Source organism: Paroedura picta, chromosome 1, assembly GCF_049243985.1.
Source record: "Paroedura picta isolate Pp20150507F chromosome 1, Ppicta_v3.0, whole genome shotgun sequence".
Lineage (NCBI taxonomy): Eukaryota > Metazoa > Chordata > Lepidosauria > Squamata > Gekkonidae > Paroedura > Paroedura picta.
The window spans coordinates 155,231,678-156,378,139 of record NC_135369.1 but is presented as its reverse complement, the minus strand read 5'-3'; the positions used below and the strand labels follow the sequence as shown (position 1 = coordinate 156,378,139).

Sequence of the window (1,146,462 nt, the reverse complement as noted above, 5' to 3'; positions counted from 1 at the left end):
ATGAACCCACTCCACCTCTATAGTCTTGTTCTGAAGCCCTGTTTCAGGTGCCTTCTGAGATAAGGCAGGTGGCAACCTTGGAGAGTGCTTTCATGGTCATGGTCATGGCACCAAAGCTCTGAAACTCTTTCCTCAGGGAGATTTATCTGTCTCATTCTGTTGCCATGTTCCACTAGTGAGTTGCAGATGTTAAGAGCAGTGCCTGGAAAGCTGGGTTTGATTCCCTGCTCCTCCCCATGCAGCTAGCTAGGTGACTTTGTGCTACGCACATTTCTCTTAGGGCTATTCTCACAGACAGTTCTGTTAGAGCTCTCTCAGCCCTTCCTACCTCATAGGGTGTCTGTTGTGCAGAGAGGAAGGGGATGGTGTTTGTAATCCACTTTGTGACTCCTTTGGGTAATGAAAAGCAGAGTATAAAAAAACCAACTCTTCTTCACCAACAGGTGAAGATTTTTTTGTTTTTCCTGACTTCTCTAGGCGATTCCTCTATCCCAACTAATGTGTTACTTGCTGGTTTTGTGTGTCTGTCCATATTTGAATTCTATTTTAATTGGTTTTAGTTGTATGTATTTAGAGGAGTTGATTTTAATGATATTAAAATATGATATTGTCATGTATGTTTTTAATTGTTAGCAGTCTTATTTGCCTTTGTGAGAAAAGAAAGGCAGGATATACATTTTATAATTTTTTTAAAAAGTTGGCCAGTCTGGAAATGGTAATATTTCTTTGGAATTGAGATAAAAACTATTACAGGAATGTTAGTTTCAGGCAAATAGCTGCGTCTGCAATAGTGGAACAATTAACAATTCAGAATTACTGGCAGAAAATAGTGAAGACTTGAAATGATTCCTGAGGTCATTTCAGCTATGGTGGAAGAATTCTTGTTGGACAAATTCTGTATTCTTAACAATTATGTGGTGAGGTATTAGAATTAAGGGTATGCATTTGGCTAAATCCAATCTGATAAGATAGCTGAAAAATACCTAATTGGTATCTTCTGGCTATTCTTTCATCTGGATTTAGATTGGTACTGAATTTCAGGTATCCAAAATGGCCAAACTGAACTACTGAATAGCTGAAGTTGAAGAACATTTAATGGGATTGCAGTCCCTTTAAAGGCTTTTTGGGTTAACTCATTGCTTGGAGAAGGTGCTTAAATGGACCACAATCCCTTTAAACACCTTTCCTCCCTCCATTGAAACTCATGGAGGATGGGGGCACCTTCTTTGGGGGCCCATATAATTGGATCCCCTGGTCCAATATTTTTGAAACTTGGGGATTTATTTAAAGAGAGGTACCAGAAGCTGTGCTACAAATTTGGTACCTCTACCTCAAAATAACATCCCCCTCAAAGCCTCCAGTATGATTCTTCATTATACCTTGACTAAAATAGTTCCCATAGGATATACTGGAACCGGGGACAAGGGGATGGGTTTCTTGATTATCTACCAAATCTGGATACTTTACTAGTATTGGGATTCAGGAATGCTAAGATATTGTTTTGATATCTTATGCTTCTGTATAACTTGGTCTGAATGACTGTAATAAAATTTGAACTGAATAATATTTTTCGGGTTCAATACAACAACCCAAAAAATACTTCTCCCCCCCCCCCACACACTATACTCCTGTAGACCATTGCTAAGTGAAAGAACATTGTGGCTATTACTGCTTTAGGATCACATACTTGTTCTCCATTAAATAACTTGTACATGTTACTAAAATGGAGATTTGATATTGTAATTCCTGTATTTTTCTGTGCAAGTTTTTAAAGCTAAGCTTTTTGTATATTTACAGTGCAAAAACTAAGAATAGTTTCCTGGGAGTAAACCCCACAGAATAGATCTCAGTAGTTCTGAGTAGAATGCTATTGTCAAATGACCCCCCCCCCCATACAGCACAGTGGCTTGTACTGTTTAAATTGCCACTTCACATTTACAGTGTAAACTTGAATTTTCTGAAAGGTGTAGATCAGACCGATGGATCTGATCCAAGCAGGAACTTGGCCTCCAGCTTCCTCACCCAGGAGAGCCTTGTTATGATTAAGTTAGATAAAAATAGGCTTGACCATTTGTAAGTTAACACTAGTGGAACGTTACCGACAAAGAAATAACAAGAGGCCTCCATCATTGATTTGCTCCAGTTGAATGAAAGTGATCTAGTTTTGAGAGACATTGAGTCCACATAGGATCTGATTTGGCATTCATCTGATCAAAAGCAAAATTCATGTTTTTCCAAGGAGTGTTCTGAAAATGCCATGAATGTAAATCAAAGACTCTTGCACTACTTAAACAGCCAGGAAGCGGAGCAAGATTTATTAGAACAGGATTCTGGAAGAATTATGACTGGGGACAATGGCAGTGTTGATTCTTCTTTCTTGACAGAAGAACTCACGCACAGAATGAAAAGAGAAGAGATGTGTATGTAAGTTCACTATGAAGGACACCGGGGAGGACTGACAAGACAGATGTTGTGTCACATTACTGCATCAAGTGAACATTGCTGAGAACCAGATTGGGTAATTTTCCCTTTGAGTCTCAGCGTTACTTTTCATCCCTTCTCCTCTAGGTCAAGGGTAGCCCCATATCATAGCTCTACTCCAGTTCTCATGACCCAGTAACATGCACAACTAAATGGAAAATTCAGAAGACAGCAACATCAGTGGCCGGATTGAGAAGAAGTCTTGGCCTGTCTCTAATTGCCCATCACCTTCTTGTTGCAATGATCCCTTTCAAAAGACTTTTCCCATGATTCCAAATTTAGTATGACTTTGTTGTATCTTTTCTTTACAAAACTGAATTAAAATGCATTAATTAAAAAGTGAAAACTGCATTCTCTTAATTAATATTAATATTATGTACACCCTGCCATCTGAGCAGTGCAAACTGCCCCATAACGGAAACTTTCCTTATCCTCCCGATTGTCCATGTTACTACAATATCCAATTCCTTCCCCACAAAAGCTTAAAAGAAATGGTTCCACCAGTTCCCCTTTCATGGAAGTCCCATACTTCAATGGAAAAATGCATATTTTTTTAGAGGGGTCCGGGTTCATTCACAGGGATCTTGAGATAAAAAGCTCTCAAGGTAAGCTTTGGAGAACCACTGCCAGACAAGGTAGATAAAGTTTCCCCAATGTAGTGCCCATAGGCACCTAAAAGAAGAAGAGTTGTTTCTTATATGTTGCTTTTCTCTAACAGGAGGAGTCTCAGAGCGGCTTACAATTGCCTTCCCTTTCCTCTCCCCACAACAGACACCCTGTGAGGTGGGTGAGGCTGAGAGAGCCCTGAGATTACTCTTCAGTCAGAACAGCTTTATCAGATGAGGCCAAGGTCACCCAGTGGGCTGTATGTCAGGGATCAGGGAATCAAACCCAGCTAGCCAGATTTGAAGTCGGTGCTCCTAACCACTACACCAAGCTGGCTCTTCCCTTGGTGTTGACCAAGCTTTTCAGAAAGTGGGCAGGACCATTGTAATGCAGAGGTTGGTACTGGCTGTATTCATTAATTCAAATGAAAGCTAGTGGGTCTGGAGGACTCTTAAGCACCCAGGCTTTTTAAAAATCAGTGTGCAGTTCTAATGCTTCTTCAGGCTTTCCCCCCCCAGGAGTTGCCTGGAGGGATGTATTCAGTTTGGCTCCATTTCCTATAGCAGCCATTTTTCGATGGTACTCATCACCCTTCTGAAAATTCCAAAGGTGTCTAAAGGTTCAAAATGTCAAGGAACCTTGGAGTAGACAGTTCTTACGTCAAGGAGGAATGCCCATACCCTGCTGTGTGCCAGCTGGAGGGGATTTTTTGTGCACACAAGGTAAGAAGGATCACATATCTGAGGGACTGCCTGGCTGACTATAACCCCCCCCCCCAGACTATACCCCCCATCCCACCCAGTAGAGCTTTGTGTTTCACCAATTTGAAGCAGCTGGTGATCCCTGGCCCCCAAGATGTACATTTGGCCCGACCTGGTCAAAAGAGCTCCTAGAAGAACTGTGGGTCCCTCAGGAGCTTTCGCAATTCCAAAGGGCCTGCAAAATGGAGCTCTTCTGCCAGGCAGTTGGTTGGGGCCAGTAAACTACAGGACACCATAGAGCTGGCCCCCTCCCACAAGAGCCAATGAGTTCTCCCTCTGGAAGGAATAAAAGTAATATTTAAAAGTAAGCCGAGACCAGTGGTTATGGATTCCTAAGCATTTTATAAGCACTTTATATTTTTAACTGTTAACTATTTAAACTGCTTGTTTAATGGCTAAGATTTTATTTGAAAACCTATATGTTGTAAACCACTCCGAGCCAGTATTGAGGATGGTTATACAAATATAATAAAGTGTTCTGACAGTCTGACTCTCAGAGGGTATGTGGGACACATACCTGTTCTGGAGTGACTGTCAGGGCCCACTCCCTCCCTCCCAAACACACAGAGAGAGAGAGAGAGAGAGAGACAGAGAGACAGAGACAGAGAGACAGAGACAGAGAAAGAGAGAGAGACAGAGACGTACAGACTCCCTTCTCGCTCTACCCAGTTTCCCCCCTTACCTGTTGGTTTCCCAACCTCCTCCCTCGCTTGCAAATACAGAGAGAGAGAGAGAGAGAGAGAGAGAGAGAGAGAGAGAGAGAGAGACTTACTTGCATTCCCCCTCCTATTTCCCTCTTTACCTATTTGTTTCCCAACCTCCCTCTCTCCAAGCAATCAAACACACGCATGCACACGCACACGCACACTCACTCCCTTCCCCCTCCTGCTTACCTGCTCCTCCGCTGCTGCCTCAACTCTGCAGATTGTGCACACGTGAGTACATGCAAGCATGCACACTCACCCCCTTCCCATCCCCCTCCCCATCCCGCTTGCCTGCTCCTCCACCATTGCCTCAGCCCCACGGGTCATGCAGCAGCTGCCCAGGCTCCAATGGCCAGAGCAGCTGCTACCAAGGCCTTGGGGTAGGGCAGCCACTGCCTCGGCCTCAGGGGTAGGGTAGCTGCTGGTTCAGCAACCGTGGGTCACGCAGCAGCTGCCCAGGTCCTGGAGGCCAGTGCAGCCATTGGCTGGGCTCTCCATCTTCTGGCGCACTTTGTGGGTGGGATGACGTACAACGCAAAACCAAAACCAAAAAAGGAACACAAACCAACCTTAACAGGAACTCAGAAATTGAGCTGTACAATAAAATAATGTAAAACTTGTTGATTATTTATTATAGTGCACAATTAAAAACAGAATAAAAACTTCATAAAAACTAATCAGAACTAACAGCATATAAGACCAAACGTGTTTCGACCCTACTGGGTCTTCCTCAGTGGTCAGAACTGTGATGATACACTCTATATAAAATGCCTATATTAAACTCTTTAGAAAGTGTAGCTAACTGATTAAATGGGATCCTGGAAGATAAGTAAATATTGAAAAATATCAGAATGAGCATGATTAAAAAGAAGAGTCTAATATGTAAATCATTCAAACATAGGTGGTGACTTACTGTAAATTATGGTGACAACATACTTCATGTCTGTCTACACTTCCGTTTGCCAAAGCGTGCCAGAAGATGTGTCACACATCAATAAATAAATCAACTAATTATGACTAAATCAATCAATCAATCAATCAACTAATTTTTGGCATATAGATCTCCATTCTTGGAACAGGTAGTCTGGTCATGGCACTCCTATTTCTAGTTTGTATCAAGTGTTCACTCACTACTGAAATCTTCCCTCCAAATGTACCACTTTGGCTTAGTAGCCTAGAAGAAGAAGAGTTGGTTCTTATATGCTGCTTTTCTCTATCTGAAAGAGTCTCAAAGTGACTTACATTCGCCTTCCCTTTCCTCTCCCTACAACAGTCACCCTGTGAAGTAGGTGAGACTGAGAGAGCCCTGATATTACTGCTCAGTCAGAACAGCTTTCTCAGTGCCGTAGCAAGCCCAAGGTCACCCAAGCTGGCTGCTTGTGGGGGAGCGGGGAATCAAACCCAGCTCGCCAGATGAGAAGTCTGCACTCCTACCTACTACACCAGGCCGGCTCTCCAGCGTACACTCCTTTGGTATATGTCACAGTTTGCCATTTTGGATGTTATGTTACTTGAGAATGAAATCTGCATAACGTTGCCAGGGGGGAAATACAGCTTTCACATATATCAGTGATAGGGGATTGTACATTTTATAGCTGTGATTTAAAACATCATTTAGTTTGGCAGGCCATCAAATCCCATGAAATCAAATTGTTCATGCTGCTCTGTTATGAGGGGCTACGGTCTTAGTATCAAGCCAGATGTGACACGAAAGGCTACGCCTCTGTTCTCCCTGAAAAGTTTTTGCAAGAAAAGGTAACCAGTAGCGGCATTTGAGCTAGAAGAAAAAATGGGGGGGGGGGGAGAGAAGAGACTTCTCAATTATTTCTTTACCAATCACCCTTCTGCTTATATTTGTACCCTTTGTCGGATATTGGAAGCTAGCAGAGTCTGCCCATGCCAATATTTGGATGGGAGACCTTCAAGGAATACCAGGGCTATGGCAGAAAGGCAAGCAAGGACAAACCACCTCTGAACGTCTCTTGCCTTGAAACCCCCATGGCGTTGCCATAAATCAGCTGTGACTTGACAGGCAAAAAACAAAGTTGTTTTCATACCTGTGGAGAATAAAGATACAGGTTTCCCACACCTATTTCTGCTCAGGGAATAAAAGAGCTCAGGGAATACAGACCTGAGTCTTGAAATGGCCAGAAGCGAGAGGATAATGCTGTCTCTTTCATGCTACCTTTCCTAAACTCAGACTAGGGGTACCAGCTCCAGGAGCAATACCTGGAGATTTTGAGGGTGGAGCCTGAAGAGAATGGGGTTTGCAGGGGGAGGAGCTTCAGTGGTATAATGCCATAGAATCTACCTCCCCAAGTGGCCATTCTCTTCATTGTACGCTCATTCTATCATACCTAATATGTTATACTCAGTCAGATTTCAATAATCTCTGTTCCCTGAAGATCAGTTGTAATCCCTGGAGGGTGGCAACCCTGGCTCAGACTGGCAGCCTACCTGACTTGCGTCTGGTTTACAAAACATAAAAGAATAGAACCAGATCTAAATGTCATGCTTACCTTGGTCATCCGAGGCAACTGAATGTGTATCATATATTTATTATTCACTTAGTACAGTTCCATCCCACTCTTCCTTTTAAGAAAAAAACAATCCTCAGAATATCTCAGGAAGAACTCCCAGTGTCCTCCTAGCAAAGCAGAGATCAGGTTTATAATCGTGTCAACAATTCTAATGATTCTCCCGAAATATTCACTGGTCCTCACGGGTGGCCTTACATAATTGAACTGAAATCCACATGCACAGGCTACAGGTTACAGAATGTGACCTTTGGTGAAAAATTGCTTACCAGTCCAGAGAGCAGTTTGGAACGTGTTCTGATGGCAAATGAAGAAAAGCTTGCTTTATTTTTTCTGGAAGAAATCTGATATGAAGCATTGGGAAAAGAGATTTTTCAGCTGTTTTAAATTTTGGAAGGTAGAAAGTACAGAACAGTTTGGTTGTTATGCTAAAAGCATATTCATAATTCTCATTTTCCAACTGATAAACAATGGCCTAGTAGGGAATCAAAATGAAAACATGGACTGTCTTTAGGCCTCAAGTGATTTTTTAATCTTTTAAATCAATTTATGTGTGTATTCATTTGGAGTTCACTGCACGGATGACCCTATTGTCATTTCATTGTTTTCTACTGATGTAATACTATTTTTCTTTATTATACACTCATTCTATATCATACCTAATATGCTATGCTCATTCAGATTTCAGTAATCCTAGTCTGAGTCAGCATTCCCTCTAGGCTATACTCATGAGCAGCTACTCAGTAACAGAAGAAGCCCCGTTCATAGAATCATAGAACCATAGAGATACAGGCATCTAGTCCAACCTCCTGCTCAATGCAGGATCAGCCTGAAGCATCCAGGATAAATATCTGTCCGGCTGCTGCTTGAAGACTGCCAGTGAGGGGGAGCTCACTACCTTCTTTGGCAGTCAGTCCCACTGCTGAACTACTCTTCCTTCCTGATATCTATCCAGTACCATTCTCCATGAAGTTTAAACCCAGGATGCTGTTCCCATTGGCTGCAGAAGAAAGGACACGCAGTAATGGGTTTAGACTACAAGTACAACGATATAGGCTACATATCAGGAAAAAAATTTTCAGTCAGAGTAGTTCAGCAGTGGAATAGGCTGCCTAAGGAGGTGGTGAGCTCCCCCTCACTGGCGGTCTTCAAGCAAAGGTTGGATACACACTTTTCTTGGATGCTTTAGGATGCTTTAGGCTGATCCTGCGTTGAGCAGGGGGTTGGACTAGATGGCCTGTATGACCCCTTCCAACTCTATGATTCTATGATTCATTACCGCCATTGGGTTAAAACCCATTTAAACCCATTACCCACCCTCTGCTGCCAACAGGAACCATTCTGGGCCCTCCTCTAAGTGACAACCTTTCAAATACTTAAAGAGAGCAATCTTGTCCCCTCTCAATGTCTGCTTCTCTAGGCTAAACATTCCCAAGTCTCTTAGCCTTTCCTCACAAGGTTTCATCCCCAGGCATCAGATGACCCTCATCATTCTCCTCTGAACCCGCTCAGTTTTGTCCACATTTTTTAAAAGAACTGCACACAGTAATGGAGCCACACAAAATTTTGTGCTGCCCTTTCCCTTTTTTAAGATTACAACAGTTATATTCTGTTTAGGTCATGAACTCCTCTGCTCAGCAGGACGGGGGTGGAATTTGGAAGGGATATTATTCATGTCCATTCTGCACGACTTTAATATAGCACTAGTCTTGCATTTTGTTTTCGCCACTAAAACTACATTCCGCATGACGTTGTGAGCAATCTGCAACACTCCTGCAACACTAGCGTGAAAATCGCTTCGTTGTAGCAATTTCCGGGGAATCCAGAAAAGTGGATTCACCCTCAGAAAATTGCTACACTCCTGCCAACAACCTGCAACACTTGCAAAAAAGACCTGTGCGTTCTCAGTGTAGCGGTTGCAACAAAGTCCTTCCCCCTGGCTCTCTCCTCCGAACTTCCAGCAAAGCGATCACCATTTTTTTCCTCGGTGCGAGCGGGGAAAGCAACGAACCAGCGAGGCTTCATTCACCCAGCGAGGCTTCTCCGGCTAAAGTCCCTCCACAGAAGTGCTTTAAAGCTCCCCTAAGTCCCCAAGCACAACACAGCCCCGTTTGCCAGTTCCCTTTAATTTCGGCCAAAAATCACGCGGGGGGGGATTTTTTTCCCACTTGGGGGAGCGTGATAACGATGACTCGCCAGCTCACATGCCAGCTAGATGGGTCTCTACTTGGGAAGAATCAAGGCATATTCGTTGAAACGTGTGTGTGTGTTTTTAACTGTGCTTAAAGGGAAAGGGGCTTTTCGGGAGCATGATAACAACCGCCTATTGGCTGTTCGTTTGATTGACGGCCAGGGGCGGGGACAAGCACAGAAAAAATTGCTTCCTTTCTAGCAATTCCTGCGAGACCGGAAACCTGTGGGGAACGAATGAAACGCTACTGGATTCCACTATAAATGAAGGTATGCGGAACACCGAGATTCCACTATTTAAAATAATGTTATTGCTTTGTGAAACCAGTTGGTAATATTGATCCTTGTGCGGAATGGGCCTCATTATTCATTAGATGTGTTCTCACTGATTGTATCAATCCTCTGCTTATTAGATGTCTCTTTGTATGAACTGTCCCCACTTGAGTCTCAGTGTGAAAGTGGAACTATAAATACAGTAAATAAATAAATACAATACTAGATATTTCTATTGATATGCTGGTTCTTCTAGAACAGTCCGATGTAGAATGAGTTCAGTATGAGAATATAAGAAGAGTCCATGAAGATGCTTGTTGGATTGAACAGACTTAAACTGCAACAACTTTGCATACAGTCATAATGCGAATCAAGTAAAAAGGCCGAAGCACATCTGAAGTCACTTTTAATAGCTATTTCCTCAGCTCAAAATATTTGGTGGTAGTTTACTATTGCTGATATAATTTCAGTGATTGTAGTATCATGCAATGGTCCCTAGATGTCAGTAAATACCACAGCTGGCTTCAAAATGAAATTGTTAAAGCTTTCTCTCAGGATTCTTTTCTACTTTTCAGAAAAGCTGCATTCTTTGCTCTCTGAGTGATTAATGTACCATGGGCTTTAATGAAACCTACCCATGAAATCTCGACATGCTAGAGGTAATTGCTCACTAGGAAAAGGAACATAATTTTAGGGCACTATTACTTGAAACTATATTGCTCCACACATGATAAGCAAACAGTGATCCTGTTTGGATGAGATGGCCACCCTATGGTGAGGCCTCAGCGCATAAGCATGTCTCAAGGTAAAGCATACTAGATTGATCCATAAGAGCTGCCTTATACTAAATGAAATCATTGGTCCATCAAGGTCGGTATTGTTTACACAGCCTGGCAGAGGTCTTTCACATCACCTGTTACCTGATCCTTCTAACTGGAAATGCTAGGCATTGAACCTGAGACCTTCTTTATACCAAGCAGAGCCAGCATGGTATAATGGTTAAGAGCAGCTGATTTTACTCTGGAGAACTGGGTTTGATTCCCCGCTGCTCTACATGAAGCCTTCTGGGTGACCCTGGTTGAGTCATGGTTCCTCTCAGAGCTCTCTCAGCCTCACCTTTCTCACCAGGTGATTGTTGTGGAAAAGAGGAAGAGAAGGCTAGTGTAAGCCACTTTGAGACCACTTAGGGTAGAGAAAAGCAGGGTATAAAAACCAGCTCTTCATTTTCTTTTCTACCGCTGAGCCACAAGAAATGGTTTTTCTGGCCCAGCATCCTATTTTTCACAGTGATCAGCTAGATGTCTGAAAAGCATACTTGAGGGCAGTGGTTCCCAACCTGCGGGCCTGCCAGGTCGCAAAGGCCATGGCGCCGGGCCGCGGCTCCCTCTCCCCGCCCCCCCCCCGCAGTAAAAAATTTCCCAGGCCGCAAGCTTGCCGCCCGGGAAGCTTCTTACTGCGGGAGGGCGGGGAGAGGAAATCAGGGCCGGGCCGCGCCTGCGCGGCCCGCTGCGCGGGTGCGGCCCAATGCGCGGGGACGGCCAGACCAGCTGATTAATTCCTGTACCAGAAGCCAAAGGCCATGCTGTGATATCATGGCATTCTGGGCCTCCCCTCCAGACACATTTCTCTCCTCTCCTCTTCCACACAAACACTTTTGCTTCTGTATGTTTGCTGTAATATAACGAGCCGGCGAGCCTTCATTCACCCAGCGAGGCTTCTCCGGCTGCAGTCCCTCCAAAGAGCTGCTTTAAAGCTCCCCTAAGTCACCGAGCACAACACAGCCCCGTTTGCAAGTTCCCTTTATTTTCGGCCGAAAATCGTGCCCGTGCACGGGGGGGGGGTTCACTCGGGGGAGTGTAGCAATGATGAATCGGCAGCTCACACGCCAGCTGCCAGCTAGATGAGTCTCTACATTAGGAGGAAGCAAGGAATCAAGGCATATTCGTTGCAACGTGTGTGTGTGTGTTTTTTTTAAACCTGTTCTTAAAGGGAAAGGGGCTTCTCAGGAGCATGATAACACCCGCCCATTGGCTGTTCGTTTGATTGACGGCCAGGGGCGGGACAAAGCACGGAAAAAAATCGCTTCCTTTCTAGCGATTTTTGGCGAGACCGGAAACCTGTGGGAAACGACTGAAACACTACTGGATTCCACTACAAAGGCAGGTATGCGTTACGCTGAATTCCACTATTTCAAATTCTGTTATTTCTTTCTGCAAGCAATCTGCCACATTGATCCTTGTGCGGAATGGGCCTCAGTATCACCCTCCTTTTATTTTCACATGTTTTACCATGAAAAGAGCTTTCTCCTAGTAATATGAAACACAGAAATATTGGAATTAATGTTCCAGGTACTTTTAATTGCTGGCGTAAATCCACATTTGAGATCCTGTTGGTCCATGAAAGCAGTCCTCTCCAGAGGAAGTTCATTCTGGCAATGCCCTGTACTGTAACAGCCTGGTATATTTGCCTTGTTTTAAAAATAGTGGACAGGGGGGCGGAACAACTTTTTTTGACAGAGACAAGATAGTGGTACAATTTCAGTAAAGCAAAAATGTAATCTGCAGTGTTTTGTGCTTCTAGTGTTTATAAACACTGAGGATTTCGAAAAGGATGTTTTGCCATCACATTTTCTAGAGAAAAACAGGATTATATTTTTGCATAGTTTAAATCCTTCCATTATTTCTCCTCTAATTACTGATGGCTGCCTCCATGCAGAGAACAAGAAGTCCCCAGAATGAAGGAGAGCTTCCAGACAAAGTCACGTCCTATATGTGCATGATTTGCCTGTCTTCCATCCCCCAACCCCCACCCATTTGAAGGAAAATGCAGCTATGGGTGGAACATACATCTTGATGCTTCCCTGTTGCTACCACACGGAGGGGGCAGACCCAAAGTCTGCCTTGAGATATTTCCTGTCTGAATGGGGTTGCATTCCCCCTAAAGGAGCAGGTTCATAGCTTTGGGGTTCTTTAGGCCCCAGAGCACCTATTAGGTAAACAGGTACCAGTTATAACCAGGGATACATTTTATTAGCTTATGCTGGTGAGCCAGCTGCAGTCCTTTCTGTACAGAAAACATTTTGTCACTGTGGTGAATGCTCTGATAACATCTTGAATAGATTACTGCATTGCACTTTGCATGGGACTGTCCTTGAAGACTATCCAGAAGCTACTGTCCTTACAGAATATGGTGGCTAGAGATCTGAGTGGAATGGATAATAGAGATCAAATCATTCTTGTTTTGTTTCATCTACAACTGCTTTCAGTTTGATTCCAGGCTTCATTCAAGGTGGTGGTATTGGTCTTTAAAGCCCAGTGCAGCCTGGGACCAACATATCTGAAGGATCATATTCTCCCATATGCACCTACTCATCCTCTTTGAAGCCCTGCTTTGTATGCCCCTGCCATTTGAATTGGATGGGTTGCAATTTGAGGAATGACCTTCTTGGTCATGGCACCAACACTATATAACGCCCCTTCCAAGAAGATTTTGTCTTTCTCTATTGGAGTCTTTTGCCAGCAAGTGAAAACTTATTGTTTAGTTTGGAATACCCCAAGTATATCTTACTGACCATCCTCCATGATTGGACTGTGTTTTCATATCTATATGTTTTTGTTGAATTCTTTAAATATTTTACATATCCCTTATTTTAAATGCTGCTTTAAGGTTTTAAATATTGTGATGTTTTAGGGGTTACTTCCTTGAGAACCCTGTTTGGGTGGAATGGCAACACAGAAATGTTTGGAAGGAAGGAAGGAAGGAAGGAAGGAAGGAAGGAAGGAAGGAAGGAAGGAAGGAAGGAAGGAAGGAGGGGAAGGCTCCAATTTAGCCTTTTAAAACACTTTTCCCCTTTCCCTGATGAGGTGTGCTGTGGTGGTGGTGGTGGGGTGGTTCTGAGCTGTGGAGTGTCCATGCAAAATTACTGTTTGTGTGTGTACTTTTGTGCAGGAGCAACAAGGAAAAGGGAAAGGAGCAGGGTTTGGGACAGCAGCAGTAGCCACAAGCTGCTAAGGATGCTGTTGCTGTACTCTTTGCTGCTGCAACCACCATGGTGAGAATATCTTTTTGTAACCCCCATGGGGATGCAGCCAATAAGGTGCTCTGCTTTCAACCCCCCTCCTCACTGAAGTTTATAATTCACGCATTCCTTTGTCACAGATATAGTGGATTATTGCTCTACATTTCATCAAGGATCTTTGACTTTTGCATGCATGGCTGGAAATACAACTGGCTATGGTTTTAATAGTTAGCTGATAGTTTGCATGTGGAACACTCATGCTCTGCGCACTGGATTGGCATCCAGTTTGTTTCTGGGCTTCATTAAAGCTGCCGATGCTGTCCTTCAAATCCCATGGCAGTTGGAGCAAGAACCTGAAAAACTGCCTTCACCTAGGACAGGCTTTCTCAACCAGGGTTTTGTGAAACCCTGGGGTTTCTTGATAGCCCAGGAAAGATTTTCTGAATGGGTGGGAGTAAATTAATTTTTATATACTTTTAAAATTTGTCAAACATTTATAGGGTGATATGACCATATATGGTCGTGTCAACCCACCCACCCTTCCAAGATGGCCAGTGATGCACCTGGAGGGGTGGGAAGGGGGGGCAGGTGGGCATGTACAGTACATGTACATACTTTCCAACCATATTCTGCATGATCGCACCACTTCTGGGGGTTCTTGAAGTCTGAAGAATTTTTCAGAGGGTTCTCAATGGAAAGAAAAGTTGAGAAAGGCTGATCTAGGACAATTGCTGGTCATCCTATAAAGTGAGAGAAACTATCAGAAGACAAACCAGTTGGATCCAAGTAGTAGAGCTCTGTTTCCAAGTAAGTATTTGGTATATATGCATTAATGTGTGTGCGTATGGGTACATATACATACACACACATACCACACATACACACACACACACACACACACTATATGTATGTATGTATGTATGTATGTATGTATGTATGTATGTATGTATGTTTGTATGTGTATGTGTGTGAATGCATATAAATATAAATATAAATATAAATATAAATATAAATATAAATATAAATATAAATATAAATATAAATATAAATATAAATATAAATATAAATATAAATATAAATATAAATATAAATATAAATATAAATATGTGTCTGTGTAGATAGATGAGAGAGAGAGAGAGAGAGAGAGAGAGAGAGAGAGAGAGAGAGAGAGAGAGTCTCTTGTGGCACAGAGTGGTAAGGCAGCAGACATGCAACCGCGCCTGCGTGGTTGCGCCAGCTGTCACGCCGCTGCCGGCACCGCCCTCCCCCGGCACGGCGCTGGCTGCGCCCAGAGGGAACGGCCGCCAAAGCGGCCGAATCGCACAAGTTCAATCCCAGCAGCCAGCTCAAGGTTGACTCAGCCTTCCATCCTTCCGAGGTCGGTAAAATGAGTACCCAGCTTGCTGGGGGGTAAACGGTAATGACTGGGGAAGGCACTGGCAAACCACCCCGTATTGAGTCTGCCAAGAAAACGCTAGAGGGCATCACCCCAAGGGTCAGACATGACCTGGTGCTTGCACAGGGGATACCTTTACCTTTACCTTTACCTTTACCTTTACCTTTACCTTTACCTTTGGCTTATATCCCTTATTAAGAAATAAATCTCCGTTTTTAAAATGTTGTTGGTGGTAAATGATTAGAGTCTTATGCCAGGCCTCTGGCTATGCATCTGTTAACCTGAAGGTGCACCGACTGTACTGGAGCATTGTCCATGCTATTCAAAAGCAAAGGATACAAGAGCATCAGAATACAAAGAAGCATAAACATGCTCATACATTTTACAGATATTAAAAATTCCACATATTCAATCATGTCTCCTTGAGAACAAAGGATACACATCGTGCAACAAGACAGCCAGCAGGATAGATTTTACACGGAAGTCCTTGAGCATTTGCTGTGCAAGTTGGCTAGCTATAAAGGATAGGTATACGTGCATGGCATAAGAATGTCCAAATGGCACCGATTTCAACAGAATTCTCTGCACTGTCATAAAACAGCTTCTGCTAGATTCAAAGATTTCTTGGTGTGTGCAGGAACATTCTCAAGAATATGAAGAAGTGTTATATAGTGGGCAGAGCAGGCTTTCTCAACCAGGGGTTTGTGATGGCCCTGGAAAGGGTTCCTGAATGGGTGAGGTTAATACATTTTTATATATATTTAAAATTTTCTGAGCATTTATCAGGTGCTATGACCATATATATCCTCCCCCTCAAAATGGCCAGTGATGGGCCTGGGGGTGGGGTGGGAAGGGGAGGGGTCTCAGGTGGTCACGTACGCAGTTATGCTTCCCAACCATATTCAGCACAATTGGACCACTTCTGGGATTTTTTGAAGCTTGAAGAATGTTTCAGGGGTTTCTCAATGGAGTAGTGTCTAACTGTGATTTGGGTATGAATCCCCATTCTGCAGTGGAATTGTGCAAGGTGACCTTGGGCCAGTTGTTGACTCTAACCCAGCCTTTCTCAACTTTTTTACCATTGAGAAACCCCTGAAACATTCTTCAGGCATCGAGTAACCCCAGAAGTGGTATGATTTTGCAAAGTATAGTTGGGAATCATAGCTGTGTGCATGTCCTCCTCCCAGGGCCCCTCCCCTTCTTACCCCATACAGGCCCATCACTGGCTAATCCGGGAGGAGAGAGTGGGTCAACATGACCATATATGGTCATATCACCCAATAGATGTCTAACACATTTTGAAAATATAAAAAAAAACTTAATTGACTTCTACTCATTCAGGAAACCCTTCCAGCACTATCAAGAAATCCCAGGGTTTCAAAAACCCAGGCTGACCAAGCCTTCTCTAATCCCAATACAAATTGCCAATTCATGGATTCCTGGCAGTGATAGAAGCAGGGCTGGCAGCCTAGGTGGGTGGGATGGGGCACATTTCCTCTTCCTCCTTCTGGGTGACCTGCTGGAGAAGGAATGATTTGGCAAATTCCAACTTCTTCTATTGTGTCCGAAGGACAGCTCATAGTTGCTAGCATTCCTTTTCCCTGTCTGGCTTCTTAAGTCTCCTGTTTGACAAACCCTCACAGTAGAGAACATTTAAATGGGTCTATAAGAAAGACATTTTTGATCTGTCATCCATTTTATGGTGCCAATCAATCTATTCCAGGCAGGAAACGGCACTGGCAAAAAAAAAAAAATCTCTTTTACAGCCTTCTTTAGCCATGCAGAGGCGGCATTGATGTGCCAATAGCAACCAGGTGTTTTAAATGGGAGATAGAAGCCATTACGCTGTGTTCTCTGTCATTTCTTAATTAGCTTTAATTTGTGTATACAGCACCCTTGCAAGCACTGCTATTACTTCAAACTCAACCGTGGTAGTGATGAAGAGGAACTAAAATACATTTCCGTTCCTTCTGGGATAGATGTTCACTTCATAGAGCTAGGTAATAATCACCGGAATCAAGATGAAATTACATTTGGGGGAATGCTAAAGAGTTTTGCCGCCACAAAAAGCGAAGTCCCTGTATTGCTAGGCCTACTGTGTTCTGGAATGATATCATTACACGAGCCGTTGCAGAGAATTCATTCTGTCCCATTCGCTGGCACTACTGCCTGTGAACAATAGCTCTGAGTAGGATTTGCATTTCATCTTCTTTGCCTGACAAGAACAAGAGGGAAATCAATATAGTTAGATCCCTGCATATGCCAAGTGCCCCCGTAGATCCTCCAGTTCAAATCAGTGCATTGAGCAGAACTGATTTGCAAGCGGCCTGAAGGCTGATTCAGATCTGCCTGTTCCTCACTTAATTGTTTAATGCTTCTTGGCATTAGCCCCTTTCGGACAACATTACGCTATATAATGGGTTGTATATAACCGGCAGGGGAAATGCATTTGTACTGGTATGTTCCCCTCCCAAACTGTTTAAAGGTCTGAAGAAAGCCTGTTTGTGTGTGACTTTTTGTTCATTCAGATGCCTACACCCCACTTCTTCTCTTCAGTAGAGACCCAAAGAAGCCTATGACATCTTTCCCTGCTCCTCCATTTCAGACTCACAGTAATAAAACAAAGCAAAACAAAAACAATGAGGGAATTTTGGCAGAGAGCGAAAGACTGTTTACGCAGAGAGAGAAAGACCGTTTCATGCAGGCTGGAGTTTTAGTCGTGGCAGATTTTCCTGCACCCACACGGGGGAGCATTTGGCCTGGTGGGCCTCATCCCCCCCCCCCCCCGATTTGTGCTCCTGCATGGGAGCTGGGGCAGTGAAGTTCCCAGTGCGCAAACAGTCAGAGTGAGAGAGAGAGAGACTGGTCTGAGGTCACCCAGTGAACTTCTTTGGCAGAGAAGGGATTCCAAGCTGCATCCCCCCAGATCCTAGCCTGCAGGCTGTCCATGTAACCCTGTGTGGTGCTGTCTGTGTAACAGAGGGGAAAAAAGAGTGAGAGGTGTTTGATAGGGAGGGGACTGGGGGGCCATGTCTGATAGAGCCTCTGGAAATGAGAGAGGGGATCTGGCATGTTTTCTATATATTAAAAAGATATGATGGGTGGACTTGTGACTGCCTGATATCCCTGAGCCTAGGTGAGAGGCTGTGGTGAGTGGTCATTTCTGGTAGTGTCTCTGTGCAAAAAAACCATGAAAAGAAAAACGGACAGGACTCTGACACGCTCAGACTGGTATGCATCAATCTGACAGACTGAATGGCTGCAATTTATACTGGGGCGGGTGATCCATTCACATGATTTGAAACGTGAAATGAGAATAGCACTGCACTTGAGTTTGATTGCAGTTGGTCTTGAGCCGCCTGCTCGGCTGAATATTTATGAGGTGCAAGAGATTGCAGAGGGGTTTACTCCCAAGTAGGCATGCATAAGACTGCTGCTGTAACTTTCTCTGTTTTTTTGCTGGCTGTGCAAAACTTAATATCACAAAAGAACTGGGCAGTTTTGTGCGCACTACGGAATGTCAGCGTACAAGAACAGCAGAACAGGGAAATGCTGACAAGTCCTTGTTGACTGTGGACAATCCCTTATGGCAGATCCTCAGCCATTAATCCTCAGCCATTTTCATCCCAGATCTACAGAATGGCCTAGTGAATGAAACAATTCAATTCAAAAGGGAGCACAGGAGATCCGTGTGCCCCGTCTCATATCTGCCTTCTGGGGCACCAAGTTGACTCATTCGCTGATGGATGGAGGTGTGATCATTATCTTAAATGTAAACCTTACCTTGGATCTTGGGTTGTCAAGACATTAGTGTTTAAAACTTAATGCACAAACAGGAAACCTGGCTGGACAAGAAACATCTTGCAGCTACACTCCACTGATTGAGAAAGAGCAGTAATTCATTGTAACTTCTGGAAAGGAACCATAAATAAACAGGCTCTTTTGTCAGGCTAAAATAGACAGACTTGGCAAGGAATAATATTAGTGGCCACTGTAACTGCTGAGGGGAATTCAAGTTGTTATCTTTTGCAGACAAGTGTTTGAAGGAGAACTATGGGATGAGTTGACCGATGCTTGCAGGGACTACCTCCCTTGTGTTGGTCGTCTGGACAATGTTAAGGAGGTTTTACAGAAGACAATTCTGATACATCTGATAGCTAATTTTGTTGTGCTTTACTGTATGGAAGGAAGGAAGGAAGGAAGGAAGGAAGGAAGGAAGGAAGGAAGGAAGGCTCTATTTTTTAAAATGTTAATAGTAGGTTAAAAATGAGCTAGGTATCTGCTAACATATAGAATAAGATTTCTTTTTATTTTCTGGGCAAAGCAGAGAGAATGTTTCAAGATTCAAAGGAGGGAAGCAAATTAACTAATCAAACTTTCAAAAACACCAATATCCTTTAAAAATCATTCTGATTTTATCAAATCCAGAAAGAAAAACAGTGCTTGTATCATCACCGTGGGACTGTTTTGACATCATGTGTGACCACACTGAGTTGGCAGCCATGGGTCTTAGATGCTCTACTCCACAACAGCACCTACTTTCACAACAGCATCTTCAAAACCAAATGTTCGTACATCTGTTTCTTTTAACCAGCCATACGATGATACAGATACATAAAATAGCCTTTAATAATGGATGGCAGATATGCAACCGCAAAATACAGATACACTCAGTTGGAGAAAGGTGAATTGTCTTCTACTGGTCATTTTCAGTCTAATAACCAAGAAACTGTTTCCCTGATCCCAAGAAAATGTGCCATGAATCTGTCTAATATAAATCAAAAGATCATCACAAACCAAATTGTTCCACTGATCTCAACAGGATTTAAGTGTGGGTTAATCAGGGAACTGGAGGTGTGCAGCACAGTGGCCAAAATAACAGGGTGGCTGGCCACTCTGAAAGGCAGGTCAACAAACTAGGTGAATCACTGGTCTGATACAGCAGGGCCCTTCTTATGTTCTTTGGATTGTGCATGGCATGTCTGCGCCACTGTCACTGCTTGCCTTCTTTTACACATGTGTCTGTATTATTTTCTTGTTTGTTTTTGTGCTTGTATTTTCCCTTGTGTGTTCTGTCTTTTTTGCATGTAAAAAATTCTTTTAAAAGGTGTATCAGAAGAATAGTTGGTTCTTATACCCCGCTTTTTACTCCCTGAAGGAGTCTCAAAGCGGCTTACAAACGCCTTCCCTTCCTCTCCCCACAACAGGCACCCTGTGAGGGAGGTGAGGCTGAGAGAGCTCTGAGAGGATTGCTCAGTCAGAACAGCATTATCAGAGCTGTAACTAGCCCAAGGATATGCAGCTGACTGCATGTGGAGGAGCCAGGAATCAAGTCTGGCTCACCAGATGAGAAGCTGATCCTCTTAACCACTACACCAAGCTGGCTTTCATAAACAGTGATCACAGGTAGCCAAACTGCATATGGAAACAGAATTCTGAACAGATTTTGTTATATTTGGATGCTATGATTTTTCACTTTGCTTCACTATGTTATTTGACATGCACAATAAATGCATGCAGTTTCAACTAAAGGGTTTGCACATTAGCTGCATAAAGTAACTGAAAATAATTCAAATATTTGAAATCGCATAATATTAGGGATTAATGACTGCTAATTATTACTTAAATTCTGTACAATAATTCATATTCCACCAAAAAAAAGGTTTATAACCAGGAAAATTGCTTAGGTATTACCAATTATTTTCTCAGCAGAAACAAAAATAATAATGTTTCCTTTCTAGATCTGGTTCATGATCTCCTATAGGGAAACTGAAAAAGCATGTGTCTTCTTCTGCCTTCATAATTCAGATACTAAGGGCATTTCTGCATGCCATAAATTTAGCGTCATACTCATCCCCTGCAGATGCTATATTCTGGGTGCTCCACATGACATCACCAACCTCCCGCATCCGGCCAGCAAACTACTCACAATATCCGCCTTTTTAAAGCACAAGTTGGTGAATCCCAAAAATTCACCAACTTAAAAAGTGCTTTCCTCCAGTGGACAACCAGCAGACTACACGCAAAAGAAATGTACAGAGACGAAGAAGCACTATCTCCACCTCCAATGTCACACCCTCGCACCCGCCTGCCTCTCCCTTCTTCCAGGGACAGGATGTTTTTAAGGCGAACTGCCTGGAGCAACGAATAGGTGTTCAAGCATACAGGCAAAGCCAAAAATGATTTTTTTCTAAAAGTTAAAACACAAAGCATGCCCCTCTAAAGTCTCTCCCCCCCCCCCCAAAAAAAATCAGGAACAAGATTAATTTTAAAAAGACTCAAGACTCGTGATTCCCTAAGGGGTGGCATTCAAAAGCACTGTGCTTCTATGATCAGATGCATAGGTGTTTAAATGGAGAACTATTATTATTTTTTAAAAAAAGAAATTGGCAGGCATCATGGGACCTTTAAAAAAAGGAAAAATGGGATTAGCTGCCTGTCTTGATTGACAGGTGGAAGAGAGTCACATATAAATTGTGTTCTCTCTTCTGCCATTTCCAGCAGGGCTTGTGGAGGGTGAAAAGCATGAAAAGGCATCAGAATACAGCATGACAGTAAGAAGGTGAGGAATGGCTGGGAGGCGTGATAATATTTAGTGCTATGCCATCCAGCTGGCGTAACGCTATTTTTAGCGATTTGCGGAAATGTTCTAACTCTTCCTCACTTCTTTCCATATGCACTAATTTACATCTTGTAAATCAATTTTCAGCTGGACTCCCATCATTAAAGTTTTGAGATACTTTCACCCCAATGTCACATGCTAATTGAATTACAAATTGCAGGATCATAGATGTGCAGTAAGCCTGGGACAGGATCAAGATGTGCAGTATCTTCATATCTGGCTTGGCTCATCTTTAAGAACTCCTAAAAAGTATTTTGTTCCACCCAAATCTGACATGAAGTTATCTGGGGCCTGTATTTACCATGTCCATTCAGAGAGGATGTGGTTTGGCTTCCGGGTCTTGTTTAATTTTTGTATGAAAACCCTGAAATTTAAAAGTTTAGAATTCAACCTGGTGTGACTCTGTGCTGCAGCCAGAGATGCATTAGCATAGCCCTGACAAATAAGTGGCAATTGTGCCAACCAACTGTTTGCTGAGCAGGTGGACAACGACCCCCTTACAGCTGATTGGCTGATTCTATAACCAATCAGATTCAGAGCTATTCTGTTAGGTACCACCTGAGCCTATGATTCTTCGCCCAGGTAGGGCTACATGCTTGGAACCTGCTGATGTGTCTATGGGCCACCACTTTATTGTAGGGATATTGTGGGGCATCTGTCCTCTATTGTTGTCAGGGCCAAGGGGACTGGAGTTCTCTGTAGGCAGGTCATGCACAGCAGCAATCTCATTTGGTTTTCTTTTCAAATACACCAAATGGCACTGCTGCATTTGATAAACAACAGGTCATACTTCAGCTGAAGTAGCACCCCTTGTGGCTTCTGTGTTTGATCCAGATTAGCACCCGGCTGCCTAACCCTCCCGCTGATATGGACTACTGTGGTTTGCAGCTGGCTGGCTGATGGCAATGTTTGGTTATTTTTCACAGCATGTATAACTTCCAATTCCTGAGCTCTGTTCGGTATGTACACTGTTGACCCATCTTTTGCAGCTATAAGATTTTTTCCCCTGTGGTTCAGGAATTCTCCAATAACGCAAGACTAATTGCTTCATATTATTGGTTTAATTTCATCCCAATGGTATTTTTAATTCTTTACAATTTTATATTGAAAACCTGGCTGATTAAATGTCAGAGAGTTTTATTGGGTTGCTGTTTTCCTCTTATGTTTTTTAAATTAATGGTTCACATTGATTTGTTTGCTTTGGGGCAAAATCCTGCAGACTTAAAGGAGCAAAATTGCTAATGAACATTTGCTTAATCAGAATCAAAAGTCAGGCCACCGTTCAGGTAAATCTTGAGTCTGTACAAGAAAGTCAGGATAGAAATTCATTAATAAATAATAGTCCCACGGATTTCCAGTTTGTGCATTCTTGATAAATGGTGTTTTTCTTTTGCTCTAAATGTTGATTGATTTCTTGCAAACCAATTTAAGAAACCTATTCTGATTGTGAATTGTGTGTAAAAGTTGGCTTTGGACACCTAAAGCACATAAACTGGATTGTTTATACATGATGTAAGATTTCTTATGCCCCACTTTTCTGCTGGAAGAAATGTCTGGTTAACATATATGAATTCGGAGCTCCTTTGATAAGAATGAGACCATTTCTGCATGAGAATATGTTCCTGGACAGCCTTCGAATGTTGGCTGCTTTTAGAGCCCCCTACACACGACATTGCCTGCATCCCAAGGCTGTCCAATAGCTGAGTTAAGTTTTAGCCATTTTTAACTTGCAATTTGGGGAATCACCAAAACTGGATTTACCACCCTAAATCATGCATCCCATCAGTGAGCAACCAGTGAGCAACCAGGGATAAAACTTTATGGAGGAAGGAAAGCACGATAGTCCCAACAGCTTTGTCCCACTCTCACACCCACTCTCCCCTCTCCATTTCCTGCTCTGAGTAATTTTTTTTAAATGGCACAGTCCGTGTTGCAAACCTACATTGTCAAAGGTAAAATCCCTTGTAGAAATAAAGTCTGCTCAAGTCCTTACATACCTACTTGGAGCACTTAGCATGCTACAGGAATATCCACCCCCACCCTGTGACATCCACCTCGGGTGATCCACAAGAGAGGCAGGGTCTGGATTTTACCCAAAATGGCAGAAGAAAAGATGGCAATACAAAGGCTAGTCTGTCTCACATAGGTAACGGAGTTCGCCACGGTGCTTATTTCAACTTGAAGTGCTGCTTTTGCCAGTAATGCCAGCTTCTCAGTATGTGGCAGTATTCACAGAGAACCACTAGATGTAGGTGCAGAGTCAGGCTGTCACAGAAACGTGATAATTGTCAGAGAAATCTCCCTGAAACAGCCTGAAAAAACGAGAGAGAGAGGCCGCTATCCAGCTTGCTGTGCTGAACTATATTCACAGTCCCTTTCAAGGTTGTTTTGACCAGGGGATTTATAAGGTTGCTGACAGAAAGCTTTCTTATTAAACACTCATTTTTATTCATCCAGCCTATTTAGCATAAAAATTCCCTCTGCTCCACCAATCAGTACCCTGTGCTGTGCCAAGCATGCAGATCGACTTAGCAATATTTCTTGGGTCTTTTGTTTCCTCCGGCCATCTTTTTCTCCTCCTCCTCCTCCTCCTGCTCTGCGGTGTGCATATACAGCTCCCTGTTTCCCTGTTCAATTACATAGAACACAACTCTGTCCAAGCATATAGTTGTACCTGTTTACTCATGGCCAAAAAGATGTGGCCCTGGGAGGCCTATGAATGGATCGCTGTGTTAGTCGAAGGCAGTGTGCCTGCACATGAAGGCTCATGCCTTGCATAAATCTTTGTTGGCCTTAAAGGTGCCATTGGACTCAATTTTTGTTAGGAACGGATCTGCCCAGCATTTTAAAAGGTGAATGGCAGCCTCAGCCATATCCCCAAATTCTGTGTTGACTCACCACTGCAGTGCAGGGAGAGGAATAGTTTAACAGTGCCCTCTTATGCAGAGTTCTACATGGGCTTAAAAAAGGAGCAGTTCTGCTTGGGATTGCACTCCCCTGCAGTTTCACCCACTGTAATCCATCTCCTATGCTGTTATGAGCCCTGGAGAAGCCAGCATTCTCTCTTGGTCTGTTTCTTTTCCCCCTCCTCCTTTCAGGACATCCCAAGAAGACCCATTTCAGCAAGGGAAGCTGCCTGGAGGAGACAGGCAAAGATAAGCCCCTTCTCCCTCATGCTCTGGTTCTGATCCAAATTCTTCCCCCGTGGCTGCAAAATACCATTTAAATTCATTAGGCAGATTTGTTCATGGATTTCCTTGGGTGATGGTGGGTTCTCTTTCTTTGGGAGTTTTTAAGCTGAGGCTAGATAGCCATCCGACAGAAATGCTGATTCGGTGAACTTGGGCAGATTGTGAGCGGCTGGACAGGAAGGGATTGTTTTGGTGCTTGGCTCTTCTGGCCCTTTCTTGCATGCCCAGGCAAATGCCAGTTGCCACTCTGGGGTCAGGAGGCAAATTTCTTCCTGGCCAGACTGATCAGGGATTCAGGTTTGGGGAGGGGGCATCATCTGGGCATTGAATTGGGGTGGGCAGGTTGTTGTGAGTTTCCTGCATTGTTCTGGGGGTTGGACTAGATGACTCTGGAGCCCCCTTCCAACTCTATGACTCTATGATTCTAAATTTGTGATTTGTATCCCTAGATATCGCTGGACGTTTTTAAAAAAGTAATTTTTGATCTTTTAGCTTATTTTTTAATGAGGAGAACATCATTTAAATGCTATCAGTGGGTAAAAAATGCATGGACGTAAATTCTGGCTTGTACGTTCACACACCCCATTTGCTATGCATATCTGTCTTTTATTAGCACAAGGAAAATGCACAGATGGCAACACAATAAAATAAGGTCATTATTGCTATAACATAAAACACGTTTGCAACAGTCCAGCTGGAGTTCAGCACAATTAAGTCCTACTGGTCGCAGCAGGAGAGCGAAAGGAACTGGCTGGATTATGCAAGTATTCCTCTATTGCTACTTCCTTGTGCAAATGGTTGATGTCTGAGTTTATAAAGATAAGTAAGTTTATAAACAGGCATGCCTTTCAGGACATTTACAAGAATCTGCAAATATGCACTGAACTGAAAAAGATCCAGCGTGGTGTAATGGTTAAGAGCAGCGGTCTCAAGTCTGGAGTGGGTTTGATTCCCCACTCCTCTACATGCATCCAGCTAGTCACAGTTTTCTTAGGGCTGTTCTCAGAGAACAGTTCTGTTAGAGCTCTCTTAGCTCCACCTACCTCACAGGGAGTCTGTTGTGGGGAAAGCAATGGAATAAAGTGTCTGTGAGTGGTTTTGAGATTTCTTCAGGTAGTGAAAAGCAAGGTAAAAAAACAGCTCTTCAAATTTTTCATAACATTGTCTTGCAGGGATTGGGTTCCCAACACTGCTTTGGCAAATGAAAATTTGGGGGGTAGTCCCCAGGAGGGCAGGTATTGGGAACGATGTGATGTCATTTCCGGGAAACATTCAAGGTTCCCTTCCCTAGTTACTATAGTCTTTACCATAGAGACTAGGGGGAATCCCTAAAGCGTCATTATGTGGAGGCCATCTTTTTTTCTGCTTATCCTGTTCTCAGGGGTAGGAACCTAGAACTCGGGACAGATAAATGAGAAGTGGAAGCAGAAACCCAAATTTAAAAAAGAAACAGAAGTTGTTATGGAGATTTTGTTGCAATATGATAAGCAAATGTTAGGAACTGGAAGTCATTTTGAAAAGTGCTCATCTTTTCCATTTACAATTTTTCACTAGAAGAAGAGTTGGTTTTATACCCCACCTTTCCCTACCCAAAGGAGTCTCAAAGCAGCTTACAATTGCCTTTCCTTCCTCTCCCCACAACAGACACTCTGTGAGGTAGGTGAGGCTGGGAGAGCTCTGGAAGAACTGCCCTGTGAGAACAGCTCTACCAGTGCTGTGACGAGCCCAAGGTCACCCAGCTGGCTGCACATGGAGGAGTGGGGAATCAAACCTGGCTTGCCAGATTAGAAGCTGCCTCTCTTAACTACTACACCAAGCCAGCTTTCAACTAGACCTGGCAACAATTAGATCAGTGGTCCCCAACATTTTTATCACCGGGGACTACTCAACGCTTGACAATTTTACTGAGGCCCGGTGGGGGAGGTAGTTTACTCCTCTACTCTCAACCACTGCCCTAACGCTCTCGGGTCGCATTGGTAATGTTTAAACATCCCTTCAAAATAAGATACAGACACACCACAACAATGAACATAAGGAACATTTTATTTTCATGGAAATTTTAACTCATGACAATGACAAATCAATGGGAACCCTGAGCTTGTTTCTCTGCAACGAGATAGTCCCATCTGGGAGTGATGGGAGACAATGACACCCAAAGTGTGTTGTAAAGGGCCGGGGGGGATGAAGTAAAGGGCCGGGGGGGGGGAGGGAAGGCGTCCTTCGCGGCCCACCTCCAATTAGTCGATGGACCACATGTGGTCCACGGCCCACAGGTTGGGGATCGCTAAATTAGATAATCCCAAAACACAGTCTCTGTGCCTGCATCTTTTAGCAAGAGCAAAAATCCTACTGAGTGTATTGCAAATAAAGGCATTTGCTAAAGTGTAAAGGCTTAAAGGGAGCCAACAAGGAGCACAGGGGCTGCCCGTAGGCACTACGGTACTTAAAAGCAACGAAGCATTCAGAATTGAATCTTAATGAATCCAACTGTTAATATTCAAGGGCAGCCAGCAGACCTTGTAAGATCAGACTGCACAAACAGGGGGGAAATGGAAAGGGGTCGTGCCAAACATTAAAAGCTTTGAAAAGGTGCATTATGGCACCCTCAGTCAAAAATGAATTGCATCTGCCTACACAAGAAAGATTCCTTTGAGCTGAAATGACAGCTCTGAAGTGAGAGTGTCATCTTGAAACTCATCTGGACAAGAGCAAAGGAGCATTACTGTCCGTCAAAACTCAGTCAGGCAACATCAGGCATCAAAAGCTGGTAAAGAAAATTCTACATAAAGCAGAACACTTCTGTCATCAAAAGCTGGTAAAGTAAGTCCTATATAAAAGTGAGAATTTAAGGAAGGGGGGGGTATCAATGTGGTACATAGAAGAGTTTGTTGTAAAAAAAAAAAAGTATGCTTTTCCTTTAAGAGAGAATCTCCTGATTGTGATCTTTAATTGGCTAAGATTTGCATGCCGCAGCTACAATTGCCAACGGGTTGGAGGAGAGCCTTTACCTACTGGGATAGAATGCCTTTAATGGACATTTAGATTTCAGGAATGAGATGGTAGATTTTAATGATTTGCGTTTAAGCTTTGTGATTTCCTAAGTTATGCAGAAGGAATTGTTAAGTGCACCAAAAATCCAGTTTTTTTTTTTAAGTTGACAGCCCTTCCTGAGTGGTACTGGAATGCTTTGCTATAAATGTTCTTAATTCTGCTTGTGTTTTTGCAATATTTCCCTGGGTTTGCAAATAAAAAAAGGAGGAGGAGGAGGAGGAGACAATGATCCCAAAGAGTCCCAAAACAGTTTATAATCACTTTTTCCCTTCCTCTCTTCACCCTGAGAGAAAGGTGGGGCTAAAAGCACTCTAACAGAACTGCTCTGTGAGAAGAGCCCTAAGAGAACTGTGACTAGTCCAAGGTCACCCACCTGGCTCCTTTGGAGTGGGGAATCAAACCTGGTTCTCCAGATTAGAGTTGGCTGCTTTTACCCATTGCACCAAACTGGCACTTAATTAATTAGCAATTACTGAAGCTTCATGGGTGATCTATGTTGCAACATTGCTTTCCCACTGGCACCCCTGACTTCCCGCTGCCCTCTGGGGGGTGCCGCCAGCAGCAGCTATGCAGTGCCACGCTGAGGGGAGCCCCAGTTATGGTGGCTGCCGGAGAGCGCCAAAGGTGAGCCAGCGGCAGAGTGGCAGGGCAGCCGCCGAGGCAGCAGCTGGGGAGGAGGACGAGGAGGAGCCGAAGCCAGTTCCGACTGATTCACGGACTGCTTCCGGTCCCTGGACCGGGGGTTGGGGACCACTGCTATAGGATATGTACAGAACCAAACTAGAATAATGTGGGCAGCTGCATAGGTCTGAAGTAGCTGAACAAAGTCTGAGTCCAGTGGCACCTTTAAGACCCACTAAGTTTTATTCAAAAGCTTTCATGTGCACGTACACTTCCTTAGATACAATGAAAGGGGAATTACCAGTCCATACCTATAGGTAGAGGGCAAACTAGCTTACAGCATAATGAAGACGTTTAACAGATTCAAAGACTAAACAGAAATAACATGCTTAATTTATAAGCTTACCATTTGTTGTCTAATTCCGAGGGAAAACATGAAGGAAATAAATACAGCAAAACTGGAGGTTAATGGGTAGATGCACCCTAAATTGTGGGATGCTGAGAGTAATTAACTGAGACCCTGCCTCTGTCTCCTCTCAAGTATGGCAGCAAAATTAGGACACTTTGAAGAAGAATGGCAGCCTAAAATATCATCCCTTTGTCCAGTTTTTCCTCTCTGTAATGTAACACTTTTTCTACGTCATGACATCATGAGCTTTGTTTTCTGAAAGGAACAACGTGACGATGTCACCTTATAGAACAAGTTACTCTCCATTTTCAACAGGAAAATTTGACAGGGAGACAACTTGTTTTTTTTTTTTAGATAGCCCCATATTTCTCAGAACGCACAGTTGGCAATCCTAAATCAGAATTATCTTGTGACAATTCAGCGTATCCAAAGACAGATCTTCTTTCCAAAGCCACAGGGTCAAGGCATTTCAAAGTCTTTTTTATTTCCATCTTCAGGTTTCAAACTGAAGCTTGAAAAGGACCAGGAAGGTCCTCGGTATTTGCTGATGGTTCTTCAGCCACATTGCCTATTGACACAGCAAAGATTCCAAACTGAGATGTTGTATATGATCCTCTTTGCCTTGGGGTTTACGTAAACTTTAACGGGCCACAGCTGTGAGAAATGCTGCAGGAGGAGATGTAACTAAACATTTTTTAAAAAGTAATTATGAATTCTGATACTGATCAGGAGGGTAGGAATGTTGGTTTCACCGTGGTCAGCAGAATCGGCGCAGAGGAGCAAAACAGACATAAACATGGACTGAGGACTGCACAATCTGGGGTCACTGCCTGCTAAAGTGTATGTTCTACCTTTCTCTACAACTTGCTTTAACTAACACAAAATGGATTCTTGGACACATGAATAGGGGTGGAATGCTCTCCTGGGTGCCTTGAGTATAGCTGTAGATGTTCCCAGCCTCTGCTAATTAATCTTTTTTGTCTCAAGTAGAATGTCTTGTTCCCCTTGCTGGCAGAGCACAAATATGCAAATGAGGTCGCAGCACCAGCTGCTTACAGAATAGATTTATTGAGAAGAGAAACAAGTGTTTAAAGAAGAGAGGAGAGAGATAGTCCTAACAGCCTAAGACCTTTTACACATTTGGAATTTGCCCCGACTCACTGCTCATCCTGAGGCGAGGCAAAATCCCAGTTCCACACGATGTCATTGCCAGGCTGGGGACATCCCAGGCCTGGCCTGACTCTGGCCCTCGTTTGCCCCATGGCAAGGGAATGCAGATAATTCCATGTTCCCCTTTTTGCCCTGGGCATCAACAGGGCCTGTCTCAAGCCTGAGAAGGAAGAGTTGGGCTGTTCTGGCCTGGCTCTTCCCTACCCTACGGTGTCCCAGAAGGAACAAAAAATGCCCCAGTGGCTCTGCTGTGCTGTGAAGGTGGGATTGCGCACATGTTCTTAAAAATACTAAGACATCCCCCAGATGACTCACTGCCCTGGCTGCCTTGCCTAGAGGCACAAATCCAGGGCAGGCCATTTGCAGTGGGGAAAATGCTCCCCAATCTGTAACCTGGAAAGATCAGGGCAACGTGCCCCCGCTGTTTTTTTTCTGGAGGTTTTCACTGAGGAAGTGTGTTCAAAGGAGCAGGAAATCTCTGAATGAGCCACATTCCGCACACATAGGATAATGCTCTTTCAATGTGCTTTGGCAGCTGGATTTTCCTGTGCGGAACAGGAAAATCCACTTCTAAAATGTATTGAAAGTGCATTATCTATTGTGTGCAGAATCAGGACACAAGAGGAGATTATTTGAAAAATACCAGGAAGTTTGTTGTCTAAATATGCTGGCTACACATCTCTTCCAAAGCTTCCTGTAGGATATTTTTCATATTCTGTAGAATCATGCCCACTATAGAGCTTGCATATTCCAAAACCCCTGCATGACAATTTCAGCAAAGGACATTCAATTCATAGGTTTCTATAAAGAATAGTCACTCCGGCACTGGGGGTGGAGCTGGGAATGGGCAGGGTGGAGAGGGACCTCAGTGGAGTATAATGCTAGGGAGTCTACCCTGTAAAGCAGCATTTTCTCCAGGGGAACTGCTCTCTGTCACCAAGAGACGAGCTATAATTCCAAGAGATTCCCAGGTTCCAGCTGGGGACTGGCATCCCTAGTGGGTAATCTCTCCCCCACACCGCAGCCTCAAGTCATTCATAATTTACTGGTCCAGGAGTTCAAAATCAGAGGAAGGAAGACTATTGAAGGAAGTAAATAGTGGAATGAGAAGAAGCAAAATCAGGGGAAATAATAGATGCCTTGAAGCACAAGGAAAGGTGGGGTATAAATATTTTAATAAAATAAAGATGGAGATGGTAGAAGCCAGGTAGGAGATACAAAGGTATTACACATAATACAAATATATTACACATAGATTTTAAACAATTAACTTTGAACAGAACCAAATGATAAATACAAATCAAATAATGGTACTAAAAGTGTCCCCATAAAAAATTAATTCAAATGCCTACAACCAATAGCCTAAACATCTACTCTGAATTGATTATAAGATTTTCACAAGTCTCTCCTCATGATTCATCTTCCACATCAGGCATCAATTCATCTTGCCTCTATATATAGACTCCTTTCTACTGAGAGGGCTCTTCATTTTCTCTGTCATTCATTGTTAGCTTCCTCCTGGGTTGCTGAACTTCAATATTTCTTGCTTCAGTTTTGCTTTTCTGGCCTTTTCCCCTAACTGAAAAAGGAATATGAAAATCACTGTCAGGATATGGTTGCAGCCTACCAGAAATCAGAGTCTAATGACACTGATGGATTTTGTTGTTTTTTTTAAAGAAGAAGAAAAACAACTTGATATTAAAGAGACCTGGGAGTCCTTTCTGACAGGTCTCAATTCCAAAGGACACAGGGGTACTGGCAGCTACAAACTAGGTCCTCAGAGACAGGAAATAGGTGGAAGGGCTATGCAGCCATGACAAGATGGGCAAGCTGCCTGCAATCAGCTCCTGTTGAAGAAATTAGATTCCAATGGGCAGCTGTATCCATCTGAAGCTGCAGAATAAAAGTGGTAAACCATGGGCTTCACTAAAGAACATTGACCTAACAACAGACAAGTATGCCCTTGTGGGAGATCAAGAACCCCACAAATACAAAAAAAAAAAGGATTAATAAATATATTTGAAACAGCACTGGGGTGCTGTAGAACACATTGACTTTCTCTACTAATGGTAGTGTTGTCAACCTCCAGGCGGTAGCTGGAGATCTCTTGGGATTACAGCTGATCTTGAGGCAACACAGATCAGTTCACCTAGAAAAAATGGCTGCTTTGGAAGGTGACATTATACTATGACAATATACCCCAATGAAGTCCTTCCCTTCCCCCAAATTCTGCCCTTCTCAGGTTCTACCCCCAACATTTCCAGGAACTGGAACTGGCACCCCTAAAGATTGATCATATTTGGTGATATTTTACAGGTAGCTAATTTACCCAAAACTGTAAGTTTTGCCATACTTATCTTGATTTTAAAAGGCCTTAATTTGGGCCATTTCCTCACGAGGAAGATGTTCCTGGGCAGCCTTCGAATGTTGGCACCATATAGGGCCCCCTCCATGTGACATCCCCAACGTCATGTGGCTGTCCAGTAGCCGAGTCACGATTTGGCCATTTTTAACTCACAATTTCGAGAATTGCCAAAACTGGATTTACCACCCTAAATTGCATGAACCACCAGACTTCACTATCATTATCTCTATATACTTTCTGGTGCTGGCTAGCAGTGAAAAGTTCTACTTTCTAATGGGTGGGTGGGGGGAGAATAGACTAGAGAGGCAAATGTTTCATTAAGGTTTAATGACTAGGTAAAAACCAACCAGTCATATAAATGCTACACCACCTTGAGAGAAAAAATTAACATCTGTGGTACACATGTAGTGTGCCAAGGAGACTTTTTGTCAAGTGGAATCCAACATGGGCCTACTTTCTTTGGATCATTGCAATGACACCATGCTCAGAAAGCGGGGTGGGGAGCCCTGGGGCTTTTCTTTTAAGTGGAGCAAAGAAAACCATGCTTGGGGGGAAACTGGTATCCTCTCTAGAAAGACCCTCCATGTGAAAGTTCTTCCCACAGCCTATCTAGAGTGGAAAGGGGTGTGTATTGTGTAGCATTGTCATTCTGAAGGTGTTCTCCCATCACTTTTGGTCTTTCTGCAAGGCTTTTTTTTTCTTTACTAATGTGCCACTTGTGTGTCCACGGCCTCAAAGTGTTTCCGAAGTGCCTTAGTTTGTCATATTGAGTGCCATTTTATTAACGTTTGTTAATTAGATTAATGTCACACTTTCCTCCCATTTTATTCATGGGAACCCCAGGGACATTTCTGATTATAATTGAACGTTTCTATATAATTTATATATAAAATATGTCCCTTTAAAAAGACATGTAATATGAAATATGAATAGCCCCAGGTGAAATTTGGAGACCACAATTATGTGATAGGTAATTAATACTGCATTAATTAAAATGATGCTTGCCAAATGGCCGGACGCTGCCAAGCAAGCCTAGAAAATCACCACCATACCCTGAAGTAAAAACATGGCCTGGATTTACGCACGGTCTAGTATTGCTGTATTTGGAGAGCCAATGGAAACAGCCATTCTGCTTCAGTGTACTCTTGTGCTATTAATAAACATGGGGGCAATTGATTGCACCTTTAAGAGAGTCTCTGTTGAGTTTGGATAAAACTAATTGCTCACTACAGTCTTGGAAAGAAAAGGCTCCACCTGTAACACCAATCCAGACAAAAACACCAATTTAAAACATAAATGTTCCTAGCTGTCTGGAGGAATGTGGCGGTGATTCAGAGTTCTCAACGTTTGTTTAAACGACAGGATAATTTAGACGTTGTGTGACATGGACACAAAGGAATATTGTTAATACTATTATGTCAGGTATCCATACTGAAGGTGGGCAGGAACCTCAGAGCTGGGCTGTGGAGAGACACCCAGGAGGGAATCTAGAAGCTTTGAGAGACAGAGGGAGGCCCAATTTGGTGTAGTGGTTAGGAGCGGTGGCTTCTAATCTGGCAAACTGGGTTTGATTCCCTGCTCCTCCACATGTAGTCAGCTGGGTGACCTTGGGCTCCTCTCAATCCTGACAGTGCTGTTCTTACAGAGTAGTCCTGTCAGAGCTGCCTCACAGGGTGTCTGTTGTCAGGAAAGGAAAGGAAGGTGATTGTAAGCCACTTTGAGAGGTAGTGAAAAATTGGGTATAAAAGCCAACTCTTCTTCTTCCTCAGGTGGTTTCCCTAGTACAAAAAATGCTCAGACAGAAGAAGAAGAAGAAGAAGAAGAAGAAGAAGAAGAAGAAGAAGAAGAAGAAGAAGAAGAAGAAGAAGAGCTCAAGGAATCTCAAAGTGGATTACAATCACCTACATTTCCTCTCCTCATACAGACATCCTGTGTGGTAGGTAAGGCTAAACCGTTTATGCACTGGGAATTTCACTGCCTCAGCTTCCATGCAGGAAACACAATTAGGGGTGGATGAGGTGCACTGGGCCAAATGCTCCCCCGTGTGGGTGCAGGAAGAGGTTGGGCAACCTGCCATAACTAAAACTCCAGCCTGCAGCCCAGCATGAAACCTTCAGTGCATAAACAGTCTAAGAGCTCTAAGGGAATCATGACTGGCCCAAGGTCTCCACATTGGCTCTCCATTAACATCTGGTCTCACAGACCAAGAGGATAATGAACTGATATATAAAAGTCACAGCCAAAAAGGCCATGCTTCCCTTATCTAATGAAATAAACATGGTGGTCACAGTACCAGGTATCTAATCCACTGGTGTAGCATTGCCCCTTGCCAGCATAGAAGGAATTTAAGAGTGGTCCTATCCTACCCAGCAGGCAGCATTGTAACTTGAGGCTACTATCATTCTGTCATTACCCAAATAGCCCTTGTTTCTGGGTGAATGAGCAACAGAGAACACACAGGTTTTTTGTTTTGTTTTATTTTTGTTTTGTTTTTTGCAATGGCCAAATCTTAGCATATCTGTAAGATTTTTGCCTGGATATTTTTTGTTGCACAGGATATTTTTGTCAGTATCCTGACAAAGTCTGTTGCCCCCCACCCGGTGCATTTTAGGAGAAATGGTTCTACAACTGTTTCCTTTCAGGAAACTGAAACCTACTTATTAGCAAACAACGTCTCCCAGATTACTATTTTAGGCAAAACTGTATAGTTGTGTCTTGCTTGTATTATTGCTTCCTGATTGATTGATTACTTGTTACCTGTGAATAATTTCTCTGCACACACCCCACCCCACCCCCAGTCACCTAGAGTTGCCATTGTTGGCTAAATTCTGTGGTTTAGCATTACTAAGAAGATTGTGTTAGCGTCATACATGCAGCTGCCTATCGTCTTATTTTTAAAAACAATAATTTTTACAAACGTAATGTAAGGAAACAGAATTGGGAAACATCAACATGTCATAGTAAAGACTGGCTAGGGAAAGGTTTGCTGGCAGAACAGCTAGCTGTCACAAATTACATAGACGTGAGCATTATTAAGAGCTTGCCTAACCTTGAAAGAAAGCATGAAGTCACAATGCTAATCCCCCCAGGGGTGCAAGAAACAAAAACTGCCAGAACATGTAGGTCTTGTCCGGGAACACATGGAGCTGTTCAAAGTTCTCCTCTCCCAATGTCTTTGAAGTTTGTTTCTGCAAGTCAGTAAAACTAGTAGAGATCTATTTTCCAATAATCAGTTTGTAACTGATTTTTCGCTTGGTCTGTGGATTCCCTTCAGATGAGCAAAATAATAATTAATAATAATGCCTTGACAAGTATCCAAGAAACAAATTCTAGTTTTGCCTAGGTTAGTTTCCCACAGTTAGTTTCCTACTCCCAGATGTGATATGGACATGGAGCAAAAGAGGCCAGCAAAGATGGACGTGCTACTTTTAGGTGCTAATATAATGGAAAAGTTCGGCAAAATAAACTGTTCACTTGTTTTTAGGGAAGGAACAGGATTCAGGTTTATTGTTATTATACTGTTTTATTTCAGTGCTCTCTTAACACTGTTGTATGTATCACATGAAGAGCCTCTTGTGGCGCAGAGTGGTAAGGCAGCCAACATGCGGTCTGAAGCTCTGTCCATGAGGCTGGGAGTCTGCCACGAAAACGCTAGAAGGCGTCACCCCAAGGGTCAGACATGACCCAGTGCTTGCACAGGGGATACCTTTACCTTTACCTTATGTATCACACAAATTAAAAAAAATTCTGTCATCTGATTTGTGTGTCAGTGATAAAAGTGGAGTATAAAACAAGAAAATAACTAAATAATAGCAATACCCTCATAATGGGTACAGGGTAATAGTCGAATACATGACCCTGCAAGTACGATTGTTAAGAGAAATTCTCTTAACTCCTCTTTACCCAGTTTTGTCTGGTTCTCAACCTTGGGGTCCTGACCTCACCCCTTCCACGGGGTCACCAGGTTGGTTGTGAGCGGGGTGTATAAAAGACTGTCAAGTCGCAGCTGACTGATGGTTTTCAAGGCAGGAGATATTCAGAGGTGGTTGGCCACTGTCTGCCTTCATGTTGCGATGGTATTCCATGGAGGACTCCACCCAAACAATAACCAGGACTGACCCAGCTTAGTTTCCAAGATCAGACAAGATTGAGCTGGACTGCGCTATCCAGGTCAGGGATAAAAACTGATAAATGATGTTTGTCCCAGTGGATATCGCCACCAAAAATGCAAGAAAAGAATCACCCTGTTTGCGGGATTAAAAGCGGCTAGACAGATACATTGTAAAGAACTTCCTTAAGCTGGAAAACAAAGTTTGAGTCCTTTAAGACTAACAGTATATATGCTTTCATGTGCTTGTACACTTCTTCAAAACCAGCTCTCCTAACTCGTTATGGTTGCAAATTCTGGGGTGGGCAATCCCTGGAGATCTGGGAGAAGACCCAGGAGAGGGCTTGCATTTGAGAATGGTAGAAACCTCAGCAGGAGGATATAATATTCCGATATAGGCCCTCGTCAACATCTGGACTTGTTTCCCCACAGTTGTTCATGGGCCAGATAGAGCCCTGGCTTGGCTGGTTCCAGCCCCTAGGCCATATGTTTGACACTTCTGATTTATACCCTAACTTTCCTCATAGTTAAAGGCGACTTCTTTGTCCTGTCCTTGAACTTACACAGTTGATTGATTTGCTCACCTCTGATCCTTTTTCAAAGCTTCCTTGCTGGTGTTTTCTTGCTGACAGAGTTTTGGCAAAGCTTCTACCCTACAGTTGTAGCCCTGCTAAGATGCTGGGTTCAGCATTGACCTAGGAGCACGAGAAAGGGATTAAGAAGAGATCTATTCTGAAAACTTGTCAGGAATTCATATATTCATAACTTTTAGATGTCACAACTGGAATGAGCACTCTGATTAACTACCAATGAATTGTAACTAGATGAGGAAAGTCCAGGAGCCAGTCAGTGCAGGACGGTATGGATACCTGATGCTATCTCAGTCTTCCCCAGTCAAGTTGACCAAGAGCCTTGTACGTGCCACGGCATCACGGAGCAGGGCTAGAAAGGAGGATCTCTGCAAGAAGACTGGACAGCAGGGGATCATCACATCAAGTTGTTTAGGGCCTTCAAAGGTAAGAACTAGAACTTTGAGTTGAGTCTAGATTGGTAACCGGTACAAATCTTTCAACTCAGGTATGACCGGATTCTTTTATACCAGGCTTTCTCAACCAGGGTTTCATGAAACCCTGGGTTTTCTTGACAGCCCTGGAAGGGTTTCCTGAATGGGTAGGGGTTAATTATTTTTAATACTTTAAAAAATGTGCTAAACAATTTCCAGGTAATATGACCATATGTGGTCATCAACCTGTCCCCGCCTCCCGAAATGGGCAATGATGGGCCTTTCATAAGGATAGATTAAGGTGACCAGATTTTAACATTGGTAAAGTGGGACACCATTGACCAGAGGGGTTCTTGATTATAAATTTGGTCTATATGAAACAACAAAAGGTTTCATAGAGTGCATAGAATGCAAAAATAGTATTGTAATATATTTTTTTAAATTTCAACATATACCCTCCAAAAGTGGGACAATCTGGTCACCTTAGGATAGATTCAAGTAGATAGCCTTGTTGGTTTGAAGTAGCACAACAAAAATAGAGCCATTATAAATCTTAAAGGTGCTATTGGACTCTATTTTTAATGATGGGCCTGGAGGGGATGTGAAGGGGAAGAGCCCCAGGTGAGCATATACACAGCTGTGGTTCCCAACCATATTCTGCACAATCGTGCCACTTCTGGAATTTCTCAAAGCCTGAAAATTGTTTCAGGGGTTTCTGAGAAAGATGAGAACTACTGCTTTATATATTATCAGACAATAGCCTGGCTGCTGCATTTTAGACCAACTGATGCTTCTAGAAAGTTTTTAAAAGCAGTCTCATGTAAAGCACATTTCATTAATCTACTGCTGATGTGATCAGAGGATAAGCCATGGCCAAATCATACTTTTTAATGCATGGACTTAAATGGATTTGCAACTGAAGTGGATACTGGATGCTAAATGTAGAAAACCTCTGCCTTCCTCCAACTTGGTCCAGGACCAAGCCGTCCCTACCCCATTCCCAAGCGACAAACCTGCTCCTTCAGGGGCTAGTGCAAGACCAGCTGATCTTCAACCTTCATGTGATTTTGGCACTGACACAGACCAAAGACCTCTCAGTCTTGTGTGGATTTTGCCTTGTGGCCGCAGAAAAGTCACAGAGAACATTTCTTCACCCATTAAACTAGGCCACGTGATCAGTGTATATATGCAACAGGACCATATAAATTAATATCTGTAGTAGATCTATCCAAGAACATCCACTAACAGGTTGTTAACAGAGTATGTTAACAATGGATTTATATTTCATTGCCATGCTTTGAAGGTGAAAGTTAACTAATGAGTTTACAAATGCTTGCTGTCTCTTTTCACAAGGGCCATAGACTCAACAACCTTTCTCTGCACAGCTCTGAAAAGTCCATTCAGGTTGTCTTGTCTCATCTAAGTATCTCCAGAATTAATGAGGTGGGAATTCACAAGGTCATTGCAAATCCAATGGGAACCATTTTCTGCAAAAATGCATACAGTATACAAGCATATCACCTACCATGATTTATCACCAGCTTTGGCATCCAGTTTCACCGAGGACAAAAAGAAATATTGTAAAACTGTCTTGAATAAATGATAGTTGAAAAACCAACCAGGATCTTACCAATGTTATATATGCATTCATGGCCTTTGGCAAGAAAAAGCTTTTAACAGAGAGAGTTTTTACAATTGCAGTTAGAATGTATTCAGAGTTTCACAGTCTGTATTTAAATATTCTACTGAGAATTAGGAAATAAAGAATGTACATGATTTGGATGTCTTATGCGTAGACCTATAAGCCACATTTTAATGGGGAAAAAGAGTGGCGGAGCACTGGGGGTAGTCAAACTGTGGCCCTCCAGATGTCCATGGACTACAGTTCCCATGAGCCCCTGCCAGCATTTGCTAACAGGGGCTCATGGGAATCATAGTCCATGGACATCTGGAGGGCCACAGTTTGACTACCCCGATCTTTTGCACAAAGGTGAGATCATAAAAAATGTATTCAAACCATTTGGATGATGTGCAAATGCATATTATTTTCCAAAGAATAAAGAAAAGAGAAGCTACTGTCCATTTGGAAGGTTGGATCCTTCCAGCTTTTTCTTTGAGACAAGAGAAAGAAAGGGAAATCTCATCCGAGCCTCTTTCTCAAAGCTATACCATAATTCCCAAGGCAGTTTATCAGTGGGTCAAGGAGAGCCCTTCTTCCTTCCTGCAATTGGTTGATGGTTTCCTACCTATTTTTGTTAGGAATTGGTACATTGTAGATCCTCTCTCTTCCCCAATATTTTTTTGTGAAATTATCCTGGAAATAATCATAAAAGTTTCTCCAAATCTCTCTTGCCCCAAATACACCAATATTACACCAGCCTAGGTATTCTCAATCAATAACTGCAGCTAAGGGCAGGTAACATCGTGTCAAGACCAGATAAAAATGATCCCTGTTTACTTTCTGCAGAGCCTGCCCTGACAACTGGCAATAATCTGATGCTTTGATTGGTTTTGTTGTTATGTTACCCATAATGCTGGAATAAGCAAGATCTATAGCGTTCATGATTCAACAGGATATGAAGAAAATCCTACAGGGGGCATTGGAGGAGATATGCATTTTACATAGTTAAATGAGGAACTTCCTGGTATTTTCACATAATTTCCTCCACTGTACTGATTGACTCAATTGGAAACTTGCTGCTCCTTTGAGAAGAAGAGTTGGTTTTATACCCCACTTTTCACTGCCTGAAGGAGCCTCAAAGAGGCTTACAATCACGGTCCCTTCCTCTCTCCACAACAGACATTCTGTGAGGTGGCTGAGGCTGAGAGAGCTCTGAGAGAAACTGCTCTGTGAAAACAGCTTCTAACAGGACTGAGAGAAACCCAGGATCTCCTAGCTGGCTGTATGTGGAGGAGGGGGTATCAAACTGAGCTCACCAGGTTAGAAGCTACCACTCTTAACTACTTATCCTCCCTGTTTGCCTTCAGATGAAGAAGAGTTTCCTCCAGGGATTCTGGGCATTTGGGGGGGGGGCATCTTCCGGGCATGGAATTGGGGTCACTGTGGGTGGGCAGGTAGTTGTGAATTTCTTGCATTCTGCGGGGGGTTGGACTAGATGACCCTGGAGGTATCTTCCAACTCTATGATTCTATGAGCACAGAGACAGCTTGGTTTATCGCTCTCCTCTCTTCTTTACAAAGTTGTTTCTCTTCTCAAGAAAACAATTCTTTAAGCAGCTGGCGCTTTGCCATTCCTTTGCATATTTAAGCTCTTCCCATACATAATGGTCATTTATTTATTTTATATAATACAAACTGCTCCTTAGAAGGCCAGATCCTGAAGCTGAAACTCAAATACTTTGACCACCTCATGAGAAGGAAGGACTCCCTGGAGAAAAGGCTAATGCTGGGAGCGATTGAGGGCAAAAGAAAGGGACGACAGAGAATGAGGTGGCTGGATGGAGTCACTGAAGCAGTCGGTGCAAATGGACTCCAGGGAATGGTAGAGGACAGGAAGGCCTGGAGGATCATTGTCCATGAGGTCGCGATGGATTGGACACGACTTCGCACCTAACAGCAACAGCAAATACATAATGGATATGGTTAACTCACATCTTATAGGATATACATTCAATTTGAAAATGACTCTTTGTTGTGTTTTAACATCTATCTCACATTAATAACATTCACCCATGGCTTTTAGTGCTCTTTAGCTGCCCAGTCATTTACATGCGCCTTGCTGCACTTTTAGCTTCAATCCAATCCGTACCTTTCTTAGCCTGTAATTCTTGCTTATCTCCCATCACAGAAAACCCAGGTCATTTGAGAATTTCTTTATCTGTCTCCTGCCGTACCTAAGAAAAAGACTTGGCCAGGCCCCACCACACTGAGGTTTCGCAATCGCAGCAGGTTTCTTAAATAAAGGCATGCCTCCAGGGCTTGGATGCTTCCCATGAGCATCAGTAATTACTCAGCAAGTCGTTTCACAACTGGAGATTTGTCAAGATGTTCCGTACACCCACTGGCAAATGGAAATCACTTCCAGTTCCCACCGCTGTTCCACTTTGATTTCTATTTTTGCCTTTCCATCTTTTCTTCCCCTCCCCTGAGTGAACTTCATAGTATCTCAGAAGATACATGTCTCCAAATCCATATTGTTAAGATAAATAATGGGCTCACTTACAGGTGATATTGGTAGACAGGTGAGAAAAACTCTCCCACCAGCAGTTCTGCTCACAGGGCTCACTTCCAATTCCAAACCAGACATGTGTGTGTGTGTGGGGGGGGAGGAATAAAATAAATAAATAGGAAAGCATTTCAGGAGAACAATTGCAGGGATGAATCAGTGGGTAAAAAGCTTCTCTCCTATATTGGGACACACTTGATTCCTGCATAATGCCCAGCATTGCCCTAGGTCAAGGAAGAATCTTTTGTATTCAGCCATCTCCTTTGGATGTGAGGACTCAGATCTGGTAGCCAGGTGAGGATGTCTGAGGAGCACGAGAACAGATGCAAGAGTGGCCATGTTGTCAAACAATTGTTGTTGTTTTTTGGCAAGTCACATTAATGTGTACAGGGAGAAACCCCAAGGGTTCCCACCACGCATTCTGAAAGTGGAATGAAATAGAAAATTGAATGAACATGTTTTATCTTGATGAGTTAAAATAAATCAACATCATGCCTGAAAAAGATGGGTGTGTGCTACAAAGTTATCACCATAGGAGGGGTAGGTAAAAGTTTAATTACATGCCCATAGCTGTGCCAATATTATGAGCCCTGGGAAATAAAAGTCTAAGTTTTAAGGTAGTTTCATATTGACTGTTGTAGATAAATACCAAACTGCAACATTGAAACAGAACCATATATTCAGTTTGCACCATATATGCACCATAACCCAAAGGAATTTTCTATTCAAACCAACTTGAACTTTTTACTTCAAATCTGCCACATTCCCATTTACCACTGGGATTTTAAAGTTTTATTTAGGTCAACTGAATTTTCTTATGTTTCTATTTTATTAGCTTTTGACAACACTGAACCTTCAGCTTTGGACAGATAGCCGATATAGTCAAACATTAATTCCCTCCCCCCGTCCCCCCCAAATGTTTTCTGCTGTCATGATAAAGGTAACAGACACTTTAGAACATAGCCAGCAAAATACAATTATGATTATTTTGGAAGTTGCCTAATTCATCTCAATGCTGTTTCACAGAAATCAAAAGGCAATTTATGGCACATTATATAGTAGTCCCAAAAACAAGAAGCCACATTGGGACATGATGGATGTTCGACACAGGTGTGAATTCTGGATCCATGCTGTTTATGTAATCCTCATTCAGAGAAAGAAGCTGAGACGTAAAGTCAGGTTTCTTGTGGCACAAATACATCTTCCCATGTGTTTAATATAGTATTTCCAGACAGCTGGATAGAAGGCATTTTATTTTTATTTACTTAGGTAATTAAGTACTTATACTCCACTTTCCACCCAAAGCAGCCCAAAATATTTTTTCTCCTTTTCTCCATTTTATCTGCACCACAACTCAGTGAGTGAGGTGAAGCTGAGTGACTGACCCAAGGCACAGACAGGCCTAGACACAGGCCATCTACTGGGGGATCGCTCTGAGGTCTCCCAGTGCCCCCAGATGTCCCTCCAAAAGTGGGACAATCTGGTCACCTTATTCCATGTGCTTGCACAGTTCTTCAGAGGGAGGGAGGGACAATTCTTCTGATAAGCCCAATTTCCATTGAGATCACCCTGCTCTGCTGTTTATTTTGAGATGTGATCTCAATCTCACTCTGTATGTGTGTGAGCGGGGTGGGACGGAGATCTTGGGAAATGTCCTGGAAAGTGCCCCCCTTCATTCAGTGGCAATACCCATGGACCTGGCAACCCTAGCCCTGCAGCCCTTACCCTGTGGAGTCACCACTGATCCTCTGCACAGCCTGCATAGGTGAAGATGATAAACTAGAGGACAGTTGATTGTCCTCAGGCCACTGTACTCCCAGTGATTCTGTGACCCCCACCCAAGTTCTGACTGAGATCACAGAATTACTAAACAGTGGGTCTAAGGTCACCCAGCTTACTTCCATGGCAGAGTAGGAATTTGAATCCGGGTGTCCCAGATCCTAGTCCAACATGCTAACCACCACACCACACTGGATATTGGGTTGTTCTGCGTCAACAATGTAGTGCTGAACAAGCAAAGGTGAAATCTGTTGGGGACAACCTCATGGTGTCCATGAGCATGTATTAGCAGTAATTTGATACCTTAAGCAAATTAAAATCTGGAGGTTACAGGAGCGTACTGTTTCATTATACAGTATCTAAACAGTACTCTCTGTGACAACAAAAGTGATATTATGAGAATTTGGAGGATAAAGGATTTAAAAAAATAATTTACCACAATGAAAATGGGTGCAGTTGCTTGGTTACACACTCACACCTTTTCTAAATCTGTGTAATTAATTTCCTCTCTTCAGGTATCAATATATAAAGCTTCCTACAAGCTTCCTACTGTTCTATTCTTATTGGTTACTCTACGGCTGGTTTCTCATTTTGTCCATGTTAATTATTCTTTTCTTCTTGCCTCTTTTATAAGGTTGTCAGCCAAAGAAGGAAAAGTGATGGGAATGAGGTTTTTGGTGAGCTTCTTTCAGATTTAATTACTAGTTAACAGGGATTAAAACAGTGGGTCCGCAACCTTTTTAAGTCTGCGGACTGGTGGCGGTGGGTTGGGCGATCGCCTGACCGTGCATGCCGCACATGTGCGAAACTGCAGCTGCACTTGGTGCAAACGCGCATGCGCGGCCCTGCTTCCCTCTCCCCCCCTGCCACAAAAAGAAGCTTGCCGGGCCGCAAGCTAATCGGCTACTTTTGCGGCCTGGGAAGTTTCTTACTGCGGGGGGGTGGGGGGGGAGAGGGAGCCACGGCCCGTGGCCCGGTGGTTGGGGACCACCAGATTAAAACATACCTAATAGTGAGCATGTCTGCCAGGTGATTGGCAAGCACCTTTTGTCAAAAAAACTTTTTGCTAGACTTGGTGAGTTGCCATCATGGTTGGTGGCTTCCCTTTGGCATGCTCGCTCACAGTTTATGCAGCCCTTATGAAAACCACTTGTTTATAGAAGTTCTAACCAGCTTTCCACAGTGGCAAGAGATCTTCACAAGCATCTTCATGTCTTGTACATAAACATATCTTTCAGGTCTGCTGCTCTTGCTTTTAGAATGAAGAATTATCAGACATGGCTGCTGTAGGACACTGCTAGTGAAAACCAGTTGGAGATGTACCTAGCCTAAGGTCACCGGTTTTTAACATTGGTAAAGCGGGACACCATTGACTGGGGGTGGGGGGGGTGTGTTCTTGATTTAAAATCTGGTCTATATGGAGCAACAAACATTTTCATAGAACACATAGAACACAAAAATAGTATTGTAATATATATATTTTTTAAATTTCAACATAAGTCCAATTTGCCAGGTGCCCCCAGATATCCCTCCAAAAGTGGGACAATCTGGTCACCTTAACCTAGCCCCATGTATTTTCCGCACGTCAGAACCAAAGCATCAGCCAGATTCAGAATTACCTTAAAAATTGGGAATTTAAACAAAATCGAGCCTCATGCAAGGTGAATGGTTTTTGTTTATCTATTCATTGTTCTTGCAAGCTTGAAACAGCCATTAAAGATAAAATAGACTCCGAGCTTTTGTGTGACATCCCCACAACTCAAAACCCGCTCTTTTCTATAGAAGCAGGTCAATCATTTAGCTATGAACCATCTTGCAGGGGGCCCTTAGAACTCTCTGATTCTAACCTACCTTTAGAGCGCTCGAGTTATGGATAGTGTGAGGCAGGAGGTGGTGACCGAGCATCAGAGTGCTGAGAAGGCCTTGACAATGACAGCTAGTTACTGCCAAATTAATAACACTGCAAGACAAATTGACACCAATTGACTGAATCCATCCTGTGTGACTGTCCTCAGACTAACCCCTGCTGTGCTCAGTAGAATCTCTTGTGGCTTTTAATTAACAGTGACTCTTTAATTGTGCCCGCTGGCTGGAGTCTGAGAGGGGGGAGCGGGAGTGACGCAGGCCAACACAAGCTGGTGCCAGGCATTTCCTTCCTTGTATCCCTTACAAGCAGGAAATCAATTTACCTCAGTCCGAAGGAGTTGACTGAAAAACAAGCGCAGAATCTGAAAGTCTTATTTAGTTAGACACTACGCCGTGTGTTGTACCCCATCATGTTTCCTGCCCTGGTGAATGTCACCTTTTAAAGCAACAAAAAAGTGAAGCAAAGGAAAGATCGTTTCAAAGCACAAAAGGAGCAGGCTGTGGATGGAGCAATGCCCGAGGACTGACTCATATGGTTTTCAAAAGGTGTTATATCTAAAGCTAAAATGATGTTGACAATTTCTGCAGTGATGTTAGCAGGAAAAAAACGATTACCATTTCAGAGACTGCTGTGCATTTGGGAAAATTGGGAAAAATATTGTACTCCGTTTTTAGGGCTTCAAAAGTCCTTAACATTCAAAAGAGATTTTTTAAAAAACGAAACCATGGACTTGAGCAAAGAATTCTTTCCTTCTAACAGCAAATCAGATGGTCCAATGCCTCTGAGTAGGGGAGCAAAGGATCGATGACTTTCTTGATATACAGGAAATAAGATACGTATTGGCCATGAGGAATCATGGAATCAGGGAGGACGTTTAAAGAGGAAAATGGCAGTGTGAGTTTTGGTTGGCATGAGGCCCTAACAACTTGTAGAAAATTAGATTTGGGAGATGCACATTATGAAGCATTTATCATCTCCTGAGCCTTACTACACACACACACACAATTTTATGACAGTATATATTTTATTGGCTGGGACAGTAGATAAGAGTCCAATAGCAGCTTAAAGACAAAATTTTTGGCAGCTTTCATGAGTCACTGCTCACTTTTTTGGCTACAGATAGAATGTTAGTCCTTATACCTGGGACAGTGGAGTGATTTCAGATGCTGCATGGCAATAGCAGGTGAATGATAATAGCAGGCATGATTAGTTTAAGTGTAGCATGCAGAAGAGTAGCAGGCCTGGAGAAATCAGCATTGAGAATGAGACGGGAAACCTAGGTCACGATTCAGTCCAAGAGGATGCATTGTCTACAGTGAGCCACAAGCCATTAATCTAGCCTTGAGCTCAGTGCCAAGGCAAGAGTTCCCAGTTGTTTATTTCTCCTCTGCAATTATTTGTGCCTACCTGAATTGTTCCTGCTACTGCTGAAGTTGATGGTCATGTGCTTATCAAAAGGGCACTGAAACAGGGCCACCAGCAAGCAAAACAAGAACATGCGGATATGCTGAGAACTCCCAAGGTATGCCGAAAAAGATATGTCCAAAGAAGCATCACTTTCCAAATATTTTGAATTGTTGTTGTTATTGTTGTTATGTGCAAAGTCGTTTCCGACCCATCACGACCCGATGGACAATGATCCTCCAAGCCTTCCTGTCCTCTACCATTCCCCGGAGTCCATTTAAGTTTGCACCTTCCATCCAGCCACCTCATTCTCTGTCGTCCCCTTCTTCTTTTCCCCTCGATCGCTCCCAGCATTAGGCTCTTCTCCAGGGAGTCCTTCCTTCTCATGAGGTGGCCAAAGTATTTGAGTTTCATCTTCAGGATCTGGCCTTCTAAAGAGCAGTCACGGCTGATCTCTTCTAGGACTGACCGGTTTGTTCGCCTTGCAGCCCAAGGAACTCGCAAGAGTCTTCTCCAGCACCAGAGTTCAAAAGCCTCAATTCTTTGACGCTCAGCCTTCCTTATGGTCCAACTTTCACAGCCATACATTGCAACTGGGAAGACCACAGCCTTGACTAGATGCACTTTCGTTGGCAGGGTGATGTCTCTGCTTTTTAGGATGCTGTCTAGATTTGCCATAGCTTTTCTCCCCAGGAGCAAGTGTCTTTTAATTTCTTTGCTGCAGTCCCCATCTGCAGTGATCTTTGAGCCCAGGAAAATAAAATCTGTCACTATCTCCATTTCTTCCCCATCTATTTGCCAGGAATTGAGAGGGCCAGATGCCATGATCTTTGTTTTCTTAATGTTGAGTTTCAAGCCAACTTTTGCACTCTCCTCCCTCACCCGCATCAACAGGCTCTTTAGTTCCTCTTCACTTTCTGCCATTAGAGTGGTATCATCTGCATATCTGAGGTTGTTGATATTTCTCCCTGCAATTTTGAATTAGGCAATGGGATATGTCTGTGTGTGCTATTATAATCAGCTATGAAAGTGGTAAGAAATAGACTTTTGAAAGAGTGGCTCTCAGTTTTGGAATTCTCTGTCAGATTTTCATGCATCTTCAGAGTAGGTTCCAATGCACCATAAGCTGCTATGCTATTTTGTAAGTTGTTCCTGCAAGGCAATTTTGATTGTCTTAATTTTTTTAATGTTTCACGGCTATTTTAAGTATGGGATGAACTATTTTGAAACATGGTGTGGATACTAAATTGGCTCACTTCTGCGGGCTATAAACGTTTTCAAGTTTTCAGCTTCCAGTAAAGTAGTTTCAGAAAACACTTCTCCAATCTTCCTATCTGCATTCTTACAAATGATATCTTAACATGAGGCATTCTAGACATTATTAAGTGTCTTGACTTCAACCAGGGTCAGAGCTTTCTCCATCCTGGCCCCCACCTGGTGGAACGAACTCTCAGAGGAGATCAGGGCCCTAGTGGAACTTGAACAGTTCCGCAGGGCCTGCAAAAGGGAGCTCCTCCACCAGGCATTTGGTTAAGGTCAACCAGAAACACCACTTCCCACGGGCCCTCCCCCTGAGCCTCCCTCCTACAACCATCACTGCACCCCACTAGGCCATCAGTAAGCGTTGACTTATTGTTCTCCTCAACGTTCTATTGTTCATAATGTGTTTATTGTTATTGTAGTAATATTATAAACTAAGTTATTTGTATTGTTTCTGTTCCTCCCCTGAGCCTTCGGGGAGGACAGTATATAAATTTAATAAATAAATACATACATAAATAGATATATAAATAAATTTCCATTATTTTATGTTTCCTTTTTCATAATTGTACTGTATACCCACTTGCCCTTGTGAACCTTCCTCAGTTCTCCTACCTGTTCTCAGTCAGGACTGAATTCTGAATAAATTCTCCTCTTCAGCATTTAGCTCTAAGTATTCTCTGTTTAGCTAATACTAGCCAATCAGATTGTGTGGAGCAGCTTGTCATTCAAGGGCTCTCTGCTTCTATGAAGAATTAACCCTTCATAGTCCATCAGCTGTTCTAAGTTTTTTCAAAGTGCAGTTTGTCACACCATTATTTGTATTTCTATCTAAATAGTAGTTTTCCAGCTTCAAATAATTTTTTTTAATTTAAAAGGAGAAAATCTCAACAATAATTTGTCTTCTTTCCTCACAATCGTACTTTTAGGGGAATCAATGCATATCCTTTTCAGACTTATAGTGCACAAATAAGCTAAGAAGCATTTTTTGATTGGAAAGGGCTTTATTTAATTCTTATCAAAATTCAGACAACACATAGAAAGACTTTGCCACTGTCGTGCAGGATTATAGGTAAATGGGTGCTGTTGGTACTATGTAAGTCTGGTTTGTGATGAAAGTGACACAAATTTCCTGGACATTCCATTCATTGTTGACCTTTAAAAAAAAACTCTGAGGAAGTGAGCATGGACACAAAAGCTCACACCTTGAATAAATCTTTGTTGGTCTAAAAGGTGCCATTAGGCTCAAATTTTATTGTACCATTTCATTTTTTTTAATGGTGAAGACATTTAGGGTTTGTACGTAAGAACCTACACAAAATCTTCCTCTCCTCCACCATAAACTAAGGTGACCAGATTGTCCCACTTTTGGACGGACATCTGGGGGTACCTGGCAAATTGTACTTATGTTGAAATTTAAAAATATATATTACAATACTATTTTTGCGTTCTATGTGTTCTATGAACATTTTTGTTGCTCCATATAGACCAAATTGTTAATCAAGAACACCCCCCCCCCCGTCAATGGTGTCCCGCTTTACCAATGTTAAAATCTGGTCGCCTTACCATAAACAGAAAAGATATTCTGTAAGAAGACAAACAGAAGCTGTAAGGGTAGAATGACATTTTAAGATGCAAGCCAGAGGAACAACGATGAGCTCTCTGCTGACAAAAATAAGAGGGATGATGAAGTTACTTGTCTCCTGGGAGTTCATATTTGGTGTTTCCTCAGGCCTTTGTTTGCATAAGTCCACAAAGCACTTTCACAAATGTTTATTTTTATCTTCATTGAACAAGTTCTTATCAGAAGGAAAACAAACGCTAGGCTATTTTAAAATATCACATGGACCATAAAAGGGAGAGGAGGTTAAGCAGAGGGAGGGAGTTCAAATCACTAAACACATACACAAATGAGGCTCTTAAAATGTTGACCTTTAGAAATTCTTTGCATGCAAAGGAATTTCACAGTCTTTGAGACAAGTGTCTTTGCTGACACCGAGGCTGCTGTGAGCATTAAAACTGGAAGGAGATAAAAGATGCTACTAATAAAATAGGCAGAGCGACTTTCCTTTGAAACTTTTATGGGAATGGAATAGAATAACAGGGGGAGTTCTTTATGGACAGCAAGGAGCATGCTCTCTTCCCCAACATAAACTGAAGTCTGCAGCCAATTATTACAATCACCATCAAACAAATAAATAAAGATAAAAAATCCTTTTGCTTTAAAAAGAGAGTGGTGGTGTGTGAGAGACAGTTTGGTGTGGTGGTTAGGAGTGCAGACTTCTAATCTGGTGAGCCGGGTTTGATTCTGTGCTCCCCCAAATACAACCAGCTGAGTGACCTTGGGCTTGCTACAGCACTGATAAAACTGTTCTGACTGGGCAGTGATATCAGGGCTCTCTCAGCCTCACCCACCTCACAGGGTGTCTGTTGTGGGGAGAGGAAAGAGAAGGCGACTGTAAGCTGCTTGGAGACTCCTTCGGGTAAAGAAAAGTGGCACATAAGATCCACTAAGGATCTTAAGTGGCACATAAGATCCACTAAGATCCAGCTCTTCTTCTTCATCTTCTGAGATGTGTAATAAAAATACAGACATGTACACCTCTTTAAAAAACAACGTATCCATGAATTATCCAGTCAAATTTATCTCTACATTTTCATGGGTCCCCAGAAGTCTTTAAAGATGTACTTAAAACCTCTAATTCAAATTGGCACTCTTCTCCTATCAAGTGTCTCATGCTACCAGAGACTGAAGGGGAATAACTATATTTCTCTTGTATAGTCATTTCACTGTTCAATTTTATCATCTTTTATATTTCTAAGAATAATAAAACTTAGTTGATACTCATATAAATTGCCATTTCTGAGCCAATGCCCGTGATGCTGACATGCTGGTTTTCCTAACTGACTTTATTTCTCTTTTATTCCTTCTAACAGTATAGCTGGCTAAGTTCTTGTACTTTCAGAGTAGGTCATTAATACTGGTCTGTCGCATCCTCCATAAGAAGAGTGTCATTTGCATATGACAACTTTTATTGCATTTATTTGATTCCTTCAATACAGTTTAATCTTTATTTTACTTTTTAGATGTATTGAATTACTATTACTATTACTATTACTATTACTATTACTATTACTATTACTATTACTATTACTATTACTATTACTATTACTATTACTATTACTATTACTATACTTAGATTTATTGTCCTCCATTCCCAATGGCTCCTGGTGGGTTACATTAGTCTGAATAAAACCCCATTTAAAACTCCAGACATAAAAACATAACCATCCAAATGAATAATGTAAAAGAGAAGAACGGCAGAACAAATATAAAAAGCCTAACCCTTTTCCCAGTAACTTAAACGGGAGGTGGGAAGAGAAGGCAGATGACACCAAGCTGCCATACACACTCTATCCTGGAGGGAGGCCAACAGATCTTTCTTATTGCCCCAGCCTCAACCATAGACCTGGTGGAAGAGCTCCATTTTGTAGGCCCTGCAAAACACCAAAAGATTATGCCACTTTTCTATTAAATGCTGCTTTTCATAAAATATCATGGTGGTGTCTCCAGAGTGCAGGCCAGTAGTTCAATGACTGGATCAAACAGCAAAACATTGCTCATCCCAAGTTGCTTTCTTAGTGACTTTCACATTAGACCTTTTCTCCAGGATTGACACCACTGTGCTGTCTGTTATTCTGCAGAATCCTGACAGCATGACCTTAAACCATGATAGTCTGAGGGGCTTTTCGCACCGGGATCTTTGTAGCAAATTGGTTGCTGAATGAAAAATCGCCATTTAAAATAGTGGAATTCGTCGTTATGCATACCTGCCTTTGTAGTGGAATCCAGTTGCGTTTTGTAGCGTTTCCCACAGGCTTCCGGTCTCGGCAAAAATCGCTAGAAAGGAAGCGCTCTTGCCAAGCTTGTCCCACCCCTGGCCGTCAAGCAGCCAATGGGCAGCCATTAGCATGCTCCCAAACAGCCCCTTTCCCTTTTAGAAAGTTTAAAAAAAAAAAACCAGACCCATTGCAACGAATCTGTGTTGATTCGTTGCAACGGAGAGACCCATCCAGCTGCCTGGTGTGTTTGAGCTGTCATTTATTCGTTGCCACGCTCCCTCCGAGTGAACCCCCCCTCTCACGGGCCCGATTTTCGGCTGAAAATCCAATGGGCAGCCGTTAGCATGCTTCCAAACAGCCCCTTTCCCTTTAAGAAAGTTAAAAAAAAAAAAAACCAGACCCATTGCAACGAATCTGTGTTGATTCGTTGCAACTGAGAGACCCATCCAGCTGCCTGGTGTGTTTGAGCTGTCATTTATTCGTTGCCACGCTCCCTCCGAGTGAAAAAAAAATCCCCCCCCTCTCTCACGGGCCCGATTTTCGGCTGAATGAATGTGTAAAAAATAAAGGGAAAATACATCAGCAAACGGGCTTCTCTTGTTTGTGCTTAGTGACTGAAGGGGAGGGACTGAAGCCGGGGAAGCCTCTAAACAGAGGCTCGCTGGTGCGTTTATCCCCGCTCGCTCGGAGAAAAAAAAATGGCGATCGCTTCGCCGGAAGATCAGAGGAGAGAACCAGGGGGAGGGACTTTGTAGAAACCGCAACAATGTTAATGCACAGGTCTTTTTCGCTAGTGTTGCAGATTGGTTGCAGGAGTGTATCGCTTTCCGGAGGGTGAATCCACTTTTGTAGTGGATTGTAGTCCATGAACATCTGGAGGACCACAGGTTGACTACCCCTGGAGTAGACTATACTTCAGTTTATCAAACTGTCTTCTGACACTTTATGTTATCATTTTATAATGTTTGACTGTATTGGGTTGTTTTGTGTACATTGCCCAGAGCGGTTAAGACTGGCAGTATGGAACTAAAATAAACCAATTTAATCGCACCCCTGAAACCATTAAAGATATTTCTTCTGGCATATAAAACAGGGACAAAGGATTCAGCAGCTTATATTCAAAGAAGGCAGGATTTTCTTTGTATAATTTTTGATGCTTTATAGCTATCTGAAAGGCTTTTATTTGCATTTTTGTTCAAAACAGAGGCTGACATTAGCAGTTTGTTTTCCTTTCCCATTTTCATTGTCCTCCTTTTCCTTCAAAACATTTTATTCATAGGCTACCTGAGAGGAGGTGATAAAGGTAAATTGAATCCTGCAGTATGTGTCGAAGTGAAAAGAATTTGCTCTTTGACCTCTGACTTCCTACCTGCTGTCACAAATTAATACTTATAAAAGCTTCTTTTAAGGTCATCATCTCTGAAGAAGCCAGAGACTGAAAAGTAACTGTCCCCCTCCAACTGCTTCCATTACAATGTGGTGTAATACCTATTCATCTCTGTCTGGGAGGTATTCATAACAAAATCCTAAAGGGAGTAATACCCTTCTAAGCCCATTGGCTTCAAAGAATTTAGAAGGGTGTAAATCTGCTTTGAATTACATTGCCAGTGGTGCACTGAGAAATCTGTTACCTGATCATTGTTCATGGGAGAAATGACAGTTAATATTCTTCTTCGTAGTAAGTCTGCAGTATTCTGTACTGCTAAATATGCAAAATTCACTTCACTAGTCTATTAGAGTGAGTCAGGGTCCCAAGTGTGGTACCTGTGAGTGGTAACTGGAAATATCCTTCCTGGGGCCTACCAAGTGTTTTTAGAAAGTGTGTGGGGCCAAGAGGGGCTTCTGACTGGTCATTGGAGACCTGCTTGGCTGTGCAGATGCTGTGGATGCAAGACGTTGTAACCTGCCACGAGCTGGTCAGGGAGTGGTGGGGAATAAATAAAAAAATAAGAAGAATTTAAAAAACATCTTGTAACACATTCATTTTAAAAGGCATGTTGTTAAACAGAGCTTCTACCTGATATGTTGAAGAGCTAATATTAGGGTTATGCATTATCTTACTCCCTGATATTTTGTGGCTGGCGCCACCTCTTGTAACATCCAATTTGCCATTGGTTTCACCTCCTGTGGCAATCAGGGCCATGGACAAGAAAGACATGTTTCTCCAAACCTGAGAAAAGTCCTAGGTTTACAGGAAAACCAGAAACTTTATACAAACACTCTCACACAGAGATTGGGGGTTAATAGAAGTTATAGAAACATTGCACTTACATTTAAGAAAGGAATGCCCTCAATGACCATTCTTAGTCAACCACAACATTATTGCCTGCCTTTAAGCCTTGGTTTCTGTCAGTAAAAGACATGGCCCTTTCTAGGGCTGTTTTGGCCTTTGAGGGACAACTCATCAGGACCAGGTTTTGCAGCAATCCTGGATAACTTCCTATCATTTATCTTACATAACTTACTGAGACTTGGCTTGTTGCCACTATACAGCAGCAGCCAGCCCATCGAAGCCAGTATGGTGCAGTGGTTGGAGTTTCACACTAGAACCTGGGATTCCTAGGTTCAAATCTGCTTGCTGCCGTGGAAGATCACTGGGAAACCTTGGACCAGTCACACACTCTCGGACCAACCTACCTCACAAGCTTGTTGTGGGGATAAAATAGTGGACAGGATAATTATGTAAGATGCATTGGACCCCTACTGGGAAGAAAGGTGGGGTATAAATTAAATAAATTAATAATAAATATATCTGAAGATGGGGGTGCAAATAAAAGTGCAGGCTGGTTGGTGGGTAGGAAGCAGAGAAAGAAAAAGCTGAAGATACGGGAGATAGAAATAGTGGTGCTAGAGATGTAGAGAAAGTAAAGTGCTCCCCACCCACAAGTCCTTGAAGTTTCCACCTTGTAACTGCGCCCAACTCTGGCTGGGCTGGCACCACACAACTGGACCTCTCTGGGGAGACACTGTCAAGAAGACAGGAGGAGGAAAAGCTGAAGATGGACAGATAAAGATAGTTTGGCTGGTGGATGGGAGAAAAGGACGCATGAAAAGGCTATAGGTTAAGGAGGCTTTAAGAGGATGGAAAGAGGAAACAGTGAGAAAAAGGTTAAAAAGGGAAGGAAGGAAGGAAGGAAGGAAGGAAGGAAGGAAGGAAGGAAGGAAGGAAGGAAGGAAGGAAGGAAGGAAGAGGAGCAAGAAAAGTAAAAGGAAAAAACTGAAGATGAGGGATGCAAACTAAAAAAAAGTAGGTTAGGAAGAGGGGCAGAAACAGCCATAGGGGAAAGTACAAACCATTTCTGCATGGAGGAGTAAAATGAGTGTGGCCTCCTGCTTGCAAACGTAGGGTGCTAAACCTCGCATTTGCAGCCCTCTATATGGGAGACCCCTCCCGCATTTTCCCTCTGCCCCATCACAGCTCTTTGCCTCCCTACGAGGCTGCAAGGGAAAACAAGCGGAATGTCTCCCCTGTCCTTGGCTTTTCAAGCACAGCAAGCCATCAGTCACAGCACAGCAGTTCTCTCGTGGACTGAAACTTTCTTCCCCCTGAGCCCCGAAAAATTTTTTTAAGGCGCTTCTTCATTGCTATGTAGAAATGCCACAAAACAGAAGCATTTTCAATAAAAAAATTAATACTTCTGCGTTGCTATAGATAAATGCCAGAAAAATATTGCATCCCCTCCCGTTTTGGATTCATGGTGTTTCAGCCTCTATGTCTGGGTAGATGTGTGAGAGGCTGGAAATGTTAACTGCACCCCGATAAGTGATTGTGCGTGAACGGTGGGCTTAAAAACAAAGTGCATGCACCTCCCAGCCCCTCATCACCTTTCCTGCTGTCTTGCTCTTCTCTGTTGCCATTTTGCGCTTCTCCCCCTCCACAAGTTCTGCTTGAAATGGTGGAAGAGAGCAATGCAATTTATATTTGACTCTCTTCCACCTGCCAATCAAGCCAGGCAGCCAATCCCCTTTCTCCATGATTTGAAGGCCCTCCACAATGCCCGCTATTTTTTTTAATCAGTGGTTATCTGTTGAAATGCCTATGCATCTAATCATGTCATGTAGAAGGGCCAGAATATAATCATAGATGCATAGTGTGTCTTTATTGCCACCGCTTATGGAATCATGAGGCTTCCTTTAAAAAAAAATTTATATATTTCCTGATTGGGGGGGGGGAGCTTAGAGAGACATGCTTTGTGCTCCAACTTTGGGGGAATTTTTTTGCCTTTGTCTGCACGAATGAACACTTATTCGTTGATCCAGGCAATTCACTTGAAAAAAAAACACCTCCCTTCTGCTGCTGCTGCCACCCCCCCCCCTTGTGCGCTCGCACACACACAGATACTACCCAGTGAGGGCTCGTTGCTGCTGTTTCCCCTCCCCTGCATACATGTGGAGTTCCCTTGCTGCAGGTGGCAGGGACATTTTAAGATATCAGACATTTTAAAAATGACATTCTCATCCCCAGAAGAGGGGGCAGGAGCAAGGGCAGGTTGAGGCAGTTGCCTTGCATGCATTTGAGCCTCCATACCTGTCTTTGGCTGGTTCTAAATATGTTGGTGTATCCACTGTTTGGGATTCACCAACTAGTGCTTTAAAATGGAGGATTTATCCGGCCAGTTACTGCCTGGATGCTGGATGTTGATGATGTCATGTGGAGAGGCTGGAATATAACGACTTCATAAGGTAAGCGTTACACTACATTTTAAGGGTACAGAAATCCTCCCAGTTTTGGCAATTTCCCTCATCCCGAGGCAATTCTGGCCAAAACTCGAGTCAGCCTCTGGGCAGCCTTGGGTTTCACCCACCAGCAACCAGAGGTTGTCCAGAGGCAGATTCCTCATGCAAAAAGGAGGTACGGGTAGAAGGAAAAAGCAGAGGCTACCATGGGTGGGGGCAGGAAGCAAGGAGGAGAAATGGAGTGTGGAAATGAAATTCCTGCCTCCCACAAGTCCTTGTGGATTTCTTAATTAGTAATAATATCCAACACCGGAATTTCCATTGAAGCAAAACATTTCACATGCTCACACATTTTGTGATGTAATCCAATGAACTGAGAACCCAAAGAGGCAGAGGAAGCAGTCAAATATCAGTTTAGATCCAGTCAGGGAAACTGGATACTGAGTCAGGACTCTAAACATCCTGGTAGTGAGTAATCTAAATTAATCTGAAAAAAGGGGGTAATAATTAGCTTTATTATTGCCTTATTTTTTGTTTGTTTTTTTTAAATTGAAAGCAGGAATAATTTGAAATTTGACTCCCTGAACAAAAGTATTTACTTAAAGGTTTGGCAACATATTGGAAAGGACATCTCTGGCTCAATATCTCTGAGATATTTTAAGAAAGTTACAAATTGTAGATATTTGGGCTCTGACAGTATACACAAAAATATCTCTCCCCCCCGCCCGCTTTCTCCTCCATTTTTTAAAAATTATCTTACAGCCTGATAAATTTGTTATTTGCCATGTTCTAGTTTAAAAGTATCTATATTATTTTAGATTTTTTAAAAAAAGAAATAAGGATCAGCATAATCTAATTCTAATGGCTGAAGTTGGGTATTACCAAATTTGTGGCTGTATATATAGTCAAGGGATTATAGAAAGGTAACAGAGAGAAAAACAGCTAGAAGTGTTTCTACATTTGCCTGCTGTGTTCTCCTGAGTTGCTATCCTGAACAAATGTACATTCTTTTGCCAAAATGTTAAGTGCTGTTTCTAGATGGATATGTATCATATCTTCATTTGCCCATGAAAAGGCAGTGTTCTGCTGATTCAAACTATTTTGGAAGCACCTGTTTATGTTTTGCACAAGATTTGGGCTAGCATCAAAGGATCTTGCTCCTATACCACTCTCTGAGAATTACTTTTGGCTACAATCCTGAGTGTTCATATCTGGAAATCAAAGTGCATTAAGTGGATTCACATCTGAGTAAATGTGACTATGATTGCGCTGTATCTATGGTGACAGACAATGCCCTTTGGTTAGTCCTCTATGTTCTGGTTTCTTTTGGGGCCCATATACACGAACAAGTGGAAAGGGGGGAGCACTAGCAGTAGTTTCTTATTCATTGACAGAGTGTAAATTTCCAGAGATGTTAATAATTATACAACTAGCAGACACACAATGGTGAGATTGTTCCTGAAGATAGACTGCAGATGAAACGCAAAGACTCTGTGTTCCAGATTACTCTGGTCAGGAATGATACAATAGCTGGTGTGGCACAGTGCTTTGGATGTTTGTATCCCCACCCTGGGCCTGTCAGATGCTGCCAGCCTAACCTCTGTCACTGAGTTGTGAGGAGGAAATGGATGAAAGGAGAGCAAGGAAAGCTATTTCGGAGCCCCGCTAGGGAGAAAGGTGGGATCTCAATAAAGAAAATAAGTAAGCAAAAAAACGTAAGAATATGTCGGCACTTAAGAAGCCAGCTTGGTGTCATGGTTAAGAGCGATGGTTTCTAATCTGCAGCCAGCTGGGTGACCTTGGGCTCACCACAGCACTAATAAAGCTGTTCTGACCAAGCAGTAATATCTGGGCTCTCTCAAGCTCACCAAGAAGAAGAAGAAGAAGAAGAAGAAGAAGAAGAAGAAGAAGAAGAAGAAGAAGAAGAAGAAGAAGGAGTTGGTTCTTATATACCGCTTTTCTCTACCCGAAGGAGGCTCAAAGGGATTTACAGTCGCCTTCCCTTTCCTCTCCCCACCACAGACACCCTGTGAAGTAGATGAGGCTGAGAGAGCCCTGATATCACTGCTCAGTCAGAACAGCTTTATCAGTGCCGTGGCGAGCCCAAGGTCACCCAGCTGGCTGCATGTGGGGGAGTGCAGAATCGAACCTGGCATGCCGGATTAGAAGTCCACACTCCTAACCACTATACCAAACTTGCTTACAGGTGTCTGTGGTGGGGAGAGGAAAGGGAAGGCGAGCGTAAGCCACTTTGAGACTCCATCAGGTAGACAAAAGTGGCATATAAGAACCACCTCTTCTTCTTCTTTGGTGTCTAGTTAGATTTCCTACATCAGATCCTTAATCTCCTAGAAAAAGGTAAATTGCAACAACATTTTGGTTCACTTGGAGGCATGGGATACAAGGGAAAGCAGGGCTCTTCTATGTAGCGCTTGTGGACACCATGGCACCCACTGACACTTTTCTTGACACCCCCAAGTGTTCTTAAAAAGTGGATGGCCCACGTGGGGCTCCTTTCCAGCAGGGGTTCTGATTGACCACGATTGGCTGTACAGATTAAAATAATGTCATCTCAGCAGCAGCTGCCACCACAGTATCAGTGTTACGCTCTCACACGCTTCTTTCCCACTGAATTTCTTTAATGACATGCAGACATTTTGTGACTGGCTCTGCCTCTCAAGGTGGCCATTTGGTGGTTGTGCTCACATACATTGAGCTGTTTGGTATTTCTAAGCATTTCATTTCCCTTCTCTCAAAGTCAGCTAGGTCATTTTGACTAAAAGTGTCCATGTGTTCTTTTCACACTGTAGCTTGAATCACACGTGGTCATCCTAAAGATAAGAATAATTCCAAAGATTCATGTCTTCTGGACAGCACTTCCTGTTCTCCAGTGAAGAGACTGCCCTCCTTAAATAATTATCTGCTTCATTAATTTGGTTTTGTATCTCCAATTAAAGAGAATTATGAGCTTCTCTTAATGCAATCACCAGCATAGCTTCTGCTGTCCTCACAAATTCTTAGAGAACTATGAAACTGAAATTAGGTTTCTCCTGAATTGCCTTCCACTAATTGCCAGGAGCAACAGTGAAATGTAGAAACGTAATTAAAAAGAACAGCCCTGCAATCGGCCGTAGAACAGCAAAAGACAACAAGCGCCCAGCTGCGATTGTGCCATGAGTCCAGAAACATATGCCAAAAAAAGACCACACGAGATAAGACTTTGGGGCAACAGAATCCAAAAATCGACCCACAGATTCATTCCAGCACCAAAAAGCTCTGTCCTTTTGATTGGAGAGGTAGTAAACGGGATAAACCTGTTCCCCTGCAGGCCATTTCCTTATCAACACCATCCCTTCCCCGTCACCATGTGAGGAGAAATGATAGAGGGTCCTCAGGTCTTATCACCTGTGGGAAGACAAGAACTGGAGCAGCCATTTTGGTCAGAGCGATGGCTGATGGGAAAGGGTTGAGCTCCCACTCAGCCATAGTTCCAGTCAAATTGCCCTCACCTTAGCAGTTGCATTTTAGTGTTTTTAAAAGCAAGAAACTGGATCTTTGAAGAAATTGAAGAAGAGTTGGTTCTTATATGCTGCTTTTCTCTACCCCAGGGGTAGTCAAACTGCGGCCCTCCAGATGTCCGTGGACTACAATTCCCAGGAGCCCCTGCCAGCATTCGCTGGCAGGGGCTCCTGGGAATTGTAGTCCACGGACATCTGGAGGGCCGCAGTTTGACTACCCCTGTTCTACCCGAAGGAGGCTCAAAATGGCTTACAGTCGCCTTCCCTTTCCTCCCCCCACAACAGACATCCTGTGAGGTAGGTGAGGCTGAGGGAGCCCTGTTATCACTGCTCGGTCAGAACAGTTTTTTATCAGTGCCGTGGCAAGCCCAAGTTCTATCTAGCCCTTTAGTTTTATCTAGCAATGCTTGTAATGTTAGGTAATAAGAATCTTAAGTTTCAGGGTTGTTTTTTTAAGTAGAATTCTAGTCTTGATGGCTATGAAGGTATGTTTTCCAGAGTGAGGGTGATCCCAGCAGAAACCTAAGAGCCAGGAGAGGTGCGCTGGATCGCATTTTCATTGGAATGGGGCTCCATGGTCAGGCCCCTTGTCCCTTTCAAAACCAGCATGAAGTAGGCTAATTGTATCACTTCCAGAATTTTATGTAATATAGGATGAATCATGCAAATCAGCCTGATTTGAATGATTCACCCTGCTTCCTTTGTGCGAAATTCAAATCATCTGGATGCAGAACTTGAACTGCTGTGAGTGATTTTTATAAGCATATATGTGGATTACACAGAACCCTCAAGCTAGCAGCCTTTCTAAAGAAGCTTTAAAATCCACGCTGATTAATACTTTTGTAGCCATAGGGATACTAGTAATAAAACCTGTTGTGGTAAAAAAAAAATACAACAGGGTCTAGAAAATGTGTGTGTGTGTGGGGGGGGGGGGTTCTCTCTTTTTTGGCTGGAAAAGCTGTACAAGGCTTTGGAAGAGGATCTCATGATGCAGCTTTGTGAAAGGAGGAAAGGGCTTTGAAAGAGGAAAAAGGCTGAGGCCAGGCAATGGGGACTGGTGAAAGTCAGGGGTGGTGGAAGGGGGGGGAGGGGAGATGTGCGTGGCTTGGCTGTGTCTTCCTTCCAGCAGCAAGAATGGGCACAGCAGGATTGCAAGTGAGACGGGGCTTTTATCTGGCCTCCCTGTCAGCTGACCTTTAGGCCAAAGGGTAAAGTTCTTACCCCTCAAACATGCCTTTCAAAAGCATATTCACACCCACAGACACCCTTGCATTGCTCTCGAAAGAGAGTAGTATTGTAAGAAGTATAGTGTCCAGATAGAGCCTCTTGTGGCGCAGAGTGGTAAGGCAGCAGGCATGCTGTCTGAAAGCTCTGCCCATGAGTCTGGGAGTTCAATCCCAGCAGCCGGCTCAAGGTTGACTCAGCCTTCCATCCTTCCGAGGTCGGTGAAATGAGTACCCAGATTGCTGGGGGGTAAACGGTAATGACTGGGGAAGGCACTGGCAAACCACCCCGTATTGAGTCTGCCATGAAAACGCTAGAGGGCGTCACCCCAAGGGTCAGACATGACTCAGTGCTTGCACAGGGGATACCTTTACCTTTATAGTGTCCAGATAGTGTGAGGTGACGGTACTGCTTTACTCTGGACTGATTAGACCTCACTTAGAGTACTATGTTCAGTCCTGGGCTCCACAACTGAAGAAGAATGTAGAGCAGCTTTTCTTAACTATTTTAACCATTGAGAAACCCCTGAAACATTCTTCAGGCTTCAAGAAACCCCAGAAGTGCTGTGATCGTGCAAAACATGTTTGGGAAGCATCACTGTATACACGCCCAGCTGGGGCCCCTCCCCTGCTCACCCCCTCCAGACCCATCATTGGCCACTTGGATGGAGGGCTGACGTGACCATATATGTTCATATCAACCAATAAATGTTTAACACATTTAAATTATCTATTAAAATATTTAACTCCCACCCATTTGGGAACTCCTTCCAGGGTCATCAAGAAACTCCAGGGTTTCCTGGTTGAGAAAGCCTGATATAGACAAATTGGAACATGTCCAAAGGAGAGCAACAAAGATTTTTTAGGGGTTTGGAGACCAAGTCATATGAGTAAAGGTTGAGGGAGTTTGGACCGTTTATCTAGTGAGAAGACAACTAAGAGGTGATATGGTAACCATCTTCAAGCACTTGAAAGGCTACCATATAGAGGATGAAGCAGAGTTGTTTTCTATTGTCCCAGAGGGTCAGACCAGAACCAGTGGGCTGAAATTAATTCAAAAGAATTTTCAACTAAACATCAGAAAAAAATTCGTGACAGTTAGAGCAGTTCCTCAGTGGAACAGGCTTCCTTGGGAGGTAGTGAGTTCTCCTTCTTTGGAAGTTTTAAAGCAGAGAGTAGATAGCCATCTGTCAGAAATGCTGATTCTGTGAACGTAGGCAGATTGGGGGGGGGGGCGGGCAGAAAGGGTTGCATCAGTGCTTGGCTCTTGTGACCTTTTCTTGCATGCCCAGGGAAATGCACTTTGGGGTTCGGAGGCACATTTATGCCAGGCTAGACTAGCCAGGGATTATGGTTTTTTCGGGGGGGGGGCATCATATGGACATGGAATTGGGGTAACTGGAGGTGGGCAGGTAGTTGTGAGTTTTCTGCATTGTGCAAGGAATTGGACTAGATGACCCTGGAAATCCCTTTCAACTCTATGCTTCTGTGACTGGTGTGATGATTGCCCTTCAGCATGACACATACATAGAAGAAGAAGAAGAAGAAGAAGAAGAAGAAGAAGAAGAAGAAGAAGAAGAAGAAGAAGAAGAAAGAAGAAGATGGAGGAGGAGGAGGAGGAGGAGGAGTTGGTTCTTATATGCCGCTTTTCCCTACCCAAAGGAGGCTCAAAGCGGCTTACAGTCGCCTTCCCTTTCCTCTCCCCACAAGAGACATCATGTGAGGTAGGGGAGGCTGAAAGAGCCCTGATATCACTGCTCGGTCAGAACAGCTTTATCAGTGCTGTGGTGAGCCCAAGGTCACCCAGCTGGCTGCATGTGGGGGAGTGCAGAATCGAACCCGGCATGCCAGATTAGAAGTCCGCACTCCTAACCACTACACCAAACTGGCTCTCATACAGTTGCTGTTGGAGGCTTCCGTCAGAGAGGAGCAACTGGCTGCACTAATTTGATGTGGCTGCCAGAACGCCACTAGAAGAAGCTGGAGGGGGCCGAAGCTCTGCACTAATACAAAACAGACAGCAGTAGGCCACCAATTGCAAGTTGCACATGAAGTCACAAGGGGAACGCTGGGTAAAAAGTGAGCCAATGGCAACACAGCTAGCCAAATATATAGGGCCTTTCCGCACAAGGACCTATGTTGCTAAATGTTTGCAGTATGCAGAAACACTATATTTAATAGTGGAATTTCGTCATTCCGCACACCTTCTATTCTAGTGGAATATTGAAGTCCCAGTAGCGGTCTATTCATTCCACACAGGTTTCCGGTTTCGCTGGAATCACAACAAAGGAAGCGATATTTTTCCACGCTTCTTCCCGCTCCTGGCCGTCAATCAAGCAAAACAGCTAATGAACTGTCGTGTCCGTGCTCCCGAAAAGCCCCTTTCCCTTTTTTAAAAAAGCTGTTTTTTAAAAACCCAAACACACCAGTCGCCACGAATATTTGTTCAATCATTGTCTCAGAAAGACTTTTTTTGCTGGTGTAGGGCTGGCACTTAATAGTTTCCATGCTCTTCAAGTAAACCCCCCCCCCAGGGGGTGCGATTTCTGGCCGAAATTACGGGCAGTGTCGAACAGGGGGCTGTATTGTGCTCGGAAACTTTAAAGACAATTGCAGAAGGGAGCTTTGTTTTACTGTTAAGCACGTCTGTGGAGGGACTTTAGCCGGAGAAGCCTCACTTGTTCATTGCTTCCACTGGTCTAAGGGGGAAAAATTGGCAATCGCGTCTCCGGAAGCTCGGGGGCGAGAGCGAGGGAGGGACATTTTTTCTACCACTATTCTGAGAACGCACATGTCTTTTGCTGATGTGTTGCGGATTATACTCAGGAGTGTAGCGGTTTTTTCAGGGGGAATCCACTTTTTGCGATTCCCCCCAAAGCGCTATAAAATTCCGAATGTTGCTGGAGTTTGGAGGGAGTTTTGCTGATTGTTGACAATGTCATGCGGAACGTCAAAATAATAGCATTTACAAACTGTCAGCTACAGTTAAGTTGTGTGGAATGGCCCATAGATAAGAATGGGGCTTAGCTATGATAGAAATGCACTCTTTATACATTTAAAAATTGAAGCAGAATTTAAACTATTTTCTAATTTGTCTAAAGTCATGACAGAAGCCATCTTATCCATTTGGTGCCTCTATATAATTGTGAAACAGCCTTGGGGGACGAACAGTCCGGCCGCTCCAGGGCCAATCAGGGTGCAGCCAACTGCACCCTGATTGGCCCTGCCCCTACAGCTCCTGCCCTCCCTCTCCAAGTTGGAATAGGGCCAATCAGGGTGCAGCCACCAGCACCCTCATTGGCCCTGCCCCTACAGCTCCCGCCCTCCCTCACCCAGCCCTCACCCCTTGCCTCACAGACGTGCCTGGCTGCTACAGCTGGCACGTCTGTGAGTCTCTGCGCTCCAGGGCCCCAGGTAAGAGGCTGCAGGGGGGAGCGGGCCCGGGGGAAGCCGTGCAGCTGCAGGGGGGGGGGAAGGGGCTGAGGATGACTTCCCCATGGGCCTAGAAGCACACCCGCACCCTCACAGAGGCCGCGGGTGTGCTCCCAGGTCCCCGGGGAAGCAACGGTGTTGTGGAGCGGGGAAGGGGGTTGAGCCTCGCCACCTCATCACGGAGGGGGGGCCCTCTCAAAGCCCGTTCTTATGAACCGGCTTTGAAGCTAGTATATTAATCATTTTGGTTTCCTCAGAAACCAATCAGGCTATAAATCTTGGCACATCAACTCATACACATGCAGTTCAAATAGGAACTTGTTTCATAACTGCTTATAAAAATTAAGCCAATTGTAAGGCCTAACACAGTCTATGGAACACAGAAATGTTTTTTTCCCTTTATTCTTTTTTACATATTGTTTTTATTTCAAGGTTCTGGGATGAAATACAGCGCTTGTTTAGAAACTGTAAACATGGTTTTCTGCCTGACAACATAATTTTTAAGTGGTCTTTTTACCTGAACTCACACCTGTGTTGTGTTTGTGTTCCAGCATGCACTGATTGAATAATTCAGGATAACCCAAATTAAAAATGTGCTCCTCTCAGTTCTCTGACTGCAATTACGTGATGGAGTGAACTAATCTGACTGGCATCTTTTCAAATGCAAGCACATCCTTAAAACCTGCACGGCAAAGTTTTCCTCTCTTTACCCTGATCTCATTCAGACCATATCCCTCGAGGATATACTTGACAGAAACTTTTCACATTAGTGACAGAAGGTGTTGATTACAGTATTATCTCAGTATGTTCTCCTACAACATGTTTTGTTTTGCCTTGTCTGGAGTATGTATTGATCAAAGATCCTTTGAATACTGTTGACTGAACAAAGTGCAGGAAAAGAAAATATGAGGTGATGTACAGTCGTCTTAGGTACGGTGGGATTACTAGACTCTCATAATGACAATTCTCAGGAAAACTACAGCTCTTCTTAGCCAAAGTAAAAGAAAAAAAGGAAAAAATAGGGCAATGGATTCCAAACAAAGGCATCCCATAACTAGGCTCTGATCTACCTTGACTCTCAATCAGGGGAGTGGGGTTGGAGCATTCACCTGCCATGTATCCCTCCAATTTCTTCCCTCCAAGTGTGTCCAAGAGTTTTGTGGTTTTCCCTGTTACCCAAATGTACTTTGTCCAAACCTCCAGTCAAATCATGTTTCTCCAGAGGGTGGATGGGAAGAGTCAGATTTCTGAACCTCTGTGCTTGCATCCTGAACCTCACTTCTATTATACCACCCTCCCCCCGCCCTCAAATCGCCTGCAAGCTTTTTGCTGGTTTCCTTTTAAAAATGGCTGCAGGTATATCACTGTAACAACTTCCCTGCAAAATTGGGGGAGGGATTTCATGTACACGAAGATACCATGGAGAATACCCCTGCTTACGCATCAGCAAGAAGAGCACAATTTGGAATACTCTCTAACCTGTGCTGAAAAAACAAAGAATGGTAAAATTATCCAGCAAATGTTTTGGCCAACTTTAGATTTCTATGAGCATGGATATATTGATGTCCTTAACAAACATTTCCTTTGAAGCACTACCTATTAATCTCAGTAAAATTTACTTTACTGTGCATATAACCAAAAAGCCATTGTTCTCTCTCACTCCCATGGAGTCTTTTCTTTTCTCCATGCCCAGTTAGGTTTCTTTGTCTTACGTACTCTGAACCTGTTCGGCCACTTCATTTTCTGCTAGGGGCAGAGGACATACCTACAAATTGGTGCCAGATGAAGAAAATCTAGGTAGTTTTCTGGAAAAGGGGAGAAATATTTAACCCCCAAAATATTAAATCAAGGAACCAAAAGGTTAAATGAATATAAATGTGTGGTCAGATGTTATTTTACATAGAAGAATGAAAAATATTATAATATATGAAAATACATTCATTTATTTTTAAAGAAGGTTAAAAATACTAAAAGGCCTCAACTTTAGTCTGACATGTAAAATCAATGTACAAAAACAAACAAGGACCCAATAGCCTAAACCAGACATGTTTCAGTATAGCAGTCTTCTTCAGTGGTTAGGTATAGATTTACATACATAAATTGTACAGTACAAAGGCTAATGGGATGATAGATTTTATCAATGGGAAGAACATAGTAGATATCACTTGAAGGGAAGGGAAAAAAGAAAATTGTACATGTTTAATAAGAATTGTAGAGGCCTCTTTATTTCTTACTGTAGGCCCTGGATGAATACAGTATCAGTAAGGTAGTGACGCTATATCAGCCTTTCTCAACTTTTTTACTATTGAGAACCCCCTGAAACATCCTTCAGGCTCTGAGGAACCCCAGAAGTGGCGTGATGGTGCAGAATATGGTTTGGAAGCACAGCTGTGTACACGCCCACCTAGGGCCCCTCCCGTTCTCACCCCCTCCAGGCCCATCATTGGCCATTTGGGAAGGTGGGGGCACAGGTTGACATAGCCATATTATGGTCATATTACCTGATAAATGTTTAACAGATTTAAAAATATATAGTAAAAATTAATTAACTCCCACCCATTCAGGAAATCCCGTCCAGGGCTGTCAAAGGCTTCATAAAACCCTAGTTGAGAAAGCCTGCTCTATATGCACCTGAAAATCAATCAAGTATTAATTCTGGAATATGTGTCTGTGTGTGTGTGTCATATTAAGATAGGTTTACCTTTCTTACAGTGTCAGATCTCAAATAATCAAATGTAATGAGGAGCTGCCGTTTGGCCCGGGAAGGGCAAGAGCCCTTCGTGGGCCAAGCGGGGAGGGAAAGCCCCCTCCCACCATGAGCTGCCGGTTGGGCCACAAAGGGCTCTCACTGTACCCGCGATGTAGCGAGTCCTTCACGGGACTAGCGGTGTCAGAAAGACCCCCCCACGCCAGCTGCGCACCTCCTGAGCTGGTGGTTGTCCCATGGGCGGGGGGGCTGAGGCTCTGGGAAGGACGTGAGCTGTCAAAGCGGCCTCCTCACTGGCCAGAAACCTTCTCAGTGAGCAGCTCACGCTCGGCTCATGGAGGCGGGTGTTCCAGGGGCCAGGCCAATCCAGGGCGCATCCAGATTGGCCCGCTGGAGCGGAATAGCTGGCCGGACCGGTGGTTCCGGTGTCCTGGAAAGGGTCCGGACACCACCTGGTCAGGGCCGCCCAAATGGCCTTTTCAGAATTATAAAGAGGAACTTATGGTAAGGATTTCAGGACTAAGATATGGCCTCTGCACAACAACCCAAAAATAAGCATATTTTGAATATGCATTAGACCTAACACCAGGAAAGAAGTCTGTGTTTTTATGTGTGGAGGGGCACTAGGGATGTTGCCTGGGAGCCAAGGAGGCGACAGCAAAATATGCTTGGGAAGCAGTGCTCTAGATGTTCAGGTTGGTTCATGGATATGCCATACACCCTTCACATAAAGGAAGAAATGTACATTCTGGTCATGAAACCAATGTAGTAGCCTAAGAGAGAATAGGAGAGCCAGTTTGGTGTACTGGTTAGGAGAGCGGACTTCTAATCTGGCATGCCGGGTTCGATTCTGCACTCCCCTACATGCAGCCAGCTGGGTGACCTTGGGCTCGTCACGGCACTGATAAAACTGTTCTGACCGAGCAGTGATATCAGGGCTCTCTCAGCCTCATCTACCTCACAGGGTGTCTGTTGTGGGGAGAGGAAAGGGAAGGCGACTATAAGCCGCATTGAGACTCCTTCGGGTAGGGAAAAGCGGCATATAAGAACCAACTTCTTCTTCTTCTTCATCATCATCATCATCAGTCATAAGAACTAATTGTACTTTGTGCTTGTAAAATAGCTCTGACAATGTTTTGTTTTAAAGAGAAGTGCCTTCTGGAGACGAGAAGCAATGGGTGAGGGCACTTCCTGGCACTGCTTCTGTAATCCAAATGTGTTTCCTTAGGGCTCTTTCAAAAAGAAAAGGGTTCCAGACCACTCAGGCTATTTCTTCACCTTCAATATTTTCTCTGTCCTTTCTCATCCTTTCTCATTACGTCAGTGATAGCTGAATGTCGTTGCGGGCGTCTTCTCTAGGCATCGTCTTAACCTTCCAGTATTCAAACTATTCCCCAGCATACCCATTTCATATAGTGGCCTCGTTTCTGTTCCCAATTTCATTTAAACAACTGAGCAACATCCCTTGAAGCTTCTTGTGTAATTAAACTACAAGCATTCTGGTTTTCTGCCTGCTTGTTCCTTCCTACTGAACAGCGGTAAACTTCACTTTCTTCCGAAACCTTTTCAAAAAGTAAATATATTCCTTTAGTGAAGGATGTTCAGAAAAGGCACTGGCTTTCGTGGCTTGAGTGCAAGGACTCCCGATAGGAGGTGAATTATTCAGGGAGTTGATTATCCAGTGTGGCTGCATTTTGCCGCAGTGACAGCCACCAGCTGTTCCCGGCGGGGGAGTATTAGGGCCATATGTTCCCCTTCTCAATGTCTGAACTGCACTGAGTGTGCCAGGATCCCATCTGGAAGGCATTAAGCTAATGGCTGCAGGATATGGGGTCTAACCACTCTCATCAGGCCTTGGTCACCGAGGGAAAGTGACAAAAGAACACCTCGTCCATTACAGATCAAGAAGCAGCAGCAGGAGAGGGCAGAAGTACAAGAATGAAGGAGAGCGACGGAAGAAAAAGGGGGAGGGATGCCACATGCCTGCAGGAAAGCGGTGATGTGCTGCCCAATCAGCACAATTGCTCACCCTACACTTGGACTGCCAAAATCTGAGCTTTGACATTTAAATTAAAGCACCGGTGGCTTAAATATTAACACCTCTGTGTTTACATTGCTAATTTACAGTGCTGTTAATGTGGCTTTGATGTTGACTGAATACTGGTGCCCTAGGCAGCCATAAACTGAAATGGGAAACTGGAGGCAGAGTCAACTTGAACTTTCTTGGGTATATCTGCACTACAGGTTTTAAAAATTAGTTTAAAAGTAAAGCCTATCACCAGAAAACCCTGGGAAGCATGGCACTTGAAGGAATAGCTGATAGACAACTTGCAGCTGTCTCCAAAGCTTTATTTGCAAGTTTCTTTTGGTAAAATTCAAGACAGTTGGACTGGGATAAAATAAATTATTTGTCTGGAAAATGCCTTATCCTACTCCCCCCCCCCCCCCCACACACACAAATGGAAGCAACTGATAAAAGATAGCAATACCATTTAAATAAAGAAAATACAGTGTAAATAAGCAGAAAAAAACAAGTGGTACATGAACTACCCTGGTATCCACCAGGAGCAAAGGTGACAAGCTCAGGTCCAAGAGCCCTTTTGGCTCACAGCCAGGGGCTTATGCAAAGCCAGACTTTAAGTACCTCCAACAAGAGAGAAATAAAAGCTCATAGTGGATCTTGAACTGATGGTAGCCATCTTCCTGCCACCCTCTCATCCCCCTCCCCAAGGAGCCTCAGGTCCCACCAACCTACAGTGTTGATATTCTCTCAGATCTCCCAAGGATGAGAAAATTGTATGTACTGAGGAACTGAACTTTTGGTTGTGCTCTCTCTTCTCACTCCTTCTAGTCTATTACCTCTCTTGTCTATAGTGAGGAAAGGGATGAGGCATATTACCCATGTGAATATTTTTGCCCCTTAGTGTTCAGGGACTTTGTGTTGCTCACACAATTAGCGTTTCTTGCACAATTGTGCCAACATGCAACATGGATTCTATTTTTTCAGCACTGTTAAAATGTGTCAGGGGATTCATTAAAGAGAAGAGACCATCCTTACATATCAGCTAGTATGACATGAGCCCCATAAGGGAGTGGGGGTGGGATGGGGAATAAAATATGGGTCAGCTCAGGATTAGGAACCAAGTAAGGCATAAAGAAGGGGGGGGGACACAAATGTTCTCTAAACCAACGAAATGAGGCAATCTGTATTTTGCTTAATTGCCTTCAATTATTTTGAACAAATTTATCTATGGCAGTCAACTCAAGAAGGCAATTGACCTCTATAGATTATGATCATTTTGAAACTGGCTTTGCATTCCATTTTAGTAACTGGTTGCTAATGCTTCCACACACGCACACACACACACAATTTCAGACAGACCTGTTTTAGTAACTGACTGCTAGCAGAACTGCTTTCCCTGTTTAGGTTAGCAAAGTATGCTTGAGCTGCTTTTGAGGGAAACTGCTTTCTCTGGTTTTCTACTGCTTCATCGAGCTGGCAGGGGTTCATGGTAATTGCAGTCCATGGACATCTGGAGAGCCACAGTTTGGCTACCCTTGTGCTGGTCCAACACTCTAACTACTACATGGTGAGCAGAAGACAAGTGGTATGAGCAGACTAGATACTGGGATGTGAGGGTGTATAACATCTTTAATTAAAATAACATAACACATAAATGGAAATTTAATTTTCTAAATATTTCTATTGTTATCTGTTGACCTGAATAAGTAAAAGACCCATGATGATAATAGCATGGTATGCTACATCCACCTTTAAAAATAACTAGGCAGGTTGACCTGACCTAAACCTGCCCTGAATTCTTCCTCTGATGGCAGCGAAATTTCACTTCTTATAGCACTCAGATCAACACATCAATTTCATTCCAGTGGGTATTTCAGCAGAATTTCTGGTTGTTGTGTTGTAACTGTGGTTTGCCACAACAAATGTATATATCAACTAGTAAGAAAGCCCATTGCAATCAGGAATGCAATGGGCACTAGGACCCAGGGGACACTGGCAGGTGCAGATCTCTCTCTCTCTCTGCAGCAAAAGCCATAGGGGGTAATCAGGGCCTGTTCTAGCAGGGAATCAGGGCTCATTTGCAGTTTTGGGTGGATCTGTCTTTCTTCTGTCTCTCATTCTCCCTCGTAGCAGGAGCCATAGCAGGTAATCAGGGCTCGTTCGCAGTTGGCAGGGCTCTCTGTGTCTCTGTGCCTCTCTCTCAGGCATCTGAGAGCAAAGTGGCTAACGTCCAGGGAAGAAGGGTGGGAGCTGGAGAGGGAGGGCCAATCAGGGTGTGGCCAGCTTTGCCCTATTCCAACTTGGACACCCCTGACTTGTCCCACCCCCCAGGCTGTTTCACAAATATTAAGAGGAACAATGGATAAGGATGGGTGATAGTTGAGAACGTACCTCACATTTCCACAGAACTACAAATTAGCGACAGTAGCCAAATGTGATTAATATCCACTTTCACAAGCATGGACATTGGTTGTGGTAACAATGCGTGGCAGCTGAGGAATGATGAAGCCAGAGCCTGTGCCCCCATGAAGAGGAAGAAGGAAGAGAGACAGAGCACTGGAGGACTTCAGGACCTAGCACTGAGTTTCCTGATGCCCAAAGAAAAGAGTCACCCCTGGAATGAGAAGTGCTCCAGAAGACCCCGGGAGGTATTTCTTTTGTGTCTGCTAGGAGCACACATTGTGAAATAGCAGCTTCTATGAGAAGAGGAGGCCAGCATTTCGTGAGGGACCCCATCCCCACAAAAGCCATTCTGCATTGTCACCCTTTCTCAAAACTTTTGTAGTGTCTGGCCACCAGTGTTCTCTCCAACCTGTGTACCTGACCGGCTGGTCATTAACACAGGAAGCCCCGCGCAGCTGCGGTGTGGAGCCAGCCAGGGTCTTGCACTGCCTATTGCCCTTCTAAAGATGACAGCAGTGATAGTCTGCTCAGGATGTGAACTGCTCCACTCAGTAGGGGGGGAAACTGAAGGGACATTGGTGCCCTGCCTGCAGGCTCAGCAAGGCTGGGGAGCACTGCATTTTGCCTGTATTGAAATTGCCTTTATAAGGCTGGCATCACCCCCTGTTGTAGGATAAGGCTGTGGTTTGCCCTTGGGCAGAAAACGATGTACTTCTGATCATCAGATTCAGAAAGTGCAGATGACACCCAGCTCTACCTCCTGAAGAGTGGTCAGCCAAATTCCCCCCCCCCAACAGCTTGCCAGGTGTCTGGAAGCTGTGGTTAAATGGTTAAAGCAGAGTCACCTGAAGCGGAGCCCTTCAAAGGTGGAGGATAGGTAGCTGGGTAGAAAGGATCCAGTGGAGGAAGAACGCTTTCCTAGCCTGGATGGCATACAGCCTGGGGGGTGATATTTGACGTCTGCCTCTCTAGGGACTTTTTGGGAGAGGGGCACCAATAATCAATCAATCAATCAATCAATCCATGAAAAATGTAAAAGAGTAGCTCAGCAGACATTTTTTCACCCATGCCAAGCTAAGCTACTAGTGCTCTACTTGGCCCCAGATTACTTAGCCTCAGTCATCCACGCAAAGGTCACCTCCAGACGGGATTTCTGTAGCTCACTCTACATGGGCCTTCCATTATCCCTACTCTGGAAGTTACAGCTGGTCCAAATTGCAGTTGCCAGAACACAGTGGAGGACTCACATATTCCTTGTGCTCAGGTACCTGCATTGGCTCCCAGTGGAGCAGTGGATTAGGTTCAAGGTGCTGATTGTGATACTGTAGTTGAGGTTTCATCACACTCTAGATGAGGTATGTATTTCTGATTGGGATTTTAAGTCCATTTGTGGTCTGGGCCTGGTGTATCTAAGGAACTGCCTCTCCAAATATGGGCTAATGGTCCCTTGCCCAAGAGAGGTTTGCCTGGCCTTGACTAGGGCCAGGGCCTTTTCGGTCCTGGCCCGTACCTGGTGGAATGAGCTCCCATAGGAGCCACAGGCCCTGTTGGACCACGTGGAGTTCTGCAGTGACTACAAGATGGAGCTCTTCAGCTGGGCATTTGGTTGTGACTGTCCCTCGCCCCTCTCTCATAACACTCTAGATGAGGTGTGTGTTTCAGATTGGGATTTTAAGTAATTTATATTTTTAATTGTATTATTTGTTTTAAATTGTTGTACACCATCCCGAGACAGTTGTGCTGAGAGGGGCAGCTCTATAAATCAGCGGTCCCCAACCTTCATCTGGTCGGGGACCGCCTCCGGGGGTGGGGGAGAGCCAGCGGCCCAGCTGCCGCAGTTGCTCAAAAACGTGCACGGGCGGAACTGCCGTGCATGCGCGTTTTGGCCACCAGGGGGCGCAAGTGCGCATGTGCGGCAGTTCTGCGCATGCGCGTTAGCGTTGCTGCCGCGCCTGCTGCCGCGCTGGCTGCCATGCTGGCCTCTTCCCCCCCCCGCTCGCTGCAGGGGGGGAGGCAGGCGCGGCCGCTGGCGGCCCGGTACGATGGCCTTTGCGGCCCGATACCGGGCCGCAGACCAGGGGTTGGGGACCCCTGCTATAAATCTCATCTAAGTATTGTAGCACCTACATGGCATGAGCCAGCTCTTCTCTGATCCTTAGCTATGAATGCCCCCATAGTGGTAGAACACAAGGAATGCAACAGCTATCTACAGCAGCTATGACTGATTTTATCCCTAGGTCAATTTCCCAGCATCTAGTACATTATAAACTCAGTAATGATTTGTGAATAATGATGTGCAGCCAATAATCTGTGACTTCCATGTACTTTCCCTCTTCCTGATGCAGCCCACGAAATCCAGTGAGAAATTGTTTCTGGGAGAATAGACTTGGGAGAAAAATCGTGGTTTGCTGTGGAAATCAACCCCTCTCTTCCAAAAAGAGGTGCCCTTAAGCCAGTGTGCTTGGATATATGCCACTGTAGCGAACAAAACCTGTGTGGTTAAAAAACCCACTATTATTTAAATGCCCTTGTCACCATGTCTTATTCGCTTCATGGATCTTAAAGGGAGGAAAAATCCTAATTCACATAAAAGACCCGCATCAAGCAGCTGTGACATTGCCCACTTGGTCTCAGCCACTTGCTTAGTGCAGGTTTGGAACAATTTGGTCTTTGAGATGACTTTGCTCTCTTTTGGCAAGTCTGTGCAAGTGTCAAAGGAGTCACAGATGGCTTGGCAAACGCAGGCACCACTGAAATCAGAAGAGAAAAGGAGTTTTAAGTGGCAGCTCTTGAGGAGAAATATGTTTAGGGATCTGCCTCAAAATCTCTGAACCTTATAGGAATAGAAGGGATGGAAATTTGCCAAGCATGATATCTTCCCTTTTAAAAAATCTTCCCTGTAGCTTGATACTGAATCCCTCAGAATAAGATCAGAACATGTTATAGTGCAGGGGTAGTCAACCTGTGGTCCTCCAGATGTCCATGGACTACAATTCCCATGAGCCCCTGCCAGCATGCTGGCAAGGGCTCATGGGAATTGTAGTCCATGTACATCTGGAGGACCACAGGTTGACTACCCCTGGTGTAGTGGATAGAGCAGGACCTGGATGGGTTTCCCAAATGAGTGAGAGTTAATTAATTCTTAATATATAACACAGTCCAGCTGAGCTTTATAAGGTTACAGTTGATTATTTAGGAAAGCAGAATTAGCAGCCAAGTTTATATTCTTGAGGTGAATATTGGCCTCTGCGCATCCTCTAGATTTGTCAGTGTAAATTGCAAGGTTTTCTCAGAAACCACACCTTTCACTAGTTTTCCTCAGAAATTGGTGATTTGGGAGAGATACAGTCTCTTCCTCAAGACAGCCTGCTGTTTGTGATAACAAAAAACAGGTTCTGGGACTTCCACAGTCTTCTGAGACATATTTTCCCTCCACTAATTCTCTGTAGATTCAGATCCTATCTCCACATGCTGAGTGGCTTAGCCTGCTTAAATACAAGGCAGATTCTGAGACAGGATTTCCTCCAGTCTCCCTCTCTCTCTGAAGGTTCATGCTGTTGGAATATGCAAAATCTACAGGGTGCATAACTGAGAAGAATACGCAGGGTGTCCTGCAGGGGGCATTGGAGATGTATATTTAGTATAGAGGGGCTAGGAATTTCTTGATGATTTCCAAATTATTTCCTCCAGGGTCCTGATTGGTTCAACAGGAGACTTCCTGTTGGCTTTTTGAGTACATTTCCCCTGCTTGCCTCCAGAACAGCAGTTGAACAGAAGAATGACTGCAGACAACAGCTAACTAGATAGTTAGGTTTCTCCTCTCCTCTTTCTATACATAGTTGGTTCTTTACCTGAATAAGACTCGTGCTTTGCTCTTTTTGCATACTCAAACTCTGCCAACACAGACCCCGGCTAACTAAAAACTGAGGAGTGTCCTCTTTTTCCCTGGCTCTCTTCTCATCTGATTCCTCCTGCCCTTCCAGGGATCCTAATTGGCCACATGCTTTGTGTACACACCAACCAGGATGAACGGGGATTGATGTTTTTCTGAAAGGAGGAGGACCTTTGTCCTTCTGTCAAGTCTACCTCACAAGATGTAAATTGCTAAGATAAAATGGCAGAGGGAAGAATAATCGTGTTTGGATCCTGTTGGGGAGAAAAGCAGGGCATATATATATATATATATATATATAAATATGCAGTCATTGGGTTGTTCCCCAAAACAGCATCCTCATGGTGAGTATCCCGCAGCATAACATTTAACTATGCATCCATATAATGTGGCCCCATGACCTTGAATGTCCTTTTTAATCTCAGGTCCATTTCATTGGCTGCTACAAGCCAGTTAGTCATCATGGGCCAAATGCAATTGATTGGGGATTTGCCACAGTGAAGCTGTTTTTGACAGCCATGTCCTCGGGCTTGGTTTACACAAAACAGCTGAGATAGAAAAACAGTTCTTGGACTGTGCTGCTTCAAGTATTTAGGAGAGTGGTAGGAAACATGCTAATATCTACTCTGCAGTTCTTGGACTTCTGGCTAGTAGCAGAAGTCACAGTCTCTTTCCTATGTCTGTAGACCCTGGGAAACTGCAAATTAAATACAGAGTTCTTTCTGGTGGAGAAGTGGAGATTACTTTCTGGGGACAACGCACACACGTGGGAGTCAGTAGGAATGAAGCAGCCTCCCACTAGATATGCTGCCTGCGGTACAGCCCACCCTCCCCAATTTAAAAGCCTATGATGTTCAGATTGTGTGTACAGTGTGCGCATGGCTCTGTACCAAGTTCCCTCTGAGGCCAGAGATGGGCCTGGCTAATGAAGCAGAAGGAAGCAAGTTTTGAAAAAAAAGAGAGGAAAATGCGGCACATGATGTAACACAATGACGGAGGGTTCTTTTTGCTTTTTAACTAATGCGTTGGACAGAAAAGTTCATCTCTTCATCTGATATAGAAGGGGATGAAAGGCCTACCGATCTGCTCATCAAAGAAGGGGTTAATGACAGCTTAGTCATCCTAACGCAGGGGTAGTCAACCTGTGGTCCTCCAGATGTGCATGGACTACAATTGTAGTCCATGCACATCTGGAGGACCACAGGTTGACTACCCCTGTCCTAACGGGCTGGGCTATCCTTCTCAGTCACTGCCTTTGGGCAATCATTTCCCATCATCAGGCCTCCCTTTAGATCATGTTATCTGCGAGTGAAAGAACAGGGTGAGTCCTAGGCTGGACGTGATCTAACAAGCAAGGGTGACGAATGTCAACACCAGGAAAAAGGAGCCAGAGAGGTTCAAGCGGGAAGATCAAAGCAGAGCTACAGCGATTGAAATCTCCAGAGATAAATTTCCAGAAAGTACAAGTGGAGCTCAAACTTTTCATCAACCTTGACATTCTGAATTCTAATCCGATATATGGTTAGGCAGACTGTGGTGAGGGGGCAAATCACTCTGCACATGCTCTCATAGAATCATGGAATCACAGAGTTGGAAGGGACCTCATGGGTCTGTTGAAAGTTTCATTATTGCTTCCAATCTCCACTAGTGAACCCAGGCAGTTGGAGCAGCTTTTAATCTGGCCTTCCCTATGAATTTTGGAGAGTTTAAACCAGGGCTAGTCAAACTGCGGCCCTCCAGATGTCCATGGACTACAATGCCCATGAGTCCCTGTCAGCAAATGCTGGCAGGGGCTCATGGGAATTGTAGTCGGACATCTGGAGGGCCGCAGTTTGACTAGCCCTGGTTTAAACTGACAGCATCCTTTCTATCCTTTATTCTTGCGTAATTCTGTCTCACACACAGTCCTAATCTCATACCATTCTCATTATCAAATTCGCAAGCCTGACACCCGAGACCCCTCCTTCATTAGCACCTCCAGACCTTTCTCTCATTCCACAAACCATTTCCGCAAGTTCCTTGCCTGTCTTTTCTGAAATAACGTCATGTCATCAGCAGCTGACATTCCAAATCATTCGAAGTCCATGAAAAGGTTTCCCTTTGATCACGGTTGACTTTAAGAAAGAGCTGAGACTCAGTGGTAGAAAGGTCACTGTCTTCTCAGTTACCACATCCCATGTTCTGTCCCGTTCCAGCCGTCTACTTGAATTAGCTCTCCTTCAACATTCCCTTCAGTTACATCAAAATCCAAAAGCCAGGTACTACCTTTTATTTAGCCCAGCTAAAAATAGCAAGCTTTGAGCTGTCCAGGATGTATCACCAAGTGTCCATGGAGAAGTTGAAGCGCACTGTTATATTTGCAGGTAATAATAAAATGTATTTATTTAATTATTTACAAAATTTGTTGGCTGACTTTCTGCATTTACAAGGGCCACATTTTAAAACCGTTAAACCATTAAAATCACCTCCCAACACATCATTAAAACAATTCAAATCAGTTAAAATTATTTACAAAATTTCTTCGCTGACTTTTTGCCTTTACTAGAGCCACCACAGGGTTTAACAATTTCTAACATACATTTTAAAACCATTAAAATAAACCCCCCAACACATCGTTAAAACAATCCAAATCAGTCAAAATACGTAACAAACATAAAGACAGCAATAAAAACATTTAGGAAGGAGGGTTCATGGAGAGAATGCTAAAATTTAAAAGTATTCACCCACTGGCAGAAGATGGCAACAGAAGAGGGCAGATGAATCATCCTGGTGAGTGAGTTCTGGAGCTCTGGTGCCATGACCAAGATGATGTTCTGGATGATCACTCATTTAATCTCAGAAGGTGGGGGCACCTGAAGCAGTGCCTTTGAAGATGTCCATAGTGGTCAGGCAGTTTCATAAGGGAATAAGCAGCCCTCTGCGTATTTTGATCAGCATCATCACCTTAAATTGTTCCTGGAAACAAATTGGGACACAGTGTAGATGAGTCAAGTCTGTAATGATAAGGTCCCACTCCAGTCAACATCCTGACTGCAGCATTCTGCACCAGCTGAAGTTCCCATGACAGCCTCATGTAGAGTGCATTGCAGTAATCTAGATGTAACCAAGTGACCTATTCAGCCCAGGAAAGGACCAAGCTGGCTAACCAGCTGGTAAAGGCCCTGTTAGCCATAGCTGCCACCTGCATATCCCCTTCTGGGACCCCACAGGCCAAATGCCAAGGGGCTGAACAGCAGCCCACCAGCACTACCTTCTGAAATCACTTGGCTTTGGATTTTATTGTGGATCAAGACAACTCCTGATGACTTCAAATATATCATTGCTGCTACTTTTACACCTGTTGTATGTTCCCACTAGTCCTATTAGGGCAGTATTTTTCAAAATCCCTTTGTCTTTGCCATATAGTAGGCAATCTAGCATGCCTGTAGTTGTTGTTAGGTGCAAAGTCGTGTCCGACCCATCGCAACCCCATGGACAATGATCCTCCAGGCCTTCCTGTCCTCTATCATTCCCCGGAGTCCATTTAAGTTTGCACCGACTGCTTCAGTGACTCCATCCAGCCACCTCATTCTCTGTCGTCCCCTTCTTCTTTTGCCCTCGATCGCTCCCAGCATTAGGCTCTTTCCAGGGAGTCCTTCCTTCTCATGAGGTGGCCAAAGTATTTGAGTTTCATCTTCAGGATCTGGCCTTCTAAGGAGCAGCCAGGGCTGATCTCCTCTAGGACTGACCAATTTGTTCGCCTTGCAGTCCAAGGGACTCGCAAGAGTCTTCTCCAGCACCAGAGTTCAAAAGCCTCAATTCTTTGACGTTCGGCCTTCCTTATGGTCCAACTTTCACAGCCATGCATCGCAGCTGGGAATACCATAGCCTTGACTAGATGCACTTTTATTGGCTGGGTAATATCTCTGCTTTTAGGATGCTGTCTAGATTTTCCATAGCTTTCCTCCCCAGGAGCAAGCGTCTTTTAATTTCTTTGCTGCAGTCCCCATCTGCAGTGATCTTGGAGCCCAGGAAAATAAAATCTGTCACTTTCTGCCATAGCATGCCTGTAGATAAGTGGCTACATTTTTAATGTTCTGTATCTTAAATGCTTTTTATGCTTTGGGATTTATGCTGCTCCAAATTTTTATGCTTTCCAGTTCATTGGTTGGGCTTTAATTGGTTGCTAGTTGATAATGATTTTATGTGCTGGGGTTTTTTTACCTTATTTTATTTTGTGAGCTACCTGAAGCAGGTTTCTGAAGAAACAACCTTTTCTAAACAAATAAAGGTTCTAACTAAAATGCAGATAGTGATGACAGAGTGGCTCAAGAGTGATAAACTCTGGATCAAACAAGCAGCCTATTAGCATCAGCCCCTTGTTCTATTGGCAGTTCCCTGCTTTGCCTCCATCAAGGAAATGAAATCTGCATACAAAGGCCTGCAGTTTAATCATTGGACCAAGGATTATGTAGACAGTTCCAAACATGTTTTGAGTTGCACTTTAGTTGAACCTTAATCCATTGCCTCTGCTTTCCCCTCCCATGCTCTTCCATTTTTCAGTGAAAAGAAGCATAACTTCAAGTGGTCGGTCAACATAAGGGAAACAGTTTTTATCAATTTGTCAGTTGTCTGAATTGCACCATTCTCTATGACATCCCCTTTGACAAAGACTGAAAATCCTGACTGATTATTTTTTGTTCATAAGGATTGCATAATGATGATCTGTTTTTTAAAGTAGAAATTCAAACCACGAGGTCTTTGAAACACTCGCAGCCTGGGAGGAAACAACGCCCTGATCCTAGCCCGAACATTTGCTTGGACTTTAGTGAGATAAGAATTCACGGCACGTGGGATTATGGTTAGGGGAGCTTTTGTGCTAACTGATTTATTTCCTATGGCATATGAACCGATATAATTAGAGCTGAGCCATTTTACCCTTGTTTTCCAGAGCATTACTTAATCTGGAGAGTTAATTTGATTAGCAATGGCTAGTTATCACATGCAAGGTACAGTTGCATAGAGCATAAATTACAAGAAGAAAAAAAGGATTGTTCAAGCGAGCAGAAAGTAGGGCTTCAAAGCTTGAGTGCATTTGAGGTCATGGGTAAGTGGGGCCAGCTCTCCAGACAAGCCACTCAAGTGATTGCTTGGGTCAACATGTGCAGGAGGATGCCAGTGTGCTGCAGGGACTCAGCTTGCTCCCAGCCACCAGGCATCACCTTTTCAGAATCACAGAATCATAGAGTTGGAAGGGGTCACACAGGCCATCTAGTCCAACCCCCTGTTCAACGCAGGATCAGCCCAAAGCATCCTAAAGCATCCAAGAAAAGTGTGTATCCAGCTTTTGCTTGAAGACTGCCAGGGAGGGGGAGCTCACCACCTCCTTAGGCAGCCTATTTTTGGAGCATCTTTTTTAGGGTGACAAAATTACTTTCAACCAACCCCGGGAATGAGGACAAAACCATTCAGGAGTATCTAAAGGTCTCTGGGAATTGCTGTAAGATTGCTGGCTAGTTGTATTTGGAAAGAATGTGCATCTGAATCTCTTTTCTGGGAGCACAAGCAGGTCTGGTGATGTTTTGATACAATAATATGAAGAAGGATATTATATTCCATAGTCTCATTTGATGATGATATGGCCAGACTACAGGCAAGAAGAACAAGAGTTGGTTTTAATATCTTGCTTTTCTTTACCTGAAGGAGTCTCAGTGTGTTTTACAATCTCCTTTCTCTTCCTCTTTCCATAACAGACACATTGACCCACTATGCATGGGCTGGAATGCCCATGCTGGCGGCATCAGGGCATCGGGGAAAATCGTGGGATCTTCCACAGTCCTTGGGATACTGCAGCCACCGGCGGGGGCTGAGGTGGGCCAGCGCTGTGTGTAACTGACAGCACGCCCCTGCAAGCTTCGCGGAGCCACAGAGCCAGCTGGGGCGTACGCCTACCCCTGCTGTGGTGGGAGGGCAGCATGCCACTCTTCACCAGTGTGCGGTGGAGGCCTGACCTCTCCCCCCTGCCCCCGGCTTCTGCCACCGCTGGGCAGCGTCCCGGGCTTCCCAACCCCAGGGTAAAGCACATGTGTGTGCGTTACACTGGGGTATTTGCATACGCCAGGGAGCCCCGCCCCCTGGCATACACGGGAAATGGCATAGCAGCCGCCCAACACAGTGACCACTGTGCAGAATGGGTTAGTGTGAGGTAAGTAGGACTGAGAGAAAGAACTGTAACTGGCCCAAAATCACCCAGAAGGCTTCATGTGGAGCAAATGAAACGGAGTTCACTGCAAAAACGACTTTATAACAATGATAATAACATATGTTCAGCATTTTTAGTGTGAATGTGGAAGGTTGGCTTGGCATTATCAAAGGGCTAAAGAAATCTGAAATGCTGGTTATGTAGCAGCTTATTTGACACAAGCTGAAGGTGCCTCATATCTGCATACAGTGGGGATGGGGGGTGGGGAAAATGTGGCAGCCAAATGGAAGGTATTTTGCTGTGCTTAACTCTAGAATCAACCCCTAGCATTTTCACTGCTTCATATATTATATTACAGCCATAGAAGAGAAAACATTTATCTGTGGGCTTTTCCACAGTGACGAAAAACTTTGTGACAGCATCCATAAAGCTTCGTGGAATTTCATTACTTTCACACTAAAATCTCCTGATTCAGGGACAGCACTGAATGTGCTCCCTGCTTGCTGCGTGTTTTGTGAATCCCAAGAAAAAGTGAGTTTCCCCTCCCCTGGGAGGGAATTCACAGTGAAAGCTCAAAAGCCTCATTGGTTTCCTCCACTGTTTCCTGCCTCAAAATCAGGGGTTCGCTGGCAGGGGCTCCTGGGAATTGTAGTCCATGGACATCTGGAGGGCCGCAGTTTGACTACCCCTGCTCAAAATGATGAAGTTTGAGATCCAACAAATACTGCCCACCTTACTCCAATCCCTGCGGTATTTTTTTAGACTTTGAACAGGATTGTGTTAAACACAGTTCTAAAGTAGCACAAACACAGCACGACTTTCCCACCTCCCCTCCAGCAAGACTGAACATTCACCAGAACACTCTTTGTCAATTTCATGAAGGGAAATGGAGCTGGGGTCGGTTTCAGGCAGGGAGGCTGTGAAACTTGTTAATTTCATCCAGTAGCCTTCCATGGCTTTCCCCATGTACTAAAAAAAGCTGCTTTGTTTTACAAAACAGGAGCAATGGCTGTTTGCCCAAGCTATCATTTAATTTAATTGTGCCCAAGAAAGCTTGGGGGGGGATGAGCTGTAGAACATATGGAAAAGAGGAGCACTTGGGCGCTTTTGCCACTTTCCCAATGGAAATGTAAAATGCAAGCCGCAAATAGACTCCTGGGCTGAATCTGCACTTACTTTGTTTATTCCATTGTCAATCCTGTTGAATCCAGGTCGATTTGAACTCAAGTCTTCCTCTTCCCTCCCCTCCCATTGAAACACAAAAGTGTTCTGCACTGCTTAGGGAGGCTCAGAAGGGGAGGGGGGAGCCAAGCACAGCCGGAGCCTCTTTCTTTGTTTTCTTAAAGGGTGGAGAGAGAGGGTTAGAGACAGCAGAGGAGCCAAGCACAGCCGAAGCCTCTTTCTTTCTTTTCTTGAAGGGGGGGGGGAGAGAGGATTGGAAACAGCAGAGGAGGGAGGAAAAAAATCCAAGAAGCAAATCTCTACCAACAGATGTTAGGTCTTCTGCTGAGAAATTAGGGGCTTACCCTTTAAAGCAAGCTTGTTCCCTGGGCAGCCTTGGCCAATCAGGGCTTCTCTATCACGGAGCTCCAGCGATCTGCATGATTTCTCATGCTTTCTCATTCCGAATCTTCAAATATCGAGGGTTAAAACCACGCTTGGATATCATGAGGAAAAGGTAGGGTCACTCTGGGTCAATCATGCTTACTGCAGAGGGAAAATTTAAATCGGACAAAATCGAAATGGAAATTGCATTCAGTGGAGATGGCAGGGACTGAATAAAAGCTCTGTGCAGCTTACACCCTGAACAGCACCAGAAAAACCCACAAATGTAGAATGCCAGGTGCTAAATCGGGGTTGACATCCAGAAGTCAATGTGGTGAGAACATGCCAGCAAATAACAACTGGGGAAAAGGCTATTGAAATAGGATCTAACAACAAAGTAGAGATGTGAGTATAGGCTGAAGGGGGCCTACTTAAAAGCCATCTGCTGAGTTTGCACCTGAGAAGAATTTTGAAGCAGAATTGTACATATACATATGCACATGATCACACAAACTGTACTATCCCAGTGTAGTGAAGTGTGTCAGACTGGGATCCAGGAGACCCAGGTTCAGATTCCCACCCTGCTATGGAAGCTTGCTGGGTGACCTTGGGCCAGTCAACTGAACCCTACCGCACAAGGTTATTGTGAGAATAAAATGGAGGCAAGGAAAACAAGGTAAGGTACTTTGGGTCAACACTAGGGAGAAAAGTGGGGTATAAATGAAGTGAATAAATAATAAATAAATAACAGCTAATCAATAGTCCAGGGCAAGGAATTCTTTGCCAGGCAACAAAAATGGCATTCCCCTTTGTTCAGCATATAGAACTGGGTCTCTGCCCAAGACACTGAAGTGAGTCCAGAGGCATTGGCAGTAGGGATAGGCATAAATCAAATCATGAAACAAAATTCATCCCAAATTTTGTCTTGTTTGTGGTTTATGAACAGAAGCCATGAACTTCAACAAATTTTAAAGGTGTCTGTGATGGTTCATTGATGGAGCACAAAGCAGGGGTTTAAAGGGACTCTGGGTCTCTTTACACCCCTGTGTTCTGTTCCCCATGAAAACTGTGAAAACAACTGAGCAGTGGTTAGGCTCTCCTTGTCACTCATCTTTTTCAGGGTGTCGTGTGGAGTCCATTTAAACTTTAAAGGTACTGCAAAAGACAGCCAGAAAAACAGCTGCATGGCAGAGAGGTGCTCCCCACTGTGCAGTTGTTTGGGGCTGTTTTATTGAGCCCCTTTAAACTGTGATGCCTTTCAATGGGGTTTGAGGGGCCACAAACCAGTTTGATTCACAAACATTCTGGAGTTTAGTTTTTGATTTGGCCATGAACCAAATTGCATTTTCCTGGTTCGTGCCCATCCACAATTGGCAGTGCAGCTGGGGCTGGCAGTGTTGGAAAAGGCTAAGGCATATATATGCCCGTCATCACATCCTGGAGACCCACACAATTGCTGTGCAGGTCCCAAATGAGCACCTGAGGCAAAAGCAATGTTATGGGGCTCAGCTTATTCGCAGTATACCAGGATAACCTTTGCCTCTCTTTCCTGCCTTTGGTTTGCCAGCATGTGAACAAAATCACAGGTAGATGTCTCTCTTTTCCTGTCACTACTCGTTTGTCTAGCACTGAACTCGGCTGACAGAAAGCCAGGACAAACCACCCTCATACACCAAAAACGGACCAGCTCACACTCATCAACACAGGGACCAGCTCAGCCGGTGGTCACAAGCAGGGGTCTTGCTAGTTGGCATGCTGGTCACTTGCAAAAGGCCCTTGACAGCTGGGGAACGCCAATGCGTGTGGGAGCATGATTACTTTGAAGTTACACAAGAGGAAAATGTGAGTTTAAAAAAGCTTTAATGGTCTCTGTGAAAACACCCTTAATTAGCTTATTCAGCTCTTCAAGCTTCTGCCGTTGACTGTCAGGTGATAATCACACTTCCTTTTCAAAATACAAGCTACCATGCCAAATCCATAATAACTTGTTCCCTGCTTAAACATTGGGTTCTGTGAGAAGGGAGCTGGTGCCTCATAGCAGCATCCTCGAAGAGTTGTGGCCTGGAGCCATGAAAACATGTCCACAACGTAGTACAAGTTACAGATACAGCAGTTTTCCAATGATGACGGTGAATTTCTGCACAAACGCTCCTGAGAAGGCCGGCAGAATTACGACATGAATCATGGCCACGATGGAGGACGTTGACAATGCCCCGATGAGATTTCTGAGCAGATGATGCGGCTGCTGTTTGCACTGATCAGGACTGCGGAATGTCCCTGGGAGGCATCCTCCATGTGCGGAACAGCCTTTTCCCGCTTCCTCCCTGGGGCACCGAATCAGCAGCAATACAAGATGCAAACAAGATTTTAAAGCCCTTGGTGCGGATCCAAGTAAGCAGAAGGAAAAGACCCTTTTCTGAAGTGCTGCAAACATTTGCTCAAGTGTCCGTGCAGTGCTCACAGCAGGATTCTACAGCCATCCTCAAGCCTCTACTTGAGTAAAAGTTTGTACAGGCATGTTTTGGGACGTTTTTCACTTTTCAAGGGCCCGTTTCGGGAAACTGCTTTTGGAAAGCAGTGTGGCATAGTAGGAAGACTGACTGGGGAGAGCCGGGTTCAGATCCTCACTTAGGCCATGATGATAACATGATGATTTTGAGCCAAGAGCCCTCTCAGTCTAACCTAACTCCCAGATGGTATTCCTCTAAAGAAGAGCAGGATACAGCTCCAAAGAATGCATTGAATGACCCAGAGCACAGAGCTGAACAGTGGAAAGGGGCTTCCAAGGACACGTGCATGTCCAAATGACTCCAAACCAATCATACTATAAAGTGAAAACAAGAAACAGAATAAGGAAACTATCTGAGAAACTTTAAACTTGTGTTTCAATGCTGGAAGTCAGTTTCTGATTCACAGGGGTCAGGCCTGGCAGTATTGCAGGCCTCTCTCTCCCTGCCCATTCGGACCCATGAGCTTGTGGCCATATGAGCCTGCCACATACTGAGTCAGACCAGTCATCCATCAAGCTCAGTATTGCCTACATAGACTGGCAGCAGTTCTCCAAGGTCTCAGGTGAAGGTCTTCCACAGCAGCTCCTGGGTCTGATCCTTTCAACTAGGGGGTCCAGTCTAGGAATGTAAGAACACAAAGTTCTTACAGTGAGCCCAGCCCTTCATGTTCCGTGGTCACTTCCGCTAACATTCCGGTTTGCACTGATGCCTCTTCCCATCTTCCCGTGCTTCCTTGCAGCATATGTCATGGCCTTCCATGCTCATCTTTACCCAGCCAAGTCAATTGGTTTTGTAGTAGCAAGCACTGGAGTTGTGACACTTTAAGGATCTTTGAGTGAGTGTGATATCTCCCTGAGGTCGTATCTGGCAAGACGGGATAGTAGTGCTTGGAATTTCACTGGACCAAATCATTGAACAGCGGAAATTCTCACCATGCTACAATGTACAATTTGCATCTACAGTCCACTAATTTCCCCAGTGTAACCCAACTCAGAGTCAGGGTTAACTGTTAGGCCCAGTATATTGTAAAGCAGGACCTCAGCAAAAGTGCGACCTAATTTGAGTCCAAAAGCACCTTTAAGGCCAACAAAGATTTATTCATGGTGTGAGCTTTCATATGCACTCCTCAGATTCCTCCATATGGATTCCTCAGATATACACATGAAAGCTCATGCCTTAAATAAATCTTTGTTGGCCTTAAAGGTGCCATTGGACTCAAATTTTGTTAAGCTACCTGAGACCAACACGGCTATCCCGTGGGCAGAGACCCAGTTCTGTGTGCTGGACAATGGGGCCTGCCATTTTTGTTGCTTGGCAAAGAATTCCTGGCCCTGGACTATTAATTATCTGTTCTTGCTTTATTATTTATTCACTTCATTCATACCCCTTATTTCTCCCCAGTGGGGACCCAAAGTGGTAACTGTGCCACTAGCTGCTTAAGGTTTTGCACAGAGACGATGATTCCTACCACTCTCCTCTGTCCAGACCATAGAGAGCCACTGAGCAGATGGCAGGAGGAGTCCTTGGAGTACCAATTATACTTTTACAATCAGATACGGTAGGATAGCCAGGGCTGTAAGATCCCAGCATTACCTGGAGAACCGTGCTGCCTTTGACAGCCTTGGATACTAAGAGACGATGCTTCTCTCTGCCTTCTTCCATTCTGCTCTGACAGGGACCAGTGGGGTGAGGGAGAAAGAAGCGACAACTGTCAAGCTGTTTGAAACAAGCGAGTTCTCCCGACTGCCCCCTGGGGATCTCCAGCAGTGACACAGTAAGGAAAGGGTTCTCGATCCCCAACAGACGCTGGAAGAAACATCCCATCGGCAGTCCTGCCAGCTCTGCATTCTGACAGAGGGCTAATTTTGTACTAACTCGTGGATCTGCAGCTGTTCAGACGCAGCTCGTCAACGTTCGCAACATGTTGGCACTTTGCTCACCGCAGGATTGTGGGATTGGGGCCTGTCCCTTTCCAGTACGATCCTCCTGGTTTTGCGTTAAGCAGGAGCTCAGGCCCATTATGCAACCGTGTGGGATACCTGAAAGGGGGAAAGGTTTCCTGCCTGTGTCCTTGCAGCCTCCTGGTACAGAATGCAGCCTGGGGTTCCCCTGCCCTTCTGCCTAGCAGAGTCTTCCTGGAGTTTCCCTCCCTTCAGCCTCCTGCCAGGGCAGCCTCTGCAGCAGCAAGACTCCTCTGGCATTCCCATCCCCTCCCAGGCTGCTGCGGTAGGAGGAGACAGCAGAAAGCAGATGCTAAACAAACACTCTCATTTGGGCTTGTCCTCGCTGGCAGCAGTGGGGTGTTGATGCTCTGAGCCACTCCTCTCACGTCAATGAGCCCTTCTCCCTCCCCGGTGATGTCAGAGAGGCCTCCGGTGCTCCGCCAGGATTGGCTGGGTCTGGCTGGCAGGGCCGGCTCAGCCGAAAGGTGAATGTGCAAGGAAGCAGCTGTGTGGAGGTGTGAGCCGTCAGAGCGTCTGCGGCTGGCACCGACAGCGGGGCTTCGCTGGAGCACAGGAGCTGTTCCTGCCTTCAGAAACAAAATTTTTTTAAAAGCAGCCCTTTGGCACTCCTCCCTGGATGTCTTCTACCTGAGGAGTCAGGTCGGAGCGGAGGAGGGGGGGAACGGATGTTGCGCAAGCCGGTTTTCCTTTCCCCTGAGCTGTGAGTGAGCTGGGAACACCTGAACCTGCTATGCCCACTGAAATCTCTCGTGCGGTGAGAATGCACGCCCTCTCCGGCTTCCAGCCCTCGCTGACCGTGCGGCTTCTCAACAAGGGTCCCGAATACCTTCGCAAGCAGATGGAGGCCGGCACCCCCGGCCGGAAGAGCGCCGTGGAGAGACTGGCAGCAGATAAGGCCAAGTATGTAAAGAGTCAGCAGGTTGTGAGTGCTAAGCAGGGGCCAGTCTCTGTCCTCAGCTCTGCTTCGGAGAGCAGCTGTGAGAGCAGTTCTGTGGAAAGTAAAAAAGCCAGCAATCACTTGGCTGAGGGGGAAAGCGTGGAACGGGCTAACCCAGGGGTGGACTCTGGCCCGGCTCCTCTCGAACAAGGGCCCCCCATAGCGAGGCGCAGCAGTTCCAAGAGGCAGCTCAGACCAGACTCTTTAGTCATCTACCGCCAGAAATGTGAATTCGTGAGGGGCCAAAGCCATGACAGCAGTCGTGGGAGTTTAGTCAGAAGGTTGTTCCCAGGATCCTTCAAGGAAAAGCAGCTGGTTTCTGAGGTGTCCAAAGCCGTCCTCAAGGAGGACGTTGTGCCCACGACCGAAGGGCCTCTGCTAATCGAAGAGGTGGGCAGTAAGCTTGATGGGCCAGGGCAGGACACAGCCCTGAGCACAAGTCCAGCAACCGTTCTGGCCAGCAGATGTGAGAACGCTTCAAATCGGACTGCGGTGCCTCCTGAAGCGAGGCGGAGGGGTCTGCACCGCTCTCAATCGGACATAACTTCCCGATACTCCAAATCTTTCTCCGAGTTCGACACTTTCTTCAAGTACTGCGGCCTTGAGCCTGAAGTAGTGGAGGACCTTGGGCAAGAGAACTTCTCCGTGGCTTCTGATAACGTCTCTTTCCGGATCCGCAGCATCAGCGTGGCGACGTCAGAAAGCGACTTCACCAGGCACAGCGGGGACGACGGGTTGCTGGAGGAAGAACTCACAGAGCAGGTTCCCACAGGCCTGTCAGTGATTGAACGCAATGCTCGGATAATCAAATGGCTCTACACATGTAAGAAAGCCAAGGAGAACAAAAGCATGCTGCAGGAGTTTGCGTGACGGATGCCCCTCCCGAAATGGGTTGCAGCAAGGTAAGTATCCAAATGTCAGGTTTATATTTTACCTCATGTGGCTTGGAATACATGCAGTAAGATCTCCTCTCCCCCCCCCCCCAGGAGGGCAAAGGAGGACCCAACAACAGGGATAGTCAACCTGTGGTCCTCCAGATGTTCATGGACTACAATTCCCATGAGCCCCTGCCAGCAAATGCTGGCAGGGGCTCATGGGAATTGTAGTCCATGAACATCTGGAGGACCACAGGTTGACTACCCCTGCCCTACAACACGTGGGCACTACTAAGGTGCATAAATGAATGCCATAGAAACTAAACGCCTACAAATCTAAAAGGTAGAGCTGATGGCCACTTTGATAAGAGCAGCTTGACTTCAGAAGTTCTATCCTGAGTTTCGAATTCTGTGCTGAAGAGAGTTACCTGAAAGTCGTTATTACCTCACCAACAGCACACAAACGATGACTTCCCCGAAGGCAGAATCCTAAAACTCTAAGCTGATTTGTAAGAAGTGGTGTGCTTGTCTACAGTGGGATCAAAGCCTCAGGGGAAAGTTCGAGACAATGTTTGTAGTCGGTGTTTACCTGTTGCGTCTCCTGTCTGCAGCCTCCTGCTTGGTAAAAGGGTCTGACTGACACCAGCTCTGTGAACAGAACACCTAGAAATTTGCTCACGCTTTAATTAGACCTCCCTAAGAGAAAGCCACGTCCTGGCTGTTTGAGAGCTGTCTGTTCTGGAACCTTTCCCCTTTCCTTATCTCTCTTCCCTTGGCCTCATGCAGGCACACACAACCAAGAGGTGGTAAATCCAGTGTTTGTCGGTCCTTCTACCACACCTCAGTTTATTTGAAACAGCTCCTCCCATGTGACCTTACTAGTGGATCCTCAGCAGTTCACATTCGCTGGTCTGCTAGGAAGGGGGATTTTCCTTGCTTGTCTGCTCCGTGTACATTATTTTGCTTCTCAGTGGCAGAGGGTAGATGAAGTGGATGCACCTGCACAGAAAGCAAAGTTTGAACATGAGGGCAGCTTATCCACCACGTACTGGTTTAAATGTGTGTGCCACTGACGTCAGGGTGAGGGGAGGAGGTACCCTTGAAATGGGATGAGTTCCTGGTTAAAGTGGCCTAACTTCTGGATGATCCAAAAGTACACTTTCTTGCAATGAGTCTACTTTGCCATCAAGGAGCTTACTTCCAAGAAAATGTGTTTGAACACTGATTCAGTGACGGTTTTGTTACTGCACAGTAAGTCAGCAGTGAGCTTGAAAACAGAAAGGTTTGCATTTTGTTATTTCAGGGTTTAAACCCCGCTTTTCTCTGCAATGAGGGTTCAAAAGCGTTTACGCATCATTCTCCTCTTCCATTTTAACATTGCAACAACCACCTTGTGAGGTAGGTGAGGCTGGTCCAAAGCGACTGGTCCAAGGCCACCCAGCAAGCTTCCATAGCCTAGGTGGGATTTGAACCTGGATCTCTGAAATCTTAGGCCAACCTTTCAATACTTCTTTACTATTGAGAAACCCCAGAAACATTCTCCAGGCTTCAAGAAACCCCAGAAGCAGCACAATCGTGCAGAATGTGGCTGTGTTCACGCCCACCCAGGGCCTTCATTGGCCATTTTGGGAAGGAGTGGGTGGGTCAACATGGCTATAGATGGTCATATCACACAATAAATGTTTAACAAATTGTATATTATTATTATTATTATTATTATTATTATTATTATTATTATTATTATTATTATTATTAATTAGATTTATTCCCCACCACTCCCTTGGCGGGTTGCAACATCCTAAAATCCCCATTAAAACCCCATTAAAACAATAATTACATTCCCAGCATTACCAACATGGCAAGATCGGCAACTCAACTTCCCCCCCTCCCACTACTGGCGGGTGGAGAGGAGGTCCTGATGGTGTTTATACACACATGTCTGTCTGTCTGTCTGTCTGTCTGTCTGTCTGTCTGTCTGTCTGTTGAGAGAGACATAAACTCCCACCCATTCAGGAAACTCTTCCAGGGCTGTCAACAATTCCCAGAGTTTCACAAAACCCTGGCTGAGAAAGCTTGTCCTAGACCAACACACCACAACACCTTCATATTTGTTCATACTGGTATCACTTAATTGAGATCCAAATCAGCCCCTTTGCATGCAAACAGCCATGGTTAATCCATAGGTATGCAGGTGCCCTTAATCATGTGGAAGGATATGAGTCTGATCCAGGAAATACCCAAGGAAGTGATAATCACGGGGGCTGGAAAAAGACAGCTCAAGCCTCACAAATTGTTGCCATCTATCATCACGAGCAGCCCATTTCACACCAACATTATCACACATGACAAGGGTCATGTGAATGGCCAAATTGGGGGAAACTGCCAGGAGGACTGGCTCCTAGTAGCCGAACCGCTGATTCCTCCAAGTAATGAGCCCAAACCAATAGATGTGTAGCCTGAATAAATTTTCATTATAAATAAAGTGATACATTTTCCAAAGTATTAATTCATTTGTTTCTTTTTTGTTATGATTTCACAATTTTAATCAACAAAAGTCCCAAGAGTTCTGTTTTCATATTTTCCATTTCTTAAATATGACCCTTTTGCTTTGGGTTCATTAGGAGGAATGGCTCCTGCATTTCCTCACTGGAACATCAAGGGAAAGGGTCAAGTTATTTTCCTCTGGCTGCTACTTTCTGGCTGTAGACTAAACTAGACAATAGCCTTATCCTTTTCTGTGGTGGCTCCACCTTATGGAAAGAGCTTCCTGAAGAAGTGAAGGGCCACCCTTGGAAGAGTTTAGAATGAGGGGTAAGTGGGGCTACCAACAGTCCTGGGGGAAAATACATTCTCTGTTTAACAGAGGCTTAATGTATGAAAAGGGGTATGGATAGAAATCACACCACCTGGAAAAATAACATCTCCCTGAGCCCCTGTGAAAGATGCAGGTAGTTGACAAACCAAAGGTATTAAGGCTGTTTATTTGCTAGGTCTTCTAACAGCTTTGACTAACCCAGCAATCTGTCTGGAATCACACTGAGAGCCAGGGTGGCATAATGGTTAGGGTATCAGAGTAGAACCTGGGAGACCTTGGCTTGAATTCACACTCTGCCCTGGCCGCTTGCAGGGTGACCTTAGGCCAGGCACACAGTCTCAGCCTAACCTACCTCACAGGATTGTTGCTGTAGGAACATGCAAGATCTGCAGTCTGCATGATTCAAAAGCATAGGAGGCATTGCAGGCAATGTGTAGTTAGCTTATTTAGATCAGGAACTTCCTGATATTTGTCAAATAATCTTCTGATTGGCTCAGTTGGAGATTTGCTATTCCTTTGAGCAAACTCCCTCCCTGTTTGCCTACAAATAAAGAACAGTTAGACAGTCAGATAGGATTCTCTCTCAACAAAGTTGTTTCTCTCCTGAATAAAGCTATTTATTCTTTAAGCAGGTGGTGCTCCACTTTCTTGACTATTTAAACTCTGCCAACAGTTGCGAGGTTAAAATGGAGGAGAGATGGATGTAAGCCTCTGTGGTTTCCCATTGGGAAGAAATGTATATATAATATAATTAAACTGAAGTAAATAAATAAGTGCACTAGCTGACCTTTGACAGCATGGTCTCTTCTTCCTCTCTGTTTGTACCTGCACACTAACAGTGATTGTTGATTGATCACATAGTAAAAGGAGGAAATCATGAGCAAAGTAAGGTTGGTCTCTCTCCTAGAAACCCTGTGTTTGGGAGACTAACTTAACTGCTCCAAAGAAGACCAACATGTAGCCCTGGGTGTAAACTGCACGGAGCTTTTATTCCAATCCCAGGTCGATTCAGTCCCTGCCCTCTACACAGAATGTGATTTCCATTTGGATTTGGGGCGATTTAAAATTTCCTTCTGCAGCAAGAAGGATTGATCCGGAGTGACACTACCTTTATTGTGTGATATCTTAGAGTGCTTTTAACCCTCAATATTTTTCAAATCCGGATTGGGAAAGCAAGCTCCGTGGTAGAGAACCTCTGATAGGCTACACCTGGTCATGTGACAAGCTTGTCTTAAAGGAGAAGCCCCTCATTTCTCTCAACTTGTCGGTCCTGGATTTTTTCTCCCTTTTCTGCCTTCTTCGATCCTCTCTCTCCCCCCTCCAAGAAAAGAAAGAGGCTCCCTCCTTGGCTCCTCTCTCCCCCCCCCTTCAAGAAAAGAAAGAAAGAGGCTTGGCTCCCTCCCCCTTCTGAACTACCCTAACTACGTGCAGAACACTTTTCTGTTTCAATAGGGAGGGGGGGAGAGGAAGACCCGAGTTCAAAGCGATCTGGATTCAACATGATTGACAATGGAATAAACAAAGTAAGTGCAGACTCTGCCCTAGTTCACAAACAGCAGATTTGCCTGCTGCAGCCCACCCTGGAGCTCAGGCAATTGTCTTATTCTGTGTTGTCAATCGCCTTGTGTGATAACAGCTAAGAAGTCTTATTAATTAATTCAAGTGGGTAGCTGCGTTGGTCTGAAGTAGCACAACAAAAACAGAGTCCAGCGGCACCTTTAAGGCCAGCAAAGATTTATTCAAGGTGTGAGCTTTCGCGTGCATGCAATCTTCCTCAGATCTTCCTCAGAGTGCCCGCACTTGAAAGCTCATGCCTCTAATAAATCTTTGTTGGTCTTAAAGGTGCTATTGGACTTTGTTTTTGTTGTCTTATTAATAATGGCCCCCAAACAAATCACCCTTGGAATCCTGGTAGTATGCAGAACTCATGTATATTCCCACTCAGAAGGGATGGGTGACCTGCCTTCTTGTTCCCCTCTCAGGCCACTTTTTGCAGGGAGAAGAGGCGGGGGATGCAGCTGTAAAGGGCAAAATTCCCATGCTGAAGACTTTGCAAGAGCTAACAAGGGGTGGGGAAGGGCAGGGAAATACTGGGAAATCTCTTCCTCCTCCTCCTCCTTCACCTACTTTGCATGATGATGGGCCTCAACTTGTAACATGTACATGAAAAGATGCATTTAAAAGGATCACAACTGAGCCGGGCATAATTTGTAACTCCTTCTGCACAGAACGGAGTGGTGAGAGGCTCCATTTACGATAGTGTTAATCAGAGACCCAACAGCTCCCGTTCCCATTAAAAGAATCCCCTAAGTGCTCCATGGTTATCGGCTGCCTTGCAGTGGTTCCTTTCCGCCTGCCGTCTGTTATCTCATGCAGTTTTTACTACAAGCACTGTTTACGAGCCTCAAATGCAAGCTGCAAAGCAGTGGTTGGATTGAGATTCTTGGATACTTTTAAGGTACTGAAATAGCGTTAGATGAAATCAGGTACAAAATTGTTCTCTAGCACGGCAGGTAAAATAGGCCTATGTTACCTAGCATGGAAAGCAAGACATTCTGTTTCTTTTCTCTCACCTGGCTGTGGCAGTTTACCTCATACGTTAGAAAGCAAATAGCCTAAAATGGAGGATGTCTGGCCAGGGGAGGGTGGGGGGCGGCAGCTATTAAAAAGTGTCCATGTTTGATAGCTTCTGAAAAGGATGATGTGGTTCAGTACACCCAAATGTGCCCTCAATTTCGCCAGTTTTAAATGCCTCAGGCTGGACTACCATGAAGGGTGTTATTTAAAGCGCAGCCAAAGAAGCAAATCTTATTTTTGTTCTTGAGAAAACCTACTTTTCTAGAACCATCCAAGAAGACTCCCACCTCTCTCACAATAAAGACAAATCATGTAGACCCAATTAATAATTGCCCCCTGGCTAGGTTGTCAGCTCCCTGGAGAAAAATATGCCCTGTCCCATTAATAGAACCGTTATTATTTACCAAGCAATACATTTATCTCCATGCCGTGAAAGGTCCATTTCCACATATTTTGAGTTCAAATACTATTTTTCCACATTGCTGCACACTGAACTCATCAGCTGAATGTTACATTAGTCCAGCCTTTCTCAACTGTTTGCCCACTGAGAAACTCCTGAGACACTCTTCAAGCTGTGAGAAACCCCAGAAGTGGCACAATCGTGCAGAATATGGTTGTGTAGATCAGGGGTAGTCAAACTGCGGCCCTCCAGATGTCCATGGACTACAATTCCCACGAGCCCCTGCCAGCATTCGCTGGCAGGGGCTCGTGGGAATTGTAGTCCATGGACATCTGGAGGGCCGCAGTTTGACTACCCCTGGTGTAGATGCTCACTAGGGTTCCCTCTTGTCCCATCATTGGCCATATTGGGGGGGGGCAGGGGGCAGGGGGCGGGTCAACATGACCATATATGTTCCTATCACTTGATAAGTGTTTAACTCCCACCCATTCAGGAAACCCAACCATGGCTGTCAAGAATCCCCAGAGTTTCATGAACCCCTGGTTGAGAAAGGCTGCATTAGTCCCGTTGCTCACTCAGACATCCCCTGCTTATAAGTGAGAGCGCTAAGAGTAAGAGGTTGCTCCTCTCCTCTGCTACCTCCTCTCAACCTCCTTCTGTTGGGCTGAATGAGAGAGAGACTGGCTCCAGGTGAGCCCATGACACTCCATGGCAAAGTGGAGTGTTGTTTGAACTGGTTCCCCTCATGTTCTAGTCCAGCGCATTAACCACCACGTCACACTGGGTTGGATCCTGCAAGCCGCTTGTCCAAGAATCATGGATCATGGATCTTGGATCTTCCCTGTGTTCTTCCATTTCCAGCCCTGAGAAAGTTTATTCTTCGGGTCTCTATAGAGAAATAGTCCAGAGGGTCAATGGGCTGTAGTGAGGAGAAAGCAGGGGGTTAAATCATTCTTTGCTTTGGTCTGTGAGTCTTCAGCAGAGATTGAAAAGACAGAGGGCATATCATCCCCTTCTCACTGCATCTCAGCAGCCCACTTGGTCCGGCAACCTCGGAAATAACCTTCCCCAGAGTTGGGAACGGCTACTGGGGAAAGGGAAAACAAGAAACATCCGTGACTCTCAGTATTTTCCATTGATGGATCACTTGAGCCAACCTAATGGTTGCTTGCATTCTGTGAATTTGCAAAGAATGGGTAAAGTTAGTAAGGAAGGAGTGGTTGTATTGTTAAGATTACCAAGAATCAAACCGCCATTACAGCTAGTAAATTATACAGGCAGAAATAGTACATGTGCAGTCTACGGTTATGTATCTTTACTCTGCTGACTTCAGTGGGACTTCCTCCCAAATAAGTGTGCAGGGGACTGCAGTCTCTGTTCTCTTGAGTCACTTCCCCTCTTTCAGCGCAACCTCATGTGAGAGTACTCCAAAACAAGCTCCCCTGTGCTTAATGGGTCACAGACACGTGCAATAATGACACATCTACTCAAAATGTACCAAGCTATTAACTATAAGCAGAGTATTGTGTTTGAGGGTAAGGATATCTGACAGGTAGCAAAAAGATGTTATGAATATTATAGTGTGATCCCCATTGCCTGTCACCTTTCTCAGCATCTTTGCTTATAAGGTACTCCTGGGATGTGTGCTTGAGAGGAGACAAATGGAAATAGTAACAGGGTCACCATTCATTACTTCCTGTTCCACAATTGGGGATTCACCTGTCCTTTAATTGCCAAACTGGACATATTTATTTCTTTTTATTGTTCTTTCCCATACACACACACAGTTGAACCCAAACAAACAACAACCTTATAAGCTTAGCTTGTTATTCCTGTAAGACCTTTGTATCTGTTTACTGATTTATTACTCACCTTATCAAATTCCTGTTTCATTGAGTCTGAAGGAAGTGTGCATGCACATGAAAGCTTACACCTTGAATAGAACTCTTGGTCTTAAAGGTGCCACTTTGCTCGGCTACTTCAGCAGAGCTGCCCATCTGAATCTATCTTGATTGCTCTGATTTTTCAAAAAAGTAACCCTACAGGAGGTAAGGCTACCCTGCTTCTGTATTGGGGCCTGTTAGCATCCCAAATCCCATGGCACATGGCAGTGGCTCCTTTGTCAGGGAGGAGAGCCACATTCCCATCTTTAGAAAAATATCAAATGCTGGATACCCAACCAGCCTAAGAAGTGGCAGGAGATTACATTTGATTTGTTGCGCTGGGGAAAAGTGACTTCCACTAGACGAGCACATAGCAAAACCAAGGAGGTGCCAGCAAGGCCAGAGAAGCATGCTGACCCAAGTGTAGAATGAAGCCTCCTTGATGCCAAAGATTAGAAAGAAATAATAATAGTTCTCAAAAGAATTTAGTCAGTCGGGCCAAGGTAGTACGACCTTGAAGTAGGACTTCCTCACACTTGACCTTAAAATCTTGTTAAATCCTTTGGTAGGAGCCAGGTTCTCCATTCCTTGGGGGCAGCTACTGCTTCAGGAGCATCAACAATAAAGGCAGCTGTCATGGCGAAACTTCGTTCACATCTGCTTTTGACTCCCAAACCGGCTGTACAGCTTCCTGCTGCAAAGCCAACTTGCATTTGTTTTTGTTTTCTTCCTTTGTGCCCTTTGATCAGCCTATAACAGAGTCATAAATCTCCATGGGTTGAGCGGCGGAAGATGGCGAGTCCTCCATCTCACCCTCTACTAGAGTTGTTAACTGCCTGGAGCAATAATGTCCCGTTGGCTGGCTGGGATGCAATTTACCTGGTATGTTATTTACCTCCATGCCATGAAAAGTTTCGACTGCCCGTTTCTGTATATTAAGCCGCTATTAAAGGGGCAGAACATTTTTCTCAGGAAAGTCCGCAACCTTCCCACCACCGCTTCTAAAAGAAATACCGGGAATATCACTCCAATGTGTTCGGTTTCGTCTTCTCTGTTATTACACCTGAACACATAAAGCTGCCTTATCTGATCATTGGTCCTCCAAGGTCAGTACTGTCTATTCAGATGACAGCTCTCCAAGGTCACAAGCAGAAGTCTTTCACATCACCTACTACCTGATCCTTTTAACTAGAGATTCCTGGCATTGAACCTGGGGCTTTCTGCATGCCAAGCAGATGCTCTACCACTGTGTCATGGGACCCCTCCCAAGGGGAAAGCGTTCCCAGTTCCAACAACTCGGTGGCAAAGGCAATTTCTTTCAATTTTAGCCTATTGTGGTAGAGTGCTGAAGGATGGGGAAGGTTGCCCCATCTAATATTTATTTATCATATAGCTGAGGTGCATCTTTCCTGATGTCCATGGATTACAGTCCCTATGAGCCTCTGCCTGTAGTCCATGGACATCCGGAGAGCCACAGTTTAGCCACCACTGTCATATGGCTTGTGGGTAGTATAGGCAGGAGATCCCAGGATTGTCTGGCAAACCATTTGAAGATGGTTTGCCATTGCCTGCCTCTGCATCATGAGCCCTAGTGTTCCTTGAAGGTCTCCCATCCATCACAGAACTCTCTTATGGCACAGAACTCTCTTAGTACCCAAGGGAGAGCTTAACTTTTGTTTCTCAAAACAGCCACAGCCAGCTCTGCTTAGCTTCCTAGATCTGACGGGATTGGGTTTGCCTCGGCCCAGCTAATAAAAGAGACGGGAGTCATATCCTATATTATTGCATCTGGGAATCTTTTCAGGACCCAACTCCACATTCAGTGGCCAATAGAGGGTTCCGTGTTCCCTACTGACACACAAAGAAAGGGAGGCAGAAGAAGGAAAGCAAGAGAGAAGCAGGAAGAGAGAGTGCCTAATTCTTCCTCTACTTCCAATTTCTCTCCTGCAACTCCAGCTGCTTTCCTCCACTGAATTGGATAATATGTCTCATGCCCACCAGTAACTGGAGCACAGGTAGAATAAGTAGGACACTCTGGAGGGCAGGGTTAAAGCTCCCTCCTCCCACTTGCTGCTTCTTCCTGTGAAACCCTTTTCCCCACTCATACCAGTATGTACAGTGGCATCAAACATAGGGCTGGGGGATTCTGCTGCCAATGACTACAATTGCCAACTCATCTTAGGAGATTCTTGGAGATTTGTGGGTAGTCTTCAGCAGATGTGTGATGTAACTCGGGGGTGTCTTATTTCGCCTAGGTTTTATGGTACACAATACATGCCATCCTCCAGAGTTATCATTTTCTCCAGGAGAACTGGTCTCTGTAGCCTAGTTCTTTCTTGACGACTTGTCCTCTTATTTGATCTTCATCCTCTTTGGGGCCCTTTAAAAATAACTGGTGCAAATGTTCTCTTTCGGGGTTGAGAGGATGAGCCTCTTTTGCCCTGTTGTCCTCCAGCTTAAATAGCAGGGGTATGTAAAATGAGATTTGTGTGTGTGTGTGTGTGTTTGGGAGAGAGGGAGGGGAGGGGGTTGGGAAACCAATAGGTAATTGGGGGAAGGGGAAGGAAGTCTGTGCGTGTGCACATGTGAGTGTGTTTGCGAGTGGATTTGTGAGTGAGGGAGGTGGTAGAACCAAGGAAGAGGTTTGGAAACCAACGAGGTAAGAGTAAAATGGGAGGGGGGAAGGGAAGGGAGTCTCTGTGTGTATGTGTGTTTGTGAGGGAGGGAGGGAAGGGGCCTTGACCAAGTAACCCAAGAACAGCTACGTGTTCTACATCCCCTCTGAGAGTCAGACTGTCAGTAGAATTTTTCTATCCTGTGGTAAAAATGTTTTTTCATGTGCCTGCCAGCACACATGGCATAATTCTGAGTGCCACAAACAAACTCCCCTAAAAGTAAAAGCACACTGACTTTGCTATTAAGGTTTTGATACAAAGCTCAGAAAACCACAGGCACAACAGTTTAGCCAAATGATCTTTGCTAACCTAAGCAGGCAAACCACTCCAATAAAAATGCACCATCCTGTCTTTACATAATTGATTAGTCAGTGGATGAGCCATTTTGGGAGACAAAGGAGCGTGGGACACCTGCAGGCCTGAATGGCTGGCAGAGTCTTGCCATTCAAGGAACTTCCTGCCATGAAGCAACACATCCTGACTCTGGGCAAATACTGGCTCTTGTCCCAAGAGCAAACAGAGATGACTGTGCTTGTGAACAGCTTTAGCAGGCCCTTCAGTTTTTAAAACAACAGCAGACAAGTTCCTTGTTGAGGCTCAGAACACTTTAAGAAAGCAAATGTCCCCCACAGAAGCAGAGCCAAAGAAGAAGACAGAAACGGACCCCATTTTCACTCCAAGGCTCACAACGTGGGTTGATTCTCAATCTTCTTTCTACTCCACTCCCAGCAAAGTACATATTGCTCAAGTTTCTTCTCTGGCTGCAGTACAAGGTGCTCCTGCCCTGCCCTGCCTTGGCTGTTGAAAGAGGGCATGTCAGGAAAAAATGGCAGAAATTGTTTTTCTTCTTTAAAAAAATATTTAAAAGTTATTTAAATATTTGATAGTATTAAGATATCAAAAATGCTGCCTAGTGCAGAATAGTTACCATTCAAAAGCATGTAGCAACATTGATAAAGGATAGGCCAGAGAGCCAGTGTGGTGTAGTAGCTCAGAGTGGCAGCCTCTAATCTGGAGAATGTTTGATTCCCCACTCCCCCACAACAAGCCACCTGGGTGACTTTGGGCCAATCTCAGTTCTGTCACAGCTGTTCTTGCAGAGCAGTTCTGTCAGAGCTTTCAGCCTTACCTATATCACAGATTCTGTTGGGAGGAGAGGAAAGAAAGGTGATTGTAAATCCCTTTGAGACTCCTTCACGTAGTGAAAATTGGGGTGTAAAAACCAACTCTACTTCTTCATGTTGGTGCGGGGGGGGGGGGGGAATAGAAGGACATTGACATTTGGTTCCATGATCACCCATTGAGGTACCTTGATGCTACAGCCAATGTCCAACCAACCTAAGCCTGGTCATTCTGATCTAAGTCCTTGTTACAATGGGACTTCCTCTTTGACATGTGTAGCCTTAAGTTTTAGGAATCCGGTGGATCTGACACCTGGAAAACTATTGCCTGTGAACAGATGCGGGTATGCATACATAACAAAGCTGCTAAAAAGGCATCTCTGATATCTCTCCAAAACAAACTAAGAACTGTCTCGATTAAATAGTTCTAGTATGGTATGGTGGTTAGAATTAGAACCTGGGACACTTTCCTTCAAGGTGCTCTTCTGCCACGAAGCTCACTGGGTAACCTCAGTCACATCTTTTCCACATGAATAACCACATTAGGTTGTTCTGAAGATAAAAATGAAGGGGGGGGGAATATGTATACCACCCAGAGCTTGGGTAGACTGTAGACAGACTGAGTAGACAGACCGATAATAGACCCACAAGCAGAAGCAGCATCCAAATTGGACTTTGTTAACTTGGGCAACAAAACTTCTGAATGAGCCTGGCCTCCGTTTTGTGAAGACGCCCTTACATGGCCCAGTGTTTCCAGCGATGTCAGTGGAACGGCTTAAGTTTGTAAAATGGTGCGCAGCTCATGCAATATAATGAGTTTGTCCCAATTTCAGGAGGCGAGCTGCTGGGAGTGATACAGTTTTTTCCGTAACGGATCCAAGTGCAAAATGAAATGAGAGCTCTTTCAGTGTTATGATAAACCATGTTTGCATTCCTTTGTGAGAGCCACTCCACCTCCAGCGGTATCAATGAATCAAATGGCAGAGGGAAGAAACAGCGGCCTTTTTTCCCTCACCGAATATTTACAGCACATGGTTCAATACATGGCTCAAGGCATTAGAATGACCCCAGGGTTCTGATAAATGAATGTACACAGAAAATGGAAAACATTGACTTTGCTAAATTGTCTTTTAGATAACAGGAGCAGGATATGAAGGGATATGAACCCACATGAACTGTCCCCTTTCCAACATCTCTAGTATTACGGGTATGTGGCCTCTAAACATGAGGGAAGCACTCATCCATCATGGCTAATAGCCACAGGTTGATCTATTGACACAATGAACCAGGGTAGGCTTTTCAACTAGTTTGACTGGTTAAAATTGTTGGCAGAGTTTGAATATGCAGAGAGGGCAGAGCACCAGGCTGCTTAAAGAGCAAAATAGTTTCTATTGATGAAGAGAAGCAACTATGTATAGTTAGAGAGAAAGAAACCTAGCTATATAGCCAGCTGTTGTCTGCACTCATTCTGTTCTGGTGGCAAGCAGAGAAGAAGAGTTTTCAAGAAGCAGGAAGTCTCCTGTTGCGCCAGTCAGGACACTGGAGGAGATAATCCGCAAATCATCTGGAAGTAACTGTTCTACCTATGCTAAATATACATCTCCAATGCCCCCTACAGGAAACTCATTATCTTCTGCTCAGTTATGCACACTGCAGATCTTACAGAGTCCAACCAAAACTAAACCTGTGCTACATCTGCACAAATCAGCTGCCCTGAAGCATAAATATAACCTACCATTTATTTAATGGTGACTTATTACAATTAGGTGGATCCAACCATTCTCCAAGGCATGTTTATCCAGCCTAGGGAGACTAGTTTCAACTTAAATGGCTCTTCTTCCACAAGAGCCATTTAACTTGGAAGCAGGCTTCAAACTTTGCTCAGTGGAGTTTTATGGCAAGATAGTTACCTATATTATCTTGCTAAACAATGAGAAGAAATTTACCATTCCATTACTTCCCTTGAATTCTGATCAGATCTGAATGTTTGCAAAAGAATTCACCAGTGGGAGAAAAGTTACATGCTGGTAGCTGAATTTCCAAGCATTTATACACATCTTTTGCTTTTTAACAAATATTTATTTTTCTCATTGCTAGGTTGTAATTACTGATGGTGAGTTGGCTATGGCTACATGTATATTGATTCTGATATTCCAAAGCTTTTGACAATTGTGTTTTTTTGAGGTTAGAGCTGAAATGTCATTTTTGTGTTTTTGTGTTGTACCCTGCCCTGTATGTCTATCTTATAGACAAGGGAGCAGAATACATAGATATAAGGGACCATTGGGTATATGTTTTTCTGTATTCATCTATTAGGAGTGAGTGATGCTTTTTTCCTACAAGGGCTTTGTGAAGCATTTGGAAAGGCACAGGCATCTTACAAGGCAGATTTCACTATGATAAATGCTATAGCAGTTAGAATGGATTGGAGGCCAAAGCTGCTATTCAGCTCGCAACATGGAAGTAAGGGTTATTTTGTCAGTGAAGGATGAAAAAGTTATTTCTCTTTCCCCCCCCCCTCCCATTACCCCTGCCTATTGTCAATCTCTGCTTCTCCTCCCACAATATTCATGAAGGTCCTTGAGCAGAATTTTAATAAGCTAAGAGTGAAGGGGAAACGAGAAGATCCTGCTACAACAGTTCTCTCCACCAACAGCATTCTAGGCCCAAGCCAGTGGCCCTAGCGAGCAGCACCAGAAGCACAATCTTCCGGGGTTCAATCCCTGGTATCTCCAGTTCAAAGATCTGGCAGTAGATTATGTGTAAGACCTTAGAGCAGGGGTAGTCAACCTGTGGTCCTCCAGATGTCCTCCAGCAAACGCTGGCAGGGGCTCATGGGAATTGTAGTTCATGACTATCTGGAGGACCACAGGTTGACTACCCCTGCCTGAGAGCGCGCTTTCTCAACCAAGATTTTGTGAAACCCTGGAAAGGTTCCTGTCATGGATGGGTATTAATTATTTTTATTAGATTTATTGGGTGATATGACCTCTCCCCTTCCCAGCCCCTCTCAAAGTGGCCAATGATGGGCCTGGAGGTGGAGGGAAGGGGAGGGGCGTAGGGTGGGTGTGTACATAGCTATGCATCCAAACCATATTCTGCATCATTGTGCCACTTCTGGGGTTTCTCAAAGACTGAAAGATGTTTCAGGGGTTTCTCAATGGTAAAATAGTTGAGAAAGACTGCCTTAGAGAGCCACTGCCGGCCTGAGTCGACAATACTGGCTTTAATGGACCAAGGGTCTGATCCTGCATGAGATAGTTTCATGTCTTCATGTGGAATGCAGTCCCTAAGTGCTGAAAATCCTGCTCCATCCCACCCACACCGATGCAAGAGCGCTTGTACCGAGCAGTTCCTCCCAACCACTCTTCTGTCCTCATTTCTCCTTGACAGCAGTTATCCCCAGTCAATCTGTGGGGACTGCCCTGAGGTTGTCAGCTTTCTGTTTGGGGTCAGCCTGGCTTCATACTGTTTTTCAGCACTGTCCTTAACCTGGTTGTGGTTCAGGTTGTCCTGTTTGTTGTCTAAACATTGGCTAAAGGGGAAATAAATAAATACATAAAATGCAGCCGAGCAACAGGAGACACATTTGGCTCCTTTTGCCTTTTGAGTACATGTTTGAAGACTGGATTGGTTGACCCTGGATGGGTGAGGATTTGAGGGTGGGGAAAAATGCACTTCCTGGTTTGTCTTCCCTTGTTGGCTGCTTGATGGAACTTTGGGCACAGTGACCACCATGGCTGACAGATTTTCTTGTGCCTCACTGAAAAAGAAAAGCGATGAGCAAGTATGTGTGGGTGGGTGTTGACTTCCTGAGAGATTTTATTATTTTTTTTTTTACAAAGCTCTGAGCTTTTAATGGGTCATAAGCTGAGCCATGAATCTTTTATATTCCTGGTTCAATTTTTCATGGGCTTCTATTATGATGGGTAAAACAGTACATGAATAAATAAAATGGATACTGACAACACTGGAAACCTACTTAGTTCAAGACGAGGATAATTAAGGAAACTGTTGAAAAGATAATGTAAGCTCTAACCATGCTGGATACATAGTCCTGGGTACAACCTGGCCAAGAGCTTCACTTGCAGCTCTAATTCCAGCATTAGCAGAGTGCAAACGTGGAGATTTTGTGAGTCGAAAGCACAACCATATTGGGGATTTCTCATAATACAGTAGTCTGTAGGCTTCCCAAGGCCATTGTTCCTTTCCCCACCTGTTGGAGATGGCAGGTAGAGGGGAAGAAGTACAAAGATTTGAAGGAGGCACTTCTGTAGATCACCCTGGCCTCAACCATAGGCCTGGTGGGAGAACACCACCTTCAGGAATATAATAGCTTGCAGAACTCTAATAGCATGGTTAGATTTTATTTGTTTGTTTGTTTGTTTGTTTGATTTCTATACCGCCCTTCCATATGGCTCAGGGTGGTTTACATACAACTTCATAGGGGGATACATGGAATAAGTCAACATACAAGATAGTCAATATACAACAATGACAATCCAACAGTGGTTCTAAACAACACAACTTCAGTGATCCCAATAATAACAACATAACAAGAACAGAAACTTAGCTAAACCCCCCAAAGAGGTCAGACTGCTTCAGGCCATGGAGGGGATGTCTGAGGGGGGATGCCTGGTGGAGGAGCTTCCTTTTGCAGGCCCTGCAGAACTGACTGTATATCTTAACTGATATTTTACATAGGAAATAAAAGTGGTAGAGGATTGGTTTAGGACAGAGACAGAATTTATACTGAGATAAATCTATAAAACATGTTAGGGAAGATGTACCCCCTGTACTCTTCAACTACTCAGCAACATTTTGGAAGTTTCCTAGCACTTGTCTCCTGGACATAAGGAGCTTCTTTCAGCAAACAGTGGTGTTTCTGAGAGCCACAGTGGTATAATGATGACACTGGTCAGGCAAGGACTGTGGAGAATTGGGTTCAGGTTCCCACCCTATCATGATGCTCACGTGCATCGGTCACCTTTTCTCAGGCTAACCCACCTCACAGAGTTCTTTTGAGGATACAATGGAGGAGGCCTGTCGCCTTGAACTCCTTTGAGGAAAGTGGGATAAAAATGTGATGATGATGTTGCATGAAGTATGTGGTATAAAACACATGTTTCTAATGTAAGGTCCTCTTGTGCAAAACCATGAAGGGTCTGTTTGACACTGGGTGTGGTCTTAGTCCTAAATGTCATTGAAATCTAGTGATCTCAGTGAGCCCTAAAAATTACTTCCCAAATGCCCACTATCAACTTGAATAAAATGTATTCCTTAGTGGTAGTATAAAGTGCTACACTTTAATATGTTTTCCCTCTTTTCCTAGAACTGAATTATTCTTTGAACTCAGAACATGGATTTGTAGAGCCACTTCTACCATTCTTCCTCAGCTGCGTAATTGTGTCCTGCAACCCATCAACGCTACGTTTGACTGAAAGACAACCTGAATCTGGGGAGTCAGAAATAGCTTCTGGAAATGAAGGAACAACCCTTCTGAAATCTGTAGATCTGCAAGTCATTGCCCCATAACAACATCACGAGTTTACCGAAGGCTGCAGTACTGTTTGGTTCATGCACAATGGCATTTCTGATTAAGAGTCTTCCAGCAAAACAGAAACCTTGTCATCATAATTACCCCCAAGTGCTGCTTCCTAGAAGATGATTTCCCATATGAATATCACTGACATAAGAAGACGAATTCAACGTCCCCCTTGTATGGCAAATACATGAGGCAGTTCTGCTGGGTGCTGGGAAGTTGCAATCAGCAGAGATCTCCCAAGCACCTATGCAGAGCAACAGACAGATGTGTATCACTGTTTCAAGTTATTGATGTGTGTATGGTTTTCCAACTTTACACTGCAATTGCGTTCGGACTGAACAAAAAACAATGCTTTATGTTGTTCACTCTGGCCAGTGTGTCGAACCAAGAATCATCTTGCAGACAAGCATCTCAGTTCTGTTTTGCCTCAACAAATGATGGTTTCGTTATCTTTTCTCTGGCTGCTCATCTCTGTAGGCGGGTAGTCTACAAGGGCAGCACCAGGAAACCAGCCAAGAGGAAGCTGGACTATCCATGCCCATACATCACACAAAGCCAAAGTCATGACTAACAATGGTTAATACACTAGTTTCAGGGTTTTGGATCAGGGTATGATGGAACTTAGTAATGCAGCGTCTAGGTTCAAGGTTCAATCCACAGCTGGAGAATGTAAAGGACAAGTTGGTGGGTGAGCTCAATCTGAGACTGTGTAGAGCTGCTGGCAGTCTGTGCAGGTGACCTAGGGGTCTGAATTCGTACAAGGCAAATTCATGTCCATGTGTTTAGCTAACAGTATTAAGCAGAGTGCCCTAGTTCACGTGACCACACCAGAGTGGGTTTGATTTGCTCAATTTTGTGATGCTCTAAACCAGCCTTTTCCAACTTTTTATCCATTGAGACACCCCTGAAACATTCTTCAGGCTTTGAGAAACCCCAGAAGTGGCACAATCGTGCAGAATATGGTTGGGAAGCATAGCTGTTTAAATGACCACCCAAGGGCCCTCCCCTTCCCACCCCCTCCAGGCCCATCACTGGCCATTTGGGAGGAGGGTGAGTCACAATGACCATATATGGTCATATCACCTGATATGACCTACCCAATATATTAAAATTAATTGACTCCCACCCATTCAGGAAACTCCTCTAGGACAATCAAGAAACCCTAGGGTTTCATGAAACCCTGGTTGAGAAAGCCAGGCTCCAAACCCAAACTGAGCCTTTGTGTGAAGTAGCCATGAAGTTAGAACACAGTATACCAAATCACCTGCCTAGGATTCTAGTATAAATCTGTTTTCTAATCCTGTTAAATGCTTTTCTGGAATAGAGGGTTCATCCATTCTTTCTAGATCATAATATAAGTGCTGTTTTTAAGAGAAATGTAAACCCTTTTGTGTTCCAACAATTTTTTTTTTGCATTTTATGAAGCATTATCTTCAGTTTTATTATATTTTGGATAAAAGTTAGGCAACAACAGAAATACAGGAGCATGGACAAGGCCCTAGCTAACAGCCTCCCCCCGCCCCTTTCTTGCACTTTCCTAAAAGTCATTCTAGAAACTTGTGAGACTCTCCAGTAAGAACTGGGGATGCATGGGAATGCAGCCAAAAGAGAGAATTAGCAGTCTCCTCCCCGTGTGTTTGTTGATGCTCTGGGTTCTTTGGATCCCAGCCATAGCCTTGGCACAATCTGAAGTGATGCTGCAGACACAATGGAGCTGCTCCGTATTTGAAAAGGCCATTGCTTTCTTTTATAGGACTGCTGGGATGCAAAGTAAAATGTGTGGTCTAGACAGGCCTGCAGGCACACAGCTGTCTGGAGTGGTTAACAGCATCAGTGCAAAGATGGCTTCTGACTCGGGTTTTCCAAACGGGGTATGCTTCTCTACCTCTTGGGAGCGGCTCTCATTTCTGCAACAGCAAGCAAGCAAAAACATGTCTTTCCCTGTTATTTCATACACACATGACTTTTTCTGCACTGGCACTTCCAAATGCCACGAGAATCTGCAGCGTGTATTTCACTGTTGGGGGTTTGGGAGCACTGACATTTGAGCAAATGTTTTAAAAATTGAACACCTTTAATATCCAAACTCACAGTCCTCAAAAGGGCTGGACTGAGGCCACAATGCGAAATATGCTCTGTGGGATTTTCTTCACAGTATCCACATTTAGGATTGCACTGCCCGTCAAGTCATTCTTCTCTTTTGCAAAGTGTGATTGTTACCAAGATGTATTTTTCATTAAAAATTAGACAACAAAACATTGCAGAATGGATAGGGCTTTTGCTCTTTCCATATGCAGTAGAATTTCAGGCTATATCAATTCACAATAATAATTAACAAAATCCCCTGCTGGACATTCCTGAGATGGTGCCAGCCAGTCAGAAATGGCATGCTTGAACTGAAATGGTAGCAAAAAGCTCATTCTATGTGGTTTAGTTATGCCAGGACAACTCTTACTTTGCTCTAATGATTCCTAATTTTTTTGTTAATGAAATACTAAAGCAAGCTTTGAGGATTGGAGACCATTTTGGGTTGTGGCTGCCAGATGTAAGAAGGTCTTTGACTGGAAAAGATAGCTGCTAATGTCCAAAGAACAAAGCTCCATAAAATATATATTCTTATTTGCTGCCAATATACCACAGCTCCAAAGAATCGTACTTACTCCAGCAGCTGTACGGTTCGAGGATCAATCCTACACAGTCTATTCCAAAGTAACACCCATGTAATTCATTGGGACTTACTTCCAGGAAATTGTTTTTGGAATATCAGATTCCCATCAGAACGCTATTTATCCCTCAAGATTCTACTATATGCTGTATTCATTTTCTGCTGGTTTGTGTTCATGAAGATGTTTGGCATAGTAGAGCAAAAAACTCTTCTGCTGAAAACTGAAAAGATGACTGGGGTAGCCCCCTGGTTTTGTTGTTTTGTACAGCCCAGCACTGCTCTCAGCAGAGGAACACGGGAATTCCTTGGCCCTTTTAAGAACAGTCCCACAATGAGCTCTTTCCAGTTACTTGCTATGTTGCACCAAAGAAGCAGCTAGACCATTTCCATATGGAGGGCTAAAATGCAAGTGGCCTCCTGCTTCCAAATATGAAGAAAAAGAAGAAGAGTTGGTTCTTATATGCCGCTTTCCCCTACCCGAAGGAGGCTCAAAGAGGCTTACAGTCGCCTTCCCTTTCCTCTCCCCACAACAGACACCCTGTGGGGTGGGTGAGGCTGAGAGAGCGCTGATATCACTGCTCAGTCAGAACAGTTTTATCAGTGCCGTGAAGAGCCCAAGGTCACCCAGCTGGCTGCATGTGGGGGAGCGCAGAATCGAACCTGGCATGCCAGATTAGAAGTCCGCACTCCTAACCACTACACCAAACTGGCTCTGGGATGGTAAACCTCACATTTGCAGCCCTCCTCCCAGAGATCTCCTCCCACATTTTCTCTCTGCCCCTTCATGGCCTTTTGCCTCCTGACGAGGCTGTAAGGGAAAGCAAAACAAAGTTCTCCTCCCCCCACCACCACCGCTCCTTAGGCTTGTCAATCACAGCAAGCCACCAATCACAGCACATCAGTTCTCTTGTGGACTGAAACTTTCTTCCCTGCCCCCCATGCCCCAACATTACTTTTTAAATAGGTATTTCCACATTGTGGTGCAATAATGCCACAACAAAGATGTATTTTAATACAAAAGTAACACTTTTGTGTTGCTATGGAGAAATGGCAGAATGATACAGCATCCCCCCCCCCCCCAACCTTTTGGGATTCTTGGTGTTTTGGACTCTATTTATGTCTGGGTGGATTTGTGAGAGGTTGATCATGGTAACTTTGCAGAAGATTTTATTTTACCCTTGACAATGTAGCTTTGCTGACACACATTTCTCCTTCCATACAGGCTTGCCTCTGGTAGCTCACTGATGGGGTGGGAGACAAAAGGTGTCTAATTGACTTTTTGTGATTTCCCTCATCCCGAGGCTAATCTGGGCAAAATGCAAGCCAGCCCCTGGACAGTCTTGGAAAGCAGGCGACATCATATGGAAGGGGCTCTAGAACCCACCAGCAACCAGAGGCTGTCCAGGGGCAGATTCCTCATGTGGACACAGTCCTAGCCTTACTGAAATAATGAAAGTGAAATAAGTACCCGATGACCTCTTCTCTGTCTTTTTAACCCTGTCATATGTGTGTGTTAAAGAAAGGGATCAAGTGTGTTAATTTAGAAGGATTTGTTTTAATGACAGAAGTCCACTCCAACAATCCTTGGATCTCTTCCTGATTCAAAGGGTCTACTAGGCACACAGAGTACACATGATATTTCAGTGGAAGAGATTAATCAGCACAAGCACTCTGTTAAGTGCACAGATCAGCTCCTGATGCTAAAATGGGTGGGGACTCACATGTCTACAGGAGCTCTTTATGTGCATCAGAAGACATGAGGATTTCTTGATCTGTTTGTGATATTGCAATGAGGAAATATATTTTATTTTTTAATTTATTCCAGTGTTAGAAAGCTAAAACCAGTGCCTGAAGTGCTAGTTAATTTCTGTAAGTAAAAAAAAAATTATCTTCATTAGTCAATAGATATATATTGTCCTCAGTTTCTACAGTTTATTTTGTCTTTGATGTTCTGATATTATTATGTGTCATGCAAGATGGTCTTTATATATGAGTGTGTTTTAAAAATAATTGCTCTTTCCAAGTGGCCGATACTTAAATGTTTTATTTTTAACTGTATTGTTCTACCTTGTACTTGGAGCTTGGAAGTTGTGAAACAAATATATTCTCTTTCCTTATAGTAAATATTGTTACATTGTCATCACTGATTCCTACTCTGAACCAAATCCTACTAATGTGGTAAGAGGTCACCCAATGGCGTGGTGATTTTTAAAAGTTTCTGTCAAGTATCCATGAACTTATTTCCATTCTTTGCAGATCTCTGTGCAGTTAAATCATGTTTGGTTTTAGTGAAAAGTTAATGCTGTGAAACCTTTTCTCAAACTTAATGGAATCAGCCTGCCTCTCTCCTATAAATTGCATTTTACAAACAGTAAATAGGACAGGACAGTTGCTTTCTTCTTCTCACAGTCTGTGAAGTCCCTTGATAAGCAGCTCCAGAAAGTGGGGGTCCCTCAGGAACATGGGGAGGCAGTGAGACGAAGGATCTTGCTATGGCATGGATCAGGGCCTGGAGGGACCGAAAACAGTCCCACAGGGCCTGTAAGACGGGTGTTCCGCCAGACCTATGGCTGAGGTCTACAGAACGCCATCAATAGCTGGCCTCCTTACATACATACAAAAGCAACAATAGCACTCAACCCCCCTCTCCCCCATCAGAGTGAAGGCCATGTGCTCTTATGATTTTAATGTAAATTTGATTTTAATATTTAGCATGTTTTTTGTTTTATTGCTTGAGCTACCGTAAGCCTCCCTCAGGGAATCACGTCATGCAAATAGGAAAATAAAGATATAAAGGACGGGGAGTCGCAGAAATATGCTCTCATCCTTGCATAACTACCTGCTCCATTTGTGAAGCAACTGCACAATAACATCACTGTGTTCTGTAGTGTCTCCTAACCCTCTACCAGCAAGGAAAAGACACTGGAGACTGCAGAGAGAAGGGAGGGTGGTTCTCTTAACACTTTTGTAGGATCCAACCCTTTATAAATGTGTATTATATACACATATATAATACATAATATGCATGAATGAAAGTGTGAATGTGGCAAACCAATATTGTAAATGTTTACACCCTAGAGCAGGGGTGGCCAAACTGTGGCTCTCCAGATGTTCATGGACTATAATTCCCAAGAACCCCTGCTGCTGGCAGGGGCTCATTGGAATAGTAATTTATGGACATCTGGACTTATTATGCACACGTTGGATAATGCACTTTTGACGTACATTAGAAGCAGATTATCCTGTTCTGCACAGGAAAATCCAGCTGCAAAAGCACATTGAAAGTGCATTACCCAGTGTATGCATACTAAGCCCTGGAGAGCCACAGTTTGGCCACCCCTGCCATAGAGGCATGTTTGTGAGGGACCTGTGGAATTGCCTGTGCCTTCTTGAATCATAAAAAGCTCACAATGATGCATGCTTTCAGAATCCAGAGTTGCAGCTGAACTGGTAATCTCTCGTGAACTGTTGGCAAATAAAACAAAGGGAAAGAAGAAACTACAAGAAGTCAGTTAAACCATGTGCTAGTTAACTTCTAATGAATAATTTAAAAAGTGCTAAGTGTTATAAAAGCATGCAGCTGACCTTGCTGAGATAGGTTAACACAGGAATAAATCCAAGGTAATACACGTTTTTTCAAATGTCCTTCGCTAATTTCTCTTACGTTAATTGCTTTGTTGTCAATTTGTATCTTGGTTTCTCACAATGTCATTGACTATGAAACTGGCCCTATTTTCGTTTAGTCCAGGAACGAAAAGTACACAGTGCTAAATCTGTGGGTTCAGAGAACAGGACACCAGGAGTCCATTTCAGCTCTTTCTTGATCCCACCTCTAAGGTAGAGAGGACCGAAACTGAACTGAGGAAATCTCCACAAACACCCCAAATATATACAAGAGACAGTAGGAGATTCCCACCAATGCATGCTATAGGTCAGTTTCAGTAGCAGTCAGGACCCAGCCCCAAGTTGGCCAACCATAATAGCAGAATTACAATCCTGCCTTGGACCTCAAACTCAGTCCTTGGCAGGTCTACAGACACAATACATGGAGCAAGTCATTCCCCCCATCACCCCCACTATAAAAATGCATGAAGTAGATAGTATGTTACAGAGAGGTCCAAGCAGAAAGTACCTTTTGTTCTGAAAAAGCACTGCCTGGTGAGGCTTACAAAGAGTTCTTAGCAGAATAGGATTCTTCATAACTGCTGGAAAACAGATTAATATCCATTATTTCTGAGTTGCTACCGACATAGTCCCCACTTTTGCATGAAAGCATGGGAGATAATTAGACTGGATTAATGGCTGTTGCACACACTTGTATTATAACTACTGGATATTTGTACCTTATTTCTGCACTGTGCTGGCAGATGTAATATCAGTAAGGAGCTGGTACAAATTCCAACTTTATTACCAGGTACTGAAATTTGCAGTAGAAGCACCAGGTGTGATTATGACCCATAGTGTACAATTTAAACAGTCATATGCAGGAGCCTGTAAGGTAAAGGTAAAGGTATCCCCTGTGCAAGCACCGAGTCATGTCTGACCCTTGGGGTGACGCCCTCTAGCGTTTTCATGGCAGACTCAATACGGGGTGGTTTGCCAGTGCCTTCCCCAGTCATGACCGTTTACCCCCCAGCAGCAAGCTGGGTACTCATTTTACCGACCTCGGAAGGATGGAAGGCTGAGTCAACCTTGAGCCGGCTGCTGGGATCGAACTCCCAACCTCATGGGCAAAGCTTTCAGGCAGCTGCCTTACCACTCTGCGCCACAAGAGGCCCATGCAGGAGCCTGTATGTGGAAACTATTATATATTGACTACTAAAGGTTTTTAAAGGATTTAATACTTTCACGCTTCTGAGCAACAGCCTGCTGTTTCCTTTGGTCGTACAGATCTTGTTGATTTTTGAAGCAGTACAAAACCCTGCAAAACAGCCATCCAAAACAGCGGAATTTGTTTATTGTATCTATTTTCTTCCCAAAGGGAATCCAAAGTGGCTTAGAACAAATACCAGTGAAGTGTAAATATACTATTTAAATAAATTAAACACAGTGTAATCACATAAAGGTGTGTGTGTGTGTGTGTGGGGAATCCCCAAAGGTCTGTGAAACATCCTGGTCTGAGCTGTTATCTTCTGAGGTGGTCCGGAAGGCCAAGGGCTAAGAACCAGGGATGGATGGGAGCCCTTTGACTCTTGCCCTTTGTCTCTCACCCAAATACTCACACCTCAAGTCACGCCCAGACTTCTATCACTTGCAATGGAAGTGAGGTAAACATTCTCCCTAAATCAGGGGTAGTCAAACTGCGGCCCTCCAGATGTCCATAGACTACAATTCCCAGGAGAATTCCTGGGAATTGTAGTCCATGGACATCTGGAGGGCTGCAGTTTGACTACCCCTGCCCAAAATCTTCAAATGGGATGAATATAGTACTACATACCAATGTGCACATAACTCACAATGGCTTTAACATAGTGTTCTAAGAAAACTCTTTCCATCCGTAGGTTGTTCTAAAGTTTAGGTTACTCTGATTTAGGCCACCAAGGCATCTAATAGCTATTGGTTATTCATACAACCTATAAGGACTGCGTTACGATGAATTCACTTTTTCTTTTCTTTTTAAAGTTCAAAAGCCAGACATTTCCCTACTAAAGGGTATTATTCCTTCTTCCTCCAATTTCTCAACTCCAGCCTGGTCATCTGTTAAGACTCAATTTATTAAAAGAATGGAAGAGAAATCTTTCTGTTGAAACAAACTATCCTCTGTCATCCAAGAAGATAAAAAAGAAGTAAGCATCACTCACCAAGCAGGATACACAAGGCTGTATGCGCTGTCCAAATTACTCAAAAAGGATTACAGAAGAACCAGAAATCTAATCCAGATCAGTCTTCTGGGAGAAAAGAACTGGTGCTCCCATTGGGAATTGCTGTCAGGTAAAATGTCAGGTGAAATGTTTCTTTTATTGGACCAACTTGACCCTTTGGGTGTATAATTATGGTTTTTGAAGAAAATGTTAACATTTACATAGTTGTTATATATGCTGAGGTTTGGCAGGAAAAAAATAGTTATACATATTCAGGCCATTTTTACAAGTAACATTTAAATACATTTTGCATGTTTATGTCAATCAAAAACTATATTACAGCCATGTTTGTAGAATTCTAAAATTGTTCTCATCTGCTGTCTGTCTTCTATTAGCAACATCCACAAGAAATGCATGCGTGGCCAAAGGCAAGCTGGTTTGCTTTTGTATTTCTGCACTTTTGAAAATGGCAATACTGTGTGTTGCGTTAACAAGAAATGCACATCATAGAAGAAGAAGAAGAAGAAGAAGAGTTGGTTCTTATATGCCGCTTTTCCCTACCCGAAGGAGGCTCAAAGCGGCTTACAGTCGCCTTCCTATTCCTCTCCCCACAACAGACACCCTGAGGGGTAGGTGAGGCTGAGAGAGCCCTGATATCACTGCTCGGTGAGAACAGTTTTCTCAGTGCCGTGGCGAGCCCAAGGTCACCCAGCTGGCTGCATGTGGGGGAGCGCAGAATCGAACCTGGCATGCCAGATTAGAAGTCCGCACTCCTAACCGCAACACCAAACTGGCTCTCGTTAGCAAATAGTACTAGACAAACCATTTTTAAATAGGCCAGATATCTTAAGTGGACATATAATAGTATATGGTGAGTCGCATGATGAGTCTCAATATTATAGTATATGACTAGCAAAAAGCCTGTGGTATCTAAAAATACCCCCACGGCCGGCCTGGGCAGGCCAGTAGAATCCTGTTGAGGGATTGGCAGGCCTTTTTTGGAGGAGTGATGGTGAAGACTCAGATCTTCCCCCCACTCCCTAAAAAGGCCTCTCCAGGCCTGGGCAGACCTTTTGGGTGGGGGGTAGATTGCTGGCAGGGACTCTGTCTCCACCCTGAAAAGGGCTGCCCAGGCCTGGGCGGTCTTTTTCTGGGCCCAGGGGAGCACTGGCAGGGACTCCATTCCTCCCCCCCCCCTGGGCAGTCCTGCTGAGGCCTGGTAAGGCCATGGCCGGAGCTGCTCAGGACAGTGGGATCATTGGCGGGGACTGACTCACCCTCTCCCCCCCTGGCAGCATTGCCAAGGCCTGACAAGGTTGCAGCTGGGGCTACTTGGGGTGGGGATGAGCACTGGCCGAGGCTCCCTCCCTCCCTTGGGGTGGGGATGAGTGCTGGCAGAGGCTCCCTCCCTCCCTGAACCCACCAGGCCAAAACTGGGGTGCTTGAACCCCCCAGCCCCCATGAATTTAACTTCAGTTGACTCTACTTCAGCCAGTGCACAATAGCTTCCAGACATCTGGCCAAAAAGTCTGGGGGTGTTGATAGATGGCCACCCATCAACAGAAATCTATTGACCTATGGAATAATTGATGGTAGGCTAGGAAGGCTATATGGTATCATAAATTCAGAGCAAATTAAAAAAAATTGAGACACACTGCCTCATATACACAGAGAGGTAAGAAGGTTCAACAGTCATTCTCAAGAGCACTCAAGCAGATGTAGTGCTCTGAAAGATAACAGATTCTCTAGCAGAAAATTCTCAGCACGTTGACTCTACATTTCCCAGGTTTATGTAGTTTATGGGTTTATGTAGACAGTCATGACAGTTGTGCCAGTTAAATCATGACAATTAATAAAGAAATTCCAATGGAAGCGCAAATTCCACGTCAATGTGGGCTCAGGTCACCAAGGTAGCCTACTTAGCATTTTTCCATCTGTGCCAGTCGAAGCTACTAGCGCCCTACCTGTCCCTGGACCACCTGGCTACAGTGATCCATGTTATAGTCATCTCCACACTGGATTTCTATAACTCACTCTATGTGGGCCTACCCCTGTCCTTTTTTAAAATGACAATTGATTAGTTTCCATTAATAACATAGAAAGAACAAAGGGCATTTCCGCACCCATTACATATATTGAAATACTTACCTTATATATTCCAGCCCCTTTCCTATGATATTGCCAACATCCAGTATCTGGGCAGTAACCGGCTGGCTACATCCTCCATTTTAAAGCACTAGTTGGGGAATAGCATAAAATGGATTCCCCAACCTATTTAGCGCTAGCTAACAGAGAGCAACCAGCAGGCAACCAGCAGAGAGAAAGTATGAAGAAGAAGAAGAAGAGTTGGTTCTTATATGCCACCAAACTGGTATAGAGGCTAAAACGTACTAAAAACGCATGCCTCATCCTGCCTTCATCCCGCCTTCACACCCGCCTCCCTCTCCATTGTTCCTGGGGATGGAGCAATGAATAGGCAGACAACCGTGCAGATGATTTCAAAAAAAGTTTTCCCCCAAAGTTGTAACACAAAGCATGCCTTTCTAAAGCCCCCCCCCCAATACTTTTTTAAGTATCGTGATTTCATAAGGGGTAGAGTTCAAAAAGCACTATGCATCTATGATTATAGATATGATTATAGATGCATAGACGTTTAAACAGAGAACTATGAATTTAAAAAATTAGCAATCGTTGCGGGACATTTAAAACATGGAAAAAGTGGATTGGCTGCCTGGCTTGATTGACAGGCGGAAGAGAGTTGCGTATAAAGCACGTTGCTCTCTTCTGCCATTTCCAGCAGCACTTGTGGAGGGTGAGAAGTGCGAAAACGTGGCAGACTAAGGCAGGACAGCAAAAAGGTGAGGAGGGGCAGGGAGGCGTGCTAATGTTTAGCGCTATACTATTCAGCTGGCGCAACACTATTTTTCTGATGTGCGGAAATGCCCAAGAAATAAAACAGAGAAAATAAGGTTATTACAGATTTCACCTTAACTCTATTAGTATGGTACACTATGAGTCCAAATACAGGTGCCAATGTTTCCAAAATTCTTCTGGTGGTCTTCTGTTTACTATGCTTTTCAGTTTCACCATCATACTCAGTTCAGCAATTTTGTCAAGCCATTCAGTCATTCCAGGTGTGCCTTTTTGTTTCCAATTCTGGGTTATTACTAGTTCTGATGCAGTTGTAGCATTAAAAAACAGCTCCTTTGCCTCCCCTCCCCACCCGCACCTCCCCTCTCCCCCGCCCGTGGCGCGATGCTGGCTATGTCTGGAGTGACCAGCTGCTTCAGGTGCCGAAGTGTCCAACCCTAGCTGGACCACACATATCTCTGGGACTGCCTACTCCTTATGCCCTCTTCAGGGCTCTTTGCTCTATGGCTGCAAATCTGTTAGAGATCCCTGGTCCAAGAGAGGTTCACCTGGCCTCAATCAGGCCCCGGACCTTTTCAGTCCTGGCCCCAACCTGGTGGAATGAACTCCTGGGAGAGCTGAGGGCCCTTATGGAGCTGTCACAGTTCCACATGGCCTGCAAAACAGAGCTCTTCCACCAGGTCTACAGCTGAAGCCAATGCAATTAAGATCTAGGATGCTTCCCCGAGTTGCCTCCCTTGTTACTGGCCCCCTGTGGCACAAGATTACGGTCTGAGAGCGGGGTTCGGAGGGGGAATTTTCACACCACCAAAGAGGGTTGTTGTTTATAATGTTATGGTTTTATGGGGTTTTATGTGGGCCTTGTTATATTGTTACCTGCCACAAACCACATGCGGGATATAAATTTAATAAATAATAATAATAATGTTTGTACAATTTTGATTCCAACAAAAAGCCAAGCCCTGTACCTTTAACATGGCTGGCATGCAAATTGACTGGATCTAGCCAGTCGGTTAACAAGTGTCTCCAGTAATTAAACACATGTTAATACTGAACTGCTGTGCCATCCTCTGAATCCTGGAAAAGGAAGTGTAAGGAGAACCTGGTAAGAATGTTGCTAGTTCTGAAAATGTCCAGTCAAGGGTCATGGCTAATAAGATTTTCTTTTGTTTCCCCATGTTATTGTTATAGTGCACCCACACACACACATACACTTGGTGTTTTTTTTACAACCAACCTCCTGTTTAAGACACACTTCAACACTTTTCCCCAGTCCATGCACAAAACCGAGTGAGACCTACATGTTTACAAAACAAAGCTAAGTGGGAATGTAATGTAATATGAGAGCCGTCTCTCAATGGGAGGTCTGGAATCTATCACAGCTCCCATTATCTGAGTACAAATGTTATTCTGTTAGCCAAATATTAATGGCATGAATGAATATGATAAACAACCTATTCGCCTTGCCAGCAGATTCATACTAGAAGGCAGGCCTTTGGAATGACTGAGAGTAAATAAGGTTCACCCATGGAATTTTTGAAGAGCAGAGAAGACAAATGGATCTTTGCACACTAACAAGGTATACATTTTACATAATGCCTAGTTTACGGCTCATGTGAGATCAGTTAGTCAGGGCACAATCCAACTAAAGTGACGTGGTTTTAAATCCTGTTGATTTCAGTACCAAATTAGACAAGACAGAAGGAAATGTGTGAATAGCCCTCCTAAGTGTTTTTATAGCTAAATATGCCTGAGAGAGCTCCAATTTGGACTGTAGTTATGGAACAGTAGAAGAGCAGTTTAACCATTCCCACCTGTGCTATCTCCTCAACTTCAAATGGAAATGTGGATGAGGTATTTATCCTGGGGGGGGGGGAGGCAGGGAGACAAATAGATCACTTACCAGTTGCCAGACTGTGTGGGAGGGAAGAGTTATCTGAACCTGAAATTAGGCAGTCTGTTTACTCGTGTTTCAATCTGTTATCTATTTTGACCATGAGAGGGAGCTACTTATATGGAATCTTAAATAGAGTTGTATCCCACACCAATGAGCTTATCTCAGTTGACTTTAGTGGACCTAAAAGAGCGGAACTCGGCTTAGGAGTGCTATGACAGAGATGGAAGGCATATCCTTATAGGCTATTTTGACATTCATCCCTCCCACATACGCAAGATTTTTATTTACAGTAGGGACCCCCAAACTGCATGGTATGAGAGGGACTGAAGTATCCCTCAAAAAATAGTCAGGCAACCCTAAGAACAGGTATACCACACCTAAATCTGTTGACTTCCACTCAGAATGTTGTAATTCTGCTTAGGATCACACTGACTGATTATGCACGTGGGTGGCCTTGTTGGGCTGCTGCCAATTCCTAGCGGTGAGGTAACATGCCCCACCACTTCACGTGTACAATCAAGGGAGGAAATCCCCTGGCGCACATGGCCTGCCCAGGAGTAGTGTGTGCACATGCACAACTCTGGAGCGGAATGGGTCTTCTGCCACCTCACGGCAGTAGCAGCAAGGGGCAGGGAGCATGGGGGTCCTACTATGCGCATAGCCTCCCGCCATGGAAAGACAAGCAACATGGAAGAATCCACGTTCTCTTGCCACAGGCCATTAGAGGCCTTAACACAGGCCAGAGCCGGGAGAGAGCCTGGACAGTGCTGGCATCATACATAAGCGTGGATTAGCCCCATTGGCATGCAGGCGCCAGCCCGCCTTTCCTGGCCTGTGTGTAATCGGTCATTGTAAACTTTTCTCAGCAGAATGGGAAGATTCTGTGAAGAGGGGTCCTACCTTGGTGCAGTAATGAAATGTAACTCTGACCCATGTAGGATTAACTCACACAAAAATGAAGAATTCAAGAAAAGTTATAAAAAGAATGGGTTATAGTCAGTATAGTCATGATGAATACAAAATAATAAATGACTAAGTGACTGCACTACTTACTTGTGCTATCAACAGCACAGCATAATGCTCCAGAGTTTACACAGAGTATATTTAGGCTAAAGGGTGCTGGGTGGAAGAAAAGGGGAAAGAAGAGAAAGCTCTCTTTCTCTGAGATAGCCTATAATATAGATATTGGCCACCATAATCTCACGACCTTCCTTAACCTTCCCAACCAAGTTCCCCCTTCCCGAACCAGATTCACAGCTGAACTATGTGAACAGGCTCTCAAAATTGTCAAATATTGTCAAATAACTGAGGGGTGGTTGGGTGCTATATGCAAGCACTCAGGAGGCTTTGCACTGGGTTGCAAGCTGGAGTTTGAGTCACGGCAGGTTGCCCCACCTCTTCCTGCTCCCACACGGGGGAGCCTTTGGCCTGGTACACCTTGTCCACCTTGGAATTATGCTCCCACACGAGAGCTGGGACAGTTAAATTCCTAGTGCAGAAATAGTCTCAGTGCTGAAAAGATGAGGATTTTAGCTGGAATTTTCCTCTAAGATGGCGTCTCTCTATGAAGAATTGATTCCCCCCTTCTTCTTTTTTTTGATAATCTATAAAAAGTGGGACAATCCCAAGAAAGGAGGTAAGAACAGGTTCATATTCCCCCACATTACTTGTAGTAAAAAATCAAATGACAGTTCTGCAAGGGATGCTAGAAGCATTACCATTGCCAAGAAAGCATGGTCTCATCCATGAGTTCGGTTTGCCTGAACAGAGGGGAGACAGGAAGGCAAGATTAACTGGTTGTAATAGATGACAATTTTAAGGAGAGTGCATGTATACCAGCGGTTCTCAACCTTCCTAATGCCATGACCCTTTAATACAGTTCCTCATGTTGTGGTGACCCCCAGCCATAAAATTATTTTCATTGCAAGTCTGCAGCTAGGAAGACACCTGTCAATCCACCCGATGGAATAATTTAGGAGGATCCAGGGTAGTGTTGTTTATAGGACTGCTTGCGCCTCTCTGGGGACTCAGGCTGAAGACGCCATGGAATGAACCCTGGGCCTTCTACAAGCCCCACCCCAAAAGGTGCTGATGGGCATGACTGGGGGGGGAAGGTGGGATAAAAGATTAAATTTCCTCACTGGAGGGGGGAAGCAGCCCGGAACGTGACAGAGAGGACCTGAAGGAGTCAGCTCTCCCTCCCACCACCATCGCTATCTTCACCTGCTTGCGTGGGCAGGCAAGCACGCTCCCCGCCTCAGGCTCCACTCCCCTCCCCACCCCTCCCCAGCCTGGTAGAGTGCTGCTATGGTGTGGAGGGAGAGGAACCAGCCGTGTTGCCAGGAACCCAGGTGTGGGCCCTGAAGCATGGAGAAAAAGCAAGGAGGGCCCGCCGGTCATGCTCCACAATGGCTGCCTGCCTGTTTGTGGTCGCTGAGCCGCCCCACCCTGACCACTCCTGGCTGGGTCATGACTGGGGGTCGTTGGGTGACAGAAACAAAGAGGGAAGGGTTGCTTGGCGCCTCAGTCACAATCACACATGCATGCTGGCGCCACCACCCCTGCCTGCCATTTGCGCGGTTTTGTTGCCAGCGGGACACACCGTGCAGCGCGCCCCGGACTTGGGTCTCTCTGATACACTGCCTTGCAAGAGAGAGAGCTAGTCAGCGTGGTGGAATGGCTGTTCTGAGCAGTGCTTAGGCAACCCCTGTGAAAGTGTTGTTCGACCACCAAAGGGGTCATGACCCACAGGTTGAGAACCACTGATATACAATGCTGATGATGATGATAGACATTCAGCTGAATCCAGCCCTTGGTAATCCTGTGGTTCAACTGTCTCCATGTATATAGCTCAATGAATAAGTATGTACTGATATTCTCCAGTTAAAAGTTCCCCCCAATAAACTGTACTTCGTATTTTTTTAAAGTTTGCGAAAAGCTGACTCGGAGGTTTTGCTGATAACTGATGATTTTCTGATGAGTTCAAGAAGCTTGTTTCCTCTGAATAATGCATGCATGTAGACAACAGAGGGAATTTATGATCAACAATAAGCTTATTCTATTGAGTCAAATTCACTAATAGTGAGCTCATAAAAAGGCAAATAACGCCCTGAATTTAATCAGGGGAGGAAGTAAACACAGAAAGAATGTAATGAAATTGCCTAAGAACGCATTCTTGAAGGTCTGGTACATGAAAACAGGACATCTTCAAAGACAAATGGATAGATCCCTGGGGTAAGGTGCATCATATGCCAACAAATCTTTCAGGAGCCAAAAATACAGCCAGTCCAGAAGAAGGCAGAAGTGGAAAATATAATCAAATTAAAACATTTTTTAAAAACCCTCAAAAATGAGAAATAGATTATTTATGAACACCCAGCTTCCAAAAACAAAACAAAAAACCCTGAGTGGAACATGGGGCCGAGATGTTTCAAGAGTGCGGAGTTCCCATAAAGTAATGCAAGAAACCGACAATGGCTTGAACATTTTTGTGAGACAAAATACCCTGGCCCATTCCACACAAGTTTAATGTAGCAGGAGTGTGGCAAATTGTAATCGCTACTAAAATGCAGTTATGCACAACGTTGTACACAATCTGCCACACTCCTGAAACAGTCCCGCTAGAAGCGCTTCATTGTAGCGCTTCCAGGGAAATCCCAAAAAGTGGATTCACCCTCTGGAAAGCGCTACACTCTTGCAACCAATCTGCAACACTAGCGAAAAAGTTCTGTGCATTACCATTGTTGCGGTTTCAGCAAAGTCCCTCCCCCTGGCTCTCTCCTCTGATCTTCCGGCGAAGCGATCACTGTTTTTTTTTCTCGGAGCGAGCGGAGAGCAACGAACCGGCGAGCCTTCATTCACCCAGTGAGGTTTCTCCGGCTGCAGTCCCTCCACAGAGCTGCTTTAAGTCACCAAGCACAACACAGCCCCGTTTGCAAGTTCCCTTTATTTTTGGCCGAAAATAGCGCCCGTGCACGGGGGGGGGGATTTTTTTTCACTCGAGGGAGGGTGGCAATGATGAAATGGCAGCTCACAGGCCAGCTGCCAGTTAGATGGGTCTCTACGTTAGGAGAAAGCAAGGAATCAAGGAATCAAGGCATATTCGTTGCAACGTGTGTTTTTGTTTTCTTTTTTTTTAAACCTGTTCTTAAAGGCAAAGAGGTTTTTCCGGAGCATGGTAACAACCGCCCATTGGCTGCTCGTTTGATTGACGGCCAGGGGCGGCACAAAGCACGGCAAATATCACTTCCTTTCTAGCGATTTTTGCCGAGACCGGAAAACTGTGGGAAATGATTGAAACGCAATTGGATTCCACTACAAAGGCAGGTATGCATTACGCCGAATTCCACTATTTAAAATTCCACTTTCTCTTTCCGAAACCAATTTGCCACATTGATCCTGGTGTGGAATGGGCCCCTAATTTCTTTCAAGGGTTAATGTGATTATTAGCAGTTCCGCTTCAGCTCAGTTCATGGTTTGGACCTTCCTGCAGATACCATCCTTTTCTCTTTCAAGGCTGGAGTCAAGAATGTGGTAATTGGTTACGTGTGAGAACCTCTGCTCAGTTGTGTAGCCAGATGGAAGGAGGGAATTAGGAGTGGACATTATCAACTTCTGGAAAGTTCTGTCAAGTGAGATTCCTGATTGGCTATGAGAAACCACTTGGTGCCAGAGGGCAAAAGGCTATTTTGGTACAGTTTGGTGTAGTGGCTATTTTGGCCAGTTTGGTTAGAACTGCAGACTTCTAATATGGCATGCCGGGTTCAATGCTACACTCCCTCACATGCAGCCAGCTGGATGACTTTGGGCTCACCACGGCACTGATAAGACTATTCTGAGTGGGCAGTAATATCAGGGCTCTCTCAGCCTCACCCACCTCACAGGGTGTCTGCTGTGGGGAGAGGAAAGGGAAGGCGACTGAAGGCGCTTTGAGCCTCCTTACTGCATACAGATATTTTCACACTTTGTTTGTGTGCATTTAACCTCAAGGGCTTATAAGGCTGGGTACTGTGCAAGCAAGGAGTGGTGACCTAGGCTTGGTTCTCTGACAATAATAAAACCAGAAAACACTCACATCTAACTATATATTTGAAGGTGCTTCCATCTTTAGAAGAGAAGGCAGTGATTTCTTCCAGTTCCTTTAACTCTGTTCACTATGCTTTTCTTGATGATCTACTGAACCCCAAGGAAAAAAATTGAGGAGTGAGCTCAGGAGGTTACAATAGGAAGGAGTTCATATAAAGAAACACCGTTGGTTTCTCGTAGAAATACACCCAAAAGGAAACAAAACCAATAGGCAAAAAGTGGTATTTTCTTGAGATTTATTAAATGCAGTCCTAGGTTATTTAAATAATTTTGCAACCAGAACGGAGTCCCGGGTATTCAATCCCGCTTTCTGTTACTTCTTCAGTGGTCGCAATTGTAGTCTTAATATAAAGATTTAACATCACCAGTATTTATTTCAATTCTAAAGGTAAAGCATATCGCATTGGCAACAGCTCTTTGGTAAAAGGGTCACTTCTTCAATTGTGCCCACATTTAAACATTTAAATAACCCAGGACAGCATTTAATAAATCTCAAGAAGATGCCACTTTTTGCCTATTGGTTTCATTTTCAATAGGAAGGAAGCAAGGATTCCATGAGGACCACTCTGCAAATGGGTCTCCTTGGATACAAGAAGTCACTATTTTTTGAAACTAGAAAGAATACAGCTGGTGGGACAACAATTACAGACCGCAGATTATGTTGTTCTTCATTTAAGGACACAAGAATAGCAGTTGATAGGCTTATCCTTCATGAATTTGTCCAAATCTCCATTCAAGTTCTCTAAACTAGCAACCATCACTACAAAGTGTTCATTCTTTTAAAATTACAAACCATGTGACTTCCTTCCTTCCTGGCTCTACTGACAATTCCCAATCCCAAATAATTCTTTCTACTTCCCTTACCTTGTGTACTGTTACGAACCTCTTTAATGTCCCCAATTAGTCATCTTGCCCCTCCCCTCCACCCCCCCTAAATCCCTTTCGAGGTGCTTTCCAACCCATACATCCTATAGCAAGCCATTTCTCTCCTGAGCAAGTCTCCGGACCATCTCAGCCTTCAGTATTTCTTTTTCTATCTTGCTTTTGTGAATTGGAGGCACTGAAAGGAGTGTCTGGATTGCAGTTGGGGAAAAGATCCAGCATGGCACCAGCCCAAAGATAGATTTGGCTAATAGCAGGGTACGGATATCCAAACTGGGGGAGTTTGTGTTCCACACATGCACACTTAGTCCTCATGCCTCTTTATCAACTCTGTATGTCTCACATGTTTCACATGCTGTCCTCAAAGAAGCTAGCCCAAGAGCATGCATATATAACTCAACATTTTCTGCCAGAGATGGATCAAAAATAATCAAGTATTATTTGGATTGTCTCCCTACTGTTCCCCAGTAACTGTTGTATTATAACATATAAGTCAACAATAAGAAACGTTGTTCGAACGTACTGCTGATCTATAATTTAATACTGAATAATAAGACTTTAAATTGCTGAACAAAACACCTTTTCCCAGTCTTCATATGGGAAATGTGAGACACAACATTTAGAGGAAAGAGTATAAATGCTGAACTGATCTAGCCTTGTTGGGGCATTTAATTTTCATTCTATAATCGTGTACATCAATCCCACAATATACATGGTCACCATTTTGTATGGATGAGGCAACACACGTATATTCCACAATCATACCGGTGCAGTATGTGCAAGCACATTCCTTCAAAACTCTTTCATCCCATTCACACATACCAAAGTAGTGTGTGCATAGAAACTATGCAGGTTGTCTCAATTCCAGGATATGGTGATTGTGCATATTGCAACAATCAAGTATAGTATATTCTCCTATTATGAACCGCTGGAATCCCAAAACCAAACATTTGTTTTAGTTGTTACAATGTCAGATTAGGATTTGAGATACCTCTTCTTAGCACCACTTCCCCCTTGGCTCCCTGTTTATCATTCGTCTCAGACTGAGCAATCTCACCAAATTATTGAGAAGACAAACTGGGACACGGGAGAATGTGTCCATTATCATAAATCTCTGGATGAAAAGACAGGATGCTATTGAAACAGAGGCATCTTTTCAACTGTGCAGATATTGCAGTGATGCAAGGTAACCTGAGATGTTAAAATACATGTCGACTCCTTACTATGCTGAAAAACAAAGTGAGCCACGTGATATTGATCAGCCTCTGGAGAATTCATTTTCCTGGAAAGTGATTCTCTTATATTATACAATCAGAGTCCAGGGGCACCTTTAAGACCGACAATTTATTCAAGGCGTGAGATTTCGAGGGCAAGCACTCTTCCTCAGACTGAGGAATCTTTGTTGGTCTTAAAGGTGCTATTGGACTCCGATTTTATGGTGCTACTTCAGACCAACACGGCTACCCATCTGAATCTACTCTTATCTTATGTGCACGGTCCTTTGGAGGTTTTCTTAAAGCAGGGGATTCATATGCAGGAGCGCATTTCACCAAGCCAGGCTACCATGCGACATCACATAAAGCTGCTTTGGCAAATTAAACAGAAACAGAAGAAGAAAAAACAAGTAAAAATGAGAAGGAAAATAATGCTTGTCAACTTGAATACCATGAAAATAATCAACAGTCCACTTTCTCCACATTGATTATCTATGTGTCTGTCTGTTAGTTCAACTTATTTCCCACCACCCCTGCCAAGCTGACTCGTGGCGGGTTACAATATCAATCCATACACAATAAAACCCCCAATAAAAGCCCATTAAAATAACATTAATACAAACACATAAAATTCAACATGGCGGTGTAACTCATCAAACCCACCACCAACAACAACGCAACTACTAACAGGGATGGTGAGAGGGTGGGATAACTGATCGCCACCAAGATGTTCAAAGTGGTCATAACTTGACTTTGGCTCAATGAATCTTAATAAGAAATGAGTGGCAAAATTTCCTTGTATTCATATCAGAGGCCACTGCTAAAAACAAAGCATTTGAAGTAGGCATCTTGCTCAATAATCCAGAGTAAAAAAGCAGCATCGGTAGGGCCGATATACAAGTTATGCAGCAACAAACCCAGTATGACCCTGCAGGGAGCGGTAACTGGCTCGGGCTTTCAGTGAGCATAACCATAGAATCATAGAATCATAGAGTTGGAAGGAACCTCATGGGTCATCCAGTCCAACCCGCTGCACTCTGCAGGACACTCACATCCCAATCGCTCATCTACTGTAACCTGCCACCCCTTTGCCTTCACAGAATCAGCCTCTCCGTCAGAGGGCTATCTAGCCTCTGTTTAAAAATTTCCAAAGATGGAGAACCCACCACCTCCCGGGGAAGCCTGTTCCACTGAGAAACTGCTCTGACTGTCAGGAATTTCTTCCGGAAGTTTAGATGGAATTTCTTTTGCATTAATTTCATCCTATTCATTCTGGTCTGTCCCTCTGGGGCAAGAGAGAAAAACTCTGCTCCATCCTCCATATGACACCCTTTTAAATACTTGAAGATACCATGAGCGACAAATGTTTGCAAACACTACTTTACCACATCCATTATTAAGCTTTACATGCAAAATATCTCAATTGTACATATTGGGCCAGTGTAAGCTGTGAATTGCCACAACTGTAAGAATTAATTCTATGCAGTCCTCTCCCAACAAGTACGCTCCCTCTTTCTTCTTCTGTCTCTCTCCCACACCCCCATGCCACCATGAATGTGATTCATTCCTCTGTCCTAGCCCAGCCATGAGCCTTGTCTCCCAAGCCTCATCTCATCTTTATTTCCAGAGCTATGGAGAAAGAGGGGGAAATGAGAAAGTGACCAATAACTAGCTTCAAATGAATCACTACTTATTTAATTGCTGGAGCTGAAGTGCTGACACGTAACATAAGCAAGGCATAGAAACTAGCCGAGGGCAGAGACTTCAGTGAAACTGATGCTCTTTTGCTGACATTTCCGAAACTTCTGCACACGCTAGAGGCAAAGCACGGTGTACCTAGGAATGCTCCGGGCACTAGGTGCATGCCTGGATTGGGGCCTTTGTGGGTGCTGGCCACATGGCAAAAGCATAAATCATGGTGTTGACATCCCCCTCCCCCTGCTTCCCACTCGATCTTAAGATTCAGCGTGGTGTGGTGGTTAAAAATGGTGGACTCTAATCTCAGGAGCTGGATTTGATGCTTCCTCCATGTGCAGCCGGCTGGGTTGCCAACCTCCGAGGGAGCTGAGAAAAAGTATCAATAATTGGCTATGCAATGAAGCCTGTTTTGAATAAATCACACAGCCAATTATCAATTTATTTCTGGGATCGACAGGCTTTTGTTTTTGAATCTCATGGGGAGGCCTGGGGATCTTCACGAATTACAACTGGTCTCCAGGCAGCATGGAGAAAACAGGAGCATTTGAGTGTGAGCCTCCTTCCCCCACCCGCATCCCCCTGCTCTCTGCAGGGAAGGCTGAGAAAAGCATTCAGCCAGCAGTTGCTAATCTCTGGCCTGGTGTTGGTCCTGCCAGGGGGATTTCACACACACAAACATACATGTCATCTCAAAGTGCTCATCTCCAGAGTATAAAGACAAGCTCTGCAGGGGAAAAGGGCTGCTGTGGAGGGCAGACTGTGAGACATTGCGCCATCTTGAGACCCAGCTCCAAACCTCCAGGGATATTCCCACCGCAGGGGTTGCTAACCTGGGCAGACTATACAGAACAGCTCCCCTGGCAAAAAGGCAGCTGGGGAGGGGGGACTCTGTGGCCGTGGACCCCACTGAGGTTCAAGGATGCCACTCTCCAGGTGGGACCTGGGGATCCCTTGAAACCATAGCTCTTCTCCAGACCACAGAGATGAGTCCCCCTGGAGAACATGGCAGCTTAGGAGAGGGGGCTACAGGTGAGATGTGATAATCTTCCAGAATTACAACAGCTCTTACTTGCAAAAGGCAGTCATCCTGGGGAAGGACTGCATGGCATAGAACTGCAAATGCCAGAATCCAGATGGGGCTTGAGGATCCTCAGGTGACAAAATTGGCTGCTCTGAAGGGGGATCTCCATAGGAGCAGACTCCTAGTGAGGTCCCTGACCACCAAAAATTGTGTCCACTTCCAGCCTCAAAGCGCATGGGAGAGGGAGTGGGGGAAGGAGAGAGTGGGAGATTTTGGTAGCATGGAAGCCTGTGGAAGGAAGGGAGGGAGCGAGGGAGGAGGGAGGAAGAGGACTGGAGAAAGGAATGGTAACAAAGAGACAGGGGAGAAGGAGGGGGAAGAAGGGAGGGACAGAGACGGTCGGCTTTTCCTGGGTGCTCTGCATCCCATAGGACTGGAAGGAAGCTGTTTCTGGACAGAGGGCCAATCCAGAGGGTGTGCGACCATCGCTCCAATTCAGCATGCGTTCACAGCAGCCCAGCCCCGATTCAGCGTGTGTGCCACCCCAGTCTTGATTCAGAGCGCGCCCAGCCCCGATCCAGGGAGGAGCATGCAAAGGCTTCTGCTGGCTGCCCTGCACCCCATAGGGCCAGCAGGGGTCCATTTCTGGTCCAGCACCATGGCCAAGATTCCTGACATATCACAGGAAGGCCTTCTGGGCTGATTCTGCACTTACTTTGTTTTTTCTGTTGTAGATCCTGCTGAATTCAGATAGATTTGAACTCAGGTCTTCCTCTATCTCCCCCCCCCCATTGAAATAGAAAGTGTTCTGCACTTGATTGGAAAAGCTCAGAGTAGGAAGGGGAGCCAAGCGTACCAGGATTCTCTTTCTTTTCTTGAGCGGGGGGGGGGGGGGAGAGGATTGGAGACCGAAGAGGAGGGAGAATAAATCCAAGAGGCAAATCTCTGCTGAGAGAAGTTAGGGCTTCTGAAGTGCAGTCACTTTAAGACAAGCCTTGCAACCGGGAACCAGGAAGTCTTTGAAAGCCCTGGCCAATTAGGGAAGACTGCTTTGCAATGAGGCACAGAGAAGGGAGTTAATTCGCAAAAAGCAGGAATGTGCACACTTATTGATGCAGATTTTTCAAATATCATGGGTTATATCTACTTGTGGATATCACGGGGGGAAGGTAGAGTCACTCTGGATCAATCATGCATCTTGCAAAGGGAAAATTTAAAGCGCTCCAAATCAAAATGGAAATCTGATTCAGTGTAGATGGCAGGGATTTATTCAGACTGGGAGTGGGTAAAAAGCCCCATGCAGACTACACCCTGGTCCCTCCTCATCTGGACAGATGACACCAAGGCTGGCAGAGGCCTTTATGCAGTGTGTCTTTGACATAGATAAATTTCTACAGTGACATTTTAATATTCAAGTGCTAGATACATAAAGCAGACACAACTGTGTTGGCACTGAAGTAAAGAGGCCAGTAATCTTGCCAAGGATGTATGCCTCAGATGGGTAGGAATAACTCCAAAGTTGATCTCTCCCCTCCCCTGCTGCTACATATGCATTTTGAAAACTGATCTTATAACTCTTTTCTTCCTCTCCTCAGTTTTCTTTCAGTTTCCTGAGCAATGTCAATCAAGGTGCCTCCTGCTCACAGGCTAAACTGCCTTTGCAAGATCAAAGTAAAACATAGTTCTGGTGTTCCTGCAAGCTTTTCAGCTCATCTGCACCTTTAGATGAATTCAGTAAATCAGAGTAAATGGATACTTCATACCTGAGACCTTACAAGCAACCGTTCTTCTTTCGCATAAGTTGATAGAATTATCGGGTAGGATCTAGCCAGGTTTTCTGACAGTGAAAATGGAAAGAGGAAAAACCTGCCCCTTTCACCACAAAAAAGGCTATTCCAGTGATCATGAGACCTGCCTAGGTTAGTACTGCCATGGGGACAGTAATAAGGAACTCAGTCTGACTGAGCATAACCATCAAACTAGAATGAGCATATAAACTAAAAACAAGCCATTAAAAGAGCATAGAGCAAGACAAATAGGAAATGTGCATTGAATGTCTTTATCTCAGGAGCCCAAATGCTCCCACTTGGCGTGATGTTAAACTACAGTCCGTTGGGGGGGGGCGTCTCCTTGGGGTAGGAGTACCACATTCTTGGTGGTCCAGTGAGCTTAAGACAGAACTAGCAGTTGGAAAACAGAATACTGGGGCAGATTGTGATATGGCCTTTGAACATTATGGAAGTAGGCCATTAAGGGCTTTAAAGGTCAGACCCTGCTATTTGAACTGGGCTTCAAAACAAACAAGCCACCGATTAGTTATGGAGGGTTGGTACAATCGGTTCCATCCTTCTGGCCTTGTTAGTAATTGGGCTGCCACATTTCGCAGCAGTTGAAATTTTCAAACATTCTTGTCCAACAAATCTGCAAGTCAAAGCCATGCATAGAGAGATACTAGGCATTGGATCAATCAGCTGTTAGGGAGAGATGTGGATTGTCCAATGAACAGATCTGCACTATTCAGAGTATTTAACTGGTCCTATGGACAGCCAACCTTGTTGTACAAGTGTAACTGTGAATCTAGGCCTTACAAATATCGCATAACTTGTGGTAAATTGGATTGTGTTTTTTTAAAGCTAGCTCACATACTTCAAGACTGTTCTTTGGGCTCAGATATGTTGGAATAGTCAAGCTCTGTAGTGTGCATGACTCAAGAGCATATGAAGAATATCCTACAGGGGGCATCAGAGAAGATGTGTATTTAGCATAGTTAGAATAGGAACATCCTGACTTTTTTCAAATAATTTCTTCCAGCATCATGATCAGATCATTTGAGCACACTTCCTCTCTGCTTGCCTCTAGAATGAAATGACTGAACAGACAGAATGAAGACAACGGAACCTTTTGCTATAGATAGTTTTTCTCTTCTTAATAAAACTATTTAATTATTATAACTAGCCTGCTGCTTTGCTCTCTTTGCCTGTTTAAACTCTGGCAACAAAATAAACATCTCTAACCTGAATTAGACCTAAGTCATTCTGACTTTTCAAATATTTATACAAATGCTTCAGTCTTCGATTTCTTCAAAACAGACTTAGTTCTAGAAAACCAGAGTCTCTCACAAAAAAAAGCAGAGATTTACCAGCTGGGGATGAAAAATAATAATAAGAAACTGTTGAAACAACTGTCTTATACATTTTCACATATTTTAATCAGGCAGAAATATATGAATGACAGGCACATATCTTTTGCCTGAGTACATTTCCCACTACACAAGCCTTTCTTTGATCCAGTGCATACTTAAACATCTCTGATCTCTATTCGCCTTTTATTTACAGTTGTCAAAACGTCACCATTTAAAAGACCATCAGTCACCAGTGGAGTTAAGTGAGCATCAGGGGCTTAACATATTTTTGAAATGCACATGTATCATAAAAGTACTATAAGGCACAGACATAACCAAAGCTGTGAAAACAAATTACTTTGTAATGGCGTAAGAAAAAAGGAAACACAGCAACAGTGTATAAAGCTAGCCGGGATTATGGAAGATTAGAAATGTCAAAAGTAGCAAAACCTGCATGGCTTCTTGGGAAAATACCTGAACGAATGTGGAGTCCAGTGGCACCTTTTAAACCAACAAAGTTTTATTCAAGAGATGAGCTTTCGTGTGCACGCACACCTCCTCAGATACAATGTCATCGGGTGGAAGTAATCAATTCATAATTATAGGTGTGAGAGTAAATTTACATACAGCATAATGGAAATGGTTAACAAATTCCAGAGATGGGAGGGGGGACAGCAATTTGGATTTGTTTGTATTCACTTGAGATTGAATTGCATGGGAAACATTTTGTGTGCAATAAAGATGTCCACATGAAGAGAACAATGAGCCAATATATAATCAATTGCTGCCAGCGGTTAGCTGAGATCTCGCCCTTATGACCCCCTTCCTCTCCTCTCAAGCATGGAAGCTTGAGAGAAGAATACTTGAATACTTATATAGTAACTTTTATCCCACTTATGCCCAAGGCCTCCTTCCCTTCTCTCCACGCAACAGCTTTATGAGGTGGCTGAGGCTAAGAAAGAGATTTATTGGCCCCGGGTCAACTTCTGGCTGAGCAGGAATTTTAACCAAGCCTCACTATGGTCCAGCAATCTAACCATTATGCTACACTGCCAGACATTTTTTTAACATGCAAAACTGACCCAAAGGAAGATTGCAACCCAGGAATTAGAAGGCGAATGCAGCTGGGAAGGGCAGCCATAAAGGTACTAGAACAAATTGCTGGAGACCAAGACCAATACAATTCCTTTGTTAGCATATATGGGTGCAAAATTTGGACAGTGAGGAAAGCTGACAGGAAGAAAATCAATTCATTCAAAATATGGTGTGGCAGGAGAGTTTTGTGGATATCATTAACGACTCAAAAGACAAATAACTGAGGTTATAACAAATAGGAAATGTGCACTTTGGTTACAGTATAAGTCAAGAGCCACTGGAAGGCTCAAAAACAGCATGATAAGAGGAACACCCGACATGAGATGGACCGACTCAAAAAAGGCAGCCATGGTCCCTCCATTTCCAAGACCTGAGAAAGACTGATAATGACAGGATGCTTTGGAGGTCATTAATTTATAAGATGGCCATAAGTTGGAACCTGGTGCATAACACACAAAATCTCCAAACTTCATTCATCCTTCTCTCCACAAAGTGCCATTCATTCTGCCTCTCTTGCCACCTTGAGGGCATGGATCTCTCAGCCCACCTTGTGCTAACACTTTGGTAAGCAAGCAAGCGCCTTCTCTAATCATCTTGGTCAGAGCATATCAGGCAGGCCTGTGAGGCAAATTAGAGATCAAGCTTTTCTAGTTTCACACTCAAAAGGGTCCCATTACTCCTTTAGCCAGTTTTCCATTGGCCTGACCAATTTTTCTCCCATCTAACCAGCTTCCAGGAAAGCATTTTTTCTTATAATGGAGGAAATAGCTCATTTAAAAAAATAAATCTGCCTGCCTGCCTTGTCTGTCTATTAATTATTGCTTCTTTACAGTCAGGATGACTCAGATGATCATTTCATGTGAGAACCAAAACTGTAAAGTCTGAAAAAGTCTACAGCAGGCTTTCTCAGCCAGTTTTGTGGAACCTTGACAGCTCTAGAAGGATTTCCCGAACAGGTGGGAGTTTATTTTTAATATATTTTTAATCTGTAAAACATTTATTGGGTGATGGGCCTGGAGGGAGTGGGAAAGGGAGCGGCCTCAGGTGGGCATGTACACAGCTCTGCTTCCCAACCATATTCCATATTCCATATTCTGAGGTTTCTCAAAGCCTGAAGAATGTTTCAGAGGTTTCCCAATGGTAAAAATGTTGGGAAAAGCTGGACTAGAGTCTGAGGACACTTAAATGGAATTTCTGTGATCCTAGTGAACCAGCAGTGGTCCAAATATTGGGCTAGGATCTTGGAGACCCAGGTCTTAATCTCCTCTCTGCCACAGAAATTCACTGGGTGACCTTGAGCCAGCTGCTCTCTCAAAACTTAATCTGGGAGGGGGGGAGGGTTGTTGTTATGAGGGCATAATGGAGTAGGGGAGGTGGAGTATAATGAGCCAAGTAAATTGTGCTAGTAGATTCAACTCAGTGTGCCCATAAATGTCAGTCAGAAATGATGTTATGTGGCATCAATATTGCCTGAGTGTTCTGATTGGATACCATGCATAGCACGGTTTTGCTATTCTAGGCTTCACCCTGACACACACCAATTAACACAAGCTAGTAATTAAAATAAACATTTCGCAAACAAACAGCTCTGAGCATCTCCAAGGCCTAAATGAATCACTTGTTGCTGTGAGTTTCACCTTGTGTGTATTTATGCTACCCCTGCCATCAGAGTGCACTGCAGGAGGAGATGTTCACAGGCACCTTTTTAATTAGGCAGCAAGCCAAGGGAAAGGTCAGTTTTACAGATGCATTAAGCACACCATATTTGTTTTAATTACAGAACAAAAGTGATCACAGGGCCTACTAATAAGATGCTCATGCCTTTTCCTGGTATCTTTGTCCCACTGCTGCCAGCAAAGATAAAGGAAGCTGCTGGAAATGTGTGCCATAAATAATGTCCTCGTTCCATACTGCACACTGGTAACTGCTGAACAATTATTAGCTGGGCAGGGGGCAAACAAGTCCACATCCAGTAATGATGCTGTGTACTGATTCATTCTAGGTTGGGTCCTAGGCACAAATCTATCACAGATCATATTAATTACCTGCTCAGACAAAAAGAATATTGGATTGTGTTGGGGGGGGGGGGGGAAGCTGGCTAAATTGGTCTGAAGCAGCAGAACAAAGCAGAACAAAGTTCAATGACACCTTTAAGGCTAACCAAGTTTTCTTCTGGGCATCAGCTTTCATGTGCTTCTTCAGATAAGAAGAACCGGGTGTGCACGCATGTCTACCATGATAAGTGCTATCATGTAGCTTCTGATTTATGGTGACCCCATGGATTAATAATCTCTGAGTTCCCTGAATTCCACTGAAGTGATTGGTGGTGCCTTTAAATTTGACCCTTATAGGCTGGTTTGAAACCAAATTACTTTTTCATTACTTCCCATAAGAAACTCTGGAAATAGTAGCTCCTGGATGCACCATGAATCCTCTGCTTGGTACTTGTAGTACAAGAGCTAGTCCACACCATGTTTGTTACATGAGTAATTTCTTCAAGTGGTACAACTTGGTTGCTCTTTCTATCATCTTGTGTTAGGCTTTGTTTTACCTAATCTGGTTTGAGCCCTGCTGAATTCAGTCTGGTTGCAAAGGACTGTGTGGATTATGTTGTGATCTCTTCCACAATTCAAGACTGTCAGCATTGCCTGGCAAGGTGGCATTTTGGAAAGATTTCTCCCTAGTCTCTATGGTAAGGATATTAGAGGCATGGGGAAATTCCTGAAATATCATGGGCAGGAGGCTATTCTAATAAAGGAGTCTTGTGCAGGATAGTTTCTAACCATTCACCTGCCACTCAGTTTCTCAAGACTGAGGAGATTGGAGGCAAGGGTGGGGGTGGGGGTTTACCTGACACAGGTGTGCAAACAGCAAGGTTACTTTGGAATAAGAGAGGGGGGTCTGTTTTTGTGTGAATGGGTGGTTTGTCTTGGAACTCCTTCCAAACTTGCAGAAGATTGTGGGACATGCTTTTAATTAGCACAGAAAGCTGAATATTGAGAGAGACAGAGAGAGATCGTGGACCCTTCCTCTTCAAAGATCTCTTATATTTTATTTATTATATATATTCACAGTCTTTTTAATTGGGAAGTAAACACCTTTTCCAACCCCCCACAAGCTTTTTCAGTTTATTAATCTTAAATTAAAGAAATTGTGTCTCCTCAGAAGAAGTCATGCGTCTTCTCCCCGCTATTATAGATGGTGAAGAAAGAAAGAAAGAAAGAAAGAAAGAAAGAAAGAAAGAAAGAAAGAAAGAAAGAAAGAAAGAAAGAAAGAAAGAAAGAAAGAAAGAAAGAAAGAAAGAACCTATGAAGGGGACTTCCATCTGTAAACAACAGAAGAGTTTGTGAATGATAAGAGCTAATCCCTGCCATAGTCCTGGGCCTAGTCTGCACACAATAGATAATGCACTTTCAATGCACTTTAGAAGTAGATTTTCCTGTTCTGCACAGGAAAATCCAGCCATGAAAGCATATTGAAAGTGCATTATCTATTGTGTGCAGACTAGGCCCTGGTCTTAATACCCTGCTTTTTAGTACCCAAAGGAGTCTGAATGCAGTTTACAATTGCCTTCCCTTCCTTTCTCCACAATGGAACCTTGTGAGGTAGGTGGGGCTGAGATAGCTCTGTGAGTACAGTTCTGACAGGACTGTGACTCACCCAAGGTCACCCAGCTGGCTGCATGTGGAGGAGCGCGGAATCAACCCCAGCTCGCCAGATTAGAAGTCACCACTTTGAACCAACGCCACCACGCTGGCTGAAATGGTTGCAGCATATTCTTCTCTCCAGCCTAACTTCTATTGGAAATTAGACATGCAGGAAGAAAGGGCAGGTTGTGGCCGAGAGAGCTTCTAGGACAGTATCCGATACAGCATTTCAAGTCAGAGCAAATGTGAATGACTTCAAAAAGCTTACAAGTTATATCACAGCAGGCAACAGATGGTTTGATGGGTTTTCTTAGGGAAGGCTGGAACAGTCTATTAACAATCCTATACTGTTCTGCTGGACGGCCATCTGCAGGTGTTTATTTACTTCACTGTTTAGACCACTCCACCATCCTTTCCCTCCAATGTGGCTTCCCTAGAGTGCCTTACAACAGTCGCCCCTTCATTCAGGAAGCCTCTGTCCCTGATTATGGAAAAGATAGCTGCAAAGTACCCAAAAGAATACCAGACGAGTGGTAGAATGTGGAATGCCCATTGCAAATGGTCTGTCTCTATGCTGTTGGCTTAGGGGTGGCGTCAATGGGTTGTTTGGGTATTACATCATCCCCACTGTCAGTGTTAAGGCAACTGATTCTCCCGTAACAAAGTGAGGATGCATAAAAATGCATTACATTAAAATTAGAACAGACATAAATCTGCAGGAGCTACTGTTACTCATCTCTATTCAGAGGTCTATAAGTATTACTATTCTACTAAACAGCTCCCTCGAGCACCTGCATAAGTTATAATTTAGGGTATATGTCTCATCTACCTATTTTTCAGTGTGTGCAATAAAGTTCAGTAGCAAAGTATAAAATCTCAGGTATTAAATACACACACAAAACTACATGTAATATAACTTGTAGAGCAGGGGTAGTCAAACTGCGGCCCTCCAGATTTCCATGGACTACAATCCCCATGAGCCCCTGCCAGCATTGGCAGGGGCTCATGGGAATTGTAGTCCATGGACATCTGGAGGGCCGCAGTTTGACTACCGCTGATTAGAGTCTAGAGTCCGCCAGTTATTAGGAGATATTTTGTACTGAGCAATACAAAGCAATTGGAAAGGCAATTCCAAAGGATTACTACTGAATGCCTGAGGTTGCACTGGAAAAACCTGACAACAGAGAACTGATTCTTTCAGCTCACTGGAGCAGTGCAATCATGTTTCAAAAACATGCTGGATAAAGTGGACCCATTCCAAAGGAAATCTTGCATTGCCTCAGGCTACTGATACAAATATCTGGACTTGCGAAGCCTAACCTGAATGTCCTGTTTGTGTTGAGATATTTGGATTCTAAAAAGGCCCTTGTAAGGATTTCTGATGAACTGGAATCTCTTTTGCAACACATGAAATCCTCAGAAGCCACTGCACCTAATACCCCTAAGCTACACACAGAATCAACCTATGCTGAACATGATTTTGCTTGCAGTCCAGCCCCAGCTGTTCTTGGCCTGCTGGCACCTCGGGGGATGTCAGGCTGTTGGTGAACCCTGTAGATGCTGGCATCTATTGGGTTCCTCCAGCCACATGGAAATGTGAGCCAGCCAGCCTCTTCCACCAGGGGCCGGTACTGTGGCTCATCATCCACATAGCCCTTTATGGAGGCCCCAGTAATGGGGGAGCCCAGCGGGCAGGCTCAGTTTCCCCCCAATAAGGACCAGTCCATGCTCAAAACTGCCAGCTGTGATAACAACACATGTGACCATGCCACAATCCACCATATCATCATTGTAACGTCCTGATGACCTTGTGAATCAAAACCCCGGTGACTGATTAAAGCATCTCGAGTATAATCAATAAATGGGGGGGGGGAAGGGTGGGTTGTTCTGATGGTAGTTGTTGCAGTCTCCTCCCTTCATGCCACACACAGGCTACACTGAGTCTGCCCGGCCTACTGAATCCAGCTGGCGTCCTTTTTTGATCTCACATCCTCCATGGCTGCCTTGGTAAGTTGCAGCTACATTTAGCGGTGTGGATTTTCTAAAACATGGTTTTGGCAGAGCTTCCACCACAGCACAAGGATCGACATTCAATCTCAAACAAATCATCTCCCACAATAATACATCTAATTTGAACCTGGAAGCTGGCACCAGAGATTGCAATAAATCCAGATGCCAAATTTGCTGCCACATACACACCAACAGCACAAGCACTAGACCTGACAACATCAACTACACCATCTCTGGTAACAAATGGGTCAAACCCTCTGCCAAGGGGAAAATGGACACAAATCTGACATCAAGAATCACAAGAAACCTTCAGGAGAACAAGTTTCTGGACATTCAATGGTGGACCTCAACGCAGCTGTCTTATCACAAAGGAACTTTAGGAAGAGACTGGAAAGGGAAATTTCTGAGTTGCAAGTTATTGCAACACTCAAAACAATGGAACCCCCAGGATTTAGCAAAGACATTGGTTTCTTATCCAACTACACATACTAACCTCATTCAGCCCTTATGTCTGCATTCTTATCAATCCCCCTGGAGGGCCGTATATCCTCTTAATTTTATTTTTATTGGGAATAGTAGATTAGAATAATAGATTGTAATAATGAAATGCAATGATTAATAAAATGTAATGTAATTTAGAATGGATAGAGAGGGCTCCACACCCTCCCATGATGGTGAGTTAAAAGCCATATTATCTTTCAGAAATGGAGTGGGACAGCCAACTTTATTAAACTCAATAAAGCCAGTGAGGAAATAGAATTGCAGGGGGGGGGGATATAAATCTGGCTCTGAGGGGGAAGGGTTGCCTGTCTTTCTTTCTCTACCCTTTCCTCAACATGTTTAAATTATAATTCTTAGTGGGGTGTAGGCCACATGGTTTTCAGAATGCTTGCAGATAAGCAGGGTATTTTAGGAAAACCCCTCAGTCCTCTTACTGCTGCTTTAATTAAAACAGTTTGTCCAAAGAACTGTCATTATTACCTTTACCTATGGGTTATTTTTCACTACTTGTGAAGGCCAAATATTAACATTTTGTATGTATTTTAAAATTGTCTGCTTTCTCCATCCTCCATTAAATCCTCATCTATGCCTGAATTTGACTGAACATTTCTAGAATTAGCATGTTGTGTTTCTGTCAGATGTAAAAAAAAAAAAAAAAGGAAAGATAAGATAAGATAAGAAAACTCATCCATTTTAATGCTGGGATTTAAATAGGTCATTGCTGCACCTGAGGCAGCCTGATGGGTCTCTTGGAGGAAGGAGACTGGTTTACAAGACATTTGCTTCACTCTGTCATCAAAATATTACACAAGAGCCTCCATGGGGGAGAAGGCTGGCAAGAAAGGCTTAGGTTCAAATCTAGACTCAACCATGAAGTTCCTTGGCTGACATCTTGGGCTAGTTACTCTCTTAGTAAAACCTGCCACCCTGGGTGTGGTAAATGGCAGAGGGGGAAACCATGTATGTTGCCCAGGCTACACATAACAAAAAAAAGAAGCCTATGATGTGATTTGAGAGAGAGTGTGTAAAGTGCCATCACGTCTTAGCTGACTTATTATAACCTCAGCAAGGGTCTTTCAAGGGAAGGGAGAAGCGGAGGTAGCTTAACATTGCCTTCATCTGCAGAGCCTTCCTTAGTGGTCTCCTTTCCAAGCACCAACCCTTCCAAGATCTGATGAGATCAGACTATCCCAGGCCACCTTTCCTCCTAGGCTGACCCTGGGAGATACAAATAAAAGGAACTGTCTGCAAAACTCCAACAGAGGTGTAATGTGTTATTCTAATTTGTTGTTCTTATCTGGGCAGGGGGAGATTTGTGATTTCCTTTCCTCATTAATATATAATATCTATTGTAGAAACCCTTCATTATACAAAAGTGATTTTTGGGCCATTATATATGCACATCTTATTTGCTTTCAGCTTGACTTCAGATTCTGTGTCTGCCTTACAAGACACTTTTTTTCCTCTGTTGTATTGATTCGGCAGCTACAATTTTTAAAATGCCCTTTTCCAAATCAGGGAGGGAATGTCCCTTGTGACGTGTGGGAGCTGGTGTTGAAAGTTGGGTTTTTTTTTAAATTTACACCATTGTCTTATTGCAGCTGTGCAGTAAAGTCCAACAAGTGCCTTCCATTTAAATCCTCATGGTTCTGGTTTCGCGCATGCATTTTAGCATTAGTTCATTGAATGAAAGCGAACAGAAAGAAACACCGGCAAAGGGGAGGGGGGACGACCGATGTTAAAACTGACAAGTCTTTTTTTTGAAACAGTCGCTGGGGTCATCAGACCTGAGAAACTGCACTTCTTAGGTAGTTGTGGGCAGTTCGAGTGCTGCCCCTCCCCCAGTCCCATGTTTCTGAGCCAAACGCGATGTCATTTTTTTGCATGGGTCTGCCACGGGGACTTGTATCGCCCCACAAGTCTTCCGAGGCTGTTCCTGCTTCTCAGATAGTGGGAGCAGCCTTGGAAGAATGGCAGCAGTGGCAGTGGTGCCAGAGCATAAAGTGCACCTTAGTGCTAGGCCTCACTGCTCTGCTAGGCCCCACTTCCACTGCTGCGGGCCCCCTACTGGCATGCTCCCTAAGGCAAGATAACAGACGTCACGTCCGTCTACATTTCCGTTTGAGGGACCGTGCCAGTAGGTGTTCCACATCAAAAAGTACAGCCTGATTCTGATCAGACAAAGAAGATAACAGCAAAAGAACACAAATCGTTTGTTTACATAGATCTGTACAAGAATACGTAGATTAAAAATTCTAAGTCCTGTTTATTGTCCAGTCCTTGGAAGCCAAAGGGGGAATTTTCTACAATGCAGGATGCCAGAACAGGATGCCAGTATAACACAGCCTGTTTCATAGCTTTCTTCAGCAGGGCAAAAGCTCTCAATAGCACCTGGCTTGTGTCTCATCTTGTAACTGTGTGACTGCAGGAGGTATTTTTCTAATATCTACTGATCCTCCATGTCATAGATCAGTGGTTATAGGAAAAATACCTCCTGCAGTCTGCCAGTTAAGAGGTCAGCCACGAGCCATTGTGAGCCAGGTGCCATTGAGAGCGTATGTCCTGATATATGGTTAATGCTGCTGGAGATAGTTATGAAACAGGCTTTGGGGTACCAGATTCCTGATTCACATCAGAAGCATGGAGTGGGGGGACCAGGGGCTCCAGCTTCCTTATACGCACTCCTTTTAGCAGCTGAAATGACCTGTGGGCTGTGAAGTAGACATAATTTGCCTTGCCAGGAGTCTGAAGGTACAAATGTTCCATGCCTGTGCAGCCTCCTGATGCCTGTGCACCCTCCCAGCCCTCTGGGTAGTTTCGGCTGCCAAAAACAGTGCACAGGGAAAGAGGGGAGCCCCTCCCCACACACACACCCCTATACTTTTTTACACAGGAGGTATTGCCAGATCTTGCAGCTGCAATGCGGCTGCAAGTGCTTGGGGTGAACTTGAATTAAAATTAACATCTTGTTTGGCTCCCCTTTCTCAGAGTCCCTGTACTGGTGGCCAAATCACTAATTTTTCACATTGAATTACTCTTGTTTTATACAATTAAATTTCCCTGTTTGCTTGGTATACATACCACTGGCACAGCTCTTGGCTTTAAAAAGGTGATTGTGACTGCTAACCATCACATTTCAATTGCAAAATACTTAAAAAGTAATCTGGGCAAATGTTCCTTTAAAATATCGCTTGCTAATGCTCTTGGATAGTTCCTGGGGTTCAGTTTGCACGCATGCTGGGAATCGTTCCTCTCCACACTGAGATCTGAAGTGGTGCCTTTGGTTGAAGTTGAGAAGATGTGTTTACAAGAAGCTCAAGTTACCATATTCATGAAAGCCCTTTTTTTGTAGCGGTTAGATCAAGCGTCTCCCGTTCATCGATGCACGTAAAATGAAAGGAACTGAGAGGCTGAGGAAAGGAGTGCAAACAAACAGGAAACACCGCAAGAAGCAAGGGACCTCTCCGTGTTCTTCCTCTCTTCACAAAAGGCTGGGAAGTGAGGGAGGGCAAGGGTCAGTCTTATCGGCCATGTGCATCTCAAAAAGGTTACACTTTGTTTGCAGCTTCTGTAGCGGGGAGGAAAACAAATGCAAGATGGCGATGGAAACATGATGTTTACAGAGCGTCCTGAAGTGCATAAGGCTGTGGGCAGAACAATTTATTTTTCCTTAAAAAACAGTTGGCTTAAATAGGAAGTGTTTGGCCGAAAACAGGGTGTGTGGTAAACCTGCTGAAAGTTAGACATGGAATCGTTGTCCAAAGGTTGTGCAACGTATCAGCACAGGTTTCGGAGGCCAACAGCCTTATTGAAAGACGTGTAGCATAGCTTCAACAAATTACAGACTTCTAGAGGAAAGAAGCCAATGGCTGCCTCCTTCAGGCTATCAAGACAAGCTGTCCTAAAATGGATAGGATGGAACTGCTTGGCCAAGGGGGCCCTAAAACAGTTTCCCACCCTATGGTGATCACTGACCCACCCTTCTGCCTAATAAAAAGATGGGACTGGTGAGGCACACTCATTTTCAGTGTGCCTCAAGTTCGCAGGGACCTGGGGCAGTTTACACAACGCCATGTTAGGCCTATGGAGCAAGCCCTGCCCAAACTCTGTTTTTTCAGTAAGGTCAGCCCTAGTTTGCTGCTCCACTCAAACTCCACTCACCTCATGGTGCTCCTCTCCCCCTCACTGTGGAGGTCAGAGTCTCCTCCAGACCACGTGGCAGTTCTGAAGGATAGTCACTGCATGTTTCAAGGTTGCCAGCCATCTTGGATAAGTGTACATTATCTTCTCCAAAGAGTTCGGCCCTCTTCAGAAGAATCCCACAGTGGGAGAAAACAAATTCTATAAAGGTCCCTTAACATAGCCCAGGTCACTTTAAGTGCTATATTTGCCTTGTGATGAGCTCTGTCTCGCTTTGATGGGTACCTGCCCTTGGGCCACACATGTCACTGGACTAAGGTGACCAGATTTTAACATTGGTAAAGGGGGACACCACTGACCGGGGGGTGGGGGGGGGTCTTGATTAAAAAATTGGCCTATATGGAGCAACAAAAATGTTCATAGAACACATAGAACACAAAAATAGTATTGTAATATTTTTTTTATTTCAACATAAGTACAATTTGCCAGGTGCCCCCAGATGTCCCCCCAAAAGTGGGACAATCTGGTCACCTTACACTGGACCAGTTCTCACTCCTCAAGCACAGCTGTGTGCCACAGATGTAATTAGCATCTTCTTTCCCTTACCGAAACAGGCAATGGATGATCAAGGGTTTGGCCAGCCGGTAACGTGGGAAAGAGTAGATTGCAGGCAGGACTGGGGCAGGGGTAGTTTCATTCCTTTGGGGCAGGGGTAGTCAAAGTGCGGCCCTCCAGATGTCCATGGACTACAATTCCCAGGAGCCCCTGCCAGCGAATGCTGGCAGGGGCTTCTGGGAATTGTAGTCCATGGACATCTGGAGGGCCGCACTTTGACTACCCCTGCTCTGGGGGCTACTCAGAGTAACTTTGTTGCTGAAAGGAGACCACCTAACATACTTCTTTGCTTAAAATGACCAGGAAAACTACACAGCTGTACTACCACAGATCTTTGGAAACAAAAGAGACGGAAGGATGGTGGCCCGAACTATAAACCTGGGAAATCAACAGCTGAATGGGACAACAGGCTGCACAGACTTTGTATAAGCCCTGAGTGCCCGACAGCTAGATCCTGAACTTATTTATTCAATTATTTATACCCATCTTTTCCCTTGTAGCTTGAGGCAGCCAAGACTTCCAAATTTTAAAACATACAAAGCTTAATAAAACCCTAGTTAATTGCCTTTACAAGAGCCTGCTTGTGGCTTAGAGCCCATGAAAAGCCCTCGAGAATAAGGCCACACTGCAGCACCTCCTAAGAGAGATGGATCTCTCTCACTCATCCAAAGAGAGCCTAGTGTAGGAGTGACCACGAAGAGGGAAATGATGGGCTGCCATGGGATGCTCTGGTGTAGTGATAAGCAGTGGTTTGGGAGCCACGTGTATTTCTTTGCTTTGTCCCCTGTGGCTCTTCTGGGCACGATTCCCCGATGTGGTTGAAACAAGTTCCGGGAAAGTGAGCAAGGTCATTGCTTGGTCAGGCTTCGGCTTGGCTAATGCTCGAGGGACTAAAATTGGGCTGCTAGGGGAGGCAGAGATTTCCTCCTGGCACAAGGACATCCAATGCTAGAGTGTGCCCAGACCCAATGATGCCTGTCGTGATCTGTATCCCTTTGTGGGATGAGATTAGCCCCAGTCTGGCCCTCCCCTTTTTACTGTCACCGCCACCAGCTGGTGTTAAATCCAGATTCCCTCTCTTGTGGGTTGCTCGAGGCTGGCCCCAGAAGGCTGTGTCTATTGGGAGATTTCGTTAATATAGCACAGTTTTGCTCAGTCGTAGGGGTGGCATACTGAGTGCAGTAAATAAAGCTCCCAAGAAGTATATTGCAAAAAAAAAGTAAACGTACGCTTATTCAAGTAGATTCAGTTCACATTCAGGTTGCAGTTGAAAGGAAAGAGTACTAATCTAAAGAGTACTTTACTTATCAGCTTGTCCACCATTGTATTTGTGTATAAGGGAATTGTCTGTACAGAAGAGACCTACGGAGACATATGTCTCTATGGAAGGTCACACAGAGGGAGAGGACAAAGCAAAAAGAGAGAGAGAAGAGGGGTCAGAGGGCAGCTTCCAGGTTCAGACAAAAAAAAGGTATCTAATTCAAGGAGATAACCCCTGTACATATTCAGAGTGATGTGGCACACTGCAATGACCAGGTTTGCCGAGTTGCTCACTCCAGCAGTATCACTGTAGCATGCTTGCCTCATAGTTGAGGCAGGTGGGTAAGGAGGACTTGTGCAGACTTACTCTAATTAAACAACTTTATTTCTACAAGTGACAGAACTGATCTAGGTGCACTAAGAAAAAGAAACAAAAGGAAAGTAACAAAGGGAAACAAAAGAAAAGTATCAGGTCTATGCTAGTTGCACAATGCCCTGGTGCACCTGTAACCCTCTTTAGACCATTTACACACTGGAGTTTTCATGCCAGGCTGCAGGATGGAGTTTTAGTCATGGCAGGTTGCTCTACCTCTTCCTGCACCCTCACAGGGGAGCATTTGACCGGGTGCACCTCATCCACCCCTGATTTGTGCTCCTGCATGGGATCTGGGGCAGTGAAGTTCCCAGTGCATAAACGGTCTTTGAGAGCCAGCTTGGTGTAGTGTTTAGGAGTGCCGATTTCTAATCTGGTAAACCAGGTTTGATTCCCTGCTCCTCCCCCACATGCAGCCAGCTGGGTGACCTTGGGCTCCCCACAGCACTGATAAAGCTGTTCTGACCAAGCAGTAATATCAGGGCTCTCTCAGCCTCACCTCCTCACAGGGTGTCTGTTGCGGGGAGAGGAAAGGGAAGTTTATTGTAAGTTCCTTTGAGACTCCTTTTGGTAGAGAAAAGAGGTATATAAGAACCAGCTCTTCTTCTCCTTCTGTGTTCTTTAGAGAGCTGGGGTTTTTTTTGCATTATTTTTACTACCCAAAGGAGGCTCAAAGCAGCTTCCCCTCTCCACAACATACTCTTTGTGGCAGGTGAGGCTGAGAGAGCTCAGAGAGAACTGACTGGCCCAGGGTCACCAGCTACCTATATGTGGAGGAGTGGGGAATAAAACCCAGTTCTCCAGATTAGAGACTGACACTCTTAACCTCTACACCAAGCTGGCTCTCCTAACACACCTCCAAAATGAACTCCAGAAGCCAATTCCAGCCTCCTAGACAAAGGAACAGCTCCCCTTTTCAGACCCTACCCTATGTGTGCCCATGTGGCTTTAGCCAATCTAGGTGCCAAGTCTAGGGGCTCATACCCACCTGACTTGGACCCTCTAGTCAAGAGGTGTTAACACGTCAAAGGGCTAGCATGGTTCTCTCTCAGTTCCCACTTTGCTCAGAGATTTCCCCCCACTACCCAACTGAGTGACAGCAGGCAGCAGGAGATCCCCCAGCTCCCAGCAGGAAATTGGCAATCTAGACTGGGGGCATAGTAGGTTCATAAAGGAGTAGACATTCCTGCAGGTACATTGGCTGCAAATCATAGAGGGCTTTAAAGGTCAACGCCAGCCCCTTGAATTAGGCCTAGAAACAGATTGGGAGCCAGTATAGATAAACCAAGTCTGGAGTGATATGGTCCCTATGGCCAACTCCACTCAATACACTGGCTGCAGCATTTTGCACCAATTGGACACTTCTCAAGGGCATCCCTGTACGGAGCATATGGCAGAAAGTGTGTGTGTGCATGCATGTATGTGTAAAACCAGGATAAAAAACAATGGCCAGATCCTGTCTGCCTAAAAAAGGCTGCAGCTGGCTAGACCAGGTGAAGCTGGTATAAACCACTTCAAGTCATAGTTGCTTCCTGTTCATCCAGCAATAGGCCTGAATCCAGGGGCATCCCTAGCCTATGTATATGACTATGCAGCTCCATTCAGAATTGGTAGCACCTTAAATCTTAGATCAGACTTTCCCCTCACAAGAAGCACATCCATCTTGTTGGAATTATGCTTCAATTTATTAGCCTGCATCCACTCCAAAACTGCCTCAAGGTACCGGTTCAGGGTATCTACAGCCTCCTTACAGTCAGCCAGAAAAGCTGTGTGTCATCCACAAAGACCACTTCTGCATGAGGGTTTTGGCTGTCCTTACCACCTGTTGGGGATCAGAGCTAATTCCCACTTCCAGATGGGGGTAGTCCCAGGCCTGGTGCAACTCAGACCCTCAGTTGGCTGCAGCAAGAGAACACAGATAAATCCGCATTCCCTCCCCCCCCCCCCCCATTTTTATACTTAGTATGTTGTATTGTCGGCTTACCAACATATAGCCTACCATCTTATAGGTTTAATGTTTTTATTATTATGCTGTAAACCACCATGAACTGGCCGGTCTGGGAGTGGTGGTATAAAAATAAAATAAATAAACAATTAAACAATTAGATAATTAGATGATTAATTAAATAATTAAATAAAGTCTGATCTAAGATTAAAGGTGTTACCAATTATAAATAAACAAACAAACAAAAACAAATGAAACCCCCACACATTTGGTTTTTGTGGTTTTAGTAAGATCTGGGACAGTCTGCGTGTGTGTGGGGGAGGGGAATGGCACAATAAAACAGCCAAATTTTTTAAAACCCTTTTAGGTGTTGTAACGATTTTACGTTACAATGCAATCCTGGTTTTAAAAAAACAAACCTGAAATATATTTTTGACTTGGAGGGGGAGGCACTCGAATGGTGCTGGAAGGAGACTGGGGATTTCTCACCATGTCACAATGGTTGATGATTTAAATGAACTGGGTTTCTACTTCCTGTCCATCGGATACCTTGTGTGGTAGTGAAATTTTGGGGCGGACAGGTGGAAGCTGACCAAATGCTACCCCGTGCAATCACGCGAAGACACTGGACGACTAGCCCCAGATCAAAAACCAGGAGGCAGCACAGCATAGTGTCCTCCGTGCAGAGGACATTTTGGTAACAACCCAGCCCACACCTCAGGATGACACACTCAGGAGTTTCAGGTAGCTCTTAAAGAGGACAGGGGATAAGGAACCTTGGTCAGCCCATAGACCGAAGGCCCAGAGGATGAGCTGTGAGTAGTCTGCACCTTTCTATTCTACAGAGTCTACTACGTGCTTGCATTCGGTGCCTGCCTTTTCTCTAGCAGGCACAAGCTTCAGTAAAGACTGTGGGAGGTAATCCGAAAATGTAAGTAAGCCACATACTATTCAATGGGACTGTGCACCAGGAAAGTGTCCTTAGGATCATAGCCTATATGAACTAAATACAACCACCAGCAGGTCTTTAATACTGTCAGTACAGAAGAAAATGGAGGAGAACCATTTTTCCCCCTCAGACATTATTTTTAATGCGTAGACAGACAAATGTTAAAAGTTTTACTAGTGCAAATGCTGCGTTTATAAACTTGGTGAGCATACCATTCCCCTAAAGCCATTGCTGGATCGGCAGACTTCAAAGCCCAAATAAATCCCACAACTCTGCCAAACAGGGGTTAGATATTATTGCAGCCCCAGGCTGGATATGGGATAGCTGCCTTGTTTACATTTGTCTGCTCTACTCCAAATAGCGAAAGCACTAAGTGTGTGTTCTGTCAAAATTACCAGTGAAAGGAGATTCAGGGTAGAAAACAGCTAATTAAAGAATGCAAGACCTATGTTGACAGGTCCCCTCCCTTTTCTACCTGCAAATGGGAACACAAGGATGGAAGTACTGACTCAAGATGATTCACAGGGAAGGGACATGCTTACAGGGGAGAGACAAGATTTACAGTGCAATCCTAGGCAGTCACTCCGGTTTAAGCACACTGCACAGAATGCAGTCCTAAACCAAAATGTATAATTCTGTTTAGGACTTCACTTTCAGTCATTTGCAATTTTAGCATTGTGGGATATGACTTCAGTTCATGTTGACGGGATATTTACCTTTTCCATATGTGTATTATTTACTTGATGTCTCAACATACTTATATATGTATAATTTTATTTACTTATAGTCTGCGTTTCTTGCTGAGTCTCAAGGCAGATTGCCGAACATAAGACATTGGTTCAAGCTAACTGCAAAGGCCTACAATACATGCAGTAGGACTACGATCACAGAACTGGGAAACAGTGCAAGCAACAGCAAAAACCCTGTCCTAGGACTAAGGCGTGCCAATGCCACAATACAGAATAAACACTGCAATAGACTGCAGTCCTCTCTCTCCTAAAAGGGCCCTCCTAGACTGTTCCATTCTACTGCCATTCTAAACCCTTGATGTAATGGTCAAAGGGCAGCAAGAGCCAATGCATGCCTTCCAGAACAGTTTCCTACCACTGGAACAGAATCTTGATGAAAATTCACAGAAACTGTTCTTCAGAACTCCCCTCAAGACAGAAGAAGGAACATTTGTGCTAAACAAGATGCTTTTCAAACTTGTCCCAGTGCTTTTCAAATATCAGTTACAACTATTTTTCAGTTCTGGGCAGTTTTGTTTTGTTTTGTTCTTTTTTGTTTGTTTGTCTTGCCACTTGGAATGACAGCCTGCCTTGTGGGGCAGTATGGTCCCTGTTTGGTGTAGTGGTTAGGAGCGTGGACTTCTAATCTGGCATGCCGGGTTCGATTCTGCGCTCCCCCACATGCAACCAGCTGGGTGACCTTGGGCTTGCCATGGCACTGATAAAACTGTTCTGACCGGGCAGTGATATCAGCGCTCTCTCAGCCTCACCCACCCCACAGGGTGTCCGTTGTGGGGAGAGGAATGGGAAGGCAACTGTAAGCCGCTTTGAGCCTCCTTCGGGTAGGGAAAAGCAGCATATAAGAACCAACTCTTCTTCTTCTTCTTTGCCACTGACTTAGAAGGCCCAACATTTCAACAAGTTTATAACCCCCTCCCAGTTATCTGAGTCCCTAACCTCACCCTTAATGTCTGAGCAGTAGGGATAGGGGGTGCCGCAGAGCATTCTGTTGCTTTTGAGGCATTGGCTGTCCTTTAAACACAAGTAATGTGTGGATATATGACTATTTCCTCCTGCTCATTTTGTGTAGGAAGAGACAGTCTCCAGTATCGCTTCATTGTAAAGATGTGACTCCTGTAGAGACTCTTCCTCAAGGCTTTACCATTCAGGGAACTGGGGGCCATGAAATAAGGATTATTATTTTTATTTTTTTGCATGATTGCTGGGCGAGGAACCTGCTTTGTAGCTCATTACTGCCAAATACCATTCCTATGGGAGCAGCCCTCAACAGAAGTAAGTCCCATGTAACCCTAGTGAGGCTTATTCCAAGGAAAGTGCCTTTAGGATTCCAGCCTTTGTTCAAGTCCAAAGTTAACATAGCCTTGTCCATTTATTTTATTTTTAAGGCTGACATATCAGGAGGACTCCTCCTGGGTCAGACTCAGACTTGGGAACAGAGACCTCATCCAAGGACGGAGGAGATAGGCATCACCTGGGCGAAATCTTGGGACTCAGGAGTCTCCAAGGATCTTCAGACTCCTCTTCCAAGTGAAGAAAAACACCGAGTGAGGCATGTTAAGCATCCTGTAACTGCCTCTGGCCCACCCATCACTCCAGCCTGCCGTGGGATAACATCAGCCTCCTGCTTACTACAGCAGGCTGCAGAAGAAGAGTCCTCTTTTACATTACACTTTTCATTACCCCAAAGGAGTCTCAAAGCAGTTTACAATCACCTTCCTTTTCCATCCCCACAACAGACACCCTGTGAGGTAGGTGAGGCTGAGAGAGCTCTGAGAGAACTGCTAATAGCCCAAGGTTGCCCAGAAGGCTGCATGCGGAAGAGCGGGGAATCAAACCTGGTTCTCCAGATTAGAGTCTGCCACTCTTAGCCACAACACTGGCTCTCAGAGCAAGATGGAGGAAAGGCCAGCTGATGAGAAGTGCAGGCAGGGTATGAAAAGGACAGGCCCTATCTTTGGGTGAACGCTGGCAATCCTGAGTGCATGTTGCAACTAGTGAAGGTCAAAAAGAGGATAAAAATGGAACAAGGGAAGAGAAGGCTAAAGGCTACGATTGTCATTTCCACCTGTGATTTGTTTTAGTTTCTTTCCCCTGTTTCAGATGACAGTGCCCTAAGGGCTGTAGCATTCACACTTCAATAAGATTGATTTAAACAGCTAGCCCACATAGGAGAGCACACAATATTGTTCATTTAATCATGGAAACGTCACCTGAATGCAAAATGGGCTGACCTAGCAATGAAAGCACAAGGGCACTGCGGAGGTTCAGTGAACTGCGCCTGGTGGCAGTTTTAGGTGGCAAGGTCCATTCCTGGAACTCCTGGGAGACTTTGGGGGCAGAGCTTGGGGCAAAGTTGTTACTGATGTTCTTAGATGTCCCTGGCCTCCCCTTCCCCTGTTTTCTTCCACTATTCATTTGAGCACCAGGAGGGAACAGGGATGCTTCAGCAGGGCTCTGCCCATCAGAAGTGGGAAAACAGTACCTCTATGACCGTTTATGCACTGGGAACTTCACTGCCCTACCCCCCTGTCAGGAGCACAGATCGGGGGCGGATGAGGTGCACCAGGCCAAATGCTCCCCCATGTTGGTGCAGGCAGAGGTGGGGCAACCTGCCACAACTAAAACTCCAGCCTGCAGCCCAGCATGAAACCTCTAGTGCATAAATGGTCTATAGCAGTTCCATGCAGCCGTGCATGTATCCCACATAGTCAAGGGCAGGCCATTAGGATGACCTGCTTGTTAAACACAGCATCGGTTACAGTTTGCTCCCTCCTTGTGTCTGCACAGTCAGACACATATTTTAAATGAACTACTAGGGATACATAGCCTGCATGCACAAATATTTCTGGCTCAGGAAAATCCAACTACTTTAGTTTTTAGCGTGGCTAATTGTGTGTGACTAATCCCATCACAAAAATAGCCTCAAGGTACATATATTTTTTATTACTTGAAGTGGTTGAAAACCATTTCCCCCCCAGAAATTGGGAGGCACTGCAGTTCCAATGAGGCAGTGCAGGGACATACATGGATTATTTTATCCAGCTCAAGGCTCACTAGCTATCAATGAACACTCTAAACCAGCAGTTCTCAACTTTAGAATCATAGGATCATAGAATCATAGAGTTGGGAGGGGCCATACAGGCCATCCAGTCCAACCCCCTGCCCAACGCAGGATCAGCCCAAAGCATCCTAAAGCATCCAAGAAAAGTGTGTATCCAGCCTTTGCTTGAAGACTGCCAGTGAGGGGGAGCTCACCACCTCCTTAGGCAGCCTATTCCTTCCTAATGCCATGACCCTTTAATACAATTCCTCTTGCTGTGGTGACCCCAACCATAAAATTATGCAAGTGTTCTTTCACAGAAATTAAACCAAAATTGACCAATGGCATGAAGAGCCATTGTTCATGGTTTGTATATAAATTGGGTTTTTTTCTGGGGTTTCTCATTTCAGTTCTGCATCTTGTCCCACCATGCTGACCTCACTCTTTTCCGCTGCTCCAGACAGACAAACGCTCTATCTCGATCTACCCCGCAAGGCTTTTGTATGGATGGCAACCCCTGGTCAAGCTGCTTGTCCTGCTGCGACCCCTGAGAAAGGATAGTTTGACCCCCAAAGCGCTCCCAACCCCCAGCTTGAGAACCACTGCTCTAAACCTATTGTTAACGCAGGTATATCCTGTTTATATCCTATATACATCTATTTGTAAAAAGAGCTGATTTGCATTCACTTTGCTGCTGAAACCAGGGATCACCATTTGAATAAATGGGGAGGAAGGTTGTATCCCTCATTCAGGTGTGCACGTGTTGAGTGTAACATGGGAATTACTTGCCTCACCTATTTTAAAAACCAAGTGATTCATTCACTGTAACTTATGAACAAGGCTTGAGTGATGGGTCATAAGGGACACAGAGAGGCTAAAGGTAAAGGTAAAGGTATCCCCTGTGCAAGCACCGACTCATGTCTGACCCTTGGGGTGACGCCCTCTAGCGTTTTCACGGCAGACTCAATACGGGGTGGTTTGCCAGTGCCTTCCCCAGTCATTACCGTTTACCCCCCAGCAAGCTGGGTACTCATTTTACCGACCTCGGAAGGATGGAAGGCTGAGTCAACCTTGAGCCAGCTGCTGGGATTGAACTCCCAACCTCATGGGCAAAGCTTTCAGACGGCTGCCTTACCACTCTGCGCCACAAGAGGCTCTGTACAGAGAGGCTACCCAATGACTAAGTGGGTGTGATCTCAAACAGTTAATGTCTGTTGATTTCGGCGGTGTGTCTTTTGAGGCAGTGGATGGGGTGGCTGAGTGGAGGGGACAATTGTCGGAAAGCTTATTCAACATTGCCTTTTGTTCACTCTCCTGACACAGTGTCAGCCCTTTAGTTCCAGGGATCATAACTTTTGGCAGGCCATGAGCTAACCTCGTTTGAGCATCCTTATTCATAAGCAGCAGGACAGATACATTAAGGCCTGTTTTGTATGCGACATTTTCCAAAATGGATATAATCTTACTATGGGAAAAAGTATGTGCTTTGTCATGTAAAGAACAGAGAAATGCATATGAATGAAGTCTCCATCATTTCCTATTTCCCTCAAGGTTTTTCCGTAGATCTGTAATGGGAAAAGCTTATATGGATATCAGCCAACTAATGTTTCATACTCAGCATCCATGTACTCAAGAATTCATTTTAGGATGAATATTTCACGTAAAAAAAGAATTCTATTTGCTGGAGATTCCTCTATTACAATTTTCTTATTGGCATATTAACTCTGACCAGTGGTCCATCAGGAGCTGCCATAGCATAATTAATGACTGATTAGTGCAATGCTAAATGGAGCTACACCCTTCTAAATCCATTGGACCCTGTGGATTTAGAAGGGTATACCACTGTTTTGTATTGCTCTGCAGTTGGCTTCAGGCAAACCACTTTCTTTCAACCCCCCCCCCCTCCAATTTGCAATATCAATCTACCTTAAAGGCTGTTGTAACAATTACAAGAAGATAATGTCTTGGAAGCATCTTGAACATTGTATCCATCCTTCGAACAGCAAGAACCTCCATGTAAGGCTGACCTGCCACAAACATCACTTCATGAACCACGAACTAGCCAAAATTTGTCACAAACTTAAGTTCCTGAGCTGGTTCACGTCTGTTCCTCAGAATAATTATCTCTTTCCACACTTGAGGAGAAGAGCCAGCAGGGCCAAATCACTCAGTGGTAGAAAGAATTTTTTTTTATAGCGTAAGCAGGTCCAGAGATTCTGGCTGCTCCTCATTGTATGACACTAGCAGAAAAGCCCATTGTATCACTGAATACAATGGGCACTAGACCACCACCACCCTGCCCTGGGCAGGTCAGGCAAGGCCTGTCAAGGCTTCCGCAGGCCATCTTGGGGCAGGTGGGAGGCAATGGGGGGCAGTCCGCTCCCACCCCACTGCCCCCCAAAGGCCCACCGAGACCTGTGGAGTCCTTGACAAGCCTTTTTGGGGTGGGGGGAGGCGTTGGGGGGCAGTCCACTCTTCCTCCCTCTGCCCCAGCAGCTCTAACAAGCCCTGGCAAGGCCACGACTGCAGCTGCTTGGGGCAGCGGGACCACTGGCAGAGGCTCCCTCCCCCCCTCCCCTCCCCCTCTGGCCCCAGTCCCAGGCCCTCTGCCCTCCCTCCCAGCTCCTGCTTACCAAGCTCGAACTTCTTCCAAATGGAAGAAGTTGGAGGGGATGCGACCAGGGGTGGGACATCTTCCTAATTGGCCATTCGTTGGATGGACAGCCAATCAAAAATGCAGCAGCCGGGACAGCCAACCTGATTGGTGGTTAGGTGGTGAGTCTCAGCTCCTTCCAACACCCCTTACTGGCTGAAAATGGGTCCCAGGTCTATAAAGTATAATGCCAGCCCCCAGGGGTGGTGAAAGTGTCCTGGGAGTGGAATGACAGCACCCAGATGGGAATGGTGACCGCTGGGAGTAGCAGAAGTGTTTAAGGACTGGAATGACAGCCTGCAGAGTTGAATGACAATTTCTGGGAGTAGCAGAAGTGTTCTGGAACTGCCAGCCCCCAAAGTGGATTGACAGTCCGTGGGTGGTAGCAACAGTTGTTCTTGCCCTTTGGGGGGGTGCTGTTTTTCTCCATTGGAAGCAATCGAGGATGGGGGCACCTTGGGGAGCCATAACGTAGAATCTGTAAAGCCAATTCTCATCAAAGTTGGAGAGCAGGTATAGGAGTGTCATCTGGAGTCCCCCGGTAAGTTTGTTGTGTCTACCACAACAGAGGAGCGTTCTACCTTAACAGTTCATTTAGCCCCTAAAATTTCTTGACGGTTCATGGTTCATGAATTGGGCATGCCATGAACCATGAACTGCATTTTTCTGGTTCTTCCTCATCCCTAATTATGCCCTTCTTAAATGCAGCAAAAGGTGAACAACTCTGTAGGAGTTCCAGCCCACCAAATGAGGACCCACAGCCCACCTGAAAGCGGGCTGAAGACAGCTGTACATATGTGCCTAGATCATGCTGGTAGCAAAGAAAATCCAATCACCTGAGCTTCCACCAGTAGTCTGTTTTAGAACAGTTTGGTCTCAGGTTGGTCCCTTCAGCGAATGGAGGTCTGCCGTGAGGCGTTCTCACACAGCCAAATGACAGACCTTCTTCTTTCTATTCCTTCAGAATCGGAAGCCATTAGCTTCAGGGTATAATAAAAAAGACACATTTGTTTTTGCTGCCTTTTGATTTAACATAATCACAAAGCTACAGTCGACCAATTTCCATCAGTCAACACAACTGCAGCGTTTTGACCATATACTTGGTTTTTTGCGATTGGAAAAATAACCAGATGCTGCCACATAAAAAAGAAGCAGTCACAGAAAATTGTGCTGGCAGGAGCCCTTGGAGTCAATTTGTCTCTGTCAGCACAGGTGTGCTGTAGATTGATGCAAACGTATAGGCGTTTGTTTTAAAAATAATAAAAGAGAAATAAATGTTTCAGCTTTGTTTCTTCCTGGTAATTGGACGGTGACTGTTTTTACAAGAACAGAAGGAAAGCAATGTTATTTACACGCAAAATAAGTTATTTATTTAAGCATATTTGTATGCTGCCTTTCACAAGTTTGACAATGGGTCACGCCAAACTTTGGATGGCTTTTAAAAATCATTATTTCTGTACTACAATCTCTTATGTGCAGGGGTGGCTTTCTCCATGGCATAATTAAGAACGTAAGACAAGCCGGGCTGGATCGGGCCAGTGTCCCATCCAGTCCCACACTCTGTGTCACATGGTAACCAAAACACTAGTGCTATCAGGAGATTCTCCACCAAGGCCAGGACTGCAGAGGCCCTCCCACTGTTGCCCCCCAAAGGCCAAGAATACAGAGTTCACTGGCCCGGACAGTGTGTTCCAACTTGCGGATAAGAGCCACTGATTGACCTCATAACGATTCTTAGATGGGTGAAGTTGTGTACAGACTAGGGTTGTCCTTTGGAGCACTGGGGGCAAAGACAGTGGAAACCAATGTTGGCTGGAGGTATGATGTCACTTCTGGGTATGCCTCTAGAAGAAATGTCATTGTGTTGCACGATGCAAACAATTTTAGATCCTGCTGCTCCATTGATTGGCAGGAGGAACCCAGAGCATACAGGTAGGAGGTTGTCCGCCATGGTTGGGCAATTGGCAGCCCTTGACTTAGTCTACTGCTCCAAGGTTCAGGTGACAGACTACTCTCCTATGCAAGAAGATGCAGTGCACTTATGAAATTAGGTCAGGAAGAAGGCCTTCGCTCTGCTTTGTGCATTTTGGTACAGACCAGATACACGTTTCCCAATTCAGTGGGAAGAGGGCCATTAATGGCACTCTGAGTGCTTCTGATAATGTGAAGACAAACTATGTATGTAATCTGATGGTGAACAGTTGCGTGTGAATTGCTTTTGAAGTGGGGGTGGCTATAACTTTCTCCATCTGGTCACCCTAAATTGTGCAGTGGCCTCACATATAGAAACTGGATGCACAGATTACATTCATTGATCAGTGAATATCTCACTTCTGTCTCTATTTTAATTTTAATTACAAATATCAAGATTTACAAAGTACGGAATATTCAAATATTTCAATAATACATTTATATCTTCTAGAGCAGGGGTAGTCAACCTGTGGTCCTCCAGATGTCCATTGACTACAATTCCCACAAGCCCCTGCCAGCATTCGCTGTCATGGTTGTGCATTTACTGGTAGGGGCTCCTGGGAATTGTAGTTCATGGACATCTGGAGGGCCGCAGTTTGACTACACCTAGAGCCACTGTCTTTTTGTCTCATTGTTACTATCTATAACACTACCACATACTGTCTGAATGTAAATGGAAATGTTACCAGTTCCACGGGACCTGCAAGTACTGTGTGCAGTTCTGGAGGCCTCACTTCAAGAAGGACGTAGATAAAATTGAAACGGTACAGAGGAGAGCGACGAGTATGATCTGGGGCCAAGGGACCAAGCCCTATGAAGATAGGTTGATAGGAATGGAGAAAAGGAGGTTGAGATGGGACATGATAGGCCTCTTTAAGTATTTGAAAGGTTGTCATTTGGAGGAGGGCAGGATGCTGTTCCCATTGGCTGCAGAGGAGAGGACACGGAGTAATGGGTTTAAACTACAAGTACAATGATATACGCTAGATATCAGGAAAAAAAATGTCACAGTCAGAGTAGTTCAGCAGTGGAATAGGCTGCCTAAGGAGGTGGTGAACTCCCCCTCACTGGCAGTCTTCAAGCAAAGGTTGGATGCACACTTTTCTTGGATGCTTTAGGATGCTTAGGGCTGATCCTGCATTGAGCAGGGGGTTGGACTAGATGGCCTGTATGGCCCCTTCCAACTCTATGATTCTATGATTCTACGATTTTACCTTTCCTCCACAGGGTTCAGGGCAGCCTAAATGGGACTATTCAACTTAATTTCCCCCACATTATTGAATTAGCTGAAAGATAATTGGTTGAGTCTCACCAATATCTCACATGTAGGTGAGGGGAGGCAACTTTACTGATGATCCTGCAGATCTCCAATGTTCCTCTCATGTTGTTTCTGCATGCCCATGAAACAGCATTTTCGGAGGCTTTTCGGCTTCAGCATGAGTTTCCTCCCTCCATCCTTTTACTCTATTATATTTACATACCATCCTGAAGGGCTGAGTTTCAGATGACTCTGCTTGAGTCACATTACCTCACCTATAGCCAAATTGAAGATTGCTGGGTATAGGGCTTCATTAATTTTTTATCTTTATGATGTATTGTTTTAATTGTTTTAATCCACTGCTGTAAACCAGTCCAAGCCCACTTGGGAAGAGGGGCAGTATATAAGCTGAGTAATAAAAGTATATTTTTATCAACCTCCATATAGGTTGATATAGGTCAATGTAGTAATGTATAGCAAAACATGAAACACATGCAACTGCATTATTCTAAATCACAACCTTAGTCCATCAAAGTCAGAATTGTATACTCAGATTGGCAGCAGCTCTCTGGTCTCAGGCAGAGGTCTTTCCCATCACCAGAACTTTAAACTGGAGGTACCGGGGAGTGAACCTGGGACCTTCTGTATGCCAACCATATGCTCTACCACTGAAAAAGAAGAAGAGTTGGTTCTTATATGCCACTTTTCTCTACCTGAAGGAGGCTCAAAGCGGCTTACAGTCACCTCCCCTTTCCTCTCCCCACAACAGACACCGTGTGAGGTGGGTGAGGCTGAGAGAGCCCTGATATTCCTGCTCGGTCAGAACAGCTTTATCAGTGTCATGGTGAGCCCAAGGTCACCCAGCTGGCTGCATGTGGGGGAGTGCAGAATTGAACCCGGCATGCCAGATTAGAAGTCCGCACTCCTAACCACTACACCAAACTGAGCCCTAGTATCCACAGATGAGGGCTAACCTCATATATAGATGTTCTTCATAATTCACTCAGAGTAGGTGCCTTTTTGTAGAAGGACAACATATAAAACTTAGTAGCCATCAGAAGGAAAGTCAAGTCTTGGCTAATTTCCTTCCGGGCCACCAGAGACCCTCTAAAGCCTACCTCATGCTCAATAAGCATCCTCATAAACCAGGAAAGGCAATTCAACTCACCATGAATCTGGGAAGAGTGTCACTTCAGACACTGTGGGTCAGCAAATTCTATCTATCTATCTATCTATCTATCTATCTATCTATCTATCTATCTATCTATCTATCTATCTATCTATCTATCTATCTATCTATCTATCTATCTATCTATCTATCTATCCATCTATCTATCCATCTATCCATCCATCCATCCATCCATCCATCCATCCATCCATCCATCCATCCATCCATCCATCCATCCATCTGCTTAAGACCGCAAAACACTTACCTGGAAGTAAGCCCGAGTGAATAAAATAGGTCTTACTAATGAGTAAACATGCCTGGAGTTACATTGTAGGATTTCTTTTTTTTAATCATTTAAATAGCAACAATTTGTTCCACAGAATTTTTAAATCTTAAACATTTGCACATCAGACTCTGCCTGGAAGAGAAGCGATTATTTTGTTGCTCAGAGCTAAACGCTATTAATGAAGCTGCCGGTGTGGAGCTGTGGATCTCTGCTGTGTTCCGCAGTGAAGTCACCCTTGTCAGCATAAGCAAACCTTGCAGATATGCTGTGTTCTCACATTCTGTTAACTCTTTGTAGTGACACAATCCTATGTGACATCCTGATATATTTTCACAAACTCTCCAGAAGCGTGGGCACAGTAATTCGTTCCGGTTTCAGAATTAATTATTCAGAAGGGAAGCAGAGATGTTGGCTTTTGCCAGGTCAGGGAGTAAATCAACATACTCTCAACACCAATTAATCCTTTAAGTTTTGTTTATATTATAAATGTGAAAAATAGTAAGAATTCTGCCGATTGGGGGTGGAGATCTCCCAGGAGACATACATCAAGTGGTTAATGAGGACCTGGTGGACTGGAAGTGCCATACCAGGCTTCTCCGGAGAATTAGCTCAGTGATACTTTTGCGGAATTTCCAGAAGCGATGCTATTTCTGGCTTTCTTCATACAAGGACGGGGCTGATGGGGAATGAGCAAAAAACAGCTCCTTATCAGAACCACTTAGCCCATGCGTCAGTGTGAGTGGGGAGCCGTGTTTGCCAAAGTCAAACAAACAGGCCAATTAATTGTGCCTTTTTTCCTGTTGGGGGGAGGGGGAGAGAACTGCTGTTGCCGTATTTCTTCCTTCAAGATGACGGGGCTTTTCTGAATGAGATAAGGTCCCTCTAAGTGGGTTTGTTTTTCCTGTTTGAGATGCTGATATGTCCCCGACATGATGGTCTTCAGTCTTTGGAACGCTGGTTGCCCTCATGACTTCTCGAGGAGGTATTCACTTACAAAGGTCCCTCGGCCTCCAATTAAGCAGCATGTACTCACCACAGCTGACTTGCTGCTACTGGCGTAATAGGCTTTTAAAACGGATGTCAGCTGAAGGGGGCAATTCACCCAGATGCACCAGCCTTATCCAGTCTGGCACTAGCCTAAAAATAACAGTCCCCCAGAAACTGACTGGTCACTTCCAACGCTTAGTTTTTCCTTCTGCTTTACAATGCTGCCAAATTCAGTCAGGAATAGAATCATGCGGTATGAATCATGCGATATCTCTGCATCATCATGTTTGTCACCCATGGGACACCTCCAGGAAACAGAAGAAGATGAAGAAGAATTGGATTTTATACCCCACTTTCTACTACTCAGAAGAGTCTCAAAGGGCCTTACAATTGCTTTGCCTTCCTCTCCCCACAACAGACACCCTATGTGAGGTAGGTGGGGCTGACAGAGCTCTGACAATACTGCTCTGTGAGAACAACACTGTCAAGACTGTGATGAGCTCAGGGTCACTCAGCTAGCTGCACGTGGAGGAGCGGGATATCAAACCCAGCTTGCCAGATTAGCAGCCACCACTCTTAACCACTACACCAGGGACGCCAGCACATGCTGGCAGGTCTCATGGGAATTGTAGTCTATGGACATCTGGAGAGCCACAGTTTGGCCAGCCCTGCACTACACCAAGCTGGCTGTCAAATCAGTTAGTTGGGGTCACAAGACCATAAACATGCACCTCCGCTATGGTGAAACACTGGCAGGGGCTCATGGGAATTGTAGTCCATGAACATCTGGAGGACCACAGGTTGACTACCCCTGCACTACAGGGCTGCTGACTTGATTTTAGGGAAGATATTCCCTCTGTCTACAAATGCCAATTGGGCCTGATCTGATGGCAGAGTTTAAATATGCAAAGGAATCCAGTACCAGTTGCTTAAAGAATAAATAGCTTCATTGAAAACTGAAACAACTTTGTCACGTCAGTCACAGTGGTCTAACTGTTCTTCTTCATCTGAAGCTAAACAGGGAGGAAGTCTAGTCCTATGAAATTAATATTAATGTTGATTTTCAATGAAAGAAAGTCTAAATATCTGGGCATTCCGGAATCAACTTTGATCAGCTGAAGATTTCTTGATGTTCTCTTTGACTACTTACACACTGGGAGCTTTGTTGGGAGTGACATTTTTTGAGAGAAAATATATAATTTCCTGAAACAGCTATGGAAAAATGAAGTTGCACACAAAAACAACTTTAAGTCTTTGCAAAGGTGATGTGCTTTGATAAAGGGCTGTTAGTTTTTTGCCTTGAAAACTCTACCAAGTTGTCATGAGTTGGCTTCAACTTGATGGCACTTTACACACAATACCAGTGCCATGGCGAGCCCAAGGTCACCCAGCTGGCTGCATGTGGAGGAGGAGCGCGGAATCAGACCTGGCCCGCCAGATTAGAAGTCAGAGCTCCTAACCACTACACCAAACTGGCTCTCTTTATTAAGGCTTTGTAGTGCATTCTTTCTTTTAGACTGTTTTAGATGGTTCATAGAAGGGAAGCATTAATCCCTTAACAGCTACACTTTACTTTTAGTTCACAGTTGTAATTTCCTTTTTTTTAAATTCTGGGCAATGACTGTTGTTTCCTTAAACCATATGGTACAAAAAGCATATGATATAATTTCTAGTGATGTGTGGAAATAATAACGCTATCCTAAAGCAAGCGGGAAGGAACACAGACAAGGACAGATTGCAGACAATAGTTTTGAGTCAGGATGAGGCATGTACCTTATTGTTAAACGCCACTGGATATAACTAACGGGAATCCAAATCAGAGTATCCATTCCTGCCCTGGAGAAAAATCTCACTTTACAATCCTGCGCTGAAAAAAGTAACTTGATCGGATGACAAAGGTAAAAAGATGTTCTAAGCACTTCTCACTTTGAGAACTTGGCCCGAACCACTACTTAGTATGGAACTGACTCAAGAGACTCACAATTGTTTATATCAAACTGAACAGTGAAGAAACATCATAGGCGCCTAGATCAGGGGTAGTCAACCTGTGATCCTCCAGATGTCCATGGACTACAATTCCCATGAGCCCCTGCCAGCATCTGGAGAACCACAGGTTGACTACCCCTGCTTTACATGGTAACTGCACATGGTAGCTACAGACCTAAACCCATTGAATTCAACAGGTGTAAAAAGGAGTAAGTCCACTAGACCAGGGGTAGTCAACCTGTGGTCCTCCAGATGTTCATGAACTACAATCCCCATGAGCCCCTGCCAGCAAATGCTGGGAATTATAGTCCATGAACATCTGGAGGATAACAGGTTGACTACCCCTGGCCTAGATGATATTCTGTCAAGACCAAGTGAAATGTTTCACAGAATAAGAGGAGACAGACGTTGCTTCTTCCCACTGAATATTCCATTTTCAGTCTAGACAGAATGTTACCTAGGCATTCCATTCCTTTCTTCTCTGATAGTCTTATTCTTGAGTAAGAACAACCACGAGATGCATAAGCAGTACTTGTCTGGCCATCGAAGGAAGTCTACAAGACTGGCAGCTCTCAGAGGCCAGTAGTTAGGAGGAACCAGGCTATCACCATTTCTTTACAGCTCTCAAATGAAAGTGGTGGCGCCACCTGGAAACACCAATCATAAAAACCCAAGACACTGTAGTAGTATTAGATGTACACTGCTGTGTGTCAACAGGAATATTTGCAGCCTTAGCCTTTACAAGGATAGAAGGCCCTCTCAGCACAACCATTCCCTCAGTATTTTTTTCTTACTTCAGGGACAGATTGTTCGCCCACCCAGGAGTTCATGCCATGATCCCCTGTCTGTAGAGTTCATGCCATGATCCCCTGTCTGCAGAGTTCATGCCATGATCCCCTGTCTGTAGAGTTTATGCCATGATCCCCTGTCTGCAGAGTTCATGCCATGATCCCCTGTCTGCAGAGTTCATGCCATGATCCCCTGTCTGCAGAGTTCATGCCATGATCCCCTGTCTGCAGAGTTCATGCCATGATCCCCTGTCTGTAGAGTTTATGCCATGATCCCCTGTCTGCAGAGTTCATGCCATGATCCCCTGTCTGCAGAGTTCATGCCATGATCCCCTGTCTGCAGAGTTCATGCCATGATCCCCTGTCTGCAGAGTTCATGCCATGATCCCCTGTCTGCAGAGTTCATGCCATGATCCCCTGTCTGCAGAGTTCATGCCATGATCCCCTGTCTGTAGAGTTCATGCCATGATCCCCTGTCTGCAGAGTTCATGCCATGATCCCCTGTCTGTAGAGTTCATGCCATGATCCCCTGTCTGCAGAGTTCATGCCATGATCCCCTGTCTGTAGAGTTTATGCCATGATCCCCTGTCTGCAGAGTTCATGCCATGATCCCCTGTCTGTAGAGTTCATGCCATGATCCCCTGTCTGCAGAGTTCATGCCATGATCCCCTGTCTGTAGAGTTCATGCCATGATCCCCTGTCTGCAGAGTTCATGCCATGATCCCCTGTCTGCAGAGTTCATGCCATGATCCCCTGTCTGTAGAGTTTATGCCATGATCCCCTGTCTGCAGAGTTCATGCCATGATCCCCTGTCTGTAGAGTTCATGCCATGATCCCCTGTCTGTAGAGTTCATGCCATGATCCCCTGTCTGCAGAGTTCATGCCATGATCCCCTGTCTGCAGAGTTCATGCCATGATCCCCTGTCTGTAGACATATTAAAGAGAAACACAGACATGATTCATGTGGCAAAGTAACAGGGTGAAGGCAACAGTGGCAGGACATACATCATATATAGACCTTAGATTCCAAAAGATTTAATTTCTTTGAAGATAATATGTGTTCATGCCACATTTTGATAATGATTATTTGTCATCATGGCAATGAAAAGAAGAGCCCAGTTTTTTACCACTTGAAGAAGTCTCAGAGTGGCTTACAGTTGCCTGCCCTTCTGTTCCCCACAACAGATACCCTGTGAGGCAGGTGAGCCTGAGAGAGCCCTGAGAGAACTGTGCCTGCTCCAAGGTCACCCAGCTGGCTGCATTTGGTGGAACAGAGAGTCAAACCCAGTTCTCCAGATTAGAATTCTCCTAACCACTACACCAAGCTTCAGACATTCAGTTTTGAGGGCTTTCTGAAATGCCTGTTTGCATATGGTCCTTGCTTCAGGTTTTTTATGGGGGGCCAGGGGTCTTCACTGTGACAAAATAGGTTTGCTCATTATAAGGATTACAACAAGCGGTGCAAAATATTTTTAACCTTTTTATCCCTTTTAACCTTCTTAACACATGCCTAGATGGTAAATGTTATTGTTTGGATCTTTAATGCAGAGATTTAGAGGCACAGGTTTTGTCTGCTTGTTCTAGAGGTCCCTGATTACATCTTAGCTGGGATGATTGCCACCACACTACACTAAGCACCAACAGAGGCATTATTATCATTTTCCTGATCTAGAACAAAATGTCCTAGATATTTCCTTCTGTAGTTTGCTGCCACAAGATTTACAAGAAAAACTGAGTCCCTTTGGTAGGTTCCAGTAGTGTTGCTGGTTCTGAGTTGAAAAATAGCTGGAGACTTTGGGGGTAGAGGTGGGAAGGGGCAGGATTTGGGGTGGGGAGGGGCCTCAGAGGAGTATAATGCTGTGGAGTCACCCTTCAAGGCTGCCATTTTCTCCAGGAGAACCGACCTCTGTCACCTGGAGACGAGCTGTAAAACCGGGAGATGCCCAGCTCCCACCTGGCAACTGGCATCCCTAGTCCCAGTCATTCAGCTCAATCTGGTAACATTTAGAAGCTCTCCCCTGAAATCCTATGCTGTACAACATCTTTGTAACAAGACATTTCCAAATTACAAAAAAAGTCCTTTTAGGCAGGAGGAATCTTTTCCAAACAAAACAGCCTGTGCCAGAACAATTTCTAAAGTAATGAGTACTTGAATTTCCTTAAAGCTGCCCCTGAATAATAGGGGGAGTTATTTAGCTAGAACTTTGCCAGAGGTGGCTTTGAGAACACAACACATCTCCAGTCTTTATTTTGACCAAGGTGACATTTAATTAAATATCAGCTTTCAGCGCTGTGACCAATGAAAATTATTCCACCACAAGAATGTAAGCTCTGTCTGATCCAATGAACATCATGCGTATACTAAAAGTCATATCTAGAAACCATCTTGATGACATTAAAAAATAACCCTGCGCTTTGTAGAAGAACATCCCCATTAAAAATAAAGCAATGCTAAAGATGAGTGATTTAAAAATTGTACATTTAAAAGCAGTCTTGGCTCCATTACAGATATTGAAACTGAAGTGGAATCTAAATCAAGTCAATTGGATGTTAAGGGCCAGAATGATGCTTCAATGGGGACCATTAAGAGAACCCAAGGAAATGCATTGCGTATATGTCTGACAATGTAATTTAAAGGCAGGGGGGGACAGAACCGTGTGTTCTATGTGGGGCTGCTTTTGCATATATTTCAAAAGCTTGCCATGAATGAACAAGTATTACATATTTAATACTAAAGAAATATTTTTAAAGGAAATGTCAGACCAACCTTATCTCTTTTTTTGAGAAAGTGACTACCTTGCTGGATCAGGGGAATGCCATGGACATAGTTTATCTGGATTTCAGTAAAGCTTTTGATAAGGTTTCACATGATATTCTTGTCCACAAGTTGGTAAAATGCGGTACGGATCCTAATTCTGTCAGGTGGATCAATAACTGGTTGACAAATCGTACCCAGAGGGAACTTGTTAATGGTTCAGTGACAAGTGGAGTACCCAAGGATCTGTCCTGGGGCCTGTGTTGTTCAACTGAATACAGGATGATCTTGATAGGCTCAAGAAATGGGCTAAACAGAAGTGGGCTAAATGTAAAGTTCTGCATTTAGGTAGGAGAAACCAAATACACCAATATAAGATGGAGGAGACTTGTCTTGGAAGTAGCATGTGCGAAAAGGATCTAGGAGTCTTAGTAAACCATACATTGAACATGAGTCAGCAGTGTGACTCAGTGGCTAAGAAGGCAAATGGGATTTGGGGCTGTATCAAATGGAGTATTGTGTCCAGATCACGGAAGGTGATGGTAGCACTTTACTCTGCTCTGGTTCGGCCTCACTTGGAGTACTGTGTTCAGTCTTGGGCACCCCAGTTGAAGAGGGATGTTGACAAACTGGAACGTGTCCAGAGGAGGGCAACAAAGATGGTGAGGGTTTTGGAGACCAAGATGTATGAAGAAAGGTTGGGGGAACTTGGTCTGTTTAGCCTAGAGAGGACGACTGAGAGGGGATCTGATAACCATCTTCAAGTATTTAAAAGGGTGCCATATGGAGGATGGAGCAGAATTGTTCTCTCTTGGCCCAGAGGGACGGACCACAACGAATGGGATGAAATTAATTTTATCCATACATCTGGAAGAAGTTCCTGACAGAGCAGTTTCTCAGTGGAACAGGCTTCCCCGGGAGGTGGTGGGTTCTCCATCTTTGGAGATTTTTAAACAGAGGCTAGATAGCCATCTGACCTCATAGCAGGAAAGCAAAGAGGGTGAGCGACAGCTGCCCAGCACCATTCCTATGCTCAAGTGCCTGCTTTATGAAAGAGGAGATTGATGAAGATAGTAAGTGGCATAAAGAATGAGTTAAAGAGAAAAAACCAAGGCCCTGAGATTATAGGGATTTGGAATTTGAAAGATGGATGTAATTAGGCTGTCAGGGTAGCAGAATGGAAATGTTTAAAGATGATGTTATTAGTAATAGCTGGATTATGGGTACAAATAGATTTGCTGAAAGGCAGTCTAAAACAGCTTTGAAGTTAAGATCTAATGTGATCCCTACAAGAGAGTTTCTTGGTAGAGGAATCAAGAAAGTGAATAGAAGGTATAGAAGAAGCCTCGTGAGATATGAGCTGTATCCCCACATTGTATGTCAATGCCCAGTCCTTCAAGAGATGAGAATCAACAGGCACAATCTAATCTGTGACATTTTGGTGAATGAGCCAAGAAGTGGGGCTGGATAATCCATCATGAACCCTATTTTAGGAATATAGATGGAGAACTGCAAAAGTCAGATTTGGTTTTTGTGCAGCATAGAAAGGCAATAGTAGCAGGTAATGTTCAGTTTGAGTGCAGGAAAGAAGGATTAAGCGAGGCAGCTAGAGAGAAGATATTAACGGGAGTTGGAAGAACAGGTAAAATGGACCAACTCCTAAGAAGTGGAATTCTATGGCTTTCCTGTGGGAACTTGTGGTAAATGGCTGGAGGAGAAGTATATAGTACTGGAGATCTTGGATATCCCAGGAAACCAGCAGAAAAATATTGCTCAGAGAATTAGTACAAGACCCCAGAGAGTTCAGTAGATAGGATTCACTCATTCATGAGTGGAGGAACAGTCAATGCTAGTGGATAGCAAGGTGATAAAAGTGGTGAATACAGAGTAGCAAAATTTGACTGCACCTACTGACTATTGTGGGATATTAAACCCAATTTGTGTATTGTCTATATATGATCTAGTATGGTTAATACAGTTTAAATTTGTTTTAAATTTTAGAAAAGGAAGTTAATGATTTTAATTAAGACCATACCAAATTCTAATTAGGCTAATGGCAATCACTGAGGATTAGCCTCGTTATTAAATTGTTTCCAGACAAGCCCAGTAGGTGGGATTCTCATAATTACCACATCTATAGATGTTGCACATACCAACTAGTGCAGAACATCACAGTCATCATGTCGTCTCTGAGTAATGAGATGGTCTTTAAAGTATGCTGGGCAGACCACTGGTGTCTGACTAACACCTTTAATTGGAAAGAGAGGGCACTTTGGAGCCCTCATATACATAGCCATATGCCTCATCGTCTAATTAGTGAATGGATGAATAATATTCAGACCCCCAGTTATTAAGGAACGTAAATGAAAAATGAAAAACGCTTTGCGTTAGAGCAACGTCTTAGCAGGTTGATTTTCTGATTTATCTTGTGAGAAACTGTCTTCAGATCAAAGAATCTGAAATCCATATGATCATGTTTACAAGTCATAAAGTAGTTGCTAATTTAGTTATGCTGGAATTGGAACTTAATTGGCTGTGCAATTTAGAAATGAATCCATATTATCATTTTGTTAATTTTTATGCATGGGTTCCGGATGGTATTTTCTTAATTTGCAGGGACAAATCAGCCATAGAGCCATTTGTAAAATGGGTGAATGAACAGTACCCCACCATTAAATTTATTGCCAATTCAGATACAAAATAAATACCTTTTTAGATACTTTGGTTTTGCTTTCCAATGAGGGCTTTTAAAGTGTTTCCTTCTACAGAAAAGCATTGGATAGGAATACACTTCTAAACTTCAGAATCCTCCCAGTCATTACATTGCAAAAGAAACGCACCTTGGTTTCCAGTGAGATTTCCATTCCAGATGCCACGATCTGAGAGAATGGAACTTCTCCGTGCCTGAAAGGCAGGTTAAATGTTCTGCATGTGCACTATGAGAGTTAGGTACAGATAGAAGGGAGAGGAATTATTCTGATGAAAGAACTCCCGACAAAAACATTGAGATTGAGAAAGGGGTGTAATTTCATAACTGACATTTTGCAGAAAAACAATATCTAGTACAAGGGAGATTCCAGAAAGGATTTCTTTTCTATTAAAAAGGGAAAAGATAAGAATAGCTGATAAGCAGAAAGGAAAGGAATTTTTGACTAACTACAAGAAAGACTTACACATTTAATTCATGAGTTATGTTGTTTGAATTTAATTTAATTATATAATATAATAAAGATTTGAGTTTTATTTCTTGGAATGTAAATGGACTGAATAAACTGAGGAAACATTATTATTATTATCATCATCATCATCATCATCATCATCATCATCATTATACGTTTTAAAGATAAATATGTCTTTTGTTCATTCTGCAGTTCTTTGTAGCTTTAGAGCCAGCCATAAAGACAGAGCCATGCCAGTTTGTGGCATGACAAATACTCACTGAGGTCTTCTTTTATTACAATGGAACACTCCAGAAAAGTATGGCCAAAAGGCCCTTCTTTTTAAAAATCTTATAGTATTATGGTATTTCTTCTTCTTCACAAATTCTACCAATCAATTTGCATGGACAACTCTTGTCCTAGATCTCATGTGAAAATTCATCATGGCTGCATTGACAGTGTTGATCTGTCAGTCATGTCCTTTTATTTATCAATGATCAGGTAGAAAATGCCAGATGCAAGTCGGAAAAAAAAATTGTTTGGATAATTCATGAATTATTGGTGTGGTGGTTAAGAGTAGCGGCCTCTAATCTGGAGAATAAGGTTTGACTTCCCACTCCTCCACATGGAGCCAGCTGGGTGACGTGCTAGTCACAATCCTGTTAGAACTGTTCTTAAAGAACAGTTTTCTCAGAGCTCACTCAGCCTTACCTATCTCATAGGGTGTCTGTTGTGGGAAAAGGAAGGGAAGACAATTGTAAGCCACACTGAGACTCCTTTGGGTAGTGAAAAGCAGGGTATAAAAAACAACTCTTCTCCTTCTGATGTATTTTAACCTTGGCTTGGTATTGGGAGCCTTGACTATAGTATCCGACAAATGCTATATTTTGGCTTTTCTTAAGGAGCTGAAAACCTGTTATTTTCTTGAAAAGGTAATTTCTAAAAAATACTCTCTTCGGGTTCCTCTGATAAGAAAATCCATAAACTTTTTGCATCAGATTTGTCATGACCAAAGTCCATCATCAAAGATAATAGATGTGGCAAAATCTGCACAATCATCAAAATATGGAAGCAGTAAGGTGAAGATAACTATAGCAGTATGTATTGTAACAGATACCTGCTTTTTGTATACAATATTGAGCATTCTGGGTACTAATTATGGTCATCTGAACCTATAAAATGTATTGCTAAATCTAAGCTTCCTTCTGTATGTACGTAGGGGTGGGGGTCTCATTCAACGCACTTCTAACAATGTCCTGACTGGTTGCGTAACAGCTTTGTAGAACTGTGGCACCTATGTAAGAAGTGTAGTCCGCCTGTGAAAAATAGTGATGCTTGTGTATTAAAAGTTTGCATTACATTCTGGGCCTTCTTTCATGATATAGCTACATTTTTCCTCCATAGGGTACTTCTGTGTGAACATGCCCTTGCTGGAACATGGATTGTTCATAAAGATGCAGAAGACCATTTTCCCACTGAGTTTTGCTTCTTGCCATCACTACAGTTGTGTCAATTGAATTGTCTGGAGTAGTATCACTTTCAGGATAGACCTGGAGGTTCCCCTGCAAACAACTTGGTAAAAGTAGAAAATATGACCGCATCGCAGGTGACCACATGATCTATCCTGTTAGGCAGTTCACTTCTAGTTATAGTTGTGATGTATATCTTTCTCAATTCCATGAAATCTCTTCCTTATCTCTGTTTTATTTCCATAGAATTGTTTTATGTTAAGGGATGATAAGATACAACAAACTCCTGTTTGTTCTCCTACTTTCCCTCTTTCAGCTCCAACTCTGTTTGCCCATCCACAACCTCTGCTCTGGACCTCCTTTCCCCATTCCCAAGTTCTACCCCTGCCCCCCCCCCCATTAGTCTCTTGTACTTTCTTTTAATGTAGATATTTGGTATGAGAATAATGGGAGAACATAACAGAAGTGTAAAAACTTGTTTTGACTTGGGTGCTCTCAGATTGACAACATAGTTCTATTTCTGTTTGTGCTGCTTTGGTATGTTTATGCTACATAGCTTTTATTTTTCACCTGTTTCAAATTCAGAGCTGCAAATTTTATATATATTCTCTCCGGGAGTACAAGAATATTAAACACAGCAAAGAGTTCCTTGACCTTTTCCACTAGTAGGCTATAGCTAACAGGTGGTGTTGTGGGTTGTTGCTGTTTTTTTTTTAATTAAACTGCAGCATAAACAGAAGCTTTGGCATGGCCTTATCTCCTCTTGAAGCATGCTCTACACCAGAGTACCCTTGACTGACGATGCTTTATCTTTTCCCACAAAGTTCAGCCTAAGCATTTCAGCAAAGCTCTCCCCAAAGAGCTCTGAGAGCTCAGAAAAATCATACTCTGGAAAAGGGAAAAGGCCTCCCAAAGTTGAACACAAAATCCAGAAATCACTAGCTAGGATACCCAATATGTTTTTGCTTAGTATTCTTAATGCAAAATCTGGGCCTAGAGCAAGAATGTTTCCTTTTTGAAGAAGGAGAATGCTGCTTTCAAAACCTAAGGCCGTTCCGCATTCGTCCAAAATAGCACAATGGTTACTAATTGAAATCGCTACAGTTTTGCCGTTATGCACAACGTCATTGACAATCTGCAACACTCCTGAAACCAATCCGCAAAAAGCGCTTCGTTGTAGCGCTTTCAGGGAAATCCCAAAAAGTGGATTCACCCTCCGGAAAGCGCTACACTCCTGCAACCAATCTGCAACACTAGCGGAAAAGTTCTGCGTGTTACCATTGTTGCAGTTTCTGCAAAGTCCCTCCCCCTGGCTCTCTCCTCTGATCTTCCGGGAAGTGATCGCCATTTTTTTTTCTCCGAGCGAGCGGAGATCAACGCTCCGGCAAGCCTTTGTTTACCCAGCGAGGCTTCCCCGGCTGCAGTCCCTTTGTTTAAAGTCACCAAGCACAAGCAACACAGAGGTCCGTTTGCTAGTTTATTTTCCCTTTATTTTTCACACTATTTTCGGCCGAAAATCGCACCCGTGAGGGGGGGGTATTTTTTTTTCACTCGGGGGGAGCTTGGCAACGATGAAACGGCAGCTCAAACACCACCTGCTAGCTGGATGGGTCTCTCCGTTGCAACGAATCAACGCAGATTCGTTGCTATGTGTGTGTGTTTTCTTTTTAAACCTTCCTTAAAGGGAAAGGGACTTTTTGGGAGCATGATAACAGCCACCCATTGGCTGCTTGACGGCCAGGGGCGGGACACAGCTCAGCAATATCTCTTCCTGGCTAGCGATTTTTGCCGAGACCGGAAACCTGTGGGAAACGATAGAAACGCAACTGGATTCCACTACAAAGGCAGGTATGCATAATGACGAATTCCACTATTTAAAATGGCGATTTTTCGTTCCGCAAACAATTTGCAACATGGATCCCGGTGTGGAATGGCCCTTATATTGCATTTTAAAAGAAGAAGCAGGATGAGTTGCAAAGCATGGAATAAGGCACTGATAAGGATTGACACAATATAGTTAGTTTGGATGGATGGGTCACTGTCCTAATACTTACAAACTTTAAGCCAATGATATTCTCAGTTACCAGGAGATGGAAGTTTTTTTCTTTAAAAAAAAACAGTTTTGGAAAGGAATTAATAATGGAAGATAGCTGCCCTACCATGTAGGTAAACATTCAGCTGGTGAGGTCTCCTGATCAATTTGTACAGTCTTCACTGTAGCAGCTCAGCCTCATACTGTGGTTGGCTTCACACAGACAGGCTTTCAAAAGACCTTCTGCAAAGAAGGTGTCCAAATCGGCTGTTCCAGGCCGATACAGCCAGCGCCACACTGCGGGGGGGAGGTGTGGGTGCCGGTGTGTAACTCGGCACACACACACGGAGACACGGGCATACTGGCACCCGGGCCGCCCCTCCCCCCCACGGTATGGTGCTGGCTTTGTCGGACTGGAACGGCCGATTCAAACAGGCATGGCAGATCTTTCTTCCAATCAAAGAAAAGCCCCACAATTTCAGAAAACATCCTAAATCTTAACAACAAACCAACTTTGCCCCCCAATGATAGAAGCAGTGCCTATATGTTTAAGAAATGAATGCCCTCCTGAGACTTCAGTAGCCATTGTGGAGATTGATAGACAACCACAATAATATTGCCAGCCTCAAACCTTGGTAGAAGGTAAGGTAGATGGGTCCCTTTGGGCCTCCCAGTCAACCTCTGATCCTTTCTTTCCTGCCCTGGATGAAGGACTCTATGGGGCAAGGCCCAACTGCAACCACTAGGTCAGGCTTTTCAATGCAAGTTGCATGACACCCCCAGGAGCATTGGGTGCTGACCAACAACTTGGTGCTACACAACATGTGAGTCTTAGCTGGGCTTGGCAGAGGCTACCACACAACTCACCGGAGCTATTTTTTAACATGTGTCTTTTGTGATTTGGCTGTCTTTTCCCAAGGGAGAGGCTGCCAGAAAGAAGCAAGGAGGGAAAGCTGAAAGCCAGTGTGATGAAGCAGGTAAAGCTTCAGGCTAGGACGTAGAGATTCAGGTTCAAATCCATATTGTGCAATGTCACTTTGGGATGGCCGTCTCTCCCTCACTCTAATCTATCTCTCAGGGTTCTTCTAAAGAGAATTATGTAAATTGCTTGAGGAGAAACGTGTATAAATGAAGAAAATAAATTATAAAACTAAAGGCTGGGGCGGGGGGCAGATCAAAGAAAGGTGGGTTGGTGAGGAGGAAGGAAAGAGGAGAGAACGCAGGGGCTTCCAGAAGGGGAGAAAGAGGGAGTAGAATGGGGAAGGGATACAATGGAAAATGGAGTCATCCTGCAAGTTCGTGCTGGTTTCCAGCTTGTTGAAATTCCGAATCCAAATTGCCATGTGGCTACACTGGAGTTCATTTCTAAAATATTGTTCTCAAGTATCTGTAATTTATCCTGCTGTTTTTTTGCGGTACTCTTGTTTGTTTAATTCCCGTTCTGGCCTGTTCTGGGGCATTCCAAAGGCTTTTTGACCTCGTAAGGGTTATTAAAGATGGGGGATTTCTGCCCTTCCATTTCTAAAATATTGTTTCCAGGTGTCTGTAATGCAGGGGTAGTCAACCTGTGGTCCTCCAGATGTCCATGGACTACAATTCCCATGACCCCCTGCCAGCATTTGCTGGCAGGGACTCATGGGAATTGTAGTCCATGAACATCTGGAGGACCACAGGTTGACTACCCCTGCAATGCATCCTACTATTTTTTTTTTTATGGAACTCATGTTTGTTTAATGCCTGTTCCGGCCCATTCCGGCTTTTTGAGCTCTCCAAAGCATAGCAAGAAGCAGGGCTTGCTCTGAGGATGGATTTCACGGCCATGTAGTTCCGCAGAGAACAATGCTGCATCCTATGCCCTTGCAGACCTCCAAGTCACCATCCATCCACAAGACGGTTTCGGCGACCAAACTTAGTAAGACCATAAGGCCATACTGGCACAGACATTTGTGCTTGTTTAAATCACACCAACTGCCTCCCAAGAAACCTCTGCTGGGCTAAATCACATGAGCTGTGAGGCAATGGAAATCCCAAGGGGGGCGGGGAATGTTCGGGAAAGCAGGTTCATTTGTAAACTGATGGCTGCTTTGCAGGAAGAGGAAGAAAGAAATGTAAATCTGAACTTTGTGCCTCATTCTCTCGACTGGAAAGATCAGATGCAAAGGTCAGCTCTTAAATCTGTAAGACCAAACTGTCGGCTTTGTTTACCCCGATTTACTCTGTTATTGAGGCTCTGTATTATCTGAGCAGGCTTTGGGGGAAGGCTTAGATTATTTGAAAGTCCTTCATTAGCTGAGCACACTCCTCACTGTGAGCTTTCAAAGCAGAAAGGAAATTACTTTGGTAAATATCAAAGGGTTTGACAGTAATCCAGCCACTCTTGAAGCCTTTTTTTATTTCAAAAGGGCAAAACAGTTCATTCTGGCTTTTGTTGCAACGTAATGTCGTAAATTAGTAGACAGACTTTAAGATAGCACGGAATGAAATTGAGCCTGCGGACAGGGGGTGCACTGAATATATGGCCATTTTCAACCTGCCTTTACTTTCCGTTTCAGTAACTGGTTGCTAATGGGTTCCCCCCCCCCTGTCAAACTGTACAGATCCATTCTAGTAACTGGATGCTGGTGGGATGGATTTAACTGTTTACACAAACCTGCTTACGTTGGGTTAGCAGAACGTGGCTCGGCCGTTTTTGAAGAAAACTATTCTTGTCTGGTTTTCACCTCTTTGTTGCACTTCTGAACCGCTGTGGTGTGCTGCTAAAAATATCCATAGCGCTATAGCACTAAAGCAACAGCATTTAAAACATTATTTTTGAAACCTCCAAGAAATATCGTGTGTGGAAAAAGGCCAGAGTAGGAAAGCGGCACCGTTTGAAATGACTATCGAGCTTCACTGTATGAAATCCCTAGCTGTGTATTGCTTTACTTCAAAGTGAGCCAACATCAAATAGCATCTGGTTTAGAACAGTAATATGAAAATCCCAAGTCTTCCATTTGCACAGGAAATGTTTTACGGAAATTCACTTCTGCAGTACATTGTCTGATGTATAATCCTAAACAGAATCAAAATTCTGTAAAACCACTAAATTTCCATAGAAGATGTCTGATTAGGATTGTAGTATACATTTCTTATTTATTTAGAGAGCCAGTTTGGTGTAGTGGTTAGCAGTGCGGACTTCTAATCTGTCATGCCAGGTTCGATTCTGCGCTCCCCCACATGCAACCAGCTGGGTGACCTTGTGCTCGCCACGGCACTGATAAAACTGTTCTGACCGAGCAGTGATATCAGGGCTCTCTCAGCCTCACCCACCCCACAGGGTGTCTGTTGTGGGGAGAGGAAAGGGAAGGAGATTGTAAGCCGCTTTGAGACTCCTTCAGGTAGAGAAAAGTGGCATATAAGAACCAACTCTTCTTCTTCTGTATGCATTTGGAAAACTTATATGCTTTCCATCAATATGTCTCCTGATGCAGCTCACAAAGCATAACAACACAACAGTAAAATAGTTCAAAGAACAGGCATAAAGCCATCATTATTAAAATAAACTATAAAATAAAGCAAACACCCTCCAGGGCATAAAACCGACACGACATGCCGTGGTTTAAAATGACATCTACGAAACTGTCCTCGGTCTTAAAGCAGGCCAAAAACAATCAGTAAAAAGATGTAGCCCTCCAATTGAAAGCCAGGGCAAAGAGAAGCATTTAGGCCTGGCGACATAAGGACAGAAAAGTAACCATCAGGAGAGTCTCAAGGGTGACAGTATTCCAAAGGGAGGTGCCACCACGGAAAAGGCCGGGCTCTGGTTGCCACGCTCTGCAAACAGGAGTACAGAGAGTAGCAATTGTGAATAAGAGCTTATTTGACAGGCCAGGTAGTCAAACTGCGGCCCTCCAGATGTCCATGGACTACAATTCCCAGGAGCCCCTGCCAGCAAACACTGGCAGGGGCTCGTGGGAATTGTAGTCCATAGACATCTGGAGGGCCGCAGTTTGACTACCCCTGGATAGACAGTGTGGAAGGAGAGAGTCCTTAGGTTTCCCACTTCAATAGAAGATCTCCAGACCTTTCTACCATCGCTTAGCTGAGCAATGGAAGAGAAGTTGGGGGATTGAGGAATGAAATTACCAGTGTAGGTCCCTTCCATTAGCAGGAAATAGTGACTTCCTTGGAACACCACTAGTCAGCAGTAAGTCCTCAGTGGGGCATGGAGCCCACCCTCCAAAGCTGGCCTACTCCTGGCTTCCCCCCACCCCCAAGTCTCTAGGTAGCTCCCAAACCAGAGCTCACAACCCTAAGGGTTACTTACACTCAAGCAGTTAGACGGTGTCATGTTGGTTTCCTGGACAGTCCCAGAATTGCAAGTAAGTGCAGGGAGGGCTTTGCTAGCCATGGACAGGTATCCAATATATCTGAAACAATTTTGTAGAAAAAATTGCAACAAGATTTATAGAGAGAACTGGGTTGGTTATGCACAACAGGAAAACTCACAAAAAGTCTGCAAAAAAAAAGATGTTTGCTTTTTTGATTCTGCTTGTGGCAGTGGTTTTGCCATGGAAAACCCACTGGAGTATTTTTGGTTATGCATTGCACTCACCCCTCATGGCATTTTCTGTGTTGTTTCCTTGCACTATTGTAAACTTGCTTTTCTACAATTCTTTCCTGTAAGCTGGTTCCAGAGATGCTGTTTGTGGCATGCATAAACGTTACTCTGTTTTCTGTCTCCTCCCCTGAGCTCTCTTACACCAATGGCTGAACGGAAAGCCCATGAACTATGATTCCCATGAGGCTCTGCCAGCAGCAAGTGTCAGTCAGGTGACATTGCTGCTGACCACAGGCTACCAATGAGCTCCAAGTGCAATGCATGAAGTACTTTCCCAGTTGAGGGAGGCTCTCTCAAATGCATAATTCTTTACTTCAATCTACTGTAATATGCAAACAAACCAAACCGCACATTTTTTAAGGGACATTTTGAAAAGGGGCAATTTAACAGCATCAGTGATTTGACTTCAATGAGAAACTGTGAATGCATAAGCGCCCCAGGTATAAAATTTAAAGCCATGTCCCGTTGCTTTGGCAAAATTGCTACTTATTCCATGAATTCCTGAGACTCTATATATCAGTGGTTCTCAGCCTGGGGGTTGAGACCCCTTTGGGGGTTGAATGACCCTTTCACTGGGGTTGCGGCAGGGAAAGCAGCTTGGCTGGGGGTGGGGGTGCCATCCACACAACAGCCTTGCGGGGTAGATAAAGATAGAGCATTCATCTCTCTGTGGCAGCAGAAAAGGGCAAGATCGGCATGGTGGGACAAGAGGCAGAACTGAACTGACAAATCTGGGGGGGGGACAATTTATATACAATCATGAACAATGGATCTTCACGCCATTGGTTAGTTTTGGTTTAATTTCTGTGAAAGAACACTTGCATAATTTTATGGTGATGAAATGTATTAAAAGGTCGCAGCATTAGGAAGGCTAATAAATCTATATCATATTTATTAACTGAGATATACAGCTGAACATGTAATACAACCCCACATTTATCCAGAAAGTGGTTCCCAGTTTAATTCGTAAAGCGAACACATGTTGGTTGGTTGTTTCTCACAAACAGATGTACACCTGCGTATGCCATCTGCAGAATGTATATGTGTTCACTATGACATGAAGGGCTTCAATGAAGAAGAAGAAGAAGAAGAAGAAGAAGAAGAAATCTCCCCATAACAGACACCCTGTGAGGTAGGGGAGGCTGAGAGAGCCCTGATATTACTGCTTGGTCAGAACAGCTTTAAGGTCACCCAGCTGCCTACATGTGGTGGAGCACAGAATCAAACCCAACTCACCAGATTAGAAGCCCGCACTCCTAACCACTACACCAAGCTGGCTGAAGTGTGAATGATGGCTGCTTCTCAGCCCCACTGTGTTTAGTTTCTCATCTGCCATATCTATTGCTGGTTTGGTTCCTAAGCAACATGAGCCGAGTTGCATTAGAGAAAGGAAAATTCCTTCCCCTCCCTCCTCCCCAATGTTTAGGTTGGTAGATTCCAAAGAACTGGGCAAAACAAGAGTCTGCAACTGGAGAGAAAATTACAAATGGAAAAACCTGCAATGACTCCATAGGATTCAAGCTGATATATTTGCATATTACTTAACTCTGAAAGGTACATTCCCTAGAAAAGTGAACAGATATGGTCAGCGGATAACTTGGTTGGAACTGGCCATTATGGGGTTTACTTGGTGTGTTCAGTACAAAGCCATTGTAATATTAACCTTAACGTCTATAAGGGAAAAAAACTGTTTTAATAAAATGGTACTTCTAGGCACATGGACATCTGAAGAAAAAATTCTATGAGTGTGGCACAGGAGGCAGCATGTCCCCCCTCTTTTCTTAGGATGCATAACACGGCTCATAACCAAATGTCCTATAATGCTAAATTGACAATTTACATATTTTTATTCAGCTGATATGTGGCGATGATAGTGTTTATGGACAGATAATGTCATTCACTGAAATAGCTGACCTTTCTAATGAAGAGCAATATTCCGAACAAATGCATTATTCATCCATGGGCTGCAGAATCTCATCTCTCGCTCTATGCAGTCAGCATCTTCCAGGATGTCATTTTATTCCTCACCTTGACAAGGCACACAAAACCAGATTAAAGGATTTTCAGGACCTGAAAACACTGACTGTGTAATATACAGCAGAACAGGATCGTGTTTTTAGGATTGCACTGCAAAGGAGCTAAATGGTGGCTCCCCTAGATATTTAAGTGAACCAAGGCATAAGCATTATGATTGTGCTCCATTACAGAGAGTGGTTTGGCATGGAAATAGGAAAATTAAAGCATTCTGAGAACACAAGTGACAAGGGACAAAAATGCCGGCACATTTTCCTGGATGAATATGCAGCGGGTGGATCAATACAGCCCACATTATAAATGCATCGTTTTGGAACACAGCTGGGCTTTGCTGTAGACCAGGATCGGCCAAACTGTGGCTCTCCAGTTGTCATGGACTACAATTACCCTGAGCTGTCAGCATGCTCATGGGAACTGTAGTCCATAGACAGCTGGAGAGCCACAGTTTGGCCATCTCTGCCGTAGACCACGAAAAAAACACAGTTCAAAATGAGTATAATAACAGAAGAAAGAACCGACCCTAGGCTATAATAAACAATTTCACAATGAATGTAACTAAAAGTGTCTTATCTCGTCTTTCAATAGAACAACCAAAACGGCCTCCAGATTAAAACCGTTTTCAAGTGAGTTTTCATCAGTGGTTGTTTTTCAACTTAATGTTTGCTAGTGAAGCCCTTCAATAGGATCAATTCTTCTTGGCAGAATTTAAATAATATATATAGGTACGGGGAAGTTTACGGGGAAGTTTAGTCGAAAGACTAAAAGCGCCGCAGAGGGGCAGCTGTAAAAGGACTAATGACTCTGTTTCCAAGCCCAGTGAAGCAGTGGGGCCGAGAGTCCAGTGTGACCTTATGATGAGTATTTTGGATTGTTGCAAGTCTATGTAAATCCTGGGCTTAATGTGTTTAAAAACGTCTCATCCCCTTATTTCTAGATTTCCCCCCCCCCCATTTTAATCCAGTTTGTATGAGATAGCTGACTTTATTATAACAATAGAAACACAGCATCTGTGTTTTATTATTAAAAAAAAAAACATATGCTAGGCAACATTTATGCCTGTAACGTTTGAATTCCTTATTTCCCAGTTGTCTCCTTTGGGATTGCTTTACATGGATTATCCAGCAAGATCACAGAGTTCTGCATCGGCTTGTAATTTGTTCTGTCCCTGCTGCTAACTTTGGCAGTGTCACTATTAAACACAGTCAGACATAAAAGCGCCCAATATGGTGCATATGTAACAAACCTTATATAACAGCTCCACGCGGCCTCGCTGTCACAAGCTGTTGAGAGCTGAAGGCCGTGCTTCCGATCACTCTGCTCAAGGTTTTACATGCAGGCGCATGCTTAGTTGCGCTCTTTCTCCCGGGATATTATCTAGCACTCTGGGCCCTCATTTGTGGCTGATTCACAACTCCTCCGATGCAATCACCTCTGTGGGTGGGGTCTCATTATTGGTTTTCTATAACAGCAGATTCTTCTGTCCTGTATCCCTCCTCCAAATCCCTAATAAAAAAGTACTAACTCTACTGTGGTACAAAGGCACATGGTGTCATCATAATAATCCTTCAAGCCCCACTAATTTAGGGCAATTTTGTTATCTCCACCCTGCAGACAGAGGATGAAGCACCTAAAGCTTCCCAGAGCAGGCAGGAGCTTCATGGCTCAGCTGGTTTCCCTCTTCCCATCCCTCTTCTGTGAATGCTTGTCCCCATCAGTGCCAAGATGTTGACTTGCAGGAGGGCATTTTTGGCTGGAATAAGACGGGACACACCAATGCTGGTGGAGGAGAAATCTATTTATTTACTTACTTACTTGGGTTTTTACACCTCCCTTCCCTATGGCTCTGGCCGGTTTACATAGAACGTTGCAAGAATTTACATAGAACTTTACAACAATCTATAACATTGCACAATTTTCAAAGAGCATCACAACAATTTATCACAACAATATCTCAGGTAACAGTCACAACACAACATGAATAATAACACTGATATGCCCCTGCGGAGATTAAATTGTTCAGTCATGGAAGGGGCATCTGAGGGAGGGGCGTTCTGAGTGGGTCGGCCTCAAGCGAATGCCTGGTGGAAGAGCTCCTTTTTGCAGGCCCTGCAAAATTGTGGAAGTTCAGGCAGGGCTCTGATCTCCTCAGGGAGCTCGTTCCACCAGGTGGGGGGCCGGACCAAGAAGGCTCTGGTCCTTGTTGAGGTCTGATGTATTTCCCTGGGGCCAAGGATCTGCAGCCAGTTGGAGGTGGCAGAGCGTAAGGCTCTTTTGGGGGTATAGGCAGGGAGGCAGTCTCTCAAATACACTGGACCCAAACCGTGTATGGCCTTAAAGGCCAAAACCTTACACTTAATATGCAGCTAGCATATTTAGATCCAGAATGTCTTGCCATTTTTCAAAAACTCTCCTCCTGTTTTCCGATTGGTTTAATGGGAGAGAATGACTTATCAGATAATTTAACTGATACAGGTGTCTTCCAAATAAAAGAGTTAGCCGATGTTCCTGCTTAAGTGGATTTTTGCATATTTCTGCCCACAGTGTTTCCACTTTCCACTAACCATCGCATTGAGGGATTTCTTGGTTTTACAGTGTATAAACAAAAGTCAGTTTTATTTGCTTTTCTGAGACAGTGTTTGTCTGCCTGCTGGAAATATGTTGCGTAAACTGTCTAGATGGCAGGCACTAACATGAAGAACAGAGGTCAAGGTTAGGCTATGCTCTTTCTTCCTCCACCCACGAGTACAGGGGATGGAATTAAAGGCAGGCTCTACAGATCAGTCTGGGGAGGATGCAGGCAAATGACCCCTCCACCGAAGGACAGGGATATAGCGCAAACAGACCTAGGAATAGTGATGTCAGCTGACCATTCTGGACTTTGGAAAGTATTCAGGGTGTCTTGGACTATCTTTTGCTCCTAAAACAGGGGAGGATGAGCACCTGAAGTTGCTGATGGTCCTAAAACACACACACACAATATTTGTTTTGTGGAGTTTGGGGCAGGAATAGAAGCTCACACCAGATCCTACCCTCTGCTACCAAAATCTATTCTGGATCTGGCTGTGGCCCCCAAAAACGTCTGCAGTTGCTCAGACATTACAAACTCACCAGGAAACACTGGCAAAGGTTACCAAAACATAGAAAGGAGGATTGCCCTTTTTCTCACTGCATATGTTTCCACTCTTGGCACACCTTGAGAGAGCAAAGTAAATGCTTTATCTTGGTTCCTTGAGGTACAGCTCCAATGAGGCACAGGAACAAAAGGAGACCAAGAATAATAAAGTTTACTTGCTCAGATATATACATGAATATATCATTCTCACTGATTGGCCAGCCTTGCCAATCAGGGCTCCACAAACTTAAGGAGGTTGCAAAGAAAAAGTTTTCTACATGCTAAGCAGCAACAAAGTAGTATGCTGCTACAAGATGGAGGATGGCATGCAGACACAGTAACTAAGGCAGAGTCTGCACTTACTTTGTTTATTCCATTGTCAATCCTGTTGAATTCAGATCGCTTTGAACTCGGGTCTTCCTTTTCCCCCCCTTCCTATTCCTCTTCCCCCCATTAAAACAGGAAAGACTTCTGCACGTGGTTAGGGAGGCTCAGAAGAGGGGGGGAGGCAAATGGAGACTCTTTCTTTGTTTTCTTGAAGGGGGGGTAGGATCCAAGAAGTCAGAGGAGGGAGGAAAAAATCCTTTCTTTTCTTGGAGGCGTGGGGGGGGGACGAAGAAGGCACAAAAAAAAATCCAAGACCAACAGAAGTTGAGAGAACTTAGGGGCTTCTCCTTTAAGGCGTCTCCTTGTCACATGACCACCTGTAGCCAATCACGGGTCCTCTACCACGGAGGAGAGCCAAGATTCAAAACAATGCGATTTTCTGAATATATGCAGGATTAGCAGCAGTCTGAGATATCCCACAATAAAGATAGGGACACTCCGGATCAATCCTTCTTGCTGCAGAAGGAAAACTTAAATCGCCCCAAATCCAAACGGAAATCGCATTCTGTGTAGAGGGCAGGGACTGAATCGACCTGGGGTTGGAATAAGAGCTCTGTGCAGTTTACACCTAACTCTAAGACAGACAGACTGAAAGCAAAGCTCCTATCCTTTCTCTGTTCCAAGAAGGAAAATGTTGCTCCCATTTTAAACAAAAGACTAATGAGTCAGAAGAGAAACAAGTTCAGGCTTGTTTCTGGGTAACAACTGCAAATTCTGTTCTGCCACCAGCAGGTGTCTCTGCTGAGCACATAATCAGGACCTTACAGTTTACAACAACCATCCCTACAAGGTAGGCCTACTCCAAATAACTTGCTGATTGTATTCCAACACTGATGAGTAGACCTGACAAGCTTGACTCAGCAGGTTAACTCAGTGTAAAATGTCAATAGAAGAGGGCCCAGAGATTGTTACGATAGGTCAGGACACAAGGGAACAAGGCACCAGGGCAATCTTTTTCATTCTTTTGACTATGGAGTAACCACTGAAAATTTATGCAGGCTTCAAGGTTACCCTGAAGTGAAGTCAGCTAGTCATGCCTCCCTGTCAGCCCCTGGAAAATGACATCATCTAGATAACCCCCCCCCAGCCAACCCCAAGAGGGGAAAGCCCCCCTCTCTCCCTCCAACCCACCTACCCAGACTAAAAAACATGAAGCAACCCCTTCCCAACCAGCCCCAAGAGGACTCACAAGACTGGACAGTTGGGGGGGGCTGCTCCACCTGCTGCTGGGATCAAAATGCTAAGCTGCAGCAATGGACAGAAGCTAGGCCCTACTACTCCCTATCCACCCACCCCAAGCCCCGAAACTGCACAGTAGCCTAATCCACCAGGCCAAACCTGAGGTTGGCCCCCCTTTCTGACTCCCGCCCACCAGAGTTAAAAGCAGCAACAACCCCCCCCCCCGGAGGACTCACTTCACTGAACTCCAGCTGCTACCAACAGGTTGACCACATGTGAGGAGTCTCAGCCAGCAGATATTTGTATGACCGGGGTCCCTCCCTTTCACATCCACTCCAGGCCCATCATTGTCCCTTTTGGGAGGGGTCAAATCAACCTTCCCAAATATGAGGAAAACCACCCCAGATACATTTTAATTTGTTTAAGTATATATTTAAAAAAATTAAATTTCTCCCCAAGCGATGCAACCCCTCCAGGGCTCTGGCATAACCCTGCGGTTACCTGAAACCCTGGTTGGGAAATGCTGCCTTAGGTTATAGTTGTTGCTGTTATAGTTGATGCTGTGCCCTAGGTCAGTGGTCCCCAACCTTTTTATCACTGGGGACCACTCAACGCCGGGGACCACTCACCGGGGACCACTCACCGCCTTTTACTGAGGCCCGGTGGGGGGGGGGTAGTTTACTCCTCTACTCTCAACCACTGCCCTAATGCTCTCTGATCGCTATGGTAATGTTTAAACATCCCTTCAAAATAAGATACAGACACGCCACAACAATGAAGTGTGTTGTAAAGGGCTGGGGGGATGAAGTAAAGGGCCGGGGGGGGGGAGAGAGAAGGCGTCCTTCGGGGCCCACCTCCAATTAGTCGCAGGACCACATGTGGTCCACGGCCCACAGGTTGGGGATCGCTACCCTAGGTTATAGTTGTTGCTGTAAGGTGCTCTAGCAACAGAAGGAATGTAAGTTTTCTGTTGTATTATTATATTTATTATATTATATTCTAAGAATATTTTATTGCATTAAACAATATCTTGCCTCTGTGAGTTTATTGATCTCCCAGATTCCTAAAACTATGTCTTGCTTTGTCAGTACAAGAGCCAAACTAGATAAAAGAAAACTATGTAATGAACAAGAATATAAGATCTATCGTCCCCCCCTTCCCCTCTCAGGGCTATATATGCAGTGTTCCCTGGTCTCCTTCCTGGGAATGCCACCGCTGTCGGGTTGGTTGGGTTGGACAGTGTATTTGTTTTTGTAGGATGTTTTTATGTATTAGGGGTTTTATGGGTTTTAATATGTTGTTACCCGCCACAAGCCTTAGGGAAATGGTGGGCTATATAATAATAATAATAATAATAATAATAATAATAATAATAATAATAATAATAATAATAATAATAATAATAATAATAATAATAATATCATCTGTGTCTGAAATCAGTGATGATTACATTCTTGGGGGTTCTCACTATTTTTTAAAGCAATCATGTCTAAAGAAAGTAGGTGATAATGGTCTATTTTAAATCTGAACATACAGGGGAGTAAAGTTAGATTCAAATGAGTAGCCGTGTTGGTCTGAAGTAGCACAATAAAATCAGAGTCCAGTAGCACCTTTAAGACCAACAAAGATTTATTCTGGGCATGAGCTTTAGAGTGCAAGCACCCTTCGTCAGACTAAGAACTGACCATCATAACAGTAGGAATATATAAGTTTTTCTCTTGACTTGCTCCAGTACTGAAAATCAACTGGGCTGGAAGAAAAATGCTGAAATCACTATACTTTATTGTTGGATACCAAGGAAAAAGAGAAAAACAAGCAGCAATGAATTTACGCTCTCCCCACACCTGAGCCTGTTCTGAGACTGCTGATTGCTTATGAAACAGGGATATCTTCTCCAACCTGCTTGAAATTCAGTGAGCAGCAAGAAGAAAGCAAGGATCTTTCAGTGGAGTCTCTGAAAAGTTTGGCCCATTTGTTTAGGAAACAAATAAAACTACAACTAGAAATAGGTTTTATGTAGAATAAAGTATCAAATAAAGAAAACAAAAATATGCAATTTTAAATACTGAGGGTTTTTTTGTTTGTTTTTACTGGAATCAAACTTTATTTCAGTATATATAAAGGTATACAGAAAGTAAGAAAAATGTTTGATTATTATATATCCCCATCCCTCATCTTCCCACAGTCCCAAATATCAACTTTGCTTTTCATCTAGCAAGGTAATCCATATAAAAATGCCATTTTTCTTGAAATTCTTCAATTGGTTGTTGGTTGACAATAGAAGTGAGTTTCGCCATTTTGATCAATCACCTAGCTTTGGAAACACCAACCGCTTTCTCGAGTATCAAATCTCTAGCCATTGGATCTGTAATCCAATCTGCCAGTGCAGTAGCAGCATGTAGATAGAGTTTCAAACATTTCCAGTACCAGATTAAACAACAATGGTGATAAAGGACAACCCTGTCTGGTTCCTTTCCTGATTTGAATAATGTCCTTGGTCAGCACTCCATTAATCAAAATTCTTGCTTCCTGTGCGGAGTAAATGTGTTGGATCATACGCAAAAATGTATCTCCACAGTCCAGGGAGTCAAGCGTTGCTTGCAAAAATTTTCATTGAACATTATCAAATACTGAGTTATTTTTTTTAATTAATTAAATTAAAACAAATCTCATGGTTTATGTGCACATCCCTCCTTGGATGTGGCTTTTGCTTTTGGGACTGCTTTGCTTCTGTTCTGTCAGCCACATTCCTCATGATATGCGCTAATTTTGAGAGCATCACGGAATCACAAGCATTTTGGCAATAAGAAAATGCATGTCAGGCCAGGATCAGGGGGTCTCCCGAGAGGTCAATGTGGTACAACTTAATCACATGAATAAATGAATATCTGCCATGAATAATTCAGCTCCATCTCAGGAATAATTCAGTCCTAGAAAAGTAAAGTTTACTTAGAGTGTTGAGTTTGATTATGACCTTTACTCAGGGCCATTTCGCACGAGGGAATTTCAGAGCAATCATTACGAGATGCAGATGCTTTAAAATCATGGTTTCAGACGACGCAGTCATTCTCCTGTCCCCTCCCAGTGCTGGTTCCGCAACATCTGCCAATTTATCATCGGAAAAGCTGCATTCCTCTGGTCAAAATCCCGGCAGATGTCGCAATCGCCCGCCAAGTTACAGTGAGGAGGTGTCAGTAGTACTCTTACCGCCACGAAGATGTCCCTCCCCTGCTCCCGCCTCCATGGCTTCCAGGGACGGGACACAAGTGTTTTTTAAAAATGGAGAATGTCGAGTAGCAACGCATATTCGCTAGTCTAACCAGAACCCACTCAAAAATCTGGCAGCCCCAGTGAGCTATAGGTGACCGTGTGTGTCACATTTTAATTTTTATTCTGTTTTATTGTTGTGCACATGTTTAATTCCAAGAAAATATTTTATTATATTTTATTCATTCATTCAGTTTATATACCGCCCCTCACTGTGTCATTTCAGGGCAGTGTACATACAAACCAGTCAAACAGAACATGCGTCAAACCATTTTTCTAACAGTAAGAACAGAACAGATTATAATAGCCATAATAGTCGTTCAGTCAAATTAATTCAATTAATACTTCTGAAGGAGTCTCAGAGCAGTTTACAATTGCCTTCCTCACACAACAGGCACCTTTTGAGGTAGGTGGGGCTGAGAGAGCTCTGAGAGAACTGTAACTGGCCCAAGGTCACCCAGTTGACTGCATGTAGGGGAGGAATGGGAAATCAAACCTGGTTGTCCAAGTTAGAGGCTGCCACTCTTAACCACCACATCAAGCTGGTGCTCCTGCATAAGTTTTGGCTTCAATTCAACTCTAGTCATGCTTTACTAGAACCATGATAAGTGGCTTGGATGAGACCTCACATTCCCATCCTCATTAAAAGACACATCCAGTCAATGGATGCCAAAGATGTGTGTTTGGGGCCAATGAGACCCAGCAACATATGATGATTCTTCCTTGTTTCTGGGCTTCCTGCAGGCCTCAACCCCCCCCCCCCACCTCCAGAAGGCATACAGAGGCTGCCCCAGCTCCTCGCCATGTCCTCCAAGTTGAAAGACGCAAGAAGCCAGGACAACTTACTGGCAATGGGGCATGTTCGGAGGCCAGTTCATCTTCAGCAAACTTCTGAAACTAGCAGGAAGTTGGAGGTGGAGACCTGATTCCTTATTAAGTCCTTCCTGGCTGAGGGTTACCTCCTGATTGGGGCTAAACTACCAGGGCAGGCCCTTCCTGCCCTGTGGGTGAGTAGTCAGGTAGTGGGTGAGTAATCAGTTTGGACATTATTAAGGTTTACTTATTACTGTTGATAATTTTTCTCCTCCCCACCCCCTCCAAGGTTCTCAGAGTGGCACGCATTGCTTTTATTCTCCTTCATTTTATCCACCCAACAACCCTGTGAGGTATACTAGACTAAAACTGAGAAAACTGTTCTGACCAGGCAGGAATATCAGGGCTCTCTCAGCCTCACCCACCTCACAGGGTGTCTGTTGTGGGGAGAGGAAAGGGAAGGCGACTGTAAGCTGCTTTGAGCCTCCTTCAGGTAGAGAAAAGCAGCATATAAGAACCAACTCTTCTTCTTCTTCTAAAACAGAGTAACTGATCAGGATGAAGTCACCAAGCAACCTTCGAGGGAGAATTGGGATTTGACCTGAGCCTCCCAAATCCCAGTCTGATGCACTATTCAATAATTCACACCAATATATCACACTAGTTATTTAGATACTTATATCTTAACCGCACTGGGGACTCAAGGCTACTCCTATCATCACTCTCCCCTCTTCCATTTTATCCTTGCAACCATCCTGTGATGTAGCTAGTGTTGGAGGAGTTTAAATGCGCAAGGGATCCAAGCACTGGCTGCTTAAAAAATAGCTTTAATGAGAAGAGAGAGATGGTCCTAAGAAGAGAGAGATGGTTCTGGAGGTAATCACAGAGGAAGCATGCTCAAAGGAGCTGGAAGTCTCCAACTGGACCAATCAGAACAGAGGAGGAGATTATTTGAAAAATACCAGGAAGTTCCTGGTCTAAATATACTAACTACACAACTCCAATGGATGTGTAGAATATTCTCCATATGCTGTTGAATCATGCATAGTATGGATCTTGCTTATTCCAACAGTTCGGCAGAGAGAAAGTGACCAGCTCAAGGTCAGCCGGTGATCTTCCATGACAGAATGGGGATAAACATCTGCACTCCGCTGCGCTCCACTGTCTGTCTTGTCGCAGTTTAAAACAAACAAACAAACAAAAGAACAGCATTTCATTTTTAAAGTTTTCTTCTAGATTTGGTCAATCTGGCCATACTAATCCATGTTTTGGGGACCTTGCAGTTGGATTACGGCCACACAATCTTAAATCGGGCTGCCTTTGGCAATAAACCAGACACTGTAGCTCAGGGGTAGTAAAACTGCGGTCCTCCAGATGTCCATGGACCGCAATTCCCAGAAGCCCCTGCCAGCGAATGCTGGCAGGGGCTTCTGGGAATTGCAGTCCATGGACATCTGGAGGGCCGCAGTTTGACTACCCCTGCTGTAGCTGATCCAAAAGGCAGTGTCCTGATTATAATCGGGGTAGCCAATGGGATCACATATTTTTCCCTTTGCAGGAGAGCTACATGGAACACATGAAGCTGCCTAATACTGAATCAGACCCTTGGTCAATCAAAATCAGTATTGTCTACTCAGGCTGGCAGGGGCTCTCCTGGGTCTCATGCGGAGGTCTTCACCTCGCCTCTTGCCTGGCCCCTTTTTAGCTGGAGATGCCAAGGATTGAACCTGGGACATCCTCAGTGCCGAGCAGGTGCTCTGCCGTGGAGCCATGGTCTGCAGTTTGTTTCCAAATTCAATTCAAAGTGCTGCTTATGGCCCATAAAGCCCTCAAAGGCCTGGGACCCACCTCTGAAGAGCCTTCTCCTTTCATCTATTCTTGTGCACCAACAACAGTCCTCAGACTGCCCCCTGCTGGCTGTTCCCCCACTAAAGATGGCCCAGTTGGTATCGACCAGAGCTTGGGCCTTTTCCATCATAGCATTGGCCTCCCTGAAGAAGAGATGCAGATCTCCCATGGTGAAGATCTTCAGGAGTCCCTGTAAGTCTTGTCTGGTGTGGTGATTAAAGAGTGGCGGCCTCTAATCTGGAGCACCAGCTATGATCCCCCACTCCTCCACATGCAGCCAGCTGAGTGACCTTGGGTTACTTACAGTTCTCTCATAGCTCTCTCTCAGCCCCACCTACTTCAAAGGGTGTCAGTTGTGGGGAGACAAAGGGAAAGTGATTGCAAGCCACTTTTGAGATTTCTCCAAGAAGTGAAAAGCGGGATATAAAAACCAATTCATCTCATCTCCCTCCCACTTCCTCTCCTCATCCCCTTCTTATTTGTTAGCCAGGGTTTTTGATGGGGGATGGACGACAGGCATGTGGAGTCAGGGTATTTCTGTTTCTATATGGTTTGATCTCCAATGTTTCAATGTTTTGGCTCCAAGGCAAAAAGTATAGATATATTTTAAATAAAGATTAAAAAAAACAGTACTGTAATGATCCCAGGCTGCTCCTTCTTTCCCCGTAGTAGAAACCTTTCGCTTTCATTTCCTCTTATTAGGAGTTGGTGATCAGTCTAGGACACGGGTAGTCAAACTGCGGCCCTCCAGATGTCCATGGACTACCATTCCCAGGAGCCCCTGCCAGCATTCGCTGGCAGGGGCTCCTGGGAATGGTAGTCCATGGACATCTGGAGGGCCGCAGTTTGACTACCCCTGGTCTAGGAGTACGGGGCATCCTCACCTTGAAACAGTTCTCTAATCTTGTTAAAAACTGTTTTGGCTTCCCACAAAATGCCTCCAGCATTGGCCTGCTAAGAAATCGCCAAAGTCCTGTTTGTGAGATAAGGTCACCATCTCGAGATTGATGACATGCCCCCTCCAGTCTGGTGAGGGGGGCGGGATAGGAATTCTAGTCTCATTGGAGTCCTTGTCAAATTCTTAGCTGTTTCGCTTAAGAAAGTGCTGCTTCAAATTAGCATTTGGGTGAAATTCTCAGCCCACTTTCAATGCACTTTACACCTGGGTTTTACTTTACAACTGGATGCACTTGCAAACTATCACTAAAGTGCACTGAAAGTGAACTAAAGTGCATTATTTAGCATGTGTGCAAGTGCCAATTAGCAAAGTGACTCATATTTCTGGAGAAGACACACAACTGGGTCATTATATAAAACACGGTTTGTCCTCTCTTTGCATCTGTGAAACTGGGTGCAACTTTAAAATGACAGAGTCTGGATATGGAAACCAGCAAGATAGGGAAGCTAAGCTCTGCTTTTCTGTTCCCCTCTCTTAAGCACTTCAAAGTTGTTGTTTAAAAAAAAAGATGTGAGAGTTGTGGATTAACTGTTGAGGAAGAAAGGAGCCAGGGAAGCATTCATGGTTGTGGGGAGCCCAGCATGGTTCTCATCAAGCCCATGCTTTTAAGCTGAGACAGAAGAGTAGGCAGTCAGGTGGCCAGAGCAGCCAGCAGCACAGACAGGAGGCTGCAGATGCCATTCCCGTGTGCTCCCACCCCACTTGCACCTGCTTCCACGGCAGAGGTGATTTTATCCCCACCCTGGTGAGGAAGCAGCCTCGGTCTCCTCTCAAAAAGCTTGCATGGATTTTTTTGTTGTTGTCTCTTAACACTTTGCCTAGTAAAATTTGGAGGTGGCAGCAGACAGAGGGCAGGGAAGCACAGCAGTCATACAAAGCGACCCAGACAAACTCACCCAGCTGCATCTAAGAACTTCAGCACAAAGTCAGCCCCCTGTCTGCAGGGCGTGCAGTCTTGCTAGTAACTCACCCTCTCTGTCCTGGAAGACCATTTCACTAAGGAACGAACTACATGCTATGCCGGCAAATGGCTTTCCCCCAAACACAAGTCTGTCAGTTTACTAACAGGGCTTGTAAAAAAAAAAAATCAAAGATTTAGATGTCCTCGCCCACATTACACCGCAGGCTTTGACAATCTTTGGGAGCTAGAAATCTCATAAGCTGGGAAGCTTCACTCTGTGCCATGGAAATTCCAACTCTCATGGAGAAATCCTCATAGCCGAGAATTCCTCACAGACAAGAGCAAATGAGACACCTGGGGAATTGTGCTGGGCATGCTCTTCTGCCGTTTGAAAGACTGCTGTTTTGCAAGCGTCCAAAGCATTTCACTTTATAATGTGAGAGCATGAGAAGAAAAACGTGATGACTTTTGAAGGGGCAGAATGAGAGATTTAGCCTGAAATCAAAACTGCCTGTGCTGATATAGACTGGTAAGATGTAATTAGCTCATGTGCTGTGGGGAGATTAGAAAAATTTATGTTGAGTGGATGTGAACAGGAGGGGAAAGGCTGCTTTGGAAGCTGAAATCTGCTGCCATGTTCCAGTCTCAATGCAGGTTTTTCATGTGTTAAAGAACACTGGATCTTTAAAAATGCAAAGTAAAAAACAATGTTCTTAAGAGATGTGGGGTGTTTGGGAAAGTGGAATACATTGGCATCCTGAGTTCCATCAATCTATGGGTGTTTCCGCACAAGGACCAATGTTGCCAATTGGTCACCCAAAGCGGAGATGCTATTTTTAAAAGTGCAATCCCGGCGTTATGCATACCTGCTTTTTTAGTGGAATCCAGTAGCGTTTCATTTGTTTCCCACAGGTTTCCGCTCTTGCAAAAATCGCTAGCCAGGAAGTGATTTTTCCTGTGCTTTGTCCCGCCCCTGGCCATCAGTCAAACGAACAGCCAATGGGCAGTTGTTATCATGCTCCAGAAAAGCCCCTTTCCCTTTAAGAAAAGTAAAAAAAAAAAACACACACACACACACGTCGCAACGAATATGCCTTGATTCTCCCTAACGAACAGACCCATCTAGCTGGCAGCTGGTGTGTGAACTGGCGAGTCATCGTTGCCACGCTCCCCCGAGTGAAACCCCCCCCCCTGCACGGGTGCGATTTTCAGCCAAAAATAAAGGGGACTTGCAAACGGGGCTATGTTGTGCTTGGGGACTTAGGGGAGCTTTAAAGCACTTCTGTGGAGGAACTGTAGCTGGAGAAGCCTTGCTGGGTGAATGAAGGCTCGCCGGTTCATTGCTTTCTGCTCGCTCCGAGAGAAAAAAATGGCGATTGCTTTGCTGGAGAGAGCCAGGGGAAGGGACTTTGCTGGAACCGCAACAATGGGAACACACAGGTCTTTTTCGCTAGTGTTGCAGATTGTTTGCAAGAGTGTAGCACTTTTCGGAGGGTGAATCCACTTTTCCCGATTTCCCTTTAAGCGCTACAATGAATCGCTTTTTGCGGGACTGTTTCAGGAGTGTGGCAGATTGTGTGTGACGCCTTGCGGAATTGCAAATTAGTAGCGTTTACAATTTGCAACCCTTCTGCTACATTAAAGTTGTGCGGAATGGACCTATGTATTGACTTTTCCTTACTAGCTGAGTTAGGTGGATCGGTGGAAATCCTGCACAAATGCTTGGAGATGGTAATGGTAGGGATGACAGGCAATAAACTGAAGTTCAGTCCAGACAGGTCTGAGATGCTGCTGGTCAATGACAAAGCTATCCATAATTGAGGACTCGACCTGCTCTGGAGGGGGGTGTACCTCCTTTGACTCATCCTGCTCTGGAGGAGGCTGCATCCTCCTAGCTTGGGTACTGCTGGAACTTGACCTACAGTCTAAGGCCCAGGTGGGCATTCAGACATATCCGAGCCAGAAAATATCCCCCAAAATTCTAAATTGGCATTTTTGGCTGTTTTCTCAGGTGTCTATTTTGATACAGCCAGTCCTGAAAATATTTGGGATTAATTGGGAATGCTGGATAGGACATATCTTTAAATGCCTTTGTAAGTGAACTTCCAGCTTGTATAAGGCTTTAAAAGGTATCACAAGCCATTTAGATTTCTTTGGAGTGTTCTGCTGGACTTCTATTGCCCCCCTGCTATGATCTGGCCACAGTGATAAGGATGAGTATGACTGAACCATGAAACAAAATTAGTCATGACTTTTGCCCTGTACATGGTTCGTCAACCTAAGTCAATGAAAAGGCAGTTTATGACATTGTGGTTAGAGGAGAAAGCAGGAGGTTAAAGAGATGCCGGGTGCCTTTAAATCTCTGCTATCTGTTTGTGGCAAAAGCCACAAAAACAGTGGAACTGTTTTTCAAAAGTAGTGGAGCTCTTTTTGGGGGTTTCTGAAAACCATGTTTAATGGAGCTACTATCCCTTTCAACAGTGTTTGTGAGGCCAAGAACCACAAACCGGTTTGGTTCATGAATGGAACTTCTGGTTCGATTTGATTCATGATTTGGTTCCTGGTTCAGCCATGAACCACAAATTGACACAGGCTGCATTTTACTGGTTCATGCCCATCCCTACGCAGTGATTCATGATCTGACATGATCCAGGGCCTAGTCTGCATACAATAGATAATGCACTTTAAATGTGCTTTCGCGGCTGGATTTTCCTGTGCAGAACAGGAAAATCTACTTCTAAAGAGCATTGAAAGTGCATTATCTCTTGTGTGCAGACTAGGCCCAGGTTAGATTACTGTAATGTACATGGTGCTTGTCCATGTGAAGGCAATGGTTTATACAAAATACAGCAGCCAGACTATTATCATGTATGGGATACAGGGATTGTATCACTCATTGCTAAAAGATCTTCTTTCCAGCCACAAATCACAGTACTGAATCTTACCATTAAAGTGCTCCAGGGTTTGGGGCCAGTACTGGAAGGACCTCCTCCCCCTTTTGTCCAGCCTGCCTGTTGCTGTCCCACAAGCCCTGTTTCTCTGTCATTCCACCTGCAGAGGTGAGGCAGGTGGCAATCAGAGACAGGGTTATTTCAGCAGATGCACTTCGCTTCTGGAATGCCTTTCCCTTTAACCGCCCAGAGCTGCAAAGAAATGGGCAGTATAGAAATCTAAATAAATAAATAAAATAAATAAATTTGAGGCTCACCTGGCACCTACATTATCTTCTTTTAGGCACCAGGCCAAAATGTATCTGTTCACTCAGGTATTAATTATTTTAAAACAATATTTTGTATGTTGTTTTAAGCTGTCTCTGGGCCACTTTTATTACCAATATATTTTTATGCTGGACTGGGGTTTTAAAATGCTGGATTCTAATTAATATCTTTCCATTAAAAACATTTTAATGTTTTGTATGAAATCTCAGGCAAGTTCATGTAGAGGTGGTATTAAAATGTTCTAAATGAGTGAATAAATAAGGCTTTGGAGATTGATTTGAAGAAGAAAGCTTTTATTCTGCCCAGCTCCTCACAGACGTCCACATTAGCTTTGGCCTTTTCATTTGGGTATCTCAGTCTTCACTAAACTGGCTTTGCAATGAGGCAGCTTTGAAAAGTACAGGGTATACGTGCAAGGAACAAGCCTAAAAATGATTATTTTTTTGTTTGCTTGTTTTCATCATTAATATGGCAACTTGCATTCATCTGTATAGGTGATAAGTAACAATGCAGTAAGGGGTAGGTTGCAAAGTACACTATGCATCCTGCACTGGGAAACTGAAAACAATATTTCACTTCAAAACTTGTATTATGGAAGTACACACACCAGCTAGCTTCTTCAGAATTCCAATGGCTGGGTGGGCAAACCCTGCAGGGCTTTGTGAGATGGACACAATTCCTGCACTTGTTACTGTTCTCTGTATTAGGAATATAGGCGGTTGAGATATAGGGCTTCCACCTCTCTGAAACCACCTACCTGACCCTGACGCCAAGCTGAGTTTCTCCTGGTACACATTAGTTCTGATCCGTTTCCCACTAGGAGAGAAGGGAATGGGGAAACAAATTAGAGGGGGAGGCATGGAGGAAAAGCAGCAACAATTCTCTTGGGCTTGGGCTTTTTGCAAAGCACCAGTTTTCTCCACCATGAGGGCCTTGAGGGGTTTACACTAGCGGTCCCCAACCTTCTTGTAGTTGGGGACCGCCTCCGAGGGTGGGAGAGAGCCGGCGGCCCGGCCGCCGCAGCTGCACGTAAACGTGCATGCGCAGTAACCGCGCATGTGCATTTTCGCCACTAGGTGGCGGTAACACACATGCGCAGAGCTGCTGCGCGTGCGCGTTTTCACCAGTAGGGGTGCAAACACGCATGCGCGGCAGCTCCGCGTGTGCGCGTTTGCATCGCTGGCATGCCGGTGGCCACGCCTGCCTCTTTCCCCCCCTCTCACTGCGAGGGGGGAGGCAGGCGTGGCCGCTAGCGGCCCGGTATCATGGCCTTCGCGCACCGGTACCGGGTCGCAGACCGGGGATTGAGGACCCCTGGTTTACACTATTTTATCCTCACAAAACCAATTTTATGAGGTAGGTCAGTTACAGTGAGAGAGAGAGAGAGAGAGAGAGAGAGAGAGAGAGAGAGAGAGAGGTCACCCAGAAAGATTCCATTTCAGAGTAGAGATCTGATCCCAGGGCAGAGTCTGCACTTACTTTGTTTATTCCATTGTCAATCCTGTTGAATTCAGATCGATTTGAACTCGAGTCTTCCCCCCCCCCATTGAAACAGGAAAGTGTTCTGCATGTGGTTAGGGAGGCTCAGAAGAGGGGGGGAGGCAAATGGAGACTCTTTCTTTGTTTTCTTGAAGGGGGGGAGAGCATCCAAGAAGTCAGAGGAGGGAGGAAAATATCCTTTCTTTTCTTGAAGGTGGGGGTCGGGGGAGAGGATCGAAGAAGGCAGGAAAAAAATCCAAGACCAACAGAAGTTGAGAGAAATTAGGGGCTTCTCCTTTAAGGCAGGCTTGTCACATGACCACCTGTGGCCAATCATGGGTTCCCTACCACGGAGGAGAGCCCAGATTCAAAACAATGCGGTTTTAAAATATATTGAGCATTAAAAGCACTCTAAGATATCGCACAATAAAGGTAGGGTCACTCCGGATCAATCCTTCTTGCTGCAGAAGGAAAATTTAAATAGCCCCAAATCCAAACGAAAATCGCATTCTGTGTAGAGGGCAGGGACTGAATCGACCTGGGGTTGGAATAAAAGCTCCGTGCAGTTTACACCCAGGACTTCCAGATTTTAGTCCCGCACTAACCACTACCCTGCCATTCCCATCAGCTCCTGCTCTGAAACTGCAGACTTCCCACTCCCTTCAATAATTGTGTTCTAAAACATCAGTCTGTTGCCAGTACACCTAGCTGAGTGAGAACCGTGTAATTGAGGGCAGATGTGCTTAAAACTCTTGCTTCAGCTTCCCCCTTTCCTTTAATGTGCCTGGGGGCAGGAGGGCGGTCATCACGAACAGTGGGACTATGTGCTCAGAGTTGTCCTTAATGGGAATGGCTGCTTTTTGAAGCACCCGGGAAGCTCTTTGTATGTGTGTGGACCTTCTTGAGCGAGGTGATTATGTTTTCCAAACATGTTTTTCTAAATCTGTTTTGGGATTTTTTTTTAAAGGCTTACTCTGAGACGTATGAATACAAGGCTGAGTACCGGAACAAAAGTCTCACAGAATAAGTGCCTCAGGCCCACTGGCTGTGGGCCAGTTATCTCTGATGTGCATGCAAATAATGTACCAGTCATGTCAAATGTATACAATAGAAAGAAGAACAAATAAACGCACGTTCTTGTCAGCCTGTTTTGCCCAGGGAGCTCTTATTCACTGCAAACAGCAGCTATAATCAACCAGCTCAGGCTATCTGAACACGCACTGTACTTCAGAGGCAGAAACCTCCCTCGTGTCTCATCAAGATCAAGAAATGCTGAACTCTTATACAGCCCAGGAAAGAAGGGTATGTTGAGAAGTGCTCTCGGGAGCTGATTCGTAATAACAGAATCCTCTTCATTTGAGGATTCGGCATATCCTGAGCTGTTAATAGAGATGATGCTGGACATTTTCAGCCTTACGTTTGAGAGATGAAGGGGTTGTATCAATTAATATTTTCTCCATAGGATCTTGGCGAGGAATGCTAATGTGTTGCGTTGTGCTTGTAAAAATTATTGACTTAATTCGGACTCCACCCCTCTCCCCAAAGGAGACCCAAACCAAATTACATTGTTTTCCTCTCCTCTGTTTTAACTTTACATCAACCCTGTGAGGTAGGTTACGCTGAGAGGGTCACCCACCAAATTCCCATGGCTGAAGTCCCAGATCATAGTTCGACCACTAAACCACACTGGCACTCTAATATTGTTGGAATATGCAAGATCTGCAGTGTGCATAACTGAGCAGAATATAAAGGGTGTCCTGCAGGGGGCATCAGAGGAGATGTGTATTTAGCATGGATAGGATAGGATTTCCTGAGGATTTTCAAGTTATCTCCTCCAGTGTCCTGACTGGCTCAATAAGAGACTTGGTGCTTTTTGAGCACACTTCCTCCCTGCTTACCTCCAGAATAGTGGAACGACAGAAGAATGACGGCAGCTAGAACAGTTACGTGGGTCTCTATCTCCTTCTGTATATACATAGTTCTTTCTCTTTCATATAAAACTGTTTTATTCTTCAACAAGCCTGGTGCTTTTACTCTCTCTGCATATTCAAACTCTGCCAACAAATATAATGTATTATAACAATTTAATACATTATATTAATACTCTAAGTCAGTGGTCCCCAACCTGCGGGCCGCGGCCCGGCACTGGGCCGCGAAGGCCATGGCGCCGGACCGCGGCTCCCTCTCCCCGCCCCCCCACAGTAAAAAACTTCCCAGGCCGCAAGCTTGCGGCCCGGGAAGCTTCTTACTGCGGGAGGGCGGGGAGAGGGAATCAGGGCCGGGCCGCGCATTCGCGGCCCGTGCGGGCGCAGCCCAATGCCCTGCTGGTCCCCAGCCTCAGAAAGGTTGGGAACCACTGCTCTAAGTGTTACTCCCTGTTTCAGTTTCCTTGGCGTGGGGAGGGACAGGGATGCAAACTGGAATCATAACACTCCATTGGTACTTACCAAGCAATATCCCCCTCCATTTATACTCTCCAATTTTAATTACTAGAACTGCAGTCCTAAACAGTATTATTCTATCCTAAGGTTACTGAAGTCAATGGGCTTAGAATGGAAGAAGAAGAAGAGCTGGTTCTTATATGCTGCTTTTCTCTACCCGAACGAGTCTCAAAGCAGCTTACAATCACCTTCCCTGTCCTCTCCCCACAACAGACACCCTGTAATGTGGGTGAGGCTGTGAGAGCCCTGATATCACTGCTCGGTCAGAACAGTTTTATCAGGGCTGGTTGCAGCCCAAGGTCACCCAGTTGGCCACATGTGGGAGAGTGCAGAATCGAATTCGGCTCGCCAGATTATAAGTCCGCACTCCTAACCACTACACCAAACTGGCTCTGATATAAATCTTTTTAGAAAGGCATGTTCATTAACTCAAATAAATAGGTGCAGGAGGATACAATTAAAAATAAAAGCAGATGAGAAGTAAGAACAATCACAAAACACAGAGGAACGACATTGTCAAGTTCATTTCTTATTCATTCATTCATTCATTCATTCATTCATTCATTCATTCATTCATTCATTCATTCATTCATTCATGTATTGCCACCACTCTTCCAATGATCTTGAAGAACCTTGGGGGAGACAGGAATTGATGTGCTTAGGTAAGTGTTCCTGGCAGTTCATATACAACATCCTAATAGTCCTTACTAGCAAAGCTGAAAACTGGCAAGGACTATCGTGGCCATACTACAGAAGTGTATGCACTGAAGATGAGTGTGTGGTGGAATGAGCAGATTCTGAGTTTAAATCCCTGCTCAGCCATCTGCGTTCACTATGTGATATACCTGAAGCAGCCTTACACTGAGTGGGACTGTTGTCAGTCAAAATCAGTACTGTCTACTCTAGCGGTGGCTCTTCAAGATCTTAGACACAGATCTTTGATGCTGCCTACTATTGACAGTTATGATTGAAAATCCTGGGGATTGGACCTGAGACTTTCTGCATGCTCTACGACTGGGACACGAAGAAGAAGAAGAAGCGTTGGTTCTTATATGCTGCTTTTTTCTACCCGAATGAGTCTCAAAGCGGCTTACATTCGCCTTCCCTTTCTTCTCCCCACAACAGACACCCTGTGAGGTGGGTGAGGCTGAGAGAGCCCTGATATTATTGCTCGGTCAGAACAGCTTTATCAGTGCCGTGGCGAGCCCAAGGTCACCCAGCTGGTTGCATGTGCGGGAGCGTAGAATTAAACCCGGCTCGCCAGATTAGAAGTCTGCACTCCTAACCACTACACCAAGCTGGCTTTTTCTCCCAGATAACAGCCTATTTCACAATATTTTAAAGACAAAATTAAAAGCAGTTTGAATGAAGAGTGGGATATAAATTTGATTAATTTGGTTCATGGCTTGAAATCTGAACTGATACATATGTATTACACTTCATTTCTGTGGGAATGGCTCAATATACCTTTTAAATACATCTCATACTCCTAAACCAGCTCCCAATGTAGTAATACATCTTTGCTGACTGCTAGTAGAGATTCCATATTTACAGCAGAAATTCTGCTAGGTTATTTCTTCAATAAATGTCCCCAAAGAAATATTTTCCATTCCTCTGAAGAACTGATAGCTGGTGTAGAAAGAGACCAGCAGAGAGCAGTAGCAGCCTTTCTAGGACTAGACGCTAAAGCTGCCTAACATGGTATTCTTCCTACTTTGCTGTGTGATCTATATCTCCATGGAGAGGAAACCAGTCACTTTCTAAGTTTAGATTTCCCCCTGCTTAGTATTCCCTGCATGGCTTGCAGTGAAGGTACACAGAATTGCAAAAATTTGCTGATGCTTCTTTCAAAGGTCTAATGAGACTGTCCTGAAGAACTTAAAGGCAGAGGCAGGAAACTTGAGTTCCTTCCAAACTTTGGTGATAGCACTTGATGTGTTCAGAATTCATGTATGCACCAACATTGCTTAATAACTTGTCACCCCTGATCAGAGAGCTCCAGAAGTATTAACACATTCCAGTGAACCATCCAGGAGATTTGCAGATGGGTCAGAACTACCAAGATTTTAGTAGAGGATGAAAGCAACTGTTTCACTGAGGGTTGGACATAGGGCTTTCTGAATTCAAAGCAGGGTGTCCATTGTGGGGACCGAAAAGGAAAGATGTTTGTAAATGGCTTTGGAACTCCCTCAGATAGTGAAAAATAGGGTATAAAAAACAGCTGTTCTTCTTCAACTCAAGCAGATTCATCACTGAACCAGTGTACATCTTTCACATTTTCTTTTCCCTTTCCTTTCTCAGCAACATACTGGAAACAAAATGGTTTTTAATAATGGCTATGTTTAATACATTTGTTTTCTTTTCTAAAGAATTCAAGAGTGTATCTATTTAAAGCTACTTGTTCCACATTTGCTTCAGTTTTATTATTGCAGTCCTCAAACTGTTTCAGCTGGCTTATAACTTCAGTTAGAGATAGTTGTCTTTTGCTTCAGTTTTAGACACAGTATTTTCATAAGTCTTTGGCAGGCTTATCACAATTAACAGAACTAGATCCTATTCTGAGATTTCTTTCCCAGCAATTCTGGACTGTTCAGTTAAACTAAGTACTTCATCGAATTTTAAATAACCATGCAAATTCCCTTTCTCTGACATTTTAATGCTAAAGAGTCTCTTTTGCAAATTGAGCTGGATTTCCAGCTAAGTATTAACCAACAGCCAGTATGGTGTTGTGGTTAAGAGTAGTGAACTTTAATCTGGAGGACTGGGTTTGATTCCCCACTCCTCCACATTTAATCACATTCAATTAGCTAGGTGACCTTGGGCTAGTCAAAGTTTAATTAGGACTGTTTTCCAGAACTGTTCTTTAAGAGCTCTCTCAGTCCTACCTATTTCACATTGTGTCTGTTGTTTGGAGAGGAATATTCCTGTAGGATATTCATATGTTTTTGAACCATGCAAACTACAGTTCTTGCATATTCCAACAGCTCTGCAGCTACACAAATATGGATGATCTGGTTCTAACCATAGCACCCCTTGAAGAGGGATCTGTCTCCAGTTATAAATCAGAAAAGTATTAAAAGAGAAGGTATTTTTCCTTTATAGGTTTGGAAAGGCAGAAAAGTTTTTGCTCAGGTGTATAACCTGACTAGTCAAATGTGGAGGAAGGATACTCCAGAGTTCTGAAAAATTCAAAATAAAAGATAAATTGATGTGATCTTGTTAGGGAGGGTCATGTGTTTGTAGCACACACAGTCATCTCAACCTGAGATCACACTGATCCTCAACCTGAGAGGGGGTTTGTCAGACGGTTCAAACTCTACCAATTGAATTCCTCCAATAACTACTATTGTCAATGGTATTTTATCAGAGGAGGAGGTGAGCAGTGGAATGCCATAGGACTCAGTACTGGGTCCAGTACTTTTCATCATTTTATCAGTTATTTGGACGAGGGGGTAGGGGGACTCATTAAATTTACAGATGATACCAAATTGGGAGGAGTAGCAAACACCCCAGAAGCTAGAGTGAGAAAGTTTAATGAGACCTGAACACAATGGAAAAATGGGCACATGAGAAGAAGTTAAAATTCAATAAGAGAAGTGTACAGTTCTACATCTGGGTCACAAAAATGAGAAGCATGCATACTGGATGGGAAATACATTTCTGGGAAGCAGTGTGTGAACATGGGGTACCTGTGGACTGCAAGCTAAATATGAGCAGACAGTGTAATGCAGAGGTAAAGAAGGCTAATGCAGTCTTGGGCTGTATCAACAGAGGCATCACATGAAAATCACAAGATGTCATAGTCCCACTGTATACAGCACTGGTCAGACATACCTGGAGTACTATGTTCAGTTCTGGAAGCTTCACTTCAAAATTTGTTGTTGTTAGGTGTGAAGTCGTGTCTGACCCATCGCAACTCCATGGACAATGATCCTCCAGGCATTCCTGTCCTCTACCATTCCCCTGAGTCCATTTAAGCTCACACTGACTGCTTCAGTGACTCCATCCATCCACCTCATTCTCTGTCGTCCCCTTCTTCTTTTGCCTTCAATCGCTCCAGCATTAGGCTCTTCTCCAGGGAGTCCTTCCTTCTCATGAGGTGGCCAAAGTATTTGAGTTTCATCTTCAGGATCTGGCCTTCTAAGGAGCAGTCAGGGCTGATCTCTCGGACTGACTGGTTTGTTCGCCTTGCAGTCCAAGGGACTCGCAAGAGTCTTCTCCAGTACCAGAGTTCAAAAGCCTCAATTCTTTGACGCCCGGCCTTCCTCATGATCCAACTTTCACAGCCATGCAACTGGGAAGACCATAGCCTTGACTAGATACACTTTTGTTGGATGGATGGGGACAAAATTGAGAGTCTGCTGAGAAGAGGGACAAGGATGATCCAGGGCCTGGAGACCCAGCCCTATGAGGAAAGGCTGAGGGACTTGAGAATGTTCATCCTGGAGAAGAGAAGCTTGAGAGGGGACACAAATGCTGTCTTTAAGTATTTGAAAGGTTGTCACTTAGTGGAGGGCAGGGAAAGGTTTCTGTTGGCAGCAGAGTATAGGACTCAAAGTAATGGATTTAAACTGCATGGAGAATGATATTGGCTAGATATCAGGAAAAAAATAGCAGTCAGAGTAATTCAGCAGTGCAATATCGGTGACAACCTTCAAGTAGCAGCTGGGCAGATTCTTACCATGGATGCTTTAGGCTGATCCTGCACTGAGCAGGGGGTTGGACTAGATGGCCTGTTTGGCCCCTTCCAACTATGATTCTATGAGAATGTGAATACCCTGAGATACCTTTTGTGCTGGCATGGAAACTATTATACCCCTCAATAGGGTATGTAAAGTCAAATTTGCTGCTCATTGCAAAATTTAGACTGGGACTAATCTGTTTTCTAATTATAGTTCTAGTCGTCTCTGTATTTTATTTTCAGGTTGCTTTTTTGAGCAGGAGGGGAAAGGCATTTTGTATTAACGTTTTGACTTTTCTTTGTGCACTACAATCTGTATTTTGTCTTAAAATAAAATTTCTTGACTTCCTATCATTTCTCCTCCCATAAAGAATTTGGTAAAACGAAAGTGAGGCCAAACTGTAGCACATAACAGACATTATTAATGAATTATTGTCTGACGAATCCCCCCAAATCACTAAACCTGTTGCTAAATTTTGTTCAATAGTATGTAGAGTTCGTGGAGCTGGTAGGGTCTGTCATGAAAAATGAAATATGAGGATTTTGTTTCAGGCTCACAGAGAGAGCAGAGAGAGCATTGGGGAGTGATCTCGTAAATGGCAGTTCACAGGTGGGATTGCCAGTCCTCCACCAAGGCTACCAACAAGTCACCAGGAGGCATCAGGTCCCGCAAAGCATTCAGGAAATCCTCTGGACCTATAAATCTCCATGCATGGGCCAAAACAGGCCCGTCACCTGAACAGGCAGCCAGGCCTTCATGGCATCGTGGTCTGATCATGAGATTACCTCAAGTCACCATCAGATCCTTTGGATGCTTTGGACAGATCCTGCGTTGAGCAGGGGATTGGACTAGATGGCCTGTGTGACTCCTTCCAACTCTATGATTCTATGATTCTAATATTCTATCCACCTCTACCCTGGCACCATAGACCAAATCAAGGGTGTGGCCAGCATGATGGGTGGGACTGGTAACAAATTGGGAGAACCCCAGTGTCACCATGGTTGACAACAGGTCCAAACCTGAACCGGGTTCACTAGGATTATACAACACCCTTTGGAAAGCAGGGAACCAGAGCAATTTGCTAAGGAAAACCCAGGACAGCATGCATTTAATTATGAATGCATTACCAGGTGCTCACAAAATGTGGCCCTTTTTTCCACGCAGAAAGGTTTGTTTTGTTTTGCTTGCTTGTTTGTTTGCTTTTACAGCGGATCAGCTCACAGTACTCTGACACTGGATCAAGAGAAGGGGTGAATTTATAGCACAGCAGGATTGAAGAAAAACTATATAAATGGATAAATAGTAATAAATTGATACATTTGACTGACAGGAGAGATGAAAGGGCTCGCTTTTTCTCCTTTGGAGAGACTATGCATCATCATTTTCTCTGTGGGTGATTTTCTTCTGTCACTGCCTTGAGAAAATGTGCTTTTTCTCCTCCCCCTCCCCCCCGCCAGACACTTTAATCTTGAAAAATAGTTTCAGAATCACCTAATCAAACTGGCTACAAGGGGACCATTTGTCATCTCCGCATTTGGTACATTGCACTGGATCGCTTGGCAGTATTTGAACTTCAGGCACATGCAAAGACCGGCAAGACCAAAGGGAAGAAAGCAACCCCCAAAGGTCACAAGACATCAAAGCATGCATCCCGAGGCTTTGGATCTCCACCCTGCAGCTATTTAACTCTACGGCCATCTCAGTTCTTGAGTTCCTAAAGTCAGGGCTGGGTTTTCGCACTGGTTAGATGCACCTGCTGCAGCTTAGGTGATGGATGACCATTGAATACGACACTGCGAGAACTAACAGGAGGGATTCAAGATTCATAGTGATAAGCTTCAGTTTAAAGACAAAAATAACATATAGGTCAGTTTAGTAAGTCAGTAAGAGGTGTTTGATGCTCTGTGAGAAAACTTAAATCCTAGTGTTTTTTCTTCCTTTTCTTTAATAAGAAAAATCCAAGGATTAGTTTGACAGTGATCTCTATGCAAGGGGAACTTATCTCATGGGATAAGTGTTGCTATGCAAAAGGAAGCCAACAGTCCCCCTAGAAATTCCATATACAGTACTTCTGCATAAGTGGAAAAGAAATGGACCTAATAACACATAACCAGGTGTTTCCTTGCATACAGGTAAATTTGGATTCCCATCTGGGAAGTGACCCCTCTGATGGAACTACATTGGAGCTAGGAGAAAGAGAAGCAACCACATGAGTATTGTCCTCCCCATCCGGCCAGATAATTCCTTTCTTATGATCACCCTGAAATCAAAGCAAGCCAAGTGAAACACAGGACCTAAGTGTAGCCAGTTTGGTGCAGTGGTTAGGAGTGCAGACTTCTAATCTGGCATGCCGCGTTCAATTCCCCTCTCCCCCACATGCAGCCAGCTGGGTGACCTTGGGCTCGCCACGGCACTGATAAAACTGTTCTGACCGGGCAGTGATATCAGGGCTCTCTCATCCTCACCCACCTCACAGGGTGTCTGTTGTGGGGAGAGGAAAGGGAAGGCGACTGTAAGCCACTTCAAGAAAAGCGGCAACTAAGAACCAACTCTTCTTCTTCTTCTTCTTCTTCTTCTTCTTCTTCTTCTTCTTCTTCTTCTTCTTCTTCTTCTTCTTCTTCTTCTTCTTCTTCTAAATGGTGGCATTTGGTGATTCTGGCTCACCATTCTTTCCAGAAGGAATACTTAGTGGGTTGAAGCCAGCAGCCAGTCACTGTAAGGTATTAGTCACAGGGGTGGCCAAACTGTGGCTCTCCAGATGGCCATGGACTACAATTCCCATGAGCCCCTGCCAGCACAGTAGTGTTTGCAAATCCTCCCTGTTTTCTGTTCCCTCTGGCAGCCATTTCCAAGCCAGGGAAAATTGATTCTGGGGGTCCTGGAACCCACACTGAGTAATAGCCATGTGGGTCAGGAGGCTGCAGTGTGGAGTAAGAATTGCCCTTGTTCTGTCTAACCCACATGGCTGTTAACCTACTCCAGTCATGCAGACCTGGGAATAAACTTTCCCAGACTCAGAAAGGAATGCTGGGAAGAATGGGGGTCTGTGTGCAGTCTGTAGGCTGGATTCAGCCCACCGTGACCATTTCCACATTAGGAGACATACCTTGTTTTAGCCTTGCTTTGGATTTCCTTTGGATGTTGCGAGTCGACTCCAGGCTTTCCGCATTTGGGCTTTCCTGTCGTTTCCCAGGCTGAAATTCATGATTTGCTTTCTGTCCCTGAGTCTGACAGAGGCAGCTTCCCATCAGGCTTTGCTCCCTTCGCCTTTTCAATTTTTCCTTTTGCAAAATGGAGCCTACTTGCACCTTTGTTTTCATTGTGCCCCTTAATTCCACCATTCTATGCCTTCAGTTGTCACTCTCCTTTCCCTCCAAATTGTACTGAATGTAATTTTTTTTAACCCTAAGTTATTGCATTGCAGCACTGCTGCACAAGACTGCTTTTTTAATATATAGTTAGAAACCGTATGGTAATGTGACCACCTCGTTAAAAACAAAGGCAGATTTTTTCAGAACAGAGAGAGTGAGGGGAGGGTGGTGACGGGGAAAGGGGCATACACAAACGACACAGAATGGCAGGCACGGGGAAAACCCCAAATGCATGCATTTCCCCATTGGGCAGCCCTGAATTAGATTCCACGTTGGCAGATGAAATCCCTGCATCCAGGAATTTCCAAAACGTGTGGTAAGTCAGAGGGTAACCTGGGACTGTACCTGGAAAGGCAGATTTTAATGCAGAAACAGACAGAAAAACTGGCCCTTTAAAAATGCAAATCCTGACAATATTGCTAGTGTGGCAATAGTCTGTATGTTGGTACCACAGTTTGCAACTGGACTGATGCCAATGGCCTTCTTCTTGATGGTTTCTGCATAATCCTTTACATTTTATTCTTGTGAAGTAAATAAATGGAAAAGGAAAAAATAAGGAGCCTTAAGTTGGATATCCGAAATGTCTTCCAAGAAATCGCTTCTATTTGGAATTTGCCGATGAATCCACTTTCCATTCTACTCACCAAGAAAGTGAGTGATCCCAATCAAGGTCCAGAGTAATTTAATGGCCCTCAAACCCCTTCCTACAAAGTGACCAGCTCAAGATAGGTAAGAAACAAGTAACCTGGAAAACCAGTCCGTAACACTGAAGCTGCTCCCCCTTATCTGCACAGATGTGAGTTTCCGTATTTGTACTGCGACCCAGGCTCAAGGTTTCGCATGATTCAGCTATTAGACTTATCTTTAAACTGAAATTTGGACCTGAAGCTAAAAATACCTTCTTTACGTTCCAGAGAACCAAAGCAATTTTCCACATGCCACACAAGTGAGTTCTAGCATTGTTTTTCAAAAACAATATATACAGCAAGGTTAAACAGACTTCTGCCCTTCTAAATCCTTTAAAGTAAACGGGATTACAAGGATGCAGTCCTGTTTATTTCAATTATGTATACACCTGCCTTTGTCCCAATATTGGGACCAGGGTGAGTAATACAATAGTCAAATCAGATCACTCCAAAACTGGAGATACCTTAATGGGCCGCCCATGTGAAGGTCCCTAGCTGAATGGGGAAATGATGGAGAGAGGAAGTGCACATGAAGGTCCCCAGCCTGACCCACCAACCAATTATCTCATATCTCATTATTTCTTATTTTATCACCTGACCTTCCAATTGCCTGCTCAAGAACTGCAAGCTGATTTCCAGAATGGTTTTCAAAATCCTGCTATGAGGGCATGAGGGATTTTATTTTTAATTTCTGTTATCCTTACTCACACTGCTTCCCCTGTTACCTAAATAATATATAAACTTGTGAAGGAAATTTGGGTTAGCATAAAATCTTTGACCCCAGCCCCACCCTCTGCCTATTCCAGCTGGAATTATAGTTCGCATAAACAACACCATATTGACTTAGCAATTTTGTTTAAATTTTGTCTTACAGTTAACTTGATTGATTCCTTGCCCCCTCTTGCTCAGGCATTTTCTATCCACCCATTGGGCACAAATTTAATTTTAATAAATGCTTGCCTTCCTCCTATTATCAACACGATCTCAATGTCCAATTGGAACACACTCTCCAATTTCCTGTTTCTTTTCTCCAGAAACTATCCAAAAACTATCCTACAACCCAGTTTATTATTCTTGGTAATCCAAATTCTTGAATTGGATCTAATAATATAATTCTAGGCACCCAACTGGGTTTTGAAAATGAAGCTATGCCTCCTACTGCATTTTCCTTTTTTCGGGACTCGAAGGACATCTTGATTAACAGTGCTGATCTTAGATTGATGGAATTGTATCTTACTTATAATGTTTTCGTTGTAAATGGGTCATCTTTTTTTCCTGCTGCTAATGACTTTACCTTTATCTCCTCGTGGCTGCAGTGTAGCTGACCACTGTATTTGCTTGCCTATTCTAAAACAGAAAGTTACCATCTCCCCTTAGAGCGGGCATTACAATGCAATTAAGGAATTCAGTATAGGGGTCATCTCTATAAAGATATAGCTCCTGACAATATGTTAAAAAGAAGTTCCGCCGCCACTTGGATTTGGTTTGGGTTAAGTTTGGTTTTTAGGATAGATTTTATTGTATTAAATGTTTTATGGGGGTTTTATCGAATGTGACCCACCACGAGCCTTGGGCTATAAGTCCAATAAATAAATAAATAAATAAATAAATAAATAAATAAATAAATAAATAAATAAGGTGGTCTCCTTCATTAGTGGAAACTTTAAACTCTTCCCTTTAATCTAAAACTGTACTAAGGCTTAGAGCAGTTTTGTCCATCACAAGTTCAAATCTGTTTATTTCCTATTAATTAGCCATTTTGGTTCTCTAGCCAGTCCTATTTCCTGGCCAGCCTATACAACTATAACCTGGTTTGATCAGGAGTGTTGTTCAGCAAAAACGTTATTAAGGTCCTTATTTAAGGAAGTGTACCTCACAAATTACTTTGAAAAGTTTAAAAAGTATCCAACTTATGAAAAATCCTATAAAGACATTATATTGACGAAAAAGAGATCATATGAGCCCGATTACTTCAAGCATTAAAATCTAACAATGGTCAAATCTTCTGGCAGGCAGTCTCTGGATACTACAACATTAGCACTGATTGTACTAATTCCAACATATCTCCTCAATTATGGATTGATTATCATGTCACAATATTTAAGTTCCTACTAATGACTCAATGAAAGCATATGACACTGTTCCATATGATATTCCTAGTTGGTCTCCAGTGAGCACTGACAAAATTGTGGAACTAATGGCAGAACTAAAATCTGGCAAAGCTCCTGGACCCGATGAGCTCCCAGCAGAAGTTCTGGGGAAAAAAATCAACTGGTGCTCTCCTTCATTGGCTAATCTATTTAACTTTATTGATCAATACAGGATTGTTCCCAATTCTTGGGTGAACTACATAATTATTCCAGTTTTCAAAACGAGCAGTCCTAATCTTCTGCAAAAATGTCGACCCAATTAGTCTTCTCCCAATAATTGCCAAATATCTAGAGCACCACCTATATGATTGGCTCTACTCTTATAACATCATTGGACCAGAACAAATTGGATTCATTAAAGGAAAATCTACCACAGCAGACCACTGTTTCCTCCTTGCTTATCTAGCCAATAAATATATGAATTCTGGCACAAAAAATTGTATGCAGAATTTATCAATTTTAAAAAAAGTGTTTTACTCAGTTCCTAGAGAGCTACGGTAGAACAAACTGGAGGTCCTGGAAACCAAAGAAATGGTTCATGGGAAGTAAAGAAATCATCCAATTAAAAGCTTTAAATATTTGGGTATTACCTATCACTATAATCTTAATTGGTCAACCCATAAAATTCGAGCTATACATTTGGCCAAATATTCTGATGCCCAAATTAAACAATTTTATTTCCTTTGTTGTTGTTGTTATGTGCGAAGTCGTGTCCGACCCATCGCGACCCCATGGACAATGATCCTCCAGGCCTTCCTGTCCTCTACCATTCCCCGGAGTCCATTTAAGTTTGCAAGTCCATTTAAGTTTATTTCCTTAAAGGCAACCAATTTGTACCTACTGCAGTAAGAATTTTTAATGCCAAAATCTCATCACAAATATTATATGGCATACCTATTTAAATAAAAGCATTCATCAATAATGTTGAAAAAGTCCAACCAAACATCTTTCGACAAATCCTGGATGCCCCCAAATTCTGCTATTTGTGCTGAATTGGGCCAGCATTTTTTGGAAAATAAGGCCTGGATCATAACTTTTAAACATTGGCTTAAAATATATTTTAGAGGTGGGCCAAGCCATCTATTTTCTCATCTAAAAACTGGTTCTCTGTTATTGTCAAAAATTGCCCAAATTGGGCATTTTCGGTTGACTTTTCTCTACCCACGAATCAATCAGCCGTATTTTGTTCTTTGAAACAGAGATCATTAGATCTTGAATATTCAAATCCTTTTCCTGCTCAATCTCATATATATTTATCAAATTTGGTTTACAAATTCATCATGGAAAGATGGCCCACTATTTCTACGGTCTTGAGAACCCTTGCAAGCATAGAGCTTTCATGATGACTAGGATTAATGTTGTCCCCTCTCCGGTGCTTGCCGGGAGACATAAGAAGATTCCATTTCAGCATAGGTTATGCTTTGCTTAGCAAGCCTACCAGATTCAACCCAAAACATCATTCTAGTTTGCCAGCTTTATGAGGTTCTTGTGAAGAACATCTTCTCCCTTTATTGCAATCTAAGGGATTTGTAAATGCGGAAAGTTCATTTTGATACTTATTGATTATTCACCTGAAATTACATCCACGGCTGCAATTGAGATACCTCTACAGCAGATGCCCAGCATGAAGAGAGGTGTCTAATAGCATCTTGATGATTCAATGATCACCTGCTGTTACACATATACACACACCACCACCATCCCGGTAAAATGTGACCTATTTCAAAGACTGCAGAGGTAGGGTGGAGGTGGGGCTTCTGCAAAGGAAGCTGCCCTTACTTTGTAAAAGAAAAAAAAATGAACCACAACAAGGAAGGATGACAAATATATAATTTTCGGTAGGAAGGCATTTTGTTGTTGTCTGTCAGTCACAGTAAGATTATATGAAAAAGATGGATGCAGGCAGGAATATTTTTGTTTCAATGCTGGTGGCTGGCGCCATTTCCCCCAACAGGAGTCAGTGAAGACAAACGCACCTTCTACTTGAAACTTAAAGGGTTTAAACCTATAAAGGGAGGACTGATTTATGCAAATTTAGTGTCATTATATTTAAAAACAGGTACCAAACACACTCAAATTTGTTCTATATTGAAAGCAATGGTTCTGAAGATCTGTAACATGGGGCAGGGAGGGGGGAAGTCAAACCAGTAATGTATTAAAGAGGGGAAGACAACCCAGTAATGTCTACCCCAAAACTAGTAATCATGGTAAAGGTCCACCACCACCCGGAATCCTGGATCTGAAATTATAATGATTTTTTTTCTCAGCATAGAGTTGTAGTTCTGTTTACTTTCTGCTGTGGTGCTGTGTGTACAGTCACCAAATCTAGGCTGGAAATTCCTAGAAATTAGGGTTTAGAGCAGCCTTTCTCAATTTTTTTTTTTTTTTACCATTGAGAAACCCCTGAAACATTCTTCAGGCTTCAAGAAACCCCAGAAGTGGCACAACCATGCAGAATATAATTGGGAAGCATAGCTGTGTACATGTCCACCCAGGCCCCCTCTTTTTCTCACCCCCTCCAGGCCCATCATTGGATATTTTGGGAGGGCTGAGTGGGTTGACATGACCATATATGGTCATATCACCCGATACACATTTAACAAGTTTTTAAAATATATGACAAATTAATTAACTCCCACCCATTCAGGAAACCCTTCCAGGGCCATCAAGAAACTCCAGGCTTTCACAAAACCCTGGTTGAGAGAGCCTGGTGTAATGGGTACATTGGGGCTTGGGAATGGGAGGGAGCTCAGCTTGCCATAAATTCCACCCTCCAAAGCAGCAGTTTTTTTTTACAGAGGAAGGACATAGTCTGGAGATTAATTGTAATCCTAAGAGGTCTCCAAACTCAGCCTGGAGGTTGGGAACCCTATTTGTATGGGACCAGCCTTACATTAAATCTGTTCTTGAGTCAATACATATGTAGCACTTAATATTCCAAAGATACATTCCAGAAGCAAGCTTGGTGTACTGTCCTGTAATCTGGAGAGCCGGATTTGATTCCCCATTCCTCCATATGCAGCCAGCTAGGTGAAGAGCCTCTTGTGGTGCAGAGTGGTAAGGCAGCAGACATGCTGTCTGAAGCTGTCTGCCCATGAGGCTGGGAGTTTGATCCCAGCAGCCGGCTCAAGGTTGACTCAGCCTTCCATCCTTCCGAAGTCGGTAAAATGAGTACCCAGCTTGCTGGGGGGTAAACGGTAATGACTGGGGAAGGCACTGGCAAACCACCCCGTATTGAGTCTGCCAAGAAAACGCTGGAGGGTGTCACCCCAAGGGTCAGACATGACTTGGTGTTTGCACAGGGGATACCTTTACCTTTAGGTGACCTTGGGCTAGTCACAGTCCTCTTAGAGCTGTTCTCAAAGAGCAGTTCTGTCAGAGCTTTCTCTGCCCCAACTACTTCACAGGGTGTCTGTTGTGGGGAGAGGAAAGGAAGGTGATTGTAAGCCACTTTGAGATTTCCTTTAGGTAGTAAAAAGGGTATAAAATCCAACTCTTCTTTGTCTTCTACATGCATTTGTAGGCATACTAATGTTACATACATAACAGCCAAGAACCTGATTTAAATTTGAAGCAGGTCTTGTTTTAAATGCTGCACAGGTAAGCACTTTTAGTCCTCCAGGCATCACATTTAAATACATTCAAGAGCCAATTTGGTGTAGTGGTTAGGAGTGCAGACTTCTAAATCTGGCAAGCTGGGTTTGATTCCTCACTCCCCCGCATGCAGCCAGCTGGGTGACCTTGCCACAGCACTGATAAATTTGTTCTGACCGAGCAGGGATATCAGGGCTCTCTCAGCCTCACCCACCTCACAGGGTGTCTGTTGTGGGGAGAGGAAGGGAAGGCGACTGTAAGCCTCTTTGAGACTCCTTCTGGTATAGAAAAGCAGCATATAAGAACCAACTCTTCTTCTTCTTCTTCTTCTTCTTCTTCTTCTACTACTACTACTACTACTACTACTACTACTACTACTAAATATTAATATAAATTGAAAAACTACCCAATATAACTTTTTTCCTATCCTTTTAGCATCTTTCCTTCCCTAAAGTACTGCTGACAATGCACAATCAGGCCAGGTGTGTTATTAAAAAAAAATCTCTTGCTGTCTTTATTGCTGGTACTCATTCAGTAACAGAGACTTAAATCTAGGATTTGTGCCATATTGTCTAGAGCAGTGGTAGTCAAACTGTGGTCCTCCAGATGTTCCTGGACTACAACTCCCATGAGCCCCTGCCAGAATTTGCTGGTTGGGGCTCATGGGAATTGTAGTCCATGGACATCTGGAGGACCACAGGTTGACTACCCCTGCTCTAGAGTGTTTGTGTGGAAGAAACATTTCCTCAGCTATGCCTAACTCACCTCAATAGTTTTTCTTATGGAAGATGTCACCACATGTTATAGTCAAGTAATGACTTTGGTTAGTGAATCCTTGCTGTGTTTTTCCAGCCACCTGGGCCAATTATAAAACAAGTCAATGTTCTGTGGGGAAAGGAACGATAGGACAAGGCAGTGATATCACGGCACCTGTAACAACAAAGAGGGAACAAAGTAACGCAATCTGTGTGCACATGTTAGGAACCTAAAAGGTTGAGCAGCAGCAAAATAGGTATAAGTATTAAATATTAAAATGCAAATCTTAAAACCGCCCGCGGCGCTGCGGGTGCCGCAGACTAAATAATGCGGTAAGCTGTGAGTGGGAGGAGTTAGGGCGGGCTCAGTCCGTGATGAGGAAGGGTGCCGATTGGCCCCTTCCTCCAGACTGACAATCGGAGGGACCAATTGGCAGGTGCTTTGCGCCTGCCGATTGGGCCCTCCAATTGCCCACCCGCCGCCAACGGAGCAACTGCGAGCTGCGCGCAGCGCGGCTCGCAGTTGCTCCCTTGCCGGCGGCCTTCGACGCGTCAGGCCGCCGGCCAGGGAGCTGCTGCGAGCCGCGCACAGCGCGGCTCGCGGTTGCTCCCTGCCCGCCACTCTGCAGCCTCAGAACTCTGACATGCCGCCCACTCCCGCCCCCCAGCTTACTGCCTCAGGACGCTGACATGCCGGCTATTGCGAGCCGCGCGCAGCGCAGCTCACCATCGCTCCCGGCCCCCTGGCCTGCCTGCTCGGGGACCAGCCCCTGGCCCGCTAGCGCCCGCTGTATTGCAGCTACAGCGGGCTTAATTACTAGTATTTATTACAATACACGTGCACATATAAAAGTTAAAAGCATCAACGTGTGTCATGCTGTATTGCACAAATCCAAAACTTTTTGACACATGGACAAATGACCAAATAACCAAATGTTTCAAACCCCCCCCCTTTTTTGGTCTTCCTCAGAGGTCTAATATTTAAATGCTCTCCTGTGATGTATTAATGGGGACTAATAAGGTGGCAAATGATATGAATGGAGAGGCCTCCACACTAATGAAAAGTATCCACATCTCTCTCTTGGAGCCCCCTCAATTAGAATATTTATTCTTCAAAATGCCACCCTTGTAGAAGCCCTCTCTGGGCCTGAGTGCATTCTCATGTGTCTCATGGAACGTAGTAATAGGCACAAAAAAATGTACCACACCCACCCACATAATGTTAGAATGACCTCTGCTTGCTTCAGATCTATGGCACTTGATCAGAAATAGAACATGCAAGGTAGATAAACCTAAAACCGTATTTCTTTAACTCTGTCCTACAACTGAATATTACTGCAAAGATTTACATAACTAAACCAGGGGGGCCCAACCTGAGGCTCTCTCAGCCTCACCTACCTCACAAGGTATTTGTTGGTGGGAAAGGAAAGGGAAGTTGATTGTAAGTCGCTCTGAGACTCCTTCAGAAAGAGAAAAGAGGCATATAAAAAACAATTCTTCTTTCTGTGCAGCCCTCCAATCTGCTTGTCCACTGCTATCACCCCCAGGGCATCTTCCCTCAGACTCATACTGTTCTTCCTGCCTCAAGAGGCGCCATCTACTGCTGGTCATCCTGTCCCGTTCTTGCAAAAAACACAATAGCAACATTGTTGGTTTTGGTCTCCGTGGTTTCTTCTGTCAGCCCCCTCTTGTTCTTATCCTCCATAATAGCATTTTGGGCAATCTAGGTGCTTTGTGGGCCGGCAAAGCTCAGGCACCCATGCCACAAAGCTTTTTAACTCTCCCTCTTCATGAATTACCATGTTGAAGCTATGTATGTATATAAGGAAGGTAAAGTTGCTGTGTGAATGGGTTCAGGAGATATCACGTCTGCTCCCCCCCCCCCCCCCACTCCCAAAAAAAGTGGGAAAAGGACAGTAAAAGGCCCGGTATTTTTGCAAAAAGTGTTTCTCATGCCAAACATTTCTAGCGTCTTCACCCATCAAAGTAAGTGACTTCCAAAGTTACCCCTGAGGTTGCTGCTGCAAGCAAAAGTATTCTTCCTTCAACAAGAGCTGGTTGCTCTGACTTCTGGCCTTGTTTCCTTCTGCCTCGCCTCCCAGCTAGGAGTCTTCTTATACATCTGTGATTGCAGGAGCCAAGGAGTGGCCCCTTGAGTACTCTCCTAGGCCTAGTCTGCATACAATAGATCAGGGGTAGTCAAACTGCGGCCCTCCAGATGTCCTTGGACTACAATTCTCAAGAGCCCCCTGCCAGCATTCGCTGGCAGGGGGCTCTTGGGAATTGTAGTCCATGGACATCTGGAGGGCCGCAGTTTGACTACCCCTGCAATAGATAATGCACTTTCAATGTGCTTTCGTGGCTGGATTTTCCTGTGCGGAACAGGAAAATCTACTTCTAAAGTGCATTGAAAGTGCATTATCTCTTGCGTGCAGACTAGGAAGCTTATGGTATTCTCTTTCTCACATTTTCTTCCAGCCAGGTTTCCCTCCCTCTGGTTGCTATTCTACTTCTTATGATTGAGGCTTGGCTGGCGAGCAGTGATGTATATGTGTACCCTTCATATAATTTGGAGCCAGCATAATGGCATTTCCTGTGTTCCAGGTGGAAGGCTGCCCTCATTCACTCTGCCTTCTTGCCCTTTTTTGAAGGGCCCCAATTTTTAACATATTAAAACTAAAACATATTAGTAGGTGTATATTTAAACTTCAAGGGACTTGTGTTTATTATAATTACAACAATAATGAAAGTACATTTAATCCCCCTTTTAATAATTGTTATTTCACATACATAATTTCCCATGACAAGAGTCCAGAAAAAAACAGCTCCTCAGCAAAATAGATTCCCCTTTGGTGCCAAATTCCAGTCACTGACTCTCCACTTCCTTGGCTAAACCACCCAGTTCCTTGGGGCAGCAACAGGTCTGTCACATTTTTCCCCTTTATATTTCATATTGCCGTGGGGCAGAAATAAAACAAGTTCTTCTTTTCCCAGCCACTGGAAACACTGTCAGGGGAATTTCCTTAATCAGTTTAATTTCTGCTTTTCATGCCGATATTAAAACCACAGTGCTTTGTTTATTAAAGCAGAGACCATAACTAAATTCGGAGTATTCTTCACTGGTTCTAAACCCACACACCATTCTTGGGTTGTTCTGAACCAGCACATCAATTTTAGCCACACTATAAATGCTTCATTATTGAATTTCAGTTCCCTTCATATGAATTTTTACAGGTAATACCACCTTTAATTAAGCCACAGTCATCCTGCAGTTTTGCTGTCAGTCCTTACAATTCTCATTACTCATGAATCGCAGATGACTAGGCTGACTCCTGTGGCTGATTCACTGTGTTGCTCCTGGGAACATGATACTGAACTACTGTTCTGACCTCAGCTTCAAAGCTGTTTGGGCAAAAGCCCAGGCAGAGAGAGAAAGAGAGCACATTGACGGTTCCTTCCCACATTAGTCTGAGTTGGACAATGTGATCTATTCAATGAGCGTTTACACCCTTGCGCTACTGAGGAAATTGAAATATAGCTGGATGTGAATTGCTGCATTGCCCCTTCTATAACGATCTTTAATATATATCTTTATTACACCCATCTTCCCAAAAATCCCAGGAAGGTTAGTGGAATGATATACCTACTATTTTCTTGTAGACCTTGAATCTGGAACCTTAGATAAGAGTTCCCATAGTCTACCATGGTACAGTGCCAATACAGTGACACACATTTGCTTTTATATATATCTTATTTTTATTTCATTACATTTTCATACCGCCCTCCCTTGCGACTCAAGGTGGTTTACAGTGAAATTCACTGTACAATACATAGCATGCATTACAATTACAAACTTATAACATTCTAAAATTTTAACAAAATAATTTTAACTGTATAACCATTAACTGCACAACTGTAGTATAAATTTTCTGAGAGTGTGCTGCTGGTCAGGAGTCTCTCTGTGCTATTCTCTGTGCTTGGTGTAGATAGGAGGGGCTTCTGGGGGCTCTGCTTGTTGGCGTTGTTTTAATTGGCCTCAGCAGAATGCTTGGTGGAACAGATCTGAGTAATTTGTAGTGTATTACATAATGGCCTTATCACATCCAAGTTTTCACAGGAAGTGATGTCATGACATGCAGTGCTGTTTTTCAAGGGTTGTGCCCCTGAAAGCAGGAGCTAAGCTGGCAACCCCATGCCCCAATCTCACTGCTGCCAAGCATCAGAACACAAAGATGTGCCCTAATTGCTATATCTCTGTCATTCTGCAGGACTCGGGAAACCTCGACTCTATTATTTGAACTGCTTGATTGATAATGTCCCCAGCAATCTTCACAAATTCCATTAATATTTCCATTACTTTCTTGCAGCCTCTTAAGAGGAAAATACTAAGTCATCTCTGTACGACAATATGATGTGATCACTGCTCAAATACTCGGTACAATCTTATTATAACACTAGAGGCAAAGCCCAGTGCACCCAAGAATGCACTGGGCACTAGGACGCACACCTGGATTGTGGCCTTCATGGGTGCTGGCCACATGGCAAAAGCATCAATCATGGTGTTGACATCCCCCTCCCCCTGCTTCCCACTCGATCTTAAGATTCAGTGTGGTGTAGTGGTTAAAAATGGTGGACTCTAATCTCAGGAGCTGGATTTGATGCTTCCTCCATGTGCAGCCGGCTGGGTTGCCAACCTCCAGGGGAGCAGAGAAAAAAAATAATTGGCTGTGCAATGAAGCCTGTTTTGAATAAATAGACTTTATACATACAGCCAATTATTAATCTGTTTCTCAGCTTTTACTCTGTGGGATTGACATGTTTATGTTTTTGAACCTCATGGGGAGGTCTTGAGATTTTCAGGAATTACAACTGGTCTCCAGGCAGCAGTCCCATGGAGAAAACAGGAGCATTTGAGAGTGAGCTCCCCCCTCCCACTCTCTGGATGCAGAGAAGGCTGAGAAAAGCATTCGGCCAGCAGTTGCTAATCTCTGGCCTGATGTGGGTCCCGCCAGGGGAATTTCACACACACAAACATGCATGTCATCTCCAAGTGCTCATCTACAGAGTATAAAGATCAGCTCTGCAGGGGGAAAGAGCTGCTGTGGAGGGGAGACTGTGAGGCATTGCGCCATCTTGAGACCCAGCTCCAAACCACCAGGAATATTCCCACCCCAGGGGTTGCTAACCTCCAGCTGGTGCCTGGGGATCTCCAGGAATTAGAGTTCTTGTACAGATCATCTCCCCTGGCAAAAAGAGCAGCTGGGGCCTTGGACCCCACTGAGATTCAGGGATGCCAACAACAGGATGGACCAGCAAGATTCCAACTCTGGTACCTTTTTGTGAGGATCTGAAATGACAATAAGTCTTGCTTCCACCTAGTACTGTGGTATTTTCTAAATATTCAGGCATAAACAGATTAGATAGTTTATTTACTTCAGGATTAACTGGTATTTCTACTTTTGTAAATATAGCTGTCTAGACCTGAAGTCAAGTTCAGACCATTATGACAGAAATGGGGCTGTCCTCGTATATATGTGACCAACACGCAGGCAAGTTAATACGCCCAATTTGATGACCTGCTCAAATTGGGTAAGGACTAGACAAGTGCATGAGTTTAAAATTTCTCCATTGGCTACTTGACTGTTTCCCACAAGCGCTGCTTTTATGAAACAAATCTCGATTTTATGCTGTTTGAAAATACAATGGCCCATTCCGCACACGAATCAATGTGGCCAATTGTTTACACTAAGCAATTCCGGAATTTAAAATAGTGGAATTCGGCGTAATGCATACCTGCCTTTGTAGTTGAATTCAGTAGCGTTGCAATCGTTTCCCACAGGTTTCAGGTCTAGTCAAAAATCGCTAGAAAGGAAGCGATTTTTTCTGTGCTTTGTCCCGCCCCTGGCCGTCACTCAAACGAACAGCCAATGGGAGGGTGTTATCATGCTCCCCAAAAGACCCTTTCCCTTTAAGACAGGTTTAAAAAAAAAACATGTTGCGACGAATCTGCATTGATTCGTTGCAACGGAGAGACCCATCTAGCTGGCAGGTGGTTTATGAGCTGGCGATTCATCGTTGCCACACTCCCCAGAATGAAAAAATAATCCACCCCCCGTGCACAATTAGTAGTGATTACAATTTGCCACACTCCTGCTACGTTTTATTTGTGCGGAATGGGCCAATATATTCCTCCTGTGCGTTGAGGTGGCTGGAAGAACTAGTGTCCTTGTAGCTCTAAGATCCCGTGCCTACTGAGTAGCAGCAAGCTGGTTTTGAAACTCCTTACTCTCGGACACCCATCTGGCATTCTTTCTCTTAAGCACCATGAGCAGGTAAAAATATTCTTATTTCAGAAAGCATTTAAGTGACTTTGCTTTAAATTGCCCTTTTAAATCCTGACCAAATGTTGATGTTTTGAACTTTCCCTTGACAGTTCTATTGTTTTTAAAACTCAATGCACATCATTCTAACCTTTGTTATATGGTTAGGCACAAGTGTAATAAAATGCAAAATTTACCCTCCACACAGTTGACTCTTTCCCCTGTCTTAAATGATAAAGGTGTCTTATAGTGAGTGAGTCATACCATTGGTACCATTAACTCCATTCTGGCTGGAAGTAGTTCACCTGAGGCTCAACCTTTCCAGCTTCATCTTTTAACGACAGATGCCTGGCCTCAGCTTGAATCCATGACTGTCATCATGCAAAGTATGATGAGACAGCTTGGTGTAGTGCAGTGGTCCCCAACCTTTTTCCGGCTGGGGACCAGCGGGGCAACTGCCCCACCCGCACAGCGCGCATGCGTGGCCACAGCATGCCACGCACGGGAAATTTCGGCACCGGGCTGCGGATTGCAGGTTGGCGACCACTGGTGTACTGCTTAGGAGTGTGGACTTCTAATCTGGCGAGTCAGGTTTGATTTCCTGCTCCCCCACATGCAACCAGCTGGGTGACCTTGGGCACGCCACAGTCCTAATAAAACTGTTCTGACTGAGCAGTGATATCAGGGCTCTCTCAGGCTCACCTACCTCACAGGGTGTCTGTTGAGGGGAGAGGAAAGGGAAGGTGAATGTAAGTTGCTTTGAGACTCCTTTGGGTAGAGAAAAGCAGTATCTAAGAACTAACTCTTCTTCTTCTTCTAATTGCAATCTTTCTATTGAGTTTTGTTCTAATCTGGTGGTCCAGGTTTGATTCCCCGCTCCTCCACATGCAACCAGCTAGGTGACCTTGGGCTCACCACAGCACTGATAAAGCTGTTCTGACCGAGCAGTAATATCAGGGCTCTCTCAGCCTCACCCACCTCACCGGGTGTCTGTTGTGGGGAGAGGAAGGTGAAGGTGACTGTAACCTACTTTGAGACTCCTTTGGGTAGAGAAAAGCAGCATCTAAGAACCAACTCTTCTCCATCGTAGCTCTTCACGTCACAGTGAACACATATACATTCTGCAGATGGCATACACAGGTGTCTGTGAGAAACAGCCAACCAACACGTGTTCACTTTACGAATTAAACTGGGGACCACTTTCTGGATAAATGTGGAGTTGCTCTGTGTTTCTGGCACCTTCAACATGTACACACAAAGCTGCCTTTTACACTGGTAGTGGTTCTCCATGGCCTGAGGTAGTATCTCACCTCACTTACTCGCTAACCCTTTTAACTAAAGATGCTGAGCATTGGACTAGGACTAAGCAGATTGCCAACCATCCACAGCCGTTCTCTATTGCACACGACTACCATGGAGCAAATCACAGTTTCCACTGTTGTTCACTCAGGTTGCATTGCCTATTGCTGCCATTGAATGCTTCACCTGATAAAGTCATCTCGGGGTCTTATAACTTTAGGATTCTTTGAAGTAATCCCTTCTCAGTTTCTGGATTCTCTCTACTTCTCCTGAAAGATATGCTTCTGTGACCGACAAATATTTCAAATGAGTTTGAATGGTTAGAAATTCCAGCAGGGCCATCCAAGCCTCGTTATTTCTCAGACCTTTAGTCTCCTGTGTTTCTGTGTTATATGTATTCCTTAAATGGTTCAAAGGAAGCAAGGTACTGTTGTTGTTGAAAAGGAAGGACATTTCAAAGCTAGGAAGCGGATGAGAGTCCAGAGAATATGTGGACAACATGTCTTCTGTTTCATAGCCAACTTTCTCTCAGATGGTTCACCAGAACTTTATGCAGAAAATCTATATATAGTGGCAAAAACCAAAGCAGGCTGAAATCACAGGGCCATTCCGCACTCGTTCAAAATAGCACAATGGTTACAAATTGAAATCGCTACTGTTTTGCTGTTATGCACAACGTCGTTGACAATCTGCAACACTCCTGAAACCGATCCGCAAAAAGCGCTTCGTTGTAGCGCTTTCAGGGAAATCCCAAAAAGACCAAAATCTGATCCAGGGTCAAACCTTGCCAAGCAAGAAACACGCAGGACTAAGTCACGGCATGTGTCAGCATCCTGGCAGTATGCACAGTTGTTTCCACATGCTGAGTCTCCCAGCTGTGCTTAAATAGGCATTTCAGCTGGCTCAGTCCTCATCCTGAGAAGACTCATTTCCCTGAAGCAACTGACGGAAGGCTAACAGCTGTGCAATGCATCTTTTAGCTGTCAGCTCCCTCCAAAGATGCTGCCTGTGATGACCTGCAGCTGCCACAGGGGAGCTGTCAGCCTTGTGAGTTACAGCAGGTCTCAAGCAGAGCTAGCAGCTGGTCTGAGGAGCTTCTGCAGGCACTCCTAGCTCCGGGTCCTGAGAAGGGTGCTCTTGGACTGAGCTTTAGCTGGGCAGGCAGGGCGGGCTGCTAGGCTGTAGTGTTTCTGCTACCTGCTCTTCCAGCTCCTCTCATTGGGGCTCTGCCTGTCTCATATCCCCACAGCTCAGTTCACCCTCTGAGATGTCCCTGCTGGTCCGAGGCTGGCTCATGACAAGAATAGACCAGCAGCCTCTGTTCGGCTGACTTCATTGAATGCGCTGGCACTGAGGCCGGATTGCATCGAATCGTTCTACATCAACTGAAATGTTAATATTTTGGGTTGATTGGCCTTGGGATCAGTGGACTGTCATCTATAATATCTATAGCTGGCATGAACTGTTGATCTGCAGAGTGCTCCAGGGTGACACTGGCGTGTTTCTACTAAGGCAGACGATCTTTCTCTTTGCCACGGAAAAGAAAGATTGCCTTTGGTACAAGTCACGGCTTGATCCATGTGAACATTCGGAACGATGGCCACCGTGTTTCCTGTGATGCCAGAGTTGCTAAGCAAAATGTTTCGGACAGCAGCCGCAGTCCTTGCAATTAATTAGATGTGAATAAAAAAGGGGAAATGGGACCTGGAAAGCCCTCTCAGCCTCCAAGAAAATGAAATATGAATGCACAGGATATATGTTCTGTCGAAAGCTCTGTGGTCAGGAGAAAGCTGCAATTATCAAGATATGTGCAGAGCAAAGTAACAGTCGGTGAACCATAAGACTGTTTCCAGGGAGCTGAATTGTGTCCACATCCAAGACATCGCAAAGTGCATTAGGAACAAAGTAGGGCAAACAATAAGAGTAGATTGGATCGTAAACTTGAAGACCGTAGGGATCTTTAAACTTTCTATTCTCCAAACTCTCTCAAGTAGTATTTCAGCTCCGTTAATGAAATCAGTGCTCCAAATCTGGATTCCTGCTGTCTCTTTCTCTTCCACTTTCTCAAAAGCACCGCTGGAATGGTCTGCAATCTACAGCCAGTTTCGGAATACTAATAAATTGGGGAGGGGAATGGCGATATTCTCATTGCTGCGGCTATGCCAAAGAAATGCATTTCTTAACAAAACAAACTGGGGCGACAGTTCCAGCAGGGAATAACTTCACCTACATTCAGTAGATTTTCCTGGGACATTAAGGGTGGGAGGCAGAATTGATTTTTCCATGTTTCTTTAGGCTAAGGCTGCGACAAAGCTGTGAGCATGAGCATCTGCAGGAGCATCCTGCTTATGAACACCTGTACAGGTCACACATAACTAGCACGAGAAACTTCAGGACTAAATCACACAGGAGGAATGACTTCCCCACCAGGGGACTGCCTCTACAACAGAAGAAGTTGAGTGCAGTAAGAAACATGGTATAGAATGTTTCTTTATAAAAATATGTGTTTACATATCTATATATACATCTACATACACACAAAAATATCACTAAACATTATAAAGTTAAAGTTGTGTGCAGCCAACTCAGTCCCTACCTGATGGCCCCTTCCTAGAGCCTCTTGTGGTGCAGAGTGGTAAGGCAGCAGACATGCAGTCTGAAAGCTCTGCCCACAAGGCTGGGAGTTTGATCCCAGCAGCCAGCTCAAGGTGGACTCAGCCTTCCATCCTTCCGAGGTCGATAAAATGAGTACCCAGCTTGCTGGGGGGTAAACGGTAATGACTGGGGAAGGGAATGGCAAACCACCCCGTATTGAGCCTGCCATGAAAACGCTGGAGGGCATCACCCCAAGGGTCAGACATGACCTGGTGCTTGCACAGGGGATACCTTTACCTTTACCTTTACCTTTGAGGGCCAATCATGGGGTTTATCTGTCCTCTTCTTCCTCTTCCTTAGAAGAAGAGGTGCTGGCCTCTCAGAAAGACCCTGCTGCTAGTAAGTTGCTCCATTCTCAGCCTCTTCCCACCCTCCATCTCCCACAGGCATGGGAGGGAAGCCAGCTGCTTCCTTTGCCCTCTGTATTGGTCTCAGGTTTCAGGGCTCTGCTGGAAGGAAGTGCAGGTGAGCTGCAAGGGTGGCAGAGATCATCAGTATTTCAAAAATAGAATGCCTGCTGGTCAGAACTCTTGGCCTGTAGAATATCTGGCTGAGCTAAGCTCTCATTGAACTAAGGCTTGCGTGAAGCTGGGAGCTCTTGGCAAGGCTTTTCATCCAAAGAGTCTTCCCTAACAGGACCTGAGCTCACAACAGCTCCCCACGGCCCTGCAGCTGCCAACTGGAGTGCTCTTTGCTTTCCCCCACCATCACTTTCCTCAGAGGGGCTGGTGGGATCCAACAACATTCCTTACCCAGCCTGGCCCTCAGGAGATGTGGGGAGATAAGAAGGAGGCAGCCCATCCCCCATGGCCTTCCCTACCCAGCTTTTGGGAGATGTGAGAAGCAGGAAGGAGGCAGCCTCCCACACACAGCCTTTCCTACCCAGCCTGGCCTAGCCTTTGGGAGATGTAGGGGGCAGGAAGGAGGCAGTCCACCCCCCATAGCCTTCCTTGCCCAGCCTATATAGACACTGTTGTAAGGGAGCGGGCATAGTGCCGCTTCAAAGCAACTGCTTTCTCCAGGACAGCTGATGCCTTTCTTCCCTCCTCCCTTCCCTCCCTCCTCTTTCTTTGTCTCTTTCTCTCTCTTTCATCCTGCTTTTCTGTCTTTCATCTTCCTGAAGGGTTCCAAGCCTCCACCTGGAAGTTGGCAACTCAGCTGGCTGCCTTAAGGAGGAGGAGTCAGGAATCAAATTCACCTCTTGAGATTAGAGTCTGCTGCTCTTTAACCACTTCACCAAACTGGATCACAAGACTGAGTGGGGAACAGGGAGAGAAGGGGGAGAACCCAGGAAGGACATAGTACAGGTGCATCTTGCCACCCTCTGCTCCTGGGCTTCCTAGATTGTGTCATCCTCTGTTTAGTCTGAGTTTGCACCAGAGAGTTATCAGATTTCATCATGACAGGCCTACAGCAGGTGACTCTGACATGTCTGCTCTGGAATGAAATTTTCTTGCCTGGTGAAACTGATCACTGAAACAGAGAATCACAAACATGTTTGGTGTAGTGGTTAGGAGTGCGGACTTCTAATCTGGTATGCCGGGTTCAATTCTGCACTCCCCCACATGCAGCCAGCGGTGTGACCTTGGGCTCGCTAGAGCACTGATTAAGCTGTTTTGACTGAGCAGTGATATCAGGGCTCTCTCAGCCTCACCTACCTAAACAGGGTGTCTGTTGTGGGGAGAGGAAAGGGAAGGCGACTATAAGCCGCTTTGAGCCTCCTTCGGGTACAAAAAAGTGGCATATAAGAGCCAACTCTTCTTCTTCTTCTTCTAAAGGCCATGCCTGGGATTTCAACATAACTCCCAGTAGCATCCCAATCAAATGCTGTTAATTAATGACATTAATTCGATCCAGATTTATTACTCCCCAACCGAGAGGAGTATAATTAATATTCTCCAGCTCTAGATAGCTCTTTTTAAGGTTATGAGGAAAGGACGGGTTGATACAGCTTTAGCTCGCGCAGTTGTTTTTCTAAGCTTCTTTGCATTTGTTTGAGCGAGGACCTCCTCAGAAATCTCTTTACCATTTTCATTTAGTTCTCTGTCATGTTGGGAGGGAGATAAACACCATGGGTTTGCTGGATGACTAGACATCTGCATCAATCTTAATTTATTTCCATAATTTCCTCTGACAAATCTGTTGATGCCACTGCCGTCCTCCCTATCCATCATTCCTAGGGCCTCAAGGTTATTTTGACGTTTCCTGCACCCATCACTCACACATTTAGGGCATAGCCCAATCCTCCTGTCTTCATCATGCTCAATATCTGTCCTTTACTTACCAGTCTGTGCACTGATAGTCCTCATTATGTCCTGCTTCTGACTAATGTCACATATTGCTTTCTTGCTTTGCAGGCATGTATGCTGCCATTCTCTCCACATTAAATGCTTTGCAGCCAATATTTTCTTCTTCCTGGGTCTAATCCATTTGTCATTTCCCTTTTATCATGCCTATAAATGCCACAGCGACCAAGGCCGTATGCAAAATTCATAGAAAAACTGGAAGGAACCAAAGGCACATACCATAGTATGGCAGCCATTGCTTTCAATGAAAGGTCATTGTATAATTCCCATGCACCCTCCCTGCTGTCCTTCCCCACCCGAACATTAGCTGTGTCCCAGACTTTTTCTGACAGATGGAAGAATCCAAACATTCAGGAGTTCCATGAGTGTCAGAGGAGTTCCCCAGCCAGTGCTCCAATGCAGATTTATCTGGATTTAGTTTATTTGTAAAGTCCCAAATGTTTTCAGTGGAGAGCTGTAGAGTGATGTTGCCTATGGACACTCAACTAGATTATATTTTCCCCACCAGAGAGTTGAAAGTAGTATTACAGAACCCTCCTCATCCATACTCATTTCTTCTTCTAGGTCCTCTCAAGTCATCAGTCAAGAAGCTCTTACAAACATATTTAGGAGGTGTGGGCTAAACCATTAGGAAAGCTCTGGAGAGTCTTAGGGAGGATAGCACTGGACTACACAGATATTTCAGTGCTGCAAGAGCCCTTGGATACCTAGTCGCCTCAAGATAATGATAGGGGGGGAGAAGCTGGTATGCCTACCGTAGGAAATGCAGCACACTTACCACCTTCAACTTTCCTTGATAATGTGTCTGTCGCCCTCCTTAACTGACCCCATTTCAGCACTGAGTCACCAGGAGGGCAAGCCAAGAAAGTGGGCAATACGTTTTAAAAGACATAGAACAAAAAGAAAATAAGTCACTCTTTCACAGCCAGGGTTTTGTGAGATGCTGTAGTTTCTTGACAGCCCTGGGAGTTAATTAACTTTTTATGTATATTTAAAAGTGTTAAACATTTATCAGGTGATGACCATATATGGCCGTGTCAACCCACTCCCCTCCCAAAATAGTGAACAATAGGCCTAGAGGAGGTGGGGAGGGGAGGGGCCCCAGATGGGCGTGTTCACAGCTATGCATTCCAACCATATCCTGTATGGTTGCACCACAACTGGAGGTTCTCGAAGCTGGAAGAACGTTTCAGGGGGTTCTCAATTATTAAAAAGTTGAGAAAGGCTGAAATAAGCGTAGATGAGACCTCAAAATAAATGTGGATCTCCAGTTCCACTCATTCATAGAATCATAGAATCATAGAGTTGGAAGGGGCCATACAGGCCATCTAGTCCAACCCCCTGCTCAACGCAAGATCAGCCCTAAGCATCCTAAAGCATCCAAGAAAAGTGTGTATCCAACCTTTGCTTGAAGGCTGCTAGTGAGGGGGAGTTCACCACCTCCTTAGGCAGCCTATTCCACTGCTGAACTACTCTGACTGTGAAATTTTTTTCCTGATATCTAGCCTATATCGTTGTACTTGAAGTTTGAACCCATTACTGCATGTCCTCTCCTCTGCAGCCAATGGAAACAGCATCGTGCCCTCCTCCAAGTGACAACCTTTCAAATACTTAAAGAGGGCTATCATGTCCCCTTTCAACCTCCTTTTCTCCAGGCTGAACATTCCAAAGTCCCTCAACCTATCTTCGTAGGGCTTGGTCCCTTGGTCCCATTACTGAAGAGGAAATGCCTGCCAGGTCACAAGTGAATAGTCTGAGAGCACAGGAAGTCCGTAACAGTGCTGAAGCTGAGCAGGAAGAGACTGAATCAATCTCCCAAACCGCAGAATCTCTTTCCAAAGAAGGGGGGGCAGGATGGAATAAACTCTTTTTTGAACAGTTTTTCTTTATAAAGAATAAAACTCATAAAAGGGAAACAGTATGGCAGCAGGCAAGATTTTAAAATTATAGCTCAGGGGTTGGAGTTTTTGTTATTATTGGGGTTTACGGTTTCATTGTAAGCTGCCATGAGTCCTTGAGAGGTGGCAGTTTTGAAATCAAATAATGAATAAATAAATACAATGTTTTGATACTTTTTAAAAAATGTTCAAGGTGCTTTGCATAAATAATCACAAATGGTTTGTTTAGCTTGGAGAGGAGACTGAGAGGGGATCTGATAACCATCTCCAAATATTTAAAAGGCTGCATGTAGAGGATGGAGCAGAGTTGTTCTCTCTTGCCCCAGAGGGACAGACCAGAACAAATGGGATGAAATTAATTCAAAAGAAATTCCATCTAAACATCTGGAAGAAGTACCTGACAGTCAGAGTGGTTTCTCAGTGGAACAGGCTTCCCCGGGAGGTGGTGGGTTCTCCATCTTTGGAAATTTTTAAACAGAGGTAGGATAGCCATCTGACAGAGGGCTGATTCTGTGAAGGCTCAAGGGGGTGGCAGGTTACAGTGGATGAGCGATAAGGTTGTGAATGTCCTGCATAGTGCAGGGGGTTGGACTAGATTACCTATGAGATCCCTTCAAATTCTATTATTCTATTATCCTACAAGACAACAGTCCTGCTAAGTAGATTATTGCTATTTCAGGTGGTGCTGTGGTAGAGAGACTGGGGTGTGACAATAGTTATCGTGGTTGAACTGAGATTTCAAACAGGCATCTTCTGGCTCACAGCCTGTACTCTTCACTTCTACACTCTATCAGTGTGCACTGCCAAGTACAAGTCAGAAAACCAATTTCAACTTCTTTTCTAAAACGTTTAGCTACAGATGTTTGGCATTCTGTCTGGAGTTGCACCCCATTGATTTTCAGTGGTTTCTAATAGAAGCCAAGCTTTCCAACAAACAACTGTAGAGAGCCTCAGATTCCAATGCACATTGATGGAGGTTAACCCCGGAAGCCATGAAGATAGAGATAAGCCTTAAGGCACTGGGGAATCAAAGGAAGTATTTCTGGTAGGAGATTTTGCAGTCAACCAAGATGACACAAATTTTGGCAGCAGCAGAATGTAATTTGCAAAATGAATGTTACCAGAAGACACGCTCCCTATTATTTTTGCCAACATTTCTAATTAAAAATAGTGAGTCATGTTTGATGTAAATGTGCTTCTTATAATGTAATTCTGCTGAGACTGGATGTGATGAACAGGAGAAGAAACCCATTAACTAGAAAGTTAAATCTATAGTGCACCCACCTGCTAACTAAATCTCCAACATATTATACCATATCTCGTGAAGTCACTGAGCATGGAAAACACAAGACTTCAAAGCTGCTGGTTCACAGAAGCTCCAGGATACTTTAGGACCAGTTCATAGTGTCATTTTAGATGGGAATTATCCAGTAATAATTCAGTACTTAAAAACTTTGCCCCTCATGATGGCTGAACATATTTGCATGATCAAGAAGTGCTGTGAGCTACTACTTGTAACCTATGGCTCTTTAAGATGGCTAGTTATCATTTTAGTTCTCTATCTATAATGGGGATTAGAATTTGGGGGGGATGGCTCAGGTAAGACTACACACAACACATCCTGTTTGTATAGTATCAAGTGTAAGCACAAGAGAAAAGATTGGCAGTTTAAAGTTGGACTGAGAATTGCTGCTATTTTGTTCATAGATCCAAGACTCAAGGATGAACATCAAAGAATTAAGTTGGTTAACATTAGCAGGAGGAGCCCAGTGTATAAAGGGGAAGAGGCGTGGTGCATTGCCTCAGGTGTTGCTTTGAACCACATCACCTGATAGTCTTTATTCTGTGCCTTTTCAGGAGGATGGCAAAGACATTGTAATTACAGTAAATACTATACTCTTAGCAACAGTTCTGAAGCAATATACATGCTAGCAAGACAATACATTTGAATTTTCTGATAAAATACAATGTCCTTCAACTTGATCTTTATCTCAGAGAACTGGGGTAGGTATTTAACCTGGGTCACTCAGCTCTTGTCTGGCACTCTAACAGATTGGCAGTGTAAAGTGGGACTGAGAATTGCTGCTATTTTGTTCATAGATCCAAGGCTCAAGGATGAACATCAAAGTATCGAGTAGGTTAACATTAGAAGGAGGAGCCCAGTATATAAAGGAGAAAAGGGCATTGGTGCATTCATACTGATTCTCTTGTCTATGATTAGGATCAGAGATATTCAAGATCAAACCTCCAGTTTACCATGGAAGCTACTTAGCCAAGTGTTGACAGTATAGGAACCCAGGAAGACCCTAGCTATATGTATTGTGCCACTTTTAAACTCTTCAAAGTAGAGAAGTGGCAGTGAGTTTTTCTGGATTACACAAGGCATCACTCTGACCTAGACAGCCCAGGATAACATGATCATGTCAGATCTCGGAAGCTAACTAGGGTCAGCCCTGGTTAGTACTTGGATGGGACACCACCAAGAAAGTCCAGGGTTGCTACACAGAGGAAGGGAACGCCAAACCAGCTGAGTTTATCTCCTGCCTTGAGAACCCTACAAGATCACACTAGGTTCCTGTGACTTGATGGCATTTTCCACCATCACACAAGGCATCAACGCACCATAATGGACATATTCACTGGCTCTTGCTCTCAAACTTACAAAACAATTGGGAAAAAGTCCCAACATAGTGCTTGATCCAAACTGTAGTTTTAAAAAAGGAGCCTTTAGCCAAAGCCCCACAAAACGATACTTTGGTCAACTTCCAGGACTATGGAGAATCTCAGCCCTTTGCAGTGACATCCCTTGAAAGTAGCTCTTATGCCGTTCTGGATTATAGTGAATGAGTTAATGAGTTTGCGGGGTGGGGGGGATGCTAATCCTGATGCCCTTTCCCTTGAAAACTGCATGGCTCCATGCATGAGTGGACATAACTGTCAAGACCTTGAATGGATTGAATTTAACAGCTGACAGCTGAAGCGTGAATAAAGTCAGAATGTGCAGTGACAAGGTGAGATTAAGGAGCAAACACATTTCGTCAAGGTGTGATGCAAAGCTTAAAGCTTTCCACAGCACAGTGTTGTTCTTATCACAGGCAACAAAATATCTTGGGGGTATGTCAGCTGAGTGTCTCCTCAAATGTGAACTCAGTAATGGCCTTTGGCAAGGAACTGAGCCTCTAGTGTCAGCTACTTATTTGCAACTGGACACTGGAGGACGGAGCCAGAGGAGGCTGGAAACTCAAAGAAGGGCTGGGCCATGTTTGGTTACTAGGTGTGGGGGTGTCCTTATCTGGGGAAGGCATTTCTCTGGGTTGGAGGAGGTGAAGAGAGGAGTATCAACTTGGGTCCTTCCTCCAGCTCCCCGGAATTGATTTTAAAATGATGCAGTGAGGAGGTGGGAGAAGGAAGAAGAGAAAGGGGACTAAGGATGGAGTTCTACTGCATGGAAGGTGGTTTTGGTGAAAGTTCAATAAAAAGATCCTACACTAACGAGAGTGGTGGAACAAGTCCAGGAAGGATCTCCACCAAAGTCCTTATTTTGAAGAAAAGGGTGATGTATTATATTGGGGAGTGCTGCCTAGGGATGGAGAAAAGGTATTATTCTGATTATTGGTACACTCGCCATACTGGCCGTAGCTACTTAACCTGACTCATAACCTCCAGATGAGTACCTGGTAATTGAGAAAACACAATCCAGACTGACATAGCAGTTTGATTGGCTGGGGATCTGGGCCAGTTTATGCAACTATACATCTCATAGATGTACCCATTGAAAAGATAGGAATAGATTTGGTGAGGCCATTGGAAAAGGTGGTAGATGGTCACACCCAGAGGCTGGTCCATTACTCAGAGGCCATTCTGTTGCTGACCGTGATGGCTAAATGAATAATCTTAGAATTTATTCAGGTCTTTGTCAGAGTAGGCTTTCCAAAGAAAGTAATGTCTGATCAGGGATCCAAACTAGTTGGGACCCAAAGTAGTGTTTAAACAAATGTGGGGATTGTTGCCGGTGACACCATTGAAGATATCTGTGTACTACTTGTAGACTAATGCACTTGTGGATAAGACAAAGAAAATTATCCAGAAACTTTTGGAGGAACAAAGGCAATGGCATTGGTAATTGGAACCTTTGATGTCTGCAATTATGTTTCCCCAAGCTTCCATAGGATTTTCTCCCTTTGAATTACTCTATGGGCAATGGCACAGGGGTATTCTGGATCTGGTACAAGAGCACTGGAGGAACAGGAAGTGCATAGTTGTATGGTCAGGGAGTCATCCCATAAGTAGTTCAATTATGAAATATATTAAAGCAGGTGGCAAAATACGCTCAGGAGCAGTTGGGATAGGCCCAACGCCAATAGAAGAGCGGATACAACTGGCAAGTGCAGCCACATTCCTTTAATTCTGGTGATTGGGTACTGGTGGGTTAAATCAGTAGTACAATTATGTATTCCAGCCTTTACAACCTGAACCACCACTACCCCTAATAGTGGAAAACAGCAATCGGACTGTCTTCAAGTCTGAGCAGACTGAGCAGCAATCAGACTACCCTAGAGTCTGAGCAGACTTTCCAATTCTTGCAGGAAGCCTTGATGTGGGGAGCAATGTTAAGGATCTCTGATCTCTCTCAACCTTTCATATTACAAATGGATGCCTCTGGCAAGGAGTTGGAAGCAGCGCTGTCACAACGCGTGGTGGAAGAAGAGCGCCTTGTGTCATATCTGAGCCATAAGTTAAAGGAGAGCAGCATTACGCAGTGACAGAATAGGAGACTCTGGCAGTCAAGTGGCATGTGGAATGGTTACACCATTATTTAGGGGCCACGCATTTACCTGAATTACAGATCACACCCCACTCCAATGTCCTGAGCATTTGTGAGAAACTAATTTCCGCTTGACATGCCAATACCGAGCCCTGCAATCATATCACTTCACGATAGGTTGTAGGGCTGGAGGGGCACACCTTAATGCTGATTCCTTCTCTCAGAAGGCAGAAGAGGAAGAGGCACCAACATCAGTGTGGGTGGCATGGGCAATCTCGGAAGGGGAGGATCAGTAGTACCTGGGGTTGAGTGAAGCAACCAGGACACCAGAGCTAGAGAACCCTGGACACTCAATCAGACCTACTGCACAAGTCTGGCTGGAAGGTCTCCGGCTGGGCTGTGGTTGGTTACTAAGCATGGGTGATGGCCTTAACTGGGGAAGGCATTTCTCCGGGCTGGAGAAGGAGAAAAAGGTGTTGATGCAGGCCCCGCCAGGGACTGATTTAAGAATGGCTGTGGTGAGGAGTTGGGAGGAGGAAATGGAAAAAGGGACTGAGGAGGTCAGCTGAATGGAAGGTAGTTTCACAAGGACGTTCTAAAGTGAGGGGACCAAGGCTGCCAGCAAGGAGACAGGAAACTACCCAACATGGGAAAGAGCTATAAAGTTGATCAGCAAAAAAAAAAAGAAAGAAAAAAAAGTGTTAGTAAGTCTCCTCAGGTACACAAATGTTTGGTGATCCAGACTGGAAGGTTGTCCCCTTCCCAGCCTGATGAAATACTCTGTGCTAGTAGACACAACTCCCCAGACCAGACCAGAATGATAAGTGGTGGCTACAATACTGGCCCACCCGGCAGGGCTGTTGTAAGGATGCCCGAGTTCATGAATGTATATAAATGCTAATTATTATTAGGCATATAGCTCTATATCAGAAGGGAAACATCATAATAAATATTCTTTGTATTAAACGGCAAAGGAGAAGCCATCGCCTCCTGACTGCTGTAACATACTAGAAATAAACGTGAGCTGTCACCTTTACTTTGACAGGAGCAGTGTTGACATACTGTGCAGAGGCAACATAAATCAATACAAAAACATTAAGTTTTTGACACTTTACAGCAAAAGCCATCCGTAGACACTTCTTGTCCCAACTGATTACATTGTTTTCCTTTAAATTTTTACATAATTTATTTCTAAAATTTTACATCCAGCCTCATTGTGGACCACTCTTTAAAAAAATTAGATATACTGTTCCAATATTTATGCTACTGTTTTGATGCAGTGGAGCATTTCTGCAGCTGGAAGGATTTCTGTTGGCGGGGGTAAGGTTGTTGCCTCTCCCTCCCATTGCAATCCAAATGTCATCCTTCCATGTGGTTCCTGGGGGAGCACCATTTGGGGCTGTGTCAAGAGAACAGACTTTCCAGTCTTTGGGTGAACGGGCATCAGCATGGCAAATGAAGTTCAACGTGGGCAAGTGCAAAGCAATGCATATTGGAGAAAAAGATCATGTATACATTGATGGGGTCTGAACTGGCAGTAAGTGACCAGGAGAGATCTTGGAATCGTGGTAGATAACTCACTGAAGCTGTCGACTCCTAAAAAACTATGAACAGAGTGATTCCTTCCCAGGACTCCTTCTGAATTTTTCCACTTTGCTCCTCAGAGAAACCTTTAGGAATGGTGGACGATGCAGTCAGAAAAAAGGGAGGCAGGATCAGCAGGAGGAATCTCCTTCTTGCCTTTTGCATGAGCCATTATTTCCACCAAAGCTGTATGTGCAGGGAGATGATTCCTGCCCATTTCCCCTCTTGGTGGCATCCTATGTCTTCCCCAAGGGTCCCCTGACCTTTCAGAAGTGAGGGGCATAGCAGGCTGCAGTGAGAACACAGCAAAAACCCCTTCCATTGAACTTACTGTATTCAAAAATAGAAATATTGGACTGAAACTTCAATGGAGTACAAACAATGTAGATAGCTGCAATGGTCCAGTGGAAAATTGAAAACCAAAACCCATGTGGTATTTTTTAGTATGATTAATCACAGTAACAGAACACAATGAGTTTCCCAAGATATCAGGTGCTGTGTCTGTAGACCTTCCAAGGATCTGAGTTTGAGGTCCAAGGCAGGATCATAATCCTGTAATTGCAATTGGCCAACACGTGACTGGATCCTGACTACCAGAGCCAATCAGTTCAAAGGGAATCTGCCATTTTTCCTTTCTATATATGTTGACCTTCTGGGTCCAGTTCATTTGTAGTTGTCATGTCCCTATGAGCTGGGGTCAATAAAGAGCTGGAATGAACTCAATGTCCGTATCTCCTTAACCTACAGATATAACATCAGGCAATAAAGATCCTTCCCCCCCCCACTCCACTTGTTGAACATCAAGTCTAAGAACAGAGAACATGCATACTGTGTAGTGTTGTTTTGGATCACATGATTCTTGTGTTTAGATTTTGCTGTGGCCCATTGCAGCTACCTATATGTTTTGTATTCAATTAAATTTTCAACTCAATGCCTCTAGTCACAAAGAACAATCCACTAGTAAGAGAGGAAATGATTAAACCTGTTGACATCAAAGATCTTCTGTTAACTATTATTAACCGATGTTTGGAACAGGATATTCTCTTTCCAGCTGTCACTGAATCATTCCAATTCTATTTCTGCTACACAAGGTATACAATTTAAAATTGATCCAGAACAGTCTGCCTTTCTATGTCTAGTTACCAAACTTCATAAAATGTCACGCTTCTGTTTAGCCTGCCATATCAAGCATCATATATTGTTACCTAAAACAGACTGTCTCCTTGGCAGATTCTAGGAGTCACAATAAGAGGGGTAACAAACAGCTTCTCCACCAATGTTTATGAGGGTGTTCCCTTTAGAAAACTTATATGGAGATCAAATTGAAAATAAAAATATCTTTTGTTGTTGTTGTTATGTGCGAAGTCGTGTCCGACCCATCGCGACCCCATGGACAATGATCCTCCAGGCCTTCCTGTCCTCTACCATTCCCCGGAGTCCATTTAAGTTTGCACCTACTGCTTCAGTGACTCCATCTAGCCACCTCATTCTCTGTCGTCCCCTTCTTCTTTTGCCCTCGATCGCTCCCAGCATTAGGCTCTTCTCTAGGGAGTCCTTCCTTCTCGTGAGGTGGCCAAAGTATTTGAGTTTCATCTTCAGGATCTGGCCTTCAAAAGAGCAGTCAGGGTTGATCTCCTCTAGGACTGACCGGTTTGTTCGCCTTGCAGTCCAAGGGACTCGCAAGAGTCTTCTCCAGCACCAGAGTTCAAAAGCCTCAATTATCTGACGCTCGGCCTTCCTTATGGTCCAACTTTCGCAGCCATACATTGCAACTGGGAAGACCATAGCCTTGACTAAACGCACTTTTGTTGGCAGGGTGATGTCTCTGCTTTTTAGGATGCTGTCTAGATTTGCCATAGCTTTCCTCCCCAGGAGCAAGCGTCTTTTAATTTCTTTGCTGCAGTCCCCATCTGCAGTGATCTTGGAGCCCAGGAAAATAAAATCTGTCACTATCTCCATTTCTTCCCCATCTACTTGCCATGAATTGAGAGGGCCGGATGCCATGATCTTTGTTTTCTTGATGTTGAGTTTCAAGCCAACTTTTGCACTCTCCTCCTTCACCCGCATCAACAGGCTCTTTAGTTCCTCTTCACTTTCTGCCATTAGAGTGGTATCATCTGCATATCTGAGGTTGTTGATATTTCTCCCTGCAATCCTGATCCCAATTTGTGACTCCTCTAATCCCGCATTTCTCATGATGTGCTCTGCATACAAGTTAAATAGGCAAGGCGACAGTATACAGCCTTGCCGAACTCCTTTCTCAATTTTGAACCAGTCAGTGATTCCATGTTCAGTTCTCACTGTTGCTTCTTGACCTGCATATAAATTTCTCAAGAGACAAATAAGATGCTCTGGTATTCCCATCTCTTTAAGAACTTGCCACAATTTGTTGTGCTCCACACAATCAAAGGCTTTAGCATAGTCAATGAAGCAGAAGTAGACGTTCTTCTGGTACTCCCTAGCTTTCTCCATGATCCAGCGTATGTTGGCAATTTGATATCTAGTTCCTCTGCCTCTTCGAAATCCTGCCTGTACTTCTGGAAGTTCTCGGTCCACATATTGCTGGAGCCTAGCTTGTAGGATTTTGAGCATAACTTTGCTAGCATGAGAAATTAGTGCAATGGTGCGGTAGTTTGAACATTCTTTGGCATTGCCCTTCTTTGGGATTGGAATGTAAACTGACCTTTTCCAATCCTCTGGCCATTGTTGAGTTTTCCAAATTTGCTGGCATATTGAGTGTAGCACTTTTACTGCATCGTCCTTTAAGATTTTGAATAGTTCAACTGGAATGCTGTCACCACCACTAGCTTTATTGTTGCTCAGACTTCCTAAGGCCCATTTGACTTCACATTCCAGGATGTCTGGCTCCAGGTCAGTAACTACCCCACTGTGGTCATTAGGGATGTTAAGCTCGCTCTTGTATAGTTCTTCTGTATAATTTTGCCACCTTTGTTTAATCTCTTCTGCTTCTGTGAGATCCCTACCATTTTGGTCCCTTATCATACCCAACTTTGCATGAAACGTTCTCTTCATATTTCCAATTTTCTTGAAAAGATCTCTGGTCCTCCCCATTCTATTGTTTTCTTCTATTTGTTTGCATTTAAGAAGGCATTCTTATTTCTTCTAGCTTTTCTCTGGAATTCTGCATTCAATTGGGTGTATATTTCTCTTTCTCCCTTGCCTTTCACTTCCCTTCTCTCCTTAGCTATTTGTAAAGCTTCCTCAGACAGCCATTTTGATTTCTTGCATTTCTTTTTCTTTGGGATGGTTTTAGTTGCTACCTCTTGTACAATGTTGCGAACCTCCGTCCATAGTTCTTCAGGCACTCTGTCTATCAGATCTAATTCCTTAAATCTATTTGTCACCTCTACTGTGTATTCGTCGGGGATATGATTTAGTTCATACCTGAGTGGCCTAGTGCTTTTCCCTACTTTCTTCAATTTAAGCCTAAATTTTGCAACAAGAAGCTCATGATCTGAACCACAATCAGCTCCTGGTCTTATTTTTATTGACTGGATAGAACTTTTCCATCTTTGGCTGCAGAGCACATAGTCAATCTGATTTCTGTGTTGACCGTCCGGTGATGTCCATGTGTAGAGTCGTCTCTTGGGTTGTTGGAAAAGAGTGTTTGCTATGACCATTGTATTCTCTTGACAAAATTCTACCAGCCTGTGCCCTGCTTCATTTTGTACTCCAAGGCCAAACTTGCCTGTTATCCCGGTTATCTTTTGGCTTCCTACTTTAGCATTCCAATCCCCCATGGTGATAAGCACATCATTTTTTGGCGTTGCTTCTAGAAGGTGTTGTAGGGCTTCATAGAACTGATCAACTTCATCCTCTTCAGCAGCAGTGGTTGGGGCATAGACCTGGATCACTGTGATGTTGAATGGTTTGCCTTGGATTCAAACTGAGATCATTCTGTCATTTTGGGGATTGTATCCCAAGACTGCTTTTCCTACTCTCTTATTGATTATGGCTACTCCATTTCTTCTGCGAGATTCTTGTCCACAGTAGTATACCTGATGGTCATCTGAATTAAATTCACCCATTCCTGTCCATTTTAGTTCACTGATTCCTAAAATGTCGATGTTCAGTCTTGTCATTTCTTGTTTGACCACATTCAGCTTGCCTTGATTCATGGATCTGACGTTCCAAGTTCCTATGGAATAAAAATCTTTACAGCATCGGACTGTCTTTTCGCTACCAGTTACTTCCACAACTGAGCGTCCTTTCGGCTTTGGCCCAGCCGCTTCATTCATTCTGGCGCTACTCGTACTAGCCGTCTGCTCATCCCCAGTAGCATATTGGACACCTTCCGACCTGAGGGGCTCATCTTCTGGCGTCATATCGTTATGCCTATTGGAACTGTCCATAGAGTTTTCATGGCAAAGATACTGGAGTGGTTTGCCATTTCCTTCTCCAGTGGATCACCTTTTGTCAGAGCTCTCAGCTATGACCTGTCCGTCTTGGGTGGCCCTGCACGGCATAGCTCATAGCTTCACTGAACTACGCAAGCCCCCTTGCCACAACAAGGCAGCGATCCTTGAAGGGGGAAAAATATCTTTATTGAAAAACAAATTTAAAATTCGAATACACTGCCACACAGTTAAATTATGCACTCACACAAAAGTTGAGATGGTATGATAGGGGAAGTAATTGCATATCAAAGAATTATACTTAGCCTCCACAGAGTGGGAAAGTCCAAACAGAAGAAACAGCGGGATGAACCAGAATACAGGGTAAGTGATTTAATCTGAGAACACATGCACATAACAAATTACCAAGTCATGAGCCTCAGACCTGTGGGGACTCTTCTGAGGGGGAGCTGAGCTATGGAGAGATGACATAGGCAGTGCCCCAACAGGAGGAGTTGGAAGGAAGGACCTTGGGCCAGCACACACTCTCAGTCTAACCCACTTCACAGGGTTGTTGTGGGGAGAATATTAAGGAGGATGGGGTATTCTGCTTTGGTTTCTTTTGTGTAATGGAGCATGCAACAAACACCCAGTTCAATTTGGCTGAAGATCTCTTTATTAACAACTAGAGGCAAAGTCTATTGTAACCAGGAATACAATGGGTGTTAGGTTGCACACTTGCACTTCCTGGGGGCTGGCTATATGCTAAAAGCTTCTGCCCAACCTTGGACTCTAGAGGCCCCATCTCCAAACCTCAAGGAACATTCCTGCCCCAGGAGTCACCAACCTCCAGCTGTGGCTTGGAAATCTCATAGAATTAGACTATAGAAATCAGCTCCCCAGGGGGAAATGGCTGTTTTGGAGGGGGGACTCTACAATGACAACTCAACTCCAGGCTCCTGGAGATGAAAGGACTTGCTTGGGAGAGGGGAATTCTGTGGAAGAGAGGTTGGGACCTGGGGATTTTCTGGAATTGCAGGTCATTCCTCTGGAGAAAAAGCCTTGGCTTTGGATCCCATGAGGGTGCAGGGATGCCTGGCTCCAGGTGGAAAACAAAAGGAAATGCTGGGTGGCAGTAATTGCTAATAACAATAAATATCAAATAATTCATAAACTTCTCACAGTTTCTTCCCTCAATGAAAATATTTAATTGTTAACTGATAGCAAAGTTTGAATCATAGAATCATAGAGTTGAAAGGTACCTCATGGGTCATCTAGTCTAACACTCACAACCCTATTGCTCATCCACTGTAACCAGCCACCCTCTTAAGCTTTCACAGAATCAGCCCGTCAGATGGCTACCCAGCCTCTGTTTAAAAATTTTCAAAGATGGAGAACCCACCATCTTCTGAGGAAGCCTGTTCCACTGAGAAACCACTCTGTCAGGTACTTCTTCCGGATGTTTAGATCGAATTTCTTTTGAATGAATTTCATCCCATTGGTTCTGGCACGTCCCTTCGAGGCAAGAGAGAACAACTCTGCTCCATCCTCTATATGGCAGCCTTTTAAATATTTGAAGATGGTTATCAAATCCCCTTAAAGTTGTCTCCTCTCCAGGCTAAACAAACCAAGCTCCCCCAACCTTTCTTCATAAGTCTTGGTCTCCAAACCCATCACCATCTTTGTTGCCCCCCTCTGGACATGCTCCAGTTTGTCTACATCCCTCTTCCACTGGGGTGCCCAAAACTGAACACAGTACTCCAAGTCAGGCTGAAAGGCTGAACCAGAGCAGAGTAAAGCGCTGCCATCACCTCCCGTGATCTGAACATGATACTCCGTTTGATGCAGCCCAAAATCCCATTTGCCTTTTTAGCCACTGAGTCACACTGTTGACTCATGTTCAATGTATGGTCTACTAAGCCTCCTAGATCCTTTTCGCACATGCTACTGCCAAGACAAGTCTCCCCCATCCTATATTGGTGTGTTTGGTTTTTCCTACCTAAATGCAGAACTTTACACTTGTCCCTATTGAACTTCATTTTATTCAGTTTAGACCACTTCTCGAGCCTATCAAGATCATCCTGTATTCTTATTCTTTCTGCAGTTGTGTTTGCTACTCCTCCCAGGTTAGTATTGTCTGCAAATTTAATAAGTATCCCCTCTAAACCCTTATCCCCTCTAAACCCTCATTTGCTTGAAAAACTGGAAACCTTTCAGTCTGTATGTTCTTCAGTACAGTTCAATATCAAAGTAAATAAACAGTTGTATGTTATGATAAACATGAAAACATTGGTTGGCAAAGAACTTACATAGGGTTTCTCAATTACTGCCTCCATGTTAACTTTTCTCAACTTTTTTACCATTGAGAAACCCCTGAAATATTCTTCAGGCTTTGAAAAACCCCAGAAGTGGGATCTCCAGGTCCCAGCTGGAGGCTCCCTTCCCCACCACTATTCAGGGGTAACAGCCTCTAGGTAGGACCTGGAGAATGCACAGAATGAAAGCTCCTCTCCAGACCCCTGAAGGAAGAAGATGTGTGGGATGGGGGTAGGGGGACAGGGCTGTGTAGCACTCCCCTGTGGACACACACACACTCTCTCACACACACACCACACATACACAGAGAGACTGAGAGAGAGAGAGAGAGAGAGAGAGAGAGAGAGAGACCTTACTTCAAAATGAACGTGGACAAAAAATAGAGAGGGTTCAGAGGAGAGCGACAAGAATGATCCAGGACCTTGGGACAAAGGAAAGGCTGAGGGACTTGGGAATGTTCAGCCTGCAGAAGAGGAGGTTGAGAGGGGACATGATTGCTGTCTTTATTTGAAAGACTTAGTGGAGGGCAGGGAAAGGTTCCTGTTAGCAGCAGAGGATAGGACCTGCAATAATGGGTTTAAACTATGTGGAGAATAATATCAGCTAGATATCAGGAAAATACAGTCATAGTAGTTCAGCAGTGAAATCAACTGCCTAAGAAGCTGGTAAGCTCCACTGACAGTCTTCAAGCAGTGGCTGGATAGATACTTATCCTGGATGCTTTGGGCTGATTTTGCATTGAGCAGAAGGTTGGACTAGATGACCTGTATGGCCCCTTCCAACTCTATGATTCTATTATATGATCTGCCACAAACCCCTGGAGAAGGGCAGAATACAAGTTTATAAAGAAATATATTTATCTCCTTGCATCAGCCCATGAACCAAGTAGGCTGAGGAACCCACTGCTTTTGCCTTCAGATGGCACCTGCTCTCCAGCCTTTTCAGCTGGCCCTCCCTCACTGCCCAGAGCAACAAGGTGAGCAAAATCTTTTTAAGCTTTCAGAAGGCTAATCAAAGCAGTGTCTTTTCTTACATGGATGACAGCAAGATTTCTTCTAACATGCTAATCTGGGTGCATTTGCCTGGTTCTTAACTTTAATTTTATGTAAGATTGTCATTTCCACAGATATTATAAGAATGGGTTGCTGTTAACAGTATTTGCGGTTCTTTTTGTATTGTGATGATGTTTTCTGACTAGCTGCCTAGGGATTCGTAAGGAGAGACGGGAGAAAAATGGTTTGGATAAATAAATGTAAACATTTCCCTCATGATTGCCCATATATTACAGGGAACTTGAAAATGTCAATATTTTGTCACCAGAAAATGTTTTTCCATCACTGGGAAATACTTTGTTGTGATGCTTAGCATGCCAAGGGCTGTGCTGAGTGGCTGAGCACTGGGGGGGGGGGGGGGGCAGGGTCATTGGAATTTACTGGGCCGTCTTTGCAAGTCACTTATAATGAGCCACATAACTCTTAGTGTCCTTCATGCTCATGCTCTTTCATGAACATCAATTAACTAACATTTTGTTTCTGCAAAGTCCTTGTGGGCTGTCCTATCCTGGGTATCCTACCATACCACTAATTGTTCACCCAGTGAATGGGCGAAAAATGTTCCAGAAGCAGCACTGCCAGACTAGGACTAAGACTTTGGCCCTTAAAAATGATGGTATTTTCTCATGTTTCACAACCATGTGGCCAGTCTATTTCCCCTAATTTCTAGGTGGGACCTAGAGTTCTCTTGGACTACAGTTCCCAGGGCAGAAATGGCTAATCTGGAAGGTGGACTGCACCGCGTTACCTCTCTCCTGAGCCCCCTCTCCCCCACCCTCCACAGGCACCACCCCCAAATCCTGAAGTGTATGTGCGGAGGGGTGAAAGTGAGTTAAAGTATCAGTTAATCAGTCTGATCATTGTTTTCATTGGAATAAGTTCTTAGATGTCGTCCCCTTTGACCAAGAGTCCCTCCTTGAATAATGGCAGGCGGGAAGGTGAAAACAATTACAGGTCTCACTTGCAGAGTAGGAGCAGAGATATTGGGATGCAAGTTTTTCCAGGCTGTTCAATTGGCAAGGGGAAGAGGAATGGAACCTGGAATCTCTAGTGCCTTACTTTTCTATGCTCAGGCGTTGGCACCCAAAGTCAGCAGGCTTGGGAGAAGAACATTGGACGGAAGGTGCAGCGGGTGGCAGGCTTAAGTCCCTCCGGCACGTATACTCGATTTGGGTTTACAAGTAGAGACCCATTCCTGTCATCCTTGCATATGAAAGGATCATTTCCCATGGTTGAGTTTTTCTTTTTCCTTCTATCTGAACTAAAAACAGCTGAGGGCTGGTGGGGGAGGGAGGGATTTGGCTGGGGAAATCATGTGACTGTCTCCTTGCTGGAGGGAGCAGTATCAAAAATCTGATCCCCATCAATGATCTCTATCTCTCTCCCCCCCCCCCTCGGCCCATCTGCTGCTGAAGGAAGGTACAGGCAGCACCTTTGCCTCATGACTTACCTGTCATGCTGGAATGCAATGTGGCTTGTCTTGGTCTTTACCTTCCTTTGGCTCCAGTCTTCCAGATCAACCTGTTGCTTCTTGGCCTTGTGGGGTGGTGATGCCATCAGGCTGGGCTCTGCTTTCCCCCGTGTGTAAATTGGGTAACCTGCCCATTGCCAATCTCCTTTGGTCACTCTGGAACATTGCATTTCAAGACTACAGAGCCAGTCAGTTGAGAGAAACACTTGGAAGGATTTTCATCAGTGCTCCTTATTTTTTGTGTGAAACGTCCTGATCTGAATTCACTGCTTCCATGGCAGGCAGATGGTATAGGAGTTGCCTGGTTGAGTCAGTTCAGCAACAACTGGTCCATGGGCATGGATAGTGAGTGTAGCGCTTGCCTTTGCTGACTACAGAACAGCAATGGAAAGACAAGATCTGTCTTGATTCATCTGCAAGGGATGAAAGCCTCATGGTTCAGGACTTTAAAAGGAGCACACAGCTCTCCTTCCAAACTCAGGTTACCATGTTTTTCTTTATGGGGAACTGTCTCCAACACTTTATACCGCAGCTTCTGAGATAAATCCAGAGGGTTCGGCTGTTAGCATTGATCTGGAGCAGGGGTAGTCAAACTGCGGCCCTCCAGATGTCCATGGACTACAATTCCCAGGAGCCCCTGCCAGCATTCGCTGGCAGGGGCTCCTGGGAATTGTAGTCCATGGATGTCTGGAGGGCCGCAGTTTGATTACCCCTGATCTGGAGTTTAGGTGGATGGAGTGACCACCAGGGTTTTCCCTCTTGCCTTTAGAAATAGAGGGTGGACTTTGTACAGGCTAAGATAACAGCAAGGTGCCTTGGCAGCCTGCCTAAAGGAGGGGGGAAAGACCCTGGAAGACCCTGGCCAGGACAGGGAAGACACCCTCCCAGATACTTAAGATAAGCCGGAGCACGTTGACTGGATAAATATTTATCTAACTTGGTTTAATGTGTTTAATTAGATAATGACAAAATTTGGGTATGTTAACAGACTGTAAAGAAATCTGTACCAGTGTATCTCTGGGTGGACGCTGGATTTTAGACATGACACAGTCCCACACCTTTTAATGCTGCAGCTATTAAAATCGTATCTTGAAATAATTCTTTGGCAATGTGGATAATTTGGATCTCTCCCCACAATGAATTAAAACGAACCTGAATTTTTAATGGTAAATGCAACAGGTTGGTCCTTCAAACTGGAATTCTAGAGGGAGAAGGATCAGAGACATTTTACAGCCTTGCCAGGACAAGGAGATGAAGTATTCAAACACCTGCTAGAACTGTGGAGGAGCACTGTCAGGCCAAGTTAAATCTGATGCCCACAACCCCAGTCTTTGAATGCTCTGACCTTCGACTCTGGGAGGCTGTGATCAACAGAGAATTCTGAATTGTTTTTGTTTCTCTCTCTCTCTCCCTCTGCATGTGATGTCTTAATTATACATTTTGCATTTTGACAGGGCTAGAGGGAGGCTGTCTAATGGAGGATCCTAAATCAAAGCCTGAATTCTTGCGCAAACGCTTAATTATTTTCTTGGAAACCGTAAGTACTTGATTTATGGGGCGGGGAGGCTAGCAGAATCAAAGTCCACCAGAGACGGTCACAGATAGATGTGTTTGGAATTAAAGGGGCAGGGTAAGAAGTTTGAAATGCATGTATGGATGAAGTAAATGTTTGTGAGAGTGAATGTCATAGACTGCCCCTCTGGGGAGAAAGTCCTTTCGCTTTTGTGGTATGAGTGAGGTTTTACTCCCCCTTCTTCTTAGATCACAAAGTACCTTGGCTATAGCACGGTCGATAAGCCTTGGCTGCTTGTGTGAATGGGATCCCTGTCAACGTCCAGAGATCCATAAGGTGTCTTTGACATCAGAGAACTCCACTTAGTTTATAAGGCACTTGGCACCAGGTTAGTATTTATAAATATCTGCTATTAGGGGAAAGTTCACTATTAGGTCATGAGGTGTCACTCTGACATCAAGGATGGGCAATAGCTTCATGAAATATCAGATATAAGGGACAAGCAAAATAGGGTGCCAAGGTATCAAGACGGATGTGTGCTTGTATGATTTTTCCATCCTTAGTAGCATAAGATGCCAGTGTGGCACCAGGGAAACCAAATTTGTGTGAATGAATGTGAAATAGAACCTTGGAGTCTGAGGAAGAGTTGTTGAATGAGTTTTAAGAAGGACCTGCCAATCATTCATGTTGTTGACCGGTGACGTTCTGTTTTGCAAAACAAATCCAGTCAGAAACGGGAACCTGGAACCTCCCTTAAGGCGGTTCTGGATAACTGGGAAACTCCAAATTTGCAAAGGGATTGAAACGGAAACATGTACACTAAATAGAAGTAGGGAGAAAAAATAGTTCTGCAGATGCCTTTTTACAGTTTAAATAAATAAGAAACCATCCCCCCCCCTTTGGGATTTTGGTGGCTGTCCCAGAAGCAGAAGGGGGGAGTGAAGTTACAGAGATAAACTTTCTCTGGAAAAAAATTAGCTTCTTCTTTTGCAGGAAAAACAAAAGCTGTAGATTCATTAGTTTGCTGGTTTTAAAAAGAGATAAGACCAAATGCCTTTCCATGTAGAGTGGTAATAATGAAATATGTTTTAAATACTAAAAGTAAATGCCTGTTCTTTTTATGCATGCAAGACATGATATGTGAAATAAGTATATAGAGTTGGGTTGAAGGTTTAAAAGCTGTTGAAAGGAACAGTCTGCCATGAAAACACTAGAGGGCGCCACCCCAAGGGTCAGACATGACCCAGTGCTTGCACAGGGGATACCTTTACCTTTACCTTTAACTATAGGATATCAGAAGAGCATTTCCTATGCTCCTTTCCCTTCACCCTTTTTAAGAAAGTGGTGTTATCAAGATTTACAAGAGATTATTGGCCAGGGCTCGGAGAGTCCTGAAATTGCAAAGTGTAATTCCCGAAGGGGTTTTTGTTAGTAATTGCAAGGTAAAGGTAAAGCAAGCACCGGGTCATCAAAGATATACATATTGTGCAAGCCAATAGACATTAAAAAATGTGTCAACTTGGTTCAGCATACCTTGAGTGAATACAGTATTTTTCTTAGATATCCAATCCTACCATCATATGTGTATAGCCATTCATACCATTACCAGCAAGGCATTTTAAACCTAAATAAACAAAACTAAACAAAGATTATATTCCCAACACATGCCTACAAATATCACTTAGGCCTGTGTGAAGCTGAGGAGGAGGGTGTGTGATGATCTCTCCACCAACTCTCACCAAGGGCATAGGGAAACCCTCAATGCAATTGGGTCAATTCATTCTGTAGCTGATGTGAATGGCATTCCAGCACCTACTTTATGGGAGGCTTAGGAGCAGAGTTTTCTATTCTGCCGTTTTGATAAAGCAGAATGTGTCCATTATAGTCCAAAAATCTACAGTGGAATGTGACTCCTCAAATGAGTCTAGTTCTCATTCAGCTCATCCTAGACTTTGATGGAGGTGACAAAATTTAGGGGCAGCATTCTTTTAAGGGCAGGATCAGCCATTACTCCAGTGAGAAATCACTTTTAATATTCAAGTGGGGGGAAAAAAACCTAGATAAAAAAGGGAATACAGAAGACAGGAGAACCATTTTGAAGCCTAGTCAACATGACCTAGAAGAGCCTCTTGTGGCACAGAGTGGTAATGCAGCAGACATGAAGTCTGAAAGCTCTGCCCATGAGGCTGGGAGTTCAATCCCAGCAGCCGGCTCAAGGTTGACTCAGCCTTCCATCCTTCCGAGGTCGGTAAAATGAGTACCCAGCTTGCTGGGGGGTAAACGGTAATGACTGGGGAAGGCACTGGCAAACCACCCCGTATTGAGTCTGCCATGAAGATGCTGGAGGGCATCACCCCAAGGGTCAGACATGACATGGTGCTTGCACAGGGGATACCTTTACCTTTTTACAACATGACCTATCCTCATGTTGGATTTTACTGTGTGAAATGACAAAATCCACTTGCAAGCCATCATTAAAGCACACCAAAAGTGGATTAACAGTGCATTATTTGGTATGTGTGAAAATGCCCTATGTTGCCCAACATAGATATGCTATCAGTATACATCTGCCTCACATGTGTGCCATCTTGATATTAGGTAGCACTTTGATGTATCTCCCATAAAGACTTTGGGCAGGCTTCTGTTTGTTTAGCTATTAAATACCTGCATTCCCTTGAACTATTATTATTTCGTTGTATTTTAATATTTTATTCTGTGAACCACTGCGGCTTCCTAGGAAATGTGGCGGTATATAAATCAACATAATAAAATAAATAATAGACATATGCCTTATATAAGAATTTTTCAATAATGGACTTTTCAGTATTTAATTCATTATTTATTGCTAGTTACATAATATTGTAGTATTTTCAATTTATCTAGTACTGTAGCACTTTTGAATATAATTCTTATAACGGACCATTCTACTACTCTCTTCTAAAGCAAAGGAAAGGAACATTATCCCTGGAATGCCGAACATATCTTTAAAAGGAAAAGAGATCACTAAGAATATCAGAGTGCTCAAAAGTGGATAGACAGTCTACATTTTGCCTGCATGGGCCCTCAGGCTCACAGGTAGCTATTTTCTGTGGCGAATATGAGATCCTGAGGTGGTCACTGGAGAGATATACACAGAAATAATTGGGGAAAGCACTCTACTGTACTCTGGTTTATTTTATAGCAATAGAAGCAGCAGATTTTGTATTCTTGCCATTGGTAATCCACGCAGCAAAACATCTGCCTACAAGGATGGCTGCATTTGTTGTGGAGCTAGCCCATTTGATTTGATCATAATATCGCATCTATCTAAGGCTATTTGCTTAACAGCGGCAAATGCATTTGGTGTAGCATTTGCTGTATTTTAATTTTAAAAAATAAATTGAGCACCATAAACTGCCTAATCCTTTGTTGTCATTCAATTAGATTCAGTGGTGCTGGGTCATCTATCCATTCCAATTTAATCTTGCTGTTTGCTATAGAAAATGGAAAGATTATACCAAAGTATGCCATTAGAATAATTTGAAATGGGTTGCGATTACTGTATATGTGAAGCTCCTGGATAATTGATAGTGTATGGGTGTCCTAAACAAAAGTGTTTATTCCATAAAATGTGTGTGAAAATCTGAATTTTTATCAAGCACTTGATTGCCTGTAGCTTTGAAACACCTGCTGTCTGGTCCTTCAGAGACAATGTAATCACACGAAATAGAATACGCCACATTTCAACACATCTTTGCTTTGTTTTATAATCACAAATTCCACTTTGTTTCCCCTGAACAGTCAACATCAAGCTATCATAATAAAAGTGTCTTGTGCCTGACAGAACCTTTTCATCTTGCAGAAACCAAATTGGTTCTAAGAAAGATCTGAGATCAGCTGGTTCGGAAAAAAAAACCGAAGTTACTCAGAGCACCTTTGTACTATGCCACACTACTTACCAGTGGAGGAGGCAAGGTCTGGAGGTGGGTGACCATCACCAGCTAGTCTAATCCTTCAACTGCACATGCAAAAGAACATATGAAGATGCCTTCACAGTGCATCAGACCATTGGTTGCTCAAGATCAGGACTGTCTAATTAGACTTTCTCCAGGGTGTAAACTGCACGGAACTTTTATTCCAATCCCAGGTCAATTCAGTCCCTGCCGTCTACACAGAATGCGATTTCCATTTTGATTTTGGGCAATTTAAATTTTCCTTCTGCAGCAAGAAGGATTGATCCGGAGTGACCCTACCTTTATTGTGCAATATCTTAGAGTGCCTTTAATGCTCAATATTTTTCAAATCCAGATTGAGAAAGCAGGCTGTTTTGAACCTCCATGGTAGAGACACCCTGATTGACCAAAGGTGGCCATGTGACAAGCTTGCCTTAAAGGAGAAGCCCCTAATTTCTCTCAGCTTCTGTCAGTCTTGTATTTTTCCCCCTCCTCTGCCTTCTTCGATCCTCCCCCCCTCCAAGAAAAGAAAGAGGCTCCCTGCTTGCCTCCCCTCCCCCCTTCAAGAAAAGAAAGAAAGAGGCTTGGTTCCCCCCTTCCGAACTACCCTAACCACGTGCAGAACACTTTCCTGTTTCAATAGGGGGGGGGGGGGAGGAAGACCCGAGTTCAAATCGATCTGAATTCAACAGGATTGACAATGGAATAAACCAAGTAAGTGCAGATTCTGCCCAGGTCTCTGGCAAAACTCTTTCACAAATCCTATGCCCTGATCCCTTTTGCTAACAAGAGATGCCAGGGACTGTACCTGGAACATTCTGCGTGCAAAACAGATGCTCCACCACTGACCCCTCACCATATGAAGCTGAATTATTGGAATTAGACCATTGGTCCATCTGGCTCATTCTTTTTGCTCTGATTGGCAGCTGCTTTCCTGAGTCTATGGCAAAGAAAAGGACTTTCTTAACACATTGGCTGATGTGAAGGTAAAGGAATATGTTATTGTCTCCTGGGATAATCATATGTGGTAGTCAGAGCATTGGACTAGGATCTGGGAGACTTGAGCTTGAAATCTGACTCTGTCATGGAAGCTCACTGGGTATCCCCTGGGTCTCTACGCCTAACCTGTGCCACAGGCTTGTTGTGATAATAAAAGGGAGGATGGGAGAGAAATACAAGCAACTTTGAGGGCATTTCTGCACATCGCTAAAAATAGCGTTACACCAGCTGAGTGGCGTAGCATTAAAGATTACCACACCTCTAGCCATTCCTCAACTTTTTGCTGTCTCGCTGCAGTCTGCCACCTTTTCACACTTCTTACATTCTGCATGTCTGCTTGAAATGGCCAAAGAGAGAAGCACACTTTATAAGCAACTCTCTTCTGCCTGTCAGTCAAGCCAGGCAGCCAATCCACTTCCTCCATTGACTAAAATTGGATTTTTTGGGTTTTCCACCTTTCCAGGGGCCTGGAGGAGTGGAGGTTCAGCCTCAAAATTTTCAGGATAGCTCTGGGAGGCTCTTCCCTGACTCCTCTCTGAATGTCAAAAGGATTGGTCCACAGGGTTGGTTTTCGGGGGCTCCTGAAGTGGGTGCCCCCATCCCTCCATGTGATTCCCCAGCTAACACTTTTAAAAAGAGGATGTCGATACCAGTTTGCTGCTGGGGCACTGGATGTTGATGACATCATGCAAATTGCCAAAAATATGGTGTTTGCCAAAGGTAAGCATTTCACTATATTTACAGCGTGCAGAATGCCTCCGGGTCCCCACTGGAGAGAAAAATGGGGTGTAAATAATTTGGGTTTGGGTAGATATTTTTTTTTGTTAGGTGCGAAGTCGTGTCCGACCCATCGCTACCCCATGGGTCTTCCTGTCCTTCCTCCAGGCCTTCCTGTCCTCTACCATTCTGCAGAGTCCATTTAAGTTTGCACCTACTGCTTAAGTGACTCCATCCAGCCACCTCGTTCTCTGTCGTCCCCTTTTTCTTTTGCCCTCAATTGCTCCCAGCATTAGGCTCTTCTCCAGGGAGTCCTTCCTTCTCATGAGGTGGCCAAAGTATTTGAGTATTTGAGATATTTGAGATATGAGTAGATATTAGGTTAGAGTTAACAGCTGGGGTTTGTTGCGGGAGATAACTCATGTATGTAACATACCAATAAGACCTCTGACTCACCAATAAAGTGCTACAATAAGTCACTATTAAGTTATAAAATAAGCAATGCCTTATCTTTTCCCCTCTGGAAAAGGTGACATTATAGCCTTATAACAGGAAGTACATTCTCAAGTGATAAGAGCAGACAACCATCAACTTTTCTGCCAAGAGATAAGGAGAATTTTACCATACACTAGGAACAGATGCATGGGAAATGTTACCCTCCCCCACCCTTGAATGTCTTACAAACTTTGACATATTTTTAAAAATGGTGAAATCATTTATTCCACAAATGTGGATTAAAATGTATTTAAATATCTCTTTCAATCAGTATTCCATTAGTGACACGGACTCCACACTCTCATTTTATTAGTGCTTAGACCCGCCTTGAAGTGCTTTGCATAGTTAAAGCTGGCTGCAGTCAGGGCTTATTTCTAGTATGTGCTGGGTTGCCTACACTTGAAAAAATGCCATGGCTGGACCCAGTAGGAATGCACTGGAAAATGCTAGGCTTGGCAAAATTGGCTCCCTACAGTAAAGATTCTTTCTTGATTGTTCTGCTTGAGCTCCCAAGAAACTATTTTTGTCTACTCACACACAAACATGAAGGAGGAGGAGGAGGAGATGGTTCTTATATGCCACTTTTCTCTACCTGAAGGAGCCTCAAAGTGGCTTACAACTGCCTTCCCTTTCCTCTCCCCACAACAGACATGCTGTGAGGTGGGTGAGGCTGAGAGAGCCCTGATATTACTGCTCGGTCAGAACAGCTTTATCAGTGCTGTGGTGAGCCCAAGGTCACCCAGCTGGCTGCATGTGGGGGAGGAGTGCAGAATCGAACTGGCTCACCAGCTGATTAGCAATCGGCACTTCTAATCACTACATCAAGCTGGCTCCTAAAGTTACTATTAAGGACCCACAAGCTTCCGATATGACAAACAGATCCTTGGCATTTTGGCAGTCATCAGATTAGATCCAACCTGCTGGTGGCAAAGGAAGGAAGGATCACCTATGATAGGGGTGGCCAAACTGTTGCTCTCCAGATGTCCATGGACTACAATTCTTAGTGCTGGCAGGGGCTCATGGGAGCTGTAGTCCATGGACATCTAGGGAGCCATAGTTTGGGCACCCCTGTCCTGTGACCACGAAAAAAGCTATGCTGAGAATCATGGGATGACCATGTACCACTGCCACCTGGAGTGGTACCTCCTACCTTTTCACAGCGTCTCTAGTCTCTAGTTATATTCAGGCAGTTCATAAGTAACCGAAGAAGATAAATTAACATTTTGAAATTTCACAATTAAAATGTTAATTACGAAGGAACCTTGTGCATAGCAAAACTCATTACAAGCAGCACTGCAATTTGGGTTTAAATTGATGTCATCATCTGTGTAGCCTGAGTGCTGCTTGTTTCATCGAAAGATGCTGGATTTCTCATTACGTGTTCTATTAACTCAGGTTGGAAAGGCAGCTAGTCTCTCAGCTGCAATAAAGAAACCTCCCTCTTATTTCTATATCACCCTAGCCAAAATATAAGAGAGAGTTAGGCAAGCATGCTTAAGGTCACTGAAATCAATGTGCTGGATAACAGGTTGTACAGGATTAATATGCGGAATGGGCAGTTGAAGCTTATAATCTGGTTAATAACATTGCATGAAGCCTCTGTTAAAGGTCCATAACATTTTTCTCCAGGCTTGTTGGCAACGTTAACATTGTATTTCTTGAACATTTATTTGATAGCTGTTCAGAAATGGCTTCCACAGAGGTAATGGATTTCACAACCTCTGTTATGGCAATTCTTAAACTATATGAAAATGTGATATGAACTAAATTATATGTTAAAATTAAACGCTTTAGGCACCTTTAAATGCCTTGCATAATAGGCTGTCTTCATTATGTTCGGAATACTTTCCACAGTGCCGGATACACATTCACAAAGTAGGTAGAAGCCGTGTGGGAATGGCTATGGAGGAGTCGCAGCTGCTTTCAATCACCGGAACAAGGTAAGGCAACTATCAGGCACCAGTCAGGTCTGACAGAGATGTCTTGACTAATGTTTGGATTGAGTCCCTCCTTTCGACACAACTGCTTTGCTTTCTGCATCAGATGAAGGGAGCTTTGACTTGAAAGCTGAAAATCATGCCCGTCTCTAAGGTCCTACTGGACTTTAATCCAGCTATTCACAGGCCTGCCAGACACTTGCCCACAGAACTGTTTTTGGCTTAGGGTTGCCAACAATCTAGATTTTTTTTAAAAACCCACCAACCTGCTCCTTTAATAGACATTTAATGTGTGGAAATGGACTGGTGACGCTTTCACAGCATGGAGGTAAATTACATAACATTTCTTTTTCCAGGTGGTTGGCAACCCTAGTTTCTGTGTGTGTGTATGTGTCTGCGTGCAAAATCTCTCATGAAAAAGACTCAGTGATATAATTAATACTTCTTGTCATATTCATAGATCTATTTCATGTTTTATTACACTTCCCAGGTACCAGAATCTGAAGCAATTCAAGGGCAGGTTTAGTACTGACTCCGAGTAAACTGGCCAGCCAAATTGTTCAACAGAATTATTATTATTATTATACTAGCTTCAAAGCCCGTTCCTAAGAACAGGCCTTGAAAGGGCCCCCTCCCCTGGCCTGGCAGCATAAGGTGGCTTTGGGCTGCAGCTCACAGCCGGATCAAGTGGGGCAGGCGGGGGCTGGGCCGCTCATTAGCAGGGCCGAGGCAAAGCTCCTTAGCAGGCAGTCAGCAGGCCGGGAGGCCCTCATCAGCAGGCCGAGCCTAGCAGGCCAAGAAGCCATCGTTAGCAAGCCCTCCACCACAACCCTTTGCCCTCTCCTCTTACCTGCTGGTGGCGCCAGGCACTGAGGCTTCTGAGAGCAAAGAGGCTCTCAGGGACCGAGGGCGGGAGCTGCAGGGGCAGGGCCAATCAGGGCAAAGCTGGCTGCACCCTGATTGGCCCTATTCTAACTTAGACAGCCAGACACGTCCCACCCCCTAGGCTGTTTCATAAATATATAGAGCAACAACAATGGTTAAGGATTATTGTTGTTGTCATCATCGTCATCATTACTATTATTATAGGTTCTTATAAACCACTTTTCTCCCCCCGAAGGAGTCTCAAAGCGGCTTTCAATCTCCTTCCCTTTCCACTCCCCACAACAGACACCTTGTGAGGTGGGTGAGGCTGAGAGAGCCCTGACATTACTGTTTGGTCAGAATAGCTTTATCAGTGCTGTGGCGAGCCCAAGGTCACCCAGCTGGCTGCAAGTGGAAGAGCGGGGAATCAAACCCGGCTCACCAGATTAGAAATCTGCACTCCTAACCCCTACACCAAGCTGGCTCTCAGATTGAATGAAAGCATCAATGGCTCTCAGTTTACAAGATTGGAGCAACAATAGGATACACCGGTGGTCCCCAACCACCGGGCTGCGGACCGGTGCCGGGCCGCGAAGGCCCTGGCACCGGGCCACAGCTCCCTCTCCCCGCCCCCCCCACAGTAAGAAACTTCCCAGGCCGCAAGCTTCTTCCTGTGGGAAGGGGGAGAGGCCCGGCAAGCTTCTTACTGTGGGAAGGGGGAGAGGGAAGCAGGGCCGTGCATGCATACATGTGCCATGCATGGCCGAAAACATTTTCGGTTGCACATGGTGTATGCGCGCATGCGCGGCTGGGCAATCGCCCTCCCTGTTGCCGACGGTCTGCATCCTGTAAAAGGTTGCAGACCACTGGGATACACGTTCTGGAGGTCAATGATTCATGGGATTGTCATAAATCAGAAGCAACTTCATGGTACTTAACACACACACAAAGTTTGCTAATGTTCTAGTTCAGTCCCACTGTGAAGTGGGAAGGATAATGTAGTGATTGAGATTAGGCTCTTGGACTTGAATACCTGCCTACCAGGGAAGCTCATTTGGTGGCCTTTGGACAGTCACTCTTTTTCAGCCTAACCTACCTAACAGGGTTGTTGTGATGATAACTGAGGAAAGGAGAATGATGCTCCAAGCCACTTTGGGGAGGAATATGGTTCAATAGCTAAATGAATATAGAGTAGCTCTTATTCCAGCCAGTTTGCAGAACCAGTTTGGTTCCATTTCATTCACAGAGGAAATCTTCAAATATTATTCGAACCACAGTGTCCTATCCTATCCCTTAGTATATGAACTGGATTAAAATTGAATATTAAATTTGTAACAGTTTTTTTTTTCTGCTTTAATTATAACGGAAAGCCCCCTAACCCACCTGCTATTTCCCAGCCTTTTTAGAGAATAGATGACAGAAGCTAAAGTCAAGCCAAAATGTACAGAAACCCTTCATGATAAGCACTTTACACGCTAATGATTCATTCTGGCTGGGGACAATGAATAAATATATTTAAACAAACATATTTTATTCTTTAAACTTGATGTTTATTCTGAACCAGTAGTCTGGATATACGAAGGGGATTCTATTCTAGTTTAAATGTCTACAGTCAAATAAGAACTCGGGTCCATTTCTGTCTCAGAGAAAATTAAATATACAGATGGATTTGGGGTCCAAGGTCAGTCAGACCTACTGTCATGGCTTGCCATCTGCATAGGACGTCTCATTGGTTATCCCTAGCCTGCAAAGCTATCAAATGCATAATAGATAAGCACACAAGCAGAAAATGTTGTAGCTGAATCAATAAACCACATCATTAACACATTCCTTAAATGTTTCCCAAAGGCCTCATGGATGTTGGGCTGAATCCACACCAGAAAGCTGGAAACAGCTGCTGCTCTCTGCAATAGTGGGCAGAGTCCCAGCTTCTGAGTCTCTTCGCCTACCCACCATTTTAATCTGGAGTGGCAGAGGGGAACCTGCTGTGCACAGTGCCGTATAATCACAAGGTTCCGTTCACCCGGTTTGCTTCTTCTTCGCTTCGCTCTGCACAGAAAAGGCACAGCAACTCAGGCACGTCCAAAATCTTCAGCTATGGCCCTTAACCAGGAGGAAAGTGAGCTGGAATATGTACATTTCAATTATTTGCTATCCAGGGAATATCTCTTGGTGCACATCTGGGGGAGCATTAGAGCAAAACAGCTATTATGTCTCAGATAAATGAGAAGATATGGACTGCAGAACAAACAACAGCTCCGCATTAATGATTTTGGCAGAAGTGGGGGTTGGAAGTAGAATATACTCTCTTTTTACCAGAGAGGCAGAGAGAGCCCTTATTTTCAGGAACCTGTCCCTGCTAAATAAATCCCTGTCCCTACTTTGACTGTATTGTTACATGCAGGGTTACCTTGCTAATGTTTTTTAATGGGAGCTGTTATTTATCAGGGCTTATTTACTTATTGCATTTATATACTGCCCCCTCCCCCAAAAGGCTCAGGGCAGTTCACATGAAAATCCCCACCCCAACTTTGGAAGTGAAACCTCTGAGTGAAGAGCAGATGCACCATCTCTACCGTCAAGGCATACACGTGCACAATAAGGCCGAATGTGCTGCCCATGCAACTACTTTTTAATTGATGGTGACCTCTTGTAAGGCAACTATACATTACTGAATTGATCAAAACACTACACAGCAGGCAGTGCTGAGCTTCACCAAGATTTATTTTCCCCTATTTTCATTGATTATTTTCTAATCCTCCCCCCCCCCCCCCCCCAGGAGATATATCTATCTGTATGAGCAAGGGGACATGGAGAGTTATCGGTCACCGATTGACTTGGCTTTTTGGACTATGTTGTTATTTTAAGGGGTTTTATTGTGGGTTTTAATGTGGTTTTACCCGGATTGTTAGCCGCCACGAGCTGGTCACGAGAGTGGCGGGGTAGATGTGGAATCTGTTCCACATAATATATTTCTGGTAAGGCCTTGGAGGAGGAGCATGTCTCATGGCTTAAGTGCCACTCAGCACTTAACACCCACTCAGAGCGGTTGTCCCGCCCCTGAGTGCCTCCTCCTCCAACCGGCTTGCCTGTCTGTCCAGCAGCCAGCCAATCACCTTCCATCCTCCACCTATGACTATCCCCTCCTTCTTCCACTTCCCTCGGAGGCTGCAGATCCTTGCTGTGTTAGAGCTGTCGCTGCCGGTGAGTTCCATGACAGCTGCCTGCAGCCTTTCCAGGTCCTGGGGGGAAGGGGGGCTGTCAGCAGAGTTCTTCCACACCACTCCCCTAATCTAACACCCGTTGTATTCCTGAATGCAACAGGCTTGGCCCCTAGTAAATAAAATAAAATAAGATACAATGGGGATGAGACTCAGCCAGCAATCCTTGGAATGAGAACGAGCATGTCTCATGCCCTTATTTTTATCTGTGAAATGTTGGTGAGTAGTGATGTAACTCCCCAGATCTGATGCTAACAAGCACAGTTTAAATCTTGCCAGTACTTTTTAATTTCGTATGGAAGGTGGGAGACACGCGTCTCCAGAATACTAACATGCCAATGAAAGCATTTATATAATCTTTCTTCTCCCCTCCCCCCCATAATCAGAGAACATTTTGGATTTGTAACAAATGCAGCAGCAACCCTCAGAGGAAAAGAAGAGACTACTACAAACATAGATGTTTAATCAGATTTAGTTTTCTGGGACTCGGGATGTAGAAGACTGGAGTGAGTGCTAAATAGCATTCGTTAGTTTCTGTTCTCAGAGAAACTTGTTTGCACTACTAGCATGCCTGCCCTTATAAGGTCCCATTGGTGAGACAATACGGCAGAAGAGCTGTAATGACTAAGGCCAGCCTGAAGAGACAGGCAGGGTTTGTTTGAATATGGAGGATCTGTGGTGTAAGTCAGGGGTAGTCAACCTGATTCAGGTCAGGGTTACAGTGCAGAGGAAGTGGGGGGCTAACCCTACCACATATTGCCATCCCTTTGTCCCTCCCTACACCTAAGTTTTTATTCACGCTGACAGGAAAAAGAGGCTGGGACCTCTCATGACTTTGGTCTTAAGAACACTTCCCTGGGAGCTTGCTCCATGTAGTAAAATAGGATTTAATTCTTAGTGGACAAGTTTAGGATTGCTCCCTTTATCTCTCTGCAGGGCCAATAACAGCATGGGAAGATCAGTTTTGACGGGTGAAACCATACAGAGATGAAATTCAACACTCTTCTCCTCTCATACCATGGGGGGAGGGGGCAGGCTGTGTGACAATCACCCCCCTGTAAAAACTGCTGGGGAGGTACTCTCACAGCCCTTTTTAATTTGGCCTTTAAAATCTGGATGAAAAAAATGTAGTAAAACGATTTTCAAAAATTGCATTCCTTTGACCTTCACTAGATACAATTCTGTGCAAGCAAAAATGCAAAGTCTGAACTTAAGTCATTTGTAAAATATTCATACATACTGTTGCCATCTAGTGTCAAGCAAAAGTAATGTACTTAAATTTTATTTTTGGCCTATTGTAAAATACATGTCCTGCCCTGCCCTGTATAGTCTGGGCTAGCCCATACTTGTCAGGTCTCAGATGCTCAGGAGGGTTGGCCCTGGCTAGAATTTGCATGGGAGACCTCCAAGGAATACCAGGGTTGGGACGGAGAAGTAGGCAATGGCAAACTACCTCTGAGTGGCTGTTGCCTTGAAGATCCCATGTCACTGCAACTTGATGACAAAACAGGGGGGGGGGATAGGATTGCAGACAGCAGAGGAGGGAGGAAAAAATCCAAGACGCAAATCTCTACCGACAGAAGTTACAGCTTCTGCTGAGAAATTAGGGGCTTCCCCTTTAAAGCAAGCTTGACACCTGGTCAGCCTTGGCCAATCAGGGCTTCTCTACCATGGCGATCCAGCAATCTGTATGATTTCTCATGGTTTTTCAATCTGATTCTGAAATATTTAAGGTTATTTCCACTCCTAAATATTGCGGGATAAAGGTAGGGTCACTCAGAATCAATCATGCTTGTTTCAGAAGGAAAATTTAAATCAGACAAAATCAAAATGGAAATCGCATTCAGTGGAGATGGCAGGAACTGAATCAACCTGGGATCGGAATACAAGCTCAGTGCAACTTACACCCTGAATTCTTTGGGGGGGAAGCTGCAACAGCTTGAGTGAAGGCAATCTAAGTGACTGTGCACACCTTCCTGCTTATTAACTTATTTATACTCAGGTGGCTTCTCATGTTGGTATATTCTGAGTAACCTGGGTGCCTACCAATGTTGATTACTTTAAAAATGTAAGGACACTATTCAGAAGAGCAACTATTTAAATATTGTTCACATATGTATTATTGGATTTCGTTGTAGGGGGATTTTTGCCTTGGAGTCTCTTCTGATGACACTCAGTTCTCAAATATGCCTGCATGCTTACCCTTCCCTTCACTTACAATAGCAGCATGCTCCATTCCCTTCCCCAGATGCCTTTCCCAGAAGCAAATGGCCACTACAACACTGCAGGACAGGTTGGATAGTATCCCATTGCTGCAGAAATTGCCTCTGACTGGTAGCACTGCCTGTGCTGGGCCTTGGGCCTTGGCAGGTGCTCAGCCATGCTGACCCATGATGTCAGCTATATTCAGAGCTTGTATATTTAAATTATGGATGTTGACTGCTAAATTATGTTGACTGCTAACTGAATCCAATTTGGGAGAGGAAGGAAGGAAGGAAGGAAGGAAGGAAGGAAGGAAGGAAGGAAGGAAGGAAGGAAGGAAGGAAGGAAGGAAGGAAGGAAGGAAGGAAGGAATCTATGGAAAGATATGTAACTCTTGGCGGGGGGACTTTCTTATGTAAGGTGAAAATGTGAACCTTCACTAAGGACGTTCATTACTCCAGTTAATCTTGCCAGCTTGTAGTACATACCAGCCCTTCTCAAGTAATTGTTTGGATACAGTTGAGTTCAGATTGTGCTCCCAGCGATCTGATCTCATCAAGTCAATGTTCAGAGAGAAAATTGCACCAGAAATGGTCAAATCAATCTGTAGTTTTCACCAGCTGTTTTCTGCAACATTTATTTTTAAAAAGAAAAATATTAACACTTATTAGCAATACAGATAATGAAATAAACATGGTACAATTCCAGGACATAGAAAAGCCACATTGGAAGCATGGAGAATAACTTGCTTTCCCCACTTCTGCACCCAACCTTTCTTTCAGATCAAATGTGTCTATACAAGTTATTATAAGGTATATAAAAGAAACACAATAAGAGCTAATAAAAAGTTTATTTGTAAGACATTGAATATATCCAAGAGCCAGATTTCATATTCATTATGACTCTTATTTCATCTAATGGAACCTGAAAGGCTAAAACCAAACTCTGGTAGGAAAAGACTTCTGGGATGGCAGTAAATGAGTTTAATACATGGCAGTGCATGTCTGTGTTCTATGGGAAACTGAATGAGGTGGCTTCATTGTGTTTTATCTTTTGGAACACTCATAACTGTGTTCCTCACAGATGCTCCTGGCAGCTAAGAGTCTTAGCTCCATTCCTGACTGGGTGTTTCACGAGAGCCAGTTTGGTGTAGTGGTTAGGAGTGCGGACTTCTAATCTGGCATTCCAGGTTTGATTCTGCGCTCCCCCACATGCAGCCAGCTGGGTGACCTTGGGCTCGCCACGGCACTGATAAAACTGTTCTGACCGGGCAGTGAGATCAGGGCTCTCTCAGCCTCACCCATCTCACAGGGTGTCTGTTGTGGGGAGAGGAATGGGAAGGCGACTGTAAGCCGCTTTGAGCCTCCTTCGGGTAGGGAAAAGCGGCATATAAGAACCAACTCTTCTTCTTCTTCTTTTTCATACTTAACGTGTGATTTCCTCACAGGAGACTTAGTTTCTTTAAGACCGCCTTTTCCCACTCCAAAACAGTGGCCCTTAGTTGGTACGATCCAACGCTAATGAAAAACTCAGCTGACTGAGACAGCAAACAAGAAGACGGACTTTGCATTGATACAATCTGTAAGTGGGGCATTAGACGTATGCCCACATTGCTCCTTCCAAAGTACTTGTGCTGAGGATTTTGTCAAATGATTCCATCAAAGGATCAGAAGTGCCATGCCAAATGCCACGCCGAGGGATGGATGAGTGACTGCATGTCCCACTTTTGTAATGCTTTTCATCTCTCCTCCTGTTTCAAAGATTTATAACCACAAAATTGCTGCCACCTCTGCTTACCATTTCTGCCAAAAATAACCCCCTCATACACTTACACACACAACGTAACCGGTACACTATGATTCTTGATCTTTTTCCTGCTATAGCAGCAGCCCTTTGAATGCGGCATTAATGCAAATCACCTTGTGGAACTATTACTCTGTTGAAATTATGTATCATTAAGTAAACTAAAGAAAATCTCAGCAGTTTATCCCGTTACATGAAAATGTCATCTTGTTCAATTGTGTATAATCTCTGTAGGGTTTCCAGTGCTTCATTCAGAAACCTGAAAACATATTCCCATATTGATTTTTTTTTGAACTTTGGACAACAGGCCTTTGCCTTCAGAGAAAGATGAGTTTCTTGTGATGGGTTTCTCTTATCCCTTTATAAAACTCCATATGCAAAAAGGAATCAGAACCCGGTGGGTTCAAATCAAAGCGATCAAAATGGAATCTTCAGCACTGCCTTGTGTGTACAAGGCCTGAACAGGGAAAGGTTGTGCTGGCATAAGAAGAAGAAGGTTGGCCCAACTTCTGCTAAGGGCTAGCCACTGGGAGCATGTTGCCCATTTTAAAACTGCTACATTGGTTGCCAGACTTTTTCCAAGTTCAATTCAAGGTGCTGGTTATGACCTTCACAATCAGGGCCCCTCATATTTTGAGGACAACCTCCTTCCATATGTCCCGGTGCCACAACTATGTCCACCTGTGGCAGTCTTATTGCTTTGGCATTGACCAGAGCCCAGGCCTTTTCCATCATGGCTCCAGCTTTGTGGAAGGGGCTCCATGAAGAGGTGAGAGGGACCCCCCCCCCCCCTTCCTGGAGATTTTCAGGAGGCACTGCAAGACTTCCATGTTTGCCAGGGCTTTGCGGGGGGGGGGGGTTAAATGGCAAAAATCTTTTAAGTTCATACAATCAGCATTTCTGTCAGATGACTATCCAACCTTTGTTTAAAAACTTCCAAAGATGGAGAACCCACCACCTCCCGAGGAAGCCCATTCCACTGAGGAACTGCTTTAAGTATCAGGAACTCATTTCAGATGTTTAGCTGAAAATTCTTCTGAATTAATTTCAATGCATTGGTTCTGGTCTGAGACCGCCTCCCTGCCTATATCCCCAAAAGAGTCTTACACTCCGCCACCTCCAACTGGCTGCAGATCCCTGGCTCCAGAGTAGTGCGTCGGACCTCAACAAGGTCCAGAGCCTTCTCGGTCCTGGCCCCCACCTGGTGGAACGAGCTCTCTGAGGAGATCAGAGCCCTGCCTGAACTTCCACAATTCCGCAGGGCCTGTAAGAGGGAGCTCTTCCACCAGGCATTCGCTTGAGGCCGACTGACTCAGAACACCTGCTGGTCCCCCCAGATGCCAGCTCATGACTCTCCCAATGTTACTGTTAATTGTTATTTATATTATAAATGTGGTTTTGTAATCAGCAAAGCACCTATCAGGTTCGTTTCCATCTGGTCTACAGTAAATGTGTTGCCTGCACATGCGCAAACAACAGTTTTCATTTTGTGGGGTATTTAAAGCTCCCAATGTATTTTTTTTCCTGCAAAGGATGTCACCCACATGTGCAGAAAAGCCTATTTTTAGTGTGGCCTCAATCTGTGCATTTAGATATCCACAGATAGGAGACAGACTTGGGAATTAGATGTACAGATGATATATGTAAGGACACTAAAAGATTTCCAGTATGCTTCAGAAGAATATAAAATTCTCCTCAGAATAAGAAGAAAACGATTGGTTTAGCTGAAATTAATTAAAAACGACAGGCCTTTTTTCCAGTTTGGCATTAGCTACTCTGTCATTCTTCAGTTTAAATGCATGACAGCATTCCAATGCACAAATCAAAAAGATGTGATGAATCTATTGATCACTGCGAAATTGGAACATCCTTTCAAAGCTCAAGAATTAATTTGATGGGAGAGGTTAACAGTGATAATTACTGCTTAGGATTAGTGAATACCTTCTATAAAATGTGAGATTTAAACAGGTGGCAGAGAGAAGGCATTTAACTTCATTTTAACGTCGACTATTGTTATTTGAAGAAAAATATCCCTTTCAAAAGAAATGCTACCTGGGGCACAATGACATATATGGGGAATTCATATTTTAATTAATTTTAAAGCAGCATATCCTGTCTTGTAAACAATGCATCTAAGGGAAGCTGTTAAAAACGGCATATAAACATAAGAGTACACACACACACACACACACACACACACACACACACACATGTATCCCCTGTGCAAGCATGGGGTCATGTCTGACCTTTGGGATGACACCCTTTAGCGTGTTCATTGCAGACTCAATACAGGGTGGTTTGCCAGTGCCTTCCCCAGTCATTACCATTTACCCCCCAGCAAGCTGGGTACTGACCACGGAAGGATGGAAGGCTGAGTCAACCTTGAGCCGGCTGCTGGGATCGAACTCCCAGCCTCATGGACAGAGCTTCAGACAGCATTTCTGCTGCCTTACCACTCTGCGCCACAAGAGGCTTTTATATATATGTGTGTGTGTGTGTGTGTGTGTGTGTGTGTATGTATGTATATATATATATATGTGTGTGTGTATATATATATAGTAAATCAGTGGCAAATTAGTAAACTGTATCATAGTATCTAAATTATGCTATATTATTATAATGCACATGAAAACTCATCCCTTGAGTCAATTTTTGTTGGTCTTAAAGGTGCTATTGGACTCAATTTTTCTCTTCCTCTAACTTCTCACACACTGCACATGGCCTTCCATGTCTCATACTCATAACTCCCACACATGATGTCATTGGTCATAGGGAAAATACCCTTTAGATTAGGCTTCTATGACTGAGCAAAATTCCACTATATTAACTATTTCAATGCCATGGTCATTTGGTCATTGCAGCCTATAGCTCCTTTTACTCAGTTCAAGAACTAAAGCATTATGTTTACCAGGAAAGCAGCATTTCAATATCATGGCTCTCGGGGCCATTAAAATAACTGTCTCTTTGCATCTCTTTGCATCTCCACAGTCTGTGCATCCCTCAAAGGACTAACAGTGGCTGGAATGCCTGTCCAATCAGTGGCATTGATTTGAGAAGGGACTGCAAGGTTAGATTCATGGCTAGACACCAAAGGCACACACAAGCACTAAGGAGTGAAGTAGGAAGTCTCAGTTCAAAAGCTGCAACCTGATTTTTTGAATGATCCCTTTTAAAAACTGGAGGCATGGGCAGACAGATGGCTGAGGGACTCACCAGCCTAAATGTGCATGAAAGCAGGCATAATACTGCAAACTTGCATAGTCACTGAACAGATAAGTGTTGTGTATGGGGATCTGCTGAGGACTGAGCTTGACGTCTGAAGCAGGATCCAAACAGGTGCAAAAGCAGATGAGGCTTCCTGCTGTGGGATCCAATCCATTTAAATCGATCAGGAACAGCTGAGCTTATTGGGGGGATCCTTTGTGTACAAATTGTATACAAGTTGGGGTTTTCTCAGTTTTCAGTCTTGTTGTTGCTTCCTTCAACATGTACTCACGGCTGAGATCAAAGCTTCTGGAACTCATTGCCACCGTATGCTGCCCGTTATAGTTTCTTTAAAAGTCTGATCATGAGGGTGTCAGTTATTCACTCTGATTCTTGATTATAGAAATAATACATGAAACATCTGTTGTAGTACACTACTTCATACTATCGACAAGCTTAGTCTTAATTACATCTTGTGCAAAAGACACTTTGATCATTTCATGTTGCTTCTTAGCTCTAATATAGAATTTAATGAGTCATCAATGTCTAAATAGCTATTGAAAAAATCATTGACTGGCATGCCCATGGCTTGTTTGTCAAAGGATCGGGTAAAATAAATGTCACTGTCACTTATTCTGAGGAGCACCCGTTGAGAACTTTTTTAAAATTGAAGCTGTATGTTTTAACTAGAATATTTGTCTTCCTGTATCACTGTGCCACCAGAAAAGATCATGGTGTTAAAGATCACACTATTTTAATCACTTGATGCTATTTAATAACATGCTGCAACTTTAAAATAACTGGGAAAGTACATTTATTTGACATTATTTGAGACAGCACACAAAAGCCTGACAGCCAGAGAGGCACGGTGGTTGATGCTGGATCAGACGTAGGAAGATCAGCTCTGCCTGAAACTCACTAGGTGACTCTAGACCCGTTGTTTTTGCACAACAGTTAAGCTGCAGTCTTACATGCCCCCTTAGTTGGCAGCCAAGCTGATTGAACTTTGTAGAATTCACTGCACAAACAGAACTGGACTGTAAATCTTTGAGGAACATTAAAGAATATTTGCTGCATGAGAGCAAGGTCAGCTTTCTCTATTACTGCACCTTCATATGGGAAATGCTGCCCCTGTCAAATCACTGGCATAGCCCTTTGCTGCCTAGTGGCATGTATCCCGTTATGGGAAAGAACTGTTTTTCAGCCATGCTGGGTTTTGTGCTATTCTGTTTTGTTTTAATGAGCCTCTTGTGGCGCAGAGTGGTAAGGCAGCAGACATGCTGTCTGAAGCTCTGCCCATGAAGCTGGGAGTTCAATCCCAGCAGCCGGCTCAAGGTTGACTCAGCCTTCCATCCTTCCGAGGTTGGTAAAATGAGTACCCAACTTGCTAGGGGGTAAACGGTAATGACTGGGGAAGGCACTGGCAAACCACCCCGTATTGAGTCTGCCATGAAAACGCTGGAGGGCGTCACCCCAAGGGTCAGACATGACCCGGTGCTTGCCTTTACCCTACTTTGTTTTAATGGGTTTTTATTGTTGTGGAAATTTTATGTTGTAACCAGCCACGAGCTGGCATGTCAAGAGTGGTGGGTAAGAAATATAATAAATAAATAATAATAAATAATTGACTTATGTCTGCTGGAGATCCCTTGTGATTCTGGGAGATCCCCAACCCTCACTAGGAGGTTACCAACCCTACAAGAAGGGGTCTCCTCCTCCTCCACAAATCAGGGAGGCTGGTTCCAGGGAGCAAACCCGAGCAGAGGGACACAGGATTACATCCAGTCTCCATTCCCACTCGGAAGGCCTCCTGTGGCCAATCCTCTTTTGACATGGCCAGAGAGACCAGGGATTTCCTTCCCATCTGTTTCTGATCTATGTGGGGAGGCCATCACGTCATGGACCTTAATGCCCAGAAATGCTTTCCTACCCCTCAGGGACCAGCATTACACTCAGGGGCTGTCATTCCAGGCTCAGACCCCTCCTTCCATTGCCCTCTGGAGGCCATCATTCCAGTCCCAGAGCAGTCTATCTGACCGCAATGGAAAATCCAGTCCACATTTTCTTTGCAACTGTTTTCCTACTGTCTTGTATTTCAATGGCGTGCATGCCAGTCAACTGGCACTGGGGCCTCCCGTTATTTCCAACGGGCCTTCCAGCATCTCCCATGGTTTCCAAAGGGCATTCTTGTCACTCTTATGCAGGGGTAGTCAAACTGCGGCCCTCCAGATGTCCGTGGACTACCATTCCCAGGAGCCCCCTGCCAGCATTCGCTGGCAGGGGGCTCCTGGGAATTGTAGTCCATGGACATCTGGAGGGCCGCAGTTTGACTACCCCTGCTCTTATGACTACATCCCGTGGGGAAGCCACCCCCTGGCGGACTTCCCCCACAAACACCCTCATTCGGGTGGGCGGCGGGTTCCCTTCCCGGATCTTTTGGAAAGGAGCTGCACGTCCAGGACAGAGAACTTCCTTTGAAGGTCTTTTTTTTTTTTGCTTTCTTTCGCTATTCTTCCATCCCCAAGAGACGCCGGCTCAGTCGTGGTGCTCCAGGGAAGTCAGGCGAGCGCAACGACTAAAACCATGCAGCGATCCTGTGCGCGGTTCCTCTCTGATGGACTTGTCCCAAGCATCTCCTTCTCATTCCGCCTTCCACGAAACCCGGTGCCAACGACAAGGGCAACATTAATTACAAAAAAAAAGTAACCCCCGCACCCCCCCCCCAAAAAAAAAATCACAATAGATAGTCATGTTTGCACAGCCGATTGACCTCAGCGGCCCTTCCAATCAAACTCCGGCGGCAGAGACGCATAAGGCTCCCGGGGAAAGCTTCCCGCATCCCCATCCCGGCTTCCTCCCGAAGCGCCCCCCGCCCGCGGATCCAAGGAGGGCGCAAACCCCGCCCCCTCCGCCCAAACCCCGCCCCTTCTCCCGTCTTACAAAACAATGACACGTGCTCCGCTTTCTTCTCGTCACGTGAGGCGGGAGCCCTGTGGCGTCACAATGCCCAGCGCAGCCAATCGCGAGCCTAGACATGGGGTGGCAACAAGAGAGACCCGGGCTGCCCAATCAGGGAAAAGCGAAGGGGAGGGCGAAGAGGTGCTCCTGGTTGCTTTGTCAATAACAAACCTGGAAACGCCGCCGCCGCCGCTGGAATAAGCGTTGGTGAGACTTTGCTTCAAAAGGGGGTGTGGGGCGGGGGTAGAGAAGGAGGAGGGGGGTCAAGGGGTAGGGGCTGAAAGAAGTCCTCGCAGGAGGAAGGAGCAGCAGCAGCTCTGGGGTAGGCGGGGGATGCTCAGTTTGCGGGAGGGTCTGGGTGGGGGCTCTCTTGTTTGCCCCTCTTCACTTTTCTTCAGTGTTTCCCCAAGCAGAATCAGTCTGGGGTGTCTCTAAGGCAAGGTTTGGGGTTCTGACCAAGTATGGTTGTCGGTGTCTGGAGAGACCCTGGGTTACAGAGCAGCCCCCCTTTCCCCATCCTGTTGTCTTCCTAGTGCGACTCACTCTCTGGGTCAGGGGTAGTCAAACTGCGGCCCTCCAGATGTCCATGGACCACAATTCCCAGAAGCCCCTGCCAGCATTCGCTGGCAGGGGCTTCTGGGAATTGTGGTCCATGGACATCTGGAGGGCCGCAGTTTGACTACCCCCTGCTCTGGGTGCTAGGGGGGAAAAAACATGCACGCATACCATAATAGTAGAACAACTACACCAATGTGTCAATAAGGGCATCATTGGGCAAAGTATTGTGTGCCACAATCTCTCTGCCCCTGGTTTCGAACTGGGTAATGGGTGGCTAAGTTTGTAGGTTAGAATCATAGAGTTGGAAGGGGCCACACAGGCCATCTAGTCCAACCCCCTGCTCAATCCCTGTTGCCGATGCTTGGCGGGATGGATTTGCGCTTGAGAAGATCTGAGCACCATGGTCATGGGGATCCACCAATAGGAGGCCCTTCCCTACCCCTGTGATCTCTTCCACTGTAGGTTGGAATGCCCTTGAAGGTAAGGGCATGGATCTTGTACTTACAGAACTCTGTATGGTGCCATATACCCTCAAGGGCATGGAATGCCACAGTATTCTGTTTTTCTCCACATTTAGGGGCTCACAGTGGCTGACAAAAATGTACCCTGGAAAATTAATATATATATTTAATACAGCTCCGACTCCTGAGTTGGTTCTGAATCAAGTGGACCAAGTTAATCAGTGCTTCAGGCCTTGGGCTCAGAGTCAAAAGTTCTTCAGCCTGTACAAAAGGCTTGTTTCTCCTAGGCAGAATACTTACAGTTGAGAGTTCAGCCTGGGTTTTATAGACATCACTTAAAGGTGTTCCTTTTCATCTCGGACTAAAAAAAATTATCTCACAGCTTTTGGAACAGACTAAGAACTAGTGGCTTCACATAAAAGCCAGCTGCAAGCATTTAGGGACAGAAGAAGTGGTCCCTCTTAATAATGCAGCGAAGGGATGCTCCTGCCCCTTTTGGAGGTCGAGTGGAGTGCTGACCAAAGCACAGATTTAAGAATATATCTTTCCCTTGAAGTGGAAGAATGTATCCTAAGTTGGATGATAATTGATTACAAAGTTTAAAAATACATCTAAAGAAGTGCTTTTCAGTTCATTTCAAATGACCAAAACGCCACCAAAGATTAGAACAGTATTAAAGGTAAAGGTATCCCTTGTGCAAGCACCGAGTCATGTCTGACCCTTGAGGTGACGCCCTCCAGCGTTTTCATGGCAGACTCAATACGGGGTGGTTGGCCAGTGCCTTCCCCAGTCATTACCGTTTACCCCCCAGCAAGCTGGGTACTCATTTTACCGACCTCGAAAGGATGGAAGGCTGAGTCAACCTTTGAGCCGGCTGCTGGGGTTGAACTCCCAGCCTCATGGGCAGAGCTTTCAGACTGCATTTCTGCTGCTTACCACTCTGTGCCACAAGAGGCTCTTAGAACAGTATTACTATTATAATATTATTGGATTTCTTGACCACCTCTTCCCCATTGGGGCTCTCCTCATCATAACAGCCTATCAGGTACAGAAGTCATCCCTTTGCAAAATGCAAGTAGATGTCCAGGATAGATTAGTAAAACAAAGAGAACAGCAGCAGCAGCAGTTTTCTTGGCACCATGGAGTCACCCATTAACATTGTGAGGGTTCATTTTGCTCTGAAAGGTGGGTAGACAGAAAGAATGGCCTTTGTAACTTTGCCTAGTGAGAAAGAGAAATAGACCTTGTGTGTTCTGACAAAACCAAAAACTGATTATTTCCACGTATTGTTGTTGTTATGTGTGAAGTCGTGTCCGACCCATCGTGACCCCATGGACAATGATCCTCCAGGCCTTCCTGTCCTCTACCATTCCCCCGAGTCCCTTTAAGTTTGCACCGACTGCTTCAGGGACTCCATCCAGCCACCTCATTCTCTGTCATCCACTTCTTCTTTTGCCCTCGATCGCTCCCAGCATTAGGCTCTTCTCCAGGGAGTCCTTCCTTCTCATGAGATGGCCAAAGTATTTGAGTTTCATCTTCAGGATCTGGTCTTCTAAAGAGCAGTCAGGGCCGATCTCCTCTAGGACTGACCAATTTGTTCGCCTTGCAGTCCAAGGGCCTCGCAAGAGTCTTCTCCAGCACCAGAGTTCAAAAGCCTCAATTCTTTGATGCTCGGCCTTCCTTATGGTCCAACTTTTGCAGCCATACATTGCAACTGGGAATACCATAGCCTTGACTAAACGCACTTTTGTTGGCAGAGTGATGTGTCTGCTTTTTAGGATGCTGTCTAGATTTGTGATAGCTTTCCTCCCCAGGAGTAAGCGTCTTTTAATTTCTTTGCTGCAGTCCCCATCTGCAATGATCTTGGAGCCCAGGAAAATAAAATCTGTCACTATCTCCATTTCTTCCAAGTATGGAAGTTTGCAATTTACATCAAAGAATGTTGCATGCACTATTTGCAAATACTGTACAACATTTGTACTAATCAAAGAATGTCTAGGGAAATGATCACTATCATGGTTATTTAATCACATTTATGGTCACTGTTCTTCCAATTCAATGAAATAAACTTAAAATGATTCAGATTTCTTCTCTATGGGAAGAGTTCTTTTTCATTCATAGCTTTTGTAAGGTTTTCCTCATTGTGATTGCTTGACTTGCTGAGGTGCTAAGCGATGTCAGATTTAAGAGCCTCTTGGTATTACCCCAAAACAATGGGCCATTTTTAAACAGCCTTTTTACTCTGTTTTAAAAACTGGTTCAGTTTTCAGATAGACCCATTTTAGTAGCTGGCTCCTCCTGCTCTTTTTTGCCATGTGATTTCCTGGGGACCTTTGGGGTTGAGGAGCATTCTGTGTTGAGCACTTAGAGCTATAGTGGTTCTATTGAGATTTCTGGACTCAGTGGTGTTCCTATAGCACTGAAGTGCTATATTGCTTTAGCACTATAGCACTCAATTTACAACATTAAACAAACAGTAAGTTTGTGTCGCAAAAAGGGAGGGAACTGCACTATTTGAAATGACCATAATACTTCCCTGAAGGCTTGTTAACGGAAGGAAATTCACTGTGTGAACCCTCTTTCCTATATTGCTTTACTCAAAATTATGCCAACAACAAATAACATCTGGTTTCAAACAATAATGTGAAAACCTTCAGTAGCATAATAAAAAAAATATTATTAGAAGCCACATATAATCTGAGGCCACGAGCTGTATTTTTTAAGTTTGTGCATAAAACTAGCTGTTTTCTGGCTTTATGTTCTAGTTTGTTTGAAAAATAAGAGGAAAATGTGTCCAGTCATATGGTGTAATTAGTCAACCCATATATGTGACATGACCTCAATAAATATTAATGATACTGTTATTGTTGTGTTGTTAAGTACAAGTTCTTCCAGTTGCCATCCCTGAATCTTGATTGCTGTGTTTAGCAAAATTTAGAAATTTAGCAAAGATCTTGACTGCGAGCCAAGATTAGGAAATGGAGAAAGGGTTTACAGTATTTAAAGGCAATGAGGTAGAAGGAAGATGCCATTGTGTTAGATGTGGTGGATTGCCTATAGGTGTCAACCTATAGGATCCTTAGGATTCATTGTCAAGCCTACACTTGAATGTAAATTCCTTTTTCACTCACAAGCAGCTGATGAAAAATACTGTTTTTTGTGATGTGGAGGATTCTGGAGAGGCAGCATATGTATTTTCTAAATAACTTAAAATGGTGTTATGCTAAAAAGTCACTAGTCCAGAAAAAATGATGTTGAGTATGTACCGAGCAAGTTTCTCTGTCCTGAATAGGCCAATAGCCCCATCTCATTGGAAGCTAAGCAGGGTTAGCCCTGGTCACAGTTTGGCTGAGAGACCACCAAAGAATACCGGAATTGTTACACAGAGGTAGCCAATGGCAAACCACCTCTGAACGTCTCTTGACAGCAGGCTTCCTCAAGAAGGAGAAGTGTTGGTTCTTTTATGCTGTTTTTATCTACCTGAAGGAGTCTCAAAGTGGCTTACATTTGCCTTCCCTTTCCTCTCCCCACAACAGACGCCCTGTCAGGTAGGTAAGGCTGAGGGAGCCCTGATATTACTGAAGAAGAGTTGGTTCTTATATGCTGCTTTTCTCTACCTGAAGGAGTCTCAAACCAGCTTGCATTTCCCTTTCCTCTCCCCACAACAGACGCCCTGTCAGGTAGGTAAGGCTGAGGGAGCCCTGATATTACTGAAGAAGAGTTGGTTCTTATATGCTGCTTTTCTCTACCTGAAGGAGTCTCAAACCAGCTTGCATTTCCCTTTCCTCTCCCCACAACAGACGCCCTGTCAGGTAGGTAAGGCTGAGGGAGCCCTGATATTACTGAAGAAGAGTTGGTTCTTATATGCTGCTTTTCTCTACCTGAAGGAGTCTCAAACCAGCTTGCATTTCCCTTTCCTCTCCCCACAACAGACGCCCTGTCAGGTAGGTAAGGCTGAGGGAGCCCTGATATTACTGAAGAAGAGTTGGTTCTTATATGCTGCTTTTCTCTACCTGAAGGAGTCTCAAAGCAGCTTGCATTTCCCTTTCCTCTCCCCACAACAGATACCCTGTGAGGTAGGTGAGGCTTGGTCAGAACAGCTTTTATCAGTGCTGTGGCGAACTCAAGGTCACCCAGCTGGCTGCATGTGGGGGAGCGCAGAAATGAGCCCATTTATCCAGATTAGATGTCTGTACTCCTAACCACTACAACAAGCTGGCTGTGGTTTCTTGACAGCCCTGGAAGGGTTTCCCACCTGGGAGTCTAATGGCTGGGAGTTAATTAATTTTTATACATTTTTTAAAAATTGTTAAAACATTTATTGGGTGATATGATCCTATATGGTCATGTGGACCCCCCCCCCCCGGGTGGGCATGTACACAACTATGCTTCCCAACCATGTTCTGCATGATCACATTGTTTTGAGGGTTTCTCAAACCCTGAAGAATGTCGCAGTGGTTTCTCAACAGTGGAAAAGTTGAGAGAGGCTAGCCCACAGGTTTGGCTGTAACTCGACCTTAAAAAAAATATCCAAGCATGTTTACCATGTCACATTATTTTAGGACCAATGCAAGGAGAAAAGAAATAGCTGTGTCATGCACTCATAGATAAATATAAGGCCCAGGCTAATGGGGCAACTAAAATAAAATTATATTTTATCGGTGGGCATGGAAAGTGATTCCAAGTCATGGTCAAATGGCATCCTGTGTAGGGTATTCAAGACAAGAGATTAACAAAGTTGGTTTGCAATTGTCTGCCTCTGCAGAGCAACCTTGGACTTCCTCAGTGGTCGCCCGTCCAAGTACCAACTAGGGCCAGCTTTGATCTGATGAGACTAGGTCAGCCTGAGCTGTTATTACTCAGTTAATATTCCCAAAGCGTTTTCCCATGCTCTCAACGCCTCTAGTTGGGATGGGGAAGTAGATTGGGAGATCATCCGCCAGGTTATGGGTTTTAATGTCTTTTAATGGAGGTGTTTTAATGGGGTTTTAAGAGCCCATTGGGGAGTGGCGGGATACAAATTGAAGAAATAAATAAATAAATAAAATAGGCCTCTTCATGAGAACTTGTAATATGTAATATGCAAATACGTAACTGTGTTCTCATAAATAACAGTGGTTATATAGTTGAAATTATACGAATAAATAACAGCATTGCGTTAGAATCTAATTACTGTATGTTCTGCTTAATATCAACCAGATACAAAATTATTAGTATGACGACCAAAGTTTATTCTGTCTTTATGACTTCATGGAAGAAAATGTGCAACATGAAGTATTTCATCAACCTTTGAGATAAAAATATAAAGAATTTTCCAGCATGTAACTCCACACAAGCGATATAGATCAGTCAGTGCCCCTTAACAAACTTTTGTGTTGGAAAAACAAGACACCAAAGAAAGTCTATATCAGAACACATAAGAAACATTAAACTGAAAAGAACGAGTACTCTGTTGGCTGAACACGTTATTGAAAGCAATCACAGTCCCTTTGACTTTACCTTTTTGGGTGGTGCAAAAATTGCCTTGTCCAAAGGAGACACACTGCTGTTGGAAAAAAAAAGCTGATTGAATTGTCACACTCCAGACCCTGACACCTATAGGGTTAAATTTGTATCTGGAATTACATCCGCTTATGTAAAATAGGCAGATATTGCGTCAGCTAAATTGCTATATACTAAGGTCCTTTCTTTGGCAGTTGCTGCTGATCTTGTACTCTTGTTGAAGAAACATTGCAAGGCTATCTGGTTTGTAAATTCATCTGCACAGAAGAAAGTTTCTTTTAAAACCGAGCCCAAATCTGTTGGGTGTCTAAATGGTTTATCTTATCTCTCTCATGAATGGCGAGTTTTCCTGTCTCTCCCCCTCATTTTGCCGAGCAATCATTAAGGCAAAATAAGTTCTAGCGGTTTGGTACCTGGCTGATATTATACTGTTTAATTTGTATTTTGATTTTCAACGCAGTGCTTTAGTTCTGTAATTTCAACTAAATAACCATTGCTGTTTATGAGAACTTAATAATGTTTTCGGATATTATATATTTCAGATTTCCCCGAAGAAGCCTTTTGCTGAAACGTATAATGAATTTTAACTGTGTAATAAAGGCATGCCTTTTAGTTTCCTTGCACCGTCAGCCTTAGCCTTATTTTTTGCTAATCTCTAGAGCTGATGCCTCAAATAATTGCAAATGGCTTTCTTGAGTTGTTTTGCTGGTCTCTTCTTTCATCTTGCATTTGAACTTTTTAGAGAAGTACTGTTTCATCGTCTAAGCTAATTGCCACTAATACTTTCCTCTTCCATGGTGGGGTCTATTATCCTCCTTCCCGTAGTCTCTTGTTGTGAAGAACATCCTTCTTCCTTAACAGTGAAATTGAAGCCATGCTATTTCACAACTGTATCGATCATCTCTCACCTTCCAGAAAATCATGCCTTTTTTGGGCCAAGACTGGCGGTCTCCAGGGTGGAGCTGGATTAAAACAGAAGACGGTTGGAAGCGATGTGAGCCTTGCAGTTCAGAACTTGAGGATCAGAACAATAACCTTAATAACATCAGCCACGCTGTGTAAGTGTTTGCGGGCCTTCTCATGGGCTGGATTTGTAAGATGTGGGGGATGCGGAAAACTGTCTCCGTTTCTCTGCTCTGTGATATCATCGACTTGCTTGTTTGCTTGGTACGTTTATCTAGTACCCTTCTACCAAAACAGGGAATTTATTTTAAAAGGCAATCAGCGCAAACTTAAAGACGGACCCCCCCCCCTCCCCCGAATTGCCAGGAGCAAAGGAACAATATCGCTGCTTAGGCAGAGTCATTCGAAACCTTCTTTTTTGCCATACAAAAGTTAAAAGAAGCTTCTTGAGGAAGAGCATTCCGCAAGTAGTGAGCCACTCCTGGCCCTTTTGTGAGCTTGTTGGCCTCTGTCTAACCTTAAAGGAGAAAGTCGACTGTGTCGCAAACTGCAGAGCGATAAGACTGTAGCAGTTCGGCGATATAACCAGCAGCTGCAGATAACTGCAATTAGCAAATTCACAATGTGGCAGCGGCCAAGGTCAAAAAGATATATTGCTGCTTTGAAAACAGCTGCAAAAATGTTTTTTAGAGGCTTTGTAAAGGCTCTTTTTTTAAGAGCCTCTTGTGGCGCAGAGTGGTAAGGCAGCCGCCTGAAAGCTTTGCTCATGAGGTTGGGAGTTCGATCCCAGCAGCCGGCTCAAGGTTGACTCAGCCTTCCATCCTTCCGAGGTCGGTAAAATGAGGACCCAGCTTGCTGGGGGGTAAACGGTCATGACTGGGGAAGGCACTGGCAAACCACCCCGTATTGAGTCTGCCATGAAAACGCTAGAGGGCGTCACCCCAAGGGTCAGACATGACCCGGTGCTTGCACAGGGGATACCTTTACCTTTAAAGGCTTTTTGGAGGCTTATCAGAAGAGCGTTAAGGAGTTGCTCTCACTCCGCCGCCATCTTGGACGCATGCCCCTTAAGGGTTACTTAGAGTCGAATCCCGAAGGATGATCTGAATGGGCAGATGCAGGTAGGAGAAGGAGATCATTTAGATACCTTCAAGTGGTTCCGCTCAAGGCTTAATGGGTCTCTTGAAACTGTGTGATGTGCTGAGGTAGATGTTGTAGATTCATCAGACTTGGAGCGGTACCAGAGCTGTTTCCAGATCCTACAATATACTATGCCTAATTATGGCTCCATAAACAGCTTTCAGAAGAATTTACATTAAATGTTAGTGCAAAGTTGCAGGCAGTGCATATTTTGGAGGGAAAAATCACCTCTTTTGTGAGCACCGCTGAAAGCTTCTCTCAGATAACCAATAGCATGGCTTTCAGGATTAATCAACAGCCTAGTTATCTTATACAGTGTTGCTATGGGGACTCCGCCGTTTTAAATATAAGGTGAGCTTTTATACCCATGTTGTTAAAATCTAGGTTAATGCTGTTAAAAGCTTGAAATTGCAGGTTGCCACAGTTTATTACATGATCTTCACCAAATGGGCATGGAAGATGCAAAATCATTTCGGCCTTAGAATCTGAAGTGGCAAAGGTGACAATTGAATATTCACAAAGATGAAGTCGAGCATCCTTTCCATCTCATAAATCTGGACTTATAAGTGCTTCTTGCAGGCATGAAAAGTACAGGGATAAAGTCCCACATGTTTCTTCTCCTTCTGGTTTGTTGTCAGAAATAGAATGGATGTCTCAGTCATGGGGAAGCTCTTCTGTTTGGCCTCATAGGTGGATCCTAAAATGGTGTCACCTGAGCCTTTAGTATACTGCTAGGTGCCTGTAGAATCCTACAAGAGCCGAGGTCCTGCCTAGGCAGATGGGTGGCTCAGATAGATCAAACTGGTGGGGCGAGGTGGTTCAAGAAGGGAACAAGAACATTTCAAAGGAAGAGAGAATAGTAAGGAGAATGGGTCGTACCGATAATTAGACTTCCTTCCTGTTGCTGTAATTGGAGGTAGACATTGGCTGCCTAGATGACACCTTTGTTCTTGCTCAAGTTGTATTATGACTTAGTTACATCAAGCATTATGATTGGCTGGACTGGGCAATGCTAGCCTCGGCCAGGTCTGTCTTACCATTTATGGCCATGTCTGTACGGTGCAGCTGTTATCCTGCAGGGTGGGTGAAAGTGCAGCTTGGCGGTTTTAATGGTAGCTCTACCCATATCTCTGGATTACTGGCTGAGCTGATGGGGTGGCTTAGTGGCAGTGATGTGGCTCTTTTATATTTCTACAGTATATTTCCAAGATTTTCTTTGAACCCTTTGGCCAAAGTATCCCACAGCCGGTGTCTTTTCACATGAAGAGACTGTTGGACTCTCTGGGTCTTGAAGACATTTCTCGTCTGAGATCCTTGAATAAGAGATTGGTCTTGGAACATTATACATCCAAGGCACGTACACTCCCAGTGACCTTTAGTTCCCTGGCAGGCTGCCGTTGCTGCGAACTTTGCCTCCTATTAAACCATAGAGGAGCACTACCGCTGACATTTGAAATGTAATAAGATGCCGAGATATAATGGCTTGCTTTATGTTTATATTGAACTCCAGGAGAATGTTGTTATATTTTGTTTTGTTATATATACATCTTTTATGTCTCTTGCTTTTCTACAATCTTGTGTCCCTAGCAAAGTGGACGTTTTAAATAGGAATGTTGGATAGTTTGTTTGTTTGTTTGTTTGAAAGGTGAATTAGAATTTAGAAAGGCACAGAAATGTCATTCCATAGGGAAACATTCTGCACCCAAAAGAAGGAAGGGAAGAAGCCGCTTTACGTTTCTTACCCCCAACTTCCATTGAAGCACAATAGAAACATATTCACGGGATTTCCTGTCAATGATTGTACAGACCAGTTAATTCCACCACTGGCCATGAAGCTACACTAAGAAGCCTATCATCTCCCTCTGACCCCTTCTTCTGTTTAGTCTCTTAAGTTGATGGCAGGGGGGGGGGGGATTTTTTTTTCAGACTAAGGCAACCCTTCCTCAGTTTCCACTCTGCTAAATTAAATCTTCTTTCTGGTTTGCTTTTTTAGGTCTTCGGGGTGTGCGTTTTGCTTTGTTCTGATTAAGTCCTTTCAGTTCTTGTAATAAGATGAATTTATAGGACTGGAGAACTTACAAGAAGAATAAAGTTAGAGAAGAAGATGCATACTATAAAATTGGTGCTATACTATAAATGAATACCTTGTACTTGGGCAGCAATATTACCTTACCACTTGGTATTTATATAATACATACGTTCTTAGAGCTGTTTGCATTCTTCACAGCTGGATCATATTGTTTGTGTGGCAATCATCTGCAAAAATAATGTTCTTTATTGGTCACTTCTAGGTAATTAGTCTCCAGTTAGTAATAAAACATATTTGACACCTGATGCATTTCTACTTTATACTATTTAATATTGTCCCATTCCCTGTGTTTATCTGCCTCCTTCTGTTAATCTTTCTGTACTTCTTCATGTAACCCCAGTTTCTTCCATCAACTCCAGTTGAGGGAAGAATTTATGAGACCTGGGTTTGTTGATGGGGGCATGAAGAGGGTGTACAGGTGCCTCACTTCCATTCTCTCCACTTCCTAACAGGGAGGCAACCCCCCCCCCAAAAAAAGAAACCAAACACAAATATATCTTCTCCTCAGGCCTCTCTTTTCCCCTAACTCTCTCCCACTGTTCCCTCTCATGGGTAAGATACTCAAATAGAAGGCCAAACCCACAGTGTTACATATACATTAAAAATACTCTCAGGTTGGTGCCATCTTCAAACTTGTTATTTACAGATTCCTAATTTATTTATAATTTTATTTCCCACCTTATCGCCTGAGACTCACAATAAAATCATATATCTAAGATAAAATAGAGAAAATATAAAAATACTAAATGAATGCAAGTAAAATTTAAATACAGAAATCCAGTTCACTATTACCTAGCTTTTCTGCTGCTGGAGAAGGAGGAGGTGGGAGGGTTATACTGGCCCCAGTTGGTATATTAACCAGACGCTTTGACGGTGAGACCAGCATAATTCAGACGTTCCTTTTCAAGGTCATTTCAGGTGTCTTTAATACAATGGTTTCAAGTACACTAACTTGCTAATGAGACTTGTGGATCAATTAACAGCTAATTATTAACCATGCTCAAGAGCTCAGGGGGGCAATTACTGCCCCCTACTCACTTGTTCTTCCCATCACTCTGCCTGGTAGCTTAGAGTAGGACGTGGGGTAGAGTAGAGTAGAGCTTTGATTCAGGATCTCTCCAACTACAGACCTACGTGATGTTCCTCATGTCATAGCATAGTGGCTATCAATGTAGGACTGAGAGTAGGTCCAAAGGAGAGCTGGGGCAGAGAGGCACTTGCCCTCACCCCAACACCCTTTTCCTTAAATGGTGATGTTGTAAATAGACCTAAGAGTTAATCTGGCACATTGTCTGTTCTATACGTATGGGGCCATGCATCCTGATCAGCTCCATTTCCTTTTTACTGGCGTGTTGCTTTTAGCTGAAGCCCTAGAACCACATTTTGAATAATCATATGGTCTGCTTCCATTTTGATTTCTTGTGTTTCAGTCACAGTAACGGCGCACTTGCTTTAAAAACCCTGGGGCAATCCCATGGCTACAATTATTTGCCAGTGTCATGGTTCTAGTGTGCTGCTTAGGAGTTGTAAGGCGCTTTACGTGGGCTTTAGGATGAGGTCCATGTCATGGCAGCTCTCCTCCTCTTAGGAATAGAACAACAATTCTAGCAGGAGAAAGCCTGGGCCCCTGTAGAAGATACACAGCTTGTGCATAATATAGTGCATAATATAGTGCATAATATTGTAGGGGTGCCAAATCCAGTTTGGGAAATGTCTGGAGATTTGAAGGGTGGAGCTTGAAGAGGGTGGGATTTGGATAAGGACTTCAGTGAGGTATAGTGTCATAAAGTCTGCCCTCCAAAGCTGCCATTTGCTCCAGGGAAATTGATACATGTTGTCTTGAGATGAGTTATAATTTTGAGATATCTCCAGGTCCTACCTGGAGATTGACAAGCCTAGTTATTAGAGAGGTCATTGAGTTTTGAGGAATGGCTTGAGTGCTTGAAAGGTTGCTCTGAAAACCACACCAGGAACAAAGAAAAAAAACTACAATTGCTTCCAGCACCTAGGATTGCCAGCCTCCCCTCCCCAGCTTTCACCTTGCAAAACTACAGAAAATTTCCAAGCCTGAGTTGGCAACCCTGTGAGTCATAACTATTACATGGAATCCAATCTTTCTTCTAGCTGTTGCCATCTTCTACTTTTATTCCCATGGAAAATGGCTCAGTTCTTAATTTGGAAAAAGGGATTCTTCCATGGTCAGTCCAAGTTTAAAAATTTTAGGACTTGGGCTGCAAGTACCCCATTTGGAATAAATTTTACAGCGTTCAGGTCTTTGGCTTCCTGTGGTGTCTTTGGGACTTGTTCCAGTATCTGGTTTCACTGACAGTATGGGCTGTGCAGAATATAGGTATTAAGTTCTCTTATTCCTTATGTCTTTGACTCAGGTTTCTGTATGGCCAGTCACTTCCCAATTAGGTACAGTTTTATGTATGGAACTGTTGAAGCCCTCAAGGTTCCAGGGAGCATTTTAGACCACTGTGGATTTAAGAAACACCCACCCACATTGAAATACATTACCGTTAAATTCCTGGTTTCTTGCCCTTTTCTAATATTTGCAGTTTTGCCCATACTAGTGTGTGTGGGTTTTCCCCCCTCTTCATACACTTTTTATTCTTATTCTTGTTGTCCTAGTGATTTACAACATCTGGGCTATATTTTGGGTGCTTTTAAAGTTTGAACTGACAGTGATAAATACTTTCATTTGACAAACTCAGCTGTTTTATTAAAAGTGAATGCTGGTGAGTCTGGAAAAGGCTTGCGTACAATTTTCCTGTCAGAAAACAGCGATGGGAAGATAAAGTAATTTGACTTTCTTACTGTTGTATGCTTTATGCTATAGAGCTTTAGCAATTTGGCTTATCTCTGTTTGCCTTCTTTTTTGCAAAGCAGTTAGTCTGTCTAAAGTTATCAGAATTTTTGAAAAGTAGGTGTTTTGTATGTATTTCTTTTGTTTCCTGTAGGAGTATTTTGGTGCAAGACACAAAATTTAATTTAGCACATCTTGTAAATCTTGGGGTAATTTTTGCTTCAAGCTGATTTTTCAAACTTTTTAAAAAATAATGTGTGACGGAGGGATATGTAGTAATAAAGAAAGGTCTCCAAAAATCTTCGTGTGTGTATGCACAAAATGTAATAGTTCATAACTGCTTTCAAAAGAGTATGCACAATCCAGTTAACAAACGCCTTTGAATAGACCCATCAACTGTAAAAAGCTTTGGCAGCCTGTTTATTGGTGACTTGAAATACAAAATCCCTTATAAATGCTGGGGTTGTTTAACATGTTATAGTGGTGATCCCAGGAAGTATAGCGTTCTCAGTTATTGGAATCACTAGAAATTAAGCCCGCTGTATAAAAAATACAGCGGGCGCTACCAGGCAGTGGGGACCCTCCCTCCGGGATGGAGGGAAGGAAGGAAGGAAGGCAGGCATAGAGAAAGGGAGAGAGAGAGAGAGAGAGAGAGAGAGAGAGAGAGAGAGAGAGTGAAGGGGAGAAAGGAGTAAGCAATGGGAGAAAGAAAGGCAGAAAAGAAATGACTGGATGGGAGTAAGAAAGGAGATGAAGGGGTGGGTCATAGATGGGTAGAAGGAAGGAAGGCAAGAAGGAAAGAAAGAAAGAGGCAGAGAGAGAGGCAGAAAAGAGCAAGAGAAAAGAAGGAGGGAAGTTGTAATGAAAGGGGACGGGGCAGGGGGGCAAGTTGTGAGGGGGGCAGCAGGGGAAGAGTTTGGTGTAGAGATGGGTGGGTGTTTCGACTTGGGAGAGCGGCGGCAGAGTGCGGGCACGGGCAGAGAGAGAAAAAGGAAGGAAGGTAGGAATGCAAAAAGGAAGAGGATGGGGCAGGGGGGAAGGAGTGGGCGGGGAGGTGATGGGTCCGTTGGGCAGTTGAGGGGGGCCAAATTGTGAGAGGGGTGATGTGGCAGGTGTGCTTCCCGGGCCGCACGAGGGCGGGGATTGGCGGGGAGGAGAACAGGTGCGGGAGGGTTCCCCCGGGCCGGGAAGCATGGGCGATACTTTTTACACAACCTTCTTTCAGACATCTTGCTTTTAAAAAAAATCCAGGCTAATGTTTCTGCACAGTTAGACTCTTGTCCTTGTTGAATATTAAATACATTCAAATATTATTCTGAATACTTGATAATCTTCACATGGCATGCCATCAAACAAATTCAGGTTTTGCAAATGTGTGGTTGACTCACAATATTGCCTGCTGTTAATAAGGAATCTGTGGCAATATTTGTGATGGATTAATCTTGTCATTTATAATCTGTTTCTGTTGGAATGTGGCAAGTGTCATCACTTCATTCGTGAAAGAGTTACATTGTTTCATTCTTTACTTACTTAATCCGCATAGGGCTCACTAAGCATTGTGGGGAAGTTTCCTGCCAGGAAAGTGAAGTCCTCATAAAAATTATTTTTAAAAATAAAAATTATTTTTTAAAAATGAATATCATCCTTTTTCCTTCCTTTCTTCTTTTTCTGTTGTTTTTCTAAAGTAACTTTTGAAAAATAATAAAAACTAAGAAAAGAAAAAAGGGAAGGAAATCCTTTTCATAATTCTGAATAATAATAATAATGTAGTATTAGGATTCACTGTTGGCTGATCAATATATTAGACCACTTTTATGGCTGATTCACAAGGCTGCATTGCATTTCTATATGATGGAATCAAATTAAATTGAACACGATGGGTTAATCTGTCAGCATATCAAATGCATCCTCAGAATTGATTCTTTATGGCTTTTTCTTTCAGCATTTTGAATGATGATGAAGATATATACAGTGCCGAAGACTGTGAATTTGCAAGCAAGAAAAGAAAAAAGGACCATTTTAGGAATAATGCAAAATCTCAATGTAAGACTGGATTTTTTTAAAATTTGGAAACATTTCAGGTTGAACAGTTTTAAAATAATGGGTAAATCTCTACTAACAGAAGGCATTTCAGTTGGATATTTTGTTGCCCCCAATGCTGCTCCGGGGGGGACCGAGAGCCCCCAGAACAGCATGAGAGGCAGACTGGAGATCTGCAGTGAGATGAAAGTCACTCCTCTTCCATTACAGGAAATTTACCACAGGACCCAAGATCATTTATTTCTGTGATACTGATAGAAAACGTTATGCAGGTTTATTTTTATTGGATTTATTTTGCCCATTCTTCATTCTCCTAAAATGCTAGTGTATAAGAAGCACATGAGTAGGTTGGACAGCTTTTATTAGACTGTAATGCACAGGTTTTACATAGAAGCAATTCAGGCAGAAATGGTAAGAGCAAGTTCTTGTTCCAGAACGGATTGATTTTGAAAATCTCTTATTCCTGTATTGATTGATGTGTGTGGTTATTTATTTATTTTTAATCAATACTCACATTCTATTCAAGTCAGTCCTTGCTTTTAGTTGCTGAAGAAATACTTGATAAAGAATAAGTAAAAGTTCTGTACCGATGCCCTGGAACTACAGATATTAATTTGGAAGCTTGATTCCTTGAGATGGGTTCATTTCTGGTATAATTCTCCACCCCCACATAACGGTTTGGGGAATATTCTCCTAGTCATCTTTTGTCTAGCTGTTTTTAGTCAGTATGTAAATCACTACATGCACATCCATGCTAGTTCCCCATAAAAAGGTAGAAATGTTGAGATGATGATTTTTTTATTAGGCCAGCCTATAGTTAACAGATGATATACAAGCTTTTTTAATTGTACAGACTTTCTTTTTCTGTTTAGATACAGTGAGTATTCAGAAAGGACTGAACAACCTCTGGTAGCTTAATTTGATTTTGTCGTGGCTTGAGGTGAGGAATTCTTAAGTTAGACTTAGAGCCGACTCATCAAACTCTGCAGAAGCTCTTAGACTGGAAGGGAAAATATTGGGAACAAACCATTCAAACGCAACAAATCCTTGAGAGATAGGACTTCAAAGCAAGGATTCTGTGTCATGATTTTTCAACAGCTTGGTAATAGGACAGAATTTTGTATATTACCTTTTGTGCTGTCCTTGGCATTTACCTCTGTGTCAAAATATTAGGCTTTTGTATTTTCTTTGCCTCTCTTGCTAGCTTTTGTGAAATTGGTTTCTTGATCCATGGTATGGATAGGCTTACAAAGAAAATTAATGCATTTTACACTGTTGTTGTTCTCCTGGGAATTTCTCCATTCTGTTACCTGAGAACTAGCCAGAATTGTATCCTCCCAACCGCAATGTAGCTTAAATAATTAACTGTACCTATCTTTTATCTGAACTTAGCTAACTCTGTAGCCATGTGGAGGGTGAGGGGGGGCATGTATTCCAGGCTCCTTGTTGTTTCATCTCTTGGGCATACTTTTTTGGGGGAGAGGGGGGGACACCCAGTTGATGGATGACTGCAAAGCATTGACTATATGGCATCTGTAGAAATAATTCCAACTGTAGGTTTGCTAGCAAGAGGATTGAGCTTGTGGGCTTGGAAGGGCAGAGGAGCGGCCAGCATCCCAGAAGAAAAAATTAAAATAAGGCTTCCTCTACTTACCTGGAGTTCTGACTATAGAGTTCCTGGTGATCTGTAATGCTACCCATAAGTGGCAAAGGGTAGTTCTAGGAATCAACAAGAATGCTATGGTCAGAATTTCCTGTAAGTCGAGGAAGCTTTAGTTATCTTTTAAAAAGAAAACTCTGATCTATTGGTTTTATTTGCCTCAAAGAGTTCCCCCTCTCATGTTTTGACTCTCGTTTCTACCTGCTGACCAGATGAGTATTGGCAGGTAAGGACCACAGTTACCTGGAAGTGTCCTGCCATAGGTGGGCAAATGAAAGCAATAGATTAGAGGTATAAAACTCTTGTGCAGGATAGCACTGTGGAATTTTGGTGTAGTTCTTTTCAGTGATGCAGCATCAAAGACAAGCACTACAAAGAATAAACTCTGTCATTTTTGTTACACATGCTGGTTAAAACACAAGCTTTTAAAAGACTACTCACTGGGCCTCAGTAAAATATTGACTACTTTTCAAGTTGATAGACACCATGTTTTAATTTTCTTTCTCAGACTTTGTATTTCTTACAGCTGATCTGTATATATTTAAATGCATCAGAACAGGTTATAACAGGTCCTTTTTAAAACCAATAATGGTATAATTATCTATAAGTTGCAAAGGTTCAAGAGTGCATACATAGAACCCTTCAGTGGTTAAAATCTTAGCAACAGCTTTTCAACAGTAAAGACAGAAAAGGGAGACAGAACTGAATCCCATCTCTTCTACCCCTCCCTTATGGCTGAGGGGCAGAATTTTAGCTCTCTTTAAAAGGGTTGTTTGTTTGTTTTGCACACTGGCCCAGGATTGGAAGGGAGAAGGGAACTATTTTCTATATGTGGTTCCTGTCCAGCAGGGGAAACATGGGGAAGCCTGGTTTCAAATGTGTGATGAGGCCAGTTGTTTGTTTTTTAAAAGACATTGCAAAACAGCCTTTCCCTTTCTTGTTGTATTTTGATTCTCAGCAACCGCACTCTTTTGTATTACATAAAGCTGTCACAGTACTTTAGGCAAATAAGAGAGAGAATGTGTTTTCCTGACTTGTTAAAATTGCAATCGGTATGTGGTAATAGACTGCCATTACCTACTTCTAGAATTTTTGAGTGCTTCTTATTTTTCCTCTTTGATAAATAACCCAAAAAGTTTAAAATGAACCTCTTTGTTTTCAGGTTTCTATCATGAAAAATGGATTTATGTTCATAAAGAGAGTACCAAAGAAGTAAGTGTTCTATATAGTGAGTTTGGTTTGTGTGATCTTGGTAATTCCCTATTTAAATAATATTTCTACTGGTAAGAGTAGGGTTTTTGTTGTTGTTGTTTGGGTCTGTGTTTTTTGTGAATCAGTCTTGAACTGTTTGAAAAAGCAGTTTACATTTCTAGGCTTCAGGCACATGAGAACTTTCTTCAGGCTTCTTACTTACTAAGCCATTCTTTCCATTTCTGGACAGATGGCCAGCAGACATGGTTGCCAGCCTGACTCCTGAAAAAGTAGATTTCTTGGAAGCCCAGACCTGGGTAGTGCAGACTAGCCTAATCTCAGAAGCTAAACAGGGCCGGCTCTGTCTAGTATTTGGTTGGGGGATCCTCCAAGGAATACCAGGGTCGTGACATGGAGGCAGGCAATGGCAAATGACCTCTAAAAGTTTCTTGCCATGAAAACTCCATGTAAGTCAGCTGTGAGTTGACAGTCTCCCCCCCCCCCAAAAAAAAGGAAAGACACTTAAAAGCAGTGAAGTCACTTCCTATGAAAACTCGCTAACATTGTCATAGCTACAACACAGTGCTCTAACATGCTGGCAAATGCTGGCAGGGGCTCGTGGGAATTGTAGTCCATGGACATCTGGAGGACCACAGGTTGACTACCCCTGCTCTAAGAGATTTGAGGAATTCCCAGAGTGTTGTGCTGCGGATGTGATGCCAGTTCCGGGTTGTCATCAGAAGTGATGTCATGATACTTACGATGCTGTCCTTTCATCATTGGCTTCTTGGACAAATGCAGCAAGAGAATGCCTGTCAGATTGGGCAAGTGGCAATCCTAAGAGCAGATGTATGCAGGATAAGCAATCTTGGAGGAATGCAAAGTTAAAATGGCTTTAACAGCCCCTAAAATGGAAACTTCCATGGATGGAAAAGGAAAAAAAATAGAGAAAATTGGTAGGTAGGACACACTGGAAGCTGTGTGGTCGAATCATTGGATGGCTGATGCTCTCCAGGGTCTTTTAGGTCCTGTCTACTGTAGAAAAGCTTCCGGTGCACATCTAACCCAGGTTTCTGTTTCTCTTCTCAAGAGGCATGGCTACTGCACATTGGGAGAAGCTTTTAATCGCTTAGATTTTTCAAGTGCAATTCAGGATATCAGAAGATTCAACTATGTGGTTAAAGTAAGTCAGACTTCCCTTGTATAGATATTAATTGTATTCTTTTTACTTCTTCCCTTCATGTAACAAAGAGCAACATTCACTGTTCTCCTGCTTCCATTCTGTTCTTACAACAACCCAGTGAGGCAGCTCAGGCTGAAATAGTAACTTGCTCAAGGTCACCCGACAAGCTCCCTGAGAAATTGGGGATTTGGATCTAGGTCTCTTGGCCCTAGTCTGACACTAACCACCACTTCAGAGGGATTGTTTGTTTTTAAAATAACCTTGCTGTGCATTGGCAACTTTTTTTTAAACTCAATTATATATAAAGCTGTAACATTTAAATGCCAGGAAAGACACTTTCGGAGGACCATGGAAGTCCTTTGCACAATACCTCCTCCGAAAGCATCCCAACTTGATAATGAGTTTGCAAATTATAGTCAGGAATCCAAGGCCAGCACTGTTCTGTGTATGTTCAATGAGAAACAAAGACTTTGTTCTCCAAGAGTAGCTCCAGCACAGAAAGACAAACTGTTTGTAAAACAGAGGGTTTTCAAGAATAGTTTAAGAGTCTGCTGTTCAAAGAGTCAAAAATCTTAGTAGGTTCAACAACAATTCGGACATTTTTAAAGTACGTCTTCAGATCTTGGCCAGTCTTTTTCTTATTTAATTTCCATTCAGCAAACTAGTATTGTTATGCAATCTATAGTGAAGTTCTACATTGTACTGTATGTTATTTTTTTTCATGAACACTATTTAGGGTTGTTAAAATTTTGCATTTTGTTTTGTTCTTGCATGAAAACTGAGGGGCAGGGGCAGTGCTCAATTGGAGTCTATTCCTGTCAACAACCTCATTTTTGAAATGAGGCTGTAAAACTGTTGCCCAGCAGAAGCTGTTGATTGCTTTTCCACCATGGGCAGTTCAGATAAGAAGGGCAAATTCCTTGCCAGGGATCATTAGGAAAAAAGGCCAAGAATAAAACTGTATATTAATTCCCTTATATGTGGCCACTTTTAGAATATTCTGTTGCTGCATCTCTAAAATACTACTGAAATGCTGGAGAAAGCTGCCAAAAAATGCAGCTACAACAATTGGAGGTTAAGATTTTGTTTTTTGCTTCTCTTTAGTTTTGAAAAAAGGTGGCTAAAATCATAGAGCATCTCATGCATGGTGTAAAGAAAGTGGATAGAGAGAACCTCCCCTCCTTACATAATACTAGGATTCAGGGTCACCGTATAAAGTTGACTGGAAATTGATTCAAGTCAGGGGGAAAAAATAGTTCACACAACGGGTAGTTGACGTTGCCAGACTCATGACGTGTGGAAATGGCCACTAGCTAAGATTGGAATTAAAAGGCTGTTTGATTTCTGGCAGGGGTCCATCGTGGGCGAACAGCTGTATGGTGCTGGGGAGCAGTCAGCCAATGAGGGCTGCTGTCTTTAGGCCTCCCATGGGGCATCTGATTGGCCATTCTTGAAACCAAATGCTGGTTGGATGAGCTTTTGATCTTGATGCTATTCTTCTATTCTAATATTCCTGTTGAAATCAGCAGTATGTAAAAGTGCTCTTCTGCCTGGGTCATGCTTGAGACCTTGAAGAAAGCTCTGCACACTTTCTGGGTTAGATTGGAAGGGCAAATTTATGTAGCTTCTATAGCAACTTAAGTTGTTAATCGCAAGCACTGTCTTGTGGGTGGATGAGTAACTTGTGCTTCTGCTGTAGCATCAAAGAGAAACTTGCATAAGTCAACCCCGAGATTCAGTTCAGCTTACACACCTCCCCATCATATGTTTCATCTTCATTCAGTAGATGAACAAGTACAGTTAAGTAACTCGGCATAGGTATGATTCATGGTCATATCTGCTTCTCTAAAGATGTTTTTTTCCGTTAGCTGTGCAGCCACTTGGGTTCTCGCTTCCCCTCCCTCCGTTATATTTTGACCAGTTCTAAGAAGCATCAGTAAACGACATAATTAATCATGCCTCACATCTTTACGCCTCTTTTAATGCAGACTGTTTTCACTTAGCTTTTGCAGTTAATTGCTAAATCCCAGTTGACTTCTCTGAGCGGTGCAGCTCAGAAGAACTATTTCAACATCTTGGATAAAATTGTCCGAAAAGGTAAGGTTGCCCCCTCGGCTGATCTTCACACACCTTGACCTATTGCCCAACTTCACATACCCCCTGCTGTGTTGTAGTTCCTAGTGGAATAACATTGGGACATGTATTTCTCGGCTTGGACAAAGGGCAACAGGCAGCTGCTGTTCCTGGGTCTGGTTCTTGAAAGCTGGAAAGATTTGGATGGAGAGCATGATGGAAAGTTAGAAAGGAGGTTTTCCTCCTCTTAAAGGAGGAAAATCTCCTTTTTGTCTCCTCCCCCTTCGCGCCCATTTTGCAGACTCCTTTTGTGCATTCACATTCAGATGTATGTCCTAGAAACAAGCAGAAATTTGTTGATAGCTTTCAGCACTGTCGAAAACCAGAGTCAACTGGTGGTTGTGGGTTTTACGGACTGTGGGGCCTTGATTCTGGTCGTTTTAGTCCCTGTAACTGTGGCTGGCATCTTCAGAGGTAGGACATGGCAAGATGGCAACCACAGTTGCTGGTGAAACGCCAGGGTCTAAAACTACCAAACCGTGGCCAAACTACCCAGAAAACCTACAGCAAGCAGCAGCACTTTCTCTGTGCCTTATCTTCTGAACATAAAAGTTGGGTTTTGTTCCTTTTTTGAACAAGATTTATTTCACTGAAACATCTGTACAGATGCAGACTTTTTACAGTCTTGGGGAATTCCCAAATTTGCAGGAAAGCGCTCAGATTTTAAAAGGGTGTGTCCAAAAATGAAGAATGCATACTGGTATCTCCTGAGATCACGGATGGCATTCTGTTGTCGCCTAAGCAATCCCTCTATCGCTGTAGGGTAGTGAGAAAGCAGCCACAGAGCATGGCGTGGGGACAGGGGGGGGGGAGTGAGTGGTCAAGCCTGGGAAGAGAAATGGTGCGATCTTGGGGGGGGGGGGGGGCTAAGGGTTCCCTGCTCTGTGATGCTTTAACACCCCAGCTTGTCTATTCTAATTACATTATACACTGTTATTTATTTGCCTGTATCTTTTTGCAGTGCTATTCTGTAACATTCTCAGTGTTCCCCATGCCTCTTCTTCCATAAGCCCTTATTTGTTTGTCCAATGAATGCTACGGTTTTATTGCCTTAAGCAGTTGAGCAAAGGAAAAAAAAAACCTGTTGTGTTCCAGTAGAAATCAAAATGTTCATGTGTGTGGGTTTGTTTGTTTGTTGGTTTGTTCAATTCTCCCTTCAAGTGTTGGTAGACCAATACAACCCGCGTCTCATCAAGGACCTTCTCCAGGACCTGAGTTCCACACTCTGCAACTTAATAAGGAGCGTTGGGAAGTCGGTGTTGGTCGGCAACATCGACATTTGGATTTGTAGACTGGAAACTATCCTTTTGTGGCAACAGCAGCTCAGTAATCTCCAGATGACCAAGGTATATGACATTTTTATATCATAACGGTGAAAGGATTGTATGGATACTGTTTCTGCCCCCCCCCCCAAAAAATAATATGCTGAGAAAGCCATTTCTCTTAAGATCTCACTATCTCTTTTTTAGTTTTGATCTAATCCCCCCCCAAATCTCAGAATGTATATTTGAGCAACAAATAACCCCATCTCTGAGAGTGGCAGAGTATTGTTAATGTAACTATCTCCATATAACAAATGGTAAAGCTGACTTATTTATTTTAAAGTTACTTGATCTCCAAATGAGTGCAACTGTTTAGCCTTGTGCATGTGTGTGTGCTTTCTGTTGAGGGAGGGAGGCATTTTTTCCTTGGCGGCAGGAGAGGGGGGTCTAAGAGCTGAGCTCATGACTTACCGTCGTTTTCTTAGCAGTCTGAAACCAACAGCTGTTAATTTTCTTTCCAGCAAGTCAGCAACGGAATTACGCTCAGTGATCTTCCTTTACATATGCTGAATAACATCTTCTACAGATTCTCCGATGGTTGGGACATCGTCACCTTAGGCCAAGTGACTCCTACGTTGTACATGCTCAGTGAAGACCGGCAGTTATGGAAAAAGCTTTGTCAGTACCATTTTACTGAAAAGCAGGTGAGAGGAATTTCTGAAACGTTAATTCTGTGTGAAGTAGGCCAAAAAAGGAAGCAGCCTTCCACCTGAGTGGTCCATAAAGGATGTCCACGGAAGCACAGAACTAAAATGAGGCCTGTCTTTTGCCTTCGCATGTTCCTGTAGACTTGGAAATAGGCCCTGTTTTACCCGAACTGGCTGCCAACTTAAGTGTCCTCAGAAATGTAGCCTTGTAGGGTTATCTGAGACATGCTGACGTGTAAGGAAGCCTGCCTGGATTCAGTCCTATGCAGGGCTTGCTTTAATATTAATAGGCTGGAGTAATTAGACAGGAAGATAATAGATGCTTTTGAATTGTGGTGTTGGAGACGAATGCTGCGAATACCATGGACAGCCAAAGTTTCCAACAAGATAGTTTTAGAGAGGAGCAAACCAACTATGTCATTAGAAGGCAAGATATTACTACTAAAGCTCACTTACTTTGGACACATCATGCAATCAAACTCGCTAGAAAAATCATTAATGCTTGACACGGTCGGCGGCAAAAAGAAATATGGTCGCCAAAGGATCTGCTGGCTCAACACGATCAAAGCTGACACGGATGGCCATGAACCAACTAAGAGAAGCAGTCAGAGACAGGGGCACATGATGAAGATTTTCCTATAGAATCGCGACTGAATGGATGACATCATCATCAATTATGCCCAACAGTTGCACTCTTAGTGTGACTACTTTGGATCAGCTCAGATGAGTGGACCACAGCAATGTACAAGTTTAAACAAAACACTTTTTTAGCTTATCCACCATCTCCTTAAATATTTTACAAATAAGCAGAGATTATTTTTGGTAGGTGTGTTTGTATACACGTTCTGTCTTTGGTTCCATGAAGCTGTTTGTCTGCTGGGCATGTGGGTTGGTACAACGTGCTACCCTTCAAGTGTTGCCTTTGTGTTCAGTTCTGTAGGCATCTCATTCTGTCAGAAAAAGGTCTAATTGATTGGAAGCTGATGTACTTTGCACTTCAGAAATATTACCCCATAAAGGAGCAATATGGAGATACTTTGCATTTCTGTCGTCACTGCAGTATTCTCTTCTGGAAGGTAAGGACATTTAAAAAAAATAGAACTTCAGGTACAAAGGTAGCCAACTGTGGAAAGTATGCTAAGAGAAGACAGCAGTGTTGTAGATAGTAGCAGCTTTTTAAAAAAGAAATTGCTATAAACTAGAATGGCACTGATTCAAAATATGTGGCATATCAATCAAATTTAAAAGTTCAACCCTGGAAAGAAATTAATATAAATGGTAGATAACATAATTTGTGTAGCATAAGCATTAATTTCCAGCGGGTGCTTATAGGAATGGAACAGAAGACATCTGTGGATGCTAAAGGATTTGCCAGTCAGCACGTGTGAGAATGCCTCAAACCTCCACCTTTATTTGTGTGTGGAGCTTTTTGCATAATCTAAAGGGGAATTTGCACAGGGAAAATAAATTTTGCATAGAATCTGTAGGAAGTGACTAGGCCTTTTTTTTCTTAGATTAATTATCTGAGCAGAATTAAGGAAGAGGGTGAATTCAGTGCCTTACTGGCTGGCTTGCCCACTCATTGGTGGCCACAAAGGGAAAGAGACTGTAAAGTGCCTCTTTTGACTCAGTCTCTGCAAGTGACCAGCCCAAATGATTGTGTACACATTTGGAGGAGATTTTTCAGGCTCTGCACACATCTGGAGGTTGAGAATCTCCCTTATGTGAGACGCACATTGCGAGTTGTTGGGGCTTTTTAAGTGGAAGTACCTTGGCGTCTACTGGTTGGCACATCTGGGAACATCCAAAGCCACTTGAAAGATGTCTCCGCACGCAATGTATAAGGTTGCTGACGCGTCAAGGTTGTAATGAGGATATGTAAATGCCTGTCTTGGGTATGAATAGTGATTCTAGCTACTGAAACAGAAGCTCAGTGGTGATTAAGCATCACGCGTGAAAATGATGGAAGAATGCCGAAGAGATCAGAGGAGATAAGCATCCAACTTCATTCATTGGCCGTGGCCGGTGATCACTGCCAAGACCCTACTTCCCATAATGTTCTGCTAGTAACAGTTAAAAATTATTTATGGCAACCTGCCTGGAAGCAAGCTCTGTTGACTGGGTAGGACTTGTTTCCAATGAATGTGTTGACGATGTTGTAGGGTTAATGAGAAAGTGAAAATGGCTAGTGGCTTTTCACTATTGTGGCTTGGCCGAGGAAGGCAAAATAAATAATGGGGTTGGGTCCAGCAGTGCAGAAATGGAAGAAGAAATCTACACGGCACAATTCCGCTTGTGAGTGGCATTGCGCAAGATCATGTAGACGGGTTTGCTCGTCTTCCCAATGGGGCATACACCTTTTCTGTTGCTTGTCTACCCAATGGGGCTTTTCTTTTAGCAGCTTGGGTCCGGTGGCACGCATATTGAAAGTTAAAAAGATTTAGTGCAGGTTCACCTGCATAAGAACTTGTGCAACAGTCAGCACTTTCCTCCTTATATCTTGCAGTGCCCCACAATTGAATGTCACAAGATCTTGCACAAGCAGAGAGTCAAGTAGGGATACAGTTTGGTGTCAGAATGGCGCCTTCTAATCTGGCAAGCTGAGTTTGATTCCTCGCTCCCCCATTTTCAGCCAGCTGGGTGACCTTGGGCTCATCACAGCCTTGATCGTGCTGTGCTGATCGAGCAGTCCTGTCAGAGTTCTCTCCGCCTCACCCACCTCACAGGGTGTCTGTTGTGGGGAGAGGACAGGGAAGGCAACTGTAAGCTGCTTTGAGACTCCTTCTGGTAGAGTAAAGCAGCATATAAGAACCAACTCTTCCTCTTCTTCTACAGTAAATTTGACTTGGCACAAGTGTTGTTCTTGTGTTTCTGCTTGTGCAGGAGCTCTAACACAAGTTGAAGTGTAATGCTGGATCCTGTATTGCTTATTCTGTCTTCATTTCTTAATCACTGGCCTTCACTAATTACCAGGAATTCAGCACCACAAAAAAAGCTGTTTCACAAGATGTCAATTGCATAATTTTTAAAGGAAATTTTCTCCAACCAATAAAACTTTTAGGCACAGCACTCAGAAATCTGTTATAAACCATGTACTGTACTTTGTATGCTGTCATTAAGTCCAATAAATTCTTCCTCTCTTTTGCTTTACTGCCCTCCTTCCTGCTTCTTCCCTCCTGACCTCAAAAGGACTACCACCTTGCTTTGTTGCTGAAGGTACTTTGTGTGCTTTTCATCCTGGCTTTTCTCTGTATCCATGCTGTGCAGCTGAAATAAATAAGATATTCCTTTGTAAATGTGATGCCTGCAACCTTGAGCATATTGCTGTCACAGTTGTTAACTTTACAGGATGAAACAGTGTTCTTTGACCACAAAATTCTGAGTTTTCAGTACTTGAAATTAAAAAAGCATATTTGTTGCCTGGTATAAGGGGAAGCAGTTGCCGGTTAACTCTTTCTTTGGGGGATGAGGGGAACCTAGGGCTTTGTGTTGTAATGAGACATTTTCTTCATTTTAGATGTTGTCATTTAGGGCAAGGGTAGTCAACCTGTGGTCCTCCAGATGTTCATGGACTACAATCCCCATGAGCCCCTGCCAGCGTTTGCTGGCAGGGGCTCATGGGAATTGTAGTCCATGAACATCTGGAGGACCACAGGTTGACTACCCCTGATTTAGAGTGCTTCTGTGGAGGCACATGGGTGGATCAAGCAGCATCCAAGCCTAAAACATTTCCACACATGGAGCATGATTTCCTTGCCTACCCCTACTGCAGCCCCCAATGGTATTCTGGGGAGAGAGTGGTACCCTGATCAATGCCCACTCCGCAGGATTTTCTCCTTGGGTGGAAATCCTCCTGTCTGTGGCAAATGCACCATGGGGAATCCATCCCATATGAATTACTAGGAATACTTTTAATAATATGCTGCGTTGCCACATTCTCAGAATTAATACCATTGATAGTATCCTAAACTTAACTGCAAAAGGTCGGCATTCTGTGATGAAGAACCAGGACCAACTTGATTGCTTCCCCATGAGGATGGACGCCTTCTGGTATATTCCATTCAGCAAGGAGTTATATGTTTATTTAAATATATCCCACCTTTCCTTGTGGCTCATAGTGGCTGTCTGAAAGCTATTTGCAGGAAAAGCAACTCTCAGTGCCTCCTGTTTCAGGGCTGAGCCGTAATCCATAGCAGAAGGGGAAATCTGACCTATGGGGAGGTTGCTCCGATCTCAGATACGATGATTGATTAGATAAATGGTTGCCCAGCCATCCATGTTGGCTGGCAACTAGACCCACCACCAGCCAAGGTCAGAGTGGGAGAAAATGCTGCTGAAATGTAGACTGCAGTATACCATATGGCATTTTGTGCCATGGTGTGGCTTTTCCTCTAGTTAGAGTATCTTTTATAATAATATATATATGGTGGCTGCCTCAAGTGGTAGACAAAATGTGTAAACATTTCGGTTAAAGTCTCTTGTGGGGTATCAGCAGCCATGGAACAAGAAGGGTAGAGTTGAGGCCTCATAAACAGTGCTGCAAGGCCCTATCCTGCTTTTCAGGTGTGCCCAAAACCACGGTTTGCCGTCATTCCATAGGTTGGCTGTCCATGAACCCAGCCCTTGCATTGGGCAAACTAACTCACTAGTATCCCCAAGTATATGTTATTGCAATGTATTTCTGTGGCATTCCTTTACCACACATGCCAGATATAAAGCCTGCTCCATGGCTTACTGCAGGGGTGCCAAACTGTGGCTGTCCAGATGTCCATGGTCTACAATTCCCATGAGCTCCTGCTAGCAGGGGCTCATGGGAATTGTAGTCCATGGACATCTGGACAGCCACAGTTTGGCCACCCCTGGCTTTGTAGTTCACATGTCAGGCTACCATCTGAGAGACCCAGGTCCTAACCTCAACTTTCCCATGGAAGTTGCTGGGTGTTTGCAGGCCAACCACACACTTAGCCTGAAATAGAGAAAGGGAAAATATTATAATCAACTTTGGGTTCTTGTTGTGGTGAGAAAAAGGAAGTAAGTAAAAGACATGACCGTGGGGAAAGCCAAACCTAAGAGAAAAGTTCTCTGCTTCTCAGTAGAACAGATTTTGAGTCCAGTGGTACCTTTAAGACCAACTAAGATGTAAGCCTTGAATAAAATTTTGTTGGTCCTAAAAGTGCCACTGGACTCAAAACTTTTTTATTATTATTTTTATTATTATTTAATTTCTAGACCGCCCTTCTCCCAATAGGTCTCAGGGCGGTTTACAACTTTGTTCTGCTCCTTCAGCCCAACACGGCTACCGACCTGGATCTGCCTCTCGGGGTCATTCTAAAAGAGCTGCAGGTTCAAGTCTTAACACCCAGCGTAAGAGGAATGACATGCATACCTATCTCAAGCATCTATATGCCTATACCTGGGGTGGGGATAGGGGTGGAGAAACTGTGCAGATACAGTTAGTGATTCAGGAAGCCTAAGGCAGAGAGCAACTTGACAGCACTTCACACACAAATACACACACACACAGAAAGGGGGCCCACTGAATACACAGGCGCAGGTTGAAAAACAGAACAGGATACGAAGTATAGTAACGGTAGGAACCAGAGAACAAGGGAAGCAGAACACTTCGGATTTCCTGGGCTTGGTGGAAAGTGAGAGGTAGGAAGACTTTGGGTGAAGTCAGAACAAAGTTCTAGATGGCTTCGGAGAGGAAGTGGAGGCATTCCCAGCCTTTATTGACCTTTACATACTACAGGACGGGGCGGGCTTTGAGGCACAAAAAAAGTGTAGGTTTTCCATATATGGCGAGCCAACACAAGGCAAGAAAGGTGTCCGTTTTGGAAGGGTACTCCTCATTACAGGCTAAGATTTCCAGGAGCTCTTTTCTTTAGATATACTGAGGGAATGCAGCAGAGTATTGTGTCTAACAGCACCTTGATGGAACTTAAATTCATCGAGAAATGGTCCCAGAATTGGTTGCGCCTAACGGGCCTTTCTTCTCTTTCTTATATTACGTGGTCTGCTAATGCCCTTTCATCTGACTATTCATGCCTCGGTAGTCTTGGGAGCACCCAAATTGGGGCTCACAAGGTTTTTCGGTAATCTTGACACAAAACCTTGGTGGAATTGTTGAGCTTGGCCAAGGAAGAGGGATGGTCACAGGGCAAGAGGCAGAGACAAGAGGAAGAGACAATGGAGGACAACAAATGTGCTTCTCGGTATGGTAATGGAGGGAAAGAACGGGCTCCCTCATTCTAACAGGTCACAACTGATAATAACACTAAAATCAAATCTGCATGCATTTCTCCAAGTGTGTCTTGAACTCATCCGCACTAAATTGCTGAGTGCTCAGAAGCACAATAGATGCCTTGGATGACTGAAACAATAAAGTAGCCAAGGTGCTTGAAGAGTGGGATGAAAGCAAGCGATGGAGAGATGAATGGCATTTGAAATGCAGGACAGATTACAGAAGGCATAAAAGACAAAATATTGTATGAAGATTTCATTATGGTGCAGGGGAAAATGTGTCAGGGAGATTCTGTCTCATCACAGCTGTGTATAACACCATGTAGAGATTTAATGGCCTGGGAGATAAAGCACTCCACCTCTATTTCATTGCTAGACTGTCAAATCAGGCTTTGCAGCCCTATAGGAAGAAGCTGTTGGTTGAAGGCTGTAATAGATATGCATAAAGCAGCTCCTATTCGACATGTTTTAAGCCATCTGTTGTTATGCAGGATATTTCCCCATTAGGTTTAGTTTTTAGCAGCAAATGTGTAACTAGAGAGCCAGATTTGGTATGATGAAAGGCTGGGGCATAGATACATTAAAAGATTTTCCCTCCCTCTTCTCATTTCTCTACCAGTTGTTGTTGGATCAGCAGGTAGTTTCCCAGCTGTGAAAACCTACAATTGCTTCCAATAAGCAGACTTCATCGAGGAAAAGAAAGTATATTGGAAGGGAACAATTAGATCATCTTGGGGTCCTTGGGAAGACTGGGGATTTTAGGCAAGCACCCCCTTATCAACCTAGAGCACCCAGCCCCTCCCAGTATCAAATGGTTTTGGGTGCAAAAGACATTTGTTGATGAATTGGGTATTCTGGTCTCAAAGGCCAAGATAGTTTCCCAGGCAACGAGGTGGGGAGCACTGTTTCGCACCTAGAGTTTAGCACAGGAAAGAACCAGCTGTGGTGCAAAGACCAAACATCTAACAAGCAAGTGATACTAACTAGGCTACAGGTAATAAAACAGAAAACAAGGCAGATCAGGAAAAAGGGCAAAACATCAATCAGGATTTTGACACCAGATCTGTAGGAACAAAATTTGAATCCAAAGCCACCTTTAAGACCAACTAAGTCTTAGCTTTCGTATGCATGCATACTTCCTCAGAAAATGGAACAGGAATCATGAGAGTACAGATACAGGGAGAGAATAAATTAGTAGTAAATTAGTAAACAGCATCACAACAAATGTGCAGCATAATAATAGAGTTTGGATAGCTCCTTGCTAGAATAACAAAATCAGTCCTTTGGGTTCAATTATCATTCACAAACACAGGGGGGAATAAAAAGGTTAAGGTTAGTGATTAATAGCAGATGCTTTCCTGGTTGCGGAAAGAAGTAATTAAAAGAGACTTGTTGCTAGTCCCGTCCCTCTCAACCCAAGCATGGAATCATCCTCACAAGTGACCAACCCTGCTATGTTTGTTTTCCTGTCTGAAGACCACAGAGTAAGATTCTAAATTACATTACATACATACTTACATCACATTAGTCTCATTGTCCCAAATGCAATGAAAAGGGGATTGTAAGGAATATGGATATAAGAGTTGAATGAGGTTAGCATATGAGATAAAAAAAATCAATATCCTTGTTGAGTCCAGGATATGCCATTGTTTTGAGTGTTGTAATAACTTGCACTTATGCAATCTCCCTTTCCCGTCTGTTCTTAACATTTCTTTGCAATAAAACAACTACCTTGAGGTCCCTTATTGAATGTCCTGGAAGGTTGAAGTGTTCCCCTACAGGTTTCTCAGTCCTGTGGTTTTTTGGGGGATGTTTTTGTTTTTATTTATAAAGTATAGAAAAGAACATAAGAGTAAATACATGTATTCACAGATTCCGCCATCTCTCCCCTACTCTGAAATCATTTTAGAAAGTCAATTGTGTAGGTAATCCAACTAGAAATGCCGCTGTTCGTAATATTCTTCTGGTGGTTTTTTGTTGACCTGTGATTTTTGATGTCAGGCTTGTGTCCATTAATTCTTTGGTGGAGGGTGTGACCTGTTTGTCCTATGTAAAGAACAGAGGGCATTGTTGGCATTTAATGGCATATAAAGTGTTAGAAGATGAGCATGTAAATAAGCCTCTGATGGGATAGGTGATGTGGTTAATCCAGTGATTGGGTTGCCTGGGTGTGTGTGGCAGCCCAGTTGCCATCTGGGTTGGTTGCAAGCTGCAGTACCAGTGTCCATGTTCAAATTAGGTAGTGGTAGTTAGAAGCGCTGGGCTTTTCCACTGCAACCTCAGTGGAACAGGGGTAGTCAACCAGCAAACGCTGGCAGGGGCTCATGGGAATTGTAGGCCATGGACATCTGGAGGACCACAGGTTGACTACCCCTGCTCTAGAAGGTCTACCTGTCGAAGGTCATTTCTACTGAATAGTTCCAAAGGCTGCAAAGCTTTTTGCAGAGCTCAGTCAAGCCATGGAGCGATAGATTCAGGACAGACGTAAGGAAGTGGTGCTTCAGGAAGCGGCTGATGAACCTCACTGCGTGTTGACGGCCACTAAAGGAGACTAGGCAGGACACACAGCTGTTAGCCTTCATCATGGGTAAATAAAACCTCCTTGTTACAGAAGAGTGCAAAGAGCAAGGCAGGGGCAGTGCTCTCTATATGTCTCTGTGGAAGAACTGGTTGGATGCTGGACAGGCTGCTGGACCAGATGAACTTGTCGTCTGCTGCAGCAGGGCTTTCACCTACCTTTCTGTTGAATCTATGGTCATTCTGTGGTTTTTTAGAATATGATTGTTCATTTATCTGACTGGCTGCTTTGGGGCATTAGGAAAACAGCCTAGAAATGTTTCAGATAAATAAAACAATTGCAGGGGATTGTCTTGCTTTAATAAGTGCCTGTTTGCTTTTTTTTTTTTTAACCTAACAGCTTGTTGATGTGGGACAGTGATTTAGCTAGCATCAGATTTTAAAATAGTCCACAGGTGGACGTTGCTTTCTTCGGAGATGCAAAGTCCTTTAAAATCACGAAACAGCGGGGTCCCTCACCCCGTCCTCCTGCTCACCCTCCAGCTTGCTCCATATCGCCTGCTTCCGGAATCCAGCAAACACTATAGGTGTAGTTAGCGGGGTACATTTTGGGTCTCCGGTCCTGCCGTGAATTCTACTTTTTAAAACTAGAACCAGGTGATCTTGAACAAGATGAGACTTTAGGATTGGTGAACAGTTCTGTGTATATAAAGAGATGCAGCTTGAAGAGGAAATAACCATGCCACTCGTTTCTTTCAGGATACGGGACATCCTTGCACGGCCAACGACCCAGACAGTTGCTTCATGCCAGTATCTCCCCAGCACTTCATAGATCTCTTCAAATTTTAAGTGCAGTCACACCTTTCTCTCCTTTCTTGCATTTTCCTCTTCTGTATTTGTTTTTTTGGGGGGAGGCATAGTTGTGCAGCATAAGTATAATGCTTTTTGTGCAATATTTCTCTGAATGTGCTTTGTAGTGTAAAGGGGATGTAATTTGAGGGAGAGGGAGAGAATTTGGACCAGAGCAGATCTTCTCTTTGTAGAAGGACACTAAACCTTGCTAAGGAAAGATGAGCTGTTGGAATAGGATCCACGAAAGGCTACTTGAATTCACTGCAAATTTAGTCAGATTTTGGAGCTTCATCGGTGAATTAACATTTCAGTAAGACGACAATGACTTCCTGGCTGGGAATTGCAGGTAGCTTCAAGAGGTGACCAAAAGCAACTTGCTTCCTTTCCACATCCCATTCCAGATGCCCACCATTTGCAAGCCCTGCGACTCTTTCGGCGGACGCTCTCCAGGGCTGCTTTGTACCTATTGTGTCAGCTGTGAGTGTTGCATGCCGGTGAAAACCTGGTTGCCCATCCCTGTTGTGGAGCTCTTTGTGAAAGAAGCCAGCCCTGCTATGTAAATACATTATGCAGAATATTTATTTTTCTTAAGAAATATTTTATTAATGATGTCGGATCTATCCATGTGGGTTGCTGATTGCGGGATTGCGATGGAGCTTTTCCAGTGGTGGTCCCATTCGTTTCCCTTTCATCTTCTGGGTTCCCAACTGTCTTACTGCCATCAGGATTTGGGGGCGGGGCTAACTGAGCTTAAACAAAGAAGTAGAGTGGCATGTTAGTAGACTGTTCTGATGTGGTAGTAGTTAAGGTTCTGTTGCGAAAACTTCTGCCCAGCTTGCTGGTGGGAAGCATCTCCTACAAGCTGTTATCCCGGCAAGAATTTTCTTGGCTGCTGCTCTTCTCTCCTGCAGCTATCGAAAAGAGGGGACGGCAAAGTCAGCGTATGGAAAATTTGAAGTGATTCTCCGTTGTCTTCTAAAAGTCTTAATCATTTCAACCTAATAATGTCGTGTACCAATGAATACAGGCCTTATGTTCTATGCCACACTGTGTTTCGGTTCTAGTTTTGTACACCAATAAATCATGTGGTTTTTTTGCCAATAAATCATGTTTTTTTTGCCAGTGTGCTCTTCTTTTGGCACTCTTAACACACCGTGACCCTAATCTGAAGAATGAAAGGAAATGCCGTTCTTTTCAGTTCTGAATATTTGTGAGTACGAATTCTTATCTGGTTGTACAGGGAGGCTATCAAGTTGGTTCCCAGAGGCTAAATATAATGGTGAATCGCCTGGCCCACATGCAAGTCCTGAAATTGTAAAATCAATAATTCTGATGAGATTTTGCCTGCTGAGGGTGGAGGAGATTTCCAAATTTTAGTTGTCCCCCCGCCCCCTTTCTTGTGGACAGTTGCAAGCTCCTAGCTTGTGAAGTAATGGCATTTATACAAATATTTTGAGTGTTCCAAGAGTTCTTCCCCCCCCCCTTTACCTGTCAGCCTCTTAGTTGACCTGGAAGGTAGGCAGAGAGTTACCCCAACATTACACTTGTGTGCTGAGGTTCTGAGGGAGTGCTTGGAAGGGTGTGATAACAGAGCTGGTTGCTGGCCGTTCTTGGAATGGAGAGAGAGCAGGCCAGGAAAAATAGCGTAACAATTGGTGCCATGTTTATACAAATAGCCCTCATCCGATATGTATAAAGCTGCTGCGTGTTTATTGATCTCCTTTCTAGGTAATGTTTAGTTGGGTCCCAAGGTTACCTCTTGAGTTTATTGTGGGTCAAGTGATACTTTGACCAGACTGCCTGACACTTTGCAAAGACAGCATAATCCCTTACAATACCTAAATTCTACCAGCTTTGTGCAAAACACACATCTTCTCAGCAGGTTATCGGAAATGCGAGTCTCGAGTCCAACGTTCAATTACTGTTTCATCAGAAAAGAATGTAAACCTCGGTGAGACCCACCTGAGTCATTGGCTGGAACTGTTCCAGGACAAAGCATTTCCCTGAGGCAAAATGGTGAATTTTTATGGTCATCTGCATCTCTTCCAAGGGAGAATGCTGCTTACGTTCCCAGAATTTTGCTTACAAGTAATGTATTCTGTAACTTCACCTGTCAGCTACCTTCATACTAGAATAGAAGATGTTTAGACTTCATCTATTTAAGGCTCCTCTGCTTTCTTTCACTTCTCCTGTCAACGTTTGAACATGGATGCACCTAAACTGGACTTTGTGCAGGTTAAGAAACAATGGGATTGATGTTCATGGCGAGACCTGACATCCTTTGTGAATGCCATGTGGCATGTGATTAGTGATCCCAGGCTGCCAAGCTTTCAGGGCAAACCCAGCGGCAAAAGTGATGTTGCAAGACACACAACATCATATCTGGCTGAAAACCGGGAAGTGACGTAAAAATATTGGGTGATGCTCTGTCACTGAAAATTCAGGGCCAATCCTGAGGAAAGGGGAGGGGTCTCCAGGACTGTTTTCTCACCTGAGGCTTCACGCCAGTCTGCAGGCTGGAGTTTGAGCCGGGGCAGGTTGCACCACCTCTTCCTGCTCCCGCATGGAGGAGCATTTGGTCAGGCGCAACTCATCTGGCCCAGTTTTGCACTCCCTAAAGGGAGCCAGGGCAGCAAAGTTCACAGGGCAGAAATCAGTCCAAAAGATCTTCTCTGGAAGGCATTGATATCAATGTGTCTCAAACATCCTTCTTGCCAAACTCGGCCAGCTAAACATGGCTAATGAGATGCAGTGGTCTGCAAAAGTATTCGCTCCCCTCAGTGTTTGTCCTGCTTTGTCGCCTTGCAACTTGTAGCTAAGTTGGGTTGGAGGCGGGGGTTACCACCATTTGATTCTCAGAACATGTCTACTAAATTGAAGGTGCAAAATCTTTTTTATTGTGACACAAGTAGCACTCAAGACAAGAAAAACAAATGTCTTCATATAAGTATTCATCCCCCTGGCTAAAACACCGCTAAATAAGATCTATTCCAACCACTTAACTTTAGAAGCCATTTAATTAGGGCCCACCCATATGCAATTGAAGTGGCACATGATTTGCCACAGGTTGTCTGTCTAAATAGGCCTGTTCTGATAGGCTCCTGACTCTGCAGTACCACTAAGCAAATGACATAAAGACCAAGAAGTACTCCAAACAGGTTGGAGACAATTTTGGAGACGTACAGAGCAGGGATAATTTATAAACCAGACCATTTCCACACAAGGAATTTGCCCCTGCCCAGCCTCTCATTGTTTGTGGGTTTTAATGCCCCCCCCCCCTTTAAGAATTGTGCAGCGAGGGAGGTTCTGGTTGGTATTAAGGCACAGGGCCTTTCCCAAGATGCCACTTGCTTGATCTGAAATAGCCCTGTGGAGCTACTCTAACTGTGTGCGTGTTACCCCCACAAGACAAGACCTCCTTAGGGACTATTTTCTCTTGGGAAACCAGCACTCTCCCTTATCTCTTCATGCCCGTGTCCTGATAGAAATCTCACCCACTTCCTTTTATGTGGTTTTAAAGGAAAACAATGCTGGGAGCTCCGTCTTTAGAATCGGAAGCCTTATGGGAAGGGAATGCTAAAGCAGCAACATTTCACTTGACGTCTCCAAGTTATTCTGCTGGATCTTAATCCTTTACTCATCTCTTTAATGCCAGTATACTTTGTGTGAGGAATGTGAGGAAATGAACTCAATTCAGTTGTGTCTATAGCATGCTCCAGGTAGCATGCTCCAGGTTACCTGCTCCTGTGTGTCAGTGGCTTTCCCATGCCTGGAAGTTAGGTGTCCAGTGAAATCCATTTCAAAGAGCCTGGTCACACTATAAAGATGCATGTCTGGTAATGCAACCAGAACCCTGCAGGCAATGGCTGATCAAGGTAGGTCCCTCTGCTTGGTGTTCAAGTAGCCATGAAGATGAATAAATCAAGGCTACAACCAATGAACAAGGCCCTGTTTCTGTGTACTGCACGAGACCTCTGAAAAGTATGTCCTAGGGCTTCTGCAGCACATCTGTGACATAGGTGCTGCACGTGTAGTCAAAGCTGCAAGCCCTCTACCCTGGATTGCAAGCTACACCCACAAGGGAAGTAGAGTCGCCAACTGCCTGGAGAAAAAAAAAACCACCCTGTCCCTTTTAACAACAGGACATGTTATTTTGCAGGTGATGCTATTTCTGTGCAATGAAAGCTTCAGCTGCCCCTTTCCAGCTGTGAAACATTAAGCCTCTGCTAAAGAGATAGGTGTGAGATCAGCTGGTGACTGGTAGAATGGAGAAGTCGGTGGTTTCTATGCTAGGAAATTGGTTTTGTGCAGGAGTGGGGTGGGTGTAATTTTGTTTCTTGTATCAAGTCTCAGCTGCCTCACTAGCTTAGGGATTCTTTTTGCAGCACAGAGATTGGGACAGCTTTTTTCCTTCCTTTTTCTGGCCTGGTTTAGCATGAGGTGCACCACAGAAGCCCAATTACAGCTTCCGGTATGACTATTTATGACTTTTTGGAAGAATCCCAACTATTCTTTAAAAAGCCAAACTGGATGTCATCAGGGAGGCCTGTGATTAAAATCTCCTGTGGCTTTTTGTTTTAGATCAAAACAGCTGTGAGGAAGAGGAAATGGGGTCAGAGAAACAGCAGAGGGAGAAGAAGGCAACATTTAACCCTTTCTCCTTTGGCATTTCACCAGTGGCAATTTGTCCTGCAAGGGGAAAGGCCTTCTTCTGGGATCTTGAACTAGAGAGGCAAAAGAGAGACTGAGCCAGAGATCTGCAACTGAGCTGAGGCTGGAGATGGTTTTCCTAACTTTTGTAGCCAGTCAGGGAAAACCATGTTGGCTGCTAGTTCAGGAGTAGAGAATAGAAAAGAAAAGTACAGAAACAGAGGGGGGGGGGAGGAGGAGGAGTTGGTTCTTATAAGCCACAAAGCGGCTTACAGTCACCTTCCCTTTCCTCTCCCCACAACAGACACCCTGTGAGGGAGGGGAAGCTGAGAGAGCCCTGAGATTACCGCTTGGTCAGAACAGCTTTATCAGTGCTGTGGCAAGCCCAAGGTCACCCAGCTGGCTGCATGTGGGGGAGGAGCAGGGAATCAAACCCGGCTCACCAGATTAGAAGTCGGCACTCTTAATCACTGCACCAAGAGAGAAATGTAGGTAGGTAGGTGCTGGGAGATGCAGAGAAAAAAGACAATGATATTGAGGATGGACAGTTCAGAGAAATTTGCAGTAGGATCGGTTAATGGATTTAAAAAAGGTTGTGTGGGGGAAGCCTCCACATATTCACGGAAAAAGGTTTCCCACAATCAATGCAGCAATATTTAAGATAATCGAAAGTAAAGCCAGCTTTTAGACATTAAAAAAAAATTACAGTGTACCCGAGACAGAGAAATGTGTATATGTGAATGAGCACAGGTCAGGTGACTCTGCCAAAATAGCTGGAAGTTTCTTTTTAAAATGCCTTGTAATAACCAGTGTACAATTAATAGTTCCAAGAGGTCTTCAGCTGCTGTGTGTTGCTTGGCAAAGACACAGATCTGGAGCAGCCCCAATATTTTCAGTGGAAACTTCATTCTAGAATCAGTGGTGTGTCTTTTAGTACACAGGCTGAAGCAGAGGGGGGTATAAACTATGCAGAGTTTTCTTATCTTGTTTTCCTTCCTTTGTTAGCCCCTAGAGGAAACTTCATGTTTCAGGCATTGTATTAGGAAACTGACCCTCCTAATCTGAATTCACCTCTTCCTATTGCTACTACTGAAGCATTAGGGTCTCTCATTTACCCAATCTGTTGGAAAATACAAGGCCACTGGAACGGGTGTATGGCATTCAAAACAATTCAGGGTGATCTCCTTACGCAGCTCCTTCAGAAGTCACACATGGAGGTGGATCTTTCCCACCTTTCTGTGAACATTCAAAAGGCAACGGTTGGGAGACATGCGCAGACGAAAAGCCACGCAAGACAGGAGGCTGCAGTGAGGAGGAGGAAGCGGTTCCCCTGCCTACAGGCATACCTGATAAGATGGAGATTTTTAAATTGATGATGGAAAATGCTACAAGTCTTGAGTAAAGGCTTTCCCCATAGATTTTCTCCTTCAATGAAGGCAGAGACTATTTTTAATAGCTGTAAAGAACCCTTGTCAAGATGATGAGTTACCTCCCCAGCATTTAGAGAAAACTTACTGCAAGTAGAGAAACAATGAGTTATCTCCTACGAGCAGATAGAAGTTCTCTCTGTGTTGATTTTTTTTAAAGGCAGGTGGTGGGGGTATATATGCTTGGACTCTACCAATTCAGAAAGAAACAGAGGCCCGCTTTGTACTAAGTAGTGTTGCACCATTCCTGATACACGCCTGACTCACATGATTGAATACTCTTCCATTCCTCACAGCAATCAAGGTATTAGGAAGGCTGTAGTTAGCCTACCCCAATTAAAAGTTTGCTACTGTATAGCAGGGAACACTTTTTAAAAACCATAATGCAGGAACATTGTACATCGGCCAGATGTGAAGCAATACTGTACAAACAGATTTGGCACTTTTTTGGGGGGGATGTGGTAGGAGATCTTCTCATATGAATTAGATCTGCTGTGCAGAAATGGAAGAAGAGTTGGTTCTTATATGCCACTTTTCTCTACCATAAGGAGTCTCAAAGCAGCTTCCAATCGCCTTCCCTTTCCTCACCATGTGATGTAGGTGAGGATGAGAGAACCCTGATATTACTTAAAGTCAAGCCCAAGGTCACCCAGCTGGTTGCATGTGAGGGAGCGGGGAATCAAACCCGGCTCGCCAGATTAGAAGTCCACGCTCCTAACCACTACACCAAGCTGGGTAGGGTTAAGTACAGGTGTTAATCACAAAAGAGGGATACTGAAAGCCTCTTATACCTGTTTTTTTCCCCCCGGCTGTTATTTTCCTTCTGGCAAAAGGCCCTTAAAGACCAGCTTTTGAAGGGGAGAAGTATGGACAAGCATGCCCTCACATATGTGGGTTACATTTCTTTTGGGGATCTATTTGGTTAAGGCTGAGGATGGAATGCTGAACTAAAATTCTTATTGGACTGGCAGAGCCAAGCAATGCCTTTATCTCTTTTCTACAGAAGGGGGTGCTATTTTTCCCCATTCCATGCTCCTGCCCCATCCTCAAGAAGCAACACTTTCAGAAACGTTTGGGACTATAACTTGAATAGGAGAGACAAGAAAATCAAGAATTCTTCAGTCAACACTATTTTTAGGTGTCATACAAGCCAAGCACTTTTGAAAAATGGAAGTTGGTATACATCTCCTAGGGCTGTCTCTGGCCTAGATCCAGTTCAGCTCTAGATGCAAAGAATGTGGGATGATATTCACATTTGGCACTGCTGACGTTTAATAGTTTTTGCTTTTGCTTGGAATTGTGTCATTTTTTTTCATCGTTGCTGATTTCTTGCAAAGATTAACCGGACTAAATTTTTCTGAAAATAGCTGAAGAATGTTAATTACTGTGGTGTTAAAATTTGCAATGTACGTTTATAATTCACTCTGGCAGACGTAAATTTGTAGATCGTATCAAACAATAGCTTTACATCCGAATAGGAACTGGAGCCCTGATTTGTTTTCCTTTTATTTGCTGTCGCAGTATGCTTTGCTGCCAAACTATTGTCATGAGTCTGTTTACCCTTTCAACAGAATGCACAGCAGGGGGGGGAAAGGGAATGGAGAGGTCTTTGATCAACCCTGGAAAAACATGTGAAGCCAGAGGTAGCTGGCCATTTTCAAACAATCTTCATTATTACTCATTTCAAATGGGACGCAGGGAGAAGTTACTCAGCACTATTTCACTGGCATCTACTTACAGGGTACCTTTCAATTATTGTTCGCCCTTTGTGAACTGTTCCTGAGGACACATGGTCCCATGCGGAGCTTTGTCATGTGACTGCATCACACAGGTGCATTTTACTGTGGTTTTAGCTTGGAAGTTACCCGCAAATATTGCTGCCAGAATGCTGTCCAGATCATCAGCTGAGAGGAACTGGCTAGAAGAAAATTAAACATACCCTGCTGACAAGTCAAGCTTCCACGTGCTCATTTCCCCCACCCCATCCCCTGGTGCTTAGAACATGTAGTAGCTTGAGTAACTTTTCCTTAAGATGGGTTTGTGTCTTGGAGACTTGGGAGTGTTAGTCTATCCATTCTTTTTCATGGGGTGCCTCCAAAACAGAGTGAGCTGATCGAAGCTCCCAGAGTGGATCCCAGTCAGCCCCTGGAGATTCTCTTCCTGGTGGTGAGGATGACCTTCATGGTGGGCAGCAGGGAGGTGCAACGAGAGGGTAAAAATGACCTCCACCCACAAAGGTGATATTCCCAGGGCCGGTTTATCTATCAAGCACACGTAGCACAGGATGGAGGCCCAACTACATGCACAGCCCATTATACATACAAACATTAGAGAACACAAAGATAACAAATTCAGCTCTTTGGTTTCAATTAATAATTTTTATTTCATTGTGAAAATACTATATTTCTGAAGTGATGCTAATAAAATACCAGAGAAGAGGAGCCAAGTGAGTATTGCGACTAGTTATAGTCACTTAAAGCATTTCTCTGTCACTGAGTTCAAGCCAAAAATTGTGCATATGTGCAGAGAAAAAACATTGGAATTATCACGTAGGTGCAATCTTAGGATCTACTTTAAAACCAGTGGACACGAAAATCAAATAATTACAAAGTAAACAAGAAAATGCATACACCATTCTTGGGAAGTCCAACATATGTCTAGGTAGTGATATTTTAAACAAGTAGACAGATTTTAAAAAATTACCAACAAATAAAACACCACAAAAGAAGAAACTCTCTTTTCAAACAAATTATTCTACCCAAGAACAATAAATTATTTCAAAAATAATTACTGCCTTTAAAATAAACAATTATGCTTTAGGAAAAACATGGCCTGTTCTAGTCAAAAGTTAAGGACATCTAAATTCTTTTAATTTCATTGGGAGAGTCCATCCCATGCTTAAATTGCTGTCAAGGAAATCAGCGCTGTGCGCTGATGTTTGCATTTGGTTGCATTGTATTCCATCTTGCAAAACAAGTCTTCCAAGGTTTAAAATACGAAAGCAAAATCCCACCAGATCTTTCTCTGTACATCTCAAATTCCTACTTGAGCTCTGATCCTGTAGGTCCACCTCTGAGAGTACACTGGATCCAAATTAAGACGTTTTGGTGCAAGGGGGGCAGAGGTCCTGTTCAGAAGCACTACAAACTGTGTCATGACAGCAGAAAGGCTGGGGCTAGGTCCACAGGGCTCTTGGAGTCCACAAGCAAAGGTTTCCCTGCCATGGGGCTGACAATAAAGCAAGAAATAGTTGCTTTCTGTGCAATCAGCTCTGCTTCTTATGCATGAGGGGGTTATTCAGCAGTGCAAATCATTTCCCTACTACTGCAGATTAAGCTAATGCGCAAGATTCAGATATAGGTTTTCTCCTTTTCTTGTAATCAAATTCAGCTTGCTCACTATCCTTCATTGGACAATCAAATATAACATGAGCATGTGAACATTCATTTTACATTGAATTAAGTTGTGCATAATAATTACATCGTCAAGCTGGAACACAACACTCAGCAGTAAAATGTGCAACAAGTATATTTTACCTTTCTTAGCATAAATGAGTTTCAACAAGCTCCTGACCCTGTTCCTCTTATAACTCATTAGCTTTCCTCCTCTGGCCCTTTCTGCACTCACAATTTACTGCCGATTATCACTGAATTTGAATCAGTATTCCTTTAATCTGAATCCTGTGCCTGCATTCTGCACCTGCTTTTTAAATCCGATTTTCTCTTGAGAATCACGGAGTATGTGTTCTGCACCCAAATGAGAAAAAAGTGATAGTGTCACTGCACTGAATTTTTTTCATTGTCACATGGTTGGTCACATGGTCACATGGTTGGTTTCTCCTTATTGGTCAGTTTTGCACAGGGCATGTTTTCCGAAATTGCAAGGAGAGATTCTTCCAGCTGCATTTATTGTCAGGTAGCCAACTTTGCTGAACATTTAGTAGCCTCCTGTACTGCTAGGCATTTTAATTTTTTAACACAAGCACGTGTTAAGTCTATTGAATTATAATGAACCCCCTCCAAAAAAATAGTGCAGGAGGGAGCCAAGGAGCCAAACGCAGCTAAGCCCACATGGAAAACCCCCAGCCCATCACCAAAACACAGGAGAACCCATTACTAAAATGTTTCACTGTACCTCTTTCACTCACTCACTTCCTTCTCCATAAGTCTGCCTTTAAAGAAAAGTTTGCCTTTGAACAGCAGAAACTCGTGACTTCTGGTTCAAACCCATCTCAGGCAGCCATCATAACCCCTCAAGCTAAGGATCAAAGGAAAGCTGTGAACCCCATGATTACTACAGCAATCCTCCTAGACCCTCTCAAAAAGCCTACCCACCAGAGAGCCCCAAAGCAAGGTGTAGGGGAAGACATGGGAAGCCGCTTCCACAAAAGCTCCCTCACTCCTTCCTGAACTGGATCCTATCCCCACCCCAAAGAGAACTATCTGAGTTTTTACTGCAGTACTCGAAAGCACCAGAAAGTAGGGGTGGGGGGATGGAGAGACAGCTTGTTTGCTCAGCAAGCCTGTCTGCGGGTCGGAGAGGCAGTGTTGGACCTACCACACTGCACATGGGTGGTGGAGAAACAGCTTCCGAGGGGTTGAGAAAAGGGAGGAGGGGTGAAATCCAATGGAATCATTATGCTTTTGAATTGCCTTCACCTTGGGAGTGAAGCAAGAGGGAAAACCACTGCATCAGCAGTCTCAAAAAAACCCCAGAGAAGCAGCAAAGAGAAAGCAAACTGGCCGCTGAAGAGAGGAAAATTAATACAGAGATAAAAATAAACCCAAATACACATGTGCAGGGAAAGAAGGGTGAAAAGCAGAACAACAACAACAAAAATCCCCCCATGGGAATGCATGGTGAAACCAAAGGAAAACACCGGTGCATAAAAGCCTTCTGTAAGGGCTCCATGCCAACACTATTGCTCCTCTTGTAGGAAGGCCTTCTATATAATGTAAAGCTGAAGAATCTTTGCACAAGGAAAATGGCTATTTTCTGCTGCTACATCCACAACACTACCAGCAGCAAAATCGACACACGAGCTTGGGTCATATCTCTGAGAGAACACAATGTGGATATTTAACTCTCCTACTGAACACCATGAAACTTAAATATACTTAACTTAACTTTGAATGGATAGCATATTCAATTCATTTTTAATTGCCTAATGTAAATGTATGCTTTAATTACAGGTGCAGTTATGAATGTTACCTAATGTTCATGTTATTTCAAAAAGCCCATCAACTCAGCAAATGACCAAGCTTTGCCACACCAAGCAAGATTGTTTTGTATTTGATCTGTCCTTCAAAGTAATAAGATGTCACTGGTTTTAACTACAGGTCTCTGAAGAAACAATAAGTGAGGGGAAATGGAACAAAACTCCAAGTCCAAGCTGTGTTCTATTTAGGCACAAAAAGGGACAGAGCTCACTGTTGCACAAGTATTCTCTGGAGTTGCTAGACTGGCACCAGAATCCAGTGGTCAGCAAAAGGGTTTTAACATTGGTATATCTTAAAATGGAAGATATTTGACGGAAGAGTCAGGAAGAAAGATCGTGCCAAATCCCAAGGCATGGGAGGGTATTTACATTGTTGCAAAAGCCTATCCGAGCTTGCAGATAACTATGTCCGTGTCTGTCTATTGAGGGCAGGAGACAGGAATATATCTTAGGGATGTAGTAATCCCCTTCTCTTACTTGCATTAGTGTGGTAAAGTCTTCCCATGAATCGAGCTATTAGACTGTCAAAATATCTACAAAATGGAAACGCTCCGCATAGTTACAAAATAGTTCATGTAAAAAAAAAATCTTTTGGAAACAGATCTTCATTAATTTGTGTGTCCGTCAATGTTGCTGAATGAGACTTCAATCATCACTAGTGCATAAACTCAGCCTCAGTGTCAAGTAAAGACTCCAGCTCTGTATCTCTTGGGAGGACACACATGTTTTTTAACTTCTTTAATTAAACATTCATTTTAAGACAGGAGGCCGACAAGACGATATAAGAAATAGTAAGAAAGTACTTGTAAAGTCTGACTGTGATCATTTACAGCAGGGGTAGTCAACCTGTGGTCCTCCAGATGCCCATGGACTATAATTCCCATGGGAGGGGCTCATGGGATTTGTAGTCCATGGTCAACGGGAGGGCCGCAGTTTGACTACTCTTGGTCTAGAACAAGGCACTTTTAGTATTTCCCCCATGTTTCGAATCAGCAAAGGTAAGAGCCATTTGAGTAAGCAGCTCCTGTTCCCCATCCTCCCGCTATTACTCTGGCAACTGGCTGCTTCCTCCCAGTTTTCTGATATGCAATGGCGTCCGTGTTGGGATCCCTTTCAGAAGAGAAAGAACACAGTGTGGCAAAAGCATCCTAGCCAGTTCGCTCTCTGAACCTTGTGGGAAATTTGCCCATGCAGCCAAGTCATGAGAACTGAAAGTAGGGGATACTCAGTTAATCTGTCCATGAAATGTTTGACTTCTTGTGCAACAAAGGTCATCTTGAGTCACACTTCAAATAGGTTGCCTGTGGCTGATGCAAAAACAACATTCATGGCCACAATATTGTCCTTCCTTAAGCTGACTGAGAAAGAAATCACTTCACTGGGATCCTTTCTTTAACCAAAGAAAAAGAGTTGGTTCTTATATGCCACTTTTCTCTACCGGGAGTCTCAAAGCAGCTTCCAATGGCCTTCCCTTTTCTCTCCGCACAACAGACACCCTGTGAGGTGGGTGAGGCTGAGAGAGCCCTGATATTCCTGCTCGATCACAGCAGTTTTATCAGTGCTGTGTCTAGCCCAAGGTCACCCAGCTGGCTGCATGTGGGGAAGGAGCGGGGAATGAAACCCGGCTCACCATATTAGAAGACCATGCTCCTAACCACTACACCAAGCTAGTTCTCACAGTCTCAAATTGTTGTCACCATTGTAGACCCACCACAATGTCAGTAACATATCATGAGCTAGACAATTTTAAATAAAATGTGCATATGAAATTGTCCAATTAGAAGAAAATTAAACCTTACCTTACAATACATTTCTAATCTCCCATATGCACTTTTAATGCATAGCTCATTTTTAGTAATAAAAAGTTAGCAGCAACCAGTAAGACTGAACCCCCCACAGTGACTGCATTCCAACAAAAAACAAACCAACTCTTGTGCACAGTACAGACTGAACATTAACCTTGGTAACCCTGAAAATGCACTAAGAGAGCATCATCAAATCTTAGGAAAGAGCCTGGAATCAAGCAGATGACGAATGAGGACAAAGGTTGACAAGCCACATGCCTCTAAACGGAGGAATGAGGTTTCTGCATAGACTATTTTCTGAAGCACAGGTCTGATTCATACCGTAAACCAAACAATACAGCAGCTGCTGAAAACCCACTTCCATGTGATCAGGATCCACAGTGCAGTATTAACACATGCAAAGACCCTGTGCAGAAACAGTTCTGGCAAGGGAGGCACCCATGTGATCCAAGTAACTGAGCCTATTTATGTCAATGCTGTAATGGGAAGGCAAACCGTGCGGAAGTTATTTCTGTTGGCTTCTACAACATCTAGTGAATGGACCAACAGGACCTTTATTGCCACTTCAGCTGTGTTGACAATCTATAACAACATATCTGTTTCAGTTGTATTACGTATCAGTCAACATAACAGGTGGACACCTGGTTTCACTAATTTCAAAACATTTCGTAATAGACCAAAAAAAAAAAGTATGCAAGTGTACACAGCTTTCACACTTCATAGATGATTCAGTATTTTGGAAAATGCAGCATTTCTGAGAATCCTTTTTTCAAGGCGAAGGAAAATAACGTATGAAGCTGAAATGTTGCTGTGGAGAGATGCAAATTAGCACAGTATTCAAAGTCCACATCATTGATGTCCGGACATTAGGAAATCCAGAGCTTCAGATTAATAAAGTCCTCACATAAGGCAGCTGAATATTCAACTGGTGTATACATTCAGTAATTTTTTTTTGTTAAAGAACAAACAAAGATACTCTCCAGTACAACTGAGTGAAATAGAGGCACAAATCAGGTGCTTTGTTCAATGTGGAAAAACCGAAGTACCAGGACATTTAAGGTAAGGTGAACAAAAGCTCTGTAAAAAGGTGCAATATTAAGCAGATCTGATTTTGGTTTGAAGACATACACAGACCATGTCGCCTGTTGTCTATGTGTGGAACATTACACATTCTGTGTGTCATTCTAGTTCTTCCCAGTTATCAGTCAGATTACCTTTGCTTTGTCGCCTAATGCTGACCAATCGTCCTGCAGATTTGATACTCCACTTTGAACTATTAGCTGAGCTTGCCAGGCTTGTATATTTTGTGGAGCCTTTGGTGTCGTCTTCCCAGCCTGACCAAGAGGAATAGTCACTTAAAGTATTGCCTGCATCACTGAGGGGACAGGGATCACTGGCAGGAATCTGTGGAGGCTCCCATCCTTCCATTTCATCCGGTTTCCTTGACTGGATGCTCTGTTTGATCACCAAGTTGTCCCAAAATCCAGGTTTCTTTTCTGATTTCACATCCTCTTTCAATTTTAAACTTGTTCTGGAGGGGGAAAAAATTAAAAACTGTTACCTGAATGTTCGTTTCAGCAGAAACGTTTAAAAATATTTATTCAAGACAGGGATGTCAAGAGACTAATATCTGACACTGTGCTTATATAACTGTTCACATCCTACAACTATAAATCACTCTTATGAATCATCACTGGGAGATAGAAGATAGGGCTGGTATTGGTGTGTGCATATTTTAGTTGACCACAGCTTCAGCATTTGGTTATGAATTAACACCAAGGATGAGAGAATAGAATGAGAACAGGTAAGATCCATCCTGGGTAATCTTAGCATCCACTGAGACTGATCCTCGTCTACTGGGATTGAGTTAGGAATGCCCATACCCAGGGGGGACCTGGGGATCCCCTGGAATTATAGCTCATCTCCAACCTAAAGACATCAGTTCCCCTGGAGAAAATGGCTGCTTTGGAGGGTGGACTTCATAGCATTATACTCCAAACCATGCCCCAAATCCCACCTACTCCCAGCTCCACCCGCAGATTCTTCAAATATTTCCCAAAGTGGTTTACTTTGTTGTTGGAAAGTGCCTTAGAGTCAAGGTCATACGAGACAAGAGGGCATCCTCGTGTCTGCCATAAGGACACTGCACCATTTTAAAGTGATTTAAAAAATCTCATGAAGGCCCAGTCCTGATCAGGCTTATAGCGTGGTGCTCTTGTTCTCCTGCACATCTTTTTGAACACTGAAACAGCCACTTGATAGGGCATGAGGGGGAGGACGGACAACAGTGCCTTGGCCTTCAAAGCATTTTTAAATTACTTCAAAATTATGGTGCCATTCTCATGGCAACCATGAGGATACCATTGTGTCTAGTTTGGCTCTTGCAGATGTAATAGACACAAAGTGCAACATAAAGTTGTGTGTAGGAAGATATGGTGGTGACAAGGAGATAAATCAAGAATGAAATACAAACCAAGTAAAGGCAAGAGATTCCTAACATCTGTCATTCATTGTTGTTCTTCTCTCAGCCAACAGTATCATGATAATTATGTCAGGAAAATATTCTCAGGAGGGACTAACCCCTGGCATACATCACTAAGACATTCCTGGATGAAAAGACCACAGCAAATCTCTCCCTGCAGGGGCTTGCAGTACATGAAGAGCAGGCCCCCAAAGACTGACAGGTTCAGCACCGAGTCATGTCTGACCCTTGGGGTGACGCCCTCTAGCGTTTTCTTGGCAGACTCAATACAGGGTGGTTTGCCATTCCCCAGTCATTACCGTTTTATCCCCCAGCAAGCTGGGCATTTTACCGACCTCGGAAGGATGGAAAGCTGAGTCAACCTTTAGCAGGCTGCTGGGATCGAACTCCCAGCCTCATGGTCAGAGCTTCAGACAGCATATCGGCCGCCTTACCACCCTGAGCCACAAGAGGCTCTTCTGATTCAAAGCCCAAATTGTTGGTGGAGGGGACATCTTATCAAGTCCCATGGAAGTCAACTCAGAAGTTAGAGGTTCGCTGTGATGTATTTGTTTCACAGCTCAAGGATAAAATTAATCATATCTGGGACCACCAATATACTTTGGGACCACTGTTTCTGCAGAGCATTCTAAGAATACAATTGGAGATTAGTTGAGCTTGCTGAGTACAGCATGGGTTGTTAGACCAGTCACTTGGAAGAGTAGGAACAACCACACCAATGTATTCCTGCTTGCTGTGGCTTATTGAAACTGACTGGAAAAGTTCTGTCTACCTTGAAGGTAGAGTTGTAAAACCCTTCTTAAAGAAGTCATCCTGGGCCTGAGTTACTTTAATAATGATCAGCCTGTGGCAAGTATGTTCTTTTTGGGCAAGGCACTCCAGTGTGTGAAAGCTGTGCAAATTGGCTCTAGGGTACATCTGGTCTGACTCTGCTGTCAGCTGTCCTAATATGTCTGTTTTCATTTTACCCCACCCCTCTACAAACCAAATGGTTTCATTGGGGACACTATCACAGCTTTCAAAATCCACAATGGATCCATTAGGGTGAATCATTCCATCTGGCCACTGGCCTATGACAACCCAACAATGCTGAGGCTTGTTCTGGTTGATATTGCTCTTCAGTAATACTTCTATCATTTAAATAATTACAATAATTACAGTCATTTTAATAATTATAATTACAGCCTGTGTGCTGACAGGGCCTGTTCTAAATATTTTAAATTTATTTAAGAATAAAATGCATAAATATTGACATTATCATAATTTATTAAAATGTAATGGGTTACAAACTGAATGAACTAATTCAAAAGGAATCAAAATAATATGAATTAGCATTAGATACCAAAGATCTGGCACATTGCTAGCAATTTTATAGTTAATGGTGCAGATATTCTATTTTGGGGAACTGCAGTGGTTTGGAGATGACAACCGCCCTAAGCCTCAGGGGAGGGCGGTATACAAATGTAATAAATTAATAAATAAGCATTTCCCTGGAAACTATTATATGAACATTTGCTCATCTAAATATGAAAACAAAACCTCTATTTTCAATCAGAAAGGTACTATAAGGTACTCTGCTGGCTAGAGATCTCTGTCTGATGACTTTTTAAAATCCTACCCTACTTTACTTCAGTCAGAACCTGTAAATCTGAACAATAAAATACACTTTTGAGAAAGGGCAGAATAAAAGTTGAAATATTAAAAAATGCAAGCACTGTTTCATTGTTTGGAATTATAATGGATTTTCTTCTTCTCCTGTGGCGATTTTGATTCTAGCTCTAACCTTTCTTTAGCCTTTGTCGTATGCACAGTTTATTAAATTTCTCATTTCTCACCACAACATACCCTTTAGATTTTGGAGGTTTACATCCTGTTAGCAACTGCTGTTCATCATCCTTATTGAATATAGAGGTAACTTCTTTCCAGCCACGAAAACCTGCTCCTTGAACCTATAAAAATAAATTTATGTTCACATGTAAAATAGATGACTATTTTCCAATATACTTAATGATCTTGCATTCCAGCCAAGTAAAACCGATAACACTGAGGGGTTACCACAGATCCCTTATTATATTGAAACTATTATAGGGAATATCTTGCAAGTATAACTTATTTCTCTACAAGCACATTCACTTTCTTCAGTCTACTTTGGCGAAGCAGTGACGATATGGACCAAGCAGAGTTGTCTGAAGCACAATCCTTCAAAGACAGAGATCCTGTGGCTGTGCAGGAAGGGCCCCAGTGAGGAAGTGCGGTTGCCCAGGGTGGATTGGTGCAGCTGTCAATAGCCCACTCGGTCAGGACTGTAGGCTTGATCCTGAATGCCTTCCTCGAGGCACAGATCACAAGAGAAGTGTGGCTGGCATCCTTCTACTTGTGCCAAGCCAAACTACTAGCGCCCTTCCTAGACCGGGAACACCTAGCCACAGTGATCCATGCAACGGTCAGCTCTAGATTGGATTTCTGCAATTCACTCTACGTAGGCCTACCCTTATCCCTGCTCCAGAAACTGCAACTGGTCCAGAATGCAACAGCCAGGATCCTCACGGAAACACCTTGGAGGGCCCACATCCGGCCTGTGCTCCAGCCACAGATCTGGTTACCAGCTGAATTCTGGATCAAGCTTAAGGTCCTGGTAATTACCTTTAAGGCTATTCACTCAGTGTACCTGAGGGACCATCTCTCCGTCCACGCTCCTCAAAGAGTGTTACACTCAGCCAATTCTGGCCAGCTGGTAATCCCTGGCCCTAAGTTAGTACATCTGGTTTCAACCAAGGCCAGATCATTCTCAGTCCTGGCCCTCACTTGGTGGAACAAGCTCCCAGAGGAGACCTGAGGCTTCTGTGCAGTCTCACATGACTGAACAGCAATCTTAGCTGATGTTAAGGAACAGTGTGTGGGCTGAGAAGTGTAATAAACTCTGTAGTACTGTTTCCCCACAACTGCTTTATCCCTGGAATTAATGTCTATTGAGTAAAGCTTCATAGAGGAAGAGATCAAGGATCACACTGCTATCTTGCAAACTTCAGAGATGGAAACCTTGCCTGAATCAACTAGAGTTGCCTGTGAGGGAATGGACATGGGACATCAATGTGCATTTTTTAATGGCCAGCACCGCCCAAAGTGACTGGGTGTGGGATGAAGGCACTTGACCCTTATTGGGGCCAGTGAAGCATATAAATAAATGTTGACCTTTATGGAAGTCATCCACTGTAAAAAGAAAAGAACCCTTCTAAAACCATTGTATTGAAGCTTGTTTCCATCTTTCTGGTTGGGGAAGGGAAACATACAGATGTCCTGTGAAAGATGGAAGGTTGACACCTCTTAGGGAGGACTATAAGGCTTGGTTTAAATATAATCTTGTCTGCTGAAATCATTAGTAAGGCAGCAGACATGCAGTCTGAACCTCTGCGCATGAGAGTTCAATCCCAGCAGCCGGCTCAAGGTTGACTGAGCCTTCCATCCTTCCGAGGTCGGTAAAATGAGTACCCAGCTTGCCTGGGGGGGGGGGGGTAAACGGTAATGACTGGGGAAGGCACTGGCAAACCACCCCGTATTGAGTCCACCATGAAAACGCTAGAGGGCGTCACCCCAAGGGTCAGACATGACCCGGTGCTTGCACAGGGGATACCTTTACATTTACCTTTATGCTGTCTCAGTTACATACTATGGGATGGCTGAATACATAATGGAAAACTGGGTCTGCAATTGTTTTAAAAAGTTGGAAATGGTTAGTCTGATGTTCTTACATCCTACTAAGATTACACATACTAGTAACCAATATCTTTATATAGTTCGCCTGAAAAGATTTAAAGTTGAGTCTCACCTAGGCCAAATCCCTAGTACAATTAAGTAGCAGAAATTGGATTTAAGCCAGTCTAGTCCCACTGGTGTCACTGAATGTTCTGAAATGCAATTACTACAGTTCAGCTGATCACAGATTGGGCAGACAACCTTGCTTTCAGTGTTTGTCAGTGTTACTGCAGATCCCAAGTAACTCAAAGGATACATTAAAATCATTATTATCATTTTACTAATGATATAGCACACAATAATCAGAGATATGCAAGTAAATCAATAGGAAGATCATAAGAAATCATTCCAGAGCTGGTGACAAGTGTTCTGATGAACAGACACAAGATAATTTAGTACCATACACTCGTATAATCCCAATCCTTGGCATCTCCAGCTAAAAGAATCAAGTAATGGATGATGTATGACCAACCAATCAGCAATTCTGGCTTAATCTGCTAAAATCAAAATCACTTGACATGGATTATACTAGCAATTCTCTTAAATTTGCAGTCAGAATAGAGCCTTAGAAATTTCTATACAGTTCTACCCTTTTAAAGCATTCTGATAGTATGCACTGTACTTTGTTAGTTACTGGGTGATCTTATGTCATATTAATAAATATTCATAAAACATTATGATACTATCAATATATTGCTATAAAAACTCACTGGACTTGATCCAACCAAGATTAAGCACTTTTAAATCCTAATAATCTCAAAGAGGCAATTAACGCTTCTTTTCTCTTCTGCTGAACCCAATATGTTTAATTGGATTGCCCTTACTATACAAAATCCTTGCCCATGTACTAAATATACCCTCTACTTCTAAGCAGAAATCACAAGCTTCAATCACAAGAACCACTTTCCTTCCAAGCCTGGCCAATATCCAATGAAGGTTCAGGAAAACTCTACAGACATAAACACCATTAATACTGAGGTTATCCAAGGGTGCAGAACGAACAATTTCCACCACACTGCAGCCTGGCTAGGTGCTTGTTGTTTAATGTTTGGCTAGCTCAGGCTCAGATTCACTGGAAACAACAAAAGAAGTCCAACAGTCTCTATTGTAGACTCCCCCTCACAATTTAACATTATGTACATAACTGAAACTTGAGTATGCTTTTATAATATAGTATATGATAGGATCCTAGAACTACATACATTAAGATTAAATAAATAATAATAAGAATGCTTATATAAATACGATCATATACATGGAAATATGGCTTTCCTGAGCCACCAGGGAGGGCGGTATATAAATATAATAAATAAATGTTTCTGTTTTAAATAAGGATAGGCTCAGTGACAATATAATAGTTTTATTAATGAAATTTCCCTTGATGCTGAATTACCATGAGTTAGGATTAGGAACTGTGAGGGAAAAGATTAATATTTTTACAAATGGAATAAAAAGAGTTTTTAGATATTACAATCACTGTGAGCATTTTAAATTGCTTATCATTTAAAGCCATATAATTATTGTATATTTGTTTTTAATGGTTATATTTCAGTGGCTACTTTTCAGTTTGTTTTCGATTGGGCATCAGCTCCATCATCCCAATATTATTACGCACACAGATGGTCTATTAAGAGAGCATCCTGCCTCTGGTTGAGTAGAAAAAGCAACTTCCACATCTCAACCACTTCATACCTCTTGGCCATGGTCTTGTCCTGCCACCCACTATGGATGTACAGAAATGTACAGATTATTTTTCCTGCTAAAAAAGGAGAGTATTCCAACTGACTAATTCATGTCAGATCAATGTTTCTTAATATGCCTCTTAGCAGAAATGGAATAAAAGAATACACATTATAGAGTGTTCTCAAAAATAGAATTTGGAAGAACATATCAAAAATAAATACTATTACTAAGAATATATATTTAGTCCACAGTTCATGTTCTGTTCCTAAATGTAAATGTCTTTCCTTAGGATTTGGGATTCACAGATGCCCAGATGCAACAAAAGTTTTTTTTTTCTTCTGAAATCAGGACTATTATAGTATTATTCCTTTTACTTGTTATTAGTAATTTCCATCCCCTTATGTCATTCCTTTCATCCCCAGTTTAGCAAATCTACATACAACAATCCCTACCATAACAGCACCTACAGAAGTTGACCGTATAAGTACATTATCTTTCCCTGGGGACAGAGCAACACTGGAAACCAGATAGTTTCTGAGAAAATCAGCAGTGCTTTAGACAGTAGCAATTTAAATACAGCAACAGGATGAAGAACATCAGCTTATAGACAATGAACCCATCTTCTCTAGGCCAGAAGAAGGTGATACATTCTTTCAACATCAAAGCTTACATGAGGCAGAACAAAGGAAGAAGGAAGCAAGTATACATTGATGTTGAAAGACCAGTAAAGCTATTCTGTAAAGCATATGGAAGAAAAGATCATGGTAGAAAACCAGGGGCACATATTAGCTTCCTGTAAGAAATTATGGAGAGGTCTGTTACCAAGATCAGCCTCTTGTTTCATTGACAAATAAGTATCAGCTAGCCAATGGGTGAAATGTGTCCAAATACAGCCCGCTTTTCCATGCTCATAAGGCCTCAGATGACACTTTGATCCAGTCTTCAGTAAGATGTACCCAAATGGAACAAATAAATAAATAAAGGATGAATCTCTAGATCCTTGGGTTTCTGATACCTGTAAGTGCCCAGCATAAGATCCAGACTGACTGCTCTCTTCTTTCACAAAGGCTTCTAAGTTTAATACAGTCTTTTTGGTACCAAACATATATGATGTTCAGCTTTAAAGTCTGCCTATAGATTCCAGGACATTTGTTATGAAAGAATTAATTCTTAGCCACACAGGTAGCACTGTCATGAAAAGCCTTCCAGTACAACAGACAAGGTATATTGACTACAGAACACACCATGTTTTACCTAATATTAATGTATATGCTACATAACCTTGTGTCCTATATTCTTTTGTGCAGACTGTATATCTTACAAATCTACACTATGGAAGAAGGTATATCCTTGGTCACTGGGATTAGCCCCTGAATGCTATTTCCACAGTGACACACATATTCCTGTCAGATTCATTCTTAAAACACGTCTGTACAACTGTCAAAGAAAGGAAAAAGGAGCTTTGGTGGTGAAAAAAGTGTCACTTTCCTACTTTGACTTTATTTTCTCATCAAGGTACTTCTCCAAATAATTAAATGGCAAAATATTGTTTTCCTCGTCTCGTCTTTATCCGGGGGAAAATTGGCAGCATTTCAGAATAACAAATGAATACAAACATCCTAAAAAGCCTAATTCATGCCACTTAACAAAAGCAGAAGCCATACATTACATCAAGAATGCCTGGGAATAACATGTTTCATTCCGTTTTAAAAGAATCTGTGCAATGGGGACAGGAAGTGGCAAAGAATGGGAGACATTCCTGGACATTTAAATGGCTCTCAGGGTAAATTCCTGAACCTCTTCTTTAAAAAGCACCTTACTTAAATCGTACAAAGCAGTGGTGGAGAGGATGCAATGGAAACTGTTACGGAAAGAAATTCTCAGAGATATGTTGGTGGACATGCAAATGGTGTATGATGCAGCCTAGAATGGAAATACAAAAATAAATAAAACAAATAAATTCAAAGTGAGCACTTGGTGTTCTATAGAAGGAAACACTAGAAAGGGGCACTTAGAATAAGCAAAGAAATGGAAGTGGCAGTCCTGCTTGTAAAATTAGACATGGAGTAAAGTACCATGTTATGCAATCCTAGTCACAGGTGTTAATTATTTTGGCACTTTGGGGTAGCAAATATTATAATCAGGACTGTAAAACGGGATACCTGGTAGTTCGTGAATGGGGAGCAAGACTATACTGTAATTTGTTGTTGTTGTTATGTGCGAAGTCGTGTCCGACCCATCGCGACCCCATGGACAATGATCCTCCAGGCCTTCCTGTCCTCTACCATTCCCCGGAGTCCATTTAAGTTTGCACCTACTGCTTCAGTGACTCCATCCATCCACCTCATTCTCTGTCGTCCCCTTCTTCTTTTGCCCTCGATCTCTCCCAGCATTAGGCTCTTCTCCAGGGAGTCCTTCCTTCTCATGAGGTGGCCAAAATATTTGAGTTTCATCTTCAGGATCTGGCCTTCTAAAGAGCAGTCAGGGCTGATCTCCTCTAGGACTGACTGGTTTGTTCGCCTTGCAGTCCAAGGGACTCGCAAGAGTCTTCTCCAGCACCAGAGTTCAAAAGCCTCAATTCTTTGACGCTCGGCCTTCCTTATGGTCCAACTTTCGCAGCCATACATTGCAACTGGGAAGACCATAGCCTTGACTAAACGCACTTTTGTTGGCAGGGTGATGTCTCTGCTTTTTAGGATGCTGTCTAGATTTGCCATAGCTTTCCTCCCCAGGAGCAAGCGTCTTTTAATTTCTTTGCTGCAGTCCCCATCTGCAGTGATCTTGGAGCCCAGGAAAATAAAATCTGTCACTATCTCCATTTCTTCCCCTTCTATTTGCCAGGAATTGAGAGGGCCGGATGCCATGATCTTTGTTTTCTTGATGTTGAGTTTCAAGCCAACTTTGGCACTCTCCTCCTTCACCCGCATCAACAGGCTCTTTAGTTCCTCTTCACTTTCTGCCATTAGAGTGGTATCATCTGCATATCTGAGGTTGTTGATATTTCTCCCTGCAATCTTGATCCCAATTTGTGACTCCTCTAATCCCGCATTTCTCATGATGTGCTCTGCATACAAGTTAAATAGGCAAGGCGACAGTATACAGCCTTGCCGAACTCCTTTCTCAATTTTGAACCAGTCAGTGATTCCATGTTCAGTTCTCACTGTTGCTTCTTGACCTGCATATAAATTTCTCAAGAGACAAATAAGATGCTCTGGTATTCCCATCTCTTTAAGAACTTGCCACAATTTGTTGTGCTCCACACAATCAAAGGCTTTAGCATAGTCAATGAAGCAGAAGTAGACGTTCTTCTGGTACTCCCTAGCTTTCTCCATGATCCAGCGTATGTTGGCAATTTGATCTCTAGTTCCTCTGCCTCTTCGAAATCCTGACTGTACTTCTGGAAGTTCTCGGTCCACATATTGCTGGAGCCTAGCTTGTAGGATTTTGAGCATAACTTTGCTAGCATGAGAAATTAGTGCGATGGTGCGGTAGTTTGAACATTCTTTGGCATTGCCCTTCTTTGGGATTGGAATGTAAACTGACCTTTTCCAATCCTGTGGCCATTGTTGAGTTTTCCAAATTTGCTGGCATATTGAGTGTAGCACTTTTACTGCATCGTCCTTTAAGATTTTGAATAGTTCAACTGGAATGCTGTCACTACCACTAGCTTTATTGTTGCTCAGACTTCCTAAGGCCCATTTGACTTCACATTCCAGGATGTCTGGCTCCAGGTCAGTAACTACCCCATTGTGGTCATCAGGGATGTTAAGCTCGCTCTTGTATAGTTCTTCTGTATAATTTTGCCACCTTTGTTTGATCTCTTCTGCTTCTGTGAGGTCCCTACCATTTTGGCCCCTTATCATACCAATCTTTGCATGAAACGTTCTCTTCATATCTCCAATTTTCTTGAAAAGATCTCTGGTCCTCCCCATTCTATTGTTTTCTTCTATTTGTTTGCACTGTTCATTTAAGAAGGCATTCTTATCTCTTCTAGCTTTTCTCTGGAATTCTGCATTCAATTGGGTGTATCTTTCTCTTTCTCCCTTGCCTTTCACTTCCCTTCTCTCCTTAGCTATTTGTAAAGCTTCCTCAGACAGCCATTTTGATTTCTTGCATTTCTTTTTCTTTGGGATGGTTTTAGTTGCTACCTCTTGTACAATGTTGCGAACCTCCGTCCATAGTTCTTCAGGCACTCTGTCTATCAGATCTAATTCCTTAAATCTATTTGTCACCTCCACTGTGTATTCGTCAGGGATATGATTTAGTTCATACCTGAGTGGCCTAGTGCTTTTCCCTACTTTCTTCAATTTAAGCCTAAATTTTGCAACAAGAAGTTCATGATCTGAACCACAATCAGCTCCTGGTCTTGTTTTTATTGACTGGATAGAACTTTTCCATCTTTGGCTGCAGAGCACATAGTCAATCTGATTTCTGTGTTGACCGTCTGGTGATGTCCATGTGTAGAGTCGTCTCTTGGGTTGCTGGAAAAGAGTGTTTGCTATGACCATTGTATTCTCTTGACAAAATTCTACCAGCCTGTGCCCTGCTTCATTTTGTACTCCAAGGCCAAACTTGCCTGTTATCCCGGTTATCTTTTGGCTTCCTACCCACCTCAAATCTTACAAAGTTTGTATCAAGTGAAACATTATTAAGAAACAGTATTTGCACTATAAGGTTAAACTTCTATTTTTAGGGAGGAAATCCCAATTTTGACTTGTACATGCAAATGTAATTCAGTTTTATAGTGTGAATTATTAAATGTCACTGGCTTACTCCCCTGAATATTTGCATTAGTATGTCTGCTGTCTATAGCAAAAACTATGTGTCTAATGTTACCATAGTATTTCTATAGAGTAATATTGATTTATCTCTTTCATTGTTCCCTTTCCAAAACAGTAATATGTAGTCACAGTCTACAGTGATCTTTTCTCTCAGTACAAAGACATAAAATCTTTAGAGGCAAACTATACATAATGCTAGAAATTCCATGTCAAGAGATCCTATGATTCCCCTTTTAAATAATAGGCATACAAACCCCCATATTAATATGGGGGGGAGAACGTCACCCTTCCATTTTTCACCTTTTTCTCACCTTAAAAAAGCTTACTAGGGCAAATATTAAAAACAAATGTTTCCTGTAAGTTTTTCCCATGGGGCAAATAACAGCTCTGGAGGTCATTTCAGGTCAGAAAAATATCCTAAGGTTAAACACTAAAAACCTTTTCCCATGTTGAAGTCCTGATCTCAACAGGTCTCATGTACTTCTTATTGAAAAAAAAACACACACACACACCTGACATATCTGAACAAATAACTCCCAGAATCAAATGCAGTCGAGCTATAAACAGAAATCTAACCTACCTATCTTTAAACTGCCCGTGGCGCCGCGGGCGCCACGGACTAAATAAAAGAGTAAGGGGTAGTGGGGAGGAGTTAGGGCGGGCTGTGTCTGGGATAAAAACTCGGAGGAGCGAATCAGGAGCCGCTTTGCGGCTCCTGATTCGCTCATCCGAGTGGCACTCCAGGGCCAAGTGTCCAATTGGGAGGCGCGCAAAGCGCGCCTCCCTGTGGGACACTTGGCCCATCTCCCAGACACCGCGCCACAGACTCCACTCCGCCCGAGCCGCCATCCTGCACGGATGGCCGCCAGGGAGGAGCCTCACCCCACTTCCCTGGCCTCGGCGGAAATCGCTTCCCTTCTGCCCAGAGAATGCCCTTCCACACCTACGGCATTCACTCCTCCTCCGCCTGCCCGCCCGCCAACGACCGCACCCTTCCCAGACGCACCCCGCCCCTCCCTGCTCGCCACCCCGATCCACGACGTCCTGAAACCGCCGCCATCGCCCGCTAACTGTCCCCCCAACCCCACCCCACCCAACTTGCGCCTCAACGCCTCCCCGCCTGTCCCTGACCTTCCCTGCCGCCGACGCGCCCACGCCCGGACCTCCCACGCCCGCTTTACCTCCTCCCCGCCTGTCCCTGAGCTTCCCCGCCGCCGCTGCGCCCATGGCCCAACCTTCGAAGCCCGCTTACCTCCTTGCCCTCTCACACACGCTTGCTGCCGCCGCCTGCGCCCAAATATGGCTGCTGACACGACGAAGACCAACACCAGCCGCCGCCCGCGCTGCAACATGGCCGCCGACAGGAGGATGCTGGCGCCGAGCCGCCCCAACGGCCCATGGCCTGCCTTCTCACGTCCTCCTCCTGCTGCTGGACGCCACTGCAAGGGCGCCGCCAAGCCGCCGCCAGCCGCTCACTCAGGCAGCCACGCTCCAGCTTGTGGAGGTGAGTCCCTGCCTTCTCCCCGCCGCTGGCCCGTCCTTGCCATCCTGCCCATCCCCCGAGCCCACTCCTGCAGCCGGGGGAAGCCGCAGCCGCGCCCAGCCATCAACAGATCGCTCTCCGCCTTCTCCTCCATGCCCCAAGCCCCCTCCAGCAAACGCCAGTAGGACGCCCCGGCGTCCGGGGCCGCCTCCCCCACTTCTCCCGGCCACCCCAGCCCAGCACGCGACCGGGAGAACAGCCCTGGTCGTGGCCCAGATCCCCGGGAAGCCTTCGCCCTGCAAAGCCTTCCCCACGGACTGCTCGCTAGCGCCCATTTTATTTACGATTAAAATGGGCTTAATTCCTAGTATTCTATAAATTTCCATTATAAAAAACTAGAGGCAAAGTCCGTTGTACCCAGGAATACAATAGGTGCAAGAATGCACACCTGTACTGTGGCCTTCCTGGAGGCTGGCTACATGGCAAAAGTTCCTGTCCACCCTTGGACTCTGCCCACCCTGCCTCCAAAACTCAAGGAGCATTCCTGAGCCAGGGGTTGTCAACCTCCAGATGTTTTGGAGAGGGGACTCTACAATGACAACTCATCTCCGGGCTCCTGAAGATGAAAGGGCTTGCTTGGGAGGGAGGAACTCTGTGGCAAAGAGGTTGCAGGATGGGAGAGGTTGGGACCTGGGGATTTTCTGGAAATGCAGGTCATTCCCCTTGGAGAAAATCCATGGCCTTGGATCCCATGGACGTGCAGGGATGCCAGGCTCCAGGTGTGAAACAAAAAGAACTGCTGGGTGGCAGGAATTGCTAGTAACAATAAAAATCAAATAATTCATAAACTTGTCATAGTTTCTTTCTTCAATGAAAAAAAATTAATTAGCAAAATTTGCTTAAAGAACTGGGTAGTTCCTCTTCCAAAAGGGTAGTTCCTCTTCCACCCAGCAAACTTCTAACACTGGCAGGAAGTTGGAGGCAGAGAGCAGACCCCATACTAGGTTTTCCTGAATAAGGTCCATGACTTAATCATGAATAAACATTCCCTGGGTAGAAGCTTTTCCTGGCTGTCTGCATGCAATTTGAACTGATTGGCCTTCATTGGCAGAGTGCGATTTGAACAGATTGGCTCTCACTCATGAGTAAACATTCCCAGGGATTAAGCTTTTCCTGGCTGCCCTGTTTCTGGGCCTTCTGTAGCCCTGCACCTCCAGAAGCTTCACAGAGGCTTCCCCACCTCCCCCCCCCCAATGACCTCCAAGTTGAAAAAGGCTAGGAAATCAGGGCACCTGGGCATGCTCAGAGGCTGGCTCCTCTTCCACCCAGAAAACTTCTGAAACCAGCAGGATGTTGGAGGTGGAGAATTGACTTCTTGTTAAGCCCTTCCTGGCTGAGGGCTGACTCCTAATTGGGACTGAATTACCTAGGCAAGCCATTCCTGAGTGAGGGCCAATCAGGTAGTAGGTTTGGATTGTATTAGGTTTGCTAATATTACCAAACATTTAATATATTTTATACTATGTGTATGTAACCCATGTCATTTTTGTTTTAATACATTCCATCAGTTTAGGATTTAGGCCTAGGAAGCCAAAGGTTACTGAGCATGAGCAGTAAGTAAGTTGCTCATATATTAGTGCAAAAGCCCCACCCCTCCGTCAGTCTGGCCCTGCAGCAGCAGAGAGAAGGCCCAGAGCTTGACTGAGGGAACTGCTCATTCTTTTGCAGGTACTTGGTGGGCATAATGGCCAGGGGGGAAGGTTGCACCTTATAATTTCTTCTTTTCAATTGTGTTCTGTTTGGAAGTGAGGCTTTTCCCCTCTGAGTCAGTCTGGCCCTGCAGCAGCAGAGAGAAGGCCCAGAGCTTGACTGAGGGAACTGCTCATTCTTTTGCAGGCCAAGCCAGGGAGTGAGTCCCTGAGCAGCAGCAGCAGCAGCAGCAGCAGCAGCAGCAGCAGCAGCAAGCCAGCTCCTGAATTGGAAGATCAGAAGCAGCAGCCAGGCACTTCTATAATTTCAAGTTGGACTTTCTCCTTCCAGTGTGTTAGGCTTGGTTCTGTGCTGAGTGCCCTTTTTGAAGGACACTGAAGATTTTGTTGCCATTAATGTTGCTATGCTCATAGCCATTATGATTTTGTTATATATCTAGTTTTACAGTTCTGGGGTTGATGATAAATATTGTTATAGTTAAATTTATCCAATGCCTGAAATGGTTTCTTTTCTTTTGAAGTAATTTCTCATTTTGTCAAGCCATAAAGGTGCTGTCTTTTATTGAATTGAACCTTCCCCATTACAAAGGGTTACATGTATACATGAAGCACAAAGCACAAAATCATGCAGTTGCAACTGCAAGACAAAAGTGGGGTCAATGAGAATAAAAGCATGTTGTTTTCAGCCTTTAATGAACAAAACTGCCATATACTAGAAATATCCAGAAAGGAGAGAGCATGTGAAATAACTACAAATTAATGCGTACCTTTGTTGCAAGTTGTGAAACAGAGGATGAAACTTCATCGTGAAGAAATGGATCCTTGCTCTTAAAAAAAAAAGTATATGTAGTCAGCTTGAATCCTTTCAGAAAGTTTAGAAAACCCATTGTGACTAAGCAGCGATAAGAACACCAAATAGGTTTTTCGAAATTACTTATCATCTATTGACAGAATGTATATTTGTCTTTCTCACTGAGAATCAACGCAGATTGGTGGTGGGAAGTGCCATCAACTAACAGCTGACGTAGGGCAACCCCATAGGGGTTTCAAGGCTACAGACATTGAGAGGTAGTTTGCCATTGCCCACCTCTGTGCAGCAACACTAGACTTCCTTGGTGGTCTCCCACCCAAGTACTAAACAGGACTGACCTTCCTTAGTTTATGATGTCAGACTAGCCTGGCCCATCTAGGTCAGAAGTCAATGCAGATAATACACTATAAATTAATAACATTCCCTATGAAGAGACATTTAATAAACAAACTGTAGGTGGATACAATCAATACAAGAAGACATTTAATGAACAAAGTATTAGGCTTACTGAAAAATAAACATAGTATATGAAACATGGGAAAGAGTGTGGATATAATAAAGAAAAATGGCACTACCATAGTAGAAAACAGTGAAGCGATAACAGGGCAATATGTTCAACAAACTGAAATGCTCTGTGCTGTGATATAATCCACAGTCTCCTTTCCTTTATGGAGCACTTTCCTGAACTGTTCTGTTCTCTTATAGTCTAGTCCCCAAATAGCTTTCCTATAAAGAAACTCTCTTAAACTCCATTTTGGATCACAATTGTAGCTGAAACTGAAATCACTAAACACCATTCAAAACAGGAAGATCTTAGAGAGATTCTAAAGCAATGCTTCTGTGGAACAAGGTGTTGCCTGCAGCAATTGACCAAACAATCTTTCCAAGCACATATAGGTTTGGCATGTTGATGGTGTAGACCAGGGGTAGTCAACCTGTGGTCCTCCAGATGTTCATGGGCTACAATTCCCATGAGCCCCTGCTGGCATTTGCTGGCAGGAACTCATGGGAATTGTAGTCCATGAACATCTGGAGGACCACAGGTTGACTACCCCTGGTATAGACAAGAGGGAGATCTCCTGTACTCTAACATGCCCACCTTCCCCCTGCATCTCAGCACAGCCTCCTACTATGCACACTGCAGAAACAAGGTTACATCAGTCTTTTAAATACATATAACTGATTCCCTCTGGTGAGTCAGTGTAGCTTCCAGGCAGCCCAGCATGGGACCTACAACATAGAATGTGATCAAGAGTTGCAGGATAAGATTTTACTTTGCAAATTAGAAGGGAAGATAATTCTTCTATTCTTTCAAGCTAACAGTGAGCCACAATGACTAATGTAGAGATGTGTGGGTAGGTGAGATGTTAACTAAAGTGTGTGGGCAAGATACATTTGTGAGTTTATTTGCAAGAAATCTGAAGTTTCCCGTGACAATGGAAGAAATTAAAAATGCACACTACACTGTAGAAAATATAACATACATAAAACTAAGTTCACTGGTAGCTTACATTATCGCCAATTTCCTCTTATTATTTTTGGAATAAAACATGAAAGCTGAATAATTGTTCATTATTTTAATAGGTGCATAATGAGGAAAACAGACAAAGAAATCTACCTCCTCTGTATCATCTTGTACTTCCTACACCTTAGGTTGGTGGCCTGAGGGATGCAGTTCAGAATACAGCCATGGCCACCACATTACTGACCTACTGTAATCTCTAGATTCTAAACACTGCAGTGAATACAACCAGAATGCAGATCAAGTTTACAATGTGTTCAGTATTCAGCAGCACTGGTAGGATATAATCGGGAAAAAGTGGTGTAAAAGGTGCTTCTACGTGGACGCAGTAATTAGTAGGCATGCTCTTGATGCTTCATCATCTCCAACAGAGGATTAGCAGATTCTAATACCAGTAATTAGCTAAAGTTTGAAAACAGGGAGGGCGAGAGGAGACCCTGGATACATCTGGGTGCCTCATTGTTAATTAGCACTGTAAAGTTCAACAGGGCTGCTCGCTTACTAGGTGGAATAAGAGAATGAGAGAAACTGGATGGAAGATGCGCCCTGAACTATGTCCATCCATTCCTTAATCTTTCAATTCACCCTTAAGGGTCGCAGAATGAAAAAAATCATGTGATCAGACGAAGCCCAAAGATCATCGGATTCAATTCCTAACCTTATAAATTAGCTCTTACAAATCGTTAATCGTCTTCACAGAAAAAACCTATTTCATCATTTTTATACTGGGCTAGGAAAGTAACTAAAAAAAGCTTCTTATCAAACACATGTGCATAAATCAAAGACTACCTTACTAGAGGCAAAAGCCTCTTGTGGTGCAGACTGGTAAGGCAGCAAACATGCAGTCTGAAAGCTGTGCCCATGAGGCTGGGAGTTCGATCCCAGCAGCCGGCTCAAGGTTGACTCAGCCTTCCATCCTTCCGAGGTGGGTAAAATGAGTACCCAGCTTGCTGGGGGGTAAACGGTAATGACTGGGGAAGACACTGGCAAACCACCCCGTATTGAGTCTGCCATGAAAACGCTAGGAAAAACCAAATACACCAATATAAGATGGGGGAGACTTGTCTTGGAAGTAGCATGGCCGAAAAGGATCTAGGAGTCATAGTAGACCATACATTGAACATGAGTCAGCAGTGTGACTCAGTGGCTAAGAAGGCAAATGGGATTTTGGGCTCTATCAAATGGAGTATCATGTCCAGATCACGGAAGGTGATGGTAGCGCTTTACTCTACTCTGTTTCGGCCTCACTTGGAGTACTGTGTTCAGTTTTGGGCACCCCAGTTGAAGAGGGATGTTGACAAACTGGAACGTGTCCAGAGGAGGGCAACAAAGATGGTGAGGGGTTTGGAGACCAAGACATATGAAGAAAAGTTGGGGGAGCTTGGTCTGTTTAGCCTAGAGAGGAGATGACTGAGAGGGGATCTGATAACCATCTTCAAGTATTTAAAAGGGTGCCATATGGAGGATGGAGCAGAATTGTTCTCTCTTGCCCCAGAGGGACAGACCACAACTAATGGGATGAAATTAATTCAAAAGAAATTCCATCTAAACATCCGGAAGAAGTTCCTAACAGTTAGAGCGGTTTCTCAGTGGAACAGGCTTCCTCAGGAGGTGGTGGGTTCTCCATCTTTGGAAATTTTTAAACAGAGGCTAGATAGCCATTTGACAGAGAGGCTGATTCTTTGAAGGCAAAGGGGTGGCAGGTTACAGTAGATGAGTGATAGGGATGTGAGTGTCCTGCATAGTGCAGGGGGTTGGACTAGATGACCCATGAGATCCCTTCCAACTCTATTATTCTATGATTCTATAACAAACTGGGCAGTTCTAGTAAGGTAAAGGTAAAGGTATCCCCTGTGCAAGCACCGAGTCATGTCTGACCCTTGGGGTGACGCCCTCTAGCGTTTTCATGGCAGACTCAATACGGGGTGGTTTGCCAGTGCCTTCCCCAGTCATGACCGTTTACCTCCCAGCAAGCAAGCTGGGTACTCATTTTACCGACCTCGGAAGGATGGAAGGCTGAGTCAACCTTGAGCCGGCTGCTGGGATTGAACTCCCAGCCTCATGGGCAAAGCTTTCAGACAGCTGCCTTACCACTCTGCGCCACAAGAGGCTCTTGCAGTTCTAGTAAGAAAGCTAATTGCAGTTTAAATGTTTAAAGGTAAGTGTTGCAGCCCAACCAGTTGCAGGGATGTACCTTAACATGATTTGGAAAATATTTCCAAATTACAGCATAGAGTTAATAAATTTAATAAAATCCGCAATAAAAAGAGTCAGAGGAACTGCTAAAAAGAAACCCACCAAAAGACAAGCAAATTATGCAATAAAACACACTGGTTTTATAGGACCAAGTATTGTATGGCAGCACATAGTTTGAAAGCCTGTAGTGAAGCTATACCTCTCCAATTTTGAAATACAGGGAGTACAATTATGTGTTTTACATGCATGATGAAGTAATACAAATACTTTTGAAAGCTATGAAGGCCTTTATAGTTCTTCCTTGATTAGTCAAAATGCTATGTATTTTATAACACTTTGGCATGTACAGATCCCAGTCCTCAGGTGGGAAATGGGAATCACCTGTAATTATGGCTCATCTCGAGATTAAAGAGATCAGTTTCCCCGGAGAAAATGGCTGCTTTGGAGGGTGGACTCCATAGCTTTCTACTCCACTGAGATCCCTCCCCATCCTCCCGCATCCTAATCGCACCACCCCAAAAGTCTCCAGGTATTTCCCAACTCAGAGCTGGCAGCCCTACATTTTGTGGTGCTTGGACATCTGAAACAAGTATCCTTTTGAAGGCTGAAATCCTTTAAAGCCACTGAAAAGTCTAATGACAGTTCTGAGACACAGACATTTCTGAACATTCATGAGCAAGCATTGCGCATGGGATATCCCTATACCCTAGCCATTCTTTTTCAAACGAGAACCAAAGCAAAGAACTATAAGGAATGGGTGCTCTCCAGTTTCCTTTCATTTCTACTCCAAAGCCTCTAACAGAGCCTAAATTATGACTGCAACCCAGAGTTCAGTAGAAAGGAGTCTAAAATGGTAGAGTCAGTTTCATTTTTTAATGATAATCCCCCCCCCCCTTCTGTGACAACCTCTATATAGTCCCACAGGTAGAAGATCAAACAGCAGCACTCTCCTCAAATGGCAACTATGAAGAGTATTGGTGACTGACTGTAAGATTGTTCTTCCAAACTGGCATAAGAACAGAATAAACAGGGGGGAAATTCTCAAATATATGGATTTACGAAGATTTATTGCTGGTGCATTTTGCAAAATGAGAAACTTTCGCAAAATGAGAAACTTTCGCAAAATGAGATCAGCCTTTTGCAGAAAAGTGAAAATATAAGCACACCCCCCCCAGCCATGTTTTCAACCTACAAGCACCTTTGGAATTCTGACACAGGTAGGAGGGCAAAACCATAAAATGACTGCCATGGGAGGCTGAGACAGCCACATGTTAGGGAGTGGTTACCTCGGAGAGCAGCTCTTCAACATTTCAAGCAGATGCTTTTTAGCCTTAATATATTGTTTAAAACTGTTTTCTTTCAAACTCACAAAATAAGTATACCTATTGAGCTCGGTAAGAAACCTCATCCGGCAGTATTTGCAGGCCCCTAATGAACCTATGCAAAAGAATGAGCCCTTCTCTCATGAGCCCAGCAATTTTTAACTGGCATTATTACTTTTAATTATGCCAGTTGGTGCTAAAGGGTGGAGACTTGCTCCCTGGTGCCCTCTTCCATGCTCTCTGAGGCCCTTGGGATACCAGGGAGCTGGGCGATATGAAGCAGGTTGGAAGATGATTAGAATGACACTGGTGGAAGACTTGGGATGAATCAGACAGAGCACAACATGAAGACCATTTGCAGGCCTACAAGCTGATAGTAATGGCATCACCACCACCACATTATATTATTATTATTGTTATTGTTATCCGCCACTCCCAAAGTGGCTTATGGCGGGCTACAGTATTCCTTCATAAAACCCATTAAAACCAAATGCCACCAGGAGTTCCCATCCTGTGCAAATTCCTCATGATTTCTTGTGTGAAATTCCTCGTTTACTCCAAGAAAAGCAAACCTTCTTTAGAAAAGTTTCTTTATTAGAGCAAAGCAAGTTACTACACCTAAAGCATAGTTAGAACTAATGTACAGAGTACATGGGAACGCATATAGGGTTCAGGGGAGGTGCCCCCCATTCTGGGAACATAAAACAGATACCAAGTCAAGGAAGTCACAACACCTTGATAACTAGGAGTGAGAAAATGACAGGAAGGAGGAAGACCAAACGAACCGAACCGTAGGAGGAGAAAGGGAGATGAGGAATGTTAAGGCATCTGGTATGCTCTGGGAACTACAAAGGGAATTTGTCCTTGGGTATTAGCTCGGCTTAGGCATGGCAAATCACTAAATCATGGCAGAAACATGTGGGTTTCTGACATCTTGAAGTGGCACTGCTAGTGCAGGGGAAGGAGTAGGAACCCAAGTTATCACATAAGCTAGACCAGCCGAAGTAGTAACTGTAGAGGTGAGAGTGGGGATGGAGCTGCCCCCAGTTTTCTCCTGCCACTGCTGGGCACATAAGCCAAGCAAGCAGAAGCTGCACTGCTACAAGCTCACAGTCAATTGGCAAGCCTGGTGACTGAACTGACAAGGAGGGTATGACCCCACACACAAACACCGTTGTTGTTGTTTCTTTCCAGGTCCTCTGCTTGTATTTTTTAAGTAGCATCTAATTTAGTTCCCCTAAACATAAGACAAAGTAAGGAACTGGGGCATGCAAGGAGTATACTTGCTTACTAATATTCCAGAGGCATTTTAGTCACTTGCCTACTGGCTGTCTTGTGATTTTGGCTGTCTTGTGGCTTTAAGGGAGAAAGTAGTGGTGTTGGGTGGTTACTGGGAGCCAAGGAAGAGGGGAAGGTGGGACCAATGAGGAAAGGGAGGAACATTTCTTCTTTCATGTAAATCCTCAAAGTTCTCCATCGTATTATATTTATATGTATCCTATTTATTTGTTTTTTTTAATATTTATACTTGAACTTTTATTCTGCCCTATCTCAACAGATTCAGGGTAGATAAAACATTGTTGCTGTTGTTAGGTGCGAAGTCGTGTCCGACCCACAGTGACCTCATGGACAATGATCCTCCAGGCCTTCCTGTCCTCTGCCATTTCCCGGAGTCCATTTAAGTTTGCACCGACTGCTTCTGTGACTCCATCCATTCTCTGTCGTCCCCTTCTTCTTTTGCCCTCGATCGCTCCCAGCATTAGGCTCTTCTCCAGGGAGTCCTTCCTTCTCATGAGGTGGCCAAAGTATTTGAGTTTCATCTTCAGCATCTGGCCTTCTAAAGAGCAGTCAGGGCTGACCAGTTTGTTCACCTTGCAGTCCAAGGGACTTGCAAGAGTCTTCTCCAGAGTTCAAAAGCCTCAATTCTTTGATGCCCGGCCTTCCTTATGGTCCAACTTTCACAGCCATATATTGCAACTGGGAAGACCATAGCCTTGACTAGATGCACTTTAGTTGGCAGGGTGATGTCTCTGCTTTTTTGGATGCTATCTAGATTTGCCATAGCTTTCCTCCCCAGGAGCAAGCGTCTTTTAATTTCTTTGCTGCAGTCTCCATCTGCAGTGATCTTGGAGCCCAGGAAAATAAAATCTACCTCAATTTCTTCCCCATCTATTTTCCAGGAAATGAGAGGGCTGGATCCATGATCTTAGTTTTCTTGATGTTGAGTTTCAAGTCAGCTTTTACACTCTCCTCCTTCACGTGCATCAAGAGGCTCTTTAGTTCCTCTTCGCTTTCTGCCATTAGAGTGGTATCATCTGCATATTTCTCCCTGCAATCTTAATCCCAGTTTCTGACTCATCTAACCCCGCCTTTCTTATGCGCTCCGCATACGAGTTAAATAGGCAAGGCGACAGTATACAGCCTTGCCGAACTCCTTTCTCAATTTTGAACAAATCAGTGATTCCATGCCTGGTTCTCAGTGTTGCTTCTTGACCTGCATATAGGTTTCTCGGGAGACAGATAAGATGTTTCCATCTCTTTAAGAACTTGCCACAATGAAAACTCTATGGACAATACCAAAAGATAACACATATCCATTTATAAATTTCTGCAAATAAAGAATCCTTATTAATTTAGGGATTTTACAGGAGTTTTGTCAACATCAAAACAGATAAAATTTCAATTTTCTTCCTACAAATGAAGTACGTGACATTAAATGGTACTTGTAAGTGTTCTATAAATTGCTATACATGCCATTAAAAGTTGCCGGGGGGGACCCTATTCTGAGGGCCATATTTTACAGACTGCCTTTCCATATTACCACTATCTTCCCTCACCGTAAAAGCTGTTGAGCTCTCTTAAATTTAGTTTTGTAGCCCAAGCCTGTTCAAAAGGATATGCCAGCTTCATAGGCAAGAATGAAGATTTCCCATAAAACGACTAAAAAGTGCTGTGATGAATATTTAGCAGAGGCAGATTCTAATGCAACTGAAATTCTTCCTATAACAAATATACCAAATTGTCAATCAGGAAACAAGACTGATAAGCCTGTAAAGCTTTTCCACAGAAACTGTTCTGTTTATTCCAATGGATGGAGCAGACTGGCAAAAGGCTGGCATCCAGGCAACTAACTAGTCAAACATTAATTGACCACCTACTATTTGACAGTGATCAGTCAACTACTGTTAAATATTACACAGAGCTAAAAATGTCAATGTGCAGGTGATGGCTTACATTTTTGATTTAGCCAGGGTCTGTTTGCTTTCCAGGCCTGCTGCAGTCAGGAGCTCTTGGGAGTACCGCAAGGCTTCACCTCTGGCTTACCAGCTATAACTGCAGAGAAAGAGACCTGGCCTGGTGTCTACCTAGAATAATACCTTTAAAGACTTTCCCCTAGGGATGCCAGTCCCCAGGTGGGACCTGGGGATCCCCTGGTTTTACAACCTATTTCCAGGTGACAGAAACCAGTTCCCTTGAAGAAAATGGTTGCTTTGGAGCACGGACTCCATAGCATTATGCCCCATTGAGGTTTCTTCCCACCCCAAATCCTGCCCATTCCTTGCTCTACCTCCAAAGTCTCCATGTATGTCCCAACCCAGAGTTGGCAACCCTTCTTCCTCCTCCCCCCTTTTCAATGGTTGTTGCTACTTAGCTGTATTTATGTTTGTTTGTTTTTTAATTAATGATAGAAAGGAATATGTTACATATAAAAAACAGAAATACAGAAAGTTCCAAAATTTTGGAACATTTTGATGTTTTGCTTGTTTGTTTTTTAATGTACAGTTGCAGGCTGAACCTCATCTTTCCAGAGTAGTGACAAAAAGAAAAACTGTTATTTACATTTATTTACTTATTTAAAATATACTGCACATTTCCATATTGTGTTCAAGACAGCTTTCATCAAAATTAAACACCATCTATAAAATCATAATCAGTAGCATTTAAGAGCAGAGTCAGCAGCAAACAGCCACTGAAGCACATGCAATTGTCTCAAATGTGATGGTGACTCTAGATTGGATTGGTCACCTGTATGCGGGTCTACCCTTGATCCTAATCCAGAAATTACAACTGGTCCAAAATGCTTCTGCTTGAGTCCTCACCGGAATATCATGGAAGGCCCACATTAGACCTGTACTTCGGCCGCTACATTGGCTTCCCTGCCCTGGCCCCAAGAGATCTGACTGGCCTTTACCAGGCCCAGGGTTGTGTCTGCCTTGGCCCCTGCTTGGTGGAATGAGCTCCTAGAGAACATCAGGGCCCTAATGGAACTAGCACAGTTCCGTTGGGCCTACAAGATGGAGCTCTTCCACCAAGCTTTTGGTTGAGGCCAATTCAGATGAGCAAATAAACTGAACATCAATGGGTCTCCCATGTTGCAACATAGCCAGCTCCACACACTTGCTAGCCTCTTTCATATGAGTTGGATAATAAACATCCAGAACCAAGTCCACTGACTGGTCTTGCCTATGAAACCTGGCATATAGTTTAAGGCAGTGGTCCCCAACCACCGGGCCGCTGCTCCCTCTCCCCACCCCCCCAGCGAGAAACTTGCCAGGCTGCGAGCAAATCGCCCGCCAAAGCAGCCGATTAGCTTACGGCCCGGCAAGCTTCTTTCCGCGGGAGGGGGGGAGAGGGAAGCGCGGCCACCAGCATGCCGGCGGCACAAACGTGCATGTGCGGCAGTTTCGCGCATGCACGTACCTGCCGCACATGCACGTTTCCGTCCCCACCAGGAGCGCAAACGCAGCAGTTCTGCATGTGCGCACATGTGCGAAACTGCTGCGCATGCGTGTTTGCGGCCTCCACCGGGCGCAAACGCATATGCGCGGACCTGCCGCGCATTTGCAGGGGCTGCCACGCATGTGCACATGTGCAGGGCTGCCGCGCATGCGCGGCACCCGGATCACCCTCCCCCCGCCACCAGTCCACAACCCCAAAAAGGTTGCGGACCACTGGTTTAAGGTACCATTAATAACATATGCGTGGTTTTAATCTGTTTTAATTTTATTCTATGAATACTGTAAACCACCCTGAGACGACAGGCGCGATAGGGACAGTCTATAAATGTAAACAACGTATGTATGTATGTATGTATGTATTTATGTATGTATGTATGTGAAAACAGACACTCAGCTGAATGCTTGCCCAAACAGATCTGTCTTAAGCTGATGCAGAATGGAAATAAAGAGAGAGGGATATGTGGACTTTCAATAGGTGGACAACTCCAGAGACAGAGAAATGTGTGTGTGTGTGTGAATGACTGATTGCGCAGTTATAATTTGCGGTGTGTTTTTACCATATCAAATTCTAAATGTAGACTCCAAATTTACATCTGCATCTGTAGTATTCTGATTTTGGTCTGAGAATGTGCAATAATAGACCCGTGCTGTGACACAACAAAATTTTAATTTAAAAAAATAGCATCCCCATCCCTTGATTCTCGTGGTACTCAGAGCTCCCAAGTAAGGGGAAGGTTCTTGTGTTGCTGTGCACTCAATCACCATGCATGCATGAAAACAAAGCACATTGCCTACTGACACAGCTGTTTTTCTACATGAAAGATACAAAGTGACCCACTGCACCATAAATCATATAAGGTGTGTTTAGAAGTTGTAGAGGGAGACAGGGAAGGCAGGAGAACATAGAGTCCTCATTTTTGACTTTTAATTTTCTGGAGCATCACCAGAAAGCAGGTGCTCTAGTTACTGTAAATTCGCATTGTAACGTGATCATGTTAAAAAAAAAATAATGGAGTGGGGGAGGTGAGGCAGATTATTGGTTGGAGATGATATGTCATCACATGAGGTGGGAACGGAGGAGGAAGCAGACTTGAATCCCAAGCTTCCTCAATGGATAAGCATGAATTCCCTCCCAGGAGAGGGAGAGAAATCACATATTCAGAGGATTCTCAAACCACAGGGAAAACAGGAATTGTGTTCGAATCTGTACACTAGGAGCCCAATTTTTGTGTGATTTTTTATTCCATGGAACTTTAGGGAGGCCATTGTAGCATGTTTTGTGGCTGTAGAAACTTACTAGCTTGCATTTAGTTAGTTAGTTAGCTCCCCCCTCCCCGCCATGGAAATCCTCCTCACTTCAGTTAGGACATGGAGGACGACCTCCATTGATGAGTGCCTTCTCAGTGCCTAGGTATGACAATATGAGAGAAGGTGATTTCTATTATACCTTCCCTACAATTGTTAAAAGTTATAGTTATTCATTACTATTAAAAATTCATGTTTTCACAATAATAGTTCATTTATTTTTGTAATTAGCTTAAGTACCAAGCTTGCATCATCTTCTTGTTTTCATGATCGTTTCCTTCATGTTTTTCTAAGGTTCCAGTTCAGGTGGGTAGCCATGTTGGACTGAAGCAGCAGAACAAAGTTTGAGTCCAGTGGCACCCTTAAGACTACGTTTTAGTTGAGGTATAAAAGCAAATAAAACTTTGTTGGTCTTAAAGGTGCCCCCCGACTCACACTTTGTATCTAAAGTTTAGTTTAACATATGCGATTATCTTTGGCCATAAAGAAAATGTTAAATTCCAAATACTGTTTAACGCCCACTTTGTTTGCCTTCCCTCTCCCCAACATTCTAAGCTACATTCTTCTGTTGATCAACAGGTAACTAATGGTTGCTTTCCATGCAATGGGAAAATCCTGATTAGCACCTTGGCAACAACCTTCCACTTTTGGCAACATGGTGGCAGAACACTCACTGTGCTTACACAGGAATGTACAAATGCTCTTTTCTTGACTATTCTGCAGACCATAAGGCATTCAACAGATTAATTCAAAAAGCACACAAGTCTTTTTTTTAATATGGATTATACTCCAGTTCTACATTCCCTCCGTTTCTTTTGTGGTTAAATAATAAATCAGCCCTGTTTAATCATTCAATTTTAATAGTTCTACTTGCACTAAAACATTGTGAATCATGCCGCCAAATTAACTGTACAACTTATAGTAGATTTACTCAATCATTCATTTGGTTGTAAAATACTGAATAAAATTGGAACACATCACTTATGTACTAAGGCCACAAGTGTATGGTTGCCTAAAACTTGAAGATGCTTTCCATTGAAATGAATAAGTTTGCAAGTCCATGCCTGGTATGTAATGGCAATACAGCCTGGGTACCTGGAGGGGAGAATCAGCCAGAAGCAGGTTAGTACTTAACCCTTCCAATCCCTGCTGATTCTCACCTGCATTCACTCCTGTTTCTTCTTTGACTAGAAATTTCTTTCAACCATCCTGCAGAACAGGATTAATGCAAACAATGGAGATATATGGCAGCAACTCCTCAAGGACAATGATTCTGATACAACAAAGGAAGTCGCCAAATTTCGAGAGACTGTCATCAACTCCAATCTGCTTCATTGAAACTATTTACATGTTCTGCTGTTTTAGTATTCTGCTCGATATTGGGATTTTGTATTGATTTTACATACAAAATTTTACATATCTTATATGACATTAAAGGTATTGATTGACTAAGAAGGGGGATAAAGGTGGGTTAAAAGTATGTTTACTGAAGTTATACAGTTTCCCCCTGCATTAGGATTTATGGCTGCCTTGGTTAAGGACTAGGAGTTGCATTACTACCACTTTCTGCCAGTGTTACGAGATAAGTCCCTGGCTTAAGCTTGATATCTCTGGCATTTGGTATTGCTTGCCACCCCATGCCTGCTTGGTTCGGACATAATACCAAGCTATGGCCTTGATATTATATCAAAGAACCCCAAATGTCAGTGACCCCCTCCTCCTCCTCCTCCTTTCTCAGTAATGATCACTACCTACAGCCTATTGCTCAGAAATCTCATTGTTGATACAACACTTCATTCTTAAAGCCAGAGGTCACTAGTTGAACTTTTGAAAAGAGCAATAAAGATGAGTAAATCACAAGTTTCAGATCACATGTTTAAGAGAGGAAATAAATAGAGTCAATAATAATTGTACAATTATTCCAGAGTTCTGAATTTAGGTAACTGCAAATTTTGGGCGATGGGTCATGCACAAATCTAAGACAAGCTCCATGAGGACAGCAGCTGCAGAAGTTCTTTATATATGGGTGACCACCAAGCATCTGTAAAATGAGAAGGATGGGAGGAGGTGATTTCAAGCAGAAAAATCAGGGTGGGAGCTGGTGAGTATTCTGCCTGCCACATTTCCCCAGGAGTCACTTCCCTCGTGTAATTATTTACCCCTAGTTAGAAGCAGGTTACAGAGGAAAAGTAATGAAAAAGGATATGTTCTGCTTTTTTACTTCAGTAATGCTTCAAACGTCTTCAGAGGTGATTGTTGAATCTACCATTACTGAATACACTTCTGCCCTTAAAAACATGCTGTTTCAGAAGCAGTTACGTAATTATTAAGTGTCAAAGTTCTGAAGGTAAAAGACAGAGAAAACCTAATTAAGTCTGTGCGGAATCCTATTCTAGTCTCTTCAATGGATCTTACTCCCAAGAAAATGTTCTTAGGGTCAAACCAGATATAGTGTGCTCATGCCTACCATGTGGACACTGCCACCATTCTCAAGTGTTTTATAGGTGCTACTAGTTTCAAAGCAGAGCCTCTTGTGGCGCAGGGTGGTAAGGCAGCCAACATGCTGTCTGAAGCTCTGACCATGAGGCTGGGAGTTCGATCCCAGCAGATGGCTCAAGGTTGACTCAGCCTTCCATCCTTCCGAGGTCGGTAAAATGAATACCCAGCTTGCTGGGGGGTAAAACGCTATGACTGGGGAAGGGAATGACAAACCACCCTGTATTGAATCCACCAAGAAAACGCTAGAGGCCATCACCCCAAGGGTCAGACATGACTCAGTGCTTGCACAGGGGATACCTTTACCTTTAGCTTCAAAGCCCGTTCATAAGAACGGGCTTTGAAACGGCCGTCCCCCCAGGCGAACTTGCGGCTTGGCTACGGGCCGGCAAGCACACCCAGTGCTTCTGTGAGGCACCGGGTATGCTTGGCGGGGCGTGGGGAAGCCAACCCCAGCCCCCTCCCCTAAGGCGAGCTCCTGGCTTCCCCGCAGCCTGACAAGCACACTCGGCTGTCCTTGGAGGGCCACGGGGAAGCTGTCCCCAGCCCCTGCCCTGGCGAGCGCGCAGCTTCCCTTGCCCCATGGGTTTCACAGCCCCTGGGAGCAGGAGCGTTGGCTGCAGCCGGCGGCTGTTCCAATCCAGATACGCCCACCTGGGCGCATCCGGATTGGCCCGTGTGCTCAGCTCCTACAGATGGGCATTCCAGGGGCCTTCCCAATCCGGACAGGGTGGCTATCTGGAGCTGGACAGGGCCGCCCATATGGCTCTTTACAAAATATAAGAGCCACTTATATGGTTCAGATATGAGGGCCTGATCCACAATATAGCAGGCTGAAGCACTCTTGTTGCTTATCCCCATACCTTTACAGTTGCTAAAACATCTAATGGGGCAGCAGCTATATTGCAGGCCCAATCAGGATCAGGCACTTGTGGCATTTTTAAAGTTTGACCCTTAAGAAGGTACCAAAAGTGTACAATTCAGAAAGATTAGTCCTATCTAAGTACATTTTAAAACATTCAGGCCCCTTTGATTGCAACAGATAACCTTTTCTTGATTGTAACCCAAACCTTTGTTTTTCAGCTTAAACAGGTTATTCAAAGTCTTGCTTTTCTTCAGTTCTATTCTCTATAAAATATGGAATCCCTAAACTCATTAGAAGTATTTTGGTAACATACACCTGGAAGCTACTGATCCCCTCCCACTCCCTCAGGGTCTCTCTTGAGATTCCTTCATTTAACATAAAAGCTAGTGTAAAAAAAGACTGTTAAAAACATTCATTATATATAGGAAAAGTTGCAGGGCTAACTTATGAATCATTCGCTGAACAGATCTACATTGCAATTAATAAGAAACATGTCTCTGCACTTCTACTACTTAAATTCAACATAATATAAGATCAAAGGTAAACAGGTCAAAAGAAACATCAATAAAATCTAGCTGGTTTTGTATTCTTTCTTTAATTTAAGGCTAGGAGGATCAAACTGACAGCTCATCCTCAAAGTATAAAATTAGAAGTTTGCTTTGAATAAGGATCTTATTACATTCAGTAAAAAAACTTCTCAATTTAAGTATTATATTTTAGTGCATCATAGAGAGCTTTAACAAACCACTGTCCAGTAGTTTGGACAATCTCAGCCTCCTGCTCCTTAATATTTAAATAAATAGGTTCTTGGAGAAAAACTAATTACACAGGAACTCACTAATATGACTGAATAATAAGGAATTGGGACGATCTCTTTCTATGGAAAATGAAGATGAAGAAGAGCTAGGGTTTTGTTTTGTATCCTGCTTTTTACTATCCAAAGGAATCTCAAGGTGGCTTACAATAGCCTTCCCCTCCCTCTCCCCACAACAGTCACCCTGTGAGGTAGGTGGGGCTGAGAGAGCTCTGAGAGAACTGTGACTGCTCCAAAGTCACCCCGTGGGCTGCATTTGGAGGAAGAGTAGGGAATCAAACCTGATTCTCCAGATTAGAGATTGCCGCTCTTAGCCATTGCATCAAACGGGCTCTCAAAACATGGAGCTGCAATCCTGATAGCTGAAGTATTATTGTGGATGGTTAGTTGTTTTGATTACACATACTAAAAAGATAAAAAATTAGGTACACATAGTAGAGTGTGAAAAGTGACTCTATAAACACTCCTCTTATCACATGACTTCCATGAAGAACTTCACTGCCACATTCCTCAGACACATTTATTTATTGATTGATTGATTGATTGTAAGGCAGAAGCAGTATATAATAATCCCCTAAATACTAATTTCCACATTTTTAATCCTCTTAATAGCAGCTGGGGAGAGTACAAAGAGCTCCATCACATCTCTCTGGAAAGCACAAAGCTCACATTCCTGTGACAAATGGTGAATCGTTTGGTGGGATGTGCCACAGTCACATTCAGGACCTGTTTTTTTGCCCTATTTTAACAACCGGTCTGCACAACTACCAAAACCTGTTCATATTCTATTAGCTATCTTTCATATTTTGTGACAAGTCAAATCCTGTGGTCCTTTCATTGGTGTTTATCAGGTCATGGATATTAGGTTGGGCTGATTTCATCTATATTTATAACCATTCATTCCCTAGATCAAAATTTTGTAATTGCAGGATATGTGCAGATCTTATTGCCAGGTGTCAGGACTTTAGTCTGGATAGGCCTATGTCAGCCATGTCTTTGTGTATGGAGAGCTCTCTGTTTCCAATGATCTTTCTATATTCACAAAGACCATCTTGCCTTTTGAGATGCGGGGGAGCAATGTGGCACAATGTAGGTAGCCAATAGGTTGCAGTGGGTCTAATATATCCACTGATGGTTCTCACTCTTGTATTGAGTTGGAGGGAGGGGTTGCTGAGCCACACTGAACCACCTTATTCCAAAGCTGAGCATCTGGCTGCTATAGCAGATGGTATCCCAAATTATACCACATACTTTTTGGAAATGTTGATTTATGTGCATATTTTTGCCGCTACATTGGTAAGATGGGGTTTATAGTTCAAGTTCCTGTCCAGGTAATGCCAAGGTACTCAGGTGTGTGGTTATGTGTAAGATAGGTGCCATTCAGTTCATAGTTGGCAAGACTGAATCTCAGGCACTGAGCACTGCAGATAACTTGCATACTTTTGGAACTCTACTGGGAACATCAAGCAATGAATTATTTCCCCATGCTTCCTATGTGGTACGATGACCTTTTTCACACTGGGAACTTTGCTGCCCTGGCTCCTGTACAGGAGCACAAATCCAGGTTGGACAAGGTGCATCAGGCCAAATGCTCCCCCGTGTGGGAGCAGGAAAAGGCGAGGCAACCTGCCCTGACTCAAATTCCAGTCTGCAACTCAGCACGAAGCCACCAGAGTGGAAACGGTCTACTAGTGCTTTTCTGGGAATAGCTAAATACCACAGCCCTAGGAAAGATGTTCCCAGGACAGGCATGGAAGGCCTTGCTATGAGGTCATGGACTGGCTGTAATGATGTCCATGCCTGTTTCATGGCAGTTACCACTATATTCTGTGGAGTATATTTAAAGTTTTCTAATGTATGTTTAATTAAAACAATAAATCATACACACACAGCAAAGCATTCAGAACTCTGAACCAGAACCAAACACTGACCGTATCAATATATCACTACCTTATCTCCACCATATATAGCAAAAGTTAAGTTCTTATGGACAAAAATCATAAGTGAATTTGGCACACTGGCTTTGTGTGGGTATGATACTCTTTCATACAGATATCTGATGTCCTCCCAAGATAAACCTCTGTGGTACATTCAGCAGCCTTCTCTGACACAAACTCACCCAATTCCCTTCCTCACTACAGCCCCCATTCCACATGGGTTTTGCCCAGACAGGTCCTGGCACAATGTCTGCAGAAGTCAAATGGGGCCCCAGCCATTTTACCAGCAGGAAAGTTGGTTGGATCCTACTCTTTTTTTCTTCAAGCATCTGATTTGATAACTTTTTTTTCCAATACATGAGCATGAATTCCTGCAACTGTCACTGTATTAAAATGATGTGATAAAATCATCTTCAAATGACTTTCAATTCCCCTAAGTAGCAAAAGATGTGGCTCTTATTACAGACTTCAGTGGGAAAACCTGGAATAATGTGAAGAATAATCAGCATGACCAGACAGTTATGATGCTACTTTCTGCCCAAACTTTCCAAATTTCGGTAGGTGCATGAAAGATACTTCTTCAAACTGCTAGACCTTATGGAGGATTTCCCACCAAGCAACAAAGAGAAGAAACTGAGCATATGATTTGTTACAACTGCACTCGGTCAGAAATGAACTGAGACGTGCAGGTGATACAGGGAAATGAATTTTGACATGGTGGATTTCACTTCAGCCTTCACACAAGCTTGACATAGATTGTTTACGCACTGGGAACTTCACTGCCCCTGCTCCCATGCAGGAGCACAAATCGGGGGCGGATGAGGTGCACCAGGCCAAATGCTCCCCCGTGTGGTGCAGGAAGAGGTGGGGCAACCTGCCACGACTAAAACTCCAGCCTGCAGCCTGGCATGAAACTCCAGTGTATAAATGGTTATAGCTGAGGCATGGAATATATGGCACAGAAGCATACTTTAGAACAGGTGTTAGCAAAGGAAGAGTATTGGTTCAGAGCGGAACTTGGAAGAAAGGTTGAAAAAATATAGACCAGACATTTAATGCTATTCACTAGTAGAAAGTGGCCTCCAGTATATAGCAGCAAAGGAGTAAAAAATACTTTTAAAATCTGCCTGCAACATAGGTAAGCAGAAAGTTCTTCTTTCTTTACAACAGCTGGTTGTGTCTTATATGCCTGGAGCATCAGCATTTTGGATTGAAGTTGCTACATACTTGGCCTAGTACTCCTCTACTTGGGTTCCCACTATGCAGGCTACACAAGAGGGGTGTAACTTTGTGCAGTCTGCTCCACTAAAGTAAAATATACTAAGCTCCACTCATTACTCAACCTAATGACTGAGTATCAACTCAGCTAAAAACTGCAGACTCCTGATTAAGCAAAATGTAAATTATCCACAAATTTTGGCTGGGCTTTGAAATCAATTACTGTTCGAGTTGCCAATGAGTTTCAGTTTTCTTTCTTTCTGCTTAAAAGAGGAAAACTGTCCATTTTATAACCATGTCTGGCAAGGGGGTTTTAGGAAAACGCGTTTATCCTTAGTCTGATCTCTGGTCTGAATCAAGTTCAAAACAGTAGCTCTTTCCTAGAATCCATCAAGATGTATCTTCTTCCCCTTCTTATGGGGAAGAATGGATCCAACCATTTCCTCCCCACTCGTTTATCCAATTATGCACCCTATTACAGTTCTCATCCCACATGGCTTTCTGTACACAGGTCCCATGATCCCTAACATAAACTCTTGTTAATGGTCAAAGGGTCATTATTTTATTCCTGGCCAAAGTACTAAAGTATACATTTTAAATCTCATACACATTGCCTGCAAAAAAAGCTTGCCACAGAAACTAATGGGAACCTTTAGCAGGAATGCCAAAGCATAAGTCTACTCAGACTAAAACAAATAGTTTTCAAAGTGCTTACAACTTGTAATACATTTACTATATTACAAAGCAAATATATATCGTCATGCAAGACTGCAAAACTTCTTGAAACTTCTCCAGCAACCAAAAGGCAAGACAGAGAACACAATATACATGATTTTTAAAAGTTGCTGTTTATATAAACTGATGATTTTAATTTTAATGTCATTTTTAACACAGGAGCTAAAACATTTTACGTAATTTTAGTAAAACCAAACTCATTACCTAGAAAATTATAATCAGAAAACAGTACATCAAATTTATTATCTCACTAATCTTCCAGAATCAGCATCCTATTTGCTTCTTTAAATATCTGGATATCTAAATGACGTGTTACTATAATATCAAATGCATCTATTCAGGCAGAGAAAAGTTTATACACTGGAGATCACATCACTAACTTCAAACTGATTAGTGGACTGCACCCAAAAATGCATATACGAATTTCTGAGTGAGATACACAAACATGTGTTGCCCTTTCTTTTGGGCCATGTTCACAAAGAATACTTGCTGAATTCAGCAAAGATTAAACAAAGTTTAATATTTTTTTTTGTTAACAGAAATTTTTCATAGTACTTTTTGTAGATATTCAAGAACAACATACTCAATTCACATCACATTTGATAGGAAACCATATAGGAAAACTGCTGTTTTTCTCTTCAAAATGCAAAGTAGAAACCCAGAAATGATAAGTACACACTTCCATGGGGAAAGGCTCAATTTATAAGTCTACATTTTCCAGTCAGGTATTTATATCCAAGTATACTATATAGAAGAGCCTCCTGTGGCGCAGAGTGGTAAGGCAGCTGCCTGAAAGCTTTGCCCATGAGGCTGGGAGTTCAATCCCAGCAGCCGGCTCAAGGTTGACTCAGCCTTCCATCCTTCCGAGGTCGGTAAAATGAGTACCCAGCTTGCTGGGGGGTAAACGGTAATGACTGGGGAAGGCACTGGCAAACCACCCCGTATTGAGTCTGCCATGAAAACGCTGGAGAGCGTCACCCCAAGGGTCAAACATGACTTGGTGCTTGCACAGGGGATACCTTTACCTTTATACTATATAGAGGAGGAATCTGTTCTGAGAAGAGGAGGAAAAAGATAGTAGCAGTTTCTAGGCTAGGGCAATACAAAACAAACACCCTTCTGAAGCAATTCTCAAGAAGAACATACTACAGTATGAACTATAGAAAAGCATTCTGTCACATTTTAAACTCGGAGTTTACTTTTTAATGAATACTTAGTCATTCCATTGTTATTCCTTGTTAGCATTGCTGGCTGCACTCTGATTGGCCCTGCCCCTACAGCTCCCGCCCTCCCTCCCTGGACGCTAGCCACGTTCCTCTCAGATGCACCAGAGACAGAGAGAGACACACAGAGCCCTGCCAGACCGAACACGAGCCCTCATTCCCTCCTATCGCTCCTGCTGCGAGGAAGGCAGAGAGACACAGAGAGCCACCCCTGCTGCGACGGAGGGAGACAGAGAGCTGCCCAAACTGTACTCCAGCCCTGCTTCCCTCCTACAAACCAGCCATAATTACCTGCTATGCCTCCTGCTGCGAGGCACACCGAGAGACAGGCAGCGAGAGGGAGAGAGAGACACACAGACAGAGATCTGCACCTCCCGGTGTCCCCTGGGTCCTAACGCCCATTGCATTCCTGGTTGCAATGCACTTTCTGGCTAGTACAAATATAACAGGACAATGATTGTTTTTTAATGTTCAGGAATCTTTACTTCCTAGAAAAGGAAGTCTATTTGATGAACAGGGACTACTCAGTGCACACTAAGATGGGCTTTTATTCCAGTGTATTGTGAGGAGACAAAAGACAACCCTATATCTTGCCATGAGAGTATTTGTGCTGCACCACACCAGCTGCATTGTAAGGGAAGTTTGATGTCAGTTTCTTTCTTATTAGTGTCACAGGCTTTAATTGCGCAAGCTATATTTAGTTTTTACAGGAACTTCAGTTCTAGCTTTAAAATCCAGAAATACCTTTAAAATATCAGTCACAAGTCCTAGTTCGCTAATGTTATCAAGGAAGCAGGCAAGTTCAATAAAGAATAAAAGGTGATCAAATTTTAAACAAAACTTCCAAGAAGAGTCTTAGAACACTATTTCAACATTTTTCTAGCTTTCATCAAACAGAAGTTTAAAAAAATTAAACTACTATTTAATATTATTTATTAATATTCTGTTTCACCCTGTCTCAAGTGACTCAGCGTAAAGACCTTTAAAAATGATTTCATTCAAGAACATTAACATCATCTTTCAGAGACAACAAAATCTACAGTTTGACATTTTGAGCCAAACAAACTTCAATTCAAGCTCTTTTCCTTAAAACACATTTTGAATTAGGCCACAAAACTGTTCCTGTAGCAAAGACAGTGCAGTATAATGGTTAGAGCATCGCTGTAGGACTGGGGAAGACTTGGGCTCAAATCTCCATTCTGCCATCAGACTCACTAGGTGCTCCTGGCCCAGCCTCACAAGGTTATTATGAGGGTAATACTCAGGAGGACTGGGCCAGGGGCATAGTATGCCTGCCTGAATTCCTTGAAGGAAGAATGGCAAGTAAATGAACTACTATGCTATCTTTATCAATAGAAAAGAGCAGGAGTCCAGTAGACTAACAAAATTTGTAGCAGGGTTTGTGCTTTTGTGAGTCACTGCTCTTTTCTTCATATATTCAAAATCTCCTAGGACAAACTATGATTAATAGCCTAAAGGAAGAGCAAGAGGTGAGTGAACTATCCCTGTTCAAGTACTCAGAATATACCTGAAAGAATGAGATAGAGAGAAATTAGAAAAGACAACTGAACCATCTGCATAGCAGGCACAAAACTGACTTTACAAGCATTGGAGCATTTTAGGCCTCCACAGCCCCTCCAACAAGCAGTTTCCTTTACAAGAGATCTAGAGGAGGGAATATTTTGGTCAGCAGCAAGGAGGCACCTTGAACAAGCTTTAATCAGGTTTCCAATTACATGCAATTAGACATGACTAGTTGTTTCACAATGCGAATAGGGATGTCCATTGAATCCAGTAACAATAATTCAGTAGAGATAGACAGTCAACACTTTCTTCCATGCACAAATTTTCCATGTCTACATTAAGGGAAGTATGCACAGTACTTTAAAGGCATCAACCTCCAGGTGGGGTCTGGAACACTTCCAAAATTAGAACTGGAGGAAATAGATCAAGGTGGGTAGCCATGTTAGACTGTCTGTAGCACTAGAAATAAACAGAAGTGAAGAAGTGAACAGTGACTCACAAAAGCTCATAAATTGTGTTAGTCTTCAGGGTGCTACTGGACTCTTGCTCTTTCCAGGAGGAAATGGCAGCTTTGGAGAGTGGGCTCTACTGAGGGTAGGAGTAATGGAAAGCCTAGAGTGGGTACAGAAGATGGGTGTTCTAGGACCTCTGTTTCTACTATGATATACCTGGGAGGCTAGGAGAAAATGATTGTTGCCAATAAGGTCACTAAAGGCCAGAGCCCAGGAGGTGCTTGACATAGGAATACGACTGCTATTAGCTGGAATCCTGTGATAGACCTTCAGAGCAGATTTTCTCCTAAAAAAAAAAACCTAAAGAGGATGTTGAGACTTTTTTAAGGGTTAAACAACCTAATCAAATAGCAGCCAGTTATGCCAGCATAAGTATTTAGTATTTAGGATCACATACATTTAATGTTTAGGATCACATACTTACAGAAACCTACAAGTGATATACAGAGAGAGGTGGAAGAAAGCGACCTCAAAGGAAGGGGAGGAATTTATGGAGGTGATCTGACACTTGGATATGACATCATAAGACATCATATACTGGGGAGCTCTTCCATCTCTAAATTTCCCCCCCCTGAGCACTGCTCCAGATCTCAAGGAATAAAATTGTAAAAATCTGGAGCTGGCAAGCCTGTTGACTCTTCATCATCATCATGCTGTTATCTGGTTATGTGTTTCACCCAAGTAAAAACATGATATATGAATGGTTAAATCCAGATTCAGATTAATATTTCTTAACCTAAAATACTCTTAATCTTTGGTATAAATGCTGCCTTCACCAATTACTGATCCTGTTTTTAAAAGTTTTTACAGTTTTCCTTAAGGTCTTTACAGTTTTCTAGTGTTCAATGTTCTTTTAAATTTTACATTCAAGAAATGTGCAACTATTTTGAGTTTATTGCTTCTTTAACATGACTAAACTTTAGCTTGATAATGTATTTAGAATTAAGGAACAAAAGCTACGCTCCTGGCACTTATGTCACAGAAGTTCCACTTATTGATGATGCTTCCATGAAGTAAACATGTTTCAGTTCAAAATGTGAATCAAACAGTAAAACATTCATTGAAGTCATTTCTTTTACTATACCACACTCTTCCTTCCAAATATTGCGGATGAACAAGACATTCATAAATTATACAAAACCAGTATATCACAGTAATAAATTGTATTGTTTCAATTGATAAGTAGATTTTACACTCACAAACATGCCCAAGAATGCTCATAAAGTTACTTACATACTTGGTCAAGTCCACTAAAAGACAACTGTGGAATATGCCGTATTTAAAAAGTACAAATTCCATCTCTAAAAGTAGTTACTTGCTTTAATCATGAATGCTGAATTTCAACAATCTCCCTTTTTTTTACACGCTTCACTGAAATTATTTTGTTACTGCCTATTTGTTTGTTCCATGCATTTAATAGAAAGAGCCATGCCTGACAGCTCGGGAAAGAGTCTCCCAGTATTTTGAAATAAAAGCTTGAGGGCTGTGCAGAAGGAGGACTCTTAAAAAAAAATAGAAAACTGCTTCTCAGGGGTAATTTCAGCAAACAGCAGTAGTTCATACCAGTTCCTCCTTGCCACGGAACTCATTATTAAGGCATCCAAGGCGAATGGAAAGTGATTACTCATAATGCCAGATCAGAGATAGAAGCATCAAGATCCTGGCATGGGTAAAGGAGGAGAGGAACACAGTCCTACAAAACGGAATTACAGACAGGCAGCCCGGCTGCAAAGATACAAAAAAGACCGCAATCCACAGACTCAGCACTCTGAAGTCTTTTTACCTGGGCTGAGAAGGCGGCTGCTGGTGGAGGTGGCGGATCCTGCAAATGGTTCTCTTCCTCCTCCGGAGAATCGTCCAGGAGAACTTTGCCGCTCTTGTTGAGTTTCCACATTCTCAGGGGATGGCAAGGTGGAGAAAGGGTGGAGGGGGGGGGGAGAGGAAAGAGGGAGGAGAAGCGAGCTGGCGGTGCTCCTGTCTTATTTATTCCTGGGAGGGAGGGAGGGAGGGGAAAGAGGGTAAAATGGAGCGGGGGGCTGAGAGGGAGAGACGCCTCCACCAGACAGCCAAAACGGAGCATTCGCAGAGGCACAAGGCCAGGGGGAGCGGGCAGGCTGCTCAAAGTGTGAGGGGCTCAGGGGATGGAGTCTGAGCAGGCACAACAAACGTGGAGGAAGGGGGAAGAGTTGACACACGCAGCCCCGCCCCTCTCCCACCCACCCACTCACTCACCGAGCCTCCACCCCGCAAAGGCCGGGGGGCTCCGGGACCACCCCTCTGGGCTCCCACGCGCGCTACTACCAAGGGCGACACGAGGCGATTCATGTGGCCTGGGGGGGGGGGGGGCGGCGGCGGCGGCGGCAGCAGCACACTCTGTACCTGCTCAGGGGCACTCTCGCCCCCGGCGGCCCAGCAGGGCCAGGGAGGGAAACGCAGCCCGGGGAGGAGGCCGGAGCCAGCTCCAGAGGCCACCGCCGAGCGAGCCCCCCTGAACACCGCGCTGCCCCTCCGCCACGCCTCCTCCGCCGCCTCCGCCTCCCCGCCCTTCAGCTGCCACCGCGGGGCGAAGTTGGCCGGCCGGACCCTTCGCGCTTCTCGCCGCCGCCCCAACTCCCCCCCCCCCCCGGGGGGCTGCCTCGGCCGGAGACGGGCGGGGAGGGGAGGAGAAGAGAAGAGAAGAGGGCCCCCTCACCTGTGACCTTCCCCGGCCGCCGCCGTCCAAGGCGCCCCCGCAGCGCGGAGCCTCCGAGCGGCCGCTGCCATGTTTGCGGTGGGAGGGGAAGGCGAGACGGGGGCACGGGCTTGCCTCGTCGTCACGGCAACCTGCGTGGCGCGCTGCCCCGGCCGCTGGGCCCTGCCCGGGGAGGGAGGCCTCGCCGCCTGCGCCCCTCGCCCGCGGGACGAGGCCGCCGGGGAAGGAAGGACCTCTCCGGCGGACGCAGACCGATGCGCGCCCTTGGCAGCCCGCGTGGATCTCACGCACCGACCGACAAGAGCGCCCGTCCGTGCTGCGAAGCAAACCCTTTGCCAAGAGGGACTCATGGCTCCCAAGGCCCGAAGGTCGTATGGCATTGCCTCCCCCATTTCAACCTTTAAAAAAAGCCTTCAAGCTACGTCCTACTCCCTATCTACACATCTGGGGGGGTCAAAGTTGAACTTTGGGGAGCTGTCAGGGTTTTCGGCATCCTTCACTCTCCCTTTGCTATGGCTTCTGATGGCAAGCAGGTTGGGCTTTGGAGGGGGACAGGTCAACACACACCTAGAACAAGGAGCCTGTCCAAAACTTTGCTGCCTGCTCTCATGTAAGATAGATAAATTCATGCTCTAATCGAGTCATAATTTACTGCTTTATTCTTTAAAAGCCATGCACACTTTAAAAGCCATGCACACACAAACACATGCTCTGAGTGGCTTTATGAAAGATAAAAAGTTGAACTTTGCTAATGTTAAAAGTAGAATCCAACACCTTTTAAGTACCCGGATGACCTCACTCTCTTCCACTGAAATGACAGAACTGAAAAGTATTTGACCATTTGATCCATCTTAACTCTATTCTGGGTCGTAACCACTTTGTCTATGTAATGCAGTTCTTAACAGGTTTCCCTTTTATGCACAACTGTATTTTCAGCCAAATTAGTACTACGTTTAGCATCTAGCAGCACATGATGGTCATCCCCTTTCCCTCCTCCTTCAGACCTAAGGTTAAATTGTCAGGAAGCCCAAAATGCAACCTGCATCATTTTTAATATTCAACTCATTTTCAACTTCAGTGTGTAGTGTAACATTTTGCTTTCCATGTTTTTAATGTTCTTGCATGTTTTAATGCTCTGATAGTACAGTCTAATGCAGAGTTACTTTAATCTAAACCCAATAAAGTTAATGAACATAAACTCCAGCATGGTGGGATTGCACCTTGAGTTGAGTGTGCATTCTCATGAGGCCATCTCCTTTCTACTTTTCTTCATCTCATCTCATGTCCTAGAAGTTAATTTGTTTAAGTGGGTGCTAAAATGATAGTGTTACATCTGGTTTCAATGACATGTAAACTTACAAATTCTTTTCCTTCCAAGTTGATAAATATTTTGCCTTGGGAGAGACAATTCGTTCTTTGGGGGCATATTCTTCTTAGCTGTGAAACAGTGCAAGTAGCTGGGCCATATCTTCTCTAATTAATACCAGTGCCTCAGGCTTCAGGGGAAGTGGGCATTTGTGCAAGTCTAATTGCAGGTGGCATTATGTTTAGATAGCTGATAAAGAGATGGTGTTTTTCTTTTCAAAAACAGGTGGCATGCCAAGCCTGGATAACTTCTCACTATTATGGGAATAGGTAAATCTTGCTGCCTAGGCAACATATGAGAATGCAAGGAGACGACTACATTGTGAGTCCATGGCTGAAGGTCAGGAATGACTCTTCTGCCTGTTTCCCCTGGGGCAGATAACTCCAGGGGGTGATTTAAATGTGAAAACCAGGGAGTTTAATCCCACCTCTCCTACCCTGTAGCCCCAGTCTTAATTCCCCAGTCTTAAAAACAAAAGCAGATTTACTCACAGGTATAGTTTAGCTAGTTCAGTACAGTTTGAACCCACGCCTCCATGATACAAATCATCATATCACTTCAATCCAGTAGGTGTTTGTAGTGTAAGGGTTCTATCAAAAACTAATGTAGGTAGCCACTATTCATTAGTAACAGCAGTAATTTTAAATACTGGATTTCATATAGAGTGCATATTTATATCCAGATTGCATACTTATATGTATTTAGATTACTTACATGAGCCTCTTGTGGTGCAGAGTGGTAAGGCAGCAGACATGCAGTCTGAAGCTTTGCCCATGAGGCTGGGAGTTCAATCCCAGCAGCCGGCTCAAGGTTGACTCAGCCTTCCATCCTTCCGAGGTCGGTAAAATGAGTACCCAGCTTGCTGGGGGGTAAATGGGTAATGACTGTGGAAGGCACTGGCAAACCACCCCGTACTGAGTCTGCCATGAAAACACTAGAGGGCGTCACCCCAAGGGTCAGACATGACCCAGTGCTTGCACAGGGGATACCTTTACCTTTACCTAGATTACTTACATTTATTGAAAAATGAGCTCAGAGCAGGAACTTTCAAGCCAAAATTCATGGGAGGTAAGAGAGAGGTTGACTGCTATATAAAAAAAGGCATATCCTGATCAGTAACTATCCTGCAGTGTGAAGGGGCACACTTAAGGAACTACTAAGGAAAGAAAAGAAAAATGCTGCATGGAGCCCTGTGAAATTCCTTTCCATGGTTGCATAAACACTAGAGTGGACTGTGTGTGTGTGAATTATATTGTAAATTTGTTTTAAAATTATATTGCAAATTTGTTTTGGTTCAGGTTAGGGCACAGAAGATCTAGGGACCACTCCTCATATGAGCACATATAAGTACCATATATAAGAACTATAAGTAAAATCAATCTGTAATGGAAATATTTGGCACCCCTAGGAACTTATGCCCTGAGGCACTGTAGGGGTGTGTGTGGGAGATTAAGATGATGGGGAGAGTGGATATGGGATAGGGTTTTTTTTCTGGTGCCAGAGTATGTCATCTTAATGTTTTAAGGTTTTAATTGTCATGGGTTTTATTTTTTTTCCCTTGTAACCACGCAAGACCTTCTTGAGAGTGGTGGGTAAGAAATCTAATAAATAAATATATAAAATAATGTGATCCAAGTAGTTTAAACCCATTCAATGACTAGCACATGGTCCATGGGAGTTTTTTGAATGACACATTCTGAAGACCTATAAAGAGCTGCTTGTGAAAGTCGTCTCTGTTTCAAAAGCAATGCTGCTTTTGAGCAAACAGTGGTCTAAGAAAGACCCCACCCTATAATATAGTAAAAAGAGGTTACCTGACATTTTTTCAAATGTCAGTCTTTTTACTGTCCTGTTACCTCAGGAGCTATCAAGGTAAGAAGAGGAAGAAAAGTGCTTTATAGAACAGCGATCTGTCTTCTCTTTCTAATGGAAAAACTTTTTCCCCCAGCAATAAGGTAACTCGCAGCAGGAAGATATCTGATTCCAAAGCCATAACATTTTTATGTACAGCAAAATGGTTGCTGGTTCAGGATTCCATCTCATTCCTCTTAGGTCTCAAATCAATATACTTTTGGGAAGACATATGAAAAATATGTTGAGCTTTTATAACTTGATAGCCTCCCTGAAGATGCTGAAAAATTTGGAATGCTGGAACAAATGTGAGAGGATGTTGATCATTGGAGGAGGATAAAGCTCTTAAAATGATTATCAATTGATATTAATGGTGAACAGCGATTAAGTAAGATTTATTCAGGGCGTGAGCTTTCAAGTGCAAACACTCTTCGTCAGGAGTCTTAAAGGTGCTACTGGACTCTGATTTTATTGTTCTACTTCAGACCAACACGGGCTACCGTGTTGTCTCTCCCACGGGCTACCCATTTGAATCTAGCGATTAAGTAGTTTTAGTTGACCTATTATTTTTGGGTTTTGTTCACTCCGTTAATGGATTAAGACCATAAGAAAAGTCATGTTGTATTGGTTAATGGCCTGTCTCATCCAACACAATATGTCACATAAATCCAGGTGCCACCAGGATGCCCACCAGCAATGCCAGAACTACAGAAGCCCTCCCACTGTTACCCCCAGCACCAAGAATACAGCGCATTACTGCCCCAAATTTAGTGTTCCATATATATAACTTGTGGCTAATAGCCCCTGATGCACCTCTGCTCCTTATGTTTACCCAATCTGCTCTTGAAACTGTCTGTAGCTGCTGCTGCTTCCTACAGCTGTTTGTTTAGTTTATTATATTTATATTTATATACCGCCCTTCCCGGAGGTTCAGGGCGGTTTACATAAAACATATAAACAATACATGAAACAATCCATAACATATAAATAACCATAGCAATAATACTAACAACTGATAATTGCAACAGTGCAAACAAGTCCAGAGTGCATAGATGGAGTTCTGGGAGGGAGGAAGTTAGTTCCATGTGTTAATTACTCCTTGGGTGAAGAATTACTTCTTTTTATCTGTTCTAAGCCTTCTCATTAATTTCATTAAGTGCCAATGAGTTCCTGTATTGTGAGAAAGGGAGAAAAGTACTTTACCATCTCTGCCTCTATTCCATACATAACTTTGTAAACCCTTTATAATGCCACCCCTTCTATCATTGTTCCTTAATGTTAAAGCACCCTAAACTCTTTAACCTTTCTTCATGGAGAAGGTGCTCCATCCCTTTAATCATTAATCACTTTAGTTGCCCTTTTTTGTACTGTCTCCAGTGCTATAATACCTTTTTTGTGGTGCAGTGACCAGAACTGTACACAATATAACAAATGAGGCAGCACCTTAGGGACATGATGATACTGCTATATATGTTTTCAGTCCCCTTTCTAATAATCCCCAGCATAGCATTTGCTGTTTTTATTGTAGTCGCACACCAAGTTGACATCTTCAGTGACTTATATACCATGACTCCCATGACCGTTTCTGCACAGAGGGGTAAAATACGTGTGGCCTCCTGCTTGCAAGTGCGGGATAGTAAAACTCACATATGCAGCCCTCCATACGGGAGATTCCTCCCACGTTTTCCCTCTGCCCTGTCGTGTTTTTTTGCCTCCCAATGAGGCTGCAAGGAAAAAGAAGCTGAACTTCTTCCCCTCACTCCTTGGCTTGTCAATCACAGCAAGCCACCAATCACAGCACAGCGGTTCTCTTGTGGACTGAAACTCCCCCCCCGAGCCCCAAAATTATTATTATTATTTTAAAAAGGCACTTCCACATTGCTATGCAGTAATGCTACAACACATAAGCATTTTCAATTTAAAAATTAACACTTCCGCATTAATATGGAGAAACACCAGAACAATACTGCACCCCCCCCCCTTTTGGGGGGGGGGGATTAGTGGTGTTTCAGACTCTATTTATGTCTGGGAAATGTGTGAGGCTGGAAATGGTAACTGGACCCCGAAGAGTGATTGTGTGTGAACAGTGGGCTTAAAAACAAAGCGCACACATGCCTGAATGATCGGGAGAGGGCTGCTTCATCATGCATGCCCCCCCCCTTTCCCTGTTCAGATTCCTGTGCAGATTCCTCCTGCAGAAACATCCAAGATCTCTCTCCTGGTCAGTTACCAGTTTGGGCCCTGTCAACATATAGTTAGTATTTTTATCTCCAGTGTGCACTCCTTTGCACTTGCCCACATTGAACCTCATTTGCCACATTGTTGGCCCACTTGCCCAGCCTCGACAGATCCTCAAAGTCCTCCCTGGTTCTCACCCCCCCCTTAACAGCTTCATGTCATTTGCAGACTTAGACACTTTACTGCTTACTCCCAACTCCAAATAATGAATGAACCAGTTAAAAAGCACTTGACTAAGTACTGAATCCTGCGGTATTCCATTGCTTATCACCTTCCACTGTGAAAACTGTCCATTTAAACTCACTTTTTGTTTCCTGTTAATTAATTACTTTTTACCCCACAAATGAGTTTGTCCTTTTATCCCATGACTATAGAGTTTATCAAAAAGCCTTCTGGAAGTATAGGCAAACTACATCTATTGGGTTCCCCTTGTCAACATGTTTGTTCACCCCCTCAAAAAAGTACAAGTTTAGTGAGACAAAGTCTTCCCTTACAAAATCCATGCTGATTCTTTCTCAATAGCTTTTGTTCATCAATTTGCCTGCTAATTCTTTCTTAAATGATGAGTTCCACCAAGTTGCTTATTATCAATATTAGACTGACCAATCTGTAATTTCCCATGCCACCTCTAGAATATTTTTTGAAGATGTGGTTACATTCGATACTTTCCAGTCCTCAGGAATGGAAGCAGATTTTAGTGATAGACTGCATATTTTGTCAGGAGATCCATAAGTTCACATTTGAGTTCTTTTAGAACACTTGGGTGTATATATCATATGGGCCCACTGATTATCTTCATCCCTCCAAGTTTCTGAAATGCCCACAGTGTCTATGTTCTCTTCTGACACTAAGCATTCCAGGTCCCCCATTTTACCTTAGACAATTCTAAGGCCTACAGTCTTCTTCTTGTGGCCTCTAGAACTTGCTAGGCAGTCAGTATTGTTTGTCAGCCTCTCAGTGGCCAGTCTTAATCCACTTCCCTTTTGAATTGTAACAGCTACCATTTCGTCTTTTAGAAATGAACCATCCCAAATGAGAGTCTCCTATTGGCTTTCCCCCAGGATTTAGTTTAGAATCATAGAATCATAGAGTTGGAAGGGGCCATACAGGCCATCTAGTCCAACCCCCTGCTCAACGCAGGATTAGCCCTAAGCATCCTAAAGCATCCAAGAAAAGTGTGTATCCAGCCTTTGCTTGAAGACTGCCAGTGAGGGGGAGCTCACCACCTCCTTAGGCAGCCTATTCCACTGCTGAACTACTCTGACTGTGAAAAACCTTTTCCTGATATCTAGCCTAAATCGTTGTACTTGAAGTTTAAACCCATTACTGCGTGTCCTCTCCTCTGCAGCCAGCAGAAACAGCATCCTGCCCTCCTCCAAGTGACAACCTTTCAAATACTAAAAGAGGGCTATCATGTCCCCTCTCAACCTCCTTTTCTCCAGGCTGAACATTCCCAAGTCCCTCAACCTATCTTCATAGGGCTTGGTCCCTTGGCCCCAGATCATCTTCGTCGCTCTCCTCTGTACCCTTTCAATTTTATCGATGTCCTTCTTGAAGTGAGGCCTCCAGAACTGCACACAGTATTCCAGGTGTGGTCTGACCAGTGCCGTATACAATGGGACTATGACATCTTGTGATTTTGATGTGATGCCTCTGTTGATACAGCCCAAAATGGCATTTGCCTTTTTTACCGCTGCATCACACTGCCTGCTCATGTTTAGTTTACAATCTACAAGTACCCCAAGGTCTCGTTCACACACAGTGCTACCTAGAAGCGTATCCCCCATCCAGTAGGCATGCTTTTCATTTTTCTGACCCAGATGCAGAACTTTACACTTATCTTTATTAAATTGCATCTTCTTCTCATTTGCCCATTTTTCCATTGTGTTCAGATCTCGTTGAACTCTGTCTCTATCTTCCGGAGTATTTGCCAGTCCTCCCAATTTGGTGTCATCTGCAAACTTGATGAGTAGTCCCTCCACCCCCTCATCTAGATCATTAATAAATATGTTAAAAAGTACCGGGCCGAGCACCGAGCCCTGAGGTACCCCGCTACTCACCTCTCTCCAGTCTGATGAAACACCATTGACAACAACTCTTTGAGTGCGGTTCTCTAACCAATTCCCTATCCACCTGACTATCTGAAAATCCAGATTGCAGTCCTTCAATTTATCCATCAGAACATCATGGGGAACCTTGTCAAAAGCTTTACTAAAATCCAATGACATCAACCGAATTTCCCCGATCCAGCAAACCTGTTACTTGGTCAAAAAAGGAAACCAGGTTGGTCTGGCAGGACCTGTTGGAGACAAATCCATGCTGACTTCCTTGGATCACCAAATTGTCCTCCAGATGTTTGCAGATCGCTCCCTTTAATATCTGCTCCATTATCTTCCCCACAACAGAGGTCAGACTCACTGGTCTGTAGTTTCCCGGGTCATCCTTCCTCCCTTTTTTGAAGATCGGAATAACATTTGCTCTCTTCCAGTCCTCCGGGACATCTCCAGTCCTTAAAGAGATTCCGAAGATGATGGACAAGGGCTGTGCAAGTTCTCTGGAAAGTTCTTTGAGTACTCTCGGGTGCATTTCATCCGGACCAGGGGATTTGAACTCATCCAGTGCAGCTAAATGCCTCTCGACAACCTCTCTATCCATGTTAACCTGCCACCCAGACACTGTCCTTTGGCTATGGCCATCTCTAGATGTGCCTAAACACTTTGACCTGTGGGAAAAAACAGATGTAAAATAGGCACTAAGCCTTTCTGCTTTCTCTGCATCTTCCATTAGAGTTTGTCCATCCGCACCCAACAGTGGGCCTATTGCCTCCTTTACTTTACGTTTGCTCCTCACATAACTGAAAAATCTTTTCTTGTTACAATGGGCTTCCCTGGCCAATCTTAGCTCACTCTCAGCTTTGGCCTTTCTTATAATTGATCTACAGTGCCTAGTAACCTGTAGGTACTCTTCTTTAGAGCTCTGTCCTTCCCTCCATTTCCTGAACATTTTCCTTCTCTTTCTTAGTTCCTCTTGAAGTTCATCCAAATAGGCTTCTTAGAGCTCCTGCAGTGTTTTCGTCTTTCTGGGATAGTCACTGATTGAGCATGCAATAGCTCCTGTTTGAGTAGCGCCCACCCTTCACATGCTCCCTTCCCTTCCAGCATTCTCGTCCATGGTATGACACTCATCATGTCTCTGAGTTTATTAAAGTTTGCCCTACGAAAATCCAACATCCGCGTCTGGCTACAAGCTTCCTTGGCTCCCCATCTCAAAAGGAATTCTATGAGGACATGGTCACTTCCCCCTAGGGTCCCCACCTCCTTCACCTCATCCACCAACTCTTGCCTGTTGGTCAGTATTAAGTCCAGTATGGCTGAACCTCTTGTGGGTTCATCTACCATTTGATAAATGAAATTGTCAGCCAGGCAGGTCAGAAAGTTGCATGACTGAGGATGCTTCGCAGAGTTTGTTTCCCAGCACACATCTGGGAAATTGAAGTCACCCATGATGACAAGGTCCTGCCGCTTCGATATTTTCTCAAGCTGCTCACAAAGTGCAGCATCCACATCCTCTCGTTGGTCAGGCGGTCGGTAGCAGACACCAACCACCACACTGTTTGTTTTCCCCTCGCTTATTTTCACCCAGATGCTTTCCACTGTAAATATGCTCTCCTTCACTAGAATTTCCTGACAGGTAAGCCCTTTCCTCACATACAGTGCCACTCCTCCACCTCTTCGATCTATTCTGTTTTTTCTGAACAGTTCATATCCATCCACCATTACATTCCAGTCATGAGAATCATTCCACCAAGTTTCTGTGATGTCTACTAGATCATACCTTTCCATACCTTTAAAATCTGCCCTGCCACCTGTAGCGTGGTTCCTTCTTGATACAAGAAGGGGCCATCTCTTTTGTACAGATCCTGCTTATCCCCACCCCCCAAAAAATCCTAGTGCCTAACAAACTTAAATCCCTCTTCCCTACACCATCATCTCATCCACGCACTGAGACACCTAATTTATATCTGTCTACCTAGATCTGCATATAGAACAGTCTGCACTTCTGAGAAGGCTACTTTGGAAGACATGGCCTTGAGTTTCCTTCCTAGCAATCTAAACTTTTTTCCCAGGGCCACATATGTACATTTCCCCCACATCATTGATGCCAACATGTACCATGACCATCTGCCCAGGAATGGTTCCTTGGTGTGAAAAGATCCCTGTTCACCAAGGGGACCTGTCTGAGGGAACATTCCCCTGTTCTTGAGCACAGTGCCCTTTCTTCTTGACTCTCATCCTCCCTAACAGTGGTGGGGCTGCCAGTCTCAGAGTGGGGCACATCTTAACAAGTCCCTGAGAGTCTTATCTGTGTGCCTAACTGACTGCCTCTACTTCTCCAGGTCAGCCACGTTGGCCTCAAAAGTGTGAACTCATCCCCTGAGAACCAAGAGCTCCTTCTGACCTGCAGGCAGATAGTCATACATGTTACACTTAGTGCAATATACTGGATGTTGCACTCAATGCTGTACAATGGAAGGCCCTTGCTGGCATTTTATCTTCATAACTGCTTCCTTTTTAAATCCCCCTCTTTATAAATGTCTTTTTTATGTGGATCTGGTTTTGGACAGTGTGCTTACGCATTTAGGGACTTGGAGAGACTAGTACCCTGGCTTTCTCCACTGCTAAATGCACTTGTTTATTTTTTGCTACAGACACTTGGTCTTTGGAGTTGGGATTAAATTTAAACAAACATACATATTGTCCAGACCTCAATATAGGTGCCTTTTCAAGATCCTGCACAATCACAAAGTGTGACACAATTCAATAAACAAGTTTCCATTTGATTTTAGGGGGGGAATTCATCCTGGATAGTTTCATTTTCATTTCTTACTAAATATGTCAGAACCAAAATAGTTTTATAAAAACAGTATATGCCCTTAGTTGCTGCTCTGATTAAAAATGGCCTGCACTGATTAACCAAATATAGTTTTAGCTGATTAATCTACCAATTAAGTCAATTAAACCCTAGTTAATGTGCCTTCAGTGTTAATCTCATGAATATCACATCCCCATATGCCATCAGCAGGAAAGGTATAGTGACAAAAGTGGGCGGTAATGTCTAGGAGCACAAAAACACTTCTGCATGCAATAAACCATTAAAGGCCACTAAAATTAGAGCTGAATAAAATGTCTCCTGGGAAAAGGATAAATATTGAATTGTAGGATTATGCCTGGGTAAATATTGCATAAGAAGATAAAACACTCAATGAATAGATAAACAATGGTCATTTTGGTGACCTACACTTGCAGAAAAATACTATATTTTATAAAACCCGATGTAACACATTTGAGTTTGGGTTAAATATACTTCCCTGCTATGAATCCTACAATTAATCATTACTACCCACATAACCGTTCACTACCCACATAACCGTTAGCAGAAATATATGAGGACAAGAATGGGACATGCCAAGGCACCTCATTATTTCTCCTGTCCTTTCCCTGAAAGCCCCCCATAGCCTCTCCCCTTTTCCTACTTCCTTATCTCCTTCCCACCTACCGATCAGCCTTCTTTTATCTGCCCACTTCAGTTTTCTCTGCTTTTATTATTTCAGGGGAGTATGACTGTTCCTTTCTTTAAAACAAAGTTTGAGTCCTGTGGTATCTTTTAAGACCAACAAAGTTTCATTCAAAATATATAAGATTTCATATGCAAGCTAAAACAGATACAATCCAGGCTTTCTTGATGGGGTTTCCTGAATGGGTGGCAATTAATTATTTTAAATATATATTTTAAATTTGTTAAACATTTAGCAGGTGATATGACCATATGTAGTCATGTCAACCCGTGCCCCCCTCCAAAAATGGCCAATGATGGACCTGGAGGGGGTGGGATGGGGAGGCCCCCCGGGTAGGCGTGTACACAGCTATGCTTCCCAACCATATTCTGCATGATTGCACCACTTCTGGGGGTTTCAGGAGTTTCTCAATGGTAAAAAAAAATGAGAAGGGCTGCTGTAGTCTAATTGCATATATCCAGCCACAACTCTTCTTTAAAAGGATCAGGTAGTAGAGAACGTGAATGACACCTGTTTGGGACTCTTGAAAGCTATTGTCAGTATACTTTGTTCTGACCTTGATAGACTGAGAGTCTTGTTTCATGAAAGGAAGTGTGGCTGAACAGGCCTGGTTTAGTTTGCAGACCCTATTCTGTCTTTCTCACTCTTAGGGGTTGCCAAATCCTGGAGGACCCTTGTCTTTCATTCTCTTTCTAGGGTATTGGCTGCCATCCTATGATCTTTGTACAGGATTATCTGCTGAGAAGAGAAGGACTCCCAGCTTCCCTTTCCAATTCTGAGGTCTCCTCTGTGTCTCCCACAGCCTGGCATGTGGCCTCCATTGGGACAAGTTACTGCTAGGTGCACTTCTGGAGGGATGACTACTTGGCCACCTCCCTCCCTTTCCCTGGAGTTCCCTTTTGGATAGTGTTTCTGAGACAGTGGGGGTCAATGTGGCACAGGGAACCACTACCTTGCATTTGAAATTATAAAAGATTAAAAAGGAAATGTTTACAAGCATACTTTTTACATTGCACAGATTCAAGCAAGATAAACCAAATTAAATTGGGAATAATCTGCAAGTCCTCTGTCCCCCCACTAAACATCTCTCACTAGAAGTTAAATGTAAAGCAGGCTCCTATATACTAAGAGATTACTGCATATCTATTACCTCAAGGGGCTGTGTAGCTCCGTAGGTTGCTCAATGGCTTCCAGCTCTAGTCCTGAGAGGTGATAGTTTTGTCTGCTCTCCTGAATCTCACACAAAAAAAGCCCTTCTTCCTGTAGCCAGAGGATTATATAACCTCTCCTTTTCATTTCCACAGAGGTACACAGGAAACTCCTGTATGTAGCCTATGCTTTCATATCTCCACATCACTGATACCTGCTAGGAGGAGGGAGGGTTGACCCATTCTTTTGTCTCCTAGCTAAAGTGATTTGCATTTGAAGGAAGGTGAGGAGTTGGTCTAACATCCCCCTCCTGCTTCTAGAGCTCAGAAGAAAGGTCACTTTAGACATTTTCTCACAGCTCCCTCTCCCAAGATTCTATGCTAAAGGGCATCCTTATACAGAAGGTTGTGTTTTAGTAAATATAAACAAACTAGTAGAAGAAAGGGACATATGTGTAAGACATTCAGCATAATATCACACATAGGAATGAGTTCATTTTAAGGGTCTGTGTCCTTCCTGGAAGGGAACTCTTCAACCAGATTGTTGCATCTAGCAATTTATTCAGTTTCATGTTGAACTCCTGAATCTTTCAAGACCACCTCTGCAGTTTTGTATTTGAGTTCTTCATCTGCAGCCTTTGTAAAGATGAGTGGTCTGTTAAGAGGGTCTTTTTTTTCTTTTTATCCTTTAGTTGGCGATTGATGGAGCAGGTTGTCCTCTCAGCCAATATGCTGCTGTAGGAGCCGTTGGATTTTTTGCCTAGTTTATAATATGTTTCCACCCCACAAATAAGATCTGAGTTTGTCTAGTGCCTACATGATTGCCAAACACTCCTTTTGCATGGAGGACAGGTTTCTTTCCTGCTCATGAGAGCAACAATGACTTCAGTGATCTGTGCCGAACACTATTAGGCATTCCCCAACTTAGTCAGCACCAAATCCCATCCTCTTTCAGATTGCATTCTCTGGACTGTTGTGCATTTTGAACTTCTGAACATGAATAATTAAATCTTGGGTTGTTATTGTTGTAGTTGTCATTAGATAAAGAGGTTTGTTTTCTGAACAATACAGGATATATTTTGTCATTGATATGCTAGGTGGTGTAAAGTGTCATCAAGTTGCAGCCAATTGATGGTGATTCTGTAGGGTTTTTTAAGTAAGAGGTGAATTTGCCATTGCCTGTTTCTGCATAGCGATTCCAGATTGCCCCGATGGTCTCCCATCCAAACAATTATCAGGATCCTCTCTGCTTCGCTTCCAAGATCTGATGAGACCAGACCAGGCTAGGCTTGGCAGAAATATCAATAGACTCCATCAGATTGGTTCACTTATTTCAGTACATCATTTGGGAGAAATCACTTGTGTTTCTGCTTTTCCTGTTATTATTGAAGGAGCATGGGGTGCTCTGACATTGTTGAATCTCCTTTGAATTTTTAAGACATTATTCCAAAAAGTACCCTGCACAATAATCTCTAGCATCTAGGGACACGTGTAATTGGTTAAATTTAGTATTGTACCTGGCTTATGTTGTAGTATCACTGTTTAAGCTGTGTGTCTTCCATTTTATTAACCTGCTAAATGTCTAGGGCTGTGAGTGTTTGAGTGACAATAAAAGTGTTGGCCTTGAATGCAATAATACTGTGTGTTATTGTATAGTAATGTGATAGATCATGCATAAAGGTGTATAAGACAGCAACTTGGATATGTCTGAGAATGGAAAATGATGCACTTGTTTGTATATCTAATGTCACAAATCTTTAACTTATGACTGTTTAAAATTCTTTCTCTCTAAACATGTGTAAGAGTACATCATAGAAGCGAAAAACATAGGCAGTTATTTCCTCCAGAAGGCACTTTCCTGGGGGCACCTAGTTTGAGGTCATAACTTGAACCCCATAAATCCAATCTTCACCAAACTTGGAGGGCAGGTGGAAGACAGTCTGATGGAGATCCTTGGTGAGTTAGGTAATTCTAGCATGCTGGGAGGGGGTATGAATGAGGAGGTTCTACCACCTCATGAACTTCACAAACTGATTTGGGTCCATGGTTCATGAATAAGGTGCACTATGAACCAAACCGCATTTTCCCAGTTCATGCCCATCCTTATCTGAGGTGCCAGTACATATACTAGTCTACAGCCTGCAAGGATGTTCCTGTTTAATTCAGTGGAGGTGGAAAACTGAAGGCTATGGGAAAAGATGTGTGTATTCAATTGTTCTATCAATTAAACATAGAAAGTGCTTAATTTACTTATCTGATAACAATGAAGCATCCATGTGACGATATTTATGCAAAAAGAAAAATATTTTAAGAACATGTACCATGAAACATAATGTATTTTTACATGTGTGACACCGATCACTATGAATTTAACTATGCATGTTTTTTAAAAATGTCCAGTTTTCAAACAAGAAAGAACACTTCTAATTAGAGTTCACATTTGACATCAGGCTCTTAAATGAAGTTTCACATATTGAGCATTCAAAATGTTTTGCAGAAAGTTAGCACTACCTGACAAAAGAATGAAAGAGACTGACTATGGAATCTTAAAATAGATTTGCCATTCCTGTAGTCCACTGGTCAATGGACATAGAAGGATGTAACTCTTCTTAGGATTGCAATGATTATATAGGAAGAAAATGGGGCATAACCCAGTAGCCCTATTCCTAAACTCACAGCCATACATTTTCACTGTTTAAAGCAAGCAAGAATAAAAGCGCTGTCATAAGCCAGACCATCTGGATTCCATTTTTTTTACTTCACTATGTTATAAAGAATAGAATAGAACTGGAAGGGACCTAAAGACCATTCAGTACAACCCCTTCACCATATAGGATAACCTAAGTATTCCTGACAGATAAATGTTTGATTAAACACATCCAGGGAAGGAGAACCCATAGCCTCCCTGGGTAACCAATTCCACCACTGAATTGCCCTTACTGAGACCCATACTCCAAATGGGGTATGACCAGTACAATATACAATGGTTCTATCACATCTCATAGACAGTATGCATCTGTTCATATACTTTAAGATCAAATTTGCCTTCTTGGTATCACATCACACTGGCTATTTTCAGTCCACCAAAATCCCAAGATCCGTTTCACACATGGTAGTTCTCCAAAAAAGTATCCCCCATTTGGTACATGTTTATAACATTTTTACTACCCAATTGCAAAACATTACATTTCTCTCTAAATCACCTTATATATATATGCCCATTTCCCCAATGTATACAAATCTGATTGTATTTTATGTTTATCTTCTGGCGTGGATGCTATCCCATCCAGCTTGGCGCCATCTGGAAATTTAAGATGTAGTCCCTTTGCACCCTCATCTAGATAATCGATAAATATATTTAAAAGCTCTGGATCAAAAAGCAAACCCTGTGGCACCCCACTAAGCAGTACCCCCCCCCATCAGACAAGGAACCATTAACTATCACTCCTTGGGTGTGATGATCCAATCAATTCCTTATCCACTTAACCACCTAATCCATAGCCTTCCAACTTATAGATCATCACCATGGCAAAACCTCTGGCTCTAGCCCTTCTTTCTTCCATTGGGTGACTATTTGTTTTAAAATGCCCTTGGCAAGGTCACATGTGACATCTTGTTACTGCACTAAAGGAGATCAGATTTGGCATGTTCTTGACGCCTAGTTAGTGAACAATCTTGAAACCTGAGCTGAATCAGAATATATATAAAATAAATTAACTCCCACCCATTCAGGAAACCCTTCTAGGGCTGCCAAGAAACCCCAGGATTCACCAGGAGATCTGTGAGAGAGGCTGCAGCTCTTGCAATTATGGTCTATTGGACTTTGCTGACGGCAAGGCATACGCATGCTGCTATGTTAACGCCAGTGCAACATTGACATGACATGTGGGAACCTTTGAGTTGGCTTGTTTGAGCATTTGTTCTTTCAGTGGTTCTGTTTCCTGCATCGCCGGGATCTGTTTGAGCGCTTCAAAAGATTCAGATTCAATACCAGGGATTTATTAAGCCAATGGAAAAGAAAAAGGAATCTGTGGATAAGAAATGATAATGTAATCTAATCTGGATGGATGCTCTTACCTTGTCCAGTCATTTTGCTTCTGGCATTTCAGAAACTCATATATCGCTCAGATGTATCTGTGTTTGTGAGTATACTGAGAAAGACGGTGAAATACAGTGCAGTCTCATAACTCTCACTGGCCTCGTTTGGTTCCCAGCAGGACAATCTTTTTTCTTGTAGAAAACTTCTAGGAAAGGCCTCTTTACCCAGGAATCACAAAAGTCACTGTGCCATAGAAACCATTTTAACAAGTGACACTCAGCCACTTAACCTAAGAGTAGCAACGGGATGTTAAGGGGCAGCTGGGAAGGAAACAAAATCATTCAGAATTGCAGCAGTGGGCTGCCGGTGGAGATGTGCTTTGGGATCCAGGTGGCAGGCAGCCGCAGCTGAAATATAGGATGCCTGGAGACTAGGATGGGGCTGGAGGAGGCCACTTAACTTCCTTGAGAAAATGTCAGTCTGTACAGTGTCGGGTCTACTTTCTGGGAAAGTCATGTGTAAAGGGAAATGTATCTGAACAACATTGCCCAATTTGATGCTCAAGCCTTTCCAAGGCATAGGAAATGAAGACGTTTATTTCATCATATTTTTAATTAAACAAAACTTATTTTGGGAATTTTACTGATTGAGGAATAAAGCATTCTTAAGGCAGGAAAAATTATTCAGTTGGGTTCTTAAACATCACAAATTCCATTTATGCCCTGGAGGTTTCATGCCGGGCTGCAGGCTGGAGTTTTAGTCGGTTGCCCCACCTCTTCCTGCACCCACATGGGGGAGCATTTGGCCCGGTGCACCTCATCCGCCCCCGATTTGTGTTCCTGCATGGGAGCTGGGGCAGTGAAGTTCCCAGTGCGTAAACAGTCAAAGAAAGAAAAACCTATTCCAAGGCTGCTACCAATATTTTCCAAAATTTATACAGAATAAAGTAAAGTAAAAAGTCTCTTCTTTCTATGTTGTTTTATTGTAGGATCCAACCAGAATGGTTTCTAGATGTCTCCCGTTTTCCATGGGTAATCTTCCTCAGCGGTTGTTCCTAAACATAAATGCTCTAAATAAGTAGCTTTTAACATTGAAAGAAATTATAATAAAGAAATTATAATAAAGAAATTATAATAAAGAAATAATAAAGCTGTACTCTACCTCTCACTTGTAAGTAAATTGGTACTTCAATACCTGAAAAGGATATAATCCTAAAATCATTAAATGTTCTATCTCATAATATAGTAGAATGCTCCTAAATCTTGTATATATCTTACCTCTATTACACCTATTCAATTGTTTAAATTATACACCGGCCTTTGGCTCTGCACTTTAGGGATGCTACTGATCCAACTGCTCCCGACCGTGTCTGTTTTTAAGCAGCATCCTTTTATAAAAGTAATGGCTGTTTCTTGTTTCAGCAAATTCGAGGGCTGCAAAAATCAAGCCAAACAAAGAGAGTTGCTCTGCAGTTTCCTTTTACTTTGGTACTTTGACCTGGCAACCATCAAGCATGGAGATCTCTCAAGCTTTATCTTCCAGCTGTGTAGTTCTCTGACTACCTTTTGTAATCAGGCAGAAATGCACTTAACAGTGACAAGCTTTTGTTTTTATCCCAGCTATCTTGCATATGTTATTGAGAACATACAGTACTGTGTACAAAACATAACAATGACAGAGTTTCTAGCAGTTCTCAGATCTAAGCAGTCACACATTCACCACTGAATGGAGGTTTGGGCTCCAAAATTTACAATCATTTACCAATTGATAGCGGAAGAGCTTGAACTTTTACACAAGTAAAATCCACTGAAGCATGTTGCTGTGCTGCCATTGCCAGTTTCAATGGCAGAAAGGTGGCTCAGAGATTTGGGCTAGTTTCAGTTCTGCAGTTGGGCAAAGTTCCAGGAGCAGTGAGGGAGGGCTGAGGAACACCCAGTATATCACTCAGAGTTCCTTGAGCAAAAGTCAGACAGAGATGAGACATCTGCAAGGCAGTGTAGTGTAAGGGTTAAGAGCATTGGACTAGTATCTGGGAGAACTTGGTTCAATTCCCTTCTCGTACTATGGATGCTGGGGTGGCCAGCTCTGGGTTGGGAGATACTTTGGAGGTGGAGCCAGGAGTGGGCAGGAAGGGGCCTTAATGGAGTATAATGCTATGGCGTCCACTCTCCGAAGCAGCCATTTTCTCTAGGGGAATTGATCTCTTGTCACTTGGAGATGAACTATAATTCTAGGGGATCCCCAGGTCACACCTGGGGGCTGGCATTTCTAATGGAGGCTCCCTGGGTAACTTGGATCCGTCACGTTCTGTCAGCCTAACCTACCTCACAGGATTGCTGTGAGAACAAAATGGAGGTGAGGAAAATTGCCAGCTGCTTTGGGGTCCCACTGTGAAGAAAGGCAGAATATGAAGGAAGGAAGGAAGGAAGGAAGGAAGGAAGGAAGGAAGGAAGGAAGGAAGGAAGGAAGGAAGGAAGGAAGGAAGGTCACTGAATGACATGTTTAAAAGAGTTTTTTTTCCCTTTAGAGTGATCTTACAATGTTATATCAACATTGTATATCTGCTCAAAAAGCCATTGGTAAGGTGCAAAACCGTAGATTGTCCGAATAAGGGATAGACTCTCTTTTGCTCTGTAGGCAACGTTCTAGCAATCTGTCAGTTCAATTCAGTTTACCCAAGGGAAATTTGGATGTCTGTTTCTCACAAAATCCAGCATATGTTGGCACACTGCAAGGTATATGTAGATGTATCAAATATACTTTGCGACATGGAATGGGGGTCAGTAGTTCAAAGGGGGAGTCAAAATTCCTATTGGGCTTGTGCAAGCTCTTTGGTTTTGTTGTTTATGCGAGTCAACAGAATAACAAAGCGGGAACTGTGATTCAACCAAAGGGGACTTTTAAGGGTATTGGTTAACATGCAGCATCCATCCTGCTATTGAGTCCATTCAAACGGACCAGTCAGTTCATACCTGGGGAACTTGCACAGACCAATCACAGGCTTTGGTGGAAATCCCCAACTGTATATCAGTTTGGCTGGTAGGTCACCGAGTTCAGTTCCGTGGTGTGCTCTTAATGAAGAGCTGGTGAAGAGTCTGCAAGTGACTCTGCACTTTATTGAGCCCACTACTGAATAGGCTTGTTTCAAGCAGTACTTTGATCCTGGCCTCTAGGTTTGTATCTGATGAGTTTTGTATGTTAAATGGTCACTTGTGTTGGTAGACAATGATAAGTTCCCAAAATGATTGTAAGCATAAATTTAAAACAAATATTTAAGTATCTATTTAACACAAAGGGGTTATTTTTACCATTATTCTTCCTCAAGATGTCCCATGATTTCAACTGCAGTGGGGAATATTACCCACTTCAATTTAAGTGTATTTATTGTGTAATTTTCGAGGCAGGGGGTGGGGTATTAAATGGCCCTAAATTAAATAAGTCTACTTCTTTCTCATCGGTATAAGAGTATTTCTTTTTTTCTGTCTGAAATTCTCCCGTAAGATTTTGTTAAAGCTGATCTGAAACATGCTGTTATTAAGGTAATAAAGACATTTTTCCCTTTTAATGGCATACTTCTGTGAATCACTAACTCTGAGTTCTGTTTCAGCATTTAAGTTTTTTCCTTTGAAAATTCATTAGTTTTACAAGCAGCAGGATTAAATATTGAGTACAATTATTTTGCAGTTTGTTAAACACACACATGCCCATTTACATATCAGAGAACACATTTTGATATTTTCTAAACATTTGCAAACAAACAGAAGCAACCTACTGTCTTCCCTGCTTCATTGAAGCTTCTTTATAACCACAAAAATATATACAGACTCATTCTGTGATAGTGTTAGGAGAGCTGTTTAATTTATACCTCGCTTTTCACTCCCAGGAGGAGTCTTTCAAGGTGGCTTACAATCACCTACACCCTTGCTGTCCCCACAACAGACACCCGATGAGGCAGGCGAGGTTGAGAGAGCTCTTGGGACTGTGACTGGCTACATGTGAAGGAGTGGGGGATCAAACCGAGGTCTCCAGAAGTGGGGCATCAAACCCGGGTCTCCAGCTTAGAGACCACCACTCTTCACCACTACATCAAGCTGGCATTACAGAGTCAAGATGCTATGCATAGCCAGTAGGAAAAGCAAGCCAGACTAACAGGAAGCACAAACAATAACACAGCAACACCAGCAGGTGCTCCTATGGCCTCCCTAGCAATGCCCACCTCTCCAGGCATGCCTGCTAGCACTCCCATCATGCAGTGCAGGTCCCATCATGATGATGTCACGGATCCTCTCTGAAACATCTTCCCGCAAGCAGAGAAGAGAAGAGAAGAGGAAACACATTTAAGGATCTAGTAGTCAGAGCCATTGGGGATTACTGGGTACTGTGGGGCGATGACTTTACAAGCCTTCTCAAGCCACTGCAGCCACATTGGCTCCAATCCTCAGCAGCCCCCGCCTCTCCCAGGGAATCCAGCCAGCTTCCCTGTCCTGCAGGGGGGAGCTCAGGGCATCTGGCTCCGATCCCAGAGATTTCGTGGTTGGCTCTGAGAGCCACAGCTGGACTCCAGCCCCAGACGTTATGTGTGTGCTTGTTCAACTTGAATTATAATTGTTTAAATTTCTACTCAGTGGGGGCCCAAAGCGGCTTACATGTATTTTTACTATTGTAACTGACTTTATTGATTGTTTTATTGTTGTGAACCACCCTGAGCCCACACGGGGAGAGGTGGTATAGAATTTTAATTTTTGTGTCATTATTATTATGATTCTCTTCTCCTGTGTTTTATCCTCACAAGAATCCTGTGAGGCAGGTTAGGCTGACCCAAGGACACCCAGCTTGCTTCTGTGATAGAGTGGGGATTCAAGCCTGGGTCTCCCAGATCCTAGTCTGACATTCTGAGCTTTACACCACATTCGTTCACACCAGCTTACAGTGCCTCTTCTTTTTCGGGATCACTAGTTCATGCTTAGCAGATCCAATGGAAATGGGCAGGGCACAGGAATTAAAACATTTGTTTATATGCTGCCCCTCTCAAAGTATCATCTCAGGGATGTTTACATCAACATTGTTTCCTCTGGCAAAAATAGTTTATAGAAAATGTCTTTAGCCTTTTCCAGATGTTACGTTTGCTGGTATCTTCTAGCTGGTCTTACTAAGGACACGCACTACCCATGATCGTCCCTGATAATATGACCCCCCTTTGTCACATGATGCTGAGTGGCCAGTTCAGAGGAAATTGGATCCATGAATATTGTGAAGGTTACAGGTAATGTGTGCTCCTGGTACATGTGGTTGGGTGCTTCCCCAAATCATGTTATCAATCGGTCCACGTGTAAAGAAGAGGCTGCTCGGAGATCCAGTAGAAGGAAGTCTGGAATGAGATGAGTCCAGGCACAAATTTTTAACAATAAACTCAACTCATTGTAGATACAGCCAGTTGTGAGAAAGAGTGTATTTGCTTGGCATCTTTGAACTGAATTCTAAAACAGGCTTGTGCAACTTATGACCTGCCAAGATGAAGTATTGTCAAAGTGTGCATGTACATAAAAATTTATACCGTGAATAAAACTTTGTTGGTCTTAAAGGTACCACTGGACTCAAACTGTGTTCGAGATGAAGGCTGTTATAAACCTAGGGCATTTCTGCACATCATTAAAAATAGCGTTATGCCAGCTAAATGATGTAGCACTAAATATAATTGCGCCTCCCGGCCCCTCTTCACCTTTCTGCTGTCTCGCTCTTCTCTGCCACTATTTCACACTTCTACCACTCCACAAGTGCTGCTGGAAATGGCAGAAGAGAGCAACATGATTGACACAGGACTCTCTTCTACCTGTCGATCAAGCCAGGCAGCCAGTCCCCTTTCTCCATTCTTTAAATGTCCTGCGATGCACGGTATTTTTTTTTAATTCAATACTTGTCCATTGAAATGCCTGTGCATCTAATCATAGATGCATAGTGCTTCTTTATTAACACCCCTTATGGAATCACAAGTCTTCCTTCTTTTAAAAATGAATCTCGTTCCTGATTTTGGTCGGGGGGGAGGGGAGCTTAGAGAGGCATGCTTTGTGCTGCAACTTTGGGGGGAAATATTTTGGCTTTCCCTGCACACTTGTATGCCTATTCGTTGCTCCTGGCAGTTTGCTTTTTAAAAGAACTCCCATCCCGGGGAGAAGGGAGAGGGAGGTGGGTGCGAGGGCGGGACATTGGAGGTGGGAATAGCACTTATTCGCCTCCCTACATTGTTTTTGCTGGTGGCCTTCTGGTTGCTCTCCTGTAGCTAGCACTACATATGTTGGTAGCGTACACATTTTGGGATTCACCAACTAGCGCTTTAAAATGGAGGATGTAGCCGGCTGTTGACTGCCTAGACGCTACATGTTGGCAACATCATATGGAGGGGCCAGAATATAACTACAACAAAAGGAAAGTATTCCACTATTTTTAAAGGGTGTCAATTTAGCCTAGAGAGGAGACGACTGAGAGGGGATCTGATAACCATCTTCAAGTATTTAAAAGGGTGCCATATAGGGGATGGAGCAGAATTGTTCTCTCTTGCCCCAGAGGGACAGACCAGAACGAATGGGATGAAATTAATTCAAAAGAAATTCCATCTAAACATCCGGAAGAAGTTCCTGACAGAGCGGTTTCTCAGTGGAACAGGCTTCCTTGGGAGGTGGTGGGTTGGAAATTTTTAATTTTAATCTTTGGAAATTTTTAAACAGGCTAGATAGCCATCTGATGGAGAGGCTTATTCTGTGAAGGCAAAGGGGTGGCAGGTTACAGTAGATGAGTGATTGGGATGTGAGTGTCCTGCATAGTGCAGGGGGTTGGACTAGATGACCCAAGAGGTACCATCCAACTCTATGATTCTATGAACCCCCCCCCCCCTAGTTTTGTTGCTTGCTTTAAGACTGGAGGGGATGGGGGGAGGCTTATCAGGCATCTGTTAAATTACCTGACATGGCTGATAGACTTGTTTTGGCTTTGAAATTATTCGGGCCTGACTTAACAATAATTGTAACTTACTGAGTTTAATGTGTAATCCGTAGAAGAATTACAAGGTCCTTGATTTTGCAGTGGGTCGCTTAGTTCAGTTCCTTCTGAAAGCCCAGATGCTGGAATGAAGTGCCGCAGATTCGCCGGCCGTGCCCGATTCATTTTTGTCTACGCAACAGGAACAGTCGCAATCATGTTCTCAGCTTGTTAGATGAACAAGAAGTAAAAGTGCAATTTGTGCATAGCACCGGTGGTAATGGTGACAGCAGTCATAGGAGCTCAATAAAGTAGAGCTTGTTTATGGCCAGGAAGCACAAGGTGACTCAGCTCCATCTCACCCTTCCACCTGCCCCCAGGCAGGTTGTAGAAACCCTGACCCTGTCCCTGGAGGCTCTTTTGGAGTGGCTGGGGGCTAAGGTCATACCGACAAACCATGCTGCAGGGAACTGCAACACCCCAGGGTCACTTCTAAATCTCTCCTTGAAAAATCCTGAGCCAGCCTTACACATAGTACTCACTGAAGCTCTGAGCAGAAGCAAAACCCACCCAGCACAAGCCTGCAAAGGAATACTAAGTTGAGCAAATCACATTCTTTGAAATGATCAACTCACCAAACTGGAAGTTCTACTTGATGATTTATTTAAAATGCATGGCTTGCTTTCTCTCGGTGGCTTCCTCTCTCATGTAAACACACCTCAAGCAAGAACCCTGTCCTTTAAAAAGAAAAACACCTGCAAATTTAAACAAATTCACAGTGTGATTTATAATGAAAACTGTACGTTCATGGGAAAGCAAGCCTCTGAATAGCAAGCTAATAAACAAGCTAATACATGCACATTTTTTTGTATATCATGCTTAAACAGGACTATTTTAAAAATTATTTCTGCCAGTAAAGGCTCCTTGATTCTGATTCTGTTTTTTTTTAATTATTATTATGCTCTAACCCTCCACTCCGCAATGGGTACAGACGGAGGACTATTCATCAGATAAATTCATAGTGCCAGATCTATGTGAGAAAGGAAGGTTTCACCAGAAGCCCTTGAGCTTGTTCAGACAGGTACGGTTCTCTCTACAGTCAGGAAAGCTGAAATGTTCCCCCCTTGTAAGCGAAATCTGAAATTCACAGGAATCCACGTTCTGTGATGGGTGCCAAACTGGAATGGATTCCTATATCCATCACGTTCTGGAAGATGAAAAACCTGGTGATTGAAGGGCACCTTTCCCCTATCTACCTGACTCTGATAAAATGTAGAGTGCTTTGCATAGCACAGTTAAGAAAAGACCTGCTGAATCAGACCAATGGTCCATCTACTGAAACATCCTTTTCCCACAGTAGCCAGCCAGATGCCCTGAAAGGAATACTTCCTCCATGTAGTTAATTAGCAACGTAAATGTACTCAGTTCTTACACTGGGAGTGCTAAGCAAAAGTGCAAGTCAGCCAGCCTCCCAATGTCTTAATTTGCTGGTGGGAAACCAGTGCTGCTGGGTTGGGCCCCCTCCCTTTTCCCCTTTTTCTTTTCTATGTACTGACCCAGTAACTTATTGGGCAGTGCTAAGGAAGAATTGGATTACTTCTGTCTTGCAGAGGAAACTAGAAATAGCCTTAACTGTGGCTGCTGTTTCCAGCCTCCTACATAATTTATGGCACAATTCTCCAGATGGTTCAGTGCAGGGTAGTGGCTTAACTGTGGAAATATTTGTGTGGAGAGGTGACTTTCATTCCTCCTTGAAGGGCCTCACAGGCCAGAAATGTGGGATATAAATTTTGTAAAAAGAACAATCAGTAAATTTGCCACTCTGCCAGGGGTTACTGGGTGACTTTAGATCAGTTGCTGTCTGTCCACCTGAACTACCTCCCAGCGGTTGTTGTGAGGAAAACAGGGGGCTGGAGACCACACAGCCTCCTTCGAATTAGTCCATGATAGATATCTTCTAAATAAATAAACTGGCTATTTATTTAGTACATTTTAATCCCACCCTTCTTCTAAGGAGCTCGCAGCAGGGTGCATCATTCTCCCCTTCTTTGTTTTATCCTCACAACTGTTGGCAGAGTTTAAATACGCCAAGAAGGAGCCAAAAATCAGCTGCTTACAGAGCAAATAGTTTACTGAGAAGAGATACACAGTTTGTAAAGAAGAAAGGAGAGAGAGAGTCCTAACATTCTAACTGACTAATTGTTGAGGAGGGAATCAGGGAGGAAGGCAATTGAAAGGAGCCAGTCAGGACACAGGAAGAGATTATTTGAGAATACCCAGAAATTCCTAGTCTAAATATGCTGACTACACATTTCCCCCAATGCCCCTTGTAGAATCTTCTGCAAATGTTGAAGAATATTCCACTCCCTGAGCCATTCATTGGGAGGGCAGTATAGAAATCAAATGAATAATCTTTCCACTAGGATAATGTCCAAATGTATGCTGCCGACACACCTGGTACCTAATTGGCCCTCGGGGATGTCAGCTGCCCCCCAGAGGACCAAACAGGCAGGGGATGCCCCGCCCCTCTCTTTCTCCACATTCCTGATTGGCCCTTGGGGAGGTCATTCATCCCCCCCGGAGGACCAATCAGGTAGCAGATGTCCCATCCCTGAGCGCCTCCCCCTCTGCATTCCACCCACACAAAAAGCCAACAGGTGTACTAGCCTCGTGGGGTGTCTGGGCAGGGGTGGCAGGAGACGCTAGGCTGCAGGCCAGCCGGTCAGTCGCAGGGAGGCCTTGGTGGTGGCCACTCATGGCCCGGACAGGTTTGCCACCCTGAACAACCCCACCGCCTTGCCCAGCCTTGGCAGCAGCCACCTAGATTGGGGGGGGGGGGCTCTGCACTCACCTCCTCCCACCAGGACAGCCCTGCCACAGTCTCTCCAGGCCTTGGCAGTGCCTGGCTGGATTGGGGGAGGAGTTAGCGCCTGTTGTATTTTTTCCACAACAGGCTTTTTTTGCTGGTAATAATATGCTGTTCATGCACATGAATGATCTCGCACATTCCAACAGCAATAACCCAGTAAGTAAGGTTAAGCTGAGAAAGAGTGACTGGTCATCCTGCATGTTTCATGACAGAGCTGGCATTTGGACCCAGGTCTCTCAGATCATAGTCTGGTACCCTAACCACACCTCTGGCTTCTCTAGAGAGACTTCAGGTCTTTCCATAGAAGCACTGCTCTTCCTTGCTCTTCCTTGACTTTTGCTAGCTGCCTGGATTGTATTTGACAGATTTGCAGTACCTTCTATAATTACATGGGGCAACCAAGAACGGCCACCTAGATGGATGGAGAAGCTGTTGAAAAGATAACAGAGGAAAAATCTGGGTAGACGGAAAGAAGTGCCCATGCAGGGCAGTTGTGGATTGGCCTGCAGAGCATAGGGCCAGTCCGTAATGGCTGGCACTGCACAGGAAGAACTGCCAAATGGGAATTCTGTACTGTTCTGCATAACCACCTGCAAGGCAAGAGGCGAAGGAGACTCCTAATGAGAAGGTTGCCTCCCTGAGCTAAGCTCCATTCCAAAAGTGCTTTGTTGCACAGGCATTCATTGAGAGACCCTATGTGCTTAGGTGGCCAGACTTCCCTTGTCACAAACAAGCCCGTGGCTCGCAGAAAAGGACAGGTTGTGTAGCCACACGAGAGCCAAACATGGCCTCCCTTCGGAACTGCCCTTGCAGACTAGGTTTTGGTTTTGCCTATCAGCGCCTTTTTTGCCATCCTCCGATCTAATCCAGCAGATGGCAGTTTGGAGCCAAAGGGGGCAAATTCCTCCAGCACAGCCAGCCTGGCCATTTCTCTCCCAGCCGTTGGGAAGTCTTTTTTTTTTTTTTGGGGGGGGGGGGCTCCATGCTACAGAGAATGGCACTTTGGTTGGGTAGAAAAAAAGAATCCCTCCAAAGGCAGCTCTGCTTAGCCCCGAAGCGCTCCCAGAAGCCCCTACTGGCAAAAACTTTCCCTTGTATGACCACTGAAGAAACAGGGCTCCCTCCTGCACTGTGTCTAAGTAAAAAGTTAACCCTTCTTTTTTGCACAAGGATCCTTTGAGAACTCTGCAGTAAATCAGCAGTTTTGTTTCTTAGAGCAGCATAGGGATGCCAAGTCCCCCCCCCCCCGGCCTCCAGCAGGGGATGGGGGGGTAGGGCTGACCCCCTAGGGTTTTGTGGATGGAGCCTGGGGGTGACAGGGATCTCAGTGGAGTAAAATGCCACCGGTTCCACCCTCCAAAGTATCTGTTGCCTCCAGGGGAACTGATCTCTGTAGTCTGGAGATGAGCTGGAATTCCAGGAGATCCCCAGGTCTCAATTGGAGACTGGCATCCCTAGGAGAGCACTGGTGTAATAAGAAGAAGAAATAGAAGAGCACGGGGGGGGGGGTTGTACCTCGTTTTTTAAGTCCCAAAGGAGTCTCAAGACAACTTATCGCCTAGCAGGTAGGTGATGCTGAGAGAGCTCAGAGGAACTGTGACTGGCCCAAGGTCACCCAGCTAGCTGTATGTGGAAGAGGAGCAGGGAATCAAACCCGGTTCTCCAGATTAGAGGCTATCGCTCTGACCCACTTCCTCAAGCAAGCCAAAGCAGAAACCGCTGATGAAACTGCTAAGGTGGCACGGATCCAGAGGCATCTTGTCATATCCAGAACGGAACAGGAGCGAAACATTTTGACCTGCAGGCTATTTTTAATAATATTTATTTTTAAAGTTAATTTATAAACTAATTATTTTTGTGGATTTTAACCCATGTTGTAAACTGCTCCTGAGCCCTTATGGAAGCAGGGCAGTACAAAAATCCAAGGATAAAGAAATGAAACCAGCAAGTGCCCAATAAGTGCCTCCTCTGCTCCAGCCCTCACCACCTGGAATGGGCTGCCCACGGACGTCAGGAAGGCTCCTCCTCTCCGGGCTGCCCATGAACTCTGCAAAACTGAATTATTCAAGACAGCTTTTCTATGCAGGCAATAGAGCCGTGCTATACTAAATGATTCACAAAGTTACTGGGGGAAATTACTAGGAACCGTGCCTACAGTTCTGTGTACAGCTTGCTGAAACTAGGATCCTGCTATGCCATCTTGCATCATGGAACACGTCCTGTTAATTCCTATGCTTTGCTTCGCTTCTGTTTTTAGACTTCTGGCTGGTTCTACTGCAATGTCTATTGAATGTCACATCAGTCAGTTGCATTGACTCACGCTGTGTCATCCTCCTTCGGACCAAGTGAGTGAGAAAGGCAGACTATAGATAGATGAGAGAGAGAGAGAGAGAGAGAGAGAGAGAGAGGGAGGGAGGGAGGGAGGGAGGGAGGCTGCTGGGTTGCCCCTTTTATAATGATCTACACTCATCTTCCCCAAAAGCCTGGGAAGATAGGAGGAATGGCAGACCCCTAGTTGGCAGATTCTGTGCCACTGTTCACCTGCTGAGGTAAGGTGTTAGTTTAGGGATGCTTGTTTGCTTTTTTTTTACAGCCCCTCAGGAATATTGGATACATTTTCTGTTAATGTAGGTTACATTGCTGCTTCTCTATAAACATGATAGCCATCCTCAAGCTAGAGCAATGATTGGGAAAAATTGAAAACATGGCCTTTGCCCATGGACTCAGACTAGATAATGGTCTCTTTAACTATGGCTAGTCCTCTTCAGCCTTCCAACTGATATACCACTCTCTGAACACAAACACACACACACACATACATACTGTGCTCTTCATACCTCCATGCCCTCTGGACAGTCTCCTGTTTTCCCTTTGGCCCCCTTCCCCAATGTGCCTCTACTTCACAATATTTGCTGCTAGGTGTTGTTCCGGAAACTGCTTCTTCAGATCCCACGGGCCCATCTTTCCCTTCCCACTCAGCTTCTACCTCCCAATTTATTTATTTATAATTATATTTGTATACCACCGCTCACGAATGTCTCGTGCTGGTTTACAAGAGTCAATATAACACTATAAAATCCCCAACAATACCATTAAAAATATAATAATATAGCATCAACTCTAAAAACAAGATGGCGAACAGGAGAACATCAACCTTCCCCCGTCTGTTCAGCAAGTAGGTCAAGAAAGTGGGAGCACAGATCCTAGCTTATCTCCATTGGTTTCAGAAGGAGATCCTCAGATGGTAACACAGGGATGCCACCCTGGCCTCAACTGTAACCCTGGCAGAAAAGCTCCGTCTTGCAGGCCTGCAGAAAGCTGACAACTCTGACAGGGCCCTTATAGCTCATTCCACCAGGTTGGGGCCAGGGCTGAAAAAGCCCTGGCCTGGGTCAAGGGCAGGTGAATCGTCCCAGGGGCCCAGGACAACTAGTATATTCATATCCGCAGAGTGAAGCGCTCTGTGGGGGGCATAAACAGATAAGTCGTCCTGCAGATAGATAGGACTTAGGCTGAGTATAGCCTTAACGGTTATAACTAATACCTTAAACTTGATCTGGAAACAGACTGGTAACCAGTGCAGATGACGCAGCCCTGGCTGAATATGGGCCCTCCAAGATGTCCCAATGAGGACCCTTGCAGCCACATTTTGTACCAGCTGTAATTTCCGGATCAAAGCCAAGGGCATGCCCACATAGAGTGAGTTATAGAAGTCTAATCTGGAAGTGACCATTGTATGGATCACTGTAGCCAAGTGTTCTTGTTGCTGGATCCTTCATTCTGTACCTACAGACTCTTATTGGTTCCTCCTTCTTCTTACCCTCTATCTCCTTAAGATTTTCCTACCTCAGATATGGCTGTCCTGCTTTCTCCCCCATGCCTTCCTTTGTACCATCTTTAAATAAATGCCCTGCACGAGTGGAATAGTTCCTGTCCTCTCTCCAACATCATGGCATCCCTCCTGACCCACCTGCCTTTCTGCCTAGCTGAAGCACCCTCATCAGTTGGAATTCACAGGCTCCCTGAATGTGTACAGTGACACATCTAGCAGGACAGTCCTCTTTGGTAAGAACATTTGTTAACTCTTCTGTTTGGAAGACAGCCCTAGCAGATTATTTTCTGAGTCAGTTTTTCTGACTGATACACTTCTCCCCCCCCCACACCTTGTGCAGCTGTGTAAAGCAGACAGTAGGATACTATAATCATCTTCTCTTCCAAGATTCCCATAGATTAATGTTTGTTGATTTTTTTATTAATACATTAATTTATATTGCATCAGATTCAAGATATTGATTATTACAACAGATATCAGTCATGCATTTGTGGTTTGGTTCAGTTCCAAGTGCTGTGAGAGAGGAAGAGAGACTTTTGTGTTCTTTTCCACATTGTTTTTACAAGGAGAAACAGCTACCGGGGGGGGGGGCAATTTGGCTCTTCCTTGGGCTCCATGTATCTTGCAGCCATGTATCTTGCAGCCATGTGATAAAGGACATGAATTGCCTTAGAATGGGGCTGCCAGGCCTCCTGGAGCTGTATCTGCTTGCCAAAATGGAATAGAGGGAACCTTGACACATCCCCTGACCCCTTGCAGCACTTAGAGCCTGATAAGTGGGTCCCCCAACATGACTTGTATTTGTTGCACTATACAGATGAGCCTAAGCAGGTCTACTATGAATTCTACTCAGGTCTATTGAATGGGTCTTACTTTTGGCAAAGTGTTCTTAAGCTTGCGCTGGATTCTATCTGACTACTTTTTCCGCTAATGAAAGAGAGAAGAAGGGGTCCCCTTTGACCACCAAAAACGCTCTCTTTGGGATTGTAAGACTTCCATGATCAAAAGCCACTTGAGGCAGGGTCTATAATAAGGATGGGAATGAGCCTAGACTGAGCGAAAAAGCTGTCTGGGTCCAACCCACTATCTGCCTACATCCTGTCCAGCAGCCGCTGCTCACTGTGATTTAGAAAAAAACTTGCGTATACTTACTTGACATTTCCATTGGAATTTACATTGGTGTTCCAACCTCCCTTGTGCCAGATAGCTATAATGACTTCCCCTGCAACAAGGCATCGATATTGGAACTCTTGATTTAAATTAGTCTGGATGATTCAGCTAGTATTGAAAATGGCAGTGTCCCCCCGCCCCCTTCAAGTTTTAAGAATCATGTTCTTTTCATTTATTTAAATCTATTCTAATAAGTACTTTGTGCCTGTCAATGTGTGTGTGTGTGTGTGTGTTATACGCATGTACGTATGAAGCAGACTCTTCTTTGGAATATAACTCTTTGAGGAGAAGGTTGATTTTGCTCATTCTGCTTTTCTTACAATCTGGTGTTTTCCAGAGGTCCGGTTAATGGGGGTGAGGGGCAAATATTACAGAAAGTAGATGGTAAATTGCAGGGCCAGAATCAATCTTACCACAGTCTATTATGTCCAGGTTGTACGGTTGTAATGTGCCAGATGTGTGTGTGCCTCTGAAAATAATTTAGCTGGAGCTCTTCCACCAGGTCTATGGTTGAGGCCAGGTGGCCAAATTGTGGCCTTCCAGATGCCTGTGGGCTACAATTGCCCCTGCCAGCATGGCCAATTGGTCATTGATATCTGGAGAGCCACAGTTTGGGCACCCCTGCCTTAGAGGAATGGCATCTAAATAATAGCAAGGGCTGACCCTGCTTAGTTTACAAGACCTGACAAGATCAGGCTAGTCTGAGCGATGCAGCAGGTCAGATGAATTTACTAATAGGCAAATTTTAGCAAAATTGCTTTGTTATGTACTGTGCTACCATTCTTATTGATCTGTTCTTCATACAGGGGCAGCAAACTGGAGGACAACTGTGACAAAATGTAAGGCAGATAATTAGATTCATTGCTTAAGAATTATTTATTTAATCATTTATCTTCTATCCCGCCTTTCCCAACAAAGTTGATTCAAGGCGGCTTACAACCAGATAAAACAGAATAAAATATAAGAATACAATTCCAATACAATCCCCTCAGTTAAAACCCCAATAGTCACAACTATATTAGCAATCTCACAGATGGCAGAATCGAACATCCTTCCCCACTCCAGTCAGGTGTTTCACATTTCCAACTGCATCTGCCCACCGATGTCACTCAGGCTAAGATCTACCTCACCAGCAACCCAACCAACCACGCAAGGCAGTGGTAGCAGATGACAGGCTGAGGGCGATGCAGCTGGACCAACCAGCTCCTAACGAATCTAACCTAACTGTACTTAACTGGCTAGACTAACCTCCCACCCATCTTCCCACCCTACCCATGACCTCCCTCTACCCTCCCCAACTAACTAATAGCTAACCACAGTAAAGCAGTAATTCTATCCACTGTGCAATGGGCTAGGATCTCACTAATATTAGCCACTCTCCACCACCCCTAACATTGGAAAGGCCAGATCTGGATGTACGATTGCACAGTAATTCCCAGAGTAGTCATTGTGTGATGAAGCTGGAGGAGTAACATGTTTCTCGCATTGTAGGGACATTTCTGGTCTGCTGGGCAGTCTTAAGAATAATTAGAAGTGCACCTCACATTAACATTTTAATGTAAGACCATTATGTGAAATAATAATGCCATAGTATAAGCAACCACTCATAGAAACTCAGTTTTCACTGTATTGTTTCATGTGAAGACATGAGAAAATTGGAATACTTGTCAATACTCTTCTTGAAAATAACCTGTCACGTGCAGAAATTCTGTCTTCCCTAGGAACCCTATGTCAGAAAGCCATCCCTTCACTTAGCATATCTTTGTATCACAAAGATAATCTCTTCTGACTAGTGTTGTTAAGGGGAATTCTGTTAATTCCTCTTTTATCTCGTTTATCCCTGGAATCCAACAACTGGTTTCTGTCATTATTATAAGAAATTAGGAGTTAGTTTCACATCAGTTCTGTTTTGATCAAAAGAGAAATGCTCATAGAGGAGGGGCAGGAGGGGAGGCTATACAAAATTTCATTATCGCTTTCCATAGATGCTCAGAGGCAATATCATAGCTTCTCAAACCTCCACCCCCCCGCTGCTAGAGCACCCTGCGGTGTGTAACCTAAAAGCAAACTAACAGCCAAATCCTGCAAGGGTTGAAGTGAGTAAATAATACATAGACGTATAACAAAACACTACAAATGGAAATAAATAAAAATTAAAGAGAAAAGAAAAGTAATAAATTGCTGTATCTAAAAACTCTTTATAATAATGCTCTTTATAATACTGCTACTTCAGACTCTGTCTTTAGTTTAGTCAAGATACAGAGAATTCAGTTGGACCAGATGGCCTCTGAATCATTTATGATCTTATGGCAGATCTGGAAGGGTCCTGGACATAAGCTCTAACCCATTATCTAATCATTAGACTACCAGAAAACCACGAAGCAAGAGAGTGTGCCGCTGGGTTGAGTCACACAGCGCATCAATGGATAGCACATGACTTGACCCTTCATCATTTGACAGGCCAGAGCTGAATGTGCGAACAACTTGCATTAAACATTAATGTGCTGGAAATGATATTTATTGTGCCATTTAAACATCCTCTCTTTTTTCTCCAAAGCAGCTCACAACAAAGAATAAACACAATATGAATAAACCAAGCAAACCAAAGAACAGTCATTGGGATTCCCCAGATGGTTCTTCCAAAGCCCTGTCTACAAGCCATAGACTAGGAGGGCTTGAACTTCTGGCCATGCCCAGCCCTTACATGTGCAGGGAGGGAGGTAAGATAAACACAGCTGGGGTGTTGTGCAGCTGGCAACCTGTTTCACCAATAATTCCCCCTTTTCACACATGCACATAAGCAACTGTTTGGTGTTGCACTTCTCGGGTGACCTTGACTGGTCTACAAATGCAGCAGAAGGAGAAGGTAGATTCCCAAGATGGTGGAAGGGTTTGCTGGTCTTCAGATTACAAGCCTGGGGTCGCTCCCCTTACAAATAGAAAACTAGCTTGGCGGAGAATTAGTGGGTTAGTTTGGTGTGTTCGTTTTCTACTTGTACGCTTTGATATGGAGGAATTTTCACAAGCAGTATCCCTTTCCGGCAGTCTGAACTGGTACACTGCTCTTCATTTTCTACAGACTAAGCTTGAGAACTGGCCACCCTTTTGGAGAAAGAACATCACTCTTTATTGAATAGTTTCTAGGGTTCCTACTTGAAGAGCTCCATAATAAGGAACACATTATGAGATCATAGAAAAATGACATCGTACATGTGTCAGGAAATTCCCTGTAATTTATTAGAATATTCCATCAGTAATGCATGAAATTAAAGTTGCTATTTGCAGCGATGGCACACCTCTTCTTTTCTATGAGTATTTCTGAAAAAGGACACGGTAGAACGGCAAAGGAATACGTGGTTAGCTTAATGGGTTCTAACAACAAAGCTTTTTCATGTGTTTCATGATTACAGCAAACTTGGTGTATGGGTTAAGAGTGACAGCCTCTAGTCTGGAAAATTGGGTTTGATCCCCTACTCCTCCACATGCAGCAAACTGGATGTCCTTGGGCCAGTCACAGTTCTCTCAGAGCTCTCTCTGCCTCGCCTGCCTCACAGGGTTTCTATCGCAGGAGAGGAAGGGTAGGTGATCGTAGGCCACTTTGAGACTCCTTTGGGTAGTGAAAAGTGGGGTACAAAAAGATAACTTTTCTATCACTCCCCCACCCCCAGTTCCATTCAGGCATTGGTGCCTGCATAAATAATTTTTGGGAAGGGCTAGTCAAAGATCCCTCTAGATTTGTTGATGATTACATGGCATTGTGTGTGTGCTTTTTAAAAGCCCAACAGCAGCAGCAAATTTAGGATTCCAGGGAAAGGAAGCACTGCCCTCTTGCCTCCTTACGGATATCAGGAATTTTGGGTTGCTCATGACAGTTTGAGCCTATTCACTGGGTCATTTTCTGTGCATATACAGTGCCTATTAACCATCCCACTTATCCCTTGGCTCCTCATCACACTCTGCTGCCAACTGTTTAAAGGCAGAACAAACAAAAACAGTCGCATATATTGACACTGTATAGCTAATTTATTTATTTAAATTGTTGACCTCTGCCATGTACTCCCTCTTGGCTCAAGTGGGCTTACAGGTAATAAGCATGGCGGATTAAAATGAAATCTAATAAGCTGCCACTGCTCAAATACTTTCCTCAACCCTTAAAAGGTGCCTGCTGCTCATTCCCTAGCCAAAGCCCTGGCAACCCATCAAACTTACATTGCCTTCTGAGGGTCTCCAGTGAGGCAGCTCCCCACACTTCTTCGGGAAGTCCCTCCCAAAGGATGGGCGCTGCGAAGGAAGAGATCTTGACTGGCTGGCTTTGGATGTCTCTGGTGAGATGTGATTCCAGGTAGCAGAGACCGTGTGCTGCCAGATGGTAGGATAAAAAGCAGGTCATGGCAAACTCCCTGACAGTAGGGTTAGCAGCCTCCAGGTGGGAGCAAGAAACCAATAAGGGGGTGTGGAAATGACATAACAGACCAGAAATCACTGTGCAAAAGGGCCATGTGTGATGAACTCAAAAGCAATGTTTTTTAACAAAAATATAATATTCAAATAGCCTCTTGTGGCGCAGAGTGTTAAGGTAGCCGTCTGAAAGCTTTGCCCATGAGGCTGGGAGTTCAATCCCAGCAGCCGGCTCAAGGTCGACTCAGCCTTCCATCCTTCCGAGGTCGGTAAAATGAGTACCCAGCTTGCTGGGGGGTAAACGGTAATGACTGGGGAAGGCACTGGCAAACCATCCCGTATTGAGTCTGCCATGAAAACGCTAGAGGGTGTCACCCCAAGAGTCAGACATGACTCGGTGCTTGCACAGGGGATACCTTTACCTTTATAACATTCAAATACTTAGAAAAAATGCTCATAACTTTTACAAAATTGCCATTAAATATGAAATTAACAGCAATTTTGTAAAAGTTACGTGTATTTTTTCGAAGCATTTGAATATTGTATTCTTGTTTAAAAACTTTTTTATTTTAAGTTCATCGTACATGGCTTTTTTGGCACAGTAACCTCCAGGTGGTGTCTGCAGATCCCCCAGAATTACAATCGATCTCCAGACAAGAGAGATCAATTACCCTAGAGAAAATGGCTCCTTTGTAGGGTGGCCTGTATGTCACTATACCTCCCTGAGACCCTCTCCCTTCAAACTTCACCCTCCCCATGGTCTACTCTGAAATCTCCAGGAATTTTCCAGCCTGGAACTAGCACCTGTACCCAGTGGTGGGTCAGACTCCAGGCCTGGATGCCTCCAGGGTCTTTTTCTTGGCCTGGCTTTAGCTGAGCCTCAAACAGGGAGAGGAGGGGAATTCTAGTTCACCTTGAGTCCTCCCTCACAGGAGCAGTCTAGCTAGGGCTCCCAGAGTCTTGCTGGAACCAGAGGATCCCTTGCGCTCCCCCCCCTCCCCATGATGCCAATAAGCTGCCATGCACTGGAGACATTCTAGTAATTGAGCAGAAATACTCTGGTAAAAACACCTTCAACCATGGAGATTTTACCCCCATTGCCAAAATGCCTTACCCCTGCTTCTTTTGGAGTTGGCTGCTTGCCTCAGTGGTAACCGCTGGTCAGCTGTGTCCATTGCCTATGTCCACTCTTTGGGGTGCAGGACCCTTGGTAAGTGTGGGAGTGGAGTTGCCTCCCCCAGACACATAAGACTTCATTGGGGTAGTCAAACTGCGGCCCTCCAGATGTCCATGGACCACAATTCCCAGAAGCCCCTGCCAGCGAATGCTGGCAGGGGGCTCCTGGGAATTGTAGTCCATGGACATCTGGAGGGCCGCAGTTTGACTACCCCTGCTTCATTGGTACCCTGTGTCAAACCATGAAACCAACCACCAGAGAGGTTTGACTTTCTTCTTCTCACAGATAAAGACTTTCTCCCTTCTCCAGAGTCCTTTTGCGCTTCTTTCTATTGTGTGTTTGTAACTCTGTCCAGTTTTTTTATCGGGGCTGGGATGTATTTACATCACTAGAGTTTGAAAATGCTTGTTGATGGGAGCTACCTTTTCAGCTAACACATATGGGAATCAGTGCCACCTTTAAAACCAACAAAGTTTTATTCAAGGTCTTCAGATATCTAACAAAGTAGGCATGCACATGAAAGCATATACCTTGAATATGCTTGAATATATACCCTGTTGGCCTAAATGGTGCCACTGGACTTTGTTCTGCTGCCTCAGACCAACTCGGCTACCCACCTGGACTCTACCAGTATGTTGGGTTGAATAAACACGACTCAGCAATTTTGAATAGTTCCCATTTAAATTGGGAAGAGCAGCTAAGTGGAAGGCATTTCTCATGATTATTTGGCTGTTTTGTTTACTCAGCCAGAAGTACAGATAAGTCTGAAACTGAGCTTGTTCAGATACCAGAACCCTCCAAAGTATCTTGAGAATTTGGGGAAATAATGCCGGCTCCTACACTGAGGGCTGTTACAAAACCAGCAGCTATCAGGTATTTCACGGATTAGAGAAGAAGGCTCAAGGTCTGACTTCAGGAAGCAGATTCCTTTCTAGCCTCATAATCTCTGCTTTATCTAAACCAGACTGTACCAATTTATTTTTTTAATCTTCGCTTTGTCCAAAGTAATAGCCTCATAATGGCACAGACTGGCAGAGCTGGATTCAGGACGGGCTCTTCCATTATGGTTGCCGTTACATGCCTTAAACTGTTAGGTGCTGAACAAGAAGTTAAAAGAATAAGCTGCTTGCCTGAACATCTAAAGACTTTTTACTTGGCAGGGTAAGGTGGCTTCCCTCAGGCAGCAGATTCTCGGATATCTTCAAACACTGCAAATTGCCTATTATTTCATGGCTTATTTTGTATATATATAATTTGTTTTTTTTTTTTACCATGGAAAGGAATACTGTGTCAACTTTCCGCCTCCGGCAGCAGAATGTCTTAGACGGTCTCTAGCTGAATGCCGTCCGAATCCTGCCAAAACTGAAGGGCAACCTAGCCTTCTTGAAGAGTCTAATGTCAAAGTAAAAGAACTTCTATCTATCTAGAAATATTTTCATCGCCATCTTCCTAGTGGTAAACATTTTCATAGTGGTAAACATGATTCCTTCTTCAGGTTGCCAGCTCCCACTTGAGGAATACCAGGAGATTTGGGTGCAGATCCTGGAGTGGGTAGGGTTTAGACAGGGGAAGGACCTCAGCCTGGTATAATGCCATTGGGTCTACCCTCCAAAGCAGACATTTTCTCCAGGAGAACCATTGCCTGGAGATCAGTTGTAAGGTTGGCCAGTCTCTTCTCCATGCTGCAAAAGGACTTTGAGAGGAGTTAGGCTAAGACAAAACTCACTGGATAAGACAATAAGATATCAGGGAAAGAAGAAAACCTGACATGCGATGGAATGACTCCATGAAGGAAGCCACAGCTTGATCATTAGGTTGTTTCAGAGGTCATCGATATATGTGCATTTGAAATGCTACCAACTTGCAGCTGACTTATGGCAACTTCATAGGTTTTCAAGGCAAGGGATGATGACAGATTGCTTGCCATGGCCTGCCTCTGTGTAGCAACTCTGGACTTTATTGATGGTCTTATCCAAAAACTAACCAGGGCTGACCCTGCTTAATGGCAGAGATGTGATGAGATGGATTAGCCTGGACCACCCAGGTCAAGGCTTCAGATCATTAGTGTAATTAATTAATTAATACAAAATAAGTAAATAAATTAGGGGCCTCTACATATTTTTCAACTAAACTAGAAATTACTGAATTTCTTTTTTTTTCTTGTCAGTGTTCTGAGGCTTCTTAAATTTGGCTCGCATGTGCCAACTAGGTCAGCATTATTTAGTAGGGTCACCTTACATTGGAAGTGTCTTGACAGCCCATCACACACACAGGCTAAGGGAGAGTGACTTGCCCAGGATTTCCCCCTGAGCTTCTCAGCAGAGCAGATATTTCAATATGGCTGCCCTTGTTCACTACTCTAAATGCACTGGCTGTCTTGAAAGTAAGTGGAAAGGTTTGCTTAATTTAGCCTTCTACAAGAGATGGAGCAGGGTGGCCGGCTACCTAAGAGGACTGAGAAGAAATGTCAGGGCTAAATGTTTTGCAAAGTGATGTCACGTTGCCATCACTGCTCTAGATAACATACAAAGATGAATAGGATGGAAACTGTGTATGACAGTTTCTGCAAAGGAGGCTCCATGTTGGGCTGCAGGCTGCAGTTTGAGCCAGGGCAGGTTCCCCTGCCTCTTGCTGCTCCTGCATGGGGGAACATTTGGCCTGGTGCACCTTCTCCACCCACGGGGAGCCAAGGCAGCAAAGTTCCCAGGGCAGAAATGATCTCTCTCTCTCTCTCTCTCTGTTTGTGTGCATGTGTACCTTCCCAGAACATGTTTCTTGTTGCAAACTGGGAAGACCGTTCTGAACTGTAGCTCAGGCTGTTCCTTGGAATTGATCGGCATTATTACTTGATATTTATATCGCTGATTATTTCTTTCTAGATAACGGCTGCTGGAATATGCAAGATCTGTAGTGTGCATGATTTAACAACATAAGAAGAATAACCTACAAGGGCCTTGGAGGAGACATGTAGTTAGCATATTTGGATTAGGAACTTCCTGATATTTGCCAGCTAATCTCCTGAATCTTGATTGGCTCAACTAGAGACTCCCTGCTGCTTTGAGTACACTTCACACTCTCCTTTTCTCTCCAGAAGAAGATGGTTAGACTTATCTCTCTCCTCTCTTACTCACAAAATCTCTTCCCAAGAAAACTATTTTATTTTGTAAGCAGCTGGTACTACTCTCCTTTGCATATTTAAACTCTGATAACAATAACAGTGCCTGAACTTAATAGAAGTGGAGGTCTAGGAGAGGTCAGAATGAATCTCTAGCTTTTTTGCAGGGAGTAGGGGGAGTAAAGGCCACACAACAGAAGCCAGATAAAAGCAGGTCTGTCTCTGCCTGTGAAATATATCAGTGCTGAAATCGAGCAATGAGGCTGAAAGATCTTGTGAAACTAATGTGGCAGTTTGCTTTTCCTGCGCTCCTTAATAATTAAAAATGAGTGAATCTCTGGATCCTATCAAAGAATTCTGGGCATGGATGCATGACTTCCCTTCTGTCTTCAGTACTATTTGACGCTTCCTGCATTCTACTCTGTCTCTACCCATATGTTACAGTCTGCTGTCTTCATTAAAGGGTCACATTATATTAAAAGAAGCCAGAAGAAAACCAAGGATACCAATTTCAGAGAGCTGCTAAACAGAACACACACCAACCTGCTATCTCTGTAATTTCTGGCCAAATCTTGTACTGGACCTGCCTGTGGAAAAACGTGGGAGTAAAACCTGTAGGACTATGAGATATAGAATTGGAATGCCCGGACTGATCCGAGACAGGGACTCCCTTCCTTGGTTTTCACTTCCTTTGTGCTTCTTGGAAGTACAGTCTTCTTGGCTATGTGACAGGGACAATTGGGGTCAGAACAGCGGAGATAGTACAGACTACATACCACATCGGTGCTAACTCAAAGTCCACTGTAACTGTAAACAAGTACAAAATAATATGAAATTCAGAACATTTAGAAATGCCCCAAAGTTCCTTTGGTGCCAAAAATATTTGAATATCCTGCACAGCCCCACTGAACATGTTCCGAGGTTGAATTCGTGTAAGACATCGCCCCTCCAATAGGTCCTCTTTGTTGCCATCTTGACTTAGAAACAGAGGCCATTTCTGCATTAGGAGATATATCTTGTTTTAGCCTCGGTTTGGATTTCTTGTTGACTCTAGCATTTTTGCATTTGTGTTTTCCTCCCCTTCTTTTGTAAGCAGAAATTCACAACATGCTTTCCTCATGGAGTCTCATGGAGACATCCCCCCCTCATGCTTTGCTCCCTTCCCCTTTTCAAAGAATGTGTTTGTTTGCTTGTACCTTTGTTTTGTACCTTTGTTTTCGTTGCACCCCTTAATCCCACCATTTTGTGCCCTTGATCGCCTCCCCCCTTCTCCCCAAAGTGTCATGAATGTATTTTTTTTAATCCTGAGTTATAACATTATAACAAAATTTGAGTCCTCTGGCACCTTTAAGACCAACAAGGATTTATTCAAGGCATGCATTTTTATGAGCAGACACACTTCCTGGTACATGCACACAAAAGCTGACGTCTTGAATTAACCTTGGGTCTTAAAATGCCATTGGACTCAAATTTTGTTGTGCTACAGTTGAATCCTTATATGCCTATCCACTTGAATCATGACATGATAACTCTGCTGTGTAAGACTGCAAGACTTTTTAAAAAACCTTATAAACAGCATTGTAACGCAATCATACCTTTTTTTTTTAAAGGCAGATTTTTCAATGGTGACAAGGAAAGGGGTGTTTCCAAATGACTCAGAATTCTGGGAGTGTGGAAAAACCTGATTGCATGCATTTTTGCATTGGGCAGCCCCCACTAGACCCTGCTTGAAAAGATGAAATCTGGTTTTCTGGGGATTTACTTTGCTGTGGGGCAAGTGAAGGGACAATTCAGGAGTGCACCCGAAGAAGCAAATTTTAGTGCAGAAACAGATGAAAAAGTCAAACCTTTAAAAATGCAAAATGCTGTTGATTCAGCAAACAGATAGAAATAACAGAGCGGAAGGGGTAAAGATATGTACAAACACATAACCATTAGGGTGGGTACCAACTTCCTACCCACCAGACTGTGATTTTGCATAACTTATTTTTGTTATGTCTGGAAGGTGTCCTTAGTCTTTGTTCAGGTTTGTAATCTATCCGTGTTCCCTGCTAACTCACCTTCCATCTCCCAAAAATCATCCCACTAAGGATCAAACTTTCAGTAAGCGGAAGAGGAGGGAAAATAATTCTCCGGGCAAGGGCAAAGCCCGGGGCAAACTATTTAATCAGCAAGCAAATTAAAGAGAAGGAAGGAACTGAATCCGAATTGTCTGATGAAAGCTTCTGGGTCTGAGCTGCCACCCGACAACTTAAGGCCTTTGTCTTGTAAGTGAAAGCTTTGCAGCGGTCTTGGTTACACAGTGACAGCCTCTTTCTCACTTTTTCATTACCAAGTAAGTTACCTGCCATTTAATCACCAGATCTTGGCTCTTGCCCTTGGATATATTGTACACCCCACTTCCCAGAGGAGAGGGAAGTTCCAGGCGCACTGCCGCTGGGTTTGGTTTCCTTCAGATGTGGAAGCACCAGAGTCTTCAGCTGTCTTTGTAAAGAGCTGCTTGATGCTTATGGGGCAGCTATGCCATGATGTACCTAGAACAGATGCAGGGTTTATGTCTTGAGGAGTACTTTTATACATAAGTAAGAGTAATTCTGTGAAAACTAGGACTGATTTCAGATGCACTCTTTCCAGGAGCTTTAGCAGTCCTTGGCAGCTAGATTTTCCTGTGCAAAACAGGAAAATCGACTTGCAAACAATTGCTAAAGTGCCTTGAAAGTGCATTATCCAGCCTGGGTGAAATTGGGAACAATCCATACAAACTGTACAGTATGTTAAGAAGTGTCCTCTGGCAAGCCTGGGCTCCTGGGGACAAAAAAGTATCTTCCAAGCCGTCCATAAAGCCTCATCAAATGTAGCACAATTGGGATTGTTTCCCATGGGTCTTTGCCACAGAGCACAGAGCAGCACCCCATGGAGAAAGAAACTTGAGAAGTTGGTTTTTCACAGGGTTAGTGCTGTGTGAGCTGCCCCAGCTGAGATTAATCAGCACAGGTTGGTTTTATAAGTCTCTCTGAGTCAGAGCACAATGGCTTGACTAGGGGGAAATTGCAGCTTTTTATCTCAGTAGAAACCTGTTTTGCTTCAAGTATAACCCAGTTTTTGTTCGGCTTCGACGGTAGCTTCTTTCCCACTGAGAATCCCGGAAGCCGTAGTTCCGTGAGACCCATCAGGGATCTTTGACACCTCCCGTGCTTTGGTTTTGACGAATTACCAGAAGTTAACATTGCTTGATTTTATATTAGTGACTTTAATATAGCGAATCTCTCACACAGGAGGACGGCTGAGGCAAAGAAAATACTTTTCCAGAAAACTTAAAAAAAAAAAAATTCCTCTCTCTATCTGCACTGCCTGTGTGTTTTTAATGTGTGTGTTTCATTGAGGTAAATTAAACAAAGCACTGCCCTAATGTGGCCTTTGATTGCTATAGGAACAAGTCCGTTATATGCTTAGCGGCTGGAAGGAATGTCTCTTTTGGAGGCTTACTCCCCAGGCATTCAATTAAGCGACCTCCTAACTCAAGCTTTCTTGGAAAAGAGCTCTGTTCCCTGAGCAGTGACAATGCTGCATCATGGGAGAGGTCCAAGCATACTTTTTGGTGCTTCTTTTCTGGGTGCCGTTCCTTGATTCAGTCTAGTGCGAGGGGGACAGCTGTGATGGGCAATCCCACGTGCAGTTGCAGTCGGATCATGAGGGACTGCTCACATTTTTCAACCAACCAACCGAGGAATAGAGGTGTTGATACTGCTGGCAGAGTTTGGATATGCAGACAGGGGCCGAGCACCAGGCTGCTTAAAGTGTAAAATAGTTTTACTTATGAAGAGAAACAATTATGTATAGAAAGAGAGAGAGAGAGAGAGAGAGAGAGAGACAGAGACAGAGACAGAGACAGAGACAGAGACAGAGACAGAGACCTCACTAGCTATTGTAACAACTGTCTGCAGACGTTCTTCTGTTCCACTGCTGTTCTAGAGGCTGTGAACATGACATGGTAACTAACACCCCAGTTGCTGGCTCAGTAGGGCTGTAGCCAAACAGGAATGGAAATGGAAAGGCATTCTTAGGGACCTGTTATTTCCCCCGTGAAATGATGCCGACAATTGTGAGCTATCGTTGGACATTTCTGCCATGGCTGTTCTCTCATCACCTGGGCTCAAAAGTGCACTTCCTCCACAGGTCATGCAGGTCTACTTTTCTGGATTTGGGCCAGGGATGCCACCTGGGGATCCCCTGGTCTTACAACTCGTTTCCAGGCAAGAGAAACCAGCTCCCCTGGAGAAAATGGCTGCTTGGGAGGGGGGACTCCATGACATTATATTCCGCTGAGGTCCCTTCCCGTCCACTCCTGGCTCCACCCCCAAATTCTCCAGGTATTTCCCAACCCAGAGCTGGCAATCCTCATTTGGACTAAGGTTGCTGGGCCAAGACCTGGGAATCAGCGGCATCTGTGTGGCAGTGAGCCAGTGTGCAGCAGTGCCTCCCCCGCCCCATGGCCTGCTCCCTTCCCTTTCTGCTAGAAAGAGCCAGTGGCGTTAAGCAGGCAGGGAGGCAGAGAAGCCTAATTGGGAGGGGGCAGCTCTGTGCCGCCGATGTTCCTCTTGCAGTTATGTTGAACATGCTCAGGCAGATCATGTTCCTCTGAAGCAGATTAAACTTGCCCTCATTAGAGCATTCGGAGGATTAACCGTGGGGCCTTTAACCTATTCACTAATTCATTGATTTACATTTTGTAGCACGGCACTTAGTGTTCTTCTAGCAAACATCTTGAATGGCAGTTTTTCTTTACTAGAAGAGAAATTAAAGTGCCGCCCCACTCCCCCAGCATACACACAAACACCCTTTCCGTCCTCCGTGTCTGTTCTCTCCATTAGCCCAGCGTAGTGTTTCTAATCACCAGCTGAATAGTGACAGAGCTGAAAGATGGGTGTGTGGTTTGGATACAATCGCCATGGTGCTCTAACCCAGTGGGCCCCAACCTTTTTATCACTGGGGACCAGTCAACCCTTGACAATTTTACTGAGGCCCGGGGGGGTAGTCTTTTGCTGGGGGACGTCACCACCATCGGCTGGGCCCCTGCTCCACTTGCTTTCCCGCCGGCGCCCCTGACTTCCTGCCGCCTGCTGGGGGGCGCTGCCAGCAGCAGCTACGCAGTGCCACGTCGAGGGGGAGCCCCAGCCATGGCGGTGGCTGGAGAGCACCAAAGGTGAGCCAGCAGCAGAGTGGCAGGGCAGCCCCCGAGGCAGGGAAGAGGATGAGGAGGAGCCGCGGCCCGGTACCGACTGATCCACAGACCGGGACCAGTCAACAGACCAGGACTGGTCCCTGGACCGAGGGTTGGGGACCGCTGCTCTAACCCTTCAGCACTGAGAATGACTTTGGGTGGACCTGCCCAGACCTAGTCTCCACACAGGAGAACACAGGCCTGCCCATAATCAGCAAGTTGTTTTACCCACCGCAGGCAAGCTGATCAGATGATGGACGAGTACAGCAGCTACTCTACCCGTGTCCCTGTGGCATGAGAGGCCTGAAATCCTGTGGGTCAGCTGGGAGTCGATCAGGGCTTCCTGGGAAGCAGCGGGGGAAGGGAGCTGCTCAAGCAGACTTCCTTGAGACTAACAGGCGACGCGCCCCAATTAAGTATCTCTCTGGTAAGCTTCAAAATATTAAATATGCTGCTTCAGACTCCAAGCGCTCCGCAGGCTCCTCCGCTTGGCTTGCACTTCATGCTAAATTGTTGATGAATTGCCAAGAATTTCAAAGTTAAAGCAACATAAACCACAAGGGCGAGGATGTTTAAAATTTGGGGGGGGGGGAATGTTTCGGGTTGAGGTTGAAAGAAAGGTAAGGAAAACAGCACCCGAAGGCTCTGAGCCGTGGGGAGAGACACAGCTCGGAGATTCAGGAAGCACGAGGGGAGATCGAGCCTGGCTTTGAGCAATGAGCATCTTAATTCTAAAGGCTCCTAACTGGAGATTTGCTCTTGTACGGACGAAAAGGGCCTGGATGGTCCCGACTGGTTTCAAGGCCTGTTCCCTGAAGTCGCGCATCATTAGCACAGAACACCCACTACAGAGTGGCCTCTAGGAGCCGGTAGCCATTCCCATTGCAGTGGAGCACAAGGAAAGAAGAAAAGTGACTAACATAGCCTGTGACAGGGAAGCCTTGAAGAAATGAAGAGAGGAGAGTCTCAAAGGAGCTCACAATCACCTTCCTGTCCTCTCCCCACAACAGGCAGCCTGTGAGGTAGGTGGGGCTGGGAGACTGCTCGCAAGACTGCTCTGTGAGAACAGCACTATCAGAACTGTGACTAGCCCAGGGTCACCCAGCTGGCTGCACGTGGAGGAACAGAGAATCGAACGCAGTTTTCCATTTTGGAGAAACACAGTTCTCTATTATGGAGGCTGCCACTCTTAACCACTATACTAAGCTTGCTCTCATTTAGTCTTTAAGTATTTGAAAGGTTGTCACTTGGAGGAGGGTAGGGAAAGGTTCCTGTTGGCAGCAGAGAATAGGACCTGCAGTGATGGATTTAAACTGTGTGGAGAACACTATTGGCTAGATATCTGGGAAAAAATTTCACAGAATAGTTCAGCAATGAAATCGACTGCCTAATGAGGTGGTGAGTTCTCCCTCACTGGCAGTCTTCAAGCAGCGGCTGGACAGATACTTATCCTGGATGCTTTAGGCTGATCCTGCATTGAGCAGGCGGTGGGACTAGATGGCCTGTGTGGCCCCTTCCAACTGTACGATTTTATGATTCTAGTAGATAGATGATCCAAGTAAGCAAAAACAAAGCAATAAGCCTGCCTCAGTATGCTCTGGCCTAGGCCTGTAGAACTGATGAACTACCAAGGTAAATCTTTCCTGACTCTGCACTAACACCAACACCCCCTTCCATCTGGGTTTAGCCAAGCTGGGTTTATATGAGGGGACCCAAATCCCCCTGGCAGGCGGAAGGAGGGAGATGGAAGGCAGCAGGAGGCAGCCACCAATGCCCTTTTCAGAGCTTGGAGCTTTCGGTCCTCAGTAGGCCAGACCATGTGCAACAATGGATCATCTCTTTGGGAGCCAGAGGCAGGTTTGCTAGTAACGACACCCCAGTCCTGACAGGGATGGACACCCCCCTTGCCTCCCACAGCACTTGCAGGGCTGGGAAGGAAGAGCTGCTGCAGTTAAGAATGCCAGTCTCTAGGAGGGACCTGGGGATCCCCTGGAATTATAGCTCATCTCCAGACTAGACAGATCCGTTCCCCTGGAGAAAATGGCTGCTTTAGAGCAGGGGTAGTCAACCTGTGGTCCTCCAGATGTCCATGGACTACAATTCCCTTGGGCTCATGGGAATTGTAGTCCATGGACATCTGGAGGACCACAGGTTGACTACCCCTGCTTTAGAGGGTGGACTCCTTAGCTTTATATTCTCCTGTGGTCCCTCCCCACCCCAAAGCCTGTCCACTCCTGGCTTCACCCACAAAGTTTCCAGGTATTTCCCAACCCAAAGCTGTAGCTTCTGGCTTTCTCCATGCTGGGCTCCCACTGCTCTCTGCTGGCTTGGACTGGAGGACGGGGCAGGGCAGAGGCTCCCAGGCTCCCTGTGGACCAGGGCTCCTATTCTCTCCTTCCTAAGGAGTGTTGGCCTCAGGGAAGGGGGACGGAATATCACTGGATGCAACGGAGGAAAGGAAACCTGCTCCAGGCAGGAAGGGGGAATCCAGAGCTGCTTCAAGTGTGATTGTCTCCTTGAGGCTGCTGCAGTGTGTGTGCAAGAGGAAAAAAAGGGGGCAGGAGGGGAAACAGGAAAACAACCCTCCAGGGGGCATCTGAAAGGACAGGACCGGCAGGGAAACGCCAAAGGGCAAAGCATCCGTGTGAACCGATCACACCAATAGCGTGCTCTTTGGAACCGCCACGACACTGGCACAAAAGCATGAAAGGGGGCCGCAGCCTGGAAAACGCCCTGGGCAGTGGTGCTGAGAAACAGCAAAACCATCTGCTGCTTGTGCATATCTCAAAAAGGAATGCTGAAAATCTGGAGAGAATGAAGTTGGAAATGAAGTTTATTAAGGGGAGTAATACAAGCAATCGGTCTGGAGGGTTAGGAAGCTCAGTCAAAATATTATGCAGCGATACAGGGATGACATACTTCAGCGTTAGCATGCCCTCTAAGAGGTGCCAAATATCGTGCACACTTCAGCCACATTCCAACAGGCTCTTTGTTTTAGTATTTACTGAATCCCGTCTTCTTCTTTCACTTCTTCTGCCTCACGAATATGGTCATTCTCAAAGACTTCTATTCCATCAAGGATTCATACAGCCTTTTAACAAACTAACCGTGGCTTGGATGCTGCAGTCGGTTTCCTCTGGCAGAAGATTTTTTCCCCCCGAGAAGAAGAAGAGTTCGTTGTTATACCCCGCTTTTCACTGCCCGAAGGAGTCTCAAAGCATCTTACAATCTCTTTCGCTTCCTCTCTCCACAACAGACACCCTGTGAGCTAGGGGAGGCCGAGAGAGCTCTGACAGGGCGGCTCTGCAAGAACAGCACTATCAGGGCTGTGACATCCCAAGGTCACCCCGCTGGATTTGGACACAGGAGGCAAGAAAATCCTGTTCTGCAGACGAAAATATCTTCCATGAGCAGATATTACCACTAGATCGTATCACGAGACCTTTAACAAACCAGTCGTGTTATCTGCCTGACAGCAGCTGCTGATAAAAAGACCACCTTGTCCGTTTCACAAGATCAAAGGATCATGGGACAATTACAGAAATAACAGCATGAGTCCACCTCATGGAGCCCTCAACGTTATCACTTCTTTGTGTGCTCGGGATTCCTAGGCAGGGAGAAGATCAGGAGGATTGTGCAGGATAAGACAGACTAAACATTCAAATAATGAATAACATTCTTGCAGAGTGGGCCGAGTGATTGGGTTCAGAGTCTAGTAATGCCAGGGTACTAAATTGGATAGGTTATGGATATCTGAGACTTTTCCTCAGCATGGAAATGTAAAGTTGGGGGAACTGTGATACGTTCAATTTTTTTCACTGTGACAAAGCTGCCTAAAAAGCACAAGCTCTGTCCATCAAAAAGGGGGACGATACTAGCCAAAGCACTCGCTCTCTTTGGGAAGTGTCACTGCAGATTTCAGTGGGATTTACTTCCCACTAAGGACTCGTTCAAGTACACCCACGAGTCCATCACATCATGATCTCATCACTCCCTGGATGTATGAAAAGTCTTGTGTTTGATAGTGTAGTGAAAGCTGTCTGTAACGATCCCCAGCCGCTGCCTTTGTGTCTTGAGGTCACTGTGTGATGAACATCTACCTATATAAAGTCACCCTGGGCCAGGGGTGGCCAAGCTGTGGGGTCTCCAGATGTCCATGGACTGTAGTTCCCAGGAACCTTTACCAGTACATTCGGGCAGGGGCCCATGGGAATCATAGTCCATGGACATTTGGAGAGCCACAGGTTGGCCACCCCTGCTCTAAGGTTTTGGGACCAAGTATGCAAAATGGCCTCATTTGCACGTGCCTCCAACACCATCCACTACACAGTAGCCGTGGATCAAAGAAGTGGGTGGCCGCCATGCTGCTGTCTCCAGGTATCTGATCACCCTCTTCAAGGAAACAGCAAGCGGGTGATGAATCGGATTCAGCTCCCTCAGGTTTCCCTTCTCACCAACACATGCCTTCTGCCGCTATTGAGGTGGACAGTGCTTATTACTGGGTTGAGGATGCAAGCAGGGGATCCCATCCCATCCGCCAGTGGGATGGCCTGTTATTTTGCTGCATGAACCACTCCCATGAGGGGACCAGGGCGCCATTTTGTGCCTCTGGCTGCCAGCCAAGTATGAGCCCTCCTTTCCTGGACTGGTGCAGAAGTATGCGTGCAGACATAGAGCAATTCTAAAAATAATATCTTAACAGCTTTGTTAGTTAATCAGTGTCATTAGTATACTGAGTTATTAGGCTACCAGGCTTCAATCAAAATGTTTTTCGTCCTGTTGCATAATTAGGAACTTTCCCCCCCCCAAGCGTTAGAACTTGGAAATAAAAAACCGAAACAAGCCCACATTATCCCGTCAGCCTGCCATGCTGTAGAATATTTATCTGATTGCAACCGTGAGACTTGAAAGCAGATGAGATGCATTGATATGCCTCGGCTAGAGAAAATCCGTCTCCATTTTAAAGAATGAACTGAGCCTGTGACACCCTGACTTTTTAGTCCTCACCTTTGCACTCTGGCCAATTACATTTGGAAAATAAGCCCCTCCCCCCAAAAGGAACCTATTAAAACATCATGCATTAAGAGGGAATCGGAACAAGACAGCAGGATGTCCAGTAGAACATTTCCAAGTCGCCCTAGAAGCTATCATCTGTTACCCCTTTCCTCATGGGACTGGGGGGGACCCATGCGGGCAAGTGATTCTACATTATAGGAAGAAATAATCTGGTACAAGGCACTGGGGAACCTTCTACAGAATTACCTCTTAAAAATGAGATTTCTCATTTGTTTGAATCGCAATTGTTTTTGGAAATGGAAACAGCGGCTCTGCAGCATGTAATATTAATTTGGATTTTAAACGCAGCATTCAACTATACTAAAATGTCTGGTCTTCTTTTTTTTTTTCTTTAAGGGGGGGATAATATGCCTGATGCCTCAGAGTAGTTGCATGTAAATTCCGTTTGCAGAGCAATAATTGTTGTCGTTAATAAACAAACCAAACAACAAACAGATTGTCTTGGGCGATTTCCTCTCCCTGCCTAGTAATGCCACTTTTTAAACCTTCTGGCAAAGGAGACCTTGTGCAAGCTGTCTGCAGAAGAGTGATTGCGATCGCCCTGTTCTGTATTGCGGTGACTGAAATGCATAGAAAAGGAAAACTCAATTCCTAGTTGAATCAAGATATATTGTCAGATCTGCAAGCTCCAAGGGAAGTGATTGTACTTGCTGTACTTATCCTTCTAAAAGGGAACACTGATGTCCAAGCCACCCGTTAAAAATAAGATTCACGTGACAAGTTCTCCCATCCTTATTAGCATCCATACGTTTCTGATGCTGTCACATGTGTAACAAAACCCTTCTCGGGGTGGTCCCACTCCTACAAAAGGAACAGTCCCTCAGAACAAATGCTGTGCCCAAGAGATGACCAAGATCTCGCCCCCGCTCCTTCTGAGTTATATGTACTGCAATAGTGAAGAATGCTGACTATGGGCAAGTGGGCATGTTCCAGTGGGGTTCAGATAATGTAAGCCCATTTGCAGAGAGCTACTGGGTAGAAAACCTGCCCATCTGTCTGCATCACTAGCCTTAATTGTGAAGCCTTGCTCCTTTGTTATTTAGATATGGCTGAGTGGTTCGTCTAGGTTGCAAACTACTTTTTAAAACATAGGGGTGGTGGTGGGGATTTGTTCCAGGAGGTTAAGCTTGCCCTCACTCTTGTGAAGGCTGTCCTATCTCCTCAAGCCCTCTGCCCCTCGATAGAGAGGAGGTGACCGTAATTGTGCATGCCCCCCCCTCAATTTGTCTTTACCTGCTCAGATTCTAGTTATTCTTTTTTAAGGTGAAATTTCTTTCTTTATGTATTGTGTGGGGAAAAACACAAAATCCCTCCATTACTTAAGTATCCGTTTTGTTGTCAGATCGAATGGTTCCTTCCATCCATGACCATTTTTCCACTTTCTAGAACAAATATCAGTTATTCTTCCATCTCTTTTCGAACCTTTTTTTTTGGGGGGGGGGGTAAGGGGTGGAAAATGTCTCATGAGCTCAGCAACCAAAAGAGAGGAAGAGCCCGACCTTCTGGTGGCCTCTTTGACTTTGAACTACCTTCTTCCTTGGTATGTTGGTGGCTGTGGATGGGCATTTCCACCCCCATCGCTGTGATTCCGATCCTGGCCCAAGTTAAGACATTAAAGGGAATCTTTTCTTCTGAGTCAGCTGAAGGGTGCTATAGGTGGACACGCTGATTCCAAACATGCCCAGGATCAAGGCAGCCCGATGCATCAGGTTGTCGGCCGCATGGATGACTATTTTCCCAGCAGCCTGGGTCTGCAAGAAAAGGGTGGCAAAGTGTATATATCAAGTCCTCAACATGTGATTGGGCAGGCAAGTTCAGAACTAATGCAGTTCCACTCAGGAGACACTAATGGTGACTGAGTGAAGACCATCTCACATGGGTTAAAATTTCACTGTTCATCCGTCTGTCAGATACAAACTGAGTTACTTGTATAGTTCCTGTTTGATGTAAACTGCCCTGAGCCTTCAGGGAGGGTGGTATATAAATATAATATAATAAATTAATTAAACACAAACATCAGTTATTGAAATGAATGTATGTTACAGGTCTTGGGTGACTGCTCAGTGCAGCCTTTCTCAACCTTTTTACCGTTGAGAATCCCCTGAGAAATTCTTCAGGCTTTGAGGAACCCCAGAAGTGGTGCGATCGTGCAGAATCTAGTTGGGAAGCACAGCTGTGGACACGTCCACCTGGGACCCCTCACCTTTCCACATCTTCCAGGCCCATGGTTGGCCATTTGGGGAGGGGTGGGTGAGTTAACATAACCATATATAATCATATCACGCAATAAATGTTTCACACATTTAAAAATATATTAAAAATGAATTAATTCCCACCTACTCAGGAAACCCTTCCAGGGCTGTAAAGAAACTCCAGGGTTTCATGAAACCCTGCTTGAGAAAGACTGACTTAATGTTTGCCAATATATGGCCCAGAGGGACACTGGAAATCTTCTTCCCTTCTTACATTTATTTCCCAAACCGAAACATATGCCGACACATACATGCATAATTTGAGACCCCTACCCCACCCCAACCTGAATAAAGCCCATAAGTTGCTGGGTTCCTAGTTGGTCCAATAAATCCCCTGTGTCATATTGCCTGCCAGAACTGGCAAAACCAGAGAGGCTCTTGAGCACCTGGCAGTCGATTCATGGCCGGAGAGAGCTTTAGGATCCTTGGGGCTTGATTTCAGGCAGGCACTCTAGGAAACCTGTGTTGCCCCCTTCCCTCTCCAATCAATTGTCCAAAGAAACAGAATAGGCTGTTAGCGGCCATAAACTAGGGCAGCGTTAGGCACACTAACAGCACAATCCGGTACAGCGTAAATCAATTGATTTCAATGGATGGTTTAGGCTGGAGTAACTCTACACAGGGTTGCTCTATCAGCCTATGAAAGGTAATGAAAATGCATAGACTGACTTGGTCATGGAGTATCATCTGTCCTCTCTGGCTGTGCCTATAATTCCAGCTGGTAACTGGGTTTTCAAGCTTTTCTCAGATGATCTGGGCAGACGTTCAATGGGAAACACTCTTTATCTGAATGCTTTACCAGTGGTGCTGAGTTCTGTCTTAGATCAGAATGAGGAAGGACTGTGTGACCTTGCTTTTCTCAGTAGTCCTTGATGGCCCCAGCCTATTGCTAACCTACAATAGCGGAAAGAATGATAACCTACAGCCCAACGTAAACCCTGCTGCTGATGCTGTGATGCATTATAAACAAAGATTCATAAGGAGATAGAGAGTAGAAGCTGCAGAGTGTGATGCCTAGTTAACAGGAGACAGGAAAGTCATTTTTATATTAAATTGCCATAGAAGTGATAGACGGCCTACAGAAAAACTATTCTGCCGATATCGGCGGGGCTCTTGCTTTAAGGATTGCTTCAACCCAGTTTCTGAATAATAATATTATACACTATATAGCACTTTTACAATGCAATCCTAAATCCACTGAAATTTGAAAGGATGGTAGAGGACAGCACTGTAAGTGATCAAGGCGCTTCATATAGATTATCACAGTAATCCTTTCAGACCCTGGAAAGCACTGACTGACTGACTGGAAAGCAAAGCCATATTATTAATCTGTGCATTACTTATAAACAACTGAGACAAAGAGGCTCTCGGGGTGGTTAAACTGCGGCTCTCCAGATGTCCATGGACAACCCTTTCCATGAACATCTGGAGAGCTGCAGTTTGGCCACCCCTGGGCTAGCTAAAAGTCAGCGACTAGTGCATGTGTCCCAGTGGACGTTCCTGATCATTGTCTAATTCTTTTAGCCAGTGTGCTATACCGCTGTGCTTGTATGTGTGGCTTTGCTACAGGGTAAATGCTAACGTTTGATCTTCAGCTTTTGTACAGGTATATTACAAATGCAGAGGGTTTCCTGAAGCCATTCTTGTATTTTTTTTTTAATCCAGATTATTAGCAAAGAGAGAAATATTTCGTCACTATTCTGTGTTAATGGGTTTGGAATTTTGTGGATGAAAATACATTTTGTCCAGTTTGAAGGCTATGGGAGCACTGTCATTGTTTAAGTACCGCTAAAGCATAAAGAATATATTTTGGCATTATGTAGTCAGAACGATGTCCACAAGCCAAAATGAATGGGCTTCCTGGAAAAACCTTCATTAGACATCCATACTGCATAGCTATAGACTTTGATGTAAATCCCATTGCATCCAAACAGATAAATTTTGTAGCAAGTGTGTTTAGAATGGCAGGCTACAGCTTTAGTTCTACCAGGACTGAAATTCTCTTGGGTGGGGCCCAAATTTGTTGAGCCAAACAGAAACCTAGCCCTTAGGAAGTATGAACAGAAAGCAGAGAGAGAAAGAGTTAGAAATGTCCTACCTGTAATAACCTTATATATCCAGGAGTGATCCTCCGTAGGTGGATAACCATGTTTTCCAATTTGTTAGTGGGCTTCCAGTTTCTGAGATCAGAGGATTCCAGCCCTTGGCAGATTTAGCCGGGAGATGACATCACAATGAAATCAAGATAAGAATCCAACTTGAGCGTCTTACACAAGGAGCTCACCTGAAATCAGTCAAGTCCTTGGACCAGCACTGTCAGAGAGACCTGCAAAATGGGTGAACAAAGCTGCCTGTTTTGCTCCCTGGCCTGGTTGTGCTGCTTCCCGTTAAGTGTTTGACATGCCACTGTCCTGCTAGTATATAAAGCCCAAGTCTATTACATAAGCTGTCACATGTCATCCATCTGAAAAGCTTTATTGGCAGAAGTCCTTGACTCTCAAGCCTCGAGCAAGGTATGTCTCCAACGCTGGAAAACTCTTTAGGTATGTCCCAAGCTCATTAGAAGAGCAAATCAAGAGCCGGCCACTTTGGCAATGCAAGCGTCTAAGCTGTCGACCCCTCTATAGATAGAAAGGTTAGCAACTGTATAGAGAGCAGAGAAGGTGGGGGCAAAGAAATTGTTGGGAAGTTGCAGTGATTGTTCTGGTTCTGGTTCAATATCACTTGGATTGGATTGTTCTAATTCAATATCACTTCCCGTCAAGGATGTTTATTTGGCTATGGTCCATCTCAATTTATTTCTTAGATTTTTAGATTTATTTCTTAGATTTTTAGATTTATTTCTTAGATTTTTAGATTTATTTCTTAGATTTTTAGACTATCTTCTCAGGAAGCTGGCTCAGGGCAGTGGAGAAGGTTGGGTATTTTATACACAAGCTTGTCCACTGCCCTGAGCCGACTTGCTTGGAGGACGGTCTAGAAATACAATGGTTAGAACAAATAAAATTGAATCTAATTTAAAATAGGTAGCAAATAAGTTAAAATTTTGCAACAATAATTCTTCCACAGAGCATCCATTGCAGTTATCTCGAAAAAAACCGGCAATTCTGGGAGTAAATCGATGACTAGTCGAATGACATCTGCATGACTACCACACAATTCTGCATTTAGTAGGGATCTCAAAACATTCCCCAAACTGCACATAGCATGAGTTCAAACTCTTCAGTGTTTCTGCTACTTAACAATTAGGGGCTGAAACTGCTGATAAAGAATGGCATCCAAAATATAAACCTATTTATTACATTTCTAGCCCACCTTCCTTCTTGGACTCAAGGTGGGTTACATATACTTTAAACCCCATCCTAAAAACAACACAAATCTAAGATATACTGAGATGGCAAGATCCCTCCTACCTCCTGCAGTCAGCTAACAAGAGTTCGCTAGGTATTATAGCGGGACTATATATACGTAATATAAATATAAATCTCAAAAGGATGAACTAATGCTAGTGCCGGGCAAACCTCACTGAGGTGTGGAAAGTTAACATTTCTGTTTTATTCTGTCTCACATGCAGCAGATGCACGTTCCCGTCTCCTGTGGCTAAGTTATTAATCCACTTGGAGGCTTAGCCCTCTCCTGCTGTTAGACTTATGTCGTCCCTTCTTTAAAAATTAAAAGGAATGTTCACAAGCCTGCCTTTCCCTGACCATCTATGCCCTGCCATTTTGTGGCCCTCTCGATGAACTCGCAAGCCTGAGAGACAAGGTATAGTCTTGTTTCCAGATTATATCCAAGGATAAGAAAAGCAAGTCCTCAACACCAGGCTGCCCAAGGTCACTGTCTTGAGCTTCCTGCCACTGGAGCAGGACCCAGTGTACTGGGTGATAAGGAAAACGGGCTTCAGATGACCTGCCCTAGACTCAGTGGCTAGTCAGGCCACAATATGGAGGAACCAAGAAAACCAAGCACCTCACTTAGTGTGTGGCTTGGTCAGACATTGGTTGTACTAAGCAACGAGGAGACTCTGCAGCCATTTGCTGGTTCAGAGATCTTGCTTCCAGGTTCATCTTTGTTGTTATTCGTCAGCTTCAAAATGTCTGACCACTAAAAGAGGATGGGACAAGTGAGGGGATGGAACTTGGTGGATCGAAGCTGAACCAACCTCAGAAGATGCCGGTTTACTTTGACGGCTAGTGCTGGTAGATTTGGTGCTGGAGCCTCTGCTTGTGCTGGCGGTGAAGGTGCTGCCCCAAAATATGAGTGTGAGGGTAATCACTATTGCTGCCTCTGGCTTGGCTCAACAGGACCTGCTGGGTGTTTGTCTGGGTGACTATGGAAGAGTCTCATTCTTCGGTGTCGTGCACAGCAGAGTTTGTTTTGTTTGTCTAAAATATTTTGCCATGTGTTATCTCCACAAACTCCAGGTGGTTAACAGAACATCGCAAGCTGCAAGGACACAAACATCATAAGCATCCAGCGAAAAATTAAAACCAGTACACCATTAAAATAAATTTTTTAAAAAGACAGTCAGAAGTAGCTTAGCCTTCACCAAATGCCCTCTGGAACAAAACAGTGAAGGCACCAACCACACCCATGCCAGTAGACTATTGCATAGGAATAGACCTACCACAGAGAATACTTGTTGCTAAATGAGCCATCCTAGAGGAAGGTAACCATGACCTGGGTAGCCCAGGCTAGCCTGATCTCATCAGAACTTGGAAGATAAGCAAGGTCAGCTCTGGCTAGTATTTGGTTGGGAAACCTCCAAGGAATACTAGGGCTGTGATGGTGAGGTTGGCACTGGCAAACCACTTCTGAACTTCCTTTGCTTTTGAAAACCTTACAGGGTCCCCATGTCAGCTGTGACTTGACAGCATTTTCTGTCACCACCAGCTGACAGTATCACCAGGAGAAAGTATACCTGGTGCATGAGAGAGATGATGTTTGAGAAATATAAGGGTCTCAGACTGTGTAGGGCAGGCCTTCTCAACCAGGGTTTAGTGAAACCCTGGGGGTTCCTGATGGCCCTGGAAGGGATTCCTGAGTGGGTGGGAGTTCATTCATTTTTAATATATTTGTTATAAATGTGTTGAACATTAACCGGGTGATATGACCATCTATGGCCACGTCAGCCCATCCCCTCCCTCCAAAAATGGCCAATGCTGGGCCTGGAAGGGGTGAGAAGGGGAGGGGCCCTGGGTGGGCGTGTCCACAGCTATGCTTCCCAACCATATTCTGCACCATCGCGCCACTTCTGGGGTTTCTCAATGGTAAAAAAAGTTGAGAAAGGCTGGTGTAGGGCTTCAAAGATGATAACTAACATTTTGATTTGGGCTTATATGTGGGCAGGTAACCAGTGCAGCTGATGCAGCCTTGGCATTACACTTTCCAAGCACCTGCCCACAGACATTGCTGCCTTCTGAACCAATTGAAGCTTTTGAGACGACTTCAGCAGCAACCCCACATTCAGCCAACTGCAGGAGCCTAATCTGGATGTTATAACAGCAGGGTTCAACATGTCTAGGTCTGCAGAGTCCAGATAAGGGGCCAGCTGGTGAGCCAGACGTAATTGAAAGAAGTGGCTGCAACCAACAACCACCACCTGCCTAAGATTGTTTGGAGCAGGGGTAGTCAACCTGTGGTCCTCCAGATGTCCATGGACTGCAATTCCCATGAGCCCCTGCCAGCGTTTGCTGGCAGGGGCTCATGGGAATTGTAGTCCATGGGCATCTGGAGGACCACAGGTTGACTACCTCTGGTTTGGAGAACATCTTAGCCTAACCTACCGGACAGGTTTGTTGTGAGGGTAAAATGGAGAAGGGGAGAATGTTGTAAACTATTTGGGGTCCCTGTTGGGGGAAAAGTGGGGTATAAATAAATAAACAGCCAGTAAGGCCTGGCATTCTGGAGACTGTTAAGCCTTAATGGTGACAATATCCATCACAGATACCCAACACTAGATGAAGCATTTTCCAGATGTGAAGTTTTCAGAATTTGAGTATAATCCAGTCATTTGAATGGGAGAGGATTACACAATTCCTCTTTTTTGTTCCACTGAAATCAACGGGATTTCGAAGTGTACCACTTTGGCATTGTTTTCTTGTTCTGTTCATTACAAAAGACGGTTCAGTAGTCTTCTGACAAGGTGGCGGGTGAAATGTTCTGCATTTGAAAGGTCTGTTTGCTAATCAGAGATTGCACGTCTTCTGATTTCAGAATAGAATTTCCTGATGCTGCATACTGTGAGATTTAAAGTGTACAAAATAGGTTTAGCTGATTCTTCTTCTTTTTTTTTTTAATGCCATTTAATAGAATGGCGACTTGGCTGGAACCAAAGTAGATGCACTTGGATATAGAGTGTGGATAAGAAGGTCCATGTAGGTCGTTTGTTAAGTGCCTCTTGGAGTTTAACAAAGCCACCATGCAAGAAGACGTTATAATTGCCAACAACAGTGGATCAAACATGGTAGGGCAGTCAGAAGCCATTAATGAGCTGATACTTGTTCTTTTGGCTTGCTTTCTGTTGCTGTATAGAAGATTGGCAATGGTCCTCGAGAAATGGTCCTAGCTCTGTACTTTAAATTGCCTGGACAAATACTGGGCATGATCCAGTCAAAGTTGAATATATTTACAGGAACATCTTAAGCAAAATGTTCACACACTTCTACTGAAGTCAGTCGGCTAAAATGCGTTAACTGCTTAGGGTGGCATTGAAATCGGCGGGACTGAAATGTGTTTAATTTTAACTGCACAGTGCTCTATATGGATACTCGTGCTGCAGGTTAAAAACTGAGATAGAAGCTAGATCTCCCATTGGTAGCACACCAGGAAGCTGACTCAGAAATTCTCTTTGCGAAAGCACCGGGTTGGGTCTGTGGGCAGAGTTTAAATTTGCAAAGAGGGTAAAGCGCCAAGCTGTTTAAAAGGATAAAATAGAGGAACAACTTTATCTAGAAAGAAGAGAGAGTCCTGTCTAATGGTTCTGTTCTCTTCATTCAGTCTGTTCTGGAGGCAAGCAGAGAGGAAGTGTGCTCAAAGGAGCAGGAAGTTGCCATCTGAGCCAATCAGGATGCTGGAGGAGATTATTTGAAAAATATCAGGAAGCTCCTATTCTAACTATGCAAAATACACATCTCCACGGATGCCCTCTATAGTAGCGATCCCCAACCTGTGGGCTGCGGACCACATGTGGTCCTTCGACTAATTGGAGGTGGGCCCGGAAGGACGTCTTCTGTCCCCCCCGGCCCTTTACTTCATCCCCCCCAGCCCTTTACAACACACTTCATTGTTGTGGCGTGTCTGTATCTTATTTTGAAGGGATGTTTAAACATTACCATAGCGATCAGAGAATGTTAGGGCAGTGGTTGAGAATGGAGGAGTAAACTACCCCCCACCCACCGGGCCTCAGTAAAAGGCGTTGAGTGGTCCCCGGTGAGTGGTCCCTGGCGTTGAGTAGTCCCCGGTGATAAAAAGGTTGGGGACCACTGCTCTATAGGATATTACTCATATGTTCTAGAATCATGCACACTACAGATTCCACCTATTCCAACAGGATCCATCCTGTTTTTTTCACTCAACTGTGGCAAAATCCCCTTCCTATTACAGCCCCCCCCTTCCACAAGGCTTTTGACCATACAGGTCTCATGATACCGAACACAGCTATTTGCGGGGGGGGGTGTCAAAGGGGACCCTTTCCGAACTTTTTCAGCAGTGGAAAATTAGGTTGAATCCAACTCATTACAAACCGAGTGTGAAACTCGAAATGTACAATTGCAGATCTCTGATCTCAAACATCATTATTAATACAAATATTCTATGCATTCTGTGAAACTTTAAAAAAATGAACTTAGCCAAGAATGTTTGGATTTCACCTGGAAAATATTTGTCCAGGCTTCCAAACAGATGCCACTAGTATGAATTATGATATTCATCTGGGATACAGGCCAAATATTCTTAAATGATTTCAATATGGACACATTTTTTTCTATATGAACTTCGTCTCGACTCTAGCCTGTTCTCTAGCCTGTTTGTAACTGGAGTTGCTATGTCCATATTCTTAGCCACTTTGATTATTTATGGCTATTTTGTGTTGTTTTTAACATTCTTATTTTAGGTATTAATAGCAAACAATGATATAACATCATATGTTATCTTTGGAATATTGTGGCTATGAAAGTAGATCAGAAAGGTATTCATAGGTATGCTCTAAAGGAAGAAATATACTAGCCAAACTTTGTTCTTCTCAGTTAGCTCAAGGTCGAGTCTGCATGGGGCTTTTTTTCCACTCCCAGCCTGAATAAATCCTTTCCGTCTACACTGATTTCCATTTCCATTTGATTTGGGGTGCTTTAAATTTTCTCTCTGTGACATGCACGATGGATCTGCGGTGACCCTACATTTCCCTCAGGAGTGAATATAAGCTGAGATATTTGAAAAACCACCGCCAGTATAAGTGTAGATTTCTCCTTTTTGTGAATTAACTTATTGCTCCATGCCTGCAACACTGACTTAGCAAAGCAGTCTTCCCTGACTGGCCAGGGTGTCAGTTCAAAGACTTCCTGGTTCCTGGTCACAAGGCTTCCCTCCTTGTTTTAAAAGGACTGTGCTTCAGAAGCCCATACTTCTCTCAGCAGAGATTTGCATTGTTCTCTGAGAGGCTGCTGCTGGCTTGGGAGTCAAAAGAGAATAAATAAAGCAATCGTGCAGGCTGGACTTCACCCTCCCCCGCCAGTACAGGAAAGGTAGTTCAGCTTCATGACCACTGCTCCCCTCCCCGTTCTGAGCTTCCCCAATCAAGTCCAGAGGGCTTTCTGTTTCAATTTGTGGGAGGGAGAAGGAGAAAGTCCTGGGTTCAAATCCACCTGAATTCAGCAGGATCAACAGCAGGAGAAAAAAAGTAAGTGCCGAATCAGCCCTTATTAATTGAAAAGTGGACTTTCTCAATAGGGTTAGAAATTATTAAAATTCAGATAGATCTTAATTATTATTAACCTCTGAGGCCAAGAACTTGGAAATGCATCTCACAGAATGAAATAAATAAATATGGAGAAAATCAGGTGAGGAAAGATTTAAAATGGGACTCCAGACAGGGAAATGAAGGTTTATGGATTCTTGACAGATGATGTGCTGTCAAGTAGAGATGCTGGTGAGAAAACAGTCCTTTTGGGGAGGGGAAAAATACTATTTGTGAAGATTTAACATCTTTTCAGTTGTCACTTGGCTTGGGCATGAATAAAACCTGTGCTACACTTTAGTGGTTCCTCTAATATTTTTTTCCCTTCTATTCTGAAAGACAAAGTGGATGAGCACAGATTTGTCTTCCTTACCCTTCAGAAATTATCTTTCTCCCCTTGTTGTTGTTTTCCTCCCTTCCCCCACCTCCCTCCACAAGTTGTGCTCAATGTACCACAAGATAACAGGCGTCAACCTTATTTATCAGGCAAATTATATAACAATGAAAGCATGGCTTTGCTTTAATCTCAGAAGAAACAGAGGTCACGGGGAGACATGTGTAAGGTCATTCTCTCTTTTCTCAACAGCACCGTGGTTTAAACAGCCCCTGTGAACAATTCCAGTCAGTCTGAAAACTAAACTGTTAGGAAACCTAATTGTGTGAATAATTCTCTTCATGCATGAGTCCTCCCTGATTTATTCTTTTTCTCCTGTGTGCAGACTACTCGCAATATTTCAGCAGCATTCTTATCCAAGGGTTGGATCCTCTGCTCTGCCCTGTTAGTGGTAGAGCCTGATGCTGGCCGAAGGTTCTTTTGCAGGTGGGATGGGGTCATATGATCCAGCCTTGTATTTTTCCCCACTGCCTGATCCCAAAATACCATGGACACTTTAAAGAAGATTTTATTTTATTTTTGACAATGTATTTTACCTTTGCAGTTGTACTGCAACCCAGACCATGCCGTTTTAAATAAATACTTGGAGCAGTAAATGGAGAGGGAAGGATGGGTGAGCGGGTGGGACAACACTACAGAAACTATCACACATTTCCACCTCCATATGGTCGTGCATCTGGTTGCTCACTGGTTGCTCAAAGATGTGCAGTTGAGTGTGGTAAATCCAGTGTTGTCGATTTCCCTCATTGTGAGTTAAAAATGGTCACAACTCGACCCAGTACCTTGACAGCCTAAGGATACTGGTGACATCATGTGGAAGGGGCTCTAAAAACCACCAACATTCCAAGGCTGTCCAGGGGCAGATTCTGCATGCGGAAATGGTCTTGATATTTATGAACTGAGGAAGAATCCCTCCAAATCCCAGCATACCACATCTATATTCCTGTCTTTGTGACTTGCTGTGATTTGTTATCCCTTGACTATTATAATTTTTGAACTTCATTTGAATGTGCATTATCATCCCTTGGCCATTGTAATCTTTGAACTGTTCATTGCTTCTTACTGTATATTCTTCTGCAAGAACTGTACTAATCCTTCATAACGTATTCACAGCGTATGTCGAATGGGAGTGGGAGATCCAGAGAGCGGATGCTGTGACTGTAGCAGGAGGCTTGGGGAAACAACAGCTAGGCACAGTGGCTCTTCCACATGTGGGTCCATAGCACAGACATAAGAATGCTTCCAATGTCTTGACCTTCCCTTCTTCCATGAGCATCCATGCACAATGCACCCATATGCAAAATAGACAAATAACTTCTTTGTTGTGTTCAAAAATCATGTACGCGTTTGAGCGGAAATGGATCCGGCAGGGCGGCCTACTTTTCTCTCCTCCTTCTAGCAGCATATAGCATGTGCGAGTGAGGAGAGAGGCTCCAAAACAGCAGAGCAGAACCCTCATTGGCTCGTGACCAGAGTCCCCGTGGATGGATGTCAGACAGCATCATGCCTGCCTGAGTGAACCGTCTCTTTCTGTTTCCCAGCCTGGGCTTTGTCCCTTTGCATGCAGAGCTCTTCCTTGGGCTTTGCTCTTTCTTCTCTCTTGTAACACATTCAAACTTCCGTTCATTTTCTGAGGTCTTTCAAATGTCACACTGCTTTTCCTGTGGAGATGCAAGCAGCAGTGCTAGCCTGGGGTGACCCAAGACACACAGATATAGATTACACAAAGCTGCAAACTGTTATTAAGGTGTGATCCGATTCACAGTATTCCTCTGCAGCTCTCAGACCTTTGCGTGGTGCATTCAAATTTGTAACCACAAAGGATTCTGTATTCTGGGGTGATGGGCCGCTTTTATTGCCCTGGCAGGAGCTTGGGAATTTGGGGAGGGAGGTGTTAGTGATTTCACAAACCACTTCCCCTCTTTAGCCCATTCAGGATATTGTGTACAAATCAATTTATTTCTAACATCAGTTGAGGTGTAAAGGCCTTTGCCATTCAGATTTAGCTTGGTTTGCTGGGCTGAGGCAGAAGCAATTTACGGCCTGCTTATCTAAACATTTCAGAGTTTGCTTTGTCAAGCTACGGTATGAGGCACAGTAGCCTGGCAAAATGTAATTCATCGGAGAGAGATGAGTTTGTGTGTTAGCAGTAGGAAAAAAAAGACGCTGAAGAGCAGCAGTACCGAAAACACACGGCTGTGTGCAGTAAGTTTTTTCCGTATGAAAAGGTTCTCAGGAGGGAAAAAATAACAAAAGAACCCAAAGCCAATCCCGAAAAAAAGAAAGAAAGAAAAAAACAGAGGCTCGTAATGGACATGTCAGGAACAAAAGATGGATGGCATTGCTGTTCCATAGTTTAATTTGTTAGGGAAAGATAAGTAGAAGCTTGTGTTTATGTTTCTTTTTACCAATTTGCAAGCTCCAAACTGCATCCAATAGATAAAGTCATCTGTTCTTGTGCCGTATACCTTGAGACGTCCCCTGGGCTAGGATGAGACTTCTTGTCTCCTGGCAAAAATATTGGAAAGGTGTTTTCTCCCAAAATTAAGAATAGAAGCTTTTAAGCTGTGGCAGTATTTTGCTTGCATGTGTTTTTATTATTGTCAGAAATTGGAATTTGTGTTCCTTCCTAGCAGTTCCTGAAGCACAGGTTCTATTGCAAACACATTGTGCCATGCTCTGGGATAGTGTCCAGACACACCGTGCCTAGCAATAGAGAATAAAAATGTTTCCTGCAGAACATGGAGGTGTTAGATATCCATACCAGTAGAATTCTGAATGGCTTGCCACTCCTCGTAAGAATAACATCTGGTGATGGTGCAGATCATTACATTGTGCATGATTTCCCCAGTTATACCCCTCTTTGGCAAAAGGAACATTGATAACAACCAGGAGTAGCCAAACTGTGGCTCTCCAGATGTCTATGGACTGCATGTTGGCTGGGGCTCATGGTAACTGTAGTCCATGGACACCTGGAAAGCCAGTTTGGCCACCCCTGACATACACTAACCAGGCTGCCTGTTTTTTTAAAATTCAGAATGGTTCTCATGCCTGCCAAAGGAAATGGAAGAGTGAAGGTACTCTACCAAGTTAGACCACCATTCCCTGTGGTTCATGCTTTTCTATTAAAATCGTCAATGCCTCTCCAAGGCGCCATCATGACATTCACATTGGCATGCCTGTATTAGGTGGTTAACAGAGCAATCCTATGCAGATTGACTCCAGTCTAAGCCCATCGTAATAAAGTCTCTTGGACTATACAGAGAAAATGGGTGAGATATTCCTGAGTTTTCCCAACAACTATCTAAGGATCTTTGTCAGAGTTGATGTCTTCTGGTCAACAAATCCATATGTGCTGAATCAAAACATAGAACTAAGTTTTATCAATAGGAAATTAGCAGATTGAAAAAAATCAGACACTTTTCCTGTAAATTCGTTCATATCTATCTTTTCTGCGTATTCAGTTTGGCAGATAAAAGGATGTAGAGTTTTGATGGCATTCCTTGGAACATGACTGTTCAGCTGTATGACCACTTCTCTCTGGAAACGTGGTTTATTGGAAGTGGGTGTGAGGGAAGAAAACACACTATTGAGTGGGACATGACGATGACAGCACCAAGTTATAGTTTTGTCCTATTGGGACAGTCATTATAGAAATATGACCTTGCAATGGTTTCCCGCCCCTACCCTATATTATTGTCACTAGGGGCTGAGGTGTGAAGACAGACCTAGGGGTGATGTTACCTTCACCTTGGCTAACTCTGCAAGTTAAGAAAGGGCAGAATTTTGCCTTAGCTGAATGAACTATCTCAGCACTTAAAAATGTACTGCCCAGCTTTCAAATTAAGATCTGCCTCCCAAGCTTTGCCCAAAGGGCTTTGCCTGCACAAATTGGACATGTGGCAGTGAGGGGTGACATTTTGAGTGGTGGCTTCTCTCTAGGGATGCCAGCCTCCAGGTGGGACCTGAGGATCCAAACTACATACATCAATCTCCCTGGAGAAAATTGATGTTTTGGAGGATGGATTCCATGACATTGTACCCCACCAAAGTCTCTGCCCTCCCCATGCTCCACTCTCAAATCTCCAGAAATCTCCCAGTTTGGAGTTGGCAACTATATTCCTCATGTCCAGAATGTGCTCATCCTCCTCTTTGAGGCTCAGCTGGTGCCCCATGGTTATTTTGGTCCAGACCACTGGCTTGTTTCTTAATGACTTGTTTGTATATTTATATTTTATGGTTTTTAAAAGGATGTTAAGGTATTGTTTTTGCTTGTAAACTGCCTCGAGGAGCTGGAGATGCTGGATAGAATTTCCCTAAATTATAAGCAAAGAACATAAATTCCCAGTCTTCAAAAAGAAAAGTGTCTGTCTCCTCATTATAAATCAGAACACAACAAAGTCTGAAAAGAATGTAATACATCCATCTGATTGTCTTGTTGGAACAGTCAGGGTTTCCTGAAGCCTAAACAGGCTATCATATATTTTGACAGCATTAATGGAATGGATCATAACCTGTTAGGGCAGGAAATGAGCATGGCGCTGTCTTTAATGCTGAGGAGCATGGGATCTTTGGACATAAACTTTGTGCTAAACCAGTTCAAACCATTTCCTAGCATTGCTGTAAAACCGAAAACAAATACCCAGGGCCATTCCGCATTCGTCCAAAATAGCACAATGGTTACTAATTGGAATCACTACAGTTTTGCCGTTATGCAGAACGTTGTTGAGAATCTGCAACACTCCTGAAACCGATCCGCAAAAAGCGCTTCGTTGTAGCGCTTTCAGGGAAATCCCAAAAAGTGGATTCACCCTCCAGAGAGCGCTACACTCCTGCAACCAATCTGCAACACTAGCGGGAAAGTTCTGTGCGTTACCATTGTTGCGGTTTCTGCAAAGTCCCTCCCCCTGGCTCTCTCCTTTGATCTTCTGGCGAAGCGATCGCCATTTTTTTTTCTCCGAGCGAGCGGAGATCAACGCACCGGCAAGCCTTCGTTTACCCAGTGAGGCTTCCCCGGCTGCAGTCCCTCTGTTTAAAGTCACCAAGCACAAGCCCGTTTGCTGGTTCATTTTCACTTTATTTTCACTTTATTTTCACACTGTTTTCGGCCGAAAATCGCGCCCGTGAGGGGGGGGATTTTTTTTTTTCCACTCGGGGGGAGCGTGGCAACGATGAAACGGCAGCTCAAACATCACCTGCTAGCTGGATGGGTCTCTCCGTTGAAACGAATCAACGCATATTCGTTGCAACGTTTGTGTGTGTGTGTGTTTTTTAAAAATCTTCCTTAAAGGGAAAGGGGCTGTTTGGGAGCATGCTAACGGCTGCCCATTGGCTGCTTGACGGCCAGGGGCGGGACACAGCTCAGCAATAGCGCTTCCTTTCTAGCGATTTTTGCCGAGACCGGAACCCTGTGGGAAATGATAGAAACGCAACTGGATTCCACTACAAAGGCATAATGCATAATGACGAATTCCACTATTTAAAATGGCGATTTTTCGTTCAGCAAACAATTTGCTACATGTATCCCGGTGCGGAATGGCTGTTTCCAAGTAAAGCTGTTCAATGGAAAGTGCACCACAGTTACTCTCCCACTCAAATACCTTGAAACTGGTCCATAGGCAGCCTGATTCAAATAAGAGGAAAAATAACAGAGCCTTCCAATCAACATTGTGGATGGCAGCTGCTTCTTTTCCATTTGCCTTGACCCAGGAAGTACTGTTTGTCTGTCAGACTTGTGATGACCTTATATTTGTTGGCGTTAGGTTTGATGCAAACAGTATTGAGGATCTGGGGTCTTTACTGGATAAGGGCAGGAGGCTTAAGCAGAGGCACCTGGGCTGTGCTCTCCTAGACCCATTATGCATTTGGGGAATTAACGCACATTCGGGGTGGAATGGCGGTGACTAAAATCACCAATAACACACGGTGCCGGCTGCAACTGGCCGTAGCTTCGGTGCATGCAGCCGAAAAAGCCCCATTAGCGAAACGCGGAAGAAAGCGCAGCTTCCAGGTGACCGGGGCGCAACCAGAAGCGGTGCCGGGATCGCCACGTGCATAATTGGTTACTCTGGGTTTTGCCGCCGTCGCGCCCCGTCCCATAACCGGTGTGCTTCGCGTCTTCCCCCTCTGCATTTTCCATGTGACCCAAAATCGCCGTTTCGGCAGCCGTGCATAATGGGCCCTATAGAAGCATAGCTACTGAATGGCTGGGCAGTGCCTGAGCCAGGTACTGTGAGCTGTTCAGCAACCACAGGACTGCTCCTTTTTGTCTTGACGCTCTGTAGTAAAGCTGCTGATCCACTTTCAGTGATGCTCAACAGTGACAGGAAAAGGAAGCCTGAGGCACCAGCTGACTGGCTAGCATGTTCCGTATGTTCTTGTGTCTGTTTGTATAAGCCAGGCATTCTCAACCAGGGTTATATATGAAATCTGTTATTGGGTGATATGACCATATATGGTCATGTTGATCCACCTCCCAAAATGGCCAATGAGGGGCCTGGAGAGGGTGAGAAGGGGAGGGTCTCCGGGTGGGCGTGGCCACAGCTACGTTTCCCAACCGTATTTTGCACAGTAGTACCATTTCTGAAGTTTCTCGAAGCCTGGAGAAAGTGTCAAGGTTTCTCAATGGTAAAGAAGTTGAGAAAGGCCGCTAAACCAGACATGAACACATGAAACTGCCTTATACCAAGTCGGATGTTTGATCAGCATTGTTTATGCAGATGGGCAGTGGTTCCCTGTAGGTTCAGGCAGAGGCTCTTTCACTATCGCCTACTAATCTCACCCTTTAACTGGAAATGTGGGAGATTGGAACGAGGAACTTCTGTATGCAAAGAAGCAGATGCTCTGACCTTAAGCCACACCCCTTTCTCACAGGGACCTAAACGAGGCTGTACCTTCTACCATTGCCTCATTATGCCTTTCAGCTGGGACACTAGAACCCCCTCATTGTTAGTCTGTAACAAAAATGAATGAATTTCATTTGTTCCCACTGGTTCTGTGACCCAAATGAATGTTCATTACTGGTTTCCGGGGGGGGGGGTTGGTGTGGGGGAGGGTTATGAATACCTACAATGATGCTCCTACTTTTGAAATCTTGGACATGGGGTGTGCGACCCAAACAGAAATATGAACAACGAATTGAAAAGGTACCCATCTATAAAAGACCCTAGAAGGTTACTATTAAAAATAAAATGTCATGTGAGTGTCCTGCATAGGATGTGAGTGTCCTGCATGGTGCAGGGGGTTGGACTAGAAGACCCATAAGGTCACTCCCAACTCTATGATTCTTTGATTCTAGGTTTGCTTTATGCCTCTAGTTTTGCACTCCATAGTAGGGAAGAGTGAAAGGGTTAACTGCACAAACTAAGGAAACTTTTGTGCAGTGTACTCAGCTTAATGTAATTGAAAAAAATCAATGCACTTCAGCCTGTCAGTTAGTAATCTTGCATTTAATTGAATAACATGCCAAGTATTTTAATCTGTTTACCAATGTAAATAGAATAGAGCAGTTGAGTAATTCAAATAAACAGGAATGCCTTTCCTGACTTACAACAGAATTTGTGCATGACCTTCATTTTAAGTTCCTACCGCAAATGAAATGAGCGTGCCGGTTTACAGACGTACGGGTGGCATCTTTTAACCGTAATTCTGCTTATTGGGTTGGTTAGGTCCCCCAGAACATTTCTGCTGATTCATGCTTTTGTGCAAGGGGAACCACAGGCAAGTCATCCCAAGTAGGCCTTGTGCTAATCCAGGGTGCCCGTATCCCATCTTGCATTGCTCCTTGTGCAAGAGAGACCTCAAGGTCTCTACAACTCCTCACCTGCTCATGACTTTCTTCAGGCCAAGCATTTTGCACTTCCTCATTGGGCAGCATTGACTGTAAGACTGATTTTTATATGAAGAGACGGCACGGCGTGGTGTAGTGGTTAAGACTAGTGGCAGACTCTCATCTGGAGAACCAGGTTTGATTCCCCCACTCCTGCTTTGATCTTATGACCGATTTTATTGTGATGACTTCATTGTTGTGACCGATCCTACTGCTATGCTTCTATGACTGATCAGCCAATAAAGGTAATTGATTGCCTGACTGATTGAAATAAGCTGCTTCGAGGCTCCTTAAGGTAGAGAAAAGTGCAGTATAAAAGCCTACTCCGTGGCTCCTTTTTTTATTAGCATAGTGGAGTGGATCCAACCGTCCTCCAAGGACGCTTCCCTCGATGGAGGAGACACTTAAGTAAGTCGGAAGAAGCCTCCTGAGGCTGAAGGGAAGCTTCCACTCCCACCAAGATCTAACCTTATAACTGGACCAAGATGGCTATTTAAAAACATGAGCGGGAGCGATGCTTGCAGAACGGGTCTTCCTGCCTCCCTGACTTCTGCAGCCCCTCCTGGCCCGGCCATGCAAGAACTGCGTCGGAGACTCCGGTAGCTGTTTAAAAGATTGCACTTAAGCACTGTGTTGAGAGAAAGAAGAAAAGTTGTTTAATGAGGGGGGGGGTATCCACGTTTGTCACTGTTGCAAGAAATGTACATCCTTAAAAAGACGACAATTTTAGTAAACGAAAAGGGGGTATTTGACAGCTGGGCGTTTCAAACGGAAACAGCAAGTGAAGCAGAGCCACTAATGCCCCCCCTGTGGTATCCTTTACTCGCATCTAATTGCGATCGGTGTCCTGATGTGCCCTTGCCTCTATGATGCCTTTCTGCAGTGCTCCTCTCCCATTCTTGCCTCGTCCATCTTGCACTGCAGTTTGGCACTGCTGCCTGTGCTCCCGTTGCCCTGCCTCTTCTGCCTTCACATTCTGCTTCCTGAGGCTGTGCCAAGGCCCTCCCCCCCTCCCCCGCCCTTGCGGGTTGCCTATTCCCTTCAAAACTGTTACCAGTTTTTATTCTGCTCCATGTTTTCCATTTCTTCTCGTCTAGCAGCACCAGTTTTGACTAGTGAACGAGTTTATTTCATGCTACAGGGAATTTATAAAGCTATCAAGCAACACTGACCTGAACTGGCTTCCCCTTTTACTTTCTAAAGCAAACAACATTCAGACAGTTTTCCCTGTGGTTTTTTTTTTTTTACTGTTCTGGTCTAAGACCGTTTAAATAAACAAACAAACATTGGACAGTTTTGGGTGCTGTCTTCCCTAAGGTGCTTTCTGTGTCAGCATTTAACTGTCAACCAGAAGATATGGAAGGTGGAAAATCCAGAGGGTGTTAGACTAGAACCTCATCCAGCTTCTTGCTTCCATGGAAGAAATGTGTTTTATGGTTAGACAGCTGGACTAGGATCTGGGAGAATCAGGTTCAAATCCTCAGCTTGCCATGGAAGCTCATGGGGTAACCTTTGGTCAGTCACTCTTTCTCTGAACTTACCTCACAGGGTTGTTGCGAAGATAAAATGGAGGAAAGGAGATGGTATAAACGGCTTTGTTTTTTTTTAGCAGAATTTTTATTTTATTTTCCAAAATTAAAGATGATACAGTACGAATAATCTACATTATTAATACAGAGAAAGATAGGTTATACTCTTCATTTGATACACTTAATTCCCCGTTTCAGTCCCCTTTTAGATTATTTTCTTAAGTAATTCAGATAAGGGCCCCATTGTTCTTGAAACGCCTCTTCTGTTCTTCCATTGACTATCAGTGTCAGTTTGGCCATCTTGGCAAAGTCAGCTAGTTTGTTCAACCAGTCTTCTATCGAAGGTAGTTCTTGTTTTTTCAATTTCTTGGCCAATTCTAGTCTTGCTGCTGTCGTCGCATAGAAGAATAAACTTTGTGTGTGAGCTGGGAGGCACTGCAGAGGTATACTTAATAACATAGATTCAGCTTTCATAGGAAATCTAAGACCCCACATTTTCTGCATAATGGTGTGTATTTTTGCCCAAAACTTGTAAACTTTTTCACATCACCACATATGAAAGAAAGAACCTATTTTATCATCACATTTCCAGCATTTGTTATCACAGTTTTTACCAATTTCGGCGATCACTTTTGGTGTCACATACCACCTGTAAAACATTTTATACCAATTTTCATTAAGTATTTAACTATTAGTATACTTAGGTATTCTAGACCATACTAGTTCCCATTGTTCCATTGTCACATTTGTCTCAATATTTTGCATCCATTTAATCATACATGGCTTAACCTGTTTCGTTTCCATCTCATACCTTAATAGCAGTTTATATATTTGGCCCTGCAAGTGAGGCTTGTCTTGGATTACCAAGTTTTCAAATTCTGGTATTGAAGCCTCTAGATTTAACGGTTGCTGAAACTCTGCTTTGAATCTAGATAGTAATTGGTTATACTCTAACCATTGAATTTCTACTCCTTCTTTCTTCTTAAGGATTTGCATATCCTTAAACTTGCCGGTTTTTAATATTAAGTCTTTGTACTGGAGACAAGTCAGCCTTTTCTGTTGAGCTTTGCCAAAATATGCTTCAATTGGCGATTTCAGTATTGAGGTATAAACTGCTTTGGATCTTCTTTGAAGAAGAGCTCCATCTTGCAGGCCCTGCAGACCTGGGAAAGCTCTGACAGGGCCCTCAGCTTTCCCAGGAGCTCATTCCACCAAGTGGGAGCCAGGACCGAAAGGACCCTGGCCTGGGTTGAGGCCAGGTGTACCTCTCGGGGGCCAGGGATCACCAGCAAGTTTTTGCCCACAAAGAGAAGAGCCCTGTGGGGGGGGGCATAGGAGGGTAAGCGGTCCCGCAGATATATGAGGCCCAGACTGTGAATGGCCTTAAAGGTGAATACCAGAACCTTGAACCTGATCCGGGCCGCAACTGGCAACTAATGCCGCTGCCTCAGCACTGGCTGGATATGGGCCCTCCATGGTGTACCAGAGACAGGCCCAACAACTAGGTACTCTACTTCTTGTCAGAAGTAGAGCCATAAGGTGACCAGATTGCCCCACTTTTGGAGGGACATCTGGGGGCACCTGGCATATTGTACTTATGTTGCAAGTAAAAATATATATATATTACAATACTATTTTGGTGTTCTATGCGTTCTATGAACAATTTTGTTGCTCCATATAGACCAAATTTTTAATCAAGGACCCCCCCGGTCAATGATGTCCCGCTTTACCAATGTTTAAATCTGGTCACCATAAACCACCCTGCCACACTACTAGGCAGAACTACCCTTCTGACTATCTATTATCTCCCTAAGCCAAATCTGAGCTCTCTCCCTAAGCCAGATCTGAGCTACTGCTGCTCTCTCCCTAAGGCAGAACTCAATGGAACTTCTGCTGTTTCCCCCAATCATTCTATCCCCATTCTCAAAAGCAATAGGATGCTGGAGCAGCACTCCCATAGGCTCAAGTGAGTGTCTGTTTTCCCCTTCAAGGGCGGGACAGGATTCTGCCACAGCACTGCATTTATATTAGTTTCAAAAAGCTACACTGAAGTATTGACTTGACACGTGCTCTCAATTACATAATGGAGACTGATTCAAGTGAGTAGCCGTGTTGGTCTGAAGCAGCACAACAAATTTAGGGTCCAATGGCACCTTTAAGATCAACAAAGATTTATTCAAGGCATGAGCTTTCGTGCACACGCACACTTCCTCAGACAATGGCCATGCACACAAAATGTGCATGTGCACAAAAGCTCACGCCTTGAACAAATCTTTGTTGGTCTTAAAGTTTTATAAAGACTATTCTACTGCCATATGGCATCCATAAGTCCTACTGCTATATTCTAAGAACTCTTCTCTTTGCATCTCAGAATAAGGTATTAGAGTGGTGCACATATTCCATTCATACATGTAATAACCCCAGGACCTTTTGCAAAAGCAACCAGCAAACTTTAGGGTGATTTGGGGATAGTGGAGTATTGAAGGTTAGTGAATGGCTGATGCCTTTCCTAGCCAAGTGAATAATCCTGACACGTTTTCAAAGTTTGCTAAACGGAAATGAAATATTCCCTTAGTCTGAAGTCTACTATCTGAGTCTCTATTAAAGCTGTGATGGGTGAGACAACTACAACCCAATGAATGACAATGCAGGAAATAGATATTTTCTTCAGCATTTTCATGATGGATTTCAAATCCAGATTGCTAAACAAATACAGTAAGCCCCATTTCTTTTTGCAGTGAATCATAGAATCATAGAATCATAGAGTTGGAAGAGACCTCCTGGGTCATTGAGTCCAACCCCCTGCACTATGCAGGACACTCACATCCCAATCACTCATCTACTGTAACCTGCCACCCCTTTGCCTTCACAGAATCAGCCTCTCCGTTAGATGGCTATCCAGCCTCTGTTTAAAAATCTCTGAAGATGGAGAACCTACCACCTCCTGAGGAAGCCTGTTCCACTGAGAAACTGCTCTGTTAGGAACTTCTTCCGGATGTTTAGACGGAATTTCTTTTGCATTAATTTCATCCCATTCACTCTGGTCTGTCCCTCTGGGGCAAGAGAGAACAATTCTGCTCCATCCTCCATATGGCACCCTTTTAAGCCCATTTCTTTTAAGTAAACTGGCAAACCCACATCCAAGCTGCACCGTTTTAGACTGCAGGGGAAGGCTCACATGATCGAATGATTTCACTAATTTCTCAGTCCTTCATACAGCATCTCTAGAAAGAATGATTCAGGTGGGTAGTCAGGTGGGTAGTCAGAAGTAGCAGAATAATTTGAGTCCAGAGGCACCTTTAAGAACAAGCCAGCTCACAGATGGTACCAACCACCTTAATCCAACCTCAGCTATAATAGCTGGCCCTTACTTATGCATCTTGACTTCAGCTAGCCCTTCCCAGCAACTAACCCACCCCTTCATCTGTAATGGTTGAGGAAATTCTGTTTTACCGCATCTCAAGAAGTGTGCTTGCACATGAAAATTTATACTCTGAATAAAACTGTGTTTGTCTTAAACGTGCCTCTGGACTTTGTATAGAAGGAATGTTTTTGTGTGGAAGAGCCTATGATTATATGAGCACGTACCTCTAATCGAAAGGGATACACTCTAGAGCAGGGGTGGGCAAACTGTGGCCCTCCAGATGTCCATGGACTACAATTCCCATGAGCCCCTGCCAGCAAATGCTGGCAGGGGCTCATGGGAATTGTAGTCCATGGACATCTGGAGGGCCACAGTTTGCTCACCCCTGCTCTAGAGAGCCAGCTTGCTGTAGTGGTTAATATTGTTTCCCTCGTGTTTGACTTCACCTTGCCTGATCCTTATTAGCAAATGTCTTCTTGGGAGTTCTCGCATAAACAGCATTCCACTGATTTGCCTAGCTTGCAGCAATAGTCCCACAGCATCTGATGGAGCAGCCTACAAAAAAGTCACGCTTTGTAAACAAATAATTAGTCTGAATGATGCAACTGCAGCTGGATTTGGGACAGAAGTCAAGAGTCTCAGACCAGGATCTAGAAGGCTCAGGTTTCAGTCAGGGAAGCTCCCTGGGCGATTGCAGGCCAGCCATACACTCTCAGCTTACCGTGCCGTAAAGGCCATTGTGAAGGCAAAATGGGGGAAACCACTTTAGGAAGAAAGGTTGGGTGCACATATTTAAATCATAGAATCAGAGTTCGGAGGGATCCCCAGGGGCATCTAGTCCAATCCCCTGCACAGTGCAGGAACTCACAATTACCTGCCTACCCACAACAGAATTGATTTTTGCTATATATTCCCTGTCATGTAAGAAGATCATAGTATGAGGAAGAGTGCTTGCACTCGAAAGCTCACGCCCTGAATAAATCTTTGTTGGTCTTAACGGTGCTACTGGACTCTGATTCTATTGTGCTACTTCAGACCAACACGGCTACCCATTTGAATCTGCCTACCCACAGTGTCACCAATTTCATGCCCAAATGATCCCCCCACCAAAAATCTCCAGAATCTAGCCTGGCCTGAAGGAAATTTACCTACCATCCCACAGCAGTGATCAGCAATTCCCTCGGTATGCAAATAAGGGCCACAAGAGACAAACACTGGCACATCCCTTCCTGACCATCCACTCACAATCTGCCTAAGTTCATAAAATCAGCATTTCTGTCAGATGACTATCTAGCCTCTACTTAAAAACTTCCAAAGGAGAATTCACCACCTTCCAAGGAAGCCTGGGCTGGTTCTGCACTTGAACCCAGGTCTCCCCCCCCCCCCCAAATTGAAACAGAAGCTCAAAGTGGGGAGGGGAGCCAAGTGCAGCAGAAGGCTATTTCTTTTTCCTGCACAAGGGGAGAGGGAGAGGATTGGAGACAGCAGAGGAGGGGGGGAATAAATCCAAGAGACAAATCTCTGCCGAGAGAAATGTGGGCTTCTGGAGCACAGTCACTTTAAAACAGGGAGGGAAGTCTTGCAACCAGAAAGTCTTTGAACTGATGCCTTGACCAATCAGGGAAGACTGTTTTGCTACAAGGCACTCTTTGCTACAAGGAAATTAATTCTTAAAAAGCAGAAATCTACACTTATACTGGTGGCTTTAAAGTTGAGTCTTCATATATTGTGACTTATATCTGCTCCTGGACATCGGGGGGGGGGAAGGTAGGGTCACCATGGATCAATGATGCATGGTGCAGAGTGAAAATGTAGAGCACACAAAATCAAAGTGGAAATCAAATTCAATGCAGAGGGGAGGGATTTATTTGAGTTGGGAGAAGATAAAAAGCCCTGTCCAGACTTGACCCTATTCAACTGAGGAACCGAACTTCCAGATGTTTAGCAGAAAATTCTTTTGAATGAATTTCAACCCATTGGTTCTGGTCCGCTCCTCTGGAGCAACAGAAAACAACTCTTCTCCATCTTCTCTATAACAGCCCTTCAAGTATTTGAGGATGGTTATCTAAATAATAATCAAATAATTTTCTGTAAACAGTAACAGGGTCAGACCTGAATATATGTGCTCTACGGAACCCAGAGGAGACATGGAATATAACCCAGTCTCTTCAGCTCACGGAAGTTAATCAGGATTGAATACTTAGATGGGAGATCCCCAAGGAAGACTCTGCAGAGGAAGGCATGGCAACCCACCTCTGCTTCTCACTTGCCTTGCTGGGCCTGCGGCTTGATGGCACGTATATACCCATGGAACAGAGAGATGGCATTGTCTCTGCCCTGTAGTGTCAGTATAACATCTGTTTCGGATGTTATAAGCAAGTTACGGCTGCCACTTCTCTATTATGAGACCACATGCAGGCTGATCATGTGTGACTCTTTGTAACGCTGATGGCAGCAACACAGGGGCAAAACTCTCAATAGAGAGTTTTAGGAATGAGCAGAACGAGGACTGAAACTGGAGTAGACAGAGGATTCATTTGTAGCAGTCATTGCAGAATATAGGGATCATTTAGGTGGGTAGCCGTGCTGGTCATTGGTAAGTTTTATAGAAGTTGTTTCTTCAGGGTATGTCTGAAGATTAATCAGGAAAGCAGCAAGGGTCCCCCCCCCTCCAAAAGAGGCAAGAGAGAACTAGTTATTATGCTGAATACTTGACAAACCTCCAACCAGACCAGAGTTCTGTAGCTATTATTTAATAATGTTATCATGTTATTGTTTTCCCTAACAGTGAGTATTCTGAAATTACTTGCTGGTCAGAGTATTAAGGCAGGGGACTAGCAGCTCCGGAAGCAAACCACTCACAATACTAACAGTCAGGAGCAAGAGAGGATTTAGGTTTTACGTTGCATCTTCAGGACACTGGAGACCATGTTTATTCTGTACCCTTCTCTGCGAAAATGCTCAGAATCTCTGGCTGGGTGGCCAGATGCAAAGAAAGACATGGCTCCGTATACATCTACCAGCTGCATATTTGAAGAAATGCTGGCATGCATGACTCTGGAAAAGTGTCCCTGCTATAATTCTGTGCAACTGTTAGCCTTGCATCTGGTCACCTTTGCACTCTGCTGGCACTTCTCTGACTCACTTGTATAATCAGAAGAACACTGCAATTAGGAAAGGAGAGCCAAGTGCTAATTGTTGAGAACATTACTGGAGCCTGACTGAATGTTGCTGAAAAGCAATCGAAACCTTTATGTGTGGATAAACCTGGTAGCAAAGTGCTGCAATGTCAATTCGAGCTGAAGGAAGGTAGACATCAAGGCCTACGGAGACCCCACATTTTGTTTACAAAATCTACTTGAGCGGCACAGATGAAGAGTTCTTCACACACGGATGCTTCACCCCTAAGGCCACTCTCCTGAGAGTAAGTCCTATTGTATAATGTGGGTCTTACCATGAAGGGAACCCGCTTTAAATTATTATTTATCTTTTCATTTATACCCCGCCCTTCCCCAAAGGCTCAGGACAGGCTTACAGAAAGATTAGAGTATATATAAATTAACTATAAATATTAAGTTTTGAAATTAATAAATAATTATGAAAAAGTTAAACCAGTTTCTAAACACTTCCCTCCCAGATGGAAAAAAATAGGGGAGGGAATAATACATTAAATAATCGTTTCGTTGAATGGATTATCGCCATGGAAGCCAGCAAACTATAAAGCTGTTCCCCAAACATAGTTGCAGAGGGCAAGTCTAGACAAATGACTTCTCAAACTCCTCCTCCCCTTCACTGCATAGATCCCGTAGTCTGTAGCATCCACATGTGGACTCGTTCTGAAGGATACCACTGACAGGTACCCAGGATGGTTTCTATTAATTGCTTAAAAATGCTTGCCAACAACGGGGCTGTTTCATGATCTCGGGCTGTAGAAAGAAGAGCTGATCCAACAGGACCATCGAAATACTTGTTTATCGGTGCAAAGGAAATCAGAATGGAGGATAAAATACTACTTTTTCCTATTCATACTTTACAGCCTTGTATGGCAACACTAAACATCTGTACAGATGTAGGAACTGGTCCACAATGGTGAATCGCACCAAAGCAAAGTCAATACATTGTTTTATTCTCATATATTAAAAAGGACAGATTTGTATAAACCATTATTTACAAATGTATAAAATAAGTTTGTCTTCTTTTTTGTATAGAAAAATACGCATTCTAACATTGTATAAACAAATAGCATTATTTGGAAGGGGCACTTCCACTTTTTCCTGACAACAAAATAATTTTTCTAGTTATCAAGCATTGCACGTACATGGTTCTTCCTTGGACAAATTCAACTGCAACAATAAACTGGAGCCCTATTCAAAGAGTAAACCTGATTTGGTGTTTCTCTCACCCCATATATATGAATATTAAAAGTCTGAATTGACCATTAACTTGAGGAAGCAGTCACTTTTTTTTTTTAAAGCTAGTGAGCATCTTGGTGAACTGGCAAACTCCTCGAATGACACGGCATCGTTCCCAAATTTCAATTCAGAGTGTATGTATTAAACTTAAACTTAAACTCTCTACAGATGGAGGTGCACATGAACTTTATTTCCTGTTCTTTGCAGGAAGGATATCTGTAATCCAGTAGAGAAACAGCAAAGAGATTGCCTTGGCATCGTCTGCAAAGGAAAAAACAAATTTCGCATGAAACATCAATACGATTGTTTTCAGTCAACATCTTAAGATCAAATGAAAAAAACACCAAAAATAAACATCTGTTTCCATTTTGCTAGTGGGGAGGGAGCAGAAGTATCTATACCCTAGAGCTACAGAAAACAAAACAAAACCCTTCAAGCTCCTTAAACAAACAATTAAAGCGAGGAAATAAATGATTTCTATCAAAGACGAGTATTGTGAAGAACGAGTCGCTAAACAGAAGGGTGGTGGGACTTTAATCCAGACAGGACATTAATTCAAGTATTTTATTTCTTTAGGAAATGCTTATGGTGCCTCTCCAGAGACTGCCTTAAGACCAGTCACAAGTAAAACTGTAACAATAAACTAATAAAGAAACAGAATAAAAACAAGCCAAGCCACAAAAGCAACACAAAACTCTCCTCAGGAGCCTGACCTCAAGGTGGAAGAAAAACAATCCTAAGCAGGTTCCCTCAGAAGAAAGTTCCATTTTCTTCAATGGGACTTACTCCCAGGAAAATGTTCTGAGAAATGCAACCCATGGTAGTTATTGAGACATTGGCCTTCCCAGCTTCTCAAACTTTCCTCTTAGTTTCAATGCACAATTCTACTGTTTGTTATAGGTCATGTTGATAATGAATCACCTGTCCTTTATCAGCTGTCGTTTCTTGCCTGGGTTCCTTCCAAATGTCATCTTCTAAGGTTCTTTAGGATCAAGAGGCTTCCTCTCTCTTTCTTACCTTTCCTTCACATACCCAATCATTCTTTACTTTTTGCTTCGTGTTAACGTCTGGCTAAGCCACCTTTGGTGCCATATATATACCGTATTTGCCGGCGTATAAGACGACTGGGCATATAAGACGACCCCCCATCATTTCCACTCAAAATATAGAGTTTGTTACATTACATTACAGTACTATGAGCCGCTATGGGCAGCTATGTCTATCTCAACTGAAGTGCACCTGGTGTATAGGACGACCACCCCACTTGGAGGCATGTTTTTCAGGGGGGAAAAGTCATCTTATACGCCAGCAAATACTGTAAATATTTTTTGTCTTATGGCCCAACATCTGCGTTTGGAATTCTCTGCCTATTAGGTTTGAAACATACAAGGCGTTGGAACCTCCCAGTATCTAGCAATGGGCAAATATAGGTGTGCTGTGCCCTAACTCGACTGAGATGATGTAAAGACTTATGTTTCATGTGCACTAACGCCAGGGGTGGTGGTGGTGGTGGTGGTGGTGGTGGGGAAGGTGGCAGGGCATAGCCAGATTTCATCAGTTCTCAAAAATTATGCATGGCTGGTTCTTGGAAGGGAGACCTCCAAGGAAGGTTTTGCAGTAGAAAGCAATGGCAAACCACCTCTGCTTCTCACTTGCCTTGAAAACCCCTTGCTGGAACAAGCCTGGGGAAGGGCATCCTTTGGATCCCTGCAGACTTTTGTAAACTGAAACCTTGTTATAGTTCTTTGAAAAGAAAGACTAGCAAAAGATGGATAGCCCTCCTCCTTTTGAAAGACTAATCTTATAGGAAATCCTGATATTGATTAGCAAACAGTGCAGGGATGACAGGGTTAAACTCTCTCTAGCTTCCCTGTGCAGCTGTTATTGGAGTTCAAAGGACTTATGGAGACACCCCACCCACCCCTTTCAGCTTTTTGCATGCATTTTGATCCCCGCTACATGTACTTTTACTTATTTCTGGAAACAAGGGCAAAGAAGAACAGCCACATGCCTGCCTTTTAGGCTGTTATATAAAGTCTCTCATGGAAAATAAGCCAGAAATGGTGTTTTAGGCATAGCTGAATATGCAGACCCCAACTTAGCTTCTCTGGGCCTGGTATGAGTTGGTAACATACTCCCCTTCCACCCCAGTGCCATCTTACTCTATTCGTGAAAGAATCATTTCTATTTTATTCCTGAAATTACATAAATGGCTTAACACAGGAGGACGCTGTGGAGAGACGATGGGGGGGCTCTGTACCAGAGTATCTGCTTTACATGCAGAAGGTCCCAGGTTCAATCCTCTAGTTAGAAGGTTATAGGTTGTAGGCACTGCCAGTCAAGAGAAGTTCATGCAGACCAATAATCTGGAACAGTAATAAGCAATTTTGTGTGCTCAGTAAAGAGCTGGTAACTATTCTAGTCTCACAGAAATACACTGACCCCATGGGTAAAGTGTGGCCAAATCTACTCACCACTCATCTGGCCCCTGTGACTATGTCAGAAAAAGACTAGATCAGTGGTTCTCAACCTACCTGATGGCGTGATTCCCTTTGGGTCGGCGAGGCGGTGGCGGCAGCAGCAGTGGCCTCGCCGACCCAAAGGGGGTCATAGGGTTGCATGCTCTGGCTGCTTCAGCGATCATGGAAGCCCGAGATGGCCAGCACCGCAATGTGGAGGGGAGGCGCTCTGCACCTGTGTGCAGGCCCTGGGCTTCAGTGATTGACAAAGCGGCCAGAGCACACAACCCTTGCGCCATTAGGAAGACGATGGCAGAACAGCGGCGGCCTTGATGACCCCTGGGAAAAGGGTTGATCGACCCCCGTAAGGTCGATCCACCGGACTATATGTTTGAAAAAGACATGGATTGCAGCATGTTAAGGGCCCGTCTGGAGCTATCCATAGCAGCAGCAGTTGTCGCTATTTTTTCCGTACAAGAAACACAAAAGCAAGAGAATCATCAGCATAACCTAATAATTACATAATGAGAATTAGACCAGAAAGATCCACGTTCAATCTATGAAGCACAATCTCTCTACAATCTTGTGATGATAGAATGGAAGAGAACCAGGTGTACTGCCCTGGGTTCCTTAGGGGAGAAATGGGATAAAAATACCAGATACACCCTATCTTGGGGGTCTTTTAAAGAAACCTTTTCAATATGCCCTGTCTGATTTTCTGCAGTGAATCCACACAGAGGTTTTCTCAGATTTGTTTATTGACCACACCCATGCCTGCAACTGCTAGAGCCGTAACCATCTGCTACCCTGCCTATCACACTGCAGCAATCCTGAAGAATCTTGGGCTTGCAGAAGGGCTGCAGTTTATGTGTGCAAAGATACTGGCTTGCATCCAGCAATGCACAGGGGGCAACATAAAGGGACTTGGTGCTTGTGCAAAATCTTTCCACCCTGTATTTTGCACAAACACAAAAGCAACTAGAGATATAGTAAGCCTGTCTTAGTGCAACCAGCTCTTTCCAACTATTTCCCCCTTGTGCTTCTGCTTGCATAGAAGCTCTGGTATAAATGGATCCCCCCCCTACCTCCGCCCCCCTGGATACAACCCATTAACTCTGCACAGGAATCCTCACAAAACTTTGTACCCTCTTTTTCCTTTTCCCCTACTAAGAAGAGGAAGAACGTCGGATGGCACAATGATAAGAGTTCTAATATAAAGACAGCCCTTCCCCCGTTAAAATGAGAATGTCAAGACTGAGATACTGGAAATCTGGAACTAATGTATAACAATCATAGATCCCTGTGTACCTAAAGCTGTGTCTTTTAAATGCGGAGTCTTTTCTATAGTGATCACCACTGTTGTGTAATTATGCTTTTAAGTTGCTTCCTGTTTAATTTCCTTTTCTTTGAATGCTGCTTCCTTTCAATAGTTGCACCGCATGTGGGGAATCCAGAGTGTGCCTGACAGGTGAAAGGTAACCATAATGTCTACTGGGTTGGAGAATTCACAGCTAAATGGAGGAGGAATTATTCCAGGACAGTTCTGCCTGTTTTTCTAAAAATCAGAAGTCGTTTTTAGCTCTTTAGTGGGTGATAATTTCCTAGGCAACAAGAGAAGAGGCTATTTTTGACTTGATGCTTGCCAACAAAAAAGAAAATGTTAACAGGCAGACTTAAAAGAAGAGGGAACCCCAGAGGCTGTTCAGAAGAAGAATGAATTTATAGACTACAAAGACCTCTTATGCTGTTATGACTGCATACTGAATGTCAAGTGTTCCAATTATTGCTCAGATATTCACGGTTCCACCATGTTCCTGTTTAGCTCCTCTCAAAGCTACCCAGGAAGTTCTTTTCTTCATGGTTGTCTGACATTTCTCGTTTTCCAGATGTTCTGGAAGACAAGAGGTACCTAACAGAAGAGGCTCTTTTGCATCCGTCTCGTTACCCCGAAGTCTCAGCCAGTCTGCTTTGTTCTGTTGGACTAGGAATGCAAGCAGCTGGTTGAAAACTGAATTATTAAAAACAACCGCAGCAAAATCCCAAAACAGAGAAACCTCAATTCTTCTTTGAAACAACTCTTTCATTGGGTAAAATTCGTGTGCTAATAGGCAAGGGAGGAATTGCTTTACTTTTAAAGTCAGATAAAATGACGGTTGTAATACTTTTGAGCCTGTTTCTCTTTGGCATCAGCTGTAGTGAAATATTAAATCCTCAAAACACACCAACTATGCAACGTGGCTGACTCATCCACCATTGGCTGGTAGGCAGCCCATGGAACTTTGTATTAATTTGTATTTGCATTTAGAACACCCATTCTCAACCTTTTGTTTGGTCACAGCCCTTTTAGGAGTTCTTAGGTCCCAGGGCCCCATGTGGTAGGCTGACCACTTGCACAATGAGCCAGGCTAAAAAAGGCCTAAGCTAAGAGTGCACTAAGAGCCTCTTGTGGCGCAGAGTGGTAAGGCAGCCGTCTGAAAGCTTTGCCCATGAGGCTGGGAGTTCGATCCCAGCAGCCGGCTCAAGGTTGACTCAGCCTTCCATCCTTCCGAGGTCGGTAAAATGAGTACCCAGCTTGCTGGGGGGTAAACGGTCATGACTGGGGAAGGCACTGGCAAACCACCCCATATTGAGTCTGCCATGAAAACGCTAGAGGGCGTCACCCCAAGGGTCAGATATGACTCGGTGCCTGCACAGGGGATACCTTTACCTTTAAGAGTGCACTAACTATACTCAGCATACCGTCTTACATATAGGCGAGACAGATTTCTGGATCATTTGACCAAGACAAGCATGTGTGTTCATTTTTTTCTCTTGAATGCATTAATTCAAGCACACACAAAGGAATATATTGCATGATTTCTTTCTCTTTCCCTTGATGAAGGTCAAACTTTCCAGCAATTAATGACATCATACATGACAAAAATGGTATTCCATTGGTATATTTGCCAGCAGCCCCCTAAACCCTTTGGCTTACCCTCCTCACATTTTTTCACTCTGTGCCAGGGCCCCGGGAAGCCATATGGCCCCTGCTGAGCATGGCTTATTTAGCACACTGATATCCTGGCCTTTCTGCTTTTAAGAAGCAGACTGTGGCTCATGACCAATAAATACAATGATTACATCATTGAAAATTGCTCTCCTGTGGTCGTGGCAGCTAGAAGGAGGGGTCCTGCTGGAGAGAATCACCTGGGGCTGGATGGTGGGGCTTCAGGACAACAAGGTTCTTAATCAGCCCTGGAGTGCTAGGTGGTGGAAGGAAGGAGTCAGCTCTGCTAGAGTCACTTGGAGCTCGGTGGGTGGGCTCCACAACCGCCCTACACCTCCAACTGACATCTGCCCGGGAGAAAGACTCTGGGGCTAAAGAAGGAACACACAGAAACTTGGCTTGCTTTATTCTCACGACAGTTGTCAGAAGTGGCAGGGGAATGCTGAAACAGCCAGCACTAATGAACAGGTCACCAGAACAGAAGCCATTGGTCAACTCTGACCTAAACTGCCTTCTTAAACAGGCCAGGCTGGATACCTCAGTCAGAGGGCAATTAGAAATGGATGCACTGTCAGGAATCACGGCTTGAGTGCCACACACAGCACAAGACAGCAGAAGTTCATGGACAGGAGCAGGAACCTTGCAGCCTGGCAATGGCACTGTGAAATCCAAGCCTTGGTCTACCTCTCCTGTGATGGGCAGCTGTCTCTTTCCAGCCTCAGAACAGAAGAAGAAGAAGAAGAAGAAGAAGAAGGAGGAGGAGGAGGAGGAGGAGGAGGAGGAGGTGAAGGTGGTTGGCTCTTATATGCTGCTTTTCTCTACCCGGAGGCTCAAAGCAGCTTATAGTCGCTTTCCCTTTCTTCTCCCCACAACAGACACCCTGTGAGGAGGGAAAGATCACAGACAGGGACAAGGAGGGAGGCTGCTTGTGTGTGCGCTGCCTGAGGTGGTCGACAGCGTGTGGTACATGGACCTGGGAGACATCACTTGAACATTGACCATGAAGCTTAGTGGTCAAGTTGTTCCCCCTCCATGAAACCTAATGCTCAACACTGGGGCAAGAATGAAACGGAGAGCAGGAAGCTGTTTCCTCCACGAATGCTGCACTTGTGGAAAAAGAGGAGACAGCTAAGCATTATGCGTGTTCTGGTGTTAAATTCTGTCAAGTCGTTTGGCAACCCTGCGAATGAATCACCTCCAAAACCTTCTATCCTTAGCAGCCTTGCTCAGGTCTGGCAAACTGAGTGCTATGACTTCCTTCATTGAGTCAATCCATCCTACACTAGATCTTCCTCTTTTCTTACTGCCTTCAAACTTTCCTAGTGTTATTGTCTTTTCCAGTGACTCCTGTCTCTTCATAACGTGATCTAAATACGATAATCTCAGTTTAGTCAATTTAACTTCTAAAATGAGTTCAGGCTTGATTTGATCTGGAACCTTTCTGGCAGACCACGGGATCTATAAAGCACCTAGATGCCACCCCATATTCTGGGAAATAAAGTCACGTTGTTAATGCATAGTTTCCAGAAGTACAGGAGATTAAGAGAATTGTTTTATAAAAATAAAAGACTGCTTGCTAGTCTTAACCTTAAGCATTCTTCTCCCTCTTCCTTAAAGGTGTGTTTTGTAATGTTGCACAGAAATGACCTTTTTTTCTGGGGCATCACGTCCCATCAGACAAAATGTCCTATCAGACAAAGATGCAAAAACAGAAATAAAGCCAAGAAAATCAAATGGCGACTTGTGATGAAATATAGATCATGATATTTAGAAAGAATATGATTAGAGTTACGGAAGAAGGCACATGATTAATTCAAAACAGAGATTTCACAAGGAATGGCTTAAGAATACTAGAATAGTATGTTTGCAGAATAAATTAAATGCTATAAAAGGTACTCATCTTTCACTGTTCTCTGTTGTGAGATTAGATTAGGGTTTACTGAAGAAGGAGAAAAAAAATACTATCAATCAAAAAGGGATTTACAAATACAGATCTGATAACCCTCCCCCCTCCCCAAAAAAAAAACCTGGACAAATTCTGGGGGGAAATCTGTTTCTTGGAGGGAACTTTTGAAGAAAATAACCTCTAATGACATACGTTCTTTTAAAGATAATGCTTTTTTAAATACTATGTTCTTCTAAATAAAAGTTTTATTCATTCAGCACATGTAGTGTGAAGATTTGTTACGTAAGAAAACTATTTTCAAGAATGGTACAGTATTTACTCCAATGCAAGGCTAGGTATTTTCACAGGTATGTGAATAAAAGAACAGCGGTCATCTTGCATTTGCATACAGTTTAGTTATGTGTGTATGTATTGTTTGTGTGTGTGTATAACACTGTATTACGGACTGCCTTTCTGAGCTGGGATTGGGAGGTACCATTTGGTGGTGCCTCCCAATCGTCGGTAGGTTTCCCAGGTGGTGCTGGAGATTGCTGCTCAGTCCCTTGGTGTTTGGCCTGCAGGATCCACCAAGGTTCCATCTTGTCCTCCATGCTAATTAACGCCTATGTGAAAGCACTGAGTGATATGAGTTGGGTTGTCACTAATATGCAGAAAATACACAGCTGTATCATTGCACATCAAACTGATCCCATGGAGACCATAGTATCCCTGAATAGGTTCCAGGAGGATATGGGCTAATAAAATGCATCCCAACAGGATGGAAGTGCTACTGGAGGATGGAAGGTCTGTCCCAGTGTCACTTGTTATGGATGGGGTTGAGTCCCCTTGAAGCAATAGGTCTGTAGTCAGGGGATGCTCCTGGGTCCAGCAAGGAATGCCTTTTACCATCTTCCACTGGTTAGCCAGCTGTAACTTTTCCTATGCAGAAAAGGGATGACCACATGCTCTAGTTACATGTAGCTTAGATTACTGCAATGACTCTACTTGAGGAAGTGTTCTGATACTTGAATGGGTACAGAATGCTGCCAGGATGTTGACTGCAGTGGGTTGTGGGGAGATATAACTCTAGTCCTGAATCATCTATACTGCTCCTCATTGGTTTCCAGGGACAATTCAAGGAGCTGGTGTTGACCTACATGTCTTGTGATCAAAATACCTGAAGAGACTGCATATGCCCTTTTGAACCTACTCAAACTCAGCAGTCATCTTCTGAGGTCAGGGTTCTGGGTGCCTCTGCCTTTTGTTTGTTTGTATGTATGTAATCTTTGAGATAAGAGCCTCTTGTGGCGCAGAGTGGTAAGGCAGCCGTCTGAAAGCTTTGCCCATGAGGCTGGGAGTTCGATCCCAGCAGCCGGCTCAAGGTTGACTCAGCCTTCCATCCTTCCGAGGTCGGTAAAATGAGTACCCAGCTTGCTCGGGGGCAAACGGCAATGACTGGGGAAGGCACTGGCAAACCACCCCGTATTGAGTCTGCCATGAAAACGCTGGAGGGCGTCACCCCAAGGGTCAGACATGACTTGGTGCTTGCACAGGGGATACCTTTACCTTTACTTTAACCTTTGAGATTTCTACCTCACCTTTCTTTGAAATTGGTCTTGAGGCGGGGTACATCAATAACATACAAAATACAATAGACATAGACATCTAGATAAAATTCTAAAATTAAATTAAAATCAATTTCATTTGCTCCTGCTATCCCACTTTGTTCTGGACATAAACATACCAACAAGCCAGGCAAACAGGTTTAAGTATATATCAGAAAGGCCTGGTCTTTAGGTGGGGGGCAACCCAGGAGGGGGCCTTCACCAGAGTGGCACCACTATTCTGGAACTCTTTCTCCAGGGAGTCTCTTGTTAGTTTTAAAGTTTTGTTATTGTTAAAGAGGTGATTTCATTATGTAAGTTTTAATTTGTTAATTGGTGGTCCTTATCAGGGCAAAAAGATGGGGTATAATTTTTGCGGAACAAATAAATAAATGAAGGTCATCTTACATTCAGGATCATTTTGAATTAAAATGGTAATTTCTGTGTATATTATTGTTGTTGTTGTTGTTGTTGTTATTATTATTATTATTATTTCAATTTATTTCCCGCCACTCCCAAATGACTCGTGGCGGGTCACAGTGTCTTAAAACTCCATTAAAACTCCCATTAAAAGACTTAAAAACATCACAGCATGGTGGCACAATAATAAAATCCCCTTCCTACCCCCCTTCCTAAAAAGGGGGGGGGTGGAAGAGAAGGAGGTCAACGGTGTTCAAGAAGAAGCCCGGGGGAGAGCAGTCGATGTACCACTGAGAACACTCAAATCAAAGGTGTTTCCACCCAGAAGGTGCTGCCACCTTCATGACAGAAGAGACCAGGGTGTCTTTTGTTTATCTTCTCTGATGACTTTGATGACCAAGATACATGTGATTAGGTAGAATAAGGTACAGCACCTTTCTGTCTCTCTCTTGAATATTGGGAATATGAATGGTGCTACTAGTAAAAAACTTCACTTTTAAATTTCATATAATTATAATAATTAAGGTTATCATATAGACCTGTATTTCTCAACTTTTTTACCATTAAGAAACCCCTGAAACATTCTTCAGGTTTCAAGAAACCCCAGAAGGAGCGTGATCATGGAAGGAAGCATAGTTGGCTTTGACCGCGACCAGGTCATTCTCGGTCCTGGCTCCCACCTGGTAGAACAGGTCCTGTCTGAGCTATCAGTTTCACATGGTCTGCAAAACAGAGCTCCTCCACCAGGCATTTGATTGAGACCCTACCCCCATCTCCTACTCAGAGGAGCACACTCTATGGGAGTGCAGAAGAAGAAACATACCAGAAACATGTTATATCGTACTATGACTGTTGTTGACACTATGACTGTTGATATAGTTACTGAACTTGCCTTATTATGTCTGTTGTTAGAACTATTGCTAAACTGATGTTAAAACTGTTGACAATCACCAAATCTACCTGTACTGTTACTCATCTAATGTTCTCTGCAAACCGTCCTGAGCCACAGGACAGGATGTTATATAAATACAAACAAACAAACAAATAAGGTTGGGAAGCATAGCTGTGTACACACCCACCCAGGGCACCTCCCCATCCCAGCCCCTCTAGGCTCATCATTGGCCATTTTGGGAGGGGAGGGGCGGACTAATAATATGATCATGTCACCTGATAAATGTTTAACAAATTAAAGAAAATTAATTAATGCCTACCTATTTGGGAAACCTTTCTAGGGCTGTCAAGAAACCCCAGGGTTTCAAGAAACCCTGGGTGAGAAAGCCTGATATAGACTAAGCTATAAATGAAGCATTTACATTGTTAAAGGGATCGAGTAATTTTAGTTCTGAAAAGAAAATTACTATTTCATGCTTTCAATTTCCCTAGTGTTTCCCCAAATGCTGCTAAGAGGAAAAATGTTTTGTTTTTTTTTCCCCTGGTTACAAGATTTCCATAAATGTAATATCACTATTTACAAATTAAACTTAGAAGTAATCTCTAAAGATGCAATCCTGTGTACAGTTACATGAGACTCAGGGCCAACACACCCACAACAATGGGAGATTTATAACTGGATTTCATAGATTAATAGCTAAGGGACAGTACTCAAATTCAGATCACAACCCTACTGAGCGGGGAGAGGCAAGCAAGAAACTGCAAGATTTCTACTGCATAATTTCTCCAGTCAAAACCACAACTATTACCCTTGGAAAAGAAGGGGGGGGGGAGAGAGAAATCACATTTATTTCAGCCCTGTCTTCAAACTTCACACATATTCACACTGAGCTGTTCTGGAAACATTTCTGTATGCTGACATCCCAGACAGCTGCCATGTGTATGCTCAGAACAGGGACTTTCAAAATTGCTCTTCTGCATCTGACACCTCTCTCCCAGTTCAATTCTAGTGGAGTAGCAGATATACATAACTGAACCTATTTACATGCTCAGGGACAATTATATGTTGTGGCCATTTTAGAGGAAAATGTAACAGTTTAGGAATTGCTGTGAGGGCCTGATCCTGTAACATCTGTTGGGAAGGCTGTTTTGGCTATTAAGCAGCTAAAATTTCCTCAAAAAGGGCAGTGTCAGCCACAAGTTGGAATCCTGTGCTCTTTAATATTCAGTTTGGCTCTTACTGGAGCTACCTGCGATATCATCCTAGAACAGCCTTTCTTGCCTTTTTTACCATTGAGAAACCCCTTTGAGAAACCCCAGAAGTGGCATGATCATGCATAATATGGTTGGGAAGCATAGCTGTGTACACGCCCACCCGGGGCCCCTCCCCTTCTCACCCCCTACAGGCCCATTATTGGCTATTGGGGGGGAAGGTCAACACGTCCATATATGGTCATATCACCTGATAAATATTTAACATTTTTAAAATTAAACTATTAACTCCCACCTATTCATGAAACCATTCCAGGGCCTTTAAGAAACCCCAGGGCAGTCAAGAAACTGCAGGGTTTCACCAAACCCTGGTTAAGAAATCTTGCCCCAGTCATGACTCACTTTCCAGTATAGAGAAATACTGAAATCAGAGGATTTACTTCAATATAAACATGCACGCCAATTGGCCACAGAACAAAGTTTGAGTCCACTGGCCTGTTTAAGACCCACCAAGTTTAATTTTGGCTATAAGCTTTCACTCTCTGAAGAAGTATGCATGCGCATGAAAGCATTTACCTGGAATGAATCTTTCTTGGTTTTAAAGGTGCCACACTTTGTTCTGTTGCTTCAGACCGACAGTTACCCACCAGAAAGTGGCTGCATGCTTTATGGTGTGTAAACTTACAATAGGGAAAAATTAGTAAAATATATTCATTAAAATGTGACTGTTCCATCCATAGAAATAACTGAAGTGATACATAATGGGGGTGGGGGAAGGTTAATGTACCAAGATATTACAAGACTTCTCTTAACAAAGGTATAAGACAAGAAACTTGATTTTTTAATTTTATATTCTTAAGAGAGATTTTTGGTTGCTTCCAGATGAAAGACGAAGAACCTTGGATCCTTTCAGATTTCTTCTCTCTCCCAGTATTTTCTGACACCCAGAAAATTGATTACCAGGTTTCTAGGACCCACCAGAAATAATAACCATATAGGTAGGGAAATCACTCCCTTCTTCCATCATTAGAGATCATTGAGGAAAAAGGAGGCTGCAATTCAACCTATTCTCCCTCCCCTTCCCCTCCCTACTGATCCACATCACTCCTCTTCCTCGGCTGAGCATCCAGTCTCTCTTGAACTATCCATGGGCTTCCACAAGGCTGGCTACTGAGGTTATCTTTGGGTGTCTCCTTACCCACTCAGTATACCTCAGGCTGTTAGGAGCCCGCTCTGATGAGCAGGTCCCAGAGGTAGCTGGCCTGCTTCTCTGCTTGCCAGAAAGGATGGTTCTGTGGCTTTCTGAAAGGGGCATGGTCCCGCCAGGTGTAGGGGCTGTTGCCATGCCATTAATGGGATAGGGTTTGATTGCTAGCTATTCCTCTGAGTAAGGGATAGGGCAAAGCCACAAGCTTACATATCTAGCAGTTTTGATCAAGCAGCAATCCCCATTTCCCATGAGTGCTGGATAACAAAGTTTCTACTGTACTACCAGTACTTTTGCACTTATTTTGTATTACATCTGTATCCTTTCCCTCTTTCTGGAGGATTCTGACCAGCAAAATGGCGCATTCCTGTGTGATGCAGGTAACTAACTTTGTGCTACAACAAACACTTGCAACTGGATTAAGTTGCGCAGAGGTGGTGATCCACTTGTAAACAATTGCAACAGTGCAACAATAGCACAATATCCAACCATGTAGAGAGGCAGCCTGTATCAAGCACTTCCAACCTAAACACTGGTCCCAACAGGGAGCATGAACAATGTTCTAGCTGCTGTTGAAAAGATAAAAGAGCTTAGAGTCTGTTCAAAATGTCCTTAACAGAGAAAAAACGCCAAACGTACATTTAGAAAGAGGATGCAAAAATACCACCCGGCATTTCCTAGATGAAAACAAAGGTCCTTTTGAGTGTTTGCAATACATCTATATTTACACTAGAGATCAGTACCTGAGACTCGTGCTTCCACTGGTACATAATGTTAAAGGTTCCTCTCTGCTCGCTGCACACTGTAGTCAGTTACTGTACCGTAGCCTACAATGGTCACTGAAATAGTATTGAAATATAAACTAGACAAGATGCAGAGATTCCTTATTGGTTTTATTGAGGTTTTATCTCATCTTTTTTACCCACCATGAGCTGTTCTGGGAGTGGTGGACTATAATAATAATAACAACAACAACAACAACAACAACAACAGACTACACTTTTTAGACTGCTGCTTTCTCCTCAGTACCCTTTTTTCTGATGCAAATCCCAATAGTACCTGCTTGCTCTTCCACAAGGGAAATGTACAGATAACCTACAAGTACCTGCACATCTTTCCACTGCAGGACAAATAGCAGCTTTGGGGCAGGTGGATTAATCGTCTCCAGAACCACAATCTTGGTCCAGTCAGGCACTTTCACCATTGCCTGTAACAGCCAGAACATGGGGAGATCCAACTGCAGATATCTCCCAAAGTTTCATCTAAGAGCCATCTTGGTGTAGTGGTTAGCAGTGTGGACTTCTAATCTGGTGAGCCAGGTTTGATTCTGCGCTCCCCCACATGCAGCCAGCTGGGTGACCTTGGGCTCCCCACAGCACTGGGAAAGCTGTTCTGGCCAATCAGTGATATCAGGGCTCTCTCAGCCTCACCCACCTCACAGGGTGTTTGTTGTGGGGAGAGGAAAGGGAAGGCGAATGTAAGCTGCTTTGAGATTCCTTTGGGTAGAGAAAAGCACCATATTAGATCAAACTCTTCCTCTAATTGCAATCTTTCTATTGAGTTTTGTTCTAATCTGGCGAGCCGGGTTTGATTCCCTGCTGTTTCCCCACATGCAGCCAGCTGGGTGACCTTGGGCTCACCACAGCACTGATAAAACTGTTCTGACCGAGCAGTAATATCAGGGCTCTCTCAGCCTCACCCACCTCACAGGGTGTCTGTTGTGGGGAGAGGAAAGGGAAGGTGACTGTAAGCCGCTTTGAGACTCCTTCAGGTAGAGAAAAGCGGCATAAAAGAACAAACTCTTCTCCTTCTTCTTCTAATTCGACTTTATGGAACTGACCAAAATGGTTTCAGTACAGGGAAAAAAAAAACTTGTTTAATCTCATTGTACAGAACAGCCCTGTTTATTTCTTTGTTCCTTACAATTTTGTGAATCAACTATCCAGGAGACTTACACAAATACAAGATATGAATAGAATGTCTCTGAGGCATAAATACCCTTGTTCCCTGCTAATAAGCAAGCGGATGAACAGTAGCAGCCTGCCTGTGTGTGCTTAACATACCAGGAGGCAGGTCTGAATGTATCTGGAACTCTTCCATGGCACCCTTTAGTCTTTCTACATCCTGCAGAAGCACAAGGGATTTCATCTGGTGCAGAAGAGTGACATCTGAGACAGCCACGCGATGAGATTCAAGGCGCTGTAAAATCTCATAGATGCTTTCTGAACTCACTGACGGCGTTTCGCATTTTGATCGTTCTAAAGAGAAAAGGGAGGGGGGAAAAGGTTTATTTGGAAGAGATTCTTTTTGTATGCAGTGTATTTATCCTTTTATTCAAAATCTGTCACACAATCCTCATGCTATATGGACAGATGTTCTGTTTCTCCTTGACATTTAAAGATATACCCAAAGATATACCCAAACTGAAAAACCGGGAAGAAGATTATCGCACAGATACCCAAGTATATCTGTCCCATGTAGCCAGAAGACATAGAGTCCTTGAAACACAAGCAACACCCAGCTTTGAACTGTACAGCAATACAACCGACGGCCACGTGCATATATATATACACACCTATTGTACATATACAACAGGGTCTGGCCATAAACCTATTTCAAATGTTTCCTTCACCAGATGTTGTTGAACATGCCATTATAAAATCGTCATGCTTTTATACCACCATAAAATAAAGAGATGCGTACAGAACAAAACTAAAATCCTGACATTTACATGATGGCAAATCAATAAACTCATGAATAAAGGGATATGTGCTTGAGATCCAAGTAGGAAAACAATTGCCACTCATCTTGCAGCCCTCCCAACAAGAGCGCAATGAAAATATAGAGGGTGTGAAGTGCAATTGACTGTCTCTGAAGTGTTCCTTTGAAAATGCAATGTATTCAGCCATTGACTCTACTGCATGCTATTGACCTACCCAACTTCCTTAAGAGCAACATGGAATTAGCCGGCATTTTAGGGGATAATTTTTGCTCTCTCTCTCTCTCTCTCTCTCTCTGTGTATGTGTGTGTATGCATGCAGAATAAACAGTCCTAATGATTGACTAGCTAGGTCATAACTAGGGCTGGAGTAGGATGGGTTAAGGGCAATCAAGTCTCCTGCTAGAGTGGAACACCTCTTGCCCTGTACCCTTTCTTGCGGTTGCTTGACAATGCAGTGAAGGGAAAATTGGAGGGTTTGGTGTCATGCCAGTGCTGCAGCCTTACTTCCATTGGTTCTGGTCCGTCCCTCTGGGGCAAGAGAGAACAACTCTGCTCCATCCTCTTTATGGCAGCCTTTTAAATACTTGAAGATGGTTATCAAATTCCCTCTCCGTCTTCTCTCAGGCTAAATAGACCAAGCTCTCCTAACCTTTCTTCATACGTGTTGGTCTCCAAACCCCTCACCATCTTTGTTGCCCTCCTCTGGACATGTTCCAGTTTGTCAAGATCCCTCTTCAACTGGGGTGCCCAAAACTGAACACAGTACTCCAAGTGAGGCCGAACCAAAGCAGAGTAAAGCACTACCATCACCTCCCGTGATTTGGACACGATACTCCGTTTGATAAGCCCAAAATCCCATTTGCCTTTTTAGCCACTGAGTCACACTGCTGACTCATTTTCAATGTATGGTCTACTAAGACTCCTATATCCTTTTCGCACATGCTACTGCCAAGACAAGTCTCCCCCATCCTATACTGTGTATTTGGTTTTTCCTACCTAAATGCAGAACTTTAGATTTGTCCCTTTACATGATAAAAGAACTACAGTAAAAGAAAGAACAGGGATAAAAGGGTTCTGAAAGAGAGAGAATCTGTAAAATGTTGCAAGGAAATGTAATAGGAAGCAGTAAAATGACAATTATATGAATAAAGGCAATACTTTTCATTAAAAATTCCTGGCATATGGTAAACCCTATCAGAAGGAGACATGAGAGTGACCTTGCCCTAGGCATAGTTGCTTATCTTACTCCTGCATTATACATATTCATAAGCTGTAAATATCTGTTATACGACAAATAAAAAGTAAACATGAAAACATTTCTTCCTGTGTATGTCTTAGTACCCTTTACCCCTATCAATTATCACTTCAATTGCTTGTCCTTGTTGTTTTTAAAATCTGTGTTCTGGAAAAAAAATGCCAATGTTAGGCATTTAGGACATGCATCATATTGTTATGTTGTTAGGTACGAAGTCGTGTCCAACCCATCGCGACCCCATGGACAATGATCCTCCAGGCCTTCCTGTCCTCTACCATTCCCCGGAGTCCATGTAGTTTGACCCAAATCAGAAATCAATATAGCTACTTCTAAACTTGCTTGTGCATGAATTGCATTTATGCGTTTTATTAAAAAGAAGAATTCTGATGATCTTCTGAATGGCTGGTCATTAGTGTGCAATGGCTCCCCATGGAAATCCAGAATGTTTTTGTTATAACATCGCAGAACAGTTCAAAATGGTGCATTTACATTGATCTGATTGGCAAACTACTAATGATGAAGAATTTGCCACATGAGCACAATGTGGTTCAGATGTCAAGAAACTCTGTTCATCTAAATTGGTTTTTGACATTTATATGTTCACCTACTTGTAATTATGTATTTTATTTATATTTATTCCATTATTCAATTTATATCATGCCCCTCACTATGATGTCTCAGGGCAGTATATAAAGCTAGGAGTATGCAATTCCATCCCCCGGCAGTATTTTTCATACTTGGGTATACTGAACCCTAAAAATATTGGTATTTCCCAATGTTCCTTGAATACCAATAAGGTGTTTGAATTAATGCTGATTTTTTTCCAGCTCTATTAAAGCCTATGGGGACCATTATAGTCAATACTCTCCATAGGCTATAATGGTAAATCTAACTAGAGTATTTGAGCCTCTGAGGGACTGTGTTTTGAGGCAGAGGCACCAAATTTGCAGCATAGCTGCTGGTGTTTCTCTGCATAAAACTTCCCAAGTTTCTAAAAGATTGGATCAGAAAGTCCCTTTATCCCCCATTGTTTCCAATGGGGAGGGGAGGCATTACGTTTAAAGGATTGTTTCTTGTGTTGTTTATATGTTTTATGTAAACCACCCTGAGCCTCTGGGGAGAGCGGTATATAAATATAACAAAGCAAGCAAGCAAGCAAGGAAGGAAAGGAGGAAAGGAAGGAAGGAAGGAAGGAAGGAAGGAAGGAAGGAAGGAAGGAAGGAAGGAAGGAAGGAAGGAAGGAAGGAAGGAAGGAAGGAAGGAAGGAAGGGAATACGGTCCCTTTAAAATTTATATGCCTTTTGCAAACTGTGGAAATGGTGTGAATAAAGGCATTTAAAGGGCCTGCAGTTCCTTTAAATACACTCTAGCTGCATCTATCTGGTGGTCCTGAAAAATATCAGATATCTCTGGACAGCTGAAAAAATAGAATAACATCAATACCCCTGAATCAATACCCCCCAAATACCAATAAAGTATTCAAGAACAACATTCACCCTGGTGTATATTTCCACAAGAGCCAGTCATATCTAGGGGTGTGCATTCAGCTAATCTGAACCAGTGAGGTATTTTTCCCGTTTGGATTTCCTGAATGCACACCCCTAATCATAGCATTAAATAGTTTTACCACCTCAGTGCTGGAAACTGGCAAGAGGTTTTAAGGGGACAGGACTTACATACATCTATATAGTGGGGTAACTTCTCTAAGGCTCTAAGGAGCCTTTCTCCAGTTTAAGTTGCCCTTCCTCCAATGGAAGAGCTATGAGTTGTAGGATTAATGATCTAGATGAGGGGGTGGAGGGACTACTCATCAAGTTTGCAGATGACACCAAATTGGGAGGACTGGCAAATACTCCGGAAGATAGAGACAGAGTTCAACGAGATCTGAACAAAATGGAAAAATGGGCAAATGAGAACAAGATGCAATTTAATAAAGATAAGTGTAAAGTTCTGCATCTGGGTCAGAAAAATGAAAAGCATGCCTACTGGATGGGGGATACGCTTCTAGGTAGCACTGTGTGTGAACGAGACCTTGGGGTACTTGTGGATTGTAAACTAAACATGAGTAGGCAGTGTGATGCAGCGGTAAAAAAGGCAAATGCCATTTTGGGCTGTATCAACAGAGGCATCACATCAAAATCACAAGATGTCATAGTCCCATTGTATACGGCACTGGTCAGACCACACCTGGAGTACTGTGTGCAGTTCTGGAGGCCTCACTTCAAGAAGGACATCGATAAAATTGAAAGGGTACAGAGGAGAGCGACGAAGATGATCTGGGGCCAAGGGACCAAGCCCTATGAAGATAGGTTGAGGGACTTGGGAATGTTCAGCCTGGAGAAAAGGAGGTTGAGAGGGGACATGATAGCCCTCTTTAAGTATTTGAAAGGTTGTCACTTGGAGGAGGGCAGGATGCTGTTTCTGCTGGCTGCAGAGGAAAGGACACGCAGTAATGGGTTTAAACTTCAAGTACAACGATATAGGCTAGATATCAGGAAAAAGTTTTTCTCAGTCAGAGTCGTTCAGCAGTGGAATAGGCTGCCTAAGGAGGTGGTGAGCGCCCCCTCACTGGAAGTCTTCAAGCAAAGGTTGGATACACACTTTTCTTGGATGCTTTAGAATGCTTAGGGTTGATCCTGCGTTGAGCAGGGGGTTGGACTAGATGGCCTGTATGGCCCCTTTCAACTCTATGATTCTATGATTCTATGATTCTAGGAGAACTTCAAACTTGAGCCAAAAGATAGGGCGCAGTATTTTAATAAATACATTAACTTTACTCTTGAGCGGTAGCATAGGACTATAATCAACTTCATATTATTATTACAGTATATACACATACTGATATCTTAGTAGTTTACATCGGTGGTCCCTAAGCACTGGGCTTCAGCCCAGTGCCGGGCTGCGAAGGCCCTGGGACCGGGCCGCAGCTCCCTCTCCCCGCCCCCCCTGCAGTAAGAAACTTCCCAGGCCACAAGCAAATCGGCCACAAAAGCGGCCAATTAGCTTGCGGCCTGGCAAGCTTCTTTTTGTGGGAGGGGGAGGAGAGGGAAGCAGGGCCGCGCATGCGCGTTTGCGCCATGCGTGGCCACAAATGCGCATGTGCAGGAGTGCCGCACATGCATGTTTGTGGCAGCGCATGGCGCAAACGCGCATGTGTGGCCGCTCATGCGCGGCCGGGCGATCGCCCTCCCCACCGCCGATGGTTCGCAGCCTTAAAAAGGTTTACATAGAAGACAGACACTTCAGTCTTGAATGGAATTTATATCCTAATATGCTTAGGCATTTGACCTGATAGCATGATCCAATTTAGATGCCAGACAGAATGCTTGCCATTTAAGAAAAGCCGTGATCACCCTCCCACATGCTATTATGAAGTCCTTAGTAGCAAGGAACAGTGTTCACCCTGGCATGTGTTTCTACAAGGGCTAGTCACATCTAGGGCTGTGCATCTGGCTAATCTGAGTCAAAAAAATATCCTCAAAGTACCTTATCATTATTTTTCAGGTATCAATTCAACTGGATTTGTTGTTGTTGTCATTTTTCCAGCTACCAACATGGTCAAGCCTTAAGGATTCTGAAAACATTCAGGATTATTTGCGACTGCCAGATAGTCAGAATTAAAGCATCAGTTTACTCCAAGATGCAATTTTGTGGCTTCAAATGAAGAAGGCATTTAAAGGGATCTTTAAATGCCTTGAACTCATGGAGCCAGAAAAAAATTAGGCATTGTCAAATAATATCAAATCTGAATAATATAGTGTGATTTGGGAACATAAGAAAATACTACATAGCCGAACCTGAAAAATGCTTTTTCTTTTTGCACTCCCCTAGACACATCCCTCACATCTGCTGTATCACTGGTGGCAGAGCTGCATTTCTGGCTCAGCAAATCTGTATACATATTCAGGCCCCAAAGAAACCTATGCAGTTTTCCCATCAGAAACACAGAATCACAGAGTCTAATGGGATAACAGGGTCATCTAGTCTAACCCCCTGCAGAATGCAGGAATATCACGTGTCCACCCACAGGAACCCCAATTCAATGTCCAGAGGATCACCGTCCCCCACCCCCACCCCCCCCACCCCCGAATCCCTGGCCAGTCTGGTCTGAAGGAAATTTGCCTTCTGACCCAAAAGTGGCGATCAGTACTTCCCTGGGCATGCAAGAAAGAGCCACAATAGCCAAGCTCAGACACAGTCCCTTCTGCCCACCCACCCACAGTCTGCCTAAGTGCACAGAATCAGCATTTCTGTCAGATGGTTATCTAGCCTCTGCTTAAGGACTCCTAAAGGAGAAGAACCCACTTCCAAAAAGGAGAGCCTATTAGACAGAGACAGGGTAACTATGTACTTGTATTGCACGCCAAAGTTAGTAATGGGGAGGGGGGGTTACCTACTGTCGGAAAAATATATTTCTTGCGTTGCTTGCAAAAAATCCAGAATGTCATCTGTTTTTTTATCCACATCTTCCAAATTTGTTCCTTCCTCCCTCTCAGGCTTATATGTGAAATCTATACCAGTTGGTTTTGTTAGCAGGCCAGCCGCTCTCATCCTTGCTTTTTGTCGTTTCTTTTTCATTTTTCTCTTTTTGTTGCGACTTAAAGCTTGGCCGTCTGTGTGTTCCAGCTGTAAATTATCTTCAGTCGGATTTTCATGCTTCCCACATTCCACTTGGCCTTCATGTGAATTATCAGTGTTTTGCAAAACATTCTTTTGCTTTTTCCTCCGACTGCGCTTCTTCATGGGTTGCCCTTGATCATTTTCTTCTGTAGGTTTAAAAGAAGCATGTCAGTTATACACAAAATTGGCAGTAAGAAGTGATTTTGGCTGTCCTTGATAAGAATATGCCTCTCCCTCTCCCCCTTTCCGGAATATTTGGGTATATCTGATAAATTACAAGTGCAGGGAGTCTTCTGTTAGCTATTACTGTTAATAACATTGCACCCTCAAGTACATGGTGCCTCCCATGAAGAGCCTGCAGTCCGACAACAGGAAGACAGAGAAGGAGCTGATGAAGAAGAAGCAAGAAGAAGTGAGGAATGAATGTGTAGAGCAGGGGTAGTCAAACTGCGGCTCTCCAGATGTCCATGGACTACAATTCCCAGGAGCCCCCTGCCAGCAAATGCTGGCAGGGGCTTCTGGGAATTGTGGTCCATGGACATCTGGAGGGCCGCAGTTTGACTACCCCTGGTGTAGAGAAATTGCATCTACTGAACAGGCTGAACCTTAGTTGGGCATGAGAATAAGGTGTATAACCGAAGACCTGCCCCTACCCAACATAAAAAGAGGAGAGGGGATTTGAAAGAAAAATGACAGCACCTCACAGTCATAAACTTCCATCTTAGTACATCAGCAGAGAAATAGTTCCCAGAGTGTTTCTGATGGAACTCACTCATCAATTTAATACTAAATAGCTGAAGCTGCAAGAAATCCAATTCTAAATGCAGAATTATACACAATAAGACATATGGAAGGCACTCCGAAGTGTGCCTCATAACACAAATGTGACAGAGGGTGGCATTTGTAAGAAAGAACAGATAAGTATGAGGATACAGATTATCTACCCAAAGGCTGTCTCCTTTTGCATTTTCCCTTCCAGCTGTTTTAAATCATATTTATCAGCTGGGCTCCCATACCAGACATAGGGCACTATTCTGTGGAATATGTGTTACTGTTAGCCCTATTATTTTGTGTATCCTTGCCATCAGAAGCCCAGAATACTTGGCCTTGACCTGCAGCTATCTATTTCAGACCCTGACTAGGTGGTTTACCATCAGAAACTCAGCCATTTCCTTTGCCAGATCAGCTAACTGCAAACAGCTGTAAGGAAGAGTGAGAGCCAATTCCTGCTTATAGATATGAAATTCCCCACTGAAATTAAAAAGGAAGAATCTGCAGGAAGGGAGGAGTAACTGAAAAGTTAAGCACCCCATCTCTTGCTTGCTGTCCCGTGTTGAAGCAAAGGTAGAGAAAGCTGACTCAGCTTCCAGGCCACTTGGCTTGTACCCAAGCATTGCTGCAAAGCCTGAGCTCTGAAGAAATAAATGCCTGACCCATAACTTAATCTCAGACACACTATGTCACAAAGCAATGAGCCTCTGCCAGACTGCAAGCTAATGCCCTTATTTTGTGCCTTGAACTACTTCCTGTCTTAATTAACAGTAATTCTTCTTACGGCTTCAGCAGCTAACATCGCCCAAATCCCAAGAACTTCTGGATACTGGCATTTTCTCTCACTTGCACTTCATTAACACCTCCTCTCATATCCGTTACAAGGAGGCCTCCAAAAAGCACCTCCTACAGCAGGCCCTGTTCAGCACCCCAAATGCAAGGATCCCTAGGCAGGCACCACACATGGGGAAAGAGGAGTTTTGGTAGCTTGACTTATCTTAGGATACAGATGGCCCCTGACATTTCAGTTTTCATTTAGAAGAAAAAAATAGGGGCACAATCCATTGTGCTAGTGCAGCGGATCTCAACCTGGGGGTTGGGACCCCTTTGGGGGTCGAATGACCCTTTCAAAGGGTCGCAACAAGGCAAGCGGCTTGCCCGAGGGGGAGGTGCCATCCACACAACAGCCTTGTGGGGTAGATCAAGATAGAGCGTTCTTCTGCCTGGAGCAGCAGAAAAGAGCAAGATCGCCATGGTGGGACAAGAGGCAGAACTGAACTGAGAAACCCTGGGGGGGGGGAACAATTTATATACAATCATGATCAATGGATCTTCATGCCACTGGTCAGTGTCGGTTTAATTTCTGTTAAAGCACACTTGCATAATTTTATGGTTGGGGGGCATCACAACATGAGGCACTGTATTAAAGGGTCGTGCCATTAGGAAGGTTGAGAACCACTGTGCTAGTGACATATGAGCCTCCATGGAAATTGTTTCCTTGACTAACCTGTCCTCAGTTACACACGTGCCACATACTGGACATCCTAATAATGGGCAGCCATCCCCAGGTTCCTGGCCCGTGAGATTCCAGTACCTGAAGCTAGAATAATGTGAACTCACCCTCTTTTATGGGGTGGGTCTATATTCACAGGTTCCGGCACGGTTATGTGTACAGAAGGCAGGAAGTAAAGGTAAATAATATCCTTTTTATTTGAACTCTGAACATGGGGACACATGCAGGGTCATTCCTTCGGGGACTACCTGTTTGGTTGTATTTCCTCCCTTGTCCACCTCTTAATTTACAGTGGAAAGGAAGTTAATGGGGCCAGCTGACTCCCTTCATCCTCCTTGTACATCATCTTAATTCAGAGGGGAAAGGCAATGAAACTGGGCTGCTGTTCATCCTATGTTCCAATGACAGTGTCTTACGAAGAAGAAGAAGAATTGGTTTTTATATCCCGCTTTCTCTTCCTCTTCCCACCAGGTAGGTGAGTCTGAGAGAGCTCTGATAGGGCTGCCTGGTCAGAGCAGTACTATCACGACTGAGATGAGCCCAAGGTCACCCAGCTGGCTGCACGTGGAGGAGCGGGGAATGAAACCTGGATCGCCAGATTAGAAGCCACTACTCTTACCCATACACCAAGCTAGTTGTTAACTCACACCAAGGGTTACTTGATCCCCACCCAGGAAAACCACTCATGTTCCAGGCCCTCTGTTGCTTGACGCTTCTTTCTAGCTGAGCCTCCAGTTGGAGAAGCTACAGGGTGCTTATAAATTCCCATAAATTGAGAAAAAGTTGTCTGTTTGTCAGAGACTTTCAGCCTTAGGTATACATAACAGCAACCAGTTTTGATCATGGGCCACAAGAATTCTACTGGGCAAGAAGAAACCATTAGCTGACTGTTGCCAATTAAAAGCATTATCATGAACCAATTCCAATGTGTTTAGTCCTTAATGTGACAGAGTAACTCCACATTATATAGTGTCACCCTGTGCTTGTTCCATCTATCTCCATATATGGTTACATAATGGAACTTTTTTGGAGCCAATGCCTATGATAAGAATGTTCCAGCAACATGGTAAGACAACACTGATTGTAAAAAAAAATAATGTAGGAGTCTGCCTTATTGTCTTTAAAATATTTTAAAATATTTTCACTGGCTTGGCGTATGTGGAGCGAGCTGCCACTTTTTGGCTGGTTCGTTCCACGTAACTCATTCCAAGTCTTTATAATAAATTTGCTTTGAATAAAAGGACTGCAATTTCATTCTGGCTACCTCCTCCTTTCTTGAGCTTTATTATCTCTGAAACACTTCCTCTCTTTTAATACCAGCATCAGACCTTCAATCCCTCCTTAGCTGACAGATGACTCATGGCAAAGCAGTTCTGATACTTTCTATGAAGGAGGTGGAATAAAAATACACTGGGAGTTTAACATTGCAGCACAGCAAAGACCAAAATAATTTTTTTCTCTGTACCTACAATCAGGAGAGTTTTGTATGCATGACATTTGAAATAACCATCTTTCATCTCTCAGGAAACAGACAGATGGGAGATAAAATGAATGACTGCAAAATATCAGCACTGAAAAGGCAAAAGTGAAATTGGAAAAGAAATCTCAAAAGAAATAAGGCTTGAATGGCATGGATATTAATCCCATTACACAGCTCACAGGCTAACTTTCTCTTCAGAATCAGTATGAATCACACAAATGCATTTTTGTATGCTGGTACGTAGCATCTTGACATGTAGATTAGTTATTCATTTCATTTCTAGCTCACCTTTCTTACTAACACTCAAGGCAGATTACAAAATCTAAAAAAGAATTCAGACAGACAGTATAAAATAGCCAGTAAACAAAGTAGAACTAGGATTGCATAATTTTATAAACTGCAAATAAATCTGATACATAATTTTCTGCACGGCCCCACAGTCCAGAGTTTGGAAAGTTGTTTTGATGTTGTTTGCAATGGTATGACAAAGCCACTCCCATTTCTATCTTCTCTCTGTTATTTAACACATATATGCACCCTCTTGCCAAGGTTGTCAGGTGGTTTTGAATTGAGTGTCATTAATATGCACTTGGTACTATCCTGGCATGCTTTACCAGACCACATGTGGGTAGTGCTTAGAGTCCTCAGGTTGGCAACTGGCAGGAGACTTATTCTCAGGGTAAGCACAAAGCATGGTGGTGTCATTTTCTGATTACTGTAAAAAGTGATATTATGGTATCAGCAGAATGTTGACCAGCCCTTCCATTTCTTCAAGCCTTTTCCTCTGCTGCTCAGATAAGGGGCAATGGGCAGGACTGGGGAGGTGGGGGGGGTGGACGGACATGAGGCCTCCCCATGAATCAGGAGTGTTCGGATGAGGCTGCACGGGCCTTTTTATCCACTCCTAGTCCTAATACATCCCTCCCGTCTACACTGAATTTGATTTCCATTTTGATTTGGGGTATTTTAAATTTTCCCTCTGCAACATGCATGATTGATCTGCGGTGACCCTACCTTTCCCCCGCGATATCCAGGAGTGGATATAAGCCTCAATATTTGAAAAACTGCAACCAGTGTAAGTGTAGATTTCTCCTTTTTGCAATTAACTTACTGCTCTGTGCCTTGTAGCAACGCAAACTTCCCTGACTGGCCAGGGCATCAGTTCAAAGACTTCCTGATTCCTGGTTGCAAGGCTTCCATCCCTGTTTTAAAGTGACTGCACCCACCCTTCTCTCAGCAGAGATTTGCCTCATTCTCTGAGAGGCTGCTGTTGGCTTGGGAGTCAAAAGAGAAATAAAGCACTAGTGCTGGCTGGAGTCACCCAACACCCCCCCACACACACTTCAGGAAAGGTAGTTCAGCTTCATGACCACCACTCCCTTCCCCTCCCCCTCTGAGCTTCCCCAATCAAGTGTAGAAGGCTTTCTGTTTCAATCTGGGGCGTGGGGGAGGAAGGAGAAAGACCTAAGTTGAAATCAATCTGAATTCAGCAGGATTGACAGCAGGGGGAATAAAGTAAGTACAGAATCAGCCCTGGCTTCCCTGGTAGTTCCTATAGGCTTTCATACATTTTCTTCATAGATCTCTAGTGTGTTGGGAGAACTGAAAAATAATTGTTTAAGAGGTGTTCAAATTACTTCCTAAAGACATGCTGCATGGCTAGTAATATAGGAAACATACTGTGTAAATTCAGGTGGAAAGCCATGTTGGTCTGAAGCAGCAGAATAAAGTTTGAAATGCTTTTGGAAATTGCTTTACTGTATCTGAAAAAGTTTGGTTGCACACTAAAGCTTATCCTTTAAATCAGCCTTTCTCAACTTTTTTACTGTTGAGAAATCCCTGAAACATTCTTCAGCTTCGGAAACCCCCCAAATTACACCAAATTGAAATCCATTGAACTATGGAGCTCACTTGATGATCCCTAGCTATTCCTAATTTTTCATGGGTTACTTATCTCAAAGGGTTGTCTAAAGAGTGAGATGTCCTACATATTTGCTGCTTAAATTTCCTTGAATATTGACTGACAATAAATGTAACAATTTGTGATGGAGATTGACTGAAATATATACATACAAAATATATATCCATAATAACCATTATTATATGTATGCACGGTGTGTTCAGAAATATGGAAAAGCTAAAAGACAAATCAGATCACCTAGTACTTAAGTTTTGAAAGTTTTTTTTTATATTGGAGGAGGAAAGATGCACTCAGAATTGCTGTAAGGGTACTTAGCAGTGGCAGGGTACATATACTTCAGCACCTGCAAGCACTAATTGCTACTAAATACAGATTCCTTCCTTAATAAGATTAGTCTTTGCCTTCTAAATCAAAGTAGCACCTGCTTTTCTTGTAGCACTTTATATTCATATAAGTTGAAGACATTTGAAAAGATTTTCAAAGCCTAGTGTGATTCTTTGGCATTTTTAGTATTGTTGTTAAAGCTATTAGGCAGTGATTTATATTTCAAACTTTCTTTGAAAACTTTTACCCAGAATATGATGGGGAGGCAAAAAACACATAAACAAGGAAAATAAAAACATGTTTAAACAGCAAAGGTGTTGTTAAAATGAGTAAATTAGTAAAACTTTTGGCAATATTTTTCATGGATCACTATATTGCTCCCTAAGAGGTGAACTTTGGCATCTAGTTAAACCAGAAGAATAGAAAAGCCACCATTTGGTCATGCTGAGATGTACTACTGAAATCAAATGCAAAAACTTCAAGGCAAAATTTTTCCATTTAACATTGTTACTGATGAACTGATGAACTCATAATACAGTTCTTGCAGTGGATAGTAATCAATCATGAGAAGAGTTAACTCTGATTTTTTAAAAACAAAGGAAAACCTAGAGATTCATAGTGGGTATATTTAGAAATCCGATATAATATCTCTTCAGTGAAATTAAGAAAGATAATGAATCTTTCATTCAATTTCTTAAACTTTCAACACATGGGGGAAATATTCTACTGCATTGGGCTTCCATATGTAATTCGCGAACTCAAAAAACAGTTGCTTGGATACTTCAAATAGCTTTCAGCACTATAAAGTGGATATATCATATGCTTGTTTAGATGGGGCTGTCATTCAAAACGTCAGAAGGTACAAAATTATCCCAGTGGTTCTTAAGGGATTCTTTTTTTATTAATGAGTTTACTTAGAAGGCTTTGGAAAGGACTTCCCTTCACACACACCAATTATCTCCCTGATATCCCTTGAGAAAAAGGAATAAGAGCCACATTTGAATAGTCTTTCAATCTAAAAGAATACTCATAGAAGAAAATGCAGAAAATGCCAATAAGGGAAATATCATGGTCCTGGGCTGTCAGTTGTCCAATCAAAACAAAGGTGGAAGCAACACCTCCCCTCTCATTTTGTTTTTCTACAAAGGCCACTGCTTGTTTAATGTCACACAAGCAATTTATGATGAAGCTAATTAGACTGGTTAATAGTGCTGTAGTTCATTTGATCCTCCTGTGAGGTAATCTTATATATAAATTACAGGGATAGCAGTAGGGAAGAAGCAAGTCACTGGCTTTGAAGGCCAAATGGCACAGGACATCAGGTGAGACCCATCTTTGTATTATTTTGTTTCCCGGTCTGGAAACTATAGTGAATTCAGAAGACTAACAAAAACTGTACTACATAGATCCTTTAAAATTGCTAAACAAACAAACACATAAATATTCAAAACAAAACACACCCTCAAAAACCTATACACTTTGAACTGTAGATTTAAAACTGGTTGCCCTTCCATTTGGGTATTTTGAGACCAAGGATACACATTTAAACATCTTGCTTAATTTGCTACCAAGAAACCTTCTGTATTGAAAGCGATCCATAGATGTATTAGACAAAAATGTGGAGTAGATGGCGGGGTGCATGTATTCAAAAATATTTATGTTTCAAATAATGAGATAATTGTATGTATGTACTGTCATCATACAGAAAATGCATACTCAAGATATTATGTATAAAACAGTATTCACAACAGGTTTCCAGTCAAAATTTAGTGCCTTGTTGGAAGTGTATCCAAGAAAATAAATGGAAAGAAAAATTATTGTCCATATACAGTAGCAACAAAATATAATACATTCCTATTGCACCCTACAGGGATCTGAAGTGACTGACTTCATCCATCATTATTATCTTTACAATGACAATGTGAGGTAGGTCAGGCTGAGAAACAGAGTGAAAAGGACCAAGGCCATCCAGCTTCAATGGCAGCATGGAAATTCAAACCCATGTCTGCTAGATCCTAGTAGGAGACTCTAATCCAGGCTTTTTCAACCAGGCTTTTGTGAAACCCTGGGATTTCCTGACGGCCCTGGAAGGGTTTCCTGAATGGGTAGATTAATTATTTATATATATTTTAAAAATTTAAACATTTAATGGGTGATATGACCATATATGGTCATTTTGACCTGCCCCCCTCCCCAAATGACCAATTATGGGTCTGGAGGAGAAGAGGGGGGGGCGCCAGGTGGGCATGTACACAGCTATGCTTCCCAACCAATTTCTGCATGATTGTTTCACTTTTGGGGTTTCTCAAAGCCTCAAGAATGTTTCAGGGGATTCTCAATGGAAAAAAAGTTGAGAATGACCACTCTGTTCCTACCCCACACAAAACACTGTCATCCATTTATTCTCCATCAGTACTACACAGCGTTAACATGGGATGTCTTTAAGGAAATTTTTCAGATAATTTTGACCTGAAGGTTACTGGAAGAGGTGTCAGCTATCTGAACCCAGAAAGAATAAATTATTTCTCAGACAGTGAAATAATTATAATTTTAAAGCATTTTTTTGTCCTGTTTACCCAATACCAAGCATTAGACTATTGTCTGGGGGAAAAGTGATCTGTGCTGTCTTTTCCTGTTAAGAGCAGGTTCATAATTCCACAGATATGGTTTCCCTTACAGCCAACAGCAAGATCATAAGTTAAGACAAAACAGATATTAAGCAAATGCCAGTTTAATCCCAGTGTCACCATCTGCTTAACCCTGACTAAGTGCCACAAGGGCAATGGCCAGTACGAAACTGTGGACCTTTGACTTTCATTATTACTGCAAAATGTCAGGATTCAATGGATCAAAGGAACATAGTGATCATTCTCCCTCCCCTCCAAGTGAATTTTCTATTTAATCTTTATGTAAGACAGGGTTTCCTTTTCAAATGACAAATACGTGTCCCTCAGAAAATAATGGCGAATAGGAGGCTTTTGATTTTTGGCACGGAAAACTGCAGCAAGGAATTCAGGCCACAATGCAGCCCAAAATAATAAAAAGACTGATGAGTGGCATCGGGGGCCATAGTGCTCCTTTTTATCATAGAATTGGACATAAGAGAAGATCCTTTACAGAGCCATCCTTATATCTAGATCTCCCACATCCCAGCTCTGCATTTGTTGCCTAATTAATCGTCCTTCTTAACGGAAGTAGAAACAGAGCTGCTTATCGGCATAAATGCATTGTTGCACAGGGGAGATTACTTTGGAATGGCATGCTTCAGAAATCTGGAAGTCACATGTATGGTTTGGCAAAAAGCACCAATGTGTCAAGTCACATTCTGTCACTGCCTTCAATTCAATAGGCACTTATTTAGTAAAAACTGGCATTGTCAGAAATAGACAATAGAATGCAAGGGAGGAAAGAACAGGAAGTGTTGGGGAGGAGGGAAATGCTGCAATTCCTTTTTGTTTTTAGAGTGACTAATTTTTACACCCAAAAAAGAAAAAGGAGGAAATGGCCAGGGACAGCCTCAAATGTACTTAATTGAAAGATAATGATCCTGATGCACTAAGACAGCAAGCTGGAGTATTTCTTCAAGTAGTTATATCCCTCACTCCTTCAGATTATGGTGGCACATTAGAGATTCTCGTTGGCCAGCAACAAGACTGCCAAAGTCTATTATTTTGAAGAAATAAAGTATTTGGTTTCAGTCCCTAGCTGAAAACCTGCTTACATAATATACAAGAATATATTTTTACATAAGGAAGAGTGAAAACAACGCCAGACAAACATTCTGGGAGTAGTAACTGGAGATCTAGCCTAGCCCTGAAGACAATTTCAGTTTTACCCATCTGATAGAAAAGGAGACCTATATTTTGTCTGGAAGAAAATCCAAGTTTACATTAAAAAAAAAAAGATTCACATGAAAAATATTTCCATGTTCCTCTGATCCCTTGAATCCGAATTTCTACAATAACAAGGAGGACAACAGCAGCTTTGAAAACTTATTTTTTAAAAAAATCAACCCCACATTATTGTAATAAATAGAAAATGACCTGGCAACCACCTGTTTGACTACAGCTAGTTTATATCACTGAGTTTGCTGCACAACAGCCTGAAAAGATAATACAGAGAGCAGAAACTGTACATATTTCACCTGTAAAAACTGCGAACTCTTTTCAGCTCAAACTATTTCACTATCCTGAATCCTACTAGCCTAACATTTCAATATTTGTTGTCATCCCCCCCCCCCTGGATTTTACACACTTAGAAAATTGGTTTGCTACATCTCCTGGAACCTGCCCAAATCAGCGTACAAAAAAATAAAATAAAAGATATTAATTTAAATCCAGTATTTTAAGACTCTACTTAGTATAAAAGCATAACCATAGAAACCAAACCACACGGAGCTTAAAACAAAGTTTCCAGACCAAAACAGTGTTTAAACACATAAACTCCTTAATTAAACATCTGGGTGAACAAAAACATTTTGGCCTGGTGCCTAAACGAAAGCAACATAGAGGTCAGGCAAACCTCAAGGGAAAAGGCATTCAACAAACGAGGGACCACTACTGAAAAAGCCCAGTCTACGGTTGCCACCTGCCTCACCTCTGCAGGTGGAAGGCTTGTGGGACAGCAACAGGCAGGCTGGACAAAATGGGAGGAGGCGGTCCCTCCAGTCACCGGGCCCTTAGCCATTGAGAGCTTTGAAGGTGAGAACCAGCAGGGTGAATTGTGCCTGGAAACAAATGGTCTGCCAGTACAAATCTTTCAGTATGCCTATCTCTGACAATGGCCAGGCTGCTGCATTTTGGATGAACAGAAATTTCTGGAACGTTCGTAAAGGCAGCCCTGCATAAAGAGCGTCACAGTAATGTGTTGCATAATATATTCCACTTTATTTATTGCATACTGGAGCACCTAAGTTACATAAGCCGTGGGGGGGGGGGATTAAAAATGAAATCCAGTTCACAACAGACATGGAAGAGCATAACTTTAAGAAGTGTACAAAAGGCTGCACTAAGAAGTCACACTGCAATATGCCAAGAATACTGGTTTGGAACAGCCAGTTGTGTTTCAACATACTGATGGGGGAAAAAAATTATCTAATTAACTTTAGCATGTAATATTTAGCCCTCACCAAAAACTGCGTCAGTTTTCAGTAGGTCACATGAACCCTTCTTTCAGAGAAACGTGCTGGCAACCTAAAACCACCAGCTGGCAAGGTTTTCTATGACAGGATTCAAAACACTAGTTCAGCTGGTCTGTCGGCACAGCTGAAGAAAGAAGGCAGAGCACTTCACAATGCAATGTGTATCCTTAGGGAGAGAAAAAAAATCATGAATAATATAGATATCCCAACGGTGAAGTATTCTGTGGGAACATTTTACACATGGTAAAAGACTGGAGCAACAGACTTTATCTCCCCATTGCCAGACATATGTACCCCCTTTCTCTCAGGGGAAGGAATGCCACAGGGTAGATGTCTGCTAGGGCTTCATTACACCTGGAGTAAAGCCTCTCTGCCTTCATTTTCGGTGAAGCTGCACACGTGCCGAATGGGACTAGGGTTACAAATCGCATTACTGATGTGCTGTGCTATCTGTACTGGATGACTGCCAGGCTATTAATCTCAAAGTCTCCAGAGCATGGGCCCTCGCTCTCCGCTGCTTCTGTGTCTCAGCTGTACTCTTATCACTTCTCTGATGCGGCTGGCACCTGTTGTTGAGACTGCATTTGTTCACATGGCACTTAAGATGCAGAGTTCACTTCTGGCATCCTGCACAGAAGCTAGGATCAAAGAGATTTAAAATAAAAAGCAGCCAACCAGCACGAAACCATTCCAGGACACAATAGCCAAAACACTCAAAGCCCATTCGCCAGGACTGCCATACAATTCCTGTCTTTAACTGAGGTTCTACCTTTCTGCAAATATTATTTCCTTGGATTATATTTATTGCCCCGCAGGGCATTTTTCGCCAGCATACGAAACTTTCCTTGCATAAATGAAGCCCATTCTCTTGTCGCAATGGAAGGGAAAGTTCTGACTTTGGAAAGAAGTGTTGCATGCATACTTCTGGGTGCATGCAAATTGGCTTCCAGAGGGGAATGTTATAAAATAGGGTGACCAGGTCTCCCACTTACACTGTTTAATGTGGCAGAAGGAACACAATCAGGAGAGGAGAGATTGCATCCCCACCCCCCCGATATACCACCAATTGCAAGGGTTCAGATGACAACCCCAATAAGGAAGCACACTGGTTCTCCTATAAACACAAAAATGTACTGGATGCGCATAGATACACAGATATTGAGACGTATATGCAAAAATCTACCAAGGTGCCACCCTAATTATATGGACACATGTATAACAATGACTTCCCATCATGATCTGTAAGTGGAGTCAGTGCAATCCAGTACAGATTACTGTGTATAGACAAAACTAAACCTGTTTTTACAGTACAGTTCTAGACAGAAACCGGAGAATCACTTTCTCTTGCCCAACTTCTCCGTTTCAAACCTTGGAACAATATCAAATCGATTTCATGGGGATTTTGTTATGCATGCAGCTTATTAAATGTGTGATGGAATTAACAAAGCAGAAAGATATAAACTTACACTTGCAATATGTTGCTGTGAGATTTATATGAAACGGGAGACTGAATTCTTCTGATAAAGGAACTTTACTAAAAACCTCTTTTCACCACGACTGCTAGCCGGATGGAATTTGCTTCTGCATTCCATCGCCCCATGCTGCTCCAGGAATCATTTGAGACAACACACAAGCTCCTAGGAAGTCGTTTTCCAGATGTCCATGAACTACAATTCCCATGAGCCCCTGCAAGCATGCTGGGAATTGTAGTCCACAGACATCGGGGGGGCCGCAGTTTGGCCAACCCCGCTCGAGATGCACAACGCCACTGCAGGTGGGGGTTTGAATGCTTCTGAACATAAAATGCTTCCAACATAATGCTTTTCCAAATGCAGGCATCCCTCTTGACTCGGCTGAAGTGGACTTCTTGTTAAGGCTGCTGTTAGTGGACTGTTGCGTCTGTGACTTTGAAAACCACGCAGCCATTTAGTTCCTTCCATATGACTGCTGGAGGGAGAAGAAATCAGTTGATAGGCTACGTCGTAGAAATGGATCTCATGCTAGTAATGTGGTTGTGATCAGCTCTCCTCTTTCATGACTGTGGACCAGAATGCAGCTCCTGGAGGCACGTTATCCTTAGTGGAAAGGCTTTAACAATTCCCTTGATTTATTAGTCTTATATCAAACTTTCAAAACTGGCAACGGGCAAGAAAACCTACTTGGGCTGATTCCACAAGGTGAAACAAGGATCAGAGCTTTAATATGGTCTCATTATTCACAGAAGTGTAACTCACGACGCAGAACAAATTAGAAGTTTAAATGAACAGGGGCGATGTGTTTGAGCTACACGGTTCTGAGATTATATGAAGAGAGATGCAGTGAATTCAGATGAGAATATTTAGATAACAAGTGTTTGAATAATACGAGTTCTGACCTACACCTTCATAAGAAAAGTAATTAAAAGTAATTAAAAGTAATTAAAGGCACGGTTGCCTTTCCCTACTCTTCTCCAGAATCACTTGGAACTGAGATGGCTGACTATTGGGCAATTGTTCTAATTGGCATTTAAAAAGTTTTAGTGCCCAGTCAACACACACACACAAAAGCTGCAACCATGGAGAAACACACTACAATGTGATCGAAAGGAACAGGTCATACAATTGAAGGCAAATTTGGATAGTACTGTGTAAAGGACAACTTTATGAGTGCCTCATGGCCATCATAAAATGAAAACTAAAGGCAGTGGGGAGGTACCTTGTGCATCTGGGCTTAGGAGAGTCACGAGGAACAACCACTGAAGGCAACATTCCTAAAAACACAAGCTGTTCACTGCTGACCAGTTATTTTTGTAGTGGAGATGGTGACCACCTAAAACCTGTAAGAAGCATCCAACTATCACCCACAGTAGCATTTAGTCATATACCACAGACAAACTGTACATGCAGAGATGTCAGCCTAAGCCAGTACATTTCAAAGTCTGCCAGGTCTGATCTGGGTCACCTAGGGTGATTCGGCTCTGTTTGCAGTACACAATTCCATACTGGTGTGAATGCATCTGCTACACATGCAAATCTTTTGAGAAATGGGGGAACAACCTGAGCAGCAAGGGGCAATATTACTTGTGAGCCTGCGCCTGTCATGTGAGCAAAATTGAAGGTGAGCACCATCTTGTGGAGGAGGGAAATAGCTACATTACTGAAAGCCCTTGGCTTTGTAGCTTGCAGCAAGAGAAAAGTTACTCATTTCACTTATTTTTTGCCAGGAAGGAAAAATACAGATGATATTTTTAGGGATAAACCACTTCCTGTATCCCCTCACCTTATATCCAGGTTAATAAGCATATCTAATAGGGATAATCTCTTTGCAGTAGTCAAAACCAAAGCATGAAGAGATTAATCGGAAACTAAATCTACCTGTTATTATCAAAAGGTTTCCATCTAAGCTTTAGAGGAGTATTCATATCTTTAAAAGTGTCATATCAAAAAAAAAAAAAAAAGCAAAAACGAGAAGACAGAATGAGAGATAAAATAATCCTGGCGAGAAATGGCTCATATTTGGTTGAGACCCAGAGCCCATATTTAATGTCAGGGCTCAGCCCCACAGCACGTGAAATTCTAAAGGGCGGAATGCACATCCATCTGAGCAGAGTAATTTCTTTTATCTCTGAGCAAGCACATCCAGCTATGAGTCACACAGAAAAGACTTCTCGACAAAGCGGAGTCCTCTTATACACGGAGTACTGCTAGATAAGGTCCTTTCATACTATTGATTTGCACATAGAGTTGAAATGACCTAGACAAAATCAGTGTCACTGAACACATGAAGTTATCTTACACTGAGTCAGGCCACTGATTCTATAAAGCTCAGAACTGTCTACTTTGATTGGCAACAGTTCTCCAGTGTCTCAAGTAGAAGGACTAGGCAGTAGGCAATGGGAAAGGTCACTAGTTAAAAATCTCACTGAGTCACAGCCCCTCCTGAAAGTGGATCTATGTTGTCCTAGATCAGTGGTTCTCAATCTGGGAGTTGGGATACCTTTGGGGGTCGAATGACCCTGGCAGGGCAAGCAGCTTGACCAGGGAGGGGGTGCCATCCACACAACAGCCTTGCAGGGTAGATCGAGATAGAGTGTTCATCAGTCTGGGGCAGCTGGGGGGGAGTGGGATCAGCATGGTGGGACAAGAGGCAGAACTGAACTGAGAAACCCTGGAGGGGGGAACAATTTATATACAATCATGAACAATGGATCTTCATGCCATTGGTCAGTTTTGGTTTAATTTCTGTGAAAGAACACTTGCATAGTTTTATGGTTGTGGGTCACCACAACATGAGGAACTGTATTTAAGGATCATGGCATTAGGGAGGTTGAGAACCACTGTTCTAGATGAATATCAGGGAAGCAACACAGTGCATTAAATGAAAGTGTCCCCGTACATTTGATATATCTAAAGACAAGCCAACAAGGGCAGGAGGAACACATGAGTAAAAAAGCTGGCCCTACCTACAGCATACGCCTGAAAATGGGCACAGCAGATGGGAACATTCTACAAACATCATTTCCCATCATGGGAAAGTGCCTATGTGCACAGTTTGTCAACTTCTAGGTGCTGTGACCATTCGCTGGCAAATATATAGAGCTGGGAACATACTCAGATTGCTTGTTCCTATATTTCCTCCATGTTTCTTGGCTACCTTCAGATATGTTAAAACATATTCCATAGTTCTGGGGTAACAATTACACGCCTCTCCCACAAAGGTACGAGTGTACCAGTTACATGGATCATCCATGCTTTGGGGAAGCTCCTGTGCATTTCAACAGGGCTCATGCTGGAGAAGTTTCTGGTTGGACTGTGTCCTGTAGGCTTTGACCACTGAAAGATTTATGCTGAGGATGATGAGATTCATGTGGACAAAAGCCCTCAAGACATAAATGGCAGGCGGCATTGAGAAGAAAGGTTGGCAGAACCCAAACTATTGCTTGGGAGAAAATCTTTGTTTATAAGAAGTGCTTTCAACATATGAACAGGTGGTGGGAACAACACCAGGCTCCTCCCCTTCTTGACACCCCACATTGTTAATCCCAGCATTCATCAAGCCCAATACTGCCATTGATGCACCCTGTAAAATCCACAGACTAGCCAGCTGACCAATGGTAAAGTTCCTTTAAGTGTCTGGTACTTGTTGATGACCAGCTATCCTGCAATCAGCTGCGAGGAAGCTCCACCTCCCTGGGGGCAGGGCAGGGATCAGACTGCACCAAAGCACTACTGGTCACTCACAAGCTTGGTGCTTCAGGGTAGAGGGAGTCCCTGCTAGGCATGCCTTGGCCTGGATAGGACCTTTAAAAGACTGGATGGAGGAGGCCTGTAAGAAGGGAGCAGATCTGGTTTCCGACACAGAAAAGAGCAGGGTTAGAGGAGGGAAGGTAGAACAGATTGGTGCACAATCCCTACTGTTTTCTGTCTGAAGCCAAGGGAAGGTACTTATGTTCAATTGGACCTGGTGCACAATGGGATTCTGCAATAGAATAAAACACTGTCTCGTCTTCCTACATGCACTGTGGAAACAAGACTGTAAAGCACTGAAGTATTCATTAAATAAACATTTTCATATAGTTGGTGAAGAAAAAGCATAAAAGCCTGGAACCTAACAGTGCAAATGGCTTGCAGTCAATAAATAAACAGTAGCATGATTGAAAGTGTTTGTTCCTGAACAGCGAAGAGGAAGAATATGTACACCAAAAGAGAGTGTGTGTGTATTTTGCTGAATCATCCACTGGATTAGAATTTTCCTTATTATGTGTCACAGAACATAGATTAAGAAGAATTTTTCTCTTCAGGCAAATGGGGCTTTAATACGTCAGTCCATGAAGTGTTCTAGATTAGGTTTACAACAAAGCATAATCTCTACAATAAAGATTACCTGCACACTTAAAATGAAATGGAACTTCTTCTATGAAGCCTAATTTATTCTAGGTAGTACATAGGGTGACAGACCTCTACTTAGCACCCTGAAGAGCCACCATCATTCCAAGCAGAAAATACTGATGGACCAATGATCTGATCTAGTAAAAAGCAAGGTCATGGCTCCTATCTATGTTTACCTAGAACCAAACCATCCTGGAATGTGTTGTTGTTTTTTTTCAAGTGGTGATTTTGATACCTGAATTTGGAGGGACAAAAGTGGACATGATCCTGCCACTATGCAAGGTATTGAGGCATACAAGGGTCCAGCTGGGAACAACAGCATACATCTTCCTAAGTATTGGAAGCAGTGGGCCAGACTACAGAATCTCCAGCAAACTACACAACAGATGACTAAGGGACATCCGTGGCTTTCGCTAAAACACACTATCTCAACCGGGGTTTCGTGAAACCCTGGAATTTCTTGATGGCCCTGGAAGTGTTTTCTGAAAATGGGTGGGGGTGGGGGTTAATTAATTTAAATATATATATTATTTTAAATCAGTTAATTAATTAATTACTTAATTAATTATCAGGTGATATGATCATATGTGGTAATGATGATCCCCCACTAAATGGCCTAAGATGAGCCTGGATGGGGTGGGAAAAGTAGGGGGCCTGGGTGGAAATGTACACAGCTATGCTTCCCAACCATATTCTGCACAATCATTCCACTTCTGGGGTTTCTTGAAGCCTGAAGAATGTTTCAGGGGTTTCTCAATGGTCAAATAGTTGAGAAAGGCTGCTCTAAAAAGAAAGAGGTAGAAGTGTAGGAAGAGCTGGTATAAAGAAGAGATTCTTTTTTTATAAGATTCAGAAGACAACAATAACTTTGTGACTTGCAGCCCACTTTTGTTCTAGATGTACCTTATGGAACACTGGAAAACAAAAAAAAATTTTAGAGTGATCTTGGCACTTAATGCTGTGTATTATTCTATACTAATTTCCAAGTAAGCTTGGATAAAGTTAGGCTGCAAGTTATCAACTCTTGCCTTGCCTAAAAAATGATTTTATGAGGTTCAATTTAAAAGAGATTCACAGTATATATAAAAGTTAAGTGGCCAATATTTATTTTATAATCGCCTTTCCACCTAAAAGTCACCCAAGGTGATGTACCACTATTTAATTTTCAATGCCAATTTTAAAGACACGAATTCTTCCTATATCATTCAGATTTATCACCAGAGATTTCAAAACCATAAAAAATAATTTTTAAGAAAGAGAACTTGATAGCACTACCAAAAGACTAGGCAGTTAATACTTGAAGCATGGCCATGACATTGACAGAAACCAAAGAAGTACACAACTGCCACCCCAGATGAACTGAGATTCCCCCTTCCAATTCATTCTTAGCTTTTGGAGAATTCAGCACTTCCTAGACCGTTTACGCACTGGAGGTTTCATGCCACGTTGCAGGCTGGAGTTTTAGTCGGGGCAGATTGCCCCACCTCTTCCTGCACTGACATGGGGGAGCATTTGGCCCCATGCACCTCATCTGCCCCCAATTTGTGCTCCTGCACGGGAGCTGGGGCAGTGAAGTTCCCAGTGCATAAACGGTCCTAGAGAGCATTTCTGATTTAGAAGTATTAGACATATATATTTCTAAAAATTAATATTTTGTATCTTGAAACACAATCTGGCATTAAATAAACCTTCCAAAATAGGAGCAATCTTATGCATACTTCACCCTTTCTAAATATCCGAAAGTTATCATGTTGTTGGTGTTCTGCAAACAGCGAACTACAAAGGCATAATAATAAATCAGGGAGCCTCTAAAGAAGAACAGCTGGCAGAACAATTTTCAAGTCCATGGGGCAAATGTTTTTGACTTATCTGAAGAAAAATTTAAGACTTAGCTTGTTCATGACCCATTATGCATGGCGGCAGCTACACTGGGCTGCCGCAAAGCGCCGCCATTCCCCGTGTATGCATGTGGGAGGGGCTCCCACTGTGCATGCTGGTTGCACTGACATAATGGCCCCATGCACAAAATGTGGGGCAGAGAGTGCTCCGCTGCTATGGCAGCGGTGGTGGTGGGGATCGGGGGCATGGGCCCCCAAACTGCATGATGGTGGGGAGCACCATGCTGCTCTCCCATCATGGTGGGAGTGGGGGTACGCCTCTGTCAGCTCCACAGAGCTGTGAAGTTGGCAGGGGCAAGAGGCATCCCTGCAGGGATACTGGAGGTCAGGGGAGGAACTGGGTCCGAAAGCCCGGCTCCTCTGATTAGGCACAGGGCTAGGCCGACCTAGCCCTCACCTGCGCCCATGGTGGTTCCAGGCCCGTGGAAGAATCCGCGTTTCATCAGATGGCAGCTACGTCATGCATAATTGGGGATTTTCCCCTATGCCCTGTCGCTGCCATAACGGGCATTCCAGCCCGTACATAATCGATCCATGAGGCTCATTTATTAGCTTGGATGATCTAACTTTGTAAAAATTACAGACCAAAATGTATATATCTGTAACAGCATTGTCCTTGGATCATCTTATTAAATTGAACAGTGTTATTCAATTCATTATCAGTGTGATGTTTGCTCATCAGGCAATTTACAAAATGGAGGAGGAACCAGATATTTCTTCCTATTTGTAAGTGTATTGAGGAAGTACCAACAGTATTACTAAACAATACTGGAAAGAATATGCAATTAAGTCAAGGCATCTATCCAGATGAGGATAGTGTTATACAACTAGTGGACAAAAGGGCTGAACACACAGGTCTTTATCACATTGAAAGCAAACAAAAATCTGGCATTTTGTACACTCACGTTTTGTCTGTCTTATGTGACAAATGCTAATACTAACTTTCCGTTCTACACTTGTACCCTTACGGCTAATCTAAAGGCATGTAAAACCGGGTCTGAAGCACAGTGATTACTGGGAGAGCCCATTCAACCATACAGCTCAGTGGGTGATCTTTGAGCAGTTGTTTCTTCTTAGCCCAAATAACTATTGTAGACGATAAAATGAAGGAGAAAAGAACCACGTACACTGCACGGAATACCTTGGAGAAAATGTTTTAGAAAAGTGTCATGAAACAGACAGAAAAAACTTTACTGCAATTTTAATTATTGTCATCACGGCATATAAATGCAACAGGCACAGTATGGCCAAAGTATGTCTTCATCTCGCAAGACAGAATGAGGTGAGCTTGCCTATGCACTGCTTTGTAATCTTTTGGTTTGAGCAGTAATTTGACTGCAACTCTGCCCTCTGAAATGTAGAGGGGGAAAAGAATGAGACAGCACTACATAATTAAGTTGGAATGTCAGCTAAAGTTGCATGTACAGAAATCCCCATCTTACTATTTTGTTTCTCCCCCTGAATACCTTGGGATAACCAAGCGAGGTATCTGTACACCTTCCCACTCTCTGACTCTCTGCTACAAGTGGCCCGCTGTCACTATGACAACAAGAAGCCTGCAGCACCTCTGCAGGGGAATAACACATAAAGCAGGAGAGGAGGAAGAAGGTGACTGGGAGGTGAAAGCCAAGAGTGAGGCAGGGAAAGGAAAAAATAGAAAAGGAAGGAAAAGAGACAAGATAGATTCTTTAAATTAGTGGTGTATTTAGCAAGTGTGTTATGACAACTGTAAGCCACTTTTGGGTCCCCATGGAGGAGAAAAGTGAAGTGAATGAAGTAAATACACAGTCAGTCACTCTGTTAAGAAAAATACAGGGAAAGCAACTTACTGAAACTTTCAGGTGGTAGCAGTGAAGGAAGACACTATTGATTATCTGCTGGGAATGTATTTATGGCATGGCTTTCAGTGTTCTTTATGTCTGGTACAAACAAAATCTGTTTGGTATTTTTTGGGGGGATTAAACAGAATAAAGAATCCAATAAATCTTCTCCCTATAGACACCCTTAGAAATATAGTGCTGTTGAGAAATCCAGGACTGGACCCATGGACACCCAGAGCCAGTGCACACAAGAAAACAATCTTGTATATATAGGATTTATTTGAATAATATTTCAGAAATAGTTTTTCATCTAGGCATCACAACACTGTTGAAGCATACAGCATGGAAAACTAGAAAGTCTCGCGGCGGTTCGCAACACTAATCAAATACAATAAAATACAATACCCCCCCCCCTCCAAAAACACCACTTACAATGCAAATGGTCAGACACGATCGATTCCTATAAGGAGTTCTAATCTCCCAATCCCCCCCCCCATTCAGCCCTCGGGTCAAGTTCTCTTCCGCTGGGAGTGAAGGACCAAATCTAATCATATATCGGAGGGAGGATCCTCCAGTGGTAACATTGAGACTCCACCTGGCCTCAACCATACGCCTGGTGGAAGAGCTCCATCTTGCAGGTCCTGCGGGAATCTGACAACTCCGGCAGAGCACTCAGTCCTCTCTTAAATGTAGCATGTGGACCATTATTCTTCCATTGAGCACTATATATACAATGCCATATATATAGTATTTGCAGCACTGCACATGGAGGAAGCTTGGACATTGACAAAGTATATATAACTTGCTCTTTGGACATCTGGACCCTTACATCACTGTCCTAGAATAATTCCAGTGGTTTCCTGTAGTCACGCATTTGACAGTGAACACTAGTTTTAAAGAGAGAGCTGCTGACAGCCTATAACAAGTTCCCCACCTGCTTCTTTTGTGGACTGGCTCATGCGGAGTTGACTGATGCTGTATCCAACCCATACAGAGATCCTCTGGCTGGGCCAGCACGCCAAAAGGTGAGGATCCCGGCTCTTGTAGGGATCCAGCTGAGATCTGTGACTTCCGCCAAGAGCCTGAACATAATTCTGGATTCCTCTTTGTTGATGGAGGCCCAAGATCACAAATTTCGCTCACCTGGCATTTTTCCATCTATGCCAGGCATGACAACCAGCACCTGATCTTCCCAACCTAAGCCTTGGTTATCCATGCAATGGTCACCTACAGGCTAGACTTCTGCAACTCAATCTACGCAGGGCTTCCATTGAGACTGATCTGGAGACTCTAGTTGATCCAAAATACAGCAGCATGGGTCCTTACGGGGACCCAGTGGAGGGTGCACATGAAACTAGTGCTTGCCCAACTGAATTGGCTCCAGACTGGAGACCAGAGTATATTCAAGGTTTCGGTGTTGATCTTTAAAGCTCTAAATAGTCTGGGATTGGCATATCTGTGGGAGTGCTTCTCCCATTATGTTTTCTAAAGGTTTTGTATCTTGAAACACCTAAAGAGCACTACAGCCACCAGACCAAAATCTGCCTGGGGTCCCTGGCCCCAAAGAGGTGAGGCTGACCTCAATCAGGGCCAGGGCTTCTTTGGCCCTGGCCCCAGCCTGGTGGAATGCTCTGCCAACTGAGATCAGGGCTCTGTGGAGCTTTAATCAGTTCCACAGAACCTGTAAGACAGAGCTATTCTGCCAAGCCTATGGCTGAGGCCAGGAACGCAACACCTAATAACATCAATATGGCTGGCCTCCCTGGGGAAACATCTGATGGAACGGAGTAAAGATCCATCTATCCTTCCCTCAGAGCTTAAAGTTAATTGGTAGATGTATGGTGATAACTGTAAAATGTTTTAAACAAAAGTTATTTATGTTTTAAAGTTATTTATGATTGTATTTTACTGCTTGATGTTACTCCTCTGAGCCTCACAGGAAGGGTGAGTTAGAAAAATAAATATTATTATTATTAGATTATTATTAGATTCATTGCAGTACAGGCCCTCCCCATTAAGCCCACTCAGAGGGGTTAGCATGCCATCACATCATTGCCACTGGAGGTAGAGGGGCTGCCACATCCTCCACCCCACTTTTGCTGCTCCCTCCAGCCTCATACTGTCAGAACTGGCAAGGGGGGGGGAAGATGCCATTGGCTCCCAGTCTTTTAAAGCAGGCTTAGCCCCTAGTATATATCAGTGTCCAAAATGTTGATGACTGATATAATCAAATAGCTTTCAGTTGTTTTTCCAATATAAGGGGATTGTCAGCCACCCCTTTTAAAAATATTATTTACTTTTTATGGGGTTAATCTCCCCTGCACACCTCTGTCCTACACACAAACCTTTCTTGATTCTCATTCATTCTGGACAACCTAAAGCCCAACTGAAGGCTTTCAGTGTCTTGGCAGTTCCAGTATAGGCTGCCATTTTAAACATGTAACAAAGAAATACGCAGAATTCTGTCTAAAACTGAGGTGGTACAGGAGCTTTCACATGTGCTCTGAAATCTTTTAGGACTTTTTATTATATAATGGTCTGTTTGTTTGTTTTTTAAGACAAACAACTATATTAAGACCAGGACAAGTAATTGAAATATAATCTTTCCAGAATTTCTCTAACTGTATCCGTTCCAGTTAGGTTTCAGAATATCACTATTGCAGACTATATATTTCTTTAGAAAAACAATACATGTAAAAATGCAATCCACAGAACACTGCTGTTGAAATTAATGTAGATCCTACAGGAATACCATCTTGATAGCCAAATGACCTAATTAGGGTTCTTTTGCCTAGCCAAAATTAATCACACTGAGATTAATCACACTAAAAAACTTTAAAATATATTTTTATTATTACATATAAGAATAGAGAGAAAAGATACCTTTGTACATTAAGAAGTTAATGCTAAGATTCAAAATAACAGCATTTCCCCTTACTAATACAGTTAAGAACTACGTTTCTACTAGTCTATGTAGTATATAAAAATGCCACTTTGTATTAAGGCACTTTGTATTAGGCAAGCACTTGGTATTAAGGCAAGCACTTAGTTTGAGGAAGAGTGCTTGTACTCGAAAGCTCACGCCTTAAATAACTCTTTGTTGGTCTTAAAGGTGCTACTGGACTCTGATTTTATTATGTTCCTTCAGGTAGTAAGACTTCAAGAACCAAAAGTATCTTACAACAATATCTGATATCTTTTTGTATAAGCTTTTGGCATAAAAAGTAAAATTGGGCTTTTTTATGCAAAGTATCACTTGGCAGATCTTGAAATATTTTTACTTCTTGCCCTTTGATTTTGAGTGGCGTGCAGCAGTTCTTTTCTTTACCAGCTTGCTGTCAAAGCTTATCAGAACTTCTCTTGGTTGCTTCTTGCGGAGTGCCACTGTAGAAAATTTCTGTACGCCTTCTCTATTCGGACATCATCATCAGAGAGGCTGTTATCTCCTGTTGCAGTTCTTGTATTCCAAAATCTTCAGAAATGTCCTTAATTCTTAAATTCCTTGCCCTGGCTTGAATTTCTAGAACTTCACATTTTTCTTTTGGAGTTGATTTCCAGTTCTCTAATTCTGTCACATCACGTTCAGCTTGTAATACCTTAAACATGATCTTCGTTTATTCGTTTAATATTAGACTCCACTGATTTCTTTAAGCCGTCAATTCTGTCTGAGAGATATTTTTTGGAGTATATTATTTCTTGTCTGACTCCAGCAATTTCTTTGCTAAGACCTTCAATGAGTGCCCTCATTTCTTTCATATGTTTGTCTAATCCACACATAATTTGCACTATATCAACCCCTTCATCTTCTTCTGTAGCACCCTTTCCAAGTTTTTTCCTTGTGGTTCTTTTTTGCGTATGCCATGTCTCCCCCCCCCCCCAATGACACAATAAACCTGATAGACTTTTATTTTGGGGAGATTTTAAAAAAATACCTTAATTTCAGTGACATTCACTTATTCTCTTCACCAAACTCCAAAATTCATATCATGTCCAGATTTAAAACAATGTTAGTGAAATTCATTCATCCATAATATTCATAGTACAATTTTGAACTAATATAATGCTATATCAAAATTCATGAAATCCTAATAATCACAATTATTGCATATTTCATTAACTTTCACATATCAATTCAATAATTCATCATAACTGCTGGTAAATTGTATTAAAATTAGGCATTCAGTTATTATTTCAATTAGAGAAAGCCTTATTTATGCCCTATATGTCAGATCACTTTTACACAGAGTTAATTCTTAGTATTTATTAAAGAGCTTATATCTTTACTGCAGAAAAAATACAGACATAGGGGACTTCCCAAGACTGCACAGAGAATAATAGGATTGTTGTTGTTGTTATGTGCGAAGTCGTGTCCGACCCATCGCGACCCCATGGACAATGATCCTCCAGGCCTTCCTGTCCTCTACCATTCCCCGGAGTCCATTTAAGTTTGCACCTACTGCTTCAGTGACTCCATCCATCCACCTCATTCTCTGTCGTCCCCTTCTTCTTTTGCCCTCAATCTCTCCCAGCATTAGGCTCTTCTCCAGGGAGTCCTTCCTTCTCATGAGGTGGCCAAAATATTTGAGTTTCATCTTCAGGATCTGGCCTTCTAAAGAGCAGTCAGGGCTGATCTCCTCTAGGACTGACTGGTTTGTTCGCCTTGCAGTCCAAGGGACTCGCAAGAGTCTTCTCCAGCACCAGAGTTCAAAAGCCTCAATTCTTTGACGTTCGGCCTTCCTTATGGTCCAACTTTCGCAGCCATACATTGCAACTGGGAAGACCATAGCCTTGACTAAACGCACTTTTGTTGGCAGGGTGATTACATAGTATTAAATACCCTTTCCTTGGAGGCTGGGAAAGATTATGCCCCTTGCAGGATGAACCAATAGCCTGGGATCTTTACCTCCCCACTCCAACTTCCAAGAACACCCTACAGCCCCCGGGCCAGCCCTCCATAAGCTGCTGACAGGTCCGAAAAACTGCTTGCATGCTTTTCTTCCCTCAACCGCCAATTGTTTACATAAGCAGTAGTGATACACACTTCTTCCATTTCTGTAGCTTTGAGATAAAGACAGTTCGACTCCACGAATAACATAAACTTTGTTTTTGGGAGAGAGTTTATCAAAATTACATTCCAGAGATTAACAGGCCATTTTCTCTGTCTGGTTAAAACGAAAGACTTGAACCAGGACAGACCAGTATGTAGAATTATAGCCGATCCCTAACAATTACATGATTAATCAGAAGGTTGCAATCATTTTCTTTATTACGATGCCATCAATCTGACGGGCTCTGACTTAAAACAGTAACTTGCAGCATAATAATGTTCTTATTCTGCAGTCTTTACCTATTCTTTACATCCTGAAATGCCAGCTCAGTGTCCCTGAGATCTAGTTATCAACTAACAATTTACCAATAAGATGACTGATCTCTGTTTTTAAAAAGCTTAGTACCCAAAGGTTGAATGAGAAGGGAAAAAAACAAAACAAATTAAACTAAAATATATGTTTTTATTACAAAGTGTACTAAATCTATTATTTAAAAACATTGGCACAATGTTTCCTTGAAGTGGTGAATATTTGAACTACAAGTCCAGAATCTATATAACCTGACACTTTTTGATATTTCTAGGTTAAAAACCTTGAACCAATAAATCAGGATCAATAATTCAGAATTTCTCAGTTGATAAACTTGAACCACACTAAAACAGGATCAACTGCATTTAGGCCTACAAGGCCTTCTTTGTGGTCAAGTTTTTGTTTCTCAAAATACCCCCCGCCCCTAGCCTTTGGGTACCCAACTTTGCTGCATCTTAAGGTTGTTTCCCCCCCCCCTTCTGTTTTTGTTTTCTCTGTTTTATGATCAAGTTTTACCAATACAACAATTGTATTTCACACACTCCAGAGCAACAGTTGCTTAGAAAAGAGGGAAGAATACTGTTCTGATCCCTTTTGCACAACAGTAAAAGTAATCAAATATTTCAGCTTTCAGCAAAAGTTCTATCCAGAACAGGCATGTCTGTGCATGCAACTTCCAGGTATACCAGATTATTTTCTGTTGGGTTTCTTTGGCAGACATTTTGGACTCCTGAATCTATTGCTGGCTTCTATCTCTGACTTCTGTGAGGTATCTGCAAAGGACTTATGTAACCTACTACTGTAATTATATCCTTCTCATACCACAGAATTGCTTTTTGCCTAGGCAGCCACCTTCATCCCTCAGGCACAAGGGCAGCCTCTGTGTCACACAACTTCTGAGATACTTTTAAGCGGATGGTAAAACTGAAAAAACCTACTTGATCAAAAATAAACTTTCACGAGGTCACTCGCCGAGGAGAAAAACAATGATAGTACAATCCTAAAAATCCAAAGCCTACTGAGATTGGTGGCTTAGAAGGATATAACTCTGTTTAGGACTATTTTGTACATATCTTAAGGTATGACAGAAACATCTTAGAAAGGAAAGAAAGTGAATCAGAGAAGATTCTCCAAGGAACATCTTTTTACAAATAATTAGTTCCTCAGAGAGGTATGCTTATCTATTTTTAGGATACTGTACTGAAGTAAGGACTAAGGCACAAATTGTCAGGCATGCTTCATGTGAAGTGAAAAGCTGTCTAGGTAGTTGTAAACTTCGTAACAGAGAAATAGCCTTTGCTGACAAATCTACATTCACTCATCTACAGCATCCAGCCTTTATTGCAAAGATGGTTAAATATATTATCCTGCTCCAGAGCCCTTAATAGTCCATGTGCTATGATCATACTATTAGAAAACCTGAATTTAAAATGTATTTTTTTGCAAAAAAAGGGCCTCTGAATTATAGTAAAGCTTTATCATCCTAGAGCATGTACAACTGTGACTTTTTACATAAGGCAACAAGTCTCATATCTGCCTAGAATATACAGGAATTTAAGTCTGGACTCCAAGCAAGACATCAGGGTGGGTTGTGGCAGGCAATTTGTAGTTTCTCTACGCTCTCACGCATCTGCTGTTGCTTCACATTTTCCAGAATTAATGGTGCGATCACAAATACAGCTCTGTCCATTGAAGCCAATGGGTTTGGAAGAGTGTAACTTGGCTAAAGATTATACTGTCCATCCTTTCGATAGCTACTGGGGATGGCTTTTTCTAGGCTTAATCATAATGATAGTGATACCTTTTACTGACATACAACAAGTGAGGGACAGATACAACCTAGACTTAGTTTTCAGACTCTTTTCATATCTCTAAGTTATTTTCTCCCCAGGCCTTCTTACACCTGGTTACTGGACCACAGGTTGTCTTGTTTCAGCTCATTTTATGAACTGTAATAATTTGCCTGCTCCTGATGATTTGCTATTCAGTTTGTTCTTTTTTTTTTCCCTGCTGACTTGCTTCCAATTTATTTTGTGACAGGGTTTTAATATTTTTAAAGAACTTTTGCTGTGCTTAATGGTTTGAGTGCAGGTCTTTAATGGATTCTGTTATAATGTTATTACCTACTGTTTTAATTTTATATAGAAGCAGCCTCCAGAACATTATGCTGAGAGTACATGGTCCAAATGCTGTTATTGTTTTTTTTTTTAAGCGAACAAGCAAACATCAACAGTGATGTATTCAGTCTCTTCCACATTTGGTTCATGGCACCTATTTGCAATGCCCAAAAATGAATTTGTTGGGAAATGGTGCATGCTATAGATTCAAATAGGACCGTCTTCTAAGCAAAATCACCTTTGAGCCTCCCTAGAAAAATGAACTTTTTAGAAATGTGAAGCCCTGTATACAATACTTCAGTCTAGGTACTGCTTTAACACTTCACTACTTTAAGATACATTAATAGATTATAGAAAATGTAGTTAAAATAAATAAAGCATGTACATTCATATGGTTTAGAATATTTCTATAAATATTAGATCATGAACAGAACTGTAGCCATGAAAGCAAATTTTCCTGCCCTGTTCACTGACTCCTGTGCCCCCTGAATCATGCCCCTGGGGTACCTGCACTCAAAGGAATAGTGGGGGGACACAATGAGAGGGGCAATAAACAAAAATCCTTCCCTCACTTCCCACTGGTAGCCATATCCTGCCATTGGAAAACATGGTTAGGATACAAGGTCAATGTTTACATGAATATGCACTTTCAGGACAGAATGAAAATGAGGGCTACCAGATATATTTAACTATGCCTTTGATTTTGCTGGTTGAGAAAATAAGGAGGGAATTAAAAGTTGAAAAGCTGAAATTGTAATACACTTAGAAATAATGAGTTAGATCAGCCCTTTTCAACCTTTTAACTAAAGTAATCCCTGAACATTTTTGCAGGCACTGAGGAGATGTCAGCTGCCCTGCCTCCATGGGAGACACATCCCTGGAAGACACATATGTTACATACATATTGTATATGTGTTTTCAAAAAATTATAATTTCTCTTGATATAGAACCAAAAGTAAGGAGTCCTAGAACAGAAAACATGAAGTTTCCCCCCTCAGTTACTCTTCAACATTCCAAATGTTCCATTTCAGGAGTGGTGGGGGTGATGGCAGAACTTGAAACATGTCTGCCCATAAGACCTTGACATCTCTACACAATACTGCTTACCTGACTTGAGAACAAGATACCACAAGATGCTAATGGCATCGCTTACTGGTAAAATCTGAGGTCACATTAATTTCATGGCTTAATGCAGTTGTCTGAATGAATTCGGTATTTGAGGATGACAGATTGAATGTCTAACTAAAACAAAAAACAAAACCCCAACAAAGTACTTGTGTTCTGCTCTCTCCATATCCTTTTGTTTCTATTACTCATTTGACTGCCAAAACAGAATACTTCCTCAGCAAACACAGAAATGGGGACAGGAAATCACAGACACAGTCTAGGTGAAAATTCAGACTTCAAAGCTACGATGTCTTGGTAATTATTAGTTAAATCAATACAGTTTTTTTGTGACTTGCCTTGCTATCCCTAAACAGAACTGCACCCTTCTAAATCTACTAAAGTTTCTAGGATTAGAAGGGTCTAATTCTGCTTAGTGTTGCACTGTGTTACAGGCCTGTCAGTATCTGCAGGATTTTAAAAAACAGAATACAAGGTCCATGTCCTTTAGCAATATACTGACATTCCTTCAGCACTTTTGATCTAATTATTCAACTAATGCTAAGAAAATAACTAAAACCATCATTCATATTACTAAGCAGGCCAGTCAAGTTCTCCAGGCAGGGAATGGATCACCCTATCCTGCTCTTCACTGATCACCCTCACATCATATATACCAGTGGTCCCCAACCTTTTTATCACCAGGGACCACTCAACGGCAGGGACCACTCACCGCCTTTTAATGAGGTCCGGTGGGGGGGTAGTTTACTCCTCTACTCTCAATCACTGCCCTAACGGATCGCTATGGTAATGTTTAAACATCCATTCAAAATAAGATACAGACACGCCACAACAATGAAGTGTGTTGTAAAGGGCTGGGGGGGATGAAAGGCCGGGGGGGGGGGGAAAGAAGGCGTCCTTCGGGGCCCACCTCCAATTACTCGAAGGACCACATGTGGTCCGTGGCCCACAGGTTGGGGATCGCTAATATATACAGCACCCAGCTCATACTATGAGAGTACTAATCAATCGAGTAATAAAATAAGCAGTCAGAATACACAACTGGTTTTCTCAGTCTTGTTTGGAAAACTCAGAGACAAATGATTAATGCTACAATCATGGGAATGTGTGGAGACAGTAGCAATGCAAACATCAGCATTCGAGTCCCAAAACCATCACAAAAGAACATCAATGCATAGAAGCAAAGCAGCTATGTGACTGTAAACAAACAGTGATTCAACATGAGGACAATGTGTGTGTACAACATTTACAAAAGGGATATAAAACAGAGAAGTACTAATGGAAAAGTGAATTATGATGAACAAAACATTAGGTGAGGAATAACAATTTACATTTGGCTAAATTTAATTTACATAAAACCCCTTAATAAAATTTTTAAAACCGCCTCAAGTAACAAGAGGCCAAAGATAATATTCAACAAGAAAGATATCCTAGATGGTGAAGAAATATTAGTTATTCCGATAATTTAATGGAAAATCTTACATTAAACTAGGGCCATTTCCACCAGCAAGTTATTCAGTATCATTCTGACAGGTTCAAATATAAGACTCTGCTAATGAGGGACAAACAGATGTTTAGAAAAATTATATAATATAATTAATTGCAAGTAAAGTAACAAGAGGGAAGGAAGGCTGAATGGCATAGTCTGATCTCATAAGTTATTTAAAGCTAAGCAGGGTCCATACTAGGAAGGGAGGCCATCAAGAAAGTCTATAGCAATAAAAATCATCCTCACATTTGACTCTAAAGGATAATTTTCAGCATGTAACTGTATATTACTGCTCCATGCTAAATGTCTTTCTAGCCCAAAATCTGTAGCCACTACCCACTATAGCAGCTGGCAAGGTGAAAGATCTTCCCCTAAGTTCATGGAGTGCTGCTGCCAATTAGTGTAGGCCATACTGAATGAAAGACCAATGGTCTGACTCACTATAAGGTTAGTTTCACATAAGTTCACTATTTGCATTCATTTTATAAAGACACAATGTGAGCAAAGAGAAAATATTTTTCTTCAAATTAAAATAACTCTTTTTGGAGGGGATTAACTGTTTAGAACTTAACAGGTTGTAAACGTAGGTTGATTGTTTCTGTAAACTTAGGCAGACTGTAAGTGGGTGGACAGGAATGGTAGTGTCAGTGCTAGACTCTTGTGGCCCTTTCTTGCATGCCCAGGGAAAATGCCAATTGCTACTTTACAGCCTGGAGGCTAATTTCTGCGTGATTGGTCAGGGATTCTGGTTTTCTTGGGGGGGGGGGAATCATCTGGGCATGAAATTGGGGTCACTGTCGGTAAGATGGTAGTTGTGAGTTTCCTGCATTGTGCAGGGGGTTGGACTAGATGATCCTGGAGGTTCTTTCCTACTCCATGATTTGATGATTTCCATACTGGATGCATAAACCTTAATATACCTTCCCAGAACTGAGATGGCAGAATTAATTGGGGCTAAGGCTGTAAGGCCTCCCACTGGCACCTCTTGTTGCCCACCACTTCTCGAGGCAGCAGGAGAAAATTTTATTCAAAGCATGTTGCCATGATGGATGCCATAATATCACTAATAGGGAAATCTGAAAGTGATGATGGGTAGCTCTAACAATCACTGGAAACTATGGTAAAACCATCAGGTTTCCAGGGATTACTAGAGTTTCCTTTCAGAATTTCTAGATTTTTCCTGCAAGTGACATCATGGCACACACAACAACGCCCCCTATGTCCTCACCTCTGAATCTAATCTGGGACCAGAAAAAGTTCTTTCTGAACTTACTTGCATAGCAAGAACTCTAAATGCTATTTTTTCTAACTTCTATACATTCTGCCCCTCCCCCCCTTTTGTCTCTCCCATTACTGAAGAATATTTTTTCTTACTGCAACAAGCAGCGTTTCTAGGAAAGCAGCAATTCTTTGGTGGACCTTCTTATTTGATCAAGGCTTTCTCAGGGGAGAAGTTATATCTTCCCTACAGAATAAGCCCAACTCAGAGGCAATCACAGACATGTTGTCAGAAAAAAGCACAGAAATAACTTCTGTTGTGGCCAGATTTGCTTGGAGAGCAATCAAAACAAGGAAGAGCAGGTTGGATTCGGAGCAACTTAGGTAGAGATAGTCTCAATTGCTTGAGATAATGCTTGTGAGTTTTAAAACCAGCTGGAATGTTTTTATCTTTTATAATATTTATCAATGATTCTTTTATCTTGTTAATGCCAGATATTTTTATGTACCTTGTAATTTGACAACTGGTCTAGTACCGTAATAATAAAGACTTGGTTCAAGTAAGTAACCAAGTCTTTATTATTACGGTACTAGATCAAGGCTTTCTTTTTTGGTATCCCCACAAACTTTTAAGGGGTAAGTTAATGTCATCATCTGAATCAGCGGTAGTCAACCTGTGATCCTCCAGATGTTCATGGACTACAATTCCCATGAGCCCCTGCCAGCAAATGGAATTGTAGTCCATGAACATCTGGAGGACCACAGGTTGACTACCCGTGATCTGAATAAATGTGCAACATTTCTGACTCAAAAGCAGTCAGATGTAATTAAATCAGACTGCAAAAAAATTCAGGTTAGGCCATATTTTAAACCTGTGAATTATAACTTTTCCCCTAACCTCACCTGAAAGCAACAAATTGTATTTCGAATAAAGAGAATGGAACCACTACTTAACAGTACTTTCCATAGATGTTCATTGAGGCTACTAGTGGCTCATCTTTAGTTTAAAAAACCAAAGTTGGTTGTGTCAAGCTGGCATTTCAGCCAAATTTCAATAAAATTAGAGATTGTTAACTCTTCTAATAGAAGAGCCTTTGTTGTTAGTTAAGCAGGCCTTTTCTCAGCAGCCATATACAGATCTGAATTTGAAGCAGCCATCTTCACAAAAAATTCCTGAGTCTGAGGATTTTTTTCAAGCATGTCACATGTAGAATGTCGTCTGGTCAGATAATCTAAGATTATTGGCTTTTAAAAACTTTTTCATTATTAGAAGAAAGGGGCTGGATGTTTAAGTCTTTACCGAAGCAAATTTGATCTCCCCACTGCATTACTAATGGGCCGGTTTTTCCCCACAGCATTTTCAATGGCAAGTTGCAATGTATGAACGTCCTGCACATTAACGCTTGCCAGTCATTTTAGTGTTGCCAAAGTGCCCCATGCACCAAGCATCATGTTCTAAAGTATTTTTTTTTTTTACTGAACTGTACCATGGTGATTAGTCTGTCATTAAAGCTTCATTCATGTTTAATTGTGAAATGAGAATCTGGCTTCGAATTTAGATTTTTAATTTTTTTTTAATCCAGCAATCAGGCAATGCTGTGTTGTGACATCAAAACAAAGTAAGAACATGATTAATATGTCTTCCCTGCCTCAGCTTTCACTCTCTGTTCCTTCATAAGACAGATGGTGTGCCTTAAGGGGCTTATCCTAAAGAAATGTTTTTAAATAAATAGATAATAACAAAAATACATTGGAACAGCCAGAGTTCAAAATTAAACAGCTTGAAGTGCTGTGAAGACACTGATTTTGCTACCAGCATTTGCTGAATGACAGACTACTGAATACTGAAGCTACGTTAATGCCCTTGTCAAAACCACCAGCTTAGCTACCAAAGTGTTTGAAAAGGATGCTGTCAAAATAGCAATTCTAACTTATTCTATAGAAGAAAATGAGAAAGAGACCTTGTCTCAATTTTCCTTGCCACCTTTTGGCTTCTTTCACTTGGAACCACATATTTGTTGTCTCCAAAGTGGTACCATTAGTCCCACAGCTGAGGTGAATGTTTTGGTTTTACAAATATTGCTGCTTTTCTTAAAATTTAGTCTTCGCAATTTGGCAAATGGCAGGTTTCAGAAACCAGATCCTAGCTCCACAATTAGTTCATATGTGCAGAAAATAAATAGCCACCATCAAACTACACCCTTCATCCCCAAGCCTACCTGTCAGTCTAGGAACAGGGATACTGCTTCAAACCACTTTTCCCAACATGTAATGAAGTACAGAGCAGTTAGGAACAAATTATGGATTGTGGGGAAACCAGAAGTCAACAGATGCAGGCGCTTTCAAATGCAATGAAAAATATAACTTTATGTGCATCTCCAATAGCATTTTTCAACTTTTTTACTGTTGAGAAACCCCTGAAACATTCTTCAGGATTCGAGAAACACCACAAGTGGTGCGCTTGTACAGAATAGGGTTGGGAAGCTTAGCCCCTCCTCTCCCCACCCCCTCCAGGCCCATCAATGACCATATATGGCTATATCAACTAATAAATGTTTAACAAATAAAAAAAATTAAGGCCCACCCATTTGGGAAACCCTTCCAGGGATGTCAAGAAACCTCAGAGTTTCATAAAATCCTGGTTGAGAAAGCCTGATCTACCCACACACATGTACTCCCTAGGAAAGGAACATGCCTCTGTACAAGAGCTATTTCCAATGTGAGAATGGATGCACAAGAATCAGCTGAGAAATGAGCCTGAGAAGAACAGGTGTAAATATAGAGGTGAATGGATTATCAATAACAGTATATCAATGATGTTTAGTCACTATACTAATATATTATCCTTCATTTCCTATAAAAGAGCAGCAGATGAATGTTGCCCAGATCAGTTCTGGTGTAAGGCTTAACACATGGAGATCACCCCTTGCATGTTAATCCCTGAAAAACACAGATATGGAAGGGATTGTTTGAGCTCTGGGGTCCCAGTTTGGCACAATAAACTCTTGAGAGGAAAAGATGAAAGGAAGACAAGCATTTAACTAGCAAATAACTTTACTAACCCAAACACCTAGCTAAGGTATAAAAAAAGAGATAAAGGCAAAATTATAAGGCAGTAAGCAACTGCATTCGTATTATAACAATTTACATATAACCATCCAATAAAGCCATACATTTTGTGCATTGTTGCATTACCTAAAAACTAAATGCTCAAAGCTACTGTTAATTTAAACTGTATTCTTTCCATGTGGCTGGTCTGGAGTCAAACAAACCAATGACAGGGGACAATGGCAGAGGAATTGCCAGGAAAGGTATTGCGAAATAAATAGGGAAGGATATTTGGAAAGGAGTTCCTGACCATGTGAAGAGGCTACTGGAAATACTAGCTAGTAGGCTGGCTAGCTGAGAACAGGAGATGGAGAAGTGCAGACGTGAAGGAATGGAGGATTATGAAAAGAAGAGCAGAAAGGAAAATGTACTCTGCTTGTCTGGAAGAGAAGAACGGTATAGTGATTTTGTAATGCTGAAATATGGTCTGGGAACAGAATCAGCTACAAAGATGAATTTAGATTTACTTGGGCTCCAGTAGGAAGGCCCTGCTGTTCACTAAATTCCTTCCATAGTTAGGATGTGTGATTGTGTCGGACCAAGGGGTGTAGGGCTTTCCCCCCCCTGATGGTGGATTTGAATGATGGGTAAGTGGAGGATGACTGGTACCCAGGGGAAGTGGCAATCAAATATGATCACACAAAATGAAGTGACAGAAGGATAATCTGTATGGATAAGGGAATTGCCTGAGTGACAGACTCTCAGCCTGTTTGATAATGGCTGAGAAATGGCTTAAGGGCCTTCTCTGTGCCTGTGGGTGAAGTATTGGAGAACGCTGTACTACAAAGGAGGCTTTGGGACCTTAGAGTATTATCCTGAAAACCCAAGCCACTGATTATGGCAGGGGTAAGGGTGCTCTGGAGGGTTAAACAAAGGGGCCATCGTTTCTGTTCTCCTGGCATATTCAAGTAGTTGGGCAATTCCCTTTCTGGTGAGCCTTAAAGGAACTGTGGCCTTATGAGAGATTCAGTTTTAATATCCAACAATAGATTTCATGTCTGCACTTCTGGCATCTAAGGACCAAGGGATCTGAGGGCACAAACAACATGGTTCTTAGTGGCACAGTATGAGGAGGCCACCACTGGGTAATGAGCACATGGTGCATCTCAGAAAGGGAAATGGAGTTGTAATGAACAAGCACAGTGTGCCATGCATTTGACAGTCGATGTATAATAGCTTGCCTCCTGCTAGCTTGTATCTTGGGTATTGGTAAAGGCAGAAATATACAATAGCAAAGGGGAAGCAAGAAAATTTTGGGATGCCAGGCTGCATTCATTCATCTTGGTACAAGAAAGCATGGCACAAGAGAGCACAAGTTCTATAATATTAATAAGAGGCTGTGGCAAAGCAAGACTCTTTGCCAAGACAAAACTGAAGGCTTTTTACGTCTAAGCATATCACGGCCACTGATAAGGATGTATATTCAATGAAGTTCCAAGCAAATAGAATACACAAGTTAATATTATCTATCCTTAAAAAAATGAGGGCCGAGAAGCATGAAAACAGTGAGGAAAAATGACAAGGAGATATTGAACTACATCTGCCTAAGTTTATTTTATAGTTACAGTTTCCACCTACAGAAGCTAGTCCTAAATCAAAATTGTTGATCGAAACTGTGGCTACAGTTGAAGCACTGAGAACATGTAGGGGGTATTATTGCAAAATGCCTGTCAGGAGGGTACAGATAACCGCAAAATGGCTGTCATAGTGTTGGAATTAATCACAAAATGTTGGGAATTTCCAAACCAAGTGTCCTCTTATGGCAGAGGTAGATTTTTTTTCTAACTGGATGCACCCCACAGGCACAAAGGGCCTCCTGGGCTGTTCTAAAGCAGGGGTAGTCAACCTGTGGTCCTCCAGATGTTCATGGACTACAATTCCCATGAGCCCCTGCCAGAGTTTGCCCTCGATCGCTCCCAGCATTAGGCTCTTCTCCAGAGAGTCCTTCCTTCTCATGAGGTGGTATTTGAGTTTCATCTTCAGGATCTGGCATTCTAAGGAGCAGTCAGGGCTGATCTCCCCTAGCACTGACCAGTTTGTTTGCCTTGCAGTCCAAGGGACTCGCAAGAGTCTTCTCCAGCACCAGAGTTCAAAAGCCTCAATTCTTTGACACTCAGCCTTCCTTATGGTCCAACATTCGCAGCCATACATTGCAACTGGAAATACCATAGTTTTGACTAAACACACTTTTGTTGGCAGGGTGATGTCTCTGCTTTTTAGGATGCTGTCTAGATTTCCCATAGCTTTCCTCCCCAGGAGCAAGCGTCTTTTAATTTCTTTGCTGCAGTCCCCATCTGCAGTGATCTTGGAGCCCAGGAAAATAAAATCTGTCACTATCTCCATTTCTTCCCCATCTATTTGCCAGGAATTGAGAGGGCCATATGCCATGATCTTTGTTTTCTTGATGTTGAGTTTCAAGCCAACTTTTGCACTTTTGTACCAGGTTGGAAAGATGAATTCTGAGCTATAATGGGTTTTGCTGTGGATTCCACAGGAAGAGGGGGAAAAATGTTAGACCATTCTGAATGGAATTTGAAGAACTTTCCTCCCCAGGAGCAAGCGTCTTTTAATTTCTTTGCTGCAGTCCCCATCTGCAGTGATCTTGGAGCCCAGGAAAATAAAATCTGTCACTATTTCCATTTCTTCCCCATCTATTTGCCAGGAATTGAGAAGGCCGGATGCCATGATCTTCGTTTTCTTGATGCTGAGTTTCAAGCCAACTTTTGCACTCTCCTCCTTCACCTGCATCAACAGGCTCTTTAGTTCCTCTTCACTTTCTGCTATTAGAACCCCTGTTCTAAAGTACCTCTTTCTCCAGTGACATGAAGGATAGCTAGGATTGGCTCTTTGCTTTAGGAAACAGAAACTCTGAGGAAGATAGACATGGGCACCAGGCAACACTGGTGGGTACCACAGTGTCTAGGTCACCTACTCCATGAATCAATCATGTAACTTGATAAGGAGTAACGAATACAGAAATATGATGCATCTACTATCCTGTCATTTTGCTATGGGCAAATTAATTCCCTTAGCTTTAATACTTAAATATTTCAACAATGCTACTGAAACTATGAAGATGTCACTGAACAATTATTACCAACATTTGATAGTCCAGTTTTTCCTTCATTATTAATCTGAGAAAAAGGCATCCTAAAATCAAAGGGAATTTTCTCAGCACAATTTTTATGAATACGATTCAATCTCCACTTCAGCAAGCTAATTCTACACCTCTCCAGCTTTGCAGGCAAAGACAAGCATCTGAAAAGAGGCAAACCAAGACCTAATCAGCTGGGATGGCCCTTCTGCTTGTTCACAGACTAATGGAGAAGCCAATACAGAGAGCTCTTCTCTTAAAGATGCTTTGGGGGAGGATCTAATGAGCTCTTTCACTGAGCTCCCAGATTCAGAGCAAGCAGCAATTACTGACAGATTACAATGACTAAGGTCTAGGCTTCTTGAAATCAAGGAGGGATCCTCATTAACATCTCAGACCTCCCTCCCCAGAGTGATAGACGCAGAGGTGGTTCTGGTAAAGCAAACCTTAGCCCAACCTTTTTTGATTTACACAACTTTGATTTACACCCCCTGCCAATATAATACTTTTTCACTCATACCCTCCTGCATTTGGCTGCATTTGTGTAGACTCTTCTGGGGATAAAAGTGAGAGGTCCAATTGTCAATTACATCTGCTGGTATGGAACATGTTAAGGTGGGGAAACGAACTCTACAACCCAATTTTTTCTTGTTCTTGCAGTAGTTTGATATATTATGTCTGCAAGAAATGCAGTTCCAGGTGTCTTCTCCCTCTGTTCTTTGTGATCCCAGCTGTTAAAACTTGTGTCAAGGAATGGGGGAGTAGGTGTTTAGTACTGTTCATATCCATTGATCTTAATGATGACACACGAACACAAAATGCATCTCAAGACCATCCAAGGCCAATGTATCAGCTCTCTCTTTTGTATTAATGTTTATATCTCATTTAAACAATTAAACCCCCAGAGCACAGGGAACTAGACAAATTTTCCAGACAAGCAAACCTAACTATTAGCATATAAAAATGAATGTATAGCATTCCACATTTAAGATCCATGGTTGAAGTATTTCAACTTTATCAAAGCACTAAGAATAAAGTTAGGTGTTAAATGGTAACTTGTAGGCAGCAATAAAAGATTACTTAAAATAAGGAATCCAGAAGTCAGGTAAGTGGCCACATGAATAAATGAAGTAATCAATTTATCACTACAACACGCTAAGTCATAAGCACTGATCAACAGTCTTATATGGCTTGTACACTGGATGTTGGCAAAAACACCTTATAAATAATAATAACTAAATATACATAAAATAAGACACCTATTATTTTCATGCAAAAAGTAGCCTGTAGGACGCATATTCAACACATCAATCCAAAGGCCAGCATCACATATTGTGGTTCATCAGTTGCTAGACAACATATTTATCAATATTCTTAGCTTTATAGATTTGAAACTAAGAGCAGACACAAGTGGTATTGCCTGATTGGAAGTACACATACAGAGAACTGGGTGTTCAAAAAGCACAAGATCAAGATCTTCCTGCATGGAGATTGTTAGAGCATCTGAAAGGAGGATGTGCTAGGTAAGCCTCCTGTACTCATTCTAGGTGTTATACCGTATAGTCAGAGAACAAGCCATCTTGCAGTCATATCTGAGGCAGTATCCTTTCGGGAAGACTGTAAATTGGTCCTTGGCCTCAATTGGCTCTTCTTCAAAACATCACAGTATTTGAAGCAACTGGACATGGTGCCTTCAGCACAATAGAGGCTGGGATTTTGCCATTAAAAATTAGTTTTTCTGAAAGTACACAGAGTTTGTCAGGTAACTCTGTAGTGTGAAGTGTCACCACAGTCAAATGGCAGAGGTTAGGCAAAATCTTAGCATAGTAGATACAGCACAGCTGTGTTGCAGACCCCGATTCCTCAAATAACCTATCAGGTTTACAGACCTAAGCACTGGCTTCTGTAAAACCCGTGAAGTGCAATATCTCACCCGAAGCGTCACAGCCGTTATCATCGTTACTCTCAGAGTTTTCATCATTCACTTCACTGTTAGCCTCCGGTTCAGAGTCTTCAGGAGGAGGTGCCGCCGTGTATATTTTTCTTTGAGGCAGAATCATGCCCTTTTTGTCTGGAAGATAATAAAAGTCTAGTGAAACTACATTACATGTCGCATTGGTTATCCAGGATTAGATTTCCCAATGCATTTTTTAAAATTAATATTAGAAGCAGTTTGGAGGAGAAGTGGATTTGGACTGCAGACATGATGCACATGATGGGGTGTTTAATGCCTTTTCCCTCATACTTTCTACCCCCTAAAATTGCCCTTTCCCATCCTTTTGTGGCCAGGAATGGATCTACCATGTAAGATGTATTATTATTACTATTACTATATTATTATTGCTGCTGCTACTGCTGCTGCTGCTACTATGATGTATTGCCTGCCACTACTGGACAAGGCGTCTCATGGCAGGTTACATAAAAATACCCCACAAAAATATATAAAAATGCTTAATCCACCATTAAAAAAAATACCCTGGCAGAAAAACTCTCCCTTCCCACTCAACCAATAATTTCCACTCCCTGTGCCTCAGGGACAATTTATGGATGCCAATATCACTACAGATGGTCTCATCTAAAGGTACCTCCCTCAATTGTACAGTTTAGTTGACCCATTATTCTCTTTGCTGGAACTTTTACAGTGAGGTGAACCAAAAGGTACCAAAGGAGAGGAAAAAAATTAGAATAAACAGGAGTTAGTTACAGGTTATACTAGTTATTTAACTGTGTTCATTGTTAAGATAATTTGATTTCATAAATTATAACAGAAAAGCAACTAGAGTTTTCCAGTTGTACCAATGCCATGGCATTCATTGGCTAAACATAATACAACTGAGAAGAAGGTTTTTATTGAGCAACAGGATAGAATATTGTCTCCTTGTTCTGCTGCAATATATTCACAAATAAAGACTAAGGCCCATTATGCACGGCCGCCGAAACGGCGATTTCGGGTCACATGGAAAACGCGGAGGGGGAAGACGCGATGCATACCGGTTATGTACGGGGCGGGGCGCGACGGCGGCAAAACCCAGAGTAACCCATTATGCACGCGCCGATCCGGGCGCCGCTTCTGGTTGCGCCCCGCTCACCCGGAAGCTGCGCTTTCTTCCGCGTTTCACTGACGCGGCTTTTTCGGCGGCATGCACCGAAGCTGCAGCCGGTTGCAGCCGGCTCCGTGCGTTATCCGTGATTTTAGTCGCCGCCATTCCACCCCGAATGTGCGCTAAAACCCCCGTGCATAATGGGTGTAAAAGACTTCCATTTAATTTAAAAAAACCCTGAAGATTCAGAAAAGTGGACCTGAACATCCCTGAGAAGGCCAGATTTGCACAGACCCCTTTGCTGCTGTGACCTTCACTAATTCATATCAATGTATTATACGTTATATATAAATGACAAAGCTGCATTGAATTCCACCCAGGATGTTGATGTCCTCTAGTTACAAATATATCAGGAGTGAAAATAAAACTCTCTCCATTATTTTCAAAGCAGAAAATAGAATCAAGTGGTCAGTTTGTTTTTTAAAGCAACCACAACCACAAAGTTAAGAATTCCTTTCATGTGCAAAGTTAGTGCATCATGAAAAAAAGAATACACTTCTGGGGTCACAATAACTTTTGTTAGCCTTTAAGGAGCCACAAGACGGTCTCATTTGGGCTGCAGTGGTATTGATTACAGCTGACTTTTTGACACTGTCCAACCTACATTTCTACAGAAACCAACACAACATTTATGCCGTTGTTAATCCACCAATATCTATGCTAAAACAGTCAAGACCTATTTCTATCAAAAGGAGCTGTCCAGCCAGAGTGTACCCTTAGTTTTCCCTGCAGCTTGAAAATACTGATGGGAATGCTTCTTTTAAAAAAATAACCAACTGTAAACATAAATTAGTAAAAACAGCAGTCCCCTTACCATCACCCTGAGGAGCAGAAGAACCCCTCCTCCCACTCATATAATCAATTATAATACATGTTAAGCATGTTAAGAGCCTTAACAGAACTTGGCCATGCTTGCCAAAATGCACTCATACCAACAGGCAGAAGATTTTGAAATCCACAGCTACTAAGAGATTTAACACAACTCAAGAAACATCTATTCATACAATATTATTTATCATACTAGAACCAAAGCCCATTTTATGTGGGAATAAAATGGGCGCTAGGCAGGCCAGGACGGGGAAGCCTTCGCAGGGCGAAGGCTTCCCAGGGGCCAGGGCTGTGCAGGCAGGCGTTCTCCCGTCCTCGCCGCGTCTGTGAGGTGGCAAGGCTATTATAGGGGCGGGAGAAGGGCAGTGGGGTGGCGTTCAGGCAGCCATGAGCTTGGGTGTGTTCACGGGCTCACCTGGGCATAGCGGCGGGCGGCGAAGTAGCGCAAAGCAGGCACGGCAGCGAATAGGCAGGGCAGCTCGGGCTGGTGGGCGACGCGAGGGTAGGGGCGGCGGCGGCGAGAGCAAGCAGGCATGGGCTGTAGTCCGCGCATGCTTGTTGAATTTGCGGCGAGGGAGCTTTCCGGAGGTGCGTTGGCAGGGAGGTCTGGGAGCGTGGGCTTGGGGGCGGGGTGAGGGGCAGGGGCGCGTCTGTGGGTTGGGCAGGGGAACCAGGCATGCGTGAAAGGCCGCGCATGCCTGGTTCATTCCAGGTCGTTCACAGAGGCCGTGCAGGCGAAGCAGTGAATGGCGTCATAGGCAAAGCAGCGAACGGCGTCAGGGTGAGTAGACTGGCGGCAATGGGCCGGGGACAGGGACGATCGGGGTGGGTGTGGGAAGGGCCGGGAGTGCGGCGGGTCGAGAAGCAACCGGTGGGCGTCATGTCATTATGGGGCGGCGCGGAAAGGGTTCGGGGGAGTGAGGGGGGTAGTTGGCGGTGGGTGGGTGTCTTGAGTGTGCGGGAAGCGGCGGCGCGAAAGTATGGGGGGGTTAGGTGGGGGTTGTTGGCAGTGTGATCGCGGGGGGCGGGAAAGGAACAGGGACACCACATCTTTGACGCGGTGTCCCTGTTCCTTTCCCCCTGGGGAGGAGAGTTCGCGAGGAGGGCTGCCCGGGCCGGAGGTCTGTGTCGACTGCGCGGTCAGTCCCCTGGCGGCCTGGGCGAGGCTGGGGCAAGCAGGCAATGGGGAGCTCATTGGCTGCTTGGGCCTTGAGTGCCACTCGGAGGGGTAAAGTGGCTCTTGATTCACCCCAGCGAGTTTTTATCCCGGAGAGGGCCCACCCTAACTCCTCCCAGGTGCCCTTACTGCTTTATTTAATCCGCTCCGCAGGAGCGGTTAAAGATATGTGTGTGCAATGTAACTAGGAGATCTGAGGCTTGCCTGGCAGCCAGGCAAAGGACATTCAGAAGTGGTTCTGCCAGTTCCCACCTCTGTGTCATGACCCTTTGTGTTCCTGGGCAGAACTACCACCCAAATCCTTGGAGATTTTCCATTCAATTAGCCAGGGTTGGACTTGCTTAGCTTCTGAGATCTGGTGGCACAGGTTACCAAGGTAGCCCCATTGCTGATTTATCATATATCTGAAGGTTAAGAATGAAGACCAATTGATCCACAAAACCTGAAGATGACAATAAGATTGACATTCAGGTGTAACACTAATGTAAGATGTAGAAACTCTTGTTTTTTTATATGATAAATTTGCAACAAGCTGAACAGGCTCCGGATTCACCATCCACTTTCAAAAATGTTCTTTTCATCAGTGGCTTGTTCCTTCCAATCACTTTCAGTTATATAAAACCTTTTTCCTAATAGACATTATCCCCCTTAATTTCTTTCAATATACATCGATCATAGGTTCATTAATTAAATGGAGGAACCTTCACCTCTCTTACTCCAGAATACCCGGCCACAGTGATCCATGCAATGGTCATCTCCAGACTAGATACCTGTAACTTGCTTTACACGGGCCTTCCCTTGTACGTGATCTGGAAACTAAAGCTGGTACAGCATGCAGCTTCTAGAACACCTTGGGAAACCAAAATCTAGCCTGCAATGAGGCAGTTGCATTGGTTGCTAGTTGAATTTCGGATCAAGTTCAAGGTTTTGGTGTTGACCTTTAAGTCCATTTGCAGTCTGGGCCCAGCGTACTCAAGGGACCATCTAACTCCCCATGCCCCTTCACAGGGCTTTTCGCTCAGCAAATACTAATAGACTGGTGATCCCCAGCCTGCGTGAAGTTTGCCTGGTCTCAAACAGGGCCGTGGCCTTTTTGGCCCTGGTCCCCACCTGGTGTAATGAGCTTCTGGAAAAGCTACAGGCTCTCCTGGAGCTGATGCAGTTCTGCAGGGCCTGTAAGACAGAGCTCTTCCTGTCAGGCTATCAGTTGAGGCTAAGGGGACATCTTGGGGCCCTTCATCTGATACCCTCCAAGCAAGTAACATCTATATCCACTTCGGAAAGGTGGCTGGGGAGGAGGATTTTATGGAAGTTGGGAGGATTTATGTTTTAGTTATATTCTGTATAGGATGTCTAATTCTGTACTAGTATTTTAAGCTTGTTGTTAGCCACTGCAAGCTGGCTGGGTCAAGAGTAGTGGCTACAAACTGAATGAATGAATGAATGAATGAATGAATGAATGAATGAATGAATCTGACAAGATTGGGCTTGCCTGAGCTACCTAGACTAGGGAAATATTCACCCAATAATTGATTTGATCAAGAATTCATACTGGTCATCTGCTTGTTGACCTCCTGGGCATACCAAGGAAACTGATGATCTCATAAAACATCTCCTCAAACATCCAGGAAATCTTAGGTGTTTGGGCATGGCTTATTTCACTTAGTAGAAGAAACAAGGAGAATTCCTATTTTTTTTTTTTTACAATATCAAAATACATTTTTCCCTACTTTGATCCAGAATAATTTAAGACACTATTTAAAATTCTTCCCTTTAGAGGTTAACCAAGAGGGGAAAATTCAATAAAATGCAAACTGATTAATCATGCGATCTGAAAACATAGACAAAAGCCAAAATTAATTGAAACTATTCAGTAACTTCATTTCCCTAAATTCACACTAAACCTCTCAAACTGCCAGGTCTTGGGGCTGATTTCTCCTATCATGGTTGATTGCTAATGAAATGTTAATCAAATGCTAGGATTAATGAGAAGCAAATGTGAAATTTTGTAAGGGGGTTAGACTCAGTCTATTGGGACAGTATTGTGTTCTTAAAAATGCATAATGGTTAGAAAAACTCAAGTTTCCTGAAGACATTCTCATTCAAAACCAAAACATAACTGACAGATAAAGTTTACTCATCTCTCTTTTATCCATATGCAAATATGCAGACGTACACATTTAAGGGGCCCATCTTGTGTGTAGGAGCAGGTAATTCTGTTGTATCTTTGCATCAGGAACAATTCAAGCACACCTGATACACAAATATGGCACTTCTCTGTTCCCAACAGCAGCTAACTGGAAAGAGAAGGCCTCCTGGGCACACGGGGCGGGGGGGGGGGAGAGTTGGGTTTATATTTTATTGTCTGCCATCTTGTTATACTATGTTGTTGTTATAATGTGGTTTAATGGGTTATTTTAGGGGATTTAATTGTATTTTATTGATTTTGTAAAGTGCCACAAGACCTTTGAGAGCAATGGTTTATTAATAAATATAAATAAATAAATCACACCAAAAAAGTAAAGGGTAACTTCCTGTGGGTGAGAGTTTTGGGAGCTCAGGAGCTGTACATTCATTTGTTACTCATGGCATTGTGCACTTCTGTATTGAACTGTACTTGGCAAATGTTTGGTTTCTGCTCCTTTACCACAAGAGTAAGGACACCTTTATTGACCTAACCTCCTTTAACCACATGTGTGATCATCCAGGGAAAATGAGTTTTCTTCTTCAAAAAGCTGTTTAGAAACAGTCTATCAGTCTAGCTCTCATGGTGATGGCAAAGCATTTGATTACATTTGAAAGAAAGTTTCTAAAAGGTTCTCAAATAAATTGTTTCCAGTTTTTTAGGAAAGTAAACTGTTGGCTACACTTGAGCATAGGATATGCTTATATTTACAGACCATTGCTCTGATCTTCTAATCCAATTAAGCAAGAGTTGCATGCTGTTATCTGAACTGCTTTGAAGGACAATCAATTAAAAGCCAAGCACTTCTCTTCAGCATGATTTATTTGATAGTTTCTCTAATGTTTCTGAAATTTCAGAATGTGAAACATAATAGTTATTTCATCTGACTAAAATTGGGGCTCTTAAATATGGCAAAATCTGTTCTATTCCATTTTGGAAGCCAAATGAAGAAAGGAATGAACTGCTGTTATCATTCAGGAGCTCCACAGCAGATTGCTGACATTTGCAGAGGTCTAAAAGGTCTACCAAATATTCAACATTAACAATAGTCCATTGATTCAAATGAAGGAAGCATGATCTCAGATCATAACCATCATTTTGAAAGTTATAGCATGTTAACAGAATCAACACACAGAATATAGATTTGTTGATGGGAAGGCATTGAAAATGTCACATTCTGCTCTGCAATGTAATAATTACAGTCCACTGTTCTCCCTTTTCATGGTAATTTAACTGCTAAAAGGAATTGTTTTATCAGTCTGCAAAGTTGCTTATTCTATTACTGCACTGCCAAAGGTTCTCTTATGAATATGTATAGGCAGGTTTTGCCTTCTCTGCCAATGTATCACTGATACTCAACTGTTCAATTCAAAGCAAGTCTTGAGAAGTTCTAAGTGTGTGTATTATGTCAAGACACTTCGAACTTATGGTGACCCTATAAATTAATCCCCTCCAAAATGTCTTATATCCTATCATTAACAGCCTTGCTCAGATATTGCAAACTTTCTTTATTGAGTCAATCCATATCATGTACGGCCTTCCTCTTTTCCAAAGTACAGTAGTTTCAGTTTAGTCATTCTGGCTCCTAGCGCCTCAGCTGTCTCTCACACATTCTCCTCTTCACAAACCACCATGAATTACTCTCCAAATTTCAGAGAATTTAATTGTGGTTTGTCAGTTCATGAACTCCAAACCAACCGAAATTTTTGATGAACTTTGGTTTGTCAGCTGATTCATGCCTATTCCTACTCAGAAGTTAAGCAGTATCGGTCCTGGTTAGTATGTGGATTGAAGACCATCAAGAAGTCCAGGGTCAAATGTGAGGGATGGGTAAGAAAGGTTATATTTTTAAGTGTTGTACGATCATCTGAGCCCTGACCTGGATGGTCCAGCTATCTTGATTTCATCAGATCTCAGATGCTAAATGGGGTTGGCCTTGGTTAGTACTTAGGTGAGAGACCACTATGAAGTCCAGGGTCATTAAACAGAGACAATCAATGGCAAAACACCTCACAAAACCCATGAGGGGTGGCCATACGTCTGTGGTGACCTGATGGTACTTTACATGTACAAAGAATACTGGGGACATGTGATATCCTCTGGATTACAACATCAGACATGGTATCCAATCTGGAAATACCAGGAGATACCTCAAAAATACATCAGGCTGCTCAATGAGACTAGAAAGGTTACTTTCTTCTTCAAGTTACTTTGCATATTAAAGCATGGCTGGACTACATTAAAATCAGGAATGACTTATCAGCCTATGCCTGCCCATGTTCTTCAAATAAACTTTTTAAAAAGGAAATAATTAGGTGCCTATCAATTTGTACATCAAAGGCCGTATACTGCATATTGTAATTGACAGGTTGTTTTTCTTTTTAAGCACTGCTTTAATCAGCAACGTTTTGTTTGTTTGGCAATTAGGCAGATGATGGCTGAATGTTTTTTCTTTGTTTCAATTACTTTCTATATTTGCTTGCCCTTCCATTTCAAGTGTTATGAAAATCTATGTCAAGTGTTATGAAAATCTATCTTATTGTCCAAGTATACTTTGTTTATAATCATTTTCTATAAGAATACATCTGAATACAAAGTACTACTTCTTGTATTCTCCATGAAATAGCCTTCTCGAGAATATAAACCCAGTAAGCTTTGTTACTGAAGAAGAGTTGGTTCTTATATGCCACTTTTCTCTACCCGAAGGGGTCTCAAAGCGGCTTACAATCACCTTCCCTTTCCTCTCCCCACAACAGACACCCAGTGAGGTAGGTTAGGCTGAAAAAGAGCCCTAATATTACTGCTCAGCCAGAACAGCTTTATCACTGCTGTGGCGAGCCCAAGATCACTCAGCTGGCTGCATTTGGAGGAGCGGGGAATCAAACCCAGCTCACCAGACTAGAAGTCAGTGATCATAACCACCAGACCTAGTTGGCTATTGAAGTCAAAGACTCTCTCAATTTGTAGGCGTTATTACCTGTTAAAGATGGGTATCCTTCCGATGCTTCGGTAGACCCTGCTTGTTCTGAAACAGGTCTTGGTAGCATACTTCTCCCTTCTGTACTTGAAATGGCCATGTCAGGAGGGGAGGCAGGAAAGAGCTTCTCCAATACTTTTCTTCTGAACTCTAAAAGTGATAATAAATAAGTAAAATAATTTAGGTACTATGGCTGATGATCTCAGTGCTTCATTTTTCCAATCTCAATTCTCATGGAATTCCCCTAGTTCAAAATACAAGAATGGCTTTTGAGGACGCTGTTTTACTTGCTTGAGAGATCTAAGTGTGTGCAGAGCTCAGAAATATTTCACTATCAGGAACCTGCAAGTCTGCTGATCAATTCTCATTATAGTGAGAACTGACCCAACATACAACTGTCCTAAACTAACAGTGCTGACTTCTGGAACCGTAACTTGTCTTCATGGAAACAGACTCCTCTTACACATATAACAGTTCAGCAGAGAGTGATTCAGACCATACTGTCTTCCGCACTACAAGCATCTTTTTCAGAATAAGCAATGCTAACATATATCCTTTGAGCTCCCTTGTGGGGTACCTCAGGGGGCGATACTCTCCCCTACCCCTTTAAACATCTACATTCACCCTCTGGACCAGTTGGTGTGGAGTTATGGGTTGGGGTGACATCAGTATGCGGATGACACCGAGCTCTAGCTCTTGATGGACGGCTGGCTGGATCTCCCACTAGAAACATTCACCGGTTGTTTGGAAACAGCAGCTGTATAGATTAGGAAGAGCTCCATCAGCACCAACGGCCAGGAATTTGGGGGTGATTGTTGATGCTTCCCTATCCATGGAGGCTCAGATCACCAAGGTATCCCAGACAGCGTTTTTCCATCTGCACCAAGCACAGCTACTAGTGCCCTACCTGTCTTTGGAACACCTGGCCACTGTGATCCATGCAACAGTCACCTTCAGGTTAGACTTCTGTAACTTACTCTATGCGGGCCAACCCTTGTGCTTGACCTGAAAACTATAGCTGGTGCAGAACATGGCTACACAGGTATTCAGTAGATCTGAACTCCAGACCAAGATCGGATCAAGTTCAGGGCATTGGTTTTGACCTTTAAGGCTATATACAGCTTGGGTACTACCTACCTGAGGGACCGCTTATCTCCTTATGCCCCTCGTTGGACTCTGTGCTCGGCAGGTATGAATCTGCTGACGGTCCTGGGACCCCAGGAAATACACCTGGCCTCAACCAGGGCCAGGGCCTTTTTGGTCCTGGTTATACCTGGTGGAATGATCGCCCAGATGAGCTACAGGCCACGTCGGAGTTTTCTGGGTTCCACAGGGTCTGCAAGGGTCCACCAGGCATTTGGTTGAGACCGGGTGGAAGGACCGGGATGATCAGGCTGCTCCCTGCCCCCCCCCCCGTCAGAACTATGTATTAGACTATGTTTGCCGCTTTAATATACTGTCCCCTTTCTTTGTGACATCGGCAGCATTAGCAGGTTGTGCATTTACAGAAACCAGGCTCAGTGAAGCCTTATGGGGTAGTGCTTTATAGTGCAATCATTAGAGATTGGAATTTCATTACTGATTAATTGGGCTTAGAATGTTTTTCTTTATTTTAAGATGTATTGGGTTTTTATCTATTATATGTAAACTGCCATGAGCCAGCTTTGCTGGGAGTGGCGGTATATAAATACAATATAAATACAAATATAAATACAATAAATAAATATCCCACTTGCTTGAGTGTTAACCTTCTTCTGAACCAGCTCAAAGCCTTTCCACATCTTTTAACAATGGCTACTTGGTGATGTTCTCGTTCATGGACTGTTTTCTTTGATCATGGATTAGATAATGGCTAATGGGCTATTACACAGGAAAAAGCCAAAAGCAAGCTATTTCTCTGCTGAAATTTAAATTAAAAATCTCCATTACTTTTGACCCACACATAGAAAATACCAAGGCTTTTAAAAATGCAAAATCATGGTGTGCAATTTCAAAGGAAAGTGTTCCAAAAGAACATCTAAAGTAATTTTAAAATTCATGTCATGCAAATGTTGTATTATGTTATAGAATGAGAATTGGTTTTCATATCCTACTTTTCACTGTCCAACAGAGTCTCAAAGAGGCTTACAATTGCCTTCCCTTCCATTCCCCACAACAGACACCCTGTGAGGTAAGTGAGGCTGAGAGAGCTCTGACAAGACTAAGAGGACTGTGACTAGTCCAAAGTCACCCAGCTGGCTGTATGTGGGAATCAAACCTGGCTCTTAACTACTACACCATGTTTGGGACCCATGATACTTGAGGGGGGGGGAATTCCTCCCATCATTTCTGACAATTCCCATTATGGCCCAGAGACAGAAGACTTACAGGAGGGGGAGAAATCCCATCACTCCCTACACATAATGGTTCCAGGCCCCACCAGCTACCACACCAGTAACAGCAACAGTGCCTGGGAGCCAGCCTGAGCCTGAAGCAGCTTCTGGTATCTTCCACTGTCATGGGCAGGCCCAGAACTGCTTTCAGAGTAAGGGCGTTCTCTGTGCACTTACTTTTGGGGTATGTAACACCCCTGTGCTGTTTGTGTTTAACATTTCCAACTTTTCTACAAACCCAGGAGTCCCCCAAGATTGTGGAAACTTCTATTTAATATCTGTGTGGTTCCATGGATTTAGGGGGCCACACATTGCTAACAGCATATAAAAAAGTGAGGACCCATGATACTGGGGGGAAGGACTCCATCTCTCTGCCTTGTTTAACCCCCATCACTGTGCCAGCCTTGGGGTTACCACAGCTTTCGCTTCTCATCAGCTACAACTTTGGCAAACATAGTCCAGCTCCTGGCTTCTGCCTGCTACAGTCACCCTCCCCCCCCCGCCTAATATATATACCTTATGTGCCTAATATATTTACACCTCTGAGATTAAAAAAGAGAGAGCTACTACCTTTCTTGAGTTACTTTCTGCTAAAGGAAATGGAGATCATGTAAATAGAAAACCAGCATTCCCACAGAGGTCTATTTCCTGAAGAGAATATTTCCAGCTTTGCAGCCATGGAAGGCTGGTTCTAACTAGGATGCTGCAAAAGTTAATTCTTGTATCTGTGAACCTTCTGTCAATATTAATTTAGACTATGACAGTTTCTCAATTCTTTTTGAAATGAATTAATCTTGCAAAACAGAGGCAGCTCTGGGGAGGAAGATAAATTTTTGATGTGGAAACATGTGACACCCCGAAGGAGAAATGCAATGGAAGCGCATAAGTCCCACCCACAAGCTGGGGGTGACCCCAGTGTGGCACTCATCCAGCACAGCCTGCTGGGTGGCATCAGCAGGCTGGCATGTGGAATAGGGAACATGCAGCGATCTGCACCTTCCCCACCGCCCACCTTCTTGCTGCTCAGCCCACGGACTCTGCAGGCCTACTGTCTGGGAGCAGCAGTCAGTCAGTCAGTGGGACAGAGCAGAGTCTTTCTACCCACCTGGCCTGGGTATCCAGGACTTCGAGGCTGGCAGGGCATGCAACGATTCTTGCAATTTTTAATGGTTTGCAGGCCCTTTTTTGGCAATGGTACTCATCAGTATTGAGTATTGGCATGGGGGAAAGTGTTCTCTTAAGTTCTATGGGGGGAAGTTGGTAGAAACTGGAGCAACATTATATATATATATGTGTGTGTGTGTGTGTGTGTGTGTGCGCGCGCGTGCATGTTTTTGTATACACACCAGCATTTTTTTAAATTGAAAAACATTGGTGCCTTGTGTTACCTTTTTGAAATAAAACAGTGTGACATGACAGTGTCGGGAGTAGGATTGGGGAGACCCAGGTTCAAACCCCATGCAGGTGTTTTTGAGCCAGCGGTTCTCTCTCAGCCGAAACTACCTCATAGTATTGTCATGAGGCTAAGACAGCAGAGGGGTGAAAGATGGAAATTCAGGATCAAACATATTACATAGACAGAAGCTTGACTGCAAAAATATTGAACAGTGAACATGATACAGGGAACCCTTGGTTCTTCTTAAAACTGAAGCTTTTCTGTATCTCGTTTTCCTAGCCCATTGTCAGTACTGCCTTATTGCTGCAGTGTAACCTGCTACTAGTAATTTCTATACATTCTTAAAGGTATAATTAGATTAAAAGTCAAAATGTGTGCTCTTAAAGAGAACTTCTGCACATTCTTGCCACTTCAAGTCACCTTTGTCTCAGCTGCTCAAAGCTGTTACTGAACAAAACGCTCTTTCATTATAACACCATACGTGTTCATGCAGACATTTCATAGCTCTCAGAAGGGGACTCCAAGAACATTATCTAGTCTTCACTATTGTTTTAAAGTTTTTGAGAACAAGAAAAACAGATGTCATGTGAGGGTAATGTGCTCTAAATCCCCAACAAAATAATTATAATATTGCCTAGGGACTAAAAATGCATCATTGATTTTTTTTTTTAATCTTGAATAGTAAAATTTTGCCTGTACAGAAAATGCAATTTTCTTCCCTTCACATCCTGAACAATACTCAAAGCAATGTAACTCAAGGCACAGCATTCATTGAGAATTTGCAATCTCACATAAACTGCTTTAGCAGGAAAATTACAGCCGTGCAGGGGATAGGAGAGAATTGTTGCCTTTAAAATGACTGCTCTAGATTTGTGGAGGGAAGTTGCCTATGGGCACATTTCTGTGTTTTAAAAAGATATATCATTGAGGGTAAGAAAGAAATGGGGAAAGGCGAGAGAACACTTCACACTGATTGCTATTACTTTACTGAAGAGTACAAAAGTGGGCATGAAGGTCAACATTTACACACACTGAGGCATGAGAGGAGAGGCAAAAACTCACTACCATCACCGTAAAGGTGAGTGGGGCCCCCAAAGGCTGAAAGGCCTACCAGTGAGAACACAAGGTCTCCCACAGAAAACATAAAAAACAGTTTGCCTACTGGAAGCACTGAAGGCCAAATGAGGCATTTGCTGAAAACATTTATTAGCCTGCCCATCTTGGAGCCGCGCCTGCCTTGTATGCAGAAGACTTCCTAGTTCAAGCCCTCAGCATCTCCAGATTTCAGAACCAGATACTTCCCTCTGTCCAAGTCCTTGCTGTGCTGCTGCCACTCAGAGATTACAGCACTTGCAGGCTGACATGGTATAAGGCAGCTTCAAAGATTACCCAACATATTCTGTAAAACAGACGCTGGGGAAACGTAGGTCAGGCCAGTTTTGGTTAAGACACTCTAATAACAACCTCTTGGAGACAGTGACCTCCAGTAACCACACTGTAAGAGAAAGGTATATAAAATACAGAGGCCTTCAGGTTTCCCCCACTCAGCTTTATTTATTAGCTTCACTTCATTCAAACCCTGCCTTTCTCCCAAGTGGTAACCCAAAGGAGTTTACATCATTCTCTTCTCCCCTGGACAGCCTTCGAATCTCGGTGGCTTTTAGAGCCCCCTCCACATAATGCCACCTGCATCTTGAGGCTGTCAAGAAGCTGGATCGAGTTTTGGCCATTTTTAACTTGTGAGGAGGGAAATTGCCAAAACTGGATTTACCATTCTCAATCGCACATCCCATTGGTGAGCAACCAGTGAGCAACCAGGAGTAAGCCCATATGGAGGGAGAAAGGTGAGACTTTAAAATGGTGCGACTGCAAACCTACATTGTCAAAGGTAAAATAAAATCTTCTTTAAAGTGTCCACAGTCTTTTCTGGATAAAGCAGGCGAAACACAGCCCCCTTTCTGGAGGTGGGGAATCAGCTGGGAAAGAGGGGTGGGGCGGGTGATCTGGATGCCTCCTCCCTATCATACAGGGGTCTGAGTGCTTTTTCAGCCAACCATTAACACAAAATGTCTTTTCAGGCTCCAGGAACTATGTCCAGCCTTCCCACAACTCGGGCAGGCAAAAACAGCCCTGTTTCTGTTTTGTGGAGGTGGGAAATGAGCTGAGAAGGCCAACCATTTAATCCAACCATTTACAAAAAATGATCTTTTTGGCTCCAGGGAGCATGTTCAGCATCTCAGAAATAGACCTAAACAGAAATAAAGTCCAAAAGAACATGAATCCCAAAAAGGGGGGGGGGGTTTGAATCGTTCTGGCATTTCTTCATAGCAATGTGGCAGTGTTTTTATTAAAAATGCATCTGTGTTGTGACATTACTGCATAGCAATGTGGAAGTGCCTTTAATTTAACTTTGTGGCTGGCGGGGGGCAAGAAAGTTTCAGTCCATGAGAGAACTGCTGTGCTGTGATTGGTGAGCCAAGGAGCAGAGGGACAAGTTCATTTTGCTTTGCTTTCCAGCCTCGTCAGGAGGCAAAATGCCACGATGGGGCAGAGAAAACATGGGAGGGATCTCCAGTGAGGAGATCTGCAAGTCCAAGCGGGAAGCCATTCCCGTTTTACCCCTCCATGCAGAAATAGTCATTGTATATTAGGGAAACAGAACCTGAATCAGAGCTGGCACTTGCAGTGAAGCCCTATATTTTTTTACTCCAAATTTTCATTTAGCCATTAAGTGAAACTTAGAAGATAAAAAAAACTTTTAAAAATGTTTAAAGTTTATACGTTTCAAAACTAGAACAAGCCCTTGCTATACTTTGTGACTATCTAAAATATTTTCATTATTCACTGAGAGATGGGAGTTATAACTTCACCAGAATCTCCGCACTTTGTAAATATTTGTTTACTAACAACCAGTTACCAAGTCACCCATAACTTTTTGTTCTGATTAACATATTTCAATTATTAAAAACTACTATTTTTCTTGATGTATTTTCCCCTACCATAACACCAATACCTAATGCTACTCTTGGAGGTGAAATTGCAGTTCTGTCTAATAACCCCAGCTTAGGCTATATCCGGAATTGGTTCACAAACAATGTGACATGATCATAGGAGGTGCAGAATGCGTGAAGAGAAAATTAGCCCCCTGTTTTGCATTTTCACTAAAACCAATTACATAGTGCATTAAATTGCAGACTAAGTGAAGAATGCAGCAACATCTGCTTGCTCCTCTCCTCTCCTTATTAAAGAAGCTCTAAGTAAAGAGAAAAATTAGGAACAGCCTTTTCAGTGCTCAATACTTCATGCTCTGCTCATTTGAAATACTTCATTGATTTCAGCTGACCTTCACTTTATAAGGAAAAAAGTGCAGGAGTGGAAAAATAATAGACAACCAGTCAACTATGGCTTAAACCACGTGGGGAGTGTCATGGGTGTTCAGTTCATTTCATGACTGGCACCTGCAGAGAAACAATTCTCCACATGGTGACAACAAAGCACAGTAAGTTCTAATGTATGTCCATTCTACATTAAGGAGACCAGATATCCACTTTGGCGGGACCTTCCCGACTTCAAAGTCTTTTTGCTGGGTCCCGCTGCATTTTCAATATGTCCCGCCTGCCCTGGCCTCCCCCCCCACGTGTACCCGCCTGCCCGCTGGAGGTGGCAGTCGGCTGGGTGAGCGAGACAGGGCATGCGGGCCGGATTCCCAGCAGCAGCAGCAGCCACCTTGGGGAGCTGGCCCCAGATGCCCCCGGAGCACCGGGCCTGCCGCCCTGATTCATGGTGCCGCCGCCTCTGGGTGGGTGCTTCCTTGCTGTGCAGGCTCTCTGGGTGGGGTCTGACTGGCTGTTTTGATGGGGCGTGGGTTGTGGGTGCCAGACCAAGCCCCTTCCTGCCCCTTCCCACTGCGGGGGCTGCCTTTGCCTCCGTGGCTTGCCCGGGCGCTCCGGCTTCAGCGACGTTCCTCTGGGGAGCCTCTGGGGCGCTGGGCGGAGGCATTGGGGGCAGAGGGGTGCAACAGCAGCGCCGGGGTGGGAGGCGGCCCGGGGGGCCTGCTGAAAGGACGCTGCCCCGTGAGCCATGAGGAAAGTTGGGCTCCGGCTCTTTCCTTCTCAGTGGTGGGCGCAGGCGGTGCCTCTCACGGAAGGAAAAGCAAAAGTGGCTGCTGCATGTGGTGCGGCTGGCACTGGCCACCCTTGTCTTCCTCCCCAACGGTAGCTGGACGGCAGGAAAGAAGGCGGTGGCGGCAGCGCCTGTGGAATGGCAGCGCCAGTGAGTCGTGTGGCAGTAGCTTGGGGGGAGGCGCAGGTGAGGAGCGGAGGCACCCCCCGGCGGTGGGGAGAGAGGAACTGCCTCCTGTGTGATGGGGGGCTGCCAGTTGTTTGTGCCACTTCCTTAGGCTTGGCGACAAAAGAGCGGCCTGTCCTTTGCCTGCCTTCTCCCACCCCCCTCCAGTCACACTAATCTTTCCACATGGTATTCCAGGCCCACTTTCCCTTTTTGTTGTTTCTTCCATATGTGTGGTAACCATCTAGGTGCCCTGAAACTGGGTCTTCTAGTCTGGCACTCCACCATCTGTATTTCATGACCTGCATGCAGGAGAGACAGACAGAGCCCAAGACCCAAAAGCGTCCTGCCGTCAACTCCGTTTCTCTCCAAACAAACACAGCCTCTCAGAGGGGACCCAGGTTGCACCGTGAGAAGCTCCAGGGTTAGTTGAGCCCAGACATCATGGCTGCAGAGAGGTTATGAAAGTTTAACACCCAAAAGCTGCCAGCCAGAGTGGGATGGGAGGTGCTTTTTGTTTGAGTGTGTGAGCCCAGGCCCAAAGGGTATCAACAGCACCTCCAGGCCCATTTTGCCCGGAGATCACAAGAATAAAGATAAGAATGCAAAGTATTTTGCCAATTGCATAACCACTCTCAGAATTCCAGAGCTCCAAGCTGTGCCTGGAAGTTAGCAACTCCCCCGGTCAGTGTTGTCCCTTTTTACCTATTTTAAGATCTGGTCACCTTACTCTACATGCAGATAAGATGCATCGATATTTGCTTATTCTAGTAGAAAAAAGAAGCAGAGGGTTAAGCAGGGATGAAGCGTGTGGGTACTTCTGCAAAGTAAACGTTTCCAGCTGGAAGGAGATTGCTGTCTACAGCAATTCATTTCCAGTTGCTTCTACAAACCAAAAATGTCTTTACTGCACATGATGCCAGCTAATTCTGCCTGGGAGGTGGAGAGGAGCCAGTGTAAATTGTACATGCCAATCTTTTTGATGTGGAACACAACTTCTGGCATACCCCTGAAACCGAAATTGCTATGGATGCGATGTCTGTAGTCCCACTGCAGGGAGCACAGAAGAGGCAGGTAGGTGGCTGGTGGAGGGGGCCAAGGAAGCAGCCATGCTGATCCTGGAGGCCCAGGCAGTGGTCACACCACCGCCACCAGCAGCAGCAGCCGCCGTCTTTGAAGGCCAGTCCTGCCTCAGGAGAGGGGGGAACGGCCTTGGAAGATGGGTGGTGATGGCTGCGCAACCAGCAGGGCTGGCCACTGGCCCTCACCAGCCACCTCGGCCATTCCGTGCAATGTGTTCCGCATAATGGTCGAGAAGCTGCTTGTCAGAAACATTTACAGTATTTGCTGGTGTATAAGACTACTTTCCCCCCCTTAGAAAAACATGCCTCCAAGTGGGGGGGGGGGTCGTCCTATACGCCGGGTGCACTTCAGTTGGGATAGACATAGCTGCCTATAGTGGCCTCCCGATACCCACCCACCTCATTCTACATACCATCCAGTATCGCGCGGTATCCAGCGCAGCCACGGTGGGTCATCAGCATGGCTGCGGCGAGCGTCAGCAGTGAGACAAGGGGGCCAGCCTTTTCGGCGTGACCGGCCCGTTCTGCTCGGCGGGAAGCACTGGTGCTCTGGCCTGCCCCTTGTCTACGCAGAGCTCGCACTTGCGTACTAGTGCCGGTCACAGGGAGATGCAGGGGTGGGCCGGAGGCACTGCAGTCGTGCTGCGGCCGTACAATGGTGACAAACTCTATATTTTGAGTGGAAATGTTGGGGGTCATCTTATACGCCGGCAAATACGGTATTTTTTTTAAACACCCATTTGATTTGCAACTTAAAAGCAATCTCTGCACCTGAAATATTCTTGTAGGAAGTAGTCCTCAGTCTATATCGAGATACACTATGAGGAGGCCATGGGAATGGTTTGAAGGCATATAATCTACCAACCATGTTGATGCTAACCAAGTCTGGATAGAAGAACTCCAGGGAATCCCAAGGGCACTGCTCTAAGCTCTATTATGGCTATAAATATAATAAATTGATAGAAAAAGACAAGGAATCTTCATATAGAATTTTTAACAGTATTAAAAAAATGGACATGGGATACTTCTGACAACAATGGCAGCAACCACAATTGCCCTAGGCTTAGTATTTTGAAATGTACATGCCCAAGTTGCAGCACGAAGCAGCAAAATATATGTATGCACTGCAAAATATTTGCAGAATCTTATTTGATGATTTATGTTTTCCACTGCTGCTTGTCATGTTTTATGTCCTGTATGTTTTACTGGGGGTTTTACTGGGTTTTAGTTAAGGACAATTGTAACCTGCCACGAGCTGGTTCCGGGAGTGGCGGTAAATAAAGTAAATAAAATAAAGTTAATAAATAAATATAATAATATCAGTGACATTCATCAGTTGCTGCAAACCTATCATATAATCTCACCTTCAGAAGTAGCAGAGATGACTTGTGGGGTAGCCACAGTCCTAAAATATGTCTACTTCAGAGTACTTCCTTCAGAACTAATTCCTAATAAAGTTTACAGGTGTATAAGTGTTTTATAGGAGCTCCTACAGAGCAATGGGAAAATAATTTATCCGATTCACATTGAGTGACACAGTGCCCAGAGTACCAAATCATTTTGAAGCTAGTGAACATTTATAACATTGATCAATTTTGTACTTGACACCTCACAAATCAGGTGGCAAGGTAACAAAACGTCTGCTAATTGCCATGACTAGTAGATCCCAAATACACACCTGGGAGCAGGTTTGGACTTGAGTTTATTAAGCAGCAATGAACCGTGAGCCACTCTTTCACTGGTGTATTACCGGAGAGCATGCTGCTGGAAAGAAGCTACAAATGTACATTGGGTATGCATTTGCAGGCACAGCAGGGAGGAAAAGGAAAAACGAAGGATGCAGGTTTGGGCATTCTGAATGCACATCATCATCCCCCCTGAGGAATACACAGAGCTGAAAAAGAAAATATATATAAAACTGCATTTCAGTATGACCAAATCGCCTTGTATTCTCTCAGCTGATAATACGAATGTAACAGCAGTCTAGCAAAGCTAGGAATAAAAATAATGCACAAGTTCTTAGCCTCGGGATTGCTCATCTCCATCATGATGGCAAAAAATGGAAATGGAAGAACTACTACCGATATTCAGATGAAGGTAAAAAGCAGACTGGCATGGTAGAAAATGAAATGCACTACAATTTTTTAGAACTTGAAAGATAATTCTGTGGCCTGATCTCAATATATCAGTCACAATCTCTTACACTCTAGGACAGGCTTACTCAACTGGGGTTTCATGAAGCCCTGGGTTTTCTCCGTAGCCCTGGAACGGATTCCTAAATAGGTAGGAATTAATTAATTTTAATATATTTTTAAAATTATTAAACATTTATTGGTTATGACCATATATGGTCATGTGGACCCCCCCAATGGCCAATGATGGGCTTGGAAGGGGTGGAAAGGAGAGGGGCTCCCAGGTGGGCATATACACAGCTATGCTTCCCAACCATATTATGTAAGGTTGCACCACTTCTGGGGTTTCTCTAAGCCTTAAGAAGGGGTTTCTAAATGGTAAGAAAGTTGAGAAAGGCTGCTCTAGGAGCAAGGTTATAAGCAGGATGCAAACCTTCAGTCTAATTAATGCTAGGAAAACTCAGTGCTCCATTATTGCCTTTATTACATATATATATACCATTGAGAAACCCCTGAAACATTATTCAGGCTTTGAGAAACCCCAGAAGTTGTGTCATTGTGCAGAATTGTGCAGAATATGGTTGGGAAGCATAGATGTGTACATGCCCACCTGGTGCCCCTCCCCACCCCCATCCAAGCCTACCACTAGCCATTTTTGGGGGGGGGGATTGACATGACCATATGTATTCACATCACCCAATACATTTTAACAAATTAAAAAATATATTATAAATCAACTCCCATCCATTAAGGAAGCCCTTCTAGGACTGTCAAGAAACCCCTCTCTCTGCCTTGCTGAGTTCACAGGGTGACTGTTGTGGGTAAAGGAAAGGGAAGGTGATTGTTAGCCACTTTGACACTCCTGGTAAAGGAAAGTGGCATATATAAACCAACTCTTCTTCTTCTTGAGACAGCCTGTCCTAAAGACTTCTAAGGTAATGAGTGTGCATGGGTAACAGGAAGCATTCATGGAACACAGTACAAGCAATCATAGTTCTTTAAGTATTTGTTGAAGCAAATGCATAAAGTTAAAAACTAATACACACAGTTAAAAACAGTCTAAAAGTAATTTTCCCAGCATTAAATAATCGCTGGAACAAGACATCCTAAAACACCTTCCTGAACACAGCACATTATAGCATCCACCGCTCCCATTCTGGTTGGTCAGTCTGGTAGGGAATGCCCGTGATCTAACTCACTGGTCCCCAACCCCCGGTCCAGAGACCGGTACTGGTCCGTGGATCAGTCGGTACCGGGCCGCAGCTCCTTCTTGTCCTCCTCCCCGGCTGCTGCCTCGGGGGCTGCCCTGCCACTCTGCCGCTGGCTCACCTTTGGTGCTGTCCAGCGGCTGCCATGGCTGGGGCTCCCCCTTGGTGTGGCACTGCACAGCTGCTGCTCGTAGCACCCACCAGCGGGCAGTGGGAAGTCAGGGACACCGGCGGGAAAGCAAGTGGAGCACGGGCTCAGGCGGCGGCAACATCCCTCGGCAAAAGACAACCCCCCCTGGGCCTCAGTAAAAATTGTCAAGCGTTGACCGGTCCCTGATGATACAAACGTTGGGGACCACTGATCTGATGCTAAATGGATTATTCTAGATGAGGCTATCACCAGAAGAAGGTTTTCTCAAGCATGCAACTGACAACCATTCAAGTGGGCAGCCATGTTTGTCTGAACTAGCACAACAACCAGGAGTATACCAGAAGATGACATAAAAGAGGTATTAGGGTCCCTAGCCGAAGGGCTTTAAAGGTGATAACCAGCACTGTGAATCAGTACTAGAAGCAATCAATGCACATCACATGGTGTTATATTTTCCAAATGCTAGCCCCAGACAGAAACTTAGTTGCTGTAATTCTGTAATTCTTCACCAATTGAACCTTCCAAGATGTCTTCAAAGGCAGCCCCACAGAGCATATTAGAGCAGCTGAATCTGGAGGTCACAGTGACATGGATCAGCGTGGATATATCTGCAGAGCCTAGATAAGGCATCAAGTTTCAAACCAGATGTAATTGAAAGTAGGAGATTCTGGCAACAGCACAGATATACTTATCTATCAACAAGGCCAGGTCCAAGAACATCTCCGAGCTGTTAACTGGAACTACTAGGGAAACCTTAGCCTTAAACCTATCTAATTCTGGTTGATCAATCTGTCTTCCAAACCAGCATCAGTCTTATCTGGACTGAGTTTTAGTTTATTCACCCTCAGCCACTTGACCACAGCTTCAAAGTACTGAACCAGGACCTTCAAAGAGAGCCAGTTTGGTGTAGTGGTTAGGAGCGTTTCTAATCTGGCATGCTGGGTTCGATTCTGCACTCCCCCACATGCAGCCAGCTGGGTGACCTTGGGCTCGCCACAGCACTGATAAAACTGTCCAGGGCTCTCACAGCCTCACCCACTTGAGACTTAAAAGCCAGATGTCATCTTTGTAATGGTGAGAACCCACTCCAAAACTCCTGATGATCTCAGCTAAAGGTTTCTGCATATAAACACTGGGAATAAAAATGGGTCCGTGAAGCATACTATACTTGAAGCATATGATCCTTGAAGATCTTCTGGAGATCTTCAGAAGATGCTGCTTGCCAGGGATTTTGAGGAGGTTTGCATAGCAGACAGTTTTGGGGGTCAGGGAAGAGACTTGAGGCATGCTATTTTACCTTTGGGTTTAGCTGGGGTGTTTTAATGAATGTTGGAACCCACTTAAAGCAAGAGGAAAAAGACATAAATATTTTAATAAATAAATATCTAGATTTTAAAGTAGGTTGGAATCCCATCCTCCTTTCTGGTGGGAACAAGAAACTGTGCAGATGGGATAATGAATCAGCTACTTAAAAAAAATCAAACATGGGACATCTATTTTTGGCATAACATGTTGTGACAGATCCCTAGATTAATTCTGGCTACACTGTTTCAGTGATTAGTTGAGTGGCACAGAAGACAAACAGAAGCTGTACAGAGAAAACATACACACACACACACAAAATCATAAGCTCCAATAACCATGGAAGTCAAAGGCAACCAAGTCTGTGGCATCAGACCAGGCTAAATTGTTAAACATTGGGTGATATGACCATATATGGTTATCTATCTATCTATCTACTTACCTACCTACCAACCAACCAACCATCTGGTCATATCATCCCCCCCAATGGTGAATGATGGGCCTGGAGGGGATGGGAAGGGGAGGGGCTGTAGGTGAACATGTACACAACTATGCTTCCTAACCATATTCTTCATGATTGAGCCACTTTTGAGGTTTCTCAAAGCCTGAAGAATGTTTCAGGGGTTTATCAACCATAACAAAGTTCAGAAAGGCTGCATCAGAGGAACACCTTTTGATGTACCATCAGTGTGCATTTATAGGACCATCTTCACCCACAGCAAAGTTAATTTTTCTTGTTCTTGCCATGAAGCCAGTTTCACCTCAGCAGATCTAGTAGGCTGGAAGAACAGGGAAGGGAGGGGATTCATGAGGAAGGGGCACAGAAAACGTTAGTTGCGGGTATTAATCTGCTGGTAGAGTTTTGTGTGTAATTTTAATAAGCTAGCAACTTTGTGGATTCAGAAGGAAGCAACTTATGTTTCTTGCTGAAACAGTTCTACTTTCAAGTCAATGCAAGATATAAGACGTGAGGATCTAGCAATTCATGCCCAAACATGTTAATAGTTGCTGGAGCCATTAATATTCAACACGATTGGTCAATTAGCAGCTAATAATATCCTGCTATGATGGCCAGGGGTTATATATGTTTCATTAAAGGAGCAGGAAGTGCTGATCCCCTTGAAGGAAGTGGCCATCAAATCATCTGTGTCCAGGGAGACTTTTCTTCAAGGGAAAATTTAAGTAACTATCAGTGTGTAGATAAAGCTTCACCTTCGGATAAGACCCTTCGGCATGTAGTTGGCTATGCAACACTAGGGAATGTTGAGTGAGACAGATGCTTGAAATGAATTTTGGTTGGGATTGGGACCCAGACTTGGCTTACTTGATCAACAACCTTCTCATTGCTTTACTGGCAAATGTGTCTCTATTGTGTCTCTAAAGTTCTTATCAACTTTAGATACCATCAGCCATGGTGTTTTATTTTACTTATAAATATTTCCACCACACCATTCTTTTCCCTCAGGCATTTTTTACTGTGGGATCCCACAGGAGTCTATTCTTTTTCACTTGCTAGAATCTGAAACCACTGGGAGAAATTTCCAGATATTTTAAGCAAGGTTCCATTGACATACTAAAGGCAGTCCTATTCTCCTTAACTGCTGTTTAATTCCAGAAGAAGCATCTGGAGAAGGCAGTAAACGGAATGAAGACGAATTAACTGGAGTTCTGGGTGACTGGTATTCTGTCTGTCAATGATAAAACTATTCAGGGAATAAGGGATCTGCCTGTTAACCGGTAGTAGTAGAAGAAAAAAAGTTGGCTATTTGTACCCCACTTTTTTCCTACCTGAAGGAGTCTCAAAGAAGCTTACAATCGCCCACCCTTCCTGTACCCACTACAAACACCATATGAAGTATGTGAGGCTGAGAGAGCTCTAAAAGAACTGTGAGTGGCATCCAGCTGGCTGCATGAGTAGGAGTGGGGAATCACATCTGGTTCTCCAGAACAGAGTCTACCATTATTCACCACTACACCAACAGGTTCTTTATTAGTTTCAGGTGGCTACTTTGGATCTAGGCAAGGGTTTCTAGAGATGGAAATGTTTGGTCCATTCCTCCCTCTCTTCTTTCTGATGTTTAAATAACCTCTCTGAAGCAGCTGTGAGTTGTGTAGGAGGAAAAAGACATGCACAGTCTTTGTACTCCCCCCCAGCTAATTCCCACAGGAAAAGGGAATAAATAGGTGTGTACGGAAAGAGTTAAACCTATCCTCCAATAAAAAAAAACTGAGGGAGAGGGAGAGACTATGACCAAACCTAGTTTGCCAAGTTAACAGGGGGAATAAATCAGAAAAAAAGAAACCCTGATGTTCAAATCCTGCCTATAAACAAAGCACTGTGAAAAAAGAAAAGGGAAAAAAAAAACAGAATAAAGCCCATCTTAAAAGACAGGCTGTTTTAATTGCATTCCTCCAGAAATCCAATGTAAAACTACTCCTGCTGTTTGTAAAGGTATTTTATACTTACTTGGGAATGTGGTGCAGCTCTAAGCATTATATAAACCAAAATCCAGCATAGGTCAGAGTAGCTTCTTTTTTTATCATGCAGTAGGAGGACAAAGTTTTTTCCCTTAAAAGAGCTTTTACATAAGAAATGCTGCTACTTGCTACTATGCACAAACAGACTTTTAAGCATCCCCACCATGCTTGTCAAAAGGTTGTCCAGCGCCTATTCAAAAGCTCCTTTTTCTTTTGCCAGCACGAAAGCAACATAACAGCAATGCTCCGTCTACTATGCAGGACTTAAAAGAAAGCCTGGTAAGGAGTATGAGCCCCTAGTCTACCCAAATCCCCTTCTTATTCCTTTTGCAAAAGTCTTTTTTCTTTGGTCTAATGGGCAGCTAAAGAAGAACAACAACAACTCTTTGTATAATTACGATCTTAAAGATGTGGGATTGAGAATGTCACTGAATGGAATTGCACAGCACTGCAAAGAAAACTTTTTTTATGATTCAAAAAAGGTTTACAATGAAAAGGGGATCAGGCAGGAAATGAGAACACTGCAGGTTGTTCAAAATATGGCAACTAACGTGGCAAAAGCCACAGAAGCAGGAATGAAAGCTGACAATACAGGAGGCCAGTCGGAGATGAGCTGGTGCACAGTCGCGAGGAGAAGCAAAGGAAATGAGAGATGCTGGTTTCACAGAGCCTTAAATGTTAAGGACTAGGAACTGGCAATTGCTGAGAAAACTGGCAGGGAACAGAAGGGTAAATGCTACATGCGGTGGCCCAATCTTTCTTCTTCCTCTTTTGACAAATATGGAACCTGGAACTTGCACAGGAAGAAAAGCAGGCAGGAAGGGGGTCTCTTTCTGCACGAGTACTTTCTCCCTCCCTACACACACTTAACTCCATCCCTGATGCTTTATCTTGATGAATGCAGGGAAGCTGGAGGGAGGGGGGGAATAATTTTTAAGAGAACATCAGCCGTAGGAGGTTGACAATCTGCTCCCTCGCGGGTCAGCCACTGCAGACTACAGCTGCGTTTTGTAAAAGAAAATGTTCTGCGGAGGGCAGGGAATCACATGTTTCTAAATGTAATGTGTAATTTGAGAGAAATGAAAAATAGGAATGAGAAGAAAGTAACTTCCAAGGGTTTCTGTTTTACTACTTCTCTTCTTCATCTGTTGTCACTGCAACTCCTGTATATACTCGCATATAAGCTGACCCGTGAATTTTACCACAAAATATGAGCAAACTTATCGACTTGCATAGAAGCTGAGGGTGGGAAATAATCCATCTTCACAGGCTCTCCCATCCAGCTCCCCCCCCCCAGCAAATACAGAAAAGCCAAGAGGATGAATAGCTGCTGGTTTTTGTACCCCGCTTTTCACCCACAGAAACCAAAAGAATAGTTTGGAAGACGTGATTAAGAAGAGGAAGAAGTGAAGGCAAATGGGAAAAAAGATCAGAGTCCCTCAGTCAGACTGTTGATGTCTTACAAGGTGCCTGAGCAACAATTGGCTGGCTGGAGCAGGCTTTTATTTCAATTACCATATATACCCGTGTATAAGCTGAGAAGGGCTTTTTCAGTGTGAATAAGGTACTGAAAAACTAGGCTAATACACAAGTATATAGGGTAGGTTCCGATGTTCATGCTTTTGTCCACAGGGAAAGGCCAACAATCTGCCTCTCTGCAAAACCCCAACAAAATGAAAGGGGGTAGGAACCATCTTTCCTTAGCACATCTTCAGAACTAAATGTTTATCATAGGATAACTTTTAAATTATCTTGTGACAGCACCCATGAGACACAGAAGTTGGCTTGAACACTCAACAGCCCATATGCAAGGTGGAGGGAACAAAGAGCACTGCTTCTTAGCCCAATCATTGGATCTGTGCCATTCAAGGAGTATTTACTTCCAAGTGTGCTTAAGATTCTTTCCTCATTCCTATTTAACTTGTATGCTGAAATAATTATGGGAGAGATGGAACTCAAAGAATTAAGACTGGAGGAAGGAATATAAATAATCTTTGGTATGTTGATGATACTACCCTCCTGTCAGAAACTAAGGAAGGCCTAGAACAGCTGATTACAAAAATCAGAAAAGAAAGCAAGACATTCGGCCTCTTTTTAAGCATCAACAAGACAAAAAATAATGACCAATGCAAAAACCAGACATGTCACAATAAGAATTAATGATGAAGAGATTGAAAGCATTCAAGAATTCATTTTTCTTGGATCACAAATTGATAAGAGTGGTGACTGCAGCATGGAAATAAAACATCAAATTGCTCTGGGTCACTCAGCAATGATAAGCTTGAATTGAGCATGGAAAAACAAGGACACAAGCCAGACTACTAAGTGTAGATTAGTCTGATCTGTCATATTTCCAATAACCTGTAAATGTTGGATGATGAAAAAGATCAGATTAATTGATTCATTTGGACTCTGGCGCTGGAGAAGGCTTCTGTGGATTCCATGGACAGCAAAAGCAACAAACAAGGAAATACTAGAACACATAATACCTGATATATCACTGGACGCTAAAATCATGGAATTCCAGCTCACTTCCTCTGGCCATATCGTGTGATCCAACTGGTTGGAGAAAGCAATTATACTAGGATTGGTCAGTGGTTAAAGGAAACCAGGCTGATAAAGAACATGGTGGTAAGACATGATCAAAATGGGCATTGGTCAGAGCACCACACAACTACAAGCAACAGTGCAAGATCAAAAGACATGGAGACAGCCAAGCCATATGATCGTCAAGAGTTGGATACGACTGAATGGCTAACATGATCATCATGCTTAGGATTATTTCTTTTCATCCGATTCCTCCTCAAAAAGATTCAATGCTGTACATGGTTAGATATTATAACTCTGCATGCAAAAGAATCTGGGAGAGAAAGGGTTCAGTCTGTCATCCAGGTGCATTTGGCAGTTGGCCTCACCCTCTTCTTGGTTGGATATTGAGCCTTTTGGGCTGTTGCTTGCCTTCTGTTTAATCTTATATAGGACCTCTCTTTTTGTCTCTCTCCAACCTGGGCTTGGAGCTGTAGCAAGTTAACCTTTTTGAAATGAATCTATTCACAAAAAATTAAATGTACCTACACGAATGTGTTGTGTGAGATGAGCTCCTATTTTTGTAAGTGAAATTTCTTTTCTCTTGTTACCATTGGAGCCAGATGACCTTTGTAATTTGTTTGGACAGCATTTCTCTGTTTTCTGGGAAACGTGGAAGATCGGGGATACTGCGTAAAACTTCTGTGAGGTTTTTAAAAAATTTTATTTAAGAAAACAGCAAAAGGGAAACAAAACAAACCTGAGAAGCAAGTCAGGAACCGAAAAGGTTGAGCAGCTAAAACAGAGAATCCATCTATTTATCACAATGTACACAGTGACTACAAATTAAAAACATAAATAGAATGTACATAAATCAAAGAGGTAATTGGTATCATATCACATATAGTGGTCTAAAGAATCAGTGCACATTAGAAATGTAAATAAGAAATATGTGTTCCAAGCCAGGCAGCTTGTGTGTGAATGAATGGAATAGTGTAAACAAGATATCACAGCTTCCCTTGTATGTTAATAACCACTGCAGCTCCTACTGGCTCAGCTACCGGGAAGTCGGAACAGACTACTTTCAAATATTTGGGAAGAACACTGGTTTCACATTTTGTCTCATGGTTCAGGAGCTACCACCTTTTCCCCCTCAATGAAAGCTAAGACTGAGCTCTAAGAAACTACTGCCCAAAGCGGCATCTTTAGAATCTAACACAGAATATAGGGCAAGAGGGCTCCACCAAAGATGGAGCAAAAGAAAAAAATAATAAATGGTAGAACAGAAAAAGAATTTAGCAGGGGTAAAAGACAGTAAATAGTTATTTATTATATTTCTGTAACACCTTACCATAAGGTTCAGGGCAGTTTACCCAAAATGTAGGGATAATATAGCACAATTCATAACATCAACAACAACCGTGGGTTCCATAACTGAAGACAACAAGTATTGTAACTTTTCTCATAACAACAATAACTTTGTAACCATGATCCCGCAGGTTGGTCGGTTTGGGTTCAGATTGTGCGGGGGTGTCTGGGGGCTCAGTGGATGTTGTTGAATCGGTCGGCCTCAACCAAATGCCTGGTGGAGGAGCTCCCTTTTGCAGGCCCTGCGGAACTGTAGGAGTTCAGGCAGGGGCCTGATCTCTTCAGGGAGTTCATTCCACCCGGTGGGGTCCAGGACAGAAAAAGCTCTGGCCCTAGTTGAGGCCTGATGTGCTTCTTTGGGACCAGGGATCACCAGCCAGCTGGAAGTGGTGGAGCGTGGAACTCTTTGGGGGATGTAGGCAGAGAGGCAGTCTCTTAGGTACACTGGGCCCAGACAGAGTATGGCCTTGAAGGTGATTGCCAAGACCTTAAGTCCGATCCAGAATTCAATTGGGAACCAATGAAGTTGTCGAAGAACAGTTTTGCAGTATCATGTACAAATTTTATCTTAACATCTGTTTCCTACGATATATTGCACTTGTATGATATCAGTAACATTCTCACAGGTGGGTGGTTCTGGACACATTCATGCACTTTTTACATGCCCAGTATTTACTGGCCTTAATTCTGTTTTTAACGGCAATATATTTTTCTTGCTAATCTTTATATTCATATAGATCCTTCTGAAGAAACACAAGAAAAGCTTGAAGGGGCAGAATAAATGAATATGCATGTTTTAAATTCAGGAAAACCCACTTATTTGTCCATTCGGCAACCCTGGTTCTAAGACACCTCTAACTACTTCCATCCTTCCCTATGTGACATCAATCCCAACTGACAGAGCACATTTATTTATAATGTGTTTATAAAGGCAAGATTATAAAGTTTTATAAGTTTATAAAGGCAAGATGTCATTTTCCTGTAGCTCTGCAAATATGCCCCTATTCAATGTAACAAGACTTCTGAAATTCCATAGACGTCAATCCTGATTCAAGAAGTGCTGAAATGACTGGAACCAGAATATATCACCATTTTACAGCCTATGGCCGATGTTCTGCTAAAAATTATTCCCCTCCCCCGCCAGCTGTGTTAAGCATGTATTGGGTGATATGACCATGTCACGTCAACCCCCTCCCCCTCCCAAAACACCCAATGATGGGCCTGTAGAGGGTGGGAGGGCCCCCGGTTAGCATGTACACAGCTGTGTTTCACAACAGTATTTGTATGATTGCACTTCTGGGGTTTCTTGGGACTTGAAGAATTTCAGGGGTTTCTCAATGGTAAAAAAGTTTGAGAATGATATCTTTAGGAAACAGATAAGCAAAGTGAATTGTGCTGTTACTACGTAGTCTATATTCTATACAAAACCTCATCCTACAACATTTCCCCCCAACTAACTGTATTCCTCATATTGTCTCGAGATGTCACAGTGAGGGGCGGTATATAAGCTGAATTAATGAATAAAGAAATGTTTTAGAACTGGACTGTGACTGGAAGAACATTAACAATTTTAACAGGGCAGTCAGGGAAGAGAAGCATCGCTACCTTCATTCGACCCACTAAACCCTTTATTGTTTTAATTAATAGACACATGGCTCCATAATGTACTCTACTGTGTGACTGTCAGCTTGCCATAAATGATCATGTACAAATATTTTCCCCCAAGGGAAATGTTACATTTTCCTCCATAACTGCTATATGCATTATTGTTTTCAGTTTTAAGAATGCATTCCCCATCTTTTTAGACAAACATGATATCAAAGCAGGAAGTCACCTCAACCGCACACTTCAGTTTGAGTCCAGGGCCACAATAAAATCCCATGTAAGTCGAAAGGGAGTTTGTCAGCACCCCTTTAGCCCAGCCTCAGGACATTTGCCCCCTTCAGAATCTCAAAGCAGGCTCCTAATTTCTGACATCGACTTCTCAAGCCTTCTTTCCAAAAAGCATCAAGTGCCACTAATACAAGGATACTAGACTTACTACATCGCTCCTTAGGATACCAACATACATGATTTGGGAAAACAAGCTATAAGGTACAGATTTCCTACTGCCCACTTACCCACTCTCACTTCAGCGCCCACTGACCCAAACCACCACTCCCCTCTGCAAACCACGGGTGTTGCTAGGGCTCAGTAACCTCACTAGATGATCCCCTCCCCCTCCAAAAGGGACAAAAATAACAGAAGGGGCCTCTCATGTCTCACACAACTCTTAAACACTCGACGCACCTCGGAGCATGGTTCTGCGAGTCATTTTCACCCATCAACTTGTCCCGGACTCGGCATCTCTCAGCTGCCCCAATTCAACCACTGCCACCCCCCCGTGCCCCCCCCCCAACTGCCCACTCTCCCCTTCGAAATCCAGCCAGCTCTGCAGCCGGCGCTTCGGCCTGCCTTCGTGGGCCATCCCAAGCCTCGGTGTCGCCGGCCTCTAAGCAACAGCCCCCTCCCCCAACGCAGGGCTCGGTCCTTGCAACCATCTTGCCAGGAGGCTGCTCGGGAGCCGCGGCGACGGCCGTCGAGCCCCCTCCCCGGTGCCTCTGCCTAGCGAGCCCTCCCCCGGCACGGTTTGCCTCACCTGCTGCCCTCCTGCTGGGGGCCAGCCGTCCCGCGGAAGCGGCCTCCATCCCAAGCACCAGGCGAGGGGCGCCTCTTTGCAGCGCCTTCTTCGCTCCCGGCCAGGCAAGCAGCCCCGCGCATCCCTCCCTTGCCTCGCGCGCGCTCTCCGCGCCCCGTCCCACTCTCTGGCTTCCTCCTTCGCTGGCGGGCGTGTCTACCAGCGGCGAGTCCGGCGTCCCATTGGCTCTGGAGGCGAGCGGGAGGCGTTCCCAGCGCAGGACGGTTCGAACGGAGGGAGGCGCAGCGCTTCTGTCAATGGCCGCGGCGCTGGAGGGGACGGGCCCAGGCCGCGCTTGCCGAGTCGGGGGCGGCCGGGTGAGGGAAGTGTGCGGCTGCGCAGAGCGTGAGAATTCTGCCTCGAGGGTGGTTTGACAGCGGCAGCCGCGAGCGAGCCGAGCACACAGTCGCTTCAGCAGCAGCGGCGGCAGCGGGAGCAGCAGCGGCGCATGGACAGCGCGAGGGGAATATCAAGCGGTGCAGTTAGCTCAGCGCGCGGGAGTGTGTGAGACCCGGCTACCCAAAGGCGGTCATCGTATGCATATGCCTCAGCCTCTCCTTCCACACCGCCGCTGTCCTCTCTTCGTGCCCCGGCTTCTCCTTCACCTGATTTGGTTGAACCCAACATGCAACCCGGGATCTGCTAAATGAATAACGCACTAGAATGTCAGCGCTGAAAAAGGTAAGGATGGACAGCCAGTGGTCTCCTAGCGCAGTTCTTGGAGATAAATGGGGGGGGGGGGGGGGAAGAGGCACGAGCGCTGCTCTCTGGCCGTCGGCGCAGCCTGCGCGGAGGGTCAAAGCGACCAAGTGGGAGACTTTGGGTTGCAAGCAGTCCTGGCTCCCGCTTAGGCTAGCATTGCAAACTCTCGGTGCGCGCGTGGAAAGGGGGGCCTCGACGCCAGAAGCTGGTCGGATTCCAGCTGCTCTGGGGACTGAGTCATGGGGAATATTATTTTGGGGGGGGGGGACACAGGACGGCGGCGACTGGGGGGCAGCCTCTCTCTATCTGCCGCTGCTGCGGTTGGGGCTTGCCCGAGTCGTCTTTGAGTCGGGTTGGTTGCACCTTTCAAGCCAGCGGGCTGGAGGGGAAAAAATCCTGACTTCACTCGAGGTTCAAACCGGGCCGCTTTTTTCCGCCGGGGGGAGGGGGCAGCATAAGAGCGCCGATCCGGAGGGGGGGGGGTCTAGTGCGAGAGGGTGGCTTCTCTCCGGGCGTGGGGAGTTTGACCGGGTGGAGGTGGGGGGCTTTGAGTAGTTGTCCGCGGCTGCTGCGGCTATTTCCGTCTGGTGCGGGGGTACAGCCTCTGCTGGGCTTGCTCCTGCCTCCCCGTGGGGTTGGGGTTTGGCCCCGGCCCGCGTTTCCGGGCTGCGTGGGCTCCACTCGTCCGGGGGGGGGGGGAGGCGAAGGAGAACGAGGCTCCCTATAGGGACGTCGCGGAGATGCTTCCGACGGCGATGGCTGAACCCCGCTGGGTTCATAGCGGGCAGGGGTCTTATGTCACCGCGGATGGGGAACTGGGGACGAAGGGAGGACCCGCAGCAGCAGTCGTGGGGGGCTGGAGATGCATGGAAATGAGTCGCGGCGGGGCTGGGAAGCGGGCACGGCCAGCGCCTCCCAAATGTGATCTTGTGGGGCGGCTGCGGCGATGGAAAGGATGCGTGTGGGGCTGGAGAGAAGCGGTTAATATGGAGGGGAGGGAGTCTGGGGGCGCCCACAAGGCAGGCCAGCGCCGAAGCTGTCAAAATCACCGGGTGGTCACTCAGAATTGGGGGGGGGGGGATGGGACTGGCTGACTGCGGGTACAAAGGGCCGCCTCGACTACATGCCGAGGTCAGGCCTTTAGGTGAAGTGTGTGTGTGGAGTGGGGGGCGGTTTTACGTCGGATTAACTGATGGTATTGAGGTGGCCATGTTCACGTGTATGGGGGAGGACGGTACCAGGGGGGCAGCGGAATGGCAGCGGGCGTCCGCGCGTGTGAAGGGGATTTCGGAGACTGGCCAGTGCAGAGTGGAGCGGGCGGTCTGTTGGGCCAGGCTCAATTTCAAGGAATAATTGGGGTGCTTTGGTTTCCACGAAGTAACACGGGACGAGGGAAGCGGATATGAGGGGGTGAGAGGCGAGCGGGCTGAGGTGGTTCCCCCTCCCCTTTCTTCCCCTGGAGGGATCAGGAGGCGGTGTTGCGAGGAGAGAAGAGGGGCGCGCTCGATGCGCTCTCCAGTGTTCCCGCGCGGGAGCTGCGCGCCCGGTTGCCACTGCTGCTGCTGCTGCTTCCGCCGCCGTCGCTAGCTGCGGGGCGGGTGGCGCTCCTCAGCTTCCCGGCCTGTCTCCGCCTGCGCTGAAGTTGCGCAGGGTCTGCGAGGCTCCTATTCGGCGGGAGCTGCCCCAGGAGCGACTGCGGGCCCTGGCTCCAAAGCGCGGCCGGGTGCTCTCTGGACGCCAGCAACGGCGGCTTTTGCGCTGGGAATGGTGCAGTTCAGCTGGGGAGGGGAGAGAATTACAGTTTGGGACAATCCCAGATTTCCCCCCCCACACACACACACACACAACCTCCCCTGGGTGCGCGCACACGAACAGAGACACGCGGAACTGGATTTTCAGGGGCTCGTGGGAGGAGGGAGCGGTAAGGAGAAGGAGGGGGGGTCCTTTACCGTTTTCAAGTGCTCTTGCAAGCCAGTGGGAATGGAAGGCTTGCATTGCCTAGAATAAAGCTGGGGAACTGTTAATGGGGAGAAGTATTGAACGCCTCCTCCTCCCCCTCCTTCCTGGGCTTTCTGTCACAGAATAGACGCTGCTGCGCCTGCTGTTCCCCTGGCGATGCCAGCTTGCGCTGGGCGGGCGGGCTGCAAAGTGCGAAAGGTGGTGGAGGAGGCTCCGTTTGGAGAGGTGCGGGAAGCGGGGGCCTTGCCTCAGCCCCGCGCCCCGTTTTGCAAGAACGAAACTTCCATGCTGATCTCCGTCCAAGTCATGTGACTCACGGGCTGCCGGCTTAAACGGGGTCGACTCCCCCAGCCCCCCAAAAAAGCTTGCCTCTTAGACGAAAAGCTGCGTACAGCTAAGAGCACGGATTGACGGGGCGACCAGTGGGGCAGAGGAGGCACCATCGCCTTCATCCTCGGCACAACTGGAGACCGGGCGAAGCTGGCATCCCCGCACCCTCGCCCTTAGCAAACTTTTGTAAGGTTCTTCCTTTCTCCCTCCCCAGTTAAACGGAAGAGCAACCCCCTCCAAATCGCTTCCACACACAGCTAGTAGAGCGACCAGCAAACTACTTAGGCGGCGCGAGTGCTTTGGCAGCGGGGAGGGGAATGCGCTCATGACGACTCGGCGCGGGTAGAAGCCAATGGGCGCCTTTCCCTCCTAAACGGAGACCCGCCCCTGCTGACTGCTCCCCGCTGGAAAGGCAGAGCTAATTCCCCAACATGGCGTATTTCGGCGGTGGCGCTAATGCTGCCTTCTTGCCGTGTGCCTCGAAGTGTTTCTGGGTTCCGGGGGATCACGAAAGACTTATTTAGAAGCAGGAAAAGCCCTACGGGCCGGCGGTTCAGGCTCCTACCTGGAGCGAACTGGAAAGCAGCTATTAATCAGGATGATGATAGGAGCCCAATTATCTCGTGATTGAGAATGACTCACAATTCTACCTTTGTTGGCAACATGGACGCTATTCCTCACTTGTGGCATTTTCAGTGATAAACTTCTTCACACGGACCTCTGAAGGGGGGGAGGGAAGATTGGATAATCAGCTAAACTAAAATGCAGGCAGGGAAAAGTCATTCACTCTTTTGAACATTAAATTTGCCCGTCATGGCTACTTTTACTCATGTCTTCAAGGAAGACCCTAGGAAGGGGCTACAGTTTATTTGCTAATTTTGTGTGAATGTTTACTGTGAGGATCAGACTATGATTTTACAAATTTCAGTGAACCGTGATGCAAGGGACAATTTTGAATCCCTCCAGTTTAGCTCCCTGCCAGTTTTCTCACTCAACCAATCCTCCAGTTCAGTGGCTCCCTTCCCTTTCCCTTCAAATCAGCAGTCAGAAGTTCTCAGCATTGTATCCTTACTGGAGCATTTTTCAAGTTTCTTAAAAATGTGGTTAATTTATGAAGTCATGTTTTTGATGTGGAATACATCATCTAGCATGCCCCCTGAAATGGATGTGATATCCATAGCCCCACCCCAGGGAGTACGCTAGAAGGGGGGGGGAGTTGCTGACAGAGGAGGCCAAGGCTGCAGCCAAAATGGCAGTTGCAAAGCCCCTAGGTGGAGGTAGATGCGCTTCCTCAGTTGAACCCTTCCTGTCCAGCCACAGGACCTCCGGCTTTGAAGGGTTGAGCTTCAGGCGACTTTGCTTGAGCCACCTTATCACTGCTTCCAGGCAGCTGGCTAATATTTCTGGGGGAGAATCAGGGCGGTCCATCCATCAGGAGAAAGAGTTGGGTGTCATCAGCATACTGGTGACATCCCAACCCAAACTGCTGCACCAGTTAGGTAAGAAGGTGCATGAAGATTTTGAATAGGGCGGGAGAGAGATTGACAGGTTTTTTAGCGAGTAAGGAATAATGAACAATTCAACTGAATGCATTTGCAAATGTGATTTCAAAGATTTTCCTTCTCCATCCTTAAATTTTTCTCGTCACAAGTATGTTACAATCCTTGAGAAAAAAAGGATGATTATATTGTTCCTTCAAAAGTTATTTCAGATCCCGTCTTAATACATTGAAGCTGAATTTTTCATGCAAGAGTTTTCTATTCACTTTTGTAACTTAATATGCATTATTAAACATGAGTGTTGTAAAGTTTTATCTGAAGTGAATTTTATTGGCCTTTAAGGTTCCATTGGACTCTTATTTAATTTTGCTATGACATACTGACATTATAATTCAGTAAAACATTTAGGCTATGCCTCTAATACAGTAAAAATCTTCAAAATGACACTAAAAATACCACCTAAAGCTTGGCTGAATAAGAAATTTTTAAAAATGTTCTAAAGAAGCTCAGAACTGGTACTCAATAAAAAGCCTGAAGGAGGATATTCCAAAGACACTAGAACAGAAGATCATAAGACACAGGTGGATTGTATAGAAGCAGGTGCCTGCAGTGAATTCTGATAGTTCAGAGAGTATTCATGAACTACCACTCTGTATGGCTAATGGCTAATACCTGTGGCTGAGTATCCAACCAGGATCACTGTAGCTGTTCCAGCAATACCACAATAAGTAATGTTAATACAATGTCATTTATTTTGATTAGCACTAGATATTTGTACTTAGAAACATGAGTTTCTCAGCCACTACCACTACAGTAATTTTTTTTTAAGGCTTGCTAATTTTTCGGCCTTTAAGATTGAATTTTGTTCATGAATCATCTATTCTCTTTAAAATAACTCCTATATTATGATTCCTATATTATGACTCATTCACTTTTAAGGCATATAATGTATTGTTCAGTATTGAAAGAGCCTATATAAATGGTAATTCATTGAAGACCTAATTCTGAGTATTGCTTGAAAAACTGTGTGCTGATTAAAATTTTTGTTCTCACGGAAAATAATGTTTTGCTACACTTCAGTTATTTACCTAAATTCATAAAACATAATCCAGCCTGAGTTAGCCATGCTTAAGCTCATACTTTTCAACTGTCAAGTCAAAGCAAAACATGTTTAACTTTGTGCTGGCATGATATCAGATGGAATCTTGAACAAATAATGGGCTTAAACTACATGGAGAATGATATCAGCTAGATATCAGGATTTTTTTTTCACAGTCAGTAGTTTAGCAGTGGAACCAGCTACCTTAAGGAGGTGGTGAGCTCCTCTTCAGCAATGGCCTTCAAACAGCAGCTGGGCAGAGTATCTTACAGAGCATTTTACAGAGTATTAAAACACATACACAAAATGTTCTCAAAATACTTGCCCCTGTTTGCGCTTAACTACAACCAAGGGGTAGACCTTGGAGCCATGTGAAGAATCTCTTTTCCCTTCTTAAACATACATATTGAAATTTCTCTCCTACCAGAATTAAAATAGTACATAGATTCCCTAATTCTGCATTTTGACAACAATGAATAAACTTGTTGGTCTTAGGCAAGTTTTATTTTCTTCATCACCCATCAGCATTAGAGGCATAACAACTTTTAGCCTACCCTTTATCCAAGGCACCACATCTCTCTCTATTTTCACAACAACATGGCAAGGTAGGCTAGGTTGAGGGAGCATGATTGGCTCAGGGTTCGCCTATCAAGATATTGTGTCAGTGAGGATCTGAGCCTTGTCCAGCTGCACATGCTTCTCAAATAGGTTGCAACTTTTAATTAGTTAAGTATTAGTGTTTTTAAACAGTAATAAACCAGTCTTCAAGAGCCTCTTGTGGTGCAGAGTGGTAAAGCAGCCGACATGCTATCTGAAGCTCTGGCCGTGAGGCTGGGAGTTTAATCCCAGCAGCCGGCTCAAGGTTGATTCAGCCTTCCAATCTTCGGAGGTCAGTAAAATGAGTACCCAGTATGCTGGGGGGTAAACGGTAATGACTGGGGAAGGCACTGGCAAGGTCACCCTGTATTGAGTCTGCCATGAAAACGCTAGAGGGCGTCATCCCAAGGGTCAGACATGACCTGGTGCTTGCACAGGGGACACCTTTACCTTTTAAAACCATTCTTCAGTTTCTGTATGCACAGTTATGTGTATGGCTATGTCTGGTATCAGCAAACAGGAAAGAAGATTGAGCTGGATAGACAAGTGCTTTCCCCAAGAAGGGGTGAGAATTGTGACTGCTTTTCTGCTTCAAAGAATCTGCAACACTGCATGCAACTGGCAAGGTCTTGTACTTACCTCGCAATCTGAGCATATTGAACAACAATCCCAACCATTGTTGCTGAGTGCAGAGCCAGACAGAGCTCAAGCTGAAGATGTCACTACTTCATGCAAAAAAGAAGTTCCAGAACAGTTCTTGAGCCCAGCATCTCCATACTAGCAATTTTTTGGGTAGAGCAACATGGGAGCTATTTGCCAGTATTTGGTACATGGCCTGGGAGTACCCCCCCCCAACAATGTACTGCACTGGCTTGGTGGAAAAATTCAAAAGTAATAAATTAATTAAAACGTTGCTTATATCTCTATTTTAACCCAAGAAATCCTACTGTATCCAGGAACATTGTATTTAGCCCAGTCATAAGAAGAAGGGCTTAGAAGAATGTTCTAAATCTAAATAAGCAGTTCTAAATTAATATTCCTACAACTCTTACTGAGAAGTAATCTGTGCTGAGTCATCAAGACTTCTAAATAATGATTTTGAGGGAATAATGTGCATATATATACTGACAGTAGCAATCAAAACAAATATAACTTTTGGATTCATGCAGTAAGTAAAGAAATGCATATTACAATTGTGCCTTCAACTGGTTGGCCCAGGCTAGCACCAGCTCATCAGATCTTAGAAGCTAAATAGGGATATCCCTGAATAGTACTTGGATGGGAAACTTCCAAAGAAGTCCAAGGTCACGATGCAGAGGTAGGCAATGGCAAACCACCTCAGTTAGTTTCTTTCCCTGAAAATCTTACGGGTTCATCATAAGTCTGTGCTTCTTTGATGGCGCTTTCTATTACTTTATGTGTATGATTGGAGGCAAGAATCCTGAAAGAGGCCACCACATTGTGTTTGTGATGAACAGCACATAGCAAATAAGATTTTAAGTGTGGGAAACAACAGCAAAAATTAGTGAAGGCTTACGAATTCTTACTAGGGAGACAGAGCCACAGGTTGCTCTGAGCCCTCTGATTGACCAGCATCAGGTGAGTGGGATATCCAGGCTGTGTGCTGGAGAGAAGGCATTCTGAGTCTGAGTCTGATTCTGACAGAACCTTAGCTGAGAAGAGCTTAGCTGAGTCGGTTCACAGTTCTGTAGGGCATGTAAGACAGAGCCCTTCCGCCAGGTCTTTCGGTGAGGCCACGGCTAAGATCAATTGGGCCCCTCCACGGATCAGGTCCCCGTATTAACTTCCATCTTGGATGGCTGTCTGGGATGAGGAGGGACAGAGAGTTTTGCCATCATTGCCAGCGGGATTGTTGAATGGGGTGGGACAGTGAGATTCATGTTTACACACACAAATTTGCTACTAGGCTAGCCCAGTTTCTAAGGGAACTTTTCATTTTGGAGGGAAATTTTATCTCTGAGTGGGAAAGTGTGTAGAAATGACCATTGCATGTGCAATACATCTTTTTCCAGTATTCTATGCTGCTCCTCTCCATGGACTTTCTGTTAGAAAGGATGAACAGCGCAGTGTCAGATGAGGGCCTATAGAAGCCACTGCCCATCTGAACAGCCTTTCTCATTTCCTGATCGTGTTAGTGTATGGCTAAAACATACTAGGCGTTACATGTTGTATATATATATGAAAACGTTCAGGAATATTTGTTTAGCAGAACTAAAACCTCATTAGAGAGTGGATCCACCCCCCAAAGCATTTTTCTGACAACTGATATTCTGCTTTGCATGCTGACATGGATATTTCACAGATGATTAATGGGGACTGACTAGCTTTCAGTTTTCAATGAAATTATTAGATTGCTAGATAAGAACTTGAATAATCAATGCAGTTTTGAGTGATAAAATTGCACTGTGCACCAATTTTTAATAGCCAGAAACAATTAAAAATTGCAATTACATCAAGTCAAATCAATTTTCCTTTACAACTCTTATAATCCTCTGAGCAGTTTTGGCAATAGAACACTGGAACAGCCTTTTCATCCTAGAGTGTGCCACTGGAGGCTTTTCAAACTCCATGCGTCAAACAAGAACAGCTGCTGCAGTTTTATTCTAGTAACAGGACAAGCCTTGCTAGCAGGTCTGTCCCTCCGTAGTAATTATTTAAGTAGGCATGGCGAAATTGAAAACATACTTCCTATATTAATAGTACTTTGTCCAAGTATATTCATTTTAATCAGTTACCATATATTCCAGTTATGTTCGATACATTTCTGAGAATGCTTCTCCTTTGGCATTAAAGGCAGATGGGAGAAGCAAAACCTTTAATCAGGAGAGTGCATTTGTTTTACAGATTTGTGTCCTGTGCAAGTAACATTCCTAGTAAGCCGGAACAATATAATTATTATGTACTATATTACTTACCTTCCATCTATTACCCTGATTTTAAAGCAAGAACTCTGGGCAGGTTTTTGGTTTCTGCATTATTCATGGTCATGAAAATTAAATCTGAAGCCCTAAGTGAATGTGTCATAAAGGCAGTCGTATATAGAATCATATAATCATAGAGTTGGAAGGGACCTCCAGGCCATCTAGTCCAACTCCCTGCACTATGCAGGAACTCACAACTACCTGCCCACAGTGACCCCAATTTCATGCCCAAGTGATTCCCTTCCACCAAAAGTCTACAGAATTCAGCCTGGCCTGGAGGAAATTAACTTACCATCCCACAGTGGTGATCAGCAATTCCCTGGGTATGTGTCTGTATTTTAATTCATTTACTTCACTTATATCCTTCCTTTCTTCCCATTGGATACCCAAAACCATTTACACAATTCTCCATCCTCACAAGAGCCCTGTGAAGTAGGTTAGGCTAAGAGAATGTGACTGGCTCATGGTCACCCACCAAGTTTCCACAACAGAATGGCGATTCAGACCTAGGTCTCCGAGAACAAACGAAGCCCTATGTCACACTCCTGGGTAGCCCAGGCAAGCCCGATGTCATCATGTCTTGGAAGCTAAGCAGGACCAACCCTGGCTAATATTTGGATGGGAGACCTCTCTGGATTTGGGTGGTAATTCCTCCAAGGAGTAGTAGGGGTTGTGATGTGGAAGCAGGCAATGGCAAACCACCTCTGAACGTCCCTTGCCTGGCTGTCAGATAATCCTCAGAACTCCTGGCTACATTACACGTGTCCGTATGTTAAATAGTAATAGGGACAAATAACAGTGATGTCCAAAAACTTTACTTATTAATAATAGTGAGTTGCATATAACCAGTGTTTCTGCTGGTGGAAAAAGAAGAAGGAATTCCCTTAGACTTACAAAAAAGATATGCTGGAAATCATAGAGGGGAATTAAGACTAAGGGGAAAGCCCGGCTGTATCCAAGCCATAAGTATATCAGTGAGGCATCAAAAGAAACTGGAATGAAATCCATTCAAATATCCAGGGGAACTTCCTGTAGTATAAGGCTAGCGTATGTTCATGTATATGTGCACTGCATGTGCGTATATATTGTGTGTATATAATTTGCTTTACTACTTCTCTGGGACCATCTGTTTCCATTCAGGTCTACCTTTCTGATGGCATCACATTTGAATTAAGTTTCTTTCCTACTAGGATCGGTCTTTATATGTAGTTCTCACCCTATTTTCATCAGTGAAATATTGAATATGGTATTAGGAGTCTTTTTTTCCCAGGGTCGGGGGAATTCTTTGAATCTTAATCTGTTACCAGTTTCTTTAAATTGGCTTTGTGATACCACCCTTGCTGTATTTTCATGTACATCCTGGTTTTAAAAATGATTAAACACATTCAAATTATGTAACAACACTTGCCTGACAGAATGTTTCTGCAGTAGTTTCAGAACTTTTAAGTTTCAGCCCACAAGATGAAATGTGGCTGTACATTTCATAGGTTAGAACAGTGGTTCGCAACCTTTTTGGGGTTGCGGACCGGTGCGGGGGCAGGGCGATCCGGGCGAGTTTCTTGCTGGGGGGGGGGAAGAGGGAGCCGCAGCCTGCCACCGGGCCATGGCCCGGTGGTTGGGGACCACTGGGTTAGAATACATGAGGATATCCACTGTGATACATGTCATGAAAAAATCTGCTTATATTGTCAGCCCTAGACCACTGTGAATTTTGCTTGGCAGCTACTTTATAAAATCTCAGGCAGAGATATGTCTTAGTTCGGCTACGGCAAGTATTTTAGATATACCGATATGAGAAACATATGCTTCCAACAACTGGTGTCATTTTTTTAAAAGGTTAAATGCAAACTATGGTTATCAGGAAAATGCTATGAGGGAAACCATTGAAATACTCTTTTCAGCTGAAGTAATTTTATCACCAGAAATCCTTCAGTTTAAGAGGACAGTCAAGCTTCTTCAGTTGTGCTCCAAAAAACATGAGTATTTTAAGTAAAGCCACTGTTTATGTTCCTGTAAGTGCTGCATATGTTATACACCCTCATGTATTTTGCTCCTTTAGGATCCATACTCTTATGCTTTGACTGGATCCTTCAAGGAGACATCAATTGGGCTTGGGCTCACAGAAATTCTCTCCCAGAAGCATTAGTCAGTTGCCTGGAAGCAGTGATGAGGTGGCTCAAGTAGAGCTGTCTGAAGCTCAATCCTTCAAAGACAGAGGTCCTATGGCTAGGCAGGAAGGCTCCAAGTGATGTAGCATGTTTGCCCATCCTGGATGATGTACAGCTATCAGCGGCCTGCTCCGCCAGGAACCTGGACATGATCCTGGATGCTTCCCTCTCAACAGAGGCCCAGGTCACAAGAGTAGTTTGGCTGGTATTCAACCACCTTCACCAAGACAAACTACTAGTTCTCTACTTGGTCCCGGAACTCCTAGCCACAGTAATCCATGTGACGGTCACCTCTAGGCTAGATTTCTGCAACTCGCTCTATGCAGGTCTACCCTTAACTCTGATCTGGAAACTACAGCTGGTCTAGAATGCAGCAGCTAGGATCCCCACAGCAATACCATGGCAGTCCCACATCTGGCACATTCTCCAACAATTGCACTAGTTACCAGTTGAGTTCTGGATCAGGCTTAAGGTTTTAGTAATTAACTTCAAGGCCATATACAGTCTGGGCCCAGTGTACCTGAGCGACCGCCTCTCTGCCTACACCCCTCAGTGAGCCCTATGCTCTTCCACATGCAACTGGCTAGTGATTCCTGACCCCAAGGAGACTGCTTGACCTCAGCCAGAGCCTTCTCTGTCTGCCCCACCTGGTGGAACGATTTCCCAGAGAAGATCAGCATCCTAACAGAACTAAAACAGTATTGCAGGGCCCGTAAAAGGGAGCTTCTCTGCCAGGCATTTGGTTGAGTTTGACTGAAGCTAAGCAACATCAACTGAGTCCCAAATCTCCCTCTCCTGAATCCATATGCTAACAAACCATAGGTATGTTAGTTGTTTACTGTTTATTGTTAGAATGTGATTTTCTCTGTTTCTTGCTATTATTATTACCTTTATTTGATATAGTCACTGAGTTCAATGTAATGTTCTTTGTTTTTGTTCCATGTGAACTGCCCTGAGCCTTAGGGGAGGGAGTATACAACTGTAATAAATAAATAAATCTAATAGGTGAAGCATATATAAAAAGTTAATAATACACATCTAATGGATTTCTGGTCAAGAGACCCATAAGCAGTGTAGTATTGCCCTGCTATCAGTGATTCTCAAGTGGTAAGGGTTGCAGTTACTATAGCAATCCAATTATGCATATTCATGAAGTTCATAGTTCTGTCAAGATCACTGATACCCAGCTCAAGTAAATATGATTAATTAGCCCAAACTCATTAGTCACATTATTCCTTAGAAACTGAACAGAACACAGGTGGAATTAAGACTATATTGCTGTCAACATTTCAGTGAAGTAGCTACACAATAATAAATCTTATCACAAATGTGATATCTTTTTCCTTCTCCTCTTCCTGGCAACTGAATGTAACAACAACAACAGCAATAAAAATAACTCTTCTAATAATAAGCATTCTTTTATCCTGCCCTTCTTGGTAGCTCAGGGTAGGTAACAACATTTGACATAATCAAATTAAGACAGTGTGATACAGTGGTAAAGAAGGCTATTGCAGTCTTGGGGTGTATCAGCCCAAGCATCACATCAAAATCACAAGATGTCATAGTCCCACTGGATGCCTCATTGGTCAGACTCCACCTGGAGTACTGTGTGCAATTCTGGAGGCCTCACTTCAAAATGGACGTGGACAAAATTTAGAGGGTTCAGAGGAGAGCGACAAGAATGGTCCGGGCCCTGGGGACCAAGCCCTGTGAGAAAAGGCTGAGGGACTTGGGAATGTTCAGCCTGAAGAAGACGAGCTTGAGAGGGGACATAATTGCTGCTTTTTTTTTTTTTTTGAAAGATTGTCATTTAGAGGAGGATAGGGAAAGGTACCTGTTGGCAGCAGAGGATAGGACCCATAGTAGTGGGGTCCATTCCGCACAACTTAAATGTAGCTGAAGTCTTACCTTTTGTAAACGCTATTAATTTAACGTTCCGCATGATGTCATAAACAAACTGCAAAACTCTTGCCAAACTCCAGCAACAATCAGAATTTTATAGCGCTTAGGGGAAATCCAGAAAAGTGGATTAGAGGCTTTTTCTTTAAAATAATAAATATCTATTAAAATATTGGCATCGGCTGAGGACCTGTGAAATGTTTTTCATTCAAGACCAGTCTGCAAACTTTTGAGCTCTCCAGAATTCTTGATGAAGGTGTATGATTAAAAAAAAAACAAGGGGGGAGGGTCCAAAAATGTGTTTTTAATTCAGATATGTTTTTAATTCAACTCTTCATGAAGCTGGATAATTAAGAAAACAAGAGAGAGGGCCTATGTTCTAGGCGTGTGCCTCTTTTTAGAATGTCCTGCAGGCTTTGGGTGCAGGGTACTGTTCGTGTTGAATATCCTTGGCTTTCTAAGATTACAAATATGACCCTCAGTTGTGAATGTAAAAAGTGGTGTTTCATTGAATGATACACTAAAGTTCTTCAAAAGGCTAAGAATAGAGGAAAGGTATGGTGGTCCCTATATTAACAGCACAGTATTGCCTATTTGCGGCTTGCAGCTAGTGGGCGACTTACTATTGTGGTGATATGATTTCTGTTGTGCCTTCGATTTGACTTCATTGCATAGGGTGACATTCTAGCATTTGCCCAAAATTCTTTAGTTTAATCACAGAGCTTTTGATGAAAGCTTGAGATCACCTGATGTGTTGATGTCACTCTCTGGTTGAACCAGAACTGACATTATGGTTTTGTTGCAATACCAGTTACCCCTGACATTTCCCCCTGATAGTCAACTTAGTGGCCTCAGTAGAGCTGGTGGGGGAAGGAGATCTTGCCTCTCTAACAACATTATATTAATAATATAACAATTAATATAAAAGGTCAACTTACTTATGAGTAAACAGCCATTTCATGAACCTTTTAGGTCCCACTAATTTCCATGGGAGATATATACTTTAGTTCCATTATTATTATTTATTATTATTATTGGATTTCTAACCTGCCGCTCCCCTGAGGCTCACGGTGGTTAACAACATGTAAATCCCCCATAAACCCCCTAATACATAAAACCCCTAAAAACAATCCCCAACCTCCCCAACCCCCCCTACTTGATGGCAGCAGAACTATCCGGGAAACCAGGGGTGACTGCTGATGTAGAGGGGGGGCAATTTAAAACAGGGAGGCGCCGACCTCAACCATAAGCTGGCGGAAGAGCTCCATTTTGCAGGCCCTCCAGAAGGATGGTAAATCCTGCAGGGCCCACAGCTCCTCCGGGAGCTCATTCCACCAGGCAGGGGCCAGGACCGACAAGGCTGTGGCCTTGGCTAAGGCCAGACGTGCCTCCCGGGGCCCAGGAACCACCAGTAAATTAGTCCCTGCTGAGCGTAATGTAAATCAATGGGACATAAAAATGCTTTACTTTATGAACCATGGTCTTGATTTTTGTTGCATGTTGTCTTTTTTCTTATATTTGCCTCTGCAACAGCACTATGTAGTAAGTAACTGTTATTGCCATTTCACAAAAGCTGATTTGCTCAAGGTCATGACTCCATGCTAAGGAAGGACTCTTATTCAGCTTTCCCTACATTAGGCATTATAATGTGCGAGTTCAGTTTTACTGACCTGGCTGAACTTATGTAGTCATGACTGTGGCTAAATAATAAATAGCTCCTGAGAGACTTTCCTTCCTCCATTAGCAGAATAATATACAGGACCACTGAGATTGAATCTAAATGCAACTAAACATGGATAAATCAAATCCCTTTTATAGCAAGACCTGGCTAGATTCAAGAACTTGTATGCTATACAATGCAGGTGTGCCAGGAACTAGAGTATATGCTTTTGCCATTTTCCCTCATGTATATAACTTGCCATAATTACAGAAGGGGTGAGAGTTTATTAATTTTATTAATGATCAATTGCTCTCACTGAGTACTGGTATATGGCTGGAACCCAAAGAGCTACTTTAAGCCTGCCTACAGAATTTCTTGGTGGCGAAGAATAATAGAAGAAGAAGAGTTAGTTCTTATATGCTGCTTTTCTCTACCCGAAGGAGTCTCAAAGTGGCTTACCATCGCCTTCCCTTTCCTCTCTCCACAACAGACACCCTGTGAGGGAGGTGAGGCTGAGAGAGCCCCGATATTACTGCTCGGTTAGAACAGCTTTATGGCAAGTCCAAGGTCCCCCAGCTGGCTGCATGTGGGGGAGCGCGGAATAAAATCCAGTTCGCCAGATTAGAAGTCCGCACTCCTAACAACTACACCAAGCTGTGGAGTTTTAGAGATATAATTATTTTTAACTAACATTAGGGAATTTAAAAACTGCTTTTGATCAGAAGGAAAATGATACGTAAATAATTGCTATATAGCACACATATGTAAGATGTTATATTTGAGCTAATGCCATATATTCATCCTAAGGCAGAAGGGGGTTGGCCTGCCAGATCCAGGTTAGATAACTCCTTGGAGCCTGCAGAGAACAAGAACTTCAGTAGGGTATAATGACTAGATACCACCCTCCAAAGCATCCATTTTATTCAAGGGAACTAATCTCTGTAGTCTGGAGATGAAGTATAATTACAGGGGATCCCCAGGTCCCACCTGAAGATTGGCATCTCTAGGAGGAAGTTCCTTCAAGCTAAGGAGACTTACTCTACCTTCTTCTGTTGGAGGAAGACTTCTAACTTTATTCAGTGGAGAGGTTAGGATGCATACTAATATGTCCTCAAAAAGGGTTATGTATAGTCTTACTGTTGACTTGGGATAACTACTAAGAGTTTGAATTCAAATGGGTAGCTGTGTTGGTCTGAAGCAGCAGAACAAATTTACAGTCCAGTATCACTTTTAAGACCAACAAGGTTTTATTGAAGGTATATGAACTTTGTTGTGCATGCACAGTTCCTCAGATACATTGAAAGTTTATGTTCCTTATGGTAGTCATCTGATCTCATGGAGTGCAGGACAGCATCATATTTTTATAGTAGTTAATAATCAAGTAATAAATAATGAATCAATAAGAATTCAGATGTTATCAAACTATCCTCGTTCTTTTGACTATTTAGAGTCTACCAGTATTAAAGCCAACAGAGGTTAGTAGGAGACCTAAGCAAACTTTGATATTTATCCCACTGCAATCAATAGAAAAGAGGTCAATTTGAACGGATCACATCCAAAGATTTTACATTTGTTTACAGTATTCATTTTATAGCCTGTTTTAAAAACAGGTTCTTGCAAATGCTGATAAATTCTAAGCGTAAGACTTTGAGGGAATATTTATTTCCTTAGGCCCATCTGTATGGAACCAATACTGAAATATTGATATTTTGGGTAACTGGCATTACTTTTAAAGACATGTTTATTTTTTACAGTGTCTTGTGGAATGACAAATATTCTGTGTGCTGTATTTGGGCTAACTTTGAATGGGTTTAGGATTTATTAGCCTATTATTCTCATGCTTTTTTGTTCATTTTTGTGGTGAGAGATAGGCCTATTCCCCCCTGCCCTTCAAGGTTTCCCCAGTACCTGAAGAGACTTTTATTTTTCTTTCAGATAACCTCACTTGACCTTTGTAAGGAATTATCTTCTGGGAGGGTCAGGAATCCCAGCTTCTCCCAGATCTAAGGCCTTGTGTCTGTGTATCTTGATGCCTAGTGCCTATTTACCATGGGGATAGTTTTCTGCCTTGTGTGCCTCTGAAGGAATAGCCATTTGCTAACTACCAGACTTCCCCCTGGCAATCCTTTTACAATAGCATGTCCAAGATGGTGGAGGTCTATATGGTACAGAGAACCACTACTAGCACTGAAAAGTATAAAGTGTTTATTTAAAAGAAAATGGTCAAAAACATACTCTTAGCACAGTACCAGATTGAGCAAGAATTGGACAAGATGAAATTCCTTTGTCCCTTTCTCTATACATGCCCTATTGCATGTTAAATTACAGGACAGATTCCACAGTTTAGGAAGTCACCGATCTGTACAGAGTTTGATTACCTTGTGCAGGCCATTGTATAGCTAATGGCCACTTCCTCCAGATCTTATTTAAGATTTCTGTCTGCTCTGATGGACTCAGCACAAAAGAGAGATTTTCTCTTTGCTCCCCTGATTTTTACAACCTCTCTTTTCCCTACCCACTGCCAAGTTAATGAGTCTGGCTTTCAGAGGCTTTTCCTGAAGTTTCCAGAAATTTCCTTCCTAAAGTCTCTCTAATATTAAATTCCTCCAAATCTCTGTTCCCTGCTTGGAGGGCGGAGCTTGTCCCATCCCATTATATAGATATATTAGTATTTGTATGAAGGTGGGCTGAAATAAGTCTAGAAAACAGTTAAACTGATTTCCCCTCTCCCTGCCTGTTCTCTGCTCAGAGGGGGCAAAATATCTTTTAAAACTCAGAGTGAAAGTCTTGCTAATGCTTTTCAATTTTATTTTCTATATATTTTCTTTATTTGGATATGGCTGAATAAAAATATAAATGCACATGTCAAGCAAATGCTTACAAACTGAACTACTAGAAGTGAATAGTATGTGCATGCATTAGCAGGTCTGATGCAAAATGGAAAATATTTCAACATAATCTTTTGAGATTTATTTAGAACACTAGATTTAAAGTCCATTGTATATCGTAATACAATGGGCACTAGCCTGGCTTGCCCTGGGGTGGTTCCCCTTGCAGCCGTCCTGGCTCCCCCCACCCCGCCGGCGTCTCTTTCTCCTGCATGTGGTGGGGGGAGCAGGCTACCGGGGGTTCCGGGAGGTCTATGGAGTGACGGGGATGCAGAAGTGCTCTCCCCGGGGCAGCATTGGGCAGTGGCGTGGAGAAGGGCTGGCCGGGTCGTCCCAGCAGCGGCAGCAGCGTTGGCGTGCGACTACTGGGGCGCTTAAGAGTTGATGGGCCCTCAGGTGACATTGGAGCCTACATGTGAATGGCAGGCTGGCCCACGTTGGGAGGTGCTGTGCACCTCCCGATAGGGCCCTCCGCTTGTCAGTCCAGGGCCAAGGGGCCAATCGTTGACCCCCCCATCCCGGACAACGCCCAGCCCCACACCCCTTACTGCTTTATTTTTATACCACTCCCAGAACCGTGTACAGATAGTTTCTCTCTCTTTCTCTGCAATTGTACACACAGACACTTTAGATTCACTCCATGCATCTGATGAAATGGGCCCTAGCTCAAAGAAGGTTATGCTGTAATAAATCCATTTGCTTTTATGTTGTCAGAAGACTCTTTTGGGTATTAATATATATATACCCGAAGAAGTCACGGCTTACAATATATATATATATATATACATATTTAAGTTTCAGTGCAATTCTTCCATTCTTGGTGTATTTACAATATAGTGTTCAATTAAAGCACATGACACCTTTCAGTGATCCATTCTCCATTATCAAATATTCTATTTCCCCTCATTTCTATTAAACAAAATTGATAGCACCCATATCTATGTGTCCCAAAAGAATGGGGGGAGGGTGAAATACAGTAAGTTCTTTGAAAAGAAATACTGTGCAAATGTAGAAAGAGATTTTTCCCCTCATTAATTTAGTGGAGAAGCTTTCCCATTAAGGCAAACTGCTAATACTGTACTCTATCATTCTCCCCCCCCCTTTTTTTTTTTCTCTCTTGCAGCAATAACTTCTGGTAAAAGCTCTTCATGGGCATTCTGTTGGTTTCTGTCTGTGTATATCTTGATGTTAGCATTAAATCAAATCAGTCAATAAAATACCATCTTGCAATCTAGATATCTGTTCCTTTAGAAAACAATATTGCTTTTAGAAAATATTAGCAAACGATAGGGTTCCTGAAAAGGTGGTTCTGCATCAAGTTTAATACTCTGAATATTTATGTATTAGGTGTAAATAGGATTGCCAGCTGCAGGTATGGAAATACCTGGACATTTGGGGAGTGGAGCCCGAGAAGGATTTAAACTCTATGTGTAAAGTATTAAAGTTATGTACACTTAAAATATTTTCTACTGACTTTTCAGAAGAGCTCCTGAATTGGGCTGGAACTCAATGTTAAAACAAATAGGAGTCTGATGATGTATGATCATGGCCCTCCCATTGGACAGTTCTTCTACGATCGTGATCCCAAGAACTGTAGAACAAAAACTCTTCCACTCATGAAGCAAGTAGAGTGGCCAAGATGGCAAGACTTGGGGTACAAACGTCTAGGGCAGAGGTAGTCAAACTGCGGCCCTCCAGATGTCAATGGACTACAATTCCCATGAGCCCCTGCCAGCATTCTGCAGGGCTAATCCTGCGTTGAGCAGGGGGTTGGACTAGATGGCCTGTATGGCCCCTTCCAACTCTATGATTCTATGATTCTATGATTCCATTCGCTGGTCAAGGAGCCAGTATGACAAGGAGGGGGGAAACAGTAGCAGCATATGTTTGGTTCTGTTTTCAGAAGGCATATGAAAAGAATCTTTGTCTGATGACTCTCCAAGGCCCAGACAGTATGGATTTTGTCCCAGCTTCCCTTCTCTTTAGCTTTTCAAACATCCTTCATGAAAGTCTGCAGAGCCTTTTGCGCTAGTTCCCACTAATAGCACAAGAAGAATGGCTGGAAGGTGGACCAGAATACCCCAGTGTACATGCCTCAGTGGTAGTCATGTTTGCATACATAGTAAGCAGCAGTTTGCATGTGGACAACTTATTACAGCTAGTTAAACCACATCTTGGACCATATAAAACTTCATATTAAAGATAATTCCTTCTCCAATATGCCCCTGTGGCTAATCTAATAGGTGAGCTAGTTCTTCAGATGTATAAGCATAGTATATGTTATCACAGTCCTGAGGCTTGGGCTTGGTTTTCCAGTAGGATGAATAGCTCTGAAGATCTGCAAAGTAAGGAATACATTTGAGACTGTGAGAAAATGACATATTACATGTTATCAGAACATCAACAGAACTATACTGTCTTTGTAGAGTACTCTCTGCTTTCATCTTTGCATTTGTAAAGAATCCCTATGTTTTAATACTAGACAAGGAAAAGCTCTTGGAAATAAGGCTCAAGGTAGCATTTCCAATCCATTTCTACATTTCTTTGGTTGACAGTATACCTGTTTTGAGAAAAGAGCTTTGCATGAATAGGGTCTCCAGCTGTTGATTGGGAAATTCCTAGAGTTTTGGGGGCAGAACTTGTGGAGGGCCTGACAACCAGCATGAGAGTGGTAAAGTGCAAGAGTGGTTTAAGGATTTGTGGAGCCTAGCATAGTTGCAATGGAACAGCCAGACTGGGAGCAGAGGAGCCCCCCACAATGGAAAGGGGTGTCACTACAAGTGTCCTTAAAGAGGAAAAGGGGGAGGGAAGAGAGGCTATGGCCCTTATTAATAATAATAATGATTATTATTATATTTCTTACCTGCCACTATTGGCATGCCAGCTCATGGTGGGTTACAATGTAAAAGATCTGAACACCGCCCGTGGCGCCACGGGCGCCACGGACTAAATAAAAGAGTAAGGCGTTCTGGGGCGGGATGTGTCCGGGATGAGGAAGGGTCCGCATTGGACCCTTCCTCATGACAGACAATCGGAGGGAACAATCGGCAGGCGCGAAGCGCCTGCCGATTGGTCCCTCTGATTCCCAGCCCCAGCAACTGCGAGCCGCGCGCAGCGCGGCTCGCAGTTGCTCCTGGCCTGACGCCCGAGGGAACCTCCGAGGGAACCTCAGCAGACTGCAGCTTCCCGGGGCTCCCTGCCCGAGAGAGCCATCGCAAGAGCCAAAAGAGAGCCAAAAGAGATGCAAGCGATGTCCTCTGTGTTTTCCGGCAACATTCCTCACATTGCCGACTGTAAGGCATTAAAGCATTTTAAAATTGGGGGGGGGGGAGAGGGGGGCGAAAGGCAAACAGCCTCTCCGCCTAAAGCCCGCTCGAACCGTCGCAGAAATAAAAACAAAACTGGGCTGCGGACTTCACAATCCAGAAACCTCCAAGGAGTGGGGAGGATTTGGGGCACGGCGAAGCTCAGGAGGGACCGCAAACTCGCACGGCAAAGCGGAGAAAGAGGCCCCGATCTTCCCACGCAGGCCGCAGCCCCCGCGCACCACCCCCTCGCCCCCAACTTACAATGGTCTCCGCCATGTCCTCGCAGCCGCTCCCGGCTCGCTTCCTGCCCCGGCTTCTGCAGCGCCCCCGAAGAAACAGTCCACCAGCGGCCCTGCCAGCCAGCGGCCCGATGTGCAGGCGCGGCTCGCGGGCGCGGCCCGGGCGCGGCCCGGGCGCGGCTCGCGGGCGCGGCCCGGGCGCGGCTCGCGGGCGCGGCCCGGGCGCGGCTCGCGGGCGCGGCCCGGGCGCGGCTCGCGGGCGCGGCCCGGGCGCGGCTCGCGGGCGCGGCCCGGGCGCGGCTCGCGGGCGCGGCAAGGCGCGGCCGCGGCCCGGCCGCGGCTCGCGGGCGCGGCTCTTCTTCTGCCCCCCACGGCTGCAATCCACTGGCCAGTGGTGACCGGTGAGGCCATGTGTGTCACAGGACTTATTTGTTCTACTGTTGAGAAAGATTTCTTGGCTGCCACTGCTTAAATAAACAGGCATAACTTAATTGTCTCAAAATTATGTAAGGCTTTTAAGGCAGGGACATACACACAAATTCCAATTTTCCTTCTTAAACCCTTGGTAGAGGTCATCCCTCTATTTCCCTATCTATTTCCCTAAAGAAAGTACTATTAGTTCCATTTCCCTAATTCATGATTCTTCTCAGTCCTTCACTCTGTTGAACTGAACTTCACTGAAACTCTCAACTGTAGAATTTCATTTGAACACCAAGTTCAGAAACACCCTTATACAAATATGTATGTGTGGCAGGGCTGGTGCCAGCATACTCTAAGAAAAAGAAGAGTTTGTTTTTGTCCCCCACTTTTTTCTACCTGAACAAATCTCAGAGGAGCTTACAATCCCCTTCCTTTCTCACCACAACTGGTACCTTATGAGGGAGGTGGGGCTGACCCAGCTGGCTGCATGGGGAGGAGTAAGAATCAAACCCACCACCCTTAACCACCACACCACACTGGTGAAGCAATGGCCAGGACTAGAACTTCTGGTGAGGGCCACTGCCTCTGACTCCCTACCCACAGATCGCCCTTGCCACCTTTATTACTGGAAAAGGGGAACTGTCCTTTGTCTGGGGATTGTTTTGGAGTTTGTCTCCTCTCTGTGTTTTGCTATGAAGGATGACAGAGGAGAATGATGCTAATGATGTGTGTATAGGGGAGGACATCATATAGCTAACAAAGACCATGGATTTGGTTTACTTTGCTTAGTGCACCTAGAGCTGTTTTTGTAATACCCTGGGTTTGTGCCTTGTGGAAATAAAGTTGCTGAATTAGAGAACATCTGCACATGTCTTTACCCACCTGCCTTGGCTACTTGGCATGCTACAGCAATATATTCCTGCGCGGGCGCGGCCCGGGCGCAGCCCGGGCCGGTCCCCAGCCTCAGAAAGGTTGGGGACCACTGCATTACAGAGTGCACAGATTTCAGAGTGCACAATGATTTCAGTTGTTAGCCAGGGCTGCCTACTTAGGCAGAGAGCCGCCGCCCGACAAGGTCAGTTTCTAGCGCCCGCTGTATTCGGCATACAGCGGGCTTTATTACTAGTCCCACAATAAACCCCATTAAAAACCCCATTAAAACCGTACAACAATACAAAACCCCAATATGGCAGAAAAATAGTCCTTCCTCATAAACAGAATGCTTGCAACGTGGGCAGCAGAGGGCAATGTCATTCGTCACCCAGATGGTCAAAGGGTGGTGTACTTCCTGATGGGAGGGCCCAGTCAGATCTTTCTCTTACACTGGCCTCAACCATAGACCTATCCGTGATGGTTCTATGCTTCCAGCTATTATTTTATTACATTTGTATACCACCCTCCCTTGCGGCCAAGGATGGTTTACAATAAGAGTTTGCGGCTCACAATCCACAGTGATGCTGGTACAATACAGAGAATATATAAACAGGTAAGGACATAACAAAACATTATAGCAATTATAAACTGTGCAACATTCAGCAATTAACTACTCAGCTGTGGGTGTAACTTTGACTACTGGGTGGCTGGTCAGGAGTCACCCTGTGCTGTATCCTATTGAGTGCAACTGGTGTTAAATAGGGGCCTTGGTTGGTGGTGTTGTTTCGTTGGCCTCAACCGAAGGCTCGGTGGAGAAGCTCCATTTTTCAGGCCCTGCAGAATTGTTTCTGTACTGACAGGGCCCTGATCTCTTCTGGGAGCTCATTCCACCAAGTGGGGGCCAGGACAACGAAAGCCCTGGCTCTGGTTGAAGCTAGATGTGTCTCTTTGGGCCCAGGGATCACCGGCTTGTTGGTATTTGAGGAGCATAGTGATCTCTGGGGGACATAGGCAAAGAGGTGGTCCCTCAAGCATATAGGGCCCAGATGGCATAGGGCCTTGAAAGTGATTATCAATACCTTAAGCTTGATCTGGAATTCAACCGGTAGCCAGCACAGCTGTTGGAACATGACCAAATTTGGACCCTCCAAGGTGTTCCTGTGAGAACCCGGCTGCTCCATTCTGTACCAGCTGGATTTTCCGGAGCAGGAATAAGGGTAGGCCTGCATAGTGTGAGTTGCATGGATCATTGTGGCCAGGTGTTCTGGGGCCTGGTAGGGTACTAGTAGCTTAGCTTGTCATAGATGGAAGAACACCAGCCGTACTATTCTTGGGACATGTTCCTCTGTGGAGAGGGAGGCGTCAACTGCCATGCCCTGTTTTCTGGCTGAGTGTGCCACTGATGGTTGAACCTCATCCAGACAGGGAAATTGCACTTCCTTGCATAGGACTTATATCTTTGAAGGATTGAGTTTCAGACAGCTTTGCTTGAGCCATCCCATCGCTGCTTCTAGACACCTGGCTAATGAGTTTGGGGGTGAATCAGGTTAGCCATTCCTCAGGAAGAGCTGGGTGTTATTTGGGGAACTGCTCCTGTGGCACTCCACACGGGAGCTGGCAGCAATGAGATTGGTTCTCTCCAATTGCTACCCTCTGTCCGTGACCCCAAAGAAAGAAGATCAGATATTGGAGGGCTGTTCTGCATATCCCAGCACTGGTGAGGTAGTGAGCTAGCAGCTTGTGGTCAACTGTGTCAAATGCTGCTGTGAGGAGCAATACAAGCAGCACTGACCTGTCTCTGTCCAGTTGGTGGTGGATGTCATCCATCAGGATGACGAGCACTGTTTCAACCCCATGGCGAAGATGGAAGCCTGACTGGGCTGGATCCAGGACTGAAGCTTCATTCAGGAACGCTGATAGTTGGTCTGTGACAGCCCGTTCTCTAGAAACACTAGATGCGAGAGAGGACAGTAGTTGGCGGTTTCCGACAGGTCTAGAGGTGGTTGTTTAGCAGTGGCCATACCACTGCCTCCTTCAGCCCCTCCAGGAATTTTTCTGATGAGAGTGAAAAATTGATTATCTCCCTGAGGGGGCCCCCTATATTCTTGTCGGGAAGCAATGAGGAAGAATGACACGGAGAAGGATTTCCTGCGAAAGACCTCTTGAACAGAGGGGAATCCTTTATTTATACATACACGTAAATCATTTCAAATAATCCCGCGAGGTAGCGTGGAGCAAACTGATAGGCTTCAAGTAATCCTGCGAGGTAGCGTGGAGCAAACTGATAGGCTTCAAGTAATCCTTTTTACATATAAGGCAATTGTTGTGCTGTAGTATCCTGATTGGTCTAGGTTAGATGCAGAGGTGCAGCCTCAGAGAGCGTGGTTTGCCAACGCCCTCAGGCCGAATCTCTACATCTCCCCCTTTTTTGTTTTAAGGCAATGATAAGCCCGATACATGTTTCGGCGCTGAAAAGTTTCATGGGATTGGCAACACATTACCCATATTTTATCACTGTGATTTTTAGGTGTCCAATTATGAAATGTTGAATTTTTTGCATGACAACAAAAACAGAGACCTGGCATTGTGCGCTGATATCGAAATTGTTGAAAGCGCTTAACTTGTGAAAAGTTCCCTGCAAATAACTTTGATTTGTCTACATTTTGTAATTCAGCCAGCACCATCTCAGGTGAATTAAAGGGAGTGGGGATAAATGACATAGAAGCTACCGACAGACGGGATTCATAGATTAAAGACACATTTTTCCCATGAAATTGAAACATATAAGCAGCATGGCGGACCCAGTGATTAGGCACAGACATATAATGCGGAGTAGCAACCCCACTTGGTAAAAACCCACACATACAACATAACCAAATAACAACAGAATTAAAATGTAAGGCTGTTATAACAGCAGCAAGAAAGTTTTCCAGAGTTTCTGGAAGTCCTTGGTCCTTGAGTTGCTGCTCGGCTTGATCAGACAGGCCCTTTATTGCCCCCCAAGTCACTGGGGGGTTTGGATGTCTTCCCTCCCCATTTTCTCTTGACCACGAGCTCCATCTCCTGCAGCTGCAGGTTGAACTGAGGAATTGGGTTGCTTAACCCCTGATGCCAACCATTAAGTGCAGGGCGGACACAACAAGCAGGAACCCACCCAGAGGGAAGGGCAACTGCTGCGTAGCCCCAGCCCCAGGTAATCAATGGGACTGGCCCGTACCACCTCGGGTCTGGTAAACGACGGTATTGATCCTGGGGCCAAGGAAGAGGGACGTCGGTCTGGAAATGACGCTGAGTCCTAGCTAAAAATTGAGAATTAAAAGAAATAAGATTAAGATGATTTAGAGTAAACAAAGTACTTGAAAGCAGGGATTCCTTGTCTAAAAGGGAAATCCCAATTCCCCCTTTTTGTTTTAGTTTGTCGAGCATGCGTTTCAGGGTCCCATTGGCACGCTCTACAATAGCTTGACCCGTGGAATTATAGGGAATTCCAAAGACATGTTTGATGTTCCATTGCACACAAAACTGAGCAAAAGCTGTGGAGCAATATGAAGGCGCATTCTCTGTTTTTAGGGTGCCTAGAACACCCATGACTGAAAATGCTCGGAGTAAATGTGCATGGAAATGTTTTTCTTTTTCTCCTTTTTGCATGGTAGCAAAGATGTACCCAGAGTAGGTATCAATGACTACATGGAGATGCTTCCAAGGGGAAAAGGGTGGAAAAAGAGTGACATCCATCTGCCAAACTTGGTTAGCTCCAAATCCACGGGGGTTCACACCAATGGAGGGGTGAGACGCCTGATTAGCGCATAGTGGACATTAGCTTGTACTTCTGCCAAAGGAAGGTGGAATTCCTTGGCTAATGCCTTTGCATTTTGACGATGCAAGGTATGACTCTCAATTGGAGACTGAACAACAAATGAAACAAGAGAATCAGCTCAAGCATTTCCTTCAGTGAGAAAACCAGGAAAAGGCTTTTCACATGAGCTACATACATTGGAGCTGTTCACTGTTACAGTGATTTTTGTACAGCTAAAAACACACTTAATAGTTGTTCATCACATACTGGAGACAAATATGAATATTCAATTACAGATAAAAGATTACAGAGATACAAACTATCAGAATTTAAATTAAATTAAATTAAATAGTTGAGACTCAGAAAGACCAGGGCCAACACTGCTGCTGCCAGTTCCAACCGGTGGCTGATTATCTGCGGACCTGTAAACTTACTGTACCATATACCATCTGGTTGTTGCCAGGTTAAGACTCCTGGTGAGGGAGATCCATCGGTAAACACCGTTAGGCCGTCTACTGGGACATCAGTAATAACCCTTTTCAAAGAAAATGACAACTGAAAACGTTAGAAACAAGATAGAGCAAATACTCATTTGGAAGGAAACCTGGAGGCTTAGAGCTTTCATAGTGCTCAAGCATTGGACCAAACAAATTCAAAGAAAGAGAGGGACTCCAAGAGGCAGTCTCATCTCCTGTTGAGGGCTGGAATGGCTGGAGCGCCAAGAGAGAGCTAATCTCCACACATTCCAGTGACAAAACAAACAATTGACCTGTGAAAGATTAGGGCTGTCTGATATAAATCAGGTAGCCTGAGTCAAAAACAAAATTGTAGGTTCTCCTTTAAATAGACAACCCAAAAAAATTGACCAAAAGAAAATATTCTAACTGCTAATTACACATTAAAAAATTGATGTAATAAAAACTGTGGACACATTCCCCAAAGAGGTTCTGTGCCTTGTCTGTACCCAAAAGGGTAGCAAAAACATAAAATTAAGACAAAGGGATTTTGTCTTATATAAAAAATTTCTACCTCCATTGTAGCCAGGCATTTCCCTGACCTATAAATATTACGCAGCTAGACAGCTCTGACTGATAAAGCTCTATTGAGGCATAGCAGCGTTTCAGTGAGCATACTTCCTAACTGCTGACCAAAAATTTTAAGACAGAACTCCACTCCCCCCCTTCTTCCTTGAAGCGGGGGTTAGGAAACAAAAGCTAAAGTTCTTCCTGGGCTGTAAACAAAGGATCATTCCTGTGCTACGGAAAACCTTTTAGTTGTGTAGATTAGTGGGTGATAGGTAAGAAAGCAAGATAAGTTTCTAACTAAGCTCCTAGCCTAGGAACTGGAAAAAGAGAGCCTGATTCCAAATCGCTAAACAGCACTCCTGCTACTGCAGCTGGAGGCTCTATCAATTACAGCCAAATGTTAAATTTCCAAATTTCTGTAGGTGGCTAATCATCAAACCCATTAAAACATCCTTTTCTATATTTTATAAGCCAATTGAAAACCACTGAGAAGATCCTTTCTCAGGCTGCCACCCATCTAACAGATGGTGAGGGTGCTCAAGCTAGTACCCTAAAATACTGATGCAGATTGTGGTTTAATGCATATTGCTTCTAAAAATGCTTGCTTATAAGAACAAGACCATATAAATCTGTAGAGAGATGGAAAAAACCTGTTCTACAAAATCTTTCCAAAGCACGTTGTAGAAGAGAAGAAAGCTGAAAAACTAGAGAAAATGCATACTTTGTAAGAGGAAAAGAAATTTTAATAAGGTCAGTGACTAAGAATTAGTGATCTCTGATAAAGATCGTTGCAAGCATCTGGAGAATGAACAATATTCCCGAGGGCTTTACCCTGAGTCAAAAGAAGCTTGGTAGTCACCTATGCCAAAATCCCAGCGAGATTGTATCATGCTTGCAATATCTGGATCATGGCCCAAACCCTGAATAATGCATCTATTTTCTGAAATACAGTTTTCTTTAGCTAATTTCTTGAGCAATTCAGCTTGGGCTTCCTGATTATTAATCTGTGCCTCTGTAAGGTGCTTGATGAAATCAAGAAAGAATTCAGAGACTTTCTGCCTAACATTAGTGATCCCCTCTATCATTCCTTGAAAATAAGAGGATTGTAAACCATTTTCCTTTATACCTTTGTTCAACTCATGCAGAATTGAATAGGGAATGGCTTCCCACGTTAACGGGATCTGCCTGTTTTCCCCTTCCCCACGTGGTTCCCCCCTCGTTAAAGGAAAGAACGCTGGGGTTTCTCTCTCCCAGTCCTCAGAGAGATCGAGCTGACCGGCCTGATGGGCAGCTTGAATCGCGTTAGCGATCTGGGAGTGGCCCCCAGTCCTTAATGGCTGCGAGGCGACAGGTTTGGGAGCGGTCGGTGTAACGGCCACTGGTAAGAGAGTGGGATAGGGAAGGGGTGAAGGTGCAATATTTTTCAATAGCAGATTTCCAGCTTCTGGGTTCATGACTTCCAGCGCTTTGTGTACTTTCTGCCATGTCAATAAGATCAGCATGGGAGCATGGGGCTCTGCCTTTAACTCCCTCCCTATTTTTTCCCAGTCTCCTAGTCTTCTGGTCCCCGCTAAAGGGTACCACGGGCACTGGCAAGATACCTCTTGTATCAGTTCCCGGAGGTCCTTCACTGAAATCGCCTCTCCTGTGTACTGTCTCACTGCCTGTTTCAATTTGTCAGCATGCTTTACCTGTTCCTTAGACAATGATTCCCCCATACTCACCAGGGAGCCGTAGCTGATCGTGCACGAAGACTCTTTTTCTGGTCGCGGTGAGCACAGGATCTCGAATCACGTCGGGCTCACCACTTGTCGGGAAGCAATGAGGAAGAATGACACGGAGAAGGATTTCCTGCGAAAGACCTCTCGAACAGAGGGGAATCCTTTATTTATACATACACGTAAATCATTTCAAATAATCCCGCGAGGTAGCGTGGAGCAAACTGATAGGCTTCAAGTAATCCTGCGAGGTAGCGTGGAGCAAACTGATAGGCTTCAAGTAATCCTTTTTACATATAAGGCAATTGTTGTGCTGTAGTATCCTGATTGGTCTAGGTTAGATGCAGAGGTGCAGCCTCAGAGAGCGTGGTTTGCCAACGCCCTCAGGCCGAATCTCTACATATTCTTGTCTGTATTTTTTAGTAGCTATGAGGGGCTGGGGTCTAATGGGTATTAGGTTGGCCTCACTGATATCTGCACCCTGTCCGCTTTGGTTAGGGGGAGTTGTTTGAAGTCATCTAGTATTTCCTTCAGAGTGGCCAAGGGGCTTCTAGTTCCTGTTATGTATCTAAATTTGGCAGGTCATGGCGAAGTGTCGAGATTTTATCCACAAAATAGCTCACAAATGGCTCACAGCTGATTTTCAGTTTTTTTGCTGTTTTGATGCCCTTTTTCTAGGGTGGTGAGATACCAAACTACCCTAAATAATTGTGAGGTGTATGAGTTTGCAGATACGATGGAAGTCAAGTAAAACTCTCATTTTATTGATTTTACTGCCTTCTCATAGGATTTCATAAGTGTCCTATAAGATACTCTTGATGCTTTGTCATGAGTTTTCTGCCAAATTTGCTCTAGCCATCTCATATCACATACAGTGCTTTCCAAGAAGTGATTATGGTGTTGGCGTGATGGCCATTTAAATTTTTTCTCCTGCTCTGGGTTGTGACAGGAAACAAAGAGGCAGGGGATATCTCTCCAGGGCTTGGTACCCCTAGTGACACCTAGCTCAGCAGGATTCCATAGGATCTACTCTATAAATCTGTTGCTTCTTCCAGGAGAAATGATCTCTGTACTCTGGAAATGAGTTGCAATTCTGGAAGAATTCCAGACTCCATAAAGGATGGCAGGTCCTACTTGCATAGGATAATGGATTTATCAATAAATATCAAATGTCATCAGTCTGAAAGTATATCTAAAAACAAATGCTAGGTTTTATGCTGTGTTACAAAGGATTAAAAAGCAATGTTGCACAAAATAAAAAGTCTTAGATTGGGATTGGTAAAACTGAAGTCCACACTATAATGAAGCTCATGCGTTTTGGTCAGTCACTATCTTCCAGTATATGATATCACAGCATTCTGTTAGGAAGAAACCCTGAAATCATATATGTGAATCTCTGAGTACCCCGTTGATGATGAATTGAGAAGCAGATGTTTCCTTAAGCTGGCACTGTCCTTAGATATGCACATCTATTTTATATTATCTATCTTCTATTATCTATCTTCTATGTTAAAGTTGGAGTGTAACAAATTTATGGTTCTAATGTTGATGTTAATTATATTATGTTTTAATGGTTTATATATGTATATGTTGTTGCCCACCCTGAGCCTTCAGGGAACGTTGGGTTATAATTTTTATTTCTATTATTATATAGTATTATAGTTGTTGTTGTTGCCTTTCAGATCAATTAGGAACAAGCAGTCTGCAAAGAATAGACATATAGGTCACGGCTTTTAATTAGTCAATTAACAGCATTTTAAATACCATAGCAAACTATTCTGCCATGTGTAGATAAATAGATATGGATAGGTCTAACTAGGAATGTTAAATGGTAGTGTTCCACTTCCGACGGATTTAAAGATGCTTTGATAAATGGTTCAATATGGATGTATATTAAATCGTTATTTGTCCCAAATAATTAGAAGCCTTTCTAACTTTGATTATTTAATCCAATACACAGGAAGAGAAAAAGTACATGTCCCTCCATATAGGTTGCAAAACTGTTGGAGGGGGGAATTATCCATGTAATTGTGTAGATTTTCCAGAACTGCACCTCTGGCCTGCAGTTTCCTGGTATTCGTCACTGTAAAGACGGAGAAACATTTAGCTTTTCAGTAAACAGTTTGCCTTTCAGAATATCCATAATTGTATCCAGACTTTATTACTTGAAGATTCCTTTTGGAAGAAATGAAAGCTACTAATTTTTAAATCCATAGAAATGTTATCACAGAACGTAACTCCTGGGCAGTTTCCTGGCACAAGCTCCTTTGAAATTAACGGAGCCTGAAAAACAGCACAGGTTTATGCAGATCCTGTTTATGTTGTTGGGGCGAGCCCAGGAGGTGTGGTGCAACCTGCTCTAAGATACTTAATGGCGTTGTCTTAAAAATATGGCATCTTGGAAATATTTATCCGGGCTTGCTTTGTGGTTTGATAAAACAGAAACAATTCTGAAAATTCTTCACATTCACTTAACTAAAAGTGGATTTTTTTAAAGTCCATTTTTATTTGGATGGCGCATTAGATAGGAATGTTTAACTACAAAAATGAACATTTTGGAGAATTATGAGGGTAGTTGCAAAGTGAGAATCTTCAGCGCTATAATATTTACTTCTGGATTCACTCTACATTTATAGAACTGACACCACAGGAAAGAGGACCAGCATTCTTTCCCATTGGAGAAAGGTCTGAAAACAAAGAACCTGTTCCTATATCTCCCCAGTGTCCTAAACAGACTGCAGAGCTTGCTCAGCATTGCACAGATCAATCCACCTATTACTTTCATCAAGCAGCCTGAGAGATGGTTCTTGGGATTACTAAAGCATAACAGTGGTTGGTTGGTTACCATATAGACCAGCCTTTTTCAACTTTTTTACTGTTGAGAAATCCCTGAAACATTTTTCAGGCTTCGAGAAACCCCAGAAGTGGCACGATTGTGCAGAATATGGTTGGGAAGCAAAGCTGTTTACACGCCCACCCGGGGCACCTCCCCTTTCTGTTCCCTCCAGGCTTATCATTGGTCATATCACTCAATAAATATTTGGCTACATTTAAAACATATATAAATTAATTCACTCCCACCCATTTGGGAAACCTTTCCAGGGCCATCAAGAAACCCCAGGGTTTCATGAAACCCTGGTTGAGAAAGCCTGATTTAGACATTAGGAGTGCTATGATCTTTGCTGTAAGTCAGTTTTCCAGGTAAATGGACAGTAATTGAAAGTAGCCGATTTTGGCATTAGTTGGTTAGTGCAGCAAAGGACCCAGTCTTCTAGCAGCCTTGTCATGGGCCAGTGGCAAGTACAGCTTGAGACCACTGAATTGCTCCCTCCATTGTGAAGCTACAAATAAAACAAGGAGTCTATCACACAAATGAAGGGAGTGAACTAAACACAGGCCTGAATATAGAACAATCTGCAGTGCTCTTTCCTATAAGAGCCGGGTTTGATTCCCTGCTCCTTCTCTACATGCAGCCAGCTGTGTGACCGTGGGCTCACCACAGCACTGATAAAGCTGTTCTGGCTGAGCAGTAATATCAGGGCTCTCTCAGCCTCACCTACCAACAGGTTGTCTGTTGTGGAGAGAGGAAAGGGAAGGCTATTGTAAGCCTTTTTGAGACTCCTTCGGGCAGAGAAAAGGGACATATAAGAACCAACTCCTCTTCTATAAATATGTCCTAATAACTTGTTTCTGAGTAAACCAGCTTATACCTGTACTTTCAGTCTCCAAGGTCTGGAATAACAGCCCCCAGACCACAATGATGGTCTCTGGGATGGGAGTATGTGCTTTCCACAGCTTTTTAGCTGGTCTATTCAGATGCAAGTCTCCTTGGATTCATTGGGTTTACTTCCAGGAAGATGGATTGCACTCTCATTCTACTTGCACATACTATATTAGACTCATTCCATGTTTTTCTTGGGAATTGTTCTAAAGTAAGCATGCATAGATTTGCAGTCTGCAGCTTTTGTTAGAAGAATTGATTGGCATTGTTTGCAGAAAAGAAATTAAGTACAATATTGAGATAGGTGGCTAACTGGGTGGTGATACCTAGTGGTTGGAGAATGTCCCCTTCCTTTGACCAAGGAAGATGGAATTGCAGCGGGAGGGATCTTTCCACGATCGTTTTGATCTCCCAGTCAATCTTTAAACTGGCCTAGTCAGATGAAGGACCCAGCCTCATTTTACTTGCACAGACTATATTACTTTGTACTCTGAAATCCATTTGAGGTTTTATGGATTACTTTAATTCCTTTTGGAAGATAGATTTAAATATGGTTGCAGAGAACATAATTATGTTTCTGCAGTGGTCACATCAGTATATAAGAGACATTATATATGCTTAAAAGCTGAGTAAGTGCTGTTGCACAGCTGCCTTCCCCCCCATCCCAAGCGTATTCCCAGCAAATGGCTGTTCAGTTCATCAATCAGTAGTGAATCAGTGACATGTGTGTGATTCCAAGGCAGTATGACTTTTTCTTGCTAGATTAGCTGGGGAGGCTAGCTGTAGATCATTTTATAAAGTCAGCCTGGTGTAGTGGTTTAGAGCTGCGACTTCTAATCTGGCAAGCCGGGTTTGACTCCTGACTCCTCCACGTGCAGCTGGCTGAGTGACCTTGGGCTAGTCACAATCCTGTTAGAAGCTGTTCTTTCCCTCTCCTCCACATGCAGCCCGATTTTGTGCCAGCCACAGTTCTCAATGCTCTTGCAGCCTCACCTCCTTCACAGGGTGACTGTTGTGAGAAGAGGAAGGGAAGGCGATTGCAAGCGAATTTGAGATTTCTTCAGGCAGTGAAAAGCAGGGTATAAAAACCAACTCTTCTTCTTTGACTTGCCAGGCTTAGAATAACTGGTTCATATGAACTTCTGTGTGTGGCCCAAAACATTATTTATTAAAATATTTATAACCTGTCGTGCTCTTGCCCCATACATATACCAGGCCATCTTAACTGAGAGCCTGTAGAGTGTGGTGGTTAAGAGCAGCAGACTGTAATCTGGAAAATCAGGTTTGATTCCCGACTTCTTGGACCAATTACAGTTCTCTCAGAACTCCCTCAGCCCCATCTACCTCACAAGGTGCCTGTTACGGGAAGAGGAAGGGAATTGTATACAACTTTGAGACTCCTTAGGGTAGCGATCCCCAACCTGTGGGCCGCGGACCACATGTGGTCCTTCGACTAATTGGAGGTGGGCCCCGAAGGACGCCTTCTCCCCCCCCCCCCGGCCCTTTACTTCATCCCCCCAGCCCTTTACAACACACTTCATTGTTGTGGCATGTCTGTATCTTATTTTGAAGGGATGTTTAAACATTACCATAGCGATTAGAGAGCGTTAGGGCAGTGGTTGAGAGTAGAGGAGTAAACTACCCCCCCCCCACCGGGCCTCAGTAAAAGGCGTTGAGTGGTCCCCGGTGATAAAAAGGTTGGGGACTACTGCCTTAGGGTACAGAAAAGTGGAGTATAAAAACGAAGTCTTCTTCTTAATTGTGAGTCATAAATGATTAAGTAGGCTGCTATGAAACTCACCTTCAGAGGGTTTGTGGTGGCACACCAAATTGCAGTTTGAATTTGCTGTGAGCAACTTAGATGACCTAGTTTCCAAATGCCTATTGAAATATAGGATTAAAAAACACCACTACTTGCCCCATTTTTTCAGTTTGATTCTTTTTGAATGCTAAAGTTGGAGGTAAAAAGGTTATCAGTAGGGTAGGCGTGTGCTCTGGAATATATCTGGTCTAAATATATACCACCCTAATACCTTATTGTTATCTGTAGGGAAACGGGGATTCTCAAGAATAGTGGTATCCTGGTCTTGTGTATTTCTAGAAATATTCCAAAATATCTGGGCCAGTGTTTGAAGGATACTAGACCTGTTTTTCCCCTTTTAGGAAGTGCCCCAAGCAATTTGAAGGTGGCATCCATCCACAGTGAGTCTTGCTGTTCTCAAAGAAGATGGCTTCCTGCCAGCACAAGTCTCACCTGGGCTGAGTAGCATGACTCCTGGCAGGCACAAGCTAGGCTCAGGGCCCAGAAAAGTGCTGGTCTAATTGCCTCCTTTTTCTTCTCTTCTTCCTTTGGGGATACAATTTGACCCCTTTGTCCAATTGAAACCAGTGTGGGTCGGTGGGTGGGGGTTATGATGTAATTTGGTTCATAGGGAATAATGAAAGCTGAATAATTCCAGAATCCTCAGAATGGTACTGGGGGAATCGAAATGCCATTAATTATCAATATTTATGCTTTTATCAAAATCCAAATCTGAAAAATACCGTTTCCTTCCCCACATGCACCTCCATATGGTGTGGTTATCCTATTCCCATCCTACCATTTCTCTGAGCAATATCCGAAGCCTTCCTGCAGCCTAAGGACTCTTCTTCTAACTCCAGGGTTTTTCCTCCAAAAGAGGAAGGTTGCTTGGACTGAAGGAAGGTTCCTTGGAAGATGGGGTGGATCTACCGCAGTACCCTGTTTCTGGTATGGGTCTTACCTGCTTCTATCTCATGCTTTAAAAAATGTTCATGAATAGAGCTTAAAAATGTATATTTATTTATGTACACATTTATAGCCCACTCTTTCTGTATCCTTCTATGTTTTATTCCTGATCATTCATTACATGCTTACATTACATGCTTGTATTCTAACATTATAACAAGCTGCAATCAAATTCTAATTGGGTATAAAGGTAAAGGTAAAGGTATCCCCTGTGCAAGCACCGAGTCATGTCTGACCCTTGGGGTGACGCCCTCTAGCGTTTTCATGGCAGACTCAATACGGGGTGGTTTGCCAGTGCCTTCCCCAGTCATTACCGTTTACCCCTCAGCAAGCTGGGTACTCATTTTACCGACCTCGGAAGGATGGAAGGCTGAGTCAACCTTGAGCCGGCTGCTGGGATCGAACTCCCAGCCTCATGGGCAAAGCTTTCAGACAGCTGCCTTACCACTCTGCGCCACAAGAGGCTCTTCTAATTGGGTCTAAACAGAGCTTATTGCCTGTACCCTTGCCTCTTCCCAACTGTTTGTACATGGAACTTGAGAACTTCAAGTTCTCTTCAATTTCCAATTCACCATGATGTCTCGTTAGTAAACTTGGTTTTGTTTACTGCACACACGGAAGGATTCTAAATGATGGACCATGTAACTTCAGTATACTCATTTCACAAATTTCCAAATCTATTGGAAGCCATAACTGGTGGAAAACAGTTTGACGTCTGGTGCTGAACTCAAAAGGATTTTGCTGGCATCAATAAATTCTGCACTAAATTTACAGTTCCTGTCTCATCATATATCCAGGATATTCAAAATCAATGTAATGGGCTTCAGTTTACAATCTGTCCTCTTATCTGAGATATGACCTCCTTAACTTCATCCCAGTAAGTTTGAGCTGGGAGACAGATCCACTGTATATGGAGAATTCCTTTGTGATAATGCCAACATCTCTAGCATTCATGCATATCAGTTTTAAATGTTATTCAGTCTTGTTGTATAATGTACCATATTATACCATACTTCTCTTAGTGCAATACACAGTTAAAAGCATACGTTTGAGTTGTGAACTTATCCCACTGTAATGACTGATATATCTATACTCAAATCTTATGTCCATAATTCTCTTGTAAGAACCTTTATAAATCACTTTTTCTAACAATGAACTTGTGGTCCGGTATGGATATTAATGAAACAGTTGATCACAGGCTTCTGGACACTTGGGGATTTCACTGGATATACAGAAATACACACACACACACACACACACAAATGGCTCTATGAGTGGGAATGAGCATACTAATTGACCTCAAGGAACCATGGAATATTGAGGGCAGTCTTATTTATCTTTTAAATCAGTGGTCCCTAACCTTTTTATCACCAGGAACCGGTCAACGCTTGACAATTCTACTGAGGCCTGGGGGGAGGAGTAGTCGTTTGCTGAGGGATGTCGCCGCCTGAGCCCCAGCACCCCTGACTTTACGCTTCCCGCTGGGGGGCGCTGCCAGCAGCAGCTGCGCAGTGCCACGCTGAGGGAGAGCCCCAGCCATGGCGGCCGCTGGAGAGCACCAAAGGTGAGCTGGCAGCAGAGTGGTAGGGCAGCCCCCGAGGCAGCAGCCGGGGAGGAGGACAAGGAGGAGCCGCAGCCTGGTACCGACTGATCTGCGGCCCGGTACCGGTCTCCGGACCGGGGGTTGGAGACCACTAAATGCTTATACCTGCATTACACATAGCTCAAAGTGGCTTACAAATTCAAAGGAAAAATACAAAAAGACTCCTCGCAACCCTTCTACCCTAAAATATGCCCACAGTTTAAGGCCCATTAAAGGCCCTAGTGAATTATAGTTTTGTAATGCCTTCTCAATACCTCTATAGATGGTGCCCCACCCATTGCCTTATGGAGCCTGTTCCATAGGGTTAGAGCTCTGATGGAAAACAGACAGGTTCTAGTTGGTACCTGGAGAGTTTCCTGAAGCAGGGAGGAAGTGGGCTTCTTGGGAAAAATAATCTTTTGGAATCCATCTGAAAAAGTTATTTCTACATTTCATCTGTTGCAAAACACATTGGAGGAAATCCTAACAAACATAATCAAAAGTGTTTTTGGCATCCAGGAAGCAGAAGGCTGCATCTTTTGCTGAATTTTTCACAAAGTCCGTCACACTCAAAATCAGTCTTGTATTCTACTTCATATATTTCTTAGGTATGAATCCAATTTGATCCTCATGTATCACATTAGGTATACATTTTTAAAATCTTCTTGCCAATATTGTTGCAAAAAAAATTATAATCCACATTTAAAAGGGAGATGGGATATGATTGTGGGAGGAATGAATTATAGAATAATAGATTTGGAAGAGACCTCATGGGTCATCTAGTCCAACCCCCTGCACTATGCAGGAATGGATCCATTTCTTCTTTATCTATTAGTGAGATATATTCCTGGCTCCAGGAATTTGGGTAGTTTGCTTTCGTCTGGTCCAATAGATCATTCATTATCTGCTGTAGAGATAATTGTAAGATTCATTTCTTATAATATTCAGAAGTTAGTCCATCTGGTCCAGGTGCTTTATTCCTTTTCAATGAATTAATTACAGCATTTGCCTCTTGGACCATAATCCTTTGATTCAAAATATCTTGATGTGCATCAGTAAATTTTGGAATTGTTATCTTTGCCATAAATTCCTGTATTAATTGTTTTTTAATATGCAGGTTTTTACATAGATCTCTGTAGAATTCTACAAAGCATTCTTGAATATCTTTCTCAGTCCGACTTGTCCCTTCTTTTTCATCATCATTACAGTCTTTCTTTCTGATTCTTTTCTTAGCCTATACGCCAACCATCTCCCTGGTTTGTCTGCAACCTAATTTTTTGTTTTGTGTTAAGAAACTTAGCTTCTTCCTCATGTCTTTTGTTTGTAATAGATCTCTTTCTAGCTGAGCTTCTTTTATCTTCTTTAGTAGTGCCTTTGAGAGTGCTTGTTGATGTTGAATTTCAAGTTTTTGTAGGTATTCTCAGATGTTAACCATTTTTTCTCTAACTATTCTCTTCAAGGTGGCACTGTAGCTCATTAATTTACCTCTCCTAAATGCTTAGCTTGTTTCCCATATAATAGTCTTTAGGACTTCTGGAGTACTGTTGATCTGAAAAATTCTTTAATATCTGCTCGGCATCATTTCAACACATCAGGGATACCTAATGGCATCCTGCGGTCCATTGTTTAAGGGGGGAGGGAGAAGAGTGGGAATTTTGTTGCTTGACTCTTTCAGAGAAATTTATTAGGCTCAAAGAAAAGTACTTTCTGAAGTTCAAATTTTATTTTTCATACCCAAACTTTTGTTGAAGAACATCTCAAGTTTCCCTCTCAATTTTTCCCATACAGCATAAGGAAAAAATTGTTCTTAGCTCAGTCACTGAAATTTAAACTTAGACATGCAGCTTTTTGTCCCAAATTCAGCAGATAGTGCTGTAGAGCAGTAGTTCCTGCACTTTTTGGTGTAATGACCCATAAGTCCAAATTGACTTGTTATGGTCACCCAATGAGGGCCAGCCCAGTTTTGTTGTTGTTGTTGTTGTTGTTGTTTTGTATACTAAGCAAACTATAACCTTGGCTGCTATCTACACAAGCATTTCATTTTACAGGGATGAACTAGTTATTTTGGGAAAACTATTGCATGAATAGTTGTTATGCATAGTGCAGGGGGTTGTACTAGATGACCCATGAGGTCCCTTCCAACTCTATTATTCTATTCTATGATTCGATAAAGAATACAACTGCCCTCAAGGAAGTAGTGTTCCAAAGTATGTAGACTTCTGTATGTAGACTTACATTACAGCTTTTCCTTCTCTATTAGTTCCTCAAATCACCCCCAAGAGTCTTAGAAACTCACTCTAGTAACCATCAGGATGCGTTTTACATGATTCTTTATGAATAAATATATGTATGCTAGACTTTCTCAACCAGGGTTTTGTGAAACCCTGGAGTTTTTTGATGGCCCAGGAAGGGTTTTCCAAATAAGTGGTTGTAAATTATTTTTAATACATACATACATACATACATACATACATGCATACATACATACATATATACATACATATATACATACATACATACATACATACATACATACATACATACATACATACAATTTGTTAAGCATTTATTGAGTGATATGATCATATATGGTCATGTTGACCCACCTCCACCCTTCCAAAATGACCAATGATGGGCCCAGAGGGGGTGGGAAGGGGAGGGCCCTCAGGTGGGCATGTACACAGAGCTATGCTTCCCAACCATATTCTGCATGATCATGCCACTTCTGAATTTTCCCGAAGCCTAAAAAATGTTTCGGGGGTTTCTCAACAGTAAAATAAAGTTGAGAAACGCTGGCATATGCTTTGAAAAAAAAAACTGGCTAATTTACTGTATGAATGAAACTGTTTCCAGGGTCATGGCTTGGGTTCCAAAGTACAAATGCCTTGCCTCAAATTAAGCATGAAAATTGGTTCATCTAGGAGTCACTTAATACATGACCATTTTCCTATCAGAATTATAAGAAAATGTATATACCTATAGTTTGCTGTTAAATATATCTTTCTTACTGAGAAAATATGATGGGTTATATTTATGATACAGGTTTAGCTTGGTAGTGACTATGAACGCACCTGGTTTCCACCTAACTTAGAAGACATACATGGTTCTTTTACCACTGGATAAGAACTGCCTTGCATGAGAGGACAGATGCTACTCAACAGGTGTTTGCTAAAAAATGTTTAATTCTGAACACTGGATCCTTTGAGGAGTGGTTGAAACTCTCATCAATGCCTGTTTTGTGATTAGAGGATATATTTTACCTGCACATTACTCATTCTCTAAGGGCAACATCACCTTCCCAAGTCTACCAGGAGGGAATGACATCATTTTACAGCCTGGTGTTTAATTTTTAAAATTGCTGCAGGAGCCCAATCGTGCTGGGGACTATGGTTCAGATGTTTGAGGGATGCCTGTCTTTCAGCACCCAATGCTTCCAAGGGCCAGGTGGCTTTTTAGCCCTTTTATTATTATGATGAAGGGGGGTAAGAATATGAGAAGTAGGCAAGGTGGAAGAGGGAGAAAAGACAGTAATGCAAAGGGCAGGAACAGCCCTTGGGGCTGGCCTGTGACCTACTTTCAAAGGCTTTGTGATGCACTTTTGGGAAACACTGCTATAGAGAAACTGTGTTATAGTGCTAGACTGCTGGGTTTCAGAACACAAGGTGCTTGGGAAGTGACTCATACGGTCCTAGTGTTCAGGATACCCCCCTGCCTAAACCTTCCATCTTTCTGCTCCTAAAGTTCCGCATGGTCACCAGCATTGTCCTGTTTTACAGATGTATAGGACCCCTGACTGCACCTTTGTTTTATCTTTGTCTCTCCTATCCAGTGGTCAGTCAGATAATAAAATTATAATTGGCCTTGCTTATTTACCCATATTTTCTTTTTAAAATTTCATATCATAATGGAGTTTTTAATCGACATTCTTCATTTCAAGTTATGTAAGAACTTTTTTGAAAATATCAGTACCAGTGTAACACCTACCATATTAATTTTCCCCTGGACAATAAATCTATTATATTTCAAAAACATGAAGGCATGATAAATTTTTTGCTGATTAAAATTTTCCTCTCCCATGTCCTCAATTAAAATTTGAATGAAGCAGATGAACCAAATATGTGCCTATTATGAATTGTAATGATGATTTTTGTTGTTTTGAAGGCTGTATCTTATCATTTCATTTTGAAGGCTAGGAGCATATCTGAATCTCAAGTATAAAAAAGTGTGGGTGCTTCTTAGTTACCCACCATTTCTTCTCTTCCTTGTTGCAGGAAAAAAACCCTACATTTTGAGCCTGTGCTTAGAAATTAATCCTTCTCTGTCCAGTGCCTCTTACTATCAGGGAAAGTATGCATTTAGAACATAGTCTTAATGTTCCAGATTGTGTCAAGACCTTAAAGAATCTTTGATCACTGTAAAGGCTAACAGACCTATGTAGCATATATTTTTGATATAAGTTTTTGTTTCCCAGAATGTAAGGTGGAAAAGCCTAGTTCTGTGTTTGATTATGAATAGAATGTTAATTTTCATGTTTATTATGATGACTGGCAATGTAAGAGGCTACATGCAGTCCAGTGTTCCAACATGTAGAAGAAAATATACATGTATGCTGTGGTATGTTGGTGAAAACTCTGCTCGAGGGTCCGCCCTCAACCTTTGGAGAATCTTCAGTAACAAAAAAGAACTTTGGTGCCCTCTGCTGCTTAACATTTTATTCATTTGATTTGATGGTGATGTCTGATGCTGTTGGCTAAAACTTCATTTTTAGTACTCTCCTGTCATCCTTTAAAGGCTCCCCCCTTCCCCCAGGAAATCTACAAAATGTTGATTCTGCGGTGGCAGTTGCTACCACGTATGGTCTTTTGATTTTAGGGCCAAAACGCTTACAAAAGAGTAATTTCAACAGTAAACTTTAGGGGTGGAAAGTTGTCCTTTTCAAAAAAAATGCAGTGGGGTTTCTTTTCTGAAGATATAAAATAAATCAGTGTGCCCTGCACAGTTATTATCCACTGTTCATTGTGCACAAACTGAGAAAGAGAAAGATATAATAAATGATCTTTCTTCTATATGATTGAAGAAATTACTTTGTTCCTTTTCCAACATCCTGCTCTGAATCTGCCACTTTGGCCCCCCTTTTTATATTTTACAACTATGCATTTTAATTATATAGGATGATGAATAACATGAGCCTTTCAGAATACAAAATGTTATCATCTATAAAGGAACAGTTTTATAAAGAACTGCTGATGTCCCAGGTGTTCTATAATAGTAGCACTCTTTGCATCATTATAGGCTATTATTACATAACTTTTTTCTAAATTGTATAGCAACCATGTTTCCCCACACCCAGAGAGAATAATTCTTATATTGCTGGTCAGAACACTTGGCCATATACATATGTCATATTTACAATGGATGTCTGATATTAAATCCCAAATCAAGTAAGTTTACTTGGGCATTCCATACTTGGATTTGCACATGTTATACCAGGGTAGTTGTTTCTTTTATCCCTAGGGTTGCCAATAGCTGGAGATCTTCCGCTATTACAATAGATCAGTTCACCTGAAGAAAATGGCTGTTTTGGAAGGTGGACTCTGATATTTACCCCACTAAAATCCCACCCCTCCGCAAACCCTACCCCCTACAGGCTGCACCCCTTCCCACATTGATTCAGCAACCATATTCAGCCCCCCCCCCATTAGAAAAAGTCTCATAAAAATCTCCCTAGTGTTCCTTTGTTAGGCCCATTATGCACAGCCGCCGAAACGGCGATTTCGGGTCACATGGAAAACGCGGAGGGGGAAGAAGCGAAGCAAACTGCTTATGCACGGGACGGGATGCAACGGCGGCAAAACCCAGAGTAACCGATTATGCACATGGTGACCCCGGCGCCGCTTTTCGTTGCTCCCCGGTCACCCGGAAGCTGCGCTTTCTTCTGCGTTTTGCTAACACAGCTTTTTCAGCAGCATGCATGGAATCTGTGGCCGGTTGCAGCTGGCACCGTGCGTTAACGGTGATTTTAGTCGCCGCCATTCCACCCCGAATGTGCGCTATTCCCCCCGTGCATAAGAGAGAACTCCATGTACAATTCATACACTGCATATGTGAGCCACGTATGGTTCATACTAGGGGATTCGAACCCTCATAACTGAAATATATACTCAAACAGTTCTTAATGCAGATTCAGATTCAGAGTACCTTTATTGGCATAAAATTGCAAAGCATAAGATGGAAATTTCAGTTTCAGATGTAAGATCTATCGTAAAAGATTTTCATTTAAAATTGCCAGTAAAAACTTTGCTACTTTTATAGTAGTTGCTGAGTCCCTCACATTTAGTATCATTTTAATCCAGTGTTTCTCATTAATACAGCTGAATTTCAATTTCTTCAGATAATTAGCTAACGGGCAACAAAATACTTCAAACTTAGGACACACCAGTATATGGTACAACGTGTCAGGGACACTACATCCATGTAAACAGTATCTCTCTTGAGGAGGGATCTTCAAAAATCTACCTTGGGGGACATTTGAGGGAAAGATTTTTAAGCGAGCTACTAGAAATGCTCTTCTTAACTGGTGTGTCTCCAAATTTTGGAGATACATGGTCATGGATTCTTAATGCTTATTGTTTATTCATTTAAAACATTTAAATGAATATTTAAATTAAAAATTTAATATTTAATTTAAAAATCATTAGTTAAAAACAATACTGTTGAAACTGCTAGTAGGCCTAATCAAATGCCACCTAAAGTTTATGAGTGAGGGGGCTAAACATAGTTCCTTGAAAAGGCTGTTCTGTAAGACTCATGGCAGAACTTAGGTGAAATCTGGTATCAAAAGTGAAGCCAGGATGGAACCTAGTAAAATATGAGGACAGACTGGCCAAATATAGTAATTTCCTGAGTAATTATAGAGGAATTCTGAGTTTAATGGCCTTTTAGATTCCAATAAGAGTTGGCCAGGTGGCATCCCCATAGTTGTTCACAGTGTCAGGCTAGTCTCTGAAAGGCCCACATTGAAATCCCCATGGACAGTGGATGGGTGCCTTTGGCCTTGTCACTCTGCCTCCACCTAAGTTACTTCACAAGGTTGTTGTTGCTGTGAGGATAAAATAGAGGAAGAGTAAAACAACATTGTAAGCAGCTTTTAGACTCCGGAGGGAGAAAAGCCGGGCATACATAGCCAAATAAATAAATACCATGCATAAACTTTAGATGACATTTGATTAGGCCTACTAGCAGTTTCAACAGTACTGTTTTTAACTAATGGTTTTTAATTTAAATATTAACATTTTAATTTAAATATTCATTTAAATATTTTAAGTGAATAAACAGTAAGCATTTAGAACTGGTAGTGATTCTGGATTTGATTTTTCACCAGAAATGGTTTGAACTCCTTAAGAGACTGAAACTGGAAACAGCTTGTGGCACCTACTTAATTGGTTAGCCCATTGACATTATTCCCAGCTCACTGCAGCACCATTTACAGAAACTTCAATTTCTCCCAAAACTGGAATAGGGGAGGAGTCATTACTGAATGTCACTGGGAATCCAAATTCTGACAGCTCCAATATAATCAGTAATGGGATTATTAGAATATAAATTTCAGTGACTCCATGTACCCTTCTAGGACTTATTTGAAGTTTTGTGACATTCCTACATGGTACAGTGAATAAACATGAAACAATGATGAAGGTAGGAAAAGCTTAGACAGAATGACTTAGAGGGAATAATTTAGGAGTGATTAAGGAAAGCTGTACACTGATCGGTGTAATTAAAACCTTGGCTCTCATTTAATTAAAAGCATCAAAGCGAATACTGAATGGAAAGGAAGGGGGTACCAAAGCATTTCCGGATCATACAGCTGAAGTCCTGCAGGGGTGAAAGCTGTGGGAAGGGGGGGGCTGCAGCTGTAATTATGGCCAAATGTATGCCACGAAATTCTGATATGTTTAGAAAGCATCCTCAGAAGCCTGCAGTTTTGAATTAAAGAGGATGCAGTAGAGAGTATAAGTTTAAACTTTTCTAAATATACACTTGATGGAACTCCCATGAGGCCAAAAATAGCAGAAGGAGGCAATTTTGAGCAGGATTGGATAACTAACCGATTAGCAGATACATAATCTGTCCCGTTCTTACATGTTCATTGCAGGGCAACTTTTATAGTCCAAAGCCTTCAAGGAGGGCAGGATGCTGTTTCCGTTGGCTGCAGAGGAAAGGACGCGCAGTAATGGGTTTAAACTTCAAGTACAATGATATAGGCTAGATATCAGGAAAAGATTTTTCACAGTCAGAGTAGTTCAGCAGGGGAATAGGCTGCCTAAGGAGGTGGTGAGCTTCCCCTCACTGGCAGTCTTCAAGCAAAGGTTGGATACAAACTTTTCTTGGATGCTTTAGGATGCTTTGGGCTGAACCTGCGTTGAACAGGGGGTTGGACTAGATGGCCTGTGTGGCCCCTTCCAGCTCTATGTTTCTATGATTCTATGATTCTATGACTATCGGCTTCACTGCACTTAGAATAAAATAAATAAGAATAAATGTTTATTTTTATAACCCATCCTTGTAGTATAGCTCTGGGCTTGTGACAACACAAGTGTAATTCTGTTTAGGATTGCATTGGATCCTCATGAAATGCTTCCACCTTTAATATGTTGTTTGTTCGGGTTTAGTTTGGACCTTAGTTTGCACCTCAGCATTTGGCTTATTTTCTGTTCTGTTTCAGATTTCTAAACAGACTTTGGATAGCATGTTGTGAGGAATGTGTCTTAATTTTTTATTATAATTTTGAAATCAGTTTGATTTTTGTAATCTGCTTTTAGTTTTCCTGGTAAAAGTAAAAAAAAAAAAAGATGGTGCATGTACAAATAAACATTTATCACTTTTTATCAGTAGTTTATTGAAATGTCAGTCATTTTAGCGATGAAAAGATACAAAATGAGCAGTATAAACAATCTCCTTTTACATAAGCAGGAATAACAAGCAGATGGCTGCAACAGATGTTTAATGGCATATAAAACAGACTTCATGGTTCGAAGCACTTTGCAAACGTTATTTCATAAACTTTACAACAGTCTTGTAAGGTAAATTGCTGTCATTATCTCAACTGCAGATGGCGGGGGGTCTGAGCCTGAAACTGTAGTTTCACTAAGATTGACTGATGAGTTCAAGACTGAAGATAGATTTTAGCCAGGACAAAAATCCTGAGGCCAGGTCTGAATGGTGTAACTCAGTCATGCTACTTCAGATGCTTTCAAAAGCAGCATCTTCCCACACCGGCATCCATAAAGGTATCAAACACTGTCACTACATTTTGGATAGCAGATGCAATACAAAGAGAATGAGCAAGCAGAACGTGCCCCTTTCGGGATTGCTAAGCAACACTTGACAGTTGTATATATAGGAACGCCCGCATTGCCTGCAGAGGTAAATTGCATTCATTTTCACACTAAAAGCGCTCTGTGGATTAAGATGGATGACCTATAGCTCCAGGCCCTTCCAATACCAAATGGTGGACAGGAGAGAGATGAAAATGTGAAGAAGCAGGTGAAGAACAGATGGGGGGGGGGGGCTGAGTATGAACTGGCACTGTCACTTTAATCTTTATTTTCAATGCTTTAGATGTGAACCAACCATCTGGATGGGGAGCCAACAACATGGAGCTCACAAACATATGTTAGAAAAATTATTCCGGAGTAAAATGACTTGACCTGTGAAAGAGCAGATAGAATATTTAGTTAGAAAATGATTTGCTGGCTGAGGAGGAAGATTCTGAGAAGGAGCCAGGTTGGTGTAGTGCTTAGGAGCATGGGTTTCTAATCTGGGTTTGAGCGAGGTTTGATTCCCTGATCCCCCACATGCAACCAGCTGGGAGACCTTGGGCTCGCCACTGCACTGACAGAGCTGTTCTGACTGAGCAGTAATATCAGGGCTCTTTCAGCCTCCCCTACCTCACAGGATATCATGGGGAGAGGAGGAGGATGGCAATTGTAAGCTGCTTTGAGACTCCTTCAGGTAGAGAAAAGCGGCATATAAGACTCTTCTCCTTCTTCTTCTTCTTTGTGCTTCAAAGGAAATTCATTCCAGGACTGACTAGGCTTGTGGGCAAGTACCCACCCTAAGGCTCCAGGTCCCACCAGGGCTCTTCACTCTGGAAATAACAAAAAGTGGGGGTGGAAAGTGACATCACAATGTCACTTCCAGCTTGAACCTGGAAGTGATGTAAGAATATGGTAAGATCCATAGAGATGGGTCAATTCCTAGAGCATTGTGATATCTCTTCTGGTTACCAACTGGAAGTGTCCCCTCTCCCCCAAATATTGCTGCTGGTTTCCAGCCAGGCCACGCTATGGGTCACCAACAGTACCAGCAAAGGCTATCAGCTCACTTATTAACTCCTCATGTGTTGCAACCTGGAGCTGTTATTAGAAAGGCAACAAGTGAGCCAACAGTCATCATGGGCACCACTAGCCAGGTCTGAACTAAGCTGCCCCTGCAAAACTAGCAGACCTAATGAGATTCTACGGGGACCTACTTGATTCTGCTCTCGGCCTTCCTTCTAAGCTGAATGGCCAGTCTGCCCCTTGTGACAGCAGCACAGATATGTTCAAAAGAGCACGCCAACACCTTTTTCTTTTAATAAAATGTTTTTTAGGGAAGTGTTTCTCCTCTTGCGGTTTCTTACTCCTAAGTCACCATTTTCAAGCTGATTCAATTGTCCTTTCTTTGTGTATAATCATATTTAATTCAGAAAAAAATAGTATTGGAACTCAGCTCTTTTCAAAGATATATATTTAACTATGAACATATTTGTCAAATAAATCATTGTGCTGGAAAGAACAAAATTATTGATTGCACCCCCCCCCCATTTATCCACTTATATCAAATCAACTCTAGAACACACCATATCACAGAAGCTTGATTCGCATATTAATATATTTGGTTTATTCAATCGGCAGTAGAGTGGAATCATTTTTCTACAATTCAGCATTTCGATGATCTGATCTTTTAAAATTGTTTTTAGCCTATAAGCAGCTTTTGACCTGAAAAGCCAAATTTAAAAAATTAGTGCTGAGAATCATCAGTGGGGAGCGGAATAGAAGGGCATTTTGTTCTGCAGAGCATCTTTAGGCTTTTCCAAAACTCATGTTTTATAACCATTTTGAAAACTCTCACAAATGCTCTACCTGGGCCATATCAGAGGGTATCTTTGTGATTTGCAAACTTCCACACACAGAGAAATTTTCATGCAATGTGCAGCTGGTAACTACAGGGGAAATATTTTTGCACTGAATTCTTTAATTCAGGAGTCGCCAGCCCCCGGGCTGCGGACCAGTACTGGGCCATAAAACCCTGGGGGCAGGGAGGCTTCGATGAATTCTGGATTCCACTAGAAGATGGTTTATGATGGCAGCAATCTCATGATTAATCATTACTAACATATCTAAAATGAAGCCACAGGACACATCAAGACTAAAACAGATAGACAGGGACTAGACACGATCTTCATGACTGGATTTACCAAACGGATGCTGCAATTGATAGTTTTATAGTTTATAGTTTAAAAACAGCCCCGTGGTTTAAATACTTTAAAACAGACCATAGAAGAGCACCTTATTTGGCTAATATTACTTCCATGTCATTACGTATAGCTCTTACCTATTTAAGGTTCCAAATTATGTCCTTATGGTTTTGCCAATTCTCACATTTACCAAGATCCCAGTGTCTGTGAATTAGCAGGAACATGGATGTTGAAGATCTCTCCCATTACATCTTATCTTGTCCACTATATAATGAGCCAAGGAAGAAGTTAATTTTAAGGTTAATTCCTGATGTGCCAACAATGTCTGAGAAGGAGAAATTGATGTTTTTGTTGTCTGACACTGATCCATACATTTCCATCAGACTAGTTCTTTATGTCCTTGCAGCCAGAAAAAGAAAAGCCATAAAGAGCAAGGAAAATACGGTATCATAAGACTTTTAAACTTCAGATACTGTACTTAAATTACTAATGGAGTTTTTTCTATTATTGTATTTTTGGCTGAATTATATGTACATGTATATATATTTTAAATTCATTGTGTAGGCCTTTGGCCAATACAATAAAATCTAATACCACTACAGGCCTGATGTTTCTAACACAGGGAGGTTGCAACTTATCTGTATCTCTGATGGCACCTGTTTATAGTGGCAATCAGCTATCACCCACAAGCCCATCAGGGAAGGGCCTTGCTCATGTTGAGGAACAATGCTCATAAGCCACAGGTGGCATGCCAAAGAGCTACCTACATTTCCCAAGCCACAGAGTGACTATCACTGTCCTAGAGGCTAAGGCCTTCCCTTGGTGCTGCTTCTAGCTCTGTTTTATTTAGAGATCTGCTTCCAAGTAGGGTTGCTACTTCTGGGTTGGGAAATACCTGGATACTTTGGGGGTTAGAGCCAGGAGTAGGCAGGGTTTGGGGCGGAGGGACCTCAGTGGAATATAATGCTATGGAGCATCTTCCAAAACAACCGTTTTCTACAACAGAATTTATCTCTGTCACTTGGAGGTAAACTGAAATTCCAGGGAATCCTCAGGTACCACCTGGAGGCTGGCATCTCTACCTCCAAGTGGGACCTGGACTCTCCCAAAATCACAACAGATCTCCAGACCCGATCAGTTCCACTGGAGAATATTACAGCTTTGTTGGGCAGATCCTATGTCATCACATCACTGCTAGGTTCTCTCCCCTCTCCAAACTTCTCCCTCCCGAGGCACTATTTCCCCATCTTCAGGAATCTCCAAAGCCAGAGTTGGAAGCCCTATCTGTAAATGGACAAATCTGCCTTTATTCACCATAACTAGTAATCGCTGTTGGACCTATCTTCCATAATCTGCCAACTAGCTCCCTTTATGTTCTTGGCAGTCACTACATCCTTTGGCAGGGAATTCCACGATCTTATTTTATTTTATTTATTATATTTATATACTGCCCTACTTTTCGCCTCAGGGTGGTTTACATTGGAAACAATACAATAAACATCATGACTTAAATATATAAAGACTTTAACAATGAGCCTTTGTAACAAATAAAACAGTTTATAATTTAACGTTCAACATTTCTCATTCAACAACTCAGTTTTCTGACTTCAATGTAATTCTGGGTTTTTTTTCTTCCTGTGAGTAGGGATGGTGGTAGGGGCCTTTGGGCCCAGGTTGGTGGTATGTTCAGTTGTCCTGACTGAAAACCTGGTAAAAGAGCTCCCTTTTGCAGGCCCTGCAGAATTGTTTTATCTCCATCAGGGATGTCGTCTGGGATCTCATTCCACCAGGTGGGGGCCAAGACCGAGAAAGCCGTGCCTCTGGTCGGAAGCTAGACGAGTTTCCTTGCGGCCAGGAATCATCAGTTTGTTAGTGTTGGTAGAGCATAGTAGCACTATTTGGGGGACATAGGGAGAGAGGTGGTTTCTCATTAATTACTCATTGAGTAAAGAGGCAGTTCCTTGTGCCTGTCCTGAACCTATACCCATCTTCACTGGGTGCCTCTGAATTCCAGTATTTTGGGAGAGGAAAAAACTATGTCCACTTTCTCTGCTCCATGCATAATTTTATAAATCTTTGGCATGCCTCCCAAGATGCATTTTTTCTAAACGGAAATGTCTCAGACTCCTCAGCCTTTACTCAAGTCCTTAATCATCATCTTTTAGGATGCTTAGGGCTGATCCTGCGTTGAGCAGGGGGTTGGACTAGATGGCCTGTATGGCCCCTTCCAACTCTATGATTCTATGATTCTAGGTGATTCTCTTTGTTACTTTTTCCAGCTCAACAATATCCCTCCTCAGATACATAGTATTTTAAATGATACACTCTATACTGGGGTGGCCAAACTGTGGCTCTCCAGATGTCCATGGACTACAATTTACATGAACCCTTTCCAGCACCCCTGCTGTAATTTTTTTCAATTTTAATTCAGGATTATGGGATTCATTCAGGTTCCTGCTCTTAAATTGATACATCTGAAACTGGTAAGCTCAAAACAACTACTATTTATTAAAGAGACAGAAGCCAGCAATGTCAGAACCTCATGCAGTTTATACTTCTAACCTAGGTGTAAACTGCACGGAGCTTTTATTCCAACCCCAGGTCGATTCAGTCCCTGCCCTCTACACAGAATGTGATTTCCATTTGGATATGGGGAGATTTAAATTTTCCTTCTGCAGCAAGAAGGATTGAACCATAGTGACCCTACCTTTATTGTGCGATATCTTGGAGTGCTTTTAATGCTCAATATATTTTAAAATCACATTGTTTTGAATCTGGGCTCTCCTCCGTGGTAATTGGCCATAGGTGGTCATGTGATAAGCCTGCCTTAAAGGAGATGCCCCTAATTTCTCTCAACTTCTGCTGGTCTTGGATTTTTTTTTCTGCTTTCTTCGATCCTCTTCGATCCCCTTCAAGAAAAGAAAGGATTTTTTCCTCCCTCCTCTGACTTCTTGGATCCTCTCCCCCCTTCAAGAAAACAAAGAAAGAGTCTCCATTTGCCTCCCCCCCCTCTTCTGAGCCTCCCTAACCACGTGCAGAACACTTGCCTGTTTCAATGGGGAGGGGGGGAGAGGAAGACTCGAGTTCAAAGCGATCTGAATTCCACAGGGTTGACAATGGAATAAACAAAGTAAGTGCAGACTCTGCCCTACAAACAGTACTACCTAAATAGGGACTCCACCCCATGAGACTAAACCAACTCATACAAATACCAGTCAGAGAGCAGACTATTCCATTTTAATGTATACAACCACAATAGTGCAATTACAATATTCGCTGTTTTCTTCCCCCTCAATGACTCAGCTGTTGTTTACAATCATGCCTCAAGGCACATGGATGAAGAATAATGATTTCAAGCTCTAAGCTATCTAAAGTTGCCAGCATTATTTTCAAAAACCTGATTTAATGGGTGGAACCATGTTTTGGCTTGTCAGAGAACTTAGCCCAATGGCAAGGAATATCAGTATCAGGCCAGTGCCAAAGTGTCATTTTTGGCATGAACCTTGAAGTCACCAGATTGAGGTGATGCTCTAGGATCCACCTGAAACTCATCTGACCCTGTTTCTTCATGTGTTTGATAATTCTATCTTTAATAACAGTTTCTACTGATTTATCTGAGAGACCACCCTTCTATCTGCACTCCCCAAAGAGTGCTTTGCTCTACTAATATCAACCAGCTGGTAGGCCCTAGCCCCAAGGAAGTATGTCTGGCCTCAACCAGGGCCAGAATGTTTACCTGGTGGAAAGATCTTCCAGCAAGTTCCCATGGTGGAGTGGGGATTTTAACCAGATCCTAGTCCTAACCACTACAGCATGCTGGCAGATGAAACAAGCCACCACGGCTCCATGCTGTCTGCATTAGGAGCTAAGGGTTTCTATTTGTGGCAGGCATAACTCAGAAAATGATGCTGCATGTTTGAAAACTGGCCACCAACCCCAGAACGATGAAGTTGCAGTGCCAAAAACGAAACAAATTGGAACACCCTGAACCGGGTTATCTTCATGACAGGCAACGTGTAATTTTAAGCAATGTGCCATATATCTCTCATACTCAGATCCCCAACCCGCCATGGAAGTTTGCCAGACCTACCTCACAGAGATGTTGTGGTGATAAAACAGAGGAGAAGAGAACAATGCAATTCTGGATCTTGATTGGGAAGAATATTAGGCATGGTGTTTGTTATAAATCTACTTTAATAAAATATCTAAATATCCTAAGTATCCCCAAACACACTGAAAAATAATCAACATGAAAAACTACCATTTGAGACATAAATGCCAGTCCCTTGACTGAACAGTGCCCCTTGAAGCAGAAGAAGGTATTTGCGGGCAGAAGGAACTGAAACAGAAGCAGCAAGGGAAGAAGACATAGTTGCACATTTGATGGGGAGCAGTCTCTATTTTGATAATAGCTAACAGGTGAAAAATTCTAAAATCGGGAACAGAAGATAGGAACCCCGAAACAGAAAAATCCCTTTTCCCCAAGACCTTCCCCCCTCATTTTTCCAGTGGCTGAGCAATGACAGAAGCAGAATCCCCAGTCTCACAACAATTCTCTAACTTTACACCTACAGGATCGTACAGAAAAGGAACACAATCAGTGGGAGTCGACTAATAATAACTTGCAGCTATTTGCCTTCCGTTTTGCCAGACTCCCACCCAGTTATTCCTCCCCCAAGTTTATTTGAATGATGGCCTTTGTTCGTTACACCCTATCACAGCAGGACTTATTCTTCATCTCCCCCTCTGTGTTGTGCTGCTCAAAGATATGGCTTAATCACACCTTTCAGGGATTGCCTCTTCTCCCTGCTGGGAGCAACAGTAGGAAGAGAGCCAAGGACCTTCTGTGGCCTCCCCTTACTGAGTTGCCAATCCTGAAGATAGCCCAGGTGAGTAACAAGCAGAACATATCATCCAAGCAACTGTCCATTGACTTGAAACGGGTATGGATACGGTTGGCAAATACTTGGAGATATTAGGGGTGGAGCTGGAGGAGGGCAGGGCTGGGGAAAAGGGAGGACTTCAATGGATTAAAATGCCATAAAGTCCAACTTCCACAGTGATCATTTTAACCAGGTGAACTGATCACTGTCAGATAGAGATCGGTTGTAATCCCAGGAGATCTCCAGGTGGAGATAGGTAACTCTAGATTCAGAGTTCTGAAAGCAACAGGTTAATTGGGTGGCCAACCTCACTCTTCCAGGATTCTGCCAGTGAAGCCTTCCTTACTGATAGCAAGTGGCAGGTAAAATTTTCCCCATGATAGCACCTCCATGCTTTATAACTTGTTTGCCACAACTATCGAGTGCCTTACAAAAGCATGCACGATTTTCTGTCGTAGCAAAAGAGCTGGCAATCTGGTAGCCAAACATCAGGACATATACCGAGTTGCTAAGACAATATGCGGCAATCACCTTCTGCATCACGGGAGACATTTACAGCAGATGTATTACCCCCCCCCCCCGCCTTGCTTGTGGAGGATGCATTGTGCTTGCAGATCCAATTAGAAGAGAAGAGCAGGGGTGCTGTTTGACTCTGTACTGAGATGGAGTACCTCTGAATACCAATGCAAGATGACTAAATGCTGTTCCTACATTCTCCAACAGCTTTGATTTTTGTGCATGTATGAAAAGGATTCTTTTTGCGAGCAATGTGCCCCTTTGGCACTATTTAGCACCCCACGTGCACATATGAGGCCAGAAGTTCCACTTTCATTAATGTTGTTTTAGATATTTTCCTCATTTTGATATTTTGTCTTAATTTCTTACTTATTTGAGAGCCAGCTTGGTAAAGAACAGCGGTCTCCATTTTGGAGAACTGTGTGTGTTTCCCACTCCTCCAAATGCAGCCAGCTGGATGACCTTGTGATCAGTTCTCTCTGAGCTCTCTCAGTCTCACCTATCTCACAGGGTATCTGCTGTGGGGAGAGGAAGGGAAGTTGCTTTGAGACTCCTTTGGGTAGTAAAAAGCAAGGCACAAAAACCAGCTCCTTCATTTTACCCCAATTCTATGCTGTTCACTTTTCTATTTTAACATGTATATATGTAATTTGCCTCAGACACAACATGATGGAAAGAAACATATTTTAAACAAGTATATATCTCCCATTAAAAAAATCTCACACAAACCCTTAAATGGAATGTTATATTCATCTTAAAAATCTGATCACCCCCAAGTCTGTTTCATATAATTATTTCTGGTTTGCTTTCAAGACAGTATTCCTTGGGCCATTCTTATTAGAAGAGTTGGTTCTTATATGCCGCTTTTCTCTACCCGAAGGAGGCTCAAAGTGGCTCACAGTCGCCTTCCCTTTCCTCTCCCCACAACAGACACCCTGTGAAGTAGGTGAGGCTGAGAGAGCCCTGATATCACTGCTTGGTAAGAACAGTTTTATCAGTGCCGTGGGGAGCCCAAGGTCACCCAGCTGGCTGCATGTGGGGGAGTGCAGAATTGAACCCAGCATGCCAGATTAGAAGTCCACACTCCTAACCACTACACCAAACTGGCTCTCAGTTATCAATCTCTTTCTGCTCTGTTGCTCTTCAATGATTCCATTCTAAGCTGGAAAGTATGTGCAGTTTCTGGCCACAGGTTTCTGCTTCCCCTTGTTCTAGCTGGATAGACCCTGTTCCTGTTTGTGCTCTTCAAGGGTCAGACTGTCCCTTTGGCTTTCCGAGACAGCTCCCAGTGGAGCCCCATTGGGTGACCTGCCACTTACTTTCACTGCAGGAGACCGTTGGCTCAGCTTGCCCTGGAGCTGTTTTAACCTCTCCAGCAGCTCTTCCTCGTCAGAGGCTTACAGTTCTTCTCAAGGGCCTGCTAGAAATTGATTCTGCAGTTTGTAGTGCATGTTCCATTCCCAGCTCCCCGGGGTATCCTGGAATCAAGCTTTATTTTGAGCTTTTATAAAATACACCCCAGTGTCACCTGCCCCCTTTAGATCCACTTAACTGTTGATAGCGTTACAAATGTAATTACAATGTACCTTACACCGTGATATCTTGGTGCATGGTACATTGGCACTCAAGAAAAACATCTCAGAACCTGGAGAGGTCTAAGATTTATGCACACATTTGTGTTCCCTCATTCTTTAAAAAAAAATAATTGGTCACATTCAGATCAGTCATCCGCAACACTCCTCAATGTAATACACAGTTATGCGGTTGTGACTTTAGTGTGAGAGAAGAGCTCTGCTCTGCTGCTATTATGCTGCCTCGGAAAGCAGCTAGGCTGAATTATCACCAGCGTTTCCCCTCTTTCATTGCTTTGTGCTGTAAATACTTAGGTATCTGTGAGAGCATTTCTATGACATTTTTCTCCCCAGTGGGAACGGAGACCAAACTGAGACCAAACTTCCAAAAGAAGTTTCCAAAACAACCAATTTAAACTATTCAATATAAGTAAACAAACAAACCACCCCAGGCCATTCCTGGTTCACTGGGTGGGTTGACTATTGTAGGTCCCAGAGTTGTTAGACTCTGTTGGGCTCCAGGGTCCCAAAGTCTGAACCTCTGAGTGTCCAAACTATACACCTCCTGGAGCAGGTGTATCAAGGTCTTGTGTGGTTTCATTTCCTATCTCTCCTGGGAACAAGATACAATGGCAGCAGTTCTTCTTGCTCACATGTCTATGTCATCTGTCTCTCCATCAGGCCAGGATACTGGGTTTTCTGGCCAACCCCTGCCATTTGGGTGACTGCTTTCCCTGGTGTACTAGAGAGATTTTCTCCCCTGAAATCCCAACATTTGCTGAGTTGTTCAAATGGCTCCTAACTGCCCAAGTGCTATTTGGAGTGTTCTATATATGCACTTCCCTTGCTGATATTTCTGCTACTGTTTGCAAGAAGCCTGATTGCTTCATTTTTACTTCCAGTGCATGGGGCAGCCCTTCTGCAACTCCCTGGTGCAGTGCATCATGCTATTTCCCCCTGCTCTCCCAGGACTTTGGATGTTTCTTTTGAGACATACTTTCAAGTGCTCACAGGGAATGGAATCCTCGGGGTACCTGCAGGAGACTACATTCCCCATAGTGCATCATGGTAATATGCCCCATAGTACACCATGATAATATCAGACAAAGCATTCAAGGCTCTTAAGAAGCAAGTGTGGGCAGGACAGGAGAGAGGTAGAAAAGGAAGGCTCCAGAGTAAAACCGATTAGGACTTGTTATAATAATCAATGAAATAAAATAGAGGGGGAGGGTTCATTTTTTCCCATTAATCTGAAAACAAATATACATCAGTATAAGGAAGTTCCCTGTGTTCACAAGAGTGAACTACATACAATTATACAGTGAGTTTCATGGCTGAGCAAAGACCAAATTGAAGATTCTTAAGCAGAACTTTTCATAGTCCTACTCTGAGTCCTAACATTACTTAACAGGAAACTGTTTATTTACAGGAAAGTATTACTTGCAAGAAAGTGCTCTTAAAATTGTACTATTATTAATGGTTTTTATTTTTTACAGATGACAGGGAGAGGTGGGGAGAGGAATGGAAAGTTGTTTGTCAGATGTTTTGGTACTTCTTCAGGGGCTATTATGCATGTTCTGGTTTTCACTGCAGTCAGTTTGCCAACCCAGTTTGTCAATTTCGCCAGGCTAGGCTACTAGTGCCCTATCTGCCCTCTGAACACCTAGCCATGGTGATACATGTGACGGTCACCTCCAGGCTTGACTTCTGTAACTCGCTCTATGTGGGCCTGCCGTTGTCCCTGACCCAGAAATTGCATCTGGTACAAAATACAGCTGCTAGGGTCCTCACTGTGACATCTTGGAGGACCCATATCCAGCCTGTGTTGAGGCAGCTGCATTGGTTGCCGTTGTGGCCCGGATAAGGTTCAAAGTTTTGTTTTTGATCTTTAAAACCCTTCGCGCTCTGGGACCCACATATCTGAGGGACCGCCCTATGCCCCTCAGGCCCATCACTCTGCAGGTACCAAGTTTTTGGTCATTAACAGCCCCAGGGAAGCTTACCTGGCCTCGACCAGGGCCAGAGTCTTTTTGATCCTGGCCTCCACCTGGTGGAATGAGCTCCTGAAAGAGCTACGGGTCCTGGGGAGCTTGTGGTATTCTGCAGGGCCTGTAAGATGGAGCTCTTCCACCAAGTATATGGTTTAGGTCAATGCAGCCAGAAGATCAGATGCCCCCCCCCCCAAGGAAGATCTGCCACCATACTGGTGACCAGCAGATGCTGTTCCCCTTGACGCCTTGCTGGCAGTCAGCCATGGTGGGGTGAGTGCTGATTTTTTTACAGCCATGATTTTTTGCTCTCTTCCAGTCCAGAGGACTGGAAGAGAGCAAACGTTATTCCGATCTTCAAAAAAGGGAGGAAGGATGACCCGGGAAACTACAGACCAGTGAGTCTGACCTCTGTTGTGGGGAAGATAATGGAGCAGATATTAAAGGGAGCGATCTGCAAACATCTGGAGGACAATTTGGTGATCCAAGGAAGTCAGCATGGATTTGTCTCCAACAGGTCCTGCCAGACCAACCTGGTTTCCTTTTTTGACCAAGTAACAGGTTTGCTGGATCGGGGAAATTCGGTTGATGTCATTTACTTGGATTTTAGTAAAGCTTTTGACAAGGTTCCCCATGATGTTCTGATGGATAAGTCGAAGGACTGCAATCTGGATTTTCAGATAGTTAAGTGGATAGGGAATTGGTTAGAGAACCGCACTCAAAGAGTTGTTGTCAATGGTGTTTCATCAGACTGGAGAGAGGTGAGTAGCGGGGTACCTCAGGGCTCGGCCCGGTACTTTTTAACATATTTATTAATGATCTAGATAAGGGGGTGGAGGGACTACTCATCAAGTTTGCAGATGACACCAAATTGGCAGGACTGGCTAATACTCCGGAAGATAGAGACAGAGTTCAACGAGATCTGAACACAATGGGAAAATGGGCAAATGAGAACAAGATGCAATTTAATAAAGATAAATGTAAAGTTCTGCATCTGGGTCAGAAAAATGAAAAGCATGCCTACTGGATGGGGGATACACTTCTAGGTAACACTGTGTGTGAACGAGACCTTGAGGTACTTGTGGATTGTAAACTAAACATGAGCAGGCAGTGTGATGCAACGGTAAAAAAGGCAAATGCCATTTTTGGCTGTATCAACAGGGGCATCACATCAAAATCACAAGATGTCATAGTCCCATTGTATACGGCACTGGTCAGACTACACCTGGAGTACTGTGTGCAGTTCTGGAGGCCTCACTTCAAGAAGGACATCGATAAAATTGAAAGGGTACAGAGGAGAGCGATGAAGATGATCTGGGGCCAAGGGACCAAGCCCTATGAAGATAGGTTGAGGGACTTGGGAATGTTCAGCCTGGAGAAAAGGAGGTTGAGAGGGGACATGATAGCCGTCTTTAAGTATTTGAAAGGTTGTCACTTGGAGGAGGGCAGGATGCTGTTTCTGTTGGCTGCAGAGGAGAGGACACGCAGTAATGGGTTTAAACTTCAAGTACAACGATATAGGCTAGATATCAGGAAAAAAAATTTCACAGAGTAGTTCAGCAGTGGAATAGGCTGCCTAAGGTGAGCTCCCCCTCACTGGCAGTCTTCAAGCAAAGTTTGGATACACACTTTTCTTGGATGCTTTAGGATGCTTAGGGCTAATCCTGCGTTGAGCAGGGGGTTGGACTAGATGGCCTGTATGGCCCCTTCCAACTCTATGATTCTATATTTCTATATATATTGTTGCATATTGTCTTAATGGGATTTTATTGGGGGTTTCATTGTAATTGGGGATCAATCTTGTAACCCACCATGAGCTGTGTGTCAAGAGTGGTATGAAAGAAATCAAGAAACAAATAAATAAAAACTAAATAAACCCTTTAAGATCATCCTTTAAAAATAAGTTTTCAAACCATTCCTATTTATGCATGTGCTCTGATACGGCATTGGTTTTATTTGCCATGGTTATATATTTGGAAAAGTTCCAATTGTAACTGGGAGGGGAAACTTCTTCTGTTGTGCTGCAGTGTCACCTGACTGCTATTCTGGCACATGCTGTTGACAGGGGCCCATGGGAATTGTAGTTCATGGACATGAAAAACCATATCATCCCCTCCCCTGTGAGGTTTTTTGTAAATCACTTATTAGCCCAAAACGGTAGCCTCCGCCCATAACCTAAAGCAGCTCTGCTTTTCAAGCAGTTGCTGAGCCAACAAAGGCAACACAGGGAAGACCCACTTTGCCAGCCTGATAAACTGTCAAACAAAACCCCCCAATCCTGTGCTCCTTCTGTTACTCCACTTTTCATTTGTTTCCTCCTTCTGCTCTCTGCTCTCCCTCTGAGATAGAGGCTTCAGGTCTTCCTGCAGAGCTTCCTGCAACACATGCTAGCCTCGTTAGGGCAGTGAGGAGGGAGGCGGAAACTGCTCTTCCCTCCCACTGTACCTCCCAGGCTTGCTGCTTTGTTCCTGCTTTTGTTCTTCAGGCAAGTATACATGTCTCCCACCCCCACCTTCCTTTCTGGCAGCTTTTAAAAAATACTCGCATATAAGCCAAGGGGGACCTTTTCTGCTTAAAAAAGGCTGAAAAACTAGGCTTATATGCAAGTATATACGGTATGCAGTAAAACAACAAAGTTCGCTCGTTTTCCAGGGAGACTGATTGCTGACACTGAGGAGGCAGAAAATCAACAACAGGCTCCTCCATCTCCCATTGGTGGATGAGGGACTGCGAGCAGAAAAGGGGAGCAGACAAAAAAACACGCTAACATTTATGCATCAAAAAATAAGCATCCTCAGTACCGTCACACAAGAAAAGTCATTGCAAAGCTAATTTTAGACACAGTGCTGAAGAAATGCAGTCAACGCTATGAGGAGGAGCTGCTGTGCATAATCAAATATAGCACAATGGGTTTCACACAGCAAAAACGATCCCATGTTTAGAAACAAAAACAACGTCTTTTGGGGCAGACTTTTTGTGAGGTTTCCTGCCTTGCATAATACACCTGGGTCATGTAAAGTGGGATATATAAAAACTCATCTCTTCTTCTAAAATTGTGTCCCTGTTACTGTGATACATATCCCTGACTAGAATTTTAGTGAGATAAGATGTTTGTTTGGTTAGATAGTAGGTTTGATAAATAAATTAAGAAGATAATTGCAAAATCATTTGGATGTTTTGTTCTAATCACGTAGTTAAAGTGCCATATTGAAAGACATTAGTGTTTGTTGAGGTTTGGGTCACTGAAGTAACAGACTTAAAGTTGTGTTGTTATCCTTTATTTTATAGTGTCAAAGAGATGTTTATGTCTCAGTCTAATGCTGTCCATCTTGATCCAGGGTAAACAGAGAAACACCACCAGTAAATAAACAACTAAGGAGCAAAGCAAGACTTAAACCAGCTCTGAACTAGAAGTTGATTCTTATGGAATCAAAGCTATGAAAAGTGCAATGAATTATGACTGAAAAGGGTTCTTGTGGTGAATTATTAAACTGTTAGCTGTAAAATGTTAATACAGGAACGCAAACAGAATGAAAGAGCATCAGTCCAAACAACTATATAAACATATCTATCATTATTCGTTGCCAACAATATGCATCATGTATTTTGTTATTTTTATTCTGCAAGAATAATTTACTGTTTCAGTACCAAGATAATTTATTATTCCAGTGGAGAGGACACTGTCTTCCCCATACAGAAGTGTTTCTACATGCAAGTAATTATTTCTGCAATGGGTCAATTGAAATGCATCATGGATCATATATCCTTTGAATATTCCCCAGGAATCATAACTGGTTTAAACTGGGCTGTTATAACATTGATGCCTTCTTGAGTTTCTTTTTTCATATATGATTAATTTCTCTTGAAAACATTCCCTTTCTCTTTATAAAAAGGGCTGTTTCCATAATGTAGAAATGACCTTGCCACTGCTGGACCATTCTGTTCTGTAAAGTGAATTGATACTCAACTTTCTGCAGCATCAAGCCACTTGATGTCTAAAGGGTTTGCTTAGGACAGTGGTGGCCAAGCTGTGGCTCTCCAGATGTCCATGGAGACACCTGGAGAGCCAGGCTTATGGTAAGTGTTGTCCATGGATGTCTGGAGAGTCACCATTTGGCTACCCCTGGCTTAGGGGTTACTGCTGTTGGTCTTATCTAGAACCTGAGAGGCAGCTTGTGGAACTCTGCAGGGGTAGGAGATTAAAATCACTATGAAAATCACTATGAAACACTATAATCCACATCTGTCCAGAAAAAAAAGTGCCAGAATTTTTGCTCTTGGAAGCAGGTTGACAAGAAATAAACTTGTGGTACACCAAGGAGGTACTGTTTCTGGGAGGGTGATGGTGCTCTCTTTCATCAGTACCTATCCACCCCCATCCCCACCCACTCAGTTCACAGATTGGGATCCAAGGCATGTGATTATGGCTGGGACTACAGCTGCTAACACAATATGGAGCATGACTATCACATCTCATACTTCTTTGCACATACACACACATCCTTTGTATATGCCTCATTACAATGCATCCAAAACGATATTTAAGATTGCCCACAGAAACAACCCATAAAATTTCAAACCAACAGTTGGTAAATGCTAAAATTCTAGAGTGTTTTGGTTTGGTAGATGGCTAGGGACTCAGCATTTGCTTCCTTCCCTGCCTGTATTGCTGTCTTCAACGGAAGGAAGTGCTGTGCGGGACCATGATTTTGTTTGTTTTATTTCACGTAAACACCACATGCATTTATGATTTTCTTTTGCTGAGGGGTGGGCTGTGAACGCTTCTTACCTTTTGTTCCCATTTCTATTCATTCCTCATCTTAGGGTTTGTCATCCTCTGACGTGCGAATGTAACTACCACAAGTTCACACCCCGCTACTTCTTGTGAATGCCTGCACCGCGCACAAGGCTCAGACATTATGGGGACAACTCAGGTACTGTTAACCTCCTAGGATTCATGCCTCTGTATGCACGGAAGAGATCTCATGTGCATTTGCCCAGAGAATATACCACAGCCCCCCGCATTTCTTGGAAACGGTCATGTTGAGTTTGAGTCAGTTACTCTCTTGTGTAATGTCGAGTAGCTTAAGTGTGGATGCGCTGAGGCGGCCACTCAGAACAATGACAATGTTGGTTGTTTAATGATAAACACTTGCAAGGTATATGGGTGCTGGCTAATAGGGCACAACAACTCAGGTATGGCAACAACGGTACTAAAATCTGTGATGCAAAACTATATAGGCAGAGAAACAGAGGTAAAAAACACCAAAGTCAGTTACCACATTTGTCTCACTAGTTCCCTCAAAGCAGCTTATGAAATACCATTTGTAAAAACACAGTTTAGATAAGCAATTTCATTAGAAAGTAAACCATCATTTGAGGGTAACCTTAGATTTCTTAGCTCAGCTCACAGCGGGTCTCAGCCAAGAATGGTTTATTATTATTATTATTGTTATTTCCTTTTTAGACCGCCCTTCTCCAAATAGGTCTCAGGGCGGTTTACAACATAAACAGTTAAAACACAATAAAATCCCCATAAAAACCCCAGTTAACATCAACAACAAGTTACATATAACATATAAGCGGCGGTGGTCACAATTCTGATCTTAGTTACCTGACTTCCCCCCAAGTTCAGCCTGGTGGGGAGAATAATATTCAGAAGAGGGTGGCGCCAATGCAATAGATCTAACAATGATCTCGATGTTAGAGATCTCAATATTGGAGGGGATCCTCTGATGGATTAGTGGGAGAGATGCCCTGGCCACAACCATATGCCTGGCGGAAGAGCTCCGTCTTGCAGGCCCTGTGTCTTGCTAAAGGCTCACAGATGAAAAGCAAAAAAATCCTGGCTTTGCCTGGTACCTCTGAATTCACCTCAGCACTAGTCTCTTAAAGAGATTGCTTGGGTTACCTTTTTGACAGAGTCTGGCACACAGCAGGCTTTGCCAGTTGTTACAAACAAATACAGATCAAGTCTACTTAAAATGGTTATTTGCCACATTTATATTCAAAGATGATCAGAGGGATGTTTTTACCTCACAACAACCTTGTGAAGTGGGTTAAATTAGGAGACGGTGTCTTGGATTCCACAGGAAACCTTTACTGACTGGTTTCCATCAGCAGAGAGGGACTTTCTCTATCCGTCTCTTCTGTTGTAGCCCACTGTGGCCCTAAAGTATTGCTCCAGGGGGACAGGAGACTCCCAGGAACAGCATGAAGGGGGAGGCCGAGATATGCAGCAGGAATGAACCAGTGAAAAATTCTCTCCTTTTAGCAAAAATTCCTCCCAGGATCCAACCCACTATCCAACAGTAAACTTCATTTCAAAGTTGAGTGGTGATTTGCACTAGGGCTTCAAGTTTCCAGTCACCAGTTTCTTGCCACTGTATCACCCTGACTCTGTACACTCTCTAGTAGTCAACTACATAGGATTGTTAATCATTGATAAGAATCATGGTCTAGGTTTTGAAGAAAATGGGATCGGGGGCTAACATCCAAGGAACTAATATAGGCAGACTGTAAATACTGCTGTTCATTCTCTCTCTTATTTCCTGTTCACCCATTTCTCCCTGAAATGGATGAATCTTGGGAAAGGAAATTACACTTCCTGTAAGATCACTAACTGCCAATGTGTGGTGGGATCTAGCCACTGTATCAATGGTGGCAACCTCTAATCTGGAGAACTGGACATGCAACCTCCTCGACATGCAACCAGCTGGGTGATCTTGGGCCAATCACAGTTTTTTCAAAGCTCTCTCAGCCCCACCTACCTTACAGGGTATGTATTGTGGGGACAGGAAGGGTAGGTGATTGTAAGCTGCTTTGAGATTCCTTTGGGTAGTAAAAAGCTCTGTGTTTAGGTCACTGTACCATATCTAGCAATGCACAGGGAGAGAGAATCAAGGAGGATAAAGGTAGACAGACAGACACAGTGTGGTGGAAACTGTTAGAACAATGTTTGTGACTGTATTCTGAAATCACATGTCTGCCTGTCTATCTTTACCTACAGCTGCTTAGAAGCCCCATCCCTTCTTAGCAAGTAACCAGCTCATAAAATCTCAGGACCTCACAAAACCTCAGGTCCATCCTAAGGGTCCTACTTACTTCCTAGTAATTGGGAGTGAAATGTCATTTTCCAGCCCAATTGACTGGATGATCACCGTATTAATTCTTAATTTGGGCTGTTTTTATTAATCTATTAATGGCTTAAATAAGTTATTTCATGCTTTAATCACAACAGTTTTTCTCTTCTAAATTCTGATGTTGCTGTAGTCTTTTTAATACACCGCAAAATCTAGCAGACTGGAAACAATACACTGAAGACCTGATGTTAAAAGTCAAGACATAAAGGATGGCTACAGCAGAAGCCTGACAAAGTGGTCATGGAGTCACTAATCAGTTCCCTTCTTTTTTTGCTTGTTGCCTTCATTGTAATGTATCATGGTAAATGTTCATGAACAATTTAGCAGACTATAGTGCTACCTCATGGTAGATTTTTTATGCGGGGGTATGTTTAAGTTTGTTTTTTTAAGATGTTTACATGTTGTCAAAGGAATTTTGAAAAATGATTCATCAGGAATTTATCCGTAAAGCTCTTGAAGAAGTTTTGCTATTAGGATTGATTATTTATTAGGATACTGTTTCTTTGTTATTGTGGAGATTGTGTTAATGTTATTTCATTTGCCAGATTCAATTTATTAGACTGCGGTTAACATAATATAGGGCCCAACAGATTGCAGTATTCTGTCTTCTGCAGAGGAATTGACAATGAAGTCAGCTTTTTGCTTAGAATATGTGATTACATCCTGGAAGACAGGGTGCTGTGATATTTATTGATTGGTTCATTCAAATCATTCATATCCTGCCCTTCCATCTACAAAATAAACCCTTTTGAAAATGTTATGTGTGATAGCATGCTGATGGATGACAAATATTTATCAGATCTGGGATGAAAGGTCATTACAGCTAGTAATTTGTTTACAAAAAGGTTCCCATCCATAGAGTCAGGACTCTTGACGTGTTAGCCAATTCCCCACAGCTTCTCCCTGGGTCACAATGGGAATGTTTGGAATCATGAACCTAGGGGGGGCAAGAGCAACTGAGTAGCTACACGTGGCAAGAGCATGTGATGGGAGTTCCCACAGATAGGACAGACTATAAATCCCACAAAATAAATAAAACTAGCTAGAACATTGGACTAAGCTCAGATTCAGATCCTTGGTCATGACAGAGAGCTCTCATCAGTATGCACATACATAGAACGAACCGTCTCCGCATCACCTCATGTATTATTTATATGCTAGTGGCAAGGCCCGTTCGTAAGAACAAGCTTTGAAAGGGTCTTTCCAGGCCTTTGGGAAGCGCTCTCCCTCCCTCAGAGTCCAGTACTTTAACCACCATGCCACAGTGGCTCAGATATTGCTGCATGGAAGATAAAGTCTGGGGAGTATACTACATTCTTCTGTAACCCCTGAATAGCCCAAGAGTCCCAGTTTTTTGCTTAAGAGATGAAGGGAGGGATGTCTCACGTTCCTCCTCTGCTGACTTCCCCTCAATCAACCAGGGCATCATGAAACATAACTAAAGAGCCTGTAGAAAGAAGAGAGAAAGCAAGCAACTTCTTGTTCTCCTAGAAGCAGCTACTCCCAAAGCAAAGCTTGATAAAACAGAAAGCCCTGTGGGCGGTTTAGAGCAGGTCAGGAGGGGAATTTACTTAAAAAAAAAAAACTTAATCGCCAAGTCACCATGACTGTCGTGCTCCCAGTCCTTCACTCTCAGTGGCCCTGGGTAGGAACCATGTAAATTCCCTTCCCTAAATTCAAAGAAGCGTGGCATAAAAAGCGAATAGACAGGATTCTTCCCACATGGTTATTCATTGGCTAATAAAGATGAGAAGGATACACAACTGAGTTTGCTCAGGTGATTCCATGTTTCCCAACATTACCAGGCAGCATGGCCAGAATCTATAGAAAAAGACAATGCTGAAACTATATGAAGAAACCCTAAAACATGTATCCCAGAACTACAATAAATGTTCTTAGCCAAGTGGCTGTTGTGAACATTACGTTATCCATATGGAACTATGATATTAAATCTGTGTGCCAAAATGTGAGAGTGGTTCACAGCTCTGGTGCACCAGTTGCCAATTGGAGGAAAGCTTGTCCGGAAATGCCCCTTTGTTGTATTTATAAGTGGCAGCTGACTTATGTCTGAAGTCTGAAGAAGGCTCCCCAGCTGTGGGCACCAAGGCCACTGCTATGCAAAATGTTGTTCAGAGCTCTCTTCCTGCATGATGCAGTGGCAAACGTGCTGGTCACTTGAACTCCAGCTCTCTGACCAATGCAGCCACACAATATGTTGGTTTCCAGTTTTTTTGTCTCTGCACCCCAGAATGAACACCTCAGATTCCAGTTGCTGAAATATAACGAACATAAAGCAAAAGTCCAGTGGCACTATGAAGATTAGCAGCAGTACGAGTTTTCATGAATCACAACTTACTTTCACATATGAAGAAATGAGCCCTGACTCATGAAAACTCATATTTTATTCATTTTGTTTAATGTAAAACATTTCCATGCTGCTTTTCCACCCAGTTCAGTGTCCCAAGGCAGTGAACTTTAAAACACTAAAACATTTCAAACATTAAATAGCACTTAAAATACAAATGTTAAAAAAAAATTAAACTCCAGGGCCTTTTGTCACACACACACACACACACACACACACACACATATAAACCTGCAAACAGTGAGCACAGTTAATAAGAGTGATAGAAAGCCAAACAAAACAAAACAAAAATGATTCACCCACTGGCAGGAGACAGTGATGACGTGAGACAGATGAACCTCCCTGGGAAGGGAGTTCCAAAATTATTGAAATAAATGTTAGTCCTTAATGCAGCATTGGACTAGTATTTCCAGCTCTGGGTTGGAAAAAGTAGGGCTGCTTTGTCTCAGTCCATTTCCAGATGGGTTGTTTCTGCTTTCCATTCCTGCTACCAGTAGGCAGATTTCCCATGTCCAGTTGATGTAAAGGGAAACTGCTTGCTCAGTGGCTGTGTCTGCTGCTTACCACCAAAGTATTCCACCGCTGGATATTTGTAAAGCTGTGACCTGGGCAAGGGAAGGCACCTTTGTTAAGCATTACTCACTGGGCCATCAGGCAAGGAGAAATGAGGATGTTGAAAAGGCAGTTCTACAATATCTGTTTCAGTTAGAGACTCAATCTGCCTCCTATGGTTAATAGCTTACTAATGGTCCCAATGAAGACAGAAGTTGAAAACAGAGTTGCACTTACCTGTAACTGTTGTTCAATGGGTTCAGAAACACATTCTTTCCCACCTGCCCTGCTGTGAGCTCTCATTCCTGGGTAGTATTTGAAACTGTTACAGTTTGATAGAGATATTCAGACACTGGTGAGTCTGGGTTCTGTAATTATGATGGGTGTACTTGAGAGTTTGTTTCTCCAGGGAAAGAGCTCATGGTGGCATAGGTGAACTGAGAGAGAGGGGCAGCACGTCCATGGAGCACGTTATGCCTATGGTGGGGGAAATCACACGTGCCATGGCAGGGCACCTTCATTTTAGGAATTTTTAAGCTAGGAACTGGGCCTGGGCAGGGCCAGATACAATATGTATCTGTACAGAAGTGGTCAATAAACAACTGTTTTCTCATGCGTTTAAATTCAAGAGATTGACAAGAGTTTCTGGGTACAAGCTTCCAAAGACAAGGCTCCCTTAGTTAGCTACAATGCAGTTTCCTGTGCCATTCCCCCCCCCCCCCGTTAAAGCATTGTTCACTGTTAATTTTGTTCTATAAATGGCATATAACATATATGACATACAAATGCTATAAAATAGTGTAAAGTTTTTTTTCAAAAGAAAACTAATCAAGAATACTAGCAAGAGATAATGGGTCAAATGAGAAAAAGGCTCAGAGCTGACAACATATAAAATAAACAGAGATGAAAAAGTGTGTGATAACGCATTCCTAGAACAATGCAGAAAAAGCATCTGATGACTGGAAAATAATAACTCCAGGGCCTTTTGTCACATTGATAAGCCCCTTAGAAGGTTTCCTTCTGCTGTCTTATTGAAGCATTTCATGTTCTACATTTTTGCCCTTGAGGACAATTCCAGCTATCCTTGTTTCCCAGCCTCTGTTGCCAAAGGAATTGCTGCGGATTGCATTCCTGCAGATGGTCAGAATTGCTAGTATGCACAAAAATGTATTGTGTTAACTAGTCCTAAAATAGCTTTCCAATTGAATAGTGTCCTTTGAAGTGGCATATGAAATTATAAATGTAATGGGATCAGCCCCATTAAGCTCTCAATCTGCAAAAGAATTCTGTTCTGGCATCAAGCAGCTTTGTGAAGTGCTTCAGCATTTAAAAAATAAGATAATATCTAGATGACCTGTTGGTCACCAGTGTGTGTGAACTGTTCGCTTTCATATTCCCAAGTATTATATAATACCTATAAGACTTCAACCCCCGCCCCCAACCAACTTATTGGAAATTGAATTACCGGATCACACAGTATGTGACACATCCGCCATGCTGTGACTCACCCAGGTTTTTGTAACGCCAGGCAAGCAGCAAAACCAGGAAGTTTACTGAACCCCTGCCACACACTGGTGGCCTGTGTTTTGCTTGGCATATCACATAATGTGCAGCAGGTGGGGCCATAACTCTGCTACGCATGGACCTTTTTTTGCACGGGTAATTTGCTCAGCGCTTCTCTGGTCCCAGGGCAGATTCCCGTTTCCTCTCGCAGGAACACAAATCGAGGGAAGACAAAGGGATTAAGCGCATCAGAGCCTCCCGTTAGGAATGAGGAAACGTTGGACCAATTACCACAGGATCAAAAACCAGGCAGCAGCGTGGCTTCGCACCTTCTGTGTGGAAAAGGTCAGGCAGAAGGTCCAGGTTCTCCTTGAGACACTGGAGAGCCGGTCAGAGCAGACAGTCAAGACTGGCCAGTAGTCTTACTCAGTATAAGACAGCTTCATATATCCATGTTGACCACAGATCTGCCATATTACGTAGTCAGTAGATTCTGGCAATAGTTTAAATTAATTAAAAAATTTTGTGTGAATTAGAAATGCTCTGTCCTTTTCCTACATGTATCTTGGGGCGGTTTTGACCATACCCTATTAGGAGGCAGGAAACTGTGGTAAGGTGGATGAATATGAGAAATGGAAAAAAGTTCTCCTGATGGGCTGTGTTTCAAGGGTGAAGAAACAAGTTGCTTGGATTCTCAGAAAGTGACATTTTAGAACAATTTCAACATGGATTTATGAGTGACTGAAGTATGACTTTTCTAGTAATCGACAAGAGGACTTTTATTCAGTCCCTCTTCTGAACAGACAAGCAAAGGCTAATGTGCCTTAAGTTGTTTCTAACTCTAAAAAGGTTGTTCCCTAAGCTAACCACATCCATCCAGCTTTTGCTGATTGTCAGCAAAAGTAAGGTCATAAACTATTGTGTAGGTTGTCTACAAACAGATTCTGTTCTTGCTGGAATTTATATTGTGGGATCAATAGTCATTCTGGTCTACAGTTTTAATTTAGGTTGTTTGCTTTTTGTATAGTTCTATAGATTACTTTGTGAAGATTTTATATGAAAGAGGTTTTCTTCCCTTGTATGGAATTGACAAGTACGTACTATGTTTAAAGAAATGCTGCATCAGACATTGGTGATATATAATATCACAAAAGAAATCAAGTTAAGAGTATCCCTCTGTGCAGTGTCTTTGTGTACTTGTCATAACCCCAGGATAGAATTCTGTACATGCTGTTTTCTGACTTTTTTGGAGCATCTTCTAACACATTGAGTAAGCTAACAAGATGTCAGTCTGCACAGCATTTAGAGTCAAGGGCACAGATTCCTCAGTTCGGAGGGGGAGCACAGGGCTGAACCTGGCACAAGCCCACACCTAGTAATCTACATGAAATTATTTTCATATGAATTTATTTATATTTACAAAAACCACCTACCATCACCAATTTAATCATGTGCTTGAAAAATATTTTTTCCCACTCTGCAAATTGAAGCAGCGAACATCTAAAATAAAAATCAGGCAGCTTTGTTACATCAATTAAAACCAATTTATTATTATAAGTAACCAGAGGGAGCACTGAAGAGCAGCTAACTACAGAGTCATGAACTCTTTCACTGAGAGAATCAGAGTATATGAAAGGCAATAATTTTCCACTTCTTTCTTCCTAACAACTACCATATGAGTTAAAGTTGAGAGTATGCATCTGGCCCAAAGTCACACTATGAACTTCATGACTAAGTGAGAATTTGAACACTGGTCTCCCCAATCTCAGACCAGCACTTTCTTAACTTTTTTACTATTGAGAAACCCTTGAAATGTTCTTCAGGCTTCAAGAAACTCCAGAAGTCGCACGATCGTGCAGGATATGGTTGGGGAACATAACTGTGTACATGTCCACTTGGGGCCCCTTCCCTTCCCTCCAGGCCCATCATTGGCCTTTTTGGGAGGGGAATACAGGTCGACATGACCATATATGGTTATATCACCCAATAAATGTTTAACAAATTTAAAAATACATAAAAAATCAATTAAATTCTACTCTTTCAGGAAATCCTTCCAGGGCCATCAAGAGACCCTTGGGATTCATGAAACCTTGGTTGAGAAGGCCTACTCTCCAGCTTCACCAATCCCATTTTGCTGAGCTCTCCCATTTGGCAGAGAGTTCTCAGGGGGCCTGTTTGACCCACATATCTTATTATCTTTCTGTACATCCCACCCCACATGGCTCACATGCCAAATTGTCCTTGTGGCCCATCCTCAGCCATCTGTTTTTCCTGCTGCCTTTTCCCTGATCACACTGGTCAGGACATACAACTGGGCACATGGGTGATGAAGCGCTCCTCAAGTGAGCAGACAGGGAAATGGCATGTGGGGGGAGGCAGGGCCAGTTCACTTCAAGGGGCCCCGCACTGTGCCTTCTCTGTCATGGATCAGGGCTGTAGCCTCCCCCCTCCCCCCTTTTTCTCTTTAAGGACACTTGAAGTGACACTCCTTTCTACTGTCCTCTGACTCCCATCTGGCTGCTCCCACTGCAATTGTACTCTGCTAGGGCCCCATGAATCCTTAAACTGGCACTGGTGTTACAGACCTTGTAAATCCTTAAAACACTCTGGGGGGGGGGGTCAGTAGTAGTAGTGGCCTCACCAGAAGCCCATGGGCCTGGCACCTGTGCCACCCCAGGGAGTGCTGATGCTGGCCCTGCCATACTGGATACTGAGTACGAATCTCAGCATGAATCTCAGAAACCAGGGAATATATTAGCTTCTCAGATATCCTGGCCTGGCAGTCTGGGAATATTTGTTTGACTGAAGTAGGATCCTGGACAGCAGAATCATCTTACTTTTCTTAGGAATGGCAAGCTCTCAGTGGAGTTGTTTACCATATTTGCCGGCGTATAAGACGACTGGGCGTATAAGACGATCCCCCAACATTTCCACTCAAAATATAGAGTTTGTTACATTATATTACAGTACTATGGGCCACTATGGGCAGCTATGCCTATCCCAAATGAAGTGACCCCCCCACTTGGAGGCATGTTTTTCAGGGGGGAAAAGTAGTCTTATACGTCAGCAAATACTGTAGTTCCTGGCAATTCCAAGCACTACTCAGAAAATCTATGGTAAGAAGTTGCTGAAAGTGAGGCTGCCTCTACCTGCAGTCCTCCCAGAACTTGCCTGGCAGTGCCTGAAAACACTACTTGCCATTTTGGGAGAAGCAGCTGTATTATCACCACCTGCATTTCTTTTTCTCTAAAGCCAGTCTCAGGATACCAGAACTAACTTCCATCATTCGGCCACAGTCTTCTCCCCTCCCTCCAATTTGCAGTATTCGGACAACAGGGTTTTGCACACAGACACCCCCCCACCCCACCCCCAGGTAAATATAAATCGAGATGGAAATATGCATTTACAAGATGCCCTAATTAATAGAATAATCTTGCAATTTCTGGGAAACCAGTGCTTTTCCCCAATACCACCTATCACTAAAGATAAAATGGAGATGGGGTTATTTCTGTGCCTAAGGCAGGGCCCACCAGGACACAGTAATATTATAGTTAGTACTATCCCATCTACAAAAGTAACCATAATTCACATGATGAATTATGTACATTACAATTTCTGTTACAGGCTATAGGAAACAGTCTTCTGTCCAACCACTGAGACTTTTTGACTGTTAGATGGATTTCACCAGTTCTGTCAGTCTTTCCCTCTTCTCTCTCAGGGTTCTCTCTCGTGTTTCTTCACATACAGAAGTATCCACTGAAGGTCCTCCCATCTTATCTTTACAAAAGCAAACAGAACCAGCCCTGTAGCTCATAACAACTTGCCAAATTGCTATAAAGAAAAGCACGATGGCCTGAATGGCCTCAGCCGTTTCATGATGTTACCTGGCAGCCTAAGGGAATATTACTCCCATAGGGAGATACCAGAGAGAGCTTAAGCCCCACTTCTTTCTTTATGATATTTCTTCTTTTTTGTGCCTAGAGATGCACAAAAATTCTATACACATAGATATTTTTTTATTTAGTGTCAGTGATTATATAAGAAAATGACTGGTTCATATGAGGAAATCTAACAAAACCCCAAGACATGATTTTCCAGAGCTCATTTTATCTTAAACTTCTGGAAAGCTAGGGGTGCCCATGTGCAATGATGTTTATGTTACAGATTACAGAAGCGCATGGCCGTGGCACTGACATTTCTCTCGCCAATTAAAAAAAAGCGAGCGAGTGAACACAAACTGCCTTGGACTGCTAATCAGAAATCCCATGGAACAGGATTCAGTCTGGTTTGCAGTCCTGGGGAGGGAGAGGAACTTGGTTCAATAACGAAATCTGGTGATACCAGATTTCATGGTCATCCTTAGAAGCTCACCAACACTCATCTGTGTGCCAAGCCTGAACAGTCTCCTTAAGAGTTCACAATATTATTCAGAGTATTTTAGAATGTTTGGTATACTCTGAAGTATCAGGAGAAGTCCAGAAAGCTTCAGGCGCAGAGCTTATCATTGAGCTGCTCTGGCACACGAAGAAGAGAAGTTCCTGCACCAAGGACTTTACAGGTTGAAATCTGAGGCACGGAGGGAGATGGAGGAAAGGATAAAGTGGCAAAGAACATGTGTTCAGTTACACACACATAGGCTTTTTTGTTTCACTAAAGGACTTGTGTTTCATTAAGGGCCTGTGCCAAAGAAAAACGAGAGTTTGGGTAAAAATTTGGGAACCACAACAGCCTGATGGTCTGGGTTTGGGAGGCAGTTCCCGGCATAAGAGGTGGTAAAGGAGGGAAGCAATGATGTGCTTGAATGTTGTAGCGAAGGAACCACAGGGGGGGGGGGAGAATTTCCACATTAGGAAACATACCTTGTTTTAGCCTCACTTTGGATTTCCTTTGAATGCTAGCTGGAAGGGAGGGGGGAGATTAAAGGGGAGTCAACTCCACTGATGAGCCATCTCTGTTATATGGGGGATTTTATGGGCATTGTTGTTTTATCATTTTATTGTAAACCGTTACGAGTCTTGGAAAGCGGTAGTATATAAATCAAATAATAAATAAGTAAATAAAAAAAGCATAACTTAGCTAATACAGAAGAAAAACTTTGAAATACTGAGAAATGCATCACTCAGTTTTTTTAAAACCATCTTTGATTCAACTATCTTAATCGTCCAACAAATATTACCGTCCCGATGATTAATTATTAATTGTTTATACACACACATATACACCTCTAAGGACCAGTTGTGGCAATGGCAGCAAAATTGGTTTGACAGCATCTACTTTAACATGCAAGACGCCAAGATGTTTCAGACAGAACTTTCAGGGTCAGTTTTGGCCAAGACTTTAAGGCTACTTCCAATGATTAGGTTGTTCCAGAACAAAATGTATAAATGTGATGTAATATTACAAAGAAATCCTTTGCCTGCCCAGTATGGTCTGCAGTATGTGCCAAAACTCGTTTGGTTGTGGGGAGAGCAAGGTACAAAGAAAGCTTGAGGATTTGTTCCCTCTAGAATAGCCTTTCTCAACCTTTTTATGATTGAGAAATCCTTGAAACATACTTTAGGCTTCGAGAAACCTCAGAAGAGGCATGAATGTGCAGGATATGGTTGTGCAGCATAGCTGTGTACATGCCCACCCTGGGCCGCTCCCCTCCCCTCTTCCCCCAGGCCCATCATTGGCCATTTGTGAAGGAGGTGAGTGGGTCAACATGGCTATATTTATTTATTTATTTATTTATTTTTATTTATTTATTTATTTATTTATTTATTTAGATTTATATACTGCCCTCCCCGAAGGATCATATCACACAATAAATATTTAACACATTTATTTATTTATTATTTATTATTTTGATTTCTTACTCGCCTCTCCCCGGAGGTTCAAGGTGAGTTACAGCACATAAACCCCCAGTAAAACCATACAATAAAACCCATAAAATCAAGAATACATACAATTGACAAGCACAATAAAACAAGATGCGGCAAAAAGCTCAAACCTATACCGCCCTCAGTAACCCATCCTGGGGGGGGGGGGGAGACTGAGGGCGCTAGTTGGTCTTCGCTACTGCTGCTGTAAGGGGGGGGGGGCAGATTGTCCTTATGGCCCAGCCTCACCCAATGACCTGGAGGAAGAGCTCTGTTTTGCAGGCCCTGCAAATTAAAAATTAAAAAAATATAAAAAATTAATTAACTGCCACCCTATTTGAGAAAACCTGCTCTAGAATATTGACCTACTCTAGAATATTGACACTACTATCACAGTATGGGCCACAACTATTAGACACCAATAATCCATAGTTTTCTGTCACCCAGTCCAACACAATGCTTGCAAGATCTTTTCATGATGGATCTGTGATGTCAGAAATTCAAAAATATCTATTTATTTAAATTCATAGTCCACCCTCTCCACTGGAGTGGATTCATGGCAGTGAACGTCATATGTTCAACAATACAATTAAAATCATAGTTAAACAATTCTAAAAGCAGTTCTAAAAATTCCACCCATGAGTGTAGAACTGAAGAGGTAGAAAGCAGCTGGTGGCGGATGGCACTTTGGCGGGCCTTGGTCAAGGATCAGATGATGAAGAAAAGAGGCACGGAGAGTTGGTGTGGATAGGAGAGGTGGAGACATTATTTAGCCAGATGGCAGATGAGAAAGGAGAAAATGAATTTATAGCAGAAAACAATCAGCCCACCCTTTTGTTCTCCTCCAGAGGCACTCAGCTGAATGAAACTAACAAATAAAGGGAGTGATCCGGGACTCGAGATGAGAGGGGGAAATGGTTAATTGGGAGATTGAGGCAAATGACGTGAGGAGAAAGTGCCATTAACCCTGTACACATTAATAACCCTAGATCCAGCTATTCTAGTGGCCTTGGGAAATCACCTGGCCAGTTCTTAATAAGCACAACACGTGGAGCTTTCCACTGGTACATTTTAATTTAATTTTCCCACAAGGAATTTTTATCTAAAAACAGCTGGTGATTCAAATTGTATGCATGTAAATGAACTACCATATGCTAATCAGTAATGACTGCAACTTTTTCTCTGCCATTTAGGTAGACATAATTATTGTAGTTTTATTCCCCTTTGGGACGGTCCTTTTAATAAATATACTGATAATAATAACCGTGAAAGGATAGCTGGAGGCATACAAGTTTAAATGAGAAATTATAAATACAATTAAATGGAAATATTCACAATCCCCATAATGCTATGATTCCAAAGTTGCAGAAACGATACCCTCAGTGATGCAAATCCATGTAAATAACATATGTGGAAGTTCAAATTTATTTGTTTAATCCCGTGGTCCTCACTTAGTGATGCTGTGAGGCATAGACTTATCCATTTTGCATTAATAATAGGGGGAGGGGAATTTTTAAAAAGTCTTTAAAAACTTGAATACTTCTTTTTCATTCATACATAAAAAGCCTTTCTGTTATTAAACAGCGAATGTATTAAACAGCCTCACTAGAGGCAAAGCCCATCGTACCCAGGAATACAACAGGCGCTAGGATGGACACTTGCACTAAGGTTGTGCGCCTTGGCTGCCAGAGCAACCGTTCCAGCCCAAAGCAGCGAGCGCTGTGATGCAGGAAAGAGGGGCAGCATCACCGGTGGCGCGCAACCCATTGCTAGTATGCAGGCACAGAGCTCTGCACCTGTGTGAGTGTGCCAACTGGTGTTCCAGTGCCTGCGCTGCCTCTGATCTCTGCACCGTGGCTGCTTTGGGCTGGAACGGTCACTTCACCAGCCAAAGCGCACAACCCTAACTTGCACTGTGGCCCTCCTGGGACTGTCTGTATGCCAAAAGCTCCTGCCCATCCAAAAACTCTTGAGATCCCATCTCCAAACTTCAAGGAATATTCTTGACCCAGGGGTCACCAACCTCCAGCTGTGGCCTGGAAATCTCCTGGAATTGGACTATAAAGAGCAGCTCCCCAGGGAAGAATGGTTATTTTGGAGAGGGGACTACAACAACAACTCATCTCCAGGAGCCTGGAGGGCTTGCTTGAGAAGGGGCAACTATGTTGCAGGGAGTTTGCAGGATGGGAGTGGTTGGACCTGGGGATTTGCTGGAATTGCAGGTCATTCCCCCTGGACAAAAAATGTGGCTTCAGATCCCATGAATGGGCAGGGGTGTCAGACTTCAGGTGCGAAACAAAGAGAAATGCTGGGTGGCAGTAATTGCTAATAAGAATAAACATCAAATAATTCATAAACTTGTCACAGTTTCTTCCTTCAATGAAAAAAAATTAATTGATAGCAAAATTTGCTTGAAGAACTGAAAACCTTTCAGACTGTATGTTCTTCAGTTCAGTAAAATATCTGAGTTAATCAAAAACAGTTGTATGGTTCAATCAAACATGAAAACATTGGTTGGCAAAGAACTTGCAGAGGGTTTCTCAATTACTGCCTCTATGTAAGATTTTATCAACTTCTTTACCATTGAGAACCCCCTGAAATATTCTTCAGGCTTTGAGAAGCCTCAAAAGTGGGATCTCCAGGTCCCAGCTGGAGGCTAGCATCCTCATCACTGTTCATCGGTACCAGCCTCCAGGTGGGACCTGGAGAACCCACAGAATGAACTCTCCTCTCCAGACTGTAGAGATTATTTCCTCTGGAGGAAACAGCAGCGTGGGAGAGGGATGGGGGGCTGTGTAGCACTCCCCCTCTACACACAGAGAGAGAGAACACAGAAGACAAAAGCATTCCTTCTTTCTCAAATAGCAAATGTTATTAGCCACATAGTCACTTCTTCATGTAGGAAATACCTGAGCTTCTTCCTCCTTGGATTGCTCTGAGAAGCCACTGGCCAGAAGGTGCAAATTTAAAGGAAAAGAATCCCATAAAAGTCAATGAGCAAGTCAAAAAAGACTGACACCATCCACCTGCAACAGCTATCGCCTGTGCTCTAGCTACATCTCTTTAAGGCAATAGCAATTTGTACAACTTGGTTTAGCAGTTAAAAGCAGCGGCTTTTAATGTGTGAGCTGGATTTGATTCCCTGCTCCTCCACATGCTAGGTGACCATCGGCTAGTCACAGTCCTGTTATAAACTGTTCTCATAGAGTAGTTTCTCTCAGAGCTCTCTCACCCTCGCCCACCTCACAGGGTGTCTGTTGTGGGGAGAAGAAGACCATTCTGAGACTTCTTTGGGCAGTGAAAAGCAGGATGTAAAAATCAACTCTTCTAATGGGAAGATGCTACTGCGAAACAGTCTCTTTCCCCTCCACATGTCCCCATTGCCTCATGATGCTTCTGTGTGCTCTACACTTTTTCCAACTTCCATGTCATTGGTCTCAAATTTGCTTTGTTGTGATGGTCTTGGAAAAACTGCAGCAATACCAAGGTGCTTGGTATTATGGAAAGAGAAAGTCTATATCTTCCCAGTTCGACCCACATCATCATTATTTTCCCTGCTGCATTTCCTGTGATGGCTACCCCCAAAGCATTTCTCCCTTTTCAGATTGCAAATTGCAAACCTCACATGACTTACTGATGTGTATGCATTCCCAGGGCAGAGGCTTTTCCTGGGTTCCAGAGGGCTGGCCAGGTGCCATTTCTGGGTTTTCCACAGTTCCCCATCCAGAGGAGGCAGAGGCTGCAACAGGAGGAGGGTCACTCCCCACCTCCAAGTTGAAAGAGGCCAGGAGGCCAAGACAACTTACTGGTAGCAGGACAGCTCCTCTTCCACCCAGTAAACCTCTGACACTGGCAGGAAGTTGGAGGAAGAGAGTGGATCTCGCATTAGGTCTTCTTGGTGGAGCTTCATGACATACTCATAACTATTCCCTGGGTAGAAGCTTTTCCTGGCTGTCTGCATACAATTTGACCAGATTGGCCCTCATTGGCAGAGTGTGATTTGAACTGATTGGTCCTCATTGGCAGAGTGCAATTTGAACTGATTGGCTCTTGGTTATGAGTGAACATTCCTAGGGCATAGGCCTTTCCTGTCTGCCCTGTGTCCCAGAGGGCCAGCAGGAGCTATTTCTTGGCCTTCCACAGCCTCTTCAAGAAGGCACACAGAGACTGCACCAGGTATTGGTTCACCGCCCCCACCATGCCTTCCAAATTGAAAGAGATCAGGAGACAGGGCATGCTCTGAGACCAGCTCCTCTTCCACCCAGCAAACTTATTAAACTGGCAGGAAGTTGGAGTTGGAGAGCTGACTCCTTGTTAGTGTTTCCTGGCTGAGAGCTCTTTCCTGATTGGGGCTAAATTATCCTGGCTGAAGGCTATGACTTACTCCTGAGTAAACATTCCTAGGGTAGAGGTTTTTCCTGTCTGTCTGCATGCAGTTTGATCTGATTATCCCTCACTGGCAGACTGTGATTTGAATTGATTGTCCCTCATCGGCAGAGTGCAATTTAACTGATTGGCCCCTACTCATGAGTAAACTTTTCCCAGGGCAGAGGCTTTTCCTGGGTGTCTTGGGTCCCAGAAGACCAGCAGGGAGGCTGTTTCTGGGCCTCCTGCTGCCCCCCACCTCCAGAAGGCACGCAGAGGCTGCCCCAGCTCCTCCCATGTTCTCTGAATTGAAAGAGGCCAAGGGAATTTACTGACAGCAAGGCATGCTCTGAGGTCAGCTCCTCTTCCACCCAGCAATCTTCTGAAACCAGCAGGAAGTTGGTGGTGGAGAGCTGACCCCTTGTTAAGCCCTTCCTGGTCTAGGGTTAACTCCTGATTTGGGCTACACTACCAGGGTGGGCCATTCCTGGATGAGGGCCATCACTGACCCATGAGTAAACATTCCCTGGGCAGAGGCATTTCCCTGGCATTAGGGCTGGCAGGGGGCCATTTTTGGGCCTTCTGCAGCCTCCAACCCCCAGAAGGCTTATAGAGCCTTCCCCAGTCCCCCCATGACCTCCAAATTGAAAGAGGCCAGGAGCCCAGGGCCACTTACAGGAAGCAGGTCATGCTCTGAGGCTGGCTCAGGATGGTGAGTCCCACAGCATTGCCAAGATTCAGCATCATCAATGGGAGGATACCAATGACCTGCTTACCATTTGAGAAATGTGGAAACATCACCTCTTTTCTTAAATACAGTGACTTAGAGATTGAGTGACCTATGCTGAATGGTGATATATAAATATAAACGTATGCTACTGACTTGCAGGACAGCATTATGTGCTGGAATAAGACACGACACCAGTGTTGGCAAAAACAAGGCCAAAGCTTTATTACCTCCCCACAAAAAGGTTGGCACAGCATGGTAGAGGGAACCAGACTTAGCAGTCAGCATACTGCACTAACAACCCATGGAGTCCAGAGACACCCTGGGGACCCACGCCATTCCCAGCTGAGAGAGCAGATCCCCTTGGCTACTGAAGTCCGCCACTAAGGGAAGCGACCTATGGGGGGGGAGCCACCCGGCACCAACCTGATTTGACTGCCCCCAGGCCACCTGGCAAATGAGTCTCTGGCCTCCCATGCGACCTCACAGGGATGCCCCTAACCCCAGGGAGTTTGATCACACACCAGACACCCTGCCAACAGGCTCCATCCCATGCAAACCCATAGTTGTGACAATTATTGAACAAAGCATCCACCTCAAAACCCTGAATAATGCTGTATTCAACAACCTAGGGTGGGTGGGAGGGAAGCAGCGAGACTGCATTGAAAGGGCATTATACAACACTAGAGGCAAAGCCCATTGTACACAGGAATACAGTGGGCGCTAGGATACACACATGCACTATGGCCTTCCTGGGGGCTGGATACATGACAAAAGCTTCTGCCCACCCTTGGATTCCAGAGGCTCCACCTCCAAACCTCAAGGAACATTCCTGACGCAGGAGTCGCCAACCTCCAGCTGTGGCCTGGAAATCTCCTGGAATTGGACTGTAGAGATCAGCTCCCCAGGGAAAAATGGCTGTTTTGGAGGGAGGACTCAACAACAACAACTCATCTCCAGGCTCCTAGAGATGAAAGGGCTTGCTTGGGAGGGGGGGACAGCCACCTTCCAGAATCTTAAGCAAAGAATGAAATGGTGGTTTTTGAGCCCTCTGAATGTTTTTTCTGATTTTCAAAGGAAAGGTATTTATGCTTATAACATTCTTATGCAAGTTGGAATGTTAATTAATTTAGCACAATAATTTTACTGACTGTAGCTCTGAGCACTCAGGTACAGTATAGCCTTGGTTTTAACGAAGTCACCTGGCAATGAACCTGAGATTTTAATAACACAAAGCACATGCTGTGTCACTGGAGTCTGCCATCTTCCAAGCTAGGTCTGATCAAAGAAGAATATGCCATAGTACAATACCTGCTTGGCACTGAAGCACTTTCTCAGTTTTATTGAAATCTGGTGTCAAATCACAATATGTCAGATTCAAGGTATCTGTGTGTGTGTGTATATATCTTCCATAACAAAAGGAATCTGTGTTTTTATTCTACTTTTGCAGGTTCACAAAGTGGTTATGTTTGTCCATCCCCCTCCCTCCCAAAAAAGATGTTTTTGAGGGAACAGGCACTTTTTCCGCCATGTTTGGGATTTGTATGTCTTTTAATGGGGGTTTTAATTGGTTTTATGAGACTTTGTAACCTGCCATGAGCCGGCCTCGGAAGTGGCAGGAAATAAATTGGAAAATAAATAAATAAACGGTGGGGAACTTCTGAAGTTTTTTTTTTTAAATAAGAGAAAGATTCTTTTTCATAATTATAGTTGAATAAATTTGGAAATGGTGCTGCTGTTATTGTTATTGTGTGTGTGCAAAGTGCATCAAGTAACTGCTTATGGTGCTTCCAGCATAAGACAGCCATTGAACAATGCAATATGACTAGGAGTTACTGAATCAGAGAACAAACTCGTGTAAGGTAGAAGAAGAAGAAGAGTTGGTTCTTATATGCCACTTTTTTCTACCCGAAGGAGCCTCAAAGGGGCTTACAGTCACCTTCCCTTTCCTCTCCCCACAACAGACACCCTGTGAGGGAGGTGAGGCTGAGCCCTGATATTACTGCTCTGTCAGAACAGCTTTATCAGTGCTGTGGTAAGCCCGAGGTCACCCAGCTGGCTACGTGTGGGGGAATGCGGAATCAAACCCGATTTGCCAGTTTAGAAGTCAGTGCTCCTAGCCACTACCTCAGGCTGGCTCTATAAACCAGAAAGTGAATTACTGTCAGAATCCTAAGGAAAATAGAGTCCAATAGCACCTTTAAGACCAACAAAGATTTATTCAAGATGCGAGCTTTCATGTGCATGCACTTTTCCTCAGATTAATGAACAACCATCATAACTGCCATTTTGTTGGTGGTTCAGGAGCTTAAAGCTCTTTGGGGGGCATAGATGGAAAGGCAGTTTCTCAGATACTCAGAGTCCAGACTGCATATGGCCTTGAAGGTGATTACCAGAACCTTAAGCTTGATTCAGTAGTCAACTGGTAACAAGTGCAGCTGTTAGAGTATGGGCTAAACATGGGCTCTCCAATGTGTCCCCATAAGAACCCTGGCTGCTGCATTCCGCACCGGTTGGAGTTTCTGGGTCTGAGTAGAGTGAGTTGCAGAAATCCAACGTAGAGGTGACCATCGTCTGGGTCACTGTAGCTAAGTCTTCTAGAGCCAGGAAGGAACACTAGTAGCCTGTCTTGGCATAGGTGGAAGAACGGCAGCCACTTTTGCTATCTATTCCTCCATGGAAAGAGAGGCATCAAAGATCACACCCAACTGACAGTTGCACCCTGTCCAATTTGGGCAGTTGTGCTTCCTTGCATGGCCCTTTCTTACTGAAGCACAGGACCTTCGTCTTTGCAAGATTGAGCTTCAGGCGGCTCTGCTTGACCCAGCCGGACACTGCTTCCAGACATCTGGCTAATGTGTCGGGGGGTGAGTCAGGGTGGCCGTCCATCATGAGAAAAAGCTGGGTAAAATCAGCATACTGATGGCATCCCAGTCCGAACCTCCTTATCAGCTGGGCAAGAGGGTGCATAACAATGTTAAATAGGACTGGGGAGAGAACTCCCCAGCAATGCGATTGCTACCCTCTGTTTGCAACCCTGGAGGAAAGAAATGAGCCATTGAAGGGCTGTCCCTCAGATCCCAGAGCTGGCATGGAAGCTAAACAGAAAGATGGGGAAGCATGTTTAGTACTGGTGGAATTCCAAATTCCATTTCCAAGCAGTTTTGAAAAAAGTTTACTAACCAAGCCAATAACCCACCTGAAAGCTTTCCTTTTCCATCCTGAGTCTTCAAAATGGTATCTTTAGCAATGCACCGCTGTTGGGGTTTTTTTTAAGTCAGCATTATGGATAAAAAGAAATTTGGGGGGAAATGTAAAGGTGCACTACTTAATATCTTATCAAATGTCTTGTTTATCTCATTTAGCATATAAAATTGTATAAGCTAACAGATTTATGAAATTTAAAAGGATACATGCTTTAGATTTCTACAAGCAAATTTGCCCAATAGTGAAGCAAGACAAAACTGCAAATTGTTGGATCCTATGCTGTCCACTTACCGGGCAGTGATGTCAGTGCTCTCTCAGCCTCACCCACCCCACAGGGTGTCTGTTGTGGGGAGAGGAATGGGAAGGTGACTGTAAGCCGCTTTGAGCCTCCTTTGGGTAGGGAAAAGCGGCATATAAGAACCAACTCTTCTTCTTCTTCTTCTTCTTCTTCTTCTTCTTCTTCTTCTTCTTCTTCTTTGTAAGAGTTTCTTTTTCACTGTTGCTTGAAATTTCATTTTCTATGGGAAAAGGGGAATTCTTAGGAAATGTCAGATTTTTCTATTTTTTCACTGAGCTTTCACATCTGTGTTATTGACTATGGCCTTGTCAATTGCATAGGCTGGGATTTGCAAAATTTGCTTGTCCTGTTGCCTTTTGGTTCACTTTTTAGTCCAACAAAGACAAAAACAAAAACGTTTGTGTAGAACTTTTGCTTAGCCATCTTTGTGTTTCCCCCCACCTCTCACATTGTGGTTTCCAAATGCTTTACCCACCTCCATTTGACTGGCAGTTCCCTGCTGTGTTTATTACTTTAATCGCCTCTTATATCTCCATTTAATTAACATATAGTGTCAGAAGAATAAAAGGCTGCCACTTGAGCACTTTCTCCTTTGGTGCTCACCATCTTTATGTTGAGATGTTTATTGGAAAGCAAGCATCAAAATAAAGAGGGTATTTTTTTCAAGCCAAAGATTTTTATTTGCTAACAGTGTGTAGTGGCAGTGACCTTATACCTGCTGTGGATCCAAATATTTATGCAATTGTTGTGGGACTGCAAATGAACAAAAAGAGCTGCTCACTGCTCAGCTAGTGTGAGGCGGTAAGGGTTTTTTTTTACCACATTTATACCCTATTTTTCTCACCAATGGGGACCCAAAGCTGCTTACATTGTTCTTATCTCCTCCATCTTACCCTCGCACAGCAACCTCATGAGATAGGTTAGGCTGTGTGTGATTATGACTGAGACCTATTATGCATGGCAATATCCACATTGGGCTGCTGCTGGTTTCTTGCGGTGCTTCCTTTGTACAAACGGGAAGGTTTCCCCCACCAGACATGGTCTGCCCTGGATTTCTGTAGGCACACACACAGCTGGGGTGGAAAGGTTGCACTGCAAATGGGTTTAGTTTCATGAAGGTGGGATTGCATTGTAATACAATCCCACCTTTGTGAAAGTACAAAAAATGCCCCATTCAACTCCATGCTATTGCGAAATACTGTGGAGCCGAATTGGGCATTTTTTGTCCTGGCCAAGACACTTCCAGGCTCAGCTCTTCTCTGTGTGAATCTGGGTCTTCCAAGTACTGGACCAACACTTAGGGCCATTCCACACCTGAGAAATAAAGTGAAATGCTTACCTTCTGCAGACATCATATTTTTGCCATCTTACGTGACGTCGCTAACATCCAGCGTGCAAGCAGCAAACTGTTAGCTACATCCTCCATTTTAAAGTGCTACCTGGGGAATCACATGAAGTGGATTCCCCAGACTATGTAGCGCTAGGCAGAGGAGAGCAACCAGCAAGCCACATGCCAAGGAAATGTGTGGAGCCGAAGTAGCACTATCTCCACCTCCAGTACCTGCCCTTGCACCCACCTTCCTCTCCCTTCTCTCAAAGATTGGGAGTTTTTTTTTTTTTGAAGCAGGCGTCCATTTGTGCAGGCAAAGCAAAAAATAATATTTCTGCCCCACAAAGCATGCCTCTCTAGCCAGTTTGGTGTAGTGATTAGGAGTGTGAACTTTGAATCTGGCGTGCCGGGTTCAATTCTGCATTCCCCCATATGCAGCCAGCTGGGTGACCTTGGGCTCATCACAGCCTTGATAGTGCTGTTCTGACCAAGCAGTAATATCAGGGCTCTCTCAGCCTCACCCCCGTCACGGGTTGGATGTTGTGGGGAGAGGAATTGGGACAAGCATCCAGCACAAATCTGTTGGTACGACTAAGTTGCTTTTAGTATAAGGAGAATATTCTCTCAGGATAGGGAACTGGACCAGAACCCTTGAGGATTTGCTTCCACATGAAGGAAACAAAGTATTTGACATACATGCATGCATACATACATACATACATACAAAGAACAAATAAATCCCCCCACAGCACCAAATGGACTGACATTTCAACACTGACATCTCTTGGCTCATTTCTGCCATCTCTGCACTCCTTCAATTGCGTGTTTCTATATCAACTGCTTTTTGTTCCCCCCACAGTCTCTTCTCCAATTTGCTGCCCACGTACCTTGCATAAGCTGCTTCCATGGTTTATTCAGCAGGGCTCACCATAAATATTAGCAAAAGCAGTTTTTAGTTGTACTTCCTTCCTGGAATAGAAGGGCTGGAGGTCATTTGAGATTTGGTGCTATATAAAGTGTCGGTTATGATAAGGTGACCAGATTGTCCCACTTTTGGAGGGACATCTGGGGGTACCTGGCAAATTGTACTTATGTTGAAATTAAAAATATATATATTGCAATACTATTTTTGTGTTCTATGCATTCTATGAAACTTTTTGTTGCTCCACATAGACCAAATTTTTAATCAAGAACCACTCCCCCTCTCCCCACCGGTCAATGGTGTCCCGCTTTACCAATGTTAAAATCTGGTCACCTTAGGTTATGAAGAAGAAGAGTTGGTTCTTATATTTTTCTCTACCAGAAAGAGTCTCAAAGTGGCTTACAGTTGTCTTCCCTTTCCTCTCCCCACAACAGACACCCTGAGGGGTAGGTGAGACTGAGAGAGCCCTGTTATTACTGCTTGGTCAGAACAGCTTTATCAGTGCTGTGGTGAACCCAAGGTCACCCAGCTGGCTGCATGTGGAGGAGCAGGGAATCAAACCCGGGTCACCACATTAGAAGTCCACGCTCCTAACCACTACACCAAGGTGATATTTGTGCCAGCTTTGGACATCACTGTGGACATTACAAGGAGCTTTTCAAGCTGGAAAATGTTAGGTTTTAGCAATCAATAAATAAGTTAAGCTCCATGATTTGGATCCTGTGCAGCATTAGCAGTTATGCTCAATGAAAGTAATTTCTCTCCAGCCTCCTACAGCAGCCCTTTCTATCCTGACGTTGTGTTCCTGCAGGAACAGTGAGGGTGGAGCACTGCTGCTTTTGGGGATACTGGATTCCCTCTCCCATCCTGATCACAAACATAAACACGCAGATCATCTTTTTTGTTTCCTCTGTACTTTTCAGAGATAGAGATACAAGCCCCCAAAATAAAGCTACAGAGCCCTGACCTTTGAATGAAACTACGTGCATGAAGGCTGATGTGAGAAACACCTAAGAGTAAAAAATTGTAATTGGATTTAATATGCTAAAAGGGTGAGATTTCACTGCAGCTTTTCCTTTGTGTTGTCGCGAATATTGATTAAGCGAAATTATGGTGATGCAGAGCTTGTCATTTAATTTACATTTCCGTTTTGAACTGCACCCAGTATCTTGAATTGGGTAGAAATACTGCAATTATGCAAGATGTTTGCATTAAGAGGAAGTGTATTGATTGCTCCTGCGACAATTAAGTAGTAACCTCTCACATCCTGACTCTTTTGCAAAATGATAGCTGCCATTTCTGTTTGTCTGTAGTTTTCGTAGCCCCCTTTGCAAATGATGAAAAGATTCTTCTGCCATTGAAGGGCATCGGTGACGTTTCTGAAATGGGAGGAAAGGAAGTGTATGTGTGTAGGGAGGGCGGTGGTGGAATTGCCTCTGTCTAAAAATAAAATTTGTAGCCATTATGTAATGCACTGATTCATCACTGTGAAATAATAGCTGTGATGGGGCTTCTTTGATGCTATTCAGTTGGTGGTTCTTGGTCTGATTTCACCAGCTGATCACACTAAATGGGGAGGTCTCTTATGGTTCAAGTTTTGCTAATAAGTTGACCAGAGCATTTTACTTGTAGTATTAAGTGTCTGAAATTTCTCAGAAAGATAGAGCAAAGTCAGTGTTTTACTACAACAGATCTGATGCAGTACATTTGTAACTTGGTCTCAGAACATGCATCATCATAGTCAGCATTGCATGGCAAAGCAAATGGATTTTTCAGTGAATTAAACGCCTTAAGTAATAAACTAAAACTGACTTTCTTCAGCCTGTGCCATAGAGCAAAATTCAAGTCCAGTAGCACCTTAACGACTAACATGGTTTCCACGTAGAAGCTTTCAAGAGTCAGAGCTCCCATTGTCAGAGCTTTGAGTCTTGAAATATTTTACCCTGGAAATCTTGTTGGTCTTTAAGGTGCTACTGGATTGAGGGAAAGCAGCATGGCATGGCCCAATCTCATCAGATCTGGGAAGCTAATGAGGACTGATACTTGGAAAGCAGACAACCAAGGAAGACTCTGCAGTGGAAGGCAATGGCAAACCACCTCTGCTTCACACTTGCCTTGAAAACCACTTGTTGGGGTTACCAAAAGTCAACTGCAACTTGATGGCACTTTATGTTGGAATATGCAACATCTGTAATGTGCATGATTTAACAGCTTAAGAGGAGTATCCTTCAGGGGGCATCAGAGGGAGTATGTAGCTAGCTTATTTAGACTAGGAATTTCCTGATATTTTTTCAGTCTCCCCCTATGACCTGATTGGCTCAGCTGGAGACTTCCTGCTCCTTTGAGCACACTTCCTCCCTGCTTGCCTCCAGAATAGAAGAATGACTACAGACAACAGTTAGACAGTTAGTTAGGTGTCTCTCTCTCTCTCTCTCTCTCTCTCTTTATGACTCAAAATTGTTTCTTTTAAGCAACTTTGTGCTCTACTCTCTTCACTTATTTCAATTCTGCCAATACTTTATATGCACATAGTAATTGAATGTACTTTAGTGATGCCATTGAATTTTCATGAACATGCAGAGAGCGAAGAACCAGAATGTTCACAAAATGGCTGGAAAAGAATATTCTGAAAATGACCCTGACTATAAGATAGACTGATGGTGAAGGTGAAGAGAATACAGGGGCAATTTGTAAGGAAAGCAGAGGAGCTGAGGACTGAGAATTCTGAGCTGGGAAATTGTGCTAGCAATTGGAAAAGTATCACCTAATACAGTAGTTCTTATTGGAGTTTTCTGTGTTGATTCACAATGCATGCATTATTTAGGTCAAAACAATCTCCTCGGTGATGACTATGAACTCTCTCTGGGAAACACTAAATTTGGCAGAAACATTGGTATGGGAAGGTTCATCCTACTTGTTTCCATAATTCATTCCAAACCAGTATGACCCATTAACACCGAAAATGAAATAGTTTTAGGACATTCACAACTTGGGTGTAAGTCAGTTCCAAGGCTTATCCAGTAGGCAGTCTACTTTGGCAAAAGGCAAGCATGCCCTGGTGGTAATTTATCCCATTTCACAGATCAATCTGCTGGCATCAGTAGAAAAGCAGGAACATATTTCCTGTCCATCACACTGGATTATTGCACCATCTACCTGGACATCAGAGTCCACTTTGCTTAGATGAGGATCACTGGCTTTAGCAACAATGAAAATAATAGAAAAATTCCAGAGACTTAGAAAAAATGCACGATTCCTTGTGGGAGAATAAAAACATAAAGGTCTTTACCAAGCACAATGTTGTGGTTTATGTAAGCAGCTTGTATTTCATATCAAAGCTGAGCCACAACCTTTGATGGATTTCAGTTTTCTTACTGAGGAGATTTGCAGGAGAACTTTTTTTTTTTTTTTGCCAAATAACAAAATAAACTGCATGAACTTAGAGAGTATTTTCCTGCTTTTCATTCAAGTCCTGGGCGCCAGCCACAGCTCATACAGTACTGTGCAGAAATTCATCCTTTAAAGGCTCCAAAATGATTTGATAACCCACAGGGCACAACTCAGAAAAGCTCCTCAGAAGTAGAAGAAGGAAATGGTGTATCCCTGTATTTTAATCATGTTAAGCAGGAGCTCCCATCTGACTGAGCTGATACTTGGGCAGAATTGTTATGTGTGTATGTAAGAGCTCCTTTATATGCTCCTGCTACTCGTGTTTATGTATCCCCGACCGTTTCTAATTGCCAGTGATTGAAAGTGACAACGTTCGGGAAGTGTTTACAGGAGGGATGATAATTCCCATGAGACTGGCAGGGTTTCATGGGAATTGTAGTCCATGGACAACTGGAGAGCCACTGTGGCCACCCCTGATCTAGAAAATTCTCTGTTTTCCAGGCTTAGTTAAAAGTGAGGAACTGCACAACTTTAGAAATTATAGAAAGTGTGGTAGTGGTGGGGAAAGGTGTATGCTGCTGCTTTTGAATTTCCTTTTTTAAATTTTATAAATTTATTTTGAGGCTGGAAAAAGAGATGTTACAGAACTAATTCTTGTGCCCTTCCTTAAAAAATCCTGTCTTCTCTCTGCTTATTTATTTATTTATGAAACTTATACCTTGCCCCTCTTGTCAAGTCGGTTCGGGGCGGTTTACAAATAAAAGGCAAACAGCCTTTACAATAATAAATACAATAAAAACACTAAAATCAACATTTCCCCCAATTAAAACATAATCAAACCCCATGCATGACAAGCTTTAGAAATTTATTTGCTTTAGAAATCTGCAACATGATCCATTCCATTCTATCCCATGCAGAGCTCAGATTAAGCAGATTTGCTGATGTGTATTCCATGTAGCTTCTCCCTCCTGCTCTCTCACTTGCCTTCAAATGAGAAATTTGGGTGCATTGTAATGCATCTGATTTTTATTACATTCACAACTTGGAATGATACAGGATGGATGGAACCCAAGGAATAAGCAATAAGGCACCGGGCGCTCAATTGGTACATCAAATTATTTTAGTGTAATACACAGACTTCCAGGGAGTCTTCAATCTTCAGTTAATTTTTAGTAAGTAGAAGAAGGAGGAGGAGGAAGAGGAGGAGGAGGAGGAGTTGGTTCTTATATGTCACTTTTTTCTACCAGAAGGAATCTCAAAGCAGCTTACAATCACCTTCCCTTTCCTCAGACACCCTGTGAGGTAGGTGAGGCTGAGAGAGCCCTGGTATTACTGCTTGGACAGAACAGCTTTATCAGTGCTGTGGCGAGCCCACGGTCACCCAGCTGGCTGCATGTGGGGGCATATATTTAACAAGAATATACTTAACAAATGACATGAATACATACTCAAATTGTTTTCAACCGGAAACTTCTGTATGGAAGAGCAATCTCTTAACAGAGAATCTAAAGCAAAGCAAAACATTGTAAACATTAATCATTGTGATTACATAGCATGAATATAAATCTCTGTATTATAAAAAGAAACATCTCCCTGGTATATATGGTTTTTAACCGGAATACCGTTACAGCCAACCACTGTAAAATTAAACAAATGAAGTTAATTAAGAAGAAGAACCAAAAAGTCCTAAAAATTCAAACCCAAGTGATAATAGAGACTTACAAGACTGTGGTAGAAACTTCTATAAACAGGTACACCTGGGCGTTCCAGACTCACCTGAATCAGGCTGAATGTTAAGTATCATGTGTGATTAGCAGCAGCTGTGGGGCACATCCTGTAAGCAGTCTACTTTGGCAAAAGGCAAGGGTGCCGTGGTCATTTATCCCTTTTCACAGAGCAGTCTGCTGGCATCAACAGAAGAGCAGGGACATGCCGTTGTTAAGTATTTTCTTGTTATACAGTTATTGGTTATTTTTTTAACAGTGATTAATTATACTTGTATATATTTTTAAGAATTTGAAGTCCCTTGATAAAGCTGTACCACAAAACGCATTGAGATTGACAAAGAATCCTACTTATTAAAGAATTAACTGAAGATTGAAGACTCCCTGGAATAATTTGATGTATCATATTAGGGTCCCTGTGGTTCCCAACAGGCATCATTGCCTGTGACTCTTCATGTTTCTGAGGAGCTTGTGAACCTGCCCATTTCTTTTAAAGGATCCCTTAGTTTCCAGTACTGCATTGCTAAACACAGTGAAAATGGCTGCACTGAGAAGAATACCCCTGTGGTTTCATAAGCATTACCTTCAGTTTTCTCTGTTGTACAGTTAAGTGGTCCCTCTTGTCCTGTAATGAGAGTTCTAAGAACAGTAGTAAGTCAAAGGATATAGTGGCACTTGAGACATTAACAAATAAGATTAGATTAATTCAGGGGAGAACAAAGAAAGAATAGTTTTATAATTTACTTAATGAAATTTCCAGAATATAGCTCATTTATAAACATTTGTAAATTTGATGGAGGCCCTTATCAGAAAATTTGACTAAGACATTGAATAATGACAGAGAATATTATCCTTCAGAAATAGATTTAACAAAATTATGTGAATTTATAGCTAATGTGGATGGACTCCCCCCCCCCATTTTCCCATTCTTTTCCTTGTTTTGATTTATATATTTTAGTGTGTTCCTTTGTGTGTGTGTGTCATTTCTTTATTGGTTGGAACACCATAATATGTTGCCATTATCTCTATTCTAGATATGAGGTAATCAGATCGTTTGGTTTTGTTGTGCTTTCTTGTAGTATTTGGGGTTATTTGTGTAAAATAAATAAAACTTTAAACATTAAAAAAAGAACAGTACTAAAGGGATTCTCTTTCTTTGAACAAACAGTGGACACTGTAATGGACTTTAAGATATTCAAAGAGACTTGATTTGGATTAAAACCTGTAATTATGGGTGAAAGAGGACAATGCTCTGGGGAAAAGCATCCTTTCAGAGAATTCTTGAGTGTCTCATAAACCCAACCCATGAGTTCCCATATTCCCTCTTAACCGCCATACCCATTTCCCATGGTCTTCTGTTGAAGCACACATGCCTTCCTCTTGTTTTACAGTGCTGGTATCAGGGGTGGAAGCTAAGTGCTGCACTCTTAAGTAGTTGGCACTGTATCTTTACTTTTTTTTTTGTCTTATTCTCCTTCCTGTACCTCTAACATAAACTGGAAGCAAGTTGTTCCCTCAGAGCAGGAAGATAACTGCTGATCCTGCATCACATTCTCCATAGCAACAGGTTGGGAAAGTCTTAGAGTCGCCACCACAAGGGTGGCGACCAGTGCTGACATCACCTCTTGCCCAGTTAGAATTGATGCATTGATATCGTTTAAGGTCCAGCATTCAGCCAAAACGCTAAACTCTGGTTTAAACATAGAGTTTTGACAGAATGCTAGAAGGTTGCTAGTGATGTGATGGCATCAGTTATGGTCTGCTAGAAGTGAGAACAAGCATCAGGATGCTGGAATTCCTGGAGATTTGGGTGGGGCGTGGAGGCTAGGAAGGGCAGGATTGGTGATGGGAGGGATCCTAGCAGAGTAGTATACCCTTTTATCCACGTCCGATGCCACCATTTTCTCCAGACGAACCAATTTCATCCACAAAGTTTTTCAACACTGAAGTAAAGTTACAGCAAGAAGTAATCTGAATATTTGGACAGAGCTCCTGACAAAATGGATGGGCTACCAGTGGGGGGAAGTTTTAATCCAGGTAATGGGATATTTCCTGTTCTGGATGGAATTGCACTCTTCCTAAAAGAAGGGGTTTGTATCTTGGGAGTGCTGCTGGAACCAGGCCTACTGTTGGATAAACAGGTGGCATTGGTAGCCAGGGGAGCTTCCACCAGCTTCTGATGGTGAGTCAGCTGTGGCCCATCCTGGGCAGGAAATATCTTCCTGGGCATGCTCTGGTAATCTCTATCTTAGATGACTGCAGTGTGCTCCACATCAGGCCCCCCTGCTACAATTGGCACAGAATGCTGTGGCCAGAGTGTTGATTAGAATTGGTTCTAGGGACATAATACTCCAGTCTTGTTCTATCTACGTTGGCTCCTGATTTACTTCTGGGTACAATTTAGGGTATTAGCTTTGATCTTTAACTCCTGATATGGGTTTTATCCAACATAACTTAAGGATCGCCTTCTCTTTGGAGCCTTGCTTCAGGTGTCCTCACCATCTGAGGCTAGAAGGGTGGCCATCTGAGAAAGGGCCTTCTCAGTCAGGACACCAAAACTTTTGAAATACCTCCTCAGGGACATTCCTCTGTCCTCCACTATCATTGTCTTCTGTTAGCGGATGGACTTCTTTCTTTTGTTTGGTATACTTCCCAAAGCTGTCATTCATTCTCTTCCCTGGTTTTGATACTGGGTGTTTATATATTATTACTAAATTATTTTGTATACTATTTTAAACTTTGTTTTAATGTTAAAATATTTTTATGTGTTCATTTTGCTGCCTTGTGACCGTTTACACACTGGGAACTTCACTGCCCCAGCTCCCATGCAGGAGCTCAAATCGTGGGTGGATGAAATGCTCTTCTGTGAGGGTGCAGGAAGAGGTGGGGCAACCTGCCCCGACTAAAACTCCAGCCTGCAGCCCGGCATGAAACCTCCAGTGCATAAATGAGTCCTGTTTTGATGGAACGTTGGCATTAAAGAGTTTTCAATAAATGAAACCACAGTATTCTCGAATTCTAGGAAATGTCTAGGCTCCCTGGAAACTGGCCATCCCATTCCTCAGCTCTCCCTCATAAAGCTAATATCTATCCAACTTATATCAACTGTAAATCTGTCAACTCCTTGTCTTTACAGTAAAACTCTTTCCTCTCTAAATATTTAGCATTTATTTAAGTAGAACATCTTTATGTGTCTTTTCCTACCCAACTTAGGGATTTTAATGGAGCAAACAATAAAAATAATTTGAACAGGTTTTTAAAAACCATATATACTATAAAACCATTTAAATCTTTGCAGTAAAACTCTCTTTCCTCTCTAAATATTTATCATTTTTTTAAGTAGAATATCTTTATGTGTCCTTTCCTACCCAGCTTAGGGGTTTTAATGCAGCAAACAATAAAAATAATTTGAACAGGTTTTTAAAAACCACATATACTATAAAACCATTTAAAGACAGTAATTTTAAAAACACATAAGCCATTAATCCACATAATCAGGAAGGAGAGGGAATACCAAATGAAACATATACTTCTTTACTCACTGCTGAAAGACAATAATTGAGTACAGACAAATCTCCCTGGAGTAGTGAAGCCATAATTTTGGTGTATATAAGTTGCATCAAGAAGACATGTAGAAATCAATATGTTTTCTTTAAAAGGACCGAATGGCCAAAAATGGCCTCATATTTCTTTGAAATGGGAATATAGCATTTTCAACATTGTGAGTACTTTATATCTGACATGTTACCTGTATAGTTTGTATTTGGGTCTTAATAAGATTTCTATCCCTTATTCTCCCCCTTCAAGGATCGCTGCCTTGTTGTGGCAAGGGGGCTTGCGTAGTTCAGTGAAGCTATGAGCTATACCGTGCAGGGCCACCCAAGACGGACAGGTCATAGCTGAGAGCTCTGACAAAAGGTGATCCACTGGAGAAGGAAATGGCAAACCACTCCAGTATCTTTGCCATGAAAACTCTATGGACAGTTCCAATAGGCATAACGATATGACGCCGGAAGATGAGCCCCTCAGGTCGGAAGGTGTCCAATATGCTACTGGGGATGAGCAGACGGCTAGTACGAGTAGCGCCAGAATGAATGAAGCGGCTGGGCCAAAGCCGAAAGGACGCTCAGTTGTGGAAGTAACTGGTGGCGAAAAGACAGTCCGATGCTGTAAAGATTTTTATTCCATAGGAACCTGGAACGTCAGATCCATGAATCAAGGTAAGCTGGACGTGGTCAAACAAGAAATGAGAAGACTGAACATCGACATTTTAGGAATCAGTGAACTAAAATGGACAGGAATGGGTGAATTTAATTCAGATGACCATCAGGTATACTACTGTGGACAAGAATCTTGCAGAAGAAATGGAGTAGCCTTCATAATCAATAAAAGAGTAGGAAAAGCAGTCTTGGGATACAATCCCCAAAATGACAGAATGATCTCAGTTCGAATCCAAGGCAAACCATTCAACATCACAGTGATCCAGGTCTATGCCCCAACCACGGCTGCTGAAGAGGATGAAGTTGATCAGTTCTATGAAGCCCTACAACACCTTCTAGAAGCAACGCCAAAAAATGATGTGCTTATCATCATGGGGGATTGGAATGCTAAAGTAGGAAGCCAAAAGATAACCGGGATAACAGGCAAGTTTGGCCTTGGAGTACAAAATGAAGCAGGGCACAGGCTGGTAGAATTTTGTCAAGAAAATACAATGGTCATAGCAAACACTCTTTTCCAACAACCCAAGAGACGACTCTACACATGGACATCACCAGACGGTCAACACAGAAATCAGATTGACTATGTGCTCTGCAGCCAAAGATGGAAAAGTTCTATCCAGTCAATAAAAACAAGACCAGGAGCTGATTGTGGTTCAGATCATGAGCTTCTTGTTGCAAAATTTAGGCTTAAATTGAAGAAAGTAGGGAAAACCACTAGGCCACTCAGGTATGAACTAAATCATATCCCCAACGAATACACAGTAGAAGTGACAAATAGATTTAAGGAATTAGATGTGATAGACAGAGTGCCTGAAGAACTATGGACTGAGGTTCGCAACATTGTACAAGAGGTAGCAACTAAAACCATCCCAAAGAAAAAGAAATGCAAGAAATCAAAATGGCTGTCTGAGGAAGCTTTACAAATAGCTAAGGAGAGAAGGGAAGTGAAAGGCAAGGGAGAAAGAGAAAGATACACCCAATTGAATGCAGAATTCCAGAGAAAAGCTAGAAGAGATAAGAATGCCTTCTTAAATGAACAGTGCAAACAAATAGAAGAAAACAATAGAATGGGGAGGACCAGAGATCTTTTCAAGAAAATTGGAGATATGAAGAGAACCTTTCATGCAAAGTTGGGTATGATAAGGGACCAAAATGGTAGGGACCTCACAGAAGCAGAAGAGATTAAACAAAGGTGGCAAAATTATACAGAACAACTATACAAGAGCGAGCTTAACATCCCTGATGACCACAGTGGGGTAGTTACTGACCTGGAGCCAGATATCCTGGAATGTGAAGTCAAATGGGCCTTAGGAAGTCTGAGCAACAATAAAGCTAGTGGTGGTGACAGCATTCCAGTTGAACTATTCAAAATCTTAAAAGACGATGCAGTAAAAGTGCTACACTCAATATGCCAGCAAATTTGGAAAACTCAACAATGGCCACAGGATTGGAAAAGGTCAGTTTACATTCCAATCCCAAAGAAGGGCAATGCCAAAGAATGTTCAAACTACCGCACCATTGCACTAATTTCTCATGCTAGCAAAGTTATGCTCAAAATCCTACAAGCTAGGCTCCAGCAATATGTGGACCGAGAACTTCCAGAAGTACAGGCAGGATTTCGAAGAGGCAGAGAAACTAGAGATCAAATTGCCAACATACGCTGGATCATGGAGAAAGCTAGAGAGTACCAGAAGAACGTCTACTTCTGCTTCATTGACTATGCTAAAGCCTTTGATTGTGTGGAGCACAACAAATTGTGGCAAGTTCTTAAAGAGATGGGAATACCAGAGCATCTTATTTGTCTCTTGAGAAATTTATATGCAGGTCAAGAAGCAACAGTGAGAACTGAACATGGAATCACTGACTGGTTCAAAATTGAGAAAGGAGTTCGGCAAGGCTGTATACTGTCGCCTTGCCTATTTAACTTGTATGCAGAGCACATCATGAGAAATGCGGGATTAGAGGAGTCACAAATTGGGATCAAGATTGCAGGGAGAAATATCAACAACCTCAGATATGCAGATGATACCACTCTAATGGCAGAAAGTGAAGAGGAACTAAAGAGCCTGTTGATGCGGGTGAAGGAGGAGAGTGCAAAAGTTGGCTTGAAACTCAACATCAAGAAAACAAAGATCATGGCATCCGGCCCTCTCAATTCCTGGCAAATAGATGGGGAAGAAATGGAGATAGTGACAGATTTTATTTTCCTGGGCTCCAAGATCACTGCAGATGGGGACTGCAGCAAAGAAATTAAAAGACGCTTGCTCCTGGGGAGGAAAGCTATGGCAAATCTAGACAGCATCCTAAAAAGCAGAGACATCACCCTGCCAACAAAAGTGCGTTTAGTCAAGGCTATGGTATTCCCAGTTGCAATGTATGGCTGCGAAAGTTGGACCATAAGGAAGGCCGAGCGTCAAAGAATTGAGGCTTTTGAACTCTGGTGCTGGAGAAGACTCTTGCGAGTCCCTTGGACTGCAAGGCGAACAAACCGGTCAGTCCTAGAGGAGATCAACCCTGACTGCTCCTTAGAAGGCCAGATCCTGAAGATGAAACTCAAATACTTTGGCCACCTCATGAGAAGGAAAGACTCCCTGGAGAAGAGCCTAATGCTGGGAGCGATCGAGGGCAAAAGAAGAAGGGGACGACAGAGAATGAGGTGGCTGGATGGAGTCACTGAAGCAGTAGGTGCAAACTTAAATGGACTCCGGGGAATGGTAGAGGACAGGAAGGCCTGGAGGATCATTGTCCATGGGGTCGCGATGGGTCGGACACGACTTCGCACATAACAACAAAAATCCCTTATTCTAGAATATGAATTTGTCAGAATAAAAATAGTAAGGTGCTGAACACAATGTGTCCAAATGTTGGTTGTCTCACAATATTACCAAAGGACAGGGAAATATAGTAGGATACATAACAATGCACAGGAAGAACAATATTCTGTTTATACACTTATACAATCTTGGTATGGATTTTAGAAATTAGTGGCAGTCTGAAGAAGATTCAAAATGGTGCTTTTTCATTTAGTTGGGGAAAATACTTCAGATAGCAAGGTATCATCATCCCTGTTACCAAAAATTATGAGAATAAAAAGAAACATGGAAATTAACATGACATACCGTCTACAACCGAGTATAAGATTTCTATCTGTCAAATTTTTAATACATTTTTCTTTCAAAGAGCTCAGGGTAAAAGGTTCTCCCTTCTTCCTCTGCTTTTATTCTCACTATATTCCCATGTTGTTTTCCTGTGTATAACAGATGGTAAAACGCTTAAAGAGCTGAAGTTTTCAGTCTTTATAATTAATGGTGAATTCTGTGTCTGTAGAGTCAGTGCTTGACAGCTGAATTGATAAACCAGCACAAATCTTTCTTCAACTAGATCTGATTTGGGATGTTTACACAATTTTACATTATGGAACTTGACCACAGGTTTTAGAGTTCCCAGGTATTCGACACCTTAAAAAATGTTAATGATAACATTGGGACTGCACTTCCAGATTCATTTTTCTGTCATTTTGTTTTCTAAGTAATACCAAATGTATTTAAGTAGAACAGGAAGAAGAGGATATGCTGAGATAAGTCACAGGTTTTCTTCTTTATTTCAAACTAGCATCAAAGCCTGTTGCATCTGACAGTACAACAGGCACTAGCCACCTCCCCCCACCCCACCATGGGCAGGCCAGCAGAGGCCTGGAAAGGCTCAGTGGCCGTTCTTGGGGTGGAAATGGGGAGTGCTGGCGGGGACCCAGCTCCTCCCCCCACTGTGTGCAAAAGGTTCACTGATGCCCCTAGAGGGCTTAGTGGGTGTGTTGTGGTGCGGCAGGAGTGCTGGGGGGCTCCCTCCCTCCTTCCTCACCCCGACTGGCCAACTGTCCCAGGGATTCCACCCTCCCTCCCAGATCCAGCTTACTGGGCAGCCCTGTACCGACTGATCCATGGACCGGTACCGGTCCTCGGACCGGGGATTGGGGACCACTGTTCTAAATAACAGAATAAAAGGTTGGGGGGATTTTTCCGATATACCATTTCAGCAAATTTGCCTTATTGCCAGATTAGCCCAATATATTATTTCAGGAGATTTTCCTTGCTATTGGTGGGAAAAAACGAATTGGGACATAATATATGATAAGCACGTGCACAAAATGCATTAGCAACTTTCTGCATTTCTTTTTCCTTCCGCAAGACAACCAAAGCAGAATTCTGGCATCATAATACTAGAGCAGATCTGGAGTATGTTTGCGTGTGTGTGTGTGTGGGGGGGGAGGGAATCTGCTAATTCCTAGAAGAATCATCTGAATATTTAGTGTAAGGTTCCCTCTCCCCCCAGTTGGAGCTATTTAAATTTAGAGTCCGCTTGCGTGCCATATGAGTGTGCTTCCTGTTCCCATGTTTGCACCATGACAGGAAGTATTGTTTCAAGCATGCTTCAATTCTCAGTGGCCTTCATTGCTTTATCTGCGTAAACTCTGATTCTCTGCATTATGTTTCAAGCTTGTCAGAGTGAAGCTCGTAATGGGTGCTGCTGGGACAGGTTGTAGGCACAGTGATGCCTCACATGTTTCCTGTCATTGTTAATTGTGGAACTCATCCTGCAACAGGAGAACACTGACACAAAAGGCAACTTTCATTTGCAAACTGTGTGCGTCATAGTATTACTCATGAGCAGTTAATACTCTCTGGTATTTGTGAATGTGATGTTACATGACAGTTGACTTTCAGGTTTCCTGTAGAATGAGGAGAAAACTTTCCCAGGACAATTTTTTATTCATCATTTGAAACACTTCTAAATTCCAAAGTCAAATTGCTCTGAAATCCATTTATAATCCAAATAATTTCCATTAGAACTTAAAGGGCTTCACAAAGAGTGAAAATACATATTTTAAACAGGAGCTTTACAACACTGGAGTGGTGATAACAGTAATCTGAAGGCAGTATGCAACCTAACAACATAACATGGCGATATTTCCTAGGATGCTCATAGAATTTTTGAGGTATTCAAAATCAACGCAATATAGCGCTGTCTGTAAATGAATGCATGTACATCATGCATGCATGTGCCAACATCTGTTTTAAGAAAGGGCCAACATCAGTTCACTTTACAGATACATCCATGGACCAGTACCTGCATGAATGTGGGGTTTAAATTGCACGTTTAGCTATATATATCCTTTTGCACTCTCTATGAGTAACAATTTTTTTTCCTTTTGTGTCTGCTAACAGGTATTGCCTGGCATTCTTCAGAAGCATTGCTGTATTTTACCAGACAGGAATACAGGTAAAAGTCTTTCTCTGTTGTATTTTAATGTATTCGATATACTGAGACGAAGAAATATGATAACACAGAACTGCATAAGCAAGAGTAATTCTTGATTTCAAAAAGTTGGTTACTTTAGTGCTAATCGATCCCCAAATTCTAGTTATTTGCTTTCCATAGGAGTTTTACCAAGTATGAGCCATTTGAGAGCAGGACTTTTATGGGAACTTGTTTTCACTTTTTGCTGTCTAAAGTTCAATGTTTACCATATCTTTGTAAACAGCAGATACCACATGAGGATTCATATACAGTGTGAATCTTCTGGATGTTGTATTTCTACATGTGTCTAAGGGCCTCTTTGTCTCTGTTTCTGTGAATGGTGTTGATGGTAACTTTGAACCATTCATTCCATGAGAGGAGTTGTTTCAATTGACAGGATTTTGACTGTTTGAATACTGGGAATACTAATTAACAACCACATAGCTGTTTCTGGTCTGTTATGTAGAGCTGCTATTGTATTAAAACTTGTACATGAATTTTCTTTGAATTTTCCATTAATACCTAGAAGTATTTTTCTCAAAAACATGAATGTTCCACTGCTGTATTTGAAACAAGAATGTTAAACTTAAAGAATTCTAATTTAAAGATAGCATTGTGACTACCTATAGTAAAGTTTGCTGTTTCTGCATGCATAAATGTATTTGTCCCTTTAGGACTGCAGTTTACAAACTGCTTATCTAGTTAATAATAAATGATATTTATTATTTATAAAGCACCTTAAAAATAAGGCTCAGTTAATAAATTAAATTTAAAATGCTGCCTGAAGGCTTACATACTAATTAATTTTAATTTGTATTTTCTAAGAGCCAATCCACATAATTTATCTTTGCGTATAGTATTTTGTGGATAATGTCATTCGAGAGTCTAGATGTTGGACTATACATTTATATATCTTCCCATATAGATTACATGTAGAAAACTAATACACCAAAGAGAATACTAAGCTACACATTTCTCTGGAAGAAGGGAGTTTTCCACAATCAAATAGATTTTTATGTGGAAAGCACTGGCACATACAGCTGAGATGGGACACATGGCACATGATTTATTTTCACATGTAGATTATTACTAGGTCATGGAGGATGAGGGCTGCTACCTTGTTTTTTATAGGCTGATCTCAGAACAGGCTTGAATAGGTGCATTGTTTGGTGCTTCTCTTTTTAAAAAAAACCCGTGGCCATGTTGGGTTGTATATTAGGGAGTGGTAGAACAGCACTGTAAAAGTGGCAGATCTCAAATAGTTAAGTAACTGAAGTCAGGATTGTATCCTGCATCAGGATTGGCTGCATCCACAAGTTTCCAAAACCAACCAAAGAAGGGGTGAACTTGAGGTGAAAATTCCATGTCATTATGGGGAAAAAAACTCTGCCCCAGTTAATTATGCCCCCCTAAGATTTTAGAGGGGAAATGGATGCCTGTGATTTGCTCCGTATAAAATAATTTCTATTTACTGTCTCTACTGGCAGAGCAATCCTATGCAGAGTTGACTCTGGTCTGAATCCACTGAAATCTCTAGACTTAACCTGGAGTAACTGCCTAGGATTCTACTCTCAGGGCTTTAAGGGTTATAACCTGCACATTTCATTAAACCTAGAAGCTAATGGTCAGCCAATCCACAATGTGTATCGGTTTTTACATAAAGAAAATAGATATGCTGAGTACAGTATTTGCCTTAATGAATTAGCTATTTGCCAGTGTGGAAATGAGCTATTTGTTGTGCAAGAATATTGGGGGTAGGACACGAATGCAGGGGACAGTAAGAACACAAGGACCTGAAATTCCTAGTATGCTATCAACTAAATTCACCACTTGTCGTTTAACTGAATAGTGTTTGTTGTCTACCGATGTTCCTTCAAAATAAGCCATTCAGCACCATTCCCCCCCCCCATAAAGTTCAACAATGAAAAACCAGGTTAGTTGTTGACCATTCAGGTGTTGTGCTGATGGAAACGATTTTCAAGCTGTTTGATCTGCAGCATACAATCCACAAAGTATGCTAGGCAGGAAACAACAGGAATGGCAGCTAGAGCTGGTTCAAAGGTACCCGAAAGAGGACTGGATCTGAAAGTCCTTTTAGGTCAGATCTGGACAGGTTCTTTTGATAGTTTGTCAAGATGTATGAAAATTCCTCAACACTCGTGAAAGAGAAAAAGGAAGCTGCTTGCACTGCCTCAGGATTCTATCAACTCTTTTCCATGCTCAGTTATGTGGAGAATTTTCACGCCATGTATTTGGCATATCAGTTGTTATAAAAATTCCTAAAATAAGGAGTGTAATGATTTATTCATGCTGCTGCTGAGACACAAAAAGCCTCCTTCTAAATACTGCCATGCATTAGCAGACATGTAGCTGTTCATTATTTCACTGTCATAACTCTGTAGTTTGAGCTCCTCTTTAAGATATGACCTGTGTTCCCAGAGATTATGCAGAGTGAAGAAAAGTTCCATTATATTACGCACCGGTTGAGTAGATTCTGTTTTCCTGAATGAAAGCTAAGATGCTATGACCTTCCTCCTGCTTCAGTAGGTTCTTTGAAATTTATTATGTAATTGTAACAACTTACCTTCCTGCTAATCAAATTCTCCAGTAAACAACTTAAACTATTTTGTTACTCTGCAGCTGTTCTAAATCACCTGGGCAGCCTCATTACTTTATGATTTGGTTTCTTAAATAACCTGAACTTGACATCACCATTATTCTAGCCATTGGTTCTGATCTAGTAGCCAATTTTTGCATCAGTCCTGCTCCATAAACTGCCTCTTCCAAGGGTTTATTCCTGGAACAATCTCACACAGAGCAGCTGTCCAGTGCCTGCCATTCATTGTTCTATATGTTTATATGCCTTGATGAACTATACAAGAATGGTAGATAGTTTCACATCAGAGGATTCTGGGCACCAACAGTCCTTGCTTAAGGAACCATAATGCTGGGATCAAATACTGCTATTCAGACAGAAAACCAGACTATAATTTTGTGAATAGAAACTATACAAGTGAGACGGATGGAGGATGAAGGATTGTGAATTTGAATGCTTAAAAAAATCATACCAGCTCATAGAAAGCTACCGAGCAAAGTATAAGACTACTAATTAACTTTATCCTTGGCTTTCTGTGCAGAGATTTTTGATCTTCTCTATTCATTTTGAAGCAATGTTTATTGACTTTCTCTTTAAAAAATGAAGGTTATTAGGGCAGTGCTCAAGAAATCCAGGTTAGTATAGTGCCTGAAAATGCCATTGAGGCACATAGAATTTTCAGCAATTGTTTTACTTTATATTTGCTTGGGTCTGTTGTTTGGCCCATCCTTGGCCAAGGGGCCCATGGCAATGTTAGGTACTTTCTCAATGCTGCAGGAGCCAAGTGGAACCCACCAACCTCCCTCATACTTCAGGCAGCTGCTGTTGACTTGGCCAGAACACCCAATACAGGATACTGGGCAGCAGATAGCCCCTGGAATTACAGTTCATCTCCAAACTACAGAGCTCAGTTCCCCTGAATAAATCAAATGCTTTGGAGGGTGGATTGTATGACATTGAACCCTACTGTGCTCTCCACACTCCATTCCCCAATCTCTAGGAGTTACCCAATTTGGATCTGGCAACCCTACACCCCATCCCCCACCAGTGCCTCAGTAAAAGTACAAAGCTTATTTATCACTTTTGCATCTCAGTGTTTTGTTGTATGACATGAAAATAAATGTGTGTGAAATTATCATTGCTTATTTATATATAAACCTAAATTAACATCATTTACTTTATTTATTTGATTTTTAGGCTGCCCCTTCCTGTACTGCAGCGTAAACCAGAGGTTTAATACACAGTTAAAGACAAAAACAAAACAAAACACAGTTTAAGACAACTTGAAACCCATGGATAAATTGGTGGCTTGCTCAGTTTAAGAAAATCTGATATTTCCCCTGCCTGGAAGGGGGGAAAGAGGGGAAGGGGGGCAATTTGATGGCATGCTTGTTTGTTTTGGCCTGGTGGAAGAGTGCCACTTGACTGGCCCTCTGGAAGTTGGAACGTTCCAGAAGGGTTTGGATCTCTATTGGCAGCTTATTCCACCAGGTTGGAACCAAGGCCACACGCACTTCTTCGAGGCTGGGGATCACCTCAGATTATAATTAGCGGAACACAAGGTTCTCTGGGGGACATCCTCAGGAAAGCGGTCCTGTAGATACACAGGACTTAGACCAGGGGTAGTCAAACTGCGGCCCTCCAGATGTCCATGGACTACAATTCCCAGGAGCCCTTGCCAGCATTCGCCAGCGAATGCTGGCAAGGGCTCCTGGGAATTGTAGTCCATGGACATCTGGAGGGCCGCAGTTTGACTGCCCCTGACCTAGACCATAGAGGTGGTAGAGGAATTCATCTCTTATTCAGGCACTTTCCCTGTTGGCTCCGATATTGAAGCTTGGAACTTTGTGGGGAAGTTTTGTGGAGGAAATAATGCCATTATAAGCAATTGGGGAAAAGTTAGCTTAGGGTTTGAGGCTAGCTTTTTGTTATGATGCTGACAACCAGGGTTTTATTTATTACTGGAACAGTTCTGTCAGTTATATTGCCGAAATTATAGGAAAAAAAAAACTATGAAAATGGGAAGATTAGGTTTGTGGTAGCAATAATTAGAAAATATGTCTATTCAAATACAAAGCCCTGATGGCTGAAAAATTAGTTTGGCTCCTAACTTCGTGAGGCTGGTTCATAAAATCCAAGAAAATTTGCCATCAGTTTCTCTTGTTTTGGCAAAGCAACAGCTACATCACATAGTGAGATGTGGTCTGAAGCAAATGTTAACTTTAATAGGCAAGAAGCAAAATGAAAGCTGTCAAACCACATTTGGGTTGAATCAGAAGATCAATATGGATAGTAAAGTGTGCCATTTGTTTATATTCAGTTGCTACCGTTTCTTTCATCTCCTTCCTCTGTGCTATCACTGACATTCGTTTTTAAGATGCGGATGGATAGCCCTGGGAAGGATAAAGTGAATCAGGTGACTATTTCCTGGCTAGTTAATGTGTGTTTGCCATGTTCAATCAATAAGGTACACGTCACAATGTTTTGGTGACATTGTGCTTTGTCCTGACTGCCCTATGTATAAAATGCTCAGTTCAGGGCATCTCATCTAACATTCAGAGACTTCCATATTACTAGCCTTGCTTGTCTTGACGCTCAGTCAGGGCCTTGACCTCCTAGAATAGCCATGGTTCACTGAGAGCCTGAAAATGTTTGACATTGATTACTTACTGTACAGGGAGGTTCTGACACGTCAGTTCTGTAGCCTTCAGAGCAAGTGGTGCTAGCTTGTGGAATTTGAAAGCATCTCATACTTCAATAAGTGCCTTTTCACAGGATGTGAACACCAAATTAGTTTTTGACAATGTTTTCCCTTAGCAATCACTTATAGTACATACCAGTTTTGCTCACCACTGGAAATCCCAGAGAGGATTTAAAAAACACCCAAAAAACAAATTGGAGGTTTCTCAGAAGCAAAGGAAATGAGGAAGGATGTGATGATGATGATGCTGTTAGCCATTCAGTTGAGTCCGACTCCTGGCGATCCTATGGCACAACTGCTGCCATGATTTCAGATCTTGTACTGCTTCTTTTAGTGGTGTAATGCAGCAGTCCCCAACCTTTTTCCGGTTGAGGACCACCTCCGGGGGTGGGGGAGAACCAGCGGCCTGGTCGCTGCACATGTGCAGCAGCTGCATGCAAACACGCATGCGCAGTTGCTGTGCATGCATGTTAGCGCCAGAAGGGGGCGCCAGCACGCACGTGTGGCAGCTCCGGCATGCACATTTGCACCAGAAGGGGCACTAACTTATAGATTCAAGTGGGTAGCCGTGTTGGTCTGTTGGGTTGGACTCTGATTTTGTTTTGTTGCACCACATTCTTTGTCAGCCTGGTTTCCTTTAACCACTGACCAATCCTAGCATAATTGCTTTCTCCAGTGAGTTGGATGGCATGATATGGCCAAAGTAAGTGAGCGGGGGTTCCGTGATTTTGCCTGCTAGTGATATATCTATGCGCTATAATATTTCCTTGTTTGTGACTTTTTCTGACCATGGAACCCGCAGAAGCTGAAAATTTGTTGCTTCTAAGAAAGATCTCTTTGTGTGTGGACTTTTAAGGAGATGTCACAAGATCCTTCCAAATATCTACCCTAGTTTTGTGTGCATGTGTGTATATTAAAGAACTGTCCAGACTGGTTTTTTATACCTCGCTTTTCACTGTGTGAAGGAGTCCCAAAGCAGTTTATAAACACCTTTTGCTTTGTCTCCCCACAACAGACACCCTGTGAGGTAGGTGTGGCTGAGAAACTAAGGGAACTACTTTGCGAGAACTGCTCTAACAGAACTTTGACTAGCCCAAGGTTACCCAGCTGACTGCATATGGAGCGTGAGGAATCAAACCTGGTTCTCCAGATTAGAGTTGCCTCTACACTACAGTGGCAGACTATAAATAGGCAGAAAAATGAGAATGGAGGTTATGCTGCCCATTTTTATGCCTCATTGGTGGTATTTTTAGCCTCTTATTTGTGAGAACAGCTTTCAACAATTGCCCATATATAGGCTTTCTCATTCTGGCCCCCAGCTTGTGGATTGGCCTGCCCGAAGAGGTCAGGAAAGGTTCCATTCTCCTGGCCTTCTGAACTATTCAAGAGAGCTTTTCTGTGCCAGTAATCAGTATCCACCATACTAAACTTACTTGGATAATTGATTGGGACTTGTAGTCTATTCTGCTGTGTATAACTTATTTCTGTACTGCTTAATGTGTCATGTGAATACTTGTGCTATCCTTCAGTTCTTTCTTCTAAAATCCTGAAGCATTGGTCATTGATTTGATTCACTATAGCAACGGTCCCCAACTTTTTGATGGTCGGGGACTGCCTCTGGGGGTGGGGAAGAGCCGATGGCCCAGGTACTATGCATGCGCATTAGCGCCCCCTGGTGGTGAAAACGTGCATGTGCTGAGTTGCCACGCATGCATGTTTTCACCACCAGGGGGCGCTAACGCACATGCGCGTTTGTGTCCGCTGGCGTGCCGGCGGCCGTGCCTGCCTCTTCCCCCCCTGTAGCAGCAAGAAGCTAGCTGGGCCGCGAGCGAAGCGGCCAATTTGGCAGCCACTTCTCTCGCGGCCTGATGAGCTCGCTGCGGGGGGGAGAGGCAGGCATGACCGCCGGCAGCCAGCTACCAAGGCCTTCAGTATATACTATACGACCCCCACACTATAGTACATCCTATAGGAAGAGGGGGCAGGTCAACATGACTATATCACCTAGTACATGTTTAAGAAATTTAAAATATATATTGAAATCAACTCCCACCCATTTGAGAAATTCTTCCATGGCCATCAAGAAACCCCAGGGTTTCATAAAACCTGGGTTGAGAAAGCCTGAGCTATGAGATATTTAAGAAGGTTTTCTCTTTCAGTTTAATTAAGGCCTTTTCAAGGGTAGGATCCACAACCCACTGTTACTCTTTTGCACTCATTCTTGGCCACCTTGTTACCACTCCAGATAAGGACAACCCTTGGTCTGGACAGTTGTAGTTTTCTAGATATGTCCAGTTACAAGAATTAGCAACATTTTCTGGGGCATAGTGAAAGCTATATACAGAGTGGTTCCTGAAGGTACCTAGGACTTCCTCATGTGCAGCTGCCATTCAGCAGCATGGACTGACAGAAAACGCTGGCTACCTTGGTTGAAGATGCACTCTTTCCCCATCAGACAGGGCATGTTTATCCATGTAGCACATATACCATGTGTTATGGGCCCCACACTTCCAAGGACCCCATGCAGAGCCTCCTTCCCCCCAATTAGGGTTGCAACCTCTTTCCTCCCCCTTTCCCCTCAGAAGAAGAAGAAGAAGAGTTGGTTCTTATATGCCGCTTTTCCCTACCCGAAGGAGGCTCAAAGCGGCTTACAGTCGCCTTCCCTTTCCTCTCCCCACAACAGACACCCTGTGAGATGGGTGAGGTTGAGAGAGCCCTGATATCACTGCTCGGTCAGAACAGTTTTATCAGTGCCGTGGCGAGCCCAAGATCACCCAGCTGGCTACATGTGGGGGAGCAGGGAATCAAACCTGGCTCGCCAGATTAGAAGTCCGCACTCTTAACCACTATACCAAACCGGCTCTTTTTAAGGACACTTGGAGTAAGACCCCTTTCCACTGTGGGAGGCCCCCCTCCCCCACCCCATTCTGGCTGCTCCCACCACAATCATACTCTATTAGGGCCCTGTGAATCCTTAAACAGGCTCTGGTGCTATGGGCCCTGCAAAACCTTAAATCACTCCTGCCCTCATAACTGGGCTAAGAAGCAGTTCTGCTTCCAGAAGAGTGCCTCTTCGTTTTGTTTGTGCCTCAAGGTTAATGAAAACTATTTTGCCATCATGTAAGGAAGACCACTAAGAAGAGACTGCCTGAAACAGATTAATCTATATATCTGTGCCTCTGGTGAAAGAAGGGAAAAAAATAGCAAAATCTAATATACACTGTCAGCAACACAAGTTGCATCAATTAAAGTTTTATAGCTTATGTTGATGCTGATTAACTACAAAGCTAAGCGAAGACAGGAAACGGTGAGAATGATTGATGTTTTATTTAAAAGCCATGGTTTGTTTGTTTAGCGGTTCAGTTTAATTCGTAAATACGTGCTAAGGCAGTATATAAATCATATTGAAGAATCTATTTCTGTGGATGGGCTTTTGACAAGCCATTGTGAGGACATAATGCTGAAGAGCAAAACCTAATGAGGATGTGCCAAGTTCGGTAGTTATGAAATCTGAGAAGAAAAGAAACACCATCAGGCATGGTGCGATATCCCTACAGAGAATCCTTGCCCATCTTCTGATGCAGGAGCCCTAGGAAGTTATTAATTAATTTGACCACGTGGGAATATATTTGTTGTTGTTGTTGTTGTTGTTAGGTGCGAAGTCGTGTCCGACCCATCGCGACCCCATGGACAATGATCCTCCAGGCCTTCTTGTCCTCTACCATTCCCCGGAGTCCATTTAAGTTTGCACCTACTGCTTCAGTGACTCCAGCCAGCCACCTCATTCTCTGTCGTCCCCTTCTTCTTTTGCCCTCGATCGCTCCCAGCATTAGGCTCTTCTCCAGGGAGTCCTTCCTTCTCATGAGGTGGCCAAAGTATTTGAGTTTCATCTTCAGGATCTGGCCTTCTAAGGAGCAGTCAGGGCTGATCTCCTCTAGGACTGACCGATTTGTTCGCCTTGCAGTCCAAGGGACTCGCAAGAGTCTTCTCCAGCACCAGAGTTCAAAAGCCTCAATTCTTTGACGCTCGACTTTCCTTATGGTCCAACTTTCACAGCCATACATTGCAACTGGGAATACCATAGCCTTGTTGGCAGTGTGATGTCTCTGCTTTTTTACTCCATCTTTAATGCTGGAATTAAATCTGTCCAAGAAGACAGCCACTCTTCTCAGGTTGTGGAAACAGGGCTCCTGGTAAGTATTTGTATGGGAGACCACCAAGAAAGTCCAGGGTCACTACCCCACCTTGCCTTGAAAACCCATTAGGGTCACCACAAGTCAGCTGATCCTGGACAGCACCATGACAGGAAATATTGTTTCCAGCACCACCAGAGATCTGTCTGAGAAAATGCATTCTTACTCTGCCAGTTTTTAGTCCTTAACTACCCAACTCCCTCACAGTAAAAAGAACAGTAAAAAGAACACTAGCGTCCAATACCATAAGCTTCATAGAATCCTCTCCATAGAATCTCCTTCCTGCTTTATCTTGAAGACCCTTACCCCATGATTTACCCTAATAAGGCAGCCAAAGGATGAGCCATTCAACAGGATTTCATATAGAAAGCCGGGCAAAGTAAGCCTAAGATTGGCCCAGCAGGCAGAGGGACATTTGAGATGACTCACAGAAAGTTCGTGGATTTCGCAAACTGGTTCTTGGAAATGGAAGCCCATGGAGATGGAGACTTAGCAGAGGGATTACATTTATCTCAGATGGTTTAGCACAGTGTATTCTTTTAAGCCTGGCCACGACACAGCAACTGATTCCACCATAACCGCTTCCTTCAAAGCTGAGCTGCAAATTACATTACAGTCAGTCCCTGACAGATGGTAAGGCTATCAATTTTTGTAAGAGTCAGGAGACATTCACAATGTTAAATTTGCAAGCTTAACAAGCTCCCCCGGCTGCCCCCATCCCCCGCAAGTCCCCGGCTCCAGCGTGGGCCTGCTCCAAGGCCTGTGCCAAAGCCTCCGCCGCCCATCCCCGCGAGTCCCCGGCTTTGGCGTGGGCCTGCTCCGAGCGCCACGCCAAAGCCTCCCCCACCCGCCCCCCTCCCCCATGAGTCCCCGGGCTTTGGTGCAGGGCTTGGATCAGGCCCAGGCCAAAGCCTCCCCTTGGCGGCCGCTTACCTGGTGCTTCCTGCGGGGAATGGCAGAGGGGCCAATCGGAAGGCACTCCTCACCTTCCGATTGGCTCCTCTGTCGTCAGTCCGGGGGCCAGGGGCTGATCGTTGGCCCCTGTAAGATATCCCGGGCTGAGCCCCCCCCCCCCCTTAGGCTTTTATTTATACCACGGAGTGATATAAAGATACCTATTTTTATTTTTTAAAAAATTGAATGCAGAATTCCAGAGAAAAGCTAGAAGAGATAAGAATGCCTTCTTAAATGAACAGTGCAAACAAATAGAAGAAAACAATAGAATGGGGAGGACCAGAGATCTTTTCAAGAAAATTGGAGATATGAAGAGAACGTTTCATGCAAAGTTGGATATGATAAGGGATCAAAACGGTAGGGACCTCACAGAAGCAGAAGAGATTAAACAAAGGTGGCAAAATTATACAGAACAACTATACAAGAGCGAGCTAAACATCCCTGATGACCACAGTAGCGTAGTTACTGACCTGGAGCCAGACATCCTGGAATGTGAAGTCAAATGGGCCTTAGGATGTCTGAGCAACAATAAAGCTAGTGGTGGTGACAGCATTCCAGTTGAACTATTCAAAATCTTAAAGGACGATGCAGTAAAAGTGCTACACTCAATATGCCAGCAAATTTGGAAAACTCAGCAATGGCCACAGGATTGGAAAAGGTCAGTTTACATTCCAGTCCCAAAGAAGGGCAATGCCAAAGAATGTTCAAACTACCGCACCATTGCACTAATTTCTCATGCTAGCAAAATTATGCTCAAAATCCTACAAGCTAGGCTTCAGCAATATGTGGACCGAGAACTTCCAGAAGTACAGGCAGGATTTCGAAGAGGCAGAGGAACTAGAGATCAAATTGACAACATACGCTGGATCATGGAGAAAGCTAGGGAGTACCAGAAGAACGTCTACTTCTGCTTCATCGACTATGCTAAAGCCTTTGATTGTGTGGAGCACAACAAATTGTGGCAAGTTCTTAAAGAGATGGGAATACCAGAGCATCTTATTTGTCTCTTGAGAAATTTATATGCAGGTCAAGAAGCAACAGTGAGAACTGAACATGGAATCACTGACTGGTTCAAAATTGAGAAAGGAGTTCGGCAAGGCTGTATACTGTCTCCTTGCCTATTTAACTTGTATGCAGAGCACATCATGAGAAATGCGGGATTAGAGGAGTCACAAATTGGGATCAAGATTGCAGGGAGAAATATCAACAACCTCAGATATGCAGATGATACCACTCTAATGGCAGAAAGTGAAGAGGAACTAAAGAGCCTGTTGATGCGGGTGAAGGAGGAGAATGCAAAAGTTGGCTTGAAACTCAACATCAAGAAAACAAAGATCATGGCATCCGGCCCTCTCAATTCCTGGCAAATAGATGGGGAAGAAATGGAGATAGTGACAGATTTTATTTTCCTGGGCTCCAAGATCACTGCAGATGGGGACTGCAGCAAAGAAATTAAAAGACGCTTGCTCCTGGGGAGGAAAGCTATGGCAAATCTAGACAGCATCTTAAGAAGCCGAGACATCACCCTGCCAACAAAAGTGCGTTTAGTCAAGGCTATGGTCTTCCCAGTTGCAATGTATGGCTGCGAAAGTTGGACCATAAGGAAGGCCGAGCGTCAAAGAATTGAGGCTTTTGAACTCTGGTGCTGGAGAAGACTCTTGCGAGTCCCTTGGACTGCAAGGCGAACAAACCGGTCAGTCCTAGAGGAGATCAACCCTGACTGCTCTTTAGAAGGCCAGATCCTGAAGATGAAACTCAAATACTTTGGCCACCTCATGAGAAGGAAGGACTCCCTGGAGAAGAGCCTAATGCTGGGAGTGATTGAGGGCAAAAGAAGAAGGGGACGACAGAGAATGAGGTGGCTGGATGGAGTCACTGAAGCAGTAGGTGCAAACTTAAATGGACTCTGGGGAATGGTAGAGGACAGGAAGGCCTGGAGGATCATTGTCCATGGGGTCACGATGGGTCGGACACGACTTCGCACATAACAACATTTTTATTAGTTTTGTTATTAGGCTTTTGTATTCACACATACTTCTTCAGATACAAAGTGTGAGTGCACATGGAAACTTGTACCTTGAATAAAACTTTGTTGGTCCTTAAGGTGTCACTGGACTCAAACTTTGTTCTGCTGCTTCAGACCAATATGGCTACCCACCTGGATCGGTTTTGGAGGAAATAATTGGTTTATAGCCTGGGGTACAGCCAAATCCTGGCTTGTTGTTAGAGGTTCAGGTCTCCTCTTGGCAAGATACCTTTAATTACTTTTGCCTGATACACCAGCTACAACACTTATTTGAATCCATGCATTATTCACACCAAGATTAGACTACTGTAACACACTCTATGTGGGGCTGCTTTTCCAAATAGTCTGGAAACTTCACTTGATCCAAAATACAGCAGCCAAGTTACAGTCACCAGAAGTTGTGTTACCGCTGTGCTGAATGATCTGTACTAGCTTCCCATCTGTTTCTGGGCAAAATTCTAATTGGTGGTAGTTGGTACTCTGAAGGCTGTTAATGGCTTAGGGCTGGGGGACTTGAAGAACCACATCCTTCTGTAATGTCCAGTGCACTGGTTAAGATGGTTCTCACAAATCCTGATCTCTCTGCCTATGCAGAGTTGATAGGTGATATTGCTTTTCCACAGGTGCTACTCACCCATATAATGTTTTTTCTTAGTTTGGGTGGCACCTGTTCTATTCTTTTCTACGTGCCAAACCAAACCATTTCTTTTTACACAAGTTTTTAATTAAGGTGTTGATCTTTTTAACATAGTTTTTATTACCTGCTTCTAGCCTGAAAACTGTTCCATGAGATTTATTTTAAGCTGCTAAACATTTTCTGCTTATTAAATGCTCTTGCTGGGTTTTTAATTGCTTGTTAATTCTTAACAATTTTAAGCTGTCTTGTTTTATTATGTTTTCTTCCGTAAAGCATGCAGGCCTCTAGGGAAAAGTCACAGAAATGAATAATACTGTTTTATTAAGAAAATGTAAATGGTGCCTCTGAAGAACGTGCTCAGAGTGGATCTCAAATAAAACAGCATTTTAAAAAAGCAACAATAACATTAGCAGTATTAAAAACAAGCAATTAAAACCAACATTAAAAAATTGTGTAACATAGTTCTCAGGCTAGAAGCAGACCATAAATACCATAAAATGAATGTAATCCCTCAAATAAAAGCCTGGGTTTTTAAAAAAATGTTTGGGACTGGTGCATAAAAGACAGAGGGTAGTTCTTGATGGCCCACATTCCCCAAGAGCTGTTTGTGGTGGGAACTAATAGGGAAAGGTATCACCTGGAAGTGAATCCTCCTTTTGATGCTCTTGGAATCACCCAATGGTAAATACCATCAAGGAAATATCTTCAGGGGCAGTGACATCAGCAGCGTTGATCCCCCCAATTCCCTCTTGCTTCTCATTGGAGTGAGGTGGCAATGGAGGCTGGGGACAGGAGATCCCACCTCAGCAGGCTTCTGGCAGGCATAAGAGTAGGCCCCAGGTGAGCTCCAGGGCATTCCAAAGGTGAGGGGCTATCACTAAGTGCCTTGTCTCTCATGGCCACCATCTCACTTCTGCAGGCAGAACTTTTAACTTATATCTGTCATTTGTTATTGGATTTTCTTGCGGGGTGTGTGTGTGTGTGTGGTTTGTCTAAGTGCTTATGAAAGAATGAGAGCAGGTATTCATGTGTATCTGCCTCTTCTGTGTTTCTAAAGGTTTGATTATATGAAGGTGGCGTGTCAGTGTGCACTATGCTATAAAACAGGCCAGTTTTTTAATTTCAAATTAGTCCACTAGGACAGATGGCTTTAAAATGGGGTTAGACAGGTACAGGAGGAAAGGACCATTGCTGCTGTACTAGCCATGACGATTAAATAGATCTTCCATATTCAGGGATATTAAGGGTAGCAAAACCACTGAATACAAGTGACATCAAGGCAAAGGTCTCCCACTCCGCTGGCACTATAGCATCCCGTGCGTGTGGGATTTTTGCATGACATGGCATGACATCACTTCCAGAAAAAACCCAAAGTGACTATGCCTTTCTAGATAAAACCATTGAGTTTTTTTTTTTTTGCAATTCCGAGAGAGAATAATTTATGGATTCCCCCCCCCCCCATGCCCACTTTCCCCTGGTCTCTTTCTGCCAAGCCAGACATGTCAACAGTAGCTGAATTAGACAGACCTGTAATCTGATCTAACAGGCTTTTCTGATGTTCTTGTAGGCCAGATTCAGCTTAATCTGTGGTCCATTTGTACAGCATGTAGTCATGTACATAGAGAATATATATGTTCTGCTTTTCATGTTCAAATATGTTTTCAAAGTGGCCAACAAAAATCACCAAATGATACATTGATATGGGGTGATTTAAATTTTCCTTCTGCAGCAACAAGGATTGATCCGGAGTGACCCTACCTTTGTTGTGCGATATCTTAGAGTACTTTTAAGCCTCAATATTTAAAGACTGTTTTGAATCTGGGCTCTCCTCTGTGGTAGAGGACCCGTGATTGGCCACAGGTGGTCATGTGACAAACTTTCCTTAAAGGAGAAGCCCCTAATTTCTCTCAACTTATTTAGGTCTTGGATTTTTTTTTCTGCCTTCTTCGATCCTCCCCCCCCTTCAAGAAAAGAAAGGATTTTTTCCTCCCTCCTCTGACTTCTTCGATCCTCTTCCCCCCTTCAAGAAAACAAAGAAAGAGTCTCCATTTGCCTCCTCCCCACTCTTCTGAGCCTCCCTAACCATGTGCAGAAGACTTTCCTATTTCAATGGGGAGTGGGGGGAGAGGAAGACTCGAGTTCAAATTGATCTGAATTCAACAGGATTGACAATGGAATAAACAAAGTAAGTGCAGACTCTGCCCTGGAGGGCCGCAGTTTGACTACCCCTGGTTTACAGAATAGAGACATGTTAACCAAGGTTCCCCCCCCCCCCCAATGAACTTTCCCTAGCAATTTTTCCTTTGACAAAAAAACCCACTAACAGATTTATGGTGTGGTGGGGGCTATAGGATGGAAGGGGTATAATTTCAGTACTTTGCAACCACAAGGAGGAAATTAATTTATGGCCCTGAAGAGCTGTGACAATCCTGTTAAGAGACACTGTTCCTCTACATCTTGCAAGAAGTAGATATTATAATATTTGTCCATTTAGTTGCTAAATAAATTCCCCCAGAGAAATCTGTGAACTGTGTTGGGAATTTTTTAATTAAACTGCTATTGTACCTTATTGATTTTTCTCTTCATATTGTATTCTGTTATGTCTCCTTGCCAAATTCTCATCCTTTTCTTTCAGTCTTTATGTAACATTCTAGAGCTGCCTGTGTTGCTTTATTTATTGTGAAGGATTTACCTTCAAAGCACAGGAATCTGAAATAATTCAAGAACATTTTTGAAAAAACTCTTGACACACACCTTGATTTTATGTAATCCTTTCCAAGTTGTGCAACAAGAAGGAATCAAAACCTTTTATTTCAGGAAGAACCAACGGACATAGTTTTAATTGTACAATGACACATTGTATGTGTTACATTCATGGTAGATCTTTAGGGGTAGAATAAAATAATTGTTTCCCGGTGTGAAAATTTTATAACATTCCAACTTGTTGCTATAGAAACTACAACACTTAAGAAAATACATTAAAGAGATCCACCACATTAAATTTGCCTCTTTATGGGTTTTTAAAATTAATATTCCTGTTATTTTGATACCAGGCATTGTATAGTTTCACTTTTTGAATACAGACATTGGGAACACCGTTCTGTATTTCCCTCAATTCTGGTTGCTGAAATGCTTTAATGGCTCATAGTTTGCTGTTGAGTGCATTGTCCCTGCCAACCATTACTAGATAACAGCCAGCAATCATTTATGGTTTTATGCTAATGCTCTCCTGCTTTGTACAGGAGGGTACTAAAGATTTATGCTTGTGCAGTTATTCCAAAAGATGAAATGCTTGGTTATTACCAATATCTCACCCAGAAGTCATCCCTCTCTTTAACATATCCAGTACAACGTGTATCTGACAAAGTGAGCTTTGACTCATGAACGCTTATAACTTGGAACATTGTGCTGGTCTTGAAGTTGTTACTGGACTCGGAATGGGATTTTGATGCTGTTCTTCATTAGGCTGAAAAAGAAGATTTATTTATTTAGATGCCTGAGAGGGCGGGGCGGGAGGGTCAGTTCAGATTAGGATTCCACCAGGGAAGAGGGAGATGTCATTCCTGGGAATGGTACCTGATGGGTTGCTGTGCTGCCTGCTTGTGGCATCTGTTGACCTCCAATATATTCTGCTTGTATATTTATTCATTATGTAATTATTTATTTATATTTGTTCTTATTGACCGCCACTCCTGGACTCTGACAGTTCGTGCCGGTTTACAGTGAGATTATAAAACCCACATAAAAATACCAATACCAAACTGGCAGCATAAAATCCCACCTAAAAACCAAAACCTTAAACCTGATCCAGAAGCTAACCGGTACCCAGTGCAGGTGTCTCAGCACCAACTAGATATGGACCTTCCAAGATGACCTAGTGAGGACCCTAGCAGCCACATTTTGGACCAATGGCAATTTCCAGGTCAGGGACAAGGGAAGGCCCACATAGAGTGAGTTACAGAAGTCTAGTCTGGAAGTAGCCATTGCATGGATCACAGTGGCCAAGAGCTCTGGGGACAGGTAGGGAGCTTGGTGTAGATGGTAAAATGCCACTTGGACAACTCTTGTGATCTGAGCCTCCATAGATAGGGGGACATCAAAGATCACCCCTAAATTCCTGGCAGTAGGCACAGCCATAAGCTGAACCCCAACCAGGAAGGGTAAGCATGCTTCCAGATCCTGCCCCCTTCTACCCAGATGCAGGACCTCCATCTTGGAGGGGTTGAGTTTCAGGCGACTACCTGAGCCATCGGGCCACTGCTTCCAAACAACTGGCAAATGTTTCTGGGGGGAGTCTGGCTGGCCATCCATCAGAAGATAGAACTGAGTGTCACCCGCATACTGGTGACACCCCAGCCCAAAGCTCCAGACCAGATGTGCCAGAGGGTGCATATATATGTTAAATATAGGTGAGAGTATCGCCCCCTGTGGCACCCCACAAGGGAGTGCAATGGGGCATGATAACTCCTCCCCCACTGCCAGCCTCTGTGTCCGGTTCTGGAGGAAGGAGACTAGCCAGTGTAAGGCTGTATCCCTAATCCCCACCCTGGTAAGATGATGTGCTAACAACTCGTGGTTGACCACATCAAATGTGGCTGACAGATCTAAAAGCACGAAGATAGCCGAACTGCCTTGATCTGTACCATCATCTGTACCATAAATAAAGCCAGACAACATTGGTGGGAGGAGTAGGGACCTATCACGTACCTGATTGGCAGTCCATCCAATGAACGGCCAATCAGGTGGGTTGTCCTGGCTGCATCCCCTTCCAACTTTTTCCACATAGAAGAAGTGCCAGCCTGCTCTGCTCTGCCCAGAGGTGAGCCAGCTGGTAAGAAAGCTAGGTGGTAGGTATGGAAAGTCTGGGACCATGGTTGGGGGAAGGGCAGCAACCCAGTCAGTGGAGCCTGGGAGGGAAAGAGAGCCATCCTTGGCCTCTGTCGTGTGGGGGAACAGGGGGAACAGGACCACTGCCACTTTAGGCGTTTCCTCACCTGACCTGCTGCAGGGTCTGGGCTTGGTGGTGTGAGGGGGGGAGCGGCTGCCAGGGAGGAGGGTATGGGGGGCCTGCAATGTGGGCACTTGCTGCCACCTGTCCGCCCATGGGCCCAGCCCACCTCTGAGCTGTGCACTCAGCTGGCTGCATGGCCAAGGTGAATTTCTGGGTCAGGGACAAGGGAAAGCCCATGTAGATTGAGTTACAGAAGTCTAGTCTAGTCTGGAAGTGACCATTGCATGGATAAACACGACCAGGTGTTCCGGAGACAGGTACGATGGTAGTAGCCTGGGTTGGCATAGATTGAAAAATGCCACCTAGGCTACCTTAGTGACCTACGCCTCCATAGATAAGGAGGCATCGAGAATCACACCCAAGTTCCTGGCCACAGGTACAGCCTCAAGCTGCACTCCATCTAGGAAAGGCAAGCACACTTCCTGGTCCTGCCCTTTCCTACTCAGCCACAGGACCTTCATCTTGGATGGGTTGCATTTCAGGTGACTTAACTTAAGCCATCCAGTCTCTGTTTTCAGACATCTTGCAAATGTTTCCAGGGGGGAGTCTGGCTAGCCATACATGAGGAGATAGAGTTTGGTGTCATCTGCATATTGGTGACAGCCCAGCCCAAAACTCCAGACCAACTATATCAGAGGGTGCATATAGATGTTAAAAAGCATGGAGGAGGGTATCGCCCCCTGTGGCACTCCAGAAGGGAGTACTTAGGGGGACAACAACTCTTTACCCACTGCCACCCTCTGTGTCCAGTTCTAGATAAAGGAAATCAGCCACTGTAAGGCTGTCCCCCGAAATCCCCATGCTGATGACGCGGTGGGCCAACAACTCATGGTCAACCACATTAAAAGCAGCTGACAGATCTAACAACACAAGGACAGCCAACCCATCCCGATCCAGCTTGTATGACTCACTTAGGACTGTCTTCTTGCTCACCCTATGTTAGGCCCATTATGCATGGCTGCTGAAACGGCGATTTCGGGTCACATGGAAAACGCGGAGGGGGAAGACGCGATGCATACCGGTTATGTACGGGGCAGGGCGCAATGGCGGCAAAACCCAGAGTAACTGATTATGCACGCAGCGATCCGGGCGCCGCTTCTGGTTGCGCCCCGGTCACCCGGAAGCTACGCTTTCTTCCGCGTTTCACTGACGCGGCTTTTTCGGCGGCATGCACCGAAGCTGCGGCCGGTTGCAGCCGGCTCCGTGCGTTATCAGTGATTTTAGTCGCCGCCATTCCACCCCGAATGTGCACTAAAACCCCCGTGCATAATGGGTCCCTGTGGCTAGAGTTTCAGACTAGACTCAGGTTTGAATCCCCATTCTGCTATTGAAGCTTACTGGATAACCTTGGCCCATCATACACTATCAGCCCCCCTCCCTCCTAGGATTGCTATGTGAATAAAATGGAAGAAAGGAGAATGGTATTGGCCCCATTTTGAAGAAAAGTAGAGCATAAATGAAATGAATTCATAACAAATATAGCTGAAAATGGGGCCAATGGTAGATGGTCTGATGAGTGGAAAGGAAAGAATGAAGCAGGAGAAGGGGGTAGGTTATAGGAGCTTTCAGGGAATGAACAGAGGAAATAATGGGGGAAGAGAAAATAAGATGTGCCCCAAAGTACTTACAGGTGCCTCGTTTGAAACAATAATTCTTTCCTTTTGACTGGTTCTTGCTGGAGGAACTATAAAAAGAAAGCCTATAGATTAATAATACTTGCATGGCACCTATGTTAAATACCAAAGACAATTTTATTCATGTAGTTTTTAGGCATGCATTTAATTACTGACAAGGAACATCACTGCTTTCCCCCCAAATAACCAAAACTTCTGAGGTGTGAGCAAGCGCTTCTTATGATTTCATAAGAAGAAGTGTTTGAAGTGTATTGTTGAAGGCAGCTGTTCAGTAGGAGGAAGTGGAGGTGTCTTGAGTAGAAACACAGCAGTTTCACACGCCCAAACTACTATTTTTGTTGGGCATTAATATGCAGCTTCTGAAAAGTTAAATTGAATCCCCAAAGGGAAAAAGTGACGTGGAGTGATCTGTTGCCAATCAACAATTGTATTTTAGATACCAAATGCCCTTACATTGTTTGAAAGTTTTTTCAATATGTGAATCTCAGGTTTATCTCAGAATGCTTCAGTCTCTATTTTCAGTTTGTGGGTTTTATTTATAGCTGCTTTCTTGGACACAGGCCTGGTTTCTCAGTTGGCACCTTGGAATGTATCAAGTAGGTGGAAAATTCTAATTGGCTTTTTATGCCAACAAAAAGAACTGGAGGGCTTCTATGTGCATGAGAATCATCATAAGGAAGCAGTGGGTGGATTGGCTATCAAGGCCCTTGGGAAAAAGTCTCAGGGCGTCAAAGGCCTGGGAGGCCACCTCCCTCACCAGTGCCAAAAAGCCCAATTGAGGGGTGGCCCTTATCCCATTTGAGGTTGGTGACAGTTGTTGCTGCCCCCTGTAGAGCCCCATTCCGGAACTCCACACGGGCCTGGTTGGGCAAGCTTTCTCTCCCTCTTTTCCTCTTTCGATAAGATTGGCCTTGGAGGACAGGGACCTTTACCAGGGCTGTATTTTCCTCCTTTCAGGAAAGCCTGTATACAACACAATCAACAATAACAATAATTAATTAGACTTGTTTCCCGCCACTCCTGGGAAGCCGGCTCATGGCGGATTACCCAGTAAAATCCCCACAAACAATAAAACCCCAATTAAAATCCCATTAAAATTAACATTAACACAATATGGTGGTAAAATAATCAGCCCTCTGAATACTGAGCATTTATAGCTATTCATCGTTTCGAAAGATGGTAATAAAAAAGATAATTTTCCCTGTGAACATTAGGGAACTAGAACGGATGCAGTAGGAGAATGAGTGAGTCTGCTTTCTTAAATAGGTGCCAACCCCATGTGTCCTTGGTGTCTAGCCATTTAAGAGGAATACCCTTCCTATTCCACCAGGACTCAGGAGTCAATACAATGGCAAGAAAGAAGTCATTTTTTACTCAACAATGAAAGCTAGAAGGTGAGCTACCATATTTAGAGAATGATGTGGCAGAGGACCAAAGAGCACAAAGGTGTTTTTTTTCTAATTGTACATGAATACTTACAAGAATGTCACCCCAAAGTATATATATATCATAGCAAGAAGAGATATCTCCTAGCTAAAAGTCCATGCTATGCATTTATGAGGCAAACAGGTTTGTGATTCATTTTTTAAGTGTCTGTGCATGGGAGAGGAAAAACGGTGACATTTAATATCACTCAGAGCGCAGAGCACAAGAATAATTTCCTGTACAAATGATGAATGTTATATATTTTTTTTCTTTTTCCAGCAAGCCAAAAAAATCCTACCTGTGTAGAATTCTTGACTTGTTCCAGGTCTTTGATATAGTCTCTCTGTCTTTTTTTTTTGCTCCATTAATCCATTTCTCACAAACTAACTGTAGGTAAAAGAAACTATGGTTTTGTGGTATGTTATCTCTGAATTGAGCCTGAAAACATAAAGCCTGGCTGAAGTGGTTTGGACACACAGTGGGAGTGTTCTGTGTCACAGGACTGTTGTCTGGGCAGGAGATGTGTATTGACGTTACTTATATAGCACTTCAGTCTGTCTTCCCACTCTGTGCATGCTCCTTCCAAACAAGTACGTAATTTATTTTTAAAGAACTCATTAATCTTGGCCATCACTGGAATGAATCTAATGGTTTCGTTTTTATTTGGTGTGGACAAGTTGATTTGAATGCTGCTAAATTAAGATTGAACTAGATACCAGGTGATCTCTGCATTTGAACATTTGCTACTGATGTTCCATCCCCCCCGCCCCCCCAAAAAATTCTTGCTTTCATTTCATGCAATCTAATGTGGGGCTTCCTACTTCAAGAAAACATAATGAGTTTTTGTACTGAGCTTTATGAACATTGGCTATATGAAGGAAACAATTAGCATCATCTACCCTCTTGCCATTGGGTTCCCACTGAGATGGCTAGCTAGATGTTGATTCTGCCACTTCTGCCACTTCATATTTCATCATACAGAAAATAATGTTGGGCTGAATGCTGCTGAGGGCTTTGAGCCACGTTTTATGTGATGGAATGAGGCAGTGCTGTAGACGAAGAAAACGAAGAAGCAACATTCCAACTCCTGGACTGGTCCTTCATCTCCTGGGCCAGCTCATTGAGAATCAGCAAGAGCGAACCATGGACTAAAGTCTAAGTGCCAAGGACCCTTTGGCCCTTGCCCTTTGGTCCACACCAAAGAATGGTTCTTCTGGCTGCATCCAGGGTAAATACCTGCAACTGAGGAGGAATAGCAGTTCACCTTAGATCCCTTTTCACAGGTACACACATGTTCCCAAACTTCCTCCTCTTCCACTTCCTGTGAAAGAAGGAATTGAAGGCAAGATCTGGGAATACCCTAAATACTTGTCTTCGTTGGATTATCTCCCCCCCCCCCGTTGGATTATCTCTTCCCCCCCTACATTCATCTTGCAATTTGGCGTTCCTGGAGTTTTGTTGTTGTTGTTGTTGCCCTGTTCCCCCCCCCCCCACATCTGATTTAGTGTAAGTCACCATGAGATATTTGGCCATCAAAGTATGTTTTCCTCCTGTGGTAACCAGAATCAATGTGGTTCAGCTTATGTGCACTGCAGATTCCCAGCATGATGGCCTCAGTTGAACAGCTCTTTGTGTGGAACAAAGCAGGTACGTATATGTGGGTGGAGTACTAATAAGAAGAACACTGACCTCTTTTGTGAGTGTCACATAGGTGCACAAAACAGAGCAGATAGTGGAAGCTGTTTGTTGTATGGCATTTCTGAATGCACTCATGGAGGTGACTTCAGTAATTTTTAAGTACCTTATTTTTTAACAAATATATATTTGTATTGCCAGTAATTTTCATCTTCCAAACTGCGGTCTTTTAAAATCCCATTTGCTAGGAACAGGACAAAGAGGGCAGGCACTCCATCACTTTGCTAGGTCATTTAGACAAGAAAGATTGACTTAGCAGAATCGGTCCGTTCTAGCTGGAAATGTTTGTGCTTACTAGTAAATGCTACGTTAATCTAATAGATGGCTCTTTTTGCGGATTTGCTACAGTTTGTGTAGTAAATATGTGAAAACAAAATGTTACAAAAAAGGGAGCATTACTGCAGCAAAGGCCTTGGAAGAAATTGGTGGTGATGGGGAGGGGAGGGGGGGAGAAGGAATGTAGTTCCCATATTGAAGGACGCCATCCTTCTTTAAGGGCTGCAAAGGCCTGCTGTTTTTCTTTCAGGTGTCAGGGCTTTCTTATCTGCTTTCTTCCTTTAAGTCTTGGTGACACTAGCTCAGGTGCTTTTGTGCTAACATATTTCCTCAGAGAAGAGCCATTCGTCTATGCACTTTTTGCTCCTAGCTAATCTTCCTTATCTCGAATCCCAGGGCTACTGGCATGCACAGGCCGTGCAGACAAGGGGCCATCTCTAATGCCGGTCTCGATTTCTCCTGCCTTGCAGAAAGCTGCTTAAGCAGCATATTGGAGTCTGATAACTGTCTAACTTCTGAAGGACATGATGTTCGGTCTCGCGAGGCCATCCCCTGGAATCTGTGAGTGCTTTAGATTGTAAGCTAACACCGGGGCTATACCTTCAGAAGCAGGACTTTCACTGTGGTTGGGGGAAACTACCTTTCTAATTGAAAGCAGTGGCAGGTTTGCTAGCTAGAAAAAAGATCCTGTGCAGTTTCAGCTGGCAGACTAACATGAGATGCAGTTAAGGGAGATGTTTTCTGGACAGAGAGTGGGGCTGCTTTCTCTCGAATGAATGTTATAGATCCTGAAAGTGGAGCCTAATTGGGAATAGTAACATCACTCAGGAGAAAGAAGTATGGATTGTATTAGCTGTTCATATGACATCTTAAGGTGTGTCTTAAAAAAAACAGCAGTGTGGTCCCCCAACAATTTTGCATCATAGGATAGCACAAAAAAACAAAACAAAAAACAAACAAAAAAACAGTTCCTATAACGTGCCCGTGTAAATCTGCCGAAGGGCCCACGTTTCCTCCCAGAGTGTAGTGGTTAAGTGCAGCAGCCTCTAATCTGGCAAGCTGGGTTTGATTCCCCGCTCCTCCACACGTTGCCTGCTGGATGACCTTGGGCCAGTCACAGTCCTGTTAGAGCTGTTCACACAGGGAAATTCTGTCAGAGCTCTCTCAGCCTCACGTACCTCACAGGGTGTCTGTTGTGGGGAAAGTTCACTTGGTCTGGTGGTTAGGGGGGAGGACTTTTAATCTGATGAGGACTTCTAATCTGATGAGCCAAGTTTGACTCCACACTCCTCCACATGCAGCCAGCTGGGTGACCTTGGGCTCACCACAGGACTGATAAAGCTGTTCTGACTGAGTAGTGATATCAGAGCTTTCTCAGCCACACCTACCCCACAAGGTGTCTGTTGTGGGGAGAGGAAAGTGAAGGCGATTGTAAGCCACTTTAAGACTCCATCGGGTAGAGAAAAGTGGCATATAAGAATCAACTCTTCTTCTTCTATGAGTAGCGGTATGAAAGAAAATAATGGAGTTCTTTGCGGATTCTTCCTTCTTACTCCAACCCTGTTCCCATCCCTGCATGCTGTTTTGGAAAACTCCTGCCCCCTAGTTCCCACTTTGGGGGGAGCATGGGAGCCTGCATTTAAGGAGAGGGACAGGTTGGAAAGTTCCTTTGCTCACGGTCCTGTGAATCCAACTTATAATGTCTACCTTGGACCCTCAAAAAAACCGTTTATAGTTTTACTGATCAAACCTATGGCTATGGAACAACTGTTACTGAAGGAGAAATCCTTAGTCACTATTTGAAACTGTCCTGTTCAATTCCCTAATCTGTCGTAATAACCATGTTCTGTTTTATATTTGCAAAACCTAATGAGATATCACAAGCTGTGGACTCACTTTCCTTTAATTACACTATGGAGCTGCATTTTGGTGTGGTGTGGTGTGGTGGGCTTAATGTATACGTGACTTATTCAGATAGAATGCATTGGTTGAATGAACTATCCTCTAAGATCTATGTATAAAAATCATAGAAAAAGAAATCCTGATATAAAGGTTGGGCTCCACTGTACTCAGCATGCAAAAGACCCCTGGAATAGCTAATTGAAAGGTTTTGCATTTGACAAGCATGGGGAGGGCTTTTAAAACTAAGACTGGAGAGTTGCTGCCAGTCATACTGGGCATGAAGGTAGTGTCCTCTAGTGTTCACTGTTGTGGTCTCCTTCGGACAAGAACCTACCATTTGTTTGCTTGTATGTTTGCAGTGGAAAGTTCCATTTGCTCTGTATTGTGCTGTGCGCTCTCTCTCTCTCTCTCTCTCTCTCTCTCTCTCTCTCTCTCTCAGCTGAGACCATTTTGCACTAGCGATATTGTTCAGATTTGCCTTTCTAAAAGGCCAACTTTTTTGTCTGTTTCCACACTAAAATCTGCCTCTCCAGGCTTGGGCCCAAATTGCCCTCTTACTTAGCACCCTCACTGGCAGTCTTCAAGTATCAACTGGGCGTCCTGGATGCTTTAGGCCAATCCTGCATTGATCAGGGGATTGGACTAGATGGCCTGTGCGGCCCCTTCCAACTCTATGACTTCCATAAGCCTGCCTGAAAATGTGTATGCACCGAATAACCTTGATTATAACCAACCCATATAAACACCAAATTGTAAGACTTAAAAAGAACAAAAACACAGAGCTGGATCCCAGCTAAGACTTCTGCAGACAGATCGTATTCCGATTTATGGAGCATGACTTCTGTGCTTCCCCCATCTTGCTGCAGCTTAGCGCCCCCAAATGCTTCTTCCAGGGTATGAGCAATCTACAGAAACAGTGGAGGAAGTTGGAGAGAGGAGAACTGCCCACAGTTTAAACAACATGGAGAAGGATATCGGACAGATATGGGGGGGATTTTCACAGTCAGAGTAGTGAAATCAGCTGCCTAAAGAGGTGGTGAGCTCCCCCTCACTGTGTTCTCTCTCCCCCCCTCTCTCTCTGTGCGTTTAGCGTGGAATCTGGAGAAGAGCTTATATGCTGGGTTTTCTCCAGATCTCACCTGGGTGTTCTCCAGATCTCACCAAACCAGATTGGATTTTTATGTTCATGCCTTGTTCCTATTTCTGAATTTCCCTTCCACTGCCAACCTCCAATTCACCCTTGTCCACCAGGAGCTGTACCTGAGGGACACTTCAGGCTTCTGTGGAAGCAGGGGGTAACTGTTTCACTGACAGAAGCCACTTCCAATAGTACATAAACAGCGCTTGTTCCAAAATAAGATTTGGAGACTTTGCTTTTACTTGCCAAAGTTTATCGGGCAACACTTAGGCAATTTCTGCACATCAGTAAAAATAGCATTACGCCAGCCAAATGGCGTATCACTAAATCATATAGCGCCTACCAGCCCCTCCTCACCTTCTTGCTGTCTTGCATTTGTCTGCCTTCTTTTCACACATCTTACCCTCCACATCTGCTGCTGGAAATGGTGGAAGAGAGCAACGTGTCATATATGTGACTCACTTCTGCCTGTCAATCAATCCAGGCAACCAATCCCCTTTCTCCATGTTTTAAAGGTCCCGCGATGCCTGCTATTTTTATTTAAATCATACTTCTCCGTTGAAACACCTATGCATGGAAACATAGATGCCTAGTGCTTTTTGAATACCACCCTTTATAGGATTGCAAGTCCTTTGATACTTTAAAAAATTAATCTCATTCCTGATTTTAGGGGGGGGGGGAACCTTAGAGAGGCATGCTTTGTGTTCAACTTTGGGGGAAAAAGTCTTTTATTTCTGGCATTGCCTGCACGCTTGTCCGCCCAATCGTTGCTCCAGTAAGTTAGCCATTTTTAAAAAGACATTCCTGTCCCCGGGAACAAGGCAGAGGGAGGTGGGTGTGAGGGTGGGACGAGGCAGATCACTTTAGCACGTTTGAGCCTCCATGCCTCTGTGGCGCAGAGTGGTAAGGCAGCCATCTGAAAGCTTTGCCCATGAGGCTGGGAGTTCGATCCCAGCAGCCGGCTCAAGGTTGACTCAGCCTTCCATCCTTCCGAGGTCGGTAAAATGAGTACCCAGCTTGCTGCTGGGGGGTAAACGGTCATGACTGGGGAAGGCACTGGCAAACCACCCCGTATTGAGTCTGCCATGAAAACGCTGGAGGGCGTCACCCCAAGGGTCAGACATGACTCGGTGCTTGCACAGGGGATACCTTTACCTTTACCTTTTACCTTCCCTCGGCTGGTTGCTCTCCGGTAGGGTGCGCTAAATAGGTTGGGGAATCCATTTTATACTATTCCCAAACTCGCGCTTTAAATTGGAGGATGTAGCGAGCTGGTTACTGCCCAGATGCTGGATGTTGGTGATGTCAAATGGAGGGGCTGGAATAATGACTACAATAGGTAAGCATTTCACTACATTTAATGGGTGGGGAAATGCCCTTAAAATGGATGTTCTTGTGGTTTGTTTGTTTGTTTTTGTTAATCTTAAACTTTTGGGGGGAATTTGGAGCCCTGTCTACAAGATGAGGTTGACCAAATTTCAGTTTCGAAAACTGCTTTCTTTCTTTCTTTTTTTTTTGTTCTGCCTGTGTGGCTGCAAAGGATGCTGAAAGCTTAGGTGGCTGTTCTTACTTTTATGTCTATCTGCTACAATTTAGTGGAAGAAGCGTTTCCCCTCTAGGTGGCGCTAGCCACTTGAGTTATAACAAAATGGGATTGAGACAGGCTTACTTGAAAGTGAGATGTAATGGCCAGCTGTGAGTCCAGAAAATTATGCTTGAAGTCCCTCTGAAAACCCCATACAGAATCTGAGGGATATCTTCACTTACCTAAGAAGTCCTTTTCATTCTGCCTACGCTGACAACGCAAAACAATGAAGCCATGATGATCTTCCAGAATACCATTAGAGTATGCTTAGCTTGAATTAAACTTTGGGGCATGCTTTTTAAAACTATTAGTACCAACATTATACCTGTAATAGAGGGGTATTTTCCTTCTTAAAATGTAGGATGTTTCGGGTTGCAATTAACTTAGCGAAGTTTTGACCTGCATTGACTTCTGATCTTATCCAGCAAGACAGATTTTCAGTTTGTGGGCATGAAATTTGTTGTGCTACCTTTTGTGTACCCCATAGGTGTATATATGTATATTGACTGTCTGGAAAATAGAAACACTTTGCTTAATTGAGCAAGGAGAGTTCATGGTGAGTGATGAACTCCATCAAGATTCAAATCCCATAGCGGCAGGTATTCCAAAGAATTCCTAATATTCAGAGTCCCATTGACTCAAGCAGGCCAGGCTGCTTAGAAGAGGAGGGCAATGAAACCTGTCCCTCAGTCAGCTTGACCTGGCTTCCTGAGAAAGGAAAGGAAACATTTCCCAACCATCCTGAGACCAAGGGTGGTGGGACAGAGTTCATTGTCCCTTGATGGTTGTTGCCAACTAGAATAAGCAAAATGCCTGTGAGAGATGCCTGGACACAAGGCACAAACACCACAGCCAGCTTAGTGTAGTGGTTAAGAGCATCAGCCTCTGATCTGGAGAACTGAGCTTGATTCCCCACGCTCCCACATGCAACCTGCTGGGTTCTTTCAGAACTCTCTCAGCCTCACCTACCCCTCAAGGTGCTTGTCGTGGAGAGAGAAAGGGAAGGCAATTGTAAGCTGCCTTGAGATGCCTTAGGGTAGAGAAAAGCATGATATAAAAAAGCAGGGTATAAAAACAACGCTTTATTTTTCACTAAGAAGGTACTTTCACATTGGTCCCTTGCAATTGAAAGAGGGGTATATTTGGTTATAGAATTCTCCTGCAATCTCCTAACCATTTCTTCTGCAGGCTGAAACTGTTTTCTCTGTGTTCCTTTCTATATTGGATTCTCTCTCCATCCTTTAGTGCAGGGGTAGTCAACCTGTGGTCCTCCAGATGCTCATGGACTCCAATTTCAAACCACAGGAGCACCACAGGCTGACTACCCCTGCTTTAGTGTATATTAGGAATATAGTATATTAACTAGACTGTAGATTAACAGAGAAATTTTAAATTAAGTTTAGGCACCTTTTGGGGAATGTATCAGGCGTAAGGATAAGGTTTTTTAGACAGATTTAGATTGGATTTCAGCAACAGATTTTGCTGTGGGGTGGGGTGGAGGGAAGGCAATATGATAGGGCCCAATCTCATCTGATCTGGGAAACTAAGCGGGAAGGGAGATCACCACGAAAGATTAGGTAGGGGGAGATACTGGTACACCACCACCTTGAAAGCCCTTTGCGGGAGAGGGGGAGGGGGAGAGGGGGAGAGGGAGTGAAGGGGATTGTGATGGGGTGTGTGTGTTGCTATGTTCTGCTGTCAAAAAATCAAATACAATTGGTTTCTGGAGGGTGGGAGTCTGCCAGCAGTAAGAGACATGAGCATGGTAGAGGAACTTGGTACATGGAAGGCTTCAAGATAATTGCTGAGCTTCCCTGAGATGTCCTTTAAGCAAGAAAGAATGGCCCACTCTAGTTTACAGTCCAGAATATGCCACATTTCAGTCTGTTTCTTTCTCCTGCTGTCCCTATCCTTATTCCCACTGCAGTTTCTGGACAGTGCTCACTCACTCAACTGTTCTGGATTGGGCTTGATCCCACCCCCTCCTCTCTGTCTGCCTGCTGCTCCCGTTGGATTGCCTGTGGTGCCCAAAGCATTTGCCCACGCCCCCGAACCTGCTGCCCTCTGCTCTACTATGCAATGCCCAGTGCTGTCCCGGTGACATTTGCGGTGTTCAGGGTTCCTGCCCAGATTGGAATAATTTGTCCATGAGTGACCCTGCTGCCTGCCACTCATGGCTCTTGCTATAGACACTTGCTACACCTTCTCAACTCTTGGAGGTTGGCCTAGGCACTAGAAAAGGGTCAGAAAATCAAGGGAAAACTTCTTAACGGCGGTTTCCTATTTTCTAAGTTTAAGGAGCCCTTTTCACTGGCTGTATAAATTTCTAGGGCTGGTATGAAACTCTTGGATCCTTCAATCCAGTAGGGAAAAATATGTTGCAGCTTCAGCATTGTATAGCATTGTTGCATCATGTAAATAAAATGATAAGTGTTGTGTCAACAAGCTGTAAAGTGATGCAAGATGCTTGTGCTGACATGGTCTCTTTGTCATTCTCGGAGGTCATAGTTTATACTGTGCCATTCCCCATGCCAGGAAGACAATTGCTGATATGTATTTCCAGGACTGGAACAAATTACAATGCAGGGGGGTCATTTCAACATCAGTCTTTAACGTGGACCATAGAAAGGTAGTTTCAACTTGAGTGGAATCTCAGGATTAATTAGTCAGATCTGTTGGCTTAGTCTCTTCTCAAAGTGCGTTTCCATGTATATCCTGCCACGCACAGAGGTGTCAATAATTATATGAGCAGGCGATCGTACCTTTGGGTAGCAGCCTTTTGCACCTCGTGGAGTTTGAATCCAGAGGGGAGCTGCTAGGGGGACTTGATTTAGGGAGACTGCAAAGTGCTGCCCCGGGAAGGTATGGCCAAATTGAGGAAGAGTCGTGATAGTGGAATGCTTGGGAGTCCAGACAAGTTCAACCAAATGTGACAGAGGACCCATTTGAAGGCCTGCTTTGTGGTGGTGGTGGTGGTGGCAAAGAAATAATACTTGCCTTGATGTTCAGCCATGCTTTTTCCAACTTGAGAAGAATTTTGGACAGCGCTTGGGTACTGACCAAGTTAAACCTTTGGTAGCCTGATGTGACATGTTTATGAAGTACATAATATTTATGATATACTACTTTCATCTGCTCAGATTTAGACATCACATTACCTTAGCCATGTAAAATAATTCTCAAGTTCTGCCTATCACAGTTACCTGAATTGGTATCCATTATATCACCTCAGGATGCTATGATAAATGAAGTCTGTGATGTGACTCTGTGCCCTTTCTGACTTGCTGACAGGCCTGATTAGTTTTGTGTGGGATCTCTTGTTCTGTTCTGAAGAAGTCTCCAGTCAGTCCTGTTGAGGAGAATAATCCAATTCAGGCTTCATTAACAATTGTTAGCTGGTCACAAGTTCACCTTGCCAGAGTAACGGTGTTAAAGGGTGTAGCGGCAGACTTATTCCGACAACTCTTGGGAAACCTAATTAGCTCATAATAAAATTGCAGGCCTGATTTTCTCCAGTCTTTCCTGGGATGAGGATGTGCAATATGACCATGCTAATTCTCCTTCACCTTTCAGAAGCACTTGATTTACTAGTAAAAAAGCCGGATGTAGTCAGGAATGCAGCAGTGCTAGTGGGGTAGTTGAGGGGAGAGAAAGAAAGACTGACATACAGACAGAAAAGCAGGAAGAAAGAAGGAAAAGAAGGAACGAAGGAAAGGAAGGAAGACAGCCTCCCTCCTCCACCTCCCCCGGCCTTCCCTGTCACTTTAAAATGGTGCCACGGCCTGGAGCCGGCTTCTGGCCGCGGTGCCATTTCAAAAACTCTCCTCCCACTAAGCCCTTAGCCTGTTATCTCTACAGTGAACACGCTGTTAAAGATGTTTACATTTTTATACCACCGCTTCCAGCAAGCTGGCTCACAGCGGTTCACAAAAAGGAAAATACCATAATATCCAATAAAAACACAATATTACTAAACATCTTAAAAACAATCCCCAGAAACACAAAAAATTCAGTATGACCTAAAAAATAAATCCTTCCCCGTGCTCCGTAACATCGGTCTTGGTGCAGGTGAAACTGAAGGTGTGGCTGGCAGATAAGAATGACATAAGGCTCCTGGCGCAGTCTAGCACTGGGCGCAGGGAACCCGCTGCCATTATTCATTTATCTATCTTGGAGGATTGCTTTGGGCTTTGCTTTGGGCTGATCCTGCGTTGAGCAGGGGGTTGGACTAGATGGCCTGTGTGGCCCCTTCCAACTCTATGGTTCTGTGATTCTATGATTAGGTCTGAGGGTAACATTTTGAAATGGTTCCAGTCCTAGAATCATAAAATCATAGAGTTGGAAGGGACCTCCTGGGTCATCTAGTCCAATGCCTACACTATGCAGGACACTCACTACCCTATCGCTTGTCCACTATAACCTGCCACCCCCTTGAGCCTTCACCGAATCAGCATCTCCAGATGGCTATCCAGCCTCTGTTTAAAAATCTCCAAAGATGGAGAACCCACCACCTCCCGAGGAAGGCCGTTCCACTGAGAAACTGCTCTAACTGTCAGGAACTTATTCCGGAAGTTTAGACAGAATTTCTTTTGAATTAATTTCATCCCATTGGTCCCTCTGGGGCAAGAGATAACAACTCTGCTCCATCCTCTCTATGGCAGCCTTTTAAATATTTGAAGATGGTTATCAGATCCCCTCTCAGTCGCCTGTTCTCCAGGCTAAACAGACCAAGCTCCCCCAACCTTTCTTCATACATCTTGGTCTCCTGCTTGCAAGGTAGATCCCAGAAGGTGTTGCTCCTCTCTGTGGGTCCCATCTTTTCTTTTATATTGTTTAACATATGCATGAAACCACTTGGAGAAGTTATCCAGGGATTTAGGAAGCAGTGTCTTCAGTACGATGTTTACCCTCCGTTTCCCCTTCTCATGTGGTTGGGAGTGATGCAGTGAAATGAACCAAATCCTGTATGCTATAAGGGAGAGTGATAAACTGTGGGAATGATAAACTGAAACTCCATTCAGACAAAACAATGCTGATGCTGAAGTTTCCAGATCTGATTCAAAGTTTGGGAGTGTTTTTGGACATATCCTTACTACCAGAATTTCGCACAGCATCTTACAGTTTCAATTTGCTCTTCAGATCCGCCCACTCCTGGAACAGAATGATTTGCCACTGTAATGCAAGCCTTAGTCACTGCCAGATTAATCTGTTGTAATATGTACTGCATCCTTGAAGTTCATCCAGAAGCTTCAATTAATCCAAGGTGCTGCCATCCGTTCTTAATGAAAATGAACAGGATGAAGCGCTTATTACTAGTGCTCCAACTTTATTGGTTTACCCATTTGTTTCTGGTTCGAATTCAGGTTGCTGAATTGTAAGTCCTAAAAAATTTGAGAACAGAGTAGCTGAGGGACCATCTGCTTCCAGACATAGTCTCCAACTTCCTGGGTCCTGCCATTGGTTAGTTCCACATTGGCTTTGGTCAGGATAGCTTATAGCTTTTTTCAAACTGATGATTTGGTGCTAACCGAGGGATTTCCATGCTGTTTCTAAGAATTGATATTTATGATTTAATTGTCTAATTTTAAAATTGTATCTACTGATTTTAGTATTTTTAATAAGCTGTCTACAAACCTAATACATCATAATACATTAGAACGCACATAAAAGCACCAAGCATAGCAGAAAATCATATATGATGCTTTGGATTCTAGAAGAAGAATAGTTGGTTCTTATATGTCGCTTTTCTCTACCAGAAGGAGTCTCAAAGCGGCTTACAACTGCCTTCCCTTTCCTCTCCCCACAACAGACACCCTGTGAGGTGGGTGAGGCTGAGAGAGCCCTGATATCACTGCTCTGTCAGAACAGTTTTATCAGTGTCGTGGCGAGCCCAAGGTCACCCAGCTGGCTGCATGTGTGGGAGCGCAGAATCGAACCCGGCTCGCCAGATTAGAAGTCCGCACTCCTAACCACTACACCAAGCTGGCTCTAGCTAATATACTATTTAGGCAAGATGGACTCAAACCTCCAGTTATCCGGGCATGTTAATTATAGGGTGGGATTATTGTGTTAGCAAATATACAGGCAACAAATTGGGGTTATCAGCTTTTCCGCCACATTTTGGACTCTATTTTATGATTGGCTTTGGTGAAATGTACTATTATTTAAACTAACCTTCAATAAAATGGTTAATTTAATCAAAAAGATCAATTCCTGCTTTATACATATGTTTCATGAGTCCATTAACAGCAAGTCCAAGATTGTATCTATCGAGCAGGGGTAGTCAAACTGCGGCCCTCCAGATGTCCATGGACTACAATTCCCAGAAGCCCCTGCCAGTGAATGCTGGCAGGGGCTTCTGGGAATTGTAGTCCATGGACATCTGGAGGGCCGCAGTTTGACTACCCCTGTGTCACGGCAAAAGCACCTTAACTGTCACCTCTAATCCGTGAAATGTATGCTGCTGAAGAGAATGTTGTGGGAATATCTGCCCAGTATTCTCACGTGAAGCTGGTGCCGGTTACTGCAATTTTTCTCTCAGTCCTAATTAATTTCAGGGAGCACACTTAGGTTTTAACATGTTTTCTCTACAATGATCTACATCAGGAGTAGGCAGTCCCCAAGACACGTGCTGAATAGAAACATACCCCAGACTGGAAAATGTTCCAGTTCAGGTTCCAGGACCTGTACATCTCTGAGGCCCATCACCTGTCTTACATCATTGTTAAGTGGGTTTCCTGAAGAGGGCGCAAAGGCATCATTAATTATTGGGCAGACCAAAGGGCTGCAAGTCACCTTGTACAAATAATTACATTGCCATTGCACAGCCCTCGTAGTTGTTCTGTGCAGATCTGACCTGGCTCTTTGTTACTCCTCTCTCTGCACTCTATGGCAGGGGTAGTCAACCTGTGGTCCTCCAGATGTTCATGGACTACAATTCCCATAAGCCCCTGCCAGCATGGACTACAATTCCCATAAGTCCCTGCCAGCTCATGGGAATTGTAGTCCGTGAACATCTGGAGGGCCACAGGTTGACTACCCCTGCTCTATGGAACTGCAAGGACATCCCTTGTGATACTCTCAGCATGGCAGAATTATCTCCTCTGTGCTCTCCATCACTCTGGGAATGCTTGTGTTCCCTTTTTCGAGAGCATGCCACTTCAGCAGGGCACTGCTGCTGGGGCTCTCCCCACCCCAACTTCAAATCTTGTCCAGATCACTGTATTACTGGTAGTGCTTTAGAGTCTGGTTTCTCTTGGTCTCAGCACTTTCTAATGAAAAGACGCTAGTGAGCCAGATATTGACTCGCTACGTCAGTGCTAATATTAAATTTGGACTCGGAGAAAGCTTAAGGAAATATTGGCAGCAGAAGAATGAATTATGTGCTACTGACCCTATTTAAAATTTGGCAACTTAGGAGAAGACGTCCTACTTGAGACAAGCGGGAACAAACAAAAGATGGAATGTTTTTCATACTGGGGTGATTATGCTGATTGCAGCAGCCATGTGCATAATCTCCAAGTATAAATGCAAAGTCTTGCAAAGGGTATTTATGGCTTGAGTGCTTGCAACGGCTCTCTTATGCGGAGGCATTGCAAGTATGACTCACCTAGCAGAATGGTCATTTGGGCGTGCTAGCTTAAACACAGAACTGACCTCTGCTCCCCATCTCTGATTTTATTTTTGTCCCTTATGGCCAAGTTATTCTACTGTGGATTTGAGTCAGTGACACGTGCCTACTATACATGCCTCTCTGATCACACCAACTAACAAATTAGTTGGATCCTGCTTGATTAAAAAAGGGATGAGAGAGTCCTCTTTGGCCACCAAAAAGTCTGTTTAGGGGTCCAGGAGAACTGCATGGACAAAACCCATATGGAGCAAGTTTTTTTTTTTTTTTTAATATGGAGGGATATTGGGCAAGGTTGAGCAAAAAGACTGGCTGGATCTAACCCAATGTGTGTCTTTTTGTTTAAGTTGCTTGGCAAGCCATGTGCAAAAAGCACCATGCCAGAGTAAGCCTCATAAAACCACCCAAGCAATGGCCATGAGACTGTATCAAAATAGTTAATTTGATTTGGTTCCAGAGAGCATGTACTCTGTTATAAAGCATGTTAATAATAAGGATTTAGATAACGAAGCTGTTGAGTGACAGGTAGGGAATGTGGTGATTGTTGTTTTGAAGCAGCTACTCTTGAGGGATCAGATAATGCTAGTGGGCTGTCATCTTTGGTATGGTAAGAAGAACTTATTGGCAGTGGGAGAGAAGAACACCCCCCCTTCCCCCTGCAACTGAAATAGGCATCAAAAACAGATGATTAGCAGCAGTGACAAATCCATGCAACTTGATTATCAAAGTGACTGCAAAGCTTTGTTCTTTAAACTGACAGCAGACGTCCTTCTAGATGGCAAAAAAGAGAGAGAGAAGCATTTAATCTTTAAAAACTACTAGGTTTGTCTAAATTTTTGAGTTTATTTTTGCAAACCACCATCAGTTTCTGCAGCCAGCATCCTCTGTTTACCTCCTTCCATTCAGGCAATGAACTCTACATCCAATGTTTCCTGTTCAGCAATAAGCATGAAATGTTTCTTGGTTTTCAGACCATACCTTTGACAGTAACGGGGAGCTGTTCATCCCTTGAGTGCTGAAATTTGCATCTAATGAGATGTTTCTTTGGCAAATTTTCTGATGCTAGTCTTTTGGCTATAAACAGGCTTGCAAAAGACATGTACAGGGAGCTGGGCTTTTTTTTTTTTCTTGCAAAGGGTTTAATTTAAAAATAAGTGTCTTGAATCCAAGGGCTTGCCTGGCATTTAAAATTTGGTTCCCCTGTTAGAATGCTTTGAGGCATTTGGCAAATTGCGATGCAGTTTCAAACCGAAGCATTTCATTTTAAGCTTAGTGCGTGTAGGCTGTAACCATAGTGATTTCTGCATATATAAGCTTTGCCAATGTGCTTCAGTTCTTGTGTGCAACATGCCTTCTATCACAAATTTATTTGGGGAAAGTATTTCATAAGGCTCTAGAAATGGTAGGCATAACGATGCAGCCTGCTTTTGCCAGGAACCGTGGCCTGTCCAGCAATGCCTCCCAAATACTGGGCATCAAAGACTGCCAGCACACACAGTGAAACTGGTAGGACCACAGCTGCGAATGGAGTCTTGCAATGGATCCAGGCCACTCTCTGTAACACACTGAGGTCAGTCTCAAAAGGATGCCATCTATCTATGCCATAATAAGCTTTTTATGTGAAAACGTCATGTGTTATTCGACTGAAGCCCCCATACAGAGGATAAGGAAGTATCTCACGATATGATCTTTGTTGCGGTTGTTATACCTTGGCATTACTTGGCATTCTTAGATATATTTCTGTACTGCTGCATCCATTAAACCCTGCTTCTCAAAGGCCACCTGCATTGCAAACCCATAATTTCTTTGAGGAGACTCTGCCGTTGTAAAAGACCATTTAATTTATAAGAAGATCAGAAATTTGAAATGTGGTTTGCCTGCCTGGGAAAAAGTGCTCTGGGAAATAACAGTGCGTTCTTACTTAGAGCCAGCTTGGTGTAGTGGTTAAGAGCAGCAGCCTGTGATCTGGAGAACAGATTATTATTTTTATTTGATTCCCCACTCCTCCATCATATGCAGCCAGCTGGATGACCTTGGGCCAATCACAGTTCTCTCATAGCTCTCTCAGGCTCACCTATCTCACAGGGTGTCTGTGAGAAGTGAAGTGAAGATGAGTAGGTGATTGTAAGCCACTTTGAGACTCCTTTGGGTAGTAAAGGCAGGGAACAACCCCCCCCCCCCAGCTCTTCTTCTTCTTGGATGATACCACCTCTTAAAATAGGGGGTTGAGTTGTCAAATGTTTTCATTGGTACTTACTTTTCATTCAAGAGAGCAACAGTGGGACAAATTAATCATGACCTTCTTAGCTTTTGCATTACATAAGTTGACTTATTTATTTGGATATATTTAAATAGCACACATGGCATTTAAAAATAGCTCTGTTAGTATCTTAGAACTACAAAAGGCAAAGCTATGTGATGTATTAATCCCATGTTTAAAGTGCTCTGTAGCAAAACACAACAACAATCGGTACTGTTGCAATTTTTGAACTCTGTGATCAAAATTCATTATTTCTGTGCATTTTTTTAATGCAATGCAATGTGTTTGTCCCTGGGAAGACAGGTACGTTCACCTGTTCCTTAGCCCAACCTGTTTCAACAGCTCCACTAATGCATTGTGCATTTCCTTTCCATAAATCCTTAGTTTCAGGCTGTCTTATCCTTTGCTGGGCAAAGGCTAAACAAATTTCTGTGAGAAGGCATAATTTCACCGCCAGGATGGCCACTGGAAATTTATGAAGAGGTTACTGTGCCCACTACATGATTCTATCAGTGATTCTTATTTCTGCGAGCTACCAAGCCAAATAACATTTTCATGCAGTTTCTGCTTTGATGTACCACTCTCTTGACTGCTGGGGAGATCTCATGCCCACAGGTTAGAGTTTGTGGGAACAAGAGTTGACTTTAGGAGCCACTGTAGAGTACAGTGGACTCTTCTGAGAATTAAAGGAACTGCAAGACATTATCAGCACCTTTCTTTGGATCTTCCTGTTCCCCTCCAGTTCACGCAAGGCAGGAAGAACTTGCAGATATCTTTCTTTAACAATTTATGTTGTTGTTGTTAGGTGCGAAGTTGTGTCCAACCCCTCGCGACCCCATGGACAATGATCCTCCAGGCCTTCCTGTCCTCTACCATTTATATGGCAGTGATTAATTTTGAAACCTTGCTGGAAAGTGAGTAAGATCCACCAGTAGCTGAAACTCAACTTAGTTGTAGAGCTCAGTAGTTGGAAGGGGCCATATACACCATAGTCCTGCTCAATGCAGAACATCCAAAGCTAGAGCATTCCCAACAGATGGCTGTCCAGCCTGTGCTTGAAAACCTCAAGCAAAGAACCACCCCCATTGCCCGGCTGCTCTCTCTCCTAATCAACCTCAGTCTTCCTCCTGCTAATGAAACTCATTAGAACTAGTACTTGCTCTCTGGAACAGCAGAGAAGCCTTTGACTTTTCCCATGCAGTAGCTCTTTGGGTATTTGAAGAGGAGCATGAAAGAAAGGTTGATTGGGGAGTGGGGAAGAGAGATGGAAGTAGGGAAAGGGAAGATCACATGGGGACTGCCAGGAAGAAAGAAAGAGGGAAAGTGAATACAGGGGAAAATGAAGTCCTTCAGACTCCCTGCTTGCATTACTGAAGGCTGATGGGGGTCTCTGCTGTTCCCTTCATTTATCAAATCTAAGTCTTCAGATTTCAAAAGTTTGCATTCAAAACAATATGGAAGCTTTAATCTCTATAGCAGAACACTTCCTGTTAATCTATGCCTGTACAGCTTGAGACACAATGAACCAAAGTTACTTTGTATTTTCAAAAATGCTTCCTTTCTAATGATTCTGTTCCTATGTATTTTAACTGTATCTAATAACAAAAGAAGTGATGGGAGAAGACTGATTAATGGCCAAACATAGTTGTTGTTTTTCCTCGGTGTATTTCAACTTGACACTAACCCAAAGATTTGGAGAACTAGGCAGAATAGTTTCATTTTTGTTTGCTTCCATCAAGTAAAAGCTGGAGATTTTTATGAATTCTAATATGAATTTCACCATGGATTTTGGTGTTCTGGTTGACTTGTTTATGAACTTGGGTGAACTAGAACTGAATGACTTGTTTAGGAACAGGAACCAATGTACTGGGAATTCTCCATCTTAAGAAAGAAAATTGTGAATTTTGTACAGAATTTTCTGCAGTCTGTACAACTTTTAGTCACTTCCATTAATTTGAATGTTCAGTCCTCTCTGTAAGTGATGTGTACTGCAGGGGAAAAATTCCAAGTTCGTTTAGTGGGACATTTAAGCAATATACAGTGAAAGGCACCTGGATGCATTGATCGAACACCACAAGAAACTTGATGCGGCTGTACCTGTGATTTGATCAAGCGCCTTTTGTGTCTGTCATACTGGAAACTACAACATTATGCACAGTCGCATCAAAATTGATCTTGGTTTTGCAGTGATTTATAGTTAGTCAAGAGGAAAAGGAACAATGCAGAGGATCTGTAAGTTGTGGCAAGCTATATGCATTTCAACTGAGTTCTTAATTTTAGATATTTTCCTAATTTAACCAGAAGGTAAAACACAATGTAGAGCCAACTTCCAAAAACAAGGAGGTAAAGCAACTTTGCTCATCCCTCATTACCACTTTTACTGCCCCAGACATAAGGTAAGCCATGTTGGATCAGACCAATAGCCCATCCAGTCAATTAATCTTGCATCACACAGTGCCCAGAGCCCAGGTGCCATCATGAGGTCCACCAGCTAGGCTAGAACTCCAGAAGCCCGCCTATTGTTGCTCCCCAAGCACTAAGAAAACAGAGCATCACTGCCCCCGAAAGAGTGGAATGGATTCTGTGGGGCAGTAATGCTTTTTATACTTGGTGCTTGGGGGTAAATCCTACAGATTTTAAAATTATTTTGTACAATCTCATGTAAAAGTTGAGAAAATGTTTCCCCATAGAATTCAGTCACTTTCTATTTCATAAACATCTATTCTTCTTTTAGTTTTGCCCACGATTCTTCTGAAGCATGAAATTGAAATGTGTTCTTCCCCCCCACCCTTTGGCATCCAGTATTGCTTGCTTATTTAAGAAGAGGCACTTTCTTTTTATGCAAATTGCATTGTATTGACTTCACAAATCATCAATTGTATTTATGCTCCAAACAACAGAGTGCTGTAATTGGTGAGTTTCAGAGAGGGGAGGGGAAACCAGAATTCTCTTTTCAGGTTACTTTGAGCCCTGCCAGTATACAACAAGAAGAGTTGTGTTTTTTTTCTATCCCACTTTTCACTGCCCAAAGGAGTCTCAAAGCAGCTTACCATTGCCTTCCCTTCCTCTCCCCACAACACCAACCCAGTGAGGTAGGTGGGGCTGAGAGAGCTCTGACAGGACCGCTTGGCCAGAACAGCTCTAACAGGACTGTGACTAGCTCAAAGTCACCCAGCTGGCTTCATGTGGAGGAGCAGGGAATCAAACCCGGCCCGCCGGATTAGAAGCCACCACTCTTAACCACTATACCAGGGGTAGTCAAACTGCGGCCCTCCAGATGTCCATGGACTACAATTCCCACGAGCCCCTGCCAGCATTTGCTGGCAGGGGCTCCTGGGAATTGTAGTCCATGGACATCTGGAGGGCCGCAGTTTGACTATCCCTGCACTACACCATGCTGGCTCTTTCACTCCCGTAATTACACTTCTCAGACAAATGTAGCAAAGCACTCACAGTGATCTCACACATAATATAGAACAATGGAAATATTTATTTTATCGGTAGGCAGATTGTCAAGCAGGGCCAACTGTGCAGTTTAAGTACCGTACTTAACTTGTCCAGCCTGCCAGTTAAACATCCTCTTCCCAGGCTGCAGAGCTGAGGAGGATCGGGATGGAGCTTTAAGGCTTGCCTGGTACCTCCTTTACTCATTTCTAGGTGCTCAAACAAAACATTCCCGTTTATCTAAGCTTGTAATGCTTTTTTAAAAAAATATTTATTGATGTGGAACATCTGCTGGCGCTGTCTCTCCAACGGAGGTCTACGGACATGATGTCCCACCCAGGGATCACACCAGCAGATGGGAAGCGGTGCCAGAGCACTGAGGCATGCTCAGTGCTCTGGCGTTGCCACCAGTCTTCCGAGGTTGCCCCCGCTCTCCGGAGGGCTGGTGGGGGGGGGGAGCACAGTACTGTGCGTCGCTGGGCTGGCCTCGTCCCTGCTATGCCTCCGGGGCTGTTCCCACCCTCTGGAGAGTGGGGGCAGCCTTGGCAGACTGGTGGGGGCGGGGCCAGCACAGTGAGACACATTGCTGTGTTTCGCTCTGCTGGCCCCGCCCCCACCAGAAGACCTGGCATCAGGTAAGGAGGGGGAAGGCAGCAAGGATTCTCATCCCTTATGTGGATGTTCCATATAAGGGCGAGAATCCTTGTCGTCTGCTTTTTTAAAATATAATTTATTTATACCCTGACTTTGTTCCCGGTTGGAACCCAAAGTGACGTTCACCCTTTTCTGCGTATGATCCTCTCAGCAACCCTGTGGGTGGGTTAGTGTGAGAGAACGTGACTGGCCCAAGGTCCCCTGGTGAGCTTTCCTGTCAGAAGTGGGTTTCTAACCTGGATCTTGGAGATTCCAGCCTGATATTCTTAACCACTTTGCTACATTGACTGTCCAGCTGAGATGCTCCGTCTTTGAAAACTGCTTCTATCATTGTCTTCTAGCCTAAGGTTGGTGTTAGGAATATGGTAGGATGGAATATAAATCCCACAATAAATAAATAGAAATATTATTTTAAACAGCTGAGTGAGGTTTTATGTCTGACTTGTTTTTATGCTGTAGTTTTATTTATTGCTGTGTTTGTACATGGGGGGGCGGCGGAGAAGATCTCTACAGAGGTGGCACATTCATTTTCTAAAACTGGCATAACTCTTGATAAATGTATACAGCATGATTCAGTTTATTATAGGCTCTGCAACACCCTAGGAAGGATTTCAATAGGCCCATTATAGTGCTATTGCTTTTTTGCTCACCTGTACATGTACAGTCAGTGTGAGGTGTTCTTTGGATGGGGTCTAAGTACACTTATCTACCCCCATTACTCCTTTCTGCAACCCAGGCTTCTCATGCATCAGAAGTTACTTGCACCAAATGAAGGTGGAACACTAGAGCCAGCATAGTGTAGTGATTAAGAACAGTGGCCTCTAATCTGGAAAAACTGGGTTTGATTCCCCACTCCCCCACATACAGTCAGCCAGGTGACCTTGGCTTAGTCACAGTCCTGTTAGAATTGTTCTCATAGATCAGTTCTGCCAGAGCTCTCTCAGCCTCATCTACTGTACAGGGCGTCTGTTTTGGGAAGGTGATGTAAGCTGCTTTGAGACTCCATTGTGTAGTGAAAAGTGGGGTGTAAAAACCAACTCTTCTTCTTCTAGATGGGATATGGAATGTGCATACAGGTAGATGAGTGGAGAAAGAAAAAGCTCTTTTGAACCAAGAGGCATGCTCTGAGTTTGAATGCTGTGTCTGCTGTGATCTGGGCCGTAGTGATAGTGAATGGTATGAAAAGGTACTTTCAGCAGCCAGCCTTCCTCAGAACCGAAAGGATGAGAATGAGCAACAGCTGGGATAGCACCAAAATTATTTGGGGGAGGCAGATTTACAGTAGTTTAGGCAGAATGTTGGTGGAAACGGAATCCAGGTAATCTCCGTTTTCAGTTCTTTCATCAGTGACAAGTCCTTATATATATTAATAGTATAATACTGGCCACAGGCTCACATAGGTATGGGGATACCAGTCTGTATTGACACGTTCAACCCCTGTGAAAGGGTCATTCGACCCCCAAAGGAGTCCCTGACCCCCAGGTTGAGAACCACTTCTCTACAGAGATATGCAATCCCCTTCCCACAAAAAACACACCATGTTAACAAAGGGCAGTACCCCTTCCCCCCTTCCCCCTTCCCTCTCTCTCTCTGCACACACTTCAAATATCTATCCTCCCTCCTTCTTATAACCCCCTGCTTATTTCTCTAAGTTCTTGTTTCCCTTTCTGCCTGTTAATGGCCACTTTGGTTTTGGGATGAGATTCTACCTTAGGAAGTCTAATGCAGTCTAATGCAGCCCTTGTGCCTGTTTATGAAAATCCTGAAAGGCTCTGGGAAAGAACACCTTCAAAGTATTTGTATTTTCACTTATTCTCATGGGCAAGTGGAATGCTTTTCCCTTAGGACTTACTACTTGCAGGCAGATGGGAGCAGATTAACAACAGCTGATGTCATTAGCTAGGTTAATAAAAGGGCCAGATGTATTTATTTTATAGCTTTACAAGGATGCACAAGGACCAAGACAGCAACAGGTACACCATGTATGACTACTTGGGAGGATTTTGAAAATATCATCCTGACTGCAAACTTTATATGGCCCTATGCTGTTGGGACTTAGTAATATTCCATTAGCCCAGTGTGCAAGTTGGCACTGGAAAATGGCAATTGAGTCTGTACTGATTTTTCCAAAATCTTTGGGACTGAAACTGAGGCAGATCCAACCATTTCCCAAGGAGCCTTCCTCCAGTCTAAGGAGCTTTCTTCCAACGTAAGAAGTCCTTTCTCCAATGCAAGAAACTTCAGGCTTTGCTCTTGTGGTACAGTCAGCACAATCCTAAGCAGTTACTCCAAAGCCCATTGAAAGCAATGGCCATACACTGGATTATAACTGCACAGAATTGCACTGTATACTAATTGGTGGTGAGCATATAGCATATCTGACTGCCCATTGTGCCTTGGTGAAAAGAGACAAATCTCCTTTTGTGGGGAGACGTGGATGCACAGAAGTAGAGGCTGCAGTATCCCGAGCTCCACAGAGCCGCATGCTAATCTGTAATTCTGTACTGCACTGATGAGGCAAGAGAACTGACTGAGGACTGATTGAGTGCTCTCGCCCTTGTATATGTTAACTGTGACTGAAAGATTCCATTTCCAAGAGCTGCCATCTCAGCAACTACTGGTAGTAGCCACAGCCTCTGCCGTTAAGAAGGATGCCAATTTGAAAGTCTGAACAACCCTCTGAGTCACTCTCTTTCTCAGCTGGGGGTATGAGCAGCTGGGGAGTGTAGTTATCAATGGATGCAGTGAACAGGAAGACAGTTCACTGATACAAGGAGATAGATGTAAAGTGCTTCAAACCCCCAAAGGACCATGTAAATGCTAACGAGTAGACTTCACTCCTTTTCTCTAGGACAACTCTGCAATAGATTTTCCCGCCACTAGCGTCTTTCCTTAGGTTGCCCAAAGGGAGACTAATTTGCATTTGTAGTGTTTCTTTCTTCTTCTTGTTTGAATTCCCATAAGGGATTGTCTAGACCAGGGGTAGTCAAAGTGCGGCCCTCCAGATGTCCGTGGACTACAATTACCATGAGCTCCTGCCAGCAAATGCTGGCAGGGGCTCATGGCAATTGTAGTCCACGGACATCTGGAGGGCCGCACTTTGACTAACCCTGGTCTAGACATTAGGGTTGGGGGGGGGTGTAAATGTGAGCTGTGTGAACTACTTTATGGGAGCATTCTCCCCATGCTCTTTTGCTGTATTTGTGGAATGTACTTTGATGCTGCTGATGCTCCCTTCTCCTTACAACCCCCTGATGCAAAATCTCAAGCAGTTCCTCTGACCATTAGAAACAGCTTTTCAGGAATATAAGATTCCGCTCTGAAAGAGGGAAGAGAGTAAGATCCTTTTTGTGAACTCATTTTTGTAGGACAAAGTTTGGGTCCAGTGGCACCTTTAAGACCAACAGAATTTTATTCTGGATATGCTTATACCCAGAATTAAATAATGGGTTGAATCGAACAATTTCACAAAAGGAATAAGGTTCAGGTGGGTAGCCATGTTGGTCTGAAACAGCAGAAGATTGAGACCGGAGCACAGGGCTACCCACCTGAATCTTATTCCTTTTGTGAAATTGCTGGATCCAACCAGCTGTTTACTTTTCACTGCCACCTTGGTTATCCAAAGCACAGTTACACCCTTCTATATCAATTGATCTTCTTTTGGTGGGCATATTGGTCTGGGTTAAGTCTGAACCTAAAGGTTTACCAAAAGTGTTTATGAATACTGAATGAGTGGCAGTCCCCCAAACCATTTTCTGGACTATATTGGTTTAAAATATAAAAGACCCCTGCAAACAGATGGTTCAAGACCAAAATGGACCCTTGACTTTTCAATGCAATGTTATGTTGAAAGCTCCCCAGCTGGGACAGAGAACTTAGAAAATGGCCTTTCCCTTGTCTTCTTGGCAGCAAATAATAGGAATACGTATTTGTATGTGGTATCACTTTCAGTATCTTAAGGGGACTTCTTACTAGCTAGTGCTCCAAAATTCCTTTCCCCCAACACACATCTACATATGCCTCCTCATAGGATACTTAACCGTAAGGTGCCTTGTGCTCTGGATGGCCTCTTTCCCAGGGGTGGGGAAAGAGGCATCCGATATAAGAGGTAGTGACAGCCTGCACCTTTGTCCTCTGATCTGGGTACCAATGAGACTCTTCTTTGCCAAGGGAGAATTGTTGCATGCCAAGCACCCCTTCAACCTGCTTCTTTCAGCCGTGCTGAATACCAGAGACTAGACCACAGGTCTGTGTGCCCCCGACCCATTTTGTGAGAGGCTGGCCTCTGGTGTGGGCTGCAGGAAACGGCTTGAGAGCTGACTGGCTGAAAGTCAGTGATGGGCCCAATGGCCCCAAATCATCCTTGCTTCTCCCCCCGTCCATGAATGGATGCCTGTCATCTCTCAGCCTTCCCCATTAATACTTCCCCTAGTGATGGGAGCATTTGGCCCAGCTGAAATCTCAGTCCATCCAAGCGTTAAACGGGCAGCAAATATTCTTTAGCGTTTTCAAAGGATTGGAGAAATGCAGACACAGCTAATATTTCCACAAGTGGAACCGGCGATGGGCTGCCAATATCTTTCCATGACAAGACGTAAGAAATACATTGATTATTTTATTTCATTCGCTCAGAAGATCCTTGGATTGATTCTTTGCTGAGACCGTTGATTCTTTGCTGAAAAAGATCCTGACAACTGCCCCATCCCGTTTTGTGGATGGATTTAATTTTATCCATCTAAGGGCCCCTGGCTTCTGAAACGTTTCTTGCCAGGGAGAGGGACGGCTGCCTCTTTGGTGCCTCTCCCTTCCACTCCCCCCCCCCCCCTTTTAAAGGTGCTCTCCTGGGCAGTTTTCTGCCTGAAGTAAGTCTCCGTTTAGGATTCCTGGCATCACAGCCGTAGTAAAACAAGCTGCTCTGGATGGGACCCCATCCACCACTCTGCCCACTCACATCATATAAAAAATGCATGTGTTGCCAGGGCCCCGTGACGTTTGGCTAGGAAGTTGCCCATTTAAGGAGACTAGAGCAAATGATATCATCACAATAGGTGGCTCCTCTGTACACAGGGATCATTTGTGAAATGAGATTACAGGCATTTATCTGGAAAACTGGAGGCAGGAGCACCTGCTTTATGTAACTGAAATCCTGGGGAATGACACTGTACAGTAATCAAGATAGAGCAGCTTCTTCTTCTTCTCTTCCCCCCCTCTGATTTGATTACTGGGGGGGGGGGGGAATAGCTCTCCTTTTCCTGGCTGAGCAATAAAGCCCCTTATCCACACAGAAGACGCTCCAGACCATGTTTTCTGTTACGCTTGAATATATGGGACATGCATTGCAATCCTATGCTTGCCACACTGCTGCAGTGTAGATGTTTTGCAGAGCCCGGCAGAGCAGGTTGGTCGAAGCCGTAACTAACCAGCTCCTTCCTTGGATACCTACTTTAGTCCTTGGTCTTCGTTCTCCTCCTCCCCCCACCAGCGCCACCACCACTACCTTTTTTTTTTTTTAATGACGTTTTTAGCAATGAATTTGAATTGCTCATTGATGGCATCTTTCCCCTGGTCTGTGTGAGGCTCCACGCTCTGTGCCTGGATGCTGCCTGCGGTACAGCAAGAGGCTTGAATCCGGTAAGTCGAAGATGACTCAATTCTTACTCTCTCGCTTTCCATGTAGACTTTTCATGCCATACTGCGCGGCAGTGCAAGGAAGGGTATGATGCCGAAGCCATTCTGTCTTAATTAGCCCTCCAGCTCATTAATTTTCAACAGAGGCTCCCTCTCTCTCTCTTTCTCTCTCTCTCCCCTTCTCCCCCCCTCCCCCAGCACTTTGCACCATGCCCCCCCCCTCTTTTTCAGTGAGATCAACGAGCTGTGCTGTCTTTAAGTAAAATGCTCTAGTTTCTGCTTTTTTCAAATTCCTCTCGTGCTGCATTGGCTGCCGTGTTCTTAACTGCAGGAACAGGTTTGTGCATGTGAGAGAGAGGGAGAGTGTTGTGAGGAATGCATATTAAGAAAAAAAAGTACTGAACTTAACAGGTGATGCTTGGTGGGGGGCAAACAGGATAAGTGCAGCCCACAGGTAACCTTTGTGGAATGTAATCTGCGACTCCTTTGGATTTGTGTGTCTGGTGTAGTCAGCATGCGCCTCACTTAACGCTACTTTCAGCATCCCTTTGGTAAACTGGGGGACCTTCCGCAGCTCCAGCTTTCCTTCCGAGCGAAGGGGGTAGTCTGGAAAGCCTTACAAGAGGCTGCTGTCTTTGCGATGCAGGGTGCTGAAGAAGATTCAGGAGTACCTCTTATGGACCGCATTAAATGGGATCCGTGGAGGGGGGGGCGGATATTGCATGTTAATTGCTGTTGTTATTCTGACATGATGCTGTTCCTGAAAATGTTGTTTGCTACTAGCACCGGGGTTCAAAAAGGAAATTCCAATTATAGCAAGGTTTGCTGGGGGGGGGGGAGATGACTTTATGCATTGTGCAAGGAGGTTTTAATTCCACGTAAGGCTTCAGAAGGGCTTTGGAAGCCATGCAAGGGAAGAGTCTGTTGTATCTCCAGGTTACTAGGTCTCCTTTGCCGAGGTTCACCCGTGATGGTTTTACTGGAATGGGCAACTTTGTCCTTAGACCATAATGCTGTTCGGAAGTCTGGAAATCCATGCATTTGGACGTGCTTTGGTTGCCCGCCTTTGCCACGCTGTGTGGCTTTCAAGGGTAAGGGATTCTAAGCAATGACAACCAAATGTATATAAGCAAGAGATGTGTGACACATGCAACTCACCGTCTCTCTGGGAACTATTAATTATCTCGGTAAATAAGAAAAGGCATTCCAGGTTTTTGCCTCCTTTCAAAAAGGTGCCTTCCTTGAATATCTTCCACATGCGCTTAAAAAAAAGCACGCCTGTGTGTGTGTGAGTGTGTGAGTGTACACTTAAGCTTTGAGGATGGTCAAAGATCTGCATTATCAGCATGATTATTTTGTAAACATGAATGAATCGACACATTGTTTGTTCACAAGTAGTTCACGGGGTCCAGAGCAAACATGTTTCCTGGCCAGATGGTGCAGCCTCGACGTTTTTTCTTTAGCAACAAGTGATCAGATCCCATTCCCTAGGAGACATCTAAAATGGACTAATCTGAGTGCGGCTGATCAAAAGTAGTTCACAGGAATGGCTGCACAGGCAAAGTTTGTTGCTCTCAGCACCCAATTTTGCATGATGTTATGCTGCTCCTTAAAAGGCTGGGGGGCAAAGACATTCCTTTCATTCATCAGTCCATTAGACGCGCATATGAGCTATCAGGCATTAAGGCTTTCCAGGTGAAACCAATGGGAAATCTTTATTTAAGCCACCACACTTGCTGCATGTGGCCATTTTATTACTTCTCCAAGTGATTTTAATTTAATGGAAGCAAAAGTTGGTATCTGTAGGATGACTACCTGTGTTTCATATGGAAGATCCCATTGAACCTCTCCGTACCTTCTTTGTTACTACGTCTAAATGGCAATAGTCAGCTTTTTTATGTAGCTGGCTGATTGAGTTTTAACTATACTTTGATTTGCATAAATTAGCTTTCCAAGGAAACATTCAGGTTTTATTCCCCCCCCCCCCCCCACACACACACACAGACAATGACCAACCGTGCTTAAATTGTTCCTACCAATGGAAATCTAATAGTTTAAAGGCTGGTGCTGTGGATTTAATATTAGGGGAAGAGAATACATAGCCTGTTCAGATTAGAATACTGAAAAAGGTAACTCTAGATAAAATATTCAAAATCGTATAAAACATTGATTATTTCATTGCTAGGCTATTTAATTTCAGAGGTAAAGATAAACATTTTCTGAAACCTCAGGGCTGTTCTAAGAATGAAATATAAAGATGCTTCGATATTTGATCTTCTCATAGTAGCTTGGGCCCAATGCCATTTTCAATTGAAGTATCATTAGCTTCTGGGCTGGGATTTATTTCCATCTAGCAAAATCAGGTTTGACTTTAATTCAATGCAGTCAGAGTTATATTAGGATAATGCCAGTTCTGGTCATAGCATCCTGCCTTGGCATCTTACGCAAAAAACAGACCTATGATCCCTGTTGAAGGTGAGATCTTGTACAGAAATCAGAAACACAAAGAGCATGATCCCATGATCTTATTTTAATAGGATTAAATACAACCAGTTCTGCATAAGAAGTTATTCTTCTATGATTATAATTAAAAAGGCAAGTGGGCTTATGTTCTGTCTCTCAGTGGCCCCTAGAATGCCATAGTACAGAACTAGAAATGAAACGTTTTGCCTTGAAGTGGAAAGTGGCGAAACAAATACTGGTTTATAGTAAAAGTTATATTTTACCTGATTTACAGCCCAGTCCTGTGCCTGCTCAGATGTAAGTCCCACTGTTCAGTGGGACTGTTTCCATAGTAAGCATGCACATAATAAGTGTACTCAGGATTGCACCCTAGAGAAAAACGTAGACTGTACCCAAACTGTTTAACATTGAAAAAGTTATTAAGCAAAGTCTGTATTTCATAGGATAAGTCGTATTTTTTTAAATGGTGACTATTTTTGGAAGTAGCATGCATTATTATTTTATTATTATTATTAATCTTTTTTTTTTGCTCAGTTTTAGAAGTATATAGGCAATTTTGATTTTGTCTGTGCTATTTAGTACGAATTATGACAAAGGAGACAACAATGTAATTATCAGTCTTCTGGAAGTAATTAGTGAAACAGGCAATAGGCTTGCTTACATTTACATTCCAAAATGGTTGACATTTCTGTTTTATTATGCTAGAGAGCTCCAAGTATAAATGAATTCAGAGGGAAAGATGTATCCTTATGAAGAACATAGTTCTACAATACATCAGCAATTCCATGCATGCCCAATCAGAATTATGTCCCCCGGGATTTGTCCCCCTGGGATTCATGCCCAAGTTTGAATAGGACTCTTGCCTTAAGAAAATTGCCTTACTTTATCACTTGCCTACAATGAAACACACAATAATAGGATAGTTGTATTTCTTTAATAGTGATTTGTAAATATAATATCCTACTAATTTTGCACAGCAGGCCTTGAGGTTTGTTTTTGGCTCTAGAAGCAAGCCCCAAAATTTAAAAGCCAGATTAATTTTTTCAGACTTAAGGCTTCTGCATTTTAATGAAGAAATTTTTCTCATTATGGCTTCTACAAAACCTAATCCTAATCTTCACATTTTCTCATAATTTCAGGTGTGGTAGTATATCATTGTATATAATTTTGAACCATGCATGAGAGTATGGATCAAAAAACCCACACCAGGGGCCAGGATCAATCATGGACGATTTTCTGCATTCTGGAAAGCCCCAAACCTGCAGAAAAATATGAATGTAAAAAAATCTCATTGGGTTTTAAACTTTGCAGTATCATAGAAACAATGTCTGCTTCTTCAAGAAATATAGCCATTGAAGATCTCACAAGAAGTTAAACACACAACCAAGATGTGTTGTGAGATCTCAGAAGCCATTTTGAAGATGCCAGGCAAATCTCAACCAACAATGCAGAGGATTCCAAGTCTGGGTTAATGTCACCGTAGCACAGGGAGAGAAGGATGCAGACCAAAACATTAAGAGAGAGGAGAGAAGAAAATGAAGCTGAAGGACGGAAGGAGGCAAAATGCTAATAACAGAATGGTAAAGACAGGAGGGAACTGAACTGTGTGAGAGGGGCCAAATGCTGCCAGGGAGAGCAAGAGAAAGGATAGGTGGTACATGGGTCACAGAGAAGGAAAGGGAAGTGGGGATGCAGGACTTGCTGAGCAAGCAAGCAATGACTAGAATTTCATGCCCATTTATTTTGTAAGTCATATAGGAACATTCTAATGCAAAATGATAAACTTTGGGGTTAGACCTATTTACTTTTTAAACTCAGCTAATTCCCATCCTAGTGCCTTTTGCCCATGTAGGCCCCATGATTCCCAACATAACTTGTTTGGTGGTCAAAGGTGGCTCCCTTTTTCAGTAGTGGAAAAGCTGACTGGATACAACCCATTTGTACTAACACTGAACATTTCTGTTGGACAGTAAAATGAAGCCATTGCTGAAAACAATAAGCACCACAATAAAATTTCTGGAGATCATGGCAGTCTGGCATTTTTAAAGCCCTGCCATGCAGAACCTTACAAAAACTTCTGTGATTCTGGGCAGGTGTTGAAAATTGATCTGATCCTAAGCATGCTCAGTGAGATGTAAATTACACTGAGTTCAATCAGAAGCCCAGGTGAGGATGCTCAGGGTTCCTTAGCACAGTGGTCCCCAACCATTTTTGGGCTGGAGACCGGGGTGGGAGGGAGGACCGGGGACCGGGGGGAAAGGGAGGTGCGCTGGTGCCCACAAACATGCAGGCACGCCTCCCTCCCCTCCCCCCGCGACGCAGCACTCGCTGCATTGAGAGCGATCAGCCACCTCCAGCACAGTAAGTGCGCGCCGTGGGGTGGGGGGAGGCGCGCCAGTGCCCACGCCTCTCTCCCCCCTGCCACAGCCATGTACTGAGGCCTCCATGGCCTGGTACCGGGCCACGGCCCGGTGATTGGGGAACACCGCCTTAGCATGCCAGTAGACTTACTGGGTGTGTTAACTGCCATCAAGTTACTTTCGCCCCTGTGGATTAATGTCCATCAAAATGTCCTATCAATAACAGCCTTGCTAAAGTCTTGTAAACTGAGGGCCATGGCCTGCTTTTTCAGGATAGTCATTGTAACTTGCAGGGAGAGCTCACTTTTGATTTGATATAGAACTCCCTTATTTGACTTTTTGACAAGCCACAATATTTGTAAAATTCTCCTCATTTCAAGCGAATCAACTTTTTTCATTGTCTAGCATTCATACTAGGGATATGCAGGGTTTTTTAAAAATCCATATATTTCAGATCCAGATACCAGGGAGATGAAAAGTATTCGTATTCCACCACCACCACCCCAGGATTCTGATATTTTTTCCGTTATTTCATGTGGGAAAAGACCATATTTTTAAGCATATTCACAATTGACTAGATAACTTTCCCAGACAGAATGAAAGAGCCAGTAACATTTAGCAATGCTACTTATTTTTCTCTGGCTCACTGACTTTAATGTTTAATGTCTTTGTGTGTTTTATAAAGGATGTAGGTTATAGGAGTCCCCACTGTGATTACCAACCAGGGGGAAAAAAACCTTACCCACTTTTTAACCTCTGGTTTCTTATAAAACCCAGATTTGGGGGGTGGAGTGGATGGTGATATTTTTTAATACAGTGGATTTTTTAAAAGTTAAAAGTCAGCACAACCATTATCCTGTTACTGTTCATGCTTGAGCTGCATAATCCATATAGTTTGCTAAGGCTCCCGTCGGTGTGTTCGTCCAAGCAATGCATTTGTATACTGCCTTGCAACAGGCTTTCTGAGGGAGAGAACAGATAAACAGATCTCAAAACAGTAACTTCTATCAATAGCACTCTAGCAGCATTAAACCTAGAATCTCAGTGTGAAACCAAAGACTAAAATCAGTTGAAAGTCAACAAAAACACAAGAGAAGCACAAGTACCCCAGCTCCATTTTAATTAAAGAGAGACTGCCAAGTTTGGCCCCAGCAATATTAGGAGGCCGTGGAGACCCTCTATGTCCAGTTTGTTCTCTGGAGATGTTCTGGGCAATCTCTACCGAGCCATGACAGACAGGGTGGGTGGTGTCAGCCTAATTCGGCAGAATAGGAACAGGCCTTGAGCAAGATGTTGCCAGCACCCTTGGCTTCTGAAAGCACAGTGCCCTAGAAACCTGGGAGGGCTCACAGCTTATGAACAGTATTAGAAACGACCACCCTCAATTAATCACACCCTCTCTTTCTGTGGAGAAAAAGAACTTTCAAGATGGTGTCTTGTTATACTCTGCTTTGTTTACAGTGGCTCAGAATTGCTTGCCTGTTCGAAGTGAACTGTCTCTAGCAAGCACAGGCAGTATGATGGATGTCCCTGTGAGGGAAAACAAAGGGCTGGATCATACTCTTCCACTGTGGCAGTGCAGTGATAATATCCAGCAGATCTAAGTGCCATAGATAAAAAAAATAAATAAATGCAGATGTTTAGGATCATTACCCTTTTTATTTTTTTGTGGCTGGCTGCAGCTGGGTACATCTAGGTTTCTAGTGTCTTGCGGGATGATGGATCAGGGGAAGAGTTATCCTCTCATATTAGCCCTTTTGCTGATTCGATGCATTTGGTAGCATAAACCAGATCAGATGCTAATGCTGCATGAAACGGCATTATGTCCCACTGGGTCCCCTGTGCGAAGGCTGTTGCACAGCTGCAGGGGAGCCGAAGAAAAGTCTTTGGTTCTGAAAGGAACTCTACTGCATGGAGGGAATTAACACAAGACTGCCAGGGAGCTGCCTTGAAGGAGGTAGATTAAGATGCCTTGAGAAAGGAGTCGAATACTGTTATGTGGCGCAGCGCATGAGCTGCTTCCGTAGGATCCCATGTACAAACCTTAGCCTCTCTGTTTGAAGGAACTTAATTGCCAGGACCGGGACAGAACTCTTCCACAGTCTTGGTAAGCTGCTTCCAGTTGGAACCAGAGCGGATGATTCAAGAATCTGATTCAGTTTCATGTGCCGAGGATCTACCGTATTTGCCGGCGTATAAGACGACTGGGCGTATAAGACGACTGGGCGTATAAGACGACCCCTCAACATTTCCACTCAAAATACAGTACTATGGGCCACTATGGGCAGCTATGTCTATCCCAACTGAAGTGCACCCGGCGTATAAGACGACCCCCCCACTTGGAGGCATGTTTTTCAGGGGGAAAAAGTAGTCTCATACGCCAGCAAATACTGTAATTATGATGGCAGAAGCCTGATCCACTTGTCCATTCGTGCCTGTAGTGTTTCTGTTTTAAAACTGAAGTCACTCGCTTGGAAATTTCGGAGGATTGGTCAGCTTTGCAAATGTGACAGATATGCTCTTTATATTTTCATGGGGTTATCCACAAGAGCAAAGATGAGCAAATGTGGCAGGAAAGCACTAAAGCTGGTCATGTACAGCCACTTACGAAGAACAGGATTGTATAGAGTGACATTCCTTTGAGCGCTTTTGAGTACATTCCATTTTTTAAATGCATCTTTCAGGAGGCTCTATGACATTAAGCACATTTCTGCCTGATTTATTTTGCTCACTGATGACAGAAATGACACCTAAGATGATAATGAGAATATTAAGGAATTTATTTTTCCTCTATCATCCCCCATTTATTCCCTGCCTTTGACAGCTGTTTATATCCTTTGCAGTCAATTTTGCCTTTTCCTCTTAAGTTCTTTCCCATTTTTTTTCAGGAATTCCACTTTGCAGATCAAAGTGAATGTAGTGAGGTAGAATTGCTCTTAAAATATGACTGGGTAAAAACAAAGAGTTCAAATGGCTTTGAAACAGCATAGGTTAATTGGACCATACCCCCACTGAATTATTGCAACTCAGCTATTTTACAAGGGTATCTTGTACAAAAGGCCATCCATCCAGTCATCTTGCTTGGAACAGATAGCTCTTAACATTCGTGTTTACAGTTTCAGGCATTGGCATTGCCTCACATCCCCCCCCCCCCCCCGGGGAGGGGGAAAGTTGTATTGGATTCCAAGAGCAATTAGGGGAGATACACTGAAGTATTTGGGAATTTCATTGGAATGTTGAGCTTTCTTTTTCTGGGAGTGAAGACCTCTTTATTTCTGAAGAGAATTTGTCACAAAGGAAAGAGGAGGGAGCTATTGCTTAAGAAAGAGAAACTCAGATGTATGTATAACAAATTTAGAGTCCATTGGCACCTTTAAGACCAACAAAGTTTCATTCAGGATCTGAGTTTTCATGTGCGTGCACGTGTCCTCAGGTAACACATTTCTGAGGTCCCTGCTGCTGTGGCCTTCTGGACTCTTTCATCTCTGAGGACATGGGGGGGGGGGGGAAGCTGGAGCAGTCTCTGCATGCCTTCTGGAGGTGGGGCTGCACAAGTCCCAGAAACGGCCCCCTGCTGGGTCTCTGGGATCCAGGGTGCCAAGGAAAAGCCTCTGCCCTGGGAATGCTAACTCATGAGTAAGTTATGTGAGGTTTGCAATTTGCAGTCTGAGAAGGGAGGAATGCTTTGGGGGCAGCCATCACAGCCAATTGCAGCAGGGAAAATAAGTGGGTGGGCGGGACTGGGAAAATGTACACTTTCCCTTTCCATATGGATCCCATCTTGGTCTTGCTGCATTTTTCTAAGACCATCACACAAAGCAAATTTGAGGCCAATGACATGGGGAAACGGTAGATGGGGAAACGGCAGAGGAGGCACAGAAGCCATGAGAGCATGGGGACATGTGGAGGGGGGGGGGCACTGTATCCCATCAGCACCTTCCCAGTAGAAGAAGAATTGGTTTTTAAATTATCCTGCTTTTCACTGCCCAAAGGAATCTCAGAGTGGCTTATGATAGTCTTCCTTCCTCTCTCCATAACAGGCACCCTGTGAGGTAGGTGAGGCTGAGAGATCTCTGAAATAAACTCCTCTGTGAGAACAGTTTCTAACAGGACTGTGATTAGCCCAAGGTCACCCAGCATGTGGAGGAACAAGAAATCAAATCCAGATCATACATTAGAAGCAGCTGCTCTTAATCACAAATGGCCATTGCCTTAAAGAGATGTAGCTAGAGCACAGGCAGAAGAAGCTGTTGCAGGAGGATGGTGTAAGTCTTTTGACTTGCTCATTGACTGTTAGGGGATTCTTTTCCTTTAAGTATGGACCTTCTAGCCCAGGGGTAGTCAACCTGTGGTCCTCCAGATGTCAATGGACTACAATTCCCAGGAGCCCCTGCCAGCATTTGCTGGCAGGGGCTCCTGGGAATTGGAGTCCATGAACATCTGGAGGACCACAGGTTGACTACCCCTGTTCTAGCCAATGGCTTCTCAGAGCAATCCAAGGAGGGAGACACTCAGCTATTTCCTACATGGAGATGTAAATAAGTTTTGCAATTTGAGAAGGGAGGAATACTTTTGTCTTCTGTGTTCTGTGTGTGTGTGTGTGTGTGTGTGTAGGGGAATGCTACACAGCCCCACCCCTGTCCCCATCCAACCCAGCCTTTTCTTCCAGGGGAACTGATCTCTGCATTCTCCAGAGGAGCTTTCATTCTGTGGGTTTTCCAGGTCCCACCTGGAGGCTGGCACCCTGACCAGTGGTGGGGATGCTAGCCTCCAGCTTGGACCTGGAGATTCCACTTATGGGGTTTCTCAAAGCCTGAAGACTATTTCAGGGGTTTCTCAATGGTAAAAAAGCTGACAGAGGCAGTAATTGAGAATCCCTCTGTAAGTTCTTTGTCAGCCAATGTTTTCATGTTTGATTGTAACATGTAACTGTTTTTGATATACTTGGATATTGAACTGAACTGAAGAACGTACTGCCTGAAAGGTTTTCAGTTCTTTGAGCAAATGTTGCTATGAATTAAATATTTTCATTGAAGGAAGAAACTGTGACAAGTTTATGAATTATTTGATGTTTATTGTTATTAACAATTACTGCCATGCAGCATTTCTCTTTGTTTCCCGCCTGGAGCCTGGCATCCCTGCACCTCCATGGGATCCAAAGCCAGGGCTGATCTCTGTAGCCTGGAAATGACCTGCAATTCCAGCAAATCCCCAGATCCCAACCTCTCCCATCCTGCAACCTCTCTGCCACAGAGTTCCCCCCTGCCATGCAGCCCTTTCATCTCCAGGAGCCTGGAGTTAAGTTGTTGTTGTAGAGTCCCCCCCCTCACTCCAAACTGCCATTTTCCCCTGGGGAACTGATCTCTGCAGTCCAATTCCAGGAGATTTCCAGGGTGCAGCTAGAAAAGGGATGTTCTTTGAGGTCTGGAGGCTGGGCCTCAAGAGTCCAAGTGTGGGCAGGAGCTTCTGCCATGTAGCCAGCCCCCAGGAAGGCCACAGTGCAGGTGTGTGTCCTAGCTCTCATCGTATTCCTGGGTGCAATGGGCTTTTCCTCTGGTGCCCTGAATAAAACTTTGTTGGTTTTAAAGTTGCCCCTAGACTCTGTTCTGCTGCTTCAGACCACATGTCTACTCACTTGAATGTAACTAGACGTATGTATGTGTATATGTATGTGCTGTCACTTCACATCCAATTTATGATGACCCCAGCAAGGGTTGTTCAAGGCAAGTGAGAAGCAGAAGTGCTTTGCCATTTTTTTCCTATGCAGAAATCTTCCTTGATGATCTCCCATCCATATACTGATCCTGCTTAGCTTCCAAGATTTTGCGAGATCAGGCTATAGCATGCCACCTTCCCTCTCCAGACCTAGGACCATCTTGCAGAAGTAACATGGACTGTGGCAATTGACATAAATTGCCAAGAAAATGCCCGCTGTTTATTGAATCCTTATACATTCCACTAATTCACTTGTAACTATTGGCTGCTGCTCTGTGTTGTAATGTGATGATATGTAAAAGGATATGTAAAAGCAGTGGTCCCCAACCCGCGGGCTGTGGCTCGGTGCCGGGCCGTGAAGGCCTTGGCGCCGGGCCGCGGCTCCTTCTTCCCTCCCCCCTGAAGCGAGAAGCTCGCCAGGCCGCGAGCTAATCGACCGCCAAAGCAGCCGATTAGCTCGCGGCCCGGCAAGCTTCTTGTTTCGGGAGGGGAGGGAAGAGAAGCTTTCCGAGCCGCAAGCTAATTGGTCGCTTTAGCGGCTGATTTGCTGGCGGCCCGGAGGGGCCGGGAAGGGGAGCTGCGGCTGCCGGCATGGCGGCGACACAAACGTGCATGTGCGGACTGCTGCGCATGCGCGTTTGCGCCCCTGCTGGGCGCAAACGAGCATGCGCGGCAGTCCGCGCATGCGCGTTTGCGCTGGGGCTGCCGCGCGTGCGCGGGCCCCCGGACCACCCTCTCCCCCCCCACTCCAGAGCAGCGGTCCGCAGTGGCCGAAAGCTTGCAGACCACTGTGTAAAAGCATCTATTTTAAAGCGGAAGAATTGATTATTTAATTAGGAATTCAGAAACAGATGATATAAGCAGCTATATATGCAGAGCTGGGTGCCGGATTGGTCATATATCTAGCACACAGTTCTGTGCAAATGTGACGTGCATCAGTTGGGTGTGAACATAGGAACAAAGACACTAGTCATACGTTCTTAATTTTAAAAAGGGCCACAACTTACTTAATTGCTTGAAGATTGATTGCTAGAAGTTCTCAGCAGGTTCCAAAAGTTTCTGTTCTGTCAGAATTCCCTGGGGGGCTTTTTGCACGGCTTCAAAATCGCACAATGGTTGCCAATTGGAAACGCTATTGATTTGCCATAACGCACGACGTCGTAGACAATCTGCAACACTCCTGAAACCGATCAGCAAAAAGCGCTTCGTTGTAGCGCTTTCAGGGGAATCCCAAAATGTGGATTCACCCTCCGGAAAGCGCTACACTCTTGCAAACAATCTGCAACACTAGCGATAAAGACCTGTGCATTAACATTGTTGCGGTTTCTTCAAAGTCCCTCCTCCTGAGCCTATCCTCCAAACTTCCGGCGAAGCGATCGCCATTTTTTTTTCTCCGAGCGAGCGGGGATAAACGCACCAGCGAGCCTCTTTCTGTTTAGAGGCTTCCCTTGCTTCAGTCCTTCACCTTTAGTCACTAAGCACAAACCACATAAAGGCCCGTTTGCTGAAATAAAGTCCCTTTATTTTTTACACATTAATTCAGCCGAAAATCGGGCCCGTGAGAGGGGGGGGGGAATTTTTTTTTTATCACTCGAGGCAGTGTGGCAACGATCATACGATCAAACGACAGCTCACATTAGGCAGCTGGATGGGTCTCTCCGTTGCAACGAATCTACACAGATTCGTTACAATGGGTCTGTTTTTTTTTTTTTTTTAAACCTTTCTTAAAGGGAAAGGGGCTGTTTGGGAGCATGCTAACGGCTGCCCATTGGCTGCTTGACGGCGAGGGGCGGGACGAGCTTGGAAATAGCGCTTCCTTTTCTGCCGAGACCGGAAGCTGCGGGAAACGCTACAAAACGCAACTGGATTCCACTACAAAGGCAGGTATGCATAACGACGAATTCCACTATTTTAAATGGCGATTTTTCGTTCAGTGACCAATTTGCAACAAAGATCCCGGTGCGTAAAGCCCCCCAGAATCTGAATAGGCAAAGAGAGAAATTGAGAGAAAGGCCCTTCATCTTCCACATGATGCCTTTTAGTTCATATTTTTGCACTAAGAGTTGAGATTTACGTGTTTCTGAGAAATAAAGTTATGCCGGTAGTCCTTCTTGCTGGGCTGTGCCCAAACTGGACCTTCCTACACTTTGAATGGGGCAGGGGAAGTCTTCTAAGCAGGAGCAGTTTAATTATTTGTGGGACCTTTAGCACCAGAGCTAGTTTAAGGATTTTCAGGGCCCTAGAAGAATGCAATTGCTGCAGGAGCAACCAGATTGGGGGCAGATGGCCCCCTACAGTGGAAAGTGTCTCAAAGTGACTTACAGTCGCCTTCCCTTCCTCTCCCCACAACAGACACCCTGTGATGTGGGTGAGGCTGAGAGAGACCTGATATCACTGCTCGGTCAGAACAGCTTTATCAGTGCTGTGGCGAGCCCAAGGTCACGTGGCTTGCACGTAGGGATGGACTAGGAAATCAAACCCAGCTCATTGAATCCAACAGTTCATTACAATAAACTATAGAATGATAAAACAATATAATATGTAAATAATAAATTCAAATAATAAATAAAATGGTTAAAAGTGCAGTGGTCAGCAACTGATAGAAAATCAATTATTGGCTTATTGATATTACAAATTAGGAGGTGGTGTGAAATGGAGAGGGATGCCCAATCTGTTGTTTTAGTATGTTTCCTGATTGGCCTCAACCATAATCCTGGTGGAAGAGCTCCATCTTGCAGGCCCTGTGGAACTTGGCAATCCGTCAGGACCTTGATCTCCCTGGGAAGCTCATTACACCAGGTGGGAGCCAGGGCCAAAAAGTCCCTGTGGCTAGTCAAAGCCAAATTCACTTCTTTAGGGCCAGGGGTCTTCAGCTGATTGGTACTGGCTGACCAAAGTGCTCTTTGGGGAACATATTCAGATAGGCAGTCCCCCAGATAAGCAAGGCCCAGTTAATGGATCTGTTAGGCTGGAGTGTGAAGGCTAATTAAAATTGTTCATGCTATTTCCTCCTCGCCACCCACTTTATTGTAGCAATTTTAGCTCTATTACAGAGAGCAGTAATCATTGAGCCCGAAGGATCACAGAAAAGAGCGATATGCTTCCCCAACTAGGATCCAGCTGTCTAACAGGTATGAAACAAGGCCTTAAAAAATGGGATGCTGGTGCACTCAAATGGAAGTAATGCATTAAGAAACCCATTCAAAAATATTAAACGGAGTAGGACACCAGATGCTATCAGTTTTGTTCTCACTGCCACACACCAGTATGTCATCGCTTTTAGCTGTCATTGTAGTCTATCAAAATATTATCAGGTACTTTCTCCAGTGAAGGATATTCCCATTTGCTGATCCTCATCTGGCACAGAACTTCTCAGCACACCTGCAAAGTAACCAGTGACCCAGGAACCATCTCAGGGCATTAAAAATATGACAAGGGACCATCTTAAAAATAATAAATCATCACAAGTTCAAATCGATTAGAAAACTTTTAAGGTTTTTTGTATCTATATTGACCCTACCTACTAACCTATCTACCTAGATATGTATATAATCTCTATAGACAGAAAAAAGATATAGGGATAAATATAGGTAATTGTCTCTGTGACTGTTTCCACATGGAGGGTTAAATCATGCATGGCCTCCTGCCTGCAAATGTAGGATGGTAAACCTCGTGTTTGCAGCCCTCCATATGGGAGACCCCTCCCATGTTTTCTCTTTGCCCCATTGCGGCTTTTTGCCTCCCAATTAGGCTGCAAGGGAAAACAAAACAAACTTCTCCCCCCCGCTCCTTGGCTTGTCAATCACAGCAAACCACCAATCATAGCACAGCAATTCTCTCATGAACTGAAACTTTCTTCCCCCCATCTCCAAGCCCCCCCCATTATTTTTAAAGGCTTGTTGCTATGCGGTAATGCTGCAACACAGATGCATTTTTAATAAAAAATTAACACTTCCGTGTTGCTATGGAAAAACGCCGGAACAATACAGTACACACATACCTTTTTGGATTTATGGTGTTTTGAGCTCTATGTCTCGGTGGACTTGTGAGAGACTGGACATGGTAACTGGAGCCCAAAGAGTAATTTTGCATAAACGGTAGGCTTTAAAACAGGGATCATGCGCGTCTGGATGATCTTTCCCCATTCATTCCCCACCTCCAGAAAACACAAATGGGACTGTGTTTTGCCTGCCTGATTTGTAAGAGGCTGAATCCCAAAGAGTAATTTTGTGTAAATGGTAGGCTTTAAAACAAGGAGCAAGCATGCCTGGATGAGTGGGAGAATGCTGCTTGATCACTTGCCCCCCCCCTTTCCCCATTAATTCCCCACCTACAGAAAACACAGCGTTTTGCCTGCCTGATCCCAAAAAGACTGTGGACACTTTAAAGAAGATCTTATTTTACCTTTGAAAATATAGCTTTGTGGTCCTGCAGCAACACGTCCCAGGCAATGGAGAGGGGAGGGTGGGTGCGAGGGTGTGACAACACTACAGGGACTATCACGCCTTTCCTCCTCCATACAGGCTTTCCTCTGACTGCTCACCGATGGAATACAAATCTACTTTTTGCGATTTCCCTCATCCCGAGGCAAATCTGGGCAAAACTTAGGATGCAAGCGACATCATGTGGAAGGGACTCTAAAACCTGCTAGCAGCCAGAGGCTATCTAGGGGCAGATTCCTTGTGCAGAAACAGTCTGTGTTCCTAATATTTATATTTCACTGCTCGAGTTTTTATTTACATTTATATCTTGTCTTTTTGCCCAATCAGGGCCACCAGCATGGCAAACAATTTAAACAAGGCTACCTCACAAAGCCAGAGCTAAAATTGCGTATATAAAGCAAATTAAAGCAAGAAGAGAGGACACTGAGAGAATGTCAGGCAAAACACAAAAAGTGTTCACCTGCTGGCTCAGCAGCCATCCAAATGCAGAGTCGTGTTATCCCAAGGGTTTTACGTAAAGATTGAATAGCATGGGATATAAGACAGCCCCATTGGCTTCACCAGACCATCGCCCTGGCCTTACTGCACAGAGGAAAGCAGGATATAAGACACTTGGGCAAGATTTGTCTCAGGAAAATTTTAATTTGAGCTTCAGCACTGCTTTTTGGTTTAAAGTGACAATTCTGCTCAAAGTGCCCCTCCCCTTCTCCTCCTTCTTTCTCTTCCTCTGACTGACCCTGAACACACGTGGTCATTATTTAAACATTTAATGAGAGGGAGATTGTACCTCGCACAGACCTCTGGGTCTATCAAGGTCAGTACTATCAGCTTTGGTCTTGCCATGAATGTTGTGGGGAGAGGACTGAAGGGTCTGCTTTCAGTTCCCTGTTCTCTGCCTCAGTCCGTGATCTGCGTGCTCAGAGTTGGCCCTGCTGATCTCCTATATCAAAGTCTAGGTGTCTGCAGCCACACCCGTGGCTGGCTGAGACGATTACACGGCAGCCGTTCATTCCAGTAGGCTTTCTAGGCATATAGTTTAGGATGACAGCTTGGAATCTATATTTGCTTGGGCAGGTGAATTATTCTGGCGCTCTGTTGGTTTTATGTTTTATTTTTGGTCAATTCCATATAGTAGGCGATGGATTTATTGCGACCTATATTTCATACAAGCATCATTAATATTTCGGATATCAGGAAAACCCTTAAAGAAATGTATGATTTTCATAGAAAAACTTCTGCCGTGGAAGAACAATGTAACTCCGGTGTGTGAGGAGGGCCACTTTAATATGAAATCATAGAGATGCTGTTATTGTGATGGATTGCTGTTAATGCTAGGAAACACGTAGTATATCATAATTCGGAAGGGTGAATAGCGTGTGTCTATGGAAATAGACAAATGAGTGTTAACAGGAAAAAATGTTTTACCAGTAGGCTATGTGACTGCCCTTGCAACTCAGCAGAAACACCAACGTTTATAGTTAAATTATGTGTAACCCAATAATGGGCATATGAGACAACAAGTGCTTCAGCTACATAGAAGATGCATCATCCAGTTGCAGTTGCCATGTGTTCAAATGCAGGAGTACAAATGGGAAGCATGAAGTGTACAGTGGGGGGTATTTCTTTAATTTGAGCTTGTTTACACATAGGAGGAAAAGACCCATCAATATGCAATTAAGCACCTGGCTGCCATTAACTCTCTATGAGTTCTGCTTAGAGAAATGTGAAAAAAAACGTAATACTTTTTCACATTTGAAAATCCAGAGGCTGCAGCCCTTAGAACACATCTGGGAATAAGCTGCATAGGATAAAATGGGGCTTACTTCTGTGTAGACCTGCTTAGAATTGCTCCCGGTGTGTCCTAGTCCAGGTGGCCTCAGTTCATTTTCTTGAATGCACCTCCTAGTTGTCCTGTAGTGCCGGGTCTGTCACACAGCTCTGGAAACTGAGCTTATTTTGGAATGGGTCAGAAAACTTTTGGTCATTCTTTCTTAATGCTGTTCTTGAGGAACGCGGTGACTGGCTGGAAAGTGTAATCACAAGATATACATGTGAATATATGGAATTGAGAATGTAAGGAAATGTAAATTATGGAAAGCTGACGGTTTTTGAGGGTTATTTGTCCTGAGACTCAAGCTCTAAGAGCCTCATGTTAATTTCTTGGAATTTGATAGTGTTCAAGATTGTTTTCATGTGCATCCTTATGGGACCAAAATGTGACACACTTTCTAACTTTAAAAATAGTCCACAGTCCTCAAAAGCAGAAAGGAAGCATGTCTGGCCTCAACCCGGGCCAGGTCATTCTCTGTCCTGGCCCCCACTTGGTGGAATAAGCTCCTGGAGGAGATATGGGCCCTACTGGAGCTAGCACAATTCCTCAAGACCTGCAAAACAGAGGCAATGGTTGGGGCCAACGGGTTGTTAAGATCTACTCTATCAGACATGCCCACTGGTTACACTGTGGAGCAATCCTCAGCTTGACAATCTGTTAAATTAAGTTGCGGTTAAATGTTCAAACGGTTGCATGGTTAACAGTTAAATGTTTAAAATGTTGCAATCTATTGAATCAAACTTTTGAAGCATGTCCTATCTCATTTGTACAGTGGAGCTATGTATATTGCAAACTCCCCTGAGCAGCAAGGGAGGGCGGTATAAAAATGGAATGGAATGAATAAACAAACAAAGTGGCCCAGGCCTCTCTAGACCTCTGAAAAGGGCGTGGGTACCAGCAATACAGCTGGCATATCATATGTGAAATAACAACCAAAGTTGTATTCCAGTAGGGGCTAAATTCTGGAAACAATGGTTAATTGAGCAGAGATAGCTAAATTCTGAGAACTTTTTCGAAAAGTTGGCATTGATTCTAGAACACAGAAAGTATTTGCTGCCCAGAAGAACCGCAGTACTATACTGGGTAGTAGAGTGTGATCAAAGGACTGTGACATCCCTATTGATGGGGGGGGGGGGACTCTTGCCAGCTAGTTTATATCTTGTGATTGCCTTATAGAATGTGGATATGTGAGTGTTATTCCTAATCACCTTCTAGAAATGAAACATAACACCTCCTACATATCTATTGCATTTTGGGGGGGTGTTATATACATGGAACAGTTGGAGTATTGTAGTATTGACAGCACACTGGGTGATAGTGCATGTATAGCATTAGGTATAAAATATTTAATTTTTAAAATCATCTGCAAACTCTTGGCCTGCTGTTTCTCAGGTACAAATACTTCCCATCTCCTCATCTGCTGTTGGCCCAAGTGATGGGGGTGGGGAATACATTGCCTGTCTTTTTTCTCCCTGTTGAGGTTAACAGCAATTGAGGGAGGGGACCAGTTAAGGAGCTCTGACTGAAATTCTGTGCTGAGTTGCTTGACTATAAGGCCTTTACAATCAGTCTGTTTGTACTAGCGCAACTTGCCAGTGGTAGGCTACAAAATGTATGTGCCGACAGGAAACAACATGAAATTTAATTGCATTATCATGGAGGAGAGAGCCTTAGTTCTTTGGCTGGCTGGGTATATTGGTTTCATGAACACATTTCATATTGGACAACCAACAGGACAATACCAATGACAATCTCAAAGGTGGGCTGATAGGAGGTATGTTTATAAGGGAACATATGGCTATGGTTTATATAAGCAAGGACTGAGTAGCAAGCATTAGCAGAATGCGGACACAATGGTTATAACTAAGCTGTGGCAATCCATTCCTAACTCCTGGCTGACTGCCTCTTTGAATCATGCAGACAGTGGCTGCCAGACTTTTTCAGGCTGGGGAGCAAGGCTATTTCAGGCTATTAACTGGGGAGCAAGATGGGGAAAGAGAGAGAGAGGAAAGCAATGGAAAATCCCATGGCCAAGAGCAAGCAGGAGAAGAGTAAGCAGGCCTCCCAAAGATGGAGACTTTTGGGGAATGGTTGCCTAACCTGGGTTAAGAAATTCCTGGAGATCATGGGTGGAGCCTGGGAAAGACAGAGTCCAAGGAGGGGAAGGAGCTCAGCAGGAATATGACCCCATCCAGTCCACTTTTTGAAGCTATCATTTCCTTCAGGAAGCTAAGCAGGGTTGGCCCTGGTTGTCACTGCGATGGGAGACCACCAAGGAAGCCCAGGGTCACAACTACCTGAAAGGAAGCAATGGCAAGCCAGTTTGGAATGTCTCTTACTATCCTGCACCTGCAGAAGGAAGAGTCAGCTTGCTGACCCCTTACTTCCCTCATTTTCCTTACTGGCCCCCGATCCTTCCACTGCCCCGGTGGGGCATACCACCCACTTTGGGAACCCCTAATGTAGACTGTGCCCATTGTTTTTTTAAATGAAGCCCCTTGCTATTTTTACATAACCTAGTATAAAATTATTTGCAGTAACCAGTGGAACTGACACATACAGACTTCATTCTTGCTGCAGCAAACTGACCATCTCGATGCATTTATAACTTTTCATAACTGGAATTGAGAAGCCTTAATTGGCATCACAGTGTTTGTTTCCAGAATGATTCTGGTGCCCCAGAAGGCTGGGAAAAGCGCTAATCAGTACTTGAGCTAATCCAAATGTATTGGGTATAGATTGTTTCTGAAGAATTGTGGTACTAGCCCCCCCCTTCCTTCATGCTGCTGTTGGTAGCTTGATAACTGTAATAATGTAATTGGCAAGCCAGGCTGCACAGGTAGGGGTAGCCCCTTAATGCCTATATGAATTGCTCCTTGTAGCTGTTTTTCCAGTCAATGGAGGGAGTAAATTCACGAGACCACATTGCAAGATGCTTAAGGTCTGGCCCATTTTACTGCTATGGGGAACATCTTTTTAAAAAACAACTAAGGAAAAGAAATGTTCTGGAATGGCAGGCCCTTGCTGAGTGTCGGGGACCCGCTTGCTAACTGAAAAAACAGGGTGCCCCTTTGAAGAAAACGTCACGCCAGGCCTGGTGAACGATACAACAGGAACAAGCTTTATTTCAGCAACGTGGAGTCCGCTGGTATGGAGTAAGAGCTTCCACCGAACTCCAGGTGGAAGCTCCCTTTTATACAAAACCCACCTCCTTAGGCTGTATTGCCCCACCCAGTACTTGCGGAGGGAACATGCTGATACAATCATGACTCATGCACATATGCGAGGTTTTCCGGGGTTCCTGATGGCCCATTTTCCTGGAACAAAGGGCCATCTCCGGGCCCTTGTCAAAAGGTGGAGGGGGACATTGAGGTTCTTTAGCGGCCATTGCCACCTCAACGATCGGGTGGGGCGCCCAGCTGCCGGCTTGCCTATGATCACCATGCCCTACCTCCGTGATCGCGGGCGCCTCTGATGGCGGGGTTCGGTCCGGTTCCCCAGCCACCAAGGACCGAACCACGACATTCTGCCCCCCCAAAGGTCCATTCTCCAACCCCCCGGGACGGCCAGGATACCGCTTGTGGAAACGTTCAGTGAGTCGGGGCGCAAGGACGTCCGCTGCCCAGACCCATTCCCGGTCCCCCAAAGCGAAGTCCTTCCATTCCACGAGGTACTGCAACTTCCCCCTGTGGAGTCTAGAGTCCAGGATATCCGCCACCTCGTGGTGCTCCCCCCCCGGCAGGACCTCGGGCGCTGGCGGGGAAAACACGGGGTGCCAAACGTCACCGTCCGGAGTTTTTTTTAGAAGGCTCACGTGAAAGACGGGATGGATGTGCCGGAGGTTCTTGGGGAGCTTGAGCTTGACCGAAACTTCGTTGATCGGGGCCAAGACCTCGAAAGGCCCCAAAAACCGAGGGCCTAGCTTCTTGCTGGGCAAATTCAACCGTAGGTTCCGGGTGGAAAGGTAAACTCGATCCCCCGGTCGGATCTCTTCAGCTGGTCGTCTCTTCCGGTCGGCGTCCTCTTTCTGCGCTGCCTTGACTTTGTGGAGCTGCTCCTGCAGCGACTTCCAGCAGCTCCCGGCACGCTTCCCCCACTCGCGAAGGTCGGCCGATTCCCGGGCGGGGACCTCTCCAAGCTCCGGGAAGTGTCTCAGGTCTGTCCCGTAGACGACGGCAAAAGGCGACATCTCCGTGCTGCTGTGGTCTGCGTTGTTGTACGCGAACTCGGCCAGGGGGAGCAGGGGCACCCAGGTGTCTTGATGATAGGAACCGAAACACCGCAAGTACTGCTCCAGTACTTGATTAACCCGCTCGGTCTGCCCGTCCGTCTGGGGGTGGTAAGCGGAGCTCAGCCCTTGCTCGATGTCTAACAGGCGCAGGAAAGCTTGCCAAAACCGGGACACGAATTGTGAGCCCCGATCGGAAATCACCTTGTCCGGCAGCCCGTGCAGTCGGAACACGTGATCCAGGAACATCCGAGCCAACTGTGAAGCACTGGGGACACTGGCGCAAGGAATGAAATGGGCCTGTTTGGAAAATAGATCTACCACCACCCAGATCACCGTTTTCCCCTTGCTGGGAGGCAAGTCTGTTATAAAGTCCATGGAGATCACTGACCACGGCCGGGTCGGGACCTCGAGCGGGTGCAGCAGACCTTTCGGCTTGCCAACCCCCGGCTTGCAGGTCAGGCAGACAGGACAACCACTGACGTAAGCTTTTGTGTCCCGCCGCAGACTGGGCCACCAAAACCGCCGCCGGGCCAACTTCCAGGATTTTACGAAACCGAAGTGCCCGGCGGTCTTAGCATCGTGGCAGAGGCTGAGGGCTTCCCGTCGTAGCCCTTCCGGGACGTAGACAGCCTCCCCCCTCCGCCAGAGACCGGAGTCCAAAATCAAAGAGTCCCGGAGCTCAGCCAGCTCCTCGTCTGTCCCGTAGGCTGCCACTAGGCGGTCTCGGAGCGGGGCGGTCGCCGGGTCGGGCTCCCATTCCTCCCTGGCCCGACGCCTAGTGACGACCCCCCGTCCCAGCTGCTCCTCACCAAACACGGACCTGGTGCAGGGAGCGTACCCCTCCCCATAATGCGGCAGACGGGAGAGGGCGTCCGCGAGGAAATTCTCTTTGCCGGGGATGTGACCAAGCTTGAAATTGTACCGCGAAAAGAACTCCGCCCACCTCATCTGTTTGGCGTTCAGGGATCGCGGTTGCCGGAGCGCCTCCAGATTCTTGTGATCTGTCCAGACCTCGAACGGCTCCTCTGTTTCCTCCAGCCAATGCCGCCATTCGGTGAGGGCGAACTTAATCGCAAACGCCTCCTTCTCCCAGGTAGACCAGTTCCGCTCCGTTTCGGCGAATTTTCGTGAGAGGTAGGCCGCCGGCCTCAGCTGTCCCGCCTTGTCTCGCTGCAGGAGAACCGCCCCGGCTGCTGCGTCGCTGGCGTCGACTTGTACCACCATCGGCTGGGTTGGGTCGACGTGCAGTAGCGTGGGCTCAGACGCGAAAGCTTGCTTGAGGGCCAGGAACGCTGCCTCCGATTTCTCATTCCAGCCGAGCGCTGCGCTGGGCCGCGTGGCGCGAGGACCTCTCCCCTTGGTACCTAGCAAGTCCGTGAGGGGAGCCACTACGGAGGAGTATCTGGGGATGAAGCCTCTAAAAAAGTTAGCAAACCCCAGGAAGCTTTGTAGCTGTTTCCGGGTGCGGGGCCTTTCCCAGGCCAGCACCGCCTGCACCTTCTCGGGGTCCATAGCTATGCCCTGGGCTGAGATGCGGTAGCCCAAATAGTCCAGGGAGGGACGGTGGAATTCGCACTTAGCCAGCTTCACGTATAGGTGGTTTGCCAGCAGGCGCTTTAACACCTCCCTCACCAGGGTCACGTGCTCTTGGGGATCTTGGCTGTAGATCAGGACGTCATCCAAATAAACAACCACCCCCTGAAACAGAAGGTCCTGCAACACCTCATTAATTAGACTCATGAAAACCCCAGGTGCCCCGCTTAAACCGAACGGCATCACTTTAAATTCGAATTGTCCCAATTGACAGTTAAACGCTGTTTTCCACTCATCCCCCTCCCGGATGCGTACCCGGTAGTACGCCTCCCTTAGGTCCAGCTTAGTGAACAGAGTCCCTTTGCCCAGCCGGGCCAGCAAATCCGGGATCAGCGGGAGGGGGTAAGCGTTCCCCGCTGCGATGGCGTTGAGGCCCCGGTAGTCCTGGCACAGCCGTCGGGACCCATCCTTTTTCCGGACGAAGAAGACTGGAGCTCCCATGGGACTGGAAGCGGGCCGGATGAAACCTCGGGCCAGATTTTTACCCAAAAACTCCCGAAGGTCCTTGAGCTCACCCTCACTCATCTTGTAGATGCGCCCTTTGGGTAGTACCGCCCCCTCTGGGATGTTGATAGCGCAGTCCGTGCGGCGGTGTGGGGGTAGCTCGTCCGCTTCCCGCTCGCTGAAAACGGCTGCGAGGTCTCGGTACTCTGGCGGGACCTCGGGCTCTGGTATCTCCTGCTGCGCCGCCGCCGCTCCCCTGGGACGCGCCGCCGTCCTCTTGTGGCTGGAATTCTCGTGGGGGACCCGATGCCGTGCACCCACCGTCAAGTCGAACTTCAGGGTCCCCGCCCGCCAGTCCACCACGGGGTTGTGTTCCTTCAGCCAATCCAGGCCCAACACCGCCCGATATCCCGCTACGGGGACCTGGATCAGCCACCGCAGCTCTTGGTGGTCCCCTATGTGGATGGCGATAGGACCCACCTCCTCCCCGAAAGGTCCCCCCTGAATCGGGCTGCCGTCCATCTGGACGAAAACCAGGGGAACCTTCCGAATGCGCTTCGGTAGCCCCAAAGCCCGGGCTATCTGGGGGTGGACCATGCTGTGGTCGCATCCAGAGTCCAAAAGAGCCTCCCCCACCCAACTTAGTCCGTTCTCCGGGTTCCGGAGCTCTAAAATTACCACGTTCGGAGGTCGCGCCTCATGCTGTAGGGGTTTTCCCTCGCACCGCGGGACCTGCTGCCCGGCGCCGTCTACAGCAGGTCCTGGCCGTTTCCCGTCGCCTGGGCGCTTCCCGGTTCGTTGCGGAGGTCCTCCGCCCGGCGTGCCTGCTGGGGGCGTGTCGCACCTCCCCCCTGGGAGGGCCCGCGGTCCTCCCCCCCTTGCCGTTGGCACGCTGCTGCGAAATGTCCTGACCCCCCGCATTTCAGGCACAGACCTTCCCGGCGTCTCCTTTCCCGCTCGGGGTTCGGGGGTCGTTTGGGGCGAGAGTTGTCGGGGCCCGGTCTCGGCGCCTCGGCTGACCCGCCTTTGGCCTCCCGGGGGGGTGCGGCGGCCCAACCCAGGCTGGCTTCCAGCTTGGCGACCACAAAACACCACCCCTCCAGTGTAGACAGATCTTCTTCCGTCCCCTTGATCACGGCCCATTCCCTGAGCTTCGGGTTAAGGCCCTCCCGGAAGTACTCGATTTGGGTCTCCTCGTTCCAGGAGAACACCTTGCCTGCTTCCCTCCGGAAAATGTCTATATAGTCCATAACCCCCCTAGTACCCTGTCGAAGTCCCTTGATCCGACTCTTTGCCTTGTCCTCAGCCTGGGGGTCCTGGAATCGTCGGCGGAGCGCGACCACGAAGTCCTGCAGGTCCCGAGTTGCCGGGTCGCCGCGCTCGGCCAACCCTAGGTACCACTGACCCGCCTTGCCCTGGAGACACGAGGCCACCCCCCAGACCAAGTCCTCGGAGTCCTCATACCGGTCTCCATACCTCCGGGCATGCGTCAGCGCGTGGAGGAGGAACTGCGGGAGGTCGTCCGGCGTCCCGTCGAAACGCGCCTTAAGCTCTGGGGGGGAACGTTTTGGAGAGTAGTCCGACCCCCTCCGGATCCGGGATTCTCGGCGTCCGCCGTCTCGTCCTGCTCCGCTCCACCGGCTACCAACTTGCCCAACGACGCCGTGCCGCTCCCTGCCTTGCACGTCGCTCCTGCGTTGGTCCGGCTCTCGCCGCCCCGTCGGCTCACCCGCTCCCCCGAGATCCTCTGCTGTCTCGCCTCTCCGCTGGCCGTCTCGCCTACTCGGGACTGAAAACTGCTCCGGGTCGGGGTCCGGGGCCCGCTCACCAGTGCCGGGCTCGTCCTCGTCGCTGGAGACGTCCTCACTCGACGCGATCCCCTCCGCCGTTGTATTACCAGTCCCTCCGGGCCCGGCCCGAGCTTGCTCACGGGCTTCAGCTGCCTGCAAGCGCCTGGCCAAGTCCGCCATGGCCCGCCGCAGGTCCTCTAGGGATTCCTCAGGTCCTACCGGGCGAAGCGCCTGCCTCAGCTGGGTGTCCCAGGTTGGGGCCAACCCCCCAGACCTCGGCGCGCTCCCCGCCGTGCTTGGGAACCCCATGGCCCGGCGCCTTCCCTTGGCCGCCGCTGCCGAGGGTCTCGGGGTCCCGGACAGCTGCTCCTGGCCCCCCGATTTTCGGAGGAAATCTCCCGGGGACATTAAACTCATGTTCCCGGGGTTCGTGGGGGTCGAGACCGCCCCGTTGCTTGAAAACGCCATCTCTGGATCCGTCCCGATAAGCGCTCGGATGCGATGCCGACCCTGGAGTTCGGTGGGAAGCTCTTACGATGTCGGGGACCCGCTTGCTAACTGAAAAAACAGGGTGCCCCTTTGAAGAAAACGTCACGCCAGGCCTGGTGAACGATACAACAGGAACAAGCTTTATTTCAGCAACGTGGAGTCCGCTGGTATGGAGTAAGAGCTTCCACCGAACTCCAGGTGGAAGCTCCCTTTTATACAAAACCCACCTCCTTAGGCTGTATTGCCCCACCCAGTACTTGCGGAGGGAACATGCTGATACAATCATGACTCATGCACATATGCGAGGTTTTCCGGGGTTCCTGATGGCCCATTTTCCTGGAACAAAGGGCCATCTCCGGGCCCTTGTCAAAAGGTGGAGGGGGACATTGAGGTTCTTTAGCGGCCATTGCCACCTCAACGATCGGGTGGGGCGCCCAGCTGCCGGCTTGCCTATGATCACCATGCCCTACCTCCGTGATCGCGGGCGCCTCTGATGGCGGGGTTCGGTCCGGTTCCCCAGCCACCAAGGACCGAACCACGACACTGAGAAGAGAAGGTTAGTCTTTGCTATCATGCCATACGTCCTCCCATGGATCCAATCTGAATTAAGCAATTATTTGATCTGGAAAGGCAACATGTAAATGGCCAAAGTAACTTAATGTAAAATTTGCTAAACTTTCCCAGGAAGAATAGAACACAGGGCTACAAAATGGATGGTGGGTACAAAGGAGGTAGCACTTGCAAGCCACGGCTGCAGGAACGTTCAAGCCACTTACTTAAATAAGTCAAACTGCTGCAGGGGATACATACCCCACAAGTAAGCCAGTCCTTACAATAAATTCCTCAGATACCTTTGATAGCCAGAGTCTGATGATGCGTGTTGCCAATATTTGGGATTGTTGTAAAACCTGACTGGACTGGGTTTTGAACTAGCTTTGCCACGCCCTCAGATTACTCACTGGATTAATTTCATCCCAAGGGATTTGTGATGAGCAGTCTGGTTGAAGTTTGAATCTTAGGGCACTTTCGCACATTCTGAATAGTGCACTTTTGATCCACTCTCCATATACTTTATCCATGGTTTGCAAGTGCAGGTTGCCATTTCATGCAGTGAATTCCCGTTGCAAAGTGGACTGAAATTCTATATTATTTAGCATATGTGAACGTGCTGTTAGACTGGAGCTCAGGGATATTTATGCAAGCACGTTGACTGGTATTCCATGACCAGATTTATATACTTCTGGCTTCAGGGGAGAGAACTAGGCATTCTCCAAGACTAGAAATACAGTTCTGAGCTCAGAGACATCATCCAGGCAATCTGTTCCACTTAATATTTCTGGTAAGGCCTAAGAGGAGGAGCTGGTCTTATGACTTAAGTACCACTCAGCGCTTAACACCCACTCAGGGTGGCTGTCCCGCCCCTAAGTGCCTCCTCCTCCTCCAACCGGCTTGCGTGTCTGTCCAGCGGCCAGCCTGTCGCCTTCCGTCCCCCACCCCTGACTACCCCCTCCTCCTTCCACTTCCCTCTGAGGCTGCAGATCCCTGCTGCATGAGAGCTGCTCCTGCTGGTGAGTTCCCTGCTTGGGGGCCTCCAGCCTGCAGCCTTTCCAGGTCCTGGGGGGAGAGTTCGTCCACCCCCCCCCCCTCCAATCTAGCACCCATTGTATTCCTGAATGAAACAGGCTTTGTCCCTAGTTAGAAATAATTCTCAAAGCATTTGGATAATTTATTTGAGCGCAAAGGTATGCAGTTTTGGGATCAGAGACAAGATCCAAGTACTCACAGGAGCATTTTTGAGTGACTGGTTAGAAATATTTTTCCTCAGTCTTCAAAAATGATTTTATTATTTTTTAGATTCCTTACATTTGTATTCCACCCTGTCTGAAGTGGAATGGGAAGGGAGATGATGAGATGAGGCATTCTTTCTCCTGTCCTGGTATTCGGCATATTTGGATCTAGTTCTCCAAAGTAGAGTGGGATCAAACTCTAAATTGGATCAAACTGTAGGAATATGCTCATCCTACATATTGATCTAGACTTGGATCTAGATAGGACTCTCAGCAATTTTCTCTAAATTGTTCTAAACTTCCAAAAGTGTAATAGATTTTTGTACAAGACATGCACACAATATAAAGACAAGTGCATTTCCCCAGTTCTGCTCCCATATGGCCCCAGAAGTTCACATCACTCTTTAATTTTAGCTTTAACTGGAAATATTTCTGAACTCAGTTCTGGAATAGGATTATGAAAAATTAATATTTTCACTTATTAGCATGTTTCCCCTTATGTTGACACAGATATGCAAGTTTGATTGATAAGAAACAGAAAATGCATGTATGTACATAAAATTGCATAAAATTGGACTCCGGGGAATGGTAGAGGACAGGAAGGCCTGGAGGATCATTGTCCATGGGGTCGCGATGGGTCGGACACGACTTCGCACATAACAACAACAACAACAACATAAAATTGCAGAGCAAAATATATCACTGTAGATTAATGCCCATGGGTATTCTGTACAAAATTCAATAGGACAAAAATCATGGAGGATTCCTAATCATATGGTGCATTTTGGAAACCAAGCAAGTTGACCTGAAATTCCCCAAAAACCTGAGTTGCATTTTGTAGGATAATTTCGCAAGTATCCCATTTTATAAATCTGGGCGAGGGTGTTTATGTGTGTCCCTGTGTTGAGGCAGATGTAAACATGTGTGATGCATTGTTTTCCTTGGTATCCCCATTCGTGACTCCCACTGTTTCATTTTTGTTCAGTACAACTTGTCTAATGCAAGTAATGGTCTTTCCTACCCTCTTAATGCCATTTTACACATTACATGGGAAATCTGTCATTGAATCTGCCAGCATTTCATTTCTTAACGAAACACAGCCATGGGAGGGATTCCAATTTGATTAGCTGTGGGTTGCTGATGAGAGGGTGCTCAACTCTTTTCTTCATGCAATTTTCCTAGTCAAAATTGTCTCATTAGGCTACCATTATTTTAACCCATGTGGAAAAGATCAGGCTTGGAAATTATTTTAACTGGAAATCCAGCACAGGGTTAAAGGGTTAAACATTTTCTTTCCCAACCCCACAACTCCAGTCAAGCAGTCATCCCTCCTATTATTTCATGCAAAATGAAATTTCAGGTGATCCTTTCATGGCTATCCTGTGTTATGTGTAATTTGGCCCTTAAAGCAATTTGTTAGGTAAATTAACATACAATGACAGTGATTGAGAATTTACTTTTACTCAAGTTGAGTAGAGAGTGAGAGATTAAAGAGTGGAATATTTTCTACCATTTAATAATTATATAGCTTTTACCATTTACATTTTTATGGCTGTGTACCTCAATGCTGGCAAAACGAACAAACACTTAAAGAAAGCTTCTATTGTATGGAGCACTGGTTTAGAAGTTCCAGAATTATGGAACTGTAAAACCGTGCTGAACATTTGTTCCGCCCCTGTTTAATCCTATCTGTTTGCATTGATAGCCAATATCTTGACCCAAGATCCATCCCTTGGGTCAAGACATTCTTGCTGGCAAACTAGAATTACCAGCACCCTCCCTACAAATGGTTCATGCTACTTGCTCAGGAAAATACTGTTTGAACCTACAACCATCAAGTATTGTGTGAATGGTATGTAGTAACTTGAACAGGGCCTGTAACAATACAAGGAAATGGTGAAAACGTGAAGTTCAGTTGCCCATGCTAGCTCCCCAGTCCCAAGGTAAATTCAGTGATCTTACTTCCCCAGCACTTTATTTGATCTTCCATGTGCATGGAAATCCCAGTGGTTGTTACGGAACTCTGCAGATAGTCATAACTAGCAATGGAAAACCTCACTTTTGAATACATGGCTGACTAAGTCGTGCCACAATTCACCATGTGCCCATTCAAGTGCTCACCAAAGCATTAATGCCATTGATCCTATTGAGCTTTGAGTCAGCGATTCTCGATGTCAATGAAGATTTTAATTGCACTGCTTTTATTTAATCTGCTAGACTCAACAGCTGCATCCTGTCCCTTGTGGGTATGTGCACATTGCAAATGTTTAACTTAGCACGCTGACCTATCAGATTTTGGGGGGAAGGGTCTGTGTTTTTTTTTATAACATCCACAGACCTTGAAATTGTGAGCTGCCCCCAATGTGATTAGCCTTGCTTTCAACTTTTGTGAAGAAAACTGGAATCTACTATGTGTGTCCTCCAATCGTCATCATTCATAATATGATGTGTTTGCTTATGGTTTCTCTTGGAGCCTTGCAATTTTGCAAAGGTATTGTCTGTTTCTAAAATGTTTGGAAAAGAGGGAAGTGAGAAAGTAAAGGAATGTTTTTCAGTGTCAATGCCTCTCTCAGTGAAAACATATTTCTCTCTTCCTCTTATTCAGAGAAACCCAGAACCACTTATCTGGTAGACCCTGGCAGTTTCTCATCCAGGAACTAATGCAGCTCAGATCTACTTTGCTTTAACAGTATAACAGCTCTGTGAACTGCATGTAAAAGAAAGCCAAACATATTTAGTCATCACTTTAGTGTCATGATTTATGAAGCCAGTTGTTCAGGGCTTTTTCATTGTTTGTAGATGACTACAGAATTCCAGTGTTTGTTATGCTGGTGGGGAACCATCTAGAAATCATATTGCTTTATTTAGAATTGCATCTCAGAAGCAGTATGTATGTCAGAGATATAACAAGAGTACCACAGTCAGTGGAAATAGTTCTGGGGAAAGAATAGTATCATGGTCACATGGTCAGTGAATGGAATATCCTATTGAGAAATTGTCATGCCATAATATCAAATACTGGGGCTTTATTCATGCAATAGCATGCTACTATGGATACAAATGACTAGCTCCATTGGAATAAAAGGCTATTCACAAGTATTTTTAAAAGCTATTTTAGCTTGCACCTTGTATTTCAAGTGTAATAACCGGAGTCATACACAAATTGCTCTGTAATTTTGTGCTTCACTCAATACATGCCAAGGAGGAATCAGTTTCTCTTCAGTGTCCTAGTTTTGTGTTTGGGGTGGTGGGCAGATATTATTTCATTCACATCAACCATTGTCAGTGAAACAAGGAATTTCTGCAAAGCCAAATCAGACTAAATCAGACCGCTGGTCCATCAAAGTCCCAGTTCAACTATTAATTGGTTAACGGATCATGCATTAAATTATATCGGCATATTAAGCTGTCTAGTACTAAGTTGGACCATAGGTCTGTCTAGTCAAATATTGTCTACTCTGACATGCAAAAGTCTATGACAGATGACTGTCATATATGTAAAACAGAGATGCCCAGGATTAAACTGGAACCTTACATTCACAGTGTATGAGTGATAGTGTCCTGCATAGTGCAGGAGGTTGGACTAGATGACCCAGGAGGTTCCTTCCAACTCTATTATTCTATGATTCTATGATTCAAACGATAGTCTGATTCAGTTGTTTGTGTCAAAAGAACCCAAAGTATTTTTCACATGGTAGAAGTGAGGGACATGCTTCCTGAATTAGTTTCATTTGCCCTCGTTGGCTATGATAATCCAAGAACGGAAAAATATTGTTCCATGGTCATCTGGCATTTTGCCCTCAATGCTGTCATACTAGCCAAATTTGATAGGCTAAGTTACATCAGTACTCCATCCCATTCAATAGGTGATCCTTGACTGGATAGGGCTGGCCATATGACTAGGAGGCAAAACAAAAGGCGTATAGAAGATCAGTGATCAGACCAGGTCTATGGTTGAGGCTAGGACTGGTGAGGAAGAACATTGCGCCCCCCCCCCCCTGGGGTCTGAAGTATACACCATTACCCTCCATCCCCTAATGCCCTTGTTTGGGTAGGGGAGAGTGGCATTTTCCGACGTGTTGGGTATTTTTATAGTCTTTTAGTGGGGGTTTTAATGGGGGATTTTAAGACTACTGTTAACCGCCACGAGCCTGTAGGGAGTGGCAGGAAATAAATTGAATAATCATCATCATCATCATCATCATCATCATCATCATCATCATCATCATCATCATCATCATCATCATCTCCTGATGGCTTTCCTGTATGTCAAATCAGCCAGTTCGATTAGGGACATGCATGAAAACATACCAAGCTGCCTTATACTGAATCAACCGTAGACAATCACTCTTGTCTACTCAGACTGGCAGTGGCTCTCGAAGGTCTTTCACATCACCTACAGTCTGATTGACCTGGGGATTGTCTGCATGCAAAATGGTTGTTCTACTACTGAGCCATGGGTCTTCCCTGAAAATGAGAAATTATGCTGGGAGAGAGTTCCTCTTGTACCATTCCCTGTACCATTTGGGGGACATGAATTGTCCCCCAAAGCTTCTGTTAATCCAGTTGGGAGGTTATTGTGTTTTCTAACCAATAGGATTAAATTATTTGTTTATTTAAAATATATCCAGCTTTTCTCCTGATTAAGTAGTAGGACCAATTTAGACATGGGAAATGAACAGACAGAAAGAGTTAATTATCATGTATCCAGTGCTGCTTCTCTGATAAAATCCACTATTGCATACTGCTACTTCAAGACGTAAAGAAAAACTAAGTATGGGAGATGCAATTAACAGTCTCAGGCGTTATATCTGTTTTGTTCCCATCAAGGCCACAGTAATCAGAAGAGGCAATAATGGTCCTCGATAAGATAGGAGTCACAATGGCAATGAACACAATTGAAAAACACAAATGAACACAATTGAGTATTTTCACATTTCAAGTTTTAAAGAGACTATTTCAGCGCACAGGAACATTACTTGACCTGATACAATGGCAATAGTTTGTTACACAGCCAAGACATCCATAAAGCAAAATAATATAATGAGCTGATGTTCAAGAAATGGGGAGGTGTGAGGATGTTCTTCATGCCAACTGCCTGAGGCACAGATTTTCAGAAACAAATGGTAGCATGTTATGGGGTGTGGTGTACCTTCTGCACTTGATCCCCCTCCATGGCATCCTTTCCCACTTGATTTCCCTCTCCTCCATATGCATCCAGCTGGGTAACTTTGGTCTAGTCACAATTCTCTTAGAGCTATTCTCACATAGTACTTCTCTCAGAGCTCTCTCAATCCCACCTACCTCTGTTGTGTGGAGGGGAATGGAAAAGTGTTGGGAGCCACTTTGGGATTCCTTTAGGGCATTTCTGCACATGGGTAAAAATAGTGTCACGCCAGCTGGAGTGGCGTAACTCTACATATAATTGCGCCTCCTGGCCCCTCCTCACCTTTTTTGCTGTCTTCTCTGCCGCCATTTTATGCTTCTCCCCCTGGCGAAAGGTAATGGCGAAAGAGAGCAGCACGATTTATACGGGACATTCTTCCACCTGTCACTCAAGCCAGGCATCTAATCCCCTTTTTCCATGCTTTGAAGGACCTGTGATGCCCACTAATTTTTTTTAAGTCAGTAGTTCTCTGTTGAAATACCTATGCATCAAATCATAGATGCATAGTGCTTCTTTATTGCCACCACTTATGGAATGACAAGGCTTGTTTTTTAAAAAATAAATCTTGTTCCTGATTTGGGGGGGAGCTTAGAGAGGCATGCTTTGTGCTACAACTTTGGGGATATTTTTTAAATACCTTTTCCTGTACAATTGAACGACTATTCGTTGCTCCAGGAAGTTCACTTGAAAAAAAAACCTCAGTTCTGCTGCCTGCCACTGCCTCTCCCCTCGTGCACAGGCACAAACATGCACACTCCCTCATGTGATCTGACAGGGAGGCTTCTTCAAAGGAGAGATGTTTGGAGAAAAATTCTTTCTGCCATCACCTGCACTCTTGTACACTGGAAGAGGGGGTGGGAGCAGGGGCGGGACAAGGCAGGCACCTTGCGCATTTGAGCATCCATACCTTTCTTTGGCTGGTGGCCTGCTGTCTGCTCTCCATTGGGTAGCACTACAAATGTTTAAAGCGCTTTAAAATGGAGGGTGTAGCTGGCCAGACCCTGCCCAGATGCTGGATGTTGGCAACATCATATGTAGGGGCTGAAATATAATGACTACTTTACTTAAGCGTTACACTTATATTTAAAGGGTATGGAAATGCCCTTAGTATAAAAAACAGCTCTTCTCTTCATCTTCAGAGATCTAGTCTAGATTCATGCTAATATTGTGATAGGCATTTTGAGGAGGCAATATGTTTAACAGCAGATTGAGGTACTGAACATATAGCACTGGATCAATCAGAGGAGGGTAAAAAAGGGGATCCTCAAATTGAGTCATTTGTTGATTTCTAATTAATTGTGTTTGATGTTTCACAGTTTATTATGTGTTATTATTTTATATTTTATGGCTTAGGGGTCTCACTGGATCTCTGAGAAGGCCTGATAATGTATAAAAGTATGATGAATTACTCCACAAACATAAAACTGAGAACTGTGTGGTGTATGAAAGAGGGGGAAATCCCAATGTGACTATAATAAACAAAGGATAGGATGCAAATTTTGGCCCCTCATTCAAATGATAGCAGGCTTGATTAAACTAAGGATTGATTAATTATTTAAAAGGTTTAACTGCAATAAGGAAACTATGAACCCTATTAATGTGGGCACGCTATGAGATTACCCATTGGGTTCTCCAGCATGTGGGCAATCCCACCCTGTCTTCAAGCTCAGAGGACCACATAGCTGCTCTTTGCTGGTCCTTGGCTGCACATCAAAACCTGCACCAAGAGATGCTGCCAATCAAGGCCATTGTCCTATACCAGTTAGCCTGAAGGGTCAGGTGATAACCCACAGCACTGAAAGAGTTCTGTCACCAAGGACTTTGAGCAGAGAATCCAAAGTGTCAGGTTAGATTACCTTTCCTTATCTTTAGATATTTCAAGGTGCTTGCCAATCTAATTAACATATAACCTGCTGATGTTAGTTAGGGCATTACTGGTCTGTTCCGATCAGGCCTACTTAATTGTGAACTCTACCATAGAGTAGTAGTAGTAGTAAATTTATTGTGGAAGGACACCAGAGCATACCATAGAGTATGAAGCAACTGAAAACAGGACTGATTCAAGGCCACTTGGAGAAATCCTCAAAAAATTACTACTCAGCCCCAAAGTAATGAGCCATTACGAAAGTGAAGGAAGATGGGGTGGTTCTTACAGTACGAAGGTGGAAAAGTGAAAGATTTTTTGCTTCAATAGCCAGCTCCCAGAGTGATCCAGTTGAGTGAGTAGCTTCATATTTTCCCACCTACCCAGTAGTCTGGTGTCTTCCCTTTACAAAGGCATCAAAAATGGCTCCTGTAGTGATTATAATGACCGATCATCCCAACACAGTAAGCAGTAGGAGCTAGTGAAGAGAAAGAATGAACAAAGTGCAAGTCAAATGAACGGCAGTTGCAGACCATTAGAGGAGACATAAACAGCTGATCTGAAGAATTTCATCTCGCCATAATAATGATCAATACTACTACTACTACTAAATTTTATTTCTGTAATCTGTCCTTTCAGGGTAGCTCAGGGCAGGTATTAACATGGTTTTAAAAACAATCCATCGCATAGTAAAATCAGCATACAATCAATAAAACATTTTATAAATTACAATAACTCCCAACTAATTTGATCTGAGGGAAGGGATTCGGGATCTTTAAAGGGTAGATCTTCTCTCCATTTCAGCAGTGAAGCTGGCATTTCTTGATGGTGTATTTGGTCCTCAACCACAGGTCTGGTGGAGTGGCTCTGTCTTATAGGCCCTGTGGAATTGATTAAGGTCTCTTTCGACAGAGCGTTCCACCTGGCCCTAGTTGAGGCCTAGCTCACTTCCTTTGAGCCGGGGATCCTGAGCAAGTTTTAGTCCGATGATCTTAATGTTCCGTGTGTGTTTGTGTGTGTAATGGAAGGAGCAGTCAAATGGTCCCAGAACATTTATGGCTTAAAATGTTAATACCAAAACCTTGAACCTGCTCCAGTCTCCAATCTGGAGCCAATGTACCTGAGAAAGCATCGGTGTCATATATGCCCCCCACTTGGTCCCCGTAAGGACTCAAGCTGCTGCACTTTGAACCAGCTGGGGTTTCTAGAGCAATCTCTGGGGAAGCAATTGCACAGACAACTGCAAAGTCTGTGAGAGAGCTGAGGTTTACAGGCTGAGCCATAAACCGATTTTTGAGATTTAGGGTGCCAGGAACAATTTGAGAAGCACTCAAAAAAGATGTGAGTAGGTGATAAATCTGTGGTGGAGATGCCTCATATTTCTGCAGCAGACTAAAGAGATACTTCTTGTCAAACTTCAAAAAAAAGTTTATATGATATAATGAAGAGAAGTAGAAAAAGAAAGGTATATATGCACTGTAAAATAAGGGACACAGCTCCATAAACCATCAGCAAAGCTGTTATAACTCTCAAATGGTGGCAGCGTAACATAAAGGCCCTAATAAAGAAAAATGATTTGCAAAATTGCAAGGCAAGTGAGTGACAGCTGTAGGCAGAATAGCAATTAGCAGCCTGTCTGAAATTATTTGCACTAACCATTCACTGCCCATGCAAAGTTTGTGAAAGAATGGACCACAAACCAGCTTCTTAGACGGTGGAGGAAAATATACCAGGGCTACATAAAACAAGCAGTAGACTTATAAGATATAATGAAAATATATACAGAGAGGGGAGAAGGCAAAACTATAAAAGGAACAATGGTACAAATATTGTCTATCTCAGTGAAGAAAGGAAGAAAATCAGGCAATGGCAGGTAGAAAACGGTTGACGGATTTTTTAACTGGGGAAAGGAGCAATTGTTTAATGCGACAGAAACATGCAGGGAGCACTACAGAAAGTCTATAAAGACAGAAACTGTTTACACTAAAGAAAAATTATGTGGCGATCGATAAAGTTAATAGAATACATTCAAAGAAAAAAAAACACAACCTTACAGTCAAAAAGACGACAAAGGCAGTGTGGAGTAGCAAAAGAACTGAGATCGGGCACTAGGAACAGTCCACTAAGGACTGACAAGGGGGGGTATGTATGGGGGAAACTGCTACATGTTTGTTCAGCAGACTAAAGAGAAATTCTAAGTATATTGTCAAACAGAGATAAAACTTGTGGTAGAAATTTTAAAGGTTCGTACAATATAGTGAAAGGAAGCAGAAGGAATGGAAATATAACCATAGCATTTGGGACAAATCTGCAAACACAACTCAATAAAGCATTAGCAAAATGGTTCTAACCCCCTAACAATAGTAACATAAAGCAAAGGCCATGAAGTTTGCTTCAAGCAAAGTAAATGTACTTTTGGATGGGAGAGATGGACAGCCATGGAATGCTTTTACGGTTGCAAGTTCTGAGGTAGGAACAGCCTGAAGATTTGGGGGTAGAGTCTGGGGAGGAAGGAGCTTGGGGAGGGGAAGAAGCTCAGCATGGAATCTATAAAGCTGCCATCTTCTCCAATGGAGATGATTTCTAGGATTCCATTAAGAATTCTAATGTTTGTGATGAATTTGGGGCAGTTTGTGTTTTGTGAAACTAATTTTGTGGGCAGCTCACCTGGAATGAACCTTCCATGAACTTTCAATCAGTTCATGGAGGTTTGTGCCAATTCATGAGCAGAGACATTCCAAGAGAGACAACCTCTGCTCAATCAAAATGTTTACAGAACATCAAAGCAACAACTTGGAGGGCATGCAGAGGACCATCCAGGGGATGTCTCCACAGGATCTATTCTCTACACTCCTGAATCTTGGTCATTTTGACAGGCACATGTTCAGGAAGTACTGGAGAACTGGAGTGTAGAGAATGGATCCTGTGCAAGCTGGAGGCACCAAACTCACAGCAGACCTCCCTCAGATACTCCTCTATATGCCTTTGAAGTTTGGGGACTCCAGTTTGTATAGGATTTGTTCTATATGCTCTTGCACTTGTCAAAATGATTGCTGACAGTAAGGTTCAGTAAGTTCAAGAGTAGCATCCTGACCAAGATGGAAACACCAAACTCACCAGGGATCTCTGAATGACTCTCCTCAAACTGCCCTCCAATTTTTGTGTGAATTAGAGTTAGTCTCCCAAAAAAGGTACCCCCAGGAAAGTGTTTTGTGGGGTAAGGACAGGTGATGATTTCCCCGGAATTCACTTTCCTGGGGGCATCTTCAGGGAGGTCATAACTCAGATCCCATAAATCCAATCTTCAACAAAGTAGAAGTCAGATGGAGATCCCGTGCAAGTTTGGTGTCTCTAGCATACCGGTGAGAGGTCATTCTATAGCCTCATGAACCTCACAAAACAAACTGATTTAAGAGGCAGTTAAAATTTGTGATTGTCCATGATTCACGAACAGAGAACATCATGAACGATACACCAAACCATATTTTCCCAGTTTATTATGCAGATAAAGAGACAGCAGGCTTCCAACTAACCGTTTGCCTTCTATTCTTGAGGCATGCATTTATGTGAATTTCTGAGTTAAGTGCTTCAGACTTTTTAAGCACTCAGTAGAGTCACTTGTGTGGGGGGGAGTGTTTTACCACTTAAGCTGAAGAGAGTTTGTCCACTCATAAACTGAGTAGAAAAAGGTGAACACTGTAAAAAAAAAACTTAGGTGTATTCTGATACAACAAAAAGAAATGTGGGCATTTCTGCATGCAATAAATGTAGTGTAATGTTTGTCGAATGTAGGCAGCATATTCTGGCCCTTCCACATGACATTGCCTACATCCAGCATCTGGGCAGCAGCTGGCTTGCTACGTCTTCCATTTTAAAGCGCGACTTCGGGGATCGCAAAAAGTGGATTTGCCACCTTTAAAAGTATAATCCACCAGTGGACAACCAGCAGGCATCCAGCAGAAGGAACGTATGGAGGGTGAAATGCGCAATAGTTAACTCTGCAATGTCCCGCCCTCACACCTGCCTCCCTCTCCCCTCTTCCCGGGGATAGGAATTTTTTTCTTTCTAAAAATGGCAACATGCGCAGAGCAATGCATAGGCGGATACACGCATAGGTGAGACTAGAGATACACAGAAGCATATATCATTCAGTGATGTGACACAAAGTATGCTTCCAAATGTTCATTCTTTACAAAATAATGAACAATTTAAAGTTATCACAGCATCTCTAAAGCACCATGTTTTTGGTGTACTATGGAAACCCCCCCACAAAATGTCTTCCCCCCCCTACCTGTGAGTGCTATGCCATTCTAAAACAGGCACATCATGTAACAGAAGCAAGGTTCATAGTTGATCTTCCCTGTACCCTTGCTAATTGATCGTTTGGGGTGGCTCACATGCCATTTTAATTTTTTTTTCCATTTCAAACTGAGATATGCTGGGAGGGGATTGGTTGCCTAAAGTGATTGATAGGTCAAAGCGTTTAAGGCACGTTACTCTACCTTCTGCCTTTTCCAACTGTAAATGAGGAGGGTAAAACGTGTGAAAACACAGCTGAAAAAGGCGAGACAGATGGAAGGTGAGTAGGGTTGGTGTGATGTGATAAAATATCATACGTTGGCATTCAATGGGCGTTTCGCTATTTAGACCAATGTGTGGAAATGCACTGTGTGTTCCTTGAACAGAAGTAAGACATCAAAAATGTAGAAAAGAACAGTGGGACAGAATATTTAGAATGTTGCAGGAGTAAACAATATGCTTTTGCATATTAAATAATCAGAACTATTCAGATTCCCAAATACATCAGCAGTTTTTAAACAGTTTTCTTTACATGTCTGTTTAGCTCAGCCAAACATTCCGGGTATGAGGAAAATAGAGATCCTTATATAACACACTGTCATAATGAAAAGGTCCGTTCCTTAAGCAGCATTTTCCACAGGACCTTTTGTCCACTAAGCATCCTTTTATACAGCATTCCACAGATTGTTTTCACTGTACTACCCTTTTGATTGCGTGGGAGTCAGGTTAAATGTCTACCTAGCAATGGAATTTGCTAGATTTGTATATGTTAAAGTGGTGAAAAGTCAAAATAGACTGCCCAGTGAGTCACAATCTGATGGTTGCACCCCAGTTGTTCAGGCTGAGTGTCCCACCAGCCACCTTGCCTCCTTCATCTCCAGTCTGGGACCCACATATCTGAAGAACTGCCTGTTGTCTTATGCCCCCCACGGGCCTTGTGCTCTGTGGGTATTAATCTGTTGCTCTTCGGAGATCCATTTGGCCAGGTTATCTTAGTCATCTATGTACCTGGATTATTGACACCCTCTTAGTTCTCCCCCGAGGTACAGGGGTGGGGGGTATTGGATTTGGGGGTGGGTGATGAGACTTGCCGATGGGTTATTATAATTTTTATTGAGGGGGTTGAATAGAATTTTAATTTTTAACTATATATTTGTAAGTTTTTTATCTTATGTAACCCGCTGTGAGATGGCTTTGCTGATAGCGGCAGCCAATAAATATAATAATCATAATCATAAAAATCAGAATCAGAATCCTTAACACTATTTCGCTCCCTTATATATTTAGGAAACAGCCTCCTGGGAGGAGACTGTCCAGGGCCCTGTCCGTCCAGGTCCACCCTGATTGGCCCTTCCCCTCCAACTCCCACCCTCCCTCCTTGCCTGCTAGAAGCCCTGTGGCTGCGGCCTGGGAAGACCATAGCCTTGACTAGATGTACTTTTACTGGCAGGGTGATGTCTCTGCTTTTTAGGATGCTGTCTAGATTTGCCATAGCTTTCCTCCCCAGGAGTAAGCGTCTTTTAATTTCTTTGTTTCAGTCCCCATCTGCAGTGATCTTGGAGCACAGGAAAATAAAATCTGTCACTACCTTCATTTCTTCCCCATCTATTTGCCAGGACATGTATTCTTATGATTAGGAAAACTGCTTTTTGACAGTTTCGCATCACATGGTTAAAGCCTATACACGGTTTGGTTCAGGGTTGTAGCAAGTATACACAGGGGTGTGTATGTGTGTGTGTGTGGTCAGAAGGTTATTCCACTATTTTCTTTACACATGTTGGTTGTATCCTCTTTGTGGTTTGTCCACTTTTTTATACAGGACTAAAGTATTTCAGTACAGGGAACTATGTGTCTTCACATGTCTATTTCTGGAAGAACCATCAACAGCAGCCTAAAATATAACATACAAATGTTCTATTTAACTTTGAAGAAAAATACAATTTGGAGGAGTGTAATGATGGCAACCACACCTCCTTGAGTCAGTTTGGGAGGGCAGTATAGAAATTTAATAAATAACAAAGAGTGCAAAATACAGATTTATGTGTGTATCACTCATATACTGATATATACCCTATATTCTCGTGTATAAGCCTACTTTTCAGCACCTTCACATTGAAAAAGCCCTCCTCAATTTATATGTGGTTATATGCGGTAATTGAAATAAAGGCCTGCCCCAGCCAGCCAATTGTTGCTCTGGCAGCTTGTAGAACATCAACAATTTGACTGAGGAACTCTGATCTTTTTTCCTTTTGCCTTCACATCTTCCTCTTCTTAATCACTTCTTCCAAACTATTCTTTTGGTTTCTGTGTATGAAAAGTGGGGTACAAAAATCAGTAGCTATTCATCCTCTGGATTGGAGAGCCTGTGATGATGGAGAATTTCCCACCCTCGGCTTCTATGCAAGTCATTAAATTTGCCCAGATTTTGTGGTAAAATTAGGTGCCTTGGCTTATATGCGGGTTGGCTTATATGCAAGTATATACGGTAAATATGGTTACTGCTTGCTTTTCCCCTGCAGGGTAAAATAGCAACATTCTGGTCTGCGGGATGTTTGGTTGAAAAACATTCAGGAGGCAAACATAGCTGTTAGCCCTGCTCACAGTCTTCTGATCAACCTCCCCAATACAGAGAGCCAGGATTTTTGCAGCTGATCCACACCACGGGCAGCTTTCCAGTTCATTGATGCTAAGATGACAAGAACAGCATGGGTATATTCCCATTGATCTAGCATCTTTAGCTCTTTCTCTCTATCATTCTTAGAAGATTGTTATTGACTGAATTTATTTGATAGGACTTTCTTTCCCTAGAGAGAGTACCACTAGCGTGAAAAATAACAGCAGCATGCCATAAGGCAGTAGCAAGAATCTTTCATCAGAAAACAATATTTGCCGGCGTCTTACGCTCAAAGCTTTTCCAGCAAAGTCTATTCCTATGAATAGTTATTTGATAGCAGATATGGAATTCTGAAATATTCCAAATTAGGATCCTTTATGGAGCCCTAATATGAGTGAGTGAAGTTTGAACGTGGTAAGTCAGTTGCTCGTCTGATGTTTTGTCAGGGAAGAAGAGGTACTGGTAAACAATGAGGTATGTTAGGTGTTTCGTAAGGTGTTATTAGCTTTATAGGTTTTATTTGTTTTGTAAGTTTAAAAAAAAACTGAGTGAAAATAATAAGAATATGCATGTGTTTTAGGAGGTGCTGTAAAGCATTTTTGGGGACTGTGTGGACCAGAAAAGAATAAGAATGAATGAATGCATCAATATAGATAATAGCATTTTTTTACCCTAATTTTTTGTCCTTGTTGGATTCAAATAGGAAGGAAGTGACATTACTGGGCAACTGGCATTTATTGATGTTCACCATTTTGTGATCTTTTACTGCATCTTACAGGCTTTTATTGAATTTTTTTCTGTGTGTTGTAATCCGCCCTAGGGATTTTTTTAATGTGAAAGGTAAATAAATAAACTACACTAAACTAATATTTTCAGATAAATCTTTTGAGAATGAATTTCAGAGAACAAAGACTGGATTCTGAAAGCTAAGTTTAGATTGTTGTTAATCACTTTGACATGGTGCTAAGGTACATTAATGGCTGTGGGCAGGATTTATAGTCCTGATCCCAATCTTTTACCCCTAATCTTGGCCCATATTTCTACATAATCTGTATTGACCATAATTAAAATGATATATTTTAAAATCAGAAACCTAGTCATTAGAACTTTTAATAGAAAAAAAATTACAAGAATGTTTTAAACAAACCTCGCATTAAAAGCTAAATTCATACAGAGAGAGCCTTTTTAAAGTCAATTATTCTAATACATTTGATAATAGCTTTGCAACCTAAACCTCAATCAATACTGCTATGGTGTGGTTGAAGTAAGTGAACATTTTTTGACACAGTGATTTATTTGGATTTTCCAAGGAAACATGAGAGTCAATTTCCCCATTCTTTGAAGGTTCCCCCAAATCAATAATTTATGAAAAATGAATATTGTTCATTTTCAAAATTAATTAGAAGTCTCCTGGTTACAGATTTTATAGTGCAGCCTTGACACTAAATTGAACATTTATACGTAAAAGGTGGTGATTAAATGTCAACTGCCAAGTGAACGTTCAGAGTGGTGGGTTACAATTGCATCGTCAATTAATAACCTCATAAGGGAAATTATTGAAAGAAGACTCAGGAAGACATTTAATTAAGCTTTTGGAATTTATCATTGGCTGACAGATAGATATGCTTATTTTTAGCCCAGGGTAATAACAGTAATTCTCACTTTATATCTTAGTTTTATTCTCATAACCCACCCAAGGCCATGAAAGCAACTCACCTCTGCATTTAGCAAGAGATTGTATACTGAAATCATAGGAATAAATATGAACTGTATATACCAGCAATGTTCATTTTAATAGAAGTAAAAATCACTATATCCATATAATCTAGGATCTGTTACATCCAAAAATGCAACCAGGATTAAGTGAACAGGATATTGTGAGGGTATCTCTGGTGCCAAGGGTATGTAATTACATTATCATTGATGGGATTAGGTAAAGCCATTGGAAGATGCACTATGACAGTCTACAGTCATAGAGACTTTCTCCAGCTGAGAGAAAACAGTGATAGGTTCTTAAAGAAAAACATATTAAAATTTAAAATTACATAGATCAATCCCATTTTAAAATTATCAGGGATTAGTACTTCTCCATTTTGTCCTCCTAATAGCCCTTTGACATAGGCTAGACTGAGAGCGTGGGACTACCTGTGGTCACCCAGCAACCTTCCTGGGCAACAGGTGCATTTGGAACACGTCCATTTATTTCCATTACCTTTAGGAGGGGAAGACAGGGATGTTAAAGTGGCCCTGGGACCAAACTAAACCAAGTTGTGTCTGTGGCATTCCAAGTCACCACTGGAGGGGGTCAGCCAGTTCAGACCTAGTCAAGAGCATCATCTGTGTGCATCCATTGCTTTCTCCCCGCACTGCCAATTGAGGACGGTAAAGAAGGCAACTAGTGAGTTGGCACCAGTCATTTTTCCTGTTGATCAATGTGAGCCAAGTGGCCCCTGAGGTGCTGTGATTTAATTCTGCTTGTTCCTGGCTTAGGGTTGCCAGTCTTTTGAAGGATAGCAGCGTTTTGAGAGTGGAGACTGGGGAAAACGACATCACATGGTGCTGCGATGCCACTTGCACTTTTGATCCTGTGGCTCCATTGGATTAGGGTGGGGGCCAGAGTAGGAGGGCAGGAGGTTGCTGGTTGCAGTGGTCTGCCTGGTCTGCCAGTGAGCCCCCAAGACAGCAGCCCAGAGAGAACTTTCCTTGTCCTTCAAACAACCCTTGTACCCTTGATTTCTGGAAACATAAGATGTAACACCACTGACTGGAAACAATTTTGGTCTGCATGGATTCATGGAATGGGTTAACATTCCTTGGAAAACTAGCATAATATAGTGGTCAAAATATTGCTACAGCTATTTGGCTAATGCACTACATAAATGAAGGGAATTGTAGTTGTCAGAATGTTGAACTAGGACTAGGCAGGCTCCCGGTCAAAAGCTCACTCTTCTATGAAGGTATCTGGGTGACTTTGCAGCAGTTGCTACTTTAGCCTCATGTATCTCACAAGTAATAACTGGCCAGAGAAGTGGAAATGATCTGTGTTCATCCCACTACCAAAAAAGGGTGACTCAAAAAACTGAAGCCATTGCACATACACCATTTGTTGACACTGACTGGTTCAAAACAGAGAAAGGACTGCACCAAGGTTGTATTCTTCCTTCTTTCCAGTTTAACTTGTATGCGGAGATCATTATGAGAGAGATTGAACTCAGGAATTAAACACTGAAACTAAGATTGGAGGAAGGAATATAAATAATCTTCGGTATGCTGATGACACTGCCCTCCTGTCAGAAACGAAGGAAGGCCTGGAACAGCTGATTACAAAGGTCAATGAAGTAAGTAAGAAATAGGCTTGTGCGATTCGGCCGCTTTGGTGGCCGTTCCCTCTGGGTGCAGCCAGCGCCGCGCTGTGGGGGGGGAGGGCAGCGTGGGTGGTGGCGTGACGGTGGCCGCAACCACGCAGGTGTGGAGTTCTGCGCCTGCATGGTTTTGCCCGCCATTGCACCGCCACCTGTACCACCCCCCCCCCCACAGCACAGTGCTGACTGAGCTCGGTGGGAACGGCTGCCAAAGCGGCCGAATCGCACAAGCCTAGTAAGAAATTTGGCCCTTTCTTAAACACTAAAAAGACAAAAATAATGATCACTGAAAAAATAACAATTGATGCTGAAGAGATCAAATGTGTTCAAGAATTCTTTTTTTTTTTTTGGATCACAAATTGATGTGAGAGGTGATTGCAACATGGAAATAAAACGTCGAGTTGCTCTGGGTCGCTCAGCAATTATGAGCTTGAACCAAACATGAAAAACAAGGACATAAGCCTTTTTACCAAATGTAGATTAGCTAGACTTATCATATTTCCAGTAGCCACTTAAAGCTATGGAAGTTGGATGATGAGAAATTGGACAAGAGAAGAATTGATTCCTTTGAACTCATTATTATTATTATTATTATTATTATTATTATTATTATTATTATTATTATTATTATTATTATTATTATTATTATTATTATTATTATTATTATTATAATATCTGGTGTTGGAGAAGGCTTCTGCGGGTTCCATGGACAGCAAAAGTCACAAACAAGGAAATACTTCAGCATATAAAGTCTGATCTATCACTGGTAGGCAAAAATCACAAAACTTCGGCTCAGTTACTTTGGCCATATCATGTGATCCAACTCAATAGAGAAAGCAATTATGCTCGGATTGGTCAGTGGAAAAAGGAAACTGGGATGACAAAGAACACGATGCTTGGATGTGATCAAAATGAACACCGGCCAGAACATTATGGCTGAGGGAGGCAATATGGGATTGGATATCGTGGTGACAGCTGGGCCAGGGGATCGCCAAGAGTCAGACACAGCTGAATGGCTGACAATAACAACAACAAAAACATCTCATAAGGTTGTTGTGAAGATAAAACAGAAGAAGGGTGCATCATGTATGGTGTTGTGTATGCAGACAGTAATCTATGTTAGTATTGCTCAGATTTATGGATTGTAGGTCAGCCAATGATAACCTTTTATCGCTTGCCTATTGCAACCAATCAACTACCAATTGTAAGGCCCTGCTTATTGCCAATCAATTTGCTTGGCAGGAAGCCTGCACTTTATATAAGGTGCTGTGTTCTCATGTCCCTTGTTCAGTGTTTCTGGTTGGTGTTGGAGTTGATAGAGAAGTGTTGTTTCTGAAGAAACTGTATGTATCTTGCCGAACCCGCAGACTTAATATATACTCCCCCCAAGAAAGGGAGAACAACTTCAGTTGCAGGTGTGTGTGTATGTGTGTGAAGTGCTGTCAAGTTGCAGCCAAATTATGGTGAACCTCACATGGGGTTTTCAAGGTAAGTAAGAGGCAGATCATTACGCTCTATAAATCTCAACAGGCTAGCGGTCCCCAGCCCAAGAGAGGTCTGCCTGGCCTCAATCAGGGCCAGAGCCTTTTCGGTCCTGACCTCAACCTCGACCTGGTGGAATGTGTTCCCGAAAGAACTGAGGACCTTGCTGGAGCTCTCGTAGTTCTGCAGGGCCTGTAAAACTGAGTTCTACCAGGCAGCTGGTTGAGGCTTGGTGGCAGAACATTGATCAGGCTCCCCCCTCAAACCACCCCACATTTGGTGGGAGGTAGTGTTTCTAGCCATTGCATGGCAGAGGGGCTCTGGGTGGTGGGGGTGTTGGTTGGGATTGTCTGTTTTTTCTGGTTTGGTTTTAAATTGTATTTTTCATTGTTGCGAACTGCCCTGAGTTGGCTGGCCACGAGGGGTGGTATATGTCCAATAAAAATAAATAAATAAAAGAGGCAGTTTGTCATTTGCCTCCTTTCCAGGTTCTGAACCTGCTTAGCTTCTGAGATCTGATGAGATCAGTCTGTACCCTACTGCTTTCCCTCCAAGATGCAAGCTATGCACCTTAGAATAACTGCAGGCAAATACGCCAATGTATTTTTCCCTAGGCAGAGTCTGCTGCTTGCCCCTGCCTTTCAGCTGCATTGAAAGATAAAATGCAGAAAATATCTTCCCTGTTCAGCTTGTGCAATTCCTCCCTTCCTCTCCAGTTGTGGCATAATTGAAAAATCATAGTATAAAGTCACTTAGCCATTTCCTGACTACATAATGCTTTTAAGGGATCTTGAGAACGTTCAGCCAGAAAAAATAAATGCTGACCCAAACACCTGTTAAAATGCCTGTTAAGCAGGGCTGAGATTTCCTCACCGCGGCAGAAGACCCTGGTTTTCATAATTTTTTATAATATCACTTTTGGGCCAACCCTGTGATGTTACTTTCAGGCTGAGTGTCATCACATCTCCCTAGGAATTGCCGGAAGCTCTGATGGCACTCCCCTTATGTTCTTGCCTCCCCAGATTCTTGCCAGCTTCCGGGTAGAGCCTGGCAGCAAAATAAGATGGTAACATTCATAGATGATAGAATGGGCTGTTCTACCACTTTAGCACCCTGCCACCTCATTACTGACTCCTTCTCTGACCATTTGTGCACTGGAGGTTTCATGCCAGGCTGCAGGCTGGAGTTTTAGACATGGCAGGTTGCCCCACCTCTTCCTGCAGCCACACGGGGGAGCATCTGGCCCGGTGTCCCTCATCTGCCACTGATTTGTGCTCCTACATGGGAGCTGGGGCAGTGAAGTTCCCAGTGCGTAAACAGTCATTGATATGAATGGGGTTTGGTGTGAGAGATTTCCTATCGTGAACATTTGTGAGGGTCAGAGCCACTGCTGACTTTTATTTTCCAAGCTTCTCTTGGAAAAATTTCCTCCAGTCACACTGAATTAGTTTGTTAATTATTAGAGGGTTTTTTCCCCAGTTTCACTATCAAGCTAATTTACTGATTTATTTATCTACCAGCCTTTCTCATGAACCACTCAAGATTCAAGGCAGGCAACACCAGTCACATAAAATAAGATAACTGAATAACAGTACATAATTAAATTAATACAGTGCATTCAATATTACATTTAATGAGTGACTGGGAAAGGGGGAGTATAAGAAATAGAACAATTAATAAAATAAATACTGTAAAACCACCACTCTAAAAACATCCTGTGCATAACCAGAAAAAATATTCTCTTTGAGTCTCAGAATGTTCCTGAAGCCCTGCAGAATAATTCAGTTTTGCATCCTTGCTGAACAACGAGGGACATAAGGCCCCCTGATTTTGTTTCACAGGCATGGCCTGAAAAGGCCAAACCCAGGCGATTGCAGACTGGGTCCCTAGACATAGAGGGACAAGCAGGTGACCCTGCTGGAAGGAGTGAAGTCTTGGCACAGGAAAACCCAGGGGGAGGCAATCCTTCTCTGGGCTGGAAAAGGTCATTAATTGAACCATGATATTTCCAGAAAGTCCCGACCTGGACAACCCAGGCTAGCCTTATCTTGTCAGATCTTGGAAGCTAAGCAGGGTAGGGCCTGGCTAGAACTGGGATGGGAAACCACAGAGACTACACAGAGCTAGGCAGAGCAAACCACCCCTGAATGGCCCTGAATAGTTTTTGCCTTGAAAACCCTACAGGAATGCTATAATCTGTTGCAACTTGATGGCACTTTCCACCATCATCCCCCCCAAAAAAAGAAGCAAAGGAAGTGGCAGAAAAACACCTGGTTCACTGAACTGTTGATGAATTTTTGAAATCCTAGTTTACTCAGTATAAATTAAGAGTTTAGATTAATTATTTTGGTTAAACCAGCATATACTTTTATTTAAACACACTGGGTGCTTAACTCTCATTTTTGAGATAGTGTATCATCAACTTGTTTTCTTGACAAATGGGTCATAATCTTGGTTGTCCTTAATGGAATTGAGCCAATCTTCTGTGGCTTCAATTTCATTATACTTGCTATGCATAAAGAGCTTGCATTTTGCAATAGTTTTAAAAAGCTTTTTCCAAAATGTCTCTCTTCCCTGGCTCCCATGCGGGAGCACAAATTCAGGGCAAGTGAGGTGCACTGGGCCAAATGCTCCCTTGTGCGGGAGCAGGAAGAGGCATGGCAACCTGCCCCAAATCAGGCTCCAGCTTGCAGGCCAGTGTAAAGCCTCCAGTATGGATCTTCATCCAAGTCATGGACTTGGAGCACTGCTTACAGTGGGCCTGAGGGCTTGATAAGAGTCAGCACAGTGGGAGGAGTATAACCTTGACTTCGGTCTTCCTATATAACTCTTGGTGTCCAGGGCTTGAGTAGCAGGTTCTGCTTTTTTTCATGACGTGCATAATAGTTTAATAAGGAATTCTCAGATCTTCAAATTTAAACACACAAACATTATTTTTAAAATAGCTCAGCTCTTGATTTTGTGTGTGTGTGGTGAACTTTGATCTCTTATTGGTTTCCCCATTATGGAGTCCCATTTGAATTCATTCTGCATTATCCCAGAGTGATAAAGTTGACTCGAATATTACCAAGCTGAACCAAACACTGAAGTTGGATTCCTGTCATACTCTCAATCAATATCTTTTTAATTGGTCAGTCCCCACCGACCAAATTACGATGTGCAACAGGCAGTGATTGAATGCTAGTAAGGGCAGAATTATTTCGGAGTATTGAATGGCTAATGCAATCATATGCTATGTGATGCATAAATGAAAAATGTTAATCAAGTACTGGTCTTCACAAAATATATGTTTTAGAGCTGACATGTTTTTCTAAACCGTTAACATCTACTTCACCTCCAGTAGAAATAGGCCAGTTCCGAGGGTGAAATCCTTCACACATCCTCCTTGGATTTTCTCATTGAAATCAATTGGATCTAAGCATCCTAACTGCATAGAGCACAGCAGCCAAAGGGAAATAGCAAAGAAGACATGGTGAAGTTTTTTCATCAACCTTACATGGGTTTTTTTCCTCCAAAATATTGTTACCGTGAAGACTTTTTTCTTTCTTTTTTGGATGATAGTAATGGCTAAAAATTTTATATTCTAAGTAATTTACCTTGGGGACTCAGATGACTGAGGCAATGTTTGGTGTTTCTAATAGAGGCCCTTGGTATTCACTGTTATAGAATAGTTATTGCTCACTCTAACAACAGAATCACCTAAGTAGAAATATGAAATTTCATCAGGCTCCAGTATAATTTATCACAGCTCAGTGCATGCTTATAACATGCGCACGCATATATCAGGACACATATTACCATGCACATTTTCCCTGTTTTAAAGAGGATGGTTCTATTTTGAGTCTGTCTGCTTCCTGCCAAGTGCAAAATGGCCCTTTCTGCACTCACAGCTTACTTCCGATTATTGGAGAATTCGAGCCAGTATTTGTTTAATCTGAATCCTGTGCATAAACTGTAGCTTTTTAAAAATCTGATTTTCTTTTGAGCATTGCAGAGTATATGTTTTACACCTCAAGGGGAAAAGTGGGTAGTATCACAGCATTGATTTTTTGGGGGGAGGAGCACATGTGCCATGTGATTGGCCTCTCCTTATTAGTCAGTTCTGCTCTAGGCGTGATCTTGAATTTGTCTCCCCCTTTAGTACTGCTAGACATTTAATGTTTGTTTTTTATATATACAAGAAGAAAGATTGGTTTTTATACCCCTCTGCCCAAAGGAGTCTCAATTACCTTCCCTTCCTCCTCCCACAACAGACACCCTGTGAAGTAGGTGGGGCTGAGAGAAATTGAGAAACCCCGGAAAAAAAAACAATTTATATATAATCATGATCAATGGATCTTCAGACCGTTGGTCAGTTTTGGTTTAATTTCTGTGAAAGAGTAGCAGCATTAGGAAGGTTGAGAACCACTGCCTTATGGGATCATGAGTCCTTTGATAAAAAATTAATCTCGTTCCTGATTTTTTTTGGGGGGGGGGGAAACTTTGGAGAGGCATGATTTGTGTTATAACTTTGGGGAGAAAATTATTTTATTTCTGGCACCACCTGCATGCTTGTCCGCCTATTCATTGCTCCAGGAAGTTAGCCATTTTTTAAAAGAAATTTCTGTCCCCAGGAACAAGGGAGACGGAGGCGAGTGCAAGGGTGGGACAAGGCAGGTGCCTTTAGCACATTTGAGCTTCCATACCTTCCCCCTGCTGATTGCTGTCCGGTAGCTCGTGTTAAATATTTATTTATTTATTTATTTATTTATTTAGATTTTTATACTGCCCTTCCCTACGGCTCTGGGCGATTTATATAAAACATTTTAGAACGTATACATAGAACCTTTAAATAGGTTGGGGAATCCACTTTATGAGATTCCCGAACTTGCGGGAATCCGCAACTTTAACATGGAGGTTACTGCCCAGACGCTGGATGTTGGCAGCGTAATATGGAGTGGCTGGAATATAGTGACTTCTTTTGGCAAACATTATACTACACTTAATGGGTGCGGAAATGCCCTTAGTTTTATTAATTCCAAGGAAAAATGTGCTTCATACTGGTTCTGCATAAATAATTATGGGGTCTACCAGTGCCACTGATTAAAGATGTTGTCCAGGCTGTTGAAAAGATGGTTTCTGACGTCATTACTTGCCCTTCACTTATGTCTCTGACTGCCACTTAATGGGCACATGTGAAACATATGAAGTTATTGTTAGGAAATTATTGTAATATTGATTAACTGATGTAAAAGATTTCATCTAGTTAAGAACTCTGTAGTAGCCCATTGATAAAGGCATGGAAACATGGCCAATTAAAAACTACAGCAGCCTGGAAGTCCAGTTAACACCATGTAGCAAAGTAGTTCCTAGTTGTGGGGTGTGTGTGTGTTGAATAATAAGTCCTTGTGGAATAAAATTTGGGAGCTGTTGTTTGTGAACACTTTATAATGATTGCATTGTGATTATCCGCTATGATTACACTATCCACTATGCTTACAAACAGTAGGATATCCACTATGATTACAAACAGTGGGATATCACAGTGAGCTTTATGAAAACTAAGAATTGTAGAACAATTTAATAATTCTCTAAACTACTTATAAAAATATACTGATGATAAAACACGCTGAAAATAAAATAAAACCAATTCTCTTCAGTTGGTGAATTTTTACCCTTTACTTTAGTTAAATGTGTTGTGGAAGAAAGTTGTTAACTTTCATAGAATCATAGAGTTGGAAGGGATCTCCAGGGACATCTAGTCCAACCCGCAGCACAATGCAGTTACTCACAACTGCCACCTACAGAGACCCCAATTCCATGCCGTCTCCAGAATCCAGCCTGGCCTGGAGGAAATTCACCTACCATTCCACAGTTGTGATCAGCAATTCCCTGGGTATGCAAGGAAGGGGCAGAAGAGACAAACACTGACACATCCCTTCCTGCCCACCCCTTCACAATCTGCTTAAGTTCATAAAATGCCTAAGTTCATAAAATCAGCATTTCTGTCAGACGACTATCTAGCCTCTACCTTGGGACACTGAAAGTGCTTAGCAGCATGCATATGCCACACAAAAATTGACTTTTCAACTGATGATCAGTATTTAAATGGTAAATTAAAAGATCAGCAACATAAAACCTGTTTTCCCCTCATAGTATATTATGGTAAATCCAGCAGAATTGTGTAAAGAATTATTGACATATTGTAATTTTCAGCTGTTTTGGTGGGCTAAGTATAATTAGCTTATAAAGTAGTTTATATTAAATTTACATGCAATATTAATTAAACAGCAATAATAATTGTTTCCTGTTTTGATCCCGACTTTCTAGAAGATGACTTTGAGCATACAACAGCTTTTTATTTATTAATTTTTAATTATTTTAATGTTTTCCCACTGTGGCACATAGCTTGGACATCCTCATAGTTTTTATCTCTTCTGCATTACAGATTCTCCATGGTGTTTTTTGTTTGTTGTTTACTTGGTTAATAATGAGCCTCTTGTGGCGCAGAGTGGTAAGGCAGCAGGCATGCAGTCTGAAAGCTCTGCCCATGAGGCTGGGAGTTCAATCCCAGCAGCCGGCTCAAGGTTGACTCAGCCTTCCATACTTCCGAGGTTGGTAAAATGAGTACCCAGCTTGCTGGGGGGAAAACGGTAATGACTGGGGAAGGCACTGGCAAACCACCCCGTATTGAGTCTGTCATGAAAACGTTAGAGGGCGTCACCCCAAGGGTCAGACATGACTCAGTGCTTGCACAGGGGATACCTTTACCTGGTTAAATGAAGAATATTTATTATCTGAATAATGCTTCTACAAAATGTTCCACATATACTTGGTTTGAGGCTATAGATATCAACATGAGGAGCTTGTGGAAATGGATTTTCTCCACCCATCTCTTCCACCAAAAGCCGCCTATACCCATATACTTCCTTTAAGAACTAGAAGATCCCTCTAAACAAAATGTCATATGGTATGGAAGGCGACATGGTACAGTCTGGTCTTGACAGATTTCAGAAGCTAAGCGGTGTTGGTGCTTGAATGGGAGACAACCAAGGAAGCCTGCAGAGGAAGACAATGGCAAACTACCTCAATCGACTTAACAGCACTTACATGAAAGCCAGGAGGAATTTAGGGAAATTATCCATTCCTCTTAGAGTTAACAGATGAAACCTCTACCCTTGTCCCTGACCCGAAAATTGCAGCTAGTGCAGAATGTGGCTGCAAGGGTCCTCACTAGAATACCTTGTAGGGCCCACATCCACCCAGTCCTGAGGCAGCTGCATTGGGTGCCAGTTGTGGCCCAGATCAGGGCTGAATCTGTACTTGCTTTGTTTATTCCGTTGTAGATCCTGCTGAATCCAGATTGATTTGATCAACGGAGGTTTAGCAGCAAGTTCAGAATAAACAGCTGCATGCTTTCTCATACCGATTTTTCAAATATTGGGGGTTATATCCACTTTAGGATATTGTGGGGGAAAGATAAGGTCACTCCAGATCAATCATGCTTGGAAAATTTAAATCGGACAAAATCAAAATGGAAATCACATTCAGTGGAGACTGCAGGGGCTGAATCGACCTGGGATTGGAATACAAGCTCCATGCAAATTCAGCCCAGGTTCAAGGTTTGGGTTTTAACTCTTAAGGCCCTTTGCAGTCTGGGACCCACATATCTGACGGACCACCTGTTGCCCCATGCCTCTCATAAGGCTTTCCACTATATGGGTAGTAACTTGCTGGTGATTCCTGGGCCCTGGGAAGTTGGCCTTGACCAGGGCCGGAGCTTTTTGGTTCTGGCCCTGACCTGGTGGAATGAGTCCCCAGAAGAACTGAGGGCCCTGTGGGAGCTTTAGACATTCTGCAGGGCCTGTAAGACATAGCTCCTCCACCAGGTCTATGGTTGAGGCCAGACCAGGAAGATCTTACAGCCCCACTAGCATATGAGGAAGCAGAAGAATTAGAGATTAGTAGAGTCTCTACCAGTCGACCATTACTGTGTGTGGTGAGCTGGCACATGGAAGACCCCTTGGCACCAGGTAGTAGCTCAGGAGTATGGGATTTTGGAGTTGCTGCCACCATGGGATTTTTTTAAAGTAGTTTTAATGGGGTAATGAATTGTTTTATGTTTGTATTGGGGGTTTATCTGTAACCTGCCATGAGACAGCTTGCTGGGAGCAATGGGATCTAAATTCAAAAATAAATATAATTAAAATCTGCTTAGGCAAAAGAATGATAACAGTTCATAGTATGCAACCCATGACTTCATTTAAATAACAATGGTAGGACAGTATTATTAATTTTGTATTACAGGTTTGGATAGCTGAGGCGTATTGTTTTACCTCATGCCAGATAATGGTTTAAATAAGATTTGACCGCAGTTGTCCTAGCTCAGAGTTTATATTCATCGCTGCTGTACTATATCTACATTCACAATCGATTCATATCTTTGGATCATAGACAAACTTATTCATTCAGATTAATCTATGTTAGTTATAGTTTGCCTTTCTCATTGAGAGTCAGACAAGATTATACAGTGTAAATCAACACAATCAATAGGATTAAGTATCTACCAAGCACAGTCATAAGACTAGATTCAAGCAGGTTGGTATGAAGCAGCAGGAACAAATTTAGGGTCCAGGGACACCTTTAAGGCCAACCAAGTTTTATTCAAGGTATGAGCTCTCGTGTGCACGGCCTCTGCCCCAGATACAATATCATGGAATGGAAGTAATCAGTGTGAGAGTAAATTAATATACAACATAATGAAAAGAGTTAATGGATTCCAGAGATAAATAGGAAAAAACCCAGCAATTTGGATCTGTTTGTGTTCACTTGTGATTGAATTGCATGGGAAACATTTGGCATACAATAAATATGCCACATTAAGAAAATAATGGGCAAATAGATAATCAGTTGCTGACAACGGTTAGCTGAGATCTTGCCCTTCTGCCCCCTGCCTGTCCTCTCAAGCACGGAAGCATCTTAGGGCATTAACTTCTTTGTCGTAAGATTAGGAATTATAGAAAGTTGAAACAGAACTATCGACTGAGCAAAGTATTAAACATGACATTAAAGAATCCAGAATGTGACAGAACCACAGTGCATGTTCCTAGGCAAAATCCCTGTGTGGTTGTCCTGTTTCCTTTTAAAAAATTCTCCTCTTGAACAATTCTCTTTTACATAGTTTGTGACATGCCAGAAGTGTGGGAGCCTTCCTGACCTCATCAGGCAGACAACCCCATAGGGTGGGGCCATGGCAGAGATGGAATGCATATGGGCAGTTATTGATATTGCCCATCTGTAGGATGATACCCGTAGATGGCCCTGTTCAGGGGAGACAAAGTTGTCCGTGGTGGAATTGGTACATAATTTGTTTCAGTGACTGGGCTGCCACATGGGGACATGACTGTGAGCTGTAATCATACAAGTTCCATTTGAAGTATCAACACTTTGCTAGAAAGAGTATGTGTGCCCCAATTTCACGGGAAAGACACACAATTGGGCCCAGCCCATGATGTTCAGTCATTTAAATGTCCATCTTTTACTGCATCACAGCTGTTCATAACAAAGTGCCTTCCCTGGCTCAGGTAATGTGTAAAAATCATCATCATCATCATTATCATCATCATCATCATCATCATTAATTAGATTTATTACTCATTTCTCCCCAAAGGCTCAAGGCTGTATTATTTTTTTTAATACAGAATGAAACGCCCAGTACTATTTTCCTCTCTGTCCAAGTACTTTGGACTTGAATCCTCCTTTGATGACTTAGAAAGTCATTGGGCACATAGGTCCTGTATGTACAAAAGCTATGTCGGATGGGGGCTGTAATATGCAGGGAGACAAGATAGAGTGAATAGTTGGCTGGATTCACTCCGCTGTCATTATAAGTGCAATGAAACTCACTCTGTAAAACTGAGAACCCCAAGATACTGTTAAGTGAAAGAACGAGAGTTTGAAATGTCAGAAGTAGCTTTTTCATGAAGTTAAAAAAAAATACACTGAAAGAGCCCAGCAAAAAATGTTTTTGAAACAGTAATCCAGCCTTTTTGTTTCCCCTGGGCCTTCAGAAAGTATAGGACATGGTCCTTGTTTGGAAGCAAGCATGGCCCTTTTGGGGGACCTAGTGTGTGGTCCCCTCCACACGCATACTGCCCCCCCCAGAAGAAACTTTTGGACACCCAGATAGGAAGGATTGGATTGGAGGGAAGGAACAGCTGCATCAGCAGAACTTTTCAACTATGTAGATTTTTGAGGAAGGAGTTTCACAGGTAAGCAAGCCTCCAGGAATTTCTATACATGCTGACAAACCACTTCTAGTTACAGTTAAAATGTAAATACCTGACAGGAGAAACTAAGAATAGGTGATAGCTTGTCATAGTTCATCTGCGGCACAAGTATCAGATGCATTTGTATGCGTTGTTAAATAAACAGTTGTTGTCCTGAGAGAAATCAGGCTGTCTCCAGACTAGCATTACAGTTGCATTTATTTCTGTGCGATATTGTCGATTATATGCATCTTAATGAATCTTATTTGCTGTGCTACTTAAAATGTTGTAATTTAGGACAGTGATCCACAAATGACTTCCCGTTCCGTTTTCCTTACTCATTTGACAGTGCAAGCCTAAGCTAAGTTACAGTCTTCTAAGCAAATAGATTTAAAATAGTGTAACTTGGTTTAGGCTTGTGCTATTGGGTGCCTTTGTAATAGTGAGGAGAAAGAGGAGTGACGACTCCCTGCAGCCCCGGATGCCCAGTGTATTTTTGTCAACAGGTTTTCTAACTCTCAACAGTACCTTTCAGGTGATTGCTGACAGCTGGCATAAGAAGGGGAAGGCAGGGGAATTCCACTTCCACAATGGAAAACCCCAATTTAGATTGGGAAATTATTCTGTAATTGTTTTAAATTAGTGTGCATCACTTGGACACAGGCTGCTGTTATAGAACGTTGGATGGATCTCAATACAGATCGAATGTGAGGAAAGAAACACTTCTGTTCCCTGAGGAGAAGACATTGCTCAGACAAGCATTTCTTATGACGTGAATGTGTCCAGGGAATGGAGTGATTAGAGACACATTTTCTAAGTAGGGTTGCCCAATCCAGGTTGGGAAATTCTTGGAGATTTGAGAATGGAGCCTGCGGAGAACAGGGACTTCAGTGGGATCCAATGCCTTAGAATCCATGCTCCAAATGATCCATTTTCTCTGGGGGAACTGACCTTTGTAGTCTATAGAGGAGCTCTAATGTTGGGAGGTCTCCAGGAGGCTGGCACCTGTAACTCTGACAGCTGTAGGTATTTAAAAGTTTCTGTATTTTATCTGAATGCCTTGTGATTGAAAGTGAGGATAATATTTTTCGTATTCTGTTTACTCTAGTTGTTGTGGGAGGAAAAGAACCCAAACTTCATAAGACTATAATGGATAATACATTGGGGGAATGGTTATGATCCACACAGTCAAAACTGCTGTTGGTTCTGTCTAGTGTTGTGTCACATTTTTGTGAAGTTTGATTTTTGGTAGAAAAATTGCCACTTTGCGTATGGCGAGGATTGTTAAATTAATAAATCTCTTCTGTCTGTTTAATAACTCATTTCCCCCCATATCTGTTTGCATCTATTGTTTCTTTGATTGCTGTTCCTTTGGCACTAGTTCTTAATCTGCAAAAGGTTCATTGAGGAATGATGCCCGCTAATCATGGATCAGAGTTTAGACATAATGATTTCATAGTACCATGCAGCCACCGAGATGAGATTTGGCTATGTGAGGGCAGCACAGAGAGACAAATGAAGCTCTTCCATTGCCCTCACTATGAATAATGGGGAAACAGGGGATTATATCTCTTTATCCAGGCAGCTTTCTGTGATGCCAGGCTGTTTTGCACCTTTATTATCTGCCAGTATTTTGTGGCAAGACTCTCATGCTGATACAGATAGAGTCTTGCATTAAGAGGTAGCCTGTGTTGATCTATCCCCATGAAAGGCTGAGTGTATGTGACTCACCCAAGGTCATCTGGCAAGCTTCCATGGTAGAGTGAGTGTTTGAACCTTGGTTACAGGAATCTTCTTTAACCACTCTGGAAGAGCAGAAAAAGGTAGGTGGATGGGAAAGAAGAAAAGGCAAAAGGGTGCTAAGGGAAGAATAAGTAGGAAATCAGAAGGCTGGGAGTAGCTAGTAAATATAGGCTGGTTGAAGGAACCAGAGAAAAGGGAGAGGCTATGGAGGCTGCTGTGGAAGGGAAAAGGAAACAGTGTGACAAGGGTATAGGGGGAACAGAGGAGGAAATGAAATGTCCCCATGGAATCCTCCTGGGTCTCCTACTTACTTTTCTTAACATTAGAATTATTATTTTAAAATTTCAGTTTCAAACAATAACAATTAGTGAATTTGAACTTCAGAGATGCAGAAGTGGTGTACAAGTATATTCTGAACAAAAAGTAGCCAATAAATGTGGATAGATGGGCAAAAATTACTGCTTCAACATTCATATATCAAAACTTCACACCTGACTTGATGTGAAAAGAACTTAGGAATTCTGATGGACAATAAGTTGAATATGAGCCAACGGTGTGATATGGCAGTTCAAAAGGTTAATGTGATATTAGGCTGCATTGCTAGAGCAACGGAAGTTATAATACTACACTGTTCTGCATTGATTATAAATTATTTGGAATATTGTGTCCAGTTCTGGGAACTGCAGTTCAAGCAGGATATTGACAAGTTGGAGTGTCTTCAGAGAAGGGTAACTAGATAGAATCATAGGGCCATTCTGCCCCCATTAAATGCTTACCTTAAGAAGACACCATATCTTTTGGCTTTTTGCAAGACGTCACCAACCTCCTGTGTCCATCCAGCAAACCGCTAGCAACATCCTCCATTTTAAAGCGCTAGCTGGGGAATTACATAAAGTGGATTCCTCAAGCTAAAAAGCAGCCAGCTAGAGGTGAGCAACCAGCAAGCCACGGAAATGTATGGAGTCGAAGAAACACTATCTCCACCTCCAAAGTCCTGTCCTCGCACCTGCCTTCCTCTCCCTTCTCCCAGGGACGGGGTATTTTTAAAGCAAAGTTTCTAGAGCAACGAATAGGCGTTCAATCGTGCCGGCAAAGCAAAAACAAATTCTTCCCCACAGTTTAAACACAAACCATTGCCTCTCTAAGTCTCCCTTGCAAAAAAACTGGAACGAGATTAATTTTTAAAAATATTACAGACTTGCGATTCTATAATGGGTGGCATTATAAAAAGTACTATGCATCTAAGATTAGATGCATAGGCGTTTCAGTGGAGAAGTCTTGCTTAAAAAAATAGCTGGCACCGTGAGCCCTTTAAAGCATAGAGAAAGCGGATTGGCTGTCTGGCTTGATTGAAAGGCAGAAAAAAGTCGCGTGTAAAGTGTGTTGCTCTCTTCCAGCATTTCAAGCAGGCACGCAGAGTGTAAGGCAGCGGTCCCCAACCTTCATCTGGTCGGGGACCACCTCCGGGGGTGGGGGAGAGCCAGCGGCCCGGCTGCCACAGTTGCTCAAAAGCGCGCATGCCCAATTGCTGAGCATGTGCGTTTTGGCCACCAGGTGGAGGTAACACGCACGCGCAGAGTTGCCGCGCATGTGCGTTTTGGCCACCAGGGGCACAAACGCGCATGCGCGGCAATTCCGCGCGTGCACGTTAGCGTCGCCAGTGCGCTGGCTGCTGCGCCGGCTGCCGCGCCGGCTGCCGCGCCGGCTGCCGCGCCAGCCTCTTTCCCCCCCTCTCGCTGCAGGGGGGAGGCAGGCACGGCCGCTGGCGGCCCAGTACGATGGCCTTTACGGGCCGCGGACCAGGGGTTGGGAACCCCTGGTGTAAGGAACATGAGAAAGTGGCAGATGAAAGCCAGAAGGTGAGGAATGGCCGAAAGCATTATTATTTTTAATGCTACGCCATTATGCTGGGATAACATTATTTTAAAAAATGTGCAGAATTACCCGTAGAATCATAGAGTTGGAAGGGGCCATCTAGTCAAACCCCCTGCTCAATGCAAGATCAGCCTAAAGCAGGGGTAGTCAAACTGCGGCCCTCCAGATGTCCATGGACTACAATTCCCAGGAGCTCCTGGGAAATGTAGTCCATGGACATCTGGAGGGCCGCAGTTTGACTACCCCTGGCCTAAAGCATCCAGGTTAAGTATCTGTCCAGCTGCAACTTGAAGACTGCCAGTGAGGGGGAGCTCACCACCTCCTTAGGCAGCCAATTCCACTGCTGAACTACTCTGACTGTAAAAGAATGTTTTCCTGATATCTAGCCTATATCGTCTTACCTGTAGTTTAAACCCATTACTGTGGATCCTATCTGCTGCTAACAGGAACCTTTCCCTGCCCTCCTCTGACAACCTTTCAAGTACTTAAAGACAGCAATCATGTCCCCTCTCCACCTCCTCTTGGCTGAGGGGTTGGAATCTATGCCTCATGAGGAGAGGCTGAGAGAGTTGGGTTTGTGTAGCTTGAAGAAGAGGCATAGGGGTGATATGATAGCAGTGTTTACATAAAAAGTAGACAGGTTGAAGAGGGGGCAAACTTGTTTACTGCAGCGTGAGAGACAAGGAGTAAGAGCAATGGATTCAAATTATGAGAAAGAAAATTCCACTTAAAGGTTAGAAAACATTTTCTGATGGTGAGAGCTGTTCGTAGATGGAATATGCTGCCTCAGAGGGTGGTAGAGGTTTCTTCATTGGAAGGTTTTTGCTGGAGATTATATGAGCACCTGTCGGTCCCCAAATAAGTGGAGGGCTGGACTAGATGGTCCTTTGTGGTCAGCTCTGTGTGATTCTGATTCTGAGATCTGAAAAAGGCAGAATGATAAAAGTGCCAGGATGTATGGTGCAGTGGTTGTGAAAAGGAAGAAAGGAAGCATTTTAAAATCACCATAGAACACTATTATTATTAGAGAGAAATTGAGAGGCTGGAGTCCTTCTTTGTAGCTTGTCTCGGGCTGATGAATGCACACATAAAAAGAGCCTGCGGAGCAGAAAGAATACAACAGTAAGGACCCCAAGGGCGGGCCCTGTCCGGGATGAGGAAGGGTGCCTTTTGGCCCCTTCCCCGGGACTGACAATCGGAGGGGCCAATCGGCAGGGACCAATCGGAGGGGTCAATTAGTCCTGCGGCAAGGGAACAATCCCAAGCCGCGCAAAGCGCGGCTTGCGATTGGTTCCTTGCCATTGGATTGACGAATCCACCCCCCTCCAACGTCAGCTGCATTGGCCTGACCACCGCCATTTTCTACCTCGCCACCAAGCAGAGAGGTAGGCGGCGGCCGGACCAAGGACAGCAGAGGGGCAGGGGGGCCGCAAAAGCCTCCCCAGGGCCCGGCCAGGCCGCTTGCGGCCTGCCCGGCCCATGGGGAGCCTTTTCCTGTCGCGTGGGGGAGAGAAAAAGCCTCCCCACGGCCTGGGCAGCCTGATCGTGGCCGCGGCCAGCCTGCGATCGGGCTGCCTGGGCCCTGGGGAGGATTTTTCTGTCACGGGGGGGGGGGGGGAAGAAAAAGCCTCCCAGGGCCCAGCCAGCCTGATCGCGGACTTGCCAAGCTCGCGATCGCCCTGCCCGGGCCCTGGGGTGGCTTTCTCCATGGCGGGGGGGGGGGGGTGCGGGCAGCACTGCCAGGGCGGTTGGGAATGGCTAGTGCCTGCTGTATTTTTTTTACAGCGGGCTTAATTTCTAGTTTTCCTATAAATTAGCACAGGAAAATGAAAGTAAAAGAAAGTGGGAAGGAGTGATAAAAAGATACCAAGGCTGTACATTGTTATGAACCCAAAGGGGGAAATGCTTCTATTGCTAGAGAAGATCTGAAAAGGCCTTGCTCAAACAGATGTGCAGTTTAGTGTCAATTCCCAGATACTGCAGTCAGGGAGGACTGGCTTCATAGCTTTTGTTGATGGAGCTGTACTCTCCAGTGGGGAGCCAATGGGATTTGGGGGGAACATGGGGAGACCCTACCCACAAAGCCCTGTTTAGGTCTGGGAGAATTGTCGGCCAAAGAGGATTCCCCCAGGGCTCAGATGAGAGCAAAGAATATGAACCCAGAGCAATGGCAGACTTGTTGACTTGAGATCTCTGCTGTTCCTTAATTGAGGTGAAATATAGTGAGATATACTGGAAAGAAAGTGGAATGAAGAAGAACTGACTTTGAGGATCTCAGGAGATGGAACAGCAGGAAAGTGAAAGAAAAAGAAAAAGATGGAAGGAGTGATAAAAAAAGAGAGATCAACGAGAGTACAACAGGCTTTTTCTTTCTTGACAGCCCTCTAAGAGTATCCTGAATGGGTCGGAGTTAATTGATTTTTAATATATATTTTAATTTTTTAAACATTTATCAGGTAATATGACCATATATGACCATGTTGACCTGTCCTCCCCTAATGGCCAATGATGGTCCTGGAGAGGGTCGGAAGGGGAGGGGCCCTGGGTAGTCATATCCTCAGCTATGCTTCCCAACCATATTGCTCACGGTTGTGCCACTTCTGGGGTTTCATGAAGCCTGAAGAATATTTCAGGGGTTCTCAACAATAAAAAAGGTGAGAAAGGCTGCTGTACAGAAAAATTGCTGAGAATGGTATTCAGTGTCCACGAGTCTAAAAAAAAGACACACACACACACACACACACACACACAGCATGCAAACTGGATAACAAACACTGCTTATTAAGTTTCTATTCAAGGAAATGGAGCTGGTTGAATTCCAAGTGTTGCCTGTAATAGAATGTCTAACTGGGTGTGAATGTAGAGAGTTCTAAGATTATTTTTATTCACTATTCTAGAATCCCTGAATGTGTCTCTGTATTCCAGGGTGTAGAACACCAGCCGATTATATAATGTCATCCCATCTGCTCTACCCCGTGTCTTTCTCATAGCCTTTCTTTCCCGAGATTCAGCTCCTTATTCAGGTCAGGCAGGACCCGCTGCACATATGCATGGTTGCATCTGCATAGCCCAGTGAAGCATGCTGCAGTCGCCCTAGTCAGCTGTTTGGCAGGACAGAAGCTGAATACGGACTAAATGCAGTTCCTTCTCTCTTCACTCCCGCTTATAGCGCAACCTGCACACTTGCACATGCAGTTACAGAGTGACGGCTTCCACAAAAGACTGGGAAAAGCAGCCCCTGTTGTTAGAAGACGTAAGGAGCAGAGTGCAAGTGAGCAGCAATGCCCCTATCTTCTCTTTGCTGCCCTTGCCCCCCTTGCCTGATACGCCAGGGATCTTGCCAAAGGCTGCCACAGTCTGGCGTCTCTCCTTTCTCCCTTCACAGCTGTCCCTTTATCAGGAGAAAAATCCTGTGAACAGGCTGGAAGAGGAAGAGGCTGGGGATTAGCTCTGTCATTTTGAAGGTAGCATAGCTTCTCCACCCCCTCCAAAGATGGGCTGCAAGCAGAGCATCTACAAAGATGCGTGACCTGCCGTCGGCTCAAAGGAGAAAGCCCTGGGTGCCCCAAAAGCCACACTTGGAAAGGGCATGATGTTGTTTGAAAGATCCCCCAAACCCCCATGGGGAAGCATCCACTGCTGCAGCTAGGGAAAGTATTAAGTCGTTTCTTCCTATCCCAAAGGATGAGGTATGAGCATATATCTTTACAGAGCTTAGAAAAGTCTACCTTTAGATCTCTCTGTCTGATCTGCCATATCAGTCGTGTTGGGAATCTGCTATTATTCTAAGATAATTCTAAGATAACTGAATTTAAAAGAGCAGGGTTTTTCTTCACGGCACTGAGCGATTTTACACCTTAGACGAAGCTCAAATCAGTATTTTCTCCAGAATTTCCTGTTTTCTGCCCAAATGTTTTTTCAGGGATATAATCAAAAGCTTTGAGTTGCATCAGAAGTAACCTTTTCTTATGAGCAGTGTCTAGTTCACTACCAAGGGGTTCTTTAGAAGTCTTCCTGCTCTTTTCCCATCCCTTCCACAGCTGCATGTGCATTGTTTGAGGCAGATATGACCATTTCTAAATGAACATTGCCTGCCCTTGAAGATTTAAGATCCGTGTCTGTAACATGCATTGAATGTGGGGAAGTAATTGAAGGCCAGATATGTAGTTAATGTCTTTTAGACACGAAAGTGTATGAAGCCTCAGAAGGCATGCCATTAATTATGAGCTGAGGAAGCCATTATAGGTGTGATCTGCAAATTCCTCGTTAAAATAGCACTATAGCCCTGCTTGGTCCCCATTTGCCCAGCACTCTCCCCATCCCCAACCCAATCCCATGAGGGTAACAACACTGACTTAAGGATTTAAAATGTACTGAGGAAATGTGTGTAAAACACTTTGAACACTTAAGAGAAGCGCCTTATAAATGCTAATAATGGTTTACTATTTGTGCAGCTCTGGGCCAGCATCTGAATTTTTCCTGTGAACCTGGCAACTGAGCACAAATTGACTTTTAAAAAGAAATTAGGGAAAAGGGGATCGACTCCCAGCATCAAGTCGTAAATTTAGTTTAATTAGTTGAAAAATAAAGAGAGGAAGCGATTAGTATGCAGTCAAGATATCCTCTTCAAGACAAATGCATGTACAGTGTAACCTATCACGAACAGCATTAGTGGTACCATCCGGATCAAAATCTAAACTTTTGATGTTGGCATTTGTATGTTTATGGAAAGAAAGAGCTTGTTCTTATTTCATAGCATGTAATTTTTTTAAAAAAATGTTATATATCAGGCTGCCAATTCTAACTTGGAAAATTTCTAAAGATTTTGGGATATTATCTGGGGACAGGGGGTAGGAAGGGGGACTCAGTCCTGTGAAGCAGCCATTTTCTCCAGGGGAAATGATCTCCGTAGTATGGAGGTTAATTGTAATCCTAAAAGAACTATAGGCTCCACCTGGAGGTTGGCAACCTTAGCAGGCATAGTATAACTGTGGTCTATTGACTAAAAGAAGGCAGATGTTGAGAAAGAGTGCTCTTGAAGGTACAATCCTCTGGAGAAAACACATTAATAGAGGTTCCAATAAGAAAAGAAAGCTGGCCAGCCATGAAGGAGGCCATAAATATAACAAAGTATTTCTTTTCTGTCTTCCATGCAACCTTCTAGTAAATTACTTCAATATCTTCTGCACAAATCCAGAACATATTTTCTCTGTTGGTTGTTCATGATCCACTAATGGAAGTTAACATTGTGAGAGAACATAAATATTCCAAGAACATCAAGGTTCAGTTTGAAGGGGAAGTGTTTTATGATTTCGTGGAATAGATGAGACTGCGCTTTTTTTTTTGTGCTTAAGTGTTGTCAATGCAAGGGAAACATTTATTTGCTTAATAGGTCTCCTCCAGATTAAAGGCTTCTCTCCAATCTCTCCAACAGTTTTATATTTGTATTTTCTGCTCCCAAACGGTAGTCAAGTTGGAAAGGAATTTCAAGGGCCTCAGAACCAGCAAAATGGTTTCAACTGAAGACACAGTGTGCTTGCCAGGGAAATGTCATTGTCCGGGTACTCACAACAGCTTTGCTCTGATAATTAACATGTGGGAAAAGGTGCTTTCCGGAGTTGTGCAGAGTAATCTGCCCCTTGTGATGAGTTATTACAATAGAGACACAGTAGGGTATGTTTTTCAAGAGCAGAGTGGCATTCTCAGCTACTGAAATATTTAGTAATTAACATGCAGGTTAAAATGTATCTCTTCAATGCAGGTTTTTTTTTTAAAGATCTGAAGAAAAGCTCCTAAGCATATTTTTATTTAAACAAAGTAACCACTGAAAATGATTCTTCTTCACACTGACACGTAGACAAACGAGGATTCCAAAAAGTGACTTCTGAGGGCTTCTGCCTCCTCTTAGCTGTATTCGGGAAATCTAGATTTGGAAAGCTCGCACTGAAGAGGTTGGTAGGCAGGGCCAAGGACTAGAATTGCCAATCCTGGCTTTAATGCTGCTCTGGGGCAGTTCCTAAGGAGGGTGGCGCGGCGGAGGCGCTTCGCTGCATGCGGCTACCGGGGGCTCCCTTGCCAGCGGCCCGACGCGTCAGGCCTCCGGCAAGGGAGCAACTGCGAGCCGCTCTACGCTCTCAGTTGCTCCCTTTTCGCCAGGACGGGCATCGGAGAGGCCCTGCCGATGGTCTGTCCAGAGGAAGGGGACAATCGGCACCCTTCCTCATCCCGGACAGAGCCCGCCCTAACTCCTCCCCCAAAGCCCTTACGACTTTATTTAGTCCGCGGCGCCACGGGTGGGGTTAGGATAGTTTCTTCCTAGAGTAGAGTGATTGCAGATTCCTTGTTTTGAGTTTGGGCAGGCGGTTTGTAATGTTACAGTAATGAAGGGCATATTTTTAACCAAATGCAAGAGAAGCTAAGTAATATTAGTAGAAATCAAGGCCTAAGGGAGAAAATTAAACTGTGACATGTTGTTACTGCATGTAATGCACAAGGGAGGGTTGACAGCTTGGAAAATTCCTGGTGATTTGAGGGCCATACATGGGGCGGGAATGGGGCTCTGCAGGAATGTAATTCAAAAGCTGATGTTTTCTCCAGGTGTTGGGAGATAAGTTGCCATTGAGGGAGAATTCCAAGCCTTACCTTAAGGTTGGTAATTCTAATCTTGGGAGATGGCAAGGTTTACATCCCCCCCCCCCTTCCAGTCCTGAAGTCAACAATACTGTGAGTCTATCCTGGGGGCTCCAAAGGGGGAAGGTGGCATGGTATAGCTTTATTGCCTCAGATTTCGGAAGCTAGGCAGGGTTAGTACTTAAAAGGGAAAAGGAAAGGAAAGCAATGTTAAACCACGTCTTCTTTTCATTTGCCTTGAAAGCCCCTTGCTGGGGTCTCCTTGGGTTGGCTGCAACTAGAAGAAGAGCTGGTTTTTTATACCCTGCTTTTTGCTACCTGAAGGAATCTTGAAGTGTGGATTCTTCTCCCCACAACAGGCAGTCTGTGAGGTAGGTAGGGCTGAGAGAGCTCTAACCAAACTACCATGTGAGAGCAGCTCTGAGAGAACTGTGACTAGTCCAAGGTCACCCAGCTAGCTGCATGTGGAGGAGTGGGGAATCAAATCTGGCTCACTAGATTAGAGGCCACCGTTCTTAACCACTACGCTATGCAGGGTCCAGTGGTACTATTGGCTTTAAATTCCTCTGTTATATCTTGGGCCGTATCTGCACTGGCATCTGTCAGTTCAGTCTCTATAAACTAACTAGTAATCAAGCCCATTGTAGTTCGAAATGCAATGGGCGCTAGCAGTCAGAGTGGTTTGGGGGGGGGGACTACCTGCAGTCTTTGGGCGGGCTTTGAAAGGGGAGAAGGGGGAAGGGGAAGGGACATGCTCCCACCCCCCACCCACCCTCTCTCTCAGAACCCCCCCCCGAAAAGCGGCGCCGCGGTCCTCCCTCCCAAGGCGAGTCAGAACCCCAGGTTCACTCACCGCCCTCGCGCTGGTCCTGGCTGGTCTCTGCTGTTTGTCTTCGGCCATCACACTTGCTGGTTCGTGGGGCTCCGTTGGGTGGCGGGGCCTCCCCCGAGCAGCGGTTCTTTTCCCCTTCCCAGCCCTGGACGGACTTCCCTCCCGCATTGCTTCATCCACCCACAGGTGGACTAAGAAGCGCGCAGCACGGGCTAGCCCAGGGGTAGTCAAACTGCGGCCCTCCAGATGTCCATGGACTCCAATTCCCAGGAGCCCCTGCCAGCATTCGCTGGCAGGGGCTCCTGGGAATTGGAGTCCATGGACATCTGGAGGGCCGCAGTTTGACTACCCCTGGGCTAGCCCATTGCAGGCAGCCGCTGTAGCGAGAGTGTTGTTTTGGCGCAGGGGAGTGACGTCAACCTGTAATGGCTGCCCCCGTGCGACTCCCACGTGGGCCAGTCATCCAGGAAGCGGCGGTGGCTGAGGCTGGTGCGTCAGCAGAGGTCGGTGTCTTCGCAGGGGGAGGTTTCGGTGAGTTCCAGCGCGGCTTGACGGGTGTTTTAGTCTCACTTCGGCGGCGGGATTTTTTTTTTTTGCTAGGAGGAGTCTGGGAGTTCCCCCCTGCGGCGGGCCGAGCGGCGGTTTTCCCTTTTGTTTTTTTTTTTGAGTCTGGGAGTCCCCCAGGCAGCGGGCAAAGCGGCGCGTCTATTTTTTTGTTGTTTTTGGAGTCCGGGAGTTCCCCGCTGCGGCGGGCCGAGCGGCGGTTCTCCCTTTTTTTTTTTTTTTGAGTCTGGGAGTCCCCCAGGCAGCGGGCAAAGCGGCGCGTCTCTTTTTTTTTTGTTTTTGGAGTCCGGTAGTTCCCCGCTGCGGCGGGCCGAGCAGCGGTTCTCCCTTTTTTTTTTTTTTGAGTCTGGGGGCCCCCCAGGCAGCGGGCAAAGCGGCGCGTCTATTTTTTTGTTTTTTTTGGAGTCCGGGAGTTCCCCGCTGCGGCGGGCCGTGCGGCGGTTCTCTCTCTTTTTTTTTTTTTTAGTCCGGGAGTCCCCCAGGCAGCGGGCCAAGCGGCGCGTCTATTTTTTTGGTTTTTTTTTAGTCCGGGATTCCGCCAGGCCACGGCCCGAGCGGCGGGTCTTTTTTTTTCCTCGAGGAGTCCGTGGGTTCCCCCAGGCGGCGGCCTGACGCGGCGAGAGGCGCGAAGCGCCTCTCGCCGCGTCAGGCCGCCGTGGGCTCCATCAGGCGGTGGCCTGATGCGGCGAGAGGCGCGAAGCGCCTCTCGCCGCCTCAGGCCGGGAGCAACTGCGAGCCGCGCTGCGCGCAGCTCGCAGTTCCTGGGGCTGGGAATCGGAGGGACCAATCGGCAGGCGCGAAGCGCCTGCCGATTGGTCCCTCCGATTGTCTGTCATGAGGAAGGACCCTTCCTCATTCCAGACTCATCCCGCCCCAGGACCCCTTACTGTTTTATTTAGTCCGTGGCACCCGTGGCGCCACGGGCGGTTTACAGATTGCACCTCATTCAACTTCCAGCTTGTAATTGATTTCTTTAAATTTTCCATCCATAACATCTGTGTTTGACTCTGCAGAGACCCCCAACCTTTCTCTAAGATATCTTGGAATTGATATAATCTGCTAAATGCGAGTAAAGCACTCTGAAAGCCCAGTTTTGCATGTGAAATGTCCATCATTTTTTCTGGATTATCTCCCCCCTCTCCATGCCTCCAACATTGGTGTAGTGTTGCAATCTGTCACTGACTGGCCAGGGCATCAACTCTATGAATTTTGGGGAAATGGTTCCCGGTCACAATTTCCTTTGCTATAGTTCTTTGCCATCCTTTGGAGATTTGTTTTCAGTTTACCTCCCTCACCCCTTTTTTGATTTATGAGCTACATTGCTAAAAATGGTCACAACCGGCTTTCCCCCTCATCCCATTTGCAATCATTGTGAGAGTTTCGCAATGGATGTTGTGGGTTAGTTCCCTTCTGCCTTCACTCCACTCCCTCCCCATTTCATTTTTCTCTGTAAATGCAAAGCAAAGCTCTCCTGACTGTTCCATACTGTTATATTTGTAAGTCTGCAAACACTTTTATTTTCCACCTAGAAACCCAACCAAAAGTGGAACTATAATACTGTTGTTGTCCTGTAGAATACCTAACTAGGTAGATGGCCTGGTGGGTATGGTAGTCAGTTATCAACCATGATACAATTATTCGCGGGTTCTGTTCCCAGCCTGGGTTGACTTTCTTCAGCTAATATAATTATGCTATTCAGTGTTATGATGGCTTTTTATTGGAGACAACAAAACAACAAGTGCTTCAGAACCCATGAACTGCTTTCAAACCCCCTTGTTAGATTTACTGTATGCGAGTCCTATTGTTATTCAAAATTTCCCATTTATTTTACATCTCCTTGAAAGCAGAAAAAAGGCACCAAATATTACGAGATCCCAAGCCATGTATGCATTTTTCTCCCAGTGATGGCACTTCCTCTATTTGGGCACCAGGGCATCCCAGCATCATTACATAGTCTAACCCTCATGGCTTCCTGGCTAATGAGAAATCAGTTCCATGATGAGGGCCACATTCTCCAGAAAATGTTTGGTGTTGTGAGAAAGGCTGCTTTTTCAGAATCGGGTGCAGATGGTAGTGTTTCCATTATGGCTGTTTTGAGCTGACAGAAATTATGGTTGCAGGTCTGTGGAAAGATCCAGGCTAGGTTTGAGCAGAAGTTGGAAGGCCAGAGAGCAAACGAAAACTGTGAGTGCAGGCTGGACCCTGGATTTCCACTTCAGAAGAAGAAGAAGAAGAAGAGTTGGTTCTTATATGCCGCTTTTCCCTACCTGAAGGAGGCTCAAAGCGGCTTACAGTCGCCTTCCCATTCCTCTCCCCACAACAGACACCCTGTGAGGTGGGTGAGGCTGAGAGAGCCCTGATATCACTGTCCGGTCAGAACAGTTTTATCAGTGCCGTGGTGAGCCCAAGGTCACCCAGCTGGTTGCATGTGGGGGAGCGCAGAATTGAACCCGGCATGCCAGATTAGAAGTCCGCACTCCTAACCACTACACCAAACTGGCTCTCACAAACTCCTGGGCTCTTAGGAGTAAAAGTCATTGTTTTTTTTAACGAGGTTCTTTAAACATATGGTTTTCCCCATGGAAAACATTCCTAGTGAAAAAACTGAAAAGCCCACCATCCTGAATTCAGTCACTTGGAATTTTTGATGTTTTCAGCTGTAAATAATCTCAAAGGTTTTTTCTCACTGCTGATGTAAATGGCAGAGGGAATGCAAGTGCTGGTCAAAAATAGCTGGAAAACGCCCTTCCTGTTCAACCCAGTAACGGAGGACTGTATCCTACCATGCCATCCTTCTAAATATGGAAGAGATTCTTTTGCCAAAGAAAAGCACTTTCCACTAGACAAAGATGTAGCACAGTGGTAAATTATTATAACCCATAAAACACAAGGTTCAATATTGTAGACGTTTTAAAAAAGACAGCCAACAATGCTAAAAGTAAGCCAGAAATTCCCAATAGCATTGGATGACCATGAAATTAATTCATGAGAGAGAAATGTATATTTTAAGGTCAGAAGCTTAGCTTGTGGAATTTATCCTCCTGCCTCCTGGAATCTCTTTACTGGTTCTCTACGACTGCTTTCCACATGGTACCAGTATTTGGAACATTCCTAGGCGATGATGGGGAGATAAGAGGCATTGGCATGAATGTGCTTGTAATCCATTAAATTGCCAGCTGGCAGCATGTAGGATACACTTGCTGCCAGCACAGCAGAATACCTCTTTGCTGGCTGGAAGTTGTTAGACGACAGAAACACCCATCCGTCTCTCTCATGTGCTTTTGTAAATGCAGTGTAAAAGGCTACTCCCCATTACTGTTCAGCCCTAAATTTTTGTAGGAGAAAGGTTGGCTCCCACTAGGCACACACGAAAGAGACAGAGAAGGAAAAACCATCTTTTCATTGTTCGACAAAATTTCATATTTAATATTTCCCCCATGCAAAACCAAACCAGAACAAAACAATGGGTTAAAGGGGCTTGCGTCTGAGTGATGTTTACAAGCTTAATTATTTAATGATTTTCAGAGTGCTGTGAAATTTTCTAGATTAAAGGGTCCTTATATTGCAAGTATAAAGTGATCTCATTTATTATTCATATATTATTGAGTGTTGTAAGGTAGATATAGACCTGGGTTTTTAATTAAACAACAATAAATAGTCATGTTACTGCCAAAATTAGGCTATGACTAGATTGATCTCTTGAGTGCATACAGCTTAAAATACTAATAACATTAAAAGTGGCATTTCTGGGGGGTTTTGTTTTTGTTTTTAAAGGAACAAAGGTATAATGGGAATGTTGGCTTAGGGTGGCTTCATACCTCCATTTATGCCTATGCCTTTTCAAGGCCAGTATGCTTCCTATTTTTGAATATAAAAGAGTCATACTGTGAGCTTATATGCACTTACTTGAGATCAAGGACCACTGAAATCAATTGGACATAACTTCTGCATAAGCATCTGTAGGACTGGGCAATATATTCAAAACCCTTCCTTCCTTCCTTCCTTCCTTCCTTCCTTCCTTCCTTCCTTCCTTCCTTCCTTCCAACATATAATTGTTCTATTGTAAACAGCACGCAAACAATTGTACAAACTACCAATATTATTTCTACTACCTATATCAGCCTTTCTCAACCTTTTTACCACTGAAAAACCCCTGAAACTTTCTTTAGGCTTTGAGAAACCGCAGAAGTGGCATGTGGTTGGGAAGCATAGCTTTGTACATGCCCACCTGGGCCCTCCCCTTCCTACTCCCTCCAGTCCCATCATTGGCCATTTTGGAATGGCAGTCAAAATTACCATACATGGTCACATCATCCAATACCAGTTTAACAATTTAAAAAATCTATATTAAAAAAAAATTATCTCCCACGCATTTGCAAAACCTTTCCAGGGCTGTCAAGAAACCACAAGGTTTCAGGAAACCCTGTTTGAGAAAGCCTGATCTATATATTTTTAAGCTTCCTTCCCTCCAAGATGCTCAGGGTAGCAATTATAGCCTTCTCTTCCACCATTTTCTCTTCACAACAAACTTGTTAGGCTGAGAGATGGTGACACTATTCCTAACAAGTTTGTTGCAAAGATAAAATGGTGGAAAGGAAGGCCAAAGTTATCTGAACAGCTTTGTGGCTCTGCAGAGATTTGAACCCTGGATTATAACACATTCTTAGTATACAATAACATCAAGAGAAAAATGACTACACTGCAAAATGTACTCTGACCTCTTCTGAACCTTTGGGACATGGTAGAAGAATAAATAAGGTGATTTAAGGCAACGTATTTTCAATTTCATTTAATACTTTCAGTTTACAGTTTTTAAACTTTGAGACTTTATTACTAAAAAAACTCTTATCTACGAGTGTTATTCATCTTTCCGAATAATAAACATACTTAGAAATAACCGTCACTTAAATCAGTGGGTGTTGCATCCAGGTAAACATAGGATCAAGGTGTAAAGGGCATCCTATATTACATCTTCTCAGCTCTGGGAGGATTTGTCAATGTATGATTCATCTCATAAATTCCATACACTCCAGCTGTCACTGTCTTCTACGCCTGTCCCTGATAAATCATGTTGGAATTGTATCACTGTTTTGTTGCTGTCCTTCTAACCTCTCACCCCTTAACAGCCTAAGTAGATAAGAAATGTTTCTGTATGTGTTTCTGCTGAAGCCATTCTCTAGCCCAGCTAGATTGATTGTTTTTAAGAGTAATATCTTGGCAGGCTTACTAAGACAGCATACATCAACAAAGTACAAATGGCTGGTACCTTGAGAAAGTATCTACTTTGGAGGGGGGTCTCTGTGACATTACACCCCGCCAAAGTCCCCTCCATTGTAAAACCTCAGCCTCCCCAAGATACATCACCAAAAATCTCCAAGGATATCCCATCAAGGAGCTGACAAACCTACTGGCACGACACTCAGGCTTTAGTCTGGGAATACAGTGTACCTGTTTCCGTTTAGGGTTGACGGTCCTGGGTTTGGAAAGACCTGTAAATTTTGGGGGGTGGAGCATGAAGAGGGTGTGGTTTGGGGGGAGGTCCATATAACCTTCCTCTTCTGTTTTTTTTTTCTCCAGTAAAATAAAAGACATTAGTTTCTGCTCCTGCAGAACCTGCAGGACTATTTCTAGACAAAGGAGTGACTCTTTTTTTGTTGGTCACCACACTGTTTTCTCCCTTATTTCCTCATTTCCATGTAAACTGCCCTGACCCTTCGGAGAGGGCAGTATATAAATGTGAATGAATGAATGAACGAACGAACGAACGAACGAACGAACGAACGAATGAACGAATGAATATTTAGCCTAGACTTCAGGAAGGGTCTTGAATCTTTTAGGTCATCCTGTTACCATTTGCAGCTTTTCTAGCCAGGCTGATTTCCAACAGGCAAGATACATTGAGAAATCTGTATAGCCGGTTTTGTCCTTCTGGGATTACATTAGCCTTTGACTACATGTCGAAAGAAATCAAACTATTCCTTTTAGGGATGCCAATCCCCAAGTGGGACCCAGGTATCCCCCAGTTTTACAGCATATCTCCAGGCAACAGAGATCAGTCCCCCTGGAGAAAATGAAAGGTTTGGAGCGGTGGTCCCCAACCACCGGGCCGTGGCCCGGTGCCGAGCCGCAAAGGCCCTGGCACCGGGCCGCAGCTCCTTCTCCCCGCCCCTCCCCCCGCAGTAAAAAACTTCCCAGGCCGCAGGCAAATCGGCCACAAAAGCGGCCAATTAGCTTGCCCGGCAAGCTTCTTTTTGTGGGAGGGGGGAGGGGGAAGCTGGGCCGCACAGGTGCATTTGCGCCATGCATGGCCGCAAACGTGCATGCGTGGCAGTTTCGCGCATGCGTGGGAGTGCTGCGCATGTGCGGGGGTGCTGCACATGGTGCATACGTGCATACGCGGCCACGCATATGCAGCATGTGCACCCGGGCGATCGCCCTCCCGACCGCCACTGGTCCGCAGCCTTAAAAGGTTGCGGACCACTGGTTTGGAGGATGGAACTCATAGCACTGAAGTCCCTCCCTGCCCTAAATCCTGTCCATTTCCAGCTCTACCCCCAAAGCCTTCAGGTATTTCCAGCAAAAAGGTGGCAACCCTATTTGCAAAGCTGTACATTTATCCGTGTTAGGGATGCAGCAGCCAATTCCTAGCAGCTTTGAAGAGCAGAGCATGCAGTGGGAGAGCATCACTTAATATCACCATGTCATGAAATGTCACCCCCTCCCTTGGTGTTCTCCTGCTGCTCCAATGAGTGATTCTGGAGACATGTTTCCATTTCGCACATGTTGAATAACACACATTCAATGTGCTTTTGCAGCTGGATTTTCCAGAAAACTCTAAAGTGCATTATTCATCATATGCAGAATGAGAGCTTCTAACCCAGGCCTCTGGTCTTCTATTTTTCTATTTTCTGGAAGCTTTTTACGCAGGCCTCTCAAAAGCTCCCCAGATGCAGTGACATGGCTCATCCTTCTGTTTTATTCTGCTGCATGTAAACTAGGCCCATGACTAATGGACTTACAAAGGAGAATGAAAAACAAATTTTAATTGCAAAATTTAAATTGAACTGCAATATCATTGGAGGAGAATTAATCAGATCAGTGTGTAAAAAGATTACTATGATGAATAATACCAGGGCATCACACTTTCTTCTGTTCTAGCCATAGAGTCACAATCATGGGGTATGCCCTCGCAGAAGTAGACTTGTACATGCATATCTTTAGCTGGATAAGGAACTCAAAAATGGGTGCCAAGAAAGCAATCTCTAGAATGTTCTTTCATCAGAGTGTGGGTCAAGAATTTGGAGAGGAGGAGTGCTAGTGACTGAATTTAAGTGCTGCTTTGGAGTGTTTATCTTAACATCTAAATACAATGGTACAGGGGGCACTGTGGGAAAGTTAGAGCTTCTGCCTCAGGAGAGATGGGTCTCTGCAGACGCCCCTGTCATGAGGGAGAGTTGTGCCCAATGGAGTGGACTTTGCCCCTTTTCCTGACAGGAGAGTTGGCCCTTCGTGAACATGAAGCATTGTGGGAGGGAGAGTGGGGGAGCTGCAGTTGGTCCTGCAAAGTCAGTCTGGTTTCGCCTGCACTTGCTGGGCAGATACTTCGGACTGCCTTTTCCCTCTTGGATGCATATTCCACACTTGGGGCCAACCGCCTCCAGCTTTAAGAAGTGAGTTGTCGGGGGTCACAGGACACATTTTCTAATATGGAAGAAGACGAGGCATTTAAACACACGACACAACCTTAGACCTTATATATATTTTTAATATATTAGACCTTATACCATGAACATGTGCAAGACAGCGCAGTGAGACCTCCTTCTCCTGTGAGTATGCGACCTGCTTGTCAACAGAGCAGAATGAATGCAGAACAGAAGAGCCGGTTAATTAGGACTCTCTCCTCTCCTCCCCCAGTTCAAAGTTGTTTCTCCTTACAATAAAACTGTTTTATTCTTTTAAGCTGCCTGGTGCTGCCCTCCGCTTTGCAGATTCAGACTTTGCCCACAAGCTGTATATGGCCTTTAAATGGCATGGGAATGGAGTCAGCTTCTGGCTGACATTTTGCCCAAGAGGCACAGCTGAATTTGGAAGAACTTTGTTATAAACGGAATGAAAACAACAAAGCTGAGATAGATGAAGATATGAACTTAGCTATATGCCGGCTATTTTCTTTTCATAGGATTTCTAGTCTTTGTGTGGCACTTTTGGTTGAGGCTGGGTTGCGTACTGGGTAGTGTGCTGGGTGATAACAGCGAGTCCGTCCCCCCCAGGCAGGGGACCTAACATTGCCCCCAGATATTACAGCTGATTGCCATAACTGGGAAATGGATGTTTTGAGGGATAATGGGTCTAATGTGGAATTGTGGTGACCGCCATGTGGAATGTTTTTATCTGTTCTTATCTGTTTTTATGATATTGTATGGGGTATATTATTTTTACTGTATTGTGAGCTGCCGTGAGCCAGCTTGTCTAGGATTGGCAGGATAAAAATCTAATAAACAAACAAATAAATCTCTTTACATTTGATCTCCAGACTATCAAGATAAGTTCCCCTAGAGAAAATGGCTTCTTTGGAGGGTTAACTCTCTGACATCATTGCTGAGATCCCTCCCCAAACCAGTTTGGTGTAGTGGTTAGGAGTTCTAATCTGTTGAGCCGGGTTTGATTCCTTGTTCCCCACATGCAGCCATCTGGGTGACCTTGGGCTCGCCACAGCTCTGATAAAGCTGTTCTGAAGTGGGGTCTTACTCCAAGTGTCCTTAAAAAGAGCCGGTTTGGTATAGTGGTTAGGAGTGCGGACTTCTAATCTGGCGCGCCAGGTTTGATTCCCTGATCCCCCACATGTAGCCAGCTGGGTGATCTTGGGCTCGCCACGGCACTGATAAAACTGTTCTGACCGAGCAGTGATATCAGGTCTCTCTCAGCCTCACCCACCTCACAGGGTCTGTTGTGGGGAGAGGAAAGGGAAGGAGATTGGAAACTGCTTTGAGACTCCTTCAGGTAGAGAAAAGCGGCATATAAGAACCAACTTCTTCTTCTTCTCCTTCTCCTCCAGGTTCCACCCCTCAAATCTCCAGGTATTTCCCACCGAAGCTGTCCACCCTTGGTTTTTAGAACTTATCTACCTCAACTTTTGTCTTCTCTGTTATACCTATACTATATATACCATATATATATGGTATATATGGTATATATACCATACTATATATAACATGGCAACAGAGTTTATACCTAAATGGATTGTGTTTTTTTTTTCATTTAATTCACCCTTTCCACTAGACACTCTCTTAACTTTATTCAGACTTTCACCCTTTTAGTAAGGAGCTAAAATGCACAGGTAGTTAAAATGCACACTTTAAGCAAACATAAGCACAAGAGAGAGGTCACTTAGAACCAAGGTCTCCAGCATACCAGATTGATTGTAGAAATCTTTCTCTCCACTGGCAAGATTACTGTGCTGAAGCAGACCTGTATTTAACTTGGTGGGGAAACTATTGACCCTGTTTTTTTCTTGGAGCTATAATGAAGTCAGTCACACAGTGCTTGTAGCTTAAGTGAAAAATTATTGAAGAAGCTTGAGAAACAAATATTTAGCAGGTCATTTTTAGATGCCAGCTCTACTTAACTTCCTTTCTTGAAAGACAAAATAAAAACAAATTTAAATAATGCCTGGTCTCAGTTTATTTTCAATAGGATGAGGGTTCCCTAATGAGATCCACAATACAACTGCCTGGGTTCTTCAGATTGTTAAGTGCAAGGAATCCTTCATTACTTTCCATAGCAGTCTTCTGCCCAAGGCATTGAAGTAGGTTAAAGCAGTGGTCCCCAACCCCCGGGCCGGGAACCGGTACTGGTCCTTGGATCAGTCAGTACTGGGCCGTGGCTCCTCCTCGTTCTCCTCCCTGCCTGCTTCCTCGGGGGCTGCCCTGCCACTCTGCCACCGGCTCTGCTTTGGTGCTTTCCATCAGCCGCCATGGCTGGGGCTCCCCCTCAGCATGGCACTGGGCAGCTGCTGCTGGCAGCGCCCCCCAGCGGGCAGCGGGAAGTCAGGGGCGCCGGCGGGAAAGCAAGTGGAGCAGGGTCTCAGGCAGCGACATCCCTTGGCAAAAGACTACCCCCCTCCCCCCCGGGCCTCAGTAAAATTGTCAAGCATTGACCGGTCCCTGGTGATAAAAAGATTGGGGACCACTGGGTTAAAGGGTCCTTACAGCCTACAAGCCAATCAGTATAGGATTGCTGCAGCAAGGAGGATAAATCTGACCAAATTTCCCCTCTTCTAGCTTTAGAACTTCTACTAGTATAAGAGTATCAGCTGGCATCCAGCATCCATAGAGGTTCCATAACCACCAGCAATACTTTCTTAGGTACCGCAGGCAGCTGCTTTGGGAAGAGGAAGACCTACTTTGCCAGTCACAGTTTATGGGGTCCAGCCCAATACTGACTGGCATCAAGTTAAACCTGCACAAAGGTCTTTGCCTTATTGGGGTTTGGTTAAGCATATAGAAGGATTGCCAAGTCTACAGACCATGCTAAACAAAGAATATACTCTTGCAGTGTGCTTGCATTAAGTGCAGATGAATATTTGGATGACCATTCATGGACTGTACTGAAATGGGACATTGTTACTTCCTCCTCCTGTTGCAGCCCACGGGGCTAGTGAATCCTCGGGAACAGCATCTGCAGTAGGAAATGGCTACCGCCTCTTCCCCAGTTTAAAATATCATCCCATCAGAGGAATTGCATGGTTGGATGCATGCCATTGTTTTCCATATTGCTCCAAATTATAGACATTTGTCTTTCTCACTTTGAAATCTGGAAACTTCCTGGAAGAAAGATAAAATAGGCATTGACAGATAATGCTCTCCCCCTGGCCCAGTTCCCATGACTCCTACATAACTGAACAGATTTCCTTTTGCTCAAGCAATGAACCCCCTTATGCTGCACACTTTCCTGAGATTGGGCTTGGGAATTCAGCCCTCTCTCAGGTACAAAATATTGCTCAAGACCAACTGCTTTTGTTTCTTACCTTCCTCTACCACTACTATTGTATTCAGTTGTATTTCCATTTATTACACTAGTGTTGAAATTCTACCTAGTGACTTTGGCAAGTTTGAGATCAAAACCAGGTGTCGAGAGCGACACAGATCTGCTCCTGCTTTGTGTGTCTTTCCCCTCTTTCTTCATTAATACTAATTACAGATTTCCTCCGATGCCCCCTGTAGGAGATTATTCGTATGTTTTCGAATCATGCATATCCCAGCAGAACTTTGGCTTTCCAGCTCTTGGAGCAAGTTGCTGTATGTCCAATAGAGCCGGCTGTGGTTTAAAAAGAAATAGCTGTGGCTTCCTTGTCAATATAACGGCTGGCAGCAGTGGTAGAAAGTAGATGAGGTTAGCAATTTTTGTTCTGCTTGAAGAGCTAAATAAATGATGGAGAGGACAGTGGCCCTTTTCCGGTATTTGAAGTCAACAGAATGAATTGCAGGGAGGGGAGGGAATGCATGTTCATAAGAGCATGCCCCCCCCAGCCTATGCACATTTATGGGAACGTATGGATAGAGCCTTGTATGTAAAAGTATAGGTCCGTAGGGCTGTCTCGGTACATAGAGTCTGAACATTTGAGGTTCCTGGGAAAAGTGAGATTCCTGATTACATGAACAGTGTTGGATATGCACAAAATCTGTGCAGAGATTGTCACTGTGGTTCTGTTTCATTTCTTCATGCATCCATTCTGCCCACTGTCTGAAAGGGACTTTTGTACTTATACATGCTTTCCATATAAAATGAAAATGACACTGAGCCCTACATGGCCAAGCAACCAACAAATCCTTATCCATCCATTGTTCCACTTAATATTTGTGAAACAGCCTGGGGGGTGGAATGTGTCCAGGGTGTCGAAGTTGGAATAGGGCCAATCAATAGTGTGATTTGCCCTGGCCCTACAGCTCCCACCCTCCTTCCCTGGACACTATCCACTTTGCTCTCAGACGCTTGAGAGAGAGACAGAGAGAGCCCTGCCAAACCGCAGACACCTGATTGCTCACCTGATTGCCTGCTATGGCTCCTTCTGTGAGGGAGAGACAGAGACAGAGACTAACTGCGAGAGCCCCAAGCTGCAAACAAGCCTTGATTCCCAAGGAGCCCGGATTACCTCCTATGGCTCCTGCTGCAAGAGAGAGAGCTGCGCCTGCCAGTGTCCCCTGGGTCCTAGCACCCATTGCATTCCTGGTTGCAATGGGCTTTCTTGCTAGTACTATATATTACTAGCGTATCCGTGAGGATAGGAGGGTGTTGCGGCCTAAGTCTGCACTCTCTCTAAGTGAGGAATATGCACAGTGACTGTTTGTGCTCTCAAGTTATGCATGTTCTCTGGGATCATTTGAAGACTATGGGATGGATCAGCTTTTCCACTCAATCGCATCCAGACCGCAACCTTTTCCTATGTGGCTTTATCCATGCAGGCCCCTTATCTCCTACATAAATCTTTGTGGTGGTCCTCCCTTCCTTTGTCCTTTTTTCACCAGTGGAAAAGATGGTTGACTCCAGTGACAACTGGAGAATGAGTACAGTACTTAGAGTTTGTTCATAATCTCCATTCTGTTCATGTTTTTAAAAAGATATACAGGGCGCATGCATTCAGACAGTCATTCTCCCGGCAACATCTGGGGAATTCTCAGCAGTAGCTCCTTTCCTTAGCTCTGGAACTTCCTTCCACACATTTTTACTAGAGGTGATAAAAGACCAACTTGATTGGGCAAGTGTTTAATGGACAGGAATAAGCAAGAGTTTTTTTATAGCGGCGCATTTTTAAAAGTGTGTTTTATAGATATGGGTTATCCTTTTACATTGGCTTTGCTATTATTTTTGCTGTAATAATGATGATATGATAATGCTTTATATGGCAATGTTGTTGTTTCAAGAAGGTTAATAACCAACCTGAGTCCTTGTGAACAGACTGGGTAATAAAATGAAAGTTATCGCAATGGCATCCTCATTGCTGAGGATGAGCTGAAAAGTCTTTTTCTGCCCTCTGTCTGGGGCTCAGGAATGTGTACATGGCACCATTTCATGTTAACCTTTCAGATATAGACTAGCTGGGAAAGTAATGGCTTACCCAAGAGCACCCAGAGAACTTAATGGGTGAAATGAATAGAAATATCTTGCGGACTTTGCCATCTCCCTACCCAGTATGCCAGCCATGGCATCATCTCCATGGCTCCGTGGTTGTGCAGATTCGTCTGGGAACAACTGTACAACTTAGAACCACCAGTCAGCCCACCAGCTATGCATAATGGCTCATTTCACAAGCCCTTGTTTCTACAGCTCCAAGTGAACTGTGGGGAAATCAATTCACTGAGCTTTTGGTAGTCCAAATATCTGCTGGCTGAATTTGGCTTAGTCGATCATAAGTGGCGCAGGGCTGTGAAAACATTCAGAGGCACCCGAGTGTATGTCCTACCTATATTTCATTGATTATTTTCAACAGAAGTGACTTCCATATTTCCTTTGACAACATATTGTGGGCTAAGTTCAGCCACCAGGCTGAACTTGGGGGGAACTCAAGTAACTAAGATCAGAATTGTGACCCCCACCGCTATATGTTATATGTAACTTTTGTTGATGTTAATTGGGGTTTTTATGGGGATTTTATTGTGTTTTAACTATTTATGTTGTAAACCGCCCTGAGACCTATTTGGAGAAGGGCGGTCTAAAAATTAAATAATAATAATGATGATGATGATGATGATGATGATGATGATGATGATGATGTTGTTATGTGCGAAGTCGTGTCCGACCCATCGCGACCCCATGGACAATGATCCTCCAGGCCTTCCTGTCCTCTACCATTCCCCGGAGTCCATTTAAGTTTGGATGATGATGATAGGAATAAGTAAAACACATTGGAAAATAAAGTAACTTTAATTCCCAGTGCATTTTAATGTACCATTGCTGTTCATTTCCAAGGTAAGGTCCATAATAGTTAACAGAGTGGAGCTTGGTAGAATTGATGTTGCACTGATATAAGTTCTCCAAATTTGGAGTATAAAATTTATAAAAAGAGTATTTGCTTGGATGAGTTAGTTGGAATTATTATTTCAGAACACTGTTCAAAATCTCCCAGAATAGACTGTGCAAGGCAGGACTCATTCCGTGTCTCGCATGTTTCAGGAATGTGTTAATAGTTGCTTCTCTCTTCTGATTCTGTCTTGAATCTGTGCCATAATGCATTTTTTCTGATGGCATTCTTGCATGTGAATTAAGGAAATGCTCTTCAGTAATCTGCTGATCACATCAAAAACAATTATTCTTTGTGAGATAAAGTTGGAAGTCACCCACTTTAGATATTCTAGACATAATTGCAAAGATAGCCTACATTTTTAGTATAATTGCTATTAAGCCAAGGAATCTTTTAAGGAGCCCCCCCCCCCTTCCCAAGCCAGTTCCTAACGTTCTGTCTCACTCTGGCATGATCCGAGCTACAGTCCTATGTACAATCCTATGAGTAGTAAAGTGGGACTTATTTCCAAGTAAAACTTGGAAATTGCACTGCAAAAATCATAGCCTACAGTAGTATTTGACTGAGATGCATTTTTTTTCAGAATTAAAATTGAAAGCATGCTTCATTTTTAGACCTGAACAATTTTACTGTTCTGGTGTGTAACAATAAGGTCCATTCCGCACAAGTTCAATATTGCAGGAGTGTGGCAAATTGTAATCGCTACTAATATCCAGTTATGCACGACGTCGTACACAATCTGCCACACTCCTGAAACAGTCCCACTAAAAGCGATTCGTTGAAGCGCTTCTAGGGAAATCCCAAAAAGTGGATTCACCCTCCGAAAAGCGCTACTCTCTTGCAACCAATCTGCAACACTAGCGAAAAAGACCTGTGCGTTAACATTGTTGCGTTTTCAGCAAAGTCCCTCCCACTGGCTCTCTCCTCTGAACTTCCAGCAAAGCGATCATCATTTTTTTTTCTCAGAGCGAGCGGAGAGCAACGAACCGGCGAGCCTTCATTCACTCAGCGAGGCTTCTCTGGCTGCAGTCCCTCCACAGAGCTGCTTTAAAGCTCCCCTCAAGTCACCAACACAGCCCCGTTTGCAAGTTCTCTTTATTTTCGGCCGAAAATCGCACCCGTGCACGGGGGGAGGATTTTTTTTTCACTCGGGGGAGCATGGCAACGATGAATCGGCAGCTCACACTCCAGCTAGATGGGTCTCTATGTTAGGAGGAAGCAAGTAATCAAGGAATCAAGGCATATTTGTTGCAATGTGTGTTTCTCTTTTTTTTTTTTTTTTTTTTAAACCTGTTCTTAAAGCCCACCTGGCATTGATTACAGCTTGTGCCTTTTGCGTTGTAACTTCTTCTTGGTGGAGGCCAATGGTGGGGTCACTATCTCTAGAAATTTTATAGATGTGGTGTGAGGCCATTCCATTTGCCAAGCCATTTAGTGGAGTATAATCATTAGGTCCCCCTTCAAGGATCGCTGCCTTGTTGTGGCAAAGGGGGCTTGCGTAGTTCAGTGAAGCTATGAGCTATGCCGTGCAGGGCCACCCAAGACGGACAGGTCATAGCTGAGAGCTCTGACAAAAGGTGATCCACTGGAGAAGGCAATGGCAAACCACTCCAGTATCTTTGCCATGAAAACTCTATGGACAGTTCCAATAGGTATAATGATATGACGCTGGAAGATGAGCCCCTCAGGTCGGAAGGTGTCCAATATGCTACTGGGGATGAGCAGACGGCTAGTACGAGTAGCGCCAGAATGAATGAAGCGGCTGGGCCAAAGCCGAAAGGACGCTCAGTTGTGGAAGTAACTGGTGGCGAAAAGACAGTCCGATGCTGTAAAGATTTTTATTCCATAGGAACCTGGAACGTCAGATCCATGAATCAAGGCAAGCTGGACGTGGTTAAACAAGAAATGAGAAGACTGAACATCGACATTTTAGGAATCAGTGAACTAAAATGGACAGGAATGGGTGAATTTAATTCAGATGACCATCAGGTATACTACTGTGGACAAGAATCTCGCAGAAGAAATGGAGTAGCATTCATAATCAATAAGAGAGTAGGAAAAGCAGTCTTGGGATACAATCCCCAAAATGACAGAATGATCTCAGTTCGAATCCAAGGCAAACCATTCAACATCACAGTGATCCAGGTCTACGCCCCAACCACTGCTGCTGAAGAGGATGAAGTTGATCAGTTCTATGAAGCCCTACAACACCTTCTAGAAGCAACGCCCAAAAATGATGTGCTTATCATCATGGGGGATTGGAATGCTAAAGTAGGAAGCCAAAAGATAACCGGGATAACAGGCAAGTTTGGCCTTGGAGTACAAAATGAAGCAGGGCACAGGCTGGTAGAATTTTGTCAAGAGAATACAATGGTCATAGCAAACACTCTTTTCCAGCAACCCAAGAGACGACTCTACACATGGACATCACCAGACGGTCAACACAGAAATCAGATTGACTATGTGCTCTGCAGCCAAAGATGGAAAAGTTCTATCCAGTCAATAAAAACAAGACCAGGAGCTGATTGTGGTTCAGATCATGAGCTTCTTGTTGCAAAATTTAGGCTTAAATTGAAGAAAGTAGGGAAAAGCACTAGGCCACTCAGGTATGAACTAAATCATATCCCTGACGAATACACAGTGGAGGTGACAAATAGATTTAAGGAATTAGATCTGATAGACAGAGTGCCTGAAGAACTATGGACGGAGGTTCGCAACATTGTACAAGAGGTAGCAACTAAAACCATCCCAAAGAAAAAGAAATGCAAGAAATCAAAATGGCTGTCTGAGGAAGCTTTACAAATAGCAAAGGAGAGAAGGGAAGTGAAAGGCAAGGGAGAAAGAGAAAGATACACCCAATTGAATGCAGAATTCCAGAGAAAAGCTAGAAGAGATAAGAATGCCTTCTTAAATGAACAGTGCAAACAAATAGAAGAAAACAATAGAATGGGGAGGACCAGAGATCTTTTCAAGAAAATTGGAGATATGAAGAGAACGTTTCATGCAAAGATGGGTATGATAAGGGACCAAAATGGTAGGGACCTCACAGAAGCAGAAGAGATCAAACAAAGGTGGCAAAATTATACAGAAGAACTATACAAGAGCGAGCTTAACATCCCTGATGACCACAATGGGGTAGTTACTGACCTGGAGCCAGACATCCTGGAATGTGAAGTCAAATGGGCCTTAGGAAGTCTGAGCAACAATAAAGCTAGTGGTAGTGACAGCATTCCAGTTGAACTATTCAAAATCTTAAAGGACGATGCAGTAAAAGTGCTACACTCAATATGCCAGCAAATTTGGAAAACTCAACAATGGCCACAGGATTGGAAAAGGTCAGTTTACATTCCAATCCCAAAGAAGGGCAATGCCAAAGAATGTTCAAACTACCGCACCATCGCACTAATTTCTCATGCTAGCAAAGTTATGCTCAAAATCCTACAAGCTAGGCTCCAGCAATATGTGGACCGAGAACTTCCAGAAGTACAGGCAGGATTTCGAAGAGGCAGAGGAACTAGAGATCAAATTGCCAACATACGCTGGATCATGGAGAAAGCTAGGGAGTACCAGAAGAACGTCTACTTCTGCTTCATTGACTATGCTAAAGCCTTTGATTGTGTGGAGCACAACAAATTGTGGCAAGTTCTTAAAGAGATGGGAATACCAGAGCATCTTATTTGTCTCTTGAGAAATTTATATGCAGGTCAAGAAGCAACAGTGAGAACTGAACATGGAATCACTGACTGGTTCAAAATTGAGAAAGGAGTTCGGCAAGGCTGTATACTGTCGCCTTGCCTATTTAACTTGTATGCAGAGCACATCATGAGAAATGCGGGATTAGAGGAGTCACAAATTGGGATCAAGATTGCAGGGAGAAATATCAACAACCTCAGATATGCAGATGATACCACTCTAATGGCAGAAAGTGAAGAGGAACTAAAGAGCCTGTTGATGCGGGTGAAGGAGGAGAGTGCCAAAGTTGGCTTGAAACTCAACATCAAGAAAACAAAGATCATGGCATCCGGCCCTCTCAATTCCTGGCAAATAGAAGGGGAAGAAATGGAGATAGTGACAGATTTTATTTTCCTGGGCTCCAAGATCACTGCAGATGGGGACTGCAGCAAAGAAATTAAAAGACGCTTGCTCCTGGGGAGGAAAGCTATGGCAAATCTAGACAGCATCCTAAAAAGCAGAGACATCACCCTGCCAACAAAAGTGCGTTTAGTCAAGGCTATGGTCTTCCCAGTTGCAATGTATGGCTGCGAAAGTTGGACCATAAGGAAGGCCGAGCGTCAAAGAATTGAGGCTTTTGAACTCTGGTGCTGGAGAAGACTCTTGCGAGTCCCTTGGACTGCAAGGCGAACAAACCGGTCAGTCCTAGAGGAGATCAGCCCTGACTGCTCTTTAGAAGGCCAGATCCTGAAGATGAAACTCAAATATTTTGGCCACCTCATGAGAAGGAAGGACTCCCTGGAGAAGAGCCTAATGCTGGGAGAGATCGAGGGCAAAAGAAGAAGGGGACGACAGAGAATGAGGTGGATGGATGGAGTTACTGAAGCAGTAGGTGCAAACTTAAATGGACTCCGGGGAATGGTAGAGGACAGGAAGGCCTGGAGGATCATTGTCCATGGGGTCGCGATGGGTCGGACACGACTTCGCACATAACAACAACAACAACAAATCATTAGGTGTCCTTTAGGGGGGAAAGGGATTACTTGGAGTTTTAATTTTATTTCACTGGTGATTTGTAAGTTGCCTTGAGCTATGAGGATATAAATATTTTAGTAAATAAAACAGGTTAATGTCCCTGATAAAAGGGTACTTAAAGCTTAAGAGTTCACAAGCTCATGGTTTGCATATTGCTGATATTCATAGGACATAGGATACTTTTGTGAATACTAGTTATTCCAAATTAGATTCTAAATATCTGTTGTCAAAGAGAGGAGCTTCACTGTTCTCTGGTGCCTCTACACTCTTTAAGTCTTGCAGTTCTGTTCACTTTCATTGGCAGGGATCTTGCAGGATTGTATGACACATTTCAAAGAGCGTCTTGTAGTGCAGAGTGGTAAGGCAGCAGAAATGTTGTCTGAAAGCTCTGCCCATGAGGCTGGGAGTTCAATCCCAGCAGCCAGCTCAAGGTTGACTCATCCTTCCAAGGTCGGTAAAATGAGTACCCAGCTGGCTGGGGGGTAAAACGGTAATGACTGGGGAAGGCACTGGCAAACCACCCCGTATTGAGTCTGCCATGAGAACGCTAGAGGGCATCACCCCAAGGGTCAGACATGATCCAGTGCCTGCACAGGGGATACCTTTACCATTTACCTTTACCTATGACACATTTCAGTGTACACCGTGCACCATAGATTCTTGCAGTAGAAATAGTCTCCTTAATTATGAAAATTTGCTAAGTGACGGATGTGCCCGGTGAGAAACCTGGCAGAATTCTTTGTAGAACTATAGAGCTGGACGTATAAAACCGAAGTTATATAATTGTGAATGAAACTGAAAGGTAATATTCATTTCTACATGTAAAGGCGAGTTCGGTGAAATTCTCCACCTCACACCACTTAAGTAGCTAGAGCAGTATGAATAAAATACATACCTACTAGCTTATGTATGCATGTCCCATCGAGTTGCAACTGATTTGTGGTGAATAAGAATAAGATTCATATTCCAAAGATACTTTGCAAGCATGCACAAAAGTGTGTTGGATGACAGAAAGCTTTCACGGGAAAAGCTAAGGAAATCTCAAGAAAACCTGGAAATATCTCTTTGCTTTTAGCTGAAATCTGGTTTTGTTCAAACTTAGAGAGTACAGTGAAAATGCCATGAAAAGGTTATTATTTTTAAAAATCCTCAGGGAACTGTGGACAAGCCCAGGAAAACACCGGAGGATTAGTGACAAGAGAACCGTACAAACCCTGATCTGTTTTAACAAGCACTGAGAAACTTCTCAACCCAAACAAGCCTATTTCAGATAGAGGCTCTTTTTTATTTATGTCCTTCTCCTGGTCTCTGTTTTCATGAGTGTTTTGCTTTTTGTGATCCCTTTGTACTTCTATTGTAAAAGCATCATTAATTAGGTTCACACCACCAACAAAGTACATTCCACCTGCACAGGTTCTTAGGATAATTATAGGAGAGAAATGCAGTCTTCCATGGTTGTAGATGATTAAAGTAAATCTGTGTCAGGAAGAAGAATAAGAGTGTGTTTTTATACCCTGCTTTTACCTGCCTTGTGGCGCAGAGTGGTAAGGCAGCAGACATGAAGTCTGAAGCTCTGCCCATGAGGCTGGGAGTTCAATCCCAGCAGCCAGCTCAAGGTTGACTCAGCCTTCCATCCTTCCAAGGTTGGTAAAATGAGTACCCAGCTTGCTGGGGGGTAAACGGTAATGACTGGGGAAGGCACTGGCAAACCACCCCATATTGAGTCTGCCATGAAAATGCTAGAGGGCGTCACCCCAAGGGTCAGACATGACTCGGTGCTTGCACAGGGGATACCTTTACCTTTACCTGCCTTAAGGAGTTTCAAAGTGCTTACAATTGCCTTTCCCTTCCTTTCCCCACAACAGGTGTCTTGTGAGGTAGGTGGGGCTGAGGGAGTTCTGAGAGAACTGTGACTGACCCAAGGTCACCAGCAGGCTTCATGTGGAGGAGTGCGGATTCAAACCTGGTTCTCCAGATAAGAGTCTGCCACTGTTAACCACACACCATACCAGCGTTCCCATGGCCTTATCTTCTGTAACCGTTGCTTTAAAATTCTTTTATCAATGAACAGTTCCAAAAACCAAATTCCACATGTCTCTGCAAAATGAGGCCTGAGAAGAACAATTTCTTATATATTTGAAGAGAAAAATAATAACAAAAGAAGAACCTGCTGAAATATTGCCAAACGATATGTGCCAAAACCCAAACGCAAACCCTGATGCCAGAGGACCTGCTATAAGGGTTACTTAAGTTAATAGCATTTTGAAGCTGATATTTTCATTCTAGTATAGAATGACCCATGAAGTTAAGGTTCAACGTTTAAAATTTCATCAGCAGGTTTCTGGACAAAAACAATATATTCTGATTAAATACATACAGCTTTTAGAGGCGGCGGATGTGCATGTGTGTCTTCGGTTACAAAGATCTTGAACAACGCGGGAAATGTGTTTCCTGATAACCTTCCTTGCAGCTTATCTGTGGGTTAAAGCTCCAAAGGAGTTGATACAATGCTTGGACAGGATTGCTTGTTGCTGTCATTGCCTTCTATAAATGGGAGTACCCTCTGTGCTGCTCAGAAGTCAGAGTTTTTGTGGAGCCAGGTACCTAGTGATAGAACTCAAGAATACTTGACACTGCCCAGTTGTTCTCCCAGCAGGATCTCTGCTACGTGTTCAGGTATTTCCTGCATCTACGTTCCTGTAGATCCAATTCTGTCTTGAACAGCCTCACCTGTTTTCTTCAAATCAGGTCTGTAGGCCTCACCCTGTCCGAGGCAGGGTGTCATTATTGTATATTATTTCTCTTCTGCTGAGGGGGAAATAACTATTCTATAGAAATAGTACAAAATCAGACGTGTCTGATAAGGCTTTCTGAATCCTAAAGAGATTGCTTACTCTCACAAGAATTTGGCCATTATATCACAGCATACTTTGGATGAAGGTTGGCTCCTACATAACATTTACTGGACCCTAAAAATGCTTATCTTGACCAGTTCCTGCTTTTGAAACACTCTTTGACAACCACCATAATCAGCCAGAGCAATGGAAATGGTGTCCACAAGTCCACTGAGCGGTTTCTCAGTGGAACAGGCTTCCTCGGGAGGTGGTGGGTTCTCCATCTTTGGAAATTTTTAAACAGAGGCTAGATAGCCATCTGACAGAGAGGCTCATTCTGTGAAGGCAAAGAAGTGGTGGCAGGTTACAGTAGATGAGCGATTGGGATGTGAGTGTCCTGCATAGTGCAGGGGGTTGGACTAGATGACCCTTGAGGTCCCTTCCAACTCTATGATTCTATGATTCTAAGTCTCCTGGGAGGCTCAATTCACCCAAAGGGTTTGGGAAGTCCTGGAGAGCATGTGTGGCTCATTGTGGTGTTCGTAAACAGCACTACGGGAAGGGGGAAGGGGCACTGGCTGCTCCGGATCCCGCATGTAGATGAGGTGATGGGCAGAAGTGATAAATGAGACGCTGGATGCCACTCTCCAAAATGGCAACACAAAAAAAACGCCGAATCCCAGCTCGATTTGTGATGTCTGATTAGTGTATTGGCATCAGTTCACCTTAAAGTAAGACTCTTGAACGGCTACTGCAGGAGGGCAGATTGGCGAAGCTTCCCTCACCCTCCACTATGCTTTTTTTAGACTGTTGCCTGTTCTCTTGTGTTTCCTTGTCAGCTTCAGCTGATGCTTTTTTACTTGAAAGATAATTCCTCAGCTTGATAGATCTTACTTTCAGACTTGTGCACAAAGATAGCAGCCTTAGTCTTCCTGATTTTCAGCCAGCCTCTGCAGCGGCTTGACTTTTCCCCTGTGCCCTTTCTGTCAACAGTATACCATTCTCCGTTTTTGTGTCTGTGAGCATTTACTATCGTCTCGCCTTTCACTGGCCTCTCCTTCCCTCAATACTCTGTCAATCTCTTGTCCTTAGTTTCTCCAGCTTCACTCTCTTCTAACCTATCCTTCCCTCAAGGTCCAGGTTTCTCATTCTTCTCCGTGTTGAACTGGAGGCTTGTCAAAAAGACTTGCGGTGTATTAAAACTGAATCAAAGATGATGGTTTGATATGATGAGCCAAGCCTTGAGGGATCCTAGTAAAACTTGCATTTTTCCAATAGATCTGCCACATTTATTTTTGGGATGAAGGTGCCATGTGTCAGATCTAACAAAAATATAGGCATTTAGAGGTGGGGAGCAGACAAGACATGAAAAAGAAGAAATGGAAATTAAACATAATTCTTAATGGAGTCAGGTTTTATGGCCATGATATATAGTTGTATGTAGATACAAATATTGAAGCAAAATCCTAAAAATGACAAATAGCCTCTGAGCATTTCTCTAAATTATACCTTGGCTCCCAGCTGTATTCAGTCCCATGATAATATATACACACTTTATTTCTCTCTAAATGGCATAAAATGGACTGTAAATTCCAATTCCCTGACATCTCTGAAGCATTATACAGACATACAATGACAGAGAAATATTCAGTAGTAACCTTTCATTGACATAAACGAAAGGAAACTGTGAAACAGTAAATGCTTTATTTAGAATGGATTTTCAAAGTTCATTCCATCTCTGACTATATTTGCTAATTTTGCTATCAGCTTTTCTCTCCCTTTTTTTAATCCATAGAGGCTTATCCAGTGGTGTGACCAATTAATAGCAAGATGGTGTCCTCAATTATGGAATATAGAAGTGTTATGAAAGTTGGAGAACAATAACCTTGCTATGGGAGTAATAGCCATGCTGCAAAAAATACTACCTTTTGTTTGTTAACAAAGAATTAGAAATCCAGGGCAGAAGAAAGGAAGCCACTAGTGAACGCCTAAGAAAATGGCCCATTCCGCACAAGGACCAATGTTGCCAATTGGTTTCACAAAGCAGAAACGCTATTTTAAATAGTGGAATCTCGGCGTTCCGCATACCTTCATTTGTAGTGAAATCCAGTAGCATTTCATTTGTTCCCCACAGGTTTCCGGTCTCGCAGGAATCACTAGAAAGGAAGTGATTTTTTTCTGTGCTTGTTCCCACCCCTGGCGGTCAATCAAACAGAACAGCCAATGGGCGGTGGTTATGCTCCCAAAAAGCCCCTTTCCTTTTAAGCACAGTTTAAAAAAAAAAAAAACACACACGTTGCAACCAATATGCCTTGATTCTTCGCAACGTAGAGACTCATCTAGCTGGCGAGTGAGCTGGCGATTCATCATTACCATGTTCCCCCGAGTGGAAAAAAATCCCCCCCCAACACAGGCACGATTTTTGGCCAAAACTAAAGGGAACTGGCGAACAGGAGGCTGTGTTGAGCTTGGGGACTTAGGGGAGCTTTAAAGCAGCGGTCCCCAACCTTCTAGTAGTCAGGGACCGCCTCCGAGGGTTGGAGAGAGCCGGCAGCCCGGCCGCCGCCGCTGCTCACAAACGTGCACGCACAGTTGTCGCGCATGCGTGTTTTCGCCACTCTTGGAACTAACGCGCATGCGCAGAGCTGCCGAGCGTGCGCGTTTTCGCCAGCAGGGGGCGCAAACACGCGCGCGCGGCAGCTCCGCACGTGCACGTTTGCGTCGCTGGCGTGCCGGCGGCCGTGCCTGCTTCTTCCCCCCCTCTCGCTGCGGGGGGGGAGGAAGGCGCGGCCACTGGCGCCCGGTACCATAGCCTTTGCGGCCCGATACCGGGCCGCAGACTGGGGGTTGAGGACCCCTGCTTTAAAGCACTTCTGTGGAGGGACTGTAGCCGGAGAAGCCTTGCTGGGTGAATGAAGCCTTGTTGGTTCGTTGCTTTCCCCGCTCCGAGGGGGGGAAAATGGCGATTGCTTCACCGGAAGTTCGGAGGAGAGAGCCAGGGGAGAGACTTTGTTGCAACCGCTACATTGAGAACGCACAGGTCTTTTTCGCAAGTGTTGCAGGTTGTTGGCAAGAGTGTAGCGATTTTCTGAGGGTGAATCCACTTTTCCCGATTCCCCGGAAATCGCTACAACAAAGCGATTTTGGTGCTAGTGTTGCAGGAGTGTTGCAGATTGCTCACGACGTCATGCGGAACATAGTTTTAGTGGCGAAAACAAAATGCAAGACTAGTGCTATATTAAAGTCGTGCAGAATGACCCAATGTTACCATGCACAGCAGGGCAACAGATCCAGAATCAGGTTCTCGATGAACTCCATGCCACACCCCAGCCTGTTTGCAGGGGATGCAACTGAGGAGTGGCAAACTTACTGCAAGGGTGTCAACTGCTGTGTGGTTCCCTTACCATCTGGTGAGAGCCCCAGTGAAAGTCTCTGAATGGGACATGCCTTTGAATTGGCTCCATCCTAGGTCCCCTTAAGGAAATCCCCAGAAACCCGGGATGCAGGCACCAGGCACTGCCTCCTGAGCCAAAAGGATATGTGTGAGGCAGTGAATTCTTCTTCTTTGGAGGTTTTAAGCAGAATCTGGGTAGCCATCGGACAGAAATGCTGATTTTAGGCAGATTATGAGTAGATGGGCAGAAGGGACTGTTTCAGTGTTTGGCTCACGTGGCCCTTTCTTGCATGCCACTCTGGGATTGGAAACTGGATTTCTTCCAGGCCAGATTAGCCAGGGAATCTGGGAGGGGAGTTTGGGGGGACATCATCTGGGCATGGAATTAGGGTCACTGTGGGTGAGCAGGTAGTTGTGAATTTCCTGCATTCTGCAGGGAGTTGGACTAGATGACCCTGGAGGTACATTCCAACTCTATGATTCTATGATACACCAAACTAACCAAATCTGTGACAATAGGACAAAACAGCAATCAGTAACAAGACTCATAACGACCAAAAGACAGGGAGGGTGGGTGGGAAAGCTGTAAAAAACTGGGGTAAGGTCCCATCAGAGGTTCACCTCTATAGGGGAGGGGTCAGCAAAGGCCTACTACAGCCCTGCCTCACCTGATATGAGCCCATGATGCAGGAGGACTGATTTTACACTGCTGCAGGATCCTCCTGCAATCTGGTCCACATGGTTTGTCGAATGCAGCTGCATGGCTCCCCGATGTTCCCCCTAGCCCGGCCTCCCTACACAGACAAATGCCTGAATTACCATATACCATTACCATATACCATATAGCTAATTCCACCTCAACAGTTTATTCCTTCTCCTTCCCACTGGAGGGAAGGTGGTGAGCCCCTGGGTTTTAAGATAGATTATTTCTAATAATAGTTTAATGTTTTAATATGTTTTTAATTGCTCAGTTGTTTGTATCAGTTTTGTAAGCTGTCCTGAGGTCTCGGGGAAGGGCAGCATAGAAATGTGAAAAATAATAATAATTAATCGTTAGTAAATAAAGGTAGTGACAGGGTAAGTCCCAGTCACAACTTCTAGAGGGCAAAAAAAGTACCCATATATTACAGATTGTTGGTTACACTTTGCCAAAATGCTTTTCCAACAAATTACATTTGGGCTGTGTGATGTCATTGAAAGCAGATAATTTATAGTGAAGACAGATTAGGCCAGTGGTTCTCAACCTGGGGGTCGGGACCCCTGTGAATGACCCTTTCACAGGGTCGCAACAGGGCAAGCAGCTTGCCCGAGGGGGAGGTGCCATCCACACAACAGCCTTGTGGGGTAGTCCGAGATAGAGCGTTTGTCTGTCTGGAGCAGCGGAAAAGAGTGAGATTGGCATGGTGGGACAAAAGGCAGATCTGAACTGAGAAACCCCAGAAAAAAAACGCATGAACAATGGATCTTCACACCATTGGTCAGTTTCGGTTTAATTTCTGTGAAAGAACCCTTGCATAATTTTATGGTTGGGGGTCACCACAACATGAGGGACTGTAGGAAGGTTGTCGGAAGGTTGAGAACCACTGGATTAGGCTCTGTTCAGATGACATGTATAGGATGAAAAGAAGATATATAGAGAAAATGGAAGTGAGTCTCTGCCTTCACAGGATTGCAGGGATGTGAGAACAGTGTATATGTATGTACATAGTACATGTGCATAAATGCCATTCCCATGATTAGGAAAGCTTTTTTTTTGGGGGGGGGGTTCCTGCTCATAGCAGCAGAGCATGTGTGTAAACTTTGTTCATGCTGAAATTCAGACATTCCCATGTAGGAGGACTGTGTGGCAACTGCACTCCTTCCTCCTTTAACTACTTTCTTTTCATCGTATCCGTATCCTCAGAAATGTTAATTCAAGAAACTTTGCGTTCACTCTAAAATGAGGTTGTATTTCTTCAGCGAAATCCCACAGCAAATCTGATGACTGTCTCTGAGTATTTATTTTATTTATACTTTGGATTTTTATCCCGCCACTCCCAGCATGGCTAGCTGGTGGTGGCTTACAACAATATACAAACATTAAAACCATACAATAATATTTAAAACAACCCTGTAACAACATCATCTGCAGAACTAAAGTAAATAAATATACTTTGCATTCAACTCAATGAGGTTAACACATGACCAGCAGAGAGTTCTTGGCTTAGAGGAGGGGCCCAAGATGACATTTTTGTCTGTTTCCTGGCCTCAACAAAATGTCTGGCAGAAGAGCTCCATCTTACAGGCCCTACAGAATGGAGCCAGCTCCGTCAGGGTCCTATGGTCTTCCGGGAGCTCATTTCAACAGGTAGGGGCCAGGACCAAAAAGGTCCTGGCCCTAGTTAAGGCCAGGGGGACTTCCCTCCAGCCAGGAAAAACCAGCCTGTTGGTATTCAGAGAGCAGAATGCTCTCTGAGGGGCATAGGAAGACAGGCAGTCCCTCAGATATGCCTGAGCCAGACCATGAATGGCCTTAAAGGGCATAGGAAGACAGGCAGTCCCTCAGATATGCCTGAGTCAGACCATGAACTGGATCTGGAATTCAACCAGTAACCTGTGCAGCTGCCTTAGCATTGGCTCCCCAAGATGTTCTAGTGAGGTTCCTCGTACTCATTGTGGCTTGTAGCTACCGATAGACCATAGGGCTAATGTTACCACATGTTACCCAAGATGTTCTAGTGAGGTTCCTTGTACTCATTGTGGCTTGTAGCTACCGATAGACCATGGAGCTAATGTTACCACATGTCAGTGCTCAAAGGCAACATCAAGGGAAGGGCTTGGCCTCCATCCCATATATTGGTCCTCCAAGCCAGCTCATTGACTAGCGTCAATGTTCAAAACAGGATGCTCGACTAGATGGTCCCTTGTCTAATCCCACAGGATTCTTCTTGTGTTCCTGTGTGGTAAAATCCTTGAGTAAGATCAAGATGAGGAAGAGGATTAAAAAACAGAAACCAAAGGACATTGAAGCTGCAGGAACTAGGTGAAACCATGGACTCGAAGAGGATCAAGCATCTATCACAACATTTTTTTTGAGGGGGGGGATATTTCTCACCTCATCCCATCATAGTTTGGAATGTATAACCCTCTTGTTCGTTTCCAATAAATAATTTGTTAATGCAAAAACCCTGTGAGTTCACATGCCATTAAAAAGACTGAACAGTGGCAACACACCTTTAATAACAAGAGGCTTTCTGCCTTTACTTATATTACACTTTATACAAAAGGCCACTTTCTCCCTATGGAGTAAGTTATAAGAAAAGAGTTATATCCTACACATTCAACTGTTTAAGGTATTTTATTATATTATTGAAATATTTACATCCTTGCTTTAAATTTTGCTAGCAAGCATGGTTGTAGTATCTGGGGTGATGGACTAAGTTCTGGAAGACTCAAATTCAAATCCCTATTCTGTCATGGAAGCTTGCTGGCCAGTTACTCTTTCTTAGCCTAATTAATTAATTAATTGATTGATTAATTTAGATTTTTATACCGCCCGTCCATACGGCTCTGGGTGGTTTACATAAAGCATTGGAAAACATTTATATTTACATAGAACAATATCAATATGACAAATAACAATAACATCTCAACTAGAACAGCATCCCAACAAACAACTTTGACAATCCCATGGTAGGTTCGAACTCTCAGTCTGGGGGGGGGGGGCACCTGTAGGTGTTTTAACTTAGTCGGCCTCAAGCAAATGCCTGGTGGAAGAGCTCCCTTTTGCAGGCCCTTCGAAATTGTGGAAGTTCAGGCAGGGCCCTGAGCTCTTCGGGGATTTACCTCACAGGGTTGTCGTATAGATAAGATGTAACAGGAGAGGATGATGTTGACAGCTTCTTTGGGTCCTTGTGGGGAGAAAAGTGGGTTATAAATACCTATATAAATTTTAAACATTAATCAAACCTCTAAGGATGCTGTATGACTTTGTTCTTCCCTCACGGACATAGAACAGCACTGACTTGGGAGTTACTCATTCTAAGCAATCTCATTACAATGAAATGACTTTTCTGTAAGGCTGGGGGTGTGCAGGGCAGAACATCTGAGTATCATGGAAGACATTATGAAACAGCAATGCAGTGTTGGACAGTAATACTCTAATGGTGGCTGTCAGTTCACACAAGACATCATCTTCAGGAAACATAATTGGAGTCGCCAGAACTTTGAAGACAAAGCAAGTATGAGGCATTTGAGCAGACAGTGGATTGAAGACTAAATACCTTTGCAGTATGAATAGCATTAATTAAAGCTCCTAGTGCAGCTGCTGTTGACATAGATGACTATCTAGGTCAAAACATATCTCCGTTCTCTCTGTAACTGTACAGTTAGGCTGTCATATTTTACCTCATGCAATGTATTTCCAGAGACAGGAAAGGAAAACAACTTAATTAAAAGGTTACATGGGCTGGCTTATTAGAAGGGCTGGATTCCACTGCAGGGATGGCCAATTCAGCTAATCGGCAACGGCAGCCCTAGAAGCATGGGACCAAGGATCATATTCAGTGGTATATTTTCATTTAACCCTGTGTGATTTGTCTAAACATGTGGAATCTTACACCATTAGGTGTACTTGTATAATTTTTAGTTGTTGGTCACAGAAATCCCACATTAATCTGAATAATCTTCTGAGGTCGATGCCTGGTCTTTTTAATCCAGGCGAAATCTTGGTGCCTGGGTAAATGGCTGAAACAGTCCTGAGAATGGCAGGTCAATTTTCATCTGTAAATTAAGATTTTAGATTTCTTTAACTGCCTGAGACATTAATCCACTATTGGTGAGTCAGGATAGGGTGGCTGTATTCAAGTTCTCAAATCCGGGTGACCCACTGAGACTATTAGAACGTTAAGTTACTAACTGTACAAATAAAGCACATTAATTATTGTTTTATCTACAGTATTTGCTGGCGTATAAGACTACTTTTCCCCCCTGAAAAACATGCCTCCAAGTGGGGGGGTCTTCCTGTACGCCAGGTGCTCTTCAGTTGGGATAGACATGGCTGCCCATAGTGGCCCATAGTACTGTAATGTAATGTAACAAACTCTATATTTTGAGTGGAAATGTTGGGGGGTCGTCTTATACGCCCAGTCATCTTATACGCCGGCAAATACACTACCTCTTGTTTTGCATCTCCTCCTGTTAACACAAAAAAAAGCTGGGGAAGGTTCATAGAGAACATTGCTCTACTCATGCCAAGAATTGCTCATGCTCTCTCAACAAAGATTGACTGGGAAATAGGCTGGTTCCACATGAAGGGTGGAAAAGTGCCTCTCATGCGTGGAAGCAATAACTAAGGGAGTAGATGGATAACCTTTGTGCAGTCCTATGTCTGTGCTACTCTGTGTTCCTCCTGCCCCTGCCTGCAATCGGTCAAGTTGGTGCAGAATTGCTGAGGTGATCAGAGCAAAACTCCCCCCCCTTAAATTGGGCAGCCCCATTTCCTCTTCCGTTTTAAAAAGGGTGGGGTATAATCAGACTTTATCTCTGTACCTAGTCTGGAATGGCAGCCACATCACCATTTTACCTCTAAATTAGAGGAAAGGGGTGGTCATGGTTTTTTTGCTCCATTTTTTAAGGTGAAAGTCCAGGGAGCTATTTGTGACATGCTTGGAATGCACATGATGGTGTGTGAAGACAACTCCCCCCCCCCTCAAAAAAAAAATCCCAACAGTTAGTAAGTTAAGATGTAGCAGGTAAACTCAGAAACATGGCCCTTTTATTGATTTAAAGAGATTAAATTTTAATTACATGACTGTTGCTTTTTGAAATAATGTAGAAATCCACCTGGAAACATGAGATGCTTTGCCCTGGAGTTACTTACTGCCAAGCAGCTTGTTGTGGCCCTCAACTAACGCAAATTTAAAGAAGTAGGTTGTTACAGGAGTCAAATAAAGGATAGCTCCTTGTTTTCTACCATAGTAGCCATCTGGGAAAACAGTAAATTGGCCACAGTAGGATGACAGGGGTTTTAATATTTTCCCATGGCCACTTGGTCTACCTCTGGGCACTTTGGCAGTCTCAAGCCATGGTGGGGAGAGACAGCCCTACATGCACAAAGGTGCTCTGGTAATTAAAAAGCTAAAATTACATGTTTAATTGTAGAAGAAGAAGAGTTGGTTCTTATATGCCACTTTTCTCTACCCGAGGGAGTCTCAAAGCAGCTTACAGTTGCCTTCCCTTTCCTCTCCCCACAACAGACACCCTGTGAGGTGGGTGAGGCTGAGAGAGCCCTGATATTCCTGCTTGGCCAGAACAGCTTTATCAGTGCTGTGGTGATCCCAAGGTCACCCAGCTGGCTGCATGTGGGGGAGCAGGGATTAGAAGTCTCGTCAGATTAGAAGTCTGCACTCTTGACCACTACACCAAGCTGACTCTCAATAATATTATACTAATATTATTGCATGTGTGATTTTGTGGTGGGGTGTCTCCTTTGGCTGATGCTAATTTTGAATGGAGCTGTCTGCGATAGGAATGCCAGCCTCCAGCCAGGATCTGGGTACCCCCTAGAATTATAGCTAATCTTCAGACTACCAAGATCTCCTGGAGAAAATGAATGCTTTGGAATGTGGAGTTTATGGCATCATATCCACTGAGGCCCTTGTCCTCTCAAACGTTTCCCAGTCTAGATCCCGTGCCTGTGGCCAGGGGGGGGGATCTTGACAACCCTGGTCTGTGAGCTGTTGGATGAGTACCACTGACTTATTTCATTTATTTATTTCATGGATTTTTATACCTCCCTCCCATACAGCTCGTGGTGATTTATATATAAGCCCAAAGCCTTGCTGTTTGAAAAAACGGAAGTTGGGAATCTGAGACCCAAATCTCTTTTTAAAAGGCTGTCTTGCTCATGAAATTTATACCTCTATTCCCCAGTGCTGTGTTCATGTTAAATTTTTCGTCCCTTCTGTTCTTCCTCTTCATTGCCAAAGCTATGCCCATTTCTCATTGCAATTTTCTCTCTCTCACATCTCTGACTTCTGTAAATGATGTGATATCAGCTGTGATATCAGCTACAAGCAACAGATGCAGAAATTTTAAAAAGGATCTAATATTAATTTCGGCTTTTCAAGTATTTTTTCAAGATATTTTAAGATTCCTTTCCTTCCTGTATACTTTAACTATGACTATAGCCCTCTTTAGTTGTTTTATCATGTACCTGCACCACACATATATGCTCCTTTCAGACAAAACCGGGTTGTGAGGATTGTGCTTTCCTAATATATGTGATAAAACATGACTGACATGAGCTCTTAACTAGACATGATCTTTAGTTTGTACAGTCATCGTGTTCAAACCTTTTCTCTTCTTCTTTTCCAACCAGCCACAGTTGTGTCTCAGTGGATCTATGGGGTTTCTAAGGCCAAAGAGGTTCAGAGGTGGTTTGCCATTGCCTGCCTATGCATAGCAACCCTGATATTCCTTAGTGGTCTCCCATCCTGGCCCAACTCTGTTTAGCTTCCAAGATCTGACAAGATCGGGATAACCTGCATTATCCAGAGCTGAATCTGCGCAGAGCTTTTATCGCAATCCCAGGTTGATTCAGTCCCTGCTGTCTACACAGAATTCGATTTCCATTTTTATTTGGGGCAATTTAAAATTTTCCTCTGCAACAAGCATGATTGATCCTGAGTGATCCTAACTTTTTCCCGCAATATCTAGGAGTGGTTTTAACCCTCGATATTTGAAAAATCGGCATGAGTAAAGGTACAGCTGTCTGCTTTCCCTGAAATAACTTGTTGCTGCCTCGTGGCTCCAAAGGTGTAACAAGGAAGTCTGTCCCTGATTGGCTGGGCACCAGTTCAAAGAATTCCTAGTTCCTGGTTTCAAGATTTATTTCTTTTTAAAGGTTTAAGGTGACTGTGCTCTACAATCCACACTTCTTGCTGTAGATTTGCCTCTTTCTGTGAGAGGCTGCTGCTGTCTCGCCTCTGCTCATCTCTGCTCCCCCACCCACCCGCAGATTCAGTCCCTGTGAGGTAGGAGAGGCTGAGAGATCAGGAAGGAAGTTCTCTTAATTCTGGGTCCTCCGCTTCTCTTACCCCCCCCCCCGCTTGCGTGCAGCCTCATGTAGATGGGTTTCTGTTTCAAGTCAGTGTGTGTGTGTGTGGGGGGGGGGGACAAAGACTCCAGTTCAAATCAATCTGAATTCCACAGGATTGAAAGCAGAAAAGGAAAAGCTCCGTGCAGATTCAGCCCAGATCTGGGCAAACATTACCTGCAGTAAAAAATTGATACAAACCTTATCGTCCTGGAAAGTCTTTTGTGGCTGTTTTGTAGAGAGAAACTTCTTGGTTTAAGGACATGTAATTAGCTTAGTGATTAAATAAAAGTCTACAAAAGGCAATTAAGGTGTCAAGAGAGTGGCAGCACTTCGAGATCGCTTGGGGTGTTGGAGAGGATCGCAGGTCCCCTTGTGGTTCAAGCTTGTTGCTGAATTTGGGACTTAGACCGAGGGAGGTGTGGGATTGTGTGGCTGCCTCACCCTTCTCCCCTCTGTACCCCTTCCTAAAGCATTTTGACTGTAGCAGTTTCTGTAAGTCAGGGCTTGTTGGGTCCCCCAGGTTAGTGCCACTTGGCCACCTGTCTTTAGCTGCCACACCTGTGACAGTGGGATGCAGCATTTCATGCTCCAGCTCATCAAAAGTTTCTGACATGTGTCAGTCAGTCATTAAAGAGCCATGAGGGTTTCTGATGGTTGCATCTTGCTTGTCTGGCAATAACCTTCTGTGCTGTGCAAGACTTCTGGTGCCTAGCGAGCAAAAGGTGCTGAGGAGGGGAATGGGTCACAGTCTGTGGTGAAATATGCCTGACACCTGGCATGAAATTTCAGGGCACCCAGGGCCCAGCACAACAAAGTTGACATTTATGTCAGACCTGCCCCTCGTATCAAATGAGTTCGACACATCATTGTGGTTACAGCCATAATTAAAGCATGGTATGGATGAGAAGGTAGCAAACACCAGTATGGGAAATTCCATGGCAGAGGTTGGAGAGGGGGCTCAGCAGGGAGGTGATGCCTGAAGCTGTCTTTTTGTCCAGAGAAACTGATCCTGTAGTCTGGTGAGCAGTAGCAATTCTGGAAGAACTCTAGACCAGCCGGTGGGGGAATGGGAGTGAATTACTAGGAGAAGGGAGAGAAGAAGCTGGAAATGAACATGATGTTCTTACATAACTTTCAGATGATATAGGCATGTCATGCTTATTTCCAACTTCTTGCCTGTTGGGGGCTAACTCCCCCTGCTTATCAGCTGGCCAGTTGTGGACAGGAGTGACCAAAGCCAGGGAAACCTCACTTCCACCTTGGGGACCCTAGTGCATGTGGTTGTGTGGAAGTGAAGTGAAGTCAATGATGGTGCAGTGAATGCACACACATTGGTAAATGAGCTCCAAGCCGCCTTTGTTTATCAAGAACTTTTCTGTTCCCTTAGAAGGTACATTTTAATGCCTTTGGCATGTGTGTAATTTGAACTGTCTGTAGGTTTGAATGATTTAGTGATTCAGCTGTCACACATGTTTCTGATACTTTTCTGATGGGCTGGATTTTGACATATCCTGAGGTGGGTCATAGGAATACCAGCCTCCAGGTAGAACTTGGGGATCCCTCAGAATTATAACTCATCTCCAGACTACAGTGATAAGTTCTCCTGGGGAAAATGGATGCTTTGGAGGGTGGACTCTGTGGTATTGTACTCCATTGAAGTCCTCGTCCTTCCCAGGATCCATCCCCAAATCTCCAGGAGTTTCCCAGCTTGGATCTTGATCATGCCGTTCTGTGCCCTCCCATCCCCTGTTGGTAGCCAGGAGGGACTTTACAACTCTAGCGGGTCGGCTGTAAAGATCCAAGGCTTCTGGCAATGCCCAGCAGTGCTACCACACCTCTTGCCTCCCCTCCTGTCCACCTGCTTTCTCGTGAGCTGCCCTCCCAATCTCAGTCCTGACAATGCATGCGGTGCTGCTGTGGGAAGGGTGGACAAGTGCTGGGGAAGCTGGCAAGCCAGCCTGTGTATGATGAAATGTTTCATGAGTGGGCATTCAGACAGGCAGGCAGAAATGGGCAAGTGGGGGTTCAGTGGCAGACAGAGCAGGTGAGGGATTCTCCCAGGTACTCTATGCCAAAGCCTGGAACTGGCCCTCCTGGGGGTGATTACATGGTCTTCTATGAAAGCATGTGGCTCCTGATGGCTGCACGTGATTTATGGCCCAAAACTCTGAGGGGGCAGAACTTTCTATGACTGGAGTGGTTCTTTTTTCCGCTGATAAATTACAGTGGTAATTTGCAAACAGGGGCTCTGTGTAGAGGTGTGAGTTCATAAGATTTGTGCTGTCCACATGGTCAGCAGCTTATTGCATGATCTCACAGGTGACCCCTTGGCAACTGTAATAGAAACATTGGTCAACCTTGTATTAGCTATCTCATTTCTGTCCAGCAGAATTTCTTTTGGGGTTTTATTAATGTGTGTGTGCAAAGAGGGTAAGCGACTATAATCGTGGTAGTAATATTCCTTGCCCACACATGCACTTAGCTTCCTGTTTTGGCTAGAGTATTTGCATGTGTAGATCACATCAGTATGTCTCCGTCTATGTACGCAGATACAAATCGTACACAGATACAATGACCTATACACCAAAGTGATTGGGGCATTTATTTGAAGTTAAATACCTGGCTGCCCTTCCAGAAAACATATGGTGTACGAATCTCATGGGTTGGCTAAACACGTGCTAAAGCAGACTTTTTCAACCAGGGTTTTGTGAAACCTTCGGGTTTCTTGGTTGCCCTGGAAGGGTTTCCCAAATGGGTGAGAGTCAATTAATTTTAAATATATTCTTTAAATTTGTTAAACATTTATTGGGTGATATGACCATATATGGTCATGCCAACCAACCCCAACCCCCCCCCCCGCCCCCAAAGTGGCTGATGATGGACTTGGAGGGCATGGGAAGGGGGGGGGGAGCCCGGCTGGGCATGTACACAGCTATGCTTCTCAACCATTTTCTGTACGTTCCTGCCACTTTGGGGGTTTCTTGACGTCTCGATAATATTTTAGGAGCTTCTCAACAGTAAAGAAGTTGACAAAAGCTGGCCTATAGGTTTGGCAGTCTGTTATAATAGGCTCATTTGCAGAAGTCCCCTACCCCACCCTGGTGAATGGAGACTGGGTGTGCGGAAAGAAGGACAAGGACCTGCTGCTGGGCCTGCAGCTGCCTCCCCCATGCCTAAAGTCTCCCCCACCCCTTTCTCCTCTTCTTGGCCATTCATTGACCATGACTCAGTCTCCATACACAGAAGAAAAAAGACCTATCCCCTGGTGCTGATTGTCTAGGACACAATACATCAAACAAACAGAAGAGCGAGGCAAGAAAAGCCAAAGGAAACAATGAGGCTTTCTTGGCTCTAAGATGATGATCTGTGTATTGACTTCTTTCTCTCTCTTTGTTTTGTTTTGTTTTGCAGAGTCACAGTGTACACTCTGTGGTGAGCCTGAAGGTGAGTTGTACATCCGTACCCTTAATATTTTCCCAAGAAAAGAGCAGTGACGCTTGACTTGCATGATCTTTTTAATCTGTAAGTGCTCCCCCCCCCAAAAAAAACAAAACTGGTGGCAGTAGATGGAGTGTGGTATTAGAAGAGATGCAAATAAAAGGGAGAGAAAAAACCCACTGCTATATTAAAGGCCAAAACATGAACTGAATTAGGCCGGCTAAAGCACAGTACATGCTTCAGGCAGAAGGCTTGTGTTCTCTTACAGAAAGAGAATGGAAATGATGGTTCTTTATTCAGGCCTTGTGTGTCGGGTCAGGAGAATGAGAAGTAAGAAAGCACACAAACGTTCATTTGGAGGCTGTATAAAACAGCAGCAGAAACAGGTTTTTAGCTTAAGTGGTTGGCATTCTACAGCTGAGTTCATATTATTTTAAGAAACAACAACAGCTACATATACACCGAGAGAATATCTTTAAAGATTTATGCCCAAGGGATATCATAGGTTGCTTTACAAGATCCTTCTGCAAATAAACATGTAACCAGGGTTTGGGTTTCAGCTGCAAAAGAAAATTCAGGAAGTAGTCACCTGGACTGAACGACAAAGAGATAGCTCTAAGTTAGAGATCCGACAGCATGTAATACTTCTGCATAATGCAGTTGGAATATTGATTAAATTGTATTAGACGTGACCCAGCTAACCTTAATTCCCTTTTATTTCCATGGCAAAGAGTTTAAGCATGCATTTAGCCAACCTCCTGGTGGTGACTGGAGATTTCCCGGGATTACAACTGATTTCCGAACTATAGAAATAAATTCGCCTGGAGAAAATGGCTGCTTAGGAAGGTGGATTCCATGGGATCATAAAAGCTATTGACTGAAGTTTTAGTCAAACAGGGCTGATAACTTCATGCTGCAGTTAAAGGAAACACCAAGGGTAAGAAATCAGCAGATCTTCTTTTGCACCAGCTGAGGAATAGTCTCATGCAGGAAAAACAGTGATCCAAAATGTCAGAGAGCATGCAAGCTCTCTAAAGCAAAGCATTTATACTTCTGATTACAGTATAATCACATGGTCAGTTACATGGTCACCTCCAGTTCAACCCCCAGTGTCTCCCATGGGGATCCCCTGGTCATGTCAAGCGCAGTTCTTGAGCTAATGTGGGGATGCAGTGGAGGTGGAAAGATGGTGCTGGAGGGCATTGCTTTGATTATGCAAATGATTAAAACACCTTCTATTCAGTTACCTGTGGTATTTGGCACGAAACACTATTAGAAATATGATTATTTGTTCTTTGGTTAGCTAGATGCATTCGAATCTATGTTAGTCACATAACTTGCTCTGAATACAATGACCGTCTCTAAGAATAGCAACTCAGGATGAAGCCAATGGGAAAGCGTTCTTGTTCTATGGTGTTCTCAGCTGTACTGATAAGCATTTCTTGAGTCTCAGCAGAAATTCAGACTGTGACTCTCTGATGTGAATCTGATTTCTGGTCAGAAAAGAAGTAAATTATAAAGCATATAAGTGCAGCAGTATTTTTTTCCCATGTTTTTGTCACCCCGACAGTATCATACCCTCCAAAACCCCATCTTCCTCAGTCTCTGCCCCCAAAATCTCAAGGTATTTCTCAACCAGAGCTGGCCACCCTAAACTTTGAGTAACTTATGTCCTCAGTGTCTCACATGCACAGTTTGTAAAATGCTTTCTGGGTAGAAAAGAGATCCTAAAGCTAGAAGCTTTAGTCACAAAGAAATTTTCCTTTGGAAGGATTCTGAAATGAGGAGTACATTGTTAGACTAAGAAAACATGTGTCAGAACATTTAGATACTGTATTAAAATCTTTTTAGTGCATTAAATTAGCTTTCAGAAGTTAAAGGGCATTTCCGCACAGTGGTCAAAATAGCAAGATTCCTCCTACCTGCATGGTATTAAATCACGCAATTTCACCCCTCCACACTTTAAAGCCTTTCTGCTGCAGTGTCTCGCCTTTTACCCTCCTCACATGCTGCGCAAAAAGCAAAAGAGAAAGCAACGCACTCTTTCACTTACCGCTCCTAGGCCTGGCAATCAATGGAGGCAACCAATCGGAGGTTTCTTGGTCTAGCTTTTAAAAAAAATTGAAACTTACACATGGCAAGGCATATTCATTGACATTTAAGGTAAAGCCCCCCCCCCAAAAAAAACCCAAACACGGCCAGCTGGCGGAGGTCACGGTGAGGGAGGCAGATTCCCCGCCCCCCGTCAGTTCAGTTCAAACACCATTAAGTCTCAGTGTAGTGGTTTTTCACTAAGTAACTCCTTCCCTTCCTGCTCAGAACATTGAGCAATACTCAACAGCTTCGTCCACCCTCAATCCTGCCCCCCCCGCTCCATTTCCTGCCCAGCGAGGGAGGCAGAGTCACCCACCCTTGTCAGTTCAAATACCATTAAGTGTTAGTGTAGCAGTTTTTTACTAAGTTCCTCCTTCCCTTCATCCTCTTGGTTGTCAGAATCATGTCCCCTTCTTCTCCTCGTTCAGCCATTTCATTCCACAATCGCCTAGGACTCTTGCCCCCCCCCTTCCCTGAGCACTTCTTAAGCAGGGCGCTGTCTCCATGCCGCCTCCACGGTGCCTGTGCCACTACTAGGCCCTTTGCCATAAGTGTATCTGTCGTTGCTGCAGCCGGATTTGCATGAGCAAGCCTTGCATTGCATTGCCCCGCCTCACATCTGCAGCTTGGCTCCAGCAGCGGGACAGGCCACACTGCCCCTTTAAGGGGGAGGGAGGGAGGCTGCCTTCCTGCCTGCCAGCCCACCAGGTAGGTGGTAGGTGGCTGTTTTGTGCTCCTCCTTCCCTTCCTGGGCCTGATGTGCTGCCTCCTGGGTTCCTTCCTCCCTTGGTGCTGTAGTCCCAATCCAAATTGAGCCGTGGGGAGCTTAACTTTGGGGAAGTTAAATTCCCTAGTTTGATCATTAGAGCTGAGAAGTTTCACACAGGTAAAAGATAAAGTGCAGCACCAACAACCACAGCAAAAACAGATCAAAACAAGTTTTGTAAGCCTGGATTAAGGCTGCATTAAATGCGGGAGGACAGTATTTTATCCTTTAAACTTTGGGGGAAAAATCTGTTTGCTTTCAGATGCCAAAGTGTGTGAAAAGTATTGTTAGATTGTCACTTCCATTTGGAGAAGAAGAAGAGTCCGTTTTCATACCCCGCTTTTCTCAACCTTAAGGAGTCTCAAAGTGACTTACAATTACATTCTCTACCTTGTGAAGAAAGTGGAGCTGAGAGAGTTCTGAGAGAATGGTAACTGGCCCAAGGCAGACGGCATGGGGAGGAGTGGGAGATCAAACCTGCTGGTTCTCCAGATTAGAGTCAGCCACTCTTAACCACTGTATCACGCTCACTCTCTTGTACCCACAAGCGATTGTATGATGCTCTAGGACAGGGGTAGTCAAACTGCGGCCCGCCAGATGTCCGTGGACTACAATTCCCAGGAGTCCCTGCCAGCAGGGGCTCCTGGGAATTGTAGTCCACGGACATCTGGAGGGCCACAGTTTGACTACCCCTGCTCTAGGAATTCCACAAATTCCTCTGATTTTTACTGAAACAAAGAAGTGGCTGGAAATCCTATGAAAACATTTCCATTGTCTTTTTTCATCCCTGGTACTTCTGCTGGTGCAAGACAGTCTGTTGGTACAAGGGAGAGGTGAGAGTGCTTATGCCAATTTCCACTCCTTATCGTATTCCCCAGGTCAGGTGACTTTTTGTCCATACTGGTTCTGTGACCTCCAGCATCAGCTTTTATCAGTCTCACGGAGCTGATTAGGGATATGGGAGGTGAGGGGAAAAACAGCATCTATGTACACATTACACTTATACTTCACAGCATCCAGGGCAATATTGGAAAATCTGCCACAAATCACACAAGCTGAGCTTAAAAACCAGAAGGCTGAAATGTTTGTGGATGGGGGGGGGGGGGTGCATTTTACTGTTATTCTGATGTTAAAGTATTTGAAGAGAAATTAGAACTTTCTGAGAGTAGAGCTATGTTATTGCAGGTAAGCCATGTGCATCTTCTGAAAAAAAAACCCCGATGGTTATGATATAGTTGTTGTTGTTCTTTTTAAATTAAGAATATGGGCAGTAGTTCAGAAATAATATCTTAAACATGGAATAGATTGTTCCCAGTAGGGTTGAATTTCTCTCTCAGTGGTTCGGTGCTGGTTCCGTGGTGTTAACTCCAAGTCTAGAAGAACTCAAGCAGAGATTTATAAGTGGCCCTAGAGTACCCTTGGAAACACTGCTGGAGCATAAATCACTGTTTCATAATCCTTTGCATCTTGTGTGCTCTCAGAAATTTATTAATAATTTGCTTGGCTGCTGTAGTGGAATGCAGTTCTGCTAACTTGATTACTAGGAAAACCTGCTTAATTTTTTTAATGCCCTGACAGAATTCTGAAATAATTTACCCCTGCCATTAAGAGAACACGGTGGAATTTAGGGGAGAGCACAGGCATTTTGCTCAGATAGAGTTCATTTTGTTTGCTTTATATTCCATTTTATGGATTATATTCCAGTAGTTTCAACAGGAAACAAATATTGTTTTCTAGTCAATCTATATTCATTTGGGGGGGGGGGCTGTACCATTTATTTATGGAATCTCTGCTGCTAAATTCCAAATGTAAAAAAGAAAGGAACTTTGTTTTAGAGACAGTTAAAAATAAATCACGTTTCTGTCTTGAAACGGAAACATAATCCATACTAGATTGTGTTCTTAGGCGCTTAAGAGAAGGACAAGTATGGAAATATTATAAATAAATAAACCTATAAAGATGGAGGTGCTATGGTTTGGGGGCTTAACTGATACGGATTACTACTTCAACCTACTAAACTTCCACCAAAACATTGCTGGTCGATTGAACCCAAATTAGGGGGTTTTATTTGTCCTGAGACACAAGTTCTCAGTTCTTTTATCACACATAGTTTCCGAATTGTTAGGTGGTGACTGTAGCTAACTGACACTGCCTGCTATTAGTTTTTGGAGTACCCATTATGACCCTTCTTGCAGAAATGGACCCGGTTACAGTCATATGCACTCTCATCATTCCAGACTAGATTGTTGTAACTTGGGCTACACGGGGCTGACTTTGAAATATTCTTTGAAACGTTTTCAAAATTTAGCAGCTCAGGAGGCAAATAAATTTACACCAAATTTGTGTACAGCCACATTGGTTCCCAGTTTGTTTTCATGCCAGATTCAAACTGTTGGTTTTGCTGGTCGGAGTCCTTTCTCCCTCTTGATTCTGCTTAGACACAGAGGTCCCCGGTGAGCCCTAACATGGTGTGTACCTCCCATCAGACGTTATATGTGTGAACACATCTAACAGGACAGATCTAAGTGAGACAGAGACCTAGACTGAGTTTCCATTGTTATATATTCCTAGTTTTGATATGCAACACACATTATATATACCCTATATACTCACGTATGAGCCTAGTTTTTCAGCACCTTTTTTCACACTGAAAAAGCCCTCTTCGGCTTATATGTGGGTATATATGGTAATAGAAATAAAAGCCTGCTCCAGCCAGCCAATCGTTGTTCTGGCAGCTTGTAGGACATCAACAGTGTGATTGGGGGACTCTGGTCTTTTTTTCCCTTTTACCTTCACTTCTTCCTCTTCTTAATCACTTCTTCCAAACTATTATTTTGGTTTCTGTGGGTGAAAAGTGGGGTACAAAACCCCGCAGTTATTCATCCTCTTGACTTTTCTGTATTTGTTGGGGGGGGAGGCTGGATGGGAGAGCCTTTGATGATGGAGCATTTCCCATTCTCGACTTATCCTCGGCTTATATGCAAGTCAATAAGTTTGCCCAGATGTTGTGGTAAAATTGGGTGCCTCATCTTAAATGCAGGTCAGCTAATATGCAAGTATATACGGTAAATTATACTGTGTAATTATTTATCCAGAATGACTGATTTCTCCCAGCGACATAGTTTTAAAAATGGTTCTATTTCTTTTCTTCACAGATTTCACAATTCTTGTTAGGGAGCCAGGCTCAACAGTATATAAAACCCCTCATTTTCTTGTTTTGCCACTGACATAAAGGATGTTTTGCATGGATTATGGTGTTTGGAGATTATTCATTCCTAGCTACTCCCTCTTTTACTATTGTTTGGAGAAACAGCTCAAACCCACCCCAACCAAATCACCATTTTACAATGAACTCTTAACTGGGTTGGATACACACTTTTCTTGTATGCTTTAGGATGCTTAGGGCTGATCCTGCATTGAGCAGGGGGTTGGACTAGATGGCCTGTATGGCCCCATACAACTCTATGATTCTATGATTCTATGGGTGCTCAATCCAGTTTGGGAATTGTTGTCATAGTACTATGGCACTTTCTTTTCCTTTTTCCTCTTTCGCCTTCAGAAATATTCGATTCATCATGTTTGTCACAAAAAAATGCTGAATAAAATTGTCTGTGACAGCAGTGTATAAATTGCTCACAAAATTTTTTGATAGGGCTGGCCTTGCTGGTGCGCTATGCCATTTTTGTTCTTTTCCTGACTTCTGAAAACAGCTGTGAGTTGGAGAAAATGCTGCTGTAAACCAGGTTAATGGTCGCTTTACATCCCTGGAGAAGCACAGAGCAGCTGGAGGGCAATAAGTAAAAGGCCAAAATACTCTGCTTGTTATACCTATACAAGAGTATTTGACATTTGGCAAGTAGAAAGAACCCCTCCAGTTCAATCCTTTGCCTCTGTTTTTTTATAGAATAAAGTTGTGTTTCCAGCAACATTCACTTTGTGCTCATAGATGTGGAGAAAGACTGTGATGGTCAGCAAATAGCTTTTGTTCATTTATCGTATGTGGTATATATTTATCAGTAGAGTCTAGCGAGGACATTTTCAGTGGGGTAAGAGTCTGAGCATCGAGCCTAAATTAAGAGCAATATTTGTGGATGCTCTTTGGGTATCATTTTTTCGTATGGTAATATTGGATGTGTATTAGCAAATTCAGGGGCTGGGGTTCAAACTTTTAAAAACATGATATCACAAGGAAGTTTTGGTCAACTCATCAGGACATCAAAAAGTGAGGGTCTCCTGCTTCCAGAGCAGGAATCATGTCCAGCCACTGTATTATTATCCCTCTGTGCCGACACAGTCGAAGAAGAGAAAAACAGCTTCAGTATCTTTTATTTGGCCGACTTCTCCTTGTTGACTTTCCAAAGGCATTGGATTAATAAAGCATCAGCTTCAGGGACCAAGCTATATGAAAGCTACAGTGCCATCAAAACAAATGTTATTTAGCTGGGGAGACCAACTGCCATTTTTGTTAAGTTTAAAATTTCAACCTAATGTTAAGCAACTAATTGGAAGGGACGTGCTTGTTTTGCCGCTGCCATTGACCACAGTTCAGATAGCCATGACAAATTACCTTATTCAGCAATGGAGGCTCAAAATCTCAGCCAGAATCTGCTTATATGAACATTCTTGTTTAGAAAGCAAAAACTGCAAAACCAAAAAGGAGCTTTGTGGAATCTTAAAGGCTAACAGACTTAGTGAAGCACAGCCGTTCCAGGACTAGAGGCTACTTTATCAGATTTCCTTCAATAAGAAGAATGGAATCAGAACTGGAGATTCACCAAGATTTCTCTGTTGTTGTGATCGTGAGCTAGCATGTTCGTGAATGTTTCCTTAAAAGTTTCCATTTTGGTATAAAGGGTTTCTTAAAATGCATTCCTTCCTGAGCAAAACTGAAAAGAAACTTCTTAAATGACATGAAATAGAGGTCTTGGAAAGAGCTGGATCAAGTGGTGTAAAAATTACCACTATCAAATTCTTGAGCTGCATTGTACATTAAAATAGCTGTATTATATCAGCAGGTGTCCAGCTTAAGTTTCCCTTCAGAGGGTAAAAGGAACTTCTGCTTGCTGAAGGAAGATGTCTTTTGTGAGCCTCTTTGTAATGATTAAGGATTTTCTGTATTCCGAAGAATATTCTGTTTGAAAACAAGTCTAAAAAATGCAATAATGGCATTAGCTTACTTTGACTTGTCAAATACCAAAGAAAGACATTAGGAGAGAATGTACGTAATGTAAGGAAAACACATCCATAAATCCATGAATAAAAACTGTGGATCTTAACATTCCTATTCATCCACATTCCCCAACTGTAACTGACTCAAGAAAAAGGATCCAGTTACTTTCTATGAAAGTTTCAGAAGTAACAGTTGCCATATTGGGTCCACAAAAGGGGGGGGCAGAATCTGAGGGTTTTATCAGACTAACCAGTTTCAATCTATCAAATTTGTTCTCCTGTGGAAACGATTATATTTTCTTACCAAATGAAATTTTTAAAACAGCATGGTAAAGAATTGAATAGGGAAAAGGTCTAAGCTCTTTCTCAACTTTTTACAACTACTGTTGTGAAACCCCAGAAGTGGTGCAGAATATGGTTGGGAAGCATGGCTGTGTACCTGCCCACCTGGAGCCTCGCCCTTTCCCACCCTCTCCAGGGCCATCATTGGCCATTGGGGGAGGTCGTGGATTGACATGACGATATATAGCCATACCACCCGATAAATGTTTGACAAATTTAAAAATATATAAAAAATTACTTAAATCCCACCCACTCGGGAAACCTGTCCAGGACTGTAAAGAAACCCGAAACTCTGGTTGAGAAAGCCTGCTCTATTCTGCCAAAAGAAAATATGCTGGCCCCTCTGTCAGCATGGATTAGTGGTTAAGAAAGGCAGACTCTAATCTGGAGAACTGGGTTGATTCCCTACTACTCCACATACAGCCAGCTGGGTGACCTTGGCTTAGGCTGACCATTTGTACCCTTTTGAAGAGGTCAGTACCCTTTTTCACATTTCCCAACCATCCCCTCATTTTAATAAAAATGTTAATTTTTTCACCTTTTAAATTAGTTTTTGCCTGTATGCTAATATAACCCATGTAATTTTCGTTTATGTCTGATTACTATTAAACAGTTAATTTTGGGCTTGGAGTGTACAAGGTCAATTGGTAAACTTGCAGCAGCATGAACCCACCCCCTCATTTCTTCTGGCCTGCAAGGGTGGGAGAGAGAGAGAGAGAAAGAGAGAGAGAGAGAGAAGGCCGAAACTTTAAACCAGGAGTAGTCAAACTGCGGCCCTCCAGATGTCCATGGACTACAGTTCCCATGAGCCCCTGCCATGGACATCTGGAGGGCCGCAGTTTGACTACCCCTGCTTTAAACTATTGATTTATTTGCAATTATGTAATAGGCCCAATAACCATGGATGAAATTCTCCTTGAGAATTTCCTGTTAGGGGCTGCTTTAAGAAAGGGTTTTTGTAATTAAATACATGATTTCCCTTAGCTGAGTTCTTCTGGCCTATGTCTATCTAAATTTTTGTATGGGTTCTGTCACTGAAAAATAACAGTAAGCTCAATATGTTTGTAAAACCTTTTTTTATTGTCTTACTTCCATGAATATAGAATATTTAACCCCCCTCCCCATTTTTGCTATCCCCTTTTTGTATCAAGGAAATATGTTCTGCCTACCTTGGTTCAGTCACATTTCTCTCAGAACTGTCTGAGTCCCACCTACCACACAAAGCACCTGTTATTGGGAGAGGAAGTCAGCCACCTTGAGGCTCCTTAGGGTGGAGAAAAGCATGATATAATAACCTTTTGCTGCTCACATCATGTATGGACTTTTAATTATGAGTTTTCTCCATGAGCAGTGTTTAAACTGTCGGTTTTCTTCAAGCGTTCTAAATTTGACACCCGAGGTTTGTGTGTACCAGTATGCTCCCAGTGCTTCTTGGGAATTGCATGGAGACAGACAAGCAGCAGAACGTTGCCTGTGCATGCTTATGCCACCACACAATGCTTCATGATTAGATTGCTAGACTGAAGACAGACCCAGAACATTGTTCCATAAATTACAGGGCCATTTAACAAAACTCATGGTGATTTTAGCTCTCAGAAAGGAAGCACAGTTGCTCATCAAAACCCAGCAATTGATGCAAGTTACCACATTTTTAAGAATGTAGCAGCCAGTGGCCTTTAGTTGCTTAGACTGATGAATGCAAATTATACAGGTGTAACTTAAAGTATTTCTTGATTTGCAGTATCTGTTCCCTGCCTCTGTAGTGTCAGGTAAGACCAAGAAAAGCCTGTTAAAAGAACCAAGGGGGTAGGAAGTGGTGATACTGTAAAACCATTTATCATAATTCCACAGGAGAGAGGGATCTAAAAAAGCGGGAAAATATGAAATCTTCATTTTAGTGTCTAAGGTAAATTTCGCACTGAGTAAGCCTGTTTAAGAAGGGAGTTCCAGTGCCATATTAGATGTGATAGTGTCCTCCTGTTCACCTCAGGATCACCCTCGCCATTTTAAGATAATTTAAACAGCCATGTGTGTTCTGACACTTGAAAAGGTCTTTTGGTCTTTAGTTGAAAATAACTTTATTTATTTATTTATTTGTTTGTTTGTTTGTTTGTTTATTTGTTTGTTTATTTATTTAGATTTATATACTGCCCTCCCCGAAGACTCATTAACTTTTATACCCAAGACAGTCCTTTTCAGCCCTGGCCTCAACCTGGTCGAACACTCTGTTGACAGAGATCTGGGCACTGTGAGACTTATTACAGTTTGTCTGGGCCTGTAAAAGTGAGTTGTAACCGTGGGCTTATGGTTGGTAGTAGGTACCTTCCATTGTTGGCCTATCAGTCTTCCCCATTCACTCTGCTCAAGCAATTTACTCATAGTGCTTTGGGATGCTTAGGGCTGATCCTGTGTTGAGCAGGGGGTTGGACTAGATGGCCTGTATGGCCCCTTCCAACTCTATGATTCTATGACTGCTGGGTTTGTCTTTTAAAATTAAGATGCTATTAGTTTTTGGCAATTTTATATAAATATAATATCTGAGGGATCGCTTGTCTCCTTATGCTGCCCACAGAGCACTTCGCTCTATGGACACTAACATGTTGGAGGTCCCTGGCCCTAAGGAAGTACGCCTGGCCTCAAGCAGGGCCAGGACCTTTTTGGTCCTAGCCCCAGCCTGGTGGAATGAGCTCCCGGGAGAGCTAAGGGCCCTGTTGGAGGTGTCACAGTTCTGCAGGGCCTGCAAAATTGAGCTCTTCTGCCAGTTCTTTGGTTGAGGCTAGTGCTAAGAACAATATGGCCCCTTCTTAGGCTTGGTTTGCTATTCCATCTATACCCCCACCTCTAGAGAGGTCTGCTCGGGAGACTAGGAAAATTTGGTCGCCAGTCTAGTGGCTTGTAGGGAGTCTTATGGCCTCAGGACTAAATGGGGTTTTATAGAGAGTTTTTTATGAGACCAATTCCACACGGAGGTATAAAACGTGTGCCACCCCCTGCTTGCAAATGTGTGACAGGAAACCGCATGTTTGCATGCTTCCTGACGGGAGACCCCTCCCGCATTATCCTGCTGCCTCATTGCAGCTTTTTGCCGCAATCAACACAAATCACCAATTCCTTCACAGCAGTTGTTTTGGGGATTCAAACTTCCACCCCCCTCCCATGTCCTGAAATAAATTAAAATAAAATACACGTCCACATTGCTTTGGGATCATGCCACAACAATAAAACATTTCCTTAGATCTCTTTTTGGGATTTTTTTGTATAATGGTTTCTCTTTATATTTGGGTAGATTTCTGATCGGCTGGCCATGGTCACTGGACCGCGATGATAAGGTTTTCACAATAAATATTTAAAACAAAGAGCATGGGTGCCAAGCTAACAGGGAGAGGGCTGCTGTACCACATGCCCCCTCCCTTCCCCCCATTCATACCCCAATGCCAGGAAACACAGAAAGGAAGGTGTTTTAGCTACCCGATCCCAATATTTCTGGGTACAATAAAGAAAACATTTTATTTGAAGTGAGAGCACGTTGAGGTCCTATAGAAACACGGACCACACCATTTAAAAAATAATAATTTTGAGTCATGCTGAAAGGTGAACCATCAATTCTAAATCAGTGAGGCTGTCCAGTATACATGCCAGCAACCTAGCCACCTAATTCTGAACCCATTGAATCTTTTGAGGTCAGGCCCACAGACCATTTCCATACTAGCAATATCACTCAAATTTGCATCTTTAAAGGACAGACTTTTCCATCTGTTTCCACATTGAAAGCCGTTCTTCCAGGCGCAGAGCCAAATCCCCCTCTCACTTACTGTACATTTAAGAAATTCCTGGTTACAGCGATTTCATTTTTCAATGCGAAATCTAATTTGGGGCTGCCCAATGGAGAAATGTTTGCATTCTTTATTTCCCGCGGCTACCATTATGAATCATTCGTGCACGTTCCTTTCCTCATCACCATCCTCCCACCCCCTCCCTTTCTCCCCCTCTCTCTGTCCTGAAAATCTGACATTTTTTTTAAAAGTGTGATCATGTTAAAACGCTGTCTTTAGCAATATAAAAATTGTGATAGTCTTGCCCATTACGCTGCAGCAGTGTTATAATATGATAACTTATGTGGGTTGTTTTTTTTTAAAATAATATCCAGTATACTGGGGAGGTGTGATTGAGGAAGCAGAATGCTGGAATTAAGAGGTGCAATAAAAAGAAAGGTACAACCAGGTACCATTTTGAAAAAACAAAATGGGTTTTCTTGGTGGTGTACCACCAATGTTTATTTATTTTCTATATATAAAGAATAGTTACAAAAGAAAGAACAAAATGAATACAAGTGACATAATTGTTGCCTACTATTCTAATACATCAGTTAACTATCTACTTAAAAAGTCCATGTAGTAACACCATTGTTCTTTAAATTCCTCTTTGGTCACTTTTGCCAATTTGGCTAGTTACCCCAATTTGTCCAACCAGTCTGTCAGTTTTGGAATAACCTGTAGCTTCCAACCTCTTGCTGCCACCATCCTTGCCGCTGGAGTTGCATGGAAGAAGAAATCTCCAGCTTTCTGTATTGGTTTCCACCTTGGCAGAAGACCTAATCTATATTGACAAGAAGGCCATTACTAGCTTTGGTTCCCGATTGCATCATATATGGATGCTTATTGCTTCATTAGCAATTCCTAGCAAGTCTGTAGGCTAATGTTTGGATTTCAGCATAGATTACTGTGATTGTTTATCTTGGTCATACATTCAATCATATGCAGCAGTGATACTTGGTTTTCTTGTACAACTTGCTGTAGATCATCCAGTTGCAATTTTTCTATCGCACCAAGAATCCTTCTCCCAGCACGTTCTTTAGTGGTAGAACCAGTATCTCTTTTTGATACTACAGTTTCCTCTTTTGCATCACTGAAATCTCAACTAGTATTAGCAGCATTTAATGCGAACAAAAGTTGTATCCTTCTTTGTGTATTGTAATAGAAAATTAATGAGATACTGCCCCTAAAATTTGTCAGAAAATGCTTTAAAGATTTTCCGGGGATTCTGGGCCCACACCCTATTCCTCCCAATAGCTTGGAAGAGATCAGAGGGTGCAAGAGAATTCTGCTGTTTCCAGATTCTCGTCTCTGCCAACTAGAATGGTTTTTAATTTCTCTACAATATCAGAGCAGGACCGATAACAGCCTTCGATGGCTAGTACTTTGTCTTTAAAGACCACTTTATACCTCCACATGTCCAATTGGGATGAAATTCCCTTTGATTGCATCCTTCAACAAAGAGAATCATACCTGCTAGCTGTCAGTGAGATGAAGACAGTTGAACTCAGAACAACACAGGGTCACCATGGTTGATTTATTGAATGCTTCCTGTATGTCAGTTTCCTATCTTATGATTGTTTCTGACACACTCCTGTCTATCCCTACTTGTTTTATTTTATTAACGATTCAATACTTGGTACAAATCTCTCTCTACAGTTTAAGGTAATTCAAAAGTAGCTTTCTGAAAGCCACAGCATCTTTCTTTCTTTCTTTCTTTCTTTCTTTCTTTCTTTCTTTCTTTCTTTCTTTCTTTCTTTCTTTCTTTCTTTCTTTCTTTCTTTCTTTCTTTCTGACTAGGCCCTAGGTCCCTCCAGAAAAATAGAGCTGCAAAGTAACAGAGCATTTGCAGTTATTAGTTACCTTTTGTGGATAAGGCACAAATCCAAACTCCTAATGCTTTGAAGTTTTAAAAGGAATAATCTTTACTGGAAAGATTATACATAAATATATATCTTATTCATCTGCTTCAGTCTCCATACGAAAGTAATGCACAAAAGCAAAAAAAAAAGTTACAAAGAAAACACATTGTAAGCCCCTATGGTTGGCTTTGCAAACAGGACTACATGTCCACACATCAACAGATGGAGAGAGCTGAGAACTTGATGGAGGATACTTTCCTCCTCACAAGCAGAGGACCTTCTCTTCCTGCAGAAAGAAGAAGTGGTGGCCAACCTTAAACCAGTTATGTGCCTGGAAAATTCCACTCATGGCTGCAATCCCAGAAGTTACCATTTGGTGTCACTAGTGGACACATAGGTGCAGTTTAGCAGTTTAAGAGCTTAAAAACAACTCTACCTCTTTTGAACCCTTGTCCAGTTAGGAGCAAGGTAAGCTTTTAATTTCACATGCGGGTCTGCTTACATCAGACCATTCAGAAAGGCTGTTTTAACATTGCTCTTGCAAGACAATGCAAAACAGAATTTGAATGGTCTCAGTCTTGTGTACTCAGGCATAGTCTAGGAGAAGTGGAAGTACTGGGTCATCCAACTTCTGTGGTCAGCCTTAAGATTTCCTAAATATTGCCATTTCCTTTGGGCAGCCTTTCTCAACTTTGTTACTGTCGAGAAATCCATGAAACAATCTTCAGGCTTTGAGAAACCCCAGAAGTGAGGTGATTGTACAGAATATTGTACCTCCAGGCCCATGATCAGCCATTTTGGAAAGGGTATGTGGGTTGACATATATGTTCATGTCACAATAAATATGTATGTATGCATGCATGCATGCATGCATGTATGTATGTGTCCAGGGTCATCAAGAAACCCCAGGGCTTCATGAAACCCTGGTTGAGAAAGCTTGCTCTAGGGCAGTGGTCCTCAACCTTCATAATGCCGCGAGCCTTTAATACAGTTCTTCCTGTTGTGGTGACCCCCATCCATAAAATTATGCAAGTGTTCTTTCACATAAATTAAATCGAAACTGACCAATGGTGTGAAGATCCATTCTTCATGATTGTGTATAAATTGGTTTTTTTCCTGGGTTTCTCAGTTCAGTTCTGCCTCTCGTCCCGCCGAGCTGCACAAACACCTGGAGCGACTGTGCCACACTGGAGGCATTGCTGGAGTGGCTGGCAGCCAAGCGCGGGTGCCTGCAGGAGGAGCGGCGACAGTGGCAGCGCCCCGCCTGGCCAAGTTTCTTGCCCTGCTGGGACCCCTAAAGGGGTCCCGACCCCCAGGTTGAGAACCACTGGTCTAGGGAAATTGGTGATCAGTTAACTTCTAGGATAATACCATCCCTCATCTGGATGCTGGTAACACTGCTACATCCTAATGTTTCACCATCCTCAGGATAGACTTACCAAGGATAATATCTGTCCCTTGAAGAAAAATAATTGCTCTGGAAGCTTTAGTATTACCCCTGGTACAACTGAAGCTAGGTGGAATAAATTTCATTCATCTTTTGTATTTTCCCATAGTGGTCTAATTCATTTGGGACTGAACAATCTTTCAAGGGATAGTATTGTTAGTCCATACAGCAGTGCTGTTGTAGGAAATGACATACTAATGATGGATCGTGTCCTCTTATACTCATTTTATAAAACTAGTTTCTGGAGGAAATTAGATAGGGGTAAAACTGGATGGAGCCAGAGCAAATTCTTGTTGATAAGTTTTTAGGTAAATTTCAGCACAGATTCCTGCAGCTGGCTACACACCTTTTTCTGCTTCCATTCACTCCACATTACAATTTCATTCCATCCACTCCGAATTACAAATAGTTCTGGAAAGTCCTGCTCTGCTTTTTATTCAGTGGGCATGTTTGCTCATCTCTAAGGTCACAGTTTTATATTTGCCTATGAATGGGAGTAGGAGGAAAAGAAATTGGGAATTGTTTGCCTTGGTGCTCCATTCCTCATGCTGCAGTCCAACGATTGCCACTTCTATCATAGAATCATAGAGTTGGAAGGGGCCATACAGGCCATCTAGTCCAACCCCCTGCTCAACGCAGGATCAGCCCTAAGCATCCTAAAGCATCTACTCACACTGTATTGTTTCTCAGGGCAGACAATTGGTGAGACCTTAAAAGCCCAGGTTTGCCTGGATACCCACTAGGAAGAGGGAGGCTGAGTCACAGGTTGATCTCTTTTTATCATATCATCATCATCATCATCATCATCATTATATTTATTTTCCACCTCTCCCTATAGGCTCGAGGCGGGTCACAGCAGTCTCAACCCCATTAAAATCCCCATTAAAAGACTTAAAAAAATACCAACATGACGGCAAAAAGAAATCCCCTGCCCTCTTGTGCATAGGCAAACACGTTTTGTGCATAGGCAAACACGTCCACACATGTACTACATATATGCACATGTCTGGCTGATGTTGAAATGATGAGAATTTTATTTGTAAACTGATAACGCGGTCAGAATTAATTCATTTATTTAGAAAATATCGATGTCAGAGACCTGCTTGAGGCACTCGCGAAAGACACACGAAATTATTATAAAAACATCCACCATAAAACCATCAATAACCAGCACAAGAAACAACAAGCCATCAAACAGCATTAAGCAGCCTCAAGATGAGTGTGCCCCCAGGTTAGAAGAAGAGCCCCCAGGTTATAAGTGAACCATAAAAGCAGCTATTAAAAGATGGAACACTTAAAATCAAAATCCTGAGTAATAAGAAAAGTTTGGGCCTGGTGAATAACAAAGAATACCAAAGTAATCCTCAGATAAGCCTTAAAGGGAAGGATCCCCATCAGTGACTGCCACCAAACTGGGTTGCTTCTGTCTCTGTCATACATTGATCGTGCCAAGCTAAAGTCTGCGGGTTTGGAAGGGTTTAACTCTGCTCTAAATGGCTCTGGAATGCAGCTTGAGAATAGCTTTTAAAAAGAAAATGGCTCCATGAGTTAGGAGTCCTCTGTATGGCCTATTAAACGTGGCCGTTAATGGAACAGGAGGAATGGCAGCTCTTCCTTTGACTGATTAGCCCCTTGCTTAAAAGTGGCCATGTGAAGGATAATGAGCCATGATTTAGAACTGATGTCTTTTTTGAGAAGATAGCTGGTTTGGCAAACGGCTCTGTTTTGCTTTGACTGCTTAACCCCAAGTTGGTTTTCTTCATCAGGTCTGCTGCCTATGAATAATAAACTGAAATGCATGTTTTGGAATAACTACCAGAGTTATGGCATTACATACACAAATGTCACAGAATTTGGACAGCACATATTCAATTAAAATATAAATGTCACTGATTGTTTTAAATGATTATTGAAAATAGTGCTGTTCTGGCTGTCTGATTCCTGGGCAAAAATTCTAGCTTTTCTATAAATCCCTTTCATAGGGAGGGTTTATGTAGCTCTTACATAATGTCTTCCTTTGGAGAGCAGTAACCTTCTTGTATGGTTATTTTGGAAATATGCAAAGTATGGAGTGCTAGCTATTAGTCTGCAGCATTCAAAACAATAGAGTCTTTTAAGAATGACAAATGTATTGTGTCATAATGGATTCATAAGTGGACTAGCCCCCAACCTGCCCTGGTGCTATCCCCAGACCAATCCGTCTTCCCCAAAGGATGCCAAAATAACTCCAAATCCAACAAGGATATATATCTGGGATACAGACTCCTGTAGGTGGCCATCTTGGGCCTGCTTTCACGTGAAGAAATGCCCAGTGAACCATGATCATAGGAATTGCTGTTACACTTCCAGATAACATACATCTGCTAAGTTTGCACCCAAAGAAGGGGGGAACTGTATGACCAAGCATCAGGTCTGAATAGTTTTTGAAAGTTCTAAGCTAAACTCTGCTATAGATTTTCCATTTTCCCCAAAGCATTTGGAAAATGAGTTCAGATGTTCAAAACCACTGTAGGGATGTCTGGCAAGAGTAAACCAGATAGGAGAGACATGTAGTGTTCAATAATTAAAAATGTACTGACTACTTATTTTTATATGATTTAGTGAATAGAATAGATATTCCCTCACCCCATCTGCAACAGCTGTCTAGATAGGTAGAAAACCTATTATAATTAAGGTTTCAGAGAAATGCATGCTCCTTTCTGTAGAAAATCTGTTCCAAGTACAATAACCTTCATCTACCTTCCAGCTAATCTACCTAGCATCCGTAGAACTGTAGTCATGGCGACGCCACACATCTCCTGTTTCTTCAAGTATGACAGTTGACAGTGTTGCCCTTGAGCTCCTAATGGCTTGGGCACTGTGGTGATGAATGAAACCTGCAACACAGCTCTGGGGAAATCAGCAGTTGTTTGATCAGCTGTGTCATCCCCATTAAGGAATGGGTGCTGCACTCTGGGGCTTGTCTATCCTCACAGTCCCATTTATTTTGGAGCTTGAATTAAAAGCAAAACAAAACGGGGATCGCCATATGCTTCTACATGATGTTTGGCATTGTGATGCATGCACTAAATGTGGAAAGAACCATAGGCATGATGCATCCAAAGCTGAATACTCAGAGAGCCACCATGGTGTGATGGGGTCAGCGTAGGACTAGGATTGGTGAAACCCAGGTTCAGGTGCGCACTCAGCCATAGCCTTGGACCCATCAGTTCTCTTACCCTAATTTACCTAACAGCACTGTGAAAACAAAATGGAGACGGGGAGGCAATTGTAAGCCACTTTGTGTCCCTGTGTGGAAAAAAGTGGGGTATAAATGAAATGAAATAAAAATAAATTTCCAGACTGCGTCCTTCTCAGGCACTGCCTCCAAATCTTCAGGAATTTTCCTAGCTGGATCTGGCAGCCCTACCTGCAGGTGTGGTTCTCTCATTGCCTGAATGGCAGAGGCTGCTTACTCTAGCCCCTTCTGCAGGTTCTGCTTCCAGTCACTCCCCTGATTTTAGGTTCTGATCTCTGCTGGCACAGTGAGCAGCCTGAGACCTCACCGTGGTTGCTTCTCTTTGGCCCATTATGCACGGCCGCCGAAACGGCGATTTCGGGTCACATGGAAAACGCGGAGGGGGAAGACGCGACGCATACCGGTTATACACGGGGCGGGGCGCGACGGCGGCAAAACCCAGAGTAACCGATTATGCACGCGCCGATCCGGGCGCCGCTTCTGGTTGCGCCCCGCTCACCCGGAAGCTGCGCTTTCTTCCGCGTTTCACTGACGCGGCTTTCTCGGCGGCATGCACCAAAGCTGCAGCCGGTTGCAACCGGCTCCGTGCGTTATCCGTGATTTTAGTCGCCGCCATTCCACCCCGAATGTGCGCTAAAACCCCCGTGCATAATGGGTCTTTCTGATAAATTAGAGCATATGTAAACAATGCGTAACATACTGTGTGTCTCAGTGGGAGGAATGGAGGGAGCCACTTTGTGCCCTTGTACTTTGGACCTGGCACTCAAGGGCCTTGGTCAGGGTTGTCAGCAATGTTTCCTCTAATTCTTCCCCTCCCCCACTACTGAGTTGAGCATTTCCCATTCTGAGCAGAATATAACTGCTGTAATCTTAAAATGGGCAGTGGGCAGTGGGCAGTGCAAGACCCTGCACGGGTCCAGATTACTGCTGAGCAGGGCTTCCCATGTTAATGAGCGGCCACTCACATGCACAGCTTAGAGGGAGCACAGATTGTCAGCCATAGCTGGCACCCTGGCCAAAGAATCTGGGCTGCAGGGGAGACCTCCTTGGTGTCATGCCAATACTGAACATCACTTCTGGTGCAATATCAGAAGTGACATCATCATAATCTGTGATCTTTTAGATATATCCTAGAATGTTGTGTCAGCCAATGACATGCTTAAGTTTTTGGCTGGAATTGCTGTCGTGCATTAGCATGCTGAGTCTGAGATCCTGATCCTACCCCTGACCTATCAAGCAGCAGTGAGGAATGGAACTCCCAGGCCCAGATGATTCCAACTACAGGGGGAGACCCGGAAGCCCTTGATTTTGTGTTCAACTTTCTGTACACAATGAATAGGACTGCCACTAAATGTTTTATTATGTTTGAATAGCTGTATCATTAGTGCTTTAGGTAAAAGCTGTTGGCTTTTGTCCCTGTGTGGAAAATGACATTTCTTTCATTTAAAAAGAAATTTCTGGAGGTACCTTTTTAGACCGTTTATGCACTGGAGGTTTCATGCCGGGCTGCAGACTGGCGTTTTAGTCGTGGCAGGTTGCCCCACCCCTTCCTGCACCCACATGGGGGAGTATTTGGTCCAGTGCACCTCATCCGCCCCCTGATCTCTGCTCCTGCACGGGATGTGGAACAGTGAAGTTCCCAGGGAGAAAGGGAGAAAGAAGAGGGATCAAAATTATGTTTCATGGGAAGTAAGCAATATCATTGCAAAGAAAACATTCTAATGTTTTAAAGCACGTTGGCCTATAGGTTACTCAGGGGATCATCATCATTATAATAAAACACTTAAACAGTATACTCCTGTCTGACAGGTCCATGAGGAGCATGAAAGAGAAAATGAAAGGAATCTTTCAACAAGACCTCAGGAGGCATGCTGAAGTACCTGGCTGTCACTATTTTGAATCAAAAGGAGTCGTTCCACTGTTAGTTTTACTGAAAAAAAGAATATATACCATAGCAAATTTAAGTTGCTATTGCTTAAAGGAGGTTCACAAATTATTTAGCAGCCCATTCTAATGACCCTTAATAAAAAAAAATTCTGAATAGGGCTATTTTTAAGACTGTTCAAAGGGCATTGAAGTATGTTTTAGTCCTACATTGGATAGCCAGTCCCATCATCAAGATAAAATAAAAGGATAACAAAGCAGAAGGCAAAGCATAAAAAGAAAACAACAGGTACCCCAAAACAAAAATGTATCTCTGTGTGTTTCAAGGTCACTCTCTTTACCAGCATTAAATACCATTTGATTTTTGAGGGCCATTCTTAGTTTGTTTTTGGTTTATATCATCTTTGAATGTCCAGCTTATTGATTTATTATATTTATTTATAATTATAATATTTGTTTTCTGCCCTATCTCCTGAGACTCAGCTTCCAAAAGCATGTGCCGCTTTGTTATTCATTTACCAGGTTAGGAGAGATCTTTCTGAAGTTCTTTACACCTTGATTTGGTTTCTTCCATCCCAAAGAACACTTACCTCACTGATCTCCCCCCCCCCCCAACTTTACTAATGTTAGAGCACTTCCCCACCTTTTTATTAATGCCGTGGCACTGGTCCCAGTACAGATTCAGAACTTTTGATGTCTACCAACAATTTGTTCCTGACATTTCTTTCTTTTTTGAGTTACTAAATAACATTTATTTTGCCAGAGTGGCAAAATCTTTATTTGAGCAAATGTTAACCTTGTAAAGAAAGTTGTCTTCTATATCTTCTCTGACGTAGCTAGTGTGCAGTCCTGTGGAGAATTACTCCAGTCTAAACCCACCGATGTCAGTGTGTTTACAATGGGATCATTCTTCATAGCATTACACTGTCAGAATGCTTTTGCAGGCCAGGGAAGTTTGGGATTGCACTGGGAATGGGATTGCACTATGTTTGAATCCTCTTGAATTCGTCCTTTCCCTTCCTAATCTGCAGCATATATTTAGTCTGAATTCCTGTTACAACAGTTTTAAATAACTATCAAGCCTTCTGAAAAGGTTATCCTTTCCTGGTTTTAAAATTTAAACTTTTAATTAAAAACACATGCATGCACAATCTGACATTAAATGTTGTTGTATAGGTCTTAGTTTCATTATTCACTCACATATATGATACCTTCAGTTTTGTCTTTCAAGTTAATAATCAGGAAGTCGACAAATAAGAATTTTCTCCCCTAAAACTTGACCATTTCACAGAAGAAAAAACAACTGTTTCCTTTAATTTCATAGGTGCTGTTTTCTCTTTGAGATTGGCCATAGGGTGATGCCTTATGGGTCTTGATCTATGAGGTGTGGGTCACTTAATAATTAATAATCACTTAATAATTATATATGTAAGAAACACAATTTCATGATGGCAACATTTTAATTTATATATATTTATTTTATTATCAAAATTTGTGTGCTGTCTCTGCAGAACTGTTTGAAGTGACTTACAGCTAAAATAATAAAACCAGGCAAAGACAATTAATTACCTGTCACATCCAACCTAGCCACTGTGATGCATGCACTGGTCACCTACAGGCTAGATTACTGTAGCTCACTCTATGCAGGGCTGACCTTGTAGTTGCTCTGGAAACTTTAATTGGTCCATAATGCAGCAGCATGGGTCTGAAGAAGTTAAACCAGCCTCAACCAAAGCCAGGGCTTTTCCAGCCTCAGTGTGGAAGAATACTCTGCCTAGTAAATTTGGGCCCTGTAGGACCTTAAACAGGCCCGCCCTTTCTCCTCCCCTTTAGTCCTTACCATTTTATTCCTACCGCTCCGCAGGAGCGGTTTACCGATGTTTTATATGTTTTATTGTATGTTTTTATGGGGGTTTTATATGTCTGTAACTCACCTCAGGCCTCTGGGGAGAGGCGAGGAATAAATCTAATAAATAAATAAAATAAATGTTTTGGCCTGGCACCTGCAGGAAAAGAATTTCGGTGCCAGATTTCATTCCAAATTGGAACGACACCAGTTTATGCACCCGTTGCCTGATCCACTGTGTTCTTCATCAGTTTTCTACTGCAAACTTCTGTCTCTCTAGAGCAAAAGTATTAAATAAATTGGTGGGCATTGGCTCAGCAACCGCTAGATATGTAACTATGGCAATTGAATAGCAGCTGAGTTTGAGAAGCCAGCTGGCAGAAGATCTGAGGTGTGAAGCCATGTTGGGCTGGTGCGACCCCCTTTGCAGACCTCACTGCCATTTGTGTGACACACTCAAAAGCATAAACATATTTATATCGCCCTGGTACAGACACTGGTACAGTTATGCATAACACACATGCTGTGGTTCCATGAAGAATCAAGTTCCATGAAGAAAGGAGTAGCAGTTGGCAATTCCAGCCACCCTGTACCAGTTTCCCCTCCAGAATTTTCTAAGGGGCTTAAAGAAGGTTCATTAGCCCTCTACTCTCTTCAACTTTAACTGACATTCACCTCCTCTCAGTGTTCCATCTTTTCCTCTCATGACTTTAGAATCACAATTAATTGCAAAACCCCACATGCCTCTAGAGAGCTGTTCTTTCTGCTGCTTTTTGGAAAGCACTGCAGCTAGCTTGGTGTAGTGGTTAGGAGTACGGACTTCTAATCTGGCATGCCAGGTTCGATTCTGCACTCCTCCACATGCAACCAGCTGGGTGACCTTGGGCTCTCCAGGGCACTGATAAAACTGTTCTGACTGGGCAGTAATCTCAGGGTTCTCTCAGCCTCACCCACCTCACAGAGTGTCTGTTGTGGGGAGAGGAAAGGGAAGGCGACTGTAAGCCGCTTTGAGACTCCTTTGGGTAGAGAAAAAGTGGCATATAAGACCCAACTCTTCTTCTTCTTCTTCTTCTTCTTCTTCTTCTTCTTCTTCTTCTTCTTCTTCTTCTTCTTCTTCTTCTAGTGTTTGCGCACACATAGTAAGGACTTTGCCTTCCACTTTTCTTTGCATGCATACTGAGGAGGAGGAAGAAGAAGACGTAGTTATACCCCGCTTTTCACTACCTGAAGGAGTCTCAAAGCAGCTTACAATCGTCTTCCCTTACTCTCCACATAAGAGATACCCTCTGAGGCAGGTGGAGCTGAGAGAGTTCTGAAAGAACTGTGACTAGACCCAGGTCACCCAGCTGGCTGCATGTGGATTGGGGAATCAAGCCCTGTTCTCCAGATTGGAGGCCACCATTTGACAACTACACCACACTGGCTCTTAACTACTAGGCCACAAGGGCAGCAGGATGGTGAGGTCTGTCAGCTGTGGACAGGTGTCCTTTTTAGCACAGGCAAGTTCAGAGAGACGGGCCCCTCCTGCCCCTCCTGTTCAATGACATCCTGACCTTGTCACATGACGCTGATGTCATGCAACTTACTGCTGTATGCTTTCCCCTGATCTCATGCTGGCCTGTGGGTTGACTGCCTGAAAATGTTCTAGGGACCTCTTTGTGCCATTTCATTTTCTTTAATTTTACAAAGTAATATTTCCCTGCATGCCTGGGAAGTTCCCAGGCATGTTCTCTGTTTATGCGTGGCCTCATTGTGCCGTTTATCACTGGCACAGGGACCCATGAGTTTATTATTAGATACAGAAAAACTGGGGGCCTGTGAGAGAAAACAGGGACAATTTGGAAATCCCACCAACCTTTCAAAATTTCACCCTCTAGCATTTTCTAAACTCTCAGGAGCTTCAGCAGGTCAGTTCCTCCCTGTCTTTCTCTTTAGTTCACACTTGGCTACTCTCAACATTTCATCAGGCCATTTTTTAGTTTTACTTCTTTCCCCCCTCATTCTGGTTAATTTAGAATCATATTTTTCCACACATGAGGATGGAGTCCCCCTGTATACTCTGACCCAGACTTGTCAGCTCTCCCTCCGTGTCAGGAGGTATCTTGCCCCTTCCCAACCCTTTCTGCTGCTGTGTGAATGGGAAGTGGAGGGAAAGTGTCAGGATAAATAGGCGGGGGCATAGTTTCAGCACTGTCTGTTACATCATTTTTGGTGCCAATCAGAAGTGATGTCACCACATGGGGCTATGCTCTAGAGCAGGGGTAGTCAAACTGCGGCCCTCCAGATGTCCATGGACTACAATTCCCAGAAGCCCCTGCCAGCAAATGCTGGCAGGGGCTTCTGGGAGTTGTAGTCCATGGACATCTGGAGGGCCACAGTTTGACTACCCCTGCTCTAGACTTTCTCCCAAACTTTATGGTTACCCCACCTCTCAGAATGTGAGTCTCTCTCCTGCTTTCAAGATGTAGTCCACTTGTACAGCTCTCATTTTTCCTCGCAGGGACCAGCCACTTTTATATATGAAATACTGCAAAAATCACACTTCCTCTCTCATACCTCTCTTCATTTGCCTCAGAGATGGGAAGACATCTGTTGTAAATCGAAGACCGTTGTTTTTGTTCTAATATGAGTTCAAATTGACATGCAGTCCTATATTCTAAAGTTGCGATGCTTGTTCATTGCTGTAATGTATGTCACCTTGTAATAATTTCTCCTGTCTTCTCTGCCAAATCAAGCGCCTAATTATCACCTTCTGGAGTGTAGTGGCAGTTGTACCTACACTTTGGCTCTCCTCTCCCACATTGTCTTCTGAATCTGTTTGTTGTCACTTGATTTTGCTACCCACCAGGGCTTGGGATACAATCTTCTTCTTACTTTTCAGACTTATCTGTGATATTCCCACAGTTTTCCTGACATCTGGCCTTGTGATTCTTCACATTAAACTTCTGTTGTTCTTAGACTTACTCAAACTTTATTCTTTATTAACATCATGCTTATGTTCAGAAAAGTTAGAACAAAATATACACGCTGCTCATTTCTATATTCCTGTTCGTTAAACATTTTCTTTTAGGGTTCTCAGCATGCTTTGCAGGAGATGAAGGAGGTAGAAACATAGGCATAGGAGGAATTGGCATCCCTAATGCAATGCAAAATTGAGCCTCTTGTGGCACAGGGTGGTAAAGCAGCCGACATGCTGTCTGAAGCTCTGACCATGAGGCTGGGAGTTTGATCCCAGCAGCCAGCTCAAGGTTGACTCAGTTCCATCCTTCTGAGGTAGGTAAAATGAGTACCCAGCTTGCTGGGGGGTAAAACGGTAATGACTGGGGAAGGGAATGGCAAACCACCCTGTATTGAGTCTGCCAAGAAAACACTAGAGGGCATCACCCCAAGGGTCAGACATGATTTAGTGCTTGCACAGGGGATACCTTTACCTTTAATGCAGTGACATCATTTCCAGCGCAACCCAAAGTGAGGTCATGCTGTAGCATTTGCCCCTAACTCTATGGTTTGACCATACAGTTTGGGGCAGTGCTGGAGTATCACTTGATGTAATGACATCACTTTCAGGTTGTGCCAGATGTTTCATTATGTTGGGAGCACTATTCATGCCCCTCTGATATGTTGGCTACTTTCCTCCTGGCTCCCAGCAGACTGGCAGCAGTGGTGGTGGGAGGAGGGACAACTCCGTCCAGCAGTGGCAAGATGGAATCAAAATTCCCTCCTACAGCTGGACTCATTACACACATTACTTCTGCAGAGACACAGAAAAAGAAACAGCCTTAGCACTTGTTCCAAATAAAGTATAATAAGGGTGAAAGCAATGTATAGGCTAAAGCCAATATATATGCACATAAATAAGAAGTAGTCATGGGAACTGCTTGTTTTTAATGCTTGGTAATGTCTTAAAACTCTTAAATTCACAAGTATATTTCTTTCTTTAGAATATTTTTGTCTGGCCTCTCCAGCCAATCTTGCCCAAGATGGCGAACAATGAAAGTTTTTTTTTTTTAAATAAAGGGACTTGTGGAAGAGCATAGCATTTTCCCCAATCCCACTATTTTCTCTTTCCCACCCTTGAGAGGTCCCATAGCCTCTACTCTTAACCTGTTTAATCCTCACCTACCAGCAAACTTACCTTTGTCTGCTTCCCTTTAGCTCTCCTTAGTTTTTGGAAGTCCCTTCCCATGGAAAGTCTAGCTGAATTGTGTAGTGCCAGTTGCCAGGCCAAAGAAAGAGAACTCTGTAAAAGCAGACGGGAAAAATCTGACAGCCAAAAACAGCTTCATGTTTCTTCCTGGCAGCCTGAGGGGCATTGCCCCTGCTGAGAAATCCCCAGTGGGGGATTTGAGCCAGGCTCCACCCAGCACTTTATGCCCCTGCCCCCTGGACAAAATATACCTTGTGATGATGTCACTGCATTACAAGTTTCTTACTGAGCTCAAAGAAGTTGGAAAGGGGCAAGAAAAATGGTCATTGTGGCAATAAGGGAGAGGAGCAGAACATCCCAGGCTGATATTTCAGCCACAACCACACTTCTTAACACCTAATGGCTGTATGAACTGGCCATTGTAAGTTAAAGAAATCATTGGCCATCCATTTTGCTGCATGGTGTTTCTCTGCTTTAACTTTCTATAATCAGTTGACAATTCCAGATAATGTCAGCTTCTACCAATTGTCAAACCTTATGGAGATTTTTAAACACAGACAGGATAGCCATCTGACGGAGAGGCTGATTCTGTGAAGATTCAAGGGGGTGGCATGTTACAGTGTCAGCGGTAGTGTTGTGGGTGTCCTGCATGGTGCAGGGGGTTCGACTAGATGACTCAGGAGGTCCCTTCCAACTCTTATGATTCCATGATTCTATGTCATTACCCCTGAGACTTCTTGTCTTAGGGTAGCAATCAGTGTTCAACTGCAGCTGTGGGTACTGAGATGAGAAAATGTTATGGATTATATAGCCCCATGAGATTGGAGGGTTACATTTATCTTCCCGGTTGACAAGTAGCATCAAACAAAGGCATAGAAATTTGGCGGCATTGAAACAATTCATGCGGGAGAGCCAGTGTGGTGTAGTGGTTAAAACAGCAACCTCTAATCTGGAGAACCAAATTTGATTCCCTGTTCCTCCACAGGCAGGCAGCTGGGTGACTGTGGGCTAGCCACAGTCCTGTTATAGCTGTTCTCATAGAGCAGTTCTGTTAGAGCTCTCTCAGGCTAACCTACCTCATGGAGTATCTCTTGTGGGGAGGGGAAGGTAATGGTGTTTGTAAGCCACTTTGGGACTCCTTTGGGTAGTGAAAAGCGGGGTAAAAAAACCAACTCTTTTCCAGTAGTTCTGTAAGAAAGCTGTTTTGGAAATCACAAGGCAGATTAGGGATATAGCCCTGAAAGCTAAAATATCAGGATGTAGTAAAAGGTAAAGGTATCCCCTGTGCAAGCACTGGGTCATGTCTGACCCTCTGGCGTTTTCATGGCAGACTCAATACAGGGTGGTTTGCCAGTGCCTTCCCCAGTCATTACCGTTTACCCCCCAGCAAGCTGGGTACTCATTTTACCGACCTCGGAAGGATGGAAGGCTGAGTTGACCTTGAGCTGGCTGCAGGGATTGAACTCCCAGCCTCATGGGCAGAGCTTTCAGACTTCATTTCTGCTGCCTTACCACTCTGTGCTACAAGAGGCTCTCTTCTAGTACATCAGGATGTAGTACTCAGCTCCAAATAAATGTAATTGTTATTTTACTTGAGGAAGTGGGTGGATTGAGCTACGAATTTTGTACCATGAAAAAAATAGGATTCAGGTAATCTTTCTACAACAATCCAAAGCAACTACATAGATCATCTTGTGGGTACATTTTGATTTATGGACAGGAAGGCGACGTTTTTTTAAAGGAAGGACACCAAAACCAAAATGATAAACAGTTATATTCAAAAATACCAACTAAAGAGTAAACAAGCAATCGTCTATATTGACTGTAATTCAACTGATGTTTTTAATAAAAACTCAGAGGCTAAAGCTGGTCCAGTTCTCCCTTCTTTATTTCCAATAAAATGGGCGCTAGGGGCGACATTAGAGGGAAGGCCTGAGAGGCGGAAGGCTTCCCTGGGTTCTTGGATGGAGGGGAGAGAGCGGGTGGGAGCTCGGGGAGATGGAGGCTGCAGGCGAATGGTGGCGTGCGCCTCGCTGGGGCGGCTGTCGGCTACCGGGCAGTGGCTGGGCTTGGTGGCAACTTACGTCGGCTTGGGGCGGCGGCGAGAAGAGGATCTCGGGCAGCGAAGATCTCAGGCAGCGAGAGGGCCGGCGGCAGTGAGTACTCATCGGGCGCCATGTTGGGGCCTGGAGCGGCTTGCCTGCGCGCAGCCGCTGCTGGCGGCCATTTTGCGGCTTGTGAGTGAGGCGGTGCAGCGCCGTCCTCTTGGTGGGCTGAAGTCGTGGAGAGGGCGCGAAGCTGGAAAGCGCCCTCAGGAGCTCGGCGGCGGCGGCGAAAGCACCAGAGAGGAAGGTAAGAGGTTCTGGAAGGGCGTGCGTGGCGGCGGGCGGCGGCGGACGGTCAGGGTGTGGGTGGGAAGGCCGCGGGTTGTGCGATCGGGAAGTGGAGGTTTGGGGGGTGGGAAGGCCGCGGGTTGCGCGAGCGGGAAGTGGTGGTTTGGGGGGTGAGAAGGCCGCGGGTTGCGCGATCGGGAAGTGGGGATTTGGGGGGTGGGAAGGCCGCGGGTTGCGCGATCGGGAAGTGGGGGTTTGGGGGGTGGGAAGGCCGCGGGTTGCGCGATCGGGAAGTGGGGGTTTGGGGGGTGGGAAGGCCGCGGGTTGCGCGATTGGGAAGTGGGGGTTTGGGGGGTGGGAAGGCTGCGGGTTGCGCGAGCGGGAAGTGGGGGTTTGGGGGGTGGGAAGGCCGCGGGTTGCGCAAGCGGGAAGTGGGGGTTTGGGGGGTGGGAACGGGGCGGACGGTGGGGGGGACGGACACTGAGGGTGGGGGTGGGAAGTTCGCGGCTCTTGTCGTGCGGTGTGGTGAAGGGCTGGCGCTGGGTGAAGGGGAAGGAGTGTTCCCCGAGGCCAGCGGCGTGGTGCGAGGGTCCTCCCTGGCGGCCATCCGTGGAGGATGGTAGCTTGGGAGGAGTGGAGTCAGTGGCGTGGAGTCTGGGAGACGGGCCAAGTGTCCAACAGGGAGGCGCGCTTTGCGCGCCTCCCAATTGGACACTTGGCCCTGGAGTGCCACTCGGAGAAGCAAATCAGGAGCCGCTTCGCGGCTCCTGATTCGCTCCTCCGAGTTTTTATCCCGGACCGGTCCCGCCCTAACTCCTCCCCACCAGCCCTTACTCTTTTATTTAGTCCGTGGTGCCCGCGGCGCCACGGGCGGTTTAAAGATGCTCCAAATTCTAACAAATTTTCTGAATTGTAGTCCTTGTTTCACATTAAAAAGAATTCTTCTTTAGATTCTAATAATAATATTTAAGTACATCACAGTCAAGTTTCCTAAAGCAGGGGTAGTCAGCCTATGGTCCTCCAGATGTTGGCAGATGTTGGCAGGGGCGCATGGGAATTGTAGTCCATGAACATCTGGAGGACCACAGGTTGACTACCCCTGTCCTAAAGGACTTCTAACCACCGAATAACAGAGCATCCAATATTTTCTTAATAGTTCCCCAAGCCGGTAAAGGAAAGAACTACAGCAGATTCTCATCCTTTCAGAGAGACCATTCTCTTAGCTATTCTGTAGTGACATCACTCCTACCTCCCGATAATTCTGTCATTTTCTGCTGGTTGTTTTTCATTTTACTGATCCCTTTTATACTCCGAATGTGAGTGTGAAACACTTTGTTTTGCCTGTACACTACAAGGCAACATCAACATCCGTTCTCTCCCTTTTTTTAGAATTTCATAATTATTTTTGGTACTCACGTAATACAGTTCTGCTCAAACAGTTCTAGACAAGGAAACGGATGGCAGAAGTGTTCTATTTTAGAAGCAGACAGACTCCTTTTGCCACGCTCTCCTCTGTGATTCATGCCTTGACTCAGAGAGCCCACTCACCCCTGTGGAAAACCAGCAGCTCAAAATTACACAGCCGGAGCAAAATCCAGCAGGAAATGGGGCAGAGGGAAATTTTAAATTCTGTTTTGAGCTGAAATTTATTGCTATGTCAATTAATTGTTTTGAGTAGCATTTGAACCCAACTAAAATCAGTATGGCAAACAAACATTGTGTAAGCCGTTAGTCACTAATATAGGCAGTTTTATTTCCCCTATGTTTTTGTGAACTACAACTGAATTCAAGGAGACTGATTGGCTGTTTTAGCAAAGAAGTATCACAAGACTGTATTTGGATGTTGTGACACAGTTTACTAATTTAACAGAATTAACTTTATGTTTTCACTGTCATGATGGTAGTGCTTAGTCTGTGGAAGAGTGCTTGCACTCGAAAGCTCACGCCTTGAATAAATCTTTGTTGGTCTTAAAAGTGCCACTGGACTCTGATTTTGTTTTGTTGCACTGCTTCAGACCAACATGGCTACCCACTTGAATTGGTCATTGTGTACAATAGTATTAAACAAGTGGGGGACCTGTGAGGACACATATTAAGAAATCCTGTGCCTGCCCATACCACCAGTGTTTCCTTTTCACAGGCTAGCCATGCTTGCCCTCCTGGGGGCCCCCACTGCACAATGGCAGGGGACCAGCAGGCCACTCACCTGCCAAGCTGGGGGTTAAGGAACGCCCCATCCAGCTCCACGGCTTCAGGACACCAGAGTCTTCCTATTATGCATGAGGCTGGTACTGGAGGGCCATGGATGGCACCCTCAGAGTCGCGGGCCTTTCGGGACACTTCGCTGGGCCAGGGCTGGGATTCTGGCGACGTCATGCACAATCGGGGCTGCCCTGCTCCCACCACCCCAGATTACTGACCATTCTGCATTGGAGATGATTTCCCAGTGGTTCCTAGCACTGACCTTTAATCATTTTTGGATTGTCCCCAGATGAAGAAGAGTTGGTTTTTATACCCCACTTTTCACTACCCAAGGAGTCTCAAAACGGCTTGGCATTGCCTTCCCTTCCTTTCCCCTTCCCGGTGAGGTAGGTGGGTCTGAGAGAGTTCTGACAGAACTTTGCTGTGAGAACAGCCCTAAGAGAACTGTGATTAGCCCGAGGTCATCCAGCTGGCTGCATTTGGAGGAGGGGGAAATCTATACCACACTGTATACCACACTATACCACACTGTACTCCCATGAAATGGGAAGTCATCTATACCACTATACCACACTGACTCCCATGAAATGGGAAGTTATCACCCAAGACACCACCTATCCCATGTCCCTGCCCCCAATCCTCCCAACTGGTTGCCAGGCTCAGCCGGCCAACCCTAGCCTTGCTTCTGCTTTTCCCCCAGACAAGTGCCATTCTCACTTGCTGCAACAGCCTCCATGCCACATCAAGTTATTTCCCCCCACAATACCCATGGACAGAAATTGCTGTGTTGCCTCCAGTTTTTTCATTTCATATTTTTCTGCAGACTTGAGGTTTCCCTAGAGTTTGCACAAACGTATACCTTTCCTCGAGTAGCTCCATTGTGTAGACATTAGTTAGATATATAGATAACATTTGTATAAAAGCAAGAGACAAAAGTCAAGATAATGCTTTGAAATGTGGTCTTTATAAATGAATGAATTTTTTAAATTTTCCAGGTAGATCCATTAGGTTGTGTCTTACAAGCCTTTGGAAATTTGGAATATATATATATTTGGAAGGCCTTGGCGCCGGGCCGCGGCTCCTTCTTCCCTCCCCCCCGAAGCGAGAAGCGGCCGATTAGCTCGCGGCCCGGCAAGCTTCTTATCTCGGGAGGGGAGGGAAGAGAAGCTTGCCGAGCCGCAAGCTAATCGGCCGCTTTAGCAGCCGATTTGCTGGCAGCCCAGAGGGGCCGGGAGGGGGAGCCGCGGCCGCCGGCACAGCAGCCGCCGGCAATCCGCCCTCTCCCCCCACTATGCCGCAGCGGTCGAAAGCTTGCGAACCGCTGATGTAATGTATTAAAGAGCCCCTTAACAGGGGCTGTTACCTCTGTTACTAAAGAAGATAGGAGCACTGGCTTGTGAATCATATTTCATGACATGGTGAACTCTGCAGGGCAAGCTGGTTTTTGATATGATGAAGCTATGCAGAGTCGTTACAATGTATTATCAAATTGCACATATACTGTGATTATATTTTTGATAACTTGAATTACAGTTAGCAGGTGGAAGTTTGAGCTCTGTTTTGAATGCTCCATTGCTTGGAGTCTCCTTCACTAGTACCAATTCTAGTAAAGTCTTTTTCATCTCTATCCTAATACGTAGAACTGTCCACTCACATGTCATTCTGTAGTCATACTCCATGCAGGATCTCTTTTGTGTACCTAATGAGCAATTCAATTACTAACTCTGGATGAAAAACCCATTTTACTTTGGGGGAAGAAATAACCACCTAATTGTTGTCCAGCTCTGTCCTTATGCACTTTATCTTTTTTTTTTAAACATACATAAGACTTTATTGTTTCCAGCCATAGGCCATTACAATGCAATGCAATCAATATCATATCAGTTGATATAAAAACAGTAAAAGAATTAGAACAAGTTTATCTTTTTAAAAGTATAAACATTCTTTTTAGAAGAGCCTTGTGTACTTAACAATGCACATTGGAAAGTATGTGCTTTGAATATTATTGAATGAATTATTTAATATTAAGTAAGACTTGTATGATGTTTAGTAATACCTCTTAGTGAAACTTGTAAGACTAGAAAGACATTTGTTTTCATGTAAGGTAAATGTATTTATACCTAATCAATTTGTTTTTAATAGTTGTAATATCTATTATATCTCTTTTTAAGGGAGATAAACCTACTATCTGGATTCTTTAAAAAGCTGTGTGAAGTGGTGCGAATGTGCCAGATAGTTTAGCCTTGCATTACATGTTAACTATTATACTTTTTTTTTTTAAAGAATTTTATGTTGACTGTTGAAATCATTACAATCTGCCCCCGCCCCCAGGCTAACATCACCTAGGGTAATCTAGTGGAAAACTAACGGCTGTGAGCATCAGAGTTGGGGGTCCACAAGGGAGTTCGGTTATGTTATTGATTATGCCATCAATAATCAAGAGAGCCAGTTTGGTGTAGTGGTTAGGAGTGCAGACTTCTAATCTGGCATGCTGGGTTCGATTCTGCACTCCCCCACATGCAACCAGCTGGGTGACCTTGGGTTCCCCACAGCACTGATAAAGGTGTTCTGACCGAGCAGTGATATTAGGGCTCTCTCAGCCTCACCCACCTCAAAGGGTGTCTGTTGTGGCGAGAGGAAAGGGAAGGCAGTTGTAAGCCGCTTTGAGACTCCTTCTGGTAGAGAAAAGCGGCATATAAAAACCAACTCTTCTTCTTTTTACATCATCGAGTGTAAGGGTTTTTTTAAATATCTATTTTATATTTTGTGCTTGCAAACCACCATGAGACGATTGTGCTGAGAGTGACGGTATATAAATCTAAGAATAAATAAATACATAAAATAAGCTTTATTCTGTAAATTGCAACAAAGATATTCATGGCCTATAATAGAGTTCCCTAATATGGCATCCATGGACACTCCAAGCATTTTGGAAAATGGTGGGGGCATTGTAAAGCATGGCTTGTTATTAGCCACATTCATTTAAAGGAAGGGGTTTCTACTGGTGGATCAGGAGGACTTCTAGTGGAAGGTCAGGAGGAGTGATAAGCATCTGGGCTTTTCTTAGACAATATGTGGCTCCATTCCTCCTCCTGCTGTCCTTTATCCCAGAAAATAGGAGGAGAGAGGCATTTAAGGTTCTCAGCCCCCTGCTGGAGGTGGGGGATACTCCACCCCTGGGCCCTACCCCCACTCCCACTAAGCAGTAATAAACTGATAAATCATAAGCTGAAAGAATACCGACGTGCCTGGTTGGGTTTAGAGACAGATATTGAACTGCCTTTTGGCCTGCTGATTTTCTCACTTAACTTTGCATAGACTGTAAACAGACAAAACTGTCATTTCATATTAATCTCTCCCATGGATACTGTTAATGTCTGTTTTTGCATTTACTGTTTTGAAATACTTTACTTATTCCCAGTAATTTTAACATGATAACTGCTTCACAATATTACCTTATTTGACCTAGGAGGTAACATTAGACAGTCATTCGTTAGGGAGATCATATGAACAGTTCTTCTTAGGGTGAGTTTTTTTTTTTTTTTTTTTCGGTTACCCTACCTGCTTATTTGAGCCTCTTGTGGCGCAGAGTGGTAAGGCAGCCGTCTGACAGCTTTGCCCATAAGGCTGGGAGTTCAATCCCAGCAGCCGGCTCAAGGTTGACTCAGCCTTCCATCCTTCCGAGGTTGGTAAAATGAGTACCCAGCTTGCTGGGGGGTAAATGGTAATGACTGGGGAAGGCACTGGCAAGCCACCCCGTATTGAGTCTGCCAAGAAAACGCTAGAGGGCGTCACCCCAAGGGTCAGACATGACTCGGTGCTTGCACAGGGGATACCTTTACCTTTACCTTTACCTGCTTATTTAATTACGCAGAAATGCCCATTTGGGTCCTAGGAAGGGCTTGACTGCTTTCCTCAATACTTCACGGAGATAATATACTAGCAGTCACCAAGGTGAATACATTTCTTTTGATTGTATTGCTTATTGGGATGCATTTTAGACAAGAGTCATATTTCAGTTGCCTAGGATGTAGAGTCCATTCTCTATGACGTTATAGGGCTACTGTCTCTTTCCTGCAGCTGTCAATTAATTACGGTCTTTGACATTAAAAGCTACATGTGCCTGATTGAACAGCCTCCCATAAAGCTCTGCTAAGATGCTCATTTCACTGGGGCACAGCTACAGCAGCACACACCATAGTGTGTACTCTCAGGTTTTGTTCAGGGATTTTTATTCTCTTGGTTTCATGGTTGAGAATCTTCCCCCACTTATTTGGATTCCTGGGGAGAGAAGCCGGGCTCCTGTCCTTTAAGGTTCCGAACAGTGTTCTGAAAGGCTTGGGGACTGACTGGCTGAGCATAACCCTTCTCTTAGACCAAGAAGAGCAGCTGGAGTACTGGTATACCAAATTATCCTGTCCTCTTCAGCAGTCTGCTGAAAGGTTCATTGACTAGTTTGCTCTGGAGCTGCTGTTGATAGTAACTAAGTGGGAGAAGACAGCAGCGACTTCTGAAGCAAACAATGAACTTCTCCTTTAATGAGGTGGTTTGAACCGCTGTGCTGAAACAAATGTGGGTATGGCTGCCCCTCTCACTTCTTCCTTCTCCAAAACTGCAAGGCTGGTAGGATTTGCTGTGGCAGACCTTGCAATCAGAATAGAAACCGCAAGCCGTAGAAAACAATTAATGTAAGGCAGTGCAAATATTCCAGGCTCTGCAATCTGCCAGATGTTTATACTTAAGAATTTCAGCATATACGTAAGAGCTTTCTTGGATCAGACTAGTGGTCCATCTAGTCCACCATTCTGATAATTGTCAACTAATTGCCCAGAGGGGGCCACAAGCAGAGACCAAAGGCTAAAGTCTTCCCTGATGTTGCCTCCAATCACTGGTATTCAGCTTTCCTGCCTCTGAATTTGGAGGTTCCCATAAGTTACCATGACTAGTAACCATTTATGGACCTATCCTCTATGATTCTGTTGTGTCTCCTTTTCAATCTATGCCAAATTATGGCCTTCACTATGTCCTCCAAGACAATTTTATGCTACAGAGTTATAATGGTTTCTTAGATGGGTATATATGCTTATCCTTAGAGCAAATGACTTCTGTGTTGCGAATGCTTAACCAGTACGATAATAAGCATTTTTATTAAATTAATTTAGGGGGGTTGGATCCAGTGATACATCTCTGCTGAGGTTATGGAGGCCATTCTTAGTGATTTGTGCCTCCCACTACAGACCTCCCCATTTGCTCTACTTGCTGGTCCTCTGGATTCTGTTTTCCCAGGAGCATGATGCTGGGTCACAGTAGTAGAGGAAGGTGTAAAAGTCTGATTTGGCTGGCAGAAATCCTAACACCACTGAATCTAACTCATTAGTATCAAGACACCCCCACCCCCACATCCCGTCTTCTATCAATAACCCTGTCCTGCAATTAAAGCCAGACATGTCTCTTCAAAGTAGTGCCTTGAGTCACAAGACTGGCACCAAGTGAACCAGTTGACTCAGCAAGGTACTCACCTCAGGTCTCCTGCCCAGTGGAGGTAGTTATCACAGAGGCTGGTGGTGCGGTCTCCTTCTCAGAATCTGGCAGGGTGGCCTCTGGCACTGCTGGAACATTGTCAGCAGGCATCTCGCTCCTGTGCTGGACCCTTCTTGGTTCTTCTGGTCCTCCTCAGCCACCAGCCCTGGCTCCTGGTGCTCTTTTTCTGAAGGTTCTGAGTTCAAGTCACTGGGGTGGTTAGAAGGGGTCATAACAAACCCAGGAAAGAAATAATTGTGATTTTTTTTCATTTCCATGTATTGGCAATCAAGAATGAGAAATGTGTTGAAAAGAAAACAAAACTGAATACAGAAACATTGGTAAAAAGTATTTAAAATAATGTCAAATGCTGAAAGGTTGACGAAAATATGCAAACAAAAACTCAAAAGTTCATCTGCTTTTAAGATGTAAAATGTTTGTTACCCAGATGTTCAGTATCTGTACTGGATTTGGGCTCTTCCTACCTGCTGTTATTAAATTTTAAATCCAATGTAGTCTAGTAGCAGCACTTTGAAATCTTCAGTGACATATATATATTGAGGTTTCATGCTAAATTCTCATATTCAGACTGTGAACTATTTAATCAAGCATGAGTTTGGATGGCAGGTAGTTGAGCACATTCATCCTAGAGCATTTCCCCCCCCCCAAATTGCAGTTTTAAATTAGGATCTTCAAACACCTGGCAATCAGTATTGTCAGGTCCCTTTTGGCTAGAGGTGGAAAAGGAGGGGGGATTTACTGGGAACAGCAAGGAGGCCCAACTATGAGATTGTACCACTCCTTTCTCCCTTCCAGGATGAGCTAATATCCCTCTGCCTTCTGAGGTAACAAGCTCTTTCTCACAGACACATATCCCAGGAAATATACCTCTGATTTCCCTTTACTAGCTAGGCAGCGTTCCTCTTTCTCTTCCTTTGAATGATTCACCTTACTTTTTGGCCTAATTTGGGAGTAAAGATCTGACTATCCAAATTCTCACTGCCAGATAACTGCCCTAGTTGTCCGGCTCTCAATAGCGAACTCAGCTTTCTCACTGGAGCTTCCCCTCAGAGGAGTTTTATCAGCTAAGGATCTGACAGAATCAGACTTCCCTCAGACTGAACTGTCTTCCCTTCAGCCCACAGCCCATATGATAACTCCAGCTCAGCTGTGGCTGGCCAGTCACAGGCTGGCCTCAGAGCAACCTGTAATCATAGTTCCTTCTGCCTAGTGAGACTTCTAAACATTTCACTGACTATTGCTGTTCTTTCAGCACTTGAGCCTTATTTTCTATGTGGTATCTGTCACAATTGTATGCTTGCCTGCTGAGCCTGTTCACTGTGAAGTTTGTGGCATCCCTACTTTTAATGTACATTACGGCCCTCCAGAGGTCCATGGACTACAATTCCCAGAAGCCCCTGCCAGCATTCGCTGGCAGGGGCTCCTGGGAATTGTAGTCCATGGACCTCTGGAGGGCCGCAGTTTGACTACCCCTGGTCTAAATCAACAGAAGCACTGAAGCAACTGGCATGACTGCTGTAGTCTGCCCTTTTCAGTAATGTGCTTTATAGTAGCTTTCCAACAGGTTGGCAATTTGCAGCACTATGAGTCATCTAGATATGCACATCATTCAGGAATATAGTGTTGTTTCTTTTTAAATCTAAACAACAAGCTAGAATAAAGTAATTATTTTGGTTGTTTGGCCTGAATCTTCCAGATAGGTTCTTTAAGTTCTATAAATAAATAGTTCCTCCTTAAACACATGGGTGTCTCAGGTTGTGTGTGTGTGTGTGTGTGTGTGTGTGTATATATATAACTTGATTTCCTTGAAATGACTTGATATCCTGTAGCCTATACTAGACAGACAGACAGATAGATAATATATGGTGATTGTCTACAACCTACATCATGTGATAGTCATGATAAAAGACAGACAAGCTTAAAGATATGACATGTTGCATGAATGTAATTCATAGGCATAGTTTTTGTATCAGTTTAATGAGGTAGGTGCCAAAGGATTAGGTTTTGAATCTGAAATTACAGTTTTAACACACACAAGTACGAAAGATTACAGACTGTAAGAATTGCTCTAACTCTCAGCTTCACATTGTAGCCTTTTACTAATTGTTTCTAGGGGAAGATTGGATTTTGCAATGCCAGCTGTATATCAAAGGTCACACATTACTAGAACTCATGCCTAACTCTCTGTTCAAAGTTCTCTGTACAAAGAAAATTAAATGTCAGACAGATCACTTTTTTTGTCCTTTTCAACTTTCTGGCATTACTTTGTCTAAACTGGTTAAACTTTTCTGGAGCAGAAAGTGACAGAAACATTCAGTGTTAGACATATGAAATATTGTTTTTGAAGACTATCATTTTACTGATATTTTACAGTGTTCATGGGCTGCTTTGGGTAAATTAGGTAAATTAGATTTATTAATAGAACTAGTAATTAAGCCCGCTGCAGTTTAAATACAGCGGGCGCTAGGACGGCAATGGGGGCTTGGGGGGTGGCTGTGCGGCCTGGGAGCGGTCGGGCGCGGTCTGGAGGCTTTGGATGGGCCGGGGCGAGGGCGTTGCACGTTGGCTGGGGGCTTGTGTGGATGTCTCGCCGGCCATACCTGAGGCGTCGATGGCTGTGAACGTGGCTCGTCAGCAGCAAAGAGGCGAACTGGTGGATGTCCTGGCGGTGGCGGCTCCAGCATTGCAGCGGCAGCCTGTGCTGGAGCCAGCCGCTGGCAGCAGAGGCAGTGGCCGTCCCATGGCCAGCGCCATTGGTGGCGGGACCGGTGTTGGAGGTGCGGCGGCGGGCAGCAGCACCTGGAGGCTTTACGGGCCAGCGTGGAGGTGCTGGGTGCGTGTGAAGGCGGGTGCGGCACTGGCGCGGCTGTCAGAAGGGCCAGCGCTGCGGGGGAAGGTGCCGCCGGGTCAGGGGTTGTGTCGGCGGTGGCAGGAGGCTGAGGCGCGGCGGCAATAGGTAGGGAACCGCATGGGGCAGTCGCGTGTTGGGGCGGCGGCGGCTCTTCGTGTCCGGGCGCCGAGGCAGGAAGTGTTGTGTGCAGGCGGGCTGGCGGGGTGAAAATGGTGTCGGTTTTGCGGATGCAGGCGGTTGGGGGGTGGGGCGGGAGGCGCTTCGCGTCTCCTGAGTGGTCAGTCCGGCGAGCAGGGACCATCCCAATTGGTCCCTTGGCGCCGGACTGACACTCGGAGGGGCCAATCGGCAGCCGCTTTGTGCCTGCCAATTGGGCCCTCCAGTTGTCAGTTATGAGGAAGGGGCCTATCAGCACCCTTCCTCATCACGGACAGGGCCCTCCTTAAGTGCCCTTAACCTATTATTTAATCCGCTCCGCAGGAGCGGGTTAAAGATAACTAGATTGAATTAAATTACTTATATCCCAATCACTGCAAGTGGAGCTTTCTTGCTTACCTGTTTTGACATGCAGCCTGCTGTGATCCCTGAAATATTGTCCTTGGGTAGGATTGCCAAGCCACAGGCAGTAACTCCTGGGTGCATTTAGAGGGTGGGGACTCTCACATCAACATCATGGCAGCATACTGTCATTTCATGTGAAAAATTTGTGGTATCATAGGACACTTTGGGATTACCAGAAACTCTGTGGTAAAACCATAGAGTTTTTGCAAAGCCTAGAGTGCCTATGACATCATGTCCAGGTTTCACCATGACATCATAACTGCTGCACAATGTGTGTGCTCCTTTTTCCTCATGCCAATGCTTCAGGTTTCAGCAAGCAACCCATCGGACCATATATCTGGAGACCTGACAACCCTACCCTGGGTACTTGTGGATCTTATGAAATGCAGTCAGTTGATCCACAGGAAACACACTTCATGGGACAGCATGGAAATACAACTTATGGGAAAATTGACAGAAATGCCCCTGTTTCATGAGTGCAAGTGTCCTTGTACTCACAGAAGAAAAATAGTGTAAACTTAAGACCTGGCTAGAAAGAAGGGAATTTGATAAGAAGAAGAATTGGATATAAAAAGGCATATAAAAAGGCAAGAGGGGTCAGGGGAAAAGAGGGAGGAGGCGGGTGGGAAGAAAAGAAAAAAAAAGATCCTGCCCAAAAGGGAAGGGAAGGGGGGAAAGTCCCTATCCAAACACTAGCCTCAGCTTATATGCGAGTCAATAAGGTTTTCCAGCATTTTGTGGTGAAGTTAGGTGCCTCGATTCATATGCGGGTTGGCTTATATGTGAGTATATACGGTAGTCTTTAAGGTGCCATTGCAGACTAACACAGCTATTTGGAATTATATTTTTTATAATTTATTACAATTTATTTTGTTATTGGATTTAGTGTGTAATTTTCTTCATTAGTAATTTTGTGCTAGCAGAAAATCAAGAAATACCCAAGTAGCTGCTTATACTGTCAACCTTATCCATTTGTGTTTGTGCAAGATATCATGCAGGCCATTTCAGGGCACTAGCATGCTTGGGGAGGAGAGCGCTAGGTGTTACACAAGATCTTGTACAAGAGGCATTGCATTAAGTCTGTTTATGTTTCCGCTTGTGAGCTCCTGCATTGAAACCACTGAATGTACATAGTGTTGTGCATGTTCTAGCCTTGTACTTGACTCAGGTTCCAGTTTCTGCTACTTCATGTATGCCATTCATTTGTCAGATTACTATTTTATTTATTATTTATTCATTTGTCAGATTACTATTTTATTTATTATTTATTTAAAACATTTAGTCATCATCTTACCTTTAGAAACCAAGGACTTCCGTTCATCTCTCAAATCTCTGCTTGGGAAATATCAGACTACCTTTGTAAGGTTTGGCGAGCAAAACTAAAGTGCATGTTAAATAATACTAAATATAATGCTCTCAAAGCAGGGTTGGCTCTGGCCAGTATTTGGATGGGAGACCTCCAAGGAACACTAGGGTCATGACATGGAAGCAAGCCCTGGCAAACTGCCTATAAATGTCTCTGGCCTTGAAAACCCTATGAGGTCACCATAAGTCAGCTGTGATTTGACAGCACTTTCCACCAACACAAACATTTCTATCCTGTCTTATCTTCTTTCATCCAAGTAGATTTACCTTATTTTGAATAGCAAAAAAAAAAAAGGGGGGGGGCGGAATCTTGACTGATTACTTCAACCAAGTGATCACTATGACAGATCTCATTTTAAGTACCTCTACTGCTTAAACGGTGATACAACAAAATTTGAGTCCATTAGCACCTTTAAGACTAACAAAGATTTATTCAAGGAATGAGATTTCATTTATTTATTTATTTATTATTTATTATTTATTATTTATTATTTATTATATTTATATACCGCCCTCCCCAGGGGCTCAGAGCGGTTTACATAATAACATAAGAACAATACATGGAACAGTCTATAAAACATTTGAATAATGGTACAATACTGATAACTGATAGTTGTAAGCATATAACAGTATAATGCATACTGTGTTTCGTGTGTATGCATACTCCCTCAAGTACTATCGTATATGCACGCAAAAGCTCGCCCCTTGAATAAATCTTTGTTGGTCTTAAAGGTGCTCTTGGACTCAATTTTTATTGTGCTACTTCAGACCAACACAGCTACACACTTGAATCTATCATTATACTGTGATAATTTTTATTTTTGCCAAGCAAAATGGAAAAAAATACACGTGAAATAATAATAAACATAAAGATGCAAATTTATGAAGATATACATGCTGGGCAGTTCATGGTCATTCAAATTTGTTAGCCAAAGTCAGCATTTGAAAGATTGTACTGTTATTTATATTCTAAATTAAGTTTTTATTTTCAAACATGTACTTCCTTGTTTTTCCTCCTTGTTCTACACTGTTATGTTTTTTCTCTCAGAGGTTTATGACCTTGCTGGCTATACAATAGACAGTAAAACAATTGGGCACATGAATTGCACCCAGATGCTGAAAACAGTTAATTATAATTTTTAAAGGGGTAGCTGTCTTTCTAGTCCAAAGGATTCAAAACATCTGCCTATTTTCATGCTCAAAAGCAATGGTGTTGAAAAATATTCACATATTATCTGTATTTTCAAAAGAAAACGTTCATTAATTATTCGACTGAGAAGGCTGCAGAAGGACAGAAATAGACTGTTGTGAGTTGTCTGGCACACTAGATCGAGATTTTTGAGAGGAATTGGCCTGAAGTTTGGCCTTACTCCTTGTCCAGCTATGAAGTAATTGCCTTAATGGCTGCATCTATTCTTGACTTGAACACTTGTACCATAAGCCAGAAGAAGCAGAAAGCATGAGAATTGCATCAGATGGATCAGGCAGAAGAAGCTTTCAGAGCATCTAAATATCTTTGTTGAGGCTTGGAGCTATGATTTAAAGATTCAGTGACTGGTGAGAAGAACTGAAAGAACAGATGGTTTAATGTAGCCTTTCTCAACTTTTTTTTTTACCATTAAGAAACTGTTGAAACATTCCTCAGGCTTCAGGAAACCCCAGAATATCGGTTGGGAAACATAGTTCTGTACATGCTCATCCAGGGACCCTCCCCTTCCCATTCACCCCAGGCCCATCACTGGACATTTGGGGAGGGGTGGGTGAGTCAACATGACCATATATGATCACCTAATGCATGTCTGAGATCCTCTTGTGACGCAGAGGCAGCAGTCATGCAGTCTGAAAGCTCTGCCCATGAGGCTGGGAGTTCGATCCCAGCAGCCAGCTCAGGGTTGACTCAGCCTTCCATCCTTCCGAGGTCAGTAAAATGAGTACCCAGCTTGCTGCTGGGGGGTAAACGGTGATGACTGGGGAAGGCACTGGCAAACCACCCCGTATTGAGTCTGCTATGAAAACGCTGGAGGGCGTCACCCCAAGGGTCAGACATGACTCGGTGCTTGCACAGGGGATACCTTTACCTTTAATGCATGTTTACCAAATTTTTAAAAATATAAAAAATTAATTCCCATCCATGCCTATTTTCCTGACCTACTATTTCAACTTCAAGGCAACAATTCAGCAAATAAATTAAGGCCCAAAGTCAATATCAGTGTGTAGGAACCATGAATGGTTATCCTGTGGAATTTTTTTAACATGAGGAACTGTTGAATGGGGATATATCATTGTCAGAGGAAGGCTAGCTGTGTCTGTTTGATATACTGAGAAGAAACATGACCAAACCATGTTTATGCATCATAATAATCCACATCAAGTATTCTTCATAGAGTGCTGATGAATGTGTATTGTTTAAAAAGCAATGGTATGTGGTCACTTGCACTTTTCATGGTTTCATACCCCACATGAATTGGGGAAAGGTGATCATTACTTGCCTGCATGCCTTGGAACCATAAGCAGTCCCACAGAACTATTGAGACCGCTTGCTAATGATAATAAATAATAAAAATGAGAAGCTCTATGTTAATTGAAATGTTTAGTATTGGGAGGGAAAGATATGAATATTTATGAGTGTATAACACACACACACACTTCCTACTGGAAGAAAACCTTACTTAAAGCATGAGGGCAAATATTGTAATTGACTTTATTCCAGTAAAGAAAGAACAGTGCCCAGTTTTCTAGAAATGTATCTGTGAATCGATGCCCAGAAATGGCTCAGATGTAGTTTGTAAATGTGCAGTTTCTGCAACTTGCCAAATTCTAGAAAGACTGTCCCAGCAATTTGGAATTTGCATCATGGATCCAGTTGGCTGCTACATTTATCCTTGCTGCACATAACAAAATTATTGCAAATTCCGTGGCACGCGTCTCTTATATATATCACATAATAGAAGTGCTGTTGGGTCGGTGATACCAAATATTTTATCTTTTGAACCAGAACTAGGAAGTTGGGGTTGGGAAAGAGTTGAAAATAACAGTCTCTTCTCAGAGATGGCAATACTAATACCCTATTTGAGTGAATTTAGTCATAGAAACGGAGGAATTTTAAACTTGCCCAGACCTAGGTTCTATTCAAACAGAAATACATCAGAGATGCAGAATGGATAGACTGATGCTGATATCTTCAAGGACAGACAACCTCAATCATTTAACTGTATTAAGGAAGGAAAACATATTTGTCACTGTCTGATAATTTCCCTCCTGCTCAGATAGGACCTGGGGAGCAGAACAATTTTTTTCTGTGTTCACCTTATCACTAAACTGTTGCTAAGCCCATACCTTGAATGCAAAACAGTCATGAATACTAGGTCTATGCCGTGCAACTCAGACCAAGGGTCCACACTCACGTATCTTTATTCAAGATTACGACGATATTACCAAGCCCAGGAAAAGCTGCATTTGAGGGTGTTCGAATCTTTCAATCAAAAAGGATTTTTAAACCTTAACCACAAAGAAACCAATGGAATGAAATCATAGAGGCAGGATAAGGTAAAGGTATCCCCTGTGCAAGCACCGGGTCATGTCTGACCCTTGGGGTGACGCCCTCTAGCGTTTTCATAGCAGACTCAATACGGGGTGGTTTGCCAGTGCCTTCCCCAGTCATTACCGTTTACCCCCCAGCAAGCTGGGTACTCATTTTACCGACCTCAGAAGGATGGAAGGCTGAGTCAACCTTGAGCCGCCCGCTGGGATCGAACGCCCAACCTCATGGGCAGACAGCTTCAGACAGCATGTCGCTGCCTTACCACTCTGCGCCACAAGAGGCTCATAGAGGCAGGATATATATTTTTAAATAAATATACAAAAGAAAAGGTTAGCATTAATGCTGTATCCTGTCCTGTCCTTCCTCCCTAAAACCGGTGCATTTGATACTCATCTCAAGGTCTATCATCATACCACATAGAAGACATCGGGTAACACCTGACAGCATGATGGCCCTATGATTGGCCCTCAGTGGAAGGGCCCTGTCCATTTTAAAACCAGGCTTCTCTACTAGCTATTAATTTTTTTTAAATGTAGCATCCTGAACATAGCTTACAAAGGACTGGAGACTATGCCTGCCTAAATCAAAGAGCTTACAATGGTGGATCTTCAATTCCCTTCCCTCTCCTAAAGCACTGGGCAAGGTTGCCAGCTCTGAGTTGGGAAATTCCTGTAGATTTTAAGGATAGACTCTCTGGGCCTAGTGGCTTTTTGTCCATGGAAGCCCATTGGTATAGTGATTTGATTCTCCACCCGGAGGGGCTTCAAAGCTAATATTCCTGCCCCACCACATTTCTTCTAATAATACTTCCACTGGCACTACATCAAGGACAGAGAGATATCACATGCTACCTTCCCTGTAACCCCCTCCCTTTTTTTCTTTTTCTTTTCCTTTTCCTTTTCCTTTTTGCTCATGGCAGTCCCATAGTCAGGTATCATAGACTATTGGATAGGGTTGGCAGCTTCCAGGTGGTGACTAGAGATCTCCTGGAATTATATGACTGAGATCAGTTCTCCTATAGAAGCTGCTTCGGAAATTCGTCTCTATGACATTATACCCTGCTGAAGTCCCACTTCTCCCCAAACCTAGCCCTCCCTAGGATCTACTCTTAAAAACTCACCCCCAAATTTCTAGGATTTTTCCAAACTTGGTTTGGCAACTCTATGAGCTGGGTAATCCTGCCTAGCAGCAGGAGGGCAAACAGTCCCCCAAATCAATGTTCCTTCTTCCTTCAGTTGTGCTTTCAAGCTCTCTAATGACTTAATTCAATACCCAGATTAGATCTACCATATTTGTTTATTCATATTTATTCATATTTAACGTCATTTGGTATAAACTATGTTGTGCAAAGTAACTGATGCTTTTCAGGGATTTTCAAAGATTGAACAAGAAATTTTCATGGTATCTAAATCCTGTGTAAGTTTTCTTTTATCCAACAACTTGTTCCTATGACTACAGAGAGATTGGGGGGGGGGGGAATACACAGACTGGGATGACAAGAGACAGTAGGCATGATCTTCACTAAACTCTTACTGATTTCAATAGGAGAATTAAATACCTTTTGCATTTCAGTCAGTGCTACTTAAAACATCTTAACACTACTCTGATTGTGCTTCTTAAAAACTAAATATGTTATGCATTAAATGAAGAAGATAAAATGATTTTCACTCCATTCTGGCCTTTTCTCTCAGCATGTGTCAAGGCTAAAGTTGTAAGGTTGTTAAGTGTAAAGTTCTGCATCTGGGTCAGAAAAATGCAAAGCATGCCTACTGGATGGGGGATACGCTTCTAGGTAACACTGTGTGTGAACGAGACCTTGGGGTACTTGTGGATTGTAAACTAAACATGAGCAGGCAGTGTGATGCAGCGGTAAAAAGGGCAAATGTCATTTTGGGCTGTATCAACAGGGGCATCACATCAAAATCACAAGATGTCATAGTCCCATTGTATACGGCACTGGTCAGACCACACCTGGAGTACTGTGTGCAGTTCTGGAGGCCTCACTTCAAGAAGGATGTAGATAAAATTGAAAGGGTACAGAGGAGAGTGACAAAGATGATCTGGGGCCAAGGGACCAAGCCCTATGAAGATAGGTTGAGGGACTTGGGAATGTTCAGCCTGGAGAAAAGGAGGTTGAGAGGGGACATGATAGCCCTCTTTAAGTATTTGAAAGGTTGTCACTTGGAGGAGGGCAGGATGCTGTTTCTGTTGGCTGCAGAGGAGAGGACACGCAGTAATGGGTTTAAACCACAAGTACAACGATATAGGCTAGATATCAGGGGGGGAAAATTCCACAGTCAGAGTAGTTCAGCAGTGGAATAGGCTGCCTAAGGAGGTGGTGAGCTCCCCCTCACTGGCAGTCTTCAAGCAAAGGTGGGATACACACTTTTCTTGGTTGCTTTAGGATGCTTAGGGCTGATCCTGCGTAGAACAGGGGGTTGGACTAGATGGCCTGAATGGCCCCTTCCAACTCTGATTCTATGATTCTAGGTCCATCAGACCAGCAGGTGGGGGGTGGGGGAACTTCCTGGGAGTGGGGAGGGAAGAAGAAGGAAGTAAACATGACATTGCTGTGTCTCCCAAAAGTGGCATAGACATGTCAGTGACATTGGTGGCAATGTTCTGGTTGGCAGTTAAAACCTCTATGGTAGAATTAGCTCCTTTCCATAGAGTTTTGCCTCCAAACCAGAGCATCACCCCCAATGCCACTGACATGCCTCTGTAATTTCAGGGAGAGAGAGCAACATTGTGTGTACTTCCTTCTTCTCAGACTTAGTCACTTCCCCCAATTCCTGAGAGCAATGAAATGGAGGGGGGGGAGGCTTCAAACCAGGGATCCCCCATCCCAACTGTGGAATGGCAACTGTAGTCTAGGCACTGTCTAAACGGGCAGTTGTTTCCCTTCCTTTTATGTAGCCTTGCCCTCCTGTAGCCTTAATGCTCCATCAGTCAACCTGATTGAAAAAATGTCAGATTTTCTTTTCAAATGTAAAATGTTTTTAAAATCACTTTCACATTGTTTAAAAATTCTGATGCTCCCCTCCTCCATTTTTGGGGTTTTGCCAGAAGCTTCGGCTGGTTGCCGCCTTGTGGGAGGAGAGGAGGGGAGATCCTCATCTTAGCTCTCCTCCTCCTGGTCACTGCATTATCGGGACTCCATCAGGGTGGCCAGTAGGTGGCTCAAAGCTAGTCCAAGACTTCCTTCTGGATCACTTTTCCTCCTCCTGGTCGCTGACTCCTCTCTGTCACTCTTACTAGTTTCCTTATCTTCTTTTCTATCTCTCTTTCCTGCTCATTCTCACCCACCATGTTGTGCTGTCTCCATTCCCTTTTATTCCCTTCCTCATCCTCGGCTGTCTTTCCTCTCCCCTGCAGCTGGCCCCTCCAGCCGTCCATCCCCCTTCTATGCCCCTACATTGGCTTTGCCCGCCCATCCTCCCCATATCCCTCTTAAATGGAGGAGGGCTCTTCCCCCCACCCCTGATTTCGGATCTGCCATCAGTGTTTTTGTGCCCACTGCTTGACTCACTGGGAGCCCATGCAGAGGTTGGAAGACATCGATGCCCGACTATTAAGATCCCTTGCTAAAAATGTATGCTCACCTCGATATTGGGATGTTCCCATATCATATAAAACCATCCCAGTATACCGCCAAACATTGGCTGTATACTCTTTAAGAAGAGCATATCTGCTAGCATTTTTAAATATCTTCCCCTCAAATGTAACTCATGGCAGATTTCACCAAATTCCTGCTTCTAAGAGACTGTTTGTATGGACGTAATGTTCCAAACTCACTTTTTCATATACTTATTGAATGTTCTAGGATTATTCAACTGCGCCATCCTTTAGTGGGGTACTTGAAGAAAATTAGACTATTCTGTGTGGATGAGAGGCATTTGATCAATGTCATATTAAGCAATAAGGACCCTACATTTATTGTGATGGTAGCCAAGATCTTATTGACTATTCTAAATCATACTCATGATTTCATGAATTCTTTAAATATTTAAATGTCTATTTTTCACTCTCTATGTTGTGTGTATAAGCCTATAAAGGTACTCTGATTCTGGGAGCCCTTAGCTGTCAGTGGCTCACTCCCTCCATGCTGTGCCGAGGTTGCTGCTGTGGTGTGAGGAGGAGGGCGGGGATTGCTGAGGAGCCCTCCTGGGCATGCTTGGGAGCAGCGGGAGTGAGCCAGGGGCAGGGAGGGAGTCTGGGTTGGCTCCCCCAGGGTCTGTGGCTGGACAAAATTACACAGAAACTGTTGCAGAATGTGCTTGACATATTACAAATTTTCCAGTAGGGATTAATTTCCCTCAAGACCTGAACCTTGGTATGTTTTCCCATAAACTCTCATTCTTCTCAAGAGATACCATAAGAATATAGTTAGGAAGGGTGCTGATTTTTCCCCAGTCATCTCTAGTGCTGTACACCAGTGGTCCTCAACCACCGGTTTGAGGTCCAGTGACGGACCGCAAGAGCCTCGGCAGTGGGCCGCGGCTCCCTCTCCCCCCCCCCCCGCAGCGAGAAGCAAGCAAATTGGCTGACGAAGCGGCCAGTTAGCTTGCGGCCTGGCAAGCTTCTTGCTGTGGGAGGTTGGGGAGAGGGAAGCATGGCCGCCCACACGGGAGCCGGGGCAGTGAAGTTCCCAGTGTGGAAATAGTCCTTCTTCTCCTCTTTTTCATGTCATTAATCAACATCCTATGCGATACCTAATATTATTAGATATAGAAATCTAATAATAAAAAATCTATGCATCAGTTCAGTCTCAGATGCCAGGGCAAAGAGTTCTATTAGCTTTTTAAGTTATAAACTAATTTTCCATGTAGGGATTTTTTTGGGTGTGGATGGGTTATATTCAGCTATTCAGTCTTCCACTGTTTAGTATCCAAGAATTATGCCTTAGTACTATATATTCCCAATAGCACCACCATTTATTTTAGTTATATATTGTGGTAACTATATCATACAGACCACTACCACTAATTGTGGTAACTATATCATACAGACATGGAGTTGAGGATATGCCAGTCATTTGTGGTTATTTTGGATACCTCAAACCAGGATCTGAAACCAAGATCTGAAATTGGTTTATTACTCACAGTCTTAACTATGGTTTTTGTGTTATATATGAATGCAGAGCCCAGGTGGAATCCTGGCTTACGCCTGGTTTTGTGTCCCACCACTCCTTCGGGTAGAGAAAAGAAGCATATAAGAACCAATTCTTCTTCTTCTTCTTCTTCTTCTTCCCTTTCCTACCTATAGACACTCGTGGAACAAACAACCTGAAAATGTGACCTGTCTTACCTTTCTGTGCTTTCCAGTAGCTGTCACTCTGATCATGTCCTTGGCTTCTGGTCTGCTAGACAAAAGTTGGGCAGAGACAAGCCAAAGATTAGTGAGGACCATCAGAAACCCACCAGCCAGTAGTTGCAGGACTTCACTCTTAACCTGATGCCACAGTGTAGGCCAGGATAACACCCTTTCTCAGTGCGGGAGAGCATTGGAAAGCACAATCATTGAAACTTACATTGGTGGGGACAAACTAAGATTAAGGGATCATCTGTAGGTGAATTGGTTTCACAGATTAAAATAAGACATGGTGGCTTTGCAGTGCATCTGAATAGGCTCTTTCCTTGTCATTTGGCATTGGTGTATGACTAATAGTATTAATACATCAAGACAGAAAAATGCCACAATGGGACAGAGTGAATAGTGGGTTCTGAATGCACTTATTTAGTGGTATGTTTTCCAAGTCCAAACAAACATTTAGGCAACAAATCAGAGGGTTTAACACATGATGATGTTCTAAATTTTACTCCCAATTCTCTTGAAGTGTCACCTTAGCTATCAAGTCAAGATAATGTTAACAGGTGTTACTATCTTACAATTCTTCCTTGTCAGCTGTTACGGTTTGGTTGTGTTATTAGCAACTGCCAAGAGGGTATTATTGATCTGTTGAGACATCTGTTCTACTTACATCCATTTGCCTATTCTCTCCTGATGGATGGTTTGCTTATCCCGTAGCCCTGTCTTACAAACCAGGCCTCTGCAGATGGGAAATAAACACTGTTACAAAAAGGAAAGCCTAGACTTCATAGCTTTTATTTAGACAGGAATAAGCATTATTTGAATGGATGATGGCACCTCTGTGTAAATGCTTTGGAAAAATGAAAGCATCAAAATAACTCATGCATCGCTTAAAGTAAAGATTCATTGAGTCCTTTCTGGGAGAAAAGCAAACTGTAAATATTTTAAATAAGTAAAAGTGAAAGTTCTTCTCCCCAAACTGAGGAAATACTTTAATATATAATGACACATAAAGATTACTTAGGTAGGATGCTGTTAGCTTTTTATAATAAAAAAGCAGACTTAACAAAATACCTTTGTATTTCTTAGAGATTTCTACACTAATATAATAATAATAATAATAATTTTATTTATTTATTTATTTATTCAATTTATTGCCCATCTCTCCCCGAAGGCTCAAGGAGAGTAACAATGTCAGAATAAAACCCCAATAAAGCCCCTTAAAAACCGACATAAAAAGAGTAAATACATTACATTCAAAAAATCCCATAGGGATAAAGATGCTGTGGCAAAACACCTGATAATACCAGGCCTAGTAATCCTCTCAATAATACATCTTGGAGGAGAAGGGTGATAGAGGGTGCAGGTGGCATTCACTGCTGCCACTCCTGCAGGGAGGGCCGCAGTCTTCCTTGCTGCCTGTCCTCAACCAAAGACCTGGTGGCAGAGCTCTGTTTTGTAGGCCCCACAGCTCCTCCGGAAGCTCATTCCACCAGGTCAGGGCCAGGACCGAAAAGGCCCTGGCCCTGGTTGAGGCCAGGCATGCCTCCCTGGGGGCAGAAATAACCAATAGATTAGTTAGTACCCACAGAACGTAAGGCCCTGCGGGGGGTCGTAGGGTGACAGGCAGTCCCTCAGATATGCTGGGCCCAGACTGCGTATGGCCTTAAAGGTCAAAAACAAAACCTTGAACCAGATTCTGATGACAACTGATAACCAATGCAGCTGCCTCAGAACTGACTAGATATGGGCCCTCCATGGTGTTCCTGTGAGGACCCTAGCAGCTACAATCTGCACCAGGTGCAATTTCCAGATAAAGCCAAAGGCAAGCCTGCATAGAGCAAGTTACAGAAATCTATTTTGTGTTTATTCTTTATTCTTTGTATTGTTATAAAGGTAAAGGTATCCCCTGTGCAAGCACCGAGTCATGTCTGACCCATGAGGTGATGCCCTCTAGCGTTTTCATGGCAGACTCAATACAGGGCGGTTTGCCAGTGCCTTCCCCAGTCATTACCGTTTACCCCCCAGTAAGCTGGGTATCATTTTACCGACCTCGGAAGGATGGAAGGCTGAGTCAACCTTGAGCCGGCTGCTGGGATTGAACTCCTAGCCTCATGGGCAGAGCTTCAGACAGCATGTCATTGCCTTACCACTCTACGCCACAAGAGGCTCTTTGTATTCTTATATTAATATGTAATTGTATTTTTAAAAAGACAGAAGCTAGGGGAAATCCATTAAACTTATTTCTGCACAAGTATGCCCTTCCCTAGATCATGGTAAAGGACTAGTTAGCAACTGACCTTCGTGGTTCATGGCAAGTTCCTGCCAGCCTGCACCTAACAGAAGCTAGTTTGAAATACCTGCCAAGACAGTTGCTGGGGATAAGGAGGGAAGCTGTTGAGAGCGGGGCCAGGGCTCTGTCCTATGGCATATGCTTTGGATGTAGAAAGTCCCAGGTTCATCTCTAATTTACAGGGATCATGAAATGGGTGATGCAAAGACCTCTTCCTGAAACCCTGGAGAGCTCTTGCTCATCCGCATACATGACTTTGATAGACCAGTGATCTGACTGCATGTAGCCCAGCTTCACTGCATTACTTAAAACAATTTTTTAAAAGCATCTTAACGAAATTCAAGAATAATTTTAAGGTTCTTCATTTGCACGTACATTGATATGGCTAGAGTGAAGCAGTTCAAAGAATAACGTATGCAGAACTAGGAAGTATGTAAAATATGCACTGAGATAATATTACAAGACCTCTAATGGGAGGGATTCTATCCCTGTTCTTCTCACTCCATTGAGCAATTTGAAGGCTAAGGAGACTTCAACTTACGAGGCCCTTCTGTTGGAAATCGGAGAAAGGCTGGCAGAAAGTGCCTTAGAGAACTGTTGGATGCACCCATCATCAGCTACACCACCTCGGGCTCATCCATTTGTATATCTTCCAGGGTGCAATTTTCTATCTTGTGCCAACAATGCTCATCTGTACGTTTCAGAGGACAAAAGGGTCATCCTGTGTGTTAAAAAAATAATTGGACAAAAATCTGATGTTAAAGATGGCAGGATTCGGAAACAAGTCGGAGAATTTTTAATCTCTGAAGACATGCCATATGCACCCAAAGCAGTGAAGGCTTATGCTAGAATACAAGCTAGTTATCCATTATGTTGCCACAAGATTCCTCTTCATTCATCCTCTGAAAAGCTAACATGGCTACTCCTCTGGAATTACTAAATACAGCAGAAAAATTGTGGGATCAAACAATAATCCATTAGTCCAGCATTCTGTTTCCAAGAGTAGCCAACCAAATGCCTCTGGAAGCTCCGGAGATGCTGGCATTTGCAATGTGTTTTTTCCCAGCATATGCTACTCAGAAGTACCCTGCCTCAGAACATGGATTTTCCATTTAGTTGGCATGGGGATTAGATATTGATCAACGAATTCATAGAGAAGAGCTCTAAGAAGATTTCTCACATTAGCAAACAAAGTACATAAAAACACAGTCAGCATGTGGGTCAGGTCATTCACAGCATCTATAAACGCCTTTTGATCCAAATCTGAGAAATGTGTCTATTTAAATTACGGCTCTGTTTTGATTCTTGGGGGTCAAGAGTTAAAGCTGAAATGCCCCCAGTGAATTTTTCTGCCACAGCTTGTTGCTGTGACATTTTCACATTAATTAGTAATACATTCAGTTGGCCATGGTTGGTACGGATTGAACAAATGTGATAAAAAAAATTGATGCAATAATAGCTGGCCATTTTTCAATCCTTCAGATCAAATGCTTGCAAGTAATGTAGTGTATAATATTTTCTGTTAACAAATTGCCTCTTGATGATAATAAACTAGCCTTGTATAACAATGAAGTGTTTTCAAAGATTCTTTCCAATAATCTCCAAAATGGGTCTCACTGAATGCCTATCAGAAAACCATTTAATACTCGGTACAAATTTTGTGTAGGACTTGGTGATGACTAGGGGTGGTTATGCAGTCACAGTTTTTCATCGAAGTCAGATCACTAATGCTGTTAAATCACCCGCTTTAAAAATATGCATGGAATCATAGAGTTGGAAGGGGCCTCCTGAGTCATCTAGTCCCAAAGACGGAGAACCCAGCCACGCCCCCGAGGAAGCCTGTTCCACTGAGAAACAGCTCTAACTGTCAGGAACTTCTTCCAGATTTTTAGACGGAATTTCTTTTGCGTGTTTTATTTTATTTTATTGCATACTATAGTAGAGCACAGCAATGAATTCTGCATTTGACCGTTTATGCACTGGAGGTTTCATGCCAAGCTGCAGACTGGAGTTTTAGTTGTGGCAGGTTACCCCACCTCTTCCTGCACCCGCACGGGGGAACATTTGGCCTGGTGTGCCTCATCTGCCCCCAATCTGTGCTCCTGCATGGAAGCTGAGACACTGAAGTTCCCAGTGCATAAATGGTCTTTGAGAGAGCCTTCCTCAAGTGGGAGAATACTTCATCCATTGTACTTGGAGCTCCTTCGTATACTGTGGTCAGCAGCAATGTCACCTGACTGACACATGCTGCTGGCAAAGGCTTATGGGAATTGTAGTTCATGGACTTTCCATTCAGCCATTGGTGTAAGACAGCTCAAGGGAGGAGACAATAAACACAGTAATGTTTATGCATGCCATAAAAAGCATCCCTGGAACCAGCTTACAGAAAAAAAATCATAGCAAAGCAAGTTTACAATACTGCGAGGAAACAACGCAGAAAATGCCATGAGGGGTGAATGCCATGCATAATCGAAAATACTCCCATGGGTTTTCCATGGCGAAACCACTGTCACGTTCCGAATCAAAAAAGCAAACATCTTTTTTCCCCTAGACTTTTTGTGAGTTTTCCTATCGTGCATAACTGACCCAGTATTTTAGGAAGAACAGGTCAGACACCAGTGGGGAAGGGGGACTAAGACTTTGCAGGTATGTTAGGATGTGGTGGACAGCTCTGCGTGCATTTTTTTAATCATTCGCTGCTGTTTCCCATAGCAAATTCTGAAAGAAGACAATGGACAGTGATGTGACTCTGTTTAGGATTGTACTGCAGTTAGTCTGAAGCATTTAAGGCTTTTCACAGCCTGAGTGACTGCTTAGGGCTAGTCAGTCACTATAACTGTCACGTCCCTCCTGTCCTTCATCTACCACAATCTCAGTCTTTTTGTCCTATGTTGCAATTTGACACCTGTTTCTCTGTGGCTGTAGCAGCTAGGGGGAAGGCATTTTCTGACATGGCTCAGGTGTGCCTGAAGAGTTTTCCAAATCGACGTGGCTCAGAACAAACTATCTTGCCAAGTATCCTTGTACAGTATCAAGTATCCCGAAAATCATAGAAAAAGCTTCAGTTAAAGCCAGCAGAAATTTGTCTCAGCAACAGTGGATAAATCAAGCTGTTATATTGGAAATACGAACCTTGACCATATGATGATGTATGTTGCATGTTAGCCAAATACCTTATTTCTCAATGTTTGTGGGTTAATGGGTTAGCTTCTATGGAAAAATTCCACTAACTGGAGGAAGAAGAAGAGCTGATCTTTTATGCTGCTTTTCTCAACCCGAAGGAGTCTCAAAGCGGCTTACAACCTCCTTCCCTTTCCTCTTCCCACAACAGACACCCTGTGAGGCAGATGAGGCTGAGAGAGCCCTGATATTAATGAAGAAGAAGAGTTGGTTCTTATATGCCACTTTTCTCTATCTGAAGGAGTGTCAAAGTGGCTTACATTCACCTTCCCTTCCCTCTCCCCACGACAGATACCCTGTGAGGTGGGTGAGGCTGAGAGAGCCCTGATATCACTGCTTGGTCAGAACAGCTTTATCAGTGATGTGGGAGCCCAAGGTCACCCAGCTGGCTGCATGTGGGGGAGCACGGCATCAAACCTGGCTCACCAGATTAGACGTCTGCACTCTTAACCACGATACCAAACTGCCTCTTGGTTTACACTGGTTCCTACCCATCACTGATTCCTACAACTTCCCAGATCCCCAGTTCCTTAACATCAGCATTTCAGTGGGCATATTGGGTTGACACAGAAAGTAGGAGGCAGTGAAGTTCTGTTCTGCTGTGGAAATCCCTTCTGTCAGCAGAGATCTCGTTTCCAATCTAATGAAGGGTAACTTATATTTTAATGGCTAGAAGTCCAGTAGAAACTGTGTGAGCGGCTCGTAAGACTTGAATTAAATTCAGGGATGAAGCTTTGGTAGGTGGGATGTGTTTTTAAATAATGACCGTGCAAAACTATCACAGCCCAAACCGTAGTGACTGTATTCAGGTTCAAATGATTTTTATGTATTGAATTTTAATGATGAGAAGGGAAATATGCTAGCTCTATTAGTGTGCCATGTTTCAAACCGTATTTTAATAACCTCATTGCATTGTAATTTGTATCACAACACAGGGGTTTTTTGCTGGAAAGATTGTGGGAGATGTAATTATTGTCTCATTAAGCTCGCTCTTTGTGCTCTTTAAGGCAATAAAGTCACATTTTCAGAGAGAATAAAAATCTGAAATGAATTTCTGGGAATTCTAGAAACTCATTTCTCAACACAGATCACTAATGAATGAAATAAGTAGCTGCTGTGTATCAAATTCTCTGGGCTTTAATCTGATGCTATAGCTTCAGTAGTTTGTATCTTGCCGCCTGATGATGGCTGATTACCATGACCTTCTAGTGGCTATGTGACATTCATTTTGTGAGTTATTCTGTCTGAACAAAATAAGTTCTCAAACCTATTAGTACAGGGCAAGTTGTTCCTCTTTCCCAGCACCTAATCTGGCATATAGCACTTCCTGGGCCATCGAGATGTCTTTGGGCAACCTTTTTATGGATAAAGAAACAAAATGGACAGCAACCTGCAATGTTTCAATGAAACAAACAAACAAAAAGCCTGGTGTTGGATGATTGGAGTGTACATTGCACTCCTCCATTATCTCTGATATTAGTATGGGGAGGGATGGGGCATTTTCTCTTTGCCGCCATGTTGGTATTAATATTTTAATGGGGGTTTTAATGGGTTTTAATGGGGTTAAGATCATTGTCACCCACCTCAAGCCTTCCGGAAGAGGCGGGAAATAAATCGAAATATAATATTTATTATTATTATTATTATTATTATTATTATTATTATTATTATTATTATTATTATTATTATTATTATTATTATACAAAGTCTCTAAGTATTTTGCCATGCAGGCGTCATCAGGGAGAATCTATAAAATCTATAAAAAATACATTTGATATTGAATCAAATCTAACTCAGAATATGAAAAGTTTTCAGTCCCTTTGAAAAATAAGAATATGTATTAAGTAACTTTATAACATGCAGTTCAGAAATGGTTGTATTTGACATTAGATGATATTGCAATAAGATATATGTAGGAAAGACCGCTAGAAAATAAAGACATGTATAACAGAACTTAGAAGTGACATACTTTGCAGAATAGTTGGTACACCTTCGTACAGCGTTTTATGGGAAAAGAACACGGACTCACTGATTTCAATTTGGGGGGATTATATTAATCTTACCATCATAATGATAAAGTCATGTTAAAAAAGGAAATTGAGTGGATTTTAAGGTTACAGACTTTGGTCCCTCATAGGCTAAACTCTGATCTGGGACTTCTGACCTTTCTCATCTCATCTAATCCCTACAAGTATAAAAAACTCTGTGTCACCTTCCATATTAACAGAATTTGATTTCTGTGGATAGTTCCAGTAAAAGCCGATTGTTTTTACTTCATATATTACCGTATTTGCCAGCGTATAAGACGACTGGGCGTATAAGACGACCCCCCAACATTTCCACTCAAAATATAGAGTTTGTTACATTACATTACAGTACTATGGGCAGCTATATCGATCCCAACTGAAGTGCACCCGGCGTATAGGACGACCCGCCCACTTGGAGGCATGTTTTTCAGGGGGGGAAAGTAGTCTTATACGCCAGCAAATACTGTATATATTTTTTCATGGTGTTAACTCCTTAGTTTATCTTACATGGTAAATTGACCAGTATCTATGTATTTTTGAAATTAAATTTGATCCTGTCTTTTAAATACTGTTTTCAATAACTGTGGAATAATTTTGTTATGAGGTCTTTCTGTTATTGGCATTCAATATAAAATTTTGTTCTTATAAATCCCCCCTGACAAAGCCTGCATGGTGAAATGCATAGGGACTTTGTAAAATAAATCAATCAATCATTCATCACCTGGCATTTTTTTCCTTTTTGCTTTATTAAACTTTGTATGGACCAGAAAGTGAAGTGGATACAAGAACCCTTCCACAGAATTGCCAGAAAGATGTCCTCACAATTGGTTTAACAAGGGTTAATTAACATCCCATTCAGAAGGTTCTGATGGCTAGCAATTAAGTTCTACCGCAGCAGCTGTTTCCACACTTCAGATGAAACCAAGTGATGGAATCAAGGATAAACCAGAAGCATAGATAAGGTTCTTGTTCTCCAATCCTAATTTTTTTTCTCCATGCTTTTCTCCACCATCATCCAGGCATTACTGACAAGGTGACCTTCCTGCGTAGCAAGCTACCAGCAGCTGAAATGTGTGTATTTTAAGTGCTGTCAAGTTACTTCCAACTTATTGTGACCTTATGGATTAATGTTCTCCCACAGGTCCCAGTGTTATCAGTCTTGCTCAGGTCTTGCAGACTGAATGTCATGGCTTCCTTGACTGAGTCAATCCATCTCCTGTTGGGTCTTCCCTCTTATTCTGCTTCCTTTAAATTTTCCTAGTGTTATTGTCTTCTCCAGCAACTCTTGTTTCATAATGTGGCCAAAGTGTGATAGCCTCTGTTTAGTCATTGTAGTTTCCAGGGAGAGTTCAGGCTTGATTTGACCTAGAACCCACTTATTTCTCTTTTTGGTGACCTATGGTATTCATAAATATCTCCTCTAACACTACATTTCCAATGAGTCAATTTTCTTCTTTTAAGTTTTCTTCATGGTCAAACTTTCACACTCATAATTAGTAATGGGAAATACTCTGGCATGAATTAATTTCATCTTGGTAGCCAGAAACACATCCTTGCCCTTAAGAATCTTATCTAGCTCCTTTGTGGCTGACCCTCCCAGGCTCATTCTTTTGATTCCTTGGTCACAGTCTCCCTTATGGTTGATGATGGAGCCAATGAATAGAAAACCTTGAAGAATTTTAATTTCTTCATTGTCCTCCATTCAGTTGTGTAATTCCACATTAGTCATTACTTTTGTGTTCTTGATGTTCAGCTGTAATCCTGCTTTGACACTTTTCTCTTTAACCTTCATCAGGAGTCGTTTAAAGTCTTCACTATTTTCTGTCAGTAAAGTGATGTCAACACTATATCTGAAATAATGTTCTTTCTACCTATTTTTATTCACCATCTAAATCTAATCCAGTTTTCCTTATGATATTTTCTGCATATAGAAAAGTCAAGGAGATAAAATATATTCTTGTCTGATACCTTTGACAACTAGAAACCATTCTGTTGCTGCATATACTGTACTAACAATAACATCTCAAGTTCCTGAGTACAGGTTGTGCATCAAAACAATCAGATTCTGTGGCACAACCATTTATTTTAAGTGCAACCATAGCTTTTCATGATCCACATAGTCAAAAGTTTGCTGTAATCCATGAAATACAAGCTGAATTTCTTCTGAAATTCTCATGTGTTCCAGCATAATTCTAGTGCATCTTCCTTTTCTGAACTCTGGCATTTCTCATTCCATATACAGGAACAGTCTTTGTTGTAAGACTACGCGGGCCTACCCTTGTGCTTGATCCAGAAATTACAGTTAGTACAAAACACAGCTTCACGGGTCCTCACCAAGTCATCTTGGAGGACCCATGTCCAGCCTTTGCTGAGGCAACTGCATTGGCTACCTGTCTGTTTCCGGATTAAGCTCAAGGTTTTGGTTTTAACCTTTAAGGCTATATGTAGCTTGGGCCCTACATACTTGACGGACTGCTTACCTCCTTATGCCCCCTGCAGGGCATTTTGCTCTATGGGTAGGAATATGCTGATGGTCCTGGGACCCCGGGAAGCATGCCTGGCCTCAACCAGGGCCAGGGCTCTTTCAGACCAGTCTCCCCTTGGATATATTTGTCAGATGTTTAGAAGCCATAGCTGGATGCTTAGAGTTGCATGAATCTCAACCACCCAAAACAGAGGTGACTCAGCAGAAATGCAGCAGATCACGAAGTGTGTCTACCCACAGTCTGCATTGGCCTGCCCCTGTCCCTGACCTGAAAATTGTAGCTGGTACAAATTGTGACTACAAGGGTCCTCTTGGAGGGCCCATATCCAGCCAGTACTAGGGCAGCTGCACTGGTTGCCAGTTGCAGCTTGGATCAGGTTCAAGGTTTTGGTATTAACCTTTAAGGCCATCTGTGATCGGGGACCCACATATCTTTGAGACCTCCTACCTTCTTATGTCCCTCACCAGGTTTTGCGTTTGGCACGTGCATATCTGTTGGAGATCCCTGGCCCTAGGGAGGTGTGCCTGGCCTTAACCCAGGCCAGGGCCTTTTTGATCCTGGCCCTTACCTTATAGAATTAGCTCCTGGGTGAGCTGCGGCCCTGATGGAAGTATCTCAGTTCTGCAGAGCCTTAAAATGGAGCTCTTCCACCAGGTCTTTGGATGAGGCCAGGACAATAAAGATCTGGACCCCTCCCTGAGTTAGCTGGAACATCAGGCTGCATGGCAGTCCTCCTGAGGTTTCGTTACTACTCTAAAATCAAGGGGAAGGAAATCTGTTCACTGGCTGAGGGGGATTAATTGAGTGTTAATGGGATTTAAGATTATGTTTTTATGGTGTTTTTAAGATGGTTGTGACTCACTACGAGCCACTACGTGGGAGAGGCAGGATATAAACTGAAAAATAAATAAATAAATGATTGCCACAGTATAATTTCAGTAACATAGTGCAGATCCCTGTGCTGTGGTGGTAACTGCTATCAAAGGAATATTTTAAAAAATCTGCATAGCCAATCAAATCTCTAGTGGTCAAGTCAGAACTCTTGCTGGACAAAGCCCTTCCTGATCTCACCTGTTTTCTAAAAACAGGCATCAGAAAAGGTGTTATGAGGTGCCATTATGCTCACAGGTACCATGTGGGGGAACCCCTGACATTTTGGTCACCATCAGTCAGCTGTGAATTGATACTAGCATTAGATATTGCTGTGTCTCCTGTCTGAGCGTGGATGGATGATGACTGTGTATTCAGATAGTCAGTCCCTGAAATCCCATGGAGGATTAATACTCACATATGGAAGGCAGAAATCATTGCAAGAACACAGGGCTACCATCTGAATGTGCATCATGTGCTTCTGGCTTTCCTGTGAACTCTTTGCTGAATGCTTTTGTTGGACAGAGATTGGCATATTTTCTTCCCTCTGGTTTCCCAATTGGCTTTTGTGATCTTAGTGCTGTTTTCTGCTCTTGCAACAGTGCATTTTGGCACCCACTGAGTATGCATGTTAAAGCTGTGAGTAGGGAGTGCTGCAGCAAATTTGCCGAACTACCAATCTGTTGTCAGTTTGGAGAACAAAACTTAAGGGATAGGAGTGAATTAGTTGATGATGTAAACAGACTGAATCAGTACAATGTAGCTTTTCTTTGGGACCATCATGGAACACTTGTTCACTGTGGGTTTATACCTGAATAGACTAGAAATTACCGTATATACTTGCATATAAGTCGACCCGCATATAAACCAAGGCACCTAATTTTACCACAAAATCTGGGCAAACATATTGACTCTCATATAAGCCAAGGGTGGAAAATGCAGCAGTTACTGGTAAATTTATATTAATTGAGGCACCAGTAGGTTAAATGTTTTTGAATACTTATTTCAAAGAAAAAACAGTAAACTGTAAGTGCAAAAGACGGCCAGCAAACCAGAGCAGAACAACGGTACCCAAAGTTGGCAACCTATTACAACAAGTACAACAGCTACCAAGCTGGGAGAATGGACTACTCTAACTACAGCTACAGTGCCCCCCGAACAAAACACTGAAATAAAGAACTGTAAAAATCAACTTTTAAAAGAAACACAACCCCAAGAAGAAAAGGCAAACAATGCTGCTCCTCAGGAAAAAAAAAAGAAATGAACATTAGGAGAAACAGAAAATCCCAAAGCAACCCCAAAACCCACCCACAGAAACCAAAAGAATAGTTTGGAAGAAGTGACGGCAAAAGGAAAAAAAAGATCAGAGTCCCTCACTCAAACTGTTGCTGTCCTACAAGCTGCCATAGCAAGCAAGCTTCAGCTTGCAGGAGGCTTGCAGAAGCAATGTAACGATTGGCTGGCTGGATCAGGCTTTTATTTCAATTACCGTATATACCCACGTATAAGCCAAGGAGCACTTTTTCAGTGTGAATGCTGTGCTGAAAAACTTGGGGGCTTTCCGCACTCCTTCAAAATCGCACAATGGTTGCCAATTGAAAACGCTTCAGTTTTGCCATTAGGCACAACGTCGTAGACAATCTGCCACACACCTGAAACCGATCCGCAAAAAGCGCTTCCTTGTAGCGCTTTCAGGGAAATCCCCAAAAGTGGATTCACCCTCTGGAAAGCGCTACACTCCTGCAACCAATCTGCAACACTAGCGGGAAAGTTCTGTGCGTTACCATTGTTGTGGTTTCTACAAAGTCCCTCCCCCTGGCTCTCTCCTCTGATCTTCCGGTGAAGCGATCGCCATTTTTTTTTCTCCGAGCGAGCGGAGATCAACGCACCGGCAAGCCTCCATTTAGAGGCTTCCCCGGCTTCAGTCCCTCCCCAGAGCTGTTTAGTCACTAAGCACAAACAACAGGGAAGCCCGTTTGCTGATGTATTTTCCCTTTATTTTTCACACTGTTTTCGGCTGAAAATCGCGCCCGTGAGGGGGGGGGATTTTTTTTCACTCGGGGGGAGCGTGGCAACGATGAAACGACAGCTCAAACACACCTGCCAGCTGGATGGGTCTCTCCGTTGCAACGAATCAACGCATATTCGTTGCAACGGGTGTTTTTTTTTTAAAACTTTCTTAAAGGGAAAGGGGCTGTTTGGGAGCATGCTAACGGCTGCCCATTGGCTGCTTGACGGCCAGGAGCGGGACGAGCTTGGCAATAGCACTTCCTTTCTAGCGATTTTTGCCGAGACCGGAACCCTGTGGGAAACGATAGAAACGCAACTGGATTCCACTACAAAGGCAGGTATGCATAACAACGAATTCCACTATTTAAAATGGCGATTTTTCGTTCAGCAAACAATTTGCTACAAGGATCCCGGTGCGGAAAGCCCCTTGGCTTATACATGCGTATATATGGTATGTCATCAGGAACATTATTCTTATTGGGATGGGATAAAGCCAGTTATTCACGTAATCTTTTTCTGGTTGTGGCCATTCTATATCTATGGTAGTAGAGACAGTGTGTGATTGGGAGTCCTGGATTTCAGTTTGGGATTTGATTGCAGTTTTATTCTTAATATCTTTCAACTTTTTTTTTGAAGTGGCTTGGCTCATCTCTACTCATTTGTTGTTGTTTTTTTTTTCATTTTATGGCTTAATGGGAAAAGTATTTTAGAGCACTTACCCTATCAACAGCAGTCCTCAACATACTTATAAAGTACCCCAAATTAAAAAAAAAACTATTTTGGAATTTGTTAGAACCTCATGGAAAAGTACCACCACTACAACACAAAAGAGTTCAGAAAAAGTTACGTGCAGTTGAAAACAGGGATGTTCCAAATAATTAAAATCAATGGGCTTTAAGACTAAATGAAGTAATGAGTGTGGAATGTGGAACTTTATCAGCTGATTACAGGGCAAAATGATCATCTATTACAATGGGCTATCACTTCAATCTGAAACAGAAGAATAAGTGGGGGGAAACGCTTGATTAAATGGATCCAGAAGTTCAAAGAGTGAATGCCTATGCTATAATGGAAACGGCTATTGGATAAACACATTAAGTTTACAGCCAGTCAGTCCTTAAGAGAAAACTGGTACAATTATTTTTTCAAACAATACATTATTACAAATGACACTGAAAAAATGTACAAAAACTATAAAGGAAATTGTTGGAAATGCCAAGGAATAGATTAAATTTTCTATCATATCTGGTGGACCTGTAAAAAAAAAAAAGATGAAGGAAGGAAGGAAGGAAGGAAGGAAGGAAGGAAGGAAGGAAGGAAGGAAGGAAGGAAGGAAGGAAATTCATGGAGAAATGCAAAATATATTAAAATTAAAATTTCCTATAGATGCCAAGAATATGCTACAGGGAATATTACCGAATAAACTACCAAAAGTCTTGGAAGAGGCATTTGAATATATGGTGACAGCAGTTTATGCAGCAAAATAATAATAAAAAAGATGTATGCCCAAGCTTAAAAGATTGGAATAATAAACTGGCTGAATATGCTATAATGGCAAAATTAATGTCATTTTAGATAAATAGATCAATTTCAAAATTTGAGGAAAGATGGAAAATGTATCATGAAAATAGAAGTTAATTTTACAATGAGAAACAATTTAAAAATATTTAATAATGTAAAGAATTAGACATTGAATAATAAGAATTTTAATGTTTTATTGTTTCAATTTTAATATGGAACATGTTGAATTATGGTTTTGGATTATGGTACAATATTATTTGTTATCAAGTTATGCAGAGGTAATGTGATGTTTAATGGTATAAGTAGTAATTATGAAAATTAAAAATATAGTAGTATCCATAGTAGTAAACTATTGTTAAATATTAACTATAGCTAAGATTTATATGAAGAGATAGGGGGAATTCCATTGTTTTTAGCTTATTTCTTATCTAAATAAGAAATCGAATTAAAAATGAACAGCAAAATTTAATTCCGGGTATAACCTTTTGTGATTATGTATGCTTCTTCAGAGTTTTCCTCAAGCCTTATAAATAGGTTTGTGTTTGAGGGAGGGTTAGTTGACAGGAAGGACCAGTTAATTTTGGCTCTAAGGTAGGCCTTTTCAATTAAGGGTTTTGGGAAATCTTTCTTGAGAACTCTGGAAAAGTTTCCTGAATGGATGGAAGTTAATTAATTTTCAAACTGGACTCTATTTTCTGTATAATGCCAATAAAGGTCTTATCTATATCTATCTATTAATTTGTTTTTTTAATTTGTTAAACATTTATCGCGTGATATGACCATATATGGTCATTTTGACCCTACAAAATAGCCAGTGATGGGCCTGGACGGGTAGGAAGAGGAGGGGCCCTGGGTGGGTATGTGCCATGTTCTGTACCAATGCTCCACTGAGGTTTCTCAAAGTCTGAAGAATGTTTCAGGGTTTCTCAGTGGTAGAAAAGTTAACAAAGGCTGCTCCATGGGCTAGTTAATCTTGACTCCAGAACTTCTCACAAGCCATTAATGAACTTCCCCAGAAAGCATTACATCTTCACCTATCAGATTGAATTTAACCTAAGCTACTTAAATAGCCAAATTTTCTAGGCTGAGACCATTTCCTTTATTGTATGTTTGTACATCTTTTTTTTATAAAGTAAAAAGTAAATTAGAAGAAGTGCAAGTTAAAACATGTTTCATTGTCTAACACTCCCCCCACTTCTTTCTCCTGGCACTGAATTCGACTGCCTGATTGCTTGTTGTAGCCAGTGTTTACTTTTTACTTAGATTGTCCTTCAGACTCTTGGCATTAGAATCCATGTCCTGGAACTTCTGCCAACATTTTGAAATGAGACAGAGACCTTTCACGTCAGGGATTTCAAATTCTCATGCTTCAGGCCTGGATTTCAGATCCCTGGCCTGGAGCCTGTAATGGCTTCACCACTATTTAGGTCTGCAATCTAGTCTACTAGAAGTAGTCCATCTAGGTTTTGGGGATTTCATAACAGCTCCAAAAATTTGCTCTCTCAATCTCAGGCTCCAAATGTGATCTGCAATCTCATATTGACCCTGACTATCACAGATCATCCATCTGTGACCTCTAAAGATGTTAGTCCCCAGGTGGGACCTGGGGATCCCCTGGAATTGTAGCTCAACTCCAGGTGACAGAGATCAGTTCCTCAGGAAATAATGGGTGCTTTGCAGGGTGGACTCCATAGCATTATACTCTACTGAGATCCCTTCCCACCCCCAACTCCCTTCTACTCCCACCTCTACCACCAAAGACTCTTGGTATTTTCCAACTCAAGAGGTTTCAAAATCTCCAGATATTACCCAGCCCTAGTGACCTCTGGGCATTATTTGTTTCTATTTTCATTAATACCCCATCTTTACCCCAGCACAGATCCAAAGCTGCTTATATTGTGCTCTTCTCCATTTTACCCCCACAAACATTCTTTTAGTTTGAAAGCACATGATTGATCTAAGGTCACCCAGCAAGTAGAATGAAAGTTTGAATCTGGATCTCCCAGGTCCTAGTCCAGCCTTTCTCAACTTTTTTACCATTTACCATTCTTCAGGCTTTGAGAAACCCCAGAAGTGGTGCAATTGTGCAGAATATGGTTAGAAAGCATAGCCCCTCCCCTTCCCCACCCCTCCAGGCCCATCATTGACCATTTTGGGAGGGGGCAGGTCAACATGACCATATATGGTCATTGTTGTTGTTGTTAGGTGCGAAGTTGTGCCCGACCCATCGCGACCCCATAGACAATGATCCTCCAGGCCTTCCTGTCCTCTACAATTCCCCATAGTTCATTTAAGTTCCCACCGACTGCTTCAGGGACTCCATCCAGCCACCTCATTCTCTGTCGTCCCCTTCTTCTTTTGCCCTCGATCGCTCCCAGCATTAGGCTGTTCTCCAGGGAGTCCTTCCTTCTCTTGAGGTGGCCAAAGTATATATGGTCAATTTATGGTCAAAGTATATATGGTCAAATCCAATAAATATTTAACAATTTTAAAATATATATAAAAATGTATTAACTTCCACCCAATTGGGAAACCCTTCCAGAGCTGTTAAGAAACCCCAGGGTTTCATGAAACCCTGGTTGAGAAAGGCTTTCCTAGTCTGATAGTGTAACCTCTATGCCACACTGGCACGCTAGTAGTAATAGCAGAATACCTGCAAAAAAAAATGTCTTTCTCAGAAAAGTGGATTTCTGTTTCTGTCCTGATGACACCCAAGTAACTTTGACAGGGTGGTTAATATGATGAAAGATAACAAAAGTTTGAGAATCCTTGTTCCATTCACTTCTCAGGTCATGCATTTATTCTGCACTCCACTCTTTATGTTAGGGAGTGGTGCCTCCAGCATGGCAAATCAGGCTCTTTAACTTCAGCAGAGATAAGAGGCAGCAGGTGTAACCTTAAGGCAAAATGGATGCTGTATTATGGGTGAGTAGGCTGCATCACTGTACCTTGTCAAGCGACTGAACAAGGGGACAGATGTCTTTGATTTCTAAATAGGAACAATGGGAAATTTCTAGCATTTAATGTATAGTCATTTTGCGTATTATCAAAATATCAGCCGTATTTATATTTTCAGGTTTGCATCACAGGCTTTTTGTCAAAAACAACAACAGAGAATAACATGTTCAGTTTTCAGAAGCAGATCCAATATATAAATGTATATTACTATCCCATGCTTTAAAAACATAGTTATGTTTCTTGGAGGAGTAAAAATCCCATCCTTTATGGTAATCTTGTCTGCTGCAGAGAATGATTCACATGTAAGCTCTGCTTTTTGTGTGGGTGGTTAGATCTTACAGTCTGCATACATAACGTCTCTGAGCTGTAAAACACAACTGGAAGAGTGTACAAAAGACAACTGCTTTGGCCTTTTTAATCGTACATGTCATTGCAGGAAAGGGAAAAGCACATAAAGAGGAATGTGCTTAAAATTGTATATAGATTTTACATATACAGTTTAGCCTTGAATAGCAGTAGGGGCCAAAGATTACACACATTGTAATCTAGTTCCATTATGCAATAGTTTATAGTGGGGGCTGTGAAAGCCTCGGGAGCGGCCTGGTGGCGGCCGCGCCTCCCCCTCCCCACTCCCCCCGCAGCGAGAAGCTCACTAGGCCACGAGGGAATCGGCCGCCAAAGCGGTCGATTCGCTTGCGGCCCGGCAAGCTTCTCGCAGCAGGGGGGAGGGAGACGCGGCCGCCAGGATGCCAACTGGCACAAACGCACATGCATGTTTACGCAGAACTGTCGCACATGCGCGTTTGCTCCCCTGGTGGGTGCAAAGATGCATGTGTGACAGCTATGCGCATGCGCGTTTGCACGGAGCTGCCATGCATGCACAGTACCCTGGGCCATGCTCTCCCTCCAACCCCTGCTAGCGGTCCCCAGCCTCCACTGACCAGAATCATTTTGGCGTTACTACCTTTATCAATGGTCAGGAATGAAATAAAAACAGCATTCGTAAAATACAAGAATTACACAGTTAGCTCCTATAAATAGCATGATATTATATACCCAGGACATTATGGACCCTAGTCAAGTCTGTGGACCAGAAGGCCAGACAAAACTAATTGAGGCCTTGTCATGAACCCAGATTCATGACCCATGTTTTACCTGTGGTCCCCGGGAATCTCTCGGGCTGTGGCCATAAACCTTGTAGTGTCTGCAAAGTATCAACACTTGTAATCGCTTTGCTTCAAAGCCGGAGCCAGATGGACCTGCTGAGAACTAACGACCCTTCCTGCTTTTGTACCTTCCCGCCTTTTCATCTTCCCGCCTAGGTACCCTCTCATCCCCCCTCCTTTATTTGGTCTACTGTATAAAGAAGAAGAAGAGTTGGTTCTTATATGCCACTCCCCACAACAGACACCCTGTGAGGTGGGTGAGGCTGAGAGAGCCCTGATATCACTGCTTGGTCAGAACAGCTTTATCAGTGTTGTGGCGAGCCCAAAATCACCCAGCTGGCTGCATGTGGGGGAGCGCAGAATCGAACCTGGCATGCCAGATTAGAAGTCCACACTCCTAACCACTACACCAAACTGGCTCTCTTTGGGGTTTATTGTTCTTTGTCTCTGCCAGGACGTTTGCTTCAATGAACTGTGCCTGTAGTGCCTTTGTGTTATACTCTTGAATAAAGCTTCCTTTTGGACTTTATGGGTAAAAACCCATTAAACCCCCATTAAATCCCCCTCAAAAACCTTGTAATCGATTTTCCGAGCGGTGAAAAAAACCCTATCTCCACGCTCCAGGTGATGCTCCCCACCTCAGGGAGGGGTAGGCCAAAGACCTGGCCTCAATTAGTTTTATCTGGCCTTCCAGTCCACAGAATTGATTAAGGTCCATAGTGTCCTGAATATATAATATCATTTTATGTGTAGGAGCTAATTGTATACAATGATTCTTTTATTTCTTGTATGTTATGTATGCTGTTTTTATCCAAAAACAATTTGTTCCCACCTCTGTGTTGATTGTCGGATTGAATATCCGACAATCCAACAAATTTGTGCCACTGGGGAGCAGAATGTTATGGCTGGCTTGGGGCTGCCTTCTCGTGCAGCTGCAGAAGGAGCAAGCCCCAGGATATGCAGTGCACTGAAGCAGATTACTGGGTTTTGTGCTGATTTCTCCTGCACTCTGGCTTAAACCAGTCTGCAAGAGAAGCATGCCTAGCAGGATTTCCTGTACCACATAGAGCAATGTGCTCCATGCAGCACAGTAGCTCTTGGGGCTGCTTTAGATTAAACTGCAGCAAGCCCAGCCAGGATCAGCTGTGCCCATGGGAAGCAGATAGTTACCCACTGGCTCAGCTTTGCTCTGGCTTTTATTTTTTAATTGGTATTTTTCTTCTCTGGTCTATTGGATCCAGAATAAAATGGGATTTCTGAAACATCTGAATACTGTATCAGTATTGGGATCCTGTTTTTGTTTTTGGAAATTCCAGTAGACCTAAACTGAAAAATACCTACTAAAAATATTGCACACCCCTAGTGGTCAACCTCCAGGTTCTAGCTGGAAATATCTTGGGACAACAATTTTGTCTCTGGGAGACAGAGATCAGTTCACCTGGTGAAAATAGCCAATTTGGAAGGTGGACTGTATGTAATTAATCCCCATTGAAACCTCTCTCCTCCCCAAACCCACAGGCTTCAGTCCCCCAATCTCCAGCTATTTTCCAACACAAAGCTGGCAACCCTAATAATGTGCACAAAATTACCACTTTTTTTGCTCCCTCCCCCCCTCCAAGTAGCTCAAACTGCTTTGTGAAATGCTGCTCCTGAGAAAGGGGAGATCCCGAGGAATAACACGAGAGGATAGTTGCTCTCTTTCTTGTGCATTCATATACTAAAGTATGGGGGGAGGGGCAACCCATTGTGTCAGGGATGGCATAAGGAAATGTAGTAAGGAGTGGCATCAGGTAAAATGACCCCTGCCTCTTTTCCATTTGCAGAAGAGTTAAGAAGGGAGGCTTTGCCCATTTCCTCCTCTTTATGGTATCCCCCTCTCCATGCTCTATGGCCTTTTGTTTTCAAGACTTTACTGACCCTCAGCAACAAGGATCTGTTGGGGCAATGTAGAGGCAGGATATATTTGTCACCTTAACATCCTAGGCTTTAAGCCACATTCATTTACAAATACAGTCTCATTCCTGAATTCACATTTTTGCATCTGCACACTAATGCAAGCCTTTGTCCACATTAATGCATTTTAACACACATTACAAAGAAAACGGTATCAAAAACAGACACGAACACTCTCTCAAATACATCTGTACCTATTATAAAAGCCCTAATGACCTTTTGGGCCTCACAATGACCTTTTGGGCCTCAGGCAATGAATGCTGGCCGCCCAATCAGGCTGTGTCTCCCGCTCCTAACTGTCACGTCCAGCAACTCCGCTCACTTTGCCTCAAACTGCTGATGGAGCTGGCAGGAGGCTGGTGAGTGTTCTCCTTCCCCCCTCCCCTCAGGCCTGCTGGGAAGGAGCCTCTGACAGCCCCTGACTGAGGGGAGGGAGGTGTTTCTGAGAGCAACACAGAGGAGTCTGTGGGGGTAGTTGTGCTTTCCTAAGGGGAGGGGAGCCTTTCCCCTTTTGCCTTATGGTTGGCTGACAGGGAGGACCCTTCTCACTTAAAATACTACTCTGGCTGGCCTCGCTGCTGGAGGGAAGCCATGTGTATTTCTTCTTTGCAGCTCTCTATACATTTGAGGCCTACCACACAGGGTTGTTGTGCAGAAGAAACTGAATGCTGTTGTGGAGGTTCTTCTGCCTTCTGTTTCATCTGCACAACAACCTTGTGCAGTAGGCCTCAAGTGTTTCATTTCCACAACAATCTGCGTGGAAGGCCTTAAATGTTTCTTTTGTACAATAACCATGTCCACCCTCTGGAGATGAGCTGCAATTCCAGGAGCTCTCCAGACCCCACCTAGTGAGTGGCGTAATAGTTTGCAAAAGTGGAAAACTGAAATTCTCAGATTGATCAGCATCTTAAATCAATTTGGGATGCTAGGATTGCCCCATATCCATCAAGAACACACAAAAATCCTAAACAGTGTTATCCCCTTCTAAGCACAATGGCTTCAGTGGGCTTAGCAAGGCTTATTCATTTTAGGATTGCACTGTAAATGTATTAGAATCTTTTATTACCACATAATGTCATACCTAAAATAAAGTATGATGATAATGCCTCCATTAGCATATCAACCTAATCTATGTATGAACCTAGTTTATTATTCTAGTATAGTATATATAATTTCCATAACAACAATGTGAATAATATAAAACTATTGGCATCTTACAGAAAGTTTGTATTTGTATACATAAATTAAAAAGTGGTTTTCTCTGAAGTATGGGAGTTAATGCTGATGCATGAGAAATACACATGTATTGAGGTGCACAAAACTAATTGTGGAATTATTCGGATCCCAGTCAGCTTCAATTTATTTTAGAATAAAACAATGCAAAAGATACATTTATAAAATACGTTTTTTTATACTTGACTTCATGCTCACTGGAGCTTGCAAAGAAGACCCTGATTTTTTTGATGCAAACATAGGACCTATTAGGCAATCCCACATATTTCTTACCAATGCTTGAAAGCATTTATGTTTTGTATACCTAATCGGTGGGACACAAAACAGGCTAGACAAAATGAATGCAAAGTTTCGAACAGGAAATAATACATTTTTGCAATGTCTGAACTCCTCCATTTGTCTCGGTGAGCTTGTTAATATCAGATGCCGCAGTGCAGATTTAGACGTAGAAAAGGGGAAGGGTATCATAAGCAATATGTTCCATTAAAAGCACTATTTTAGAATTCCACTAAGTGATTTGGTATATATTTGATATTGCCACCTGCACTTATACAATAATTGAGGCCAAAGAGACCACTGGCATATTAAAAGAAGAGGCATGCTGAAGATGCTCTTGAATCTCAGAGAACGAACTCAATTACAGTCTCAATATCGGTCTGGTCTACTCAGAGATGTCATTGTAGTCTCCCCCCCCCCCCCAAACCATTGTCATTTGCATGGATTTTTCTTGTGCCAAAATACCTTTGTCCACAAATTGACATGTACGTAAATGTGGGTTTTACAAGATGAAAGGATACTGACAATGAAAGCTATTTGTGATAGTTCTCTAGGGGTATTAAAAATGTTATTCAAACTAATTTTTTTGTGTGTGACTAGACTTATGTGAGGATCCACTTTGGAAGATTATTCTTTTCAGCTACCATGTAGATTGCATTGCAGGCATTGTAGTAATAGTGTTCAAGCAAGCATAGATTTATTTGATTATGCGTTTTTGCTTTGAAATGCTTTCAGAAGTGCCATGAAAGCATAGCAGTATTGTGTGAATTAATGTTTTAGGCATGATACAGTCTTGGTTAGACTATCTTGAAAGTATAAGGAACTACCAGCCGATTCTGTGTAGTCCCCCAAGATGGTCTCATCCATGTGCAGATGGAAGTTTGCTTCACCACATACAAATTTACTTACAGCAATGTAAATAGATCACAGTAGTTAGAGCAGGCTTTCTCAATGAGGGTTTGTGAAACCCTGGGGTTTCTTGATGGTCCTGGAAGGGGTTCCTGAATGGGTGGGAGTTCATTATTTTTATATTTTAAAAAAATCTATTAAGAATGAATTGGGTGACATGACCTGCCCCCACCCCACACACACACAGTGGCTAATGATGGGCCTGGATGAGGTGGGAAGGTGTGGGGCCTGGCTGGGCATGTACACAGCAATGTTTTCCAACCATATTCTGTACAATCATACTACTTCTGTGGTTTCTCAAAGTCTGAGGAATGATTCAGGAGCTACTCAGTGGCAAAAAAGTTGAGAGAGGCTGAGTTAGGCTGTCTGACTAGGTCCTGGAAGACTCCAGCTTGACTCCTCACTCTGCAATGGAAGCATGCTGAGTGACCCTGGGCAAGTCACACACTCACCGCTTAACCTTCTTCACAGGGTTGTTGTGAGAATAGAATAGAGGAGAGAAGAATGATGTAAGCCACTTAGAGTCCCAACTGAGAGGCAGGGTGTAAAAGAAATAAATAGAACATGCACTTTGAGATTGTCCATTGGAGCCAAGTTTACAGGGTTAGAGAAGTGCAGAGTTGAAAACTAAAGTGCCACCTAGGAAGAAGGCACTTCAAGAGGTAGGGTCAGGCAGGTCTACACTATGCATTTTTCATGTAATTTATACCCAAATGGTCCATTAAAATCTTGTGTAACATGTCTTGCCCCAGTTATGTACAACTGCATGAAAGTTGGTACCTCACTAAACAAGCACTGTTTTTACCATTTTTTCCCCCTGACACTGAAGAAGAGTTTATTTTTATACCCCGCTTTTCTCAACCAGAAGGAGTCTCAGAGTGGCTTACGATCGCCTTATCTTCCTCTCCCCACAACAAACAACCTGTGAGGTTGGTGGGGCTGAGAAAGCACTGATATTACTGCTATGTGACAACAGTAGTATCAGCACTATCATAGGGTTGTGTGATTCGGCCGCCGAAGTGGCCGTTCCCACCCACAGCAGACAGTGCTGTGCTACGGGGAGGGAGGCGCGGGCGTGCCTCCCCCCACATGGCGCAGTGCTGGCTGCTACGGGTGGGAATGGCCGCTTCAGCACCGGCGCACATGTGTCGACTGGCACACCAACATCTCCCCCCCCTGCACAGATGGCGTTAGCAGCTATGGGCGGGAACGGCTGCTTCAGTGGTCGAATTGCACAACCCTAGGTCACCCAGCTGGCTGCATGTGGAAGAGTGGGGAATCAAGTCCAGCTTGACAGTTGTAGAAGCCACTGGTCTTAACTACTGCACCAAGCTGGCTCCAGTGCTTCCGGACCATAGGCTGACATATCCCTTCTCTCTTTTTTGAAGGCCAGGAAAGTTATTGGCATGGATGTGCACGTTCAGTATTGTTTTGAATTACACAAATCAAAGGCACCATTGGGCTCAAGAAGCAAATGAATTAAAAATGTATTATTCCTTTCTCAGCAATGTAAATTAAGCACCCTTTGGATATCTCTAAGGAGATTTCTGAACAAGTGACCCTGTGTTGCACAGTTTTTAAAACAATAGCTCCTGTTGCTTATCCTGATGTCTGTGTACAATTAATATATGTATCACTGACTATGCAGATGACCAAGTGGTTTTTCAGAAATTTTCTGAATACTTTTTTACCCAATAAGAATATCCCTGCAGGATCAGGCCAGTGGTCTATTTAGTCTAGCATCCTGTCTTACAAAGTGGCCAAACAGTTTGTCTGGATGGCCAACAACAGGGCATAGAGGCTGAGACCTTCCCTTGATTACCTTCCTGGCCCTGAGAGTTAATGCCTCTGAATGTGGAGGGTTCTATCAGTGTCTGACTGAATTCTCAGTCAGACACTGATAGAACCATTCTCCATGAGTCAATCTAATCCGCTTTTAAAGCAGTTTACTCCGGTGGCCATCACTGCATATTCTAGCAGCCAATTCCAGGTTTTAATCATTTGCTGTGTAAAAATTCTCTTTGGAATCCAGCAAGCTGTTCTTCCCTCTTTTAAGGAATCTAATAACTTCTTCCATAGATGAATTCAGAGAGGGAAGCAGACAGCAACTTCCATGGCTTTCCTGTTTATTTGCTAGAGTACCACCCTGACCTATTGTGCATGGCAGAGGCCACACTAGGCTACCGCTGTGCATTTTGGCAGACCAGCGTACTCTGCAGCTTCTTGTGTCCCCAGGGGGAACACATTTCGGTGGTGGGGCTGGTCCGCCACTTTCTGCCCCCCATGGGAGACACATTTCGACAAGGGATCAGCTTTGCTGCCGAAATCTGTCCCTGCACGGGATGCAGCTGTGGCAGAAAGGCTCCACCATGTGCGAGGGCAGTGTTTTTTTTTTTTTCAGAAAGGTGGGATTGCATCAGAATGCAATCCCTCCTTCCTGCAAAATAACAACAACAACAACAACAAATACCACCCTATTCGACCCTGCGGTGCTGTGAAGCACTGTGGAGCCAAGTGGGGCATTTTTGGTCCCCTCCTGGCCACCGTAGCACAGGGAGGCGCTGGACCTCCCAGGGAATGCGGGCCATCGGAGGCCCTAAAGCAGGCCAGGGGCAGGAGGCGGCCAGGCCATTGCTGACGTCATGCATAAGCAGAGATTAGCCCCTCTGCCATGCAAGCACTGGCCTGGCATTTCCCCCTCATGCATAATCAGTCCCTGTGGTGTTTAACATAAAATAAATGCAAAGGCTGATGTTACAAAAGGGTACACTGATTTCTCTTCAAAGGGAAATCCAAGAGAAATACTTCTTTTTAAGAAAAAAAGGAGAGTAAGCGTAATCCGTGGGTGGGTGTGGGTGTGGGTATATTTCTTCTCTCCATAACACTGCAAAGTTCATCCCCTGCATATTCATTTAAAATATCTTTTAGTTGTTGGAGCTGGGGGGAAATATCTTACTACTGTCATGCGTGAGAGATTTAAGGTGCTTTGAAGTTCACCAGGGGGTCCCTGAAACTCTGGGAAACAAGGTCTTTCCCAAGGAAGAGGGCCATAAAATGCTCAAATTGCTAGAAACACTGAGATGAGCATCTACACAGAGATAACTAATTGCCCCTAAATCCAGGAGGGTGCAGGATGGATGACTATTGCCATAATGTGATCTGAGCAATAAAACATGTGAGATATGCACTCCATGGTGATTGCAGACTGGGGCCTGCCAATCATGAGTCTGAAGACCTGCTGCCAGTTACTACTAGGGTGGATGAACCAGGAAGCCTCAGTACCAGTCAGTTTTATATGAGTGAAATTAGTTTCCTTTATTGCATCTCAATTTCCTATAAGCACATTATTCCATTTGTTCTTTTTCTTTCCTTGCTTTTTATGTCTCCGTTCTGTCCCCACTTCATGTTCTGTTCCCACTGTTACATTTATAATTGTGCCTACTCCTGCCTTAAAGGGTGTCCTGTCTCTCCTTGAGCCTGCCTGTTAACGTGGGTGATGATGTCACTTCCAGTGTCATGTAACTTCTGTGGGGCATGGCAGGGAGGTGTGGCCAGCTGACATCACTTACAGAGCTCCTTGAAGCTTCAAAAATTATTTCAGGGGCCCGTCCATGGTCAAAAGGTTGAAAAAAGCTGCTCTATTGCCTGTGGTAGAGGGACTATTTGTTTATTTTAAAACAATGGTTGAATGAGAGACTCTTCTGCCCTTAGAATTTGATGATGTAGTTCAAGTTCTCTACTCTGGGTGGGGCAGAAGATGCTGAAAGTGGGGTTGGCTGATAGTAAAGATCATCCCTGCTATTCAAGTGGGCTTTGGAGCTGGCTGGTGGTGGTCCCACCTTTAACAGTACAACCCTATGCAGACGATTCTGAGACCATTAATTTTAGTCATTGGAACCGGAATATTTTTTAAATCTAATTATGCTGTAATTACACCTTTAAACATGCTAGAATCATTTTCCCATGACTGGGCTGTCATACATCTCAGTTAGCATTTAAATGAGATTATATAACGGTATTCTTGCGCAGTCATACCAGTTCTATGTAGTCACTGATTGAGGGAGAATGAGTACCCTGTATGTTCAGATCTCATGATTCCATAACTTCACTAGGGAAGTAATTTGTTTTTTTCTGCAAAAGGTTTTTACCACGGTGCATAGCAGGTGTGAACTGGGGTTGCTTTGCTTGTTTTGATTTCTGGCAATATATTTATTTGGGAAGTAGGACTTATTGTAAAATTAAGAAATGCTATTACGGATCTAAAGAGTCATGGAACACTAGGGATGAAGGACAGAATCATTGTGGTGTGAATATATATTTGTTTATAATCGAGCCGCAACTTAAGCTTCCGCATTTGCTGGCAAAGACAAGCCAAAGCCACAGGTGCTTAAAAATCTCAGGTGCCGCTTTATGTGGTTTGAAGGTCACACCACAACCAGCTGCAAGTAGAAAATGATATCGATTTGATTCAAATACAACAAAACCCTTTGATCGGTGTTTTTGAGTTGTTCAGTCAAGCGTCCAGGAGATCAGTGTTCAAATCTAACATCATCGCAGAGTCCTGAACAGGGCATTTTCTAGGCATTCCAGTGCTCAGCTGGATGCTTGTTCACTGCTCTTGTAACAGGAGTTGCGGGACATATGAAGAACAGCACAAGGATCATGTTCTTACCCAAAGAAACAGTGAATTCAATTTGGAACTAGGTGACTAGTGGCTGCCGGCAAGCATTTTCCAGCTGAGTAAGCTAATAAACCTATTTACTCTTTCTAGATGATCAAGCATAGGGCCATTAGCTCCAGATGCCTTCTGCAATTTTCTTTGACATAGAGAAGGTCATCTTTCCATTGTGTTGGCCTAGCTGTATGTGAACCATTAGCAGAAATATCAGCTGCCTTTGCCCATGTTGCAACAAGGAACTAATTACTAATAAAAGACCAAAGTGGCAGCTTCTGAAACCACCTCCCCCAAATCCCTTTTGCCTGCATTCTGATGGATTGCTGCTTTGCGTTCCATCTATTTTGAAAATGTTTAAATTAAAGGGAAACTGCCTGCAGTAATTTAAATTACAAGATGAAATATTGCAGCAAAATATCCTACACATACAAAAAAAATCCCCTTTCTTCAAGCCTCATTTTCTATTTAATGCTAGCTTGCAAGAACTCTTCCAAGTAATTCATTAGGCATGTAGCAATGGATAATTTATCACCATCGAGTCAGGGTTTCCAATCTCCGATACTTAAAATGCAATATGCTAGCTTCAAAAATCGTAAGGGTAACTTCCTCCCAAAATTGACCTGATAAAATAATAAGGTTTCCAGTGGATTAAAGATTCTTAGATGATTTAACATCTGGTTTATAACCAATCGATCCAATTTAAATAAAAGCTCACATTAATATCTTTTAAAAATACTTTTAATTAAAAAAGATTTTGAGCAGAAAGGATAAGAAGATAAAATAAAAGCAAGAGAAATATACAAAACTTATCATTTACTTTACAATTGTAAAAAAGCTCTCTATTTTCTATTCTCTAAATCTTTTCCCCTTGAATAATCAAACCCACAAATCATCAGTTTCCCTCTAAAAGTTCACATTAATATCAGTGTCTGTTAAGAACATAATTTTAAAAAGTAATGGGAAGTATTTACTTAGAGAAATTCTATTACAAATCTAAATATTCATGAAGCATGGTTTGAAGGGCAATCATTTCTCTCTGCTGTTTGTGTTTAGGTGTGTTTATAATCAATACGGTCAATAGTTTATTGTACCAGTTTAGTTTAATCAACAAAGCCTCCCTTTGACTCTTCCAAGAGGAAAATCCTACTTTAGTATACAATCTTCTGCATAACACAGATGAGAGAAAGATGCATTTACATGTCACAGGCTGCACTCCTAAGAACACTTTCCTGGGAAGAAACCCCGCTGATTAAAATGAGGCTTGCTTCTGTGTAGACTTGCTTAGGATTGCTCTCATAGGCCGTTTATGCACTGGAGGTTTCATGCTGGGCTGCAGGCTGAAGTTTTAGTCGTGGCAGGTTGCCCCACCTCTTCCTACACCCACACTGGGGAGCATTTGGCCCGATGCGCCTCATCCATCCCTGATCTGTGCTCCTGCATGGGAGATGGGGCAGTGAAGTTCCCCGTACATAAACGGTCATAGACCAAATCTGCATGGGCAGAGAAGGGTGGACCAGCACCTGCATGACAGTGGGGCTAATTCCCGCTTATACATGATGCAGGTGCTGTCCGGGCCCCTGATTTCCTGCGGCAAGGGAACACTGATTTTCCCCCTATAACTTTCTTACCTTGGCAGTCATCAGAGGCCCAGCCAGGCCAGGCCCATGCATTTGGGAAGAGCTGACCTTTGAGGCCTGGCTCCGCCCCCCACCTACGGTGTCCTCACAGGAGGACAAAATTCCCCGTTCAGCTTCGCAGTGCTGTGGGGTGTTTCTGCAACCTCCATGCCCCATTCCCCCTCACTCCTCCTTGCTGCCATTGCCTCGAGGCGCAGCATAACCTTCCAGCCCCTGAGTTGTGCGTGTGGACACACAACTCCAAGGCGGACTGCGGGAGCTGTGGGATTTCAAGAAACTGGTGGTGGCCTGGCAAGCCTGTCGCCATGCATAATCAGTCATCAGTCACTAATAATAACAAAGCCCTAGAAACACTTCGCAATGTAAGTATTACAAATAGGTTTGCCTTAATGTTAATGTATTTTGTTTTCTTCACTGTCTTGTGGTTTGTTGAGATGAGGTGTGGCCAGGGCATTTTTAAGTGACTTGGTTTAATTTGCATTGGTATTGAAGGTAAAGGTAAAGGTTTCCCCTGTGCAAGCACCGAGTCATGTCTGACCCTTGGGGTGACGCCCTCTAGCGTTTTCATGGCAGACTCAATACGGGGTGGTTTGCCAGTGCCTTCCCCAGTCATTACCGTTTACCCCCCCAGCAAGCTGGGTACTCATTTTACCGACCTCGGAAGGATGGAAGGCTGAGTCAACCTTGAGCCGGCTGCTGGGATTGAACTCCCAACCTCATGGGCAAAGCTTCCAGATGGCTGCCTTACCACTCTGCGCCACAAGAGGCTCTTTGCATTGGTATTATATATTATATAGACTTATTATATAGGTATATAGGTATTATATAGACTTAAGAGCCTCTAAGAGCCTTAAGAGTCAGACATGACTCGGTGCTTGCACAGGGGATACCTTTACCTTTACCTTATATAGACTTTATCTTTTTCATCTTAAACCACGTTCTAGCTTTTCTACAAGCAAGGAGAGAACACCATTTTAAAACAGAATTGTATTTTGGCACAATGAAAAGTCGAACAGGGGGTTGTATCCTTGGATTCCATTGGGCTAAGAGCTTCAATATATAACATGCCCGCCGTGCCCAGGTCATTGGGTTCACAGTTGGACCAGCAGTCAGACGTACATTGGAAGAACTCACCTTAAACAGCACTCTTTTGCTCAGCATGATGAGCAGAAACAGTGACATGGTGGGACAGACTCCCCCCCTATATTATCTGGTTTCATTTGCCCTATGAAGGACATGTGGATCCAGAAAAAAGGGACAAGCCGCCCCCATTTCTGCTTACAAAAAAGAATCAGGGATGGAAACTGGAAGCTCCTTATCTTCATCCACAGAGCCCCCTTCGCAGCGCCAAGTGGACAAGCGTTTTTTAAAGATAACTTCCCCAATGTACATCTGACGGTGTGTCCAACACGTGTCAGGCATATCTTGTATGCGAGCGCTAATTGAGCCTTCCTCCAGTGCAGGGCATCTGTCTGCCCACTTGGCATGGTGATATGTCACTGTCTCGTTCCTTAATTAGGATGGAAAGCAGTTGAATCTGTTATTTAAAGTTTTAGATGATTAACATACTGATTAAATCAATTAAAGCTTTGCTGCATCAGGGGATGAGGCATTCTGTAATCAGATCTTTGATTTTGACATTTTGCCATAGGGGGACAAGACAACAGATTTTAAAAAAATTAATCCCCCCCCCTCCGAATATTTTGTAACTTTCTTTACACACACACACACACATACACACGAGTGCCATTTATGATAGCACTGAAACCATGGGGAATTACTTCCTTATTGCTGGCTCAGCAACATGGGATATTTTTGAGACATCTCTGTTTTGTCTGTTGCTTCATTACGAGGAACATAAGGGCAAGGAGCAGAATATCTTCGTGACTCATCACATTGAGCGGCATTACAATGCTATCCTAAGCAGAGTTAACATTCTTCAAAATCGGTTCGGCTCAATGGATTTAGAAGGGTGTCACACTGTTTAGGATTGGCACTGTTTGATGCTTTGCCTAGGACTATGCATAGTGCTGTCTTTTGTAGGTTGAAGATTCCTGAAAGCAGTGCTACACATTAGCCCAAGGAGATTTTTTTCCCTATTTGTAATTCCATGTTTGTTTGTTTGTTTGTTTGTTTGTTTATTATATTTCTATACCGCCCTCCCCGGAGGCTCAGGGCGGTTTACATTAAACTTATAAACAATACATAGAACAGTATGTACTACTGTTAGAACATAGAACATGTTTGGTTTCTATAACAGTGCTAATGCCATGACATATGGAGAAATGTTTCACATATGTGTGACAAGAGTTTAGAAGCGTAACACAGTTGGATTAAACCGTCTGTCAGCTGTAACCGTTGCTGTATGTTTCAGTTTTTCATGTCCCATGGTGAATGTGAGATGTGGGACACACACACACCCCTCTGAGGCTGCTGTGAGTTGGGAAGGGAAGGAGTGTCTACTAAATTGACTTAATACATGTTTATTCGTATGATCAGATGTACAGTAGATTCAACAGTCTTCAGGTTTCAGACGCATGCGCACACACCATCCTCTAGGAGGGTGCATCCTGCCTACCATCTTGTTTGCACCCTGAACACAAGAGACTCCACAGAGAGTAAGGACTCACTAGCATTTTTCATGTAACAGCGATTAGATTCGTTTGTAACTATTGGATATAAAAATATACTGTAGGGCAGGCGATTTCACAGTGCATTATTATAGCGGTAGCCATAAACACACACTTAGCAGTGTGTAATAGTTTGCACAAGGCAAGAGTCCTTGTTGTAGTCTAAGAATTGTTGGAGGCTTGAGCATAGCTTATTTCAGAGTTCTTCAACATACCACCTTCACAATTATGAGCAGCAGGACCTGAAATCCTTTTATTTTTATTTACAACAGGCATATTTGTAGAATTGAGAACATTTGTAAGGGTTTGTATACTCTAAATCCACAGCAAAATGAAAGCTTCCTGTTCAGATACTAGTTACAGTTGCTAGGGAACCTGAGTGGCCATGATCACATAACACAGCTGACGACATTGGTAAGGAAATTAGTAGTTGAAAGAGTCACAGGTTATATTTTGCTCATACACTTTAAAAAGTTATTTTAGTCAGATAAAGAAAGGGAACCACCTACATTGGACGCCACACTGACACATTTCTTAAAATTGTGCCGGGGGGGGGGAATGCTAATTTAAATGCTAATGTGTTTTCCTTTCAAGTTTAAAGAATCTCGTTTAAACCTCTGTAGAGTTAGGCAGCTGAGGGTTTTCTCGGTGACTTTCAGCCACCCTGTCAAACAAACAAACGAAATAAACAAAAATCAGGCAACTGTTGCTGCTTACTGTAGGCTCATTGCCTTGAGCAGTGGTTCTCAACCTGGGGGTCGGGACCCCTTTGAGGGTCGAATGACCCTTTCACAGGGGTTACAGCAGGGCGAGCAGCTTCACCTCCAGCACGGCACAGTCTCCTGCCAGGCACTCCAGGTGGCAGTGCAGCTTGGCAGCCTCAGGCTCCAGTAGGTGGCGTAACTCCTGCAGCTGTGCACCCAGCATCTCCAGGTGCGCCCACTCGCCGTGCAGCGCATCCCCCTCCAGCGCTGCCTCCCTGCGGGAAAAAAACCCATTTATATACAATCATGAACAATGGATCTTCACACCATTGGTCAGTTTCGGTTTAATTTCTGTGAAAGAACACTTGCATAATTTTGTGGTTGGGGGTCACCACAACATGAGGAACTGTACTGAAGGGTCACAGCATTAGGAAGGTTGAGAACCACTGGCCTTGAGCATCTGATTGGCAATGCATACTGGTGTAACTGCTCTAAAAGCAGGAATTTGTACTGAGTTGATCTGGAAATGCTGTAGCATAAGAGGTAAAATGAAGGTCTTGGAAGGCACTGCATCAAGTAATTTCTCAGACACATGGTCACTATGGAGCCTTAGGCAAATTGCTGTCTTCAGCCTTACCCTTCTAAGCCCATTGATTTCAAAGGATCGTAATTTCTGTCCAATTATGAATGACATCATTAATATTTATTTGCATAAGAGGATAAATAAATATGGCAGCTTACCTTATAGAGTTCGGTGAACTGTTCTTGACTATTGTGATGCGTTGTGTGACATACTTTTAACACAGAAAGCGCTAAATAAATATTATTGTTGTTTGAAATTCTGTACCGCCCCCCAGAGTCTGTTGGAGGCAGTGAGAAATTATGTCATTAATAACTGAATGAGTGCAAACCAGTTACCTGGGAGTACCTCCACTGAAGAGATAGCAGAGTGCATAGCCTTCAGCAGCGCAGTTGAACAGAGCGGGACCAAACGTATGTGTGAAAGGAACCCACCACTGATCTGGCTCTGACTCAGCGACCTTGTGGACTCTGAAGCAAAAAGCCATAAACAAATATGAGCATGATTCACTGCAGTGAAAGCAGTGCTTGATCAAGAACCATGCCCTCCTTAGCCCTATGAGACGCCACCTATCATACTTACTGTGAGATTTACACGATGTTAGATTTATTCTAGAACTGTGGTATTTTTAAGCTCAACTGGTTGCTTTGCCCTCAAACTCGCCACAGACAAATAGTAAGGCTGTATTTCCCCCCTTTCCACTCACCGTGCTGGTACCCTTCCTTCAACAGGAATCACTGCCTTATGTTCATATTATCTAGTTCAGATTATGCAGATCAATGTGTATTTTTATCTCGTCTGACTTGCTATTTCAATCACAGAATTAATTAACCCCAGCAATGGGCACATTGCTGTTTAAAAAAAATAATTCATAACTTTCCCATGTAATCAAGTTCAATTTTGACAGCAGCTGTTCAGATCCTGAATCATTTCTGTCCTTACTGTTAGAAGCATGTTATCAAAAGATACTGTTGTCACAATGGCATTCTGTTCTCCTGCTAAAACATCTTATATTATTGGCAATGGATTGTTTTCAGTCTCCTTGGCAGTGCTAGAACTTATAGCCTGCCTTCCTAGCTTTCACCAGGCTGTGTGACCCATCCAGGGCTGGCCTTGTATTCCATTTTAGCAGACCTTCTGCAAGTCAAATGGACCAAACTGTGCCAAGGGCCATTCAGCGCTGCAGACTTACCCGCTTTTCTTACCAACTCTATTGCATTGGCTCAAATGGTGGCTTTCATTTAGAGAAGTCAGATTCTCAGAAACAGGCTCGTTAGGAATCTGAAAAGGTTGGCCACTGTGTTCAGTGAAGAGTGATATATGGAAATAAGAAGCACTCCTTAGGTCCAAGTGTCTCTGACTTGGCTGGTCTTGATAGTAGCCAATTAGGCTCTGCTGTCTTATTTCCTTTTTCGCAGTGACAAAATAAAGACAGATTTTAAATGTGATATTGGCTGAGCAAAAGACGTCTGAACCCACAAAATGGCTTTTTAAAACTGGACTTTGACCCTCGCTAAGCAGCGATACATGTTTAGTTGGCTCGCTAACATGAATCTGCAAAGGCTATGAATCTCCGCTGTCCTATCTGGCCTGGCATAGCAGTTTTGCACAGCGTGCCGCACTGTTGGAGACCCTGAACAAACACTAGGGAATCTGTTTGCTTTGCCAGTGGGTGTCCTTGGGCCAGGGGCAGGGATGTTCCGTTCGGCTTGGACAAGCCCCAAAGTGCTCAGATCAACGCTGATCTGGGTATTTGGGGGGTTATTTGAGCCAAATCGCACATCCAATTAGTTTAAATGTGCCAAATCAGAGAAGCTCAAATTGATTCTGGCTTGGTTTGATTCGGCTGATTTGCGATTTTGACTGATTGTAAAAGAACCGATCATACCTTCGGAGGCTGTGCAGAGCCTGCTCTTTGCAGCTTCAGAGGGATCTGCCCCTCGGATGTGTTGTTGGGCTCTGTTCTGGCATTTAAATGGATCTAGGTCTTCCCGCTAGCATAAGAGCACCACAAACAGCTAACCCTCAGCTGTTTGTCTGGCTGTGCACCGCAGGTAGAGACGTTAAATGCCCAAACAGCTGATCCACAGAGAGAGGCTATCTTTGCGGATCAGCTGTTTGGGCTGTGGCCTAACTGATTTGTGTATACTCAAATTATCTGAATCGCTTATACTGATAATCGGATTCAGTTGATTTAAAAGTAAAGGTATCCCCTGCGCAAGCACCGAGTCATGTCTGACCCTTGGGGTGACGCCCTCTAGCGTTTTCATGGCAGACTCAATACGGGGTGGTTTGCCAGTGCCTTCCCCAGTCATTACCGTTTACCCCCCAGCAAGCTGGGTACTCATTTTACCGACCTCGGAAGGATGGAAGGCTGAGTCAACCTTGAGCCGGCTGCTGGGATTGAACTCCCAGCCTCATGGGCAGAGCTTCAGACTGCATGTCTGCTGCATTACCACTCTGCGCCACAAGAGGCTCTTTGTTGATTTAGGCATACCTAAATGGATTTGGGTCTATTCGAAACAGTACCAGTTTTTTTCTCTATGTTCTTCCCTAATCAGGGCTCTGATTCCACACAGCCTTTCCAGTAATGCAGGTGATGAGGCATAGATGTGTTTGCTAGGCCAAGGCTCCATTTGCCTGGCCCAGCCTGGGCTTTGCTTCTTCTGCAGCCAGTTTCTGTTAATTCCGACTCTCTTTCTCTGCTGGGGGCTGTGGGTCAGGGTCTTGAATTCACAGCCTCTCCGCTCATGCCAGATGGTAGGCAGTAGATGGTGGGTACCTCATCTGAGGGCTTATACGTTTACACACTTCACCTATCTTTTTGGGATCTTCTGGCTCTTTCTGTGCTTGGGGCTTTGGGTGTCTATGGATCAGAGCTCTGATTCCACACTGCCTGTCCACTCATGCCATGTGGTGGGGTGTAGCTGGTGGGTGCCTTGGCTGAGGGCTCAATATTCGCCCCAGCCCAGTTCTGGGACTGGTTTTTGCTGGGATCCTCTGATTTGATGCTGTTTTGTATATGGATGACCAACGGTGTTACAAGTAATCATGGAACCTGAGTGGAGCTCTCCTCCTTCCCCATGTGGACCAATTTTTTGTTAAGCTGATATCAGAAAGTGACATGTGCAAGGCCACCTGTGCTCTTGATGTATTTCCTGTGCAGTTTGGTTCTCACACCTTATTCTGTGAACTACCTGTTGGTGTTGGCCTTTGAAGTTTATCCTGCTTGATGTGCTAATTGCTGTCTTGAAGGAACTACTTGGAAGTTGTAAATCTAGTTCCAAGGGAAAGGTGTCTTTTTGCCCATGAATAGAGAAAGCGTCATCAAGGCATGAAACTGAGAGATCTTGGAATCTCCAGGTTTCCCCTGGAGATCTCCTGGACTGGACATCATAGCTAAACCTTTGAAATGTCTTTTATTTCTCATAACCCTTTAGGCAAGGGCCTATTGATTGTAATCCTGTCATTACGTATAAGTTGTTAACCTTTTTATTATGGTTGGAATCCTTTGCATATTGGATGAGAAAGCTTTCCACTACACCCCACTCCTGATCTACCTCTGATGTGTTCTTTGGTCAATTGACCCTGCTCCTGGGTGGAGTTTCCTATTAGCTACTAGTGTATTAGCCTTGCTCTTTGTCTTCGATATAACATCTGCCTGTGTTTAACCCTTCCTAAGCTCTCATATGGATTTGCAATAAACACTTAGATTTTGATCCCCAGATCACCTTGGCTTGCTTTTCTCATCCATCCTTATACGCTGGTTACAATATACATTTACATCTCCCTTTTTAGGATGTTCTGGCTCTCGTTCCCCCTGCTGGGACTCTGATTCCACAAAGCCTCTTGGCTCATGCTGGGCAGTGAAGCCCTGAGGAGGAAGTGGATGTCCATCCCTGAGAAGTCTGCTATGAGTTTGATGGCTCTAGCTCACACAGAGTCTGTTCTATACACTCCCTAACTCATGCTTAATATCTCCCCTAAAAGCACATTCCTGGGGGCAATTTCTTTGGGGAGCTGTAACTCAGATCAACCAAGTCCAACCTGCACATAACTTGGAGGGCATGTAGGGGGCATCCTGGGGGATCAGCTGTGAATTTGATGCCTCTATCTCACATGGTCCATTCTATACGCTCTAGAACTTGTGCCTGACATCTCTCTCAAAAGGGGTATCTTCTTTTGGGAGGGCATTTCCAACATTTACTAAATTTGGTGGGCAAATAGAGAAAAGTCAGCTGTGGAGCTCCCTCAAGTCTGTAGTGTGTAGTATCCCAGAAGAATCATAGAGTTGGAAGGGGCCATACAGGCCATCTAGTCCAACCCCCTGCTCTACGCAGGATCAGCCCTAAGCATCCTAAAGCATCCAAGAAAAGTGTGCATCCAACCTTTGCTTGAAGACTGCCAGTGAGGGGAAGCTAAGAAGGAGCGAGAAGGAAGCATTCTGCCATGACCTGAGCTTCCCAGACTGGTTCCATCCATGTGAGGAGAGTTTGACCCTTGGTTTTGGTCCATAGGCCGCTACAGACCTTGAACCGCCTCTATTTTGGGGGTCTCTGCCCTTTCCTAAGCAGACCTCTTATTGTGCATTGACTGTGGCTTTTTCAAAGATCTATAACATCTGTAGCCAGATATCCTGGAGACTTTCTCTACTAGTAGTTAGAAATATATTTCTGGTTTCCATGGTGACCTGGTGGATTCCTTCTTATTTTCCATTCCATGCAGTTTGTAAGTAACAAGAGAGGTTGTTTCTTGAAAGTTGCCAGATGGTCCTAGCATACATACTTCCTGGGTTACCAATCTGAACGCAGAAGGCAATATTGACCTCTCATTGCTTCCTTCACTTGAAGTCCTTGCCCTTGTCTCCTGTCGGATAACCTTGGAGGAGGTCCTGACACATTTTGAGCTCTTCAGCTTTCAAGGTAGCACTTCCCTCTTGGCTAATACATGAATCTCATACTCTTGGAAAGCTGGCCTTGAAAACATTTACAGAAATGTCAAGGAGATGGATAATTGCAGGTGAGGTGAGAGACCGTATGAAAAGAGCCCCTGCTCATAATTAGCTGCCAGAGGAACTGTCTTAGCCATCTTAAGATAAACTGCTCGCCCCCACACTGGTCCGTGACTAATGTGATGAGCTTCTCAATAATTAAATGTCTATTCAAATGTTAAAAGTAATGGCTAGAATTTTGGACTGGGGAGACCTCAGTTTGGATCCTCACTGTGCCACTGAAGCTGGCTGGATGATGTTGGACTAGTCACACACACTCTGCCTAATCTTCCTCACAGAGCTGTTGTAAAGGCAAAATGGAACAGAGGAAAACAATGTAAGACACTTTGGATCCATATTGGCGAGAAAAGCTAGGTATAAATGAAGTAAACAATCAAACTGAAGGCTCAGGACCTTCCTCCTTGTGATGCTCTTTCTCTATTTGCATGGGGTTTGTTATGTAAAGGAATATTCAAAACTAGAATCCACCACCCTGCTGTCTGAAATTGTGCAATCCATTCTAACAGCTCAGGCTCTTCCATTTTATTACTGCCTCATTCTTCTGCAGGATGGATGCATGACTGGGCTACAGAGTGCTTCATGACTAGACAGGATTTCTGTCTGTGAACCAAGTATGGAACCAGTAATGGTCTGGCCCTAAGAAGCCTCCTAGTCAGATTTCAGCATGCTTTGGAGTCTGCTTCCCACCACCTATCTTCAACTATCTCTATATTGACTGACATAATTTGAAGTCTGGCTTAAATCAAGTCAACAAAGACAGAATCAGTTTACTGTGTAGGTCAGAACTGTTAGATCTTGGTTTTATTTTTGATTTGAGTCTCCTACTATCTTCTTCATTGTTAGAATTTTTTTTCCCCTGCGGAAGAAAATGTCCCAGAAGACTGAGAATTTAATTTAGAGTTAAAAAGAATTCCCGACCCTTATTTGGACCAAAGAGGATGTTATTTTGAGGGGTTCTAGGTTCTGGCTGTTATGAATCCAAAATAAATAATATATTTTTCTGTGGAGGAAGCTTCATACACATCTTTGTCTTATAGCTTAATTCAAATGTTATCATGTTGGTGCAGGACTTGCCTCCCTGAAGTCTGGTCTCATTCCATACTACCACATAGGTAACAACAGTGACCAGGGAATATGCGGCTAGGACTGCTGACTAGCAGAATGGTATCTGGCAAAGGAAGACACAACACTTATTTATTTGGCAATAATAAGGCCACAACTTTTATTATAATTTTCCTCAACACAAAACAAAGGGTTGGCACACCTCTGGAAATGAAGAAGAAGAAGAAGAAGAGTTGGTTCTTATATGCCGCTTTTCCCTACCTGAAGGAGGCTCAAAGCGGCTTACAGTCGCCTTCCCATTCCTCTCCCCACAACAGACACCCTGTGAGGTGGGTGAGGCTGGGAGAGCCCTGATATCACTGCTCAGTCAGAACAGTTTTATCAGTGCTGTGGCGAGCCCAAGGTCACCCAGCTGGTTGCATGTGGGGGAGCGCAGAATCGAACCTGGCATGCCAGAATAGAAGTCTGCACTCCTAACCACTACACCAAACTGGCTCTCATGAATACATCCCCTGCTGCAGGTGTCCAGCTGCTATTCACCTGGACTCCAGATGCCATTGGGATCCATTTCTTCCCAGCCGGGAAGGCAGAACCCTAGCTTCTCGAGACCTCTCCACGAGGAGGCAGCGAAACATGAGGGCCAGTAGGGTGCCCACCTCATTTGGCCTCACTCTCTGCCTGGCTCAGAGCCCCTAGTCTGCCCTAGCCAGGCCAGCCATGCCCCGTGCTGGCCTCTTAGGAGACCCCTCACATACAAGGATCCAGTGCACAAACTGGATCACTGCCCAAACTCATTTCCATGCCCCTAATCTGCAGCTGTGACACAGATTAATCATAACTGAATAATTATAACAAAAACAGAGGGAGGGGAGGGGAGCTGTTCAGGCAGCAGATGAGGCGGAGAGACCGCCCTTCCTCATGTGGCGCCTTATATAGGTCCCCACGTCCCACCTCTTGCATGGCCGCCATGCACGCCCAGCCAGGCACACACACCAACGGGCCCAGCGGCCATCGCTTCTTCCTTTCTTGGCCAGGCCACTCGCTTCATTAACCGGTGGCCTTATCTAGCCTGCAGCCGCTCTTTGATGTGGTTCATTCTCAAATCAGCATCCTTTCTCAGTGTTGCTGGCTAGGGAAGTAATCTTGCCAGGAATTAGATGAAGTGGTGGTGGCGCTTTGAAATGCTCCCGTGTCTGGTACCTACCTACACAGTTTGAGAAAATGAAAGATTTTTTTTTCTTTACCGTTCTCAAGCTAATTAAGTAGATTGTCTTACATCCAAGAATTACAAGGAATTTTTTAATTTAAAAAATCCAAAGTTTACTATGTTCTTGGCCTCAAGTCAAGAGGTAAAATATAAGGATGAAGTTTCCAAGAACACTTAGGCAGTGGAACAAATTATCGAGGAAAGCTGTAGGCTCCCCATCATTAGACACTTTAAAAATAGGATAGAATGACTTAAATCAGGAACAGAACAGATTTAATTAATTGTGGTTAAATAAAGCAAGGTCCATTAGCTGACTGCTTGAGGTGACAATTCTAAATTGCTTGATGTAACATATTTTCAGGATCCTTGCTGTTCTTTAGATTTCAGTTTTGTTATGCATTTGTAATAATTTCCCTATATATGCTACCATGTTTCCCCCCAGAGTCTTATTCCCTATATAAAACTTGTTTTTATTTTTGAAGGATTATCAAGTTTATTTTATTTAAAAAAAAAATAAATACACTTAATGGTTGCATCCAAATGTCACAAAGAGCCCTCCATTTGTTGTCTTAGAGGACATCACAGAAATTGGAGTTTCAAAAACTGAAAAAACAGCAACTCTTACCTTATGTTCTATTCTCAGGGAGATGAGGAGCACACAGGAATGACCACTGTCACTACTATGAGTAGGGGTATGAATTGGACCAAGGTTCAAGGGGGTGGCAGGTTACAGTGTCAACGATAGGGTTGTGGGTGTCCTGCATGGTGTAGGGGGTTAGACTAAATGATCCAGGAGGTCCCTTCCAACTCTATGATTCTATTATTCTTTCTTTAGGGAGTTTTCAAAATCCTAATATAATACCTCCTTTCTCCAAGATCTTTTGGGGAGTGGGAGGGGAGAAATCATTCAAAGCTTTAGGCTTAGCATAACATGCCATTTTTATAGAATGAATGTCCTGATACAACGAGAATAGATGAAGCTGGCATTCTGAACAAGATTCCAAGGGCCATTCCGCACAAATGTTGCTAAATGTTTGTAGTATGCAGAAACGCTATATTTAATAGTGGAATTTCATCATTCTTCACACCTTCAATTCTAGTGGAATATTGAAGTCCCAGTAGCAGTCTATTCATTCCCCACAGGTTTCCGGTCTCGCCAGAATCGCAACAAAGGAGGCAATATTTTTCCACAATTCTTCCCGCCCCTGGCCCTCAATCAAACATAACAGCCAATGAACTGTTGTGTTCGTGCTCCCGAAAAGCCCCTTTCCCTTTAAAAACTGTTTGTTTGTTTTTTTAAAACTGAAAACACCAGTAGCAATGAGTATTTGTTCATTTGATGTCTCAAGACCTTTTTTGCTGGCTTAGGAGCTGGTGCTTAATCGTTTACACGCTCTTTAAGTTAACACCCCCCCCCCCAGTGGGTGCAATTTCTGGCCAAAATTATGGGCAGCGTCGAACAGGGGGCTGTATTGTGCTCGGGAACTTTAAAGACAATTGCAGAAGGGAGCTTTGTTTTACTGTTAAGCACTTCTGAACTGCTTGTGGAGGGACTTCAGCCAGACAAGCCTCGCTTATTCATTGGTTTCGCCGGTTTAAGGGGGGGGGAAATGGCGATCTTGTCTCCGGAAGCTTGGGAGCGAGAGCTCGGGAGGGCCATTCTTTCTACCGCTATTTTGAGAACACACATGTCTTTCACTGATGTGTTGCGGCTTGTGCTCAGAAGTGTAGCGGTTTTTCCAGGGGGAATCCACTTTTCTGGGTTTCCCCCTAAGCTCTATAAAATTCCGATTGTTGCTGGAGTTTGGCAGGAGTTTTGCGGTTTGTTTACGATGTCATGCGGAACATTAAATTAATAGTGCTTACAAAAGGTAAGACTTCAGCTACATTTAAGTTGTGTAGAATGGACCCAAGTTCTTCTTGTACAGGATACAACAGACAAAAGGTCAGAGTCTAGAATTTCAAAAGAAAGTTTACCCACTCACTTTACCTTCCTTCTGAGTACATTTTGCATTCCTTCTAGGGAGAAAAGGAAAACAAACCATTTACACATTTTTCATGGAGATAAGGATGGAAGAGACCCTTGACTAAGATAAGATAGTGACCAGCAGGTCAAAGAATAAGGATCCAATGAGAGGGGGGAGGGGTTGAATTAGGGAGCAATATAGCATCTTTAAAATTCAGCAAGGCAACATAGGCTCTCATTTTGGAAACCATTATAAGAATTCCAATTTTCCTTGACAGTGTACCTTTCAAGATACATGTAAAATTCCTTAACACTCTTATTAACATTGCAAAGTCCTGATTATGTGTCTTAATAGTCTGTAGAGAGTTTAACTGTATACATTGGTGGTTGATCAACACAGGAAAATGTATTTTAATGGCATTCATAGATTAGGTTGCATTCTAGCAACCCAGAGATATATAGTGTACCTTTAAATTTCATAATGCATTGACAGATATGGCTATCATCACATCCTACTCAGTCCTAGCCTTATTCCTGTTGTGCACTTCCTACCTGCAATAATGCAAAAGTTCCAGAGCTGTCACACAGTGACAATGATGTAGTAATGGTAAAAAGGACCAGGGCTGGAACATGCAGCAGAAGATAAATCTCTCTTAATTCTCACTGAATTTGGGAGTATAAAGTTTCCTGGGATACAATCTGGCAATTGAATATATTAGTTTTGGCACAATTGCTGCTTTATAAGCCTCTTGTTTACTAGTTTTCTCCTTTTTAAATAACTCATATTTTCAACAGCTTCAAGTCTTCGCAAGAGAGAAACTAGAGCCAGTTTGGTGTAGTGGTTAGGAATGCGGACTTCTAATCTAGCGAGCCGGGTTTTAATCTGCGCCCCCTCACATGCAACCACCTGGGTGACCTTGGGCTCGCCACGGCACTGATAAAACTGCTCTGACTGAGCAGGAATATCAGGACTCTCTCAGCCTCACCCACCTCACAGGGTGGGGAGAGGAAAGAGAAGGCGATTGTAAGCCTTTGGGTAGAGAAAAGAGACATATAAGAATCAACTCTTCTTCTTCTTCCTCTTCTTCAGATATCATATTTTATATTGTAATACCAAAGCTGGCCAAATCATTGGAAAAGGGCTCCAGGTTTGCATAAGAAAAAATTAAATCTTAAAAAAAAAAAACCAATGATGGAGACCTTAAAACCCATGGAAATTATTAAATGGGTGCCTTTAGCTTTAAAAAAAACTTTCAGGTTGAGGGGAAAAGGAAATAGTATGGTGAGGGGGATACACAGGACAGTGAGGCACAGGACAGTGAGCAAGTTCCTGCAGATTCTCCCCTATACAAGTTAGCATTTGTTTCCTTAGGCAGGGGCTGCTAGAGTAAGGGAAAGAAAAGCTTAAGATGGAGGAGCAGCTAAAGATGGCTTGGATGTTGGATGGGAAGGAGATACAGTTGCCAAATCCAGATTTGTAAATGTGTTTGTTTTATTGTTTAGATTTATATTCTGCTCTTTCCTGGCAAGCTGGCTAGGGGTGGATAACAACAAAATAATAGTTACATAATATATCTGAAGATTTGGGGGGTGGAGCCAGAGGAAGATGTGGTTGATGAATAGAAGGACCTCAGATGGTATAATGGCACAGACTATAAAGCAACCATTTCTTCCAGAGCAGTGGTCCCCAACCATTCCGAGGCTGGGGACCGGCAGGGCATCGGGCCGCGCCCGCATGGACCGGCCGCGCCTGCGGGCCGCGCCCACGCATCGGGCTGCGCCCGCGCATCAGACCACGCCCGCGCATCGGGCTGCGCCCGCACGATGCGCGGCCCGGCCCTGATTCCCTCTCCCCGCCCTCCTGCAGTAAGAAGCTTCCCGGGCTGCAAGCTTGCGGCCTGGGAAGTTTTTCACTGCGGGGGGGGGCGGGGAGAGGGAGCCGCGGCCCGGCGCCATGGCCTTCGCGGCCCGGCACCGGGCGCAGCCCGCAGGTTGGGGACCACTGTTCCAGAGGACCTAGAGACCACCCAGAATTAAATTGCTCTCCAGATTACAGAGATCTATTCCACAGAATTAATTTGCTGCCTTGGAGGGTATATCCTATTGAGGTCACTTCCCAACCCCCCCCCCCGAATCTCCAGTAATTTCCCAACTTGGAGCAGGGAATCCTAAGGGGAACAGAGCTTTGCAGTTGCAAGATCCATTGTGATTCCAAGAGATATCCAGGTTGGCAACCCTAGAACGAGAAAAGGAAGCAGGAGAAGGTGACACGCTTTCAGGAAGGAAAGAGAGGATAGGAAAGTGAGAGGCCTCCTAAAAATTCTTGCAGGTTCCTGTTTGCATCTAATTCTTAACCTGGTCCCCAGAGTGCAGATAAAAAAACCCCTCTTTAATAGGGACAAGTATAAACAGGGGGGATTTTGCGACAGGCAAAAGTTCTTAAAAATAAGGAGGTGGTTAAAAGCCTTCCACCTCAAATTTAAGGGGGGAAAACCTTGCAATGTGCCTTTGTGAAATCTTGGACACAATATTTATGGTTGCTTAATTACCCCAATAAATATTGCTATGGTGGGCAGACCCTGGTGAAGGGACCTCCCAGTAGTGGTTGGACAGCTGTGCTTGGGGACAGGATAGGAGACCAGACAGCAGTAAGAGGGGGTGCACAAGCGTTGCTGGGGAGAAGGTTAATGGCAATGGTAGCCACCATTTTTTGGAAAGTGAAGGAAGAAGCCAGGCACACAAACAAAAATGCAGGAGTGGGGCCTGGAGGGGAGGAGGAGGGCAGGGAAGGCTACTGCTTTCTCCTCCAGTCAGGAGAAAAGGCAAGAAAGCAACAGAGGGTGGTTGTCAGGAGGAGGGAGAGGATGAGATAGTGGTAGAATCATAGAATAATAGAATCATAGAGTTGTAAGGGGCCATACAGGCCATCTAGTCCAACCCCCTGCTCAACACAGGATTAGCCCTAAGCATCCTAAAGCATCCAAGAAAAGTGTGTATCCAACCTTTGCTTGAAGACTGCCAGTGAGGGGGAGCTCATCACCTCCTTAGGCAGCCTATTCCACTGCTGAACTACTCTGACTGTGAATTTTTTTTTCCTAATATCTAGCCTATATCGTTGTACTTGAAGTTTAAACCCATTACTGCGTGTCCTCTCCTCTACAGCCAACGGAAACAGCATCCTGCCCTCCTCCAAGTGACAACCTTTCAAATACTTAAAGAGGGCTATCATGTCCCCTCTCAACCTCCTTTTCTCCAGGCTGAACATTCCCAAGTCCCTCAAACTATCTTCATAGGGCTTGGTCCCTTGGCCCCAGATCATCTTCGTCGCTCTCCTCTGTACCCTTTCAATTTTATCTACGTCCTTCTTGAAGCGAGGCCTCCAGAACTGCACACAGTACTCCAGGTGTGGTCTGACCAGTGCTGTATACAATGGGACTATGACATCTTGTGATTTTGATGTGATGCCTCTGTTGATACAGCCCAAAATGGCATTTGCCTTTTTTACCACTGCATCACACTGCCTGCTCATGTTTAGTTTACAATCCACAAGTACCCCAAGGTCTCGTTCACACACAGTGTTACTTAGAAGCGTATCTCCCATCCAGTAGGCATGCTTTTCATTTTTCTGACCCAGATGCAGAACTTTACACTTATCTTTATTAAATTGCATCTTGTTCTCATTTGCCCATTTTTCCATTGTGTTCAGATCTCGTTGAACTCTGTCTCTATCTTCCGGAGTATTTGCCAGTCCTCCCAATTTGGTGTCATCTGCAAACTTGATGAGTAGTCCCTCCACCCCCTCATCTAGATCATTAATAAATATGTTAAAAAGTACCGGGCCGAGCACCGAGCCCTGAGGTACCCCGCTACTCACCTCTCTCCAGTCTGATGAAACACCATTGACAACAACTCTTTGAGTGCGGTTCTCTAACCAATTCCCTACCCACCTAACTATCTGAAAATCCAGATTGCAGTCCTTCAACTTATCCATCAGAACATCATGGGGAACCTTGTCAAAAGCTTTACTAAAATCCAAGTAAATGACATCAACCAAATTTCCCCGATCCAGCAAACCTGTTACTTGGTCAAAAAAGGAAACTAGGTTGGTCTGGCAGGACCTATTGGAGACAAATCCATGCTGACTTCCTTGGATCACCAAATTGTCCTCTAGTTGTTTGCAGATCGCTCCCTTTAATATCTGCTCCATTATCTTCCCCACAACAGAGGTCAGACTCACTGGTCTGTAGTTTCCCGGGTCATCCTTCCTCCCTTTTTTGAAGATCGGAATAACGTTTGCTCTCTTACAGTCCTCCGGGACATCTCCAGTCCTTAAAGAGGTCCCGAAGATGATGGACAAGGGCTGTGCAAGTTTTCTGGAAAGTTCTTTGAGCACTCTCGGGTGCATTTTATCCGGACCAGGGGATTTGAACTCATCCAGTGCAGCTAAATGCCTCTCGACAACCTCTCTATCCATGTTAACCTGCCACCCAGACACTATCCTTGGGCTACTGCCATCTCTAGATGTGCCTAAACACTTTGTCCTGTGGGAAAAAACAGATGTAAAATAGGCACTAAGCCTTTCTGCTTTCTCTGCATCTTCCGTTAGAGTTTGTCCATCCGCACCCAACAGTGGGCCTATTGCCTCCTTTACTTTACATTTGCTCCTCACATAACTGAAAAATCTTTTCTTGTTACAATGGGCTTCCCTGGCCAATCTTAGCTCACTCTCAGCTTTGACCTTTCTGATGATTGATCTACAGTGCCTAGTAACCTGTAGGTACTCTTCTTTAGAGCTCTGTCCTTCCCTCCATTTCCTGAACATTTTCCTTTTCTTTCTTAGTTCCTCTTGAAGTTCTCTGTTCATCCAAATAGGCTTCTTAGAGCTCCTGCAGTGTTTTCGTCTTTCTGGGATAGTCATTGATTGAGCATGCAATAGCTCTTGTTTGAGTAGCGCCCACCCTTCACACGCTCCCTTCCCTTCCAGCATTCTCGTCCATGGTATGATACTCATCATGTCTCTGAGTTTATTAAAGTTTGCCCTATGAAAATCCAACATTCGCATCTGGCTACAAGCTTCCTTGGCTCCCTATCTCAAAAGGAATTCTATGAGGACATGTCACTTCCCCCTAGGGTCCCCACCTCCTTCACCTCATCCACCAACTCTTGCCTGTTGGTCAGTATTAAGTCCAGTATGGCTGAACCTCTTGTGGGTTCATCTACCATTTGATATATGAAATTGTCAGCCAGGCAGGTCAGAAAGTTGCATAACTGAGGACACTTCTCAGAGTTTGTTTCCCAGCACACATCTGGGAAATTGAAGTCACCCATGATGACAAGGTCCTGCCACTTGGATATTTTCTCAAGCTGCTCACAAAGTGCAGCATCCACATCCTCTCGTTGGTCAGGCAGTCGGTAGCAGACACCAACCACCACACTGTTTGTTTTCCCCTTGCTTATTTTCACCCAGACGCTTTCCACTGTAGATATGCTCTCCTTCACTAGAATTTCCTGACAGGTATGCCCTTTCCTCACATACAGTGCCACTTCTCCACCTCTTCGATCTATTCTGTTTTTTCTGAACAGTTCATATCCATCCACCATTACATTCCAGTCACGAGAATCATTCCACCAAGTTTCTGTGATGCCTACTAGATCATACCTTTCCATCAGCATGAGAAGTTCCAGCTCTTCCTTTTTATTGCCCATGCTTCGTTAGTATAAAGACATCTGAATCCTTTTATTTTTGGTTCCCTATGAGCTGGCCTTGCCGGTTGGGCTGCCTCCGATCGTTTTCCTTCCATACACTCCCTATGTTGATCGTCTCCTTCCCCTAGTAGCTTTAGTTTAAAGCTCTCCTGATGAATCTCCCCAGGTTCCTGCCAAACACATTCTTCCCCAGTTTCGATAAGTGCAGTCCATCAGGTCCTAGTAGGCCTTCCTCAAGAAAGCCTATCCCATGGTCCCAGAAACCAAATCTCTCCTGCCGGCACCAACTACGCAGCCAGTGATTCACCTCCATTATCTTCCTCTCCCGACGCATTCCTCTTCCCTTGACAGGCAAGATTGAAGAGAATACCACTCGTGCCCCCATTTGCTTGAGCTTCCTCCCCAGATCTTGATAGTCTTTTTTAATAGGAGCGATGGCATTCAGGGACATGTCATTCGTTCCCACATGGACCATCACAAATGGGTAGCGATCCATAGATTTGAGGAGTTTGGGCAGCCATTCTGAAACATCTTTAATTTTCGCCCCTGGCAAGCAACACATCTCTCGGGTTAGGGGGTCGGGCCCAGCCACATGGCAATCCGTTCCTCTTAGCAGGGAGTCTCCAATTACCAGTACTCTTTTTTTTTTTCTCAACTCCATTTCCTTCTGTCCCCGTGGCCTCTTCCCTTTGTCTTAGACTTTTTTGGGGGACCTCTTCCCTTGTTGATCCTTGCACCTCCTCTGCAAGGGCCTGAAATCTATTCTGGAGCTCCAAAGGCCCCGAGAACTGTCTCACTCTTTGCCGTTGAGTCTTTTTCCGAACTGTCTGCAGAGGCTCCCTATTGTGGTCAATCTCCTTATCCTCTTCAGGACTGGTTGTATTCTCTTTATTCCGAGTAGCAGGGCTCTAGTCTATGAACTCCTCCCCTTTCTTACTTTGGGTCAGAGTAATAATTCTGTTTTCTAATCCCCTAATCTTTTCCTCCAAAAGTCTTACCAGCTTACACTTGGGGCAGCTGTAGTCCATCTTGTCTTCTGGGAGGAAGGCAATCATGTCACACTCACTGCAGATGATGGGATGAGTGTCCTGGAGGTCCATTGTAATGTCTAGGCAATGCAAGTACTAGGGAAATATAATCTACTGATATAATCTACTGATTCTAATTGCTCGGCCAAGAACCCCAGGCTAAGAGCCACAGGCCCAGTAGCAATTCCTTCGCTAGCATAAGCAGCTTGCAGGTCCCTACTTGTGAATGGAGTAAGTCCCTGCAAAGGCTTTTATTGTCCAGATGCTTAATTTATGAACTGTTTCCTTCAGAATGTGCCCTGAAATTTAGGACAGGGAACAGATTGCCAGTGTTCCCCCTTCTGTAAATAGCCTCTTAGCTATGTGTTAAAAAAAACTTACTCTTAGCTACAGTTCTAGCTGTAGAAATGACTTGTAGCATTGCAGTGGTTTAAGATCAATATATAGGAATAAGCTTTTAGCTTTGCATTTGACTTGTAATAGGTAAAATGGTTTTTGGAGGCGTATAGTATATATAGTAGTTGTAATTCCTTTAATGGTTAGTATTGACCAAAATATATTTCTAAGCAATGCTGCCAGCTCTTTTCCTTTATTACCGTGTGCTCTGGTAGCAGGTAAAATTTCCAGAAGCCTGATGTTTTCTCAAGAAAATTGGAACACAGGAAAACGTCAAACATTTCCTTAATTTGATGTGTTTTTTTTCCTGTTATCCAAGGGCATGTTGATGAAATAATTACTTTGATGTGAAGAAAAACACAGCCCTTTGATTCAAAAGAACATGATAGCACGTAATGTTCAACAAATACTCTGGATTTAGCATTCTTGTGATATTATTCTGTTCAGAAAGGTGCTACTTGGAGACTAAACATGTAACTGTTAACGTGAGTCATCACAGAGAACTGGAAAGGACCTGAAGGCTTGTTTGAGATGAAATACCAAGCTCTCATTGGATGCTATATGAATGGGCCTTGAGTACAGGCAAGCTCACTCCATCCTCTCCTAGAGCGACTTTTAGCAAGCTTGAATGTGCTGCTGCTACATTTGAACCGGGAAACTGTGGCTTGTACTTGCTCTGCAAAGTAGGATTGCAAACCATGGTTTGTTCTCATTGTTTGAAATCCAGGTTTTCAGGCAAGCAGAAAGTAGAGTTCATTAGGACAAGAGCCTGAACTCCAGAAATGTCTATCTAATTTAGATAAAGTACATAAGGCTCAACCAAGCTCAAAATCTGCTTGTCCATGCTCTGTAATAGCATGCTGTTCTAAATTGAGGTCATTTTGCAAACGCTGTTTGTTGAATATTTTTAAACATCCTGAAAAACAGATCTATGACCTTCTGTGTATATTTGTCTATCAATGTAGTCTTTCATTTTGTTGTGGTGGTGGTGGTGGTGGTGGTGTGTGTGTGTCTTGGTGCTGAGAAGCATCAATCAAATCCTTGTGTCTGTACAACATTTTGGCACAGGTGGATGAGGTTTGGTGTATCTTGGCACAGTACATGTGCCAAGTTAATGTGCAGGCAAGATAACAAAGGCAGCAATAATTGTTTGCCAAGTTTGGAACCAAGATGGAGTTCCTCAAATAATGAGCACCTTAGTCCATCTGAAGGGCCATTCTGCAGCTTAACAAGCTCGTAGGAGGGAATGAAGGAGGGTCCTCAACATTACTCTCATGTTTGGCATCACTTCTGGTCAAACACTGGAAATTGTGCCATTGTGCTAAGGTGACAATCTAGGATTTACTCAGAACTCTGTGTTTTAATCATAGACCCACGGATAAATTGTAGAGTGTCAGTCTACCATAATAATGTCACTTCCATGTTTTCTTTTTATTGGCAACCCTACGCATCCTTTAAAAGAATGATTATTCTTTTTTTAAAGAATTTAAAAGAATTATTTTAAAAAAATAAGTAAATTATGTTCATGAAGGTAGTATAAAATCACACTAGTTTAAGGAAGGGAATTTCCATGAATCTAGTAATATGAACTACGGAGTGAATTTAGTTATTTAAAAACAATTTCAAAAACTTGTTGAAGTTACTGAAAACATTTTGAAATCACTTACAGAGCACAAGGTGAGCTGCTGGGATAGTATGGCATTGCAGTCAGAGAAAGAACTGGAAAGTCCCTAGTTCAGATCTCTCCTTAGCCATGAACCTAAGAGGCAGCATTAGATAAACACTCTTGCTGCAGTCCAAGATGCACTCTGGATTCCTGTTTCCAGGGAGGCTTCTACCCATATCATGCCAGTCCTTCTCTTTTTTTTCCAGAGACACATAATTAGCATAACCTTTTAAAGAAAATAAATCCATATTCAAATCGGCACAAAAATGCAGTAAGGAAGAAAAGAGATGAATGGGTTAATGCAGTAAGAAAAAATTGCAGCAATGTAAAAAAAAAGAGAGACAAATGAATGGGTTAATGCGGTAAATGTCCTTAAAATTGCTATGTGTGGCAAGTGCCTTTGGGAAGCAAGGGAGGAATTGTGATGAATAGGAGCAGCTCTACCTCTGATTAGAACTTGGTGTGGGAATTGCCTTGACAGCAAGAACTGCTGTTGCTGCTTCTTCAGGAATGGTCTTTTAATGAATAATGCACAGGCATTTCCACAAGCTGCAGCAAACTAGCGCAAACCTAGAGCAGTTGTGTTTCTATGTGTTGGACGCGAGGTTGTTTTGCTGAATGCTGGATTGAAATCGGGGGGGGGGGGGGACAGAAAAAAATCTGCTTCTATATTTCAGAAACTACAGTCAGACTTTGAAGAGTTGCCTTGTTGGCATATTTCCCACTTTTATGTAACCCAGAAAAAACTTAATTATTTTCAGAGCATCTTGCTTTATTCTGTAGCGGTGGTGGTCTGGAGGCCATCAGTGGTCCCCAGTGTCCTTTCAGGTGGTTCCACCAAAACATGTTGAAAATAATACGGAAAAATGCTGAAGGGGCATAACCATTTTCCCAGTTGAAAACTGCCTCTTCAGCAATGCAAGCTGTTAAAAGTCCCTAGCAACATGCACTGTTTTTCCTATCAGTAAACCTTATAAAATCCAAACTGACTGCTCACTCACTACCTGATTGGCCCTTATCCAGGAATGGCCCACCCTGGTAGCTTAGCCCCAATCAAGAGGCAGCCCTCAGCCAGGAAGTGCTTAACAAGGGGTCAGCTCTCCACCCCCAACTTCCTGTCAGTTTCAGAAGTTTGCTGGGTGGAAGAGGAACCAGCCTCAGAGCATGCTCTGCTGCCAGTAAGTTGCCCTGACCTCCTGGACTTTTGGAGGACATGGGGGGGGGGGGAGCTGGGGCAGCTCTGTGCACCTTCTGGAGATGGGGGGCTGCAGGAGGTCCACAAACAGGCTTCCTGGTGGCCCTCTGGGACACAGGCTGCCCAGGAAAAGTCTCTGCCCTGGGAATGTTTACTCATGAGTAAGTCATGTGATGTTTGCAATTTGTAATCTGTGAAGGGAGGAATGCTATGGGGGTAGCCATCACAGCAGGGAAAATATTGCTGATGTGGGTGGAAATGGGAAGATGCAGACTTTCCCTTTCCAAATGGATACTGCCTTGGTATTGCTGTAGTCTTTCCAATATCATCACAACAAAGCAAATTTGAGACAAATTGCATGGAAGATGGTGAAACTGTAGAGGAAGCACAGAAGCACCATGAGGCCATGAAGAAATGTGGAGAGGGAAGGCAATGTTTCTCAGTAGCAGCTTCCTAGTAACACCTTTCCTGTAGAAGATGAGTTGGTTTTTATACCTTGGTTTTCACTGCCCAGAGGAGTCTCAGAGTGGCATATAATAGCCTTCTCTTCCTCTCCCCCCAACAGACACCCTGTGAGGCCAACCAAGAATGCCCTGGGAATCTTTACAAGTGAGAGCCAATCAGTCCTAATTGCACTCTGCCAATAAGTGCCAATCAGTTCAAATCACACTCTGCCCATGAGGTCCAATCAGGTCAAATTGAATGCAGGCAGCTGGGAAAATGGCTACCCTGGGACTGTTTACTCATGAGTAAGTCATGGGCCTCATCTGGGAAAACCTAGGGGATCTGTGCTCCTGCTAGTGTCAGAAGTTTGCTGGGTGAAAGAGGAGCTGCCCTGCTTGCCATTAAGTAGCCCTAGCCTCCTACAACTTGGTGCATAATGGTGGGAGGAGTGAGCTGCCTCCTGATGCAACCTCTGTGTGCCATCAGGATGGAGAGCTGTGGGATGGCTAGAAATACCCCCCTGCTATCACTGTGGGACCCAGGGTGCCCAGGAGAAGCCTCTGCCCTAGGAATGTTTACTCATTAATAAGTCGTGAGGTTTGCAATTTGCAATCTGAAAAGGGAGGAATGCTTTGGGGGTAGCCATCACAGGTAATCGCAGCAGGGAAAATAATGCTGATGTGGATGGGACTGGGAAGGTATATACTTTCCCTTTCCATATGGATACCAGCCTGGTCTTGCTGCAGTCTTTCCAAGACCATAACAACAAAGCAAATTTGAGGCTAATGTCATGGAATATGGGGAAACTGTAGACAGGGCATACAAGCACCGTGAGGCCATGGGGACATGTGGAGGGGGGAGACACTATTTCCAGTAGCCCTTCACAGTAGAAAAAGAATTGGTTTTGATCTCCTGCTTTTCACTGCCCAAAGGAGTCTCAGAGTGGCTTATGTTAGCCTTCCCTTCCTCTCCCCGCAACACACACCCTGTGAGGTAGGTGAGGCCGAGAGAGCTCTGAGAGAAGCTGCTTTGTGAGAACAATTTCTAACAGGACTGAGACTAGCCCAAGGTCACCCAGCATGTGGAGTAGCAGGGAATCAAATCCAGCTCACACATTAGAAGCAGCTGCTCTTTACCACTACACCAAGCTATACAAATTGCCATGACCTTAAGACATGCAGCTAGAGCACAGGCAGAAGAAGCTGTTGCAGGAGGATCGTGTAGGTCTTTTTTTACTTGCTCAATGACTTATGGGATTCTTTCCCTTTAAATATGAACCTTCTGGCTAATGGCGTCTCAGAGCAATCCAAGGCGAGATACACTCAGTTATATCCAAATGGAAATTCTGAGGTTAATAAGTTTTGTAATTTGAGAAGGGAGGAATGCTTTTTGTCTTCTGTGTTTCTCTCTCTCTGTATGTATGTGTGGAGTAGAACATAGTCCTCTGTCACCATCCCAAGCAACCCTTTCCCCCAGAGAAACTGGTCTCTGCAGACTGGAGAGGAGCTTTCATTCTGTGGGTTCTAAAGGTCCCACCTGGAGGTTGGCACCCCAGACCAATGACAGGATGCCCACCTCCAGCTAGGACCTGAAGATCCCAATTCTGGGGTTTCTCAAAGCCTGAAGAATCTTTCAGGGGTTTCTCAATAGTAAAAAAATTCTCAATAGTAAAAAAGGCAGTAATTGAGAAGCCCACTGTAATTTCTTTGCCAACCAATGTTTTCATTTTCGATCGTAACATACGACTGTTTTTGATTTACTCAGATATCGAACTGAACTGAAGAACGTACTGACTGAAAAGTTTTTTGTTCTTTGAGCAAATTTTGCTATCAATTAAATGTTTTCATTGAAGGAAGGAACTGTGACAACTTCATGAATTATTTGATGTTTATTGTTATTAGCAATTACTGCCATGCAGCATTTCTCTTTGTTTCCCACCTGGAGCCTGGCATCCCTGCACCTTCATGGGATCCAGATCCAGAGCTGTTCTCCAGGGGGAATGATCTGATCTCTGTTGCCTGCAAATGACCTGTAATTCCAGCAGATCCCTGAGTCCCAACCTCTTTGCCACAGAGTTTCCCCCTCCCAAGCAAACCCTTTCATCTCCGGGAGCCTGGAGATGTGTTGTTATTGTAGTGTTCTCCCTCCAAAACAGCCATCTTCCTTAGGAGCTCTCTATAGTCCTATTCCAGGAGATTTCCAGGCCGCAGCTGGAGGTTGGCTACCCTGGGTCATGAATGGTTCTTGAAGTTTGGAGGCATCCTCAGGAGTCCAAGGGTGAGCAGGAGCTTTTGGCATGTAGGCAGCCCCCAGGAAGGCCACAGTGCAGGTGTGCATCCAACACCCATTGTATTCCTGGGTACAATGGGCTTTGCCTCTAATGTGCTGTATATAGCTTTGTTAGAATGTGACTACAGAGGACAAATTCAGCTGTTAATTTGGGAAGCATTCAACTTGTTGCCACTTGAGCAAGGTTTATAAAGAGCAAAGCAAACTTGTATAATGGTCTTCCGTGAGACAAAATTTATGAATCACTGATCTATAATGTATTAAAGGTTTTGAGGAATGCAAATACTCTGTAATTTGTTACGATTTATGATGGCTGTATTCATGCAGCCTAAAATATGTCATAGCATCACAGTGGTGACTCATAGGATGTCAATTCAAAGGTCAATGTCGATATCCTTTTCCTGCAAGTTTTCTGCCTACCTTGTTGTGCTCACCTGAACTCATGCTTTCTACAGTTAGCTCATCATATGCCTAGGATAGACCCTCAAGTTGTATTAAGAAGCAAACTTGTAATTTTTCAAATTATTTCATCTTTGTTCTGGTAAACAGTTCCATAGGTATTTCTGAGAGGCAGGACATTGCTTAGCATATGTGACAGGCCACTTCTATCAGTTGAGGGGACCCACGCAGTCTCCTATGATTTGGGCGGCCATTTCTATCAACTGAGCGGACCCACACTGTCTCCTATGATTTGGGTAACGGGGAGGGGGGCCAGATTATTTTTTAAACTATCATCCTTCCCCCTCAGATACCAGGTAGCCAGTGTCTAGGCTTTGTGCTCACTTCTGTGAAGTAAGTTATATGGTGTACAGGTAGAATATGCCCTCATTTGTCACCACAACCTCCCATACAACACACACATTCAACCCCATGCCTTTACAGACTGGACAACTCCTCCCCTTCCTCTTCCCACTGCCAACCTCTAGCGCCCGTTGTATTCTTGGATACAGTGGGCTTTGCCCCTAGTAAAACAATAATACACCAAATCCTCCAATATACGTCTTTCTTCTCTATATATTTAGTATTCAGTAGTGGGATTTTATTCTGTAGTGGGAGGGAGGAAAGCTCATAGGATTTTATTAATTTATTATGTTTTTGATTTATATGCAAAGACCCCCTCTGCCAAAAGCTTTCAGAAATCATTCAGAGACAGAGCATGATAGAACCCAGTTTGAAATATTGATTCAGCCCTGGGGGGGGGGGAACCTTGGACTGGCCCCTCCGCCGCAGAGTACCATGAAAGTGTGTTGTGAAGACAGCATATATGGATATATGTCTTCGGCATACTGGTGACACGGTAGCCAGAAACTGTGAGTCAGTTGGGCAAACAGGCACAATTAGATGTTAAATAAGATTGGGGAGAGGACTTCTCCCAGTGGAACCCTACATACAAGGGCATGCTGCCAAGAGGTTCTCTCTCCCAGTGCCCCCCTCTGTCCCCAGCATTGGAGGAAATATTTAAGGGCCACATCTTGAACCCTCAGGTCAGCTAGACATTGGGCTAAAGTCCTGTGATCAACTGTTGAATGCTGCTTTTAAATCTAAAAATACCAGGCATTTGCGTGAGGCAAACCGACTCAAACATTTCCTGGTCCCCCCTACAAATGCCCTTCCATGACTGACAAATCTGACCTGCCCAGGGGTTGTCATTGTTGTTTTGCTAAAAATCACTTTCAGCTGTTAAAAACACTGTCCTGGTTTTCATGTTGTGTTATGATTATGTTATGCCATGTTAAGTTATGATTGTTATTTATTGTAGTATTATAATATTCCATTCCATGTAAGTATTCCACAATGTTTAATGTAAAATGCCCAGAGCCGTAGGGAAGAGCGATATAGAAATTTAAATAATAGTAACAGCACTGACATCAGAATGACATGGTCAAGAGCCAGTGTTTCCTCCAGGAAACTGTAGTTGTTCTGAGACAGCACGCTCAACTACCTTACCCAGAAAATGTGAGACTGAGTGGTAATTGGCTGGATCGGATGGATCCAGTGATTCCCTCCAAAAAAGTGGTCTAACCACAGCTTTCTTCAGTCTCTCTGGGAATGTCCCTGAAGTTAGGGACACTTTGATAATCTCCCAGAGAAGAACCAAATATTCTTGCCATTGGTCTCCACCAGCTATGAGGGACATAGGTCAAGGGGATATGTGGTAGGCCAAACAGCTGCCTGAGTCCACATCAGCCAAGGAGAGCAGACTGGTGGTCAAGGGGCATCCAGGTCTATGGAGGAGCAACAGGACTTTCTCTGCAAAAATCTTGCTAATGCCTCACAGCTGATCATATAATTTCAGAGCGTCCTGTGTCTAGGGACATCAAAGACTGATTAGTTTTCACTAATTGTGCCGGGCATGAGCTGAGGCAATAGAGGCCACAAAATACAGTACTAGACATGTAAGATTTTTACTAAGGCATTAGATATATTATTTATCTTCAATAAATGCTATAGTAAAGCTTCCATCCAAGGTAATAGCAGAAGTCATTTGACATCTATTGCTGGTAAAATATACCCAATTAATATCAGAAAGATAATGAGAGGATGTGATGGCAAGGCAATTTATTGTAGTCATAATTGAATGATAGATATTCCAGTGTCATCCACATGTATTTGTTTAAACATAGGTAAGTGGCAAGAATACATCACGGATTTACTCATAGATGTAGTATAGATACATCATAAAAGATGGCAAAATATTTATATCATCCAGAGCTAGAAATGTTGCAGAAACTGTACTGCCTGTGTCCTCCAAAAGGCAACGTAGAATGACATCTATGGGGAAGCGCACACAGCTGTGTGGAGTAACTAGGGCCCACTACGGATATTACCCTAATGAAGAAGGCAGAGTTCCAAAACTATTGCGGAAATTTTTCAAATGTTGTACCATTCGTTCTCTATTGCTATATGAAATGTTGCAGCTGCAGCTAATAGCAGTCTTGATCCTCATTTATATACAGGTTTTCTGAAATGGGAAGCCCAGATTAGTGTTTCATAAACTGGTGACCTTGAAGAACAAAGTGAGTAACAATGATACTGCAACCAGTGTTAGTCTAATAAAACATGGGAACTTGTGTTCCATTTGATAAATTTCACTTCTGAAAATCAGCCCTAGGAATGAGGAGTTTTTGGTTAATAACTAAGAATACTGCTCTTCTCTGGGCCTTCATCTTCCAGATCAGGATGCTAGGTTCCCCCGAAGCAAGCACTTAATGTATAGGCACAGCAGAGATTTCATTACGTTGTTAACTGTAGTAATTGCATATATTAAAATATAGCTGGGAACTGTGCTAGGCTGAATTTATCTTTATTTAAAGAAAAACTTTCCGTTGCCCTCCTCCTGTGTGGTGTCAGACAGCTCATTTTTTTGTATGGGAAAGCAATAAGAAAGATAGTGTGATTTGTGGGCCCAATATGCTGTGTGTACTGTGTGGCTTTGAACTTACTAAGCAGGCCATTTAGTGCTTCACAAGGGAGAGCTGCAGCAAAGGTGATCTGTTGCCTTATTTTCAACTAACCTTTTATCAGTTTGTTGCCAGGAGACAAGCATGTCCTTTGCATTAAGAATGCCCATAGTATAACAACTAATGTGACTTTATCTTGATATCACCTTTATTTAGTGTACATTAATTTAGGTGTTTTAGCTGTTCAGGATTTGCATGCTTATCTTACTTTGCAATCATTTTTCCTGCAGAGATAATGATTTCATTTTATGGCAGCTTCTGTTTAAACATAACACTTGTTGAGGAAAGGGAAAGGCAGAGAGGCGGGCCTATAAATAGTGCCATGCACACAGGCCCAGCCTCTTTCGCCCGGCCTGCTGTGACAGACGGCTGGCCTATGGCAACAGCAAAACCATCGGCAAGCAGGAAGGAGTGGCGGCCTAGCCACCAGCCACCAGCGCACAGTTAGAAAGTGCCAGCTAGATCCTCCCTCTCCTTAACATTTGTTGAGGGATTAGCCCCCACAGTTGGAGGGCTCTGTAGTTTATTGGCCGTGGCTTGGGTGTGAGAGCAGCGATGAGGTTCCTCCCAGTGGGGGCAGTAGGTGCACAATGGTGCTGAAGAAGCAGCAGCAGGCTGGGAGCAACAGGGGTGAGCCCTTTGGATGCACAGTTTCTGGCTCCTGCCCGGGCAGTGAGCAGCCGGCATTAGGGGCTAGGAGAGGGTGGTGGATGAGCACCTTGTGTGCCAGTGCTGTGTGGCCGGCTGTGGTCCCCCTGTGGCGGCAGGCGAGAAGGTGGAAGAGTCAGCGGGATGCAGGGGATTGTTCCTCCTGTACAAGTACTGGGCAACATGCCCAGAGGGAGGGTGATGGGCCTCTTCAAGGGGCTCCAGTGCAGCATCACCTCCATGAGGAGGAGGGAATCTTCAAGTTTCATAGCCCCAGCCAGTCAAGCTGGTCCACCTCCAGTTGGCTCTTCTAGCTCAGAGCCAAGTAGTTTGCCAGGTGTGATGCCTACTTGGGGACCCAGCAGCGTTCTGGCAAGGCTATTTATTTATTCAAGTTATTGCCTGCCACTCCCAGAAGACTCGCAGCGGGTTACAATGATCTAATAAAACCCCCTTAAAAACAGACATAAAATCAGATTGCTTACATAAAACTCATAAGACACAGCATCCAACTCACCCCAGCTCTAGCCATACTCCAATGTCATCTTAGAGGGGGAGGGAGGAAGAGGGAGCAGATGGAATTCGCCATCGCTGCTTATATAGGAGGGGCCCCGATCTCCCTGGCCGCCCAGTCTCAACCGTAGACCTTGTGGAAGAGCTCCTTTTTGCAGGCCAGGGATTGTCCAGTGATTGTGTTATTGGAATGATACAATATGCTGTCAGGACTCATGCTGACCAGATCCACATTTACAAACACTGTCCAAATATGCTATGCCTGCAAATCAATTTCCCTGTGGCCAAGGGGGAAAAGAATTTAATCACGTGAGCATAAATGCTCTTCTATAATGGGTTGTTAGGTCTTTTAAGAAGCTTGGAATAGCACAAGAGAAATGAACTCCAGAGAATGCTGATGAGCAATGCACTCTCTATTTTCAATAAGGTACTTGTTCTATTCAAATTCTTTACTAAGGGCTTTACTTGTTTTGATGTCCACATCTTTATCAATGAATCCTAGCCATGGGAGTCCATTCTTAACAATCACTTTTAATATCCCCATAAAAGGGTCTTTCTCAATTAGATTCACAATTACTTTTCTCTCATTTGATTCTTTTTTTGCTTTAGTTTAATGAAACCCATAAGTTTCCAGTGCATTCTGAGCAGTTTGTGAAACAGATGGGTATGCGGCAAAACTTGTGGATAAACTGTTAGAGATTTTATTTATTTTGTATTTATATACCACGCGCCCTGACAGCACAGGGTGGTTGATTGAATTATTGATTGGATTATTCATCCACTGCCTCTATCAAGGCTCCATTTCCATACAACAATAGGGATATCACCTTAGCCTTGGAAACCTGTGTGTAATTGCCCCTTTAGGTGAAGAAGAACCAAGTAATTGCATTGCAGGTGACTCTAACCTTTTTCTTAGCTGTAGTCAGACAGGCTTTGACAAAGCTCTAAAAATTTTTTTAAGATAAATGAAAAGCAAAAATTGAGAGAAATATAATCAGAAGTCTAAATGTCCAGTAACTAGCAGATAGAAACAAAGAAAAATGTTATAATAACTAGGAAGAAAGTTGATTCATTTGAAATGTGGCATTGGAAGAGAGCATTACAGTACTGTAGACTGCCAAAAAGTCAAATGTGTGTTCTAGATTAAATCAACCTTGATTTCTGTCTAGAAGCTAAAATTGCTAAACCAGCCTTCCTCAACTTTTTTTACTGTTGAGAAACCCCTGAAACATTCTTCAAGCTTTGAGATGCTCCAGAAGTGGTATGAAGTGGCGCAATCATGCAGACTATGGTTGGGATGCATAGCTTTGTACATGCCAGGGCCCCTCCCCTTCCCACTCCCCTCCAGGGCTATCATTGACTCGGGGGGGGGGAGGTCAATATGACCATATATGGTCATATTGGCCAATAAATGTTTAACAACATTATATATAGATATAGATATACACATATACACACATATATACATATATACACACATATATACACACATATACACATATATACACACACACACAAACACACACACACACATATGTGAAAGCCTGGGTTAAGCTGAGTCTATAGTACTTTGGTCACATGTGAAGACAAGAGTAACAGGAAAAGACAATAATGCTAGGAAGAGTTGAAGCACTGTGGGAGGCATAAGGAGACAAGCAGTCCCTCAGATAGGTAGGGACCAAGCTGCAAATGGCATTAAAGGTTAATATCAAAACTTTGAACCTGATTTGGGCCAGCACTGGCAACCAACGCAGCAGGGTGTCCGTTGTGAGGAGAGGAAAGGGAAGGCAACTGTGAGCCGCTTTGAGACTCCTTTGGGTAGAGAAAAGCGGCATATAAGAACCAACTCTTCTTCTTCTTGATCTCTTTCAAGCCTTTCATGCCTTTTTAGCTATGGAGGCCCAGGACACAAATGTTGTTTGCCAGGCATTTTACCATCTTTACGAGGAGTGACATTTCGCACCTTATGTGTTGACATCTAATCTAGCGATCTGACTGTGATCCATGCAACAGTCACATTCAGACCAGACTACTGTAACTCACTCTATGCCGGGCTGTCCTTGAAATTGCTCTGAAAGTTTGAACTGATCCAGAATGCAGCAGCACAGGCCCTTGGGTGAGGCCAGGGTTTAAGATCAGCAGGGCCTCTCCATGGGATCAGGTCCCTGCACTTACCCTGTTCAGGCCACTTGTGGTGGTTGTGGGAGGGGTCTGAGAGAAGTCTTTTACAACACTTTTGCTACTACTGTTAGGGGGGTACAGTTTTATGGGATTTTATTGTTTTATTGTAAACCACATTGAGTCTTCTGAGAAGTGGCAGGATAGAAGACCAATAATTAATAAATAAGTAAGCCTTTGACGCTGTAGGTGATGTTTTTAGGTCCAGTGATTGTGTTATTGGAATGTATGTGGCAGCAAAGTTGGCATCTGGGTTTGTTGCAAGCTCTAGCACCAGTGTCCATGTTCAAATTAGATGTGGCATTGTTGTGGGTAAGGAGTTGTTTGAGATTAGGGGGTTGTCAGTGCTCAAGAAAAGGTTTGCCCGCCAGTACTTGGGGAAAAAGAACTGTCATTATCCGGTAGAGATTGTAAGTCACTGATCATGTGTTGAACTGTTTTGAGTTGAAAGTAATATGAAACCACTAATGGTGTTCTGCTATTGTCTATTTTGGCAGTCTATTGTTCTGTTCTTGTGCATGTCTTTGTTAGTCTTAAAGGTGCTACTGGACTCAATTTTTGTTGTGCTATTTTAGACCAACACGGCTACTCATCTGAATCTAAATTAGCACTAATGTTTGTTTGAATTTCTGTATGAGACAGTCCGCATTTTGGATGACCATAGTTGGCTGAGAGATGGATTAATATTTTAAATCAGTACCCAAAACTTAGTTCTTTTCCATCAAACAGGATCCAAATGATGTAATATGCAAATATCTTCAAAAACCACATCAACACATGTATGAGGGATGTAGCCATTGAAACAGGGTACAGAAACTAATTTCAACTTAATTTGGAGGCATGTAGCAACATGCCTTCCTGCCAGGGTTTGTGTCAGCTCTAGACAACCAAGAAAGTCTCTATGCAGCCACCTTCAGTTTTCAGAATGCCAAAATGTTCTTCAGTAATGACATCAAGAATCTAAGGTCAATATGGTATCACACTCATATTCTCCAAAAATTGTAAGCCTAGTTTTATCAGGAGTTTTATAGCAGTACAGTGTGAAGAGGATAAAAATGTGAACTTGTAGAATCCACTGCAATAGCATGTCAGTTCATACTTTAAATATTAGGAGGAAAAATGTTACCTGTAGCAATTATACAGATAGGTATTGAATTCCCATACATCAAAAACAATGCTCTAGGCTTTTCCTTCAGTTTGTTTGTAATTCCTTTCGATATAATTAAATATAGTGTGAAATAAATCAGTTTCTCTGTGGCATTAGGAAAAATGTATTAGTAACTAGTGCTCCATGGGGAAAGAAGGGGAGAGAAGAGGCACTCATAATATGGAATATTAATAATCGTATTGATGGAAAATAACAGGTGGTAGAAGCTCTGAGGAGAGTTCTATTCAAATGCTGCTGTGGTTCATACGGTGAATTGAACAAGTACCAGGAATTTTTACTGTTACGAAGTCAATTTTTCTATCATGTTTCATAAATTATTTTCTGATTGGCTGAAGAGTTCTTATAATATTTGTAATCTAGCTTGAGACCTAGCTAAGAAAGGTGGACTGTAAATGAAAATAAATAATAATAATAATAATAAATAATAGTACATGTGAGTTGCAAAGGAAGATAACAATATAAATGTGTAAGAACTATGATTAAAGTCAGTTGCTTCTTCAAATGAGTTTGCTAACTCTTTGATCAGTTCCATTGCATCAATATTTGATAGTATTCAACTAGTTCTAAGATGGAATGGAACAGAAAAACAACCTCTGGTGTTTGGAGAATTGTGCACTTAATGGTTTGCATGCACTTTGTCAAATGATCCTCCACCCATAACGTTGATGTTGATCATAGCACTTCATGGAAGGTTTAAAGAGGTTATATATGTCTTATTAGTATGGTTAGTTAGGTAACATTCATATTCCAGAGACAGATTTTTATTCCTTTCACATAGTAAGTCAGTCATGAAAATACCAGTGGACTCTTATTGAGAATTTTAAAAAACCCAAAAAACAAGAAAGTTATAGAAGTGATGTCAAAAGGTATTCCTTTATAGAACAACTAGAAATAAAGCCCGTTGTAACTGATACAATGGGTGCTAGAAGGAGGGAAGAGGAGGCCTTCCTGCTCCCTGGAATCCCTCCAGGCGTCTCAGTGAGGTAGATGAGAGAGTCTTGTGGGTAACGGTGAAGGGAAGACACCCCCCCCCCTTGGTCTGCCAATAGTGCCCTCCAGGAAAATCCACAGAAAGATATATATAGAAGGGAAGTAAGGAAGAGATAAAAATAAGGAAGGTAAAGAAGAAAGTAAGACCCCCATCCCCCACCCTACCCCACAGGATTGGGCTGGCACAGCCTGGGAAAGGCTTGGGAGCACTCGCCAGCCAGCCCCCCCCCCCCGTTCTCCGGGACACTGAAATGGCTGGGTGCCTAGAGCAGGCTCAGCTGGCCAGCAAGCTGGCCAGGTGAGGCTGCCCCAAGGAGCTCAGCCATTTTAGTAAGTGAGGAAAGGCTGGGGGGGAGGACGGCATCCTCCTGACCCCCCAGGAGCCACAGCAGCCAGACCCTGGCCGACCAACCCCAACTTACAAAGAAGGCGGAGCGGACTGGAGCCAGCTGAAGCAGCCGGCAAACCGGCCAGGTGAGACAGCTCCAAGTCACTCCACCATTTAGTAAGGGAAGGGCGGGAGGGAAGCCCTCTCAGCCTCCCCATGAGGATTGGGCTTGCACAGCTCATCAGGTTTTGCCTGCCTGCCACCCTAGCCCCCCCCCCCAACTTACTAAGAAGGTGGAGTGGCCTGGAGCCACCTCTGGCAGGAGGCAAAGCAGTCGGGCGAGATGGCTCCAAGCCACTCTGCAGCTTTAGGAAGTAAGGGAAGGGCAGTGGGAGGGAGGATGGAGGCCTCTCTGCCATCCTGCAAGGGCGGGAGAGGCCGTGGGCAGTCGCAATTTTGGGGGAGTGTGGGAGGCGAGTCCCCCGCCCATTAAGGGCCCAGGAAGGCTGTGTGAGGGCTTTCTGGCCCAAGGGGATAAACCCCCTCCCGGGCACTTACATGTGGCCCGGCCAGCAGCAAGCCTGCCAGATTGCCTGTGGCCGGGCTGGGTGGGTGGGCGGGCCATGTCTGGAAGTGGCTCTGTATTGGTGGAAAGTTCAGGTGTGCGGGGCCAGTCCGATCTTTGGACCAATCAGAAGGCCCAAAGTCTCGGCACATCTATGCCTTAGCTTTTTATTTATACCTTGATTGAAGCGGTTCCAGATAGCACAAAAGTCCGGGGATACCTTAAAAATGAACAGCAATTATTTCAGTATGAGCTTTTGGGTGTCATAGCGCATTCCTTCAGATAGCAAAAAAGCGTGCAGTGATTCTCCATGCTGAGCAGTGGTCAAGCCTTGGAATACCAGATTTTGAGTTTAAAGTGTCTACACATGTGACCCACTTTCAATGTGGGCACAATGAACTTTTCCCCAATTACTGTGAAAAACACATGACAGCCCTCAAATATGCTTTCAATATTCAAATTTCAGCTTCCACAAACAATACTAAAGCATAAGGCACTATTTAAAGTTTGCAATATTTTGGCTGTTGTCAGGTTTAAGAGAAAGCTTTAACAACAATTATTTCATATGGCTCTGTTCAACATCAAAAACCTCAGTGCATCTACTCACAGGTTTTTTTACTTTTTTGCAAGAATTTTTCCTTTATCTGGTTACATTAGACCTATATTTGCATAAGCCAAGTCCAAATGAAGACAGATGTTTCCTCTCAACTACGTAGAAGGATAATGTTGTGTGACACTCCCGGAGGGCATGGGGATGTTGTATCCATAAGGAAGCAGATGAAGGCAGTAGATGCCTGATGCTTTAACTTAAAAATTTATTTTAGTTATATATGAAATAAGGAGATATTGTTGGCTTCACCACTCTGTCTAAGGAATGAGTTCCAGGTTCAGGAGGGTCACTTAGGGCAGCCGCTACAGTTTGGGAGTGAAAAGTCCTTTTCTGGGTCGAACCCTGTGCTTTTACTGTGGTGTCATGGTTAAGATTGGCGGACTCTAATTTGGAGAATTGGGTTTGATTTCCCACTCCTCCACATACAGCCAACTTGACTGATCTTGAGCCAGTCACAGTTATGTTAGAGCTCTCTCAGTCCCACCTACCTCAGAGGGTGTCTGCTGTAGGGAGAGGAATGGGAAAGTGTAAACGCCTCCAAGACAGAGGTCGTGTGGCTGGGTAGGAAGGGGACAGGACAGGAAGTGCGTCTATCCATTTTGGCCGGGATGCAACTGACCACCACGCCCCTGCCCAGAAATTTTGGGGTGACTTTGGACGCCTCACTGTCCATGGAGGCGCAAGTCATGAAGGTAGCTTGCCAGGCATTTTATCATCTTCATTAGGCAAGGCTACTAGTGCCCTACCTGTCTCCTGAACACCTGACCACAGTGATCCATGTGACGGTCTCCTCCAGACTTGCCCTCTGTAACTCACTCTACGTGGGCCTGCACTTGTCCTTGACCCAGAAATTGCAGCTGGCGCAGAATGCGGCTGCAAGGGGCCTCACTGGAACAACTTGGAGGTCCCATATCGAGCCAGTGCTAAGGCATTGGTTCCCAGTTGCAGCCTGGATCCAGTTCAGGGTTTTGGTTTTGACCTTCAGGGCCCTTTGTGTTCTGGGACCCATGTATCTGAGGGCCCGCCTATTGCCCTATGCCCCCCCACAAAGCTTTACGCTCCGTGGTAGTAACTTGCTGGTGATTCAGGGTCCCAGGGAAGTTCATTTGGCCTCATCCTGGGCCAGGGCCTTTTCAGTCCTGGCCCCGACCTGGTGGAATGAGCTCCTGGAAGAGCTGAGGGCCTTGCAGAAGCTTCCGCCATTCCGCAGGGCCTGCAAGACGGAGCTCTTCTGCCGGGTCTATGGTTGAGGTCAGACCTGGAAGACCTGATCACACCCCTGGCATATGAGAAGTAGAGTCCAGTCGAACCTCCACGAACCGACCATGGGTGATACGGAGCCCCATTGGCACCTGGACAATAGCTAGTGACCATGAGATTTTGGAACTGTCGCCGCCATAGGGGCTTTTTCATTGTTGTTTTAATGGGATAATTAATGGTACGTCTTATCGGGGTTTTATCTGTAACCCGCCACGAGACAGCTTGCTGGGAGTGATGACCTATAAAATAATAATAAATAAAATAAACTGTTTTAGGATTCCTTCAGGTATTGAAAAGCAGGGTGTAAAAAACTTATCTCTTCTTCTTCTGGCTTTCAAGCTGCCTGGCTTCTCCTGCCCCACCCACTTCCAGTTGTCTCTCCCCCCTGGGTGCTGTCCAGCCAGCCCTAATTGGCTTGGTGTTAAAGATCCAGGACCCCAGTCCCAAATCTTCCAAGGAACAAAGAAGGGCATCTGCAGCCAGGATTGCCGGGAGGGCTTCAGCAGAGCTACTTCTTGACACTGGCAGAAAGGGGGAGAGCATACAGCCAGCCCCTTTGGCTCAGGACTCCAAGCACCCGAGAAGCAGATCCTGCCTGGCCGCTGTTTGATTTGGATCTGAACACACTTCTCTTTGCCATCACGTACGGTTTGTTGATGTTTTAGTCCTGCAGTCACATTAAGTATTTCTTTTGGTGCCAGTTTTTAGTGTGGGTGTATAAATTGTCAGAATTATAAAACTTCCTGCCAAATTAGTTTGATCCCAAATTGAAACTGTTTGCTTGAGAACGACTGATACAATAACGCCTCATTCAGGTGGAATATTGATTCCCCCCCCCCCCGAAAGTGGTATAGCGATTGGGATGTTGGACTGGGACCTGGGAAGCCTAGGTTCAAATCTCCACTTTGCCTTAGAAGTTAGCTGGGTGATCTTAGGCCAGTCTCCGTCTCCCGCGGATGAGCCTGCTTCCCAAGGCAGCTATTGTGAAATAGATATAATAAAAATTGTTCTCATGTATTCTACCGATGCAGCAGAACACATGTGCACGTTTTGATATATTTAAACGGACTGTCACAGCAAGACTTTTATTTTGCAGTATTTCCATTCCAGAATTAATTATAGAAATTCTCCTAGATTAAAAAAAAAATCCTAGGAATATAATAGTAAATTCCAGAGCAATAAGTGTTCAGAGTGGGCTGGAATCTCCTTTTCTCTGTTATGACCCTTTCTTGGAGTAAAGGAGCAGGCTACTACAATGTGCCTTTACTTCTGCCTGCAAGGAAACTGCCATCACCACCCATTGTCCTCAGCATTTGCAGTCTGAGCATAACTTCTTCACATTTGACGGGTCTATTTCCTGGGAATTGCCCTTTTGATAGAGATGTACCCTCCTGATTCATGCTGTCCCTTGCAATCCCTCTCTCCAGCTTTCATAGCTTAGTGCCCTTTGAAGTCCCTTGTGAAGGCTGGCGTGGAGACAGTGAGTAACCTTTTCTTCACATCTGATCATTGTACAAACTAACAGGCTGGGCTCTCAAGGTATCATTTAACACTTCCCAAAGTGACAGTGTTCTGACATTTCTCTTAGTGTCAGGAAGTGTACAGCCAGTTCTCTGCTTTCCAGGTAGAACCAGTAATGTTCTGCAGTCATTAACGGGGTGGGAGAAAAATTAATTTTGGTGTTGTTCCCTTGATGTCTGACAATGTAACATTTCCAGGCTACAGGGAAGACGGTAAGATTTGTAACACATAGGGAACATAGTCCCCATCACAGTCAGCTCAGTATCTGATTCATTCATACGAAATAGAGCTGTAGCATACACATTGATTTATAATGCTTCATTTCCCCCCCATACACACACACACACACTTCAAGAAAGTTGTCATGTGTTTGGATTCAGCCTTGGGTAGATGAAGTTCCTTCCGCTTAAGGAGGCTTCTTCCAACTTAAGTGGCTTTTCCATTGGAGAAAGATTCCTTAGGTTGGAGAAACACTTCAACTTTTGTTCAGTGGAAGGGAAGGATCTCTCTGGCTTAAAAACAAAAAACCTAATTTGAATTTTCCTAACCATTATGGGTTCTTGTGGCACGCTTTTAAAATATCTTCATAACAGCATTTGCATGCTTATCTTCAGTCTTTAAATTTTACAACCAGAAATTAGTCCAGTCTTCAGTTTCACCATCATGCTATCTGCATCAGTCTGATAATTGTCCTTCAAGTAATTTATTCTGTTTATTACCTAAAATCTCATCAATTTATCGGGAGCAAATTACTCTAAATAGCAGTAGGTGCATTAAAGCATATAAGTTCAAAACTGGAAAATAACATTCCCCAAGCAACTCAAATGAAACTTTCAGCCTTGGTAAACATTATTGTTGAACTGAAAATCAAACAAGAAGTAATCATGAACAATCAGATCGTATGACTCCCTTCAGATCCTGAGACTTCCTCTCATCAGAGTAATACTTCCAAAGAATGCCTCAGTTAACAACACTTGCCAAGGAAGCTATAAAAAGTAAATAGGCTTCTTTTTAAAAGTGAAAGGTCTTCCCCAGTGACCTGAACAGAAGGGACCACAAGCACTGGCAAAATAAATGTGAATAATAAGGGATGCAAAAAGAGATTTTGAGGAGCAGGTTGCTGAAAGCATCGGGTCAAACAATAAACACTTCTTTAAGAATATCCAGGGCAGGAAACCAGCCGGAGAAGTTGTTGGGTCTTTGGATGACAAAGGAATAAAGGAAGATGGGGAAATGGCAGAGAAGCTCAATGAATTCTTTGCTTCTTTGTTTACTGTAGAAAGTGTGGGGCCTAGTACTTCAACCACTATTTTCAGGAAGGGGAGTCTTTCTTAGAAATTTGTTAGAGAACTCAAATCTGAGATAGGTTACATTCAGCCATGGTACTAGAAGACTGGAAAGGAGCAAATGTTGCTTGAAATGTTTACACCCACTTTAAAAAGGAATCCAGGATAGAACCGTGAATTTACAAGGGTCTTTACTTATATATGTTATTTGAAATAATTTTAACTGCAAATGCTGGGGTTATACCTGAGACTTTCTGCATGCAAGGCATTTATGTATCACTGAGCCACAGCTCACCACCTGTTTGGGAATTACAGAATCATAGAATAATAGTTGGAAGGGACCTCATGGGTCATCTAGTCCAACCCCTGCATGATGCAGGACACTCAAAACCCTGTCGCTCATCCACTGTAACCTTGCTACCCCCTGAACCTTCACAGAATTGGCTTCTCTGTCCAATGGCTATCCAGCCTCTGTTTAAGAATTTCCAAAGATGGAGAACCCACCACCTCCCGAGGAAGCCTGTTCCACTGAGAAACCACTCTGTCAGGAACTTCTTCCGGATGTTTAGATGGAATTTCTTTTGAATTAATTTCATCCCATTGGTTCAGAGATAACAATTCTGCTATATCTTCTACATGGCAGCCTTTTAAATACTTGAAGATGGCTATCAGATCCCCTTTCAGTCATCTCCTCTCCAAGCTAAACAGACCAAGCTCCCTCGGCCTTTCCTCATGCGTCTGGGAAAATTCATAATATTCATAGGGGAAAGCTACAGTGATCCACTGGTATTGCAATCCTGCAATCCCAATTTTCAGTACCAATATTTAGTGAATCAGCTATTTGAACATTGTTTTATGAATGAGGAATTTCTAAAGCAGGTGTGCTTTGATATTTTATAACGTCAAGCATATTGTTAATGCCTAGTTAGTGGTACATTCATTCTTTCTTATTTTCATTATGGATCTGAAGAATATGTTCTGCTTTTCTCTATCAGTATGTGCAGCAGTAAATACGTATGATTTCAGTATATTTAATTAGCAGGTCCTGTGAGGTTATGCTACAGTTATTTTGCATGTAAAGGTTATATTCATCTTCCCTGGGTTTTCCAAACAATGAATGCAGAACATGGTTGCTAGACTTTCATAACATCAGATGGGCAAAGCATCCAGATTCTTTGATCTGGGTAAAATGCCAGAAGCATGCCTAGCATGAGAAGCAGAATGACCATATTTTCCATACTGCAGTAGATCTCTGGTGTATGAACATAGGAAGCTGCCTGAAAATCTGTCAGAATCAGTATTGCCTGTTCAAACTGAAAGAGTCTGAGTCTCCAGGGTGTTTGGGAAGTATTTCACATCAACTTCTACTGGATCTGTTTAACTGGAGAGGCTGAGGACTGGACTTGGGGTCTACTGCATGCCTAGCAGATACTGTACAACTGAGCTGTTGCCCCTCCCCATGTTGTGTGGGAAGACATGGAATGTGAACAAGGTTCAGTTGCACATAAAATACACATTCATCCACACTTGGATAGAAATGTTCAGTATGGTCTCAAGGAATCATAGCATTCTATAGCATGGAGGCTATTTTTGACAAATCAGCCTACATTATAATCCCAATTGTTTAATCCCACATTTGGCTCTAGAGCCTTGGGGGAAATGCGCATTTTGTTGCATGTGCAGACAAAAAGAATGGGAACGTGTGCAATGTGTTACGAGATACCTGTCATCTCTGCAGCATTGGGATCCTTTGTTAATATTTAGGTGAGGCCATTGAATGAGATCATCAAAGCGTTGCAGATGGGTATCATCAAATATCAATATGGCCTGTTCCTTTAAGCCTCTAGAAAGTGCAGTCTCTCTCATATGCCAGGACCTGGATGCAGGGGTAAAGGGGATGATGATATAAGATGAGATTAAGCATGCTGAAACAGTGCAGCCCTGCAAAACCACAGAGGCTGCCCCCATGGAAGCCAGGGCAGGTGGGATGGAGGCTAGCTCAGCCCCAGTGGAAAAGGCCCCCTGAAGGAGCCCCGCAGCAGCCAGCCTGTGTCTCCACGTGTGTGCAGCCATGCAAGATGGGCGGTGCCAAGCCACACCAGCCTCCCCCCCTTTCACATAAGGGGCAAGAATATGGATAAACTGTTTAATTTTATATTACAATGTTTTTATGAGTATACTTTAGCAACGTTAGGATGAAAATGTTTTAAAATAAAAGCATAAGGCCCATTCACTAGGTTGGTTCATTTTCTGTCTCTGGAAGAGGCTTCACATCCATAAACCTCATATCAACTTGTTCTCCCAAGAGTATACAGTTCCAAATTGGGCTTGTGCCTGTCATAGACCCATTATGCACGGGGGTTTTAGCGCACATTCGGAGTGGAATGGCGGCGACTAAAATCACCGATAACGCACGGTGCCGGCTGCAACCGGCCGCAGCTTCGGTGCATGCCGCCGAAAAAGCCACGTTCACGAAACGCGGAAGAAAGCGCAGCTTCCGGGTGACCGGGGCGCAACCAGAAGTGGCGCCGGGATCGCCGTGTGCATAATCGGTTACTCTGGGTTTTGCCGCCGTCGCATTCCACCCCGTGCATAACCGGTGTGCGTCGCGTCTTCCCCCTCCGCGTTTTCCATGTGACCCGAAATCGCCGTTTCGGCGGCCGTGCATAATGGGCCATAGTGTGTCCAGGTGATGCTGCCTTGAGCATCTATATCATCCCTCCCAAACCCCCTTGGTCAGCCTTCAGTTGAGCTAGGAAGCAGCTTAAAGGCAATTCGACTAGTTCTGGAAGAACTATTTCCCCAGCCCAGACTGGGATAGGATAACGATGTTGCAGAGGCAGAAGCCCTGAAGGAATAGAAGTGCTGGCTGCTGGAGCCAGAGAAGGAGCAAGACATGAGGGAGGATGTATTGTTCCCGTGAAGGAATGCAGAGGTATGGACCCCTTGGTCTCAGGGGGTTGGACTAAGAAAGTCAGGCAGAATGAAGCTATTTGTACACAGACCCAGTAAAGGGGGTCTTTGTATGTTAACCTCACAATCTCATTTCTCATCCAGATAACATGTTATGTGAAATATCCTTCTCCCACAAGAGGAAATTACAGTAAAGAAAGAAATATATAAAACTGTGTGCTGGTCAGTGTGAGCCAGTGGCTGGTATGCTAGATCTGCTAAAACTTTGTAACCCTGGGTTACACTTGTGACTTCAGTTTTTCATTACTAACATGACAACTGTAACCAGCCCCATTGGACTGATCTTAGAGTGAATGAGGCTAGAGAATATGAAGCACACTTTAAGTGCTATAGAAGTTTTGATCATAAAATCTAAGCGCTGGTTCAATCAAAGAAAAATCTCGGTATCTTCTGAAATTATAATTAGAGAAGTATTCATCCAGAACGTTGCAGCTCCCCATTATTACCCATTTCATATCCTGATTATTATTTATGGAGGTTTTGACTGGATTCCAACTATTATTTTTTATTTAATTTGTTTTTACTGTTTTAATTTCAGGTTTGGATTCTCTAACAGGGCATGCATTTTCAGGTAAAGTTGTGGTTAGACGGGACGTTTTGTTTTGTATGTGTTATATTGTGAACATGACTGTACTGTGCTCATATGTGCACGTATGTGTGGGTTAACTTTTTACATTGCATAAAACTTACAAGTTACATGACATCAAAGAAGTTCTAACTAAAGAGATGTTAACATCCTGTACAGTGGCTTCCAAAGCCAGATACATACATATGTCTCAAATCTATAGATTTAGAAACAGTAAATGTTTTGTTATCTGTTACTCATGTGGAATTAGGGATTAGGGTTACCATTTAATCAAATGTGTCAGTTGCCCTGCATTGTACTGCGAGGGATCCACAGTGATCAATCCTGGCCCACTGGGAACACCATCCATATTGACAGATGCTGTGTGAGTCAGGACATTCTCCTTCCTCCTGAGCCACAGAACTCTCCTGCACAGCAGACAGAGAAGTGGACCAGCTGCCTGTGCACCTTCCAGAAGAGCAAGCTTCTGACAGTTCAAGGAAGGCTGAAAGGAAAAGAGGCACCTTAGAATTATATCAGCTGTCAGTCCAGCTGTTGGAAGCAGCATCTGCTTTAGGTGTATTCTCTGGACAATGCATAGGTAACAGAGAGAGTTGGGTTTTTACAGCCCGCTCTTCACTACCCACAGGAATCTCAAAGTGGTTTACAATCACCTTCCCTTCATCTCCCCACAATAGAGACCCTGTGAGGTAGGTGGGGTTGAGAGAACACTAAGAGAACTGCTCTGTGAGAACAGTACTATTGGGACTATAACTGGCCCAAGTTCAACCAGCTGGCTGCATGTGGAGGAGCAGGAAATCAATTCGGCTTGCCAGATGAGAAGCCAGCATTTGTAACCACTACACTAAGTTGGTTACAAATGAAAATATCCAAAGAGAGCGGGAATAAAGAACAAGGCAATTCATTGATGCAAAAGGTGAAACAGGAGAACCTACAAATAGCTGGAGGACTGAACATTGACATGAAATCCCAGAAGGTGAATGAAAATTCTCCTTAAAGAAAACCTGTTCAGGCTTTCTATGCTAATTTCATGTTATACAATAACTCCACAAGATTGGATTTTATAGCCAAGAGCATCCCTTCAAGAAGGTAATTTAAAATGAGGTTTGGAGAAGCGGTCAACTAGTTTGGCTAAGGGCAGAATGTTGTCATTAATCGGTAGGTGCAAGAGCATGAAAAACATCCCATCTGATGTCTTGATAAATTTGAATCATATTGAATGTATTTTCTGTATTGTAATTCTTCCATATCCTATTGCAATGACTAAATAAAGCAAAGTAAACCCTCCTGACATGTACTGTCAATGCACAAAAATACACTTTCCATGGAACTTTATAAGGCAGAGGGGAAATCAGCTATAAGGGACTGACAAAGTAAATGGTGCTCATTTGGGCAAGGCATTTGAAAATGCCTACCTCCCTGTCCGGAGGGCTGGTTAACGCACTTTGACTGTGTTCTTTCCAGAATGATTGTACTAAACCAGATGTGAGGACACAGTAGTCTAGAAAGTCATGTGGATGCCCTCCCCTCCCCCAAGCTGCAATTTGGAGGCCAAGGTAGAAGGCATCTTCCATGGGGATGCAGCCATGGAGCTGCACAGTGGAATGGAGACCTGCTCACAGTTCTTTTGTATCCAGTCACATTGGCATCCAAATGTTTTGGTGTATCACTGTTGCCTTAGTTTAAAATATTAAAATAAACCTCTTATTGTTGGGTTTTAGGAATGTAAAGGATGTCTTGTGGGAACTCCAGGCAAGTCATGTGTTGAAACACACTTATTCTTGTACTATATCTAAAACTAGCAGTATAGCCCGCTGTAAAAGAAATACAGTGGGCCCCAGGGGATGGTTTGGCTCCCCCCGCCCCGATGTAGAAAAACGCTCCCCAGGCCCCGGGGAAGGTGATCCGCGGTTCGCAGAGCCACGGACGGCTCGCCTTCCCCGGGGCCTGGGGAGCGTTTTGGCTCCCTGGCCGACTTGGGAAAACGCTCCCCAGGACCCGGGGAGGGCACTGGGCGGCTCAGCGAGCCGGCCAGCGGACTCCCTGGGGTCTGGGGAGCCGTTGTCGGGGCGGGGGCCAGCGAGCCTACCTTCGCTCTCGGCGGCTAGCAGAGTAATGGCCGCCGTGGAGTGAAGGAAAGCTCTGGTGGGGAGTGGGGCGGGTTGGGAGGCGCCTCCCAGTTGGTTGTTGGCCGGGCAAGCAGTTTGGGGCTGGACTGACAAGCGGAGGGGCCAATCGGGAGGCACTTTGCGTCCCGATTGGGCCCTCTGCTTGTCAGTCCAGGGGAAGGGGCCTATCGGCACCCTTCGTCATCCCGGACAGGGTCCCTTATGGCTTTATTTATTCTGCTCCGCGAGGAGCGGTTAAAGACTAGGGGCAAAACCTGTTGCATCCAGGAATACAATGGATGCTAGGCCCTCCCTCTTCCTTCCTCGGCAGGCCAGCCGAGGCTCCCCAAAGGCCCACCAAAGCCTCCACAGGCCTTTTTGGGACAGGGAGAAGTACTAATGGGGACTCTTCTCCCCACCACCACCACCACCAAATGCCTGCTGAGACCCCCACAGGGCCATATTGGCATAGCTTCATTGTAAGATTTCTGACCTGCATTATAAATTATTTGATTCATTGCAAGTACTCAGAAGTTCAGCAGGACTATGTAAAATTCTACCAGACAAAATAGTATCTCTAAATAGGTTTCAGGTATATTTGATACACTGCTGGAGCCAGTCATTTTCCAGAGTGTGTTCCTTTAGCCTGAGGAGCCCCCCTCCAACTTATGTAACTATCTCTCCTATCAAAGAGCCTCTCAGACTGGAAGAAGGCTCCTAAGAATGGAGAAATATTTCAGACTTGAAACTGCCCTCTCAATGAAGTGAGAGGACAGGGTAGAATCCACCCACTGGATACTCTTTCATACTCTATAGTGGAGGTCCAGTGATACACCCTTGTGTGGAAAAGTGGGTCTTCCTCACTATGGGTTTATAGAGTAGCCTTTCTCAACTTTTTTATCATTGAGAGATTAAAAGCTTGCTTGAAGAGGAAAGAAAATCTTCATAGATATCAAAACAGGCTGAATCTTGAAATCTGGTAAGCCTCAAGCAATACTAAATTCCATAAAGGTTAGACAGCAAAAATTAATTATTATTAAACATAATAAAGCTGAATTTGACAACTCACTCCATACCTGATAGGCCCTCCCTCGGAGTATGCCATTGAGAGAGAGTACTCCACCAATGAGGGCCAATCAGTTCAAATTGCATTCTTCCAAATGAGGGCCAATCAGGTCAAACTGCCCTTTGCCAATGAGGGCCAATCGGCTCAAATTGCATGCAGACAATTTACTCCCTTCCTGATTGGCCCCCACAGAAATATTTCCCCAATAAGAGATGGTCCTCAGGCAGGAATGGTAGTTTAGCCCCAGTGAGGAGGGAACCCTTGGCCAGGAAGGGCTAGTAAGGGATCAGCTCTCCACCTCCAACTTCCTGCTAGGTGGAAAAGGAGGCAGCCTAAGAGGATACCCTGCTACCAGTAAGTTGTCCTGGTGTCTTTCAACACAGAGGACATGGAGGGAGTAAGCTGCTTCCTGGGGCAACCACTGACTAGTTTCCATGAGAGGTTTAAGTGCTGTACTTGACCGTTGAAGTCCTGACAGAGTTTTTAATACTGGTTCAAACACAGTCAGTTTCACTTTTGCCATCATTCAGTACAGTATTAAAAATAATTAGCTGCATGAATTTGTCAGAATGAAAAATGCCCTTCATCTGAAAATATCATACAACGTATGCAGCTTAGTCTTAAACAGTGTTGCACCCTTCCCATGGACTTCAGTTCACTTCATTTGAAGCAGGTAACTCTGCTTGGAATGACAGTGTTGCATATCTATTTTTTCAAGAGTTCCAATTTTTCATTGCTGTTCATATTTCACAGCACAGCATGGCTTTTGGTTCTGCTTTAAGAACAGGGTTGTGTGTCCCCCCCCCCATACTTCTTGCATTAATCAACAATATCCAAAATTCTCAGCTTTAAGCAAAAGTTCTGTATATGATGTGGATAGTGATTAAATTTGTCATCTATCACAAAACAGAGGGAATCATGAGCCCCTTGCATTTTATGATGTGGAATGCATTGGTGATTGAGCGCGTCATTTTCCCCCTCTTGCAAGTCTGCACAACTCTAGACACTTATCTCTGTATGGAACATTTAGAATGCTGGTTTCTGGTACATATCCCAAACTATAAAATGAGAAATTACTGTCACAGAATTGTAAAGATACTGATATTGCACAGCCTGTAATAGTTATACGGCTTGTTATAAAGATTTAAGGCCATATGCCATTATTTCACTTTTATTATAATAAGGCTTATTCACACTATGAATGTGTTCCATTTGTTAAACTGCCATGGAATTAGCTTGACGGATAGAAAGATCTGAGTATAATTTTTGATGGTTGGTCTTTACTGTTCTTGTTTTAGTTGGCACAATGAAATACTGCCACTGGCACACCTTCCAGTGCCCCCCAGGACAGTTAGCATTGATTAAAACCGATGCAGAAGAAGGACAGAATATGGCCACTATACGTATTAAAAAGACATGGACGTGTAGCTCCAGCTGATTGTCATATTTGGATGATCACTTGTATCATCTGATTCCAAAAGTCTCAGCTTTATGAACATAAGGCAAAGAAAAATGGCAAAAACTATTTAACAGGAACTACTTTATGTTGATCAAGGAACAGAAGCATCAATAATTATTTGGCCCCAAGATCTGATTAATTAAGTGCTATTTGCACGTACAGGAGGTTTTTAAAGTATCTGAGATTCTCAGTAGCATCTGATCCAAATGTCTTGAGCACTGGGATGAACATGATACTGTGTTGTTGTTTTGTTTTTCCAAATGAATACATTGAGTATTCTTCTGCTGCACGGATCGCCAACCTTTCTGATCTTGTGGGCAACTTTGTAATTCTGGTGGGGCAACCAGAACATGGCAGCTGCAGGAGGTGGAGCCAATGAAAAAAATGTCAGGGAGCACAGTTGCACATAACGTTAATAATAACTCTTCAATATGTCAGGCAGAAGCTCTGTTTAACAGGATGCCTTTTTAAATGAATATATTTTAAAAGATCTTCTTCCTGACACACAACTAGCCCTTAGACATGCCTGACCACACCTACTCTCTAAGACACTTGGCAGGCACCTGGGTATCCACAAGCACCACATTGGAGATTCCTGCCCTGTGTTGCCAAGATCTTGATCAGGCCTTTCTAAATTATTAAAGGGGTTGGTCATTTCATCCTCAGTGCACTGGACCACCACAGACTGTATTAGATTGCATGAGAATGCAGGCAGCTACAAAGGTCACTGAGCTGAACTTGACCAAGGTTTTCAACAGCTGTAAACTTCACGGAAAATGAAATGATAGTTCCCCCCCTAGGGTGCTTTTGTTATTGGGCTGCAGGGATGCCTCTCCCCCCTCCCTTCTGTTGCCCTGGAAAGCAGAACAAAAGGGGGCAAAGACTCCTGGATTAGAGAACTAAGCATTTAAAATGAGAGCGGTGCACCAATCAGCTGATAATGACAAGCACTCCTATCATTATCAGCTGTTTGGCACATGCTCTCCCCCTACCACCATCTTCTCAGGCGCTGTCAGAGAAAGCGTGGGGGGGGGTGCATTTAAGCTGCCGAATTGTGACCGAATCGAGATTTGTTCACCACTTATTTGGATTGTTTAAATACAGTGAATGGGTGGTTCAGCTCGAATAGATCTGAACAGTACCCCAATCAACATTCCTTTAGGTACTTTTTGGCTTATCCAATGCCAACGTTCATGCCTACTCGTAAAAGGCAAATAACTGTGTTCAGTTATATAATATGCAGTATGAGCCATTTATTTACAGAGATTTTTGCTTAAGACATATCAAGACTGTGATTTCATCACTGTTTTGCTTTTTTGTCCTTGTGTCATTGTCGTTGGCCAGATTCAGGCCTTCATGACTGACTGATTCCATTACCACTTCAGTGAAATCCTTTCCTTAACAGTCAACCAAACAAATAAAATCATCCCATTTTCAATGCCTTTGATGAAGAAAAAGATTTGGCATATGAAACTGTACAATTTTGCAAGCTCCTTCCAAACCTCTGGTCAAATATAGCAAAATCAGAATATGTAAGTTACTGCTTACCTTCTTTCTCTTGTCTTGGCTTATCCTGGCCAAGTCTTCACCGTCTCGCATCCTCCCAGGCTTCATGCAGGTTAGCAAAATGGAGACTCCCCTCCTCAGTACTCTGGCATTTTCTGCCATTTGTCTTCTTGTACTATGTTGGACTTCCATGGGTTATATGCTGCCATCTGAGTGGTAAAGATCAATTTCAGTTCAGGAAAGACAGGCTTGCACAATTTGTGACCCAGCAAAATTGATATGCTTTAATTAAAAATGTATTGTATCAATGGTCCCCAACCTGCGGCCCGCGGTCCGGTGCCGGGCCGGGAAGGCCATGGGGCCGGGCCGCGGCTCCCTCTCCCTGCCCCCCCACAGTAAAAAACTTCCCAGGCCGCAAGCTTGCGGCCCGTGAAGCTTCTTACTGCGGGAGGGCGGGGAGAGGGAATCAGGGCTGCGCCACGCACTGCGCATGCGCGCCGGGTCGCGCATGCGGTATGCGCGGCCGAAATCACGCCTGTGCAGCTCTTTGTGCATGCGCACATGTGTTAAAGTGCCGTGCATGCGCGATTTCGCCTGTGCATGCGCGCATGCGCGGCCCAGATGCGCATGCGCGGGCAGGGCAGTTGCCCTGCCGGTCCCCAGCCTCAGAAAGGTTGGGGACCACTGTATTGTATGATTACAGCTTATGATAATAATGTAAGATGTAAAAACTCAGACTTTTACTTCAATCATAATTATTAATATTTAGACATATTTTAAGTCGGTGTCCTGATTTTATGTTTGGATGTTTGGCATTCAAATGTCCAAGAATGATATGAACATGCTTAGAACTTACTTACCATTTCCGCACAAGGAATATGTTCCTGGACAGCCTTTGAATGTTGGCGGCTTTTAGAGCCCCTCCACATGACACCACCTGAATCCCAAGACTGTCCAGATTCAGATTCAGAGTACCTTTATTGACATAAAATTGCAAAGCATAAAACGAAAATTTCAAACAGATGTAAAATCTATCGTAAAAGATTTGCATTTAAAATTGCCAGTAAAAACTTTGCTACTTTTATAATAGTTGCTGAGTCCCTCACATTTAGTATCATTTCACACAGCTGAATTTCAATTTCTTCAGATAATTAGCTAATGGACGATGATATACTTCAAACTTAGGACACACCAGAAGTAAATGGTACGACATGTCAGGGACATTACATCCATGTAAACAGTATCTCTCCTGAGGGGGGGGGGTCTTCAAAAATCTACCTCGGGTGACATTTGAGGGAAAGATGTTTAAGCAAGCTACTAGAAATGTTCTTCTTAGCTGGTGTGTCTCCAAAATTTGGAGAAACATGGGCATGGATTTGTAAGTTAAGGGAATATCCCAGAAGCGGGGAGAACATACACCGTTGTTAAAGGAGCCCAGAATCTGGGTATCCTGATCTTCTAGTCTCTGTGATATTAGTTTTAGTATAGTCCTTTTGTCTTGCATGCTAAGGGTTGAGATGTCCAGACCCATAATCTGAAGTTTCTTTGACATTTTGCTTAGCCAGCTGAAAGAATAAGGGTCACTTAAAAGGTGAATTAACAAACTACCCGTTTTAGCATGGAAATGAATTTTTAACCAGTATTTAAAGGACTGAATCCAAGCCCAGGCTTCTAGACTCTGTTGGCCGAGTTCTGCGACGTGTATGATTTGCCACAGAGTTTGGGTCTGTCCAGTAGCCGGGTTGAGATTTAGCTATTTTTATCTCGCAGTTTCGGGAATCACCAAAACTATTTACAACCCTGAATCACGCGTCCCGTTGCAGAGCAACCAGGGAGAACACCATATGGAGGGGGAAACACAAGATAGTCTCAGCAGCTTTGTTCTGCTCTCGCACTGGCCCTCCCCCTCCATTTCATGCTCCGAGTAATTTTTTAAAAAACTGGTCCATGTTGCAGCGTGACCACAAACCTACATTTCAAAGGTGAAATACAGGAGTCTGAGCACTTAGCTTTTAATTTATGTGTGTATTTATATTTATATTTATATTTATATTTATATTTATATTTATATTTATATTTATATTTATATTTATATTTATATTTATATTTATATTTATATTTATATTTATATTTATATTTATATTTATATTTATATTTATATTTATATTTATATTTATATTTATATTTATATTTATATTTATATTCCATCCTTCCCTACAGCTCTGGGCGGTTTACATAAAACATATAGAACATTTACAGAGAACAATATCAATATAACAATAACAATATAACAGATATCAATATAACAAATAACAATAACATATCAGCTAGAACAGCATTTCAACAAGCAACTTTGACAAGCCCTCAGTAGGTTTGTCCTCTCAGTCGGGGAGGATGGGACCTGTAGATGTTTTGAGTCAGTCGGCCTCAAGCAAATGCCTGGTGGAATGCCATTTTGCAGGCCCTGTGGAATTGTGGAAGTTTCGGCAGGGCCCTGATCTCTTTGGGGAGCTCATTCCACCAGGTGGGGGCCAGGACCAAGAAGGCTCTGGCCCTTGTTGAGGTCCGACATGCCTCTTTAGGGCCAGGGATCTGCAGCCAGTTGGAGGTGGCAGAACGTAAAGCTCTTCTGGGGGTATAGGCAGGGAGGTTGTCTCTCAGATACACTGGGCCCAGACCGCCCATTAATACAGGAGTCTGAGCACTTCACTTTTAAGCCAGTTATTTTCACACGTCTTTTGGGGCCTCAACAGGGCAGAGGGAAAACACTGGAGGAGTCTCCCTGTGAGGAGGGCTGCAATCACAAGATTTACCATCCCACATTTGCAAGCAGGAAGCTACTCACGCTTTATCCCTCTGTGTGGAAATGGTCACTGAATTTTACCCCTTATTCTGTCTGTTACGGGTGATTGGGGCAAAGCCTGGAATATGTTACCTGCATAGAAAGAATCTGCTTTGTAGATACTATTGTGTGGGCCAAGAGGCAGGCTTACCCACATTTAATGACCCATTCGTAAAAGGTGTCCTTTTAAGCTGCGAGGGTCTTCAAAAGAACACCTTGGAGGACCCATATCTAACTAGTACTGAGGCTACCAGTTGTGTTCCAGATCAAGTTCAAAGTTTTGGTGTTAACCTTTAAGGCCATCTATGGTCTGGTCCCCACATAGCTGAGGGTCTGTGTGTTGCCTTATGCCCCCATCAAAGCCTTGCGTCTTGAGTGTTAATCTGTCGGTGATCCCCAACCCACAAGAGATGCGTCTGGCCTCAAACAGGGGCAGGGCCTTTTCAGTCCTGGCTCCGACCTGGTGGAATTAGTTCCTAGAAGAACTCAGGGCCCTCACAGAGCTTTCACAGGTCTGCAAAGCCAGCAAGATGGAGCTCTTCCAACAAGCATTTTGTTGAGGCCATGGTAATTAATTAAGATGAGAGGCCTCTCCCCGGCTCAGCTATGTCATCTAGCTCTCCGTGGACATCTCCCCTGAGGCCCTTGGGGAGGTTGTAGAGTAGGGAGGGATGAGGATTGTTTTTGTCACCTGGAAGGGAATGTTTTAATGTGGTGTGTTTTATTATTTTATTGTGTGATCAAATATTGTAACTCACCACGAGTCAGTTTTGGGAGCGGCAAGTAAGGAAGGACAGACAATACACACACTGATCCACAGAACTCCATCTTCTGCCTGTGCTATTGCCTACCAGCAATGGATTTCACGTCTACATGTTGAGCAGGAAGTAGAAGCACATTCCATGAGCACTGTGGAGCAGACATCCACTTTGTTGGTGGGCAATGCTAGTGGTCCTGTGGGCCAGTGTCCTGTTGGCTACCACAACCTCCAGTTTTAAGTAAACTTTGTAAAGGTCTTTGACTATATACAATCAATATCTATCTCCCTACCTCCCTACCAACCGCAGCCTCCTCTTTCAATACCATATCTGGCAGCTCTGTGTTTATAAACCCAAACCATTTTCATCTGCAGTCAGATCCCAGAGTACAATTATGCATGACAAAAGATAGAGTGGAAAGTCTGGCACCATATTGCTGTTTTACCTGCCCCACACTACAATTCCCAGTCAGCACTCTGAAAACCCACATGTATCAAACTCTGAATCAATTTCCAACTCTTTAAATGGCAGGCAATCGTCTTTCAAGTAATTATTTTGCCCATTGCAGTTGGAGCAGAGCAGGATCTACCCATGGCCAGTTTTGATGCGCTTTGGCTCAGTTCAGTCGCCTCAGCAATCACCGAAGACCAAAGTTTGCACGTAGGAGGCCAACACCATGGCGCAGAGAGGAGGGGTGGCGTACCAGCGGCGGCTGCTGCCACCACCCCTCCTCACTGTGCCACTACGCTGGCTACCTTGGGCTTCAGTAATCGCAGTGGCGGCCAAACCAAGCTGAAGCGCACACGCCTCTTTATTGCAAATATACTTGGAAGACACTACTGAGCTTGGATGGGGCCAGGGTTGGATGGGGCCATCACGATGTTTCTCCCAGCTGGATGGTCCAGGCAGTATTTTGAAAGGGAAAATCCTTATTCCTTGCAAAATGCAATGGATAACTTGTGCTGAGCTTATAATCAGTAGATTTGCCTTAATTTCCTTTGTTCTTATAAACACTATTTCTTTTCATAATTCCTCATGGAGATACCATTTATACATTCATTTGGTTACTGCTGCTTGGTCTTTCAAGGGCTTTTTTTGCTGAGTGAAACCCAAAGATGAGTTTGCATTTCAAATGTGAGGATGCTTGAGTTAGTTAATACTGTCAACAAAGTAAGGGTTATTCACTTGGTTGTAAAGATCAAGAAGATCACCTTGTCTTAACACCATGGACACATTTTGAAATCATAAATGTTAGATGCTATATTTTGCAATACGAGAGTGAGCCTGAACGCCTTCATAGCTTCACAGTTCTATAGCTTAGCTTCAGGGGAAGTAATTTGCACAAGCTAATCTATCCAAGGATGAGGAATAGTCTTCCCAGTGGGGCTCTGATCAACTCTACAAAATGAGCAAATAATTTCAAAATTAAAGTGTCTGACTATGTCCATTGCTTAATTCAGTGGCAATATTGTATTAATACAATGCTTGTTTCTCTTTTTCGCCAAGGGCAAATCATGACAAAAGTCAGATGCAGAGTTTTTATATATATATATAGAAGTACAAAGATCAACTGGGCTCTTCTGGATCGTCTTTTAACTAGAGAAGGACCAGGCTGGGTTAAGTCCCAGTCTTCCATAGATTTGTCATCCCAAAGCTTTCACTAAGATTTGGGGGGGGGGGGGGACATATTTTCCTATTTGGTTTGTTCTATAGCCATCACTAGGGAGAGGGGGAAAGGAGAGAACTGAAAGCTGAGGAGCAATCATAAACAGGTCTATTAGGACGTAAGTCGCATGTTATTATTCCAGGAAAATGCCTTTAAGATTGCAGCCCAAGTCTTTCTATTTCTATTCTAATAATACACTCAAAAGCAGAGTTTCATCTTTGTAAGCCCACTGACTTCAGAGCTATACTTAAGACTCTCTGAGCCCCCCCCCCCGCCTCGTATCAGACTTCAGACTGGCCCCATGCTTCTTACTTCCCACTCAGGTACACCCAAGGCAAATTCCTAGGAATCAACCCTGTTTTATTATTCATATATCCAGCACAGGAATTCCTTCCCTTTAGTTGTTGCCTGATGCCTCCTGGGCTGCAAAAAACCCACAAATACACACCTACATTCAGCATATGCACATTCCTAATTGCAATGGGGATGTTAAGCAGGTAAATATCTTGTTTATAGAAGTTAAACAAATCCTCTTCTTCTGTACCTTTGAACTGTAGATCAAGATAGGCCATAAACTTGAAATAACAATTTTTATTTCTAGCACTTACAGGATTCCTTTCTGCCAAAAAGGACTCAAGGCTTTTTACCACATATATATGTTGGATAGTTTCAAGCCAACATCTTGCACAAAGCTGTTCAGCATCAAGCCAATATCTTACACACAGCTGCCCAGTAAAGAAGTCCTTTCTCAGTTTCAACTTATTTCTCAAATAGAGGAACTCTCTCCCCCATTTTATTCCCTATTCCTCCCTCTCTGTTTTATTATTATTATTATTATCATTATTATTATTATTATTATTATTATTATTATTATTATTATTAGATTTATTCCCCGCCACTCCCTTGTGGCTCGTGGCGGGTTACAACATCTTACCCCATTAAAAATCCATTAAAACAATAATTATAGTTTTAACATTACTAACTAACTAACATGGCAAGATGGGCTAATCAACTTCCCCCCTCTCACTACTAGCGGGTGGAGTGGGGATCCTGATGGTTCCTAGTCCCAAATCCCGGGGGGGGGGATAGGTGTCAGCCTTGGCCTCAACCATAAACCTGGCGGAAGAGCTCCATTTTGCAGGCCCTGTGGAACGGAAGGTCCCGCAGCTCTCCCGGGAGCTCATTCCACCTGGCAGGGGCCAGGACCGAAAAGGCCCTGGCCCTGGTCGAGGCTAGGCGTGCTTCCCTAGGGCCGGGAATGACCAACAGATTTTCACCCGCAGAACGCAAGGCCCTGCGGGGGGCATAGGGCGATAGGCGGTCCCTCAGGTATGTGGGTCCCAACTCACGTATAGCTTGAAGGTTAGAACCAAAACCTTGAACCGGATCCGGGCAGCAATTGGCAACCAGTGCAGCTGCCTCAGCACTGGCTGAATATGGGCCCTCCAAGGTGTATCAGTGAGGACCCTAGCAGCTGCATTTTGCACTATCTGAAGTTTCCGGATCAAGGACAAGGGAAGGCCAACGTAGAGTGAGTTACAGAAATCTATTCTGGAGGTGACCATTGCATGGATCACTGGCAGAATTTTAGAGGATATTTTTGTTGCTTCTTGGGCTCATCTTAACACCGCCCGTGGCGCCGCGGGCGCCACGGACTAAATAAAACCGTAAGGTGTTGTGAGGCGGGATGTGTCCGGGATGAGGAAGGGTCCGGATTGGACCCTTCCTCTGGACAGACAATCGGAGGGACCAATCAGCAGGCGCAAAGCGCCTGCCGATTGGTCCCTCCGATTCCCAGCCCCGAGCAACTGCGAGCCGCGCGCAGCGCAGCTCGCAGTTGCTTCTTTGCTGCCCTCAAGGGAGCCCCGGCAGCCGCGCAGAGCGGCTGGAGCGCAGAGCGCGGCTGCCGGCCCTCCCTGGCCAGCGGCTTGACGCGGCGAGAGGCGCGAAGCGCCTCTCACCGCGTCAAGCTGCCAGCCGGGGAACCCCTCCGCGCGGCTGCCAGGGGCTCCATGACCTCAGACCTCTGAGGAGCAACCGAAAGGGGGGGGGCAGAAAACATCCTACAAGCGCCGACGAGGAGCCACCGAAAAAAAAAAACAACAACCCCCGACAAGCGCGCAACATACCTCCGAGGAGCCACCGGAAAAAAAAAAAAACCCCGACAAGCGCGCGTGCGCACAGCGCGGCTGCCGGGCCCTCCCTGCCCTCATCACAGAGAGACACAGCTCCCAGGAGCCACCGACAAAAAAAAAAAAAAAAAAAACCCGACAAGCGCGCGTGCGCACAGCGCGCCTGCCGGACCCTCCCTGTCGTCATCGGCACAGAAAGACTCAGCTCCCAGGAGCTACCGACAGGGAAAAAAAAAAAAGCCCGACAAGCGCGCGTGCGCACAGCGCGCCTGCCGGGCCCTTCCTGCCCTCATCAGCACAGAGAGAGACAGCTCCCAGGAGCCACCGACAGAAAGAAAAAAAAAAACAACCCATGAAAAGTGCGCGTGCGCACACCGCGGCTACCGGGCCCTCCCTGCCCTTATCGGCACAGAAAGACACACCCCTCCGAGGAGCCACCGAAAGAGAAAAACAACCCCGCCAAGCGCCGCCGAGCCACTAAGGAGCACCCGTCAGGAGCCGCTGGCAGCCTCCTCTAACAGGTAGCCTTCCGCCCCTCGCCTGCCCCCGTCTGCTAGCGCCCATTGTCTCCTTTATACAATAGGCTATTTTACTAGTTGTGTACATGATGTAGATAGGAATCCATTTATATTTTCTTCCGGAGTAGGGGGGTTTTCAGCAGAATTCTGAAACGGAAAACTAATTTCTCAGCAGCTTGTTCTAAATTAAAATGAAGTTTTAACTAAGATGTAATGATGAGTAAAGTTGAAAACAATATTTTCCCCCAAAGCTGTGTGTTTTGTGAGGCAACTTGTAGTGTGAGGTGTCCTTTCACCATAAGAAGGAAAGATTATAGTCACAAGAATCTCCCTGCTATGCATTGATGATCATATATTAATTAAAGAGGCACAAGGTGTGAAACGGGATGAGCTAAGAGCATAGGCCAGCCGGGACAAGGAGCTCCAGATTCAGTCTTAATTAGAAATGCATCAGATTTCCCATCAGCTGTGGTTTTGAGGGCTTCATCAGTCATCACTGTCAGCAGCAATATGGGTTAAGCTAATTATGTTGTAATCTGTTATACTCAATGAGAATCTTTATCTAATGGAGAAAGTCATTGTGCCTTACAGAAGGATAATGGTACAGAGTTTTTGGGTTCAATCTTTAGATGCAAATCCTTGTTGTCATGGAGGCTCCTCACCTCAGCCTGTTTAGGATTTAAATCTCTCCAGTGAGGCATTATAGTCTCTGCTCAAGACTTGCAGGTCATCTGAGCTTTGCCCATTCCTCGGTCCCAGTTGTTTCCCCACTGCCTACTGTGAGGAAGCCTGCTGCAGTTGGAAAGGTTGCCTGGCAACGGGCAGAGTGTTCTCAGCAGTTTGGCATGTGACTCTACTTCAGGGGTAGTCAAACTGCGGCCCTCCAGATGTCCATGGACTACAATTCCCAGGAGCCCCCGGCCAGCGAATGCTGGCAGGGGACTCCTGGGAATTGTAGTCCATGGACATCTGGAGGGCCACAGTTTGACTACCCCTGCTCTACTTCCTGCCCTGACACCTGGGTGCTCTCTGAGCCACACTTGCTGCTGAGCTCCAGGTTGGAGTGGCTCCGTTTCTGCATCCAGAGCCATTGGTCTAATGTGCCCTAGCATAACTTTAACCTTCAAAATCAGAAAGAATGTATATCCACGTGTTTATTCTTCTATCTTTTCCTCTCTCCAAACACAATTAGAGGTGCTAGGCAAAAAAACGTATAAATGGATAATTTATATTCTTAAAAAAAAATAAACTTGAATTGTAAATCAGATAGCTGCTCATTTCATTCAAGAGACTTTTAAAAATGCACCAGTATTCATTTTGCCCAACAGCATTCCAACTCAGAGTTGTACTGAGCCCAGCAGAGCTCAGCAACCTTAGATTGTGGCCTGCCAGATGTTTGATAACCACCTGCATCTTCCTCTTTATAGTCTCTGACAGGTAGCGAAACCCAGGAGCTTTATCATTCTTCTGGTTGGCTGCCACACGTGGTTGGTGGGCTGCGTTCCATCTGGTGGATCACAAGCTATTCACAAATTACCGTTTTCAAGGAGAGTAAAACAATGTGGCTGTTCAGCAGGAGAGCATCTCCAAATAATTAATGTTACAGAGAGGATCACAGCTGCTTACAAAATGGCACAAGAGCAGGGGAATGGACTTTCCTCTCTCTCTCTTTCTCTCTCTAATTATTCACCATGACGTGTGCACAGCTATACTCCGCTCAGCAATTCTAATATCAAAGAATGAACTATTTAGAGGTGGCTGGTGGAGGGAAGAGAGTAGTTTTTCATGTTCTCATTGCATTTTGAGTGTTCATGAGAGGTAGTATCCTCATGACAAAAGCACAACCATAAGGAAAAACTTATGAACTAATGATAAGTAGGCATTTGTTACATTAAAAACCCCAAAGGGGTTCATATTAAACAATTGTAAAAATGGTTGCGCTTGCATTGCATCCCTTAACATACTGTAGTGGGAGAAATGTCATCGTAAATAGATAATTAGCATTGATAAATATATTTCTTAGGAGATAGGAGATGTGTAATGTCAACAAAAAGTCTCCAAAGCAAACTATGCAATAATAAGACACAGAAATAATTTATAGAATTTACACTGGAACGGTGAAAGAAATCTGTAGGTTGCACAACATCATTAATCCCCTGTGCCTATCCAGACAGCAAAAACCTTAATAAATGTAAAGGTTTTCATAGCCCTCATAAAAACAACAATCAGATCTAACAAATCCTAGCAGGCAACTGATTCTATAGCCAAAATGGCCATAAGTCTCATGTTAAATGGAATCACAAGTAAAATGCATCAGAATGCCCAAGAACATTCAGGATGGAATACGTGAATACGTTTTAGCATTTTGATGGGGATCCTTAACATACCTTCCGTGTTCAAAAAATTTGATACCCAGTACATACATCAGAAAATAAGCCCTCTTGATCATTGTGGAATTTGCTTCTTTGTAAATGTTGCATGTATTTGCATTCATTTCTTTATATACTGCTTTTCTTCCCTGTCCAAATTCTCCACGTTCCTACAACAGCCCTGTAAGGAAGGCCAGGCTGAGAACTTGTGACAGGCCCAAGGTAACCCAGTGAGCTTTCATGGCAGAGTGGGGATTTTAACCCAGGTTGACCAAGGACCTAGTCTGCTGCTCCACCCACCACAATGTATGGATTTTCATTGAGTATAATGTGTGCACTATATGGAAACGAGATTTAAAAACATCAGCATGTATCCAGCCTCACATTTAATCTAAGAGAACCACATCTCTGTTTGACGAAGAGGGGGCAACCCCTGCTTTGGCTTTCATGCTATTCATAAGGGTCTCTTGATCCCCCTTGAACAATTTTTTAGGGAGTTTGAGTCACTGCTGCAGGAGGCAAAAGTGGGAAAGTCCCGTTCAGTGAAACTCATGGATAGATGAATATACTCCATCTTAAATAAATCTCAATAAATAAACCTATATAAGATTAGTTTGCAAGTTCCTGTGGGCGTGTTTTAATAGGCAGCACCTAAGCAAGGCAACTTTGTTTCCAATGGTGGGTAACAGTTTTGAATGGTAGCTTCTAATACAGTGTTTTGAAACAGAAGCAAGGATGCCTATGAACTGGAAAATTCCAGTTTGGCTCAGGGTGTTCCCAAACCAAAAGCTCCAAAATGAACTGACCGGTTCAGGTCAATCCATTTCGCTTCTCCGTGTTTAGAAGCAGGGGGAAGCAAAACAAAGCAATGAAATGTCTGTCAGCCATTTAAACCTAACTGCTTAAGCATTGCTACCTTGTTGGAGCAGGGGAATGCCATGGATATAGTTTATCTTGATTTCAGTAAAACTTTTTATAAGGTTCCATATGATATTCTTGTTGACAAGTTGGTAAAATGTGGTATGGATCTTATTACTGTTAGGTGGATCAATAAATAAGTGGTTGACAGATCATCCCCAAAGGTGGCTTGTTAATTGTTCATCATCCTCTTGGAGGGGAGTGACAAGTGGAGTGCCTCAGAGATCTGTCCTTGGCCCTGTGTTGTTCAGCATATTCCCAAATGATTTGGATAAAGGAATAGTAGGGGTGCTTATTAAATCTTATTAAAATGGGAGCGGTAGCAAACACAGCAGAAGACCAACAGAATACAGACTGATCTTGACAGCTGGAGAACTGGGCTAAAATAAAATGAATTTCAGTCATGATAAATGTAAGGTTCTGCATTTAGGTAGGAAAAATCAATCATTATAGGATGGGGGAGATCTGTCTTGGCAGTAGTATGTGCGAAAAGGATCTGGAGGCCTTAGTAGACCATACACTGAACATGAGTCAGCAGTGTGACTGAGTGGCTAAAAAGGCAAATGGGATTTTGGGCTATATCAAAAGAAGTATAGTATCTAGATCGCACAACGTGATGGTACCGCCTTACTCTGCTCTGGTCATACCTCATTTGGATTACTGTGTTCACTTTTGGGCACCATAATTGAAGAAGGATGTAAACAAACTGGAGTGAGTCCAGAGCAGGACAGTGAAAACGATGAGGGGTTTGGAGACCAAGACATATGAGGAAAGGTTGAGTGAGCTTGGAACGTTTAGCCTGGAGAGAAGATGACTTAAGAGGTGATATGATAGGCATCTTCAAGTACTTGGGCTGTCACAGAGATTAGAACAGAATTGTTTTCAGTTGCCCCAGAGAGTCGGACCAGAACCAACAAGATGAAATTAATTCACAAGAATTTTTGCTAAACATCTGGAAGAATTTCCTGACAGAGCAGTTTCTCAATGGAACAGGCTTCCTTAGGAGGTGGTGGGTTCTTTTCCTTTGGAATCTTTTAAGCAGAGGCTAGATAGCCACCTGACAGAAATGTTGATTCTGTGAATTTAGGCAGATTGTAATTGGGTGGGCAGAAGAGATTGTGTCTGAGGATTGCTTTTGTGGCCCTTTCTTGCATTTCCAGGGCAATGCGGATTGCCACTTTGGGGTCAGAAGGTGAATTTCCTCCAAACCAGACTGGCCAGAGATTCTCAGGGAGTTTTTTTTTTTTTTGGAAGGGGCATCATCTGGACATGGAATTGGTGTCACTGTGGGTGGGCAGGTAGTTGTGAATTTCCTGCTTTTTTCAGGGGGTTGAACTAGATAACCCTTCCAACTCTGTGATTCTATGATGGGTCCACTTTGAAGTAAGGTAAAGGTAAAGGTATTCCCTGTGCAAGCACTGGGTCATGTCTTACCCTTGGGGTGACGCCCTCTAGCGTTTTCATGGCAAACTCAATACGGGGTGGTTTGCCAGTGCCTTCCCCAGTCATTACCGTTTACCCCCCCAGCAAGCTGGGTACTCATTTTACCAACCTCAGAAGGATGGAAGGCTGAGTCAACCTTGAGCAGGCTGCTGGGATTGAACTCCCAGCCTCATGGGCAGAGCTTTCAGACTGCATGTCTGCTGCCTTACCACTCTGCGCCACAAGAGGCTCTTATCCACTTTGAAGTAGGGGGAAGCAAAACCAATTGGGAAATTGGCTGGAATAAAATGGCAGCCTCTTCAGTCTAACAAAGGGACAGGTGCATCTGTCCACTGTTAGGCTCTAATGGTTGGCAGCCATTTCAGTGATCCATTTCACTTCCCGAACTTCGAAGGGGAAATTGAAATACGTGGTTTAAATGCTTGCAGCCATTTATTTATTATTTAATTTCTTACATTTCTATACTACCTTTCCCTGAGGCTCAGGGCAGTTTACATAAAACGTAGGGATAATACGGTATTAATTCATAATACAGCAACTGTAACAATGGGAATCATAACTGAAGACAGCAAGTATTATAACATAACTAGCAAGAAAGCCCGTTGCACACAGGGATGCAACAGGCGCTAGATGGGCGAGGGCACAGTGGCTACAGCATCATACTACCTGGGTGGGGTGGTGTCGGCATTGGCGAGGTGGGTGGCATGCAGGCAGAGCGGCAGGCTTTGCTGGCCGCAGCAATCCCAGTCTTCTGGACAGCTGGGCAGGTGGAGCAGCATCGCCAGCCTCCGCCACCTACCTGCTAGCGGCACTGGCAGTGTGAGCAAGGTTGGGGGCAGATGTGCAGGCTGGCAGGCGTCCAGAGCGGTGGCCTGTTCAGGACACTGCAGGTCCACTGCCCTCCGTGGCCGGGGAGTTTCTGGCCGCAAGACTGCAAACGCACCTCACAGCCGGCTGCTGGGGGCAGGCGCCGTAGGGACTGGCCATACCCAGATTGGGCCACTTAGTTGTAAGCGGTGTCCAGACACCATACGTGTCCTGGATACCGGCCTGGACAGCGCTCTGCCCTTTTCTCAAATATTAAAGGCACTAATGGTTACAGATAACAATTCACATGACAACAATAATTTTCTAACCAAGATCCCATAGGAGGTTGGACTGGGTTCAGACTGTGGGGAGGATGCCTGGGGGTCCAGCAGAATGATGTTAAGTCAGTCAGCCTCAAGAGGTGAACCACCCTGTTCAGCTGCAAGGTTTAAATGACCCAAACCTCCAAGCCTAAACTATGGAAAAGATCTGTTTTTACATCCCGCTTTTTATTACCTAAAGATGTTTCAAAGTGGCTTTCAATCAAGTACCTTTTCTCTTCCCTCAACGGACACCCTGTAAGTTAGGTGATGCTGAGAGAACTTGGAGAGAACTGTAAATGGCCCAAAGTCACACAGCTGACTGTATGTGGAGGAGTGTGAAATTAAACCCGGTTCTCCAGATTGGAGGCCACTGCTCTTAACCAGTACACCAAGCTGGCTCTCTGGACAAATGTCCGGAAGCTGCTTGACAAACAACGTCAAATTGGTGACAAATTGTGGCTTGTGAACCAGTTTGTGCCAATCCTTAGAAGTGAGTGTTGCTGAAAATGAAGGCAATTACCCATATCTAGCCTCCAAAGTTTTGCAGGGTTTTCTAATATTGTTATTGCAAAACAGCTCCTTTTGACAGGAAATGTTTATGTTACTGGCATAAAAGACTGGGCATTTTCATGTAATGTTCAAAGACTTTATACCCCCAGCGTTATGCATCTGGTTATCATTTGTTCTTACATGGGGCAGTCAAATTCTGGGAATTCAGCCCAGAAATACAAGAAGTCTGACTTTTTTTAGTGGGTGGGTGGGTGTTGGTAAAAGTTTTAGTATTAAAAATGGCATCAAGTGTTCCTGCTTCCCTGTGTTCCAAAAATACAAATGAAGGTTCTAAATATGGTGCTTAATTGGCATAAAAGTATGTGAATTGCCTGTCATTCATTTATTCTTATGTAACCAGAGTGGCAATCCCAAACATACGCCTTGAAAGCTAGAGTGCTCTTATTTCTTGTGTTTAGGATCTTGTTGTAGAAAAGGGACATTCTTATTAAAAATCCTTTCTAGAACAATAACTATCCCCGAGGCATTAAGAAGTACTCTTAATAATCTCAAAGGCATCAGGCTGGGGGGAGAAACCCTCACATTGAATTGTTCATTTTTATTTCAGTCGTCATAGAAACTGTCTGTTCAGATGTTATTTTTTGCATTTGGAGTCTCTGTATTTCAGAATCTGGACATGTGTTCTGAGAAAGAAAGTCTGTGAAATCCAAATTAAACAACGCTTCCATATGTAGAGCTGGCAGGAGTCGGGGATGTTTGGGAAAGGCTCAGATGACAAAAATGAACTTTGCAAAAGGAAGAAATGTTGCCTTGTGTTCGGTGTTACCAGAGTGCCTAGACAAGTTTGAGCCTCATTATTAAATGCTGCCCAGGCACCATGCACTGCTCTGCAGAATTTATCTACTGTGATTTCAGTTATCTTGGACCATGGTGACTCTGTTTAGGAATGTGTTGTCACTAATCTACATAAATCTGCCTGCCCAATTAGGTCAACCAGCATCTCCTCCTGAAAGTGTCTACTTTTTGAGAAGAAGGTTTGGTCTCTTTGAGTCTTCTGCTTTCTCAATGGTGACATCCACTCTTGAGTGCTCTGCCAGATGGGGTCTGATGAGCATCCTTAGGGAGGCCTTAGCTAAGTTCTTAAGCTGTTGGGTTGGTTAATGGCATAGGCACAGGTTAATGGCACAGGAGGTCTTAATTGTGATGCATCTGAATTGTGCGTGTGGACTTCTTGTTAGGCAAGGTTTGGTTTGGTCATTTGTAAATTTTGTAATAATAAACAATTGCGTAATCTTCCGAGCATATAACATATTGAGTAAAGTCAGAGGATACAGGATTTTTAAAAAAATAAATAGAAAGTCAGGGCTCTATGGTAGAGGATCCACTTGGCTTGCAAAAGGTCCCAGTTCCAGTCGCCAGCATGCCCAGTTCAAACAAAATCAAGTGATGTGAAAGACTTACACTTGAGAGTCACTAGCAAACAGATTGAGCAGTACTTGATAGATCAGTGTAGCAGACTTACGGGTTCACGCGTACATTTTCTAAACAAAATCCCTGGCATTCAACAAAGGTCCAAAATGAATATCAAATGTGTTATTATTTTTATTTGTCTGTTTGATTTTTATACTGCCACTCCCATAGCTGACTTGCGGTGGTTAATAGATAACAAAATCCATACAATTTAAAAATTTCCATAACAGTTAAAACAATAAAAAATTTACAACATATAACAATAACAATTACCCAATAGCAAATAACAAATGGTGGTGACCTAATATAACCGTCTCCCCTATTCTGGGCATCAATCAGCGTAGATGAAATAATAACTGAAAGCATGACATAAGATCCGGCTGGAAGATTAATTTAGGCCTCACCACAGTCTAACACTGCAGTTCAATAGGGCCTTAAGAGAGGGGGGGGGACCTGGTCAAAAACCCCGGGGGCTCCTATCTGGCCTCAACCAACTAGCCCTAGCTATTCTTCTCCCCAGGTCATCAGCTGTGTTAGAAACAGTGACTTTCACCATGACCTTCCTAAACACACGGTATATCCTCATTTTTGCCTCGCATGACACAAACTTATAACTATTTATAAAAAATAATACATTATTTAACCATACATGTGCGTAAAATATATACCATCTAGGAAGCAGTTCCTAGCTTTTGTCATCCCTTAATAGAAGCAACGAATAGATGACAGTCTCTCAGTACTCCACGGAGACAAAAAATAATTCCTGTGCTTAATCATTCAGAGTGACACTCTAGTAAGAGCATGTGTGATATCTTTATAACTTTGCCGCCTGTAAGCTGTTGTACACAGGAGCAAATAATTTCTCTTTAAACTTAATCTTCCTGTTAACTAAAGCTCAGGAACATGTTTAGTCTGCTGGTAATGAAAATCCATAACGTTATTTTACTTGCTTCAAGGAAAACACCTTAAATAAGGTTTAATTGAGGAGAACAATAGCGTAAGACAATAGGTTGGCTTTCAAAAGGGAAATTAGAGCTTCAGCAGTTTGTCCAGTGGCACGTTTCTGGGTACAGCAAAAGATGTCAGGCTATCACTGGTGTTCCATTCCTGGTCAATTAGGAACAAATCTGATTTTAAAAGACCACTGTGTTCCAGTATGCCTCTTATTACTAGATCACTTTTTCCAATGATTTTTGTTGGTTGGTTTGCTTCATAGTCAGAAGAAGGCTGCCTGCTCATTAAATTTATCAGGCAAAACGTACATGCTATAAACGCCATGTAGAGTGAACTCATTAAGCCCTATGCAATAGATTTCAGCAAATGTTGTGTTAGACAGAAAATGGATGGCTTGTAAGTAGGATGTTCATTTCAGTCTTTGATTAGTAAAATGCTACCTTCTTTTTCTCACTTAAACGTTATAGCCAATGTACTACTAAAGGACCATACTTAATACTGATTTGTTATTACCCTGGAGATACATATAATTTTTGTACTGCATATGTAACTGTTGGGCATATACATATATTTAGGTCAGTAATTTATACTCACAGCTACCAACACTATTTTTCACGTATTTTTATTTGCAAGTGATATAACTGATAGTCTGTCATCTTTATCCTGCGGAGCGGATAAAATCAAGCCCTAAGGGCTAATGGGGAGGAGTTAGGGAGGGCCCTGTCCATGATAAAAACTCGGAGGGGCGAATCAGAAGCCGCGAAGCCACTCCTAATTTGCCCCTCCAAGTGCCACTCCAGGGCCAGGTGGCTAATAGGGAGCCGTGCAAAGCGTGGATCCCCATTGGCTGCTTGGCCCGGCCTCACCTGGCTGCCAGAGGACTCACCGTGCAGAAGGACAAGCAGCCTTACAACACAGTGAGTCCTCCTGGCGGCCTCCCCTCGCCCTAGGGAAAGGAGCAGGGACGCCACATTGAAGACGCTGCATCCCTGCTCCTTTCCCGCCCCCCACAAACGCTCCTAAACACTGGCAACTACCCCTCCTCGCCCCCAGATCCCTTCCCCCAACTACCCCTCCTTGACCCCTTCCCGCGCCGCCGCCACTTGCTACACGACACACACACACACGCACCCACCCATCGAAAACTAAACCCCCTCGCCCCCCAGACCCCTTCCCGACACGCCAGGACTCCACGACAGGCACTGGACCCATTTCGCTCCGCCTCCGTCCCCACCCTTCCCACCCCAACCCCGACGCTCCCTTTCCCCGCCCGATCGCTGCTCAGCCCGCACCTCCTTAACTTTTCCTACTCCTCTGCTTCACCGCCCCTTTCTGGCCATTCCTCCAGCGCTGTGGCTAGGCTGCACAGTCCGTGCGGCCCCAGCCATGGCGCTAGACTGAGCCAGGCATGCGCGGACTCCTCCACCACGCATGCATGGCCTACCGCGCGTGCGTTTTGGCCCTTCCCATCGCCCGCACCGCCCCCCCCAACCCCCTGGACAACCCATTTCGCTTCCCGACCTTCCCCCACCGGCCCCCCGCCACTACGAATCCACCTACCCTCCGCCTGTACGTGGGCCGCCAACACCGCCTGACACCCCTACTCTGCCCATTTTAACAAATGGGCTTTATTCCTAGTATATTGGTAATAATTACCTTCTTTCGGTATTTATTTATTTTAACCATTTCTATATGTGTGCATTCCTATTCTACAAGACCTAAGGTGACTGTCAAAAACAATTGAAAAATTATGTAAAGACAAATCAAAGCAATAATATAAAGTGTATATGTTTAAATATGTATACTCCTCCTTTTCTCTTCAATGGGGACTCAACATAGCTTATACCAGCATTCTCTCCCCCCCCCCCCAATTCTGTCCTTACCACAATATTCCTGTGAGGTGGGCTGGGCTATGACAGAGTGAAGCAGGCTTCCATGCCAGAGTGGGAATGTAAACCTGGGACTCCCAGATTGTAGTCCAGCTCTCTAACTACTATGCCGCATCTAACCCCATAACTAAGCTCCCCCAAAAGAACACTTTACATTCTAATATTGTAACATAATAACAAGCTCCATGTAAAAGCCAAGAAAAATATCTCTAAGTACCCTTGACATTGTCACAAAGCCCTTTGAAAAAGAAATATGCTGTCATAACAGAACACAATGTTTGAGCAAGATGCATGGCCTCAGTTGAACTAGACCAAATAGCTGGGGCAACAAGGAGGAGAGCTGGACATATCAAAGATGGTGCTGAGGCTTAAACCTTTATACAAATCATGAAAGGTTTTTAATATAATGAGTTGCGTATTGAACTGAACCCGAGGCCCACAGGCAAGCCATACCATCATAGCAGTATACTTAGAAATGCTCAGAGTAGCACCAGTTAAGTAATAGCTGTGCAGCCACATTTTGTACCAACTGAGACCTTATTCATTTATTTAAAACATTTATTAGCCACTTTCCTACCTTATGGGAAATCAAGGCAGCTTCAAGGTTCCTACAGAGGCAGCCATACGTAAAGTTTTTTACAGTCATTAAATCTTGTTAAATATAAATGCCGTCCACAATATGACAGTCAGCACAAGATTGGGCAGCCTATAAATGAAGTTGGGCTGTAAATTAATAAGTACTTTTTCTTCACCATGCATTTGTGGTTCACATTTTCTCTTAAGCTATTGCTTATCACAATCCTTTCGTATTTTTTGTACGGGTCCTGTGCCTGATAGCAGAGTAAGCACTATGTTATGCCATGGTTACCATGGAGTCATCTAAGTAAGGCCAAGTTTTCTTCTTCTCTTTCTTCATCTAGGAATTCCTCATTCAGGTCTAAGACCGTTTTCATACACAAAGCTAGGTGACATTATGACTAACAGCATAATGTGTAATAGAATGTAGAAGGGAAAAATTATTTAATGTTTGGATTAATATACATTTTATGTTTGTATTTTACTTAGAACATAATCCATAGAAGGGTATAGCTCTTATGTGACAATCCCTTCTTTTATGCATACAGTCCTTACTCCATGTATTGTGTCATAGTTTATATTATATTAAATCTAAGAAAGTAAATAGTAAATAATACCAACAGGATTTTTTTCCTCCAGGCACATTGGTAACCATCCTGGGCAAATCTCATGATGCACATTAGAGCTCTCACATGTTTAATTGCATCATGGAACTCTTTTGGGATATTGTCTTTTTAAGTGACAGCAACATCTCTACCATGTCTGTAGCCAAGAGCTGCCACACAGCTGTTGATGATTACGAAGAGACTTCTGGCCAAGGAGAACTGCAGCACTAGACACTGAGTCAGCAACTCCCTTGAGTGCTGACTACTGAAGAAGGGAGACGGAATATAAATGGGAAAGAAACAAGAGTAGGCAGGGCAACATGTGGCTAGAAAAACAGAGAGGCTTCTGTTGGGTTTGTGAGCCTGAGTGAATGACTGCTTCTTGGAAAGAACCAGATTGGCAGAGTATTCTGGGCAGGGACAATCACAGAGCAGTGGATTCAAATATAGGCTGGCCAGATGGCAGCCTGTGAACCTGCCAATTCCCCAACTGCCAGAAAAACAATCCAGTCCCATTCTTTTCTTATGCCCTTTCCTGGTCCTGACTGGTTCTTCACTCCACCTCTAGTTTTGATCACAAGAGGCAGGTGAGTGACAGGACCAAGGAAACACAATTAGCAGCAGTTTCAATATGAAAGAGCTGTTTAAGAGACAATCAGGATCTCTGGGTTATAGCTTTTATTTTGGCAACTGTATTCAAACAGGCTGTTTGACAGTCTTTGTATGAGGAATAGACCCATGGTTGTACTTCCATGGCACTTAGATTTATGTACTACTTTGCCCTTTTGGCTCAACATGGCTTACAACCATAAGCTTAGAAATATATACGATATTGAAAAACTCTCTTTATCCCCCTCCCCAAAATAAATCCTGCAGCACACCCCACTGGAAACCCGCACATGTGCCACAAGCACACAAAAAGGCTCTACCCTCTTCAGGAAGCCTGTTTCACAAGGTGAGAGCCACAGTAGAAAGGGAAAATTTATCCCTAGGATAATTATAACAGCATCATGAATTTCCTCCAAGCTTAATCTCAGTGGGGAAACTAATAAAGGAAACACCACTCCCTGTAGTTTAGCCAAAGGGCATGGAACATTCATAAATAAATATGCAGACTTTCTGCCTGGGAATATTTTATTTTTATCCCTAAGTGTGTAGACATTAGTATATTTTATGTCATGGTTTCTCCCCCAGCTACTGTTCTGCCTCGACAGTTTCCTCTTTACAAATTTGGGTGCATAAAGGTTGCAGCCACAAACTGGATACTGTGCTATTGTTGGTGGTAGTCCATGACTGGAATTTCCTTGTGTTCTAGGTCCTCCTGAAAGGGATGTTTTACTAAATCTTCCCTATTGTCAATAGCTATGTTGGTAGCAACATAGCTATTGGCTGTGTTGTTACTGCTCCAATGGCTGTTTTACTACTGCTTTTTGTCTGCTATACATATGGAACTTTTTCTAAGCCCGTGCCATCATAAACCCGCAGCTGTACTTTTACCCTGTCAGCTTGTAGTAAAAGTTTATGTTCCACAATCAATCCTGTTAGTAGAAAAGGGGGTTCCCTAGCAATGGGTGTACTGGAGGTGATATATTTGGCCTTCTGGGACCCATAATAAAACAGTGAAACATTGTGCTTTGTACTGTGAAAGCATAAGGTATAAAGACCATCCCTGCCTCTGAGACCTTAGTTACTGAGATTTAAACTCCCTCCCCCAGCTATTATAGGAAATCAACAAAATAAAAGAGCACAAAGTAATGAGCACTAACTTTAAAAAAAAGACTTGCATAAATTAGCAGATTATGTTGTAGTATTTCTGTATACCATTAACAAAGCTGAAAGGCCACACTGTTTCCCACCGAAATCATGTCCACCTCTTCAACTTTTTAGAAATTCCAGTTTAACATTTGAGAATATATGGCTTGATGCAATGTACTTCTCAGAAAAAAAAATCAAAGCTTCTAGAAAAGCCAAGAGAGCTTAGCAGGTATTTTGCTGAGTTTGTCAGAACTCAATTTGCTCACAGCTTTTGAAGTATTAGGTTCATTCTGTCCCAATTATTTCCAATGGACTATTATTGCAATTTGATGTGATGTTTAGATGGAAGCTGAATGAAAAGGCAGTGCTACATTTTACCACATGTAAGCCTGTGATCTGATAAGTAGCTCTTATAGAGGCTGTATTGTGAAAGACCTATTCTGCCCTTTAAGAGGGAAAGTCAGGATTTGGCTTTGAAATTTACTCACCGTCCTTGGCAAGCTTTGATCTAAATTGATTACCAGCCGAAGACCAAATATTTCCTAGTTTCTAAAAGAAGATCTAGAGGTGTGTCCAGAAATACCCATCGGGACCGTATATCACTGTTAATCCTGTATAAGAATGACAGGGAAGATTTCAGGGCTGGTTTTAGGACTATGTGAGGCAATTCTTCCTTTCTTCATTAGTTTTAGCACAGTAGTGATTTTCTTAACATCTTGAGGCCAGATACCTGTGGTTTCAGGTTTTCTGAAATTCTAATATTTGTGGCATGCTTTAAAATAAGAGGGACCCTCATTCAGGTCTCTACCAGATTAATATGAATTAGTCTTACCAGTCCAATCCATGGGATGTTTTTGTTAATGTGTGGCTCGTGCTTTACTTCATGACCATCTCACGCCTCAGGTCCTCTCTCCCACTCCCAGAGCCATCCACAGACAGGGTTGTCCAGACCCTCGTATTTATCAGCCCTCGTTTACACGGAGCTACTGGGGTTGGGGCTCAAACACTGTTCCAATCTCTCACTGCCATCGTTTCTCCATATCCTATAATTATATGTGTATAGATCAAGGTACCGAATTGTGTACAGTACATATGCTGTGTGTACAAGCAGCTCACCGGTTAACCTAAAATAAGAATTTTTCATTTCTAAGAACAAAATGTTGAAGAAAGTAAAGTCTAAGAAACTTCCATTGAATTGGGGTCCTGTGCTTACAGCTGGGATCCTTCAGTTACAATTTTATTAGTTTGAGCAGCTCTTCTGTTCAGTTCCCTTCAGTCGGAAAACCTTCATTTCACCTCAGCACTTAAGCTGTCTGCTGCCAACCCCCTAACTGTCGTCTCTCAAAAGCTGTTTTTTCAAGTCCCCTTCTCTGACCATTCCATCCAATTTCATGAGCCGCTCTTAGGGAAAGGCTGAACCTAGCCGTTCACAGGGGCGTAAAGCAAAGCTTTTCGAAGAGTCTCAGGGGCAGTAATCAGAATGGCGACACTATTTTATATCCATGCATGCCGTGACATATACTGAAGGCTTTGATCTTGCTTGTTCCTATTCGGTACTATTACTCTGAAAAGAATCACTACCTGTAGATGAATTAGAACAGTGTTACTGGACGGAAATGGCTGGAGGTACACAGGAAGAAGAAATAAAGTATAATTTAGCTCCACACTTTCATACTCATCACAGAAAGATCTGCAACAGCAGGAGGAAAAGCCTTCTTGTGGGATAGCAATGTCAAGTACGATCATAGGATGAAGTTACTCTGTACAGAATAATATGGCAGCTACTGGCACATTATTCTTTTTACCAAAGGGGCTGATACAGGCTTATAGAACTGGTGCCACTGAAACAACTGTGATTATATTATTTTTGATTCCCAACTGTGTCTGAAGCCTGTTTGTAGCAGTCTTTGGGCCAAACACAGTTATTCAAATTGATATTTACAAATTTGAGTTATTTTAATTAGGATGATGAAGAATAATTGTTCTGGTGAGTTTTCAGAAACCCGCATCAGCCAACAGTATGGTCACAGTTCAAAAGGGATGCTGAAAGTTCTCTCTGTGTGTGCTTTTGTAGACCTCTTCCACACAGATCACCACTTGTTTGTGTGCGTCTCCCCCCCCCCCCGGTTGTGCATAGAATTGGGCCCCTTATGGTGGAATTCCAGGCTTGTCCTGACTTTCCCCTTCACTTGTCCTGCAGCAAGGGAGAAATCCGTGTTCCCTTTTTTTTCCACGGGCTCCAACAGTTTGTACATCGGAGCTGGAACAGCTTTATCAGAGCTGTGGCAAGCCCAAGGTCACTCAGCTGGCTGCATGTGGAACAGGGAATCAAACCTGGCTTGCCAGATTAGGAGTCCACACTCCTCACTACTACACCAAACGCTATCAGCATTCACCGTATTGTTGACAGGTGATCATGAGAGGTAAAAACAGAATCATTCCTGGGGAGCTGAGAATGAACTGTCAATCTAATGACAGATTTCACAAGCAGCGCATGACTAATTCTCTCCAGACCAAGTTATGGTAAGGCCTGGAGATAATATTATAATCTGCATAACATTGGATAGATTAACGTAGGCAGGTCTTCCAGTTATGCTCAAGGCGGCAAGTTATTCCCAAAAGTATTGGAAGAGGTTGAACTGAAAGGAGGGGATGGCAATGAGATAGTTTCTTGCCCTGGCCTAAAAGAAAAAGTTTCCAATTATTGTTGCTGCTGATTGGCAGTTGCTTATTTCCTAGCAAGTTATGCAGCTGCTGTGTTTTGCTCTCCTCTGCCATTCAACTCATAATAAAGAAAACTTCACAGCTTCTCCATGGCAACCATTGCATCACTTGATACTTGTTCTATTTCTAAGGTGCCTGAAAGGCTTCACACAGGAAGGGGGGGAAAGCTATAAGCAGGCCTGGAGAAATTGTGGGTAGTGAAGGTACGATGGCATTTATAAAACATTCTCTGCCTTCCACTTCAACTAGTCCTCACCTTTCCCCTTCCGAAAGTGCTGGAGCACGACATTCCTTCTGGGGCTGCCATTTAAGCTGGCTGATTCAGTACAGTTGCCCCCACAGTACACATACTGCAGCTTGCGCATGCCAATTTATAAAGACAAGCCTGGGGAGTTTCCTGACATTCCTCTTCAGTCCCAGCATTAGAGTGCTTTATGTTACAGTTTTGCGCTCAGGTAGACAATATCCAAATGCCACCCTGAAGCCCACCCAGTCAGTTTTGAAAAGGGCGAACAAGTACAGAATCCTCAATTTGTTCTTTAAACCACACAGAAGCTGGGGGCCCTGTAAAGAGATAAGCCCTGTGCACATATTACAGTAAACACATGCACATCCTGCCTTTATGAGTGTACTTGTGCTTGTAAGAAAGAGCCAACATGTGCTCAGTTTAGAAATGGAAACCAGTACCTGGCTAAAGGTTGGATTTAAATGACGCATTCAGCTGTACACACATAGAATGTAACATGAGAATTATTTACCAAGAATATAAAGAAAACACAAGTGTACATTGTAAATGAATTGTTTGTACATTCCTTGTGAGCAGTCAATTTGTGATCCAAGAAAAATGAATTCCTGAACACATTTGATCTCTTCACCATCAATTGTTATTGTGATGTGTCTGTTTCTTGCAGCGGTCATTATTTTTGTCCTTTTAGTGTTTAAGAAAAGGCTAGATTTCTTAGTTCACTGACCTTTGTAATCAGGTACTCTAGGCCTTCCTTAGTTTCTGTCAGGAGGGAAGTGTCATCAGCATACTGAAGATTACTTATATTCCTTCCGCCAATTTTAGTTCCAATATTTGATTCTTTGAGTTTAGTCTCTTTCATAATGATCTCAGCATACAAGTTAAGCAGGAAGGGGGCAAGAATACAACCTTGGTGCACTCTTTTCTCTGTTTTGAACCAGTTGGTGTCACCAAATGGTGTTCGTACAATGTCTTCTTGGTTTGCATAGAGTGACTGCATCAGTTAGATCAAATGCACTGGCACCTCCAAATTTTGCAGGGCTTCCCACAGTTTGTTGGGATCCACACAATCAAAAGCTTTCTTGTAGTCAATAAAGCAGACATAGACTTTCTTCTCATATTCCCATGACTTTTCCAAAATCCAGTGCAGGTTTGCTATGTAATCACGAGTGTCAAGTCCACGTTGAAAGCCAGGTTGAACATCTGGTAATTGTTTTTCAATGGTTGTTGCTGTGAGTTGTTATATGATTATGAGCAGGATCTTACTAGCATGAGAAATGATAAAGATATATGAAATCTTGTATTATTACTAACTAGCAAGAAAGCCCATTGCAACCAGGAATGCAATGGCCGCTAGGACCCAGGGGACACCAGTAGGGGCAGATCGCTCTCTCTCGCTCTCGCTCTCGCTCTCTCTCTCTCTCTCAGCAGGATCCATAGGAGGTAATCAGGGCTCATTAGTAGCAGGAAATCAAGGCTGTCTCTGTCTGTCTCTCTCCCTCACAGCAGGAGCCATAGCAAGTAATCAGGGCTTGTTTGCTCTTTGTGTCTCTGTGCCTCTCTCTCAGTCGGCTGCGAGCAAAGAGGCTAGCGTCCAGGGAAGGAGGGCGGGAGCTGTAGGCGCAGGGCAATCAGAGTGTGGCCGGCTTTGCTGGCTGCACCCTGATTGGCCCTATTCCAGCTCGGACACCGCAGACTCATTGCACTCCCCAGACTGTTTCACAGATATTAAAAGGGACAATGGAGAAGGATTTTGCTTCTTTGAAATTAGTCATTTTTGAAAGTATCTGACCTCTTGTTTTTAGGAGTTACTGTAATTTCCACTTTGGGATGTATATCTCCATCACTCCCACCCCACACACATCATTACAGCTAAAGCCTTTTCTATTTTTTACAACAGTGGTCCCCAACCTTTTTATCACTGGGGAACAGTCAACGCTCAACAATTTTACTGAGGCCTGGGGTGGGGGTAGTCTTTTGCCGAGCAACGTCGCTGCCACCTCCTGAGCCCCTGCTTGCTTTCTTGCTTTCCCGCCGGCACCCCTGATTTCCCGCCGCCCACTGGGGGGCGCTGCCAGCAGCAGCTGCGCAGCGCCACGCTGAGGCAGCAGCCGGGGAAGAGGACAAGGAAGAGCTGCGGCCTGGTACCGACTGATCTACAGACCGGGACCGGTCTCCGGACTGGGGGTTGGGGACCACTGTTTTACAGGCTTTTGCCATACATTCTGTCTAGACCTAGGGTGGTATAGTCCAGTGGTCCCCAACCTTTCTGAGGTTGGGGACCGGCAGGGCATCGGGGCGCGGCCCGCGCGGGCCACGCCCACACATCGGCTGCGCCCCGCGTGCCGCGCCCACGCATTGGGCCGCACCCGCTTGTCGCACCCACGCATCGGGCCGCGCCCACATGGGCGCGGCCGGCCCTGATTCCCTCTCCCCGCCCTCCCGCAGTAACAAGCTTCCCGGGCCGCAAGCTTGCGGCCTGGGAAGTTTTTTACTGCGGGGGGGGCGGGGAGAGGGAGCCGCGGCCCGGCGCCATGGCCTTCACGGCCCGGCACCGGGCCGCGGCCCGCAGGTTGGGGACCACTGGTATAGTCTATCCTTTCCACTAGCCCTTCCTTAAAAAAAAAAATCTTAGGCCACATCCCTGGAATTCAATGTCTGTACAATGCCCTCTCAGAAACCAGTCATTCTTCTAAAGTATTTTTCTCTGTTTTTGTACTATCATTTACAGAACACCAAATGAGTCCAAGAGCCTTCCTTCCTATAGTCATAGTCAGTTGTCATACTCTTATGTCTGTGCCCAGCAGTGTTATTCATTCTGTCATGCGTAAGCAGGGAAGTGATAATGTCCAATGAGGATGATGAATCTCTGCAACTTGCATATCACTTCCTGGATCTGTGCAACATGGAAATGGCATGCTTAATGAACTAACAGGTCCAGATGAGACTCACAGCTGCCTCCATAGTTCTCAGTAGGTCATCACCACGTCCCTTCTCCCCTTTTTTTGCAGGTAGTGGTTGAATTACCTCTATTCTTAATGAGCTGAGAATCTCCCTTCCTACATGGTACAGCCTTTCATAGCAGTCTTCCATTAGGATATTTAGACATTTTGGAGGAAAGCTCCTGAAAGTGATCCCTTAGTTTGAGTCTTGGGTATGTTTTATGATTTTCCTGCCCTTGAAAGTCTCACTTCTCAATCTATTTGCCTTCCTGACGGATCACCTTTTCATCTTAGAGCATCTCCAACTGTTGTCCTTGAGGTGTCTTCTCCAAGAACTCCTTCTCTACTAAGGCAAATGTGTAAACTTTTCCCATAAGTACCCTTACCTTTTCTTCCAAAAGAGCAACAAGGTCACAATTGTATTAAGTGTAGTCTGTGGTGCTTTTAAGCAAGAAATAGAATGGCACATGTCTTACAGACCGTAGAATAATGAGAGGAGTAGGGTCTTCTGTGCTCTATTACTGAATTTACATAACTACTTAACTGGCTTGCCTCTTATCATTTTAAAAGATGTGCTGGGATTTCATTACTCAGGATCTTTTGCTCACAGAACTGATTGAGTTTCTTGGGATGGTCTGGTTTGCTTAGATATAAAAGTCAGGACAGCTGCTTCTACATCCGGATATGGCACATATGTATTCTCCAAAGGCCATATGCAGTTTACTGAGTTGATATTTGTTGTTTGTTTGTGGGAAATTGGAACTTGGGAAGAAATGTGTGTATGAGAATTAACCAGAATAAGATTGCAAGCCTAGTACATTATACAGTCTTCCTTCCCCTTGGAGTGCAAGCTACTGTAAAGCACACAATCTGTTCAGGGATTCTTCATTTTCTCTTGTTAAGTCTTAATCTTCCTTCAGGAATTTCCCTTCTGCTATTACCTAAGGGGATCCACATGTTGTTGGATCCATATGTGCTGTTGCAATCATTCTCTTCCTGGGTTTTCCTGCCTGGATTGGAGAATCCAGTAGCTGAATGTGCTACAGCAGTGCAATCTCCAAATCATGTGTAGATTATCACCTTTCAAATGTCATTCTCTGTTGTCATAATTTATTTGATTTAAAATGCACTTAATGGCAGGACTCACTACAAAATTTAAAAGCACATGCTTTGTATGCAGGTTGTCCCAAGTTCAAACCCATTGTTGTTAGGTGCGAAGTCGTGTCCGACCCATCGCGACCCCATGGACAATGATCATCCAGGCCTTCCTGCCCTCTACCATTCCCCGGAGTCCATTTAAGTTTGCACCTACTGCTTCAGTGACTCCATCCAGCCACCTCATTCTCTGTCGTCCCCTTCTTCTTTTGCCCTCAATCGCTCCCAGCATTAGGCTCGTCTCCAGGGAGTCCTTCCTTCTCATGAGATGGCCAAAGTATTTGAGTTTCATCTTCAGGATCTGGCCTTCTAAGTAGCAGGCAGGGCTGATCTCCTCTAGGACTGACTGGTTTGTTCACCTTGCAGTCAAACCCATTATGCCCAGTTTAATTTGAAGGCCTCTACAATTTAAAATCCTCATTTGGCTGAATGATGACATAGGGACTTTGAAGCAGTTTTGTATCTCCCAGAATCACACTTTCCTGCTTGTAAACTGAGGGTGTGGAGTCTTCCCCTCCATGCAGTTTTCTTCTCCTTAAACCACTTTTCATAGGTTTAGCTGTTCATGTATTTAGAATCAGAGAGTTGGACGGGACCTCCAGGGTCATCTAGTCCAACACCCTGCAGAATGCAAGAAACTCACAACTAGTACCTCTTGTTGGCAGAGTTTAACTATGCAAGAGAGGGGTGCAACACCATACCATTTAAAACACTGGTTCTCAACCTTCCTAATGCCGTGACCCCTCTACTCTCTTTCAGGAAACCTTCTGCACTCAACGGGCCACACACCCCACCACTGCCTGTGAAGGTGCCCACCAGCCCCTCTTCGTAGGAACTTTGAGGCTGGCGCCGGGAGGAAGCACTCAACTTTTGCGCGCCCAAAGGTGGGGAGGGTGGGGGTTGCTGGGGCGCACCAATGGTAGCTTCTCCAGCCACGGCCACTTTCCCCGCCCAGAAGTCCCCAAACTTCCTTCTCTTCCACGCCCCCTCCCGGTGGGGCAGGGGCAGGGTGGCCTCCCACGAGGCTTACTTTGATGCAAGGTTGGACAGGACACTCCAACATGTCTCCGCAGGGGAGGCAACAGCACCAGCTGGCAAGCAGGAAGTCCTGCGCCCCTCCTCCTCCTCCCTGGTGCTTCCTTCCTTCCTGGCTTCCTTTCCCCTTCCTTTCCCGGCATCTTCAGGGCCATGTCCGTGTCACCGCGAGCGCAGGGCTGGCCAGGCACATTGCCCGCAGAGGGGTGCCCGGCATGGCTGTGTGCAGATCAGGGAGAGGGAGGAGGCAGAGGGCGACCTCTGTGAAAGTGTCGTTTGACCCCCGAATAGGTCCCGACCCACATGTTGAGAACCGCTGACTTAAAAGAATAAAATAGTTATATGTAAAAAAGAGACAACTTTATATAGAAAGAGAGAGTCCTGTCTAAATGTTCTCCTCATTCATTCAGTCTGTTGTGTTCTGCAGCAAGCAGTGAAGAAGTGAAGTTGCTTATTGAGCCAACCAGGACACTGGACGAGTATTTGAAAAACAAGAAGTTTATATTCTAACTATCCTAAATACACATCTCCTCCAATGCCCACATAGGTTTTTTTCCATATTCTGTTGAATCATGCATACTACAGATCTTGCATATTCCAACACCACTTCACAAGATCTAGTGTGCATAGCTCTTCAGGTTCGTTTTCTTCCATAGAACCTTGAATTTTTCACATGAAAGTGGCTTCATACAGGTACCTGCCACCATGTTCTTAGTTAGGCAGTACTGCAGTTCAATAAGCTCTGCATATAGTTCACATTGATATGCTTGGTTCTCTGATTAATTCTTTCCGTCTCTGTTTCTCAGATTAATTCTTTCATCCCTGGTTATCCTCAAATTCCTGTGTAAGTTGTAATGTCCATTTCAGGTGCTTGCATATCTCGGCTGTCCATACAAATTGTGCCTCTGGAGTATATGGCTACAGTCTCTTGCTTTCTATTTGTCCTGCTGACTCTACCATCTCTGTATAAAAATAAATGTCTGCTGGTTTATTTCCTGTCCTTGGTATCCCGGTATCCCTTGGTATCCCGTGCCCAGTCTGCATCCATGTATCCTATTAGTTCTGGATAGTTGCTTTGGATAGTTGCTCTGGATAGTTGCTTTTCTCAGCCTGGAGAAAAGGAGGTTGAGAGGGGACATGATAGCCCTCTTTAAGTATTTGAAAGGTTGTCACGTGGAGGAGGGAAGGATGCTGTTTCTGTTGGCTGCAGAGGAGAGGACACGCAGTAATGGATTTAAACTACAAGTACAACGATATAGGCTAGATAGCAGGAAAAAATTTTCACAGTCAGAGTAGTTCAGCAGTGGAATAGGCTGCCTAAGGAGGTGGTGAGCTCCCCCTCACTGGCAGTCTTCAAGCAAAGGTTGGATACACACTTTTCTTGGATGCTTTAGGATGCTTTGGGCTGATCTTGCATTGAGCAGAGGGTTGGACTGGATGGCCTGTATGGCCCCTTCCAACTCTATGATTCTATGATCATTGTTTCCTAACAATTTGAGTTTTAAATAAGTAGTGCCTTGAAGATACCCGGCAAGCCTTTTTACTGCATTCCAATTTCTTTTACTTGATGAATTTACTTTCTAGCATAAGCCCATAGCCACTGTGATGTCAGGTCATGTAAGCATGCTTATATACTGAAGTCTTGCTATTACTTCTCTGTACTGTTTATTGTTAGTTAGAAGTTCTTCAGTCCCTTGTTGCTTCAGATAATTCATTTCCATTGGAGTGCTGACCTGTTTGAATTCTCTCTTCTGCATATAGTCTAGAAACTCTAGGATTTTTTAATTTTTGGTTTAGGAGGTAGTTTCCATTTTCCTCCCTTTTTGTTTGTATTCCAAACATTCTTCATTCTTCATTCCTTTACTTGCACTTCTTCACTTAGGTGTTGGACAGTTTAGTTTTAGTCTCCTCCACCTTCATAACAAAAAAATTAAATCATCAATATAGGTAAGGAAGTAGACCCACCTTCCATCTCTGTATCTTCAATACAAACACTATAGGTAGGTAGCCGTGTTAATCACTTCTCCCCAATATTTTTCTGGTAGTTGTGCTTCTAGGAACATACATCTGCACATCTAGGTTAGGGAGATATTCTGTTCTGGAGTGTCTGGAAAAGTGAACTGATGTTCTATTCCTTCTTTAGCCAAGTAGTCCATGTCACATCTCCTCCATTGTCTGTGACTTGCCAATTGTTTTCTCTGAAATCTGTTGCTTACCATTGCAACATATGCCTCTTGTACTTCACTTTTTTCCTTGATTAAGTAGTTAACTTTATACTTGCAGAAATCCTCAATAAAGATTAAAATATATTTGTTCACACTAAGGGTCTCTTTACTGGGTTACATATACTATGAAATAGTTCTAGAGGTCTGTGTCTGGCTTTTCTCATGACTTTTACTGAAACTAGGCCTGGTTCCTTTTCTTTGAATGCATTGCGTACAGTCTCTTTCAATATTGCATTTGGCTATCTGTATGCCCTTGGTCTGGTTCTGGCTCTCAAGTTGCAGAATAACATTATTATCTCTATATCATCTGTGTTTCAGCCAGATGGTTGCAGTGTTTAGTCAAGTTTGTACTCTGCATACATGTGTCTAAGGCATATGGGCCCTGATGCACACTACTAGTTGCAATCAGTTCTCCTTCCTGATTAATGAAAAGCTTTTCTCCAAATGATGGTACCATTCCTCATTTGACAAGAAATCTTTCTGAAATCAAGTTGTATGCCAGTTGTGGTACATACAGGGAATTTTCAATGTGGACCTCTCTAATTTGTCCATTTGATAGCTTACATTTCAATGTTCCTGATACTGCTGCAACCACAGACCTGCCACACGCAGCGTATCTTTTCTATCGTCATTTAGGGTTTCAAAGAACACATGTATTTTGTACATGAACTGTCCAAATATCATATTTTACTTTTGATTGCACCTTGAGTCAATACAAAGCAGTTCTTTATGGGTGGTTGTTCTTGCCTGTTTTGGAAAAATAGTATTCTGCTTGGAAGCATTATAGTTCTTGTTTTCCACATGAGTGGAAACACTTTGCTTTTCCTGCTTATATTCAAAGCTATTAGTTCAATATTTGCTTCAGCTTTATTATTGCAGTCCTCAAAGTGTTTTTGTCTATATGTCTTTTCAAGTTGATTATTTCTGTTTGCCCTTTGCTTTATTTTGAGACACAGTATTTTCATGTCTTTTGCCAAAAGATTAAAATCAACACAACTAGATCCAACTAGATTCTGATATTTCTTTCCCAGTACTTCTGATCTGTTCATTTAGATGAAGCACTTCATCTAAATGTTTCACAATTTCTTTTCTCTGGCATTTTAATACTAAAGAGTCTGTTTTCCAAATAGAGCTGGATTTTAAGAGATGAATTAACATACAGCCATTCTAATTTTAACCTGACTGCTTTTTTCTGTTTTCATTTGAATGATTCTGAGAACAGCCTCTTAATTATGGCCCCTCTTGCCTTTTTCTTGTTTATGTTCAAAGTCCTTTGCTCTGTTTTATTCTCATCTCCTGATCAGGAGTCTTTAATGATGTACCACAATCCTATCTTGAGCAGGTGACTCTTAATTCTTTCTTTCTAAATCAGGAAGCTGCCTTCAGTAAGCCTATCTAGTAGTTAGGTATGCTGATTGTTGCAGGAAACTCCAATTTTCTGTTTCTTCCTCTCTTTGCCTGAATGCTCACACTGAACTCAGAACCCTTTTGGTAGAGTTTAAAGAGGCAAGAGGGAGACAAAGCACCAGGCAGTTTAATCATAGAATCATAGAATAATAGAGTTGGAAGGGACATCATGGGCCATCTAGTCCAACCCCCTGCACTATGCAGGACACTCACAACCCTATTCCTCATCCACTGTAACCTGCCACCCCCTTCACAGAATCAGCCTCTCTGTCAGATGGCTATCCAGCCTCTGTTTAAAAATTTCCAAAGATGGAGAACCCACCACCTCCTGATGAAGCCTGTTCCACTGAGAAACTGCTCTAACTGTCAGGAACTTCTTCCAGATGTTGAGACGGAATTTCTTTTGAATTAATTTCATTCCATTGGTTCTGGTCCGTCCCTCCGGGGCAAGAGAGAACAACTCTGCTTCATCCTTAATATGCCAGCCATTTAAATGCTTGAAGATAGTCATCAAATCCCCTCTCAGCCGTCTCCTCTCGAGGCTAAACAGGCCAAGCTCAATAGTTTTATTTAGAAAAGAAATAACTTTATATAGAGAAAGGAGAGACTGTTATGTTCTGAAGGCAAGCACGGTTGAGACCAGCTCAAACAAACACAAGAACACACTTAAGGGCTTCCTTCAAAATAGACCTGATATATCATCAACTGTTTAGTATTTTATAACTATTATAATATTTAATTGTTACTGTATTTGAATTCTATTTATCGACGGCTGTGAACTGCCCCGAGATGACAGGACTAATAGGGGTCAGTTATAAATATGAAAACAAACACATAAACAAATAAAGGAGCAGGAAGTCTCCTATATGGAATATATCGGGAACAATTCTTAAAATGCTGCCATCTTGTACGTGTTTTGTATTTGCATTTTATATCATTTTATTGTTTTTTGGTGATTTTATTGATACTGTTGTAAATCGCCGCAAGCCAGTTTCTGGGAGCAGCAGTATAGGGCTGAATCTACACTTACTTTATTTATTCCTGTTGAATTCAGATCGATTTGAGCTCGGGTCTTCCTGATTATTTTCCCCCAATTTGAAACAGAAAGTGCTCTGCACTTGATTCGGGAAGGGCAGAGGATTTCTCCTCCTTTTGACTGCCGGTGGAGAATCAGCTGGAGGCTCTGCAACGAGGCTCTGTGGGGGGCGGGAGCCGGGAGCCGGGAGCCGGGAGCCGGCTCCTTGTGTTTTCTTTCCCATTATTCCAATACCAGCCTCCCACCCTGTGACTTACAGGGAATTTGAACCATCTCACAGGGAAAGCTTGCAGCCGTCCTTTTGAAATCGGAGGCTTGTCTAAATTGCAGGCACTGGAAGGTAAATGCCACCCCCTCCCCTCCCCGGTTTGCAATAACGTTCATTAAAAAAGAAAAACGAAAGCCAGCTAGCCAGCAGCTTCTCAGAGAAGAGGCAAATCCAGAGGGAAACAAATTCCAGAGGGAAACAAAGAGAAACAATACATCTTGGGAGGAAAGTTTCATAACCGGAAGCATTTGAACGGACTCCTTTACCAATTGGAGGCTCGGCAGCTTTTAGTTCGGGGAAACACAAACAGCTGCACGTTTTAGGAATGCGATTTTTAATTTATCCAGGGTTAAAAGCACTCCAGGAAATCGCGAAGAAAAGGTAGGGTCACTCCGGATCAATCATGTCTGTTGCAGAGGGAATATTTAAATCGCCCCAATTCAAAATGGAATTCGCATTCCGTGTAGACGGCAGGAACTGAATTGACCTGGAATTGCAATAAAAGCTCAGTGCAAAAGAGACTTACCCCAAAAGTAGTGAAAATCAGTTTCTAAGTAAGATCCAAGGTATCTTCTGGGGAACCTGGTGTACTATCAGAGTATTACCTATAAAATGACGTTTGGTCTACCCAAAATTGTCATTGTTGGACATTGATTAATGTACTGGGTAAAATAAACATTTAATTTAACAGTGTAACAAAAATTTAAAGGAGAACTAGCCAAAATCACAAATGCACCCCATCTTATAAAAACACTGAATAATCCAGTGTAGCATTCAAACCACCTGAAAATTGAGTCCCTAAATGATATATATAAAAGTCTTCCCTTTACAAAAGGTTATGTTGCATATGTACATTCTGAAATTCCCTGGGTATTATATGTTGTAAGGCAAAGAACTGAAAGTCTTGTTAATTATGCTTTCCTCTATTGTACTGCTGCCGCACATACTCCCCTCCCACCACTTCTTCCTGCCCACACTTGAGGTGCTAACAGAGAATGAACCAGGATGTTGGGAGTCTCCGGCTAAGGCATCCCTGTAAATCATTCCTCAAGTGGATCCTTCAATCTTCAAAGCAGGTCGGCCAGCATAGGTACTTTTGTACAATTGGCAGGTATATAATAGAGCCTGCATCTTTATTGTTTGAAGTTTGTTTCCATTGTAGTGTGGCTGAAACAGAAAAGGCTTAAAGGATTATCTTGTCCAATTGCCTGTCCTAAGCTCCCACACCTCATTTTCCTCATTATACATAACTTTCAGTTGAAAACTAAACAAAAGGAAGGCTAATAGTATTTGAAGAATGATGAGTGGCTGGCACGTCCCTCAGTTCTGCCGTCACAGTTTCTGGATACTACAGGCTTGCCAGATCAAAATCCATCTTGGAGAATATGCTTATGTTAAGTAACAGTGAGGTGCCAGGGGAGACCTGTTGAACTGAGGCTTTCTTATATAAAGAAGTTTGATTATGTTTCATGCGCTTTTGGATTCAGCTATCATTTCATAAATCTGCCAATTAAAAGAACAAAATAAACGATTAAGTTTCTGGTCAGTCTGAAGTAGGAGTTTGCATTTTTTTAAACAGATTGACTTCAAGAGGTCTACATTTGCTGTTACTATCTCAATCTGATGTACACAGAAGCCAGGACACAATTTATCAAAAAGTATTACGCACACATAAGAAGACTGGGCTGTGTAATGTACCCCTTTGGCTGTGGGATCCCTGGCTATAGTACTTACTTAGGCATCCCTTCTTGGGCCCATTCAATGGAGACAAGCTGGCTCAAAACAGCAGGGGGTTATTATCAGGGGACAACAACACCAAACACTTCAGCTCATATGCAAACTAGGGGCCATTCCACACGACTTAAATGTAGCAGAAGTCTTACCTTTGGTAAACTCTACTAATTCAAGGTTCCGCATGACGTCGCACACAATCTGCAACACTCCTGCAACACTCCTGCAAAAAGCGCTTCGTTGTAACGCTTTACGGGAAATCCAGAAAAGTGGATTCCCCCTGAAAAAAACGCTACACTTCTGTGCACAAGCTGCAACACATCAGCGAAAGGCATGTGTGTTCTCAATGTAGTGTTAGAAAGAAAGTCCCTCCCCCGCTCTCGCCGCCGAACTTCCGGTGAAGCGATCACCATTTTTCCCCCTTAGACGGGGAAAGCAACGAACGAGTGAGGCTTCTCAGAGGCTTCTCCGGCTAAAGTCCCTCCACAGAAGTGATTAAAAGTTAAACAAAGCTTCCTACTGCAAGTGTCTTTAAAGTTCCCAAGCACAATACAGCTCCTTGTTTGACACTGCCCATAATTTCGGCCACAAATCTCGCCCATTGGGGGGGGGGGATTTTTTTTTTTTACTTGAGGAGCCTGTAAATGATTAAGCACCAGCCCCTATGCCTGCGGAAAAGGTCTTTCTGATACATTGAAGGAACGAATATGCGTTGCTATGGGTGTTTTCAAGTTTTTAAAAAAGAGTTCTTAAAGGGAAACATGAACACAACAGTTAATTGGCTGTTAAGGGGTGGGAGGAAGCGTGGGAAAATATCGCCTCCCCTATTGCGATTTCGGCAAGACCGGAAACTTGTGCGTTACGAGAACAGCGCTAGTGGGAGAGACTTTTTTCGCTTGGAACAGCTGTGTGCGTTATCGCGATCTGCCGCTTTTGCCTGCAGCGCTTTTCAATAGCGCACAGATTTAGCCACATTGCCCTTTGTGCGGAATGGCCCTGGAAATTGAAACACTCGATCAGACCAAACTAAATCATACAGATATTGGGGGGGGGGGCAGACTATTTTATTGTACATTAGGGGTAAAGCCCATTGTATGCAGAAATAGAATGGGTGCTAGAGCTTGGGGGTGGGAAGAGGAAGGGGAGGGTTGTACCACATGCAAGGACATGGGGATGAAAGGGTGTTTTGTGGGGGGCGGTTGCATGGTGGCAAATGGGGGCATGGTAGTGGTGATATGGGTGTGAAGAAAGTGTAATTTGGAAAGCACCCAGCAGGCCTCAGGTGTCTCAAAGCAGTATAAAATTGCCTTACCCTCCTCTCCCCTTAACAGACAACCTGTGAGAGAGGTAGAGCTGAGAGAACTCTTAGAGAACTGGGAGTGGCCCACAGTTACCCAGCAGTTCTCAGGTGTCTCAAAGCAGTTTACAATCACCTTTCTTTCCCCTCCCCATAATAGACACCCTGTGAGGGAGGTGGGGCTGAGAGAGCTGTCCAGTTCAGAGGCTGACGTTCTTTAACTGTTACCCACAATGGCTCTCAGAGACCAATGCTAAAGTCACTCTTCTCCCTCCCCCAGCTGTTGGGACATTTTTATTCTGTAGAGGTCACTTCTTTAGATGGCTCTTTGCTGGGCAGACCTCCTATGTAGGAGAAATGAAAAAATTAGACCCCAGCAGGTTCCAGGGGGTATTTAGGGCCAGAAGTACAGAGGGTGGGGATTATGAAAAGTCCATATTTTAATAAGAAAAGTGCAGGAAATATTTGTTAGAACAACTTTTGTTCCCTAATAGCCGCTCAGACCTGGTTTGTGCTTGCAGAACTGAGACAGGAGAGCCCTGAGAGAGGAGAGACCAGCCCAAGCCGAAGAGCCCCCACGCAACCCCGGCAGCTCACTCGCCGCAAAACAGGCGGCTGTGTGGCCAGGGATTTTGACAAAGCAGAAGAACTGTAAAGACACTGTTAGGGGAGGGAGCTGTAATTTGATTGGGCAGCCACTGGGCGGATGGCCAATCGAGTGTACAGTCTCCTACGCGTGACCTGATTGGCTAGTAAACGGTCACGCCAAACTCCTCCCAGGACCCCTTAACACTTTTATTTATATACTTATGGTTACAGCTGTACAATAAATACACCATAGCTAGGTTTTTAAATTCTGTCTCTTCCTCCTCACCTTCCAATTTAAAATTCCACATAGATCGAGTAGACAATTTTGAGATGTGTAAAAATATTATATTTCACAAGTGAGGGTTTTTTTTAAAGCTTTGTATAGAATAAGTTGACAGGACAGAGGCTTCCTGCTTTGGTACAAGAGAAGGAGGGAAACTCAGTCAAAGAAAGTCTGCAAGCTCCATGTAATTATATCATTGTACATTTCAAAATAGGTAAGTAATGTAAAGCAAGCTTTAAAAGCAAACAACTATCCGAAAAAAATCTGTGTTGGGTGCAGGAAAAAAGTTGTGCTGGATGACTTGTTTCTGTGAGGTGTGGCCACCATAGATGATGTCAAATAAAATCCTCATTAAATCACTATTCCATCAGGCATTCTAAGTGGCCCCAGTCTTCTGTGCAAGCCACTGAATTCCACATTGTCTGATTTTTTTCTTAGTAACAGTTTAGTATCAGCTGCACCACAGCTGAGAGCTTGTAAACACGGTGGGAAGAAGCAGCATCATTAGTGGCGGAATATTTATCTTCTCGTTGCTTTTCCAGGCTGTGAATAATATCTGAGTTCATTGTGCCAAGTGAAATGAATTGCAAGGGTTCTTCTCAGTCTCTACAACATAAATTGCTGGAGGCAGCTATATTGTTAGGGAACCGGTTGATGTGCTAATTATGCTCTTTTGTCTTCTGTGTTGCATAAAAATGCATGCATCTATGCCATTGATAACCTTATGAAATATTAATATATAAAAAAGGTAAAAACAGATCTGTGAAAGTTTCTGGGATTTTCTTCAATTTTTTACTAATTTGTGGTTGTTGTTCAATGACCTATGGAGACTAATCAACACTTTTTATTTGAGAAATACCGAATCTCACAGTTTAATTAAATTTGACTAACTGTATCATTAATCAATTATAACATTAGGGTTTTTTATTTAAAATACATTAAAACACAGATCATCTGATTCATTACAATTGATGTAGTGATATTTTTTACACAAGAGTATTCTCAAGCTTAGGATATCTGAAGACACTTTGTAGAATATGATCTGAATACTGTTCTCATGGACTGAAATGTAGATGCTTGAATTAATATTTCTGGAATTCAGCTTTAACATGTACTGACTTGCTGTGAAAGAATACATCTGTTTAGAGGGCAGATAAACACACATATAAATAGAAACCTAGTTTTGCTATTTGTATATTTACAGGACCTTACATCTCATGCATATCAGAGTTATTTTGGATAGAGATTAGACACCTCTAGAAAGAGATGGAAAAATAGTGTGCACACACACACACTCACACTCACAGAGGGAACAGTGTTGGTTGCTTAATTGTGTCTTCTGGATTCTGTATAATGACCACATGGAGGAAAACAAAAGCCAGTGTATACAACATTAGGATGTTTTAATTTCATATCTGGGCTCAAGGCACTTGATCTCTATTGATTATATCACAGTGCAGTCAGGATCACAGAGCATGATTTGTGTGGGATTGTGGGCCTTCTGAGACACCAGGACTATGGAATAACTGCTTGTATGGTATTAATATATGCAGAACTTTGGGGCAAAGATAACCAGTGCTTTCTTATTTTAAAAATGTCTCATATATAAGCTTGCTCTGATTTTGACCAATTCTTAGTGGACTTGGGAGAGACCTCCAAAAAGGTGCTGGTACTCGGTGCTAATGAATATCACCATGCACACAGACCCAGACACACACAAGCCCTGTAGCTAACTCAACGCACAGATTCCTACTCCTAAGGAGCGTACAGTATAAAAGAATTCAAGGTTTGTGTATGAGAAAAATAGTTTCTTAAAATGGCATTAGAAAAACCTGTGCATTCTAAGTTCTACATGGGCTAGATTCAGACAGGTAGCCGTGTTCTGAAGCAGCAGGACAAAGTTCAAGTCCAATGGCACCTTTAAGGCCAACAACGTTTTAGTCAAAGTTTAGTCAAGTGCATCTACATGGGCTATCAGTGTCCTCACAATCTTTTGCAAGTGTTACAAAAGTTAGCATGCATGACCTCTAAAACTATCTGCTTCAAGCAAATGTGGGTGAGCACATAGGACCTTTGGAATGCACCATCTAGAAACCAGGTCCTAAAAGCTGCAGAGTGTAATACTAGGGCATTCTCTCTAATCCAGCAAATGGAAACCAAGATCTAGTTTGCTATCATACAGGGTTGCCAGCCTCCAGAATGAGCCTGAAGACCTCTACAGAATGATTCCTCATCTCCAGATTGCACAGATCTCTGTGTGGACCCAAGACACTAAGTGTTTTGTTTGTTAATATGCGTTAACATGGACCTATTATGCATGGTGGCAACCACACCGGGCTGCTGCCGTTCTGTTGTAGTGGGGCAAAAAGCCCTGCCGTCCCCCTCGTATGCATGGGGGAGGAGCTTCCCCGGCGCACACTGGATGCCCAGGCGCAACGCAGGGTCAGAAGTGCTGGGAATGCTCTGAAGTGGCTGCAGCTGCAGCATGGGGCCCCCATTGCACTATAGTGAAGAGCAGCATGCTGCTCTCCCACAATGGTGGGGGTAGTGGTATGCCCCTGTCAGTGCCGCGGAGCTGGCACGTGTGAGAGGCGTCCCTGCAGGGACGCCATAGGTCGGAGGAGGAGGAGCCGGGCCCTTAAGCCTGGCTCCTCCGATTATGCACAGGGCTAGCCCAACCTAGGGTTCGCCTGTGCTGGGGCACTCCCAGGCCTGCGGAATAATCCGTGTTCCTTTAATGTGGGTCTTCCGAGGGCCTGTGTTGGGCCAGGCCTCGGATGGTGGCGACATCGGACATAATTGAGGATTTCCCCCTAAACCCTGTCGCTACCATAACGGACATTCCAGCCCGTGCATAATTGGTCATAGAGACTAATGCAATCAAAATGGCAGAATGGATCTCTGAGCCATGCAGTCAGGCAGATCATTTATTTAAATCTCATTAGCGAGGACAAACTTTTAGTATATGGATGGATGCTCTTCCTGCCAACCACCCTGTCTGACTTTCATTTCAAAATTTTGCTTTAAAATGAAGGACTTCATATTTCACTTGGACATTTTTATAGTATTTGAACAGAAGCATTGATGGATTTTCTAAATCACAGTTGAATCTTCTTTATATATATTTTTTCATTTACAGTGCATATCTGCTGGAGATTTAGTATATCCTAGTTTATACACACAGTTGACTTCTTCAGGAAAATGATTTTATAGTCTGCTGCAGTCATGAACTTCTTTAGACCAGCCAGAGGCCCATAAGTTTAGAATTAGAATAGAACTGGATTGTGCATTTAAAAAAAAATCATTCAGTTTCCCTAATCTTGACAGCTATCCAGTTGGTTACAGAGATGCTCCTTCTTAGCATATGGTAGTCCATAACATTTGGACGTATTTGTTCTCAGTACTGCTTGTAAGTGGCTAATCCACGTAGCCAGTGCCTGTGTCTGCCCTTCTCATCTTGTTATTCAGAAACTAGCATGAATTTTTATTGCTGAATGACTCCCATTTTCAGTCATTAGAGTAAAAGCTGAGTGGAGCCCTGGGTGTACAGCTGTGTTCCGAGCGGAACTGGAAGTTGGAGATTAAAGCTAATCACTGCCATTGTCCTGATAGAGCAGAAATGACTCATTAATTGAACGTATCACTTGTCCTGTCATGGACAGGAGAAGATGCTTTCCTTTAAGATTTTATGGTAAGCAAGGGGCGGGTGAACCCAAGAATTCCCTTGGAAATGCAGGGCCATACAGCTCCACAATAACTACAGTAACAGGCTGATAATGTTTTTGAAGATGCATGCACCACATTTTGTGGCAAGCCTTCTTATATTATCTGTAATATATAATTGACTTTTCCTATTTGAAGAGTACTTTGATGGACAAGCATGTGTATGTTCTGGCAATTGCATACACCATTACAGTACACAGTGTTCTATCAGTCCATGTGCTTAAAGCATATTGATTTTTTAAATCATTTGAGACCTCATTTGTCTGAAAATACACAGATTCAAACATATATAACACAATGCTATTTTGTAGCAGTGTTAAGGAACATTTACCCATCAGTTATTACCTTGCTCAGCTAACAGTGGTTCTTTTAAATACAGAATTTCACAGGTTGTATAGATTACTATCTGGACAATAAATTATATCAAGGGTAATTTTAATTGTGCTTAAAGGAGGAAAAATGTTGAAGGTTGCACATTTTTATTTTGCCCTGGTTCCAATGACCTCGGAATAGTGAATGTGGGTTTCTTTGTGGTCTCGGCATAACAACAATGGAGAAAAAAAAAATAGTTCCAGAAAAGTGGCCCATGAACTGCAGTGGCAAACAAGAAGTTGACTAACATGGCAGCCAGAACTACTGCTATGCTCCCTGAGCACTCTGCTGGAAAATTTTAGATGTAGGAGAAGAAGCGTTGGTTCTTATATGCTGCTTTTCTCTACTCAAAGGAGTCTCAAAGCAGCTTACAGGCCTTCCCTTTCCTCCCCCCACAACAGACACCCTGTGGGGTGGGTGAGGCTGAGAGAGCCCTGATATCACTGCTCGGTCAGAACAGCTTTATCAGCGCTGTGGCGAGCCCAAGGTCACCAAGCTAGTTACATATGGGAGAGTGCAGAATCAAACCCGGCTTGCCAGATTAGAAGTCTATACTCCTAACCACTACATCAAGCTAGTTTTCCCAGGCGCCATGATGAAGGTGCCATGTGAATCTATGGCGACCTCCTTGCTAGTATTTTTGGTGACAAAAGTAGCCTATATTACCGTTTACGCACTGGAGGTTTCATGCCGGGCTGCAGGCTGGAGTTTTAGCCGTGGCAGGTTGCCCCACCTCTTCCTGCACCCACACGGGGGAGCATTTGGCCTGGTGCACCTCAGTTGCCCCCAATCTGTGCTCCTGCATGGGAGGTCGGGCATGAAGTTCCCAGTGCATAAATGGTCTATGGCAGCAGCTATCTCGGCTAGGAGGGTTAAGGAGTTAGCAGCCCGTAATGCTGATCTTTAATTCCTAAGAAAGTTTCCTACTAAGGTAGTATTGCATCCTAGTTTGGATTTTTTACCCAAGATGGTCTCCAAAATCCATGTTTTCCAGGAGATCACCCTGCTTGTTATTTTTCTTGGGGCTTCCTCTAGGGCAGAAGGACATTACACTTGTTAGATGTCAAACGTGCTATCCTTTATAATTTAAACAGAACCAGGAATTTTAGAACGTCAAACACTTTTTGTGTGCTATTGGGGGCCTCAGAAGGGTTGGGCTGCTTCCTCACAGTCCATTGTTCAATAGGTGATGTCTGCGATACATCTTGCATACCAGTAGTCTCCCTTGTCCTATTCTTTAGATGTGCAGGTACATTCAGTGCGGAAGCAGTGTCAGCAGCTTTTCACTGTAGGATCCCACTGGAAGACTTTGTTTGTTTATTTGTTGGATTTATTCCCCACCGTTATCAGTGAACCGTCTCGTGGCAGGTTACATAATAAAAGATAAAACCCCACATTGGCAAAGCAGTGGCCTGGTCAGAAGAAGATACGTTTATTGAGCATAAAGAACAAGTGCATAATGCTCAGGACCAGATTTTCCTATAGGCTAACTAGGCTTCAGCCTAGGGCCTCAAGATCAAGAGGGGCCTATATTCCACATTTTTTTTTTATAAAGGTTAGTTCCAATCACAACATGTTTCATTTAACATATTGATATATATCACAGTAATGATGTATTTTATTATGTTATTATCTCTCATGTAAATTACAAGCTTAAAAATGGGAGGTGAAAGGGCCACACAAGTGGAATAGCCTAGGGCTTCTTTTCATGTAAATCCGGCCCTGCGCATTACGCACTCGTTCTTTATGCACACAACGATGCAGACTTGGGAAGACAGTTTTACATTCGCTGTCTTCTTGAGATGTTTGACCCCCTTCTGCAGGTATTCTAAGGTCCCATTGTGGGGCAGAAGATGAAAGAGTTGCTTACCTGTAACTGTTGTTCATCAACAGCTTGTGTTCAGACACACATTCCACCCCCCCTACCCTGCTTTGAGCTCTTAAATGGTTTTCTTGATTTCTACAGCCACATGGTTTGGTGGCCTGAACGCATCAGTCAATACTATGGGGCTTGCGGAGGTGTGGGGGAACTGAGAGTGGGGCACCCCACCCTAGGAACATGGGACCTGGCTGGTGGGAAAACTAGTGCACGCATGGCTTGGAGGGCAGGCACCCCCTTTGGAGCTTTTTAGCTAGTAGAAGTTTCCCATGGCTGGCCTACTCATGTGCGATAAACAACACAGGCAAGCAAGTTTTCAAAATAATTATTGTGAGGAGTTGATACTTCTAAAAGCACTACCATTATTGCCAGAGCACTAATGGCATGCATCCATCTACCTGCCGACACCTGGCAAGTCACAGAATATAAGTTAATAGAAGTACATTTTTAATATACATGAGAAAGGCACTCTGGATTGATTGCAGAGCCTAAGATCAGCTGCTTTTGCATCAGCACTACAAGACATGAAGGAGAGTGCTGGGCTCATAAAATTAAATAGACAATTTTACGATCGACAGAAAACTTACATTGCACAAGCAAAAGGCATGCATGTCAGATGGGGAAGGAGTGAAACACTCTGGGTCTAGTCCTATTCAACTTCCAATCAAAGTGATCTGCTGTAAAAAGATGGGAAAGCAACCCATACCTTTAGCTATTTTAGTTCAAAACTTATAAAATATCTATCCCGAGTTTGACTTTGCTTTGAAGGGTAAAAAGAAAATCAGTCTCACTGCATAAAAAGTGTTTGCAACAAACTTGGGAGATAACTCAGCATGTACAGTGTCTCTCCAGCATGAAAATGAATGAAGAAGCCGTGGTGTACATGAGACATTCATTCACAAGCAGCCTCTGGATTAGGGCATATACACTGAAACCTTCATAACTGAGGTTGCCAGCTCTGCATTGGGAGATACCTGGAGACTTTGGAGGTAGGGCTGGGAGTGGATGACAATTGCAGTGGGGAAGGAACTCAGTGTTGTATAATGCTATGGAGTCCAGCCTCCAAAGCAGCCATTTTCTCCAGGGAAGCTGATCTCTTTAGTCTGGAGATGACCTGTAATTCCAGAGGATTCCCAGATCTCACCCAGGCCCGTGGGCGTGGTGGTGCCCCAGCAATAATTTGTCATGCCCCCCCCCCCAGTCAGCATTAAGGGTTGGTGTGAAATCTATCACACATCTTTCAGATGTAAAAAGCTTTTCTGCGTGAAAATGAGAGGAGCTGAGATAAATAGTGTGAATCCTGCCATAAAGCTTCTAAGGGTGAATTCTCTATGAAATTGGCTCAAACAGAATTAGCAGATAGCAGGGCTAAAGAGTCCTTGTTTTAAAGTCTGCAGGGGTATGTGAAGGAAATAATCATCATGTTGAAATAAAGCAGAGAAAAAGAGATTCAGAAGAAAGTAAAGAAAAAGACACAGAAAATGGGACTGTGTTTCATCACTTTAGTGCTGTAGAATAGTTGGGGGAAATATGTTTGAAAAAACAGGAGACAAATAATAATGAATTTGGGTCCAGAGGAAAGTGAGCAGAAATCTTCTTTTGCTAACATAAACCAACCTATGTCACAGGGGAGGATTGTGGTGTTTGCTCTGAAGATGGAAAGCTGCTGGGAAAGGATCCTACCTGTGGGCACCCCGGGGATCATGCCACGGTTGCTGGACCCTATGTTCGTTCACTTAGAAAAGAATTCCACTCACAGCCTGATCCTATGCACTTTATATATTGTCTTCCTTTCTCACTGAGACTCAAAAATGGATTGCACAGTGTATGCCAATGCAATCATTCATACAAGACATCTAATAAACAATGTAATAAGACTAGGAATACAGCTATTTGAAACAGGGCAAAAATAATTGCAAGTGGTATGCAGAAAATGAGATTACAAAGGTAGAAAGCAATGCAATAAGAGCAGTTCCCATTTCTTGGATGGTACCATTAGAAGCCTTGAGTTAATGATTTACAGAGGACAAGATTGTCATATTTACAGTTTCAGGTTTCAGTAATTGGAAGAAAGTTCTCACACATCTTTAATTTTGCAAACTATGTAAAGCAGTTGTTTGGGAGGGCACTTTCATAAAACTTGTGCAGAGCAGGACTGAAGCCCATGCCGCTATGTCTGTTCTATATTGCTGATTTGTTGTATGTTCTGTCATGCTCTTACAGCATTGTTTTCATTTTTTGTAATTCCATTTCCGGCATTGCTTGATGTACCATGTTTGATCTTTTTTTTGCATTTTTGTAAACCTAGTTCTATTGCATTGTTCATTAGATCCATCATGCTGTTTGATTACAATGTTCTATACCAGGGGTAGTCAAACTGCGGCCCTCCAGATGTCCATGGACTACAATTCCCAGGAGCCCCTGCCAGCAAATGCTGGCCCCTGTTCTATATCATGTAATCCACCTTGAGTCTCAAATACAGACTTGGTAAATAAAAGTAAATAAATAATGACATATTGACCACCACTGTACTCATCCCCCCCCCCTAAGAATTTTCCAGCCTTGGGCCTGGTCCCGCCCAGGGGCTGGCATCCCTGTTCATAACTTATCCCCATTTGACTATTTACGATTATCCTTCCAGTAACCCCGTGAGATAGTTATTCGCTTTTTGTTGAGAAAATCGTGATGGCCTTGCTTGTGAAATAGTGACCTCCTTGCTTATCTTGCTTATTGACAACCAAGTTACTTTTCTCTTTTAATTCCTTGTCAGACTTCTTCGTTTGCTACCATTTCAGTTTCTTCTAAAAGACTCCACTCTAGCCTTTGTCTGAAGCCAAATTAGAGGCTCCACTTCTCAGTTTTAAAATGTAGACAATGAGCCGTCTCCATGGCAACTGCCAGATTTATGTTTGTATTTAATTAGAGTTGTCCATTACTTCTCCAAATAGAATTTAATTTCAATACATGTGCCTGTCACGTTTTAAAAGATTCATTATATCTAATCGGCAAGCAGAGTGACTGGATTTCTCGAAGGCTGCGTATTACATGCAATATATATTTAACACTTTCAAATAGAAATGGCAACTGTTCTCCTTTTCTCCAGCAGATTTGTGAAATATGCCAGTTCTCTCTTCCACAAAGTCGGAGAAACATTTCCAGTTGTTATGATCGAAATCATTTTCGTTGACTTGCAGGGCATATCAGAATCGGGGGAAATGTGCGTTTTGTTTAAAATTGGTTAACTTCCACTAACTCAGAAGCAAAAGTTGTAATTTAAACAGACACACTATGGTGTATAATGTATTGATGAAAAATAGGGGTATAGGCATAAATCTATAGGAAGTTCTCGTGTACAAGCCTCACTGAAAATATAGGTGTACACAAGAAATTAGGCAGTGTAAAATGGTAGGTGATTCTTGAGCACCCAAAGTTAGTGGGGATGTTTATGAATCCAGCTGAAGATAAGAAGGAGGCTCCTTCCCTTTTGCCAGGGATCTTGGATTTGCATGAACAAAAGCTATGCTTGGCAGGAGCTACAGTGAGGAGGGGAACTGGGCAAGAGCAAAGAGGCAACGGGATTGAAACCAGGGAGTGGGTGGATGGCAAATGGAGAAATAGTTCCCACATGTGCTCCCTTTCATGTGTTCTTATATGTATACAGTTTCTAACATGCGTTTGTAACACTCACCCCCAGAACTAAAACCAATTTGGAAGAATTAAACTCAGTGTCCAGCCTCCTCCTGCTCCCACAGCCTGGTTAGCCAGGAGAATTAACACATTCACTAACTGGGTGGAGCAAAATGGGTGATTTAGTTCTCTTTACCTGTGTGCCATACAAACTAGTCCGGAGTATCTGATCCAGAAATGCAGTATAGGGACCTTTGGGCAAAACTTCCAAAAGTCCCAAGGAAATAGGAAAAAGATTTGCTGGTTTCAAAACGAGGGTGGATTTGCCAGCTTCTCACCCAACCAAAGGGTGAGTGAGACTGGACAATTTTGGCTGGCAGAATAATTGGCTGGCAGAATAATGACAATACAGTTCTTTATCAAATTGGTTTATTACAAGAAGGCATCGAGTCAATATCTTGTATTCTGATTAGCACCTCAGTGTATGTGAAGCTGCAGGTGTCGCCAACCCAGTAGCCTTCCTCCCAAATAAGCTATTGAAAGAGGAGCAGTAATGGTCAAGAGGCAATTCTGAGTGACTACAGATTAAAGGCAGTAGGAATCCTAGTCTTTCAGCAGGAGACATTAATGATCTCGAACTGCAAAGGCTGACCTTCTCCCGGCCATCTCTCAATTGCTGAGATAGTTTTAGGTCTAACTAAAAAGGATCACATTATTTGCCCTAGCATGGGCTGCTAACTAAGAAAGAAAGCCAGAACAGACTACTCCCTGCTCATGATTGTAAACCTGTCTTCCCAAGAAGAAATCGATCCCTCATTTGGATCTGGTGTGCTAGGTATGCCTGTACAGAAATTTATACACTTGGCATTTCATATATCAGCCACATTGCTGGTGTCTGCAGATTCAAGATCAGGACATGGACGCCAGCTGTATTAAGAGTATCTGGTGTCAGATATACCATACATGCACCGGCCCACCTGCATTATACCTGATGCAAGACACATAATCCAGTAAAGTTTTGGTTGTTTTTAGAGCATTCCTAGTGTTACCTTTAAAATAGATTATACACAATTTCCAACTGGGTAGTTGTAAAACAGTTAATATATAGCATAATGGCCAGAAAACCAAATGATTGGTTACCCTCACTATGACTACTCTATTTGGCTGAATCAGTTTGACAGTGAAAACTGGCATACTCTCATGTGCCATCAGCACCACCTCTTCATGGCAACAGTTAGGCCATGGGCTTTTTCGTTGATAGGACCATTTCTGTGAAATAGCCTTCCTGAGCTTATTGAATTTCAGAAGGCATTTGACGACAGTTTTGTTTCAAGAGGCCATATAAAGAGATTACATAAGACTGTCCACAACCACGTTATTAAACACAGTTGCAAGTTTGGATCAGTACAAGATAAACATAGAACTCTATGGCCAGAGCTCAGTGGAATACCTGATAAAACTCCAGATATATGGGAAAAGGTTGAAGTTGAAAGTAAAGCAATTGATGAGAAGATTAGGTGCAGTATGGAAGGGATGTGAATAACCATTCCAATTCCTATGGATTATAGAGATGCTGAATTTGAAAAGTGGATGTCACTTTTTTTTCCTAGGTAGTTGTATTGTGATGTCTAAAGATGATCAGATTACCAATAGTTGGATTAGTGGCAAGAATGGTTTCTCCAAGCAGAAATGTAACAGCTCTGAAACTGAGAATGAATGTGATCCCTACTGTGAAATTTATTGGAAGAATTAAGAATGTCAACAAAAATTGTAGAATATACCCAGCCAAGACAGAATCCTGTTCCCATATTTTAGGCCAATGCCCGGCCTTCCAAGAAATGAGAATTCAGAGGAACAATAATATCTGTACAATTTTCGCATTTGAGATTTTTGTTCAGTTAAACAGAGCTGTTGTCATAGATGTTACAGTTTGAAATGAACAGAAAAGTTATAAAGGGACAGTACAGGAAAATATGAGCTATTATAATGAACTGGAGAATCAGGTTAAGATGCTGACAAGTACAGAAGAAGAAATAGAATTTTTCAGCTTTCCAGATGGAGTGAAAGGTGGCTGGAGGAAAATTACAAAATCATGGACCTCTTCAGAATTGCTGAGACCCAACAAATGAGGATTGCAAGAACAATCAGTACAAAGATCCTACCAAATTTGATGGAAATGATCCATTCTATTATGAATAGAAATGTCTCCATAACAATAAACAGAGATGTGGTCAGCATGAGGCAAATACAAAGTAACCGATTTGACCTTCACTAGGCCATGATTTTGGATTTTTAACATTTTTTTTGTATATTGTTATTACAGATATGGTCTATTAAGTTTAATTACATTTTAGATATTTTAAGTAAAATATTTACTTGTGTTCTTAATGGTGTTTTAGTTTTAAAGGTGTTCTCAGTGGGGCTGATTGGCAATTTTCATAGCGGAGAAGCCTTTCTCCAGTTGCAGACAAGCCCGTCAGACTAACAGAAATCTCGTAATGATTGCCATTCTTGGTGCACCATTCCAATGGTGAGAAATATCAGAGGGGCTGTGCTGGCAGTGGTGATGTAACCAAGTGATCCAAGTGATACCAAAATGATCCAGAAATTCACTGCTCTTAAGTCCCACCCATGGCATTCTAGCATAACACACACAATACAAAAGTGCACATTAGAGAAAACTGTCACAAGGACCATTTACGCACTGGGAACTTCACTGCCCCAGTTTCCATGCAGGAACACAAATCGGGGGTGGATGAGGCACATCGGGCAAAATGCTCCCCCGTGTGGGTGCAGGAAGAGGGGGCAACTTGCCACAACTAAAACTCCAGCCTGCTGACCGGCATGAAACCTCCTGTGCGTAAACAGTAAGGGAGATGCGACAGAGTTTTAGCTGTGGATCAGTTCATCAGTTGAACTTTGGACCAGACTGAGAGTCCTAACCATGGGGGAAACACAGTGTTTCAATACAGAATGGCTTCAGGAACTTAGGCACAGTTTGGATCCATTTGCTCATTGTAGTCCTGATAAAACCGCTTACATCTGCTCACCAGGAACAAAGGTTTATTTGACTGTAACATCTTTATCTGTTTGTAAAAATGCCGATTGATTGAGTTTGGGTGTTTTACAGAGCAATGTCAAAAAGCAGGTAACCTTGCTTTAGGTGCCCACTCAGAACTGTGAATTGCTAGAGCTTTGATTATTTCTTCCCAGACAGTTTCATGTTTGGAACAAAGGGTTTTCTGAATAATTAATGTCCTTTGAAGAGGAGGAGTCATAGAAGCAAACTGGATTAAGGGAATGACTAGCAAATCCTCCCACTAGCATTGTTATGGGAAGGGAAATTTCTTTCCCAAAATTCACTTTTTAAGGTATAGCCATTTAGTCCTTTTCTTTTTCAAAAGAGGAAGTCTGATTGCTGTTTGAAACTTCAGCCCTTGCAGTTGTTTTATGTTACAGTCCACAAGTTGATGCTGTAGCTCAGGCTTTCTTGACCCCTGACACATTCTTCAGGCTTTGAGAAACTCCAGTATTGGCACAATCATGCAGAATATGGTAGGGAAGCATAGCTGTGGACACACCCACCTCTGTCCCTTCTCCTTTGTTTGGTTGTCCCAACATCCACCCAAATCAAACATTATGGTGAATGAAAAGTATATATGTTGTTTTCTGATTTTATTGAAAAGTTCCAATAAAAATGTACTTATGCTGGTTTTATGATAATACTAGTAGTAAAGCCCATTGCATTCTGTAATACAATGGGCACTAGCTCATGGTTTGGTGTGGGTTTAGTGCCTCACTTGGAAGCTGGCAACCCTAAGAGGAGGTCTCTCTGTGCACAGCACTCTTGACCCTAGTCAGTTTTATGCACTCCTAGATATTGTGGAATTCCAGAACATGAACCTACATCAATCTGGCAATCTTACCTCCTCTCTGCTTTTTTTTTTTTTCTTGACCAGAAATAGGTCAGGGGGTGCTATATGGCTGGTTAGGCGGCTGTGGAGGCATGATACCCTTTTGAGGCCCCATGTCCAAACCTCAAGGAATATTTCCAGACCAGGGACAGCCAACGTCCATGTGGGGCCTGCAGATCTCCTGGGATTGCTGCTCATCTCTAGACTTCAAAGATCAGCTCCCCAGGCAAAAATGGCTGCTTTGGAGGGCTGACTCCGTAGCATTGTATCCCACTGAGGTTTAGGGATACTAGCCTCCAGATGGGGTCGGAGGATCCCCTGGAAGTACAGCTCATCTCCAGGAAGTCAGGCTGAAGGGAAATCGCTCCCCCTCACATGCACCCCTTCAGGAATGCGCGTTGCCACAGACACCCCTTGGCTAGCAGTCTATTGCTTAGCTGGTGATGACTGCCGTTCAGAAGCCTGAGGCCTACTGCTGGCAACTGCAGTCCCTGTTGTTGTCCGCAAGGCTGTCATTGGCTAATAAAAGTGGATCACCTAATTCCCCCCAAAGTCTCACTGTCTACTCTCCGGTAAAGCAACTCCACTTGAAATTCTGGGCCACTTATGCCTTTGGTTTTGCAGGTCCTTCCTGGCAAATACTGATTTTTATTTACCAGGCCAAGCTTGAGAAAAGTCACTTCAGTTCCTATGTCTATTCAGCCATTTACTTGTTCACCATTTATAGTTTCAAGTTGCAAATATTGTTTATTTAGATTTACCTGCATTTCCAGACTCACAGGACCTATGCTGGTCTGTCTGTCTGCGCCCCAAAAACAATTGCTGGTAAGGGCTGGCCATAGCCCATAACCCAGGTGGGACATACCTGCACCACTCCACACTCAGCCTGCATGTCTCTACCATTGTCTCTACTATCACTGCTCATCTCTAGATTATAATGATCAGCTCTGCAGGCAAAAATGGCTACTTTGGAGGGTGGACTCTGAAGCATTCTACCATTTTGAAGTCCCACCTCCAAATATCAGGGAATATTTCCAGCCCTGGGTAGCCAACCTCCAGGTAGGGCTGGAGGGCTCCTGGAATTTCAGCTTATCTCCAGACTATAAAGATCAGCTCCCTGGGCAGAAATGGCTGTTTTGGAGGGTGGACAGGGTGCAGAAGAAACATTTTAGGTGTCTCACGTAGGTTGTTGCGGAAATGAAACACTTGAGACCTACTGCACAGGGTTGTTGTGCAGATGAAACAGTAGGCAAAACAACCACAGCAGCATCCAGTTCCATCTGGACAACAACCTTGCACAGTAGGCATCACATGCTCAGAGAATTGTGGAAGGCCAAGCAGTGGAAATTGCAGTCTGTCAATGACGGCCAATAAGTTCAAATTGCAATCTGCCAATGAGGGCCAATCAGTTCAAATTGCATGCAGACAATGCACTCCCTGCTTGATTGGCCGTTCATGGAGGTGTGCTGCCAATAGGGAGAGAGGACTCTCCCAATGAGGGCCAATCGTGGAGCTATATGCCCATTTCCTGCTGCTTACTGGGTAGAAGAGGTGCTGGCCTCTCTGAAAGGCCCTGCTCTGCCCATGAGTCTGGGAGTTCAGTCCCAGCAGCCGGCTCAAGGTTGTCTTGGCCTTCCATCCTTCCGAGGTTGGTAAATGAGTACCCAGCTTGCTGGGGGGTAAATGATAATGACTGGGAAAGGGAATGGCGAACCACCCCGTATTGAGTCTGCCATGAAAACGCTGGAGGGCGTCACCCCAAGGGTCAGACATGATCTGGTGCTTGCACAAGGGATACCTTTACCTTTATCCCACCCTTCATCTCCCCCAGGCAGGGGAGGGAAGCCAGCTGCTTCCTTTGCCTCCTGTGTTGGTCTCAGGTCTCTGCTGGAAGGAAGCACAGACAAGCAGTACGGGAGGCAGAGATAATCAGTGCTTCCAAAACAGAATGCAATGAAGTCCAGTAAGTCAAGGGTTCTTTCAGGCAGTCCAGGAGCATCAGCAGAAGGAGCAGGTCACAGGTTGCATCCACAACCCTGCCTCTTAGCTTCAAGTTAATATAGGCTGTAAGGAGACTCACAGTCTTCTGTAGTCAGCAAGTGTCTTGGTAATATGCTGTGGTGGCTTTTAAACTGGAGCTCTCTTCCAGCACACAGCTGGCTTTCCTTAATTGGCTCAGGTGAGGAAGGTGGGCTGACAAGGCAGGGAGTTGTAGCTGGAGATTGAACAGAAGAATGAGGAGCACCTTTAACAACTTTAGAATATACCTTCTTGTTTGACTGCAGCTCCACTCCCTCCTGCTGGTCAGAGCCTGTTGAACATCTGACTGGGCTAAACTCTAATCCAGCTGAGATTCAAGTGAAACTGGGACCTCCTGGCAAGGTTTTTCAGCCAAGGAGTCTCCTCTCTAACAGGACCTGGGCCCTGCATCTGGCCATTGCAGCACTCTTTGCTTCCCCTACCCTCCCTCTCCTCAGAGAAGGAAGGGATGCTTTTGTCTTCTGTGTTCTCTCTCTCTCTCTTTGTGTGTGTGTGTGTTTAGGGGAATGCTACACAGCCCCCGTCCCCCTCCCAAGCAGCTCTTTCCTCCAAGGGAACTGATCTCTGCAGTCTGGAGAGGAGCTTCCATGCTGGGTGTTCTCCAGGTCCCACCTGGAGGCTGGCATCCCTGAACAATTGCAACCTCCAACTGGGCCCTGGAGATTCCACTTCTGGGGTTTCTCAAAGCTTGAAGAATATTTCAGGGGGTTCTCAATGGTAACAAAGTGAGAAAAGCTGACATAGGCCTATTATCCACGGCTGCCGAAACGGCGATTTCGGATCACATGGAAAACACGAAGGGGGAAGGCGCGAAGCAAATCGCTTATGCATGGGACGCAACGGCAGCAAAACCCAGAGTAACCAATTATGCATGCGGCGACCCCGGCGCCGCTTCTGGTTGCGCCCCGGTCGCCCGGAAGCTCTGCTTTCTTTCACGTTTCGCTAACGCGGCTTTTTCGGCAGCATGCACAGAATCTGCGGCCGGTTGTAGCCGGCACCGTGCGTTATCGGTGATTTTAGGCGACGCCATTCCACCCCAAATGCGGACCTTCCCCTCCGTGCATAATGGTCCATAGAGAGACCCTATGTAAGTTCTTTGCCAACCAATGTTTTCACGTTTGATTGTAACATAAAACTGTTTTTGATTTACTTTGATATTGAACTGAACTGAAGAATGTACAGACTCTCAGCCCTCCTGGGAGCTCATTCCACTAGATCAGGGCCATGACCGAAAAGGCCCTGGCCCAAGCTGAGGCCAGGTGAACCTCCCTTGGGCCAGTGTTATCTAGTAAATCCGCACCCACAGAGCGAAGTACCCTGTGGCGGTCATAAGGAGCCAGGCAGTCTCGCAGACATGAGGGTCCCTGACCGTAGATGGCCTTTAAGGTTAATACCAAAACGAACCTTATCCGGGCCACAACTGGCAACCAGTGCAGCTCCCTTAGCACAGGCCAGATATGGGCCCTCCTGTGAGGACCCTAGCAGCTGATTTCTGTACCAGCTGCAATTTCCAGATCAGGGACAAGAGTAGGCCCACGTACTGTGAGTTATAGAAGTCCAGTTTGGAGGTGACTGTCGCATGGATCACAGTGGCCCAGTGGTCTGAAGACGGATAGGGTGTTAGTAGCCACACTTGGCACGGATGGTAAAATGCCATATACAGGCTACTCCTGTGACCTATGCCTCCCTACATAGGGAGGCACCCAGGACCACCCATCATAGATTCCTCGCTGAGGGTGAGATTGCACCCTGGCTAAGGTTGGCAGGTGCGCTTCCAAATCCGCACTTCCGAATCCAATTCATGTTCTTATCTTCTTCCAAGTAGTCATTCTGAGTGTAACAATATTAAATGATCTGGAAAAAAAATCTTAATTTTAAGTCTTAAGTATGCCAAATCCCAGTAAAATTAATGGTGTGAGCCATTTCTTTCTGTCAGAGGATCTGCTTTGTATGTCAAATATCCCAAGAGTCAGTCCCCCAGTAGCTCCAGGTAGTAGGTGATTTCAGTCAGAGACTCTGCTGCAGTTCAGAATACACTGCACAGCCCTTAAGAGATCGGTGGTCTAACTTGGAATAAGGCAGCTTCATGTGCTTGTATTCAAATTGGAATAATAAGCAATAATACAAACGTTTCTTGGACACTGTTCTTGGACACTGTTCTGTGTCTGCTGTAAAGCAAAGGCAAGAAAAATATGGCGGCCCCTACATTAGCAAACCTGGAGATTAATTAAGTACAGAGAATATAATTAAATACAGAGAAAATAGAAATCAAATTGAGTAATTTTACCTAGTGGTTGGAACTCAGTTTGACAGAAGTCCATTAGGTGCTATATCATCTTACTTGTTTGAAAACAATTCCAAGCTTGACTGAGCCTGAATTTATTGGAATCAAATTTGTTAATTCTAGTCCAGGAGAATGCTGGAGTCTTTTATGCTGCAGTAATAATGAAATCGGGATCAGAGTGTGCTTTGAAACTGAAACTATTCCGCACTGACATTTTAATGTTGATATGTTTGGCAAATTTATATCCATTCATACTTTTGTGTGGAGACTAACCTGTCTGTCTTGCATGAACAGACAAAGGCACTATTAGCAAGAAGTCACGTTGGAGAATGTGAAGGTTATGAAATTTCTTACCTTACTGAATTAGCTGCTTGGATTTGGAACAGAAATGGTCTATACAGCTATAATTAATCCTACTTTTTCCCAGAATAAGTAAATAAAGAAAATCTAAGTAAATCTATGCAATTACTGCATAAGAAGAATTCTGATGCTATATGCAAGACGATGAATAGTAACAGGCAAAATACATATTACAAAATAGCATTAGGAAAACAGCTGATGGACAATGGAATAGGAAAACCAATGGTCAAAATGAATAAAATATACACACTGTTCTTTTCGGGAGCATTGAGTTTTATTGTCAAAACATATCCAGGAACCTGATTATATTTATACTGTTTACTTTGTTTCTGTCTTTTCAGAGGAAGAAGGTGGCGACCTCCTCAAATCGGGGATCAGTTTTCCAGGGACGCCAGAGGAGGAGCTAGGTACAGATGTTATTTCTAATATTTTAAAAGCTGGCTCTAAATTACTAAATACCCTGTTCATATGTTAATATTCTCCAACTACTAAACTAAATATGCACTTGCATGTAAATTTTTGTTGTAATCCAGCATTAGCTGAAGAGGAATGTAGCTGTGTGCTCATTTAAAGCTAACTAGTTTATTTGTTTTATTTTTATTTTATTTTTGGATGTATATACCGCTGGTCTCAAAGACTTGTAACGGTTTACAATAACAATAAAAACAATGCAACCCCTAAAAAAACCCAACACATTAAAAGGTGGCAGTACACCAGAGTTAACCCCCTACCCCCTACCCCCTGTCCAGCTTGCAGTCAATGGAGGACTTCCATTAGGAGCGAAGGTTCAGTAACTCGAGAGGGTCCTCTGATGGTAACTCCGGGACCTCAAACCCAGCCTCAACCATACACCTGGTGGAAGAGCTCTGTCTTGCAGGCCCTGTGGAAAGCTGTTAACTCTGACAAGGCACTCAGCTCTTTCAGGAGCTCGTTCCACCAGGTTGGGGCCAGGGCCAAAAATGCCCTGGCCCTGGTTGAGGCCAGGTGAATGTCCTGCAGGCGAATAACCAGCATATTCATACCCACAGAGCAGAGTGCCCTGAGGGGGGCATAGACAGACAAGTGGTCCCGCAGGTATGTAGGGCCCAAGCTGTGTTTAGACTTGAAGGTCAAAACCAATATCTTAAACTTGATCCGGAAACAGACTGGTAACCAATGGAGATAACGCAACACCGGCTGAATGTGGGCCCTCTGAGATGTACCCTAGCAGCTGCATTTTGCATCAGCCTGGTCAAAGTTAAGGGTAGTGTGCTGCCCTAGCCTAGCACATGGAGGGCAAGTGCAAGGGCAAGCACGGTTACAAAGTCAAGCAAGTTCAAAGCGCGTACCAGAGAGTAGTCAAAAGTCCAGTCCGGGTCTTATCAGGAATTGCTAGTGGATGAAGTCCAAAGGAGAACCGAAAGAGTTGTCGTTTATCTTTACCAAGGTCAAGCCGGGAATCTGTGGAGCATTCAATCAAAGCGTAGTCTAGTCGGGTGAAGCAGGGTCAAGCCGGGAATCAGTCAAGCAGAGCTTCGCCGAAGCATCAGGGAACAGGAAACCAGTCAAGGCAACGGGTGGACACATGCACAAAGTTGCAGCCACACTGGGAAGCACTTCGGCTGTGCTTAAGAACAAGCTGAGCTGACACACCAAGTGGCTGCACCTGGCACTCAGCCTTCCTCCAATGAATGAGCAGTCTCCACCCCATGGCCAGGATGGAAGCCAGACTGGTATGGATCTAGGGCTGAAGTTTCCTCCAAGAATGCTAGGAGCTGGTCTGCCGCGGCCCACTCCACTACCTTACCCAGAAATGCAAGATGTGAGACTGGTCAGTAGCTGGCGGGGTCCCGTGGATCCAGTGATAGCTTTTTCAGTAGAGGGCAAACTACTGCTTTCTTAGGCCCCTCTGGAAACTCTCCCAATGTAAGTTCACAATTTCTGTCAAGGGACCTCCTACCCACTGGTCACCCAAATTAAGCAGCCAGGACGGGCATGGATATAAGGTTGCCCTCACTGAACCCAGCAGCTTGTCCACTTCAGTTATCAAGAGTCGCCTGAAGCCACCAAACACTAACCCCCACAACAGTCATCTTCCAGTTCACTAAGTGTATCAATTGTCCCGGTGGTCCCGGTGGAGCGACAGGACACAAAATAACTCGATAAAGCCGCACAGCTCAACTCCAATTCCCTTGACTTTTGATGCCCCTTTATCCTTACACACTACAGAAATTAGTATACCTTTTTTACCCCCTCTCTGCTAATCTTTTCATTCATAGAGGACACAAAGCAGTTTGTTCTGTGTAAACACAGAGACAGAGAACGAGAGCAGGACCAGACTAGGAAGGCTATTAGGGTTGTCAAGTCCCTCCTGGCAACCGGCTGGTGATGTGGGGAGTTACTGTTAGCCCATACAATGTATATCCAGAAGTGATGGCATCATGTCCAGATGTTAGACAGTGCTCTGGTATTTAGGCAAAAACACTATGGTAAATCTGACTTCTATGATAGAGTTTTTGCCCAAATACTAGAGCAGGGGTAGTCAAACTGCGGCCCTCCAGATGTCCATGGCCTACAATTCCCAGGAGCCCCTGCCAGCAAACGCCGCAGTTTGACTACCCCTGTACTAGAGTGTCACCTTGGCATCCTGGATACAATAGGCAGCAACACAGATACATTGCTGCACTTCAGATGGATCTCCTTCTTTTGGGGGGTACCTTCCCCTGCTGATCATCTGAGGATAGTGGGGCCTGGCATTGGGGGACCCCAGGTTCTACCAGGGATCTGGCAACCCTACTATATGTGCTCTAGCCATGCTTCTCCCCTCCCCCTCCCCCTCCCCCCCCCATAAATAAGGCAATTCTGCATGGGACAGACTCACCAAATTGTTCAAAGACAAGATAACTAGGATTATGTAATTTCTACGTTTAGAACTCCATGAGTACTCCTTTACATAAATCAAGACCTTTCATATATGATAACTTTACTACTGAGAAGTATTCCCTGGTGCATAACATGGAACCCAGCCATCAGTCTGAGTGTACATTCATGTCTTTATTATATTAGATCATTTTTATTTATTTGTTTATTTATTTATAGAAGATTTCTATACCACTGTTCTCCAGCGGTCTCACGGCAGTTTCCAACATCAGTAAATACAATAAAACTCATAAAACATCCCATACAAATAATTACAAATTATCACAATTAGACAGATGGCAAATCAATCCTATAGGCGCCCTATCCCTCACTCCCACCCCTCGTTCAGCCTAAGGTTCAATTCCCTTATAGTAGGAGCAAGGGCCAGATCTAATCAATAAATGTATGGTGCCTACAACTTCTTTCACAGTCATAGGCTTTGATAAAGTGGTCCTGTGATGCATTACTACTAAGTTAACTAAAATCAAGGTGGACAGTTTGGGGCATAATAGACAGGTTAAATGTGTGAAGTACCCATTGGTTTGCTTCCGTGGAATCTTACAAGAAGAGTAGGTTTATATCCCCCACTTTTCTCTAACTTAAGGAGTCTCAAAGCGGCTCAAAATCACATTCCCTCAGATACCTTGTGAAGTAGGTGAGGCTGAGAGAGATGGTTCTCCAAACTGGAGGCCACTGTTCTTAACACTGACACCATGCTGGCTCTCTAGATCAGGGGTAGTCAAACTGCAGCCCTCCAGATGTCCATGAGCCCTTGCCAGCGAATGGGAATTGTAGTCCATGGAGTTTTTGAGGGCCGCAGTTTGACTACCCCTGCATTATACCTTGCTGAGCTCTCCCCCTCTGAGTATCCACTGCAATATTATGAAGATTCTTACTGTTTGTCAGTCACATGCATGTGTGTGATGTTGCATAGTATTTCTGTGAGTTAGTTGCTCTCATTTTAAAACACAGTAAAACACAGTAAAAGGAAATCATAGCGAAGCAGAGTTGGGAAACACCAATGGGGAAGGAGGTGGAAAATCTGTGCGAAAATAGCTTTGATCAGGAGCTGGAGAGGAAACCAACCACATATTGATTAGAAAGGGCCAGCCAATTTTTTGTCTGCAGTGCTAGCAGTGAAATCCTCAACAGAGTTAGATGCTTCAAAATCCATTGAAGTCAAAGTTTAGGATTGCACTGTAAAAGTGCTTTTTATCTAAACTGGATCTCTAACGTCAGAGTGCTCTTATGTGTTCAATTTTTCACTGAAATTGCTTTGATATAAACTGCTTAATTTGGCTGGATCATTCATATACAGAGTAAAGCTAACTGTGAAATGGTTTAATTTCAACGTGAAGTCCTCTGGGCTTTTCTCAGTGAGCAAGCTAGTAAGAGGAGCAAGTAGGTCTGAAATAATCATTTATTATCATTGCTTCTTATAACAATTTGTGATAAGGTAAGGAGGCAATATAGTATGAAGTGAAGTATACTTAACCCTCACTGAAATAAACCAAGTCAAGTGTCCTTAATGGGGCTCTGATTTCTGCACATGATATTTTCCCAGGCTCTTTCTCAACTACAGTATTTGCTGGCGTATAAGACTACTTTTTCCCCCTGAAAAACATGTCTCCCAGTGGGGGGGTCGTCTTATACGCTGGGTGCACTTCAGTTGGGATAGACATAGTTGCCCATAGTACTGTATTTTGAGTGGAAATGTTGAGGGGTCGTCTTATACGCCCACTCGTCTTATACGCCGGCAAATACAGTAACTGTTAGAAAATGGCAGCGTGGATCTTAAGACCAGCAAGTAGAATTCTACAGGGCTTTGCCACCTCTTTCTTCTTTTTTAAGCCTTTGGTGTGCTGAAAAGCAGCACCTAAGATTACCAGTCCCTCTGGAACAGTGTTTCATTGGCAGGGCAAAGCAGCTGTGGTGAGCATTCTGTTCATTCTAGCGCCCCTTGGGATGCAAGTCAATCTACTGGACTGTATGATGACAACTAAGGTGACATCCTGCAGATGGGACCCAGAGATCTCCTGGAATTACACCTAACCTCAGTTCTCCTTTCAGAAAATGATTACTTTAGAGGAAGGAATTCATGGCATTGTCCCTCCCCAAATCCAGCCTTCCCCAGGCTCTACCTTCAAATCTCCAGGAATCTCCCAGCTCAGAGTTGGCAACCCTATTAGTAATTGAAGTACTTTCTATAAGTTTTTTTTTAACAAACTCTCATTCAGTCTGCACTATATACGTATGCAGAAATTGTTTAAACTCAAAGATTTATGAAATTCCTGTTGTGATATTATATTGAGGCTGAATATACACAAATTTGCCTTTCTCTGGCCCCTTTATGTTTAAGCAAGGCCTGTATATCAGAATACAGGGACACTGAGAGAGAAAACTGACTAGTGAAAGGTTGTGCAATAGTGAAAGGTTGTACTATTCCTCATTCATTTATATGTTTGTATACTCTTTCAAAACAAGTGTATGTACACTGTATCTAGAGATCCCTTTGAATTCCAGCTCCTCTCCAGACTAAAGAGATAAGTTCCCTTGGAGAAAATTGCTGCTTTGGAGGGTTGACTCTATAGTATTGTACTCCACTGGTCCCTCTCTGCCCAAATCCTGTCCACTCCCAGCTCCACCCCCAAAGTCTCCAGATATTACCAACCCGGAGAGGGAGAGAGAGATGAAATTCTTTGGCTTAGCTTTTGGGCCTAACCAAGTTACTAAAGGCTTATGTGTGGGAAATTAATGCTATCATGATTTGAAGTTCAGATAGTTAGCTCAAGGATAAGATGGACGCAGATGAAATGAGATTATGGGAGCTTCAAGGCTAAGTCCAGGAAGAAGATTTGTACTTGCATGCCATCTCTTTATACATAGAACTTTGGGTAGCGTGGGGAAGCCATGGGCATGTCCTAACTGCAGAGTGTCTTAAGCAACACATGGGATTGGCCAAATAGGATCAGGCCAGGTGTGGAATGCTTAACATAAAGCAAGTTAATTTATTCTAGTTTGTTTCTTTGGGTCAACCTTTCCGTTCGGCCTTGTGTGGATATTCAAGATGGCTTATCATCTTTCTTGCACCATGAATATCATAGGTTGGCTGTCTATTATTTTCTTCCCTGAGGATTTGCTACCCAGTCTTATGTGTTTCGCTTTCTTGATCTCTCACTACTCTTGGCATAGGCACACTTTAAAAACAAACAAAATTGGCCATACTGAATGGAAGCTTTGGAATTTCAGGATCCATTTTAATTCATCACACAGATGTGAAGTGCTAATGTAAACCATGTTCTCTTCCAAATGCTAGCAATTATTCAGTCAGGAGCTTAATAAGTAGATGGGAGCATTTTCATTTGCATGAATAACAGGTGATGATTTAGTAGGAAATTCACTCATGGGCTCATGACTTGATAAATTTACAAGCTAACTGCAGCAACCATTTGAATATATTCGCAGAATGGGCTTTTTGTCAGTGATGGAATAATCACCTTCTTCTTCCCTCAGCAGCTCCTTTGCTAATGTTTGGGGGTTGCTCATATGCAATGCGGCACGGTGTGATGCAGTGAGGAAGAGAAAGGGTTGAGTGGGATCGCCACATTCTTTCTCGTGCTTTCTAAAGGCGGTAGGAAACAGGAAAGCAGGGAAGTTCCACCTCTGCAAAATGCTGGTATTGACAATCCATGGTATCCAGCCTGTGGGCTTGTCTGGTGACATGAAACACGTGAATAAGGTAGTCTGAACCATAATCCTTGATATATTGTTTAAGGCAGGGGTAGTCAAACTGCATAGAGCCTCTTGTGGCGCAGAGTGGTAAGGCAGCTGTCTGAAAGCTTTGCCCATGAGGCTGGGAGTTCAATCCCAGCAGCCGGCTCAAGGTTGACTCAGCCTTCCATCCTTCCGAGGTCGGTAAAATGAGTACCCAGCTTGCTGGGGGGTAAACGGTAATGACTGGGGAAGGCACTGGCAAACCACCCCGTATTGAGTCTGCCATGAAAACGCTAGAGGGCGTCACCCCAAGGGTCAGACATGACTCGGTGCTTGCACAGGGGATACCTTTACCTTTACCTAGTCAAACTGCGGCCCTCCAGATGTCCATGGACTACAACTCCCATGAGCCCCTGCCAGCGAATGCCTGGTTTAAGGACTGAGTTTCCGCTGTTCAATGCACAGACAGTGAGATTTATGTCAGAAAGCAAAATGGTAGCCTGTGTTTATGACAGAACTGTTATCTGTTTTGCAGCATGGATGGTGCAATCTTGGTTTACAAAGCGGGGCTGGTTGTTCCTACCGTGGCTCTGTAAAGTGGCCTTTATTGAGCAATGGATAAGAAAATAGCTAGAAGAGCAAATATTGATACAATGGGCATCTATGTATTGCTATATATATGCAATAATTTCACAGAAATAACTGAAATTAATCATGATATATTAGGCAGATATCAGCCTTTATGCTTATTATGCTTATTATCATGGCTCCAAGCGGTAAGGCATGCAGTACTTTTATATTACTCAGATGTGGTTGCGTGTAGGTACAGTCAAGTTGCTTCAGACTTACAGTGACCCTATCAATTAATAACCTCCAAAATGTCCGATAGCTAGCCATCTTACTCAGGTCTTGCAAACTGAGGGCCATACGTTCCTTTATTTGACTGTCAGTCAATGTCTTATTGGGCCTTCCTCTTTTCCTGCAGCTTTCATTTTTTCCTAGACTTATTGTCTTTTCCAGAGAATCTTCTCTTCTCATAATGTGACTAAAGTACAATAGCCTCAGTTCAGTCGTTTTAGGGAGAATTCAAACATGATTTGATCGAGAACCCACTGATTTGTCTTTTTGGTGGCCTGGAGTATCTGTAGAACATTCCTCCAACACGACATTTCAAATTAATCAACTTTCCTCCTGTCCGGTTTCTTCCTTGTCCAACGTTCCCATACATATGAAAGGGAAATACTGCGATATGAATTACCTTGAAGTTGGTAGACAATGGGACATCCTTATCCTTAAGACTCTCTTCTGGCTTTTCAGTGGCTGCCCTTCCCAGTCTCAATCTTTTTTCTAATTTCTTGGTTGCAGTCTCCCTTTGATAATGAAATCAAAAAGTAGACAATCTTAAGACAATTGCCATTGGTGTGAATCCTCAGTAGTCATTACTTTCTTGATGTTCAGATGAAATTCTGCTTTGGCACTTTCTGCTTTAACCTTCATTGGGAGTTATTTCAAGTCTTCACTATTTTCTGCCAGGAATGTGGTATGATCTGCAAAACGCAAATTGTTAATGTTTGTACCATCAAATTTTATTCCACCTCCATCTGTATTCCAGTTTTCCTTATGATGCTTTCTGCATTTAGATTGTACAGATAGGAAAAAACATTCTTGTCTGACATCTTTGCTAATTGAAAACCATTCTAATGCTCTATAGTCTGTCCTAACAGAGGCCTCTTGTCCACAGTTTAGGCTTGGTGTAGTGGTTAAGAGCAGTAACTTCTAATTTGGAAAGGTGGATTTGATTCCCTGCTCCTCCACATGCAGCCAGCTGGGTGACCTCTGGGCTAGTCACAATTCTGTTAGAGCTGTTTTCACAGAGCAGTTATATCAGAGCTCTCTCAACCTCACCCACCTCACTGGTTGTCCAGTGGGGAGAGGAAGGGAAGGCGATTGTAAGCCACTTAGAGACTCCTCCAAGTAGTGAAATGTGGGGTATAAAAATCAATTCCTTCTTCTTCTTCTTGTGTATCAAAAATAGATGCTATGGCACACCCATTTATTTTAAAACCAACCAGACTTTTCATGATCCATACAGTCAAAAGCATTTCTGTAATCTTTGGAAAACAAGCCAATTTTCTTCTGAACTTTTCTCCAGTCTTTGCGCCATTGTTTTGTTTTCTATATTTTTTGCATATGCATTACTCAAATATGTCATAATAATTCAGATGCCTTTAAACTAGCAAATCATCTTCCCTAGCCCTGAACATTCAGATCAAAAAGCACCACATACAATGTTTCAAGAAGTTGAATCTCTACTTACCAGATGTTAAAATTATATGTGAAATGTTGTTCTTTCGATTCTATAGCCATTCATTTTGCATTTATTGGAAGAACAATTGCATCCCCAATATATGTTGCTTCTGGGTTCTCCAAGTGGGACCATGTATCATACTGGAGGATGTAAGAGACTACATTAAAGACTCCCATTTTAAATCTGAATTAGCGAATGCAGAGCAGAGCTAGTAGTATATGCAAAACTAAATGATCTTGGCAACGTCTTGTTATTTGAGGAATCTTTAGTTCTACAGATTAAAAATGGTATTTCAATCCAGAAGCTGCAGATATTTTTTAGAAATCTTCTAATACTTCTTAGAATTACAGTATTTAGATAATAAGCTAATAAAACCATTTCCAGATTGCCAGGGATTTTCAGTTTTTCTTGGTTTTCTTCTTTCCCTTTTTAAGTATCCGCCTTCCACCATGCTATATTGAAAGCTTCCTTGGAAGAATTATGTGTGGACTGCTGAAATGGGAGGAAAGCAGGAAGGAAAATACTAAATTTACATGGGAATCTGGAGCCTATCCTGGAGATTTTCATAGATTTTCTGAGGAGGTTGCATACATTTATGCCTTCATAATTTACAGAGTTTCTCCACATGTCCTGTAATGTAAATTGAATATTATGTTGTGCTTATATAATTCATCCTTCAGAACATTAAAGCAGTATAAACATTTGTTTACTTACTTATTTTACTTTGTACCTGACATTTCCCCCCAATAGGGATCCAAAACTGCTTGCATAATTCTTATATTTTTATCCTCACAACAACCTTGTAAGGGAGGTTAGGCTGGGAGTGTGTGACTGGCCATAGGTCACCCAGCAAGCTTCCATGGCTGAGTGGGAATTCCAACCCAGGTCTTTCCATTCTAGTCCAACACTCTTAACCACTGCACCAAACTGGCTCTCAAGCATTCCTTTTGTTGGATGCAAAAGCCACCTGGGGTGGGTGCTTTGTTTGGGTGCTTGAAATAGAATCAAGGTCTTTTCAAAACAATCATATAAGGCAATGGATAATGTAACTCTGAAACAATAATCTACAAGATTAAAGGGATACAATTATAACACTATTTCTCATCTCCCTATACCCAAGCGACAGGCTACTGAAAAGAAATTTTTTAAAAGGAAAATCATTCAAGTTACTCTTTTAACTTTTCTTGTTTCATATTCAGAATTATGGAGATTTACAAATGGGGTTCAGGGGTGCACGCCGATCTGTTTTTGTTTTTGTTTTTAGCTTTTTCATAAGAATAAACTTCTAAGAAGAGTTTCTGGGCTGTCATCCAGTCAGCTTATAGTAACTGTTGAATAATGCCATATCCAGTCAGAATGCTTAAAGCAGACGGTATCCAAAAGAGACTGTTAAGGGCTCTTATGGAGTTTGGACACGGTTGAGGAGAAGAAACATTTAAGGTCTCCCACGCAGATTGTTGTGGAGTTACCTGAGGTCTACTGCACAGGGTTGTTGTGCAGATTAAAGAGGAGGCAAAAGAACCTCTGCAACAGCTTCCAATTTCACCTGCACAATAACCCTGTGTGGTAGGTCTCAAATCTGCAGAGAGTTGCTTGGCTGTTTCTTCCCTTCAGCAGCATGGCCGGACACAGTAGTATTTTAAGTGAAAAGGGGCTTTCATCACGGACAGGGCCCACCCTTGGGGCCCTTAGCGAATTATTTAATCCGCTCCGCTAGGAGCGGGTTAAAGATTGTACGGTTTTAGTGGGATTTTTAACTGCTTGTAATTCGCCTCGGGCCTCCGGGGAGAGGTGAGGGATAAATCAAATAAATAAATAAATAAATAAATAAATAAATAGTGATTAATCTCTTTTTCTTGAATTGCCAACAGTGCCAACCTAAACACAGCTACAGACAGCATTAGGATTGCTAATACATTTCTTTCCAATAAAACAAAGGCCTTTTCTCTTTCTTGCCTGGAACTGGGCATGAATGATTCCTTAGGTACAATCCAGGCTATATTCATCACAAAGTGGGTGGAAATCAAACAAAGATAAAGCTGGAAACATGGCAATTAGTTAATGACAGAACTAAAAAGAACTTCTGTGACAGGTAAGGAAAAAAACTAATCAGTTAAAAACTAAAATGAATTGCAAATGAACACATTTTTATGCCAGTATTTCTTTCCCTGCTCCTTTTGTGGTTAGCTAGGAGGGAGAACATGGATTTAAACTTTCCAGATTTTTCAGCCCATTTCACACAGGTAGAGCTGTTGGGTATTTGTCCATTTGCTGCACACACTGATGGTGTTCAAAACCAACAGAGAAACAGTCCCATTTTCTGCAAGAATGATTCCTTGGGTTCTCTTCTGGAAATCTTAAAGAAAGCTGCCTTTTGTCCTCTTCTTTTGATCCTTGCCTGACCTCAATATGGCAGCAAATAATCTTTGTATGATCTTCACTACTCGGTCCTAGGATATGTTTAAATCACCTTTTCAATTTCAATAATTGCTAAAAAGAGAGGAGGGGCTGGTTCAGATACTGGAAAATCTTTTCAGGGAGCAATGGAGGCAGGAAGGTCTGACCCACCACGTCTGTGGTTAGCTATCCCCTTCCTAGTGGCACCTCGCAGGGGGAATGTCACACTTTTATAGCAGCCACTGTGGACTAAAAGTGGACTAGGAGGAAAATGCAGCCTGTAAAATGGCATTCTGGCTTGTTCTCTCCCCCCCCCCCCCCCCGAAAGAGCCAGCAGCACAGCTCCTTCCTCATACAGCACAGGGCTCAGGAGGACTGTGTGCCTCATTCCCTACTGGGCATAGCCACTGACTTGTGCAGCTGTCACCTGCTGCACACAGGAAACAATTTGTTTGCCTGGCATTCCCTCAGTGATCCCTCCTTTCTAACCTATGTTTTGATTATATGCTTTGTATGTGAACTCTGTTTTAATGATATATATGGGAGGAGCGAGTGTAAAATGTGGCTCTATACTTTGTATTTTCTATTGTTAGCCACATTGGCAGCATCATTTTATTACAGAGTTCCCCCTCCAAAACAGCCATTTTCCCTGGGGTAGCTTATCTCTGTAGTCTGCAGATGTCCTCCAATTCCATGAGATTTCCAGGCTGCACCTGGAGGTTGGCGAATCCTGGGTCAGGAATGTTCCTTGAGGTTTGTAGGTGAGGCCTCTAGAGTCCAAGGAAGAGCTTTTGCCATGTAGCCAGCCCCCAGGAAGGCCACAGTGCTGGTATGCATCCTAGCGTCCATTGTTTCCCTGGGTGCAACGGGCTTTGCCTCTAGTCTGTACACAGCCCGTGGCGCCACGGGCGCCACGGACTGAATAAAAGAGTAAGGTGTAGTGGGGAGGAGTTAGGGCGGGACCGGTCCGGAATAAAAACTCGGAGGGGCCAATCAGCGCGAAGCGGCTCCTGTTTGGCCCCTCCAAGTGTCCATCCCGCCCGAAGCAGGCTGCTTCACCCGCACAGCCACAGGTGAGCGGGCGGCCGCGCTGCCTTCTCCCGGCCGGCGGAGCGGCCTCGCGGCGTCGTAGAGGCTTGGGAGAGCCTTGGGGGGCGGGTGGGCCTGGCCGCCTTCTCTCAGCCGGCGGAGCGGCTTCCGCCAGCCGAGAGAAGGCTTGGAAGAGCCCCGGGCCGTGGGTGGGCCTGGCTGCCTTCTCTCGGCCGCTCCACCAGCCGGGAGAAGGCTTTGTAGAGCCTTCGCAGACCTGCAGCTGAGGAGGCCCCGCCACCTGCCGCCGCCCGCTGCCCCGCCTCAGGCCGCCAAAACTCCAGGACTCCTGCCACTCGCCAGCGGCTCGCAAGCCGCTCCAGGTACTCCCCCCCCCATACCCACTCTCACTGCTAGCGCCCATTGCATTTCAAAGGGCAATGGGCTTTTTTACTAGTAATACATAATTTCTGGACATTGTGTATGTCATGTTTATATATGACAAGTGAGGGGTCTGCTTTTGAAAGCTTTTCTGACCCTCCCCTTGTGTTCTGCCTCAAAAATAAATGCCTCACTGCCTTTAAAAATCATTATAGAACTTTGTAAGTGTTGTTCCACCCGTAGGTAAGGTTACCAACACCCAGGTAGGTGGTGGTTGGAGAACTCCTGGGATTACTACTGATTTCCAGGTAACAGAGATCACTTCACCTGGTGAAAATGGCCTCTTTGGAATGTAGACTCAATGGCATTATATTCACTGAAGCCCCTGCACTCTTCAAACCCTATACTCCTCAGCTTCCACCCCCAAAAAACTTTCCAACCCAGAGCTGCCAGGTCTGCCCTTGGACCTTAAATAGACAAAAAAACAAAATCATGAATAGTGGAGTAGAGTTAGCAATCCCAAGAGACACGGACAGCAGTTCCTTATCTTGTACAAGATAATTTCTCCAAGAAGTTGGTTTGACAGGTGTGGTTCCTTCTCTGTTTTCATTGTTATCATGACTTTTCAATGGGAACTCAAAGGATCACAGGTTTTTGATGTTCATGCTTGTCTGGTTCTTCTGCTAGAATGAAACAATGTTAATGTGGGCCTATGGCCCATGTCTATTCCCTGAGCTAAATGTGCTTTTTATTTTTAAAAAGCCACAAAATCTCTTAAAGCGTTGTTGTGCTGTAATCTACTCACCAGAGTAATAACTTTAATTATTATGTTTATAAAACAGTGATCCTTTGAAAATTGCATCAAAATTAGTTTAGCCTTTACATTAGAATATTTAAAAGGTTCTCCTATGAACATCTATTGCTTCTTCAAATAAACATATTGTCTTTCACAACTATTCCTAGCATCTTTTGTTGATGTTTCCTTCCCATTTCAACTCCATGTTCTTTTCTCCCACCCCTCACCCCAGTCCAGGGAACAATAAAGACCCAAGCGTGCAGTCTACCCAAAACATTTCATACAAAGGATAAAGTTCTTTTTTACATCCTGTCACACTCTTCTCATCCTTCCTGATTGAAGTTCCTTGAGAGATCTTTATTATGTTCTGGTCCTTATGTCAAAGGAAAAGTTATCTCAATCTGTTGGCTACCATAATAAGGCATAATTTGGCATTCTTCTAGCCAGACCAAACCAGGGTGGGGATTTGTTTTGCCTGAAAAGGTAGTTTTAGTTACATGGTACAAATTTACTATCCCGAATTGTAGTTTTTCACCTCTGGCTAAAATGGCATTTCACCACATTGCCCACCCTGGGGGTGAAAATGGCAGCTGCATTACATGTACAAGAATGGTGGGGTTTTGCTATTAGTTCTTTGGATCTTGTCTTTGGAAATAGTTCCTTCCACATAAAGACCTACCAAGTACAGGCTCCCGAAGTAATCTTTTCAAAACTATTGAACATCTAACTGTGGTGTGAAAAAGCTTCCAGCCATGCCTTTTTGTTTCCTTCTTTTCATAGCAAACTTTATTTGCAGCATTATCAATACTGGGTGAGTTTGGACATCATAACTATGGGGTCCCAAGTATGACTTTCTTCGATATTGAGTAGATGTCATGTAGCCCTCCTCACCAGGGTTCCATGACTCAGCCAGGTTACATGCTGGCTGTGTCCAGTCTCCTTGCACATTGATTTTCCTGCTCCCTTCCCCCCCTCCCTTTCTACATCCACACCCAGGTTGTTTAACTCTCAGTGAGACTCTGTCCTTTGAGGTGCAATCTCTGCATGTTAGGGCTGGAAACAAATGTCTGCCATTGATTGTTAGCAGCAAGGTATCATAGCTTTGTTCTAAATTTTTCCTTTGTTGATTAAAGTGGGTGTTCTGTGAAAATGGTTTTTGGCGGGCAAAATGTTCATTGGTTGGAGTGTGGGGGGAGATGCCTTTATGAACTTAGCATAGTACATTGTTCTTGGCAATGCCAATCTCTTATGAAGCGTCCTGATGTACCCTGACTTTGGACTCCAATAAAATAACTTCGGACTCTTCCTAAGAAACGTGTCCGCTCTTTTTGAATTCAGCAGAAGCGTATTCCAAGTTCATGATTCTGGTGTATGTATGTACATTTAGTATGTACAATAAAATGACTTTATGTGTCTAAAATGTGATGTGGAAAAATGCTGATATAGTTGTAGTTGTCACAGGTCTTATTAACAGCAGAGGTCAAAAAATCAGTCATTAAATAATTAAACAGATTCAACAGAATTGTGACATCATTGACTCTTTCAAATGATAACCTGACATCTGTATAGCAACTACTTTGGGAAGAACATTTATTCCAACCCCCTCAGTCAAGGTTAAACAAAATCCACCGATCTTGATATAGATTTGTTTAACCTCAGCTGAGAGTTCAAGTGGTCCCCAGATATTTCTCAATGTGAATGTGGCCTGCCATTTCCAGTTTGAGCCCAGACTCACACTAAATAGCCTCTGTATCTTTCTCCTGTGCTGTTGGCTTCATTTCTGCATATGAGTTAAGGAATGCACTAGCAAAAAGTGAACTTTTGTAAGTATCTTTGCAAACTTAGAAGGAATACTGATAATTGTGATAGAGTGAAAACAGGAATAAAATTTCTGGACTGAAGTTAGCAAAAGTAAGCAGTCAAAATAATATTGAGTACTCAAATGTTAAATACTAGAAGCCTGCATAGAAAATCAATGGCTTCCAAGAATTCAAACATTGTTCAAGTTGCTTTACTCAAAAGAAGAGGTGAAAAGTGAGACACAGAGAGAGAAAGCGAAAGAGATACATTTATTGTAGTCGGCAACCAGTACAAAATACATAACTGTGGAAAGGGAGAGAGAACGTGTTCAGTAGCTGCAGTTCTGGTGTGAGAAGTGTACCATCTCATAGTGCTGTCATTTTAATCAGATCTTAATTGTTCCATGTCAATGTCTGGAGTGTTGCATTTTGTGTTATCTGCATTGTCTGATGTGTAAAATAATTTTCTTCAATAAAGCACACATTGTAGTGCATTTGAGTCTAACACTTGGGTTGAATACATTCTGTTATCATAATTGAATGCTTCAAATCAGGCAGTTAACATTTTCCGTGGGAAACACATAGGGTAGAGTACATGTTGTAGTGAAGTATTTCATTTGGAACAATTGATCTGTTGTTTTTCTTTTGCAGATATTCATTGTGACATGTACTAAATTGTTCAACTTAGTTGAACTTGTTATCAGTGGGTATTTGATTTCAGGTTCCAGTTGGCCACATAACTGCAGAAAAATCATTCGTAGAATAGATACCTATATCCAGTCTATATATCTATGTTCAGTGGAGTGCATCACAACTGTTCAATGTCCAGACTGTACTTTTTTGTTAGGGATGCTAGTGAACGTCTCCTCAGCTCAAATTCTTCCAAGTTTGAGGAGTTCCTGCTCTTGTTTCTGAAGTGGGAGGGATGAAGTAGGAACTTTCCCTTATTAATTTTATTTTCAAATTATGTCCATATAAATTCAGTTTTTCTTTATTTCACTTCAATTGTGTTGTCTTCCTACATTATTAATGCAAATATGTACATCAATAAAAAGATGCAAAAAAGCAAAGCTGGACTTCTTCCACATACACAGGAAAATGTACTTTCAAAGTAGATTTTCTTGCTCTGTACAGGAAAATCCAGCTGCAAAAGCACCCTGAATGTGCATTATTTGACATGTGCAGAATGAGCCTTGGTATGACTGTATATGTGATTACATCAAGTTGCCTAATTAATGCTTTGCACATTGGTCGAATACCTATAAGATTAAAATTACATACAACCACATTGAAATTACGTTGTTGTACATTTAAAAAAAATCTATCAGTAGATGTTTACTGATAATATAGAGTAGGCAAAGATGTGAATGAATTGCAGGAATTGAAAGATGTGGTTCTGTAACTCTTCACCTCTGGAGTTCAATTCAGATTGAGTGCAATGCTGAACAAAGCAAACCTACAGGCTTATCAAGGAAGTGACTGCTGGGAAATTCTCACTGCGAATGTTGCAGGGGTTATAACCCCAGCAAAGGCATGAAATAAGATGATGCACTTTGCAATGGACAACTCAGGGGTAGTCAAACTGCGTCCCTCCCGATGTCCATGGTCTACAATTCCCATGAGCCCCTGCCAGCGAATAGTCACATTGACTACCCCTGGACTAGATGATACAGGTGTCCTAATGCGAAAACTAAATGCTTTTCAGTATATCCAATCCTTCCCTTCCCCTCATTCCTCTCCTTGTGAAAATGTATCCTGTAAAAAAACATTTTGTTTCTTATACTCAGAAGTATCTTATGTTGTGTTCTTTTTTCAGTAATGCTATTTTTAGGACAACAGACTCTCTCTTCAGTTAAGTTAATGCTGCTGGAAAATTTGAACACAGTTGCTAGAAACAGCAAGAGCAAATGACAGTAAAAGCTTTGTTACCCAGCACTCAGTTATCCAGAATACTCAGTTAACCAGCATCTCCAAGAAACCAAGCTCCTTCCCTTAGCTAACATACCACTCCATGTTTAAGTTCAGGTGCTACCCACTCCTGTCTCTCCAGCCATCCAACTTACTGCCAGCATTCTTGATGGAATTTTGGTAGCCAGTGGTACCAGCTGATGCCATCTTCAGGTGCCGCTTTTCCCTTCAGCTGCCAGGAGGAAGCTCCGTAGGAGGGTTCCCAAGGAACTGGACCAGCCATCTGTTTGTTGAGCCAGGTGGCAATATGGCTGAGGAGAAGAGGCTGGCCAGGTGAGGGCACTGTCACCATAGTGGGTGGGTGGAGGGATCTACTGCAGATTCCTCTCAGTAGGGAGTGGGGAAGAACATCAAGTTTGAATATTTGGCACATTTGGTTAACTTGTAACCCTCATGCCCCATGAATGCCAGATAGCAACTCGTTAAAGACATCATTGAAAGTCTTTAGCAATGCTGCTGTCAAAGCCAACATCCCACTTTTCACTAATACCCTGCATGTGGAATGTCAGTAGAACCTTCTGGTTTTCTTTTTTTTTTCTGCTTCCTTCAGTGTTGAAATGTAGCTTGATGAAATGTTTACATTTAGCGTGTTGAAATTGCAAGCCACTATCGAAAGCACTAAGGATTAAGTATTATTATTACTTTCACAGATTTTGTTGTATTCTATGGAATCCAATTTTTCATATAAAAATGGAGTTTTGGGGCCTCCTCTTTGAAAAGGTAACATTTCTTCTGTAGTTTAATGTACCATAGCCTTGAGTGCCATGAGCTGTGCAGACAAATGTCTTTAACTTCACAAATAGCAAGCAGTCTCTTGGGTTCTTCCATTGCCGAGCTACTGCAATTGACTGCTCAAATTCACAGATGTTCACATGAGATTCTGCCTGACTGTTTGAGTATGCAAAGGGGCTATTTGCAGTGATAGAAAAGATCAGAAAAGATCAAAAAAGTTCAATCTGTAGAGCCTGAACAACAACAACAACAAAAGCTCATTAATTCGTCTTTGAGCACCCATATAATAATTTCTGGAAGTTAGTTATTTGAGCAGCGTTAACCCCTGGACATAGTGCTTCCCATGTCACTTTGGTAACTTAAGAAATAAAGAGGATATGTGGGATTATGACATGGGTACACTCTACACGTATGCACTGACATCCTTCCATACAATGTCTCCATTCAGGAGTGGTTTAAGGATTTGTGGGGCCCGTAGCACCAGAGCTTGTTTCACGATTTGCGGAGCCTTAGCAGAATACAATTGCAGTGGTAGCAGCCAGACTGGGGTTAGAGGAAAGGGGGGTCCACAGTGGAAAGGGGTGTCACTCCAAGTGTCCTTAACAATAGAAAATGGGGGAAGAGAGAAGCTACAGCCCTGTTCCATGGGGGGGGCACAGTGCTAGGCCCCTGGAAGCATGGGAACCATAGCATGTACTACATGGATAAACCAGCACTGTCCCCATTGCAAAAGTCCCCATTGCAAAAGATGGGAATGAGAAGCAACCTTGTGAAACAAGCAACTATTGGAAGGGCACAATTTCTGATGACTTCTCAAAATCTTGTCCTTTGTATATTTCCATTGAAGCTGTCTCATTGATTTTGAAATTAAGATTTAAGTAAATAAATTCAGAGTGTTTTTCATTTAGCATGATGACTGGACAGTAATTTTATTTATGCAAGATTTGTCTGACAAGTCTAACTTTGTGAGAAGTGCTACAGTTGAGGTTAATTCCTTCTGCTTAAACATCTTTTGTGAAGAAACTAGTCCATAAAATGCTACATGAAATTTCAAGTCATAGTAGTCTGAGGATATTAATTTATATCTATAGGACATTTCATATGTCACGATAGATGCTAACAGAAGATAGCTCATGAAGTTCAAGAGGAAAATGTCCTTTTTCATATAGCCAAAAATTAGATTGTGTATTGCTTTTAGAGTTAATATTGCCTATGGTGTTACGCTGCTGTCCTGAGTGAGGTACAGAAAAAGGTTTGGATCCAACAAAATGTTTCCAAGTATAGAATAGTTTCTGTCAGTAGACTACAACTTTTTCATCTCCCCCCCCCCGCCCCCGCAGCCCCCAATTATTCCTGAAATTCTACTCTTGAGGTTATGATTCTGGAGACATTCAGGGATGCAGTAGAATGGGGAAGACATGCCTCAGTCAAAGTTAGAATAATGCACTCAACATGGCATTATTGAAAAGTTTAATTAGCCCAAAATGCAGCAGCAAGACTATTGTCAAGGGTTATTGAGATTGTATCTTTTGAGCAGGGAACTAAAGAAAAGCACTGGCCACTAATCTGTTTCCAAAAGTAATCTGGTTGTTAACTTTAAGGTTATAAACTATTTGGGGCCAGGATACCCGGGAGACCATTTCTTCCCCTACTATCCAAGCCACCAGTCAAAATCTGCCTCTCAAGCCCAGCTCTCTGGGCCTTGTTTTCAGAGGTGAAGTTCCTGACAACTAGAAACAGGGAATTTTCTGTGGTGGCATCTTGCCTTTTGATTGGAATGCCATATCCCTTTGAGATTCACCTGATGCTGACTTTACTGTGCTTAAGCTAGTAGGCCAAAACACATCTTTTTACCCTATCTTTTAATTAGAGGTTTTATCTTTCTAGCTTTTTAATACACTGCTGTTGGCCGTGGGAAGAGCATTCGCCACCGAGAAAGGAGCAGGGCCGCCGCGTCTTTGATGCGGCGGCCCTGCTCCTGTCAGCCCAAGATGTGAGGGGACTGGGGGAAGAGCCTTCGACGCGGTGGCCCTGCTCCTTTCCCGGCGACAAAGCCAGGACATCGGGGGGTGGGAGTGGGGGAACAGCTTACACGCGGCGAAAGGAGCAGGCCCGCTGCATCAGAGACATGTTGGGCCTGCTCCTTTCGCTGCCCGCAAGCCGGGAACTCGGAGGGTGGAGGTGGGTGCAGGGAAAGGCTTCATCCCGGGGAAAGGAGCAGGCCCGCCGTGTCAGTGACGCGGCGGGCCTGCTCCTTTCCCCGGTACGAAGCCGCTGCCTTGGAGGGAGGGGGGCTGGAAAGGCTTCCTCTCCCCCAAATCCCCCTGCCGCCAGCCTGCTTCCACCTGGCAACCCTATATGGTCCCTATCCAGTGCCGAAGGCCATGGTCTATACTGAATGGGTAGAGCCCTAAATGATGAGGTCTTGTGGAGAATATCATATGCATCCAGTTTGTTTTCACCTTTTATATCTTTCAGTTATAATGTTAGTTCATTCTCCTTTGAGGATAATGAAGTCCCAGTCTTAAACCCAACAGACTACATCGCATGGGCTTTCATGGGGTGGCTCCTTTTGAACAGTAGCAAGAAACCAGGTCTGCATAAGTCAACAAGCTGGGATATTATTAAGCTGTTTGCCCCAGTGCCCCAAACCTGGCCCCAATGAGTCCTCCCCAACTGTCCTGGTAAGAGCCCTGTTCCCCCCTCACCTTTTACTGAGGTACATCAAGCCTGGATTGCCTAGCAACTGAACATATGTTTATTAAGGCAACAGACACTCCTTTCAATCTGGAGTACTGTGTGCAGTTCTGGAGGCCTCACTTCAAGAAGGACGTAGTTAAAATTGAAAGGGTACAGAGGAGAGCGACGAGGATGATCTGGGGCCAAGGGACCAAGCCCTATGAAGATAGGTTGAGGGACTTGGGAATGTTCAGCCTGGAGAAAAGGAGGTTGAGAGGGGACATGATAGCCCTCTTTAAGTATTTGAAAGGTTGTTACTTGGAGGAGGGCAGGATGCTGTTCCCATTGGCTGCAGAGGAAAGGACACGCAGTAATGGGATTAAACTACAAGTACAATGATATAGGCTAGATATCAGGAAAAAAAATTCACAGTCAGAGTAGTTCAGCAGTGGAATAGGCTGCCTAAGGAGGTGGTGAGCTCCCCCTCACTGGCAGTTTTCAAGCAAAGGTTGGATACACACTTTTCTTGGATGCTTTAGGATGCTTAGGGCTGATCCTGCGTTGAGCAGGGGGTTGGACTAGATGGCCTGTATGGACCCTTCCAACTCTGTGACTCTATGATTCATCATTTTAATTTTATTTTAATAGTAAGATGTTTGGTTTTAGATTTCCGGTTTTTCTGCAAATCTGAGGCATTTTTCAAGCTTGTTGGAAGATCTGTCTTGTCCATTCAGTGCTACAATCTCTTGAATAAAGTATCTTCAGAGATGGCCAATATGACTATTAGTAGATACAAGTAAAAACTCTCAAGGACTTTCAGGGACAACTAGTTACCCATTCCCCCACTACTTCATCTTTCCCTTCCCTGAAAGCTGCTGTATCTTACCCCTTTTCCTGCTTCCTCCTGTCATTTCTACCAAACAGCAAATCTACTTGATCTCTCCCTTCAGCTCCACCCACCACAGTTGCCCCACCCTGAGAAAACAATGGCCCAGTTATGTGGTGCTAGCCATAGTACCAGGCCCACCTGCATGGTAGCAAACCCTCAAAAGTGTATGAGGGGCACATCTTTCTTCTGTAGTCCCCTCCCCACATTATTTTCCCTTTCCCTCTTCCTGGCAACCTCCCATATATTCTCCCCTTTCCTTGCTTCATTGCTCCTTCTCAGCCATTCACCAAACTTTTCCCTGCTTCCTATCTTCAGCTGTATTATTTATTTACTTCGTTTTTACCCAGCTTTTCTTCGCAGTGGGGACCAAAGCAGCTTACATTATTCTCCTCTTCTTTATCCTCATAACCACCCTGCGAAGTAGTCTAGGTTGAAAGCATGTGATGGGCATATCACCTTGTTAGCTTCCATGGCAGGAACTAGGGTCTCCTAGATGCTACTGTGACCACTATGCCACTGTGGCTTTCATGGGGCAGCTGCTGTTGAACAGCAGTAAGCAGCCAGGCTTAGTTGAGTCTTGCAGTCAGGTGGTATCAAGTCCTGCAGTGGTTGCTGTCAGGACTCATGAGTCCCCCCTCAAAGGCCAGAACAGCCCTGGAAGGGCCTCTGGCCTTGTACTGACAAAAGCCAAGCCTAGAGTGCTATGGTTACCTAGCAACTGCCACTGAGGACTTCCATTTTTTAAATGTAGGTATTCCTTTTATCATTTGGGGTTTTTTTTTAACCTCCTAATGTATTCTTTTTTAGGTTTCAGATTTTTCTACAAACTTGGAGAAAGATCTGCCTTTCCATTCACAGCTCCAGTGACTTCTCTATTAGAATATATGATGATATACATATAGTGTCGACATTTGCAACACATTTTCAATGTTGTAAACTTTAACTTGATGTCCAAATATGCTGTTGGTCGTACCTATTCTCATTTTGTGAGAGTGGTTCTGTTGAAATAATACACTTTCTTTTGTTTTTTGCCTTCAACATTCAACTTTTCCCTAACTCTCAGACAGCAAAATTTAAGGCAGAAAGGCAGCAGTTTTGCAATGTTCTCTCAAGAATTTGGTACAGTTGTGATTTTTCTTTATACTTTTAAATTCTATTAATGTGGCACATTTTATATGCAGAGTTGTAAATTATACAATTTAGATTGTTAAATCAATAACATTGCATTTTGTAGTAAATGAGTATTGCATATATTTCAGCACATACATGCACCAGTTTTAGCTGGCTTTTCTTGGGAATTTGTTCCCCATGTGACTTCAGAATTTCCAGAAATGTTATACTTCTTAGAGAAAGCTTAAAGCGAGGAGAAATAAATGTCACTTGGAGACGAAATTCACAGTGGCAAAATTGGCCTCAGTGATCAAGACTAGTTCCATGAAATTCAGTTCAGACACTTAAAGCTGAAAGAATATTCTTAAAAATATACGGAAAGAAAATAGTTTTTATCTTTTTGCTTTACAATGGCAAATTAATGAGAGGACTGACTCGAGCCAGAGTTGACCCTACTTACCTTCCAAGCTCTGATGGGATCAGTCTAGCTGAGGCTGTCCAGGTCAGGGTTACTGTTCCTTTCTACCTTTTTCTTCAGTAACTATGTGGTGGCCCTGTCCTGATGGAATAATTTATCACAGGCATGCCCTGCAAGACCTTTATATCTGCTGCAGGACTTGCAATACAGAGCTCTTACAACCGGCTTTTAATTACTCGTGGTGTTATATCTTGTGGGTTCATGTGTTGTTTCCCCGGATCATTTTCCTGTTGGATTTTTGGATGCAGGGAAGCCAGGTTCAATATTAGATTTTTATAGTTTCAAATTGTGTTATATATTATTGTTATTTTCATTATTGTTTTTAAGACTATTAAATTGCATTTTGCTTAGATGTAAGCTGCCCTGAACCTTGCTTGTCGAGGCAGTGGTGGGTATAAATCTGGTAAATAATGACATTACATTGTTAAAGAACTTTGTCGTGCCTATCCCATGCTGCATTTGAAGTAAAATACATAAATGGCTTGTGAGATTATATCAACACCTGGTGTGGTAATATCAAGACTGAGTAATTTTGAACAACAAAATGCATGGGGACATGTTAAAAATGCTGAACATATATCTGTAATGTGTTGTCTTATACCATGAGAGTTTTCCGTTCCATAAAAGCTATGCAGCCTAATGTTTAGCATTCACTCTTGTTTTGAAAATCTTTGAAATCCAAGGTTTTCTCTCATCCAGGAGCTTTGCTTTGGTACATCATCGCTGATAATAAACCAGACTGTTAAATTCCTCAGTAGTACCAAAATGCACTCAAAATATCAGTGATACTGAAATGTTTGTTGAGATGCATTTCCCAGTTTTTAAATCATGCATTCAGATGTTAAACCTCACCACCCTCTTCCAATATAGTTACATGGCAAATGTTCTCCAAAAGGCAGTCAACCAAAGAAGAAACAATGAACCTTATCAGCTGCTCAGAGCTTTTAATTGACATTTGAAAGATTAGTAAGAAGGGTGAGTGCAGAATATATGGCTGGGCAGTGAGGAGGAAACAAGCAAAGCAATGAGAAAGATTTAATGTGTGGAAGAGATGGAATTCTGACCACTCATGTGAGAAACAAGGAGAGAGAGAGTAAGCAGCTACATAAAACTTGTGAATTACTTCTTAGGCTAGAATAGTCAGCTAGAAATTTGATGGCTTGAAATAATTGATCTAATATATTTTAGCCTTCTCTTTTGTAGAGTGGGACGAGGAGAGAAGAACTAAGTTGATATTAAAGCAACAAGGACAGAGGTTTGCCTGTCTGCTACAATTCGACCCAAAACACAGCATATCTTCATGAAATCAGTTGTCAACAAACATAGCTGTGTTAAATTTAGGAGCCTCTGGGTGGGCTTAAATAATTAAACATTCACCCGATCCTCCTTCTTCATTGGACATCTTCCAAAACAGCAAGCAAAAGCAGCAGCCAGTGAAGCAGTCTGGGAGGGAGCCAGTCACTAAGCCTGATGGCTAGGTGAATTAAAGATTTCAGTTCTTACTTTAAGCATATTTCATTATTTGTAGTTCTGAAGGACCACATTTACTGTATGAATATATGCAACCACAACTGTGCTTCCCAGGTCAGTTTTTGCTCATGGTGATCTCTCACAAATGTTGGTTGTTCCTCAAATATTACTAGGTTATGAAGCCTACTCACAGATGTTCAGAGGGGGTACCTTCACCATCTGTTTTTTGAATGTCGTGCAAGCAGGAGTGTTTTAAGGATTTGAAGGGCCCATAGCAGCAGAACCAGTTTAAGGATTTGTGGGGCTCTAGCAGAGTACAATTGCAGTGGGAGCAGCCAGACTGGGGGCAGAGGAGTCCCCCAGAGTAAGAAAGGGTGTCACACTGAGTGTCCTTACAGAGGGGAAAGGGGGGAGGACAGAGGCTACAGCCCTGTTTCATGAGGGGGAGGCACAGTCCGGGTCCTTTGTACCTGCTACATGGGGCCTGCTACATGTGCTATATGGATAAATCGGCCCTGCATGCAAGGCTATCCTTTCTGAGGACTTCTTGTTTGGGTGGTTGATGCTGCAGATGCAATTGTAAATGAAATGAATTGTTTACTTACCTAATCTTCAGTCCACCTTTTGAGACTCCAGAAAGATTACAGAATTAGTTGTTAGCAATTTACTATTTGAAATGTCTTGATTGTATAATTTCTGGCTGCTTAGTATTTTTAGCTACCTTAAAAATTGGAGAAAGGAAGACTTGTTGTTGTTGTTAGGTGTGAAGTCGTGTCCGACACATCATGACCCCATGGACATTGGGGTCCATGGAAGACTATCAGTATATAAGTAAATAAAATGGTTTTCCTAGATGCCTAGCAATACTCAGTTGGGTCTAGGAAACACAAAATGTGGAGACACAGCACGGCTATGAGTCCCCCCCCCCCACAGTCAATCTGCCCTGCAGGCTTTATACCCCTGTGAACGCCTGGGATCTACATCCTCTTAATTTGACCTATGACTAGAAAAGAGGTGAGAATTTCCAGCTCTGGAAATGGTTTTCTTTTCTGCTCTTGAGTCACTGCCTGATAGGCAAGCTGGACTTTTTGAAGGCTGCCATTTCCACTGGAGCCAAATGAGCTAATGCAACCCTTTAGATTGAATTCTATGTGTCCTATCAAATGGGCAACTGGAATTCAGTCCACTGAAACAGGCCTGCATCCTCTAGCTTCAGTTTCTGCTTGTTTATAATAACTTTCCACAGCGATGCTTTCTCGAGAAAATACATCAAAAAGACTGTGAAAGAAGGACACTTAAAATATAATTATGGAAATGTTTGGCTGCTCCTGTAAAGGACTGCTCTTACAGCTCAGATATTCATTTCTTTTTCAAAAGTTTAACAAACTGAAATTTGAGAAGGACTTTGAATACTTAAATCAAACTGAAGCACTCCGTGTTTTCTTTGAGCTCTTTGCACAATCTCCCAGCTGCAAAAACTTATATAACAGTGAGCAAAATAATTCATGAAACTGTGAACAACACACTCTAGCTTTCTATAGAACATGCCCTCAATTGGAAGCCATTTTGTGTGTGTGTGTGTGTGTGTGTGTGTGTGTGTGTTTATTAGGAATAACTTTACCATGGAAGGTAAAGACCTTAGACATATTTAGAAGAATCTGCAAGTTTCAGTGATATGTGTCTTCATTTGTTAGTGAGAAGGAAAAGTGTTTGAAGAAGTTCATGTGTTAAGCCAGTCTTGTTTTATTTGGACCTGCATTGGTAGACACATTCCATGTGCACTGCTATGTTGGTATGATCTGGTTCTTCCAAGTAGTGATTAGAAAACCTAACATATAGCAAATACACTGAAATTGAGCTGCTCTGGGTCTGGTCAATGCCTGGATGGGAGACCATCTGAGAAGCCTGGGAATGCTGCCTTGAGTTCCATATTAAGGTGTGATTCAAATCTAGAGAATAAATTGAAGCCACAATTTCATAGCATAGTGAAATAGGTTTGTGGATCAGGATTTGATCCCCATAAAGCAAGTTTTAAAAAGTTGTTATGGGTGCTTTACAGAAAGAAAAAAAAACAAGAATCATACTCTGAAGATATGGTCTATTTAGTACCAAATCAAATCAAATTTAATTTTAGTCCTAGACCAAAGATACATTATTTTAACAACAAGGTAAGCATACAAAAGAATAAGACCAATATTTATGGATAAAATAGTATCAGAATCAAAATAAAATGTATGATATATAGAAATAGAGCTAAAATCAGAAATTTAATTTAGAAGATCACAGATCCTTACAGTTTGATATTGGGACCTTTGTGAGTTGTATATACTGAGGCACAAAACTTTGCAACACATCTCGAAATTGAAGAGCTTTTTATCTATTACAAGACATGTTCCATCAGGAAATCCTGAAAGTTTATTTCATAATGGAAAAATAGTCCTATGCCAGAACACGTGGAGAGGGCAATGGAAGAAACCATGCCCCTGTATATTTAGTACCATTATACTCTTTCTTACAAGTGAAGAAAGAAAACATGAGTAAACCTAATCAATTTAAGCAAAAACTGGATACAGTCTGCCCCCCCAAAAAAAACAACATTAATTTCAGTGCAAGTTTTAAGTGCCTGTTCAATATAATAAAATTATAACAGCCAATTTCTAAATACAATTGTATAGAATTATGTAAACCTCTGTTCTGTGGGTTAACTGCTCTTAAATTTGTCATCTGAAGAAGTTTTTAATTTGGGCCCTCTCAAATTGGATTTATAATTAAGCATGCTAACTCAAGCAGCCACAGTTTGTGGATTTATCTGTTTATGGAGAAGTAATGGTGAATTACTGGGATCATTCTAGTAGTATACAATGATAGAAAAAGGGCCATTTTTCTATTAAGTAGTCAGATCAGCCTTTGGATAATTCCATTGATCAAAACACAGAATAAAAGAGAAGCTCATCACGTGTTCTCTGTCTGAAAAGAATAAAAACAAATTATCCTTAAATTTTATCTGACAATTTAATCTGTACTCATGACAGAAATGAGGCATGAATGTGCACTATAGGTGCGCTATACTTTACTTTTTAAGTACATTTCTGTGTTTCCTCTAGCTCACTGCTGTGTCTCTGCTTCATCCACAGACCAACCGTACTCATGGTCTCCTACTCAGCCCTTCAATGAGGAAAGATACTCTCCTGCTTCAAGGAACATGAAAGGATTATCTGGCAGTCGCAATCAATCACAGTTATGTTCTGCTCATACCTGTGGCTTAGCATCCACTGAAGATTGCGAACACACCCACGATCATATTCATCATGGCCAGGATTCAAGGCAATCATATCTTCTCAGCCCAACGGAGAGCTGCCCGATGGACCACCATCGCTGCTCGCCGCGAAGCTCCATCCATTCAGAATGTATGATGATGCCCATGGTTATGGGTGATCATATGTCCAGTAGCACTTTTCCCAGAATGCACTACACCTCACATTACGATACAAGGGACGATTGCACCATGTCTCATCCTAACCCCAAGGTCAACCGGATCCCTGCAAATCTGCTGGATCAGTTTGAAAAACAGCTTCCTCTCCACAGGGATGGCTTTCACACTTTACAGTACCAGAGGACCTCAACAGCTGCTGAGCAACGCAGCGAAAGTCCAGGGAGAATACGCCATCTTGTTCATTCAGTACAAAAACTTTTCACAAAATCTCATTCTTTGGAAGGGTCTTCCAAGAGCAATGTGAATGGGACAAAAGGAGATGGCCGAGGAGATGACCATCATCATGGACATCATTCTAAACACAGCAAAAGAAGTAAAAGTAAAGAGCGGAAACCCGAGAGTAAGCATAAAACTGGAATGAGCAGTTGGTGGAGTTCTGATGATAATCTGGATAGCGATAGCACTTACCGAACACCTAGTGTTGTAAACAGGCATCACGTGGACCATATCTCTCATTGTTACCCAGAGGCTCTTCAGGGACACTTTGGGGATCTCTCACTAAAGACATCAAAAAGTAACAATGATGTAAAGTGTTCTGCTTGTGAAGGGCTTGCGATGCCCCCTGATGGGAAATACATGAAAAGGAGTTCATGGTCTACACTCACCGTAAGCCAGGCTAAAGAAGCTTATCGCAAGTCATCCCTTAACCTAGATAAGCCTCTAGTTCATCAGGAAATCAAACCTTCCCTGAGGCCATGCCATTACCTTCAGGTAAGAGCTAAATGAAGTTAATATTATTAATCGGAATGGAACATGCTATTTTAAAATTTTGCCAGAGGGTTTTCTGTGTGCCTGCTTTACATATTTTATTTTTTTTAAGTTTCCTGGTTTTGTATAATTCAACTATACCTGGGAATAAAACATAAAATAGATACAATAAAATTAGTTTTAAATAATATTTAGTTAATTAACTGCAGTATTCTCTGGTGCCCTAACTTGGATGGCCTAGGCCAGGCTTTATCAACCAGGGTTTCATGAAATCTGGGGTTTCTTGATGGCCCTGGAAGGATTTCCTGAATGGTGGGAGTTAATTAATTTTTAATATACTTTTAAAAGAATTAAAACATTTACTGGGTGATATGACCATATGTGATCATGTCAACCTGCCCTCCTCTCCCAAAATGGCCAATGGGCCTGGAGGGGAGGGGCCCAGGTTGCCATGTCCACAGCTATTTTTCCCAACCATATTCTGCACAATTACACCACTTCTGGGGTTTCTCAAAGCCTAAAGTATGTTTCAGGAGTTTCTCAATGGTAAAAAAGTTGAGAAAGGCTGTCCTAGGCGAGCCCAATGTTGCCGGATCTCAGAAGTTAAGCAGGATTTGACCCTGGTCAGAATTTGAATGGGAGATTGCCTTGGAATTTCAGGGATACTATGCAGAGACAGGCAATGGCCAGCCAGCTCTGTTAATCTCTTGTCTTGAAAACCCTATGGGGTTGCCATGGGTGGGTGTGACTTGAAGAAAATTCTTATATGAGCTTAAATAGCTGAGAGAACCACTTAGTTGGGGAGAAGATTTCAAATTTTGCTTATTGGAATAGTAGGATAGAGGCCATTTGATCATTTTCTCCCAATGCTAATACAACTTCAGAGAAATTTCTTAATTACTATTTTATTTTAGTACCTAAAATAGACCAGCATGGATAAGCCCCTCAGGGAGCAATCCTAAGTGCTCTGCTCAGCCCCATATTTATTCTTGCTGCTGCTAATTCTCTGTTTGAAAGATTCTGCTAGATTTTCATTTTTAGCTGGGTTCCCTGAATGGATACTGTCTCTAGAGAGCCAGTTTGGTGTAGTTAGGAGTGCGGACTTCTAATCTGACATGCCAGGTTCGATTCTGTGCTCCCCAACATGCAGCCAGCTGGGTGACCTTGGGCTCAACACAGCACTGATAAAACTGTTCTGACCGGGCAGTGATATCAGGGCTCTCTCAGTCCCACCTACCTCACAGGGTGTCTGTTGTGGGGAGAGGAATGGGAAGGCGACTGTAAACCGCTTTGAGCCTCCTTCGGGTAGATAAAAGCGGCATATAAGAACCAACTCTTCTTCTTCTTCTAGATCATTCATTGCTATCATCTTACACTTTTCCTGCATTGGATTCCTGACCTAATTTCGTAGCGCAACTATTTCAACCACCACTGTGTTTCATTAGGCAGCCATTTTTGTAGTTAAGCTTTTTGTTGCATTCTACACATTCTTCAAAATCATGGATCAACTGGCTTTTATCCACATGATTCTGCTATAGGGCTGAATCATCTCAGGCAATCCCTATAAATCCATCACACAATTTAGACTTCTGCAATCAGATCATGGATGCTACGTAAATATAGAGAGAGTCCCATGTTGCAGAAATAATACTTATCATATAGTTTGGACCTGGGCTAGCAAAAGATATTATTAGCAGAAGATGTCCATAGTTAACATATTTATTTATATGCTCCTATTCCACTTTTCTCCTCTTTGGGTATCCAGAATGACTGTAAGGTAGGTCAGGCTGAGAGAGGGGATAGGGGGACAAGTTCGACCAGTGAGCTTCCAGCGAGCAGAGTGGGGATGCATTCCTGGGTCTTGCAAATCCGAGTTTGAGACTTTAAACAAGGCAATGTACAGGCATTTAGGCCAAGCTTTCTGCCGTTTCAGACCACAGGTGTGGGTTCACAATGTCGAATGCACCTCCATAACACCACCATATTACATGTAAATAGAAAAATAGAAACTAGTACATAGGAGTCTAAGGCAGCATGAGCATATAAATTCTGTTGAAAGGGACATCTGCTATTATTCTACTGGTGTCAGCTAGACAGCTGCTAGCTACATTTGATATACAAGCATGGACAACAAATCCCTGACACCATTTTTTCCAGTGAAATTCATCTTCAGAAAGGTGAAATTTAGAACGGACAATGAAAATGTAGAAGGAGGTGATTAATCTTTCCCCAGCAATGGTTTCCACGTGTTTGCTATTTTTTCCCTACAGAAAGTGTCCAAATGCTGCTTTTTTACTCTAATCTCCTCTCCCCCCCCCCCCAAAAAAAAACAATATTGGGATTTTGTTGCACAGATATCTCTGTCCCAAACACTTGGTTACCAGTACATATTGCTGGATTGAGCTCATTACCCAGAGAGTACGCCCCCATCATATTTTTAATTGGGAAAGAAGACTGAGGCAGCAACTTTGTGCACACTTAATTGGCAGTATGTCCTGTTGACCTCAGTGGGACTTCCTTCTGAGTAAGCAGATGACCAGGCTTTTTGTTCTCGCATTAGAAAAGACATCATCATCCTTATCGCTATATCCAAACTGCTTACATTAACCTATCTGAGATTCGGTGATTGGGTCCACAATGATATTTGCCAACAATGTTTGTCTAATTTATAGAGGAAATAAGTAGCCCTTGAATAAATGATAAGGCATAGCACATTGCTATGGTTGGTAAGTGAATGATGGAGGAACAGATCTCAACGTTCTGAGATAATAGCATCATCCATCAGCATGCCTCCTATGAAGGAATCCTAGAAATGGATCAGAGAAAGAGGTAGAAGTAAATATCTGTAGAATTTAGAATGTAGGTTTTAGGTGTAATTGGATAAATAATGTGTTTCCTTAAAACACTAGCTAATACCAGCAAAATGAAACAAATTACTTTCTCTTTCACTGTTTAAAAGTTCAGAAATACACCAAGGGATGTTATTGTTCAAGGCCCTGTGACTAATTCCAGATAACTACATGGCTGGTGGATTGCTGAATCTTCTTTAAAATAGTAAAAATAATGTACACAGATATTATTTTGCCTGTTCTGTGCTATTTCCAACTGCTCTTAAATGTCTTTGGAATGAATTGAAAGCAAGCTGGGGAAAGGAGGGATAAGGGCCATTTCTGCATGTTTGTCTTTCTTTCGCAGCCCCAGGGGGTGTGTGTGTCTTGGGGGGAGGACTTACCAAAACAGCATCCCACAAAGCCACAGCATCACCTTGAGGAAGAATCATTGAGGAAGAATCAGAAAACAGGATAAATGTACCTGGGACCCTGTTCTGATTGCCAAGAAGTAGAATGATTAATATACTTAATATACCTAATAATCGTGGATGAGAGACTCATTAATTTGGCCTTTTGATTTCGTTTTTGGCTTATCTATAACACTGGGAAATCAGCAGTGCAGCTTCTTTGCATTGAACAACATCACCTCCAGCTACGTAACCGGAAGTTCCATGACCGCATTGTAGAACAGGGTTTCCAAAAACTGGTAAAAATCATAAGAGTTAAAATCATGCTAAAAGCCAAAACAGGTACTCTGGATGCCCTAATTGGAGAAAATGTGGGGTGGTATTAAAATTAGGATGTGGAGACTCATAGGGGGATTCTGATACTCATAGGGAAAATTCCTCTCCCCATTGCTGCTGTGATTCTCCTTACAGCTTAGTGGGGAGGCACTCACAGGGAGAGATCCTGACATGTCTCCTAAGCCCAGCATCCTCCTCTTCTGCTGCTGGACTCTGCACAGCTGCTAGGCATCCTCTGCCTCCACAAGCTGGGGGGAATGCAATATCCCTCCTAGGTGCTAAGTCATGTGTGACTCCTGAGCCCAGCATCCTCCTCAGCCACTGTTAGGCCCAGCATGGTTCCCAGTCTGCTGTGCAGCTGTCACTGTACACAATGCAGCTCCCAGCCTACCACAGTGCCACCATGCTCAGCAACGCTGCTGGCCTACCATGCCTCCCTGCCCATTGCGACTTCTAGACTGCAGTGCCACCAACCCCAGGTGCAGTACTCAGTGCGGCGCCTGACCTTCTCTGTTGCCTCGTGATTAACGCAGGTCCTGGCTTGCCGTGCCTCCACCTGCAGGCCCATCACACTTCCTGGGCTGCATGCCACTGAGGTACTTTAGGGGAAATTTGAGCCCCCACTTTTTAAAATTAAGTTCTTCTGCAAACCTACAGAGTCCCCTAAATTTGCAGAAACAGTTGTTTATTGTCCATATGGCCCTGATCTACAGATCTGGGTATCCACAAACTGGGGTCACAGATCACTTATAGCATCTAAAGCCTGCTAAGCATGAGTTGAGGAGCTGGCTGGAAATGCCCATCTTTTGCTTCCCCATAAGAACCAACCCACTGTCTTTAATATTTGTATTGTGATTTTCCTATGTGCTTGAAGTGCTCCTTATTTTAGCACTCTTTGTCCCTGCTCTCTGTTATACTTTCTGGGTTGGGGAAAATGACTCTGAAAGATTTGGTGTATTGATTTAGCCCTCACAATGAGGTTTACTTCTTGGGCATGTCTAGCCCAGTACGAAATATTTTTGAAGTACAAAGGGATGCTGCATCCAATGCTGCTGGTGATTTGCACATAGACGTTGCAACTTGATCCATACAGAATGGAACTGGTGATTGGAACATAAGCTCAATCTGGTGCTTGCAAGTAATTTTGAAGCGTGTTTCCCCCTATTTTGTTGCAAGCATTTCTTCTGCCATCACACAGGTGCTGAACCTTGAACAGCAGAATGCCAAATGAATTTCTTTTCCTTTGTGCATTAAAAGCTGCACATACAAGGATTTGCCATCTTCAAACAGGAAGAAGGCTTTTGAGAAATTATAGATATCAGCAATCGTTGCTAAATGCAAGTCGGTAATTAGAGTAATTATTCCCAATTAGCAGATGCAAACCCTGCAGATGGGAATTTCAGACATCGATAACTATTCTCACAAGCCATAAAAGAACTTCGATGTTTTCCATCATATGTATACAGATTTTTGCAAGTGTTTTGAATGAATAAAAGAGAGACGGAGAAATGCTTCCTTGTGTAATATAATGGCCCTTAGGGGTATTTTGAAAAGAATTGGCATATCAGAGATGCTACATTTTTAAGTAAGAGTTCATATATATAAACAATAGTGATTAAGCTGTGGCAGTGTAAATGAGATGAAGTGAAATGCTGAATATATATATACCAGAGCAAATATTTCCCATTTGTTCACAGTACCAAGTGAATACATTTATAGCAGGGGTTTCCAACAGGTATCACGTGAGAAACCTGTAGCTCACCAGCTGCCGCAGATTAGCTTGTACATTGCTGAGAAGATCTAGGAAAAGGTCATAAGAAAATCTGCTTCAGTTCTATTTTTTAAAGTTTCTGTTATATAGGATTTTTCTCTATGTTGTTTAACGGGTAGTCTCATTCTGGTGCTCAACACAGCAGTAGGGGGAAGGGGGGGCATTGCATATTGCTGCAGTATCCCTTCCAGCTAGGAGCCCCAGAGTGATGTTACCAAAATGTGGAACACTTTAGACAATTTGCCAATTTTTATAATTTTTTCCATTTTGTTTGGAGCAAATCCTAGACCATGATGTAATGCACTGACCTCATTTCTAGAAGTGGCAGCAGGCACCTAGAACTGGAGTTATGTGACACCATTCCAGCCTTTTTGGACCCCCAAGCCTCCCAAGGGCTAGCAATGCTGTTCCTCAGCCATGTTATTTTTCTACAGCTTGGATTCTAGGTCAGAATATTTTTCATTACTCAGAAGCCATTCTCATTTGTTTTAAAGTTGGCAATCACTGACTTACTATTATTTGGTAGTGACTTGGAATATTTTTTGCCACTTTTCTCCCCTGAGGAGTTTACGATAAAAAAACAATCAAAATACAGTACAAAAATAATTTTAAATATTAATATTTAAACAGAATGTCCAGTACACTTTGGGCTTCTCCTGAGTTCAAATGGCCAACTTGTCTGAGGCCAGAAGGATGTTACTTAATGATACCTTCAGATCTTGGTTATTATGATTAGACTTAATCCAATGGCTGGGCGGTTTGGGGACCCAGCCTTCCAGTTTGAATAGCAGATTAACACAGTGGCCAAGAGCAACTTCTGCCAGTCACATTATGGTTGGATTAGTGCAGTCTTTCTCAACTTTTCTACCATTGAGAAATCCCTGAAACAGTCTTCAGGCTTTGTGAAACCCCAGAAGTGGTGCACAATATGCCTGGGGAAGCATACCTGTGTACATGCCTATCTATGGACCCTCACTCCCCACTCTGCTCCAGGCCTATCATTGTCCATTTTGGGAGGAGAGGTGGGTTGATATGACCATATTTGGTCATAAACCTGATAAATGTTTAACGTATGTACATGCATGCATGCATGCATGCATGCATGCATGCATGCATGCATGCATACATACATACATACATACATACATACATACATACATACATACTATCCATTTGGGAAACCCTTCCAGGGCCATCAAGAAACCCCAGGGTTTCATGAAATCCTGGTTGAGAAAGCCTGGGTTACTATAATGTGCTCTGATTTGGGCAGGCCTTGATAACAGTCCAAAAACTGCAACTGGTTCAGAATGTTGAACCCTATTTTATTGCTAGACAACAGGAATGCATGTTACTCATCTTAAAACAGCTATCTTGGCTGCCTGCCAGTTTGTTTCTGAGTCCAATTCAAGGTGATGGTTATGACCTTTAAATCCCTTCATGGCTTGTGCTCCACCTATCTGAAAGCCCATACTCTTTCATATGTCCCTGTGTGCTAGCTATGATTTCCTTGCTGCTACCTACCAGCAGTTTCCTCACTTATATCGACCTACCTGGCATCAGTTGGAGACTGTTCTTTTCTGTAGTAGTTCCCGATTTGTGGAAAAGGATGTCATTAGAGGCAAGGACCGCACCATCCTTAGAAATCTTCAGGAGGTGCTGCAAGGCCATTTATTTTACTGAGGCCTTTAATGGGAGTATAAACTCCTGGCATCTATACAGTGGAAAGGATAACTGGGGCTTTATTGATTTTAAAGTATAATATTTTAACTGTGACTGGTAGGAAACCTCAGGCTCCAAGGAAAGGCTACTATAACTAATAACAGTATCTCATTTAATAACAGGAAACAGGAAGAGCCAGCAAAGCACAGCTTAAATTTTGGAGCTGATAGTAGTGTCCTTCCCAATCTGCTATACATTGTATGTTGTACCATAGACAGTTGGGTTAGGGAGTCATGTGGGGTCATTTATTATCTACTTTGCTGATTGCTGATGAGATTCAGAGCAGGTTAGAGAGTCATAAGAACTTTGCACTAAAGACAAGTCCAAGGCATTGAATGAACAATGCAATATGACAAGATCACGAAATTGATGAATAATGACATAGAAACAATACAATTCATCCTGTAGCCTGGATTTCACACATTAGAGGATCCAATGAACTAGATGTCACAATTAGAGAAAAATGAGATAAAAGTAATAATATATCCAATAAACTATGCAATATTTATTTACTTCATTTTTTGTCCAATTTTCTTGCTGAAACTCTCAAGGTAAAGCTTTTAAAAAGATATAACAAAAGACAGTATTATATGTCCAAGCTGGGGACCCGCAAGACCTCGTCAGCTGCTTGCTGGCCAGGTTATCTGCCTGTAGTAGTAGGGGTGGCAGCTCTGTCTTTCCCCCCTTGCAGCACCTTTGACCTGTTTGGTTTATGCAGAGGCAGCAGACATCAACAGCAGCTGTTCCCACTCCTTCTCCTAGAACCTCCTCCTCCTCTCCCACCTGTAGCACTCACCTGATGGGTGGGGGGGATGGCAGTGGCTCCCACTCCTCCTTGTCTACCTGCCTGCAGTGCCAGTGGAGGGGGCCAGTAGGGTGACAAGTTCCCATTTGTCATCTGTCCACTTTCCTCAAAGGCTGGCTGATGTGGTGTCAGCTCCTGGTTCTCTTCCTCACCCACCTGGCTCATGTGATGGTGGGCAGCTTCCTCCCTTTTCAGAAATGGCAGCCAAGAGCTCAGTATTTTTATTAAAAACTTTACTTAAAAAAAAAATCTGGGTTGACTAGTTCTGTAGACAAATACCTGTCTATACCTAGATTTCATCATTTGAGAATACAGAAGTACAGATAGTATTAATACATCCAGTAAACAATAACAGTATAAAATGAGGCGGGGGGGGGAGCTAGCTTACCTGTAGAATTCTGGTTTCCAGCATCCCTGACCCATGCATTAAAATGTTTTCCTGTTTTACATATTTTGCAAAGTGATAGAAGTGCAGGAGACTTCCTGAGGTCCTCAGGCAAGCCATTCCACCAAATGGGAGCCACAGCACAGGGTGCTTAGATAGCCATTTTCAAGGTGGAACTTTTAATATATTGCTCCGATTAGTGGAGCTACCTCAGCAGGAAATAATGGCAGAAGAGGTTCTGCAAATATGCAACTTCTAGGTTAATTAATGGCTTTACAAGTTATAACTGTACCTATAATTGTATCCAGAAAGTAAATGATAAGCTATCTAGTTGCTCCAGAATAGGTATTAATATGTATGCTGTGCCTGGCTCTGAATAATAACCAAGCAGCAGCATTCAGTGTCAGCTGCAGCTGCTGAGTAGTCTTCAAGGACAGAGCCATGTAAAGTGCATTACAATAGCCTAGACTGGTCAAAGTAGAGAGCTATCTTCCAAACAAAGAGAAAATTTAAATTAGCACATTGTGTGACAATTTGCTTCTCCAGCAATAATGCAGAGTCCAGGATAAGCCCTGAAAACTTAACTGAGTCAGCTGCAACACATCAGATATGGGAATCGCAATAAACGTGTTTGGCCTGTCTGATCAGCATTACTTCTGTTTTGTCAAGATCCAGGGTCAGCTTATTTTTCCTCAGCCACTTAACTACAATACCTAAGCATTGGCTCAGGATGGCTAGATTTGACAATTGTTGTTGTTGTTATGTGCGAAGTCGTGTCCGACCCATCGCGACCCCATGGACAATGATCCTCCAGGCCTTCCTGTCCTCTACCATTCCCCGGAGTCCATTTAAGTTTGCAAGTTAGATTTGACAATACGTTGGACAAAGAAATGAAGAGCTAAGCATCATCAGCATGATGGCATCCAACTGCCAATCCACAGACAATTAAAACCAAAGCTAAAATACCCATACCAATACATAAAAACAACAATTAAAACATAGGATAGAAAAGAGGGATCATGAGATGAAACAAAAAAAAGTCATCACCCATTGGTGGAAGATGGCAACAGAAATCAACAAATGAGTCTTCCTCCTAGGGGAACAGTCTTAGTGCCACAACTGAGAAGGCCTTCTCAGCTGGGTGACCTTGGGCTTGCCACAGCACTGATAAAGCTGTTCTGGCAGACCAGTATTATCAGGGCTCTCTCAGCCTCACCTACCTCACAGGGTGCCTGTTGTGGGGAAGGCAATTGTAAGCTGCTTTGAGACTCCTTTGGGTAAAGAAAAGTGACATATAAGAACCAACTCTTCTTCTTCTCCTGGGCTGCTACCTGCCTAGTCTAAGAAAATGAGGGCACCCGAAGCAGACCTCAGGAGGTGATGATGGCAGTTGGTAACATCTTAAATTGTGCCTGGGAACTGATTTAGATCAGCTGGAGTAATGTGGTTCCTATGACCCACTGCTGTCAATATCCTGGCTGTGACATTCAACACCAACTGAAGTTTCTGACCAATTTTCAAGAGCAGCTCCACTTAGAGTGCCCTTTTAGATGTAACCAGTGCCCACACCACAGGAGTCAGCTCTTTGCTGTTCAGGAAAGGCCACAGCTAATTATCTAGTTGAAAATGGTGAGAGGCACTCCTGGCAGTACTTGCCACCTGCTTATCCAGTAGTAAACCTGAGGTTATTATGCATGGCAGGAAACCTTGCAGAAAGTCTGCAAAAAATGCATGTGGCACTGGTTTCACCATGGACAGCCCATCATGGTATTTTTGATTCTGCACGACACTCACCTCTCATAGCAGTCAGTACACAATTTCTGCATCTTTTCCTCTCAGTACTGTAAACTTGCTTTGCTACGACTTTTTCCTTACTCTGGTTCTAGGGTTGCTATTTATGGCATGCATAAATGTTACTGTGTTTTCTGTCTCCTCCCCTGAACTCTCTTACACCAATGGGCTGACCAGAAAGCACATAAACTACGATTCCCATGAAACTCTTCCAGGAGCATGTGTCAGTCAGGTGACATTGCTGCTGACCGCAGCCTACCAATGAGCTTCAAGTACAATGGATGAAGTACCCTCCCACTTGAGGGAAGCTTGCTCAGATGCATAATCGTTTACCCACGCATATTTTTAAAAGTGTGATTTAAAAAGGAGCAAGTTGACAGTGTCCGTGAACCCTGGTTTAAAGAGCACATCCAAATTTCCTCCAAATTACATACCTGGTTCATCAAGGAGAGTGCAGCCCCATTCAAAATGAGTGATGCTTTAAGCCATGGATCAGAGCTTCCACTTGCTAGTAACCCTTATGTCTTGTCAGGATTAGTCTCTAGTCTCTTCAGTCTCAACTCTAATTACTGTGTCAAACCACTGGCCCCAATCTTTTAGATAGCCTGTACTTTCAAAACTGTGTGGGTATGAAATGCACTTACTGATTTTTTAATTTATGTATTTATTTGTACATTGGAACAGATCAGGACAGAAAGGAATCTGAAAGCAGGAGACTTGATTAAGAGCATTATGCAATCAAATGTCAAGAATTTAAGATATATAAGCCAGATTCATAGCACGCATAAACTAGTTTCTGAAATTATGAGAAATTCCTGTGAGTTATGTGATATCCTTGTAATTAAACAGAGTTATTACATTTAGTCAACATACTCATTTTCATTTGGGTATTACTTTGGAAACTGTACTGACATCCTCTGATTCCAAAGATAATGAAAATGGATTAATTGTGATTCTACTAACTACACAGGTATTTCTAACATGACATCCATAAGTATTAAACTCTAACGTATATTTATAAGATTATGTGGTTTCTAATGACAACTTGCATGGTTTTTGAAGCAAAACATTACTTTCGAAACTGAACATAATTTCTTCTGCTTAAAGTGGGTGTCTTGAATGTAGAAGCTAAATTAGCCTAGAAAATTGTCAAGAATGGATTCAAGTCTATTGGGGAATATATCAATGTATGCAGGAAAATCAGTATGTGTTGTAATTCACATCCAAATGTATATACCAGTGAAAACAATGCAGTATATATACACAGCATCTACACAATTAATTGGATCAATATTTGACATATGCTCACAAACCTTGCTTAATCTGATAAGTGATTTGACGTGTGGAAAATAGCTGTGCATGGAGAGCGCCTTAAGTAGACTAATGCAAGGCAGTATGTGGTAGGGAGGAAGAAGTATTTTCTTCGTTATTTTGCTCCCCCCCCCCCACATGCACATGCGACAAAAACCAGTAATACTAACTGAGAATGGGGCCATATTTGATTTATATATAGCTATGCTTAGTTACTAATCAATTACCTCATACCTATTATGATTCTATGAGAGATCTGCGTTATGGAAAATAGTTATAGGTCGTGTCATGCTTATCTAAATGCTGGTCTACTGGGTCTTAATATTTGTTGGCTTCTCTGAAAGACTGCCAAAGTGTGAATAAAGGTACTTATTTAACAAATGGTAACCTATCATGGGCAGCATGTATCCCATTGTATACCATGAGCTTCCCTGCAGATAATATACTTCCTTATGCCGTTAGATACACTAGTATCAAAGCCCATTTAAAAAATGGGCTTCCAGAAAGCAGCGGTAAGTGGGAGGGCTCCGGCAGAGTGGGGTAGCCCAGCTAGCGAGGCCTGGGATCATGGGAGCTGGACCACTAGGGCCAGCACTGAACTCACAGTGGAGTGCTGCCATCTGACATCCTCCCCCAGCTAACCTTTCTGTCAGTTCTGACAGGTTATAGAATTCTGGGAAAGGAGATTTAGGTATGGGGAGGGGCGCACAATTTTAAATCATTCTCCTTCCCCTGCAATTTCTCACAGGCCCCTAGCTTGTAAAATGTATTCCTGTTTTGTCCTTGTGCTATGCTGTACCAGGTGCCTCAAGATGAATGGGGAGGGTACCCTGCTGGTGGTAAAGAGGAGGAGATACCCTGCAGAAGGATGAGAAGCGGAAGTTATATTAAAGCCATGGGAGATGAGGAAAGCGGAGATTCCGACACTAGCCCCAAAACATCACCAAAGGTAGCAGTCCGACCAGAGTCATTGTTAAAATCCATTGGACAAAGAGCTCTCGGAGATCACCAAAAGTAAGTCCTTCACATTTTCTCCTAGATTTGGTCAGTATGAAGCTCACTGACTTGAGTGCATTTCTCTCCTCATATTTCTTCATATTGCATCAAAGCCCGCTCTAAACAAAATGTTAAGATTGATTTTTTTTTGTATTATAACTGTAAGATAATATTAAATATTAAAAACTTTTTTGAGGAATCTGAATAAATTTGTCATATTTCTGTAGAAGTAGTATGGAATGAAATACTAAAGAATGACCAGATATTTAGACTGAAGGTAAACAATTCCAAGTTATGTTATACTGAGGACCAAATGGCTGTGATTGCGTACTGTTTTATATGTATTATTAACATTTTATAAAATAAGTACTGTAGTTATCATCTGTCATATGTGCAATATGGCCATCTGAGTGTATTCCAGGAAAACTAGGATATAGTTTTTTAGCTGGATTGTCCTGTGCAGAGTGATCTCACATTTTGTATCCACCCTCCTCCTGCAGCTCTCGCTGTTCCATTAGCTATAGCAAACAGAACTGGCGATGTCCATGGATTTGTAGGGCCCAGGTTTACATAATATCTTTGAGTAGTTCAAAAGTAACCCTGCAAAATAAGCTAGACATAAACTTGGGGCGGAGGGGAGAAAGCTTTGCTCAGAATGCTTACACTTTCAGGATATGTGTCCTGCATAGGATTTGAAAATTAGCAAGCCTAATAGAAAATTGGAAAGTAGCATACCTAATTGAAAATTAGCAAATTCATCCTCTGCCACCAAAGTCACACAAACATATTTTTGAAACTTTTTGCAGTTTTTTATGGATTGGAGAGAGTAGAATGGCAGGCAAATTTGCTTGGAGAATATGTGGAGGCAATAATACCTCTTTACAAAGAACATAGAGTGGGACAATGCCCTCAAGTCTTATTTGCCAGTTTCTTGCCTACCACAGGTGGACAAAAAGGGCTTTCTTCTCCTACTAGAGGCCAGTAATAGGCAGTGTAACTGTACTGCTTCAATAAAAGGCTGCAGCTACATTTTTTTAACTTTCTAGGTCAGTTCCCCAACCCATACCTATTTGTAACTCCAGAGATATGCCAGAGCCTTGGAGGAGTTACATAAGCTGGGTTTTTTTTTTGGGGGGGGGGATTAATTTTTAATATTATTGCATTTACCCAGGGTGGTTTTCTTCTTATTTGGTTAGGTCGGCCCACTCCTTCCCCAAATGACCAATGATGGGCCTGGAGGGGGTGGGAAAGGGAGGGTCCCAGGCCAGGCAACCCTTGCTAGCCAAGGCTCCTCAACTGTGGTTGAAGTCTTGGTGTCGGCTGGAGTCCAGTGAGGTGAGTCCTCTTGGGGAGTCTTTTGTTGCTGCTTTTAACTCTGGGTGGGAGAGAGGGTTACAAGAGGACCTACTTCAGCCTCAGGCTTGGCCTGGCAGAGCATGCTGCTGTGCAGTTTCAGGGCTTGAGGTGGATGAGAACCATGGTTTAGCTCCTGCCTAGCAGTTCAGTCTCAGCAGTGAGTAGAGCAGGCCACTACAGTCCAGCTGGGTGAGTCCTCTTGGGGTTGGTTAGTTGGGAAGGTTGCTTTGGGTTTTTTCACTCTTGGTGAGTGGGGTGGTTATGAGGGGCTGTCTGGGTGATGTCACTTCCAAGAGCATGGCAGGGAGACATGGCCAGCTGACACTGCTTCAGGATTACTTTGAAGTCTGCAAAAATTTTCAGGGGTTACTCCACAGTCAAAAGGATGAACAAATCTAGCTAGTCTCAGTTGAGTAAGAACTTGCTCCAAATATTAGGACTACTTTGAGGCAAATAGGTAGATTAAACTATAAACCGGTAGTTTGTTCCACTGATAACACAGGACCTCAGGGACATTCCCAGAAAGGCTGAAAGAGGCAGTGGTGTGGCCTTTATTGAAAAAACAAAAGCTGGATCCCGCTGATTTGGCCAATTACCACCCAGTCTCGCATATAGCGTTTCTGGGTAAGGTGATTTCATGGGCAATGGCAAGACAACTCCAGGGATTCTTGGAAGAAACTTAGCATTTGACCCTTTCCAGTCCTGCTTCTGGGGTGAAGGTGGCTTCAGTTGGCCTGACAGGTGAACTCCGAAGCTGGATCTAGCTGGGTCAGCATTGCTGCTTCTATTAGATATGACAGCGATGTTTGACACAAATTATTGACCCACGACCTAGCTGAGATAGGAGTCCTGAAATGGCTGGAGTTTTTTTTCCAAAATCGGGGTCAGGGGGCGGCAGTAGGGAAAACTATGTCCTATGTAGGGCCTTGAACTGTGGGAGGGAGCCATCTGAGCAGTGATATCAGGGCTCTCTCAGCCTCAGCTACCTCACAGGGTGTGTTGTGGGGAGATGAAAGGGAAGGCGACTGTAAGCCACTTTGAGACTCCTTTGGGTAGAGAAAAGTGACATATAAGAACCAACTCTTCTTCTTCTCCTCCTGGGCCTGCCTAGTCTCAGAAAATGAGGGCATCCGAAGCTGGCCTCAGAAGATGACAATGGCACTTGGTAAAATCTTAAATTGTGACTGGAAACATGGGGGAGACACACACAGAGGCACACAGAGAGAAAGACAGATGCTAAGATAGAGGCAGAGAGACATGGGGGAAAAACAGCTCAGACAGATATCTGCCACTCTCCCCCCCCCCTCCCAAGCCTCTCGCTTATCGCACGCCTCAACTCACCACGCAAATCACACGCTGACATCCCACAGCTCCAGGAAAATGCCCCAAGTCCCCAGAACTCCATGCTGCGTCCCTTCCCTGTCCCTTCAACCCCTCCCTCCCCCCTCCCCCAGACAGACTGAGAGTTAGAGGACACAGAGATGGGTGGCAGACGGAAAGGAGCTCAAGACATGCCTGGAAGGCTGCCTGGAGAGATAGACGGAAGGAGGAAAGAAAGGCACAGACAGACACACAGATGCAGAAATCCAGGCAGAAAGAACAAGGCAGACAGGACACATACACAGGAAGCAAGCATGCAGAGCTGGACAAACTGGGAGATTACAGGATGGGAGACAGACAGAAAATCAGATGCTTCGTGGCTCCAGGGATGGATGGGACACAGACAGGAGATCAGAGAAAGGCTGCATAGATGGGTGCAAGGATAGAAGGAAGGAGGAGATAAAGACAGAGAGAGAGAGAGAGAGAGAGAGAGAGAGAGAGAGAGAGAACACCAGACATAAAGGAGAGAGAATAGAAGGAAGGAAGGAAGGAAGGAAGGAAGGAAGGAAGGAAGGAAGGAAGGAAGGAAGGAAGGAAGGAAGGAAGGAAGGAAGGACCTTTCTAGCGCCCGTTGTATTTAAACATACAACGGGCTTAAAATCTAGTTCAACATAAAACAGAAACTGATTTTGTTTAAATTAATTTTCAAAATTACTCACTCAGTTTATTTAACCTAATAGAATTTTCCTCATGCATTTTCCTTTGACAAGGGATAGGATTCTTCATCATGAAGTAAGGCACTTTGACATTATAAGAAGAGGAGAAAGGGGGCCCAACTCAGTTCAGTTATTAACAAGAGCACTGAAAAAACAGAAGAGACAAACCCTTATATTTTTGCAATGCAATCTTATTTTATTTATTGCCAGCCATTCAGCAAATATTTTGGTAGATAGACCTTCCTGCAGCTGCAAATAATGTTATTAAATTTAGCAGAAATCTTGACTTCAAAAAGAAATGATTTGCCAAATTTTAGACTGAATATGAATTGTTCAACTTGGAGGGCCTTGATTGGCCTTGATTTCTCTTTTTTATCCACTCTAATCTGGATAATATAGTCTAATATGGCAGGGTAATTGCATATAGAGAATCTGGCCTCCATGCTGTGAAGTTCCCTAGGTATAAGAATTATATTTAGTGCAACTCAGTGTTCGGTTTTCTTCATAGATTCACAAATGCTCAGTGGCCAGACGCTATATATATCCAGAAACTGATGGGAATCAAAACTGCCATAATGATAGTGATAATCAGTGTGTTGTAGACAGAAATAATGTAATGAACCTATGTTGCAGGTAGCAACACCTGCTCACGTAGGTTCAGCCTTGAAGTGTTCAGAATGTGACCTCTAACCAGGAAGCCTAGATTGTGATGCTGGCTAGAAATCGCAATTGACTCCCCTATCACCAGGCCCTGCCCTCTGCCACTGATCAGCTGGCTGGTCAGGGGACTTACCACGAGCAGGAAGGAGGTCCAAGTTATGTCCCTGGCAATGAGGTGATATCATTTCTGGCACGTACTGGAAGTGGTGTCATCACACTGGTGATACTATGGCGATGTTCTGATATTTGAGTAAAAACTCTATGGAAGAAGCCATTTTTACCTTACAATTTTTGCCCAAATACTAAAGCATAACTGCAACATCACAATGTGATGATATCATGTCCTGTACATGTCAGAGGTGATGTCACCTTTTTGCTGGCATCACAGCCTGGGCCTCCCTCCTGCTCCTCCATCTCCCACTGGCAACCCTATCTGGAGAACTGGTATGGTCCTGTTGTGAGTAAGCAAATAAAACACACAGGAACTGTTCATACACTTCACACTTGGGCACAGAGAGATTCCCATCTTGCTGTGCCCTGCCTCTGAAGACACTAGCCACAGATACTGGCAAAACTTTGGGGGCTAAAATTGCCAGGCCATGGACACACAGCTCGGAAAACCCACAACAGCCAAAATTTGGAATGTATTACCAGATAGATTACTACAATTACAAGGCCGATCTCTGTTGCATGGATTTTCCATGATATATATATTTATTGCATTTATATGCTGCTTTGGACCCCAAGTGTTTCCAAAGCAGTTTTTAAGAAGATATAGTAGAGAATAGATCCTCATATGGAACTGGAACCATTCAGGAAGGGGTGATTGGTAGAGATGTCAGCCTCCATATGGGACTGGGGAAACCCTTGGAATTACAGATCATCTCCAGACTACTGTCCCCATCACCAGCCATGACAGTTCATTGAATGAAGCAGGGAAGCTGGCATCTTGGGGAGCTGAAACAGCTGTGGGCTCAGCAGACAAAGGAATGTAGCCGGATGTGTCAACAAAAGCTGATCAGGCAGAGCTGGAGCAAGGAACTTCAGGCTGTGTTCCTGGAATCACCATACCTGAATCAACTAGCCCAGATTTGCCCAAATCAGCTAGATGCTATTGGCAAAGACTTAGGAGACATTCAACGTGCTTAAGGTGCCATGTGTACCAAGGATTCTGATGACAGTGAGTGATGGTAGGACAACTACCACCCAGACTGCTCAGCCTGATTTAAAAAGCAGCCATGAAGAATGCAGCGTGGATGCACCATGCTTAGTTTCTGACACAGCCTGACTCCATGCTCTTGTTCCTGAACACCTTGACAACCTCAGACCAGTAGCAATAATCTTGATTCTGAACACTCCCTGTTGACATTTTGACTTTGACTTCATTTTGATGCTCTGGTAACTCTCTAACTATAGACTCCTAGCTTGTTTACAACTGTAGCCTTGGATATTCTTTTCAGTGCAGCCTCTTCTGCTGCAAGAAGCTCCTGCTTCAGTAAAGCCTGCATTGACAGCTGTTCATGCTCAGGGCCTTCCTCCACCCTCAGCACCATGTGTGGCAGCAGCATGCTTGGCTGTGCCAGGCAGCCCAACTACAAAGATCAGTCTCCCCCCACCCCCTGAGAAAATGGATGCTTTGGAAGGCGGGCTGTGTGGCACTGTACCCCAGTGATGTCCATGTCCTACCCAGGCTCCATGCCCAAATCTACAGGAGTTAAGCTGAATCCTGCAATGTTCCCCTTCTCAACCCTCACCAGTGGCCAGAGGGGACCTGACAACCCTTGCTCCTGACTATCTGCCACTTTCACTGGAAACCTCATCAGTGGCAGTGATAATTGTTATGGTGAAATAATTGTGATATTGTATAGAAACAGGAAAACATTATTTTAATAATAGTAAAAAACTCAGATGACTGTTCAGTCTGGATGACATTTTTAATAACTGCAAATTACATATAATAAATTGTTTCTATGTGTGTATCTTTTAACAGTATTATGCTTATGGAACTTCCAGGATGTGTTCTAAAATGCTGGGATGTGTGATAAAATTCACATAACTAAATTCTCTGTTGGAATTCATGGGTTTGCATCCCAGTCTCAGAAATAGGAAAATACATGTTGTAAGCCATTGGATGTATTGATTTTTAGAGGCACAGCCATACATCATCTTTGTTGAAAATCAACAAATTGTCTAAGCAGACTAAAAAGGGAGGTAGCCATGTTGGTCCATAGTAAAATTCCAAAACAAAATCCATGTTACAGCTTTTATTAAGTTCAGCCAAATATCACAACTTATCACACCTCACCCAGCAACTAGGGCTCCCCCAATTCATGGAGTGGAAGTCCCCCTTTCGGAGGGTTCTAAATGGGGGGAGGTGAGAAGTTGTTGTCAGAGTCACTGTCTTCCTCTGTCTTCTTCTGCTGACCACAACAAAAAGGAGAAAATATCCTGACCTAAGTCAAGAGCACCTCCCAAAAAAGGGTCAAAATAAAACATGGCCAAGCCTCTGTAGGGTAAAATTTATTGTAAAATTGAATATCAATATTTATTGAAATTAAAAACCCAAGACTTAAAATATAGCCTCATTAAAATCCAAGTGTCCATTCTTACAAATGCCACGACTAACCAGACACATTTCAGCATCGCTGTCTTTATCAATGGTCAGGCATAAATAAAGCAGCATACATAAATTACAGAAACAGAAATGTTAAATATACAGTTAGCTCCTTTACATACAGTGATATAATATAATAAGCAGACCCTGGTTCAGATGAACACTTCCAGTATCCAGTGAGTGTCCTATAGGAGCCAGCCTTTATCCAAAGTATGCTGAGATGCTCATCTGGACCAGGGCCTGCCTTAGAAACATAAGGGGCCTCAAAGAATTTTATCTAGACTTCTAGTCCATAGAATCAATTAAGCCCTAAATATCCTACATAATTAACATATTTGATAACTCTAGGCTGTGACCAGGGGCGGAGGCTTGGATTGGGTACAGGAGGCCTATAAGCTGTAGTTCCAGCCCTCATCACAGTCCATTAAATGGCAGTCTCCACTGCCCACAGGTGAAACATGCTCCCTTCCCTCCTGTGCCTTCCATGAGGGATGGGGTTGTGGACCCCGACAACAGAACACCGGGATGGACCACCACTGTGATCCCAATCCAAAGTCCTTCCCTGGGACCTGGTGTTTGTGCCCTCCACCATGCTTCCATCTATGGCAATAACCCATAGCTCCAGCCACCCGAGTGAGCCCGACCTCCTTGTTCAGGCTTGGGGACCCGGCCTTGCCCAGGAAGAGGTCCACCACCTCACCCTGATGGGGGTCCTACCTGGTGGGGTGCTCCACTAGATCCTTCCAGGCTGGGGTCCTGACTGCCTCCTCTGATGTAGGCAGCCAGGTAATTTTCGAGGAAGGTGAGTGCCTTGGTCAATATTGTGGGTTTTGAGCAGGTCACCCAATGGCGGGCCCTGGCTGGGATTATCTAAAGCAGTTATTCACAGACCACCTTTTCCACAATATGGTAGCCATCGTATGTCATGGGACAGAGCAACCAGGTTGCAGAGTCCTTCAATGCTGCAACGAGCACTAGGGGTCTTTGCATGGCCTGGAACACTGCTGTCCTCCACTTTTGTCAATGCAACTCTGTAGAGATTTCAAATCAGTTCAATATCACTGCCTTTAGTTTGTCATAATCTCCTGCGTCCGTTCTCTCCGACACCATACCTGACGTAGTTTCTATGTCAGACCGCTGTACCCCTGATCAGGGTATCTTCTGGTTGAATGATGGTGCCTTGTCTCACCTGAAGAAGAAAAAGAAGAGTTGGTCCTTATATGCCGCTTTTCCCTACCCGAAGGAGTCTCAAAGCAGCTTACAATTGCCTTCCCTTTCCTCTCCCCACAACAGACACCCTGTGGGTGGGTGAGGCTGAGTGAGCCCTGAGCCTTCAGGGAGGGCGGTATATAAATATAATAAATAATAATATTAATTTCACTGCTCGGTCAGAACAGTTTCATCAGCACCATGGCAAGCCCAACGTCACCCAGCTGGTTGCATGTGGGGGAGTGCAGAATCAAACCCGGCATGTGAGATTAGAAGTCCACGCTCCTAACCACTACACCAAACTTGGTCCGGGCCCAACCCAGGGGATGCGGTATGCAGGGTGCAGCCTTCTTCATTGTGGCCCCAGTGCCCACATTCACCACAACATGATGCCCCTTACCTCACCTGGCAACTAGGACTCTCCCTAGTGCCTGCCCCAATTCATGGGGAGGAAGTCCCCCTTTCAGCAGGTTCCAAATGGGGGGAGGCGAGGGGTTGTTATATAAGTTACTGTCTTCCTCTTTGTCTTCTTCTAGCAACTCCAGAACTTTTTCTCCCCTCTTCTGCTGGGTTCTGCCTTTCTCCTCTGCTTCCCTCTTCTGTGTGCTCCCTGGTTGTCAGCCTCTCTTCCTCAGTCTCCAACCCCCTGTTCCCTCCCTTTCTCCCTTTTTCTCCCTCCCTTATGCCAACCCTTCCTTCCTCCTTCCCACCCCCGAAGTGTTAAAGCCTTGCCCTCCATTCCTCGTGACTTGTACTGGTTCTTCCGGCCAGATGGGGTGGTGGTAACGTGAATGCACTCGGGCACATCCAGGCTGCATGGTGAGACAGGCTGTGGCTAAGGCTTCCACCTGTCAGCTGACCGGATGCTCCTCATGGCTCCGTCCCAGGTGGGAATCTGGGAGGAACCAGACATATTGCAATCTTTCTAGTTCTCCAAAAGTCTTCATCAAGGTCGATAAAAAATTAAAAAGTAAGGTGGAAAGAATGAAGGCAGAAAAAACAAGCTAAAATCATTTGGGAAACAATATTTGTCACCTCATTCACAACCAACATTTCTTGTTCTGAATGTGGTTGCCAACTCTGGGTTGGGAAATACCTGGAGACTTGAGAGTCTCCTGAGGAGAGGGAAGGAGGGACCTCCTATAAAGGCATAGTCCATCCTCCAAAAGAGCCATTTTGTCCAGGGAACTGATTTACATAGTATAGAAATCAGTTCAGTCAGTAAGTCACTCTTCATTACAGACCAATAGTCAAACAGAAACAGAACAAATACTCTTAATCAATTTAATTCCAGAAGATCCCCTGGCTCTATTGGGACGTTGTATAATTACAATAGAACAACAGAGACTTGGAAGCCAAAGTAACAGAATAGGAAGACCTGCACTTTCTTAGATGTTAATATGAGGTATTTCAGAACAAGAGCTGCTATTTTAATAAATCCAGCTATCACAATGATAGATTTAGTTGCTATTTTTGAAGTTGCTATAAAATGAAACTTCCACTTTTGAAAACTCTGTTACTCTGAAGGGCACGATGCAGCAGACTTAAATCAGATAAAATTTAAGAAGAGGAAGAAGAGTTGGTTCTTATATGCCGCTTTTCTCTACCTGAAGGAGTCTCAAAGCAGCTTACAATCCTTTCCTCTCCCCACACCAGACATCCTGTGGGGTGGGTGAGGCTGAGAGAGCCCTGATATTACTGCTTGGTCAGAACAGCTTGATCAGTGCTGTGGGGAGCCCAAGTTCACTCAGCTGGTTGCATATGGAAGAGGAGCGGGGAATCAAACCCCGCTTGCCAGATTAGAAGTCCACACTCCTAACCACTGCAGCAAGCTGGCTCTCTTAAGTTCTGTGGTTTTAAGCTTCTAATCAATCAATATGACTAGCGATCCAAATTCAGATTGAAATAAAATTACCAGTTCAGAAAGTTGGATTCTCTCCTTCCCCTCTTTGGGAAGAAGAATCTGTTGAGAGGTTAGTGCCCCTTTAATGATTAACCCTAGGGTGTTAGCTCACACGAGCACACTCCCTGACAATTGCTGATGACAGTTGTGCATGTAATTTTGTTCTCAAACAAGGATGAGTATAATTTTAAAAAATCCCAAATTCAGGTATAGGCTAATGGTACTGTATCTTCAAAAGGACATTGGACAGCTGGAAAAAGTACAGAGGAGGGAAAGCAAGATGATTAGGAGGCTGGAGCACCTTCCCTATGAGGAAAGGCCAAGGAGTCTGGAATTTTTCAGTTTAGAAAAGAGGGGACTAAGGGAGGGATCTGGTAGAGGATTACAAAATTAGACACGGGATTTGGAGAGTTCACAAAGATAACCTTTTGTCCCGCACACAAAATATTAGATTTGAGAGCATCCAAGAAAACTGGTAGACAGTAGGTTTGGGAAAGACAAGAAATACAAATTTTCACAAAGAGTGATTAAAATGTGGAATTAATTGCCAGGAGGATGTAGTGATGGCCACTGGAATAAACAACTTTAAAATGGGATTAGATAATCTTAAATCTGTCAGTGGCTACTAGACCCCTCATATTCAGAGACACCAATTGCTGAATCCCAGAACCAGAAGGCAACATCAAGGAAAGGTCTTGGCCTCTGTGCAGTTCCAGGGGAACTGGTTGACTACTGTGTGAAACAGGTTGCTGAACTAGATGGACCACTGATTTGATCTAGCTAGGTTCTTCTTATCTTCTAAAACAGGCCAATGAATTTTGCATTATTATTATTATTATTATTATTATTATTATTATTATTATTATTATTATTATTATTATTATTTAATTTATATACCACCCTCCCATGCGGCTCAGGTGCTATACAGTCTACATTGTACACTGAATCTGGGATGAAATGTAAAATTTTGGCTGAAATCAGTGGCTTGTTTGGATCCAGTCTAGATTGCAAAATAAATTCCAGATTTTCCAATCTGCTAAGGAGTTTTGATTAGCTACAATTAATTTATACTAGAACTATACAAGACTTTCCAGTGATGGACCTGGTGGTTCTTCTTACCTCTATACAAAGTGGTATAGAACAGTGGTCCCCAACCTTTTTATCACCGGAGACCGGTCAACGCTTGACAATTTTACTGAGGCCCGGGGGGGGGGGGGTAGTCTTTTGCCAAGGGAGGTCGCCACCGCTGCCTGAGCCCCTGCTCCACTTGCTTTCCTGCTGGCGCCTCGGACTTCCTGCCGCCTGCTGGGCGGTGCTGCCAGCAGCATCTGCGCAGTGCTATGCTGAGGGGGTGCCCCAGCCATGGCAACTGCCGGAGAGCACCAAAGGTGAGCCAGCGGCAGAGTAGCAGGGCAGCCGCCGAGGCAGCAGCCGGGGAGGAGGAAAAGGAGGAGCCGCGACTCGGTACCAACTGATCCATGGACGGGTACTGGTCTCCGGACCGGGGGTTGGGGACCACTGGTATAGAAGACATCCTTTACTGAACTGGCTATCTGAATATGTCAGTAAGTTGTCAAAGTATGATTCAATAAATGATAAATTTGCAATAATAATCCCTAAGGATCAGTTAAAATGGTCTCAGATTGATCTTAAATTGATTGTTAGAATGTAAAAAGCAGAAAAGCAACCTGAATGTTGCTTGGATTGATTTTAAGAAAGCATTTGATTCACTCCCTCAGACATGGATCCTGAAAATACTAGATACTTTAGACATCAGCAAAACTGTAACATTTATCAAAACTGCCATGAGTAAATGGAACACCAGACTGATAGTAAATGGTGAAGAAATTGGAACACTTAATATATCGATCAGTCCTGTAGGACCTGCAAGACAGAGCTGTTCCAGCAGGCTTATGGTTATGGCCCACAATAATATCCACCGGCAGTTTTAAACTGCTAGTTCATTTTATCGATGTTACTTGCGCTGAATGTTTGGAAGGGCAGGCAACAAATAAACGTTATTATTATTAATAATAATATTAATAATAATAATATTCATTAAATGAGAATTTGTCATTGCCCTAATGCCACTCACAATCATTCACCACAGTGCAGGCCTAGGATACTAGCTTTCAAAGACAGGTCCAAATATTTAACATATTTAACCTCTATTTAACATCCATTTATATAGATGAAAATGTATGGAAAGTCATCATCAGAGATTGCTAAGTACAGTTTGAATATTCAGCAAAGATATTGCAAGGAAATTTGGTCTTGACAGTTGTGCAGCTTTAGCACTGAACAGAGGAAACATCATTTAAAAAAAGAATTAATCAAGATGACAAACAACGTCAACATTGGAACACTAAATGTTAAAGAAAATTGCAAATATCTTGGAATTTTGGAAGCTGAGAACATCAAACATATCCTAGATAAGAAAAATATAACCAAAGATTTAAAAAGATATTACAAACAAAATTAAAGGGAGGAACACAGTAAAGGCAGTCCCGGTTCTACGATATACAATTGTAATTATTGATTGGAAATAAGCAGAATTAGAGGCAGTAGGTCTCAAAACTCACAAGATAATAATTATGCATCATTCACTGCACCCTAGAAATGAAGTTGATTGTCTTTAACTACCAAGAAAATTACTTGGAACAATTCTCATGAATGTTAAACAACCAGTTGATGAGAAAAAAAATGAGCACTGAATGAGTACACCAAGAAAAGCAAAGAAGAACTTCTAGTTGAAGTAGGCAAGAAAGAATTATTTAAGGTTGCAGAAACAAAGAAAGATTAATAGTAGTATACAGTAATAATGGGATATGCCATTGAACTAGTTTAGGTAGATGGAGGTCTGACCCTCTAAAAAAGTTAATCATGTTATTTATATAGAATATAAATAACAATGGGGCCAGTATACATCCCTGTCTCATTGCCCTAGTAGACTGTAAAGGTTCTGTTAAATGTCCTTTTCCATTACATCTAACTCTAAGGAATAGTGTGGTCATGCATAGCTCTGACAGAGGAACATTATAAAAAGACTGAAATAAAAACACACTTTGACAGTTGGAAGGAAAAGTATCTCCATATCACTCTTTGTGATCTTGGGAAGATATAGCGAACAAAGTTGATAGTGAAAATACCTGGAAATTGCTCCAAAATGGGTACTTGAATAAAGAAGTAAAGAAATTCTAGATCTTCCACCAGGTCTATGCTTAAGGCTAGTGCACAAGGAAGATCTGGTTGTGCCCCCTCCCCCCATAGGTAGTTATGTCAACATAGCCCTCCACCACCCCGGCGGCAGGAGTATTGTATGGGGAAGGACTGGGTTTTTCCGCCATGCTGTTTTTTGTATTGCTTTGTATTGTTTTAATGAGATTTTATTGTTCTTGGGTTTTTATGTTGTAACCTGCCACAAGCTGGCTTGCCAAGTTGGAAGATAAGAAATTTTAATAATAATAATAGCAGTACAAAAACAGGCCCTAAAGATGAATAGAGCCTCTTGTGGCACAGAGTGGTAAGGCAGCAGAAATGCAGTCTGAAGTTCTGCCCATGAGGCTGGGAGTTCAATCCCAGCAGCCAGCTCAAGGTTGACTCAGCCTTCCATCCTTGCGAGGTCGGTAAAATGAGTACCCATCTTGCTGGGGGGTAAACGGTAATGACTGGGGAAGGCACTGGCAAACCACCCCGTATTGAGTCTGCCATGAAAACGCTAGAGGGCGTCACCCCACGGGTCAAACATGACCTGGTGCTTGCACAGGCCTTTACCTTTACCTTTAAAGATGAATAGTATGAAAGCAGTACTGAGGAACTGTTAGATATTTACTATCAACTGGTGGAGTTAGAGATGGATAATTGTGTGTAGTCTCTGAGCGTATAAAACTGAGCTTAATGTAATTCTTGATAGTAGAGATTTGCAAGTCTCAGTATACCATCTATTGGTCTCTCCGCCACGACCTTCCTGCCACGATTGATACAGTTCGTGAACTGGCGGCTCCATGGCCATCACAGGATATGGTGTTTGATGGCTTCAGGCAGCTCTCACTATCCGAAGTGGACAAACTGCTAGGCTCAGTGAGGGTGACCACCTGCCTTCAGGATCCCTGCTTGTTCTGGCTCCTTAAACTGAGTGACAGGAAGATAGGAGGCACATAGAGGGATATTGTGAACCTCTCCCTTACAACAGGAGAGTTCCCTGAAAGGCTTAAGGAGGTGGTGGTTCGTTCTCTTCTGCAGAAACCATCTCTGGATCTGTGGGATCCCGCCAACTACTGACCAGTCTCGCATCTTGCATTTTTGGGTATGGTGGTGGAGTGGGCTACAGCAGACCAGCTCCTAGCATTTCTGAAGGAAACTTCGGCCCTTGACCCATAGCAGTCTGGGCCACAGGGTGGAGACTGTGTTGGTTGCTCTAGTAGATGATATCCAGCGCCAGCTGGTTCAGGGCGGTTCAGCCATCCTCATTATGCTCGATCTGTCAGCTGCGTTTGACGTGGTCGACCATGAATTCTTGACCCACTGCCTTGCTGTGTCTGGGATTAGGGGTACCGCCTTAAAATGGCTTTCTCTGGAACCGGACACAGAGGGTTGCAGTGAGGGAGGATTGGTTGGCCCCTGCGGTGCTTCCATAAGGGGTTCCACAGGGAGCAATTCCCTCCCTCACACTATTTTACATCTATATGCGCCGTCTAACCCAGCTGGTCCAGGGCTTTGGTCTGGGGTGTCATCAGTATGCTGATGACACCCAAATCTATCTTCTGCTGGACATCCAGTCGGACTCCCCCCCCCCCCAAGAAACATTTGCCATCTCTTTGGAAGCAGTGGCTGGATTGCTCAGGCAGAGTTTCCTGAAACACAACCCTTCCAAGACGGAGGTCCTGTGAGTGGGAAGGGACAGGATTCGGCAGCGCGTTTCCCATGCCTGGACAAGGTGCAATTTACACCTGCACCAGTGGCCAGGAATTTGGGCATGATTCTTGATGCCTCCCTGTCAATGGAGGCTCAGGTCATGAATGTAGACCAGTCGGTATTTTTCCAATTTCACCAAGCTCAGCTACTAGCGCCCTACCTGTCCTCAGACCACCTGGCCACAGTGATCCATGCAATGGTCACCTCCAGGTTAGATTGTAACTTGCTCTCCAGGGGCCTACACTTGTCCTTGACCCAGAAATTACAGCTGGTACAAAATGAGGCTGCGAGGGTCCTCACTCGAAATTCTTGGGGGGCCCATATCCTGTCTGTGATTCATCAATTGCACTGGTTAACTGTCTGTTTCCGGATCAAGTTCAAGGTATTGGTTCTAACCTTCAAGGCTGTACGCGGCCTGAGGGACGCTTGTCTGCCTATGCCCCCTGAAGGGTGCTCCACTCTACAGGTATGAATCTCCTGGTCATCCCGGGCTGCCAGGATGTCCGCCTGGTCTCGACCAGGGCCTTCTTGGCTCTGGCCCCTGCCTGGTGGAATGAGCTCCTGGAAGAGCTGAGGGCCCTGATGGAGCTATCAACATTCTGCAGGGCCTATAAGACGGAGCTCTTCCATCAGGCTTTTGGCTGAGGGGGGAGAATTGATTGTTCGATTTGTGGGTCACACTGTACATCAAATTGCCTAGCTTGGAGGCTGGCTAGTACACCAGCCTGCCAGTTGTTACATCATACGCCATTATGAGATATGGACGGTGGGGTCAGAGTTGAGGACTTATTTTGATTTTTGGCCACCTTCTTGTTATTGGTTTTATGGTTGATTGTTTTTATGTTTTAATTGGGGGGCTACTGATTTTATTGGTTTACTAGGGGAAAAGCCCATTGTATTCAAGAATACAACGGGCGCTAGAGCTTGGCAGTGGGAAGAGGAAAGGGAGGAGTTGTCCAGTCTGTAAGGGCATGGGCTTGAATGTGTGTGTTGTGTGGGAGGTTGTGGTGGCGTGGTGGCAAATGAGGGCATGGGTGTGGAGATATGGGTGTCAAGAACTTGTGGTGTGGAATGTTCATTGAGTATGGGAGAGGACTGATCTTTGGGAATTGTGGCATAGTGGTTACAGATGATCTTTCCAGAGCCATGTCTTCAGATACATGAAGGGAAAATCAGACTGGAGAATCTTTTTAGGGGGAGATTACATGGCAACCAATTCCTCCCAGTTCTGCGTCATTTCCCTTCTTGTGTGAATTAGGCCACAGACACCGAAATGCCCTTCTGCCCTAAAACACATGGGGTAGTTACAGTACACAGGTGTCTTTTCCATTTTTTTCACTGTTGATAAAATGTTGTGTGCCCACATGCTTCTTTCATGGTTGTTCCTTAGAAGAAGAATGGATTTTTGTACCCTGTTGTTTACTACCCAAAGGAGTCTCAAAGCGGTTTACAAACACCTTTCCCGTTCATCTCCCCACAATAGTCAACCTGTGAGTTATGTGGGGCTGTGAGAGGTCTAAGAGAACTGGGAATGGGCCGCAGTGACCCAGCAGGCCTCAGGTGTCTCAAAGCATTTTTCAATCGTCTTCCTCTCCCCATAGTAGACCCGATGAGGGAGGTGGGGAAGAGAGCCTCACAGGGAAGCTGGCAACCCTAAGAGGAAGACGCTCTGTGCACAGTAGTCTTGACCTCAGTACGGTTTTTTTATACTGGTTTTTTATTTGCCAGGCCAAGGTTGGATAAAGTCAAGTCAGTTCCCATGTGTCTCCAACCATTTACTTGTTCACTATTTACAGTTTCAGGCTGTAAATATTTATTTAGATCTTCCCGCACTTTCCAGACTCACAGGACTGATGCTGGTCTGCTGGTCTGTGCCCCAGAATACAAACAGTTGCTGGTAAGGGCTAGGTATAGCCCATAGCCTAGGAGGGACACACCTGCACTACTCCCTCCCAACTGCAAGCAAAAATGGCTTCTTTGAAGGCTGGACTCTGAGGCCTTGTATGATTTTGAAGTCTCACCTCCAAACCTCCAGGAATATTTCCAACCGAGGGGTAACCAACCTCCAGGTAGGGCCTGGAGAGCTCCTGGAATTACAGCTCACCTGTAGAGTATAAAGATCAGCTCCCCAGGCAGAAAGGGCTACTTTGGAAAGGGTTGTGGTAGAGAAGAAACATTTAAGGCCTCCCACACAAGTTGTTGTTGAATTGAAAAACTTGAGGCCTACTGCCCAGGGTTGTTGTGCAGATGAAACAGGAGACAAAAGAACCAGTTTCGTCTGCAAAATAACGCTGTGCAGTGGCCTCAAATCTGCAGAGAGTTGCAAAGAAGAAAGACACATGGCTTGGCTGTGTCTAATCCCCAGCCAGAGTTGTATTTTACGTGAAAAGGGGCTTTTCTGTGGCCTCCCTGTCAGCCAACTTTTTGGCAGAAGGGGAAAGTTCCCCACCCTCATAAGGAATGTCCTCAGACTCCCCTGCGTTGCTCTCTGAAGACAGTTAGGACAGCCTTGGGGCGAAAAGGGCTGGCACAGCCTCTTCTCATTCCCATTGGCAGCCCTGCTGACCTCCTCTCCCTGCGGTGGTCATGAGCAGACTGGCAGCCATATCTCTAGATTGCCCTGGAACGCTGGTCTGTCCTGGTGAGGGCCCAACTAGAAGGCGCAAAGCAGTGGAAAGAGGAAGGGGAGGAGTTGTCCAGTCTGTAAGGGCATGGGGTGGCCCCTTTGCTTGTCAGTCCGGGGCCAAGGGGCCAATCCAAGAGTTTTGATCACGGACACAGCCCACCCAACACCCCTTACTGTTTTATTAAGAGGGAACAGATTGTATTGGGCTTTTGTGCCTTTATTGTAAGAGAAGAAGAGGCTAGAATCTTTGTTATTGATTGAAGAGGTCAGAAGTCCACATACACTGTACTTTTCTTTTTTTTTCTTATTTAGCCTTTTCCTATTTTGGTCTTTTAGGTTCAGCAGTTCCCTTTTGCCTCTCAATATATGGTTACTTTTAAATGCACAGTGTTTATGTTGTATTGCTATCTTGCTTGCTTGCTTGCTTGCTTGCTTGCTTGCTTTCATTCATTCATTAATTCATTCGTTCATTCATTCATTCATTCATTCATTCATTCATTGTCTATATACTGCCCCTCACCATGAGGTCTCAGAGCAGAGTTTGCACACTATCAAACAAAGTATTAGATCTTTTAATTTCTTGGATACCCAAGTATGGCTTAATTACGAAGGTTTGAAAATATTGAAGAAAGAATATATAGATGTAACGGAATCAAACTGTTCGATGAGTTTTCTTTCTTTTTCCTGAAATTCTTAGAAGTCAAGGAGCTTGATTGCTGCCTCTTTGATAACTGACCATCAAATGCAATATATAAATCTCTGCTTATAAGTTAGATGGAAAAAGTGCTTATCGTGCAGATGACTTTCTATAGGGATGCAAAGGCTGATAGAGATTGGAAGATGTACCCCATATGTTCTTTGACATTAAGTATCTGGATTAGATCAAAATGGTCTGCAGTGATGATGAAATAATCAGTCAAAGAAAGAGACCAAAGAAAGTGAAGTCACCTTTTTCATCAATTCCTTTCTGTCTATTTAAGACGACTAACCCTCTTAGCGAGGAAAAATCAAACAATCTCAGATCTGCAGCATTATCGTTTGAAAGTCTGCTATATAGACAGGGGAAAATAGTTTCTTCTGCCTAACAGCCTAACTACTTTTTTAACCAAAGACTCATCTAGCTTTGAGGTTACCTACAATGAGGATTAGATAGTTAGGGTATCAAAAGATTGGATAGTTAGGGCAGTTTTACAAAAGTAAGGACCAACAGAAGCTCAATACTTACCAATTTTGAGTTGAGAAAAAAACAATAAGTAAACCTTATAAAATCCAAATTGATGAATGACCAACTACCTGATTGGCCCTCATCCAGGAATGGCCCACCCAGGAAGTTTAGATCCAATCAAGAAACAGTCCTAAGCCAGGAAGGGCTTCATAAGGGATCAGCTTTCAGCCTTTATCAGCCTTTCTCGGCCTCGGCGAGCCTGCCTGGGGTGGGGGTAGGGGTGGGGGTAGCCTGCCCCGAAAAGGCCTGCTGATGCCAGGAGAGGCCATGTTGGGCTTTTTTGGGAGGAGAGAGGAGGGGAGTCCCCACCAGTGCTCCCTCCTGGCCTGAAAAGGCCTGCTCAAAGGGTGTACGTGGAAAGTCTAGTGCCTGTTGTATTAAGTGCAATGTTGTATAAGTACAACGGGCTTTTTTGCTAGTATCATTATAGCCAAGATCAAATCAGATGAGGCCACCTTTTCCAATTCAGAGACATTAAGAGCAGATCATATGAGGCGGGTTAACCCCCATCCTTTCTCCCACTTTTGGACCACCTTAGAGAAAATAGAGAAAATAATATATCCTGGGAAAGTTATAGCATTACTTAGTAAAATCTCTTGTGATAATACCAAAGGTAGAAAAAGGAATTGATTTCTGGAAGGAGGCATTTAGTTTTACAGCCAGACACTTTCCAACTTTCTATTTTCATATTATTACAAGAGTATTGTAATTGACTGTCAGAAGTGGCATTTTCAATCGGGCCATCTTAAAGAGCAATACTGGGATTTACAGAGCATATCTGAATTTTGGGTTCCAGGGGAATCAGGATTGAAGAGTCAGGTGGTGGAACATTGTGAGACAATTTCTTTACAAAGAAGGGAATAATCTCTCCAAAGAGCTTTATCAAGTGGTGATGGTTTCCCTTTTCTTCCGATTTCTTAGTGGGCTGCTTTCTTTTTTCCTTAGTTTGAGAGTTTTCGTACATAGTGAGTTCTACATTTTTACTATTACTATTGACTTTATTAATGAATTTAATTACATTCCTTTGTTGAACTTTAATCAAGTGACCTTGTAATTGTTCAAATCTCTTGATAGCATCCGTTTGCCCATCAATAGCATCCAAGTAATTTTCCTTTGAAAATATTGGGGTGCAATTTTGATTTTCTAATGGTTCCGTTAAATCTGTCAGTGAAAACATAGAGGGGAGAAGAGAGGTAACTGCATTAGTTTTGAGAGGCTGTTGAGGAGAAACACTATGGCTGTGAACCAGTCCCAGTTTTGACAAAATTAAAGATAGTTTTGGGGAATAACAGAAAAGCACTAATCTAAAGGAAGTAAGGTTATTGGACAGATAGTCATATTTTAGATCAATTGAGGCAGGGTGTAAATTTCAAAGAGATGCTAGATGCTCCTTTGTAAGCTGTTTGTTGCTCAAATTAATAGTTCCTCTAAAGCAGTGGTCCCCAACCTTTCCGAGGCTGGGGACCGGCAGGGCATCGGGCCGCGCCCCCGCGGACCGCGCCCGTGCGGGCCACGCCCGCGGATCGGGCCGCGCCCGCGGGCCGCGCCCACGGATCGGGCCGCGCCCACGCCGCGCCCGCGGATCGGGCCGCGCCCGCGGGCCGCGCCCCGCGCCCACGGATCGGGCCGCGCCCGCGGGCCGCACCCGAGCCGCGCCCGCGAGCCGCGCCCACGGGCCGCGCCCGCGGATCGGGCCGAGCGGGCATGGCCCGCACAGGCGCGGCCCGGCCCTGATTCCCTCTCCCCGCCTCCCGCAGTAAGAAGCTTCCCGGGCCGCAAGCTTGCGGCCTGGGAAGTTTTTTACTGCGGGGGCGGGGCGGGGAGAGGGAGCTGCGGCCCGGTGCCATGGCCTTTGCGGCCCGGCACCGGGCCGCGGCCCGCAGGTTGGGGACCACTGCTCTAAAGCAACAAATGTCTAACACAATTCTGTAAGGGCCAGGAACAGAGGAAGGATTTTTCATAATATTATAGCCTTTTCTCCTGTTCCTCACTGAGTTGCTATTTAGAATTTGGGTGGAAAGATGCTCATTTTTTTCATGCATATTTTTTAAGTGTCTGCAATAAGTGAAGTGTGTAATAACAAAAGGTTCAATATTGAGTCCCCATTTTGTGGTATCTCAGAATGTTGGGATGTGTTCTGCAATTTGAATAAATTTGTAGCTACCTCTTAGTGTGTGCCATCTGTATTTACACTGCTTGGTAAAAGAAAATTGTCTGAAGATAATTGTAAAGCTTCAAAGCTATTTCCAGAATTGTGATAGAGTCTGGGAGGATCTTCTGCCTGACTTTGTTTAGGAGATGGAAACATGAAGTCATCAAAAGTACAATTGCACATGCAATTCATACTAGGCTCTTCTTTAGTGAAGTGGGGTGGATCTTGGAGTTGTGTAAAATTTGCACTCTAAAGTAAATTCCAACTCGTTAACTAATTGGCTCTTGGAACTTATGCTTCTCAAATCCCTGTTGCAATATTACAAAAGGTCCCATCTACTATATGGAGTGGCTCCAAGTCCTTCCATATAATATTAAGAAACACCTAGGTCCATTCTGCACGCCTTTAATATAGCACTAGTCTTGCATTTTGTTTTCGCCACTAAAACTACGTTCCGCATGACGTCGTGAGCAATCTGCAACACTCCTGCAACACTAGTGCGAAAATCGCTTCATTGTAGTGATTTCCGGGGAATCCAGAAAAGTGGATTCACCCTCAGAAAATCGCTATACTCCTGCCAAGAACCTGCAACACTTGCGAAAAAGACCTGTGCGTTCTCAATGTAGCGGTTGCAACAAAGTCCCTCCCCCTGGCTCTCTCCTCCAAACTTCCGGCGAAGCGATTGCAATTTTTTTTTCCTTGGAGCGAGCAGGGAAAGCAATGAACCAGCGAGGCTTGATTCACCCAGCGAGGCTTCTCCAGCTACAGTCCCTCCACAGAAGTGCTTTAAAGTTCCCCGAAGTCCCCAAGCACAACACAGCCCCCTGTTTTCCAGTTCCCTTTAATTTCGCCCAAAAATCGCACCTGTGCGGGGGGGGATTTTTTTTCCACTCGGGGGAGCGTGGTAACGACTTGCCAGCTCACACGCCTGCTAGATGGGTCTCTACGTTAGGAAGAATCAAGGCATATTAGTTGAAACATGTTTTTTTTTTAACTGTGCTTAAAGGGAAAGGGGCTTTTCGGGAGCATGATAACAACCGCCCACTGGCTGTTAGTTTGATTGACGGCCAGGGGCGGGAACAAGCACAGAAAAAATCGCTTCCTTTCTAGCAATTCCTGCGAGACCGGAAACCTGTAGGGAACGAATGAAACGCTACTGGATTCCACTATAAATGAAGGTATGCGGAACGCCGAGATTCCACTATTTAAAATAGCGTTTCCGCTTTGTAAAACCAATTGGCAACATTGATCCTTGTGCGGAATGGGCCCTACAATTTACTTGTTAGGGAATGTTATTAAAATTAAAGTTAAAATCAGGAAAAGGAAGTGTCCTCACCTATCTTGATCTTAAAACAAATTATAACAACTTAAATTACACATAGGTAAAAGCAAGACAGAAATAAAGCAGAACAGAGCAAACTAGAGAAGGACAGCAGCGGCTGCAGCAACAAGTGCTCTGTTGCCACAAATGACACTAAGTGGAGCTCTTACTTGGTCTCACCATCTAAATAGCACAAAGTTTTTTCCTCGCAGTTGAGTTCTTTTGCTTTCTAACCTGCTGTGCTTTTTTCAGCTTTAACAATTTTACTCTTATCTTCCTTTTGTTGTCAGTTAGGAAAGAGAATCAGAGTGAAAGGAAAAATGAAAAGAAGAGGGGGCGAATGAGAGGCCAGAGTATTAATGAGCAGGTAATCAAAACTCCCCTCAAAGTACTCTGAACTGCTCCATGCTACAGCCCTGCCCAAACATGGGAGTGGTGGGGGCCTTAACAGTGACAGCAAAGCTCCAAAGCAAAAGGAAGGAAGGGAAATAATTCAAACCCAAAGACTTTAGGAGGAACTGAGCAGACTCAACATTCGGTGGATATAAAAGTGAGGCGACTGTAGGAATTCATTTGGTTGTATACTCAAGTAAGCTTAAAGTAAAACTGAAATGAAATGAAATAGAAAGATCCACTAGGCTTTCTCATCACACAGCATGAGAAGGTAGATTTTTTAGGTGGAAGCCAAGGGAAAGGGGGAAATGCAATGATTGGGGGAGAGAACAAAGGCATGCAGCTGAATGTGTTTCAGCTAAGTTAACAGTGAAATAGATATAAAGTACAAACAGGTCCAGGAACAGAACGCGTTGATAGATTTCTGGGAGGGAGGGAGCAGGGGTCCTGCAGATGTTGCTGGTTATGCCTGGTCTCAACCAAATGCCTGGCGGAAGAGCTCCCTTTTGAAGGCCCTGCAGAACTGTTTTAGCTCCATCAGGGCCCTGTTGGCATGCTTATTCAGAACCACCTGTTTTTTTGTGATTTTATGGACTTAGGCAGATTGTGTGTGGGTGGGCAGGAAGGGATGTGTCAGTGTTTGTCTCTTGTGGCCCTTCCTTTCATACTCAGGGAACTGCTGATCACCACTATGAGATGGTAGGTGAATTTCCTTAAGGCCAGGCTGGATTCTGCAGATTTTTTTTTTTTTGAGAGGGGGATAATTTGGGCATGAAATTGGAGGCACTGTGGGAGGGCAGTTAGTTGTGAGTTCCTGCTTTATGCAGGGGGTTGGACTAGATGCCCCTGGAGATCCCTTCCAACTCTATGATTCCTTCCTAAGACAGTATGCCAAATACCTGCAAGTTTTATTTTCATGTTTAAAATACCTTTGTTTAAAAATTTTTAATTTTTTTCCGTAACTCTTCCATTTATAATATATCTAATTGATTTTAATTGTCTGATTTCCAAAAATATATAATGATTAGAATATGTTTTTTGTTCTTGCTCCTAGCTCTGATTTTTTTTCTTCTAATAACTTGGTCCCCCCAACCTTTTTTTCTTCTTGGCAGCAGCTGCTAATAAGAATCCTGTAATGAAAGCTTTACTTGCCTCCCAAATTGTAGCTGAGGACATTCCTTCTGTATTGTGCAGGACCAGTTTATCCATGTAGTATATGGATCATATGCTATGGGATCTGTACTTCCAGGGTTCCCACGTGGTGCCTCCACCCATGGATGAGGTCTGTAACCTTTCTCTTCCCCTATTTCCCCTCATTAAGGACACTCAGAGTGGCATCCCTTTCCACTGTGGGGGGGCCCTCCACCCCAAGTCTGGCTGTTCCCGCTGAAATTGTTCTCTGCTACGGTCCTAAGAATCCTTAAATTAGCTCTGGTCCTACAGGCCCCACAATTCTTTAAACCACTCTTGGAACTACGTATTTTCAAAAATTCTTCCAAACTTTTTTACATTTGTTTATCACAGGAGTAAAAGAGCATTGTTTAGTCTCCCTCTTCCTCTAGGTTTTCTGTTGCATTGTAGACGATGGGGTTTTGATCTGCAAACATTTTTAGTTGAATTTCTGCTTTATCTAAATTCATTGTTAGGTTTTTTTTATATCCAACAGATGTTTATTTTAAAGTGTTTGGTGTCTATTATAAAATAATATGAAGTCTTTATCTTTGTAATGTTTGATCCTTCAAAAGTCTTCTAATTTCAGTATTTCCAAATACTGGAATACATTTTTCAGTAATTGCTCATGTTTAGAATTTCTGGCTCTATTTTTGGATCTAAAACTGTGTTAAAAAACATTTTTATCTTGAAATTAGAATTGCTTGAAAACAAATTATCAAAACAATGTTGGTATTGTTTGGTACATATACTATTGCTAGCATACATACTTTGCTTTCCAGAACTTTCATTTTAAAATTAAATATCTTCCTTCTCCTCTTAATTCTTCTATAACTTCTAATTGTGTGTTGTTTATATAAATTGGTATTCTGCAGTTTTTGTTTAAGGCTGAAGCAAGATATACTTTACCTAATTTTTTATTATTTAAAATATATTCCTTTTTGAGGGTTTCTTATAGACATAAAATATCTGTGTTTTTTTAATTGGTTGAAAAATTTAATGTGTTTTATAGGAGAATTCAGTCCATTTATATTTACTGCTACTATTTTTAACTCATCAATTTTATCTTGATTTACATCTATGGCCCTAGATAAAAATTATTTTTAAAAAATGTTGGAAATGTCAAGATATAGAAAGAACCATGTATTGAACTTGTAAAAAAGCAAAAAGATATTTCTGTATATTTTAAAATTTAAATTTCCCATGGAACACCGTGGAGGTCCCACATCCAGCCTACTCTCCAACAACTGCTTTGGCTCCCAATGGAATTCTGATCAAACATAAGGTTTTGATAATCACCTTTAAGGCCATACACGGTCTGGGCACAGTGTACCTGAGAGACTACCTCACTGCCTACACCTCCCAAAGAACTCTATGCTCTATCTCTTCCAACTGGCTTGTGATCCCTGGCCCCAAAGAAGCATGTTAGACCTCAACCAGGGCCAGAGCTTTCTCTGTCCTTACCTCCCCTTGATGAAATGAGCTCCTTGAAGAGATCAAGGTGCTGACTGAACTTCCACAGGTCCTGCAAAAGGGAGCTTTTCCACCAGGCATTTGGTTGAGGCTGACCAAACCAACAGTATCTGCTGAATCCCTAGAAACCCCTCCTCATGAACTGAATCCCAAACTGATTAACCTATGGTTTCATTGTTAGCAAGTTAATGTTGTTACAGGAAATATTATAGTACTTGTTATCTTCAGTTATGGAAACCACTGTTATTGTTGCTTACCTGATGTTATGAATTGCTCTGTTTTGTGTAAACTGCCCTGAGCCGCAAGGGAGGGCAGTATAAAAATATAATAGATAGGCAATATTCCTAATAGCATATTTTTTATCTACCTAACTCTAATAATTTTACAATTGGAATAATCTATGCAGCAAAATGGAAATTAGACATATGTCCAACTTTAGAACAATGGGAGAATAAATTTGCGGATTATGCAGTAATGGTGAAATTAACAATTTATTTGAGAAACAGATTAATTTCAAAATTTCAGGGGATTTAGAGTGTTTATTATGTAAACAGGAAACAAACTATATAACTGTATTGCAGTGCATAAACACATATTGCAATGCAGAAGTAGAATGAGAGCAAAACAGATCCAACTGCAAGATCCAAAAGGTACCTGGCATCAGAAGCTGTCTTCAGGATATGCATTGAACTGGAAGAGGTCTCCCTACCCCACATAGACCCAACTGGGAACATTTCTGCTGCCACACAGTTTAAAACACTACGCAGTAGAAGCTACCGAGAATTTGTGTGCAGCGAGGAGGTCTCTTGCGGTACCTCAGAGACCTGAGAGGATCAGCTGGTGCTACAATTGCTGAGAGCTTCTACTGTGGCTATATCAGTAACTGATCAGATCAAAGAATCTGTAATCATAGAATCTATAATAATCTTAAATAATACCTGGAAAATTCTGGTCCGGTGTTTTTCAGCTCCCCCCCCCCCAACTCAGTTTAGTTGAATGCACATCTCTAACAAGGATGAATGGAGCTTCAGGAAGCTTATGCTGCTCTAGTGGTAGTTATTTATTAGTTTTCTGTACCCCCTCTCCCTACGAGTTGGCTTCTGGTGGTTCATAGATAAAAGCAAGCATCAGTAAAACATCCATAAAATCATAAATCATAATCATTTCTTTCCCCCCACACATACACACACACACTCCTATCCATCTCTATCCACTAGCTAGTTGTTCATTTATTGGTGGATCCCCTTGGAGTGGGAAAAGAGAACATAGTATTGAAGTAAAACAGGGAAGGGTAGGGCTAACTGGATTATGAGCCACTATGGTCTCAGCCATAGGCTTGGTAGAAGAGTGTCATTTTGCAAGCCCTGCAGAACTTTGATAGCCCAGATCTCACCTGGCTACTCATTCCACTAAGCCAGGGACAGGGCTGAAAATGTCCCATATCTGGTTGAGACCAGAGAGACTTCTCTAGAGCCTGGGATCACCAGCAAGATGGTATTTGCTGAGCATAATGTCCTTCAGGGAACATAATGATTGAGAAGTGTGATTGAGAAGCAAGACTGAGTATTAAGAGAGAGGTAGTGTTAGATGGAAGGAAGATTCCCTCGGAGCCCCAATCCTTACATCAAAGGGATGGCAACAGAACACTGGAAAGGAAGAATGCTCAGTTATCTATCTCACTGGCTCTCTATGGTCCCCCTGTGAAGTCTGAGGCTAAGAGACAGTGCAAAGGCCTTCATTTCCAACAATAGGAACCATAATATCCTTAATAATACCAAATAATTTAAAAGACTGAATTGATGTCTTTCAGCACTGCATAGTAATATTTAATTCCACTACATTTGGATGGCAGAATTAATATGTAGTGTATTTTAATAGTGTATTTGATATAATTTTGATATAATTTTGTCGTGATTAATTTAAGAATAAAATAAGCAACAACTTCTAGCCTGAATAAAAGAAAACTCAGTCACTCAGCGAGTGTCCTATTCAAACTTTGCTACTTCTTGTTCTTTTCTGCATTAAATGAAAATGTAAAAGGGAGGAAAGGATGCTTGCTTAACTTTCCAATAGCCATCAATAAAATTGCACATTTCACCCTATGATTCATTAGAATTCCTGTGAAGAACGTTAAAATGATACAGAAATCAAAGGTTGCTAACTTAGTGGCATGACATAAAAGTATGTATCGATTTAGATTGCTTCAGCTGAGGCATCTTACCGTTTGTATGTTTGCTTTTATTATATAAAAGGTCATAAAGTTAGACTGGCTCAGAGTGCAGTATTAAAACTCATTTCACTACATACAGATTAGAAACAGAATTGTTTTTAATAGCGATTTAAGTGAAAAGCAGTTCCAAGAACGGGTTGGATTTGTCTGGGAAGTAACATTTAACTGAGGAAAAATGTACGCAACTGCAGTGAATGGGAATCTAAAACAAATTCTCATGTTTGTCACCATTACTCGAACTACAGTGAGTATTTTTTGTTGGAAGAAAGGAGTCAGACCTGTTTGATTGCTTGTCAGAGTTTATGCAGCAGTGTGTTTCCTCTATCATAATTTTTCACCTGTCACATTTTTGTTGTGGTTCTATACTATCTCATTTGTCCATCCCCTATATTCCTCTTCTTAAAACAATTCCTTCATTGTTTTGTTTCTTTTCTTTCTTGACATAAGGTATCTGCTGGGTTTGTTCTCTTGGGGGTTTATGTCAGGTGTCTCACTGTGATCTATATTAGTACTGCTGATCAGGTTGGCTAGCCATGTCCTTGTAAGGTGGATGGGTGACTGTGATTTCCTCTCTAGGGTTAACATGAATATTAAAAGGTGTAGTTCTACTCACAGGTGTTTGATTCCAGTGTTCCTGCAACCACAATCATTATGTCTTTCAAGAATGGAGGCAAAAATTTAGTAATTGGGCAAACGGTGAGAACTTATGCTCAGTTGCATAATCAGATGGGAGGGGGGCATGAGGAGCAGTTGCCAACATCCTCTGGAAAGTGTCTAAGAAGAAGATTCTTGATTGGACCCAAGAGACCACCTGATGCCATAAGGCAGAAAGTTATAATAAAGGTATAGGCTAAAAGGAGTTATGCTAATACCATGCTAGCATGCTTCGATATTATGGTTCATCATGATGGAATGTGACATATAGAATGTTTGGATTTTAAGCTGCTAGAGATTTGCCATCTACTGCCAAGATATGCAGTGTTTTAGATTTATTTTATTTATTTATTTATTTATTATATTTATATACCGCCCTCCCCAGAGGCTCAGAGCGGTTTACATAAGAACATACGAACACTACATGAAACAGTCTATAACATGTGAATAACCAAAAAGTTAGCTTCTTTGATTTCTTGTTGCTGAACTAAAGAGAGCATACTGCATAGTCAATTATTTTAATAATTTAATCAACCTTTAGACATTTTTACAAGGTCTGATTTTCTTGTCTCCATACAATTCAAGGACTCACAGATCTGGGAAGTTGTTTTGGAGTTCCAAGCAGGAGGCCAGGAGCAATAGCCCAGGGAGACCCTGCCTGGGTTCTTGTTTTCTCAATTGATACTGAATTTTTAAAGATAGAGCCCTGACAGTTTTGCAGCTGAAGGGTGGAAAAGCATATCTCAGTGTTTGCAGAAAAAGAGTAAAACAAGTTGTCCTGCTTAAAGTAAACTTAAGTCACCAATTAACTGAATCAGGTCACATTGACCAATTGAATCACTATGGTGAGTTCATTCCTTGAAAAATAGAAAGAGAAAAATTACATGAAAGTGTTCATTATCTAAGAGTCAGGAGACTCAGTTTGAAATAAGACCTACTGGAAGCTAGCATAGTAAAGATAGGAGTCAGTTAATTCCCACATTCCTCCCCCTTGTTCATCTCATAGAGAGAAATCAAAACAATAGAGTGTAATGTCAGCTCACTTATTTTCTGGAAAGTGGAAAGTTTATGCACATAAAGACATTTATTTTAATGATGTTAAAAAGATATTCAAAGGGTAAACCGCCCTGAGCCTCCGGGGAGGGCGGTATATAAATATAATAAATAAATAAATAAATAAATAAAATGGATAAAATCGATGTAAACCACTGTAATCTTAGCATAGAAGAAGTACCCAGATTCAGATTTTAGCATAAATAGCTTGGGAAAGGATTAAGCAGTGGTGCTTGTAAATAAAAGAACCGCCCAAGATTTAAATGTGTAGATTCATGCATCCCTAGCAGCTATGCTTGATTATGCTGAATTATCCGACAAAGGCTTCACAGTGTAGGTTTGGAATAATTTAAAGAAAGAAACAAAAGATGAGTGTGTTTATTTTACCATTATTTTTACATGAATTAGGGAATACATTTCTGCCATTTATTAAAATCCGTAGTTCTGACCCAAATAAGCTGGGATGCTAGGGAATCTGGTTTGCTCGTAGTTTCCGGTATAGTTCCCACCCTCTTTAACTTATTGATCTGTACTTTTGGTTTACCACAAATTGAGCTTTTGATAAATGATCAAAGCTGGAAAGGCTGAATTTGCCCACTTCATCTATACGTAGGATTGGTGTTATCACAGAAAGAGCAGATGAGTGAAGCAGGATCAGAGCCTGTGTCTGTAATGTGGGTAATGGACTGAAAACCAAAATCCTTAAGTAGACTATATATTATAGTTGGTACAATCAGGCGCCACTGCTATTACATTATACTGGGTTGTTTTACTTCCTCGTTATTTGAAGTATAACTTTACCGTACATTCTCTCTCTTTGCCTTTCCTTACTAGTCAGAGCTATCTGCAAGCAGCAAGTGATGTGCCTGGTGGTCACAACTTGGATCCATCAGCAAACTACAATTCCCCCAAGTTCCGATCGAGGAATCAGAGCTATATGAGAGCAGTGAGCACGCTCAGTCAGGCCAGCTGCATCAGCCAGGTTGGGATTTCACTTTTCCCTTTTAATTTTTATTAAAATTTTAGTTTATCATCCATCCCAGAATTTTAAGGTTTCATTTCTTAAACACCTGAGTACAGAGAAAGAGGTTTGAGTTTTAAAAGTATCATAAGGGGTTAAGCTATTTCAGATGACAAAAACACCCTAGATCCAGGATATGAGAAACATATAAAATAATATCAGCTGGAAGTTCTTAACATCTCAACCTTCCAATGTAATGGGGTTTTTCTCCTGTTATAGTTACCATATTTCCCAACTGGACAGCTCATTGGTACCATTAATCTCTCTGAGATTCCCGTTAGGAGAAACCAACCTTTTACTATCCACTTACGGCTTTGTGCAATGTCCAGTGACAAACTGAGGACAATGGGGAGGTACAAGAATTCTAATCATGCTGAGATGCATTTGTGCAATAAATTTCTTTCCATGTGTGACCTTCAGTTCCTCACTGATCAGAATTAAGTGTCATTGGAGTTGCAAGACTATCACTAGAAATGTTGACTGCAGAAAAGTTTGATCTTACCGCCTCCTGGTTACAAATCTTCAGCCCATCTACCTGATCATCTATGTGGGCCCAATGGATCCAAGAATAATTTTTCCAAGTCTGATGTGGGGTTGACAAACGTGGTGAAAATCTAATGGGGAGAGAGAAGAAATCATGGGTCTCTGGTTTTCTGTGAGAGCTGTGAATTTCCAACAATGTTAGTTCTCACCTGAGGCCTATCTGCAGAGAATATTCCATGGAGAGCAGGACAATATCCACATGGATTCTGGTTCTTATTGTTTATATCCCCATCCAGTTCATATAAGTAAACAATTATACAAGTTTAGTTGTCATATGAGAACAAGCTTATATTGGTTTGCCATTGCTAATCTATCTGTCAATACTTCGCCATGGCAATGGGGAGGGGGGTTCTCTATGGCAGGTTTCCCTGCAGTTTCCCAGTCATAGTCCACCACAGAAATCATCCCCCCCTCCAGCAGCACTTGTGAGGCTTTTTTCATTTTAAATATTGTATCGACTTGCTAATAAGTGTAACATGTTTTGTGCATCCCTAGCTCTTTTAAAAAAGAGCCTCTTGTGGCGCAGAGTGGTAAGGCAGCCGTCTGACAGCTTTGCCCATGAGGCTGGGAGTTCAATCCCAGCAGCCGGCTCAAGGTTGACTCAGCCTTCCATCTTTCCGAGGTCAGTAAAATGAGTACCCAGCTTGCTGGGGGGTAAACGGTAATGAGTGGGGAAGGCACTGGCAAACCACCCCGTATTGAGTCTGCCAAGAAAACGCTAGAGGGCGTCACCCCAAGGGTCAGACATGACTCGGTGCTTGCACAGGGGATACCTTTACCTTTACCTAGCTTTTTAAAAAGCAAATCTCGAGCTCTATCCATTGCAAAATATATATTTCATTTATATATCCACAACAGAACAGGCTAGAGATTTACTTTAGATAGATGGATAGCTATTTATTATACAGTCAAAGACTAGCAAGTCAAAGATTCAGCAGAGACTTCCTTATATATACATATATAAGCTGGGGATTTACATAATTTGTTATGGTTAATGATATAATGGTATATCAATCTAACCATATTAAATTGTTTTTCTTTAAAAGCCACCTGGTAATAGTCATTGTGGGTAGGCAGGTAGTTGTTAATTTCCTGCATTCTATAGGAGGTTGGACTACATGACCCTGGAGGACGCTTCCAAGTCTGTAATTCTATGATCTATTCTATAATGGGGGGAGGAAATGGACACCTCAGGTACAGGGCCAGGAAAATGGCTGCCGCATGAGCCGAAGAATCTCGGCTCGAAAGTGGCAGCTATCCCCACTTTACTGTGATCTTTCCCAAAACATCTTAGCTAAGCAAGTTTGAGAAAGATTAGAGAAAAACAGTGAAAACCCTGGGAGGTGCACAAAGGAACCACAATGCAGTTTGGAGGGGGCAGGACTGCTTCCCAACAACATTGAATCTGAGCCGAATAACCCGCATGGAAATGGCCAAGCTGAAGCGAAGTGCAAAAAAAATGTACATCAGGTGTGGACCCTTCATCTTCAGATATCCAGTTTCATGTCTAAAGGTCCGTATACATGGAATGGCCAGAGAAAGGGTTGTGATACATTTTTTTTCCAAATTGTTATGTTCCCTGCCAATAAATTGGGTTTAGAAATTGTAAACAAGACCTTCTTCATACTTGTAATTTAATTGTCTCATCTTTCTTTCTTAATGTTGTTAGTGAAAAGCTGTTCAGCGTATGAATGTTTTTCTTTCCAGAGTACATTAGTTTGTTTAATTTGATTAAAATGATATAATAATTAGGAAGGTCAGAAATAATTGTTTGCAAAATAAATTTAATTATGGGTAATGGCACAAGATTTTTGCTGTGGTTAGAGTTTCTTCACTAGAATTATAATTAACTTATTCAATTAAAAATATATGTCCTAGCAATGAGATTACACCTTTTATGCTGGTGCAGGTCACTCAATAGTCTATAACCTACCAATCCGCAGAGCAAAATTTAAAGACTTCATCCAACCTAAAGAACCTCCCTCCAAAGAAAAAGCCAGTCATAGTACCCCTTGGTTGTGCATTGATGAGGGAAGATGTAACCAGGAAAAAATATGACCAGATAAACCAGAAAATCAAAAATGCAATCTACAGCAGGGCTTACCAACCTTTTCTTTAAAAAGTGCTACTTTTGAGTAAGGGAGAATATCCCACCCGACCCAGCAAATTATTCCTGTTGTTCTGTCCTAGAAACAGATCAGCTAAGACACTCAAAGAGAAATCCTGTGAACAAAAAGGCTAGCACAGATCCTTTTAGTGCTTTTTAAACTGAAGTGCTGGAGAAACAAGCCCCAGGAGGTCCTGTGCTGGGCAGAGCACATTGTTCTATGCAGCATAGCTGATCCTGGCTGGACTCACTTTTCCTGCAGTGTGGTTTAAATTGGACTGCAGGATAAGCCAGTTCTAGGATCTCTTGTTCTACATGGAGCACAACGCTGTAAGCAGCACAGTCAATCCTTGCTGGACTTGCTTCTCCTGTCCCACCCTACATTGTTTCCCATAGTGGGGAAAAGAAAGTACTTAGAGGGACCACGGTCCTGTTAAACATCTTCTGCTAGCTGCAAGCTTGTGAGTGAACTCTGAAGGCATTTAAAGGGCTCTTTAAATGTTTTATCCAAGCGGAGAGTTCTCTCCATTTAAAGAGACAGAGTGCCAATTTAACCAATTTAACTGCAGATAGCTAACGGTCCCAAAACTCCTGAATATTTTAGGGATTTTTCAGGCTCAGTCATTTTGGATAGCCAAATAAATATCGGCTCAGTCTGTCTGAAAAACTATCCAGAAATCCACTTTGGGCTTGTTTCCCTTTACAAAAGACATTAGTCCTTAATTACTAATATGTGTAGCTTATACAGCTGAGAGTCATCAGTCTGACGCAGGCCCCGTGTTTTTAACAGTGGTTGATTTGTGATAATTTTGGCCACTATTGTAAGGTGAACTAAAGAAGTCTGCTAGGGTACTCAATTGGCAAAAGCATAAGTATTTTAACCATGAATCATGAGTTAGCATACCAAGATATCAAGAATACCATTATTTTTTATATATAGTTCTTTCACTCTCCAATAATAAATGACAGGATATGTTATTATCAATCACTTACAGAGCCGCTTCATTAGCTTCGGTCTTATTTTTTTCCACAGCATTTTTTTTCCTTTTCAAGTTCTTATTAATTGGTTTGATCTATTTTTGATTAGTATCGCAAAGTAGATACAGAATCAAAATGTCTTCAGAATCTCTAAAGTGAGGTTCTTGAAAGTATCTTGCTTCCCATTTTTATTTCTTGAACAAAGAATAACTTTTGAGATAGGACATGATAGAGAGGTTGCTTTGGAAAGCAGTTTGCTGTCTTAAATTCATTCTACGATGTCCAGTGGGGCCAATCAATGTATAATGCAGAAGACAGTTTAATGGTTGTTTAACTCATTTTGATAAATCTGCACCAGCTGAGGGTCTTCCTGTAGGCTTCGAAACCAAAAACACTTCCTAAACTAAAGATGTTTGGCAAGGACTGGTTTTTCCTATGAAAAAAGGAACCCCCAAGCCCTACTTATTATCAGTAGTCTGCAGATTAACTGTATCCAGACTTCCACACCATCCCCAGAACCATTGGCTCCACTCCTTTTGCCACTCCAAGCAGGTGCGTCATTCGCAGTGCTGCTTCCCAGCTCCAGCACTGCCAGCACATGGGCCATACATGAGGAGGGGCACTCCTCCCCCAGTGTGTTCCCCCCACTGGCCTTAAGCGACTGTAGCCTGTAGGAGCTGGACAGGGTGAGGGACAATAACGGGCACAGGCAATGCCTCTGTTGTGTTGCTTCATCTGATTTGAGTTCCCAAGAAGCTGCTTAAATCACTTAGCTGGTGAGTTGAGTCAGCTCTGGCCCCCAGCAGACCTTGAGCATCCATGAAATGGCAAATTAGCAGCCTTCAAAGTGAAATGTGAAAATGTACGTCGGTGAAAGAAAGCTCATCACATTTTTGAAGGCCAGCCCATATCTTTTTAGTTTTGCTGCTTTGGGGCTACAACACTCAATCTCTTTCTTCTTGCAGCCCCCTCTTTGCACCTCACTTCTAGTGTTGTGACACTCTCCTCCTACAGTGCAACACAAGCAGAATTCTCAAGGGTGAGCACTTTTGTATACATAGTGTAGAGGAAAAAGAACAATGTGACTGCCTCTAACTTTGGTTACAGAAGTGAGAAAGCCAGTCCTGCTCTTAGGTAAGGCCCCTTGGCTTCTGGTCCTCTGCCAGGCCTGGATGCATTCAGCAAGCAGCAATTGGTGAATTAATGCAAAAGGAAGTGCAGCTGGGAGAGACATTGACTTAATTTGCTTTGCCACGTTTCTAAAAACTGATTTCCTCCCCCCCTCCAATTTATTAGAGCTCTAGCAGAACTGTGGGATTTTAGCCATATTCCTGTTTAGACTTTGAGATGCTTCTTGGAATTCATTAGAAAAGAAGTCAGATAAAAGGGTGGTGGGAGAGCGAAATAGATCAGAATCAGAACTAGCTTCAGCTCTTCAGTTAAGTGTAATTTTGCAAACTAATGCTTAGGGGGGTTCTGTGTCTGTGCCTAGTCATTCCACCTATTAAGTATAATCAAGCTAAAACCAGACTCTAACTTTAATCTCATACAAAAACACAACCTAACTGGGGACAGGTGTACTTAGCATCCATCAAACAGCAAAGCAAATAAGTATAGTTAAATTAAATCTTGATATGTTTTGCTAAATGTAGGAATGTCAAAAAGTTTGGCTTTGTTTTTTTCAGGGGGGGAGGGGGGTGATGGCAAAGCCAGCCCAAAAATACCAAGCACAATGTTGTTGTTTATCTAGATGAGTGAAGCAGAGGTCAATGGGCAATTTGAATCTGTTTGTGAATCAGTATTTAGCGAAGTTGAAGCTCAGGCAATGGACGCCCTTGACCTCCCGGGATGTTTCCGAACCAGAAGCCACAGTTACTTGCGTGCCATTCAGGCAGGTTACTCCCAAGATGATGAATGTATCCCTGCAATGGCCTCTTCCAATATCACCTCAACAATCCGGTCTACAACAGGTAAGATCACCTATGCGATGAGCAGTTTTACCTGTGAAAAGTTGCTAATAAGAAATGGAGCATGTGAACTGAATTGAATCTGTACACCTGGGTAGCCATTATGACTTCTTGTACAGAAAAGCACTGTACTGAACAACTCTTTGCATTTTGTTTAGTTTGAACTACCTCTTTAGTCTTGCTTTAACTCTGACCTGGCTTTCTTACCTCCACACTATTACCAGGGCATACAATAGCCAGGCTTTGTTCTATTCAGACTGCCTATTCAGACTGGCAGTGGCTGTCCAGGGTCCCAAGACGAAGTTTGTGGCAGCCCGTAGGAAACCGTAGGTTGGATCTCACCAGTTTTTTCTCCCAGTTTCTCCCCTTATTATAGCCCTGTCCCATTTTACTATTATCCATGAAGATCCCATAATCCTCAACATAGCCTTTTGGGGTGCTCCTTTTTTGTGTGCACCGGCAGAAAAGCTGTCTGGAACCCATTACATGGGAAATTATGTTGTGTATACTTTGTTAAGAAACATTGCTTCTGATCCAAAACATGGACCTTCTGCTATGTAGCCGACAGTCGTCCTTACAGTACACGGGCCCTATGGGCAGTATTTCTTCTATTCATTACAGTGGAGAGCATTAAACTTCAAGGTTACTCTCATGTAATGGAAGCAGAAAATAGATATGGATCCTCTTTCCACTAATATTTGAAATATAAAAGAATGGTATAGCATATTGTCCTCCAGAATTCTGAACAGGTTGAAGGGCAGAGAATAAACTGAAACGCACTTAGATCACCTCCAATAAAAATATTATTACCTTTGCAATTCCTTTTTATTTCCCTGTGCTGATGATTTTATGACGCGTATACCTCGATCGACATTCTTCTGGATAGGTGCATAACTCACTGTATTCATAAAAGGTATTTTTCTTCTCTCTAGGGTATGTCGGGTAATTTTTTGCTCTAATACTTCATCTCTCACACTTGTTAGGCTAAGTATACTGGTACATTACAAACACTGTAAAATTCAGAAGGCTGAAAATCTTGATATGCCTGTGGGCATTGTAACTTATAACTACTTAAATTATCCATATCGCTGTACAAATCAGCTCTTGGCTTCTGTGAGAATGTAGAATGAATAAAATATTCAAATGGGAATTCATATAGATATAGATATATAGATATAGATATAGATCTGCAGAAAGTGTGATTATATGATACAATGTGTTCAGTGAGACTTTCAATTTTCAAAACAATTTTCAGTTTTCTAAATTATAGAGTTACTATTTAGTATTGCTGCATTTGAAATGCAGCAGACAGCAGTTTTAGTTCACATTATTTTCACACTTCAAATGACCGTTTACTAATTAATTTAAAGCAACCCAAATTAAATGTAGTTCAACATGTTGGAAATAATTTGATATGTATAGGGTCTTCTGTGTAAAAGGCAGAAAGGTCATACTTCTGTTGAAAATGGATTGCTTTGAATATTCAGAGAGATGAATAATATATCAGAGTAATGATTTTTGCTAATATACCAAGCCATAAAGAGGTTTGTTAGAAAAAATAATTTCATTCCTCTCTGAAATTGATATGGAGAGTGTAGTCCATATGCATCACTCATATCCCAGTAACACAAAATACATACTAGTAACAACAATGCTAACAGGGCAATCCTGAAAAGCATTACATCTTTTGAAACCACTGACTTTAATGGGTTTAGAAAGGTGCAATTCTGTTCTGGATTTCCTAAAAATGCTTAAGAAAGTCACACAAAATTACTGCTAAGAGAGCCATCTCTGTGTAGGTGTTTAGGAGTGCAGACTTCTAAACTGTTAAGCCGGGTTAGTTTCTGCGTTCCCCCAAATGCAGCCAGCTGGGTGACATTGGGCTCTCCACAGCACTGATAAAGCTGTTCTGACTGAGCAGTGATATCAGGGCTCTCTCAGGCTCACCTCCCTCGCAGGGTGTCCGTTGTGGGGAGAGGAAAGGGAAGGTGAATGGAGCTGCTTTGAGACTACTTCAGGTAGAGAAAAGCGGCATATAACAACCAACTCTTCTTCTTAAGATGTCTGTTGGAGGTGATGTTTGATGGCTTCAGATGGCTCTCATTAATAGAACGGGACAAGTTGGTCAGTGAGGGTGACCATTTGTCTCCTAGATCCCTGCCCATCTTGGCTGCTCAAAGAGGGTGGCCAGTGAATAGAAGGCCCACTCAGGGATATTATCAACTTCTCCCTGTCTACTAAAGAAATCATTGCTTGATCCACAGAACCCGGCCAGCTACCGCCCAGTCTCGCATCTTGTGTTTCTGGGTAAGGTAGTTGAAAGGACAAGCTCCTGACATTCCTGGAGGAATCTTCGGCATTTACCCCATGCCAGACAGATTTCTGTCCTGGCCACAGGGTGGAGATGGTGTTGGTCGCCCTGATGGCTGACCTCCATCACCAGCTGGATAGAGGCAGCTCAGCCATTCTTGTGATGTTAGACCTTTCAGCTGCATTCAGTTTGGTCATAGAATCATAGAATCATTAGAATCACAAAATCATAGAGTTGGAAGGGGCCACACAGGCCATCTAGTCCAACCCCCTGCTCAACGCAGGATCAGCCGAAAGCATCCTAAAGCATCCAAGAAAAGTGTGTATCCAACCTTTGCTTGAAGATTGCCAGTGAGGGGGAGCTCACCACCTCCTTATTCCACTGCTGAACTACTCTGAAATTTTTTTTCCTGATATCTAGCCTATATCGTTGTACTTGTAGTTTAAACCCATTAAACCCATTCTCACAACCCATCATAGTCTTCTTCCTAGCATGCTAATTTTGACTGCTTCCACACAGAGGTTTTTGTACTTTAATTGTCTTTTCTTAATCCTCAGTATGATTTTTTTTCCAGTTTTACTGCAGTCTTTTTGGGGAAGAATGCAATCCAAGCACATTAGCTTCCCATCGGATAGCTGGATGGGAAGCTGTGCATTTTTTAAAGTCCTAGCCATTTTTGTACTGTCACCCATTTGGGCCTGCCATTTATCACGCCTTGCCAGTGGCGGGTTTTTTGAGGACTTCTTTTTTTTAAAAGTAGCCACTATAGTGCTATAGCAATTACCGATTTTTTAAAAGTCATCAGAAAACTCTCCTCATCTCTGTTTATAGTATCAAGGTTGCACCTCAAGAAATAGAAGAGAACATAAAATATTTATAAAGTGTGAGAGTTGCTTCTCTGGCTTTTATTTGTTTTATGCCTGTGAGGATAAAAACTGAGAACAGTGGGATGGAACTTAATCCAGTTTCCACAGATGGCATGAGAAGGTAACTTTTTGCCAGCTCCCCTCCATGTTAAACTGTTCCTGGGGGTCCTGTGTTCCTGAGTTGGGTGGAGCATATGGGGCTGTTGTGGGAAAAGTGAAGAAGTCAATTCCACAGACTGAAATCGTTCTTTCTCACAAATGTTTGACAACTTCCACTTAGATGCTTGCTTTATTAAACATTGCAATATTCAACCTGAGTGTGCAAAAATGACACTTTGGATATTAATTTGGAGTTCCAGAATAATTAGAAGTTCCAGAATTCCCAGTTAGGCTTCCCCCAAACATTGTAACATGGGAACTTTGATGAACTTTGTAACATGCTTTGAAATAAAGATTCTCATGCTTTTGTCCATATGCGTAAATGTGTTTTAGGTGTTGCCTAAAACACATTTACTGGAAAATGTCTCCCAGTATAAATGTCTGAATGCAGATTTCATTCGAATATAGCATCTTTTGGTATTAAGTCTTTTGGTATTAAGTCTGCTTTAGGATGGTTAGGGCTGATCCTGCATTGAGCAGGGGGTTGGACTAGATGGCCTGTATGGCCCCTTCCAACTCTATGATTCTATGATCCCTTTCCCTTTCAGATTTTTTTCCTTATAATAAATCCTGTTAATAGAGATGGCCCTTAATTATCAGTCAGCTTCCTTAAGATTGCTGCTAAATCAGAAATAAAATGCAAACGCAAGCTCAAAAAGAAAGCCACAAACTGAAGCCAAAGTTAAATCTCAAGCACTCGCTTCAGCCCTGAACGAAATATGCGAGTCTTGTAATACAGCCTGAAAATTGCCAAAGAGGTCCTGCCAGACCACCATGAGGAATGACTCCCCAGGGAAAGGTCCAACTAGGACAAAGCTCAGCTTCTGGCCTCTTAAATTTTGATCCCGGGGAACTGATAACAGGATCTTTGTACTTGATTTCAGCTGCATTAGTAGAAAAGGACCTGAAAGGCTGTCTTGAAAACAAACATCCTCCACTGTTCTTTCTGGAGCGGAAGGTGATGGCGAGGGAGGGGAAGGCTGGGGAATTTTGCACTTGAGCTTGATAAAGTGAGCAAGAGCAAGGCAGCATTCTGGGGGCGGTATCGGGGTCACACTCCACGGAATTATGCAAATCCGTCTCAATCCATCATCTCACTGACCCCATAAAGCCAGCTGTTAAGAGGTCAGTACTTTCGGGGGTCAGAATCGTATAACCAGGCGGATGAACTGCGGGGAGCCAGTTTAAAAGCCAACCAGCCTTGCTGGTGGACACTCCTAGCCAGCAAAGACTAATACGAATGCCATTATACATTTGCCTATAATCCAGTTGATCACATAGTGGGAAGAAATCCGATGCTGCTGGAATCATAATGGCCTCAAACGTTCCTTCCAGGTCACTGGAAACATACAGCAGTAATGGTTGCTAAGTAATTAATGCCCATTCTAATTATGCCCAGGGTGTGCTTTTATAAGGGGCGCGAGGAAGGACTTATTTGCTATAGTATCGATTCCCAACTAAACCAGTGCATTGAATTTGTCTGAGAGCACGCTGCCCATTTGGCACATAAATACTATATCAGAATGCAGGAAACCAGCATCTGGAGGTGTACTTGAAGGTGCTGTTATTTCTATGAACTTCCCTGCAGTGGAATGCAGTGGGTAAATTCACTTGATGCCATCATTATTAACTGTCTAGTGCTTTCCTCTGGCAATATCAGCGTGGAGAGCCAGCGTTGGGTAATGGTTAAGAGAGTGGCCGGGTTTGATTCCCCGCTCCTCCACGTGCTCCCAGTTAGGTGACCTTGGGCTCATTACAGCCTTGATAGTGCTGTTCTCACAGAGCAGTTCTCTTAGAGCTCTCAGCCCCGCCTACCTCACCAAGTTCCTAATATGGGGAGAGGAAAAGAAGGCAATTGTTATATGCTTTGATACTCTTTCTGGTAGAGAAAAGTGGGATATATTGGCAACAACTGATTTTTATTTGCAGTCGTGCTGCTATACATGTAAATGGTCTAGTTTTTTTAGTTGTCATTTATCATTGGCACTTTATATTGTACAAAACATATTTGCAAGCACTATTATCATGGAAAAGCATGTATAGCTTAGCTTAAACAAATTAGTTATCTTTCTCATTTGCAAAGTTTTGTACTGTTACTGGCAGTGCTGTTCCTATAGTCTGCAGGGGATCTATGAGGAGAATCTTTAACATTCCCTCTTTGCTTACTACAGCAGAAATAACTGCTCTCATTTAAAATATGTGTCCGGCTTTAAATGCAGAATTGACCCAGTACACTGCACCAGAGTAGAATGTGCCTTCTCTTTGGAGTAGGGTTTCCAGATGTCATAGGAGACTGTACTTCTGTGTACAAGAAATAATTTCAACTGTCTCAGCTTCCCCTAATAGTGGAGGGAGAAACCGAGGTTGCTGAAGTGTTTTGCGGTTTGGTTTTAGTATTCAGATCCTACCTAGATATGTAAATGTAGAAAAGATTCAGTTCTCAAAGAGAAGTTCATGGTGGAAGTGAAAAATGTTGGCAGAGTTTAAATTTGCAGAGAGGAGTACAGCAACAAGCTGCTTAAAAAGAATAAAATACTTGTATTTAGAAGGGAAACACACTTTTTATAGAAAGAGGAGAGAGAGACCTACCTAAGTGTTCTGTTGTTTTCGTTCTGTCTGTTGGGTCTGTTCTGGAGGCAAGCAGGAAGTATGCTCAAAGGAACACAAGTCTCCAGTGAGCCAATCAGGACACTGGGGGAGAATATTTGAAAAATTCTATGGTCCATTCCGCACAACCGCCTATGTAGCAAAATGTAAGCACTATTGTAAAGCGCTAGAATTAATAGCGGCAGGTCTTGATAACGCACACAGAAATAGATTCTGAAAATAAACCTGCTGCAGAAAGGGCTCTCCCACCAGCGCTGTTTTCATTACCCGCAAGTTTCCGGTCTCACTGGAATCGCAACAAAGGAGCGTTGTGCATAACGTTAAAAAAAATAGCATTACACAATGGTAAGACTTCAGCAACATTAACGCTCTGCGGAATGACTCTTAAGACGTTCCTATTTCAATTATGCTAAATACACATCTCCTCCAATGCCCTTGTAGGACACTCTTGATATTCTGTTTAATCATGTTTCATGTTTCATATTCCAACAAAAAGCATAATTTCAGTTTCCCTTTGAGCAACAGCACTGTTGGCATAAACACTATTCTTGCTGTAGTCTAAATTAAAATTACTAAAATGGATTGAGGTGGAAGGAAATGGTGCCTTTGAAAAGGCATGTGGCTCTCACATACCTACATAGAGGCCCACAGTTAGCACTTAGTTTTTTAAACATGTTGTCTGCTGTTGTCATATATTTGAATAACTTAGCATTTGAATATTGTAGTCTCCCAGGCATTTTTGACTGTTTGGAAGTCTTCAAGTAGGATATTACTTACAGTTACAGTTGTCAAACAATAATTACTATTGCATGTTATCTATCAAACTCTGTCATAAAAAAATAACATCATATGTCAGCTATTAAATACTGTCGATTATATACCGTAACATATTGAAATTAAATGCCCACACTGGTAAATGTTTAGTCTTCACCTAGAGAGTACTGCGCATCAAAATTTGCATAGAATAATTTAAAGTAACTGGAGAAGATCATATTCATTTCATTGTTTTCCTTTACAAAATCCTTAAGAAATCCCCAAACAAATAAACGCTACTCTTGCTACAATAGATTAGTGCAGGGATTCCCAACCAGGGGTCTGTGGACCCCGTGGTGGGGGTCGGTGGCCTTTACTTTCCTGCCTTAATGGACTTGGCCACAAGCTAGAGAACAATTTGCTTCCGTTGTTTCCATCCTGAGCATGAGGGAGTTTTCTCATGGTTTTTGCACCTGGGAGGGGTGGAGCCTGCAGGCCTACTCTCACTTTAAACCATCTCCTACATCTCCCCCCTCAGTCCTCCTCAAGCCTGCCTGCTAATGCAGGAAGTGACATGTCACTTCCAGGGGAGTGGCAGAGAGGCGTGGCCAGCTGGCACCACTTCTCGGGCACCTTGAAGCCTGGAAAAAGTATTGCAGGAGCTCCTGCAATGGTCAAAAGTTTGAAAAAGGCTGGTTTAGTGACTGCAGTTAAAATGTTAATGTTCAATGTAATCACTGCATGTATGCATCACTGCATGTATGCATTTAAACATGTATACAAAATCTAATAACATGAATATATACAAGGCTGACCACCGTTCACTGCGACTCTGGTTAATTAGTGTTGCCAGAGCTTCAAGGAATGATTTCACACTTCGTCCTTTGCATATGTGAAAAAAAATAGATTCTGAAAATAAACCAGCTTTCAGTACACAGATCTGTAAATTCTGTTTCCTACTGCAAGGAAACAGGGACTATCATGGGGGCAGGGAAAATGTACACACAATGAAGCTGCTATCAAAACTTAGCTGTCTTCAGAATGCTAACTGTTTGCTACACTATAATTTGTTGCTAATTAACAGATCTAAAATAGAACCTTTTGTATGCATGCTATCAGCTGTTCTTTGGCTTTGCCTACATCTCTACGTCTGCAACACAAGCATTTAAGTGGGTGACCTTGGTGTTTGGTTTGGTTTATATATATTTTTGCAAAGCAAGATTAACTAACCCTTACAGTTTCACTATCCTGGGATTCCTGCTTGCAAGTAATGGCTTATATACTGGGTTGTTTCAAAATTCCTTTCTAAAATGCGTCCTGCACTAAGGGATGTCCATTTAAAATAATTTAGACAAATTCACCCTGCGCCCACAGTCAATGTGGCTTTAATTTTAAACTAATGTGTAATTTAGAGAGGGGGGGGTGTTTTCTTTGGGTCCATCCCTATGGTCATATTTTTCCTGCCTCATATATAAATTGCCCCAGGACCAAAGTAAATATTACTGTTTTTAAAGAGTTGGGTCTCAACCTCCCAGCACATCAGCTGTGAGTAATGGCTTCTAAATGAAGGAGAGCCTAAATTCGCTCTAAACCAGGGGTTGTCAACCTGTGGTCCTCCAGATGTCCATGGACTACAATTCCCATGAGCCCCTGCCAGCATTTGTCAATGGACATCTGGAAGACCACAGGTTGACTACTCCTGCTCTAAACAATGCCAGAGTGGAAGTACTACTCCTGCCCCTCCTCAAGCTGTTTCCCTGCACGAAAACTATGGTGTAGAGCAGTGGTCCCCAACCTTTTTTGGGGGGGGGTAGTTTACTCCTCTACTCTCAACCACTGCCCTAACGCTCTCTGATCGCTATGGGAATGTTTAAACATCCCTTCAAAATAAGATACAGACACGCCACAACAATGTACATAAGGAACATTTTATTTTCATGGAAATTTTAACTCCTGACAATGACAAATCAATGGGAACCCTGAACTTGTTTCTCTGCAACAAGATAGTCCCATCTGGGAGTGATGGGAGACAATGACACCCAAAGTGTGATGTAAAGGGCCGGGGGGGTGAAGTAAAGGGGGGGACAAAGCGTCCTTCGCGGCCCACCTCCAATTAGTCAACGGACCACATGTGGTCCGTGGCCCACAGGTTAGGGATCGCTAGTGTAAAGTGTTGTTTCCCCAATTTTGCTGCTCCACATGGAATCTAGAAATTGGGGAAATAACTACTACCCTCCCCAGCTGTGGTTTTTGCACATTTAGTTGGCCCTAAGTTGCTGCTTCTGTATGAGCCATGAGCCATTCTCCTAGTTAAATTAATGTTGCACAAAACAAGGCAGCCTTGCATTCCCTGCAGACCCTTAATAAGTCCCACAGTACCCAGACAAGCTGCTTACAACATCATTCTCTCCTCCTCCCTTTTGTTCACACTACCCTGCAAGAGAGTGCCTGGTCCCATATAACCCAGAATCCTGCCATGGCAGAGTGGGGATCCCAACCCTGAGCCCCTAGGTCAGCCGCTCTCAACTTTTTTATGGTTGAGAAACCCCTGAAACATTCTTCAGGCTTAGAGAAACCTCAGAAGTGGCACAATTGTGCAGAATATGGTTGGGAAGCACAGCTGTGTACATGCCCATCCGGGGGCCTTCCCCTTCCCACCCCCTCCAAGCCCATTGTTGGCCATTGGAGGGGGAGTCAACCTGACCATTTATTGTCTATCACCCAATAATGTTTAACACATTTTTTTAAATATAGGAAAAATTAATAAACTCCCACCCATTTGGGAAACCTTTCCAGGGCCATCAAGAAATCCTGGTTAGGAAAGTCTATTCTAACCACTACACTAATTGTTTGAATCAGTCATCATAGTTTTACGTGTGTTTTGTAACTGACCACTTCACTTACATTCTTTGCAAGCCACTAATTGCACAGAAACATTTCACCTAGGAGGTTTTTCATACAGGACACAGGCAAAAACCATGCACACCCTTGCATGGTTTCACACACACATGTGAAAAATACAGTGATTGTTGCAGATGCATGTTTTCATAAGCTTTGTATACTCAGATATGTACATGTTTGCCTAGTGGAGAAAGGTAGACCCTCCTATCAGTTTTGATAAGTTTTTAGGGAACAGGACCTTGAAAATAAGCAAAATACTTTCTTGGCTACCTGTCTCATTGCATCCAAAATAATGCAAAGCATAGCATTGTCTATCACAGCAGACTGTCATGTATCACAAGGTTTGCTTGATGTGTCAGCACTAAAGCCAATTAGATCATTGTGTGCTCGACACAGGATGTTTTCTGCAATGGCTCTGGTCTTCTGGAATGGCCTTCTTGAATCTATCATATTGTTCACATGCTAATGCCATTGTGTGGCAGAATCGTTCAGAAGGACCTCCCTATTTAGAGCCAGTTTGGTGTAGTGGTTAGGAGTACGGACTTCTAATCTGGCATGCCAGGTTCGATTCTGCGCTCCCCCACATGCAACCAGCTGGGTGACCTTGGGCTCACCACAGCACTGATAAAACTGTTCTGACCGAGCAGTGATATCAGGGCTCTCTCAGCCTCACCTCCCTCACAGGGTGTCCATTGTGGGGAGAGGAACGGGAAGGTGACTGTAAGCTGCTTTGAGCCTCCTTCGGGTAGGGAAAAGTGGCAAATAAGAACCAACTCTTCTTCTTCTATTAGATGGGTAGTTGTTCTGAAATAACATCTCAGCCAAAGCTTGGTCCAACTTATTTCTATGGTTGTCAGGTTTTTTCCCCCTAGCCTGCTACCTGAATACGCAGGTAGAGAGGCTGAAGAAGGTACAGGTTTTAGATTTCTGGCCTTCTTTACATTGCTACAGAAATACAGGATATTGTCATAAAAATTGACACTTTGAGTTGTTTTCTTTCTTTTGCATATAAAGATTTTTGTGATGCTATATCTGCTCCTAATAACTTTGTTCTCAGATAAATGTCACATTTTGCCAATTAACAATTGTGCAGGAGCCCATTGTTATATCAATGAAGACAATTAAGATTAGGAGCAAAGCGTCTGATATTTATGAATGACAGTTTTGTTTTTTTAAGTGAGCTTTTTTAAACTGTTGATGTTCAGATATTCTCTCGGGAGCATTGTTTTTCCAAGCAATGCATCTGGTGCATTGTGGTGCAGTGGAAGAAAGGAGTTCTCAACTCTTCTCAGGCTTCCTGATTCCCCCTCACTTGTGTTTTATCTCATAAAACAGATCTGGAACTCCTCCTGCACTGGCCTAAAACAGCTAGGACTGAGAAGTAATTTAGAGAGAAATGGGGAGGAAAAAGAAAGGCCAAAAATTTCTTTCCTCCTCCTTCCATCCCTCCCTCCCTCTGCAAAGAAGAAAAGGCAATGGGGACTTCATTACATGCAGTTGTAGTATATGGTGAAGTTTGCCCCTGAGAGGCAGTTTGCTTGGAACAGCAGCAATTTGTAAATAAGTATCTATAGTCTTTCAATCAAAGCAGCCTTTAAGATGCTAATGTTGCAGTTTTGTACCTCAGCAAGAACCTCCCAGTGTGTTGCCTCTGGCCCTGTTATTCTGCACAAAGCATGAAAGAGAGAGAAACTGTTGCGTCCCCTTTTCAATAAGAGGTGAACTAATTTTTAACAGCGTTTGTGAAAGCATCACAATTCTTCTTTCTCCAGTTTTCTTTTCCGTACACAATAACATTGACATGATTTTCTTAACCATGTTCTCTTTCCCCTGACACACACCGTAATTTCTCCCTTCGCTGTAATTTATGGGAGTCCTGTTGCCTTTTAGGGCGGGCCATAGAAGGCTACTTTTGTACCACTGTGCTGTTATGATCACTGCAGGATGTGTATCAGCTTTGAACAGTCAAGGATTGTGCATATGTCCCCCCCCCCCCCGGTCAGGGAGCCCCAGTCAGCAATCTTTTATGTATACAGTCCGGATTTCTGACCCTTCATCTCTGTGTTTAAACTTCATTCGTGTAAATTCTTTGTCAACTCCTCTTTCCCCTCCTCCTCACTGGAGCATGACAAACATTCACAGTCATTGTTTCCTGTTTGAAATAAAATGAACTTGTTGCTATGGCTACTGTTCTCCATATGACAGAGAATTTATGCTGATTGTGAGGTTTATAGATGAGTATACTTTGTAATTCCTTCCCCTTTTTTTAGAAGCCTAATCTTGTGTTTTTTTTTTTTTACCATTTGTCATCTATGAAACACCAGGAGGCTAATTAATGTTTTCTCTCCCTTTCTTAATTCTCTCCTTAGCTGTAACATACACAAGTTACAAAAAAACACCGCCACCTGTACCCCCTCGTACCACCTCTAAGCCACTCATCTCAGTTACAGCACAGAGCAGCACAGAATCAACGCAGGATGCCTACCATGACAGCCGGACTCAGAGGATTTCCCCGTGGCCTCAAGATGGGCGAGGGATGTACAACTCTACAGACAGTTTGGACAGTAACAAGGCCATGAACCTTGCCTTGGAAACTGCAGCTGCCCAGCGCCATGTGTCTGAGAGTCACAGTCCCTCCGTACGCACCAGCGACAAGTCCATCCTAGTGACAAAAGCTGAGGAGTTCCTCAAGAGTCGCCGTTCCTCTATAGGGATTCAGGTAGTCTGTCATTAACATCTGTTCTATGATGAGTTACTTGCCTCGGTTCTGTAAATAGCACTAAATGAGTCATCGGCTTCAGTGGCTCTTTATCACTTGACAAACAGTCCCTGGCTGCTTAGCATTAATTTGAATTCACATCATAGCAATATAGCCAGGAAGAAAAGCGTTTGGCCAATGTGTAGTGCTTTGAAATGAAATGAATGAATATTTCTTTAGGATATCTTTGGACAGATTGCCTGCCTTTAATGTTCACTATGAAAACTATACTGAATGGTACCACGTCTTCTCTGCTCTTCTGTGAGTTCGCAATCCTTCACATGGGATCCTGCTGCTGGTAATATTATTCGCTATAGTTCAGTGGTTCTCCAACTGCAGGTTGAGGCCCCAAAGTGCATTCTTACTCTCTCACCAAGTGGGGGGCAAGACCAGGAAAGGGAAGGGAAGAGAGAGTGAGATGCCCCTCTCAACTGACTGAAATCTGTGGACGTCAGTGGGCTCTGCTGAGGTTTGTATTGCACCATAAATGGCAGATTTGGTTTTCTTCTTCATAAGTTTGTTGCTAAGCGATCTTTATATGAAAAACTCAATACGAACTCATATTATATTGCGGAAGGGAATGCAGAGTTCTGTGCAATTGGATCCTACTGCCATAGTTAAAAGTTCCTGGGTTTGATCTTGAAGGGAAGGTCATGGTTTATTCTGATCATCCTTCCCTCTTTCATCCTGAAATGAAGATTACAAGCCTTGTAGAAGTTGTTGCAAATATATATTTCTATGATAGGACTTGTATTTAGATATGTGGGCTGATGCTTAAGGACCTTTGATGCAATTCTTATTTTATTATTTCTTTACTAGTAATTAAGCCCACTGTAAGAAAAATACAGCGAGCACTAGCCGTTCCCAACCGCCCGGGCAGCGCTGGCCGGACAGATAGGAAGGGCTGGGCCCCACCGAACGCCCACCCCTCGATGGGAAAATCGTCCCCAGGGCCCGGGCAGCCCAATTGGCGGCTCAGCGAGTGGCCGATCGGGCTGTCTGGGTCCTGGGGAGGCTTTTTATTTCCCCCCCTCCCGGCCCCCCACCCCACACCCGAGGCCAGCCGTGTGCCGGCCTGGGAGGCCTCCCCGCCGCCTCCTCTTCGGTCCCCGCCCACCGCCTACCTCTCTTCTAGGCAGCAAGGCAGCAAATGGGGGCGGTTGGCCAAATGCACTTAGTGCCTCCCGATACGTCAGTCCGGCGGCAAGGGACCAATCGCGAGCCGATTGGTCCCTTGCCACCGGACTGACAATCAGAAGGACCAATCGGCAGGCACTTCATGCCTGCCGGTTGAGTCCTTTGATTGTCAGTCCGGGGGAAGGGGCCAATCAGCATCCTTCCTCATCCCGGACAGGGCCCATATTTTATCCACTCTGCAGGAGCGGTTAAAGATTATTTTATCCTGCTCTTCTTCTAACAAATATAGAACTATGTGCATTGCTTTCTCTTCCTCCATTTTATCCTCATGACAGTCCTGCCAGGCCATTAAGTTGAAAGTTATTGATCCAGGATTACCTATCTGAGCTTCATGGCTGGGTGGAGATTTGTGCTTTGCAAACCTCCTAGCCTCCTAGGTAAATGTGATGGAGAAAAGAAGCTAGAACTAATTCTTTCAGGTCTCTTTCAACACTCCAACTACAATACACCCTAGTTCAGAAGAAGGAGAAAAGTTGATTTTTATACCCTGCTTGTCACTACCCAGAGGAGTCTCAAAGTGGCTTACAATTGCTTTTCCTTCTTCTCCCCATAATAGACCACCCTGTGAGGTAGTTGGGAGTGATAGAGTTTTAAGAACTGTGATTGGCCCAAGGTCACCCAGCCAGCTGCATCTGGAAGAGGAGTGGGGACTCAAACCTGGGCTGATTCTGCATTTACTTTGTTTATTCCATTGTCAATCATGCAGAATTTAGATCATTTTGAACCCAGGTCTTCCTCATTGCTTTCCCCCAACTTGAAATAGAAAGTGTTTGGCACTTCATAGGGAAGCTGTGATGGGGGAGGGCAGAGGAAGTCCAGCTGGCATGCTTTCTTTCTCCTCTTTCGACTGCCGTTGGAGAAGCCTAGTGCAGCATGAGGCTGATCGTCTCCTTCCTTAACGAGAGTGGAAAGGGGAGCAGAGCAGAGCCAGCCAGCAGCAGCAGCCTCTCAGAGAATGAGGCAAATCTCTGCTGATTCTGGAGCACAGTCACTTTAAAACAGATTCCAGAGGGAGGAAAGTTTTGCAATCAGGAAGACTTTGAACTGGTGCCCAGCCAATCAGGGACAGACTGCTTCCCTACCTCAGTGGCTGGATCAATTATACTGAGTTATCTCCGCTCTTGGAAAGGTAGGGTCACAGCAGCTCAGTCATTGATGTTGCAGATGGAAAATTTAAAGCGCCCAAAATCAAAATGGAAGTTGAATTCAGTGTAGATGGCAGGGATTTATTTGGACTGGGAGTGGATAAAAAGCCCTGTGTAGACTCCACCCTGGTTCTCCAAATTCCAGGCTGCCGCTCTTAACCACTACAGCAGTAGTGGCTCTCCACTGGTAAGACAAGAAATGTTGTTTACTGTATAATGCAATGTGTCCATCTTCTTAGATTCTCTGCACAGGAGACCACTCAGTATACAACAGGAAAGTGCAACCTTGTTTTATTGAGAGAACGTATTAAACTATAGTGCACAAGATTTCTGGTTTATCTACATGTGTGAGCTTATACAAGTGATTAATTCACAAAGCAAATTCATTGTGCAGAGTTCAAAACCAGTTTTCAAGTAGCTGTCAGGTTGCTTCATCAATGGTCACCAAAAGTTGCTAGAAAAGAGCTGACAATTAATTAAAGGTACTCTGGGTGACCCTATAAAGATTCAAGGTTCTATAAAGCAAGAGGAGCATAAAAATGATCCTTAAATATTTGATTAATGCCATTAGGTTCAGCTCATTTGTTAGGAGGGCACATTTGCATTTTTGACCTTGTACCATAGCAGAAATTCCCCAGATAGTACAGCTCTTTCAACCCCATCTCAGAATACATGGAAGATGGAGTCACCCTGTTAAAAGCCATCCACATTAAGTGAAATTACTGTACCTTTTAAACAAAAGCCATCCCACTGGCAATAATTACTTCAAGTTAGCTACCGTGAAAAGCTTTCCAAATATAATTTTCAAGAGATCCTCTAATAGTACTTTCAACAACATGAAATTTCACATCATATCCAAAGCTCCACAGCAACCTGCCTCTCCACCTCTGTCAAATGTCTCTGCTACAGCTAGTGTATAGCTGTCTAGAATACAGCATGGCATCAGCACAAAATGTTTGGGTCAGCTGTTTTCCCCTCCCGAATGCTGAGGCAGTAATTAAAAATTGGACCTGTAATGATTCACACTGCAGTGTACCGCAATGAAGGATTGGGTGGGGTTTATGAAAGAAGGGGGGCTTTGACAGATGATAATGAAAAGCTCAACAAGGTGCCTGCTGTCTAGAGTTGCTAAAGATGCCAGTGGCTGTTCACAAATGCTTCATACAGAGACTTGGTCCAAAGTGGCTACTTTACCAGCCTGTCCTCCCTATCTCTGTTCCAGCCCACTTAATACACACATTTCTTATTCTCTCGTTTATGGTGATGGCTTTTACAATTGCTGTATCTTGTTTACTTGCTACTTCGGTTTGTGTGCCTGCAAAATCTTTGTATATTTGTTCAACGATTTACATTGATACAGTTGTATCTCTATAGCAACAAGGTATTTTATGTTCAGTCTTTACTGCATGCTTTCAAGTACAGTAAATGATTAATATGGGGTCTAAGAAGTCTGAACTGCACATGTGAAATTGCAGAATGACTTCTTTGCTGCTTCTTTAGCAGAGAATCCCATTGAAAATATTGACCCCCAAAAGCTGGGAGCATCCTTAAAATAATTATCCTCGGAGTAAGCACTTGGATAAACTAGAGTCAACTAAATTAACAGTTGACCTGCAACAAGAAAAGTTCTTTTAGAAGAAGAGGAGTTGGTCCTTATATGACTTATATGTCACTTTTCTCTACTCTTTCCTTTCGTTACCCTGTGAGGTAGGTGAGGCTGAGAGAGCCCTGGGATGAATCTGCACTTACTTTGTTTATTCCATTGTCAATTCTGTTGAATCCAGATCGATTTGAATTCAGGTCTTCCTCTCCCCCCCCATTGAAACAGAAAAGTCTTCTGCACGTGCTTAGGGTAGTTCAGAAGGGGGGGAGGCAAGCACAGCCTCTTTCTTTGTTTTCTTGAAGGGGGGGGAGAGGATTGCAGACAGCAGAGAAAAGAGAAAAAAGATCCCCCCAAAAATCCAAGAGATCTCTATGAGAGAGGCAAATCTCTATGAGAGAGGCTTCTGCGGAGAAATTAGGGGCTTCCCCTTTAAAGCAAACTTGTTACCTCGACAGCTTTGTCTAATCAGAGCGTCTCTACCATGGAGTCAGCCTTGCCAATCAGAGCTCTCTACCACGAAGATCTTGCTTTCTCAATCCGAGTCTGAAAATATTGATGAATTTTTCCACTCCTAAATAATGCAGGATAAAGGTAGGGTCACTCTGGATCAATCCTGATTGTTGCAGAGGGAATATTTAAATCGGACAAAATGGAAATCGCTTTCAGTGGAGATGGCAGGGACTGAATCGACCTGGGATTGGAATAAAAGCTCCATGCAGTTTACACCCTGGTATTGCTGCCTGGTCAGAACAGCTTTATCAGCGCTGTGGCGAGCCCAAGGTCACCCACCTGGTTGCTGGAGAGAGCCAGCTTGGCGTAGTGGTTAGGAGTGTGGACTTCTAATCTGGCAAGCCGGGCTTGATTCCATGCTCCTCCACATGCAGCCAGCTGGGTGACTTAGGGCTTGCCATAGCACTGATAAAGCTGTTCTGACCGAGCAGTAATATTGGAGCTCACCTACCCCACAGGGTGTCTGTTGTGGGGAGAGGAAAGCGAAGGTGAATGTCAGCTGCTTTGAGACACCTTCGGGTAGAGAAAAGCAGCATATAAGAACCAACTCTTCTTATTCTGCATGTGCGGGAGTGCAGAATCAAACCTGGCTCAGAAGTCTGCACTCCTAACCACTCCACCAAGCTTTAGTTTATAAACTAGTTCTCATATCACAGTACATTTAAGTTGAATGCAGGTTAATCCCACCCTAGATCAGATCTCAGCTCAGCTAGTTTCTCCGCCATTCCTCTCACTGCCGGTACACCAGCTAAAGGATCAAGAGGGTCAAGCAGCTTGCCCCACCAGTGATTCAGCCTCAGCATTCACTGATGCTGTCCAGCCTAAGAGAGAGTTCTGACACCCATTTCCTTTGGACCAGCCAGCCATAAGATATGAATGTTCTTCCCTTCCTCTGACTTCTTGTTAATCTTGAAGACCCTGATAAGTGCAATCAAACCCTCAGGCCTTCAGTTACCTGTATATTCAAGGATAGCTAGATAATTTCCCAAAGTTCTGGGAGCTACACCCCTCCCCCTAGGGCTCACATAAATTGCATATGATACTTCATTGATAAGGTTCAATCTTTTGCCAATCATCAGGGGTAGTCAACCTGTGGTCCTCCAGATGTTCATGGACTACAATTCCCATGAGCACCTGCCAGCATTGCATTTGCTGGCAGGGGCTCGTGGGAATTGTAGTCCATGAACATCTGGAGGACCACAGGTTGACTACCCCTGCCTTAGATCATGGATTCCCAACCAATGGACCAAGTACCCCTGGGGGTCTGCAGCCTTCCCCTTCCTGCGTTGATGAACTTAGCTACAAGTTAGGGAGCCAGCCACTTCCATTGTTTCCCCTCTCCCAAGTGTGGGTGAGTTCTCTCGTGGTTTCTGTGCCTGGGAGGGGAGGGGGCATGACTGCCTCCTGTCTCACCCCCCTCAATCCTACTCTAGTCTATCTGAACATGGGTGGTGATGTCACTTCCAGTCACACGGCACTTCTGGGGTGTATGGCAGGGGCATGACCATCTGATATAACTTCTGGGGGTTCCTCAAAGCCTGAAGAATTATTTCAGGGGCTCCTCCATGGTCAAAAGGCTGGAAAATGCTGCCTTAGACCTACATTCCTGCAACTGTCTTAAATTTCTGCAGCTGACACAAGAGCTCGATAGAATCTGAGCATTGTTCTGGCTTACCATTTGCCAAAGATACTAGTTCCTAGAAAAAAAATACTGAACCAGCAATTCAGTTATTTGTACCATGCAAGAAACAAGATATTGTGCTTGAAGCATTGCAGAACCATAACAGAAACCACCCTCAGTGAGCTTAAATTCTGAGACTAAATTACATGTATGGATGAGATGTTATTCCTCTTTTTTTATTTTTTACTGTTTTTTTACTGTTACTGTTAACTTGGTTCATCTTGTGAGCCCAGGCTGGGGTTTTCTGTAGTCATTTCTAACCACTTAGGTTTGTGCCATTTGTAGAAGAAAACCCATTTTGCCATATCTTTGGCCTTGACCGCAATGAATTAAAGCAGAATGACTTTTTTACTTTTTAACCCAACTGTTTTGTAAACCTACAAGGACGGTTTTGCCAATAACAGCTGCACTTAGAACACCTGGATTTAACAGTTCTATTTACATATTTATTAGATTAAGAACACTCCTAGCTTTCATATTAAATAACTGTGAGGTGCCACTGAACTGCACCTGTATGCATTTCCACTCATAGCGGGATAGTTAATTACTGAATTTCTTAAATTCATGCTCCAATTTAACATGGTGTGTAAATGAACAGTAGTGGCGTGAAGGAAGGAGCTTAAGCTTCAGGCAGTGACTTACTGTAACTCTTACTCCGTTCATTTAAAGCTTGTGGCTCTGCAGGTAGAAATCAGCTGCCAGTTCTAGCAGGAATTCCACATCGGTCAGTTTATAGAGTGCACATAAGCAGAGAAATCATAATGCCATATGCTCTCGTCCACAATAAGGTTGCAATGCCAAATAGGGAAACCTGGGAGTAAATTTCTGTTTTTCAAATCCTTCAGAATACTTTGGACATTTACTGGGGTGGAACTGGTCTATATTCCTTCCCCACCACTGAGGAAAGTTTAAAGCCTTCCTCTAACTTAAGAAGCTTTCTTCCAACTTCAGCACCTCTTCCTCCAATGGAAGAGGTTTCTTGGAGGGAGTTTGGATCCCTGCCACTGAGCAGGTAGTATGTTTGTTCTTGTTCTGATTTGGGGAGCTTATTGCCATTAGCTTATCCACACGTTGCATGACACATATGCATTCTGCTAGAAGAACACACACAGGAAGCTGCCTTATATTGAATCAGATCATCAATCCATTAATGTCAATATTGTACTCAGACTGGCACCCACTCTCCACTGTCTCAGATAGTGGTCTTTCACAGTACCTACTAACTGAGACTTTTTAAGTGGTGACATCAGGGATCAAACCTGGGACCTTTGGCATACACAGTGGAGGCTCTTCTACTGAGCCACAGCTGCTCTCCACAAAAAGCTTGTGTGTAGGTGCTTCCCTAAATCTTGAGGTACATGAACAAAATGTGAGGTACATGTTACAGGACATTGCAGTTGACCAGTGCTCCCTGACACATAAGCTTTGTGGATCCATCCCACATACACAATAAGTTTGCTTTAAAAAGCACTTCTGCTTCTCTAACCTTTCCTGACCTGGATTGCCGAGGCCACCCCGGTTGAGTCACATCTTGGAAGCTGAGCAGGGCCAGCCAAGATTTGTACTTGGATGGGAGACCACCACGTAGGGATGCTAAACCGAGTCAGGCCTAAATCAACTGTGACTGGATAACACTTTCCACCACCATCTCTGTAACCCAGATTTCAGGTAGCTAAAATACAAATGTAAGAAAAAAGGATGTCATCATTCTTTCTAGAAACTTCTAGCTTGTTTTCAATACTAGTTATTACGGTTGCTTGATATATGCTAGGAACAGGAAGTTTCCTGATCCTAGCTCCTATTGCCTGCTGCAGCTCTGGCAACCCGCAGGAGAAAAAAAAGAGTAAATAAAATAGGTGTGATGACATGAATCTCCAGGAATTGCCAGAAACTCTCTGCTAGTGATGTAATGGAAGTGGCACAATGCTGTCATACCAATGGCCAAGACCTGGTCATTTTACTAGCTATGGTTAATAAATTTGTCATGGGCAATATGTCAGTTCTAGGAACCAAGCAGAATTATATTCTGTCATTTCATGTATACTTTTAACTAATATGTATATGAACACTAACACTTGTCATTCAGGTATATATTTTACAAGCCCACCAAGAAAGCATAAAAACTGCTATTAGGGTACCATTTTACCTTTATAAAAAAAAGTTTAATTATTCATAGTACTTTATTTTTGGTCGTAATGGTGTTTAATTGATAATCTTTCACAGTGGAGAAAATAGGATATAGTAAGTTCCCAAAATACGTGTCTGTGCTTCCTTTTTCATTTCCTTCTAGTGTTGCTTGAACTTTGGTTACTTGCATTGTTCTGATTGTAGCAAATTAGACCTGTAAACCTTTAGTGGATTAAAAGCAGGTTAAATACCCAGAAGTATAAGGTGGAAATAAATAGGCAGTTCTCATAACAGGGACTGGTGCTATTAAATCTGGTCAGAAATTATCTAGAAGTGGAAGTAAGGAGCAAAGTAATTTTTTTCAGATTACACTGGGTTAGCAACAAAAGTGATCTTGGAACTGGAACATTAGATACAAAATGTTCAAAGGAAAAGGGTCAGGATTATCAAATAGTGGGTTTTACTAATTTACACTGTGCATGTACTTTGCAATAAGGTATGGTGCAAAAAAACAAACCCACACAAACAAAACCACCCACTTTAAAATAACAGCAACCTAAAACAGGTCAACACTAAAGGAGAAGAGACAGATCTGAAGAATTCTGGCTTCTTCTCCAAAAGAAACTCTTCTCTGAAACAAATGAGTCCCCCACCTCCATGATCTAGTGCTTTTCTGTGCCTGGGAACAAGCCCAAATGAATAGAGTGAGGCACACATGTGAAAAGTTTATCTTAACCTCCATAGTGAGAAACCAGGTGATCTGAGTCCTGCCTCTGCATTAATGTTAAAAAACAACTTTAGTATCTGGATACTGAAATCCAGTTGGCTCCAGATTTCTCTTCCCCTCTCCTTTCCTTCTTCTGCCACCTCCTCAGACAGAAATGATAATAATAATAATGATAATAATAATAATAATAATATAATGATAATAATGATGATGATGATAATAATAATAAAACAGGGGAAGGCTGAGGTAACTCCATCACCTTCTCCCAGCCAGAGAATATAATATCTCTGTTTTAAAAAAAATCAAGCACATTCCCTCTTCTTAGTCTTGCTCCCATTAGCCCAGGATCAGTTCACCAAGAGAACATGGTCACTTTGGAAGGTAGACTCTGTGGCATTATACTCTGTTGAAGTCCCTCTCCTCCCTACACCTCACCCTCCTCAGGATGCATCTGCCCCCCGCCCCCCACCAAAATCAGGTATTTCCAAACCAAGAGCTGGCAACTCTAAGTTATCTAGATGCTGTCCTTCTTTACTCAATGTGTAACTATGGTGGGACTTACTGGCATGGAAGTGTGCATGAGAATTGCGGCTTTAAATTCCCTCCCATGCATCTTCTGAATCCCTCAATGCCCAAATCCATCCTGCATCCATCTCACTAGCATAAAATGCTCCCCACCCCACCCCACCCCCCACAACCCACTGAAATTATCCCAACTTAGATCAAGGAGTTGCCACCTTCTTACTGATTCTGACTTGTGTGCCCCTCACAAGAGCTTGAACTGCTAGAATGAACCAGTTATAAGGGTTTGTTCTTGTTTTTTTTTCAAAAGTTCCATTGGTTATTTATATAGATCAAGCTTTCATTACAGGCAGAAGAGCAAACCAAGCCTCTTTTTTGATCAGTTGGCAAACTTATATGTACTGCTTACAGCTTTTTAGACATAGATCTGTTTCCTTGGTCCTGATCCTCCTTCTGAGTAACTACCTGGAATCTTTTTTGCCTCTCCAGCATCATAGTGCGAGATTTCACAGTCCCCTCTATCATCTTCTTCTCTGGGGCATGAAATAACTGGGAAATCCTGTTCATTTACCAGGTGACAGCAAATTGTGTGCTTTTTGCAAGGCACAACATGGGACGCTGGCCAGCCATAGAGGCCTGTTGCAGGCAGGGGAAGCTGAGCCAACCCCAGGATGGGGTATTTCTTTCCTTCTGTTTGAGAGCAGCAGAAGGAAAGAGGAGGGCAAGAAAGAGCTGGAGCCAGATGGATTTCAGAGTGCGTGTGTGAGAGAGAGAGACAGGCAGAGCAGAGCATTCCAGGGAAGCTAAACTGGATTGTGCTGGCTATCAGAGTGCCCCTGTGCAGGGCCTTCAAGCTGACTTTGTGTCCTGGGAATTTTGCCCCCCCCCCCGGTCCCTCTTTGTCAGTGGCCTTGTGCAGGAGCAACAGAGAAGCAGACAGGACAGTTAGTACTAACTCCCTAAAGCAGTGATCCCCAACCCCCGGTCCAGGAGACTGGGACCGGTCCATGGATCAGTCGGTACCGGGCCGCGGCTCTGTCTAAGAAGTTAGGTGCTTCAGCCCACTAACGTTGACCCAACTTTGCAGAAGTGCAGGTCACAAAGCTCCCCTTCTCCATTCCTGCTCTGACTAGGACTCCCTCATCCCATGTCCAAGAGCGCCTTATTCCCAGGGCAGCCCACACAACTCCGCAGCAACGAGGTTCCTGCCTGCTGCCTTCAGCGACCATAGAGAAAAGAAACAGAGGCTAGCTTGCTCTCCCATCCTTCTTGTCCGTTTGCCCAATCAGAGGAGCCATAACAGCCGCCAGCTAAGCCTGCCCCTCCGGCGCCATCCAATGATAGGTCCTCTAGTAGACTACCCCCCCCTCCCTGGACCTCAGTAAAATTGTCAAGCATTGACCCGTCCCTGGTGATAAAAAGGTTGGGGACCACTACCCTAAAGCAGTGGTCCCCAACCTTTCTGAGGTTGGGGACCGGCAGGGCATTGGGGCGCAGCCCGCGCGGGCCATGCCCACGCATCGGCCGCGGCCGCGCCCCCGCATTGGGCCGCGCCCGCAAGCCGCGCCCGCGCATTGGGCCGCACCCGCGAGCCGCGCCCGCGCATCGGGCCGCGCCCGCATGGGCGCAGCCCGGCCCCGATTCCTTCTCCCCGCCCTCCCGCAGTAAGAAGCTTCCCGGGCCGCAAGCTTGCAGCCTGGGAAGTTTTTTACTGCGGGGGGGGTGGGGAGAGGGAGCCGCGGCCCGGCACCATGGCCATCGCGGCCCGGCACCGGGCCGCGGCCCGCAGGTTGGGGACCACTGCCCTAAAGGATAAAGGACACATTGGGAGAAAGGGCCTGCTCTGATGTATGAACTGGAAGTAGCCAGGACAGGGAAAAGTAGGTGAGAGAAAACAGCTGGCTGGTGCCAGCAGAAAGCCAGGAAGAATAATAATGGCTTTCTCAAGGTTGCTCTGTGAGTTTCCATGGAAGAGTGAAGACTTGCACCTGGGTTTCTCACCTGGTTGTCTGATATATGGAATTTAAACATGTGAAAGAGTCATTAGCATTCCCCTCTTTTTGCAGTTATATGATGTTACAGGGTACCCCTTCCCCATATGGAAATCAAAAACTCTCATGCCTTTTTCTTATACTTTGGAGACTTGTGTTCCCTCTTCACTTTCCAGATTTATTTTTTGTGCACTTGGCACTAAAATATTTGCTTTGCCAAAAATTGCATAGAAAATCCTCATTTGGCACTGGTTTCTGCTTCTAGGCATGGCAAGCAAATGAAAGGTATTAAAATGTGAAAGCAATCATTGGGGTATTTAGTCAGCGTCAGCATTGGCAAGCTGCACAAAACGATAAGTTGGAACAGTAGAAGTCCTTGTATTGGTTTTCTGGCACCAAGAATGCAATGATATTTGGAACTATTAAAATATAAATTAAAAGTTCAATTTTGACCGTCTACTTAAAGACCAGAAACACCTATGATAGTGATGTCTCAAGCAAACCACAATCTGGGACTTTTTTTTCTTTTCATTTGGTCAAAAGCCAGTTGGAAGTTTTCCCCTGTTCTCACTAGCCGACTGCATCAGCCTTCATTAGTGTACACAATTAGTAAAGTTTTTAAATATTTACATGCTGCTTTTCCATTTCAAAATCTCTGAAGGGGCTGAATAAAATCATTAAATTGTGATGTTTTTGAAAAATATACAATAACACGTTACTTTACCTTTAGGTAACTTACAGTTCTTTTGGTTAGTGTGCATCTTGGTTTCAATCTGCTTATTTCTCTCATAAATCTAACAATATCCCCCATCACTGCAGGTGAAAAGTCCAATCTAGAATTGGTTGTGCCCATTACAGAACTTTGTTAGATCAAAGCCTCTAACTGCCCCCTCATCCCAGTCCCTGCCCCCCCCCCAGACCAAGAGCAATAGATCAATTCACAATCATGGGAAAGCAGTCTCAATAGACACCAGCTTTCTGTAAATCTGAGTTTTGTTTATCCACTTAAAATATATTTAAAAGAAGACTACCTTGAAACCTTCTTCACCTTAAAGCTTATCTTTTTAAAGTAACTTTTCTTCATGTCTGAAAATTAGAATTTGCAAGGATTTCAAAAAAGTATTACAAAAACTGCCTTTTGTAGATCTATTGGTTGAAGCAGTTTCATGCACCTTTTCATTTTAGTGATTTGCTTCACTCACTTATGCTGCCCAGTTAGTTATTTGGGGTGAGTTGAAATCCAATTTCAAGAACAGTAGTGTGTCACAACCGTAGGGCGCAGTTCCAAGAACCCCTCAAGATAAACACAGGAGTCCCAAGTATTGGGAAAGGCAGCATCAAATGGAAGAATCAGCAACAGAGAAACATTATTGAAGACAAGATAGAAAAGAAGATCAGGCTAGTTATGTCTTTGGACCCCGCATACCCCCTTAACCAAAGTTTGGGCACAAAGTTACTTTCCCACGTTGCTTGTGCTTGATCTATCAGAGTGTGAAACTAGGGAACAGTTTAGATTCAAATGGGTAGCCGTGTTGGTCTGAAGTGGCACAATAAAATCAGAGTCCAGTAGCATCCTCAGACTAACTCAGTCTGAGGAAGAGTACTTGCACTCAAAAGCTCACGCCTTGAATAAATCTTTGTTGGTCTTAAAGGTGCTACTGGACTCTGATTTTATTACGAGACAGTTTGTCTTAGGGACAGGTGTGAAGAGGCCAGCTGAATTGTTGCACAATCTTGCCGGGTACATGAGATAAAGCATTTACACAATAGAGAGGTTCAAAAGTGCAGAGCTAGGGAAAGCAGGATGCGGAACAAAGGGAAGGGGATCTCCAAAGAGTGAAACTCCACACCAGGAGAAACAATCAAGTTGACATGAGCCACATGAGCCACAATGTTAAAATTGGAATTCTTTTCTGGATTTTACTATGTACTCTATTTGCTGATACAAATTTGGAGTGAAACTATATCACAGAAAGGAAAGAAAGGGTCAAATCTGGTTTCACTTGAAGAAAAGCTCAAATACAAACCCAAGACCAGCTATAGAGACCCAGCATAATAGATCTCTGCTGAGTCAGCCAGGACCACACGGAGCTCATCTTCTCAGCAGTGCCTCCATTGCCAAATTGTATAGAACCTCAAAAGGTTAAGAGGGGGTTCAAATTCACATTCACTTTTCCAGGTTAAGTGAGGCCAATTAAAGTGACTTTCCATTGGCCTCTGAAATCCTGGAACCAGCACTATATACATAGTGTTGTCCCCCCCCCCAACACATTCATTCATATTCATTCACAATGATCAGATGAAATGCACTCCAATCTTTTTGAACAAGGCAACGGGGAAAGATTAAAGGAAGGCTATGAGGTATAGGTTTGGAAACTGGTGAGATGGAGGGCATAAGAAAGGCAGATGGACTATTGTTTTAAGAACAGGGAAGAGGAAGAGTTAAATCAAGGAAGCAACTAGCTCATATGATTCAGAGGGAGTTTGTGTCCTCTGGGTCCATCTTGTATCAAAACTAGATTTAGCATACAAAAAAGCAAAACACAAACAAACAAAACAAAACTGACTGCCCAGAAGCCTTTAGATTCTGGCATACATCCAAGTCTGCTTCATGACCCAGGATGCTTTCGCAGCACAGATCCCCTTATCCTAATGTTATTCTCTGTCATGATAAAAAAAAGAAAAATAATACTGCAATGTTCAAGTCTAAATTGTCCATGGAATTTTATTGTAGTTGCAATGGACTGCATTTTAAAGATAAGCCCCAAAGTGCTGGGATATCAGGAATCCAGTAAGCGAAGGGTTAATTCTTCACTGAGGCAGAGAGCTTGAGTGACAGGCTGCTCCAGACACTCTGACTGGCTAACAACAGCTGTGAAAGAAGTGATATGAGAGCTGTACACTGAGAGAGTAGCCTCTCGTGGCGCAGAGTGGTAAGCGGCAGAAATGCTGTCTGAATCTGTCTGCCCATGAGGCTGGGAGTTCAGTCCCAGCAGCCGGCTCAAGGTTGACTCAGCCTTCCATCCTTCCGAGGTCAGTAAAATGAGTACCCAGCTTGCTGGAAGGTAAACGGTAATGACTGGGGAAGGCACTGGCAAGGCCACCCTGTAACTGGCAAGGCCACCCTAAGAAAAAGCTTCTATAGCTCCTTAAAGCCTCTATTTAAAAGCTGCAAACTGTGCAACAACTGATTGTTGTATCAGCTTCAACTCCTCATTCCATCTAACCTTTCCCTTTATGGTAAATAAAAACTTATTTTGTTCGACTTTAACATTATCTCGTGCCATACTGAAAGGGTTCTAATAAAGAGGGCTCCTACACCAGCCCTTGTGGTTCCAGGGCTGAGCTAAAAGCCAAATTATCTATCATGATAGGGTGGGACAGCCAGCTTTATTATTTTACAACAAAGAAACCATGCTACTTGGGCAGCTCCATTTGTGAGAGAACAGAATTCTACTTTTGGAGAGAAAATTTACCTCAATGTGGGAAAGTGTGTAGAGGGCTTGTAAGATTTGGTATCAGTGCCGTGATAAACCCACAACTAGTTTGTCCCATCATAAATACAAACAAAAATATCCTGAGAGTATCTGTTTTACAGGTAAGGCACGGGCACAGAAAAATCTCCTCTCACCACAAATTTCTTTCAGAAATCTCTTCCCTCAGCATACAGCTCTCACATCATTCCTCTCACAGCTGCTGCTGGCCAGTCAGAACTTTTGGAGCAGTTCTTCACTTCCTGGATTCTTAATAAAGTCAAGATCCCAGTAGCACCTTGACAGTGGGATGACACTGTCATGATGCTCAGTTCATAGCCTGAGGAAGAGTGCTTGCTCTCGAAAGCTCACGCCTTGAATAAATCTTTGTTGGTCTTAAAGGTGCTACTGGACTCTGATTTTATTGTGCTACTTCAGACCAGCACCGCTACTCATTTGAATCTTTCCTGGTTTCTTGATATTCTAGCACTTTGAGGCTTGTTTTTAAAATGTTGTATATCACAGTAATATTTAATTATATTACTAGAATTTTATTTCATTGAAATGAGTTATGTTCTGCATAAATGGTTTGTGAAGTTATATAACAAAACAATAATATCTAGATCTCGTAGAACATCGTTGCGATAATAACATCTAGAACATCACTGGGATCCCCTCCAAAAGGATATCCACCCCCCCGGAAACCAACATCTGATAGTTAGATCTGGAATAAAAACTAGAATTACCTCAATGGCACTGAAGAATGCGCCATCCGTTGATTTTTATTGTTTTCAAGTTTTAATGCTGTTAATGTGGAATGTCATCGTATTGCTTTTCTATGAATTAACTGTTGTTTTATTGAAACGTTCTAATCTGTCCCAAGCCAGCTATGCTGAGAGGGACGGTGAATAAATCACATTAAATAGATAAATAAATTATGATGTTCAATTAACCGCAACCCCCACCCCCAAAAAAACACCTTTACTGTAGTCAAACTTGATGTCATTATCGCAGGAATTCATTGGCTTCAACAAAATGCCTGATTTATTTTCTGTTTTGTGAAATTAATTACCTTACTACTTTTATCAGACATTGAATGATTTGAATTGTTTTACTTCAAATGTGTATTAGGCTTTAATTCCAACTATTCAGAAGTTATGTGCCCTGAAAAACAGCAGAACTGATTAATGTGTTTTTGGCTTCAGATTGTTAGAAATATAACAGGTATGAGATCTGCAAGGACTTGCTGGGAGCATATCATGTTCTCTCACCACTCTTGCCTTTTTCCCTTCCCTGAAAGCCCCCATAACCTCTTCCTTTTTCCTGCTTCTTATTCTCCATATCATCTGAACCTTTGACCACTACACTGCACTGGCTTTCATGGGGTGGCTGCTGTTGAACGGTAGGAAGCAGCCAGTCCTGACTGAGGCATACACACTGCATAGTGTCAGGTCACTCAGTGGCTGCTGCCAAGGCCTAGCAGCAACCTCAAAGGTCCAAATTGCTCTGGAAAGGACCCTGTCATTTCCTGACAAAAAACAAGGCTTGGTCTGGCAATACTGTTGTAATAGACTAGCAGCCCACCAATGACCACTATCGAGAGTGCTCATTTCTTAAAGCTACAGACACTGCTGCTGTTATTTGGGGGTATTAATCCCCATTTTTTAGATTACAGATTTTTCTGCAAACCTGGTACTTTTTCAGTTTTGTGCAAAGATCTGTCTTGTCTGTCCATGGCACCAGTGTCTGGATTGAAGTATCCACAGATTTAGACACATTGAGAACCAGATATATCGAGTTTAGTAGTCATTGAGATAGTAATAATCTCAGATTTTCAATGTTCACTTCTGCAGATTTATCTTTTGTGTTGAACTAGGTGGAAACAGCAACCGATTCAGATACTGAGAGCAGAGGTCTACGGGAATATCATTCTGTTGGAGTGCAAGTTGAAGATGAAAAACGGTATGTCAAGCAGAGCTAAAAAGTGTGTGTGTTTCTGTGTGCAAGAGAGAGGGAAAATGTTGTGTGTACATGTATATATACACAATGAGAAATGTATTTGAGTGCCTTACCATGTGTTTAATGTGTACAAGTACTTTAATCTTACAACAGAACTTTGGATAAGACCTATGCACCTCTTCCCTTATTTTAGACCAGGTGGCACAGTTGCCGCACATGCACGTTTTTGCCACCAGGGGGGCGCAAACACGCATGCGCGGCAACTGCGCGCATGCATGTTAGCGTTGCCGGCATGCCAGCGGCCGCGCCTGCCTCTTCCCTTCTTTCTCACTGTGGGGGGAGAGGCAGGCGCAGCTGCCGATGGCCCGGTACTGTGGTACCCGGGCCACGGACTGGGGGTTGATGACCCCCGTTTTAGACGTTTGGATTTACAATTCATTTATTTTCCTTTATTCGGTTTACTGATAATGTGAGCCTCAGCAGGGTTTGAAATTATTTCCAGTGAACTTGCACATGTTTTGTTTTCTGAAGTGGGAACAAATCAATATTTGCTTCCAAATGTGTTTTAAATGATTTTCATTCATATCTTTATTTTGAATGGTAGTAACAGTGTATCCAATGCAGACTGTATTTCATTCACCTTCTTTATTCAAATAAACATAGTCATTCTGGATCAATGTTGCTGAAGAATAAGGGGGGAATCATAATTAGAACTGTACTTACTGTGTTGGGACAATGTATGAATTTGCTTTCTTTCTGTTCCAGACATGGACGGTTTAAGCGCTCAAATAGTGTAACAGCAGCTGTTCAGGCTGACCTAGAACTTGAAGGCTTCCCAGGACATATCACAATGGAGGATAAAGGACTTCAGTTTGGTGGCTCTTTCCAGCGACATTCAGAACCTAGCACCCCTACTCAATATGGTGCAGTAAGAACTGTACGGACACAGGGGTTGTTTAGTTACAGAGAAGATTATAGGACCCAAGTAGACACATCCAATCTTCCACCACCTGAACCTTGGTTAGAACCAGCCATTGAAACAGTTGAAACAGGACGGATGTCTCCTTGTCGGAGAGATGGGTCTTGGTTCATGAAGTTGCTGCATACTGAGACAAAGAGAATGGAAGGATGGTGTAAGGAGATGGAGAGAGAAGCGGAAGAAAATGATCTTTCTGAAGAAAGTAAGAGCCCATATATGTATCTAATACTTTCCATTTTTACTTTTATTTTAAGATATTTATGTGATTCCTGATAGTGCTCCATTGGTTTCTATGAGAAATGTTACTGGTAAAAGATCCATCCAGACTTGGTCCTGAGAACTAATAGTACAATCATAATTAGAGTCTTCCTATTCCAATTTCAGACTTGTAACTAAGAGTGCCATCCAAAAACACTTTACTAGAAGCAAACGCCCTTGAAAAGAGTTGAGTAGATCCTGAGTAGACCTGCTTATGATTGTTCTCTAAGTTGGAGTAGGAGTATCTAATTAGGGAAGGTAGTTGTTTGATGATATACTTACATCTTTATAGTAATGTGTGTTTGGTGCATCTAATCAATATTGCTTTTATCTGCTATTAGATACCTGAGACTTTTGAAAATGTAACATTGATTTTTTATAATGGCAAAAAATTGCAGGTGTATCATGTCTTCTAATTAGACTCTCTGTTATGTGTAAAATTCATGAATGTTTAATGTTTGGGCTAAAGTGATATTTCAAAATGGGATATATCTTCCATCACAGAAATATAGTCCCAGAGGGACTGATTTCCAAATATAAACAATTCTATGAATGCAATACTAAATATCCCCCCCCCCAAAAAAAACATAGTGCCACTACTTGGTCTCTTAAGAAGAAGAAATTAAATATGACCACAGACTCTTGAAAGATATTTCCCCTTTTATTAAAAGTTATCTTTTCATCAACATAGAAGAAAATTGACTTTAAAAAATGATAGTTGGCACTACCAAAATATCAAAAATACAGTGGAAAGAGATATTGATCTCAAATTCATTGTAACTTCCTATGATTTTAAAGTCACACTAGAGAGTAATCATTTCTGAATTAAAATATAATAAAGTTTGGAACCTATTATGTTGGGAAAATATTAACTAGGAATCTAAAAGATTGACCAGCAACAGAATATATATTAAATATTAAAATGCAAATATTTATTTCAATGCATGTGCACATATAAAACTTGAAAACATCAACAAATCACACACTATTGCACCAGTCCAAAGCATTTTGACACATGGATAAATGACGAGAAACCAGAAAACCAAACGCATTTCAACCCCTCTTGGGGTCTTCTTCAGTGGTCTAATATTTAAATACACTCATGTGATGTAATAATGGGGACTATAAGGTAGTAAACAATATGAATGAAGAAGCTCCCACACTAATAAAATGCATCCAAATATATCTCTTGGAAACCCCCTCCCCCCATTAGAATATTTACTCTTCCAACTTCCACCCTTAGACCGTTTATGCATTGGGAACTTCACTGCCCCAGCTTCTGTGCAGGTGCACAAATCAGGGACGGATGAGGTTCACCAGGCCAAATGCTCCCCTGTGTGGATGCAGGAAGAGGTGGGGGCAACCTGCCACGACTAAAACTCCAGCCTGCAGCCCAGCATGAAACTTCCACTGCGTAAAGAGTCACATTGAAGCCCTCTCTCAGCCTGAGTGTATTTTGTTTTTATTCTGTCTTGTTTATATTTATTTATATTTCAATTTTTAGGCCACCTGTCCTCTCACGGTGTATGGGCATTAGTAGTTTCTCCTGGTGTTGGTGGAAAAAAGTCTGGCATGCTCTGCACCTCCACACTTTTATTTACTATCTATTTTCATCTTGTCTGGCTATCTTTTATTCACTTCTATTCCATTAACAGCAAACTCCCCTCCCCAAATAAAAAAGGAGGGAGAGAAATGTCAATCCAGAACTGACAAGGTAGTCAAGGGGGGGGGGGGCTTATCACAAATTATCACTGCCAATTACCAAAAAGCTAAAATAATAATAAATATAAAGAATTGAATATTTGGTTACATGTATAGGTACTTCTCCTAATTTAAAAAATAAACTTTTCCGTAAAATCTCACATGTTCACACAGCATTAGTGTCATGAATTGGAACATTCCCCTCCACTCCTTTCCTTTAAATTCTAAAGAGGCAGCGGGTCACAAAGGGATTCACTTACTTTTCCTGTGGAAGCAAGAAAGGCAGATCTCACTGGTAAACACAAGCAATAGTTGGCTATGAAACAGCCTCTGGGTGGACCATTCATGAGGCAATTTTCTGGCCAATAAAGTTTAATTTCATTCTTGTTTAAAACAGTAGATCAGTTTGTTTTGAACTTTGATCTTCTAAGTATTTGTTAACTCTTGACTTGTTGCCCTCACTTCATTTTTTTCAGATGTTTTTATCTGCCTATTTTATTTTAATTGAATTGAATGTGTCTACCAAGCCTACAATTATAGTACAAGCTACCAATACAGAAACAACAATCCAACAATGAGTTCCATTTCTGCTTTAATATAGGAAATTGTTTATCTAAATTATAAATCTGCTGAATCTTAAATCTGTGTAGAAGTAAGATTGCCACAATGTATGTCTTTCTTTAAGTTTGATAAATCTTGTGGATAAAATTCTCTATATTTTCAGCACACACATAGTTTATGGACTTTTATACTCTTGCAGGCTGATATCATAGCCTGAAATAACATAGATTCTTATGGTAGCTTAAGATAAGACAAACAGATTTAGTGTGCATTGAGCAATAATAAATCTGTTCATATTTTAAGAATCTATTGTATACACAGAAACAAACAAACACCACTTACTCTTCTGGAATTCGTCTCAGCCTGCAATATATCTTGATCTGTTGACATAATATTTATTTATTTAGACATTTATGTCAATACTTCATTTACATTGAAAACTGCAAGACGCCTTATATGTATACAGAAATTTTTGAAAAGTTATCCTGGTACAAGGTAACAGTTCATACTTCCAACACTGAAATACTCGTTTGGGGTAAATGTTATGGAAATGTCTGTATATGCCTGCCTTTCTTTGTACATTGATTTAACTCCAGTATGCTGTTCTCTAAGAAAAAAACAATACATCTGCTGCGCCCCATTATACTTTATTGTGCAATCTTTGTGCTAGTAGAAGTGCAAGATGAATTCTGTGAGAAAATTGTCATCCATGTAAAGCTTCAGTTTCTGTTATAGTCAAAGGAATCACTGAAATCAAAATTTAAACAGACTTTTGTGAATGTAAGAATGAAATGCAAGCCTTAATTCTTTCTCCTCTCACTTCTGCCTGCTTCTGAATTTTAAAGCAAATTAATTTCATCATTGTGCTATTTAAATCATTTTAAGTCAGGCATTCTTTATATAGCTTCTTGCCTTTCCCTTGTAGCATACGTGCTTGCCATTTGGCCAGAACCACAATATGTTTCTTCTCTCATACAAAAGTGAACAAGAACCAACTGATCTATTCCATTCAGAATTTGTAGTGGCCCAGTTAAAATTCCATATATCTCGAATGTTTTTGCTGCTTGTCTGAAATTGCATGAATAAAACATTTGCTGATCTCCTTGAAGATCACAATGAATGGTTAGTGGGCTGCATTAGGTTTTGTTTGTCCTAAATGATGTGACTGTTGTCACCAGTTAATAAATTCCAATAACTAAAATTCTGTTTACCATAAACTTTGTGTGTATGAATTTATGTTGTGCCATCAAGTCACTTCTGATTTATGGTGACCTTATGAAAGAATGATGTCCAAAATGTCCCCGCATGAACAGTGTTGTTCAGGTCCTGCAAACTGAAAGCTGTGACTTCCTTTACTGAGTCAATCCATGTCATGTTGGGTTTTTTCCTGCTGCCTTCAACTTTGCCTAGCATTATTGTCTTTTCTACTATTGTCTTCTATCTTAGTTTGGTCACACTATGGACAGACAAGACTCTTTTCTTTCCATAATGTGACCAAAGTACAATATCTCCAGTTTAGTCATTTTAGCTTCTAGGGAGAAGTCAGGCTTGATTTGATCTCAAATCCACAGATTTGTCTTTTTGGCAATCGGAGGTATCTGTAACACTCTCCTCCAACATGACATTTCAACCAAATCACATATCTTCCTGTCAGCTTCCTTCACTGTCCAACTTTTACACCCATATATAATAATGAGGAATACTATGGCATGAATTAACTTTATTTTGGTTGCCAGCAACGTATCCTTAGATTTCGGAATCTGTTTTAGCTGTTTCAAAGCTGCCCTTCCTAGTCTGAATCTTCTTCTGATTTCTTGGTTGCAGTCTCCCTTTGGTTGATGATGGAGCCAAGGAACAGAAAAATTGAACAATTCCATTTTCTTACCCATCAACCTTAAAGCTGTGTGATTCCCCAATAGTCATTACTTCTTTCTTCTTAATGCTCAGCTGTAATCCTGTTTTTACAGCTTTCTGCTTCATCAGGAGTAGTTTTAAGTCTTCACTATTTTCTAATAGCAGCCTGTATATCTCAAATTGTTACTGTTTCTTCTACCTATTTTCACCCCACCTAAATCTAATCCAGTTTTCCTTATGACGTATTTTGCATGTAGATTGAACGCACAGGGTCATAAAATAAATCCTTGTCTGACACCTTTGCCATTTGGAATCCATTCTGTTTCCTCCATATTTTATCCGAACAGTAGCCTCTTGTCTGGAATACAGGTTGCACATTAAAACAATCAGAAGCATGCCCTTTCATTTAAAACAAACTATAACTTTTCACAATTCACACAGTCAAAAGCTTTGCAGTATTTATTTATTTTTGTACTGCCACTCTTCCAGTGGACTCGTGGTGGTTTACACAAGATAAAAGCAGTAAAAAATACAATAAAACACCATAATACACCTCTTATGAAAAGCAGACAAAATAGATGGCAACCTCTTACTCAGCCTTCTCTAATACCCATCCTATGAACCACAAGCTGATTTTCTGGAATTCTCTTATATGTTCTAGCAACCAATGTAAATTTTTCAATATGATCTCTAGTGCCTCTTCCTATTCTGAATGCAACTTGAACACCTGGCACTTCACAATCCATATTTGGTAACAGTATTTGTTGTAAGATTTTAATAATCACTTTACTTGTATGAGAAATTAATTTGATGGTCCAATAGTTGCTGCAGTCTTTGATGTCACCTTTTTTGGGAACTGGAATGTAAATTGAGAGTTTTCAGTCTGTGGGCCATTGTTATGTTTTCCATATTTGTTGGCATATTCTTATTAATATTTGTATGGTCTCCATTTTTGTGGCTTGGAATAGTTCTATTGATATCCCATCGGCTTCTTCTGGTTGCTCTCAGTGCAGCTTTCACATCACTTTCTAAAACTGTAGGTTCTTCTGTTCCTTCTTGGAAGGAATCTTATCTTTTAATCCTTTCTGTATAGTGCTTCAATATATTGTTCACATCTTTTCTTTATTTTGTCATGTTAAGTTAATGCATTTCCATGTTAATTAAATTTCCCCTTAATGGCTTGGATCTTTTGGAATAGATCTCGATTTCTTTCCTTTTTTGTTCTGTTTCTTTACACTGTTTCTTCTAAGAATTCTTTGTTTCTACATGTGAGTCACTGGAACACTGTGTTTAGACTTTTGATTCTGCTTCTGACATGTTTTACTTTTGCTTCTCATCTCTCTTTAGCAATTTTAAGAGTTTCATCAGGCATCCATCAAGTCTTTTTATTTGTTTCCCTTTTGTGGGGGAGGACTTACACATTTGTACCTTCTCCCTTCATAATATGTCTGGTTTCCAAATCGTACAAGTCATAGTTCTAGTTCCCATTCACTTGAACTTAGCAATGCAAATAGGTGCTTTACATGCTCTTTAAACTTTTAGGACTGTTGCTTAGATTGTATTTTGGCACTCTCTGATCTGGAGAACTAGATTTGATTCCCTACTCTTCCACATGAAACCAGCTGGGTGAACTTTAGTCAGTCACAGTTCTCTCAGAACTCTCTCAGCCTGACCTACCTCCCAGGGGATTTGTTGTGGGAAGAGGAAGGTGAGGTAAGTGTAAGCTACTTTGAGACTCCCTTGGGTAGTGAAAAGTGGGGTGTAAAACCCAACTCTTTTTCTACTACTATTATGTATGCTTTGGTGTTTTTCTTCAGCTTCAATATTAATAGCTCATAACAGTTGACTCTTGTGTTTTAGCAGAGATGATAGGGCTTCTCCATCTTCTGCTTCTAATTATGTGATTTATTTGATTTCTATATCGGCAGTCCAGTGAGGTCCCTGTATAAAATCATCCACTTGGTTACCTGAAACAATGGCTGTCTTCACAGAATTCTATGAGTCATTCCTGTGCTTCATTTTGTGCTCCTAGCTCAAATGTTCTGACTGCTTTGTTCCCTACTTTGGCATTCCAGCCAGTCACCTATGATAATCAGCGTGTCTTGGTTAGGTGTGTGATCTGTTTCTTCCTGGACACTTGCGTAAAAGCTTACGAGTTCTTCCTCATCAGTATATGTAGTTGGGTCATAAACTTGGATAGTTGTATTGATAGGCTTTCCATGAAATCTGGTTAATATTATTTGGTCAGCATTATATCCCCTGACTGCCTGTGCTACCTCTACCTTACTATTAGATCAACTCTTGTTTCTTTTGTGTTTGTCATTTCCCTGAGGAAAGCATTTAATTTGCACATTTGTGAGAACAGAAAAAGACATTAAAGGCACAGTTCTAGGCTATCAGTTACAAGGAAAACTCAGTGTCAGGATTCAGTGTCCATTAGAGCTCATTTTTAAGCTCCAGGCTTTTTGAGGTTGGAATCTAAAAGAGCTACTATTGTGATCCCAAACCAACCATGGCAATCAATTGAGGTATTTTGACAAAACAAGGGGGAGTGTAGCCAGTGGTTTCTGGCTATTCACCTAGTGATTGGCCTTTGCCTACAAAGCTGCTGACTGTGTACACTGTCCAGAGTAGGCCAGATTGTAGCTTTTCCTAATTCACTAGACATGGTATGGGAATCTCCGACAAGTATCCTTAGAGTACTTGCAAATAGATTGTACCCATTTTATCATGGAATTTTATAGAAAGAGAAGTGCATCTTTCAATTTACTGAAGCCACTCATCTTTCAGCCCCCTATAATGCTTGGTTTTCTAAACCTCTGATCTTTGGAACACCTGTAGGGTGCATCCACCTAAAGCAGGGACACACCACCATAGGCTAAGGGCAGTGATAGAATTACAAACTGTTAATTTAACTATGCAACTTTAAGTCCTTAAGAACACTATCTTAAGATACTATCTTCTTCACGTTGTTAAGTTATTTAGTCCAGCAGTCCCCAACCCCCTGTCTGGAGACCGGTACCAGTCCGTAGATCAATCAGTACCTTGTCCTCCTCCCTGGCTGCTGCCTCGGGGGCTGCCCTGCCCCTCTGCTGCCAGCTCACCTTTGGTGCTCTCCAGTGGCCACCATGTCTGGGGCTTCCCCTCGGCGTGGCACTGCGCAGCTGCTGCTGGCAGCGTCCCCCAGCGGACAGCAGGAAGTCAGGGGCGCTGGAGGGAAAGCAAGCAGAGCAGGGGCTCAGACGGCAGTGGTGACATCCCTCCGGGCCTCAGTAAAATTGTCAAACGTTGACCGGTCCCCGGTGATAAAAAGGTTGGGGACCACCGCTTTAAGAAGATTTCTCTTTCTTCAATTTCAGCACCTAACTCCCTCCCCCCCCCTTAGTTTCTCAATGCTTGTTTAGTCTGAGTCACTAACACTTTCTGGTAACCAATGTTTTCTGTTTTTTAAAAAACTTTTAAATGTTACATCCCTTCACCTGTAAAGTTATTGCAATTATACCAAGGTCATTGGGTCCGCTTGCGCAAGTCCCCAGACATAAAGCGGCCTTTTCTTGTGCCAACATCACTGAGTTAAAATAATCAAATGAACCACTCTAAATTCAGAAGGCATTTGTAATCTAATGAGCTAATCTGTCAACCACGCTTTTTATCCTATTTATCCTGTAGGTTGCAATTTCACAAAGAGCACATAACGCTATGTGGCCACAATCCAAGGGTAGTTGTGACAAACAGCCCTTTGAAAACAATGCCATGGGACTCGGTCCTATTGATAGCAGTGGTACTTAGTTACAATTAACTTTCGCTGGATCAGCACCTGCAAAATCATTGTGGGGGCGGAAAGTCAAAACTCATAGCAAAGTTTGGTCTTGTTGAGGGCAATTGAATGTAACAGATGTAAAGACCCCAAATGGGCAACAGGCTTACTTTTGCAGGATAAACTCTAAGCCCTTGTCGATGGCTATATTGCAATTTCTTAGCTAACTGCTTAGTCAATTAAGTGCGTCTTGGGGCACAGGCAAGGTTAAAGGTCACATTTTTTCAATACAATTCAGAAAGACTGTGAAGTCAGGGAATTTTTACCAGAATGCTTTCCACAAGGAGATCCTTGAGATTCACAGCTTGTATTGTCCTGAAATAGATCGATAATGTATCATAAAAAAGATTACTTCACAAATAGAAGAATTAAAAAGTGATGTCTGTATTTTCCCCAGCTCCAGGAAGGGGCCTGCATGGCCTCTTCCAACTTTATGATTCTGTGAATCAAAAGACACCACAAACTGCAATATCGGTGCAACCTCAAAATAACAACATGCCATAATTATGAAATGATGGAATGGCTACCTTTTCCAGCCCAGAATTAGGGTGGGAAGGGTGGTAATCTCCACAGCCAACCCAGAAGGAACGAGGCTGGAAGCTGGTGTGCAGCCCAATTTATGGGATTACCAGTCCTAAGCCTTTCCGTTCCCATCCCTGTGTGGCATGCTAACTGTGTCCAGTGCATGCACACACTGGGCATGCCAACCTCCTTGCCTAGCCCCCTTACCTGCCTCCACTGAGGGCCCAGCTTCCTCTTTCCAGCCTTTAGTCCTCTGTGGGTCAGAATATTGCAGCCTTAGCTAAATCATGGCTACGGTTACGCATGGTGACTCAGTGCAGTCAATAAACAGGACATTCAATAAACATTAGGACTGCAGAAGTCCAACGACAACTCATTTCCAATAGCAACCCTTTGAATCACATCCTTTGACACCTGCTTCTTCCTCCAAGCATCTCAACAAGGTGGTGTTATCTACTGTATCAAAGGCTGCAGATCAATTTAATACGAGCAACAGAATGGGATGGCTTTTGTCCACACTCAAATGAGTGTGGTGTGAACCAGCATGGTGTGGTGGTTAAGAGCAGTGGACTCTAATCTGGAGAACCGGTTTTGATACCCTACTCCTCCACATGCAGACAGTTGGGTGACCTTCGGCCAGTTGCAGTTTTCTTAGAGCTGTTCGCATAGATCAATTCTCTTAGAGCTCTCTCAACCCCAGCACATTACAGAGTTCTGTTGTGGGGGGAGGCAGGGAAAGGCAATTTTAAACTGCTTTGGAACTCCTTCGGGTAGTGAAAATTAGGATAAAACGCAGCTCTTTTTATTATTATTTTATTCTTATTATTAATTTAAAGTTAGCAGTGCTGTCTTTATCCCATGGCCAAGTCTGAAAAGGGTGTAGAGCAGATGAGTTATCCAAGAAGATTTGGAGCTGGTCCACTACTGCTCTTTCTATCAGTTTGTCCAGAAATAATAGACTGGAGTTTGGACAATAGTTCACCACCTCATTTTTCTGAAGGGATTTTTTTAAAGTAGTGGACAGATAACTGGCTTTTTGAGGGACGGAGGGAAAGTGCCCTGAGTTATTGACTGACTTAGATGCTAAGGGTTTGATGATGTGGCCCTCAGATTGTTTTAGCAGCCAGGATGGGCAAGAGTCCAGTATAAGTAGTATCCTTCCCGGATCCCAGAATTTTGTCAACATCCATCATGGAATAATGATTTATAAAAAGGCCAAGCAGTGTATTAGACATTTCTTCTGGGGTATTTATGTTACAGATGACATCTTGATCAATGTATACTCTATATCAGGGGTAGTCAACCTGTGGTCCTCCAGATGTCCATGGACTACAATTCCCATGAGCTCATGGGAATTGTAGTCCATGGACATCTGGAGGAAGACAGACTATCCGTGCTATAGGGTGAGTCTCCAGCCCTTCCCTCAAAGGCACAGTGCAAAATAGTAAAGACAGGGTATGACCTCTTTAATGTGTTGGGCCAATCACAATTTGGAAGAGAATGAAGGTAGTCAAAGAAGTTATAAAATCCTGGGACTTCAACATGAATGTTGAACATGAATGTTGAAGTCCCCCAGAATGATCAGTCTAGGAGCATCAATAATTTTTATTTTATCGGGGTCTGGGAAGGCTCCCTGTAGATCTGTTAACATATTTTGTTGTTGTTGTTGTTGTTAAGTACGAAGTCATGTCCGAACCATCACGACCCCATGGGCAATGATCCTCCAGGCCTTCCTGTCCTCTACCATTCCCCGGAGTCCATTTAAGTTTGCACCTACTGCTTCAGTAACTCCATCCAGCCACCTCATTCTCTGTTGTCCCCTTCTTCTTTTGCCCTCAGTCGCTCCCAGCATTAGGCTCTTCTCCAGGGAATCCTTCCTTCTCATGAGGTGGCCAAAGTATTTGAGTTTCATCTTCAGGATCTGGACTTCTAAGGAGCAGTCAGGGCTGATCTCCTCTAGGACTGACCAATTTGTTCGCCTTGCAGTCTAAGGGACTCGCAAGACTCTTCTCCTGCACCAGAGTTCAAAAGCCTCGATTCTTTGATGCTCGGCCTTTCTTATGGTCCAACTTTCCCAGCCATACATTGCAACTGGGAAGATCATAGCCTTGACTAGACGCACTTTTGTTGGCAGGATGATGTCTCTGCTTTTTAGGATGCTGTCTAGATTTGCCATAGCTTTCCTCCCCAGAAGCAAGTGTCTTTTAATTTCTTTGCTGCAGTCCCCATCTGCAGTGATCTTGGAGCCCAGGAAAATAAAATCTATCACTACCTCCATTTCTTCTCCATCTATTTGCCAGGAAATGAGAGGGCCGGATGCCATGATCTTTGTTTACTTGATGTTGAGTTTCAAGTCAACTTTTGCACTCTCCTCCTTCACCCGCATCAACAGGCTCTTTAGTTCCTCTTTACTTTCTGCCATTAGAGTGGTATCATAGAGTGGTATCATAGAATCACAGAATTACAGAATCATAGAGTTGGAAGGGGCCATACAGGCCATCTAGTCCAACCCCCTGCTCAACGCAGCCCAAAGCATCCAAGAAAAGTGTGTATCCAACCTTTGCTTGAAGACTGCCAGTGAGGGGGAGCTCACCACCTCCTTAGGCAGCCTATTCCACTGCTGAACTACTGACTGTGAAAAATTTTTTCCTGATATCTAGACTATATCGTAGTACTTGTAGGATGGGCAAGAGTTTACTGCATGTACTGGACACCCATTACTGCACGTCCTTTCCTCTGCAGCCAATGGAAACAGCATCCTGCCCTCCTCCAAGTGGTAACCTTTCACAATCATCTGCATATCTGAGGCTGTTGATATTTCTCCCTGCAATCTTGATCCAAATTTGTCACTCATCTGACCACGCCTTTCTTATGATGTGCTTCGCATACAAGTTAAATAGGCAAGGCGACAGTATACAGCCTTGCCGAACTCCTTTCTCAATTTTGAACCAATCAGTGATTCCATGCCTGGTTCTCACTGTTGCTTTTTGACCTGCATGTAGGTTTCTCGAGAGACAGGTAAGATGCTCTGGTATTCCCATCTCTTTAAGAACTTGCCACAATTTGTTGTGCTCCACACAATCAAAGGCTTTAGCATAATCAATGAAGCAGAAGTAGATGTTCTTCTGGAACTCCCTAGCTTTCTCCATGATCCAGCATATGTTGGCAATTAGATCTCTAGTTCCTCTGCCTCTTCGAAATCTTGCCTGTACTTCTGGAAGTTCTCAGTCCACATATTGCTGGAGCCTAGCTTGTAGGATTTTGAGCATAATTTTGCAAGCATGAGAAATGAGTGCAATGGTGAGGTAGTTTGAACATTCTTTGGCATTGCCCTTATTTGGGTTTGGAATGTAAACTGACCTTTTCCAATCCTGTGGCCACTGTTGAGTTTTCCAAATTTGCTGGCATATTGAGTGTAGCACTTTTACTGCATCGTCTTTTAAGATTTTGAATAAGACTTCTCAAATAGTATGACTGCCAGTCTTACTAAAGGATTTTAATTGAGCAATTACGTGCCTTTTGCTTAATTAAATTTTCATATATGGGATTGTTAACAAACCATCTTTAACCTTTTTGTATATGGAAGTTATAAACAGAACTATGACTTTTGGTCACAATTCTACTGATTAGAATTAGGCTTTATGGATTACAAACTGATATATATCTTATCAGCTAATGCCTCACAATACTTGGTGTAATAGCGGAATGCCAGATACAGAATGTTCCTGTGTTGTATATCCTCTGCGAAAATTGTACAGTCTGAAGTTAAAGTGGTAATCTTACAGATATTTTAAATTCATTGGGTTCTATCCAACCGATTTTTCCTCTAAAAAGAAAAGCATGGATCCCCTTTAACCCCCCCCCCCCCAAGGCTATGTTTCAGGTGAGGCTGTAATATGGCTTTTATACAGTGACAAAGGCTGCAGTCCTAAAAGCACTTTTCGAAGCAGCAAGCCCAACGTTACATACTGTGAGTGGATACCCTTTAATTGTTCCTAAAGGCTGTTTTCTTCACAAACTAAACCAATATTTCAGCTCCCCTATTGTGCTGGTCAGTCTTGGCCTCTATTAAAAACCAACACTTCTTTTTTTTTAAACTGTTCTTATCTTTTTACTTTTGACACTCGTCGTAGGATTTGAAAGCCTGATCCGGATTCTGCTTCTGTCTTCCTCGACCCCAGCTTGATGATGAAAAACATATTTAATATATGGAAGAAAGGGATTTCCCCACCTAACCTTTCTATTTTATAACTGTATCTGTGCATGGCTTTTCTTCAAACCCAAACTGATGATAGTCACCCTGCCTGTTTAGTTCTAGGGAAGATCCGGAGTGCCGTTGGAAGTGCTCAGCTCCTTATGTCCCAGAAATTCCAGCAGTTCTATTGGCTGTGTCAACAGAATCTGGTAGGTCAATGCTCTTAAATATTACTGGAGTCCAGCTATTTCCTGCTCTGTCTCAGCAGTTGTTGGGTGAAAATCATTTAATCCTTGGTGAGGGGAGCTACTTTTATAACTGCATAATGAGTAATAAATGTGTAATTTTCTACACCATCTACTCTCGTGCAGTTTCAGTTGTCATAGAAGGCAGTACCAGGAGCAGCTGAGTGTGGCAGCACAAATTCAGCTACTATGAAAATTACTGGGTTGTGTGATTTTGTGGCTGGCCTCAGGCTTGTTATGAGATATTGTTGATAAGTGATAGAGTACAGTAGGCACAAGTTGCAATGAGAGAAATGTATGGATATGCTTACATATTATTCTGTCTATGTTTTTACTGTTTCACTTATTTACTGTTTCCTTAGTACTGTAAGGAACACAGTAAAATCTGAAGGAGCAAGGTTTATTTTGTTTTGAAATGGCACCTGAAAACCTGAAATATAATGGGTTAAGAAATCATACCTAGTGGGACAGAGTTAGGTAGGGCTACAGGAAGTCTCTTCAGGGCTGCTTTAAGAGCTACCGTGACATCTAGCCCAACTTCCTGTAAAGATTCTGCCCCCTTCACACCACAGGTCCCAGTCCTGACATCACGTCTCATGACTCTCCCAGCTCCATAAGCCCCCCAAGATTGCCAAGGGCCCTCAAAATGTTGTTACCTTATCCTGCACCCCTGTCAACAGCCCTTCATATAGTCTACTCTGTGCAGTTCATATTCTAGAAAGACACAGATGGCCATTTTAGTATTATTCAAATAGCTGTGTAGTTGCCACTCAGGGATTTGGAAGTTCTAAATACTGAACAGAAAACTCCAAATGAATGACTATGGCTGGGATCCAAAGATCTATTTAAGGCTCATCAAAGTGTTCGGTATGTCCAGCGAAATTTATTTGGACAGCAGACCACAATCTGTTTCTGAAAGTCTCCTCGGAATCCCCCTGCTCCTTCAAGATTGGCAAGTGGCATAATGTCTGATACAAGTCCAAGAGACATGGAACTACTTGTATGGCTCTCTGTAACTTCCCAGTGATTTCCTTCCCCAATTTGTTGATGACTGTACCAACCATTTGCACTGAATACTGGCATTCTCTCTCGGCAGTGTGGTTTATACAGTAAAGAAAAAACTAAATGTGGCACAGAATCCCTCTGATACCTCTTTCTTGAGGTCCCTCCTTCCAGCTTCTGTCTTAGCACTATAGTATTATATTGGCGATGGAGCAAACGTCTCTTAGAATGCAGCACCAGTGAAAGACAACAATTCCCGTTGGAATGAGAGAACAAAATAAAATTTTGAGTTGGCATCTGAGAATGTGACCTATAAATCTGTCTTATTTAAAATCAATCATACTGTAATATTTACAGTTTAACCTTTACCAGCATGACAGGGCATTCATTCTCTGCATGCCCATTTGAGTCTCATTATCCAGTAAGGTTAAAGCAAACCAGGGTTTTGAAAAACATCCTTGAAATGCAGCTGTATTTACTCTGCCATTTGCATCAGTGGTAACTGGCTTAGCTAATGCTGCAGGCAGTCAAGTTACTCTTTTCTCACTTCCCTGTTATGATTACGTATGGGAATGCTGGTGAGAGCGCTGGCGGTACGTCCGCACTGAGCGGGGCTATGGGGCTCTTGAGTGATCTGATGTCTTCTGACTGATTCCTGCAGGCCACCAGAAGAGAGATGGCATCAGCACAAACGTGTCAGGCCACATACTGGAAAAAATAATCAAATCCTCTGCAATGTTTGGGTTTTTTAAAAATATATAGTTTCCATTGGGTGTGGGTGTGTGGGTGTATGTGGGTGTGTGTATATGTGCAGGAGAGCTTATCTTCTGTCAGAAACTAAAGACGGCCTATAACAGATAATAACAAAAACCAGGGAAGAAAGCAAGAAGTCTGGCCTTTTCTTAAACATTAGAACAGGGGTAGTCAAATTGCGGCCCTCCAGATGTCCATGGACTACGATTCCCACGAGCCCCTGCCAGCAAATGCAAATTGGGGGCCGCAATTTGACTACCCCTGGTCTAAAGCAATAGTTGAGTCCAGTGGCACTTTAAGACCAAGAAAGTTTAATTCTGGGTATAAGCTTTCATGTGCATGCACATTTCTTCAGATACTTCAATCTGAATGCTGGCAGGGGCTCGTGGAAATTGTAATCCATGGACATCTGGGGGGGCCACAGTTTGACTACCCCTGCATTAGAAAGACAGAAATAATGGCCACTGCAAAAAAACAGACATGTCACAATAGCAATTGATGGTGAAGAGATCGATGCATTCAAAAATCCACTTTTCTTGGCCCACAAATGGATGCAGTATGGAAAATAAGCATCGAATTGCTCTGGGTCGCTCAGCAATGACCAGCTTGAATAGAGCATGGAAAAGCAAGGACATAAGCTTGATTGCCACATGTAGATTAGTTCATTCTATCATATTTCCAATAGCTACTTATGGCTGTCAAAGTTGGATGATGAAGAGAGTTGATTCATTTGAACTCTGGTGCTGGAGAAGGCTTCTGTGGATTCCGTGGACAGCAAAAGTCACAAACAAGGAAATCCTAGAGCGGATAAAGCCTGATTGTCACTGGAAGGCAAACTCACGAAACACTTTCTCACTCACTTTGGCCACATCATGCGATCCAACTCAATTGAGAGAGCAGTTTTGTTAGGACTGCTCGGTGGTAAAAGGAAACCAGGCTGGCAAAGAACACAGCAGACACTGGCCAGAGCATTATACAGCTAAGGAAGTGATGCAAGATCAAAAAATGTGGCAACAGTTGACCCATAGGATCATCAAGAGTCAGAAATGAGTAAATCACTAATATCATCGTTACCTCTCTGATTGCAACATCAGAAGATATTTAAGAGAGAAGGAACCTTTTTCTTTTTTAAAAAAAGCTGTTGTAAGAAAGGGGGATTGGATTAAGAATACAGCACTAGGACAGGGACGTTCAGGGCCACACCTTTCTCCTGCTAGAAATCTCCCTTATGTGGTGCAGTTAGCCCCAATAGAATTGATGGTGGCTGATAGGGGACATTTGTCACATACATTATATTACAGGAAACTGCATTATGCTGCATCAGATCCTTGATTCATCAAGGTCAGCATTATCTGCTCTGGTTGGCAGTGCCTCTTCAGAGTCTTGTATTTTTGATATCGCTGGCAAACTGAATATGCCAAGGATTGAAGTTGATGCTCTACTTCTGAGCCACAGCTTTTCCTAATTACTCCACACCACCACCAAAAGGAACCTGGGGAAAGGGAAAGGGTTAACCCACTGCTTCTCCATCACCAACAGACTGATCCAGATTTCAGTGGGAGCCCCCATGGCTTTTTCAGAATACAAGTTTAACCACTGGGAAACTTAAAACTTCATATAGTAGTGCCCTATGACAATATATTTGTATACAACACCATGTATACCTCTGCATAACACTTCAGGGGCGTTACCCATTTATAACCAACCCAGTAATCTTATCAGTGTTTATAACATAATCAAGTTTATAGGCTGACAGTCTTGTCAGAGAATGGATATAGCTCAGTCACACATAGAGCTGTGAGGTCGTTGCCCAGAGAGTGACCAGCTCTAGCTACATGGAGAGGTGATCATTTGTAGTGACACATCAAGACAGTGTAACCCAATCACCACCTTGGCAGACATTCAGAAAACAGGAACAAAAGTCAGGGAGCATGGGGCTTAGCTATCTACATCACTGTCACATGGACCAATTATGCATGAGGTGGAATGCCTGGGCTGGCAGCAACAGGGCTACCAGGCTAATCCCCGATTATGCCTAATGTCGCCACCATCCTGGCTGCCACTCAGCTCTGGCCCGACTCAGGCCCTTGGACAGCTTATGGTAAGGAAATAGGGATTCTTCTGCATTCCCTGAGATGCCACAGGCGCCATCGGGGGCTGGGTTGGGCCAGTGCTGTGCATAATCAGAACACCCCACACCCTTGTCAGCTGGACGGGGCGTTCCCCCACCTCAACCTTGATGGGAGAACGGCATACCACTCCCCTGCCATCGTGCGGTGTGGGCTCCATGTTTGTTGCTGCTGCCGCCAGGCAGTGCACTGGGCTTTTTAGCCCTGGCATTGTGTGCACGTATGCACTACACCGCAGCAGTCCACGTACACGGGAAGCAGCGGGGCATGCCACCCTGATGCAAGGACCCGGCAGCAGCCCAGCGTGGCTGCTGCCATGCATAATCGGTCATGGTGAGCTTTTAATATCTGCATCCATCACAGGTGGATTTTCTTTTAACAGTCACTGTGTTGCAGGTGCATTGAGGCCAGAATATTTGAAAAAGTCAACCATTGGCCCTAATCTACCATGTTTCTGAAAGCCAAACACCTTGAATTTCACAAGAAACGAAGAGAGACACAGAGGGAAAGACTTTAAAGTTAATCTCATTCTTTTAACACCTAGATATGATCTACTTAGGGTTACAAATTCTAGAATCATAGAATAATAGAGTTGGAAGGGACCTCCTGGGTCATCTAGTCCAACCCCTTGCACCTTGAAGGACACTCACAACCCTATCGCTCCTCCACTGTAACCTGCCACCCCCTTAAGCCTTCACAGAATCAGCCTCTCTGTCAGATGGCCATCCAGCCTCTGTTCAAAAATTTCCAAAGAGGCAGGATAGCCATCTGACAGAGAGGCTGATTCTAGTGAGAGACCACAGCTAAAAGGTAAAGGCCACTGTGGGTAGAGGCCAACGCAGAGGTGCAAACATTATCAAGGCCCATTTTTGCTAGGTATTGTGCTTTAGGACACAATTCATGGGGCTAGAACCAGGTTTCTGATTTCCTTAAGCTATATATAGATATATATTGAGAAAGAGAGAGACACATTTTTTCATAATATCAAATTTTAGTACAGCTCAAGAAGAAGCGTTGCTATTAGCATGCTTTGCAAGGTGACTGTTGAGAAGTACTAGTATACATTATTGAGAGAGGGGGGGAAATGTGTGTGAAATATATATATGATACAAGACAGCCCTCTTGTGGCTCTGGGGGTATAAAGCAGCCTATCTCAACATTTTTGCTGTTGAGAAACCTCTGAAACATTCTTCAGGCTTTGAAAAACCTCACAAGTGGCGCAATCATGCACAATATGGTTGGGGAGCATAGCTGTGTATACCCCTCCAGACCCCTCCCTTTCTCACCCCCTCCAGGCCCATCATTGGCCATTTGGGGGGGGGGGCTCTGGTCAACATGACTACATATGGTCATATCACCCGATAAATGTTTAACACATTTTAAAAATATATACAATATTAATTAACTGTCACCCATTCAGGAAACCCTTCCAGAGCCATCAAGAAAGCCCAGCTGAGACAGCCTGGTAAAAAGCAACAGAAGGCCATCGTTAGAAAGTATACATAGCATTATTTCTGAGAGGAGCACGTAAGAAAGAAGAATAAGCTCTCTAAATAACGATAGGATGGAAAACCTCCATGACTACAATATAATGAACTGGAGAAAGTCTAGGTTGTCTGGAGAATTTCAGAAATACAAGTGTGCGCACATGAGCTTTTTTTCTCAATCTCACCCACTAGTTGTTATGTTGTTAGGTGCAAAGTCGTGTCCGACCCATCGCGACCCCATGGACAATGATCCTCCAGGCCTTCCTGTCCTCTACCATTCCTCAAAGTCCATTTAAGTTTGCATCGACTGCCACCCACTAGATTACCCCATAAATTGCCAAGTTTGTAATAGAGAACATCTCAATTGCAATGCATAGGGCTGCACTAATTTGCATCATTCGGAGGTCAGGCATATAGAATGCAATTGGAACCAGAGCATACAATATAAAAGTAATCTAGTAGTAGAAGTTAATGTAATTTGGAACAGATTTATTTGCTCCATTTTGTAAAACTCCTATCTTTACTCCAAAAAACTCAGGACAAAATATATAGCCCGTCTGTCCTGTAATGTCAGTTAGCAGAGAGTGAGAGAGAGAGAGAGAGAGAGAGACTGGCTAAGGGTAGCCTGATACATTGAATGTTGAGTGGGGATTTATCCCTGTCTTCCTGATCTTGCATAAACACTCTAACCCCCTATGACACACTGGCTCTCATACATTCTCCTCCTGCATTGTTTCACAATGTTTTTTTTTCCAAAACCTTACTTGCTTTTTGATTAAAAACACTCAAGATATCAAATCCAAAATGGCAGCCAAGGAATCATGCATGGATCATCAGACATATTTCTGACATGGAAAGGAAGATTGCTGTGGCTGCTTCCACTGAGAACAATACATGTTTATTGCTGAAGCCACTGGGAAGTTTTTTTTCCAGATAGGGTCTTTATAAGAGATCATGTTTGCCATTTCAGGTTGTTTCCTGTAAGGAGGGACAAAACCTTCTGCTTTGTTCAAAAGAAAGTGGACTTCATTGTGCCATTTGGTGGTCCCTAACATAAGACAGCTATGATTCAAGCAGGAGATTGCATTCTTGAAAACAATATTCATACCTTTGGGGGTGCAAAGGGAAAGGAAACGTGGGTCAACAGTTTTACAATATACATAATTATTATTCTTGCTATTTACGACTTCTTTGTTGCGTGTCTATCAGGACCCCAGTGCCATGCCACGGCCAACTTCACAGGATCTAGCAGGATTCTGGGACTTATTACAGCTGTCGATTGAAGATGTCAGTATGAAGTTTGATGAATTGCACCAGCTGAAGCTGAATGAATGGAAAATAGTAGAATCACCTGAAAGGAAGGTAAGAATGGTATAGCTGAAACCATTCATGCTCGCTTTGGACTGATGTGCCCTTTTATTGCAGCCCATTATTTTCTGTTAACAATGATGTGTTACACCAGCAGACCATGACCTTGACTGGGGTTTTCTCTCTGGACTGTAGAGGCTGCAATAGTGCGACCAGCCCATACTCTCAAGAGCAATGTACACATTGCTTTTTGCTCTTGAGGGGGAAATTCTATTAAGGGAGAATGTTTTAAATTTCCACTGTAATGTTTAAGCAAGTGGCTGTAATGGATTGTAAAAGCCCATCGTAATCTGATTAGAGTCCTTGAATCATAGGGTTGGAAGGAGCCATACAGGCCATCTAGTCCAACTTCCTGCTCAATGCAACATCAGCCTCATGTTGTTGAACAATCATTTTTCTGAATTAGTTGTAGCACGCTAAAGACACTTGGAGAATATGCAGTTGTTGTTAAAGGTGTCTAGCCAGTTTGGTGTAGGGCAGTGGCTTCTAATCTAGAGTGGCAGATTAAGAGCAGTGGTTTCTAATCTGGAGTGCTGGGTTTGAATCCCCGCTCCTCTGCATGCAGCCAGCTGGGTGACCTTGGGCTAGTCACAGTCCTGTTAGAAGTGTTCTCACAGAGCAGTCCTGTCAGAGCTCCCTTAGCTTCATCTACCTCACAGGGTGCCTGTTTTGGGGAGAAGAAGTTAATTGTAAGTCGCTTTGAGACTCCTTTGGGCAGTGAAAAGCAGGGTATAAAAGCCAGCTCTTCTCCTTCTCCAGTATTAATATGTAACTTATTTCTTCCAGATGCTGTTCACATAGAACAGTGACTGTAGCTACCATGGCGGATGACAGCCATCAGGAGCCCCTAAACAGATTATAATCATAAATCTTTGGGTCCAGGGATCACAAACCTTTTGGCGTTTATTTAATTTATATCTCATGTCTCACTCAGCATTTCAGGGTGGCTAACAGTATAAATAACATACAACATGGGTACATTAGACACCGTTTTAAAATAATAAAATGTAAAGTATGTGCAATAACTAAGATTAGGATTAATGACCCCATAATCACCAATTGGCTGTAATCAAGGATCAGCTGAGTACATATCAGGGTTGTTCCTGATGTGACAAGGAAAAGGGGAGTGTATGCAAGCGAAGGGCTGTAGTTGCTTTCTTATGTGTCTGCACTGGCCTCAGCCAAGGGCTTGACAGAAAAGCCCCGTTTTACAGGCCCTGCAGAACCGCTGGAGTTCCAGCAGGGCCCTGATCTCACTTGGAAGCTCTTTCCACCAAGCTGAGGCCAGATGGACTTCTTTGGGCCCAGGGATCACAAACCTTTTGGCATTGCCTGAGCATAGTGTGCTTTCAGGGATGTATTCAGATAGCTTGTCCTTAAGATTCCCTCTGATATCCCTGCACAGCACTGAAACCGAACCTAAACATTATATTAAAGTAAATTACATGATTGTGTGTTGGTCCCCAACATGACAGGAATGTTGTCTCTCTAGCTGCCTTTTCTCAGCAGATCTAATGGCTGTGTTGACACATATTTTAAATAAATTGAGTATTTCAATTTAAAAGGGTTCCCCACCCCCCCAAAAAATATATTGAATGGCCCTTAAAAAAAAAAAGCTCCTTTTTAAACTGGCCACCATGTGCTTCAAAACAGGGCCATTTTGAAGGAAGAACCAAGGACTGGCTGCTTTCATACAAATAAAAGGGCATTTTACTCAGCTCCTCCCCATTGCTCACTAGAAATGGATCCAGGACCATGTAAACAGGACCCACAGTTCAGTTGTGAGGCAGTGGAAGACCAGAGGACGCCAGAACAGTGGGGCATCAAATTCTCCCTTGGTCTGTAGTCCTGTTCCCCAGTTACAGCAAAGAGACGTACAATCCATGTACAATGTCCAACTGACTTTTCTTTATGTGTACGTTGAATAATTCAATGCATGTACAGCTGCATGTGTGATACAAATAATCCAGACACAATAATCCAAATACTAGTCCCCAGTCTCATTCATAAAATGAACACACATAAGCTCTTTCTTCCAGACAGGCATATATACACATACATGCAGGACATGCATGTGTTCTCTGTAACATGTGAACAGGAGCTTATTTTCTCTGTGTATGCTTCATCCTCCCTTCCCTCCATTGGTTGTCATCCTCAGTGTGCATGTTACTCCTCCCTTGAACTTCTTCTGTGTATATGTGTTTGTATTTCCCATCCTCTATCACTCGTGTGTGTTTGCGTGCTTGGTTCTGCCTCCCATGGCACTTGTATCCTAGTGGCGTCCCCCACCGTCCCTCAAGATTCCAAAGGTGCCAAAATGTTGAGGACCCCTGTATAAACCACTATGATGAGAACAGATAAGATTGTTTCTGTGAGTGTACAGAACAGCAAAATACAAACTAAAATCCCTGTGCTGTTCAGCCCAGGATGGAAGAGGCAGGATTCTGCTTGGAAATCCAATCATGGCCCAACTTTCTTTGGAGAGGTGGTGCAAAAATAACATGTTGACCATTAGTGACCTGTACCACAAACATTTCTCCCTGGGATAGTCCCTTGTTATGCCAGGCCTTACCTCCATATAACTAAAGGGAAAACTGGAGTACAGAATGGATGGCATGAGTACAGAGATTAGAGATGTGCAGCTCGCTGCGATCTCATATTCAGTGGAGACCAAACATTGCAGAACTAGCCTAATTAAAAGCCTTTCTTTTGGGCAATTTTTCTGCCACTCCTTATTCATTGAGAGTTTAGTGCAGAGGACAGAGTCAGGGTGCCATCCAGTTTAAAAACAGGAGACTTAAACAAACAACTCTCACATTCAAATTAGTGGAATATAAAATACTCTTAACTTGGGCTAGGCCGTGCCCTTTCTTACTTAATTTAGTCCCCTTTAACGATGTTCAAGTGGACTTTGTGATGTATGTTCCATATTGCTGTATCTGCCAAGAAAATGAGCTCCAATTGACCCGCCGGATTGTAAAATTGTTCTTATTGACTTTATACGCTTTAACAGTTGAGGAAGTCTACAGATCTGAGTGTGAACACATTTAGGGGAATCAAAATATTTCGCAGTTGATATTTCTCTGACGCTGAAAGGCCCAATTTAGATGTTTGTGTCAGGGCAGCCCCTCTTTTTGCAGCTGCAGCACAGACATGCAAACCCCCAAGGGAGGCAGCTGCAATAATTCTGGGTTTTTTCAGTTCAAATCACACTGCTGGGAATGCTTGTGATGTATAATCATTGTGTATACTACAGTTTGCATGCTTTGGGTTTCGGAGGAGGCCTGTCACAAATGTCTGTCTGGGCATGGACCAGTGAGACGTCATATTTAATTCTGTGTATTGTGTTTATAAAGAGCCTCTTGTGGCACAGAGTGGTAAGGCAGCAGATATGCAGTCTGAAAGCTCTGCCCATGAGGCTGGGAGTTCAATCCCACCAGCCGGCTCAAGGTTGACTCAGCCTTCCATCCTTCCGAGGTGGGTAAAATGAGTACCCAGCTTGCTGGGGGGTAAACGATAATGACTGGGGAAGGCACTGGCAAACCACCCCATATTGAGTCTGCCATGAAAACGCTGGAGGGCGTCACCCCAAGGGTCAGACATGACTCGATGCTTGCACAGGGGGTACCTTTACCTTTATTGGGTTTCTGTTATAAAGGGGGTAGGGCGGAAAGTGCCATCAAGTCACAGCTGATTTTTGGTGACCCCATAGGGTTTTCAGAGCAAGAGACGTTCACAGGTGGTTTGCCAGTGCCTGCCTCCCTGTCACAACCTTGGTCTTCCTTGGAGATCTCCCATCCAAGTGCTACCTAGGGCCGACCTTGCTTAATATCCGAGATTGGGCTCGCCGGGCTATTCAGGTCAGGGCATAAAGCATTCCTACAAGTTTTGTTAAGGCACCACTGTGAAATACATTCAAACGTGTCTCGTTTTCTTTGGTTAACAACAGGAATGTCCTGCAGATTATAGATATGTTGTTTGTTTAGTAAAGACTGTTTCATTTGAGATATTGTATCGGCTTTGAAGAACATACTTTTTATCCATACCTTAACTGCTCAGCCCTTTTTGATTTGGCTTGGTGATGCAGCACTTGAAAGAATTCTGGCAAATGTTGGAAGGGAGATGGGACTGCATTTAATTTTTGTCTTTATTTTTCTGACCACTCTTTGCAGGAAGAAAGAAAAGTTCCTCCTCCTGTACCAAAGAAGCCCCCCAAAGGAAAATTCCCTATTACAAGAGAGAAGTCTCTAGATCTGCCTGATAGACAACGTCAAGAAGCCCGAAGGCGGCTAATGGCTGCTAAAAGAGCAGCCTCCTTTCGACAGAATTCGGCCACAGAGCGTGCAGACAGCATCGAGATCTATATCCCAGAGGCCCAAACCAGGCTTTAAAGACTAGAATGCTGCTTAGTTTCTTCTTCTTCTTCTTCTTCTTTTCAAAGAACAAAACAAAGCAAAATGCTTGTACAGTTTGTCTCTTCCTGGCTAAACTTTGTCACATTTTCTTCCCCTTCCACCAAATGGGCCCTTGGTGTTGTGCCCTTTGTGCCACCTGCACAGTGGAATGCAGAATTTGCCGAGCCCATTGCAAGAACTATACTACTTTTCCTTTTCCTTTTCCTTTTTTTTGTATTTATTAACAGACTAAACAATCAGCTCCAATGGATAGGGCTTCTAGAGACCTTACTTATCCAATATGTTCTCAGAGGACAACGAGAAACACCTCTTGAGATGGAACCCAGCTTACTTTTTTGTTATTTATATTTTTATAAATGATGTGATAACTAGGGATAAGAATATAACAAACTTTTCAAATGGGTGCATCTCACCATTCACCAGAGGCATTAGCTAATCCAAGTAGAAGGTGCTACAAACGTAAAGTGCAAGAAAGAAAGAACCCATTTCTCTCTCTCTCTCTCTCTCTCTCTCTCTCTCTCTCTCTTTCTCTTTCTCTCTCTCTCTCTCTCACTGTTTCTCTCTGACGTCCAGTTTCCTTACCTTATACCCGGCTAAAGTTTTTGCCCATGTGCTCTGCTGTTTTGCTTTTCTTTGTTACTGCAAAATAACACGAGGCCGAACATCTCTCATCAAGTTGAGTTTTTGGAGATGAACAGGGATATCCAGCCATGAAACTCCGAAGTTCATCAGGAACAAAAACCAGAAGCAAGGGAACATCAGGTGGTGGTGGTGGGAACATCCAGCCCAGAGAGAAACATGCTTCATTTCAAGTGTCCAGAAGTCTGATGGGAAAAAGATGCAAAAGGACTTGAGTAAAATAATGGAAAGGAAGCCTTAAGAATTTAGATCTTCTGTAGCAAGATGTGAAAAGTTCTATTACTTCTTTGGAACATTCATTACATTTTAAACCGTTCTTTTATGCTGTAGTTATTTTGTTTACAAACATGGATTTTTTTAAATTTCACAAGCTGTGCTACATGTAATATTTGAAAGTCTCAAAATGCTAGATCAATTGAGTTTCCAGGGTATCCTTTAAAACAAAACAAAAAAATAACAAAAAAACCTTTGCTTGTTTAAAATACCAGTTGTGATGTTGTAACCAGTTTAAGAAATATGAATGTGAGTGGTAAGTATATCTCAGTTTAATTGGTAATCTTAAGGTGAAAAAGGTGAACTGTGGTTTACATTTGTAATTTTGTTCATTTTTTTTCCTATGCAGTATTAGTTAAAGATATAAGAAAGTCTCTTGAGAGTTGTTTCAGATTTATAAGACATAATATCAAGAGGTGTGTGACTTCTAACTATAGGATGTAAGGAAAGTCGTTTCCTCCAAAAACCTTTGTTTAATACCAAGGAAAAACTAGACATATTATGCTTGAGTGTGAACTATGCTCTTCATAGCATTATTCAGCTTATTTATCCTTCCAAGGTTCTCCTATTTCTCTAAAGTATTCAGAAGAACACACGCACGCAAATCAGGGTTTGGAACGAAACAAAATACAAAAACTGAATTGCATCCTGGAGACAAATATCTGTTACCAGTTTTAGTTGACCAATCTGTATTTAGCCATAGGCAGAACAGCTCTTTAAATGATACTACAGCACTTTGGTTTTTCACTTTGACAAGCACTTTAAATATGTACTTTGCAAGCCCTTTCTTCCACCACGTGACTGGAAAATGCTAGACATTATAGGAGGTTAGGCAGATCCAACACTGGGTTTCTCTGCTTCTCCCCTTCCCCCCCCCCCCTTCCTCCAATGTATTTTGTTAAGCATGCATTCTGTTTTAGGGCAAAGCCGATATAAGCATGTTTAGCTTCAAGATTTAGAGTTGAATGTTTGAGAAAGGAGGGAACCCTGTAAATTGAGCCTAGTATCTTGTGTAAATTTTACCAAATAGCCTTAAACTGCATTTGGAAGCAAAAAACCAAGAAGAATGTATAACATTAAAAATGCAAAATAATAATAATAATAATCCTAAAATATTCTGTAATGATTAGGATATTCCCCCTCCCCAGCGCGCTAATAGAAGTTCTCAGAAAGAGACGACTCCTGGGTAGTGTATAATGTTTATGCTGCTTACCATTCTGTTATAAATGCAAGTGTATTTGCAGGTATCTTTAAAGATGAGAGTTTTTGTTTTTCAAGTGGAGCTGCTACATAGAAGCAACTACATGGAAGTAAAAGAGTAGAATATGCATTTCCTAGAGACAGCAGATTTGAAACGGATCTCCCTTTCCCTCTCTTCCCTTCCCTCCCATCCCTAATACAGCTGATCTGTATGTGTCTCGTTTAGTCAGTAGGTAAGGCCAAACCACACACGCTTTGCTCATTTGAGTAAACCTGTGCAGAGCAGGCACTGATGGTCATAAGGCAACGTGCTACATTTGACTCCTTCACCATGTCCCAGGCAAAAAAATGGCAAACCATTTTCAAGAGTCCACACCTCTCCAAATGTGACAATAGCCTAGTGGACGAAATAGTAAGAGGACTGGATGGTTTGGTACATGGAATGCTTTGTTAAACGGAAGCGGTTCTTCTGCATCAAACGTCTCTGGAGTGAAGTCTTGAACAGCCAGCTGTATTGGTTGCCCCAACTCAAGGGGCAAGAGATTGTTCCAGAGGGAACTTCCTTAAGCAGAAGCTACTTCCCTGTGTGCAGACAAGACCCTTGTGTTGACTTCACTGTTCCAGGTTTAAAATTAATACCTATTCTTACGAATGAGTAAGGCACAAAGCATGAAGGATAGACTAGACCAGTGTGATCAAGCCAAACGCTTATTTGCATGTTGTCCAAGCAGTGACGGGAAGTCACTGAATACGAGCCTTTGCCTCTGGGCATCTCCCTGTTGGTTCCACCTCTGTTCCAAAGAGAACTATGTAAAATGTAAACCGGTTGCCTTCTGCTAACTGATAAAATGTTTCCTGTTCAAAAACCAAGTTTTAAAGTGCAATATATTTTTCTTTCTTTTTTGTGTACAGGGAAGATTTAAACAATAATGGCACTTAATAAGCCATGCTTCTCATGTATTGTACATTAATTTGTTGAGGAAAAAATAAAAGTTATGTTTCTAATATTCATGTCGCAAGTCAGTGGGCCCTAGTCTAGCGTAAATCCTGAAGTCCATAGAAAGAGTTATTACCAGATGTGGTTCAAACAAGAGAATTTAAAGTATCATATGATTAAAAGATACCACCATAGCAGTGAAGTCTACCAGGTTCAATTAAACTTGTATCTTGAGGCCACCTTGGAAATTAGAATCCATAACATGACAAATTATATTGGTCATACAGGTAAGTTTTTTTGTTGCCTGTAGCATAGTAAGCAGAATGCTCAAAGATATTGGATGATGACCCTATTTCTGTGTGTACTTACCTGTGATTAACAGATTAATCTTTTGCAGAATTGGACCCTTCTAAATCCATTGATGTCAATGGTCTTAGAAAGATCTAACTTGGCTTAGGGTAACACTATAAATATTTTTGAAAACTATTGGACAGATAACACAGGACTGGGCTGTATCAGATAAAACTTCTCTGGTTAGAAAATAAGCTAGACTTGTGATTTCTGTGGTTCTTTGCTTTCATATCCATCCCATAGTTGGTCTGTTAGAAATCATTACGTGTTTTGTAGGTTGATATTTGATTGATCTGAATGGCCTTTCTGGTAAGGATCAGAAATGTTACTGATAGTAAGTCCAAAAACAGCATTTTAATTTATTTACAACATTTTATGCCACCTTTCTAGCAGGGTCCATAAGGCAGCAAACAGGGAAAAAATATTTGAGTGATGAAAAATACCTTTAAAATTGCAAAGTAATTCAGTTAAAACTGCCTAAACAACACTAGAAGGAGGGCCAAAAACCATTACTGTGGGTCTGCTAGATGAGGGGGAAAAATCTTTGTCTATTGGCAATGCTTAATAAATGCCTATTTTATGTTGAATTCAAAACTACAAGCCCAAGAATGCAGAGGTAATTTGTGGAATTCTTGCAAAATAGTTTCAGTTAATAATAGCTTTTCTTTTTAAATTCAAATAATTGTGCTGGCAAATGTGTGCTCTGAAAGAGGCTTGAAGAAGCCTATAATCCAGAGTCTTATGTGTATGAAGGAACCTCTCTGTATCTATAAGGAAAAAAGAAACCAAATCTATTTTTAAAAAAACAACCCATAATTAACAGAAGAGAACAGGAATTAGGATTGAGTAGGTTGTCCATAGTTTATCCGTGGGTTTCGCTCAGACAATCTTCCAAGCCTTTCCAAGGAATTTGAAAGAACCCAAAGATCCCAGCCAGAACCCATTTCCCAGAGTCAGGAAAGGAAATTGATTGGGAGCATACTTCGACAACTCTGGGAACTGGGATCTGAGAGAAAGTAGCAGCATCAAAATAACACAAGCCCCTCCAAAGCAACACAGAGCAACAACAAAATAACAAAAGCCCCTTCAAAACTAGCTTTGTGTGCCAAAAACTATTTTTTTTAAAAATATACATATGTATAGGTATTGTTTTAACAGAAAAATCTTGGAGTTGTGGGTTGCTTGCTTGTTCGCTAGATGGCTTGGGGGGGGGGGGGGTTGTAACAAGATCCCTGAACTGTAGAGTCAAATATATTTGCATTATGGGACTTGTAAAAAAACTACACAGACCATGAATAAAAATACATCATGAGGTGAATTCCTCTGGGGTTGCCCATCAGAACTCCCATAGGTTCCATTGTAATCTTTAAAAAACGCCCAATGGGGGAGTTTCCCAAGTTGATGGCAAAATCAATCCTAATAGGGTTTTGTAATTATGCTTAAAACCAAGCCACAGAAGACTTGGATCATGCAATTGCTGATCCTACAAATCATATGTTCTTTAGCAATATTGAAAGGGAGAGATTGTATTTCTCAGAGATGACTGTGCTTAATTTTCTGAGCATTTCTGCATTTTCCTTAAAGAGAATGTGTTAAGGAGACATTTTGAAGCTCCTGAAGTAAAAATGCACTCAGTTCTTAATTGTAACTTTACTAGATTAAACATATGAGGTTAGATCTAATGCAGGCTTTCTCAACCAGGGTTTTGTGGAACCCCGGAGTTTTTTGATGGCCCTAGAATGGTTTCCCAAATGGGTGGGAGTTCACTAATCTTTTAATATATTTTCTAAAAAATTGTTCAGCATTTATTGGGTGATATGACCATATATGGTCATGTCTACCCTCCCTCCCAAAATGGCCAATGATGGGCCTGGAGGGTTGGAAAGGGGAGGGGCTCTGGCATGTATACAGCTATGCTTCCCCACCATATTTTGCATGATTGTGTCACTTTGGGGGTTTCTCAAACCCTGAAGAACGTTTCAGGGGTTTCTCAATGATGAAAACGTTGAGAAAGCCTGATCTAATGACTTGCTTCTACTATACAAGTCACCTTGATCTGATAGAAAGTCTCCATCAGATCAACACTCCTTCCTCCAGAGCAAGGCACTTAATCTAACAGGAGAAAGTCACTGGGTTCAAGCCTGTATTTTAATATGCAGTGCAAAATTAAGCTCAAACACAGGAGTGCAAACTTGAAACTTCTGTTCCTATTCTAAAATTTAAACCCCAGTAGGTGTGGCTTGTTAGAACCACAAATAACACGAACAATAACACAAGCATTTTACAGAATTTATTATGTGCTGGGCAGGTGGACCCAATCTTGTCATCTCCAGTTTGACAAAAGGAGTCAGTGCCAGGCGGGATAGACAGAGTTGGGCTACGGAGCGTGAGGGTCTCACCCAGGATATAGTAGCTTTATGTGTTTGAAGAACTGGAAGCAACTAAGCATTGAACTGTGCACTTTAAATGTATTGCATTCAATGGGGTAGAGGGTAGGCATGCACAGCTTTTGCTGGACTGTGTTCAAAGTGCCTGTGCCTTTTCTGTTCTGTTCCTTTTTTTTTTTTTACTCATCCCAACCGCATGTGTGTAGAACTTGGCTTCTGTGCATGTACTCCAGCTACACTAGGAATGAGAATAGACTGTAGACACAAGGGTTCAGCCTTCCCAGTCCCATGTTTGGATACTGCGCTGCTTGGAAGGGTAGAAGAAGGTAAACAGCTAGCTCAGCGCCTGCCCAATACCTCTTCTAGCACCATCGTTAACTTCATTTGCAACTGAGGGGGACTTACTAGCCTCGGAAATGGTTGCCCCATTTGTACGTTTGTGTGCGCACCGTGAAGCTATGGGTATGTTGACTGGAAAGAAGGTTAAACTGGGACTCCTGTGAGTTTCATTCATTTGCCTTTCTGTCTTTTATTCTTTGACCCTGCGGTACATTTTTCTAGCATCTGTATCATCTTCAATACATTGGCTCCCCCTCCTTTTGGCAGCTGTTTCTATATGGTATTTGTACATACCATAAATCTGCGCTTTGTTCTTAGAATGTGTGATGGAAAAAATGGAGGGGAAAACGGTTGATTCTTCCTGAGGAATCAGCAAGGATGCTTGGGGAGGGAAGCTAGTTTCCATCTACAGCTCTTAGTCGGGCACTGGAGGTAACCAACACTCGGCAAGCCGTAGGCCAAGAATTTTAATAAAATCAGTGACTTCCCCCTCATTTTGAAGCCATGCACGTCAACTCTATAGAACAATCTGACATTAGATCTCTCTTTAATATAGAACACAGCCAAGATAAGTATACTGCTTCTTCTTTCTACCCACTCAAACCAAGCTAGTGAACAATTTAATAACGACCCATTCTTATCAAGGGAGGTTTATTCCTTTTAAAATGGCAGCTATAGCAAATGCCTGATGCCACTTTGCTTCAGGTACTATCCACTAGTGTTTCGCCTTAACTCTCTAACCCCAGTTACCCCGACATCCCTCTAGTCAGATTTCATGGCGTTCAAGGCTATCACGTTAGATAGACAACACAGAACGGAAGCCAGCCAAAGCTTGTTTTGGATACAAGAGCACATCACCTGAAGCAGTTACTCTCTCCTTCCAAGCAGGCAAGCGTCACAACAGAGAAGGGGTTTTATTTAACGTAGGTAGAAGATGTCGATCTATATACACACAGAGCTATTTTTCATAAGCACCTATTTCCAAGCAAGGAAACGCAGTACGCAGTTATGTTTCAAGTCCCATCAGGTACTCTGTTCTGAGTGCCGAGTGTCTTGCCAACCTTCCATAATGTTTTGTTAGTACTCTGTCCACTTTCACCTCAGTTTTATATCACCGCTTCCTGTGAAGTTGGGATTCACACACGTTGGTTTACCTCTGAGGTTTGCTATAGGTCTCCATTTCAATTTTAAAGGGCTCAACCAGTGTGTATTATTTCCTCCATGCATTGAGGTTTTTTGGGAGGAAGGTTGGATTTTTTTTTAATTAAAAAAAAAATCCCTTTAGAACAGTGCAAACTAATACTGCTCTTTTCCTGTAAAATCAAAAAACATGGGGGGGAAAGCCACTATGACGCTACAGCTTCTTCTGTACAGAAAGAAATTCAAAGGTTCACTTAGTGCATAATGTGCCAAAATCTTCAATTGTGGCCTACGGACTAAATTCAATGCCTCCTACAGAATTTCGAGGAATGTTAGAAACAGAAACTAGCTCTTTAGTTTATTGTTCGAGAATTATATATATAAGTATCATATCAACAATCATACCAACAATGAGGATGAACTGAGTGCCAAATATCTGCCATCTGTATAAACCTACACTTCATTGGAGTTAAAACTATTTTATGTAATTCTCTTTCTCATGCTTTTACAGTTCCTTTGATAAATTCTGTTTAGTAGCATGCTGGATACCTGAATTTGAATGTATAATATAATGTTTCATTGCTACAATAATTTCTTGCTTCTCAGTAATATCTTATTTACCAAAAAAAGATCTTTGTTCGTTTGGAACATCGTTGCCGGTTGTTTTATTCTTGAGTTATTTTTTCCCCCCATGATCTTCTATTTGCCTTCAGCTAATTGTAAGAACAAAAAAATGTGCTTCACTATTCTCTCCCCCCCCCCCAATCGGCTCTTTTATGAAGCTGCCTCTCTCCATTGGTTCCTGTATTGTTTATGATCATCTTCTGTAAATAATTCTGCAATTAAATTTTTTGAGAAAAGTGACCTTGCTCTTTATTCACGCAGCCGCGATCCATTGAAAAGATACAATTAGGCGCTCTTACACAATTTATAGACCCAATGGAAACGTTCACAGAGATGATTGGAAATGGTTCTGAGTGGCTTTCCTGGCTAAAGGATGTATTAAAGAAACGGACATCTTGCGGGAGCAGAATAGTTTGTCTAAGACTGGTGCACCTGTCTTAATATGTTGAGCAGAACGCAATATGGACCAGCGGAATTTGCGTTAGGTTGCTGCTCAGGAAGTAAAGTCTTCGCAGCGCCTGCTTTTACCTTTAGTAGAGAAATATGAAGCTCCAGGGTAGGATAGGGTATAGGTGGCATTCTGCTATACTATTCTAGCTTTACTAGGATGGACAGAGAAGCGGGAAAACATGTCCTGCCCTCATATCTGCAAGAGAGAAGGTGCCAGGCGGAAGGAAGATTCCCCGAGGGCCTTGCTACAAGAGAACAAACCGCCACGTCTGCATTCTGAATCGCTCTATTCGTTCTGCACCAAACTTTGGCTCTCCAGGTATAGTCCCAAATTTCTTGCTCACCCCACCGTTTCCAAATCCTTTCTTACTGCAATTTTCATTTTCTTTCAGGTCGCTGTAACTTGTTTCAAGGGTGAAATCCCTGAATCGGATTGAAATTCCTCATCATGCCGCCATTTTGGGTCATCAGTCTCGTGTGTCCACTCCTACCGTCTTCCACAGGCCCGCTCTGCTTGCACGTGAGTTGTTTCCAAAGGCACTGGCTTTATTTTTAAAAAATTATGTCCGCTGTGTTATAAGGCTGGTTTTATCATCAACAGAGTATTTTCAAAAGTATCTGTGAGGACATGCAGGGTTGTTGCGGGTCTCTCAAACAGAGGTGACCATTATTCACTGGTATTTTTATGTTATCTGATGAGGCATGACAATGTGTAGTATCCATTGTCCCTTCCCAATACAACAGACATTTCAAATTCCCATGAGGAAAAGAGGATGTGGGAGTTTGCTACCTTCCCCTCCCTCTCACATGATACTAATAAAGTGAGTAGTTCTTGGAGCAAAAAACATCCACACCGTTTTCCTCTTCTATCCTGTACCCTATCAAGCCACCTGGCTGCTTCCTCCAAATGTCAATACATGAACCTTAAGGTTAATATTGGGGTAAAAAAGGTCTCATCATCCATTTCTTTCCCTATGCATTTGCAAGACTGCACATATAAACTTTATCAACAAGAAGCACAATTTTTGCCTCTTAGTTTTCCTTTTACATGGCTTAACCATGAGCAGTTCTTCCTATCCATGTTGTTTACCCTCCCAATAGACAAAACAGCATGTTGAAAACAGTGCCCCCGAGCATGTACAGAATGCACAATTGCCACCACCAAGCAACCTCAGACTACTATTGTCCCAGGATCCAGTTACTGCACATGCAGATTTGAATCATAGAATCATAGAGTTGGAAGGGGCCATACAGGCCATCTAGTCCAACCCCCTGCTCAACGCAGGATCAGCCGAAAGCATCCTAAAGCATCCCAAAAAAGTGTGTATCCAACCTTTGCTTGAAGACTGCCAGTGAGAGGGAGCTCACCACCTCCTTAGGCAGCCTATTCCACTGCTGAACTACTCTAACTGTGAAATTTCCCCCCCTGATATCTAGCCTATATCGCTGTACTTGTAGTTTAAAACCATTACTGCATGTCCTTTCCTCTGCAGCCAACAGAAACAGCATCCTGCCCTCCTCTAAGTGACAACCTTTTAAATACTTAAAGAGGGCTATCATGTCCCCTCTCAACCTCCTTTTCTCCAGGCTGAACATTCCCAAGTCCCTCAACCTATCTTCATAGGGCTTGGTCCTTTGGCCCCAGATCATCCTCGTCGCTCTCCTCTGTACCCTTTCAATTTTATCTACATCCTTCTTGAAGTGAGGCCTCCAGAACTGCACACAGTACTCCAAGTGTGGTCTGACCAGTGCCATATACAATGGGACTATGACATCTTGTGATTTTGATGTGATGCCCCTGTTGATACAGTCCAAAATGGCATTTGCCTTTTTTACCGCTGCATCACACTGCCTGCTCATGTTTAGTTTACAATCCACAAGTACCCCAAGGTCTCATTCACGCACAGTGTTACCTAGAAGCGTATCCCCCATCCAGTAGGCATGCTTTTCATTTTTCTGACCCAGATGCAGAACTTTACACTTATCTTTATTAAATTGCATCTTGTTCTCATTTGCCCATTTTTCCATTGTGTTCAGATCTCGTTGAACTCTGTCTCTATCTTCCGGAGTATTTGCCAGTCCTCCCAATTTGGTGTCATCTGCAAACTTGATGAGTAGTCCTTCCACCCCCCTCATCTAGATCATTAATAAATATGTTAAAAAGTACCAGACCGAGCACCGAGCCCTGAGGTACCCCGCTACTCACCTCCCTCCAGTCTGATGAAACACCATTGACAATTTGGAGATGACAGAACACTGATAAGGAGTTAGTCTCCAGATCTGAGCAAAGGGAGGGTAAATAAAGGAGCTGCTGGCTCATAATCGGACCCCTCTCCCCGGAGGGGGGAGGCCAGTACTAGACTGACCTGGTTCCCCAGATTGTTCCACCCTATGCCCAATTATCCATCCGTTCCCTTCTGCTCACCCAGTGGACCTGTACGGGAATAGTTTTTTAATCGCCATCATTGTGACTCAGTCATTATTTTAATGGGGTTTTAATGGGGAATTTTAATGGTTAATATATTGTATTGTATTAAAACGTTGTGAACCGCCGCGAGCCGGTTTCCGAGAGCGGCGGTCATACAAATCAAATAAATAAATAAATAAATAAATAATAATTGTTCAGTTTAAGGCACTTGCTCAATCCTAAGGGTCTGTTTTTCCATATTCCAGTTTTGGGGTAGCAGACATTAATAGAGCTATGCACTGCTTATCATTTTGCAAGTATGTAATAACACAATAAAGAGTTCCACCCCTTTTATAAGGGCAAGCTTCTTTTTGCGGGAGGGGGGGAGAGGGAAATTCGGCTGCCGCGCATGCGCGTTTGCTAATGGGCTGCCGCACGTGCGTGGCAGCCGGATCGCCCTCCCCCCCCCATCACCGGTCCACAGCCTAATAAAGGTTACAGACCACTGATTTAGAGGATTCTGTTAAGTCCTCCAAGCCTGGGAATGCACAGAGCACCTGAGAAAGGTATGCAAGACATCACAGGATAAGTGAGAGCAGTAACGTTTGAAATGCCAATGAAAGGGGGCATGAGTCAGTCCAGAGGAAGCAATATATCGGAGCCTACAGTAATATAGTACTTGTAGCTTGAAGTCTGAACTTCAATGGATATATGGCTGACCTACAGAGGAAAGCAACAGAGTTATACTTTAGCAATTGGCCTGCTCCAATCAAAGGGAAGAAGTGGACTGTGCAGTTTAAAGGGTGGATAAAAGTGCCTAAGGGGCAACTACATGTTACATTTGGAGCAAGTTTGGACCGCTCCAGAATGGGAGAAACAGCTCCCCTTTCCCCGTGTCGATTTGTCTTGGGGAAACGGGGGGTGAGGCAGGAGCCCTCCCCCCACTGCCGTCCCAATGCCAATCGAGCCTCTATGGAATCCCTGCAGTGGTTATGTGGCTTTGCAAAAAATGAGCCAAGTCGTTGCAAGACAAAACGTGCAGTCTCGCCTTGAGTGCCAGGATCTGTTGCCCTTTACTCTACCCCAGTTACATATGTGCTCTTTTTCGCCCCAAAAACCAGAAGGCTAGCTAAGACTGTGCAACCCAATACTAAGGCCTATTCTGCACACATTGGATAATGCACTTTCAAAGTGCTTTTGCAGCTGGATTTTCCTGTGCAGAACAGGATTATCTACTTTGAAAGTGCATTGGAAGTGGAATCTGACACATACAGAGTGGACCTCGATTAATGGAATTTCTTTCCAGGATGTATAAGCTTCAAGCAAGACAATTATTTAATACATAATACCATACTGGACTTCCATTTCCTTTGCCGTTTATACTCTTGGCATATGGATAACATTCCTAGCTCTTGGAAGTGAGTCTTCCAAGACAGAGAATTTACCAAGCCCTTATTAGAATGCAACTTACAACTCCTTCAGCAGCCGTGGCTTGAAGTGGCCGGCAGAGGGAGCCCCTACAACACCAGCAGTTACATGTGTAAAGGTGGTTTCATCCAGCTGGCGAAAAAAACCAAAATAACGCAGCTGAATTATTCAACTAAAATCCCCATTTCCCCTTTTGAAAGCAAACTTCTGCAATTGATTCCCAGTAACAGAAGGGAAAGTGCTCCGTTTTATACTGCAAATTGGCTGATAAAACACATGACAACCAAGAGACCATCTGTGGTTAAGCAATCCCATTGAGCAGAGGCCCACTGGGTTTCAGAATAAGCAAGGGAGAGTGGCATAAATTGACAACAACTCGTCAAAGTGCTCTCTGCACTTCCTGCTCATAGCTTGGATTTTTAGACCACACAACCTGGCTGGAAACACTCAAAATAATGAGCTCCTGGAAGAGCTAAGTTCCCTGACGGAGCTATCTAGGTTCTGCAGAACCTGCATGATGGAGCTCTTCCGCCAGGTGCTGGTTGAGGCCAGAGGGGTTGACCGGAGTTACGAACTGGGGGTCCCGCCCTATCCTAAGCATTTCCATGCTGAACGCGAAAGATCAGAACCCATTAGGATCACGGTATTGGTCCTTAGGTTGGGATCAGCTGAGTTGGTTTGGGAATATTTGTTGAGTTTACAGCGCCATCTTCGTAATTGTTTTGATATTGTGGATAATGTTCTTTAATGTTTTAATGGCATTTTTGTGATACTCTGTTTTATCGCATTCTGTAAGCTTCCTCAAGACGACAGGCGGGGTATAAATCTAAAAATAAATCTATGTACATGGAGAAGTGGGAGAAGAACATGAAATAATCAGTAATAATTTTTATTTTAAAATAGAGAAAGTTAAATATTTATCAACCATACATAATCAAATTTATTCTTGAAACTCTGGTGAACTCTGAAAAACAGCATCAGTGTACACAAAACACTAGCTCAGATGTTGTAACCTGGATGAGACAATCTTATTATAATTCTGCGTGGTGCAGTGGTTGCTACATTAGATGAGACAGAAAAAATAGAAAACTATCCCTGGAGCAAACCTATTGCACATTAAAACAGGATCCTGAACACGTTTGTCAAGTTCTTCCTTTATGGCTTAATTCTCTTCACTGTAATACTCAGCAGCATTTATGTTTTACAAATATAGATATTGCCCCGCATGCCAGAACTTGAAAATACAATTAAAGGATATTTCTGTGAGAATATTCAATTGTGTGGTGGAGATCAGCAAGCAAAACCTGTCATCTTCATATTGTATATATGATCAGGTTGTAGTCCCAAAAATATAACAAAGTATTTGGGCAGATGAATGTACACATTCTGACTGTACCCACTACCCCCCCCCCCCCATTTTGTTTTGGAAATTTTACAGAATTGGTTTGTAGAAAATGGGGAAAAACATATATCACATTAAGGACCATAAGTATAGCAAACATTGATATAGCTGTTCCACAAAACATTTCATACCACATCTGATCATGACAAAACTATTTACCATATGCAATTCAACTGTTATAGTCACACAGGTCAATTATCAGTCTGATCCATTTGGGTCGAAAATACCATTAAATTTATTCAATCCAAACTTCTAGTAGATTTCATGGTCCAATAATTATTTCAAACGTGGATCAAAACCATTTCATAAACCTACATAAATGGCAACAGGGTGCCAGCTCTTCACCTCTTTCAATAAGAACCTTCTTCCATAGTCATGAAATATATAATCAGCAAAGAAATATCTAAGTTGAATTATACAACATTACAAATACAAAATGAATTACACATTTTTTCTCTTATAAAATAACATTAAATAATCTGCCATAATACAGCTAATCTCTTAACCATCTCATGGTAACAAATACACATTTGAGGTGCCTTTCCAAAATCCCAAGTATCTAAGGTATGCCTGTTAAATGTCTGTATTTTATATCTAAAGAATGTTAAAATATATGGAGATAAATCCAGTTTCTCATTTAATTCCGAAGGATGTTGTGGATTTAATGTGTAAATCCAAAATGCCAGTCTCCATTTTTTTAGGACTCCGATCTCACCCTGGACAACCTTTTAAATCCATTAGAGACCCACACAAGCATAACAGCCACACAAACGGTTGGTTTGGTGGCCAATCTGTCAACTAGAACACCTTTTAGGCATGAAAGTTGGGTACTAAATAAGGGCTCGACTTTTGTTCCCACACCAAGTTATGATGCATGTTGCATTACAGTTGATTTATGGTTAGGTTGATTAAATTGAGGGATCATTTTGCTTCCCATCATTTGAATCTAGAACACACTCCAAAACTAGATCTCACTTTGATCCATAGCACTTTAATCATAATATTCTTGCATTGCAAGAGGTAGTTCTGAGGGATGTGACTATTGCAGAACACTCAAGACATAGGCTATGGCAAAACTTTACACATTCTGAGAGATTGGCCCAAAGGCAATTTAGTAGTGACTCCTCCATTGTCATAAAACATGATAAAATAAAGAATTATGACATAGAACTAAACAGACAATTTGTTATGTGCGAAGTCGTGTCCGACCCATCGCGACCCCATGGACAATGATCCTCCAGGCCTTCCTGTCCTCTACCATTCCCCGGAGTCCATTTAAGTTTGCACCTACTGCTTCAGTGACTCCATCCAGCCACCTCATTCTCTGTCGTCCCCTTCTTCTTTTGCCCTCGATCGCTCCCAGCATTAGGCTCTTCTCCAGGGAGTCCTTCCTTCTCATGAGGTGGCCAAAGTATTTGAGTTTCATCTTCAGGATCTGGCCTTCTAAAGAGCAGTCAGGGCTGATCTCCTCTAGGACTGACCGGTTTGTTCGCCTTGCAGTCCAAGGGATTCGCAAGAGTCTTCTCCAGCACCAGAGTTCAAAAGCCTCAATTCTTTGACGCTCGGCCTTCCTTATGGTCCAACTTTTGCAGCCATACATTGCAACTGGGAATACCATAGAATTGACTAAACGCACTTTTGTTGGCAGGGTGATGTCTCTGCTTTTTAGGATGCTTTCTAGATTTGCCATAGCTTTCCTCCCCAGGAGCAAGCGTCTTTTAATTTCTTTGCTGCAGTCCCCATCTGCAGTGATCTTGGAGCCCAGGAAAATAAAATCTGTCACTATCTCCATTTCTTCCCCATCTATTTGCCAGGAAAACAGACAATACACCAGTCATTTTATAAGCCATTAGAACAGCATCCTAGTAAACATATTATATTTATTGTCAAAGCTGTAGTGTAAGCGCGTTTAACTTTGGGTATCTTTATTTCAGTATCTTTGGCCGACTTTTTTGTTTTGCAAAACATTGAAGCAGGATTAGAAATGGTAGTCTAAATCAACCCTCAATCTAGGGACCGGGATCGGTCCGGGGATCAGTCGGTACTAGGCCGCGGCTCCTCCTTGTCCCCCTCCCCGGCTGCTGCCTCAGGGGCTGCCCTGCCACTCTGCCACAAGCTTACCTTTGGTGCTCTCCAGTGGCCAACATTGCTGGGGCTCCCCCTCGGCGTGGCACTGCGCAGCTGCTGCTGGCAGCTCCCCCCAGCAGATGAACGGAACTCAGGGATGCCGGCAGGAAAGCAAGTGGAGCAGGGGCTCAGGCAGCAGCAACAACTGGTTTCAATAAATCTTCATCATAGATATAAACCAATGAATAGGATGTGGCAGCATGGTGTGGCAGCCATGATGTGTCTACTATAAAACCACTTCCTCAGACTTGTGGCAATACTTGCTGCCATGTGATCAGCATACATGCCCTGTGCATGGAGAACCATCAAGTAGTCAGGGGCTTCTCCCCTCTGAAGATGTGGCTGGAATCCCATTCCAAAAATCCTCTGGTTGCCACCAGTTTGCAATGAGGGGAGATAGCTGTAGTGGTGGTCGCTCCGGACGTCCACTGTCAAGTGGACTGTTTGGCTTCTTGCTTTAGAGACCTGTAGCCTTGACCAACTCCATTGTGAAACAGTGCTCAGAGGGCAGTATTTACCAGCTAATGGTTCCCCTGGCGAAGACTTCTGGGATAGTGGCTTGCCTTTTAATCCAAACCACAGCACTTAGAACCTTTCTTTGAGTTACTTCCTCTCTCCCCACCCACTCCTTGCTGAGTGGAAGTGGGCCTCTCCCACCTCTCATTAGTAGCTGACACTCCTTCCATCAATGGTGATAAATTGGGGTGTACCCTTGGCAGGTACTTCTGGAGAATCGGTGGTAGCCAAGTGTTGTGGGTCCTGGCCCTTCCAAACATGGGCGTGCCAAACCTGGCACTCCGCCACTCGTGTGTCACTCCCCAGGATGCAGAAGAATTTCCATGTAGTAAAATGCAACCATGTCCCGATGCTCATGGTTGAAGGAGCTGCTTCTTGGAGCAAGACCAAGGAATGATACATGAGGGTGTATTGATGGGAGCAGGAGCATCAGGGAGTTGGGCAACATGGGATATGGAAAGGGAGGATGCATCATCACCACTATCACCATCCTCCCAGATGGAAGAGAACAAATTGCAGCAACAATTCCTTTCTGAGGCATATTGAAAACTGAGCTTGACTCAATGGGTTGAAGGAAAATCTCCTAGTTTTATTTACTAGCCTTCCTCTTGTACCTTTCCTATTACTGACTCTTTGATTGAAGTAAAAGACAGATGCAACATATTAAGAGAGTGCGTGGGGGATTACTGATGTGCACCAAACACATATACCTTGCAAACTTCGACTAAAGTCTTTAGTGCACTTCATAGAATCATAGAGTTGGAAGGGACCTCCAGGGTCATCTAGTTTAACCTCCTGCACAATGCAGGAATTCACAACTACCTGCCCACCCACTGTGACCCCAATTTCATGCTCAAGTGATCCCCCCTCTTCCACCCAAAATCTCCAGAAACCAGCCTGACTGAATGCTAAAAGCCAATTCTTCCTCTTAGAAAGGAGTTGAATGCTAATTGTAGAGCTGTGTATCTCATTGATGTTTGGGGGAAATCATTTGATGTCCCTCCCCAGCTTCATCTTTGTGGTGCTTCTGCATGATAAATTTGCCTGATCTTTCTGGTGAGTTCGCTCACAGTGGCTGAGTAATTTGGCATTTACCTGTGACTTGCTGTAGATTCTCTTTATACTGAGTAGGGTTCAACCAACTTTTTCACTTTCCCAATTACCCTTCCTAATGTGATTCCTGTCCCAAAGGTTATTTGTACATACAGGTGCTATGATCCACACCATGGTTTTTCTTCTTGGTCAAAGAGTATCCTTCTTTCCTTCCTTTTTCTCCCCACCAACAGAAATGCTGGTTCAGATGGGTAGACATGTTGGCCTGAAGCAGCAGAACAAAGACTGAGTCATATTCCACCAGGCATTCAATGATTTTCACCCCAACATTAACCTGACAATGTACCAATCCATGCAAGAAATAAATTTTCTTGGCACTAATGTAAAAATGCACAATAGACGCATAGATACCACCTTATACTGGAAATCCACTGACCAACAAACATACCTACATGTCTCTGGTTATCATACTAAACATGCCAAATGATCCACTGTACATAGCCCAGACAATGTCTACTCTATAGCCACATCTACTCCAATCCTACACAGAGATTCTCAGGGATCTACAACAAACCTTTTTGGAACTGAAGTATCCACCTGATGAAGTCAAGAAACATGCTAAGTCAGAATGGTACTCAAAACCTGTTGCAAGACAGGTCCCAAAAAGACAATAACAAAACAGAATTTGTGATCACATGCAGCTCTCAACTCAAAACAGTCCAATGTACCATCAGCAGGTTACAACCTCTACTGGAAAATAATAGTTTGCTTTCACAATTAATGGGGGGGCAAGAAACATTTTCTTACCTCCATCAGCCCCCTAGTCTCAAAATACTCTTCACCCACAATAATATAATATCTGATTTTAATATAGACACAGGTGCCAGCACTTGCAGTAAACTCAGGTGTCAACTTTGCTGCCATGTACACCCAGACAACACAATCACTGGATAGAGCAACATCAGCTACACCATCTCAGGCTTATTCTCTTGCTCAGCTTCCAACATTAGATATGTCATTGAATGCCAATAATGCCTTTCTCTGTATAGGGCCTTTCTCTGTATAGGGCAAACAGGTGAAACATCAAAGGATAAATGGATAAATGGATACAAATTTGCCATCAAAAATCACAAGACTGGGAAACCTGCTGGTGGGAGAACAATTCAGCTTCCCAAGACATTCAATGGATGATATTGAAGTAGCTGTTTTACTGCAAAGCAATTTTGGGAACAGATTAGAAAGAGAAATTGCAGAGTTGTAGATTATTACCGTACTCAGAACAACGGAATCTCCTGGAGTTAACACAGATATTGGTTTCTTATCTCACTACACATGCTACATTTGTTCAGTCCTTCTCACCAATCCCCAGAATCATTTTTAATTTTCCCCCCATATTTGGAATAGTAGATTAAAATAGTATATTGTAATATAATGGATAATAGAATGTAATGTAATTTGGAATGGTAGATAAGAATGTATTTTTCTCATCTGGGAACAGGGGAGATACTCTACCAGCCATTCACCCCACTTCAAAGAAGAAGATGATGCTGTAAGGTTGCTACCATGCTTGAGCGGAGATGGATGGTACATAATGGCAGTTAATTATTCTCAGCATTCTATTCTATAAACCCCATCGGGCTCCAATTCTGACATATTTATTTCCTCTACTATGTTTCCCCTATAATTAAACCCAAACGGTAACCATATAAACTAAACTTGTTATTCCTGTTTGGCCCTTGAATCCGTTAAACATCTTCATTTTGTTGTATGCTAATGTATGTTAATTCACAAAACTCCAGCTTGCTTACAAAACTCCAATGCTTGACTAGATTTGGTCTCTCGCTCCCAGCGGGAGAGAACTTGACCCTCGGGCTAAATGGGGGGGTTGGATTGGGAAATTAGAATTCTCCTCACAACTGATCACCATCTGTTTAATTGTCTGCAAGGGGTGTTTTTATGGGCTTTTACGGTATTTTATTGTATTTTGTTATGTTGTAAACTGCCGCAAGACCTTTGGAGAGCGGCGGTATAAAAATTTATAAATGAAATAAATAAAATAAATACTTGGGCCATATCCTGCGATCCAACCCAATGGAGAAAGCAATTATGCTAGGATGGGTCAGTGGTAAAAAGAAACCAGGCCGACAAAGAACGCAGTGGTTAGATACAATCAAAATGGATGCCAGCCAGAACATTACACAGCTCAAAGAAGTGGTGCAAGATTGAAAATTGTGGTGACAGTTGAGCCACAGGATCACCAAGAGTCAGATTTGATTGAATGGCTAACATCATCGGTTTCCTGCTCATCCTTTACCTATTTATATGGATTGGTAAAACTTCCATTTCATTGTATCTGAGGAAGTGTGCGTGCACACAAAAGCTTATATCTTGAAGAACATTTTGTTGGTCTTAAAGACGCTGCTGGACACAACCTTTCTTCAGAAATTTTTATTGTCTTGCTATACAACTATGAAAGTATCTTCCATTAATTACTAATGGGGACAGTTTTATTTCTCCAAAGTTTTTGTGAACTGCAACTGGTCAAGAGGACTGATTAGCTATTTTAGCAAAGAATTATCATATCGCATCATATGACTTAATTTGGATATTATGACACAGCTGACTAATTTGCCAAAATTTGCTTTTACCTTATATCTCTACAGTTATGACGGTTGTCCATTTAGTCTGAGGGTGAGTGCATTCACTCAAAAGCTCACACCTTGAATACATCTTTGTTGGTCTTGAAGGAGCTATTGAACTCTATTTTTGTTTTCAAAAATTGTTATCAAATTCTATCATCACAGAAGCCCTGGGAATCTGGATCCTGTAATGCGGCCCACTCCAGTTCAGGATGCAAGGCTGGTGTCCCCCACCTTCCACACATTAATCAATGCATTCATTCACCTCCCTCCCCTTTGAGATATTGGCTGTAGTGTCCACTCCTGTATACACCTTACAATAAATTAAAGAGGTCAATGCATCTTCATGCAGATTAAGCCTAATGGTATGTATAAATTACTTCCTGAAAGATAACATTAACTCAGTTGAAAGAAATGACTGTATGATATATTACTTATGATATTGTCACTAGAAACTATGGGGCCATGGATTCGTTGTCTGAGATCACATGAGCCTGAATGTGTCTTTTCACGTTCAGGTCACCACGTGATATAGCTGCAAAAATTGATCATATCAGATGGTCATCCAAAAGAAATGTCAGCAAGCAGGATTCTCGTTAAGATGCAGCTCCTCCAATGACTCACATATAAGAAGACTTTTACTGTTTGGTATTTGTAATCAACTGTGGAAGGAATTAATTAAAGGGCAGTTCGAGAGGTCAGATGGCCTATCAGTTCTATCCACAGGAAACCAGAGGGAGACTATAAGTTCCACCTGTGGCAAGAAACAACTGTGAATTTACTATTTCAAAAAAACGTATTTGTGTCATGCACAAAAATCTTTGAAAAACCTGCCTGTATCTGTCTGGGAACTTGAAGCCCAGGTGTGTACGAATGTCAAAAAGGCAGGCTATAAATAATTCAATACGATTAATAATTATCTCCCTTGTGTGACAGTTTTAAGTCAATAGATTCTGTGGCCATTTCCAGATAGGTTATTTGCTGTTGGGAAGTGGGGGAGGGGGTTTCCACACAACATCACAATATATTTGTGTACCTCCAAAAGTGTCCCTGGCTTTGCTGTGAACCAGAGTTTTGAGAAAGCCCAGATGGATGCTGTGTGTGGACAGATGGCCCAGCCATTTGGCAGCCATTTTCGCCACAGTGGCCATTTTATTCCCCTCCCACCAAAAGACATTTAGGAAAAAAATAGCAACTGAATATTTGCTATAATATTATATGCGAATCCGATTCTTTGGGCCAGTGGTCCCCAACCCCCGGTCCGGGGACCGGTGCCGGTCCGTAGATCAGTTGGTACCGGGCTGCGGCTCCTCCTTGTCCTCCTCCCCGGCGGCTGCCTCAGGGGCTGCCCTGCCACTCTGCCGCTGGCTGGGGCTCCCCCTTGGTGTAGCACTGCACAGCTGCTGCTAGCAGTGCCCCCCAGTAGGTGGTGGAAAGTCAGGGGCATCAGTGAGAAAGCAAGTGGAGCAGGGCTCAGGCAGTGGCAGTGACGTCCCTTGGCAAAAGACTACCCCCCCCCGGGCCTCAGTAAAATTATCAAGCGTTAACCGGTCCCCGGTGATAAAAAGGTTGGGGACCACTGCTTTGGGCCATTCCGCCCCCGATAAATATATTGAAATGCTGACCTTATGAAGACTCCATATTTTTGGCATTTTGCACAACATCATTAACATCCACTGTCTAAGCAGCAAACCGGTAGCTACATCCTCCATTTTAAAGCGCTAGCTGGAGAATTGCATAAAGTGGATTCCCCAGCCTAAAAAGCACGAGCTACCAGCAAGCCACATGATAAGGAAATGTATGGAGGCAAAGTAGCATTATCTTCGTCTCTAGTGTCCCGTCCTCACACCTGCCTCCCTTTCCCTTCTCCCAGGGACTTTTTTTTAAAGCAAACTGCCTGGAACAACGAATGGGTGTTCAATCGTGCAGGCAAAGCAAAAATATTTTTGATGTGGAACACATCTTCTGGTGTGCTTGATGAAATGGAAGCACTCACAGACATGACATCCATAAGTCCCACCCCCCATAGTTCCACAAGATAGAGGCAGCCAGCCGTAGTGGTGGAGGCTGAGGAGGCTGGCCCAACTATGGCAGTGCTGCCCAAAGAGGCTGGGGCTTCTGCCGCAGTGCAGGCCAGCCCAGCTCAGCTGCAAAGGAGGCAGCCACAGAGGCTGGAGCAGCCATGGTAGTGTAGGCCAGCCCAGCTGTGGAGGTGATACCCATGGGGGCTGGGGCAACACCAGCAGTGCCACCCATGGAGACTGGCCCAGAAACTGTGCTGTGGGAGCCCCAAAGGAGCCCTGCAGCAGACAGCCATAGGTTGCCTAGTTGAAGTGGCAGAGAACCACCAAACACAACGGCCCTTGTGCTGATAATGGTAATGAGGGGAAAGGGAGTGGGAGTGTGGGAGAGGGAGAGGGAGCCTGGCTGTGTGTGTGTTTGAGAGGGGAGGAAGCAATAGGTAAGAATTGAGAGGGCAGGGACGAGGATTCTTGCTCCTTATGTGGATGTGTTCCACATAAGGGGCAAAAATCCTTGTCAGTAGATCCCTCCCCCCCACACACAGTTTAAACACAAAACATGCATCTCTAAATTCCCACCACCCAAAATCAGAAACTAGATTAATTTTTTTTAAGATTACAGACTCATGATTCCATAAGGGATAGCACTATAAAAAGCACATTATAAAAAGCACTGCATAGGTGTTTCAATGGAGAAGTCATACTTTTAAAAAATTAGCTGGCACCGCGGACCTTTTAAAGCATGGAGAAAGGGGATTGGCTGCCTGGCTTGATTGACAGGCAGGAGAGAGTCTCGTGTAAAGTGCATTGCTCTCTTTCACTATTTCAAGCAGGCATGCAGAGTGTAAGGAGCATCCCCTTGGCCCGGGAAGGCCTGGTCCCGCGTCAGCGACGCAACGCCAGACCTTCCCGGGCCAAGGGGCACTGAGAGGGCCCCATCTCGGCAGGCAAGCCCCCCCCCCTGACAGGCATGCCAGTAGAGAGGCGCCCTTCTGCTCGGCAGCCAGGCATGCCTCTGAAGCGAGGGGCAAGCGGCAGTCGAGGGAGGGTGGGCGTTGTTCCGGCTGGGCCAATCAGCCCAATTGGCCCTATTTCAACTCGGACAGCCGGACCGTTCCACTCCAGGGGCAGTTTCATAAATATAGAGAGGAGCCAATGGATAAGGATAATGATACTTTATTACCAAATGTAAAAAATCTGAAAAAGCTCTGGTGGTGTGTTGGGGGCAGGGAATGGCCCCTTGCTGGGAACCAGACAGTAAACCTGTGCAGCAGCAATGGAGAATCTATACAACAGCCTTTCTCAACTTTTTTACTATTGAGAATGCTCTGAAACATTCTTCAGGCTTTGAGAAACTCCAGAAGTGGTGTGATCCTGCAGAATATAATGGGGAAGCATAGCTGTGTACATGCCCACCTAGGGCCACTCCTTCCAGGCTCATCATTAGCTATTTTTGGTGGTGGGAGGGTCGACATGGTCAAATCACCTGATAAATGTTTAACAACTTTTTACAAATATTTGAAAATAATTAACTCCCACCCATTAAGGAAACTCTTGTAGGGCCATCTAAAAACCTCAGGTTTTTCATGAAACTTTGGTTGTGAAAGTCTGCTATTCATGCTTGTCCTTAAGTAGAAAACTCTTGGGCCTGGGGGTTTCCAACAGGTAGCTCATACTAGATTGTTCTTCCCTTAGAAATGTCAGCAGAATTTAAACATGCAAAGGGTGGAGCACCAAGTTGCTTGAAAGAATAAAATAGTTTGCTTGTGAAGAGAAACAACTTTGTAAAGAAAGAGGAGAGAGAGAGAGAAAGAGAGTCCTAAGTTGACTAACTCTTTTTCCTCGTAGTTCTATCTGTTGTGGGAGGCAACTAGGCAAGAATTAAGCTCAAAGGAGCAGGAAGTCACCAAATGAGCCCAAGACACTGGGGAATATATGAAAAATATGCTACCTACACACATCCAGTGCCCCATCAGATATTCTTCATAACCTTTTGATTCATGCATACTACAGATCTTGCTTATTCCAACTTTCTCAGTTCCGCAGGGCCAGTAAAACAAAGATCCTCTGCCTGGTTTTTGGGCCGGGTTGGAGCGAGTAAGATTTGGGCCCCTCCTTAAGCTGAGTTAACTGGAACATCAGGATGCCTGGCAGCCCCTCGAGGTAGCTGTTGAAACCAGGAGCTGGTGGAAGGGAGTTTTAGACTGCAGCTATGGGATAAATTTGGATTTTAATGGGACTATGTTACTTTATGGGTTTTTATTGTAAAGACAATTGGTACCCACCACAAGGCACTATGTGGGAGTGGCGGGGTACAAATGGAATAATGTAAATTAAAAAAAAATAATAATAAAGAACCAGGAAAAGACTGTGAAAAGATCAGATCTAGGCCTTTTAAAAAAGTAGTATTTAATGGGATTTTTCTTTAGTAGGCAATAGCCTCTCGTGCTCTTCTTAGTCCATGTTGTTTTTAGGACAGAATATAACTTGGCAATGCATGTGTGTGTGTGGGAGTACTTGAAATATTTTTTTACTAGGGGCCAAGCCCGTTGCGTTCAGGAATACAACGGGTAGCCTCTCCCTCCCCCCAGGACCTGGAAAGGCTACAGGCAGCTGTTAGGGAACTGCAGGGGCAGTTCTCACACAGCAGGGATCTGCAGCCGCTGAGCCTCAGAGGGAAGTGGTAGAAGGAGGGAGTGGTCAGGAGTGAGGGACGGAAGGTGATTGGCTGGCTGCTGGACAAATAGGCAAGCTGGTTGGAAGAGGAGGCACTCAGGGGCAGGACAGCCACCCTGAGTGGGTGTTGCTGAGTGGCACTTAAGCCATGAGACAGGCACTTACCACTAATATTATGTGGAACAGATTTCTCAGAAGTAGCTCCCATCAGAGGAAACCTTGCCAACTCCTGATCTACATACTATGACAGGGTTGCCTGATCTAGGCAGGGAAGATCCTGATGATTTGGGAGGTGGAGCCTACAGATTGTAGAGTTTGGGCAGGGGAGAGACCTCAGTGGACTTTAATGGCATAGAGTTTACCTTCCAAAGCAGCCATTTTCTCCAGGAGGATAGATTTCTGTACCCCAACGACCAGCTATAATTTCGGGAGACCCCCAGCAACCACCTGGAGAACAGCAACCTGACTGTGACTACATACTTTTCAAAGGAGCATTTCTTGAAACATCCCAATGGCTGCTACACCAAATACAACGGAATTTCAGCAAGAAGCACGCAGTTGCATAATGAGCATTTGGGATTCACACAGGGATTCCCAACAGACTATGCCATTGCTGAGGCTTGGATAAGGGAATCAGCAAATTTGATTGTCATGCTACAACACATTTTGTCGGGGCCTAAAATAAGGATGTTTGGAAGCACTGGAGCTGCTTGACAAGTATGACGGAAAAATGACATGAGTAACCTATCAACAAAGGAGTAGTCCTAGAACACTGCATGAATCAAGAATGTACACATGTAAGTAAGGTTTTCAGGATTCCTCACTAAGTAATAATGATGTTGTTTTGTTTTACAGGACAGGAATCAGCTACTGGAAATTTCAACGAAATTGATAGCCAAAGATACACACATTAATGTAGGTTATCAATCCACAAACCCTACCTTTATACACATGGCACTACTAGATTTGGGAGGTCGTAGAAACTGGGGAAGACGGGAATATAAATGGGAGGCCTTCCTCTGCGTATGTTGTGATATGTTATTGATACAGGAGCAGATTTAGCCAAAAGCAGATTTACCGGGAGTGGCGGGATATAAATTTAATAATAAAAATATATAATTTATTTCATGATTGACTCTGTCCTCTACCCTTCTCACTGAGAATCAAAGTAAATTAAGCAGTATTAACCTTTAATCCATATAAAATGACATCTAATGAGCACAGTGCAGGTCATCATAATCAATATGAGGAAACATCTAATGACCAGTTTCCTAAGACGACGATAGCTTGTGTATTATGTCTTCTCAGGTCACTTCCGTCTTATAGTGACCATGAATTAATGACCTCCAAAATGTCCTATCATTAATCTTATTATTAATTTATTTATTTATTATTTTTATTTATATACTGCCACATTTCCTAGGAACCTGCGGCGGTTCACAGAATAGAACATTAAAATACAATAAAACCCCATAAAACCCCAATTTACAATAAAACAAGCAAGTGCTCAAAACACCAATAATCTATCCCATCCCACCTCGTTCAGATGGTGGCCGAGTCTTCTTCCATTCGGAGTAAGTGGGTGCAGGTCTAGTAGACTCTAATAGACTTTGATAGACTTTGGGAAGGAGTCCTTGGTGGAAAGACTGGGGGTCTACCCTGACCTCAGCCAAACGCCTGGTGGAAGAGCTGACAATTCCAACAGGGCCCTCAGCTCTCCCAGGAGCTCATTCCACCAGGTTGGGGCCAGAACTAAAAAGGCTCTGGCCCGGGTCGAGGCCAGGCAAACATCAAAGGGGCCCGGGACAACCAGTAAATTCATACCCGCAGAGTGGAGGGCCCTGCTGGCGGCATAAGCAACCAAGCGGTCCTGCAGGTAAGTAAGACCCAAGCCACGTATGGCCTTAAAGGTTAATACCAAACCCTTGAACTTGACCCGGAAACCGACTGGTAACCAGTGCAAATGGCGAAGCACCAGCTGAATATGGGGCCTCCAAGGTGTCCCACTGAGGACCCTAGCAGCCGCATTTTGTATCAGCTGTAACTTCCAGGTCAAAGTCAAGGGCAGGCCTGTGTAGAGCGAGTTCCAATAGTCTAGTCTGAAAGTGACCATTGCAAGGATCACTGTAGCCAAGTGATCTGAGGACAGGTAGGGCGCTAGTAACCGGGCTTGGCGAAGATGGAAAAAATGCCATCCTGGCTACTTTAGTGACCTGAACCTCCATAGAAAGAGAGGCATCAAAAGTCACTCCCAAATTCCTGGCAACAGGTGCAGGTGTTAATTGCACACTGTCCAGGCATGGGAGGCGTGCTTCCTGATCCTGTCTTCTTCCTAGCCACAGGACATCTGTCTTGGAGGGGTTGACTTTCAGGTGACTCTGCCTGAGCCATCCAGCTTCTGCTTCCAAACAACTGGCAAATGTATCCAGGGACGAGTCTGGCCATTAGGAAGTAGAGCTGAGTGTCATCCGCATATTGGTGACATCCCAACCCATAGCCCCTTACCAGCTGGGCTAGAAGGCGCATATAGATGTTAAAAAGTGTGAGGGAGAGTATCACCCCCTGCGGAACTCCACAGGGAGCTCACAAGGGTCCAACAATTCCTCCCACACAGCAACCCTCTGCATCCGGTTCCGGAGAAAGGAGACTAGCCATTGAAGTGCTGTCCCTCTAATCCCAGCCCCGGCAACATGGTGTACCAATAGCTCGTGGTCAACCACATCAAATGCGGCCTGACAGATCTAAAAGCACAAAAATGGCAGAACTGGCCCAATCCAACTGGCGCTGGATATAATCCATCAGGGTGACCAGCACAGTCTCCACCCTGTGGCCAGGACGGAAGCCAGAATGGTATGGGTCAAGGGCTGAAGTTTCTTCCAAGAATACTAGGAGTTGGTCCGCTGCAGCCCACTCTACTATTACTACTATTGTTGTTGTTGTTGTTATTATCACTATTTGATTTCTAGCCTGCCACTCCCGAAAAGCTCGTGGCAGGTTACAACACATATAAATCCCCAATAAAACACCTTTTAATACATTAAAATAGTTAAAAACCTAAAAACCCAGACACAAGAACCCAAGCGGCGGCAGAACTATACAACCTAACCCAGCCTGCCCACAGCCCAGAGGGCGAGGGGGGTCACTGATCATTTCACCACTAAGAATAGCTCAGGGCGGGGGTCCAGCTCTTTCTTTGGGTGCTGGCCTCAGCCATAAACCTGGCAGAAAAGCTCTAACTTGAAGGCCCTGGGGAAAGCCGGAAGCTCCCGCAGGGCCGGTGGCTCTTCTGGGAGCTCATTCCACCAGGTAGGGGCCAGGACCAAAAAGGCCCTGGCCCTGGCCCTGGTCAAGGCGAGGCCCGCGTAGAGCGAGTTACAGAAATCTATTCTGGAGGTGACCGTCACATGGATTACTGTGGCTAGGTGTTCGGGTGACAGGTAGGGCGCTAGTATTAGATGTACAGAGAAGGGATATTACAGAGGACACGATGTTACCTCAGTACAAAAAAATTTACAACAACATGGTAATATGAGCATCAAACTGAAAGTATGTCCAATGAATTGTCAAAGACTTTCACAGCCAGAGTCAGCTTCTTGTTGTGGGTTTTCCAGGCTGTGTGGCCATGGTGACAGACTATGGCCACACAGTTGGGAAAACCCAAAACAACCAGTTGATAATATGGACCCCCCCCCTTCTGCTGTCAAGTTGCAGCCAACATATGGCAACCCCATAGGGCTTTCAAGGCAAGAAGCATTCAGAGGTGGTTTGCGGTTACCTGTCTCTGCGTAGCAAACCTGGAATTTCTCAGTGGCCTCTGATCCAAATACTGACCTGGGGAAGGTAGAGTTTGTGGAGTGGCTAGTCCTCAGAGGGGTATAATGCTAGACAGTACTCCCTCCAAAGCAGGTATTTGTCTAGAGCAGGGGTAGTCAACCTGTGGTCCTCCAGATGTTCATGGACTACAAAGCTGGCAGGGGCTCATGGGAATTGTAGTCCATGAACATCTGGAGGACCACAGGTTGACTACCCCTGCTCTAGAGGAATGGATTTCTGTAATCTGGAGAACAGCTATAATTCTGGGAGATCTCCAGGTTACATCTAGAGGTTGGCAACTCTAATCAAACAGACTATTCCAGAATGTGGGGGGCTACAACAGAAAAAGCACATGTATGTGCAGTTGTGAATCTTGTCCATTTGCAGGGTGGCACTTGCAGAAGGCCCAGAAAATTGAGCAGAGCTGTTTGGCAGAAATTCGAGAGGTAGTCCTGAAGATATGAGGGTCCATGGCCATCTAAGGCTTTGCATGGGGCAATTCCTCTTTAGCCATGCATTGCCATTCTTACAAATGCTGAGGTATTGACTCATGAAATACACCCAGCCCAACATTGTGCATGACAGAAGAAATTATCAGTGTCCAGGAAAACCCTAATTTAATTTTATGAGTAAAAGCTTAGTGAGTTATAGGCACACCTTGTTCTTTTATAACTAGATAAGCCCAGAAAAATGATTTATCAATTTTTTTTTCAGGTAGGAAATGGTTATATTTAGTAGCAATTCAACTCCTCCAAGACAGTGGTTCTCTGGCTAGGTAAGAAAGGACCAGAAGAGGAAACATGCTTGCCTTGTCTAGACAATGTGCAGCTAATAGCTGCACCAACCACAAGGAATTTAGAAGTATTTCTTGATTCCTCCCTATCTATGGAGGTTCAGATCACCAGAGCATTCTACCATCCCCACCAGGCCACGCTACTAGCGCTCTACCTGACACCAGAGCACCTAGCCACAGCGATCCATGTGATGGTCAACTCCACAAGAACATCTTGGAGGGCCCATATCTGGCCTAGGCAACTGCACTGGCTCCCAGTTGATTGTCAGATCAAGTTCAAGGTTTCGGTCTTAACCTTCAATACCATTCGCGGTCTGGCCTTCCCTGATGCCAGTACAATCAGTCTTTGTCAACCAGAGTTTTGTGAAACCCTGTGGTTTCTTGATGGCCCTGAAAGGGTTTCCTGAATGGGTGGTTGTTGTTGTTGTTAGGTGCGAAGTCGTGTCCGACCCATCGGGACCCCATGGACAATGATCCTCCAGGCCTTCCTGTCCTCTACCATTCCCCGGCATCCATTTAAGTTTGGACCGGCTGCTTCAGTGACTACATCCAGCCACCTTATTCTCTGTCGTCCCCTTCTTCTTTTGCCCTCGATCGCTCCCAGCATTAGGCTCTTCTCCAGGGAGTCCTTCCTTCTCATGAGGTGGCCAAAGTAGTTGAGTTTCATCTTCAGGATCTGGTCTTCTAAGGAGCAGTCAGGGCTGATCTCCTCTAGGACTGACCGGTTTGTTCGCCTTGCAGTCCAAGGGACTCGCAAGAGTCTTCTCCAGCACCAGAGTTCAAAAGCCTCAATTCTTTGACGCTCGGCCTTCCTTACTGTCCAACTTTCGCAGCCATACATTGCAACTGGGAATACCATAGCCTTGACTAAACGTACTTTTGTTGGCAGGGTGATGTCTCTGCTTTTTAGGATGCTGTCTAGATTTGCCATAGCTTTCCTCCCCAGGAGCAAGCGTCTTTTAATTTCTTTGCTGCAGTCCCCATCTGCAGTGATCTTGGAGCCCAGGAAAATAAAATCTGTCACTATCTCCATTTCTTCCCCATCTATATGCCAGGAATTGAGAGAGCCGGATGCCATGATCTTTGTTTTCTTGATGTTGAGTTTCAAGCCAACTTTTGCACTCTCCTCCTTCATCCGCATCAACAGGTTCTCCAGTTCCTCTTCGCTTTCTGCCATTAGAGTGGTATCATCTGCATATCTGAGGTTGTTGATATTTCTCCCTGCAATCTTGATCCCAATTTGTGACTCATCTAAACCCGCCTTTCTCATGATGTGCTCTGCATACAAGTTAAATAGGCGAGGCGATGGTATACAGCCTTGCTGATCTTCTTTCTCAATTTTGAACCAATCAGTGATTCCATGCCTGGTTCTCACTGTTGCTTCTTGACCTGCATGTAGGTTTCTCAAGAGACAAATAAGCTGCTCTGGTATTCCCATCTCTTTAAGAACTTGCCACAATTTGTTGTGCTTCACACAATCAAAGGCTCTAGCATAGTCAATGAAGCAGAAGTAAATATTTTTCTGAAACTCCCTAGCTTTCTCCAGCGTATGTTGGCAAATTGATCTCTAGTTCCTCTGCCTCTTCGAAATCCTGCCTGTACTTCTGGAATCACATTAGGGGGGGTAAAGCAGGCAATGGCAATGGCAAACCATCTCCATTGATTTGTTGCCTGGAAAAGGTTATGGAGTTACCATTAAGTCAACGGAACTTGGTATCAAAATCAAATCAAATAACAGCTGTAAGAATAGGGTTGGGCACAAACTGAGAAAATGTGGTTTGGTTTGTAATATACCCAGTTCATGAACCATAAACTTTCACAAACGTTTAGTTGCCAAACCGATTGGGTCAGTTAATGAGGTTCATGAAGTGCTAGAATGGATCCCAACATGCTAGAGACACCAAACTCACAGGGTCTCTCCAAATGCCTGTCCTCTACCTGCCCTTGAAGTTTGGTGAGGATTGGCTTAATAGAGTCAACATTATGGCCCCCAAGAGGGTGACCATGGGAAAGTGTCTTCTAGGGAAATGACAGGTGCAGGTGCAGTAGTGTATAGAAAAGATCTAATGCAAGCTAGTCACATCAAAGATGCAGGGGACCTCCCCTGGATGCTCCTCTACATGCCCTCCAAGTACTACCTCTTGTTGCTTTAATGCCTGATCAAACATTAAATTAAGCTTTGATGCCTAATCAAACATTAGATTAAGCAGTGACAATATCTGAAAATGTATCCATTCACAAACCTCCAGGAACAGCTTGAAATTTCATGGGAAGTTCATGCTGGTTGACCTGCCATAAACTTCAGTTTGCAAACCATGAACCAGTCAAAATTCATCCTAAGATTTTTTCTGTGAGCCAGTTTGTGCCCATCCCTATGTAAGAAGGCACCAGGGTCTAACTGGCAGAGAAGAATGAGATGGCATACCTTAAATTCTTTGGGTGGTTAAAAGATAAATAACAAACCTAGAAGTGCATTCCAGTATCTCTTTTTTAAGTCCAGTGCATATTTGTTATATCTTGTTATAATTACAGAAGTAGCACGATTTGCTGTTTCTCTAGTTTGCCAGATCTAGTTTTCTACTTGATTAACCAAGGTGATAAAGAAAAAGAAAACTGTTAACCCTAAACCTGTATTTTTCAAAACAGAACCTATGTAAGGGATCTCTCTTTCTCTCATACATTTGTGTATTCTCCTTCCTATAACTGATAACAGCTACCGATAAAACAAATTGATTGTTAGAAACCCTCAGATATTAGCAGATAAAAAAGAGCAACTGAGCCACATGTTTACAGATTATTATTTTTATGTGGAACACATCTTCTGGTGTGTCCTCTAAAACATAAGTGACTACAGACATGACATCCCTAGTCCCTCTCCAGGGAGAGCACCAGAAAAGGCAGAGAGGTAGCTGGTGGAGGAGGCCAAGGACAAGGTGGTGCCCACAAAGCCTCCAGGGGCCAGGACGCCAACCACACAATGCTGGCAAGCCACCGGGGGCCAGCCCACTGCCCATACAACCTCCACAGGCCAGAGCAGCATCCACAAACCCACCAGGGGGCTGCACATTGTTAGCCAGAACTTCACAGCTGTATGGTTTCACAGTGGTGAAATGTACCCATTTACTTCTTTTCAGATCCTTTGTGAAGGAAGAAAACCAAAAGAGGAGGAAAACAGCTGCATAAAGATAACGCATGTTTCAGCAGGAACTTGACTTTTAGAGGGTCATTAGGATAGTGGTTCCTGATCACAACTATCTCCGTCAAACACCCTATACAAATGTAAGCTATTATTAGCACAGTAAGAGAACAATTGTTTTATTCTAAGGTATTTTACATTTTTATTTTGTATTTTGGAGGCATGTTTCGGGGGGACAGGAGTCTGGTTAAATTTGTCTTGCTAAATTTGTAAACATCTCACAGCTGACTTATGATGACCCTGTGAGGGCTGTATATAAAGGAAGTGAAAATCAGTGAAAACTGGGTAGCTGTAGTTGTAGTTGATAAATTCAGTTGATAAATTCAGAGCTTGAGTCAGTATCTGCACAAGAACCCAGAATCCAGACAGAAGTCTTATACGGCTTCATAGTAGGAAAATTTTCAACCTGCTATACATTTCACTTGTTGTTGTTTTGCTGTCAAGTCACAACCAACTTATAATGACCTCATAGGGTTTTCAAGCCAAGAGATTTTCTTAGGTGGTTTGCCATTTCCTGCCTCAGAGTTACAGCCCTGATACTCCCTAGCAGTCTCCTGCCCAATCAGAGCCAATTCTGCTTAGCTTCCAAGATCTCATGAGATGAGGCTATCTTGATCAGGACATCCATTTCCCATTAGTGTAGGGGCCCTGCCTATAATGAGAGGTGTCAGGCACCAAGCCAGCTGTGTTCTAGTTTCTGGCAGTATGCTAGAGTCAGAACACACATTTTAACACTCTGTGAGTACACTAAGACAGAGTGCTTTGTTACCATTGCTCCAGGATGATCAAAGGAAAACTGGCAGATTTCTGATACATTAACTGCCGCCAAGAGTTGCATCACAACCCTTTTTGCAATCATAAGTGCACACTACAGGCCAAACAAGAAAACAGGATACACAAGCATGCTATCAGCCCTGGAGATGCCAGAGGCATAATTTAACACTTTCAGCATCAACTGATATTTTAACAACTGCAGTACTAATGTAGACTATTGCAAAATATTTGCCTAATTCAGATTGATGACTGAATCATAATCATAATCTGAATCAGAATCATAGAGTGGGAAGGGACCTCCAGGGTAGTCTAGCCCTACAGGATGCAGAAAATTCACAACTACCTGCCCACCCACAGTGACTCCAATTCCTTGCCCAGATGATGCCTCCCCCCTAGATTCCCTGGCTAGCCTGGCCTGGAAGAAATTCAGTTCCTGATCCCAAAGTGGTGACTGGCATTTCCCTGGGCATGCAAAAAGGGCCACAAGCACTGACACAGTCCCTTCTGCCCACCTACTCACAATCTGCCTAAGTTAACAGAATCAGTAGCCAGGGACAAACTGGCTGCGAGCTTGCCAGATTGCCCCTGGTCAGGCTGGGGAGGGGGTCAGGCTGTGTCACTTCCCTATTGGTCCAAAGTCCAGGAGGTGGGACCAGTCCAATATTTGGGCCAACTGAAAGGTACAACTGGCCCCGCCCACTCTCTGCCACCTAGGCCTTAGCTTTTTATATTAGAGACTAGTAATCAAGCCCGCTGTATGACTAATACAGCGGGCACTAGGTACTTACTGTCTTGCGGGTGCTCCTTGGCGGCAGGCTGTCGGCGAGGGCTCCCTCGGTCGGCGAGGCCTCCCCTCTCGCCGCATCAGGCCGCTGGCAAAGGAGCAACTGTGAGCTGTGCTGCGCGCGGCTCGCAGTTGCTGGGGCTGGAAATCAGAGGGACCAATCAGCAGGCGCTTCACGCCTGCCGATTGGTCCCTCCGATTGTCCGGAGGAAGGGTCCAATCCGGACCCTTCCTCATCCTGGACACATCCCGCCCCAGAACCCCTTACTGCATTATTTAGTCCGCGGCGCCCATGGCGCCGCGGGCGGTGTTGAGAGGTGAATTTGGAGATTTCTGTGGTGCTAAGAGTGTCCATACCCATAGCTGTAAGATGCGATTGGGAAACAATTTTGGGGTAGAACTCCACATATCCATGGGGATCTGTGCTTTGGAACACCTTGCTTTTGATCCATGCTGACCTCAGGATGGCGTGGATTCATGATTTTTGGGGTGCAAGCTATGGCCATAGACACGATGAGAGATTCAATGGTGAGTATGGGGTGACCGGATGCAAAAAACCAAAGGATCCGTGTGTATCCATGCTTCAGAACTATCTTTTTGCTCCCTGGTGTTGCCATGTAGATCTGGATCTATGATTTTTGTGGTGTGTGCTGTGGCTATTGATAGAAGAGGTGATCTTAAAGTGAGATGGAGTGACTGGATGAAAAAATACTGAGGATCCATGAGGATCTGACCTTTGGGACCCTGTTTTTGCTTCACGGTGTGACCAGAAAGGTTTGGATCCATGATTTTTGTAGTGGGTGCTGTAGCTATTGATAGAAGAGCTGCTTTTAAGGTGAGTTTGGGATGACTGGCTGCAAAAACCCTGAGGATCCACATATTTGGAAACATGTGGCCTTGTGGCTTGGCCATGATGGTGTGGATCTGATTTTTGTGGTGTATGCTGTGGCTATCGATAGAAGTAGTGATTTTATGGTGAGTTTGGGATGGCCGGTAAGAGCCTCTTGTGGCGCAGAGTGGTAAGGCAGCTGTCTGAAAGCTTTACCCATGAGGCTAGGAGTTCAATCCCAGCAGCCGGCTCAAGGTTGACTCAGCCTTCCATCCTTCCGAGGTCGGTAAAATGAGTACCCAGCTTTGCTGGGGGGTAAACGGTAATGACTGGGGAAGGCACTGGCAAACCACCCCGTATTGAGTCTGCCAAGAAAACGCTAGAGAGCGTCACCCCAAGGGTCAGACATGACTCGGTGCTTGCACAGGGGATACCTTTACCTTTACCTTGGGACGGCCCAGTGCAAACATATTGAGGATTCATGTATTTTAACCACATTTTTGCCCCATCATGGTGCCGCAATGTGGTGGATGAATGATTTTTGTGCTGCTGTCTATAGTCTAAGACACCATACAGGATGTTTTATTTCATTTCAATATAAAAACCATATAAATTAATGAGGATCCATTTGAAATCATCTAGATCTGGCTTTTACCCACACCCGGCAGACACAATATACAGGTTCATATACATATGAATGAGAGAGTCTCGAGGCGATTGACGTTTCAAATAACATATTTACATACAAGTACTCAGCAGCTGGGCTACATATCGAATGTTATCGTTTTAAGGACTTGGTGAACATCCCGAAGAAGTACCTAATTATTTGCTTACAGCAATTAAACAAAGTTTGCGGCTGGCTCCTCTGGAGGGTTACTGAGCCAGGCAGTACCACGTCTCGGGCAAGGCCCTGGGGCAGGGAAACAGCCCCGACGCCCTCCCAGCAGCTCTGTTGGGGGACGCCAGAGAGCCTCGCGAGCTGCGTCACGCGCCGCGCTTCCCAAGCGGTTTCCTGTGCAGCGACCTGCGGCGCGGCTCGGTCCTAGTGCCCTGCCCGTGCCCCGCGGAGGGAGGCGTCCCCCTTTCGTCACGCGCCGCCTTTCCTGGGCCACGCCGTGCGTAACTGTTTAAAACCCAAAGGGGTGCTCGGAGTCCCTGCCGGCACTAGTCAGACGCGTTGTGCAACGGCGTCCTTTCCCTCCCTCCCTCCCTCCGTGCGGGAGAGCGCAGCGGTTCGTCCTGAGCGCGGGGCGGCGCCAGGCAGGCGCGAGGAAGTGGGCCCTGACCGGGGCGACTCTGGCGCCGGGATGGGGAAGGAGTCCCGGCTCGGCCGAGGCGAAGGCAGCCGCTCGCCAGTTCAGCAGGGCGCGTGACCCGCAGCAGGAGCAGCAACGCGGCGGCCTCTCGCCTGGGCGCCGCCTGGCCGGTAGGTCCGCTTTGCCTCCACCCCAGCCGCCGCCGCCGCCGGGCGAGGGAGTCGCCTTGCAAGATGGTCGCGGGGAAGAGGCTCGAAAGGGTCGGGTGGGGTGGGGGGTTCCCTTCTCTCCGGCAAGGCGGCTGCGGGGGGACGCAGGGCCGCCCCGGTGGAAACTTGCTCGCCGCCTTCGCTCTCGGGCTTCTTGAGGTCGCCGCTCCCTTTTCAGGTTTCTGCCCCGACGCCCGCCCGCTTCTCAAAACTGCTGGCCGAAGGTGACGAAGAGAGAGGCCGGTAAACGCCGTTGGGGTGGACTTATTTCACGCCCCCCCCCCTTGAATTGAAGAGTTGGAATTGGGGGGGGGGAGGTTCGCTGGGGGTGTTAGCTGAACACATGGGGTGCCCGTGATGGCCTGGGGCCTTGGCTGGGCCTTCTACGGTTGCTTGCCAGGTGGACAATACCCGAATACAATGACTACTAGGCTGGACAACCTTTTATGATTTTTATTCAACTGCAGAAGAATAGAAATACGAATAGACACAGGTGGGATGGATCCCCAAAACGTTCCTGGGCAGAGGACAATACGATTACATTGGAGGCAGGGAGAGGGGATGGCCTTAAGGGTCAAGCATCCCACGGGACCACCCTGCGGCCACCGAGCTGGCCCTCGAAAAGTTGCTGACGGGTTCTGAAAAGCTGCTGCTGTGTCTCCCCCTCCCGTCCAGCCTCCAGTGGTTTACATAAGCAAGCGTAACTTCTTCCTTTGGCCTTGAGATTAGGTCAATTCAACATAACCATAACATCAACATTGGCTCTAGGGATCCTCCTTCCTCAAGATTATCTAAAACAGCATTCCAAAAGCCAGCCAAGTATATACTCACCTGCAAGCTAGGCCTTCTGATTTTAAAAACAATCCTGGAAGCCAAAGTCTTATCCAGTTTCTACTGTCTGGGCCAAAGTTAGAGAAATTTGTCACCCCTCACTCCATCACCCTGAGGATTTCCTGGCATTACAGCTCCTCTCCAGAGTACAGAGATCCGTTTCCCTGGAGAAAATGGATGCTTTGGAGGGCAGACTCGGTGGCACTGTGCCCACTGTGGCCCCCCTCCCCAGGTTCCATCTCCAAATGTTCAGGAGTTTCCCAGCCTGGATCTGGTGACCTTAATCCATCAAGTTCAGTGTTGTCTCGTCAGACTTGCAGCAGTCTCCAGGGTCTCAGGCAGAGTTTTTCCCATCAGCTCCTACCGGATCCTTTTATTTGGCGATGCCAGGGTTCGGACCTGCGACCTTCTGCCTGCCAAGCAGATGCTGTGCTGCTGTGCAAAAGCCCCCTCCCATCAGGTACAGATGCTAGGTGAGAAAAACTAGTGAAGGGCCTTTATTTTTCTTCTGCTTGAGTGGATTTGAATTGTGCGTCACTACAGTTCACACTGTACCTGACTTGCTGTTTATTGTTGTTCTCCCTCTGTAAAAGGCCTACCTAATGAAGATTCATTTGTTGCGTCTGGGAAAAAAGGCAAATGCTTGTGGAGGAAATTTTGTTAAAACAATAATTCCGGCACCACTAGACTCTCTTTTATTGCAAAGCTTCATTTTAACATACATCATGGAAATGGTAAAGGGAAGGAATTCTGGAACATATTTCACTAGATGCTGTTGTAATCTCTCTCTTTCTCTTTTGCCATGAAGTAGCAGCTGATATATGGTGACCCAGTAGGATTTTCAAAGCAAGAGGGATTCAGAGGTGCTTTGCCAGTGCCTGGCTCTGCAACCTGGCCCAGGTATTCCTTGGTGGTCTCCTATCCAAATATTGACCAAAGCCAACCCTATTTGGCTTCCAAGATCTGATGTGATCCCTAGCCTGAGTTTTCTAGGTCCAGGTGTGCAGTCTGCTGAACCTCAAATCTCGGTTTGTTAATCTTCAACTTGGATAGGACTATCTTGTTTGTTGTTTTTCAATTCATTAACTAAGAACCGAAAGCAGTCATGTCTGGTGGTGGAAATGACTCTTTACAGCAGCCTGGTTCAAATGTTTCTGGTTTAACTGTCTCTATAGCTGCTTTATCTACTCACTTGGACTACTAACCTTGGTTACTGTTTTCTGTAGACCTGTATATAACTATTGACTGCATATTCACTGGTGGGGCCTAAATCGCTGGCAACTTAAATGGAAAAGAGATTTTGGGTTGTTGTGGCACATTCCATGATACTATCAGCTCCGGGGGGGGGGAGACAATTTATATACTAGGGATTACCGAAATGACTGGAAGTTAGTATTTTAGTAGCTTTGTATATATCTGCAAGGAGGTTGCTTTAGAATATATCTACAAGGAAAGTCGTATAGGACTGGAAAGGGGCAGCTGAAATTGTTATGTAGGAAAGAGCAGGAGTCCAGCAGCACCTTAAAGACTAACAGAAGATTGCCACTTTTTTTTTTTTAGTCTTTTAAGGTGTTCCTGGACCCTTGTTCTTTTCTGCTACTACAGAGGAACTAACACAGCTACCAGTCTTGAAAGTTTCAGTGGCTTTCTCTGCAATAAAGACTCATAGCAATGTCTAGGGCATCTCTGCATGCGTTAAATGTAGTCATTATATTCTATCCCCTCCATATGACATCGCCAACATCCAGCATCTGGGCAGTAACCAGCTGGCTACATCCTCCATTTTAAAATGCTAGTTGGTGGCATTCAAAAAGCACTATGCATTTAAAAATTAGCAGGCATCGTTTGACCTTTAAAAATTGTTGTTGTTGTTGTTGTTGTTATTTCAATTTATTCCCCGCCACTTCCAAATTGACTGGTGGCAGGTTACAAAGTCTTATAAACCCCCCATTAAAAGACAAAAACATTCCCCAACCCATCCCTTACTACAGAAAGGGTGAGGAAGGATGTCGTCAATGTACTACTCATACCCGGGGGGGGGGGGCATTGGAAATATGGAGAAAGGGGATTGGTTGCCTGCATTGATTGACAGGTGGAAGCGCAATGTGTATAAGGCGTGTTGCTTTCTTCTGCCATTTCCAGTAGCAGTTGTGGAGGGTGAGACACATGAAAAGGTGAGGAGGGGCTCAGAAGTGCGAAAAAATTTAGCGCTTTGCCATTCAGCTGACATAAGTTTTTAAACTTTTAAAATGCCCACATTCTCCGACATTTTATCCTCCCAAAAACCCTGTGAGGTAAGTTAGTCTGAGAATAACTGGCTCAATGTTATCAATAAGCTTCCATGTTGGAGAGGAGTTTTATTAATTAATTAATTTATGTTCATACTTTTATACTGTCCCTCATGGCAAGCCGTCTCGGGAAGGTTTACACATAAAAACCAGTAAAATACAACATAAAACCCCATAAAACCCCCAGTTATACAAGTACTAAAAATGACATCAAGAGAAAGATGACGGCATTCATCGACCCAATCACTGTTCCAGCCAGATAAGCATCGATGTTCACCTAATCCTGTCCACCCAGGGTGGATCACATATATGGGGAGGGATCCACAGATGTCTTTACCAGTCACTGCCCTGGCCTCAGCCAAACGCTTGGCAGCAGAGCTCTGTCTTGTGGGCCCTACAGAACCCAGCGAGTTCTCAGATCCCAGCCTGAGACTCCCCACACTGACTTTTGTGGGGGAGGGGAGGCTGCTGTTGAACTGAACTTGCTGCTTGAGTCACGCAAGTCATGTGGTAGCAAGTTGCCTGTCCCCCATTGGTGGAAGGTGGTTTGTATGTATGTATTAGGTTTTAGCCCACCACTCTCTAGAGACTCGTGGCAGGTTACAATATAAAATCCCTATCCCTATAAAACATAAAACCTCATACCCCATCTAGTCCCACAACAACGTCAACAGGACATTAAAAATCAGCAATCTAAGGCAAGATTGGTAGCATAACCCCATTTTCTGCAGCCATCCATCCCTAGGCGGGGTATAGTAGTCATCCAACTATTTTCTACACAAGGAAATAGACTCCAGAATACTGAATGTGGTGATTTAAGGATCCTGCTAAGTGACTTTAAACCAGGCATTGGGACACTGGTATCACTTCATCAAGCCTATCCATCATATTAAGAATTACTGTATATTAAGAATTTAAGTAGTTACTAAATGTGGCAACTAAGATTCTTGCTAAATTTACTGTCAATCATACTTTGAAAAGCTGGTATCACTGGGTCAGGTTCACCAAATCTAAAAAGTTTTAATTGTATTATGAAATATTCATGTGGGTTGCCAAGTTTCTGGCCAAGTGAGCATAGACACGAAAGCTTATACCCACAGTTAAATGTTTTAGGCCAGCAATTAAACTTTGTTGGTCTTAAGGTGCAAGCAGACTCAACCTTTGTTCTGTGTAATTAGTTGTTCCTGTTTTTAATTTTTATGTTATTGCCCTTAGTGGGTCATGCAAACAGATATTCTGAATAGTGCTTTTTATTGGGTCATGTTGGAGGAACCGGGGGGGGGGAGGGTGACCTGAAAAAGGTTGGAACCATGGTTCTATTATCGGAAAGGGGAGTTAACCCCCAATTTTTGTGTGTGTGTTTTCATATTTTTCTGCAAACCTGAGACTTTTCTTGGGATTGGAGAAAGATCTGTTCTTGTCCATTGTTCTAGTATTGTTGTTGTTATTGTTATACTGCTATATTGATTTTGATAGTGTTCTATGTAAATGTTCCAAAATGTTTTATGTAAACCGCCCAGAGCCGTAGAGAATGGTGGTATAAAAATCTAAATAAATGAATAAATAATTAATATCTGGGTGTAGTCTCTGGATTTAAATATACACACATTTTGCCACAAAATATCTGTACTTTTTTTTTGCAGGTGGCAAAGTGGATTTGGTCATTGGTCAATGTAAAGGCAGAAGTTCAAGTTCCTTAAACAGATCCAACCTGTGGTTCCTCTCAAATTCCCACAAAGTGGTTTGCAACATAAACTGAAAACATGGTTCAAGAAGGTGATGTGGCATCCAGATCTGTTTTTGCCTGGGATTATGTTTTGTGGGAAGTTCGCCTGAAATTAGTGGTGGCTGGCTTTTTCATTTACCTGGGAGTATTTTTTCTCTCCCACTACCTGTCTTCATGGATGAGCATCAGTTACCGTGCCTTGCCAGCAAAGGAGAAAGTCTTCTGGAATCTGGCTGCCACACGAGGTGTGTTTGGTATTCAGAGCTGTGTTGCTGGTTTATGGGCCTTGCTTCTGGATCCAGTTTTTCAAGTTGACAAAGTGCATTCCCAGCAGGAGTGGAGCTGGTTCAACTGCCTAATAGCCTCTGGCTTCTTTTTGCTTGAAAATGTAGCTGTTCATGTATCTAATGCTGCTTTCAGAACATTTGATTTATTTCTAGTTGTTCATCATTTGCTTGCCTTTTTTGGCTTTTCTGGTCTGGTGATCAACACAAAATCTGGGCATTATATACCCTTGATGGGAATGCTACTAGAGATGAGCACACCTTTCACCTGTATATCCTGGATTCTTTTAAAGGTGAGAGATCGTTGATACATATTCAGAATAATCAAGTGATACAGCTCAAGCTAAATGAAGAACATATTTTGAGTAATAAATTGGGGGTGGGGATCAGTGTGTTACAGCAAGAAGGGGAGGCAAGGTGACTTCTGTAACTGAGCCACCCTACTTATCTGTTTTGTTCCTCCCTAAAGAATTATTATTGTTCCATCCTGTAACAGTATAATATTTTGGCTGTTGGCTCAGTCTAGGAACTTGAGGGAAGGAATGGATGCTCCCCTTAAATTTAAACAAATGGCACTCAAGGCATTTTGAAATTCAAAAATATTTTATTTAATAGAGATGAAAGGTCACACGAAATTGGGTTGAACATTTCTGAGGTAAAAATCAGCACATGCATAGACTTTAGTTCTTATGTTCCAGGCTGATTTAAGATTTTCACAGTGACTTAAATTTTTATGTTGAGAGACTTTTGTTCCAGTGTTTTCCTCAAACTCTTCAACACACTTTCATTGAGTGTTCTCTGATTCCTTTGGTTTCCAGAAAGCTGTTACACTTGTTCCAGTACCCAACCCCCTTCTCTTTAAACACTAGGATTTGTCTTATGTTTTTAATTGACTCTGAAGTTCTCTAAAAGCAGTTTCTAACTATATTAGATCTCTGCACTTTTCAGAGCTCACCCTTTTTCAAACTAAAGCAAGGCTATTAAAAACAAGTCAAGGCATGAAACAAAGATTGCATAGCGTGAGATGATACTAATAGAAGTTCCTTAGGCTAGAAGCCTAAGAGAGAAAAAGGAGAATATCCCCCAGAAGCCCGGGTGAAAAGAAATATTTTGTCCTGATGCTTAAAGGAAAGTGAGGTTAGTGTGAGGTGAACATCATGGATAAAGATATGGATAAAGATATTCCAAAGGTGAAGTGCCACCACTGAAAAAAACCTGTATCACCTCTGGAAGAAGGGACATAGGGTCTAGGTCGTAAGAAGATGATCTTGACTGGTAGGCTGGACAATGTGGGTGGAGACAGCACTTCATGTGCTCCAGGCCCAAGCCATTCACGGTCATAAACGTAAGAACCAGCACTTAGAAGTGTGACCCAAAATAGACGAATGGCCATTATAAGTCTTTCAGCACAGGGATGATATCGTCCCTGTTGTACCCATGCCTGGACAATAACATTTTAAACCAGCTGCAGTTTCTGAATAGTTTTCAGAAGCATTCCAAAGTAAAACAAAGTATTGTAATCTAATCTGGATATGATCAGAGCATGGATCGTTCTGGCTGAATCATACTTTTAAAAGAAAAAGCTCTAGCTTCCATCTCAGCTTAAACTGAGAAAAGGTGCCATGGTGGAGACTTGAGCCTCCAGGCAACAATACTCCCGGAAATACGAACTTGCTCCTTTAAGGAGAGTGCAGACCCCTCCAGGACAGACTGACTCTACAGTCCTCAAGTTAACTTAGTTATTGACCAAAAGCAGTTCAGTCTTCTTTGAACTGAGCTTCAGTTAATTGCACCACAACCATTCCATCACCTTGTCCAGGCAACTGTGAGAATTAAAAAAGAATAGAAAGATGTCAGGTATCTCTATACCATGTCAGGTATCTTTATATTTTACAATTTACAGTTCAAGGTGTGGCTGCTTACTTGAAGTAAGACCTACTGCGTTCAGTGAAGTATGTGTGAGATTGCAGTCTCTGCTGATTAAATCTGTAGGCTGCATTTTTTTCAGTTACACCGGCTGATGTATTATAAATGTTTTTGGCCTTTAGTGCATGGGCTGAAGATTAATGTACTCCTTCCTTCCATCCCTGTCTAATATCTTCTGCATATAATGCAGAAATAACCTGATTTCAGTGGAAATTGTGTCTCACATCCCAGTCAGAGGAAGCTTCTATACTGTGACTCTTCCTGATTGTGGTTGCAATCTTTTCTGATTGTGGTTGCAATTGTGCAATTGTGCAATAGCTGTAGCAGAATATCGCCAGTATGAAAACATAAATTAAAACGTTAAAAGCCTTTAGTTAGATCCTACCGACTTTTCTACTGAGGCAAGTTGAAGCTGAGATCTTAATTCTCTTCCTTACTTGCATCCCTCTACCTCAAGATAGCTTTTTGTACATTCAAATCCAATGAATCTAAGCAGATTTCATAAGAAAAATAACATTGTTATTTAAAGGGACCAGGGGGGAGGGGGAACCAGCCCTTTCTTGCAACTGGTTTTAAAAGTGAGTAGATTTCTTCACACTTATCTCACATTGAGTCACCTGGTGTTTAATTTTAGTGACAGAAATACTAGATTAAATAAGATGTTGAAATGAGCAAAACAGTGAACTGATACTGCAGAGGAGAGGACACGCAGTAATGGGTTTAAACTACAAGTACAACGATATAGGCTAGATATCAGAAAAAACTTTTTCACAGTCAGAGTAGGTCAGCAGTGGAATAGGCTGGTAAGCTCCCTCTCAGTGGCAGTCTTCAAGCAAAGGTTGGATACACACTTTTCTTGGATGCTTTAGGATGCTTTGGGCTGATCCTGCGTTGAGCAGGGGGTTGGACTAGATGGCCTGTATGGCCCCTCCCAACTCTATGATTCTATGATTCTATACTAAGTAATGGCTTTTAAAATGGTTGCGCTAAAGTATTTTTTCATATTTAGTACTGTTTTTTCCTATTCTTCCTATAAGGAAAGGAGTACAGCATATGTCATCCCCCCCCCCATTTTATCCTCACAGCGTTGCTGAGAGGTAAGTTAGGCTGAAAGTGAGTGACCAGCCAACAAAAATCACACAAGCAACTTCATGACTGAGAGGAGGATTTTGATCCTGATCTTGGGTCTCCCACATTCTAGTCCAGGGATGGCCACACTGTGGCTCCCCAGATGTTCATGGACTACAATTCCTATGAGCCCCTGCCAGTTGACAAAGCTGGCAGGGGTTCATGGGGATTGAAGCCCATGAATGTTGGGGGAGCCACAGTTTTAACATCCCTGTTCTAGAAGAAGAAGAAGAGTTGGTTCTTATATGGTGCTTTTCTCTATCCAAAGGAGTCTCAGAGCAACTTACAGTTGCCTTCCTTTTTCCCACAACAGACAACCTGTGAGGTAGGGGAGGCAGAAAGAGCCCTGATATCACTGCTCGGTCAGAACAGTTTTATCAGCGCCATGGAGAGCCCAAGGTCATCCAGCTGGCTGCATGTTGGGGAGCAGGGAGTCAAACCTGGCTCACTAGATTAGAAGTCTGCCCTCCTAACCACTCAAGCTTGTCCAATAAGCACTTTCTAAGGCTGCGGACCGGGGGGGGGGGGGGGCGACCCGCATGCGCGTTTGTGGCCATGCATGGCGCAAACGTGCGTGCACGGACCTGCCGCGCATGCACATTTGCACTGGCAGCCCTGCTTCCCTCTACTCCCCCCCCCCAAAAAAGGTTGCCAGGCCTCAAGTTAATCGGCCGCTTTGGGGGCCGATTTGCTTGTGCCCTGGGAAGTTTCTCACTGCGGGGGGGGGGGGGAGCCGCGGCCCGGTGGTTGGGGACCACTGCTGTAACACACTGACTGTTTTTACATATCCCTATATTTTTAAAGTTTCACACTAACATAATCCTATTTATCTAGGATAAATCAGTGTTTTTAAGGGCTCTGGCATGGCAGGAAGGATATAGGCTATTTTGATTAGAAGTTGATAGCATTTATGCCAAGGAATGTATCCCTTTTAACCTCAAACATGTCAGAAGCCTCCCAAGTGTTCAAGATAGTCCCCAGGGAGTTTAGGTCATGAGAAATTATACTGCCAGATACTTGCCCGGCAAGTTTTTCCATGCCATAATAAGCAAACGTATTTGCATGTTTGAAAACTGCATTCTGTTGGGTCTAACTTTCCCTCTTTTGTGTGTTTTCTAGGTTGACTGGGCTAACACTTTCTTCTGGAAAGCAAACCAGTGGGTAATGATCCACATGTTTCATTGCCGCATGATCCTTACTTACCACATGTGGTGGGTGTGCATTTCCAATTGGAGCGCCATGCAAGAAAACTTGGGGCGCCTACATTTTGCAGTTGTATTCACAGGGCTGGCTGCTGTTACATTTGTACTTAACCCTTACTGGACCTACAAAAAGACTAAGCAGCTTGTCTGTCCCGTCGACTGGAATTTTACCAATAGAACGATGAAAAATGGCTCTTCGAAAAAACTAAATGGAAAACCACTCCACACGAAAGAGCTATGATGGTTGCTGAATTTTGAGTGTCTTCCACATAGAAGTGAACCACACTTTAGACAGCGAGGACCATGAAGCTTTTCTTTTTAACTTTTAGGAGATCTGAAACCTATTTATTTCTAGCTTCTTATCAGTATTTAATGGTATTGCTGCCTGAATTAGGTATTTGTTACTGATAAATCCTGAACTTTAGTAATGCCTGAATATGTCCGGCAAATGTACAAAGCTTCCATTAATGCAGGAGAGCAGGTAGTTGATTGACCAGCCACTTTGTACTGCCCACCTGGACACCATAGCCAGGTGACAGACCAGAAAACCTGGTGACTGTTTTTGAAAGATTTTCATTGATGGACAATGTTTCTGACTTTTGCTCAAGAGCTCCAGATGTTTATCCATATTTTCCAGAGTTGTCCTTAGCTCTTTCAAGCTCTTAAAAGCTTTTTATAAATTTGTCCTAATCCGTGATGTAAACTTAAGCAATAATACAATGAATACTGAACATTAACACACCTTATCTTTAATTTGCTAGTGATTGTGGGCCAGGATGTGATTCTTCCTATAAAATCTTAAAGAGTGCAAGTTTGGATGTGCTGCTATAAAATATATTCTGTTATCACAGTATGAGATTGAATAGTGGTTAAAAATTAAGAACATGGTTTTCCTTTATGGGTACCAAGAAACAAGGGTTTTTCATCTTTTCTGTGGCTTGAGACGCAAGTTCCTAGTAAGCTAGCATCAGTATTAAGGGCTTCACTTGGTAGATTGATACAGTAGGTGGCTTATTCCTCCCATGTGTCCATATATGGACTGATCTGTCCCATTGCTTATCCCAGTAATAGTCTCCCTAGTCTTGAACATGGTTATATTCAAATAATATTCGCCTTTGACCTTGCAATGAACTGACATCATATTGCAGACTGTGACAGAAAGGGGAATGTGGATTGTGGTCCACATTCTGGTGGACCTCTGTGTGCCTACTGGTCACTAGGATTCTTGCAAATAATACTAGGTGAGGTGAAGGCATGTCTGCACTAACCAACTTCTAATAAGAAAGAAAGCAGGTTAATTCTGCCTGAGACCTCTGAGTGTCCATTCTTGCTCTGTGAATATGACACACGCTTAGGATTGCTAGGTCTCCCCTGATGGGGTATGGGGAGTATGGGTTACCAGAACCGGGTTGGGAAAATTATGGGTTGGTATGAAGGGACCAAGCGAGGAAGCGTGCTTACCCAGCCTGGATGGAGTGTGACTAGCAGTAGCCCACTCTGCCAGAAACCTGGGCGTGGTCCTCAATGCCTCCTTCTACATGGATGCACAGATCATGAAAGTAGCACAGCAGGCCTTATACCATCTACACCAAAACAAGCTACTAGTGCCCTACTTGGCCCCAGAAGACCTAGCCACAGTGATCCATGCAATGGTCAACTGTAGACTGGACTTCTGCAACTCACTCTATGCATGCCTACCTTTGTCCTTAATCTGGAAACTACAACTGGTTCAGAATGCTGCAGCTAGGATCCTCACTAATACATCATGGAGATCCCATATCTGCCCTGTACTTCAACAGCTCAGCTGGCTCCCAGTCGAATTCTGGACTAGGCTTAAGATTTTGTAATCACTTTCAAGTCCATACACAAGTAGTTCTCAATCTAGGCGTTACGACTCCAATTGGGGTAGCATGGCCCCTTCTTGGGGGTCCCTCGGTTGGTTGCCGCAGACACGGTGCGAAGCAGCAGTACCCTGCCTGAACTCCCACAATTCCACAGGGCCTGCAAAAGGGAGCCCCTCCACCAATCATTTGCTT

At 43.5% G+C, this 1,146,462-nt stretch overlaps 6 protein-coding genes and 3 long non-coding RNA genes across 28 annotated transcripts in view; 5 read left to right on the top strand and 4 right to left on the bottom strand.

Annotated features, from left to right (window-relative positions):
* Positions 1 to 88,358: 88,358 nt before the first annotated feature.
* Positions 88,359 to 111,657, top strand: FAM110C (family with sequence similarity 110 member C). Its single transcript, XM_077309600.1, has 2 exons — positions 88,359 to 89,759; positions 106,536 to 111,657. The coding sequence occupies exon 1, from the start codon at positions 88,651 to 88,653 to the stop codon at positions 89,725 to 89,727; it is 1,077 nt and encodes a 358-aa protein (XP_077165715.1). The 5' UTR covers positions 88,359 to 88,650; the 3' UTR covers positions 89,728 to 89,759; positions 106,536 to 111,657.
* A 140,726-nt stretch (positions 111,658 to 252,383) lies between these two features.
* Positions 252,384 to 257,872, top strand: LOC143844853 (uncharacterized). The gene is made up of 3 exons (XR_013234171.1): positions 252,384 to 252,498; positions 254,845 to 254,930; positions 257,640 to 257,872. It is a non-coding gene; the product is annotated as an uncharacterized LOC143844853 (long non-coding RNA).
* Positions 257,873 to 269,210: 11,338 nt separating this feature from the next.
* Positions 269,211 to 303,551, top strand: FBXO25 (F-box protein 25). Of its 4 annotated transcripts, none has more exons than XM_077309557.1 (11): positions 269,211 to 269,386; positions 276,616 to 276,758; positions 284,584 to 284,684; positions 287,504 to 287,553; positions 288,623 to 288,715; positions 290,719 to 290,812; positions 292,010 to 292,194; positions 292,632 to 292,814; positions 293,750 to 293,893; positions 296,007 to 296,033; positions 302,337 to 303,551. In XM_077309557.1, exons 2-11 carry the CDS (start codon positions 276,622 to 276,624, stop codon positions 302,424 to 302,426), a joined length of 1,104 nt encoding a protein of 367 aa, XP_077165672.1. In that variant the 5' UTR covers positions 269,211 to 269,386; positions 276,616 to 276,621; the 3' UTR covers positions 302,427 to 303,551. The 4 variants fall into 4 exon arrangements, with proteins under 4 accessions (XP_077165672.1, XP_077165702.1, XP_077165692.1 ...); XM_077309577.1 differs by lacking the exon at positions 269,211 to 269,386 and adding an exon at positions 269,484 to 269,501; XM_077309568.1 differs by lacking the exon at positions 269,211 to 269,386 and adding an exon at positions 275,821 to 275,943.
* Positions 303,552 to 310,864: 7,313 nt separating this feature from the next.
* TDRP (testis development related protein) lies at positions 310,865 to 357,520 on the bottom strand. 3 transcript variants are annotated; one of them, XM_077309526.1, is made up of 5 exons: positions 357,332 to 357,520; positions 356,423 to 356,628; positions 332,188 to 332,247; positions 319,857 to 319,960; positions 310,865 to 317,060 (listed from the first exon to the last, which is right to left on the bottom strand). In XM_077309526.1, the coding sequence occupies exons 2-5, from the start codon at positions 356,531 to 356,533 to the stop codon at positions 316,709 to 316,711; spliced, it is 627 nt and encodes a 208-aa protein (XP_077165641.1). In that variant the 5' UTR covers positions 356,534 to 356,628; positions 357,332 to 357,520; the 3' UTR covers positions 310,865 to 316,708. The 3 variants fall into 3 exon arrangements, with proteins under 3 accessions (XP_077165641.1, XP_077165652.1, XP_077165660.1); XM_077309537.1 differs by lacking the exon at positions 357,332 to 357,520 and adding an exon at positions 357,019 to 357,155; XM_077309545.1 differs by lacking the exon at positions 332,188 to 332,247.
* A 78,283-nt stretch (positions 357,521 to 435,803) lies between these two features.
* On the bottom strand, positions 435,804 to 529,121 carry ERICH1 (glutamate rich 1). The gene is made up of 6 exons (XM_077309507.1): positions 528,822 to 529,121; positions 505,882 to 506,031; positions 497,547 to 497,684; positions 457,149 to 457,517; positions 450,838 to 451,032; positions 435,804 to 436,371 (listed from the first exon to the last, which is right to left on the bottom strand). The coding sequence occupies exons 1-6, from the start codon at positions 528,868 to 528,870 to the stop codon at positions 436,298 to 436,300; spliced, it is 975 nt and encodes a 324-aa protein (XP_077165622.1). The 5' UTR covers positions 528,871 to 529,121; the 3' UTR covers positions 435,804 to 436,297.
* DLGAP2 (DLG associated protein 2) lies at positions 529,110 to 1,107,836 on the top strand. 15 transcript variants are annotated; one of them, XM_077309409.1, is made up of 16 exons: positions 529,110 to 529,541; positions 591,353 to 591,462; positions 629,357 to 629,411; positions 781,086 to 781,118; positions 904,541 to 904,573; positions 967,738 to 967,803; positions 995,179 to 996,248; positions 1,008,404 to 1,008,615; positions 1,038,421 to 1,038,568; positions 1,043,986 to 1,044,205; positions 1,056,169 to 1,056,518; positions 1,073,410 to 1,073,495; positions 1,074,258 to 1,074,673; positions 1,087,497 to 1,087,588; positions 1,094,205 to 1,094,357; positions 1,098,536 to 1,107,836. In XM_077309409.1, exons 2-16 carry the CDS (start codon positions 591,448 to 591,450, stop codon positions 1,098,752 to 1,098,754), a joined length of 3,168 nt encoding a protein of 1,055 aa, XP_077165524.1. In that variant the 5' UTR covers positions 529,110 to 529,541; positions 591,353 to 591,447; the 3' UTR covers positions 1,098,755 to 1,107,836. The 15 variants fall into 15 exon arrangements, with proteins under 15 accessions (XP_077165524.1, XP_077165513.1, XP_077165542.1 ...); XM_077309398.1 differs by lacking the exon at positions 591,353 to 591,462; XM_077309427.1 differs by lacking the exon at positions 904,541 to 904,573.
* On the bottom strand, positions 817,900 to 832,268 carry LOC143844816 (uncharacterized). The gene is made up of 3 exons (XR_013234158.1): positions 832,094 to 832,268; positions 831,421 to 831,475; positions 817,900 to 817,984 (listed from the first exon to the last, which is right to left on the bottom strand). It is a non-coding gene; the product is annotated as an uncharacterized LOC143844816 (long non-coding RNA).
* Positions 1,057,122 to 1,076,641, bottom strand: LOC143823327 (uncharacterized). Its single transcript, XR_013226459.1, has 3 exons — positions 1,076,593 to 1,076,641; positions 1,074,216 to 1,074,598; positions 1,057,122 to 1,057,244 (listed from the first exon to the last, which is right to left on the bottom strand). It is a non-coding gene; the product is annotated as an uncharacterized LOC143823327 (long non-coding RNA).
* A 26,787-nt stretch (positions 1,107,837 to 1,134,623) lies between the features above and the next one.
* CLN8 (CLN8 transmembrane ER and ERGIC protein) overlaps positions 1,134,624 to 1,146,462 on the top strand; it is a 12,141-nt gene continuing 302 nt past the window's right edge. The window contains exons 1-3 of the mRNA XM_077309384.1: positions 1,134,624 to 1,135,002; positions 1,139,804 to 1,140,463; positions 1,144,344 to 1,146,462. The exon at positions 1,144,344 to 1,146,462 is cut by the window's right edge and continues 302 nt beyond it. Coding sequence (XP_077165499.1) covers positions 1,139,924 to 1,140,463; positions 1,144,344 to 1,144,667 — 864 coding nt within the window. The 5' untranslated portion in view covers positions 1,134,624 to 1,135,002; positions 1,139,804 to 1,139,923 and the 3' untranslated portion in view covers positions 1,144,668 to 1,146,462. The remainder of the gene's footprint in view (positions 1,135,003 to 1,139,803; positions 1,140,464 to 1,144,343) is intronic.

What these genes read in the sequence shown, in the direction of transcription:
- DLGAP2 (XM_077309398.1), top strand. An exon ending in CAAGTTGAAGATGAAAAACG is followed by an intron (nt 1,073,496 to 1,074,257) that starts GTATGTCAAGCA and finishes TTTCTGTTCCAG; the next exon opens with ACATGGACGGTTTAAGCGCT. An exon ending in AAATGATCTTTCTGAAGAAA is followed by an intron (nt 1,074,674 to 1,087,496) that starts GTAAGAGCCCAT and finishes CTGCCTGTTTAG; the next exon opens with TTCTAGGGAAGATCCGGAGT.
- TDRP (XM_077309526.1), bottom strand. Translation starts at nt 356,533, where the DNA reads ATGTGGAAACTCAACAAGAGCGGCAAAGTTCTCCTGGACGATTCTCCG. An exon ending in CAGCCGCCTTCTCAGCCCAG is followed by an intron (nt 332,248 to 356,422) that starts GTAAAAAGACTT and finishes TTTTTTTTTAAG; the next exon opens with AGCAAGGATCCATTTCTTCA. An exon ending in TTTCACAACTTGCAACAAAG is followed by an intron (nt 319,961 to 332,187) that starts GTACGCATTAAT and finishes TTATTTTTATAG; the next exon opens with GTTCAAGGAGCAGGTTTTCG.
- FBXO25 (XM_077309557.1), top strand. Translation starts at nt 276,622, where the DNA reads ATGCCTTTTTTGGGCCAAGACTGGCGGTCTCCAGGGTGGAGCTGGATT. An exon ending in ATAAAGAGAGTACCAAAGAA is followed by an intron (nt 287,554 to 288,622) that starts GTAAGTGTTCTA and finishes TCTCTTCTCAAG; the next exon opens with AGGCATGGCTACTGCACATT. An exon ending in GGATAAAATTGTCCGAAAAG is followed by an intron (nt 290,813 to 292,009) that starts GTAAGGTTGCCC and finishes TCTCCCTTCAAG; the next exon opens with TGTTGGTAGACCAATACAAC.
- ERICH1 (XM_077309507.1), bottom strand. Translation starts at nt 528,870, where the DNA reads ATGGAGGCCGCTTCCGCGGGACGGCTGGCCCCCAGCAGGAGGGCAGCA. An exon ending in AGGATACCCATCTTTAACAG is followed by an intron (nt 497,685 to 505,881) that starts GTAATAACGCCT and finishes ATTATCTTCCAG; the next exon opens with ACAAAAAGGGCATGATTCTG. An exon ending in AGAAATATATTTTTCCGACA is followed by an intron (nt 451,033 to 457,148) that starts GTAGGTAACCCC and finishes TTTTCTCTTTAG; the next exon opens with AACGATCAAAATGCGAAACG.
- FAM110C (XM_077309600.1), top strand. Translation starts at nt 88,651, where the DNA reads ATGCCCACTGAAATCTCTCGTGCGGTGAGAATGCACGCCCTCTCCGGC.